The sequence below is a fragment of the Lissotriton vulgaris genome, chromosome 7, assembly GCF_964263255.1.
Source record: "Lissotriton vulgaris chromosome 7, aLisVul1.2, whole genome shotgun sequence".
Taxonomy (NCBI): Eukaryota; Metazoa; Chordata; class Amphibia; order Caudata; family Salamandridae; genus Lissotriton; species Lissotriton vulgaris.
Window position 1 is genome coordinate 1,622,301,828 of NC_141695.1, and position 1,057,756 is coordinate 1,623,359,583.

The 1,057,756-nt window shown below is 44.6% G+C and overlaps 2 protein-coding genes and 1 pseudogene across 3 annotated transcripts; 2 read left to right on the plus strand and 1 right to left on the minus strand.

Moving 5' to 3' along the window:
* Positions 1 to 95,045: 95,045 nt before the first annotated feature.
* Positions 95,046 to 369,578, plus strand: ADA (adenosine deaminase). The gene is made up of 11 exons (XM_086932554.1): positions 95,046 to 95,218; positions 184,567 to 184,628; positions 212,199 to 212,318; positions 223,641 to 223,784; positions 233,735 to 233,850; positions 279,440 to 279,564; positions 311,249 to 311,320; positions 332,542 to 332,643; positions 337,935 to 338,002; positions 340,538 to 340,667; positions 367,331 to 369,578. Exons 1-11 carry the CDS (start codon positions 95,183 to 95,185, stop codon positions 367,433 to 367,435), a joined length of 1,080 nt encoding a protein of 359 aa, XP_086788680.1. The 5' UTR covers positions 95,046 to 95,182; the 3' UTR covers positions 367,436 to 369,578.
* A 33,331-nt stretch (positions 369,579 to 402,909) lies between these two features.
* On the minus strand, positions 402,910 to 974,930 carry PKIG (cAMP-dependent protein kinase inhibitor gamma). 2 transcript variants are annotated; one of them, XM_086932556.1, is made up of 6 exons: positions 974,778 to 974,930; positions 778,049 to 778,113; positions 688,109 to 688,244; positions 512,176 to 512,233; positions 432,563 to 432,744; positions 402,910 to 403,884 (listed from the first exon to the last, which is right to left on the minus strand). In XM_086932556.1, exons 5-6 carry the CDS (start codon positions 432,708 to 432,710, stop codon positions 403,805 to 403,807), a joined length of 228 nt encoding a protein of 75 aa, XP_086788682.1. In that variant the 5' UTR covers positions 432,711 to 432,744; positions 512,176 to 512,233; positions 688,109 to 688,244; positions 778,049 to 778,113; positions 974,778 to 974,930; the 3' UTR covers positions 402,910 to 403,804. The 2 variants fall into 2 exon arrangements, with proteins under 2 accessions (XP_086788682.1, XP_086788681.1); XM_086932555.1 differs by lacking the exons at positions 688,109 to 688,244; positions 778,049 to 778,113; positions 974,778 to 974,930 and adding an exon at positions 549,334 to 549,731.
* Positions 721,748 to 729,472, plus strand: LOC147706122 (E3 SUMO-protein ligase KIAA1586-like; annotated as a pseudogene).
* Positions 974,931 to 1,057,756: the final 82,826 nt, after the last annotated feature.

Genomic DNA, 1,057,756 nt, shown 5'->3' on the forward strand with positions numbered 1-1,057,756 from the left:
ATGCAGAGAGGCGGTCAGCACTCTAGTTCTGCACTGGTATTCTGTGATGTTTGCTTTTTACCTACATTCAACATGGAAGCTTTCCAGATGCACCAGAATGCAGTCTGGATCATTGTTCAGGATGGGAGCTCATTAAAGCTTAATGCTAAAGCTCCAGAGGAATGATAGCTGGGTTCTTTGTGTTAAAGCTCCAGATGAAAGATAGCTGGGTTCTGCTTGGAACAGAGGAATAGTAATTTAACTTATACAGTAGTTTACTATATATTTTTAAATCTCATAAACATTTACGAAACACTTTCACTCACTAGATGATGTCATCAGTGATGTCATCAGTAATGTCATTTAAAATGTCATCAGTGATGTCAGTGACCATGTCATGAGTGATGTAATATGAGAGGTCATAATCAGTGCATTGCACGGCGTAAGTTATAGTTAGCTTAGGTAACTATCACTGTTGAATTTCAATGGTTTTGTAAGAGTGAAATCTGAGCCTAACTATAACGTCACTGTAACCTTTGTTTTTTTTCAGTGAAATTCTAAGGTTTTTGAACATTATTTCCTAACTATAATGTCCCTGTAGTTTTTGGGTTTTTTGGTGAATTTTGAAAGGTTTTTTTTTTCCTAACTGTAATCCCTACCCTTTGAGAGTGGGTGTGTGAGTGGCTGTATATGCCAGTGAGTGGGTGTGTGACTGGCTATATAGGTTAGTGAGTGTGTGTGTGAGAGGTTGTATGTGTCTGAAAGGGGGTATGTGAGTGGCTGTATGTGTGTATGACTCATTGTATTGGCCACTGAGTGTGGGTGTGTGCGGCTGTATGGGGTTGTGACTGGGCGTGTGTGTAGCTGTATGGGTATGTGACTGGGTGTGTGAGTATGTGTATGGGCATATAAGTAGGTGTGTGAGTGGTTTGTGAGTTGGTGAGTGGGTGTGAGTGGCTGTTTGGGTCTGCAAGTGGGTGTGTGAGTAGCTGTGTGGATATGTAAGTGAGTTTGTAAATGGCTGTATGCATGTGCGTGTGGGTGTGTGAATGGCTGTATGGGTTAGTAGGTGTGTGAGTGGCCATATGAGTGAGTGAATGGGTGTATGAGTGGTTGTTTGAGTGGGTGACAGTGTATGTGGCTGTATGGGTGAGGGAGTATGTGTGTGAGTGGATATATGGGTGAGTGAGAGGGTCTGTGAGTAGATCAATGGATGAGTGAGCGGCAGTGAGAGTGGCTTTATGAGTGAGTGAGTGTGTATGGGAATGGCTGTATGGGTGAGTGACTGGGTGTGTGAGTCGCTGTATGAGTGAGTGAGTGGGTATGTGAGTGGTTATATGAGTGAGGGAAGGGTGCCTGAGTGGCTGTATGCGTGAATATACAAGTGCCTGTATCAGAGAGTGAGTGCATCTGTGAGGCTGTATAGGTGAGTGAATGTATGTGTGAGTTCTGTTTGGGTGAGTGAGTGGATGTGTGAGTACCTGTATGGGTGAGTGAAAGGGTGTGTGAGTGGCTGTGTGGGTAAGTGAGTGGGTGCATGCGTGGTGTATGGGTAAATGAGTGAGTGAGTGGGTAGCTATATGGGTGACTGAGTGTATGTGAGTGGCTGTATGGGTGACTTAGTACACATGTGTGTGGCTGTATGGCCATGTCAATGGCTGTATGGGTGAGTGAGTGAGTGAGTATATGAATGGTCTATGGGTAAGTGAGTGGCTGTATAGGTGAAAGACTGGGTGTGTGAGTTGCTGTATGAGCGAGTGAGTGGGTATGTGAGTGGTTATATGAGTGAGTGAAGGGTGCCTGAGTGGCTGTATGGGTGAGTGTACAAGTGCCTGTATCAGAGAGTGAGTGCATCTGTGAGGCTGTATAGTTGAGTGAATGCATGTGTGAGTTGTTTGGGTGAGTGAGTGGATGTGTGAGTACCTGTATGGGTGAGTGAAAGGGTGCGTGAGTGGCTGTGTGGGTAAGTGAGTGGGTGCATGAGTGGTGTGTATGGGTGACTGAGTGTATATGAGTGGCTGTATGGGTGACTTAGTACACATGTGTGTGGCTGTATGGCCATGCCAATTGCTGTATGGGTGAGTGAGTGAGTATATGAATGGTCTATGGGTAAGTGAGTATGTGTGTGTGAGTGGCTGTATAGGTGATTGAATAGGTATGTCAGAAGCTCTATGGGTGAGTGAGTGGCTATGTCAGTTGCTGTGTGAGTGAGTGAGTGAGTGAGTACATGAGTGGCTGTATAGATAAATGAATAGATATATCAGTGGCTCTAAGAGTGAGTGAGTTGGTGTGTGAGTGGTTATATGAGAAAGCTTACTGCCTGGTGTTAGCGAGTGTTGAGGTATGTAACTGTGTGTGCAACTGGTGCTATTACTATTTAATACATAAGTGCTGTGTAAGTGTGTGAGTAAAAGTTTAAGTGCCTCTGTCGCTGTCTGACTGGGTGTATGAGTGTTATGGAGTAAGGGTTGACCCAACGGTACTGGGACCTGGGTAGTCAATGTTATATATAAAGGGGTCCCAGTTGAAACAATATTAGGAACACAAAATCACAGTTCACATGAGATATATATATTTTGAAGAAACTTTCCGGACAAATTACTCTGAGAGATGTTATTTAATACACATCCTCAATTGCAGATCAGTTGTCAGTACATTTAACAAACACAGTAATAAACTTATTCTTATTGCCTAAGAAAGGAGGGGCGTGGGAAAGGAAGGACAGGTAAGGGAAGGGACAGCATCCTAGTCTCAGGGTAATTATTTTTATAATAAATCCCTCATTCCTTCCCATTCAGGCCGTTAAATACAACTGAAATATACCACGGAAAGGATTTTTCGCAAATTTCGCCTTATGAAGTTCTGCTTTAGCCTGTGAACTTTGGGTAATTATAAATTTGTGTATTTAGAGTCGTTGTATTTGCTGGCATTACTATTGAAGCAAGCCATGAGGTAGACCTTACTCTCATTATTAAGCTGATACCCCACCCCCTTTTTTGAGTTTTGAACATAAATGACAGAGATTTTATAGTAGTGTAGATTATGAAATATGGCATTACAATTTGGGTTTATCCCGATGTGCTTTGGTTGGTTTATCCTCTTTTGTATGATGACTTCCCTGTTTTTAACCCGGCTGGGTAATCCTTGATGCTTTTTAATTAAAGCACGTTTTGAAGAAAGTGAATTTTTGGTGATGTGGGACTTACCTTTTGATTGCCCACAATTCTAATTCAAGCCTAATTCTTTTAGGTTCATGCGCTCTCTCTCATAACTGGAGCCTCCTGGCCCATCATGCGCTGTAGACGGTGCCACGCGATCCGGTGTGGTGTTTTAGGTAATATGGTGCGATTGTTACAACCTTCTTAAGGAATAGCATGTGATATTCCCCATACTGAATAGTCTGTTTTGACTCATAGGTGCACTCCTTCACTACCCTGGCATCCTACCCCCACTTGTCCTGATGAAGACCCCGCAGTAGGGCATGAATCAGCCCACGCTTCTGGGGTCGAAACGTCGACACGCCCTCTTCCGTTCCTACCCATCAACAACAGATCATTTTTGGCTGTGTTAGCTTGTAATGGGATAGGAATATTTAATTGCATGAAATATCTGAATGACAATGTATATATGTCAGTGTGGTACTGAACTCTAAATGTACATGAGACCACTTGTAATGTACTTTGAAACCTATCTAATCTCTGCACTACCCTGATCACAGTCCCTTCCCTCACCTGTCCTTTCTTTCCCACGCCCCTCCTTTCTTGGGCAATAAGAATAAGTTTATTACTGTTTTTGTTAAATGTACTGACAACTGATCTGCAATTGAGGATGTGTATTAAATAACATCTCTCAGAGTAATTTGTCCGGAAAGTTTCTTCAAAATATGCATATCTCACGTGAACTGTGATTTTGTGCTCCTAATATTGTTTCAACTGGGACCCCTTTATATATAACATGGGTGTATGGGTGGCTCTATGCTTTTGTAATAGGTATGTGAGTCGCAGTATGGGTGGGAGACTGGATGTATAGCTGGGTCTATAAGTACACGTGTAACTAACTGAAACTTAGAAGTACATGTCTTACCTTTGAAGCAGACAGCACCCTGTCCTATGCCATACCTAAGGCATACCTTATGGGTGAGCTTTATGTAGTAGAAGGGGAGTTTAAGGTTTGGCAAAGGATTTTTAAGTGTCAAGTTGGCCTGGTAGTAAAACTGAACACACAGTAGTTGGTCAAGACATGTTTAAAGGGATACTTGTCTGGATGGGTGACTTGGTTGTGCCAGTACTTGAGTACATATCTGAGTGAGTGTATCAGTCCTCTTGTAGGTGTATCACTGGATGTTTAGGTAACTATATTGCTATTTGAGTAGCTCTCTTAGTAACTCTATGGATATGTAAATCTGTCTGCAAGTGGCTGTATGGATAGCTACTTAGCTGTGTGGGGTATGTAACTGTGTGTGCAACTGGCTCTGTTACTCTGTTACACCTGGATACATAAGTGCTGTGTAAGTGTGTGAATGAATGTCTAAGTGCCTCTGTCACTGTCTGACTTGGTGTTTGAGTGGCTCTATGCTTTTGTAAATAGGTACGCGAGTCACAATATGGGTGGGAGACTGAATGTGTTACCTTTTAAGCACATAGCAACCTGCCCTATGGGCTAGCAATTGCCTACCTTAGGGGTGACTATATGTAGAAAAAGGGGAGTTTAAGGCTTGGTAATGAGTTTTAAATGCTAAGTCGACCTGGCAGTACAACTGGACACACAGGGTTTGCACAAGCAGGCTTGAGATAGGTTTAGAGTACTACTTATCTGCATAGGTGACTAAAAGTATCAGTACTTCAGTACATATCAGTGGCATGGTTTTTCCTGTCCTTTTGATTCTGCCTGCTGTATTTTTTGCTGTGTGCTGGATTTTGTTTTTGCTGGTCTAGATGCTTTAGGCACTTTGCCACTGCTGATCAGTGCCAAAGTGCATGTGCTCCCTCTGTAAATTGTGAATATGGATTAGTGTTTCCATGATTGACTTGTTTGACTTACTACTAAGTTCCCAGTATAGTGCACGTTGTGTTCCCAGAGCCTGTAAGTCAAATGCTGCTAGTAGGCGTAAAAAGATTAGCCATTTATTGGTTGAATGGACTGAATGAATTAATTTGAAGTCTATTTTTCCTTTTTTGAACTGCCTACATTCAACTGTAGTTCATTGATTTATGATTGTCATCAAGTTTATACTTTTGACTCTGGTCTTTATGGAATTACGGATGATTTTTTTTTCGTAGTATGAATATTTGAGTGCATATATATCAGAGCAATTCACTTTGTATAATACAACTAGTTATGTGTATGTGTTTGTGTAGTAAATAATCGCGAATTGTAAATAATTGTATATAAGGTGTACAAAACGATAAGGTGTCCCTTTCATACATCAATACTTAAAAAAAAGACAAAAAACAAATAAATAATAAAAGGGTTTGAGTGATATACCCGAACGAACAAGGAAGTCTCTTATGGTTTGTTCCCTCAAAAATAGAGGATTTAAGTAAGTGTGTGGCTGGCAATCTGTGTACTTAGCTAGTGGACCTGCAGCACTGATTGTGCCACCCACGCAAGCAACCGTTCAAAGGGGTCTCAGATCTGCCACTGCAGTGTCTGCGAGCAATCTCTTATGCCATGTCGACCTGGCAAGTGCACCTACTTACTGAAATAGGTGCGAAGAAGACTTCGTACCTTGTCGAAGTGCACAACAAACAGCCCCTAAGGTTTCATCACAATGATTTAATCGTTGAGTCGTACATTCAATAAAAACCCTGAAACCAGAATCAAAATAGTATTTGAATTTTACAAATATATTTTCAGTTCAATCTTAACAATGGAAAAATGTTACATGGTTAACAAATCCGATCCATTTGTACAATGTTATCAGTTCATGAAACAGTAAATCAATTGGTGTTTTCAATTGCATATGTTTTATGTTACCTTGTGTGCGATAGAGGTAAGGCATTCAGCCTAATTTCATGTAGGTCATGCAGCATTTAAAATCTGTGCACGCTAGCTCTGAGAGTAACCGTGAGCTTTTCACATAACAGGAGCTAATACTACCAGCTCTGGAATCTTGGTATTTCCACCATTCGCAAGAACAGATTGGCATGACCTACCGCTTATGAGCTTTCTGAGAATCACTTTTATCGCACGCACGGGCATGTTTTGTCACACAACGACCACGTCACAATTTTTCACAGGTTATTCATATTCGATTTGAGTTGCCCATGCAAAGTTTCACAATGTTTCTTGGCACAAGAAGTTGAGTACGTGGCACTATGGCACCCATAGTATGGTACTAGTTAATGGCTCACACTTCTGGTTATATCGGTGTTGGGATGTTTAAAGTTTCTGCAAACAGTGATAACCTACTCTTGTAATGTAGAGTGAGAATTATAGATGGCACTTTTAGTTTGTTTCTTTTGTGTTCCGGCAGGAGGCCTTGGAAGATTTGTTTGCACTAACATATGCAATTGAAAACACCAATTGGTTTACTTTTTCATGAACTGATAACATTGTACAAATTAATTGGATTTGTTAACTATGTAACATTTTTCCATTGTTAAGATTGAACCGAGAATATATTTGAAAAATTCAATTACTATTTTGATTCTTGTTTAAGATTTTTTGTTGATTGTAAGTCTTAGTGATTAAATCATTGTGATGAAACCTTAGGGGCTATTAGCTGTGAGCTTCGACAAGGTACGGAGTCTTCTCCACACCTATTTCAGTGAGAATATTTCAAGGGAGACAGGCAGATCCCATAAACGAAGCAGCACGCACTGTTTCATTTTAACATTTGAGTAATCAAGATTAGGTACCTTACCAGGTGTGCAGGTTGAGATCAATAAATGGAAGTGCACCGACTTGCCAGGCCCTAACCTTCCCTTTTATTACATGTGAGTCACCCCTAAGGCGGACCCAAAGTACCCTGCGGGTAGGGTGCAGTTTATGTGAAAGGTAGGACATGTACTGATGTATGTGAAATGTCCTGATAGTGAAATATAGTGCATTTCAGTTTTAACTATTGAAAGGCTATCTGTCCCATAGGATAGAATGGGAGCTTATTTATAACATCTTATAAATATAACTTCCAATCAAGCCACTGACAGGAATCTCAAATGCTTTGACAATATCTTTATGGGGATCAAAACACACTTAATAACCTGACATCGCCTTATATCCATCACAACAGTTCCCCCTCTATATCTTCCCATGTTGCACCCTACACATCTACTTTCCTCAGTTCTGTATCTCAAGCCCTACCTATGGGCCTTACAACTACATTGGCACCCTCGATACCCAACGCCTCTTCTTCCCCCACCTCCGAGCCTGTTCAATTACCAGTTGACTGCTCTGCTCTCTCCTACAACAAGATGGACATACCGGTAATTCCTCCCTTTGGACTGGGTAGTACTGATCCGATAACCTCCCACCTAGAGGCTGGACCCAGAAGTTCACCTCCTCACCCCCTATTGACGTCGAATTAGCCGTCACCTGCCTTACCCACTGGCTGGTCTGTCAGCTCCAACAATACTAGGACTGTGCATCACACCCTTCTCACTACTAACCTTGAATACCCTGTTAATCTACCCCCAGGGACAGGCATTCCTTCCTCAATGGCACTGGACACTGCTACTGACCCCAGTACTTCTCCACGCAGCCTTGTCTCACCTTTCTCTGCCTCCTGCGCTTCTCCTAGTGCCGGTTTTGAAACCAATGTGCCTGCTACCAAGCCCTTCCTTGGTTAGGCGCAGCTTCCTCCTACACCGTATCTGACTCCAACACATGCGGGTAATCTACCATTGACTGACGACAAAACCACACTCAAGCGGAACTCCATCTCCCCTTGTAAATGTGGTAAGGGACCTACTGTCCCATCCAATTCCTTCCACACATCGGAATCCTACCCCTCATCTATTACTAGGGTGGCTGAGGAGTGCTCTAGCGGGCTTTACCTTGAGGAGAAGTTCACTGACCTCAAGCAAGATCTCTCGGCTGTCAAAGAGATCATGCAGTCCCTATTACAATTCTCCATGAAGATGGAGAAGGTATGGAATAAACTCCCTCCTCTGGGGAATGTGCAACGCAATCCTCCTGGAGCCTTCGGGGATGGGGTCAAACAATCCTTTACCCGATCCCCACCTAGTTCCAGCTGGAATGCTAGGCCTCTTCCTAACCATCAATCCAGACCGCGTAGGTTTCAGCCTCAGCTCTCAGGCAGGACACCTTCGCTCTTGTATTCTCTTACAATGGTACAGGGACAGGTACCTCCTCTAACTCCAATATTAACATCCCCGCTATTTCCCCGGACCCTGACAGGGAACCCAGGTTTAACGCCAGATCGGTTAATAAGGATAACCTACTCCAAAATACTACCACTCATCAGGAAGAGATTAACACCTCCCCCTACATTAATTTGATGATGATCAACTGCAGATCAGCTGTGAAACATGTTGCGGACATCTCTGCACTCATATTAGCGCAAGACTTGGACTTGCTGATTCTCACAGAAACCTGGCTCAACAAGGCCTCCTCCCCTATTCTTAACATCTTAGTCCCGCCTGATTATGCCATTATTTGGTGTGATAGGCTGGGGAAAATCGGGGGGGGGGGCATTGCTTTCATTCATCGCTCCAGTTTAATTATAAAATATTCCCAGAATGTTCTGCTTTCTTCCTGTGAACTACTAGTAACAGAAATTTGGAATAAGGGCAAGGTTGTCTGTGTGCTTCACACGATCTACCATCCACCGGGTGACAATTTGCTCTTCATAGAGAAAATCATGGAGGTTATCAGTTCTTGTTCAGATCAACCATACCATATCCTCCTCGGAGACTTCAACCTCCATTGGAATAACACCAAGGATCTTTTAGTCAACTCCTTTAAGTCTTTCTTCTTGGATCTCAACTTATCTCAGTTCTGGAAGTGACCTACCCACAACAAAGGAGCAACTCTCGACCTCATTATTGCTAGAGACAATATCATCCAACTGGATAACATCCTACCTTGTGACTGGTCGGATCATCATCAAATCGCCTTCCACATTCTGGAAAAGACCACTCGCAGAAAGGGACAACCTCTTAAAGTTAAACAATTGTCTCGCATAATGAGAGACATCAACATTAATGATCTTACTTCCATCACTATGAATAGACTTCAGCCGTCCCTGACATGACCAACCTTGATGATCTTTCTGAGCACTACATTAGCACTGTCGCAAATATCTTTGACACCATTGCGCCGAAACAACTTAAAAGGATCCCTCTCAAACAATCCAAACCCTAGTTTAATGGTACCCTAAATGACCAACGCCGTAAACTTAGATCTTCAGAGAGGCTCTGGAGAAATGAGCCTTCCACTACTAGCCTCCATCAACTTAGGAAAACAAGAAGTACATACAACAAAAAAAATCTGCATTGCTAAAACGGACCATTTTAGGGAGCAGCTGGACGGTGCTAAAAATAGACCCAAGATACTATTTGAAATCATCAACCAGCAATCAAACCACACGTTCAACCCCAACCTAGCTTCCTTGACTCCGCTTCCTAGCGGGGAGGACTTCACAGTGCACATCTCTGAAAAAACGAAGAAAATTGAACTGGGGTTGCAATCTAACACTACCATGGTGCCACCCCTAATCTACACCACATCATCAGGGGAGCTCAGGGTTCCCTCTGCACTCTCCCTACCTTTTGGGTTGTTCTCCCAAAAATGATGCCTCTTGGAATTCCTTTATCCTGCCAGATTGCACAGAACTATACACGGTATGACAACTCTTAAACCGGCCAACCACTGCAATGATCCTCTGCCGGCAAAATATTTTAAAGACCTCAAATCGGCCATGCTACCGCTTTGGTCCTGCAAGGGAGCATCCCTGATTGTCTCAAAATTGGGCAAGTAACTCCCATCCCTAAGAAGCCCAACTCGGATCTATCTGATCCTAACAATTTCCGACTGATCACCAACATCATGACACTAGCCAAACGTCTCGAGAAATGCGTCCACAAGCAACTATGCAACCATATAGAGAAATTTCAACTACTTGACCTTCATCAATCTGGTTTCAGAGAAGGGCATAGTACCGAAACTGCTCTTACTCACATTGTGGATGACGCTTTGAAATCCCTAGATAAAAATGTTCTCTGTCTTCTGATCCGTTGGACCTGTCTTCTGAATTCGATACCATCAAACATGAAAACTTGATTGATCTTCTTCAACTTAGGATGGGTCTCTCAGGGCTGGTCCTCTAGTGGTTTTCCTCCTTCTTACATAACCGCACTCAAAGGATTAAACTCAACCAGTCCCTCGCATCTAGTACTGCAGGCAGGATTGGAGTTCCGCAAGGGTCTGCACTCTCGCCCATGCTCTTTAACCGCTATATGGAACCTCTCACCGTCATTCTGAACAATTCTCAAATTCATTATCACATGTACGCAGATGACACGCAACTGTACCTGAAGATCTCCTCTCTGGAGGACATTAAAACCTTAAATGAGGCTCTCTCGCAAACTCAACAATGGTTATCCCAGAACCATCTTTTGTTGAATACCCTCAAAACTGAATTCCTGCTGATTGCCCCGCACAACCACCCTGCACCCAACCCGAATTGCTAAAATAACTCACAGCTCTTAACTGCACCCCTCACGTGGTTGATTCCACTAAATCATTGGGCATTACCTTGGCCAAATACCTTAATATACAAACTCACATCAGCACAACCATTAGGGGTGCCAACTTTCATCTTAACACAATTAAGAAACTCAAGCCTTTCCTTCCGCCAGAAGACTTGCAGCATGCAGTACAATCCCTGGTGATATCTCAACTGGAATATGGCCTGGTGACCCTTGCAGGATTTCCTAAAGCGAGCTTGGCCCCTCTCAGAGCCACCCTCAATGCATCAGCCAGGCTCATCACAGGCTCCAAAAAACACGATTGCATGTAAATGTAAATTGATACTTGTATAGCGCACTTCTCACCCGCAAGGGTCTCAAGGCGCTTGTACGAATACCGCTGTGGAACCCATCCTGGCTTTCCCTGTGAGGCGTCCACTCCTGGGCACCCCCAAGGTGGAGGCCAGGCATCCTTAGCGTTGTGGGGGCCGTTGTCATCGCATCACACCTGACCTTTTGCAGCTCAATTGGTTGTCTATTGAATCCAGGATCCGTTTCAAAATAGCTTGCCTCACACATAAAGCCCTGCATTTCAACACTCCAGCCTATCTGGCGAACAAGCTTGTTCTTTCTGGATCCGGTCGGAACTTAGGAAGTACGTCAACATTACTCTTGAAACCTCCCAAATTCTAAAAGAAAAGTACGTACAAACGTGCTTTCTCCGGCCTTGCACCTAGAATTTGGAAAGCTCTTCATACGGAGATGAGAACCAATCCCTCCACTGCCTATTTCAAGAAACAGTCCAAATGGCTTTTCCTGAGTGAAAATTAACTGCATCTTAATGTACTATTTCTCTACCCCCCTTGTTGACAGATTTGTCACTTTTTCGCAACGTATCTTTCGCTGCATATTTTTGATTGGTTGTTAAACTGTTATTTTACTCTAGGGCCCTTTCAGAACTAAAATTCAAGATTACTTTGTGGACCGATTACAGATTTGTCATTTACTCTACTATGCTGTGACGAGCCACTATATGATTGTTTCACTGAATGTTATGGGAAATTTTTTGCCCTATAAGAGAAACTGAACTAGTAGGTATCTGACTTTGATTGCTTACTCCTTGTTATTTAAAAAATATGGACCTCAACTGCTCTGAGTTCATGCATGCTTCTGCCTCTGTGTACAGAGCTCTGATACCCGCAAGTGTCATGTTCGCTCTTTATAAAACTTTTCAATGAATACATTTTCAATAAAATGGAGTTTAGTATGCCTGAACTCAGAATATAAAAAGGCATATTTTAGTAAAGATGATTTTTATATTGTGTGTGTGAAAGTACCACTTTTAGAAAGTGAGTATTTTCTTGCTTAGCCATCCTATGTGCCTCTGCTGGTTTGTGGATTGACTGTCTGGATTTGGAGTGACAGGGGCCTAGGATGTGCATTCACTGTAGACAGCCACTGGGGGGGGGGGGGGGGTTTGAGGTCTGTCCTGCCTTTCTTGGAAGAGTCAGGGCTGAGCTGAATGGGCCGGGGCTGCATTTAGAGTAGGGGGAGGAGATTTCCTTGCATCTGAATGTTCCTGGTCTGCCTTACACAATGCTGTCTCCAACTACTGCCAGGAAGCTGGACCAGTGAGGCCCGAAATGGTTTTGAATGAGCACAGAGCTTCTCTGCCACAAGAGAACAAAGAGAAATTCAACATAAATAGTGGGGTCCAGATCCCAGAAATTTAGAATACTTCTGGACTCAAGAGGAACCTTTGCCAAGGAGAAGAGCTGGGAAAACTGAAGGAAAAGTCCTGCCCCTTTGCTGTGTGCTGTCTGGGGTTGGCCTGCAGTGGCTGTTTCTGTCGAGGAAAGGACCTAGACTTTGCTGCGTGCTGTGTATCCTGCTTGAAGAAGATCTCCAAGGGCTTGGTGTTGAGCTTGCCTCCTGTTCTGAAGTTTCAGGGACACAAAGACTTCATTTCCACTGTCCTCCTACATCTGGAACTGGTGTTTCAACTGTCCAAGAGGGAAATTGCAACACCGACGCTGGCAAGGGACACTGCAACCTATATCAAAGCTGTGGGCACTGCTCATGGAGAGCACAACACACCGCCCGACTTGCACCACAGCCCTGACGCCGCACCAAATCGACTCAGACGCGGTCACAGAGGCGTCTGCCTGCACCGGAGCCAAGGGCACTGCTCGTGATGCTCATGGCGCAGCGTCCTGACTCACACCGTAGCCCTGACCCCGTCGGCGCTGGTGCTTCATCATCGCACAGCCCATACTGGACGTGGGTGACTTCCTTAATCCGCCGCGATTGCGACATCACCTCCCTGGCAACAGGAACCGGTGCCCCACCTCCCCAACAACAGTAAGGAACCGAGGCCTCACCTCCCCTGTGGTTGTAAGGAACCGACGCAGCAACTCCCCTGGGGTCGTAAGGAACCAACGTGCCAGGTGCAAACGAGGTATCACCTCCCTGATGCTGAGCACCATCTTTGCTTTCATCGGGTGCCAAGGTGCTGTTCTTTCGGGGTCTGTGTGACTCCGCACCCAACGCCATGCAACTAGCGGTTGGCGCCAGACTTTTGGATTTTCATCTGTCACGACGACGCGACAGTTCCAGGTGGAGTTATTTGTTGCTACAAGCTTCATTTGTGAGAATAATCTATTTTTGGCGATATCTGAAAATATGTATTGTGGATTCTTTCATTTTGGTCTTGTTTGGTCTTGTTTACTGTATGTATGCACAACTGCTTTACACACTGCCTCTGAGATAAGCCTGTCTGCTCGTGCCAAGCTACCAAGGGGGTGAGCAGGGTTTTCTAAGGGCGTTACTCCCATACCCTGACTAGAAGCAATGGTCCCTTCTTGGACAAAGGTGCAAATCATTGCCAACTAGACACTCCCAATTCTAACAATATCTGAGTGAATGTATGAGTTTCTCTGTAGGTGTGTTACTGGCTGTATAAGTAACTATGTTGGTACATGACTACCTCTCTCAGTAACTCTAATGGTCTGTAAATGTGTATGTAAGTGGCCATATTGGATTTCTTACTGATTGTATTAGAGAGTATTGGGGTATGTAAAATGGTGTGCTACCGGCTCTGCTACTGCTGGATACATAAGAGCTGTGAGGGTGTGAGAGTGAATGTGTAAGTGCCTTTTTCACTATCTGATTGAGTGTGTGAGTGGATCTATCCTTTAGTAAATAGGTATGTGAGTCGCACTATGGCACCACTGGATGTTTAAATTAATGTGTCACTATATCATTATCTTTCTAACTAAGTGTATGAGTCTGAATATGAATATGTATGCGAGTATATTGATTTCATACCAGCTTTTGTGTGTGTAACTGGCTCTGTACCTGCTGGATACATGAGTGCTGTATGGGCATCTGACTGAATGTGTAAGTGCCTTTGTCACTATAGATTTGTAATTTGGTATGTTAGTCACTCCATAGATAGCCGGCTGGATGTATAACTGGGTATATTAGTATATACATTAATTTCTAGTTGTCTAAAAGTTCAAACTACATGTTTTACCTTTTAAGCACATACCACCCTGCCATATTGGGTACCTACAGCTTACCTTACAAGTGATTATTATGTAATAAAATCAAACCCTAGGTTTTTGCAGATCATTATAAGTGGCAATTTAACATAGTAGTGTAAACTGCAAACATTGGGCCCCATTAGAATGGCGGGCGGATTGCCCCCGCCATGTCGCCGGTAGTCACCGCCGGCCCGGCGGGAGCAATCCTCCTGCCATCCCTGTAGAAAATACCCCCGCCATATTACAATGGCTAGGGGGTCTGCGGTGGACGGAAAGACAGTCTGCCGCTTTTCCTCCCGGTCGACATGTCGACCGTGCGGAAAAGGGTTCAATATGGTGGCGGTGTCTGAAAGACACCGCCAGCCATATTAGAATGTGCATTTTTGAATGCCTTTCCTTGGCGGCATTCCCGCCACGGAATGGTATGCAGAGTCTGCTTGGGGGGGGCCGTTGCGGGCCCCCATGGACTCCGCGGGGCGCACATGGGGGGTACCTATGGTACCCCCTTGCCTTTCAGGTCACCGCGCGGTGCCTGTCACGTTGTGCTTTGAAAAGCACAACATGCATTTTTAGCATTGCGGCGGGCTGTGCTTTCAGCATCGCCCGCCGCAATGTTAAAAATACGGGATGCGCCCGCCAGTGTGGCGGGCGCATCATAATGGAGTGTGCGGGACCGCCGCTAGCATTGAGGGCGGTCCCATTCCCCACTGGTATGGCGGGCAGACAAATGACTGTTTGGTATCTAACTACATTTCTTACAGACTGTTTCATTGTCCAAATTGATGTTTAACTGACTGTATACATGCATAGTATAGTTACTGTACAAATGGATGACTATTTGTGTCAGTACTTTACTACATACATAAATTAGTATATCAGTACCTCCTTGGCTATGTGCCTGGATATGTAAGTAACCTTCACACTTTCTTTCACTTTACATGCACTCATAACTCAGTAATTACATATCCTTTTTGAAAGTGCACCATTATTGACATACCTGTGAAATTTCTTTGCTGTTCTTCAATTTCTAAATCAGTATCACATAAAACCCTTTCTCACGCAAAGAATGGTATACCACTCACAGTCCTAAACCAGTAATGGCACTTTTTCTCACTCTTTTCCCTGTGATACTGATGTACTTATCAAATCATATTCTTCGTGTCATTTCTTTTTGTTATTCCATTTCTGAGTGGTCAGTTCTTTTTAGCCCTTTCTGACCTTCCTGTTAGGAAGCCCAATCTAGCAGTGTCTGTGTTCACAAATCCATCACAACCCTACCTCTATGACTTTGCATTTATATTTTACTTTCTCAAGTAGAATTGATTTAGAAAATATATTTTTCATACATAGCAAACTGTCTAACCACTCTCCTTTCAAATTTAAAATGACAGTCTCTTTACAACCCTTCCCCCAGTCTGTTTAAGAGCAGTTTCCATAGCAACCCTCTTTGGAACACTCTCTTGTACCAGCAGGTCAAAGGTTCACAGCATTTTCAATAAGCAGCATACTAGCTTCCAGTTTATCTGCAGCAGGTGTTGAGATTCCACTGCCTATGTCAGCTATCTGCTTATTTACACCATTCAATCAAATATCTTTTTTTAAAACAGGCCCTGTCCTCCATTCTAACTGCCTTTCATTTTGAAAACTGTCTCTTTCAGCTTCAGCCTTCTCCTGTGTGCTTCTCTTCCTTACCTGAGTGTGCCAGAAAGAGTGGCATTGACAGGGACTTGAGTTTGTCGAATGTAGAAATGTTCATGTCTGGCAGCAGAATAGCGTAAGGAAACTTGAGGTAGCCCCCTTCAAGGTACGTAGAGGGACCCCCCTCAAGACTGATCCAGGAGCTCTCCAGCCAGAGTACTATGCTGAGGGGGCCCTGGAGCTTGGGCCCCCCACCACAGGGGCTGTGGGGGCCTGTGGGACCCCCCACTCTGGCTAGACTTCAGGTTCCCCCTTGTAACTTGTACTGCCTTTCACAAGCATGTGCATAATGTTGGGGGACACTGTCATCTCCCCGTATGGTTCTCAGATGAGCACCATCCTCCACATGGGTTGTGGCACTCTAACCGTGGCATGTAGGATGTACACACATGTCTATTCCCTCAGCTTTGAATTACACACCTCATATGGTGGAGAAGACCGGTGAACCCTAAGCCACATCCCCCTCACTCCAACAGGTAACCCCTCACACATAAGCCTGTTTATCACCAAGAGCGTGCCCATGTGAGAAACATAAAAAGTGGCACTTTTGGACAAACTTATTTTGAGTAGGCCTCTCAGGGGCAGGCATGTGCCCAGCTCTGTTTATAATTTGCACCCCGGAGTCAGTTTTGTTCACGTTAAAGGTGGCATGTTGTTTCTCTTCCCTACATTAAATGTTTATTTAAATTGTGCAAAACAATTTGGGCTGCACCTGTTTATCGCAGTTATTCTATATGAACATGTTCTACCTATTTCTGCGGAAACATTGCTTTAAAGCAATAATATTAGCGCAATCTGGTTGCTCGAAAGGGTCTGTGCAACTATACAGGGTCCTTGGTGGAGATCCTGAACAGGTCTCAAATATATAGTTCATTTTTCGTCTGTGGTAGCTACCTTGTGACAAGTTCTATGTGCTTAGCTACTAAGATAGCTCTGTGAAGAAATGCATCCATTGAAGAAACCTATGTGGCGTCATGGAAGTTGCAAGATCAAATCCTTGGAGATCCACTCAGGCTTACGTCCACAAAGGGAGTGCTGTTGGATAATAACTATACATGTTATCAGTGCCTAGACACTGGAGAAATGGAACTGTGAGCTATGTACTTGTAGTATTTATTATTTGCTTTTGACACAATATGAAGGCCATCTTCAAATTACTTTATGAAAGCCACACGTATTGATTTTGACAATGCGTGATTTAGCATTCACAATAGAGTAAATATTGAAATCTAGGAGTATGGAGAGAAGCTAGCCTTAACGTCATTGCTCTGGTGGCAATGGTGTTCCAGTCAACTTTTTTCAGCCTAATACTTTAAAATAGATCTTCCCATTCAAACCCAGGTGTATAAGAACAAAATGAAATATTTATACATATTTACACAATAAAATTCAATTTCATCTTTAAAATGAACATGTAAAAATCAATTCATTCATTTAAAATCAGACAGGTTAGATCATTTGGCCATCTACAAGGAACCTGGAAGGGCATAGGTCCAACAGCTGATGTGTACAGTAAAAACATAGAAATAACACCAGGAAAGAATACAATTTTACCTATACACAGGGTACTGAAATTGTCTTGTACTACTTGCAGCCTTAGTCTCCACAATGCTAGTAAAAAATGGGATACAACAAAAACGATGATATGTCTAACATCAGACCCAAGTATTTGAAGAGGTACTTTGCGAGATCTAGTGCCCAGACCACGGCATATCAGAATAACTCACTTTTTGCTAGGTAAGAGATATGTGGGGCAGCAGAAAAAAACATGCTCCATGGATTCCCTATCGGCCCCACGAGTAGGGTAAGGACATCCTGTTGGTCAACCTTTCTGAGACCATTTTCTGGTGTATGGAGCAACTGGTAAAGTTCCATACCTTAGATGCAAATACAGCTTGCGAGCTAACGTGGGCTCAGTTCCGTCAAGAAATTCTTCTGGAATTTAAGATGCTTTCCCCTGGAGAAATCGCTCCGCCATAATGCCAATAGTAGAGTCTTACACTCTCTGACCCAATTTGTGCTGGCGATAACATTCTTTAATCATGCAGACATTGGGGGCTGGAGAGTTCTCAACACGCCTCCAATAGATCATTAAGCCCAATCTTTGCAAGGATTTCTTTGACGTATCTGAACCAAGGGATGTTTCAAGTTCCCGGAATCCTCAGCACTTCTCTGAAGCCGTCCAGATACGATGAAAGTGTAGGTGTAGACCAAATCTATTGGCAGTATAAAATGGCCTTTAATCCCACTTCCTCAGCAACGGCAGTAAACCCAGATCTAATCTCAGGGGGACTAGCGGGGTACTTATGGGAAGACCTGTTGGTTGACGTATAAAGTTATTGCCTGGAACTTGTAAATCCGTTACATTTCTGTGACCCCAGAGTTCCAAACCATACAATACAGTGCCCAACGTCTGCACCTTATAAATTTGGAGCAAAAAGATAAATTTAAAAATTGTAGAAAGATTGATGGACAGAATGCAGAACAATGTCATACATTCACCCCAGTACAGTGGGCCTAAATCCATCGTTTTTTGCTCACCATTATAAATTTGGAGAACTGCTTTGATTGGTCGGTAAGGAGATTTTTTTGTGAACTCCAAGAGCCCGATTACGATGCAGTTAGGAAAGCATTCCCACCTAGGGCCCGATTACGATGCGGTTAGGAAGGCCTCCTAACGGTATTCGTTCCTACCGAATCAGATCGGCAACGTGTCTTCCCGACCGAGGGCCCGATTACGATACGGTTAGGAACATAGGCTCCCATTGAAGTCAATGGGAGTCCAACCAAATCGTACCTGGAAGTATCTGGATGCATCGTACTCGGTTGTTCGGACTTTCCCAATCCGAGTGGATTGGAAACCATTTCCAAACCAATTCGGTTGGGAAGATTTCCTAACCGCATCGTAATCAGGCCCTAAATAGTGCCCCGTTTAAGACTGCAAATTTAAATTCTCTCTTGTCTATGTGATTGCACCAATCCATACCACCGTTAAGTGTCAGCCCTTGAAATTAAAAAACTTTGACTCACAATGTTTATTTCTAAGCTCTGCTGCTCACAGAATACCTCGAATTGACTCACGACATTCTGCATGCCCATAGGGATTTTAAAATTAATAATTTGTCATCCGAGATACATTAAGGTCGGAGCCTTAATATTCGCTAGCGTGGGTTCATCACCATCACAATCATCCTGAAAAGAAATAAGAACATTTATATATAATGAAAATAAAGTTGGGGCCAGCACACAGCACTGCCTTCTCCCCCAGTCCACAAAGAAGGGAGCCATTAGGCTGCCTGTTCGTCTACACTGAACTTGAGCATAGTTACATACGTGGAGCCTAATTAAGACAGCCACTAAATCTAAGGGTACACCCATGGCAGACAAAACTCGCCAAAGATTGAGTCTGGGCACCATAATAAAGGCTGAGCGTAGGTCAAGAAAAACAATGTGCAAATTACCACCACCCAAGACCACAGTTTTCCAATAGATTGGCAGAAAACCAAAAACTTGATCTATTGCACTGACTCCCTTTCTATAGTCTGCTCGGAAGGGAGTTAGGATCTTAAAATCTACCATCTAGATAAGGAGTTGATTTAAAAGTATGGTACAAAATATTTTCTGAGAGCAGTCTATCAGACTGATTGGTCTGTGATTGCTCGGGTCTTCAGGGGAACCCTTTTTAGAAACTGGAATAATTTCAGCCCAATACCACATTGGGGGCATGGCTGCTCCTTTTAAGTTGTTACTGTAAAATACGGCCCCCACATGTCCTGGTTTTGCCTGTAAAGATTACCAGGGATTTTGTCCAGTCCAGGAGCTTTATTACAGCTCATTTTACAAATTGCTACATGAACGTCCTTTAAAGAGATGGTAATGAAAATTGGCTGCTATATCAAATGTTTAGTAATAAGAGATGTAGGGAGGAGGAATGGGTGTCCATTTGCTTCACCTGGGTAAGTATGGAGGTAATCAGGTGCAAAAAATGGACACTTGTAACAATTCTAAACTTTTGGATAGACTGATTATGGTATCCTCAAAAACTCAATGTTTTGTCGGTATTGCGGTATATATCTTTCATCCGCCCCACATTGTAGTTGTGGCAGTTATCATTGGATACCATAAGACGTGCTGAGTGCCTGCCTCATCCAGAGGCTCCTCTGGTCTAGATTTGCAGTGTCCAGAGATGAAAAAATGAAAGGATGCCCCCAAACAAATAGTGAAAAAAGAAGAAAAAATGGATTTAAAATAGGTCAACACCAGAGGAATTTATTAGTTGGTGTGGATCTAAAGGGTAAAATGGTTGGTACTTGTACTAGATCGTGTTACTGGATCTAGACGTATAGTGTTGTAAATAGTGTCGACATGTTTCAGCCCCCTATGGCTCAACAGAGTCTACAGGGCTTTCGTCAGGACTAAACAAACATACATACATAAAATAGTTACTTACACCTTTTGTGTAGTGTACTCAGGTGGCTTACTAATTAAGTAGTCAGTGGCCATTCATGCTCTTTTAACCTGCAAAAGAGAAACAGATAGACAGGTATACAATACATTTGATATCGTATTGCTGTATATTCAGGGGCACCAAAATTAACAGTAGTTTAATCTTCTGGGTTTCTGAATATCGGAATATTCTGGTATAAGGTAGAGAGAGAACATGTAAGGCAAAGGACTGGGAAACTCGACAGGGCGACTATGTTAAGGAAAGTCCCATAGGTGTAAAGGGACCAGCATCATACAGAATCTAGTACTTCCGGCGTTATTATGACATCACATAGTAACTGCAAGATGATAGTTCACATTAACTCAGGAGGACGAGTTGACATGATCGCTATGATCAGAGAACACTAAGGGGCTCTAATTGTTCTAGTCGCGATTGGCGCATTTAAATAGGACATGCAAAGGGTGTCGATGTTACTAAGGAGGGCGTGCGTGCGAAGAAAAAGGCTCTTACCTAACGTTTGAGAGTCAAGAGACTTCGTCAGGGGACGCCGGACCGAATTATAGTTTCAGAGCTAGGGAAAAGAGATGGGATAGAGGTCAGTAAGCTACTGCCTTACCGCTAGTTGGTATGAAGGAATAGCAAACCGTCCGTCGCCATTACCCGCGTGAGAGGAGATTTCCACCGCTTGTACTGACTCTGCCCCTGGACTACGAGCAGACGTCAGAGTCACGTATTTATAGGAAATCACGTGGTTGTGTTAGATTGAATGGCAGAACTTTATTGTTTTCGATTGACCGTGTTGGAAATTGGCAAAAATAGGTCAGAAAGTAACTCATAATCAAATAATCAAAATATGTATCGCGGAGACCGGGTGCGTATCATTGTAAGTTTGAAAATATAATGTAGATGCGGTAGCTGTTTTGCAGATGTCGCACGTTCAAATGTCAATGTATAGCAAATTGGTGCCAAGGTACATTATCATTCAATCCCCAAATATGAGTTTTGAGGCGATTCACCCATCTCTGTTCTTTTTCATAGAGCTTTTTTTCGGCATTACGTGTTTTATCTGTAAGCATTTCGATGACTGTCCATCGTATATCGTCACACGAGTGTCCTGCCTCGATAAAGTGTGCACAAAGTTTGATAGCTGTCTTCTTTAGCCTGATATTACTCCTGTGTTCACCTATACGTGTTTTTTACTTTTCGACAGGCCATCCCTATATAGATTTTTTGACAGGGGCAACTTGCCATGTATATAACATGGGTGGAGTTGCAGTTCGTATGTTGTCTCTGGGTCCATATGAAATCCTCTGAAAGTTGTAACTGTTTTGAAGGAGTTGTGTATTGACAGGCTATACAATTTCCACAGGGGTAATGGCCTGTTACCGGATTCATCGTAGTGTCTCTGATTACTTCCATTTGTTGTATATTTCTGGGACGAGTATGTACCAGGGTGTCTCGCAGATTTTTAGTTCTTCTGTTGGCGAACCGGGGTTTTGGCCACTCAAATTTCCCGGTCTTCAAGATATTCCAATTTTTGTTCACCAATTTCTGGACCTCATATGTGGCTGGACAGAAAGTTGTTACACACATCACTAAATCAGGTGGAGGATTCTTGGGATGAACCTGTAGGAGACATTCTCTCGGTTGGTTATTAGCACGTTTCATACATCTGCGGATGGTAGCGGGTGTATAATCATGTGCTTTCAGTTTGTTGCTAAGTTCCAATGCTTGCTTCTTATAGTCCTCATTTTTAGTACAGTTTCTTTTAATTCTTAGAAACTGGCTGTATGGAAGATTGTCTCTTAGCGGTTTGGGATGGTAGCTTTTATATGAAAGTAAACTGTTTTTAGCAGTGGGTTTTGTGTAAGTTTTTGTATGAAGGCTGTTATTTTCGACAAAGATTGTGAGATCCAGGAAATCAATTGTGAAGTCGTTGGCTGTATAGGTGAATTTCAGCCAAGGGTCACATTCATTTAGCCAATCAATGAAGAGTTTCAGGTCGTTTTTGATGTCCCATATGAGGAGAATATCATCTATGTATCTCTTCCAGTATAATATACTGGAAGAGTACGGGTTAGATTCATTGAGTACATGTTGGTCCTCAAAATGGCTTACATACAATCCGGCCACCGAAGAAAAGAACAGAACAGAGATGGGTGAATCGCCTCAAAACTCATATTTGGGGATTGAATGATAATGTACCTTGGCACCAATTTGCTATACATTGACATCTGAACGTGCGACATCTGCAAAACAGCTACCGCATCTACATAAGATTTTCAAATTTACAATGATACGCACCCAGTCTCCGCGATACATATTTTGATTATTTGAATATGAGTTACTTTCTGACCTATTTTTGCCAATTTGCAACACGGTCATTCGAAAACAATAAAGTTCTGCCATTCAATCTAACACAACCACGTGATTTCCTATAAATACGTGACTCTGACGTCTGCTCGTAGTCCAGGGGCAGAGTCAGCACAAGCGGTGGAAATCTCCTCTCACGCGGGTAATGGCGACGGACTGTTTGCTATTCCTTCATACCAACTAGCGGTAAGGCAGTAGCTTACTGACCTCTATCCCATCTCTTTTCCCTAGCTCTGAAACTATAATTCGGTCCGGCGTCCCCTGACGAAGTCTCTTGACTCTCAAACGTTAGGTAAGAGCCTTTTTCTTCGCACGCACGCCCTCCTTAGTAACATCGACACCCTTTGCATGTCCTATTTAAATACGCCACTCGCGACTAGAACAATTAGAGCCCCTTCGTGTTCTCTGATCATAGCGATCATGTCAACTCGTCCTCCTGAGTTAATGTGAACTATCATCTTGCAGTTACTATGTGATGTCATAATAACGCCGGAAGTACTAGATTCTGTATGATGCTGGTCCCTTTACACCTATGGGACTTTCCTTAACATAGTCGCCCTGTCGAGTTTCCCAGTCAATTGCCTTACATGTTCTCTCTCTACCTTATACCAGAATATTCCGATATTCAGAAACCCAGAAGATTAAACTACTGTTAATTCTGGTGCCCCTGAATATACAGAAATACAATATCAAATGTATTGTATACCTGTCTATCTGTTTCTCTTTTGCAGGTTAAATGAGCATGAATGGCCACTGACTACTTAATTAGTAAGCCACCTGAGTACACTACACAAAAGGTGTAAGTAACTATTTTATGTATGTATGTTTGTTTAGTCCTGACGAAAGCCCTGTAGACTCTGTTGAGCCATAGGGGGCTGAAACATGTCGACACTATTTTCAACACTATACTTCTAGATCCAGTAACACGATCTAGTACAAGTACCAACCATTTTACCCTTTAGATCCACACCAACTAATAAATTCCTCTGGTGTTGACCTATTTTTAAATCCATTTTTTCTTCTTTTTTCACTATTTTTTTGGGGGCATCCTTTCATTTTTTCATCTCTGGACACTGCAAATCTAGACCAGAGGAGCCTCTGGATGAGGCAGGCACTCAGCACGTCTTATGGTATCCAATGATAACTGCCACAACTACAATGTGGGGCGGATGAAAGATATATACCGCAATACCGACAAAACATTGAGTTTTTGAGGATACCATAATCAGTCTATCCAAAAGTTTAGAATTGTTACAAGTGTCCATTTTTTGCACCTGATTACCTCCATACTTACCCAGGGGAAGCAAATAGACACCCATTCCTCCTCCCTACCTCTCTGATTACTAAATATATTAAGCAGCGTGCAGCTGCGGGAGTTCCACTGAACTAAAAGACTTAATTTTCGTATCTCTGGATACAGTGGGGAGGAACAATGGAGGGCAACCTTGGACTGAGTTTCGATGAGAGCGACATTGACGAAATATTGGCAGCCCAGCCACTTTTACAGAATTCAGACCTTACTGAAGCACTGGCCCAAACAGACAATTGGGATTCACTTTCTGAAAAGAAAAGAGAACAAATACGCACGGCCATTCATGGTATCATCATGACTGAATATCTGCGACATAAAACAGCACCAAGAGGCCTTTGGGTAAATAATGCACCAAGAATCTTCCTACATGACCTGGCATTCCGCAGAGACTGGTCTTCCATCTCATGGAAGTGCACTCTGGATTATGTCGTACTGATCATCAAAACAGCAAAAAGACTGTCGGAAGCATTATTACAAGAGATCCAAACATTGGAAATTGAACTCAAAAAAGGCATCAACCCACAGACTCACAAAAAGAAATTGGAAGAATTAAATAAGGAAATGGATGAAACGAAAGAATTCCTAATGCAAAGTAAACTAGAAAAACTTGGAAAAGACCTTAAGAAATTCAGTCAAGAAAAGATGCATCCATATTCAAAGGAAGATTACAACACCAATGATCCGGGCTCAGATAATGAATCCCTGGGAAGAACCTCTTCCAACAATTCAGTCAATAGTTCTGAAGATTATACCCCTAAAAGAGGAGGGAACACCAACCGATACCAACGACCCAGAAGGGGCAACAGATGGCAAAGACCATATTACCCCAATATGAACATGCCTTTCTACCAACCATACATGCCACATTACGGAGGTTGGATGGCACCGTACAATTATGGGATGCAACAAATGCCACAAATGGGAAATCAACAACAAGCTGAACAACAAATCCAGCAACAACGACAACAGCCTTTTTTAGGCCGGGGCCAAAACCAACCCAGAGGAAGAAAAAAGACCCTAGCGTGGCAAGACCAGCAGAGAAACATACTAACAAGGAGCATGGCATCTGCCCAACCGAGCACCAGCAAGAACAACACACACTAATAGTCAATCTTGCCAACATAGATCTCTCGGATGATCAAAAGAAAGTCCTCAATAAAGGTCTAGGATTTGTTCCTACACCCCCAATGGACACTTTCAAACTCAAATTTGAATTAGCAGAATTCTGCCGTGTCCTAAAACTCAAGGCTTTCTTCGCTGGCACTCCTTTACCACCACCTGAAGGAGACACAAATCTAAAAAGAAAATCCACCTTCAATCCACCAACGGGTAGTGTTCCCCCGGAAATTCAAACCTTCGAACAAGCTCTACTCAAGGGTGTAGATGCCATGGAACAAAAGAAGAAGACCCCTTTCCAAAACCTGAGCAATAAGGAACGAAAAGCACTCAAAACCTTAGAAACCAATGAGGACATAGTAATCAAACCCGCTGACAAGGGGGGTGGGATTGTCATCTTAAGTAAAGAAGGGTACAATCAACAATGCCTAACTCTTCTGTCAGACACCAAATTCTATAAAAAGATCACTGAAGACCCTACTGTGAGACTCCAAAACACCATTTCGATGATGATCTATGAGGCAGAAACTAATGGATGGATAACAGGCAAAGAGGCTGACTATCTCATGGCCAAAGAACCTAAGATACCCTATTTTTATTCATTACCAAAGACACACAAAAACAAGACCCCACCCCCGCGACGACCTATAGTTGTGCTGGTATAGGATCCTTACTTGAACCCCTTTCAAAATTTGCAGATGAATACTTGAAGCCCCTTGTTCAGAAAACACCCACCTACTTAAAAGATACAAGAGACTTGCTGTTACAGATCTCTGATATTCCATTTGATCAGAAATCCATGCTTCTAGTAGGTCTAGACGTGGAATCCTTATATACGAGTCTTCCACAAGATGACACTCTCCAGATGCTTGAAGATGTCCTGTTTCACGAGAATTGGAATTACCACACTCCCAGACATTTTATTCTACAATGCTGTAAATTAGCGTTGAAAGAGAACTTTTTTGAATATGATGGTGTCCTATATCTACAAAATCATGGTACTTCCATGGGGAGTGCTTTTGCCCCTTCGGTGGCCGGATTGTATGTAAGCCATTTTGAGGACCAACATGTACCCAATGAATCTAGCCCGTACTCTTCCAGTATATTATACTGGAAGAGATACATAGATGATATTCTCCTCATATGGGACATCAAAAACGACCTGAAACTCTTCATTGATTGGCTAAATGAATGTGACCCTTGGCTGAAATTCACCTATACAGCCAACGACTCCACAATTGATTTCCTGGATCTCACAATCTTTGTCGAAAATAACAGCCTTCATACAAAAACTTACACAAAACCCACTACTAAAAACAGTTTACTTTCATATAAAAGCTACCATCCCAAACCGCTAAGAGACAATCTTCCATAAAGCCAGTTTCTAAGCATTAAAATAAACTGTACTAAAAATGAGGACTATAAGAAGCAAGCATTGGAACTTAGCAACAAACTGAAAGCACGTGATTATACACCCGCTACCATCCGCAGATGTATGAAACGTGCTAATAACCAACCGAGAGAATGTCTCCTACAGGTTCATCCCAAGAATCCTCCACCTGATTTAGTGACGTGTGTAACAACTTTCTGTCCAGCCACATATGAGGTCCAGAAATTGGTGAACAAAAATTGGAATATCTTGAAGACCGGGAAATTTGGGTGGCCAAAACCCCGGTTCGCCAACAGAAGAACTAAAAATCTGCGAGACACCCTGGTACATACAAGTCCCAGAAATATACAACAAATGGAAGTAATCAGAGACACTACGATGATCCGGTAACAGGCCATTACCCCTGTGAAAATTGTATAGCCTGTCAATACACAACTCCTTCAAAACAGTTACAACTTTCAGAGGACTTCATATGGACCCAGAGACAACATACGAACTGCAGCTCCACCCATGTTATATACATGGCAAGTTGCCCCTGTCAAAAAATCTATATAGGGATGACCTGTCGAAAAGTAAAAACACGTATAGGTGAACACAGGAGAAATATCAGGCTAAAGAAGACAACTACCAAACTTTGTGCACACTTTATCGAGGCAGGACACTCGTGTGACGATATACGATGGACAGTCATCGAAATGCTTACAGATAAAACACGCAATGCCGAAAAAAGCTCTATGATAAAGAACAGAGATGGGTGAATCGCCTCAAAACTCATATTTGGGGATTGAATGATAATGTACCTTGGCACCAATTTGCTATACATTGACATCTGAACGTGCGACATCTGCAAAACAGCTACCGCATCTACATTAGATTTTCAAACTTACAATGATACGCACCCAGTCTCCGCGATACATATTTTGATTATTTGATTATGAGTTACTTTCTGACCTATTTTTGCCAATTTCCAACACGGTCATTCGAAAACAATAAAGTTCTGCCATTCAATCTAACACAACCACGTGATTTCCTATAAATACGTGACTCTGACGTCTGCTCGTAGTCCAGGGGCAGAGTCAGCACAAGCGGTGGAAATCTCCTCTCACGCGGGTAATGGCGACGGACTGTTTGCTATTCCTTCATACCAACTAGCAGTAAGGCAGTAGCTTACTGACCTCTATCCCATCTCTTTTCCCTAGCTCTGAGACTATAATTCGGTCCGGCGTCCCCTGACGAAGTCTCTTGACTCTCAAACGTTAGGTAAGAGCCTTTTTCTTCGCACGCACGCCCTCCTTAGTAACATCGACACCCTTTGCATGTCCTATTTAAATACGCCACTCGCGACTAGAACGATTAGAGCCCCTTAGTGTTCTCTGATCATAGCGATCATGTCAACTCGTCCTCCTGAGTTAATGTGAACTATCATCTTGCAGTTACTATGTGATGTCATAATAACGCCGGAAGTACTAGATTCTGTATGATGCTGGTCCCTTTACACCTATGGGACATTCCTTAACATAGTCGCCCTGTCGAGTTTCCCAGTCCTTTGCCTTACATGTTCTCTCTCTACCTTATACCAGAATATTCCGATATTCAGAAACCCAGAAGATTAAACTACTGTTAATTCTGGTGCCCCTGAATATACAGCAATACGATATCAAATGTATTGTATACCTGTCTATCTGTTTCTCTTTTGCAGGTTAAATGAGCATGAATGGCCACTGACTACTTAATTAGTAAGCCACCTGAGTACACTACACAAAAGGTGTAAGTAACTATTTTATGTATGTATGTTTGTTTAGTCCTGACGAAAGCCCTGTAGACTCTGTTGAGCCATAGGGGGCTGAAACATGTCGACACTATTTTCAACACTATACTTCTAGATCCAGTAACACGATCTAGTACAAGTACCAACCATTTTACCCTTTAGATCCACACCAACTAATAAATTCCTCTGGTGTTGACCTATTTTTAAATCCATTTTTTCTTCTTTTTTCACTATTTTTTGGGGGGCATCCTTTCATTTTTTCATCTCTGGACACTGCAAATCTAGACCAGAGGAGCCTCTGGATGAGGCAGGCACTCAGCACGTCTTATGGTATCCAATGATAACTGCCACAACTACAATGTGGGGCGGATGAAAGATATATACCGCAATACCGACAAAACATTGAGTTTTTGAGGATACCATAATCAGTCTATCCAAAAGTTTAGAATTGTTACAAGTGTCCATTTTTTGCACCTGCTATATCAAATGACCTTCTTCCTTCGATACTCGAGCATCAACACTTGCAGGTGAGATTCACCACCACCCTCCAAAGAATATAAGGATGCAAAGTGTGAGACCCAGTCAGCTGCAGCAATATTCAACATAGTTGGGCAAGCCCTCCCTTTGCAGTCCTCAGAAACCAGATTCCAGAAGCTACAGTGATCTTTGTTATTGATTGTGATTAGCATATTCTTCCAGCGTTCTATTTCCCATTCCACTTTTGCCTGCCTGATGGTGGATTTGTACACACCACTCAGGGATTTAATTTCCCTCGGTCTTGCTTTTTGATCGCAAATGATAGGGCTTGTCTAGCATTCTTGCTACCTAAATTAAACCACTGCTTCGAGGGGGGGGGGGGGGGGGGGGTAGCTTACAGGGTTTTCTAGATTCTGCAAAAAAATATATATCCTGGAGGTCATGTGTAGTTTGTTGTGTATTAGAGAGATAGGGGTTGAAAACCATTCCTCTATGCTGTCCCCCTCCAACTTAAGTATAACACCAAAATTGTAAGCTACTAAAGTATAGATCTTGCCCATCTGTGTTGCTGAATCCTTCACTCTGTCCCATTTTACTCTACCCTTATTGCTGGTAACAACTATATTTTGATCTCAACAATCCTCCTGAGGGGGCTACAAGCCTACAATAAAATAATCTATCTCGAGCCGAAGGGTGTTGTGATCACTCTCCAACAGCTCTATCAACGCGAAGTCAGCAAAATAGGGCCATAGACGTAAGTCTACTAAGATATCATCAATAAGGCTTGTGCTTGTTAGCCGATTAAAGGGTGTTCTTCCCCTGGCTATCAGATGGAGATCTCCCATTCACAGCTTGTGGCCCTGCAGTTAGAGTCAGACCATTAATTTGTAATACCACGGCTGTCCATTTCTTGATTGGCACAAGGGTCACCCTTCTTCATGCAAATCTGCCTCTCCTTCATTATTCAAGGGTTCGAACTGGCAATTTAAATAACCGCTAACAATCATCTTTTAATTTATTTGGTAAACATTTAGTTTAAAGAGGTGATGTCCTCTAACATTTTACGTTATTAGTCCTAGGGTGAAAATCTATATTTTAATTTATTTTACATTTATATTTTCCAATAAAATATGTAATTTATATTTTTTGATGAATTACCTTTAATAATGTTTCGTATTCTTTCATATAAAGGCAGATCTACCAAGGCAGCAGAGATCTCCACCTACATGTGAAAAAAAAGTTGCACGTAGTAACTTTACCCTCTTAAATGTGTCCACACTTTAGAGTTAATGTATATTTGGAAATGGTGAATAGCCAAAAATAGTCAATTTATTCCAAAGAGTAAATTATTACATGTAGATTTTTGTGTGAATGTACTTTTGTTAATATGACCAAAAGGATCCCGGTAAGCAATCCACTTTTATGCATTAAAGAAAACTTTCGCGAAGAGGGCTTTTCGTGTTCTGCAGTTCACCAAACCAATTCCACACCCTCCTTTCAATGAATGACTTCTTAGGGGATTTTTAAAAAAAGATTTGCACGCTCAAAGTAGAAGTATTTAAATGTGAAAAACTACAAACACTATGTTGGACACCACTATCTTTTGGCTGTAATTTTCTCGCACTAGTGTAGTAGAGTCACACTTTCAGTGTATACACAACCCCTTCTTTATTTCGACTGTTCCAGATTTCCCTAAGAAACTCTTGTATTCCATAGGCACCCAACCATACCCTAGAGTTTCATCAATTCCCGCAATATAATCATTAGAACATAGCAATCTCCTCTTTGTCCTTTTTCAATGGAAAATACAGGCGATATTGTGTACAGTTCAGTAACTCCACCTACTGTGATGCATTTTTCGGGGGGGAGGGCAGTTTTATGTAGCGCAAACTCGACCCAAGTTATCAAATTTGCCTACAAGAATACCAGTTGCGTTACAGACAGACACATTAATTTTGGTTGCATGGGGAGATTAAGGGCCAGATGTAGGTAAAATAGATTTACCGATTTTTAATTACCGAATTTTACCGATTCGGTAATTAAAAATCGGTAAATCTAAGGGGTGGATATGTAGGTATTCCAGATGTGCTGGAATACCTATTCGGAAGAATTCGGTATTTACCGATACGGTAAATACCGAATCGGTAATGCCCATTCATTCCTATGGGCTTTGCAGCCTATAGGAATGAATGGGCATTACCTATTCGGTATTTACCGAATCAGTAAATACCGATTTTCACAAGGGTGCAGGGGGTGTCACTTTGACACCCTCTGGCACCCCCAAAACAGGCTCGGGTGCCATGTGGCAGGCATACATGCCCTAAGGGCAGGTCTGCCTGTCACATGGCATAGGTGTGCATGCACACATGTGCATGCACACCGGAATCGGTATTTTACCATCAAATTGGATTTGATGGTAAAATACTGATTCGGTAAGGCCTCTGGGACTCTGAAGAGTCCCACCTACATCTGGGTGCCTCAGAATCGGTAAAATTACCGAATTTTTTATTTTACCGAATCGGTAAAATTACCGAATCGGTAATTTTACCGATTCGGTAAAATAATGCCCCCTACATACCTGTCACCCATTTACCGATCGGTAACGGCCAAAATCGGCCGTTACCGCTCGGTAAATGGCCTCAAACGGCCACCTACATCTGGCCCTAAGGGCCAGATGTAGGTAAAATAGATTTACCGATTTTTAATTACCGAATTTTACCGATTCGGTAATTAAAAATCGGTAAATCTAAGGGGTGGATATGTAGGTATTCCAGATGTGCTGGAATACCTATTCGGAAGAATTCGGTATTTACCGATTCGGTAAATACCGAATCGGTAATGCCCATTCATTCCTATGGGCTTTGCAGCCTATAGGAATGAATGGGCATTACCTATTCGGTATTTACCGAATCAGTAAATACCGATTTTCACAAGGGTGCAGGGGGTGTCACTTTGACACCCTCTGGCACCCCCAAAACAGGCTCGGGTGCCATGTGGCAGGCATACATGCCCTAAGGGCAGGTCTGCCTGTCACATGGCATAGGTGTGCATGCACACATGTGCATGCACACCGGAATCGGTATTTTACCATCAAATTGGATTTGATGGTAAAATACTGATTCGGTAAGGCCTCTGGGACTCTGAAGAGTCCCACCTACATCTGGGTGCCTCAGAATCGGTAAAATTACCGAATTTTTTATTTTACCGAATCGGTAAAATTACCGAATCGGTAATTTTACCGATTCGGTAAAATAATGCCCCCTACATACCTGTCACCCATTTACCGATCGGTAACGGCCAAAATCGGCCGTTACCGCTCGGTAAATGGCCTCAAACGGCCACCTACATCTGGCCCTAAGTGATTTGCCCAGAATCACAGGATGTTGAGCATCCCTGCCGGGATTTTACCCCGGTTCCCTAGCTTCGAGGTAGACCACTCTAGCCGTTAGGCTACAGCATTCATAGCTATTACTCCTCAGAGAACCTCTTAAAAAGTGGATGAAGAACTCAAAGACGTTAATACAGAGGGTTCAGAGCACAACTTTAAACTAGTTGACAGTCTTAGATGTTATCTCCTATCTAAAATCTGATAGCTATCCTTATAGCCAATCTAAATAATAAGGAGACCTCTAAATGTATTTATGAGTTTTGGTATTAATCACCCAAAGTGGCAGACAAAACATAATTGAAATACAGGGATTAAGAATCAAAAATGTCGCTCAATACAAACAAAATTAAAGCTGTGGCAGCAAGACCTAGTAAAAATGTAGAATTTAGTTTGAAAACCTCTAAAGGTGACCTATTTGGGTGAAAATTGATTAATACCTAGGTTGAACTTTTAACCAAAATCCTTCGTTTTCTGTGCTTGAATTAAATATATTTTTAAGGGCATTTTTCCTAACTGAGTTCTTCACTCATAGAATCGATTGTAAATTCAAACCAGGACTGCTGCAAAGGTCTTCACCTCAGCATCTCAAAAATGTCACCCGATATTGAGGGTCTCACATTATGAACCACAGGAAGTTGTTCCACTGCTGCATGTGGATGCTGCGGCTCACTTAAAATATCCCTGCATCTTCTTCAAATGCGGTTGTGGGATGCCCCATACTTATCTGTAAAAGAACATTTGCAGCTCGGAACAGCTGTGTGCTGTAAGGGTCACACTATTTATTGGAAATGCCATATAAAAAGTCATAATCTGGCTGTGGAAGAAACAGAGGCCTGGGTGTGTGACATGCTCACAGCCAGACTCTGCCCTTGCCTTTCCTGCTCTTCAGGAAACATTATGAGATATTCTTTTCATTGGTGCGCATGGCAAATTTCCCCAAAAAACACCTGACAAATGATGGTGGCAGGTAGGGCCATATTTACAAGGAAGTAACGCAGCGTGGTGCTGTAAGCCATTTGGCTGTGCTACGCTGAATTACCTCCAAAGCAAAGGGATACGTCATATTTACAACAATATGACGTGTACTAAAGCTCTCCCCTGCACTGGCTCACAATTGGCTGCCATGTGCTATGCTCCAATGCAGGCACCCTTGCACTGTGGTGCAAGGATGTCTGCGCTGCGGGGATGATTGTTTTTGTGCAGGAAGGGACACCTTCCTGCACAAAAACAATCACAAGAGGTGTTTTCCTCTTTGTGTGTGTGTTTCAGAATGCAACAGGGATAGAAAAAGGAAAAAACAAGGAGAAATAAAAGTATTTCTCCTCGTTGCAGCACTTCGTGTTAAAGGGGCGTTCCCTAAAATTATTTCTCCTCGTTGCAGCACTTTGTGTTAAAGGGGCGTTCCATGGATGTGGCTGTGGGTGTTCCCACGCAACACCCATGGACACAAAGTGCTGTGTGAAAAGGGACTGTATTTACAAGGACACAAAAAGCCACGCAGGGTGGCTTTACGAGTCCTTTTAAATAAGGAGCACCTCACTGCGCCACCAATGCATCACAAAAAGTGACCCACCGGCATTGCAAGGGGCTTGTAAATATGCCTCGTACATTTTACTTTGAACCTGTTTTTAAGTAAGTATTTATTCACTGTCCTTCCCTTCACAGTGGAAGGGCAGGTGATCACTGTGGCTTTGTCACAGATATGAATAAAATAAATTAGAGAGGTCGGTGATCTGCATTCATCCTGCTGTTGTTAAAACATCTTAGTTAGGATTAAGCATGGGCGAATTTTGCGAATCTGGCGTTCGCGAATTTTGCAAATTTGCAAACTCGCAATCCGCAAAACCCGCGAATTCTCGCGTATTTGCGGATTTTTTTTGTGTTCGCAAGGATTTCTGCCAGTTCGCAAGGATTTCTGACAGTTCGCGAGGGTTTTGTAACAGTTCGCAATTGCAAACTTACATGTCGGCTCGCAACGGTCACGATTATGTTGTTTCTACGTCTGGTTCATCGTCACAGGTTCCCAGCACCCTCTGTTTCACCCCTGCCACCCTCTGTTTCACCCATGCCACCCTCTGGTACATCAATGGCTTATGCCACCCTCTGGTTCATCATCACTGTAGATTATGGGGGGAAAAAGCAAGCACACCTGCCTGCTTCAACTGACATGAATTAATTTGGGGTTGATTTATTAATGTGTCACTGTTTTAAAATTCCAGTCTGGCACCTGCTTCCTTATCTGTAATTTGCTTTCTGTTGCAGTGCAATTTTTTTTTCAGGACCTTTGTGGCCTACTTGTAGCTATTCTATGATTTAAAAAAATTTAATTTTGATTTAAAATTATTTCTAGAGCGCACGTATACCAGCGGTTTCTTGGCGCTAACTCTAACTGGATCCAAAGCTAATAGGCGGGGAGGGGGGGGGAAATTAATCAAAAGACTTCTTGAACAGGTAAGTCTTTAGGTGCCTACGGAATTGAGGGTACTGTGTAATGGAACGGAGTTCAAGGGGAAGGGAATTCCAAAGGGTCGGGGCAAGGGTGGCGAATTTAGATCCTCCCCACTTCTTTCTCCGGAAACGGGGAACAGTGAGGAGGGATTGAGAAGACGAGCGGAGTGCCCGAGTGGGAACGTATGGGGTAATCTCGGACGAGATAAAGGCCGGAGCCAAGCCAAGTCGGGCCAGAAAGGTCATAGTTGCAAGCTTGAATTGGACCCTGACACCCACAGGGAGCCAGTGTAAAGATTTCAAGAGGGGGGTAGAATGGTGGAATTTAGGAAGTTTAAAGGCCAGGCCAGGCCTGGTTCTGAATCTGTTGTAGACGCCGCAAGCTGTAAGCGGGAATGCCGGCATATAAAGCATTGCCGTAATCCAGGCGGGACACCACCATGGCCAGGATTATAAGCTTGAGGGCAGGAAAGGTGAAGAAGCGAGACACTCTGCGAATAGTGCGCAGGGAGAGAAAGGAGGAAGATACCACAGAGCTAACCTGGGAGTGAAGGGTGAGTTGTGAGTTGATTTTTATACCTAGGGTCTTAACAGAGGAGGAAGGAGCAGGGGAGGGGCCAAGAGAGGTAGGCCAAAAGAGAGAGGACCAGGGGATGGATGAACCACCCGTCAACACCAACTCGGTCTTATCAGGGTTGAGTTTAAGATGGTTGTGGTTCATCCAGTCCCTGATATGGAGCATGACAGATTGAAAGTTTAGCATAGAAGAGGAGGAAGAGGATAGGTTGAAAACAAGCTGGAGGTCATCCGCATAGTTAAATACGGCGACCTCCATCTGTTGAAGGGAAAAGATAAGAGGGGCAAGATAAAGATTGAACAAGAGGGGAGAAAGGGAAGAGCCCTGGGGAACCCCGCACCGAACTCTCCGGACGTCCGCCGTAAAATCACCCAGACGAACAGCCTGGGTGCGGTCACTCAGGAAGGAGGACAACCAGACCAGGGCAGTCCCCCGGATCCCCGCTGCCTCGACACGGGACAACAAGATGGTATGGTCTACCGTGTCAAAGGCGGCTGAGAGATCGAGGAGCACGAGGGCCTGGTGCTGATTGGTGTCCATACCCTCCCTGAGGTTGTCCAGGACCGAGATGACGACGGACTCCGTAGAGTGAGCGGAGCGGAAGCCGGCCTGGCGGGGGGCAAGGGCTCCATGCGTCTCCACAAAGGAGCTCAGAGCGCGGGTGACGTGACGCTCGAGCACCTTAGCCAGGAATGGTAAGAGGGAGATGGGGCGGAAATTGGCAGGGACAGAGGGATCAGCCCCAGGTTTTTTTAAAATGGGCACAATGACCGCCGATTTCAAGGAGTTGGGAACTACGCCTTGGGCGAGGGAACTGTTGAGGAGGTGAAGGGGGGGATCCGGGCAGGTAGCAAAGATATGACGGAGGATGTGGGCCGGGCAAGGGTCAAGAGGAGAGCCAGACTTGACCACAGGCAGTAGAGCGAGCAGACTTTCTCTAGTGATGGGTGGGAGGGTGGTGAGTTCGCCCTGGGGAGGGGGACATTGAGGATCCACAAAGGAAAGGGAGGGGGGGGTGCGTTTGAGCGGGGCGACAGAGTCGCGGCCGGAGGAAAGCCATTTATCTATGGCATCCACCTGGGAAAGAGTGGAGAGGCCGTGCAGAGAAGGGAGGGAGGAGCTAAGAAGGGAGGAAAAACTATCTAAGTTAACTCGACCCCATGATCGGACCCAGGTGTTTTTGGGGCAAGGGGGCTTAGTGGGGGAGTGGATAGGAAGGGAGAAAGAAATCAAGTGATGATCAGACCATGGACAAGGTGAAATTGAGAGAGATTCCACAGGGCAATTCAGGGACCAGATCTGATCGAGCGTGTGACCTTTAATATGGGTGGGTGATTGAACAAAGGATGTGAAGTTAAGGGATTGAAGGGTTTCAGAAAATTCCTTGGAGGATGGACATTCAGCAGGATCAAATGGCCAGAAATTGAAGTCTCCAAGAAGCAGAATAGAAGAATTATTGATTGTGACTGTGGCCAGAACGTCCAAGAAGTCAGAGAGAAACTGTAGCGGGGATTGAGGAGGACGATAGGTAACAAAACAGGTCAAAGGAGGAGAAATGGAGGTGGTACGGATCACCAAAAATTCAGAGGTTGCGATGTTAGGCAAGGATAAGCTTTGGAAAGGTAGGTCGGTACGTACGATGACCGCTACACCGCCCCCGGCTTTGCCATGCGGGCGATCCGCCCTAAGGGCGTAGTAAGTGGCCGGTAGGGTGGATAATAGGGCGGGGAGGGAGTCGTCACAGAACCAAGTCTCCGTTAGGAAAAGGAGATCTGGGGCATGAAGATCTAACAGGACCGAAAGCTCATGCGCATGGGCGACAGCCGACCGGGTGTTAAGATAGAACACTTTAAGGGCTTTAAGGGTTGATTGGGGAACAGTACAACAGGGTGGGAGGAAGGTCCCGGCTATGGGAGGGGGAATAGGAAGGGGGGTGGTGGGGGTGAGACCAAGAGAGGAGATGCGAGAGAGTGTAGAGGCCGTGATGGGCCAAGGTCCTTGGAGGCATCGCAGTTGGTCCGGGGAATAGATGATACACGGGGCAGAGTGACGTGCCCCTGGCCCCGGCCAGGCGCGGACGGGCGCAGACGGGCTTGCCTTAGGCGCGCCTTCGGCGCGCAATCGTCGCGCCCGCTGCGCTCGTCCGCTGCGCTTCCTCCCCAGGCACATAATTTATGCAGGTTAGTCAGGTCTTAAAGGGGGCGTGGCCAACCGAGGGGGCGTGTCGCGTGGCACACCTCGCCCTCGAGACTGGCGACCCGGATCAGGTGGTTCGTTGCAGCGCCAGCGCGCTGTTTGGGAAAGTGCCAAGGAGTGCGAGCAAGTTGCAGGTTTTAAAATCAAGGTAATACACACAAATGTTTAAAAAACAGAGTTTCAAAGCTCCCGGCTTTTCGCCTCAGGAGTCCAGTTGTAGTGACGCGCTGTGAGCGCCACGCGCACTATTTATAGGTCTTAAAGGGGGCGTGGCCAACCGAGGGGGCGTGTCGCGTGGCACACCTCGCCCTCGAGACTGGCGACCCGGATCAGGTGGTTCGTTGCAGCGCCAGCGCGCTGTTTGGGAAAGTGCCAAGGAGTGCGAGCAAGTTGCAGGTTTTAAAATCAAGGTAATACACACAAATGTTTAAAAAACAGAGTTTCAAAGCTCCCGGCTTTTCGCCTCAGGAGTCCAGTTGTAGTGACGCGCTGTGAGCGCCGCGCGCACTATTTATAGGTCTTAAAGGGGGCGTGGCCAACCGAGGGGGCGTGTCGCGTGGCACACCTCGCCCTCGAGACTGGCGACCCGGATCAGGTGGTTCGTTGCAGCGCCAGCGCGCTGTTTGGGAAAGTGCCAAGGAGTGCGAGCAAGTTGCAGGTTTTAAAATCAAGGTAATACACACAAATGTTTAAAAAACAGAGTTTCAAAGCTCCCGGCTTTTCGCCTCAGGAGTCCAGTTCTATGAGCCTGCTATGAGGGTCAGAGAAGGGTCATACAATTGTTGCAACTAGCAACTGAACTCTGGAGGGGCCCTTGTCAGGAAGCACTACAGGGAACGGTTACTAATGATGAGTTTGAACTTTTGAACCTGCTTTTACTTTTGCAAAACTCGTTTTTCTGCAGAACAGCATTACAGCAACTGTAATGCCCCACCAAGCTTATATGAGAAAGTTGATTTCTAATCCAAAAGTTATCCAAAGATAATCAAAAGGCCTCAAATCCAAAAAAGTGCAGGCAAATGTCAACCTGAGGAGTTATTCTGATAAAAATCATCATTTTCAGAAGGTCTATGCTGCTTGCTAGTAGATTTCTTGTGCAGAATTGCAATTTTTGTAATTTCGCGAGTGCGAGATTGTTGCTGCCCGCCGCACCTACATGTTCGCAATTGCGAACTTACATCGCAAAGAAAAAAAATCCGCTGCGTACGAATTTGCGGATTTTGCGGGAAATTCGCGAATCTCGCGGATTGCGAATTTACCGAAAATCCGCAAAATCCGCGAGCGTAATGGATTTTCCGCCCATGCTTAGTTAGGATGGGATACCTATATGCAGAAGTAGAAGGGTGATGGAGAGTGTGGTGGGCGGTCACTTGCCAATGTAAAGGCCTGACCTATTAAAGTTCTCTTTTATGCTGAGGATTTTAGTGCATTCTATTATAGACATATATAACAATTACAACCCCTGTCAAGACATTATAGCACTTTGTGTATGAGTAGCACGCTACTCCATGGAGCCCAGGGTTCGTTTTTTGTATTAGTTGTAAGTGTTGCACTTAGTTGTATAATATACAACAATATTAGAGTTGGTTCTCTGGTTGCATGCAGTTTCTACACCTGGGGAAAGTTAGTTCTTAATTTTTGTTATTTATGCAGATGCTTTAGTTATGTATCAATTTGCCTTCCTGCGGATATTGAGAATGGCGGGAATGTCTATCATTCTGTTTGGTTTTCCAAAAAATACAGAGGCATATTTACAAGCCCCTAACACCACAGGAGCATCACTTTCTTCGACGCTCCGGTGACATTGCGCCATTTCCCATATTTAGAAGTTGCCGCTAAGCTGCTTTACGAGGCTTAACTCCACCTTGTAAATATGCCCCTTATCCCCATAATCTGCTGCGGCAAATGAGTGGGCAATGGATGTCGAAGTGGGCGTTCCACAGTAGCACCCATTGCTTTTTGACACTGCCCCAGATTTACAAGGCTAAGGCAGCGCCAAAAACTGAGGCTAGGCAATACCTGGTTATAGAATAGCTTTACGATTAGAAATTATAAATGTCTCCTACTTTTTTGCTCTTTCCATGTGTGCTGCCTTCTGCAGCACACATGGAAAGAACACATAGCCATTATTGATTGTTTATGTGCAGGAAGGGACTCCTTCCTGCACATAAACAATCACCCTGCAGATCAGGCACCCTTGCAACATGCGCTGGCGATAGGCAGCTTTTTTAGCACGAGAAATAGCGGAAATGCAGGGGTGCGCCGCATTTTTATAAATGCAGCACATTCCTGTGTTTTGAATATGTCAGAGCACAGTGTTGCAAAATTTGGCATAACACCACACTCCCACAGCGTTTTTAATTGGTGGTAGCATTGTTGGAGAAAGCAGGTATACATATACTGAGTTGTGCTTAGACAGGCTGGTTTGGTGAGGCTGGTGGGAAGAGTTCAGTAGGATTTAGTTTGGAAAGTCAAGCAGTATAGGGCAGAAGGACACATGGATTTAGTTAACAGGGCTATGAAATAAGCCTCTTATACAAGCCATGCTCATTATGGTGATAGGTGGCCTGTTGTGTCAAGCCAAACAGTATAGATACAACAATATATTTTTGTTCATTTCTTTTATTTGTAATTGGTGTGATATCCTGTTGATTGTGTAAGTATTGAAAGTGGAATTTATTGTGGCTCTTCACGTCTACGAATAGGTCTGTGAAATAAGCTTTTTCTCCAGAAGTCCATCTTTGTTGATATAATACTAAATGTGTTTTTATCTGATACTATAATTTGTAGGTCATAGTCATGAGTGTGTGAGCCTTCAAATGTCTTGGAGTGACACCATGCCCCACTTCTTGTTGATAGTGAGTTCTATTTTATACTTCAAGTTTTAATTGGGTAATAGCCATGTTTTCAATATCCTTCTACACTCCAGACTATTTTTAGTAGCTCACATCTTTGGCCGGAGGGAATTTCATAGTTTGGAACTTTAGACAGAGAGGAAGCTACCATCAACAGTTTTTTCTTATAAGACTGAAGAATTAGTTGTGGGGTTAATCTGAAACGAAGAGTAATTTTGTGGGTGTATTTCTAGAGTTTCATCTGTAAAAATAAAATTCCTTTCTGCGTACTGCCTCTTGTGTTATGGTCAGTAGTTTTAGGATAGATCTTTTGACACCAGGCAGCCAGTGCCGGCCATACATAGCTGGTGGGAAAGATCATTTCAGCATCTCTTAAGATGAAACAAATATTTACACTCTCTGGCATAGTTCATTGAGCTAGTGCAGATGTGATAAAATGAGTAAAGAGGCTGGGCCCACTTTCTGAGAGAATCCAAGATGAGAGTAGATGCCTCAAAGTGTCCTCGTGGTGGGGAATGATGATTTGTTTAATTGGTCGACATTGTGGGATAATGGAGAAGGCTAAATCTCCAACAACTGTCAAGTTCCGGTCCTCTCAGCAGGTTTTTGAAGCCATTATTAGTTCTTCACACCACTTTGTTTGTGTGTTGTAACTTGACCATTCCTTTTGATTACGCAAAATTTACTCCTTGCCTTCCCGATCAGATAGAATACAGATGGTCTTTAACTTGCCTGCTGAAAGTGGTTGAGAGGAGCAAAACAATTCAAGATTATACTTACAAATTAGTCATGCTTTTAAGGACCACAGACTCTGGACTTCGTTTGATAGATTTATTAAAAAGCCAAAAATAATTTAGAAAAAACACACCTTAATATCTGAGAATATAGGTACATAAAAATCAATACAGAGCCGAATTTACAAATATCATTCATTCGGCCCAAAAGGCATGATGTGATGAACTTCAGAATCAAAATGCAACCCAGAATAGAAGCTGAATCTAATTCTCTTTTCATAGTGAAGAAAATGAAAAATATCTTTCCCTACACTGCTTTCAATGAGGATCCTGCCTATCTCCCTTCTATCATACCCCAAAGGTGTCAGAATGTGTAGACTTCCTAAGAAGCACAAAAGTCGAATGGTTCTGATAGCTTAAGGCCGTGGTTCCCAAAGTGTGCGCCGCGGCGCCCTGGTGCGCCGTGATGAGAAGCTAGGGGCGCCGCGATGCTGTGCAGGATGTGGGTCGTGAAAACTGCAGCCACAAGTCCTCCCCCTCCTTTGAGCTGCCAGGTCAATTGATCCCAGCCCTCGCTCTCTGCATATGAATGGCTCCAGGGCTGTGCTCATCAGCCCCAGCGCCTTGCCTGCTCCTGCTGCCTCAGTAATGAGCTGCTAATTACTAGACTCCATTGACTGTGCAGATAAGGCCGGCCAGGGTGGGGGCTCTGTGATAACAGCTAATGTCAGGTGTGCATTTTACATAGCTGCCAAGGTTTCAGATTGTTATGTGTGACATTTTCATGATTTCATTGTAATTATGAGTGACATTTGAACGACTATGAGTGACACTTTCACCCAATCAAAATCAAGCAATGAATAAAACTAGGCAAACATATAAATATCAGAAATTACAGCCGTCTGAGCAATAAGAAACTACAAGATGATCTTTAAACTGCTCCGAAGAACCAGAAATGGAGGAGCACTAAACTAATGCCCTTGTAAGATCGTACTGTTATACAAATGTGCAATCATGATATTAAACAAGTCTTTTCGAGGAAGTATTTTATTATAGTCCTGTGCACATTTGCAGACATGCAGTTAAATAGGAAAGGTAATACTAAATCAATAAAGTCAGCTGACTCTCGAACACTGACAGGCACTGGACATTAATTGGGCAAGCCTCAGCTGAGGCAAACACAGTCACATAACTCACAGCGGGCACCGAGGGGGCGCTGATGTAGTGTATAATACTCTCCCAATTCATTAATTCCCTAAATCAGTCCCGTCTGCCCTGGTTGGCGCACAGCTACCTGCCAGCCCCTCAGCTACTCTATGATGGTGCTGTATGCATTGCGAAGTACTTTATAAGATCTTTGTGATTGCAAATAAAGTTTTAAATGGTGATGGCTACTCTGAATCCTTCATCACGTCTAGGCTTGATTCTTCATGTAGACCAGTGGTTCCCAAAGTGTGCGCCGCGGTGCGCCGCGGTGCGCCGCGGTGCGCCGGTAAAAAAATGGTGGGGAGCCACGGCCAACTGCCAATTAGGTCAAGGGAGCCACGGGTCAAAAAAGTTTGGGAACCACTGGCTTAAGGCTATGGAGCGCGTTCTAAGATGCTCCTTCTCCCCCGAAATTACTGAAGTCTCTCGAATCTGTCCCTGTGCATCATACAAAAAGACAATGTTCAGCCTCCCACAACGTCACAGAATAAACTTATCAATTGCAAAATGTCTGTACTTTTACACAGGAGCCTTGTTGTTCAGCTCTTTCCCAGCGGCTTAGGTTCTCAGATCAGTCAGACACGCAAGGTGTCCTCCCTTTTTGCCTTCTTATCTTCTTCAAAGACAATCCGGGTATCTCCTTAAATCTAAGAATAACTAGGTCAAATTCCTGCACCTGCAGTAGGATGAGAACATACTATCTTTGAATACAAAACTCATTCATTTAATTGTTTCTTGAGCAACCAAGGAGAAATGAAAGTAAAAACAACCTACAGTGGTGGGCCTATAGTGTAGACAACTTAAACGATACACAGTTGCACTATATGAGTATAATGTCATCCTGCACATTATGCATATAGGAATTATAGGCTTTTCTAATACATACAAATCCAACTGAAATGTGCATATGTATTTTAATGCTTATATGACTTGAATAAATGCATCTTAATAATCATGAAACACTGCAAACGATAAAATATATGTAAGGGCATTTGAACCATGAGTATAATGCACCCATACAATTTAGAGTGCTGTAAGCGCTCTATCACTTGGATTTTAGGATTCCTGTTTTTGAGGCATTGGGTTTATGGTGACTCTCAATCAGTCATTGGTCGGTTGGCTTGAGGCAGGCATCTCATTTTGAGAGCTGTAGGTCATTTTGTGTATCCATATTGTGCCTTATTTGGGTATCATCAGTGCAGTTGCAGCATGTGACATTGAAAGAAATGATGAGTTCCGGGATTGGCTAGATGTAGGCATTAAACAAAAATGGTGACATATTTGATCCTTGTGGGGCTCATGTGTTGACGCTGTTGGGGGTTGAAGTCGAATGGAGCAATAGTGTTTATGCTTGACTTATCTTTAATATAGGAGGTTTCCATATCATTTAGTCTTCTAATTAATATTTCATGCTATATCGTGCTAAATGCTGCGGACAGGTTTAAGAGAATGAGTGCTGCAACTCCAGCTTTTTTCACCGTAGTTTTCATGTCACCCCTAGTGGATATGAGTGCAGATTCATTGCCTCTTAATAGCCAGAAGCCTGTTTGATGGTCAAAGAGCAAGAAGTCTTCCTCTTGCTGTTTTGTGATCTTGGAGAATGTGATACTTCCTCTGTTGGATTCAAGTTATTCTTCATAAGTAACAGGCATATGTATGATGTTTAGAGTTCTGATGTAAACGTGGCTGTGGTTAGAAATGTACTGATGCTTTTCAGTACTGGGATTGTTGATGAGGTTGATATGAGTTGTCTGAACATCATTTGGGACAAGGGTCTGAGGGTGCACTGTTTAGTCTTCTTGTGCATTAATTCCATGAGAGACATCTCATTGAAAGAGAATGGAAAAGGTGTGTTTTACTCCGATTTGCGCCCTGGAGGTTATTGAAAATGCCCAATCTTCCTTTTATTTAATAGGTATTCATCTAGTGCTTTGGCTTTAGAGATTAAATGATCAGCTATTTGGTTGCAGAAAGTCTAAGATTGAGGAGTTGCTGTGCAATCTAGTTTGGGAAATCCCAAAATTATTTTGTTGAGCTCCTTCAAGGAACAGATGACTGTGGATATTATGTTTGAGTAGTTGGTCTTCATTTCTTGCTTGATGTAAGATTTTAACATTCTGCTGTGTCTTTGTATGCATGTTTTAACCATCAGGTTATTGGATGTTACCATGATAGAGGAAAGGTAAACATTTGTGCTTTTGACATATTTATATCATCATTCATGCAAGGCTTCTTCAGTTTCCTTTTTAATGTCTTGAGGTTCTCAGGGGATAGGTTGATAGAAGCCAGTATTCACCCAGATCTGTAACTTCTATATTGAGCTTATCAGGTCCATCAGCATATATCTGTAGTGTTGGCCTATAAGTTCTCAATAGAGGGTTGTTTTAAATGTCTATCAGGCACATGCATCAAGCGATTTTGGAATCGCAAACGGTGCGAATCGCAAAATTCGGCCGTTTGCGATTCCAAAATCACTTATTGGGATGCATCATTCATTTCCCATTTCTCGCAATTTAAGAAATCGCAATTTTTTGTGATTTCTCAAATTGCAATAGCATTTAGGAAATCGCAAATTTTGCGATTTCTTAAATGCTATGCATGATTTATTTATTTTTGCGAATTCGCAATTTTAAAGGGTAAAATTACCATGAAGTACACCTTCATGGTAATTTGCGAAAAGTTTCAAAAATGCAAATAAATGCATTTTTGAAACTTACATTTTACACACACACATGCCCTTGGGACATGTGTGTGAGTAAAATGTACTTACATGACATTCCAGGGGTGCAGGGTGGCGGTCCTTTGGACCCCCCCTGCACCCTTGAAATTGCATTCTCATTTTGCGATTCCTCAATTGCGAATTCGCAAAATGAGAATGCCTTCCCATTGATTCCTATGGGCCTCTAGGCCCATAGGAATCAATGTAAAGCCTTTCCTTATTTGCGATTCACAATTAAGGAATCGCAAATAAGGAAATTTAGCGAATCGCAAAAAAAATTGCTATTTTTGATGCATAGGAATTTGCGATTCCTAAATTGCGATTCCTTAATTTTCGCAATTTAGGAAACGCAAATTCCTACAATGATGCATGTAGCTGACTATGTTGTCACATGAGACATGGAGTTGGTTAAAGGCTTTGTTGATATAGTATTGTTCATCCATATGAGCAAATGGTCACCCAATGGGACTAGACAAATTTCAGCAATGTTCGCTAGCTCTGGGTTGCAAAAGACAGCATACGGTTGTGTGACCAGCTGTGTGAGTCAGTACAAGGACAATGGGAGGAACTGAGTCAGTTAGTGCACATGTGCTAGTATTAAGGTGTGGCATTTTTGTTATTCAGCGTAGTGTGGCCCTTCAGTGTGAACGTCAGCTTTAAATTACAAGCTATGATATGAGATATGAACGAAGGACAATAATGAAAATTATTAACTAAAAAGAACACAATAGAGGAGTCCTATCTTATATATTTATCTCATTGGTAGGCAGCGCAGCTAACTGTTTGCAAGAGTTCTATTGCAGATACTGTCAGGATGGATGGAGCTGGAGATATGAATTTGCAAAAAGAAGTGGGGTTCAAACCTATTATGAGCAGTGCTAAGTTTGTAAACAAAATGTTTAAAAAAGTGCAGGGGCCAATACAGCTCTCTCCTGGAGCTGCCAAATATCAGGGTTACAGAATAGCAAAACTGCTGTCAGGCCAAGATACTAACGCAGGAGTAGAATGCAACCACTCGCCATCAACAACGTGCCACAAAGTGTCATGGTAGTGTTAGTGGCAAACAGTGACAATACGTATGTGATTGAACAGAGACGTCTTTCCACGCATATCTAAATAATGCACTTGGGGGCATATGTACAAGGAAATGGTGCAGTCCTGCGGCAAATTTTGCAGCGCCGCACTGCATCATTTAAAAATGCTGGGATGTGCCGTATTTACAAGAATGTGGCGCACTCCTGTGTTTTCCCTAGGGCTGGTGCTAAAAATAGCTGCCTAGCACCAACACAGACACCCTTGCGCCATGGTGAAAGTGTGCCTGCATTGTAGAAATTATTGTTTATGGGTAGGAAAGTGTCCCTTCCTACACATAAACAATCAGTAATGGTGATTTGCTACTTCTATGTGTGCTAATTCTGCAGCACACATAGGAAAAGCAAAAACGAATAGAAATAAAAGTATTTCTCCTTGTTTCGCCAATCTAATGCCTGCTTGCATGGTGTTAGTTTTTGGCGCTGAATCAGATTTACAGAGCCTTGGAAATCTGGGGCAGCATCAAAAAGCAATGGGTACTGCAATGGAAACCCCACAGCAACACCCACTGCTCGCCATTTCACGCAGATACCTATGTGAAAGGGTGCCATATTTTCAAAGCAGCGTTAAACCGTGCAAAGTGGCTTAACACCACTTTGTAAATATGGTGCAGAGCACCGGGCCACCGGAATGTTGAAAAAGTGACGTTCCGGTGGCGCAATCCCCTTTTACATGTGCCCCTGGGTGTCATACTTAATGAGACTCATATGGGACAAAATTACAGAAAGTTTCAAAATGAAGACATTTGTTCATGCCAAAATGTTCACATTTTGCAGAGCTTCCAATATCCTTAGAATAATGACCATGAATCATGCAAAGTAAAAGTTAATGATGTGGTTTTCAATAACTATAGCAATACAGTGCAGGCTATGTGGTAAATAATCCTCAGTTACAAACCCAGAAAAAAACTGATTGTTCTTTGTTATCGATTGCAAAAACAGTTAAAGCGTGTCTGCTCGGGATAGAGAATCTCTGGGACCATCTACTGAGCTGTACAGCCTGTAGGAAGAGAGTTGTAGTTTATTCTCATTCACATCTGTGCAGTTTATGGAAGGGCAAATGACATCATCATTGTTTAATCCCAGTGGGACAATGGAGAAAGACTGTGATTTCAAATGCTTTAAAGGATATTTTCAGCCTCCTGAGATATTCTGACTGAGATTATCACAATCTCTTGGATTTATGGAAGGCTACTTGTACCAGGCCTACATTTACCCAGATAAACTACTACCTTAGCTGTACCTTCAAGGAAATGTGTCGTGCTGATAGCCTTACTTGGAACCATCAGCAGCAGGTCAGCTTTGAAAGTGGTGGGGTGCAAATACCTTCAAAGAAAATGATCCAAGCGAGGAAGTGAAATAAACAAGGTCAACATCATCCAGGAGCATTCTGGGGGCTGTGCTACTGAAAACAACAGAAAAGAAACAACTTGTACATTTTAACACATCTTTTTCATATAAATATGCTAAAAAGGTGTAGGTTCTGAAAAGGCACCCATGAAATGTTCAAGTAATTTTTTGGTGTGCCAATCAAATTTGACCTTCCTCAAAACAACAAACTAGGGAGTACTGAGGTCAGGACTGGGTGAGGTGGGGTTGTCAAAGGAAGGTGAGGCAGTGGCTGGGCCAGAAAAATGCCACCAGGTACAGGAGTGACATCCATGGGATCCTGGGGAGGTGGGATGGCAAGGGGTGGGCTTTGGGAGATTGAGGGACTGCATGTTACTGTTGCGGGTATGTCTGTGATTGGTGCAAGAGTCTTGGGGTTTGATGATGTTTGTGTCTCTGTTGGTGCATGCTCAGTCGGGATATGTGGGCTGGCCCTAGTGAGGGTGGTGAGAGTCTGTTCGGTGAGTGCATATATGTAAATTTTTCTGCGTTTGGGGGTGTTCTGGTGAATGTGGATGTTGGACTGGTATATTGTATGTGAACAATCCTCATTTGATACTGAAGTAGCCATCACAAGACTAGCATTCACTCTGCAATTCAACCTTTCTAACAAGCTTCCTCTGCAATTCATTACACAAGTAAGTCTATAACCTGTTTCACTTCTACCTGTGGGATGTGTGCACTGGGTACTCATATACACTTGGAAATGAAAACTTCACATAAACAACATGCACAATAGCCACAATCAAGTACCACTGTAAATCCAGCAAGGAGGAATATGTGTGTGCCCCTTGACATTTCCCCAAAATACATTTCAATCAAACATAAACACTGGGAAAATGAGAATAGAGCTAGAAGATCACTGTAACACCACCTGTGTGCATTCATATCAATATAATGTTACAAGGGTGACAGATGGTTCAAAAAGTACACAGTCCACGTGCACATATGATCAGTAAATTCAAACAGGTGAAAATGTATACATGCTCCCACATAGCTCTCAAAAAGGATTACTGCTAGTCAGCCCAATATTGCTCACTGATGTCCATGGGCATCTAAAAAATGGTTCCGCTGACAATTACACTAAAATATTTCTGTTCAGACATGTCTGGCCCAAATGCATAGTTTTATGTGAAGTAAAAGAAACAAGAACGAGTTTTCTGTCATATTGGCTGTCCTTCAAAAATATGTTGACAATGCATGAACACCCCTCATGTCAAACCCATTAACTTGATAGGTACACTCTCAGCTTGAGCACACACGAATCTGTCACCAGAAGTTCCCCCGCTATATCAATACTGGAAATAGTGCCAAAATGCAATATTTTTTAAACATACTCGCAGGATTCAAATAATGCACTATTTGTCAAGCACACATACATATCAGCCCATGTATCTTAACTTGACTCACATCAAACAACTCAATGTGAGTCCTGGTAGTCAGTGTCCAAGGGTTAGCCAAAAAAATCATTATTTTTTTAAACGGAGAAGATAAAAGCACATTAAATGGTGAATTAATTCTTTATTGCTTGAGTAACAAAATCATTGTAATTAAAACATTAAAAACTAAAACAAAAAAAGAGAAACACAATTCACAGTTTCTTTAAAGAATGTGTGCCTGTACAAGAAGAAGGTTTCTATGGTTACATGCCATACTAGAACATTGATACCACACATCTTTTAACACAAACACACTGTAATCATAGAACTGATAACGTATTATGGTTACGTTCCCAGGAATAAAAACTATTAACATTATATTACATTGTGCAAATATGCTGTAAAGTACCTATGTGCACAAACTGTAACATTATGGACCAATGTGCAAATGAGCAATAAGGTGTCTCTGTATGCTTTGAAGCCTGTTATCTGAAGTTGCCTGAGGGCTTGAATTTTAAGCAATGAGTTCCATTGTGCAAACGAGCAATGAAAATTCATCAGTTTTTTCATATTTTCTTTAGGGCTTAATTACCATAGTAGCCTAGACACTAAGGGCCAGATGTATCAAGATACCCTTTTGCGATTCTAAAATAGTGATTTTTTGAGAATCGCTATTTGAGAATTGCAAAATGGTATGTATGTAGAAATTCGCTATTTTTTAGCCATTTCTTAAAATTCCGTAATTGCGATTAGCAAATTGCTAATCGCAATTAAGGAATAATTTCTTATTCATTTCTGGAATGAATGGGAAATTATTCCCAATTTGCGATTCGCAATTTGCTAATCGCAAATTGAGAATAATTTCAAGGGTGTCTTAAGGACACCCTGCTGCACCCCCCCTGAAATTGACATGTGTGCGCATATGCGCACATACATGCCCTAAGGGCATGTATGAGCGTCACATGGCACCTTTACGAATTGCAAAAAGTGCATTTGTAAAAGAATTCGCAAATTACCACCAAATACAAGTTGGTGGTAATTTGCGATTTCTTAGCCTAAATTCGCAAAACTTAAATGCATCATACATAGCATTCAAGGAATCGCAATTTACGATTCCTTAAATGCTTACACAATATTAAGGAATCACAAAATTTGTGATTCCTTAATATTGCAAGGGTTTTTTCTTGATACATTCCATTTTCCTATTTTTTGTCGCAAACGCTGCTTTTTAGCGATTCGCAGCGTTTGCGACAAAAAAATAGTTTGATACATCTGCCCCTAAATCATTCAAGGTGTCAGCAAAATAAAAACAATCACTATGATTCATAATTCATTAAGACAACCGTTAGGTAGCGGATACCAATAATTATTCAGCATTAGCTAATATATGTATCAATTGACATAGCAACAGAACCGACTCGCCCGATAGACATAAAATAAGGGCCTGACAAGCTGATCTTACCCCAGCCTTAAGGGGAAAATAGGAACATAATATTTATCCAAGATCAAAAGATCTGCAGAATTCATGGAGCTATCTACTTGGTCTGTCTTGTTAAGCCCCTGGTCAGAGCTTCTGTGTTTAAACTTTTGAGGGATTAAAGTTGGTTGTAAATCAGAAAATTGTTCACAGTCACGTTTTCCGGGACTAAATGGATTCTTACCATTTTTTCCAGTTGGTTACTGATTTATAGATTCTCTTAGACTCTTTCAGGCTCTCTCATTCTTAGATATAGGAGATTTAGGAAAGCTATGATTACAATGAAAGTCACCCAGACAAATAACAAAGACATTACATTCGCTTGGATTTCTGTAACGGTTGGCTACAACCTGAGCTTTACCTTCCGCCTGTAAGGGACGGATCTTTTGAGCCGGCAGCGTAATTTGAGCTTCTGACTTGTTTAATTGCCAAATGCTGGGGACAGCCTTGAGATGGACTTGGGCTTTAGCAACTATTACATGAGAATGCCCTCTTTCATATGGAACATTTTTTACAGCAGTTGCTTTTAAACATGAAGTAGTAGTATCGGCAGATTGTTACAAGCAATCTCTAATTTCATCACCCTGAAATAATGTACCACCGCATACAGCCTGAACTATTGGTGAGCATATGTTTACTGGGGCAGGTGTGGCTAAAAACACCCCATCCTCACATTGAACTTTATCTGACTGTTTAAAATAGTCCATAATACAGGACTAGGAGAACGGGGTCCCAAAGTCGGTAACAAGTTTAGATTCTTAGTGAGGGACCATTATCACATGAGCCGTACTTAATGTTGACTCATTATGGGCCAGCGCTTTCTCAACTTCCAACTCGTTACCATGTGATGTATCCTTTTGGGATTTAGTTTGTTTTTTCTTGGCAGTCTTCCACCTTTTTTGTGGCTGTGCTTGTAACAGTAGGTGTACTGATCCCCTGAAGCTGCCTGACCTCATGGTATGAAGATTTAACGAGAGAGAGCAACAGGAACACACATCTCACCACAGCTGTACTCCTACTATGGACCTGCTGGAGCTAAAAATAGAGCTAAATAAAGCTAGAACCGGATAAAGAAAGATAAGAAGCCGAGCAGGGGCAGATAAGTAGGAGATTGAAATACTGCTGGCAGTAGAGCTACTTCAATGAGAAAAGTAGATAAGTAAGCCTAGAAAGGCTGTAGTTGATGCTGGGGCTGCAACCAAGTTCTAAAATACAGATGCAGAAAGTTCCACAGCAGCTCAACAAGCTCTGCAAGTTCAAGAGACCAGAGCCAAGACAGGGACCTTCTTGACAATAGGCCTACACTCTCCACTTTTTTCTTCTTTCCGCTTTCCTTTCTGATCTCTTCCCCAGCCCCAGTCCTTCCGGACACCTTCTGGCTACAGAAGCTACGATAAATAGCCTGAGACTGAGGCGTTTAAGGGAGCTGGGGTAGCTAACAGATTCATTAATGCATTTTTATATAGAGCAGACTTTACCCGAAGGTGTCAGAGCGCTGTACAATAGAACTAGTTACGTTAAATGAGAGAAATGGTACAAAATAGAACATTGCACAAATAAACAGGAGAGGTAGAGTTACACCAAATGGCAAAAACATAATATCAAACACAGCAGTCAAGGGTGGGGAATGAACAAGAAGATATTACAAATTTACAATGATGAACTAACTTCCTGGAGGGGTCTGAGAATGAGGGTATTAATTCTGAAAGTGTCTTTGGAAGAGAAGAGATTTGAGGTCAGCTTTGAAAATCTGGATGGAAGTGGTGGCGCGTGGCAATGGCGGAAGCGAGTTCCAGATTCTCACTGCATTACCTGAGAACGATTGAGACATCGATCTTTTCTTTTTGAAGGAGGGGGGCTCAAGCAGAAACTTTTCCGCATTCCGAGAAGGTCTTGAACCTCCTGACATTTTCAGTTTATTTGCCAGGTAACGAGGGGAGGAAGTGTTCAAGGCTTTATGGATGATGCAGGCAGTTTTATAAATAGATCTTGCCTCGATGGGAAGCCATCGAAGAGAAGACAGGATAGGAGTAATGTGGTCACTTCGTTTGGACCCTGAAATAAAGCGAGCTGCTGAATGGAGGACGGATTTGAGGGGGAGAGGTGAGATTTGGGTAAACCAGTCAGAAGAGAATTGCAGTAATCCAGTCTAGAGAGAACTAGCGATTGGACCAATGTTTTTAGGTCTTTCTCTGGGAAGAACCGACGGATCCCCCACAGAAGGCGCAGCTGGTAACGTGTCTTCTTAGCAATGGAGTTGATGTGGGAGATCAGGTTGAGTCTTTTGCCAAGTATGACACTCAGGGATTTAGCGCTGTCGACAATGATGGGTTTATTGTTGAGTAAATTCAGATGATCCATCCAGGATTGAACCAGAGGAGGGGAGAGAGAGGTAGATAGGAGGAGGAATTCAGTTTTGGTGGGATTGAGAATGAGTTGGTGAACTAACATCCAGTTGTGAATAGAGTTGAGAGTAGAGTTGAGTAGTGAGAGATTGTGTGCGGAAGACACCTTGAGGTAGACTTGAGTGTCATTCACATAGAGATGGTATTGGATCCCAGATTTACTTAGGAGGTTCCCTAATGGTTCCAGATAGAGATTAAACAAATTGGGTGCAAGGATAGAACCTTGAGGGACGCCTTGACCTACCTCCAATGGAGACGAAAGACTGTTTGCTATCTTGATCATTTGGGATCTGTCCGAGAGGAATGAGGCAAACCATTTAAGCACATTGCCTTCCACGCCCTTTCTCTGTTGAAGAGTGTTAAGGAGAGGGTGTTGTGATTAACAGTGTCAAAGGCTGCAGAGAGGTCACGAAGAATCAGAAGGCACGATTCCACAGAATCAAGTATATGCAGAGCATCATCAATCACTTGCAGCACGGCTGTTTTAGTGCTGCAATTTTGAATGAATCCAGACTCCAAGGTTCAGTGAAACTGTAAGACCATCCACCTAGGGTGATGCTGGAGGCAAGAGTGGAGGGGCAGCAGTGAAATAGCAGGCGTACTATAATAAAATGAAAATTTTGTAGCAGCAAAACCGCAAAGCAGAACAGGGTTCCAAAGCACAGAACAGGACAAGGTCTCCACAGGGAGAGCAAGCAGCACCAGCCTACTGCTGGCTGCTTCCACACAGCCCTAGGGCCTGCATGGCACTAAGCCTTATGTCCTGCTGCCGCTGCCCCCTGCTGCTTCACCACACCTCGTCTGATCCTGTTCCTTTTTCTCTGCTCTTCGCACTCTTTTCTCTGCTCTATCTCTACTCACCACCCAGATGGCTCAGGCAGTAGTAAAAAGCGACAAATGCTGGTGGGATGCTGGTGGGAGATCTAATCTGGCCCGGCCGACAAACCGACCCGCTCAGGCAGGCAGGAAAATCAATCAGTGGCGAGGGAGCAGACCTGGTAAACCTGGCTGCTTCCTTCTGCAGTGGCGTCCTTCTTGCTTAGCGCTTCGGGTGATACGATGTCGAGAGTGAGTGGGGCCTTTCAGGCAACCCTGCAAGCCACACCCAGGACTAACTGGGCCACCTCCGCAGGCTGCCTGTGGGGCGCACTCTGCAGTTGCCGACTGTCTGCAGCCGCACTTACCCGGGCGCCTACTAAAAACTGCTGGCTTGCTGCGAGGCCCGTGGGCAGGGCCAAAGGCAGAGGAAGCTAGAGCCCAACATGGCCCAGGCACAGGCAGTCCTTGACTCGGCGGTAGGCCCCCGGGTTGTGAACCTCCGCCCTGCTCTACTCCACCACCGGCCACCCGCCTCTCAGACTCAAGCGGTCAGGCCCGGACTCTGCGGGTCTCTGCACCGGTGGTGATGATTCCCTAGCTCTGCCTCAGGCTTGCGTCTCTGCTCCACCTTCCGAACTCTTGCGTCCTCATGTCCAGTGCAATTAACAGTAATGATAGTGTGTCAGTCACATGCCTTCCGCTCATTAAATGAACAAATTTACCTATTGATGCTATGTCTGTCTCACAGACCTAAATGGTACCTACACACTGTCAATAAGAGGCCTTGTAAGTTCCACAAATATGTACATAAAGTTTGACATGATGGACTTACATGATAGGTACAGCTCCCTCAAATGGATGGCATCAGTTAGCAACTGCAAAATAGCATAGAATCAAACCTAATGCTTACAATTTGCCTTTTAAATCTAGTGCTTGTGTTCAGCCATATGAACTACAAAACATGCTGAACGAGTAGAAAATCAGAGAGAAACTAAGCATGTCAGGTTTTTGCTAACGGCGGTCAGGTTGTGTAGAAGTCTCAGCACACTGAAATGAATACTAACATAACAAGCATTTGCAATGCAATAGGTCTCGCATTAGGAAAGTTTGAGCTATTGGTCTTGTAAATGACACATTTTTTATTTATGTGTTGGTTTTGAAAATAGCGAAATTAATAGCTTTGCCATTTGCAATGCCAATACTTTTATCATTTGCAAATGTGACACCTATAGCATTTGTAATGCAACATGTTTTGTATTTATGTGACTTAGATGTATTGATATTACAAATAACAATGGCTTTTAATTTTTCTAAATAATTAATACTTAAATAAAAGTTATTGTAATTAATAATGGCAATAGCTTAAACTTTTGTAAATAACTTTTGTGAAGATTATGTTCAGTGTATTTTATTGTAACGAAAATCCAAGAACAGAAGTGAAATATTAACATCTTTTTATGACATTTGTAATAAAGCTTGAAACATTGAGAGAAAATATTTGAACCAGTTGTTGTTGAATGGTTGCACAGATTGATGCTGTGTTGGCGCTCAGGGATGTTGTGGTGGCGACGAATGATGCTGTGGCGTTCAGTGATGCTGTGGTGGCGCATAGTGATGTTGTGGTGCCCCTGAGTGATGCTGTGGTACCCCTGAGTGATGCTGTGGTGATGCAATAGATAGAGTGAGTGTGATAGATAGCTAGAGGGAGGGCGAAAGATAGCTAGAGGGAGGGCGATAGATGTAATGTAATGTAATGTAAAAATCACTTATATAGCGCAAAAACTGTCACCCTACGGGTATCCTGGCGCTTTTAGAAATGGTGATGGTCAGCACGTTACCAGCCCGTAATAGGCGAAAGATAGATAGCGTGAGGGCGATAGATAGAGTGAGGGCGATAGATAGATGTGTGTGGTTGTGTGTGTGGTTGGGTGTGTGGTTGTGTGTGTGGTTGTGTGTGTGGTTGTGTGTGTGGTTGTGTGCGTGGTTGTGTGTGTTGTTGTGTGTGTGGTTGTGTGTGTGGTTGTGTGCGTGTGGCTGTGTGCGTGTGGCTGTGTGCGTGTGGCTGAGCGTGTGGCTGAGCGTGTGGTTGAGCGTGTGGTTGAGCGTGTGGTTGAGCGTGTGGTTGAGCGTGTGGTTGTGCGTGTGGTTGTGCGTGTGGTTGTGCGCGTAGTTATGTTTGTGTGTGGGGTGATGTTTGTGTGTGGGGTGATGTTTGTGTGTGGGGTGATGTTTGTGTGTGGGGTGATGTTTGTGTGTGGGGTGATGTTTGTGTGGTTGTGTATGTGTGTTTGTGTGTGTTTGTGTGGTTGTGTGTGCAGTTGTATGTGTGTGTGCGTGGTTGTATGTATGTGTGTGTGCGGTTACAGAAGGATGTATGTGGAAGAGAGCAGCAGATCAGCACAGCAGAAGAGAACAGGGAGTTAAAGAAGGAGGCGGGTGGAAGAGAATAGCAGATCGGTACAGGAGAAGAGAACAGAACAGGGAGCTAGCGAGGGAGGCGGTGGAAGAGAGCAGCAATCAGTACGGAAGAATAGAAGAGAACGGGGAATTAGAGAAGGAGGTGGGTGGAAGAGAGCAGCAGATCAGCACAGCAAAAGAGAACAGGGAGTTAAAGAAGGAGGCGGGTGGAAGAGAGCAGCAGATCAGCACAGGAGAAGAGAACAGGGAGTTAAAGAAGGAGGTGGGCTGGAAGAGAGCAGCAGATCAGCACGGTAAAAGAGAACAGTTAGTTAAAGAAGGAGGTGGGGTGGAAGAGAGCAGCAGATCAGCACTGGAAAAGAGAAGAGAACAGGGAGTTAGAGAAGGAGGCACGGTGGAAGAGAGGAATAGATCAGCACAGCAGAAGAGAACAGGGAGTTAAAGAAGGAGGTGGGGTGGAAGAGAGCAGCAGATCAGCACAGGAGAAGAGAAGAGAACAAGGAGTTAGAGAAGGAGGTGGGTGGAAGAGAGGAACAGATCAGCACAGCAGAAGAGAATAGAACAGGGAGTAAGAGAAGGAGGCGGGTGAAAGAGAGCAGCAGATCAGCACGGGAGAACAGAACAGGGAGTTAAAGTAGGAGGAGGGTGGAAGAGAGTAGGAGATCAGCACAGGAGAAGAGAAGAGAACAGGGAGTTAAAGAAGGATGTGGGGTGGAAGAGAGCAGCAGATCAGCACAGGTGAAGAGAACAGGGAGTTAAAGAAGGAGGCGGGTGGAAGAGACAGAAGATTAGCACAGGAGAAAAGAACAGAGTTAAAGAAGGAGGCGGGGTGGAAGAGAACAGCAGATCAGCATGGGAGAAGAGAACAGGGAGTTAGAGAAGCAGGTGGTGGAAGGAAACAGTAGATCAGCACAGGAGAAAAGAACAGAGTTCAAGAAGGAGGCGGGGTGGAAGAGAGCAGCAGATCAGCACAGGTGAAGAGAACATGGATATAAAGAAGAAGGCGGGTGGAAGAGAGCAGCAGATCAGCTTGGGAGAAGAGAACAAGGAGTTGGAGAGGGAGGTGGGTGGAAGAGAGCAGCATAACAGCGCAGCAGAAGAGAACATAGAGTTAAAGAAGGAGGCAGGTGGAAGAGAGCAGCAGATCAGCACAGGTGAAGAGAACAGGGAGTTAAAGAAGGAGGCGGGTTGGAAGAGAGCAGCAGATCAGCACAGGAGAAGAGAAGAGAACAGGGAGTTAGAGAAGGAGGCAGGGTAGGAGAGCGCAGCAGATCAGCACAGGTGAAGAGAACATGGATATAAAGAAGGAGGTGGGGTGGAAGAGAGCAGCAGTTCAGCACAGGAGAAGAGAACAGGGAGTTAAGGAAGGAAGCGGGTGGAAGAGAACAAGATATTAGCACAGGAGAAGAGAACAGGGAGTTAGAGAAGGAGGCGGGTGAAAGAGAACAGCAGATCAGAACAGGAGAAGAGAAGCGAACAGGGAGTTAAAGAAGGAGCTGGGGTGGACGAGAGAAGCAGATCAGCACAGGAGAAGATAACATGGAGTTACAGAAGGAGGCGGGTAGAAGAGAACAGCAGATCAGCACAGGAGAAGAGACCAGGGAGTTAAAGAAGGAGGTGGGGTGGATGAGAGCAGCAGATCAGCACAGGAGAAGAGAACATGGAGTTAAAGAAGGAGGCGGCGTGGAAGAGAGCAGCAGAAGAGAACAGAGAGTTAAAGAAGGAGGCGGTGGAAGAGAACAGCAGATCAGCACAGGAGAAGAGAAGAGAACAGGGAGTTAGAGAAGGAGGTGGGTGGAAGAGAGGGAGGGCGATAGATAGATAGAGAGAGGGTGGGCGATAGAGTGAGGGCGATAGATAGAGGGAGGGCGATAGATAGAGGGAGGGCGATAGATAGAAGGAGGGCGATAGATAGAGGGAGGGCGATAGATAGAGGGAGGGCGATAGATAGAGGGAGGGAGGGGGATAGATAGAAGGAGGGCTATCGATATAGAGGGAGGGCGATAGATAGATAGAGTGAGGGAGGGCGATAGATAAGAGTGAGGGAGGGCGATAGATAAGAGTGAGGGAGGGCGATAGATAAGAGTGAGGGAGGGCGATAGATAAGAGTGAGGGAGGGCAATAGATAAGAGTGAGGGAGGGCAATAGATAGATAGTGGTAGGGCGAGTGAGTGAGGGCGGTAGAGTGAGTGAGGGCGGTAGAGTGAGTGAGGGCGGTAGAGTGGTAGAGTGAGGGCGGTAAAGTGAGGGCGGTAGAGTGAGGGCGGTAGAGTGAGGGCGGTAGAGTGAGGGCGGTAGAGTGAGGGCGGGCGGTAGAGGGCGGGTGGTAGAGGGAGGGCGGTAGAGGGAGGGCGGTAGAGGGAGGGCAGTAGAGTGAGGGCAGTAGAGTGGTGATGGTGTGTGAGAGGGTGAGGGTGTGTGAGGGTGTGTGTGAATGAGGGTGTGTGAGGGAGTGTGAGAGTGAGGGGGTGTGAGGGTGGGTGAGGGGGTGTGAGGGTGAGGGGTGTGAGGGTGTGAGTGTGCGGGGATGTGAGTGTGCGGGGGTGTGTGTGGTGTGAGGGAGTGGGGTGTGAGGGAGTTTGAGAGTGAGAGGATGTGAGGGTGAGGGGGGTGAGGGGGTGTGAGGATGGGGGTGCGAGGGTGAGGGGGTGCAAGGGTGTGTGAGGGTGAGAGGGTGTGTGAGGGTGAGAGGATGTGTGAGGGTATGTGAGGGTGAGAGGGGGTGTGAGGGTGAGAGGGGGTGTGAGGGTGAGAGGGGGTGTGAGGGTGAGAGGGGGTGTGAGGGTGAAAGGGGGTGTGAGGGTGAAAGGGGGTGTGAGGGTGAGAGCGGGTGTGAGGGGGGTTGAGGGTGAGAGGGGGTGAGAGTGTGTGCGAGGGTGAGAGAGTGTGAGTGAGGGTGGGTGAGGGTAAGGGTGAGGGGGTGTGAGGGTAAGGGTGAGGGGGTGTGAGGGTAAGGGTGAGGGGGTGTGAGGGTGAAGGTATGTGAGGGTGAGGGTGTGTGAGGTTGAGAGGGTGTGTGGGTGAGGGTATGTGAGGGTGAGGATGAGTGGGGTGAGAGGGTGAGTGAGGGTGAGGGGGTGGGAGGGTGGGTGAGGGGGTGGGAGGGTGGGTGACGGGGTGAGAGGGTGTGTGAGGGTGAGAGGGTGTGTGAGGGTGTGTGAGGGTGAGAGAGGGTGAGAGGGTGTGTGAGGGTGAGAGGGCAGGTGAGGGGCTGTGAGGGTGAGAGGGCGGGTGAGGGTGAGTGAGGGGCTGTGAGGGTGAGAGGGGGTGTGAGGGTGAGAGGGGGTGAGAGTGAGTGAGAGTGTGAGAGAGTGTGAGTGAGGGTGTGTGAGGGTGTGTGAGGGTAAGGGTGATGGGGTGTGAGGGTGAGGGGGTGTGGGGTTGAGGGGGTGTGTGGGTGAGGGTATGTGAGGGTGAGGAGGTGTGAGGTTGAGAGGGTGTGAGGTTGAGGGGGTGTGAGGTTGAGGGGGTGTGAGATTGAGGCTGTGTAAGGGTATGTGAGGGTGAGGGGGTGTGAGGTTGAGGGGGTGTGAGGTTGAGGGGGTGTGAGGGTGAGGGGGTGTGAGGGTGAGGGGGTGTGAGGGTGAGGGGGTGTGAGGGTGGGGTGTGTGAGGGTGAGTGAGGGTGTGTGGGTGAGTGAGGGTGTGTGAAGGTGAGGGGGCTGAGGGGGTGTGAGGGTGCTGAAGGGACGTGAAATAGCGTGTCCCATCTGTAATGTACTGGTCGGTGAAATAACGTGTTTTGCGAGTGCTGAAGGGGACCTTATAAGTGTTGAGTCACAGATATTGGCAACGTTTGTAAGGTATGTTGTAGAGCAATGTATCTGCTGTGTTCAGTACTGTAAAGTTTGTGTGCAAGTTGTGCTTAGTATAGTGACGTGAGGGCAGTGGCATGGTGTGGAATGTCGTGGTGAGTAGTGATATGATGTGTAATGTTTTTAAAATTAAATACATTTTTTTGTTGTGTGTTATTTTTCTATATTTACTGCTCAATAAAATATTAACCTATGGACGGGCTGGAACATTTGTATGGTATTTCCACCGAAAACAAAGTGAATGCTCTTTGTTGTACTTACTGTACTGCAAATGCTGGTAAATGAAAGCCAACGTGAATATCTATTTAGCAGTGAAACTTGTATGTGTTTGCGCATTACCTTGCAATCCGCACCTTCGTTTAGCTTGCAAATCCAGTAAGTAAGGAAGGGGGCGGGAGTAAAGACAGCAGGGACAATGGGCGGGAGTGAAGAGATCACGGACAACTTTGTAAAGAGGGCACGGGCAACGGGCGGGAGTAAAGAGATCACAGACAACGGGTGGGGGGCGGGAGTAAATAGGGCACGGACAACGGGCGGGGGAAGGGAGTAAAGAGATCACGGACAACGGGTGGGGGGCGGTAGTAAAGACAGCAGGGACAATGGGAGGGAGGCAGGAGTAAAGAGATCACGGACAACGGGTGAGGGGCGGGAGTAAAGAGATCACGGACAACGGGCGGGGGAGGAAGTAAAGAGATCACGGACAACGGGTGGGGGGCGGAAGTAAAGACAGCAGGGACAATGGGAGGGAGGCGGGAGTGAAGAGATCACGGACAACGGGCGGGAGTAAAGAGATAACGGACAAGGGGGGGAGGGAGTAAAGAGATCACAGACAAGGGGGAGGGAGTAAAGAGATCACGGACAAGGGGGGGGGAATAAATAGGGCATGGACAACGTCGCATGGAAAACAAACGGAAGAGAAAGCACGCCTGTTCCTCTGGGAAAGGTGTTGTTGCAGCAGGCCTAGGCAAACACATCGCTCATCCACCAAGGCCTGAAAGACATTGGGGCCGAGGTGACAAGGGAAGGGGTCAGAAAAAACACAGAGCTCCTACTGCTCCAGCAACAGGAAGGAAACAACGGACATGCACTGGTAGCCGTGGGCTGTAACGGAGCCCCTAAAAACACAACTAACCACCCTAATACCCATCATCGCTCAGTGCCTGCCTTCCCAGTGCAGCCCTGCTGAAGGGAGGGAGCGAGCAAAGGATAATGTCGTGATCGTGCGAGCATGCGCCTCAGCTGTACGGGCGCACACTCAGTCACGCTGGAGAGCAGCGGGGGAGTCCCGAGTCAGCCCGGTGAGTAGGGGGGACGTGTTTTTTGGTGCATCAGGCTAGCGAGACAGAGATGGGCACTTGGAGTGTATGGATGTGCTTGTGTGACTGTGTGTGTGTGTGCGTGTGAGCAGGTTGGGGGGGTGCGCCTGTGTGTGTGAGCATGTGTGTGCTTGCGTGTGTGTGGTTGTGCGCGCGCACGCGACTGAGAGAGGCATGGCTGGCAATCTGGAGATGTGCACAGCTCCAGGGGGCGGGCCATGCGCGTCAACGCTGTGAAATCGCCGCGCGTGCCCCTTTCTACGTCCCTTGAGAGCCGACTTAATAACAATAGGTCTCGAGCGAGACCTAAAAACCGGTACGGCTAACAGTAACTTGTATAGGTAGAAGGTTTCATGAGATCTGCAAACTGGTCTCACACACACCCCACCACTGAGCTAAACTACAACTTTGTGTGACCAATGGTCGAGGCATCATCGATGGTGATAGCAAATGCAGTAGGCGGTACCAATGGTGCAGGTTCAAGCAAGTTAATTGAGCCAGTCTATTCCCAGCCTGTTGCCACTGCAGCCATAGAGGGAAGGATTCTACGCTGATGCATTTCCAATGCCATAGCAGCAGGACCAGACAAATTACCGGATGCTTTAAAAAAAGCATTTAGCAGAATTGGTATACGCTGGGGGCAACTATTAAAATGGGCATCCAAGGGAGCCAACAGTACATTCATATCAGAAGAAACTCCCATTGGCAAACCGAAAAACAAATACAGTGCCAATTCCTATGGCCACAAGAGAGGGAGGAACACAGTTTGTATGCAATGATGCCACACTGGCCTAAACAACAGAAACCAATGTTCGTTTAGCTCCAGAAGCCATGCTGTACCAAAAGCACTGAACCATAAGTTCACGGCACAGCAGCACCAGTGTAAGTGATTGAATCAATTCGTCTTGAACTTGGACATCCCTAGCTGGTTTCTAACACAAATGCGGTCCCCGCTGCCAAGCGGTTCATAGGCAGTATGCCATCACGAAATATTGTAATTTCATAATGAGCAACAGTTGGAATTACACAGACCTGGGTCTCAAGTAGCCGATAACACTAGAGAAAATAGTTTAAAGGAAGTGTTATGATACCTTGCTATCACACATGTACAAGATACAAGGAACCAGCTCCCCTGCATGCTGTGTCAAGTTGGTAGAACGTTCTGTATCTATCTAGGATGCAGACCTTCCAAATTGTAGATCAAACAGCTCACTGGCGTAGGTTGAGGCCGCAACCGTTTGAACAGCATGGCCTTCAGTGTGTTCAGAGTATCAAAGTGTAATTAATGTAATCACACAGAATGTAGAGTCAATTCCCTAAGATGTCATACAAGTGCCGAAATTAACTTGTGTACATCAAGGCTACATTTTTTTTTTTAACTCAAACCACATAAGTAAGGGGAGCTCACTAACTACAGACAGCCTTGATTATGAGCCAGAACTTCAATGTCTTCCGAAAATGAAAATGACACATGGGAACATGTGATTACATCAATGAATACAGATCACATATATATTACCTACATCTCAATTCATGTACACATTCATTGTAACGTGCAACATATGTGTTTGGAGTTTCAAAGAGATTTAACTAAATCATGAAAGAAATGTGTAAACATACTTTTTCGATATATCACCTCTCGGTACAATTGCATGCCTCCATGCCCCCTTAACATCTCACATCATATACAATGGCCGCATAAGTACCATTCCAACCTGATCAACTTAAAGCTGTGCAGGCCAACAGAGTGTAGAAGGTATGTAAGGCACTCACATGCTCGTCTGGTAAGCCGTACAGCTTACTGTAGTGGGAGAGGACCTTTTCCACCAGGATTTCCAGCTCCTCTGGGTAGAAGGCTGGGGCCCTCACACCTTCTACATGGCTCATGATTGCTCACGGGGATGGCAAACTTTAGTTGAGGAGGTGTTGATCGCAGCAGTGTCAGGACGCATGTGGAGTTTATCGTTAACCAATCAATCAATCAATCAAGAAATTTATATAGCGCGCTACTCACCCGGAGGGTCTCAAGGCGCTTAGGGGAGGGGGGGTCTGCTACTGCTCGAACAGCCAGGTCTTGAGTTGCTTCCTGAAGGAGAGGTGGTCTTGGGTCTGACGGAGGTGGATGGGGAGAGAGTTCCACGTCTTGGCTGCCAGGTAGGAGAAGGATCTTCCTCCCATGGTCGTCCTTCGGATGCGTGGAACGGCTGCGAGGGCGTGGCTGGTCGAACGAAGCTGGCGGGTGGGAGTGAAGAAGGTCAGGCGGTTGTTGAGGTACCTGGGGCCCAGATCGTGGAGAGCCTTGTGTGCGTGGGTGAGGAGTCGGAACGTGATTCTCTTGTTGACGGGGAGCCAGTGCAGGTCTCTCAGGTGTCCGGAGATCTGGCTGTGACGGGGGATGTCCAGGATGAGTCGTGCGGAGGCGTTCTGGATGTGTTGGAGTCTCTTCTGTAGTTTGGCTGTGGTTCCGGTGTAGAGGGTGTTTCCGTAGTCCAGTCGGCTGGTGACCAGTGCCTGGGTGACCGTCTTCCTGGTTTCGGTGGGGATCCATCGGAAGATCTTCCGGAGCATGCGTAGGATGTTGAAGCACGAGGACGAGACGGCGTTGACTTGTCTGGTCATCGAGAGGGAGGAGTCCAGGATGAAGCCCAGGTTGCGAGCGTGGTCCGTTGGTTTGGGTGCGCTGCCCAGGGCCGGGGGCCACCAGGAGTCATCCCAGGCGGAGGAAGATGTTCCCAGGATGAGGACTTCCGTCTTGTCTGAGTTGAGTTTCAAGCGGCTGTTCTTCATCCACTCGGCTACTTCTTTCATCCCTTCGTGTAGGTTGGTTCTGGCGGTGGCTGGGTCGTTGGTGAGGGAGAGGATCTGCTGAGTGTCGTCGGCGTAGGAGATGATGTTGAGGTTGTGTTGCCGTGCGATGGCCGCGAGGGGGCTCATGTAGATGTTGAAGAGGGTGGGGCTGAGTGATGATCCTTGAGGTACGCCGCAGATGACTTTGGTGGCCTCGGATCTGAACGGGGGGAGGCGTACTCTCTGGGTTCTTCCGGCGAGGAACGAAATGATCCACTCCAGAGCCCTCTCTTGGATTCCGATGTTGCTGAGGCGTTGTACTAGGGTGCGGTGGCAGACAGTGTCGAACGCTGCGGAGAGGTCCAGGAGGATGAGGGTCGCTGTTTCCCCGTTGTCGAGCAGGGCTCGGTTGTCGTCAGTGGCTGCGATGAGGGCGGTCTCGGTGCTGTGGTTGGCTCGGAAGCCGGACTGCGAGGGGTCGAGGGATCCGTTCATCTCGAGGAAGGCGGCAAGCTGTCGATTGACGGTCTTCTCGATGACTTTGGTAGGAAACGGGAGGAGCGAGATGGGGCGGTAGTTTTGAGGCCGGTGGGGTCTGCTGATGGTTTCTTTAGGAGGGCGCTGAGTTCGGCATGCTTTCAGCTCTCCGGGAAGGTGGCGGTGTTGAAGACATCTCCGGGTTGGGGTGCGATGATGGAGGCAGCTTTGTTGTAGACGTGGTGGGGGCATGGGTCGGTTGGTGATCCGGCGTGGATGGCGTTCATAGTGTGGATGGGGTCTTTGGTGCTGAGCGGGGTCTGGGCTCGGAGGGTGGTGGTAGGGGGCGTTGGTTAGGTGGTTGGGTGCGTGGGCTGTGTGCCGAAGCTGTTGTGTATGTCGGCGATCTTGTTGTTGAAGAACGAGGCGAGTGAGTGGCAGAGTTCTTGCGAGGGGGTGATGTCGTTGGTTCCGGCGCTGGGGTTCGAGAGCTCTTTGACGATGTTGAAGAGTTCTTTGCTGTTGTGTGCGTTGTTGTCTAGTCGTTTGTTGAATGCTGTTTTCTTGGTGGCGTGGATCAGCTGGTGGTGTTTGCGGGTTGCGTGCTTGAAGGACGTCATGTTGTCTGTAGTCGGGTCTTTGCGCCAGGCTTTCTCGAGGGTGCGGCAGTTCTTCTTGAAGTTCATGAGATCGTCGTTGAACCAGGAGGCCTTCTTGCTGCCGGGTCTGCTGGGATGGTTTTTCAGGGGTGCGAGGTCGTCAGCGCAGTTGGAGATCCACTGTGTGAGGTTGTTGGCTGCCTGGTTGGAGTCCGTTGAGCTGGCGGGAGGATTCAGGTTCAGGGATGTGGAGAGCTGGTCGGCGGTGATCTTGTTCCAGCTCCTGCTGGGAACCTGTTGCGGGTGGTGGTAAGTCGTGGTCCTTCTGAAGCTGAAGTGGACGCAGCTGTGGTCTGTCCAGTGGAGTCCGGTGGAGTGGCTGAAGGAGACGTCCTTGCTGGAGGAGAAGACGGGGTCAAGCGTGTGTCCGGCGTAGTGGGTGGGGGTGTTCACCAGTTGCTTGAGTCCGAGGTTGGCGAGGTTATCCAGCAGGGTGGTGGTGTTGCTGTCCCTGTTGTTCTCCAGGTGGAAGTTGAGGTCCCCTAGGAGGATGTAGTCAGCGGAGGAGAGGGCGTGTGGGCTGATGAAGTCTGTGATGTCTTCGCTGAATTGTGTGCGGGGTCCCGGGGGTCTGTAGATGAGGGTGCCTCTGAGTGTGGTCTTGGGGTCGGTGTGTATCTGGAAGTGGAGATGTTCGGCGGCTGTGAGGGTGTCGTCGGAGTTGGTCGCGATGCGGATGGTGTTCTTGTGGACGATGGCGATGCCTCCTCCTGTCTGGTTGACGCGGTCCCTCCGGGTGATCTTGTATCCGTCCGGGATGGCGATGGCGATGGCGATGTCGGGCGCTGGGGAGTCGTTCATCCATGGTTCCGTGAGGAAGGCGACGTCTGGAGATGTGGTGTCGAACAGGTTCCAGAGTTTGACGGCATGCCTGTGGACGGAGCGGGTGTTGAGCAGGATGCACTTGAGGTGGTTGCTGCTGGTGCTCGGCTTGGCGGGTGCGGTGTAGGTCCGGATGCAGGAAAAGTCGCAGGATCGGCAGCAGAAGGGTCCGTGGGTGCGTCGCGGGGTGGCTCGGTAGCATCCGGGGATCCGGCCGGTGTTGAGTGCGTTGAGGGTAGCGGCGTCGTAAGTCCGGCGGGTGGGCTGGCGTCTTCGGGGCAAGGGGTTCTGGCGCTGGGCGCGGTCCAGGCATGGACGGGCGCAGACGGGCTTGCCTTTGGCGCGCCTTCGGTGCACAATCGGCGCGCCCGCTGCGCGTGGACACTGCGCGGGGCGTCATAAGAAGGGAGCCGGGAGGGAGGGTCCGCTGGGTGGCGGGAGCGGGGGATCCAATCGGCTGGCGGGGGCGGGGCCGCAGGGAGGCAGCGGCGGGAAAATCGGGTGCGGGCGGACGAGCGGCTCAGCGGCGGCTGGGTCGCCTGCAGTGAAGTGAAGGCAGCGGCGGAAAAATCAGGTGCGGGCGTTGAAGAACAGGTAGCAGGAGGAGCGTGGGGGCGACCAGGCCTAGGTAAGGCACAGTGGTCGCACTGTGCCTTACCGCAATGTATTTGTAAATAACATAGGCGTTCTTAGCCATGCATGGCCACCGGCATTGGTCCACAACTTTCAAAAATCACCAATGGGATACCAAGTATTTAGCTTGTGGGTGCAAGACCACGTTCCTCGTGGCCAGTCTGCCTTTACTATCAGTCACGAACAACCCTGCCTTTACTATCAGTCACCAACAAGGTCACAAATTCACATCCTGACAACTTCTTGTTTTTCGAATGTCCGGGAACCGAAGCCAGGCAGTGGCCATCTTGTTTGCTGTTATTTTTCAAATTGCAAATGCCAAACTAAGGCTTGCAACTCAAGTAATTTTTTTTTTCAAATTCAAGATGGGATTTGTCATGAAAGGGGGTTCACATCCGACAACATTTTGGACTCATGAGTGTCTACCAAGTTGTGTGACAACACACTCGATTATTGCTGAGTGATAGTCCAACATGGAAATTCTCATGGATGATTTTGTGATCATGTGAGTTTGGTAACTACAGTCCCTGTAGATGTCAATTGTATGGAAATGTGAAATGCATAAACATGATATTGCCTGTTGCGATTATCTTTGTACGAAATCCACTACTGAAGGCACATGAATTAACATTGTCTGGAATCAAAGAGTTCTCGAGGATACAGCACAGAGACTGTGAGCGCTGGTACTATGGGACATAGGCACCTATGTGTAAGAGCCAGAGTGTGTTCATACAGATTCCAATAGGAACTGCTCTCTCCACAAGCATGTCAGTACTCGCTGGCCTGAGTGTCAGGAGGACCCTGGCCAAATTAATGCACAAGTACAAGCACGTTCCGGCATGGATACAGAGGGGGCACACCTTGATAATGGGAAGAGCAATACTGGGACTGACACTAAAAAAACTAACAAGTGTAGGATTTAACCCCTTGCGTGCTGCCGACGGCAGCACTACCTCGCTAGTGCTGCCGTCGGTCAACGGCCGATGCAGCCCCGCCCATTTTGCAGAAGTGCCTCACTGCCACGAAATCACAGCCGCGGCAAAGGGGTTAAGCTCTGTATTTGTTTTGCAGGTCATCGGGATCTATGTCAAGACAATTGTAACTGACACTTGTGCAAACATGGTAGAATATGTAGAGGGTACCTAGTACTGTCCAGGACGTTTACAGTACAGGGGAAAATGTGTCAAATATGAGACTTTAGCCCACTATAAATGTGAGACATTGAATGTTTCTAATGAACATGTTGACAATCAGATCACCATGTTGATACCTGTCTCTGCATACAGAGACTGTTGCATACACTACTACCACTACATTTACATGGTGAGAGCTCTACACTTTCCTATCTGGCATGCAAGTCATGTAAATGTGGACAGTAGTCATTACTCATCAAACCATGCTAAGATTGCAGATCAGCCATGTGAAAATAGTGTACATCTTTGTCCACATGTGGACTGTTATACTCTGTCAACATGTGTTGGGACAATGTATCTAGAACATTTAACTGTGATGTTTGACAACTACTAACATTTGCCAGATATGATATCCGACTATAACCAGAGTAGCAATACCAAACAGGTCCTTATTGTCCTGATAATCATTACACATAGCTAACATCATTTTGAGCAGCCTCATTCCATGTGTAACAGCATATCAAGCCATGTAACACTTGGACCTCTCAAAACATTTCCATTCATTGGTGCCATTTACAGATTCAGTCACCTATCTATGTTTTCTGAGACAAGAACACACATGTGCAAACATAAAATGCCAAAAAACATCACAGAGATCCAGACTGTCGAAAAATCAGGAGACAAACCATGACATCACACTTGAGTAGATATCCAAATGAACATATGTTTCTAACAATACAACTATATAAAAAAACATGTCAGGTATCATATTAAGATATGACAATAAAGCCTGGTGGCAGCTGACATGCCACTTCACTTGACAAAGAAACACTGTATGAACACAATATCCTGGAGGGGCATCATATGGGTTGGGCAGGCACCTCAGGGATATAATTGTGACATGTGGGCTAGGGTTTGAAATGACAGGGCTTGGGCTTAGAAGGGGTGGATTTTGGTTTGGGAGAGGTGGACTTTGCCCCTGAAGTGTGTTTTTTGGGAGTGAAATGGGTCCTGCCTCTCTTCCTTGGAGTGGATTTAGGGTGGGTAGGGCGTGCTGACAAAGAACAGGGGATAGGGATGAAAAACACAGGCCGGAGATGATGGGGGGGTTGAGTTGTCCAACAGGGCAAAGTCCAAGGGACAAGAAGAAATGGCCATGGGTAGAGGTTGTGGGTAAATCAGAGATTGGGTCAGGTTGGGAGGAAGAGGACATTTAGGTGTCAGCTGCTTGTAAAGGAGATGTGGATGGAGGTGTAGTGCCTGTGTTGACAGGTGGTGGTGTTGCTGGCTGTTTGTCTGCAGGTGTAGTCTGTGTAGGTATTGCTGGGGATGTTACTGGTTGTGTGTTACAGGTGCGTATTTGGGTGGGCTCATGAACAGGTGTGTATGCTTGGGGCAGGCAAAAGAGTAGGATCTTGGAATGGGGATGGGGATTGGGATGGCCATGGCATTGGGGTCGATGAAGGCTGTTGGATGGAAGGTTAGGGTAGGGGTATAACTGCCATTAATGAGGAGGCCGGAGACTGAACTGACCCCTGTAGGGCACACATCCACTGTGAATACAACCCGGGTAGGCAGCAATCTGTGTACATGGGTTGCCCAGACCCTGAATTGCATTCAACAGTGCAAACTGCCAAACAGAGATCTTTTTCAGGAGGGAAATAGCCTCCTCACCAAGGGCAGCTGAGGAAGTAGGGGCAGGGGTACAGGTGCCTGCAGCAGATGAGACGGCGCACACAGGAAGGGTGGGGGCCTGTGCAACTGGCTGGAGAGCAGCAGGCAGGGCAGAGATGACAGGGGGGTTAGCGAGCACTGATGACACTGCACCAGGGTCGGCGGTGGCCACCCACACCAAGGGAGAGCCTCTGGAGTCCAACTCGCTGGATGTATTCGTCCGGTCTGGATCATCCATGCCACTCCCCTCGCAATCTTGGCCACTGGGTCCATCAGTGTCAGTGCCCCGACAGGAACCACTTTGACCAGCTGCTTCCCCAACATCTAGGGCCATGTCTCCTCCACTTAACCCTGCAGATGCTGCAATGGAACAATAGCTATGTTATGGTAAACATTGTAGACTCACAGGAGGCAAAGCTTAGCACTCTGAGCAACTAGCAATGTTAACATCCAAACAGTCCTAATTAGTATTTCAGCAGTGACACAGATTTGTCAGGAGCACATGCATGTCTACAACATGAGCTAGTAACACTCCACACATGGTGGCATTGAACAAAGTATCTGACAAATGAATGTGTCAACGTTTCGCTACTCCTCATCCATGTCTGAAACAGGGTCTGTTTGTACTCTCAGAACATTCCTTCCTTCAGTCATACCCATTCTCACACAGACATAGTACAATCACAAAACTTGCATAATGAGTCATGCAATAAGGACTGATTTTATCCTGCTACATGATTCTCACAGCACTATGTCTGTTACATAATGTGTTTAGCAAAGTCAAAATCCATTAGAAACTGCTTGTAAGTAGTAGTTTACATACCAAGTTCTTCATTGAGGATGCACATTATCTTGCAAACTATAGGGTGTTTCCCATACTTTGCTAATTTGACTGACATCCTGGGTAAATTCTAAACGAAGTGATCAACATGTTCACTTGACATATGAACACATACATCCATATGACCTGACACCATATACGCATTTGCACATCTCTACTTTCAGTCTGGGACTGGTTCCTAACCTTTTCCATATGGAGTTTTTCAAGTGACAGCATATAGTAAGTGTGCTGTTTTCAAGGGAATCCCATGCCCATGTGACGTTTGTTACACCTGTAGACCATTGGGAAGATATATCATAGAAACACATACCTATTTTGTATGTTGTTGCTCTCCAAATGCATCCACATATGTACACAACATTTGTTGTTACCATTACATGCCACTCATCTGAAGGCAATATCATGTTTGCAACGATATTCAATTTGTGTGTGCAATTAATATTGCATGAAAACTCAGCTGCATGGGACCTCCCTATGTGATACCGTATTGTGAGTCCTCAGCCCAAGTTTATAAGAGCCTCTACATCAGATTTAGTCTCAAGACACTTATGCTGATGAGTGTGTGGGAAAAACCACCCATGTCCACATCACTGTAAGTTATGAGATGTATGATGTTTTACTTGAACCTCGCACGTATGTCCTTGACACCTTTACAGCCTACTTCTATTATGTTGGGCACTGAGGCCATGCCATGAAGAGCCATACATTTAGTTGCAGTGTTGATGGTGGTCCGGCACACATGTGGGCAAAGCCTGACAAACCTACACAGGCATGTACTCTGTAATGTGAATTGGCATTGGTTACAATACACATAGATCAGTTTAGAGGTACCTGTGACATTACAAGTGTGCTTAGGTGATTGTCAGACATGGCTTGTCCATCGGGTTTATCCCCAGACTTTTTGCTTTTGGGCCTCCTGTTTTTGACCCTGTTGTGTTAGTTTTATGACTCTGGGCACTTTACCACTGCTGATCAGTGCTAAAGTGCATATGCTCTCCCTGTAAATTGTGTTTATGGATTGGTGATTTCATGATTGGCATATTTGATTTACTGATAAGTCCCTAGTACAGTGCACGGTGTGTGCCCAGGGCCTGTAAATGAAATGCTGCTAGTGGGCCTGCAGCACTGATTGTGCCGCCCACATGAGCAGCCTGTAAAAGTAACTCAGACCTGCCACTGCAGTGTCTGTGCACAGTTTAGTTTTGGTGGGAGGGACACTCTACTTACTTTAGATGAAAGGTACAGGGAGAGGGGTTCCCCCATGGTAGAAGACCTGGTCTGTGAGTGTGGAGGCCTCCCAGAAGAGTGTGGGTTGAGTGGCAGAGACAGTCAGACACTGATTGTGGTCTGGGACACACTTAAGGCCTTCATCCGGAGGTTAATCATTGGAAAAGATGCAGAAATGTAAAAAGAAGTCAGGGAAGATGAGAGAATCTTGGAGCAGAAGGTCCAAGGGTCTTACTCTGTATTTCTTAACAACCCCTCTGTGTTTAACCGGTGCCAGCTGGAGCAGGCTAAGCGTGAACTCAGTGCTAATTACTACACTCAGAGTAAAGCCTCTTTTCAACAATACCGCCAAAAAACATATGAGGAAAGTAATTTTACGAGTAGGTTTTTGGCTTGGCAGGCTAGGGAGCAGGCTGCTTCTAATCAGATCAATGCGTTAAAATGTCCCTTAACCGCCTCTCACACAGATGACCCAGTCAAAATCGGTGAAATAATGCTACAGCATTATGGATCCATTTATGGTCAACAACAGACTGTGGATATGACTTCCCTAAAAAGATTTTTGCAGAATAACGGATTACCAATACTCTCTGAAATTTAAAAACTATCCATGGCAATCTCCTTTACTATGGAAGAGCTGGAGGGGGTCATTAAGAATCTGCCAAATGGCAAGGCCGGTGGCCCGGATGGGTTTCCGCCTGAATTTTTTAAAGTTTTTATTAGTTTAGTTGCTGATTTTTTCCTTTGTTTAGTAAACTCTATGTTGGGGGGGGGCAATACCAGAGTCCTTTAGACAAGGCAACATAGTTAGTTTCCTGGAAAAAGATATGAACAGCGAGGACCCGAACTCTTATCGCCCGATAACGTTGTTAAACTCAGACTACAAAATTGTCACTAAATTGTTATCAATTCAGTTTAATCAACAAGCTGCATAATTGATCCAGAATGGTTTTATTGCTGGTAGGCAGCTAGCCACCAATACACATTATTTAACTGAGGCCTAGGATTATTTGGGCACTCAGAGGATACCCGCATTAGTCCTTCCATTAGATGCCGAGAAGGCTTTTGACCTTGTTGTGTGGGAGACATTGTTTATGATTTTAGGTCATTTTGGTATTTCCTCACAGATCACGGCCCTGATCCATAATTTATATCTTAACGCTGAAGCCAATGTAATTATTAATACTTTGGTGGCCGGGCAGGTTAAAGTAAAACGAGGTACAAGGCAAGGGTGCCCATTATCGCCGGTCCTATTTGCTTTCTTTATCGAACCGTTGGGGATAGCACTAAGGAACTGTGCTGATATTCGTCCCCCAATCCCATCTATGGGGAAAGTGAAATTATACGCCGACGATATCATGCTTATTATCAAACCTGAGATAGACGTTCAGGCTAAAGTTTTCCAGGTCTTTGAGGATTTTGAGGTTTTAGGTGGGTATTGTATTAATAAAAGGAAAACTGAAATTTTACAATGTGGTGGAGCAGGCTTGGATGTGCACCCCGATATTCTTTCTTGCGTTTACATCAAACCTAAGAGATATCTGGGGGTATATTTTTTCGAAAGTGTCAGTGACCTATATCACCTGAATTTTGCACCAATCCTTCGAAAAACTCAGGCCTTGTTTTTACGCTGGAACTGTTTTCCTTTATCCATCCTGGGCCGGGTGGCCTTGATTAAAATGTCTGTTCTTCCTTTGTTTAATTTTTTGTTTTCGACCATCCCCTGTATTTTATCAGGCTCCTTTTTTACCCAAGTAGAGTGGATGTTTACAGCCTTTCTTTGGGCAAAAAAATCATCACGTATTGCACTTAGCACTTTATATGAAGAATCACAACGGGGAGGCTTAGCTCTTCCAAATCTCAGGGACTATTACTATGCTTATTTTGCACAATATTTATCTAGATTCAAACCTCAACTACAATCAAACCTCTTTATTAATAGTTTAATTAATCTAATGTGTAAGGAAAGTCAGATCCACTCCCCTTTGTCAATCTTCAAATCCCCTAAACTGGTCCGTTGTAAGTGTCTTCAATGGCTTTTTAAAAAACAACAGGCTCTCTATAAAAGATATTCCATCCCTGTAATTAACTCAGCCACTTTACTATCTGGCATCTTACCATTAGCAGGGATTACACAATCCTCAGAACTCACATTAAAATGGGCCTCGGCTGGATTTCGTAAGGTCTCAGATTTTCTGAGGAATGGAAGATGGTTGACTATGACCGAAATGTCGCAATTGATTGTTAATGATTTTATTCTTTTGGGGTCATATAACATCTTCCACAAATTCCTTGCTGAACTAGATGTATCCCAAATTGGCGAACAACATCAGCTAGTTAACAAACCTTTAGAAGATGTACCCGGCAGAAAACCTGGGGCATGGAAAAAGCATTTAGCCTTAGTTAAGGGCCTGGATCTTGGACAGAAGGCAATTAAAAAATGGATGAATCATGAAGACTTAGAAATCTCTGCTAATATGTGGTCAGTTATTAATAAACTTAATTTCAGCACGCTAAGAGGTGCGAATTGGCAAAGGATGTTATTTTTTAGTAAATGGCAACTTTACCGAACCCCTCTTTCCCTCTCGAAAATGTATGCCAATCAATCAGCGCACTGTTTTCGCTGTATTAACCATCCTACAGCTAATTGGTTGCATACTATGTTGCTATGTCCTAGGATTCAGAGGTTCTGGGGGATATTTTTTGTCACTTGGAATCTAAATGTTGTATTCAATTAGTAGTGAATGATTTGTTAATTATTATTAGTTTTGATCCAGATCTTCTCCTTCCTGACCAATTGATCAAATTTCTATACATTGCAATGGCAGAAGCTAGATCACTTTTGTTGCAAAGGTGGCGTACCGATTTAATTCCTTCTGTGCCTTGAGACTTTTGTGAAATGTGCGCTATACAAGAAATTATGACTATGACTATGACTGTCCTAGAGTGGGTCCATAAGATGAAAGTGGTTAAAAGAAGTGAACCCACTTATGCACTACGTGTGGGGGGCCTTAGGAAGTTCGAAAAAATCTGGGCCACATACTTTGATTAAGTTTAGGAGGGGTCACTGCCGTATGCATGTTGTCAAAAAGCTAATAGTACTTTTGTCTCTTTTTTTGTATCTGTTTCTGACTTCTTAGTGCTTTATGTACTATTTATTATAACTTGGAAATATAATATTATGCCTAAAGGTAAACTTTTTTTATGGATGTATCGGTTTAAATATGTTGTAATTTTTGGACTTCCATAAAAAATGTAAAATGTAAAAAAAGAGACAGTCAGACTCTCCCTGTACCGGGAGCCATTTCCTGAGGGGGATCCCAAGGTGTCAGGTGAGCTGGTGGGGGCGGCTGTAACGAGCATCCGCCAGTTCTGGTGTCTGGCAGCACCTCTCCAGTTGGGAGGGGGCATGAGTCCAGAGAGAGGGGTGAGGGGGGACGCAGTCTCCCATGGAAGGACCAGTGGGTCAGGAGTTGTCAGGATTGAGGTCAGAGCCCCCTAGCACTGACCTGGTAAGGCCACTTCTGGCCTGGGGGGTCTTCATGCTCTGTTGGGAGGGGGCATGAGTCCAGAGAGAGGGGTGAGGGGGGACGCAGTCCCCCATGGAAGGACCAGTTGGTCAGGGGTTGTCAGGATTGAGGTCAGAGCCCCCTAGGACTGACCCTGGTAAGGCCACTTCTGGCCTGGGGGTCTTCATGCTCTGTCAGGTGGACAGGAAACTGGAGACCTGCGCCAGGAAGACTCTTGCACAACTCCAGAGGAGTGTGTTTCCATTGGGGGGGGGGGGGTTGATGTACTCCCCGAGAAGTCCTGCATTGCCAGGCACAGGCCTAGCCTTAAGGTACAGACCCTGGGTGGAAGTATCAGGTTCAGGGTGTCCCCCTGACCTGGAGGAAGCGGAGGCTGCTAACAGTGCCCCTACCGGTTTGTCTTCTGGAGGCACTGCTCCAGGTGGGAGGGTGCAGGGCCCCGGTAGGGCGAGCGGGGAGAGGCCAGCCTCACTCCTGACCCCTACCCAGTCTAAGGGTACAGACCCTAGGCTGGGATCCCAGTTGCAGGATAGAACCCCTGAATTGGTGGGCAAATTGTGCAGGACACCTGCCACAGGTGCCCTGACAATTCTGGAAAGGGGTACCGCTCCAGGTGGGAGGGTGCAGAGCCCCATGGAGGAGGACCGGGTGTGGGAGAGCCCACACCAGTCCCCTGTCCCCTGTCCAGTCTCGGAGTACGGACCCTGGGCTGGTGGGTCAGTGTCAGGAGGAAACTGACGCATCACCGCTCCTTCAGTAAGGAACTGACGCATCACCGCCCCTGCATGGCAGTAAGGCACTGATGCATCACCTCCCCTGAAGTAAGGAACCAACGCATCACCTTTCCCTGGGCATAATGAACCGACGCGTCACCTTCCCTGCGACAGTTTTTGTTTGTGCGTGTGACGCATCCAAGGTACTTTGTGTGAAAAGTGTTGCATCTGCAATTTGCTTTGAACAGAACTGTTTCTACCTTTTGAACGTCATATTTTGATTACTGTATTGTGTTTTTTGTCATTTTTATTGTTTTAGATAAAGATTACTTATTTTTGTAAACTGGTGTGGTGTTCATTTGTCGTGTTTTCAGTGTATTACTGTATGTGTGCACAAATGCTTTACACACTGCCTCTGAGATACGCCTGTCTGCTCGTGCCAAACTACCACGGGGTTGAGCTGGGGTCATTTTAGAAGTGTAGCCCCCTTACCCTGACTAGGAAGAAGGGTCCCTACTTGGACAATGGTGGGAACCATTGCCAACTGGAGACCTCTATTTCTAACATTGTTGAATAATCATAAGTCAAGGTCTTTTCTCACCCCCTCCTAGCTGCTGTTGTGTACTCAACTGCCCATCAAGCTCAGGGTAGGCCACAGCCAGAATAGGGGCCGTGACTGGAGTCAGAGTCCGGCACCTGCCCCTTCGAAGTGCTGAGGACTTTCCCAGCTGGACTAGGGCGATCTTTTGGCTCCAACGGTTGAGGTCCTCCCACATCTTCTGGCAATAGAAGCTGCACAGGCGAAAGACTCCCTGGTTCTGTACTTTCCTGACGATGGCTTTCCAAATCCTTTGCTTCAGTTGGGCGTTGACCTGGAGGGATGAAACAGATGCTTGATGGACTGCACATACAAGACATATGATTTTTACAAAACTGATCAATACTTTTTGGACAACTAACATGTGCAAGATGTCCATTACTACAGGATAGAGGTAATTTGAAACATTGTTGGCCATGTACACATACATTAGATCACATCACACATATATGCTTTTAAGGCTGTTGGAAGTCGGAGTCCCAATCCCGCACCACTATCATCACATGTGAGACTCGGGACTCCTCACTCAATTTTAGGCCAAGTAAGGGCACCGTTTGAGATAGCCCTGCTCACCCCCTTAGTAGCTTGGCATGAGTAGCCAGGCCTATCTCCAAGGCACAAGTGTACAGTATGTGCAACCACACTCACGCAACCCACTGGTGACACCACAAATGGACTCCACATGAGTTTGATAAAACAAGTATAAGCTTTATATAAAAAGATATACGATCAGACTACATGACACAAAAGCCAACATATAATTAAGGGTAATATTTGTTTCGGCTGGCTTGTAGGTTCAAATCCCAACCACCACTTTCCAAATGTTATGCTGGTCATAATGCTAGAATCAATCATGTTGCAATGGACAATCAATAGTGCACTGTGTAAGGATACAATCCTGTGATTGGCAAAGGAGAAATAATACAATGCATAACGATACACCCCAGTACCTTGCAATGGGAGAAATAATACAATACATACCGCTACAATCATGTACTGCACAATAAAGGAATAAGCCAATGAGTCACACCCCAATCACGTACTTTGCAATGAAGAAATGATGCTATGCGACAGCTACAATCATGTACTTTGCAATTAAGGATTAATGCAATGCGTAGCTACAATTGTGTACTTTGCAAAGCGGGCCACTACAATCCTGTACTTTGCAATGGAAAAATACTGCAATGCGTAGCGCTACCATCCTGTACTTCGTTTTGCAGAAATAATGTCAGGCTCATAAGACAGTCCGGCAGTTCCTTGGCAGCAATATTGGCAATGTGTATTATGACAATCACCCTCTTCGATAACAGTTGCCCCCCACACGTATCAATTATGACATAAAGTACAGCTTTTAACTCTGGCCCAAGTACTGCCACTCCTTTGGTCAGTACGGGCTCCAATCTGAGCCGGAGCAAAGGCTCACGTTGCTAGAAGTAATGAGAGGCCGAGAGAGTGTCCCTCTAAGCCCGCACCCTGACCAGGAAGTGATCCACGATACCTGGGGGCGCGCCCCATTCTCCTCTCCTCCTTCAGCAAACTGGGTCTTCCGTGCAGAACGTTCTCAATGGGCCTCAGCGACTCGGCCTGGCAGCTCAGCTCCTCCGGGGCTTCCGGTCTGGGCCACGACTGTTAGGAAGGTCTCAGGCGGCCGCAGGGCACACGTACCCCACGCCTCTAAGATTACGTTACTTCAGGTGCCCGTTCACAACAGCACCTTCTGGGTCTCCTCTGGCACGAAGCTACACACACAACGCTGATGGAACTTCACGTCGATTCTGAGTGCACGATCACCAGGCACTCCTTCTTGTGGTCTCAGCTGGCACCAAGACATGCACACCACGCTGCTGAGACCCACTTTCTTCCGGTGCACACAATGATCAGCCCATCACCCCCACAGTCCCAGGTTGCATCAAAGCATGCACACTGCTTCACTGAGACTTACTCCAACTCCGGTGCCCCGAAATCCAGGCGCTCTTCACCAACGCCTTCGGCCTCACCACAACACGCTCACCGTCTCCGAGCCTCACTTCTCCTACAGTGCACTCGATGACCAGGTGCTCTTCGCCAGTGCCTCCGGTGCACCCTAACACGCATCCTGCTTGTCCGAGACTCACTCCACTTCCGATGCACATGTCGACCAGGCGCTCCTCACCAACACCTCCTCTGCACCACGACACGCACCCTGCGTGTCCAAGACTCTCTTCACCTCCGATGCACACGTTGACTAGACGCTCTTCAACAAAGCTTCTTGTGCACCACGACAAGCACCCAGCGCGTCCGAGTCTCACTTCTCCTCTGATGCATACGCTGACCAGGCGCTCTTCACCAATGCCTGCTGTGCACCACAACACGCACCCAGCGAGTCTGAAACTCACTTTTCCTCCATGTGTCCAAGATCACAGGGCACACCTTCCGAGGGTCTCAAGCTACCACAACACGCGCCCACTGTGTTGCTTGAAACTTCTCCGGAAACTTTTATGTTCCTGTGTTGTGTTTCCGAACAGGGAGCAAGCTCAACGCGGGCCCATGGGATAGCAAGACACAGCACAAAGCACAGTCTTCTTCAAGCAGGGGGGCCCAGTGCACAAAGCACAGTTCTAACAGCCTCTTCCTTGGTTAAAACAGCAAACTGCAGACCAGCCCCAGATCCCAAAGCAAGGGTCGGTCCTTCCAAGTAATATCTTTAGTTGTTCCTTTCTTAGCAGTGGTTCCTCTTGACCACGAAATGGGTCCAAGCCTTTTCAGTCTCAATCCATTTCTATTCCAACATTCAGGGGTCTCAGCTCTCATAGTTATACCCCTAAATGTCTTTGAAGTTTGTGGTGCTCAGGGGTCCCTGACCCCTACCTAAATCAGTGTCACCTTTCTCCCTTTGATACTGTGGGTCTGGATCCTTAATCACTCAGAAGGAGACGGGTCAATTATTTTATAGCAGCAACCAAGGCCTCTTCACCTCCCGGCTTTCCTCCCCCTACTCTCCAGATGCAGGTCAGCCCGGTGCCATCTTAACCCCTTTCTGGGTCAATACCTCTGCCAGCTCCTCTCACCTCTTAGATCCAGACAGTCAATCCACATCCAGCAGAAACACACAGAAATGCTTAAAGCACAAAACTTAGCCACTTTCTAAAACAGTGGCTTCTGAACACACAGTGACAAAACCACTTCCATAGAAAGATGTGTTATGACACTGTGAGTTCATGCATACTAATCTTCTTCTCACCATTTTAAACCTATTTTTATGCTCAGAAATAGGCACAGAAGTTTCAAGAGTATGACAAATCTGATCATGAAAATGTATGTGACATCATTCGGAATGTCATTATTGAAGAACATCCAATGTCCCTGCAAAACAGTTTAACAAAATGGTCTTGCTCATAGTATCAACTTTTGAGGATGCGTTCACACTAGCACAGCAGTTCATGCTGAGTCACCTCTTTTGAGGCGTTTGGATGTCCACACACATACCATCATTACTCTGATGCAGCACCGACCAAATTTACCCGACTGTGATGCATACCTACATGATCATTTACATAAAGCTGATACACGTTTCACCTGACTAGGCCAATAGATTTCCCATTCAGACATTCATCCAGTGATTATCCCTGCCACTGGTCTCAGATGTAGTGCTGTACATATTTCTAGAGATTGGTTATTAATTGCATACAAGTTAAGTGCCATCATATGCTTACAGCTATTACGCTGACCAGACGGGACCCATCTTTCGCCCTACTGCGTTCACATTGCGGTTCGCTCTGAACAGGCTCACGCCATTGAGCGCGTTGCCAGACAAACATCCAGTAATTACTGTAAAGGTTTCTCCGAAACTCCGGATACATGTTTACGGGTCCAGTACCAATCGTAACGATGCCTACGCTATAAAGCCAGGCTCCCTAGAAGTGACAATTGCTGCACTGTTATCCACGACGTGACCGCACTACAACCAAGTGCCACGGCTTATGTAAATGCAATCAATCAGGCAAAGCTTTTTATTGTAGTCCTGAAGATGATCCCAACTTAAATTTTGGAGACAGGGATTGAAACGTTCGTCGACTGTTTGTACAGTACTGCTCCGTTTGCAATTTGTAATTTGTGTTGCAGTTACTGTGGGTTAGAGCTTACTTAAGATTTTATTGTATTGTAAGCCATCGCTTTCTCCAACTTGTTTGCCTGTTATTATTTTCTCCCTCTTATTGTTTCTTCTCCTATGTACTGTCTTTCCTTGACTTGGTACAGGCTGTGCCCAGTTATTAATGTGTGACTTGTTCCACTTTATAAAATGTATACTTCTATCAAATCCTCTAAATAAATACTTCTTTGTCCGGCTGGACACTGGAGAAAAAACACACAGTCCTTATTCTAAGCCTGTGTTTATCATTTTCTTAAAGTAACTTTAAGCCTAGGACCTTTGTTATCCTTCAAATTCAGTATTACCCGGGGTCCTTCGCCACCTTTACGGGTTCCCTTGTTTTAGATACTATTACACATATTATGCAAACATAGTTTTGCAAGTTAAATAGACAGAAGTAAGGGATATGATTGTCATCATCCTAGTAAATATGTTTGACTTTCAGAGTTAGGGATAGTGACATCTGCATCCTCAAAGCAAGAATCTAAACGTACCTGTTCATCTGGTGAACCATAGAGCTGGCCATACTTTGGTAGGACTTCTCCAACAAGGGTCTCCAGCTCTTCATCTGTGAAGGCAGGAGCCCTCGCACCGGTCTGGCTTGTCATGGTTGCTCTGAGATGTAACACACAGCAACTGATCATTAGGAGTGGTTAATGGCAGCAGTGTTTGTAGGCAAGTGAGTGGTTTTTTTAATTGCAGCGTACTTGCACGGCGCATGCACGTATGTACGCGTAGATACACATAGCCATTGATCGACCACAATCAAATGTAGCCAATGTTATCCTATGAGGGAGACTGCCGTACATGAAACCACCAAGCACGCAGTCTTTGTCTGCTGGTGGTGTACGCCTATATTTTCCTATTTGCGCAAGCTCAGACAACCGCCATGTCAGCGGTCGAGTGTGATGTCTTTGCAATGGCCTCTGACCAACTTGTTACTGGCTTTTTGACAATTGGATATGCACCACTACCACTGCATGTGATTTTTAAAACCTTACTATTTCATATGCTCGTAATCCCAGTCAGTGTTGTACCTGGTACTCATGTGGAATGCACAGATGTACATGGCAGGTAGGCAAACTTTGCAACATGTGTGATAGTGTACCCGTTTAACCATGTCAGACAAGCCACCCTTTTTACCATGTCAGTTACTTTCACTTGATGTAGTGCAAGATCAAGGTGTCGGGATGTGAATTGTGACCATGTAGCTAACTGATAGAAAAGGCAGGCTGGCAAGTAATGAATTCACAGTACCTACTTTTCTGCATTTAAAAACATATGTCATTTACATGTGTACAATGCTTTACATGTAAAAATGTATGTTGATGTTGCAAACAGACTGCAATGATGTTCCACTTCTCTCTCACTTAGGTACCCTGGGAGAGGGAGTCAACCTCCAGTGTTCCATCCATTCCCTGACCTCCAGACCATCCAGGAGAGGCACATCACACAGAAATACAAAGTGGATCGACTAGTCATTTGGAGGGGGATCTCCAGCCAGAGATTAACAATCCCCAGAGGATCACCCCTCTTTTAAAGGTTTTGCCTGTTTTGCACGTTTTGCCCACTGGCTCTTTTCGGGTTACTGTTGCCACTTAAGGTGGGATGTCACAAGCGATGTTCATTCTTGTCCTGACAGGGGTGCTTGCTTCATTGTTTGATATCATGCAAATTGATATGAGTGTGTGGATTAATATTTTCATCCTACATATCTCACATTGAGGAGACTCATAATATCCTAAACGGCCATGGTTGTTGAGGCAGCCCCGAAATCCTGCAATGCCTGCTGAACAACTCTTCAATGACGCACAAGGAGGCACAAGGTGGCAAGTGGAGAGCACTTTTGGCCTCCTGAAAGCCAGGCTCCATTGCCTGGACAGGACTGGTGGAGCCCTCCAATACTCACCTGGAAAGGTATGCCAGATCACTGTGGCCTACTGCATCGTTCACAATGTTGCCCTGAGACAGAAGATACTGTATATCCCAGAGGATGGAGAGCATGGGAACCCAGCTGGGAAATGCCAACTGATGATGACGATAGTGGTGATGGAGCAGATGTGTGTCAGGTACTCATCCTCAACCACTTCTCCTGAAGGTAAGGGTATCTTTGAGATGTGGTGTTCACAGTTGCACTAGGCACTGCAAGGGTGTAGTACAGACGAGGAAATGTTGAATCAGACCATGTTGAGACAAGGTAAAGTGCTGTAGAATTATGTTTTTATGGGGAATTAACCCGTTTCCTGCGTCGAACGTTCAGCGCCAGTGCTGAACGTTCTAAGAAATGGGTGGGGCCGCGTCAGCTGTTGGACGTGCGCAGCACTACGGAGGTAGTGCTCGGAACGTCCAACGGCCGACGGCAGCACTTAAGGGGTTAATGATGTCAATGTGTAGTGTCATTGTTTAAAAATGTAGAGACGCAGTAAAAGCTCACATGGCGTATGTGTATTTATATTATGCAGAACTACTCACTGTATTGTTCACGTGTAGGTCTGTGCACCATGTCGTCTTCATAATCGAGTTGTGACATCAGCTGGTATTTATTGCTGTTTCCAAGGAAAGGAGTGAACATGGATTGTTCCTGGGACTGTGTGTCATAGATAATGGGTGTAACATATCTTCGTAAGGACAGCTTATACTACGATGGTTTGGCAAGTGCCTTTTTTTCTTGGAATTGTGCAATCATGTGTCACAACAAATGTTTGCGGTAAGGCCAGTTAATGTCAATCTGCCTTCAAATGGCCTCATTCCTTATTGTTTATGACCTGCATGTGACTGTTTCTGTGTCTTCTCATAATGTTTTAAGAGTGCTTGTCACACATGACTGACATGTACATGTGTTATACCACCAGATGTAGCCAACACATGATTGTTAGGTTCCTGGGGTCAAGGACTCTGGTGCAGAGATGTGTCTGTGTACTTAATTTCTATCTGTTTGGATTAAATGAGCTTTGAGGCAAACCACGTTTGCATGTCATATGTGTCTGGATTATTTACTTGTTCTTGACATGAAGTGAATGTGTGACTACTTGGTGCTAGTACAGATTTTTGCTTTTGCAGCAAGTCCTGCTGAAGATGTATAGCTGACCTGACACACATTTGAACAGTCTCTGTATGTACAGATTCAATGATGTAGATGATGAAACAATGTGTGTGTATCCTCATGTGACCTACTACTGTACAGAGGGGATAGCATTATTGTTATGCAGACACAACTACATTTGTAGAAGAGTAAGAAAATGTATCTTTGCGAACATACAATGTTATTTCCCAATGAACGTTTTACCACATGAAAAGATGTTAGAAAGCATACGATGGACAGTATGATTAGTGGGGTATATTTCACTTTATTTAAATGAAAAACAAGTACCAAAAATAATAAGAGATTGTGAGAATAGCAGTGATAGAAGTGTGGATGAAAGCAAGCAATTGAGGAGAAGTGTGGCTCACTGGTTAGAGGAGGCAGACCTGGAAGCAGAGGTCAGCCCGGGACCAGGGTTCAATTCCCGGCTCAGCGGGGTCTTGAGTCCTAAAAATGTCCATGGACTCGACAATTCTCACTCCGGTGCCTACTCGATTCACGGGTTCACACTCTGCGACTCTGGACAATAGCTTGCTTAATCTCCACAACGGCCCCTTGCAGCGGGATGCCTGGCTTTCACCTTGCGGATACCCTGCTGGGGTTATCTCACAGGGGAATACCAGGACGGGCTCCCTAAGCAAGCGCTTAGAAACTGCTCGGTGATTTGCGCTATATAAATTCCTGTACATTTACATGAAGGATGCAATCGTTGTGGATGAAAAAGTTGAAGTAGACTCCCTAGTTTCCGGGTACCAAAGTCCAAATGACTACTCACATCAGAGTGGGAAATATGGGGAGGTCGAGTAAACAACATGAATGTGTGGCACACACAGCTTAGACTTTAGTGGCAAGGTGGTTCTCTGCTAGAGGTTCTGGTCTTGCCACTCTTCCCTCCTGAAGTCCTACAAGGAAGTCCTCTCTTTCTGGGGGAAGGGGGATCACGAGCTTTTGAGCCTGGGGTGCCTACAGGTTTAAACTCCTCTGTCAGGATTTCCTTCCTGTGGCAACTGGAGAGGCTGAGGGTGGTGATGATTTTGGCACACAAGGGGGGCGGGGGGCTGTTGGGGGCAAAGCCCTGCAGAGGGTGCTGTTGATATCCCCGATACACACCTACCATGGAGGCCTCTTCTGAACATAGGCCAGCCACCTCGGATCCGAACCCTGGCACCTCTGTGCGTATGCCCACAACCTTGTTGCTGAGGCCGGCCATATCTCCCTGGATCGCAGTGACCTCCTAGCATGTAAACTTGTGCAACTCCATCATTTCCCTGACTTCACTGACAACCTGGTCCAACCCACCTTGAGAGTCCTGGTACAGAACCAGGACATTTGTTATGGCAGCCTAGACGACCAGCTCATCAGTGGACTCATGCTGGGGTTCCACATTGGCCCTCCTCTGATGTCTAGCCCCACTGCCCTCTGCCCTAGACACAGAAAGCACACTCCCACTGAGTCCTGGCTCTTGACTGATTGGTGTGGTGGTGGCTGTCTTAGAAGCCAGGACTGGGGGGCAGGAGATGGTACTCCCTATGCAAGGAACAGTGGTCGTGGGGACAGATGTTGTCAGAGTTGTTCCCACCATGATAGGAGGTGTGGTCCCAGAGTGGCCAACTGTTGAGGTCTGCTCAGACTGCCCAGATGTGCTATGCCGGTTGTTGACATCCAATGCTTCAGGAGCTTGTAAGTCACTGAGGGCTCATTTAAATTGGTCTTGGGAGGGACTTTCCTCCGTCCGCTTGGCAGCAGTTGCTGGGTCAGCTATGGATTTTGATAGAGATGAAAGTTAATGGTAGCATTTATGTGTGTACAGCTAGGACATTTGTGTCCAGTCGATTGCTGAGCTGAAGAACTGATATCCGTAACTAGTGACATAAATTATCTTTAACACTGATAATGGAAATCTGCAATTGTTTCATATCATTTTTTCATAGGTGAAATTCTCGTTCTCTGGAATTTACTGTTTCCTCAGCGATTCTTCAACAATTACTTACCTACACTGACAGGGTATGATTCCAATGTAGACCTCATTGTAGATTTGGTGAAGGGAATGTACCTTTAGCAGAGGCTGAGAAGAGTTGGGCTCCTTGACTGGTGTTAGTTTAGTAGCTAGATGGCTGCTGGGTGAGAAGGGGGTGAGGAGGGTAGCATGCTGGCGGTGGTGAAGAGACAAGGCCTCATGGTAGATGTTTTGAAGGGAATGTGCCTTTAGCAGAGGTTGAGAAGAGTTGGGCTCCTGGAGTATTCTTAGTTCAATGGCAAGATGGCTGCCAGGAGAGAAGGGGGTGAGGAGTGTAGCATGCTGGGTGGTGGTGAAGAGACAAGGCCTCATGGTATATGTAGTTATGTGTTATTTTACTGATGAGTATTGTACCTAGCTATATATTATACAGATCTTTGATTTGACAAACATTTACATGATCCCACATTTCACGCTTCCATTCTTGTAGGATTTGATGCAGCACTTACAGATGGCATTGGAATATGACACCATTTTTGCAATGAATATCTGTAGTGTAGTTAGCAACAATATTCTTTGCCACATACAAACTAAATTTTGAGATAGATTCTATGTGCCATGTTCAGGGAGGATGGGGACAGAAACGGCCTATTTGATTGCAGACAGGACATTGTGATATCATGTCAGGTCTTGTAGTATGGCTTACCAGAGTCCATTCTTCCCTGTATTCCTTCCAAGCACTCAGGGTGTAGGATGGTCAAGACCTTCTCTTCCCAGGGCATGAGTCGTAATGGAGCGCTGGGAGGACCACCACCAGTTCTCCGTGCCTCCTGGAGGTGGTCGCTATACTTCTTGCAACCCTTCTTCCGGAGTTCGTTCCATCTCTTCCTAATGTCCAGCTGTGTGCTCTGGGTGTTTCCAACAGCATTCATACGGTTGACTGTCCTCTTCTACACTTCCGATCTCGAACTGTGAGGATTATGCTGTACTTGGGCACCAAAGTTGTGGGGCATCTAATTTAATTCTTGAAGAGAGAATTAATGATCAAGGTGACGCGTTAAAAAATGCAACTGGTATTCAAACTGTCTAGTTTTCAAGTATATGTTCTTGTAATATGTAGAGAATTACGGAAAACATTTGTATGCTTGTATCAAAAGAACACAAACTCCACAATTTTGTAGGTGGGTTTTAGCAGTACATCATCGGAACCCCTGCTGCACACATCCCAGTGTAAACGGAAACGCGTCTCAGATCTCCCGGAGAATGTGCTCGCATTAGCCTGGTTCCACTGAACTATCTATGACCTACATTACTCCCCATCGTCTATGGCATGAGGGCAAAATCCCTCACCCCTCCTGCTTTTGCTGCACTTGTCCAGAGGCAGATTTCCTTCACACGATCTAGAAATGTCCTAAAATTGACAGGTACTGGTGACGGATTGAAGGAGTTCTGACCAGGGTCAAGGATGGTCGGTAGGGCTATCACCTTAGTGTGGCCCTGCTGGAAATATTAGATGAACTCCATGGCACCCAAGGACAACATAGAATGGTGGGGCTGGCCACAATGGTGGCAGATAGAGACACAGCACACCAATGGAAAACCCCAGACCCCCCTCCCCAACTGGCACAATGGCAAGTGGGTCTGGACTGGTGTGCCAAGGAGGAGGGACCCATTTACAAAGCCAAGGCTTCTCTCCAAAAACACATCAGGATTTGTGGCAAATGGTGGAACTATCATGGACTGAGTTTTATGTAACAGATTGCACGATGAAGATATGTAGTTTGGAGCTGTGCCAACATGGTTGGACGGTAATGCAGGATCTCAATGTTTTCTTTATTTAAATAAAATCAATAAAGTTGATTGTCGAATAAAGAAGAGCACCATTATTTCACTGCCAGCATTACCCACAGATATCCTTCATAATGCCATAAAAGATACCAATCTGCCTAGGGTAACTTGCATTATGTCAGGGATGGACACCAACATATCAAAGGATATCATGACCAGCATCATGCCAAGGGTGGGAATAATCAGGACATGGACGCACACAATATTTTAAGTATGACGTCAAGGAAGCACACAATAGTTTAAGTATGGTGCCCATTTTTCCGGAGTGGGTGCTGGCATGCCAAAGATCACTCTGTGTGCCCAGGAGCACCAGATGCCACGGTCACCTGAGATGCTTGATTGTAATCTTGTCATTATCGAGTGTCCAGAATCATTGGGTGTCATTCTTGCCACAAGATTAAAACTTCAAGCACAAATTTGTGCTATGTCTAAGGGTGTGCATTTTCAACAGTTTTTACTATGAGTTATCAGTTTATTCTTGAAGGTAATCTCAAAACAATAGTTCAATCCCTTCTTCTGTCAATACATGACAATGTCAACTCACTTCTGACCAGGGCTCGAGTCGGGGTACCGCGCGGGTGGACGGCGTCCCCCCCCACTTATTTTACCTGGGGGACGCCGTCCCCCCTGCCAAACAGCTGGACTTCAGTCTTTGGCCTCTCTGGGATGACTAGCTCGGCACCTTTCGTGACGTCACTTCCTGTCGTGACGTCACTTCCGGTGACAGCGTCCCCCCACTTCTTTTTTTAGGACTTGTGCCCTGCTTCTGACCGATCTTCCAAACATTCATCTGGCATGATTGAGAGCTGTTCATTGTCACTGGAAGCTAAATATTTGATCACATCTCTCCTATTTTACTTATAATAAAATGGCTACCCTTGAAAGCTACTTCAGGCGTGTCGGTCTGTTTTCTGCCAGAAGTTGAAGTGAAGAAAATAACTGTGTTATATCAAGTGTTAACAAGTGTAAAAAATAACAAATTATTGAAGTAATACTATCACAAAATGTCACTGCATTACACCACATAATTTGCCTTTTCTTGCTACATAATTTAGTCAAATCTGCTGCATAATTTGGTCCTCTCCTACCACATGAATTCAGTGGGCCTGGTGATACTGTTTGCCTACCCATATCCATGCCAGTGCATCAGTGTTACAGAAAGGGCTTCACAGGCATCTATGGCCCCTTCTGTAACCAGGGCACTCTGTGTAATATGGCCCCAGAAGGTTAACTGCTTGACTGCAATTTATGGTTTTACACTTCTCAGGCATGAAAAGTGCTCTTAGTTGTCAACAATACTAAATTCAGATTTTCCAAATGTGTAGCTGTTTTTTAAACTTTTTTATCAATGAAAGTAAATAACAAAAGATTGACATGGAAATAAACAGTCACAAAGGTCACCGTTTCCAAAGAAATAGATGTACGGGCAAATTGCAAGGACAATTTAGCCCGTCTAATGTGAAATGTCAAGGCTTAGGTGTAGTAACAGGGACCTCCTTAACCTTGAACTACTATTGGAATCTAAACATAAATTACAGAGCACAGCAACAAGTTAGTTTGACAACTGCCCTTGTTGTCATTTGGTTTTCATGAACACAGCACCATGCAATATGTACAATCTTTATATATAAAAACGAAAGTATGTCTGTTTGTCCTTTATGCATTACTACACCATTCATCCGATCGGCATGAAACTTTGGGAAGTTGTTGAGTACACTCTGGCAAAATTTTTTTTTTTTTTAATTGTTAAAAGTTGTTGAGTACACTCCCGCGAAGGTTTCTGGTGAGAAAAAAAAAGTTAAATATCGGCCCCCCGGACCCCCAGGGCCCTCATAATCTTTCTAATAAGGAACGTTTACAGTTTCCGGTGCGACTCGCTTTTGCAATGACCATCAACAAGGACAGCACAAGGACAATCGCTGCAAGTGTGTGGAATAGATTTGGAGAATCCGTGCTTCTCACATGGACAACTGTATGTGGCCAGCTCACGCGTCGGAAAACCTTCTGATTTATTCGTGTACGCACCAGACGGAAAAACACAAAATTCCGTGTATCCACAAGCACTCGAATAAATAAACAGAATTAAAACAACACTTTAAAATGTTTTCCATAATAAAATGAATAAGTTGCAATAAAAATGACACAATGTAAATTAAATGTTATCATAACAAGTTTCCTTAAATTTCCTTTCTTATGAGATCGCAGCAACGCGCGACAGGTAAGCTAGTAGATTATAAAACCATCCAAGTACGAAAAGCTAAAACAAGAACAATCCTGGTTATGTTGACGCGAAGACATATATCAACGTGTCCCGCTTCTTGTGGAGAAGTGGAGGACTTCTCCACAAGAAGCGGGATGCGTTGATATATGTTAGGTCTTGTACAGCCGTGACTACGGATGCTGTACTACTTGTTTCACAGTCTTTGCTCTGAGGCTCTGTTTATCATAACAAGCAGACTGTTTTACTAAGTGTCACAAGATTACTTTTACTTGTGCTCTTAAAAAATTGGATACACGAACCATCCATCATTCAGAACACGCCGCCTATATAGCACTACACATTTCTTGAAAGTGTTCCGAAGCATTGTTCGTAAACAAATATTAGAGGTTTGGACTACCGCCATTGCTGGTGTTTTTCCCGAACAACAAAGGGATTCTTTGGACTTACCCAGCATCTTTACTAGCTTGCTGTTAAGCATTGAAAAAGTTGTCTACACGACGAAACACGTGTCAGCTGTCTGCATCTACGCTACATACTTTGCGTCAAAATAACCAGGATTGTTCATGTTTTAGCTTTCTGTACTTGGATGGTTTTGTAATCTATATTGCATGGTGCTGTGCTGTGTTCATTAAAACCAACTGACAACAAGGTAGGTTGTCAAACTAACTTGGTGCTGTGCTTTGTAATTTATGTTTGGTCTTTAAATGTATCGAGAAAATATTTTTTTTCTATACAGGATAACACTGGTTGAGTGGCACAGTGTTTTACATTGAACACGCTTCTACGTATATACTCAAACACCTATTGAAAGATAGTGCGGAGGTACTGACCTGTGCTATATTATCACTGCCATTTGTCCTTAAATTGTTACTATTGGAATCTGTTTGGAACCCAGGTGATTCTGTTGAAGCCTGCCATGATGGAAATGATCACGGTAGGGGCTGTTGAGTATAGAGATCAGCTCGATTCCATATGATGTATTCTTGGACTTGTAAGCTGCCTCCAGAATTGACCAAAATTAGGCCAACATTGGCCCACGGGAACACAGTACATACCCATGGCCCATCCAGATGAACATTCCTGGAACCGGGCCTGTACCACAGCCTGGGGAAACATCATTTAATACGAAGGCATTACCACTAATAACGTTTACCACGGGTCACTTACCACGCAAACGTCTTTTCAACTTGGGTGCCTTCCACGACCGTCTTTACCACGCAAGTACGTTCTGCGTGGGCTGGGGGGAGACGTGGTATTCCTTCTAGTCGTTCTGCGTGGACTTGGGCGGGCTGGGGGGGGCTCGGAGGGGGGGCTGGGGGGGTCTCCCCCCAAAAAAAGCCAAAAACAAAGGACTGGGTTACTTAAATAAAAAAAAACGCACTTCAGTACCACTGAAGTAAAAGGAAAGTGCCTCCCCCAAAGACGTGCCGTGTATGTCAAAATAGCAGTCCTTTTTTAGGTCGAGGACTATCGGTTCTGCCGTAAGGCAGAAACCGGAAGTCGGAGATTTAATGATTCTTAGAGTGCTGCATTTATCCCTCCCTCTTTTTGCTCTTTCTCCATTGGGTGGCTTCCTAAATGGAGGCCAGCCATTGGAGGAGAGAGCCTTCACTCCAAATAGGCTCCGTCTTTTTCGGATTTGGGGGCGTCATTTTTGCTGTTCTTTAGCTCGTGACGTAGTCCGTCACTCAGGACAGCAAAACCACGCCCCCAAATCCGAAAAATATCGGAAGCTCGAGTCCGCCATTTTTCCCGCCGTCTAGCCTGCACCAACCCGTCCCCTGTGAGGTCGCCTCTTCAGGGACCATTGGGCTCTCCTGCTGCCTTCACTGAAACCACAGAGCCTGCTTCGCTGACCCGCCGCTGGACCCCCACTTCTGGGGCCGCCCTGAGACGCTAACTCGGTATAAGTCCGTGCCGTACTGCCTGCACCGTGCGTCTCCGCTCAATCCTCGAGCCGAAGTACGCACTGCCCCAAAGCCAGACCGCACCGCACAGCGTTGTCCCTTCTACCGCCCAGAGCTGCTGTGTCCCAGCCGCCACCGGAGATCTGCCACCTCGCAGGACCAAGTGCGACTCGTACGCTTGGAGCGTACCAGCCACCCTGCACAGCACCTCTCCCCCGAAGCACCCGCTCTACTGGTGCGACTCGACCGGCATCGCCTACTACCCCAGTACGCCTCGAGTCCCTGCACAAACTCGGAAGGTACGCCTCGTACGCCGCATACGCTAGAAGCGCGAACAATTGCACTGTGTCTAGGTACGCCCCGTACGCTAGAAGCGTGAGGAATTTCACTGTGCCCGGTACGCTGCGAACGTACGCCTGAAGCGTACACCGGCGCCCTGTCCCTAATCGCCCCAGAGAGCCTGGAAGGTACGGCTCGCACACCGCCCTCGTGACCTGGCATTGTTTCCCCCTGAGGCCGCGCCGCACTACAGAGCCGCCCTGTACCCTTGAAGCGTACAGGGCCGCTCGGTGCCGCATTGCTGCCTCGGGGCTCCCTGGCCTGCCACGAAGGATCGCAGACGACACAGACCCCCGCAGAGCCCCTCGAGGTCTCGCCTGGACGCCCTGCCCTGCGGCGCCTCTCCACAGCCGGACCCCCGCACTGCCGAGGAACGTCTCTGTTTTGGCCCTGCAGTTTCTACAAAACACACCAGGTACATTGTGCAGCTCAATCCCGGGGGCCACAGGGGACCAGAAGGTCCGTTTTTCATTTCTCGTAAGTCTCTTGCCTGCCTGGTAGGGAGGCCTCGTGGGGCAGATCTACACAGAGCGCTATTTACAAGCGCAGTAACATTCAGAAGCCTTTGTGTTTTCATTTTGATACTTTAATGTTAGTATGTGTTGGAGCCGTTTGTTGTTTATCTGTCTTTAGGTCTCTGCTACAGAGAGTTTTGGTTCGAGCTGACTGTAGGCATACCTATTATTTCCAACGCAAAATATATGCTTAGAGTGGACCTTGGGCCTATCTTAGTTGTTGCTCTTGATCCATGGTTTTCCTCTCTATATATGTGTGTGCCTGGGCCAGGAGCATTCTGGTCTTCCAGTGTTGTGATTGGATGGCGTGTATCTTTTCACTGTGTACTTAAAGGACTCTCTTTTTAGGTATCGCCGTCCACACAGCGCACCTACCTGGTTGCAAAAGACCTATTGTGTTCTTTTCTTGGTTGGCTTTATTGTCACTCTCAGTTGCTCGCTTCTTCCTTGATCATGGCTTGCATTCTCATTCTTCTGCTTCTACCTCCCCATGACCACAGTCTCTTCCTCATCCTCTTGATTTGATTTCTTGTATCCTTCCACTGCTCACAGTAGGACAACTACTTTTTTTTCTTTTTCTTTCAGTGCTCCATGGGTGTCCATGTGCTTTCTAGCTCCCTCGGTTGTGAGCTGCTTTCCTCATCCAAACAACCCCCCACCCCCGGCGCTTGCGCTCTGTGTTGCTCTCTCCCTCTTGTGCAGGTCTTTCTTATGTGGCTCTCTCCATACACCTGCATTCCATGCTGCTCTCTATCTGCTTCTCCCCCACCACACTTCATATTGCTCTCTCCCTTGTGTGCTGCTCTCTATCTGCTTCACCACCACACTTCGTGTTGCTCACTCCCTCGTGTGCTCATGGTCGGCTTCGATACTGTTGGTGACTGCCTCCATGCCCGGCATAAGACTTCAATAGCTCCCTTCCTGTTAGACCATATGCCACATATTATTGTTTGTTCCTTTGCTGTGCTGTGATCAGCATTTGGTGTTCTCTGAGAACTTCACATCCTATTGGCAACAATGTGGCAACATTATGTTATTCACAGTTATTCCCGCATAGCGCTTAAATGCATAGGTACTAAGAAGTATTTGTGTAACTTGCAACTTGCGTTTCACGCAACAGAAACATTCATTTGAAAGAGCGCAAATATATGTTCAATACTTTTCAAATTTTGGTGGAACACGCCACACAAACAGACTGTAATGACAAATCTTCAGTTTGTATATATCTAGATCCTTTGGACTGTAGTATTGGCAGGATTGAGTTTATTGCAATTGCGCTACACGTTAGGCAACGGTATTTCATTGAAAGGTCGCTGTGGCTCAAAATCAGTATTACAATATGCATGCAGGGCAAAAATTTTATGCGCACAATTGCAAAGTGTATACATTTTTACACCTCCTGTTCATTATTTTCATTCGGTGAAATCCATGTTAGTACGGTTTTTATTTTCATGATCAGGGGGTTTTAAAAGCAGTGTTTAATCTGATGACTCGCTGATTGATAAAGGCTGTTCACAGCCGAAACGCGTCTCAGTGATTTTTCTGCAGAGTGTGGTGGGACCTAACCTCATTAAACTGGCTGGAATAATGAATTCTCGTGTGTGCCCCCTTTTTAGGTCGAGGACTCAGTTGCACTGGGGCATACATGCATCCCTGCAGAATAACCTAGGTTGGCATGTGTGACACAGCATCAGGAGTGGTGTGCAGCATGTCTGTGTGTGTGTGTGTGGCTCTGTGTGTGGCTCTGTGTGTGTGTGTGTCTCTGTGCGTGTGTGTGGCTCTGTGTGGATAGCTTTTTTTGTAGGTGGCTCTATGTGTGGGTGGCTCTGTGTGTGTGAGGGTGGCTCTGTGTAGGTGGCTCTGTGTGTGTGGATGGCTCTATGTGAATGACTCTGTGTGGGTGGCTCTATGTGCGTGTGTGTGTGGCTCTGTGTGGGTGCAAATGCAATAGCTCATGCATATACGAGCAATTAAGCTATTGGCATTGTAAATGAAAATGCCATTTATTTAACGATTAAGCTATTGGCAATGTAAATGACAATGCTATTTATTTATGATAAAAAAAGATGTCATGAGCAATGCCAATAGCTCTACCTTTAATAATGCCGAGACCATTGCATTGTAAATGCTTGTTAATTTTGGTAGACGTGTTTTGACACTTGTTTCCATGGTGGATGGAAGTAAGGGCTGCTGGTGAAAGACGGGAAGGTGTCAGGTAAGAAAATAATCTTTATTAAAAACATATATATATATTTAAGCGCACAGTAAAAGAAAAGAATAAATAAATCTAAGGTAATTTGTAGTAATTATGTCATTTTGTGCTTAATGGACGTTTCTACGCGTTTTATAATCCTTCGTTGTAAATTCCAGTGTGGTAAAGCCACTTGCGAACTAAAATTCGCGTGGTAATGCCATGCGTGGAACTTGTAATCATGGTAAAATCATATATTCCACAGCCTGTTGCTTTGTTGTTCTTTTCTCGACATTCAGGTGTTACATTCACTTTCGTTCTATTGATTGTGCCTCTCCCTTTGCTCTGCTAATCTCTAGATGCTGATGCCTGTGTTTTTAATCTACCTGTCAAAGCCTCTGCAGTGGGCCACACTCCCCCAGCAAAGCCACATGGAGGGGTTGCTGGGGGGGGGGGGGGGGGGGGGGCACGCTTTGGACCCAGTCAAGAGCTCTCCGGCGGGGGGGGGGGGGGCACCTCCCGTGCACTGTGCCGGAGGAGGGGGGCTTGAAGCTCGGGCACTCCCGCACAGCGGGGGCTATTGTTACGTCACGGAGCCTCTGCCCTCAGACTCTACCTAGCTACCTGAACCTTTGACTCTGCCCGGCCCGGCTATTGGCTCCCGCCTCCTGTCTGCTGGAGAGCTCCCTCTTCCTGGGAGTCCCCCCTCCCAGGCTGCCGCGTGCCCAGCCACGCCCCTTTGTGGGCGGGGCCGAACAGACAGCCCTCTGCTCCTTCCAGGGTTTATGCGGCCAGCAGTGTGACATCCATGCAGTGCTCAGCTGGGCGGGCTGCGGGCAGGAGTGGAGGCTTCAGAGGGCGGTGCGGTCTGTCAGCTCAGCACAGCACACGGGGATTCCTGCTTCTGCAAGATGGAACAGAAACTGCATACTTTTGACAAGCCCAAGGTACTGTAAACCGACCTCTGTCTGCAGCTATACAGGGAGGACAGCCGGGCAGGGACAGGCGCATCCCCTGCATCGTAAATAGCACCGGGGAACAGAAAAATGAATATTATTTTAAAGGTAGAACCTCCTTTGACGCCTCTTCCTCTGGCCATGTGGCAGAGGGAGCCCTGTCAAGAGGGCACGGCTTGAAATTCATCAATGAAGCCCAGCCTGTGTTCATTCAGCTGTGCCCCCTGGAGGTGAGGCTGGGTGCCCGGATGCCACCACAGCACTCGCCGGCTGTTCAGTATACAGTGCAGCATTCTTATCGGGTGTGTATGTTTTCACACCAGCAAAGTGCACACATTGAGGCAAGGAATGTGAATGGAAAATAGGACCCACTTCATTGAGCCGGCTGTTGCATTGAACTAGCCACGCGCCTCCGAATTACATAATAATAAAGAGCATATGTGGTTAGGTGGGCTAACATAATCATAAACTAAGTAGCACGCTCTCGAAAGGCAATCGGCTCCTGCGGTTGATAACAGGTGTTAATAATACCAGGTGGTTGCCAATGCTTGTTTACCGGCCACGTTCTCTACTGCGCTGCCCAGGTGCTCTGTGTTTATTTAGCTCGCGAGGTTGGCTCGGGAACCATGGGGCTGGCTTGCACTACAGGAAGGGTTTTGAACTTGGCCTTGTGAAGAAGAGTGACATTCAGGGGTCATCTGTAGTTCCATCTGGGGTCAAGTCCAGGATGCGGGCACACTGGTTTGAGGCTCGAGGGGAAAGATGTTGTATGCAGTCACCTTAGCAACCAATAGACTGCCTCCTGGTGAACCAGGGACCAATTGGAGGAGCAGCCTCTGAAAGAATGCCCCAACTTTGATCTATTTCCCGCTTCCCTCTGGGAAGATAGCTCGGTGGGCTGAAGTCATGCTGCAGAGATCTCTGCGTGGCCATTAGGTTACACGTCTCTTTCCTTGCAGCGCAACACTGACCCCGTCTTTCATCATTAAGAAGTTGATGATATGAGCACAAGTGCCTTAATTGGAACACCTTCTATTACCTCCCTTGGATACCCAAAGATATATGCTAGTGAAAAATACTTTTTATAATAATTACAAAAGTTACTTGTAGGCTGCTGCAGTAAAAATGAAAATATTGTGCACTCCAGGAACTGTAAGCTTAATCAAAGTTTCACAGAGAACCACAGTCATCTTTGCTATTACGTTTTAGGATAATCACACGTGACACATGACATGCTGAAGTTTCTTTCACTCCACTATTCACCATGAGTCTGTACATTTTAGTGGCAGTGGAAGCAGCCACTGGGTGCTAATTGGCGAGTTGCCATTATATTGCCTGCTAATTATATTTCAATAGGTGTTCCTACGTTGCCCTTATTCGCAATAAAAATGAAAGCTAATTTACTACCACTAACTATAGATTATTGACAAAAAATATTAACTTGCTTTTATACAAAGCTTACTACATCTGTTGGGCTGTTTCAAAGCACTGTACATCAATAGTATTAGTATTATAGGACTTAATGGTACTAATTTTTATTGTCCTCAAAAAGATGATAGGCTGAGCCAACGCTACTGGTATCGCCTCTAAAACTTTGAAAACAACAGCTCTAAAAATAACACTTTACAATTTTTGGTTCTAAAAAATAAATGCTTCAAAAAAGGAACACTTCCAAAAGTTTTACGGGTAAGGTTCCAGCTCATGGAGTTAAAGAGTTATCTCACTTAGAGCAGTGGTTGCTAACCTGTGGCTAGGGGAGCCTTGGGGAGGGGGGGGGGCTACATAGGGTGTCCACATTGCTTAGAAAATTAAATAATATTAACAGACTAATAAGGTGCCTATAAATAAACAAGCAAAATGTACAAATGAAATTTTGTAAACATTCTGTAAATGTGATGCAATTTGAAATTGTAGGTTAAAATTAAAATAGTACCCTCAGTTTGATTCGTGGGAGCAGTGAAAGTAAATTATTTGTTTAACAAATGCTTGTTCCTGTATTTTTTTAGTATTGTTTTGTGCTTCAAATCATCGAAAATGCTTAGGCCGATGTTCCCGGTTTACAGTGTCTCAGTGGGGGTCCCCAGATTCCAATAATTATTCAGTAGGGGGCACGGGTTCCAGTAATGATTAGGTGTGGGTCCACAGAAGTTAAACAGTTAAGGCCCACTGGCTTAAGTTAAAAGCAGTATGATATGGGTTAGGGGTTGATGTTAAACTTTAAGTGGATTTGGCATAGGGTTAATGTTTTGGGGTGTAGGGTTGAGGGTATGCAGTCTAGGGGTTAAATATGGTTACAAGTGTAGGAGTTTACTCACAGGGTTATGGTTAAAATGCTAAGTATGTTGTGTTAAGGGTTTGGAGTATATGAATAAGAACACGACTAAAGGGTTAACAGCTATAATTATATTTGTTTAGTGTGTTTAAGGTGCGTTGATGATCGTCCGAGTTATTTTTAGTCTTCTCTGTTTAAAATATCAAAATGAAGTGTTCACTTTTCAAAAGAATGCAGCACTTCATCTTTTTCTGAAGTCTGCCTCCAACTAGCTGCTCAAATTAGATTGTATTTGCTGCGGGCTGTCATTTCTGGCTTCGCTGGTCGTAGTTCAAACACAACTGGATTATAGCTTTCCTGAAATCTGGATGGTGAACACAGGCGCAGCGGAATCGGAAACAGTAGTTTAGCTGTTTTGTAAAGCGCTGCGTTCGCCTCAATGAGCTATCATTGCGATAAGCAATGAGAGATTAAATAAGAGACTGTTTCTGGCTTTGTAGGCACAGAAACGACATCAGCACACATTGCTCTTTTTGGGGCATGGCCGTTGGGGAATGCAAAGGAAATGACATGGAAGGGTAAATATTTGTTGTGGCGCTGGAATAATCTGGACACGAGTGTGTTTTATAATAACAAAGTACTTTTTATTTAGAGATCCATACATATTCTAAACGATGTAACTTACATATGTTACTCTCACTTAATTTAGTGGTACTCAGTTACCAACGTTGGAAGGATGAAAAGCTGCGGTATATTTGCCTGAATTCCAACCCATGGCCCGCAGAACATAGAAATAGTCGGCAAAAGGTGCTTACCTCACTGAGCCATCTTGCAGCAAAAAGACCACAACTCGTTCCTTGGCAGCAGAACGTGCAGTGGAATTTTGTTCTTCGATCATAGGCCTAACTTGGTTAATTATGCTGATTGAGCTGGCAGACCGAGACTCATAACTGGGGAGTAGCTGTCCCGTAGATTTTGTAGTAGTGTAAAACCTACTTTTAATGATGCCTATGGCACTCCAAATCCGCTGCCTATGTTCTTAACCCCACACTATATGTAGGCTCTTGCCCCTATATGGCCTCATTGCTCCTTGATGTCTTGGCAAATCCGGGTCACATACAGTTGGGGTACTTTATCTCATATATTGTGCACTTCTACTGAAGCATTTCCACCTTATGTTTTTATTTAATTATTTTGGATGATTTGCACTATTATTGTGCCTCATGCTGCCTTATATCAATTTGGACACAAAAATGCGATCCTTCTGATAAATAATTCGTACGTAATACAAAATGAGCGCAATCTATGGTCAGTTACCTGCTCTTTAGAACTAATAATAGTCACAGATTGCAAATATCCCGACAGTACATGCCGAAACCTTTATTGCACTTGTAATAGTTATTTGTTCCCTTGCTCTCCCAGGCTGTCTCCCCCCCTCACCCGCTTCCCTCTCCCCCCCTCTTCCTTTCCCTCTTCTCCTCCCCCCCTTTCTTTTTCAATTGTAACCTGTATGTTTGACAAAATGCAGATAAAGACTAATTTTTTTATAATGAGTGTGTCTCATGCTGGCTGGAAAGGCAGTGTAAGTGCAAGTGGGTTATAGTGCTTTCTGTCTCAGTGCAAAATAGTTCAGAGAATTGTACACTATTGTGTGCAGGGAAAAAGGATGGTACAAAACGGAGAGCACAGAGGTCAGTGATCAACTGGATTGCTTGAACAGCTAGCATGGAGTTCATAGTTTACATGGATTGCTCCAGAGAGTGGCATTTAATGATAAGAATAGGTTGTGCTGTCTAACAGGTCTCTTACTCTAGGCGCAGCCTATTCGGAAGCAGCTGGATTAATGTTTTGATAACTAAATAATCCATCATGAGCAAGGCCGTTTATAAACTGGGCAGAACCCGTGACAGTGGTGGAGTGAGTAAAGTGAAAGGAGAAAACCACAGACAGTGACGAGGAAAAAAATAAAGATGATTGAGAGAGAATACATAGAAATGCTGTAGAGGGTCTAAGGGATGAAAAACAACGCTAGAAGAAAACTGGAGACAGAAGGAGAAGCAAGAGTGAACAAGTGATGTCAAAGTCAGTTGATTTGGCTTTTATATAATAAAAAAGACTACTACGTGGGTCCAGGGTACGCAGACCAGGTACACCAGAGACAGCAGCAATGACGTATTGGAGCATTTGCATAGCGCCTCGAATGCCCCAAACCACTTCTGGGTGGTTAAGAATGAGTATAGCTTCGTTTGTTGTGCCTGTTCAACAGAGTGTGATTTTATGGAGTGGCCCGAGTGGCAAACATTCGTTTTTCATGCCCGAGACTAAGAGGGCTACTCTATGCATGTAGTGGTGAACTTAAAAGCATGGAATGTAGTTGATGTGTAAGAAAGACAGTCATGGATGTGCTAACCTTAGTTCTAGAAAGTAAGGTTACAAGTGTAATTGTAATTTTATTCATATAGCATTTATTACCCCTGACGAGGCGTAGAAACCCTTTATGGCGAGTAGCACGCTACTCCTGAACCCAAGGTTAGTGGTTATTGTTGCGTGCATTCACTCCAGCTACTTTTTGATAGAATTATATTAATACCAATTAGATGTGATCAATTCAATTGAATTGGCGATGTGGGCTCGCGTGGTGGTTTGTCTATTGTTCTGAGGCAACCATTTGAAGATCTTCCAGCATGCGTAGTATATGGTTTCAGGAGGTCCCACTGCTTTGACTTGAACCGTCATATTGAGCTTTTCTTCTAGGATGATCCCTAGATTTTTTGAGTGGTCTGTGGGTGTGGGTGTTGGTCTTAGCTCCGATGGCCACCGGTTGGAGCCTCATGGGGAGTTGTTGTTCCCGAAGACCATAACTTCCGTCTTGTCAAACTTTGAGATTCAGGTAGCTGGTTTGCATCCAGTCTGCTACCATGGTCATGCAGTTGTTGAAGTTGGTTCTGCTGGTTGTTGTCTTGTCCGTCAGGGAGAAGATGAGTGTATGTGACCCCAACAACAGCAGGAGCAGGACAGTCTTTGCTTAGATTGACAGAACAGCTGCTGTATCTTTCCTTCAAAATGTTTTCTTTAGTCTTCAAAATTTTGTAATTCCTTAACATTTTCTTGCCTTAAAATTGATTTTCTATGATTTGGTTTCCTCCAATGTGGTTTCACATACATCACCCCTTAATACGTACAAACCCTTTATTTGATACCCCCAGAAAGGGCCTGAAAACCTAACACAACCTCCAAGGATGAACCCAGTCAGGGCAGAACTGCCTTCCTTCCTTCTACATACCACTTCATAATTTCCTCCATCCACAACCTTCCCCAAAGTTTTTATCTGATTGACAGTCCTATCTTGTGACAGCGACACTGTTGTTAAGCCAATCCATTTTGTAAAGCATTCTGACACCCAGAAGGGTAAGTTACGCACTATATAAAAATGTATAAATAAAAATTAAAAAAAAAATAATCCACTGCTTCGTCCAGGATGCTTTCAGTCTTGGGTGATCTGAGAAGCCCTCAGTTCATCCAAATATGAAAGCAACCCACTTTCCTTACCAGGGTTTCCATTTGTTCTGCATGACCAGTTAAGCCCTGACTAAATGTACTGTGATAGTACACGTAGTTGAGGTTTTTGCTATTACAGTGTTGAATATGGCTTTTGTCAGTTCTCTGTTAAGATCATAACAGGGTTTCTAGAGAATATTTGTTGTCATAATTATTTTGCTTCCTAAGCAGGGCGCGCCCTACAACTGGGAACACCCAAAGGTGCATGTGGCGGCAGGAGATATGGGCCCACCAGAGGAAAAAAACAGAAATGCTTTATTGAAAGTGTGTCTATTTCACAAAGGAAATATGAAAGTGTTGAGCTTGGTCGAATTTTTGATTAGACGCATTCTTGTATCTCACCGATAGCCACAAAAAGTGTGTTATAAAGTGTATAAAATTATAAAATACACCTTATGCACACTTCCTGAAACGAAGTTGTCTCATTGCCGTCCTTAACCTTTAACACAAACACTACCGCCTCCAAAAACAAGGCTTAGCAAAGCCAATAGGTCTGGCCTTGGCAACGTGCTGCAAGGGTTATTGTTCATTTTTCACTGCCACCATATTCCACAAAAATAGAACGTAGAAGGTAACACAAAGCATACCACCTCTACATGTAGGCCATAGGCTGGAAATAAATCACTTACACTAAAAAACATTGCATGCAGTATTAATGAACCTGTATTCACAGCTGGCTGGTGTACTTAGAACAGATATGGAAACCCTTTACACCTGTAATGCACATCACAGGAATATATGTTTCTTATGGATACAAAAAAAGGTATTATTGGGTCTGAATTACTATAAATTGAACACATAGTTTACACATAGAAGGGTGACCAAAAAAAGAGAATAATATTTAAAGAATCGAAAGAAACAAACATTAAAAAAAGTATAGCGTTGGCCACCAACCCTGGCAATAGAATAATAATAATAATAATAATAAAAACATTTATTAAGCGCCTGGTTACACAGAAGTACAGTGCGTCCCCGCGCTATGGATGCATACCGACAGAACTCCAGAACAAAGTCCCACAGCTAAGGGGAGGGAACAACGGAGGGTGACTAGATCTTTGGGAATAAAAGCGTTTTCAGTTTCAGCCTGAAAAGTGATTCAGAGGGTTCCATCCGAAATTCCAACGGAAGTTCGTTCCAGTATTTACTGGCAAGAAACCTAAAGGATCTCCCTCCCATCCGAGCACGACAGATGCTCCCCATAAATCTCAGCAATCGTTTAGGACGATATATGGCCATCATCTTTTGTAAGTAGACGGGGCCACGGCCATAGGCAATGCGGTGGGTGATACACAAGATTTTAAACCAAATGCGTTCTTGTATGGGAAGCCATAGAGTGCCCTTCTTTGTGGGCAGATGTGCAGATGTTATCAGCAAAACGTAATTCACAGTGGGCGAGAGCCGATGGCTGATGTGAGAAATGACCCAATGCCCTGTGCTGTACCGTGTGGTGGGCGGAAGCAAAATGCAAATGATAGTTGAGTGGACCAATGAAGGAAGGGGTTGACAGAAAGGCCTGCTATATTCGTATAATCGTATGTATTTTTATGTGTTATGTTTTTATTGCAGGACACAGGATTGGAAAGACAGCTAAAGCTGTCTCTAGTCCAGATCTAAACAAAATGCACAAGCAGCAATTTTTATTTATTCACCTTTAGTGAAAAGTGCCTGATTCTAACTTAGATAAATGGATGCTTATGCAAAGATGTTTATACAATGAGGTGACTTTTGAATTCTGTTATTTCTTTGTGTGAAATATTTATATGTGATTTATAGTTGGTGAATGTGGCATTGGATTGTCTCTTGTGTGTTTGTGAGTATGCGCACACACGCTTGGAAAGGGGACATATGTGATAGGGTATACTTGAGAATTTTCACCTGAAGGCAGCAACATTCAGAGCCATCCAGGTCTCTAAGCATTGTACATTGTGTCCATGTCACACAGGAGAATTAAAGGCGTATGTATATGCAGGTAGAATATTGACCGGCCGGTCCATAGTTTAGAGGCTCGTGGAGAAGTGTGGCTCACTGGTTAGAGGAGGCAGGCCTGGAAGCAGAGGTCAGCCTGGGACCAGGGTTCAATTCCCGGCTCGGCGGGGTCTTGAGTCCTAAAATGTCCATGGACTCGACAATACTCGCTCCGGTGCCTCCTCGATTCACGGGTTCACACTCTGCGACTCTGGGCAATAGCTTGCTTAATCTCCACAACGGCCCCTCGTGGCGGGATGCCTGTCTTTCACCTTGCGGATACCCTGCCGGGGTTATCTCACAGGGGAATACCAGGACGGGTTCCCTAAGCAAGCGCTTAGAAACCACTCGTGATTTGCGCTATATAAATTCCTGTACATGACCACAAGAACTGATTAGGGAAAGTGGGAATTCCCGGGTGTTTCCTCACACTAAATACACGGTACAGATAAAATCGAAAGTATTCAAAACGGCTAGTTATTTCTGTTTGCCTAAGTGAACGTGTTTACTCAAAACAATGGATGACGCACTTCATGGATGACCTTTCATATGATGCAGGATTGAACTTTAGTGTAACTTCTCTAGACCCGCACTGTAAAGCATTTGCTATGCACCATGGTTCTGAAAAATAACTAAATCAGACATTTATTTCAAGATAATTTATCAGAATGCAAAATAGTGGGTGCTGTACATTAGAGGCCATTTTTTTCGCCATAACTCAATATTCTAGCGATGTGCTCAGACTGGGGCAAATTCACAACTTCTTTTTTCACTTGTCCCTCCTATAACTGACATATACCGCATACATTGAAAGGGATATCCTGTTGTTTCATAAGAAAGCACCACACAATTTAAGATTACTTACAGCAATGAAAGGTCAATCAAGTTTAAAAAATATTTTGCAATTTTAGAAGATCCGCAAATATTGCGACAATATTCTTTCTTCAATTCCTCAAGATGGGTTAAAAATGTAATTATTTGACAATTTAATTGTGGGGCCTTTGAGTCCATACTCATTATTATTGCCAATCTGCAGGTACGAATGCCTTTTTCATTAAACTTCCTCTTAAGCAAATCCCGGCGGCTGCGCCCCAACTCCGTGCAGATACATATCAAATGCATAAGAGAAGTGTGGAGAAGTGTGGCTCAGGGGTTAGAGGCGGCAGACCTGGAGCTTGAGTTCGGCCCTGGACCAGGGTTCAATTCCCCGCCTCGGCAGGTCTTGGGCTCAAAAATTCCACGGACTCGTTAATTCTCGCTCCGGTGCCTTCTCGACTCACGGGTTCACACTCTGCAACTCTGGGCAATAGCTTGCTTAATCTCCACAACCGCCCCTCGCGGTGGGATGCCTGGTTTTCACCTTGTGGATACCCTGCCAGGGTTATCTCACAGGGGAATACCAGGATGGGCTCCCTAAGCAAGCGCTGAGATGCCCCAGGGTAAGTCGTGCGCTATATAAGTTTCATTCATTTCATAAAGTCCTGTTCTGCTGCTCCACATAGATCGCAATCTTTTCGGCCAGGGGTCCTCCAAATCAGTTTATCAGCATTGGACGGCAGTTTCCCGATGCGCAGCTCCATATACTTAGTTTTCAAATGCGGCGGGAAGGTGAGGGCCAGATATGCTGCTGGCTCAGACCTCGTATATGCTTGTAAGACCATCCATGCATGCGTACGTCGACTTAAAATTGCTTTATCTTCAATTAATGAGTGCGTTTTTGCCACTTTTTTCATAATCATCTGAAAAGATGTACATGATAGTTTCCGTTGCCAGAGAACCTCCATCTTAGTTATTTTCAATAAAGAATTAAAATACTTTGCGTAGTGTGACTTTGGATAATTTTGCAGAGCTTCTCAGAGTGCAGAGTTGATATCTAGATCCCGATTCAGTGACCCAGTAGTTTGTTTGTGTTAGTGGTGAGCGGTGTGCACCACTGGCTCTTACTTCAGGGGACCATGAGAATTTGTCACCTCCTCATTGTTTCGGTTTGCTGAAGTCTTAACCTAATAAGGTAGCAGACTAGTTGTTGTTTCATTTCCAATTGGCATAGAAATAGAAGACGGTAAGCCAATTCCATCACAATTTCATTGTATTGATTGCCCTTTTTCTATTTCCATGAACTACAAAGGCAATACATGAGTATTCCTCTCTCTCTATGCATGGTGAAACTGACTGTACAATCTACGTGCTGGCTGCTGGCATTTGGGGGCGGCCATCGGAGGCACTGGGTAGTTGGAGCACAGCGGCTTCAGAGAAGGCCTCCTCTCCTGCTCACCAGCCTCCTCAGGCAAATTTTAGGGACCGGCATTTATTTTTGTTAAAATTAAGCACTCATGCTGACAGAATGCCAATCAGGCCCTTCTTGGAATGAGTTTTCAACTTTTAAAAGTTCATGTTGCCTTAATGAAAAGTTATGGTGCTTTGATTGTCTCTATTCCTGGGGTTATGTTTTGGATGTGGCCTAGGCCACTGTCCATGCTGAATTTGGATTACAAATTTCTCAATAAAGTGGCGGCTAACTACCTGCAGCACTAGCTTCACAATAGAGCTCATAATGACCAAAATGGCTTCATCCTCATGCACAATACCTCCTTCACAGCACTTAGGTTGTGAAAATAAAAAAAAAAAAAAGAAGTGCCAGGGCTCTCATCAGGAGGCCTCTGCAGCTTGCACCACACATTGTCCCTGCCAGCGCTGCCAATGACAGTAATTGTCCCTGCCAGCGCTGCCAATGACAGTAACAACACAGCTATTAGCCATCACACTCCTACAAGCGTGACAGTTCAGAATAGTCCAGGCCCCCCAAAGCTATAAAAATGGCTTGGGGGGCAGGTCATAGTAATTTTTTATGTATATTGAATTAATAATGAACTGTTGTTGTGGTCTTCTTTAAATTAGCCAGACTGTCACAAGCACCGGTGTTGGTGGTTAAGTTCCGATTGGGAACACCGGAAACCACTGGCTCAAACTAAGCACTACTCCTTCAGTATCAGCAATTGTACAACATCCGTGATGAGACTCCGGTATCGTGTTAAGCTGACACAACTATATTATCTATCAATGAAAAAGCGCTTAACACCCTCTATTGGGAATATCTGAGGGCAGTAATGCGACGTATGAACTTGGGCGCGCAGGGTGGGATGAATGGGTGAATGCATGTCAATACATAGAGTGACTATACAGGTTTGCGCTTTCTCAACGATGCTATTTGCATTGTCTGAGCTGTTCACTGGTATGCGCAGAAGAGAAGGATGAGGAATGGGTATCCTTTTTTGGGACGGGGAGCATGTTGTATCATTCTACGTAGACATCATGCTCTTATATCTCTGGGACATAAGCACTGGAGTCACTTGGAGTGATCTTGATCCTGGAAGCCCCGGGGAGGGTGTCTGGGGTGCATAATGATTGGTAGAAAAGATGTGCTTTTCCTACTCCCCTGAACTGCAGCACGCGCTGGCTGCGGTGACACACCTGGGCATTAAATAGGAACCTACCCTGATCCTTTAATACTTGGGGAGTCAAATTAGAGAAGGTAACTTGAGTAGCATCCTGCAAGCTCAGAATGGAAATATCACCTTTTACTTTGTCTAGGATGGTGATATTGCAGTGAGTGTTATATTACTTCACAAACCTCCCAATCTGGATGTCTCAGAGCTGGTTCAAAATGTGCTGAAGACACTATTGAGGCGTTTGATATGTGACTGGAGGGTCATCAATGAGTGTCATTGTTTACTTTACAATGTTCAGCACAAAATGGAGGTCTTAGGGTTCCAGATTATGAGATATACCAATTGGTGGCCCAGTTACAAAAGCCAGGGAGATGGCTTGTGGGAGAGAACTTAGCAGAGATGGGAGAGCTACGTGCCCTCTGTCAGGAGGGAGCATGATTAGTGCAACTGCTGGGAGTCAGACTGAGACTAACCCGCCAACCAAATTTCTTACTATTGTGCTCTGCTACTGGAAAGGAACAGTTAAGAAAACCTGGCAGTGCCCCTTGGATGCCCCAGCCCTGCTGCATATTGGACTGCCCACAACAAGGGGAGTGTTTCACACAGCGACACGATTGAGGGAATGAACGAATATTCTGATAGTGGGTTTAGAAGTTTGGCTTCTATGATTGATGAAGATGGTGTACCAAGGACTCAATCTTTAGTTTATGGAGCAATAGTGGGAACATAATGTCATTGATGGGAAGAAGGGCAGTTGGTACTTGGTAGATCAATCACACAAGTTATTACAGCTCCTGTTTACCTTCGGTGAAGGGCGCAGGCTTATCTCCTTGTTATATAAGATGCTTTCTTAATGGCTCTAAACAGCTAGCCAACATTGAGCAATAGGTGGGAGGAAGCAACAGATAGTTTCGAGGAAAAGAATAGAGCATATCCTTGAACACAGCATAACGCATCTGGCAATACCTGGTACAAGTACACACAATTTAATTAGAGATAGTTTCTAGGAAAACAAGCATTGGAAATGCAATAGGTCTCGCATTAGGAAAGTTTGAGCTATTGGTATTGTAAATGACACTTTTTTTTATTTATGTGTTGGTTTTGAAAGTAGCAAAATTAATAGCTTTGTCAGTTACAATGTCAATAGTTTTAACTTTTGCAAATGTGACACCTATAGCATTTGTAATGCAATGTGTGTTGTATTTACGGGACTTAGATGTCTTGATATTACAAATAACAATGGCTTTTAATTTTGTAAATAATTAATACTTAAATAAAAGTTATTGTAATTTATAATGGCAATAGCTTAAACGTTTGTAAATAACTTTTGTGAAGATTATGTTCAGTGTATTTTATTGTGACGAAAAACCAAGAACATTGCATTTGCACCTACACACACACAGAGCTACACACATATAGATGTGGTGGTGGTGGATCTGGGGGATATGGTGGTGGTGGATGTGGTGGTGGTGGTGATGGTGGATGTGGTGGTGATGGTGGTGGATGTGGGGGTGGATGTGGTGGTGGATGTGGTGGTGGTGGTGGTGGATGTGGTGGAGGTGGTGGATGTGGTGGTGATGTGGTGGATGTGGTGGTGGTGGATGTGGTGGTTGTGGATGTGGTGGATGTGGTGGTGGATGTGGTGGTGGAAGTGATGGTGGTGGGTGTGGTGGATGTGGTGGTGGTGGTGGTGGATGCGGTGGTGGATGAGGTGGCGGATGAGGTGGTGGATGTGCTGGTGGATGTGCTGGTGGTGGATGCGGTGGTGGATGTGGTGGTGGTGGATGTGGTGGTGGATGTGGTGGTGGTGGATGTGGTGGTGGATGTGGTGGTGGATGTGGTGGTGGTGGATGTGGTGGTGGTGGTGGATGTGGTGGTGGATGTGGCGGTGGATTTCATGGTGGATGTGGAGGTGATGGTGGATGTGGTGGTGGATGTGGTGGTGGATGTGGTGGTGGTGGTGGTGGATGTGATGGTGGATGTGATGGTGGATGTGGTGGTGATGGTGGATGCGGTGGTGGAAGTGATGGTGGTGGGTGTGGTGGATGTAGTGGTGGTGGATGCGGTGGTGGATGAGGTGGTGGATGAGGTGGTGGTGGATGTGGTGGATGTGGTAGTGGATGTGGTGGTGGTGGATGCGGTGGTGGATGCGGTGGATGTGGTGGTGGATGCGGTGGTGGATGTGGTGGTGTTGGTGGATGTGGTGGTGGATGTGATGGTGGATGTGGTGGTGGATGTGGTGGTGGATGTGGTGGTGGATGCGGTGGATGCGGTGGTGGTGGTGGAAGTGATGGTGGTGGGTGTGGTGGATGTGGTGGTGGTGGATGCGGTGGAAGTGGTGGATGTGGTGGTGGATGCGGTGGATGTGGTGGTGGATGCGGTGGATGTGGTGGTGGTGGATGTGATGGTGGATGTGGTGGTGGATGTGGTGGTGGATGTGGTGGTGGATGCGGTGGATGCGGTGGTGGTGGTGGTGGATGCGGTGGTGGTGGTTGTAGTGGATGTGGTGGTGGATGTAGTGGTGGTGGGTGTGGTGGTGGTGCATGCGGTGGTGGTGGATGTGGTGGATGTGGTGGTGGATGTGGTGGTGGTGGATGTGGTGGATGTAGTGGTGGATGTGGCGGTGGATGTCATGGTGGATGTGGAGGTGATGGTGGATGTGATGGTGGATGTGGTGGTGGTGGGGGTGGTGGATGTGATGGTGGATGTGGTGGTGATGGTGGTGGATGTGGGGGTGGATGTGGTGGTGGATGTGGTGGTGGTGGTGGTGGATGTGGTGGAGGTGGTGGATGTGGTGGTGATGTGGTGGATGTGGTGGTGGTGGATGTGGTGGTTGTGGATGTGGTGGATGTGGTGGTGGATGTGGTGGTGGAAGTGATGGTGGTGGGTGTGGTGGATGTGGTGGTGGTGGTGGTGGATGCGGTGGTGGATGAGGTGGCGGATGAGGTGGTGGATGTGCTGGTGGATGTGCTGGTGGTGGATGCGGTGGTGGATGTGGTGGTGGTGGATGTGGTGGTGGATGTGGTGGTGGTGGATGTGGTGGTGGATGTGGTGGTGGATGTGGTGGTGGTGGATGTGGTGGTGGTGGTGGATGTGGTGGTGGATGTGGCGGTGGATTTCATGGTGGATGTGGAGGTGATGGTGGATGTGGTGGTGGATGTGGTGGTGGATGTGGTGGTGGTGGTGGTGGATGTGATGGTGGATGTGATGGTGGATGTGGTGGTGATGGTGGATGCGGTGGTGGAAGTGATGGTGGTGGGTGTGGTGGATGTAGTGGTGGTGGATGCGGTGGTGGATGAGGTGGTGGATGAGGTGGTGGTGGATGTGGTGGATGTGGTAGTGGATGTGGTGGTGGTGGATGCGGTGGTGGATGCGGTGGATGTGGTGGTGGATGCGGTGGTGGATGTGGTGGTGTTGGTGGATGTGGTGGTGGATGTGATGGTGGATGTGGTGGTGGATGTGGTGGTGGATGTGGTGGTGGATGCGGTGGATGCGGTGGTGGTGGTGGAAGTGATGGTGGTGGGTGTGGTGGATGTGGTGGTGGTGGATGCGGTGGAAGTGGTGGATGTGGTGGTGGATGCGGTGGATGTGGTGGTGGATGCGGTGGATGTGGTGGTGGTGGATGTGATGGTGGATGTGGTGGTGGATGTGGTGGTGGATGTGGTGGTGGATGCGGTGGATGCGGTGGTGGTGGTGGTGGATGCGGTGGTGGTGGTTGTAGTGGATGTGGTGGTGGATGTAGTGGTGGTGGGTGTGGTGGTGGTGCATGCGGTGGTGGTGGATGTGGTGGATGTGGTGGTGGATGTGGTGGTGGTGGATGTGGTGGATGTAGTGGTGGATGTGGCGGTGGATGTCATGGTGGATGTGGAGGTGATGGTGGATGTGATGGTGGATGTGGTGGTGGTGGGGGTGGTGGATGTGATGGTGGATGTGGTGGTGATGGTCAATCAATCAATCAAAGACATTTATAGAGCGCACTACTTACCCGGAGGGTCTCAAGGCGCTTGGGGGGGGGGGGGGTGCTGCTACTGCTCGAACAGCCAGGTCTTGAGCTTCTTCCTGAAGGAGAGGTGGTCTTGGGTCAGGCGCAGGTCGGGAGGGAGGGAGTTCCAGGTCTTGGCAGCCAGGTAGGAGAAGGACCTTCCTCCTGTTGTCGTTCTTCGGATGCGGGGGACGGCGGCGAGGGCGTGCCTGGCTGATCGGAGGTGGCGTTTGGGAGCGTAGAAGTTGATGCGGTTGTTGAGGTAGCTCGGGCCTTGATCGTGTAGGGCTTTGTGTGCGTGGGTGAGGAGACAGAAGGTGATTCTTTTGTTGACGGGGAGCCAATGCAGGTCTCTCAGATGTCCGGAGATGTGGCTGTTTCGTGGGATGTCGAGGATGAGTCTGGCTGAGGCGTTCTGGATCCGCTGGAGTCTCTTCTGGAGCTTGGCGGTGGTTCCGGCGTAGAGGGCGTTGCCGTAGTCCAGTCGGCTGGTGACGAGGGCCTGGGTGACCGTCTTCCTGGTCTCGGTGGGGATCCACCGGAAGATCTTTTGTAGCATGCGCAGGATGTTGAAGCACGACGAGGAGACGGCGTTGACTTGTCTGGTCATGGAGAGGGAGGAGTCCAGGATGAAGCCCAGGTTGCGTGCGTGGTCTGTTGGTTTGGGTGCGGTGCCCAGGGCGGGGGGCCACCAGGAGTCGTCCCAGGCGGAGGGCGAGGAGCCCAGGATGAGGACTTCCGTCTTGTCTGAGTTCAGTTTCAGGCGGCTGGTCGTCATCCACTCGGCTACCTGTTTCATCCCTTCGTGAAGGTTGGCTCTGGCGGCGGCGGGGTCGTTGGTCAGGGAGAGGATCAGCTGGGTGTCATCGGCGTAGGAGATGATGTTGAGGTTGTGTTGGCGTGCGATGGCCGCGAGGGGGCTCATGTAGACGTTGAAGAGGGTGGGGCTCAGCGAGGATCCTTGAGGGACGCCGCAGATGACTTTGGTGGCCTCTGACTTGTACGGTGGTAGACAGACTCTCTGTGTTCTTCCGTCGAGGAAGGAGATGATCCATTCCAGTGCCTTCTCCTGGATTCCGACGTTGCTGAGGCGCTGCACTAGGGTGCGGTGGCAGACAGTGTCGAATGCCGCGGAGAGGTCTAGGAGGATGAGGGCCACTGTTTCTCCGTTGTCCATCAGGGCTCGGATGTCATCGGTGGCAGCGATGAGGGCGGTCTCGGTGCTGTGGTTGGCTCGGAAGCCAGACTGTGAGGGCTCGAGGGATCCATTCGTCTCGAGGAAGGCGGACAGCTGTTTGTTGACGGTCTTCTCGATGACTTTGGCTGGAAACGGGAGGAGCGAGATGGGGCGGTAATTCTTGAGTTCGGTGGGGTCCGCTGTTGGTTTCTTTAGTAGAGCGCTGAGTTCGGCGTGCTTCCAGCTCTCCGGGAAGGTGGCGGTGTCGAAGGAGGTGTTGATGATGTCCCGCAGGTGGGGTGCGATGACAGCGTCGGCCTTGTTGAAGACGTGGTGAGGGCAGGGGTCGGTCGGAGATCCGGAGTGGATGGAGTTCATCATGCGGACGGTGTCTTCGGTGCTGATTGGAGTCCAGGCGCGGAGGGTGGAGGTGGGGGGCGTTGCTGCGGTCGTGGCGTGCGTCGGTTGAATGCTGAAGCTGTTGTGTATGTCCGCGATCTTGTTGTGGATGTAGGAGGCGAGGGAGTTGCAGAGGTCTTGCGATGGGGTGATGTCGTTGTTTCCGGCGTTGGGGTTGGAGAGCTCTTTCACGATGTTGAAGAGTTCCTTGCAGTTGTGTGCGTTGTTGTCCAGCCGGTCCTTGTATGCAGTTTTCTTGGTGGCGCGGATCAGTTGGTGGTGCTTCCAGGTGGCAAGCTTGAGGGTGGTCATGTTGTCCGGTGTTGGTTCCCTTCTCCAGACTTTCTCGAGGGCTCGGCAGTTCTTCTTGGAGCTCTTGAGTTCGTCGGTGAACCATGGGGCTTTCTTGCTGCCGGGTCTGCTGGGCGGGGTCTTCAGTGGGGCGAGTTCGTCCGCGCAGTTGCTGATCCACTTCGTGAGGTTGTCGGCGGCCTGGCTGGGGTTCGCTGAGCTGGCGGGAGGGTGCTGGCTCAGGGAAGCGGCGAGCTGGTCGGCTGTGATCTTGTTCCAGCTTCTTCGGGCAACCTGTTGCTGGTGGTGGTGGATCGTCGTTCTTCTGAAGGTGAAGTGGACGCAGCTGTGGTCCGTCCAGTGGAGTCCTGTAGCGTGGCTGAAGGCGATGTCTTTGCTGGATGAGAAGACGGCGTCGAGTGTGTGTCCGGCGAGGTGGGTGGGGGTGGACACCAGCTGCTTGAGTCCGAGGTTGGCGAGGTTGTCGAGCAGGGTGATGGTGTTGCGGTCGTTGTTGTTCTCCAGGTGGAAGTTGAGGTCCCCCAGGAGGATGTAGTCAGCGGAGGGGAGGGCATGCGGGCTGACGAAGTCGGCGATGTCCTCGCTGAATTGTGTGCGTGGTCCCGGGGGTCGGTAGATCAGGGTGCCTCTGAGGGTGGTCTTCGGGTCGGTGTGGATCTGGAAGTGTAGGTGTTCGGCGGTGGTCAGGGTGTCGTCGGTGTTGGTCGTGATGCGGATGGTGTCCCTGTGGATGATGGCGATGCCTCCTCCCATCTGGTTGGCGGTGCGGTCCCTCCGGGTGATCTTGTAGCCCTCTGGGATGGCGATGGCGATGTCGGGCGCTGAGGAGTCGTTCATCCAGGTTTCCGTGAGGAAGGCAACATCAGGAGCTGTGGTGTCGAGGAGGTTCCAGAGTTCGATGGCGTGTCTGTGGACGGAGCGGGTGTTGAGCAGGATGCACTTGAGGTGGTTGCTGCTGGTGTTCGGCTTGGCGGGTGCTGGTGCGAGGCAGGTCCGGATGCAGGTGAACTTGCAGGCGTGGCAGCTGAAGGGTCCGTGGGTGCGTCTCGGGGTGGCTCGGTAGCATCCCGGGGTTCGGCCGGTGTTGAGCGCGTTGAGGGTGGCGGTGGTGTACGTCCGGTGGGTGGGCTGGGGTCCTCGGGGGCCAGGGGTCCTGGCACTGGGCGCGGTCCAGGCGCGGACGGGCGCGGACGGGCTTACCTTTGGCGTGCCTTCGGCGCACAATCGGCGCTCCCGCTGCGCGCGTCTGCTGCGCGGTCGCTCCGGGGGCGTCATAAGAAGGGAGCCGGTAGGGAGGGTCTACGGGGAGGCGGGAGCGGGCCGACCAATCGGCTGGCGGGGGGGCGGGGCCGCGGGCTGGCAGCGGCGGGAAAAAAGAAGTCGGGCTTGGTGGGCGGCCCTGCGGTGGCTGGGGCAGCGGCGGGAAAACAGAAGGCAGAGGCTGGGAGGGTGGCCCTGCGGCGGCTGGGGCAGCGGCGGGAAAAACCGAATGCGGAGGCTTGGAGAGCGGCCCTGCGGCGGCTGGGGCAGCGGCGGGAAAAACCGAATGCGGAGGCTTGGAGAGCGGCCCTGCGGCGGCTGGGGCAGCGGCACAGAGAACAGGTATGCAGCGGGCAGCAGGAACAGGTATGCAGCGGGCAGCAGGAGGGCAGAGGGGGCGACCAGGCCAGAGGCGCAGTGGATGTGGAGAAAGTGGTGGTGGATGTGGTGGTGGAAGTGATGGTGGATGTGGTGGTGGAAGTGATGGTGGTGGGTGTGGTGGATGTGGTGGTGGTGGATGCGGTGGTGGATGAGGTGGTGGATTTGGTGGATGCGGTGGTGGATGTGGTGGTGGTGGATGCGGTGGTGCATGTGGTGGTGGTGGTGGATGTGGTGGTGGTGGATGCGGTGGAAGTGGTGGATGTGGTGGTGGATGCGGTGGATGTGGTGGTGGTGGATGCGGTGGATGTGGTGGTGGTGGTGGTGGTGGTGGATGTGGCGGTGGTGGATGTGGCGGTGGTGGATGTGGTGGTGGTGGATGTGGGGGTGGTGGATGTGGTGGTGGATGTGGTGGTGGATGTGGCGGTGGATGTCATGGTGGATGTGGATGTGATGGTGGATGTGGTGGATGCGTGGTGTGGTGGTGGTGGATGTGGTGGTGGATGTGGTGGTGGATGTGGTGGTGGATGTGGTGGTGGATGTGGTGGTGGATGTGGTGGAGGATGTGGTGGAGGATGTGGTGGAGGATGTGGTGGTGGATGTGATGGTGGATGTGATGGTGGTGGTGGTGGATGTGGTGGTGGATGTGGTGGTGGATGTGGTGGTGGATGCGGTGGATGTGGTGGATACGGTGGTGGTGGTGGATGCTGTGGTGGTGGATGGGGTGGTGTGGTGGTGGGTGTGGTGGTGGTGGTGGATGCGGTGGATGTGGTGGATACGGTGGTGGTGGTGGATGCTGTGGTGGTGGATGGGGTGGTGTGGTGGTGGGTGTGGTGGTGGATGTGGTGGTGGATGTGGTGGTGGATGTGGTGGTGGATGTGGTGGTGGATGTGGTGGTGGTGGTGGTGGTGGTGGTGGTGGTGGATGTGGTGGTGGTGGATGCGGTGGAAGTGGTGGATGTGGTGGTGGATGTGGTGGTGGATGTGGTGGTGGTGGATGTGGTGGTGGTGGATGCGGTGGATGTGGTGGTGGATGCGGTGGATGTGGTGGTGGTGGATGTGGCGGTGGTGGATGTGGCGGTGGTGGATGTGGCGGTGGTGGATGTGGTGGTGGTGGATGTGGCGGTGGTGGATGTGGTGGTGGATGCGGTGGTGGATGTGGCGGTGGATGTCATGGTGGATGTGGATGTGATGGTGATGGTGGATGTGGTGGTGGTGGATGCGGTGGTGGTGGATGTGGTGGTGGTGGATGTGGTGGTGGATGTGGTGGCGGATGTGGTGGCGGATGTGGTGGCGGATGTGGTGGCGGATGTGATGGTGGATTTGATGGTGGATGTGGTGGTGATGGTGGATGTGGTGGTGATGGTGGATGTGGTGGTGGATGTGGTGGTGGATGCGGTGGATGTGGTGGTGGTGGATGCGGTGGATGTGGTGGATGCGGTGGTGGTGGTGGATGGGGTGGTGGTTGTAGTGGATGTGGTGGTGGGTGTGGTGGTGGTGGTGGATGCGGTGGTGGTGGATGTGGTGGTGATGGATGTGGTTGTGGATGTGGCTGTGGATTTCATGGTGGATGTCATGGTGGATGTGGAGGTAATGGTGGATGTGATGGTGGATGTGGTGGTGGATGTGGTGGTGGATGTGGTGGTGGATGTGATGGTGGATGTGGTGTTGATGGTGGATGTGGTGGTGGATGTGGTGATGGTGGATGCGGTGGTGGTGGTGGATGGGGTGGTGGTTGTGGTGGATGTGGTGGTGGATGTAGTGGTGGTGGGTGTGGTGGTGGTGGTGGATACGGTGGTGGTGGATGTGGTGGATGTGGATGTGGTGGATGTGGTGGTGGTGGATGTGGTGGATGTGGCGGTGGATGTCATGGTGGATGTCATGGTGGATGCGGAGGTGATGGTGGATGTGGTGGATGTGATGGTGGTGGTGCAGAATCAGAGTTATTTAACATAGCGCCACAAATATCAGGGATGAATTTGGGCTAATTAACATTACACCCTGATCACTAGGGCACAGCCTGCTGTTTAGCCCTCCATTCGGTTAAATAATTCTTTATGGCATGTATTGCACAGACAGGCCAGATAAACAACTCATTGCATCTGTTGTATTTAACATAACACAGGCAGCTAATTTAGAATCTACACTATTTAAGAGGGCATCCGGAAGAATGCAGTAAATAATATTTAGCCGATTGTCCGGACACATAGTGCCGAATATGCGCTATTTAACAGTACATCAGGAAGAATAAGGCAGACCACTGCTCTTTTTAATACGGATTAAACATTTTTTAAATGTGCTTTATTGAAACCATGTGGAATCCACTCAGAGTGATAGTGATCCCTAGAGTGATGGGGAACACACAGTCATGCTTCATTTTCCAGGGTCCCATTATTTTTGGTTCACCCTGATGTTTTTCAGAGAAGCTTGTTTCTTCTCCAGTAGCTTGTGAATTATAGATTTGTATGTTTATCTATGATTTTGTTTCCACAGGTTCTTACGCCAATTGGGCGCAACGACACTCACTAACATAAAACATTGTTAGGAACATTACACATTGTGGTAAATTTTTTAATAACACTTTTACATTTTACATGTGAGTAAGGGGAGGATAAGTGCATTAACCCTTGTCCTGAAGTTGACATCTTGATACAGTGGTCTGGATACCCTAATATGTATCTATTTAAACCACGCCCTGCACTTTTGTTTTAACAATACCAGCCGGGGATTTAAATAAAGTATTTTTTCCTCCCACGTGCCAGGTATTTTTTAACCATTCACTTTTTTGTTCACCTCACCTCACTCACACTATTGTAAAAAACACACACCCCTACACATAGTTCACTCTAAGTGCTCCTGCGTATCCGCGAGTCGTAGCACGCCGCATCCCGTAGAGGGGTGCGAAGGCCCCGATGATGAAGCATGACACCAAGGGGCCTGTTGGTGTGTGAGGGGCATTTAAACAACACTGTGTGTTCCCCATCACTCTAGGGATCACTATCACTCTGAGTGGATTCCACTTTGTTTATTCATACAACCCGGGAGACTGAATCCACTGACTCTCTCTCTCCCCCCTCCTGTTAGAATTTCTTTATTGAAACCACCCAACACGTGGAGTTTGACCAGAGACACGCAGTTCAGATACACACTACGGCAGGCGTCGATTGAAAAGACAGTCTTCTGTACAGAAATACTTTACATAGGACCGACATTCAGCTACCAAGGTTTATCCAATATACTACTAGCTGGCAGAGGTGCTCCACATTAAATATCAAATAAATAGGTGAAAATTGGAGGATTTCACCCTCTCCCATCCTTAAAGCGACGTCCTCGCTTAGTAACAAGATTGTGAGCACTCGGCGCGGAGAAGCACATGAGAGGCTACATGTTGGCGCTGCGTACAAGCATACTGGAATGAAATATACCTAGAACATATGCAGGCAGGGTATCGAGCATTCACGGAGTGTGTCCGCAGTCTGGGTGCAGTGCAAACTCACATGGAGCACACACAGCACGTGTGGATGCGCAGCAGGGGACTGTGTACGAATAGGCACGGTGTGCGTAGAGATAGATCACACCGATTATAGAGACAGCACGCACGGAGGGTGTAAACAACACAGTAAGATCACCCTATATACTACTCGGGACATACATGCTGTATGTCTGCGGATAACTCACAGTACAAAACATCAGGCTTGTAGTATGCAGACAGAGCAGACGGCGCAAACACACACAGGAGGCTGCACGTACGGCAATCGCAGAAGGCTCACGCACACAGCGTGCATAAGGTATACCTACATAGCAGATGACGAAGTGAATGTACACACAAACTGTGCCTACAACAGTAAATGCATTCCTTTAGAGAACACACACTTAGAGTATACAAAACATGACACACGCCTGCGGGCATAGTCACAAATAGGCACCCATACAGTCTGCGAGTACAGCAGACGCATGCACACAGCAGAAGGCAGCCTGCATAGAAAGACACGAGTGGAGCGCACACGCAGGGACATTCACAGCGTCCACATGCACAGAGCGGGGTCACAGCTGACGCGGCGCTCGTGCAGGATACAACACACATGATTGAAGTGAGAGACACCTTGGAGGAATGCTTATAGGTGTGTGTGTAGGCGATGAGGGTGTGAAGCAGCAGGAAAAGACAGCACCAACCCTAACGAAAACGAGTCAAAAGAAACACGAGAGACGGCCTGCGGCCGTCAAAGTGAAAGTACGGCCGGCGGAGGGCATTGCTGTGGGGAGGGGGGAGGAGAAATGCGACACGGCGGGCAGGGGAGGGGGCGGAGCTGGGAGAGCGGCATGAGGGTGTGAAGCAGCAGGGGAGGAGTGCTGCTGGCGATTGACTGGCGATTTGATGATGTGCACGCGCATTTTAGGTCAATGCGCTTGCGCATTGACCTAAAAGCGCACGGGCACAGCATCAAATCGCCAGTCTAGGTAAAGCTTATTTAAGCCGCTATATATCGAGCTCCCACTCAATGCGCATGCGCATTGAGATAGGTCGCTCGACCTAAAAATGGAGCTCATCCTTGAACACATGCATAACGTTTCTGGCAATACCTGGTACAACGGTGAACAGACAGACAGAATATCGAGTTGTTTTTTCGAAGTACCATAATATTGAGTTTTAAATATCGAGGTATAAGAATATCGACTGCAAAAACATCGTGGTACAGAATATTGACAGCAAGGTAAAAAATATAAAAAAATGTAATATCAAAGACAGTATTATCGTTTGTAAAAATATTGTTTTTAATAATATCGATATTTATATTAGTGTTCTGGATTTTAGTATGTGTGTTAAAAGTATGTGATTTAATTTTTTTGTATAAGTATAGTTTGTTTCTAATGTATGTCTTAAATTTTTAGCAGTAATTAATTTTAGGTTAATTAATTTTTGCGTATTTTAGTTCTGTAGCAGGTTGTGGAGTTATAGGGGAATAGGGTAGGAAGTAATTTAACTATAATAAAGAAATTATTCATTTTTATTTATTAGTATCTATAATTAATTTATTATTAACTATTAATTGGTTATTAATTTGTATTTATTAATTAATTGATAATGATATTAATTGTGTTAATTTTTTAGGAGTGGGTTGTGGGTATATAGAGGAATAGGGTGGGAAGTAATTTAATTATAATTAAGTAATTATTACTTTTTATTTCCTAGTATTTCTAATTAATGTATTATTAATTAATTACTAATTGGTTATTAATTGTTTATTAATTAATGATTTGATAATTACATTAATTGTGTTTTTTGTCTTGCGAGTTTATAAGGGAATAGGGTTGGAAGTAATTCAATTAAAAGAAAGTCATTAATATTTTGTATTTATTAGTATTTATTTATATTACGATTTTATAGTGTTGTTTGTGGTAATTTTTTTATTATTAATTGTTTGTAATTTATAAATAACTAGCTGTACACGGCCACGCGTTGCTGTGGCTCAGTCTGGTTAAATGGAAGAGAAAGAAAAGAGTAAGCGCACGTTTCTAATATGTTTAATTTCACAATGCTTCTGGGTATACAACATGTTTTTGTCCATCGTAATATATGTAGACTATTGTCTCTATGCGTCCCTTGTATTTGTTGCGCAGCAACCAAATCGACAGGGTCTGTTCGTGTTGCAAAGTGAACCAACTCCTCCCCTCCCTCCACCCACTTCCCGGTCTGCCATCCTGACACCAACTGTCTATCCTAATATATATAGACTATTGTCTATATGCGTCCCTTGTATTTGTTGCGCAGCAACCAAATCGATAGGGTTTGTTCGGCCTTTCGATTAAAAACACGCATGTATTGGACACGCGTGTATTCGGATCCAACGTTGTGTATATATAAACATGCGCTAATGTTGCAATGTGAACCAACTCCTCCCCCCTCCCTCCACCCACTTCCTGGTCTGCCATCCTGACAACAACTGTCCATCCTAATATATGAAGACTATTGTTTATATGTGTCCCTTGTATTTGTTGCACAGCAACCAAATCAATAGGGTCTGTTCGGCCTTTCTATTAAAAACACGCACGTATTGGACACACGTGTATTCGGATCCAACGTTGTGAATATATAAACACGCGCTAATGTTGCAATGTGAACCAACTCCTCCCCCCTCCCTCCACCCACTTCCCAGTCTGCCATCCTGACACCAACTGTCCATCCTAATATATGTAGACTATTGTCTATATGCGTCCCTTGTATTTGTTGCACAGCAACCAAATTGATAGTGTCTGTTCGGGTTGCAAAGTGAACCAACTCCTCCCCCCTCCCTCCACCCACTTCCCGGTCTGCCATCCTGACACCAACTGTCCATCCTAATATATGTAGACTATTGTCTATATGCTTCCATTGTATTTGTTGCGCAGCAACCAAATCAATAGGGTGTGTTCGGCCTTTCGATTAAAAACATGCGCGTATTGGGCACGCACATATTCGAAACCAAGGTTGTGTATATAAAAACACGCGCTAATGTTGCAAGTGAACCAACTCCTCCTCCCTCCCTCCACCCACTTCCCCGTCTGCCATCCTGACACCAACTGTCCATCCTAATATATGTAGACTATTGTCTCTATGAGTCCTTTCTTAATGTTGCCAAGTGAACCAACTCCTCCTCCCTCCCTCCACCCACTTCCCCGTCTGCCATCCTGACACCAACTGTCCATCCTAATATATGTAGACTATTTTCTCTATGAGTCCTTTCTTAATGTTGCCAAGTGAACCAACTCCTCCCTCCCTCCCTCCACCCACTTCCCGGTCTGCCATCCTGACACCAACTGTCCATCCTAATATATGTAGACTATTGTCTCTATGCGTCTATTGTAGTTGTTGCGCAGCAACCCAATCAATAGGGTCTGTTCGTCCTTTAGATTAAAAACATGCGCGTATTTGACACGCTCGTATTCGAATCCAACGTTGTGTATATATAAACAGGCGCTTATTAGAATTCAACATTGTGTCAAAATTTCAAATCAATCGGTGAAGAACTTTCGTAGATTTAAGATTTTTATCAAACGCACATTGACATTTTTATGTGTCTGTTTGTGATTTTGATTAAAAACACGCGTGTATTCGACACACGCGTATTCGAATCCAACGTTGTGTATATAAAAACACTCGCATATTCAAATGCAACGTTGTGTCAAAATTTCAAAGCAATCGGTGATTTGAGATTTTGAACAAATGCACAGTTACATTTTTATTTATATAGATTATTTGGAAAATATGTTAATTGTGTCAGATCTGTAGGAGTTGTTTGTCCGTTTATAGGGGAATATGCTGTGAAGTAATTTATTTAAAAATCATTAATAAATATTGTTTTGATTATAATTAATTTAATTTAAAGATAGTTATTTGTTTGTAAAATGTTGTTTTTAAACTTTTATAAATTTATGTTTTGAGTTAATTTTGAGTATTTTTTTAACATTAAAGTATTTTTCTATCTTTTAGAATTTTAAAATATTTTATTATTTTTGTGTTATTAACAATTTTTGTATTGTAGTTGTTATTTTGTTTCTTTTTTATTTTAATTTTAATTTTTGGAAAATATTAATTTTAACCCTCTGATATCTAACACTTTCTATACTGTTGCACTCTCTGGAGTGGGAATAGTAATTTTTACCCCTCCGCTATCCAACACTTTCCCTATTGTTTCACTCACTGGAGTGGGAATAGTCATTTTTACCCCTAAGCTATCCAACGCTTTTCCTACTGTTGAATTTGTTGGAGTGGGAATAGTAATTTTATTCCCTCCGTTATCCAACACTTTCCCTACTGTTGCACTCTCTGGAGTGGGAATAGTAATTTTATCTCCTCTGCTATCCAATAGTTTCTCTACTGGTTCAGTTAATGTAGTGTAAAATGTATTTTAAAAAGATTAAATATATTAATATATTTTATAATTAATTATATATATTTTATTTTTATGTTATTTGTGTATGTGTATATATGTGTATTTATAATTGTTAATATGTTTCTAACATTTTATAATGTATTAAAATAATTATTTATAAATATTAATAATTAAATATATATATATATATTATATTTTATATATATGTAGTTTTAATTTATTTTTACATTATCTGTATTACTTATAATTTTAACTGTTTTCTAATAATTCCAACTATGTTTTATTTAATTATATGTATTATTTCACATTTAAAAAAACGATATTTTTAACAACAATATTTTATTTTCGATATTTTTGTACTTACCATTATGTAGATAGGACTTTGATATTTTGGACAACAATATTTTTGCTTCGATATTTTTGTAGCCCGGCATTTTTTATGTCGATATTCCGTCAGTGATCCCTGGTACAAGTACACACAGTTTAAGTTTCTAGGAAAAGAATGGAGTACATCCTTGAACACATGCATAACTTTTCTGGAAATACCTGGTACAAGTACACACAGTTTAATTAGAGATAGTTTCTAGGAAAAGAATGGAACACAACCTTGAGCACATGCATAACATTTCTGGGAATACCTGGTACAAGCATACACAGTTTAATTAGAGATAGTTTCTAGGGACGAATGGTAGTACTCCCTTGAACACATGCATAAAGTTTCTGGGAGTACCTGGTACAAGTACACACAGTTTAATTAGAGGTAGTTTCTAGGAAATGAAAGGAGCACACCCTTGAACACATGCATAGCGTTTCAGGGAATACCTGGTACAAGTACACACAGTTTAATTAGAGACAGTTTCTAGGAAAATAATGGAGCACTTCCTTGAACACACGCATAACATTTCTGGAAATACCAGGTACACACAGTTTAATTAGAGATAGTTTCGAGAAAAAGAATGGGAGACCACCCTTGAACACATGCATAACGTTTCCAGTTATACCTGGTGCAAGTACACACAGTTTAATTATTTGCATACAATAGACTAAGCATCACGATACAGACAGATAAGATGAGCTGCCCTATATGCGCCCTAGTTGGCGCCAATTTTATTCATGTGGTCTGGAGCTACCTAGTGCTTTTTTGATTTTGGTTAAAGGTCACGGATGAGCTAGAAAGAACATTAAACAAGAGGTATTAAACTCAGTAGTACTATACCTCTTAGGTTTAAATGTTAGAAGGAGAAGAAGGCTGGAAACAGATTATTCGATTTCTCTTTGATGCTCACTGGAAGAGAAACTGTGATGCTCTGGCAATCCCGAGAGGGCCCACTGCATAGTAGGTGGAAATTGGAGGCAGCAAGATGGTTAATGGTAGTTGTTGGTTAATCACTGTGGTTCGAAAATAAGGTTCACCTAAGACGTCTGAAAATGTATAATAATACTGACCACAAACTGAACCTAAATGACCAAATGCTCAGATCTTAGCGATGACAATGATTTGTGCCAAATCTGAAGATACAGGTGGAACAAAAGCAAATTGGAAACCCTAACCAAAATACATATTTTCTTTTAAATGGTTAATGAATCATAGGAAAGTAAAATGGTTAAGTAGGTTTAAATGAAAATCTAATGCATTCGTGGATTCAAAAGAGAGATGCATGTATGAAAACCTCCTTTTCATTTACTCATTTATTTGTTTAACTTACTGCCACAAGAGAACCATCTTTTTGGCAGGAACCAATGCAGAGACAAATAGCAGAGTACCGTAAAAACATAGAAAAAAATGATTAACAGAACTGATGAGTCTACAACACTCGCTTGAACAGTCTCTTATTTGTCAAGTTGAGGCCACAGTGATATTTGATTCAACAACCTAGACACTTTGGATGTTTGCCTAGAAAGAGAGAGCAGAGTCAAAAGTGATGCTAAGGTTTTTTACCTACCGAAGAGGTAATGTCAAGGGTTTCATCTGAGATGCTGACAGCCACTACTCAAGATGGAGTTTTCTCCACTAATGAGATAAGGGATAAGGAACTCATTCTCCCCCCACCCCCCATTAAACATTAAAAAGGTGGCTTCCATCAAACCATGAATGGAAAGCAATCATTCTCCCAGACAAGTGTTGAATTTGGAAGGCAATCCAATTAAAATGGTCAACCCCATAAGAGCTCCAGAAGAAACAACTGCTTGTCTGAATGAGACAGCTCAAGAGGGATCACATTGATATAATTACTCAAGAAGGAACCCTTACTAGGAGGATATATCCAAAGCAAAAGATAGGTCTATAAGTAGAAGCCCAATATGAATCCTTCATTCCTGGTGGTGTGTCACTCATACAGACGGGCCACTATAGTGGATTTCCTGTGATGCAGTGGGTTGAATCTTCTAGGACCCATGTAAATCAGTCAGCTAGGTGCTTCGTCATCACCTTGTGATGTGCCTATAATTCTTAAAATAATGGACAAATCAAGGCGTATGTTCTTCAGAAAGGGATTGATCACATCTCTCTTACAAACGTGCAGATCCTAACCAGAAGCTAGGGACAAATTGATGATATTATAGTTGGGAGAGGGAAGTGTTCGAGCTAATGCTTGCAGAATGGACACAGAGCAGGGACCATGGCCAGAGGGCAGGGATCATTGGGTGATCGCAATTCTAGTCATCTAATGGTGGACATGACCTATTCCGGGGTCACAGCGCACATCTCAGGCAAGGAATCGAGAGAATGTGACTCTTTAAGAGAGTCATACATATTGACCACCTTGTTGTCAAAGAATAAGGTAACATTGTCACAAAGGATCTTGCATTTCACCTCACTGAGACCACACATTAAAATAAACATTTCAGCAAATTTCATATTCACCGGATAGATTGGCTGAAATGGATCATTAGGGATTAAGGAGGATCAGGCCCGAGCTACGGCTGATAGACTTTAAAAAAAAAAGGTATGTATGCCCTGATGAATTTCAGAGGTATTAGTATAATACAGTAGGACTGAGGTATTTATGAAGGCAAGTCAATGATAAAGTCTGTAGACTTGATTGGATCATTGGGAAATGTCAGATACTATTGGTCTGTACTTTTCATGATGAAAAAAGGCAGTAGGGCTGGCTTATTTATTGTGAAAAACCTATGTCAAAGCAAATAGACCCTTAAACGTGGATGGTTATTACACTGTGTTAACACTTGTAGAAAGGTATTTGGTTAAATGGAATCTCACAGAATACAGTAGTAGGCTAGGTTTTGGTGTTGTTACCTTCTCTTACAAACCCTTCTGTTAAAATAGTTGAACTGTTAGAACCCTCAGGGAGAGTGGTTTTTATGCCAACTGGAATGTTCTTCATATTTAGAACTGTATGCGTAGAAGATTATCTTGTGGGAGTGCTTATGTTCAAAATGTCAACCCTGAGTGATTATGGTAATAAACCAGTGATTAAGGCAATATACTTGCCTTACTCATTGGGGATATTTTTTTTCAGATGCCCAAGGTCTGATCTGCTCAATATGAAAAGTTAGGAGAAATGCAATAATTTATTAAAAGCATATGTTGAAGCCACTTGGCCTTTAAGGGTTTGTGAATTGTTAATTCATCTTGTTATTGCCTGTATACAGTGATTTAGTTACCTTAATCTGACAGATTACCTTAGGCTTTTGCTATTAGTCACTCCGTTGATGCATCCAGGTGGGGTGGAGGGAGGGTGGACGATTTGCACCAGTATATTCCTAGCTGGACGTTTAAGTTGGGCTTGACAGGTTTATGCGTCTATCATATGTGCACATCTGTCTGAAAATGAGTGTGCTTCAGTGTCTGTGCTGGTGAGCCAGGTCCTTTGTTTTAACCTTTTCTTCTTTTATGGGTTCCCTTTATTCTTTTCCATTCTCTATATTATTATACTGTTTGTTTTTAGTGTCCACCAGCTCCTCAGACAGTGCTACCAGACTGATTGCTGCTCATTTGATCTGCAGTGCAACACATCCCACGCAGCCAGCTTGCATTCACATTGTTCTCAGTGTATCATTGTTTTAGCATTACATGATGGCTTTCTGGTATATCTGTGCTGAGATTTGTGATGAGAACCATTCCAAAAGACAATTGCACACCCAGTGTCCCTTAGGCTGCCCATCAGCATGTAACAGATGCTACACTTAGCTCATGGAATGTGTGCACCACCACCTGGATTGTTCAGGCATTCCGGCAGTTGCTTGTGAGTTGAGTCGAATCGAGCACAAACCCGCATTGGTGGTGGCACTCCAGAAGTCAGCACAGCATGAAGATTGTCAACGCTGGGCTTTAAAACAGAAATCTTCAGGCGTTCCTGGAAAGACGTGTGATCACAACTTTATAAGCAGCCTTTTCCAAAATGGTGGTCTGTCGGTATGAGGATGTCTGAGGTTCCCATTCCAAGTTGTAGTAGAGCGTTTTCTTCTGATGTCAGATAATGTTTGAAGCATATTTAAAGGAGGCTGTTATGGTAGGAAATGTACTGTCCACATTTGTTCCCTGATTTATCATTGCAACCTCCACCGTTTACTTCAATTTTTGTCCCTGATCTTTGCTTCTAGCAGTTAGCATTGTTTTTCTGGAATGTACTCCTTGATTTTCCTGGCACTTTTCTCCTTCCTGATATCAGGAAAAGTTTGGTGCCTTCAGGATTACTCAGGTGCTATCTTAACTCCAGTGGAGAGTTGTGTCCATCCTAACAGTGTACGCCATAAGGAGACAGTTGACATTTCATGTATATTATTCAGTGAAGTGTGACGGCTACAGGAATGAGTCACAGTTTTTCAGCATTTAAGGAGGGTATCCAGCAGATGTTCTCTGCATCACGTTCTTGACACTGTCCGGAAGCATTGTTTGTTGTCTTGGATCTGTACAACAATGATACACTATGCACAATACCATTGCAGTGTGCCTGCTCACTGCCATGTTTGCTGAGTAGCCATCTTGGAAAGGTATTGTGCACTGTCTACTATTGTTCATCTGCTCCAAGATGGCCACTACATACCTTCTAATTGTTGCTGTCTTGTTGAAACTTAAAAACAACAATGTAGTATGGGCAATACCATTGCAAGTCAGCTGCCCACTGCTATTTATAAATGTATTTTTATTTAGAGTATACACTCAACACATTTAGGCAACAGCATGTTCTCTTGTTGTTATACTTTTCATATTATAATTTATATTGTGAATGCTTGTTGAGTATGTTTTTGTTTTCTAGTGTATGGGAAGTGGGCAAATACAATAAGTCAGCAGGTGAATGAATGGGTTCATAAGTGAAGGGACGAGTTACCCCAAAAGTGAAAGGGCATGAATGCTTTTTATTTATGCAATACGTGCTTTCCTGTCACTTCTTCCTGCGCTGGAGCCATTTCGGCACCCTAGCGCCAACGTAGGCACCTTAGCGCCAAGGTGCAAGGGTGCCTCCGTTGCATGCAGGATTGGTTTTGAGCAAGACGAGGCATCTTCCAGCACAGAAACAATCCTAAGAGGCGTTTACCTCTTTCTATATGTGCTGCAGATGCAGCATAAATAAAGAGGAAAAAACGAGGAGAAATAAACATATTTCTTCTCGTTACTTCTCACCTCGGGACGCGTACAGATTTGGGGCATCTCAGGTTTACATGATTTTGTCTATCTGGAGCAGCAACAAAATCCATGGGCGTTGCGTGGGAAAACCGACTGCAACGCCCACGGAACGCCTCCCGCGGACAGGGTAAGGCGATTTGCACTGCGTTGCCTTACTCAAGATTTATGAGGTCACTCAAAGCCACGCATCTACCATTTTAAAAGGTGGTAAAGTGATGCAAGTCTCTCATAAATAGGTCCGGTAGTGCAGTACCAGAACGGTGGCTTGGGGTGATCGTAGCTTCCATGTTTCGACGGCAAAACTGAGCAATTCTCTTGATCCAGACATTAGGTCTGCTCCCACTCTGACCGTTTTCAGGAAAAAAATAAAAACATGGCTTTTCAACCAGTAATCCATATTCCTTGCTCACTCTGCCCTCATTCATAGCACCGAGACGCCCTTGGGCAATTGTTCGCGCTCAACAAATCGCATAAATAAATAAATAAGTTATAAGCCAGACATTCTGGCCATGCCAATGCTTGTCTGAAAAAGGTTTGAATGAGGTACGTTCCAATTCTACATATCAGAAAACGAGAAAAGGAATAGAGATCCCCACTGTTTAATATTTTAACTTACTATCTCTTTCACAATGTATGCATCTTTTTTTTTGATAAACAAAATTTTATTGTTTGAAACAAATGACAGGGTTAATTCAGCATTAGACACGGAAGATGACATTGCACCGCTGCACGCAGTAACAGTAAATTGCGCAGGCCCCGACCAACGTATGCATCTTTTATGTGTTCAGTGTTGGCAAAGGGAGAGCCCCAATTTGGATTCTTGCCCCAAAAATAAGGTCATAGAAACTTAACATCTATTGTTTCTATATTACATTAAAATTAAATCAAGGATACGACCTTTGATGCTGCTGTGTTGTTCTACTAATTGGGAGATGTCCAATTAGAGAGGGATTCCCATGGCAAGGGCTCTTGGTGCCTTTCCAGTCCCTTGTTTCCTCTCCATTATCCTCTGGCAATGGATTATAATATCCTCAGCTAAAAATAGGGATGGAAGGAAATTCAGTCTAGGAACGGAGACCTGCAGCGGTAATGAATGCAGCTTCGCGGCCCTCGGCGCATCAGGCCATTGGAGGGTCTGCTCTAATGGCTGCCTGGAAGAAAGCGCGCGCATGCCAAGTCATTCAACATTCCATTGAGTTTACACAGCCGAGTTCTGCGAAAGCCTGATTCCCCTTCCTTTAGGATGACAGATTAGTTATGTTCGCCAAGTGATAGTTAGCAACAACAGGCCGCCATGAGATATGGTGCTCTTTCAGTGAAGGGGATCATTGTGCGGTGGCTGTGCTTAATTTGTATAAAAACATATTTAAATATCGGGGCGCAATTTTTTTTCTTAGAAGCTCACCGTCCTTGCTGCCAAATCCCAGGCACCCTGAATAACAAGGATCACACTGCTTAATTTGAGCCTACTAAGCAGAATGAGTGATTTGTCCAGAATCACAGGATGTTGAGCCGACGCTGAGACTCAAATCTGGAACTCCAGCTTTCAGGTCGAAAGCTCTGGCCATTACACCACACCCTCTTCTCACTTTCATGGTTTTATTTTAGGCAGAGCTAACAGGAGAAATGGGCTAGTGCAAGCTGCCTCCTGGCGAGAGCCCCGGCACTTATCTTTTTACAAGTTAACCTCATGCCTCCTTCGTCCATCACCCTACACTTCCTGTCTCTTTATCGCACTCTTACAGGTTCTTTTTCATCCATGCGTTCTTCCACCTTTCTCTTTATCCTTCTTTCTCTCTTATCTGTCATTCTCTCTCTGGGTCAAAGTCGTATAATGAATTCAAATCCCAGTACCCAAAAATTAGTACTACTGGTGTCCACCACCTGCAACCATCGTCACAAATTAAGACAAGTCAGAGGCGGTCTTTGTTGATGTGTGCCAGCAGGGGTCAGGGCAAGGCAGGAGGCTAAAGGAGAGTTAAAAGAATAGGGCACCTTACTCCGCACCCATTAACAATGCATGAAATGACCCCAGGTTTTTTACTCCGCAAAAACATTTACACTGCAGACCTTTACAACGCAATCCATTACAACACATTGACCATTACAACGCAATCTACTATTCTAACTCCACTGGGGCGTTGTAATGGGGAATGCGTTGTAATGGTTTGCGGTGTAAAGCCCTGCATTGTAAAAGTTTTTGCAGAGTAAAAAATGCAGGGTTAATACATGCGTTGTAACGCATGCAGAGTAAAGGATGATTCCTGAGTTAAAAATATCGCCCGCTGAATGTTAATGAAGGAAAAAAACAGGTAAAACTGGCAAATCAGACTGAAACAGAACAAAGAGGAACAAGGCTGGAGCAAGATGAGAAGGGCGCTGCTGTTGGCATAACCTTGATGCACACAGCTCCATGCGTCCCTCAGAAAATTAGCATCTAAGGCCTGGGCCCTGCTCGCCCATTCAAAGGCCGGCCCTGACACAAGTACACCGTGGAGAGGGAGACGTCTCTAGGCCACTCACACAAGCTTTAAAACTAAAAAGGGAGTGATTGGCGGGTCATACAAGGACTATCTGTGAACTGGCAGCCATTTTCAATAAGGAAAAGTTTTTTACGTAACTAGATTGTATATGCTTTCAAAACCTCCTCTGGTGTGTTCTTACAGTCAGGGGAAGCCTGCAGCAATATTTCCATATTGTTTGTTGTGGGTAGCGTCATGATTTTTTTCTTTTTTTTTTTTTAAGTTTGAAGTTTATTGAAGTAAAAAGAGACAAAGGCAGAAAATGAAGAAACAGTCAAAAGTTATGGAAAACAAGAAATCTCTCTTACAAAAAGGTGGAACTGATTAAAAATATCTTATACATAAAAATAGGATAAGCAATAAATGTCAGGAACATAGGGGAATGAAGGAACAGCCTGAATAATAAAAACGTATAAATGATATGATAAAACAGTAGATGCAATGAAAAAACAGTACATGCAATTAAGAAAAATGTAATCACGGTGGTTTTTGAACTTCGACATTACGTATTGGAGAGGTGGGAGTGAGTCTGGCAATCCTAGATAAATACTCGGTAAGGGGGAGCCATAAAAGATCACGTTTGATTGCTAAAGAAATGGGGGAAACAAAATTAGTGTCTAGACGATGATTAAAACAAACTGCGTTCCACCAAGCATTAAAGGAAACATCTTTAGCCTGTTTCCAATGCGATGTAATATGGTGAAAGGCAATGGCTATTAAGAGGTCAATTAATTTATGTTTGTGGTGTGACCCGGTAAAAGCAGGAGAAAGAGAACCTAGGAAAATATGAACAATGGAAAAAGAGAAAGTAAAATTGAAAATCTTTTGAAATTGGGACCAAACTAATTGCCAGAAACACAAAATGGGAGGACAATCGAATAACATATGTTTCAAATCAGCCAAAGGGCAGGGACAGGACCAACAAGTGGAGGGAGTGTCTGGGGAGAATGATGACAGAATTAATGGAGTAAATAGTGTACGGTTATAAACAAAGAATAAACTTTGTGTAGTGTTAGCAGCTCTGGATGTACTGTGAATCTTAGACCAAATTTTATCCCATAAAGTGAAGGACCAAATTTGAGACAAATCTTTTTCCCAAGCCAACTCAACTTTAGATTTAGTACGGTCAGTAGAAGACTGCATAGATTTATAGAGAAAAGAGGCAGAAGGGGATTGGTCGAGGGCATTAGAAACAGGAAGATGTGAGATAGGGATAGAGTTGGTGATCGGGAGAGAAGAAAGGTATTGGGTAAGGGAGGGAATCAGTGATAAATATTGTTTACGAGAAGAGGAAGGCAACGAAAATTGAGTTTGGAGGTTTTGAAAAGGAAATGATTTTTTTCTAGCAAAGAAGAATTCTTGTTGGTAGTGATTCACTCACCCTGTGAATAGTGGGCTGACCCTTTCCTCATGAAAACCTGCGGTCTAAAAGGTGGTGGTCTGTCTCTAAAGCGTACCAGGAAGAAAGACCCTCATGGGTGACTTTTACCTTGCGCAATATACAAGTGTAGTAGCATCACGTACCATCAAGTTTCGGTGATATAATGGTGGGTAACCCAGCCCAGGAACCTAATATTACAATGGCAATAAAATGGAAGAAAGTGGGCTCAAATTAAATGTAAATTTTAGGAGAAGTGTTCAATAATTCTTTTCTATTCTTTGGAGTCTGAAAGGTGCTATTAGTTCATCAAGTCCGGCTATCTACATAGAGAGAGAAAAGCTCACCTGATTTCTCCATTGCTGTGGCTAGGATTTGTAAACCATAGCACTGATCTGCTCTTCTACGCTTCGACAGACGTTTCCTTCAGCCGACTCCCTACATTGGCTGGGACTTGCAGTGATCACAGTGCCTAATATGTCTTTATGATGAATCGTTGTGTATTGAATTCTTTAGTTGAATTTCCAAAGGGGCAGATTGCGTAGCCTCTTTCCCTTCTAGGCACCTGGAGACATGGTTACATTTCCACGAGGGACTGGTTAGGGATCAAGGTGGTGTGAGGGATCGATGGGGGTAAAGTCAGTATGGGTCGAGATGGGATCCGCTGGTAAAGTCTAGATCAGAGATTTGGATGACGTGGACGGATTGGGGGTGCAGGGTGAAAGGTAGAAAGGGAGGTATGATGGGCAAAGCTGTCTGCGTCCAGTCCAGGTTCTGTTGCTAGTGTTGAGGCAGAACAGTATTTTTTGATTACCATCAACAAAATTCGAGGTGGTCAAAGTGCCAAAGCCCCCTTAAAGTGTTCTGTTTCCTGCAGCTTTCTGAAGGTGCAAATGACTGGTTTGGCTCTCAAAGACACACTGAGGGTGTTTCAGAAATGTGGCAATGTATACCCCGGTCCCAGGCCCCATGTTTAGATATTGGAGCATTTGTTGGAAAATGGTCTGCAGTGTGGTTCGAGGGGTGCCCTGGCTGAGGCATATTGAGGACCTCCTAATAAAGGGAATCCGTCACCCAGAAGGCGCATCACATCATATAGGAGGCCTTGAGTGTAATCCTCAAATTGATATGCAGCAATGGTGTGCTTCAAACTCAAACTCGATATTTGCAAAACAAGATAGGCCTCAGACCTTGTCATACTACTTGGTTTTGCACCCTTTCCAGTTTTTCCACCTGGATAGGTTCTGTATACTGTGTTGCTGCATTTAACCAGACCTCCTAACAGCAGCACCACACTCGGTGACTTGCCTCATTTGTTTGATTGCGAGCAGCACATACTGAGCAGTGAAATGGCAATTGTGAGGTATATTTGCAGTCGTCTCAATTTCTCAATTGAGACTACTACAATCTCCATGGGTATTTCAGTAGTCTCAATTGCGAAATTATGCATTACTGAATGATGACGAGCGTTCTGTAATATAGAGCAGGAAACTGAGTCAATTAGGTATTTGCCATTCTGACTTAATCACTCTGTTGATGCTCTATAGTGTTCCATTAAATTGTGAAATTTCACTGGAGTGCATGACAATGCAGAATTAGTATTGTTAGTAACAATGTATACTTTTCTTTTTACACTACTATTCACCTACTTCACTTAGGACCATTGATCCTGATTCACTTTCAGGTACTTCTAGATTATAAATAACGTTTTTGTGTTTTTATAGCTCAGAATTCGATGATACATATTGTTCAATTGAGTAGTGCGGTTCCTATATATATATTCTTTAGATTTATCCACCAATATCTGAAAAATACTCTGCATGACAGAGTGGCAAGCCTGCTTGTGGTGACAGGTTCTTCGGCGAGAATTATTAATTAGGATCTGAGCTCCTTCAATCAATCAATCAATCAATCAATCAGTGGTTATAGAGCGCGCTACTTACCTGTGAGGGTCTCAAAGCGCTGAGAGGGGGAGCTGCTCCAGGTCAGTCGAAGAGCCAAGTCTTGAGGTCCTTTCTGAACATGTGGAGGGTTGGGGAGTGTCTGATGTTGACCGGAAGCTCGTTCCAGGTTTTGGCTGCGATGTAGGAGAAAGCTCTCCAACCGGTTCTGTTTCTGCAGATGCACAGGGACCACTGCCATGGCGAGGTCAGCGGAGAAGAGGTTCCTCTTGGGTACGTGGAAACAAACTCGGTTGTTGAGGTATTTGGGTCCGATGTTGTTGAGGGATTTGTAGGCTTGGGGGAGGAGTTTGAACGTGACCCTCTTCTCGACGGGGAGCCAGTGGAGGCCTTGCAACATACCCTTCAAAATATGATCAGAAGAATATGGCCAGAAGGTAGTAGAACGCATTGACCTGGTGTTGCTACTTTTGAGACTACCAAAGGAGACCTGGAGTCAGAAAGAGATCAAACAATAAGAATAACCCACCTCACGTATAAACCTAGGATTTGAACACAAGACTAAAATAAAATTTCCTAAATGGTGGTGAGTCTTCAAATCAACCTTGAGGTCCATGTCTTCCAGGAGAAGACACTGAACAAGGAATGTTGATGGCTGGAAATAGAAAAAGTTAAGAAACCGCTTGGCATCTTAGAAAAGAGTAGAGGACTCTGCGTATTTTTACAAAGGTAGAGTAGATGTGTTTTCTAATAATACACAGAAGACGAGATTGGTCATCTCAGCTTCAAAGTGTTATTATTTTTGTTGGGGTGGCAGAGTGTGCTCCTTTTTTGTCAGGTGTTGCAAATTTGCAGCGCTAAGAGCTAATGTATTTTAGGTTTCAAAAAAGCCTTCTCCTTGATACAACCCTGATATTAGGCCTGAATAAAATAAAATAATAATACAAATAATGTATTAGATTTAAGATTGGTGTGAGCTTTTGTAGATATGACCACAGATCTAATCTGATTTGGTTCTAAACTCCCACACTGCCCAAACAAGAGAACCCTAAAGGGTTAGGTTGCCTAGATTACCTTGAGCAGCAATGCAGTCCTCAGAGAGACATGCATGATGGTATTGTGTGTAAAACAACCAACTTACCAATATTGCAGCAAAGCATAAGAACTAAAATATAAACACACGCATAAGCAAATAAAATCAATAAGAAAAAAACAAACAGAAGGAAAACAATAATAGGAAAATTGCATTCATGTGTTTCCCATTTTCTGAAAAAGAGCTATGTTTTTGCATTTTTGAGCAGGAGCATGTTATTTTTTTTTTTTATATCTTTATTGGTTTATATCTTTTTTCCTTATTATGTTCCACATTAGTCCGTACTCATATAACACATTACAAAACATAAATGTCAAAAGTGTTGATCCATCAGTACATTACAACATTTCAACAATGCTATCATAAAGCAACGACTCAAAATATAACAGAGTGTTCTTCACAGTGTGATGACACACCAACTTGTCACTAACAAATCGCTTCTCAGAACAGTTGTGCGATTGCCTGTCCCCCGCACCGCTACGCAGTGTCCATTCGGCGTTGTAGAGAGGATTTGACCAGAGAGGGTAGGAGAAGTCGCCAATATCATTTAACAGCAACTTTGGTATCAGTGAAGTCAGTACGTGTGAACCACCAAAATATGAACAGATGGTGGAGACAGGTTCATATGGCCAACGCACTAGGCCGACGAGTAGATTGGTCCCAGAGAAAAGGAACAAGGAGAAGCTTACTCGCACCAACAGAATATACAATTTTATAAGAACAATTTCAAACATGTTAAAAAGGCAGCCATCAAAAATCCATCGGGATAGCTTTTACGGTACTGGAGGTGGGTCTGTGAAGTGTGGTAGTCACGAAATGCCAAAACACTAGGGTTAAACTCGGACTCATCTTGGTGTTGGGGGCTAGTGTCGAGAGGGAGGTGCCTGATCAGGGGGGGGGGGGGGGGGGGAAGGGATTCGCTGCAGCAGACCCACTCTGCCAGGCGACAGTCTATGGGATGTGTACGCTCACCGCTATCTTCTAGCTCCCCGCCTCCGAGGCCTTCAGCAGGTATACTATGTGACTGCTGGTTGGGCGTCTGCATCTTCCCCAGTGGTTCCACTATGGAACGCTGTGAGTATGGTGCCCCAGTGCTGCGCTATGGGATATTTGCGGATCCCCGCCATTTCCTCCCTGTGCAGTGCTGTGCTCTCCGCCTGTGCCCATACCTTAAGTGAGCTTGTCCAGCCGGTTATCTCTGGGGGCTCTGCCTGTTTCCACCGCTTCGTTATCAAGCGTTTGGCAACTATTAGCCCTATGAGCAGGAGCATGTTATGGCTTTCTTTTGGTAAGTACCACCCTTTTCCATTTGCCCCGAAGCACTTCCCTTATTTTCCATTAAAAATGTTATAGATGTTGAGAGTTAATCTCAAAAGACAACCTTTGCCAGTGCCACACGTTTTAGCCTTTGTGGCAGTAAGACTCGCCTCTTCCCGCTTTCATTACCTTCAAAGGTTTCATTAATTTTTCATAAATATCAGACTTTGGCTTTGTAATTCTTTGGTCAACTGGCTGCCTATTCATGGGTGTTTGCTTGGTTTTCCTAGCTGATTTCAATGAGTTCATCCTTTCTAGACATCGTAGTTTTCTAATCTGTTATTTTAGGAAATGTTTTCTCTCTTATCATATAGTTCAATATACTTCCATGTATATCTTCTTGCGCAATTAATAACTTTTAGAAATGTTGGTTAAATAGTACAACTTCCTCGTGTAGCCTTATCTTGCCACCTTTGGTACCATAGACAAGCATTAAAAATGCAATAGGTCTCGCCTTTAATTAAGTTAAAGCCATTTGCTTTGCTATATATTACCATTAGCAAAGCAAATGACTTTAACTGAATAAAAGGCGAGATCTGTTGCATTTTCAATGCTTGTTTTTGTCAGGCACGGGGAGAATAAGTGATTTGCCCAGAATCACAGGATGTTCAGCGTACTTACTGAGACTCGAACCGGGTTCCCCAAATTCAAAGTCGACCGCCCTATCCGCGAGGCCAAGTTTGGGTTGTGTGCAGAATGTTGCAAAGTTATAATAAAAAAGTATTATAAGCATTTTTGTTACCTTATCTATAATTAACATGATTTTATGTATAACTGAACTAACTTATTAAAAATAGAATATAAAAAATGTTTAGTTTTTTTATGTTGGAAGCTTTTTTTTGTTCTATTGTTTGATTGTTAGTTTTTTGTTGTTGTTTTGGGTGGGTGGTAGATATAATCAATGGGAGGGTAGAGGCTGGGAAATAGAATTTGACTTATAATACGAGTAGCGGACGAATATTAGGGGAGAATTAACAAATGCCAGATTCTGAGGGTACTGTGGAGCTATTGAAAGGGCTGGAGGGTGGAACAGGTGTTTTTAAAAGGGTCATGAGTTATCTAAGCACTATTGTGCAATATGAGATAACATAAGTATTATACAAGAAGCAAGAGTTACTAGCGCTACAAGGCCATAACAGGCACAGAAGTGTGTTAATCAAAAACTAAGTAACATAGCAAGCAGTGCACTTTCACCATTGCTCTACTCCCTTAGTACCATTAGCATTCTAAGTGCTACACAAACAACATGACAATGTAATAAAGTCAGCATAAAATGTGAGTTCAACCCAGAGGCAGAAGTCTGCTATGCAAAAAACAAATAACATAACAAGCAGTGTAGTTTCACCCCTTCTCTACCCCTCAGCACCTCGAATAGGACTTTGAGCATTTTAAGCGCTATGATAGGCTGCTATCGCATGGCAGTTGTGTGCTATAAAGGCAGTAGGTAGCACCACGCAAGAAGGCCAGTGCATGGCGGACTCACCATCCCAGCCCAGCAGCACTGCCAGCAGCAGGACAGCTTCCTGCTCCATGCCTGAAGTCTGTGCGCTTCATGTGAAACACTCTGTTGCTCCTCCAGAGGAAGCGCCAAGTGTCTGCCAAGTGTCTCTGCTCCCCCTGAGCTGGCTGCAGGTGCTGTGGACCACTTTTGTTCACTCGGAGGGGAAGTTGAGGCATCTGGAGTCGAAGAACAGAGGAAAGGGACTCCTTCGTTGCACCAGGCCTGGCCCCTTAAGGCTGCTGGGTATTTCCAAAGGGGGGTTTGGGCTATCAGAAAATGTTTTCTGCGAGTGCACAACAAATGCTCAGTAGGTCTTTGAGTTGAGGTGGGTGTGAGTTTGGAGAGCTCAAGCAGAAGCAGCCCCAGAAAGGGAGGGGCCAGAATGTGTGGGGAAGAGATGGTTTATGAAGAAGGGGCCCTGACCGAGATGACCAGACATGGGGAGAAAGAAGATAAGCTCCACTGATATACACACTCACAAATTACACTTGTGCACATACAAACACAAGTACCACAGATATACACACTCACAAATCATACTTGTGCATATACAAACACCCCAGATATACATACAGTATCACACGCCCACCTACAGACACAAGCACCACAGATATACAGCCTCAAATCACATGCATGCACATACAAACACAAGGTCTCCCAGATACACTCAAGTTACAGGTGTGATCACAAACACCAAATGAACGCGAAGCAAGGACTCGTATATCCTGAAGCAATTGTGCACAGAAGAAATTACCGGTGGGCCTATATGCATATACCTATTAAACAAGTGTAAGATGGGAGCAGGCAGTGAGCAGACACAGATCAGGAAGAGAGGTGGCAGCGGGCAGACAGGGTCAGGAGGGAAACAGAGAGTGCGAAGGGCAGTGGGAGCTAGATTGTTGGCTCTCTGAAAGGAGGAAGACAAGAGTTCCGACATCAGGGGATAGTGTAGAGAAGCATTGGTAATGTTTAGGGCAAAGAGAAGTACTTAAAGGAGACACAGTGACAAAGAGGTGAAGCAGGGAGAGATGGGAATCATTGCCCTGGTGTTTGCTGCTTGTTACATTTACACCCTTGGAAAAGTTAAATGGAATGCTTTTAACCCGTGCTGCTGATTCACATGAAAGAACTCAGAAAGATGCGATCTAAAAATTTGGGGTTGGATGAGTGCAGAGAGGGAGGTTCTCTCCTTGCATAACTCAATGTAGCTTCGGTACTGCTCTGCGTGGTGTGCAAAGGTCAGCCGAGCCCGTGTTACTGTGGCGCCTGCTGTTGCTCCTGGGCCCCAGTCGCTTCCTATGTGATCCTGTGCAGTGGCACCAGTAACATGGTGTCAAGAACAACGTCAGTCGCAGGTGGGAGTGGGAAATCAGAAAGCAGCTGGGAGAAGGGGACTGGACTGTAAAAACAAGTACCTGGAAAACGCTTGAGTTCCTGGCAAGCCACCGGCCCGATCTGGCGCGAAATCCGGAAGTCCGGCAGCGTCATGCTTGTTGTGGGGCGGGACTTCCGCCATAAGCCCGTGCCCACGAAGTGTATCGCCGAGATGGAAGTGGTGACGCGGGGCTCCCATGCCGGAGGGGGAGCCTGGCGGTGGCGGCAGAAAAGTGGTGAGCCACGTCAATGGAGGCGGAGGAGATGACACCCGGTGAGTGGGACTTGGTGCCTTGGGGGCTCGTGCACAGGCTCGGGCGACTGTTGCGTGTGTGCGGGGCTGGGGGCGGCTGGTGCGTGTGTGGGCAGCTGGTGCGTGTGTGCGGGGCTGGGGGCGGCTGGTGCGTGTGTGGGCAGCTGGTGCGTGTGTGCGTGGCTGGGGGCGGCTGGTGCGTGTATGGGCAGCTGGTGCTTGTGCGCGCGGCTGGGGGCGGCTGATGCCGGCTGGTGCGTCTGTGCGCGGCTAGTGCATGTGGTGGCGGCTGGTGCGCGTGCACGAACCAGAATCTGCGCGTTCACGGACCAGAATCGCCGCTCGTGACCCTGTCTGTGTCCGTTGACAAGCAACTTGGCAGCAATAGGTCTCGAACGAGACCTAAAAAAACAGTAGATAAAGCCTACTTGTTTCTCCAGCAGTTAACTTTGGCTTCAGTTGCTTTCTTAGTTTTCCCTTTATTCATAAATAGTTAGTTTTTTTCTTTAAAACTATACCCTTTCTGCACCTGCGTGTATGCTTAAGGTGGTCTTGAAAAGTGTCATTTATGTAACTCTAAATTGTCACATTGAGCGCAGGGTGTTTTTATTTTTTTTATTTAATATTACCTATCCCGCCGTCTGTCGACTTCCATGGCCCCGCCCCTCCCCCACGGCCTTACCACTCTTACCTGTGCTGGCCTCCACTGCACCATAAGATATTTCAGTCTGTCACAGGCAAAGGCACAGACAGTCTTTCCTTGCTATCTGATCTACGTCACATGGTAATAGCCTATTTTTGTCAGGGTCAGGTTAAAAGTCATGTGGTTTAATTTCCAGAGATGTCATCATTATGCAAAACAGCATGTTTGAAACCTAAAAAATATCCTACCTCTTTTTGGTCATAGAGTGTTGTCAAGTATAAGTAACTGGATCCATACTACAAAGCATACTATAAAATAAATGCAGAGATGGCAGACAGGCTTCTCTGTTTGCTGTACCAAACGTTGCCTTTTAACTGGCGTATGGTCTTTTTATTACCCCGCCCCAGGCTTTCAGCTTAGGTTATGTTTTGTATCTCTTCCGCACTTCCTTCTGCAACCGCCTCGCGCTGATCTGTTTGCAGGGCTTCCACTTTGCTTAGTTTGGGTTCATCTTTCTTTTTACGTCCTCTGACCTCGGCTGCTGCCTCGTGTGTTTTATCCTGTGGTTGTGTTTGCAGTGTGAATGAAACAGACGGCGTTGCCAAAACCAGGAAGCGAGACCCCGTTATGCATTGTTAGCTGTCTGTTAAAGGGAGAAGTGAAGCCGTCAGCTTTTGGAAACAGACCAAGTCACGAAGTCAAGCTCTCCACCACTCACCAGCCGAATAACCCGAAAACGTACATTTTTCCCGATCTTTGAAAGAACACTGTGCATCAGGGGAGGTAGCAAATACAGCGTGGCGAACTGATCTCTAGAAAAAGCAAACCACAGAGAAATTTACAAAGTGAAAATTGCACATTTACAGTGGGTTTCTGGAGTGTGCGCCTTTTGACATACCTGAATCTTTGCCCCAGGACTTCACTCTAAATAGTGTGATTTGGGGTAAACAGTTTAATCACCTCGTGCCTAAAATTGTAAATGTGTAAACATTGTGATAAATGTGACTAAATTAGGCGTTATGTAATTATAAAAGGCTAATGTGTGAATCTCTCTTGATGTACAGCACTCTCATGTTAACTCAGCCAGGGTCATGCTACACAAAAGCCAATGCATACTTATATCCTGATTTAGAGTAACCCTGGGCGTAGTACTACGCTCGCGGAGTATGCTTAGTTTGCGCTACTTACGCGAATTGCACGTAGCACACTGCAAAAACGCGTAGAGGGCATTTTTTGGTTGCTTGCAGTCTCCAAAGTCAAGTTGGCGACCGCGAGCGAGCAAAATCAACATCCCGGCAAGACTTTTTCCTCGGCCGTGATCAGCAACATCAAGTTGCAGATCGCAAGGGTGGAAAATAAACCTCCTGGCGAGATTCTCAACACGGGGAGGTCAGGTTTCTCATTGCGAGTGGTCGCGTATGCTCGGGACCGCTCGCGATGAGAAACTACCAGTCCATGTTGAGAAAGCTTCAGCTCGAGTACAAATCTACTCGAGTGGCAAAAACGACCGCTTGCACTGTGCAAGATGCCGTTTTCAATGATTGCACAGTGCGGACAAGCATACGGCACTATGCAATCAGTGCAACCAGTATTTCCATACCGCACTACGCAGTTCGTTTAGCTACGCGTAGCGTGCGTAGTGCGAAGTGCACTTCACGTAGCTACGTGTAGCGCTACTACGCAAACTACTCCCAGGGTTAATTTAGAGTATGGGGGACAGTGTACGCTGTCACAAACATGACGGAGTACCCTGCCAGCCAAACACTTGGTCCGCCTGCCTCACTTAGAGATCTGTGAAGTTTAGGCGCTCTATCAATTTGAGATTCAGTTATCTCTGTCGATGGAATTCTTCCTCCAGTGGCCCAATAGAGTAGAGGCCATTGGAGGTAGAGCATTAAACTACTCTCCCCATTTAGGGTGGCCGGTGTAATGTATTCCCTCCCCACATATTTTTTTGTCCATTGCAACCAGGAAACACCTAGCGTTGAGTTTGAGGTTCAGTGTTAGAAATCGGGTCTCTAGTTGGCAGAGGTATGCACCCTGTCCAAGTAGGGAACACATTCCTGTTAAGGGTTAAGTTCAAAACAAAATCCCAAAGTATCCTGGGCTAACCCCCTGGTAGCTTGGCACAGAGCAGCATAATTTAGAAGGCAATGTGGAGAGTATTTGTGCAATAACCCATACACCAACACAGCAAATACACCACAAAAGACTCCACAACAGTTTAGAAAAATAGAGAATATTTATCTTAGTAAAACAAGACCATAACAGTTAAAATCCATCAAGTAGAAGTCAAGATATTGAATGTTGAAAAAATAAATGCAATAAAGCACTTAGAAGCAGGTAGCGCTAAAAAGGTTACTTCAGGTCGTAAGGGACTAGTACAAGTCCGAAATTCAGGCCGACCACGATGGAGCAAGGGCCGGCTACAAGGACCCACTTGGGCCTGCTGAACACAGTTCCTTGGATTCTGGGGCACGGTGTGCGCAATGAGGCTTTGAGTCGTCCGGCGTCGGTTCCGAGACGCTGTGCAGCTAGGCTTTGCAAGGCTTTGCGTTGTTCGCCATCAGTTCCGAGAGCTATGAGCTGTGTGGCAAGGCTTTGATGGGCTTTGCACTGCATCGCGTCAAATTTGTAGACTTAGCTGCAGAACCCACTTCTGAGGCCCAGAACTTGGAGGGGGCACCGCAGGCAATGTTAGGACTCACAGAAGGCACCGTCCAGCAGCATCAGCAGAACTGCAGGAAGTCTTTTGTGTCTCTGAGACTTCAGAAACAGGAGGCAAGCGAACAAGCCCTTGGAGATCACTTTGGAGGGAAGGAAGAGTCCAGCTGTCCTTCCAGCAGAGTCAGAGAGCAGCAGGCAGCAGGACAACAAGCAGGAAAGCAGTCCTCCCAGAAAAACAGTCCAGTTTAGTCCTTTGCACAGAACGCAGTTCTTCTGACTGCGATTCAGTGTAGGCCAAGAAGTGTCTGATTTGGGAGGGTCAGGGACCCAGTACTTATATTCAAATTAGTCTTTGAAGTGGGGGAAATTTCAAAGAGTGGTTTTGAGGTGCACAGCACCCCTTTCAAGCCAGTCCAGTCTGCCAGGTTATCTATGGTGATCACCAGCCATTTGTGTGGGGTCAGGTCATTACTCCTTGCTGCCCCAGTGTGAGCCCCCTTTCCTCCCGGCCTTTGGAATGCAGATTCATACAGAGGGGTGTTCAACCACCACTGGCCATCCTGGGGTTGTGGCTGTCGGGGAGGAATGCGCAAATAAGATCTGTCACCCCGTCCAGATGGGTATTGGAGACAGGCTGCAGGTCACTTAGAGCAAAGTTAAGAGCAGAAAAATGCCCACTGTCTAAAAGTGGCAATTGTGCGCTGGTAGGGTTAAATCCAACCTTACCAGCACAGTGCTGCATTTATCCCTGCTATTCCACCCACACCAAACATGATAAAGCTGTTCTCCTGGGTTCCGGAATTAGCATGTAGAAACACGTAAGGGAATTCCTAATGCTGGTCAATGAGAGGAGTAGGCCTCACCGTAGTGAAAAATGGAATAGGCTGTTTTTCACTACCAGGACATGTAGAGCGTACAAGCACTTGTCCTTCCCTTTGCTTACATAGCACCCTGCCCTGTGGGTTCCCAAGGGCCCTCCTTAGGGGTGACTGATAGATAATAAAAGGGGGAGTTCAGGGGTTGGCAAGTAGATTTACCTGCCGAGTCATAGTGACAGTGAACGTATGCGCAGGCCCTGTCATGGCAGACCTGAGACATGATTAGGGGGCTTGTTAAGTGGCAGATACAATCAGGGTTGCGAGCCCACTAGCAGCATTTAATTTACAGGCACTGGGCAACTGTTGTGCATGTTACTTGGGACTTATAAGCAACTTAAAAGTGCCTATTTAGTACGATCCAATGTTACATTGTTTTAGGGGAAAGAGAGCATAAGCACTTTAGCACTGATTAATAGAAGCCGATATACGCAGAGTCCTAGAGCCAGCAAAAATGGGTACAGAAAATGGAGGGAGGCAGGCAAAAACGTTGCGGGAAGACCCTCCCAAGGCTGTCAGGTCTAACAGTCAGGAAAAAAACTATAATGACCTCCCACACTCTGTAAGAAAGCTCCCAAGGTGTGGGGGTAGTTTCTTGTTTTTCAAAATCAAATTCCCTGTGGGAGTTGGTTTTTGAAAAGCAAAAAAGTTAATAGTTTCCTTCGCCTGCCTCTCTATGGACTTTAGAGACCAACTTGAAAGCAACGGACCATCATCAATGAGAGCATGGGCTTCACAGCACAATGCCTGAGCTGTGAGTAGATGGATTTAGGAACCTGAGTCTTATACAATGGCTTCCACAAAGCCATGATTAACATTGAAATTGGAATTATTAGAAGAGACTAACCTAAGGCCATCCCGCACAGAACAGACTACCAAGTGCATGGAGCATCTTGATGCAGAGAATGTAAGCAAGGATTTGAAAAGCCAGTAGTTCAGGCTTTGGTTACGAGTCACAAAGTGTGTTGTTTTGCGACTATCAAATTGGAATCTCAGAAACAGAAATTTCTAATGAGGTCACATATTGCCTGCCTAATTAATATTCATGAGGCAGGTGCAACTTGCAACCCCATTGGGAATGGCTTGCACTCCCAGGGATGGTGGCCTGCTGGGGTCAGCAGACCACCATGTTTGTGACTGCTTTTTAAATAAAGCAGTTTTTTTTAAAGCAGCCCATTTTCCTTAAAGGGACCATTGCCTGCTCTTAAAAAATATTTTCAGTGCCAGTCACAAAGGGGAAGGGGTACTTTCTGTTTCCTTTCAAGAAGACTAAATTTGTGAGACATTATTGCCTTTTTATAGAAAACAAGCAATTATTTGTATTTCTTTGTTCCACCCCTTTCAGGTGTTTTCTCATTTTTTCAATGTCTGTTTTTATGCTGATTCCAAAATATAGCACAGCATATTAATCTCATCTGAATTATTCATTCTTAAATTGAAGTTGAAAGGTAACTTTTCAACTGCTCCCTTCAGCTCCTTTAATGTTGATTTGTTTTACATGTAAGTCTGCATCACTGTGTCCGACAGTATGCTGATAGGTGGGTGGCTAGCCTTCTTGATATTAAGGTATCCCAGTAGAGGTTTAACTTCAAGGGTTATCTGATGTACAGTAGAAACACATTGTAAAGCTTTTAGTAAAAGTGGCTCTAGGAGGAGTGACTTAGAAGATGTGTGTGAGAGAGATAACTTATGTCATTCAAGGGAATCAAGGTATGGGGGTCATATTCAGCATTACCAGAGGGATATAAAAAGCACCTATATAAGGAGGTGGGTCTTGATGGTTAGACTGGGGCAGGTAACCTTTTTTGCACTTCCTCATTATCTGCTCTTGTTTTGATGTTAGTAGAAGAAAATTGCTACTGACGGCCTTCAGAATGACACAGGTCTGCCATACAAACGATTTAATGCTATTAATTTTAAGATGTGATAATATACCGTTGTGCTATGCGGTAGGGAAATTCCTGTCTGTTGTATATGATGAGGTAATTGACCAGAATGGTCTGCCGCACTAGTGATATGGAATGGGTATATTAAGGTTACTCTGTTCTAGTTTTACACCCAATATAAAAGAGGGTATTATGTTTAAAGTTAATACCTACCTTGTCTAATAACATCCCGCATAATAGTACATTTATTTTACACTATTGTCGCTCTATTTTGCACATAAGAAATTGCTTTTTTACACAATAATAATTGCTTAACTTGTATGGACAAGCTTAATGCCCATTCTGACTAAGCGCGTATGGTTTAAAGATGATTGTAGAATTATAACTCATTTAGTAGTACCGTTGCCTGTATTTGCACAAAGGAAATTGTTCTTTGCACATTGTGAATTGTTTACCCAATGCCTATCTCGCTCATTTGTGCATGAGATAAACATAATTGTACCTGCAATACTATCACTCTAGTTTGCACATAGGTGGATCACATTTTGCATAATGATAATGCTTACCCTGTTTGGAAATACGATTGATGAAATATTTCTGTGGAAATGGATTTAAGGGAGTGTGTTTTACTATGTACAGGAAGCAGGAGAGACTTTAATATTTTAGATATTGATCAGACAGTGGGTAAAATTAGTACTTGCTAATTTTATTTAATGAGGATGGGTAAAGTATGTTACCAATGCATTCTTTATTGTAAGGGTGTGCGTTTTAAGATGATTGAGCTTCTGTTTTTTATTATGTGTGCATATGAGCTGTTTGTATTGCCTTCTATGGCATGATATCAAACTGTCAATAAAACTAACTAGCATCACTATTGAGCCCTTTTGACTGCTCATGTTTTGTTGTCCTTTATAGCTCATCCATCCTGCTTATTTTGTGCTTATATGATGTACTGTGTTTGCCACTGACTCTTAATCTTTGTATGTATGTATTTATTTTACACTTATAAAGTGTGCTGTAACCCTACGGGCATCCTGTGTGCTTTGTCTTTTTCTGTCATGGTGTCCACTGCCTCCCTACAGTTGGCCATCTAAAGATTTTAAAACTTGGCATTACATTCTCTCCTTCAACTCAATTTTCAAAAATGTTAAGTGCTGTTGTTCTTGCAAATGACTCCTACTCCATTAACAACCTCTTGTCTGAACAGCCTTCCTTCACTCATCACTGTCCCTACGCCCAAGACCTCCAATCTTTGCTTCATGCAAAATTGCCAATTTGTATGTGTTTAAACTCTAGTAGTTCATGCTTTGCAGTATTGAAAGCCTTTCTGATACAAGTTTAATTGAGCAGACTTAGGGGCATATGTAGGTAGGCATTTGTGATTCGCAAACGCCGAAATTCAGCGAATTTCGGCTTTTGCGAATCGCAAATGGTGCTTTGGTATGTAGGTGCACATTAGCAAAATAAGGAATCGCAAAAATTGTGATTCCTTATTTTGCTCAAGCATTTAAGGAATCGCAATTTTGCGATTCCTTAAATGCTATGTAGGAGTGAATTTAAAAATGCGATTTTGGCTTAAGGAATCGCAAATTACCACCTACTCCAAGTAGATGGTATTTTGCGATTTCCTTTCAAAATGCATATTTTGAAAAAATTCAAAGCGCCATGTGGCGTACAGACATGCCCTTAGCCACATGTACTTAGAGGCACATTCCAGGGGTGCAACAGGTGTCCTTTGGACACTAGCACCCTTGGAATTGCGATTCTCAAATTGCGATGTTCTCATAGAAAATCGCAATTTGAGAATGTATCCCCATTCATTCCTATGGGCCTCTTAGCCCATAGGAATGAATGGGACACTCATTCCTTAATTGCGATTCGCAATTTGCTAATCGCAATTAAGGAATGTTAGAGATTCGCAAAAAAATTGCGAATTTCTACCTACATTCCATTTTGCTATTCTCAAATAGCGATTCCTTAAAAATCGCTATTTGGGAATCGCAAAATGGAAATTACCTACATATGCCCCTTAGTTCCCTGTAGCCAACATATTTAATATGTGCAAATCCACACATCCTCCTGTTTAATAAAATTCAGTCAACCCTCTTCATTTATTGGTCTGTTGTGGTGTCATTCACGTTCTTCCACCCACTTCAGCACAAAGCACAGGCCAGTGTGTTATTCCACTTCAGCCATGGATTTTATTTCTTTGAGAGTGATGACATTTTGCTGAAACACAATGTCATCAACCACAAAGACAATAGTACTCTTCATTGCCAGAGACTAGTGGGCTAATTTGTCCTCAAAAATTATTTATTTTTACATGTTTAACCTTTTTCCCCGGACCCATCAGTTCCTTAGACATTGCTACAAGGTGCTCACACCGCATGCCGCGTCTCGTGCAGGCAGTGGACGTAGTGATCATCTTTCAATGAGTATTAAAAGTATTAAAACTTTTCACAGGTGGCTTCAGAGGCAGGGGCATGTACACACGTGGGCAGGCATGGGCGGCCATGTTTGAATGTTCTTTACTTTTACAAAAGACATTCAAAGATGACCATCCATTTGTGTGGCTGTGTGTGTGCATGTGTACTCATAGGTCCCCACCAGTCAATGGTTTTGTAAAACTTCATTACAAAAATCCTCTTAAAACAACTGGCTGTGTATGCATAAGTCTGTGCATGCATGTGCTCAAATGAATGATGATTTTTGTACACTTCTTATAAGAACATTTACAAAAACCTTTACAAAAGAAGCATTGGCAATGCTAAAAGGTTTACAGACAATACCAGGCTTAAAACCTTTCCAAACAGTTGTTTATTTATTAAACTTTGTTGGCAGTTTACAGAGAAGCAACGTACACATAGTTTTGCTTTAAAAAAATCAAAAACCTAATTTCATATTAAAAGGAGATGTATATCAGAATTTATAAAATCCCAATTTATATTGAACATCAGTTTTCAATAGTTTGCTCAATAAGTTCCGTTCTGCATTGTCCCCTTCAGCAGTGCAGCTGCATGCACATAAGGGGAGCTTTAGTACAATCAGGTGGAACCTTGATGCTGAATGATGCCAACAAGATGACGTAATTTCACCCTGGACGTCCTTATAGCATCATAGAGCGGGATACATAACAGTGCGATATGTTGTCTACTCCGGTATTCCAATCAAACAGCAAATCATTTGGCAAGGCCCAGCCACCAGTGATCTCTGGAAACAGCAGTAATCCCAGATGGAACATCCTGTATATATGCCTGACTTCAGGAGTTAAGGCAAGCTTTAAATATAGGTGAAATATAATTAGGGCTCCTGGTTTTATGGTATTATTTTTTAACAGTTCCCTCTGTATATATCCATATTTATTTTTTCCCATCTTTTCAGTATTTATTCATATTTATTTTGTGTTCTCTGAATAGATGAAGCTGTAATATGGTATACTTCCACATTTATTTAACTAATAAATATGTGCTCATGCTTTGACACTTGGCATGTTTTAGCAAATTAAGCAGTCAAATGTAACAAAGTAATACACCCACAGGTACATATTGGCATTATACTGAAAATGGATGTTGGCATATGCTGTTATTTAATGTAACCTTATCCTGATTTTTAACTCCCCGTGCCATCTATTTGTTCGGCTGTTGGCCTGGAATTACTGAAACACAGTATGGAAAGGCACTCAACAGAAGGCCAATTTTCTGTATTTTCCCATTTTTTTAAATTAAAAGCAGACAAGAAGCACATTGTTTTCTGACTGAATTAATCTGTAAAAATCAGTGATGACAGAAAACTGGGAATTCTAAATATAATTGCACCAAAAGAGCAAGCTTATGAAGTGTCAAATGGGTCAGCATTGTACAAGAAGCACATCTGCATATCTGGAGTACCTGTTTGTTGATGTTAGGAGGCTCTTGAAATCTAAATTGGGGGGTCATTAATAACTGTTAAATGTGTATCTCAATCATCCCCATCATTTCCAAAATACAATTAAACTCAATGGAATAATTTATTTTAGGGTTAAGAAATGCGTTCATTTATTCCATCTTCATGTGGAATGAAATCCTCTTTGTTGTCGTATAAGCAACACAGCCTGGTCAATTTCCATGTCCATCCCGGGCACTACCGCTTGCAGAGCCAGTTTTATTGGTCCAATTGGTAAATGGTCTGCAGGTACAGCAGGCTTATGCTTCGATTGCATCAATATCGACTTTACAACATGGAAGCTAATGGCCTAATGTACAAAGGGTTTCAGCATGCGCAAACCATGTGATTGGTAATGTAAAGGGTTTGCAATTGCTAAAAACATTTTTTTAAAGTACTGAATCAACTTAACAATTTGAAAAAGTTTTTTTCTACTTAGTGAAATGGGTTTAGGAAACCATCAGGAATCTCTGGGGCATAAAATCAAGGGGGTTTATCTCCGCTTTTTTGGCTTTAAAAGCCAAGAAAGCGGAGATAACATTATCTCCCTATTACCTAGCTGTCGCTAACACCAGTTAGCGACAGCTAGTAGGAGATAGCGACCATCTTGGGCCCCACTTTGCATGTCAGTGATATTTATCACTAATGACATGCAAAGTGGGCGTGCCAAGATGTTAGCGACTGGAAACAGTCGCTAACATCGCTATCTCCTATTACCAACTTTTGGAGATATTCGCGCTAAGCGCGAATATCTCCAAAAGCTAACCCCTGCACTGAGCAGTTCTTAGCCATGTTATCCAATGGGAGGTGGATAACATGGCTAAGAGCATTAGCTCGGTAATGCATGAATATCGCTGACATTTCAGCAATATTCATGCATTGCGGCCGTTTTTTATCGCATTTGCGATAAACTTTGGTAATACCAAGGTTTAGCTGCGATAAAAATCGCCGCAGCTCAGCGGTAAATTTTTGTCTCTAACCAAGCAATAGCGATAATTATTGCTATTGCTTGGTAATATGCCCCTCTGTTTGAAAGGGGCATGTCCCTTTCAAATACCGATTCCATATCGTATGTACAATTTTTGTGCAACAAAATTATGTTTGCAAAACATTAATATTTCCACACCAACTCAAAGGAGGTGGTAAGCCGTGCACAAACAGTAAAACTAACCCCCACTGGTTATCAATCCTATTTCTGAGAAGGTACACAAACCAGCACATTAATCCTGTGTGTAAATTTGAATTGACTGTAATTCATATCTGTCAGCTTAAACAACAGTACACAAAATAACCTCATTGTCCACCTATTTTCAGATAAATATTGAACAAGGAACATATTTCAATGAAAAAACCCCTGTAACATCTTTTAAATAAACAAGCACAGACAGAAAATTAAACATGAACAGAAAATATTCAACTTTTGTCCAGAGCCAAAAATCAATTAAGTATTTGAAGCCACTCCACATAGATGGTGTCCGGGTTAGCTTCCATAACAGTTCGTAAATATCCCAAGAGTTCGCATTGAGGAGGGGAAACAGTAATTTAGGATCCAAATTCCTCTATGCCACTGTCCATTAACTGTCACCAGGATTATGTTGTGTGCCTCCGCAGGAATCTCTATTTGAAAGGGGCATGTCCCTTTCGAATACTGATTCCATATGGGGTGTACTAATGTTTTGCAACTACAATTTGGTCGCAAAAAACGTTAATATTTTCACACCAACTCATAGGAGGTGGTAAGCCATTTGCAAACAGTAAAGAGTCCCCAAGGGACTCCTTCCAATATGAGAATGTATAAAAACAACATTTTTTAAGAGCAGGCAGTGGTCAACGGGACCACTGGTTACTAATAAAAATGTTGTTTAAAGTTTCCATTTTGTTGCATTTTCCTTTCAGGGAAATGCACTGAATTAAGAAAGATTGCTGTATTGAAAAGCTATCACAGAAATGTTGGTCTGCTGCTCCCAGCAGCGCCCTATCTCTATTATTGTAGCCATTAGTAATGGGTGGCAATATGCGATCTACCTCATGCATGTTAATGAGATAGGTCGAATTGCGGCCAAACAATTCTGCCTTTTGTGAACAAACTTATTAGAGCATAGGTCAGTTGGCAAAACACAAATGCATTTGGTAAATCTCGGTGTGCATTTTGTGACCGCTTTAACAAACGCATTCTTCGCACATGAGGCCAGGTATTCTTAAATAGCTAATCCCAAGAAATTGCTATTTAAAATACTGGACTATTGCATAACATTGTGCGATTTCCTAAATAGCAAATCAGTATTGTTTGCTGTTTAGGAATCGAAAAATGTGCGTTTAGTTACGTGAGGCCCCAAATCATTTCACCAGAGGTCAGTGCTGGCAACACCTTAGACGAAGTAACCTTTCTGTAGGCCATGTTTGGAATTTTTTTTTCTGTTTAGAATTGAGTATAATGAGGCTTCTAGCCAAGGACACAATTGATCTCCTCTTCGCATTAAATATAGACACCAAACTTAGTATGTGATAAAATTCCAGATGTAAGTATTCTAAGAGATAATGATGCCCAATTTGGACTGCCCATGGTGACAACAGATATCTGTCAACCCCATACCCAAGCCTTGAGACTATTGATCTATTGATATACATCCAGGCCTCCCCCAGGCCCACTCGCATACACGTTTATTATGTCATCAACATAGAACTTCAAGGTTATCTGCCCACCCCCTAACTTTATCAAAACCTCTACTACAAAGTGGTTTCCATAATATTTCGTCTTGTGCTTTATGTGCTATCCACAGCGAGCTTAGCAAAGAGAAAGTTCCGTAGGCCACATGTTTATCTTGTTAAAATATAGTTACCCAGCCTGCCCTCTTTTACTCCTTGGGTGTTTCATCTTTGTCAATTCATGTTTAGCAATCTATGTTGTTGGCTTTGCTAATCAATAATTGAGGGCACAGATTTGCTCGAGGTTTATGTGGTCACTTTAGCGATGCTAAGCATCGCTAAAAAACGCAAACAGCTGCATCAGTCAACTGTACTGCACTAAAGTTTTTTACTGTGGAAAGTTGCCAATTCTGCGGCAGCAAACTTGATTGGCACCATAAAGGGCCAATCATCTGTTAATATATGCATAAGAGAGCGTATCTTGTGTGGACCAGCCCAAGTACCACTTGGATTTGACTCAAAGTCATATCAGCTAAAGTAGTCTGATCTGAATGCATCACATCCTTATACCAAGTCAAACCAGGTGAAAAGAATAGTCGATGCAGTGTGTTGTGTGATGTACCATCATGTAAAGTGTAATTTACGTCAAATCATTCACCTTACAAGGCTTATCCTTGTGTGCGTGCCTGCACGTCTACTACCACCAGGGCCGGAATGGACGTTGTAGGCATCCGGGGCCTCATTTATGAGGCTTTGAGTCACTTTTACGCCGCCGGTGCGTCACTTTTTGTGACACACCAGTGGCGTAAAAAATGCGCCTCGTTGCACCATATTTACAAAGTGAAGCATCTAGGTAGATGCGTCACTTTGTAAACCCCTGCGCCAGGTATAATGTATGCAAGGGGGGCGTATTGAGAAATCTATGAGATTTCACTGCGTCACTTTTAGGACGCCGGTGCGTCAAAATCTTGCTCCTGCCTCACAGCAGGCGTAAGACTGATGCAGGCCCTTTCACATGGGGCTTGGCCCATGTGAAAGGACGCATTGCTGGAGTTGCGTCACTTTTGTGACACACTCCAGCAATGCGTCACTTTTGCGCTTACAGATACGTCAGAAATACTGACGTATCTGTAACTCCTTGCGACATGATGCGTCATACATTAAATATGACGCATCAGGAATGTCGCAAGGAGTGCGCACTGAGAAGTGGCGCATCGCTGCTTTCACGCAGCGATGCGTCATTTCTCATAAATGAGGCCCCCGGTGTTTCTGTGGTGGCCCGTTGGGCGGTGTGGCAGTTTTGGAACAGTGGGGGCCGTTTTTGTCACTTTGGGCCAGTTTGGCAGCAGTGCTCCCCCGGCGGCTGGTCGGACGTAATTCCCAGGGCTGGTTTGTGATCCTAGTCCAGCCCTGACTACCACTGGTGAAATGTAGTTACATATTACCTGCAGTAAATATGATTGCACAACCACAGAGGTTACTGGCTGGCAGAGTGGTAATCCCTGAGGGTGTGTAATTTCCAGCAGATACTGTGGTGTATGCAATGAAGCACCCGCTGGGGTTTGGAGGAAGGCGAGGCAGATAACAGATTTGTGATGAAGACCTCTGATACCTCTCTGTTAAACTGGGGAAGGGCAGGCCATCCCTGGGGGCGTAGCTGGAAGCAGTGACAACAGACTTTATGGCACCAAGGCTCTCTGAAGCCCAATTATGGTGCTATTGCAATATCATAACATACACAAACATACCATGTGTATTTGTAAAGCACACATTCACTTGGCGCTGAATAACAGATGTTTATTGATACCCAACTCAATGATACTCACTTTATCGACCTCATATGGACGAAATGCTGAGTGGACCCACCAGGATTTGAACCTGTGACCGTGAGGTTGAACACAGGCCCCTGCAGTGGATGGATTAGTCCACTGAGCCACCAGACCTGGCTATCAAAGCAGAGGGCAAGAAGGACTATTTTAATCCCTTGCACCAGGGCACATATAACCCTTGCTATGCCCTGGACATCAGGGAACAACAGAGACTAAACACCAGCTGTGGTTTATTTGGGGCTTGAGGCTTGACACCATACATTATTAGTAGAAAAATACCCCAAAACCTGTTCAGATTGGAGTCACCTCAGATTTTCGTAAGCAGAAAAATCAGCATGGCCTTGTGTTTCTACACGACCCCATAAAGGCAAAGGACTGGTCGTTTCAAGATTGTATTGTTTTGAAATAGCATTTATGCGGCGTTCCTTACCACTGATGAGGAGTTGAAGATTAGTCGATTTATGAATATTCTAGCCAAAATGTTTACTCCTGCCGGGATACCAGGGCAGTCCTCAGAAGATTTCATAAAGTACTAAGGGATACTATTTCAAGACAGTGTCCATTCGGGAAAAAAAATGCACTTCGTTCTGTCTGGAACACCTGTAAACAATGTGTCAAACAAATCTGGCTAGAAACGCAGGGCCTTATCATGAGGCCTTGCGTCACTTTTACCCCGCTGGTGCGTCACTTTTTGTGATGCACCAGCAGTGTTACAAATGCTCCATGTTGCATCGAATTTACAAAGTGACAGATCTAGGTAGATGCATCACTTTGTAAACCCCTGCGCCACATTATACCTGCGCCAGGTATAATGTATGCAGGGGGGAGTTCAGACGCAAGAAAGTGTTGTAGAAGTGATGCAGTGAAATTTCACTGCGCCACTTCTTGGATGCAAATACGTCAATATCTTACGCCTGCCTCATGGCAGGCGTAAGACTGACGCAGGCACATTTAACATGGGACTTGCCCATGTGTAATGACCTATTGCTGGAGTTGCGTCAATTTTGTGACACACTACAACAATGCTTCATTTTTGCACCTAACCATATGTCAGAAATACTGCCTTTTGACCTATCCCGTCATCTGATGCAGTCACATTTTACACTTTAGAGAACTGCCAACATTGAATAGATCTTATTAACAAGACACTGCTAACGAATTTGAGTGCAAACATTAGCACGTTTCATGTTTATTTGTATAAGGATTTTAAGTAGCGCCTATATGTGGTCTAATGGCAGATTCTAAGCTCTCTGCTACATTGTTAGTATGCATCAACCCAGAAAGCAGCAGTGATATTCGAAGCGTGTTGTCACACTAATTGTAATAAGCATCGTGAGTGCTATACTGAAGTACATACAGAATGTATGCTGGCACAAAATAATTATTCTCATAATACTGTAAATTGATTCCTAAAATGGCCTCCTTATTCTGAAACAGAAAGTTTTTTCATAGTCTTACATCATTATTTTATTATGTCTGGCGACACCCAAGATCTTTCATTTTTTGGTCTTTTGATGTGTTATTAAATTTTTTCTTCCCCCGGCTACAGCATAGATCATGGAACAGTGGGTCAGCCCTGTTCAGCTATTACCTAACTACACTCTCAGTGACAGAGTTCTACTCTTTTACAACGAGCACATCCACATACAAAGTAGTTTACTACAATACCAAGGATTACTTTAGCAAAGTGTTCTTTGTAAGGGCAAAATTATGAGCCCGATTGGGATGTCGGACAGACCTGCACCGACAGACCATCGTTGGCGGTCTGCCCGACAGCCCGGATATTAGTCCGACTGCTGCATTGTGGTCCTGTTGGTCGGAGCACAGTGGTTAGAGGGACCGACCGATGCCTCCGACAGGCTCAAGGAGCCCGTTGGAGCGTAGTTGGGACCGTAATCCCTACAATGCAGGCGGTGCCTGTGGAGGCACCGCCATAGAGATTACAATGTCCTTTTTCCCTCTGCCTTTACATGGCTGTCCAACCGCCATGTTAAGACAGACGGAAAAGGATTTGGTGCCCCTAGCAGGGCCCAGTTCCCAGTGGACCTTCGCTCTGGGGCCAGGGGGTACATGTGGGGCCCCTCAAACATCCAGTCACCGTGTGCCCAGGGTGCCTGGCACACAGTGCATGGATGTTTGTAAAATGCCTTTTCCGGGCCACAGTACAAGCTGCAATGGAAGAAGGCATTTGTCCGACCGCCTACACAGCGGTTGCATTGTAATTTGATTGTTCGATTTGCCGAATACATGTCGGACGGTTCCATTTCTGTGGCACTGGTAGGTCGTTCGCTTGTCCGACTGCCATTATAATCAGGTCCTATATGTGCTTTTAGCCATTGTTTATTTTTAGGTCTTGCCTTAGACAGCCCCTGCGCTGTCTCTTGCAAGATATTGTCTCATCTTACAATGGGCTTAGAGCGCACCCATTACTTATCATTCAATGACTTCATTGTTACAGCCATTGGCTTGCTTCTAATTGGTTAGCACATGTGGGCTTCACTTACTCTTCATAGGGTTGTCCCTCCCCGAGAGCATGGACCTATTACTTGAGTATTTTCAACTTTCTATTTTCATGTGCTAATTTTTCTTTTTGTTTAAGCACGCTACAAGAGTGTGAGCGTTTTCGTACTGGGTTCCTCGTGTGCATCTACCCCTCTATAACGCTCTTTTTTTACCTATACATGGTGTCAGACATTTCTTTAATTCTGCTTCTGAAGGATGGCAGTGGTCTAGCACGGTAGGAATTAGGATTACTAGATAGTTATGGCATGTGGTAAACAAGTGGGAGAATGTGTAGGTGTTGTTGTAGACATTTACATTTTGTATAACGTATTTATACCAAGCAGTGTTGTTACTGCACCTTACAGCCACAATGGCAGCTGAATGACCACTCAGAGTGTAGCCTATACTTTCTGTTGAAGATGACAGATTGAGGCTTCAGAGATGTAAATCCTTCATTGCCTGTGATGACAGTTGTAGGGTTTCCTCAATTTATAGTGTTTTTTAGGTTGTGCATAGACAGCACATGTGCTGTCTCTTCAAGACATGTTGATTACATACAGTGGGTTTACAGCCCTTCCATAATTTTTTCGCTTCAGAGTGGCTGTTATTTCCTTTTTTCCCTGTTTGCCATGGCATGGAAGCGTCATGTCCTTTTCTTGTGATCGACCTTCCCCTGGAGCATAGACAAAGTACCTATGTCAATCCACTACACTCGTTTTTGGAGCTACCTTTTTCTTTGTGTTAAAGCACTCCATATGGGTGCTTCTGTTTTCAATCTGTCTCCCATATCGTCGTCCATGTAGCTTCTATTCCCTCCATTCCAGCCTCCTTCCATGATGCTTCTTGTCCCTCTTACCAACTTCCCTGTACTCTGCGCCACTGCACTCTATGCACTGCACTCTGTGCCATTGCACTCTACTCTGTGTCACTGCACTCTACGCCACTCTACTCTACTTTGCAAACATCTACTCACGAATGCACTCTGTGCCACTGCAGTATACAGCACTCTACTATGTGCCACTACACTCTATGCCACGCTACTCTACTCTGCACTACTCTACTCCATTGCTCTCTACTCCAGTGCACTATACACCACTCTACTCTACTCTGTACCATTCCACACTATTGCACTGTACTCTGCACTACTCAATTCAACACTGCTGCACTCTATGGCACTACACTCTATGCCAGTCCACTATACTCTTAGCCACTCCACTCTGTTCTATGCCACACCACTCTATAAAACTCCACTCTATGCCACTCTACTCTACTATGGTTCTGCCAGAGATAACAGTACACTGCTTTTAGCAGGATGTACCAGGATGCAGGGCCATAGTGAGAACCACATCTCCAGAAAATGCAGGTAGCATGGGTTCAGGCCCAAGCACAGGGGCTAGGCAGTGCACCACTGTCTTACAATGGTACTGGCAGAAGCCACTAATAAGACATACGATGATGTCATATCTGCCATTTAAGCGCCAAGATACTCCTTGGAGTGGAAGTAGCGCGGTAGAAATGTCCATTACATTACATTACATTACATCTGTAGCAGTGTGGTAGAAGGTGCTTTGGGACTCATATTGTCCCCTGGAGGATGGGTATTGGCCCACCACCCTGTTTTAGGTAGGAACACTAACTCTAGAAGGTGTAGAAGAGCCAACGTTGGGCCTGTACACCAACCAGTAATGCTGTGGCAGAATTACTTTCAGCTACCCCACCGTACTGATGCAAGATAGTGTTTGACCACTACAAGGCAAGATTGCTTAAGTAAAAGTCCCAATGAAACTGGGCTGTGTGTAGCTCAGTACAAGGGTAGCGCTTTAATTTCACAGGAGTTGTTTTATGTTCAGATTGAAAGGCACAGCAGGGGCTGGGGGTAGTCTCTTCTTTTGATGAAGAAACTATTTTCTTTTCTATGATAATACCCTATTTGCAGACCACCCAGTCTTCCAGCTCCCATAGCTACAGAATCTGACTTCTGATAAGTAGGCTTAACTTGCATGTAATACTTATTCCAGTGATTATGTGCCAGTGAGCAGTGTATTATTCAATGTGACTCCATGGCTCCAGATGTTAACGACATCAACCCTGTTTCATAGCAATCCACTAAGGTCCTCATTTCAAAGGGCCTCTGAATTCTGATTTTAGTGGAAACAGGAGTTTCTACACAAATATTATTGCATGCAGTAATTTCACATGTCTTATGAGGGAAATATCCACCATGTCCACAGAAAAAGGTAGAGAGTTAGGGAATCTAATGAGAAAATCTGTGCTGTAACACAAATTTCAGCATATCATTCCACATTCCAGATGTTGAGCTTTCAATGTCACTTACAATGTGTGGTAATGTCATGAAGAATTGATAATACCTCGTACAAAAGATCAATATGAACCATTCAATGATGCTGAAAACATCACAGTGACTCTCACTACATATGCCAAAAAATAAGTTACATTACATCAAAAACAGATAAGTATGTTCAAGATTATCTTAATCAGAATAAAGCCTTTTATCAAGTCATCTGAAGAGGTTTGTTGCGGACTGTGGCAGAATATTATGGGGGCCACTGTGTCAAGAGCAAGGCCCGACTGGAAACCTAAACAAGCCCTGGCAAAGTGCTCGACCGGTGCCCCCGGGGTGTTGGGGGTGCGGCCGAGCTATTTGCCACGGCCTGTTACGGCCGATTTTGTTGCAAGGGCCGATATTGCAGCTATGCTGCAAAAACGGCGATGTAACAAAAACGGCGCCCTGGGGCCTAAAATCGGTCCCCACCCTAGAGGCCCACCGGGGAAACGCCCGAAGCCCGCTACGGCCAGTCCGTCTCTGGTCAAAAGGGCGTTCCATGGATAATACAAGATAATTCTAATGCTGCCACCAATAGGTTGTGATGCAATCCTTCTGTACTAACATTTGTAGTCAGGGGTTTTCGCTTCCTTTGCGCAGACATACTGAGAATTTTTTATGTATATAGGGTTCCCTTCTAGTACAAAATCTATGCTTTGGAGAACGCACTCACACCTGCACTGTGGGGCAAAGAAAATGTTGCATGCGCTTTCCAGCAAAAACAACATTCTCTCTCCCTTTCAAGCAACGCAGCAAAGCAAATTTGGTTGCTCCTAATCCATTTGTCAAATATTGATAAATCAGCACATTTATGTTTAAAGAAGATTTGCTTCTCAACTAATAATCAATTGTTTATAAATGTCGATTATAGATGTGCTAAGCATTTTTTGTAGGGGATGCAAATGCCCAGTAGCACATATTGCTACATTCCCTCCACACTGTAACAGATATCTACTATTCCATGTGCATCCTCCTATAGATTCGCCTGCTCCCATGTTTGGGACAGCAACACAGAAGGAGAGGAAAGTGTTGCTGCCACAGTGTTAAGTCCTGTTGTAGACACACCAACAGAGAGTTGGAAATGGGGTCCATGAGGAGGTAGTGGGCTCCCAGCGCAAATCTGAGCACATTAAATGCACCTTTCCTCTACACATACATGTCTCAATACAGACTAAGCAATTCTTAATTTGTGCTGGGTTGTGCAAGTTGAGTGCACCGGCACTCATTTTTGGGGACCATGATTTATTAATTTTTTTATTTAAAAGAATTTTATTAGAAGATTATTGTATGATCATCAGACTTTGACCTGGAGCAAGCGGGAGAAAAGGAGAAAGAAGACGGAAGGTAAGTTTGGAACAAAGTTTCCAAGGGAGATAGATTTGATAGAAAATTACCTGAAAAGGTGGGATAAAAAAGCAGGAAGGGTGGGGTTATGTAGAAAGAGGCATGACGTGGAATCAAAGCTAGGCTGCCTTAGTGATTGGCTTCTCTGGCATTGGCCTTCACCAGCAAAGGGCTTCTAAGAACAACTGTGAGTTACTGCACATGTATATTTTAAGGAAAGCATTTAAAAAGGACACGAATTTGGTGTCTAGCCAGTTAGACAACTTTCAAAGCCAAAACATAAAGCAGTTAACAGCTTCAGGACTCCTTTTCAGATACATCCTGCTCAAGGTCACAATGTCCCTTTGAAAAGCTTGTGCTCTCACCCGGAAACGAATCAATACAAACAGGAGCCCTTTTCTAAATTCGGATAGGCCTGTTGTGTACTGCTTATTGCAACAAATGCATGGACAAAGTACTTCCGCCTCCATAAAAAAAACTAAAGGATCAATTCACAAAGGTATTCTGGAGTACAGTAAAGTAGTACTCCTGTAGGTTTATTTTACATAATGTTACCCGCCTTTTTGAATTGGCCCCAAAAGACTCCAAGAGTGAATAGAATGGACATATTCCAGGACTCTTCATTTGCATTTAGTAAATATAGGAATAACTGTGTCCTTTGTGCTATCATTAATAAAGGTTTAACCATATAGGGGCCGATCAGAAAAATAAAAGAACCTAAAAGAGTGCTCCGGATGTACTGCTTCTCCTAATTATAAATGGTTTTGTGAATCGAGCCCAATGAAATAAATTAATCTTTTGTGGTGCGTAAATCCTTCTCCAGTTCATCTAGTCGATTTCACATATGTTTTGTCAATTACAAATGTGGTTACTAAAAAGATACTTTTCATGGAGGTCTTTTAACTGCAGTGGCATTGGCAGTGGGTTAATTAGCTTGTTCGGGCTGCATAATGCAAATTACCTCCCGTCCCTCCCTCGCCTTCCTTCAGTACAATTGAGGCCCCGCCTCCCACCCAGACCCACCCCCAGCATAAAAACTCTGCCCGCCCCCACCTCCACCTGTTTTTTTCTGTCTCACTGGTGAGACTCACCCTTTCAGTTCCTCCCTGTGGCGGTGCCGGGGAGTCTTCGGTTTTGCTCTCTGCTGTGGCGGTGCCCTCTGCTGAGTTCTCCCGGCGGCGCCTCCTCTCCTCGTCTCCCTCGTGGTGTGGGGGCGGAGCGGTGGCTCAGGAATCCGCAGCGGTGCTTTGGCGGTCCTCCTGTGGCTGGGGCTGTGTTTCCGGGTCGGGCTGCGTGGCTGCCTCCTCCCGGTATGCTGTGTTCTCGGAGGCCAGGTAGGACGGGTTTTTGCCCGTTTTTTGTTTCTTTTCCATTCCGGTTGGCCTTGAACATCCCCTTGGCCTTGTCCATGCTGGGCGACACGAGAGGGCTAGCTGCTGGTCCTGTGGAACGCGGTTGTCCGCTCTCCTGGATGTCGATTGCAAAAGCGGTCGGGCTGTGTTGATGTTATGGGACATGCCCGGCTGCACTTCCGCTTAGGCTTCTGGGGCGGATGCGACCCTACAGCCCATCGTGTCCAGCTGTGTGCGTGCTCCTCGAGGAACTGCTTGGGCGTTTCTCTTGCCCTGTGGTACTGGCCTTGGGGCTGTACTTAGGCGGCTGTTCTGGTGCCTTTGTTGGCGCTGTGTTCGCTGGCTGGGGTTCGTTTCCTGCCTGCGCTCCGTGATTCCTTTGGTGGTGGCCTTGGCGGTCGTCTTCCTCTGGGTCGCGTGGGGTTGTTGCTAGTGTCAGGGTCTCCGGTCCCCCTGGGGTGCCCTGGTGTCCTGGGCTCCGTGGGGGTTGTTCTGCCTCTCATGTCCGTGGATGGTGCTGGACTTGGTGGTGGCTGCTCTGTCCTGTTCTCAGGGGTTCTGTTGCTGCCTTCTGCGTCCCCTCTTCGTCCTGCTGTTCCTGTGGATAGCGGGTTCCCTTCTGGCATCTTTGGGTGTCTGGGTCCTCCTCCCGCCGCTGGTGCTGCCTGTGGCTCCGGGGTGGTGGGCGTTTGGGACGTGGGTCGCTGGTCTCCTGTACTGGTTGGCAGAGTTTTCCTCTTTCCTGCTGGTCGGGGCCTGTGGGTCTCTTTCCATGGTGTCCCCGGCCCTCCTGGTTGGGCTTGCCCCTTTGTGCCGGGGTGGGGGTTGGTGCTGTGTGTGGCGTGCGTTGCTCATACTTGTTGTATGTGCGTGGTGCATGTGGCTTTGTCCGCTGTGGTGCTGCCCTGCTTCCAGTTGTTTGGCGGTTTCCTGTGCGGCCTGCCGTTGGCGGTCTCTTCCCAGCCCTCCTTCCTTCTGCACTGTGTTGGTCCTGATTGGTTTCAGGTTTCTCTGCGCGCTCGGTTTGCGCTGGGGCGTTTGCTTCTGGGCTGCGTGTCCCTGTCTTCCTCCTGTGGCTGTGCTTCTTGGTGGGGGTCGCCCCTTTCCTCCAGTTGTGCAGTTGTCCTCTGTCCTGGCCGCGCTGCTTGGTGGGCCTGTTGTTCTGCTTGGCTGCTGCCGTGGCACTGGCTGGCCTGTTCTCTGCTTCTTCTGTGCCCTCCTTGGTGCTGGGTTTCGTGGAGTTTGCGGTGGCGGTTCGGGGTGGCTGCATGTCGCCACCTTGGGCCCTCTGCTTGCCTTGCCTTCGTTGGGGCGTCCTGCCTCTCGCGTGCCTTGCACTGGGGCCTCTCCGTGGTCCCTGCTGTGGGTTTTCTCCTCTGTCTTTCGGGTGGGCGCGGTTTTGACCGTTCCTTTTGCCCTGGCTGACTGCCTCTTGGTCGGAGTGCCTTGCCCTGTTGGGTTCCTGTCACTGCTGTATGTTCTTGGTGCGGGTTCCTCCGGTTTGGTGAGGGTTGGGCTGTCTCCGGTGCCTGTCTACGGTTCCTGCTGGGTGGCTCTGCTGGACTGGGTGTCCTGTTTGCTTACCATGTGTTCCGTCTGCTGGGTTCCTGTCGGTGGGGCTTGGGTCTTGGGCCCGCTCCTTTCTGGGGCTGGGGTGTCCGGCGGCTTTGTGCCTGTCCTGGTTCTCCTGGGGGTCTGCTCCTGGATTTGGCTGGTGCCCTTCCGTGTGTTGGCCCTTCGGGCTGCCTTTCCGCAGGCCCTGCCTGGTGGTTTTTGGCATGCCATGTATTTTGGGGTCGCTTCTCTCCACTTCCCGGTCACTGCTTCTTTTCTGCATTTCCTGCGGTTCTATGTGGGGTGTGCCCGTTTCTGCTTCCTTCCTCTTCAGCCTCGGGCCTTTGCCCTGGGTCTTCCCGCATGTCCGGGCGCTATTAGGTGGCTCTCGTTCAGTCTGTGCTCGGCCCCGTTCCTTTGTCCGGCGGTTGCCTGGCCTCTCTTCCTTCTTGGGTTCGGGCCTTGTGGCCCCGGGGGCTCCTCCGGCTTATCCTGTGGCTGCTTGTGCCGGGGTGCCTGGCTTCTGCGGTGTTCCCTGGGCTTGTTTTCTTCTTCTTGGCCTGTCCCTCTGGTTCCTGTTGGGTTGGTCTTCGGGGTCTGTTGTCCCTGCTTCCCTTGTCGGTCGGTCCACGGGGGGGGCTCTCCTGGTGGCTCGGCCGCTGTTGCCTTCTGGCTCGGTGTTCGCTGGCTCCTCTGGCTCCACTTGTGGTGGCTTCGGTTGCCGGCCTGTTCGGGCGTGGCTGGGTTCGGGTTCCTGTTCTGGTTCCTGCTGCTCTCCCGGGGGTCCGCTTGCTGGTTGCTGTTGCGGCCTTTTTGGCCTTGCCCTGGTGCCCTTTCGGGGCTCTCTGCGGGTCTGTGCGTGTTGGCTCCATCTGACACTCCGGTGGTGTTGTCCTTTGCCGCATCCTGGGTGGGTCCAGGTTCTGGTCCTTGTTCCTTGGTTGCCTGCGTCCTGTTTCTGGGGACTCTGGTCTGGGTGCTGGGGCTGTCGGCTCTCTGCCTCTGTGGGTGTCCTGTGTGCTGGCAGTTCTGTTATGCTGGGTCCTTCCTTCCCGGTGTCTGTACTGTTGGTGGGTCTTTGGGGCCTCCCTGTGGTGGTCCTGTTTGTGGCGCCGCGGTCGGCCTGGGTGGCCCGGTTGGGGTCTCTGGGCTGGGATCCCGGGTCTTGGGGGGGCGTCTGGCCCTCTCCTGGGCCTCTGGCTCTTCGGTGTGCCTTTCCCTGCCCTGCCTTTTACGTTGCTTGGGCCTTTCTGGTGCGGGCGCTGTGGGTCTGTGCTCGGGGGTTGTTGGTTGCCCCCCGTTGGCCTTGGGCTCCTTGTTTTCCTCTCCTGTCCGGGTTGTGTGTCGCTCGGTGGAGGTTCCTTCTGGTGGCTTAGTGCCCTTTGGAGTTTCGTGTCCTTCCCCTGGGTTCTGTGCGGGGTTTGCCCTGCTGCCTGGCTGTTGTGCAGCTGGTCTTGGCTGTGTTGGGGGGTCCTGTTTCGTTGGCGGTGGCTTGCTGGCTTCCCCTCGGTCCTCCTCTTGGCTGTCCTCTGCTTGGTGTTTGCTGGCCTTTTTTGGTCCTGCTGTTCTGCTCTGGGTGTTGTTCCTGTGGTGCTGGCCTCCTTTTGGTGTGGAGGTTCCCTCCGGCTGGGGTCCTGCTGGGGTTGTCGGTGGCCCCTCTGCGAGTGCAGTGTGTTGCTTTCCAGCTTCTTGGTGCTCCTGGCTTCCTTGCGTGTTGCCTGGGGTCTGTTGCCTGGTTCTTTTTTTTTTCCGGGTCTGGGTGTTTGTTCCCTGGCCTGTCGGGTCCTTCCCTTCGGGGTCTTTGCTGCTGGTGTTGGATGTCCTGTCCGGTCCTCCCTTTGGGCCCCTTGGGGGTCTTGGGTTGCGGCTTTTGCCTTTGGGCCTTGTTTTTTGGTTGACATCGCCCCTGCGGGGCGCTTGGGGTTGTTCTGGGCCCTGTTTTTGGATGTTTCCTTTCTGTCTGGGCTGTTCGACTCTGTTGCTTTTGGGTCCGGTTCCTTTCTTTGTCCCTTCCGGTGGCTCTGCGTTTTGGCTCTGTCACAGGTTGCTTTTGCCTGTGTTCTGTCCTGCTCCTTTCTTGGCTGTGGAGTCTCGTTTGCTCGGTTTGGCTGTCCGGCATCTTTTGCTGTGGGGCCTGCTGGTTGTGGAGTCCTTCCGGGTGGGGGTCTCTTTGTCTGTTCGCTGTGGTCCAACTCTGGTTGTGGGTTTTGGTCCGCGTTCTTGATGGCTCTTCCTCTTGTGGGGGTAGTTCCTCCTTTGGGGGTTCGGGACTCAGGGTCTTGTCCTCTTTGCGAGGCCGGGGATGTTGTTCTGCTGTGTTTTGGGCACTGTTTTGTGTTCTTTGTCACTCAGTTGTCCGTCCCTGTTTTCTTCTGCTTGCTATGTCCTCAATTGTACTGAAGGAAGGCGAGGGAGGGACGGGAGGTAATGCTTCCATTTCTAACGATAATGGCATTACTCCTAGTCCTACTCCCTCGCCTTCCTTCAAGGACCCTCCCTCCCTCCCGGTGCGGTTCAACTGAGTGCTAGCTCGGCTTGTTTATGTACAGGTGGAGGTGGGGGCGGGCAGAGTTTTTATGCTGGGGGTGGGTCTGGGTGGGAGGCGGGGCCTCAATTGTACTGAAGGAAGGCGAGGGAGTAGGACTAGGAGTAATGCCATTATCGTTAGAAATGGAAGCATTACAGGTTCTTCTCAGTTGATTTAAAACTGCGTGAAGTGGCAAGTGCTGTTATTTTTCTTAGAAAATACAGGCTTGCAGGATAGGATTCATTCCTAAAACAGATGAGGAAATATATTTTACTTCGGAGAGATGTATTGCAACATTTTGGAAATTTCAGTAACACAATCTAATTAGACTGTCATACACTGGTGCTGACACGAGTCCTTAAATCTTGATTTTTTTCAAACAAAAGTTAGAGTATACTGGTGTGTATATTTTAAATACCATTTATTTTCACCCGTAAAATGCGTTTACACACATCAGTGAATTATATTTAAAAAATGTTGGAGTTTCAAAAGGGATATTTTAGGTGAGTTGAGTTCCAAAGCGTTTTTTGCAACCTTCAAATAGTTATGTGGAGACTTTTCAACTTCTGGAAGTTTCAAAGAATTATGCTGTTCTCGAATTTGCATGAAAATGTTTACTGTGAAGAAGCCTGCATTCATTCATCATTGTTTGATTACAGTGAATATATGATACATGATAATGGCACACGTAGGAAAACTTTGCACCTATCTTGTATTATTTTCAAGACAAAAAATACAAAATAATGCCAATAATTGAAGGCTTTTACAACAATGATTACACCATCTGAATGTAAAAACGAAGATTTGCACATTTTTATGTCACCTACAAAAAGTGTGCTTTTAATAGCCCACAAACGGCACGCGCATGCCCAAGGCTTCTGCTACCCAATGACCACCTCTGCCACGGATTCCCTCACTAGCACCCTTTAATAGGCCTCTCAAGTCTCCATAACCACTGTCTCTCAGATTAATTTAGTTTAACAGCACCACTCAAACCAGTGTAAAGTGTCAGAGAACTTTACACCACACACACATTGCACAGAGACAATCATATGTGAGTAAATCAGTGTATAGGAAATGTTACATCAGACAGGACTACAAGGTGTAGTGTAGGAGTGACATGTCATTGATACTGGTAGGCAATATAGTTAAAGTTCTTATTCAGGAAAGGCACAAAGACAGAATTTAAAACTTAACATCGTTGTTAGGGGTTCTCTTTCATAATCAGAATTGTTTTCTACCCAAAAGAACTCTTTTCACAAGATTAGGATAATGAAAGACGGTGCAAAAAAACATATAGCTCTAACATATACCTTGCAGTTAGCAGCAGCTCTAGGGTGACAGTTAATAGCTCAATGTTCTACATTAGGATTTTGACTTATGAACAACAAGTAACAAAAGGAGCTATCTTACAGAAGCAGTAACCCACTGACCTATTTACATTACATGCACTTTGTTATCTGCATGGTACACGTTCTTAGCAGCAGGCATTTTAACCCTCTGTGCTACCTTAGGGTGAGTCAAAACTTCCACTAGGAAGACCTCTGGTCTCTTCCCAGAAAGGGGATTAATCACCAGACTTCTCTTGACATTTTAATTGATGTCTGAAAGTTGCTGGAGGCCGGGACCATGGCAGCAGTCGCTTTCAAAATGTTAATACACATTTACAAAAATGACGCCCCCACCCAGGCCCAGACTGGCTGTTGCGGGCCCCGGGCAATCCCCCAGTGCGTCGCAAGGGTGGGGGCCGGTTTTGGGCCTATGGGGGCCGTTTTTTTGTTTCAGGGCCGTTTTTGCAGCGCTGCTGCAAAAACGGCCCTGTAACAAAATCGGCCGAAAATCGGCCCTGGCAGAGCACGGTTGCACCCCTAACCCCCCCGGGGGGTGTGGGGGGGCCGGCCGAGCACTTTGCCAGGGCCGGTTTTGGTTCTCAGTCCGGCCCTACCCCCACCCCGAATCAACACCCGGTGCGGTTGTACCGATCGCACCGCCCTAGAGCCAGCCCTGCACACTGGCACCTGTGACAACCCGAGGGGTTGGCCCTTTGTGTATTTGGCGTCTGAACAAGGAGGGGCAATGCACATTTGTGTTGTGCTTTCCAAATTCTTGAAGGATGTTCAGACTGAAGTGCACACCCCTTCATATGTTTCCCTAGACTGGTCTGACAAAGTGCAGTTCTGGTGCATAGAAATGTGCAAGGTGAACGGGGGTCATAACTACCTGGAGTGCCTTGCGAAGCCCTGTATAGCTGTACAAGCTTACATTTTTCCATTACCTCCCCTCTACTGGGATTAGAAATTAAAAATAAATACTGAAGAGGATGGGTAGATTAGAGTGTGTCCTCTGCACTGAACTCATTTTACACCCTGCTGTCAGTGGTGTAGCCAGGGAGTGCGACAGCACTTTAACTCTCTTCGTCATCTGTCTCCCCGCCGCAACCCCTACTCTGTTACCTGCCACCATCGAAGGGCGGCAAACACCCCGCCCCCACTCTTACCTGCGGCTGTCGTGGGATGGCAAACGCAGGGACCGCCTCAGGCAGCAAAAGCCTAGCTACACCACTACCTGCTGTAGAGGGAGATTTGACTTCCTGAGGTAAAAATGCCCCAGCCTCTCCTCCCACATGTACAGTGGGAAACACTTTTACTGACGATCAACCCAAGGGCGAGACGCAGTCCCCTGCAGCCCATGCACCTCAACCCTCCGGGGGCCACCCAACCATTCAAGGGGGCCAATTCAGTCCAAAGCCAATGAATATCTGTGAGATATGGGAGACTCAGGAGCCCCTCATCACATTCTGCGAAGGCGTCAATCATTTTGCGTTACGCCAACAAGAGAATAACGTTCCGTCTCCTCACCCATGCACACAAAGCCCTCTACGACCTAGGACCCGAATGCCTCAACACGCGACTGTCCTTCTACACCCCCATCCGCCAACTAAGATCGTCCAATCAAGCCCTCGCCGCTATTCCGCGCATCCATGGATCCACCATGGGGGGAAGATCCTTCTCCTACCTAGCGGCCAAAACCTGGAACGATCTCCCCACCCACCTCCGACTTACTCAGAACCACCTCTCCTTCAGAAAGCAACTAAAAACTTGGATATTCGATAAGTAAAGTACCCTCCCCCAAGCGCCTTGAGACCCTCTGGGTGAGTAGTGCGCTATACAAATGCTGAACTTGAACTTGAACTTGAACTTGAACCCTTCCAAATTAAGCAAAGCCACCTGAATTAGTGCATGTGCTCCTGTGTGGGCGTGTTCCAGGTCTTCGATGCGCGTGCTCCGTTGCTTGGGTGATAGGTGTGCACTTTATAAATTGTATACATTCATACATGCATAAGCCATGTAAGAGAGAAAAATAAGGGGCTGCTTGTCAAAGCTTTTTTTCTGTGAGTTTATCTGACAACTGGATTTTCAGGAGTAAGGCACAGCAAAATATTTTTTTTTAGTATTCTTATTATAGCAGAAGGCATTTTATAATATCTCTTATAACACAATATAATGACATGCAGGGACATGTCAAATTGAATTTCCTAGAAATAATTTGTTAAATTAAAATATTATGAAAGAAAACAGGGCAGGTATAAACTATGCACATTTCTTCAGGTAAAGGCCACATGCTTGGTAAAACAGATTATCTGTTTCTGAAAGGTGAGGGTGTATTTTTTCCAGAAGCGAGGCAATTCCACGGAGCAAATGGCAGAAACAATACCTGGGAAGACTTCCATATATTAATATATATGGATTTAGCTACCATTAAAGCTTTAACAGGCCATTTCTTTTGGGATGGTTTTAAACCGAATTTAGCCTAAGTCATCAATAAATCACAGTCACAAAAAAACGCAGATCTAGCCTTAATTAGGTCTGCCTAGAGCTTTGAGTGGGATGAAAAATCTGGGGGGAGGGGGTCTCTAAAAAAGCGCGTGACTGATGTAAATAAGGGCTTGGCTTAAAACGCATAAACTAAATATCTTTGCTTAGCATGGTTTGCTGCCCGACTGGTATTTGCTGCTTCAGTCATTGCATCCAGATATATATTGCAATAAGTAAAATTACACCTACAACAAGCAAGGACTATTGACTTTGTCAGTGGTTATTAGATGCATAAGATAGATAAGCAACAACTATGGCTTTGTTGAATATAATATTGAAAATGCTTCAATTCTGAAATGATGAGACTGTGAAAGAACTATAACGATTCTCTTTTGAGTTACATTGCAGGCAGGGAAGGGTGGTACCGCTGCAGAGTTAAGATTTTTTTTTTCACCCTGAGGTTGAGGGCGAATTTGAGAGCCCGATGAGGACCCGTCTCAGCACCTGCTTTTTTGAACTGCTGTGCTGTGTACCAGCATGACCCGGCCCACTTAAAGCCCTGGTCTGCCCTCTTACATCAACAGGAGCCGCCTGATTGCTCTGTCATCCCTCCATCCACAGGTCATGTCCTTGTTCAAGTTCAACTACCTAGAAAACTCTTTAAAAAGCAAAAACAATGCAGGTCTATGCAGATTATAAGTTTTTTTTTACAAACAATGTATAATCTGCACCAAACTGGCATATCCCTATTTTGAAACAAACTGATAAAGCTTGAGTGCCCCATCCGTCTAGTTTCTACGCTAAGTCATCTCCATATTAACAGCTGGGCCAGAGTGTCATGCCCTGGAGGTGATCTGTCATCTTGTTGAATCCCTATGACACCACACATGCGGCAGGGGTTTCAGTTGGTGCTCACCATCTTCTTAAGCGATGTGATTCAACCCATAACTTATCTGCATAATTGTCCCCTGAAACGTGGATCGAGGTAGGTGCTTAGCTATATGCAGATGAGTTAATTACATGTTATAAGTCCTAGATAGGAAGCCAGAACGAGGTTAATACCCTTTGGAAATACTCCTTGATTATCCACCCAAAATTAATTTAGAACAAACTACAAAAAAGTGACCTGAGGAAGGTACTCATCTTAGAGAGGTGAAGCTCTACAATTATGTTGGCATCCAATTTGATTCAATAATGGCACGAGGTCAATGTATGACAGCCAAAGTCAGTTCATGGAAGGCATTAAGTCCTAGGTACTCAAAATACGGCCCGCGGGCCACTTGCGGCCCGCCAGACCTTTAGATGCTGCCTCCGTTTGGCAATCAATGGCAGACGCAGTCAGCAGCCATTTTTCTGCCTGTTAATCATTCCTCGTGGCTGCATTAATAGTAAACACAAAAAAGGCATCAAAGTAGCATGCTCAAGAAATTTGTGATCCGCCTGCTCACATGTGCTTCCTCCCCTTTTTGCTTAGTGACGTTACCCGCTTGTGGCGCGGCAGAGGAAGAGGCATCTAATAAGGGCATGCAGTTTGCTTGCTTTCCTTCCCAGCCCAACATAGCCACTGCGGGGGAAACACTGCTGTGGTGCAAGTCTCTGCAACCTCAGTAACCAAATGGCGCTAGCCGCAGCCATGAAGGCGGGCCGTCATCAACATCAGTCAGTCATATCCGTGCCACCGGCCTTTTTCAGCAGCACCAATCTGTTTTGAACCTTCCCAAAGTAAAGGCGTGCTGTTTATCCATGTTACCACGCTATGCCTGTCCAATAGTTTTCCCTCCTTCACCTCCCAATGAGGACATGTAATTATAGTGCCTTCTGCATAAGACACCTGCAGTTTAAGCGACAAGGCTCCCTGGTACCAAACCGGTTCCCCTAGTTAGAGCTGACGAGCCTCTCTATAAACATTGTTAAGAAAGTTACTGTACGAAGTATGATGTGATTCTGCCTTGTTCTTCAAACAGGTCTCTCGTAGATGTGGTGCGGGTTTGGAGCATGGTTTTCACGGAGAGATCCAGGGCCGGCTTTGGCACTGGTGGCGACCAGTGCCTCATGAATTAATTAATTCATTAAATGAATGGACCTATATTTTTACAACTCAACCAGCAACTCAAAGGACATCCCCGAACTAGAGAGAGTGGACTCTTACGAGTAAGATTAACCAACCTAGATTAATCTTGCTTGAAACAACACATTTTCATAGTTTTTCTCAAAGGTTCAGATCCAGGGTTTTAATATCCCTGCCACTTGCAGTGCTGCTTCTGATCTCTACCTAGTTAAATGTGCAGCCACCGGTTGGTGCCCTCCCACCCCTGCCCGTACACTACAGCCCTGAGATGCATCAGTACCTCGTGCCTCATACAGCACACTGCCCCTGCACCCTGCCCCATAGGCTACATTTCAGCGACCATCTGTGGCTCATGAACCTTACATCCCAGGTCCTTTGCATCCCTGCCCCATACACCATACACGCCTCATGCACCGTACAGCACAGGGCCCTTGCATTCCTGTCCTGTACAATGAAGATTTTTACTTTAGTAGCACCGCCCGCCCCCTCCCGCAGGCTCATCGGTGCGGCCCTCGGCCACAAACCAGACTGTACTTTTGGCCCCTGAGAAAAAGGTTGTGAGTACCCATGCATTAACACTATCGGTGCGGCGCATTTTCCCGCTGTGCGCTGAAGATTTAAAAATCCAGCGGTTCATGACGAGCTCAGCTCGTCATGAGCGTATGAGAGGTGTACTTCATGACGAGCTGAGCTCGTCATCAGCGTCAAAGGGGTTAAGTAATGCGCTGGCAAACTTCAACAAATAGCTTGGAGGATTATCTTTGTTCATATTCATAAAATCCCGTAAAGCTAAGCAATTCCCATTTTGACTTGATGGATTTTTAGATATGGTACCCTGGGGTCCATCAGTTGCGGGATAAATTGGAAGCTAAGACCTGGTTGTAATGACTACCAATGGGATTGAACATTTCAGTTGAAATTGTACTTCTAGAAGTTGGTGTTCGATCAGGTTTGGCATCTGGTTGAGCTCCTGCTTTAGTAGCTGTGCTTTGCACAATGCAGCAGATATGCAATGTTTGAGAAGAATGGAGAAATTAAAACGTTTTGCCTCCATTTTTGCACAAATCCCTGTTTACCACTCTTAGTAAATCAAAGCCCACGTGTGTTTGCATGAGGACACCCATGTACCACCCATGGAATTCCCACTTGATGCAAAATAGTAGTCACTTGGGCCAATATTTGAACGTAAATCCTGATTTGCATTGGAAAATAAATACAACCACAACTCTGTGCTACATTTGTGCTACAAAAGTCATCCTAACCCTATGCAAAGTGTTAGTAAATCTGGGTCTGTGTTTTGAAATGAAGAATGATTTCCTCTAGTCCTTCGCTTATCTTTTGTTTCGTTCATATTCTCCCCATCCCTCTTTTCCTCCAGTGTGGCACACCAACTCCCATTTTTTCTAAGTCCTCACCATCTCCATAGCTTAGTTCTTCACTTCCTCACATCAGCGCCCTTAGCTCAAGTCTGAGTGAATGGAACATGGAATTCAGCTCTGGGGTCACAACAAAAGTGGTGGGAAAAGGGGAGGTCTGAATAGAATGAGAACTGAGTTACTAACCAGCATGAGACATGGAGTAAAGGAGAGGGGGCTAAATGTTTAAATGTAACACAGCTTGAGGCGAGCTGGGGGGAGAGACTGTAGGATTCAAGGGGATAATGGCATAGAAATGAACAATTGGGCACACTGGAGTTAAAGAGAGCGAATAATAGAAGGCAGAAGCTTATTTTTGCCTTGGCATTATATATAAAGGTACTCCCCCACTTCTCCCAAGTTCTAAGTCTTTTTCGATTCATTGGCATTGAAGGATGCCCCAGTGCTCAAAATTGCTTGGAGTCATCCTTTGGAAAATGTCCTCTTACACTTACTTTACGTAACTAATTATGCTGTATTTTTCCTCGTCCACAATGCAGGGGCGGCTCCTCCGCTATGGGGGAGGAGCGTCACCCGACTGCTGATACTCAGCAGAGCCAACAGTGAAAAATAAAATGCTAATAAAATAATGTTATTATAATTTTATTTTTCATTGTTGCCTCTGCTGTGTAGCCGAGTCACAGGGCAGGGCGGAGCCAGGCTTTCCTGGGCTTCAGGGAGGAGGAGTGATGGGCACTGCTAAGTGCGCATGTTGGTTTAACCGGAAGAAAGAGGCATAAGGTGGCAGCAAGACTTTGTAGCTTTAGTTTTTAGCATTGCTGGAATTTGTACGAGGCGACTGCGGGTTTCTGAGAAAAACTTGAGGCCTCAGCACTTATTTTGGAAATCAAGCATTGACTGGGAAGTTATATGTCGAACAGAGGAGTCTTTCTTTACTTTCTTATTTTAAGGAGCTGTGGGGTGATGGTGATGTGCTGATTTGTGTATTGTAATCTGTTGCTCATGCAAACTACTCTAATGCCCCTGGTCAAGTTTGTGCTATATCAAACTGCAAGAAATAAAAATAAAAAATAAAATCTAGGCACTGGGTCCTTATGATAAAATTGGATGTGGCCAATGCAAAGGAGCATACTCCAGTGCAAGTGTGTCTGTGTCCTATAAGATACACAGGTGCAACAGTAAAGAGGCCCTCAGAGGAGGTGCCAACTCTACTCCACCCAAGGGGTGGCTCACAGATAGACCTCCCCCGGGCTGCACTGTAGGTGGCATGCATGGTCCCATGCACCCCCGAGGAACTCCATCAAAGGGGTGCAGTCACAGAGTGCGTGGACCCCGGCCACACTCCGTGGGAGGCTGGTGGTGTGCCTGCAAAGACACAGAAAATGTGGCAGGAGCCAGTGTCAGTATGTCCACAGGCAGCCTCTGCAATCCACTCTTTGTGGGGCTTGACGGTCCCCGCGAAGGTGGGTTCAAACTGTGGCTGTACCGACCCTCACAGGAGCCTCTAAAGCCCCATCAAGTGTCAAGGAGTATCTTTAAAAAATGCTAGGTAATTTGCATGCATCCTGGTTGCGCTCACCCCAGCGCACAACACAATTCTTTTGTCAGACGGAGGTACATCTCTGAGTGCGTGGCCCTGGCTCATTCATGCTTCAGTCATTGAACTATGCACACTTGTAATCAAAAATGGAAAATTTCATGCAAATATCTCTTTTTGCCAAAACCCATTGCAGAAGTTCCATCAGGAACAGATGTGTCCTGGCCAAGCCAGGCAAGCTTTGGCAAGTCAACCTGCTAATAACTTTCCCAGCAGAAGTACTGGGAGGGTAGCCAAGGGTCAAATACACTTGAGAAGGAGGATTGTATGTACACCTTACTTTAGAAACACACTTTGCAGTGATGGAGACATGCAAGCTGGTATTGCCAGGGCACTGGGGGAAGTCCAGAATGTATAGCGTTGGTTCCAATGGGTAGCAGTCCAACATGGCAGTGAGAGATCTGCAGAACTCTAAGGGCCTCCTTTACAATGAGGCTGCACCACCGGTGGGTAACTTGTTGGGATGCTCTGGTGGCTCAGCAGTCTGCTCCATATTTACCAAGCAGCACTAAGCCACTTTGTGTGGCTTAATGAGGCCTTGTAAATATTGTTCCTTTTAACTCACGGTCTGCAATGGGTGTTGCTGTGGGCGTTCCATTTTTACTGATTTATTAGAAACTTTAAAATACTTTTTAGATTTTCCCTTTACATTACTATACAGTGATCTTCATCCTGACCGCGGAGTGTCCCTGTATGAAAAATATTAGTCTACATTAATTTTAGATATTTATGTTAGATGTGGACAGAATGAAAAATGCTATACAACACTATTAACTTAATTGTAAATTAATATTAAATATTTAATTAACTACACGAAAATATTTTTTTCTGAAGATTAAACTAAAAAAAAAATTCATGCTAAAAGCAGAGAAAAATGCCTTTTTAAAGGCTTATCCTTTCCTATTCCGCAGGAATAGGAAACGAGCCCTAATGCAGTCAAACCATTTCTTAAGGCCAAGGGCTGTCAGAGGATTTTGGGAAGTGCACGCCGCCTCGTGCACAAGCTTGCCTGAGCCTTCTGCCTATCAGCCTGCCAGTTCTCCTCCCCTAATTATTCACTTCACTTGTGACTCCCCACATCAAAGCCTCAGCCTCCCTCCCTTGCCATTTGCTTCCTAACCAGCCTGCCTCGCATAATTGCATCAGACCCGACACTTCAAAGGAATGTGCCCCGAGAGCCACTTTCACGGCCGTGCATTTCTCTTCCCCCCCTCCCCACAGCAATGCCAGGGCATATTCAACGGACCTACACTCCACAGAATACCTACGAATGCATGCCTATCTCGGTAACGCTGCACTTTGCACCCTTGAATGTTCATGTGCAAAAATGCTTATTCCTAAATCTTGCACTGTGTGCCATAAAACACGCTGAGAAAATGCCAGTCGGCAGCAAAAACAAGTCACACGCTGTGCTGGGCCTTGCAAACGCACACCCTTGCCTGCGAGTCAAAACACTCTTCGGCTGCCAAAGATATGTGATCAGGCCCTTCGTCTGTGTTCTAATGAGAGGGTGGGCTGAATCAGTCGAACTTTATTGTGGAAGCATTTTGCGGTAGTGCACTCAATATTAGTATTTGCAAAGCGCTTCAAATTCCTGGCCAGGTGTTTCCTTTTGCCTTTAGCCCTTTAACTAGAAGAGCTTTTCCTTTACTTAATGTCCAGCCAAAGAGAGGTGGTTTAATTTCAAATCACAAACAAAAATAAACCGCAGGCCAATGAAGATTGCAGGAGAAGGTCACTGCGATCCAGTTCTGTTTTCTCTAAACTCCTGCCAAATCATATCGCTCTTTATATAATCTTGTTTTCAGTGCTGATCTTACGGTTTAGCAAAGCAAGGGGGCGTTCAAGTGTAACGCAAAGAGTCCTTTCCCGGAGCAACTCTGGCGCCCCTTAACAAGAACGGATGTCAGTATGGTATATGTCAACAAGCATGCTTCGTGGGCAGACCGGTCACGTTTCATTGTGCATTGGCACAGGGCGCGTGCTTTGAGGGTCGCCCATACGTGGGTCTCCAAAAAACGAGAACATCTGCTTCTCCCATGTCAAGTTATTTGTGACAACAAATCCATAAGTCTTAATTGATCCTCACACAATAGGTAGTATGGAAGGACAGGCAGCGTGATCGTACCGTGTAGCTGTCCCCCACAGCTTGTTTGTCACACTTAAGGCACGTGACAACACCATCAATCTTTGATGAGTTTTTCTTGCACGGTCAGGTCAGTGGAACACAGACTGGAAGATAGAGAGAGTGCATGCACGCACTCCAAGGACATTGGGCCAGGTGGCACACATTTCACCCGAACATTGATGTACTCAATAAACATCTGCAAGTGAGGGGGGCACTGCTGTGATTAAAGCAGGGCGTGTGACTCACCAGCACTCTTCCCAAATGTATGTGCACAATCTTAAAGTCTTATCTCTGAAGGTGTACTCTCCATGCATAATAAAAATTTGGTCTTTAATTTGCAAAATCAATATTTTTTCAATGTAGCACTTGCCTCTGCTTCATATTGCTCTAAGTAACAGATTTTACCATTACCCAACTCGATGGCACTGCTTTTATAAATCTCAGATAATTGGATATATATGGCAATACTGGTAAGCCCATACACCACTGCCAAACAGTCCTTTCCAGCTGAAAATGTTACGCCTCTGACAGACTTCTTATGGCATATGAAACAACCTTTTGTGCAGACTCTTGTAGGCTTCTGTTGTGTTAAAATTATTCTTAACCCAACTGAACTGCTATCAGACCTTGGTTCAAAGTATGCCATGAGATCACTCTTGGTTTTAGCCAACTTTAAAAATGTCTCCTTGGGTGTTGGCAACAACCTAAAAGTATTTACATGTTTGATCACTTGCTACAATATTTTAATTGCAAAGCTACGCAGAAGCAGGCCATGCTGGTGAATAACCTCAAATCGTTCACAACTTTGGGGACATCTAGGCAAGCCTTCTCTGGATCAGACCGTGTATTTGTCGGGAAAATGATTATCATACAACTTGAGTTCTGGTTTTTAAAATCTGAACTTCACCAAGGTAAGAGTCAGCTTTGTTTCTAGGAGGGCTTGGCACACTTTGTCCAGCACAATGTTGTGTTGCTCTCATGATTTCTCTGTAACCAAATGTCATCACCGTAAGTGCAACTGGTTTGCACGGGGGTAAATTAACTTTCCTACTCCTCCTGAAAGTTGTATGCCACAGAGGATGTTAGCCTTGGACTATCTTGTTGAAAATCAAGCATTGCCAGAAGTTGTAGCTCAACTCACGTGCGTAGGCCACTACGGTAAGTTGAATATGGGATGGTTTTTGGCACCTGTGCCAAACATCAATGTTCGCTACCTTGGGCAGAAGCGGCAGCACAGAGGGTATTGCATGTGTAGCATGGAGGCAGCCAATGTGCAAGTGCACCACAGGCCAGCGTGGTTCACAATTCTGCAAACAGGAGTTGGGTCAGACCAGAGCACATTACGCATACTTTGCTTTCCATGGGTAATGCCATCTGTGTATCCCAACATTTGTCGTGCACATGGCCTATTGCTCCTTCCTTCCTAAGGCTGCTTGTGCTCGCCTCCAGGTCTATTGGCTGGCACTGCCATAGCACTGGATTGGTAAGAAAATCTGAAGCCAATTACTGGAGCCAGAATGCTTTAGGGCCTGGGCAGTAGGTTGGTAGTTGTGCCATGTGGTCACACAAAGCACTTCAGAAGGCCACAGTTACCATCATACAATGTCATTTACAATACTAATACCTCTAACTTTACTAATACGAGCCCTATTGCATTGCAAATGCTTGTTTTATTATGCATTAGTAATTGCTAAAAGTGCTTAATTTTTGGGGGGTGGATGCATGTCTCTCTCTAACAGCATCCCTAAACCTCCCAAAACCCCTCCTTACTCCTCCATTTAGTACAAAACTAAAGATTTGGTCGATACCCAACAAAGGATGGAACTCCAAGATGGATACAAAATTGGTCAACATCCAGTTGTAGACTTTGTGGTTTACTACATATTGTAAGCATTTCCCCCGTCTATGACAGGAGCAGCAAGCTTTGTTGAAACCTCTCTTTATTGACCATGGGGTGGAAACATAATGTCAAGCTATTATACTTTGTCTCTGTGGGAAATCAATCCACTTAATCATTCAACTCGTCAAGTTTATTCTCATAGTAGATACGATGTTAAATTTGGACTCAAAACTCCCATAGATGGATATAGAGAGTAGTAATGGTTTATATGCATGATCACTCACCCGTGTAACGATCGAAAGTGTTTAAAAAAATTCATAAACTGAGATGGAGTGCAGTACTAAGATGTAAGTACGAATACATTTTGTCGATCAGGACTACAAATTTCCACTAAACTGATGTGGAGTGCAGTCATTATTCGTAGGCACGGAAGCACTTTATTAAACTTCAACCTGCTTATTGATTTACAGTGTATATAATTCTGCTCTTTGACTTATTAATTGTGAATTTACTAATATAGTGCATCATTGAGCTGTAAGCATTGAGGCCCTTTATTGATCCAGATGCCTTTTATTGACTCCTTATCAACACTGAAGCATTTATTGAACTTTTATAATTGTATTGAATTACAGTGTTTATAGTTTTATCTGACTTATGAAATGTGATTTTAACAATGTAGTTCAGTTCAGAGAAGTAAGCAGGGAGGAACTTTATTGCACCCGGACTGAAAAGTTCCATTGACTGATATGGAGAGCAGTAATGATCTGTAGGCACGGAAACACCTTATTGGACATCTTGGGCTCAAAAATTCCACGGACTCGATAATTCTCGTTCCGGTGCCTACTCGACTCACGGGTTCACACTCTGCGACTCTGGGCAATAGCTTGCTTAATCTCCACTACGGCCCCTCGCGGCGGGATGCCTGGCTTTCACCTTGTGGATACCCTGCTGGGGTTATCTCACAGGGGAATACCAGGACGGGTTCCCAAGGCAAACGCCTTGATGCCTTCGGGTTATACGTGCGCTATATAAATCGCAATACATTTACATTTACATTTGCTTATAGAATCACAGCGTTTTAGTTTTATCTGACCATAAAATGTGATTTTAAGAATGCCCAATACAGTATGTAAATTAGTAGAACTAAAAGCTACTCTAAGGACTTGTGTACGTGGTATCACTGTTCCAGTACGGAATATTATCCCTAAATCATCATAATATCTGTAATATAATTCTTTTGAGTTCGATGAAACTTCTAATTGGCTTTGCTTTTATATTTTCATCCTTAACTCATTCTTTTACGAATGAATGTGCATATGATTTTACACTTCCTTTCGATTGTAATGATTTTTATTAATCAGACAATGTAGATTTACTTAGTTACTTATAATAATAATCCACATTTGTAAAGCGCACAATCACCCGTTAGGGTCTCTAGGCGCTGGGGGCCGTCAGGAAGAATAAGCAAGCTATTGCCCAGAGTCACATGGTGCTGGGCAAATCTGCCACCGGTGCCGGGGATCGAACCGTGATCCCCAGATTCCAGAGTTAGTCGCCCTAGCCGCGGCGCCACACCTCTTAGTAGTGAACATACCCATTTTTTCAGCCACGCCCCCAGTGCTTCCCACATTAACTACTAAATAGTAAACTTACATGTGTGAGAATCTCTTATAGGAAAGATAGTATAGCAGGATGGGGAGAATCCACTCGTAGGTATGTGAATAGCATTTCATAGTACATTAGTAGTACTATATTAGTTCTACTAAACTATCCCCAAATGCAGTTTGTGAATTGGTCCCCAAGTCTTGCAACTCACTTGTTGATGTTCCACCTGTCACTTATCATAAGAATAATGCCACCTCTCTTATGCTCTGTGCATGCATGGGTACAACATACCTAAATGATTTGCACAGCGCCCATAAAGGCCCTTCTCTGCAAACTTTCTACACCTGGAGTTAAAACTAGCATTATTACGGTTGATTGATCGGTCCCAGAATATTATGGGAAAGGGCATTTCCTACGTATCTCATGTTTTTAGTTATGATAATCTTGGGGCATATTACCAACGACTAGCGATAATTATCGCTATGTTGGCTTAGCGGCAATATTATTATCCCCGAGCTCCGCCGATTTTTATCGCAGATAAACCTTGCTATTATCAAGGTTTATCCCAAAAGCGATAAAAATCGGCCGGAATGCATGAATATCTCTGAAAAGTCAGTGATATTCATGCATTACCAAGCTAATGCTCTTAGCCATGTTATCCACCTACCATTGGATAACATGGCTAAGAACTGCTCTGGGCAGGCGTTAGCTTTTGGAGATATTCACTCTTAGCGCGAATATTTCCAAAAGTAGGTAATAGGAGATAGCGATGTTAGCGACTGTTTCCAGTCGCTAACATCTTGGCACGCCCACTTTGCATGTCATTAGTGATAAATATCGCTGACATGCAAAGTGGGCCTCAAGATGGTCGCTATCTCCTACTAGCTGTCGCTAACTGGTGTTAGCGACAGCTAGGTAATAGGGCGATTAAATTATCGCCGCTTTAGCGGGAAAAATTCCCGCTAAAGCGGCGATAAGGCCCTTGGTAATATGCCCCCTTGTTCCCTGGACAGACACATTAAATTGATGGTGACCTTGTACCTCAAAGTCAAGGGTAACAGTACTATAAGGTAAATGTCTCTAAGGGGGGATTTTTAACCAACAACCTCTACCTACTTCAAGCGCCCAGGTTACTTATTTATACACATATGTGCTCTTTTGGCTCGCATTCCTTCCTCCAATCCTTGTAGTTTGTTATTTTGTGCAATAAACAGTCATATACTCACTTCGCCTTGTGTAATTGCTTCATCTGTATCTTTCTTCCTCCTGCCCCTCCATCCTGAATACCTACAACATTTGGACAAATTAGAGGCCTGCACTGCATCCATGGCTACACTTCTCCATCTGAGGCTTGCTTTTTGCTTCTTTTCCCAATCCAATAATCGTGTGTACTCCGCCACCTTTGTAAATGCTGAGCTTTCATCTACAAATCGATATCAGGGTTCGGCGCCCCTCCCGCCCTTGGTGTGACATAAATAATTATTTTGTTGGAAACCACAGATAAATTAGTCAGGTTCTCCCTTCTCCCTGTTAAAGGAGTAGGGGATTTTTTTTTCTTGAGCTACTTTTTGATACATTTTTCCCACACTGGGATTATTTTTCTTTTATGTGTTTTAACAACGTTTCTGTCCCAAGAAGCGAAAACTAAAATCTCGTTCTAAACAAAAAAAGATTATTTTGAGATTGAGCCAGCCTGAGCAATAGAGGTTTGATGGAAACAGGAACAAACAACTACCACTGTATTTCAGATCTGTTTAGAATGCCTCGTGCAGCCGAGCACTCGCCAGATAATCTCGTTTAATGGTTCCCTGAGGCGGGCCTGCCTTCCAAATTAGAAGACACTGCAGCAGAAGCAAACACACTTGTGTCTAAATGAGTCCCTGTGATTGATCGGCCTAATTGCAACTCCCAGTCTAGGTTTTGTTTTCCACTGTGCACTTCGAGTCACTAATTTGACTCTTAGCGGGCCACTGCAACCTTCCATAGTTTACAAGATAGTAAAGTCAGTAGCATTAAGCATCAAACATTTACTGTTCATAGAGACGCGGGGAAATATTAGTGTTTCTATGTTTATTTACCAAATTATCTGTTGGGATTTAAATTACGCAGGAATGGCAGAATTTAATGGTATTACCGACACATCCATTCCTGCCATATTTGCTAAATAATTAGGTAATAACAGTGGTAAGAGGTTGGAACAACTGTGGTATGAAAAGTAACATAAAAAGAAATTTATTATGCACTAGCTGACCTGTCGCGCGTTGCTGCGATCTCAGAAGAAAGGAAATTTAAGGAAACTTGTTATGATAACATTCATTTTACATTGTGTCATTTTTATTTAAACTTATTCATTTTAATATGGAAAACATTTTAAAGTGTTGTTTTAATTCGGTTTATTTATTCGAGTGCTTGTGGATACGCGGTATTTTTTGTTTTTCCGTCTGGTGCGTACACGAATAAATCAGAAGTTTTTCCGATGCGTGAGCTGGCCACATACAGTTGTCCATGTGAGAAGCACGGATTCTCCAAATCTAGTCCACCCACTTGCAGAGATTGTCCTTGTGCTTTGTTGATGGAGAAGTGTGGCTCAGGGGTTAGAGGCGGCAGACCCGGAAGCTGAGATCGGCCCTGGACCAGGGTTCAATTCCCCGCCGCGACGGGGGTTGGGCTCAATAATTCCACGGACTCGATAATTCTCACTCCGGTGCCTACTTGACTCAAGGGTTCACATTCTGCGACTCTGGGCAATAGCTTGCTTAATCTCCACAACGGCCCCTCGCGGCGGGATGCCTGGCTTTCACCTTGTGGATACCCTGCCGGGGTATCTCACAGGGGAATACCAGGACGGGTTCCCTAAGCAAGCGCATAGATGCCTGCGATGTGGGCGATTTGCGCTATATAAATACATGTACATTTACATTTACATTTGATGGTCATTGCAAAAGGGAGTCGCACCGGAAACTGTAAACGTTCAGTATTGGAAGATTATGAGGGCCCTGGGGGGCCGGGTGCCGATATTTAAAAAAATGTTTTGTTTGCTTTTTTGCCAGAAACCTTCGCGGAAGTGTACTTAACCTCTTAAGTGCTGCTGACGGCCAACGGTCGTCACGAGCGCTACCTCCCCAGTGCTGCGCACGTCCATTGGACGTCCATTCAGCACTAGTTCCAATGGACAGCGCAGCACTAGGGAGGGATATTTACACGCAGCTAAGGTGTTACCAACTTTTAACAATTTTTTATTTATTTATTTTGAATTATTATTATTATTTTTTTTGCCAGAAACCTTCGCGGGAGTGTACTCAACAACTTCCCTAAGTTTCATGCAGATCAGATGAATGGTGTAGTAATGCATAAAGGACAAACAGACAGACATACATTTGTTTTTATATATATAGATAATCAGCCCTGGTATTATGGAGTAGGTGCCAATAAGCCTAATTTGAATCTTTTGGTGAGTGCACCATATACGTAACATGGTGCTGACATGACTGAACAACAGCTTTTACAGCTTTAGCTTCTTACAGAAGTAGCATTGTTAAGACTACTGATCTTAACATAAATCCAAAGCTGTGTCACTCATATAACCACACCTAAAATGTTTCAGATTCAGGTGAACTTTATATGAAAGAAAAACTGATGTCTAATCTGCCAAGATCGCAAATCCTGACAGGATGGCAAAATGTCTGTGATGTCATATTCTGTGTTACCACCGGTGGTATAGCAGTGCGGTCTGTGGGAAATACAGCCATGGATACTGTCCACAGCTGGACACAGTACCACAGGCCACATGCACCATTTTCTGCTTCTAATGGAGTTTTTCTTAATGCAGGTGCGTTCCGGCGGTGGAGTCCTGTGGTAAAGGCATTAAGTCAGCCAGAAATGAAAGTATGAATTTCTTGAATGATCGATTGAAGACCTTAGTAGGGTGGAGGGAGTATTTTTTTCTGAATCCAAACAGATGAACAATTCTTGGCTCGGTTTAATTGAGGCTAAGGCTCAGTTTTTAAGTCTCGCCTGAGACACCGCATGCGCTGTAGCTGCTTACCATTTGGTAGCTTCATTGCCACTCTTATTTTGCTGACTCCTGTTTGTTCAGTGTGTGCTGGCTTCACTTTCTGTTTGTACGTATTCCCTATCACTGGAGCATGGACCAAGCACTGCTTTCACTGATACATTTTGCAGCTTTTAGACAGTCGAATTTTATGTAATAGAAGAGCAAATGTAATACCAAAATGCAATTTACAGGACTATTTAGATGCTGGTGCTAGTGCAAAAATGGGAAGAAATGCTGTTTGTTTTCTTTTGCACACTAGCGCCTATTGTCATCTGGCACAAACTCAGTTTGAATCTGGTTGTTTTTTAGTTGTATCATGATGAAGGTTTTATGACCCGGCTAGAGATAAGAAATATTGATGCTTTATTTGATGATTGTGCCATTGCTAGCTGTGTTATTCTGGTCTTATCCATTAGTCCAACCACGTAAACATATAGGGTTTAAATGCAATGTCGGTGGGACTGACACCGACGTTAACAAAATATAGATACATAAAAAATCAAAATGTAAAAATGTAAAACGTTCTCTAAATGTGAATACATTAGAAATTGGAGGTAAAAAATGAAGTTGGTGTCTTTAGCATTCTTCGTGTTAGCAGTGCCATTTCTTCAAACAGAATCTAGTATGGATGACTGGTGGCCTATTTTTGAAGCTTTGGTAGGTGGCAACAAAAATACATGTATTAAGAGCGAAAAAGACAAAGTGATACTGTAGAGCCTAGCATACCTCCCCACTTTTCAAAAATAAAGGAAATATTGAAAAGCGGCAATCTTCCCATTAACATTATAATTTTGAGTTTTTTAGTGTGAAAATTAAATAAAACATTGTATAATATTGTGCATACTTGTTTTTGTATTTTCTCGCATTGTTTTGAGGTTCAAATCGAAGAAATTGCTTAGGACAGAGTACAAGTTAGCAATAGTGATCAAGAGAAGTTAATAGCTTAGAAGCCACTGACTGGCTTACACAATGCACACTTCTACTTCAGGATCTTTTAACCCCTTTCTTAACTGTGGGCTATATAAGCTCTGATCAACGCTTTAAGTAGCCATTATTGACAATCGTTTTCAGTCTTAACATTGTTTAACCTAACACTGGGTAAATATCTGCTGTTAAGCTAAAATCAAATTTATAATTGAAGAATACAAATCATAATACATTCATTCTTTAATACACTTTTGGTAATATTGACATATTTATTATTTTGCTTTTTTGCAGGTGGAGCTCCATGTTCACCTAGATGGCAGCATTAAGCCGGAAACCATTTTGTATTTTGCTCGGTGAGTTCTAGACACATAATGCTTGACACGTTTTACTAGGAACAGAATGGAAAACTATTTAAAGTTCACTTTCGATGGAATGGTAATATCTCGTTATTTCTCTTCTTAGCAAAATGCCCACAATCTGTCCAATTGTATGTGTGTAGTGGGCTTTTCATTGTTTTTGTAGGTTCTAGGCGAGGTGCACAAAAAGGCACAATGTTTAGTGCAGCTAATTAAAGGCACGCTTTTAAGTGGTGTTTACCAGACATCCTTGTAGGTAAACCTTGTTTCCAGGGTAATAGAACAGTTACTTAGTGATTCGCAGACTTCAAAAGGTTTCACAAGGCTAGAGTCCTTTATGAAATCTAAGAGAATGCAGGTTCCTTCACAGGAACTCCTGTACCACCAGTAAGGCATGTATGGAACGATATTTCTGCACCAGTGACACGTTTATTTGGAACAGTTTGAATAAGGGCTGGGGGGCACTGTTGCATACATTTTTAGGTCGAGGTAATATCCGGTCTGCCGAAGGCAGACCGGAAGTCCGAGATTTATTGTCAGTAAGAGGGCTGCTTTATCCCTCCCTCTTTTTGGCTCTCCCTTCATTGTCTGGCTTCCTAAACGGAGGCCAGCCATTGGAGGAGAGAGCTGTCCCTCCGAATAGGCTCTGTCTTTTTCGGATTTGGGGGCGTAGGTTTTGCTGTTCTTTAGACAGTGACGTCGTCCGTCACTCAGGACAGGAAAACCACGCCCTCGAATCCGAAATTTTTGGCCGCCATTTTGTTTTGGTGAGCGCGAGCTTGGGGTGTCTGTTGTTCCCACTGCTTGTTTCCTACTCCTGTGCGAAACCTCTGCCTCACCATCTCAGTCTAGCTCCCTTCCTCTCAATCGATGATTTTTCGTCCTATTACCATCATTTGCTTCCCCTCTTCCCCCCTCGTTGCGGTCGTCCCTCCACCATCGCGCGCTGTGCTGCTTGCATGCCTGTCTTCTACAGCAGCTGTTGTTGTTGCTAGCCCGTCACGAGAACTCTCTCTCTTCCTGCATATACCCAGACCCAGAGGCAAGAGTATATGCGCGGCGTACAGCCGCAGAGAAGTGTAGCTGCTGCCTGGGGAGGGTGGAATGCTAGGGCGGCGATGCCGGGACCCAGGGGCAAGAGTATCTGTGCGGCGTACAGCCGCAGAGAAGTGTAGCTGCTGCCTGGGGAGGGTGGAATGCAAGGGCGGCAATGCCGGGACCCAGAGGCAAGAGTATCTGCGCGGCGTACAGCCGCAGAGAAGTGTAGCTGCTGCCTGGGGGAGGGTGGAGTGCTAGGGCGGCGATGCGGGGACCCAGGGGCGTAGGAGCCTAAACAGCGGGGTCAGGACCAGTAACCCTGTTATTCTGAAACACCTTGTTTCATTCGGGAACCTCACCTGCGGCGGCCATTGCAGAGCCAATCATTGTGTCCATGGACAGAGCGCCGACAGCAAGAGGGACAAAGGAGCCGAGTGCAAGGTGAGACAGGGCAGAAACATGTATGTGTGGGCAATGTCAGCGTGCATTCACCAGTCGCCTTATGTGCATTATTAATTTCAGTGTTTATCCATGTCAGTCTGGGTAATAATGAATGCTTTACGCGCTCCTCGGTTTGCAACAATTTGATCATATACTAATCTCCCCTGATGTGGAGCAGGGAGGTATTGTGCGTATGCCTCGACGTGCAATTTTCTGCCCCTCTGTGTAGTAAAGGAGTCATGTGTTCAAGGGCTGCAACGAGCAGAAGTGCACTCGTAGGCAAACCCACGTTGCAGCACTGCATCATATGCATGACCCCCTCCCAGTGTGCAGCCCTGGTCATTTCGGCATCCTTGTGCACCCTCTAACCCTGTATGTGCAGCCTTCCTGCAGCACCAGACTCGCATGGTACTGACTCTTCAGTGTGCAGCAGTGGACATGCATAAATGAGCATCATTGCGCACGCTGTGGCAGTGATTTCATTTTCTTGCATAGTTCCGTGGTTGAGTTTTCAGTCTGCAGCAATGGGATCATGCCTGCGAGCCTCTCTCTGCAGCAGTTGGATTGTGTGCGCGTAATCGGCCATCCAGCAGTACAATAGCGCTTGTGACCCTGAGAGGGACTGCAGTCACGTAGATGGCCCTCTTTGTGCAGCAGTGGCGATGTATGCACGGCAGCGTTGTGGTGTTGTGTGTTCTCTCGCGTGGGTGCACAGAAAACGAATCGCAAGTATGTGACTACGTTTCTGCAATATTATTACATCTTTTTGGTCCTCAGTTCTGATGCCTGCATTTTTATGGCATAGCCCTGCAATCATTCCGTGCATGAGGGTGTGCGCAAACACAAGGAGTGTGTATGCAGCATGTGCATTGTGTATGCGTGAGCCTCCGTGTCTGGGAATTGAAATCCTCATCTGTGTTCAGATGGCAGCTGTTGCTTGTGCACGAACCCGTGTGTGTTCCTGATCATCGATGTGTAATGGACCGAAATATGAACTTGAACCTCCTGTGTAATACAGCAGACACCGTGTGTTCATAGACATCCATGTTCATCACTGCAGTCAGTCGCATATGCCGCTCCAGTTTAACGGTGCACCCGTGCAAGACTTGTTAGACACTGCTCGTTACTGTACTCTGCAGACACTCACGTGGCTTGACCTCCAATCATCGGCGCAAAAATACAGTTGTGAGTTTTTTTTATTTAAATTACATAACTGCCTGTGTTATCATTTGTATTCGAGCCCAGTGTGCTTTATGCTCTCATACGTGTCTGGGCGTGTTTATAAAATATATTAACTCGTGAATATGTGGCAACTTCCACTGCACAAACATATTATACAGGGTGTAGATAAAGACCCTTTTATAGGTGAGCACTTAAAGCTGGTACTTTTTTTGTTCTTTGGAAAGTGCTGCAAAAGTGCCGCAGCGCAGCGTATACCCTGATAAAGGGCAGGCTCTGCTGCATTGCCCATCACTGTAGAAAGGTGGTGGAGCGCAAGCCCTGCTTCTGCCAAAACTTGTACAGACCACACGTAGTGTACACTGCGCACTTCCACCCCGGCCACCACAGATATAACAGACTCACCCTGAAACTCCGCCCCTCCCCCCTTTTTTTTTTTACACACCTCGTGTTCCTGACCCCCCCATCCCTTTTGCCTCCAGTGAGCCTCCTGCGGTCTTGGAAAAGTCCCCTTTAACGGCCTCCCCTTTAAGCTTAATCCTCCTGCACCTCCCTCCACCCCCAAGCGACCCTTGCCTAGGCAACCTTTGGACTTGTGTTTGAGTGTCTGCCTTTTATTGCGGTATTATACCTCTACTTGTACTTTTCCGCTCCTTTGTAACCTGCACACATGCCACCTTTCCTCCCGTAATGTACAGTTTGTTGCCTCTTGTATTTTGTTCGGTCCCCATTGACACTTTTGTCTCATGTAATCTAACGTTTATTTGAGAAAATTATTCCACCTTCCCGCCTTGACCCCTACCTCCCCCCACTCGCGGCGCCGGCATATTTCCGTCCGGTGATACCCATGCCCCCTTTCACCTCCACCTCCACCGCCCATGCCAACCCCAACGTCCCGCGCACGACGGCACTCTTAAGTCAAACCCCTCCCTCCATTTTACCAACTGCACACACCTATATATTAGGGCCTAGCTGCAGCCGCCATCCCCCCCTCCACGTTGTCCCCGTGTCCAACCCCCGCCGTCACCCGCCATGGGCTCACACTCCACACCACGAGCATGCCTAAAGCCCCTAACCATGGACTCAGTCGCCACCTCCGTGCCAAGTGGTGCTTACCCGCGCACCATCATACAACTGGAACCAATAATCACTCGAACAACCTGAACGGGGAAAGGTGGACCATAATTCACCTGTCACAAGCACCCTGCCCTCAGCCATGTAAAACTCGCCTAAGTGCTACAGCCCACCGCTGCCTCTAAGCACCTGTGAGCAAATTAATCCCGCCATTATAATCACTGTCGCCACTTTGTCCTGAAAACAGGCGTATCCCTGCTCAGTCGACTGTTGCCCTTTACTCTCCGCACGGATGTAGTCTAACTCCCTACCAATCCTTCCTGCTCTCCAGTACTTTGTCTGACCGGGCGTCACTCGCTCCGGCCACGCCCCACTGTGCCCCCTGCCTAGCTACTCCTGTCACCCCGCCCACCCTCCATCCCCTTCAAATCTAGCTATTACCGAATGACACCGATGAGAGGGATTTAAATAATTTTGATGTATCACAGGGCGGGCTTACTTCTCGTGTCCTGTGGCCTCTGTTCTGCAGACCCAAGTGTTCCTTTCAGAATCTAAATCTCATAACACCGGCGCCGACCAGTTGTGGTCTGAATCCAGGAGGAACTGTGGACTCGAACCTCAGAACCCAGTAACCTACAATTAGATTCAATAATTCAATGTCCAACTGCTACATGTATATTAAGGTCTAATGCCCCCACAACTAAATACTACAAACGGCATTGAAAGTATGTACTCAATTAAAGGGGGTAAAAACATTTGGATCTCCCCGAAAGGGGTTCACAAGAATTGCCAGGGTGCCATTAGCTGCCAGAAAGGTGACTAAACTCAATAAACCGGTCAGTTTCAGTAATCTGCACGTTTCCATGACACAAAATACCAGCATACCTGCCCCCTCGCTGTGCTTGCTCTCCTGCCCCTTGGCTGTGCCTGCTCTCCTGCACCTTGGCTGTGCTTGCTCTCCTGCCCCTTGGCTGTGCTTGCTCTCCTGCCCCTTGGCTGTGCTTGCTCTCCTGCCCCTTGGCTGTGCTTGCTCTCCTGCCCCTTGGCTGTGCTTGCTCTCCTGCCCCCTGGCTGTGTTTGCTCTCCTGCCCCCTGGCTGTGTTTGCTCTCCTGCCCCCTCCTGCCCCCTGGCTGTGTTTGCTCTCCTGCCCCCTGGCTGTGTTTGCTCTCCTGCCCCCTAGCCCCCTGGCTGTGTTTGCTCTCCTGCCCCCTGGCTTTGTTTGCTCTACTGCCCCTGGCTGTGTTTGCTCTCCTGCCCCCTGGCTGTGTTTGCTCTCCTGCCCCCTGGCTGTGCATGCTTCCCTGCCCACTGGCTGTGCTTGCTCTCCTGGCTGTGCGTGCTCCCCTGCCCCCTGGCTGTGCTTGCTCCCCTGCCCCTGGCCGTGCTTGCTCCCCTGCCCCTGGTTCTCATGCCCCCTGGCTGTGCTTGCTTCCCTGCCCCCTGGCTGTGCTTGATTCCCTGCCCCCTGGCTGTGCTTGCTTCCCTGCCCCCTGGCTGTGCTTGCTTCCCTGCCCCCTGGCTGTGCTTGCTTCCTTGCCCCTTGGCTGTGCTTGCTTCCTTGCCCCCTGGCTGTGCTTGCTTCCCTGTCCCCTGGCTGTGCTGGCTCTGAGTGGGTGTGTGGCTCTGGGTGTGTGTGTGGGGGGGGGCTCTGGGTGTGTGTGTGTGGGGCTCTGGGTGTGTGTGTGGGGCTCTGGGTGTGTGTGTGGGGCTCTGTGTGTGTGTGTGTGGCTCTGGGTGTGTGTGGCTCTGGGTGTGTGTGTGTGTGGCTCTGGGTGTGTGTGTGTGGCTCTGGGTGTGTGTGGGTGTGTGTGTGGCTCTGGGTGTGTGTGTGTGTGTGTGGCTCTGGGTGTGTGTGTGTGTGTGGCTCTGGGTGTGTGTGTGTGTGGCTCTTGGTGTGTGGCTCTGGGTGTGTGTGGGTGGCTCTGTATGTGTGTGGGTGGCTTTGTGTGTGTGGCTCTGGGTGGCTGTAAATGCAATAGGTCATGTATTTGCAAGCTATTAAGCTATTGGCATTGTAAATGACAATGCCATTTATTTAACGATTAAGCTATTGGCAATGTAAATGACAATGCCATTTATTCATGATTTTAAAAAAAAGAAAAAAGTCATGAGCAATGCCAATAGCTCTACCTTTAATAATGCTGAGACCATTGCATTGTAAATGCTTGTTTAAAGCTGTCTCCAGAGCTGCAGCGTGAGACCGGTTTTTAGGTTTCGCTGGGGGGCGGAGCCGTTAGGCTCCTCCTCCAGAGAAATCTATTGAGTATAGTGAGCACTATGGAACACGCCCCCCCGTCCCATTGGCTAGCTCCATAAATGGAGCCTAGCCATTGGACGAGGGGCCTGTCCATCAATGCCGGACCAGACACGGGGGCGTTCCCGAGATTCTTTGGCTTTTGCCGAAGTCACGCGACGCCGGGAACGCCCCCGAGTCTGGTCCGGCCGGGCCGTGCTTGCTGCTGTCCTGGGCATCGTGAGTGTTTTTCCCCCGGCACGTTTCCCGCCTCCCTCCCGCCGTTCGTGTTCTCTCCCGCCCCCCTCACGCCCCCTGTGTCCTCTCCCGCCCCCTCCCGCCGTCCGTTCCTCTCCCGCCCCCCCCCGTGTCCTCGTAGGTGCTGCCGCCATTTTTTTAAATTTTTTTTTAATCATCTGCCGGGGCTTTAGAGGGACGCTGTTCTCTGCTGTTCTCTGCTTCGTCACAGGCATGCTGAAAAGTCACTGCTCAGTGACGGCGTGTGGTGCTGTGGAAAGAATGTACTGCTCGCACGACGAGCACGGCGTTTTTTTTGTTCGAGCTGGGAGCAGTGTGGAATGGATTGTGACTGTTTTCGCAAGGAGACACGCGGCTCCGGTGTCATTTCATTAATCCATTTTGATTCCGCCGAAGCTACCGGAACAAGTTGAAGATTGCCTTTCAGGACAGCACGGGACCGCTTACGAACACAATTTACCTACAAAATCAGCCTTGCGTACTGCATTTCAGAGCTCGATCTCCCCACCGCGTCCCGAGCCTTGCCCCCTCTGCGTCACAGCACGAGGAAAGGTGCCTACAAAATCAGCCTTGCGTACTACATTTCAGAGCTCGATCTCCCCACCGCGTCCCGAGCCTTGCCCCCTCTGCGTCACAGCACGAGGAAAGGTGCCTACAAAATCAGCCTTGCGTACTGCATTTCAGAGCTCGATCTCCCCACCGCGTCCCGAGCCTTGCCCCCTCTGCGTCACAGCACGAGGAAAGGTGACGCTGCCCTTCAGGCCCCTCTCTGCAAACTTGTTGTACTTGGGACTTCATCTGCATTCAGCAGCGTTTTTACTCCACGTGTGCATGGAGGAGTGCTGCAGGGAGCAAGGCTCCCATGTGAGGAGGTTAGCCCCGCCCGCCAGAAGACAGCCGGTGAGTGCGGGTGCTTTCAAAGAGAGGGGGGGGGGGGGTGTACTTGTAAATGCTTGTTTCTATACGGGACTGAACTGATCGAGGACTGGCGATGGATGCGCCTGTCTGCCTTACCAAGTGCTGATTCCTGCACTCATGATCTATTTGCACGTGATAACTAGGGCCTGGTGTCTTCGGGAACTTGTGCTGTGTGTTTTTTTTATTGTTTAACCAAACCCTTCATTAGGGAGCCTAGGCTGCTGGTGACTGCTCTCACTTTGGCCTTTCCGAACCCCTGCCCTCTCCACTGCGCTCTCCCTCCCAAGTGTCACTTTTGTTTGTGAAAGGCCCCCAAGTGCGCCGCCAGTCACACTCACCCCCCCCCCCCCCCCCGGACCTTGGTGTCTGGGACAGCCATGGGCAGAGGATGGGCTTCACTGAGCTGTAGAGAGAGTGCTCCCGCTGAGCTGCAGGTCCAGGCACTCGGGGGCAGGGAAAAGAAAGGCAGGGCTCGTGGAGCGAGGGCAGAAATAGGGCAGAGGTAAATGGCAGGTGGCGAGGACGGTGAGGGCAAATGGGTTGGAAAATGATTAAAGGTAGCGGACAGGCGTCAGGGGTAGAAACAGGAAGAGACAGAAGTGTAGAGCTGTGTTAAAGGGGACGGGACGGGTGAGGAGGGGCGTGAGACGGTGGGTGGTGGAAGTTATTTTCACACCGCGATGCTTTTAACAATTTAACTAGTTAACGCTACTAGCGAAGCAGTTGAGGTAAATCACAAAAACGCCAGCTCATTGGACATGCATGCAGTGTGATGGCCGCATCTTTGAGACTATGACTGTCCTTATGGACCAAAGAGCCCTGAAGGAGCTCAATGAGAACGAACCGTGTTGGCTTTCCTGATAGATGTTTAATCTGGCCACAATGAAATATATTTTAATTAAGGAATGAACTAATAAAAACATTGGATACGAATTGGATTATGTACCTATTCTGATTTCTTTAAATGAGGATGAATGTTGAGCACTGTTTAATACGAAGGGGTCCTCGATATGGTATATATTTACGTCAGATTCGTACAGAGTAGTATTATTTAGTTTAGGATTAGGGACTGATTCCCCGGTGGCTGTTCCCTCACAATGGACCCGCTTTCTCTTAAGTGTTCTCTTGTGATTTAATGACAATTGGGGACAGTGCTAGGTGTGGTTTTTCTTTGCCTTGCCCTTCCATCTCTGGTAAGTCTTTTACTAGCTAAGTAGAACTTTAATGCAACAAAAGGAAGTCTTCAGTTCTACAACTGGATGCCCGTCCCACGCCAGCTCACTGTTAGCAGACTCAGAGTAGATCAACGTAATCAGCCCCCACTCCCCAGCCCCTCCCCCATCGATCTGCAGGCACAGCAGGGCTGCAATTATTCAATGGAGCCATTGAAATTCCCTGCTGGGCCCAGCACACTGCTTCAGCACATCGCCTAAGTGGTTACACTTTTTGGGGCAAGTATCGACCCTTTGATAACAGATGGAGGACCCACCCAGGCTGGTGGGGGTTAGGGGTGTCGAGCCGTCAAGCACAATTAACTCTTCAAAACCAATAGTCAACATAAGCAAAATGAACAGCCTGAACTTGACTGATTACTGGCTTCGAAAATAAACAGTTCTCAGACCACGTTTATTACACATCGAACCAAACTTGATTAATATTTTCTTCATATTTACCTAACTTGGCAAAACACATTGTGACATTCTGTTTTCAACAATGATCTAGACATGGAATCCTTAACCAACACATCCTTAATGTAATGGTTGACCACCCACCTGCCCCTTACAGCATCATTTGATTGACTTGGGTCCCAGGGACCCCCAGATATAGCTTTTCGCAAGACTAACTTCCCCACTTCCTCATGCCATGGGATCCACAGGCCAACTTGTAAGCTGAGCCCCTAACCAACCATGCCAGAGGCAAACCAAAAGAAGAAGTATGGCTCAATGGTTAGAGCGGCAGACCCTGATGCAGAGGTCTAGCCCGGGACCAGGGTTCAATTCCCCGCCTCAGCGGGTCGTGGGCTCTTTCCACGGACCTGATAATTCTCGCCTCGGTGCCTATTCCAATCATGGAGTCCCACTCTGGGCAATAGCTTGCTTAATCTCCACAACGGCCCCCCACAACGCTAAGGATGCCTGGCCTCCACCTTGGGGGTGCCCAGGAGTGGACGCCTCACAGGGAAAGCCAGGATGGGTTCCACAGCGGTATTCGTACAAGCGCCTTGAGACTCTTGCGAGTGAGTAGTGCGCTATACAAGTATCAATTTATTTATTATTATTCTGGCACCTTTTGGGATATGTGCCAAGGCAACCAGGCCATATCAACTTCCTGACATCACCAGTTGTATGCTATAGAGTACTCTGAAGTGCTAGGAGTAATCGCTGTAGCAAGCATCCCGCCGCCCACTCTAAATGCCGCAGTATCACTGCCCTTGCTTGGGATACGATTTAAAAGCAAATCAATCCTGCTTTCACATGGCCTTTTTATGCCTGATGCCAAGGTGTCCAACTGCTTTGTCGCCACAGGCCTGGATGGTGACTCTTTTATCGCGATGGTACAGGCCTAGTACGCGACCCCCTGCTCCAGAGTAATTGTAAATGGAGTAAGCTCTGAGGCATTCCAAGTGGGGAGGGGAATGAGACAGGGGTGCCCACAGTCACCCCTTCGCTTCGCGTTGAGCATAGAACCTCTCGCGGCCAGGATAAGAGCACAACAGGCGATTAAATGAATCCACTTCAGGTCAGAGGAGCCTAAGATCTCTCAGTTCGCTAACAATATTTTGCTTACCCTCCCAGACCCCCAGAACTCCCTGTCCACACTGCATGAGGAGTTCAAACACTTTGAGGAAATAGCCGTCCTCCATATTAATCTAGCTACATTGTACCCCCTTAATTTAACAGTACCAGACGCAGAAGTGGGGATGCTAATTACCATGACCCCCTTTCAGTGGTCAAAGAAGGAGCTTACCTATCTCGGTATCAAACTTACTCCCAGATTTCTAGCTTATTTCAGGCCAATTTCCCTCCACTCCTCCGTAAAGTACAGGGTGATCTTAAGCGCTGGTCCCAATTTATTTATTGTGACTAGGCAGAATGCATGCAATCAAGATTGTGATCCAACCAACGTTTTTAGTATGTGGCTTTGTCCCGCCTCAGTCTTCCATTGGCTAGCTCCATAAATGGAGGCTAGCCATTGGAAGACCGAGGCGTTCGTCATTCTGTGAGGCGACTCGTGGGCGTTCCTGAGATTTTTTCTCATCCAGCCCCTTTGTGACGTCATTCCGGCGGTGGGCGGGTGTTTTTTTTTTTTTTCTCGTCCTGTTTTGGTCAGTTTCAAAGTGTCCTTTGCAGGAGTGGGCTGCGAGATTGAAGTTGCCAGGATGCGGTGGGCTGCGCGATTTCTTTTCTTGCAGGTAAGCGGCATTTTAAAATATTTTTTTATCCAGTTTTCGCCCCCCCTCCCGCTGTCCGTTTGCCCGTTCCCGCCCCCTCCCGCTGTCCGTGTTTAATGCTTGTTTATTTAGTTTTGTGTAGGTTGGAATTGTGGAAAACATTTAGGAACCACTGTTCATATTTCACCATTAGTGGCGCACCTCTGCAAGCTGCAGTTCAAGACCTGGGCTGTTTGTTTAATTGAAGGGCTGCCTTTAATGCAACGCTTCTTTTGGGCGTATAGTTACAATTTTTACTGAGCACAGTTCTTTTCCATCCACACATTTCCCCAAAAGATTCCTGTTTGCGCCAATAAGAAACATAAGTGTGTTTTTTTTATACTTAAAAGTGCAACCACCCTGTGAATGACGTGTCTCTGCGGCTGCAGCGCCAGGTTTTCAGTCATGGACGGATTACCTCTGGTGCTCATTCAGAGGTAGTCTCTTTCCCAGTAGTCTGATCCCCGTGCGCTCAGTGTGTGCGTTCAGCAGAGTCTGGCATTGGCGTCTCTCCGCCCGCCCTCTCGCTCTCGGCCCCATCGGATGCCGGGTTATTTTAAAAGCGGCTGCAGTTGTGGCGCAAGCTCTTTCCCAGGAAAGCTGCGACCGCAGAGATAATGGACACTCGCACGGCTCTTTCATGTGGTGAGGCGGGCATGCTTCAGATTGTTGAGGTGGGGCCGTGCACCACCGACCAGCACGACCAGGCATGGGGAACATTCAGGAAGTCGCTGCTTGTAAGCAGGCCCCCCACCCTGAAAAAAAGCAAGACTTGCTGTGATAGGCTCCCAGAAACAAGACGTGCTGTGAAAAGCCCCCCAGGGCTGTAAGTGTGATGAAAAAAACTGCGGGGGAGTCTCTTAAAGCGGCGTGGCCGATGTAATTACGGGGGTGGCTTAAAAACACATAAACTAAAAATCTGTGCTTAGCATAGTGTGCCGCCCGCCTTGTGTTTTGCTGTTTCTGTCATTGCATCCAGATATATGATACAACAAGTAACATCATACCTACATCAAGGCAGGACTATTGGCTTTGTCAATGATTGTTAGTTGCATAAGATAAATAAGCAGCCACAATGGCTTGTTGTATATAATATTAAAAAAGCTTCCACTTAAAGCCCTGCTGACACCACGACAATGTTGCTGCTCCTGAGTTTCAAAAAGAGAAGGGAAATCCAGAGAGAAAATAACACTCTTAAAGGATTTCCCTTCCCTTACAACACTCCCCTGGCATGACGTCATGCCGTAACTTCTCCAGTAGTGAGAAGTGAGCAGTGTGAGCACACGCTCATGGATTTGTCTGCTGTCACTGCAGTCCAGAAAAAAACGGACCGCCTGTGCCAGGGCACAAAACAGACACTGATTGAGACCCACTTTGAGGACCCCTTAAAAAAACTGTCGCTGCTCAGACCTAGTGAGACCCGGCCCACTTAAAGCCCTACAATAGGTCTGAACATTTGCGAAAGATTAAGCTAATGGCAATGTAAATGACAATGCCATTTATTTATCTGTTTTCAAAACCAACACAAATACAAATTTTGTCATTTACAATGCCAATAGCTTTAACTTTTCCAAAGGCGAAACCATTGCATTGTAAATGCTTGTTCTTGTTAGCGAGCAATCAGCTCTAGAGAGCTGAATATCCTGCCAGGGGTTGGATGGTGGTAAAGCAAGACTGAGTCCATCTCTGTGGAGCCCATGGCAATCTGAGTCCTCCTGGAAGCAGCCTGTAACCACCAGTGTCCCTTTGCACTAAGCTTTTATCCATCTCTATCCCATTGCATGGAGCCTGTATCCACCTGTGTCCCACTGTATGGAGCCTGATCACTTATGTCCCATTGAAAGCAGTCTGTATACACCTGTATTACTATATGTAGAGCTTGTCCCTTTGCATGGAGCCTCTGTCCACCTGACTCCATTTGTATGGCGCCTGTATCCATCTGTGTCCCTTTGGAAGTTGTCTGTATCAATCTGTGTCCCTATGTGCCAAACTTCCAACTATCGCTTTGTATTGTGCTTGTATCCATCTTAGTCCATTTGTATGGAACCTGTATCCATCGGTGTCCCATCGAAGGGAGCCTGATCCACCAGTGTTCCATTGGAAGCAGTCTGTATCCACCTGTGCCCCTATGTGCAGACCTTCCATTTATCTCGTTGTATGGAGGCCTGTATCCATCCCTTTGCTTGGAGTATTTCTTCCTCTATATGGGGCCTGTCTCTATCTGAGAGTCTTTGCATGGACTTTGAATCAATCTAACACCCCTTGTATGGAGTTTCTCTACTCCTGAGTCCCTTTGTATGGAGTCTGTATCCTTATGAATCATGTTGCATGACATATGTCTCCATTTGAATCCTTTTGTAAGGAGTCTGCCCTGTGAGTGCCTTTGCATGACGTTTGTCTTCATGGGAGTCCCTTTGACCCTTTGCATAGAGGTTGCCTGCATTTGAGCGCCTTTGCTTAGAGTTTGCCTCCATTTGCATGCTTTTGCATGGTGTTTGCCTCCATATGTGTGCTTTTGCATGGTGTTTGCCTCCATATGTGTGGTTTTGCATGGTGTTTGCCTCATTATGTGTGCTTTTGCATAGAGTTTTTTTCCATCTTACTCCTTTGCTTGGAATCTATATTCCACACTGTGTGGATTACTATCAAGGTTATACAATATTAACATTACTGCTATTTTATTTCTCGTTTTTCAGTGTAATAAGCACACCAGTGACACAGATGCTCCACAGGTTTGGGTGAGATCAGAGCTGCTGGCTACCAATTTCAGGAGATAGTTTTGGAGATTCAGGAGTGGACATGCTGTAGATTAAGCAGAGATTAAACTGATATTTTAGTGATCTGCAGAAACATGGGTGTGTGATTTACCCATGGCTGGTACACCCAGAAAGTTCACTGTAGGCAAGATACCGCCCTGATTGTGCCAACAGGGGGGTGCTAGATTGTAGTTCAGCTGACAAAACTGACCTGTTGTAGATTGAGTGGGTATAGTGAAATATCAAAAACAGCTTTGTCCCGTACTTATGTGTGATGAAGAAGAAAGTGGTAGGGTTAGAAAAGGGGGTGGTGATGGACGGAGCATCTGAATCAATCAAACACTCACACCCAGTCAAAAGATCTGGGTTTTATCCATCACCGTTCTTTAGCCCACTCTGCCACCCCAGTTCAGACATGGCTATATGCAAATCAGTCTGACCCTGTGCCTCATGGGAACAGTCCAGCCCGAACTGCCAAGCTATGTCTTCCCTGGACCGGAAACAAGCTTCCGAGGACCGGGTTTCTGGCATTCCAGCCGTCTTCAGCCCGGCTTGCTTGAATCCAGTGGCAAAGTGAGCAAGGGACTCACGTCTGAGAATACCCTGCCACACTTCTGGCGGCCAAAAGCAGTACAAAAGGGGGTGGTGATGGACAGAGCATCTGAATCAATCAAACACTCACACCCAGTCAAAAGATCTGGGTTTAATCCATCACCGTTCTTTAGCCCACTCTGCCACCCCAGTACAGACATGGATATATGCAAATCAGTCTGACCCTGTGCCTCATGGGAACAGTCCAGCCCGAACTGCCAAGCCATGTCTTCCCTGGACCGGAAACAAGCTTCCGAGGACCGGTTTCTGGCATTCCAGCCGTCTTCAGCCCGGCTTGCTTGAATCCAGTGGCAAAGTGAGCAAGGGACTCACGTCTGAGCATACCCTGCCACACTTATGGCGGCCAAAAGTGGTACAAAAGGGGGTGGTGATGGACGGAGCATCTGAATCAATCAAACACTCACACCCAGTCAAAAGATCTGGGTTTAATCCATCACCGTTCTTTAGCCCACTCTGCCACCCCAGTTCAGACATGGCTATATGCAAATCAGTCTGACCCTGTGCCTCATGGGAACAGTCCAGCCCGAACTGTCAAGCCATGTCTTCCCTGGACTGGAAACAAGCTTCTGAGGACCGGTTTCTGGCATTCCAGCCGTCTTCAGCCCGGCGTGCTTGAATCCAGTGGCAAAGTGAGCAAGGGACTCACGTCTGAGCATACCCTGCCACACTTATGGCGGCCAAAAACGGTACAAAAGGGGGGGGGTGATGGACGGAGCATCTGAATCAATCAAACACTCACACCCAGTCAAAAGATCTGGGTTTAATCCATCACCGTTCTTGCTCACTTTGCCACTGGATTCAAGCAAGCCAGGCTGAAGACAGCTGGAATGGCAGAAACCGGTCCTCGGAAGCTTGTTTCCGGTCCAGGGAAGACATGGCTTGGCAGTTCGGGCTGGACTGTTCCCATGAGGCACGGGGTCAGACTGATTTGCATATAGCCATGTCTGAACTGGGGTGGCAGAGTGGGCTAAAGAACGGTGATGGATTAAACCCAGATCTTTTGACTGGGTGTGAGTGTTTGATTGATTCAGATGCTCCGTCCATCACCACCCCCTTTTGTACCGCTTTTGGCCGCCATAAGTGTGGCAGGGTATGCTCAGACGTGAGTCCCTTGCTCACTTTGCCACTGGATTCAAGCAAGCCGGGCTGAAGACGGCTGGAATGGCAGAAACCGGTCCTCGGAAGCTTGTTTCCAGTCCAGGGAAGATGTGGCTTGGCAGTTCGGGCTGGACTGTTCCCATGAGGCACAGGGTCAGACTGATTTGCATATAGCCATGTCTGAACTGGGGTGGCAGAGTGGGCTAAAGAACGGTGATGGATTAAACCCAGATCTTTTAACTGGGTGTGAGTGCTTGATTGATTCAGATGCTCCGTCCATCACCACCCCCTTTTGTACCGTTTTTGGCCGCCATACGTGTGGCAGGGTATGCTCAGACATGAGTCCCTTGCTCACTTTGCCACTGGATTCAAGCAAGCCGGGCTGAAGACGGCTGGAATGCCAGAAACCGGTCCTCTGAAGCTTGTTTCCGGTCCAGGAAAGACATGGCTTGGAAGTTCGGGCTGGACTGTTCCCATGAGGCACAGGGTCAGACTGATTTGCATATAGCCATGTCTGAACTGGGGTGGCACAGTGGGCTAAAGAATGGTGATGGATTAAACCCAGATCTTTTGACTGGGTGTGAGTGTTTGATTGATTCAGATGTTCCGTCCATCACCACCCCCTTTTGTACCGCTTTTGGCCGCCATAAGTGTGGCAGGGTATGCTCAGACGTGAGTCCCTTGCTCACTTTGCCACTGGATTCAAGCAAGCCGGGCTGAAGACGGCTGGAATGCCAGAAACCAGTCCTCGGAAGCTTGTTTCCGGTCCAGGGAATACATGGCTTGGCAGTTCGGGATGGACTGTTCCCATGAGGCACAGGGTCAGACTGATTTGCATATAGCCATGTCTGAACTGGGGTGGCAGAGTGGGCTAAAGAACGGTGATGGAATAAACTCAGATCTTTTGACTGGGTGTGAGTGTTTGATTGATTCAGATGCTCCGTCCATCACCACCCCCTTTTGTACCGCTTTTGGATGCCATAAGTGTGGCAGGGTATGCTCAGACGTGAGTCCCTTGCTCACTTTGCCACTGGATTCAAGCAAGCCGGGCTGAAGACGGCTGGAATGCCAGAAAACGGTCCTCGGAAGCTTGTTTCTGGTCCAGGGAAGACATGGCTTAGCAGTTCGGGCTGGACTGTTCCCATGAGGCACAGGGTCAGACTGATTTGCATATAGCCATGTCTGAACTGGGGTGGCAGAGTGGGCTAAAGAACGGTGATGGATTAAACCCAGATCTTTTGACTAGGTGTGAGTGTTTGATTGATTCAGATGCTCTGTCCATCACCACCCCCTTTTTTACCCCTTTAAGAAAGTGGTAGGGTCACTGACACCGGTGTGGCCAAGGAAGCTTATCTAGGAATCCTTTCCCAAAGTTATTGTAATTAAAGGTGTGGCTTAAAATATGCAAACTAAAATCCTGTGTTTCACACAGCATGTCACAAGAAATGTGTTTGGGTGCCTTGCTGTGAGTTTTGTATTTAAGCATTTTTACAAATACATTATATCTTTTGGCACGTGTAATAAGGTAGATTGTATAGGTTGCGTATGTGCTGGACCAACCCGTATGCCAACCTCTAAATCACGCATTAAGTCAGGATGGCCTCTCTTCCAAGAGAAACCATTTCAAAATGGCAGTCTTGCAATCCCATTGGATCACTCATTTATATTCTTGTGCATCACTTTAACATGGCTGACACTGCAAACACCACAATAGTTAGCGGTGGTGGGCCCCTGTCAACAAACATGTGCCTGACAGAAACCAGACATATTGGCTCCGTTGATGATTGTTAACTTTTCCGGATAAATGAATGACAATGATTTTGTTGTGAATAACAAGAATTGAAAATGTGTCACATCTGTAGTAGCAGACTGAATTAAACATTACTATGGTCCATGGAAGGGATAGTTGTCTTCTGAGTGTCTTATTTCCGCCTTACTTAGCACTTCAATTTTAAACTGAAAATCTTTCTTTTTTTGGCTTTTCCACATTCCGTTCTTGTGCAGGAAAATTATCAGTTTACCCAATTCTTTTGCATGATGTTGCTCACTTACAAAACATATTTTTCTAGCTCAAATGGTTTTTAAATTACTTTAAAGAACCAGAGCTACACTTGGTTCAGCATAGTGGCACGTTCATTCAGAGGGAACCAAAATGAAAGTAAAAGGCAGAGAGGCAGAGTTTTCTGGAGAGCACTCAGGTTGCTGAACTAGTTTTTAGCAACATTTTTCACCTGTCAAGTCAATAACAGGTTTGCATCTGAAGTGACAACAATAGTGTTTTTTTTTGCTGAGCTGGACTGGAAACCCAAAGCAGCCTTGGCAAATTTTTGAAGACCAGCCCCGTAGGTTGCATAGCGAGAGCAGTGAGCGAGCCTGATCACTCCAGGGGGTTTGGGTTGGGTTTTCCGCTTAACCGCATCGCTGCAGCGGTTATTTTTGGGCTACGCAGCTTTTTTCTAAAAGCCGCGTTAGATGACGAGCTCAGCTCGTCATCCGCACACGCCCCCCGTGGCTGATGACGAGCTGAGCTCGTCATCAGCATCGAAGGGGTTAAGAACATTTAGAGAAAATTGGTGCATTCTAGAACACATTTGTCATTATTTATTCAATTGTATTCGCTTTAAAGCAGAGTAAATGATGACCTTACTGTGCAGCAGGCTACGACAATCTTTGTTGGGGCTCTTCAATGATTCCCTCACGATCACCCTTCAAAAGTGTCTCTCATTTCTCCATAGCACCCCTCACACATGTATTTTATCTGTTTTATAGTACTTCTCATACCAGTGTAGGGTGTCGGAGCACTTTACATCGCAAACACATACAGAGACAATTAATCATACACGCGTAAATCAGTGTAAAGGAAATGTTACATGAGGCAAAGGGGACTACAGGGTGTAGGATTTACATGCATCCATACTGGTAGTCACCTTTAAAGAGTGCTTGGTCTCGCACTGAGCTATGCACATACAATATTATTCTTTGATAACCATGGTGCCAGTGGGTAATTTGTAAAAAACATAAGTGCTGGGCTGTTGTCAGGAGGCAGCTTGCACCAACACATTTTTCATGTTAGTGCCGCATAAAACAACCAACTTCTAACCATGAAAGTGGGGAGAGGATATGGTATGAATCCTCCCAAGTCACTTGCAATGATGCCACTCAGAAGTTAAGACAGTTCTAATGCAAACATATCAGAATGCATTTAATGCAGTACATACCTTACTGACGATCCCAGAGTTTGTGGTATAATCTCATTGGATACGAGTGTCATTGTGATATAGATATGGTAGCACATATTGAAATAGCTGCAGATTAAGCATGGGCGAATTTTGCGAATCTCGCATTCGCGAATTTTGCGGATTTGCGAACTCGCAATCCGCAAAATCCGCGAATTCTCGCGAATTTGCGGATTTTTTTTTGTGTTCGCGCCGGTTTCTGCCAGTTCGCGAGGGTTTTGTACAATTTCGCAAACGCGAACTTACCTGTCAGGTCGCAAGTTTTGCGAACTTGTTGTTTCTACGTGTCCAGCCTGTTTGGGACACTCTTCTTCATCACTGCCACTCTCTGTCACCACTGCCACTCTCTGACTACTCATGCCACCCTCTGGCCCACGCATGCCACCCTCTGTTTCATCACAGCACCCTCTGGTTGTCCAGTGTACATTATTGTGGCAAATCAAAGCACACCTTCTCTGCCTCAAGTGACCTGAATTAATTTGGGGCTGATTAATGTGTCACAGAATATTTTTTTAGCTGGCACCTGCTTCCTTAGTGCTTCCTGATTAGTGATCTTTTGCACTTGCTAAGTGCTTTCATTGTTGCAAAATTAGTTACAACACCTGCCCTGCCCCAACTGACAATAATCAATTAGGGGCTGATTAATGTGTCACTGGATTTGAACTTCCAGCCTGGCTCCTGCTTGTCTGCCTTAGCTGTAATTCAGGACCTTTGTGTAACTATTCTGAGGGTCAGAGCAGGGTCACATAATAGTTGCAAGTAGGCAACTGAACTCTGGAGGGGCCCCTCAGGAAGCACTACAGGAAATGGCTACTAATGATGAGCTTGAACTTTTGAACCTGGTAAGTAGTTTCAGTTTTGCTAAGATCGTATTTCTGCAATTTAGCGCTTATTCGCGGGGCGCGAAGTTGAACTGGGAAGCCGCGAACTCACGCGAACAGTGCGAGGAAGCCATAAAATCCGCTGCTCGCGGATTTGCGGATTTTGCGGGAAATTCGCGAATCTCGCAGATTGCGAATTTACCGAAAATCCGCAAAATCCGCGAGCGTAACGGATTTTCCGCCCATGCTTACTGCAGATGTTTGTGAGGGAAGCACAGAAGAATGTCAGGGGCCATATTTATCCCGGAGGGAACAGGCATGGGAGAGGGTGGTGCAGATTGTGAGAAAGATGGCCAGGGCCGGACTGGCTATAGCAGGCACCAGGCAATCCCCCGGTGCGCCGCACAGGTTGGGGCCGTTTTTGTTACAGGGCAGAAAATCAGTATTATCTGCTGAGACCTGGTGTGCAGAAGGACATGAATATTTGAGGAGTTTGTACTTGACTTAATTGGATCCTGGATCCTGGATTGTCACTGGATTTCTTCAGCAGCAGGGTTACCAATGCAGGCTTGAGCTTCATTAGTATATGTAATTGGTCAGGAAGCTTGTTGACATTGTTTGATAACCTTAATATCACATGCTTCAGTGGAAGAGACTTTAGTACACCAATTGCAGGACCTCTGAAAGTGTGTGATTCTGCAGCTCTTGTTCTTGCGCACAATTGTGGATTTGCCACACTTGCCACATACTCCATCATATTCTGCATAAATTGTAGATTTTAACAAAAAAACGTTTCTAGCGCAGACAAATCCAAATGTATTACAAAGGTTACTAAAATGCTACTGTGCTGTTACTCAGTAGCAGACCTTCCATTAGGCAGAGGCAGGTCCCTTTTTATTTGCTGGTTGCTGTATTTAGGTGTTAAACTGATATTATTAAAAATATAACATTTGTCTTGTTAATTTGTTAAAATGTGTAAAAATGAATTAGTGACACTTCAAAATGTGCCTGATTACGCTTAGTAATTTGCTTTTTTTGCTGCATAATTTAGTCAAACAAGCCACATAATTTGGTCCTCACCTGCCGTATAATTCCAGAAGCCCTGACTAACAGTTCGTGACAGCTCAGCCTTCTGCAAGGCAGTGAATTTAAAGAATGTAATGAGGCAAGAGGTTCATTCTGCGGAAGTGACGATGCAGAGAGTTAAGGGCAGTAGTATCACCTCATGAGTGATATGCATCGACTGAGTTAATTGGTTGATTCTTTCGGTTCAAATTTCTTTGTGGTTGTCACACTGACATAGCCAATTAACGTTGAAATGTGTGAAGCATCAAACGCAGACTTTTCTTTTTTTCTCTGGTGTGGATACGGTTCTGGTAAGAGGCCCCTGCATGCCACAGGACCAGTTTTTCTGAAGTTAGGAGTTGAAAGGTGATATTAATAGACATGTTGACAGATTGTAAATTGTTTTACAAAGCACTTTTCGGCGTGGCTGCATATTTCTGGACAGGTATAGCAAAGGTCAGAGCCAGGGCCTTTTTTGAAAGGACGTGGTTCCCTGAGCTTTCCAGAATTATGTAATTGATTCAATGTTTATTTCATGACATGGTAGCTCATAGGGGCCCAACACTCTTATATCACCACATCCTTCTAGTGAAAATAAGCCACAGCTTTGCCCCACTCATGAAGGGAGTTACTTCATTTATCATTGGTTGTGATGGGTACTTCAAAGAGGTCATTTGAGATGTTAGTGGTGCTTTCCAATGATTGACTTTGGACCCCAGCTGATGTTAAGCAAAGTAACTGAGCCACCTTTCACATTGATTCTATTCCTTCAGGTAAGACAGGAGCTTAACTAAGCATTAGGCAATTTAAGAGCAGTCGCTTATCCTACGATAATTGCCTGTCACATGAATTAAGGTGCCATGAGGGGCAGGTGAAGGCCTCAGAGTGAAGGGCAATCAGGCAGCAATAGTTCACACCATGATATAGCACATTACAACCCTGACCTCGACCCTGGAGGTCTGCTGACCTGTTCTGATTCTGTACTAAAATATAAAGCAAGCCTTTCTTTACCAGTTCAAGTGAGGCCCTGGTCCAGTGCTTAGTTTATTGAGATGGTTGCATGTGGTGGGCACCGACATTCATCTTCAAGGACTGGAACTTAAAACAGCCTTATAGCCCACCGTAGCGGACTAAACCGGCTATTAAAGGCCCGCTCCAGCGTTAAAGGCTTGAGCCAAAGGGAAGGGACTTTAACAAGGGAGCGGGACTTTAAGAGTCGGTATAGAAGGCTCCATTATCAGACTCTGTGGCGTAGTTAGACCATGTGATGCTTGTAAAAGCGGGGGGGGGTTTTGCTGGCAACTCATACTGCATAGCGAACCGCCAGCCGCCTCTTTGCTACGCCACTGATTAGATTTCGAGCAAGATAGACAGTCAGAAATTGGACAAAGAAGGATGAGAAAGATATGAAGAGTGAGAGAAGGAAAGCAGGGATAACACAAGTTCCTGCAAGAGTGATCTAAGAAGGAGGATGTATAAGGTAATTAGTAAAGAGGCTTGAAGTGGAATCAAATGTAGGCAGTCTTGACATTCCATAGCAGTTGTCATCTACACAATTTGGTAACAAACAGTGGCGGCTCGCCGAGGGAGTGCTGTGGGGTGGTGGGGCAGGTTGGGGGGGTAGTAAACTCAGGCATACGGCATATAAACATAGCCTGTGCTGCGTTGCCGAGTTGGTGTTGCAGCGCACGCAAAGTTAATTGTTTTATTTATTTATTTACTTTACTTTGTTACGCCTTATGCCAGAGTTTACTACCCCTCACCCTGCCCCTCCACCGCCCGCCGCCCCACAGCCCTCCCTCAGCGAGCCACCACTAGTAATAAATGTTTTGATCATTGTGCCTTTTTTTAACGAAGGAAGGACCATTTCTATGTCTACAATCTGAAATGCGATGACAAACATTCACAGACATGGTCTTTTTTCTCTTAATAAGGTAAGCATAGAAGGAGTTCCGCTTGATTGGACAAGTCAAAAAGAAGTCTTACTTTGCATGGTGTTCCTGCTGAATATTGGCACAAACAATATCAAGATAAAACAATATTGAGAGTAGAAAATCGAGGGATGAAATATTTCAAGGTGGGAACATATGGGGAAGTGTAGATTTACTACTACTAACTCCACATATATGTATTTTCAAGATACATGTACTGCATTGGTACATATATGTTAAGTTGGGTATAGAGAATCTAAACTTAATTACCTGTCGAGATTTTGTCCTAGATATTCTGTCTCACCGATATTGTGGGTTCGATATTAAGGGTTCACATTCGCCAGCGCCAGGCTGCGTGGACCTAAGTTACAAGGACCACTGGAAGCAGGTGGATTGAAATGCTTGTGTTTTTATTAATAGCAATACATGTAAGTAAAGAGTAGCATTTCAATACAATTCTTTCAATAGTCATAAGTATAAGAAATAACAGTGTGTGGATTTCAACTGAGATAAGCAGTGTATTGTGTAGATACATTCTGATTAGCAATTAAGACAAGAAGAATACAAAACATTGAGCAAGTTACGAATGTACCTTTTTTTTACATGTACATTTCTACTTTGGTTTATGGAGCATACAATGATTATATCAACACACGTTACGGTAGCATCGAAGTAAAAAATGAATCATACAGATACCTATTCTTAGAGCATGTTAGCCTGCAGGTTACAATGGCTCATGTGTACAATTCACCATGGCAATAAGTGGCTTAGTCTAATAAGTTGCAAATGTACATAATAACAGAATCCAATTAGGAACCAGGGATGCAGGTTTTTATCGTCAGTAATTGCTTGCATCATCTGAATTCTGATTGGCCATTTCCTTCTTTGTCCTAGTGTACGATAATCTTCCTTCCTTGAATATTGTATATATTGATTGTTCATTCAAGCAACCATTCACAGATGCATGAGATGTACTCATGAAAAAATAATATGACCATCTTGCACTTCAGTATGAGGGCAGTAAACTTGATTAATGTAATTCAGTCAATGGATGAATAGATTTGATTTGATTTGCTGATCTAAGAAGGGAAAAGGCATTTCAGAAAATAATTGTTAAAGTTGCAAGAAGGAGGAAAGTGGAAACAAAACTATAAAAGCTAATTATTTAGGTCTCAGCTAGACAGTGCATGTGCTGTCTCCAAAATACATGTTGTATTTACTTTGTGGGATTCAGCCCACCCATAGGCTTCCCATTTGCTGGCTCCATCTTCGCGCTCCTATTTTTATTCCCCATTTGTCCATGGCATGCATGTCATGTCTCTTCCTGTGAGTAGGCCTCTCCGAGAGCATGTACCAATTACTTCTATCCATCCACTGCTCTGATTTGATTGACCATTTTATGAACTTCTTCTTTCTTTGTTTAAGAGCCCTCATCAGGAGCACTTGTGTTTTCACTTGCCATGAGTGCCTTTGTAAACAAGGCTGTAAATCATGTTCTTATCTCATCACATTTGCTGAGCATCCAAAGACTGAGATCAAATGTCAGACGTTATTTTCACAGGGCACCTAATTCGTGCCCCAACCCCCTCCTACTTCGCTACTTGCTTTCTTTGTCTGTGAGCACTCCACATCAGTGCTTGGGCTATCTGTCGCTCTGTCTCCTCCCACACACCTCTGTACCCTTCTGAGAAAGCACGACACAGATACATTTCCAATTGCTCTGTTTTAGATCGATTTTAAAGTTGGTAGTCTGTGCTGAGAAATACCTTGGAGAAAGCAAGGACGATACAGTATGCTTCTTGGCCATTCATATGTTGTAGCTATTCTCCGAATGAGACTTTCTCCTTTGACATGGCCACCGTGTCCAGGGCCGGACTGGCCATAGCGGGCACTGGCGTGTCCCTAGTGGGCCAAAAGAGTGGGGGCAAGTTTGAGACTGGGGGGAGGGGGTGTTGGTAGAGGGGGCCGGTTTTGAAGCAGTGCTGCAATATTGGCCACCTGTACCAACAGCAGTTGCTGTGTTTTCCTCTTGGCCCCCCGCGTGGGCGGTCCAAGTTAATTTCCAGGGCCGGTTTGCATTCCCAGTCCGGCCCTGACCGTATCCATATGCACAACAATCCTTCTTTTGTGTACATGGGTATGGTTGTTTTTGCTTCAAGGCATGACGCATGTGACATAATTGGGAAAGATAGCACCATCTGGTAGCAGTATGATGGAGAGGTACTTGCTGCTATTGGTTCAGGAGAACTTTGAGTTTAGACTGCCGGTGAGTGACAGACAACACATTAAACACCTACCACTACTTGCAGTTTTAAAAGATGAGTTTGATAACTTTCTTGTAGTTGCTGAATGCTTGTAGCAGCGAGTGCAGAGCAGGCATCTGGTGTGTGTTTTATGAATGCATTGAGCCCCCACAAAGCTGCTCGGTGCCATTGCATCTCTTAGCAGGAGGTAGATAGGTTTTTTTACTCAAGTAGTGTGCTATGAGATCCCTTGTGCTGTGCATAAATACCCCGTCCGAGAAGCATTCTTGAATGCATTAGACAACTACTTGTACGCCAAAGAGCTGAAACTGCCTCGACAGCAGTATGTAGTAACCATCAGACCTATCAGGATGTGTCAGTGATTAATGTAGGGGCAGCAGAGCTCGGCACTGAATCCTGCAGTGACACCCTACTGCTACCACCCAAGCAGCTTTTATTCTGTGGAGCTGGAAGAAGGAACATGCTTAAAACGGATTTCCATGTGCACCCCTTCCAGGGTTCTGGGCCCTTCTCGGGTTCTAATCTGGGGCCTGCATGTGTTTGGAGGTGGTGTTGACAGCAGGGCATTGCTTAAACCAGCTGGACCTCGTAATAGCACCACCACCAGGCCCCTTTGTATCTAAAATCAGTTGCAAAAGGAATTCTTAAGGATGACAAATACGCATCTGAAAGACATTTGCCTTGTGCTTTTTGGCAGTGGACTGGCTTTGATTTATTAACTTCTCGCTTATGAATACGGATTTTACCCTGGCAGTAATTAGTATTTGTACCTTCCAACCTTGTTTATGTTTATACCCAATGTGTTTTTCATGGCAGTCCATTTGGAGACTACATGGATAGCAATGAAAGGCACGCTTTTGTTTCTTTAGACTGTCTTTTATGTTAATGTAGCCCCTGCCCTATAAGTGGAGCCACTTGCAGAAACATTTTCCCTAACACTAGAGCTGGCGACAGGTTGCTCAGTGTGTTAGCGAGGAAGGTGCACCACCATTTGCAAAACGTAAAGAAAAAGCAAATCTGCTCTCTGCTTCAATGCTGAATTTTAGAAACTGTTGAGACAACACTGTTAACAAGCATTGCCACAGCCAATAGGTCTTGCCTATGTAAAATCTATTGGTTGTTTGTGTTATTTAGCCGTGCTCTATAGCATTGTGGCTGCTGTGTGGCGTGGCCAAAAGTAAAAAAACATTTTTTTAAAGAATTGATGCAAGCGTTATGAAGCAGTCAACAATGGCCATGTCGTAGCACCTGTTTTTCTTTTTTCTCACTTTTTTTACTTTCAGCCATGCTGCCCAGGAGCCGTGATACTGTACAACATGGCAGAAAAAAATGTCAATGTCAATAAATCTTGCATAGGAGAGACCTATTGGTTTTGCCAATGCTTGTTAATATCAGCCGATGCATGCTTAAAAATGCTCAGTGCCTTCTGTTACTACCTATAAAGTCCAGGGATGTGTTTAAATCCTATGTTAGAAGATTAACTGCTATGTTGGAAATGTTCCATGCCAGATAATATTATGAACTTGAGCTTATTAGCGGCACATGCAATTAATAGAGAAAGAACTAAGCTTGCAGTTGTTACTTAGGCTACTCAACGGCTTTTGATAAAGCATATAGAAACCGTTTTTGGGGCATACTGTATTCATTAAGGATGGCTGTGTCGCTCCTTCATGTTTTGGTGGTCTACATTGGCAGACCTCGGCCCAAATGAAACTGATCAGTGGGCGAAGGCTATCCAATAGAATTTCTGCTGCCAGAGGTATGAAACAGAGGCATCTTACTGTCTCTGTTATTTTCTTTATACATGTCTGACTTGTATAATGCTGATGATTTTATACCTAAGTTGGGAGATAAACGTTAGTCATGTGTGTATGCACAACCTGTCTAAAACCAAAATTATGTCATTAGACTGCCAGAAATCCGAATTTAAATGGAAAAAACAGGTCCCTTATTTAATGAGTATGTCACAAATACCCAATATCTTGGAGTCATTTCTGACCAGACAATTCATTTAATCAACGTTTTACTCTATTGTCGGTGAGATGTATGAGTATATCAATAGTTGAAATGTTTTTTTACAATAATGGGGTGCTGGTAGCCCTGGCCCACATTGCTATTAAATGTAAATTAATCCAGACTCTGTTATATGGGTCAATAGTTTTCCCTGTAAAAAAAAAAATTAGGATACATTTTTGTGAATTGCATTTGAAGACTATTTAATATGGGATCTTGAAGAAAGAACTGTCAAATAGTCGAGCTTGGTCCTCCTTCTTTAACAGGTCTAAACCGCATTCAGTTTGTGGATTATATTTATGCCTTTGCTGGAGCTGATGTGTATTCATTGAACGCGTTAATATTTAAAGACAGTTACCTGAGAAATTTAAAACCAACACCTTTCATGACAGAGTGCTTGAGTAGGAAGCTTTCTTTGAAATGAACTGTCAGCAATGTAAACAATATTTGGAAACAAGAGAAGAGGTTTGTTTATTTAAAAGATTTAACATTACCTTCAGTTTATAAAAATTCTAATTATATACCGGGAACCTTTTCTATGATGGAAAAATCAAATTTAGATTCGAACCTTTCAGCAGCAATTAAAATCTCATTTCTACAGCTAAGACTATAATATATTCAATTATTATAAATGTAGGATATAAGGATAAGAGTAAAAGAAATAACAGAATTTGTTGTTTATCTTCTTATACCCTGAGATTATGCTCACAGTTGATTGATTTTCAGAGTAAATTCTTGTAACTGGTCTTTCTGGAGGCTGTTTACAGGATAAAACATTTGGGAATAGATGTTGGCCTGAAAGGAGATTTAAAAAGTCATCTTTGCTGTGTAGCAAACATTTCAAATTAGTGATTACTCCTCTCGAAGGTGAAAAAGTATCAGGAATTGATTGACTTTGAAGATCATGGTTGGAAGTTATAGCTGTGATTAACTGTTTTAATTTCTGCATGAAAAGCCAGAATTACCTAAGTCACTATTTCAGAGCATTTATTGTACTTTATATATTGCATGTATTTCTTTTGTTGTCATTGATTATAAATCTACACAATATAGTTTCTTGTCTACTTTTTGTTTATATCCTTATATTGACAGTTATTGTGTGCATTTCTAGAATTCTGATTGGCTAGTCCCTCGCATGTTCTAATTAATGCACATGTATAAAATATTGTTCTTTCAAAAATATTTTTTTTCTATTCTAGAAAAAGAAATATTTCTTTACCCGAAAACGTAGACAGTCTTCTGAAGCTCGTTTCTTACAAAGAACCAATATCACTTACAGAATTCCTCACTAAATTCAGTTATTACATGCCTGCAATTGCGTAAGTAATTCCAAAAATATACATTTATATTTTAGCATTTCTGGTTAACACTGTTGCCAAGAGCCAGAAAACAATTTAGTCAGTACTTATTGTTCAAAGGAAAGGTCTATTTGCACTGTGCTTGAATTCTGCTACTTTATTTAATATTGTGTTATGTAATCTTACTTATGTCTTGTAGTCCAGGTTCGTCTTCTAAAGATATCCCGTGCTATAACTGTGTGTTATAATCTTATGTTAAATTGTTATGTTACATTGTTATGTTATGTTTCAGATATTTTTTTTTTTTTTTTTTTTTTTTTTAGTTTTTTTGGTAATCCTCATATATCACAGATGGAACTCTTGATGGGACACTGACTCCTCCATGCACTGCTGGCCGTTCTGTACTGACCCTCGTTGGTTTTGGCCTGATGCAAGTTGGTTTGCCCGCACCCTCAAGTAGCCACTCCCTTCCCCTCCAAACTCCTTTTCTTTCGCCGATCCGTGTGCGCCCTTTGCTACTTAGGAGTACGGGGAACCAGCAGGGCTCTAGACAAATCATTGGAAAACCAATCATCGATCTTGCCATGCCACCAAGGCTGCCCACACATTCGTCAAGCTTCTGGGATCGCATGCCACATCTGATTTACAAGTCAACATAATCTGCTTCAGGCAATTAGCAAAGGTTGGGGGAATTGGATCTTTCCAAGCCCTGCAAATCTCGCGCCTTGCTAAAAGGATGATGAAAAATACAAATTTGGTGGAGAGATCATTAACTTGATAGTTCATCACTAGCCCAAACATGACTGTGAACCTTGGGAGTGCTATAGGCATTAAGAGGACTTCTTCCAGAAATTCCTTTATCTTCCCCCAATATTCCGTTAAATCAGGACAATCCATAAACATATGAACATCGTCGGCCTTCAAGAGGCCACACCTTGGGCAGTTGTAGTTCATATTTGAAAATTTTGCCAATTTCTTCGGAGTTATATAGACCCTGTACATTGTGAATAGATGATTCCTTTTCAACGCAGCCGGCTTAATTATGGCATTCAACACCCTGAAGGAATCGCGCCAAGAATCCAAAAGAGGCCCATTAGTCGGGGTGAGAGTGTTACACCATAATTTACTGATTTCAATCTCCGTCACATCATCCCCTTCTAACATAGCCGAATACCAAAAAGATATTTGGCTTTTCCACTTACCCCTTCTAGCTACCGCCTCAAATTTAGGGTTAGGGGGGTTATTATCATTAGGTGTCCAAGATCTCGTTGTCCACCAGCCTGACAATTGATAGTATTTAAACCGCGTCAGGGCCCCCCTAGTTAGATTGTACAATGCGTCCCAGCTTAAGAGTTGGCCATCTCCCTGCAGATCTCCCCACCTCTGCAGCCCTGCCTGTTTCAAAGGTAGTGACAGTTGATCATTAAGGCAGGCTGGGAGGCCTGGTGAGTCCCATATGGGTGCCTGTGGTGCGTAATAGGTGATGTTTAATTTAGTCCTTACGAATACCCAATTTTTCAAGGCTGACCTTAAGATCTTCAACCTCACTTTTTAAAATAATTTTGGGTCTCCAAACTTATAAAGAAAAAAACTGGAACCCTGAGGAACCTCCTTTAACAGAACAGAAAATAGCAGCCCCATTGATGATTGGTCCATATGACCCGCCATAATTCTAAAATGCTTAAAATGAAAAGCGTGGCAATACAGCATTAAATCTGGAAAGGCGAGTCCTCCCGTCTTGAGACCCCTTCTTAATTTCTTCCACGCTATGCGAGGGCCTTTGGCATTCCAAATGAATGAGCCCAGTTTTCCCTGTAATTTTTTAATTAAGGGTGCTGGAAAGGATAATGGGATGGCATTAAATAGAAAAGTGACCTTAGGGAGCACTATCATTTTCAGGAGATTCACTCTCCCGTATATGTTTAAAGGCAGAGACGACCAGCGTTGCAATAAAGCAATTGTATCCTTGATGATCCTTTCTAGATTAGTTTTGGGGATTTCATCTATCTCATTAACCAAGTGGATTCCCAGGTACCTCATTTTATTCTTCTTCCCTAACGAGCTAGACTGCTGGTTCCATTCCATTATTTCCGTCTTTTCAGCATTGATAGCGTACCCCGAAATGTTACCAAACCCTATTGCAAGATCTAATAGTCTAGGGATTGCCACATCCGGATTTATAGTGTACATTAACAGGTCATCTGCGTACAAAGCTAACTTAAACTCCACTTCCGCAATCTTAAAAGGTTTAATTATAGGATCGGCTCTTAATAAACAAACGAAAGGCTCTATATACAAGTCAAACAAAAGGGGGGATAAGGGACATCCCTGACGAGTGCCTCGGGAAATATGAAACTGCTCTGACAAAGAACCATTTACTAGGACCTTTGCTGTTGGGTCTGAGTATAAATGCTTAATAGCTGTTATATAGTTCGTCGGAAAGCCGAATTTTTCCATCGCCAACCACAAATAGTTCCAGTCAACTTGGTCGAATGCCTTCGCCGCGTCTACAGCTACTATGGTCAGAGGCAGTTTTTTTTCTTGAGCTACATCGATTGCAGCCACCACTTGAAAGGTCAATTCATTGAGCTGCCTATCTGGGATGAAGCCCCTTTGGTCACAATGTTATGTTTCAGATATTTTTATATCACACAGTTTGCCTAGGTGTTTGAATTTCAAAACTGCAAGAAAATTGCCTATGAGTGAATTTTTAAATTGGCTGAAACCTACCTTTGCATGAATTTGAAAAAATGTTACATGACCAGTGCAATGATTTATATTTACATTTCCTTATATTACTGTGTCCTTTTATTTGCCATAAATGTTCGAATAAACATGTTTAATTTAATTGCAGTATACAAAGAACGCTTCAAATGAGTCTTGTAGTTTGCTAATGGGACAAATTGAGCACTAGAGCTTTATATAAAAACACACCTGCAGGATGCCCTTCAAATATGCTCACATTTCTCCTAGATTTGCGAATACAGGAAATCCAACACGCTGACTAGCTTCCAGTAGACATATACACTTTGTAAAAGTAAATTTGCACTAATCAAGATTGGTATTTAACCATCACTAGGCAATAACTTTTTCGGATACCAAAATCCAATTTAGGTTTGGAAATTTTTTGTAAATCAGATTTATTTAGTCCAAACTCGAATTGTTTACAGTGGTATATCCACAGTGGTTACCTCATGCACGGTAATGAGTTTTACCTTATATGGGAGGACACCCGGTACAACTAACGGCTTTTCTGTGCATATTTACCAGCTACTGAAAGAAGGTTTAAAATGTTTGCAGAAAAGGACCTGAATCAGGGAACTGCATGCAGTAAAGATCTTGATAATTCTAGGGCCCACATTTTATTCTCCAGCCCAGATTAGGAAATTAAAAACGGTACAGTACAATGTGTAAATATCAACCAGAAAAAATACATATCCCAGTATCTCACTGCCCCCTCTACTGTGCAGCTCAGAATAATCCCATTGAACTGTGTCTAGAGTAAACTGTTGAAGAAGGGTGACAAGTCAGGGGTTGTACTGAGGTGCATGGATTAGTGATATTTTTTTATTTTTTTATTTATTTAATCTTTATTTCGACCATTTGGTCATAAAAGATACACATACATAAAATCACATGAATTCACATGAATTAGTGATATATTACACATCAAATACTAAAATTTAACCAGCACAGTTTCAGGATACTGGTTCCATAAAATGGTATCAGTTTTCAAATCTGAGGGGCAGATTTACAAGGAACTAACGCATCTATATAAATGCGTCAGTTTCCTTGCGCCAGTGCCAAATGTCCTTGCACCACCATGGATGATCTGTATTTACAATACAGTGCTCCATGGCGTCAGAAATACTGACGCATCTGTTGGCACAAAAGTGACGCATTGCTGGAGTTGCTCATGAAAGTGACGCAACTCCAGCAATGTGCCCCAACAGATAGGTGAGTCCCATAAAAAAGCCCTGCGTCGTTTCTTACGCCTGGTCTGAGCAGGCAGAGGGATTTTGACGCAGTGAAGGCGTAGATGATGCAGTGTAATGTTGTAAATTTCACTGCGTCAGTTCTACATGGCTTTTTGCGTGGGAACGCCTAGCCTGCATTTGTTATACATGGCCCAGGTATAATGTGATGCAAGACATTACAATGTGATGTATCTCCCTAGATGCGTCACGTTGTAAATTGGCTGCCTTGTTTGTGCCGCTGTTGCGTAAAAAAAAGTGAAGCAATGGTGGCGCAAGGAGCCTCAAGGGGCTTGTGAATCTGCCCCGAAATGTTCATGAAAAGCAAATGGCGGATTTACACTTCCTGTTTGCTGACACCATGTGATCAAAAATGCCACGCTGATCAGCTTTCGTATGTGTTGTTTCGTTTTAGGAGTTGTCTTTTTGTGTATCTGGTAAGGTTATGGTGCCAAGTACACTATTGCTGCCTTCAGTAGACTTTATGTAGGAATAATACAATGTTGAAAATGATTAATGACCCTTTAGAGCGTCCAAAGGGTTCTGGTTTGCATTACAGACTAATTATGAATGGGATCCTTTCACAATTGTGATGATGCATTGAAAGGGTGCCAGAAAGAGTTAGCAAGTCAGGCAGTTGCTTTTTATTTTGTTCCAGGGCTGCCACCATGCCAAATTTCAGTTCCTCCAATTTTTTACCAGAAAATCCCAACCCAAGTTGTTCTCTGCTTTGTGTTTCCCCCAAATATTTTACAATTGGTCGCCATAAATTCGATTCAATATCTTTATCAACTAAAATATGGAGGAAATCAGCGTCCATTGTTTAGGCAGGACAAAAAACTAGCCACGTAGGTGTGCTGATGATATGTCAGATAGACAAACGGTACCACAGATCAGGCACACGAAATGTTTTGAAATCAGGGAAGAGAGGCCAAGAAGGTGCAGCGAGGAGGATACGGAAGGGAGAGGTAAGCGAGCAGGTGGCAGGAAGCATTCACAGAATATGTTTATATACAACAGAGGCTCTCTCCGGTCAAAAGTTACATTCGTGCACAGCCACGTAATACATTTAACCCCATATCAGCTCAGGGAACCTGAGAGATGTGTGATGTGGCAGAAAGACTTAATCTGTAGTTGAACTCTGACCATGAAAGCCACGTGATAATTAAGGTAATGGATAACTTAATATATAGAAGATGAGCATAATCTTTGACAAATTGCGACTTGTATTACAAATATCACATATTTTAAAATGATCTCGGTATCTGTGTGTGTGATAGGAGTGGCAGTGATAGAGAAGGAGAGAGACCCAAGTAAGAGAGAGAGACAAAGACTTGGAAAGATAGAGAGAGAGAGAGAGAGGAGAGAGAGAGAGAGAGAGAGAGAGAGAGAGAGAGAGAGAGAGAAGATTTGTCTTTTTCAGTCCAAAAACGAATGCCAAAGAAATAGAGAGATGAGAGTGGGTGTCTGTGTGTGTGAGGGAGGGAGGGAGCGAATAAGGAAAAGGGGAAAGTGTGAGGTTGAATGAGAGAGAGAGAGGGAGAAATAGAAATAAAGAAATAGAGAAATATAAAAGGAAAAAGGGAAAAAGAAAGAAATGAAAGGGAAAGAGGGGAAATAAAAGCGAGCTGGCGCTTCATTTACTATCCCGAGGTAATTGTATCTGTGAACCTTCTGTACCAGATAGACACGATCAGATATATGTCACTTATAAAACATGGCGGGATTTCCCTGTGTAATAGCTAACACAGAGCAAAGGGTGTAACGAAAAGTCATGAAAAGATAACTGCTAACCCTGTTACAGTATTATACTTTGTATTATCCTTCTTGAAAATCAATAAAGTACTTTGAAATAAAAAATAAAAAATAAATGACATTGGCAAACCTTAGGATGTGAAAATGAATCTAGATACTGGGTTGAAGGCAAACATTGTTTTATTTGTGGATAGAGTGGCCCGAACAGCATGATGTATTTTTGCAGCACACGGCTGCTAATGTAAAGACAACAAGAGACAAAGCCACTCATCCTGAATCCCATGAGTGAAGGCCAATGGAGTGCATGCCAATGCATGTAATCAGCATCACCTATTTCGAGCATGCATGGCCAGAGATAGGAAATATGGTATGCTCCATGACAAAAAGACTAAGGTTACCTGTGAGCAAAAGCACAGACACACATTCACACGAGCACACACACACAAAACACACACTTCAATTTGTTGATGCAAAAATTACCTAAACACACTAAAGCAGGGGTCTCCAAACCGGTCCTGGAGGGCCGGATCCATGCCAGATTTTTTGGATATCCCCATTGAGATACATGTAGTAATTTTAAAAATCTGGCATGGATCCGGCCCTCCAGGACAGGTTTGGAGACCCCTGCACTAAAGGGACAAGTCCCCATAATGCGATGGTCCTCACTCAGATTTTGTTTGGGACTCTATCAGGGTACAGCAACACTGTGAAGATCTTTTCAGGCCAAACTGTGTGCATAAAACATGTCCTGTATTACAGCACACCACGCCACATTACATGCACTCACTACACCAATACATCACAAGTCATTCACCATCCACAACCCAGCTACCTCTCCTATTGCTCGCTGAATTTATACTTGGCTATGAATCCGTACAGCACTCTGCTGCCCTTTGGCTCGGTTTGCACTACAGAAACACAATTTGCATACTGTTAGACCTGGAATCCTTGGTGTGGTTTCCCCTGTCTTTTTGCTTCTGCTTCGTGTATTTTTGACTGTATGTTATACTTTGTTTTTGCTGGTTTTTGAACTTTGGGCTCTTTACCACAGCTGATCAGTGCTAAAGTGCAAGTGCTCCCTGTGTAAATTGGGGTTATGATTGGTTATTTATTATTGGCATATTTGATTTACTCGTAAGTCCCTAGTTAAGTGCACTGTGTGTGCCAAGGGTCTGTAAATCAAATGCTACTAGTGGACTTGAAGCACGGATTGTGTCATCCACATGAGTAGCCCTCAAAAACATGTTGCAGGCATGCCATTGCAGTGTCTGCAAGTGCAGTTTAAAACTGACATGTGGGCCTGGCAAGTGCACCCACTTGTCAGGCCCAAACCTTCCCTTTTCTTACATGTGAGGCACCCCTAAGGTAGGCCCAATGTAGCCCCCTGGGCAGGATGCAGTGTATGTGAAAGATAGGACATGTTCTGGTGTGTTGTACATGTGCTTACAGGTGTCCCTTCCTGTACATAAGCAAACCGTTTTAGAAAATGCCATTTGTAACTTTCACGTGTGCTGCATGAAGCAGCCCACATGAAAGCTACAAAATGGCATTTTAGGGTTGTTTATGTGCAGGAAGGGACACCTTCCTACACATAACCAATCCTCCCCTGCACACAGAGTGCAAGGGTGCCTGCGTTGGCACTGAGTTGCTAAACTTAGAGCCATCGCAGGGGGGAACGCAAGGCTGCACCACATTCTTGTAAATATAGTGCAGCCCTGCTTTTCCGAAGTGGCGGAGCATGTCGTTAAGCCCAGGAGGATAACGACACGCTCCGCCACTTCTTGTATATATCCTCCCCCCAGTTTTTTGTGGGCGAGTCCTCATTGGGTTTTATACCCTTATTACTCCAGTCATAAGTAAATTGAAGGCAAAGTCGGAATGTCCTCCCTTTCAGAATAAATCAAAGTAGCATCCATTTGTTGTTTGACATTCATTTCTTTATTTTAAGGTGAATAATTCCATGTTCAGAAAGTGGGGTGTGCCATTTGATGTATAGTGTAGTTGAGAACAGCCAACAAGTGTTTTGCCCCCTGAGGCTGATTAGTAGACAAACATGCAAGAAGACGATAGAAAGTGTATGCAGAGATCTACAGAAAAACTGCCTTCACACCACCCCCTCGAGATTGGCTAGTTCCAAGAAAATGATGACAGTACACCTTGATCATACTATGTGGCGGAGGTGTGAAAATAATCCTTCAAACCTTGCCTGTGACGTTATGTAGGCCCTGCCTCTTTGTGCGTTCCCAGCGGTTTGTCCGTGGGCGAGGATTTAATTTTTCTTCTCTTCCCTGCGTCACCTGGCCTAGTGACTGAGGCAAGGTTCTACCTGACCCATACCTTCCCTGGGGAGGCTGGCAGACTCTTTTGCTGATGAGGACCAGTGCTGATATATCTTTCTTCATATATCTCTGAGAAGGTTTGGTTTCCAGGCATGAGCCATCATTCATGCTCATCCCTCTAGCAGGTCTACCGTAGAGTCAATGCTGTATGTAAAATCTTATAACTTCTGCTGCCCTCAACAGCCTTATTCCCATTTGTTGTCTCATTTGGTTTGGTGATGCCATTGCCAATAGTGATGGGACTGTAATTAATGTGATATAGGGGATGCAGAGGATCTAGATGTTTTTTTTTTAGGTAGTGGGGTACACACTACTCTACAGTCTAGTGTACAATTATTTTGGGTTGGAAAATAATGCACAAATGTACTGAGAACTCACAGAGCATTTGCCAGCTGTGAGTGATTTATCTGATATCACAAGCACTGATCAAAGCAAATGCTGAAAAATCCTTTGATTTAATAAAATGATACGATCTCTTGACAACCTAAGCTCCCAGTCGAGTAATGATAGTGCCCTACAGTGACTGGCGTAAAGCTGGTGAGTGGCACGCTAAGGAATATTCCTAATGATTTGAAATGGTAAACGAAAAGCAGTCAAACACATTCCCCCCTTGCGTTGTAATATAGTAATTAAGTAAATGGCTATAAAGAAAGAACAAAAACGGTAAAACAAATAAGAAGCATATATTATTATGAGGTATTCTAGGCTATGTTATGTTGCATTTATATAGTGTACAATTGTAGCATTGATACTGGTGTGAACAGTTACAAGTGTGCCTGTAAATTTGGTTGGATTTGTTGTATTTTTATTCAATCCATAAAGAAGGGTGCCAGCCTTGTGTATTTTTTTATAGCTGCATATAACTTGGTACCACTTAATGACCACTTTTTGGTCGCGTTACAGCTTGGCTCCTATGTCTAATCATTTTCCAAAGTACTAACCTATTTAGGAATATGGCCTTTTCTATTTCATCTTCATACTTCAGCACTTTCTTTCATGCTCAGCAAATATTGTATGTTATTAATAGCACTTTAGGTTTGCTCTAGTAATGTTGTACTAATATGAAAATTATTTAACATAGGGATTTATATGATATATATTTTACTGTAATTTGGTAGTAAATGTTTTGGGATATAAATGCGACATAGATATTGGTTTGTGGTTTTTGCATGATTAGATATATAATATATAATATTAATATAAGATATTTAATAAAATATTAATTGAGATACAGATATAAGATTGTGACTATACCCATTTAATACCAAACCCTTTCAGCAGTAGGTGAATGCCAGTTGTCTACCATCAAAATGATATGCTCCCTCTCATGCCATGTATTCCTACATTCATTCTGTTTAAAAAGCCTTATTAAGAAACTGCTGGGCATATTTACAATATGTTGGCGTAGAGCAGCGCCGCAAGCCTTCTAGCTGTGCTGCCCTATGTCAAAATTAAAATGGCAGGAATGGCCATATCTACAATATACAGCACGTTCCTGTCCTTCCTGCCAGCGCGATTGCACACACTGCAGCCGAGTGCCAAAGCAGGAACCGTTACACCATGGTTCAAGGGTGTCTGTGTTGTAGGCATGATTGTTATTGTTGAAGAAGGTACACCTTCCTCCACAAAACACAATCAAAGGATGTGTTTCCTCTTTCTATGTCTGCCGCAGAATGCAGTGCATGTGGAAAGAGGGTAAAACGAGGAGAAATGTAACATTTCTCTTTGTTACGCCTGCTCTGGGAAGGAGTTAGTTTTGCCGCTGCCTAGATTTACACTATGTTGCAAATCTGGGGCAGTGTAAAAAACCATGGGTGTTGCATGGGGACACCCACAGCAACACCCTTGGATTGCTTTTTCCACGCAGAGAAAGGCATTGCATCACTCCATATTTACAAGGCCATGAAAAGCCATGCAGGGTGGCTTTGCGAGGCCTTGTAAATATGGGCTGGCACTCTGGATCTTCGGAACGTCACAAAAGTGATGCTCTGGCGGGGTAAAAGTGCTGCAGGGGCATTGTAAATATGCCCCAGAATGCATAACATACCAATACAAAAACAACAATTAGCAATACAATACTAACTGAACAAGCTTGCAAAGTAGCTTGTAAAATTTAAAATGTTATATTAACCTATAAATAAGTATATTAAATAATATGCATACAATAAAATCGTAAGCTTTGGGTAATTGCAAGCAAGCTTATTTTTGAGGATTTTTTCTTTCTGTGGAAGGGAGGAATAGGTAGAGTAGGGAGTTATAGGTACGATAATGAATGTAACATAATAAATTGATCTGTAAGAAATGTGATATAAAAGCAGTGCAAGCAGATAATAACAGAGAAATACATATAAGTAAAAGAGAGGCATAAATATATGACTTCAAAATGGCAGAGAATTAAAAAAAAATCAGAGAGGTTTAAAGGTGTCAGGACGTGAAGTTTGATTAGCAGAACAGAGTATACGAACTTTGTTTAAATTTGACATAATCGGCTGCCATACTATCAATCAATCAAATAATCAATCAGGGATTTATAAAGTGCAGCAAATTACCCGTAAGGGTCTCAAGGCGCTCGTCCAGAAAACCCCAAAAGATCGAAGTAAAGCTAAATGGAATTTTTTTATTTGTCTCCAAACTACATGCCAAAAATGTAAAGTATTGGGACATAACAACAACATATGTATGAGATCACTATGTAAACATGAGCAAGACCAACAGTGAGCACCAGTCGTTGGGGAGAATTTGCAATTGGAGTGAAGTCTGTGATAAATGAAAAACAGTGTCTGGGTAAGGGAAGCATTGCTGGATTTTAAGCCAAAGTTTATTCCAAAGGGAAGTAAGCCAAGAGAATAGATGGTTTCTAAAGGAGTTTAAAAATGTTTAAAACTGTTTTAAGTCAGGAAGGGGGAGTGGTCATCAAAGATTTATAAAGAAGAGAGGCTTTGGTTTTAGTAAACAAAAGTTGAAATCGTGGCAGATCTGCAAGGTTGCCAGAAGTATTTTCAGACAAAGTATTCCTACATTCATAAGGTGAAGCATTGTTGGTATGTGATAACATTTATATCTCAGGACAGTCAATCCCTTCTTATTCACTAAAACCATTGTTCCTACAATTGGGTCAGGGCTCAGCTCACTAAGCAATTAAGCCAATTATTCTTGGAGATTACTGAACAGTTACATTTGGGCATCTCTCTTTCTGTGTAATCTTAATGAATACTTCAGTTTTATTTCAGCGCTTTGGAAGCCCAACAGATAACAATGTCTTCTTCTCTTTTCAGGGGTGACCGAGAAGCTGTGAAAAGAATAGCCTATGAATTTGTTGAAATGAAGGCTAAAGAGGGTGTCATTTATGTAGAAGTCAGATATAGCCCACACCTGTTAGCAAACTCCAAAGTGGAACCTGTACCTTGGGGACAAACTGAGTAAGTCATGCATATTTTAAATTGTATGTGGATATTGAAGTCAAAGAAATGTAAGACAAGCATTGTCAAAGTCAATACGTTTGGCATTGGTAAGTCTCTAATTTTATTTGTAATTCATATAATCTTTGTCAAACATGTTGCAGCATCCCTTAAATTTAGTGGAGGAAATCAGTGTAATGATATGAGATCTCTTTGCACAAATGTGCCAGGAGCACACATTCAAAAAGCCTCTAAATGTGATGATGCTCTGTGTCACAGCTGTACACAGCGTGTGGATAACAGTGCCACAACCTTATCCAGTACATAAAAAAATGAATATACTATGAAAAATGTTATCTTGTGCTTTAGAACTTTTCTGATCTGGCACAATACAGTCGGACTTGGGTAAACTTGAGATGCTGCTTATTGTTGGTCACTTTACACATTAAACGGAAGAAATTTAGAGTGTGGTGTGATGTATGCGCAAGTGTACATGTGTGTCTGTCTGTCTTTATTATCATCTCAGATGTTTATACTGAGGACCTTATTTATGAGCCCTTTATGCCACCGTTCTGTGACTGTTTGTGATGCCGCAGCAGTGTAAAATATGGGCCACACTGCACCCTATTTACAAAGTGACGCATCTAGGCAAATGCGTCACGATGTAAACCCCTGCTCGACATTATACCTGCGTCAGGTATAATGTATGCAGAGTGGGCGTTCCCTCACAAAAAAAGGCTCGTAGAAGTGTTGCTGTGAAATCTATGAGATTTCACTGCAACACATGTAGGACACCACTGCATCAAATCCTTATGCCTGCCTCGCAGTAGGCCTAAGACTGACGCAGACCCTTTCACATGGGGCTTTCCCCATATGAAAGAACACATTGCTGTTTTCAGACACACTCCAGGATTGTGCCACTTTTGCGCCTACAGATAAATTAGGAATACTGACATATCTATAAATCCTTGCGGCATGGAGCCAGTAAATACGGCTCACCCATGGTGTTGCCAGGAGGGCACACTGAAAAGTGTTATATCGCTGTTTTTACGCAGCGATGCAACACATTTTTTATAAATGGGGCCCTGAAATTATATGTCACATTCAATACAGCTTCCTTCTATTCTAAATAGGATATACGTAGGGTTCTGTTAGCTAAGCAGTGCAGAGAAACCTCCAGGTTTCAGTGCACTTCTCGGCCCAAAAAAAATTCAATACATGTCTATATATATATATATATATATATGTATAATATTTTTGATCAATTACACGGTACAATGATGATTTTTGTTATTTTAATTGTAATGTTTAAAACATCGTTACAAGAAGGCCGACATTATTTTGTACACTTGGCTGCAGTCCTACCTTTGTTTCGACTTTGTAACTTTACTCATAATGGCACACTAACTCACACACTTTTGTCACACGTGATCAAGGCAAGTCGCCGAAACGCGTTGTGTGAATAAACTAAAGATCTAAGTTTACTCCTGGATTGTTGTGTGGTTCCTGAGAGCGTACTTTATATTGGAATCTGTGTGGAAGACAAAATTTCCGGTTGCTTCGCCGGAGCGTACGCCACTTTTCAACGGGTCGCAGCGTTTGCAGCAGAAGCAGCTTTGTTTGGATATATATATATATATATATATATATATATATATATATATATATATATATATCTATATATATATATATATATATATATATATATATATATATATATAAATATATATATATATATATATATATATATATAGAAACAAGGTCCTGCAATGTGACTCCTCACACATCCATCAGGTACAGATCTCCATAACACCAAGAAGTTAATTCAAAAGTGGCTTTATTCTTCCCTCGCCATCGGCATGACGCGTTTCGGCCGTCAAAAAACGGCCTTGATCACATATATATATATATATATATATATATATATATATATATATATATATATATATATATATATATATATATATATATACATCAAACGCTCCGCCACTTGTATGAAGTACACGGACACGGACCAGTTAAGTGCTTGCGTTTTTTTATTTCCTAGTGCAGGGTAGTCTCATGACGTTTCGGCTCACAGGAGCCTTGTTCACATGACAATGTTCAAATTCAAGGTTTGCCCTTTTAAAGTGCCAGTGATATGTTCATTAACGTCACATGAGAGGGCTGTGTATGGACATAGAAAACATACTGAGCTTATATAACAGTTATGTTTCTAAAAACATTATTCAGTTGCTTTTTACAAATCACTGTAAAATACCAGATTAGCAACAAGTAACCGTCTGACATTGAATTGAAATGTTAACATTTGTAACATTGTGAGTGAAACGAGGTATCACAGTTAAATACATTGTACTGGTAGGCTGTATAATTCAAACTTCCACTCAACTCAGGATACAATAATATCTTCATTAGTCCTAAAAAATATATATATATACAGATATCATTTACAATTCTCATCCTGCTAGACCAATAGATGTATAAAGTGCATATTCATAATTCTTGATGTGCAAGTTTCGCGTTCAGTGCAGTTATTCGTGCAAATATCGCCTCAGTGCAAAACAAATCCGATCGGGAATACTGTCCCCCATCTATCTGTGCAAATACGCTAATGTGCAAAACTGGTATGGTCAATATTTATAGCAGCTGATCGTGCAGATATCCTCCGCCTGTGCAAAAAATCGCATGGCTTCAGGTAATTTAAGAAGTTTATAAGGACAATGTAAAGTATCGAAGCATAATTCTTCTACAATAGACAAAACAATCTGAGTCTAATACTTGCTTACTATTTGTATCCAATGTTTTTAAAAGATGTTAAAAACAGCCTAAAACTCGTTCAACCCCAATGTTGTCGACCCACACTTTAAAAGCCCAAGGGGGAATCTCATTATGTACATACACTGTGATAAAAGTGAATTAAGTGTCTACTAAAATAATCAAAAAAGGACTGCCCGGTATTGAGGACCCACACAGTCCATCTATTTTCTAAAGTGCCTTAAATTGTGAAAATCAACATTTCAAATATAAGTAGCAGCAAAATCAGTTTTATATTAGGTCCCAACAATGTCTCTACCTCCCTCGTCCTCATGTGGTACCTCCCAGCCGGGTGGTTCCTACTTATGAGGCTTGCAGAAGGGAAACATCGTGTATTCTGTAGTTGTTCAAAAAACTCTTATGGTAAACATGTATAAAGATCCTATGTCACATTGAGGCCCCCAGGGGTCTTTGTGTTGAGCAACAGGATGTCTTTTGTTTCAAGCTTTCTCAATTTCGCCTCTCTGTCCCCATCTCTTCTACTGGCATTTACTGAGTCAATCACCCAATATTTCAGGGTAGCATTGTTGCTTTGGATGGTATTCCCTGAAATGACGGGCCATCGGATAAGTGTTGTCGCCATTGGTGATTGCACGTAAATGCTGAAGGATACGTTTATGAACAGCATGTTTGGTGCTGCCCACGTATCTTAATAGGCAGGGACATTGCAGGATATACACCGCAAATTCAGTCTTGCAGGTTAATACCTGCGTGATGGGATGTTGGATGTTAGTAAACCCATCCTTGTAGGTCTTAGTATTTTCTCCATGGAGGCAGGCCTTACTGGTTTTACACCGATAAAAGCCCTTATGCTGTTGCCACCAAGCAGACTTAACATAGGGTTCTGGATTGGTTTCTACTAGATGATCTCGTAAGGAGGGTACCCTGCTATAAGTTAAAGACATACTTTGGGAAGGTTGGTACCTATAATGTCATCACTGGTTACCAAGGACCAATGTTTGTTCATGATCCTATATATCTGCTGATGTTGTCTACTATATCCAGTGATTATCCGGAAGTTCGTACTCTCCTTTTTCTTCCTACCTCCCATCTCTACTATGGCTGTTGTCTGTTGATCAGTTTTCTTGGTCAAAGGTCCTCCCTAGATGGTAGCATAGATTTCTCTTTGGCCTTATGGATCAACTGGCTTGAATATCCTCTTTCCAGGAAACGTATCCTGCTTTCCTCCTGTGCCCTCTCTAGGTCAGCCGGGTTGCTGCACACTCGCCGTAGTCGTAACATCTCCCCATAGGGGATGCTAGACACCAAGTGTGCAGGATGTGCACTCGCAGCATGCAGTATGCTGTTTCCAGCAGTGGATTTTCGGAAAATTCTAGATTCTAGGTGCACATCACATATGTACAATTCAGTATCCAAAAACGTAACAGTGTCCTGACTGAGGGTGGCAGTGAATCTCAAGTTTAATTCATTATTATTTATGTCGTCAATTAATTTTAATGCTTCTTCTTTGCTCCCCCTCCAAATAATCAACAAATCGTCTATGAAACGATACCAAGCAACTATATATATATATATATATATATATATATATATATATATATATATATATATATATATATATATATATATATATATATATATATATATATATATATATATATATATATATCCGCACACACACATAAATAAACCAATTAACAGTGTGTTGGCCATGTTTTAGGTGCTGGGCATTTGTCAATCCCCAGGGTAGCCATTGTGACACTCAAAAGAATCCACAAGTGCATGTTAGTGCCCTAAGCAATCAATAATAGCGCCCAGAAAAATTCTAAAATTTGCACGTGTTCCGTTGAAAATTAGAGCAAGTTAAACTTCATTATACATGTATTTTCAAACACGCAAGCACAAGGACATTGATATAATATATAAGCCAGGGGTTTCAATTTTCTTCTGCCTAGGGTCCCTGTGGAAACATGTAAACCTTGTATAACTTCTAGCAACCCCTAAATTGCTTGTGCATCTAATGGTAGCTTGGTGTGGAAAAGGCCAATCGAAAATTCACATTCTGGTTCACATATTCAGCATTAATGGACTATTCGAAGTACAAAGGGCATTTACTATGTCACAAAAACACCAGCAAGTGGACTTTCTACTGTTGTATCTTTGGAGTTAGGGACAGGAAGGTTATATTACAGGGGCGTGGTCATGAAGAATGTTTTCCATACTCACAACTCAGAAGCTTATTGGCCGGAACAAGCATATTTTCAGGCAGTTTTTCACACTGCAAACACGTTAGACTTTTCATTTTAATGACTTTTCCTGGTGAGAAAGGGAACAAGATATCTTAATTTTTATGGTAGTGTAGAGAGAGCATTTTCATCACAGAAAAAAACCCAAATCCCTCTATATGCAACAAAATAAATGGGAAAAATGCATATTTCTGCACAATTTTCTCATATCGATTTTCCACTGTGTACATTTTGACACACTGGAGTACTTCTGGAAATCTACGGTTTCTCCCATTTGCTCCTTCTCTTTGCAAATCCTCAAAAAGTTTGAAATGTATCTAAACTACAGAGAAGCTTTTAGAGTACATTTCTAACTTTAACCAGTAGTGCTTTGGGATTGGAGCCAGAGTCTCTTTCTGATTGGTAGCAGAGATTTATGCAGGGCTTCATGCGTGATGAAAACGGGGGATGGGGGATCTCTAAATGGGGCGTGGCCAAAGAATCGTAACTAGAAATCAGTTTCAAGAGGAGTGGCCTCTGTAATTAAGGGGCAAATCTTAAGATAAGTAAATCAAAATCAAGCCACCTGAACAATATTAGGGTGTGTTTCTTTGAATTCTCTCATTGCATCCAGCAATTGACCAACGCTCATATGTGAGCATCACTTTGCGCCCAGCAGAGAGACCAAGGATTGGATGTTCACATATTCTGACCACTTTTATGACCCACTGACAGCTTGGTGTCAGACTCGACCTGCCTTCAGCACGAGCTCTAATGCTCTCTCACTTATGCCCTTTCACAACCTGAACTCATCCAGACACTTTGAGGCGGCTCAGTTCACAGTAGGACTAACTACACAATCATTATATGAATCTTGACAATGAATTACAGAAACACAACATCTGCAAAATGCAAATAATCTTAGGGAATGCAAGATGAAGTAAAATATGTGAAATGTTTACAGTCATGACTAAGAATAGATCATTTTTTGTTTTTTACCTGTAACGTTAAGGACATAAATATAAGGCCAGCAGGCAGTTTTCCTAAGTAATTTTTTAATTACTGCTGGCATGGACCAATTAAAGCATTGGATAGGGGTACTTTTACCCCCTCTTACGTAAAGCAGCAAGGAAATGGTCCATAGATAGACAATATTTCCTATGTAGAACAATATTTTTTTTATTCTTCGGATCCTCTCCTTATTCTGGGCAGATTATATGATAGTCATGCCATTTAAATGTATTTCCTTCTTTAGAAGCATAATGTTAGATACTGTGGTCGAGGTTAAAGAGCTTCATTATTGTGCCAGCTCACCTTCAGCAGTGTCTCTAAAACATACGAATTTTGTACTTATGTATTCTGAAAACGTGTATTAAAAAGTAATTCTTCCGACCTGAGTTTAATATGTTTCTTGAAAGGGAAACGCCTCCATTCTCCCAATCCTGACCCCACTTGGATCCTGGTCTTAGATCTAGCTGCCTAGTTTGAAACTTTTAGTGTGGAATACATACCATTTCACACTTTTGTTGAGAAGCCTTTAGTTGCGAATTGTTACCAGTCTAGTAAAAATCTATATTTGATATGTTACGTAACTTGACTGAGGGCAGCACTTGTCGGAGGGTGTCCTCTTGGGGCTGAGACAGTGAAACCTTAACAGCTATAGCATGCACCCGGGGTAAATAAGTAAGCTTTGAATAAGCATCTGAATAAGTAATGGTTTTCATTATATGTTAATTTCAATGACAATGCATCAGTGACAGCTATTGACCTTTAACTGCGGTGGAGTGAGCGAGTCTGACTTCTTCTAAGAGGGCTACAAGTTATTTTACCCTCGCTAGCACTTTGTCTAATTCACTCACATTCACTTACTCTAATTCACATTTGCACTCACTTTTACTCAATCTGCCTCCCCTATGGCGTGATTTAGGGTTTGGCTAACGGATTACTCCAGCACAAACATGTTGGTTTTACAGTCAGACTTTTAACACGTGCCGTTGGATATAATGCCCTTGTAATATGGCAGATGGGATATTCGTCATGTTTATGAAGGAGTAACTTGTCTGCCAAACTCTAAATCAGTCCCTTAGTCTCACTCAGTACCAATGACTGACGCAATCTCATTCATTCTCAGGGCCGGACTGAGAACGAAAATCGGCCCTGGCAAAGTGCTCGGCCGGCCCCCTGGGGTTGCGACCGAGCACTTTGCCAGGGCCGGTTTTCGGCCGATTTTGTTACAGGGCCGCTTTTGCTCCAAAAACGGCCCTGTAACAAAATCGGCCCCCAGTGCCCAAAACCGGCCCCCACCCTTGCGGCGCACCGGGGGATTGCCCGGTGCCCGCAACTGCCAGTCCGGGCCTGTTCATTCTCACTCTGACCCAGTCGGTCTCACTCATTCTCACTTGGTCTCACGCAGTCTCAATTATTCTGAGTCATTCTGATTAACCTATTTTCACCCTGACTCACTTAGATTCCCTAAGACTCACTTGTTCTCTCTCAGTCACACTCATTCTGACTCACTCTATCTCACTGTCTCACTCATTTTCACTTGGTCTCATTCTGACTCACTTCACCTCACTCAGTCTCACTCTGACTTACTCTGACTCAATTCTTTGAACTCATCCTCACTTAGGGGGTCATTATGATGGCGGACAGACCAGTCCATCCGCCATCGTCCAGGGGATGGGGACCACCCGCCTATAAGGCGGCGGTCCCGCAAATGAAATTAGGATGCGACTACCACCACAGCGGCTGCAAACAGCATGTTTAACATTGCGGCGGGTGCTGCTAGCTGCAGCACTCGCTGCCATGCAAAAAAAGCACTGTTTACATTTCCCTGCACTATGTGGCAGGCACCATGCAGGGAAATGTAGGGGGCACCATAGGGGGGACCCGCAAAAGGCCCTCAAAGTACATACCCATCAACCTTTCCATGGCGGGGATCCAGGATCCTGATCTCGCGATCGGTGCCTGCTAGGCACCGCCACCATTCTGTGGATACAGCGAGGTCGACAGGGAATCATAATGATTGCCTCTGTCGGACCCATGGCGGATGGGCTTTCTGCCTGCCAGGCTCACCGCCCACCATCCTCATCTGGCGGGCGGTAATTGGCCTTACGATGGTGGTGAACCTGCCACTGGCATCCTGCCGGTGGCGGGTTCTCCGCCATCGTAATCAGCCCCCTAGTCTCACTCAGTATCACTCATTCTCACTCAGTCAATCTCATTATGACTCACCTAGTCTCGCTCATTCATGCTCAGTCCCACTCATTCTCACTCTTTTTGGCTCACTCAGTCTCACCCAACCCCATTAATTCTCACTCCCTAAATCCAGCTCTGACTAGCCTAGTCTTACTTAGTCTCACTCCTTATCTCTCAACTTCATTCATTCTCACTTGATCCCACTCATTCTCACATATTCTGGCTCACTTTGACTCAATCAGTCATACTGATTCTCACTGTCCCTTAGTCTCTCTTATTCCCTAACTAACTCAGACTCTGACCGACTCAGTCTCACTCAGTTTTGCACACATTAACAATTAGTCTTCCTGTCAGTCACTCTGGCTCACTCCTTCACCGACTCTCACATTCACTCACACATATGTATAGACAAACAGACATGCTTACACAAGAACACACCCTCCCTCACACACATTTCAAAGCCTTGCTTTCTGCGCAGGTCTTGTTTGGACTCCAACTGTTCCACTAACCATTGGAGTAGCATCACTGCTCCTTTCTGCTTCCATCACTGGAGCATGAAACTGAACCTGGAACTTGCACATTATCAGGTAACAGGTTTCAGTCTTTGCTCTTTCACCTCAACCTTTCCAAATCTGTTCACCCCAACCTTTCCCAACTCTGTGATGAGCTGGGAAAGGACGGCATGGCATGCTGATTGACTTGTAGCGAGGGATCCTGGGCACAACTTCCTGTGGTGATGGTGATTCCAAGAGGGGCAGATACATAGGGGCATATATATCAAGCCCTTTTCCCGTTCACAAACGGCGGAACGAGAAAAGACCTTTTGGGATGTCTCATCCCAAAAGGGCATAGGAAAATAGGGAATCGCAAAATTTGCGATTCCCTATTTTGCAATTGCATTTAAGGAAAGCAAATTGCGATTCCTTAAATGGGATGCATGTAGCACCCAATTTGTATGATTTTGGCATAAGAAATTGCAAATTACCACCAACTTCAAGCGGGTGGTAATTTGTGATTTCTTTGAAAAATGCACTTTTCTGCATTTTTCAAAGTGCCATGTGGCACACGTACATGCCCATATGCATGTATGTGCGCCACATGTGCACACATACATTTTTCAGTGGTGCAACAGGGTGTCCTTTTGACACCGTTGCACCCTTGAAATCGCATTTGCAATTTGCGAGTACCTAATGGGTACTCGCAAATTGTAAATGTATTCCTATTCATTCCTATGGTCCTCTAGGCCCATAGGAATTAATGGGAAACTATTCCTTAATTGCGAATCACAATTTGCGATCTGCAATTAAGGAATATTAAGGAATCGCAATTAATATTGCGATTCCTACATACATTCCATTTTGTGAGTCCTTAATAGCGATTCGCAAAAAAACGCTATTAAGGACTCACAAAACTGGTTTTTAATACATATGCCCCATAGTTTGCTCTACCCCCACCTTCGCAGCACCCATTCCACACACTGCAGAAGCAGAAATACCATTTCATGAAAATTATAGATATTTGTTCTTGTTTCATTTTGATTGTAAATAAATGAAAATATTACTTATCCAAACTTCGTGTTGTTATCAGCTAATAGTTATAGGGTGTTTATCATATTAGTGGTACTCGTGCAGTTGCCATATTTGTTAAGAGTACAGAACTGAGAGTGTTTTCCTTGAAAATAGACAAAGTATTTTGAAAAGGAACAATATGTATTAGACTTCTGGGTATTTTAATTGTTTCGGTTTATTGACTCCAATTTATTTCTTCCCACAGAGGTGACCTCACTCCAGATGAAGTAGTTGATCTCGTTAATCAGGGATTAAGGAAAGGAGAAAAGGATTTCAATATCAAAGCCAGGTCCATTCTGTGCTGTATGCGGCATATGCCAAGTAATGTATTTCAGTTCAAATCTATTTACTTCAATTTTGTTGCTCAATGGCATGTTAAGTGATCATTAATATATATAACTATTAATAAACAGTCCATTAAATTTTGCATTGCTGGCTGTAAGCTTTCTTGCATTTAAACAAGAAAAATATTCTGATCATGCACGTTTTGAAGATTGAATATTTGTAGTGTAAACTGATAGCAGATACTGTGCAATTGCTTTTTATATTGTCCTAAAATTGAGAATCTGATGGGACATGGCTGTATTACTTCAGTTACATACTATTGTAAAGTTATTTATCAGTGATATTGCATTAATTGCTTATACTAAAAGAGATAAGGAGTGTTAGGGTCCTCCAAATATAGTTCTAATCCATGTATTTGTATGAAATTCAAATACAGGATTTAAGTTCTATTTTCAAAAGATCAATCTATGTCTCTTTGAAGTCTTAAAACTGAGGAGTGTAATCAAAGACTGGGTTTAAAAATCTGATCTTTCCTTCTCCGCTGAATGAAAGTTTATCTTCTTCTTTGGAAAAATAGCCCATGTCACTGAGGCCAGACAAGCACCACACTAGCTTGTGGTTTAATCCAGGGCCCATCTCAAAAATCCTTGCTTCTTGCACTGGTGTAAATATTGTTTTTAGCCCCCAGATATTAACTGGGGGAAATCCCACTGTATCTATAGAGAGACACTGGATGGGTAGTGAATTGTAGTGTCATCTTTAGAATGTTCTTCCAGACCTCATACCGCAAGAACCTATTTTATCTCTCTCGAAAGGTGCACAGACATAATATCGAGTCCAAAATATCGTTTGGACATAATATCGAGTAAATAATATAGACTGGACAAAATATCGACTGGACAGAATATCAACTACAAAAATATCGTTTTTAAGATAAGTGAAGTAATATCGACTGTATAAAATATAGATAGCAAAAATATCGAATTTTTTATAATATATCATATTTTATAGTGTATTTTTATGTAATAATATGTGTGAACAGTGTGTATTAATGTTATAAATAAATTTATTAAATGAATTTTGTTTTTATAATAATTGCGTAATGTAATTCTGTAGCGGGTTGTGGGTTTATAGGGGAATAGGGTGGGAAGTAATTTAATTATAATTAATTAAATATGTAAATTAATTAATTGATATTAATTTAAAATTAATTGTAAATTAATTTATATGTGTTAATTAATTTAATAGTAATTGCAAATTAATTAATAATAATTGATTAATTGGTAAATATGTAAATTTTACTAATTTAATGCAGTAGTGGGTTGTGGGATTATAGGGGAATAGGGTGGAAAGTAATTTAATTAATAATAATTAAATATGTTAATATATTTATTGATAGTAATTAGTAAATAATTGATTATTAATTTATATGTGTTAATTAATTAAATTGTAATTGTTAATAATTTTATATTAATTGATTAATTGGTTAATATGTGATTTTTACAAATGTAATTATTACAACTACGCTTTCCAACGCTTTCCCTACTGTTGCACCCACTGGAGTGGGAATAGTAATTTTAACACCTACGCTATCCAACACTTTCCCTACTGTTGCACCCACTGGAGTGGGAATAGTAATTTTAACCCCTACGCTATCCAACGCTTTCCCTACTGTTGCACCCACTGGAGTTGGAATAGTAATTTTAACCCCTACGCTATCCAACGCTTTCCCTACTGTTGCACCCACTGGAGTGGGAATAGTAATTTTAACCCCTACGCTATCCAACGCTTTCCCTACTGTTGCACCCACTGGAGTGGGAATAGTAATTTTAACCCCTACGCTATCCAACGCTTTCCCTACTGTTGCACCCACTGGAGTGGGAATACTAATTTTAACCCCTACGCTATCCAACGCTTTCCCTACTGTTGCACCCACTGGAGTTGGAACAGTAATTTTAACCCCTACGCTATCCAACGCTTTCCCTACTGTTGACCAACTGGAGTGGGAATAGTAATTTTTACTCTATTGTTATTGTACATTAATAATATTGGCTATTATTTAAATATATTTTGTAACTATATATATGTTTTAAGAAATACGATTAAAAAAAAAATGTTGTACTTTCATTAATTATTTAATTATCATTAGTTAATTTAAGTATTCTTAAGTATGTTTTAGTACTTAGTTTTTAATATTAATTTAATTTAATAGTGTTTTTAGTAAAGTCGATATTTTTTACAACTATATTTTTGTAAACGATATTTTAAACTCAATATTTTTGTACTTACCTGTTTGTAGATAGAAACTCGATATTTTGTCAGTCGATATTTTTGACACGATATTCTTGCAGGTCGATATTTTGGAATTCGATATTATTTCAGTGATCCCTCTCGAAATATTAGCTAACATAAACTGTGCGTTATATAAACATACTTAATTTGGGACCTAATCAGTAATTTGTTGATTTTCATTTTTTTTTATCTGCTATTAAGCGTGATTGTATTTGTTTTTTGTGCTTTTATGACCAGTTTTTGGTTGAATAAAGATTTTGACTGACTCTAATCATCATCATTTAGTTAAAAAAGGTGCATTTAATCACCCTTGCCTATGAGTGCTACATGTGACAGGGAAGACCTGTTTTGGAGTGCTGTTACAAGACTGAAAGCAACGATTCCTAGATCCCAACAACATGCCCAACACTGGGGACACTACATAACTAATACATAGAACTACTGCTGAAATATACTGACAAGACCTCTTATATTGTATGTGAGATTCTTTGTTTGGCAAGTACTATGCATAAGAAAATTGATTGTTAACTGGATCCACAAGCTACGCGGATGAATTCCTCGGTCTTCCAGAGCTGAAAAGTAATCTAACATTAGCGTTTGAGCATATGGAATCTGATGATGGATCACATGGCTGGCCAATGAGTACATGGCAATAGAAAACTCACTGATAGGCAAAAACTGCTTTGGGGTTCTGGTGCTCATATCTTCTTGATGACATTTACTTTAAAATACAAATAGTGCATACACAGTCACCAGCATACACTCAACACACATTGTATACTAGGATCATTAGTGAAAAGTTATTGTAAGTTACCAGGGAGCTTCCATGAATTTAATAATGCCCTGATGAAAGGATTCACTTGATGGCCAATATGGCAGTAAACACATTTTCCATGGTGGCCCCAACTACAAAATTACCTTTAATGTTCACGTGCCAAGATCCTCCAGTGGTCTGTGGACCAGGAAGCTTCACCGAATGTGCAAGCAGTCAGAACTTCACCACAAACTAGGACGAGCCTCAGTATTACATACTCACTATTACCATCCACTAGTTCTCAGCATTTGTTGCGCAATGTACCACACATTTTCCCAAAAAACAATCCTAAGATATGTATATGGTAACATAACTGTAGACCTCTTTGTTCACAAGCATACATTAGCACAATCTCCTCTAGTTGGCCATAATCTCCAACCCCTCTCATTTGGACTTTCAAGGCAAGCTTTAGCTAGCTGTCCTCGTGTTGTACCACAAACACCTAAGAGTAAATTACCAGAAGCCAACCCTCACCCCCTCTTGGAAGGACTGGGCTTATGGGGTAATATAAATGGAAAGGTTATACAATTCATTCATTAAGGAATACTTAAACTGGTTCCCAGGACTGACCTTCAGGGCCCTAACCCTTTATTTATGTTAGATATTGCATGTATCCTTTGATAACTCTGGAATCCATAAGGTGCTGAATGCCAAATTCTGTAAAGCTCACTCAACAAAATGGTTTTAAGGTGAGTAGTCATGTTTACACTGCATTATCTAATAGGATTTACGGAGATGCACAGAAGTAGAGTCAATGACTAGGAATCTCAGTGTTCACAGCATAAATGAGCTCGGCATTCAAGATCCATCGGCTGAGATTGGTCTTTTATGAGAGCAAGGAATGTAAACATTTCATGTGATAGGCCTAAGGTGGGTTGCAAAAGATTAGCGTGTTTGATGTGTATCTTGTATGTTAGCAGCATGCCTATTTAAACCCGGATTTATTTTGCAGCTTTTTAGATTGGGTAAACCTCCCTCTACTTGCTATCTAGAATGAACAGTGAGCCATCTAGTTTGCTGTTGCTATCTAGAATCCGAATATGAGTTGCACAGTATTGGCGGGATAGTACATCCACACTAGAAAAACTAGTTGTATGCGGTAACACCTTATCAGTACCATGTGATTATGAGTTTTGCCTCATAGAACGGAAAATAATTGTGCCTACCCAGTTTTTTTGGTGGAATTCCAAATACCCCTCTCCATGGGGATTATTTCCCACATTTACCACTTGCTTTGAGCAGAAGATAAATGTGAGCAGTGGGATGGGAAAGAAGAGAAGATGGTGGGAAACCATGTGAGAGAAGACATGGGAGATTGTAGTCTGGCAGGGGGTGGCTTTACAGTCTCCTGTGTGCCATGGCCAAGGGTAGGGCAGGGAAACACATCCAAACCACAGTACAGCCTGTTCCGAAAGTGATTTTACTGCTTGGATTACCATACTGTTAAAATCAGGTCTTTTGCTCCCTCACCTGGAAAATCCAGATGTGGAAACAACTGCATATTCGTGATTGAGTGGTACACAATTTCTTATGGGAATTCTGCACTGCTCAACTCATAACCAGGAACCTAGGGCCTCATTTAAGAGATTTTGCCATAGGGCAGCGCCGCAGGCCTTCCTGCTGCACTACTCTACGGCAAAAGAAATCAGATACAGCGCATTCCTGTCTTTTTCTCCTGAGCCAACGCACAATGAGCTGATGCCGTGCGCCAATGCAAGCACCTTCGCACCATGGTGCAAGGGTGCCTGTGTTGTAGGGATGATTATTTTTGTGCGGGAAGCGAAAACTTCCTGCACAAATGCAATCAAAAGAGGCTTTTTCCTCTTTCTATGTGCTCTGCAGAATGCAGCACACATAGAAAGGGGAAAACAGGGAGAATTAAGATATTTCTCCTCGTGGAAGTTTCCCCAGATTTCTTGTAAATCTGGGACAATGTCAAAAAAGCCATGGATGTTTCTGGTAACGCCCCCAGCAACACCCATGGAACGTCCCTTTCACACAGTTTTCTGCGTGAAAGGGGCACATATTTATAAGGCCATGAAAGGCCACGTAACGTGACTTTACGTGGCTTTATAAAGTGCTGGTAGGGTCTCATAAATGAGGCCCTTAGTCTTTGAGGAGTTAGAGCACCAGTGGAATCCGATATTGAGACTCATTCTTAACCCGTTTAGCGCGGCGCAAAATCCACCGCCCTGCGGGCGTTCTTTTGCACGGGCGGGTCCGCGTGGGCCAACGGACGAGGTAGTGCTCGCGACGGCCGTTGGCCAACAAGCGCAGCGAAGGGGTTAAAAAACAGATGTAAACAAAACGCTGAAATGATGCTCTGATGACCTTCATGCATTAGATAAGGGAGGCTGAACACAAATGAATTACAAATGATTGACCATAAAAATTGACAATCAGTCATTTCTCGATTACTCACAATAGGGAATGCTTCAAGCGCAGAGCGTAGCAAATAGGGTTAACTAGGTCTGATGGAACTGCGATCTTGTTGGCTTTGCCTGGCCTAGATTCCCTGCACGTCACATCCCTCCCAAATACTCCCTATGAGGTATTTACACATTCGAGTTATGTAGCGAAATTAGCCACGGCATTTTATCAGTATTATAACAAAATAGGAATGGGTTCGAATAAATCTGGAGAGATTAAATGCAAGTGCTGGGCACGTGTGCATGATACAGTTGCTTACATTCTGACTGCTTCACTAAAGTGCCCGATTACAAGCCAAACAAAGTCATCACGGTCCAACCGCCTTTTCTTGGAATTCGTCCCAGTTCCGCACATTGTGAATAAGAGACTTTCACGTGGCAGCTCCCGCCCAGTGATGTGCTGGAAAAATTTTCTGACTTGGAGTGCTGGCCAAGGGCATCGGCCAACTAAAAATAGACGATTTCTAAAAAAAAAATGTAGGTCTTACTGAGCGTGCAAGTGCAGCAACTTTCCAAAAACACTTTAAGCGGGGAACGAGTGTGTAGGATGGAAAGAGGTGCATGAGATGGCAGAGACATTTTTTGAGAAAATGTGGTTAAATGATGCATTATCAAGCAATATTCATAAAGTTACGGATAATTGTGTCAGCTTCATTATAACATAAGTTTTTTTTAAAGAGCCCATTAACGAATGAGAATGGATTTAGCCATGCTTACACACATGAGTAGAATAAATGTAAATTGGTCTGTTGTCTTACCGTGTTTCAAAATGGGCCTGCCCCCACATTACACAATTAGAAGGCCAAGTTCTTTCGATTTTAAAATCACATCTATATAATATACTTTTTGTAGGAGATTTCAGGTACATACCCCCTTCATTGGTCTGTTGTTGTGTCATTCACATTTTTCTTCTGCCCCCGCCCAGCATACATACAACATGGGGCAATGGATGGACCCAATTTAGTCATAGGCTAAGGTCATTGTGAGTGATGCTATTCAGCACTTTCACAAGGAGCACATGCACACGCAAAGTAGTTCCCTTCAGTTCCAGGGATTACTATTGTAATGTGCGTTTTTATTTTATTTATAAATCCCAAAAATATTTTTGCTTTTAGCCCACGTTTTTTATATATTGCGGGTCTGACAACTCTCTAATCGATAAAGTTGTATAAAAACCATGGCAAAACAAAACAAGTATTGACAAAGCCAACAGGATGAGGGCAACACCAGACCTATTGGCTTTTTCCAAAGGACCAAAGGTTGTTAATATTTTTGAACATTAAAAACCGGCTATTTTTTACATTCATGGCTCTTTTTTCATCCTATTCAAGACCTGATCAGTTTGCTAGCCATCTCATAGAGGCCCCGTAATGTACAGAATAGGCAAATGTACAATAGTTTGTTAAATGTGTTCAAATTTGTCTTATAGGCTGTCAATAATTACCATTGACCTTTCACTGCATTTCAGGTAATTCTGCATGAAAACAAACCTGCTTGAACGGCCTCATTATTTTCCACAATCTAAAGGGCCCCCACTTTCTTGGCGGTGGAGATTCAGATGGACCTGCAAGGGCCTGTTTGGCCTGGACTTGGCTTCTATTCAGCCCGGTTTTGCAGCTTAGTGGCCAATGGGTCCGCTTTAGGGTCCTGTTTGAACAGCTTTACAAATACACATCTTATGTTCTGTGCTTTCCCACTTGCTACTGCATGCCCAACACAGAACATAAGACTATTGCTTTCCAGATGCCCTTCTGAGATGGCTGAGGAAAGTTCAGTCCTCCTCTTTGTCACAGCCTTCTCCTCCTGAACCCTGGATATTTCTGTGGGTGTCCCCAATGGATGTCTGACACCCATTCACAGCTCGGTCACCTCACTGCAGGTCATTACAGACACTGTCTCCTGTCTTGAACTTGTAACCTGGGCTTCTTTTGGAATTCTATAACGCATATTAGCTAGCCCATTATCGCCGTTTTAGCAGCAGTTTCCTGCCGCTAAAATGGCGATAATTTTAATGAGGTTCTTGCTAATATGCCCCTTAGTTAGCTAACTCGGAGAGCTCTGCAGCATTCTGTCTGCTTTTACTATAATAAAGACTGAGGAAAATGTCCTTTATTTCTGTCCAGCATACTCAGCAAGTCCCTCTAAATGGATTACCCCGGCATGTCATAAACTGGGCCTATTAGATTGGTCATCTGCGTTGTTGGCTTTTAAGAAAGGACAAGACACACTTGCCTTATATTCTGTAGTGAAGTATCTTCAGAGCGCATGGTACAAAAGGACAAGTCTTTTAATATAATCTTATTCAAAACGGCATTAATGTTACTCTTTCCTATGTTTATGCACATGCATTTGCATATTAGTTCTTATGTGCTGCTGTATAGCCACTAGTCCTATGTGTTAAACCAATACTGGGCTCTTCTCACGCCTTTGATTACATTTTAGCTCTGCATGGCTTTTTATTACGCCTGATCCTGATTAATTGTATTTGTTTTATCGTATTGCATTACTATGTGTTGTGCACTTTAATGGTTTGTAATAACCGAATAAAGGTGCAATGGCTTGGACGCCCCCGGGCAGCAATCGCGCTCTACAAATCGACATACAAATACAAATACAAATACAAATGATGTTGATGATGAAAAGCTGTACTGGTTCCGCTCAGAGATGCGCATTTGATTTTTTTGCATTTCAGGAGTCTAAAGTTCATTCATATATCTTGGAAATTCTCTGAGTGAGTAATCCAAAGATAAAGAGAGGCAATCTCTTCTCTCTGTTTCAGACCTGTACAGTCTGCATTTCATGCATGAATTTCGAGAAATACTGAGATATATTTACTAACTTTAGACACCTCAAAAGCAAAAAGCAGGTGCACATATCCCCACTGAGGCAGAGCAGCTCTTCATGGTACACCCCTGTTTTTTTTGGAATTGTACTGTCTAAAGCAAGGACATATAACTCTGACTTGGCCCGAATTAGTGCATCAACTGCAGAGAGCAAAGCTGGAAATCAGATAGGAGACCACTATTCACTGGTTCTGATTTGAGCTCTCTGCAGTTCACACGTTAACTCTGATTTGATTTATATTTGTAAAGCGCTACTGTTGGACTTGGCCCCTTTTGGCAGGTTCACCCCTGAACTTTTGGCCTTTTAATATGACACAGTGGTAGTAATTTTTGGTTACTGCGCACTTTAGCACTGTGGCCCTGTGTAAAGTGCGTGCGCTCTCTGAGTGCGTTTGGTGAGATTTTCTGCCCTCCCATAAGAATGCATGGGGAATATGTGTGTCCATGGTAGTTCCTGATGTGAAAGGAGTGCAGGGGCGAGTTTGGTATGTGCAAACTCGTGAGATTAAATGCTGTGTGATGGTGTGCGCAGATTTATTGTGGCTAGTGGAGAAGTGCCATTTTTAGAAGTTGGCATTTCTGTGTGCAGTTAGTGTGAATTGACTGTCTGGCTTGTGATTGACAGGAGCTGGCTGGTGTGCTTGGCTCCAGGAGCCAGGATGGGTCTGCCCGGTGGTGAATGGGGAGATCTGCATGTAGATGGGTGGGAGGAGATGCACCTGGGACCTGAAAAGGGCTGGGCCTCCCCTACACAATGCTGGCTCCACCCCCTGGGGTGCGTCTGATGTCCCTGGCCTGTGAATAGAGGAGAGTAGCTGAGCAAAACAAAGTGCTCCTGAACCAGTTGTAACTGGTTCTCTCCTAGCCCTGCGTCACAATGGGAAAAAGCTGTATATATAAGGGGCTGTGACCCCAAGTAAATGTTCTTGTTTTGCTTCTTGAATCTACCAGGGGCGTGCTGCTGCTGGGGCCCAGGGGAAGGATTGCCTCCCTGGGCCATGCCCTGCCCCTGGATGCCTGATGGACTTCCTAGACCTTGTTCCCGTGGTTCTTGCCTTTGCCAAGGGTTGATGTTGCCTTGAGAGCCTGGGGGCTGAGCAGCGCGGCGCTGCAGCCCTGGCTGAGGGAATCCCCCCTCATAGGGATTCCCCCCTCCTCTTGTGCTCTGCATGTGCCCACCACGCTTATTTGGTTATTTATGTGCGCAGGGGCCCACCCTGCATCTTCGGTTTTGGATTACAATTCATACGGATGCCCACCCCGTTTATTGGAGCACAAGCGGGTGCCACCCCGCTCCTAACTTTATTTCTGCTGACCGAGGGAGCCTACCCCTCCATTGCCCCCACTGAAGGAGTCACCGGTCTGTGGCCCGCCTGAGTGTGGGCGGGGCCGCCGGACGGAAGTGACGCGTGCGGCCGTAAGTGTGGGCGGAGAAGGAAGTCCTGGAGCCGCGTACGCTCCGTCTGCAAAGTCCCGGTCCCGAGACGGGGGACCGGGTGAAACCTGGCACATGAAGAAGGCGGGGCTCTCATGAGGAGACAGAGCCCCACAAGCGCCACCGCAGTCGATTGCTTGCCGATGGGGCGCAAGGCACATTGCCGGTGCCTGCCCCCGCCGCCTCTATGGAGAGAGCCTCCCCGACAGAGCCGGTAAGTAGGGCTCCGGGGGGGAGGCAACGGATGTGGTGCCAGTGAGGACACAGAGTCAGAGCGGGCCCGTGTGCCCAGTGGGCCGCTCCAACAGTGGGCATGTTTGCTTCAAGAGTCCCGAGGGGCCTCAACAGTGATGGCATTCTTAATTCGAGGACCAGATGGCTCCAAACATTGCCCATATTTCCCATGCCTGAATGGCTCCACCGATGGCCATCTTCTGTTTCAAGGGCCCAATGGGGGTCCTGAGATCCCGGGGGCCCGTGTTCCCCCAGAGCCAGTGCGCTCCAACGTTTGGGGGCCTGGCTGTCCTTAGAGTCCAGATGGCTCCCACAATTGGCCATACTTGCGTTCCCGGGCCCTGAGGGTCCCAGGCTTTATTATTCAGTGGCCAGTTCTTCCCCTTGAGAGGCCCCATGATTTAAGGAGCCAGTGTGCTCCCTGGGGCATAGTTGATTTCAGAGCCTAAAGGGCTCTAACGTGTGGCACAATCGTTCTGAGGGCCAGTGAGAGCCCATGCCGCAGTTTACCTTTTACAGCTGCCCAGCAAGTAGTGGGCAGCTGCACCGTTTAGGCGCAATTCTTAAGAGAGTCCCTGAGAGGGACAGAAGTGGCACAGAGGTGCCAGGCCTACCACAGCTGCGCAGCACTTAGTGCCAGCTGCATTGTTTAGGCCCCCATGTTATTGTTCTCAGCTGCCCAGCAAGTAGTGGGCAGCTGCAACGTTTAGGTTTTGCGCAGTGGCGCACCCTTGACCTTCGCTGCCTAGGCTTTGTGGACATAGGGCATTTGAATCCCCTATCTAAGATGGCCAGGGTGTTGTTTACATTTATAGGGCGCCATGCCCTAATGTGATTTATGTGCTAATGCTGTTGGTGCTAGGAAATGTATTGTGTATAGTATGTTTTACGCACCCTATTTGATACCTCTAAAATATGGTTCAAGATTATGTTTTACCTATTTTGGTTTGTGCTAGGGAGATTATACTTCCCTGTGTGATTTACGCCCCTAATGTGAGTTATACTTAGGTGGTTAGGGTCTAATGTATTTAGACTTTTGGGATACTGTGCATAATGTAGTTTATGTCACATACTGATGCAAAGTACAGAGATTACCAGTGTTTACTGGTTGTACGTTTTATGATCTATTTTACTTTTACCAAGTTCGCTTTGTGATGGTTCTGACAGTGGTCCATGTGGCCCTGTCAGGTGTACATAACCCCTCGTAAATATTGTCCAGTGCCAGTTGGCACAGTGTACATAATGTGATTATTATTCTAATGTGTTTTGAGAATACAAAGGCTATTTTTTATATAACCTTGTGTGGAGTTCCTTTTGTAGTGTACTTGGGATGTTGTTGCTGTTGTGTGCGTGTGCAAATGCTTTACACATTGCCTCCGGGATAAGCCTGACTGCTCGTGCCAAGCTACCAAGGGGGTGAGCAGGGGTTATCTTTGGAGTGTAATCTCCTTGCCCTAACTAGAGTGGTGGTCTCTGCCTGGCTTTGGCGCAAGCCTCAGCCAACCAGAGATCCCATTTCTAACAGCTACAAATGCCCGAGGGCGTCTTGGCGCTATTGTCGACCTGGACAGTACTAATGAGACGGCCCAAAAGTATGACAATTTCACAGATAAAGAGAAGAGCCATGTTTTTGTTTTTAAATGCTTTCTGGAAGTCAACAAATTAGGTTAACATCTCAGAGGCATTTGATTCCAAATCAAAGAGGTGGCATAAACAATACGTCTGCCTCTCCAAATGGTTTTAAAGATCTTGGGAGCTTACATTGTTTTAGCCAGAGCTAATCGAAGGCAGCTTCTGGGAGAATACCATAGAATTAGGGCTGGACTCGGAACGGAAACCGGCCCTGGCAATCTGCTCGGCCGGCCCCCCTGGTGGAAGGAGGGTGTGCAGCCGAGCTGTTCGCTAGGGCCGGTTTCGGGCAATTTTGTTACAGGAAGCCAATATTGCCGACCCCCAGTAACAAAAACGGTCCGCTAGGGGCCCAAAACCAGCAACCACCCTGGCAGCCCACCGTGGAAATGCCCGGTGCCCACTACGGCAAGTCCGTCCCTGCAAAGAACTATTTTCTTCAGCTATTCTGAGCCTATCCCATAAAGATCCTTATGTGCAATACAGACTGCTTTAAAAGCCACTTTGTTCTTTATCAGTAACCAGTGTAGCTGCTCCAATCCCTTGAAGGCTGATTTGTATTTTCTAATGTTTTTCAGATACCAGACTGCTGCAAACTGCAGCCTCTGGAGTTTCTGATAAATTGAGAGTCATATATTTGCACTTTAGAAAGCGTAAACACATAAATACAGTTGCTTGGCTTCGCAGGGATCCAGTGCAGCTGTTCATGATACATCTGCATGTTTTTAATGAGGAGGGTTCGCCCTGTATGTAAAACTGTGGAGGCCGATTGCTTTACCTCTCCGCAAGATATACCAGTAGATTTCGGAGCAATCAATTTCAAGAGGAATATTTGAAAAGCACTAGAGATTCTAAGCATTGACTTTGAAAAAATAAACATAGAAATGCCTAAATGTACCTTAATTAGCCTCTAGTGTTACTAAAACTAGGGAACTGATGGTGTAGGTCAGACTTTAAATGTTTCCAGTTAAATATTTGGCCCAAACTACTGCCAAATGTGTATACAGAGATAGATATATTATGAACATTAGGTTTGAAGCAGTTCAGCAACATTTCACTTAAAGGGAATGTAGCAAACCATTGGGGGACCACTTGTCTGTGAACTCCCTTAGGCACATTCATTATGTTGTAAGAAAATGGCTTAGCATCAGCTTTTTCAAATGTGCCACTAATGTCTGACATATGTTTATTTATTCTCTGTTGTATATCACACTAAAATGTTTGGTTTTAAACCTATGACAGAATAATGGTTTGATTGCTGCAGTTGGGGGATCAGGAACTGGATGTGACATTATTGCAGTCTTATTATCATTGACTTAAGTGTGATGATAAAGTTGGGGGTCTGAAAGGGGTGTGGCATAAGAAACGGAACTAAGAACCCTCTACAAGAGGTGTAGCCTGCCCGATTCACTTCTTCCACGTTTTACAAAAGTGATGCCAGCAATATTGTGTTACTGCTTTAACCTGTGACAGCCACATTTGTACAGGTTTTTTTCTTAAGCTGGGGAAAGTGAAGGCATTATGGGCTAATACCTGGCTGCCCCAGACCCTACTTAAAGAACTTTTTGTTGCTACCACTGATTTTATGAACTCTTAAACCAAGTGGAGTAAGGGTAGACCCTTGCGAATCACAAGGTTTGTGACTTAAAATGGTGTCGTACCCTGGCCATACGTCTCTAGAGCTGTCAGATTGCTGTGCGTTAAAGGATGGATGCCAGTGCAACTTTTATCTGAAGTTGAGTTCCATATAACTGTGCATCACAAACGTTCTTTATCAGTCTGTTACATTTGTACAAAAATAAATGGTGGACAGAAATAATTGACTTTGAGAATGTAAGTCTGTGTAGAATCCATGTTGTGCCTTGTACTGCGTTCTGTAAATATATGGATGTATGACTCCAAATACCTATTTAACTAAATTTCACAGGCGTCTCTTAGCAGCTATTCATGAAGAGTCAATCATCTACTTTATGTATGCAAATGTTTAAAGTATGAAAGGGGCTCTTTGACAAAGTATGTGGAAAACAGGAGGTTGTTGGAGCCAAGGTAGTGGGCGGTCAAAGGAGAGTGCCATGGGCATATAGGTGAACTGGTTAAGCACAACACAGAAAACGTTATTTATTTATTTATTTATTTATTTAGCAATTTATAGAGCGCCTGGTGACCCGAGGGCATCCCCGCGCTATAAAGATTAGATCCTGCTGAGGGGGAAGGGTGGGGGTTTATTTAGGGAACAAGAGGGTTTTAAGTTTTTTTCTAAACGTCAGGTAGTTGGGCTCCAGTCTGAGGGAGCGTGGGAGGGAGTTCCAACCAGTGGACGCTTTTACGGAGAAACGTCGACCTCCGGTACGCGTCCTCTTGAATTTGGGGATATTGGCCAGGTGCTCATTTTCGGACCGTAGAGCTCTCGGTGCTTTGTAAGGGGTGACCAAGCCACTGAGGATCGCAGGTCCTGAGCCATTGATTAATTTATAGGCCGTGCATGTTATAATAGAATAATATGGAGCAGTACAACGCTCATTAGAAGTATTTTGACTTTGGGCAGGATTCTTCTCCAGAACAATATCAGGGTGTCATAAACATCTTTGTGGACTTCATTTTGCTGAATACATCTTCTGAGAAGGCAGCATTCTTCTCTAGAATAAGTAGAGTGAGTTGTAACTAGGGATGGGCAGAAGACAAAAGTTTCACAGAGCACCAAGTATATATGTCCTGCCATCTTGCCAACCTCACGCAGGGGGTTCCCATCCAGAACCATAAAGCCTTACAGGAAATTGTAGGCTGGCCAGCTGCCAATTCGAATGGTATAACACAGAGACTAAATCTTATGACGTCAAACAGAATTGGAGAAACAACCTGCTGTCTCCGCCAATCTGATTAGATGCCCTCATAATTGATTAGTGTGCTCAGTACTGGTTCCTGTGTTGAGATAGTTCTGATTGGCTGTTGGCCGCGTTTCAGAAATGCTGAGACAGCCTTTATCTTTCGGACCATTTTGGTCCACAGAGAAAAGGGCAACTGCAGGAGGGGCACTTTTATTGTCGCAGGGATTCTGCTTAGAAACAGAACTATGCCTGGGACCACAGAACATCAGTATGTAGAGATTGAGTCACCGTACCACACGAGTACCTATGGGCCCACATCCAGACTAGCTTATAGTGTCGTACTTGCTCTCCTAACCTTTCCAGAGAAACAAGAAAATAGGCATCCCAAACCACAACACTCTAGATCCTCTCAGGAAACGCAGTAGCAGGCCATCACCTTTCGTTCTCCCACTCATACATATTCACAATAAACAGAAAAGAGACACAAAAATTGATTTCAATATTTATTATAACAATTGTGCTTTATTTTTTAAATAACCGTGTTGCAATTAAAAGATATTTACAGCCAAAAATGTGATTATCATAATCAACAGACTGTTCACAATGAAAAGACAGATCTGCCCAAGCCTACCCTCACTACAGAAACACAGTATTATATTATGGATTCCTGTGATTAGTGGGGGACCCCATACCTGGCATACATAAGTAATCGTTCTACATCTCAGGCAGCGGAGCTCTCTCACATCTAGGGATCTTTGCTCTGAGAGAATGTGTCCTCTCGGTTTGCAAAATGACAAGTTCCAGCTTATATGATAAGATTTGCATGTTCAAAACAGCAGCTGGATTTTTCTATTATGTCTAGGTGTTAGTGTCCAACCACAGAAAAAAGAGAGTGCAGTGTTTTTCGGCCTTGTATGAAATGTTGTCTAAATCCCAGCAGAAGAACTAAACAACAAAACATGCAGCCTATTAATAAAATAAATGTGTAGCACAAAAACAAGTGTGTTCTTTTGTAATGTGTGCTAGCATAAGAATGAAAACACAGTGGGCCTCTAGAAAATACACTACATTCTCATTAATCAGGCTTTTACTACTACAAGCAATATAAAAAGCCTTGCAGGCAATTTAAAATTGTGGAATCTACCATGTTTGCTTTTGGTAGAACTTAACAGGCACAACTAATCAGCATATCGGGGAACAACCTTTATAACGCAACTTTTAGCACGCAGTGCTATTACAACGCAGACTTTAAAACGAAAACCATTACAACGCATTACTCTGGGGGACGCTCTAGAATAGGGAATAGTTTTAATTTACTATCCAACACCTTCCCTAGTGTCCACGGGGACTGGTGTTGGAATAGAAAAAATAAAATATTCACTATCCAGCACCCCCCAGTGTAATGCGTTGTAATGGAATGCGTTTTAAAACTTGCGTTGTTACAGCATGCGTGGTAAAAGCATGCGTTGTAACAACGTACATCCCAGCATATCTGGCATAGGCATCTCATAGCTAAGCACTTTTCCTCCCTACAGCTTGACTTACTGCGTGTTTTCCTACAAACACCAGTGAAAATTTGTTTCTGAAAAAGAGACATTAACAATCTACTGAAACATATTACATTAAAAAAAGTGTAGTGAAGGTATTTAACTGATATGTTAAAAAAACTTTAAAAAAATCAGATTTCCATTTGACTCCCTACTCATCCTGTTTTATTGACTCTTTACCACTGATGGGGTAGAGTGGGATACTACAACTGATAAATTCCACGATGGGGGGTGGGAAAAATAAATTGCAATCAATCCTTTTGCAATTCTCCTGCAAGCTTTTTCCAAGATAAAGTCATGCAGATTTATAATAAGTTTTATAGGCGCAAAGAAACTATGAGGGAATGTCAAAAGCAGGCGAGGCCAGGTCTAGAACTACCCATCTTTACAGAATGTTCTATACTTTCTATAGACCAGATTATGAAGCAAATCCATTCTGTTAAGGCTGGCTCCCAACTGGACCCCCGTCCTCCATCTAACCCGACAAGTATTTTTAACTCAATGTACAGGACAGGATATTTTCCCATACAATTGAAGGTTGCCTCTATACAGCAATTATTTTAAAAAAACTAGTTTAAACCTGGCTGACACCAGTAGCTAGCGGCCTATCACTCGCCTACCTCTGCCCGCAAAGACTGTAGAAAAAACTATGAATCAACAGCTTTCAAGCTTTATTCAGAGCAATAAGTTATTAGATCCCACTCAGTTTGGCTTTCAAAGCACTGAGACTGCACTGATTAAAGCTACAGAGGAGATAAGCTCTGGAAGGAGGAGGAAGTGCAGCCCTCGGATCACTTGATCTGTCGGCAGCCTTTGACACAGTCAATCATGACTTGTTAATTGATCGTCTCTGGGAGATCAGGATTGAGGGGGCTTCACTCGCCCTTTTGTGATTCTTTCTCAAAGGGCAGGAGAAAATGGTGGCTCTGGGGCAATTTGGGGGTCCTCGCTTAGTCCAACATTATTCAACATTTACTTAACAACCTTCCCCACTTTGATCAGATCCTTCGGTTTCTCTTTAACAACTTATGCAGAAGACACACAAATTGTCGTGTCTATGGCTAACAAAGATATCAACATAGGATCATGGTTCCATGACTGTATGCTGACAGTTAGCAATTGGATAAACAAAAATTGCTTTAAAGCTTTGCTCTGAAAAGACAGAGGTCATTCTCTTTGGGAACCAGACTTCCTTTTGGACCCCTCTTGGTGGCCAGAGGATCTAGGAGCTCACCTGACACCTGTCAGAAGGCAAGACATTTGGGAGTTATCATGGACAACAAACTTACCTTTGGAGATCAGGTAAATGCAGTTAACATGACCTCCATTTATACGCTGAGGATGATAAAAAAAAAAGTTTCCCATTCATTTCCCCTGAGGCACAAAAAATTGTTGTAACATCTCTGGTGCTTTCAATATTGGATTACTGTAATGGCCTCTATCGTAATACACAGCCGCTACATTTAAATACATTTAAAATCCTTCAGAATGCTGCTGTTTTGCTGTTGTTAGGGGGTTCCCAAATTTAAAACTGCCTTTCAAGCCATTCAGACACTACATTGGCTTCCAGTCAGGCAACAAATTCAGTTGAAGGCCCTGTGCACTGCTTATCAACCCCTTGCGCGCTGCGTGAATTTTTGCGCTGTGCGGGCAAAATGAATAGTCGGCGGTGTTCCGATGGCCCCTCCGCACACGCCCTCTGTGACGTGTGACGGCCAGGGGCCGTCTGCAGCACGCAAGGGGTTAAGCTTTGCATGATGCTCACCCAGACAACTTGATGCAAAAGTTCAAGTGGTATGAGCCTAGGAGGAATCTACGCTCCTCCAGAGCAAAGACACTGGTAATTCCTAGGTTCAAATGTACCAACTGGGGAGGCAGATGTTTTGTTACATGCACTGCTAAAGCAAGGAACCTCCTATCCCCCACCCAACATCATACCCAAGCCTAATTTGTTCTCCTTTAGAAGGGAATTACAAACCTGGCTCTTTCGTAAGTAGTTTCCTTGAATACAGAAAACCTTTTAGCAGAGTTAGCACCCGAACTCCTCTGGGTAAACGTGTGCTTTAAAAATCATGTTAACATTAACATTAATCACCAAACCTATACTCCTCTCTACATCATTTCCTTTACCAACAGCATACTCTTCTTTTTATCAAAAACATACAATGAAATAATCCTCACACTCCACTCCACCATATATATATATATATATATATATATATATATATATATATATATATATATCCTCTTCCAGCTATCAAATCTAACACACACACTCATAACACACTCTTTTCCAAAACACATCACCACCCCCATTTCAATTCACTTCAATTCACTAACAATACTTCACATACAAATACTTTTCAGAAAACCACTGCATCATAATCCCCTCTCACTACTCCACAAAAACAATACATAACAAACACACCAGCAAAACAAAATAATGCACACACACTATTGCATAACATTTTCCATCACAAACTAGAAACATACACCCACTCCCACCCTCCTGACTACACAAATAGACATCCTAAACCATCTTTACTGAAAATCTTACTCTCTTGCCCCACACCTAACACAAATACACCAACACAACAATTCTCATTCAAATGCCTCTCATCCATTGCACAATGCAGAGCCGTACAACATCTCCCACATGCTGCACCACCACCCCTAACTCATACATCTTCCACCCTAAATAGAGGCAAGCAAAATAAGCAACATGCCACTTTACACAACTTCACATCTCCATGTCTATTATACAACAAGGCTGCTCCAGGCCTCGAAAAATCCCCTCGCCCGCTCGCATTTGCAAGCTAAATTTAATGAAGATGAGCTGTTTTTAGGTCCTACTCGCCCTTTCTGGCGAATAGGAAGACAAACTAACTTTTGCCCTCTGTCTCTGAAAACGGAGCAAATGTGACAAGATAAGATGTAAAGGCATTTTTATTGCTCACAAAGTGACTGAGCAAAGATGCCTTTAAATCTTGTTATCTTGTCACATTTGCTCCACTCTGAGGAGATTTTTCAAGGTATTAGACCTTCAGGACTAGTAGCATTTTCTGAGCCCTGTACTCTACAAAAACAACACAGCTCACCAACTTACTCTCAAGCACCATCTCCACCACCTACACATGCAGACCCATCAAAATGCGGTCTAAGCCTGCTGGACAAGGAATACAATTTAGAAAAGCAACACCATTACTTTACCCTTACAGCCAATACCAGCACTAAAGACCCACCTGCTACAAGGTCAACTAATAAATGCTCAATCACTCTCTAAAAACAAGCATCACATCTACAAAACCTGACTGACTCTTCATACCTGAATCGGTGTTGCATGAAGCCGTTCCTCTAGGCCAGTGGTTCCCAAACTTTTTTGACCCTCGGCTCCCTTGACCTATTGGCCATAAGCTGCGGCTCCCCATTATGTTACTTTTTTTAGTGGGTGATGGGATGTAAGCGCTGCCTCTGGAGAACTTCCATTTTTCTCCCTGAAAATAATTGCCATGAAGCTCATGAAGGTATTATTATCATAGATGCAAATAAATAGATATATAGCAGTTGTTTAATAAAATACTTTTATTGGTCTACGCACAGTACATTCAAAACAAAGTTAAACTTACAGGCCAGGGCAGGCAATAATTTACATTGGTAGGTTTGTTTAATAGGAACTCGTAAAGTTAATGAACTGTGTACCTGAAAACTGACTGTTACAATGCAGCCATCTAAGTTTGTTTTTGGCCTTGAAAGGGCATGCATCTGCCTGGAAGAGGGCTGCTGGCTTTGTCAGATATGGAGAAGGCACATTCACGCAAAACATGATAAATGCTCTTTTACGATTTCCTTTTAACAGTTCAGTGCGTGCTCCTTGCACGAGTTTTATAATGGGTAAGTCCAGATGGCCCTTGAGTAATTACTTCCACCTGAAAATAAATTATCTCGCAGCTTTGGTAGCAGAGCTGTGCTGTTCTAAAGAAAAGGTCAAAGGCGATAGTGGTTCCCAAGTAGTGTTCACGGCCCCCTGGCTAGTTTTGATGGCGCACCAGGGTGCCGCGGCGCACAGATTGGGAACCACTGCTCTAGGCTATCAAACTACCACACAAAACCATATAGGCAAAAGAGGAGGTTGGCTAGCTGTTATATACAAGCAACCAATACATCTCGCTAAAGCTGACAACATTTCCATACCAGGTTGTGAGGCCTTCTTCACCAGATACAGCCCTACACAAACTTCCTCCTGCAACTTCCTTCTCCTTTGAAGACCTCCATCTAGCAATGCAACATTCCCAGACACATTTTTAGATGTAGTTTCAAATCCACTCCAACCTATAAATTCTAGGTGACCTCAACATTTGGTTTGACAAATCCAATATGCCCTATCCAAAAACCATAAATGGCCTTGGGACACTGAACCTACATCAGATCGTCTGCAAACCCATGTACATAGCTGGACACATCCGAGACGGCATTTTTGCAAATCCACCACCAGTTACCTTTCAAACGATTACTCCAGTCACATGGTCAGACCACCATTTGCTAGCTTTACAACATTAAACACCACAAAGCAACACACCTAAAACCACATTACATGCATCCACCTATTGACCATGGAACAAACTCAATTTTGAATACTTAGAAACACAACTAACATCCAACACAGATCTAGACACAATACATTCCATTCAAAAACTATATGAGTGGCTACAAGAAACTTTTGATATCCTATTACCACTCAGAACAACAAAACAGGTCAAAAGAAAACAGGCACCTTGAAAAAATACAGACCTAAATGAGATGGAACAGCAAATTAGAAAGCTGCAACGCACCTGGCTCAAAACAAAGAGCAATCAAGACTAGGGGTGGGCGGAATTTGCGTAATCCCGTTACGCAAATCTCTGCGAAACGGTAAAAAATCTCTGCGAACACGCAGAAATTCTGCGAACGCGCGGAATTGCTTGTTTGCGATGCTTTTTTACTGTTCGCAATCGCTGTTTGCATGCTTGGGGAGAAATATCTTACGAACACGCATTTGAGAACACGCAGAAATTCTGCGAACACACGGAATTGCTTGTTTGTGATGCTTTTTTACTGTTCGCAATCGCTGTTTGCGTTCTCGTGGAGAAATATCTTGCAAACACGCATTTGAGAACGCGAACAAGCAAAAAAATTTGCGAAGTCGCGAACGCAGAATTTTGGGCAATTTCGCTTTCTCCGCAGAATGCGAAATTACCCAAATTCCGCAAATTCCACTAACGGAACGGAATTAACCGCCCAGACCTAATCAAGACAAACTTCACCTACAGAAACGTAACAGATTATACAAGTCAGCTAGCCATATACTAAAAAAGGTACCATTCAGACAGAATTCAAAATGCTAAATGTGCAAATGAAGAATTTTACAAAATTCTAACAGAATTTCCAAAGCATAGAAAAAACTCATCCCATTACTCAAGAATTCACAGACAAACTGGCAATTCATTACCAATCAAAGCAGACACATTGGACTCCTATTTAAAACAAAGGAAAACCACCAGCACCAACCCATTTCCAAAAATACCCTCTAAGAGTAGATTAATCCAGCCTCTCTCTTCCTTCGAACAAATATAACAAAGTGAATTTATGGATCTGGTCAAAGCAAGCAGGCCTGCCGGCAGCCCTCCTGACCCTTGTCCACCACAAATACTTAAGAACCTTTTTCTAACTACCTCTGCTGCCACCCTAGTAAGAAGAATCATCAAAAATTCCTTAACTATGGGAATCTTTCCAGAAGACCTAAAACAGGCATACATAAGCCCAATATTAAAGAAAACTAACCTGGACCGGCTTGACCTCCAGTCACGGCTGGCATGACTCGAGGGTGGGGTCAAACGGGGAGGGCGTCGCGAGGGGAGGGGGGTTAATTAAAAAATATATATATTTAAACTTACCTTGGCCTCTGGTCCCGCGTCGCGTCTCCTCTCTCTGCTTCTATAGGAATCAGGCAGTCTCCCTCTCCTCACTTGAGCCGATCACAGTGCTGCAATGGGCGTGTTGTGATTGGCTAGGACGCCGACCCCACAGGCGTCTATGGGGAGGCTATTTTGCCTATGTAGGCTGCATGCAGCCTACATAGCGAAAATGCAGTGTGCATGACTGGTTCGGTCGGCCCTGGGGCCGACCAAACAGTCAGCGCTCACAATAGTGGGCAAGCCAATCCTACCCTGCCTGGAGCAGGAATGACCACTCCAGACTCCCTACCTTCTGTTTTCACGCAGTGCGAGAAGCAGAAACATAATATGGTATTTAAAATACCATTTCATGTTTCTACTTCTCACACTGCGAAAAAGCAGTGGGGCGACGCTCCTCCGCCCACATAGAGGAGCTGTCCCTGTTGACCCCGACAACCACAGACCAATTACAAATGGACTTTTCCTGGGCAAATTGATAGAAAGAGCAGCATTCTCCCTGATGTAACAATGTATTGAAGATAACTCCATACTTTCGACTTCCAAACAGGATTCCATCTAGAAAGAGGCAAAGAATCTGTCCTCATCTCCATCTGGGATGACCTTAGAAACACAGTAGACTACAACGGTGTTGCTGCACTACTTCTCTTTGTCCTCTCAGCTGCCTTTGATACAGTTGACCATGGTACTCTAATCCAAAGACCCTACAAAGCTGGCTTAGAGGGGACTGCCCTGGACTGGATCACATCCTAACTTCAAAACATCACAAATGTCATCCATTTTCACCCTTTCTCATCCAAATTGAACTTCACGAAAGCAGCGGTGCCTCAAGGCCTAATCATCTCAACCATGCTTTCAACATCTACATGAAGTCATTACCGGCAATCATCAATGAATTTCAGAACACATGCTATAACGATGCAGATGAAACACAAATACTCCTTAAACTGAAAAGCCTCAAAGACATTGTAAACTCACAAATCTTCAGTTGTCTCAGAGCCGTTGATCAGTGGATGACATGGAACCATCTCAAATTGAATACTTCCAAAACAGACATACTCACATTTGGCGATTGGAAATATAAGGACCCACTTTGCGCCTCGCCTGACAATCTGGGACCACCTCCTAAAATATCTAAGGAAGTATGAAACCTTGGAATTACCATGAACTCCAAGTTATCAATGAATGTCCAAGTGGACAAATTATCAAGATCAAGCTTCATTACTATGAAAACTCTGCGACGCACCTTCCCCCACCTGGGATTTCCACACAAGGTCCAAGCCACTATCTCTCTAGTACTGTCTAAACGGGATTACACCAATGACCTCTACCATGGATCATCTTTATCAACTATGAAAAGACTACAATGGATTCAGAACTCTGCTGCCAGACTACTCCTACATCTTAAGCCACAAGTCCACATCTCTGCTGCCTTGAGGACCCTACGTTGGTTACCGGTTGCCAAAAGATCCACATTCAAGCTGCTTTATATCACCCAAAAAGCAATACATGGAAAGGACTTCTTTCATCAGTAATAAAATCACCAAATACAGCCAACAAAGGAACTTCCGCTCCAGATTGACACCTCGCCTCAAAATCCCAACATACAATAAAAAAAACATAGGGGGCACATCTTTTTCTGTTCAAGCAGCCAAACTACGGAATTCATTACCCACAAACATAAGATTCACAGATAAGTATCTTATCTTCAGAAGACTACTCAAGAGTTGTCTCTTTCCTACATAGCCACCATACTCAAATGCAAATGTACAGAATATACCTCTGTATATAAACATTTTAATTTGATTATATGTATCTATATCTATATATAAAATATGTACTCATGTATCTATGTATTTATTACTTTACTCTTACTGTCAAAAAAAAACCTTTGACCCACTCCAATACACCACCCTATATTTTACCCTATACCTCTCCCAATATATCCTCTACCACTTCTCTCTAACTCCTCTCAAACCTCATTCTACTACTATGATCTCCAAAATAAGCCTTTCTAGACTCTTCCCTCCTCAATCCCTCCTTGGATCACTCCAAACCTCATTTTAATACTATGATCTCCCAAACAACCCTTCTAAATGCTTCTCTCACCTATGCCTCTTTTGGCTCATCCAAAAACTAAATTTTACTACAATGATCTTCCTGATACATTTCTAGAGATTCTTCCATCTCTCCTTATACTCACCCTAAACCTCATTTTACTACTATGATCTCCCAATAAACAGTTTCTAGACTCTTCCATCTTCTATCCCCCATTATCCTTGTCAATCCATCAAACAGACCCACATGTCCGCCACTCAAATTTCACTATACTATTCCACCACTAATCCTTTTTGGGTTTCGGAGTGGCATGCTACTCACTAAAAAGCGTTTTGATGCCCCGTCAGTATACAAATACTATTCCAATTAAAGTATTGACAGATGCCAGTAAATACCTGCTGTTTCAAGCTTTGCGTGCGAAAACAGGAAATACAGAGAGAATTCTGTGCTTACCATGCCAAGTATCACATGAACCATAATTATTTTCTCTGTGAATTTGGGAGCTTTTTGACGGTCCTAAATGTTAACAGTGGAAATTAGCAGGTGTTACCCAATATTAATGTCAACTGGAACCAGGCGCGCAACACCCATTGGGCTCACGGGGCTTCAGCCCCCCCTGTCGTGTGTGTCAGCCCGGGCTGTGACAGCTTCGCGGCTGGCATTCATCAAATTGCAGCCACACCCGAGTACTTTACTTGTAAATGAGGCTTTTGTTGTGTGTTCACCCCTTCTTACAGCCACTCTGTCCATTGTGGAAGAATTTGCCCCCCCCCCGAAATATTTTCCAGCCCCCCCCCCCCCGAAATTTGGCTCTAGTTGCCCGCCTGAACAGAAGCTGAACGTTGAAAGAGCTGGCAAACCCGGCCTAAATAGCAACGCTGTCACAACTATGTATGTACCCATGCCCAGCCTCTGAGCCAGTGAGCCACATATCGGCTCCTTGTAAACAGTTGTTCCACACAGATAGGCGCTATCAAGAAAGGAGCACTAGCTTCTGGTACGTACTGCGTACGAGCGCTTTCTCTTCGCGTCACTTCGCAGCCTGTCCGCGTGATAAAAAGAAGACGCAGCGGCGCACGAGGCGCTGCTGCGTGCGTACGTATTTCAGTGAACTGCAGCAGCGTGACCGAGGTACAAGCAAAGCGACCTCATCTTATCAATAGTGAACGTGCTTTCAGATATACCACGTCAAAAAAATATCGCGTAGTTCAACGTCAGACGAAGACACTTGAAGCACGTACGTTATGTTTTTGTTATTTCTCAAAACCCGTTAATATATATTCTCCTGTCGATGTAGCTATTGGTCAGCAAGAAGCGACCCTTGAAAAACTGTATTTTTATTAACATGTAAAAGAAAACCGTTGTGCTCACTGACAAGTGCAAAACGACATTTTCACCAACATTTGCAATGCACTGACAACAAGGTGGACATAGTCCGTTTACCCATGACTGGGCAACAGTGTCTACTTCGAGGCGCACGTAAAATAATGCAAAACATGCATAATACATTAATACATATAAAAACAGATACAAAATCGCTAAACAGAAATAACACAATTTAAATTAGGTTCATTAAGTCATTTTGTACTGGCCTGCGCGATTTGCAAAATGCATACAATATGGGCACACAACGGCACACAGCATCATTTATTTCGTGTGCTTGATATAGGCAGTCAGTACGTTAAACTCTGCATCCTTTGTAGTATGGATGCAAAGTGCCGTACACACAAAACAAACACAGCTCTAATCCAGAACTGTAAAGAATGGCTAGCTTCTGAAAGTGCTGCAGGGCCATATAAAGAGTAAACATGCACACGCCACATCTAAAATAGTTGAAGCATGTCCTTAATTTAGGTAGAAACAGCAAGTAAACGCTGCAGAACTTGTATTGGGTCCGTAGTGTAGACAAACGCATATGGTAAGCCCTGCATAATTTGGATAATGAACGGAATATTGGTAGACACAGTACCTACCCACTCCACATTTTTTATCATGTGTTTGTGCAGGCATAGTATAAAGTTTCCACTATTTTTAGTATACGTTTATAATGGGTAGATCATATTTTCAATAGGGCCACTGGAGTTATGCGATTCTGTGGCTGTGCCTTTCTTTTGCATACTTAAGGATTGCCGCATTTGCCACATAATCCATCACCTGTCGCATAATCTGCAGATTCTAATAAAAAATGTTTTCTTGCTCTAACGGATCAAAAGTTACTAAAACGTGGCAATACGTGTTAACCAAAAGGTCTTTCAATGCGAGTGAACTGACCATCTTTCAGTTGCTTTTTTATGTATTTGCTTGTTAAACTGGTACTAATGGGGTAACCAGGGTTGGATTGGGATGAAAAATCAGCCCGGGCACGTTAAAAAAAAGTGACCCACATTTGCATATTTCCTTTCCGCAAAACACTGCTTCGGCAAGCGAAATTTTATTAAAAAGGAGGGGGAACGTTAAAAAAAACGCAGATATAGTCACACTGGTGAAACACACCTGAAAACAAGTGAGGCCACTTCTGCTTAGGCTCCCTGCCCCAGCTCAGTATGCACACATTAATGGGCTGGCCCAGCAAGAGAAAGGGAGCGACACCTCTGCCCGTTAATAAACGGGAGGTAATGGACGCCCATCTGCCTCCAGAAAGGTCACTCAGGCACTCACTGGGCCGCTGGTGGCATCCAACAATGCACAAACCACCAAAATCGGCCTCCCATGCTGCTCAGAAAAGCAGCTAACAGCTGGAACTGGACACCGGCCCCTCGGGCATTACCTGAGTACCCGCGTTACCAATCCGAGGCTGGAAGTAACACTTAGAAAAAATGTGCTGCATTATTTAGTCAATCCTGCCGCATAATTTGGTCACCTCTGCCCCATAATTCCAGTGGCCCTGGTCTTAAAATGCTGCCCTTTTGGTACAATATGTGTAGTGAAAGCATACACACAAGATGTAACCCTTGTGCCTATAATGTTGCTCCTTCTGTGATATAATAGGCCGCATACATTACTCATGACACCTTACATGCGTCTTAGTTCACCAATAGCATTGTCATCGGGTGGGGATGGAATGCTTCCCTTTTGTAGTTTAAAATCTCACTTTTAATAAATACTTTTCAAATAATCTGTTGAATGAAGAGCGTGTTAAAAAAGCACACTATTTTAACATTTTAAGACACCTTATCCTACTCTAATATGATCTTTTGTTTCATGACTGACATGCCAAATATTTTCAAGACTAGGCTCGTGCACGCCTTGTAGAGCCAGAGCTGGCCCTTGCCTTGTCTCTGGCTCGGCTCTCCATCTAAATTTGTTCGCTCGCCCACCTCTACTCTCCCAGTCATATTTTTTCCCTCAAAATGGCACTCACTGCTTCTTTACTTGTACAAGATATAAACAGTTGTTTAAACACTTCACGGTAAATCAATGACAAATTAATAATATAAAAACTTCAGTTTACGCAAATTACATACTGTCCTTCAAATCTTTCCTCATAAATGGTCAAAAATATGACTTATACTGCAATGTAATGAAACCTTTGTGGATATGGCTGTGTAATTCCTCCCTCACTAGGCGCATATCTACCCTGCGTATCTCCGTTGATCTTAAGTAAGTGGTAACCATTTCTGGGCAATTTGTCCAATACACTGACTTGAAACACTCCCAGCACTGATTCTCAGATAGTCTGATGCATCAATCTGACCCTAGGCTGTCATCAACTTCTCTTGCACGGCAGACTGGAGCAGGAAAACCGCATCAGGAAACCTGCCCTAAATAGGGAGGACATTCCACCGCAGTGTAGGTGGTGGTCCATTGGTGGATTGGCTTCCACCAATGATCAACTGGTGTTGATCAGACTGGTGGTCAATTAGTGATTTCCTCGTGAGACAGTGGACCCAGGTGTTTGGCAGAGCGGGAGCCCGCTCGTTAATGGCTAGGCTCCCGCTGTGCCAAACGTGGAGTAAGCCCTTATTATATTCTCATGTAGGGGCACTAAGGCAGATGTCAAAACACTAGGGGTTAACCTGATCTGTCCTACTTGTGACTCCCAACTACACAATGCCCTCTATGTGTGGTGCAGTTACTCCTTAGATACAGTTTTCTAGGTCGGCTTCTGCTGCTGTCCCCTTACTGAGCCATAGGGAGCCTTGACTGTATTCATCATCGGAGGAGGGTCACTGGTTCTGACAGTGCAAGTCAAACTTAAATTTTCCTCTATACCTGGGGTTTAAAAAAAAAAATAGCTCCATACTCAATGTACTAACAATAATTTGATGTATCACTGATTTACTTTGGATAAAATTACTCTTTAGGAAAGAAAGGGGCTTATTTACAAACTCCTTACGCCGCAGGTGCATCACAGTTTTCCATATTAAAAGTGACGCCCCAGAGGCGCTAGGGGCTTGAAAATAAACCCCAAATTACGGTTCACGGGCCCATGTGAAATATGGTTATCACTGATTTAGCTAAGAAGCTTAGATGTTCCTATCCTTGGTCTTATGAACTGATGTATAGTCTGCATACCTGAGCCAATGTATAGCAGTTCTGTCCTCTTTATTTATCATCACATCATCAGAACTTTTTTCGTGTACCTCGGCATCATGGTAGGTTTTTCCTGATAGGTGTTGTAGAGCCTTAGTGCAGAGTGACACACTTGCGTGGGTTCCTTGCTTGATGCTTGCTTTAGTTAGGATTTGCGCAACCATAGTTTGCTCTCTATTGTGGTTCCTAGACCACTTCACATTGTTTTCTGATTTGAACTTGTTATTGTTACATTCAGTGCTGGGGCCTCCACCCTGCTGATGAGAGAAGGGAAAACAGGGAATCCTCTGGTCTAACGAGGCACTATCCAGCAGCGACAAAGTTATATCAGTCAACTACACACTATTTTGTGGGTTATCACAGAATTAGGATGTCTGTCCATCAGCTTAGATCATAGAACCCTTCATAACTGTTCAACCATCTCTGCAGGACTGTTAATGTGGAGACCAGAAGCACATCACCCCAGGTTGTTCTAAAAAAAAGACAGAAGCTAATCAGTCAGACACAGATTGAAATAAATACTTATGATGGGGAGGAATAGATACTTTTGCCCAAAAGAAGCATTGTAAGGAATGAGTTCAAATTGGGGACTTCACCAGCTGCAGGAGGCATGTTATATTTAACATTTGCAACGATAATATCATTAACAACATACAGGCAAAGCCAGGGAAAAATATGTAGCTGTGATGCATTGGAATAGGGATACTCTTACACCAAAGATGGTGGCCTAGATTTACCAAGGGTTTAGGTACATACCTGTTTTTTTGAAATCTATACTACTATAATAAAGGAAGAACTTTCAGCCTTTGAGGCGGGTAAACTCGGGAACCACAGCACCAATCCACACACCCGATACACCGTTGGAATCGTCAGGGTGTGTCGATGGTTATAAGCTATATAAATAAAATTAAAAAACGTTATTTGAAAAATGTACAGTAAAAAAAAAAAGTAGTCCCTCCGAAGTAGCGCCGGCCACAACGTGCGTGCTCACGTGAGGAGCGCGGGGAGGAGCCGCGTCCAGGAGCGCGACGAGGAGCGGCGGACATGGTGCGGAGGAGGAGCGGTGATGTGAGGAGCAGCGGACAGGCCAGTGGCGGTGCGAGCAGCGGACAGGCTGGAGGAGCGGCGGCTGAGGTAAGGGAGCAGCGGACATGGCGCGGGGGAGGAGCGGTGACGTGAGGAGCAGCGGACAGGCCAGCGGCAGTGCGAGCAGCAGACAGGCGGGAGGAGCGGTGGCTGAGGTTTGGGGACCCATGTCGGGGCAGGCGGGGGTCGGGGCAGGCGAGGGTCGGGTCAGGCGGGGGACGGGCCGGGCGGGGGCCCGGGCTGCTGGACAATGTCGGGGCGGGCGGGGGTCGGGGAAGCCTGTTGCTCCCGGACAAGGTCGGGACAGGCTGCTAGTGTTAAATAAATTGACTCAAAGCTCTTTTGGCACGTTGAGCCATGCGACCACCCATCAAAAATATTAGTAAATAACCCCCTATAAGTCTTATAGAGAGCTGGGCGTGTCACTGCAATGACTTGAAGAGGCTTATGGAATACTGGGGTATACAACATTACTCTTTGGTTCGCTATTGGTGAACCTGGTGGCAAATATATTATTTGTAGCCTCACTGAAGCTCATCACTTCCCTGCTCAGCCATTGTCCGTAAGCTCCAGTGAGTAAAAAGATCATCTGTTTCCCAGCTTTCATGTGCACCTATCAGTTTTTGACCTCTGATAAAGCACTGCAGGGAAAAAAGCGATATATCATCTTCACACCATATAGATCATCTGTTTCAAATCAAAAACAGATAGCAAGCCACCTCCTTCCCAGCAGTTGCTATTGCCATACCAGAAGATTATAAAATTCCCTTCAGGAATCGTGAATCAGCGTGGAGAGGTGAGGTGGCAACAGCCTTTAAAGACTCTTTTTCTTGCTCCATTATTTGTGAATTTGACGGCGTATGTCACAATGTCAATGTCTGTTTGTGTCAAGTATCACCGCATCTGCAACTCGCTCCTGGATGGGCAGCTCACCCCTGGATTTGGGAAAAGACACTACTGACCATGTTCTGGAATTATTTGGGCAAGTCTCCCTGCACCACAGCAGACTAACTATGCTGGAAGAATGATTGATGATGTAGGAAATATTTTAGAACCCTTTGGTAGCTCTCGAACTGTAGCAACTGGTTTGTGGGGATCCCCAGGTAGAGGGCTGCACCCTCTACACAGTGGCAGCCGACTCAATAAAGAGGTGGTGGGGTGGGTGGAAGGGGAGCGGGAACACCGGCGGGGGGGGTAATCATTAATAATAAAAAAACAATTACCTGAAGCTGCTAGCTGCATCTCGAATATCGCACCTCTGTGTTCTGTTGTCCTGCTTCTCCTTCCCAGCAAGCACTGAGGAAGCATCAGACTCCCTGTGCAATCCCCGCACTGCTCTCGTTCTAAAAGAGCAACGCATCGATTGGCCTGAGCGGGCTAAAAAGACGCTCTGCTCTGTGCTGTTTCTGCAGCCCAGTTCTTCAATACAGCTGGGTTTAAGAAACCTAGGGGCGCATGTGTGTTTGGCCTGCCTGAGACGGCCGGCCAAACACACATGTGCATTTAGAAGCGCACATAGCCACCCCCCTCCCTGCACAAGCTGGCTCAGTGGTGAAAACGAAAAATAAAATGATCATGGTATATAATTGTATTTTTACTTGCTGGCTCTGAGCCAGTGGGGCAACGCTCCTGCACAATTGCGGAGGAGCCGTCCCTGCCTCCACTTGGTGCCTACCCGTGATGGCTTACTTAAGATTGATCTCATAACGCTCCGGGACTGCACTGATTACTGTTTTGTATTGTTCAGCATCAGAGTCTTACATTCCAGTTCCTCTAAGTACAGCTGCTTCCTCCATCTGGCTATGGGGGAAGATAAATCTTAACAAAATTCTGACTCAACTTTCTGACCACTTCCAAGAGCTATCTGAGTTTGATGATCCAGAAAATCTATTTGCTCAATTTGATTCAGGCTTGGCTGAAATTTTTGGCAGAAATGTTCCCAGGAAGGAATATTTCTGTAGAAATATCAGACCGCAGAGCAAATTGTTCTGTGTAGCACTGAACAAGCCACATTTTCTGCAAAAGGGAAGTTCTCCAACAAAGCACAGCTACCAAAGTATAGGAAGGCACTTGCATAGATTAAAGCTGACTTACTGTATTCAAAATTGTGAGTGGCATTCTTTCCTCAGATAGTCTATTTTCTGACTGCCACCTTTGTAAAACCTGCTTGGCTCTTCCATACCTCTGCTTTCCTTCCTAATGAACTTGCAGCCATTAAACGATCTCGACTGTCAAGGACTGAACAATATCATAAAACAGAGAAATGGGAGAGGTGACGTTCTGCTTGTACCATTTCACCTTTATCCCAGAGCCAGATTAAGAGTCGTTGACCCATGCCACCAGATCAGGTTCTGCAGAATGTATCTGCCCAGTAGCCTGTCTGCGATATCAAGCACCATCTGTTTCATGCAAAAAGCAGCAATCAGTCCAGAGGTTTGCGTTGTTCTTAATCAGTGTAAAACATACACTGTATCCTTATTCCTGAAGAAACCCAACCCTGACCTACGAATGTATCTAATTATCTGGCTATCACCTTGGTCTCAACTGTAGGAAACGTATGGAGGAAGTGGTGGCCAAAAAACGTTCCGGCCACTTGGAAGAGAACTAAATTCAGATCCGTGGCAGTCATGCTTTCATCCCAGGCAGGATGGTATGCCTACTCAAGAGGTAATCTTTGATGAAGTTGGGGTCATAAAGGATGAGGGGAGGAGGGGTGGGGGGTCAGACAAGAGTAAGTCTTTTAGACTTCCCGACCGCATTTGATATTGTAGGTAATGGAATATTTCTTCAGACTTTGAAGGACATCCTTCGGTATAATGGTGTAATGATGCCTAACTGGTTTAGGTCATTTCTGGCAACCATAACCAGACTCTCTCACTTCCCACCACCATGTTTGTGAAGGCAGAAGCCAAGTATGGTGCACCTAAAGTTTCGCCCTCGACAACAATTTTATTTAACACCTGTGTACACCCTCTGTCTCCCCAATAAGGTCCTTTGGCTGCAGGGCTGGCGCCTCTGCTGATTGTGGCACGCTAATTGTGAAACTCCACAATGATGTGCCACCATCAATGACCAACATCAAACACTGTTGTGTAGTCAGCCCAGAATGAAAAAGCCGCAACAACCTAAAATGGAATGCAAGCTAGACCGAGCTTGGTATTGGGCAACAATGTTAACGCTGGGACTCTCTTTGGCCTGAAGGTCTAGGCATACTCTTACCTCTATAGCCATGGTTACGTTTATAGATATTGATCAAAAAGTCCTCACCTCTATCTGCCAACAAGATTAAGGCCATTACTTCAAACTGCTTCGTTATCTAAGGAAATGTGTTTCCTTTCTTCATAGACAGAAGCATGCCTCGAGGCAGCTGGGTGTGTACTATCCATAACCTACTATTGTGAAAGCCTGTGCCTATGGTGGCCGGCTTATTAACTGGCAATCCTAGAAAGACATAAAACTGCACCAAGGACCATGCAGAGGCTTCCTAGGTCTTATCAAGTGTCTGAGGAACCAGTGGTGTAGCAAGGGGGGCGGGGTCCGCCCCGGGCGGCATGAATTTTGGGGGCGGCACCCTGACGCTCTCACTTGTGGCCATTGCGGGCGGCAAACGAAGGGACCGCCAGCACACCCACCACCCCACACCTCCCGCTCTTACGTCCGGCTGCTGCTGCCGGCAAACAAAGGTTGGCATAAGGGCTAGCTAGCCACTCTGAGGAACGGAGAGGCCATCACTGGCTTCCAGTGGACCGGTGTGTGCAGCTTAGGTGCCTTTGCATGTCTATATGGTGTCATTGATTGGGAAAAATGAGAGGTAACCACTCTCTTGAGAAAGTAAGCCCTCTACTCAGCCATTGCAATCAGCAATCCAGCCTGCTGTTCACATACCCCTGATAAAGATAATGCGTGCCATTATTTGATTCCTCTGTGGTGGAATAAGCTTCCTTGCAACTAAAGGAACATTTAAAGGTATTAAAACACTGAAAATGTTACCATTCTGCTAAGCTTTATGTGTCTTTAGTTCGTTTTTACAGCCATTCACACGTTTTACGTTTTGCTGTTATCCTTTTCCAAACGGTATACTTTTCGCTTCTCGTTTCAGGAAGCATTTTAGGAAGCATTGGTCTAAAAAAATAAATATAAATACTATGGTAAGTGAGCAGAGCGTTGTATACTGAAAAAGTCAAGAGACGAATCTTCTTAGTTGCCTGTGCTCACACATTGGGAGGCAATCCCATAATGGTGGTCGTAGAGCTAAGAAGTGACTGGTGATGCATTTTCTGTCAAAAGACACATTGTTTAGCATCACTATTCAGAACATTCGAGAAAAAGAATGGCTGATAACGCTGAAACTTTAAATCGACCAATGAAGGGCCCAGACCGTAAACAATGGATTTTAACGTTAATACCGGAGGCTCTGATTATCTGAAATCTCCTTTAATGCCTTCCTTACGGCTGCACAATACCACAGTAAAAGTAGTGCAAAATCACGAACAGCATGATACATTATCAGTATCTGACTCCTGACAAGAAGCATTGCCTTGGTTTGTGGTATTGTTGAAAAGATGATAATTTGCTGTAGGTGTTTTTTGATGGTCATTTGAGTTGGTGAGCAAAGGTCAGGATTGAAGGGAAAACACATGTGAACATATTTGTGTTAGTTATTCTGGCTGAGCAAAGTGTCTGTAAACATGATATTTTTGTGGTAATAGATATGAACTTCCAGGAATGCCTCATGTGTTGGCATTTATTAAAATAAATAGTTGTGATATATTGTGCATTGAATGGTTAACCTTAAAGAGGAGCGGAAATCTATGATATCTGAAGGCTTTCTAGCTGGCCCTGAAGAAACTTAGGGGCATATGTACAAGCCTCTATCGCCACCACGTCACCTATATTGATGTTGTGGTGGCGATAGGGGTTGTGCCTTATGTACAAGGCAGCGTTAAGCCACGTGGCTTTACGCTGCCTTGTATATAAGGCCCCCTTTCATGCTATGATTAGTGTGAAAGGGGTGAGTAATGGGTGCTGCGGTGGGCTTTCCACCCCAAAACCCATTCATTTTGACGCTACATAGAAGGCAGCGCCAAAATTAAGACCAGGTAAAAACTGGTCTCAAGTTAAAGAAACAAGGAGAAATGCATTATTTCTCCTCGTTTTTGCTTTTTCCATGTGTGCTGCCTTGTGCAGTCACATGGAAAAAGCAAAATGCCATGGTTTGTTTATGTACAGGAAGGTGATCATTCCTGTACACGCTTTAAAAAATGCAATTTTGTCACTTTAATGTGTGCTGCATGAAGCAGCACACATGAAAGTGACAGAATGGGATTTCTAGGATTGTTTATGTGCAGGAAGGGACACCTCCCTACACATAAACAATCTCCTGCTGCACGCAGACACCCCTGCACTCGGGTGCAAGGGTGCCTGCATTGGTGCTAAGTTGCTAAACTTAGCGCCATCACAGGGGAAATGCAAGGCTGCACCATATTCTTGTAAATATGGTGCAGCCGTGCACTTCAGAAGTGGAGGAGAGAGGCGTTAAGTCAGGAAGGCTAACGCCTCTCTCCTCCACTTCCTTGAACATATCCCCCATATATTTGTACTGCATGCAGCGTCTGTAGCCGGTTGCAGTATATGTATAAAGCAGTTGATGTTTTTTTTTTAGCATGAGGTCTGGATTATTAATAGGGGCGCGTATGTTTATGTTCTGAGATGATTCTCAGGACATAGACTACAGTGTCTTGTTATAGGCAGCCATTTTAAGTTGAGAAAGTTTCCAAATCAATGATAATTACGATCATTTGTAGAAGCCCCGACAAATGATTTAGGGGCCCGATGTAGGTCACCAAATACCGGTCGTTAACGGCCGAATTCGGCCGTTACCGACCGGTATTTGGTGATTGAGATGTAGGGGCCATTATTTAACAGAATCTGTAAATTTACAGAATCGGTAAATTTACCGATTCTGTAAAATACTAGGGGCCAGATGTAGGAGGCCATTTACCGACCGGTAACGGCCGATTTCGGCCGTTACCGACCGGTAAATGGGTATTTGTGATGTAGGGGGCCAATTTTACCGATTCGGTAAATTTACAGAACCGGTAAATTTACCGAATCGGTAAAATACAGAATCAGTATTTTTACTGATTCGGTAACTGCCAGATGTAGGTGGGACTCTTCTGAGTCCCAAAGGTCTTACAGATTCTGTATTTTACCACCCAATCCAATTGGGTGGTGAAATACCAGATCCAGGTGTGCATGCACATGTGTGCATGCACACCTATGCCATGTGACAGACAGACATGCCCTTAGGGCATGTCTGTGTGCCACATGGAACACATGCCTGTATTTGGGGTGTAGAGGGTGTCAAAGTGACACCCCCTGCACCCTTGCAGGATTCGGTATTTACCGAATCGGTAAATACCAATTCGGTAATGCCCATTGATTCCTATGGGCTTCAAGGCCCATAGGAATCAATGGGCATTACCGAATCGGTATTTACCGATTCGGTAAATACCGATTTTTACAGAGTCGGTAATTCAATTATCGAATTTACCTAAATCTCCCTCCTTCAATTTTACCGATTCATAAATACTGAATCGATAAAATTCGGTATTTATGAGTCGGTAAAATATACTTACCTACATCTGGCCCTGAATCGGTAATTTTACCGATTTGGTAAATCCCAGATGTAGGTAGCACTGTTTACAGTGCTACAGGCCTTCAGAATTCGGTATTTTATCACCCAATACAATTGGGTGGTAAAATACCGAATTCAGGTGTACATGCACATCTGTGGATTCTTTACCTTCAACTAGTTGGATCACTTGAGATGATTTTAGGATTATGATTTCCTGTAACATGAGGAAGATGGTTTCTAAAGCTGTGTTAGCAGCTTTTATGTCCAAACCAGTAAAGAGCAAAGTGGTTAAGAGGAAAGTACCTTTGGATAAGCCAGATGAGGAACAATATTTTTCCTTATTGAAGTCTGAGGAGTAATATGTGAAGAGCAAGGAAAGCAGTAAGCGAAATAAGTTGAACACCTTCAAAAGTTCAGGGCCAGATTACGAGTTTGGCAGTCCATAGGACAGCCAAACCCACAGTGGGGCGGCAGTCACTGCCGCACCGGAGGTCCAACTGCCAAATTGCAACTTCGGCAGTCAGAACGCTATGAAACTTTCCCAACCGCCAGGGTTCTGCAATCCCTGACAGTGGCATGGCGGTATGAAGCCGCAATATGTTTGGCAGAGCCGCTACAGCCCTGACAAGCATATTACAAGTTTTCTCACTGCTAGCTGTCTCATGACAGTGTTCACGCCATGAAACTGCTGGCGGTGAAAAAACTAAGGGGGCCCTACAGGGTCACTTGGTGCCTCAGGCAATGGGGATGCATGCAGGGGGGCACATGTTGTGCCCCCTGTGTGCATGCACCCCTTTCCTGCACGGCATGGATAGCAGAGTCCATGCCGTGCAGGAACGGGCTTTACCATTCCCATTGCTGTGCCTTTTATAAAGGAACTGCCATGGAAACACCAAAGCACCGCATACCAGACAACGAGCGGGGCGGTGACCTGTCCGGTGGCTATGGCCCACATTTTGAGATATTTGCCTTTTAAAATGCAGAGACCTCTGTTTAGAGAAAATACATGTTTTAAAATCGGAATGCTCGTGACCAGAGGTGCCCAATAAAGTATGTTTGACCACTGATTTCGACCCAAAATGGCAAGGTACATGATGAATTGAGGCAAAGATTCAAAGAAAGGGTTGAAAACATCTTCGAGAATATGCCAGGATAAATGTTTGACATAATTGGTCCAGTTACAGGAACCTTTGCAATCACAGAAGACGATGTAGCAAAAAAAGGGTTAATGTGGATTTAACATGTTTACAAGTTGGATCCAATGAACTGTGTGTTTGTTGTGCAAAGCAAATGCTGCAATATCGGTACAATGGAGAAAATCCAGTTTCATGAGAATAGAACCTAAGTTAGTAGATATGGCTCAGCCAGAGAAGGGACCAAAATCAAAAGGTCTGTTACGGTATAAGATTCTCAAAGAATTGGAAAAATATGCAGGAGCTTTTACGAAATTAGATAACGCACAAAGCAGCATGAGAAGAGACGGTGTTGTTGGGAGGAATCAGAGAATACGAGGTCACTTTCCGGGTTGTGATCAATTTAGACCTCAACTACTATTGCCAAGAACAGCCCTTCTGTAGAGGCAGAGGAATGGTTGGAGGACTTTGTTCCTCAAAGAGAAAGTAAGCCAAAGTAGAGGACAAATGCCAAGCAATGTTTCAGGTGAGGGGGATTTTTCCTTTGAATGTGTCCCTACCAAAGGAAGCAGGGCATCTAACTGAGATTTTATGTCTGTGGGAGAGGACAACACATGATCCATAGGTATCAGAAACAGTGAAAGGACTCAGAATAGATTTTTTTTGAAGACCCAAATCAATGTCATTTGCTACACAAAATTCAGTTTTCTATGCAGGAGAAGGATTTGTTAGACAAATAAATCTGGGAAATGACAGGAACAGGAGAACACAGGAGCAGGTGATTTTTGTAAGCAATCTGTCCATAGTGAAGAAGAAAAAGAGGGTCATACAGAATGGAAGAATGAGACTAGTCCTAAATATACAACACCTAAATCAAAGAGTAGTGTGTCAACAAATGAAGATGGAGGGAACCATCTTGTGAGAGAAGGGCTCAGGTGCAAAGATTTGATTATATGTTTAGATCTCAAGGTTGCTTAATTTACAGTCCCTATTCACAAGCAACATCAGAAATATATATTTTTCATTAGAAAATCAGTTGATGGAAATGTCAGTTTCAGTTTCATACGTCTTTATTTCGGTAAAAGTAACCATAAAACACATCACAAAAAAAACACAATAAAAACATTAAAAACCAACATAATACGTAGTTTGCATAATATACTCGTGGGATATTCAATAATAAACTGACTAACACTGTGGATATCTAACTCTAATTATCCAAGACCAGCCTAAAAATGTAGCTACTGATATGGCCACTGGGAGTGATGTTACCGTCCCTAGCAACTTTAAGGCGTCATTAGCAATTCTAGTGATAAGGTATCGACAAATTGGTTTCAGCCATTTTTTCCGTGAGGCGACATATGCAGGACAAACAAAAAAGAAGTGACCCACAGTTTCCTCCTGATCTTTACATCATGGACATGAGTTCCCTGACCCACCCCTCCATTTATGTGTGTTAAAATCATAAAAGCATACATTTTAAAAACACTCATGACAAGAGTTACATACAAAAGAAAAAAAATGGCATAAATATAAAACATGTGTCCATGTTACATGAATAAGTTCCTTGTGTCATGGTAGCATTCGTGATTATCCATACCCATGGCCAATGTACATTGTTACAGGGTGGTTGAAGGCGGAAAAGCCATGGCCACACAGTGCATGGGTGTTTCTGCGTTTCAGGTGAGCTGGCTCTGCCCTTGGTTGTAGTCGAGGGGTAAGTACCATGCTTGGGTAAAAGTCGCGTAAGTCCCAGATGGATATAGGGCCAACACCTTCACGGGGGTAAAAAGATCGCAGGTAGGGAATGACTGAACTGCTTCTAAATTTTATAAGAACAAGGTCACCGTCAATATCTTTTTGTAGGGGGCCTAGCCAGCCCACCCTTCTAAAAGACATGATGGTCCCGTCAAAACCCATGGGCAGGGGCCTGTTTTTAGTTAACCAGTATATGACTTTGTTAAGTAAGTCTTGTTCCCGCTCAGTTTTTCCATGTTTGATTACTGGAACTCCCGCAAGAACACACACAAAGGGTGCAGCCTCCGGGGGTAATTGTATGTGAGTTGTGTTATTATTAGGTTCTACTCTTGTAGCAGTATATTGTAAGGGACCCGGTTTGTGGTTAACTTTAGGTGCATTGGTGGGTGGAAGGATAGGGTCTAGATGTTGAGTTTGGATGTTGCTGTTAGTACCAAGTGGGTTGGAACAGATTGATGTTACAGGATTTTCAGTTCGAGTTTGGTTGGCCTCAATGCATTTCTCTATTCCCAACAACCTATCCTCTAGGGTGTCAATTTTACGAAATGAGTGAGCCAACCATTTGTTCAATCTGGGCCAAAAAGTTCGCATTGAAGGAGGTAATCCATTGGTCTATTTTTTCTTCCAATTTTAGAAGGGGTTTAGTTGTAGTCAGTGGAGAGCTAATACACAGTTTTTGTTGTTCTGATTTATTCCCTAGGGGGTTGGCCCCATCCCACTTCCTTTTGCTAGATGCGGGCTGAGGAAAAACTGTGTTTGGTGTATTGGCATTTTTGGATTGGGGAAGTTGTACCAGGGGACTGGCGATTGGGGTTGACATACTAGATCGTTTAGTGAGGCAAGGGGAAGAGCTTTTGATTTCGTTTCTGGCTTCCACAGTGGCATAGCTTGTTTTACAGAGGGAATTTAGCTCGTCCAGGAGCGAGAGATGTTGCGCTATACCATTCGTAGGGTCGGGCAGTTGATTAATGGATATGCTAGAGTTGGCAGATTCATTCATAATGGCGGTGGGTGGAGATGGCCTTCCTAGTATTTGTGGCCCTGAGTGCAAGGCTCTCTGGCTGATTGATTTATTGGTCGCCCCCTTGTGAGTCATCATGGGGTGTGCAAATGTTAGGCTATAACAAAGCCTCAAGAAATTCAAAGGGTATTAGAGAATTGTCAAGAAAGGTCCAGTTTGTGATCACTTGCCAAAATGTCAGGATGATCAGAAAGTTGTTACCTTAGCAGTGGGATGAAGTCAGGGGGAGTGGCCCCGTCCCGTCCTCTTCGTGCCTCGGAGGGCCACAGAGGGCCCGCCCTTTGCCCGGGCTTAGCCCGGCGCCGCCCGCGCGCGTCCCGCGGGCCGGAAATACAGCGTTGATTATATCCTCCCCGGTATCCAGGGGGTGGGGCTGCCGGTCCGCTGCTCGCAGCCTTCTGGGACAGGTAGTCCCGCTGCGACCCCCGCTCTCCCCAAACAAGAACTGGTGGCAGGGCCGATGAGTCTCCCGCGAAGCGGGAGGCGCGAGAAGTATTTCAAAGTTCCCCGGTGTCCAGGGGGTGGGGCTGCCGGTCCGCTGCTCGCAGCCTCCTGGGACAGGTAGTCCCGCTGCGTCCCCTGCTCTCCCCAAGCAAGAACTGGTGGCAGGGTCGATGCGTCTCCCGCGAAGCGGGAGGCGCGAGAAGTATTTAAAAGTTCCCCAGTGTCTAGGGGGTGGGGCTGCCGGTCCGCTGCTCGCAGCCTCCTGGGACAGGAAGTCCCGCTGCGTCCCCCGCTCTCCCCAAGCAAGAACTGGTAGCAGGGTCGATGCGTCTCCCGCGAAGCGGGAGGAGCGAGAAGTATTTCAAAGTTCCCCGGTGTCCAGGGGTGGGGCTGCCGGTCCGCTGCTCGCAGCCTCCTGGGACAGGTAGTCCCGCTGCCTCCCCCGCTCTCCCCAAGCAAGAACTGGTGGCAGGGTCGATGCGTCTCCCCATGATGGAAATGTACTGTTTGATTTGTCTTCTGCAACATGGTGCTTAGCAAAATTAGACTTGTTGTAATTTTTTTAACGCAGCATGTGGTTAATTATTAGTATATTTGGACGATATATTGATTATGGCCCATAATCACAAAATATTGTTGGATCATTTGAAAATGACAATAGAATTGTTGGAAGGACTTGGTGACATAGTGTCAAGTAAAAGTTATTTTACCACAGATCAGGAAGTTGTAATAATTAGATTTTATGATAGATTCAGATTCCTCCTAATTAAGTACACCAACAGACAAGGTAAAACAAGTAAGGATACAATTGAGAAAGATCCTGGTAAAAAGAATCATATCTTCTGAAAGATTTAGCTTGTATAAGGTTGGTAGCGGCAACCATCCAAGCTAATTTTCCAGGTCCACTTCCTTATCAGTTATTACAGAGATTGGAGGAAGAATACACGTCCAAAGGATGCTGGTATCACAACCATGTGAGATTGAATGGGGATGCAGGAGAAGAAATCCTCTAGTGGAGAAGGAATATAGAGGACTGGAATGGCAGGTCTATTTTCGGAGGCAATGTACTAGAGTCGGATGCCAGACAAAGAGGTTGGGGTGTGATGACGGGGTAATGTTCAATTGGAAAGTGGTCAAAGGAAGAACAGACTTTACATATCAATTGTTTAAAGCTTTTGTCAGACTCTTTTGCTGTGAAAAGTCTATTGAAGGGAGAGGAGAGAACCATTTTGTTGAGAATGGACAGTGTGTCAGCTGTCAGATATATAAACTATGTTGGTGGTGCAAGGTCAAAGAAGTTGACTGAATGTTTACATTATTGTTTAGAAAAACCGATACAGTGAGAGCAGAAAGTGTTCTGGGAAGACTGACTATGGAGGCCGATTGGAACATACGTTTGTTGACAGATTCTAGCAAGTGGAAGTTAAACAGAGAGTGTTTCTGTCATTACATGTCCACTAAAGATAAATCTCTTTGCCTTAAGACATTTGAAGCAACTTCAGAGATATGTCTGTAGGGGGCCATTTCTAGGGGAAGAGGCAGATGATGATTTCCTATATGTTTGACTGAGGGTAGTGGCATATGCATTTCACCCTTTTCAATGATTTTGATGGAGAGTTACAGATGGAAAGGGACTGAGTATTTTTGATTTGATTACACCTTGGTGCCAAGCTCAGGAGTGGTTTTCAATAGGAAAAGGTTTGAATGTTCAGATTCCATTGTTGCTGCCAGTGTATCTGGAACAACTGACGAATGTCCAAGAGTATTTTTATGAGTTGGTTCTAGCAGGACAATTACAGTTGAGGGCATAGAGGATTTCAGGAGTGCATGGAGAATCAGCCGCTTTCCGAAAGAGGCTTCAGAGTTGGTGAAAGAAGCATGGGCCACCGGGAACGAGAAAAAGATGTGGTACAGCTTGGAAAGCATGAAGTACTTGGTGCCACGAGTAGGGATTTGATTCTATGGACACCTGTGGTGCAGGTGGCGAATATTTTGGTGAATGTGTTTTAAACTGGTTTGTCTTATCAAACGCTAAACACTTACAGATCCTCAATTTCTGAAGAACATTCATTAGTGGACGGAATACATGTGGGAAAATTGAGTTTGTTATGTAGATTGACGGTAAGCATTAATTTGGAGACCTTCACGAGCTGAATGTTCTGTTTTGTTGGATGTGAAAATAGTTTTACATTTGCTACTTAACTGGCCATGCAGTAAGGATTTACCCATAAAATTGCTGTCTTGGAAGTTAGCGATGTCACTCTGCTTGATATCATTTAGACGAGTGTCCAATGGAAAAGGGCTTTGATCTTGCACATAATTGGAGCTTGTGGTCTAGAAGCTGAAAGTTTTAAAGAAAACCAAGATTTTATTAGAGTTATAAAGGCTCAGATTATCCCCACCTAAATTGAGGAGGAGTTCATTTTTGTGAATATAGTTTGTTTAGTGATATACTAACAGTAATAATCTTTATTTAAAATTATATATGTTGATGATATCGATAGACTTGGTTTTTCATCCAAATAGAAGCACTAATGATGGTTTGGGTTTAGTCTATTGGTTAAATGTAGGAACGTTTTGGAGGAGCTTCACATCTCGAGATGTTGAAGAAATTCTTGTGGAAGGAGTTCTATTTGAGATTTTTGCAAGAAGGAGGACATGACTCTTCTTTATGAAGGGAGCATTAACCTTTTGCATGCTCATGACGAGCTGAGCTCGTCATGAGGCACGGTGCTCCGGTGCTCATGACGAGCTCAGCTCGTCATGGGCCGTGGATCACTCAGGTGCGGGGAGAATTCCCCTGCTGTGCTGAGCGTTCCACGGGAACCAATGCACCTGTGACGAGCTGAGCTCGTCATGAGCACAGGAGCACTGTGGCTCATGACGAGCTCAGCTCGTCATGAGCATGCGGGCGCTGTGCGCGCCCCCCCCAGCACAGCGGGGGAATTACCCCCGCAGCGAAGGAGTTAAAGAGGCTGCATTCCTGATGTTAACTAATGTTGTTTATGTATTTTCTCTACTGTTGCTATGGAATTTTGTTTTGTCGTGTGGAACGGAATAAAGGAGATTGCACATAACCTGAGCCTCAGTGTCTTTAATAAAATCTCGATTTTCTTTAACACCTCCAGTTTTGAAAATCTTAATTTTCCACCATTTCTAAACTGCTTACCCCTTGTCTTCCCACCTGGCTGCTATTAGCAGCATGTACATATCTCGGTAGGAAAATACATCCAAGCTACCTACCATGTGAAATTAAATATTTTGCTCAATTTCATCTTTGGCGGAAAATGCATAGGGAACTTTTAGGAATAATGCTAGTATGTGCATATTACTGGTCAATTCGTGCTGGTTGGTGGAGTTGTAAACGTAGGAAATAGCTCTCTCTTTCTCTCTTACATTTTAACTAGTTCTTCTCCTTTTTATCTCTCTCTTGTCTCTTTTCCCCTCTAACTGGCTAGCTCTCTGTCTTTCTTTCCTTTAACTTTCTGTGGTCTTTCTCCCTTTCTGTGCTCTTTCTTTCTCTATATTACTCACTATCTTGTTTCTCACACTCGTCTTCTCTAATTCTCTCCATATTATTCTTTCTCACTATAATTTTCTTAATTTCAGTCACTATGCATCACTGTCTGTTGCTTTTTCTCATACTTTCTCCCTTTCTCACTATCTTAATATTTCTTTCTTTCACTCTTGCTCTCTCTATCATTCTCTCTTCTATTTTAATCCCTTGCTTCCCTTTCTCTCTGGTGCTCTTCTTACTGCTAACTGTTTCCTACTTTTTCATGGTGACTCTCTGAATTTGTTGTAATAATCATTTTATTTTACTATTCACACACTTTCAGAATATATTTCAAAATACATTGTATTCTGGATATTGCTGTACACATGCATTTTCAGTCGATAAGCTACGTCAATAACGTTTATTTGACAGCACTTTCCTACACAAATTTCAGGTGTAGAATGTCCAAAATATGTCATCAAAATATTAAAATGTTGAATTATCAACACATCAATCTTTTGTAAGGCAACCAAAAGGGTCTATAAAATACCCACAGACGTGCAACTTTTGGTGTAGATATATTGCATATTATGGAAGTGTGCATTAAATGGTATATCAGGGGGATCGTTGATATAAAAAGTGACGTGGAAGTAACACACCTCATGGAAACGCTGTTACCTCCTAAGGGCCATCAGCATCACCACTATTCCATTAGAACAGTTACAAACAAAAATATGGATAAACCCAAAACAATCAATAAGAATAAAACAAATCAAAAGATCAAAGCACGAAAACATCTAATACTTAAATATATGGATCATAATAGATTTAATTTAGGTCTAGAAAATAGGAATCAATCTGGGGCCAAAACAATGTTATTTCAAACACACTCCCAGGACAGGGGATTAGAAGTTGCTGTGCTACCAAGTAGGTTGGACCATAAATGAAGCCTTTTTCAGGGGGTTGCACACAGCTTAGTGATATCTGGTCGGGTCGAGTAGCAAGTATAAATTGTTTGAAAATAGTCAGGCCAGACTGAGAACGCAAACCAGCCCGCACCCTTCCGGCCCACCGGGAAAACGCCCGATGCCCGCTAAGGCCAGTTCAGCCTTTAAAATAATTTACTGTACTCGGCTCTTTAATGACATGAAATTTATTCAGTTTATCCTTGCCTCAAGTATTATGAGACACTGATATATGAAACTAAACTCCCTATTAACAATTGGGCTGATTCTTGACAATTAATTAGAGGTATTTTTTCAGAACACCAGGTTGATTGTTTTAATAAGAAAATCGAATCATGAACGAGATGCACGTTTTCATGAAAAGTCCACTGACGGCAGGCAGTTACGATTGGTGGTTCACTCAATGGGAAGGATGTCCTAACTGACTACATCAAGTAGATCTTTAGTTTGAGGAAAGAATTTTTGGTGAATAATTCTTTTCATTCTTATAACTGGCAGATTGGTCATCTGAGGTGGTGGAGCTATGCAAGAAGTATCGGAACGACACAGTGGTCGCCATTGACCTGGCTGGGGACGAGTCGTTGAATATTGAGTCCTTTCCAGGACATAGAAAGGCCTATGAGGTTTGTAGAACACCTTTACCTAATGAAAGTTATTACCCACAGAAAACTATTGCCAAAGATTCTCATCCAATTTGACCTTGTTTAAGGCATTCTACTTAAACATATACAATAATCCATCATGTTTGTACTACAGGTTTAAATATCTTAATGTCTACAATGAGGGGTTCCAACCTCGGGTTTCACACTATTTGCTAGGTAGTTGAGCTCCATTTAGTGTCATTGTATGTAACTACAGTTTTTTGGAATTCGTGAAAATCTGGCATGCGTTTGTCCTTCAGGGTCTATACTGGAAACTCCTAGACAACACTATACGTTGTTATTGTATTATATTTCATTTTGGATGTGCATCAAGTATATGACTATTTGTATATCTTTTTCAGCATTTGCAGTGTTTCAGGGCAAAAAAACATGCATTTGCAAAGCGCTATTTAATTTTCCAGTCGCGTACAAGCTACACCTGAAAGGAACCCTGTGGAACAGCTTCCCTTTTAAGATTTCTAGCTGCCAGTCTTGGAGAAGCAGACAGAGGTCGAGAGCCCACTGTATGCTTCATACAATGTACTTACTAGCAGGAAAAACTTTATTTTAAAAGCCGCGCCTGTTCCTTTAAAAACCACGGGTTGCTTTAAAAAAAAAAGTTTTTCTCAGCTAGGAATGCGTACTCAAGGAAGAGGGTCAGCAGACCCAGCAGGCTTCCATTCTTTCCTCTGTAGGGAGTCACAGAATTCCTACCGCATAATTAATATTTATTAGGTAGAACGTTTCGCAATGCATGCAAATCCACATTTGCATATGACTTATTGGTATATCAATCGCACTGTAAAATAAAGCCCCAATTATGAACCAGTCGGTTTTCATGAACGCTGACTGCAGTGTGACATGCCTGTTAGCAGACCGGGTCCTTACTGCATCGACAGCACATTTATTGACCTGAAAACAGAACCACATGACGCAATAGTTATCTTATGTGGTATTGATTTGGACCTTAGCCTCTCTTTTAATATTTATTGCTTTTGTCATAAAATGGATATTACTCAGGTATATGGTATGTCGTTACCGAGCCATTTGTCAATTATTCATTACTAGTGTGTCATTCTCCAGATAACGGATATTACTAATACTATTATAGTAGTGAACAGCAACTTCAGTACTCTTGACAGCTGAGAAAATTCCAGCAGAAAGCCAGAGTCCAAATTCCAAATTTCTGGTTGATATGAAATATGGTATCCACAAATAGTGCTTAAAAGGATCCATAGTGTTTAAGTGTGTTATATACTTTTTTGTGACAATCATTGTTGCTCACCACATTTGTGATTCTTGAAGGAAGTGACTAACGACTTCACATTTGTGTTCATCACACAGAACACTTAATTCAGGCTGTTAAATCTTATCAATTATATTTTCAGTTTTTTGTATTTCGTTAGAACACCTCTTCATGTATAAAATATGTTAGCTTTGTTCCTCAATATGCCTACTGAGGCTCACACTTCTATGGTATTTATTTTTCTAGCATTGCCGTCTTTTTTTATCCATATTTATTTTTTTACACCCTATTGTTTGTATCCATATTTTTTTGTTTTCTCTGCAAAAATCCCTTACAGGCCTATGAAAAGAAAGTAATCAGGTATACAAAAACAAAAAAATGTAAAAGTAGAAGCCTATAATTTTACTTCTTAAGTGCTAGGAAGCTGGGAGGGTTTCTGTGATTCAAGTAAAGCCTGCCTCCACAGGACGACATGTCCACAAACAGGATTCTCAGACTAAAAATATATTTTTTCAAGAGCAACACCATTCTTGTACTTTTCTTTTCAAGATATTTTCTGAATTCTGATACCTGTGTGTGTAGCCTTCTGTTCTGGTCTGCTGAACAGTTTAAATTATCTTCTAGTATGAACCAGAAGTGCAGTCTCAGTTGTAGCCAGAGTAGCTGGAGTGGTGTGATGCAAAATGATGGGGCCCCCTGCAGAATATGAAGAGGGGCCCCTTGGTCTCCCATTTCTCACAGAGATCTCTTGCTCATAAGCTGGGGGGGGGTCACCTGAAGGTTGTGGGGCGTGAAAGTTTGCCCTACCTTCACTGCGGAGCCTGTATTTCACCTCTGCATAGCCGCCATGACTCTTGTTTGAGTTGGGTTTGAGCGGAGTGGGCTCTTTGGCCACAGCTTTCAGCTTCTAGCATGAGATGCCAGTAAAAAAAGGCTGACAAAATACAACTGTCATGGCCGCCCATTAGGTTTATGTACAAGGAGAGAGATTGTGCTGTTCCTCTATAGAGTGTACAGGGAGAGTCGCAAGAGACTAGGTCCCACTATATCGAGGAAGGATATAGGTAGGGATCCATATGTTGGATCTTAATGCCCTCACATACCCTTTCAGGTGTCATGCTTCATCATATGGGCTGCTCCTCGTTGAGTCGGGGGTGCAATACCCAACGGGCTCCCTAAATAGGGACACTTTATCGGAGATCTTCTATCCAACTGCTGTTTGGTGAAGTGCGGGTGTGGGGCCAGAACTATTAGATTAAATGATTAAAAAAGGATTCGGAGTACCTAGAAGGACAACTTTATTCTGGGGGTCTCCTATCCTTGCTAAAAACAGTGTGCAAGGCTCACACGTTGAGATTAATGGCTCGTGTGGTGGTGTCCTTGTTGGATTTTATTGGTCAACATGTTTCTCGCTTTCCTGTTCAATGAACTAGCGATTCTTCAGGACCTTATTATACGTTATCTACATCTAGTGTGCGCGGTGTACATAATCGCACGTGCAAGAAGTGTCAATTAGACACAAATACCTTAATACAACTTGGAATTACCAAAACAATGTGGTCCCCCGGCTTCAACAGTGCCAGGTGGATTCAAGTACAAGGCTAGTCTCCTGTGTGTGAAGAAGTTTTGGCTCGCTTGGCGTGTGCCCCTTGACCTGCCCACTCCACCGGGGGCGTGAAAGTTTGCCTTATCTGCTCTGCGTGGCCTGTATTTCGCCTCTGCGTAGCCTCCATGACTCTTGTTTGAGTTGGGTTTGAGAGTAGTGGGCTCTTTGGCCATAGCTTTCAGCTTCTAGCATGAGATGCCAGTAAAAAAAGGCTGACAAAATACAACTGTCATGGCCGCCCATTAGGTGTAGCCAAGAGTAACGTGCTGCCCCTCGCTTGCACACTTGTACATCTGGCTGTGCCCTTGGAACTCCAAGGTTCATGAATGGTGTGCAAGGACAGAAAATAAACATGTCTCAGAATCTGTGTAGTTGCCATTGCTGGACTTTCTCAACCCCACCCAGTTGCAGTCAAGAAGGTGTCAATGGACTAACGGTGAGACTAGGAGGTCAGTCCTGTTGGAGGGCTCATACAGTGCTTAATGTCTTGCTAGTATTTTGATAATTCGACACCCATGAACACTACATCCGTGACAGACATTTTGAAGTGTCAGTGCTTCTGTAGAGTTCAAGACCACAACCCGCAGAGACCAGAGTGCACAGTTTCTAAGAAATGTGGTCAGACACAGTAGATAGCATGTCGCATCACTGAAATTTCCAGAACCATATAGGGCCCACTTCAGAGCACGTGGCCAGACATACTTCATGAAAAATAGTTATGCAAGCTTGAGACAGTGTCAGTCAGGTTCACTTCTGCATTCTGGGAATAACCCTTGAATAGCATCCTCTTGTCTGTAACGCACGGTGGGGCTAATTCACTAACGAAGGAGTACAATTACATTAATATATTTACATCTATGTCTGGTGTAAATGTACTACTTCGTGCAATCCACAAGATCCGATTCGAATTTTCAAGTAAAGCTGTGCCTGGCACATCTTTGCATGCGGATGGCATGGAACTCACGCAATTTTCAATGCGGTAAAACTATGCACAGGGGATTTAAATCCTTATGCAAATACACATTTTATATATTTTTTTATTTGTTTGTGAGGAAAATGGAATCCCCTCCCTGCTTCCCTCTTCCTCCCTATTGGGGGAGATGTATTCCCCTTCCTACTCTGGAAATCTCCACCCGCAGTCAGGAATTCCGTTGTGGATTCCTGGCAGGTGTGTATGAGTTAAATTTAGTTGTACACTTACATTTTATGACCGAATTTACCTTTGTGCAATTTACACGTAATTATGTTTACCTCTCCTGCTTGTCAGTTTGACTCTTAAAACCTTGTTGTTCTGCAAACGATCTGCTCCAAGAGGCGGAAACCAACACTCAGATACTGGCTACAGGCCTGTTTTTCTTTTTCATTGGTTTACACATAATCGCAACATTGTCCAGGGCTGCTGACTTCCTCAGAACGCGCGCATGTAAAGAGGGCTGCACTTTCTTTTGTATATATTAAGAGCTATGTGCACCTAAAAAACATAATTGACCTGGGAGGCAGTGTTTACTTTGTAAAAATAAAAAAGGTGGAGGGGCCCAAAGTTTATTTTAGCGCCAAGGCTGCCACAACTATGGTCGTGGAACCCCGACCATGTCTGGGTTCCACCTCACACCTATTACTTCCACCACCCTTCACTTCTTGTCAGTTTATCTCATTCTTGGAGGCTCTTTTTTTATCCTTCCTCCTCCTGCTGTTGCTGTTTTCATGTGTTTCTCTTCATCTTTCTGCCTCCCTCTTTTGCCTTTCTCTCTCCAGGTCTCTATCACATCCTGGTGAGGAAAATAAGTCCCGGTCTCAAAAAAGGAGTCCTTGCAGTCTCCACCTGCAAGCACCACCACTGATTAAGCACTCCTGCAAGGCACTGTTCCCTTTCAGCTAGTGCTGCTTATCACTGTTCTGTGATCACAGCTTTGTCCTTTTGCTTTACCTCTAAGAATACTCTGCTTCTGTCTAAATACTTCCAAAATTCTCAGAATTTATTGGGATGAACAATGACATCAGGTGATCGTTAAAGTGTAAGCGGTAAAACGCTCTCTCCGAATTGCACTAAGGGCCCGATGTAGGTAATTTAATTTTACCACTTCTTAAATACCGAATCATACCGATTCGGTATTTTACCGATTCGGTAAATTTACCGAATCGGTAAAATAGGCCCCCTACATCCCAAAAACCCATTTACCGGTCGGTAACGGCTGAATCGGCCGTTACCGGCCGTTAAAGGGCCACCTACATCGGGCCCTCAGTGAATATTCTTAACGTCACTGGGGAAGTCTGGGGGTGACAGAGTCAGGGACATTTTAAACTGCCCTGTTCAAATTAATTGGCTAAAAAGCCATCGGTTCTGATAGTGAAGGCATGATATATTCCAAAAATGTTAAGGTGTGCTAATCAAGGCTGATCCTACCCAGGGCTGTTGGGATTTTGAGAAAACTGTGTTTTCTTTACAGCATTTTCTAAAAATAAAAACAAAAACAAAAACACGACACATAATCAGTAAAGACACTCCCATCTCTCAAGGATTTCCTTTTTCATTGCATGTTTTTAATGTTGCATTTCACTTGAAGGGCAGATGGATAAATATAAAATAATTGCATTAATCTCAGGCCTTACATGTCCCAGGCTCACAGATCAGTGCTATCTCGGTTTTAGATTGATAGGCTCAGACATCATATAAATGCACCGCTAAGATACGCTAGGACCACACTCATGTAGCAGTGATAAATACGCGCTTTTGTCATATAGGTGCTCCTAGCATGAAATGCCAGTGAGCGGGCGCAGAGGGGTAAGAACACTGACAAAAAAACTGTCATGTCTATCCATTAGGGGTGGCCAGAGTAAGGAGCTACACCAGGCCTGTACCGTTGTACCCTTATCTAGTGGTATACTTTGTAACAAGGAACAAGGAAACATGGTTCCATACCCCAGTTCACCAACTTCACCAAACTGTATGATCCTGGGCACATCGCTTTATCTATTTCATCGTCAGTTCCTTCATCTGCTACACATTGGGAGTGCCTAGAAGCAGCTCAGTTTGTAGTATGCGCTAAAAAAAACTTTATTCAGTTCAGGCTACTGTGCATATTTTCTTAACCAAACAGCCTTCCCTATGCACAATCTCAGACCCTTTTCAAACAGAAAGTATTAATTTGGCTAGAACGCATTCGGCTTTGATTCTCAAGTTTCAGCTTTTCTTTGGAGACCCTGGAAATAACAACCACGTCATAAATGAATGTTTAACAAGACTAATAAAAAGATAGAGGCAGTCGCTTAATGAGTAGTCTTGGCTTACTATATGGAGCCTGTTTTGTGCAATGGCTTTTTTATCTGTGCTGATTCAGGAAATTCCATCCTTATCTGAGATAGTGGGTAAAGGGCCCTTTCTTTCAGAGAGCACGAGTCGTGCACTTTTTATTGTGGCAGCTTAAGGAATGAAATGTATTAGTGCCTTTGCAGGGCGTTCACTATATGCTTCTGGGTCTCGTGAGTGTTTTGCCGCCCTTCTATAGGTAGCGCTATGCACAACAGGTTTCCACCTTTGAGCGCTATAAATAACAGGGACAATATCAGCTGCGCTGGCTCTGCATCTACCTGAGTACCTGTTTTTTTTTTTTTAGGTCTGGCCTTTATACAGCTTTAGCCGTGTAGTCAGACTATTGTTTCGTTTTTAAGCATGCATAATATCCAAACACTGTAAGTGGGCTTCATCTGTTGATATGTTAAATTAACATTTACGTTTTGTTTCTGCCCACCACAGCATGCAACGTGGGGCAGTGAGTCAGACCACTTTACCCTTTGGCTCCCTTCACTTGAATAGCCCCTTCAACTCCGTGATAAATCTGGTTCAGTGTGTGCGTTTTTATTTATTTGTTGTCATTAAATAACCAATATTTATTTTCCATGATTTTGAGTTCCCTTTTAGATACTGATTTATTTTCCGTCTCCATTTTTATAAAGTGATTAAGTGACATTGTAACATAGTAGTAGGCTACTATATAACTATTTGATTACATTTTTATTCATTATTTGCTCTTTCAAAAGTAATATTGATAACAAAAAGCATGACGTTCATAAAAGCCTTACATTAAAAAATATCTCTTCTAAATAAAACAGCAGTAGATATCAGCAAAGAGATGTATTTCACTCAGCTACCTTGACAGCGTATACATAAGCATAGAAAAAAGGTTGTAATGTACACTGTTAGAAATGGGGTTTCTGGTTGGCTAGTGTATGCACCTAAGGCAGGCAGACCCCACCACTCTAGTCAGGGTAAGTCAGTTACACACCAAAGATAGCCTTTGCTCACCCTCTGGTAGCTTGGCACAGAGCAGGCAGACTTATCATCAAAAGCAATGTGTAAAGCGTTTCGCAACACACTCACACAGAAATACAATGAATACACCACAAAGAGACTCAAACACAGGCTTAATAAAATATATAGTATTTTATACATAAACTCAGACCAAAACGACATGAATCATAAATACTTTGCATATTATGTAAATCCTGTGATAGTACTCATTATCCTGACAGTGCAAGAATCAAAATGACATATTAGAACATCAGGGCAGGAAATGCAGCAGTTAGGTTAGAGGCATAACACATAAATCACCCAATATCACCAGTGGTACATAAATCACAGCATACCACCCTAAGCACATCAGTAACAATAAGGGAGCATGCGCCCTGGAACAGCTGCCCTCCTTTTGGCATGGTTATGGTCAGTACTATGGCCTAGTTGTAATGGGTGTGTTTATGCCAAAAGCATGACCTGCAGGAGCCCCTGCACACCTACAATATGAAATGCAGTGATTTATAAGCTTCTCGATGCAACAACTTACAGGAGTGATTGGGCCGCCACTACGGGTGAATTACAGGGGAAACACCCATCACATCGGGGTCAAAACATTGCGGTGCTATCGCACCGCGACTTTGACATTGCATGGTCGTTGACATCGCATGCTTTTAGTCCTCATGCTACAACGACGCAATGCCATTAACATCGCATGCAATTACAACGCATGCGATGTTAACATGCCATTACAGGAGGGGAGGAGCTACGCTCGCAAACAAGATGGCCGCTTAGGCTCCCGGCTCCGCCGGCCTCCGTCTCCCGCCGGACTATCCTGTTAGATATCCTGATTTTAAGCCCGACCTCCATCTGTAGGAACCGTTGCTGAGTCCGATGGTGCAATCCCGAGTGTTCTACCGACTCGATCGACGGAGTTACATGGTGTTGTAATTCTCGGCCTAGCCCAGCTGGTGAGCCGGGACCTCGAGTACTGGCCCGGCCGGGTTGCAGTTGAACAACATCGGCCGTGGGACCTGGACGGGGTCCGGTCTCTCGCTGCGGAGGTCATTTTGCCCGATTCTGATGGCGGTCAATCGGCCTGGTTAATATCGAAGAAGTGGTGCTGCGAGGCTGTTGTGGCCGTGGGCGGGAGTCTCCTATCCCGGAGACCGGGTGCGGTCCCTCCCCGGGTTCGAAGGGTTGGGGTCCTCGCTCGCGGCAACGGAGGATCGCTTGCTGTGGCGGTACTTGATTGGCCACCCTGCGTGGCCGTCCGCTCCGTTCTTGCCTGTTCCCTCGGAGAGTTGGTCACTCTGGGGTCGTGGACCTTGCCTGCCATTGATCGAGCGGAAATGGGTCGGACGGAGTGCGAACCGTCACTGAGGACCATCTTGGCCGCTATCTGGGCTCTACATTTGCACGTGGAAGTCATGGTCCACAAACTGTCCACTGGAGCAGTTGGGACTGTGGGCCTGAGACCGGACACTGATTCGCTGCATGACTTTTTGCGAGCGGGGTCTCCCGCGGTGCACGCCTGGTTGGTAGATGATGGCCCCGAGTAGGATGCAGTATCGAAGCCCTTGGCCAGTGAGAAAGTACCCGCGGATACCCTTGTACTCGTGTGCACAATGCCGCAATTGATATCTTGTTCAATGGAGGTGGAACCACTCTGCTCTCTGTTTCCGGAGTCTCTCTTTTCTGACTTTTGTATTGTTCTGACATTTTCTTCCTCCCTGGCAGTTTCATCATGCTTTCAGAGGAAACAGCGTCTGGACTCACGGTCGGAGAGGGGGTGCTTGAGCGCGCCTGGAGATCTGGATGGCCTACCACTCTTGACTTTTGTTGGACTGAACTTTGTTAAACATTTTTTTCATTTCGCTTCTCCTGTTGAGGGAGTGGTTCCGCCTGTGAGAGCCCGCATTGCAGATCGGAAGGACCAAGGATGAGATTGTCTAAATGGGGCTGATACTATGGAAACAATGGATACGGGATTTGCTACCTTATTTTGCGGAGGGTTGGGTGATGCTTATAACTTCCCCTGATTGTTTTGACTAAATATCCTGAATCTTTTGGTTATAGTTGGGGGTTGTTTGTCTCTGGCAGGGGGAGGGGAGTCCGGGCACCTATATGTCGATTTCCTCCCCCACTCTTTTTTCTACTTTTAGCACCCAGTTCGTCGGGGCGACAGGCACACTGCTATTTGGGGTGGGGCGGAAGCCTTATGCAGGGGTGCAGGGTGGGGGGTTGGGGTTTGTTGTATTGTCTCCTTTTTGTTCTGTATGTTCAATCTCCTGTATCGCTTTTGTTATTGGGTGCCATTAGACGGATGGTCCTAGCCATAGGGTGGACGGGCCTCGGGGGTGGCATTGTTTCCTTTGTTTTTCCCTACGTGCCGGCTTGTTACTGGGTATCGGTTGTGCTAATCGATTGCTTGTTGTTCAAACATGTTTTACTCTCTTGCCACTCGTTATTATCCTGTCTCCCAATATCCTGTTGTTTCGGGTGGTGGGACTCACAAAGACGCTATTAGCACTGCCCGTAATCTACTGTATGCTCTTGGGCTGCCCGCCGGCATGCAATATGACTTCTGTTTCCTGAGGGGAAACCCGTCTGTCCAGCCATGTTAACTGAATATTGTGGCCGACTTCCTGTTGTAAGGCACCTGCTGTTGGTTTTTTATGTTTTACAATAAAAAATAAAAAAAATTCAAAACATGTCATTACAACGGCTTTTCCTTGTAAAAAGACTGTCACGTACCTTGGAATTCAGACTTTGAATGAAGACTGGCACGTGTAATTAATCACCTTGGAATTAATCTGATGTCAGCCAGGGTTGAAACGGCAAAAAATGAAGACTGGCACGTGTAATTAATCACCTTGGAATTAATCTGAACGTACCTTGGAATTCATCAGAAACTGCAAAAAATGAAGACTGGCACGTACCTTGCAATTAATCTGAACGTACCTTGGAATTAATCAGAAACGGCCTTTTCCTTGCAAACAGTTGCCTTGGAATTAATCAGAAACGGCCTTTTCCTTGCAAACAGTTGCCTTGGAATTAATCAGAAACGGCCTTTTCCTTGGAAACAGTTGATTTTTATTTTATATATAACAAATGCAAACAGTTGGTTTTTATTTTATATATCTTACAATTGCCGCAATTGCCAGGGTTCGAGCCTCCTATCAACGCGACTTTTTATGTATTCACAGCCTAGATATGTTATAATGGCGCAGAGTGGTGGGTGACTGGGTGGGTGGATGGATGGATGGATAGATGGGTGTATGGGTGGATGGATGCATGTATGGGTGCTGGGAGGATGGATGCATGGATGGGTGCTGGAGGATGGATGGGTTTATGGGTGGATGGATGCATGTATGAGTGCTGGGTGGGGGGATGGATGCATGGATGGGTGGGGGGTGGATGGATGCATGGATGGGTGCTGGGGGATGGATGGATGGATGGGTGTATGGGTGGATGAATGCATGTATGGGTGCTGGGTGGATGGATGCATGGATGGGTGCTGGGTGGATGGATGCATGGATGGGTGCTGGGGGATTAAGGGATGGATGAATGGGTGTATGGGTGGATGGATGCGTGTATGGGTGTTGGGTGGGGGGTGGAAGGATGCATGGATGGGTGCTGGGGGATGGATGGATGGGTGTATGGATGCATGTATGGGTGCTGGGTGGGGGGTGGATGGATGCATGGATGAATGGATGGATAAAAGTGTGGATGGATGGATGGGTGCTGGGTGGGGGTGGATGGATGCATGGATGGGTGCTGGGGGATGGATGGATGGATGGGTTCTGGGTTGGGGGTGGATGGATGCATGGATGGGTGCTGGGGGATGGATGGATGGATGGATGGATGGATGGATGGATGGATGGATGGATGGATAGATGGATGCATGTATGGATGCTGGGTGGGGGGTGGATTAAGAAACAGGCTTTTCCTTGTTTGGAACTAATCTGAACGTACCTTGGAATTCATCAGAAACGGCAAAAAATGCAGACTGGCACGTACCTTGGAATTAATCTGAACATACCTTGGAATTAATCAGAAACTGCATTTTCCTAACAGAAACGGGCTTTTCCTTGTAAAAAGACTGTCACGTACTTTGGAATTAATCACCTTGGAATTAATCTGAACGTACCTTGGAATTAATCAGAAACTGCATTTTCCTAACAGAAACGGGCTTTTCCTTGTAAAAAGACTGTCACGTACTTTGGAATTAATCACCTTGGAATTAATCTGAACGTACCTTGGAATTAATCAGAAACGGCCTTTTCTGTGCAAACAGTTGATTTTTATTTTATATATTTTACAATTGCCGCATCGATGACAGTGAGAGGATGTGGGCTAACGTATACCTCTGCAGACTTTGGTGCGGCAGCCAGGGTTCGAGCCTCCTATCAACGCCACTTTTTATGTATTCACAGCCTAGATATCCATTCCTCATCCTGCCAAGTATTTAATAACCTATAATGGCAGCAGTTGTACCTAGTCGCCGAGCCTTTTGTGCCAAGTTTCTCCTTCCTGTAGGAGCTGTGTTTTGTAGAAAGTAGTTGGGCTGACAGGGTGGTTCTTTTAGGTATTAGTGAAGGATTAGTAAAGGATGGTAGCGTGGCAGGTACTTCAACCATGCTGTGAGCGAGGTCTCAGCAGGGAACGGGCAGGAGGAGGGGAGAGGGGGTAGCATGAGAGCAGGAGAAGGGACGCCATGGTCTCGATTTCCTGATCTGACCCCTGTAGCTGAGGCCATGGGAGACTAAAAACAATAAATTAAAAATGCGGCAAGGACTGGGCAAACGAAAGGAATGCCTGAGTGGATCGATGTAGCTCTAGGGAGGTGGGTAGCAGGACGCTATAAAGATTGGGGGGCAGATTTATGATGCCCTTGCGCCTCTTAAGCGCCGCAATTGCGTCACTTTATTTGACGCAACGGCGGCGCAAACAATGCACCCTATTTACAACGTGACGCATCTAGGAGATGCGTCACGTTGTAAAGCCCTGCGCCATAAGGAGGCGTTCCTGCGCAGGGGGGGGCGTTCCTGCGCAGGAACGCCTCCTGAAAGTGGCTGAGTGAAATCTATGAGATTTCACTCAGTCACTTTCAGGCCAATGCTGCGTCAAAACCCTGCGCCTGCTTGAAGCAGGCGTAGGTCTTGACGCAGCATTGTGTAGATGGGGCACCCCCGAGCCTTGCTGGAGCTGCGTCGCGCTTGCGACGCAACTCCAGCAATGCGCCACATTTCCGGCACAGATGCGACACGCATCTGTGCCGCTATTGCACCGTGGTGCGCCGCATTGTAAATGCGGCGCACCATGGGTGGCGTAGCTGTGGCGCACATTAACTGGTGCATCCCTGGGGATGCGCCAGTTAACATAAATCTGCCCCTTTAAACGTTGCACAAACATCGCGTTGTCATGTCGCACAATGTAACCGCTGCAATGTGACATGCTATCCAACTATATGCCCGCATTAGCGTCGCAACAACGTGCGATGCAAACTATAGCGATGTAAGCACCGTTGCGATGTAAATGACGCTATGTAAACGCGCGCGAAATGAAAGTTCACGATGGATCGTCATACAACCGAATTACAGAGCTAATGCCTCCAGGTGGATATTTATCCAGTGAAAGAGGGGGTAGGCACCAAATGCAGGATGACCTGTGGCAACCTTGCTAGGTCCCCTGCAGTAAGTGTACAAAGAAATTCAGCTGCTCAACCCTGAGCCGTCCTGAAAGAAAGAGGCTTCCTTAGCCCATGGCGGCAACCGACTGCCGGGCCCTCGAGACCGGTAAGCCTCAACTTGCAAGGGTGTGGGCATCCTCAAGGTCTGGCCCCATCAAGTGGGGCAGGTGCAGCTTTCTGTGACGCATGACCTTCAGGATTCTGAAAGTGAAGAGCTAGCACGGATTTCATCACCGGGCGCCGCCCACAGCGTAATGCCAGCGGAGTTTCCCTGCTTTCCTTGAGGCACTCCCTGGGGTTATGAAGCTGAGCTCCCAGCACGGACGCTGAGAACTTCTCTGTGTACAGGGTGGTCCTCGTGACACCTTCTCACTTATTACTTCCCCTTCTCACTAGGGCAACGCTGCTCTACCCCCGTATACATGTCATGGGCAAGAATCCCGGTTGCTAAGGCAATGCGGGTGTGTCTAGGGGGAGAGCTTCACTCGCGGTGGCAGTAAGTTAGGAATTCTCGCAGAAAAGCCGGGGGCGGACAGTGCTCTCCACAGACAAAAACGAAGTAAAAAATGCAACCCTCACCAGGTGCTAGTCTGCAGAAACTAGGAGCAAATATTATCACTAACCATGCGCTGCTTGTAGGTTTGAGGCGTGGAGCTGCTGATCACAGCCCATAAGTAGCCCACTGCTGCTGGACTTCCTCATGGCAGAGGACTTAGAGGCAATCTTTAGGTTAGGCTCAGATTTCCAGATCAGGGGGGCAAGTGAACAAACACTTGTAGATGACTAGCGGGGCACCAAAGCAGGGAGCAGGTGGCAGGCCAGCATATAAAGGTAGTTTGTCATTGGCAGTCCCTTCTTCCGCCCAGCAATTAGTAGGCAGCAGACCAGCACAACAAACCAGGTAGCCCAAATGGCGGGTTCTCCCAGCAGCCCAGCAGTCCTCTCACAATGTGACATTTGTCGAGCCAGCAGCGTATGGTTACAAGTCCACGGAGTGTCGAAAATCATAGGGCCAGAGGCCCTGTACTTAAACTCAAAATTGTCCTTGTTCAAGGGGGGACTTAAAAAACTCTTTAGAAGTGTGCAACAATCCCTTTCAACCCAGCCCTGGCTCCAAACATTAGTAGGGGGTAAATCAATCCTTTAAGACAAAGCCTATACAATTTTAAAGTGTCAACGCCCTTTCCCTCTCCCAGCACAGGAAGACCATCAGTATGCAGATGATGCTGATGCAACCCTGTCACACCCAACCCTTCCTGTGTGGTGGCTTTCTGGGAAGTATGCACCAAGTGTTTTTGTCACCCAGGCCTAGACATGGATTGGAGTCAGGGGGATATTTACAAAGAAGTGGCAGAGTGAGGCGTTAGCCATCATGGCTTAATGCCTCACTCTGCCACTTCAAAAACGCAAGGCTGCACATATGCACAAGGGTATGGTGCAGCCTTGCATTTCTCCCTGCACTGGCACAACACTTTGCAGTGTAGCGCCAACACAGGCACCCTTGCACCATAGTGCAAGGGTGTCTGGTGCAGGGGAAGATTGTTTATGTGCAGGAAGGTCTCCCTTCCTGCACATAAACAATCTTTAAATGCCATTTTGTCACTTCTATATATGCTGTTTAATCCAGCACAGATGGAAGTTACAAAATGTCATTTCTTTTAAAGATTGTGTGAAGGAAGGGTCGTTTTACTTGGCATAGTTTAACTATGTAAAACCATCTCATCGCCCCTATCAATCTGGAATTTGCAAGGGTTAAAGCACTGAAACAACCACAGTAAAAATACTTACAAACATCAGTAGCACATTGGACAAATAAAGTGCATGTTGATTTGTTCTTCCCATCTATTCTGGGGCTTTTGACACTGTTAACCACCAAAGAGCCATTGAGACCTGCATTAGCTTCTGCGAAAAAGTACTCCGATGGTTCACTTCCTTTCTCAACAGCCTCAAACAGATGGTGAAACTCAGCACTGCCTCATACAACACATCCAACATCACCTGTGGTTTCTCCCAGGGTTCCATCCTTCCTCCCATACTATTTAACTTGTACAGGGGGCCATTGAAAAAAACTTAAAGTAGCACATAGATGGCACGATCCACCAATACACAGATGATTCCCAGATTTACATTCAAACTAACTCCCTTCACAACATACCCACTTTGAAAGACTGCTTAGAAAAGCTGCCCTACAGCATGGCCACCTACTTACTTCAACTTAAGCTAGACAAACCTGAATTTGCCCTCATGGACAAGTACTACCATCTCTAATTCAACTTTGAATGGCTCAAGGAACTTGAAGCCTCTGACTTCATCCCATGTCTCTTATCTAAAGTACAGAATATAATCATTTGGATTGACCACTCTCTAGCTATGATATCCCACATCAACCACCAGACTATCTCAACTCAGAAGTTTTCCCCAACCAAATGTCTTCCGCCTAGTTGTCCAATCCATGGTTATCTCCCGCATTGACTGCAACACAAATCTTTTCGAAGTCCTTAAATACTCTCTTCAGCTGAAAAGGGCCACCAAAAACTGCTAATCCTTAAACAAGCAATACAAAATGTCTTCTTGTACTTGAACTGATGGTGCACTGAAATCCTCTGTTAATGATCTCCTTAATAATTAGGTTGTGAACACTAGTCCTAAAATAGTTCTGCCCCACCTTTGTGCCCCCTCTTTTCTTCTTGTGTCATCTCTTCTTCGCCCTTCCTTTCTTCCTCTCCTGCTCCTTATTAGTCTCTTCTTTGACCCACCTTTTTCATTAACTTCACTCTGTTCTTCATCCACCCTTAGCCCACCTGCCTGTCTGCTCCCTCTCTAACCCTCCCCCACTTCTCTACCCTTTTGTCCACTCCCATGCCTACCCCTTCTCTTCTCCTGCCTCTCTTTTTCTTCCACTTCCACCTCCCTTACCACTGTGTCTTGCCTCCTCTTCACTGCCTCGCTGATGTCCAGGGCCGGCTGTAGGGCAGTGAGACCAGTGCGGACGAACTGGGTGGTAACCTGTGGAGGGGGCGCTGACCTCGGGGGAGGAGGATGCTGTGTTTAGCAATAACTTATGATTGGAGAGATGAGAGGCAACTTTGCCTAATGGTAATGTGAGAATCTGAGGAAGTGGTCACGGAGTATGGAGGCTCCAAAAATGATTGTCGCACCGGGTGCCACCAGCGCTAAAGTCGGCCCTGCCGATGTCCCCCAAGGCTTCTCTTATCTCCCCCCCACTCCACCCTCAGCCTTTTCCTTCATCCCTCCCATAATATTTCTGCAACCCCACACTCCTGTTTCCTTTTACTTCACCTCATCCGCCTCTCTCTCCCTAGTGACTATCTTCCCCGCTGCCCTGCCTCATCCCTTCTCCCTTCCCCTCCTGCTCTCCTGTTTTTCTTACTTCCACCCAACTACTCCCTGCCTCCGTTCCCCCTTCTCATTCCGCATCACCTCCCGAACCGTCCTAGTTGGAATAGTTCTCAATTTGCTATTCTTAAGGTGGTTATTGTTCCTCCAATGTGTCAGGTTTATTGTAAGACGAGACCCGATCTCCTCACTTTTGCTACATTGTAAAGCACCCTGAAACCCCCATGGGTCAAGTGACACTATAGAAAAATCCAAAATAAACAAATCATTATAGTTATCAGCTAACCCCATCATTTCTTTATTGTGTTTCCAAAGACAATTTATGCCAGCATGAAATGGCCTGACTGTTTGCAGTAGATTTCTTAATGATTCCACCCATATTTGCCAATTGTGTCTATGCCAATAGGTCAATTTTCCTTTGCCTAAAACTACTGTTTGGCATGTACGTGCTTTGTGCTGGTTTTTTATTTACACACACAGCACCGTTTCATTCCCACAGTGCTTTGTGTTGAGCTTATTTCCCTTAGTTCTTTAAGTCGCATGTTAGGACCAGATTTAATAAGATTTTGCGCTGGAGATCGCACAATGCAAAGCAACACCATTGATACTGAGGATCAACTTTTGTGTGCAAACGATTTGTACAATTAAAGCCCCAATCAGCTCAGCAATAAATGACATTAGCGAAGTGTGAAACCCTTTATAATGTATGCACAGTGTGGATTCCAGGCAAGGGGCCATGCAAACATCCAGGGTCGGACTGGAACATAAAATAAGCACAGGCACCAAAATTTAAGTGGCCCCCGTAAGCGAGCCAGCTGCTAAAAAGGAGTGGCCCACATTTGCAAATCTGTCGAGTTTTGAACTTCTAAAGACACTGTGTATGAGTATTTTGCAAAGTATGGGAACTGAATGCATTATAGCTTGCTGCAGGCAATGGTTGTTTAATATCAAGGAAATCAACAGTAAAAATCGGCCCATCAGACCATAAAACAGGCTCACAACTTCTCAAAAACCCAGTCCGACCCTGCGAACATCAATAGGAGACATTGCAAACCCATCAGGGATGGTTTCTCCGCTAAGGCGGAGAAGGGTCGCCCCACTGCTTTCAAGCAGTGCAAAGGAAAAATAAAATGATAGTAACGAAACGTTATTACCATTTTATTTTGAGTATCACTTTTGCACTGCAGCGAGGTTGTTAGGGCAGGACGGGGCCGAGCACGCCTGAAATCGAGAGAGGAGTAGTGGTGGCTGCACCTTAAGTGCCAGGCCGGCTGTCTCGGGCCGGCCAAACCTTTATGCGCACTTTGCATTTTCTCCACAGGCTGCATTGTACAGCCGGGCTGGAGAACATGCCCAGGTTCCCAGTCCCTCTTTGAGCGCCAAACCACGGTACTCAGGCCTATCACATCGCTGTTGTAAGGCAGCATTGTGATTGGTCAGGGAATTCTGGGAGGCTGTGTGCTTCCTGGTTCCTGCTGGAAGAGAGGCGGCGGCTGGCGACGGCGACCACCACAGTTTTTTTTTTCTTTTTCCTAAACCGTCCTCCTCCACCATTCCCTATCACCCGCCACTGAAACCTATACCAACCAGGTGCACCTCCAGTACAAAAGTCTCGCAAAGTACTGCTCAACAGCCTAAGCTAAATGGTGTTTAGCATCATCCAAGCTCAGTGGTATTTGTGTTGGCATGGGTGATGAATACACAGACAACCCACTGCTGTCTGAGGTATGAGCATGTGATTTGCGGAAACCCCGTAAGCACCATTGCAAAGTTTAGGGACTACAAAACCACAAAAGATGTGCTCTTTTTGCAAAACAGTTGTGCTTATCTGATGCCTATTGCGTCTGTACACATTTTGGCAGCTGTGCTGAAAGCTAGGCCTTGTGAGTCACAAACTGCTAATTGAAGCACTTATTCAGCCTCTTCTGAGAAAGCAGCACAGAACGTGACAAGAGAGTCGGTATCTGATGCAAAGAAGGTCACATATTAGCACAGTGGCATCTGTGGGAACAGCTGGTTACAGCAAAAGAGCCTGATAAACCGGGGAATGTGTTGGTCAGCAAATTACTACCACACTCTTGTCTAAAAGGAACGGGCCTGCCATCCCAAGCAAAGGTGTGTCAGTGTGCACCTTGCAGTATTCAACTAAACGAAATAAGGTAGTATTTGCAAAAAAATGTGGCTAACTGCACATACCTATATCTAGGGAACGTGTTGCTGAAGCAAGTAAGCAGGTAACATTGGAACATGGTTAGGAAAGGTGTGCCACTCAGCATCTCTTCTGTTTTTTCATGCCTTCCTTGTTGTATAGCCAGAGGATTTGGCAATCTGTCGGCCCATTGGAGGAGCTCCATGTTTCAATTATATTCAACAGAAATGCTTCAGGCTCAGCAGGGCAGTGAGGGCACCTAAATGGCAGGCTACAGTTAAATGATGGGACAAATGCCACCTCCTATCAATCAGTGAAGACATTCGAAAGGCTGGTGGGAGCAGAACTGAATTCTGGAGCACTAGCACCATTTTACTTATAACCCCCCAGGTGGTGGGAGTGCCCCCAAGAATTTGGATGCATTTAGCATTCAGAAGGCCTTATCTGTGAATGACTGGGCCCCTATTACATTTTATTGACTGGTTTTTGAGTCTCTTTCCACTGCACTGCTAAAGATATGGAAGGCAAGACAGAAAATAGGAAGATGCACTCTCTCATGATTCGATGAGTGTCAAACTTTACAGAAAGCTTGGTCTTTGGTTGCTCCTGGTTTCATGTGAGTACGCTCAAAACAGGTACATATTGCCTCCTTCCCTGGCCAGTAACTTGTGCTTCTTCTGAACATCATTGACCTGATTTAATAACACTTTGCACAAAAGTGGTACATACTTAGCTCAAAGTGTTGTGGTGGGAGTTACTTTCAACCGCAGATCATAATTTGCAATTGCCTAAAGTACCACAAAGTAGCACTCTACGCTACTTTGCGCAGCTTTGTATCAAAGAGGTGTACCTTCGGTGGTACATGGGCGCTCCCTCGCAACTGCCCATGGGTTTTGATGCAGATCACCATCTACTAACATTTGCAGACAGAGACTTAAGCCCAAAAATTGTGCCTCCTCAAGGTACACGGAACAGTGAAGCAAATTTAAAAGTCTTCTACTTTTTCCAACTTTGCATTGTTGTGCATATGAGAAGGAAAAGTATTAAGGCATTGATTTTCTACTACAAGAGTTCCCTTTCAGTACAAAACCTGTGCTTTCAGAAGGCACACTTCCTGCCACTATGGTGCAAGTATTTATTGGCGCACGTCAGCACTGAGGGAGACACAATTTTAGCAGGTATGGTGCTGTTTATCTCTTACACTTTGACAACGTGCAGCGCAGCAACTTTAGTTGTGTCTATGTACCTTTGTATGGGTGGTACATGCGCATACCCATTCTGTCTCCCATGGTTTTTGACACAAAGCCCTATGTACTCACTTTTGTAGACAAGGCCTTAAGCCACAAAATACGCCCCCTGAGGCAAGTGCAAGGTAACTTTGTTACTTTGTACTTGGGTTGCACTGTACAGCACACATAGAAAGAGGGAAAAGTTGTAAAGTATGTCTAAGAAAAGTATTATTTAGTGGAAGGTTACCCTTCTGGTACAAAACCTATCATAACCATCACACTCACGCCCTTGTACTAAGGTGCAAAGCTGTGTGCATGAAACAAGGCAGTCTAATTATGCACCAGCACCTAGAAAGAGAACAGCAGCACTATATTTTTGTAGCTATTGTCTTGTGTGGCTCTCCTCCTCTCATGCAGAACAGAACACCTAATTTGGTGGCTGTGCTGCATTGCTTCTAGTAGTATATCTGTCATAAAGTATAAATGCAGTCACAGTTTTTGGTGGGGTCTAAACAAATGAATGTGGTAGGTGGACTGATGCTCTATCTCACTTGGGCTTTCTAACTTAAAAGACCTTGCCCCACTCTTCCCCACACCCAAGACCACTAGAAACACCCCCAGTAGTAACACAAAATCTGTAAGCATTATTTGCAATATGCAAAACTGAAGAGGACTTCACAACCTCCATGGGCCTCTCCCATTCATCCGAGGCAGTGGATTTTACCACGGCTCTAATGACTGTCTTTACTGTAGAGCTTTTGTTCTTCCAATCAACCATTTGTACAGAGACAAAGCAAAGGGGTTTTCCTCGACTTCCTCCCAGATCACCTAGTTTAATTGCAGTCCATGGTTAAAGTGCAGGTTTTTGAGGTTTTGTCAGTAAGAGACTGGAACACTTTAAGTGAATCCAGCGTTCAATGAACTCTCATTTCACCCAAGTTTGATAAATATTAAACGAAGACAGAGGGTACAGCAACCTTTCAATATGTCACTGTCAGAACACCTTTCAGAGGGCCACGGGGCAAACGGGGATTACCGGTTCCAACAGTGGGGGTTAAGGTTTTATACTCCTGATATCCCAGGCCCCATCTCACAATGAATTCTGAGTTACCGGGCCAAATGCCCCTTCAGCACTTGACTCTCAGGGTTAGATTGGTCTGAGCTGCCCAAGGTTCCCACGAGGGGGAGAGATAATAATCCACATTTGTAAAGCGAACAATCACCCGTAAGGGTCTCTAGGCGCTGGGGGCCGTCGGAAGATTAAGCAAGCTATTGCCCAGAGTCACATGGTGCTGGGCTAATCTGCCGCCGGTGCCGAGGTTCGATGGGGATCGGACCGTGATCCCCAGATTCCGGAGTCAGTCGCCCTGGCCGCGGCATCACACCTCTTCCACCAGAGATGGATTCAGAAAGGTGAACACGGGCTCACAAATCAAAATGCGCACATCAGCAGCAAATCATTGTCCAGGCAAACACTCTATTTTTTTTTTTTTTTTTAAAGAGAAAAGTATTTTATTTTCTACACCTCCCAGCACAATGGAAAAAATATGACAGTTACAAACACACAGTGACACCATTGAGGTTAGGGCTCTAGTGTTAATTTGGCCATACTTTGTCCCACTCCGTCTTCGCGTTAGCAATAGTGATTATTCCCCATTTTCTTCATGATGCTGAGATGATAAAACTTCAAATTGAAATGTGCATAAAAGAATTAGGTGCAAAGGTACTGACACATTTTCCAATAGACACGGAATGTTAAAAATCATTTGATACATTCCGCTGAAACCTGTTAATCACTTAAATATCGAAATTATGGTATGTAGACCAAGAAATTTCTACTTTCTATTGCTTGTGTCGCCCAGATATTTTGAAGGAACCTTTATTCTGAATATTGGTTCTCATGTTTTAAAAATTACCACCGGCTGTAAATTATCCCTCAATTAAAATTAATGTTCTTTACGGATTGCCACACAGACGTTTTACAAATATACATTTCTATACATACGCTGAACAAACACTACCAGGAATTACATTTACAACTGTCTGGTAAAAGTACCAGAAGCCTTTCCAGTTTTAGGGGCAGGAAAAAGTCTTAGTTGTTTAGTGTCCATTCATACCTTAAACTTGACCATTTTTTAAGATCCATTCGGAACATATATATATATATTTTTAGCAATAAATTCCACCAATAATGGGCATATTTTGTTTTACTGCTGAGTATTGACAGTAGGAGGGTAGTTTTCACCACCGGTAGTTTTACTACAGGTGGTAACTTGACAGATTGGATTTTGCAGGGAGGCTGTGTGCCCCGTCATTGATTTTTTTGGTTTTTTCCCCCCTGTGGCCTTAATAAGCAATCACTGCCTGCAGTAGTCATCTGCTGTTTCCGTAATCCAGACCCTCGGGTGAAAATTCTCTTTGATGCATGAAGAGGAGCTGTGTGGTTTACAGGCAGTCGTGCTGAAATTGCAAATAATCAGTCCTGTTCAACAGAAAATTAACTAATTTAGTCACCAGAAACTTGCAAGGCCATGCAGTGTTAAAGTCAGCAATCGGACATTTCCTAACACAACTGCTATTAATATATGGGGTGGGGGCTGACAAAGCAAAATCTGGTTGTTTTCATTTCCAGCCTGAGCGGGAGGGGCTGGGGCGATGGGTCCGCATCGCTGCAGGGCGGGTCGGTGCTGAAGACAGCAAGCACACTGCTGGTGAAGTGATCGAAGCTGACAAGTGCAGAGGGCGATGCTGCAGCCCCACCCGGAGGCAGCCTGGCCTCACTGCTGTATTCATGGGTCGTGCAGGGCTGGGACGCTCTCGCGGGGATCCTTGTCGCGCGCTGTGGTTGTCATTGCCCCGAGCACAGGACAGGCAAAGGCAAGCAGGCTCAGTTTGCTGGAGGATGATCGGAAACTAAAGATGTAGTCCAGAGGGCAGGCACCACGCGCCAGTGCTGAGAATGTTCTTTTGTGAAGCGCTCTATCATCCTTTTGGATCTTCTTTGCACTATATAACATTGCAGAATAAGCTCACAAATGAACCATGCGTGAAGTGGCGCATGTACTGTTTGTTGCAAGTGACATCATATGGTTGCTGGACAATGAAAGCAGTAGCCGATTGTGCATTTTAGTTTAGACTAAGGCCCTCGTTAATGGGATTTTAGCGTAGGGCAGCGCAGCAAAGCACCAAGAGCGGTCGACCTCGAAGCTGGGGAACCCAGCTTGATTCTCCTTACCAACGCTCTGCATCCTGTGATTCTGGGCAAATCCCGTTATCTCACCGTGCCTAACAAAAATGGTATGTTACACTTACAACGCAACTTTTACGTCGTAATGCTGTTACACCGCAGCTATTACAACGCAGGATCCATTACATCGGATGCCATTACAACGCATGGCATTACATAGCAGATGCTATTACAACGCATACCATTACATCGTAAGTATTGGTAAGTATATAATTTTTTAATATTTTTATTTAATATTATATAATTGATTTAATTATTATTAATTATAAATAAAAATATTTATTTATGTTTTTAAATATTATAAATTAAATATATTAATTTAAGTAATTTTTTAAATAAGTATGAGTATAGGAGTATATGTTTTGGGGTACTGAGGTATATGTTTTGGGGTGTTTGGGTATTTTTAGGTTTTAGGGCAGGGGTTGGGTTTTGGGGTATAGGGGTGTTTTTAGGTTTTAGGGCAGGGTTTTGGGTTTTGGGGTACAGGGGTGTTTTTAGGTTTTAGGGCAGGGTTTGGGTTTTGGGGTACAGGGGTGTTTTTAGGTTTTAGGGCAGGGTTTGGGTTTTGGGGTACAGGGGTGTTTTTAGGTTTTAGGGCAGGGTTTGGGTTTTGGGGTACAGGGGTGTTTTTAGGTTTTAGGGCAGGATTTGGGTTTTGGGGTACAGGGGTGTTTTTAGGTTTTAGGGCAGGGTTTGGGTTTTGGGGTACAGGGGTGTTTTTAGGTTTTAGGGCAGGGTTTTGGGTTTTGGGGTACAGGGGTGTTTTTAGGTTTTAGGGCAGGGTTTTGGGGTACAGGGGTGTTTTTAGGTTTTAGGGTAGGATTTGTGTTTTGGTGTACAGGGGTGTTTTTAGGTTTTAGGGCAGGGTTTGGGGTACAGGGGTGTTTTTAGGTTTTAGGGCAGGGTTCGGGTTTTGGGGTACAGGGGTGTTTTTAGGTTTTAGGGCAGGGTTTTGGGTTTTGGGGTACAGGGGTGTTTTTAGGTTTTAGGGCAGGGTTTGGGTTTTGGGGTACAGGGGTGTTTTTAGGTTTTAGGGCAGGGTTTGGGTTTTGGGGTACAGGGGTGTTTTTAGGTTTTAGGGCAGGGTTTTGGGGTACAGGGGTATTGTAGGGTTCAGGGGTAGGTTTGTGTTTAGGGATAATTAAATTATATTTACCATTTTTAAATTAATTATAATATATTTAATAAATTAAATTAATTTTATTACATTAATTACATTTTTAAATTAAATTAATTAAATTAAATAAATTATTTAAATTAATTTAATTTAATTTCAATTATAAAAATATGTACATTAAATTAATTTCATTATTTTAATTAAATTACATTATTTCCATTTTTTTATTAAAATTACATTTATTAAAAAGATATTATTTTATAAAATTAAATTAATGGCTATTTTAAAATGTATTTTATTTAAATTAATTAAATTAAATTAATTAAATTAACTTAATAACATTTTTTTAAAAAAGGTATACTTACCTATACTTACGATGTAATGCCATGCGTTGTAATAGCATCTGCTATGTAATGCCATGCGTTGTAATGGCATCCGATGTAATGGATCCTGCGTTGTAAAAATTCCGTTGTAACGGAATGCGTTGTAAAAATCCGCATTGTACTGACACCAATCCAACAAAAATGGATGTGTCCATTTGTAACGCAACTGGTGCTCGTGTAAAGCGCCCTGATTCTGGATATCTACGGGTCAAGTTTGTGTTATATAAAACAATATTTTATTTTAAATGTTAAAAAAAAGTGAAAGGGCAGGAATTCACCGTATTTATGCAATATGGTGCATTACTGTCCTTTCATCCTATGCTGGCATCAGAGGCGCAACTAGGGCCAAATTTAGGGGGAGGGCTAAGAAAAAATGTTGTGGGGGGGGGGGCTGAATCTATAAGCAATAGGCGGAGTGGAGCCTCGGGCTCTTAGAAGTGGTGAAACAACAACAATGCCTCATTAACATGCAAATGGTCTTTAAAGACCTGTGAAGTACTCAGGTGCGGTTGTGTGTGTGTGCCCGGGAAGCAGTCTAATCCCTGGCTGCCACACACAATGGGGCGGGGGGGGGGGGGGGGCTGGGGGCTGAAGCCCTTTGAGTCCAATGGGCATTGCACGCCCTGGCTGGCATAACCTTGCACCATGGTGCAAGGGTGCCTCTGTTGCGTGCAAGATTGTTTTTGTGCAAGAAGGGACACCTTCATGCACAAAAACAATCATAAGAGGTGTTTTCCTCTTTATATGTGTGCTGCAGAATGCAGCACATATAGAAAGGAAAAAAAATGAGGAGAAATAAACATATTTATCTTACACCTCACCTCTGGAGGCATATGGATATGGCGCTTCTGCTGGTTTACATGATTTTGTAAATCTGGGGCAGCGTCAAAATGCATGGGCGTTTTTCGTGGGAAACCCCACTGCAACGCCCATGGAATGCCTCTCGGGGTCAGAGTAAGTCTACGCAGCAATTTGTGCTGCATTGCCTTACTCGATTTATGAGGACACTCAAAGCTACGCAGGGTGGCTGTGCGTGGCTTCATAAATTGCTTTGAGAGCGCTGCATCATGCATGTGCCACTTTATGTGGTGCAAAGGTGACGCAGGACTCTCATAAATAAGCCCCCAAGTCACATTCAATAATGCAGAGATAATGGCCAGCCAGCAGCGCTGTCCAGTAATCTACTGCACACAATACAATAAGATACAATACTATGTAGTATTTGTTTTTTTAGCAGTGATTTTTCATCTGACTCCCATTCCTATGTATCCCCTAAGAGCATCAAGTGTGAGGGAGGGAGGAAGAGCAAGAGGAACAAAAACAGGTAAGTAATCTTTATTGTTAAGTTAGTAAAAACCATAAAAACCAGAAAAAAGTGCAGTGAGATACATTAATAAAGATAAAATTGCTATCAGCCAATGCTTAGTTTACCTTTTAAAAGCATGAATAATGTTTGGTTTCAAGTGCATTGATGAATTTCTTTGCAACTAGTATGGTATTCAAATGGGGAACAAGGTCAGTTTGATAATATATGACACACATAGCTCTCACAATGTTAAAGTGCAATTGTGCTAATAAAAAGCTTTGCTCAGGCAAATTAATTTTCCTATATGGGACCAGGTGGGATACTTTGTCAAACTATATCATAAACAATTCAAGGCTTATTTAAAAGCCATACTTAAAAGATTAGGTTGTAAACCTACACCACAGTTGTGCTGTTATAGCGTTTTTGATGAAATACCAGTAAAAATATCTAAAACTTGGTAGTTTTCCAAGCTATATTTGGCATTCTGCTAGCCGTTGGCCTTAAGATGGGGTGGATATAGTTGATAATGTATTTTCTTTTCACATCAGCATTAGCAGCCACACCGGAGTTTGCTTATGTCAGTAATCCATACCTAAACCAATACACAGTTGAGTACACATTTTATGCCCTGACCAATCGGACCAGGCTACATGCTTCCCACTTCTGCTTTGCCAAGCCAAGATTATAACTTTCTGTTCACATAGTCATTCACAGTTTAGTTCGCCTCATCCACCCCGATGCGACATATAACTCCCATTTGGGTAACGTAATGAAATATCAGTTTTTGGACCTTATTTTGGCAGGGCATGCTGTGGAGTTGCAGGCAGATTTAGGACCGGAGTTCCCACAGCTTGACAGGACCCATGGTGCAGAATGAGTAAAACAGAGCGTGGATGCTTTTTTGACTCGTGTGAACCCCCAGGGCTAGAAAAATTGGCTTCAACAATAGTCTCCTATTTGTGTCCGATTTGGGACAACAATGCAGTAGGTGCAGCTAGTATTTGTGTCTGTAGCTGCACAGCCTACATTGCCCGGATCCTCTTTGGCCAGACCAAGCAGGATTAAAGTCTTTCATTCGTAGTCCTAAAAGCTGCACTTGCAGGATCTTTCTGTGGGTCTGCACGTTTACAGCTTCCAGGTGGTATGGTTGCGGTTTCCTCACCAAATAGGGCCTATTCAAGCGATGAACAGGAACCAAGTAATCTAATAACCTTAGATCCTGATCCTTGAGGGATCTCTCAGTTGCCTGTTTATTCCTTTTTTCAGGCGGTATAGGGTACATCCGCCATCAGTAAAGCTATTTCTCAATTGGTCTAGTCTGTGGATAAGAACTGGTATTCTAGCAAGTTTAGTGCTCCAGCACACCCCAATAATCAAAGAAGGAGCATTTACCAGTACAGATGAGGATGCGCTGTGTTCCAGTGACAGGGTCCGTTGATCGTTGGCTTTCTACCAGGCTGAGGAATGATCCTGTGTCAAGATTCCTGTGGGAAGCACTACTGGAATGTTGGTGAACAGAAAGGTGCCCTGCATGGTGAGAGAAGGTATTGCAGGACTGAGGACTTTAGAGGAAAGTCTGCCTGAGAGGTGCCTATCATCGGTTTCCAGAAGACCTTGGGAGTGGTGCAGGAGCCTAGCGCAGCGCGCATGCGCTGCTCTAGGAGAGGGCCTCTTGGAATCACTCCAGACATTCAGAAAGCTTTAAGAAAGCTTGTGAGTCTGGTTGTCAAATTCTATTGGCCTTTGCGTGTGGCTTTCAATAAATGAAAGCACGCAATTGGCCAAAGGCAGGTGCATGTCCCACTTCTTCTTAAAATGTTCACTCCCATGGCGTTTTGCTCTCGGGAGCGAGCAGGCTGGCAGCTGCATTCCTCCTTGGTCAAGTGTTTTCGCTTCTGCTTGTTATCTGATAAAGCACTTTATTGCCTTTCCGAAAGTTGCTGCCCTTACTTAACCTAGTATCCTGTTACTAATTGATTTTAATGTGCCGCCCTGCTTTTCTTTGAAATGCTTGTTTACCGCCCTCCCCCCCGGAGAAGTCTTGACATCCACATTTTTGCTGGTGAAGAAGTGTCCCTCTGCTGTAGAGTTGTCATAACAAGAGATAAGGCTGTGAAAAGGCTCCAGGGAGTGCTCTGCTTAGTTTCACAACAGACCCCCCCAACCCGCCTTCTGCCACTTCTGGGCCGTGAGACGAGGTGGCTGTAACCCAAGCTGCGTCTCCTGAGGTGCGTTTATGATGCACATGGGCTTTCGCTTCACGAAGGGTAGTGCTGCAGTCATTGACTCTGCCCCAACCCTACCCTTGACTGCCTTCTCTCATGCACTGTCCTGTTAGAGTTGTGCTGGTTCCAAATACAGGCACGATCACCAAAACAAAACACACGTTTGTTGTAAGAGATCTGTTTTAAAGAGCAATAAACCGGTAACATTGTGTAAACTGCACGGATTTTGGTTCAGGCATCTGTTGACCCCTAGACTGGCTTGTCTGTCCTCACCTTTCACATCACTGTCCCAAAATGTGTTTCATTCAGGTGGGCCCTGCGGTCATTTCAGGGGACCCAGCTTTATACTTGACTGACTCTGAACCGGGCCTTCTGGACAACAGAGCATCCAGGGGACAGGCTGAAGTGTTATGGACACTGCAGGTATCCACGGGTACCAGACAGACACGTGACTGACCACCGCCTTCACAATCCTTTAAGAGGAGCTGTCCTGGGATCTGACTGACTCTGCCCCAGCCTAACCCGGTTTTTAATGGCCGTCCTGTCTATAAACTGCCCCATTCCTTCGCCTCGCTAATACTGGTCACTTTATTCTGGCTGGCATACCAGATACGTCACTTGACAGCCTTAATGTGCAAAATACCCCCCGCCCGTACTTAACCCCTTCGATGCTCATGACGGGCTCAGCTCGGTATGAGGTACACCACTTGTGTGCTCATGACTAGCTGAGCTCGTCATGAACCATGGGATTCTGTAAATGTCAGCACAGGAGGGAAATAGTCTTAGCACCCAAGGTGTTAACCTTACTGTTACTAGTTCATCCACCTATAGCTTTAGTCAGGGCCGGCGCTAGGCATGGGCAGCGTGGGCTGCTGCACAGGGCCTCGCACTCAGCCCACCAGCATGGGGCCACGCACTGGTGATGTGTCCTGTTGTTTCCCTGGCGATCTATTACAAAGAAAGGTGTCGCCTGCAATTAAGTTCCTTTGGAGTGGACCCCCTCCCTGGGCCTCTCATGGATGGTGTCAGGAGGCATAGGGGAGGGAGATGGAGACGCTCCCTTGATTGCAAGGAGACCATTCACAGACACTGTGGGGGGCCCATTGTCCAGCATTTTGGCTCCCCCACAGTTTTAACTTTTAGACCACAATCAATTCTCACACCTATCGGACTGAAGGTGTGAGAAATGCTTGTGGAGTAAAAGTTAAAACTGTGGGGGCGCCAAAATGCTGGACAGTGGGGCCCCCACAGTGTCTGTGAATGGTCTCCTTGCAAGGGGCCACTTATCTAAATTAGAGGGGACCTCGCACGGTCCCTTTTAGCCCAGGGCCTCGCAAATCCTAGAACCGGCCCTGCCTTTAGTTGCATAACCTTGCAAAGGCAAGCGAGAAGCCCCAGTACTCCTGGCAGCGCCACTACAGCCATACATGGGCTTAATTTCAGCCAGTGTATGCCGGTACGCTCATGAGCAAATGCTATTAAAACATGAAAATGTGTGGCTAATACATATGCCACGCCATAGGGCGGTTGTGCTGCGTGCCGCTCTCTGTGGAAGTGTGATTGAATGACTTAGCAAAGGCATACTAGGAGTGCGAAGGTCTCCAAAGCAGAGAGGAATGTGGGCTTCTTGTTCCAACATTTGAAGCAAAACAATTATTTGGGGCACAGTAGGACTCTCATAAATGGTCCCAGTGGCAGCACCAGCAATCCTTGCAATGCCACTAGAGCCATACAGGGGTTTATTTTCAGCAGGTGTCGGCCAGTACGCGCATGAGCAAAAGCTATAAAAAAAAAAGAAAAGAAAATTTGAGCCTAATACATATGCCACGCCATAGGGCGGTTCATAAATGGGCCCAGTGACACCACACCACCTGTAGTATCTACACATCTGCACCTTTGTAAAATCCGTGTTTTCATGTGCACAATACCCCCCCCCCCCCCCCTGCTTAACCTTGCTGTTACTAGTTAATCCAGCTATAGCTTTTGTTTCATGTTTGGCTATTCCTGTTTCTGTATCAAGATTCTAATTGATGGTAACGCGCTGCTCTGCTTTTCTTCGGAATGCTTGTATTCATCACCTGACCCTGCCTACATCTTTATCTCACTCTTGAAGGTTCTTTTTCATCCCTTTGTCATGGTTTTACCTCCGTCTCCTTCCCCTTCTTTACCCTTTTGTGTTTTCGTTCTTTTGCTGTAGACTAGAGTTTGTTGAGATAAAATCCGAGCAAGTCTCCTTGTGGTTCCAAACCCCATCTGAGGAGAAAACGAGAGCTCAACTCAATTAGCCCATCTATTCTGAATGACTTGAGATGGAGCAATACTGCCACTGGGTGGTCAAGGAAGAACTAGCAAGGACTTTAAGTTTGAAATCACTATTTTCCCAACATTTATGGTATTACCCAATGTATACTTGACTGAAACTATTACTAGTGCACTCACAGTAAAGTTGGGAAATGTAATTAACATGAAAGATGTTGCACGTTCTATTTACGACTAATTATTAGGTATTCGAGGACTTCAATGCCGTATCACAACTTTTACTTCGGTCTAAATAGTTCCCACGCCAGACAAATTGCTACATATCCCCTTTACATTTTTTTACAATGCAAAATCCTTGCTGTAAACTTAAATGGGTGGCATTATCCTCGCCTCATCCTCTCGTGTAATGGGGTTTTAACCCAAATAGCCTACACATTTGGAACACCATAATGTGAAATTGAAGTAGGCACTTTAATATTTTTTGGGTGACCAAAAGAGATTAGGAAAAGCTGCTTACTGTGTTTTTGGTGTTCAATACATAGTTTGGGGCAGATTTACAAGCAACTAACGCAGTAATGTTGCTGCACCGTGCTGCTTTAGTTTCAAAGCACAAGGATGCAATATATTTACAACAATATGTCGTATTTCTGTGCTTCCCCCTGCGCTGGCGCAGTCACCTTTGCACCATGGTGCAAGGGTGTCTGCGTCGCAGGGAGATTGGTTTTGTGCAGGAAGGAGTATCTTCCTAAACAAAAACAATCATTTGAGGTAAATTCCTCCTCCAATGTGTGCTGTAGAATGCAGAACTCATTGAAAGAGGAAAGAAATGAGGAGAAATGAAAACATTTCTCCTCATTGCACCTCGCTACGACATCTAGGGTGGCGTAGCTTTTTGACGCATTTCCTGATTTACGATTCCTCTTAAATCTGGAAATGCATCAGTGTACATGGGTGTTGCTTGGGAACACCCACAGCAACACCCATGTCACGCCCCCAACACGCAAAGTATTGCGTGAAGAGGGGCGATATTTACAAGCACAGGTAAAGTCACGCAGGATGGCTCTATGTGTGCTTGTAAATAACACTCAGCAGGTTGCGTCGCCGGTGTGCATGCAAAGTGACGCACCGGCGGGGAAAGGGGCTTGTAAATCTGCCCCCTTAGTTTTGTAACACCGGCTGGCAAAATTCAACTGAGGCACGTATGCTATCTAAAGTCATATGTTGTTAGGAAACTTTTGCAAACGATTAATTACCTTTCTAACATTCTTCAACCATTAGAGTTTAATGTATTATGGTTATTTTGTTGAAACGTCGAGCAGACATTTGTTTGCTTTTACGCCATGCTGAGATACGTAATGAGGCACCTCCCACCTAGTTTTATAGTGGCTTTATTTCTGCTAACATGAACATGTGACTTTGATAGAAGGATAACATGGATTGGATAGGGAGTTTAACCAACCAAAAGGTTACTTCAAGATGTCCGTGTTGTTGATTGGCGATTTCTCTCTGCTGGGATGCATTAAAGTGTAGCTGTGTTCATGTGTGATTTTCTTTTTCAGGAAGCGGTGAGATGTTCTGTCCATAGAACTGTTCATGCTGGTGAAGTCGGGCCCCCTTCAGTTGTGAGAGAGGTAAGAAATTATGTAAATTGAATTATAACATAAGAACAATTACAGAGGAGTTTTCCAAATGACTGCTGGAGTCCATAAAGCAAAATATGCAAAAATGCAGACCCCTTTAAAACCTCATTCTGTGTTCAAGCTACGTCATGCAGCATTAGGGAAACACATATTACCTCTTCTCCAACTACTCTACCACAATTACCTCAAACATTTGACCTTGTCGACTCTCTCAGGCCATATTTATCATTCATTTTTATCATTACCTCAACCTCTCTCCAAAATGTGGCCTTCGTCTCATCGATAATGCCCAACTCTAAACCCTACTGTTAATTCTTTTTGTTTATTTATTAATAATTTGGCAAATGGTTGGACACTAAGGGACCGATTACGTCCGCCCGCCATCGCAGCTGCAAAAGGGACCACCCGCCACAGTTGTGGCGGTCCCGCCATACGAATTATGATGTGCCCGCCAGTGTGGCGGGCACATCCTGTATATTTTACATTGCAGCAGCACCCACCGCAATGTAAAAAAATACATGTCGTGCTTTTACATGCACAATGTAACAGGCACCGCTCGGTGCCTGCCACATTGTACATGCAAACGCAAGGGGGTACCTTATGTACCCCCATGTACATCCCCACCCACCCAACACCCTGGGGTCCCGCAACGGGCCCCCAACAGCAGGAACCGCCAGCCTTTCCATGGCGACAATGCTGCCATGGAAAGGCTGATCACAGCCTGCATCGTAATATGGATGGTGGTGTCTTCCAGACACCGCCACCATATTAAACCCCTTTTCCGCCGGCTGACAAGTCAACTGGCAGAAAAGGGTTAGATGGTCTTTCCGTCCGCTGCGGACCCCCCAGCCATCATAATATGGTGGGAGGTCTCTGCAGTCAAGATGGTGGGCGGATTGCCCCTGCCGGGCCGGCGGTGACCACAGCCGGCCCGGAAGGGGCGATCTGCCCGCCATGGTAATCGGCCCCTATGGGCCTTATTACAATGACACGGTGCCTGCCACACAGTGCAGGGGTATTTAGGGTCCAAATGTGGAGAACCAGGGAGGAAGCGGGCCCTGCTAGAGGCTACCAAAGTCAGTCAACCATGTCGGAAACTGGCGAAAACTCTGTCCTTAAGGGATTAAGGTGCAATTCCATGTCGGATTCCCCTGCCGGTTTAAAATCTGACTGCCATCATCCTAATGCGGCGGTTAGTGTTTAAACCTACTATGTCCATCAGAAAGCCTCCAATCAGCATTTGGAGGCTTTACGACTGACATCGTAATCAGGCCCTATGTGGTGAATAATTTGAAGAGGCTGCACTGTGCAGTGATTTGTGTCCATGGTACAGGGTTTTGACAGCAATCCTGTGAAAGGCAGCCAGTTAAGTGACTTAACAGTTGGACGGATGTGGTCTCCGCCTTTTAAGCTATGATGAGTGCCAAGTTTTGTGCTCTTTGTAGCTTACTGAATGATTTAATTAGGAGGCCATCATGTATTCCATTGTTGTAGTCGATGCACGACAAGTCAGCTGCTAGGCCAAAGTCGATCCAGTGTTTTGTCCAAGGTAAGCGAGGCAAAATATTTATATTTTTGGTTGCTGAATTTTTATGAAGTAATGGTCCACAGTATAATGGCAACATGGACAAATTGGCTGCAGATTTAATGATGTCGGGCGAATGTCAGAAAAGGTGTTGTTGGAGAGGTAATGGCTTGCTTCAGTTGCCAGTCACTCATTCTGGATTCTGCTATCATGTACAGTGTAATCCTACTCTGTGTGCCATGTAACATCTGTGCTTTTATATTATTGATTTAAGAGAGTAAGTAGTTCTGAGTCAACTTTATATTTATTTATTTCTAAAGCACTGGTTCGCCCACATGTCTGTGAGTACTAAAAGCGACAGATTACGGGAAGGGTGCTTAGCAGGACATGGAAGTTCTAAGGTTTGATGAATCATAAAAAATTGAAAGGTGGCAAAGGTGCTGTTTATGGCCATTCCAGAGCTCGGGAGTCCAGCACTCTAAAGGATCTGCCTTGACATCTGTCATGGTTAAATTAATGGAGCTCAAATAATCTGTGGCTTTCAGATCTGAGAGCTCTCCTTGGGACATGTTGTGAACAAATCGGGATTATTTCGGTAAGAGGTTCAATGCAAAATACAATTAGTCTGAAACGAAATGCTCTCTTTAAAAGGAACTAGTTAAGGTTACATCGAGCTGCAGAGACTAGGTGGAAGCATCTTAGGACAACAGCCACATTTCAAGATCTCCAAAGTTTGCTGATCGTTGTGGTTGGGGACCACAAGATGTACATGGAACTGCAGATATCCAATGGTATAGTACACACGCTAGTTGGGTCAGTACCTCAATCACTAGGCCTGCTGACCAAAGGAGCTATTCACAAAGACAATTACAATTGTGAGTAATTTATACATGTAATTTACTCTTAAACCTTTAAACTGTACGACTTTGAGTTATTCGAAAATCTGAGTATAAAGATGCTCAAAAGTACTACATGTCCCAGTGCCATGAAAAAGGGGAAGGGGCCACATTTATGACTGTTACTTAGTGCTGCCAAAAAGAAACAGGAGTAAGTCCAGCACCACAAATAGCAAGCTACTGATACTCCCAAAGAAAACACCTCTTCCACGAAATATAATGGAGGTAGGGACTTAACATACAGCCCCAAAGGAAATGTTAAATTTTGGGTCCGATTCCGATCGGAAGGGTACCGAACGATGTTCGGAGCCCTTCCGACCACATCAGAATGTGCCAGATTCCTTTCCGACCGAGCCATTTCGATGGGCTCAGTCGGAATGGAATCCAACTCAGATTTCGGGATGGCTTACAACGGGCTCGTAGAGCCCGTCTGCCGTCCGGAAATCCTTTAGTTCTCCCCTGGTCGCCTCTTTACGACTGAGATAGTACAATGGGAGTTTTTCACTGCCTTTTCGTGCCGGTGTTTCCGGCATGAATAGGCAGTCGGAAACTGTCTCTGGGGGGCCCCAGCAGGACTCCCATGGGTGCGAGGCCGTCAAATGGCGGCCTGGAGACAAGACACTTACGGTGCCCCTCTATTGATCCCTGCACCCGGGGGCAGGCACCTTGGGGTGCTGGCCACAGGGTGCAGGGATGAACAGCACCCCTGCTTTACACAATGCAGGCATGCATTCCAGTCAGGAATGCATGCATCCATTGTGAAAAATACTAATGCAGCCGAACAGGGTTCAGTCGCATCGTACTTTTAGGGCCGTAACCGACAACAGCAGGTCGGTCGATTACGGCTCTTGGCCGATGTCGGACAGACCTGAGTCCGTCCGACACCGGAATTGGCACCTAAATTGTTTAAAATAGTTAAAAATATTTAACAAATAATGTAATAGTAAAATAAATCTAAAGATAATAGATATTTATCCTTTAATTATAATATATTTGACCAACTTTGGAAAAAAATATTAATACTAGATTAATTGTAATAAATATATTTAAATTACTTTAAAACAATTGTATTTATCAGATTTAATACAGTAATGATTAATACATAATAAAAAACCTTTGTTCCTTTGGTGGGATTTTAAAAAATAAAATTCAACTTTATTTAGTATATTTAAATTAAATATTTAATACAAAATTAAGTCAATCATGCAGTAGCATTTTTTTCATTTGGTCTACTTTCAAAATAAATAAAAAAAATGTTTACATTGATATTTAGCTAAAAGTGTTTTTACCTACTGCTTGCAAATTTAATTAACATTTTAAATTTGCCCCATACTTTACCAGAAGGAGCTCTCCGCCACCATGGTGGGGATCCCCGTATGGTATAGAATAGGGAAATTTTCCTGTGCTTTACCATAGTCAGTTCTCTGCACTGGTGTTGAAGATCTTACTGTGTTAAATTATAGGGAATTATACCTTATACTTGACCTTCAGGAGATTCAAAAAAATGTGTATTAAACTTGGAAGAAAACTACAAATGTACTTTTAGATTAAGTATTATTGTAAATAATGTTTTATATTTATTTCATTATATGTATAACAATATACAACATGTATCATTAGCTTAATTTAAATTTAAAATATATTTATTTTGAATGTATTAGGAAAAGTTCCAGCTATTTTTCTGAGTTTAATTTTAAAAAACAATTCTCACCTACAGGAAAAAAACATCTATAGTTATTTTCTATTTAATAAGTAAAATAATTGGTGCATTGAATTGATTACATTTCATTATGCTTTATTAAAAATGTATCATACATTTTTTTAATTAAAAAATGTTATTCAGATACGTCAAAATAAAATTAAAAATGTGTTTCATATTTAGATAACTTTTTAAATGTTAAATTTTATGTATGTTCTTAACTCGCTCAAATAATTTAATTGCTTTAGCATTATTTGCTATAGGGTTCTATTTTAAGTCCCTTGCTCCATTAATTCTTATGGGATGGTGTTGTTGTATCAATGGTTGGCCATGTTTGTGGCCCCCTGACACCAGGAACTCCGATTCACATGACCAAAGAAGAAGAAGAAGGACCAAGAACAGCCGAAGACCGCAATAACTGGTGCCAAACCCTGCCTGCCTACTCCTGTCTCAACAATTGTAAAGACTGACTCATTCTGCAGCTGTGCATCCTCCAAAAGCCTTGAAGGGCTGCCAGCACTTTGCCAACCCGTAACCATCTCCCTTGAAGTGGAGGCGTCACTCCCCTTAGCCTACACGTACCAACCACAATGTTTGGTCCACCGAACTGCTGACCACCGGATCCACTAACGCAGCAGCCACCCAGAAGGAGGTCACCGTGCTCCAGGAGGTCAGACCCATCGCCTTACCTAGTTTAGTGATGCCAGGAGCCGCCCACACTAAGACCCAGGGTACCAGACCCCTTGCAGCAACCAAGGTTTGTTTAGTGTCCAGCAGGGACAGCAACACTGCCAAGACTGACCTACTGACGAGGGTCGTCCTCTACACTGAAGCCAACACAGAGAGTGGCCTTGTTGTCATGTTTTGTCCCCATCTCCAGGTTGACCCCAATAGTGAGAGCCTCTTATGTAAGCGACCCACCGGACAAAACACTGCTGCACCCGAGCCCCACAGCTGAGTTCATCCTTGCTCCAGAGGCCCTAAAGAACTGAACTTCCTTTGGGATCCGACGGACTTATCCCCAAGTCCCCATTTGCAGAATTTTTCTGCTTAAAGGTTTCTCCATAAAGTTCAGCAGTAGCGTTAGAGGCTACCCTTGCGACTAGCACCTCTGCACCCAGACACACCATTCAAGAAAGTAAACTTCAATATACTTCATAAAATACCATTTAGATTTTTTAAATTAAGAAGATGACACAGGTAAGTGGGTGTGTGAGTAGCTGTATGGGTGAGTGAGTGGCTGTGTGGATAACTGAGTGGCTGTCGGTGGATGCGTGGCTGTATGAGTGTATGAGTGAAAGAGTGGTTGTGTGAGTGGCTGAATAGGTAAGTGAGTGGGTGTGTGAATGGGTGTGTGCGTGTGTAAATGGCTGTATGGGTGAGTGAGTGTGTGATTGCCTGTACCGCTCAGTGATGGCTGTTTGGGTGGGTGAGTAGGTGACTTAATGGGTGACTGAGGGGCTGTATGGGTGAGTTACTGGGAGTGTAAGTGACTGTCCGGGTGAGTGAGTGGCTGTTTGAGTGGGTGTTTGGGTGAATGGGTGTGTGAGTAGCTTTATTGGAGAGTGCCTGTCTTTGTGATTGGTTGTATAGGTGAGTAAGTGGGTGTGTCAGTGGCTGTATGGGTGAGTGAGTAGTTCTGTATGCATCTGTATGAATAAGTGAGTGGCTGTGTAAGTGGTGTTTTGGGTGAGTGGGTTGGTGTGTGAGTGGTTCTATGGGTCTGTGAATGGCTATGTGACTTATTGTGTAGGTGTGTGGGTGTATGTGAGGTTGTTTGGGGGTATGAGTGGGTGTGTGAGAGGTTCTGCAGATGATGTCATCAGTGAGGTCATTTGAGAGGTCATCATGAGGTCATTTGAGAGGTCATCAGTGATGTCACTGACCATGCCATGAGTGATGTAATATGTGAGGTCATAAGCAGTGCACCACTGGGGGCGTAAGTTATATGTACAGTAACTAGAACTGCTGAATTTCTCTGGTTTTGTACGAGTGAAATCTGAGCCTAACTAGAACGTCTCCGTAACCTTTGTTTTTTTCAGTGAATTTTTAAGGTTTTTTAAATTCAATTTCCTAACTAGAACGTCCCTGTCACCTTTGTTTTTTGTTGTTGTGAATTTAAAAGGTTTTTTAAATGCTAATTCCTAACTATAATGTCCCTGTAACCTTCGGTTTATTAAGTGAATTTCTGCCACCACCACATCCGAACATATAACTTCAAAATGGATTACTGTAACCTGTAACTTTTGAGTGGGTGTGTAGATCAGGGAGAGGGTGTGTGAATGGCTATGTGTCTGTGAGTGCCTGTTTGGGTGTGTTAGTGCCTGTGTGGGTGTGTGAGTGCCTGTGTGGGCCTGTGAATTGGTCTGTGAGTGCCTGTGTGGATATGTGAGTGCCTGAGTGGGTCTATGAATGTCTGAGAGTGGGTGTGTTAGTCTCTGAGTGGGTCTCTAAGTGGGTACGTATGCGTGTGAGTGGTCTGTGAGTAGGTGCACAAGTATCAGATTAGATCTGTGACTGGGTGCGTTAGTGTCGGAGTGGGTCTGTGAGTGGCCACCTGAGTGGGTCTGTGAATCTCTGAGTGTGCCTGTCAGTGGATACATGAGTGTCCCAGTGAGTGGGTGTGAGAGTGTCTTTGTGGTTCTGTTACTGGGAATGTGAGTGGCTGTCTGAGTGACTGTGTGGGTGTATCAGTAGTTGTGTGAGTGAATGGGCCAGAATGGAACCTCACCTTTCCCTTTATCCAACTAAAGTTCACAGTTTTGCACACAATATGTAACCAACTGGAGTACTTTCTTCTGGTTAATTACTAATTGCTACTTCGTTGGGTAAATGTCCTGTGGGTATTCTACAATACATTTGCGTAATGGACCACAAGAAAATGTCTCCAGTGACCTTGTGTGCATTTCGGCAATGTGTGCATCTTTATCCAGAAATCTGTGATAACATGAATCATCCTCTAGAGAACACAATGAGACTACAAAGAGGTAAACCTCGACCAGACAAGGGTATTTTCCCTTTAACAATATGAAGTAAGTGCTTCTTTGTTTGGTGGAGATGTACTCATATTCCTTGGCATCAAGCACGCATCACCAAATCGGCGGAAAGTGCACTGTGGTCACGTTTGATAATCTGTCCATCATCCTGGCAAAAGGTAGAAAGACCTATGCATGCTGGGACAAACGGACAGAGCTTCCAGGTGAATTGCACATTAGCATACTCATAGTAATATAAAGGGAGTACCATGGACTCCTCTCTCACCAGAAGAGGACAAGAAACACAACCCCTCCTTACTACAGAGGGGAAGAGGGCCATATGGCCCCCTCCCCCAGGCCGATTTTAGCCCGTGGACCTCATCCCCGGGCCTCTTCATAGTGCCTGCCCTGTAGCCCACCAAGGGTACCCAGTGTGCTACGTTATGCACCGCAGGATGAGCCTCAATGCCACTGCAGTACCATCCGGCACCCCGTCTCCAGCAGGCAACAGCATTGCTCCCACACAAAGTAAGCAGCAAAAAATACTGTGCCCTGTATGTGGTAGCAAGTTTTTCATCTGTTTTCCTGCCCGTTGTCAAGCGGGCAGTCAAACAGATGAAAATTCTGCTCCAAGCAAGAGCAGTTTTCCTGCTACCGCCCACAGGGAGAGGACTTACCGTTTGTTCTTGTTTGGCGGAAGCTGTCAAAGCTCCCCCAAGCGAAAGAAAACTGCTATGCCCTGGAGGTGGGCACCCTGGGACATAGAGAGCCAGACCTGGGGATGGCGGTCCCAAGGTCTATTAGTGGCTCCAGGAGGGGGGCCATCCAGCATCCCTCCTTCCTTTATTTAGGGTCAGCTCAGGGGAGGTGGTGTTCCACAGGACCAAGAATAGTCCGGGAGCGGGGCCACATGACCCTCCTCCTTCTTTCCATTTTACTGAAGCCCTGGGTGGGTGTGATCCCCAGGGCTGTAAATGCCCACGATGGGGCCGTGTGGTTCCCTTCCCCGTTTAAATGTAATGCGTGCCTCCGGGGATGTAGTGGTCCCCAGGGCATTTAAGGCCAAGCTGCCGCCCCCCCTCCAATTTGTTTATAAAGCCTCGGGGAGGTGGATGTCCCCACAGCTCTTAAAAGCCACAGGAGGGGGGGGGCTGCATGACTCCTCTCAATTTAAAACAACACTGGCCAGCCCCAGGGAGGTGGTGAGCCTTGGGGTCAAGATTGGCCATAGGGAGAGGGGTGCTGTTTGCATACCCCTTCCCTTTTCATACACATAAAGAAGCCCCCGGGACCTGGCCCACTGGGAGGCTGTTTAAACAAGCATGGGAGACTGCGCTTGTTTTTTTTTGGGGGGGGGGGGGTTGCCGCGAATTCGCAAGTCTTCGTGATTTAGCAGCAATTTATTTCAAAACAATGCTTTTGAACATGACGGGGACCCTGAAGTCCCCAGCACCAGGGCTAATGGGGACAGGGTATTCCTACTCTCTGCTGCCTTCCCCACTGCCGCGGGATCCAGGATCCTCGCGGTGGTTGTACAGCAGTCTTCGGTCCACCGTACTCATAATCAGGCCCTAGATTTACTATTCCCACCCAGTAGGGAAAAAGTTAGTCTCTGAAGGGGCTAAATTTACTATTTGTACTCCAATATACACAACAGTAGGTAAAGTGGTGGACTCTGGAGGGGTTACATTATCTATTCATACTCCAATGTAACAAACAGTACAGAAAAGGAAATGTAGGACTTTGAAGGAATTACACACCAAAAAATCAACCCCCTAATCATTTTTTACAAAATATGTAAATACCAAAAATCAAACATATTATAAATAAAAAAGATAAATATATTTAAAAAAATGAAAAATGTACCTACCACTAAAAACAAGAAACACCATAAAACTAAAGCATACATAATAAACACAGTTTTGTAACCATATTACTTATGAACTAAATAATGTACATAACATTTCTAATAATAAAAAACATAATGATCAATTAATTAAATTATATTAACAATTTATTTAATATATACTATGGTTCCAATACCTTTCCACCCTATTCCCCTGCAAGACCAACAGCCTTCTACTAAAATATACATTACTGTTAAAGAAATAAACATGTCAATATAATGTAAAATTTAAGCAAGAATAAATTATTAGAACTACAAAGTAAAACAGTTTACATGAATAATCGTCAACTACATAATTAACATTTAAAAAATATTTAGCATTAATATAAAATAATTAATTACTTAAAAACTTCACAAGCTATTCCCCTCCCAAAAAAATCTGCTGCTATATTCATAATATACAAATTTAAATATATATTAAAAAACAAATTAAACTTAAGTACATGTTATACATATTAAACAAATAAACAATTTAAATAATTATAAATCAATTCACTATTTAGTGTACAATACAACAATTATTTACCAATAACATTAAATTAATCATAAATTACTTTGCATCTACAAAACCAACAATCCACTACTATATTATACATTATCTCAATTATAAAAATGTATTAAATTAAACATTACACAAAATTAATTCAACATTTTAAATTACAAACCATATTACAAAAAAATGACTAACAGTTATACTAACAATACTAACACCCACAATTATTATTGTACATATATATATATTAAATTACAAGAAAAGCAATATTTCTACAACTATTTTTAAGTAAACAATATTAAATGAAACAAGATTTCTTTAAATTATATTATACATAAAAAAGGAGACTATTCTTGCCAATGATATTCTCTGACATGATAGTTCTGCACCAATTATATTTGTGCCAATATCTTTGCTTGTTTCCGGTTCAGGGAAGACATGGCTTGGCAGTTCAGGCTGGACTGTTCCCATGAGGCACAGGGTCTAGACTGATTTGCATATAGCTGGGTGTGGACATGGGTGGCGAAGTGAGCTAAAGAATGATGATGGATTCAACCCAGATCTGTGACTGGGGTGAGTGTCTGAAAAGTTTCAGTGCTCCGTTCATTATCTCCTTGCGTTTACAATATTTTTGTATCACAATAATAAAAACGGAATATTTTCTACAAACACTGACGTTTAGGAGTAAATTAAGACCAATTAAGTCTCCTCATTTATTATCTCTAGCTTCTTTTGCCCCTAAATCATTGAGACATCCTTCTATACTCCATCTTCCTCCTTTTTTGACCTTTCTATTCCCAAATTTCTGACTGATTTTTCTTCTTTGTATTTTTCAAACTCCTGGAGACATTTGACTTTATAAATTCATCTCTGCATTTCCTCACTGTTTCTTCTATTACCCATTAGTCAGGCTTTAGATACAATGCTTGCCCCTGCAAATTCAATACAAATTGCACGTTAATATTATTAAATATAAATAGATACTGGTGATAATTACATGGAATATCCTGTGCTTATAATGGCTTACATATAACGTTACACCATTCTTTGTAACAATCACATATTTATTGTCCTCAAGTGCCTTATGTCCTGCACACAGAAATGCTTCCTTCACCGTACAAATTTGAGAAGAAATGTAAATCCCACCCACTCCATCAACAGCAATATCTGAATTCTGTCACCATTCTTTTTTCAGTTTTTTATTAAAAAAATGTAAACCAGCAGTGATGCAATAGAAGATTGAGATCATCCCAAGTGTATCAAAGATAACTACATTTCTACAGCTCTAAATTATTCTCTGCGTTTACCCATATTTTAACGTTTCTGATGCCGGTTACACTGTGCATCCCTTTATTATGCTAACATTTTTAACTGACTAGGGCATCTCCGCAGATCTGTTCTACTGTGTGTTACTTCTTTACCTTCCTTAATTCAGTCTGCTGTGATGTGGTAGCTGGGTGATTACCCATATTTCCTCTTCTGCAGAACTACTGTGTTAGATCATTTGGTTCATCTCTATTTCCTCTCACCAACATTTTTAGGTTCTTCAGATTCTTATTAGATTTTTATGTTGATGGCTTCTGAATTTATCTCTCTTGATCATCATTTTCATAAGTTCTTCAGTATTATAAATCTATTTGACATTGTAATGACAGCACATTGAGTTCATCTTCATCCATTTTTCTGTTTTGTTGGGTGCGAGATGTATGGTATTTTCTCAGTTCTATTGATATCTGTCTGCTTGAAATTAAATTATTTAAATAGTTTTGTTTTAAATGTTCCAAAGTCAAAATACTCTAATGCAATGTGTACTTCAAAATAAATTGTACTAAAAACAAATGTGATAAAAGAAAACAACTGAAAATAAAGTATCTCCTGAATGAGGAAATTCAACAAACTTCTGCATTTGACCCCCAAACTGTAATTTACCACATAAAAAACACAACTCCTATAGTCAAAATGTTAATTTAAAACAACATGATTACAAGTTACAAAACATAGGAAACTTCATGTATCCATGCTCTAAAACAGTGGTTCCCAAAATGTTTAGAACCACAACCCACTTTTTAGAAGAACAAACTTTTGCAACCCACCTACTTTTTAATGGCCATGAGAAGGTGCCATTGTGTAAAGTAACTAAAGCATTGCATGGTAGCACGTTCTCATTTACAGACAGCACATTTTCCATTGAAATTGGCACTAACTTTGCACAGCCAGACAGTTTTACTCCTGAAACTATACATCATATAACACTCAAATAATCTGTGGAAAAGGGATTCTGTGAATAGTTATCATTTGTCCATCACCAGGTAAAGTGGTTTGCTTTGTTGTAATCTTATGAACGTCTGATTCCAGCACTTCAATATTACAAAAAAGGGCTTCATTTTTGCTTTTCTAACTGCTGAATGCATACAGTTCATCTACAAGTATTCACATTTTATTGTGTATTGCAAAAAACCCGTCATCCTACACCTTTCATTTCAAACTCCCTATACGCCAGCAAGATTGTCACATAATTCACTTTAAAAACTCCTCTCACTTTTCAATCAGAGAAAGAAAAGTAAACACCAATCCTTTGTTAAAAGAAAAAGCAGCAATTTATCAGAAGGCTTTGAATCAGGTAAATGTGACAAGATTAACAAAGAATTTAAAGGCATCTTTATTTATTTCTGGACTTTCCCGACTCACCAATAATCGTCTGGCAACCCACAGTTTAGGAAACACCACTCTAAAACATTAAAATACCAGAGGCCACATAGGTACACCAATGCCTCGTAACCAGCAATAACATTAACACATTTAAAAAAGAAGTTAGCCAATAAAAAGGGAGAGTACTAGAATAGGAAAATACCTCCGTAACCAACGTATTTAATTAATTTCTTTCTTTTACAATTTTTGTAACTCGCTAATTTAAAATAGACTCACCAACAAGGGAACTGCTGTTAAAATTGATTGACTACATGAGATAAACCTACAAATAGACATGTTGAAGGAGTCCCTTGTGTGAGGGCCTTTCTTGCACAGTTGTAGAAGCGGGCAGATTCCAGCTCTGGCAGGTTAGATTTGCTTGGGTGGTACCTTTTTGAAAGGTGTGGGAGAAAGATAACCAAGTATGGGTCCTTTTATGTATGGGGGGCGGGGCAGAACAAGCCTGCCTTAAAAATGTAATCTTTTCATGTACTCCTGTTATTTTAACACTTTCGGAAAGGAGAGTTGTAATTCGGTAGTTCAGCTCTTCCTTTTCTTATACTTTTTCTCAAAGAGGAACGATTTTCATACATACAATCATCCACTCACATATCATTAGGATTATTTGTGTTAATGCTGGTTAGTGTCTGAGTTTTTAAGCATCCACATTCATGTTTGTCATATTATAAGGCAGGTTTACGTTTCTTGGGGAAAAAGGTTGGACAATGGTATAGATAAATGTTTATCCCCTTCCTGGCTGGTTTGATACTGGTATGACCAGTATTTTAATATACCGGCCAGAGCAAAAATTAGGAAATTCACATGAAGCAGGTATTTTTTTATCTTTATCAGTATATTCTTTAAACAATAATTGTTGGAAGAAGACACTTTACAATGTGTTCTATAGATACCTTTATGACCCGACTGATAATTAAAGTAAGCAACAACTATAGAAAGGCCATGCCAAAAATGAATACCGGCGACTTCATATAAAGTTATACTTAAGAATCATGTTGGTCTTTTGCAGAATCTTAAAAGTGACCAGATGACGGGTATTTTTTACTCTTTAAAAGGTGGCAATTTTAATCCAGACAGTCCAGTTACACATAAATGCTTGTTTCATGCATGAATTAGGACATTGACTATGTAAATGTCATATTAAGGAATACTGATAATTAAATGATTGCAGCATGTGTAGCTGTAGATGATCACATATCAATGCCACTCCTGCCATCTAAACTTGGTCTCAATACATTACATGTAGTTTCAGTTTCATGGTGACTTGTAGCACCTCCCTGAAGCCCAATTGGCATCAGGACACAGATGCCACCTCAAAAATTTTTTTCAGATGGGGGTTCAGCATTGTTTTGACACCTACGTTACAGCTGCGCATCAGTCCAGAAATTATATACCAGATGATGGTGAGAAATTCACATACAGCATCAAGAATAACCCAAACAATTTTGAATGCTTTGTGATTATCATGTGATCTGATGCGCGCCTGAGTCCAGGTCATATGAGAATGTCTTGTTTGGGTGATGGAAAGAAAAACACTGCCTTTAAATTCTACCCCTCTTGCAATGGCAAATTTTCCTAGATGGATTAGTATGGCTGAGATACCCGCCACCCCCTCTCAACACAATCCCCAAAGGAGGGAAACCGGAAACAGTTCTTGAAGTTTTTGGAAGAGGGAGGGAGTGACCCTCCCGGCCGTATTTATTAAAACAAAAATTAACACATTATATTAATGTACAATTTCATGACCACATTGCGATGTTTGGCTAACCTTAACAGATTCTCTAATACAGAGGTTCTCCTAGCCGAACTAACATCCTACAAAACATTGACTTGAAATTTTGAAATTGTACATCCTAACGTTTAAGGGCCAACGGCAAGGTCGTAACCGGTGTCAAGATCCCTAACCAGAAATACCCCCCCCCACTTGGGAGGGGCGACAGGACTGAGGCGTACCTCCAGTGCAACTACCAATTTCCCTTGACTTGACGGGGGCACCAATAAACTCGACGCCATTTAAAGGTCGTTCGAGGACTCGTGTGAGGTTATCTAGAAGGTAGCGTAGACCTCCCCCCAAACCCCACACAACTTACCACATCTGCCGTCGCAGACGTCACTGGCCCCGGGAAATTCCCCAGGAGGGGGCTGTAACCCCTCCTACCCAGGAAGGGGCCTTGACCGCCTTTCCTTTTCTTTCGGCGACCCATCCTTAGAAGGGACCGCCTCCCCGTTGAGGGGCCAATGGCCACCTCTCCCGAGCGCTCCCATCCGTGTTGGGTGACGCCCACTCATAGGGATCTTCCAATTAGTGCTCACCGATCATGACCTTACCGCCCGACCAAAATAAATACGACAATGCTAACTAAATTACTAAATGACTACCTATGAAAAGACAGTAGCAACAACCATTTTATTAAAGCATGCTTACTGATAAACACGAAAGCAGAAATACTTTATTTGCAAAACATAACACAAATCGACCAGACTTTATTGCATACTCAAAGTCATCACGATAATCGCCATATCCTGTAAACGAAAATCAGAGTTATCCATCAAATTTTTATTCAGACATTATTAAAACCACTTGCTGTCTTCAGGGGCTGGTGGGTGGGTCAAAATTGGCTCTTCGTTCCGTCTCGAGCTCACGTGCAGCGAGGAGGTGCAGCTTCAGAGCACAGGAACAAGAGGATGCCTTCGGGTCTTGCGTCCCCTTTTATCCGTCTTCAGGGCGGGCGTAAACCCGCCCCTGCCTGCCCCGAGGGCGTGGCCAGCCGCGTCAGTGTCTAGGCCAGCCCACTCTAGGGCGGGAAACAGCGCGCCCCGGCTACGCCGCTTCGGGCATACCAGCCGGGACACGCCACCCGCCCAAGATGGCTTCCCGGGGGGATCGTGGTACTCTGCCATACGTGCGGGGGGACCGAGTGGTCGCCCCTTTCCATATGGCTGAGATACCCGCCACCCCCTCTCAACACAATCCCCAAAGGAGGGAAACCGGAAACAGTTCTTGAAGTTTTTGGAAGAGGGAGGGAGTGACCCTCCCGGCCGTATTTATTAAAACAAAAATTAACACATTATATTAATGTACAATTTCATGACCACATTGCGATGTTTGGCTAACCTTAACAGATTCTCTAATACAGAGGTTCTCCTAGCCGAACTAACATCCTACAAAACATTGACTTGAAATTTTGAAATTGTACATCCTAACGTTTAAGGGCCAACGGCAAGGTCGTAACCGGTGTCAAGATCCCTAACCAGAAATACCCCCCCCACTTGGGAGGGGCGACAGGACTGAGGTGTACCTCCAGTGCAACTACCAATTTCCCTTGACTTGACGGGGGCACCAATAAACTCGACGCCATTTAAAGGTCGTTCGAGGACTCGTGTGAGGTTATCTAGAAGGTAGCGTAGACCTCCCCCCAAACCCCACACAACTTACCACATCTGCCGTCGCAGACGTCACTGGCCCCGGGAAATTCCCCAGGAGGGGGCTGTAACCCCTCCTACCCAGGAAGGGGCCTTGACCGCCTTTCCTTTTCTTTCGGCGACCCATCCTTAGAAGGGACCGCCTCCCCGTTGAGGGGCCAATGGCCACCTCTCCCGAGCGCTCCCATCCGTGTTGGGTGACGCCCACTCATAGGGATCTTCCAATTAGTGCTCACCGATCATGACCTTACCGCCACAGGCCGGATAGTTGACCGGCTATCCGGACCCCCCACAAAGCTCCTACCTAAAGGTCATGTTTTAACGTTTTTAACCATGCTAAGAAGTCTCCTATGAGTAACTCATTCCCCACCCGAGACAAATGCACACCATCCCCCAAATACATACTGTCATCACTAATACAGCCATGCGAAATAGAATGCAATGTCCTGGAACGGAACAACCTACTCACTTTGTTATTAAGCTTTCTAACAGAATGATTCAAAGCATGAATCGAAATAGCCCCTCGCCACACCTTTCGTGGGATCATATGGGACCACGCAATTATGCACCCCGGAACTCTCCTCGCCAACCAACTTACAGTGGAAAGCATTGCCTCCAGGAGAAGTCGTCTACCGGTGGTGACCAAATCATTGCCCCCTAGATGTACTATGACTATAGACGGCGGTGACCTCGTCCGCCCTAACAAACCCTCGAAAAATGTTTGAAACTGGTCAATACAGAGACCGCCTCTTCCGTAGAAGGACACCCTGTACCCGTATTCCCCAGCTACGTGAATCATGTCACCTGCTTTGAATACGTCCGCGGCACGCCTCACGTGTGAGTGGCCCACGACCCACACCTCCTTTTTCACAGCCGGTGATGTCTGACCGCTGGCCCGGTGTTGGGTCGACGCATAGTCCGCCCCGCCTCGCAGGCTTGCGCAACTGAAAACCAAACAAAAACAAGAGGCGTGAGTACATCATTACAGCTTCACAACATGTGTAACCGCACATACCTCTTATAACAATTGGAGGACCAACGCCCCACTCGTTTCACTTGTTCAACATTAAGACCCCTAGCTGTAGCTTCTGTAGCAGCCCCTATCCGAAAGGAATGGGTCCCAAACTCGCCCGGGTTCAAGCCCGCAGCGGCAATTGACATCGCAAGCACCCGCTGAAACTGAAATTTCGTCAGTGGGGTGGCGTCCGCGTGTCTCAACAAGGTCCCCCCCCATGATGCCACCCTTCGTGCTAGGTATTCTTCTAAACACTTTACCGGACACATGGAGGACCCGGGAATCCCGCGTATGATTATGCAGTCACCCATCCCCCCTTGATCGGTCTTGGACCTGACAAAGGAGACCGTCATTGTCTCACCTCTGATCTGAACATGTTCCTGGCACAAACCCCCTGTCACATCCTGTTTGCTCCTTGCCACCAGTTCGCTTACCCGCATCGCCCCATGAAATGCCAGCGTAAAAGCGGCTCGGAACAACACTGTCTCAAACTGAGATGAACATGTGGAAGGGAGTGTGGCCAACAACTGGGCCAACCTATCCAAACCTATCGGGCGCCTCTCATCTACACTGCGACCTTCAAGGCGTTGCCACCCACGCAGCGCTTTCTGTACAACGAAAGACGCTGTCGGGTCCCGGATACCATGAGCCCTGGCAACAAAGGAAATGGCAGCACGATGCCTCTGGGCCGTAGCCACCGATTTCCCAGCCCTACGTAAGGACATCAGAAAATTCACTACCCATTCCTCGTGGCCCCACAGCCCCTCTCTATCGGGCCCCAAAAAGGCTAAATAGGACCGAAACGCCCCTTCATATGCCTTCCTCGTCCTTGGTGCTAGACTCTCTCCCACGAGGTGACGAAGTTCGGGGCACCGAGAGACCAGAGAGCTTCGGGAAAGGGTGCCGGCTCTGGGTCCGCTGTGGGAAGGAAACCCGAGAAAGCCTGCATATGAAAACGAGACAGTGCATCAGCCGCCTGATTCATTACCCCCGGGACATGTTTTGCTCTGAATAGCACATTCAGTTGCATACACAGTAAAACAATTTCTTTGAGCAGTCTTAAAATCATTTTACATCGTGCAGCCTGGCTATTGATGCACTCGACCACGGTCATATTGTCAGACCAGAAGATCACAGAGTGATTTTTGAACCCTTCGGGCCAGGTTCTCAGGGCCACCAAAATGGGGAAAAGTTCAAGGAAAGCAATATTACTTGTCAGACCATTGTCATGCCACCCTGTCGGCCACCTTTGTGCCGACCATTTTGTGCCGAAGATGGCACCAAAACCTATGCTACCTGCTGAATCGGTCCATAGCCCCAGCTCTTCCGAGGACACGGCTGGTTTGTTCCAGACGACTCGACCATTAAAGTCCGCCAGGAATGCTAACCAAATGCGCATGTCCTGGCGGACCTCAGCCGATAGTCTCGTGCGACGATGGCCCTCCTTCAGGCCGACCATAGCTTGGGCAATTGAACGGGAGAAGGGGCGGGCCATTGGTATTACCCTCAGGGCAAAATTCAACTGTCCCACCAACTGCTGTAATTGATGCAGCGTAACTTTAGATCCATTTATACACACTCGGAGGGCTGCCCTGAACTTTAACACTTTGTCAGCTGGCAAACGAAAACAACCCTCACTGGAGTCTAACTCGATCCCCAGAAACTCAAGGCAAGTCGCAGGACCCACCGTCTTACCTGGTGCCAATGGCACACCAAACTGCTTCATTAACATACAAAATTCGGCCAAGGCCCGGCCACATTCGAGATCCCCGGCTGCCCCAAGGAACAGAAAATCATCAAGGTAATGCATTACATGGTGGAAACCCGTCTTCTTCGTGAAGACCCATTGTAGAAAACTACTGAATTTCTCGAAATAGGCACAAGATATAGAGCACCCCATCGGCATACACTTATCCATGTAATAACAACCCTGAAACATGAAACCCAGGAGACGCTGGTGGTCTGGGTGTACCGGGAGCAATCGGAACGCTGACTCGATATCTGACTTCGCCATCAGCGCCCCGGGCCCCAGGCGATTCAAAATGGCTACGGCCTCATCGAAGGATGCGTACCGCACCGAACATACTTCCGGATCTATTGCATCGTTAACAGAAAGACCACGTGGAGCTGATAAATTATGAATCAATCGGAACTCCCCCGGGTCCTTCTTGGGGACCACCCCTAAGGGAGAACAAACAAAATCATGCACCGGGGGTACACTAAACGGGCCGGCGACCCGACCTCGAGTAACTTCTTTCCGGATCTTATCCTGTACCACGGTCGTATGCTGCAGGACCGAAAGTTGATTTTTACACTTCTCCACACCCTGAAAGTCCCCTACCGGGATGCGGAAACCATACGAAAATCCGTTCCGCAGCACCCCAGCAGAAGTACGATCCGGGTATTCACTGAGCCAGGGAATCATCGCCAAGGTATCAATCGGGGTAGGTAAAGGCGCCCCTCGGACTATGTTAGACCTGTTTGGCGCCTCCTCCTCCCCCGTTATCACCCGTTTTGGCTCTGCACGTGGACTCAGGATGGGGCGACCCGCACCCACTACATTCATGTTTAAATTTACACGATCCCTGGGGTCTAGTACATTTACCTCTGTTGAAATTAAAGCACAACCCCCTTTTTCCTGTATTGCCGGCAGGTCTCGACTGATCGTCGGTACCCGTACCTGAACGAAAGGGCGTCCCCCCAAATTGGCGGGAGGATTCGCCAACATTACTTCCTACCAATGGCATTTTCAACATACCTGTCTCCTTCATTTTATCCCATGTCAAAGAATCATAACAATCCCAGGTCAGGCTTTTATCATGCTCTTTAGCCTTTCGAAAAAGATTATCATAGCAAAACCAATGGTTACCCTGGTATGATGTCGAGTACCCCATGATTCGCGACTGATAGGTCGGCAACTCGGAAAGCAACTCGGGCCTACGTTCCCCCAATATCGACGTAAAGATTCCCCATGCATTGCCCCAATTGCCAATAGTCTCATTCACTTTAAAGGCGGCCATTTTTGCGCGCCAAACACTCGGATGCATGAGGTCTTTCTGACCCTTAACATGCTCCACTTCATAATGATCAACAAGCAACGAGAAGATGTTCACATATTCCCCTGCCCAAATCTTTTCCTTAATTGCCAAAGGCACATGTTGACCCAACCTTTCTCTACGAGAGGGTGCTGACTCATCCCTCGCAATCGGCAATGGCCGCTTACCTGCACCGGACGCTGCCTCTGCGGTCGCAATCGTCCCTTGTGGCTTGTCAACTACTGCAACCGGCGCGGACACCTTGGCTGCTTCCCGTTTCTCGCGCAATTGCTTCATAAGCGCCTGCGCCTCGGCAGCCGTGGCGCCCTCACTACTTTCGCCCAACCACGCTGCAAGTTGTGCTGCCAGCTCGGGCGGCATATCTTCATTGGACACCGGGGTGACCACCACGGGAATCGGATTCCCCTCCGCCGGTACTGGGGTTGGCGCTTCGAGCGGGGTACAGGGAACCGGGACGTCCCCCCCAGCTGGTCCCCTCCTTGGCCTCTTGGCTCTCCCTCCTGGAGCTGCTCCAGCCGACGGACGTTCCGGCCCCCCCTCCCCGTCTCTCTCCGCCACCCGCTTCTTTAGCTCGGTCATCTCCTTCATGAGGACCCGGACCATCTGTTCGGTCGTCATTCTCTTCCCGCCTTTCTTGGGCATTTCTCCGACAGAGTATCTGTAAGACAAAAGAAAGATTACAACGCTCAAAATTGGCTCTTCGTTCCGTCTCGAGCTCACGTGCAGCGAGGAGGTGCAGCTTCAGAGCACAGGAACAAGAGGATGCCTTCGGGTCTTGCGTCCCCTTTTATCCGTCTTCAGGGCGGGCGTAAACCCGCCCCTGCCTGCCCCGAGGGCGTGGCCAGCCGCGTCAGTGTCTAGGCCAGCCCACTCTAGGGCGGGAAACAGCGCGCCCCGGCTACGCCGCTTCGGGCATACCAGCCGGGACACGCCACCCGCCCAAGATGGCTTCCCGGGGGGATCGTGGTACTCTGCCATACGTGCGGGGGGACCGAGTGGTCGCCCCTTTCCAGATTGTGTTTAACACAGGTCATATTGTTGCTCTCTACTGCTCCTCCGCCTGTAATCCACACAGCCACTTAAGAAAAGGCTTTCTTTTGAAGAAGCCATATCTGAAAAAATAAGAGTGTTTCACAATTCAAAAAAAAAAGGGAAAATTGATACCCTCCTGTCATGTCCACAACCACAGCTCGCCCCACTACAATCTCTCCACCCAAATTCAAGAGAAGAAGTGGATAAAGAAGCAAAAAGATGCTTTGCAAGATGAGGGTGAATGTGCAGCTCCACTCCAAGTGAATGTAGAAGTTAAGTAACGTTTTCTGAATTTGGTCACAGAAAAAATAGGAATGTAATTTTCTAAATCAAAGTACTGTTCAGTATTATTGTACTGTTTTCATATATCAAGCAAGTTGGATCTACTGTTTAAATAGTACAGCACAAGTTATTGAGAAAAATATGTATTCACTAACCATGTGTTACTAAACAGTATATGGATTATAGCATTTTTTTACATTTCAGGCTGTGGAAATTCTGAAAGCAGAAAGAATTGGACATGGGTACCACACAGTGGAGGACCCCATTCTCTATGAAGAGCTATTGAAAAAGAGGATGCATTTTGAGGTATGATACTTTAGAGCAACGGCATCCAGTGATTGTCCTAAAAGAGCGATCCATTGCAGAAATTTAAGATATCCACATCAGACACATGTAATGCATATAATAGTAATTTAAATCAAACTCATTTATATACTAAGTGGTTGTCCTAAATATTTGGAAAATATTTTGCCCTTTTGATCTATCCTTTGCGTAGCTTCTTTACAAGCTATATGATTTCTTTTTTGTTTTCTCCTGTGCCCTCATTCACCTCGACATTAGATCATATCTTGGCTTTTTCATAAACAATGGTCCAAGGGATGAAATTACCAAAAATCCCAGATTTGATGAGAGTTGGAGCAATTGAGCCAATATAGAGCTTCAACATCTGAGCCCTACATTATTTAAAATTTATGTTCGTCCGCTGGCCTTGTTGGCCTACACCCATAACATACAGATGGTATCTTATGCGGACGATATGCAACAAATGTTTGCCTGTACCAAAGACACCAGTCAAGACATGATTACATTTCAGGAGGATCTTGCAGCCATAGCTGGGTGGATGGAGGCAAACTGTCTCCAATTAAACTCATCTAAAACAGAGATTCTATTACTTGACAAAGATTCACATAAGTGGGGCAATAACTGGTGGCCGCCATCATTTAGCAATCCCAAAATGTCGGTAAAAAACATCGGTGTAAGGAGGGATTCTGTACTTTCGTTTGAGGAACATGCTAAGTCTGTGGCAGGGACCTGCTTTGGTATTCTGCACGGACTCAACCCCATTTTGGGTTTGTTTGATCCTCGAACGCACCAGCTAGTTGTTCAAACCACCATCATGTCTAGGTTAGATTATTGCAATTGCCTCCTGTTAGGAGCTAATAAGTCTATGATAAATAGGCTTCAATGTACTATGAATGAGGCAGTTGGCACTCTTTTTGCTCTGCCCAAATACAGTTCAATTTCAGGGACACTGCGTCAACTCATGGCTCCCCGTGGAGCAGAGAATTAGGTTCCTAGCGCTTTGCTTAACGCATAAAGTTCTGACGGGCTCCTGCCCTGCGATCCTCAATGACTTGGGCCACCAATATGTTCCATCTCGTGCTCTGCGCTCTGCCGACCTAATTTGATGTATGTGCCTCGCTTCCGCAGAGCCAGAACTGGAGGCCGTTCTTTTAGTGTATTGGCTCCTACTTTATGGAACTCATTGCCTCTTGCTATTAGGAGGATTTCTGATAATCTGATGTTTAGAAAGGCCGTAAAGACATGGCTGTTCCAGTAACTTTTCATCTCGCTTTTTTTCTTCCCGCTCTCCAGCGCTGGGAGGTCTCTTTGCAGAGACAGCCATGCGCTTTACAAGCCGCAGAACATCACATAGAGCTTCAACATAAAGTGGCCAGTTCTAAAGAGGTCTAAACACCAATGAAAGAGAAGGTATGAAGGCATTAATCCTGGGCTCAATCATCACTTGGTAGCAAGGTTCAGGCAAACAAGTAGACTAAGTTGCACAATTCAAGATGTCTACTACTTTTAGTATACATGTCACCACCGTTCCCTCTAGGGCGCGCGAGCACACCTCCCCTTACATCACCACCCACCGCCTCGCGTGGAGCGCGCGCACACAGGACGTCGCGCGAGAGAGTCGCGCCGCCGGCCGCTTTGAAGAAACGAGCGGCGGGAACATGACGAGTGAAGGTAAGGAGGCGGGGGGCTGGTAGCTATGTGGGAGCGCGGGTAGACTGTGGCCTTTTGTTTAAGTATTGCTGTTAATCAGAGCCCCTTCAAGGGCTCCGTTAACAGCAATACTTAAACAAAAGGCCTCAGTCTGCCCCGCGTTTTGCTAACAAAAGCGTAGCCAGTTTCCAAACACAGCGCGTACTTTAACACAAGCTGTGTTTGGAAACTGTCTCTACGCTTTTGTTATTAAAGAGCGGGGCAGACTGTGGCCTTTTGTTTAAGTATTGCTGTTAACAGAGCCCGTGAAGGGGCTCTGATTAACAGCAATACTTAAACAAAAGGCCACAGTGGGCAGTCAGGAGGGCGGGCCGCAGGGGGCACAGCGGCTGGGGAAACAAGCGGAACAGTAGGCAAAACAAGGAAAAAAACAAGTGGAACAGAGGGCAGAAGGGCACAAAAACGAGTGGGACAGAGGGCAGAAAGGCACAAAAACAAGTGGAACAGAGGGCAGAAGGGCACAAAAAAGAGTGGAACAGAGGGCAGAAGGGCACAAAAACGAGTGGGACAGATGGCAGAAGGCACAAAAACGAGTGGGACAGAAGGCAGAAAGGCACAAAACGAGTGGAACAGGGGCAGAAAGGCACAAAATGAGTGGAACAGAGGGCAGAAAAGCACAAAAACGAGTGGGACAGAGGGCAGAAGGGCACAAAAAAGAGTGGAACAGAGGGCAGAAGGGTACAAAAACGAGTGGGACAGAGGGCATAAAGGCACAAAAACGAGTGGAACAGAGGGCAGAAGGGCACAAAAACGAGTGGGACAGATGGCAGAAGGGCACAAAAGGGAGTTGAACAGAGGGCAGAAAGGCACAAAATACGAGTGGAACAGAGGACAGAAAGGCAAAAAACAAGGGGAAAACGAAGTGGAACAGAGGGCAGAAAGGCACAAAAAACGAGGCGAAAACGAAGTGGAACAGGGTAGAAAGGCACAAAATACGAGTGGAACAGAGGGCAGTAAGGCACAAAAAACGAGTGGAACAGAGGGCAGAAAGGCAAAAATACGAGTGGAACAGAGGGCAGAAAGGCAAAAAACGAGGGGAAAACGAAGTGGAACAGAGGGCAGAAAGGTATAAAAAACGAGTGGAACAGAGGGCAGAAGGGCACAAAAAACGAGGGAAAACGAGTGGAACAGAAGGCAAAAGGGGCACAAAAATGAGTGGCACAGAGGGCAGACGGGCACAAAAAACTAATGGCACAATGGCAAGATACAGAATCCAGAAATATAGGGGCAGCTAAGAACAGAAGGCAGAACGGGCAGAGAGGCACGGGGCAGAGAGGGGAACAGAAGGGAAAACTGGGCAGAGACACGGGCATCGAGGGGAACAGAGGGAAGAAAAAGGAGCACGGACCACATACAGGCAGCGGGGAAGACAGACAACAGCAGTCAGAGACACAACAATGAAAATACAGGCAATACAATACATTTGCAAACTGCCCTTAAGACCCTTATTTTGGCTCTGTATGTGTAAAAATGCACCATCTTTTCACTTTTAAAGGAAACGTTTTGAGTGCCATTTGGCGCCGCAGACACGCACGGTTTGGTTCCTGGCGCACATAGCCATGGTTGAAGCGCACAGAGACCCTCCACTGCCGCACACAGAGGAAAATAATTAGAGGGAACATTGCATGTCACCAATAGACTTTTCAGGCAGATGTAGTCAGAGGTTATTAAAGTTATTAAAAGGAAGCCATTGCGTAAGGTTATTAGAGGTTTGCAAGCATGATGGCTCTAATGAAATCTGAGCAGTCATTCAGTAGGAGATGGTGTGATTCAAGAAAATAACACCCTGCAAATGAAGGTAAATGAATGAAATGAACAAGGAAACTGTAAAGGACTATAGCCAGGTCAAAAGATACTAAGCATATGAGGAGGACATTCGATTCCAAGATGGCTGCCAAGTATAATGAACCCAAGTGGGATGAATAATGGTTATATAAGTAAATGGAACAAAAAAGGTACAATTCCAGTAGAACTGCCAAGATTAGCCAAAATTCTAAATGTTGGGCAAATGGCAGGAGTGGAAATGCTCCCCATTCCATAAATGCCACCACGTTTCAAGAACCCATAGACCCCACGTAGGATGCAGATATAAGGATGAAAAGTGAGGCCTGGCACAGGCAGAAATAATGTCAGGCCTTTATGACTAGTGGAAGAAGCTGGTAACCGTCAAGAGGCTTGAGTCCCCAGTGAGGCTGGCATCAAGGATAAAGCTAACAATGGCCTCTCAACACTAGTGCTTCTATTACCATCCGCCCGCCACCTCGACGGCAAAAGGGACTGCCCGCCATCGGTGCAGTGGTCCGCAATTCAAATTAGGATGCGAACGCCACACTGGCGGGAGCATCCGTATATTTTTCATTGCGGCGGGCGGTGCTGTAAGCAGCACCCGCTGTGTAAAAAATGCATGTAGTGCATTTTCATGCACAACGTGACAGGCACTGCGCGGTGCCTGCCACCTTGTACATGCAAATGCAGGCCCATTTGCATCCCCCAACATCCTGGGGGGCCGCTATGGGCCCCCAACACCAAAAACCACATGCCTTTCCATGGCGGCATCGCCACCATGGAAAGGCTGCTCTTCGCCAGCATCCTGATTTGGTTGGTGGTGTCTTACAGACACCGCCACCATATTGTGGCAGTTTTCCACCCGGTCAACGTGCCGACTGGCGGAAAAACAACGACGGTCTTCCGGTCTGCCACAGACCCTCCAGCCATGCTAATGTGGCAGGGGGTCAATCATGGACGGATCCGCCCACCATCCTAATAGGCCCTCAAGTTAGCTGGGACAGCGGGTCAGCCTGTATGACTGGGATACAAGTAACAAGATTTCTAGCACCCCAAACCAGCAAGTGTCTCCAAGCAGGCAGGAGTAATGAGGCGGACCATATTCGCAGTGAGTCAGAAAATATGATGAGACCGAAACAGAGCCGAAAGGTCTAGAGGGCAGTAGCCGATTCTGTTGAAAAACAGCATGTTTGGGTACCTGGAGGAGCTTCTCGGCAGGGGGATGTATTGTGCCTAATGTCCACTCCCCAAGCCTAGACCATTCCTTTTTCTGACACCCTTTACTCAAAGTTACTCCTGTGTTGAAGTGACTAGGATGGCCAGATGGGGCAATTGTACTGTTCTAGAGCTCTGAAGAACAACCCCCAGGTAAGACTAGAGGGCCGTGGACTCAGATTAACATGTCTCAGGGTTTGGAAAATGGATGGTATCTCAGGAACTAACAGGCTCAACCTGGGAATGTGTGGGGTTCAATGCACATTTTCAATTCGGTCAGTTTAAATCACCTTAGACAGAAGAACTTGTTGTATAAGTTGCTTGGTCTTTCAATATTGTGTGTATGTATCAGACAAAGTTTGAGAATTATTTAGATGTGAATAAATGCTCTCTTAAAATAACGGGACATCTGAAGCATATTTAAAATGTTTGTTTTCATAAAGATTTTGTTTCCTACATTGGTATTAATGCAATCTTTTATTTTTTTTAAAAAGCTGAAATGGTGGATTGGTGAGCTACATAGTTGCTTTATGCATGCCATTCTTAGACTGTGGAGAATTACATGTGTTGTTTTTATGTCACAGGTTTGTCCCTGGTCAAGCTATCTTACAGGAGCCTGTAAAACAGACTTTGCACTGCATCCTGCAATAAGGTATTTTCCCACAATCAAATCTTCTCCAAAATTTATGTTCCTGAATTTGTTTGAATTGTACTCATGTAATGATGCCACCTGATATTCTACTGCATTGCAGAAGCCCTATGTTGTATTCATTTTTGCACACTTTTTACGTTTCTCCAATACTCTTTTAAGCGCACAACTGACAAATGTAAGACAACCACAACTTGATGTAAATATATCAAACGTACAAACTATACAGATCTCTAGGGCCCTATTAGCAAACTGCATTTTGCAGTAGATTTAGAGTGCTACAATAGAACGTCTACATTTCTACCAAATGCTGTTTACAGACAAAAGAGTGCAAATTTAAACCTCTTCTATCTTTTAAGTGGGAAGATCCTTACACATGTAAGTGTACTGCTTAATAACTATGGGAGGGACCAGAGGAGTGACTGGAAGAAGGAGCATACTAAAATGGAATGGATTTAGGGAGAAGCAAGGAGTGGTTTAAGGAGGTTAAGAAGGGGTTTAAAAAGAATAAGCCCAGTTCTGTTCACTTGACAAACCATTGATACTGCAATACTCTCCAATAGAAAATAATTGAGATAGGGACTTAAACAATAACCATATAGGAAGTAATGTTAAAATTAATACAATTATTTAAATAGCTAAAAATATACATAAATATGATTTAAAGTTAAAAATAGCTAAAAATAAAAAAATCGTTCCTATTTAATATTAAAATATGTTACATTCTATACATCACATTTAATAATTATTAATGCGTAATAAAAGTATTTTATTACTCAAGGTCGGAATGTATTTTTTAATTTAAACTTCAGACAAATTATTTTTATTTAATTAAATATATTTATATTAATGAAGTCTTTGATTCAACACCATCTACATACTTCTAGAAGGAATATCCATATTATTAATAAGGAAACTGGGTAAATTACAGATTTAATCTAATAGGGGGCAAGGAAGAACCCTGTGGATAACCTAATTTTACTGGTTTAGGGCAGAGGTAAAACAAGTTGAACTGACCTAAAGGAAGCGAGCCACTCATGCACAGTACCCTAAATATCTATATGGTAAATTCAAGCAGCCTACCACATAAAATGGCATTGCTGACATTGATGAACATTTCTGACAGATCTACTAAGATCAAGGCTTCAATACTGCTGACTTTAAATTGTAGTTACTCTAGATCCGATAAAACTACAAAGTGTAAAATCCTGGGTGAAACATGGCTTGCAGTGGATGAAGCAATGAATTTGCTTCTAACAAAGCTTTAAACAGGGAATGTTGCTGTTCTCTCAATAAGTTTGGCATTAAAATTATATTTCTCAATTTTAAATTAAAAATAAATTCCCACCTACAGTGAAAAAAATAAGACATTATCAAGCATTAATAATTAAAAGTGATCTATATAATCAATTATAATTAATTACATTATATTTAATAAAATGTATTGTTACAATATTTTAAAATGCAAAACAGTATTACAATACCTAATAATTAATTTAGGATTATGTACTGTTTTAAATATTGTATTGACATATTTAATTATATTTTTAAACAATTTTAAATAATTGGATTTAATTTAACATGATTTCCCATGGGGTTTTATTTTAAGTCCCTAACTCAACTGATTTCTATGGGAGGAGTGTTGCAGTGGCCATGTGTGGTGCTGGGGTTACGTCAGCTCAGACATGGAGCTACCGTTTTTTTACCCTTTTGGCTGTAGTAACTTTAGAATCGCAGTTTTTGACTAGCAATGGGCTTGATTTTTTCTGGGTGGTTATATGTCACTTCCTAAACCCCTTTGTAACTCTCCCTAAACAACTCTTTACTCCTCCCTAGCACCCTACCATTTAGTAGTAGTTATGCCCCCTTTTTCAGCCACTCCCCCAACTACTAAAACATATACTTACTTGTGCGGAGGGGGGTGAATTACTGCACAGAAAAAGATAGGAGAGGCGGAGGCGTAAACTTCGAATATAGGTTTGTGAAAAGTATTTGTAGAAAAAGATCAGAGTTTTTTATAGTGATACTATGACTCTTAAAATGGACACAAAGATTGCAACATGTACTAGCTTTTCAAACTGTACAGGTCTCTTTTTTAGATGTGGGCAGCTGTAAGAAGGAGGAAAGTAACAGAAGCGTATCCACTACTCAATGAAACCCTATCTGCTGAGGGAATAGGACCAACCAATCTAAGCATCTTCTTCTCTCTTGGGGGAGATAATGATTTAAATCCCAGCAATCTTGGAAATCCAAGGTTGATGAGAAAAATCATACAACACACAAATCGTAGATCAATTAAGTGGCACAAGGTGATATGTTGTTGCATGACAAAACATGTAAGTGCAATCCACAATGCATCTTGAAAAGGTGTGTTTATGTAAAATAACAACGACATTTGAATAGCCCCTATGAAGAATATGCGTCATACAGCTTACTGCAGTAGGCAAAACAAAAAAGTGTGAAATTCCTAATATCAGTCATGAAATGCCATATCGAAAGCAATATGTGAAAATAAAAACTGCAACCGTTTTTCAACAGGTTTAAGAAAGATGGAGCAAATTTCTCTTTGAATACAGATGACCCTCTCATTTTTCAGTCGACACTGGACACCGATTACACAATAGCTCAGAAATATATGGGATTTACAGAAGAAGATTTTAAACAGCTGGTAAGTTGCCACTGCATACATTGTTACATAATGAAGTGAAAGGAATTGTCCTGGTTCTACTCTGGATAATGCACAAGAGCCAGAGTCTACACTTCTGAAGCTTGTCACATTTAACATGAATGAAATTGATGATTGTCTGCAAAAGAGCCTAGGCATTATGAAAGACTGGAACTTTATAGATGAACTTCTGAAGTACTCTCAGTGAAAGTGTGGTATAAATCACATGCCATAACATTAATACAACATAACACACGCGGCTGTCGAATGATAGCACATCACCCATTTTCAAACTTAACCCCTTCAAAGATATTATGTGTGATGGATTGAGACACCAAGGACGTAGTTACGATGTTGGGTGGACTTGCATTCGCCCGACACCGTTGTGGTCTCGGGACTGACAGACATCCGGTCAGCGGTACCGACGCCGCGATTACAATGCGACCGCTTCTCTTTTGTCTCTGAGAGATTGTACTGTGGCCGTAAACTGGCCGTAGCACAAGCTCCCATAGAGAAATGGGAGAATCTATTTACCCTGCACCGCGTGGCAGGCACTTCAGGGTGCCTGCCACACAGTGCAAGGTTTAACAGCGGGACACCATAGGTGCCTCCTCGGCACCCAATCAGAGGCCGCAGGGTGAAGGGGGCCCTGTTAGGCCCCCCAATGTCGCTTTCCAACAGGCTTTCCTTGTCAGAAAGCCCAACATGGAAAGCCTGTCGGAAACCAACATCGTAATCCCTACGGTGGAACCGCCGTCTATAGGGCCTCCGACTAGCCGATGGGCTCCTTGAGCCTGTCGGAATCTAGCCAGAATGACCAACCAGTTTCACTTTTGACCACCTGCATTGTAATGCGGCGGTCAAAACTGAAACCGCGATAAGATTTGGAAAGCCTTAAACCACTCTCATCGTAATTAGGCCCCTTATGTCTTTTATTTGACTAAGGAGGAACTTAACTAAGTTCCATTTTTCTCTGGTATTGTCTGTCCAAGTCGAATTACTGTTTTAAATTTTCATGTGAGTGCTCGCTATAAATTCCTGTAGGATGTGTAAAAATTGTGGGGGAAAAGGCTATGGACTCTGAGTCTACCAGGGACATTGGGACATTGACAAAGGCTCCATAGCTGCAAGGATAATGATGTGGATTGCTCAGTAACTGAGGTGTCCAAATGTAAGCCGCCTTCTCGTCTAATTGTTTTTTCCCCCAACTTTCTTCATCTCTTATTTTAGTAAGGGTAACTGATTCAGTGGCTTAGGGAACATGGTTGCATACAAATAAGATTTCAGAAATAAAATGAACAGTATAAACAAATAACTTCAGAATTACCATGGAAGACTAGATTGCTGGTCACAATATGTGTCGTTTTGTGGAGCTCCTAATAAGATACAGTCCAGTGTAGTTTGTCCTATAAAACCCCAAAAGTGAAAGAACCCCTCCCTCCTTTGTGAGTCATGCATCAGAAATACTAAGGCAACAATTGATAAAAGTGAAACAACTTTTTTCCTTGTATAGAACCTACAATCTATTCTCTGATCCATAGACCTCATTGCAATATTCTCAATCTTCATAATTTAAATTTCACCAAGGAGTCATCCCGCCTCTAAGTTCAGGACAACTCTTCTCCCCTTTCAACAAAGATAACAGAATCACATTAAAATAGCAACATTTCACAAATGTCCTGAATATTATTAATTCACAGCAAAGACAAGTAGTTCACTTAGCATCTTAATGTGACCACTCCTGATGCATTGACAATCATTAGATTTGTATTCAACCCAGTGAGCTGTGGATACTACGTTGCCACATATTTATCAACATCTTTATGAGATAATATCACTGCTTTACTCTCTCCCTATGGCGCGCATCAGGGTCAATAGTGTGATCACCAGTGGCGTCACTAGGGTTGGTGTCACCCAGTGCGGTGACTCATGGTGTCACCCCCTCACGACTAGGGAGAGATGATGAGGGGCACTGTTGGAGGGTAGTGGTGAGAGAATCTGCGAAGGAAGTCCGTCATTGGGGGCACCAAAAAAGATTGTGGCACCATCAGCACTAAAGCTGGCCCTGGAATCACCTTAACCCTTTCTGATCTAGAGGAGTGATTGTGACCTTAATAGGAGGGGAATGCTTGCACTTCGACATCGCCCATTACAAGGCCTACACCTGTCTCACTCTTAGAGCCTGGGATAGAGGGGATATCCCAACACTCCCTGAGCGTCTATGACTGGTTCCACAGAGTCTTTGTCTGACAATGCGTCAGGTGTTACTTCATGTAGTCACTTTGAATCCCAGCTAGGCAGTGCTTGCACTATCTTGGCTGTAAAGTGCCTGCACTTCTGAAGACATCTTCTGCATCAATCATCCGGGTTTGGGTACTTGACACGTGTAGATCGTCCCTTTAGATGAGCTCGGGATAGTGAGGAGTACTCTGCGAACACCCTGGCAGCGGATTTTATGGCAAAAGGCAGAGCTGTGAACTCTATGTTCTTGTATATCATGAGGCGTGACACCTTGAAACCCAGTCACACTAATATTATATACATGTATATTCTGGTCTGCAAGAAAAAAAAACAAGCCCCTGTAAACAAACTTTTTTTTTCTCCATGGGTGCAAATCTATTTTTACTGTTGAGGCACGCCTCGTGCTCACCACAGCGACTTGGGGAGATGTTCCTTTCACTTTACAACCGTGAACGTGGATTTACTTAAACCCCTAACAGGCGTAAACACCTATAATTTTCCTAGTCCCGAAGAGGATCAGAAAATGTTTGTGAATACCCATATTTAGGGATTCTCTGTGTGAGTAAATAAATACAGCTGTAACTGCGGGCCCAATCTTCCTGAGTTGTATAAGTGGCTTTGCGCTCTGGAATGGCGTATTCGTATAAATGCTTTGTAAATTCGGCCCGGTGTGTTTCCATCCTTGACACACAACTCCTGTCCTAGATTTCCAATACTAGGACTCCTATGGAAATGTAACGTCGGAGTAACGCGCGTGCTTTAAATGGGAGGTACTGTCCAGTACGCAGTGCTCCTTATTTGAAAGAGCACCTGCACTTCTCAGCACTGCTGCAATACATAGAATGGGAGAGTGCCGGCACTTTCTGAACAGCAAACAGATACTCTGAAGAGTCTAAAGCATCATGCTGCACTACAATGATTTTTATGGTTGTTTCATCCGTTGTTTCTGAGTGTACTTTTCTTAACACGCATACTCGCGTTTATGACCCTTAGGAGCGTTTGGTGGGTGGCTGCGTTTCTGTGAGTGGTCTCTATTCTCTAAAGAGGCTTGTTTCAGTTAAACCTTCATGGTTGTTCTGTCCATAGCTGCCAAGGTTTCAGATTGCTATGTGTGACATTTTCAAAGTTTGAGTGTAATTATGAGTGACTTTTCTTCAACGATGAGTGACACTTTCATTTGATCAAAATCAAGCAATGAATACTACGGAAACTTATAAATAACAGAAATTACACTCATTTGAGCAACAAGAAACTCTAAGAAGAACTTAAAACTGGTGCAAAGTGCCAGAAAAGGAAGGGCACTTAGGTGTGAGTGTGGGAGGTGATCTGCTTCCAAGTGCCTGGCATCACACTTCCCTCGACGACCTACAGCCCTCCGTGGGTTCTGGGGAACTCTGTCCGCCCTATCATGACTCTCTATAACTGCCATGTTTTCAGTTTGATTGTGTGGTATTTCCATGATTTCAGATTACTTGGGAGTGACATTCTACGGCCAAAGCATTGACACTTTGAGTGACCATTATATACTGTGCGCATTACAATCAATGCCTTGCATAGTTAAAGTGTTTTCTCAGTCGCAGAAGCAGGGGATGTCATAGCATTATAAATAGAGAAGTCACTATGCCCTGGTGGCTGCTGCGCCAAGCAGGATTAAATTTTTTTTCTCTCCTTAAAAACAGACAGGCATTTGCAGGAAGACTGAATTAACCAGTTGAGGTTTCACAATGTAAGAGTGTATTTGTGACTGATTACTTGAACTTGCATTCATCTTTCAATTATGGTGCGTGCTTTAGATGTGTAAAGGTGAAACACTAACAAAAATACATACAGAATAATGTCTTTTAACCACGCCTATGGACCACGCACTGCACTGACACTGCCCCCATTGCTGCTTGACTCACCTGTGCAATACCAGAAATTACTGACAGGGAAGGCTGAGTCAGTAGATAATCACGTTCTGCAGTGCACCAAGAGGAATAGTGTGTGTGCAGCCCTTGAGTGTCATGCTACACTGCAGGCTGTTTTCTAGCGTTGCTACAAGGCCCTAGTGAACTCACGGTAACTGCAGTGGCCGGTGCGCGCTTGAGATGATTTGTCGGCTGAACAGGCAGACTGGCCCCAAGTCAGTGTGCCGCCACTCACAAGGGATCGGATGTACAGTAACATAGCCCACACGTGACTGGAGGCAGGAGGGCAGATGAGGCCTAAGCCTAACCGACCGAGTCCCTGTCCTCCACACACGGGGATGGTGGTGCTGGGGGCTGTTAGGGCGGGCTGTGGCTACAGGACTGGCGGAAGGCAATTAGCGAGCCCACTGCTGGCTGCAATTATGTGCGTGCGGACATTTGATAAGTTGCGGCCGCCGCCTGCATGCGAGCTCTGCCATAATTATAAATAATGTTGCCATAACTGTACCTGAAACACTGCAACTTCACAAGAAGGCCGGTGGGGTCTGGTCTATCGCATCGGGATCACACAATGTGCGGCAGTCTATTTTGCGAGCGCGAGCTGCCATACCCATTGCATAACTTAGTGCAGTCCATAGAGAGAGACTGTAAGGCGCCCGCACGCGCCGCAGGAGTCAGGAGCCGGACAGTAGTTCCAAAGTAAACTCCCCGCCTTCCGCAGGCGCAGCAGGACGTGACGTCACCCGGCGGCGCCAGGTATGGCTTTATGTCATTGGGGCTCCCCTGCCTGTGATGTTAGTAGCCTTTGCGCACTACCGTGCGAGAGCGGAGAGACAAGCAGGGACATCATTTTCTTTCTGTCATCTCACCACCAGGTGCACTTTCCCCCATACGCGTCTTCGTGTAAATGCCCAGCATGAGTTCACATGTACACATATGTGGTGTAATATTGCAGAGTCTCACGGTGTCACCCCATGAGGATGGTGTCACCCGGTGCGGTCCGCACCCCCCGCACCCCCCTAGTGACGCCACTGGTGATCACTGCCCCTCTCCCGATTTTCCAGGGCACGCGTCAGGTATGCCCCGTCGCACCTTCTATTTGCCGTAGCCATGGAGCCGCTCGCGGCTAGGCTGCTGCACCGCCATGCCCAAAGGGGACTGGCGTTTACCCCCGTGTGGTACTGGTGTTCCTATACACGGACGATGTGACACTTTACGTCAAGAACCCAAACAAAAATGTGTAACCCTTGCAATGGACGCGAGGCCGGTGAAGTACCTGGGGGTATGGATTAGTTGAGATCCTGACAAACTCTGGCGCTCCAACTATGGGAAGTTCATAGACTGGCTGGAACAGCACACAAAGTGTTGGGTTGCGCTTCCTCTTTCCCTAGCCAACAGAGCGGCCATCGCTAAGATGGTGGTGCTGCCCAAACTCCTATATCTCTTCACTTACATTCTGATTCTCCTCACAGCTTGCTTCAGACGGTGGGTGCGATCCAACATGGTGACTCAGGCATGGGCGGGCTGGAAGCCCCGTGTCCCATGGGAGGTGCTCACTCTTCCTTTTGAGCAGGGAGGTCTCGGAGGTCCGGACCTTGAGCTGTACTATTGGTGTGCCCAGGTGCAATTTGCATATTACTGGGTCTACCCAACACAGTTTATGGCACATACAGCGCCGGAATATGACCAAGTAGACCCAGTCCCCCCTCCCGATGACCTTATACCAGCCACGACCCAGATCCAGGAAAGGAATAGATACTGTGGGATGCACGGTAAGGGCTTGGCAGGACTTGAAGGGGAGGGCCAATATCGACATTATGCATGCCCCCCTGGTTCCTCTGATAAAACACCCGAGCCTTCCCTCCTTGGCGGAGGCTGGCCCCTGTCTCCGACTCAGAGTGATGAAACTCACAAAAATGGGAGACGTGTACCTCGGTAACCCCTCCATTGCTTTACATCAGATCCGGAAGGGGCAGCAGCTTACAGCACTAGAGAAAATTACATACTTTCAGCTACGTGCAGCGCTGCGTGCCTATCACCCTACCTTCCCGGAGGAGCCAGATACGTTCCAGACTTTGGAACGCTTTTTTAAAAACCCATCCCCACACAAGCTGATCACGCGTCTTTATACAGACATGCAAACTATCAGCCTGATTCATCAAGCCGAAATCGGCTCGCAAAGGGCCAGATTCTGAGAATCTGGCCCTTTGCAAGTGCTATTTTTGCATTTGGGATTCATCATCCCAAATGCAAAAATCGGTAATAGCGATTTCGCTATTTTGCGAGGAATTACATTTAAGGAATCTCTATTTGAGATGCCTTAAATGCAATTCATCATCCATTTAAAATTTGCGAATTCGCAATTTCGGCCCGCTATTTACCGCGAGGTCAAACCTCGTGGTAAATAGCGAAAACTCAGAAAAATGCTTTTAAAAGCATTTTTCTGAGTTGCATGTTGCACACACACATGTCCTTTGGACATGTGTGTGCGCAACACCTGTTTAAATTAGCATTTAAGGGGTGCTACAGGGTGTCCTCTGGACACCCCTGGCATCCTTTAAATCGCTATCTCATTTGCGATTAGCAAATTGCTAATCGCAAATAAGGAATTCTCCCCATTCATTCCTATGGGCCTTTTGGCCCATAGGAATGAATGGGGAGTTATTCCTTATTTGCGATTAGCAATTTGCTAATCGCAAATAAGGAATCTGTAGGAAGCGCATTTAATTTTGCGATTCCTACCTGAATCCCGTTTTGCAAGTCTGTAATAGCGATTCCTTATGAATCGCTATTTCAGACTCGCAAAACAGGTCTTTCATGAATCTGGCCCTTAATTCCCAGTTTGTGAGACTCGGGCTCGTCAACGTTGGTAAAATGTGCTGGGTACACCTATTACACAGGAACAATGGATGTTCTGCTGTGCGCAAGCACGTGCCCTTTCCCCGAACTGCACCTCATACATTTCAACTTTTTGCACTGCACGGAGGAGGGGCGTTGTTTAAGATGTGGGGCCCCTAATGCAACCTTTCCGCATTTAGCGTGGGAATGTCACACATATTGGGGTGATGTGCTGGACGCTATAGATGGGATGATGGACATACCAATAGACAGGTCTCCCATGACAGCGCTACTGGGGGACTTGAAAGATATCCCAACAAGGGATAGACAGCTTTGTGTGATGCATCGCTACTTGCCAAAAGACATATCGCCATGACATGGGGTAGGAAGCAAGCCCCATAAAAGCGATGTGGCTGAGAGACGCTGTGTTTTGCTAGGAGCAACTCGTGGCCTTCTGGCACTTGATGCCCACCCAATCCAGACCCAGGTACCTCTGGGGCCCCTTGCAACAGTACATTAGAACACACTCCACGAAGACGCCTGCCCCCTCTGCGCCCCAATAAACGACAGAAATACTGCTCCGCCCCCACCCCCCAATTAGGGATAACGAGACTCTTCATGGCACCAATAGAGCCGACTGCGCGCCCTGGGACCCCCTCCCTTTCATCTTTCCCTCGAACCTCCCCTTCTCCCTCCTCTGCTAGTTGGCCAACACTATGTTATTTGTATTAACACAATTGCGATTTCTTGAACTGTCAAATGGATCACGTTACTTCCCTTAATTTGCACTGAGTAATTAATGGAAAATGCTACATGTACCATGTTACGTGTGGACTTAGTGAAATATGATAAGTCAGAAAGATGGACGGTACACAGGACAGTGCAACTGCTTGATCGCATTACATGTCTGAACGTACACGAGATTCACTGTGATTGTATACACAAAATGTTGAATAAAAAGAATGTTTAAAAAAAACATCTGTATGAGAGCTAGTCACCTTTTTACATACCCACAATGTCACAAAGTAAGCTAGTGGTGATGCATTTCCCATGCCATTTCAAATTCCAGGGACATGTATATCTGCTTGCACCAGCTGCCACCAATACATGATATTTGATCAACCATTAACCATCTCTGAAATGGACTGCTTGCTTATGCATCTCAGCTAAACCTTTAGAGGGATTGTATTCGGACAGCCAAACAGATTATCGAATCCTCACCAAATCTACTGAAACCACCATCATTTTATTAGCAAGCCAGCACCAAATCATATTATAGTTGTTCCTCACATTTTTTCTACCCACCAACATTCACAAATCTTGAACTCCTTGTAGGAAAGTGGAATATTTTGTGGTATGGTTGGGTAGCCTTACCGAGTAATGTTATTAAAATACCCCAAAGATGGTGCTTTGATTCACACAGATAAATACTTGGCTCAGTCCTGGTAAGAGTGACCAACAGCAGTCAGGCTTTACTACAGGGACATGTGTTCAGCATTTTAGAGTACCAACATGGACGATGAAATAAGTAATTGACACAACTTAAGAGAAATATTCCACCACTTTATAAAAAAATAGTGTATTTTTATCTTAATTTAGACACCAAAATGAAATAGGATACATGTAACTGGAGTTATAGATTTTCAAAGCAATATTAAATCAGTGCAGTAAATACATAGACAAAATAACATTGCGGCCACTGACAAAATCGACTAGTGACAATCAATCACTTTCAGGTAGTGTTACATGGATCCCTTTTAAGGTTATGGGCATGCGGATCTCAGGATCAGGCCACAACATTCAGATCAATTTTACCCAGCCCGAGGAGTCCGGGTGCAGAGTTGTTCTGGTTGTCCTTGGTGCTGAACAGGAGCCGCCGATGGTGCTGATTTCGCCGCATTCGCTGTGCTGCAAGAAACAGAATGCAAACACACAACAGGTGTACAACTGCTGATGTTGGTTAATAGATGCACTGTATTCTCTGTAGTGGTTACTGAATTGGTGACCAACAAGCATTGGTATGCGTAAACACTGCGAAAAGCTTCTGGAACTTAACTGGGTCTGGGAGAGTAACATAGCCTGAGACTTTGGGTGAAACTACAACTCCCGCAATGCACTGGACTACCTGGATTTGGGCAATTTCTCTGAGGGCCTGATGGCCAATGTATCTTTGGATCCAGGGAGTGGTTTTACCTGTAGTTTGCAGGGGACTAGTGTCATGAGTCCTGCGGTGACTGACGGTTCTGGCTTCCACAAGGCTTTCTCTCTACGGGGAAGTAGAGTTTTAGCCAAGGACGAGGGTCGTTCACACAGTTCCAAGTCTGTTGCACCAGGGTCAAAGTATTCCTCTTTTGCTTTGTGCTGGTGGGCAAAGTCCTGTTGTCGGCGAGACGGGTCTCCTCTTGGTCCTTCGTTGAAGTAAGTTGTTCAGATCTGAAGTTCTGGTGTCAGAGGGGTCCCTTGAATCCTATATTTAGGGGAGTGAGGGAGCTAGTAACCAATGGGCAGCTAGTCTCTGCAGCTAGTCTGATCCTGAGGTGACCATATCCAGTAATGTAGGTCACCTTTTCTACCTAGAACCCACTATTACTGCCCTCCTAAAGATGGCAGAGATCAATTTTAGGTGCGCCCACCAGGCTGCCCACCCTAGAGGAGTGGCCAGCCTTCCAGGCGTATACACCTCCTGCATAGCTCATTTCCTGCCTTGTCCGGGTACAAGCATGCCTAGGGCATGGGGAAGACTGTTTCCTCCTCAGGGGGACACCAGCTGCATATCAGAGGCGGTGCAGCCTTTGAAGCTCACCACTCTGATGTGAGAGTTCCCTAGCCTACTGGGGAAGAGGGAGTTGTGACCTCCTTCCTGCCCAGCCTTTGTTTCTGATTCCTGGGAATGATCACACTGCCTGACAGGAGGTCAGAATCCTGTCTTGTGGGCAGAAGATGCAGGAAAGGGCGGGCTGGTCAATGTGAGCACAGTAAAGCTACCTCTAAGGTGCCTCTGGGTGCATGCCACACCCCCAGGGCACATTGTTTAATACCAAACATCACATATTTTAGTGGTACCATAATGGAGCTGCCAATCTCGAGAGTGCCTGGTTGGCAGCCCATTTTATCCTATGGACCTCTAACACGTCTAGTAGTTTCCAATGGGGAATGCCACTTTAGAGGCATTTAGGTTTATATCTATATGTCTACACCTTTACTATGATGCACCCTGCCTCCTGGTCAGGGGAGGCCTACCTCAGAGGTGCCTTACATATATTAGAAGTCCTGCATGTGCCTGTGTCACACATGGTAAGGGTACAGTCGAGTTCGAGCAGTCTGCAATGTCAGACCTGCTGTCAGTAGTTTGCTTTGGTAACCCAGGGTGGCACAAAACTGTGCTTCTGCCCTGGGGACCCCTTTACTACCTCTGCCCTGAGAACCGCTGGTACCTTGTACTAGGGACTTATAAGTAAGGGTGGGCGAAGTACCACTACGCTGAATTCTGCGGAGTTGAACAAAAACTCTGAACTCTGCTCCGTAACGTCTCATCCCAATTAATAAAACAGAAACCTCACATACCTTTGGTAAAACAAGTAACTCTATCTTTACATGCTAAAATGCATATAGTCATCTCACAAAAGTGAAAATGAAAATATAGCAAGCAGTGAGAGAGGTGATGATTTTGGGGACCTCCATAACCTAGGGAGAGAACAAAGCAGATGCCTTGAACACAGAGAGCACATCATGCTGAACGATTCAGTGGTGGTCCCATCCTCCTAGGACCACCCCAAGCACAGTGATGGGCAAAAATACAATCCCAACCAAGGGCCCTTCAAAGTATTATGGGACACGTTTCTAGAGTGCAGGGAATATTATAGTATCCAATATCAAAACATTCCTCAAGCAGCAGGGGCTCCTGCTCAGCTGAGAGCTAATTCACTGCACTCTAGAATTTCGCCCCTTAATGCTTTGCAGGGTCTTTGGTTGGCATTGTATTTTTGCCCACAACTTTGCTTGGGGAGGTCCTAGGAGGATGGGACCACCGCCGAATCGTTCAGCATGCTTTGTTCTTTGTGTTCAAGGCCTCTAGGGGGGACCCCAAAATCATCACCTCTCTCATTGCCTGATATTTTTCAAAGTTCCATTTTGTAACTTGGTTATATGCTTTTTTTAGCATGTAAAGGTAAAGTTGTTTTATCAAAGGGTTGTGTTTGCAGTAGCTAACTCCGGAGTTTTAGCATGAATTCCGTGTTTTCAATATAATGCGTAGTTAACAAATCCCTGCAATCTCCCCTCGCGGAGCGGAGTTCATCGACCATGGTTACTTATAGGGGGGTAAAGTGTCTGTCAGTTGGGATAGCCAATTCACATATAACCGTTTTAAGGAATGAACACCGCCACTGGAGCCTGTTCAGCAGGCTTCAGGGCACTATCAGAGCAAAACCTGACATCTAGTAGTCCAAATGGGGGCAGAAAGTGGTGGGACAACTGCAAAAAGACCTGTTTTCTGACACTCATCAATTCTTTTTAGACTCATTAGATCCACAGTTGTCACAAATTAGATACTGGAAATCTTCCTCCAAAATTGTTGAAATTGGTGGTTTTCAAATGAGGCTAGCTGCAGTATGTCTACAACAAGAATTCAGTATTTAGGAAATCGCCATACAAATAAAAATTGCAGAATTAATAATCTTTATTAAGCACCTGGTTGACATATTTCACCCTTGGTTGGCATATTTCATCGTGCTATAGGCAGATTTTAAATCACAATGTATTCTCTTAAAAAAAATACCATTGCATTTCAGATCAATGGGACACCACTGTCTCTTTCTCACAAAAACGACCAGGAAACAGTGATAGGAACATACCAGGGGCAGGAAGTTCCACAAACCAGGTCACAATCCACTTTGAAAAATAATCTACAATATCACCCAGATACTTTTTTTGCTGCGTAAAATTTCAAAAGATACAAATAATTCGGAAGATATAAGGGGTGTACATCAACTGATGATGTTCATCAGAAAATAAAAAATGTAAACTCTTCTTAATTATGACTTTATATGCCTACAATTACTGGGCCACATGGAAGTATCCTATGCCCTTGTCTTGGCTAGAGAAATTACAAGATGCTTTTCATGAGCAATAATCAAACGATCAGCTTGAACATATTCTAATCAAATGATCAGCTTGAACATATTCTAATGAAATTTCCCCCAAAGAAGAAACCCTATTGGCCTAACTAAATTAAAGGCAGGGTCAAAACCTCACAGTGTGTGGAAGAACTTAAGACAACAATGCTGAGACACTACTAGAAATAGCTGTGTGCAGTATAAATCCTATTATCCATTTTTTTCTTCAGAGTTTTATATAGCGAAAACTTGACTCAAAGGTATTGGGTATCAGAGTGCTTATATGAGCACCAGTTGCGTACACAAGGACGCATTCATTTTTGTTAGGCACAGGAAGATTGAGTGAGTTGCCCCGAATCACAGGATGGTGAGCGTCTTTGCCGAGACTCGAACCCGGTTTCCCCAGATTTGAGATCGACCGCCTTAGCCGTTAGGCATTCTTTTCCAGTCACTCTTTGACCACAAACGGTTTAAAAAGCTTGACAGTGTTTTCACTTTATTGAAACTGTTTCCACATTTAATCTGAAACACAAACCTCTCACCAAACTACATCATTAAAAATGCCACTACACATTCAAACTGGTATTCCTGATTAGTCAGATGAGCTATTTTCAGGTATCATACACCATTATGTATGTGGACCTATGCTGTTTAATTTGTATGTACTAAGAGACATCCCTGAAAAAAAATTTCAACTACTCTGTTAAGAACAGGTAAGGAAAAAACTTTATTTCAATGGTGGAATCATTTATCTCAGGTTTTAGATAAAAATGATATAGTTTGTTCACTTGTGTCTGAAAGAACATCCCCTACTCTTAGGAACATAAGTTTACTGCGATGACACATTTTATGCCTCACTAAAGTGAATACACATAGAACAGGAGCACTTCATGAGCCCTCAAAACATTATTCGCATGTAAATTTTAAATAAATCTGCAAAAATTAATGAAAACAAATTCTAATCTCCCTGTTAAGATTTTGAATTTAAACGAGCACAAGAAAAGCAACTGAAGTTTACCACCTTAAAATGAGAAAATTACGAGAAATAACTGTTTCTACAGGACTCTCAAAACTGTTAATAAAACAAACTACAACGAAAGACTTTCTTTGTGCAATCGAGGTTTTAAAAGTATATCACATTTATAACCGATGTATTTACAAGCTGTTCACCACTCCAGTCCTCATAAATCCGAACTGAATTAGTGATGCACTCAATTTAGAGAATATTCAATCCCTTTTAATCTAGCAGTACTAAACTGTCCCTTCTTCAGGAGAACATTGATCATATATTTGTATACAATGTCAAAAACAAAATATTATTACTCAAAAATACTGAAGAAATCGTTAACTATATGCATTTTAGGCATTATAAACAATTAGACATAAACCACATTTGGACAATTCCAAATCATGTAACCCTACAAATTGTTAGCTAACATTAACCTGAGAATGTTTCATAATTCAAAATCAGACAACATTTAATCTAAAGTGATACCTTGCAAGAAATTCAGTCAGTTTCTCGTTACTTAAAATGCCAATCCTTCCGTGAGCGTAAGGGAAACAATCGTCATATTGGAACGGCGTCTTTTCCAGCTGAATAAACATGCCTTTTACCTGTCAATGTCGAAGTGTATTTCCAGTAATAGATATGTTGCATATTTTGCTGTATTTTCTTAGTCGGCTCATTTCATAGAAAAGCATCTAGAAACTTGACAGCTTCACCAATAATTTCCAATTATGCCCGTTTGCAATAAAAACAGTGCGCTTTAATGCTTCTATTACTTCCCAGTAATTGCATTACTCCAAGTCCTCTTGCTTACAGTCCTACCATATAAGACCTGCCTGCCTCTTCCGACCCTTTCCAAAGCATTACTTCCAGTTTCTTTAACAAGCCCCTAAAAACAGAATAGGCCTGGACACACAGGGCTGGGAGGGAGGGAGGTAGGACTCTAATCTAGAAAAAGACTTGGAGTACTGTAATTACCAGAAAGTACTCGAAGGTGTACCTCCTTGTCCCTCTCGCTTAGATCCCTCACTATATGAGATGTCTACAAGCCAAAGAAAAGCCAGGACAACTGAGCAGATTGCAGAAACAATAAGAAAAGTCTTTATGGTTACAGCACTGTAGCCAGAACCTTGGACCCAAAAAGATCCTTAACAGCAAGACCCTGATCCGGTAATGTTTGATAAAGGTGGAGGGGGAGCGCTCAAGTGGCTGTAGTGCAAACTTCAGACAAAAGATGCTCCCTGACACTCAGCAAGGGAAGCAGATAACCCTCACATTGACCTGAACCCCAAAATAGGAGGGAACACCAAATCGGGAATTAGCCAAGCAATCAGAGAACAAATCCATCTCCTCCCAGTTTGGGTGGCAGGTTTCTGACCCTCCCGAGCAGGCCCAGAATGGACAAATGCCGAGTAGTCCTGCCTGAAGGCCTTCACATTCTCTAGATGAACCAGAACAGCTCTCTGGACGTCCATAGAATGCATACTAACTTCCTCAGGAGACTGAGGATCTGGACAAAAAACAGGCAAAATAACCTCCTGTTGGGCATGAAAAGAAGTGTTCACCTTGAGAATAAAACCAGGCCCTGGGCGCAAAACCACTCAATCCTCAGGAACAGAGCCCTACAAGAATGCACACCCAGTTCCCCCAACCTCCTTGTTGAGGAAATGGCTGCCAGAAAGAACACCTTCATTGTAAGAATCCAGATAGTAATGGAATGGAGAGGCTCAAAAGGGGGGCGGGGGGGGGGGGGGGGAGATAATCCAAGGCCCGCAAAACCATAGGAAGATCCCAGGCCGGACAAACCAGAGATACTCTAGGGCGAAGATTAGGAAACCCTTTGAATAACTTAGGCACCAGACCGTGAGAGTCTTTCAAAGTACCCCAAGAAGCCTAAAACGCCCAAGTAGCTGCCCATTGCAACTTAAAGGACGATGGATGAAGGCCCAGGAAAAACACTTTTTCTTGCTGAAATTGCAACACCAGAGGAAGAGCAGCAGAAGGAGGCAACAATTGCTGTTTTCCACACCATTTCCCAAAGGATACCCAGTGATGGGCATAGGAAGCCTTAGTGGATGGCCCCCGAGAGGCCTGAATGGATGAAGAGACAGCGACTAAGCAACCCTGAGAAATCAAACCTCCCCACTTAGTCTCCAGACCGTCAATTTGAGATGAACAAGTGATTCCTGAAGAATGGGGAAGATCAGAAGAGAAGGAACAGTGGATAACAACCACTATTGACCCCTCTTCATTGCCACCTGAATCACCTGAGCTCCCTCCATCCTCATCCTGATCAGAAAATGGATTAAAGATAAAGGAGGGGAAAGCAAACAGAAGACCTGCTTGCCAAGGACAGGGCAGAGCATCTATCTTTTAAGCGGCAGCCTCCCTCATCCTGGACCAAAAGTGGGGTAGAGGAGTGTTGAGGGAAGATGCAAAAAGGTTCACCACCGGAACCGGACACTCTCACCTCTGACAGATCTGATTGAACAACAGGGGAGAGAGACAAAAGTCGCGGGAGGAGGGAATCACCCTACTCAACAGATCCACACTAGTGTTCAGGAGACCCTGAATATAAACCGCCGTCAGAGAAATGAGACCAGTCTGGCACTATGAAAAGATCTGATTAGAAATGGCTGACAGGAACAAGGCCCGTGTCTCCCCCTGGCGGAGGAGATAAGATTTTGCTGTGGTATTGTCGGTCCGGATTGAGATAGCCTGGTGCAGAATCAACAGAGAAAAGGCCAGGAGAGCCAACCAGATTACCTCAAGCTCCCTCCAGTTGGCACACCGAATGCTTTGATTGGAAGTCCAAAGACATTGGACCTGATGAGAAGACACCCAGGCACCCCACACCTTGCATCCATAGAGATTACCAATGGAAGAGAAGGACACAAAGAGACCCCTTCAAGAGATGCAAGGGGTCCAACCACCAAGCCTGTCTCATGGTCTCCGACACCAGGACAGGGAAAGCCTGGCGCAGAGACCCAACACCGGACAACATGACTGCCCTCAAGCTCGCCACCCGAAAACACCATCAACTCATCCACGCCACCAAGAAAACTGCATTCAAGGAACGACTGGACAACAACGCACACAACAGCAAGGAACTCTTCAACATCGTCAAAGAGCTCTCCAACCCCAACGCCGGAAACAACAACATCACCCCTTCGCAAGACCTCTGCAACTCCCTCGCCTCCTACTTCCACAACAAGATCGCGGACATACACAACAGCTTCAGCACTCAACCGACGCACGCCACGACCGAACCACCGCCCCCCACCACCACCCTCCGCGCCTGGACCCCGATCAGCACCGAAGACACCGTCCGCACGATGAACTCCATCCACTCCGGATTTCCGACCGACCCCTGCCCTTACCACGTCTTCAACAAGGCCGACGCTGTCATCGCACCCCACCTGCGGGACATCATCAACACCTCCTTCGACACCGCTACCTTCCCGGAGAGCTGGAAGCACATCGAACTCAGCGCTCTACTAAAGAAGCCATCAGCCGACCCCACCGACCTCAAGAACTACCGCCCCATCTCGCTGCTCCCGTTCCCTGCAAAAGTCATCGAGAAGACCGTCAACAAGCAGCTGGCCGCCTTCCTCGAGATGAATGGATCCCTCGACCTCTCGCAGTCTGGCTTCCGGGCCAACCACAGCACCGAGACCGCCCTGATTGCAGCCACCGATGACATCCGAGCACTGCTTGACAACGGAGAAACAGCAGCCCTCATCCTCCTAGACCTCTCCGCGGCATTCGACACTGTCTGCCACCGCACACTAGTGCAGCGACTCAGCAACGTCGGAATCCAGGAGAAGGCACTGGAGTGGATCATCTCCTTCCTCGCCGGAAGGACACAGAGAGTCCGCCTCCCCCCATTCAGATCTGAAGCCACCGAAGTCATCTGCAGCGTTCCTCAAGGCTCCTCGCTCAGTTCAACTCTCTTCAACGTCTACATGAGCCCCCTCGCAGACATCGCACGCCAGCACAACCTCAACATCATCTCCTACGCCGACGACACCCAGCTGATCCTCTCCCTCACCAACGACCCCGCCACCGCCAAAGCCAACCTTCACGAAGGGATGAAAGAGGTAGCCGAATGGATGAAGAACAGCCGCCTGAAACTGAACTCGGAACAGACGGAAGTCCTCATCCTGGGATCCTCACCCTGCGCCTGGGACGACTCCTGATGGCCCCCCGCCCTAGGCAGCGCACCCAAACCAACGGACCACGCACGCAACCTGGGCTTCATCCTGGACTCCTCTCTCTCCATGACCAGACAAGTCAACGCCGTCTCCTCGTCGTGCTTCAACATCCTGCGCATGCTACGTAAGATCTTCCGGTGGATCCCCACCGAGACCAGGAGGACGGTCACCCAGACCCTCGTCACCAGCCATCTGGACTACGGCAACTCCCTCTGCGCCGGAACCACCGCCAAACTCCAGAAGAGACTCCAGCGGATCCAGAACGCCTCAGCACAACTCATCCTGGACATCCCCCGTCGCAGCCACATCTCCGGACACCTGAGAGACCTGCACTGGCTTCCGGTCAACAAGAGAATCACCTTCCGACTCCTCACCCACGCACACAAAGCCCTACACAACCAAGGCCCAGGATACCTCAACAACCGCCTCAACTTCTACGCTCCCAAATGCCAGCTTCGATCGACCGGCCACGCCCTCGCCGCCGTCCCCCGCATCCGAAGAGCCACCACAGTGCAACGGTCCTTCTCCTACCTCGCCGCCAAGACATGGAACTCCCTCCCGACCCACCTACGCCTGGCCCAAGACCACCTCGCCTTCAGGAAGCAACTCAAAACCTGGCTGTTTGAGCAGTAGCGGACCCCCCCTCCCCAGCGCCTTGAGACCCTCTGGGTGAGTAGTGCGCTATATAAATGCTTTGATTGATTGATTGATTGATTGATTGATTGAGGGAGGGATATATCCTGCGAGGATCCCAGTGTGGAAGGAGGAAGTAAATCAGCTTATTTCAGTGGAACGGAGCCCATGGAACCAAAAACTCAGTGGCTGTCAAGTCCCCCTTGAACTCTCATTCAATCTAAACCTCTGGGAGAGGAAGCCATCAGGTGATGGAGAACATGAGATTGAATCTTCTGCACCCTGCTGTCTGGAAGGGTTGCCACCCCCAGTTCTGTGTGGAATTTGGCCCCTTTAAAGACCCAATCCTATTCTGGGAGCAACTGAGTCTTTGCAGGGTTTATGAGGAATCCAGGAGATGTCAAATGTGGACCTTCAGATTAACATGTGCCTACACTTAAGGGGCAAACTTGGCCAAGACAAGGCAATTACCGAGATAGGGTTGCACACATACACCCGGCTGATGAATAAGTGCCAACAATGGAGCCAGAACCTTCGTGAAAACCCGTGGGTTGGATTTGTACCCGAACTGGAGATCACAGAAATGGGATTCCGCCCTCCTCTAATAGAAGAAACCGGGATGGCCTTGCTGGATAGGAACATGTAAGTATGCGTCCTGCAAACCAATGTTTGCCAGAAAGTCTTACACAGAGACTAGTAGAATGATGCTTTTCAGTGTAATCATGGAAAAAGGAACAATTCAGCTCCATCAATTAAGCCTCTTGAAATAGAGCACCGGCCAATAGCCTCCTGACACTTTCTGGACCAAAAATAAGATACACACCCCAACTCCTTTCCTCTGGAGGGACGGGAACAATTACATTTTTGAACAGTAAGGCCAAGACGATGTCCCACCAAACCTTTCGCTTCACAGGGTCGTTGAGGACGGGAGGGTGGATGCGCCCAGAGTCAGGAGGCAGACTGACGAGGACTATAGTGTCCGTACTGAACAAAGAACGGAACCCATCAATCTGTGACAGAGGTTTTCTAAGCATGAACAAAATCCATGACCCTTACTCACACTTTGTCCAAGGCCAAAGTGCTGGAGTAGTCAGGAATTCTCTTAGGATGGCCTTGCCTTGCTGGACCAGTCTTGTGCCTTTCCAGGTTTACGCAGCGGTTACCTGCAACTGTATGAAGAATAAGACTTGGAGTCCTCCTTGGTATAGTCCCTAGTCTCCCGGATCCAGGACCTGAAATTCTTACCAGATGACAACCGATAGGACCAGGAATGTTTCTTATCCTTGAATGATATCCACATCATGTTATCCAGGCGATCCCCAAAGAGTTTGTGACCGTCAAATGGGTGCTTCTGGAAGGAGGCTTTTCCTGAGAAATCATCCTTTCAATCCCGGAGCGACAAATTCCTCTGGGGCATTGCTATGGAGCTGGAGGCTACAGATGCCGCTTTCCTGATATCCGAAAAAATGTCAGTCATAGTTTAGATTGTTGCTCCATCTGAACCAAAATATCAGACATATCAGTCGTATCCTGCATTTCTTCAGTCAGAGAGTCAAAATCCTTGACCAAGCACTGAGACACGAGAACCGCATAGGATGCTACCCTGAACACCAGATTCGTAGCCCCAAAACATTGTTTCAAGCCAGAGTTCACTTTTTTCTCCACTGGATTCGCTGGAGAATAGACAACAGCGTTCAAGGGGAGCAAAGATTGAGTCCACTTTAATGGATATTTGATATTTGATATTTATGGGTATTTGTATAGCGCAAACTTTCGCTCCGGAAGGAGCATCTTGGCGCTGAGCATGCGTGTAAGTGATACGTGGTGAGAATCTGGGTCTAAATGGCTGCCAGTGTCTGATTGTTGGTACACCCATGTCTTAAGGAGTTTCCTAAAGAGACTCTCCTTTTCAATTAGTCTGAGGTTAACGGGCAAGTTGTTCCATGCCCTTGCTGCCAGGACGGTGAAGATTTTCCCACCCCTAGTTTTATACTTGAACCTCGGGATCGTGATGAGATTGGTCCCAGAGGATCTCAGACATCGTGTGGGGTTGTAATGCGTGAAACGATTAGCAAGGTAATGAGGACCTGTATTTTTCATGGATTTGAACACAGTGAGTAGAAGTTTAAAAAGGATTCTTTTATGAAGTGGCAACCAATGAAGGGAGTTTAGTGCTGCTGAGGCTGATGACCTTCTAGGGAGTTTCAGGACCAATCTAGCAGCTGCGTGTTGTATACTCTGTAGCTTCCTAAGGGTGGACTTCTTCACTCCAGCCATTAAACCATTGCAGTAATCAAGTCGGGAGAGTATTAGGGCTACCGCGACTGATTTTCTAGCTGCAATGGGGAGGAAGTCGAAGAATTTCTTTAAGGATTTAATGAGTCCGAAGCAGCGCCCAGCAGTGTTCCTGACGTGTTCGTCGAAAGAGAGGGATGAATCAAATTGTACGCCCAGGTTCCGTGCGGAAGACACTGCACTGGGTGGGGCCTCTGATCCTTTGGGCCACCAATCTTTCGGGCAGAAAGATAGGCCTTTACCCAGCGGTATGATTTCGGTCTTCGCACTGTTGCACCTCAAGTGGTTTTTGTTCAGCCACTGGAATACATCGGAGAGACAGTTTCGGAATCGCAAGTCTGCGTCCATACACTTTTTATCGATAGTGACGACAAGTTGGGTGTCGTCGGCGTATGACGTGACAAGGATCCCATGAGATTCTATCACAGCGAGGAGGGGAGCCATATAGATGTTAAAGAAAAGGGGGCTTAATATGGACCCCTGGGGCACTCCTGATGTAATGAGTTTTTCGCTGGATAGGTAGGGACCCAAGGACACAGTCTGGGACCTGTTGGACAGGAAAGATTTTACCCATGCCAACACTGTGTCTGTCACGCCAATCTCTCGCATTCTATTTATCAGAATGACATGAGAGATAGTGTCGAACGCTGCTGTTAGGTCAAGCAGGATGAGGACAGCTTGCCTTCCTTCATCCTGCAAGAACTTGATGGAATCAGATAATTCTATCAAGGCTGTTTCCGTGGAATGACCGGAGCGAAACCCCGACTGTTGAGGATGCAGGATGTTCTGAGTCTCTACAAATGTTTTTAATGGATGGAGAGAGAACATCCACCTCCTCCAAAGCATAGGATTTTTGCAGGAATTCAGGAACCTGAAACCGATTCAGCACCTTCCGACCCGGAATATACGGTCTTTCATTTTGGGGTAAAGAGGAAGAGCCACCGAAGTAGGCTTGTCATACTGTGCAAATAGCCTCCCAGTATTATCGACAGCAGGCAGTGAAAAATAATAGCATCTAACCGATCTCTGGAAATGAATTTACCATCAGATGCACCGGGTCTCCCAGACGATGAGTCACTCTCAGTATCAGTGTCCACATCCTTATGGCAGATGTTGGTGTCTTAGGATTGGGAGGTTTGAAAGCCAAGTCTCTCGCCACGGCTTCATCAATCAACGCCTGAACCTACCTGGCCTTCAGAATCATCAGAAGAATGACCCTTGTGTCCTAAAGGCTTCTCTCCATCATCACCCTCAGAAGGAGGAGAGGAAGAATGCTGCTGCTTGCCCACTTCTTTTTGTCTTCATGTTACAATGAAGAAAAGGAACATCTAGTCCTTGAATAGTCCCTGGATTACTCCATTGCTCACTAGGAAAGCCACAGACAAAGCCCTCCAATAAATCCAGGCAAGAGAAAAGGGGAATCCATCACTCATGACTGTAGCCCGCTATAGATTTATATAAGCACTCTTTAACTGCAGGACTGCTAAGTAGAGAAGCTCCATGGAAAATTAGGAAAGGGAAGCAGAGCAGAAAACAGCTCAGTGTCATAAAGATGACGTCAGACGCTGCCCCACTCATCATCAGATAAAAAACAGGCATTGGCATAGCCAATAAGTCTCGCCTTTGGGACCTTATAAGTGTATTACCATCAGGAATAAAAACAACAATGTAAAAATATCCGTTTAGGCTTCCATAACACCAGAGGTGTGGCTCGGCTGCTGACAAAGGAGGTCCGTGGTTTTGCTTCTGTAAACAAAGTCAGTGATAAAATGAGTGCCTACTGGTGATTCTCGTACAAATACTATACACAAACGAGACCTATTGCATTGCAAATGCTTGTTATTCTTGCTGGTAGTCTCTTCACACATTGCATAACGTTAACGTATGATTTTTATAGAATAAAAGCACTTTTTACGCTGAGTGTGAGAAAGTTGTCCTTTGTGGCAACATGATACTGGGCGGTTCTCCTGTATCCCACACTCCTAGTGTGGATTGTGGCACTCAAACAAAACTGAACCAATGCAAATACTTTTATGTTTGGTCCACAATATTTTTATTGTAAATATTCTTGTACTTTACAAGTCTGTTGCTAATTTTGGTTCTCCAAACTTAAAAAAAAAATTTGGATCGGGATTTTTTTTATATTCTGTCATACAACCATTTGGTGAAACAGAAGTTGCCTCTTTTAGCTATTTTCAAACACATGCATGTCTGCAAGTATGTGAAATGTCTCTTTGTGCATGGAAAAGTCCCCAAAATTGAAGTTGACATAAGAAATTGAATCATGGCAACAGGAATAGTTTTCGAGCATCTAACCAGTTTCCCTACCTCACAATTAACTGTACCACATGCTGAGCAAGCATAGAACCTACGGTCTCACTTTGCTTACCAGAACAAGTGTCAATCTCAGTAATCAATGTAAGGCCAAATATGCAGAAACTAGGCACTCTACATCTGCAAAATACAAGTGTTTCACACATCTATCCATTGCCATGTTTTCATAGGAAATTTAAATAATGCCACTAATCCGTATATTCATATTTGGATTAGTTATGTGGCCATGCAAATATTGTCAGTGTTATTTTAATGACAATATCCTAAATAAGCTAACCTTCAGTCCAAAAAACAAGATCTTCCATATTTCTCTTCACAAGGTCATTGTAAACAGCATCGTCAAAAAATAATTAACAAGTGTAAACTCCGACCTGTGATATTTGAGATTGAAAGGGACTGTTTAGCCATAGGACTTGGTATTTTAATACCAGTGATCAATATCGTCAAGCCCTCAGAGTTGCAATTTTTTTTTATGATAAGAGTTCTATTTTCGAATGGGCTCTTTCTATAATATACACTCCTCATCGTTTGTACAGTCTACAAAGGTGATTTGTTCGAAAACATATTTCTTTTAGAGTTATATCTGAGTAGTCAGCAGAAAACGCACCGAAAGGGGCATAAAGTTATCTGGGCCCTTTCATATTTTGCGGTGAATGGTAGGAATTAAAAGGCAAGTCAAAATTCCATTAATTTAATGTTCCAAGCCCTGGCAATTCCTTTCTTTGCAGAAAACACAGTGCAAGACAGAGAACCAAAACCCTGCTATGTTTAATTTGAGAGCATGTAAGCCTTTTCCTCTGAGTTCTATGTATGGCGATAATCATTTAGATCCACAGGGGGGCAGGACTGTGAAGCGTGTTGTCAAAGTTGCTCACTCTTTGATTCCACCTCGCTGCTGTCAGTTATGGATCACAGCCTGACAGTCCGGCTCATTCATCTTCTGACGGCTTGGGGTTCTCCCGGTCCTGACCCCATCAGTGGACTTCTGTCCCCTGAACACTGCTTTCAGGGGAATGGGAAAGTGTAACTAGCATTGGCCGCGCGGCCGTAAAAGTAAAGCAGCGCGGCCGCGAAATGAAAAAAAAACGCAGGTGGTGAGCGAGTGGTGTGTACGCGCGTCACCGCAAGTGTGCTACCTGGCCGGCCACCAGCTTGCTATTACGCGCGTGATAGTAAGCTGGTCACCGGGAAAGTAGCACTTCTCAAAGCAGCTACTAAATGTCTCGGTCAGAGCAGCGCATGCGCTGGATCAGGCCGAGACCTAAAAAACACCTTGTGGCTCCTCTTCCTGATGCAGTTACAAAAACTGATCACAGTGAAGATTGGTATTTGCAGTTGCGGTGCATTTCAAGGCTGCTGCATGAGACAACTTTGCAGGTAATGGTAAAATGGTACCGGAGTGCTTCAGTGAAAAAATAACTTGAGACATTTTTACATTAACTCAACATGCAACAAAACTTCCATTCTGGAAGTTCTCATTGTAGCTGCTGTGTAATTGTGAGGGGAAATTAGAAATCCATTAGAAACAAGTGTGTGGCTTCTGCTTCCCACCTATGCTCTCACTTTATGTCCCGAAATGTAAGATACAGTATTAACCTTTAATGTAGTATGGGAGACAACGAGATAACAATCTACTGCTTGAATAGCAGTGTCAAAACTCAAAAACTTATCAATCCTGGCCTCATACTTCACCAAATTGTGTGATTCTAGGCAGTTTTTTCTATTTCGACATGCCTCCTTTTTCTTCATTCTCACATAGGAGAACATTTTCAAATAGGAGTTCAGGACGTGAACTGTAAAAATATTTCTTGTCTTTAATAAACCTTAATGTTACCCCCCATGTATAATAACAACATAGGCACATTTAGGGTGCCCATGTCAACTGACTTTCCTCTTTGTTCACCACTGGCACCATCATCGCTGGTGAGAAGGAGGGCATAAATATTGCCTCACTACCATTGAAGTTTTCTATGGGATGGTTAACCACCAGCAGTCTGAAGGAGGGTAGGGTTTCCTGTCACACCATGAAAGTAGAGTTTGCTTACTTTGCTCACTCTCTTCAATTCAAGGCAGGCACTTACACCCACCACTTTCAAAGTTCACCAGCCACCACTGTCTACATAGCCTACGATTCCCGCTGGTCCTAAAGTCCCTGGGCCAAACACCCACATCATCTCTCCCTAGCAAGGCATACAAGAAACAGGAAGTAAGGAGGGCGGGAGGGAATTTTATGCTTTGAGAGGGTCGTGAGTCACGCAGACCTCAAATTGTGAGTGATCTAAGCGAGATGTACGAGGACATAATGACTTACAATCTCGAGTGTTAAAAATATTTGCTTAAAAATGTGACTTTCATGCATGAAATATTTGGAGCATTATAAGCAATATGTTGAGGCCCTCAGAGCTGACAGTCATAATAACTTACACTCAAATGTGCAATTATTTTCCAACAACCCTTTTAAAAGCTCGACTTCAAATAAAAACTCTGTTATAAGGCATGTGCATCTCATCGATCGCATGATTTGCACTCAATTATTGATATGCGGAGCCCCAACAATGGACAAAAATCAAAAGCATAGTTGGGTTTGATGCATGTTTACCTTATCAGTTGCCATATATAACAAACTTCCTTCCATACAGATGTATATAATTCTTTTCGGAGGTCATGCCTGTGTGCTCAAATTTTATCAATGGCCAGTCTAGGGCTGAATTAAGTTTATATACAGATTTCGCATAAATCAGTATATCGTCTAAGTATAAATTAGTAGATCGTCTTAGTTTATCATCTCAGTAGCAGTGTTCAAACTGCCTAACTAAGGGTTCATAACCTACAGCAAGGCCAGTTTCGCAGAGGTGAGAACAAAATCCATTGAAAAACTGGTAGGCTCACTGAAATGTAACAAAAGCAGTTAACCGTTTTGACTCCCTAGCAAGCAAAATCTGATGTTTAGGCCACTACGATGGAAAAGCTCTTTGAAAATGTGTTAAGATCCCCTGCCAAGCAAGTTTTCCTCTGCAACTATCCTTTGCCCAGATTCTAAGCGTTGGTTTCCTCAAAGGGTAGTTAATACCAGTATTCTAAACCTGATTGTAGAGGTGATCGTGTTGTTCAGCACAGGTAACATTGTATTCATCTTTTGAAAGCACATTCTGCCTTCCTGATGTTCTCATTGTAGTCTTTCTGTATCGAGCTTCCTCTCCTGGAGTAATTGGGCAACATCCCACTTATGAAGAATGAGTCCTCGTCCCTCTATATCTAGGTTATGGAAGAAGCCACGCAACCCCCAACCCCACCCCCGCCCCCCCTCCCAAAATATTGGTCACCCTCCAGGCATGCCAGGTGGGGTTAGACAACAAACATTAAGCGTTCCAGATATTTTTCACGTTACAAAAGATCCATGTTGCCCATCATCATAGGTGGCTGTTACGGAGCACAATCCTTCAGCCGTGAGACAGCGATATTGCGCTTTATTTGTATGTGATAACAGAGTGAACTTAATTCAGCTGATATCAGGGATCGCTGTATGTTACAGTTACTTGATGGTCAGTACATTTTACTATTACTCAGGCCTATCCTAATGCTTGTCTTTGTTGGCATTTCTCAGCTGTAAGGCCTGGTACGGTGCAGAGGCATGATTTCTAATCCAACTGGTCCTCATCACGATACTTATGCACCATCAGCAGCTGTTCGTGGTCAGACCTTCTGTTGATCTGGTAGCTTTGGTGCAGTTAGGAGAATCAAATGGAGGATACTTCTGTTGTTATATACACACCAGGTCCCGGGAATCACAAGGCAGCCATGTTAGATAGGTTTTCACTGGAGGGTCTGTGCTTGAGTACCAACCAGTTCCTTGGGAAAGACTGTGATGTGAAAGAGGTGATTTAGGAATAGTGGAGATCAACAGTGAATAATAAGGGCGTATTGACACTTCCAGTAGCAGGACCATATTTAGTTTAGGGCTGCAGAGAATTTGTGGTGTTGTTTGTTATTGCCATTATGAGTGCCTACATTGATACTGTTCTGTGCATTTACCAATTCCAGATCTAATTTAATATGAACATTTTACATTAACACTTTTTTGCAGAATATTAATGCAGCTCGATCCAGCTTCCTCCCTGAGAAAGAAAAGAAGGAACTTCTTAATAGATTGTATGAAGCTTATGGAATGATTCTCGACACCGCCTTTTAAGCACAATTGGAAGAAGTGAACAGAAACAGCTCAGGCTCCCCCAGCTTCAACCCTAAGATCCAAAACTTCTGGCATCACTTCATTTTAAAACGGAGTTTGAAAAAACAGGAAATGGAGCGTTTGACGCCGACAAATCTTTCCTGCTAAACAGTATTTTTGTATTGTTTCATCATGCCTGTGGACTCTACCTCAGTTAAAATTATAACCTACGCAATTTATAAGACAGTGTATGTTGCATAAAAAAGTTACCAGTGTATTGTGTGTTCGATTCTGGATTTTACGACCTCCTAGGATGTGCAAAATTATTTCATCGCCAAGTTCTTAACATTGACTGATCATGTAACTGTGAAGTTTGAGTACTGTGCACAACTATGAGAGTGAAGTTACCTGCAAGAAATTGGTTAGCAGGATAATTTTCCAGCAAAAACTTGCAGGCTATTGGATTGTTTTTCCCTCACGAAAACTTAATGTGAAATGTTTTTTTACACCCATTTTTAAATTATCAATTTCCTAAAATTCATGAATTTGAGCAACGTTTTAGAAAAATCATTACAGTAAGAGTGAGCGAAATTAGATATCTTCAACCATTCCTAATATCAGGTTAGTTCTCTACTCTCTTAAGGCCATTTCAGAAATGAGGCCCTATTATAAAAAATAAAGCTCTATCTTTTTATAGCAATACTCGGTCTCAGTATAAAATACAAGTTATTCCATCACCTTAGTTGACTGGTTGATGCTGGTTCTACAGTGCATAGGAGAGATCAGTGTTGATGTTCCATACATGAAGATTTACCAGTCTATCTCTATAACAGAAACTAAACTAGTTAGTACTGCAAATGCACAATTTATTACCATTAAAATCAACCTAAAACTATTGAAAAATTCCATTAAAAGAATGTGACAAAATCATTAAAGTCGGTTCTATCTTCACGAGGCTGTCTGAAACAGATACGTTGGCTATGATTAGGATCTGAGATCACAGATGATTTTGGACTGTGATTTCCTGGACTCAGGTGCAACTCTGCCCAGATTTGATCCCACTCACAAAGAGGTTGTTTAAAATTAACCAAAACTTGAATATCTATAGGGTGGCCTATTCATAGGATGCATGATCTGATCGTCATAAAGAAATGTTCACATTTAAAAAGAATACTGCCAATGTTTGTTGCTATGTGTAGGGTGTTTAAGAATATTCTCTTAAATTGTACAAATGCTTAAGATTAAACCAAAAAAGGAGTGTAACTAGGTCATTTATCGAGGCAGGTAATTGCTCTCACTGACGTGGAGCATGTCAAACCAGTCTCCTTAAACAGGAGACAAAATGGGTATCCTGGTCAGAATTAGCTCACCATGCCTACAAGTACCTACTTGTTTGGTGAAACTACAGTGATCTAAACATATGATTCTGCACCAGTGCGGTTAAGGAGCGGAGACCAAAATGGTCTTTGGAGAACCACAATAGAAACAAAATATGATTAATTAATGTTCCAATGTTGTGAAATGAATGCCACAGAAAGCTGGATGACTTATTTAAAGAAAGGTTCGCCAGAATAATTTATTTCCTTCAAATATTGACAGTGCCATGTCGATTACTTTGTTTATAATCCTTTTATGTATACAGTGGAATAATAAAATGTGATATATCAATAGAAAAGCCCATGAAAAAAGAACAGTGAAATCTTTTTGACATTGAGAACACCTACCTCATAGCTTTATGATGTTGTTTGATCATACTTAGCAGGCCTCGAAAAATCATAAACATGTTATTAGATCTGCAGGTCTAGTGACTCAAATAATATACTGGACCTATTTGTAATGCGGTTGACCAATAAACTGGTTCCAAATTATGTGAACGCGGGCAAGTATTTTAATTCAGTGAGCCGCCTTTTTCTTCATTACCACATTTGAGAGCACCTTCAAATGTGAGAGTTCAGTTCAGCATGTCTGCTGAACAGAAAACTCCTGTGATTTAATAGAGTAATCTTTCATTCCATATAGAATACAAATCTAGCTACAGTATACACATGACCCCTGATTTTGCCTATTAGTTCCTTAACAGCACTGTCCTTAGGGCAGGGGCGCAGGACTGTTTCTCAAATCATGTTTAAAAATTATCACTTTTAATAAATACATAATTAAAGCATGAAGTGGTAGCACACTCATTTGTAATCAGCAAATTTTACATTGAAATGGCTACAAACATTCCACTGACATGCAGTTTTACTTATAAAACTATATAGTGTAAAAACAATGTTTGGAAATAGAATTTCTGCTAATGTGTCATTTGCATATCACCAAGTAAAGATTTCCTGTTTGTTTTGCTCCTATTTAACTTTTTGTTTGAATCACCATTCTTAATTATAAAAAAAGTGCTTTCATAATTTCTGATATAGTTTGAAATATTAACAGGCTATTTATTTAAATGTTATGTGTTAGATAAAAATAACTGACATCTCCAGACAGCTCACTTGACAAAAACGTCTAACTCTAGTAAGAGATAGAAAAATAAACAAACTTTTCTAAGCAGCAGTTGGTAAAAAGACGAACTGACATTTGACATCTTTCCTTGAACAGCCAGCAAATGTGTCAAGATCAAAACAATATTTAATAACATCTTTGTTGCTCATTCACTCTCTGAATGAACAGAACAACTGCTCATTTCCAGCCTAAATTCACTCTCCAGATAGGCCTAGTAGGTGCTAAAAATAGCTCGACCTTATAAAAGTTTACTTGCAATTGCAAGTGGGCGATTTTTTTTAGGCCTGCTTAGACTCAAATGTAGCCAATGCGTAGGAATCTGTCCTATGATCTGCAAGTTGCAAAATTCCCGCAGCACATTCATGCATTCTCTGAACTGTCTTACAGCGATGTCCTCAACTAGCATTGCATTATATAGGAAGTCATTTTGCCTAGAATTCACGATGGGCAATGCACCTTGCAATTATGAGTTTTATAGCTAGAAAGTTGTATGTTCCACAAGTTAACTTACTTTAATTGATTTTAGAGGTAACCTGCACATACATTAAACAATTTAGCTTTGACACACGAATAATTTCACATTACCTTTCTTTGCCTAATACTCCCCATATCCCTATCTGAGGTTTTCTTCATTCATGCATTTTGACACACAATCTTTGTAGGGTCCTTATTCTTCTAGTTATCCTTGATATCTTGCACGCCAGGGACCCCAAACGTCCCTACCCCATCATGTTGCAACATGGTAATGGAAGAATTCTAGGCATTACCAACTCTTGTAGCTACAGACTGAGGGTTAAATGTGGTAGGTTTCCCAAAACACATCTTAGAGGAATGTTGGAGGGCTCCTGAGCCAAAGAAGGAGTGGAGGATGGTGGGGGTAAGAGGCAAATTGTGGTCCTCGATTTTTCATCACAGGTGATCTCAGGGCAGGGAAGCATTACTTCAGCACTGGTTACAGTGGATTTGGTAGAACTCCATACACAGGGTTAAGTCAATATGCAGTTTAAACGTTGGTAATTTGATTCATTGGCCTATGCAGGGAATCCTCCACTTCTGTAACTTTTTGTTGCTTCCCCTCTGACACATCAAATAACAAAAGGACCAGACATTTACTTCTGGACCCCACGGTTTAGGGATGCAAAACCAGCAGATGAAATTGTTCCTGCTACATTGGAAAATATTAGTATAAAAGCCTGTGTTTCAGTAATTCAGAAGGTTTCTGATGCGAACACAAAAGCACCACTAATGAACATTCAAGACTCCACTTGAATGCAATAAAATCTTGCAATTCTCCAACTATCTCCACATAGGAGATACAATAAAGCGGGGAAAGGGTTTGTTGCTGGTAGGAAGTGAGTTTACACTCCAGAACCGAATTGAAATGCGGCGCTCCATCAAGTGGAAAGGTGAGCCTTGTGTTGAAAGCAACCCAGCACCTATAGAGGATTTCAGGACCTCACGGTAGGTGACAAAGTGCGTTATGATTCTGCTCTTACTGAAGGTGGTGAAATAAAACACAAACAACAGTCTTTAGGCCAAATATTCAAGCAGCCACAGAGACAGACCTCTTAGTCTGACGTTTAGCTGAACAAATGCCAGGTATGATGGATTTCCTCATAACCAGCTTTTAGAGCCTCATTACGAGATGGCTGTTCAATAGATGGTAATGCCAGGCCTCAGTAGTACCGTTATCTGGCACCATTGACACTCCATTTCTTGAATATTACAGGTATGAGGGCCAGAATGGAGACTAATATGCAGCACCCAGTTTTACTGGATGATTTACTGCATATTTGTACCGATGTCCAGGCCTTTGCCGGAAAAGCAAGAGGTCATTCTGGGTTTGGCATTACTGGGTACCGTATTACTACCCGGAAATAGCACATGTTATCAAGCAGACTGGTACTACCACTAAAAACCATGCTATAGTACCACTCCACACTTCTTGTAAGGAGGACCTTTGCATCTAAGTTCATAGTGCCCATTTTGTGGCTGGTATGGCCCTGGCTAAACAATTTCAACCATGTGAAAACCTACATTTAAATTAGATAACACAATACAACAACATTGTGCTTTGAATGCAAATTATTATCACAAAATACTATGATTTTGACCTTTAGGTCTTCGTTACAAGTTAGCCCCTACCGGATGTGATGATTATCACATCTAATAAAAACCATCACTGAGGTGTTCTGAATTTACCAGATGCAATAACTATCGCCTACCACAAGTTTTGGGGGAATAACATGCGGATTACATACGTACTGAAACTTTGGTAAACATACAATATTTTCTCCCAATAAATATCGGCAAGTTTGACCTGCGAATGTTTATCACAAAACGTATAGTTTTGCTCAGTCTGGTAACAGAGTTTTTGTACATATTGCTCTTTACATTACGGTCTTACAGCATACTAGGAGCAGATGTCATTTTCTTTGTCCTCCATTTGAAAGGCCAAGCTTTAGAAATAAAGCAATGAATGGAAGAGAGCGGTCCACCATGTGGAAGCCATTCGATTTTTTTTCTATGTCACACGTGCCCTAGGTAGGTTTGGTTGGTCAAAACAGAATTTGTCTACCTTTTCATACTCACACTTTTGGAGAAATGTGTGTGAATTTTGAAAGAGATAATATGGTTCCAGAAATGCATCCTCCAATACTCGAATATTTCCACGCTTTTAACAATTCTTTTACATTCTTGAGTGTGCCATTGTCATGTATCCTCTGCCCTACTCTACAACCATTACGAAACTGTTGTGTTACTCCCCTAGACATCTGGGTTGTAGTACCTCAGTGCACAAGAGGGTAAACTGCGAATAATTCCAGATATTGAAATAACCTCATGTTCAGTTGGTGTATATATTTCAGTTTATTTAATCCAGATTGTACAAAATATTGACATTGCTTCTATTTTACATCTTCAGATCTTCCAAACATATACGTTGTTTAGGGCTCTCCTGTTTATAGCAGACAGGAAGGTCCTTTATTAGGGGTAGAAATCCATTCTGGACTGATCTTGCATTTGGTGTCTACAAATTAGTTTAAGTCTGTTCCTGCCTGATGTGGCAACCACTCTGTATTCCTGTTTCTCATTACACAAGACCTGAAATCACTACTTATCCAATCAACACAGGAGACAACACACCCCTGAGTCCGAAATATATAGGGGAAGTATAAAACAGAGTTTATATTAGAATATTCTGAAAAGATCAAATGGAAGCAATGGAAATATTTTGTACAATATGGGTGAAAGAACATATACACCAACTGAGCATGAAGATAATGTAGTATCTGAAATTATTCAGAGTGTACCCTCTTCAAATATGTGCATTTGGCATAAACGGACATAAGCTCAGAAGATCTTGCAAGACAGTGCACTCAGGGACTACAGTCCACATGTCTTGGGGGGTAGCACAACAGTTTTGAAATTTGAAAGAGTCCAGAATGTGGATATTTGAGTTTATCCAAATGCCAATGACATTATCCATAGACATCCTAAGTGATCTGGGATTCAGACATGTTGTGCTGTTCGCTCTCACTTATTTCTTGTGTTACATTCAGAGTGTACCGAGACTGTCATTTGCTGTAACTAGCACTATGTTAATGTTTCATTAATCCTATATGAAAGGTGTACATCGACAGAATCGCATTATATCACAAAATAACAATGTGGCCTTTTGTTTTGTTGATCAACCCGTATAGAAATGTTAACAAAATGCCATTGTAATGCTTTTTGATAACACCTGTACCTTTTTTTAAACAGTCTGATTTCGAATCATTTAGTTTATTTTATTTGTCAGCACTATTGTGCTAGCTGTAGGGCAAAACATTTACAATGCGTCTTTACTAACTATAATGTGAACTGCTTTTAATTGAATACAAGCAGTGGGCATGACCTTATGACTGGTTTCACACTGTGTCTTCCAGGGGGAATAGCGTATTGTTCGAATGGCAAGGAGTCAGGTGAAAACCCACACGTCCCTACCATCACATCACCTTGAAACCCATGTGAAGCTTCAGTACCCATATGCATTCTGCATTATTACCAGCATTTTAAAATAAAAGGGAGAGTAACTTAGGTGCGTGCAATAAAGTATACACTTACAGGTTTTGTTCTAAGCAGCACCTCTTGTAAGCAGATGTATTGCTCTTTAGATAATATAAAATATACCGAGCAGATAATTCAGCAGATCTATTTCCACATGTGTAGCAGCATGGCCTTTCTACGGAAATTTGGGACAGTGGTGCTATTGTCAGTTTTGTCTCATTAGACCAAAGTGTGTAAACGATTCAAGATTTCTGCAGATGGAGTAAAGCTTTAGGGGGAAACAAAACAATAAATGTGAACTTATCCCCTCATTGTCAATGGCCAGGTATTCCCAATTGAGCAAGAAACTCCCTTTGTCAGACACATCAGAATTACAAGTAGTGTGGTATTATCACTCCCAGTCTTCCCAGGTGAAGCAATATAGTGTAACTTACCAGCATCGTATCCACCCGGCTAAATGCGGTTGTATGTAAAATATAGAAAATAAATTTGCCTTGAAATTGTCGCTGTAATAATCTTCTGTCAATAATGTAATTTCTTCATTTATTTTCTATGACAATTCCGAAAAAGTCAGATTTTAAATATTGATTTACATGCATTCTTTAATTTATCTAACTATACTCTTATTCCCCTGTAACACTTCCCATCCCTGAACCCTTAAAATCCAAACTACTTCATTGCTACTATCGCCTGAATCCTAAACCCTCCCTTAAAACCCCCTTTACACACACTTTCATGAACCCTAAAACCCCTTTACTATGCCTTCATGCTACCCCTCTGTGGGCCCTAAAAGCCTCTAACTACCCCTTGGCACAACCAACCCCTGAGCCCTATAAATCCCTTAACATTACTTGTTCTTGAACCTATAAATCTTACTTTCCCTTATGGTTACCCTTCCTTGAAACCTAAACGTCTCCTCGCTACCAATTAACTACCCTTTGCTGAACCCTAAATATCAGCTACTACCTGTTAATGCTACCCTTTTCTTGAACCCAAACCCCCCTACTACATTTAATGCTATACTTCCCTCTACTCTAAAAGCCCTTTAATACCCCATTATTCACACTTCCATGAACCCTAAAAAATCCTTCCTACCCCTTAACGCTACACGTCCCTTGACCCAAAAAACCCTTACTGCCCTATAATGCTAGCCTTCCTTCCCTGAACCCTGCCCCTTAACTCTACTCTTCTGTGAATTCCAAAAACCTCTTACTACTCTCTTGTCCGCATCCCCAACTCACTGTATATGCTCCTCTCTACTTTAGCAGGAGAATGCCCCCTTGCCCCTGCTCCCAGAACACTTCATGGTGCCTTAATAGGCATGACATTTCTAAGCTTTTTTGTAACAAACTTTTTTTCCATTTTGGTTTTCAGTAGACTACGTTTTGACAACTTATTTCAGTTTTCTTACCTCCCCACCAACAATATTTTTTCTGCAAACACTTCAAGCAGGAAATTATAGTTTTATATGCGGACGTTGGCGTAGTTACACCAATGTCCTAATGTTATTTCCAATTTAAAATAGCCTAAAGGGGAGCATTTTGTTACTACAAGCTCATACCAAGTAACAGCAGATGCAGTATTACCACTAGTAAATATCAGATCACTCGTAATGAGAACCTAAGACTGCCTACCTAATCTACAACTCGAAAAAGCAGGGTAATGTTATGAACTATCAAGGAAATGTTGTCAATGTGTGTACTTTAACAACAGTTTCACACTCCCCCAACTGCTTGTGGAGATAAAAAAAAAACAAGCAACTTTGATATAAGCAGTTGGCTTGGCTTTTACCTCTCCAAAGCTGTTGATAGGTGTAATCTCCTGATGCAAGGAATGGAATTGGTAAGGTGAATACTCAAATGGAATGGATGTGGTAAGGTGAATACTCAAATGGAATATATGGAAACAGATATCACATTGAAAGCAAAACAGATCACCATTCGGATATCACGACTGAGATCTTATGTCCCAGAATGTGATATGATCATGAGGAAATAGATTTATGATGATGAAATAGTCGGTTGCCAGCAAAGTCAGGCTGCAGCACATTGTAGAGAAAAGATATAACCTTTGCAACTACGTCATGGAAATAGAGTTACATGTCCGTGAGGAGACTTGAGGAAAGAACACAGTCTGAGCCTTGTCGAAAATTGATGTTTGTGATTTTGCACAGTTTAATTCCACCCCAAATATAATATACAAGGTTGGAAGTGTTTCTGCAGAAGGTAGCCATCCTGGGTTTAAAATGTTCACAGATCAGAAAATTTAAGACAAATATTGCCAATGAACTGAATTTCGGATCCATTTTACAGTAGATGACCTCATAATTACATAATGATAAGTCTTTGCGACATTGTTACCAGAGACCCAGGGTACACCAGTCATTTCTAATCAACAGCAGAATCCTTGCGATATGAAAAGATGTACAATTTGTAGGCTTTTTAATGCACCGTGTTGGAATGAGAAGTAAAGATCCTGCCTTGTTTAAGGGCATTACAGTTCAATAGTATGCAATCCGACTCTGTGCACAATTAAGTAATTGACACCATTATACTTTAAATGAAATGTAAATGATAAAAAAGAATCACCCTTTTGCTTTGGGCAGCACATGGCAGACGCGTGGTTAGCCACAACAAGTCGTATGTTACACAAACTCACCTTTTGTTTCTGTTCCTTTAGTTGAGAAAAAGGAAATGGAGTGAGATTTCTCAGAATTGCACTTATATATATAAATCTTACACTGATGCCAGTGCACACTCAGCTACAACTTTCCTGCACCTAAGAAGTCAGGGTGGCAAGGTAACCACAGAGTCAAAACATAATATATAAAAAAAAGTACTTCAAAACAGACTACCAAAATCTCAACTGTACATAAGTAAGTCCCTAAATAAAAACAAAAAAATAGCCTGCACCTTATGCCAAAATTCCATACTTGCCCCAAATATGCTAAAAATCGAAGGAGACTTGAATCATCCTATCCGGAAAGTAAGTGTGGCTGAAATTAAGGATTCAATCAAGGTTGAATTGTGTGTAGCGGTATGTTTTTGCAAGGACAATATTTTCTCCGACTATCTCCAAAAGCATCTTCTACCAAAATATAGATTTTTCATATCGACTTGCATATATATTGAGTCCACAATATTGACTACTAACACATAATCAAGGTAATCAGATGTGTAATTAAGATGAGCAAACTATAATCTGCAATAATGCTTAATTTAACGATACGCTAGTAGTCTGTATTCTAGAACCAATATATGTGTACTTTAACATTATTAATCTTGCTATTTCAACATGCAACCCCCTAAAAATGTTTAACAATCTGCATGTTCACATGGAACCAGTGACATCATGAGTAGGAGAGCGCCTGAGACTGAATGACCCACCAACCATTAGGGGATACATTTGATTGTAATCAGAAAAGTATAATCCCCAAGTTCAACATTCGTAATCAGAAAAGAACTATATTACCCAAATTCCAACACTTGTAATCAGAAAAGAACTATGTTCCCCAAATTCTAACATTCGTATTCAGAAAAGAACTATATTCCCCAAATTACAACACTCGTAATCCGAAAAGAACAATGGGGTCGATGGCAGGCGGATTTTCAACAGCAAAATGGACCGCCCGCCATAGGTGCGGTGGTTCCGCCATTTGAATTAGGATGTGCTCGCCACACTGGCGGGCGCATCCTGCATTTTTTACATTGCGGCGGGCAGTGCTGTAAGCAGCACCCGCCGCAATGAAAAAAATGCATGTGCATTTGCATGCCAACGTGACAGGCCCAGCGTGGAGCCTGCCACTTTGTGCATGCAAATCCAGCGGGGTGCCTTAGGTACCTCCCATGTGCACCCTCCCACCCCACCAACATCCTGAGGGCCTGCATCAGGCCCCCAACAGTGAAAACCGAATGACTTTCCTTGGCGGCAAAGCCGCCATGGAAAGGCTGCTCTCCACCTGCATTGTGATATGGATGGCGGTGTCTTGCAGACACCGCCACCATATCATGCCCCTTTTCCACCTGGTCAACGAGTCGACCGGCGGAAAAGCGGTGGACGGTCTTTCCGTCCACTGAGGACCCCCCACTATACTAATATGTATGGATGGCTGGCGGATCGCCCCCGCAGGGCCAGTGGTGGCAACAAACGGGGGCGATCCGCCGGCCAACGTAATAGGCCCCTATATTCCCCAGATTCCAACACTGTTTTGCCTAGTTTCACTATACTTTCTACCCTCTAATACTTCCTGACACTCCACCATGTTATTTCGGCCAGGTTCGTGCTCCTCTTATAAATGATGCAAGTTATAATAAAAGTAAAAATACTTTGTCTTTTTTCTGTCCTGATGGCTTTGCAAAAAGAAAAAAAATAATTCTACAAATTAGGTTCCAGGCTTTCTCTTTTTTAGCACACATTTCAAAGAGTTTAGATTTGACATCAGAGCATTTTCTCTTAAACTTTCTTTGAAAACACTACTATAAAAAGCATTTTGTATTCATAATAAGTTGGCCTTTCTATAGGGATGTGCTTAATAAAATGAATGAAACAGAACTTGGGTTTTTTTGGTAAATATATGGAGACTTCTTCCTTCATTAACAGAAAGGGTTAGAAATCTGTGGTATATGCGCACAGTGGCTCATAGAGGGCATAAGCAACACAAGTTGGAGTGGTTATTGAATTACAGTACAGCTGCAGTTCTTAACCTGTTGACCTCTGTAGACCCCTCTCCACTGAATAAATACTTAAAGCAGGGGACTCCCCACCTTAGTCCTGCCAAGTATATTGCGGCCTCCTGACCGCTGCAACACAGTCGGGAAACGGTGGTTCCCTGGCAGCTACAGCGGGACAATGGTGGTCTGATAGCCGTAATTTCAATAGGCTGATGTGAAAGAAACAGGTTAGTGTTAGATTCCTTACCTTAGAATAGGTACCCCAGCAATACCAACCCCGGTGGTGGGTCTGCGAACCAAGATCACATCAGAAAGTCCTGGAGAATGGAACGGCCGAAAAAGCCATCTCTCTGGACTTGGCTGTCCAGGCAATAGTGTTTAGCAAACGTGTGCAGCGAGGCCCACATAGCCGATTGACAGATGTCCTGCAAGCGGACTCCCCGACCTAGGGCAGTAGTAGCCGTCGTGGCCCGAGTGGAATGGGCACGCAGCCCAACAGGAGGCTCCTTTTTCACCAAAGAATAACAGACCTTGATGCACAACACGACTCACCGAGATATGGTCTGTTTATGCACTGCCCGCCCCTTCTTAGCACCAACGTAACCAACAAAGAGCTGGTCATCCATCCTGAACTGGCGTGTGAGGTCCAGATAGAATGAGAGCGCACATTTTGGGTCCAGACGATGAAGTCTCTCTTCCTCCTTGGAAGGATGCGGAGGCGGAAAGAAGGTGGGCAAGGTGATGGACTGCCCGATGTGAAAGGCCGTGACCACCTTGGGCAGGAAAGAAGGGCGAGTTCTCAAGACAACTTCGTCCGGATGGACAGAGAAGAAAGCAGGCTTAGAAGATAGAGCCTGGAGCTCACTCACTCTCCTGGCAGAGGTGATGGCAACCAGAAATGCAGTCTTAAGAGTCAGAAGACGAAGAGGGCAATTGTGAAGTGGCTCGAAAGGAGCACACATCAAATAGGTCAGAACAAGGTTCAAGTCCCACTGAGGCATCACGAAAGGAACAGGAGGAAACATGTGCGTGGTGCCTTTAAGAAATCTATTTACAACCGGGGACTTGAAAAGAGAAGGCTGATCAGGAAGCCTCAAGAAGGCCGACATGGCAGAAAGGTAGCCCTTGACCATGCCCAGAGCAGAGCCCTGCAGGGCCGGAGAAAGAAGAAAGAGGAGAACCTCTGAAAGGGGGCAGAGAGAGGATCCACAGCCTTTGCTGTGCACCATGCCACAAATATGTTCCACCTGCAGGCGTATACCGATTTTGTGGAGGGACGCCTGGCTGCCTGAATCACATCACAGACTTCAGGAGGCAAGTCAAACAGCCTCAACTGTCGCCGCTCAATCTCCATGCATGGAGGTGGAGACTGGACAGGTTCGGGTGGAGGTCCGTCTCCTGCTGCTGCGACAGAAGGTCCTCCTGAAGAGGCAGATGAATCGGGGGATCGACTGACATGCTGAGTAGCTCGGGATACCAGAATCTTCATGCCCAGTCCGAAGCCACAAGTATGACTTTGGCCCGGTCGTTCCAGATCTTCTTTAGCACTCTGGGCACAAGTTGTATAGGCGGAAAGGCGTACAACAGACCGCAATTCCACTCGCGATGAAAAGCGTCTCCGAGCGAATGCCGCCTTGGAAATTCCAACACGCAGAACTGATGACATTGCGCGTTCTCTTCGATGGCGAATAGATCTAACCAAGGCTCTCCCCACTGCTGAAAGAGGCCTTGCGCCACGTCCGAGTTCAGACGCCATTCGTGATCCATCATGCACCGGCGGCTGAGTTCGTCCGCCCTGGCGTTCAGGGAACCTGCCAGGTGTTGAACTACCAGGGTGAAGCCTTGGTGTTCCAGCCATTGCCAGAGACGCAGAGCCTCCTGACAAAGGGTCCACGACCCCACCCCGCCCTGTTTGTTGCAGTACCACATGGCGGTGGTGTTGTCCGTGAACACCTGCACTACACTTCACCGGACAGAGGGAAGAAATGCTTTCAGTGTAAGCCTGATCGCCCGCAGCTCCAGAAGGTTGATGTGGAGCCGGGACTCTGCCGGAGACCAGAGGCCTCTGATCTCCCTCTCTCCCATGTGGCCTCCCCATCCCAGGAGGGACGCATCCACCACCACTACGTGCTCCGGTTGGGGAAGGGAGAGACATCTGCCGCTGACCCAATCGCGGTCCGTGAGCCACCACTGCAACTGTCTTGCAGTGCCCTCCGAGATCAGGACGTGGTCGGACAGGTTGCCCTGATGCTGTTCCCACTGAAACTTCAGGTCTCACTGCAGAGCCCGCATCCACCACCGGGTACCAGAAGGATGCAGGAGGCCATCAGCCCCAAGAGCCGCAGCGTCAACCTGACCGAGACTCGAGATAAAGGCTGAAGGATCCGAATCAGAGCCGGAATATCCAGAACCCGCTGTTCAGGAGGATAAACCAGAAACTGCACTGAGTCCAGACTGCTCCAATGAAAAGGAGCTTCTGAGAGGGGCACAGGTGCGACTTCGGCACGTTGATGGAGAACCCCAGCGAGTGCAGGAGGTCGGCCGTAGTCTGGAGGTGGGAGACGACTGTCTGGGGCGAGTCCGCCTTCAACAACTAATCGTCGAGATAGGGGAAGATTGAAACCCCTAATCTGCGCAGATGAGCTGCGACCACCGCTATCACTTTCGTGAACACCCGTGGTGCGCTGGTAAGGCCGAAGGGGAGTACGGTAAACTGAAAGTGCTCGTGGCCTACCGCGAACCGCAGGTAACGCCGATGGCGCGGCAGGACGGGGATGTGGAAATACGCGTCCTGCAAGTCCAACGCTACGATCCAGTCTTCTGGGTCCAGGGCAGCTAGGACCTGATCCAAAGTCAGCTTCTTGAACTTCTCCTTCTGGAGGAAGCCGTTGACGCTCCGTAGGTCCAAGATAGGGCGTAGGCCTCCTTTGCCCTTCTTGGGCACCAGAAAGTAGTGGGAATAGCAACCACGTCCTACTTCTGGCCCAGGTACAATCTTGACGGCCCCCTTGGCCAAGAGGGCCGTAACGTCTTCCTGCAGAAGTCGCAAGTGATCCCCCGACATGCGGTGGTACTGCGGTGGCATGGCTGGAGGGGTCGCCTCGAAGGGGAGGGAGTAGCCCCTTCAGACGATTTGCAGCACCCACCTGTCCGATGTGATGGAGCGCCAGTGGAGGAGGTGATGGCGAACCCTGCCTCCCACGGACATTGAATGGGCCTAAAAACTCAGAGGATTTTGAGGCAGATGCTGCGGGGTGGGTGTAGACTGACCTTGCCGGTCTCCCTTAGCACCGCCACGACGGTTACCACGTCCACGACCGCATTGAGGTTGGTTCTGCGGCCTGTGGCTAGCTGGACGTGTGGGGGCGCCCAATCCTTGGCCACAAAAGGAGCGAAAGGCGGAAGTTTGCTGCTGTTGGCCGAGGCCCAAGGACTTGGCCTAAGCCCAGGAGTCCTTGAAACGCTCCAGGGCACTGTACGTCTTGTCGCCAAAGGGGCGACGGCCATCAAGGGGCATGTCCATAAGGGAGGCTTGGACATCCCCCGAAAAGTTTGGAGACCTCAGCCAGGCGAGGCGGCGAACCGCCACCGTCGTAGCTATCGCCCTACCCAGCGAGTCCGTGGTATCAAGTCCACACCGTATTGAATAGCGTGCTGCATCCCATCCCTCTGCTAGGGCTTGGGTAAGCTTTGCCTGGACCTCCACCGGGCAGAGCGGCAGCACTTCTGCAACCGTATCCCACAGAGTGGATGTAATGGCCCAAAAGGCAGGCGGTGTTGACAGACCGCAGCCCCAAACTCAGTGAGGAGAGCAGTTTCTTCCCAAACTGATCGTACCTTTTGGATTCCTGATCCGGAGGAGTGGTCGGGAATGCGGTCTGGGAGGTAGAGGCCTGGATCACCATGCTCTCACGGGTGGAGTGAACAGACAGGAAGCTGGGGTCGCCCAGGGCCGGGCAGTGGCGTCAGGCCACGTTCCGATCTACGGGAAGGCCCGTAGAGGGCTTGGACCAGGTGCACACCAGAACGTCAGTGAGGGCTTCATTAAACGTCAGGAGAGGCTCCAAGGAGCTTGCCTGCGGTTTGAGCACCTCAGTGAGGAGGTTAGTCATCACGGCCGTGACCGGGAGCTCAAGAGCCAAGGCCGTGGCTACCCTAGTCAACACAACGCTGACCATTTGTCTCCCCTCCTACCGTAGCCACGGTAGGAGGGGAGACAAATCCAGTGTTGGGCGAAGTGTCCAGACCACTGGCCTCCCCCAGCTCATCTGCCCAGTCCTGGCTCAACTGGCACTGTAGTGCCAGAGGGTCCCCAGACCCCTCCCAGGCCCCCTCGTCATCCATTTCCTGATAGTCAGGAATAAATGATGGAGCCGGGTCGTCAGTGAAGGGCTCATCGATTGGAGTCGAAGACGGCCCGGGGGACGCCGGATCCGAACCGGGGCTGGGACGACGTCATCCGGGGACGTCAACGGGGGTGACACCCTTGGTGACGGCACCAGCAGAAGGGTCGTAAGGTTGACCGGTGACGTCACGGATCCAGGCCTGGATCCTGAGAAGCCCTGCAGCGTCAGGACCAGAGTCGTCAACAGTGCCGGGGCCGAAGCACCTGACGGCGCCGGAGCCGGAGGCCCGCTTAGGCTCCCAGACGGACCCGCGGGGCCCAAAGGCGCCTTGGCGGGTTACGACGGAGGGAAGCGCGACCTCATGGCAGTCAGGAATGCACTAATCTACTCCGGCGTCGCGTGCAGCCCAGGGACCGGCAGGTATGGAGCTGGACGTGGTGCTTGCGGCTCAGGCGGAGCCGCGTGGGCGGTGTCGCCCGAACCACCGGCCGCGTCCCGTGAGCGTCGGGGGGAGTCGGAAGAGCAATGTCGGTTCTTCGACTTCTTGTGCCTCGACTTACCTGAGGACTTAGAGCCCAACAAGTGGTGTTGACTCGTCGAGCGGCGATGACTGTGGCCCCGCGACCGGTCCCTCGACCTCCTCCTGGATCAGGACCTCGAGCAGCGCGGGCCGACTGCCGGAGCTCAAGACGCTTACAGGACAGCTCCCGCCTAACCTTCGAGGTCAAGGCCTGGCAGTCGGGGCACCACTTGTCATCGTGGTTGGCCCCGAGACAGTACAGGCACCGGTGGTGGGGGTCGGTCACCGACATCAAGCGGTGACAATCGTCGCAGGGTTTGAACCCGGGCATCCCTACCGGCATCGCGAGTCGAGGAATCAACTCGAGAAGGATCGAAAAGAGATCAAAAAGCTAGTCAAAAATTGACTAGGAGTACTGCTCTTCCTGGATCTGCGCTTGCTGGCGTGAAAAAAAGAAGAACAAGAACTGACATCAGCACGCGAGGGCGGCGTCTAAGTACTCCGACGACGTCATCCCGGCGATCACAATGCCGATGACGGATGCGAACCCGCAGACGACGCCTACCGACGCGCAGGGGTTCTGCTACGCAAAACTTTCCGGATCCAGTCTGACGCCTGGGGATATTCTAAGGTAAGGAATCTAACACTAACAACTGTTTCTTACAGATATATCGTTACCGAAGGTAAGTAACTTCTGCGTCATGAGACCGCCACCGCCGCACACTCACAAGTCTGGCATTCCGTGGACTGCCAGACTCGTAACTAGGTCCTAGCTGATCACTGTCTTTTTTTGCTCCTAATCTATAAATTTGTTGGCGTACATCATTACTTAAATTGATGCCACCAATCATCCACATTACATTATGTTTACTGTGTTCACATTGCTCTCAAGAATCGAGGAAATGATACCAACATAATTTTTGCCTCCAATTTCAATACCTGCACAACGACAGAGTTTTTCCAATGTTCAATTTAGCATTTTCGTATATATATATTTCTTTATCTGCTAATATAATTTTATTTTTCGAAGCAGCTGCAGACACCAGAGTAAGCGTTGTGGACTCGTTGCACCACTCCTTAAAGGCAGTACATCCATGTTTCAATATTTCGAATGTTGGGTGCAAAGGGGAAATAAAGAGGGAGGTCAACAAGACGTTTCCACAGTTGGCATAATGGACTCAGCACAAGTATGGTGTGGATTCTCTACAATCACTTTCTCCAGATGTTGGCCATGGGTTCCAATGCTTTATTTAACCTTTGTTGCATGAACCTCACGTGGGTTTATGATACTCTCTATTTTCGGAGACACCTTTCTGTACTTACAGATGTTCGAGCAAGCCTGCTTATGAGTGTCCCTTTTAGCAGAATACAAAACAGTTGTCTTTGGACTGACACTGATGCTACTAACTAAATCTTCTTACGCTAACACATGTTAAATTAATTACACAGGTAGGTATAATCCATTATGGGCTTGAATTATTCAAAAGTCTCCTTTAATTCTGCCAAAGAGTATGATTCCATGGCTCGTGCAAGAAACGTGAACGGGCCAAGATATCAAGATAAAGGTGTACACTTATTAGCACAACAGATTTGTTTAGATAAACCATTATACATTATACCTGAAAGCAAAAATAAACAATTCAGTTCAATATAAACTATTAACACAACCCCCAAATCCAAAAATTCTATTCACTCCATACAAACCTCATCCACACCAATCGTCCCCCAAATGTAACCTGTAGATTCCTATTCTTGCTTTCAGTGAGGTCACTAAGGAAATCATTAGATGAAGTACCAAGGCAGGCAGAACTCTACACCTATGTAGGCAGGTTAATTGGCTTTTCAGTTTTCAAAATGTACACTCCACCATTGATCTTGTTTTGCTGGAAAGTATATTGAACCTGCATTACCTCTGAGCCAGTGGAGTGATTTATAGAGTTGAACTTCACATCCCTACTATGGTACAGGTGCTGTCACCTATGTGAGACAAAAGTTAACTTTGGATTGGGTTTATCTGCCTCCCATGGTCTGTAGCTCGTGAAGAAGTTCTGATATGGTTACCTTGCTGAGCTTTCATACACTTCTTGCTTTGATTGGTCAAAGTTTCAATCTTTGCCTGAATATTCTCTTTTCTCCTCCTCCTACTGTGCTTGCATGACACGAGGGCAGTCATTTTCAGGATTATGTTGCATCTTGAGTCTCCTTTTATAGTTTGTACCTGGTTGCCATCTGATTACACTCACTGGTAATCTGCAAGGCTATTTGCTTATTCTGCATCTTTTAGAAATGTGGGATTGTGCATTACACACTGGTAAGGAATTGCTATTACACTATTGTAATTTGAAATCTCGTTCTTTTATCATTTTTTTGTAATTGCTTTATTTTTTTTGCTAGTTGTGCGACCTATAAAATATTGTCTTTACTAATGTATTTTGGCAATCACATTGGACACATTTTTGCTTTCACAAATCAATTTGTAGCCAATTTGTGATTCATAAATGCTTTGTACCTTTGGTCCATACATTATATAAAAATGAATTCACTAATCAAAACCAGTTTCAAAAGTCAACCATTTTGATTCTTTTGGTAAACAAAGCCATATTGCAGTTGTTAGATTTCGCCACCGATTAATAAGCGTTACCCTTAGTCTATTCAACCGTCAGTCCTGTAGAGGGCGCTCAACTCTAAAATCTTTGTAATTTTAAAGACCTGAAGACAAGACTCTTGTACTGGATTATAGCACACACTAGTAACATGATCTTGAATGTAAAAGTAAGGTAAAATAATGTTCTATAGGGATCAGGGTAACTTCTAACCGCTATATACAAAGATTTGTACAAATACAAAAATCGAATTTTGCTGTTTCATGGTAAGGTATTCTTGGAATAGTTATTGACAGTGCTGAACATGTAGGGGTAAAGTGGTGACTTCCCAAAAAATTACATGTCCGAGAAGCTCTACACTAATTAAATCGTATCCAGGCGCTGCTCTCACTAGTACCGGAGGATATAAAAAGGTGCTTGGAATAAATGGGTTCCTGTCTCTGAACCTAGAAAGAGTAGTGCCCTTTCTAATCTAGAACTCAACTCTGGCCTATTTTCTTCCCCACTCTAAACTTACTGTCTCTTTATCTCACCAGTGCAGGTTATTTTTGCCCCTGCTTTCAACCTAGGTCAATCAGATTTCCGATCTTTTTCTTTCTTCCTTTTGTACCTTTCTCTCTATTGCTCTAGCTAAATATGTGATGATGAACAAAAGTGCTAGTGCCCATCACCTGCACCCAAAGACACACAATTCAGAACTGAAGAGAAGGTTCCTATCACCGCTTTGCAGATCACCCCCAGGGGTGAATTTGCTCTGTACACATACTAGTACTGGTTGGGTTTGGCCAGAGCTGGGCAGGGATTTAAAAGTTCCTGAAAAAGGTGAGACCAGGTCACTACTGTATAAGTGCAGCAAAAGATCCTCAATCTCTCCCTTGGATTTATGGGAATTCGCCTGCCAAGAATATTCGTTTTACAGCTCAATTTTCCAGATGTATTGGGCAGATTCCTTCTGTTTTAGACGCAGTTCTGAAATTCCTTAAATACTGCAGTTCTTCAGGTGCTGGCAAAGTATCTGAAACATAATTTCTCCAAAGCAGAAAGTCATTGCGCTCAGGTACCAGGCATGCAATTGCAGGAAAGCTGGATGAGGATGCAGGATCGGTTCCTTGTTTATCGTCAGCAGTGTGGTTGACGGAGGAAGGCAATAAGGACTGGACTGCGATAGCAGAAGAATCTCGGAACCACTGTTGACGAGGTCAACGTGGGGCAATGAGGATGAGTTGGCACGGTTCCCTCTTCATTTTCATCAACACACTGGAGTTTAGAGGATATGGGGGAAAAGCGTACGCAAAGATCACGGACCATCTGATCGAATACGCATTCCCTCATGATCCTGGCTGAGGTTCCCTGCTGGCATAGAACCGGCATTTCTGGATCTTTTGCGATGCAAATAGGTCCAAGTTTGGTGTTCCCTATTTCTGAAATATGCGGTTGAGAACTGTTTTGTTCAGTTCCCACTAGTGGTTCGCTTTGGTTAACCTGCTCAACGTGTCTGCTAGGTTGTTCTTTGTTCCTGGGAGATGCTCCACTTTGATGGTTATCTGATGTTGCAATGCCCATTCCCAAATCTTCTAGGCTTTCCAAGATAGAATCTGGGATCTTGTTCCTCCCTGCTTGTTGAAGTAATGCATGCAGGTAGTGTTGTCTGTGGGTATGAGGTCTGAGGATGCTTTTATCCTTGGGATGAATGATTGAAGGGCTAGAGAAATCGCCCGCCATTTCAGAAAATAGAGATGCATTTTGGAGAGAGACTCCATTTGCCACTTATTTGCAGATGAGCTCCCCAGCCTTCCAAAGATGCATCTGTTGTCAGAACAAACTCTGAAAGAGGAGAAAGGAATGACTGTCCCAGAGAGAGATTGTGAGGAGATTGCCACCAAAGAAGTGCCTCCTTCATGATCGGAGTTATCCCAACTATGTCCTCGAATTATCCTGATATCTGAAGCCATTGGGCATCGAATTGCTCTTGAAGTGGTCTCATTCTCAGCCGAGCATGAGGAACCATGAGAATGGGGGAAGACAACATCCCAAGAAAGGATTTGAGGAGACGTACAGAAGCACACTCTGTTCTCTTCTGTGAAGGTCGTGAGCCAGAGACAAAATTGTGTAAATTCTTTCCGCTGATAAGTATACCTTGTTTTGTAGTGTCTATCAGTGCTCCTAGAAACGTTAACCTCTGAGAAGGAACTAGAATGGATTTTCGAAGATTGACTGCCAGACCCAGAGAATGAAACAGTTGTAGGCAGAAAGAGATGTCGTCTGAAGCCTGACGAAGAGAGGAAGCTTTTACCAGCCAATCGTCGAGGTATGGGAAGTCTTGTAAGCCTCTTAGGAAGGCTTCCACGGGGGCAAGGCACTTGGTAAAAACAAGTGGAGCTGAGCGAAGGCCAAATGGAAGGAACATGAATTGAAAATGCGCGCCTGCCACCGTAAACCGTAGGAATTTGCAATGCTTGGGGTGAATCTGGATATGGAAGAAAGCGTCTTCCAGATCCAGGCTTGTTAAAAAATCTGGATGTTCAGAAGATGTCAAATCTCTTGAAGAGTGACCATGCAAAAGGATTTCTTCAACAGGTATTTGTTGAATTTTCTGAGGCCTAAAATGGGACGCCAATCCCCCAGCCTCTTCTTTATTATGAGGAAAAAGCAAGAGTAAAATCCCTTCCCTTTCTGAAAACGTGGAACAAGCACTATTGCTCCTTTTTGCATCATTATTAAAGCCTCCTTCTTTAATAACTGGAGATGATGAGTTGTTTATCTATGGGGAGGGTGATGAGGTGGCGTGGTAAATTCTAGGGTATGGCCATACCTTATTATAACTAGTACCCATTTGTCTGATTTTATATTTCTCCCATGGTCCAAGAAAAAAGAGAGGGACGGACTTTCTGGAAGTCAGAGGAGCGGCAGGCGCTGAAGCATCGTTACTGCTTACGGCCTGTGTCTCTAGGCTGAACCTGCTGTTTTCTTCTAGGCTGTCTAGTGTAAGCAGCCTGTGGTGGACCGCGATATTGTTATTGCTGCTGATAGGACGGCCTGTAGGAGGTGTATGATTGAGGTTGGTACCTTTGATAACCTCCTCGAAAGGAATACTTTCCTCTGCCCCGCGATCCACGAAAGGGGGTTTTCCTGTATTGTAGCTCTCCTAGGTCCTTAGCAGTGTCCGCATCTGTTTTTACGGCTTGTAAAGCATCATCAACATGCTTACAGAAGAGTTACTCGCTATCAAAAGGCATATCCAAAATGTTTCCTTGAACCTTAGGTGGGAACATGGTTGCCTTCAGCCAACCCTGGCATGTCAAAACAGCCGCTCCAGCCAGCTGTCAGAAACCCAAAGAATCAATATCCACGGATGAGTCTACAATCTCGGAAGCCAACCTTTCTCCTTCAAGCAGGATTTTCCTCCCTTCCATCTTTTTGTCTTCCGGAAGTAGATCTAAAAATTGGGCAATATCCGGCCACATCTGTTGATCGTACCTGGCTAGAATCGCAATAGCATTGGCAGCTCGAACAGTCCCCTGATGTGGTCGTAAATCTCTTTCCAATATTATCTAAACGCCTCCCTTCCTTGTCAGGTGGAGTAGTGAGGGTGTTCGAGGATTCCCCGATCTCCAATGTGCGGACTGTGATATGAAAGAAATCCGGCTTAGGATGACTTATAAGGCACGCTGGAGAATCGTCGATAGCCTTGTATTTTTTCGTCACTTCTACGCAAAACCGGAATAACAATGGCAGGTGTTTTCATCACCTACGCTTATTGTTCCCATATGTGGTCAACAATAGGGATAGAACTAATCGACTTCTTAGCTGTGTCTTTATTATCATAAAGAAAGCAATCTGATTGCTTTACTGTAAGGGAAAGCTAGAAGCATGCTGCTGCTCTCTCAATTAAAGAATGAAAGCCACAGATGTCCTCTGGCAGAGATTCTACCATTTGAGGAGATGGAGAAGCTGGTGTAGATATGACAGTCATCCCACTCATCCCCTGTTTGAGCCTCCTTCTGAGGAGGAGTATTCTCAATCTCTACCTCATCAGAGGTATCTGGATGCAGTTGCGGTCCACTAGTATCTCCCCTCGGGGACGGTGCGGATACAGGCACAGAAGTATGAGGTGGTATAGTGACTGGCGGTGGAGGTTGAGGAGCAGGAGCCAAAGGAAAACGTGAATGATAGTCTTGTGACAAATCCTGCAGAACTTGAATCATTGTAACAGGCATGTGAACCATAGGTTTGGAAACTGGCTCCAGATATTGCATATTTGCTTGAGGAGGGGGAATATTCCTGTTGATAGTATCCACCATAGTCCTCGTCATCATCTTTCTAGTACTTCACATGCAAATGTGAAGGCCTATCTGCTGGTCCACACATCCCTTCATCATCGGATTCCTCCAGGAATGCTGAAGGAGGTAACGGAAAGATTATTGCTGGGTTCTGCAAAAATTCGTCTCGTTGATGGGGTCGTCGACGAGAACGCCGTTGGTGTATATACTGGTGAAAGCTGTAGAGAAGATGCACGCTGACGGCCAGGCGTAGAGTAGAACAACTTTGTCGACGGTAAAGGTGTCTGCATCAGCAACATGGACATGACTGGACAAGAAACAGCTGTTGTCAGTATTGTCGATGAGATAGTCGTCGTCGCAGCCGTAGACGAAGCCATCGACGGAACCACAGTAGTCGACGGGATTACCATCATCAGCAAGACCCCGTCGTCGAAGTGGACGCCAACAAAAAGGTTGCAGTTGTCGTCGAGGTTGTCGTCGACGATGAAATAGTCGGTGGTACAGCACTCATAGTCACCTGAGGCGTCCCGTCGATGACCCGTCGTCGGCGATGGAGATTTCTTCAACGACGATGAAGGAGAAACTTGCTTTGGACATCGTTTTCTCGACGACGAAGACGTAGAAATTAACACAGTCGGTGGTAAAAGCTTCTTGGAGACAGATACCTTCATGGAATGATAAGAAGAATATTTGTCTTCTTTTTTTTTCCAGGCTTTTTTCCTGAGAAGGAAATGGAGGCTTTCCTTTTTGTGATGTACTTTCTTCCTCATTACGAGATTTCTTTGATGTCTTCTTTTTTGAAACCTCAGGATAATCAAGAGATCTTTTGCTCCTTTTAGGGGTTTCTCTACATGTCAATGAGGTAGAGCCCTCCTCGTCCTCAGAGAGAACATCAGGTTTTGCCTTAATTTCTTTGAAGCCAAATCAGTAGTCTACCCTCCCTGTCTTTGAGTGTTTTAGTAGAAAAGGTTCTGCATATTTTGCAATCTTTTACCTTGTGTTGAGGGTAAAGGCAGTCGATGCACTTCTTATGTGGGACTTCAGAATGCAGCCGCTTTTTTCCACACAACCTGAAGAGACCTTTCTTAGAAGATTCAGACATGTTTGAAGAAATACTGGCAAGAAATTTTAAGAAACAGAGAAAAACATAGCAGAGCTCAAGAAAACTCCCTTTCACACGACTTGCGGTAGAAAATTTGAGGAAACGAGCCTCTCTTGGGATTGTTCTAGAGGGTGCTGTCACCTGATTGGATTTGTTTTTTTTTTTTTTACAAAAGAAAGTGGATAGGCTATGGCACTGACTGTTCATTGCACGGTAGCCTATGGTAACTTTATGATATATATATATATATATATGCCGTAAGACTCCCACTACGAGGACGGGGATGATAAAAGCATGTGAATCTATGTGAGATCCAATACTAGAGAATAGGAGTTTCTAACCCTGTCTGAGGACACATTTGATGTGATGTGTCGAATTCTGCCTCTTACTGGATGGGTGGAAGCTGGTAGTAGTAAATTAAAGCAGCTTGGAGGCTGGTACCACGGGGGGATACTGGCATTATCCCGGTCCTTGGCCACTATTTAAGCCCCCTTGAGCCCTTGAGCAGCCTCAGAAAATGCAAAACTGGTACGAAAATGCTCTTGTAGGGGTGGAGAGGCCTATAGAACTTGCTTCAGCTCTGCTTTCCTAAAAAGATCTAAGGTGGAGTCTCCTTTTTCGCCAAAGAGGCCAAATCCATCAAAAGCCATTTCCAGAATGAATGCCAGCGTATCTCCTGAAAACTCAGTGAAGCACACCCAAGTATTGTGGGGAAGCACCACGCAGGTGCCAACTGTTCGCCACAATGAGTTATATCCAGGAAAGCACACATGACATATCTGGCAGCATTCTGAATGTCTTATGCCAGGGAAACCCTACATGTTTTCAGACCACAAGATCTTGCTGACCATCTCCCAGTATATGAGCTCAGTAGAAAAATTAATTTATTGACCTCAAAGCCAGGAAGGCCGACGAGAACATTTGCATATTGGATGCCTCAACCCTTTTCAATTCCCACTCCAGGAGAGCTGTAGCAATAGAATTGGGGCTGAGCTTGCTGGTGGAAGCCTGAACCACGAAGCTCTATGGTGTAGGTGAGTCCAAAAATGTTTTTTTAAATGAGGGTCATCTGGTGCGTTGAGCCTGCCTTCCTAGCTATTCATTAGTGGGCAAAAGCAGGGTTTAGAGCAGGACCCCCATCTTCAAGACTTCCATCAGGACATAGGTTCAAACTTTAACAGAAGGCAGTTGAGTGTCCAGGGCATCAGTCTAAAGTCAAATCTCCAGAGCAGAAGAAGCACTCTCTCTGTTGTGGGCCTAATGATGTGATTGATTGATTTTATTAGTAAAGTGCATGAATGCCCAGGGGTGTCTTGGCGCTAAGTTAATGCAAAAGTCTGGAGCTGCTGGTGATATAATGTTCTAACTAGGAGGTAAAGAGGCAGGTTTTTACAGCCTTCCTGAATGATATTAGCGAGGAGCTATTTTTTATTGTAAAAGGTAGTTGGTTCCAGGTTTAAGCTGTCTGCAGCAGGAAGCTTCTCCCCCCCCCCCCCCCCCCCCCATCATACCTGCTTGAATTTTGGGACCTTAATCAACTTTGCCTGACTAGATCTTAGGCTCATGGGAGGCTTGTTCTGTTTCAGTTGAGTTTTTAATGGGGGGGCAACAGCCCTGTACCAGGAGAAGTATCAAGTCCACTGGCCACCTGTAGGTCCATATATAAACTGTTACCATAATGCAGTGACAAATCATCTCCATCGTCGTTTCCAGGAGGTAACTTTGGTATAAATATTAAGCAAAAAGATGGAGACTCAGAGGATGACTCGGCAGCTGCAATTGTATGTTGTCTGGATTACTGTGTACACAAAACTGGTGCACTGGAAAGGTTTGGGAGCACGACCACTTCGGGTTTGAGATGGATTTGGTTCAGAATTAGGCATTTAAGTTGCCACCGGATTCCCATCCTGAGCCAGTAAAGTTGGTTTTGGTGGTGAGAACCGAGGGAATGGCACAGGTCTCAAAGCCAGAATGGAAATCTGCACAAGAGTCCGTGTGGACCCTGAGGTGGGTTTTGAGGGGCTCATGCAGCACCGAAGATGGATCCACTGACTTCAGGCCCTTGTGGACCATTGGGGCTAAAAGATGCACCAGAGGGTGCCGGTAGAGTGTTACATCTGCTTTCAACATTCACTTCAACACTTTAACCCTGTATTTTTCAGTATGGACATTATTCCCTTGCACACTGAATTTGAAATTAGAAATGCATCGAAAAGAGAAGACAATGAAGGAGGAAATCTGGATACACTAACACAGGCATGTTAAAAAATCTTTTTTAAAGGGGTGGTGCAAGGGTGGCATTTATATGCGGCTGTCACTTCTGGGGTGGAACGAAGCTAAAGTGAAGCCAAACTGCACTACATAGTGGCAAGCAGGAGCATTGCTGTGAACATTTTCAGATCCAGCCTGGCACCTGGTGGTATTCTAACAGAGCCGAATTGCAGCTAGAAGTACCCATCAGAAACAAAATGATCTTCACTTATATTAAGAAAATTGCAAAACTACAGTTGAATTGCGGGTGCTTACCCATGATTTTGGATCTCTGATGAGTGGTCTCAACACCATATTAGAAACAGTGTAAGGAGATATAGCAGTTTGAAAGATTACATGAAAAAAACTTTCAGGAAAGTCTTCAGCCAAAATACTTCCAAAGAAGATACATTAAAGATGCTCTAGGAATTATTCCCTAGCTAGTCAGTTTATGAATCACAAATATAATACAAATCTCAAAATAGAAATCTTTGGAGGGAATTCCAAAATGATGACATAGCCAGAGGACCTCGCTAATGAGGCCCTTAAAATGTATGCCTCATTTATTTATATGTATGGTTGGAATTTATGTAGCATGAATCTAGCAAGAAAGCACTGAGTGCTGTATCTTACTTTAGGAGGTTGGGGGATGATCAACATGATTGTGTATGTCAAGTGGGAATTAAAGACATTCATTTCACACATCACATTTCACAATTTTTTGGCACATTGAAATTAAATGAGTTCCTCAGAATCACAATGTTCAGCCAAGTACCAAGACTGGAATTTGAATCAAGGTCCCCAATTTCTAAGTTGACAACTCTAGCCACTAAGCCAATTGTTCTTTCATGGCAATACGCTTTGGTTATTTTTGGAGCAAAGAAATGATTTCTACATTCTTTAACGCCTTGCAGATTGAACCTTATGGTCAGCAAATTGACTGCACAGAAAACAAAACATAAGGCAACCCATACTTCATGCTATAAATGACTGACCACTACATGATAAAAAATCCTGGATATATACACACACCAATATATATATATATATATATATATATATATATATGAAGAAAGGCTCCTCCCCAGCCTGCTCTGCGCTCACAGACACTGCCTCCACGCCAGCAAGGAAGAGGACCGGACCAGCAATTCAGCAAGATGGTAATTTTTATTGCAGATTAAAACAGAACCAGCGACGCGTTTCGGGCGGAAAGCCCTTGGTCACGCTGCATATATATATATATATGTATATATATATATATATATCTCACTGAAAAAAACATAGGTTTCAGGCCTTATATAGTTAGGAATTCGCATTTAAAAAACCTTTAAAATTCACTCAAAAAACTATAAGTTTTAGGGGTGTTATAGTTAGCTGGACATTTCACTCATACAAAACCATTGAAATTGCTCCTATATAGTTAGTTGTACTAACTATATTTCGCGCACCCGCAATCCACTGCGGATGATGTCACATATTACATCATTCATGACATGGTCAGTGACATCACTGATGACATCTCAAATGACATCACTGATGACATCATTCAGTGAATGTGGTTTGCTTCGTTATTTAATTATGCATTATATATAGCAATTTGCATTGAAGAATGAGTGGATATATAAAAATAAATATTTGGATGGAGGATTTAGTAGCAGTGTAATTGACTGTTTACTTGACCAATTTATAGTGTCTCACTAAATATAGTGGATAGTGACTAAACTGTGTGAATATCTGTATCACTTTGTCAGTTGTTGTGTAAACTGGTTCTCCAGTTGGTTACTAGCTATGTGAAAGTCTATATTTGTTATTGATTAGTTAACTGAGTATTTGTATGGGAGAGTGAATGTGTGTGTGGTTCGGTGGGGGGTGTGTGACTGCCCAAAGATGTGTGAATAGTTGATTCACTAGATATATGAAGTTAAAACTACATGTTCTAACAGTTGTTTGGGTGAGTGAATATCTTTATGGGTGTGGTGATGAGCAAATATATTTCTCAATGGTACATATCCAACAAACTAGAAAAATAAAAGGCAGTGTATGTGTCAGTTGTTGTATATAAATAAGTATACATAAGACTCAATGATTGTGTGAGTGACTGTATGGATAACTGTATACTTGCAATAATGATTTTATAATTCACTAAGTATGACTTACTATCTAAATGAATAGATGAAGTTGTGTTTGTTCAAGTGTGTAGCTAAGTAAATATGTAAGTATGAGCCATTGTTTGCATAAGTGAGTAGGATGACTTCATATGTGAATAGGATGTGTGCTGGTGTGTGATGTCGATATAGGTGTATAAGTATTTTTGATAGGGTTCTATTGTTCATTGACAGCATGTATGAGTGAATCTACAGGTAAGTGATTAGATGTGTGTAAACATCTATGAATCACTGAGTGGGTTTTTAGATACTTGTATTGCTGTGACAATGGATTCAAATATGATACTCTGTATTTTACAAAGAGTGATGAAAGATTTTACTAGTGTATGAAAAGGTGTATGTGATTGTCACGTGGATGATGTCATCAGTGATGTCATTTGAGATGTCATCAGTGATGCCACTGACCATGTTATGAATGATGTAATATGCGACCTCATCAGCAGTGGATTGCGGGTGCGCGAAATATAGTTATTACAACTAACTATATAGGAGCAATTTCAATGGTTTTGTATGAGTGAAATATCCAGCTAACTAGAACACCCTTAAAACTTATAGTTTTTTGAGTGAATTTTAAAGGATTTTAAATGCTAATTCCTAACTATATAAGGCCTGAAACCTATGTTTTTTTCAGTGAATTTCAAAGGTTTTTTAATGCTAATTCCTAACTATATAAGACCTGAAAGCCCACCAGGAATCTCCAGTCTGCGCCAGGGACTGCATTGCAGAGAGGTGTAATGAAGCCATGCCCCTTTTTACACCTCTCTGTAACGCAGCCCCCGGGCATGTTTGCAGAGGGGGAAACTAATTCCCCTTGCATACTGGGGGTCCCTGGGGGCCAACTAGCCCACTGTGAAACTGCAGTATGCGCCAGGGGGCTGCATTGCAGAGAGGTGTAATGAGGCCACACCCTTTTTTACACCTCTCTGCAACGCATCCCCCATGCATGTTTGAAGAGGGGCAACTAATTCCCCTTGCATACTGGGGGCCAATTAGCCCACCTGGAACCTCCAGTATGCGCCAGGGGGCTGCATTGCACAGAGGTGTAATGAGGCTATGGCCCTTGTTACACCTCCCTGCAACGCATCCCCCGTGAATGTTTGAAGTGGGGGGAACTAATTCCCCTTGCATACTGGGGCCCCCTCGGGGTCAACTAGCCCACCTGGAACCTCTAGTATGCGCCAGGGGGCTGCATTGCACAGAGGTGTAATGAGGCTATGCCCCTTTTTACACCTCTCCGCAACGCAGCCCACTGGCGCGTTTGCAGAGGGGGAACTAATTCCCCTTGCATACTGGGGGTCCCTGGGGGCCAACTAGCCCACCAGGAGCTTCCAGTATTCGCCAGGGGGCTGTGTTGCTTTGACCCGGCGGGCGGCGGTCCCCGGGGCAGTGTGGGGGGGATTGGGCACCCCCCCCCACACTTCTTTATCACTATGCCCCCGCAATTTGGTCCCCCTGGGGGGTCATTTTTAAAAAAAACATACTGTGTTTAAAAAAAAAAAAAAAATGGCCTTGGGGTTCCTTGTAGGACCCCCTGAGCAGGCCTAGGGGGTCAGGGTGCTTCTACCCTGCCCCCTTTTTGAGTTCTACACGTTTGTTTTTCTGCTTTCTTGTGCCTCAGTCTACCGAGGCACAAGATGGCTGCCAACAATTTCTGTTTTGGAGTGTTGACAGACATTGGCAGCCAATCAGCATGGAGCTCGCGCACGCGAAGGTCCGCACACGTCCGCGCACGTATATATAAATATATATATTTTATAGTTAGCTGGACCTTTTACTCATACAAAACCATTGAACTCCCCCCGTTATAGTTAGTTGTACTCACTATAACTTGCGCGCCCGCAATCCACTGCTGATGATGTCACATATTACATCATTCATGACATGGTCAGTGACATCACTGATGACATTTCAAATTACATCACTGATGACATCTAGTGAATGTGGTTTGCTTTGATATTTAAATATGTATTATAAATACACTACTTTGCATTGAAGAAGGAGTGGATATATAAATATAAACATGTGGATGGTGGATTTAGTAACAGTGTCATTGATTGTTTCCTTGACTAATTTGTAGAGTCTCACTATATATAATGTGTAGTTACTAAACTGTGTGAAAGTCTTTAGTGCTTTGTCCTAATTGCTATGTTAAAGACTATATTTGTTATTGGTTTCTTAACTGAGTATTTGTATGGGTAAATGAATGTCTATGTGGTTTGGTGGGGGGTGTGTGATTGCCAAAAAATGTGTGAATAGTTCATTCAGTAGGTATATGAGGTTAAGACTACATGTTATATCAGTTGTTTCAGTGAGTGCATATGTTTATGGGTGTGGTGGTGATGAAATATTTCTCAATGGTACATCTCCATTAAACTTGAAAAAAAGGCATTGTATGTGACAGTTATATCTAGTTAAGTGTGTCTAAGACTCAGTGATTGTACGAGTCACTATATGGATAACTGTATACTTGTAATAGTGATTTTATAACACACAGTGTGAGTTACTACCTATATAAATAGATGAAGTGGTGTTTGTATAAGTGTGTAGGTGAGTAAATGTAAGTATAATCAATTGTTTGCATAAGTAAGAAGGATGTCTTTATAAGTGAATACAATGTGTGCTGGTGTGTAATGTTGAAATAGGCGTATAAGTATATTTGATAGTGTTCTGTTGATTATTCATTGCATATAACATTGAATATATAGGTAAAAGTTTAGGTGTGTGTATAGTTCTATGAATAACTGAGTGGGTGTTTAGAAATTTCTATTGGTGTGTCAATGGTTTCAAATATGGCACTTTCTATTTTACAGTGACTGATGAAAGATTATACTAGTGTGTGATGAGGTGTATTTGATTGTCACATGGATGATGTCATCAGTGATGTCATTTGAGATGTCATCAGTGATGTCATCAATGATGTCATCAGTGATGTCACTGACCATGTCATGAATGATGCACTTTTTGTGACGTTCCGGTGGCGCAAAAGACTGAGTGATATTTATCAGGCAGGACTAAGCCACTTTTTGTGGCGTAATCCTGCCTGATTAATATCAGTCCCTTTAACGCAGTGTCCTGCATTAAAGGGGTGTGCAATGGGTGTTGCTGGGGGCGTTCCCAGCAGCATCCATGGACTTGAGTAATTTATAGCATCCTCAAAGTCAGTCTTTCAAAAATTCCAAAGTATAGGACATGATAATCCAAATCCAAATGTTTCTCAAGTAAAGTCATAAACCATGTCCGTGGGTCATATCTGCCCAAATGCCGATATTCCGAACGATAGAAAATGACTTTTCTTGAGAAACATTTGGATTTGGATTATCATGTCCTATACTTTGGAATTTTTGAAAGACTGACTTTGAGGATGCTATAAATTACTCAAGTCTGCCCGAATTGTGTGGGTAAAATTGATACCTAGTCACTTTGAATAAGAATGTACTTACGTCTCGTCTAGCATTTGGAAGAAATATCTAGTTATATGACAACGGGATACCGACATAACTTGAAGGAAATAAGAATGCCCTGAAGAAGTTCTGTTGCACAGAACGAAACGCGCCGGCTGGCTGTGGTACATAAACTTAAGGAAAATAAAAGCATTTGAATATACACCAAGATTCAGCGCTTCAATAAGGACTCTTAGTGATATGATTTGATTGGACTTGTTGTGCAAGTGGTGCTGTGTCAAACTTTGGAATATTCTCCACCACTCTCTACTACTCATTATCTACTACACTACTACTCTCTGCTACTCACTCCCTACTACTCCCTCCCTACTACTCTCACTCTACTACTCTCACTCTGCTACTCTCACTCTGCTACTCTCACTCTGCTACTCTCACTCTGCTACTCTCACTCTGCTACTCTCACTCTGCTACTCTCACTCTCAGCTACTCTCACTCTCAGCTACTCTCACTCTCAGCTACTCTCACTCTCAGCTACTCTCACTCTCAGCTACTCTCACTCTCAGCTACTCTCACTCTCAGCTACTCTCACTCTCAGCTACTCTCTCTCAGCTACCTCTCACTCTCTGCTACTCACTCTCTGCTACTCACTCTCTGCTACTCACTCTCTGCTACTCACTCTCTACTACTCACTCTCTACTACTCACTCTACTACTTACTCTCTACTACTCACTCTACTACTCTCTGCTACTCACTCCCTGCTACTCTCTCTACTGCTCACTCTCTACTCTCTATTACTCACTCTCTACCTCTCTCTACTTCTCTCTCTACTAGTCTCTACCTCTAACTCTCTCTACACGCACACATATACACATATATATATGCATATATATGCATATGCATTTATATATATATGTATGTGTATATATATATATATATATATACATACATATATAATCTGCATATCTATATAAATACAAAAATAAATGCATGCATACATATGCATGTTATTTACATGAAAGTTTGAAAAACACTAATAAAAGCAAAGCTAAAAAGCCACCTCATTACAAACAGAATGGCTTTAACTTAAACGAGGTCGAGATCTATTGCATTTTCAATGCTTGTTTATTTTGGTTCCATCAAGAAGGCATTCAGATGTGTCACGCATTTGCCATAAATTCTGAATGTTAGCACTCTAGTTGCTTATTAGATCACTGTAGTAAAGCTACTGCTCACCAGGGAAGTCTGCTGCTGGTATTCAAAGTGCATGTTTCAGTCTGCATGTTAGAATTTTTTTAACCCCTTCTGTGCTGCGCGAATTTTGCTGCGGTGCTGAACGTTCCATTAGGCCTATGGAACCATGACGGAACGGTTCCGTCATAAGCACAGGCCACCTTACGCTCATGACGGAACCGTTCCGTCATGAGCATGGAAGGGGTTAATGAAATAGAAGAGGATTTGAGAAGTCACTCAAAATGTGCCCTAATTTTTCTTTCTGAAGCACTAATCATAATTTCTATGGCAAAATGATCCCCCTCATTTTGTTCTTTTTTAAATTAAATGTTTTCAGACTTACCACTTCATGCCAATCAAGATGGCTTCTGGTGTGCCATACTTTTGTCACAAGTAAGACTGTTCGCGCTCTAGTTGTTCTTTAGAACACTCTGGGACATTCTGTCATTGGGCTATACTTGGGCTACATCTGGGTGATATTTGGGCTACATTTGGGCTCTTTTGTCTCTGGTGGCCATCTTGGGAGACTGCATGTCAGAATTGTTTAATGAAATAGAAGAGGATTTGAGAAGTCACTCAAAATGTGCCCTAATTTTTCTTTCCGAAGCACTAATCATACTTTTTAGGGCAAAATATACCCCCTCATTTTGTTCCTTTTTAAATTAAATGTTTTAAGAGTTACCACTTTATTCCAATCAAGATGTCTTTAGGTGTGCCATACCTTTGTAATAAGTAGGACTGTTAGCGCTCTAGTTGTTCTTTAGAACACTCTAGGAGGCTGCAGTAGAACACAAAGGAATCAACTGACAGTCTCTGTCCTTGTTGGATGTACATGTTTTACTGAGAATGTCAGACTCCATTCTCACATGACTGAGAAAGATAATGTGAATTTACAGAAAATATGCTTTCAGTTTAGCTTATAGATCCCCTTCCAAACCACTGTGGGAAAAGCATGAGATAATTATTTTCTTTCAAACATGATTCATGATATCCCAGCAGAAGGCTTTTTCACGTGGTAAAATCACCTTAGAACACACCACAATTCCTAAAATGAGTATGGCACCATCAACAAATGATTTATAATGTAACTAAAGTCCTAAAACCTTCTATTAACTGCAATGGTTTTTAATGAGGTGCGATCATGTATATTGGTCCCAAGATGGCTGCCAACACTTCTTGGATGAAGTGCTGACAGCCAATCAGATCTCACGATGAGATGTGTGGTTAGGCTCCGCCCAGATATATAAATGTTTTCCTTTTAATTTTCCCAGGAACTACTGGAGGGATTTACACCATTTAAGCAAAAGTGTGATCTGCGAATCAGACTCTACCATTTTGCCAAATTTCTAGTAATTCCGTTCAGCCGTTCGGGCTGTAGCCGTGTCTAATCGTCCTATGGAAAATAACATGGGAAAACACGTTTTGGGACCCCCCTTTTTTCTCAGCCCCCACTTGACGAATCCCCCCAAAACTTTCAGGGAAGGAGCAGCGCGGAGCGGGCCATCTTCTTTGAGAAATTTGCGAAGATTCATCAACCGGCGCCAAAGTTATTCCCAATAGAATGTTGCAGATTTCCTATGGAAACTAGGTCCTAACTATATATACCTACTGGCGACGGCCAGTAGGATAGATAGATATATATATATATATATTTTATTTTACATATTCGTGTCCCAAGATATTTTGGAAAAATAGCACTGAGTCACAAATTCTATATCAGCTGACGCAGCTAAGAAAATTCAAGTAACTGTAATATTAGGTACCACTCTAGGTAGGAGATACAATCTCACATAAATAAAAGACTACACAGGATGTAACACAGTGGATATAAATGCAAAGCCACAAATACACTGCAATGCATCATGTTTGCTATCTAAAGCACTGATGTTGTCTACTTGTTCTATTCTTGCAAATCAAAGCTAGTGACATACAAGTGGCTTTTCATCATTGTGCTTGTTTTCTGGTCAACTGAGTTTAAACAAGGAGGATAATTTATTGGATGTAAAAGACCTTTTAAAAATAATAATGAGATATAAACGCTCTTACTGTTCTTCTACTTCCTTCTACTAAAATTAAATTAAGACTGCACATTTACATCAATTGCAACACACCATTATGGAGTGTTTTGGAACAATGTTTTCAAATAAACTTATATCTAACAAATATTTTAAATGATCTGCTTGCAGTTTCAATCTGAAATAATCTGCAATCTGTAAATCTCATCTTTCAATCCGATATTTGTGTGAGGCAATATCTGCTCCAATACTGTATACACATAATGGCTGCTAACAGCAAAGTATGTCCGTCGTGAATAGGCATAAAGACATTTTTGATGATCCATCTTAATCACTGGCAAATATATAGTAAGAAACAATTGACCCATCCACACAAAAATCATTTTATTCAAATGAAATATCGCCGAACAGTAGGAAGAACGTTATTAGCCATTAAGTAACTTGAACACAAAAACGTATTTGCTATAAACAACTAGGAAATGTAATAAATATATGTGAAGAATTTAAACAAACTGAGTCAGACTCAATATTTTGAATGCAATATTTTCCAAATCCTTCTCTCAAGAAAACATACCATTATATTTAAAAATCTACACTTTTAAAAGGAAATAAAAGTGAGTGTTTGGCAGTTTATGCAGAGTTTGTAAGGCGATTTTCATAGTTTTGGAGGTTACATTTGAGTCTGAATTTTGGTCCTTTATGATCCTGTAAGGCAGTGCTCAAAGACAACTGACCACGCTTGAGCAGAAGAGCAATGTAAACCTTTGCATCATCACTAAGGAAAGTGGTTTTGCTGTCTAAAAAAAGACAATGAAAATAACTCAAGAAAAATAAAGAACCGTGAAGTTTAAAGAATATTCTAATCTATGAAATTGAAGAATAAATATTCCAATTGTACAATGTAAAAAATGTACCTTTATGCAATTATAGAGTTGTCTGTATAATGTGCACTTCAAAATTGCATATGTTTCTGTCAAAGAGCATTTCTATCAAAGGCAAGTTTAGGAGAGCTCATCTACAATGTGATGAGCAAACAATATTGACCTGTCACTACAGTTGTCAGTCTCTTGGAGAGCAAAGTTCTGTTGAGGAACAATGCGGAGTGCAACTTCATGCAAGCGTCTCTGAACCAATTTGTCACCCTCCATTTATCTGAATGGAAATATTGTCATTGGTTGGCTCTCAGGCAGAATGCCATTTCCTCAAAATGTCCTTTTTCCAATGAAGTAGTCCTTCCTCATTATTTGTTCCCAAAGTTGGAATCATGATGCAGAGCTGCTATCTTGCCCTTCTGGTCTTTCCACAGGACCAGGATCACCCGAAGAAGCTCCCGCCTGAGTCTCTGAAACAAAATATGAAGTAAGAGTATGGAAATTTAGGAATACACGAAGATTTCAAGTGTTACAAGCACTACAAAAAAAGTTTCTCCCAAACATGAACGTAACAATGAAATGTTTGAAACATAAGTAGACTGATGCATTTGCAGATGACTGCCAAAAACTCTTAAATGTCAATGATTTCAACAAGCCCCTCGTCAGTAGATTCCACTGTTAAAAGTCAACACAGGTATTGTAGGGCACCGTTTAAAACAACTATGAGCATGCCAACCTTTATTTCACTTGGAACCTTATCCTTGACATGTTTGTTCAAGCTTGAAAGAAACCTCCCACAGTCATGTAAACATGTAGCAAAAAGAGGACATTTATGATTCGCAATAATTATTTATGAATCAAATGTACCAGCACTTTTCAGTTGATAAAAAATATCCTACTTAATGTAAGACTTTCTCTGTGCTTAAGCTTTTAAATTTTAACATTGTGTCGATAGTGAACGAACTACCTCCAAAACATCACATCTTAATCGGGGAGAAGCCAGTCTAAGAAGCCCACTTCAAGCAGACCTCAATCGTGATAACAGCCTGGCTATTGGGTTCAGAGTCCTGTCCCAACAATTTGCCAATTATTTTAGAATATGAAATGGCAATCCAATTTTATGACCAGGCCATAAGCTTCTTTTATTCTTCACGTTTTTGCTTTATTAGTAGAGCGTCCCGAAAAAACCAGAACAAATTACAGAAAGGACTAATCAGTCATCTAAAAACTACTCCGAGGTTCTGGGAGCATAGGCGTTAACATTACAGTCGAGCAATTGGTCCTATTTATTACGCCTCTAGAACATCTTTCTTTCACATTCTTCCTACTGCACAGCCAAATATAAGTGCCTTCTTCCTTTTTAGGTGATAACCTTTAGTGCATGCATTGGGTTAAGTTGAGTCTTTGTAATACTTTTCTCTATCAGTAGGTCTTCCCATCCCTGCATTGGCGCTCCAATCGTCTTTTTCCCCTGGCCAACGCATCCTGTTTTGGGAATGCAACCAGTCCGCTGGTAGCTTGTCCTAGCATCATTATGGTTCACAACAGAGCTTGCTCCATCAGTGCATCCTAATTTCCTAGTCTACTGGCACAGGCTGCATTTCCAGTGATCTGTAGGAGCTCCTTGCTGCTTCTATTCTGTAAAGTTTTTATTTTTTGTTGCACAATTCAATTGTTGCTCGCTGCCCCACTCTAAATTCTGTTAGCCAGGTTAGTACTTCGGAGACAGCATTGTTTAAGTTGGGTGGTTGATTTCAAAGTATAGTAAGAAGCCTAACTTAAAATTTAACTGAATGACTAATTCAAAGTTTTCAATATTATAATTTTTTCATGTATTGCTGTTAAATTTGGTAGTTATTATAGAAATTAATTAGCTATATTGTGGACATAATGTCACAACAAAAGAGTTGCATAGATTTTGAGCCAAACGGACGAAACCAAGTGGATTTTATAGGTCAATCTCAGAAACTTTATTGATAACTCATCTGCTGATTCAGTAAAAAAAAAAAAATAGCTATGGCAGACCATGTTCATAATGGTCCAGGATATTGGGGAAAAAATACAAGCGGCAGCACTTCAAAACCATTCTGGAAGAGGATGCTGAATATACTGACAAATACCTGTCTTCTTTTCCAAGGAAAGCAAGATTGGTTTAAATTGTGAAAAGAGCATACAAATCAAAAAATAGAAGTGTACAAACTACGTCTGCTCAATTGAGTTCTGACGTGGTTGGAGATATGAGTGTAATAGTAGTTCCTTTTCTGGTGTTGACTGTCAGTAATTTTCTAGAATATCCAACAAAGAGATAGATCAGGTGTCCATAAAGTTCAATTTCTCACAAGTGATAAATTTGCGTGTCACTCAAATGATTCGGACCCTCATACCTATTTCGTTGATACGGACTTTGAAGTAGGAGTTCTTAGGGACCTAAGTTGGTATGGTCTAGGAAAAATAAGTTAAAAAGACATTCAAATTTCACCAATGAGCATACTTTTCAGGGGGACTTCGAATATACTGAATGGAGTTGGTGGCCTCCTCCATCAAACACTATTACAGCACACTCCAACCTCGCAGACACATTCTACCTGGTACAGCACCTCAACCAGTCAACAGACTCCAAAAGGCCAACCTGGCGACCGAGTCCTCTCAAACTCACCACCGCTCTTACCTCTAGACTGGACACACGACTTACCGATATTCTAGCTCAGCATTCAACCAACAAACCAAGGTCAACCCAATAGAGAGCATCAAACCTTGATATTCGTTCTTTACTTTGCCATAGACAACCTTAGGCTTGAACTCGTCTCTCACCCTGTTAACTCCACTTCCAACGTCAACATGTTTCTAAAAAGCTTTAACACTTTTCTGGAAAGCACACTCCAACTCAAACACACAGGTCAAATCCTTCAGCGCCCTATACTCCAAAGACCTTGCTGATAAAAAATGCTCCTTCTGCAGTTAGGAAAGAAAATGGAGCAAAAACAGAACCCAGATGATCACACATAACAGGAGCCCCTTTGTACAAAATACAGACAACTCACCACATCAGCATCAAAGCCAGTCTGACCTACCTATACTTCACAGGAGTGCAATACCATAAACAAATACACAAGATCTGACAGCAAAATGACAACGCCATGCCTGATTCTCCCCAAAGTCGCACTCCTTCTCCAGGCTTCCCGCAATGGTCACCCTTCAAATCCCTACCCCTCGCCTATCTGGATAGAATACTCAACTGCCTCAAAGACACCTCCACTCAGGATTGTGCCTTACTCCCTCCATTATCAAATCTCAGTCTGGAAAAGGTCTTTCACCGCTACTCACACCTTTCAATGACTCTCTCACTCAAGGCATCTTCCCATATACTCTCAAATCAGGCCACATTCGCCCACTGTTCAAGAAAGAAGCACTAGACTGTGCTGACCTAGCCAACAACAGGCCATCACTCAACAACCTTTCATTGACAAGATAATCAAAAAAGCAGGCTACGTTTAACTCAAAGATTACATCCAAGTCCATCTCATACACGACTGCCAATCTGACTTCAGATCATACTGCAGAACAAAGACATCTACCTTACACTTTGTTGATGACACCCCAACTACAGATGAAAATGGCCTATACCTCCTTATATTGCCAACGCTCATCTACACCCCAAATTCTTTAATGGGTTTAACTTGCAATATCCTTCAGTGGCTCTCCTCCTACCCAGCCAACCAATACCACTTTGTAAACATGGGCACCCCCAGATCCCAGAAGATTCCCGTCACCTGCAAAGTCTCTCTGGGGTTCTATAGTGTCCCCCATCATCTTCAACTTATACATGGACCTATGGAGCTCTACTGACCAAAAGAAAACATCAAATTCACCATATGCCAACAATTAGTAACTCTACTTAAACGTCACCTCCACTCCAGACAGCTAATACCTCAAACACTGAGTGCAACTCACCCAGTAGTTGATGCCCAGAAACTACCAGATGCTCAAGCCCACAGAGATCGAATTTCTGTTATTTGACAAGAAAAACAAGTAAGAAATAAAACTAAGCTGATATTTTGTCATGAACCTTGATGGCTTAGAATGCCAAACCCAATGCCATATTAATTGGATGCACCCTGGGCACCATCCTCAATATTAACCAAGATGCCAGTTATCAGCGCTCTCTGCCGAAGAAAGGAAACTGCTCCTCCCTGAAAGCACCATCAGAACTGCTGTTAAATCCCTCATACTCTTCCACCAGGACGGTGGAATCTCTCTGCTCAATTGCCTCCCAGTCTCCTTACTGGCAACCTTGAGGGCATTGTAAACAGCTACATAACTTCTCATCAAGGGCCTGAGGAAATATGATTGCACCATCCCCATCCGATGGAACTCCATGGGCTCCTTTTTGCTTTCAACACTATCTTCAAAACCAGCAGTATCATTTACAAAACCATCACAACTTGCATCTCTGCCTGTATGGCTGACAAGCTCAACATCTCTGATGGCTCTTGGCATAAGCACAAAGCAGAATGGCATCAGATTGGAGACAATGATATGCAAAAAGGATTTTATTTTTTAAAAGGCAACACGCCATTTCTATTTATAAACCGAGGATCTACAACAAAACCCCTGTATATACAAGGATGGCCCCCACCCGCTCCAGTTCAAGACTTGAGAAAGCATCTCATTAAAGAACACGACATCATGATGCAGTAGTAATACATTAACCAGATACATTTAAAATCTTTGTGCACTCTATCCTTGGGTTTAACCCTGTCCTACACTACAATGCTTTTGACATATTTCACACTCTACAAATACCACCTACATGCACGCATACAAATTAAAGTAACAACTACTTTGGACAGGATCAAAGACTATTTTGTTTTAGAATAGGCTCCTAAGATAGTCATAATTTCTCCAATCTTTCTGTAAATCCGCACATTTTCTCTCTGATGCTCCAAATTTCAAATGCCCTTTATAGAAATTTCCTCCTCAAACCACATTAGTTTTCTTCCCAATGTCTCTGAAACCTGACCCTTTTCTAAGAAATGTTTGATCAATTCCTTTTCCTCTGACAAAGAATTTGAGTCAGACATTGAGTCTTGGGTGATAAGGCCTTATAACAAACACAGTATATGGCATGACCATGCACAAACCATTAAAATATTCAAAAAGTGATTGAGTGAATTCTTGGATTAATCTCAGCCACTGGTAATTACTCTGTCCGCATCCCAACCCATTGTTATTTTGCACACCATGCCACTTCTGTTTTGACCCAGCACAATGCAACTCAGACTTGACCCTGCACCACAAACTCTCCATGTGGTGGTAACAAATGCCGCGGTGGTAACAAATGCCATGATGTTTGCTAGCGAGCCCCTCTCTCTGCTTATATTCATGATAACACTGTTATAATGGCCAGGACTAAAAGATAGATGCATACCCTGGTAAGGATCCTAGAGGATTCTGAAGTGGCGAGTTATTTGGCAATTACTATTATCAACTTGTTTTATACTGCTAGCACTTTCAAATGTATTAGTTTGGGTAGGTCAGTCATGAGAATTGGGTCTTTTAATCTGAGAGTAAGGAACCTAGATAAAGTCCAGTTCGACCATTACACAGGGTTATGTTATTCGACATATTACAGCTGAAGGAACCGAGAAGAGAAAAGTTCACACTGGGTCACCCAAATGGAGGAGAGAGATCAGTTCCAAGTGGAAGTAAGGAAGGCCAGCCAAAAAGGAGGTTCATGAGGCCCATCAGACCAAAGTAATAACAGCAGTAACATATGATACAGAGTTATGGGGAAGGGGCTGGAGTAAAGGCCTGACAGTTTAGGAGAACTAATATTCTAGGAGTATGGGAAACTCACCAAAAACATTGTGGGGAGAAATGGGAGTGACATGGATGGAGTACTTAAACCGCTCACCTTCTGGGAAGGATTATGGGCATACCCGGGAGCCTTCATGTAAAGAAATGTGCACAATCATTTCAGGATGTTTGTTAAGTGTGGCTGAGGCTGGCTGGGAAACATAAGCAGCTATTGCTGAAACTTCTTCATGCTAAAGTTGTGGTTCTTGCTCTAATAAGCTGCCGGAGTGCATTAGGAGATCAATAAAATAATGTATCTGCCAAAGTGGGCTTCGGGTGTTAGGATCATCAATGCATTTTTATGTTTCATACTCTCTAACAGTAGGCCGAGGAGAAAGCTTAGACCTTTCACTATTTGTCAAAATACTGAGGGCAGTAAGAGTATGTGACTTTCATGACGAACACCATGATGTTGAAGAAAGGCTTGGAAACAAAAGTGAATTAAAGCAGAGATGGCCTATAAGAAGAAAGTGGACCCAGCAGAAGAACCTCTGGCTTAGGTGGCGGGGAGTGAGGATATTGGTGGGTGATGAGCATAGGCTATGCTCCCACCCCCCACATTAGTAATATGTTATCGAACTTTATAGTTTTTTTTCATTGATGGTCTTATGCACGTGTTCATTATCGAGAGCCTTAATGTAGGATGGGAAATCATATTTTGCAATAAAAATGGTTGGCAAGCTAATGTCCACAAACCAACTACCCCTCCTTTAGAGACATGTCTTGAGTGTCTTTTTGCCTTTGACCATGTAGGTCTCTGCTGCTGTTAGAAATTGGATTTCTGGTTGGCTGAGGCTTGCGCCAAAGCCAGGCAGAAACCACCACTCTAGTTCGGGCAAGCCAAGATAACCCCTGCACACCCCCTTGGCAACGTAACACGAGCAGTAAGGCTTATCCCAGAGGCAATGTGTAAAGCATTTGCACACGCACCCACCAGCAACATCCCAGGCCCCCCACAACAGGAACTCCACACAAGGTTATATCAAAAATATCCTTTGTATTCTCTGAACACATCAGATAGAAATCACACAATATACATTGTGCCAACTGGCACGGGCAATATTTACAAGGGATTATTTACACATGACAGGGCCACGTGGGCCACTGTCAGACTTAGCACTTGGTAAAGAAATAGTAAAATAGATAACTTGATAAAAGTGAACTAACTCATAAACATACACTGATATTTACTGTTCTTTGCAATAGTCTGTGACATGAAATCCATCATACAATTGCCTAGGTTGTTACTTTTCGTACATATTTGTCCCTGACCTAGGAATTGAAGGAATTTTGATTTCAGGGGGTCCTTGCTATATACAATGAAATCCATCATGCACAGTGTCCCACAAGTCAAACTACATTAGACCCTCACCACCTAAGTAAACATTACACTAGGGGCGTAAATCACACAGGGAAGTATAATATCCCTAACACAAACCTAAACAGGTAACACAACCTCATATGCATAAACCATATCTAGAGGTATCCGAACAGGGTGCGCAAAACATACTAGACACCATACACTTCCTAGCACCCAAAAGCATTAGCACACAAATCACATCTAGCACATAAATCACATTAGGGCATGCGCCCTATAAATGTAACAATCCCCCCTGGCCAACTGGCCATTTCAAATAAGGGGGGCTCAAACACCCTATGTCCAGAGAGTCAGGGCTGCTGCCTAAGCAGCGAAGGTCAAGGTGGCGCCACTGCGCCAAGCCTAAACGTTGTAGCTGCCCACTACTTGCTGGGCAGCTGAGAACAATGAACTGGAGGCCTAAACGCTGCAGCTGGCACTAAGTGCTGCGCAGCTGTGGAGACCAAGGTAGGGCGAAGGTAGTGCGTCTCACTCCTGGGCTCACCAAGAACAGGTCCCCTAGAAAGAAAGACCTAAACGGTGCAGCTGCCCACTACTTGCTGGGCAGCTGTGAATCATCAAAACTGCTGCATGGGCTCTCACTGGCCCTTGGGACACCTGCACCAAATGCTCAAGCCACTTGGGCCCTAGTATCATGGTGCGGTCAAAACCCTGTGGAGCGCTGGAGCCACACAGGGCTCAGTCAAATAAACAATGTACCCCAGTGAGCTATCTGGCTCTCAAAATAACTGGGGCCTCGTTGGAGCCCTCGGGCTCAGGAAATACTGGGCAACATTGGGAGCAATCTCACTCAGGGAATAAAGATGCCCCGGGTGGAGCCACGCACAGGCTTTAGGAGAAATACGGGCACCCGGGGCCCTTGCAACCAAGGTGGCCACTGATGTGGCCACTGATGGAGCCATTCAGGCTCGGTAAAAACGTTAGGGTAGCCCACTGCCATCCAGGGCCGCCCTAAATGGGGGCAGGCCTCTCATCCTCTCCAGCGCGGTGCCTGCGAGGCTCTCCTTCACCTCGGGAGGCTCTCTACTGCTTACGGGAGCCCCCGGGCAGCCTGAAGCCATAACTCGGCCGGCTTCTCGTCTTCTCGTGGCGGCGGGCTCGGGGCTTCCTCTTGAAAACTGGAAGTCCTGCCCACTGTCAGGCACCACGGTGCCTGACTTCCGGCTTTGCCGCGGCTGCGGCGATCTCTATGGTGGCATAAACGGGGTGGGACCCGTACTTTAAAAAAAGGCAATCGCGTCAACGCAGGGTGGGCACCTGCAGCTTTACATAAAAGGGGCATAACGCAGGGTGGGCACATGCTCACCATAAGGAATCGAATGAGCGGGGTGGGCACCCGTAAGGCCTACAAGGAGGGGGGAATCCCTACGAGGGGGATTCCCTCAACGAGGGCTGCAGCGCCCCGCTGCTCAGCCCCCAGGCTCTCCCTTTTCAAGGGAAGGCAAATTAAAGCAGAATAAAGAGCTCAGTCTGCAAATAGAGCGCAGGAAGGCTGTAACAAAGCCTTGGCAACATCAAAAAAGGGGCAACAGATCCACAAGAAAGTCCATCAGGTATCTAGGGGCTGGGCAGGGCCCAGGGAGGCAAGCCTTCCCCTGGGCCCCAGCAGCAGCACGCCCCTGGTAGATTCAAGTTGAGCGCAAGAACATTTTCATGTTACAGCCCCTCTTTTATACACAGAAAGCCTTTGTTTCCAAAGGTGCAGGCAAGGGGCGAGCCAGATGCAACTGGTTCTTGAGCACTTTGTTTTGCTCAGCCCCTCTGCCTATTCACAGGATGGGTCAGGGACATCAGACACACCATAGGGGTGGAGCCAGCATTGTGGAGGGAAGGCCCACCCTATTCAGGTCCCAGGTGCACCCCTCCCTCCCATCAACATGCAGATCTCTCCCTTCACCACCGGGGCAGACCCATCCTGACTCCTGGAGCCAGGCACACCAGCCAGCTCCTGCCAATCACAAGCCAGACAGTCAATTCACATTCACTGCACAGACATGCCAACTTCTAAAAGTGGCATTTCCACACTAGACACATTAAATCTGCGCACATCTTGCGCAGCATTCAATCTCAAGAGTTCGCACATACCAAACTCAACCCTGCACTCCCCACACATCAGGAACTACCATGGACTCACATATTCCCCATGCATTCCTATGGGAGGGCAGGCCAATCTCACCACACACACTGAGACTGCGCCCGCTCTTTACACTGGGACACAGTGTCAAAGTGTGCAAAGCCCAGAAATCACTATAATTATGTCATATTAAAAGGCAAAAAGTTCAGGAGGGAACCTGCCAAAAGGGCCAAGTCCAACAGCTGCCATTCAGCGAAAGTTTGCGCAATGTACATATCAAAACACATATATTAAAAATCAACAAATGCATCATTACACTGTCAACTCGCCGATGATACTCAACACATTTAGATGAGAAAATATATTTTTTAAGTTTGTGTCTGTGCAACTGTTCATTTAGATTTTTGTTAAGAGCTACGATGTATCTATATGTGTGGTATCTGTATACTGCAAACCTAGTGAAAATGCGGCATAGGGCTGTACAGGGCAAAGGCAGCAATACAAACATAGGAAAGGTAGTTGGGTTCTGGGAACAGAATTGTAATGTTAATGCATTGTGATGTACTGTTCCTTGTATTAGCATCAGCTTTGCAACTACAGAATGCTGATTTGGCACCTAAATGTATGAATTTCCCAATATTTGAAGCGATGTTTTATTAATCTGCTTAATGTTGCACCATTTAACATGGTGCAAAAATATGTATGCGGCCCCTTACAAGAGGAATGTAAAGAGACCCAGACAGCCTTATTTTTAACATCTATGGTAAACATCTGTCCCCTGAAGAGTGAATTGTCCTCATACAATGAGGGCAGTGAATGAGCAGGCCACCACAGAGTCTGTCAGCCTTTTCCTCGAGCAAGAGAAGAGCCACAGGGGACAGAGGTGCTTGGTATCATTCAATATAAACAAGATCGAACCCATCTGAAGGGGGGGGGGGGGCATTGGAAATCAAACCGCACTAGAAATACCACTGCTTCATGATGGGCACAGTAACATCTAGTCTACCAGCTAGCTAGGCATAACAGAAATATGTCTGGTTACGTATTCTAACTGAGCAGGAGTCTGGTGAACTACTGACCACACAGGACAGATCATCATATCATTGGTCATGTTATCGGCTTACTCCGATGTAACCTGGAAAAGAAAAGGCAGCTGGGTGTGGTGGGCAGACTTTACCAAGGTTTGGTTGCTAGTAAGATTCAGAGGAGGGCATTTGAGGGCCATAGCGCCAATGATTCCTGCTTTCCCTAGTGCCATGTTGCCAAGGATTCCTGCTTTCCGTACTGGTGTACTCTGAGGGCTGACATCTGGACAGCGGCAGCTCAATCCACAAGATTGCACTAGTTCCCACCATATACAGCAGCACTGAGGGGTATGGAGCATTATATATGCTGAACAAGGTGGGGATAATGGATGAACGCTGAGAAACCCCACACACTGTGCTGATCACCTCTGATCTAAATGGGGGCAGATAGATTGTCGGAGTCTGTTTGACAAATGAAATTGATAAGCGTCTTTGTTAGAACTGTTTGAGAGACAGCATCCATGGTTGCAGGAAGGTCTAACAGGATTAGGGCAGTAGATCTGCCGTCTTTATCCATTTTAGACCGGATAGCATCAGTAACAGCCAGCAGAGTAGTCTCAATACTATGCTCTGCCCTGAAGTCAGATTGAGAATTATCAAGTATGTTATTATCCTTCAGATACCTGGATAGATGTTTAATAATGAGCCATTCCAAACTTTTGATAGGAAAGGACAGAAGTGAGACGGTTTGACAAATTCCTGAGGGCAGCAGAAGGTTTATTAAGCATGGGAAGCACTTTAGCATGTTGCCACATTTTTGGAAGTCTTGCAGTCTGTAATTAAACATTTAACATTTCTGCCAAACAAGAGGAAAAAAAAGTGTGTCAGGAAGAGATCAAGTGTCAGGGGTATGGCTCGTCCTGTGAACCTGAGCTAATAAGGGAGAAAGCACTGTCCACATCCTGTGTGGTGATGTTAAGGTGTCTACACTACTGTGAATTTGTGAATTTGAATTTATTTGCATAGTTAATAAAAACCATTGCAGTTTCTCCATTTTAAAATACATATACATACTGTACATTTTCACCGTAAACGTAATATTGCTTATAAAACGATATAATTCATTTTTAAAATCTTCTAAATTAAATACAAATTTGCAATGATGTTCGTCTTAGCATCGATTTTCTTTGTGAATTTAAAAAAGGTTGGGTTCCAGTGTCCTCTATCCACCGCCTTCATTGATTTGATAATGTTAGACAACATTTTACATATGGTTCAACCTAAACAAAAAACAGCAAGTTAAGTTAAGCGTCAAGTTTGTGCATCTTTTTCTCCACCTCTTTCATATACTTCACAAGGCCGCAGTTTAGCTGCGGATCATCGGGTGTGAAGCAGGCAAGGACTGCATTCCTTCGAGTGCGTATTCCTCGTTGGTTAAACAAAAATTTCAGCAAGCGTTTTCTTTCCTCTAGTAATTTGTCGCAGGAGCACAACAAATGTGGCATATCCTCCTTTGCCTTACTACATAAACGACAGAGGTGGCCCACTTTATCCCTCAGCCAATGTGGAAGGTGGGTTCTACAAGGTAACAGGCCCAATCTGAATTTTAAAAATTTCAATTTCATGGTCCTTGAGTATCCTAGATCGAGATAACTCTGTTGTCCTTGTTGAGAATAGGAGTTTAAAACGAACCAGCCATGTGACCTCTTGGCAACTGTCGCCTTATCCTCAATCCATGAAAGGTACTTTGTTGTTCTCTTTACCAGCCTTTTGACTGTGGTGTGATTAGTTGAAGTGTTCCACAGCTCCTGTATGCCTAGGTTCGACAGGCTTTTTTCCAAATACTTAGCAGCTTGCGAGGCCGGATTTCGCTGCAGTTCTGACCATAGTAAACTATTTAAGGTCCCCTGTTTTGCTTTCCTGATTTTGTCCCACGTGATTATATACGCCCCCTGTCTTGCGAGAGACTGCTTCTGGCCACCAAACTCTAATCTAAGTTGAGCCGGGGAGGTATATTTTGGCAAGGCGAAGATGATTCTGTATGCTAATGTCACAGCCTTGTCCAGAGATACTGCATCTCTTCCTCTTTGTACCTCGCTGCCGTAAGTAATTGCGGGCAAAAGTTTGGCTCGTATAACTTGCGCCAGCGGAAGAAGAGATGGGCTGGTGAGTTTGCCATTTAGTTTTTTTAGCGAGACTGCTATCGCGATGCCTTTTCCTCTGATGCTTTCTTTTTGAATAATAAACTGGCCACTGTTATCAATTTTGACCCCTAGGTACTTATACAGTGTTGTGTCTTCTATGCGGTTGTTATTCCAAAACCAGCTATGTGGTGTTTTTCCTTTCTTATTGATTGACATTGTTTTGGTCTTTTCCAAGTTTATTGTCAGGTAATTCTCATCAGAGTATCTTTTTGTTGCATCCACAAGATTTTGCATCCCTATTTTTGTGTGACTGATTAAAACCAAGTCATCCGCATATAATAGCGTGGGCAGTACTTGGCCTCCCAGTTTGGGTGCATGAGAATTGCAATTAATAAGCACAGGAACAAGGTCTCCCAAGAACAGGTTGAAAAGCGTTGGGGCCAGAACACATCCTTGTTTGAGGCCTTTGTTTGTTGGAATGCGTCCTGACAAATGGGAGCCGTCGCCCAGCTTTACCTGTACCCATGTTTCGCTATGCAAGTTAATCAATAGGTCTAATAAGTGCTTTGGTATTCCCCAACTCTTCAGTTTTGACCATAAAAGATTCCGATTAATATGGTCGAAGGCTGCCTTATAGTCTATGAAGCAAAAGTGTATTGGCATTTTTGTAGTTTTTAATTTGTCAATTAGCAGACCCATAGCCAGAATGTTTGTTGATGTCCCCACAGATTTAGAAAAGCCAGTCTGATTCGCAGGAATTAGCGAGTTTTCTATAGCCCAGGCCTGCAATTCCTCCAATAGGATCCCAGCAAAATATTTTGCTTCGTTATCCATAAGGGCAACCAGCCTGTAGTTGCATGGTAACGATTTGTCCCCTGCCTTAAAAATTGGGGAAATAATAGAACCCTTCCAGGAGGCAGGTAATACATTGAAGTGTTTGATTTCCAAGAACAGTGGCTCGAGGGCTTCAGTCCATTCCTTTTCATTCGATTTGTAGAGGATGGGAGGGATTCCGTTGGGACCTGGTGCCCCCTCTCTCCTTCTTTTTTTAATTTGGAGCCCGATTGTCTTTTGTAATTTTGTCGTGCCTGTGTTCATGATTTGGCCTGTTTGTTTGTGTTGAGAATCACGCAATGGTATTAGTCCGTTGTCATCGATTTCTGTCGCCAGGTTGTCGATTGTATGTTGTGTGAAATGACCTTTAAGATAGTTTACCCATGTTTGTTCGGAGATATAAGAGGAGATTCCGTCGTGCCTGGGGTTTATAAAGGAATTAATTGTTTTCCAAAATTTTGCCCCATCATTCTGCTTAGTATCTGAATATAATTTTGCCCACAGATTATCCTCCATTGCTCGGTTTGCTTCCCATTTTGTTTTTTTTAAAGATGCTTTTAGTTCTTGCAGATTGTTGTTTCTCGTCATGTTTTTTGGGAGATGCCTAAATTGGCGCATGGTCTGAGCAATGCGTTTTTTTAAGCTTTTTATCTTTAATCTGTGATTGTTTGTAAAAGAAGTCACATTACTATTCTTCAATGCATATTGATACTTTGGGGTTGTATTGTAACATGCCATGCTGGTTGTGAAGCTCTCCCATTTTTCCACCTCACTTACTCCAATTCTCTCATCGAAATGACGTTTTGCCATTTCTTGAAGGTCTCCGTCCATGACTGCCGAATACTTGATCCTTTTATAGTTGATAGTGTAAATTAGGTCATTCGGTACCAACGATTGTTCGAATTTTGGTTTGTTGATGTTAAGTGTGATTTCCTGGGGACAGTGATCACTGTCAGCTTTTTCCCCTATTTGGAATGAGTCAATATGGCGAAATAAGGATAGTGATATAAAAGTGTAATCCAATATTTTGCTAAATCTGGCTGTGTGAAAAGTACATGCTGGTGGAATATCTCCCTTAAATCTCCCATTTAGTCCTCTAAGATTGTAGCACTCTAGGTTCTCTAATACCTCCTCTCCTAACTTTGAATATTTGGAAGTTTGTGGAGCCTCTTGATCTGGTATTTTCCAGGCTGTATTATGGTAATGATTCTCATCACTTGTTGAGCCTCCCATCAGATTAAGATTAAAGTCCCCAGTGATCATAACGTCCGTTGTCGCAGTATCGTTCATAATTTCCTCTAGGCTTTTGCATAGGTCTTTCACCACTTTTCCTTTCCTTTTTGGGTGTATATAGACGTTAATCAGTGTGAGATTTGTGCCCTTGTTGCCTAATTTGGTGGTTGATAAATTTATTATATTTAGGTCAGGAGTATTAGATCCCAATTCCTTGATGTCATAGACACTTTCAATTGAGACGTAGGTTACTAGGCCCCCTTGTAGGTGGCCATATTTTGCTGTTCTCACCGCACTGGTGAAGAAGCGTAGAAATCCATGCAAGTGCGGAGGCTCTCGTTGCCATGTTTCTTGCAGGGATATAATGTCAAAGGATCGTAGATAGCTTACAAGTTCTGGATCAGATGATTTAGAGGCAAACCCATTGATGTTCCATGAACATATTTTCAGTTGGTTTCGCCTACTTAGTTTCGGGAGGTTTTCCGTTGGTCAGTTTAAATAGTTATTTATTGTTCTCGAAATCCATCTTAGGTCGTGAGAACCTAGCGGTGCTACCTCAGATGTGCAGCCCCTTACATTAAGATCTTCCACGCTTCTTGCTTCTTCTGCCCCTTTGGCCCCTCTAAGAACTGTAGATCCAGTCCTATTGGTGGAGTTCTGTTTCCCATCTTGTGCTGCTGGAATTAATAGATCCGGGTATTTTGGCTTTACGTATGGGGTAATTGTTATTCCCCAGTTTTTAAAGGTTGTAGTTTCTGCCAGTATGTTTTGTGCAACTAAAGGTGTTGCCCATGTTGCTTTTGTTTTCTCAGCCTTCATTCCAGCTTCTGTTATAAATTCAATAGAATCCAAATCCTGAGTTGTCACACCTGCTAGGGATGGAATGTGAACTAGTAGCCGTAAAATGTTGCCTCTATTCAATATGTCGTGCTTTCCTTTTGAGGTGTAATCCGGTTTGAACCATAGAACATTTGTTGCATCTATTATTTTATCCGTGCTGCTGGTTTTTTTATTGACATTTTTTCGTCCTTGTGCAAGTTCATTCCCTTGCGGTGTTCTCACTAGAGCTAGATCTGGACTGGTTGTTTCATCCTCCCACCCTCCGTGACTCTCAGTTTGACTTCCTGTGGTTGACTTTGATTTCTCGTCTCCCTGGTTGCGGAACACCGATTCGATTCCTGACCCCCTTATGTGTGTGTTAGTGGCCTTTCTTGGAATTACTCTTGAGTCAATAGATTTTGGTGTTTGTCTGCTGGCTACCAAGCCATTGTCGTATGATTCTATAGATTCCCCGTTCGTCTACACTACTGGAGTTCTTTAGAATCTGCTGCACTGGGTAAGACATAAAAGACAGTGTTTCCTCTAAACTATCCAAGTTCACACATATTTTGAGAATCTTACTCTGTAAATGGGAGTACAGACTCACAGTTCACTGGTGGCCGGAAAGACTATCAAATGCCTCAGACAGCGTGAACTGCTAAAAAGCTCATTAGAAGTTGAACTGTTTCCAATTCAATCTACTAGAACCTTTCTCCATGCTTCTCGCGATTACTGTGATATTTTTTTCTTGCACAATTGAAATGCAATTTGTTCTGGTGAGATAATCTGAAGAACTTAAGTTTCAAAATCCGAATTGGCATTCAAGTGGAGCCAGGTTTCTTTAATACAGCAGAGATCGGTTCTCAAGGAGGAGGCCAGATCCCAAAGTTCAATCGTGTGCTTAGGGAGTGAGCTGGCATTTAACTGAAGGCATTCCAAGTTGAGGTTTTTCGCTAGGCTATCCGTTATAAATGACTTTCCTAAATGTTCTCATGCTTTTCTCTAGGCCCTGAACCTTCAATATGGTTCCTCCATCACTCCAACCCCCACAGCTCCAACACGCCCCTTGCTCTCTCCTTCAGACTATTGATGTCTCTTTTCATTGTAGGATCACTGGAAAGTCTGCCTTCTTTCTACCTCATCTCCCTACTTCTGAGCCCCTCATCTACTGCCGGCGCCCACAACTAGCACCATTCCTTGTTCTTTCATTGAGGCTTGCCTGGCCTTCCATCTGAAACACCTCTGCCAGCCAGCACTTTCTTTGCAGTCCACACAACTATTTAACTCCTCTTACTTTTTCAACCATCCATGGGCTCAGTCACTGCCGATAACCCTAAAACTATACACAAACATTTGTACAAGGTCCACAAATGTAACCACTAAAGTAGCCAAACAGGACAGGGAATCCACTCCAGGATAGGCAACTGTGTTAAAGACTCCATGGTAGGCCTGTAAATCGGCTACTATACTACTGCATTATGGAGACTATGGACAATTTTTGTAGTCCCTACATGCTATCCCCAGTTTGATTTTCTAGTAAGATTTCATCTGTGGGTTAGTTCAATTGTCCCCCGGCTTGTCTTTTCTCCTGTACCAGCATTATCTCTGGTAGGGATATGCGCTCCCCTCTCGCATTAAACACCAGTGGGGGCAAAGTTGTGGTGTAGGTAATATTCTTCCCCATCAGCCTAGGATGCCTGCAGCTTGCAGTACCCAATACCCCCAGAAGGATGGTATAGTGGGGACTCTTTTTTACCACTCAGCACCCGGAAGTTTACAAACCCATTCTCGTATGGAAACTTTAATTAACAAACATGTTTTCAGTGATCAATTCTCATTTTGTAATGCTGTAATTAAATAAAGCCCTATGCCTGGGAGCCGGGACTAGGAGAAATATGTGCTCAGTAAACTCTGGTTATAAGCCATGCACTTTATCCCTGATAAAACTGTAAGGACCTGAAAGCCTTCAGCTGCCCCATCCTCAACTCACACAAACAGCAGGTGGAGGAAGACATGGTAGCTCAATACACCCCACTTCCTGGGATGGGGACAGAAGATGCACAAACATTATTCCCAGAGCCTTGGGCGAGGTAATGGAGCTAACCAAGGCAAGGGATTGCCGGATGCCTTAACCTCTGTTATAAAACTGGCCTCCCAGTCCTGGGAAGGCCAGGAAGAGGGAAAGTCCTGCACATTTTTTAACCTCTTAGCAATCATTTAGTGACTATAAAAGGGTTGGGAGAAGGAGCTCTGGACAGGGAACACACCAATTTTGCCCACTACGGAGGGCATTTTACCATCAAATACAAGTAGATTTACCAGTGGCATCTGGTGATCTTTTAAAGTAGTGGCAGGTAATACTTGGCTTGATTTCCAACGAGCAAGCATGACTTTTTGGATTGTTAGAGTGGTTCGTCCCTCAATCAAAGTTTTAAAAAATGGGGCCAAATAGTGTGTTTTAAAGTACAATTTTCATAGAAATGTGCTCAACGGCCATACATAAGGCTTTTAAAGAGTACTGATTAAATATTCAAGTCCTTTTAAGGAGCTGACTAGAACTGTTTTTCAAAATATACTATAGGCACACCCTTAAGCCAAAATGTACCTCCATTGTAGCAGGAACAGCATTTCATCATGGTTGCCCCTTATGCCAGAAACTACATACAACATGCCAGGGCCAGAATTTTGCCATTTATTCTTTCAATATATCATGGGAGACTCTTATGTCACAAAGTATTTCTATTATGTTAGGACTAGCATTTTGTCATGGTTGCCGCCTTCCCAGAGGAAATGGCTGCCCTCCAATATTCCCAAAAAGAACCTACAATGTGACGGCACTAGCATTTTGCCATTGATATCCCATATAAGTGCGTACATCAGTTCCAGAATTTTTCCATTGGTGACCCATATGCCAAGAATTACCTCTAGGATGCCAGTGTGACTATTTCACCACATATTCCTATTATGCCAGAATTTCCATTCAGCATGCCAGTATTTTTCATAGCTGTCCCATAAGGCAAGTATTACCTCTGCTATGCCAATATCAAGTATTAATGCAGTATGCCAGTACTATTATGCTACGAATTACATGGAATAGCCTAGCACTAGCTTATGCAATCGGTGTCTCTGTAAACCAAGAATTGCATTCAGCATGCCAGCGGCAACTGCAGACTCACAAGCACAACATCATATTTCTCACTCACACTCACATTTCCTATTTGAGACATTTTTACTCCATCTCACCTATTCTCACTTATTCTCACTCAGATTTACTCACTCATTTATACTCAATCTCCTTCCTTCACAGTTATACTCACTGCCATTCACTATCACTCACATTAATTCTGTTACTTGCACTTGCTCATTCTCACTCACTGCTTGCACCCACTTTTACTCATTCTCGCTCACTCTCACCTTCTCACTCTTACTATCACTCTCTCATTGGTAATGTCACTCACTTTCAGTCACTCACTGTCACTCACACTCAGTCTCTCGGCTTTAAACCCTCTCTGAATTGCGTAAATCTGGGTCCGCACAGTTACTTTCCATTTCGTGAGATTAAAGTCATTTTTTTTATTTATATTTTATTTATTTTTATACAAGAAAGCATTCGCAAACAGCTGTTTCAGGGTTAGTATAGGTTGAAGCAATAGCCGTTTATACATCGGTGTTTATAAAACTAACCCCATGTGGCATTATTTATTGAAGAAGAGAGAAAAGCAGAAAGAGAGGAGCAGGAAAGCAAGGGGTGAAAAGAGAGATAGGAACAGGCAAGAAGAAGGATACATCTTTGTTAATTACATCTGACATTCTATGAAGGTACTTAAGCTCGCGGGCAGGCCTATAATTGGATGCGGCCATTTGGGTCCAGTTAGATACATTTGTCTTGGTGGACCGGTCATGGGGAGTACCAGAGTGTGATACTAGCATATTCACGGAGGTTCATAAGAGTCTAGGTAGGTGTCCGGGATCTCCACATCACTCTGGAGGACGGTTTCCACTGTTAGTTCTGTAGAGCAATGTTGTCCGCTCCTCGAAGATGCGTGATCCAGTTGATCCAGCCTTTGTAAGTTGTCTTGCCTGTATCCTTCCAGTTGGTTAGGACCATTTTCACTGCTGCTGTCAGCAATTGGTCCAGTAGGTCCTTATCTTGTTCCGTTCTCAATTCCGTGCTCAGAAATGCCGAAGTGAGGGTGAAGAATTCTTCTGCTAGAGAACAGTCAAACAAACCATTTATGAAAACAAAGATTTTTCCCCAGAATACTTTGAGTGTTGGACAATGGAAGATAAGATGTGCTAGGTCCCCCTTCTCTTTTTTACAGTTCCAGCATAGTGCGTCCTCCTAGAGGCCCAATGAGAATAAGCGTGCAGGGGTCCAAAAAGCCTTGTGAAGCAGCCAAAATTTTGTTTGTGCGAGCACTGGGAAGATCTTGTTGTGTGAGGCGGATGCCCATAGAGCGGCCCATTTTTGTACAGGGAGTGTGGAGTTTTAGTTGGTTTATCCCAGTAGGCGACTGTCTTATTGAGGTTGGAGGTATTGGGGCGGAGGAGTTAGTAGAGCTTAGAGACTTGGTGCCCTAATTTATTAATGTTTGAAACATATTGGAAGATTGTGGGTTGTGGCGTAGACAGCTTAGTTTTTGTTTTTGTTAGGGCCGTTCTGACTTTCAGAAAGTTATAGAACTCAATGTCTGTTAGGTGATGTCTTGATTTGAGGTCTGTGAATGTAATGGGGTACGATTCGTTCTCTAGCTGGTAGGGGTAGTAAATACCTTTCTCTATCCACGTATCAAAAGTTAGGCTTTTCCCTTTATATAGAATCGTGCTATTAGCCCAAAGTGATTCCATTTTAGACCCTTTTATGCTAACCTCCAGTTTCTTGTCCACCTTTAGTAGCGCTATTCTTGTGTTTTTGAAGATAGGCTTGGAAGTGTGGGGGTATATATTTGCAGTTAGTAGCACCAGAGGGATCAGGTTGTTCAGGATGGACCTCTCTACCTGAAGCCATACCAGTGTGTAGTTGTACGGCGGGGATATCTAGTACAACACCTGTTTTGCTAGGAAAGCTAATTGGAATAATTCGAAGTCTGCTAGGTTTACACCCCCCCCCCCTTGGGTTTTACCCAATCTTAGTTTCTTAATACTTATCCATGCTTTTTTACCACACCAGAGGAATTTAGAGATCAGGATATTGTTTTTTCAGTGGAAATCATCTGTGAGGAGGAGTGAAAGCATACTGATCAAATAGTTTACCATTGGGGTGATAACCATTTTATTCGTTTCGATTCTACCCCACCATGTTAAGAATTTTGGAGACCAAGAGTCCTAAAGTTTCTTAATCTTTTCTAAAAGTAGTTTCTCACTGTGGTGTAGTGTATCCATTAGGTTGCTACCAAAGTGTATACCTAGGTAGTTAATATGCCCTGTCTGCCAGGCCAAGCCCGACCACCCCAGGATGTCTTTTGTGCAGTGAATGTTAAGTGGTTTGCATTCAGATGTGACTTTGTTTAGTTTGTGCCTTGAGAGCCTGGAGTATTCTGCTATCGTAGTCATCAGGGCCCCGATTGAGGACTTCGGTTGATTTCGTTTACTATTAATATATCATCTGTGTAGGTGGCTAATTTTATTTCAACTCCATTGATATTGACCCCTTTTATGTCCGTGTTTGATTTTATGTCCTGAATAAGGGGTTCCAAGGCCAATAAGAATAATGCAGGGGATAGTTGGCATCCCTGTCAGGTACATGGTTGCAACGTAAAGGGGTCAGATAGCGACCCATTGTCTACGATACGGGCTGAGGGTTCTCTATAGAAGGGCCATAACCATCTGTTTAAATCCCTCCCCTAAGTCAAAGAATCACATGCAGTGTTCCAAGAAGGTCCAAGAGACTTTATCAAAGGCCTTCTCAGCATCTAATACGATGGCTACTACCGGGTCTGATTTGGTGTTCACATGTTCCAATATGTGGCAGAGAAGTAGGGTGTTATCATTAGACAAAGCTACTCCTGAGGCGGAAGCCGGGAGACAACAAACGCACCTTTTTAAAAACTTATTTCTTGTGTCACTGTATGATAAAAAACTGTATTTTAAACCTGCGCACTCACCCTTCAGGCATCTCCTCCTGGGTTAGAAGTACGCTGAAACAGCGAACCTTTCGCTGCAACGAGGCCGCCAGAAAAGTCAATTCTGCCGCCATTACCGGCGAGGAACAGAGGCCACGCCCACTTGCAGGCCACGCCCACCCGCCCTAGTATATAAACGCTGCCGACAGCGCGACCCAGTTAGAACAAAGCTACTCCTGAGGCGGAAGCCGGGAGACAACAAACGCACCTTTTTAAAAACTTATTTCTTGTGTCACTGTATGATAAAAAACTGTATTTTAAACCTGCGCACTCACCCTTCAGGCATCTCCTCCTGGGTTAGAAGTACGCTGAAACAGCGAACCTTTCGCTGCAACGAGGCCGCCAGAAAAGTCAATTCTGCCGCCATTACCGGCGAGGAACAGAGGCCACGCCCACTTGCAGGCCACGCCCATCCTCCCCTTCTACCTCCCTTAAGGATGTGCATTCATCGGACGCGCAGCGGACGGGCGCAGCGGGCGCGCCGTTTGCGCGCCGAAGGCGCGCCTAAGGCAAGCCCGTCTTCGCCCGTCCTCGCCAAGTCATCGCCTCTCGCCACCCCCCCTGGCTCGCCCAGACCTTGTCATCGCATACGCTATGACGGTAAGGAACTCCTACTTCTGAACCCCTACCAAAAATGCCCTAACACCACTGGCATCCTAGGTCTTACGCATTTACAATGCACCCACTGCCACTTTTCCACCAACGCACCCACCAGGGTACGGTGTGACCTCCCTAATACTACAATATCGCCACTAAGGATATTCCAACTCAACTGCAGATCCCTCGTTAAACACCACCCGGAGGTGAACACGCTTCTTCAGGAAGAAAACCCCGACGCACTATTTCTATGCGAAACATGGCTCCAAGATAGCTTGACCACCATCCCCAATCTATCACTCCCAGAGGAGTTTAATCTGGTCACCATCAATCGTGATTCACGCGGTGGCGGCATTGCCATTATCTATAAAAAACAACTGACCTGTTCCTTTGTTAAGGAACCTCTTCAAGATTGTGAATGCACCCAATTTAAAATTAGTGTGACCCCCCAATTTATGCTATCTGGCCTATACATCTATCGCCCTCCAGGCCAGGCCACAAAATTCATTAACGCCCTTCTCGAAACGGCGACAACGCTCACCACTAAGTTCGCCAACTTCACCATCCTAGGTGACCTGAACTTACACTTTGATGCGACTGGTGACAATACCATCATTAATCTTCTTGCCGACCTCTCGGCTCTGCAACTTAATTCCCTTGTCCACACCTCTACCCATATAGCTGGACACACCCTAGATCCGATCTTTTCTAACTTACAAGAGGCAGCAGCAGAAACCCCCATCCCTCTGGGATGGACGGACCACCACCTAGTTAAAATGAGTGTCCCGGCACCCCAACGTCAACGCAAAACCGAATCCTTTCAGAGTCTAAAAAGACCTTGGCACAAACTTTCCCCACCTGACTTACATGAAACCCTTGGTGAATTCCAACACAAAGCTAACCAGGATATAGACGCGATCTATTCTTCGTTCACCAACTGGATCAGCAACGGCCTCGACACTCTCATCCCGGCCAGGCCGTCGAAAGGACGCAATACACCCTCCAACCCATGGTTCGACGACACCCTTAGGACTATGCGCAAGGAGTGTAAAAAGGCTGAGCGCATATGGAGGAAGCAATATGATAACCAGGACAAGGCGGTGTATCTATCCAAGCTCAAGACCTATCATAAAGCTATTAGATCTTCCCGTGCTTCTTTTTATTCCAACAAAATTAACTCCAATGCGAACCCATCCAAAATCATTTTTAAACTAGTGAAAGAGCTCCAAAGCCCTAGGACGCCCCCCCCAAAAATTTCCTCCCACGAGCAATGTGAACAGCTTGCAACCTATTTCATCGAAAAAGTTCAGAAAATTTATGCAACCTTTCCACAGACTGTTCCTCTCAAGGAAGTATCCCTGACCACGACCCCTAACATCCTACCTTTGTCCCAAATCCCTGCCATCACCGCTGCAGACCTGACCAAACTAGGCAAGAAAGTGAAGTCTGGCTCTCCAGCTGATCCCATGAGCCCTTCTCATTTCATGTCTTCGATGGACTTCTTTTCATCCCCCATGCTGAACATCCTCAACCTCTCCTTCTCCACAGGACTCGTACCCATCGCTTGGAAACAAGCATGGGTATCACCGATAATTAAAAAACCCACCCTTGACCCCACCAAGCCAGAAAACTTTCGGCCTATATCCCTTCTCCCATGGATGTCCAAAATTGCCGAAACCCATGTAAACGAGTCTCTTTCTAAACACCTGGACAATCACGGAATCCTGGACCCTTCCCAAAATGGCTTCCGGGCAGGCCATAGTACGGAGTCTGCCCTACTAGCCACCACGGAGCGTCTCCGGATGATTTTAGATGCCGGTCATAGTGCTGCGCTGATCCTCCTCGATCTCAGCGCAGCCTTTGACACGGTATCCCATGACATCCTGTTGAAACGTCTGGAGACGACCGGTGTGACTGGCCCCGCACTTGCATGGTTCCGATCCTTTCTCAAGGATAGATCATTCAAGGTGTCAGCCCCTCCTTACCTCTCTAAACCTCACCCCATCGCTCAGGGGGTCCCCCAGGGTTCAGCGCTGAGCCCCTCCCTCTTTAACCTATACGTCCAGCCACTCACGGACGTGGCTAGAGAATGGGGGCTCACGCTTGTATCGTACGCGGACGACACCCAGCTGGTTGTCACCCTCTCGGAAAGCCCGTCCCTCGTGGCATCCAACTTCAAAGGGGGTATGTCTGCTGTGGCCCGCTGGATGACGGACAACTACCTCCAACTCAACGCCGGAAAAACCGAGGTGCTCCTCCTGGGCCGCAACACCAGCCTTTGGAACGAGCACTGGTGGCCGTCATCCTTAGGCGACACCCCACTCCCCAAAAACTGTGTGAAAAATCTGGGAGTCTGGGTTGATGCCAACCTTAGTTTCCAGTCCCACACAAAAAAGGTGGCAGCCACCTGCATAGGCCTTTTAAGGAACCTCAGGCCCATACTTGGGCTCTTCGATGCCAAGGCTCGCCAGCTCATTATCCAGGCCACCATTCTATCACGCCTGGACTACGCTAATGTTCTCCTGTTGGGAGCTAATAAAGCGGAAACAGCCAGATTCCAACGCATTCAAAATGCGGCAGCCAGAACGCTGGTTGGCCTCCCACGGAGGTGCTCAGCCAGAGCCACCATCCGCAAGCTCCACTGGCTTCCCGTGGACCACAGAATCCAATTCAAGGCCTTAGTCATGATCTTTAAGATCGTGAAACTGGGAAGCCCCCCTCTGCTTCGAAGCCTTGTCCAACCTTACGTTCCTGGTCGTGCTCTTCGCTCTGCCAACCAACTCCTCCTGTCAATCCCTAGGTTTCGACTCTGCCGAACTGGAGGCCGCTCCTTTGGGGTCCTTGGCCCCAAACTGTGGAACGATCTCCCCCTTAGCATTCGCACCATCGACTCCCTCCCTGCTTTCCGTAAAGCAATCAAGACCCACCTCTTCCCCGCCGCCTAGTTTCCCCCTCCCCCCCACCTCAGATTAGTTTGTCTGTTCTTAGCGCCGGGACACCCCTTTGCCGGGGTAGCTGTTGCGCTTTACCAAATCCAGAATAGAATAGAATAGAATAGAATAGACATACGATTGCGTAGGAAACCAACCTGGGAGTTGCTTATTCATTTGGGGAGAACCGTGTTGAGGCTAGCTGCCAGTATCTTAGCATATATTTTACAGTCCACGTTAATGAGGGATATGGGTCTGTAGTTTTTTGGTGTTAAGTGATCTTTACCCTCCTTTGGGATGACTACTATGTTATCCTCTGCCATGGATTGAGGGACTGCCCCCTTAGTTGCACAGTGGTTAAACACCTTTTTCATAGTTGGTTTGAGTTGGTTTAAGAAGGTCTTGTAAAAAGCGGCTGGATACCCATCGGGCCCAGGGGCCTTATTTCCTTTCAGTGATTTGACCGCCATTTCAATTTCGGTGTAGCTAATTTCTTGGCCTAACCTAATTGTATCTTCAGTGCTTAACTTCGGGAGCCAGATTCTGTTGAGGTATTTTGTACAGTCCTCTTGGTTGATGCTCTGGTCGTTTTTGTAAAGTTCTTGGTAGAACTCTTGGAATGTCTTAAGGATGTCTTTGTGCCTTGTGTGGGTTTTGTTTTTTGAGTCTGTGATAGATGAGACAGCAAACTGGTTGCGCTTGTGTTTCAGGTAGAAGGCAAGGAGTTTTCCTGCTTGGTTGGCTTTGCATAGATTAAGGGATTTGTGCTTATTAAACCACAGCCCTGCTCTTTTGCTCATGATTTTGTTATATTCATATTTATATTGTGTTAGTTTTGCTAGGTGTTTGTTGTCTTGCATGGCCTTTGCATGGGCTATTTCTAAATGCTTGATCTCCTGCTCAAGTTGGGTTAGTCTCATTTTTGTACTCTTGTTTATTTTTGACTTAATTTCAATTAATGTGCCTCTGACGGTCGCTTTTAGGGCCTCCCAGAGTGTATCGATATTCATCCCCGGGGAGTCGTTATCTTTGAGGTAGTCAGTTGCGGCCTCCTCAAATTTTGTTTGTTATCGGGGTCTGATAGTACCTCACTGTTAAACCACCACCTCCGGGGGACGACTTTGTTATGGCACCCGCTCAGTTTTAGGCTGATACACGAGTGGTCTGAAACAAGTCTTGGCGCTATGTCTGAGTGTTCGATTAGGTGCGTGTGGGACCCCGAAATTAGTATGTAATCTATCCCGGTGTAGGAATTATGTGGGTTAGAGTAGAAAGTGTAATCCCTAGTGACCGGGTGCTGTAGGCGCCATATGTCCTTAAGGTTGAATTTGAAACAGATATTCTGGAGTGCTGCGTGCGAGTTTGTGGGGTGGTATTGGCAGGACAATTGTCTGTCCATTATGTGGTCCAATAGGATGTTAAAATCTCCCGCCACCACCATGAGATCATTTAGGGAAGCGGTCTATTGTGCGAGATACCTATGACCAGAAGGATGAGTCATCTGCGTTGGGGCCGTATATGTTTGCAACGTGGATTAGCTCCTCTCTCCTTCTTAGATGTGTTACTAGTAGTCTACCCTCATTATCCTGGGATTGTGAGTCTGTTGCTATGTTTGATCTTTTGGATATCAAAGTCAAAACCCCTCGCTTCTTTTTGTCGCTGGAGAGCAAACCACCTGTGAGATCCAGTTACCGCTCACTAGTTTGGCATCATCCATGGATAGTTTGGTGTCTTGTAGCAGGACTATATCGCCTTTAGTTTTAGCTAGATAATCTATTATCTTCCGGCGTTTGATACGGTGGTTAAGGCCTTTGACATTGAGGGACGCTATGTTGAGGTCAGTGTGAGGGTGTTATTGAGGGCCATCAACTAGGGTGGGGTGTGGCGGGGGCCTTCATTCAATGTACCCAATTCTCAGAGTCGCTGTCCCAGGGTATGGGATTTGGGGGGGTGGTCCTATTTGTTCTACCTCCCTTCTCCCCCGCTACTGTGAATCTAAGTTCCCCAGGCGTTCTGTGTTAACAACCAGGCCATGTCAGATACATTTTGTAGAGAAAAAAGGAGTGAAAAAGGAAAGGAAAACAGAGAATATAGAAAGCAATGAACTGAGAAATCCTAGTGCGGATTCCTCCCTACCCCCCCCTCCTCCCCTTCCCCTCCTCCCGCCCCCCCCCCCCCCCCCCTCAATTGGAAATACTCGTATGTCGGAGGTGCAACGGCAGGATCACCGTCCCGCCTCACGGAGAGTCACTGTCTGGTAGTTTGGCCTGCTATACTGCCTGAATATTTGGGTCCATACCTTGTTGTCCTACACTACATACACAGCATTGGGTAGGGACCCTATACAACATAATTGTCTATAAAGGATACAGTGTTGCACTTCTAAAGATGTCCCCTTCTTGGTGTTGGGTCATCGCCACAGCGTCCCTGCATTGGTCGGACCCTTCCGAGGAAGACGTTGCATAGCTACTGAGGTAGATAACGGTTGCAATCTTTAGCAGACCAGATTATACCACGTGAGGTGTGTGTTGAGGTAGATACTGGTTGTTGTTGTGAGTTCATGCTTCCTCCGGTAACTGGTTCCGGTGACTATCTCCTCTTGCCGGAGCCGGGTTGTGATGTTTCCCTATCTAGTGCTTCCGGGCCATCCAGGAAGGCTGCCAGGTCTTGGGGGTCAGTGAAGAAGTGGTGTTTACCTTTGTATATTATCTTGAATTTTGCAGGGCCCACGAATGAGAATTGGATGGTTTTTCCCCTGAGCCTGTCGCGTAAGGCAAGGAACCCCTTCCTGGTATCGACGGTGGGCTTAGAGTAGTCTTGTGTGAGAACGACCTTGTGACCTTTCCCGCAAATATGGTGATTTTTGAGAGCGTAGCTAAAAATGGCCTCCATGTTTTGCGCTCTCAATGGTTTGGAGATGATAGGCCGCGCTGCTTTGAAGTTTTAAAAGTGGAAACTCTGTGCGCCCTATCCAGCTCAAACTGGTGGTGAAATTTTTGGTTGGTAAGCTTGGGGATTAGGTCCTCAAGAAAAGCAGAGCAGGAGCCTGCTGCATCCTCCGGGATCCCTAGTATGCGGATGTTCCCTCTGCGGTTGCGATCCTCAATCTCCGCAGTTTGTTTCTGGAGTGATGCAGTAATTTTGGAGATTGCTTTCATCTCACATGCCGTACAGCGTAGATGAGATGATATAAAGATTATTTCATTGGTGAAGTAAATACAAGATCAATTACACATCGGTCATTTGCATCTCTTGCTACCTGAGCAGAGGGTTCAATGACCAGAAGCAACGTCGATATCTTCTATGGCTACGAGTTTCAATGAAGGACTCTTCTTGCTAGCTAGCTTGCAGCTCTTTGCATAATTCAGCAGCACATCCCAGTTAGGTTGCGAGGAAGAAATTGCTTAATCTATGTTCTTAAAAGACGGCTAGTACATCATATAAGCCAGCAACTACCCTAAAGCACAAATAACCAATTAACAAAAAGGTCATGCTGGTAGAACTATTGCCATGTCTCACTTGGATAAAACGCTAATGCAACTAAGGTGCACTCGAAGCCCCATCTGCTGGTGAAAATAACATCAATTCAAAAATTAAGATCTGCTGACATTTCTAACTGTGGATGTAACTATACGGCAAAAATCTGGAATTAGGGTGGATTTTCGTAAATTTGCAGCTAAGGTTGAAACATCAGTGTTCCCAGTGGAATGGGTATAGAGTGGGCTTTGAAAGGAGGTTATTAACCACAATGTTGCAACTATGAATACACACAAACCTTGCCAATTGTTTTCCCCCCTCACCCAATGTGTGTCCCTACACTTAGCTGCAAAAAAAATACTGGAGTAAGGTACCAATAGGGTGGGATCCATTTCCTGGAACTCTATATTTACAGAGGTTAAAAGAGCAGGCATTTCAGCATATTGAAAAAAATGTCTTACTAAAAAAGAAAAATTAGGATCTATTTGAATATTAGCTCGAACTGTAAAGAGGCAGATTTTCCTTTTTCTGTCCCACAGAGTTCGGTGCGCAGGCATATGCATCTTTGGGAGTAAAGCAGTAACTTTACAAAAATCCTGGGGGAAGCACACAACTTGTAAAAGGTCCTTCTTTTTTAAGCTTTAAGTAGAGTTACTTACCAGCCCCTTCAATGGCAAGGTCTCCCATTTCCCCGGATAACTCCCTTACACTCCCAGATCCAGGCTCTCCTGTGATATCAGGGACAGCATTCCTACGCCCAGTGCGGTCACAGGAAATAAAATCGGTGTATGCGGACTCGACCTCCATTACGTTTCTTTCATATCAGAAAATATGAAAAGTCCTGGAATGAAACAAGGATAAGAATAAAACACTGTTTGCACGTCTACTTTCCGGCACTGTTTATTTTTCTATTAGCAGTTTTACATAGAAGTGACTATTCGATGGGTGACCAAGCACTTCACTTAAGGACAAGTTCCAAGTTACAGGTTACACAAGATGAACCAAATCACATACAAAACCAAAAGGAACAGAAAGGTGCAATAATACAAGTTACATTAAATAAAAATAAACCGAGTACCGTATTTTCCGGCGTATAAGACGACCTTTTAACCCCTTAAAATTTTCTGGAAAGTCGGGGGTCGTCTTATACGCCGGGTACAAAATGTTATGGTATGTTTTCATGCGCTTTTTCATAGCGAGGACTTCACTCGAAGGTGTCAGACCGCTTCACAATAGGAAATAACAAGAAACAACACACCTTATGTTAAAAAATACAGCCACCGACACTGGCAACGTCCACACCCAGCCCCCGCGCCATGAATTGTGCAAGTATCGAAAGCGAGCGTTTTTTTTTCATAGCGAGGACTTCACTTGAAGGTGTCAGACCGCTTCACAATAGGAAATACCGTATGTAACAAGAAGCACACCTTATGTTAAAAAATACAGCCACCGGCCCTGGCAACGTCCACAACCAGGCCCCGCGCCATGAAGTATCGAAAGCGAGCGTTTTTTTCATAGCAAGGACTTCACTCGAAGGTGTCAAACCGCTTCACAAGCGAGCAAATGGCGCCATGAGTCTTACCTCGACTGCCGCTGCCGCTGTACACGCGTCTCCAACCGCTTGCACATCCCCAGGCAGACGATGCAGCAGGACGAGGCAGCAGGACGTCCGAAATACGGTATATGGTAACGGGCAGCCAGCGCCGAAGATGGCAGCGCCCGGTGTGTTGACACGTTTGGCACGTTTTGGCACGTGCCCCTCTCTCCTTGACATAGGCGTGGGCATAGAAAGGGGACTGTCGAATGTTCCCGAATGTTACCGAAGGCAGTAGAGCACTTGCCGTGATTGGCTGGTTGTTGCGAAGAGGAAAGGCAGTCTGGTGACCAGATACCGTATTTGCCGTACCGTACGTGTGGTGTTGAAGACAGTCTCTGCACCTGTTCATACTGTACAGCACCAGTACATCCAGTGCTAATGGCTGACAGTCAAGAACCCGGCAAGGCTCCAGCAGCACATCCAGTGCAAATGGCAGACAGTGAAGAACCCGGCAAGGCTCCAGCAGCGCATCCAGTGCAAATGGCTGGCAGTCAAGAACCCAGCAAGGCTCCAGGAGTGGCAAGAAGAAGGAAATATGAAGCCAGTTACAAACTTAAAGTTGTGGATTTTGCCACGGAACATAATAACTGTGCTGCTGCAAGACAATATGGAGTGACAGAAAAGATGGTTCGGGCCTGGAGAGCAAATGAGAAAGCATTACGGAGTATGCCAAGGGGCAAGTGTGCATTAAGAAGAGGCACCCCACATTGGCCAGAACTTGAAAAGCATGTAGCAGACATGGTGGCCGAGCATCGGCAAAGCGGTTATGTCGTGACCCGAAATAAAATCCGATTGGTTGCACTTCAGTGGGCCAAATCTAATCCAGATCTCAGCCACAGATTTAAGGCCACTGTATCCTGGTGTACCAGATTCATGGGAAGGCATAATCTGGTATTGCGGCAAAAGACAAAAATTGCCCAGAAATTACCTGCGGATCTGGATGCCAAAATGCATAGCTTCCATCGCTACGTTATTAGGCTGCGCAATGAACATGGCTATGCGCTAAGTAGCATCGGAAATATGGATGAAACTCCAATGAATTTCGATATGATTGCCAACAAAACTGTCCATCAAAAAGGCGAAAAGACAATTTTAATAAAAACAACAGGACATGAGAAGTCCAGTTTCACAGTGGTACTAGCATGCACAGCTGATGGCGCAAAGCTGAGACCAATGGTTATTTTCAAAAGAAAAACAATGCCGAAACTCAAGTTCCCTGTTGGTTGTTTTGTGCATGTGAATGAGAAAGGATGGATGGATGAAGAAGGGGTAAAGCTATGGCTTGATAATGTATGGAGCAGGCGACCAGGTGGACTTCTACAAAGACGTAGTCTACTGGTGTGGGATATGTTCAGGGCTCATTTAACTCCGAGCACCAAGCAAAGGCTGGCAAGAATAAAAACAGATGCTGCAGTTATACCTGGAGGATTGACATCGTTGGTGCAGCCACTGGATGTGTGCCTAAACAAGCCATTTAAAGATCGCATCCGAGAACAGTGGAATGAGTGGATGGTTAGCGGTGAAAAAACATTCACAAAAGGAGGAAACATGCGTGCTCCACAGTTGGATGTTTTGTGCACCTTTGTTATAAAGGCCTGGAACGACATTGATGCAGAAACTGTAATAAAGTCTTTCAAGAAGTGTGGCATATCAAATTCATTAGATGGTATGGAGGACGACTATTTGTGGGAAGGTGAAGAGGATGCCGAAGAAGAGACCACATCATCTGATACGGAATTGGTACCAGATCCATACGATGACTGCCTTACAGATGTACCACAAGATCTCATTGACTTACTTATGAGATCAGATGACGAAGAGGAGGATTTTGAAGGCTTTTAAAGGGAACGTTGTAAATCCTGTAGAAATCCCTTGGATTTATGGAAAGTTATGGGAAGTTTAATCCACTTGCACTGTTTCATGCACTTATTTATGTTTACCGTACCGTACCGGTATATTCAGAAGTGACAGTTTTTCATATGGTTCTAAATAAAAATATTGCGAGTAAAGCAAGATTGTTTATACAACCAATTTGTTTGAGTTCAGTCTTTGAGTTTGTAAAATAAACGCTTAGGTAGGTAACACTGTCCACTGATAAAGCCTTACTGCTCACCCACAGGGAGGAGGACTAGACTAATACGGTAAGTTCAAAATACCGGTACCGTACATTCTCGGAATGGCTATGCAGGACTGCGTTGGACTGCGCTGGAAGTGGGGGTCGTCTTATACGGCGAGTATAGCACAAAACCTAAAATTTTTCAGGCAAAGTAGGGGGTCGTCTTATACGCCGGGTCATCTTATACGCCGGAAAATACGGTAGTCAAGTTACAAGGTGGTGGAAATACAGTTACAATTATTTACAGTGGACAATTATTTACAGTGGATAATTCTGATATGTTTCAATCAGGCTGCCCTTCGGTCAAAGGTAACTTTGGGCAAGCTTCCCCAACAAAGACGACCAACCAACCGTACATCTTGCTAGGATTTGGGAAATTGGAGAGCTGGAATGCAGCCTTGCAGGTTCACAGTTTAGTCTCTATTCAGAAGACATCCAGGTGGCCGCTGGTAGGTGATGGGTGGAATTCTTTTTTTTTTTAAATATCTTTATTTGGGTTTATTTGTTCCATTCATAATGCAGCAAACAGTGCATAAAGGTGCAAACACGCACCCAATGGTAAATATTAAACTATGAAAGAGGCATGCACACACCAACACCCAACCGTTCAAATAAAGCAGGCAGCAACACGACTTTTCCATGGATAGAAGAAATTACAGTAATGGTTACAGCAATGCCCCTATATATAATGCAACAATTTTTTATGTCGAGGGAGTCACAGTTCCCGTTGGTAGGTATATGTCGTAATGTCTCAACCACCCCCCCCCCAAACCTTGTGAAATCTGCGTGGGCACCCCCTGTTCTTGTACATGATGCTCTTCTCTGACATATACAGGTCCAACCCTCGCTTCAATTCCTGCAATAACAGGGCTTCAGGCGCCCCCCGTACCTTGCCACGTCTACCTGGGCCCACCACCAGCCCATAGTTACAAAAAAGGATTTGCTTCCTGGGGACGTCGACCTCCCCTGCAACACACAATGGGATGTACTTGGGATCAAGAGGAATGGTTTCACCCACCACCCGACCTAGTTATCTTACAAACTGTGACCAACAGTTCTGAATTTCGGGCAACTCCGGTGCATGTGAATATAGGAGTCCCTCGCGCCGCCACACCTAAGACAGCCTGGGGAGATCCGTCTTCCCAGATTGGTAGAATTCTTGAATGGAATTCATCCACTGGTAGCTACACTGAGCCACATTACTGTCAATTGTTTAAATATCAGCCACTTGTAATTAATCTGCTCCACTGGACTCAAGCTCCACCTCGTTGATGAATGCCAAAAGGCTGAAACAAGCCTTGGAGGTGCGTGTGTTCTCCTCTGGAGGAGACCTGACCTGGCAGTTAGGAATGGACTGATGGACTGTACCTACAGGCATAAATGTCAAGGTTTTAGTAGAGAAGAGTGGGAGATTTTGCAAAAAAATTATAATAATAAATATATAAAAAAATCAACAGAAATAGATTGTCCAGTAAGAAAGTGCCCTCTTTTCGCATGGTTGCCCCCACTTTTTGGCAAACTGTTGATGTGCTTTGACTGAGTGTGCACTGGATTCCTGCCAGCCAGGTACCCAGGGGCCTATGCTCCTTCCCTAAACTGCATTGGTACAAAACCCTATTGGCACTCTTTGGCCACATACAAGTCCCTTGTAAACGGTACCATAGGTACAAAGAGCACTGTGGCCAGGAAAGGCCACTAAGGGCTGCAGCACTTATTGTGCCACCCTTAGAGGCCCTGTACTTTGCAGGCTGCGTGTTTTGGTGCAGAACAAAGTGAAGAGTGGACATGGCACAGATCCCTGTGTGCCATGCCTACAAGCGACTGCCCTGGCATAGGTAAGCCACCCCTCTAGCTGGGTGCACTATACCAGTAGTGAGGGTGAGAGTGCATGAGCCGTGTAACCCTACAGTGTCTAAGCCAATTCTTAGACATTGTAAGTGCAGTAATGCGATTTAGAGTACATGGGTGCTGGGAGTTTGTCATAACAAACTCCACAGCACCAAAATGGCTTTACTGAAAAGTAGGAAGTTTGATATCAAACTTCTCAGCACATTAAACCCACACTGATGCCAGTGTGGGATTTAATGAAAAATGCACTCAGGGGGCATCTTAGAGATGCCCCCTGAAAAACGAGATAACTCTAGTCTCCTGGCTGAGTGGCTGCTCACCAACTGCCACCACCAGACATGTTTCTGGACCCCTGGGGCGAGAGCCTGCTGCTCTCAGGGGTCTGAAACAATGCACATCCTGGGACAGGGTGTCAAGCCTCCTCCCCCAGGATGGGCAGGGTCCATGAAGGGAAGCTTCAAAGGCTGGTTACCTCTGTGAGCTACTCCAGCCAATTGCTGCTTCCAGCAACTGGCCCCCACCGGTTCTGACTCCCACGTTGAGCGGAAAAATCGTTGGAAAAACCAAGTGAGGAAGGGAGGTGTGCCCACCTTTGCCAATCTCACGCCTCAGGTGGGGAAGGCGAGGTGAAGCACAACTCTCAGGCCCCACCATCTTGCAGATGGGGGACCCAGCTGACCAGAGAGAGGCATATGCCCCCGTCGCACTGGAGTGTGGCATGATAGGAGGTGTACCCACCCCAAGATAGGGACCCATTGGTCCAGACCTTTACTTACCTGTAACACCCCTAAATCTAGTATTTAGGGACAACTCCGAACCTTGCCTCCTCAGAAAAGAGCTGACCAGCAGAGAGAAGGAGGACAGAAGAAGCCATGCTGAACTTAGAACAGGAGGACATCCAATGACTTGGCCCCAGCCCTACCGGCCTGTCCCCACCTCAAACCTCCTCCAGCGAAATCCCGGTGTGTTCTGCAGCCAGCAGACCCCAAGAACACAGACGCCCTGCCCTGACTTTCCAAACCAAGACTTTGTAGGCGAGGAAATCTGGTGCTCACTGGAGACAGACTCCGGCTAAATCCGCGAGTATGCACCACTCTGCACCCGATGCCCACGGCCCGTGTTTGAGTGGCCAAACAACACAAGGAGGTCCTCCCAGCGATCCTGACCAGACACCTGGTGATCTCTGACCTGCCTCGAAACTCCAAACGCCGCCTGCAGCCCCTTTCTGGAGGATTCCCCCGACAGCGAGCTGAGCTGGTAAGAAAACTTGACGCCTGAAGACACCCCTGCACCAGACGTCCCACACCCTTGGGTGGCCCAACAGACGGTGTCCCAGCATCCCCAGGCATCACATCTTACCTCTCCAACCGGTGGTCACCTCCAGAAGACCTTCATACCCGAGCCTGCAGTGTTTGTTGCAACCGGAGAATTCCCATTGAAACCAACAGGGCACCAGATGACAAAACAGCACCCTATACCCAGGGACCCCTGTGCCACTGCATGGGCACCTTGGGTGCTAAATCTGATCCCCCTTTGGCCTGAGCCTAACACCAGAAGCTTAGCTCCGACAACCTTCTGGCCTGCCCGTGAGCAGCCACCAAACGGAGGCCAACTAGCCCCCATTGGATAACATTGGGCCTCAGTACTCTACACCCAGCCACCCTAGTGCTGCTGAAGGTGCTTGAAGAGTGCCTCCTTGACCCTGGATGGAACCCTGGTGCTAATCCCAGAATACCAACTCCCACAACAAAGTACTTACCGGTAAACCGATAACTTAATTTCCTCCCATAGGATTTGCATTGACTGCTTTTCTTGAAAAATCTTTTAAGTGTGGAGTTGGTTTGTATGAAAACTTGAAACACTGCAAATATACAAAAACTGTATTACTTACCTTCTTTCTAGATGATGTCCCAGTGTGATATCAAGGCATATCACACTGGTTAGCAAAAGTAACTTAAAAGGTGTGAGCGACATATTCTATGCGTGTTGGGCAGGTCGCACGGTAGGGGGAAGACAAGTGGGATGATTCCGAATGAGCAGTAAATTGGCCTATAGGTAGTGTCCCCACCCTAAATTTAAAATACAAAGCTCTATCTGTTGGGTTGGAAATAATATCGAGATAGGGTTCATAAGCCCCCACATCCTTCATTTTCAAAAAATCGTCGGTAGATTTACAATGTTTCACACCAATGGAATCTTTACAATGAACCCAGCTCCAGTTGAGTTTCTTTAGAGCAGCTTTGGGGGGGGGGGGGGGGGGGGGGTTCCTGGCTTCCCACGCACCTCCTAGACCCAAGGCTCCTAGCAGCCATTTCACATCCGTCAGCCACTTGATCTTAGACCAGCCCTCCAGAGACATGACCTCTTCCAGGGCCTCTGCGTATGAGATCAACTCGGGCACATGCCACAAACGCGCCCAGAGCAACAAAGGGCGAATTTGGGCTTGGTCCTTGATCGATCTGCAACCCAAATCCATTAATACGGGTACTGTTGGAGTACTTTGCGGAAGAGCCATCAGCTCTTTCAAACATTTTCTCTCCGATCTGACTAGCACATCAAGGTTACACATACCCCACAATTCCGCCCCATACAAAGCAGCACTAACCCCTCCAGCTTTGTAGATCTCCAAAACTGGGGCAATAGGCTTAAATGTAGAGGAAAGTTGCTCCTTGAGTAGTGCGCTGCCCACCCTTTTGTGACTCAAGAGCATCTTTTGAATGTGCGAATTCCAGTGCATTGAATCTGCGAGACGGATGCCTAAATAATCAAATTCAGACACCCTCTCCAGGGGCACGGAATTCAGCACCGGGGGGCGGCCCATTTTTTTGGGCGGGTTCAGAACCAAGAACTTTGTTTTATTGGAGTTGATTATCAAGTCCCGTTGTGAGCAGAACTCCTGGTAGCTATTTAGGAGACTCTGCAAGCCCACAGGGGTCTTGGGAATGAGCAGGGTGTCGTCAGCAAAGAGCAGGGTGAGGATGCGCTTGCCCGCCAGGGAGGGTGCATCTGCAGGGTGTATAAGTTATTAAAGTATAAAATATATAGACATTCAAAGATCAAAACAAACATCACGATTTCCTTCAAATCTCAGAATCCATTCTCCTTTAGCTTCCATCAGCATTTAATCCCCACTAGTCAACGAGCGTCCCACAGTAAGATCACTATATCAAGGAATAATATCTTTACACATTTCTCAATTAACTTCTCAAAAGTCTCATGTTTACATTCCAGATCTGCAGTTACACATTTCTAATTCTTCATTTAGAGATTATATCATCTCTCTATTTTTTTTATATAATTTGAATTCACTTTCTTATATGTGACATCAGACTTTTTACAAGTAGAAACTTTTCAATGGTTTGCTCATGATGTAGCTCTTATTTCTATGGAGTGTCTTAATTCAGAAGGTGTTATCCTCCTGCACATCACCACCTGTAGCAAGTTAGCTTTAACATTATGTTCCATAGAGAGCTCTTCACTCTAGGTCTATGAAACTCCCTAAGCCACCATGCTTTAAGAGGGTGAACCTTTCTGGTCTTCGCTCCTATCTTTTGGGATTCTGTAAACTCCTAAAACCCCATCTGTTCTGCTGAATCTATTTAATTACTAAACGTGCTTACTTCGCTCTGGCTACTTAAAACTGTCTTCAAGTGACAAGGCACTGTAAGGGGCTGATTATAATTCTGCCGGTCCACGGACCACCAGACTCGTGGGGGAATGATCTCCCCACCACCCTGTTACAAGATTGTCAGTGGGACCTCCACCACCCTGCCGCAGCCGCCAGGGAACTGCCGTTCCCTGGCAGTGTTGTGATGGTCAGGAGGTATCCATACACCTAGCGGGACCGCTGTGTTCCCAACCTAGCATTTTAGGAGTTTCCTCTCTGCCAGGGTTTACATGGCGTTCCACCTCCATGCAAACTAAGGCGGAGAGGAAACAAAGGGGTCCCTACAGGGACCCCTGGTGTCTCTGCCTCTTGTGGATGCACACAGGGATGGCACAACATGTGCCCCGCTATGTGCATGCACATCGGTTCCTGCGCTGCATGGATATTTGCGTCCATACTGTGCAAGAACTGTTTTTAACGTTCAAATTGTGGTGCATGGTTTTAAAGGCACAGCCGTGGGAATGCCAAAAAAGCATGCCAGACAAAAGAAAACTGCTAATCTGGTGTGCAGCCTCACCACGGGTTTGATGGTGCCGCAGTGGGGTGAATCCAGCGCCGCACCCTCAAACTCTTAATCGGGCCCTAACTATTTTGAATAAAATAACTCACTTTTGCAATTAAAATAGACTCAAAAGATTTTGTGAGTGATTGGTTGTTGTGACAAACTAATGTGCTTGTTAGGTCACACACCTTGCTGTCGGTGTCTTGGGGAAGGCCACTGTAGAATAGAGTGCAACAGATTGTGTTGGTGGGAAGATATATAGCCTATGATTGCAAATGTTAACGTATCTCAAAAGTTTTTTTTCAATGGTCACTGTTCTAGATCAGAACTTGAAGCACAACCATTGTCGTAAATCCAAACCTCACAGTGACATCTTAGATCTTATGGGGAATCAATCAGATGCACGACTATCAAGTACCACTGTTACTGACCCCTTGGTGCCCCAAATTCATAATCCATCCAACACCTTTCAAGTCTTGCATATTGATTGGAGTAAAATGGATGCACTTTATGCAGATGAGTTATTGGTATACACTTTGGATTTGGATACAGCTTCCACAGCTTTTGAGAGACTTATGACTGTACACTGCCAGCTTTGAGTTCAAACGATAAAGGAATACATGTGATAGACTGAACATGTTAAACCACCCCACTGGCGATCTGATAACTGGAGATTTTGGTTATACATAAACTAAATCACATTACTTGGCAAGGTTGCTTTGTAGTTTACATATATATTGGAACATTGGAACTATGTGTACTCCTGCAACTGACTCACCATCTGGACAACATCAATCTCCTAGACCCCCTCCAGTCTGGCTTCAGACAAGGATGCAGCACAGAAACAGCGATGCTGAATATCATAGACGATATCCACGGATCTCTGGATTCAGACAAATGCTGCCTCCTCATTCTCCTTGACCTTTCTGCAGCATTCGATACGGTGGATCACAAACTCCTCACCAGGGCTCTTCAAGAAAGAGCAGGACTCGGTGAAGTAGTTCTCAAATGGTTCTCCTCATTCATACACAACCGAACACAAATAATAAAAATCAAGAATTTCACCTCCGAAATCCAACAGGTCAATAAGGGCGTCCCCCAAGGTTCGGTGCTCTCGCCCCAGCTCTTTAACATCTATATGGAACCACTCTCCAAGCTACTCAGAAAAGCCAACATCCGCTTTCACCTCTACGCGGACGATACACAAATATATCTGGAAACTTCCTCTCTCACTGACATACATAGACTAAATGCTGTCCTGAAAGATGTTCAACAATGGCTGACAAACAATCACTTGAAACTGAATTCAGACAAAACTGAGACACTCCTCATCTCGAACAAGGAAGACAACCCGCAAATCACCGAATGGCTAAAAGCTATCGATGCGCTTAAAGCTCTTGGCATCATCATAGACCCCAAACTAAACATGGTAAAACACATCAAGAATGCAGCCAAAGGTGCATTCTTTAACCTCAGACTGTTGAACAAGATCAAACCCTACATTCCTAACAAGGATCTCAAACTGGCCACTCAATCTCTGGTACTGTCAAGGCTAGACTATGGGAACGCAATCCTAACAGGCATCCCGAAATCGAACTTGGCACCGATCAAAACAACACTACATGCTGCAGCTAGAATGATTACCGGCATCAGAAAATCGGATCACATCTCCCCAGCACTCAAGGAACTCAAATGGCTCCCAGTAGAAATGCGTAGTAACTTCAGAACGGCCTGCCTAACACACAAAGCCCTCCATAACGGCAAACCCGAATACCTGGCAAATAAACTCAAAAAAGCAGGCCAAGCCAGGAATCTGAGAAGCTCCAACTCCTTCCTGCTCATCCTACCCAAAACCAGAAAGAAAAGAACAGCGGACTGCTCCTTCACTGGAAACGCCCCCAAAATCTGGAACTCCATCCCCCGCACATCAGAACTATTCCTTCTTTTGTGGAATTCAAAAGGCAACTCAAATCCTTGTTCCTGATCCGCTCCCTTGGCTGCGGATAACCGGGGTCAGCAAGCAACCCCTGAACTATGTGTCTACAGTGAATCCCATAACCAAAGAAGCTCAGCAACTCACCCATGTTCCGCTTACAATGTCAATCTTTGAATGCTTATACCTTACATATGTCATGTTCATGTTTATGTTTATGTTATGCATATGTTTATACAGATTTTTGTCATTCTATTACTGTAAAGCGCTCTGCTACCTCCGGGTCTTGACAGCGCTATAGAAAACTTCCTAAATAAATAAAATAAATAAATAAATATATTGGACCTGTTAAATTGGAAGTCATTCTTTGTAGCTTTGAAGAATAAAAGACTCATTTTGCCCAGCAGAGATTTGAAATATCCATTCTTATAGAAGGGTCTCCCTTCAACTGTTCTCAACTTGTCTTTATTGGGATGTTCCTTCTATATGGCTATAGCTAGGCGACACGCCGTCTCTGGATGCAATAGGAGCAGTAGCCAGAAGAGGGCGCTTGGTTATGGCTTGCTATGCGTAGTGTTTCGCTATCTTGTCACTGATTACACATCCTGCAGTTCACCAAGGGTCAAGCTCCCTCTATCGAAAAAATATTTCCAGATACATTCCTGGCAAACAGTGAATAAGGACAGCATTCTTTGCCCATCTCCTTGCAGAAAGCAGGATTGCAACAATACAAAAAGATAACAACCTAAAAGTATGCCACTGAAATTTCGAACTGCACATACACTATTAAGTAGCATTGCCAAAACCAATAAGTCTGGTCATGGCAAGCCTTTGATTAATTTATTTATGGGCAACATGTAATGGACGTTAAACGTGTAAAAGTATACAAATTTAAAACTGCGTCTCTCTCTACAGGTGGTTTGCATAGATTTGCAAAAAAACCAAACATAAAAAATTACCTTGTAAAAATAAATAGATAAAAAGTAATAAATGAGAGCAAAAATGAAAGCAGAGACTGGGCTGCCAGTTCTGGCCCGGAAATGGACTACTTTCTAGGCAGAAGTGCATATGTGCAACAATTAAATGACAACACTCATAGTGGAAAATGGCTAAAGTGAGTTGACCCCATGCGTTAGAGAGCAGTTATGAAAGCACGAATTAAGCACTTTTCTTATGTAATTCTAAAGTGTGATGGAAACAGACTTTAATAGGATTAAAACGTAGCAAGATATTTTGTAAATCGTAACTGTAAATTGTATTTATACCGCGCTTACTACCCATGACAAGGCGTCGGAGCACTTTGAGAGTAGCACATACAAACATTTGCTGAAACCAGTTTTCCACACACGGTCCTGTACAGTTTTATCAGTAAACCTGCATGTCTGTGCACATTTAGTGGTCAGTTCAATGTAAAACGTGGGGTTTGTAAATGTCAGTGTGCTTACCACACAGTGCTTCAGTATTCGCCACAGTGTGCTCTAAAGGGCATCAAACATTACTTGCCACATCCTTACCACTCTCACCTTGAATGGACATGGCCCATCGCCTACAATTGGGAGCCTGGATTTTACACAGTCCCTGTGACTTCAGTGATGTCACACAGCAGCACACCCACCTGGAAAACGGTTACTCCTGGCCTAAATTTGGAGCACTGGGGAACAGGGGACATCTAGGCCAAGCAGACATTTGCCTTTACATTCAATTTATTGTCCACAATCTTAGGAGAGTCGGGGGTGATGGTTAGATAAGCAGAAATCAGTGGTTTGTTCAAGCGTGCAGACTGCAGTAATAATACTCAGCACTGCAGCTAAAATGGCCGCATGGAGAAGCAGAACTGAAAGTGATCAGCAAAGCCCAAATGTGCGGAACGGAGTGCAAACTGCTGCGTTCACCTCTGGCTGACAAACCCTCCTCGTCGCTGTCACGATGGCTTCCTTCGGCTGAGGGGTCAGGGGAAGAAATACTGCGAGGCCGAGCGCGTGGAAACGGGAGTTAATAGGTTCTCCGCCCGGTCGCCGTGGAGCCGAGAACCTGACTGCAGCGACAGGCGGGTTGAATTATTTACTGGGCTCGAGGCACTTAATCCGCCCTCCCAGCACATTCCGGGAGCAGCTGCTTCCTTCGAGTGTGATCATGACACGCGCACAAAGCTCATGTTCACCTCTTTAGAGCAGTGGTCAATTTGCAACAAAAAAATATATATGTATGCAGGGACACACATGGTTTTAGGAGCCCCTTGCTGGCGCTGCCACATGCGGGATTGCCCGATAAGAAGGCAGTATCAACTTTATTTCACCTCATGCCTCTTTCTCCCCTCATCCCATCAGTTACTTTCTGGAACCCTTATAGGTTCTTTATTTTTTTTAATCTCAGTTTACTCCTTTTGGTAGTGTTTTTTTTTTATATCTAACTCCGTCTTTACATTTTGTGCTTTTCTCCTGCTCTGGGTAAAATTCCAGTAATATAAATAAGTCCCAGTTATTATAAGGTCATGGAACTCTGAGGTGACTAAAAAAATCCACATAATGTATGTTAGAGGGTCGTTCCCATAATACTTGTTCACACCATCGCTCTACCCACAAACTACTTAAATCCTTGGTGTTCTGCGCTCTCTTATTTATGAAAGAGATAGTATAATTGTGAATATGACAAAACAGAATGAATGAATGAAGAGACATTTCTAAAGCGCATGGCTACCCGAGCGCATCCGCGCGCTAGTAGCAGTGCGACTTAAACCACGGGCAGAGTTAAGGGAACAGATACCTTTTCAGTTGCTTTCGGAAGGAGAGATAGTTAGGCTCCAGACGTATCACAGTTCCTTTGAAGAAAAAAAATCATAAGAACGAAAAGCCAGTTTTTGCCACTTTAAGCTGGAACTGCAATGATGCTCCGTGACCTGCCTTTCGCCTTGGCTGATGGATCTGGCAGCAGGCACTACGATGTCACGACTAGACTGTAATACCTTATTACAGTTGATCAGCAACAACATTTTATCATCACAGGTGACGAGACTTCACAACTCGACTATAATAAGAAAATCAGAGAGGTGTTTTCTACAGGGATAGCAGCCATCCGTGTATTTTATTCTGTGAGTTATTTTGTTGTGTTGAATTAAATAGGATGCCCTCTTCCTGCTTTTCCCTTCGCTTCTTCCCAACACCTTTATAAGCCTAAACCTGACCCCGGAACAACAAGTCGAAGAAGTTTCATTCTCATCTAGAACATTAGGATAAAGGCACCAGGGAATAGTCTTGATCCCTTGAGTGGAAGATTCATATCTGTAAAATGAGATTTGTTAACCCAATGAATTGAAAGAAAAATAATAATAACAAAATGGTTCCTTTTTAAAGAACATAATAATATTTTTTGTCACATGGGTATTTCTATTGGACAGTTGAAAAGTAGGGGGTTAATTGTTTCTACATTCCACACCGTCAAAAACTTTTTACCAAACAGAAGCAATAATCGTGTTTATTTTTAAAAGTGTTCTGGGTCCAGTACGTGGGAGGGACGAAAAAGGGTCTGATTACGATGTCGGACAGACGGATCTGGATCCGACTGACGTCCGGTCGGCGGTCCCAACAGGCTAATTACAATGCAACCGAACACTGTTCAGTCGTATACTCCCATTTCTCAATGGGAGCTCATGTTATGGCCGTAAACCGACCGTAACACAAGCTCCCATTGAGAAATGATAGGTGTTGTTCATCCCTGCACCCAGTGGCAGGCACCTCAAGGTGCCTGCTATGGAGTGCAGGGATCAACAGGGTGACACCATAGGTGCCCCCTCAGCCTCCAACCGGAGGCCGTGCAGTAAGGGGGCCCTGCTGTGGGCCCCCAAACATGCTTTCTGACATGGTTTCCATGGTGGAAATCGTGCATCGTAATCCCAAGGGCAGAAAGGCCCACCCTTTGGGATTACAAGCCGGTTCCGACTGGCAGATGGGCTCCTTTAGCTCGTCAGAAGCCAGCCAGAATAACTGGCCTGTTTACTTTCCAACCAACAGCATTAAAATGCTGGCCGTTGGAAAGTGGTCAGAAAGCAAACCAAGCGGCCTAGTACAATGTGGCCCCGAAGGCTCCAACCATTGGTCAGAGCCTTTATGGGCCACATTGTAATCGGTCCCTTAGTTTTTGTAGATATTAAAGAACATTCACTGAAATAGAATTAGAACAAGTACACATATTTTTAAAGATAACTGGTAGAGCCATTTATATATGAATCAAATATAAGAGAAATAGTGGGGAATGAGTCAGCCCAGGTCCTCTGCCAAGGATTTTATTTTTGTGTGTGTGTGCTCCATTTATTGATAGAAGGACGGCGTGTTTGTGTTTGTATGTTTGATAGAATGTGTGGTGTTGGGCGCAAGGATTGTTTTTATCCCCCAGCAGTGTTTGTTCTGTGAGTGCATTCCTCCTAGCCAACTCTTCCTCGCCAGTTTCCTGTCTGGGCTAAAGCACCCAAGCATGCCTGGGTGAAAACACAGAAGTATCTAAATATGTACTGGAAGAGAAAAAGGGTACCCAAATACCAGCACACTGTGATATCTTACCTTACCAATCTCCGAGATCATAAATATGCCATACATACTGGTACAGAAACCGGGGAAAAAATGTAGGCCCCTGGCACTTAAATTTTAGGACCATACATCCATGCACCATCATTCCATTTATTTACAAGTTTTGTATAGCGCGAACATGACCCAAGTGGGTATCAGAGCGCTTTACATAAGGACGACGAAGAAATAGGAACACAGCTCAAAGAGAACAAAACAAGGTACAAGTAGGTCAATGTGTCACAAGAGTAAAAATTACATTGTGGCGGGAAATAGGTAGAAGGCTGTTGCAGCATGAAATTTGGGGCAATATACATCAAGAACAAAAGGGACATTATGGCAGGCAACAGTAGGTCGCAACAGATGACATGTAATAGTTAGGATATCCAAATAATCTTGAGGTAAGAGGAGCAAAGTTTCTAGATCAGCGCATTGTTAATTAGTAGTGCTTTCACTTCCCTTTTGAAGGCAAAGGAGGATGGAATAAGCCTTGTCTCCACTGGAAGCAATGCCTGAGAATGTGCAGTTGTAGGTTTTAAGCTTATTGAATTTCTTTGGCTGGAGCAGCAAGGTGCCGGTGCTCCTTGTGAGTCGAGAGCCCCCAGAGAGTTCCAGCCTATTTGCCCGGTAGAGTGGGGTATTAAAGTGAAGAGCTCTATGGGTCATACAAGCAATCTTTAATTGGATCCTTGCCTCAAAGGGAAGCCAGTTGAGTGATTTCAGGTCCGGCGAGATTTGGTTGATTTTCTTAGAACCCGTGATGAGTCTGTAGTCTCATTCAGCGAAGCTCTGATGAGGGCTAAACTGAGTTTCGGCAGTCGGCATAAAGTAGCACTCTCATATTCTAGTCTGGAGATAACCAGTGCTTGCACTGCCGATTTGAAGTCCCCATGGAGCAGGTAGGGTTAGAATTTTCTTAGGATGCACAGCAGAAAATGTGCTCCTTTGGTAGATGCTCTGATGTGCTCTTGCATGTTTAGGTTTTTATCAAGCACAATTCCAAGTGATTTTGTGGAGTCAATGAGGTGTGGTGTGCAGTTGAGCGCGGTGAGATTAGACCGATTTCACAACAGTGGGGGACTGCCTAGCCGGTGCAATGAGGAGGAATTCCGTCTTGAGGGCGTTTAGTTTGAGGTGGTTGAAGGTACGCCAATTTAGGGTTTTGAGCAGGGTTCCGTTAAGAGCACGGATGTCTTCGGTGGAGGATATTTTCATGTATAGTTGGGTGTCATCGGCGTACATGTGATATTGGATGTTGGAGGCTTTAAGAATTACTGTCAGTAATTCCAGGAAAAGGTTAAAGAGCGTGGGGAAGAGAGAGGACCCTTGGGGAACACCCAGCATGCAGGGACTGGGGTTGGATAGAGTCTGATTGGATTTGACTCTGAGTTCTATTGTTGAGGAAAAAGGCAAACCATTTAAGGACTGTGCCAGATAGTCCCATTCTGCATTCAAGGAGGTGCAGAAGATGGTCATGCTTGACAGTGTTGAATGCACATGAGAGATCGAGAAGAATTAGTAGGCAGGTTTCATTCTGGTCCGGTAAAGTGAGAGCGTTGTCCACTATGTGAGGGATGGCCATTTCGGTACTGTGGCCAGTGCGAAAACCCGATTGGAATTGGTCTAGGAGCTGAAATTGTTCAATGTGTCTACGCAGTTGTTCATGAACACATTTCTACAGTAGTTTAGCCATGGTAGGAATGTTTGTGATTGGTCTGCAATTATTCAGGTCTTTAGGGTCAGCCGAGCATTTTTTTAGGATGGGGAGCACTAGGCCCTCCTTCAGGCAGTCCGGGATCCCACCTTGACGAAGAGAGGCGTTGATGATCTTGGACCAGAGCGGTGCTAATGAGCCTATCATTTCTTTATAGAAGTTGGGGGGGGTCATTGAAGTGGTTTGAGGGTTTAATGGTCGAGAGAGTGTTGAGGATGGTAATGTCATCGAGAGATGTGAATTGGCTCCAAGAGGCATTGTTTTTGGGACAGAGAACAGACTGGCTGGGCGAGGGCGTGGAGAGGGAAGAGGCAGAAGGGGGTGAGAGTAAGAGTGCAGCCAACTTTAGGTCAGATTCGATCTTGTTCGACTTTTCTAGGAAGATGTCAGTAACCGCTTCGCAATTTGGCTGTGAACGAGCAAATTGCGGAGATTGGGTGGGTGAGTTGTTGGATTGTGTTTTAATCAGCTCAAATAGTAGTTTCAGTTGATTTCTTGCTTTGTCAAGTTGGGTTTTGAAGAAGGAAAGTTTTGTGGTTCTAATGAGTTTGTTGTATCTACTTCTTTTGAGTCTAAGGATTTTTAGCATATACGTGGAGGTAGTGGATTTCCAAGAGCGTTCAGCTGGTCTAAGGCTACGTTTGTCCGTGTTTAGGTTGTCGTTGAACCAAGGTTTGGAATCCTTGGCGGTTATTCTTTTTAGTTGTAGGGGGGCCGTAGCATTCAGCGCCTTGAGCATGGCATTGTTATAGTGCAAAGTGAGGTCGTGCACGTCGGTTATGTTTGCAGGCGGTGGAAGGGAGTCATTGCAGTGCGCTATGAGCTCATTAGCGCTAGTGTTGAGAAGCGATCTTTTCCAGTGTTTTAATTTTAAAGGTTGCGATCTATTGGGGATCCAGCATTCAAGGATAAGGAAGTTGACATAGTGATGGTCCAACCAGTCACAGGGAAGAATAGATTAGAGATGAATGGTGTTGGGGTTGGAAAGGATTAGATCCAGTGTCGAGTCTAAGTTGTGTGTGGGATTGTCACAGAATTGAGATAGGGAGAGGTCTGTTAGGAAGTTCTTGAGAGTGTTAACCGCCTGATCATGCGGGTCATTCCAGTGAAGGTTGAAGTCACCAAGGAAGATCTGTGGTCAGTGACGGCCCAGGTTGGAGATGGTTTCCATAGTTTGTTCAATTAGAGGGAAGTTATCACCAGGGGGGTGGTAGAAGATGTGCAGGGAGCATAAGGGTCTGTGAGCACTGGTGATGTCTATTCCTAAGTATTCACAGGAAGTGAGGTTTGCTAAGGAGGATTGTTTGCTGTGAGAGAGTTGCAGAAGATGCAGGCTATGCCACCACCAATTTTCTTGATGCGGTCTAGTCTGATAATATTGTGGCTGGGAGGGACTAGTATGTCAAAGATAGGCCCAAAAGTCGTTGAGCCAGGTTTCTGTGAAGACAAGGAGGTACAGTTCTTGGGCAAGGATGAGAAAGATGCTGTTGGATGGCAGGTTAACGCGGAAATATCAGCCGATATGCACTCCCCAAACCGGGAGCTCTAGGAAAGAGCACCTACTCGGCGGCCATTTTCCTGGCACTTACATTTATCAAACATACCAATAGAGGCGTATTGCGTTTAGACCTACACTTAACCATACATATCAAGACAATCCTATGTGAATGACAAAACCCAAAACAACATCTCATGCCATACACTGTGGGCATGGGTATATTTCATAAGGAGCTCTGAAAAGTTATCAAATAGCCTTATAGCCCGCCATAGCGGGATACACCGGCTATTAAAGGCCTGCTCCAGCGTTAAAGGCCCGAGCTGAAGGTGAGGATTTTTAACAAGAGAGCAGGACTATAATAGCCAGTATAGCCCATCTACGAAGGGCTAGAAGGCTAGGAGATCATTTTGCGACAAGAGGGCAGAATGTTGTAACAAATAAAACAAAGGCCTTTCGGAGCCCGAGGGGGTTTAAATCCCCTCGGGCTCCGCAAGGCCTTTGTAAAACAACAATGGAATATTGCTTTGTGGGCTTTTACCATCCCGTAGAAGCTCTGAGCACTCCATTGTGTTCAATGGAGTACTCCACATACCAATGTTCTAATCAACAATACACCTTCTAATCCTCTATGGAACAAATTAGACCTATGTATGCAAAAGGTGAATCCTCCATAGTGTCCAAATCCAATTTCGTATTATTAGCAACAAACCTTCTGGATATAGAACAATAATTATTCATATTACACTTTCATTTATTATTGGCTGGGATCACTTTATCCTCCTGCGTTGTTCTTTCCTTCGTTTTCAGTTCTACAATACATCATTTCGACCTTTAATTTGTGTTTCCTTTCTATCATGATGTACCAGATATTTTATAACCGTAACCTGCTTAATCTTAACAGTAGACTACAACGTGTACATATCTCTGTTCAACCAACTGTAATGTCCCTGTACTAGATTATATTCATCCAATATGACACATTAAGACAAGTGTACATCACAGTATATTTCCCCAAGAAAGAAATATACTTGGTGCTTAAATGACTAATTTGAAGTATTTAGACACTATAAGCTTTTTTAGGTCCGGACTCGCAGTGTACCTGTTGCCAGACCGCATGCGAGTAAATTAAAATCACAGCTTTCAGGAGCACTACACAAAAACAGAGGCTCGGACTCCACCCAGTTGTTGGTGGACAGGAGTACGTTTTGATTGGGTGGAAGTTGTGTGCTTTCACAAAAAAAAAAAAAAAAAGAATGCTTGTATTGCACTTTTTGGCTTGTGGCTAAGCTTATACTCAATACAGCAGAACAGAGCTAGTTATGGTGGTAACCCAATGATCGTGGCTATAGGTCTGCTCTGTGTATTTTGAAATGTTATGAAAAAGGCAATAGACGTGATGAATTTATTGTAAAAGTCATGTTAAAGTCAATAGGTATTTAAGAGTGGGTTACTATTACTCTATACTATGAACTAAAGAAAGGCATTTTGTTACATGGAATCTCACAAATTACTGTAGTAGGCAAGGGTTGTGTTGCTAGTTACCACCACCCATTATAACAAGCATTTACAATGCAATGGTTTCGCCTTTGGAAAAGTTAGAGCTATTGGAATTGTAAATGACAAAATTTGTATTTATTTGTTGGTTTTGAAAACCGATAAATAAATGGCATTGTCATTTACATTGCCATTAGCTTAAGCTCTCGCAAATGTGAGACCTATTGCATTTGCACCCACACATACACACAAAGGCACACACACACAGAGCCAGCCGCACACACACACACACAGCCAGCTGCACACACACACACACACACACAGCCAGCGCCAGCCCCACACACACACACACACACACACACACACAGCCAGCCAGCCGCACACACACACACAGAGCCAGCCGCACACACACACACAGAGCCAGCCGCACACACACACACACACACAGAGCCAGCCGCACACACACACACACACACAGAGCCAGCCACACACACACACACAGCCAGCCGCACACACACACACACACAGCCAGCCGCACACACACACACAGAGCCAGCCGCACACACACACACACAGAGCCAGCCGCACACACACACACAGAGCCAGCCGCACACACACACACACACACACACACACACAGAGCCAGCCGCGCGCACACACACACACACACACACACACAGAGCCAGCCGCACACACACACACACACACACAGAGCCAGCCGCACACACACACACACACACAGAGCCAGCCGCACACACACACACACACAGAGCCAGCCACACACAGCCAGCCGCACACACACACAGCCAGCCGCACACACACACACACAGAGCCAGCCGCACACACACACACACACACACAGAGCCAGCCGCACACACACACACACACACACACACACACAGAGCCAGCCGCACACACACACACACAGAGCCAGCCGCACACACACACACACAGAGCCAGCCGCACACACACACACACAGAGCCAGCCGCACACACACACACACACAGAGCCAGCCGCGCACACACACACACACAGAGCCAGCCGCGCGCGCGCGCACACACACAGAGCCAGCGGCACACACACACACAGAGCCAGCGGCACACACACGCACAGAGCCAGCGGCACACACAGAGCCAGCTGCACACACAGAGCCAGCCGCACACACAGAGCCAGCCGCACACACAGAGCCAGCCGCACACACACACAGAGCCAGCCGCACACACACACACACAGAGCCAGCCGCACACACACACACACAGAGCCAGCCGCACACACACACACACACAGAACCAGCCGCACACACACACACACACACACACACAGAGAGCCAGCCGCACACACACACAGAGCCAGCCGCGCACACACACACACACAGAGCCAGCCGCGCACACACACAGAGCCAGCCGCGCACACACACACACAGAGCCAGCCGCACACACACACACACACACAGCCAGCCGCACACACAGAGCCAGCCGCACACACAGAGCCAGCCGCACACACAGAGCCAGCCGCACACACACACACACAGAACCAGCCGCACACACACACACACAGAACCAGCCGCACACACACACACACACAGAACCAGCCGCACACACACACACACACACACACAGAACCAGCCGCACACACACACACACAGAACCAGCCGGGCACACACACACACACACACACAGAGCCAGCCGCACACACAGCCAGCCAAGGCTGCAAATAAGATAAAAAGTAACTGGGTATACGGTGGTTAGCTAGCCATGTTTAATGCTAGTTTAAAGCTAGCTTACCATGGTTGGTTTGTAGCATGGCCACCTGTTTGAATGATAGATTTACCATTTGCATTATGCTTCTATTCCTATGTTTATATTTTTCCAACTTCTCTTTTGAAAGTTTGGCTTAAGCCATTCTTAAGCTTTTCACTGTGACAGTGTGCTCTAGCTGATGTATCGGTTCTGGGTCAAGCAGATTCCCTTCTCTCAGTTTTAGGAACTAGACATGCCCAAACCATCTCTGAAGTTCAGCTTTCTTGAGTGATCCCGCTAGAGAGGAGAGCTGACAGCCTAAGTGCACAATCCTATTGCATCTTCCCATTGTAGGTTAAGCAGGACCCATAGGTCTAGAAATGCTTCACTATTAACCCTTATCCTTGCACCCTTAAATACCCTTTGAATCGCCTCTCATCACCTTAAATCAAACTACATCTATATGCTTTTTCCTGGCAGAGACACAGAACTCCACACAGGAGGGTCTCTGTCAAAAATGTTAAGTCCTTCCCTTTTGGTAAATTATGAATCATGTACTGGTGAGGGGGCGAGGGGAACACCCATTTGTGCGGTGGGGTTGAGGGTTTGCCCCTTTCTGAACCTGCCCTCCGACGGCCCCTTTGCCAGATCCCGTCAGCTGAGTGGTGATTGTAAATGCTGGCCCACGAAATGACCAAAATCCTCCCTCGGACTGGATGACAGCCAGTGCCTGTGACGTCAGACATGTATTTCCTCACTCTGCACCAGTATCCTTGTGTAATTAACTGGTGCTCATATAAAGCGCTGCAATACTTTCGGGTAGAGTATGAGCTATTAAAACTGCAAAGATGAAAAAAAAAACGCTGCCAACCCTGGCAGATGCGCGTGACAGTTGATGTAATAGCAAATGTGTGCACGTAAACTTTGTAGTGTTTTGTGCTTCTGATCCTCCCAGAGTCCTTCCTCTAGTATTTAATGATGAATCAATTTTACGACATTAAATATCATCTCCTTAATCCCCCCTTCACTGCAGACTCCGATTTTGTCTTCGATTTTATAAGGTACCCAGGCTAGCCGAAGGGACATTAAAAGCTCTTTGACCGTGATGAAATCTTAGAGTGACTTAATGATATCAAGAAAAAATGAAAGGAGGACCCCCACGCAGGCTTATAGGGGACTGGGGGGATGATAGTTATCAAAAAGGACAGGGGTGTCCCCACGAGAAGGACAGAATGAAGGTGTGTCCAATCCTAATGAGTGTACACTATGGTGAACTATTCTCTAAAAGACAGCATACCATCAATTGGGCGGGAAAGGTAAAGGTACAGAGTGTAATATTCAGCTTCTAACAGTATGCTTCAACTAAACAATCGCAAGTATATACTCAAATATTGCTGTGGTTGATAGTTACCAAGTCTAAAAGAAGAGATGATTTTTAACAGTATGCTCAACTGAGTAAGTTATATTCAGAATCTGCTGTATTTAATAAATAACACAATTAAAAAGAGATGATCCCCACACCATATGTTTGGTAAACCTCTGTTCTAGATTTATTATGAATATTACACTCTGTACCTTTACCTTTCCCGCCCAATTGATGGTATGCTGTCTTTTAGAGAATAGGTTCACCATAGTTTACACTCATTAGGATTGGACACACCTTCATTCTGTTCTTCTCGTGGGGACACCCCTGTCCTTTTTGTTAATGATATCAAGGAAAGTGAATGCTTTTGCCGATTTATATAGCGCAAATTCGCCCCGATGGTATGAGAGCGCTTTACATGAGCACAAGTTCCGTTACACAAAGACACAATAATTTCTTTTTTGGTAGGCGCCGGGAGATTAAGTGGTTTGCCCAAAAACACATGATGTTGAGCCGAGCGCTCGAACCCAAGCTCCAAAGTCGGCATCTCTGGGTGTAAGGCTACATGATCCCCTCCCCTCCCTTGTACGTTGATTCTAACGCTGGCGTTATTGTGGAAGGTATTATTACTGGAAACACTTCGTGCAAGATTACGAAGATGCAAGCATGCCTTTTGCCCCCATTTCGTGCCAGGCCTCCCGTCGTGGCCATTCGAGGAGCCGTGATATTATTGCAGAGTTCATCCACTGCATACTTCTGTGCGATCACCATAGGAAGAACAACCTCATGTGCGCCGAGGAAGCCTCACATCCACGGGTACAACATGCAAACCCAAGTATCACTTTGAATGTATAGGCACGGTGTCGGGATGCAGGATCCTCTTCACCATATGCCCAATGAAAACATCAAATGCCCTTACATTCCTTCTGAAAACGGAAAGGTACGGACAGCGGTAGGGTGGGCAGGAAAGGCACGGACAGCGGGAGGGGGCGGGAAAGGCACGGACAGCGGGATCGAGGTGGGAAAGGCACGGACAGTGGGAGGGGGGGCGGGAAAGGCATGGACAGCGGGAGGGGGGGCGGGAAAGGCACGGACAGCGGGAGGGGGGGGCGGGAAAGGCACGGACAGCGGGAGGGGGGCGGGAAAGGCACGGACAGCGGGAGGGGGGCGGGAAAGGCAAACGGCAAGAAAGGCAAAGCAGAAGGCAAGAAAAAGCACTCACCTGGACTTCTTCAGGCGGCGGTCGGCCTGCAATGACCAAAACAAACCTTCCCCTCCAAAAAAATAGGAACCGCCCACCGCCGCAATGACTGCAACAAAGGGGCTGGATAAGAAAAAATCTCAGGAACGCCCACGAGTCGCCTCGCAGAATGACGGACGCCTCTCTCCTCCAATGGCTAGCCTCCATTTATGGAGCGAGTCAATGGAACAGAGAGGCGGGACTTTGTCCATACTGGTAAACAAAAGTTTTCGCCTGCGCGAAACACTGCTTGCGCAGCTGTTCGCCAGGCGAAACCTAATGATGTAGCTCAGAATGTTTAGGAACAAGAATCTATATTTCTTGCAATGACCTATATGTGGACATAATTACAGATGTAGACATAAATATCTAATTTCTGCTGATAACTCTTCATTTTTGAAAAAAGATCAGAAGAAGGAAAACCATTTCTCCTTTTCGTTGTTTAAAGTGCAGCTTCATTTATGCTCTGTGAGCTGCTTTTCACATTGGCTGCTGGCAGCAGACAGTATGAATTCACAACTCAACTGTGATAAGTTCTTAGACTTAAAACGCTATGTCAATTGATGTCACAAATCAACTACAACAAAGTAGAGATTGGCTTTAAATATTAGAATTTCAGGCTTCCGTACATTATAAAGAAGCATTGGCAAAGTCAGTAGGTCTGGTGTTGGCCGCCAGACTTCTGGCTATGTAAGGCTTTCTTGCCTGCAGAACCCTACCTGGACATCTCGCCACACGCAGCCTCTGCCCCTGGGTCCAGGAACGCTGTAGGTCTTGCCGCCATCACCAACTCGGCGGCTGGAGACTACAGCTCCCAGCGGGCTTTGCGTGCACTTCCGGTTCCCGCAGCCAGCGCGCCCGGAGGCGCTACAAAGGCGGGCCAGCCCCTCGGTGGAGCGGGAGGCTTTCTTGCCTGCAGAACCCTACCTGGACATCTCGCCACACGCAGCCTCTGCCCCTGGGTCCAGGAACGCTGTAGGTCTTGCCGCCATCACCAACTCGGCGGCTGGAGACTACAGCTCCCAGCGGGCTTTGCGTGCACTTCCGGTTCCCGCAGCCAGCGCACCCGGAGGCGCTACAAAGGCGGGCCAGCCCCTCGGTGGAGCGGGAGGCTTTCTTGCCTGCAGAACCCTACCTGGACATCTCGCCACACGCAGCCTCTGCCCCTGGGTCCAGGAACGCTGTAGGTCTCGCCGCCATCACCAACTCGGCGGCTGGAGACTACAGCTCCCAGCGGGCTTTGCGTGCACTTCCGGTTCCCGCAGCCAGCGCGCCCGGAGGCGCTACAAAGGCGGGCCAACCCCTCCGCGTCGCGGGACGCGCGCGGGCGACGCCGGGCGGAGCCCGGGCGGAGGGCGGGCCGTCTAAGGCCGTCCAAGGACGACCAGGGACGGGACGGGCCACGTCCTTAACATCTTCCGTAATGGGTAAGCGCAAATTGGCAACACCAGCGGCTGATGAAGCTAAAGCGAAGGTGCCTAAGTATACTACAAGTATACTCACATACCTAACTACCAAGGTGGGGGAACTATCATCGCAGATTGCTGAGTCCGAGCGTGAACTGGGCCTTGCTCCTAGTCCTGGGACTGTTGATACTTCGAACTCCTCCACCATAAATTGTATACCATTGGAGCCTCGGGTCATCATTGAGGCTTGTAGACCTACTTTGTCACTTCCTGCCACAGTTCTTCCATGCCCGGCCTTACCTGAAACCGTGATACCTAACTTCCCTATGAACCCCAGGGATGCAGGAAGGTCTGCCACAACTATGGCTGGTTCTACCCAGCCAACCCTTCTGACGGAGGAAGGCATTATGGCTTATTGGAAAAACTGTTCACAGATAGACTTGAGACTGCTTTAATCCAGATTGCCTCGGATATTAATGATACTCTGAAGGACTGTGTTAAGAACCTTATGGCAAAATGTGATCATATCAATGATGTTCTTAATACTCGGGCCCCGGCATTCTCTATGCCTTTGGCTCCATGTCCCTCAGTTGTGCAGGTCACTGCCCCTAAAGTTTGTGACCCACCCATAACTAGACCAGTCAATATCCCTCTTTTACCTATTGTCAAGCCTGTGCCACAAAAAGGGAAAGTAGATAATGGAATATATATCCCCACGACAGAGGCTGGCCACAGTGCAAGTTGCTCCACAAGGCCTAGAGGCCAGTGGGGGGCTCCTGAAAAAAGGGTACCTCCAATAAATTTACCTCCGGATGCAACACCCTTTGTCGCAATTTTGGTTAACGTGCCTAAACTTGAAGACGGGGCGGTAGAACAACATGAGTCCCTGCTTAGGCACGTTAAAAAATGGTGTAATGCCAACTGCACGGGAGAAAGTAACATCGCAGACAACATTGTAACAAGTAGACGGGTAAACTGGGTGGGTAGAAGCAAGAAAGAGGTATCTGGAGACTGTGTCATTGTAAATTTTAAATCAAAGAATGTCTCGAGTCGACTTTTCTGGGATGACTCCCCTCTGGATCCTGTAAGTAAAGGGGTTCGGGCGATGCCTCTTGGTTTCTTTTATCCCCGACCTTATAGGCCAGTTGTAAATGAGAACATCAAGTTACAGTCTATTGATAATACTTGGGCAGAGGACAATCTTATCTCACCCATGCCTACTAATGTATGGATGACTAAGCCAATCAAAGCTAATGGTGTAGTAAATGTTGTAAGGAGTACACCCTCCAACGATCTACCATTGTCAAATATGTTTTCGGCATTAGCTGATAGAATAGACATTGAATGATTAGAACCTGTACCTGAACAGGATAACCTGACTTGCCAACTCCCAAGCAATACTGATGTGGCTCTACCTGTTGTCAGAGTCGAAACTGTTATTAACGACCCATTACAGTTAGGGGAAGGGCACATACGGTTAGTATCATGGAACATCGCGGGCCTACGGGCAAAACAAGATGATCCTATTTGGTTACAATCAGTGAAGAACCATGATATAATTGCATTACAAGAAACTTGGATGAAAGATAAAGGTTTCTGGGTAGAAGGATACATTTCTTTTTTGGTTGATGCCCTGAGCTCCACATCGGGTAGGGACAGAGGGGGTTTGCTATTCCTTGTTTCAGTTAAAATTGCTGGTAATGTTAGAGAAATCCCTAGTTCTTCTCACTATTTTCAGCTGGTGGAAATCTGTTTGGCTGATAAGAATAAGATTGTATTAATAAACTGTTACAACTCCATGCAGGGGGGACCCCCAAATTTTGTTTTAGACGGTTTATCGGACTTTTTAACTAAATATATGTCAAAACAAACCACTTTTGTTCAGTGTATAATGATGGGTGATTTTAATGTTCATTTGTGTGAGTCCCATTGCCAGATTATTGATGAAAACGGTCCTGATTATACCTCACCGCCACACTTTGAACATAGCTCAAAGGGTGTGGCGATGGAAAACTTGCTCTCATCAAATGACCTATATGAACCAGGGTTCTCAGATACAATAAACCGTGTGGTCACGTACAACGCAAGGGGCAGTGAATCGATTATTGACTACTTTTTTATGTCCCCAGGGCTCCTTCGTTATGTATTGTTTTATAACGCAATTGTTAGTGGATTTAGTGACCACAACCCTGTGTTATTGGTTTTGGATACTCTTTCTGGTTTGTATAAAGGAGTAGTAAGGGCTACCTCTATAAGGGACGTGAGGAGTAAAGACCAGGGCAGACGCCTTAAATGGTGTAAAGTCTGTCCAGAGGATTTTCATGGTCTTATTGTGCAAGATATGGGAGTCGAAATTGAGAAATGTAGGAATAGAGAGATGAGGGGAGGGGAAGTTGTGAGTGCCTTTGAAGCTATCTGTGCTAGAGTGGAAAAGGAGCTTAGAGTCAAACCAGGGAGGGGTTCTGTCCCAGTGTATAGATGGTTTGACCACTCTTGCTCACAGGCACACTCAGCCCTGCTGAAAGGACTTAAACAATCGCCTAGAGATAGGACTTTGGTGGCAGATCTAAGAAGACAATATGCTTTGGCAGTCAAACTTCAGAAAAAAGCCATCAAAGATGAAGCCTGGGACTCCTTGATGGACCCCATAACCCTTAAACATAGCTCCAAATTTTGGGCTATAATTAATAATCCGTTGTTCTCTCACACAAACAATTTGGATCTTGAAATTAACATATCTGAAGCTGACTGGATTAACTATTTTTCTAATATATATGGTTCCAATGAAATTGCCGAGGTGTTTAAAATACCTTACTCCCCATTTTCTCCCATTAATTTAGATTTTACCAAATCAGAAGTAGAGCTGGCAATTTTAGGCTCAGCTGCTAATAAAGCCCCGGGCCCGGATGGGGTTCCCCCGGACCTATACAAACTTAACTCGGAGATGTGGGCTGAGATTTTAGCTAATGTTTTTAATTGTGTGTATGAGGGGGGTTTTCCAAAACCATGGTCATGTGCCATTATAGTACCTATTTTTAAAAAGGGCCTAAGAAGCGACCCAAAGTGTTTTCGACCAATTTCGTTATTGGATTCTTCAATGAAGATTTTGGGCAAAGTCCTGCTTGCTAGAATTAACACCTGGTCCACAGATAATAATATTCTAGTAGATGCCCAATATGGGTTTCGTGCTGGGAGAGGGACTGAGGACCAATGCTTAAATTTTCATTTGTTAATTTCGAAATACACAACTGTTAAAAAAGGGTCCATTTTTGTTGCTTTTATGGACCTGTCCACAGCTTTTGATTTGGTGAATAGAGCTCGGCTGTGGACTATGTTATTAAAGCTGGGTCTTGATCCCCCCCTTGTATATTTTTTGGCAGAATTACACAAAGATCTGAAAGCTTCAATCAGAATGGACCAAGAAGGTAATCGTACCGCTTGGTTCAAATCTAGCAGGGGCGTGCAGCAGGGTTGCATTCTTGCTCCCATGCTCTTCACCTTGTATATAAATTCACTTGAGGAAACTCTTTTAACTGCTACCTTGGATACTCCGCGTGCAGGGGAAACTCGTATCCCGGTTCTCCTGTACGCGGATGATGCCGCTTTAATAGCTCGGACTCCCATAGGTCTACAAAAACATTTAAATGCTTTTAATGATTTTATGTTCATTAGACCTAGTGATAAACAACTCCAAATCACACGTCATGGCTTTTGGGGCTGGTAAAAACAACTCCAGACAGTTCTACTGCAACGGTGACGTGATCACTAATGTTAAAATTTTTACATACCTGGGTGTAATTTTTGACACCAAGGGGAGTTGGGCTCCGCAAATTGTAGCTAAAACCAAAGCGGTTAGAAGCTCAGCCACTGCTATCCTAAGTTTTGCTAGGAGACTGGGCGGGAAGCCAACAGGTGCCTTACTTAACTTGTACAGGGCAAAATCATTGGCAATAGCCAGGTACGGCTCGGGTCTGTGGGGCTATGTAAATAGTGAACCAGTTCAAAGGGAAGAAAATAAATTCCTGCGTTCCACCTTAGGGCTTCCCCAATCTACAGCCACGTTCTCAGTCCACCAGGAAGTTGGGCTTGGATATATATCGGACACCCTTCTTATGTCTCCTATCTTGCTTTGGATAAGGCTTTGGACCAATAAAAACTTGGGTCTAAATCATAAAATACTGGTGGACTGTTTAAAACTAGATAATTATAAAAACATCATTTGGTTTTCACATATACAAAAGTGCTCTCAGGACCTGGGCCGTCCTGATATTTTTCTGGCCCCTCAGGGTCTTAAGAAATCAGATTTAGCTTGGGTGAAGGCCAATTTTATAACAATGAAAAATGTGGAGAGGGAGGAACGCCAACTACTCAAGCCCACGGTCAGAGCCCACTACCTGACCATTACGCGTCTTACCATCCAACCGTACCTCACTATCGTCACTATCCCCTTTCATAGGTGGCTTCTGGTTAAACTTCGGTTTAACCAGATTTACACAGTTCTGTGTGATAGTCAAGGTTGGTTTAAGGAGGAGGATGCCCCTGTCTGCAATTGTGATAGTTTTTCTACACAAAATAATATGCACTTTATGTTGTTTTGTAATTTCTTTACTGAGCCCAGACAGAAATACCTGGTACCATTATTGAAGGATAAAGCTTTTTACCAGGCAAAACCTGCTCTCCTGTACCTCCAATTATTGGATTCTGCGTTGGCCATGTTTAGCGTGGCCAATTACCTTGTTGCTGCGGTTAGGATCAGGAGGAAAAGACTTAAAGATGTTAATATTAGTGTTTTGTAAAGATGATTGAAATGGATGTTGTTCTCATTTTAAATGTCTATTTTATTGAGTATTTACTCCTTTTATGATGTATTTTTATAATGTATATTAATTAACTATTACTGTCGTTTCCTCATATCGTGTACTTTTATGTATATGAAATTATTACTGATTGATGCTTTTTGTATTTGCTTATGAATTTGTATTGCCCTTCCTGTGATGTGATTGTAGAATGCTTTTATGATTTTTAACTAAATCGAATAAAGTGGTTTTGACTTGACTTGAAATGCTTTTTTTTTGTTTCTATTTTTTTTTTTAACGTGTGAATGGCAAAAATATCTTCCTTACGGCACTTTTGCGGTTTCTATGTCATAGAAAGCATGGGCGAACTTTAACAAAGGTTCTCTTGCTACTCAACGAAAACAACACTGCCCCAGCGGCACATACAGGAAGTGATTAGTCTAGAAGGGTGGGAAAGATGAACAAGGAGCAGAGTTGGAAAGAGGATGGGGCTGAAGAAACAAGAGTGTGGCAGGCTAGGAGAAATGAGGAACACACATGTGAAGGAGGAGCTAGAATGGGACAGAGAAGAAAAACAGAAGAGAAGCAGAAACAAACATGGAAGGGAACCAGTGGAGCGGACAGAGTATAGTTATAACATAGACCCCTCATGCAGTCTGAATCAAGTACTCAAGTGGAGGTGGAAGCAAATACCCAAGAGTATGAGGTGAGAAATGCATACTTGACTGAGTAGAGCCAAGATAGTATTGGCAAAAACCATCAAGCAAATGGCTGAAAAGGATGCTTGAAAAATCAGAACGGTAAAAAATGTGCAACCCAAATACAACTTTATATATAGTGAAAGCGATGGATATATTTATTTATTGCATTAATTGCATAAATTTGATCTTTTTTATGCACAAATGAATGTATGTATTGCTGTTTCTTTTATGATTTCAATTAATCGAAATAAAGAGTTTTGACTGACTGACTGAATATCTCTCACAGCAATGCTGTCAAAACCTGGACCTAAAAAATACGCCAACACAATGTCACAGTAGACCATAACAGAATAAAACACCAACAAAACGCAACACAACAGGAGAACAACAACAAAAAAGACAACAGCACAACAATACAATATTGTTTTTTTGCTTAGGTTGGTATTTTTCAGTCTTTTTTTAAATGTATTTCCTACGTAGGGCAGGCTTGGGTGATAAAAAAATATAGGGCACAGATGTAGGAGGAAAAAGAAAAGGCAGTTTGCGAAGACAGATGGCACAAATAATAATACACATTTGTGCATACATTGTTTTTGCGGGTGTTAGCACACAAAAGCAAGTCCTGCTGACTTTGCTATTCCTTGTTATTTAACCGTGGACCTTTTCTTGCTTATAGGGGGGGATAGATAAAGTCCAATATCCAGTGACCTGTCTGCTGCAAATGGATCTGGTGGAGATACTTTTTAGATGTGGAACTTGAATTTTATTCAGGGTTGGTTGCGAACTTGCGACCCACAGACAGTAACCTAGGCCAAGAAGCAGGATGATAGTAGGTGACACTGCTGCAAGGATTCTGGTCTCCACCAGGTCTTTAAATGGGATGTAAAAACTGGAGGGAGGGGGGGTTCTCAAAGGGGCGTGGCCAGTGTCACTAAAAGCGTGGCTTAAAACCCTCTAAGAAGCGAAAAATCTGTGCTTAGCATAGTGTGACGCCCAACTGGTATTTTGCTGCATCTTACATTGCATCCCGATATATAATACAACAAGTAACAATACCCCTACAGCAAACCAAAAAACTATTGGTTTTGTCAATGGTTGTTAGCTGTATAAGCAACTATGACTTCGTTGAATATAATATGACAATCCTCCAGTTCGGAAATGATGAGACTGTGAAAGAACTTTGACAAATATCTTGAAGTTACCCCAAAGGCAGTGAAGGCTGGCACTGCTTGCAGAGTTAGGATTTTTTCTCACCGGGAGGGTGATGGCAAAAAGCGAGAGCCTGATAGGGACCTGTCTGGACACCTGCTTATTAGAACTGCCGGGGCTCAGCATCTGCGCGAACCGGCTCACTTAAGCCTTGGTCTCAACTCATGTCACACAATCCGGCAGAACACACTACAGTCACTGGGGCCATAGAGGAATGCGAGCAGTTGGTCCCCCTCACGCCAAGTGAGGCAGGTAGGGCGAATGAATTAAGCTAAGAGTAGTGCCGGTCACAGGACTTGCATCCGCTCCTCAAAGTATTTGATACCTCATGACGAAATTGCCCCATCAGCCCTAAATCTAGAAAAAGAAGTGGAAACCTTCTCATGTAACTTAAAAACACACAGCGTCATACGCCTCCCAATAGAATGCACTGAGAAGTGTTTGATTGCGGGGGGAGACGGGAGGGGGGGGGTCAGCAATCCACAATACCCTCTTAAATCCGCTACACTCTTGTCTCCCTGAGTCTGCGCCCTTAGATCCACCCCTGACCGGATCCCATCTGACTACTGTAAAACAAGCATTTACAAGTGGTGCGGGAACGGGCACACGGACAGCGAGAGGGGGGGCAGGGGCGGGAACGGGCACACGGAGAGCGGGAGGGGGGGGTCGGGAACGGGATAAAGGGGGGCAGGAAAGGCACGGACAGCGGGAGGGGGGGGCGGGCACTCACCTGGACTTCTTCCGGCGGCGGTCGGCCTGGAATGAACAAAACAAACCTAAAAATATAATTTAAAAAAACAACCCGCCCACCACCGAGATGACGCGCACAGAGGGGCGGAGAGAAGAAATCGCGGGAACGCCCACAAATCTGGTCCGGCCATGACGGACAGATCTCTGTTCCAATGGCTAGCCTCCATTTATGGAGCTAGCCAATGGAACAGAGGGCAGATTCCCAAGCCACATAGTTATCTCATTAGGTTTTCGCCTGCGCGAAAACCTGCGCAGTGCGCAGCTTTCACTTAGGCGAAACCTAATAAACCACAGATATAGAAGATCTGGTCTGTGAGAATACTGGTTAGGCCCTCTAAACAGCGATTATATTTCGCTTAGCCAGTTGTAGTTTTGTATCCTTTCTAATTTTATGACTGAGTGCCTGATGGTTGCCTTGTAGAGAAGCATACTCTCATAACACTAGGTCAGAGTTTGTTATAGTGACCAGTTATGGTTGGTGCTCAAGTAAACGTTATGCCAGATGCCGTAGGTCTATTATGAACGCTAATGAGAAAGGCAGTAGGCCAAGCTTATTTATTGTTAATAGCATTGGTTAAAGCCAGTATTTTTTTACTAGATGTTTTGGCAGTGGCTACCCACTCAGACAAACCCAGTGGGGTATCACTGTGATGATTCTTGCTAGGCCCTAAGGAGAGGGGTTGTATAGTGGCGTGAAAACTGCATTTTTCAACATATTTTTAATTCTATAACTATGCATGATGGTTGCCAGTTCATGTACACATGAAGAGGCCTGGGTTGGTTAAAGTGTGAAGCCAAATGGTAAAAGCCTTAGGCCTTACCGGTTCACTGGGAAAAGTCTTGACAGATGCCACATTTTTGATAGGTTTATTGTGACAAATATGACAAAGCCAGTATGCCTGAACTATTGTGAAAAGCATGTGTTAAAGGCAATATGCTTTAGGGTTGGATTGCTATTACACCGTACTAAAGCCTGTAGGCAGTTATTTTGTTACACAGTACTGCGTTACGCAAGGACTTTGGTGTAAGTGAGCCACCGACCAAACCATTCGGATAGAATTTATGCACTACCATAATCCTGATTAGGCGGTTTTAGGTAAGATAGTATTTTGCTTTGCCAACTGTAATTTCAATTACATTTGTAGTTTTACAACTGTATTCCTGATGGTTGTGTATGCGGGAAAGCTTACACCCAGTACAGTAGACCAGAGATGGTTGTGGTGACTCAGAGAGGTTTTGCCAGATGCCATAGGTCTGGTCTATTTTTTATGAAAAGTTATGACAAAGACTATAGGCCTAGTTTATGTATTGTGAATGGATTTTGTTCAAGTCAATAGGTCTATAACAGTGGATTGTTACTCCACTATGTTACAAGCTGTAGACCGGTATTAGCCATACACTATCTCATAGATCAGCAAAGTATGGATTTTGTTTTTATGATGATTACCCACTCTGACAAATCATGAGACTAGAATATTTTAATTGTGATGATTCTTGTTATGCACTATTGAGAGGGGTTGTATATTGTTTTGCCAACTGTTCCTATTCGAAATTTTAAAACTGTGTGCATGATGGCTGCCAGCTTATTAACACTCCAATAGGCCTGTGGTTTTTAGTGTGTTAAACCCACTGTAAAATCTATAGCCTTATTGGAGGACTAGGAAAAGTTATGTCAAATTCCTTAGCAAGTAGACCGGAGTTACTTATTGTGAAAATCATGTTTTAAAGGCAATAGGCTTTTAGAGGCCGCCTGTTACCATACTCTAAGTATGCAGCAAGTATTTTGTTACACTGAATTTCACAGATTATTGTAGTAAGCAAGGGTTTTTTGGCCCACCGGAGCCAACAAAAGGGGATCCAAGATTTACATTAAGTCCAAGAGTTAAATCGACAAATGTACAGTTAAGAGCAGTACATCCATGGCTAGATTTGGTGATACCAGCTACTCACCTTTGACCATAACAGGCAAGACCAAAACACTCCCCACCTAGGCCACACTGCTTTTCCATCCCCTTCGAAAGAGACCTCAGCCTCTTACATGTCGTATTAATCACTTCTTTTTCCTCTCGGCTATACATCTTGGCGCACCGACGTATAACCTGATATAGGAACCACTCTTGTCATCATCATGTAACTGCAACACCTCCCAACAGTGGCAGATTGTCAAGACTGGCATCCCACCCGTTCTGGGCCCACACTACCACAATATCATGACAACATGACATTCGTGTTTTCATGAACTCTGCCCGCGTGCAGGTCATGTCTCAGCCAATCCAGGCTCTTGATGACAGGAAGAGGAGGGACGCTAAAGGGGTTGAGCCACGATTAAGTTACATGCTGTTGTTTAAGAGCACGCCACTCTCTGTAGGTAGATGTCTGCATGGCGCACGTGAGAATGTGTCTCCTCAGACAAAGACAGTTCATTCATATTAATTCGTAATATTATGTAACAGCGGCTGCCCAAAAAACATCTGGAACCATGTTTGTTTGAATATAAATGTGTAACGGAGGTTACAGAGTGGAACAGTAGTAATTAAAATGATTACAATCTCATTCCGACTTTAAAAAAACAATTAAAAAAGAACGAATATGGGATAACACACTAGAGAATGGGCCCACTTATGAACCCTGCAAAGAGCATTGTATTTAAAATAGTATTTACTGTCTGATACATATGTGCTCAAAGCTCTGGTGATCGATCACACAGTGAGGGCAAAAAGAAATTGTGCAACAGAGTGTATGGGAAAACCAACCACAATGGAACAAATAAATAATTCTTGCATTAAGTACAATTGTGCTTTATGTATTGTAGTAACCGAATACAAAATGACAACAAAATTGTACCAATTGTCAGAATCCGAAAAAATCACCAAAACGCTGTGAAAGCAAATCAGTGCTAAATCAATAAAAAAAGATTACACTCAATAGCCCTATTAGTTCAGTGGCTGGTCCAGAGACTGGTCAGTAACTCACAAGTAAAAATCTCATTTTCCTGCTGATTCAGCTTACACTTGAGTCACCCACGTGTGAATAAAAAGAGAACTCAAGCTAGCTAAAATAAGAACCCTGAATTTCAACAACAAGAGACAGTCTAGTTAAGTCTGATCGTATATAAATTAGAAATACAGAATACAATATTCTTCAAGCTCGGTAAAATCCTGTCACCGAAAAATTATATTAGATACATACTTTTTTTGTAAAGCTGCAAAGAAAGTTGCTTCATACAGTAGTGGTCTTTGACAGTGCTATATAAATATCTGAAAACTGGAGGGAAACGTTTTAACAGATTATATATACTTCGAAAAGTTCAATATAACAAGGCGGCCTTTGCGCAGCAGGTCTCATTCACCTCAGTTTATAAACGAATAGGCAATACGGTGTCCATGAATAACGTAAAAGGTTCGCAGCCAGGGAGCATTTATCTCAGAATGGCTATCCGGCCCTCTAAAGCTTCAGATCAGAGCCTATTATTAGAAGCCCGCCACTGGAGCGATACCCAGGACAAGTCTGCTTATCAGGGCACTTGCCACCTAAACCTTTAAACTCTTTAAATGATGTGTACGTCATACGCTTTAGGGCTCTGTGCTGCCACAGCATGGGGCAATGGCAGCACTGTATCTGCTGGTGTTTGTAACACAAGATAAGATGACTTCTGCTGAAATGCAGCGGAGTACTTTCCAGGAAGGATATAATGCAACAGATAAGATGCATTAGGCCCATTAGTTTAACAGTATCCCTGCTTATTCCTGACATCACTTAGTCCAGGACATCTGAAGATTACCACTTTTTTTCCCACAACTCCTGCCTTGCTCTCGAGTGTCCCATTTACTATTTCTGTCTCTACTAACCCCGCTTGGAGGTATGTCATGTCTTTCCATATATTTGCCTCTGCCACTTCCTGGTTAGATAACGTATAAGAAAATGATTTTATTCCTGTCATGGCCCCCCCCCATTGTTTCTGGCAAGTTTTCACTTACTTTAACACTCCTTGTTGTAAAGGACTTCTAAATAGTAGCACAGCACATGTCCCTCCCTCCTAAAATATCTACTGTGGCCCAGTTTCACCCGATCGGCTTATTTAACTTCCTGCGCATCCATGGTAGATGGGGCAGAAAATGCATCAATGTTGCGGATGTTAAATGACAAGTTTGGGCAGCAGTGTATTGATGCTACCACATAAATAAGAAACATAAATGGTTGCAGAAACCCCTATTGTGCTCTGTCAGGGCTGCAGTTTAGGGGCCCGATTCAGATCTAAATATAAATCCCCTAGGAAATAATGGGATTTATATTCCGGTGGACGGGATATCCGTCACTGTTGTGACGGAGTAACCTGTCCGCCAATATCTAAATAAGACACGAAGAATACTGCAGTGACACTGGATATGGAAGAGTGACTTGCCACGTAGAAAAAAACTACATATTGGGCACATTACTCCTAAGGTGTGTCTTATAAGACTATGGGTCTGGTTACTAAATATATGAAAGTGAGGAATGATGGATATTGGAGAAAGCACCCATGCACACTGAGCAGTTACAAAAAGCTGTTTGCTACTGTGTTGTTAAAGCTGCACTTTCAATTTCTATGAGGAGACATAGTTATTGAACCTTTTTTTAATCACTTTATCATAACTCCGCTTTGGATACTGCTACATCATAGTCAACAAATGTTTTTTTACCAATTTGATTTAAACATCGTATTCAATGGCAAAACATTATTTTACTGAATAGGTTTAGAAATGGTTTACCTCACAGCTCAGCACCTGAGACTGAATACACACCCTTGCTGGCTGCTAAATACTTTTCTAGAAGTAGACAACGGCTTTGATCTGGCAGCAGGATGCAGAAGGGATATATAAACAGTGCCCACGTAGCAGGGCATTATCAATCTAAAGGGGAAAAGAAGCAGCAACATAAACTGCAAGTTTCACAACTCTTCCTTTTAAGGGGAGGTCCTAAATGGGTCCATCAGAAACTGCAACCACTAATTCACAGAACAACCCTAGACGTTCCACAGCAGGACGGTAAACCAATCTTAGCCACTTTGGTTCAGAGGGTTTGGGAAGGCTTGTAATAAACTGGGAAGTGTAGTTCTGATAAAGGAGGTGGCAATTCTACAAGAAGTTAGCCAGGACTGGCTATAACAAATTCTCCAATCACTGGTTAGTGCACCAACTTTCTGGTAAGTAACATACTGAAGAAAGAGGATTCTGCCCGACTGCTGAAACAAAGAACATCCAAACACACTCCTACCATCTTCCTGCAGCCATGGACTGGAACTGCTTTCAAGTGGTCAGAAGGGCTCTGGACTCCAAAAAGGACCAGCCGGATTCTGAGGGCTAGACACTTAAAGTAGCCCGGCAAGAGAAAAACCTTTGAGGCACAAGCCTGCCTCGAAGGACATGAGAAATACAAGAGTGATGCGGAAAAACGTTCCCAACAGTTGAGGAAATTTGGGACACAGCCATTTATTCCACCTTCATATTACTGGGACATGGTGCTGAAGCTTTCCGAAGTTGGACGTACCGTTGAAGAGTAAGATGTCTAGGTTGGTCCCACTTGGAGTGTTTTGCTGAGAATGAAAAAGCTTCATTGGGATGACAGGGCAAAGGTATGAGACCTTGTTGTGCCCTCCTGGCTAATTTCCAGCCTTGCACCGCTTGTGAATTACAACAGCCACAAAAGAGCCTGCTAGAACTGGGGGTCTCTAGTTGGCTGAGGTAGGTACCTTAGGCCAAATAGGGACCCTTGCTTCTAAGTCAGGGAAAGGAAGGACAAATTCTCAGAAAGCCCCTGCTCAACCCCTCAGTAGCTTGGCACTAGCAGCCAGGCTTATCGCCAAGGCAAAAGTCTAAAGTATTTGCAACCCGCTCTCTGTAACCCAATGATGACACCACAAATGGACTCCACACGAGTTTCATAAAAAAACAAGTATATGTTTATAAAAAAAGATATACAATGAGACCACACGATAAAAATCCAACGCATGCGTATTTGTAATATTTCCCCTGGCAGGTTACTAGGCCAGCAAGCCCTTGTAAGTTCTTGCAGTATTAATGAGCAATTCTAGATGATCTAATGCAGTCCTAATGCAATGCAGTTCGTAATGCAAGAATCAGGCACTTCGTGATGTACAAATAATGCAGTTCGATATGCAACAATCAGACAGGTTGTTATGCAAAAAAAAATGCAATGCGTAATGCAACAATCAGGGAGTTTGCAATACCAAAATGATGTAATGCATAATGCAACAATCAGGCAGGTCATAATACCAAAATAAGGTACTTCAGCACCGGTCATGGTGCACAGGGTGGTCTTTATGCCACTCTCGCTGACTCGCTGTCAAAATATGCCCCCCAACAGGGGTATCATGTAAAAAAAAAAGTGTAGCTCCAGACTCCGGCCCCGGTACTGCCACTCCTCGGAAAGTACGGGCTGCAATACGGACTTCAGCGGAGGCCTGCGCTGCTAAGGGAGGAAAGGCCAAGAGCGTTTCTCTCGTAACCCGCACCCTGCCTCAGGTGCGACACACGCACGCTGAACGTTAATTGGGGGGTGCGATCTCATGCTCCTCTCCTCGTGAATTGGGCCTCCGATGCCAACTTGGGCAGTGGAATCCGGTCTTTACCCTAACGGGGTTAGTTCGAGGTCCCTTCGTGGCAAAGACGGGCTCAGACTAGCGGCACAGCTCCTCTGGGGATACGGGTCTGGGCCGATGGCAATGATACAGGTCTCAGGCTGCAACAGGTTGCGGGATCGGGCCCTGTTCCCTGTTCCCAGCTACTCAAGATGGAACGAAGATTTGTTGATTACAACACAAACGTACACAGCCTCATGCAATATTGTTGCAACACTGGCAGAGGGGAGTGAGAAAGATCATTTCCACAGGCATTTGGTGGCATTGTTTCAAAGTCACTGTTCAAGAACAGAAGACTTTAAACTTCTATAAAAATTGAAAAGAGAGATCAAGCTTCTAAGTTTGACTGGGTATGTGTCCAGAATCGTGACACTTTAATATAAATGTCTGAAATACATAAGAAAAACTGTCTGAAGAAGGCAGGGCTCTGCCTTGGACATAAGCAGACTAGCAGTCTTTGGTGTGTAGGCTTAAGGTAAAGGCTGAGAGTTATTAACCATATTCTCGATGATGGAATGATGTTCACGTGTGAGAAAAAAAGTGGCCCTTATGAAAAAGAGAAGAAAATACTTCGAATTCACCACTATTTAAAACAATGCAGTTTAAGACTTGTCTCAAAAATTAAACCAAGATTTCAGAATCGTGTTGTGACTGGAATACATAGGCTGAAAAAAAGTGAAAAGCGGCAAAGCTATAGGATTTTCTAAAGCTCCAAAAACATCAGTTGAATTCAGGTTGGACTGTAGGCAAATGGTACTAATCTGTGTTTATTAAAAAAAGGTCTCTTCTCTAGATCAATGTGCGTATTTTGTAACAGAGCGATATTGACAAATACAGTTGTCATTGGTATATCAGTAATATTTGACCTAGAAATAGGCGATCAACACAAAGGTTGAAGACAAATTCTTAAAAATACTGGCAAGGGAATAGCTCTGCCTTATGTATTTAGGCATCATTTCTCAGAGTTTGAAATGATTTGACATTTTTAGAGCGCACAATTAACATAGGTAAAAGGTAACCCTGTGGTAGGGAGATTCTCAAAACGATCACAATCCTGAATTAAGCTACAACGAGAAGAGAAAGATCTTTAACTGTCTGCAAAGGTTTACTTGCCTTGATGGTATGAAGATGGACTGGTAGTCAAGGCCAAGAAGCCTTGCTCACTGTGGCACCATATTTTAGATGCCACCAAGAGATTGGCGGGTGTAGAATCTAGACATCAGAAAGTAACGTATCTAGCTCTACTACCCTGTTATAGCCAGGCATAACCGTGTCTGTAGGTACATTCTCGAATGCCAGATACATTCAAAGCACTACATGGCACTGCCATCGTACGCCAGGTGCAGGTTCTTATGTCCAGATACTGCCATTTTAAGTAATGTGCACTCTTCACATTAGTGGGTACAGGCATTGTATGCCAAATATTGACATTTGTGGTAGCTACTGAAATCATAGGTCAAGGCACTGCTATTGTATGTATTGGACACCTGTTCTTTTCGGAGGCACTAGGAAGTGGACGGCGTGTGTCATACCAAACGGACCCTGCAAACCGGCTCAACATCTTGCCGCTTCGGCCAGGTTTGAAAAGCGGGCGCTAAGGAGGCTTCTTAAGGCGGCTGGGCGTGAGGCTAGGCGGGGCTGCGAGCGTGCAGGGACTCCAGTAACCAGGAGTCCCTGCGAGACCAGGAAACAGCTGACGGTCCGCTCTCCCTGCTGGCCCACCCCCCGCCCAAACACCCTCCCTACATAATAGTCGCACACTCCCGCAGCGCGGGACGCAGCTCGGGGCGAAGAGCAGGCAAAGAGCGGGCCGTTTGAGGCCGTTCGAGGACTGAGCGGACTGGACTGGCCCATCCTCTTTCGCCCTTCATATCACACCAAGTTCTCACTCAGGACTACAAACTATCGCTACCTTTTTACCTTCCCACTTTTACTACCCACTGGTTTCCTCCTTTCCCCCAAGGTATGTGTTCTAGGATAACCAGGAGCAAAGCCTCTAAAAGTGGTCATCCGATTAGTGGCCCCATGGATGACTTTATTACCCGCACCAACTTTGCTATAGATCAGGAAATATCTAAACTTCAAGCCCGGGTATCCCTAGAGTTGGTCGCTGCTTGAAGATTATCGGAGGTTATTGCTACTTCTAAAAAATCCTCCCTAGGCCCTATAGCTGTCGCGGTCACTCCAGAGCGAACCACCATTCCCCGATGTATAGTTACACAGGTCGAGGTCCATCCGACCCCGCTCCCACTCACCCTTACTCCGCCCTCCGTCCAACCACCCAAACCAAGCGAAGCGAGTGTACCCGCCATTTCTTGCACCCAGAATGTTACCACTAAATTCCCACCCCCGGTGATATTTAATGCCCCTAGTGTAACCCAACCTAAACGGAAGCACCGCTCTCGTTCCGCTTACTCTCGGAAGAAGGCGAAGATTGCGGTCTCACATGATTTGGTAATGCCGGATGGCGCGACTACCATCACCCAATGTGTTCAGGTCCCTGTGGTACAGTCCGCAATGGAGGGGGAGGGGGTTGGGTCATCTGCTGAGCCAGCCAACTTGATCTTAGAAGATGAGGGCTTGCAGGTGGACGGGTTGGGCAAGAACGATAGAGAATTCATAGATCTGGTGTGGGAAACTCTAAAAAAACTCCTCTCTCCTCTCTCCCCTAGATCTCAGACTCTCACGGATCGAAAATAATTTACTTGAGATGGAAAAGAGCATTATTGCTCTTGCCACTCTCGGCCTGAGAAGTCTTGAGAATAAGGATGTTCCTGGCGCTAATTCAACACCTTTAGTTCCAACACCACAAGCCCATCAACCTCTCCCCATAATTCCTACTGAACGCCCGGTCCCCAAACCAAGGACTGTGACTGTGGATCAAATTCCAACTACTACAAACCCCAAGGCTTCCAAACGTGCCCCCAAACACCCCCCTGCCAATCCCAAACCTGGAGTTACCCCCAAACCACATCCTGGCGATTCGGCCTACCAGCCTACCCAGGATCTTCCAGCAAAGAGCAACTTTAGAGGGGGTTACATTGACCTCCCACCGGAGGCCAATGACTTTGTGGTTGTCCTGACGGGTGTTCCCCAGATCTGTAATGACCAATACGAGAATCACTGGTCCTTGAAAAATAAAATAATGCATTGGCTTAATGTCAATAGACCAATTCCCAATGGCCATAGAACTAGAGTCCTGATGGTGCGCAGAACCCCATGGGTGGGCCCAACGAGGAAAACCAATCCTGGGGATTGTATAGTTGTAACATTTGACGACCCTCACACAGCGCAGCATATATGCTCGTGGCCCTGTAGTGAAGGGTCCTCTGTTATCCCCAGGCCACTGTCCTTTTTCTATCCTCCACGCCCCACATACAACCAATCAAACAATTGGTCATTAGTCAACTACCAATCTAGGAGAAGCCGCCCTAATAATCGTGTGGATCCCTACTCACACTGGAACGGCTTCCCTACTTCAAATAGATTTGGAGGCCTTGAGGAAGTAGATTGACTTTCCAGGCACCCTGGATTCCATTCACTGGGGAATGTACCACCATTGCAAGCTGAAGGGCCCTGCAAATCTCCCTGTGTCTGTAAGGAAGCCTTAGTTACCGACCTCCCTCTTGATCTGGCCAGAACACCAAGCAGCCCACCCCCAGAGGGTGGGTTGATAATTTCGAGCAAGGTAGTTCCAGCTGATTTGATCGCTTCAGGTGATTCTTGCCCATATGGTAGGGAGGTCCAGTTGGTTCCCTCACATATCCCACCCATGCCTTCCACCCAGGCCACCTCAGCACCGAACTATTCGCTGGAGGATACTATGGCCCCTAATAACCCTCAAAATGAGCCCCTAGATAGGCCTCCTTCAGGGGCTGTGTTCTCTGCATTCGAACTTTCTCACTCCGTTGCTCATTCTCCCATAGAGGTACCGCTGCTAAAGATTGTAAGCTGGAATGTGGCAGGGCTTGTTCGTAACCTTGATAATCCAGAATGGAATGCGTTCTTAGAGCCCTATAACATCTGTATTCTCCAAGAAACATGGGCTCAGGAACCAAAACATAGGGTAGGTTTTGCAACCTACTTTGTTCCAGCTCTCCAGCAAAGTGGATCCAAGGGGCGCCGGTCTGGTGGCCTTTTAATATGGGTCAGCATTGCTCTGGGCCTAAAAGTAAGCCATAGGCCCACCAAATCTCCTGACCTACAGAGGATCTCAATCCACTGCGATGGGGGGAGGATGTTAGAGGTTTTCAACCTGTACCTGAGAGGCGCTAGAAATGGGTCATCAAATCTACCATCGACAGGCCTAAGTAACGACCTAGCTGCTTGCAATATCGACTCTTATGTTCTCCTTGCAGGCGATTTCAATTGTTGCTTCGAACCACTGGCAAAGGAGGACATTTTGGAATCTTTCGATGAGGACACAAAAAGAGGAATCCCGATCCTGACTCTCGATCCAATTCCAAAATGGACGCAAAGTGCGATAGACATCAATGCACTTTCCATGGAGCATAATTTGCGTTCTACGAATGGTCGTTCCAAATCGGATCCTGGAGGTGCCCATACTTATAATAGGACGGGCCACACCTCCAGAATTGATTTTATCATGCTGAACTACAACCTTTGGCCTCTCCACCAAGACATTGAGGTTATTGTGTCTTCTGACAGCGACCACAACCCACTTTCCTTAAACCTCACTTCCCCGTGGCAGATGAAGAAACAGGACAAGTCCCTTCATATTTGGAAATCATCCCATAATATTGCACCGACAAACTGTGGCAGGCGTTTGAAGTGGGCTAAAGTCAAAGCAGACGAGGCTAGACTGATGCAAGCTGGGACCATCTTGTCTGTGGTGGAGCCCCGGCTTGACGCCTTATGTTCATCCAGTTCAAACGTGTTACCATTATTTACAGAGACCATAGCAGCTCTGAGCGAACTGTTTGTTATTCCTCAACCTAAGGTCAGGTCTGTAGCTAATGGTATCCCCAAGGTTAGAGATAAATGGTATTCCGCCAAATGCAGAGCTGCGAAGGGGGAGCTTATCTCTGCAGTAAAGAACAGGGATCCAGTCACTATCAGATCCGCAAGGAAATCCTACAAAAAAGCGGTGACTGAGGCGAAGGAGACTTATGAATATCACTTTTGGCGTGAGCTAACTGAAGCAAGTAACAGGAAGGACTCAAAGGGGTTTTGGGATCTTTTGAGAGCAAGAAACAAGCCCATTGATCAGCAGATAACCTGCAACATTCCTGGCGACGTTTGGTTTGTCCACTTCTCCAAACTATACTCTGTCACACCGGGGGAAACTCCCTTATGTCCAGGCTCCATGACCAGCCTAACAGTTATTCCTTTTGTCATCGACGACCCTTTCACCAGCCAGGAAGTCGAAAGGGCAATTGGTGGTATTGTTTCCAACAAGGCTCCAGGTCCCAACGGGATCCCAGGTGACCTTTTGAAGTCCTACCCAGCAGTATGGGGCAGATTAATTGCTACTGTTGGACAGGCCACATGAAGGGCCGCTCTCCCCCGGCTCAACCAGGCCCGAGCCCGGTCACGCAAGTACCACACACCACCATTGCACGTCCTCCGTCCCCTCAGGGACCCCTGCCCCCGAGCACGTTAACCTCGTGGATCCGATCCACTGCCGGCCCACGCGCCCAGCCCGGGCCGCCATCTTGGACACTTCACCACGAGGCCGCCTGGCCCCCGATCGACCTCAACCCTGGGCCTAGCCCGGCCTCAGACATTCCGGCACCACCCTCCACCCAGGAGGTGAGCGGGCTACTTGGCAAGTCAATGGGAGAAAGAGGTGCCGATGGCTCTCCCCCGCCAAGTGCCGCTCGCCCATCGCCTCCCCGGGCGCTGGCTCCACCCCCCTGCTGGGTGTCTGGACTCCCTCATCCCGGACCTCCCGACCTCCAAGTGCGAGGGTCCGGACATCAAAGCACACCAGCCCTATAACTGGGGCAGCTCCAGAGCAGGAAGGCAGTTGTATCTTGGAGTCGAGAGACGTAAAGAGGAACTCATCCTGGACGGACTACTGGCGCTGCCATAGCTCTGTCCTGTGCACCATCGTCCTGCCTGTTGGCGCTGCCACAGCCGTCGTAACCTTCATCCTTCATCGTCGTCGGGATCTGCTGGCGTGGCCGCGGACCGTTGTAACCGTCATCTTTCACCGGGACCTGCAGGCTCCGCCGCGGACCGTCGTCCTTCCTTCATCCATCTCGGGACCTGCTTGGCTCCTCCACGGCCCGATCATCTAGAACGCCGAGCTCGAGGATTGAGAGCTATTTTGTACTCATTGGTAACTAAGACTGTCCCGCTACCCCTTTCCTCAACCAAAGACTAGAATCGAGGGGACCCCTGAGTCCAGACCTCCTTGTATCATACCAACGTAACCTAAGAATTGCATATAAAGTCTCGTTAACCTTCAATCTTGTGTGGTGTCCGTCTGTGGGGGGGAAGTTACTTGTCTGTACAGTCGTTGGAGACGGCTCTCCCTGGAGACCTCTCCCCGTAATCTCGGCCGACCCTCCCGGTCCGTCTAACATTGGTGGCCAGCGGCGCGATCCGAATCACCGCATAACGTACAGAGAGTAGCTCACCCCACAACGAACCACAATGACAACTAAAGAGAGCGGATCAACTGAGAAGTTCCAAATGGAAAAACTAGAGGAGTACAGCCATCGTGAACTAAAGCAGTTCTGCATCGAACTAGGTATCGCTACCACCGGACTAAGCACCAAGGACGATTTTAAGCATGCCCTAGAATCTTGGGCAGAGACCGGGGATGCCGAAGCCCCTGAGCAAAGCACCGCGAAAAAAACCAACACGGCCCCTGAAGGGCAAAGAACCGGTCTCTCGCAAGACGAGATCCAAGAAAGAGAAAAAACCCGACTACACGAGCTAGAAATGGCCCGACTCAAGATGGACGTAGAACTCAAGTTGGCCGAACAAAAAATAAACTTAGAGCACCTACGTCTCCGAGAAGAAAGAGAGGAGAAACAGAGACAAAGGGAGCTCGAGGAAAAGAAACTAGCGTACGAGCACGAACGGAACCTAGCCGAGATCAACCTGCGCAAGCAGAATAAAGAGTTAGGGGTGCCCGAGAGACCACACACCCCAGGGACCACGGAGAAAAAAGTACACATCCCCAAGGATGTTGTCCGAGAATATTTTCGAGAGGACGACATCCAGCAATGGTTTAAGGCCTATGAAATCGCTATGACTGCGCACCGGATCGATAGAAACGATTGGGGAGCCGGCCTATGGGGCAGATTCCTCAATGAGGGCCGCGATACCCTGTTACAGCTCCCAGACCACCAGATGACCTCCTACGACCATATGAAAGCGGCCCTCCTCACCCGCTATGGCCTCACGCCCGAGATGTACCGTCAGAGGTTCCGAGACTGCACACGCATCCCGGGTACAACTTGGGTGGACTATGTAACGTACTTTAGCCGAGCTTTCGAAGGCTGGATCAGAGGGAACAACGTCACGACCTACGAGCAGCTGTTCAATCTGATGGTATGGGAGCATCTGTCCAACAATTGCTTCATTGAACTACGCCAACACCTCCTCGACAGCAAGTTAACCGATCCCCGGCAGCTCGCAGCCGAAGCTGACCGGTGGGAGATCACCAGAGTGGGCCGGAATGGGTCCTACGAGCAGAACAGGAACAACAATGGTCACCACCGACCCAGAGGAGGAGGAGGGGGCCAAGGACGAGGAAGAGACAACACTCCGGCCGCCCCCGTTACCAGCACCACCCCCCCGGCCAACCGGGGCAGCACCCCGGCGCGACCGGGGTACAGAGCCAATGTCACGTGTCACCGATGCCAACGAGTCGGCCACTATGCAAACGACCCAAGCTGCCCGCAGTATCAGAGTCCAAAACCCCGCCAAGTGGCCGCCGCGGCACTAGGGGAAGAACAGATCTCCGAGGAACAAGAAACAGACGAGCAAGAGTATCAAGAGTGGGAGCCAGCCGCCATGACTCTCGCGTGCTTAGGGGGAAGAGACATGGTCCCGCGGGTCCCCCTACCCGCTAACACCCAGAAGTACAGCCAATGGGTGAGCATCAATGGACAACGGGCCGAAGCCCTTCGGGACACCGGGGCCAGTGTGACAGCCGTCCGCTGTCACCTGGTGACCCCAGAACAATATCTACCGAACATTCTCTGCCCTGTGCGATCAGCCGACAACTCGGAAAGTCTGTGTCGGATGGCCTGCGTCCCCTTTGAGTGGGGAGGGGTCTCCGGCATGTTGAAGGTGACGGTCCGAGACGACGCCCCCGTGGACTGCCTCCTCGGAAATGACCTGGAGAGCTCCCCGTGGGCAGCCGTGGAGCGAAAAGAACACTTGGGGATGTTGGGCGTCCCGGACTGGGCGTGCGTCACCACCCGGTCCATGGCCGCCCGTGCCAACCATCACCCGGAAGAACCAGAATGGCCGGCGCCACCGCCTCCGGTCGCCCCAGCCGAGACCACCGACCATGACACCCCCCTCGAACCTGCTCAACCTTCCGACCTCGCTAACCTTGACCAGTGGGCCCAAGAGGGGGGACCCACACAAGAACAATTTCGCCAGGAACAGAAGACCTGTCCCTCCCTCGAGGGACTCCGCCAACAAGCGCTCGCCCAAAGCGCAGGGGATACCTCCGGAACTCATTGGGTCTACTGGGACAATGATCTGTTGTACAGCGAGCAAAGAATCGCCGAGCTGGGGGCCAACCGAGTACTAGTAGTGCCCCTCCGCTTTAGAGACTTCCTGCTAAACCTGGCCCACGATGTCCCCCTGGCAGGGCACCTGGGACAAGATAAAACCTACAGTCGCCTAGTGACCCACTTCTTCTGGCCCAAAATGAGAAACGATGTGCACCAGCATTGCCGATCTTGCCCCACGTGCCAAGCCAGTGGGAAGAGCGGCCGCAAACTAAAGGCCCCCTTGCAACCTTTTCCAGTAGTCACGACCCCATTTGAGAGGGTCGGAATAGACATTGTGGGACCCCTGGACCCGCGTACAAAACAAGGCCATCGCTTCATTCTGGTGCTAGTGGACCACGCCACCCGCTACCCTGAGGCTGTTCCTCTCCGGACCGTGACAGCCCCAGTGGTCGGCCGGGCCCTGATGGGGATCTTCTCCCGTGTGGGGTTCCCCCGAGAAGTCGTCAGCGACAGAGGCACGAACTTTATCTCTAAATACATGAAATCCCTCTGGCAACAGTGTGGGGTCACCTACCGATTCACGACCCCCTATCACCCCCAAGGGAACGGACTTGTTGAGCGGTTCAACCGCACGCTAAAAGGGATGATCGGGGGATTGGAAGAGCCCCTCCGTCGCCAGTGGGATGTGCTGCTGCCGTGCCTCCTCTTCGCCTACCGAGAGGTCCCACAGAAATCCCTAGGCTTCAGCCCATTCGAACTGCTATATGGGCACCCAGTGCGGGGGCCGCTCAGCCTGATCAAAGAAGGCTGGGAGATGCCTCCGGCCAAGAACCCTCCAGATGTCTTCCGGTACCTCCTCACCCTCCGCAACCAGTCCCGGCGGTTCAGAGACCTAGCAAAAGCCAACCTAGAGGCCAGTCAAGAGGACATGAAAAAATGGTATGACCAGAACGCCTCATCCATTGAATTCGAACCGGGGCAACAGGTATGGGTAATGTCCCCCACGGAGCCATGCGCTCTCCAAGACAAATGGACGGGACCCTTCAAGGTAATCGAGCGCAAGGGTCCTGCCACCTATCTGATCGATATGGAGTCCTCCCGGAACCCACTCCGAGTCCTCCACACCAACAGACTGAAACCCCACTTTGCACGAACAGAACTCAGCCTACTGATGGCCACAGACAATGGGGTTGAAGACGACTCCGAGCCTCTCCCTGACCTCCTGCAGACCCAGGAGCAAGACGGCTCCGTGGATGGGGTCCGACTCTCGGAGACCCTCACCAGAGAACAACGCCAAGAGTGCCAAGCCCTCCTGTCACGGTTCGCCAGTCTGTTCTCCCTCACCCCAGGTGTCACTTCCTGGTGTGTGCACGATGTGGACACCGGAGACAGCCCTCCTATCCGCCACCGGGCCTACCGCGTACCTGATCGGGTACGGGCCTGCATCCAGGCGGAAGTGGCTAAGATGCTCACGCTCGGGGTCATCGAGCCCTCAGACAGTCCATGGGCCAGCCCGGTCGTACTGGTCCCCAAAGCAGCCGCCCCCGGAACCACACCAGAACTCCGGTTCTGCGTCGACTACCGGGGCCTGAATGAAGTCACCAGAACGGACGCACATCCCATCCCCCGGGCAGATGAACTGGTCGACCGAATGGGAGCTGCCCGCTACCTCAGCATCTTCGACCTGACAGCAGGTTATTGGCAGATCGGCCTCACACCCCGAGCACAAGAACGTTCTGCCTTCTCCACCCCCGATGGCCACTACCATTTTACGGTCATGCCCTTCGGCATGAAGAATGCCCCAGCGACTTTCCAACGGCTCGTCAATCAGGTCCTGGCGGGGCTCGAAGGGTTCAGCGCCGCCTACCTAGACGACATCGCTGTGTACAGCCACCATTGGACCGAGCACCTCCACCACCTCCGAGCAGTGCTGCAAGCCCTTCAGCGAGCTGGCCTCACGATCAAGGCCAGCAAGTGTCAAATTGGACAAGGGTCTGTGACCTACCTCGGACACCAGGTGGGAAGCGGCCTAGTGGCCCCTCTACAGCTGAAAATTGCCGCCATCCAGGACTGGCAGCCCCCTATCACCCAAACCGAGGTACGAGCCTTCCTGGGCCTCACGGGCTATTACCGAAGGTTCGTGAAAGACTATGGTACCATAGTGGGGCCTCTCACCGAACTCACGTCAAAGAATCAGCCCAAGAAGGTGAACTGGACCCCAGAGTGTCAAGCGGCATTCGAACAGTTGAAGGCCGCCATGTGTTCCGCTCCTGTGCTCCAGGCCCCAGACTACAGCCGGGAGTTCGTCGTCCAGACGGACGCCTCCGACCAGGGCATTGGGGCGGTCCTGTCTCAAGTGAACACCGAAGGCCTTGATCAACCGGTGGCCTTCATCAGCCGGAGACTCCTACCACGGGAGCAACGCTGGAGCACCATAGAGAGGGAAGCCTTCGCTGTGGTATGGGCCCTCAAGAAGCTCCGGCCCTACCTTTTTGGCACCCACTTTCGGGTGCAGACCGACCACCGACCCCTGCAGTGGCTGATGCATATGCGGGGGGAAAACCCAAAGTTGCTACGCTGGTCCATCTCCTTGCAAGGTATGGACTTCACAGTCGAACACCGGCCTGGGCCAGACCACGCCAACGCGGATGGCCTGTCCCGGTTTTTCCGCCTCGACGAGGAGAGTCCCCAAGAGGATGGGTAACTCTCCCCGCCTTCAGCTGGGGGGGACGCATGTTGGACAGGCCACATGAAGGGCCGCTCTCCCCCGGCTCAACCAGGCCCGAGCCCGGTCACGCAAGTACCACACACCACCATTGCACGTCCTCCGTCCCCTCAGGGACCCCTGCCCCCGAGCACGTTAACCTCGTGGATCCGATCCACTGCCGGCCCACGCGCCCAGCCCGGGCCGCCATCTTGGACACTTCACCACGAGGCCGCCTGGCCCCCGATCGACCTCAACCCTGGGCCTAGCCCGGCCTCAGACATTCCGGCACCACCCTCCACCCAGGAGGTGAGCGGGCTACTTGGCAAGTCAATGGGAGAAAGAGGTGCCGATGGCTCTCCCCCGCCAAGTGCCGCTCGCCCATCGCCTCCCCGGGCGCTGGCTCCACCCCCCTGCTGGGTGTCTGGACTCCCTCATCCCGGACCTCCCGACCTCCAAGTGCGAGGGTCCGGACATCAAAGCACACCAGCCCTATAACTGGGGCAGCTCCAGAGCAGGAAGGCAGTTGTATCTTGGAGTCGAGAGACGTAAAGAGGAACTCATCCTGGACGGACTACTGGCGCTGCCATAGCTCTGTCCTGTGCACCATCGTCCTGCCTGTTGGCGCTGCCACAGCCGTCGTAACCTTCATCCTTCATCGTCGTCGGGATCTGCTGGCGTGGCCGCGGACCGTTGTAACCGTCATCTTTCACCGGGACCTGCAGGCTCCGCCGCGGACCGTCGTCCTTCCTTCATCCATCTCGGGACCTGCTTGGCTCCTCCACGGCCCGATCATCTAGAACGCCGAGCTCGAGGATTGAGAGCTATTTTGTACTCATTGGTAACTAAGACTGTCCCGCTACCCCTTTCCTCAACCAAAGACTAGAATCGAGGGGACCCCTGAGTCCAGACCTCCTTGTATCATACCAACGTAACCTAAGAATTGCATATAAAGTCTCGTTAACCTTCAATCTTGTGTGGTGTCCGTCTGTGGGGGGGAAGTTACTTGTCTGTACAGTCGTTGGAGACGGCTCTCCCTGGAGACCTCTCCCCGTAATCTCGGCCGACCCTCCCGGTCCGTCTAACAGCTACACTTTTAAACGAGGTTTTGCTGGGAGGCTCCCTTCCTGACTCTTGGAGAGGCGCTGAAGTTGTGCCAATCTTTAAGAAAGGCAGCAGGGATGATCCAGCCAATTATCGCCCCATCAGTTTGCTGGATTCAACCCAAAAGGTGGCAGGCAAGGTGGTACTGTGCAGGATTCTCCAGTGGGTGGACGAGGAAAAGATTCTATCCGACTTCCAGGCAGGGTTCAGAACAGGGACAGGCACCATCGAGCAGACATTCCGCCTCCTAATGTTATACTGGAAAGTAGTGGTGATGGGAGGGGGCAGTCTGTATCTAGTCTTTATAGACTTGCGTACTGCCTTCGACCTGGTCCCACGGGCACTACTTTGGAATGTCCTCGATGGATTAGGCCTACCCCCCTACTTGCTGTTCTTGCTCAGAAAATTCCATGAAGACAATTTCGCCCAGATCAGATGGGGTGTCCAGGGAGAAAAAATATCTTGTATCCCAGTAGACAGGGGCGTCCTCCAAGGGTGCGTGCTTGCCCCCACTCTGTTCTCTCTTTATGTCAACGGAGTGGTGGAGCATCTTCTGCAACATCCTGCGGATGCACCTACCCTGGCGGGCAGAAAAGTCCCAACGCTCCTGTTTGCGGATGACACCCTTCTGATATCCAAATCACCAGCGGGCATCCAGAAATTGCTCACTACCTTTAAATCCTTTTGTGACTCTAAGGGACTAGCAATAAATATAGGCAAGACAAAATTCCTTGTCCTTAACCCCCCCAAGAAATCCGTTACCCCTCCTGTCTTAGACTCTATCCCCCTTGAAAGAGTCAAAGAATTTGACTACCTAGGAATACGTCTCAGCGATACCATGAGCTGGAAAGCACACCACCAGAAGGTATTCCTGACCCACAAAAGGGCTACAGGAGCTTTGCTCAAAGAACAGCGAGCCTCATCTCTAAAACCAATTGGGGCATTGATTGATATCTATAGAGCAAGGGTTGTAAGCGCAGCTCTGTACGGGGCAGAACTATGGGGTTTGCAGAGAGTTGATACCCTTGCCCATCTTGAAAACAACTTTCACAAAGATCTGATGAGGCTACCCCACAGCACTCCTACAATCCCTCTCCTGCTAGATACAGGCACTCGTTCAATCTGTGAGCAAGCAAAATTGCGTCCCTTGCTACTCTGGTCTCGGATATGGAATGTCCCTGAACTATGTAGCTACGCTGATGCCCTAAAAGATCTCCTGTCGCTTCCAGGTTGTAATAAGGTACCCTGGTTGAGGGAAGTCAAACGCCTGCTCTATGAGCTGGGTTTGGGAGACGCCTGGGTCAACAAAACTGCACCTCCCAAACAGTTCCTAAAGAAGGTGTATTGGCTATGGGTAAACAATAAGAGAATGTGCAATCCCAACCATTGCAAATCTGTCGTCCAGTTCTTGCTAGTTAAGGAGCTCCCTTACAGGGAACCCTATCTGGACTTAATTCATAATTCTGGAGACAGATCGCTGTATATCAAATTTAGGGTGGGTGTGCTCCCTTTAGGATTGTTTACATCCTCTTGGAACCCTCCGCTCCAAACGCTTCCGTATTGCCCGTTTTGTGTTACAAGGGTTGAGTCTGTCGCCCACCTATTGTTCGAGTGTAATATCTATGCAGCACCAAGATCGAAATGGCTAAAGCCCTTGTGTAAGAGCCTGGGTACAAGATCACACCTAGAAGCCCTACGTATATTGCGCTCAGATGCACGTCCGTTCTTTGCATGTTGTATGGCAAAATTCCTAGGTTGGGCTTGGCGCATAAGAACCTCAAGGAAGCTGCTGCTCCAGTAAAGTGCCCCTTGACAAACTGTATCTCAAACTGGTGTATATATGCCGAATGATATCCTTACTTGCACATTTGCTCTTACTGCTTTTTATTTTTTAAAACCCTAAGGTATTTATACTATGTATTCTGTACTGTTTTTTATCTGATGTTGTATCGCTTTTATGATACGTACTGTATCGAAATAAAGTTATTACTACTCACGCTAATGTATGTTCATGCCCTGCCATCATACATCCAGGTTCTGCCATCATATGTCCAGGCCCTGCAATTTTAAGCCAGATTCTGCCATCACATTGCTTTAGCTAGAAATATCCTACAGACAAAGGGGCAGACCAGTATCCAATAAACAACCTCCTAACACCAGGAGTAGCGTCAAATAACCAAGTACACAGATATTATGTGATGTATACCTTAAAATTCCCATGTTCGGGGAGTGGCTTGGCAGGCCAGGATGGCGGACGTAGCCTGATCGAGCTCTGTCTATCCACGCCAAAATCCGCCTACAATCCTCTATTAATCCTGCCCAGAGACGACTCACCTTGTTGCAACAGCATTCCCTACTTCCCGGGGGTGTGGGGACCCCTCTCTGCGACTAAGCTGGGTCATACCGGCGATTCCCCGATTTCTCCATCCGGCGCATTGAGAGGCCATTCCATTCCACCAATTCGGCTCGACCGGGGGAGGGTTGCGGGTTCAGCTGGGTTGCGGGATCGGGCCCTGATCAAGGCAGGGTGAAGTGGTGCTGAGGCCCGCCGCAAAGCGCCTTGTACCCCCGCAGGAAACACCGCTGGAGGGATAGATCCGACGTGGCGGTGCCACCAACCCTCCACCCACTCCGAGGACGCCATCTTCCCTGTGCAGAGTCGGGAGTGCGGCGGCGCCGGTCTGGAGGTGCTGCTTGGGTCCTGGATGAAGGAGGCCTGCCGGAGGAGCTGCGATCCAACTGGCGCCCCATGTGTTGTCGGGGTTCGGCCCTGCCTTGATTGGTGGCGTGACAGGGCCTTGCAGGATCGAACTGCACGCGGCTGAAGCTGGGAGGCGCGAGGCCGGGTCGCGGCCTAAGAAGGTGAGCGAGAGGCCCGCGCCAGAGTCCTACGGCGCTTTCCGCAGCAAACCCTCCTGCCCTTCTCCCTCCCATTGCCAAAGAGAACACTGTTTTGCCACGGGGCCCCGGGCTGTGGCCCCGCTGTGCTGCTCGTGGGGACGGGGCCCATCACTATCGTGCTTAAGAACTTGGAGGAGCAATAACTGCAGAGAAGGTGGCGATCCGTGTGGCCCCACTGGCTGTTCCATTCTGCTGCTGAACCTGTGTGCCGCCCGTGTCAGGGGAGATACACATTCCAGAATCGCTGAGTGCTCACATCTAGCTGATGTAGGCTGGCACAACTGGCATCCTTCTTGGTGGGCTCCCCGGTGACTGGACTGTCTGACCTGACGTGCTGGGCTGTGGTGGCTGCGCACCTTATTGCCTGACCCTAAATAGACAGACAACTCCTTTGTCTACACCTCGCGCTGCACCAAGGGACAGGCCTATACATCCTTGCCCAACCCTATCTCCGTCCGGCGAAGAGGTTACCTACCTCAGAGGCGTGGTCCCAACAACCGCCCCAGATCATCCCTTCAGATGGGTAAGAGTGGGCCGGGTGGGACCGGCCATAAACAAGGCACCATCGATCAATTTACTACGGCTGCTGGGGTGCTACGGCGGAGATGGGGTTTGCTCGGCTCCCGACAATGCAGCCCTCCTGGCGGCAATCAACAGTGCCCGGGACACACTGGATGCAAAGATCGGCGCAGCGGGGTCCAAGGTACCCTTTTTGAGTCAGGACCTTTGCAAAGCAGTAGACCGAATCACCGAGGCTGAAACGAGAGTCTCAACAGTTGAGCATACTGTCACCTCCCTTCAAAAGAAAGTGAACAAGCTCACAGTGGTAACACAAGAACTGGCATCTAGGGTTGAAGATGCTGAAGGCCGTGCCAGACGTAACAATCTACGCTTCGTAGGCCTGCTGGAGGATTGCGAGGGGGTTTCCATGACAGCCTTCATCACCAAGTGGCTCACCGATATCCTTCTAAATGATCTCCTCTCTTCAGCCTTCGTGGTGGAGTGAGCACACAGGGCCCTGACACTGAAGCCCCACCAGGCGTCACCCCTAGGCCAGTCATTGCAAAAATCCTGAACTATGCCGACTGTGACGCTATTCTGCGCTACGCTAGGACACATAAGGACAGTTTCAGGCATGACTCCCAGTCTATCTTGGTATTTCCGGACTACACGCGCCTGGTCCTACAACAACGCCAATTCTTCATGGCTGCGAAGCGTAGACTCAGAGAACTGTATGTGCAATATATGTGCTGCTTTATCCGGCCAGGATGCGTGTAATTTATAATTCCAAGTCCTTTTTCTCTGACACCCCTAACGCTCTCTTTATCTGGACTGATGAACCCCCACAACTCAGAAAGAACTCTCCACCTGCCAAAGATTCAGACTCCTCTCGTGGCTCACAAAGTCAACGGCCGCGACGCAATAAATCTCAGAAGCTAACAGGTTCGGGATTGGACAGGATGTCAGCAAGCCCGGAGCGACCACCCTGAATATTCTGGGGCTACTCCAGCATTTGAATTGCAAGCCATGGGGCAATGTAACTGTTAGAAGATTAGATTTATATTGTTCTCTCTGGGCTGGCGTGGGAGCTAGATCTTGGGCTGCTAAGCCAGCGACTTCTAGAACCCCCCCCGTTTTCATAGGGTTATAGGGAGGGAAGGGAACCTTTGTGTGGGAACTGGGGGTTCCCCCGTTCGGGGTCTCCCGTTCTATACACCGAGACAGATGCTTCTTTTTTTCTGGGCGTTGGGGGTGAGGGGGGGATGTTTTTAGGGAATATAGTTTTAAAATGTTAGTGTGTTTTGGTTACGTGCAGACCGGTTTTCTTTTTTACGATGCAGATCTCTTCGCTCTGTCCTTCTCCTACTTAGGACTTAATGACACCTGGCGATGTGACCTTCCTTGGGGACCCAACAGTGGTCTCTTGGAATATTCGAGGTCTCTTGAATAAGGTGAAATGTGGTGCTGTCCTGCCCCAAGCGAAAAGGTATGGGGCTGATATCTTGCTCTTATAAGAGACCCATTTATTGGGTACAAAAGTCCCTTGCCTTGCCAGATTCAGCTTTCATCATATTTATCACGCAGGATTCACTAGGGGTTCCAGGGGGGTGGTTTTTCTTATTCACCGCAGGGTACCATTTCAGTACACAACACATAGGCTGATCAAGGGGCAGTTTTCTCTTTGTCACAGGCACAATGTATGGAGAACAGGTCACCATCGGCAGCATCTATGCTCCTCCTCCATTGGGGGCTAAATTTATTGATAAACTCTTGGGCGTATGGGTTACTATCCCTACAGGCCTGATCCTGCTAGGGGGCAACTGGAATGACACTATGGGGCCCTCGACCGATAGCACAACTTAGCTACTCCACAATCACTGGGCCCAACCAAACTACAAACATTAGCTTCTACCTTGGGATGGGTTGAATTTCACTCTACAGAGTGTAATTACATATAACTTTCGGCAGTCCCGACTGGATTATTTTTTTGTCCCTTGGATGTTTATACATAGATTCTCGCAGGTACTACACAAATGATGCGGACTCTCAGACCATTCCCAGTCAGCATGATATTCCATACATGCTCCCGCAAGCCCCCTTTCCTTTGGCGAATGTCCCCTTGGCATCTCCGCAATCCCACCTATCAGGACATGCTCAGTACACCGATCACTACTTATCTGGCTGATAACGGCCCCTCGGCCCCCTCTCGTAGTATTCTCTGGGAGACCCTCAAACTGACCATCCGCTACACCGAAATTAGCTACCACACTAAAGAGAAGCGTGCACGCCAAGAGCAGCTTGAGACCCCAGAGGCGCGCCAGATGACTCTTTCGTCCCAACTCAGCTCGAACCCTAGCACGGCCCTTCACCGTAATCGGATACTCGCGCAGTAGGAGCTGCGCCAGTACCTGCTGAGCGAAGACAGATCTGAGAGGCGTCGCAACATCAGTTATATAAGTGGGGTTATAAAACAAGTAAAACGCTCCACAGACTATGCCAGGCAGGGAGGACCCCGGCTGTTAGGCCCAATATTCGGGGTCTAGATGGGTCCATATACACAACACCGGAGGGTGATGCTGGAGAGTTTGCGAGGCATTTCACATCCCTGTATGCCCGAAAAGAGCAGATCTCGGCGACCTCATTGCTGAATTCCTGGTGGACATTCCGCCTAGACGGCTCCCTGACTCTCTCAGAGACCAATTAGAGACTCCAATCACGTTAGAAGAATTGACTGGGGCCCTCAATGAGCTACAGTCTGGTCGCGTCCCGGGCCCCAATGGGTTTCCTATGTAATTTCTTCAGCCACACATCCACCTCCTGGGACCTCATTAACTGGCGACTATCAAGGAAGCTACAGACTAGGCCAGCCTGCCGGAGGACTGGCGACACACTGAAATTGTGCTCTCTCAAACCTGGCCGACCTCCAGACGACCCTTCTTCGTATCGCCCCATCGTCCTGGCAGATCGCCTTCGGGGGTGTGTTGCCGATCTGATCCACCCCGATAAGTCAGGCCTTATGCCACAGAGAGCCACCAGACACAATATTCGATGAGTCCATAATGCATTGCTGCTGCTCCTGCTTTGGGTCGACCCGCTGCCCTGCTCCTAGCTGATATAGATAAAGCCATTGACTCTTTGACAAACACCTGTTATATACCGACTTGATGGCATCAGTTGGTATCGCGGGACATCACTCACACTGTTTCCCAATTCAAAGAGGTACCCGACAAGACTGCCCTCTGCACCCATTGTTGCTCGCCCTCGCAGGGGAGCCTCTGGCGGCCTAGGCCAGAAGTGACCCGGTGCTTAGGGGGTTCGATTGGTCCCGATCACGGTCGGATCGTATAGCATTATATGTAGACGATGTTCTCTATTTTTATGACAGACCCTTGGTACTCTGGGCCCTGTATACTGGAAATCCTTAGGGTGTTTGGAGGCATGACGGGCCTCTATGTCAATCCCGCTAAATCCATCTTAGTCCCAGTGTGTGGGCACCAGGGCCGGGAATCATGGACTGCACAGCTCTCCCGGGCCTCGGATGGTTTCATAGATCTCAAGATCTATATCTCCCCATGCCCCAAAGTTTCCTAGGCGCACAATATTACCCCATTGTTAACTGGCCTTAAGAATGAAACAGCGATTTGGTCCTCTCTTTCCCCTTTTCCTTTATGGGCGATCGGCCATCTTCAAGATGGTTTCATTACCTCGGATCCTGTACAGCCTCCAAAATTTTCCATATCCTCTCCTTCGCACATGGTTTTCGCAAGTGAATGCCATACAAAACAAATTCCTCTGGGGCGGCGGGCGGTTCGCGTGGCACTCTGCACGTGTGAACAGTCCACGTATTGTGGGGGGGATTGCAGCAGCTGATATTTACTCCTATTGTGTGGAGTCTCACATCCTTGCCATTAATGAATGGTGGTATAACTCCCCCGCAGATCCAGCATATGCCCTAGAGCATGCCACAATGGCGCAAATTCCTCTTCTCCATCTATTGTATAGCTCCACACGCCTGGAGCATTTATCGCCGGCAGGCAGAGTGGTCATACAGCTGTGGAGAGCCAAGACTACCCAATTGGGTTTGCAAGGGAAACTCACTCAGCAAATTCCCTTTTGGCACAGTACACACCTTCAATCAGCGACCACATTAGACGGGTTCCAGGGATGTGACCTGGTGGGGATCTAGACCCTTGGGGACGTATTGCGGGGCACTACATTAAAATCATTTCAACAACTACAGACCAACTTCCGCCTCCATAAGTCGCAATTCTACAAATTCTTACAGCTCCGTCATGCACTCACACCCCAGATCCGCGATTTAGAGGCTCTCCCCGGGTTCCAGCCCTTAGAAGGCAGCCTGCTGATGGGTGACCTTGGTCTACACAAGATCAGATAAATATATCAGACACTATCGACGCACACACCCACCCCCCTAAACAAGACCAGACTTGCCTGGCAGGCTGACATTCTAGAATTAACCGACAACGATTGGGCCGAAGCAATCGCCAGCCCAAGGGGGGTGGCAGTCTCCACACTCTACCGGCTTATCCTGTTTAAATATTTGCATAGAGTCTACTACACTAGGGTGCGGCTATGGCGAATGGGCATCATTCAGTCCCCTACATGTTTAAGGTGTGGCAGAAAAGAGGAAACATTCCTACATACAGTTTGGAGCTGCACAGCTTTGCAGCCCTTTTGCAACAGGGTTCGGTCATGTCTTAACGAAGTGCTGGCATGGGTGCTTCACCTTGACCCATGGCTTTACCTACCACATTCCACTGACTATATTGGGGGGGAAATCAATATAAACAGCATCTGCTATTCCTGGCCCTCACTATGACCAAAAGGGATATTGCGCAAGGGTGGAAGTCGATATCTCCCCCGACCATAGGTAAATGGAAGAATAAATTAGATAAATTGCGAGATTGCGGTCTATGAGGCCCGGGACTGCCCATGAAACATCGTAAGATCTGGACACGGTGAGCGACATTGAGGGATTGACCTGCCCCCCCCCCCCCTGCCTGAGGGGAATCCATGAGTGGCACCCTCTGATCCCTGATGTCACCCTGTGTTGTTTCAATATGTATTATTGCTGCTATGATATGATATACACTTTGAATCTGGTGTATCATATGCTTTAATATGGAGATCGAAAACGGTCTGCATGATGTTTGTTTTATTGCTCTACCTGCACTGTTCATTATCATAAAAATGGTTACTGTTACAAACATTATCCTTATATTCATACAGGTCACTGTAGGGCTTGTGCCCCTCACAATGCAAAATAACCTAATAAAATGTGTTATTAAAAAAAATAATCCCATGTTCAACCTCAGATGCCAGCAAGAGCTGTGTCTTTCTGAAGAACTGTCATCTTATGGAAGGTATGGTTACCATCAGTCCAGATACTGTCTCTTTTGACAGGTACAGCCTCATATACCCAGGTACTATTATATGATGGGCTAAGTGTTAAGTGACCACATATTTATTTATAGTTTTGGTAGGACCATATTATGCCCAGGTATAATCTTTTAAGCTCAGGACTGCCATCCTAGGCCGGGGCAGAATTCTAATGAAAAGGTCAAGCTAATAAATTCTAGGTACTGCCACATGGGTTCAGATCCTGTCATCATATACTACACCTGCCCTTGAATGTGGCTGTTAGTAAATGCAAAGCGAAGACAGAATTGCTACAGGTTACTTTGAGCACCCAACTTTCAGAACATATTTTCATGTACAAATCTCCCATTTAAGTCAGGTTGTGATCTTTGCTCCAGTGTATAAGAGCTTATATCTTTTGGGAGCTTGGATTGGCAAATAGATGTTCCTAGTCTGTAAATGCCGTAGCAATTTCTGACCAGAATGGAACACATCCAGTTCTCTAAAATGGCTTTGTATGGTACAAATGAGAATGTGGACACACTTGACATATTTTGCACCGAGGAGGTCCTTCCTGCTTTTGACATCCCATGGTAACAGCAAAAGCTTATTTCATTTAATATTCAATTAAAATTCCACCAACTCAAAGCACACAGGCTTCAGAATTTAAAATGGGAAGAATTACATTTGATTGCATTATAATACAGCTTAAATTAAAATAATCTACATTTCAAAGGAAATTAATCAAATATGGGTGGCGTAAGCAACTGAATTAATCTGACAAATCCAATCACAAAGTGTGCCATCTCAACCTCACATTAGGGAAAAGGCCGAATCACCCCAAAAAGTATTTTTTTTTCAATGCACAAAACTAGAAATTGAAAGGAAAAAAAACTGTTCAGAAGGTCACAAAGAAGCAACACCACCTCTTATACAGTTAAGCTTACAAATGTTGGATTATTGAGAACACATATTAAAATGCTAGTACACCCAATGCCTCAAACCCTAAGGAAGCATAGAGCATGGTAAAATTAACTTGGAACCAATGAAATTAGAAGAGACAGCCTTCTGATATCACAAGTCCTACATGATGCCGCGGCAGACTATTGTTTTCAAGATTGGATTAATCAATGCAAAACGTCAAACAAAAACAATAGTCAACCATCTGACTCTTTGGCCAAAACAGCAGATATCACAAGCCTGGTTTCACAATGATCTCTCTGTAGAATGAGAATGCACGTACACAGCCCAGAGTTGAGACTGGGAGGCATAAACAGCCCTTGGGACGAGGAGTAATTTCTCAAAGTACAAGCACATGGTACCCACAGTCTGAAAAAGCCTAAGTCATCCACAGAGGATTCCATGAATTATGTATCTATTTTCAATCTGGTGTATTCGGCTAAACTGAAGAAACAAATAGTGAATACATGTTTATTGTTGGCCATTCTCTATCAAATAGACGGCTTGCTAGCTGGCTTTTGTTCAGCCAACAGCAAAGTAATAGCCCATCTCTGCGATCCTGGATGATCTAAAGAGGGAGACAGATGAGGGCGGTCTCTGATCACTTATCCTGTTCAGAACAGTCACTCATTCAATGCTGTTGATTTTCTATAACTGTGAAATTAAAGGCAATGCATTAGCATGATTGATCTTATTACTTCAAGGCAGGACCCGAGCTATCTCTTTACCAACCGATAGATCAAAACTGCTCATCTAAATGTGTGGGTGCCACAGATGATTCACTCTTATCCTTGGTTTTTAATATTCCCCTGAAATTGGATGCCTTTGTTACGGTAATGGGAAATTCATGTGTACAATTATGTAGATGACATTCAACAAAAGCTTAGGATTGCTTCATCTGCATCAGGAGCTAGTGAAGAGTTCTCAATACACTTACTGGTTTTATTTATCAACAGATGGAAGCAAACTAACCAAGTTGGATTCCAATGTTAACAACATAGTCAACTACTTATGGAATCGCGAAGAGGCTAGTAAAAAAGTTGAATATAGGATAAAGAGTTGGACAACAAGTAGCATAGTTGACAAGTGTTTTATTACTATTTTAAGCAGGTTTTATATTTTTTTTTTATCAATTGAAGATATTTTAGAAAGTGCTTGAATAGCGGAGCTATTATGAGTGGGTACTTCTAATAATCATGGCAGTCCTCTCTAGGACAGACTACACCAATATTGCTTACTTAGGTACTTCAAAGAATGTGACCAGAAACATATGAAGACTACAAAACAGTTCACCCTGTAACCTGATGCATGTGAAATGTTAAAATCCCTTTCGCACTGGCATGCTGGTCACTTCACTAACTGCTTGCAGGTGAATGCTTTAATTTTTAAAAGCTGGGTTGGCCCATTCGCTGGCAAAGACTGAAACTTCTTTCCTAAAGATTCATATTTTACAATCTATTTGGGTCCATATGAACAGCAGGAAAACACCCTTCATGGTACATAAATTACTATGTGGACAAAGCATGGTGGTGTGCTTTTCCAAACTGGGTAATCCAAATTCACAGCACATTAAGTCAGTTGAGGATCACCAAGCAAGGAAATGTAACATACAAAGTAAACTCTTCCCAGAAGGAAACCAAATAACTAGCTGTAAATGTTCTTTAATGTACAATTCTATGTCAGGACCGGAGGCTTCAGATTATGCTATATCTTCCTTCGCTTTATTAACATAAAGTCTCCACAGCAGCTTAGGAAAAGATATAATAAGAACAAAAATGCTTTAAACATAAAGCATTGACGTAATGTTCGACAAATCAAACAACAACTCCCAAGAGTCTCTTTGCATAACAATAGTCCATAGTCCTTTCACACTGTCCATCATCACTATATAACCGGACTTCTCATCATCTTCCTCCTCTTTCTTCGCTGCTCCCGCAGCCAGATAAGTGCTTTCCTATATTTTTCCCTTTTTCATTGTGATTGATTGTCTTGTGTACGATCATTTGGGGGACTCATTGCATGGTTTATTCCCTTACAGAGTCCCCAGTTGCGGGAACGTTCTTCGTTCCTACGCGACTTATTCCCACTTGTGTGCGGTGAGTACATAGACCGCAAGGGGGCGGCCTGTCGTCTCGCCGACCCTTCGGCGCGCCTCCGCAGTGCTAGGAGCCGCACCGTGGAGTCTGCTTGCGCAGGGGCCAGCCCTCGCGTACCCCTCTGACACCTGGTGACCCGGGTCTGTAATTTACCCACTTTGACGCCCGCTGGGGTCTGTATAGCGGCTCTGACCGCGTGAATCACCTTCAGATGGCCTTTGTGCACCTTTACCCGAGTGTGGCCTAGCGCGCTTGAGGGGTACGTGGACCCGGTCCCGGCGAGGAGGGTCTGCGCGCTTGGGGGTTGGTGCAGCCCACCTGCCACGTCAGTTGGCCCAAAACGTGATCGCAGCCTCTTGGCCTGCCCACATTCGAGAACTTTCTCGGTTGCCGCCCTCTTGGGTGCCCGCATTTGCCCTTGGTTCCGAGATGGAAGGGGAATACGAAGAAGAACCCTGCCCCTATCTGCAGGATGACGAGTTTTATCAGGCGGTGGACAATTCCATCTATCGCTGCGTGACTGAGGTGGTAGGGCCCATGGAGGACCGCCTTTCCGCCCGCATCGTGGAAGAGTGCGCGAAGCTGGCAGCGGCGCATGTACCTCCGTCCCCCGAACTCCCGGGGACGTCCGGCGGGTTGCCGCCCGCCCCGAAGAGGCCTTGTAAGGAGGGGCCCTCATCGGAGTCCCAAGGCGTGGACAGGGGCGCTTTCGAGCGTCTTCGTGACGCCTTCCTGGCTAAAGCGACGGCGGTGCGCCCTGCACCCTTGGTGGACCCTAGTACTTCGGGCGACGTGACTACGGCGCCCGCCTCCCCGATCTACGACTCTCCGGACACGGATGATGACGGGGAGTCGACCCGCTCTTGGCTCCCGGCGCCTTCGGCCAAGGAGATGCCCCGGGATGAGTCGGGCATGCTGGACCCGGACGAGATTGTCCACCCCCGATCCGCGGCCTGGGCTCCGGGGGAGACGGTGGCGAAGTTTGTTGCGGGCAGACTGCGCAAGCCCCTAGAAAAGGAGGCGAGGGGTTGCCTACGTTGGGAGTGCCCTCGGCCGACTTTGGAAGGGAAAGTGGCCATGACGCCGGAATTGGACCCCAAGATGGCCACCTTCTTGGCGAAGTTTATGAAGGACCCCAGGAAAGGGATTGACCGGTCCTGGCGGGCCTGCCAGGACAAATTGTTGGATGCTGTCGGGCCCGCCACGAAGATCCTCGACATGGCGGAGGAGGCTCGAGCGAATGGCACCGCCATATTACCGGAGGTGCTCTCGAATTGGGCCCAGAGGGTGATCGTGTTCCTGGGCAACGCCAACTGTGCCCTGTCCACTGAGAGGCGGCGTTCGCTCCTGATCAAGCTGGATCCGAAGCTGGGGGACCTGGCCTCGTCGGAGGCGGGTGCTGTGGCCCAGGGTGGCCTCTTCGGCGAGCCTTTCATACGCGAGCTGGGCAAGTTTGTGAATACGTTCACGTCGCTGGACAAGGCCCAGTCTAGCATCAAGAGGGTGTTCCACCAGCGTTTCTCTGGAGGGGCCGGTCGCAGTAGGGGCCGCGCGATCGGCCGTGGTCAGCAGACCAACAACAAGGGACAAGGCTCCGGAAGAGGTCAATACCAGACCTCGGCCAACTACACCAACTTCTACCCCACCAGGGGACAACGTTTCGGTGGCAGAGGGTTCAAGAAGAACTCCGGACAGGGAAATGCCCCCGGTAAGTGTGCTTTGCTTGGATCAGGTTCCGATTGGGGGGCGGCTGGCAAGCTTTTACGGGGAGTGGGAATTGCTCACTGCCGATGCTTGGGTTTTGCAAACTGTAAGAGGTTTCCATATCGAGTTTTACGACCAGCCAACTCAGGCGAGGCCCCCGCGCCCGATGGTTTTTTCAGAATCCGACGCGCGATTGATAGACGGAGAGGTCTCGGACTTGCTGCGCAAGGGAGCCATCCGTCTAACAACGCGCCACCCACATTGGTTCCTCAGCAACGTCTTCCTAGTAGACAAGACGGATGGGGGCAAGAGGCCTGTGATCAATCTCAAAGAGTTCAATGGGTGGTTGGTCTACCGTCACTTCAAGATGGAGGGGATCCACCTCCTTCGAGACGTGCCCCTCCTGCGGGATTGGATGGTGAGACTGGATCTCAAGGACGCCTACTTGGTCGTTCCCATCCACCCCCCTCAACGTCGCTTCCTACAATTCCTGTGGGACGACAAGGTGTTCGAATTCACCGCCCTGCCGTTCTGTCTTTCTTCGGCCCCGTGGTGCTTCACGAAGGTCCTCCACCCGGTGGTGGAGTTTCTCAGAAGTCAGGGGGTCCGGATGCTAGTATACTTGGACGACGTCCTCCTCATGGGGCAGTGCCCGGAGGTGCTGGCGGGCCAGCTGCGTCAAGCTGTCGGCCTGCTTCAGAGACTAGGGTTCGTCATCAATGGCTCCAAGTCGGTTTTGGTTCCCACTCAGCAGATCACCTTTTTGGGTTTCGTGTTGGACTCGGTGCAGGCGGTCTTGAGCCTGCCGGGTCGGAAGGTCGCGAAGATACGACACCTGCTTCGGCAGACGATCGCAAAGGATCGTACGTCACTGCGTCATATCGCCAAGGTGGTGGGCCTTCTCTCGTCCTCCATCCAGGCGATTTTCCCAGGCCCACTGCACTACAGGGCTCTTCAGCGCTTGAAGGCGCAACATCTGCGCCGTGGGATGAGTTACGATCAGTGGGTTCCCCTCACGGACGAGGTGAAGGAGGAGATGTCATGGTGGCTGTCTCACATGGAGGCATGGAATGGTCGGGCGATCTTCGGTTCGGCTCCGGACCTGATCATAGAGTCCGACGCCAGCAGGTCGGCCTGGGGCGCCCGGTGCGGGGATTTTTCCACCGGCGGCGCCTGGTCGTCAGAAGAACAACAATTGCATATCAACTGTTTGGAGCTCCTTGCGGGCTCCTTCGCAGTTCGCTGTTGGACCAAAGATTCGGTCAAGGCTTGTGTCCTGCTACGGATGGACAATATTTCGGCGGTTCGTTATGTGAACCATCTAGGAGGTCCTCGTTCCCGCGCCTTGGCGGACTTGGCGAAGGACTTCTGGGATTATTGCCTGTCTCGTCACATTGCGGTGACGGCGGAGTATCTGCCAGGCCAGTGCAATCAGGTAGCGGATTGGCACTCTCGACATCTCAGGGACGCCAGCCAGTGGAAACTGGATCCGGAAGTCTTCCGGTGGCTACACTCCCTCTGGGGCCCCTTCTCGGTGGACCTCTTTGCGTCCCGTCTCGACCACCAGCTGCCGCGGTTTTACAGCTGGAGGCCGAACCCTCTAGCGGAGGCCACGGACGCGTTCTTGCAGGATTGGAGTCGGGAACAGCCATTTGCGTTTCCCCCGTTCTCCATGATCATGCGAACGGCGGCTCAAATACGCCGCCAGGGTGCGGAACTGGTGTTGGTTACACCGCTGTGGAGGTCTCAAGTATGGTTTCCGGTTCTTCTGGAACTTTCTTGGGATTTTCCAATCCTACTCCCCCTGTTTCCTCTGCTCCTGACGAACCCGGATCAGGAACCTCACCCTCTCGTCGTGCAGAACTCTCTCCGCCTCGTGGCCTGGAGGCTCTCAGGAGACGCTGGGCGCTCCCGGGCCTTTCGGGGTCGGCTGAGCACTTGCTCTCCAAAGCATGGGCCGATAGTACGACGAAGCGTTACAGATCCGCTTGGCTTAAGTGGATGCGTTGGTGTTTACGAAGGGATCTGGATCCCATGGTCGCAGGCCTTGTTCCCGTGCTGAATTTCCTAGCGCATTTGGCCGACAAGGGTCTAGCGTATAGGACGATCAATGCTATTCGATCGGCGATTTCTGCTGGCCATGATAACATCGATGGCCATCCGGTAGGGGAACATCCTTTTGTGTGCCGGCTTCTGCGAGCTATTCGCCTCGCGCTGCCGCCAGAACCCAGGTACTCCGTCCTTTGGGACGTCAATTTGGTTCTGAATTTGTTCCTGTCGTGGCCGGCCAATTCCTATCTGTCTCTTAAAGAGCTGTCGGCGAAGTTAGCCATGTTGTTGTGTTTGGTTTCTTGTAGACGCGTCTCTGACGTGCGCGCGCTGGATGTCTCGGCACGCATTTTTTCCCCGGATGGGGTTACTTTTACCGTGGGCTGACGTACTAAGACGTCGTCGCGTTCCATTTCTTATCCAGCTTTTACTGACACTCCGAAGTTGTGTGTCGTGCAATGCCTCAAAGCATATGAGGACCTGACCTTGGATCTGCGCCCTCCGGGCGAGCGTCATTTGTTGATTGCCCTGCGGAAGCCACACAAAGCTGTCTCCTCCTCCACTATTGCTCGGTGGGTGCGATGGGTCATGCAAGAAGCGGGCATCAATACTTCTCTCTTTGGAGCACACTCCGCCAGGGGGGCCATGGCCTCTAAGGCATTCTCGGTGGGTGCTCGTCTGGAGGACCTAATGCGAGCAGCGGATTGGTCCTCGGATTCCACCTTCAAGAGGTTTTATTTTAAGCCGGTGGTGGATTTGGCTCAGTTGGTGGTAAGTAAGCTTTAAACTAGCATAATCTGAAGCCTCCGGTCCTGACATAGAATCGAAATTTGCCTAACTTACGTAACGGTAAGTTTCAATTCTATTAAGGACACGGAGGCGAGGATTATCCCACCCAGGTCACAGTGGTGTCTCTACCCACCCGTATGGCAGTAAGTAAAGCGTTTTCCTTTACATTGACAGTACTGTGTTAATCACTGACTGCTCCTCGCCTTGTTGTCGCATTCCTGGGCCACCTCGCTGATGCTGTTCCTTTTTTGACAGGCAACGACGGTGCTAAACAGGACCAATGAGGCTCAAGCGTGATCTGCGCGAAGAAAGAGGAGGAAGATGATGAGAAGTCCGGTTATATAGTGATGATGGACAGTGTGAAAGGACTATGGACTATTGTTATGCAAAGAGACTCTTGGGAGTTGTTGTTTGATTTGTCGAACATTACGTCAATGCTTTATGTTTAAAGCATTTTTGTTCTTATTATATCTTTTCCTAAGCTGTTGTGGAGACTTTATGTTAATAAAGCGAAGGAAGATATAGCATAATCCTCGCCTCCGTGTCCTTAATAGAATTGAAACTTACCGTTACGTAAGTTAGGCAAATTTCGATTCTGTATTACGATGGAGCCCCAAACCTAAAAGACTTCTTATGTGGGGAACTTTGTGATTTACATAAACCCCTTAAAAACAAGAAACATAGACACAACCTCAAAGCCAAAGTGCAGCCTAGGTGTATCCATCATACATCAGTAAGAGCAATCCGAATCCAGGTACTCCCTTCCCTAGTACAGCGACAGTCATTGTATGCTAGGCACAGCCTGAAATTCCTTGAAACAGAAGAAACATTTCAAGTACAATCCCACAAGCACCTGTATCATATGCAATTACAACCTCAATGGCCAAACACTGCTATAATTTCTTAGGCACAGCCATATATACCAAGGTTCAGCCATCCTACGCCGACGCTTAGGAATTATATATTTAGGTGCAGTAATATAGGCTCGGCTATATAGTGTGTCAAAAAATGCAGAGGTGCATTTTGTATGACAATCTACTGCTATTTACCGTCATTTGAAACATCCTAGGCCCAGCTACTACTGTAGGATACATGAACCATACTTATAAACAAACATCCTGGCACTGCTTCATGGGACATGCACTGAATGTTATACCAGTTAAAGTGACACTGGGGGAGGAGGTGTGTGACCCATTTGGAGAGAGCAGATGCCAGTCATAGGCTGCCATCTGCCTCCCAATGTTCTACTGTACTGGTGAGGCAGAGGAGGTTAGGCCAAAAATGCACCAGATAAAAGATCCCAAGACACAACTAATCTTCTTCCATACAGATTTAGGAGGAACTTGAGTAGGCAGAAACCGATATAAGGAGAGCATTCTCTCTACCCACACGGACGACCATCTCTTGTATGCTGCTGCCAGGAGAGTGAGGGTGCAGCGAAAGGAGTCTTGAATAAAGATACTTTAGCTCTGCTCTCCAGTCAGAGACAGAAGTTATGATGGTCACCTACCAGGTTCCCAGTGGAGATGTGTTCCTGCAGAAGCTAATCATGATGGTATGTGGTGACATTAGGCCGAAGAAAGAACTCCCAAAACTTGTCTCTTCCCAACCCGCTCAGCATTTAGGGGGCTACTAAGTGCCTAGAAGGGGAGATGGTGATTGTATGCTAAAAGAAGACTATGAAAGGGAGGCATCAATCTTCCATCCGAGCTCTCCTCGGCCATCAAAATGTTTGCACTACTGCTGAAATTAAGGAAGACCGAGGCGGGTGGTGTAACACACAACCATTTCAAGGCTATGTTGTGCATTCTTCCAGATGAAGAGATTGACTGAAGTGCCACAGTAACAGGAAAATGCACTGGGCCACCTATTGAACAGGATAATATTGTCTGAACTGCCTAAGTCTCCTATGATGAACTGTGTTTCTAGCTCTAATGTGTTAATGCATTAAACCCTATGGTGTTATCATGCAGTAGCACCTTAAAACACTTCCTGCGCAGACTAGCATGTTGTGTGAACAAATAGAACTCATGTTGCAGACTAGAGTGCTGTGAAAAGGAAAGAAGAAAAACAAGTTACTTAAGAACTAGAGACTTACCTGAACTATGATCTGCTCAAGTATATAAATGCACTATAATACTTATCATGTGTTTTTTTTTTTATTCAAAGAGTTTTTTTTTATTTTGCTTTGTTTTGGACACTAAAATCTTACTGAAAATTAACACCTGCCAAATATAGTGTTTTTAAAGGATTACTGCAAGTAAGCATTTGGTTATGATGCTGAATGTGTAACTTTTGCTGGGCAAAACTTTCTGGTGCAAGATAATTAGAGATCACACACTAGTCCCATCAAAACTTGCTGATTAGCGTGCTGTGGAGGGGGAAAAACAGGACCGGCTGTGCGGATGCAATTTATTGGGGGGAGGAAAGGAAAAAGGTCTCACCTTGCTGATGAACGCACTGCAGAAAAAAGAAACAAGAAACCCAAGCAACAAACTATAACTAGAATGATGATTTGTATAAGTACCATACTTAGTGTTTTTAATCAAAAACGTCATGTGTTTTAGATTTTTCCCAAGTATTTAACATTGCACGCTCAAATATAAATCAACACCTAACAAAGGTTATTTTGATAATCATACCTCTAATAGGCTTGGTCATCTTGCAGAACGTGTTGCTCCTAGAGGATTAAGCTGTACATTCAGGAACAAATTTGCATTCAACAAATAGTCCCTGCCAGATGCTGGAAACAGTGCACCTCAAACATTACAATAGGAGCAATCACTACTAGGATGTGGAACAATAAACCTAACAGCCAAAATAGCATGACTAAGAGACAAATACTACTGGACGGAGATCCAACATGTGAGTGACACATTCTCACAGCAAGTTGCTGAAGCGGCTGAGCCACAGTAGCAAGTAGCTGAAGGGGCTGAAGGGGCTGAACCAAAGCCTACCCCGTTTAGAGGTCAAGAAGACAGCCAAAGGTGCCAACACTAGAGAGAGAGGGGACCTGTATTGGAAGAATAAGCCCAACTAAATATGCTGGGTGCAGTTGTGGAGACAACCTCAGTAGAAACTTGCCCCTAAGTACACAAACTCCATTAAAAGTAAGAGCTCGCAAAAATGAAACGATCTTTGATTGTTATTCCTGTTTGGCATATATGTCTTTCCATTTGTCTCTCCGTAGGGAAGAACCACTATTTACGTTTAAAAACCGATGACTAAGTTGGTAAATTAGAAAGTAAACACGAATATATATGGGCAAGTTCATGCTCAGTAAATTACATCATGAATAATATTTTTGTGCGTTTTTTATACTTATATACGAGATATTAATTTACTTAATTCTGAACTTCTTTGGGGCAGACACGTTTGGTATATCTTGTGTATTTATATATGCATCTTCCCTGTTGCTTTGGCCCGTGTTGTGCTGTGTGGAATGTTGGAGTGGTGATGATCCAATGGAATGTTTGGGTGCCTGTGAGAGGAGGTGTGGCAGGTGGAGTATGGGCTGAGCAACAGGGAGGCTGCTCCAGATGGGGCTGTTCTAGGGGACCAAACAATAGAAGTACTGATCTGACACTAAAGCAAACACATCATCTTCTAAAACTACACCTTGGCTACCAGACCTTCATTTCAACTAAGTTCTATCGGATTGGAGAAGTGTGGCTCAAGTGGTTGGAGCGGCAGACCCTGATGCAGAGGTCTGGCCCGGACCAGGGTTCAATTCCCCGCCTCGGCGGGTCTTGGGCTCAAATTTCCCCGGACCTGACAATTCTCGCCTCGGTGCCTATTCCAATCATGGAGTCCCACTCTGTAACTCTGGGCAATAGCTTGCTTAATCTCCACAACGGCCCCTCGCAGCGGGATGCCTGGCTTTCACCTTGGGGGTGCCCAGTAAAGGGTTATCTTGCAGGGGAATACCAGCTGGGACGCTTTCGGGCAGCCATGCGCTCTACATATCAAATTTCATTTCATTGCTTAGAGTTTACAATCCATCACATTCCCACCTTTAGAAACACTGATTTTCAGAGAGAGTTTTACTCTAAATTAATGTAAACACTGCGTTAGTTATTAAATAAGAGACACAATCGGGTACTTGCAGTTCCGATTTTGTTTGTTAGAGTTGTTCTGTTCTTGATGTCCTAATACTAGGGTAATGAAATGCAGTATCTAAGTATATTTTATATATGGGATTATGTGTGCAGTGTGGTGGAGTTAGAAGCTGTCCCTCTTTCCACAGAAAGTGTTGTGGTCATGCAATGTCCACTAAAATATTAGTCTGCAAACTTGGGATACAAACAAAACTCAGGGCGCTCCTCTTATTATCAGGGAATAGTGTTAGCTATATACACAGTCGTGGATGGTGCATCTGGGGGTTGGCGTGTATCCGACACCCTTATCTCTCTGTGACACACAGAAATGACACAATCCCAATTGCCCCCGAGCACACAATTAATATATAAGTGTCCAGATATCCTGATGCTTAGATTAGTCAGCAAACCACAAAATTATAGTAAAGAAAAAGTCCTTTGATTGTCCTTCATATTTTAATTCCAAATGTTCCAATATTGATCAGAGTCCAATGCAAATCTTCAGTACATCAATTCAGGTCAAGATGCCAACACGTGTTTCGTCGTGTGTGCATTTCACACATAGACTTCCTCAGGGCTAAAAACACAATATACAGAAGCCCTGTATTAGAATCCTTCATATTAATAGCTTTCGGGAAATATAGGTATAGTCCCCATCACCACCGAACTTATTTCATGCAAGAGAAGTGTGGGCTCAAGGTCGGAAAAAGATAGGAAAGAAGAATTACTCCCAAACAAAATCCCCAACGAAAGGTGCGTACCCTTAAGGCCAATAACACAAGAGAGAGTGAGGTCTCATATTCACCTTCAAATTATAGGTATATAATTCTCTCACAACTTCAGTTCTTCTATCCAACAGATATGCGAATGTCTGAATAAAAGACAGACATCACAATATACTCAATTGCTTGTTATACTTCTCCCTGCGTTCCTAACAGAAGTCTACTTATTAAGTTACTCCACAAGTTTAAATAGTATATCCACTAAAAGGAACTCAATCATTCTAACTACATACTCATTAATGCAAATTAACCAGTGATGGACTCGTCTTAGGGCTGCCTGCGTGAAACCACAATACGATACAAGCTAGTGACTCACCCAAAGTCTCGTGGTGATCACTTCACGAGAATTACCTTATCGCCTCTGTCACAATCGTTCTGCAATAAATATCCATATGACAGAACAAACATAAGAAATTCTGCAATCTCAAAATATGAACTGAAAAGCAGTGTAAAAGACTACACTCACCAAATCCAGCAATATAAGTCTCTATGCTGGGGCGCTGAAAATTAGAAACGTAAATGTTCACCATACACGTAAAAATAGCATTGAAATTGTGTCAATTACAAACTGCGCATATATGCTCACCTATCTCATAAAAAATAACCGCCCGGTCCCCAGGCTAATCCGTATAATTCAATATATCTGTTGTGTTTGGTCAACTTCTAACAAATATAGGACCTTCAGTGAAAAAATAAATAAACAGAAGGTAAAAAACAGTTGTCAGTGATGGCGTTATAAGGATCATTTATCGGTACTCTCACAACCTAACCCCCGTGTATCAATCTTACCGAGGGTAGTCACTGCTCGTGGAACATCGTGTAAGTCCCCACCTAGAACACGAAGGAAACCATTAAGTTCAGGCTTCAAAGCCGATTATTTCAGCATTTTAGGCTAAAACCCATAGAAACGGCGCCGAGCACACAGCCACTCACCCGGCGTGCAGCGGCAAGTGTCCTCGCTGAACTCCGGCGTTTGCTGTAAGCGCCATCTTGGGATATCTAATTATAGAATCTACTGCCGTCGCAGTAAGCGCCATCTTGTAGTGGTGTAAAACTGCCACCGTGAATCAATATATGCCCATAAATTAAATGTACGAATGATGTACCCCTTCGTGTTCAATAGTTTAAATCTCGCGTCAGGCGGCTCATACCAGGTAGCGTATCGCCGCAAAATTCTCATTATTGAAAGAATAACAAATAAAGTACATTTGAAGTATATCATTATCACCGCTAAATTCTACTCATTAACGATAGATTAATAAATAAAGTGCCATTGAAGTTATCACTATCACCTCAAGACTGTTAATTACTTCACACTGATGAAAATGGTAAGTGCAGGACAGAGTTACCACATATGACTAATTAAATCTAAATGATACTACCGTCACTCCATTGAATAACATAAGTGCCGATAGACTTATGTGGAAATCACTAACGCGTTCCACAGACAAGACCAACAGAAGAAAGTTACGTCACCCTGTGTAGCTGGGTGTGTTGTAAATGCTTCCTCAATAGTAAAGCAAGAAGAGGTGTACAGATAGATTACACACCAAAGGAGGGAAAGACAGCCCAATATTTAGTGTAAAAGAGCACAGTCTATAGCCCTGAACATATCTTGTATGTGAGAGCACAATAGATAACTCCCACTGAATACACTATTTGTTCTCAAAGTTCGGAGGAAAGAAAAGAAAAGAACCTATTGGCAGTATATGTATATACGGTTGACAAAATAATACATCAGATACATCACAATGATACAACCTTTCTCAACCGTGATTACTAATACATGGAAACAGACACTGTGCGATATTACTTTTCTTTACATATCACATACACATTGTTTCTCGAGAGCCAAGGTCATCATCATAAACATCATTAATCCTGACCCAAGTAGTATTGATACTCATTATCAATGTTCAAACCCCTACTTACAGCCCGAAGCTTCATAATCCAAATTACTTCCCTTCTTCTAAGCTTAAGTTGTCTATTACCACCCCTGGGGTCGGCTGTAACATGATCTATTGCATGATAGCTAAATTGGTGTTGTTCCCGTTTATCATGATGCTGTACACTATGGGCTGCAATCGGGTATCTGGTGTCACCATTTTTCCAAGCACGAAAATGCTCTACCATTCTATCTCTCAGTCTTCTAATGGTGCTACCCACATAAATCTGACCACATGAGCAGGCAATGACATATACAACATAAGTGGTGTCACAGTTTATAAATGCATCTATGGTATATGTCTCTGAGCCATTGTAACTGAAACAAAGTACTTTCTTCTCTGCCCATCTGCATGAGTTACAACGCCCGCATTTATGAAAGCCCTTCCTGAAGTCATCAAGCCACACTTCTCTTCTGGTTTTGATGGGATAACTTGGGCTTAAATCGTTGGCTAGTGTCCTGCCCTTCCTGTACGCAATTGAAGGTTTCGCAGTTATGAATGGCAGTAAATCTTTATCCGCCTTCAATAAATGCCAGTGTCTGTTAATGATGGAGTAAAGAGTATTCGATTCTGTATTGTATTGTGTGACCAGCCTCACTTTGTCTGGACTTTCACTAGTAACCACTTTACTCGCTAAGGTCTGCTGTCTTTGTAGGTTCTTAGCCCTCCTCCTGGCTTTGCTGATTACATCTCTGTTATAACCTCTTGCCATAAATCTATTAGACATATCTTGTAGGTTATGCTCAAAATCCTCTTCTTCAGAGCAATTCCTTCTTGCTCTGGTCATCTCTGAATAGGGAATCGATCTTTTCTGACAATTTGGGTGACAACTGGTAGCATATAAAACTGCATTGCAACTCGTATCTTTCCTGAACATTCTCGAGCAGAGTCTCATGTCCTTCACAAAAAGCTCTACATCTAGAAATTCTATTCTCTTTGTGTCATGTTTGGTAGTAAACCGTAAGTTAACATTATTACTGTTCAAGTAATCAAAGAAACAATGCAAGTCAGCAAGCGAACCAGTCCAGATCATAAGACAGTCGTCGATATATCTGCCCCAGTATTGAATGTATTCCATCCATCTCTGTCCTCGACGGCCCCAGATCCACTCCGCCTCGAACCACCCCATAAAGAGGTTAGCGAAAGACGGAGCGAATCTGGAACCCATCGCGGTCCCAAGACGTTGTCTGTACCACTTCTGGTCGAATAAGAACACATTGTTTTTCAAGACAATATCAGTCATGCTTAGCAGCATCCCAGTGTGTTCGAAAAAATCTACTGATCTCTTGTTGAGAAAGGTTTCAATTGCCATAATGCCTAAGGAATGTTCAATATTTGAGTAGAGAGAAACCACATCAAGTGTTACCAAGTACATCCCTTCTTCCCATGTCACATCCGACATTATGTTAAGTACATGCTTAGTGTCCTGAATATAGGAGGGCAACGATTGTACATACGGTCTTAAGAATACATCTATGTACTGTGATATCTTCTCCGTGGGACCACCTATACCAGAAATAATAGGCCTCCCCGGTGGATTATCTCTGTTTTTATGAACTTTTGGCAATGTGTACAGGCAAGGAGCTTTAGGAGTCGAGACTAACAAGTAGTTATATTCATCGTTATCCAAAAGAGACAGGTCATACCACTCCTTAAGTTGGATATTAATACTCATTTTTAATTTCTCTAGGGGATTACCACTAAGTATTTCATAGTAACGTGAGTCATTAAGTTGAGTATAAACTTCTGCATTGTAATTAGTGGTGTCCATGACGACAATATTGCCGCCTTTATCCGCCATACGGATAGTGATGTCATCATTATCCCTCAAGGTCCTGAGCGCTGCCCTCTCTGAACTTGTCAGATTATCCGGTTTCCTTAAATGTCCGCTCCTAGAGCCCTTTTCAATCATCTTGTCTATGTCTAACTCCACCATTCTGTGAAAAGTATCTATTGTGTTGCCTGTACTTAATTGTGGTGTCCACTTAGACTTCATTTTCAAACCACTACTCTCACTCAAAAATCTATTAATTTCAAGATCATCAAGTAATTTCGCCATAGTAATGGGGTCTTGTTCACTTTCTGTTAGTGAAAGTAGTAGTTTGGTTGCATTCGCTCCCTCTATACTCAGATCACTCAGGGTCTGTGAATAATCAGAACTCATAGTTTTAATAGGTACATGCACGAAATGTTTCTTGATTTTCAATATCCGAACAAACTTATATACATCAATTTTAGCATGATACCAATCCGACGATATATTCGGACAGAAACCATTTACGTTTCTAATTTTCAGCGCCCCAGCATAGAGACTTATATTGCTGGATTTGGTGAGTGTAGTCTTTTACACTGCTTTTCAGTTCATATTTTGAGATTGCAGAATTTCTTATGTTTGTTCTGTCATATGGATATTTATTGCAGAACGATTGTGACAGAGGCGATAAGGTAATTCTCGTGAAGTGATCACCACGAGACTTTGGGTGAGTCACTAGCTTGTATCGTATTGTGGTTTCACGCAGGCAGCCCTAAGACGAGTCCATCACTGGTTAATTTGCATTAATGAGTATGTAGTTAGAATGATTGAGTTCCTTTTAGTGGATATACTATTTAAACTTGTGGAGTAACTTAATAAGTAGACTTCTGTTAGGAACGCAGGGAGAAGTATAACAAGCAATTGAGTATATTGTGATGTCTGTCTTTTATTCAGACATTCGCATATCTGTTGGATAGAAGAACTGAAGTTGTGAGAGAATTATATACCTATAATTTGAAGGTGAATATGAGACCTCACTCTCTCTTGTGTTATTGGCCTTAAGGGTACGCACCTTTCGTTGGGGATTTTGTTTGGGAGTAATTCTTCTTTCCTATCTTTTTCCGACCTTGAGCCCACACTTCTCTTGCACGAAATAAGTTCGGTGGTGATGGGGACTATACCTATATTTCCCGAAAGCTATTAATATGAAGGATTCTAATACAGGGATTCTGTATATTGTGTTTTTAGCCCTGAGGAAGTCTATGTGTGAAATGCACACACGACGAAACACGTGTTGGCATCTTGACCTGAATTGATGTACTGAAGATTTGCATTGGACTCTGATCAATATTGGAACATTTGGAATTAAAATCTGAAGGACAATCAAAGGACTTTTTCTTTACTATAATTTTGTGGTTTGCTGACTAATCTAAGCATCAGGATATCTGGACACTTATATATTAATTGTGTGCTCGGGGGCAATTGGGAAAATATTAGTCTGCTCAGAGTTTGACCTCAACCAACCCTCTTCGCTCAAAATACAATTTTACTTGAGAAGGCTTGCTAGATAAACAAGCACGCAGGAGAAGAGAACTCACAGAAACTATGGCTGGTTTCAAAGTAAACTTAAATAGAACGTCATGTGAAACGTTATGAACTGACAAACAGAAATAACTCACTTGCAGACATATTCGAAGAAACTGGTGAAAAAAGCACAAATCTACTCAACCCCTCTGCCCTGATATCAGATCTTAAACCTTACAAATTCAGTAAAAAATGAATATTGTTTTTTGCTTATAACTAACATGTTCACGCTTTTTTGGGCACGCACTGCAACCTGTATCAAAAAATAAATATACAAAGAACGTTGCTCTGTGTGTAAATATAACAATGCAAAGGCGCTGCTGGAAACGGTAAGCTCTGGAAGAGGTGGACGCCATATTTTAAGTGCTAAACTAGGACCACCAGAGCTAGGCTGCAGAGACTCACAGTTTTAATGTACACATTACCGCATGCAATCACAACAGATTTAGCAGTAAATTACTTATAACTGAAAGGAAATAAAAAGGCTCACCTAATTTATTTTCCTGGCGCACACGTCCACAGGCATTTCATCACCCAGTACAGCTGTTCTAAACGAAAGAGAAGAGAGACAATGAGGAAGGCGTTTGGAAAGTAATTATATGACATTCAACTCAAATCCAGTAGTCTAATGGCCTGATGAGTTTAGTGGTAGGGGAGCGGGCCGTCACGCTACTGTTACGCTACCTTACCGCCAGCCAGATTAGTTACCTCCTGGTTGGGCGGGCTGTACTTTGGTGTTGCCTCTGCGGTACCTATTAAAAAGGCACCACAATAGGAGCACCAAAGCCCGTTGCTGCACGGCATGGGCTCTGCAGTCGATGTTGTGCAGGACAGGGGGTTTTTGAGAGTTAGGAGGGAAAAAAGGACGCTCTCAGATCTAACTCCATCACCCACTTTTTTTTGTTTATTTCTCCCCTCTGCTGTGTTGCTCTTTTCCCCACAAATTCTTTATATTTTTAAGGTTTTATAAGTCTGCCCTTTACACACCCACATTCCTCCTCTAAACTTTACCCTACTTTGGATCATCAAGTATTGTTTTGCTCCACTATAAAGACTATTCTCCAACTAGGATTTACTATGGGCTCCACCAAGTGTTTTCTTAAAATATATATATTTTTTAAATCGGTAAGTCAATTAATATTAATTAATTTTTGTCATTTTTTACCCAACTCTTTAAATTAATTTAATTTTCTACTAAAAAGGCTTTATATTATTTCACTTCTTAGAAATGGGTTCATATTACGTTGTTTTTCTATAAATTCACATACTGCACGCCAAATACCGGCAACTTGAACCCTATGTGTAAATCATGGCATACTAAAAGAGTGTAATTTTTGCTGACAGCATGATCTACAGTGATCATAAACTTGCTATGAATTCGAGGCTTGTTATGCTCAACTTTCACAGCTATGATCTCACATCTCCATTTTATTATTCTTCCATAGAGACTTCAATAACTCAAATTCCTTCTTTAAGTGCCATGAAAGCAGAAGCAGTTAAAAAAAAACTTTAACAAACAAACTATGTCTAATAAGGATTATTTAACTCATGCTTTGGGTCTTAAGAGCTTTTCAAACCCCACGGCTAATTGGTTAATCATCTTTTTTGCTAATATAAGGGCAGTACGAAAGCTTTGCAAAGACCAATTTTGGCAGAATGCACCTGCTCAAAAGAGGTTCACCCACAATTTACCAATGTAAATAAGCATAAAAAATAGAAAGTAAGACGTCAAAACAAAATGAAAATGGGCAAAATACAAAGACTTCAATGGCTGGGAAGGTTCACACTTTGAGGAGTCAAAACCTTTTTGACCATTTCATTGATATCATTATGATGATGTGCGTACCTACGCACATGTTAAGAGTTAATGTGCAACAGTTAATTCAGCAGCCATGGACAAAAGGTTCAGCAAACATCTAAATAGTGATCGTATTATAAAACTAACAAATTGAAATAATGAAGGGCGAATTTGTGGTCACTACGAAGATACACAAACTAGATATTTTAGACGTGTTGATAACGGAAAAGCTATGCCTTTTTAAAGGTTATAGAAAAGGTACAAGATTGTAAATGTATGATGTGTGAATCTTTTAAAAGGTTCGATGATGTGAAATATTTCAGAGTAGAAACTAAACTTTCCCACTGTTTTCTAAAATATTAATACAAGAGGCTGTAGTTTTTACATATTAATGTAAAAGGCTGTTGTTGTAAGAGGTGGTATTAGTGAGTGTTAGCCCCGGCAGTAATTGCTGCAGTGCGGCATTCTGGCTAAAGGGATACTTTGGATCTTCTTTTGCGTAAGACCAGGTAGACTATGTGATGCTTCGCAAATAAGCCTATGCATATCCCACAAGCAAACCAGCTCAATATCATTAATTATGGAGGTTAAGGAAGGTAAGGCAGTGACTATCCTGGTCTTCTGACTCAAAATACGTATACATCTGACAAGGAATAATGATTATTTTTTATATAATCAGGTGCATTTTGCTACTAAAGCTTAAACTTTTTGTATAGCAGAGGAATCCAAAAGTCAGGCTTACTCCTTATCCTTGAATTTACAAAGACTACTCATTAATATAAACAAGCATTTACAATGCAATGGTCTCGGCAATATTATTGGTAGAGCTATTGGTATTGCTCATTATTTTTTTTTATTTTTTGTATCCCTAAATAAATGGCATTGTTATTTCTATTGGCATTAGTTTTTTTTGCATATGTGATTCCTATTGCATTAGCAGAGAGAGAGAGTGAGGTATTGAAATAGAGAGAGAGTGAGGTAGTGAGAGAGAGAGAGTTAGATAGAGAGTGAAGTAGTGAGATAGAGAGAGTGAGGTAGTGAGAGAGTGAGGTAGTGAGGGAGAGGGATGTCGCCCCTTCATGAGACCCCTCCCCTCCTATGATGTTTTTACTGGACACCTCGTGGTCCAGCAAACAGCAGACAAAAACACTAACACACACACAAAACCACCAACTGCTAAACTTCTTGTCAGAATAATGCAAGCACCTGCATAAACACCAAGGGGGTGTGGCGCCAGAAAGAAACGTGAGGGAAATTTAAAAACGAGGAACTCGAGCGGGCGGTGAAACATGAAACGGTAGAGAAGAAAAGAATGATGCTGCGATTGTTTCTTAACGGGCCATGTTAATTAGTTAGACCTGAGATGCTGGGCGCAAAGGGTCAAGCTCGCAGGACTGAGGCCACGGTTTCACTTAAAAACATGCCGAAGGGGGGCACCTGGCATCGGCTGGAGGTAAGGCTCGGCGGTCCTCGTGCAGCAGTGTTGTGGTGCAGCCCTGACCCTTTCACCCTCTCTCTGCTCCTCACCCTGCTCCTCACCCTCTTGCAGCGCCTAGCCACTCTCCAGCTCCTCGCAGCGCCTGGCTGCCTCGCATTGTTCGTGGAGGAGGCTGGCAGCCGGCTCTGCTCCCTCATACTGCTCTCCTGGCGCTGGGTGAACATTTCCACACTTTTGTAATTTGTTCACTTGTAATTTTCTCCTCATGTAACCCCACTGTTCCTATTGTGAAGCGCTCTAACACCTTCGGGTAAAGACCGCGCTATATAAAAACGCATAAAATAAAAATAAATAAATAAACCCCGGGTCTGCCACAGCTCGAGCTCTGCTGCATGCGGGGACACCCCCGCCTAAGATGCTGACGAGACGGTAGACCCCAGGAACTGCGAGACCATGGAAAGCTGTTGTTTCCATCTTGTATCCAGGACAACTTGATTGGCCAGTGGGTCGTTTAACCCTGCTCCTCACCCTGCTCCTCACCCTCTTGCAGCGCCTAGCCGCTCTCCAGCTCCTCGCAGCGCCTGGCCGCCTCGCATTGTTCGTGCGGGAGGCTGGCAGCCGGCTCTGCTCCCTCATACTGCTCTCCTGGCGCTGGGTGAACATTTCCACACTTTTGTAATGTGTTCACTTGTAATTTTCTCCTCATGTAAACCTACTTTTCCTATTGTGAAGCGCTCTAACACCTTTGGGTAAAGACTGCGCTATATAAAAACGCATAAAATAAAAATAAATAAATAAATAAACCCCAGGTCTGCCACAGCTCGAGCTATGCTGCATGCGGGGACACCCCCTCCTCAGATGCTGACAAAGAGACGGTAGACCCCAGGAACTGCGAGACCATGGAAAGCTGTTGTTTTCATCTTGTATCCAGGACAACTTGATTGGCCAGTGGGTCGTTTAAAATGTGTCTGACCATTGTGCCTATACTGTGGGATTTGTGGCTTATTTGTTTTCTGCATAAATGTTCAAACAGGCTTTCTGTACTCTCCGTAATACAGTCCGTGCATTGCAGCACCCTGGACTAGCCAGTACTCGTTTTCCTTATTCGTTGTTTCCTAGGAGTGGCTGGTGTAAGTGTGCCAGCGGGTGCAGGGCCAAGGGTTGCACAAGCATTGTGCACTAGGTTTCCTAATTCCCAATGCATCCCGCATATGCCTTTAGGCTGTGAAAGCAGGTATTGTTTACATGATTCACTTTCATAGGAACTGCGATCAAATGTGGCTCCTAAGCTGCAACGTGACTAAAGTGGGTAACATAACACCCGTTGCCACTGCCTGCAGCCCACGCACAGACCCCGGCAGGGAAGCCGCACACTTGAGCTGGGACAGAGGCAAGGGGCGTGCGGGAAGCTCCAGCCGGGACAGAGCTGGCAAAGAGGAGGCGGCGCGAGCGGTCCACAGGTTCCAGACTGGAGTCCACCGGAGTGAGAAGAGCGCTCTCCGAGGCGGCTCCACGTTCTCCTCAGTGAACTCCTCCTGCGTGCCGCAGCTCTTGGGGCCAAGAGCACTGTCGGAACCGGGCGGGACACGGACAGCGGGAGGGAGCGGGAAAAAAGACGGCAGGAACCGGGCGGGACACGGACAGCGGGAGGGGGCGGGAAAAAAAGACGGCGGGAACCGGGCGGGACACTGACAGCGGGAGGGGGCGGGGAAAAAGACGGCGGGAACGACGAAAGCGAGCGTGAGCAGCCTACCTCAACCTTACCAGCAGCAAAATGGCGGCATCAAGCTTCCGGATTTTTTCGGATTGGGGGTGTGTTCGGTGTTCTCAGAATGGGCGTGGCCTAAAAGTGGAAAGAAGAACACCGAACACACCTCCAAATCCGAAAAGGACAGAGCCTATTCGGAGGGACGGCTCTCTCCTCCAATGGCTGGCCTCCGTTTAGGAAGCCAGCCAATGGGAGAGAGGCAAAAACAGAGGTGGGACAAATAGTCCATACTAAGCAACATTAAATCTCGGTACTTCCGGTTCTGCCTTCGGCAGACCGGATATTACCTCGACCTAAAAAGTAAATTGTATGCATTCCCTACTAACCGGATTGAATCCAATGGGTCTTGGGCAGTAGGATGGAGACACATGCTTAAGTCAATTCACCTCATGTATTATTTTCAATTATCCCAAAAAGTATTACATAAGCAACTGGAATTATGCAATTATGTGGAGGCAGCATTGTTTGCATAATTGTGGATTCACCACAGTTGCAACATTAGCTACCTTATGCTGGAAAAACTGCAGACTAAAAAAATTATTTCCAGCTCAAACGGGTCAGTTAACAAGGCATTGTGTCCTCATTCCCTGTAGTCTGAGCTAGTGTCTGGAATGCTGAGAGTGAATAATGTTTAAGAGTGGAGGTTAGGAGATCGGTACGGTTGGAGGGACAATGGAGGCCTGACTGGACTACCAGCTGTTGATCAAATCTAAAGGCCTAACTTGAAATAAAGAATTTACCACCCTAACCGAATGGCTCCAAACTCTTGTTTGAAGACCCAGCAATAACTACTACAGTTACTAAAAAAAAGCATCAATCATGGCGCTAGGCAGAGGCAGACACTTTGCAAAGGTAACTGCTCAACATTTATTTGCCAATTACTAAATTCAAGTGTGTATGACGAATCTTAGAGAGATACCAAAGAGGTGTTAATGGAGCAAAAATTAGATTAAAATGTTGTTCCGTGCAATAATGTTTTAAATTGAAAAAAATATTTTAGCAACACTGCAATAGAATGCGCTGGATTATGCCGCATAATTGGCCTTTTCTAGGAAGATAATTTATGCATTATGTTGCCCTCCGTTATGGCATAGTTCCAGAGGCCCTGGTTATCTTGCATTTACTTTTTGGCCCATTTTAAGGGGTGACAGCCAGAAACATTAAGACAATCTCGTCATTTTTAAAAGGACAGTGACCATGAAGGCCTCCTACAGTATCTCTCGGGCGTGGAAGGTTAGTGAAATGTTCAGATTCAGACCTTTGCCGGATAACATTGCAGTATAGGTTTTCGTACAGAAGGACATGTTTACTAGACTTCTAAAAAAAAAACAAAAAACAAACAACTCATTGAACAAAATTAAAATATATAAACATGATAAGCTATTTTTATAATCATGCCCTCTTTTGTACGCCTGCCTGGGTTAGATGTTTTAAGTATGCACTTCTTTACACAGGCTCTGGCATGCTCGCTATATTAAGTAACTGATTTTATAGCATTTGGCAAACACCTAGGTTTCAAGTGACATTTACCAGTGACTCCTTTTAACCGCAGGCAACTAGCTCTTTTTATATGATGCACACATTCATCCTTTTGTGTCTTATGGAACCTGTGGAAACATCCCCCAGGCGTGGTTGGTAAAATTAACAATGAGAAAAAAAGACAGGATAATTACTGTGGAGCCATCCTCTTCAGTTAAGCTACTGTGTACCGTATTTTCAATGAAGAGCGCACGCGGCCGCGGCAAAGCAAGTTGACGTGTAATTTTTCTGTCTTTCAATATATGTTCAAAGCCCACCCAAGGCTCTAAGCCTGCCCATTGCTCTAGTATCTTAACTTACCTCTCAGCAGAGTCCTTGAAATTTACTGACCGTTTGCAAAACTAACATGTCATCTGTCTTTTAGTTTTGCTTCCATCTTTGCTGTTACAACATACATGATGTGTGTAATTGTTATTATAGAAACCCTTACAACTAATTATTGTTTTGCACCATGAATAAAAGTGTCGCTTTAAAAAGAAAGTGAAGGAAATCTGCTGAGCATGTTGAGAATTACCCTAAACTAATTTCAGCCTGAAGCACTTGGACCCACAAGGTGCACAGCATGACTGGATTTGGTTAAGTGCGGGAAGCCATGCAGCTTTTCTTTTCATCACTGAACCTACTCCCTCAGAGGCTCGTGCAGGATGTTTTAGGAAAAGCCATAGCTCCCCTGGCTGATGCAAATAATTCTAAAACGTTAAATGAGTCCTTTAAAATATAATGCTGGAAGCTCAGGCCAGCAGATTGTCGTCTGCTCCTGAGCTGCACCAGCCGTGGGCAAACACAATCTGAGGAAAAGATTGAAAAGAGCCGAGATGTACTGAGGGAAGTCACATTTGCAATATAACACCATGGTGTAAACGCATACCGTAAGGGTGCCGCATGAACCCCTAGGCACCAGCCCCGCTATGCAGTATTCAGATAGGAGACAATCATGAATCTGGTGGATATGGCAGAGCACATGGCATCTGAAGGCTGCAACAACATATTTCAAGAGTCTCCCTCAAACCCCAATAAGATTACTGGTGTTTCCACACAACTGAGCTCCAAGGGCCAGAAGGGCACTACACAACTTGCAACAAGGGCAAAAAGAAAGGGCAAGCTATAAAACTCAGACTTGTTCAAACATAGGAGGGATGTAGACTCCACCTTGAAGAGATCAAGCTGTCCAACAAATGACCTTACGATAGTACACTATAAGACGGAACTTTGACCATCAACAAACTCAGCCTGAAAATGCCCGCAAAGGTGCACCACAAAAAAAAAAAAGCAAAACAATAAGTGCAAATGGTGTTTAAGCACAATGAAGAAATATTTCTCAGAGAGATGTTGATGGTCTTCTTTTAATCTTTATTTTCAGTTAGCAGTAAAACATATACAGCCGACGCGTTTCGTCCCAAGCTGGGACTTCTTCATGGCTTTTAATTTATGATACGTCGCTTATGGAGAGAATATGAGAGGAACCGGGGTCCAAGGGTCGCCTTCCCGGATACTGTAATCCTGTTGTTTATTAATTCATTCCAATGTTGATTTAACAAAGATGGACTGTAAGCATGCTAATGAGCGATGAAGGCAGTGCTTATCAGGGTTCCTGGGTGGTAAAAACGGTCTTGTCACATTAATATTGTCGCTGTGGGTGTTTCGTCGGGACGAGGGCTGTGGATGGGCGCCGGCCGTTTTACCAGGAACGGCCTGCTGGAACACAGTGCCTACTCCCTCCTCCCTTGGACAAATAGGACCTTCAGTCCACCACTAGTTTCATAATTTACTCAGTTGACGGCTTAAGACAGACACAATATTAATGTGACAAGACCGTTTTTACCACCCAGGAACCCGGATAAGCACTGCCTTCATCGCTCATTAGCATGCTTACAGTCCATCTTTGTTAAATCAACATTGGAATGAATTAATAAACAACAGGATTACAGTATCCGGGAAGGCGACCCTTGGACCCCGGTTCCTCTCATATTCTCTCCATAAGCGACGTATCATAAATTCAAAGCCCTGAAGAAGTCCCAGCTTGGGACGAAACGCGTCGGCTGTATATGTTTTATTGCTAACTGAAAATAAAGATTAAAAGAAGACCATCAACATCTCTCTGAGAAATATTTCTTCATTGTGCTTGAACACCATTTGCACTTATTGTTTTGCTTTTTTTTTTTTTGTGGTGCACCTTTGCGGTTGTTTTATCTGTACTAAAATTCCCTAGGGATTAGGCACAGTGATGATGGGTGCCATTCAGTGTGCACACAATCCCCTTAATTAATTCAAGGGTCAACGAACATCACGGGGAGAAAGTTAGTCAGGTGCTGACTCTAGGAAGGGTCCATCATTATATTCTGTTCTCAGCCTGAAAATGCAATTAACTAGCTACTCAGTCATCTAACAGCACCTTCTCCCATCAGCTAATCACCCATGTCTACATGTGCTAGGCAATGAACACTCAATCTAACTAAAAAAATACAGAAGAAATTTGGCACTGACCTCCAGTCTCACTCAGTCAAATAGATTCCAATTCCTTCAAACTGACACATTGACCCTTATTTATGATCACACAATTTCACAAACCAGAATAAGGCTGGGGACTTCAGAGGAAATGTGGGAAAAGTAATAGCTCGGACTACTGAAAGCAAATGGAAAGCCTTACCAATTATAGATTGTGGGCTACACAATTGCTGATACCAGTTACAACAATACCATGCATGTATCATTTGTATCCCCCTGTTTCATAAAATTGCCAGAATTAAAAAAAACATTAACCACCACTGAGGGTATAACTGAGGACCTCAAACAGAATCTCAGGGTCCCAACGGTCTCTAGCAAGCTGGATATGCAGGAGACCACCATAGAAAAGGCCACATGGCTTGGAACAAGCATGGGGGGAGGCACGTACCACATTTCTATGTTACTCAGCCAACTATCATTTATTAGGCTGTAACGAGAATTGACAAGTTGGAAAAAGGGTGAAGTTTAGACATAGATGTTTGATTTGGATATTTTACTAGATAAAGGCAAGCAATTATTGTAGACTATATTCCTGCAAATCCAGAAGAGCACAAGCAGACCACGGTGCAGGCACCAAGGACATTTACTCTACCGAAGAAATGAAACTGAATTCTAGATCGGTAAAGAGATTCTTAGCCGTGTCATAAGAGCCACAATCATGGAGGAGCACCTACTACTAGTAGCATGAAATAAACAGCTTCTGGGCTTTGGAAATGGCTTTTTGCTTCCCTGGCTTGAGCTAAAACCAACATAGAGGGATGGCTCTACTACGGACCGGACAAAGGCTTCCTAGTAGAAAAAAACAGGCCATAAAGAACCCTGCCAAATTATTCAGAGCACAATCCGATGGGAAATTAAACTGCATATAAAGCCTATCTTGACCCTTCTGTGAAGATCAGAAATGAGGCTCAATACACAAAGACCCCATTATCTTTTTTACATAACATTCATGTTGCAGAGAGCATGTTCAAGAGACTTGATATTCATTGATACACACCACTATGATGCTCATGTTATCAAGCAGCTGGGATCAGATCTAAGCAGTAACCAGGAGTCAAGTACTAGCCCTGCACTGGTGCATCATACCACTGAGTCATCAAACTCTTCAGATGCCTTGAAGTTTTTCAAATTGGATGCATCAACTTCTTGTGCATTGTTATGTTAGGCTATATGTATTTGTATAGTGCACTATCATCTGGGTGGTTATCCTGACACGGAACACATGAGTAGGAGTAGTCTCTTCTGGCCAATGACAAGGTAGTGGGAAGGATACGAAGAGCCAGGTCTTCAGCTTCTTGCGGAATTCTAGACCTGGGGAGGTGACTCTTGATGTGCGGTGGCAGGTCATTCCAGGCTTTGGGGAGCAATGTAGGAGAAAGCTCGACTGCCGGATCAGGTTCTGCATTTGCGTGGAATGTGGCGTCTAGACACCGGCTGTATGGAGGTCTATGGTGGGTTTGCGAAATAGGATGTGGTTGTTGACCTCATTATGTACAACACAGTCAAAAGAGCGAGAGAGCAAAAGGGAACAAGACTTTCAATTACATTGTAAAGTAGGCGTCTCATCTATGTATGAAGTATCTTTCTCAGAACTATTAACTGCCTTTCTTCACCCACAGCGGTTACTTGCTACCGAGATCTTTGTGCTACAAAAACAGAGGGATACCAGTTTGGTGTAATGGGAAAACATTGATTATCTTCTCAAAAGTCTGCTTCTTCTGGCTGGGTTACAACTAACAAAATAGTAATGTTTAGTATTTTTTTCATTTTGTTTTCTAGAGATATAAACTGAGATTCACAATGTTCAATGCCAAGACATGAAGTAAAAGCAAGCATTGGCAAAGCCAATAGATCTAGCTTTTCGTAAGGGAAATTTTTGGTGATAGTTGGGCAGCTGTCTGAGGTGCAGCTGTCCACAAAACAAACCCACATTGAAGCAGCATCTTGGGCTACAACCCTAACGAAGCTGGGAAATGGGTGAACATACTGTATTAGATAATGTAGGTAGCACCTCCACAGAAGAGAGTAATAAATATTAGTAAGAAGATAAAGTTTGCATTGTAATTGGTGAGCTTAAACATCATGCACAGCAAAATATAGCACAGCAGATATTTGTGTTCTAGCAGCCATCCAGTCCCATTCATCCCTGAGATAATGTGCCCCAACACTAGAAGGAATTTTGTATCGTTGATAAAAAATATGGCGGGATTTTGGTACCTAAAACGGTGATTGAAATAAAGCGGCTATATATAGTGGAATAGCATTAAAAGTTAACTATGTGCGTCCATACATATATTAGCAAAACAGATTTTAAAGTGTTATACATTTATAATGGAAGAAGTAGCAATGAAAGGGTGTTTGTTTTAATTGGATGGTAATACGTTGTTACAGTAAGGTTTGGGCTAAGGAATTGAGGTAGTGAATGCTTTAAAGTACGTGTTAAATAGTCAGTGTTGGTGGAAAGTGCATGTGGACAAAGTACATTTAAGGAAGGGTGGTTGTAAGTAGCTAGACAATTTTAGGGATTGTTTAAAAACAATGCGGCAAAAGCAGTGGAACATAGGTAAATGGCAATTATTCTAGAATATTAGTCATTTCAACCAGCGCCGCCTCAGTGTTGTATGAGACAGACCTGAGGCTATCAGGGAGTGCCTAGATGGAGGCGGCAGGGCGGCTCTGATTTTGTTGGACCTCTCTGCCGCCTTCAATACGGTGCCCCATCAGCTTCTTCTTGCCCGGCAGTCATCCATTGGTATTACCGGCCCTGCTCTGGAATGGATAGCATCGTTCCTGGACAACCGTACTCAGCAGGTCTGGGTGCCCCCCCCTATTCGTCCTCTGTCAGGAAACTCTCCACTGGAGTACCTCAGGGGTCAACTTTAAGCCCTTTGCTGTTTAACATCTATCTGACCCCCTTGATCTTTTTAGCGGAGGAACTGGGTGTGAAAATTATAGCCTATGCGGATGACACCCAATTGCTATTTACTTGGCGGGGCTTGGACCTGGATACCAAGACCGCTCAGACCGGTCTCTCGTCGGTTTTCCGATGGCTTGCATTTGCCCAACTTAAGGGCAACGAGGAAAAATCTGAGGTACTCCTCTATGGTCAGTTCTCTTCCACCTTTAGAGAAGAACAATTGTTAATTACCTGTAAACAGGTGGTTCTCCAGTATTGGTGTCTTTCATAGATTCACATGCTTGAATATCCCCCGTCGTCGGAGTGGGAGTCCCACGGTAAATAAAATAGCAATAATATATACTATATATATATAAATATGTAACATAAAACCTGAAATATGTAATAGAAAAAAGGCATAAGAAGCCTACACATATTTCTACATAGGAATGCATGGAAAAGGAAAAAAAACATTTGCAGTCTATCATTGTCATTATGTTGGTCCAAACTACAGCCAATCAGGCGCCAGCAACCCTCTAGAACCTTCTCCTCAGAGCTCAGCACCTCAGATTTTCGTAGCACAAGAGTGACCACAGAGTCTATGAGGAGAAGAGAGCCTCTGAGGGGAGGAGGGTGGGTCGCATGTGAATCTATGAAAGACACCAATACTGGAGAACCACCTGTTTACAGGTAGGTAACAATTGTTCTTCTCCAGTATTAGGGGTGTCTTTCATAGATTCACATGCTTGAATAGAATAGATAGCAGTACCCTCCTTAGAGCTGAGATTGCAAAGTACATCCTCAAAAGTTGAAGACCATAATATACAGCTGAAAAGCATATAGCAATCACAGAAAGAAATGGAGGAGGGATCAGAGGCTCACCTTATTGAAAAAGATGACGAAGCACTGCTTGCCCCACTGCGGTATCCGCTTCGTTGACAGCTTCCAAACAATAATGTCTGGTAAAGGTGTGCCTGCTGGACCATGTCGCTGCTCGACAAATCTGGTGTAGAGGCACCCCAGCAAACAACGCAGTGGACGATGCCATCGCTCTTGTAGAATGTGCCTTAACTGGACTCGGTAAAGGCCTGCCAGCCTGCTGATGACAAAATGATATGGCTGCAGAGAGCCATCGTGCCACTGTCTGTTTAGTCACTGAATGCCCTTTTCGCAACAGTCCATATGCTATAAATAGCTGATCAGATTTACGGAAAGGGGCTGTTCTGGAAATGTAGAATTTTAGACAACGTTTTATGTCTAAAGAATGTGCTCGTCCTAGCTGTATATTTCCATAGGCAATAAACAGTTGATCGAATTTGATAATGACAGAGGTCCTTGCAAATAGAAATTTAAAACATCTTCTGATGTCAAGAGTATGTAAATGCCCTCTCCGCAGGGGATTGTGGATTAGGAAAAACGTCTTTAAGATAACTGGTTCTTTCAGGTGAAAATCCGAAGGCACCTTTAGGCATACCCCTTGTACGTAGCACTACAGAATTGGGCGTGAATCGTAAGAAAGGTGAATTGACAATGAGAGCTTGAACATCACAGACTCTTCTAGATGAAGTTAATGCTAACAAAGAGAAAAAACGTTGCATGTTAGGAAATTGAAATACATCCTAAAAATTGGCTCAACTGGGTGGCGCATGAGCTGCGCTAATACTACATTATAATGCCATGATGGAGGCGGACGACGTACAGGAGGAAACATTCTGAGTAGTCCCTTAAAGAACTGTAGTATTCCGGAAGAATAAAGAGAGATGGACCCATCCTGACGTTACCTTGAAATGGCTGCCAAAAAGACCTTCAACGTTGTATGAGATAAGCCTGATCTTGCCAGGTGCAAGAAAAAAGGTAATATCTGGTCCGGCGTTGCAAGAAATGGGTAAACCCCAGCAGATTAACACCAAATGCAGATTATTATTTATGTATTTATTTATTTTTAAAGACTGTATGTCTTTAGTAGGTGCTCTCGCGTAAGCCAGTACCTCTTTACAATCCGCCGAGATAGTCAGATGAGCTAATACAAGGTGCTCAGACACCAAGCTGCTAATTTTAGAGAAGCCGGATCTGATGGCAAATTTGACCATTCTGAATGGAGAGGAGATTTGGAATTGGTCGAAACTGTTTTGGATCGTACTCTGAGAGGAGAAGAAGTTCGGTGAATCAGTATTGGCGAGGCCACCTGTGGGCGATGGGAATCAAACGATACGGCTCTTTGTTCATCTGACGGAGAATTCTCGGAACCAACGGTACCGGAGAAAAGGCGTAAGCATATATTTGAGACCAGTTTATCGAAAACGCCTTCCCCTGCGAGTCCCTGTGGGGATGCCAGCTTGCAAAGAAACAGGCATAAGCTGTTCTTTTTTTTTTTTTTGTCGCAAAGAGGTCCATTCGATCCGCCGTTGGCTGATGCAGTTCCTATTCGTGGGTGGACACCTGTTGACCTGCTGAGGGTGTCCGCCAGCACATTTGCAACTCCCGGCACATGAACAGCCAAGAGTTTGATCCTGTGCCATATTGCCCAAGCCCATATCTCTTGGGCTTTCTGAGATAGAAGAACCAACCTCGTTCTTCCTTGTTTGTGTAAGTAAGGTATTGTCTGTGCAAACCAATACTGTGGCTCCTTGAATGATAACGCAAAAGGATTTGAGGGCTAAGAAGATAGCACCTAGCTCTAGCCGATTGATGTGCTAAGCCTCTTGTTGAGGGTTCCATTCCCTGCTGAACCTTCAGCCCTTGAGATATGCTCCTCAACCCTCGAAGGGATGCGTCTGCGGTGATTGTGTAATTTGGCACTTCTGGAAGGAATAACGTACACCCCTTCTACAAATTTCTTACTTGGACCCACCAACAAAAAGGGGGGGCCTCTTGCATCCGAGGATTGATTTGAATGAGATCTACAAAGGAACTGGAGACCTGAAACCAACGTAGAAGAACCACCAAGTGGGAGATGCAAGCCCGTTGTTCGTGCGAGATAAACACCGTTGCTAGGTTGGTATTGATTGATGATCCGAGAAATGTTGATATCGGAGCTAGTACTAGTTGTGACTCGTCATAATTTATTGAAAATCAGGTCTTGAAACAGTGACTGACAAGTTTGGGTGTGCTGGACTGATTGTAAATAAGAGCGAGCCCTTATTATACAGTTGTCTCAGGAATGAGAAATTTGTATGCCTTGGAGACGTACATAGGCTGCCACTGGTGCCAGGATGTACGTAAAGACATGTGAAACTGACCTAAATCCAAGAAGTAGGACCTTTATTGAATAAGCTCTGTACCTATTGTAAAGCGTAGCCACTTCCTATGCTTAGGAAGGATTGGCACATGAAAATAGACATCCTGGAGGTCGTTCTGGTATAAGAACTTTAGGATTTTGTTGAGGGACAACATTTGTAAAGTTCGCGCAAAGATCTAAAATCATGCAACACTTTCCTCATTTGCTTGTTGATGAGGAACTGAGAGTAAACCCTAACGTTGTTGGAGATTCGGAACCACTCCGACGGTCCCGGTTTGTATCCATATAGACACTTGAGAAAACGACACCCGTAGATGAGAAGGAGGAGGTCCCTTTGGGGGTGTAGAAAGAGGGAAATTAAACAAATTCTAAAGTGTGCCCTTGGGCATGACGTTTAAAAACCCAACGGTCCTCTGTCACCTTTGACCAAGTGGAGTAAAAGTGAGATATTAGATCTCTGACGTTTTTGGAGGGAATAAAGGTGTGTTCCCAGTAATCCATCGTTTCTAAGAAGAGTTTGCCTAGGCTGTACGATGATAGTCTAGGTAGGACCTGTTGGTACTGTGCCTATGTGACTGCGTTTGATTTGAGTAACGCAATTGATTTTGATTGTAGGAGCCAATATTGGATGGAACTCCCTTGAAACAAAGGACGTGGAGCAACGTCCTCGGCACCACGAAAAGGCTGCGATTCTATATCACGAAGGTGCGGGCAGTATCTGTGTCCTTTAAGATGGTCTGCAGTGCCTCATCAACATGCTGGCCAGAAGGGCTCCTCAATCAAAAGAACAAGTGAAGTATAGAAGTCTGAACCTCCTTGCGAAAGACGTAGCATTGAAGCAAAATTGTCTTTCCCAGACTGCCCCTATAGCGAGCTGTGGAACACCTGTACACGCAATGTCCGCTTCACAGTGTATCATTTCTGATGCACTTCTCTCTCGCTCTCACTCCTGCAGGATCTTCAAAGCGTGAGGCTTGGAGGATTCTGGAATAAGTGCTACTGGCGCCAACATGTCAGAGCACATATGGTGGCATACCTGCCCAACTGGCTTGCAAGATAATCGCTGTGCCGCCTGAATAATGACTGAGGCAGGGTAGGCTGAATAGTGGGGAGCTTCACATTTCTTGTCGAGGCGTGAAAAACAAAAACCGCCGGCACAGAGTTTGACCTCTGCATGAGTCTAACACCTCCTTGCTAAATAAAGTCTATGATAGGAACTAAATGAACTTGTTTTTTGTGGTTTCCCCCGGACGAGGGGAAAAAGGGAAAAGCGATTCGCCGCTCTCTTCATAAGGAGGGGAAAACCTCCAATATTCACCGGAGGTGAATGCAATGGAGCTCCAGTTTTTAGAGGAAGATATAAAGGCAGGAGTAAAAAGCCACCACGCCATCACGTGGATGTAGCAGAAAGCTGCAGTCGACGAGATTAATCGTCTACCAACACACATTGTGCATAAAAGACAACCGTGTGTGAAACCAACTGTCGACGGGCTCAACCGTCGACGATTCCAATAGTTGACAGGGTCAACCGTCAACGAAGCCAACTGGCCTCGAGGCTGAATGTTGACGGAGCTCACCGTCTACGGAGCTCACCGTCTACGGAGCTCACCGTCTACGGAGCTCACCGTCTACGGAGCTCACCGTCTACGGAGCTCACCGTCTACGGAGCTCACCGTCTACGGAGCTCACCGTCTACAGAGCTCACAGTCTACAGAGCTCACAGTCTACAGAGCTCACAGTCTACAGAGCTCACAGTCTACAGAGCTCACAGTCTACAGAGCTCACAGTCTACAGAGCTCACAGTCTACAGAGCTCACAGTCTACAGAGCTCACAGTCTACAGAGCTCACAGTCTACAGAGCTCACCGTCTACAGAGCTCACCGTCTACAGAGCTCACCGTCTACAGAGCTCGTCTACAGAGCTCACCGTCTACAGAGCTCACCGTCTACAGAGCTCACCGTCTACAGAGCTCACCGTCTACAGAGCTCACCGTCTACAGAGCTCACCGTCTACAGAGCTCACCGTCTACAGAGCTCACCGTCTACAGAGCTCACCGTCTACAGAGCTCACCGTCTACAGAGCTCACCGTCTACAGAGCTCACCGTCTACAGAGCTCACCGTCTACAGAGCTCACCGTCTACAGAGCTCACCGTCTACAGAGCTCACCGTCTACAGAGCTCACCGTCTACAGAGCTCACCGCCTACAGAGCTCACCGCCTACAGAGCTCACCGCCTACAGAGCTCACCGTCTACAGAGCTCACCGTCTACAGAGCTCACCGTCTACAGAGCTCTCCGTCTACAGAGCTCTCCGTCTACAGAGCTCTCCGTCTACAGAGCTCTCCGTCTACAGAGCTCTCCGTCTACAGAGCTCAGCGTCTACAGAGCTCAGCGTCTACAGAGCTCAGCGTCTACAGAGCTCAGCGTCTACAGAGCTCAGCGTCTACAGAGCTCAGCGTCTACAGAGCTCAGCGTCTACAGAGCTCAGCGTCTACAGAGCTCAGCGTCTACAGAGCTCAGCGTCTACAGAGCTCAGCGTCTACAGAGCTCAGCGTCTACAGAGCTCAGCGTCTACAGAGCTCAGCGTCTACAGAGCTCTCCGTCAACGGAGCTCTCCGTCAACGGAGCTCATCGTCTACGGAGCTCATCGTCTACGGAGCTCATCGTCTACGGAGCTCACCGTCTACGGAGCTCACCGTCTACGGAGCTCACCGTCTACGGAGCTCACCGTCTACGGAGCTCACCGTCTACGGAGCTCACCGTCTACGGTGCTCACCGTCTACGGAGCTCACCGTCTACGGGGCTCACCGTCGACGAGCCTGTCGTCTACGGGGCCCACCGTCGACGAGCCCGTCGTCTACGGGGCCCACCGTCGACGAGCCCACCGTCGACGAGCCCACCGTCGACGAGCCCACCGTCGACGAGCCCACCGTCGACGAGCCCACCGTCGACGAGCCCACCGTCGACGAGCCTACCGTCGACGAGCCTACCGTCGACGAGCCTACCGTCGACGAGCCTACCGTCGACGAGCCTACCGTCGACGAGCCTACCGTCGACGAGGCCACCGTCGACGGGACATATCGTAGACGAGTCAGAGGATACATAGACCGTATCGTCGACAAGCTGGCACATTTTCACGTAGAAAAGTGCGCAGTGTGAGTCCAGACGCCTGAGAGTAAATCTCGTGGGCGTAGATGTGGGAGGCAGACTCAAAGAAGGCCAGAGACCTCTTAATTGTGATGTTACTTCAGCTGGTGAAGTAGAGTAGAAGCATCACTGAAAACGTGAATGTGCAGGACAAACAACAAAAATTCCTCCCACATAGAAGGGGGGTATAGTCTAAGCACAAGAACAACCCCTTCTCCTCTTACCATGTCAGAGACAAGCAGAGTGTTTCCATATACTCTTCATGAGGGTTCACAGGAAAAGGTCACAGCTTCCTACAAGTGACACAGGGTCTGAACGTAGACTTCATGTAAGAAGACAGTACAAAACTGATATTAAGAAGAAAAATTGAAGAAAATTGAAGAAAAACTGAGCAGAGCTCAGGGAGACTCCCTTCACACGACGTGCGGTTGAAAATCTGAGGTGCTGAGCTCTGAGGAGAAGGTTCTAGAGGGTTGCTGGCGCCTGATTGGCTGTAGTTTGGACCAACATAATGACAATGATAGACTGCAAATGGTTTTTTTCCTTTTCCATGCATTCCTATGTAGAAATATGTGTAGGCTTGTTATGCCTTTTTTCTATTACATATTTCAGGTTTTATGTTACATATTTATATATATATACATAGTATATATTATTGCTATTTTATTTACCGTGGGACTCCCACTCCGACGACGGGGGATATTCAAGCATGTGAATCTATGAAAGACACCCCTAATACTGGAGAATCATTGTGGCCTACCAATCTGCCTTGTCCCAGCTCTGTGGGGGATCCGGCAAAAAACCTGGTGGTCTGGTTTGGGGAAAATTTAAGGTTTGAAGAGCACATTAAAAAACTCACTGGAGTCTGCTTTGGTACCCTCAAGGCTCTACAAAGGTTGTTAGGTTTCGCCTGGCGTCCGCTGCGCAGGCGAAAACTTTTGAGAAGAGTATGGTGCCTTTGTCACGCCTCTCACTTCCATTGGCTAGCTCCATAAATGGAGGCTAGCCATTGGAAGTGAGATCTGTCCGTCATGGTCCGAGGCGATTCGTGGGCGTTCCGGCGAGGTTTTTCTCATCCTGCCTCTTTTCTCACGTCATGCCGCTGTAGGCGTGTGTTTTTTTTTTTCTCCCGTGTTGTTTTCGTCTTTTTGGAAGTGCCTTTAGCCGGAGTGGTCGGCGAGATTTACGTTGCCAGGAAGTTGTTGTTATTTTCGATCAGGTAAGCAGCATTTTGTTTATAATTTGGCTCCGTGTTGTGAATGTTTGTGTTTGCACAGTATGCTTGTAACAGATATTTTTTTTTATTTGAGATTTATTTTGGCTCGTCTTTTACTCGTCTCGTGTATCCCGTCTTATGTCGTCTCCCCTTTGTGTGTCTCATTGCTGTGTTTGTGCATGTATCCTGTCTCGTCTATCACGTCTCATGTTGTCTGTTTGTTTGTTTTACGTTTTTAGGTTTCGCCTCTGTGTGCCTGTTAACCCACCCCCCTCCCGCTGTCCGTGAGCCCGTTCACCCGCCCCCCTCCCGCTGTCCGTGGGCCCGTCCTACCCCAATGAAAAGATAGCAAATGCGTCCACTTCGCATTGAAGCGGGAAGCAGGGAAGAAAGGGAGTTGTTTGACTTGGTGTCTGTTGTGGCAGCTGCTCGCTACCATCAGCCCCGCAGAGCTGCAGTTGCAAGCGTGAGACCCGTTGACGAAGGGGCACTGGGCCTCTCTTTCGGTGGTCCTCGCTTGGTACAGTGATGGTGCTCACAAGACGCTCAGACGCAATAGCTTCTTTCTGCCTGGCTGGTCTCCCTCCTTCGCCGAGCAGTGCCTAGATTCCGTTCGGCATGGCTGATTAGCTGACCACCAGCCAATACGAAGGGGCTCCTGCAAATAGTATCCAGTAGCGCACGGTTCAGGAAGGGTGCACATCAGAGCAGCGAAGCACACCAGCAGGGGCTTATTTACGCCAGGACCCGTGGACATGAGGGGTCAACTTCACCTCCATTAGTGCCAATGTTTTATTACAAATGTATGTGAGGGGTCCCATTTTCTTCCTTAAACTAGTGCCCATGAAGCTCTTTCTACATCACTGCCCACACACCCTTGTTGACAGTCTGCCAGCCCTTCTTTCCATTTCATGGATTGCCACTTCCGGAAGCCCCACCGTCCATGATGCCTCCATCAAGCCAGGGGCCCGGGTAGAACAGTGACCCTGCAGACAGAGGCTCCAGGTTCAAGTGCCACCTGACCACATGGCCCAGTCTAAATCCGTGTACACAGACCACCAGGATCGGACTGGCCCGATTGGCTGGTCTGACAGATCAGTATAAGGGCCGTTTTCTTTTTTTTTTTTTAGAAGTTTGTAGGCCTATTTATGGCGTGATGGGTACGTTTTTAGCGATAATCCCCTGCTATTACAACACACATTGGCCGCAGACAACACAGATGCATGCATGGAGCCTCCCATACTTTTTTAAAGAACAGCCCAACGTTGCTTTCCTTCAATTTGTGATTTTGTGTACACACTTCTTATATTCTTTCCATAAGACAGTCAAAAGCATTTAAAGTGATTTTCAGTCCGTAGAATAGACTGCACTTTTTTTGTAATGTTCAGGTTAGCACTGTTGTGGTTCTGCTACAGTAGTTTGTAAAAAGAGGTTGTGCATTTTGTATATTGCCTATTCCTTCTGCATTTTCATTTGTTATACTTTTTAGGTTTCACCTGGTGTGTGTGTGTGGGGGGGGCTCTGGGTGTGTGTGTGTGGGGGGCTCTGGGTGTGTGTGTGTCTCTGGGTGGGTGTGTGGCGCTCTGGGTGGGTGTGTGGCGCTCTGGGTGGGTGTGTGTGGCTCTGGGTGGGTGCGTGTGGCTCTGGGTGGGTGCGTGTGTGTGTGGGGCTCTGGGTGGGTGTGTGTGGGGCTCTGGGTGGGTGTGTGTGTGGGGGGCTCTGGGTGGGTGTGTGTGTGTGTGGGGCTCTGGGTGGGTGTGTGTGTGGGGCTCTGGGTGGGTGTGTGTGTGGGGCTCTGGGTGTGTGTGTGGGGGGCTCTGGGTGTGTGTGTGTGGCTCGGAGTGTGGGTGTGTGTGTGTGTTGCTTTGAGTGTGTGTGTGTGGTAGTAATTGCTTTCTGCTGAACTCGTCCATAGGGTAAAATAGGTCTCACATTGCGAGAGATTAAGCTAAGGGCAATGTAAATGACAAAACCAACACATAAATACAAATTTTGTCATTTACAATGCCAATAGCTCTAACTTTTCCAAAGACGAAACCATTGCATTGTAAATGCTTGTTCCCTTTGCTTCTGAGGGAGGCCAAGGAAACAGTAGCGCGGGCTCTCATCCTTTCCCGCCTCGATTATGCCAATGCTTTTGCTCATTGGCATTCTGGCGTATCTGGTTAAGCGACTCCAGATCATACAGAATGTCGTGGCTATACTACTTTTTAACATAGCGCGGAGATCTAAATTTGTGTGATCTGCACTGGCTACCAGTGGCCCAGCGGGTGCAAATTAAGGCCCTCATTCTATCGCACAGGGCCATTCATGGTCACGGGCCAGCATATCTCAGGAGACACTTTGTCCTGTAAACGCCGAACCGCCCCCTTCGTTCTGCCACTCTGCGTCGGCTGGTCATCCCACGGTTTAGTAGGGCGCGTTTAGGGGGCTAGTTCATCTCTGTGAAAGCAGCTGCTGCCTGGAACGCCCTTCCCGTGGAGCTTCAACACACTCAGGACTTAAAGCTTTTTTAAAAAAACACTAAATACTCACCTCTTCGAAATGGTCAAGTAATTTTTTCTCTGTCCACGCTCTCACTGTCTGCGCACGCGCCAGGACACTCTTGAGTATTCGAGCGCGCTACAAAATCCTGTATAAGATAACAGTCTATGCATGCATTCTTTCTTCAAGCCTTTGTGTGTAAATATTTACTTTATGAACAAAAAGGCATTATTATAACATTTTGTGACAGCAAAGTAAAACAAATGAATGTGCAAGGTTGATAAGTTAATAATACTTTGTCTTTGTAACAGGCTAAAGAGCTCAAACACCCACTTCCTAAACAAAATGGTATAAATCAATAATTAAAATGATGTTGTACATACTCAACCAACATCTCCACCACCTACATACACAGACCCATCAAAATGCCTTCTTAGCCAGCTGGATGAGGAATTAATATAGAAAAGCTACACTATTGCTATCCTCATACAGCTAATACAGCACTAAGGACATACCTGCTACAAGTCCTCAAAATACTTCACTCTTCTACAAAACAAAGTCACACCATCACCAAAACACAATCACTAAACTTCCTACTAATAAATTCTCGAACACTCTCTAAAATCAAACCTCACATCTACGACCTTCTCAGTAACACACAGCCTGACTTACTCTTCATGACGGAATCATGGTAGGGAGATAACATGGCTACAGTGTTGCAAGAAGTTGTTCCTCTAGGCTATCAAGCGATCACACAAAATCGCATAGGCAAAAGAAGAGGTAGCCTAGCTGGTGTATGCAAGCAAATGTTAAATATCACTAAAGCCAATGTCTCCATACAAGGTTGTGAGGCCCTCTTCACAGATGCAACCTTACACCATCTTCTTCCTGTAACGTCCTACTCCTTTACAGACCTCCACCTAGCAATGAAACATTCCCAGACACACTTCTAGACCGTTTCAAACCAGATAACACCACACTCTAACCTATGCATTCTTTTTGACCTAAATATTTGATTTGACAAAATCCAATATGCCCCTTCTGAAAACAATCATTGGCCTAGACAAACTGAACGTACATCAGATCATCCACAAACCCACACACATTGGGGGACACATCCTAGATCATTTTTGCAAATACAGAACTAGTTACCTTTCAAACTAATCTTTCAGTCACATGGTAAGACAACCATTAACTAGCTTTCCAACATGAAACGCCACAAAGCAACACACCTAAAATCACCTCACATGCATCCATTTATCGGCCACGGAATAAACTCAATATTGAACACTTATTGACACAACTAACTTCCAATACAGATCTTGACACAATACATTCAATCAAAAAAACAGTATGAGTGGCTGCAGGAAGCCTTTCATATTCTAATACCCCTCAGAACAAAACAGGAAAAAAGAAAATAGGCACCTTAGGGAAATACAGAGCTAAAAAAGCTAATTCGAAAGCTGCAGCGTACGTGGCTCAAAAACAACACCAACCAGGTCAACCTTCGCCTACAGAAACTTCAAAAAATCTAAAAAAATAAATAAAAAAAATAATATTCAGACAATTCAAAATGCTAAATGTGCAAAGAAAGAAATGTATACAATCCTCACAAAATTTCGTATACCAAATTATCTAGAAGGAACTCATCCCATCACTCAAGAATTCACAGACAAACTGTCAAATCATTACAGAGCCAAAGCAGACATGTTGCACTCCTATTTAAAACAAAGGAAAACCACCAACACCGACCCCTTTCCAAAAAAAACCTGCAAGAGTAGACAAACCGAATCCGTACATTCCTTCAAACAAATATCACTAAGTAAATGTATGGATCTGGTCAAAGCAAGCAGGCCTGCTGGCAGCCCTTCTGACCCATGTCCACCTCAAACCTTCAAAATAATTAGTCGAACTACCTCTGCTGCAGCAACACTAAAAAGAATCATCAATAATTCTTTACCAATGGGAATCTTTCCAGAAGACTTAAAAAAAGGAATGCATATGCCCATTATTAAAGAAAACAAACCTGGACCGAGTTAACCCGACAACTACAGACTATTTGCAAATTGACCTTTCCTGTGCAAACTGACAGCAGCATTCGCCTAGATGTCACAATTCATTGAAGCTCACTTAATACTTTCAGACTTCCAAACAGAATTTCTTCCAGGAAGAGGCACAGAATCTGCCCTTGTTGACATCCGGGATGACCTTAAGAACACAATAGACCATAACAGGGTTGCACTACTTTTCTTGGACATCTCAGCTGCATTTGACACAGTGGACCCCAACTCTCCAATACAAAGGCTTTACAAAGCTTGCATAGAGGGGACTACTCTGGCCTGGATCACATCCTTCCTTGAAAACAGAACAAATGTCATCCATACCCTCTCCTTTCTCATCCAAACCGTACTTCACAAAAGCAGGGGTCCCTCAAGGCTCTATCATCAAACTATGCTTTTCAACATTTACATGAAGTCACCACCAGCACTGACAAATGAGTTTCACATCACATGTGATAACTATGCAGATGACACAAATACTCCTTAAACGTCAAAGCCCCAAAGACATTGGAAACTCAAAAATCTTTAGCTGCCTCAGAGCGGTTGATCATGACTTGTAGGTATCCATTGAATGTGTTCAAAACGAAAATAATCACATGTGGCAATTGGAAAAATGAGGACCCATTCATCACCTGTCCTGATGATCTGGGAACACCGCTTAAAGAATCTAAGGAAGTAAGAAACCTTGAAATTACCATGGACTCCAAGCTATCAAAGAATGCCCAAGTGGACAAGTTAGCGAGATCAAGCTTCATTACCTTAAAAACTCAGCGACAAATATTCCCCCAACTTGGGATTCCCACACAAGGTCCAGGCTACTCTCTCTCTTGTACTGTCTAAACTCGATTATGCCATAGGCCTCTACCATGTATCATCTTTATCAACTATGATAAGACTACAACAGATTCAGAACTCTGCTGCCAGACCACTCCTACATGTAAAGCCAAAAGCCCACATCCCCCCTGCCTTGAGGACACTACATTGGTTACTGGTTGTCAGAAGATCCGCATTCAATCTGCTTTACATCACCCACAATGCAATACATGGAACAGGGGCGCTCTTCTTCAGGAATAAAATCACCAAACACATTCAACAAAGGAACCGCCACTCCCGAATGGCACCTCGCCTATAAATCCCACCATATAAGTAAAACACATAGGTGGCACATTCTTCTCTGTTCAAGCAGCCAAACTATGAAACTCATTACTCCCAAACATAAGATCCACTGATAACTAGTTCACCTTCACAAGACTACTCAAGAGTTGACTCTCAAACATAAATGTACAGTATATCCCTGTGTACATAAGCATTTAATTTGATCATATGTATTTAGATGTGTATTCCTTTGTATTTATGTGTATAATAATTTTGTTTATAAATATATAGATATTCATTCGGTGTAATTAACAAATGGATGTATTACTTATGGTTATATTATTCTATGCTTAACATGTATATAGGTCACGGCAAAGTTTTCATATACGTTGTTTAATTAGATGCTTATGGTTCCCCATTTATCTATCACAATATGTACATTTTTATTATATATATATATACAATTGATTCACTATTAAATTATTAAAATATATATCTATAAATAAACACAAATAAAAGTACTTATATATCTATATATTTATTGCTTTGTTCTTTTTACAAAAGATTATAAAAAAAAAACTCTCAAATGTGCTTCCCTATATCTTACTCAGTTTATCCTCTACCTCCACTCTCAGGCTCATGCCAAACCTCATTCTACTACTATGATCCCCAAAATAACCCTTGCTAGACTCCTCTCGCCTCTATTCCTCCTTGCATCATCTCAAACCTCTTTTACTATTCAGATCTCCCAAACAAGCCTTTCTAACCCCTTCCCTTATGTATCATTCCTAGACTCACCAGATACCTCATTTTTCTCCCTAATCTACCTTTAGAGACTCTACCCAACCTCCATCTCTCCTTTACTCATCCCAAACCTCCTCCTACTGCTATGAACCTAAAATAAACACTTCCCAGACTCTTCCCTCTTCTATCCCTCCTTTATCCTTTTCAATCCAACTAACAGACTCACATGTCCACAGCTTAAATGAATTAACTTTTCCCTATGCTAATTCACCACTAATCCATTTTTGGTTCCGGAGTAGCGTGCTACTCAACGAAAAGCAATTCAACGCCTCATCAGTGGTAGTATGCGCTATATAAATCCATTTACAATGAATAACACACATTGGCTTTTAATTCTCATGTTGCATTGGGTTATCTAACAGAACGACTACAAGGTGTTCTACCACCAAAAACGAACGGGAACACAAATGGGACAAATCCTCATCCTCAGAATGTCACTGTTCTTGATAGACAGCTCATTATAGAAATGGCAAACAATGACAACTATATGAAAGCCAATAGCTGAATGGGGATAACACAAATATCATCCTTTCTCAGCACATCAATATCTTGTACTTATTTGAAGAATTGATGACGTGGTCTTCCAGAAAATTAAAGCAGTCTGAAGACAAACCTAATGCCACAATCTTTACTCCTGCACAGATGCAACAATTCAGAAAAGAAAGGCGCAGTTGTAGTTTGCATGCTGTCTCAAAATGGTAAATCCCTGTCACAAATGGCTTCTCACAAACATGTATTCATGCTTTACTTAAGTGTAATCTCTACAGGATATGGTTCAAATTTACAAGCAGGATTTGTTTAAAACAGTATCTCAAATTCTATAAACCAAGCATCCCACTGGATGGATCAGTTGTACACACATCTAGAACTGCTGTTGGATTTTAATCTCAAAAGCTTTGCAAACATTTACAGGCGAATAGTTTAGACAAAATTACTCGTATGAAATCCAGACGACTATAAATCAGTTTTATACAAGCAGAAATTATAGCTGAGCATCCTATGATTCTGACGGCACTGAAATGATATGCATTGTAATAGGTTTCAATTGAATTCTAATGTACAGATGATCAATTTGTCAAAAAAAATAGAGAAAAGTCATTTCCAATAGAATGAAAAATGTGCAGCCAAAGGTAGCCTACACATTAAACAGATTGTTCATATTAACCAAAGCACCTTCAGATCCAAACTTTCGGAGCTAGACAGTGCTTTGATAGTCTTGACAACACTGCCGAAGCCTAGTGAAACTTCTGCAAGGGACAAATGCAATGATCCGAAATTTGTAGCTCACAAAGGGAGTCTACATGCAGTATTGTCATGCTGTCCCTCACTCAGAGCTGCAGAACACGTAATGAGGTAAAGCCTCATGTGGGAAAAACAAAATCTCGCTGTATCAGTAATTCACTTAGTTCTACTGCAATGTTTCAGCTTTCGAATGAAAAGTCCTTAGGTTTAAAAATAGTTGTCATTCTATATTTGAGTGGAAATTGTAATGTTTATTGATTTAATTTTAATATATATTCGTACCTGTAAGGGTATAGTTGGGAGTTAAACAACCAAATAAGCAGTAAAGGAATCGGTGCCCTTCTGAGTGAACACGTAAATATTCTCAGTTCTATTTCAGATATAAAAATACAGCTGTATTGAACTATATACAACAATCCGAATTCCTATACATCACTGATGTGCATGGCGAGATATGAGATCCAATTATGCATATTACACAACAGAATAAGACAAACTTAATAAAAAACAATAATATCCTTTATTACTTTGACTTATGTGCGATCTACCTGAAAATCTAGGTCGATCTTTGCCAAATTCTTCAAATCATTTGGTAGCAACGATAATGGCAACCATCACTGAAGTAATGTTGGCGGACTCATGCCTGAGCCCATAAAAAGTGTTTTACCGGTTGGAGTAGTGGTACTTTGTCACATGGTATGAAATGCCATCGAAAAGGTGACAAAATAGTTGAACCAAAGTAATGGGATAAAAGACTCCCTCGGAGGCTACAAATGCCAAAATCAGGGACCGAACATATAAGCGACTCATTAAAAAAAAGGCCTATTTACAACACAAGTCACTACCTGAGTGTTAAATAAAATATTTGAACATGTCCTTACAACTTGTTCAAATTGATTCCTGTATTGGCTTGAAAACAGGCTACGATTTTAAAATGAAATGACTTTGCTGGTGATCTCTCTTCAAATAGTGTGAATACTATGGATGCTTAGGAGAAGTTTGCACAGCTCAAACTCTCCCTCCCATACTGGACGAGGAAGTAATCTAGCGCCACTCCTTAAGCAGCTGTACCACCAAGTATTAAAAAGAGTGAATCAGAGAATCCCTCTGCTAACTCTCGTTGAGGAAACTGTATCTCATATCCCCTGCTGACAACGGCTTATTAAACCTGCCTGAGGCCTCATTTCACATGTATTGCATTAGAGGATCAATGGATTACTTGCAAATTCACAGTCGCGACACAATGATTTGGTTAGATAATGCATTCTGTACCTGGTTCCCTAAAGCAGGTATAAGCAGCTACTCGTCTTAGATCATATTCTGTACAAGATTCTTTACTCCTGTCCATTTATTTCCATTTTTTCTATACTCAATAACGCATTTCGCTCTTACAAGCGTGTACACTGCCAGCAGTGTTGGGTAATACTATACAACTGTGCTACCAAACAGGCAGCAAACTCATCTGCTCTGAGCGGAACCCCAAGAGCTTTTGCACTTCAACTGTGTCCTCATTTAATGGCTGTGACCTGTACGTGCTTGCTGTCTCAGTTCAGTGCAAATGATAACTCCTACTGTAAGGTTAACCCCAGTCCTTGTTATTGAAGCACACACTCTGCAAGGCTGCAGTGTAACTTTAGCAGCGTTGCATGGTTACAAGTACCGTTTCAGATAATGAAGTGTCAGAGCACCCTAACCACAAAGAGAAAAAACACAAGACAGTAGTCTACTTCATTAGGCGACAGAAAGAACATATCAAGATAAAACACACACTTAAAAGAAATAATCTTTAACCAGATCATCAATAACAATATAACGTGTTGCACACTTCTAGTGTATACCATTACTTTCCCTAACAGATTTTAAAATTAAACTAAACCTCGTGGTTATCTTTGGAAGATATTTTAAAATCTAGTGTAGTATTTGATACATATTTACTGATAAACTCAAGCTTCACAGTACAAATGTGTACGGGGTTGTGTGAAAAATGTATGGAATGGACAACTCTATCGCATCTGGAGCGTCTGGAGAGGAGGCGAAATAATCAAAGTGGAAATCCAGAGGGAAGAGGTAGCCCGCGTTTGAGGCAGCCTCTTTCCCAGGGCAACCAATCTAGATTGAGATGAGCTTGGCACATGCACATGGCAAGTTATTTGTTAAAACAAGGGCAAGTGTTTAGGCAGTCCAGGATTTTAAAACTACATTCGATTTTTAGGAACTTACCATCTCAGCAATCAAGTTGAGCAGCTATTCTTTTTTCATGTCAGACCAGGGGCGGCTCCTCCATTGGAGTCTCACCCCACTTAAATACCCATGAGAGCAAGAAAAATAAATGTCAATTAATTACCATTTTATTTTTCATTCCCCGTCCGGTGCAGATTATCAGACACAGCAGCAAGGAGGAAGGTGGACTGCTAAATGCACTGTTTAAAGTGTGCATGTCTTTTTGTCCGGCCATCTTGCGACAGCCAGCCACACCTGCACACTTTAAGTATCTCTAACCCAGCTGTCTTAAACCGGCTGGGTTAGAGCATGTGCATGCCTCCACAGCGCTGTGGAGTGCCGAGTGAGGCCGCTCCTTCCAATCAGGGTGCAACTCTCATGCTGATTAAAGCAGCGCCCTGATTGGTCGAGTGAGTTTCCTGGTAGCAGGGCTGCAGAAGCAACAAGGACGGCCGGAGCGAGGAGGTTCTCACCCTAGTAGATGCCAGCTGCCACTGTATCAGACTTTGGACCAATCCAAACTGCCTTTGCAACAGTATGTCAGCTAAAACTTTTGAATCCCCGCAGGCTTGAATACCAGTTCCCATTTTACAGAGCGGTCTCACCATAGCAAGCTGCATTTACCATGAGCACTAGTTGATGTGTCAATCATACTGTACGAAACTTATTGGAACATCATCTGCAACGAGCTTTCATTAGAGTGAACCAAGATCCACCATTTCATCTAAAAGTAAATTCTCTGCTGCCAAGGTGATCAGATTCTTTGGTGTATCCAGTGTGATCAGCTGCACTAACAAGCTTTGGTAAATGCAATAGGTTTCGGCTATGTGATTAATAATATTTTTTTGTGTAAATAAATTACATATTTGTGAATGCGCCATTAATCCAAGCAGGTAACTGCTAGAGACCTCAACCAGGTGTTATACTAATGAGCAAACTATGCATATTTTTGTACCTCTCCTTGGCAAGAGCGGGAGAGAGACACAGACACAGAGGGTGGACAGAGCAACGGTAAGAAAGAGAGAAAGAGCATTAGAGGGGTGCATTGGGAGAGCGCTTTGGGTCTACCCCTACTAGAGGGGCAGATCTTGCTGCAGGTCAGGATGGAGATAGGTGTTGAGGGCTGTTTCTGGGTGCCGGTGCTGGCAGAGAGGCGGCGGCTGCATGCCAGAGTTGAAATTCATGGCAGGAGGTGTGCAGGCCATCAGTTTGAATGGCAGTGGGTTCTGCAGGCGGAGTTGATGTGCATTGGCAGAGCTGAGCGTCACTGCTAGTGGTGGGATAGTCGAGGGTGTTGTGGGAGGTGGTATTGATATGACAGGCTTTGCTCTCAGGGCGTTTTCTGTGCATCATGCAGCGCAGTTGCTGCCTCTAGGCCCGCTACAGCTGTGGAGGGAGGGGCATGGGTGTGGCTGTAGGATCAGGGTTTGATGGATGCCAATGTAGCTAGCAGTGCCGAAGAGCCTTCTGTACTAAGGGCAGGGTGCCAGCTGAAGGAGGGAGGCAGGGGGGCGAAGTGAGGGGTATACTTTAAAGAATTAAATGTAGTTTTACAAGTCCCTTTACATATCTGGGTCTCTGTGGTGGCTTTCCCATTACGATTGTGTTTCGGGTTATGGGCAGCATTAACAGACCAGCCCTTTACTTTATAGGGTGAATATTGTGTATGGAAAGTGCTCGGGTTTCAGTGGCAGGTGCAGGCCTGCACAGTGTCCAATTGTCAAGTTGATTGCATCTGGGATAGACTGCATAAGCTTGTCTTTGAACAAAGGTGAAACCCTATGTGGAGCTCCCCGCACTGTCATTTATGCTTACATCCATCCGCTTAAAGCAGAGCTTTCCCAAAAAAACAGACATTACAATGCAGTCAGTCACTCAAGCTTTCCATCACCTTTTTCCAAAGGATATAACTCTGGTTGCTTGTGGTGCTTGGAGATTGCATACTGGGCGCTAGGTTATGGTTGACAGCATAGAAGAACTGAAGTGTTGTGAATTCCCTTTGTCCCCAGGGCCTTTTGCGTGAGAGTACCAAGGGCGGGGCTTAGGGATGAAAGCAAAACTTGGAGAACGATGCATTCCAAGCCTCGTGGAAGAAATGAAAGTTACTGCTCGGAGTGAAGCAGAAACAAGAGTCACCAGATCGGACAGCAAAAGAAAACTTTCTACTAACAAATCAAGCCTTCTAACAGAAATCTCAGCACTTTAAAAACAAGCGCTGTGCAGGCAGATACTAAAAAAAAGAACTCCACAAAAGTAGATGAAAACAGTACTTGGGTTGTGGAACACTGATAAGAGAAGCACATGAGAAAAACAAGAAATAGTATGCACAAGCCAATAGAAACTGAAAAAGCGTAAGAGGCAAGCACGCCAAGCAATGAAGAGAAAGGGTGGGATGAAAGCCCCTGTTAAGAATTATATTAAATACAATAGATTGCGTGAGTGCTGTGAAGGCGAAACCTAAAAATCATCAGAAAACAGATTTCTAAATGTCAATAAATAAGGGGTGCTCGTATTAAACATTTACAATGCTCCAGAATAACTCCACAGACTAAGTGGGTTTAATGTATCCAAACTGCTCCTACTTCAGTTTAAACTTTTAATTGTTCCAAGGTAATAGACTTTTTTGTTATCTACATTTGCTTGGACTTTATGTTCTTTATCTTTTCTCTGAATTGCATCGTGCTGGTTGAGTCCGACATCTCTAGCACATTTTGCCAGATTAAGACTTGGAGCTCAATCAAATCAAAATCAAGATTATAAGATGTAGACGGGTCTTAGAGGGCATTTAATGTCACCTATGTTGTGGGCCCAGAGTATTGTAGAAGCTCAGATAGATCATATTAATCCTGAAATGTATTTTCTTCCTGTCGGATAATGACCAGATCTGCCTTTCTATGGCCCAAAAATAATGAATGCAAATTACCCAAGGATATCCTTTGAGAGTGATTAATGCAACCATATTGCTTTCCACTGACAACCCTTGACTTGCAAGTATCACCAACTAATTACAGCAAGCAACAGGGAGAAGCAGGTCTCCCTGTAAAGTCACCTGCTACTTTAGAAGCAGGACAGAATTTCGAGCTTAGACTGGCACAAAAGCAGCTGTGCTCGACTTGGAGGCGCTGTGTTAAGTATTTATGCAGTACACAAACAGTAATACAATCCATCAACCAGAAAAATCACACACCAATTTAGAAACCTAGAGAAAATTGTATTAAAGTATTCAACAAACAATAACAATCTAATCAGTAGAACTAGAGATTTGCAATTCCAAAGACTGAGGAAAGTATAGCCACAAAGCGCCACTCACAATCATCTGGTCATGCTAAACCAGGAGAAAGTCATAAGTTCAGGCCGATGGTGCAGGAGCGTCTGCCTTATACAGGGATCAGGTTAGTCTTGCTAAAAGTTACCAATAGTCTGGTGCAAATGGTGTAGTTCACAGTGGAGGAGGCCACAAGAAGAGCGTTGAAAATGGTCGTTGCTGTAGAGCGAAGAGCAAGCTGAGCACCGTGGGTGGTTGTCGCTTTAGCGTGAAGATCCTGTCAGGCATTGCAGACGTTTGTTGCCAGTCACCGCAGGCGGTTGTCGCTGTTGCATGAAGTGCAGATCTTGCATAGCCGGTCGTCGCTGCTGGCCACTGTAGCATGAAGAGTCGGGTTCACAGAAGCTTTGCATTGGTGGTCATTGCGGCAGGCAAGATCTCAGCGCTAACAGGCTGATTCACAGTCACGAAGAGCCAAAAACTTCAAGATTTCTCCATTTCTTTACAGGAGGAGCTCAACTCATGCCAGCAAACGACCAGACCAGGGAAGGCACCTCTTAGGGATCAGGACTCCCTCCAGCAGAGGTCAGCAGAGCTCAGGCAGGTCCAGTTACAGGTCGTGACAATTCCAGTGCAGCAGGTCAGCCGGGCAATTGCAAGCAGGCCCCTGGAGCTTGTTGTGTTCCAGTATCAGTTACCTCACAACTGGAGTCACTCTGGAAGTCGTGGGATGCAGCAGCAAGACATGCCTCAAGCTACAGGGCTCCCCTCTGAGGGTACAAGGCACGCTTGAAGCAGCAGTCCTCTAGTAGCAGCAGGGCACTCCTTGTAGGTACAAAGCAGCCCTGAAGCCGCAGAGCAGTTCTCTGAAGTACATGACAGTCCCTCTTAGGGTCCTCCACAGGTCCAAGAAAGTTTTTCTGATGGTCCAATATGTATATGTGCTGCCAGCCTTTGTAGTGGGAGAAACTTATAGGCCCTTCTACACCTGGTTTCTGGAAACGTACCCCTTCCGCTGCCCAAGCTCCAAGAGGGCTAGGGTGACAAAAGACTGGTGTGAAGGTCTTTGTGAGTATGCTGGAAGAAGCTCCTTGAAATGCAATTGGGAAAGCTCTGCCCCACACATCCTGGCGGGTTTGCCCATCCTGCAAACACAGTCCATCTTTGTTTCACTGTCTGGGAGGAATACACAAAGGCCCAGTGCCATGCTAATCACAGTCATGCCAGGACACATGCTGCAAGGACCAAAAGGTTAGGACAAAAATGCCAAATTTCCAACAGTGGCATTTTGAGAACTGTGACTTAGAATTTGACTTAACCATTTAGGACAGCTTTAAATTGCAATTCTTTTGAGATCAAAAATGACATTTCTACCTGGTCTTAATCAAGAGTTGGTAATTATTAAATATAATACAGAAGCCCAATGTTATCCTATGGAAGAGGCAGTCCTTACAGTATTGAAAAACAAATGTGTTTTTTGTCCACTACCAGCCTATGTAAAACTTAAAAACACATGTCCTACGTTTTACATACAGTGTACCATCCCCCATGGGTTGCTTAGGGCTTACTTTGGAGGGGGCCTATATGTATTTTAAAATGTTTATGCCTGGCAAAGAGTTTATTTTGCCTGGTCGAATTGGCAGTTTAAAACTGAACTACAGCATGCAATGGCAGGCCTGAGAACTTTTAATAGGCTACTTTTAGTGTGTGGCACAATGGGTGCTGCTGCACACTAGTAGTATTATTGAATTTACTGCCCCTGGGTACCCGTGGTACCATATCTGTGGGACTTACAAGTAAAATAAAGGTACCAATCAGGTGTAGACCAATTGTACCATTGTTTTGGTGGGGGGGGGAGCACCACCACTTTAGGCCTGGTTAATAGTGATAAAGTGCACAGAGTCCTAAAAGCCAACAAAAACAGGTTCGAAAAACAGAGGAGTGAAGGCAAAATGTTTGACAGTGACCCAGCTGAGAGGGGCCAAGTCCACAAGATTGGCTTGGTTACTATTTATTTTATATAATGAGATTAAAATGAGTAATGTGCAGAAGAATAGTTCAATCCTTTTATGAGTTTCAGTCCCCTTTAAAATATGCTAAACCACGTCAAGGGTCTTTCTTCAGGACTTAAAAGCCCCATCTATTAAGATCTCATAGTACAGGACTACCAGCTTCACTAGTGGGGTCGGTGACCCACATATTCTGTCCTGCAAAGCCAACATGAGTGAGTGCCTATTTTCAAACATGCTCTACAGGGGTATGACTCATCAGAGTATGCCAGCAGCCAGGAAAATCCCAGCAAAAGCACTACACTTCAAAAAGTTATGAAGAGAATGCTAATCAGTGCCAGCACGGTGTCTGATTTCTGTACAGCATATGCAGCTGCCACAGTTTGTGTAACAGCGGTGTTGTCTTCTCCAGGTGCCACTTTAAGAACAGACTGCATGTGTCGGTAGAAAGGTACTTGGAGGGAGGGTGTCCTGTGTGAAAGCACAGGCTGCAGTAATGAACGACCAGTGTAGGCTCCATTACTTTCACAGAGGACGTACCCGGACGCTAAGAATCCATGTACCTCAAGACATCTGTATTAGGTCACTGTATGCATGTCACACCTACCTATCCCGGTGAACCCTCCAAGAGAACAAGTTTAAGACTAAAAGGCTTGTATATATGGTGTGGGTTTGTGCTGACGAGTAAATTGTTCAAGTTCAGGCGGAAAAGGGAAGTTGTCTGCAAGGAGAAATAATGTTTTATTTTGCGAATATGGCCTAGTAAGAAATACCACACTTTAGCAATGTCGACCAAAACAGAAAACCATCCAGGCAGGATATGAAGTATCGAGGGAAAACTCTTGTCAAGTGAACTCGCATAGAAGATAAAGAGGCAGCTGAGTATTATTTAGGACTAAAAACCCTAGTAAATTCCACTGCGAGGTGAGATGAAAGCAGCAGATAAATACTTGGGCCTCACCACAGTCGGGGGTGCCCACATCTATCTTAAAGTTGGGTGAGAGAAGTCGGATAAGATGTACTCATGCCTCAATCCCCCAGTCAGCTCTTCCCAGTTATTTGATGAAGAGGGGAATGAAGATGAGTCCCGCCTAAATACCCAAATGAGGTACATCCACAGGCAAGGAACATGCATTAGTCTTAATAGGTTTGCGTAGCACCCGTGCAAAGGCCCTTCCTTTCATCGTTGGTTGTAGTTATTAAATGACAGTTTCTGGAGCAACTGTACATATAGCTTCAACTGTCATCCATTAAGAGTGAGCCCAAGTCAACTCTTCTGTAACCAAAAGTTCCAAGGAGTGTCCAACACAACCTAAGCACCCAGTGCGTTGCACTGCTTTCCCAAAAGCTGCTGTAACTGAAAAGTGGTCATAGGAAGCTCCTGTTATAACTGAGAGTCAGTCACAGGAGGAGAAAGGGAAGGGGGTAACCACCCGGCCTAGGGCTTCAAAATCAGTCCTTGGTAAAATGTTCAAACCAGTTCTGCTCCCTTCTCCTTGTACGTTCACTCGCTTCCATCCATCCATTCCCCTGCTCTCCTTCTCCCCGCTCATCCCTTTCTCTCTACCTCCCCCCCCCCCCCTCTCTCGAAGCCTCCTCGTGCATGCTGCAAGTAACCCAAGAGGCTATGGAAAGTAACAGAGGCACCAGGGACGGCACCAGGGACGGCCCCAGGCTTTCAAAATCGACCACCAGGGGCCCCAGCCAACCGGGGAAATGCTCGGTGGAGTAAATGGTCTGTCCGGCCCTGGAAGGAATGTTACAATCTCTCTGGCTGAAGCGATTGTTTGGAGTTCAGATACTTTTTATCAGTTAATGCCCACGCTCTAGGCGGTTCGAGACTCAAACCATTCCCCTGAACGTCCTCAACATCAGATGGTCATCTTTAGTCATTCACCGCGACACCGCGAGAATGACAAGTGACATCAAGATGTGGCCCAGAGCTTCTCGGAACCGCAGTCCATGAATACTCAATCACAAACCCTATTCACCTTTCAATCATGCTCTTGATTTCTCTCCATTAAAAAGAGCTGGCTGCTTTTTCTCAAGCGCAGGTTTTGTAAATACCCAAAGAAAGAGGATGTAGGCTCTCAGGACGAAGGCCTCTGTCACGAGTCTGCGGTCTTTCTTTGTCACTGCAGCGATGGGGAAGTCAAGGTCTGCGCGAAACGTTCTATTTCACATGAACATTATAAATTATAAAAGGAGCGCGCGCTGGGTTAGAGTGGCAGAGGTGCTCTTGCAGAACGTACTGAAGCCGGCCTTAAAAACTCCAACTCATAAATCCCAGGCAGCAAGCACTTGTTCCTAAAAATACACTGACAGAACGGAAGTTTCGGCATTAACCTCGTGTTGACATGCACTTGTAATTAGCTTTCCATACTTGGCGTTGCGGGGAGCACGAGGTCACGTGCCTGATTTAGCTCGAGGGCAGCGCCAAGTGGACCGAGAAAAGACAGGTTCATAAAGAGATTAACTCCGGATTATAGTGACTCGTTAGGGATAGGAGTGTTTTTATTTGTGTCCATGAATGTCAGTGTATGTATGTATGTGTGCATGTATAGATGTGTGTGTGTGTGTGCGTGTGTGTGCGTGTGTATATATATATCTGTGTGTGTGTATATATACACACACACATATATACACACACTATATATATATATATATATATATATATACATATACACATACACACACACACAAACACACACACAATATGAGGGGAGGGCATGCCAGCATCAACACAGTAAAAAAACGCACACGAAGAGAACACAACCCAGTCACCCAGTGCAAACTAGAATCCCTTTACACAAAGAAGACGTCTTTCGGAGCAAATGGCAACACATTTCCACAAATACGGAAGTCCCACACCCTTTTTTTTTTAAGCACGGGGAGTCCTATAAACAGATTTGACAAGTGTACTCACCGAATCGGTGTGAAATGTTTCCTGACTTCAAAGGCACGGGGTCAGGGCGCGCACGGGTCGGCGGGGAAGGCGGCGAAGGCTGGGCATGGCTCCGAAGGGCTCGCACCCAAACTCCTCGCGTCTTTGTTCCGAGTCTCGGAAATAATGCTCCCACTTGCTCCAAACTTCTCCCGAGTGCCGACCGTGCACTTCCAGCCTCGGGTGGGCGGCTCCCGCGGCGAGTCCCTGTTTGCTGTAATCCAATGCTCGGCCCGGTGACGTCACGCGGCGCTCACTCAGCTGCCACCAGGCACTGCGCACGGGAGAGATCCGTTTCCTCCGCACAATGTGCCTTGTTTAGTTTGGCATTGTAATTCCACCCCAGCGCAGTCACGCTGGGAACCCCAAACATCCTTCCTTCAATTTTAATCAGCCGAGTCTGCCGGACAATACGAAGTTTCCTATGACTGCTCTGCGACAAAAGGGTCTCTGCCAGGCTGCCACCTGTTCCGCGATGCCCGCTGCCGGCAGGGCTTGCTCGGATGGATTTGCATTCGCTTTCATCTTGATTTGCCTATGCCAGCCGTGCAGCTGCATGGGAGTGCGAATTGTTTTCGCGTGCTAAATGCGACTAAGGGGCTGGCCTGGCTGGCACTCAAACGAACACAGCTGCAAACTGTAAATGCACACTTTTTTTTTTAAAGCTACACTACTATGGGGCTTATTTACAAGCGTCTTGCGTCGACTGCGCGTCACTTTTGTCCCATGTTAAAAGTGACGCATCGGCGGCGTAAGGGGCTCATAAACACGTCTCAAAAGTAGTGCAATAAGTGGGTTAAAAACGTGGTGGTTCCTAAAAAGGAGCATGGCCGCAGATGTGTAACAAGGAATACTTTGCACAAGGTGTGGCCTATGTAATTAAGGGTCTGGCTTAAAACAGGTTATGTTATAAAATATTTTATAGCGCGCTCTATTACTCTCGAGTGTCCTGGCGCGTAGGGGGGTGAGTGAGGAAAGCAGAAGAGGAAGGTGATAAAAGAATTTAGGTAGGTAGGTTAAACATATGGGTTTTTAGACCTTTCTTGAAGTGAACAATGTTCTGCGTTATGCGGAGGTGGAAAGGAAGTGCATTCCAGGCTCTGGCTACCATAACAGATATAGATTGGCCTCCCAGCCTAGCATACTTGAATCTAGGAAGGGCCATCCTACACTGATTGGCTGATCTAAGGCAGCGACTGGGAACATACATAGAGAAACGGTTTTCTCAAGTGCACTGGCCCAAGCTCATGCGTCGCTCTAAAAGAGAGGACCAGCGCTTTAAACAGGATTCGCTGTGCCACCGGAAGCCAGTGGAGACTACACAGGTGAGAGCGGACGCTAGATCTCCTAGGAATATTAAATAAGAGTCTAGCTACCACATTTTGGACTACCTGGAGCCGTTTGATCAAATAAGATGGTATGCCAGTAAACAGGGCATTCGCGTAACCCAGCCTGGATAAAATGAGGGCACGCAACACTGTCTCTTTGACATCTCTTGGGAGAAGAGGAAAAAATCTACGCAGGGCTTTAAGAATTCCGAAACAGACACCTGTAAGTTTTTTGATATGGTCCTCAAATTTTAAGTTATCTCCAAATCAAACACCCAGGTTCTTAGCTGGGCCACCCATAGATTTGGGGCAGGGAATATCATGTGGCCATAGAAGATCTCTGAAGTTACCGGGGAAGGTTCCATAGAAGAGGACCTCAGATTTATCCTCGTTGCACTTTAGCTGTGCTAGTGCAAGCCAACGGAAAACAGAGGAGAGGCAGTGCTGAACAGCCGACGTATCCAAATTGTCACCTGGCCAGGTAAACAAAAGTTTGGTATCGTCGGCGCAGGCCATCATTTTTGCCCCCAAATGTTCCACCAAATAAATCAGAGGGGTCAGGTATACATTAAAAAGCAGGGGGCTGAGTTTAGACCCCTGCGGAACTCGAGTGGAGAGTATCCTAGGCAAAGATGCATGCGGTGGCATCCAGACCTGCTGCGTCCTGTTGTTTAAAAATGACGTCAGCCAATCTAGAGCCAGACCAGAGATGCCAATAGCAGACAGTCTGGAGAGGAGGAGCCCGTGGGGCACCGTATCGAAGGCGGCCGAGAGATCTAACAAAATCAGAACCGCTCTGCCGCCTCCATCAAGGCATTCCCGAATAGCCTCTGATACCTCTACCAAAGCTGTCTCGGTGCTATAGGCTGCCTGGAACCCTGATTGAGCAGGGTGCAAGGCATGAGAAGTCTCCACGAAGTTGTCCAGTGGACAAAAAGCCATCTTTTCACAGATTTTCGCCAGTGCCGGCAGCAGAGATATAGGCCGGTAGCTTGACAGGGCGGCTGGATCCATCCCGGATTTTTCTAGAAGCTGCAATAGTTTAGCCTGCTTCCAGCAGATCGGGACAATCGCAGTAGACAAGGAGAGGTTAACAATCTGAGTGACCTCCCCTCATACTGTTTCGGCCACCCCCCCAAGCACCCGAGACGGACATGGATCCATTGGAGACCCAGACTTCAAGGACTTTAGTACTGCCAGAATATCTGCTTCTGCAGAGGGAGAGAAAACCACTAACTGATCACTAGGTTTGGGCACAGGCAGGGAAGGCAGCATTGGTGAGGACTTGTGAGAATCGCAGACAGCGATCAGGTCCTCCTGAATCTTTGCAATTTTCTCGATAAAAAAAGAAGAAAGCTCTTCACACCATTGTTCAGAGGAGGGCAACAGGGGTTGTGCGGCACAGGGCGTTAAACTCTGTACGATGGAGAAAATTTCTTTACTATTGTTATTCGCCTTGGCAATTCTACCTGTGTAATACCTGCCCTTTGCTGTCCTAATCGCAGCAGAGTAGTCTCTCTGGGCAGCTCGCAAGGTAGTTTTTGCCTCGGGCAGGTACCCTTGTCTCCATACACTTTCGAGTTTTTTGCAGCCTAGTTTCAATTCCCGTAGAGCATGTGAAAACCATGGCTTAGAGGGAGAGAAACGCATTCTGCGGATACAGCCCTGGTTCGCGGAGGCTGCCGACCCCAGTTCCACCCATGTGTTGGAAGTTCCTTACAGCCTCACCCACCTCTGAGGCAAATAGAGGGCGGTCCCGGGAGAGGGTGTCCGCAAGAGTAGCTAGGTTGAACTTCTGGGGGTGAACGTTTGAGAAAGTATCTCCGTCCCCTGTAGTTTTTTCCATGGACCAGGTAAACATGATTAACTCGTGATCCGACCAGGTCACACTCTCAGGACGAGACATCACAATATTAAAATTAGAGCATACTAAATCCAATATGTGCCCCCCACGTGAGTTGGAGATTCAACCCATTGTTTGAGTTGAGCAAGATTCAAAGTGTCACCTAAGCGTTTAGCCTCCATAGAATCCGAGACATCGGCGTGGATGTTAAAATTCCCTAGGAAAAGAAACTTCAAGAATCTCAGAGCCCGGGGCACAATAACCTCCTCCAGAGCGTCTATAAATTGACCAGCATATCCTGGAGGCCGGTACACCAGCGTGCCTCCCCACGTAAAATGCGGGTTTAGCCTAGGGGAAAAATGGAGCATCTCCCCGTCTCCCAAATCACCAGAAGACTCGTAGGAAAAGAGCCATTTGTCCCTATATATCACGGCAACACCGCCACCTCTTCCTAGCAGGCGGTCTGCCCTCGTGATTTTAAAGCCCCTGGGAACAGCCAGCTCTACCACCGGGGTGCAAGTATCATTGAGCCATGTCTGGGTGATAAAAAAAAGGTCCAAATGGTTATCTGCCAAGATCTCAAAGACATCGGCAGCATGCTAAACCAGGGACCTGGCATTGATAAGACCTGCTCTAATCAAAGTAGAATTAGTACTTTCTGACACAGAGCTACAGGCAGTGGGGTGGAAACCGAAATTACAAGCTAGGCATTTCCTGGAGGAACAATCAGCAACCGTCCAAGGGCATCCTACTCCACAACTAGATATGTTTAATGCAAGTAGATCATTGCGCGCATACCTTATCCTGGCGGCCCTTCGCAACGTGCGCGGATGGGCAGGGGGTCTGGCACTAGGCATGTCCGGAACACAGACGGGCCCTCCTTTGGCGCTCCTTCGGCGCGCAGACGGCGCGCCTGCTGTGCGCGTCCGAGGTGCCATTACTATTTATGTCCCAAGCTCCTTCCCCAGCTAGACCGCTGCCTACGGTCATGTCTATTAAAACCCCGCGTTTAACACAGTGTACCCCTGGATCAGCATTTGACTTCATTTCTGTGAGTTTTCTATAAATGGCAAAATCAGTAAGAGAGTACTGTCCCTTTTGGAGCTGGGGAGCACCTTTACCGACATGCTTTGAGCACTTAGTACTGACAATGCGCTGCTCCCAGGGCCGCCGTGAACACTTGACATACCAACTGAAGCGAGTCGTTCAACTTTCACAGTGCACGCAGCACCCACACTGGCAGGAAACAGAATCAGGCCCTGGCAAACTGCTAAGCCGGCCCGCCCCTGGGGTGAGTGCAGCTGAGCAGTTTGCGAGGGCCAGTTTGGGCCGGTTTTGACTGATTTTGTTACAGGGGTCCGATATTGCCGACCCCCTGGTAACAAAAGCGGCCCCCCAGGGGCCCAAAACAGGCCCCCACCCTAGCGGCCTACCGGGGAAACGCCCATTGCCCGCTGTGGCCAGTCCGGCCCTGCAGACTGCGCTTTCAAGTTAGACCAAAACACTTTCTGCAGGTGCGAGTGAGTAAGTAACTGTACCAGCCCGTAGGGGGATGGCTGTGGAGATTCTGGATACCCGCTTCTCTCCCTCCAGAGAGGTGTCCTCAGTGGCGCATTAATTGTGCACAACCTCTTTTAGGTGCACAGTCGGTAAGACTCCTAATGACCTCTTTGCCTCCGCACCCCTGTAAATAATAAGCCGCAGGCGCATAGGTAAGGTGTTTCCCTTATTTGTATTGGGAAACACTGCCATACAAATGACAGAACGCCCCCTTGAGACAGCGCTAGTACTACATGCGTGTTGGCACCATCTATATTACAGAAGGAGCCGCAAAAGCATTGGAGGCCCCCTTCTGAAATACTACAAAGGCCCAGGGGCAAAGAAAATAGAAGCACATGCCAGTTGTGACCCCGTATCCCTGTAGGTAAAGTGGCCACAGACATATAACACATCAAACATACACCTTAAATAGGCCAGACATATGGCTTTACCAGTACTTGTTAGCTGTATCGGATACATGAGTTACACGCTACAGAACTATCTAGTGGGAAGTTAATCAAGTAATACATGTTTTAAACTGCTAAATTATTAAATTGTTTAATATTCATGTAAATTGTTTAATTGATATTTATATATACATATATATTCTTTTTTGGTGGTTAATTATTAATGTTTATATAATGAGTTTTATATTTGTTCTGACTTAAAAGGGTTATTCAAAAATGTAATGTGTTCAAACTGAAGTACTTTATTTACTGTTGCACAGACTGGGGTGAGAATAGTAAATCTTGTCCTGCCTAAGTCCGATAAGTTCCCTACTGCTGACTTGTTTGGAGTGTATTTATTACATTTAACCCCTCTAAAAGCCTACGTTTTCCCTATTGTTGCATAAACTGGAGTTGCAAAAGTATATCTATTATTCACGAACTCCGATAATTTAAATAACATTGTTTAAAAATATCTATTAATATTATTTGTTTATTGACTTTGGATTTTTTTGTATACATTATATATTTGGTAATTTGTTTCATGTTTTACTATTGATTTTTTTAAATGACATATATGCATAGTAGTACATTTAAAAAAAAACAAAATAATTTAAAGTAAAATATATATTTTTAATAGTGTTACATTATATATGTATATATATATATGAACAAGTGTGTGTGCATTTACACAAGTATGTATATTGTATTAAATATTCTTTAAATGTATTTCAATGACATTATATTAATATCATAAATAGTTAAGATTTACTATTTTAAACTGTATACATATAAAAAAATATTTTGGTATGTTTATTAACAAAATTAGTGTGAAACTCATTTATTTTCGATATTTTTATACTTACAATGATAACTTTCGGTTTTATGGTATTTATTTTTTTAGACATGTTAGTCTATATTTATCCATATTTCTTTTTGGCTGATTTTTATCTGTATTTATCCTTATTTATTTGGGGTTTTGTGGAAAAAAAGAAAGCGGAAATTAGTATATTTCCACATTTATTTAACCAATAACTATACACTCATGCTTGAATGCCTGCCATGTTTCAATTCTGTGAACACCCGCAGAAGATAAATCAATGCACTTATTTGAAAATATACAGATTTCAGTATCAACCTTGTGCATATCTCCTGCTGGTAAAGCCTCATTACTAAAAGTCCTTTCTTTTTTAACCCTCTTATCTATCAATCCATACAGCTATTGGCCTGGCAAGTCCGGCAGACAGTATTTAGAATTACTGAAAAAGCAACCTATTTTCCTCTTTTATCCACATTTAAATATAAATACAGGCAAGAAAATAAATGTTTTCTGTCTGTATTTATCTGTAAAAATGGAAACAGGGAGCCCTAATTATAAGTATAACGACATGATATTTTTGTAAATAATATTTTTGAAACTATTTTTGTAACACAATAGTGTTGTTTGATAGTCTGTCAATGATCCTTCAAATGATGACTTGCAGGTCAACTTCTGTTGAGTATTCTCTGGAAGCAAACCCTTACCAACTTACAGTGGCATAAATCACAGTCATGGTTGCTAACGCGCGAGCACCAATCATGATGCCCAGGAGGCTCACTGTTAGCCCGTGGAGAGTTTTATGTTCTAATGTATTGATTGGGATAGCTAGAGTCCGTAATTGATGGTATTAAAATTGTATTAGGTTAGGTATTGTACATGTTTGGGTTTAAGGAATTAACAAAACATTGCTCTGCACAAGATTAAAAGCAAAGAGGAGTATGAAGATGTTGACACTTAGGTTATCTTCCTCTTACTCCTGAGTGATCAACATGTTTCAGCCCTTCTGGTGAACTCAGTCCTAACTAGTGACCCTAAAAGTTACCCTATTTAGGCCCTACCTCTATGGTGCTAGGAGATAAAGATCCTACCTTACAACCTTGCCATTGGAATCATTATTGGTATCCTGTAGGGAAAAGACAAAAAATCAGTAGTAATGTTAATTAATTCCTTAAATAATGACACATAATGTCTATATTCCTTCCAACAGAAAATCGACCTGCAAAGTGGTACGCTACAAGAGCACACATACAATCAAATAAAATCTGCTCACATGTGTACTTGCAGTGTGACATTTTGGGTATTGGTTTTCTGGTGGTAAGAATATGGACATAAAATGTCATGATATAAAGAATTAACATGACTATTGATTTTATGTCTATACCCTTCAGGACACCAATGACAAGGGTGTAAGGTGGGATAGTTAGCTACTAGCACCATAAAGGAAGGGTCTAAATAGAGTAGCTATTATAGAGTTGCCAGTTCGGTCCTGAAGGAAGCCCACAGATGCCGGAGTTCACCAGAAGGGCTAAAACATATTGACCACTCTGGAGTAAGAGGAAGATACCCGAATAGCTTTAACGCACTCATACTCTGCATTTGCTTTTAATTTTGAGCAGGTTAGACTTTTTTATGAATTCAAAAAACATACACAATTACAATCCATAACCAGATATAATTTTAATATAAGAACCTAAAAGATGCCCAGGACCTTGCATGGAGTCTGCTGAGGACCAAGATTAGTGCTTACGATGAAGTATGCCACTATAAACACGTGAGGGGGTCGCTTAATAAAATTTTTTATCGGCCATACTGAAGACCAAGTCCAATAGGAGTTGATACGCAAGTCGTCCTTAGAGCGCACCAAGACGGTGAGTAGTTATCCATCCTAGTTTGAATATAACAGCCACAAGAACCTGACCGTTCTGTAGCGGGTCATATATTGCAATTTGGGAGGATAACTACTCAGTCTCTTTAAATATGTCTCTCATTCCCATCTTGAATTATGTTCAGATAAATGAGCAACAATGTTTTTTGTGAATATTTACAAATGAAAATAAGTAAATTCTGAAACTATGAGACCGTGTATTAAACAGTACTAAGGTATATGGAGGGGGCGTGTTCTTCAAAGACTTCTGATCTCTACTTCACACCACTTTACTCTGCAGTCTTTTACTCTGTTAAACACCTATACTCTGTTTGTCCCCACATCTTTCTGAAATGGTATATCTGAACATATCATTTTCTAAAATATATATTATGAATTCAAAAAGAAAAAACAAACAGAACACACTGGCATATAAAGGATACACATTTTCTCAGGTGTCCACTGTCATAAATCTGCACATCTCATGCCATCACCCTCATCTTCGGTACAAAAGGGGGTGGTGATGGACGGAGCATCTGAATCAATCAAACACTCACACCCAGTCAAAAGATCTGGGTTTAATCCAACACCGTTCTTCAGCCCACTCTGCCACCCCAGTTCAGACATGGCTGTATGCAAATCAGTCTGACCCTGTGCCTCATGGGAACAGTCCAGCTCGAACTGCCAAGCCACGTCTTCCCTGGACCGGAAACAAGCTTCAGAGGACCTGTTTCTGGCATTCCAACCGTCTTCAGCCCGGCTTGCTTGAATCCAGTGGCAAAGTGAGCAAGGGACTCACGTCTGAGCATACCCTGCCACACTTATGGCGACCAAAAGCGGTACAAAAGGGGGTGGTGATGGACGGAGCATCTGAAACAATCAAACACTCACACCCAGTCAAAAGATCTGGGTTTAATCCAACACCCTTCTTTAGCCCACTCTGCCACCCCAGTTCAGACATGGCTATATGCAAATCAGTCTGACCCTGTGCTTCATGGGATACGCAGGCATCACAGGCTTTATTCTCTGCCCTTCTCAATGTACTCCTTTGTATCACCTTTTCTTCATCCGGCCACGCACACATACACACACTCTCTCTCTCTCCACTAGTAAACCTTTTCCTTTGGCGCTGTCAGTATTTCAACAGCTGTGTACACCTTCCTCTCAGACTTTCACATAAAGGGGTAATCAAAATTGGCACGTGTTGTGTCAGCGTTCGGTGCTGTCTGCTGAGGGGGCAAGGACTACATAAAAACGTAGTCTGAACACCTTTGACACGCACGGAAAGCAGTATGAGACACTCCAGAGCTCTAAAAGACAAGTCCAGACCACCCATCCCAACCTAAAATCCCCCAGACATCTATCGGTAGTGTATTAACTACACAACTGTCATATACTGCATAACAAAATGCACACCAGGAAAAAGAAAATACTCTTCGGAAATGCGAGATGAAGTAAAACGTGTAAAATGTTAAAGGGACTGCATAGCTGGCATGGATTACCTAAAAGTGTTTACACACTACATCATTGTTTAGAAATTGATCAGTGTTTGTGCTTGTAACTTAAGGACTTGATTATAAGGTCAGCTAGAGACCTGTTTCAATGCCAGCTGATCGTTTTTGCCGACAGGAGCAGTAGAGGAAGGTCGAGGCACCGCAGTCCGGTAGCGAAGGGGCGCTTCTACGACCACTTTCAGACATCAGAGACGCCAACAGCAGTCCCCGTGAGAAACGAGCATTTCGGAAAAATAAACAAAGGTTTCCACCGCCGCGTCTCACAAACGACTAGCAACAATGTTGCAAGAACACGGCTACCTTGGATAAATAACAAATCTACATATACCGCTGTCTATCAACTGCCACGCACTGACGAAATAGAACCTGCAAGCTTTATCTTCCTTCCTCCGCTCCGAAAAAATATGAAATACTTTTTATAGGTGGAAGTAAGATGGAGGCAGTGAATACTGCATAGACAGTTATCACATACCGAGTCCGGTTTTTTGAATAAAAGAAGTAAAGGTGCCTTACTCCCTACAACTACCTCATATCTTTCGGGTTACCAATCATTTTAGAAAAAGGAAAAAAATTCTTTTGGCTGACCATCCTATATTGTCCTGATGAAGACAATTGTTTTTGTCGAAACGCGTAGACACACGACACGCAGCCTCATTCTCTGCAACTAGAGAATACTTTGAAGATAAAAAATCAATTTTATATGTTATGAAGTCTGTTTATATATATTGAAAATAATCACATGAACTTCATGATTTAATCTGTTTATGGTGTAATTTTTTTAATCCATGTATACATTCATCTTTTATAATTATATTAAAGAGTATCTTTTTTTGATATCAGTTCAGTCCATTGCTTTAATCATTTTTATCAATTTCCTGTGTTTTTTTGAATATTGTTTCCTATAATCAACTAGCTTTTGTATTTATAGTCTGCCTGGGTTTTTACCTTCACAAAAAATTGTTGTCCCTGACCCAGGAGTCTCATCCTTATCAGGGGGTCCTTGATACCTGCAAGTTTCAATGCCAGTTGGACCCGCCCCACTTCAAACTCTGCTCAAGAAGCAAGTCACTGGCAGGTCCTATGCAAGCAGAACATACTACTAGAGAGTGGCCGCGGATGCCACAAACTGGGGGGTACTAGACTAGAATTACAAATGAAATACTACTTTGGACCAAGGGCCAGGAGACATAATGGCAGTGGCAAATTGTCACTGCACCTACAGAAACTTATTTCACGATACAGGCGCTGTTCAAATTAATTTACACGATACAACAATGTGAGACATTCATGAACCCTCCAGTAACAATCAGAAATATTTTTTAACCATTTTAACCACTGGAGAATCCATGGTTATGCCTGTCTTTGGGCATGTATATTTGTTCATTTTGGAGAAACAGTTGCCCAGAAAAGAAAAGGGTCATGGTGTTTCATTGAATTGTGGTCCTTCATGTTGCCCGCCGGGTTTACCTGCACCACAATTTACTCTGTCAGCGGGTACTTCTTTTCACTCTGTATACTTCAACACTATGCACAGTGCCTTAAGCGGAATTAAAACGATGGTAGAGGGGTTCTCTGAAAGGGAAGAGGCCAAACAAGTGCAACCAGGGATACTTTCCAAAAGGCGAGACTTACAATAGGAACTAAAATCCTATGCCTCATGTAGCGTGCTAACTGACCGCTATTGAGGAGCCTCTCCGAGTTTTCTTTTCTTGCATACAAACACATAATACAACAACAGACATTCTAAAACCTTTTTTGGGACCTTTTTGTCCTCATATCACAATAGCGTCTGCAAATCTCAGGCCATTTTGACCCTTTATATCCAACACGCACTCTGTTGCATTCACATTTGGCCCCACTGCACTGGCCCAGCCTCATGGGCCGTCACTCAGAGCGGTGCCTTGGTGTAATCATAGGACCTCATGATCTATCTGAGGTTCTTCCCTTGATTCCACTCCACCTGGCAAACTCAGCCCTTGCCTCGGACAGCCTTCCTGACTTGCATTCCATATACAGGTGACAAGTCCATTTTGCTGCTTATAATTTAGTCAATAACGTTTGGAGGATATGAAACAATCCAGTGTTTGCAGCTCTCACTCCTGGCTAAAAGTATCAAATAAAACATGAGGTCACTTTGCTCCCTTCTCAATATACTACGTGAGGTCTGGTCTACCCCCAATAGGACTAATACAGGATTTAATACTATGGTTACCCCCAGAATATCGTTTAGAATAGTCTCGATGTCTTCCCGGCATGCCTTGATCCCGGAAGAAGTAAAGACGTGTTCTTCCTTAGCTTTTGAGAGGCTATATCTTCTACAACTGGGGGTGGGCTGCAATACAAACTTCACGGTTTTCGGGGCACCAAACATATATAAAAAAAACAGCTACTCCAAACTCATGCATTATTTCTCATAAAAGCATTCGCTACGTTGAACTATACAGCTTTCCCAAGAGCATCCAAAGGTTTTAAAACTGAAATGCTATGCAATATAAGTTTAAATCTGGGAGTTCTAAGCCTCCCTTTTCAAGCCCAAACTTCAACTTTTTCCACACCAGCCGTGCCCCACAAGAAACCCATACAAAGCTGATTATTTTCCCCTGGATCTTGCCAATAATTGATCTTCGGAATGTGAAAGGGATGCAACTGAATAGGTATGTCAATTTGGGAAGGATCTACATCTTCATGAGATTCCCTTGCCCATAGATTGATAATGGCAAGTTCTTCCATCTAGACAATAAAGTATCTATTTCCTTAGCCACCCTTTTCAATTATGTAATAGTATTTCATCCACGGGGTTGACAGTAACAATCCCAAGAAACTTAAACTCTGTATCCCCCCCGACCATCTATATTCCAACATATTACCTCAGTCTTGGAGTTATTCACCAAATTCCCAGACAAAGTGCAGAACTCTGCCACCAATTTCTCCACCCTAGGTATGGTTAGAGCAGGATCTGATGTATAGATTATGAAGTCGTCGGCATATAGCGCTATCTTACTGTTAAGGGGGAGTAAAAAAGGATAACAATTGTTTTTCCTAAGCAGTTGTGCTCATGGTTCAATATAGATGTCAAACGTGAGAGCCAACAGGGGACAACCCTGCGTAGTACCCCTATGAACACTAAAACACCTAGTCAGGGAGCCATTAAGGAGATTTCTAGCTGATGAGTTCATATAAAGTGTCCGGAGAGTAGAGAAGAAACCAGAACTAAATCCCATTAAATCCAAGACCATCCACAAGTATGCCCAACATACCTGATCGAATGCTTTGGCTGCATCTCTCATGACCACAGCCAGAGGAATCGAACGAGCGGTGGTGAGGTCAATAATTCCTATCAACTGCTGCTTAAGTTCTTGGATTTGCCTCTTTGCACAAATCCTTTCAGATCTGGATGAATCAGCTGGGCGGCTAACTTAGCCAACCTCCCTTACAAAATGCTCGTAAAGATTTTTAAGTCTGTGTTTAACGGAGAGATTGGACAAAAGAAGTCTGGTTTCCTAGGATCCTTGGAAGGTTTTAAAACCCCCCAAAATTATGGCCTCTTTCCATGAGTTTGGGATCTGTCCCCCCTCTGATATATTGAGTTAAATATTCGCTCACATTCTGAGACCATCTCATCTATTAAAAGCTTATGAACTCTGATGGTATTGAATCTGAACCGGCAGCCTTCACATTTTTTGTCTGTAGGAAGTGGCCCCAAATTTCCCCCTTAGTCATTGGGGCTTCCAAGCATACTCTACTCTCCATTGGGTGACCCGGTAGCTCTACACTTTCCAACCAATCTCAAAGCCTCTCTAGGTCGGGTTGAACCTCTTCTGTGTACATTTCAATAAACAGATAGCAGGAGGGCCCGCATTTCCTCAACCTTATTCAAGACATCTCCCTGCGGGTTGACAAGCAATTCCCTGATATGATCCCTAGACCTCTCGGCCTTTGCCTTTCAAGCTAGCACCCCCTTTCTCCCCGTATTAAAATCGTTCCATGCACCTGGTTTGCCAACGCTCTCTGCACTTCGTTTCTAATTTAATCTTGTAATTTAACCTCGCCCTTCCTTGAACACTACAAACCCATACTACCTCTTAACACCAACCATACCTGAACCACAAAGATCCTTACTACCCATTGACACTACTCATACCTGAACACTAACGTTTTGCTACTCCTAAATGCTACAATTCTATGACCCCTAAAAACCGGTTACTACCCCTTAACACCGAGCATCCCTAAAAAAATTTACTATCTGTTAATTCTACCCTCACATGAACCTTAAAAAGCTTTACTACCCCTAAACGGTGCCCTTCTATGGACTCTCAAAATCCAACGACTTTCGCGTAACAACTGCAGGAAGCTGGTTTGGTATCTACTGTACCAAAGTAAAGTATAGTGTGCACAGACCAGTGGATCCCCAGAGGCTCAAGTCGATAATTCTTAAAGCTCTATTTGTGGTAGTGTGGTTGAGCAGTTAGGCTTATCAGAGGGCTGTGTTAAGCATTATTGTAAACACTCAGACATGAAATGATGGCACACAGTCAAAGACTGAATCCAGACCAGTTGTTTCATATATAAAAGTATTACTTTGTTATTTTATTCTGAGAAGCAAGAGGAACTCAGTTGCAGGGTAATAACTTTTTTAAAGTAGCAATATTTTTCAAATATAGTTGGGAATTGTTTTGCCAGGTGGTTAGCAATGCTTTACAATATTAGACATATTTTAGTGATATTGATTTAAAACAGTAGAACTTTGCAATAGATTGGCTTTTACTTGGAATAGGATGAGAATGCAATGCAATCCTATGGAAGGAAAACAGTGTTATGCATTAGCAGGTAAGTACTCTACTTACAATTCCAGTCTTCAGGGGTTTAGACTAACACTGGGCAAGGGTGAGTTCAAGGTAGGTGCTGCACCACCAGCGGCACTGGGGCGGCAGGGTGCAGAGATAACTGGGCCCAATGTTAGACAAGATTTGCACAAGGAGGGATGGGGGCACAAGTCATCACTAAAGCTACACCGCCAGTGGCATGGGGCAGCTAGGTGCAGGGTGAAAAATCAGCGTTTAGTGCCCAATGTGTTTTAATGAGAAATCTCGGTTGTACAAAGAGGCTGGAGGCTGACTGATGGTGACCAGTGCCTGGGCAATTAAGTTGGAGATGGAGGGACACCTGGGCACCATCAGCCTGGCTCCCCAAAGTCCGGGGCGAAGGATCCAGTGGTGCCTTTTAATGTCGGATTTACATTACAGGAGCCAGTCGAGGTAGGGGGGGTACCCTTTGTGTTTAGGCTGCAGTTGACTTTGTGGTGTCCATAAGCGGTCCGCCACCGATGGAGACGAGGTCAGGATCACTGGGGAGACTTCACAGGACAGGTAAGCCACTCAGCCTGTGGGTGCCCAGGGCAGAGTGGGCAGGGGTAGCAGATCCACCAGGATCCGGAATCCTTGAAGATGGAGTTCCTTTCTGGACATGGTCGTTGTCCTCTGAAGATCTGATCTTGGCTAAAGAATAGTAGTGTTCCTGGGGTTCTTGGAAGTCGCTGGCCACAGGACGGGCGTCTTCTTCTTCGCAGGGTCTTTGAGCAGGAGACAGGCCAGTAGGGCTGAGGGCCAAATCAGTAGTCGTCTTCCAGGCTCGGCAGCACGGTGCCTTCTTCGTCCTTTTCTTCTTGGGTAATAGGAATAAGAGGATCGCAGTTCAGGGGTGCCTCTAAATACTGACTTTAGGGGTGTTGCAGGTACTAGCAGCCAATGGCCTACTTGCATTTAAGGTGACTACATCCTTACAATGTCTCCTCCCTTTGGGGAGGGTGTATCCCCCTAACCTGATTGGGTAGAATGCTTCCATTCAAGATGGAGGATTATCTAAGGTGGGGGTCACATCTGTCCAGGGCACCCTTTGGGTGGTCCTGGTAGAGAGGGAACAAAACTCTCCTGACAACTAATTTTCCCACAACCTTGCTGCCGAAAGTGGGGCTTGGTCAAGGGGGCGGGCATCCCCACTAGCTGGAGAGGCCCTGGCTAGCATATCAAAGGGCAGGCCTTTGAGGCTCAACACCTTGAATTCTGTTCTTGCTTGGGGTAAGTGTGAAGCACCTCTAACCCAAGTAGTCTTTGTCCTTGACCCACAAGAGCAGAAGGTCTCCCACTTGAGGGAATAAGAAACATGTCTGTGTGCGGCAGGCTGGTGCAGACCAGTCAGCTGGACACGAGGGAGTTAGTCGTTTTTCAGGGGGCAACTCTTAGATTCCCTCTTAGTGCTTTTTGTAATAAACCACACTCTGGCATCATTGTGGGTTTACTAAGCTGGGTAGTTGGATACCAAATTCCTTACCATTCAGTAAAGCCATCATGGAGCTGTGGAGTTTTTAATGACAAACTCCCAGCCCATGTGATCAATATGGCTTTACTACACTTAGTGTCAGTGAATGGCACAGACACTGTAGGGGCATATTGCTTATGCAGCTATGTCGTAATCTGTGGTATAGTGCACCCTGCCTTACGGCAGTGAGGTCTGTTAGAGGGGTGACTTTCCTATGGCAACGGGCAGTGGTTGGTGGACCTTGCACGCAGAGATAGTTGCCATGTTGTCTCTGAAGTTTTGTCTGCACCAAAACACACAGTCTGCAATGGCAGTGTGTGTGTATGTGTTTGGTGATGAGTCTATGAGGGTGGCACAATACATGCTGCAGCCCGTAGAGACCCTCTCTGGACGGGGAACATCACTTACAACGCATTTATTACAACGCACTACCATTACATCGCAACCATTACAACGCAAACCATTACAACGCATTGCGCTGGGGGGTGCTCTAGGATAGGGAATATATTTAATTTACTATCCAACACCTTCCCTACTATCCACGGGGACTGGAGTTGGAATAGTAAATTAAATAATTCACTATCCAGCGCCTAAAAGCACTATGCGTTGTAGTGGTATGCGATGTAAAAATCGCGTTGTAACAGCAGGCGTTGTAATAGCCTGCGTTGTAGTGACACCAATCCTCTCTGGACACAAGGCACTTGGTACCACTGGTACCTTTTACAAGGGACTTACAGGTGAGCCAGAGGTGTGACAATTGTGGAAACAAATGTACAGTTTGAGGAAAGAACACAGGCATTGGGAATCTGATTGGCAGGGACCCAGGGCACACTCAGTCAAAGTGCATCAGAAGTCTGGCAAAAAAGTAGGGGGTGACCATGCAAAAAAGGGGCACTTTCCTACAACACTTCCCTAAACCCCAAAAAACCCTTAACGTTACCCTTTCCCGAATCCTACAAACCCTTTACTGTCTCTTAATGCTGCCCATCCATGAACCCTAAAAACCATTACTACCCCTTATTGCTCCCCATTTTTGTACCCTTAAAACCCATTACTACCCAACTGTACCTATCCTTGAAAGCTAAATCTACTCCTTAATGCTACCCTTTTTTGAATCCTAAAAAGTTCTTACTACCCTTTAATGTTACCCTTCCCCAAACCCTAAAACATTATACTGACCCTTAATGCTACCCTTACCTGAACTCTAAAAGCCTCCCACTACCTCCTAATGGTAGCGTTTCCTGCACGCTACAAACTTCTTACTACCCGTTAATGCTTACTGAAGGACTCTGCCTGCTGATAGCAGGAGACACCGAAGGATAAAATACTGGGAGGAATTGGAAATTGAATTACACATTTCCCTGGTGATCTCTCATTTCTAAGATGACCCTTTTTGTCCCACTTGTGATAACCTTTTTTAGGTTGAGCCTGGGCAGTCAGTGCATGTGCTGTTCTGCAAGGCATGCTGTATTGAGGTAGGGACTTGAAGCTCTCCCCACTCTCCACCCATATTTTTCATTGGCTTGTGTCATTGTCCACTGTAAACTGAGGCTGCTCATTAGACAAAAGGCTTAGTAGTCCCTGCTCAGTACTGCCTTGTCTCATTTTGAAACCTCCCATGGCAACACCCCTGTTACATGAATTGTTACTCAGTAGGTTTTAATTACAACCTCGGAGCACTATTTTCTCAAATAGCTTTGTCCTGCCTGCTGTTGCAGGCAGGACACGCTGTATCCTAACACTTTAAAAAAAAAATATATAGCATGCATTTGCAATGCAATAGGTCTCGCATTTGTGAGAGTTTAAGCTATTGGCATTGTACATGACAATGCCTTTTATTTATGTGTTTTAAAAACACTTAAATAAAAGGTATTGTCATTTACAATGCCAATAGCTCAATTCTCGTAAATGCGAGACCTATTGCATTGCAAATGTTTGTTTCTATTGCCACTGCCCTCGCCAGAGTTATCAATTCCTCAGTTATTGAGTTACATTTTTTTAAAAAAACATTTCCCTATACTTTATCATATGGAGATTTCCACCCCGATTGTGGAGTGTCCCATTGGTAAAGTGTAGCACCAATTTTAGAAATGCAATTAACTTGAAAAATAGAAGCATGTTGCATTTCTTAGTTTGCTATAGAACATGGAACACAGCATGTTGTGGTTGGTAAATTCTGTGGGGGAATTCTGAGAGCAGCAGTTGCTACTGGCCTGGAAGCTGGAGGACGCACTTATGGACATAAGAATAAAGAAGCTCCTCTTTACCTTTCTGTATCCTGGATTTAATACTGGCGACGAGTGACTGGTTCTCCAAAACTCCTGTGATCCCCGAGGGTGTCGAGGGGCAACACAGAGATGTCTCTACAAGCTCCATGTTCCCCTGCGTACGGCGTTCAGAAGATTGAATTTTGTCAGCTGATGTGGTGTGGTGTCACTGCTGTCTGCTAGCGATCATCGTGAGTTTCCTTGACAATCACTTTCTTTGGCTTAATCACGGTGGTGAAAGCATTGCACGAGCAGCAGGTACGGCAGTGCAAGAGGCGCACGATCACAAGCACTGACGAATGGTAAAGGCGTGAGCACTGGCGAGCGGCAGAAGAATACGCACAAGAGCAGCAAGCACAGCGCAAGCATCGGCCCTGGAGGAGTGCCATGGGAGTGACTATGTGATAATTGTAGCGTTGCCTGACTTCTGTCTGACTTCAAGATGGCGGTGTGAGCGTTACATTGTCCAAACACTTCACCGCAGTGTTGCCGGCGCTATTACGATACGCGGTCACTGAGGTGTTACACAATACGACTATCCGCTGCTTCCAAACACAGCTGATTCCTGCAACGAGCCCCAGTGCCTGTCTGCTTAGAGACGTGGGACATCGGTCAGTCTCTGTAACCAAGTGGGATCTTTTAAGCAGGTACTTTCATTTTAGTTGTTTTAAGGGTATTGTTTAACAAGTATTGTAACAAGCAGCAACTGTAGAACCCATAAAGATATGGCCAGTTTAGACTCCCTAGCACCCCCTCCTGCATTCTTAGAATCTCCTAGCAATCCACCAATGTTTAACTTAGATGCCATTGGTGGTGATGTATTTGTGCCCAAACGCAAATTGGCTATTCTTAAACATTACTTGAGTGCAGAAGGAAGAAAGGTATTAAAAATATTGCAGATTCCTCCCTGTGAGACAATGGAGCAAGACAATGAAGCAGATGAGGAAGAGGATGATGATGAATTTGCACAAGCCATGAGAGCTTTGGAAAGCAATTACAAACAAAAGATATAAAATAGTTGTGGAGCTCCATAAATGCTTTTCTAGCGAGCAGATGAAGGGGGAGTCTGTGGAATATTGCGGTATTAAGAACGTTGGCTTCTTCATGTAAAGTCCGGGACTTACGAGATGAGATAATAAGGGATCAGTTGGTACTCACGGAGCCTCTGCCCGGACAACAGGTTTATTGCTGGCCCAGCGACATTGCGCAAGTGCACATGGTCCTGGCCCCGGGCTGAGCTCCATGCTGAGCTGTTCGCTAAATTCAGGTGTACAACTCGAGAGGAAACACCTCTTGCACATATAAGCACCGTAGCGTGTGCTCTACACACAGGGCACTGACAAACTCATACAAACCCCTGTAACACCCTACACATAAAAGGTCCTGACGAAAGCCAGTAGAAGTAAAGGCCTGGCTGAAACTAGTTGACCGCACAGGACGTCGGAGGCCATAAGCCTACCGTGCACGTCCGAAAGCCTTGTTTTTATTGACTGCCTGGGGCCCACCATTAAAACAGTCTTTGGGGCACCCAGGACAGTATTTTAAACCTCACTCAGAGCACACTCACAGCACCCTCACGAACCAAAAAAACCCCGCTCCGCAGTAATCTGGCGTCGAAGCACAACTGAGGCACACTCGGTACCTCGGGTGGGGTCCGATGATGAAGCATGCCACCAACTAGGTTGGTGGGCGAGGGCCTTCATAAAACCTAATGGTTTTCCCTCCACCCGCAGACAAACAATTTAAACCAGAGCTAGTTCTCATTGATTGCTAACATATAAACTGGGGAAACTGACTAGCCTCTCTAGTTCTCCTTTCTCTTTTTGATTACAACAAATAAGAATAATAACATGAAAATTCAAGAAAAACTACTTAACATGAAGGAACCTTCGTTGGAAAAAGCTATTTTGGCCGCATAAAGGGTGGAGAATACCACTCTGTATGTGAAAGAATTGAAACAAGATGTTGACAAATGTGTAGATACGTTACAAACTGTAAATGTTGTGCAAAGATTACAGCAATTGAACACAAAATCCACTAATTCACATGACAAAGAGTTGTTGCACAAGCAGGGTTTTAAAAATACCAATAAATCTGCTACTAAATGTTTTTGGTGTGGTAGTGGAAAACATGTTGCCTCCTTTACTAACTGTCCAAAACTACTGTCAGATGCTACAAGTGTAGACGCTTAGGTCATTTTGCTTGTGCATGTAAAGAGCAGGATTGGAAATGGTAGACAAAATGTAAGTGTTGCTCACAAAGCTGAAGAAGCGTAATCGGAGGATGATGAAATATTAGTCATTGAGGAAGCATCAGTGAATGCATTGGGTGTTTTTTATCAACCGCCAAAATGTAATGTGCTTATGTGTGGGAGAGTTGTAGGTGTGTGGGCAGATTCATGCTCCCTGTACACGATCATTAACCTTATAACGTACAAAAACTTGGGGCCTACATGTTTAGCTGTCACTAAAGTTAACTCAGTGGGTTATTGTGGGAAGAAATGACCTATGTTGAGGTATTTTTCTACAGATAAACGTTTTAAAGAGAGAACTGTACAGTCCACTGTGTATGTGGTCAGTGAAGGTAAAATCTTTCGGTTTGGTCCGACCAACGGTTGAATGGTATGATTTTAGACCCAAACCATCCAGAATGGGTCTTGTTCACCAACACTGGAAGATTTGTTGAGCAGAAAAGTAACTGTAAATGGAAAGATGATTTTCCAAATTGTTTTACAGCAAAGCTGGGTTGTTGAAGGAGATTCTTACATAAGGTAATTTTAAAAGAAGATGCAAAACCAGTTATCCATAAGGTAAGAGGTGTGCCTTTCATGTTGAGGTCTGCTTTGAAGAATGAATTGAATGGAAGTTATTATAGAGCAAGTTGAATCTGCTAATTGGGTAAATCAGACTGTTTTGGTAAAAAAAAAAATTTAAAAATAAAATAAAATATCGCATGGGGAGTCCACATGTGTGTGAAACTTCGCAACTTAAACAAATCCATTTGGGTGGATCAGTACCCCCTTCCTATTAACAATGAATTGTTAGCAACCGTAGGTCATGTCAAAGTGTTTTCAACTTTGGATGTATCACAAGCGTACCATCAGATTAAGTTGCATAAACACTTAACTACGTTCATTACACCAGAAGGTTTATATAGATTTGTGCGTTTGCCATTTACTTGGCTTCTGCTTCAGCAGTTTTTCAAAGAATTAGGCAAAAGACATCTGTTGATGAAGCCAATATAAAAAAGAATCAAGATGATATCTTGGTCTGGGGCAAGGATGAACAGGAAAATGATGTAATGTTACGAAAGGTGTTGACAAAATTAGATGAGGCTGGTTTGACTAAGTTTGCAGTAAAACAGGTGGAATATTTAGGTCATACTATTTCAGAGAATGGTGTTAGCCGAAAAATGAAGCTAGTAGAAGCAATAAAGAATGCTCCAGCACCGGTCAATAAAGACCATCTCAGATCGTTCTTGGGAATGTCAGACTATTACGCTAAATTAATTGATCATTTCTCTGACATTGCTAAGGATCTGAGAGATTTGTTTAAAAAAATGCCAAATTTATTGGACACCATCTTGTGAAGATGCCTTTAAAAAAATCCAGTATTGTATTGTTAATGCTGTCAATTTGAAACCATTTGATGTGAATAATCAATCCATTTTGGTGACTGATGCCCGTTTGTGTGAATTTAGGTGCAGTTCTCATGCAGAGGAAGGACGGTAAAGAACGAGTTGTTGCTTTTGCTTATCGCACACTCAAGGGGGCAGAAGATCATATAGTTTCATTGAAAAAGAAGCCCTAGAATGTTGGTGGGCATTCAAGCATTACATATGAGGCTGTTCATTTCAGTTAAGGACAGATCATAAGCCATTGGTTGATCTGTTTTCTACCAAAGGTGCTGGTAAAGCCACGCCTAGATTAGCCAAGTTGTTGTATTATTTGCAAGAATTTTAATTTTAGATCAAGTATGTTCCTGGCCATACCAATGTCAATGCTGATTGATTGTCACGTTCGCAGTTGTGATGGTGAAGAAATGCAAGGAGGACATGAGGATGATGACGACGTGGTTGCCTCTTTGTCGGAGTGTAAAAAAGGTACTATTCAAGAAGATGAGTGGTTGGCAAAAATATACTCTATTAGTGTTAGGAAGAACATTAAGGAGTGTTTGTCTGTGTGTTGGCCAAGGGACCGGCAGAAAATGGTTATGTTGGATAAGTACAAAAAAATCTGGGTTGTGCTGACTTTGTTGGATGGTGAACTGTATAGGGGTGAAAAGTTGGTGGTTCCTAAAGAGCTAAGGGATCGGGTGATAGATTTGTTACACAATGGTTATGGTGGCATGTCTGGGATGAAAAAAAAGGTGAGAGCACATTTCTTGAGGCCAGGCATGGACCGCATGATTGAGAGGAGAGTGAGAAGTTGTTTGTCATGTGCAAGGAGTGATAAAATGCAAAAAATCCCAAGAGACACTTATTACCCCAACGAAGATTCCCGATGGGCCATGGAAGAAGTTAGGAATGGATATTTGTGGGTCGTTTTTTATAAAAGGATGTGTAGGAAAGTACGCATTGGTGCTAATGGATTCTTTTTCTAAGTGGCCTGAGGTTAAGTTGGTTAGTTGCATGAATACCGATGCTGTGGTGGAATTTTTAACTGAAGTATTTAAGCATGAAGGATGGCGAAGGAGATAGTTACTGACAACAGTCCTCAGTTTGTGTCTAGTCAGATGGTGGAGTTTTTGAAGAATAATGGTTTTGTGCATTATCGTACAGCGCTATATCATCCCAGGGAGAATGGTGTGATTGAGAAGTTTAATCATGTTTTGGTGGAATGTATGCAATTGATTGTGTGTAGTAATTTGGACTGGAAGAAAAATGTGCAGAAAATGTTGCAGAACCATAGAATAACTCCCTATTCTGTCACGGGTGTCGCACCTTTTTGTCTGTTAAAATGAAAAAATCCATACTCTGTTATATCCAGGATGGATCTGCAAAAGGAAAGAGGTGACTTACGATGGAGGGTTTACAAAGAACAAGGTGAAGGAACGGGTTTAAAAGTATCAACAAGGATATCAGTTGTGGCATGGAAAATCTACGAATCGTAAAAATGCATCTTTTAACACAGGAAATTGGGTCAGATACAGGAAAGGAAGGTTGGGTTGAAAGGGTGAGTCAATGTGGTCTACCCCATGCAGAGCCTTCAGAGTGTGGGGTAATACTGTGGGGTTAGAAGGTGGTAATGTGTTGAATGCCAGGAAAGTGCCGAAGTGGAGTGTAGAAGCGGATGTCCATGTCATTGGTTACTTCATGATGTAATTTCATTTTTATATGTGTATATAGTTTTGCTTATGTCACAACTGTATTTCATGATGTTATTCCATATTCACATTTTGTATATAGTTTTGTTTATTTATGGTTTACCAAAGGGAGGAGATATGTTGCACTCGGATTTCTGAGTTTGCTATAGAATATGTAACACAGCATGTTGTGGTTGGCAAATTCTGTGGGAGAATTCTGAAAGCGGCAGATGCTGCTGGCCTAGGAGGCTGGAGGACGCACTTACTGCACCTGGCATACCATTGCAACTTACCCAAAACGTCACTTTTATGCATTGTTAGAATGGTTTCCCCGCTGTAGAAGAGCACATGTTTCAGTGTTGAATGTGGGATATGGAGGGCAGCATAGATTTTAGACACTTTTCATGAAAGCATGTTTAGATATGCATACAAATTCAACATTGAAAAGAAACAGCGTATGAATGGGATTCATCTAACCAGAACTTAATTTGTAAAAAATTATGCGCCAGGGCCCCCATCATACGCCTGAACTGCCCATTGCCAATGTCAAGCTTCCAACTACAACACAACTACTAACCATCACACAGCCCTACAGTTGTGACCGTTCTGACTATTCCAGGCCCCCAAAGCAATAAGAAAGGTGTTAGCAGCAGGTATTAAGCATTTTAATGCATACTGAATTATTAAACAACTATTGTTGTGCTCGTTTCGAAATTAGACAAAAGAGCTCCACCATGTGGCAGCCAGTTCTGACAATTAAGTGCTGGTGCCGAGCACCGGAAACCACCGGCTCTAATTAAGCACGGATTCTAAGAGACTTCTGTGTAGTTAGCCTTTGTATCCAAAGTGCATGTGATACGCTGTTAGAAATACTTATGAATTTAAGGCCCACTTTGAGTAATATTTTAAACCATAGTAAAAGGTTTCAAAGTTGTCAGCCTACTCTGAGGCCAGAAAACAGCACAGCATGAAACTGATGGTTAACAGAATATAATAATTTCAATTTTACTAATGCAGAGAATTCAGAAATATCGAATTTGTAGCTCATATTTGGCAACCTCCAGGGGAACATTTGCTTGGAGCTTGAGTGAGATAATGTTAAGGGTTTGGTTTATCAGTTAAATGGAAATATTGTCGGCTGCAATAAAAATTTGCACTACAGTAGAACATTTTAAATTATTATCCAAGGTGCTACCCCAGCTTAATGTATAAGCATGGAGTGGAAGCCTCCACAAAAAATGGGGAAATTAATAATGTATACATTATGAAAGTTATAAAAATGATGGAAGGCTAGGAGAAATCAATTTTTTAGTTCCCACTTTTCCAATTCAAACGTATGTAGGAATCTGAAGTTACAACTACACATTCTGAACGTTTAGTCAATATCCAAGTTCCTTTGTTATGATGGTTACAAAATATGTTTTTGAATAAAAAAACACAAAGCTCATGTCAGTTTGGCAAAGTAAAAGCAGGGGCCATGTTTAAAGTAACCTCCCAATGGGCGCATCCATTTTGTGGAACAGGGCATAAGCAACAAGGGGCAAACCCACATTCGTTTTTAAAGTGGTCTAAACAACCAATCTTGCAATGACACAACCATTGGGTGGACAGAACTAGTTCAAATCCAAAAGCTTGTGGCAGTAGCATAAATTAACTAGGGTCAGAAGAATATAGTAGGAGGGAGCTCACGCAAGAGAAGCTATGCCAACTCTCCCCAAAAGGTGTCATTAGACAATAATCCTTATTCTACTTGTACTGTTTTTGCAAATTGCAGTGGACACTCAGTCCCAGATCCTTGCGCTAAGGCCGTGGTACTTAACCTGTGGTCAGGGAACCCCTGGTGGTCCGTAAAGCTTACTTAATGGGTCAGCACCTGCTTCGAAAATTAAATATTAACTTATTAATGATTTGTATACGAAAAAAAGCAAAATGTAAAACTGAAAATGTTAAAACCGATCTGTAAACGTAAAGGAAGTTGAAATTGGAGGCCACTAATTCATTTTGTATCCGCAGATTGAAGACCGGGAGCAGTGCATGGCAAGTGCCTCAAATGTAATATAGCATGAACCGTGAGTGACCTCAATTGAATTTAGAAAATCTCCAGCCTTCTCATTAAAAATAAAATTTTGATTTTTTTTATATTCGTTTGTTAATTAACTATAATATTTTGTCATTTGTGTATTTGATGAATGCTGGTTTCTGTATTTTTGTATATATTTTTTTGCGGGTCAAATCATTGGAAATGCTCAGACCGGGGCTACTGGCTTGCAGTAATGACTCATTGGGGTCACCGAATTCCAGTAATGATTCAGTGGGGATGACTGGGTTCCAGTATTCTTTAGGTTCACAGAAGTTCAAAATTTTAGAACAATTGCTCTAAGGTACTGTTGCTTAAAGCTATGAACAACCATCACACACCCAACTTATCCGTAGTCTCCAGGCATCATACAAAAGGCTGGCAAAATATGGAGCTCCAAACCTTCAATCAATCAAAAAAACATCTATAGAGTGCATAGCTGCCGACAGGCGTCCCAGGGCTAAAGCACAAAATAGGACTCAAGAATAAAGAAATTAATCCCTGTCAAAAATCCAGGTCTTCCATTGGGACCTGACCAGCTTTTCATTCTCCAGACGTCGAAATGCCACAGATAGTTCATTCCAGTCATTAGAAGCTAAAACAGTAAAAGAACGACCTCCTCTGGTTTTCAAACGAAACAAAGGACAATATAAAAGTAAAGCAGACCCTAATCGCAAAGTGCGGGCCGGGAAGTATTGCCTATGTCTATGCACAGATAACTGGGACCCTTCTAATGAAAAGCCTGAAATGCAATTAGTTGGGCTTTGTATGCGATTCATTTAGTAATGGGAAGCCAGTGGGGCACTTTCAGCTGGAGCGAACTGATTGAACTTTAGGCATACCCAAAATCAGCCTAACTGCTGCTTTCTGCACAGTTTGAAGCCGATTAAGCAAACAAGCAGGAGAACCCAAATAAAGTGCATTGGCATAATCCAATCTAGAGTTAACAGCGGGGTGCACAATAGTTTTCCACATGTCTACGGACAAATTCCAATGCCATCTTCAGTGCCTTTAGGATGGTAAAACATGACCCTGCCACAGAGGAAATTTGACGGCAGAAAGCACGTGTTTGACTCCTAAATTTCTACCCACTACCATGGGGACAGGGAGCAGTTCTCAATACCTCGCCCACCAGTCGCTGGACGATGCATCAGCAGAGCAACCAAAGAGAAAAGCACTCTATTTTGGAAGAGTTACACTTTAAGCAATTCCTGCTCAGATATTGCTTAAACCAAACCGGCTTACCCAACGCATGCTTCCTAAAAGATAAATTAAGCTGGGAGTTATAGGCATATGAAATTACTTTAATGGAAATGTTTCCACAATATGCACTAAAGGCATCATATATACATGAAACACTGGGGCTCAGCGAGTCGTCCTGGGGTACACCATATTTCAATACTTTAGGCACTGAAAAAAAGGCTCCAAGTACACCGATTGCTTTCTATCCGATAGGAACAACTGAATCCAACTAAGTGCTGCACCGCCAATTCCCAGATCTGCTTGTCTGGTTAGTAATATCTGGTGAGAGATAACATCACAGGCAGCTGACAAATCCAACAGTATAAGGGCAGCCATCTGGCCCTGATCCAGGCGGAATTTGATCTCTTCAGATACCTCCAAATAAGGCCGTTTCCGTACTCTAGTTAGAGGAGAAATACAACTGTGATGAATGGAGTAAGTTTTGTTGGAGATGCACCAAATTTTCCAGCACCTTAGCCGCTGCTGAAAGTAAAGAAATGGGGAGAAATTCTTCCAACTTAGTTGGTCCCCATTTGTATTTTTCAGTAAAGGAATAACTGCTCCCTGTTTCCAAACTCTAGGAGTTGACCCACTGGCAAGCGAGGAAATAAAATACATGGTTAAGCAAAGTCTTAATAAGCTCTATAACAAGCAAGAGCACATTAGGGGGACAGTTGTCAGATGGAAAGCAAGATTTACACTGAAGAATCACTGACTGAGATTCATCAAGTGATAGCTGGTCAAGTTTGAGTAAAGTGCTTGTAAATTTAAACCGAAGCTCCTCCACCATCGAGGAAGAAACCACCGCCAAATTGGCAAGAGGTCTGGATATTCTTGATTTTATCAACAAACAACATGGCTAACTGGCCGCACTCTTCAGGAGTGGCAGGAACCTTAGCACGACAAGCTTTAGGAAGAAGAAATTGATTTACAATTTGGTTTTAGCTTCTGCAGTAAATCCAGCCCACCATGTACTTTCAAGATGTTTACATGGTTTCTTTTCTTGTGCAAGCTGAGGAAAGAACCAGGGGCGGGATGCGATTCTACAGGGGCGGCGGGAATTGACAATAGGCAGAGGAGCGGCCTGACTGGCAGCATAGGAGAGGTCTGTAGACAGGCAACCAAGCCTCCTCAGAATGTGCCACAAGTGCAGGACAAGAGACCTGCAAAGCCAATGACAAAGCATGTTTAGTACTAATTTTGAGTATTCATTAGTGTGAACCTCACCACATGGGTGCAGAGTGCTATAAGTACCCAAACACCATCCTACATAGGACTAGCAGTGACAGACCCAGATCTGGGGGATGGGGATGGGGTGGAGGCATAAGGAAAGTTGTGAATACTGGGTCTCAGTCGTGAGGTTTGGAGTCACTTGCCTCCAATGTCCAATAATCCGTCCTACTAGTGCTCTGAAAACAGTGCCCAAATATAGCCCGCCCCATTAGCACTTGACTCTCAGTGGTAAGAAGCTCAGCACTCCACAATGAAACAGACACAATCTCATTATCCAGTCCACCTCTTGTCTTTATACAAAAGAAATATCTTTAATTACACAGTTGCATTAAACACAATACAGTTCAATGATCACACAAGTCTTTGTTCCTGACAGCGATGCACTGAAGGTGCTACACCCTGCACGTGGCCTCTGCTTGCTCTGGGTTCCCTTCCCTTATGGAAATCAAGAGGAAAAAATAATTGAAAAAAAATAATTTTAGAACTATAGTTTTGTCCCTCCAGACTGGACACTGATGTGCCCTCCGTTTTAGGCAGACACGCGCATGTTGTATATTACAATGCCGTCATTAACACCACAAAAGGTAATGGGCAGAAGTGGGTTTAAGCACTGCTCCATGTTGTACTCAAAATGTGACGGACAACGTGCATTCAAATGGATGAGGTGTTTTATGTATTTATTGGGGGGATTACAGGAGGCTACTGAAAAAAGTTAAAGCTTATTCTAGGCAGTAAACAATGTAAGTAGCACACTTAAGTCCTCATTATAAGTGGCCTGTAGCAATCACCGTTATTTCCATATGCCCCCAGCATTATAGTGAACAGGTGTGCAGGTAGATGCGGGTTCCGGGGTATAACGGGAATTTCAAATGTATTAACTTTGGGGGAATAAAAAGCGGTAATCAGTATTTCTGCACTCATTCCCATGTGTTAACAAGGCCCATCACATCCAACAAGCCTCTTGTAATGAGCCTCTCCTAACCACTAAAATTAGGGGTTGCCAGAGTGGAGAAGAATGTAGAAAATCAATGATGTATGCATTCAAAATATGTGTATGGAATAAAGGAAAATAAACGACAACATTATTGGTACACTGTGTTTTAGCATGCAGTATCTGTCACAAATTCTGAAGGTAAGAATCCGCTCTTCTTTGCAATCACCCCATGTCTATGTTTATGTGGTCGTCGCAAGGGAATACGACCTCCACAAACAGCCTAAACATATACTCCAGGCCAACAGGTTTGTCTTACAGCTTCTACAAGCACTGGCAATGTCATCAGGCCTGGTTTATTAATGAAATTTTTCTTAAGTCATGGATGGGAGGGATTGAGCACTCATTGATACAGGACTCATACACACTGTCAGACATCCTTGCACCAACGAAATATTCATCCACACTCAGAATAATTCTTGCATTGATTCCTGGCTCCGGCGGCAGTTCAGCCCAGCACCATGTGACTCTGGGCAATAGCTCGCTTAATCTTCCCGACGGCCCCCAGCGCCTAGAGACCCTTACGGGGGAGTGTTCGCGCTTTACAAATGTGGATTATTATTGCATTCACCCACTTACACAATCGCAATAAAACATACACAAACTCAACAACATATCGAAGGTAAATCAAAGGAAAAAAGTATAAAGGGAAAACATGACAGACACCCCTATATTCTCTTCTCCTTTGTTGCTGTACTTGTTCAGTAGCGCTTTGAGACCTGTAGGTGAGTTGGCGCGATACAAAACACAGTTACAAATTACAAATTACAAATGCTGCTGCTCAACATTGTGGCCAAATGCTTGCTGTAAAAAATGTAATTAAATAAAGCAGTGGGTGGCAGTCTTGCAATGGTATTGTACACAGTGCGTCATTGGGTTAGTTCCCTCGTAGATTGGCTATTTTGAAATGGTAAATCAATAATACGATATGGAATGTACCGTTCCACAATGGTTGCCTGGTTAACATGCAGTGCTGTGCGGGTTGTGGTGCACTGTATATGAAATGAGTCATAAGCAAGACAATATTAGCACTGTCTGGGGAACTGTACTATGGGCAAAAAAGGGAAATTTAAAAGAGCAGAAGGAAAGAAATAAAAGGGGAAATTGAAAATTAAAGCACTGGCACTGAACCTCACTGAAATAGCTTTCCAGAATCAATCAATAAGGTCTATAGGATTCATCAGTGGCTTACCAACATAACAAACTTAGACATACTGTAATGAGATTACACTTTCCCACAAGGAAATCATAGCAGGACACCATATTAAATTTACAAATCTGTACAACATAAAATCTCTCCTAAGAAGGCTTAATAAGCATTATTAGAATGCAAATCTTCTATTTTCATGGTTAGCCCAAGTGGGCCACCACAACCACCAGATGTGCCTACTACGGAACTCTGAGATTTCATGTAGCAAAATACCCATTTACAGCCTGTAACACAGTGTGGTAATAATTAAAGGCGTATTGGCTTTAACAAATACTTAACAGTAAATGAGCAAGTCCTAAGCCTTTGTTATAACTTTTCATAATAAACAGCTCAGAAGTATGGCATTAGACATAACTTTTCTGAGTGAACCTATCAGGCCTGTAGCCTTTATCATTGTCTTGTCACCATAAGAACCCCTCTCTACTGTATGGAGCGTAAGCTTTCCTGTAAGGCAACTGCTTTTTACTGTATGTGCTGCTGAAGCGAGGACCCCGTAAGGCAACGATCAAGTATACAGTCATAAGATTACAAATATATACAAAATGACAGCTGAAAAAAGGAAAATACTGTCTTTGCTAAGAGGACCTAACAAGATTTATCTCACTACAAATCTTGTATGCCCACTGTTTGTCAGATGGGGTAACCAAAAGCATTACCTACTATGGTAACCTTTGAAATTCCATTTAACAGAAAATCCTCTCCGCTGGCTCTAATAGAGAACAATATTAATCTAGCTTTAAATAAATATTATTTTAACATATGCTTTTTACAATAAATGTGTCATGCCTACTACTTTTATTTTAACTTTTCATAATAAATAGATCAGGCCTATACCTTTGTTAATTTGCTAGCAACCATAAGCAACTCAGCCCTGATATGTTGAATGCAAGCTTTCCCAGAAGCCAAAAAGTGCAATACACTCTTTCAGTGGAAGTACACAACTGCACCCTAATCAAATGCTGTACTCAGGGGGACCAACATGTGGGCAGAGCCTAAGGCCCTCTCTCAGTAGTATCTTTCAAAGCTCTTTTTCGGTATATCACTTGGTATGATAATAGCTGTGCTGTCAAGTCAGACCTAAAAACCTTTGTGTCAGTGCAAGTGCCTCATTGAGATAAACAACCTGTGATCTACTGGTATAGATACTAAACTCAGATCTGCCTTACTACGTTCGGAACCTGTGTTTACACATATCTCTGCCGGAAGTACATTAATCCAGTGATCTATCTCACACTCATTTTAACTTGCAACTTCCAGAAGCTGTTCATGTTTCTACGGTTCACAATTTTTTTTTTTGTCCCTCTTTTCAAGTTGTTCAAACTTTCTTCTGACATTTTTGATTTTTCTGCCGATGTTCCTCACCTTTTTAGGTTTTGCCTGAGACAACATGCGACAATCTTTTGTTTACAAACAAGAATACTCTAAAAATTGGCTTTTAGTCCACCAATTACTTACCATCGGTTGGCTTCATCATCATTCTCATTGGTCAACAAGTTAGTTTCACTTTCTACTTCATGTGTGTCATTTTGATGGCGCATGGATCAAATACTGATTAACTGCTTTATTAATCTGCTTCTACTTCTCACGCTTGGATTAAAGTACTTATTTTCTTACTTGTTGCTTCGTTGATTGCCCAGTCTCCCTTCCCTATTGTTGCACCCCCCCTTCCGTTGTTGTCACCGTCCCTCCCTGCGGCACCCTGCCGCTTTCTTGTTTGCCGCCTCCCACCCCGTAGAGTGTTTCTGCTTTTTCATTAGATTTACTAACTTTTATCTTTTTCATTGAATTTGCTAACTCATAAAGGACAGTTCCCCGGAGCAGCGGGACTGCTCCGTGGCCAACCGACCCCTCCCCCACTTACACTTCAGTGAGCACAAGAGCGAAAAGTATCCAGGAACTTATGGATTTAGAGCACTTGGCACCTAAAACAGCCCCATCAGACCCCTTCCTACAGAAGGCTTTCGATCTGCTCCCATTGGTACTCAAATCCCGTTTATTGTATTCTTAAACCTGTTGTTCATACTATGACAAAGTGTGGGGGATAGTTTACAGCTGGTCAGATTTAAAGATTCCAGGAATGCAAGCAGGCCAGGATCATATAACAGTATACAGATCTAAATTGCATTATATCTGTTAAACCTCCACGCGCGGTTCTCTGTCGTAAAATGGGCCCTATGTCGTGCGTACACAAAATATTTTCTTTTCCTTAGGCAGCACTGCTTCTGGAAGTCCATGTAGGGCAGAGACTGACCACCTTCTTCTCACTTTGGTTTCCCAATGATATTGCAGTGGCAGCTGGTGACTTTGGTGTGTCGTAAATGTTTTAAACTGGATGAATGCCCGACCGCAATAAGGGGGTTCTCCCCACCAATATTTTTTTTTTTTAAATAGTGGACAAATGGTGCATTTTCAAGAATATTTCAGAAAGGATAGAACGCTCTAGAGAAATACCTCAAATAACAAGAAGCACAAGTAAGTGACGCAGACATTCAAACATGCAGTGAATAGGCAAAGACCTGTGTTAATGGTGCACATACGCGTTGTGTGCTTTGTTAAAGCAATATTGCGCAGTAAAAAATATACACAGCCTGTATGCACTATGACAAATGAAAAATGAAAAGACAACAGTGATTGAAATTCAATCACTGTTGGCTTTTCATTTTTACTGCCTCTACAACACATGCAAGTAGTGATGTCAATCCATTCAACTGAAAGTTCAGATGTGTCCAGTAATTACATCTTGCACTTCTACTGAAGAGGGGGGTTTCGTGAGCTCTAGCAGCACGTATGTTTTCATTTTACTGCTTTCATACCTGTGCCAGCTGCTTGCTAGCCATGAGGATGAACGCATGAGTTGCCAACACAGCACTCGTTCAGCTTCTCAAAGCGTGCTAGAGGCACTCACTTTACCATTCCACACAGCCATCACGCTCACTAACGCCCTGGTTTTCAGCAGACTTAATTTCTGTAACAATCCAGTGCTTTAAATGGGAAGAAAATAGTGCAGGGACTCATTTTAATGTGGCGAGTGGGCAGGGCTAGGGGCAAGACATGCAAAGCTGTAGCACATAACAAAACACATGATAAATGCTTTTTTATGAACAAAATAGATTAAATCGTTACACAAAACAAAAGAAACAGTGATATTTTAACATTTCCTTGTTTTGTAATATTTGCAGCTTGAATACTGTTATTTGTGGTTACTTGGCACAATGCTATATATTCTCGGGCATGCGGACACACAGAAAGAAACAAGCAGATGTGCACACACAAAGCATTCCCACATTTCCTTTAATATTCTCACAAGAGTGTCTCGATTTCCTCTCTTTCGGTCACACGAAAACACGCACAGGTAAACAGACAAACATAAGAGGACATTCACACAAAATAATCGGGTGGGATTAAAGCCATTTTAGCCTCGTTACCTCCCATGGATTTCTTAATTGCACTGTCACCGGGCTGCCTCGATTCCTTGCACCAGAGCATGATGGTGAACACGGATGTCATGCCAATGAGCCCCTGCTGAATAGTTCAGCAGGGCTCCCCTCACGGCTAAGTAGTGTTTTGACTGTCATAGACAGGTCACCAGCACTAGCAGGCAATGTGCTTTCCCTTTCCCTGTCTTGTGTAAGAAGGACGCCAAAGGCGCGGAGATACTCCTTTGGGAGGTGATCCTAGCGCGTTATAAACCCGCAAATAAATAAATAAATAAATAAATAAATTTCATGAGTACCGATACTCTCCTCGGCAGCAGAGAAGTGCCGGACCTCAGAGTGATAAAACATAAGAAGTGCTGGTGCTCAGTCCCTGTGACTACAGACCCATTTAAATCACGGTAACAATCTGTTTGGCCTCAACTTTGCTACCCGTGACTCACTGTCAAGAGCAGGGCCCTCTAAAAACAGATAGCCTTAGCTGTCAAATCAGTTCACAGTCTAATCCTGAGTTACCCCTGTGACACCTAATCATGCTAAACACTAATTCATAATCTCAGATTGGCATATCAAAATCTTCTAACACCTAAATCACGCCGTGCTACCTCCAAATCCAGAATATCAGTTACTTTAATGCAATTCAAGGTCTCAAACAGTGTCATTTCTATTCCTATACACTACAAAGCATCCCGGCAGCTCCTGAGGGAGACAATAAGTACTAAGCAGCGGTAGAAGTGGGCGGGGACGGAAGGGCACGGCGTGCCCCTACTTCTAAAAATGTTTTCAGTCCGTTCCCCTACTTCCTTCTTTTAAACAAGCATTGGAAATGCAATAGGTCTCGCAGCATTAGAGTTAGTGCTTTTAGAATTGTTTATGGGTTTTTTAGTAAATCTTTAGCATTTTTGTTTCCTGTAGCCAATGCTAAAGAATAAAAAAAAAAAAAGCCATAAACATTTCTAAAAGCTCTAACTCAAATGCTCCGAGACCTATTGCACTGTGTGAGGGTGAGGGGTTGAGGGTGAGTGAGGGTGAGGGTGAGGGTGAGTGTGAGTTAGGGTGAGGGGTTGAGGGTGGGTGAGGGTGAGGGGTTGAGGGTGAGTGAGGGTGAGTGAGGGTGAGGGGTTGAGGGTGAGTGAGAGTGAGGGTGAGTGAGGGTGGGTGAGGGTGAGTGAGGGTGAGGGGTTGAGGTGTTGAGGGTGAGTGAGGGTGAGGGCGAGTGAGGTGTTGAGGGTGAGTGAGGGTGAGGGTGAGGGGTTGAGGGTGAGGGTAGGTGAGGGGTTGAGGGTGAGTGAGGGTGAGGGTGAGTGAGGGTGATGCTGAGGGGTTGAGGGTGAGTGAGGGTGAGAGAGTGAGGGTGAGTGAGGGGTTGAGGGTGAAGGGTTGAGGGTAAGTGAGGGTGAGGGTGAGTGAGGGTGAGGGGTTGAGGGTGAGTGAGGGTGAGGGGTTGAGGGTGAGTGAGGGTGAGGCGTTGAGGGTGAGTGAGGGTGAGTGTGGGTGAGGGTGAGTGAGGGTGAGGGGTTGAGGGTGAGTGAGGGTGAGTGAGGGTGAGTGAGGGTGAGTGAGGGTGAGTGTGGGTGAGGGTGAGTGAGGGTGAGGGTGAGTGAGGGTGAGGGTGAGTGAGGGTGAGGGTGAGGGTGAGTGAGGGTGAGGGGTTGAGGGTGAGTGAGGGTGAGTGAGGGTGTGTGAGGATGAGGGGGTGATGATGTGAAGGCGCGCATCCGTAGACAAAAAACAGAGTAACCTCTTACTCTTCTACCTTAAAGCGCTTTGGGCCTCGTAAAGTGTAAAAGCGCTACAATTGATCCATTAAAGTTATTTATATCCTGGCTCCAGTACCTACAAATACAGGGAGCATGCCCCCTTTAAAACCTTGTATAACACCTTTAAGGGGCACTAAAGCTGTGTAACTATTCACGCCCTGCGCAGTTCCTGGAGCGGGTGTTTAAAGTGACACCTACGCCCCTCATTGAGGTCTGAAGGCGCGCGCGCCTCCTCGGGAGGTTCCCGGGCAGTGAGGCTGGGCTGAGGCGAGCAGCGGGCTGGGGTGTCTGGGGGGGTGGGGGGGGAGTGGGGGGAGTGGGCGCGTGCCGGGGGAGCGGATCTAAATAACCAATTACACCACATCAAATTAGACAGATGCAAAAACGCTGAGCAAATACCCCCACCGGCCAGAGCTGGGAGCGTTTATCGTGCCTATAAATTAAATTATTGATACCAGATTGCAGACGATGCGATTGGACGGAGGGAGGCGGCGAGTCTATCTGGTCCCTGCCCCTCCTCCCGCCACGCTCCGGGGCAGCTGTGGGGGATAATCTCCTTCGAGCCGGAGGCGGGCAAGATGCGCGGTGCTGTCAGGGAAGAATGCGAGCAGCGGGACACGGCGCTGCTGTTTTCGGGGGGTCTAGGGTGAGTGCCACAAACTAGTGATGCTGGGACGCGTCCGACAGTTAGGGTAGTGACGGGACTGTATGTGTGTGTGCTTCGGTACTGGGACATAAGGGTTGCAAGGCTGGACAACTGCTTGGTGTGCTGGTAATGAAAAAGTAGGGAGTTGTGCAAGTAGGGATTAAGAAGATGCACTGCTTGATCTCAGTGTGAGTACGAGTACAGCGGCAGTACGGCTGCTGCAAGTCTGGATTGGGCTGCACTGGGTGCTTGCACTGTGAGTACAGGTACAGGACAGTAGGGCTGCTGCAAGTCTGGACTGTGGTGCACTGGGGGCTTGCACTGTGGGGAGAGAACAGCGCAGAGGGGCGTGGGAGAAGCACAAGGGAGAGAGGAGCGCAGAGGGGCGGGGGAGAAGCACAAGGGGGAGAGAGCAGCGCAGAGGGGCGGGGGAGAAGGACATGAGAGAGAGAGAGAGAGAGACGCATACCTGTGTGAGACAGCAACAGGGAGCGTTGCGAGTGGCATACAAGACGGAGGGAAGAGAGGGGAGGGGGGAGGAGAAATGCGACACGGCGGGAAGGGGAGGGGGCGGAGCGGGTACAATAAACAAGACGGAGGGAAGAGAGGGGAGGGGGGAGGAGAAGTGCGACAGGGGAAATGCGAGATGGCGGGAAGGGGAGGGGGCGGAGCGGGTAAACAAAGACGGACGTGCACGCGCTTTTAAGCTCAATGCGCATGCGCATTGAGCTTAAAAGTCACGGGCACTGCAAGGAATCGCCACGATTCCTTGCAGTGTGGATAAAGAGTGGATAAGTCCCAATACTCTCTCCTTGCTCGATGCGCATGCGCATCGACAGGCGAGACCTAAAAATAGATGTAGTGGAACTTAAATGATAAAAAAGGGAAACGACGAAAATTGTATTTGAAGGGAGAATAAAAAAATGGCAGAGTAACCACGACAATGAGATAAAGTGAGGAAGGAATCCAAATAGGGAGCAAGTAAAAGAAACAATAAACAAATGAAGGCATCAGTGAACCAGAAAAACAGGAGACGAGAGGAAAGAGAGAATGTTCGAAAAGGACGGTCAGAAACCGAATGGGGAAGAACGAATTCCATAACATATTTTAAAACTTGAGGGAGCGATTCATGGTCAAAGACTCAGAAAATGAGTGAAAACGCAAAACAAAAAGAACGGTTATTAGTGGGGCGTGGTGTTGAGAGAAGAAGAGAAAAGACAAGTCTTCGATCAGCCTTAGAAGTGCGGGACCAACGAGTGAGACTACAATAATACAAAGATCGGAAACACGAATACAAACGGCGAATAAAAAGTGGACCGAAGAACAGTGAAATCTTAATATGGGAGAAAAACACACGAACCACGTACATAGCAAAGAAAGAAAAAATATGATTACAAATGCGGAAATAGGGTGAGATCAGGGAAGGAACTAAGGCCAAATGAGCTAAAGAAATGGGAGACAGAGAGTGAGTGACTGAAGGGAGAATTGTAAAGGAAATGAGAAAACGAAATGAAGGAAAGACGGGCATCGAGAAAAGTTGTGAAGTAAACAGAACTAATGGAAATGCCGAGACTAGACTGACATGTCGACTGGAAGACAGACTTCTAGGTGCTAGAGGAGGGAAGAAGGCGCTAACGGGAAAAAGAATTAGTCAGGCAGGCTCCGGGGTGGTTCAGTCCCGGACAGTTCGTCTCGCCTCAGCTGTGGCGTCGGTCTGTCCTCGGGGCCCGGCCTGTCACGGGAGCTCGTTCGGCCTACTTTCATATTTTTTGAGCCGGTGGCTTCGAATAATTTATAGTGCATTTCCAAACGAATGCTGTTGACAGCGTTCACTAAAATGTACCCCCTCGGCCCATTTCTTCCCCCTCTGATTTGATTCTGCTGGAATAGGGAGCGTTGTCGTAGGCTTGCTGTGTCTCTGGGGTAAAAATAAAGGTACACAAATAGATGTTGACAAATAAACAGTTGTCTGTTCCGCCCATCGTATTTTACTTTCGCTTTCTTCGTGGGGAAACTATTTCTAATTCGGGAACGTATTATGTTAAAAAAAGCACACATTTGAGCAGAGACGACCGTTAAATAAAAACAGATTTATCGATCATTGATGGGGAACATATGCAGCAGTCTCGGGGTTCCCAGTCACTGCTGTCAAGCGGAGCTACAGGTGGGACGTCTATACCGTGTACATATGCACGGATTCCATACAAATACGCACGCGAATACCATATAAATATACACGCACATGCCATTTAAATAATACGCATGTTCTCCCAAGGAGAGAGTGGGGGCGCTGATAATTATATTTCTTGTGTGAAAAGGTTACGCTGTACGTTTGTGGATCCGTCAAGAGGTGCTGTTTCCGCTTTTCGTTTAACCCTTCCTGTCAGCACAGTTGGTGTTGTTTCCCCTGAAACAATTAGTCTGCATCAACGGATCGCTTTTAATTGCTTTTTGTCGTTAAATTAGCGGCCATTGTTTCATCTGGAGCGTTTGAAGGGTGAACTGGTAAACGGTTCACATTAAGAAAAACAACACGACCCCGGGGGGGGGGGGGTTACCAAAACACTCCAGTCACTTTCTGTTTACAGCGGAAACAGGGTGCTTACCCCAAAGTAAGTTGAGAGAAATGCGCTACAACTTAGGTGAATGAGTGACAACAGTAAAGCGCCTCAGTCGGTGGTAAAAGCGCCGACGGCCGCTGCCTGCACCCGGGCCCTCCAGGGCGGTGTCTGGAGACAACTGTCAACAAGAGGCAGGAGAGAAAGAAAACAAGACGGACGGACGGAAGAGAGGGGAGGGGGGAGGAGAAATGCGACACGGCGGGAAGGGGAGGGGGCGGAGCGGGTTAAATTAAACAAACAAACAAGACGGACGGACGGAGGGGAGGGGGGAGGAGAAATGAGACCCGGCGGGAAGGGGAGGGGGCGGAGCGGGTAAACAAAGACGGACGTGCACGCGCTTTTAAGCTCAATGCGCATGCGCATTGAGCTTAAAAGTCACGGGCACTGCAAGGAATCGCCACGATTCCTTGCAGTGTGGATAAAGAGAGGATAAGTCCCAATACTCTCGCCTTGCTCGATGCGCATGCGCATCGACAGGCGAGACCTAAAAAGCATCCCGGGACGGCAAGAAAAGTCCTACTTAAAACGATAACTTTTTTTTCAGCTTCCAGGCCGCTGCTCGCACTTCTCTGTTAACTCCAGAGGCTGCAGCAGCCCCTCCCTGAGCTAGCACAGACTGCGGGCAGGCCCATTGTCATTCCGATTGAGGCTGATTATCCCCTTTGGAATTGCAATGCGCCCGCCCGCTGCCTGCCGTTAGCATATGCCAGTGAGATCTGCATGAGGTGTCTCTGGTATCTGGGTGCAGGCCATGGCTGGTGTGCAACAAATATAATAATGTACACTCAACTGTGATTGGAACCAAAACAAGGGCAATTCTGGCATAGCGTTCAGTGTCATTTAACTGCGAGAGGCTTCATCTATGTACATTTTTAATCCCATATGACAACATTGCCCCCTTTATCTGATCCTCTAACCTCACAACTCTCATTCTCACTCCACTTTTCAGCATTTGTCTGAATTTTTCATTGCGCTTAAACATTTTCCTTATTTTGTTTTCATTAACATATTGCATTTTTTATAACTGTACTGCCACTAAGTACGAGAACACTTCAATACTATCATGTATACTAGGTGGGATGAATTTCTATTTTGCCTTAAATTTCGTATTCCCCCTTTGTTTATGTTAATGCCAGCCAGATTAAGTATTTGGGTGTTACCCAATGCAGGATTAGTCTCTATTCCTTCAAGAGTCACCAACTCTGTTAGACAATCCACATTGGCAACTTGATTGCCAGTCTCATTTGTTCTTGTCAATCTCAGGTATGATCTATTATAGAAAAACTTTTTTAGTCTTAATTTACGTATAAATGTAAACAAGTCTATCCTGCTTGGGCATAGTCATAACCCGAGACTGGACAAAAAGAGAGTCCAACAACTAGGATGTATTCATCTGTCTTAGTAAGTGGAACATTATTAAGATTAATTACCGTTTTCTGTTGTTGAATTATTTCTTTGTGCTGCGTGTTGATCTTCCTTTGTTTTCCATTCCTTTTCCCTTTGACCCCTCATCTGAGTTTCCTGCTTCTTTTTTTGTTGGTATTCTTGTTTCTGGGGTTTGTCATTTGTCCTCCGATCCCTGCATAAAAATCGAAACTCCTCCTGCAGGGATGTACCTGTCTTTTCATTTTCTTCCGATACCCAGCCTGTCTGATTCCCATTCTGACCCTGTATCTGAACTTAAATCACTTTGTGAGGCTTCCTTCCTTATCTGATTTATTTCATTGCACCGTTGTCTTCGCATTGTCTCAAACCGTCTTGCAAAAGTGAAGATCTGTCCTCTTTGGTAATCTAGCTTGTCTCTCACAAATGTATGCGACTTCCTTTGTTTAACTCCTTCATGTTTTTTTCACCCGCACTTTCATGTCCTCTTTAAATGTGTTTATTTTTTCTTTATTATCTTCTTTCTTCATTGATTCATTCAATCCCTTTATCTGTTCAAGTAGCATTTTCCTTTCAATTTCAGCATACTAAATAAGTATCTTCATCATGTTGTGAGAACTTTGGTTGTTCTCAAAATGTTGTAAATATTTAATTTACCATCTTAATTTCTATGCAGGTAAGTACTTAATCAATAATAACTCAATCGGAAAGAAAGAAAACAGAGTCCATGGTGTTAGAGTTCTTAGGGGTTTTATTCCTTAAAAAGGAATCGTTCCGGAACTGGATATCTGATTCCTGGCACCACACAGGGTCCAGGAAGGGATAGAGCAATATTTTATTGACAATACATAGCTTATATACTTAATTTATGTCATAGAAAGCAATATAGTAGGCGTAACAGCTGAGAGAAACAAGATAACAGTATTCACGTGTTGCTAGTACGTAATCAGAAGGCGTGAACTAGAGGTGTGCGCTAGAAACGTCACAGGTAGGTGTCACAAAACAGAATGTTGCAATGTCAGCAGAAATCTGAAGCTTGGATGCGCGCGCAGCTGCATGACGTGTGATTGACGTGGAAACTGGAGGGTGCAGGGGACTTGACATTTACACTGGCGGAAAGAGACAGAAGTCTGGCATGTCAGATCAACTCGTACTTCTATCATATCTGATATCTGATGTTTGGGAACCATATTATCTAGAGGGAAAGGTCTCTGGGGCAGAAGCTATTCTATACTGACTGAGAGTGCGTGTATAAGCGCCTAAGTGTCTGCATGAGAAGCGTGGGGGCATGGGCCTTCTCTGGGAGCATGGTAACAGAGGCTATGAATTACTTGCATGGAGACAGTAGGCCAGCCCTCGTGCTCTGCAGCTGGGAGAATGTTTACTTAAACTAGTAGGCAGGAATGTATTTTCGGGGAGCGGAACAGATAATTCGAAGGTTGTAGTCAGTCTTGGCAGGCAGCAGGCTGAGCTAAGCGCCATGGGCCGCACAGGGAGTAGGACAGAGGTCAGGAATACAGAGGCTGCCTGGGCTGATGCTTTTCTGAGTCAGAAAGCAACGAAAAAAGGCTCGATGGCAGAAATTCAGGGCCTACTTTGCCAGAGCTGAAAAACGTGTAAAGTACACTACAAAAAGACGTTGGCATGGCATACTTAGGAACGGACTATTTAACCCATTCAGAGTGGGTCTGAAAGAGGACATGTTAACGGTGGACGCAAATGTATTTGCGTCTTCATAGCTGGCACAGGAGGGAAGTTACATGCACTTTACGCTGGTACATGGAGTCGGTGGGGTACACGCTAGGGAACATTACTTGACCATAAAATTTATATTTCCTCATTCCCTCCTTGTTCCCTACGGACCCTTCATGATATATCGATCCTCATGAATCGATCAGTCTGTTCTTGTAACATTATTCGCTCATCTTTCTTTCTTTCACGTTTTGAGAAAAAACTGGAATGTTCAATGCATGATGTGGCACACAGTCCACAAATCGCTGGCCCACACTGTAGGCACAGACAACAACTGAATACTATGACGAGGGCAATGCCTAGGAAGGATAGGATCTTCCATCCCCAAGCGGTTAACGTTGTCCAGAACCAACCGGACCAAGTCCAGGTGCCTGGATTCTGATGTATCAGATTTGCAATTTTATGGAGACGTGTAATGGCTTGATATACTGTTGGCGCGTTTTCTGGAATGAAAATACAGCAACTTGACCCGATGACCTTACAAGCTCCGCCTCTGTCTGCCAAGATGACGTCAATAACAAGACGATTCTGAAGGACAACAACCCGCATGGCGGACTGCTCTTCTGTTAAGTTACCTAAGGCGGAGGCAGTTTCATTCACTACTGCTTCAAGTGTTCTGGTTAATCTGCGGATTAGCTTACTATTTTGGACGGGTCCTAAGAAGAAAAAGAATCCTTTATTGAAGTCTGTATACTGTTCCCATGCCGTTTCTGTATAGTCGACAAGCGAGAGACCTCTTCGGAGTCTATTCTTTACTAGATTTGTATTTCTGTGATAATCAGGAGGAGCTAGAAAAACAGGTGGCAGAAGGAATGCAATGTAACAGGTACCATCCCAATCTGGAGGTAAGCGTATGTATGCAGTATGACCACAAACAAAATAGGAATGACGGGTAGCTCTAAAAGAAGACTTGCCTTGATCACTGAATTCGACCACAGTAGTACATTTACTATGACCTAAGTGTACTGAACCTTTCTTACTGACACATAATTCACAAGTGACTGGTAGTACTGACATAGCGGGCAGAACTGGTGCAGCTTCGGATTCAACAGTAAGAATCATAAGGTTAATTGTATAATTACCTAATCCATATACTTCATTTTCTAGATCAGTTCCTATTCTAATGGGGAGTCCCTTCTTGTCAGGATAACAGGATTTAAGCAGAACTAAGTTCAAGTTTCCCCAAACCCAGCTCCCTTTGTAAACAGCAATATCAGGATCTACGGAATTTATTATTCTAAACCAGGCTCCACAGGAGCCATTGTGGGTGAACGGATACGGAAAGAGGGGCAGAGCTCCCTTGTATTTCTGATAGGGAGGGAGTCGGCCACATATCCAGCAGTTTGTAGCATTATTAGTCTGATGGGAGTGATGTAACATACTAATGAATGTGTTGTTGCGCAGCGCGAGTCTGTAAGAAAGTTCATGTGGAGGTAATTTGCTAAAAGAATGTTCAGCAGAAACATTGTAAGCAGATTGTTCACGCTTGAAAATAGGGTAGTAGAGAGAAAGCAGTATACTTGCAATAATGATCAGAATACTTAGAAAAAACATAATTAATAATGTCACTATACAGTGACTGCGGAGCGATTTACAATATGTATGCTTCTTGAATTGTCTCTCTCTCTCTCTATCTCGATCTAGGGGATACATGTCAGAAACTATTTAACCGATTCACCTAGGGGAGGACTTAAACAATTAAACTGTCTGACTTGCTAGATCGGAGCTTTAACTTATATTCTTCTTGGGGAGTTTTTTCTCGTTCTGAAACTGTAAAGTCACTAGATTCGATACAGTCTTTGGGAGGGGTGGACGAGTCTGGATCTGGTTTCAGTTCGTTGTATTTTTTAATGTGGCTCGTGTGGATCCACCCCTTTCTTCCCTCCACTTTCACTGCGGTCCTTGTAGTAAGAAGGACGGTCTTCGGCGCTTTCCAGCGGGGCTCCAGCGGACTTTTCCTGTCAAAGTTCCTTATGAATATTAGGTCGCCAGGACGGACATCATGCGGCTTTACATCAGTGTTGTCAGGGAAAGCTGCGGCAACCTGTGAACGACATGATTGGAGTGCAGACATCAAGGAGGCAAGGTAATCTGTCAACATATTACAATCAACATCAGTAATTTTCTTAGGAATGGGCGTCCCCCACATATTCGGTGGTCTGCCAAAAACCACTTCGTACGGGGATAGTCCTGATCTCGAATGGGCAACCATTCGCATATAGAATAGTGCCACTGGCAGGGCGACTATCCAGTCGACCCCTTTCTCTTGACATATTTTAGCAAGGCGGATCTTTAATGTCTGATTATGCCTCTCTACAAGGCCTGCGGCTTCGGGATGTCGGACACAATGGAATTTCCACTGATATCCTAGCAGAAGTGAAACCTGCTTCATTAATTCGGATGAGAATGGCTGTCCGTTATCTGAGTACACGACACGAGGCAAGCCGTACCGTGGGAAGAATTCACGAACCAGCTGCCTGGCAGTGGTCGGAGCAGTATAATCAGGGACTGGATACGCTTCGGTCCAACGGGAAAGTGCACAAACAACTACGAGGACATATTTGAATCCTCGACAACGGTCCATCTGGATATAATCCATCTGGAGGACTTCAAAAGGGTGATCAGGAGGATGAAATCCACCTTGCTCTACAGGGACACTTTTACCTGGATTGAACTGACAACAGATCATGCAAGTACGCACTTTCTGTTTTGCTGCTGCTCGTAAGTGTTTATTGTGCCAGAGATTATGTAAACTGTCTAACATCGCTTTCTCTCCTAGATGTGCTGGACTATGTGCTGTATTTATTATGACTTGAACCATAGAGTCGGGGAGAAACCATGTAGATTTTCCCTTCGTCATCCAACCTTGATCTGTCTGGATCCCTCCTAGTTCAGTCCATTTCTTTATTTCATCTGAGGTAGCATGTGTATGAATATCAATTACATCTAGTGCGGGATCCCTGACTGTCATACAATGTGTCGGTACTATTGTCTTTGTCACATCAGCTGTCTGAGCGTGAGTCAATGCTGTATGTTTTGCTGTCTGGTCTGCCAGGTCGTTACCCTGGGAAACAGAATCTGTAACTTTAGTATGTGCTTTACACTTCATGACTGATATGCCTGAAGGCAGATGTATTGCTTCTAACAGTGCTTGAATGAGGGGACCATGTTGGATCTTGGCACCATGAGAGGTCAAGAAACCTCGTTCTTGCCATAACATTCCGAAGTCGTGTACAACTCCGAACGCATAACGGGAGTCAGTGTATATGTTAACATTTCTGTTCTTGGCTAGTATACAGGCTCGGGTCAGAGCAATAAGCTCTGCCGCTTGAGCGGACAGTGTGTCAATACGATATGTTTCTTTAACTTCAGTTTCAGTGGTCACGGCATACGCGGCCACTAATTCTCCTGTACTTGTTCTCATACATGAACCATCCACATAAAGTGTCAGGTCTGGATTTGTCAATGGAACATCTGTTAAGTCTCGTCGAGGCTTTGTTACTGCATTAATGATCTCTATACAATCATGCGGGGCTGAATCTGTCATAATTGAAGGTAACAATGTTGCGGGGTTCAGAATACTGCAGCGTCTGATTTCTATGTGTGGTTGGAATAGCGTTAATTCATAACCTGTCAGTCGTGCTATAGTCAGGTGCTGAGTCTGGGTTCTGTTTAAAAGAACCTCTACAGAATGTGGAACTTGTACTGTTAATTGATGTCCTAAAACAATTGAGTCGCTCTGTCTGATTGCTAAAGCGGTCGCTGCTACGGACTTCAAGCACGCAGGGAGTGCCTGGGCTACTGAATCCAATGTACTTGAAAAATAAGCGCAAGGCTTATATGAACCTGCTTGATCTTGGGTGAGGACAGACAATGCTGTACCATCACGTTCTGTAACAAAAAGTGTAAAAGGTTTGCTGTAACATGGTGTCGCTAAAACTGGTGCTTTGCATAAAACTTTCTTTAATTCTTCAAAGGCTTGTGTGTGTTCCTGAGTCCAAGGGAGGACAGTCGAAGTTGCTGCCTCCTGTGTTGTTAACTGAATGAGTGGTTTGGCTAGAAATGCATATTGAGGAATCCATTGTCTGCAGTACGAGGTGAGGCCTATAAAAGCCCGCACTTCCTTTTGTGTCTGGGGTCGTGGCATATTTACAATTAACTGAATGCGATCGGGAGTGAGCTGTCTCCCCACTTTGGACAGCAAGTGACCCAAGTACACAACTTGCTGAACACAGAATTGTAGCTTCGAAGGAGACACCTTGTGTCCCTTGTCGGCCAAAAAATGTAAAACTGTCAGTGATGCTTGTTCACATTCGGGCTCACTTCGTGCGGTGATCAGCAGATCATCGACGTATTGCAGTAAAGCGGTGTTAACTGGCATTTGAATACAATCTAGTTGTCTTTTCAGTGCTTGGCTATAGATGCTGGGGCTTTCTGTGAATCCTTGAGGTGCGCGGGAAAATTTGAAACTTCGTCCATTTAAACTGAATCCTAAGAGATATTGGCTCTCTGGATCAATCAGTACACTAAAGAAGGCGTTCTTGAGGTCAATTACAGTAAAGAACGTTGCTTCAGAATCAATAGCAGTCAATAGGGAAGAGATATCGGGAACCACGGGGTACTGTGGAATGATGCATTTATTCAGTTCTCTTAGATCAATCACCAGCCGATATACTGGCGGTGCATTGGGATCAGTACGTTTAAGAATCGGAATGATAGGGGAATTGCAGATATTGGAGTCGGTCTCTACGACCACTCCTTGGGCAATGAGCTCTTCAATGATTTTCAGTAAAGCCACTACAGCATCGGGTGGTAACTTGTATTGTCTGATTCGGGGTAACACAGCACCTGATTTCAGTGTAACACGGTATGGTGTGATATGCATAAAACCTACATCAGTTGGGCCTTTTGCCCACAAGTGATCAGGTACATTTTTTAATCTGACATCAAACTGTCGCAGTACATAATGGCCCTTGAAATCCCGCAGAAAGAGTCTAACTCCCTCCGGGGAGCAGCATATTATGGCTCCTAGAGCCTTCAGCGTTTTGATACCTAACAGATTTTCTGGACATGATTTCGTAAGTAACAAGTCTGTAATACGTGATAGTGGACCCACAGCCAGGGGAACTGGTTCTGATACTTCATTTACAATAGGCTGTCCTGAAAAACCAAGGGAAACATTCTGCGAGCCTGAGAGGGGTGCCCCTGGGACTTCGTTATGGCTGATTGTTGTGCGGCTTGCCCCTGTATCTATTAAAAACTTTCTATCTTTTCCCAATACTTGACTGTGTACATAAGGACCCTCTTGATCTACAGGAATCTCAATAAGAGGCAAGCCGAATTCCCTCTCTAGGCTGTTTCATGTGTATCGTGGGTAATCGGGGTAAGCAGATTGGGCATACTGGTACATCTGTTGGGAAACTTGCTGAGTCGCGGCAATGGGCTGTGGCTGTGGTACCGCTACCGTTTGTGCTGTATGAGATGAAGCATGCGTGTGCTGTGGATTCTGTGAAGTCTGTTGTTGGGCCTGGTCTTGTCTTGGTGGATGCGGTCTTTCTTTAGTTTTACCTGTTGCTATATTGTGTTTCAGAACTGGGCATTCATGTACGTAATGACCTGGCTGCTTGCAATAGTTGCATGTCCCTTTAACGGGAGCTGTGGCGTGACCTGTCTGGGTCGTACCCTTTCTCTGGCTGTCTGCTGGAACTGTTTGGGCCACTAACATTTTCATTTTCGTGTCTTTCATACGTTTCTGTTCATGGTCCTGTTCTTCTCTAATTCTGTTCTGATGATACTGTAACATTTGCAACATCTGTGATGGCGTATTTGCTTGCCATGTACTCTCGACTTTGTATACACGGTTTTTAACTGCTAACAGGGAATTCTCGACTAACTTTGATACAAAAAGATGCGGGTACGACTCGCTACTTGGTTTAAGACCACTGTTAATAATGAAACATTTCTCGAATCTTGAATAGAAGTCACTAGTATCTTCATCTGGTTTCTGTTTACATGCTGAGATTGCATCCCAGTCTTCTTTTCTAGTTGTCAGTAATCTTGGCAGAACCTGTACTATTAAACCTGGTAATGCTTTAGTTTTATCCCCAAGGCCTACCCCTGGGACACGTTTGTTCTCTTCGTCTTCTATTTCTGCCCATACAATCTTTTTGTCTCCTACCTCCCATTCTTTTTCCTTGAGTTTCTCGTAGATGCCCGTGGGCAGCAGTACTTTTAACATTTTCATGATATCTTCATATGTGTAATCCCCCATCAGTAACATGTCTTTAAGCTCTCTGTGAAAACCTGCAGGGTCTTTATCATGGCACGGTACTAGTTTCTTCATTTCTAACAGTTCTAACTTGGTCAGAGGCGTGTGTACATACACACGTTTCAAGGTATGATCCTCACCCATAACTGGATGTACTTCTCGTAAGGGGTTCTGACTTTCAAGACCATGCAGACGCTCCATATGATACATTTTTCTTTCTGGGGGCGGAGCGGGAACATATTCGGAGCTTACGGAAGTGTTATATCTGCGTCGTTGTTCTAGAATTATTTGTATTAACTTGGTACTTAGACCTCTCCATCTATCCGTGAGTAGTGCTTCTAATGTATCGTGTAAGGGACCTGGATCAGAATGTTTGTTTCTGTATAACGTGAGAAGGTGCTGCATCATGTATACACCTGCTAATTTCTGCTCGTCTGGGGAAAGGTTCAAGAATGTCTGTGCTACGGTGTCATCATTGTACATGTCTGCATTGTCAGCCCATAATATCGCTGACCGGGCTAGTTCTTGCTCATCCATAGAATTGAGTACGTGGTACCCCATTCGGTCTCGGAGTCTTTTATCAGTCTTCTGGAACCGATGTTCAGGAGAATTCGGGTTTGTTAAGCCAGAGAGAAAAACTCTCTTGCTTTCTGGACGAATGCCTTTCCTAAGGTAAGTTCCCTTACCTACATATGCTATCGTATCTGTAGTCCTTTCCGATTCTTCGGGTTCTCCTTCCTCCTCGGAGGAGGCCTTTTCTTTCTCTTTTTCGTGTATTTCTATCACTGTTTTTCTTATTTTCTTGTACATACTGGCTATGCAAGTTCCCTTATCATGTTTTCCATCAGATATATTTTGACCCCACTTGTTGAGTGCATTTAATTCATCCTGTTCTGTTTCAGGCCTGTCTCGTTCTCTTATTAGGCAGTTTATAAAAAAACGTAGTATATGTGCTTGAGTTGCAACTTTCTGATGCGCCATGGCATCCTTAATACTTTCAGGGTCTTTCCCAGTCTGAACAAAGTGATATATTCTATCTAGGTGCTCTTTCATTCCTGCAAATAGCAGCAGGTAGTCAGTGGCGGATCGTAACCGTAGTGATGCCATCATCATTCTATCGTCTTTACCGGGTACTGGATCATATCTGCAAACTGCAAGTCGTTCTTTGAGTATGTCGAGACGGGGTCATTTGAACGTGAGAGGACTCTGTATATCCCTAAGGTGTAATCTGTGTGTTAATGGCGGCGTCCGAAGACCCCCCATCGCACTTCCTGAGGCGGAAGCTTGAACATTATCTCTCTGTGGAGTCTGTATCTGTACTTGAATTTGTCTGTGAGCAGGGTCAGGTAGAAGCGGTTTCGGTAGATCAACTTTAAGTACGGGAAGTGGTGGAGGTGGAGGAATAGTCGGTCGAACGGGGAAACCTGGTTGCAGTTGTGGCGGGTTGCCACCTCCGTCACCGTCAGTAGGCGGGACACGGACAGGCAGGTTGGTGTAAGCGGGTGCTACATCCTCTAGATAGGAATCCAGGAATATATCTTTAGTGGTCTTGTGATTTACTTTAGTTGGAACCAATGGTGGCGGTAGATTTTTCGGTATTTCTGATGTGGTCTCAGGCGAACCCTCGGCCACGAGATACATACCGTTTACGAGATTGTTTCGTGCGCGGTCTACTTGCTCTGTTTTTACTCGGATCCCTTCAGTAACTAATTCGTTTTCTTGGGCTTTATCTGATTCTTTGAGTCTGTCTTCTCTACGGAGTGCTCTTTCAGCACGCTTATGTGATTCCTTACGCCAAAATTCTATGGCGTCTTTCTGAGATTGTCTGGCTTTCTTTTTCCATAGTGCTTCCTCTACCTTCATGATGCACTCGGCATCCCATGTTCCGGTAACAGGCCATCTGTGTCTCTCGTCTAGATGTTTAGTATAATCGGCCCATAAATCTAGATACAATATGGCGTCTAGGCCATGCTTGTTATACATAAAATTGCCTGGAGTGTCCCTAGGGGGGATAGGAATTTCTTCCTCTAGTATCCCTTTCCTAGTTCCTATCTGCTTTAACTTGTTGAAGAACGGCATCTTGTTTACTTAATAATGAATGCTCAATCCTAACTACTTAACACTGAATTCCGCTAGTTATACAAGAACACAATAATGCACATAAAAACGGTCACACTCATACCACAACATTAATCACATGAAAAAGACATTTGAGACATATATGACTACCCCTTATACCAGATGTACTGCTAAACAGCACAGATACACTGTCAGAGACAATGCAAAAACTTTAATAACTGATATACTGCTAAACAGTACAGATACACTGTCTAAAAACAGTGCAGACCGGACTTGTGTACCCAAACCCGTCTTGATACGTCCCAGCAATGGTACTCACCGGGAAGCACGGAAACTGAAGGCCTCGGAAAACTCGACTGGACTCGACCGGACTCGACTCGACTCGACACGTGGATACTTCGGAAAACTGGTGGGCCTCTTAACACCTCGGACCTTGCTTCTTTCGGCTAGGCTCTGGTCGGGATCCTCCGCACTCCTCACCGCCTCGTCTGGGCGCTGATTGCAGTCTTCGTCACCTCCGTGGGTCAGAGGGAGATACAGGAAATCCTGCCGGTACGCGTAGTTTCCATCTAACTGATGGCAGGGGACAGAGCTTGCAACGCACCAACCGGCGCGTGGGGTGGGGGAGGGGTCCCTATTCGGGCGCCAATTCTTTAATTAAATTTGGGTGTGGATGCTCATAGCTGGGGGTTATCATGATCCTTAAACCCCTTAGGATTCTTCCCACTTCAATATATTTTTTTAATGGGCATGCCAAAAACAGTTCAATTACCGCATGGAATGTAAAGTCCATGCCATGCAGGAACTGGGGTGCATGCACACAGGGGGGCATATGCTGTGTCCCCCTGCATGCATTCTCATGCACATGGGCAATAGGGTAGGTCCCCCTTTGGTTCAGGGCCACCAGCGTTTTCTTGGAATAAAGACCTCTATGATACCGCTGACGGTCCTGAAACTCGTAATATGCATGTCGCTGCCACAGCAGCACCACCAGCATATTGCAGAGCCCCTGACTGCCGCGCCACCACCAGGGAACAGCAGCTCCCTCAAGGTTTCGGCAGTGCAATGGCAGTCTGAACTCCAAAGTTGTAACCGCTTCCACCGCCAGATTCGTAATTAGGCCCTATGTCTCATCCTACACCTCTTTTAATATGTACTCTATCTCTTCTCTCTGACTCACCCAAACCTCACTCTAATACTATGATTTCCCAAATTACACTTTGTAGTCCCTTCCCTCTTCTAACCCTCCTTTGACTCATTCCAAACCTCATCTTACTACCACGATTTCCCAAATATCACTTTCTAGACTCTTCTGTCTTCTATCCCTTCTTTATCCTATTCAATCAAACTAACAGACATATGTCCAATGCAAAAATTAACAACATATAGTTCCCTATACTAATCCATCACTAATCCTTTTGGGTTCCGGAGTGGCGTGCTACTTGCCGAAAAGCGCTTAACACCTTGGCTGGGGTAGTAAGCGCTATATAATTAGAATTACAAATCTGTATATTGGTATAAAGACCTAGACACTGTACTGCGTAACAAAACCGTAGTTGGTCGGTGCTGCTTCCGATACAACGAAAGTGATGTATCGGAACAGCCAACCTATTCAGAAACAATAAAAAAGAGCATCAGAGGAGTTATCCAACGGCAAGCAGTAGGCCGAACATAAGTGACAGCCCTCGCATATGTCTAACTCGAAGTCATCGGCATGGACTCAGTACTGCTCCCAAGACTGTTCCTGCTAGGTTGCCTTCAAAAAGTCAAAAATGTAAAGTACAAATGCAAAAACAATCTACGAAGTAGGACTCAACCCTACCACACCACTGTTCAAAGAGAAGGTACATGGGCGCAACAATGTCAAGTCAGTCTACCTTAAGGACCTTGGTCGTGAAGCCGATTCCCCACCTGATTCCGATGTGGCCCGAGTTTCCTAGGCTATCGATAATGCCTCAACAATAGAGGTAACTTCGTCTTTATATTGTTTAGTACGGTAAACTACTTTATTTTTAATAAGACCTCTTAATGTACTCTTAAACGCGTCCCAAATTATTCCTGTGGGGGCTGTATCCTTATTAGTACTAAAGAAGTATCTTGTCTCTGATTGTAAAAAAGTTATATCCTCTGTTGAAGAAAGAAAAGATCTGTCGAAGGACCATATTCTAGTGAGAGGTGTCATAGCCAGTTTTAGTTCTAACTCAACTGCAGAATGATCGGAAAGATGTATTGGATTGTACTGTATTGAGGTGATGTTTTCAGCTAGAGCTCTACTTGTAAGAATGAAATAAATTCTGGATCTGTGTCTATATTTCCAGTTTCTGAATGAGAATTCTTGCCTTTGACCCTCTATAAACCGCCAAATATCTATGTAGTCGTATTGGTTCATTAAACCTAACAGACAGTTTCTGGATTTGGAAATGATTTTCTGCCTACTATTAGGGGATTTACCCAGAAGTGGATTCAAGGTTATGTTAAAATCTCCTGCTATAATCACAGGGTCTGGGAAACTAAGCAACTGGCTGAAGAGGGTTTCCAATATTGAGGGGTCATCTATGTTGGGGCCAGAATACCCTACAAGTGTAAGCTTGGTGTCTCCTAATTCTATTGCTGCGATAGCCCATCTCCCTCCAGTGTCTACTTTCTGCTGTTTTAGTTTAAATATGACAGATTTTTTGAAAAGAATCGAGACCCCCCGTGTATTAGAACCTTGTGTTGTTGATATCGATGATTCTATCCATCTATTCCTGCGGACCAGATCAAGTATCTCACTCTCGATTAAGTGAGTCTCCTGGAGGATAATGATTCCCGCATCGACATCTCGAAGATACTGCATAATTTTGTTAGCACGTGGTTTGGTGCGGAGACCATTAACATTCCAGGATAATATTTTTAGTTTACTCATTAGATTGTGAAATTAAGTCATTTGTTAGGGCTGACTGTAAAAAGAAGAAATTGGACAATTCAAGCAAATTGTTACTATGTAGCTTAAGGTGAGAAGAAAACATTGTATTGAAAAAATTATTTCCACAAAAAGATTGGAGCTCTTTTTTAGAAGTGTGATTGTGCCCCCTTACCCCTACCCCCCCATTCCCTCCCCTACACCCACCCTGGGAAAACCCCGTACTCACCAACAGGAAAACTTCCGGAAGTAAGTGCCCCTAGTTCTTCCCCATCTCGTCACCACGTGCCTTTTAATTTATACATTGTGACTCGCCATTACATTCTATGTTTATCTAAGATGCGAGTATAGTTATGTATAGTTGTGTGTTTATGCTTGTTTTAAGGGTTTTTTTTTAATCTTTTTTTTTCCTCCCTTTTTTCCCCTTCCCTTTTCCCTTTTTTTTTTCTTTCCTCCCCCTTCTTTTTTTTTTTTCCTCTTCCTTCCCCTTTTTCTTTTCTTTTCGTTTTTTCCTTCTTCCCTTTTTTTTCACCCTTCCTCCCCCTTTTATTTTTTTGTTCCTTTCCCTTTTTTTTAATTGTATTTTTAATTGTTCCCCTTTTATCCCTTTTTTCTTTTTTTTCTTTTCCCCTTTAACTTTATACTTTTGCGCTTTATGACCTTCTTTTATTAGTCTTTTCCACTTCAATGGAAAAAACTACGCTTCCACTGTATGGGGTTCTAAGATTTAAGAGTCTATAACGATCTTTTAATTCATCTGATTGTGATTGAGAGTTAATTCAACAGATCTTAATATCACTCCCTTTGTTTCTTATTGCCTAAGGACAATAAGAGATCATCTGCAGCTTGCACTGATCTAATATTGTGCATTTTATTGTCCAGCATAATTTTAAGGGATGCAGGGAAACCCATCTGTACTGTAGCGCCTAGCTTACGAAAAGCGTCCATCCTTTGTCCAAGTTCCCATTGTTTATCCAAGGTGAAACGGGACAGATCTGAGCGAATCTGAAAATTATAGCCTTGATATGTTTACGACTTAAGCTTAAGTGCCTGGTTCAAAATGTGCTCTTTCAACGAGTAGGTGTGGAAATTTACGAGAATTTTCCTAGGCTTAGACCGCTGGATGTTACGTCTGAAAGGATCCCGGTGTATGCGCTGGATATCTGCTGCTAGCTCCTCAATGGATTGAGAAAGATTTAATGTTTCTTTTAGTAAAGTAGTTATGTAACTCTTAATATCCACACCTTCGCTTCCCTCAGGGATATTCAAAATGCGTATATTACTCCTCCTCGCATTGTTTTCTAAAATCTCCATTCTTTCAGAGAGGGCTTGATCTTCTTTCCTTAGTTTTGCGATGTCCTCCGTGGTGCCCTCAGCTCTCATTGATATTTGGCCCACTGTCTCCTCTAAAGCTTGAGTTCTTAACGTCAAGTTAGCTAATCTCTCATCCAGAGACTCGCAAAAGCTCCTTATCTCTCTCTGGTTAGAGGCTGACTCAGCAAAGCCTTGCTTAATCTCAGCAGATAATGCTGCAAACATTTTTTGTACTGAGGCTACAGATATTGTTTCTACACATGAAACAACCGCATCACTTAATTCTTGAGGAGTTTCAGAGAATATCCCAGCCTCAAAAATATCTTCAATATTGGTATTAGTATTGGGGGTCTCGACCGGATCATTCCTACCGACTGCTGGAGGAATAGGTAATAATAATTCATCCACTACCTTTGATATATCAGCGTCTATTGTGACTAAGTCTGCTGTCTTTTTAGGTACTGAACTCTCTACCTCAAGCTCTTCCAGTGGACTCTCCTCTAATTGCGTTGTATGAGACAGATCAATATTAGCAACTTGATTCTCATCAAGGATGGTTAAGGTCTCGGGTGGCAAAGCTGACTCTTTGTTTTCCATGGTCTCAAACCCGAGTTTGGAAATGTTGTTGCTAGATTGGACTTGATCTTTCCCCAGGTTCAAAATTTGAGGGATTGCCTTGAAATATGAGCGCAAAGATGGGGTTACTCTGGGAATGGGAGCTGTAGAGGGTTTTGCTTTAGAACGTTTCCTCCCCCTTGTTGCTTTAACCTCAGTAGAGAGATATGAGGATGTTTCCTGATCTGATTGTGGGCTTTTTCCTATTTCAGAAACTTTCTTATCTGTCTCTTCTTCAATGTCTTGTAGTGCGCTCTTTACTTTCTTTTTGCGAGATAAGCTGGCCCCCACTAAGTCCTTTGCTATACTCTTTCCTCTTAGCTTTCTAACGGACTCTGGAGCACTCATGTGTGCCAAGGTTTGGCTAAAGGATGTATAGTAAGCACTGATATTAATCACCTCATTCACACAGTTTTTCACACAGTTTTTACTTACTACAAGTGTTGTAGAAGACTTGGAGGAACCGCTTTTTGTTGTAGCGTTTATGTACAGGGGAGCGTGTGTTTTGATACCTGGTGTAGTGCTAGGTCCGATTATCTGTTTATGAAAAGCACCGTTGACTCCGTTAACACCGTTCACGCTGACGACGCCGAGGAGACTCTGAACCCGTCTCACTCTGCCCAGCCCCAGGGCGGCTTCACTCCACAGATGCAGTGCAGGTGGGGGCTCACCACACGAAGGGCGTTCACTTCCTCGTTTGTCTCCGCGGCTGCCGAGACTGCCGCGCCCTTCCTCCCGGTTGCAGCTCCTAACACCGAAGACTCGGCACATCGAACCAGGTAGTGTTTTCCACGCTAATAAGCTAATAAGCGTTTAGCCCGTAGGATCGTAGAAGTTAGGAAAACAAAAAACCCGCAAGTTGCGATAGCGAGTCAGGTTCCGGAACTATCAGCTAGGCATCCGAGGGATGAGACGGAGCGGAGCACTGCCGCAGTCAGCAGACCAGCCGCCAGTTAACTCTATTGAAAGAAACATTTTGACAGCACAAAACGATATAGATAACACTGCTCCTATAGATAATCAAACCCTTGTCGCTAAGCAAGCAGAATTGAATAGGTTGAAGCTTTCATGGTCAGCAGTTCTGGAGAAGCGGGTCATACAGAGATGGGAGGCAAGTAAACTCTCGCATTTCCAATATGGGGAGGGTGCAGGAAAGCTACTTGCCTGGAAAACAAAATCCGATCGGGTCAGTAACAACATTTGTTCAGTGACATCAGCGGAGGGCACCGTTTCCAGGGATGAGGAAATTAGAGCAGTTTTTAGAATTTTTTTTCAATCCATATATCAAGACGATCTTAAGCCTAATCAAAGTGATATAATTAATTGGCTTGAGGGCATATCTCTTCCGTCCTTAACAACAGAACAGTCCTGCTCTTTGGAAGGGGAAATAACCATATTAGAGGTTGAGGAGGCCATAAAGAAAGCAAAGAGTGGAAAGGCGGTAGGTACTGATGGGATGCCTTGCGAGATTTACAAAAAACTTATCTCGGAGGTTTCACCAGTGCTGGCCACTTTGTTTAATCAAATTCTTAGAGAGGGCGAATTACCACCGGAGTCATGGAATAACGCCTCTATAACCCTCATCCTGAAGCCTGGTAAACCCGCCTCTGACTGTGGCTCTTACAGGCCCATTTCTATATTAAATGCCGACTATAAAATTTTTACATCTATATTAGCTAATCGGCTAGGTCGGGTAGCTCCTGATATTATACCTTCAAACCAAAAGGGGTTTCTAAAAGGGAGACAGCTTAGTGAACTCACATATGAATTGATTGGTTCAATGGATATTGCTATAAAGGAGGAAATTCCACTGGTGGTTCTTACTCTGGACGCTACCAAGGCCTTCGGTAGGGTGAATTGGTTGTACCTATCGGAGGCCTTGAAGAGGTTTGGCGTTGGGGATAGATTTCGGAGGACGATAGAGCTTCTATATCGTAATCCATCTGCTTCACTGTTAATTAATGGAGGCTTGACAGAGCCCTTCAAGGTCATGAGAGGAACCAGACAGGGTTGTCCCCTGTCCCCCCTTCTTTTTGACGTGTATATAGAACCATTCGCTCAGACTCTTAGGGACAACTTACTCATTAAACCTTTTATTTATGGTGGCTGGGATAAGAAGGTGGCACTTTATGCAGACGATATTATGATTTTTTCCACAAGCTATGAAGAGGCATACCCCGAGATAATTGAACAGGCTCTAACATTTGGGAAAGTGTCAGGGTATGAAATCAATGCCCTCAAGACAGAGTCAATGTCCTGGAATTGTAATAGAACTAATAACAATGGGACATTTAAAAGCCAAATTCGTTATCTCGGGGTGAATATAGTTAAGGACATTAACGCGATTGCTTCTCTCAATTTTAATAAAGTAGCTGCAGAGTGCCGGATACTCATGAGAGATTGGTCTCCTCTTCCGCTTTCTGTCCTGGGTAAACTTAATTTGGTGAAGATGAGCATTTTACCGAAAGTCTCTTTCTTATTTAATTCAATACCACTTTATTTTGATTCAAAATTAATTTCAAAACTACAGAGTGCGATTACCAGCTTTATTTGGAACAACAAAAGTGCCAGAATCTCGTGGAAAAAAATTAGGCGTCGTAGGGAGATGGGTGGGCTGGCTGGCCCAGACCTTCAAATATATGCATGGGCATTTCAGTTATCGCATATGCGTATGTTGCTTAAAACCCCTATATCTACAGGGATGGGCCCTCTTTTCGCTATTTTATTGGAATGCGAAGGAGTTAATCGTGACGGTTTCTTGTTTAAGTTTGGTGATCCCAAATTCTTTAAAAAGATAAAATTGAAAGTTCTAAAAGGGTTTGTATCCACTTGGTACAAAATTAGGCAAGCGATAAAGATTGGCTATTACTCTGCGAAGGCTCCGATATGGAACCTACCCGCTCCTCCCTTATGGACAATAGACGCTCTTAATAATCCGCTAATAGAAGCTGGTATCTATTGTTGGGATGACCTGTTTATAGACGGGGCTTTACTCCCATGGGACTATCTTATTAATAAAGTAGGCCCTGGGTTGTCAAGATTTAAATATATCCAGATTTCCAGCTGGGCTCATTCATATAAAGATCAGCCATTGCGACGTAACAAGCAGCCAATAGGCGGTTTCAGTGACTTGGTAACTTGTTTATTAGACTGCCCAGTGGCAAAAAAAGAAATCTCGCGTTGGTATAACAAAATAATAGATGAAATAGATATCAATTTTCAGTTACCGTCTACACTGTGGGCAGAACTAATGCCAGGCTTAGATGTGGAAGAGCTCTGGACTGCTTCTTGTTCTTTGCTTTGGGAGTTAGTCAAACCTTCGTGGCTTCGTAGGAACCACCTTTTTACCATACATAGGGCATATTATTCTCCCTACAGGTTAACTAAATTCTCATTAACAGGTCCAGTTAAATGTCCTAGATGCGGGTTAATTGCAGCCATGGATACACATATGTTTTTAGAATGTCCAAGTCTATCAGAATTTTGGGAAGCTATTAAGAATAAGCTATCTCAATCTTTGGGTGAACATGTCACTATAGACCTCGCTCTGGTTATCTTTGGTATGAGAAATAAAACCTGCAATGCAGCAACCAGACTGATATTTTACTCCATACTTGCAGCACGCAGGGAGATATGCAGACATTGGAAAGATGTTCAACCACCTACAGTACACGAATGGCGAACATCACTCCTTCAAATTTCCAAACTTGATCTAGCCAGGATAGGAAATCCGAATAGTAGAGCGTTCTGGGCAATGCTTGGATAGTCGTGACCACACCTGGGTTTTTTTTTTTTTTGTTGTTTTTTTTTTCCCCAGGTCCTATGATTAATGTGTGCATTGCCTATCCTGGCTAACAAGACTAACAGTCTTGATACCAAAGGGGTCTCGATAATTCGGGCACTATCAACTGAGGTACCTTCCTAAGCGGGTTTAAGATTGGTCACTGTATATAGTGCTGATGGGAACTGGCCTCGCTTCGTGTCATATAAATTCCCCTACCAGCTATAAGCTGAGTTGGCACAATACATGACTAGTTGGCTTATCGCTCTGTGTTGGTTTTCTCCTTGGTTTTGGTAGATTGGAGCTATGCATACAAATGAGGAAAAAAAAAAAAAAAAAAAAAAAAAAAAAAAAGATAATGCCTCAACAAATTGATGCCTTAAAGAAAGCTATGCTGCAGATTTTTGGCACCCTCTGTTTGGCATGCATTCAGACCCCAAGGAACATCAGGAGCCTCCAGTTGGGTTTCTGTCAGCAGATTTGTCTTCAGCAGCAAGTGGCATTTTGGGAGCCACGTCAGGCCAAGTACTAACTTTATTAAAAACATCAAATCCTTCTCCAAGACCTGCACCGGGCTATCATAAACGACTCTGGTGCCTTTGTGGCCAGTGTCGGGAGAGAATCTGGTGCTATTTCTGATGTCAAACACTGTACTGACTCCAGTTCGATTCAACCAATGTCACAATTTAAGATTTCAAAAGAGCTCTTCATACAGCTTGACTCTGAACCAGTGTATGTACCAAGGCGGACGCAACAGCAGTGGCTTCATTATCTTTTTTGGCTCTCATTCTGTGCCCCAAGAGGGAGATGATGATGGGGATGTTTTTGATAGGCACTTGGTCAAATCCCTGTTTCTGCTCACAGATCGATAGGGAGGTGTCCAGTCATCACAGACCAGTTCCTGACAATCCTGATTTGTTTTTTCACTAAACATACTATTCCAGAGGAGAGGCTTCAGTCAGCAAGAAGAATCGTATTTCATTCCCTACAACTCCTCTGGACTGGGTGAATTGGGAGTCTGAGATGAAAGTAGCTCTCCGAAAACATATGTTATCTTCTGCTAGCCAGGCATTGATATCAGTCAATGTTGTTTGTTTATAAGGTCGCTACACGCATGTTCTCTGGGACATGGCCATTGGAATCTTTTCTGGGGGTCCTGGAAAACCTTAGGACCTCTCTTGCTCAGACGAATCATTGCTGACGAGACGCAGGCAAGTATGTGATTCAAGCCGTCCTAGATACTTCTGATAACTGACGCTCTTGAAATGTTTTCTTGTAACTGATGTAATTTGTAACTAATGTAATTTTGTGGAACCTTATGTAAAGCGCTCTGATACCTCCGGGTCTAGCCAGCGCTATATAAAACTCAAAATAATAAAAATAAATAAAATCCTAGTTAGTGATTTCAGAGCTTTCCCCAAGCAGAGAACTGTGGGGACCTTGCCACCTTGTGTAATTTGTCAATGTTGTACACAGAGTGAACTGGGCAGGAGCAGTGATGGGAAAGAAGAGGCGACTGGGCAGGAGAGGCGACTGGGCAGGAGAGGCGACTGGGCAGGAGAGGCGACTGGGCAGGAGAGGCGACTGGGCAGGAGAGGCGACCGGGCAGGAGAGGCGACCGGGCAGGAGAGGCGACCGGGCAGGAGAGGCGACCGGGCAGGAGAGGCGACCGGGCAGGAGAAAGGGACCGGGCAGGAGAAAGGGACCGGGCAGGAGAGGCGACCGGGCAGGAGAGGCGACCGGGCAGGAGAAAGGGACCGGGCAGGAGAGGCGACCGGGCAGGAGAAAGGGACCGGGCAGGAGAAAGGGACCGGGCAGGAGAGGCGACCGGGCAGGAGAGGCGACCGGGCAGGAGAAAGGGACCGGGCAGGAGAGGCGACCGGGCAGGAGAGGCGACCGGGCAGGAGAGGCGACCGGGCAGGAGAGGCGACCGGGCAGGAGAGGCGACCGGGCAGGAGAAAGGGACCGGGCAGGAGAAAGGGACCGGGCAGGAGAGGCGACCGGGCAGGAGAGGCGACCGGGCAGGAGAGGCGACCGGGCAGGAGAAAGGGACCGGGCAGGAGAGGCGACCGGGCAGGAGAGGCGACCGGGCAGGAGAGGCGACCGGGCAGGAGAGGCGACCGGGCAGGAGAGGCGACCGGGCAGGAGAGGCGACCGGGCAGGAGAAAGTGACAGGGCAGGAGAAGGGACTTGTACTTATGTTCCTTGCCTATTTATTTATATACTATTGCATGACATCTACTGATATGTCTGCAAAGCATACCTGTTGCCCCAATTTTTTGTCCTGAATTTTGACCCCTTGTCCTGAACCCTTACACTCACCATCCTGAATTTGCTCCCATGCCAGTTGGCCACCCTAGTCTGGAGTGCCCACAACCTCCTCCCCCTTCCCTTCTATCTACAGGCACACAAACTAGTTTATTTTAACAAACTGACTACACTGAACTGAGTACCTGTGCGCCCTAAACTGGAAACACATTGAATAACACAAGAGACTTGGGATTAGACAGTGCCGCCACATCTGGGACTAGTAGAAAGGCCATGAAGAGGCAGAACACACGGCTCCTATTCTAAAGAGCTGTGTGATCCTCTGCCTTGACAAAGCACCATCTGGGTCATGCTGCTTCCAATCCACTTATGGCAAGCGTGTCTCTGAACCAGCCAGAGGAGAGCTTAGCCTCTGGCACAACACAGGAACCTCTCCCTCAGCAAGGGTTCGGCTGGGAGTTTCCCGGGTCTGGACCCAAACCCATCTCTGCACAATACAACTTCTCTTCAACTCAAAGTCACAGGACTGCAGATGCCATGAATGCATTCTGCCTTTACTTCTGTTCTGTTCGGCATGGCCCTAAAAAAATTACAAAATTGGCTAGAAGTTAAAAAACATTATATTGCTTGTTAGAAAGATTATGTTAAAGGTGAAAACTTTAAAACATCTGCCAAAAGATTAGGCATAGTTAAGCACAGGCAGGAATTGTACAGGAAGATCAAAAGGGTAAGTGGTCCTGTGTGAGGGTCCTTATGAATAACATTAATGTGCTTACCTCAGAGGTCTACCCAGATACCTTCTTTTGTGTACCAAACATGCTCATGTGTGTCATTCAGGCAGGAACCCAATTCAAAGGATATTCAGGAAGAACTTGTATCTTACACGAACAGTGATCCATGATGTTTATATCTAATAAGTATACATATCTGCAGTATTGCATTGAAAACGGTAACTATGCCGGACTGGCCGTTCCAGGCATCAGGCGTTGCCCAGGGCTACTGGAAGGGTAGGGGCAAGTTTAGTTTGGGGGGGACCGGTTTTGTACAAGTGCAGGAGTTTTAAAAACACAGCAAAGTTCTTTGTATATTCAGCAGGTTTTGGTCAACAATACAAGTGCCAAGATAACTTTGGTGATCAACGTACCTGCTGGAGAGAGTGTGTTTTGTCTAGTGGCTGTTTTACTCATCTAAGGTAGCGCAGAGGGGTAATATGCCTGCTGCAAAGAATGTGTACCATGCATATCAAAGAGCAATATTTTATGTGCATAGTTCAGTGGGTACTGCTTTGTGTTCACTTCTCGAATGAAAGGACACTTGAATACATATGACCTGGCAGTTTGGGCTGGACTGGTCCCATTGGGTGCAGGATCAAGACTGATTTGCATATGGCTGGGTCCAAACTGGAATGGCATGGTGAGCAAAGAACAATGGATGTAGGCCCAGATCTCTGTACTGGGGTGAATGTATGACATTGTTCTGCATTCTGTCCATCAGTTGTTCTTTTTGCTTTTATCACCCCAAGTGGGACGGGTATGCCCAGACGTGGGTCTCGTGCTCTCCAATTCCACTGGAATCAAGCTATCTTGGCTGATGAGGGCTGAAAGCCCGAAACCGGTCCTAAGGTGCTTGTTTCCAGTCCAGGGAGGACCTGGCCTGGCAGTTTGGGCTGGACTGCTCCCATTGGGTGCAGGATCAAGACTGATTTCCATATGTTGCTCGCTTTACATAAACCTGCATTCTCTATGAGTGTTTGCTTTTTCCTGAATTAAACCTAAAATAAACATGTTTATCCATTGTTTGAATTAAATAACGTTATAAGTTGTAACTGGTCAGTGAAATGCTAAACGTACTAAAAATTGGAATGTTTAGCTATTTCTAGCCACACCCCTGACTCCGCCCACTGATCCAATCTTCGGTTATTCCCGCCCCCTGATTCTCCACCCACAGTTCCCCTACTTTTTTTTCCCCACTTCGACCACTGGCTAAGTGCATATACGACCGTGTGGGCCCCTTCGACAGATTCCACGGCTCTTTCATGGGAAGCTAGAGGTGCTATAGGAAATTAAATACTTGTATCTCACATATGACTGGACAAGAGGCCTATTCTGTGAAGTTCAAGGGTTTTCTGAACATTGTATGTAATAATTTCCTGCAGCCATGCTGCCCCATGCCAGACTGCTATCGCATATTCCTGTTGACTTTCGATGAAAGATAACTCCATGTACTATATATAGAACTTTGCTCACACTGGCATTGAAACAAACATTTTTGGTGGAATATTAGTATACGCAACGTCAACGACCCTTATTAAAAAGTGCCAGGTTGGCTGAATTGGCACAATACCCCCTGCAGTGGTGAAACATGGGGTGGGCGCAGACTGAGGTGTGGAGTCATGTTTGTTGAGACACTGACCTGCTAAAATACAGAGTACACAGCTCAACCTCGATGGGGTGGCCGGATTTACCGCTCAGCCCGACATGCGCACTTAAACCCTCGACTACCAGTGAGCAGTATAGGAGATCATGGATTTCTGCCACAGCCCCCAAGTCTCCTAGCAGTCTTGGTGCGGCACAGCGCATGCATGCTGTCTAGAGCAGAGACCTAAAAATAATTAAGTCAGTAAAGTAAAGTGTGGGCATGGGCACCAATACAAACAAAGGCAGCGCCCCCAACACCCCAACAAAGAAACTGCTGCTGCCATATTGCCTTTTAGAGGCTGAGGGCTAGCAGGGAAGCTCCCGATATTCTTTTAAGCCAATGATGTATTTTGTGCTCCTTGGGCCCACATGACTGGAAATCTGAATCTCTCTGAAAAGTGGTTCTAGGTAGATGTAGAGCTGAAGGGCACTTGTAGACAGAGGCTGAGCTGTGAACAGCGATTACTCCCTGTGGTACGCTTCTTCCTGCGTATTCCTTGAATAAAGGAATCAGTTTGAAAGTTAGACTGTGCCCTGCTTCTCTTGTACACACATGATTGTCGCCTCAGGGCAGCACAGACTGTTTTTACTGTTCCTGAAGTGGACATTTGAAGACTATATATATATCTCTGTGCTTCTTTTGTTCAGATAGTGTGGATGGGCACTTATTTGTAACAATGGTCTTCGACCCAAATCAAGACAGGAAAAGGCAGAAAAATGCAAAATAATGAGAGAAGATAAGCAAAAAAGAAGAAAACTGGGATGGCAAAGAACCTGCAAGTGTTAAAGAGATTCCGGACAGAAGGATGTAGGAACAAAGAAGCTTGCAGTGGGGCCTTCGTATCCAGCAGCTTTGGTCTCCTAGGAAGAAGCACTGGCAAAGCCAATAGGCTGTGAATTTGCAAGAGCTGTTGGCCATGTCAATGTGTTTTAGCAACGTTTTATAGCAGCGTCTAAAGCAGCATGGTCAAAAGTCAACAAAAAAGCATTTTGACCCTTGTCAGCACTGCCACCCCATTTCGTTTTTTTCTTTACTTTCCGCCATGCTGCACAGCAGCACCATGCAATACAACATGTCTAAAACACATTGACAAAGGCAACAGCTCTCACATAGGTAAACCAAATTGGCTTTGCCAATACTTGTTCTCTCTATTGTAATTACTCTTGTATAACCCTTTCTTCTTGTCTAGGTCGGTTACATTTGTTTTACATTTTTTATTTATTGGGAACTCAATGCACTTTGTTCTTTTGTTTTCTCTCAGTCTTGAAAGTGGATGACACTGCTCTGATGAAGTACTGAGCTGTGCAATCTGACAAAAGTACATGATAAAATGAGTAGAAACATGGTAAGGCGAGGAGGTCCTGGTCATCATGCCTAGTGGCTTTTAAATAACTTGCCCCTATGTTAAATCCATCACTGTTGAAAAAGCCTGTAGGAAGATTCTCTTCTGCTTCTCTTCTTTCAGAGTCACTTTAACGGTCGGTGAGCTACACAGAAGGACTCATTCAATATGTGAGCTAGGCCCATGCTTTTTTCCACCCTAGACAAGGACAATTTGGGGCACCTCCCTTATCATTTGGGCTATTTTTGAAGTCTGAAGATCCCTATCTGCTGGGGTGCTAGAGCAGCAGTGTCTAATTAATATTAATTAATTAATTAATTGTGTGCTTATATAGCGCAGGACTCACTCCCGAAGGGGTACCTCCGCGCTTCGACCGCTGCGAAACCCTTCCTGGCTTCCCTGAGAGATGGTCCCTTAATGGGTATCTCCAGGGTGAGACCAGGCATCCCCAGCGGTCTGGTGGGGCCGTTAGTGAAGATGAGGCAAGCTAGTGCCCAGAGTTGCCGAGTGTGATCGCTGATCAGAGTGGGCACCGAGGCGAGAGAATTATCGAGTCCGCTGACCCTGGTCCGGAAACCTGCTGCGTCGGGAATCGAACCCTGGTCCCGGGCCGTCCTCTGCTCTCGGGTCTGCCGCCTCTAACCAGTGAGCCACACTACTTCACTCTAACCTGTAGTCTGTTACATCTCAGGGTCTGTGGAGTCCATGATTGATTCAAAATTAAATATTAGCAGCTTCATAAAGTGTACAAAAATAAAGAATCAAAATATTAAACTGAACGTTTTAATATATTCTATAAACATGAAGAAATTTGAAATTGGTGGCTAAAATGAAGTTGGTATCCTCAAAATGATTTGTGGGAGCAGTGCCAGTACATCAAACAGAATATAGTATGGAAAATGAGTGGTCTCAATTCAATTAAAAAAAGCTCCAAGCTTCACATTGAAATTTTGTTTTTTTAACTTTGTGAATTAAATAAAATAGTTCATCATTGTGAATGCTTGGTTTTTTTTGTGTGTGTATTGTAGGGGTGAAAAGCGGACAAGTTGAAAGTTCCGTGATCTGTGGCGGAATAGAATTCGTGGGCATGAGGTATTATTTAAACCTAATCAGGAAGCATTTACAGATATAAATAATGCAGGTGCCCGAGTTGAAGCTCAAATTCTGTAACTTATTAATCAGCCCTAAAACCTCGTGAGCTCAGTGGAGGCTGAGCAGGTGTGCTTTTTCCCCAATATCTACTGACTTGTAAGTAAAAGCGTTTGCAATCTTTTCCAGAACACGTTTAGTATAAGCCGGAAAGCACAGAGGATAAGACAAGTGACCAGTGCTGTATGTTTTCTTTTGGGGTTTTTGAAATTCATTTGCTAATTTCAAATGCTGAAAGGTAACTGTACAACTGGTCTTTGAGAGGCAGTGGACGGGCGAGAGAACACTACCTCTATGCTGCTATGTGTACTGCCAGGCTTCGTAGGGCAAGATTCATTCTGGCACGATGCTCCTGTCGCAAAAATCAAATCTCAACAGGAAACACTTACAGATATACATAAAGAAGGTGCCCGAGTAGAAGCTTTCTCCCCATATCTACCGTCGTAAATTAGCTGTGATGCTTGATGGAGGTCTTTCCATCCATTACTTTCTCGAGCGCAGTCCCTGTGTAGTTCCTGTGACCAGAGGTTCCTTCTCCTTATCTGCTGCTCTGATCGGTCTCTGACCTTTTATAAACAAGAGGCATGTGAACTCGCATAGACACCCCGTCGGTTTGGCCCCGCCCCACACACACTAGCGGTATGCAGTCTTCCTGCCCTTTACCCACTATGATGGACAGCTCACTCAAGGGACCACTGCGCCTTTCGGTGCGGTGGCAAAGTTACAGACACATATCGTCACTGGAGACAACTCTTCTGGCCCTTTAGGCAGCTCTCATGTAGGAAAAGCGCTACACATTTACCCAACGAGGTAGCACTTACTGAATATTAGCCAGTAGAAAGTAATTCAGCTGAGTAGCGGAATTGCAAAAAACTGTGGCATCTTGTTGGATAAATATGCAGGGCAGGATTCATTCAGGCACAATGCTCTTGTCACAAAAATTAAATCTCGACAGGAAGCACTTACAGATATACATAAATCAGGTGCCCGAGTAGAAGCTCAATTTCTGTAACGCATTGAAATTTAGTTTTTTTTAATTTGTGAATTCAAAAAAATATTTCATCATTGTGAATGCTTGTTTTTTTTTGTGGATTGCAGGGGTAGAATGCAGAAATGTCGAAAGTTCTGCGATCCGCGGCAGAACGGAATTCGTGGGCATGAGGTATTAATTAAACCTCAACAGGAATCACTAACAGATATAAATAATGCAGGTGCCGGAGTTGAAGCTCAAATTCTGTAACTCATTAATCAGCCCAAAAACCATCGGGAGCTCGGTCAAGGCTGGGCAGGTGTGCTTTCTAACCATATCTACTTTCGTAAATTAGCTGCGATGCTTGATGGAGGTCTTTGCATCCATTACTTTCTCGAGCGCAGTCCCCGTGTAGTTCCTGTGACCAGGAGGTTCTATCTCCTCATCTGATGCTCTGATCAGTCTCTGAAATTTTATAAACAAGAGGCATGTGAACTCGCATAGAAGCCCCGTCCGTTTGTCCCCGCCCCATACACACTAGCAGTATGCAGTCTTCCCGCCCTTTACCCACTATGATGGACAGCTCACTCAAGGGACCCCGTCGCCTTTCGGCGCGGTGGCAAAGTTACAGACCTACATGGTCACTGGAGACAACTCTTCTGGCCCTTTAGGCAGCTGATGTGGGGGAAAAGCGCTATACATTTACCCAACGAGGTAGCACCTACTGATTAGCCAGTAGAAAGTACTCCAGCTGCGTAGAGGAATTGCACCAAACGGTGGCATCTTCTTGCATAAATATGCAGGGCAGGATTCATTCTGGCACGATGCTAGTCTGCCCCTGAGACCCTGCAAAGATTACAACGGGCGCAACAAGAAATCTCCGCAAGCACGCAAAATTCAATGTGCTAGCGGAGATTTCTTGCTGTTTAACCCAATTTTGTAAATTCCGCCCACCCCTAGTGTATTGCCTTGTTGATTAATTGTTAAAATTGCTTAAGCTGAGGCCCCCTAATTCCAATAATGATTAAGTGGGGGTCCCGAATTCCAGTATTGATTAAGTGGGGGGGGCGGGAGGGGGCAGGGTCCAAAGCAGTGAAAAGGTTAAGAACCACAGCAATAGAAAATGACCAGAAAGGTATTGGCATAACACCGGTCCTTTCACCACTGCAATTTTTAAGAAAAGGCTCATCTGTGCTAGACTTCTGACATTAAAGCCACTGGCATAGTGTGCTAAAATAATGTCTGGTGATGGATGGATGGCGATGATTGTGAAGCTGATAGGATTTTTGATTATGATGATGATGTTATTGATGATGATAATAGCATGCCAAAGTTGAAAATGCATTAGAAGTCTGTTATACTGGTCATACTTTTTTTTTACATTAAGCTGGTTGCACATAAAAGGTTTTAAAGCAATAGTACATCACATCGTTTGTCATGCATCTCCGCTCCAAGCTATCTATACATGGACACAATAAATCTCAATTTTACATGTATGTAACAAACATTTTTCAGTTATTTTCGCTTAGAAGCTCGAAGAATTTATGACAGCTTTCGTAAATCTATTAATCACGGATTCTTGCGTGCATTCATTGGTTCAAGTATATTACACAGTAACAACACTACAGCTTCATATAAAAGAGGAGGAGAAAGAAAGATGTGAGATAAATAGAGTGGGAAGGGAGGTTGCAGCGACCGTTCTCGGCATCATCCTATGTAGACAATAGATATTTGTCTAGGGCTTGGGCATCAGGTACTCGAAGTGGAAACCTTACATGGAGGCACAATTATCCTGTCATCCTTGGTGTGGTGTTTTCCCAAATGTTTTGCCTTCACCCCTCCTCTTTCCTGAATTAGTTTTTGTTGGCCTTAGGGCTATATGTACCTTACCTTACCCCCTGCTTATGCCCTTTCCCTCAAACATGGTACAATTGGCTTATATCTGATTGGCATATTTAATTTACTTGTAAGTTCCCAGTAAATAGTCCTACATGTACGGAGAACCTATAAGTTAAATACTACTAGTGGGCCTGCAGCACTAATTGTACCACCCACTAAAATAGCTTTTTAAAACATCTCAGGCCAGCCACTGCAGCCTGTAGCACAGTTAAACTTCCATTTCGACCTGGTAAAATAAACAGTTGCCATGCATAAACCTTCCTTTATAAGACATATGACACCTGTAGGGTAGGGTAGGTATCCAGCATCTAGGGCAGGGTGCACTGTATTTAACGAGAAGGGTGTGTTTTATACTTGTTCTGGTAGCAAAAATCTTGTACATTTATTATTCAGTACCACAAGGCCCATCTCTCCTATTGGTTACATTATTACATTTAATAAGTGCTAATGTTTGATTGAAAACAAATAGGAATGTCAAGTTTGGACTCAAATGAATTGTAATCTAAAATCCTCTTTAAAGGCAACTTTTGAAAAGCTGGCATTTTTTTTGTCCGAGAATAGCTTGGCAGCTGGTCTTTGTGTATTGCTCCCAGACAGTGAGACAAAGGCCGCGACTAGGTGTTGGCTGCCAGGATGTTTGGGGCAGAGCCGTTCTCTTCCCCACTTACAGTTCAAAGGGCTGCAACCAGCACTCAAAGGGACTGGACACCAGTTTTTTTGAAAGCTTGGAGTCTTGGCAGGAAAAGGCAGGAACTCTACAGAACCAGATGTGGCAGTAGCCAGGATGTCCCACCACTTCAAAGGCTGGCAAAAGTTAAAAATATTGAACATCCTAATCCACCTCTTCAGTACACTCCTGGACCTGCAGACACCACAAAAGAAGGACTGCCATGCTGCTTGAGGCCTGCCATGTTCCCCAGAGGACTGCCCTGCATCTTGAGGTTTGTCCTACTTTCTGAGAAGGAACAATGGACCTGGTCCCCTCACTCCAGGCTAACCTGGGTGACTCCAAGGGTTAATTGGCTGACGTCCTGGTATGAGCTACAGGGAGACAACAAGCTCCAGAGTCCTCAATGCAACTGCCCAACTGATCTGCTGCAACTGGATCTGCCTGAGCCCTGCTGGACTCTGCTAGAGTGAGACCTTTATCAGCAAGAGGTGCCTCCCCAGGTCCTTTATCTGTGGCTGGCGTCAGAGTGCACTTCTATTCAAGAAAAGGAGAAAACCTGGAGTTCAGGGCTCTTTGCAACTGTGAATGTGCCCGTTCGCATGAGACTAGCCACCCGTGACTATCGCCAACACAAAGCTCCGGTCAAATAGACTCTGTGCTGCAGAGACTATGGGCTTATTGAGATCAACACTTTGTACCCTAGCAACGACAGCCCCAGTGACCACCAATGCAAAGTCCAGAAAAGACAGTCGGCGACGCCCAAACGGATCTCTGTGCTTCAGCTGAGACTGTTTAGCAATGCCAGGCCAGTTCTTCATGCTAATGCGATGACAAACGCGATGCTCTCCTGACTCTGCGCTGCCTCCTCCACCACAAATTGGACTCTTTGTGCCAGACTTTGAGAAGGTAAATTATTGAGCGGGATTAACCAAGTCTCTGCATACGACCCACACTCCCTTGCAGTCAGTCTTAAGACTTTCCCCCCCTTCTAGCATGACCAGTTGACCGTGAGTGATGCCTTGTACATTTAGGCCCTAAACTTACTTAAACTTTGTAATTGCATATCTCCGGTTCTACTAATTGGAGTTTTATTATTCTAGTATCATTTTATTTATTTAAAAATAAATAAAAAATGTACTCTATATTTCTAAATTGGTGAGGGATTTTTCTTGTGTTGTGTTTTCACTTTATTACTTTGAGTGCTGCATAAATACTTTACACATTGCCTCTAAGTTAATCCTGCTAGCTTTGTGCCATGCTAACACAGGTTAATTAAGTGACTGTTGTGGTTCACTCTGACAAAGACTGTAGTTTTTACTTGGGAACGGTGTTCACCTCCTTCCATCAATAACTCGATTTCTTACAAATGCAATTTGAACAATCCATTTTTATCCACATAGAGAATCTGATCCAGCGCCAATCAGGGATAGATAATCAATAATAACACATAACACAGGCCCATTCACATTTACCCAAACATGTGCTGTGATTCAAAGTTTGAAAATAAATCAGTTATTCATTATACAGACTCTTATTCAACACTCTAAATACATAACTGAGCCTGCATATCAACTCCTTTCCTCTGGTCGATGGACCTAAAGTTGAGAAGTTGATGGTAATAATAAGTACTATCTATCTAACCAAATAATCACAAACTCAGTGTAAGGTTAACCTTGTTTATCACCAAATATTGTGAAATTTTAAAGGCTCAACATGTACAGGTTTACAAAGCATCAATCACAGAGAGAACATTCAATGCAAACAGTGTCAAACTCACATCAAAATGAATAAATCCAAATGAAGAAGTGGATGGGTGAAGAGACAGTAGTTTCAGAGACAAAATATATTTGCAAATTATTATGCAAAGTACGGATCATTTAGCTATACTAACTTAAGGAAAATAGAGAAATAACACCCCCCTGGCCACAGGGATAGCAGAGGTTTCCGGAGATAGATTCAGGGACAGGAACAGGAAACAGGTAGGCCTCTATCAGCAAACCGACGGAGGGCGACGATCTCCCTCTAGCTCTCCTTACAGTTCCCCAACCGACCTAACCATACCCCCTAGGGCACCTCAATTATACCCTAAAACCTACATGTCCAACCCACACTTGCTAAAACATTTACAGAAACTCAGTTTCTCATTGGCTGATTTGGGGGGTGTTCTATCACACCAACATAGTTACGTTCATAATTTTCATAGCTTTCTTTGTTTTATACATTTCGCATTAAGTTAGCCATGCCTCATGAATACGCATTTCCTCCAAAAAGTAACATGTTGCAAGTCTCTTCACTTCCATTGTTCATTTCTGAAGCTTTGCGGAAGATGCTTGTACACTTCCACTCTTTTCTCAAAGCCATCCTTCCGTTACTTGGCAGACATACAACATTTCTTGAAGGTTATCAGCCTTTGCCTTCTCCATTCTCTCAGAGCGCGATTTTCTGCTTATTTATTTGAATTTTATTCCTTTAACTCTCAATTTGCATTCAGAAATACAGGCCTATGCTTGCTTCACTATGATGAACAAAAAACACAGACATTAATTTCACAAAATGAACTTGCACGGTTTACCACCCACCATTGCACTATCCCACATTATATTCCTCACAAGAGCATTAATGTGCAAAAGCAGCTTTATTTTTATTTTATTCAAAAGCAAAAGGCAAAAGGCAAAAGCAAAAGGCCAAGGCCTACTCGTTTCATGCATTAGTCTCGCATTAGTGCACACATGCACAAAGCATTTCCCCATGTTTTTCGTGTTTGTGCATATTATCTTCACAGCACACTGTTAGTAAATATTACTGAGGACTTAATCCGTGTAGGTTTAATTTTCTCAAAACCCTGCTCCATCAAAACTAACATTACTCCCTTGGGAAAGGCCCTTCATCCCTGATGAACAAGTTACTTACCTTTGGTAACGATATATCTGTAAGAAACATAAGTTAGTTATGGATTCCTTACCTTAGAATTACCTACAGACGTCAGAATAGATCCGGAAAGTTTTTCGCCAGCAGTACCTCTGCGCGTCGTAAGTTGGCGACGGTCAGCTCCGTGTTCCTCGTTGGGGTGGTGTCGCCGGAAGGACGTTGCAGTAGCTACTTAGACGCTGCCCACAAGCGCAGACGTCAGTTCTGAACATGACTTTCCGCGCTAGAAATGCAGAGGCATGCAAGACACTGACCACTGGTGCACAAAACTAGGACCCTGAATGGATATCCTTAACCTAAGAAATCAGTTCGCAGAACTGAGAGGATGGGTGGGGCGGTAAGGAGTCTATAACTAACTTATGTTCCTTACAGATATATCGTTACCGAAGGTAAGTAACTTGTTCATTTGAAAAAAACACTTTAGTTATAGACTCCTTACATCAGAATAGATACCCCAGCAATACCAACCCAGGAGGTGGGTCTGCAAACCAAGATCACACCAGAAAGTCCTGGAGAACAAAACGGCCAAAGAAGCCATCTCTCCGGATTTGAATGTCAAGGCAGTAGTGTTTTGTAAATGTGTGCAACGAAGCCCACATAGTTGCCTGACGGATGTCATTCAGAGGAACGCTTCGTCCCAGAGCAGTAGTTGCTGCAGTCGCCCTGTTGGAATGGGTGCGCAGCCCCACTGGAGGCTTCTTCTTCGCCAGAGAAAAGCAGGCTTTGATACACAAAACGACCCATCGGGAGATAGTCCACTTGTGTTCGGCCCGACCTTTCTTGGCGCCCATGTACCCAATAAAAAGCTGGTCATCCACCAGGAACTGTTTGGTACGATCCAGATAAAAGGAAAGCGCACGTTTTGGGTCCAGACGGTTGGAGCCTCTCTTCCTCTTTTGAAGGGTGCAGAGGCGGAAATAAGGTGTGCAAAGTGATGGTCTGCTCGATGTGAAAGGCGTGACAACCTTGGGCAGGAAGGATGGACTAGTTCTGAGAACTACCTTGTCCGGATGAACAGATCGGAAAGGAGGCTTAGATGAAAGAGCCCGGAGCTCACTCACTCCAATGGCAGAGGTGCTGGCAACCAGGAATGCAGTTTTAAGCGTCAGAAGCCTCAAAGGACAATTGTGAAGTGGCTCACAGGGAGCGCACATTAAATACGTCAAGACTAGATTCAAGTTCCTCTGAGGCATAACAAAAGGAATAGGAGGAAAGAGATGAGTCATGCCTTTCAAGAAACGATTTACCACCGGAGACTTGAAAAGAGAAGGCTGACCTGGAAGCAGGAGCAAGGCAGAGATGGCCGAGAGATAGCCCTTGATAGTGCCCAGAACAGAGCCCTGCTGGGCCAAAGAAAGGAAGAACAAGAGAAGCTCAGAAAGGGGGGCAGAGAGGGGATCCATAGCCTTTGCTGTGCACCATGCCAAAAATTTGTTCCACCGGCAGGCGTATACTATCTTAGTGGAGGGAGGTCAAAAGACGTCAACTGCCGCCGCTCAATCTCCACGCAAGGAGGTGGAGGCTGGTAAGGTTCGGGGGGAGGACCTTCCCCTTTTGCTGCAACAGAAGATCCTCACGAAGAGGCAGACGGGTCAGAGGATTGATGGCCATGTTGAGCAGCTCGGAATACCAGACTCTCCGTGCCCAATCCAGAGCCACAAGGATGACTTGGGCCCGGTAGCACCTGATCTTAAGCACTCTGGGCAGAAGTGGTATAGGCGGAAAGGCATACAACAGATCGCAACTCCATTCACGACGAAAAGCGTCGCCTAGCGAGTGCCGCTTTGAAAAATCCAACACGCAGAATTGCTGACATTGCGCGTTCTCTTCAGAGGTAAATAGATCTAACCAATGCTCTCCCCACTGTCGGACGAGACCTTGCACCACCTCTGAGTGAAGACGCTATTCGTGATCCATCATGCACCTGCGGCTGAGTTCATCGGCCCTGGAGTTCAGTGAACCTATCAAGTGTTGAACCACCAGGGATATGTCCTGATGTTCCAGCCATGTCCAGAGGCAGAGGGCCTCCTGAAATAGGGTCCACGAACCCACCCGCCCAGTTTGTTGCAGTACCACATGGCGGTGTTGTCCATGAACACATGCACTACTCTTACCCGGACAGAGGGAAGGAATGCCTTGAGTGCAAGACGGATCGCCCGGAGCTCCAGAAGGTTGATATGGAGCCTAGACTCTGCCAGAGACCAGAGGCCTCTGATCTCCGCCTCTCCCATGTGGCCGCCCCATCCCAGAAGAAATGCGTCCCTCACCGCTGTATGTTCTTGTTGGGGAAGGAAGAGGGATCTGACGTTGACTAAATCCTGGTTTGTAAGCCACCACTGTAATTGTCGTGCAGTGCCCGCCGAGATCTGGATGCAATCGGACAGATTCCCCTGGTGCTGCGCCCACTGGAACTTCAGGTCCCACTGCAGAGCCTGCATATGCCACCTGGCATGATCGACCAGCAGGATGCATGAGGCCTAGCAGCCTCAGGGTCATCCTAACAATAACCCAGGATAGAGGCTGAAAGATCGGAATCATAGCCTGAATATCCCAGACTCGCTGTTCGAGAAGATACACCTGAAACCGTGTTGTGTCCAGAACCGCTCCCATTAAAAGGAGCTTCTGAGAGGTAATCAGGTATGACTTCAGCACATTGATGGAAAACCTCAGCGAATGCAGGAGATTGGCCATAGTCTGGAGGTGGGAGACAACTGCCTGGGGCGAGCCCACCATCAACAGCCAGTCATTGAGATAGTGGAAGACTGAAATCCCCGATCTGCGCAGATGAGCTGCGACCACCGCTATCACTTTCGTGAACACCCAAGGGGCGCTGGTAAGGCCAAAGGGGAGCACAGTAAACTGAAAGTGCTCGTGGCCTACCGTGAACCACAGTTACCGCTGGTGGGCAGGAAGGACGGGGATGTGAAAATAAGTGTCCTGCAAGTCCAACGCTACCATCCAGTCTTCCGGGTCGAGGGCAGACAAGACCTGAGCAAGAGTCAACATCCTGAACCTCTCCTTTTCCGGAGGAAGCGGTTGACGTTCCTGAGATCCAAGATAGGACGCAGGCCCTTGTTCTTTTTTGGTAACCAGAAATTAGTGGGAATAACAACCACGACCTACTTCTGGGACAGGTAAACGCGCTTGATGGCTCCCTTGGCCAAGAGAGCCATTAATTCCTGTTGGGGAAGGCCCAAGTGATCCTGCGACATGCGGTGGTATTGCGATGGCATGGCTAGAGAGATATCCTAAAAGGGGAGGGAGTAGCGCCTTCGGACTATCTGCAAAACCCACTGTGGTGGTGCGCCAGTGGGGGAGGTGATGGCGGATCCTGCCGCCAACTGGCGTTTGATGGGCATGAAAAGTCAGACTAGGAAGGTTTGGAAGCTGCAGCAGAGGGGCGGTTGGTGGAATGGCCCGCTTGCTGGCCCCCTGAACCACGACAGTGGTTTCAACGTCCCCAGCTGCGGGAAGGTTGAAAAACTTGCTGCAGCCTATGGCTCTGGGCGGGAAGTAGAGGGACACCCCTTCCGTAGCAGCGAAAGAGGCGAAAAGCAGACTGCGCAGGGCGGCTAGAGAGGCCCAAGGACTTGGCCCTAGCCAGTGAGCCCCTTAAACGCTGTAGAGCGTTGTCCACTTTGTCGCCAAAAAGGTGACGCCATCAAAGGGAATGTCCATGAGGGTATTCTGGACATCCCCAGAAAAGCCAGTCGATCTCATCCAGGCGTAACGAAGAAGGGCTACTGACGTGGAAATTGTCCTGCCCAGTGAGTCAGCGGTATCAAGCCCACAACGTATGGTAAACTTCGCAGCATCCCTCCCATGGGCAACAGCCTGGGAGAGCACTGTCAGGGCCTCCTCCGGACACTGAGGCAGCATCTGCGCCACCGTATGTCACACAGAATGGGAATAACAGCCCAACAGAGTTTCCCAGACCACAGTCCCAAGCTGGCGGAAGAGAAAATCTTCTTCCCAAGATGATTCACCTTCTTCCTTTACTGTGGAGCAGAAGGGAAGGCGCTCTTGGAATTAGAGGCTTGGACCACCAAGCTCTCCGGGGTGGGATGTTGGGAGAAGAAAGTGGGGTCGCCAGGAGCCAGGCGGTGGCATCGGGCAATCATCCTATCCACTGGAGCCAGAGTGTTGGGCATGGAACAGGTGCCTAAAAAAGACGTTGGTAAGGGCCTCATTAAACAGCAGCAGGGGCTCCGAAGCTGAAGCACCTCTGTCAGGTGATTAGTCCTCGGCTCAGAAGGTAGCAAGAGGCACCGACGGACAGGTGGGTCTCTGTCGTTTTGACACGTCTTTTGTGAGGTACTGGCCCTAGAGCGGTTCCTTAGAGGACGCGCCTTTGACAATTCGCTTTGGGGTATTAGCTCCAATCACTATTTAAGATCAATTTAGCATAGCTCCAGTGTATGGAGTAAAGCTTTTTCGGTAAACAAGTCCACCTTTTTACAACTATGATATGGGGACCTTTTTTTACATTCTTTCGAGCTTATTCTTCGTCATTCCCTGCTGGGCTTTAGAGGTTCCTCTTTGCGTTTGCCTTTTTTACTCCGAGTCATCTCTCAGAAGCCTACTAATTCAAAAAAATATAATGAATTATTTGTTTTCTCCCTCATCTCTTTAGAGCGGGGCCTCTTTTTTGACCTGAGCGAGTGCCAGGCGAGGTGAGGCCATCTCCATATAAATTTATGGGTGAGTTTATTCAATTTTGAACCTGAAATGTGGACTATTAACACAATCATTTCATGGCTTCTGTTTACTACAATAATGTAATTACATTTGTTTTTGTTATAGGAGAGTTCTTTGTTCATGATGTTGAGACCACCACATAATAAATAATTTATATCTGGTAGGTCATTTATTTTTCTTTTCTCACTTTTTACAGTTGCAGTAGTGTAAATCCAACAGGTCCTGACGAAAGCCTTGTATGGCTGAAACATGTTGACCATATTATTTTCACAACTGGTAGTGATATTTGTTTAACACACTATCTTCACTCTGTTTTTAATCTTGCCAGTATGATGACCCCCCCTTAATAAAGTTGTTTCTTGGCATCACACTAGGCAATCTTAACACACACATTCTTTCACCACTTCACAAAATTTCTTTTCAGGACTGCAACAATACTCCATCTTCAACCCACCTATACTTTGTTGTTGGCTCTCTATCACTGGTGGATCTGTCGCTAGTATTCCTCTACATACAATCAAGGAGGTACTTAGCAGATACCAGTTCTTAACAAAACCCAGATGACGAGACTCCGCCATTGGGTGGGCTGATGGGTATTATTCCACACTCTTCTTGCTCTCCTTATACAAACTACTTATGAATGTACTGGTTCTTTGTAGCTTTCTCTTTAGACCCTTAGCATCCCTGTTGTGTTTTCGATTAGTCCTGACCGCCACCGTAGGAAGCTCAAGGTTGAGAGCCTCGGCGGCCCTACGCAACACCACTGCGTTTGACGCTCCCTCCTCTTTAGCCACGGTAGGAGGAGGCAACATGCCAAGGTCAGAGGAGGTGTCTAGACCACTGGCATCCCCCAATTCCTGTCCTGCTCAGAATCTAGCTGATCAGTCAGAGGGTCCCCTGACCCCTCACAGTCCTCCTCCTCATCCTTTGGGTTCCAATCTGGCTGAAAAGGGACCCCCAAGAATGAACAGGGGCACAAAAACTCTGCTCAGCGCCGGATCTGTTGTCAGGAAACGCCGGTCTGGCTCTGGGTCCCCATCAGGATGGAGGTCGGGGTCAACGCCGGCTGGCTGGTGGAGGCGTAATAAGGTCAACTGGCGCTGATCGGGATACAGGCCTGGATCCAAGGGGGGTCTGCGGCACCGCAGCCAGCGACGGAGAAGGCCTAGGTCCCCCTACCGAGTCTGCGGGGCCTGAAGGCACGTCAGCGGGTTCAGGCTGCCCAAAGATGCCGTGCATTGCCTCGTAAAATGTGCGACGTTGGGTAGGATTCACCCCGGGAAGGGAAAGAAGACCCGAGTCAACTCTTTGGGCTCCGCGCGTTGAGCCATGGGAGGGGCACAGCCCGCATCCTTCGTCGCGTTAGCAGACCGGCGAGGAGAAGTCGAAAAGCGGCGATGCTTCTTCGACTTCATCTTGTGCTTCGACTTACCCGACCCCAAGTGCGAAGACTTCGAAAACTTGGAAGAGTGATGATGGCTCTGCGACCGGTCCCTCCACCTCAATCACTACCAGGACCTCGAACGCAGCGGACCCGACTGACGGCGCTCAAGAAGCTTTTGGGACAGCTCCCGCAAAGCCTTTGGAGCCATGAACCAGCAGTGGGAGCACGACTTGGGGTCACGGTCATGCTCCTCAAATGCGGTGCGGATCCATAACCGACATTGGTCGCATGCCTTGAAGCCAGGCATCCCTACGTGCAGCAGGAGTCAGACTCAAAAGGACGTCGACAAAAGTCGCTCAAAAAGTTAAGTCAAAAAGTGACTGGAGGTACGGCTCTCTTTGTATCTGCGCTTGCTGGCCCGCAAAAAGAAAGAACTGAGGTCAGCGCGCGAGGGCAGCGTCTTAGTAGCTACCGCGACTTCATCCCAGTGACAGGACGCCAACGACGAACGCAGAGACGACCAACGCCACTCTCCGACGCTCAGAGGTAACGCTGACGAAAAACTTTCCGGATCCAGTCTGACGCCTGGGGGTAATTCTAAGGTAAGGAATCTTTAACTAACGTGTTTCTCAGAAACACTGAACTAGGTTACATCAATATATTGCATTAAAAATTGGTATTTCATTGCCACAAATCTTGATTTTATATTAGATTTAAAAAAAATTTGCGGCACAAATAAACAAGCATTTACAATGCAACGGTTTCGCCTTTGGAAAAGTTAGAGCTATTGGCATTGCTCATGACATTTCTTTTTTTTTTTTACTTATAAATAAATGGCATTGTTATTTACATTGCCAACAGCTCTCTCAGCCCACACAGCTTTCACAGCCCACACAGCCCACACTGCCCACACAGCTCTCACAGCCCACACAGCTCTCACAGCCCACACAGCTCTCACAGCCCACACAGCTCTCACAGCCCACACAGCTCTCACAGCCCACACAGCTCTCACAGCCCACACAGCTCTCACAGCCCACACAGCTCTCGCAGCCCACACAGCTCTCACAGCCCACCCAGCTCTCACAGCCCACACAGCTCTCACAGCCCACACAGCCCACACAGCTCTCACAGCCCACACAGCTCTCACAGCCCACACAGCTCTCACAGCTCTCACAGCCCACATCTTAGTTAAGGGATGTTTCTTGGCATTATCAGTTTGTAAAGAGGAGCTAATTTAATCGTTTCTACAACAATTGCTTTTCTCACTGAAAGGTTTTTGGTGGGAGATCCTCACCCAAGTAGAATATTACACAGCTGCCAAACACTGCTTATTTAGGTTAAAGAGATCTTAAATGACACTCAGATAAGGTTGTAATATTCCATGTGAAATTGTCAAAGATCAATCTGCATTATCCTAGAGCCCACCAAATATTTAATGGGACTCTCAGCAAGTTCCTATGTAAGTAACGCAGGGCATTCTAGAAAATTCGGACGTGTTTGTTCCGGGGTGACTTATTTAAATATAAATATTTTCAGATTGGTAGAGTGCTGAACGCACACCTAGGAGACTAGATTCATGTCCGAATGTCTGGCTAGTACTATGTAAAATGTTGCCATTTAGGTTAATTTAATGTAAATATACTTTCTGTGGATATCTCATAAATATTGCATGGAACCGTTCCTCCTGGACCTATAGTGGATGCCCATATGTAATCAGAAATGTACACAACAAATCCTTTGGCAGGGCAGACCAGTTAAATTAATCTAAAAACAAGTCTCCCACAAACAAATATTATCCCAATACACATTTCGTAGCAGGAGAACCTCTGACACTGCAAGAAAAGCCTATTGCCTATAACTTTACCTCAGAGGATAACAGAGGGCTTACTTACCCACTCATGTCATAAGTGCAGCCCGGGACACACAGAGGTTTCTTGTGGGTCCTGGTTAGTGCATGGGATTACTTTCAGGGTTATGAGCATGGCTGTTGATTTCTTCAAAGACAAGAACAAGCAACGGAGAGTGAAAGGGGAGGGGGGGCGGGAACGGGCACACGGGGAGGGGGGCGGAACGGACACACGGACAGCGGGAGGGGCGGGAACGGGCACAGGACAGCGGGAGGGGGTGGCGGGAACGGCGCACGGACAGCACACTGCTGCCAAACACTGCTTATTTTGGTTAAAGAGATCTTAAATGACACTCAGATAAGGTTGTAATATTCCATGTGAAATTGTCAAAGATCAATCTGCATTATCCTAGAGCCCACCAAATATTTAATGGGACACTCAGCAAGTTCCTATGTAAGTAACGCAGGACATTCTAGAAAATTCGGACGTGTTTGTTCCGGGGTGACTTATTTAAATATAAATATTTTCAGATTGGTAGAGTGCTGAACGCACACCTAGGAGACTGGATTCATGTCCGAATGTCTGGCTAGTACTATGTAAAATGTTGCCATTTAGGTTAATTTAATGTAAATATTCTTTGTGGATATCTCATAAATATTGCATGGAACCGTTCCTCCTGGACCTATAGTGGATGCCCATATGTAATCGAAAATGTACATAACAAATCCTTTGGCAGGGCAGACCAGTTAAATTAATCTAAAAACAAGTCTCCCACAAACAAATATTATCCCAATACACATTTCGTAGCAGGAGAACCTCTTACACTGCAAGAAAAGCCTATTGCCTATAACTTTACCTCCGAGGATAACAGAGGGCTTACTTACCCACTCATGTCATAAGTGCAGCCCGGGCCACACAGTGGTTTCTTGTGGGTCCTGGTTAGTGCATGGGATTACTTTCAGGGTTATGAGCATGGCTGTTGATTTCTTCAAAGACAAGCAACGGAGAGTGAAAGGGAAGGGGGGGCGGGAACGGGCACACGGGGAGGGGGGCGGAACAGACACACGGACAGCGGGAGGGGGGCGGGAACGGGCACAGGACAGCGGGAGGGGGGGCGGGAACGGCGCACGGACAGCGGGAGGGGGGGGCGGGAACGGGCACAAAATGCGTAAACTTACAAAGTGAAAACACATTTATAAACAAAATGCTCCTTACCTGATCGCTTCGTGGGAACTCGAATCTTGCAGCCAACTCCAACAACAGACCCTTGTAAAAAAAAGAAAAAAAGCCGACTCGAACAAAAAAAATAACACACACCCACCGCCGCGATGACGAACAGAAGTGGGTGGAGAGGGAAAAAATCACGGAACGCCCCCGAATCTGGTCCGGCCTTGACGGACAGATCCGGTTCCCAATGGCTAGCCTCCATTTATGGAGCTAGCCAATGGGAGCCGGGGGACGTTCCCGAAGCCCAGATTGTAAACAAAAGATTTCACCTGCGCCGAAAAGCTGCGCACAAGTGCGCAGCCTTCGGCCAGGCGAAACCTAAAAACTGGCTACTTTTTCCCTTGAAAAAGGCTTTTGTAGTACAAATTCTTCCACAATTTTGTTTTTAGAAAATGTTGTTCTTGGGTAACAGTTTTCCAAAGTCGACAAAGTTTGCAACTTTGTGAAGTTTCAGAGTAACGTTTCAGGATGGTATCAGCGATACAAAACTTTAATTGCAAAATGTTCATTTTTCATATATATATTATATGCTATCATTTTAATATCTGCATTTAAAAATAAGCACATTTTTACTAATACAGCAGTTTGAGACAAAACGTTTTCTGCTAGTTGCTAGCTGTCCACTCCCACGCTCAAACACACTGAATATGTTTGGTTGTGCATCAAATAAATACGGAAAATGACATGTAACACTTACTACACTCTTGCACTAAAAAGGGACTCATTAAGCAATATTCAAGAGTGCCCTACCACTTCCTGTTGGCTCAGGATGACAAGCAGTAATGAAGAAATGATGTAACAACACTACCCTGGTAAAGCGAAAGCACAAAGTGCAATAAAGCAGTTTCCACCGCTCAAAGTAATAAAACATTGGAAATCCCCTCCGTGTCACTGTGGAGAGAATCACGTGACTCCACGAGGCAGGACAAAATGGATAGTCCCTCTGCTTGCTCCAGGGCTGGGCAAGGCCTGATCCTTCAGAACAGGACTAATATCTCGAAAAAAGGCGGTAAACAACGCCAGGTAAACATAGCCATGATGGCAGAACAAATTCCAGCCGCCTAGCCACAGGACTCGTAGGGCAGAGCAGGGCAAATGGCAGCAGACGACGGTAGCATAACCCTGAGACCAGGCAAACAACAGCAAACAGTTCCACGAGAGAAGCACAGTTAACAGACCAGGAAAGACCTTCAGTGCCACTGGGGTTTGAAATACCCAGAAGCCTCCAGGAAGTGTAAACGAGGCACAGGGCATCGGGACGATAAACAGCACAGAACTATGGTCAACATTATACTGAAAGACAGCAACGCATGAAGGAGGGACAGACAAAACCAGGGAAATAAATAATACACATATACCGCAGACAGGAAGCACATGGCATCAGGGCGCTACACAGGGCATGCACCTGAAAGAACCACAGATCATTAGGGTATGTGGAGCACATAGTTGTCAGAGGGAAGGGCACATGCAGAAGGGCTGGTAGACATTGCATACGTAGCGCAGTGCAAGGCGCACAGCATCAGGGCGATGAACAGCGCTCGCATTCTTGGTAGAGGCCTGATATCTTCAGGGCAGTGGGCAGTAGATATGTGCACCCCAGACTGCAGGTAAGTAACACCCAAATGATAGAAAGAACACCACCAACAATGGAGGCCCAGCACTACTGCTAGGAACAGTACACATGAACCACCAACCAGGGTGCATGCCACCAGGAGCATAACATGCACTAATATGCTGGAAAGCAAATCCAATTATATCAGGCTCGCGGACAGTGCACGTATACTGCAGAGCAAGTCTAACTATATTAGGCTCACGGTCACTGCGTGTATACCATTGCTGCAGAGCCAATCCAATTATGTCAGGCTCACGGACAGTGCACGCATACTGCAGAGCCGATCCAATGATATCAGGCTTATGGAGAGTGTACGTAGACTACACAGCAGATCTAATTATATCAGGCCCATGAGCAATCATGGTCAGTGCACGTATACTGCAGAGCCAATCCAATTATATCTGGTTTACGGACAGTGCACATATGCTGCAGAGTCAATCCAATTATGTCAGGCTCACGGACAGTCCACGTATACTGCAGAGCAGATCTAATTACATCAAGCTCATGGAGAGTGACCGTATACTGTAGAGCCAATGCAATTATATCAGGCTCACGGATAGTGCATGTAAACTGCAGTGCAAATCCAATTATATCAGGCTCATGGACACTGCACATGCACTAAAGAGCAGATCCAATGGAATCAGGCTCATAGACAGTGCACATACACTGCAGAGCAGGTCCATTTATATCAGGCTCATGGACAGTGCGCGTATGCTGCAGAGAAGCGCCAATTATTTCAGGCTCTTGGACAGTGCACATATACTGCAGTGCCAAGTCAATTATATCAGGCTCTCGGACAGAACTTGTATATTTCAGAGTCAATCCAATTATATCAGGCTAATGGACAGTCGGTCCCGGTTGCTCTCCCGCCCGCTCTCGACAATCCTACGAGCGGCGGGGGAGTTATGCAGGCACTCGGCAGTTGGGACGGCAGGCCGGGGGCACAGGGGCACTCACGGTCTCCTCGGCGGGGATGGGTCTCCTCCGGGAGGCTCTTCGTCGTGCTTCAGGTGCAGCTCCTCCGCCGATGGCCCAATCAGGTCGCTGCTTTGCAGGCGAGCCCTCACAACCACCCGGGAGTCAGCCAACGGCAGTGCGGCTCCCGGGGCAACCCACGATGACGAACCTTGAGCGGCCAATCCCTGCACAGCTTCAGTAGTGACGCGACGGCGCACGGGCCAATCCCGTCGCGGCGTCAGTGAGGGGGCTCGACTCCTGTGGCCAATGGGAGCGCGGCGGCTTCGATCTCAGCTACCGCAGCTCCCGGTCACGAACACAGCTTGCAGAGGGTGTTTCTGGCCCCGGGCCGCGACGGTGATTTAGCGGCCAGAGATTTTCGGGCCGCAGATCGCGGTCAGCCTGCTTCCTCGCCAGCAGATCGACACGGGGGATTATAAGGCACAGGGAAACACCACGGGTCTCCCCTCACCCCTGAATCTGTGCCGATGAGCACAGCGATCGGGCCAGCTCTTCTCGGGGGCGTTCCCGGCTTTTGGCTGACGTATCATGACGTAGCCAAAAGCCAAAGATTCTCGGGAACGCCCCCGTGTCTGGTCCGGCATTGACGGACGCCTCTCTGTTCCAATGGCTAGCCTCCATTTATGGAGCTAGCCAATGAAGCAGAGAGGCGTGTTCAAGTCACCCATACTAGAAACTACAGATTTCTCTGGAGGAGGAGCCTAACGGCTCCGCCCCCCAGCGAAACCTAAAAAAGAAAAACAATCTAATTCAATATTAACCTTTATACACCATCTTCACTCCACAGCCACACAGCCCCAGAGGAGAGGATGGAGTCCAATTCTTAACATTAAGATTGTGCTAAGCTTTCTAGGAGTGGAAAGGCTGTCTGAATACTGGAAGGAAGAATTAGGTTCATATGATTCACACAGATCTGCTGCTGATGGCTTTTGTCTCGGGTACCGGAGATACTTCTCTCCCGACCATCAAATCCCGTTCAGACAATTCCCTTTTTGAAATGGCCTTCGGGTATTTCACATTGTAGTTATTAATTTATAATATATTTGCTATATCCAGCAGCAGGTTCTTTTTCTTCTTTACCAAAAAAGTATTTAAAAGTTTGATAGGATCTTTCCTAGTTTACATCTGGACACAATCGAGTTGAAGAGATCTTAGTTTTTTCTGTATGTCCTTTCTTAACTTGTTAATCAGGCTATCACTCAAAACAGATTTGCATTAGAACTGGACTACAAATGATTTAATATCTGCACCCTCTACCTGCTGGAATAAAACGTAGCCATATATTATTTTGTCGTGGCCAGTTCTCAACTGCTTCAAGCCTGTCAGCTAATGAGAGCCTATTATAATGATAAGATATCAGCTACCATATATATATATTATATGAATCAAAAGCCCAAATTAGTTATTTCCAACACATAAAATGATGTCTTGATAGTCAAATATATTGTATTTATTATTTTGTAAGCTTTTTGTGTTCCTCAAATATAGTGCAAATAGGGCCATTGCAACCAGCCAACAAGTGTTTCACCCCCAATGGCGAGCAAGCCTGGGGCTTTCTTAAGGTAAAATGGTCTGATTATAGCCTGAATGTTTCAGGCCTAATGTTGAGATCACAATTAATCCAAAATGCAATCTATTCTATCCATCTCACACACATGCGGTCCCACAATTCAAAAATGTTGTGGCCACAAAGGAGAGGTATTCCCTCTTGTTCAATGATCATTGAACAAGAGGTAATGCCTCTCCCTTGGGACCGCAGACATTTTTAATGATCAAATATATCTAAAAAATAGAAAAAAGCATGCCGCACGGTGGGAACGGAGCATCTACAAAACTCTTAGCACTTAAGGGGTTAACATGCCATCTCGACTGATCTTCTAAGAACAAGTTTTCATTCTGATTTTGATAGCTTTGGTTCATTTTTACTATCTCAAAAGAGATATTAATCTTTTGAGACATAAAAATCGGTTCACAGCAAAGAATTATTTCCCTAAAGCTTATATCCCTACATTAAGATCTGGCTCTCGAGAGCTTATAGTAGTTGTGCTTTATATCAATCACAGTTTAGCATAAAACAAACATCGAGAATTCAATAAAAATTGTTAATAAAAAACATACTTGGACCTGAAAAAGGACTCGCTGCTCATTTGATGGAATCAAGGGGCCAGAGGGCACAAGCTGCCATATTTATGCTACAGCTATGATGATTGCCAAAGGAAATGAGCAAGAGAGACCAAAATTACACAGTCAAAGCATTGCACGTTTGCATGGATTCAGGGCGTTAAGGGATTGCAAATGCAAAAGCATGGGCCAGTATTTGCATACTGTTCCCAAGGTAGATTGTAAATGACATCCTAGACCTGCAAATGAGAGTGTCTGTGCGTGCACACTCTGGTAGGACTGTCTGCAACATGTTTTCAAGTAATTGAAGTGAAAAACATTTTTGCTGGCTTTTCAGTCCGGCAGTAGTCATGTCCCAATACACACATTTAACTGTAATGTATTAATGTAGAAACCTAGCATCAACATTTGATTTGATGGAAAACCCGAAGGCTCATAGTTGGCGTAGCGACTGAAATTACAACACGCTCTTTAGATGTTGACATTTTAAAAATTATTCTTTTGAGCAAAAACATATCTCGTCTCTTTCAAACCGCCCTCTTTCTTTTATGATTCTCAGAAGTATCTCCTTTTATCTATTATTCTTGATATGAGAAGGACAACTAAGCTCTACAGTTTTACAAGTAAGCACACAGTTTGATGTTTTTCTTGTATAATTCTATTTTAAGATTAGCAAACAAATTTTAAGGTTTAATCGCGCCAAATGAATCAAAGGAACATTTGTATGGCGCGCTCCATGGAAGCCATCGCTGGGCGCGGTTCATGGAAATGCCTAAAGCAAAAAAGCAATTGAATAAGAAATAAGATTGGCATAACAATCTAAACTTCACTAAGAAATTGAATATGGAGGTTTATATTACAAGCTTAAAACTCCTTCCACCCACAAATTCGATTAACACCTTGTCTCGAAAAGTAATAGATAAAGTAAGTGTGTATGGTCTGGAAGGATCCTCCTTTGGTGCTCCCTCAACTCAATGTGCCACAGCGTCCAAAGCTTACAATGTGAAATAAGTTGAATATACTGCCAGAGCATCAGAAGGTTTTATATTTTCCACCTATTGAACATCCTATTTCATACCATATTGCATAGATTTAAAAAAAATGTGCTACTAGCAGAACATGGTCATATTATCTTGCTTTAAAAATCATACTTGTACAGCCTAAAATGCAGTGAAAATCTAGGCCTGGCTTTTCAGCAGAGCACATCTTTCTTGGGCCACCTTCCACAGAGCCTGTGTTACTTCAGTCTTGTGCTGAGTACTCATGGGATATCCATCAATGGCAGCCCGTGAGGCTTAAAAGTGATAATGCATGCAAACAGCAATTGTGCATTGTGTATTTGAACAAGTCATCACATTAAAGTCAGACATTGGTTTTGTCAACGCTTGTTTGTTTGGCTTCTACAGAGGCAATGATGATCAAAGCTCTCCAGTGACTGAGGTTTCAATCAATTAAACTGCATTCGTAAAGTGCAACACGGTCACCCCTAAATATATCTGGGTGCTGTGTCTCCTTCAAAGAGCCAGGTCTAGAGGCTCTTACTTAAGTCTGCCAGAGAGGGGGTTGTACAGAACTGGAGGGGCAGGTTGTTCCAGGTTTTGGTAGTGATGCAGGAAAATGAGTGGCTGCGGCTGCGATAGATGCGGGTGTGTGTGCGCGAGGGCGAGTGAAGTGGAGCACAGGTGTCTAGAGGGTTGGTGGAAGTTTAGTCTATGTTTGAGGTAGGCCGGTCCTAGGTCATGGAGGGCTTTGTAGACATGTGTGAGGATCTTGAACTGGCATTCCAGAGGTTCAACTAATGGAAATGCTGTATACTGCGGCTCTTTCGATGTAGAGTGCAAAAGCTTCCATGTTCTACATTCGTTTTGCTAGCATTTTAAAAGCTCTTCATACTGTTCCTTTGAAGCCTAGTAAATAAATGCAATGTTTTTAGAAGAATTTTTACCTCCCAGTAGTAAATAAAATCTAGGTTTTTCTGATCACTGTAAATTGAAAAACTGAAATTTCTAAAGCTGCCCAAAAATGCAGATTCTAGGATGGCGGAGTAATCTGAAGATAGTAATGTTCATCATCCGTCTGCTGTAGCTGCTTTTTCTTTCAAACCAACTGAATACCTATTTCATGGCTATCCTTACAAATGAGTGCTAGGAAAATAAACTTGGCTAAATTAAATTATGTCGGTGTCTCATCTATTTTGAGGGGATATGGCATGGCATTTTGGATTAGATTTTTTTATTTAGAGCAGGACCAATAGTTATTTGCTTATGATTGCTCCCCGTCTGGAGAGCAAAAGTGAGCAAAAAAATAATGGACTGGAATTCAGACTGGAGCGACTGCCAGTGGCTGAGACTACTGCATGCATTCCACTAATCTTCTTTTATGCCACTCTAAGTTTGATGGTTATGCCAAGTTGTTGGTCCCAGTGTCGCTTTCCGGTATGGCCTCAAAACCTCAAAAATAACACTTCTAAAATAAAAGGTACCTATTATTTTTATAAATAAGTACTCGGAAAAAGGAACATTTCCCAAACAGATTGTCCCCGAAATATAGTTATATAAGGACAGAGAGAAAAGGCTAAAGATTTAAGGTTTAGGGTATAAGGTATAGGAGTTAAGGTAATACGGTTAGAGGTTGGGTATACATTTAAAGTCATAAGGCAAGGGCATAGGTTTTAAGGGTGCAGGTAGTTAGAGTAGGGGATTAAGAGAATAGGGTTAAACATTTAGAGTACATGGTATACATTACAGGGATATAAGCATCAGCGTTAAATGTTAGGGAATACTGTACAGGATAAAAGTTAAGTGTTTGGGGCATGTGGTTAAGAGCTTGAGGGTATAGGGTTATGGGTTGGTGTTAAGGGTATAGTAGTTATGCGTACAAGGTTAGGGGTATAGTGGCAACAACAGTGTTTAGGGGTTGTGAGTATGGGTTAGGGGTTAAGATTATAGATGTTAAAAACGAAGTAGTTAAGAGTTACAGATACAGGGTTAAGGCTGTAGAGGCTAGGTGGATAGGGCTAGGAGTACAGTTATGGCCCCTTCCTGGCACACAGGGTTGCAGATATCCCACTCACAAGGGCAACCGCTCTTCCTTCACGGTGGTCCCACTAAGCATAAAGGGGTTTGCAGACTGGCGCTGGACTAGGGTGACAGCCCTTACTTCACAGTGGCCCCCAAGGTCATGAGGAAATTGTGGGCTGGCAATGTGCCAGGGCGATAGCCCTTACTTCATGGTGGAACTCTACTGGTGCACAGGGGTCGCCAACTTCTTATATGTAACAGTCCTGCCCAGACCAGGCATCTCACACAGCTGGGCCTCATTCCATCAAAGTGTTCTCCTCATACTCGCAGCATCTTTGCAGGGAAAAGAGAAGGCGGGTGCTCCAGGCTCAGGGCAAGTGAGTCTTGACTTCCTGGTTGATGCCTCATCACCCAGCAAGGAGACAAGCAGACCATGGTTCCTAGTCCTGGTTCTATTATAAGGAACAGAACAGTAACTCTAGCGGGATAAATCTGAACTCTTTCATGGACAACAACACATGAATTAGTATTGGACATCACTACCATTTGTACAATACATTCATTAAATGTAAGTGTAACATCCAGACACTTCGTCCAGTTTTACAATACAGCGACAATTTATTATAAAAATACTTTTTGTCAGTGACCCTCGTCTAGGATCCAGCAGATGGAAATTATGGTGATCTCTCATGCTGAACAGAGCTGTTGAACAACTTGTGGGTATCATGCTGTCACTTCTATAGTTCAAATCCAGGCACATATGTGAATTAGAGTCTGATCTATTGAAAATCAGGTTATGAGTGTCAGCTCTTTTGGAGTGCTTTGTTTTCTGCAGTGCCATTTGTCAAAGGAGCAGTCTGCCACAACAGGAATGGATACAATTCTGTTGGACACAGCACCGGCCAAGAAAGTAACAACAGTTCACACCTGGTTGACAGACTCCACTGAAATATGCTTCATAAAGGTTCAGAGGTCTAAGCCTTCCTCTCCATCTAGATTCCAGAGTCCACAGTGCCAACCTTACCAATCTCACCATGTCCCTGATAATGAGCCCAGGCACAACTGACCAGTAACTGTCCCTGGAATCAAAGAGACCTTTGATGTGCACAGAGGTTGCTGTGCTCCCCGTCCGTCAGTGTGTTTCCGATCCAATTCCTCACTATTGTCAGTAATACACATCTCCTGTCTGGGGGTTGTACTGCTCACCTCTCCTAATCTCTCCAGTCACTGTGTTTCCAGAATGGAATGCACATGGGTCCATGTCATGTACGATACACAGGTATACATATCCCAGCCTGCACATGCAATTATCAAGCACTGTTCTGTGCAACACACAATCCATGCAAGCCAAAAGGGAGTTATGTACACCACCATCGAACTTCACATGCGTTTGCTAGTAGGCATGACTCCTTGGATACAGCTAAAAAGGCCAGTTCACACTACTAATCACTATGAAACACAAACCAGCATGCAGCCATTACCATGCTCATGACATTTAACTCCTGGTAAGGGAAATAGCCCTCTACCATCACAATGCTTGGTGCATCCCTCCCAGTTCAACAAGACAGTGTTATCACAAGACAGGTCTAAATCATGGCACTCACATATTATCCGTGACTGCCCCATGGCCACGAAGCATTACCAGGGGTTCAGATAGCCATGCAGCTGGGGCACTCAGGGCCAGGGTGCATGTCTGGCACTGGCAATGTTTAGGTGACTTTTGAGTCCTACCAACAAGGCACAACCTGCTGTGCTTTGGAATCCAAGCTGCAGCTCACTGATGTGGCCTAAATCTGCTGAAATAGGTCTAGTATTTGTGTGTACTCCAATTTAGTAGGGACACTGTGTGGGAGTTCGCACTAAACTATTCCTATTGGAGCAGGATCAAGACTAATTGCATAGTGTTGCTCCTCTTTGGGGGTGGTGTAGAAGGCTAAACAAATGGATTCAAACAGGACCCAAGTGAGAAGTTTGCATGCCTTCCACTCCTCACTGTTTGCTGTTTAGATCTATTATTGGACATCCTGTTAACTCCAGGGCAACTGAAGAAATGCTCAGTTGACCCATCCGTAGATTCTGAGCATGATTTTAATATAATATGCATATAGGAAACAACCAAGGCCAGGATGTGGAGATACAAATTAAAATGCATGAATAACAACAGATATCTGCGGGACAAAGCAAGCGAGTATTTTAGGATAGTAAGAAAAAGGAAGAATCTCCACAAACTGAAATCTTTCTGGATGGCATCTTGATGTAAGACTAGACAATAATCGAGAGTGTCATAAGATTTAGGCCTACTCAAGAGAAAAATGGCACAAACCTCAGACATCTTCAACTATATGAAAATATGATCCAATAATGGCACTAAAACAGATTCTGTGCCATTAGATACCTGGAATTCAGCAACCTAGAATTATCAATAATAAATCAGCGCAGTCTTTTATAGAGGTCTGGAATGGCAGAGAAGCGGATATTTGCCACTTGTAAATTTTCACCCCTTCAACTTCGAGATCGCACAATGTTTCAGTTGGTCAAGCGTCACACCGTCTACTAAACTCTCATACAACTATCTTATCTTTAAGCTAATATGGACTTACTTGTGTTTATACCATTGATTGTTTTGCCTTAGACACACCATACCCTATCCATAGACAAGATCCCAGAGAATAATACTTCTATGTTCTTTCCCACAACTAATATTTGATCTAGTGAACCCCCAAGTCCTTATGACGATGTAGACAATATCAACCTACAATAATCATGCATTCACTACACTGACCTACAGCTACATTGGAACAAAAGGATGTTATTACTATTATTATCTTCATCTGTACTTACCAGGGAAGGGAAGTGGAATTAAGAATAGTATTTATGCAGTTACCATATACGGTCCTAGTAGGTCTAAGACTGGGATATAAAAACACTCCTGCATCTCCTTGTACATACAGCTTGCCAACACCTTGGCTATTCACAAAGTTATTATATGTCTACGCACCAGAATGCTCTGCTACGTTCTAGGTAATCCCGGCTTAGTCCTTACAGGAAGTGTTATTTTGTTATAATTATTAGATTGCTCACTGGAATACTTTCAATTTCCTTCCGCGCATTGGTCTTGGGATATTTATAAAAGCTATTCAGTATTTCCTATAGGATTTCATTACTTCACAACCACTAAGACATCGCATGACATGGGCCTCCCTCATTTCAATCACGATTCCTAGTGTGCAATAACAATTAACAGAAAAAAATATATATATTTCCTAGATACCTCACATATAATTTGAGCTAATATTGGCAAACAATACAATCAGTCAACCTAATTTCAACATTAGTAGAGAAAAAATTTTTTTGTCCAGATTCTATTTCCTGTCTATTTATGACTAAGAGGTCAAGCACACTCTTGTACCTGGTAGGGCTGGGTCAGAGAGCTTGGAGTCTCTGTTCTCACTCTGCGTTGCCTGTGTTGTATCCAGTTACTTGCAGGATCCCTAGCCAGGCAGGGTTGACACAGTTACTTTCAGGTCATATTGGCCAGGATCACAATCTCTAGTAGTTTTTCCTAGAATTGGTAATAAGCACAAAGGATCAGGGGATCCCATAACCTTTTAGAGTCATGTGAATCCTACAAAATATGTGTTTTAATCAACCTCGACAGAACTACAAAGTTCTAGAACTTAAAGAACTAATTTTGGATTTACATCATAGGATAGTGGAGATCCTCATTTTATCCGAAGCTCCAGGTTTTATCCTTTTGACTTCAGACTTTTGGATCAACGTTCCAAGAATGATTAATTGTGCTTCAGTCTGGGGTTTTTCTTCAATACTTGAAAGCCTTGTGCTCTTTCTCACAACCTCTAACCTCAGACTCATTTTGATGACTTATGCCAATGTTTTACTTTGTTATCGGCTGTACACATGGTCCTGGACACAAGTCGACTGGTTATAAATTTCTTTAAATACTTACAACAGCGCTTTCTCTAGTTCTACGTCTATATTCAGATTGCCACTCTCCTCCCATTGCAGTTTTCGATTGGGAAATCAAACCTATTTGAAATCCCGGGAACAATGTCAGCAATAAAAGGCAATTTAAAAAAAAATGCACCTTCCGTTCTGGAAAAACGAACCTGATCTGCCTTTACCAATAGCTCATAAAGCGATGTCAGCACATCTGGATAATTTCCATATGTTTTGCTCTGCGGTGTAGCCCATCCCAGCATTTCTTTCTTGCTATGTAAACCACAGTTGGTTCCCTGGCCACCATTTAATGCAACAAAAATGCAGTAAGTCCTTTTATTATGCATGATTAATTAAAACCTTTGCATACATATAACAATAAAACTTTCTTATTCCAGTTCAATGAATAAAGCAGTATAAAAACAAAAATGCAACTTTATGCTTCATCGACTTGATTCTTAAATATATTGACCATTGTCAATGGTTAACTGCAATTAAGAACCAGTTGCGGTCTTACTTCCCACCCCTCATTTTCAACTCTCCAGTTGCTGCAGTAGTATTTGATGCATGTGCATAGTGCAGGTCTTGACATTTAGTTTGAGCAGGTCACCAATCTGACCACGCATTATGGATTAGTACAATCAATTCAGAATAACACATCAACACAGCAGAACAAACCCTCAGACACACACCCCAAAAATATATATAGAAAACAGTTCCTTCACATGATCTTTCACACCGTGGACTAATATGTGCATCATTTTTGTAAAAATACTTCTTTTTAAAAAAAAGCTGAGGCTGATGCATGTTAAGAAACAAATATTAAGTTCAAACACTAGCTATTAACACCAACAAAAAGAAATGTAAGTGTTTAAAGAGGAACTCCCATATTGGATAAATCAGAGGACGGAAGCACCAACCACTCCAAAAGACTCCCCTTCAGCAAACCTCTCATATTGGACGATCATTTAACTTAAGATACTATATCAGCTTCTTTGTTTTCCTCTTTCCTGCAGATGTACAGCTTTAAATTGAAGTTTGCCAATATGGGCAAGAAAATTGAGGTGCTGATATATTTGATATCACTTATTTTGCAACAATTATCTGTTGCACCTTCCATCTGCAATGCACTTTCTATGTTTATTGTGAATTGTCGGCTCATAATTTTGTATTATGTTTGTGATGGTTTTGTAATAAGATTTTTTTTTTTAAATAATGAGAATTACTCACTAGGACTACATTTCCCCATTTTAAGCAGTTAAATAGTTGTGTGCAGTTTTAAGAATGTCTGTAAAAACCATTGTATGCTAACTTCGAAGCAGTGTTATTTTTTTACCTATTAACGTTAGTTCAGCCGCATAGTTAGACTTCTACTTACAACAGCAAAATTGTAAAAATTCACCTTCCACAACCTTTACATAATGCAAAAGCTGGACTTCTGGATGAAAAGATACAGCAGTTAATCAATAAGAGAGTAAATTAACGCAGAAAAATAAAATCAAAAACATGACAGCACGCAATCGTTGTGACTTAACAATACACAACACGCCTTCCACAAATCCAGTTTCAATGAAGGCTAGTTTACACTCCTCCAGTGATATCAGAGTCTCTTCCTGTGGCCTAAAGTAAAATTATGGGGGGCCGCTTGTAGAATATTATAAGGGTCCCTGGTCTCCACTATATCAAAAATGTTCATAGGATTTATTTAAGCCTAATGGGGGTACCCTGAAGGGTTAGGGCCCCTACGTTGCAGGAGCTGCAGGGGCCTGTGTTAAGCCTCTGGCCTAAAGGCAAAGTGCTCCTTTGTCTTTAGAATATCTTTTTTCATCTGCCTCTGTAAGACGTTTCAACACTTTGTACATTAATCAATGTCACATTTAATGGTACCAACAGCATCGAGTAATGTCTAGCCTATGAATGCCTTCCCAAATAAGAGTTTGCAGTGCATCTTTGAACCAAACAGCAAGGTTTAAGACAAAAATTGAAATTAACTTCAAGATCCTGGATGAAAACTTCCCTCTTCAGGGCACCTACTTCTAAAGTGCAAAAGGGAGAAAAGCATACAGAGAGCTGCAGAAAACACTGCAATGAGACTGAAGCAATCAGACTATGAAAGAAGGACCTTCTAGACAATCAGTTATGACACCCCACATCTCAGGGATGTACATGTATGCGTTCACAATAACTAGACAAGACAAGCAGAAAAATGCACTTTCATCAATGCAAATGTCTAACAATTTAAAAACAATTTACATTGATGACACATGGCGCCGAGAGACCTCTGTGTGGTGGATGCTCTAGAAGTACTGTCCGCCAGTGTGCAAACACAGAATGACCTTGCCACAAAGGAGTAAGGTGAACCAAAAAGGTAAGACAAAACATGAGTATTAAAACTGTCAGCCTAAGGATGGTCTTTCACCATATATTTTGCCTTCACCCTCTCCTTTTTCTAAATTTGGTCTCCGTGAGCTTTTGCACTGCTAACCAGTGCTTAAGCTCACTAAAACATCGAAAATTTGGCTTATACCAGATTGGCATATTTAATTTACTTATAAGTCCCTAGTAAAGTGGTATACCATATATCTATGGTTGGTACATTCATTCGACTAGTGGGTCTGCCGCACGGATTGTGCCACTCACTTCAATAACCACTTGAAACATGTCTTGGGCCTGCCAATGCAGTCTGCTAGCAGTTTTAAGTTGCCAATTCGATTTGGCAAAACAACCTCCTTGCCAAGCCTTAAACTCCACTTTTATTACATTTAAGTCACTCCTAAGATAGGTCCTAAACAGCCCTTAGGGCAAGTTGCATTGCAATTAAAGGATTGGACATGTAGATGTTTTTCACTACCAGGACATTTGTAAATTTGAAATGTACATTTGTTTTTCACTTCTATGATTCTTGCCTCTCCCATAGGAGAACATTGGGTTGTCTTATTACATTTAACTTTTGATTAGGAGCAGGTAGGAAATTCACGTTTGGGGTCTAAGAAATTGCAATTTTAAAACCCCGTTAATGGTAAAGTTTGATTTTAAGTAACGATTTTCAAGATTCCACTTTAAGAAAGGTGACAATTTTCTGCCCTAGGTACTTGGTGTCTGTAGCCAGTTACGGAGTCACATGACTGGGTGTAGTTGGCAGTTCTACTTTGTATAATCATGCCCAACAGCCACACAAAAAAGGGATTCAGTGTGCCTGGATGTGGCAGCACTGACAGGATGGAAGACTGAGCTGGGCACAACCCCACTTTCAAATCAATAGGCTGTGCCCTGGCTTAACAAAAAGGACTTCACACTACCTCATGGTTACTGTAGTCAGACTGGGTCCAGGGAAGGCAGGTATTAAAAAAGAAAATCTCTAGAAATGTTTTCTACTTCTAAGGCGGTACCAGGTATAAATAAATAAAATAAAAGGCACCGCAGACCAACTTTTCAATACATTTCTGGAACTGTAAAAGAATCAGAAGGACTGCAGTGCTGCTCTGCTGCAGGAAGGACTGCTACTCTGCTGCCTGAGTGAGACGGAACCCAGGATCACCAGAATGACTTCTGGGGCTAGTTGGCTGACTTCCTGATCAGTGATATAGAAAGAATGGTCCCTGACCAATTTGGAGTAACTTTAGAGTTTGATAACAAACATTCATTGACAGATATATTCGTAGCATACTATTGTTTAATCACATAGTGTCAATATGTGTTTCACTGTGTGCAGGATGCCGGGGATGAGGAATTCTGACCCATTTCCGAAGCGACCAAGTCAGTAATTAACTAGGACCCGTGCCTAGATCGGTACGCTACGATACAGGTTGCCATTTACCTGAGGACTCTCTGCCCGAACAACAAGGAATGAGTTTGTCAATAAAGTAAAACGTCCCATTGCAGATCGTTCCAGGAACTCGTATATAAGGAACTGCCCACCCCCTCACTGTCCTGATGAAGACCCACCATGTAAGGGGTAGCATCCCTACAACGAGGGTCGAAACATCGACTACCAACTAGAACACATAATCGGAGTGTGATTTTGTACACCTGTTACTTATGATGTTACAGTAATGCTTAACTTGATTTTGGATTAATTCCGACAAGGCTCCCCTGAGAAGCCATTTTCAATTGTTGAAAGCAATTTACAATTGATTTGTCACTCCACCCACCCACACCATTCCTGAACACTGCACTACCCTATCCCTTCCCTGTACAGTGGGCACTGTTGATATTATTTATATGTGTATATAAACTAAAAATGAAAAAATACAGTGAAACACGTATTGACACTATGTGAATTAACAATAGTGTGCTACGAATATATCTGTCAATGAATGTTTGTTATCAAACTCCAAAGTTACTCCAAATTGGTCAGGGACCATTCTTTCTATATCACATAACTACCCAGGTCCCTCTGACTACCGGGTTGACCCTCTAACTGTAATCTGACTTCCTGATCAGAGCCTCAGGGACAGAGAAGGGTCTCACCATCTTGAATCCTGCACCTGGGCTCTGTCTGCTGTGAGACCCCACACCCCCACCCGCAAGTGGTGCCACCACAGTCCTGGACCCTTGGAAGTTCACCTGAAGGTGCTCTGCCAGCCCAGCTGTTTTCCTAGCAGAATTGATGCAGCGCTGCACATTCCCAACCACACCTTGCATCGAAGTCCAGGATGCAGAACTTCGCATTGCAGCTCCTCGGAATCGCAACAGCACAATGCATCATTGACCCAGGACTTCGCACATTGCAGCTCTGTAATCCCACAGATGCACCACTGCATGACACAACCTCAACGTGGGACCTCGCAACGCTCCATAACCTTGATTTAAGGTACTTTGTTCAGCAAGCCTAACTTGGTCCCTGTATTGTTGTTTTTATTGATGTTTTTTAAAGTGCGCAGCTACCTGCAATGGGTTTCCTGGGGCTAGGCCTTTATATGGTACGTTCTCAGACAGTCATGGGATAATTTATTCAAACAACCAGGTTTTCAGTTGTTTTCAAGACATTAAGTCTGACTGCTTTTGTGTCAAGCTACTAGAGAGTTAAGCACAAGTTAATTTAGTGACTTTTCGGTGGTTCACCCTGATGAGTTTTGGGGCTGTTGATTGAGCACGGTTAACCTCCCACTCAACCAACAACCCAATTTCTCACAATGAATAACGCACTATGGTTGTCAGCAAGAGAGATCCAAAATCCTTTAAGCTCTGTAACGCTCCCACCAGAATCTAGACCAGCCTCTTTGACTTCTAGCAGGTAAAGAGATGGAGTCTGAATTATTTAGATTTGTCAGCCTTCCTATCTCATTGCCTCAAACCCCACTTATTTGTGAAATGACCACTAAATTGTTTTGAACAATATTATTTCTGGCTACAAACTTTCGTAATCTTTCCAATTACAGTTCCTATCACCCTGTGTGTCATCAGACAACTCCCACCATTTTCACATCACAACGCTAAATCGCTAGACATTTCTTAAGAGGTGAATGTATTTTGTACGTTATTGATACTGAAATTAAAAAAATTTATACTTTTCTATCTTTTCTAACATTTGTAAATCAACTGCACAACACTCTGCTTTCACCTTTCTCAAACTCATACATATTGTTGAGGTGTTAAGCTTGTCAATCAAGACAAAAGTATTTAACGCAATGCACCTTGCTCAGATTCATGCTTTAAAAAAATTATTTCCTTCTTTGAACTCATACAACAAATATGGTAAATGCATCCCTTGTCATCGGAGCCAGTCCTGGCGCTTTGAAACACATCAGCAACAACTTCATCATGAATAAACATCTACGGAACCAAAAGATAACAGCGAACACTAGTGTCCCAGTGAAAGGAAAAACAAGACAAATTCAAAAACATGTGAAACTAAATCATCTTTCCTGAGACCATTGGTCAAGATTCCGGCCTAAAGTGGTACTGAATCTATCCTAACCAATGTTCTGAAATAGCTCTTTTTTCCCCAAGGAAGAAGGCAGAAAAACAAAATTACATTCTTCAACCTCTGTGTTGCCTAGGACACAGCTGAACATGCAAAACTGCAATGCAACAAAGAATGAGCATAACCCGACCTACTCTGCAATAGACCAAATTACATCTCACCATCTGTGAGAAACTGCATTGTTGGATGACTGGGTGTGAACCCTGGTCAAGCAGTACCCACAATCCTTGTCAGGGCAAGTCACACACCAACCCTAATTTAAGCGGTAGTCTACACCCTGGTAGCTTGGCACTGAGCAGTCCGGCTTAACTTAGAGGCAATGTGTATAGTATTTGTGCAGCACTTCAAACAGTAATAATGTGGAAACTCCATGCAAAAAGGATCCCACACCGAGTTAGACAAATAGACATTTCTTTAATAAATAAAACGAGATAAAAACTACAAAAATCCAATTAGTATACTGACAGATATTCAGTTTTAAAGATGTGAGCAAAAACAGCACCAAAAAGCAAAAAATCCAACTGTGGCTATCTGGTTGCGCTGGACCGGGACAAAGATGCAAGTTTAAGCTAACCACAATGGTGTGCAGGCTTGTTACAGGCATCCAGTTAGGCCAGCTGAACCAAATACCTTTATTCCTGGTTTGTGGAGCCTTACTTGGATCCATGAAGATGCATAACATTGCACAGCTCAAGCGATGTGTGGGTTCCGAGATCTGGCGAGGCTGCAGTGCGAGGTCCTGTTGAGTCGAAGATCCTGTCGATGAGAGCTTGTGATGCGCAATCCGGAGTCAGGGATACGTCACACAGTCAAGGCAATGCATCGGTTCGGAGGAGCTGCGAGGTTGTTACATCAGGGGGCCAGTCAACTAGCACTTGGGAGTCACTCTGGTTTCAGAGATGCAGAGCCAGTCTTTCTCACCCAAACAAGAGGGCAGCAGGTCGGCACAGCTGGGCAGCAGTTGCTTTAGATCAGCAGTCCAGCAAAGTGGCAGTCCTTGTAGCAGCACAGCAGTCCTTCCTAGCAAAGTATCTAGAAGTGTACTAAAGTGGTGGTGTCTGAGGTCCAGTATTTATACACAGTTGTGCCCGTGAAGTGGGGAGAAGCTTCAAGAGGCTTATCTTTAAGTGCAAAGAAGCCCTGCCCTCCAGGGACTGGCTCCAGACTTACTACCAGGGTATGCAGCCCTTTGTGTGGAGACATGGAACAGCCTATTCAAATCTAAGTGGGGTTGGGCCAAGCAGCTCCCTACCATCCGGTCAGCAATGGCCCATCCAGTTACACCAAAGCTCCGCACACCCAGTCATGTGACCCAGAGACAGGCATCAAATAGCTGGGACAAATAAAATGGCAACTTTCTACAGAGGGTCTATCCGCATAAACTTTTGAAAAACTCAATGAGAAGAGCGTGGTATACCCCACATGAGTGTCTGCTAGTCAAAAAACAAAAGAAGCCATTAGAAAAATTGGTTTGTGTTTCTACCTACTGTCCACAGACTAACAACTGGCACTTGATAACAAATTCAGAATGTGGATTTAAACTTCACATGTTTGTGGTGGTTTGCAATCCAATGGAACTGGAAACCTAGAGGTCCAACACAAATGTGGGAATTGCACGGTTTCCAGACTGACAACTGAAGGTTCAGTTTTTCAAAAAAGCTAGATCCAATGGAAAAAGGTTTATTTCTCGAACTTTAGAACCAAAACTGTTGCATATGCAACAATTTGTCCATGTGACAAAATGTACATTGAAAAATCCAATCAAGAAATCAAGCAACGAATAATACAACACAAGTCCCGTATTAAAACTAACATGGTCGCAGCCCTCGTAGCAAATAATTTCATTAGCAAGGGGGACACAAGCAGAAAGACATCAAATGGACAGTACGCAGGTTTAAGCTATTGGCATTGTAAATGACACTGCCTTTTATTTATGTTTTAAAAACAAAAATAAAAGGCATTGTTATTTGCAATGTCAATAGCTCAAACTTGCGTAAATGCGAGACCTATTGCATTGCAAATGCTTGTTAACTTATTACGATCACACATAAAGTTGTGTACCGTGTGCATGCATTGGGATATCGTTTATAGAGTCGTGTGAGGGTTTTGCAAACCATCTAACCTGCTGGCCTTCAGAACTTACCATTACTACAACACCACACCATGTACCAGGAGTCTCCACCGTTGGCAGTCAGATGCGGGAATAGCTCCAAATAGAATAAATGTAATTAATGAAAACCAGAGATGACTCACGCCTCGGGCGCAAACGTTGGACACCCCTGAAAACATACGTTGGTTGGCTTCGGTGCTAAGGAAACGCACATACGTAGTTTAGCGTGCCTCCTTAATTAAAATGAAACGTGCATTGGTGAGGCAGAATGGCGCACTGCAGTGTGCCAGGGCAGCAGGGAGTCCGGAGCCGCATACTTAGCATGTTATCTCAGCCAGCGACAGCCTGTTGCCTTCAGGAACTGTTGCGGGAAGCCATATTTTGATGCGAGTCAGAAACATGTTAGCAGCCGGTCCCTCAGCCCATTATTGGTTAAAACATTGGCTTTGATTGTTATTGCCTGGGGCATGCAACATTTCCTGTTTGTTCCATTGCTTATTCCCGACTTCCGATGTTCTCTCAGGCCGGAGGGGTGTAGATGCCCTGCAGTGGCCTGGCCCTGCCATTCCGTTTTGGAGAAGGATACCTCGATGAAAGAAATCTTATTTATTTATTTTATTTAAAGTGCTTCATTTTCTTTTAATAAGTCAGAAGCCTTGGCGCGGTCATGGGACAAACAAAGTATTGATAAATCAGCAGGAGGCAGTAGAGCACGGCTCTGTACAAGGAGGATGGGCGAATGACAAAAAAAAGTGCTTACCCACTAATTAAAGGAGACAGTATATCGCAGCAAGTAAACAATCCAGTCCAGATGGACCGTCTTAAAAGGAGAAAGGTCGGTAACAAGGAGGGACTAAGAAGCCTTATTTTCAATCACAAGTCAGCGTTTACCATGTACGATGACGCCAGCCAATGAAAAAGGTGGGCGAGGCTTCAACTCCACTTCTAAAACATACCCTACTGCAATATGCCTCGCAGAACGAGTAGCGCATGCGCGCTACAACGCTAGGCGAGACCTAAAGAGAGGCATACTTAAACCTAAAATTCAGTACAGTCATTCATGGGCTCAATGAAATGGCTGCAGTTAATAAACTATATAATTGTCCTCGTCTTGTGATATCTGGATATTCAATATAATTAAAACATATGGCTGATTAGTATACTTACTAAAGGCTTCATATATTCAAATAATTGATCACAGGGCCAGCTATCCCCACTCGAAGTCGCCCCATTTTTCACTACAAGTACCAGCATTCAATAGGAGACTGTGGTATCCCTCCATTACTCAAGTCAGAATAAATGATACAATCGAAAGACAACCAGTCTGGCCTGAACTAAGGAGAGAGTAGGGACGTTGTTATGTGACCTTCCAACGAAAAGAAAACAAGTACATTTGCTATCAACAAATGCAATCAAGTATGGGGCTGTAAGACTGTTTCCAAGGAAGTTACATTTTAGCTTGCAAAAACCCAAATGAAAAGTCTTGTTAAAATCTTTAACCTGAATAAAAGGCAGCACACGCCGAAACTAATGAACCGAGGGAGGAACAAAGCTACATAACATGCCTTTTCTAAACCACAACATTGTTTCATTGTACTGAAGTCTAGGCCCACCTAGTTGGGATACGCGAGTTTAGAACGAGAAGCCTACTCGTTAAATACAAATTGCACCAATGTTTCACTTTAGTTACGTTGGCCCAACCTGGATGTGCACATTTGGAATGAGAAGCTTTAGTCAAGTCAAACACAGACGGCATCTGACGGACAACGCTTCTTAATCAAGATAGAAGGTGAAATACAAACAAAAAAACGGCACACAAAACGTTGATAGTATCCGGGAAGCTACTAAAGGATACGAACGAGCAACTAAGTTATTTTTGCTATACAAAGAAATGAAACAGTTATGCGAAAGCCTAAACTTATTAGTAAGCTCCATTCATCATAATTCTTATTACAGAAGTAGAATAAAGGTGGATTAAAAACGCAAGCAGTTTGGCAGAAGAATAAGGAAAAGCCAACAAGATGTATTTAAGTCCAGTGGCGGCTGGTGACATTTGAAAGTAGTGGGGCGTAAAAGTTTGAGGTGAGTGCTCGGTGGCGAGTGAGCCTAGTGAGTGAGTCTGACTGCCATAAGGTGGGTTTGTGGGGTCCTTCTCGCCATTTTTGTAATCAAACTGACTATCCCCAGAGCTAAACTAACCCAGCCTATCAGTATTCAGATGCTGATTAAGCCGATGTGTAATATCTGAAAAAACTCCAGGTGACAATGGTGAACACTGCACAGAGATGGTGCCCTGACTACCGAAGCGCACACGGTAATGGATAGACACACAATGCATGCACATGTGAGGTATTTGGCCACTGTGGGTAACATCAAAAGGAATGGGGGCGATTGACAGCCTGAAAACAGGCAATATATGCAGGGAACAAGCCCCAAGGCATCCTATGTGACCCAAGAACACCACCCAGCATGGATGCAGCAATAATGTAGTACACATGCAAAATTAGTAGCAGATGAAGAGAGCAGTGCCTGAATAAACAAAAAACAGTAATAAACACATTCATGAACGAAATTAATGAATTTACCAACCATGAAAGAAACACTAAAATGCTAATTTAAAGGGTACGACTCCAGTCCATAGCATCCGAGCACCTCGCAGAACATGTCACTACCAGTGACATCACACAGCTGGGTCCTTACCAAGGCTGCACACGCACACCCCACCTCTTAAAGTTCAATAATCTGCATAAACTAGAATCATTGAGGGAAAAGAAACCATGTGACAACACCATGTTAATTTTTAAATAATTCTCTCTGTGGTATTTTAGAACAAGTCCTTGCGTGCAGGTTTGTGTAACTGTGCAGTTTTGTTTACATTCCACTCGCAAAAGAAACGGAACTAATAAGCTCTCTGATTTGTACATTTAACTTCCACACACCTGTGGCACAGTATGACCCCAACTCCCAGTGCACCAAGCATATCAAGGTGTCCTGCAGCACCTTGATCTCCTGGGCCAGAGTGGCGAAGAGCACCTGCAGCACGGGAACCATGTTCAGAGCAAATAAAAGACACGAGCGAGCAATGAGTTTACCGCTGCAGTAGTTCTAATTAACTGCGCTGTAAGACTGTGCGGGTGAGAAAGCAATATTAGAGGGGGCGAGAGAGCAAACAAGGGTTGTATCCTGAACAATGCGAGCCTGTGCAAAAACAGTTTTCTGCAGGTGCATTTATGTGATTTATGCTCTAATCACAAACCCTTTTTTATGATCAGCGCTGATGTGCAGATTACCTTTTCATCAGTTAGTTAACATTTCAAACGGTTCCTAACTGAGAATATACTTAAAAAATAGAAATACCTGTTTTCTGCCATATTCTCAGTAAGGAAACACTATCATGAAAATTGCACTAACGGACAAATTGCTGGGGCAAAAATCATAGGAACTCCGCTGCAAGTGTGGCACGAGAGGAATTCAAACCTAGTGTTGCCCACACGCACTCTAGTCTCTTCATGGTCTGGCCTCCCAGAGGTGTTTGGTAGTAAGAATAAGAAGGGAGTGTGACCGGAGACAGCTGCACAGGTATGGGGAAGGAACATCAGCTGTCATGAACGAAGGAATCGGCACAGACAGTTTGAACGTCAGGCCAGCTCCAAGGGCGGCAGAAGTTTAACCACGTACAGTACACATATTTATATACCCTTATTACAGCAATTTTTATACTGCAAAGTAAACAGCATTACAGCCCAATCCCACCCAACAGGGATTTGAAACGGTAAACAGTACACTTTTGATGTGGTTTTTTTACCTTCTATTTTTACACACGGGCGGCTGCCTGCTTCAGCGTCTCTGAGGCCATTAGGCCAACACTGACAGTGCTGCCTTGCTGCGGGCTTGCTGTGAGGCCAGGCCCGGGCCTGAGCGTGGCATGTAGTCAGAGAGATGACGAGTGACATGGTGGTGGTCAGATTGGGAATGAGGAATAAATACCACCACTCGTCTAAACTGCACCTGCACCATCCACACTTCGATCTTCGTCGTCCTGGAGGCAAATATACGCAGGAGCTGGAAGTAGATTTAAACTCCAGCGCGGCAACAGGAGTAGGGGTCCATCACTGCAAGGCATCATATTAAAGCCCTGCAGTGATTGGTCACGAACATTGGAGCCTCAAAAGATCTCTCCTATCCTCGCGTTGCCTTCTGTTCACCAGAGATCTGGCAGTCAGCCTCCAACCCACGCATGGCAGCACCATCATCCTCGTTAACTCAGCCATTCCTGGCGCAGCATAACATCGCCACTGCGCCAGGATTGGCTAAAGTGCAGGGCTAAAACTGCCCATAATGAGACCCGGCTCACCCGGGTCTCTGTCTGTGTGACAGCTAAGGGAGGAGGAGGAGGGAAGGGGCTATTGCCTGTGTGCGCATGCGTGGGCAAGTCATAATAATGACTTGTCCTAAATGCGCACACTGCTGCCTGCCACAGACGCTGATATTCACAGTGAGTCACACGCTGCACTGCCGCAGGCCCGCCCCCCACGATCGTGATGATGTCACGATTTGTGACTCCGGCCTCAATTATGACTGCACTGTCGTTTATTCTGTGCGCGCTCATAATTGTACTTTATACTTTTTACTTTTTGCGCAGTGTGCTGTGTGCAGTGTGTCAGACCAGTGACAGCAGTGACGGTCGTCCATGGCTAGTGGGGCTACGCCCCAACGCCCCCAATGGACGAACCGCCACTGGTCACTACCAGTGACATCACACAGCTGGGTCCTTACCAAGGCTGCACACGCACACCCCACCTCTTAAAGTTCAATAATCTGCATAAACTAGAATCATTGAGGGAAAAGAAACCATGTGACAACACCATGTTAATTTTTAAATAATTCTCTCTGTGGTATTTTAGAACAAGTCCTTGCGTGCAGGTTTGTGTAACTGTGCAGTTTTGTTTACATTCCACTCGCAAAAGAAACGGAACTAATAAGCTCTCTGATTTGTACATTTAACTTCCACACACCTGTGGCACAGTATGACCCCAACTCCCAGTGCACCAAGCATATCAAGGTGTCCTGCAGCACCTTGATCTCCTGGGCCAGAGTGGCGAAGAGCACCTGCAGCACGGGAACCATGTTCAGAGCAAATAAAAGACACGAGCGAGCAATGAGTTTACCGCTGCAGTAGTTCTAATTAACTGCGCTGTAAGACTGTGCGGGTGAGAAAGCAATATTAGAGGGGGCGAGAGAGCAAACAAGGGTTGTATCCTGAACAATGCGAGCCTGTGCAAAAACAGTTTTCTGCAGGTGCATTTATGTGATTTATGCTCTAATCACAAACCCTTTTTTATGATCAGCGCTGATGTGCAGATTACCTTTTCATCAGTTAGTTAACATTTCAAACGGTTCCTAACTGAGAATATACTTAAAAAATAGAAATACCTGTTTTCTGCCATATTCTCAGTAAGGAAACACTATCATGAAAATTGCACTAACGGACAAATTGCTGGGGCAAAAATCATAGGAACTCCGCTGCAAGTGTGGCACGAGAGGAATTCAAACCTAGTGTTGCCCACACGCACTCTAGTCTCTTCATGGTCTGGCCTCCCAGAGGTGTTTGGTAGTAAGAATAAGAAGGGAGTGTGACCGGAGACAGCTGCACAGGTATGGGGAAGGAACATCAGCTGTCATGAACGAAGGAATCGGCACAGACAGTTTGAACGTCAGGCCAGCTCCAAGGGCGGCAGAAGTTTAACCACGTACAGTACACATATTTATATACCCTTATTACAGCAATTTTTATACTGCAAAGTAAACAGCATTACAGCCCAATCCCACCCAACAGGGATTTGAAACGGTAAACAGTACACTTTTGATGTGGTTTTTTTACCTTCTATTTTTACACACGGGCGGCTGCCTGCTTCAGCGTCTCTGAGGCCATTAGGCCAACACTGACAGTGCTGCCTTGCTGCGGGCTTGCTGTGAGGCCAGGCCCGGGCCTGAGCGTGGCATGTAGTCAGAGAGATGACGAGTGACATGGTGGTGGTCAGATTGGGAATGAGGAATAAATACCACCACTCGTCTAAACTGCACCTGCACCATCCACACTTCGATCTTCGTCGTCCTGGAGGCAAATATACGCAGGAGCTGGAAGTAGATTTAAACTCCAGCGCGGCAACAGGAGTAGGGGTCCATCACTGCAAGGCATCATATTAAAGCCCTGCAGTGATTGGTCACGAACATTGGAGCCTCAAAAGATCTCTCCTATCCTCGCGTTGCCTTCTGTTCACCAGAGATCTGGCAGTCAGCCTCCAACCCACGCATGGCAGCACCATCATCCTCGTTAACTCAGCCATTCCTGGCGCAGCATAACATCGCCACTGCGCCAGGATTGGCTAAAGTGCAGGGCTAAAACTGCCCATAATGAGACCCGGCTCACCCGGGTCTCTGTCTGTGTGACAGCTAAGGGAGGAGGAGGAGGGAAGGGGCTATTGCCTGTGTGCGCATGCGTGGGCAAGTCATAATAATGACTTGTCCTAAATGCGCACACTGCTGCCTGCCACAGACGCTGATATTCACAGTGAGTCACACGCTGCACTGCCGCAGGCCCGCCCCCCACGATCGTGATGATGTCACGATTTGTGACTCCGGCCTCAATTATGACTGCACTGTCGTTTATTCTGTGCGCGCTCATAATTGTACTTTATACTTTTTACTTTTTGCGCAGTGTGCTGTGTGCAGTGTGTCAGACCAGTGACAGCAGTGACGGTCGTCCATGGCTAGTGGGGCTACGCCCCAACGCCCCCAATGGACGAACCGCCACTGTTTAAGTCTAAATACTGGAAATAACAAATCAAAGAATTAAGAATAAGGAGGTTATCAGCTAACATACTCCATGTATTATTATTCCAAAGAACACAGCTAGTCAGGTTCCTGAGGAAAACCCCAAATTATTAAAAGGTTTGAAACACGTCCACGGAAACCCTTAGGGAGTGACATACCAGAATACCATCTGTTTAATGGGCAAATGAACTGAAAATCCACTCCAAATAAATAACTTTGCAACCTCCAAAGAGACATTAATAAATAAAAGAGGTTCACAGAAAAGAGAATGATAGTGATCATAACCTCTTCACTATGTCAATATTATTTGACTGGTCTTAAGAGCACTATTTAGGTTTATGTTGAAATTGTTGACTGTATTTGAAAGGACCATTAAGTTTTTGTTTTGTTTTTGTATGCACAATTCACAGTCAGTTATACTTTGTGTAATCACAGCATAGCAGTTGAACCACTGAGTCCAGTTCTGTTTGGCATAGTTGTGGTTATGGAAAATGTTGAAATGTGGCTCCCCTTTTTAGGTAGGTTTAATGTATATAATATGTGTTGAAATGATAAGGAAATAATTGTGAATAAATACATGGGCCAAGACAAGTAGCTCACTTGGCTTAGATTTATAAAAAAAATGTTGGTTTAATAAATCCAGCAAGACTCTGGTTATTTACAAATTTCAAAAAGAGGCCCAATCTAGCTGTAGATTTAAGGGCCCACTCCCCACATTCCTGACTTTATAAAAGTGGCATTTTAAGAATTGCAAGTTAAAATCGAACTTCAACATAAGTTAGGATTGTTGATTGTGATTCCAGAGACACCCATGTAGGGTTTATCTCTTCACATTTGAAATTTATGCTTATAAAATGTAATATGACAACTCCAAATTAATATATGGGAGGGATAGGCCAAGCAGTTGTGAACACATAATTGAAGGGTTTTTCAATACCAGCACATGCAAAACCTAAAAATATATGTCCTTATTTTTAATACATTGCACCCTGCCCTTTGGGCTGTCCAGGACCTACCTTAGCAGGATGTTGGATATGTATTAAAAAGGAACGTTTGGGTCTGACATACGTTTTAGTTTGCTAGATCAAAGTGGTAGCTTAAAACTGCATACAAAGGCTGTGCAATGGAAGACCTAAAACCTGTTCAGAGTGCTACTTAAGAGGGTGGCACAATCAATGCTGCAGACCCACTAGTGAACACTAAAAGGTTCAGCCTCTCAACAGCAAGGCTGGGCCCATTAAACAAAACACCATTAGAACTGCCAATACTGTCACTAATTTACTTCCCTATTCTCTAAATGGTGCACATCCCTGATTCAATGTGACACAAATATTTCACTTTTTTCCTTTTTTTTCATTCTTTCAAATGCTTCAATCTATTTTTATCAAAAATACTTAGTATGCTTTACACATTTCATATTTACAACCCACATCCTTCTTTACACATTTCTACAAAAAACACCACAATTAGCTTCATGACATGAAAAACAAAAACATTCAATGTACAAAAAACAAACATAACATATATAACACATACAAAAATGCTTATTCATAATTTGCTAAATGAAATTCTTAGCATAAACTAACTTAATAAACCATTATAGCGATATACGGGGCTTTTTCCTTTTTGCTGCACTGGTTGTGGAGTAATACGTGGTCAACGCGTTTCTAACCCACACAATTGGGGGGGTTCTCATCAGGACCAATAGCTTTTCATCGTGAGATCAGCGGATCTCATTATCCAGATCAATTACTGTCTCCAAATAGTCTTTTTTGGATCTCTATGTTAAAGGGCATGGATAGCCATCCTTGCTTACTTGTGCTGTCTCTTTCCAATTCTCTGTTGATTATTCCCTCTGTCAGGTGATGCAATTTTTTGACTTGAATATATTTCTGAGACCGCTACGGATGGCTTCTTCACTAGCAATGGAGTCGGCACTAGTAGCATTTAATTTACAGGCAGTGGACACAGGTTGTGCCAGTTTACTGGGGCAATTAAAGATACCAATTGGGTATAAGCCAATGTTACCAACCATGTTTTATGGAAGGCGCACAAGTACTTTAGGACTTGTTAGCAGTGGTGCAGTGTGAAGAGTCCTAAGGCTAGCAAAACAGGAGGTCTGAAGCCAAAATGGTGTGGGAAAACTACGCCAAGTAGGCCAAGTCTAAAACCAAACAACCAAAGGCATAAAATCAGGATTAGGTTAGCCCAGTCCCTCGAGGATCAGCACTCCTGTGTCTTCAGTTCAAAAGGAACATACAGCCATTAACGACACCTCTACTTGAACAGCACCAACTGAACCTCCAGGTGTATGCGAATACATTTGTAATCCAATTTCAGTTAGAGAATAGATGAGGTAACTCAACCAGCACCACTTTGCACATGGAGCATGTGTTCCGCTTGATGGAGAACTTTCTCTCCATGAATAGGACTAGAAACAGGCTTCTTAGAATGTAGCCAGAGTCATGGGAGAAAAAACTTAATGAGGAGCCCTCTGGATGCATCTTCTGCATTGGCCACCTGTTTCCAAGTATTAAATAATGCCCTTCAGGCAAAGAGAAAACATGACATCTGTTGCGATTTAGTAGTCTTGTCACAAAAGCAGTCTCATTAATAATGAAGGCAGCGGGCTTGCTTGCAATTTAAAATCTATAAATAAATGTTGTCGAGTGAGCAGGTCCCAAATAACGCATAAGGCCTGAGACATAATCTCCATCTTCCCTCCTCACCTTTAGTGACGGCCCTGACGAATCAGACTGAGCAAATGAGACAAAGTGAGACTAAATTGTTACACTTCAACTGGTCTCAAGGACCTGCATTTGATCCATGGATCTTTCCAAAAGTAACAAATGTTGGGGCTACTTTTGATTTGTAACTTTCAAGTAGTTCCCCAAGTCAATGCAGTGGCTAAGGAAATCAACTTGTAGATCCCTATTTTGCAAACAATTCTCTCACTACTCCAAATCGACCACTAGGCGGACCTGAGAAAGCCCTTTTGTTGGCACACGTAGACTACTGCAATACCATCTGCACAGGTATCACCAAGAAACTCATTGCCCAAATACAAATGCTACACAACCAGGTTGTCAGACAGTGCCTAATCTTTTGTAAGGGTGACCACATCAAACCTGCCATTAAAACTCAAGTAAGTGTCACACTTATTCATTGTGCCACCTCTCCCACAAGTCACACCCTACAGGCACTTACTGTAGCATAGATCTACAACTCCTCACCATACCCAACTAATGGGGAATTGTTTAGTTAATTGAATGTTAATGATTAGTAAATGAAACTCTATGAATAGCAGATAATAATTGGTCAGGCATGCTCTTTTATCTCAATACCACTGGTTTCTCCCTGAGCTCCACAACAATAAACAGCAATGCAATCTATGCATAAAGGTATTGAGAACAGTTCCAAACAAGTGCAGAAGTAATGTCTTTGTTGAGAAAAAATATCCACTGAAGTAAAGTGATCCACAAATCCAACGTTATGATTGTCCAATGTATTTTAATGGTCATTTACCAAAAATACGTTCTTTTGTAGTCACTTGCTTTAAATATTCATTCTTCAAATTAAATCCTTTAACAGCCTCACAGCCAACACGTGTTTCGTCAGATGCTTATTATTGCATCAACTGACTTCGTCAGGACTGCAACCCAGAAAATAAAACGCCATATAAGTAAACCAGTCTTGTACTAATTTCTTAATAACCATCACCGAAATTCGAAAGGTTAAAAGAGAAAATAGCATCAAGTCAGAGAGACAACCAAGCAACTAGTTCACCCTTAGTGTAAGTTAATAAAAGGCCACCTCAATGAAAATAAGTAAACACCAAAAATTTGAAAAGTGTGCTCCAGTATAAAATGAGAAGGAGTCCCAAAGTACCATATAAAGACAACCCAACATTAAAAGAGAAAGTAGTTTACCTTAAATGTTATCTAGTCCTTCCCTGGACTGTTAATTGTAATATTCAAAGTCAGAGACAAGTATGAAAATGCCTGGAATAAAGGTATACCGGCCTGATCAAATTTAGTGAATATACAACCGAACCAGTTATAAATGAACAAATATATTAGACCATGACACCTATTATTAAGGTTATATCCAAAAAATCACCTATCTAGGACATCCAAATGTTATTAAAGGTAAAGCAGCATTGTCACAAAAGTAGAATAAATTTAACCACTTGTGCCAAAGTCACGTCTATATCCATAACGTCTCCTGTTCAATATATGCCAATTCTTATCTATATATATTTTATTAGAAGTATAACCTCACCTCATTTCATCCGCTTCTTTGACTCCACAAATTATCTAATCTTCAAAATCTACATCGATCGTAACTCGTCCTTATTCCAGGAGTTGGGGCGGGGGGAGAAAGCTTAAAGGACATAATTAGACTTATGAGGAGTAATGTGGCAGACAGGCAGGAACATTAACCAGTGGACATTATGGAAGTCTTTAAGAAGTGGGCAGATGAGGCTGCCAATGGGCATGACTGGAAGGAGGAGGGGCTATCCACTCTAGAGGGCAAAGCCTGGAATGTCATAGATTGGGGCACCCACAGGCGTCAAGGCAGCTGGGTTTTCTTACGGGGTAGGGCATTTGGAGGCCCCCTGGGGAGAAGAGGTTGAGACGTGCCTGCCTTCTCCTACTATCCCTTGCCATAATCTAGCATTGGCGGACTTGTTGTGGAGTGACTGGCAGGAGGAGGGGCTGACTGAGGGTGGGCGGGAGGCAGCCAGGTCCAGACGGGGAGCGTAGTCAGTGTCTTGGAAATCAGGGGCTCGGGCAGGGTATGTAGAAGGCCCATAGCAGGGAGGGCGGGGGACCCCTCGGCAGGGAGGGGAAGGTGGGGGAGAGGTCAAGAGAGGTGGTTAAGTGGGATGAGTTAGTTACCGGAACACCAGACCATGTCTGTTTTACAGGTCAGGAGGTTTGTTGTGGGGCCGGACTCGAGAAAGCCAGGTGCAGCTCATAGGCCCTGAGGCGAAGAGACAGCGAGGCCCCATGCGGCTAGCTGGAATGCATCGGGGGACGGCAAGATCACGGCCACATGAAGGTATGGGATGACCTCGGCGGTGAAACAGGCGGAAAGACTGGGGGCGTCCTCCTTCGCGTTGGAGTACGGGTCTATGCGTCCTGCACCGTTGGAGAGGGCAAGGTACAGACCCTTCCAGTAGGTTGGTGCGCGACTAGACATTGCAGGCTAAAGAACCCATGTCAAGGGGGGGGGGGGGGACAGTGGGGTGCTTGGGGATCTGGTACAGACTGACAGCACATTGCTGGATTATGATGAGGGCAGTTTTGCGCAAGGCAAACTGAGGGACCAAGACAAGGGTCAGTTGTAAGTACGAAACTGGTGGCAGGAGGGTGCGGTGGGGGAAGTCTTTTAACCAATCTGCAACTAGTATGTTACAGGACACAAGGACCCAGCAGAACACGCAGAGTTACGTATGGACATAGAGACAGCAGGTGATGACGAAGTGGCAGGCCCCTGAGCGGGCACAGACTGTGACGCCAAGTAAGATACTGAAGTATGGGTCAGAGACGCTCCGCTCATATTATATGGGGGGGAAAGCTAATGAGGCACATAGAAGTGGGGAGGCCAACACAAAGGTCTCATTGGAGATCCAAGCCATGGAGACTCAAATAAGCGGGGAGGCCCACCAAAGGATACCAACAGTCAAGTCAAGTCATAAAATTTATATAGCGCACTACATACCCAGAGGGTTTCAAGGCGCTTAGGAAGGGGAGGAGGATTATTTGTCAAAAATCCACGTTTTAAGCTGTTTTCTGAACGCTAGGTGATTCTGGGTGAGGCGAAGGTAAGCGGGGAGTGAGTTCCATGTTTTGGCAGCCAGGTATGAAAAGGATCTGCCTCCCATGGTGGTCTTGTTGATGCGAGGTACAGTGGCGAGGGCTTGGCTGGAAGAGCGAAGTTGGCGGGAGGGGGTGTAGAAGGACAGTCGAGAATTGAGGCAATCTGGTCCGATGTCGTAGAGTGATTTGTGTGCGTGGGTAAGCAGACGGAAAGTAATCCTCTTATTGACGGGTAGCCAGTGGAGGTCTTTAAGGTGACCAGAGATGTGTTCGTTGCGTGGGATGTCTAATATGAGCCTGGCTGAGGCGTTTTGGATTCGTTGTAGTTTCTTCTGGAGTTTAGTGGTGGTACCTGCGTAGAGGGTGTTTCCGTAGTCCAGTCGGCTCGTGACCAGGGCATGGGTGACTGTTTTCCTTGTTTCGGTGGGGATCCAGCGAAATGTTTTTCTGAGCATGCGAAGAATGTTAAAGCAGGAAGAGGATACGGCGCTGACTTGTCTGTTCATTGAGAGTGAAGAATCCAGGATGACGCCAAGGTTCCGTGCGTGGTCTGTTGGGGTGGGTGCATTTCCGAGGGCTTCCGGCCACCAGGAGTCGTCCCATGTAGAGGGGGATTTACCTAAGATGAGGACTTCTGTTTTGTCTGAATTCAGTTTCAGACGGCTTTGTTTCATCCATTCGGCGACTTCTTTCATTCCTTCGTGTAAGTTAGTTTTGGCGGTGCTGGGGTCCTTGGTGAGAGATAGGATCAGTTGAGTGTCATCCGCGTAAGAGATGATGTTGAGGTTGTGTTGGCGGGCGATGGCCGCGAGGGGGCTCATGTATACGTTGAAGAGGGTGGGACTGAGTGAGGATCCTTGTGGTACGCCGCAGATGATTTCAGAGGCCTCGGACTTGAATGGTGGGAGGCGGACTCTCTGGGTTCTTCCGGTGAGGAACGAGGTGATCCATTCCAGTGCCTTTCCTTGGATTCCGATGTTTCTGAGGCGTTGTAAAAGGGTGCTGTGGCAGACTGTGTCGAAGGCTGCAGAGAGGTCGAGGAGGATGAGGGCGACTGTGTCTCCATTGTCCAGTAGAGTTCGAATGTCGTCTGTTGCTGCGATGAGGGCGGTCTCAATGCTGTGTTTTGCTCGGAAGCCAGATTGTGAGGGGTCGAGTGATTTGTTGGCTTCGAGGAAGGCGGCGAGCTGGTTGTTGACAGCTTTCTCGATGACTTTGGCCGGGAATGGAAGAAGCGAGATGGGGCGGTAGTTTTTGAGTTCGGTGGGGTCTGCTGTTGGTTTTTTCAGAAGGGCGGTGAGTTCAGCGTGTTTCCAGTCTTCTGGGAAGGTAGCGGAATTGAAGGAGCGGTTGATGACGTCTCGGAGGTGCGGTGCTATGATGGAGTCTGCTTTGTTGAAGATGTGGTGAGGGCATGGGTCTGTGGGGGAACCAGAGTGGATGGAATTCATCAGGCGGATGGTGTCCTCAGTGGAGATTGGGTTCCAGGCGTTAAGGGTGTTAACGAGGGGAAGATGGTCAGCTGATGGTAGGGTGGGTTGGCTTCCGGGTTGGTTGTCAAAGCTGTTGTGGATGTCAGCAATCTTGTTGTGGAAAAAAGAGGCTAGGGAATCGCAGAGGGTTTGAGAGGGGGTGATGTCGTTGGAGTTGGCCGAGGGGTTGGAAAATTCCTTGACGATGTTGAAAAGTTCCTTGCTGTTGTGGGCGTTGTTGTCAAGTCGATCCTTGAATGCTGTTTTCTTGGCTTTTCGGATCAGTTGGTGGTGAGTGCGGGTGGCACTTTTGAAGGCGTCCTTGTTGCTGGTGGATGGGTCTTTTTTCCAGGCCTTTTCAAGGGAGCGGCATAGTTTCTTGGACTTCTTGAGATCATCGTTGAACCATGAGGCCTTCTTGTTGTCAAGTTTGTGTTGACGTTTTTTCAGTGGTGCTAAGGAGTCGGCGGTGTTGGATAACCAAAGGGTGAGGTTGGAGGCAGCTTCGTTGGCGTTAGAAGAGAGGACTGGGGGGGTTCGAAGGAGCGATGCGGAGATCTGATCCGTGGTGATTTTGTTCCAGTTTCTTCGTAGAGTTGGTTGGAGGTGGATGATGGGTTTCGGCTTGTTGTAGGTGAAGTGAACGCAGCTGTGGTCAGTCCAGAGGAGATCCGTAGTGTGGCTGAAGGAGACATGGTTGCTGGAGGTGAAGATGGGGTCGAGTGTGTGACCTGCGATGTGGGTGGGGGAAGTGACCAGTTGTTTAAGTCCGAGGTTGGCGAGGTTGTCCAAGAGGGTGGCGGTGTTGCGGTCGTTGATCTTTTCAAGGTGGAAGTTGAGGTCTCCCAGAAGGATGTAGTCTTTGGAGGGGAGCGCGTGTGGGGTGATGAAGTCCGTGATGTCTTCACTGAATTTTGCGCGGGGTCCTGGTGGTCTGTAGAGGAGAGTGCCTCGGAGTGTGGTTTTGGGGTCGATGTGGATCTGGAAGTGAAGGTGTTCGGAGTTAGCGAGGTTGGCGTCAGAGCTGGTTGAGATGCGGATTGATTTCTTATGGACGATAGCGATTCCTCCTCCTGTATGGTCTGTGCGGTCCTTGCGTGTGATCTTATAGTCATCAGGGATAGCGATGGCGATGTCAGGGGCGGAGGAAGCGTTCATCCATGTTTCCGTTAGGAAGGCGACGTCAGGAGAGATGGTGTCTAGTAGGTTCCAAAGGTCAATGGCGTGCCTGTGGACCGAGCGGGTGTTGAGAAGGATGCATTCTAGGTGGTTGGGGTCGGTAATCTGTGTAGTGGTCGCAGCGGAGATGTTGTCGGTGCCGCTAAATTTGCAGGAGAGGCAGGAGAACGGTCCATGGGTGCGTCCAGGAGCGGCTTGGACGCAGTTGGGGGCGCGACCGGGGTTAAGGGCTAGGAGGGTGGCGGCATCGTAGGTAACGCGGGGGGGCTGGGCAGTGCGAGGGGCAGGGGGACTGGCGCTGGGCGCGGTCCAGGCGCGGATGGGCGTAGACGGGCTTACCTTTGGCGCACCTTCGGCGCGGGTTGGGCGCGGTCGCTGCGCGTGAACGCTGCGCGTTTGGGCTGCTGTCATATGGATGGTGGGAAGGGGGAGGGGCGAGGGCGGCTCGGCTGGGGGGCGGGGCGGGCTCGGGTCAACACGAAGCACAACAACAACAGCTCCAAAATGGAGGGGGGAGTCGAGCAGGGCGCTGGGGGGTATCGCGCTATGGCTTTGCCAAGAAAACGATGGTGCAAGCAGGCGAGGATCACACAATGCAGGCACAGTGAAGCAATGCAGCTCAGTACAGTGAAACCGGCAGGTAAGCGGCGAGGTTGGACAATTAATTACGTTAAATGGCACTGCAAGTAGGCTAGCGAGCATACAACAAGTAAATGAATATCAGTGCAAGCAAATATGCCAGCGACGTTTAAAGCAGTAAATTACAGGCACAATCAGCGTGGGTCAAATAATTAAATAAAAATGCACAATCAGCGTGGGTCAAATAATTAAGTAAAGCCAGAAACAGCGTGGGTCAAATAATTAAATAAAAAGGCACAAACAGCGTGGGTCAGATAATTAAATAAAAGGCACAATCTGCGTGGGTCCAGCAATTAAATTAAATAAAGCCAGAAGCAGCGAGGGTTAACGATACCGCTACACGGTGGAGATAACAGGTGGGGAGGCCCGCACAAAAATGGTGTACATTAGGACTAAGGCAAGGGAGCCTCAAGACAGCGGGGAGGCCCGCTTGAGGAAAGGAAGATACATCCGGAATAATGGTGTGGGCAGTGAAAACCCCACGGTGCACACAGTTAATACCACAGGGCAGCTGGGGGACAAGAAACAAGAGGCCTTAAATCAAGGGGCTACAGCAGACCAGGCTAATGCCAAAGGGTTAGGAACAGGGGCTGGGGGGAGACGAAGAGTGACACGCAGGCTGAGCCGGGTGACAAACTGGGGAACAAGGAGATTAAATTCAAGAAGTTGCCCTACATGGGAATGGCCAAGCTGCTGGGAGCATATTTTATGCCGGCAACAAAGGAGAAGATATAGAAGGGGGAGTATGTCGAGATGATGAAACTCCTCCATAGAGAATTGAGGTCTAAAGAAGGGTCTAAGAGGAGGAACTGGAGATCTAAAACCATCCGAGAGTGCAGATGATGATAGAGAAATGGACTGGAGAGTTCGTCCTATACGTAAGTGTTTATTACAAGAAATATCCAGAGAGTATATGTGAGTGATAAGAAAGACCCTGTTAAATTACGGGGGCTATGTGTGGGTCCAGTTTGACGCGGAGTTCACGGCACACATGGCAGTGGACCTGGTTGTATAATAGGGAGAGGTGGACATTTATCTATGACAACAAAGTATGGGCCCGGCAAAACAGTTTTCACAGCTAGTGGTCTGCCAATCATTTACAAGCCCTTTCAAGGGGTGGGGGGCTCAAGCAAAAGTCACACGCATGGCAGTGGACCTGGTCACACAATGGAGAGAATTGGACACCAATCTATGGTAACACACTATGGGCCTGGCAAAATTCAGCAAAACCGTTTTTACAGCTAGTTGGCTGCCGATCATTTACAAACCCTTTCAAGGGGTGGGGAGCTCAAGCAAAAGTCACAACAGGTAAAGTGGGGTGTGTTGGGACATTAACAAAGGTCTGTGCACGAGGGAACTCCATACGTTCTGAGATGAGTGCTCAGGCAGACACCCACTGGTCGCCTGCTTTGGGGCGAGCGGAACTGAGTAAGCACCCGGGAATGATAAGCAACAAAGGGCAGCAGGTGGACAGCAGGGGACCACGCAGGGGTCGGCCACAGGCTTCCGGTCCAGGAGGTGCAGACAACGATCTGGAGGGAAGGGCGTGTATGCCCATTAAGGTGGACAGACTTGCTTTTTGCCTCGCTCAGTATAACAAGACAGAAGACACAAGGGTGTTGCTGTCAGGTTTCAGACTTGAATACAACGGCCAATTTGAAATTAGCAAGGGAACATGCACCGGTAGTGATAGAGAAACTGCACAAAGGACTGGTCAATGGACCACCTTATTGTGTTCCCCAATATGAGTTGTACCTAAAAAGGAGCCTGGCCAGTTCCAGTTCATACAGCATCTTTCCTGCCAGAAGGACAGTTGCGAATGACAAGTGACAATGACATATTCCTCTGTGGATGTCGCTCTGACACTAGTGGAGCGGGTTGGACAGGTGCACTGATGGCTAACAGACTTCCGTCTGTTGTCGGTACACCCCGCCGGCTTTCGGCTGCTAGGTATCCAATTTGACAGAAAATGGTATGTGGATAAAGCACTTCCAATGGGATGTTCCATTTTGTGTGCTCTATTTGGGTGCTTCATCACATTCATGCAGTGGCTTTTCATAAGGCACACAATACAAGACCACGTACGTGACACACTACTTGGATGATTTTTTTGTAGGCGCTCCCGGTTTGGAAGACTGCCAGCGTCAGCTGGGTAGCTTCCAAGCACTTATGGGTGACCTAGGTGTCCCCTTGGAGGCTGATAAGATATTTGGGCCCAGTACTGTCCTATTCTTTTTAGGTATCGAGATTGATTCCATAGCCATGATGGCGAGATCACCTGATGACAATAAGCTTAACATGCTGGGCCTGCTGAACACGATGCTGGGCAGGAGGAAGGTGATGGTGAAAGAGGAGCAGGTGATGCTCAGTCATTTAAACTTCGTCTGCAGAGTTATGAGAGGAAGGAGGACATTCTGTAGACGGCTAGGTCTTTCACTCTTTAGCTTGCCCCTTCAGCACCATCATGTGAGGTTTTCAGCGGGGGTGAAGGAGTGTGAGAAGTTAGCCTGGCATATGTTGTCCACTAGTTCTACTGGGCACCTTGTACCAGTCTAATCGACCCTTATTGATGGTGGTTGTAAAGTCAACCTTATAGAAAGATATCCTAGTGGTAGCATGAACCAGCAGTCTTTAGGCGAAGACTTCAGTAGGCGAGTTAAGCAAGTTGTTTTACCATGTATAATCCCTTGAATACCAAATGAAAGGACACCACACAAGGTATATATCAAATATATATGTATTTAATCTAAACACAACCCCTCTGCACTCTTTATGAGGTCAGAGGTAAAAATACAATACAAGTCACACAGTTAATACCCAATAAGTTGCACAGTATACGTTATGCCCCAGGGGCCTCACTAACCATATACTAAGGAAGTGGTATAAGTACCACATGAGAGTTAGAAAGCAGGCCTAGGGCCTGTAGAATCGTTGGGGCTACACTAAGCAACCAAAGGTTAAGAAGTAGGAGACCCACGGGAGTCGCGTGCAGTGTCTAAACACAGGCGCAGGCTCCCATTGACTTTCTATGGAGTTCGTAAAAGTTACAAGTTAAGGACACTTGCGGATGGACTAGGACGGAATCCTTTTGGACTTAGACACTAGGAGGGCCAATGCCATCGAGAATACCAGAGTACTCGTGTTACCTCACCCATCGAAGCCAGGTGCATAGGTGTCTTTTGATGTTGGGTTTTGGCGTCTTTTTTTAAGAAGAGCTGCAAAGAAGTGCTGCAGGCGAACAGAGGAAAAGTGTCCGGTGGATCCAAGGGTGGATCGGAGATGTAAAGAACCTGAAAGCAGAGGGGACAGAGTCTGGGTCACTAGCCAGTGACCAGGAAGGAACCAGGATGGAACCAGGCGATGTTGCGTGCTTGAAGGTGGAGAAGGTGAGTTTGTCTCTTCAGCCACGAGGCATCGACGATGACCAGGAGCTGGATTCGAGCTGTCCCACGATGGATCTAGAGGACTGCAGTGTTGGTATGCGGATTGGACCCAACAAGCCTTGGTAACTGCAACCCACGCAGGATGTCGAGATTGGCTCTGTTGAAGACCAGCAAGGTCTGTGGCACCACTTCTTTGCAGGGAAGCTGGGGCAAGCCTGAAGCAACCAGGATTGCAAGTTAGATTCAAGATGGCGTCTTCAGGGGGCTCACTAGCCAACGGCCAAGGAACCAGGAAGATGAGTCAAGCACAAATGTGAAGGCGGGGCCAACGGGACACTCGCAGAGTGTGGGGGCCTGGGCTTCGGGTCAAATGATGCTCGGGCTGGGGCTTATCGTACCCCAATGCACAACTTACTGAGGCTTCAGAAAAGGAGTGCAGGTAGCAAAATACAGGATGCCCAAGATGTCCGGTCCCACATCTCTCATGTCCGCTACGGGTCTCAGTTTTGCTGTGGATGTGGGTCGGGGTCAGAGAAGTCTGGAAGTCCATTTCTTGAGTCGCAGAGTCTTCGGGTTCCGGCGTGAGCCTTGAAACTGCAGACCGGCAAAGTTGCAGTTGGTGCCTGTTTGAACAGGGTGGTCACTCCTTGACCACAAGGGAGAGGTCTTCAGTCTTCTAGTCAGAATAGAATGTCGAAGGTCCAAGAGTTCTGTATCAAAGTTTCGTTCCAGGATAATCTAAAGTCCTGGGGACACAGCTCCTATACTTATACTAAGGATGGGGTCTGGATTACCTGCCTAGGTCCCTCCTATGGGTGGACCTGAGAAGGGGGTGGTTACACCCCTTTCCCTTTGACCAAGTTTCATGCCAGAGCTGGGGCTGGAGTGCCCCAGCAACTGGTTTGAACCAGACTATGCATGGAGCACCTTGTGTGCCCCGGGCAGTGTCTAGATGTATTCACTGAATACAGCCCTCCCTGCCCCAATACACAAAACCCTTGTCTGGGGAGTTGCTGGCACCTCCCTGGACAGGAAACCTATTGTCCAGGCCGCCCTTGCTGGAGTTTCCCCCAGCAACAGGAGGTCAGACTCGTGTCTGTGGCAGCAGCATCCATTTTGTGATGCTGAGGCTCTGTTTAACTTTAACCAGGTAAAGCAGTAACATACATGTCTTTTCCCTCTAGAAGGGTTGAATGCTACCCCCGCCACCAGAATTAGTGGGGGGGGGGAGGGGGTATTCTAAAGTGTTTGACACCTTACACAACATGTTTTGATAAAGCTAATCCAAAGTTAGCATTAACCGCGAGGATTATAATGCACTTAAGAGTATATGGTATGGCTATATCATAGAACAGCTATAAGGAATGGTCCAAAAAGCTGCAGAGGGGCTCAGCTCATGCTAGGGCACCCTCTCACATAAAACCAAGCACTCTGCCTCCAGGATTGTCGAGGCCTATCATAGGAGTGACTTATAGGTGCATATGTGTCTATATATAAGGTAGATATAGATATACTAGATCTAAGTAAGGGGTGATTACACCACCTTACCCAGGCTGTGTGAACAGACCTGTGGTGTCAGTTTGGAAGGCAAACCAGGGGTGGCACAATACATACTGCAGCCCCTGGTAGGCCTAGGGTACACTTATGCCCTGGATACCTATGGTACACTATACAGGGGCTCACAAGGCTGACCCAGTAATGAATCTGGTATGTAATCACTCGTTTTCGTGAAATTTGTAAAAATTGTATTTTTAATTAAAATTGTTCTCCCTGTTCTGTAATCAGCTGGCATATGCCTAATTGTACTTGCATCCACTGACACGCACGGTAATCGGTGCATTCACCGCTCTTTGCCGGTCCCTCGCCTTCGTTTGTTGGCTGTTGGCGGACATCTTTGGTTGGGGAAGAGGGTGCACGCGCTAGTCCTCTCTCTAGGAGGCGACTAGGGCTTAAAAGCAGACAAATCAGGCAGCTCGTTATTGACCATTAGCGCTTTACACACAGCGCTTCTACTCTACTCCATGCTGACTTGCTAGCTGCTCTCTTGAGCTTTTTAAAAATCACTCGTTTTCACTCGTTTTCGTGAAATTTGTAAAAATTGTATTTTTAATTAAAATTGTTCTCCCTGTTCTGTAATCAGCTGGCATATGCCTAATTGTACTTGCATCCACTGACACGCACGGTAATCGGTGCATTCACCGCTCTTTGCCGGTCCCTCGCCTTCATTTGTTGGCTGTTGGCGGACATCTTTGGTTGGGGAAGAGGGTGCACGCGCTAGTCCTCTCTCTAGGAGGCGACTAGGGCTTAAAAGCTGCCATGTCCACGCGCAGCGGAGACGCGCAGCGGGGATGCCGGAATATCGCCGGAGTTTCGCCAGAGTCAAGCCCGTCTGTGCCCGTCCGGGCCCAGACGGGCTCAGGGCATACCACTCTGCTCAATCCATCTAGACATCTGGCCCCTCCCCTCAGGTATTCACGAGACTCTCTGCTCTCGCTTCGCGCGACTAAATTGTCTAGTTGCCATTATAATTGGGTTGAGGGTACTGCCTTCAAACACTGTCTTGGGTGTCCAGTGTCTAACAACTGTGTGGCTTTAAACACACTCACTATGGCTCTGCTTAATTGCAGATCACTGCCTTGTCACGCAATAGAAATACACTCCCTCCTTTCGGACCATTGTCTGGATGTGCTATTCCTAACGGAAACGTGGTTGACCGCATGTTCTGGTCCTGATATTGTCAATGCTCTCCCACCAGGTTACCTTATTTTCCATCTTGATAGGCCGGATGGGAGAGGGGGTGGAGTGGCCATCGTTTATAGAGATACTTTCGTGTGCAAAGCTGCAGACTGCGGTATTACCAACACTGAAAGTTGTCATTTCTCCCTTGGCATATCTTCCTCCGCTTCCATCTCCGGCCTTCTTTTGTATCGCCCTCCTGCTGCGCTGGGGAATTTTGTGGACTCTATTATTGAGGCCATCATTCCATTAGCCGCTGCCTCATGCAACTTTGTACTTCTGGGGGATTTTAATCTTCACTTTGATGACCCCAATGACGTGGTGGCAAGAGATTTATTGAGCTCATTTGATGCTCTCGATCTTCACCTCGCTCATTTGGGAGCCACTCATAATAGAGGTCATCAGCTTGACGCTGTCTTTGCTAATACTGCCAACCTGCAAGCCCTCCAGATGTTGCCCCTCCCCTGGACGGATCACCACCTTATTCCTTTCAGCTGGCTGTTGAAGAACCGGGGAGACCCCGTGCCTAGACAATACACTGTGGAACGCCTCTGGTCGAAGCTGCCGGTTGAAAGTTGGGTTGAAGAGCTAGCGATAACCCGCCCTGACCCTGTAGATGACCCCAATATTGCCGATCAACATCTGGCTAACTGGCTCACTAACTCTCTTGATCGACTGATTCCTAAAAAAAGGAGGCTTATCAGGGAGAGAAGAACTGCTTCTGCCCCCTGGTACACTCCGGAATTTAGGAGTTGCAGAACTTCTTGCAAAAGGCTTGAACGTGCCTGGAGGAGAGAGCAGACGGAAGATAGCCGGGCTAATTATAAAAGAGAGATGAGAAAATATAAAAGTGCACTGAAGGATGTCAAAAAGATTTTCTTTAGTGATAAGATTGAGAGGGCAAGTAACTCTCCAAGAGAATCCTTTAAAATTTTTAAAGAACTCCTTAAAGCCCCAGTCCCGCCAGTCTTGCACGTCAATCCTAAAGACAAATGTGAAGAACTGGCTAGTTTCTTCCATTCTAAAATAGACACTATCCTATCCTCTCTGCCCGCTATGCCTCAAATCTCTGAGCCGGCTACTGGTCCTATAAGCTGCCCGACCGAACTTGTATCTTTTGGCCCCTTCTCGGAGGAGGAGGTTACAAAGGTCTTGATGGAGATGAAGAGTGGATCTCCGAGTGATCCAGTGCCTATGAAACATCTTAAACTTGTGGCTAATACCCTGTCAGCTCCTCTCACTGACCTTGTCAACCTCTCTCTCTCTCATGGTATAGTCCCGCAGAGATGGAAAAAGGCAGTAGTTAAAGCCCTACTAAAAAAACCAGGCTTGGATCCCGCCAATCTGACCAACTTCAGGCCTATCTCGCTTCTGCCGGGGTTTTCTAAAATCGCAGAGAAACTGGTTAACCGCCAGCTCTCTTACTATCTTGAGTCCAACCACCTGTTGGGAGACTCCCAGACTGGTTTCCGTCCCGGCCAAGGAACAGACACAGCCCTGCTGGCGGTAGTGGAGGAAGCAAGGAGCACTCTTGATGCTGGAGGATCAGTGGCAGTGATCCTCCTGGACTTGAGTGCTGCCTTTGACACCGTGAGTCACCAGGTGCTCCTCCAACGCCTGTCAGAGGTAGGTGTCTCAGGGACGGCCCTGAAATGGTTGGGATCTTTTCTTTCCAACCGTTTCTACCAAGTCTGGGAAGGGGCAGAGCAATCTTCCCTATTCCCTCTTCAATGTGGAGTCCCTCAGGGCTCATCGTTGAGCCCTACTTTGTTCAATGCATATATGACTCCACTTGAAAGAGTGGTAGCCCCTTCGGGGCTGAAGATCATCAGCTATGCTGATGATACTCAGCTGGTGGTGGGCCTCACTCAGCTGGCGGAACAACCCAACTTGTTGCATGACTGCCTGGCTAATGTCTATCAATGGATGTCCAACTCAGCTCTGAAGCTCAATGGAGGAAAAACTGAGCTGATGCTTTTGGGCAACTCCAGTCCCTCCATCATTGCCAGCTGTTGGCCCCGGTCTCTTGGCGACCCTCCATCTCCCAAGAAGGAGATCAAGTCCTTGGGAGTATGGTTGGAGGAAGATCTGTCCTTTAGGACCCACGCCAGAAAGACCGCGGGGGTTTGCTTCGGTCTTCTGAAGTCAGCCCGAAAGGTACTCCCACTGCCTCCGGATCCAGCTAAGAAGCTTTTGATGCGTGGTTTAATCCTCTCAAGGCTTGACTTTGGTAATGCCCTGTTTCTTGGTGCCCCTGAAGCCACTTTTAAAACCCTCCAACAGGTGCAAAATGCAGCTGCCAGAGTTTTGATGGAGATCCCTAGAAGGCAGTCTGCTGCCCCGGCCCTGAAAGCACTTCACTGGCTCCCTGTTAAGGAGCGGGTGAAATTCAAGGCGTTGTGTATGGCCCATAAAATTCTTCATGGCAAAGGCCCCCCCATCCTTTTTAATATGGCCCGTCCTTATAAACCTCCCCGCCTTTTGCGCTCAGACCAGCAACATCTTTTGCAATCTGCGAGAGTCAGGAGAGCTCGGACTGGGGGCAGGCGCTTCTCGGTACAGGTGGCATCTCTGTGGAATTCTCTGCACAAGATCCTAGTATTTAGGAAACTTCTTAAAACCTACTTGTTTCCACAGTAGTGAGGTATCGAGTTCCTCCCTCTTTGGTCTGTTGCGCCGGGATGCCCCCGGGTAAGCTGAGCGCATTACAAATTTCATATAATAATAATAATAATAATAATAGTACCTAAAGTACATGGAGTCCATTTTATAGAGAAAGCAGATAGTCTGGGGCCCTGAATAGCAGGGTCCCAGGCCAACTAAGTAAAAAACCAGCAAAACACCAGGAAACAAGTTGGGGTAGCCATATAGTCAGATTTCACCTTCCTACAAGGAGGATCTGAGAATGTTGAGGACTTTTTTACAGTCATTCAATAGTAGCCCATTGGCATCGCTGACACATCTAGAATGGGATGCACAGCTGTTCTCAGACGCTGCAGGGATTCGTGGCTTTGGCCTGTATTGGCAGGGCCACTGGTGTGCTGGAGAATGGCCAGAGCAGTGGAAATAGGGTATGTGTAGTATTTACTTCCTAGACCTTTTTCCCTTAGTAGTAGAGGGGATACTTTGGAGGGGGGAGGAGGGGGGAGAGGAACAGCTGGCTAAAAAGAGTGTTCTGTTTCACGTGGACAATAGGTCAGTTGTGCACATGGTTAACAGACAATCAGCCAGGGAACCCCAGTTGTGGCAATTTCTAAGGGTGTTAGTTTAGAATTGCACGAGTTTTGACATTGCGTTCAGAGCCAGACATGTCCCAGGGGTGGACAATGACATTGCTAATTGTCTCGTTCACAGCGGGAAAGGTTCCATGCTTTAGACACGGAAGCGGATTTGGTGAAGACTAAGATGCCACAAGAACTCTGGTCATTAGGAGAAAGAGGACGGTCCAATTGGTACCTGTTCTTTAACCATTTCCACCAGGAAGGCATACCAACAAGCATGGTATGAATTCTTGGCAGGGGTGGGCCACAAGGAGGACACAGGAATGGGAGAGAGTGGAGGATGTAGTACAATATATACTCGCTCTAATAGGGAAAAGCCAGTCAAAGATTACAATCGCAGGCAAGTTGTCTGGTATTGCATTTATGGGCAAACTCCTACGGGGCTACGCCCTGCCGGCAGGGGGGTTGGGATATAGGGTTTCAGGGGGCTGGGTGAGGGAAACAAGAGAGGGGATAGGCAGGCGAAGGCCCCTGACTTTAGAGATTTTTACCAAGGCGATTCTCTCCATTACAACAGTATGCCCCGGGAGGGGAGGGGTGGGGGGGGTGGTGCTCTTTGCAACCCTCATATAATGGATGTTTTTTGGGACCTTTAGCGTGTTGGAGCTGTTTGGGGGCAGGGGCAGTAGGGGGGGGGTTTGCTGTGGGAGGAAGTACAATGCACGGAAGATGGTGCGCAGGTTTGGCTGTACAAGTCCAAGGCTGACCAAAGGGAGATCTGTGTTCTGGAGAAGTTACCTTGCAAAAAGCCTCTGCCCGAGTTGGGCTACAGCTTTACCTTACTGGGGGCCGGGGCAGGGAAGGGGTTTAAGCACAAGGATGGTGAGCCAGTGACTTGCCTCCAGAGGTTGGCAGTTCTGATCCTGGTTGATGGTGGGTGGGAAGTGTCCAGATGTGCTTCTTCATTTAGGGGTAAACGACCTGGTAGTACAGAAGGACTCATTAAGGCAATAAAGGAGGTGGATGCCACACAATGTGGACTGAATTCATCCCCAGGAGAGTCTGGCATGGGGCAACTAGGTCAGCTGCCATAGATAAGGCGAGGAGGAAACTACACAAAGATGTGTGAATTCTGCAGGGACACAGGGATTGGCAGGATAGAACATTCAGAGCTCTGTTACAAGGCTGTGAAATTTTTTGGGGGTGATGGGGTACATCTCTCATTTATAGGCATGGAAATATACCTAGGGCAGGTAAAAATAGTTCTCGCCAAAGTATTAGGCAATTTGTGAAGGGGGACATTTCCCTTTGGTCTTACTGAGAACCTAGGGGAAGAGGGTGGGGGGCAGAGAAAGCCGCACCTAGGGGAAGGGAAGGGAGCATTGTAACAGAGTGGCTCCCTCCCCCTTTCTCTGGGTGGCAAAGGGCTGAGAAGATGTCATGATTTACATACGTTTATTGTTTGTCCGCGGGTTCAAGCTGTAAGGGGAATGGGTAGGCAAGTTCACGCCTGACCGACATAGGAAGTTCAAGGTTAGATAGAAGTTCAATGGGGTTCAAAGGGTAATTGAGGTAGGAAAACGGAAGGGATTTTAGAGATCCCAGTTATAGTTGATTAGCTCTTCTGCATGGATTTTATAGTGGTTTTAAGATTTTTATGGGGGAGGGGTATGTTCGGGGTTTGGGTAGCTTATAATTGCTTATTAACAATGTATAGTGTGGTTATAGTTTTGTACGGCAAAGGCCCAGGTTATGTTGTAATGTGCACCTGTTTCAATAAAGAAGATTTTCACACACAATTCGGGTGTCAGTGGCATGCGCTGCTCCGCTCTTCCCAAATAGCACATAAAAGCACATATGATTGGCTCTGCCAATGCAAGGCTGGTAGGCAACACTTGTAAACATTAGGAACAGATGTTTGTGTGGGAGGTTTGTTTGCTTGTACTTCAGGCTGTAGCTGCCTCTTTCAGCAAACGTAAAGGTTATGTTGTCATTGAAAAGGCACAATTAAAAAACAAAGTACTTGGGAACAAGAATAAGCAAAGTAGAGGCGTTCTAGTGAATCCGTGTGTGCGACAAGCTGCAGTTACCCAGACATTCGCGTGTCCTAAGTAATAATGCGTTGAAGAAATGCACACAACTAGGATTGGCAGGAAACAATTGCTATAAAGGAAAACATACTTTACAATGTAGAAGGCAGCACTCAAACAAGGCAATGTATTTGTCTGGATTCGAATTCATTTATCAAGGAAGATGTTCGAGGTTTAACAGTCTCGATAAGGTTGCATCAAAGGGTGAGCGGTGCGTATAATTTCGAGTAAAATACTGCCAATTGAGGTACATATGGTAGTCACCAAAAAAGAGGCACCTGTATGTTTGGACTTTGAGGCTCGACATTTTGTTAAAAAAGTGTGACAAGTGTGCAACATTGAGGGCGTGCCTAAACTAGCGCTTTCATCTTTTTTACAGTAAAACTGTCCAAGCAAGCACTCCATTTGTTACACCCCTGAAAGACAACTAGTTACAGCCAAAACGCAGCGTGTTTTCTCACTGAATTAAAAACAGCGTAAAATATTATAGTCTATTGTGCTTTAATTATTCAGCTTAGGTTCTGAAACAAAACCGGTTTAAAATGTCCCTAAAGCAGTGCTTAATTTGTAAAAAAAGAAAAAATAAATAAGTGTATGGGCTCTCACAGGGAGGCCACTGCAGTTTGCACTACACATTACCCCTGCTGTGCTGCCAATGATAGTAACAACACAACTACTAATCATCACACAAGTGTGACAATTCAGACTCTTCCAGGCACCCAAAGAATGGCTTGGGTTGCAGGTAAATGCCATTTTATTGTATATTATATTAATAATTAACTGTTGTTGTGGTCGTCTCCAAATTAGCCAGGCAGCGCCATCTTGTGACAGACTGTCACAAGCACCGGTGTTGACAATTAAGTGCCGGTGCCAAGCACCGGAAGCCACCAGCTCAAGTTAGGCACGGCCCTAAAGAAAAAAGGAGGAGATCTGGTTGCACCATCGCCAGGTGTTGAATGAAGTATCTAATCACAGCTTCAGCACAATAAACAGAGTGATCTTGAACAAATCACGTCCTATCCCTCTTATCACAGCTCTCTTACCTGATGGATTGGGTACTTCGAATGAGTATTACATTCTAGGAGCACATGCAAACCCTACAGTACAATTTTTATTAAACATTTATTGAAACTTAATAGTCAGACAACCCAACTGACTCAGCTCAAGATAGTCTCACACTGAACAACACATTCCTAGCCCTTCCTCCGAACTCCAGCTAATAGTACCTCGGCACACAATCGAAGATCATCCAATGGCTTACAACTAATTTGTCAAGATCTGAAACTTTGAACACACAATCTCGATTTCATTAGTTACTTGAAATATACATTTTTCTTACTTACACGATCTTTTAATCTCCACGGTGGGCAACTCCAAAAATTCAGAGGCAAGTCAAAATGCAGGTGCCAAGAAAGCAGTATGGGGGCCTTGGAACTCATATAGAGGACATACTTGCACCCCACCGACACCCCTGAATGAAGACGAGACTCTTGTAATCCCCTAATGGTCATATATTGTTCATTGTAACTTGATTCTCTGTGACCCAAGTCAGAACCTTGGAAGATGTATTGTCTCCTGCACATGTGTCGATGTGGTGTGTTATGTCGATGATGTTTGATAAAAAACTTATTTAAAAAAAAATAGAAAGGCCCTCTTCAAGCTTCTTCCGGCTTCTTGTTGGGACGAAAGTTACAGACCTATCAGAAGCTTGGACAGAGCACGTAAGACCCACCTCTGCTCTTCTAACTGGATTGCTTTTGATGCTAAGGTCCCATTGAAAAGCACCCTTGACGGTTGTATTTTAGCAAATGTATTACGCTGCTTGAGGCATCTGCTAAATGACATGGATTGTGCCTTTGTGATGGGACATAGTTGAACTACTCCACTCCCACATGCAATCTAGACATCCATCAGCAAACTCTTCTAAACAAGAAAGTTTGCAGGTGGGCCGTCATCACGCTAGGTTGAGCCCTTACCTTTCTCTTTTTGGGGTGCTGGGCTTGGCATGCCCATATCACAGAGCTTGCATGAATACACAATCTGACAAAATTGTGTTTTAATGCAGATTGGCTCAGTTAGCCTTCAGTGTGGGTCTTGTGTGGCAGACCTCACTACAGGTGGTGCGTAACCACCCCAACGCCCCTGTACAGAGCCTGCAACGGCTTGTGGTTATTAGTAGAGTTGTTTTCCTTGCACAATTCTTATAACATGCAATCTGGGAGGAGTTTTTAAAAACATTTGAAGGAGATCTATTCAGATATACAGGTCATCCAATCAATACAAAAAGAAATACATTATTATATACCTATCATAAATATTAGGACAGCAATACATCAATATTATCCAATTAACCAATGATTTTTACCTCATCAATAAAATATAAAATTGTTAAAATTCACCGTCATCACACCAATAAACAGAAGAAGACATCTAGAGGGATTCCGATGTTGGAATGTGCTTTAGGAGAAGAGTTAATTTAGTAATACATCTGTCGCAATCCATCTTGTAAGAGGATCCCAAATTAGATCAATGCTTTTTTGTCATTGGCCTTTCCTAGATCATCTAGAAACAGTCCAGCTACCTCACCTGCGTAACTTGGTGTGAGAGTAATTCATGTTGAAGATATTTTTTAAGTGTTGAATCTTCATATTTGCAGAGAGCAACAATAAACTTGAATGGTGCCTTTAATATCCACTTGCACCACTCTCCGACTTAATTGTCATTCCCAGTTCCAACCCTGAGTAGCTAATTCATCCTCCTTTAGATCAACAAACCATTGATGGAATCTTTTAATTATTTCTCTCGGATGACATTCAATTTGTGTGGAGTAATGCATTATTTGCCATGGTCAAACGCGCATGGGCTATAGTCCCTAAAAAGTCCCTAACCTGTATTATTTTAAAAACAAATAATGAGGCAAATGATACATTTCCTTCAAGTTAAGACAAATAGCTTATTAAAGTGCAGATCACTTAACATTTGTATGACAGATGTTGGCCAAGCAGTGCATTAACAATCCCTAAATATCTCGGGAAATACATTTGAAGACCATAATGCAGTATTATCCATTTTATATTTCTTAATTTTAAACGCTCTTGACAAAAAATGTCATATTTTGCATGCTCATATTAGAGCTTTAAATCAAACTATTTTATATTAGTTATTTCCCAATGTTCTAACAAAAAACACAATTGGCCTCCCTACCTAAATATAGTTAATTGAATAAGGGCATATTGGATCTTTACTCTATATGGCTTTGTATCCGTATCATTCCATGCAATAAAGCGACTGCATAATAAAATCTAAAATTAGGGAACCCTCCCATTGACTTTTTAAGATCAGAATTCTGAGCAATCTCAAGGTCCTCCTTGATCACGTATATCCCAATGCAAAGCTGCTACATATAAAATACAATGTCTCAAACCTCTTGGAAGCTACCTCAAGAGTAATAGCCCTAAAGATGTATAAAAAAAGCTGCTAAAATGATAATTTTTACAACATTACATCAATCAATAATTGTTAAGTGAAGATTATTAAAGTCTTCAATTTATTTTCAGGTTTTTTTTTTAAACAGAGGATCATAGTTTTCTGAGACTATTGTATCCATGTCTGGTATCAATTTTACCCCCAAGTACGTGACTTAGTTTGTCACCAGCGGATCTTGAATCTTACAATAGTAATTAGGTAATATATGAGTTTTGCTTTTATTTAGAAGATATCCAGACATGACCTGAACTTCTGTGCTTCCTCCTTCATCTCCCTTAACGCCAGATCAGAGAATAGTGTAATTTAGTAATATCGACAGCATATGCAAGTAGCTTTGTCCTATTGACATTCACTATTATTGGGTTAATATTAGCCTTATTTATTATTGAATGAAAAATGGTTCTATATAGATCGAGAACAGCAGTGAAGAACACGAACAGCCTTGCCTAGTCCTGCTTGAAATTTTAATTTGTAGACTTCCCATTATTTGCAGCTTCGCTATTGGATTTTTATAGAAAGACTGGAGAGTCCCCAAAAAGGAACTCCTGCATCCCATGCATCTCATAGTATCCCAAAGATACTTCCAAGCCACCCTATCAAAAACCTTCTTGGAGTTGAGCAGGATCATCGCCAAAGATGTTCCATTGCCATGCGTAAGGTCGAACGGTGCAATGGCTCTGTTAACATGATCCATTGTTCCTCTTGCTGACCCAATTCTGTATTGCTGTTTATAAACAAAATTGTATAGCGTGTAGTTGGGATGATAGCCTCTATCTTTTTTCCAAACATGTATTAGATTTCTAAGAGTCCAAGAGCCTGGGAGGGTAGAGTGCAGCTTGTACTAACTTAAAGAGGTATGAATATTCGAACTATGCTGAGAGCTTCAGAGACCCTAGCCCCTGCGTCGTCCCTTATTGCCTCTATATAATGTCTGGCTGCCTGTTGTCTTAGCTTAAAAGCCAGGACTTTGCAGATGCTCTCTCCATATTCATAGCTCTTTACTTTCTGAGCTGCATATTTTTTAGCCAACTCCAGGGCATGCAGACTGTGTACCTTAGCTTTGGATGCTGCAATATGCTCCCAGATTGCCCTGTCTTCAGGATCACTGCTAACTATGGCAGCAGCATGTTTAACTTCAAAATCATCAACTTCTGCATAATATAATCTTATCAGTTCTTGTTTTCTGCTTCTGATAGTGCAATCAATATCTCACGGTCTGGCCTATCACCTCAGCTCTAAAAGTGTCCCATACAGTATGTGCAGCTGCTGATCCTCTGTTTTGAGAAAAATAAATCTAGGATCCAGTTTGTCATATTAACAATGTGTGCAGAGTCCTGAAGCAGTGCCCTCCATCTTGATCTTGCAGTGTAAATTGAGTTAGCCCTAACATCCAATGCTAAGTATTGTAGGACTGTTTAGCAAACAAGTAGAAGTCAAAAAGTAATCCAGTCTAGAATACTTGCTGTGCTGATACGAAAAAAGTATAACCAGGATCACCTAAAGCTGCAGTTTAGTCAGTTCTGCTGCACTATGATGACAGGGAACTTGAACTCTGCACCGCAGTAATAAATGTGTGAAGGTCTATCCATTATTAGAACATTGGAAAGGATTACACCTGCTTCTAATGGCTGGTAGAGGCCCGGAGCATCAACATTCCAATGTTTGTTCACAGCTTGGGCTCCGTAAGGGCTTTGTTTTACAAATCAGAACATTCTGTCCTCTAGGGGCAGAATGTTCTAGGGGCAGAATGTTCTAATAGCCTTAAAGCACTCTGTAGCAGACTACCTGCCAATAAAGGCCCGCTCCCATGTTAAAGGGCCTCACCTTCGACTCAGGCCTTAAACATTAGAGAGGGTCCTTAATGGCCAGTAGAGGCTGGATTAGCATAATGGAACTTTGGAAGCTCCGTTGAAGACAATGGAGTGCTCCGAGCTTCTAATGGCTGATAAAAGCCTGGAGCTCCAACAGTCCAATGTTTGTTGTTCACAGCTGTTGCTGTGAACAAAGGCCTCATGGAGCCAGAGGGGATTTGAATCCCATCGGGCTCACAGAGGCCTTTGTCTTATTTGTTAGAATATTCTGCCCTGTAGTTGGGGAATGTTCTAAAAGCCTTATAACTCGCAGTCGCTGGGCTATACCGGTCATTAAAGGCCCTCTCCGCTTGGCCTTTTAACGCTGGAGTGGACCTTTAATGGCTGGTAAAGCCCCCGATGGTGGCCTATAAGGCTATAGTAGAGTTGTTCTAAGCAGTGTTATTGTGTCAAATGTATTTTTACTGGTGTGGCGTAAATACAACCTATCCATAAAGAAATTAGAACCCAGGCGACTCAAATCAATTCTTTCAGTGTTAGTATACGGGCAGGCGTACCACCGCCACTCAGGCTATTAAAATGTGTAGGTAACTGTGCCAAATCTTCCAAAACGCAAACAAAACAGGTGATGGACCGAATGTGGATCAATGTCACACATTCATCCCAGTCAAAAGATCTGGGTCCAAATCCATCTTTTTTTGCACTCCACACCACCCTGGGTTAGACAATGGCGATATGCAAATCAGCTCTGACCCTGTGCCCCATGGGAACAGTCCAGTCCGAACTACAAAAGCCATGTCCTTCCCAGAACGGAATCAAGCATCCGAGGACCGGACCGGTTTCGAGGTAACACCTCTCATCAGCCCGGCTAGCTTGACTCCAGTGGTGTGGAGTGCCTGGGACCCACGTCTGAGCATCCCCAGCGCACTTATGGCGGCAATTGCAAACAAAACAGGTGATGGACCGAATGTGGATCAATGTCACACATTCATCCCAGTCAAAAGATCTGGGTCCAAATCCATCGTTTTTTTGCACTCCACACCACCCTGGGTTAGACAATGGCGATATGCAAATCAGCTCTGACCCTGTGCCCCATGGGAACAGTCCAGTCCGAACTACAAAAGCCATGTCCTTCCCAGAACGGAATCAAGCATCCGAGGACCGGACCGGTTTCGAGGTAACACCTCTCATCAGCCCGGCTAGCTTGACTCCAGTGGTGTGGAGTGCCTGGGACCCACGTCTGAGCATCCCCAGCGCACTTATGGCGGCAATTGCAAACAAAACAGGTGATGGACCGATGCTTGATTCCGGTCTGGGAAAGATATGGCTGTTGTAGTTCGGACTGGACTGTTCCCATGGGGCACAGGGTCAGAGCTGATTTGCATAAAGCCATTATCTGACCCAGGGTGGTGTGGAGTGCAAAAAACGATGGATTTAGGCCCAGATCCTTGTACTGGGGTGAATGTAAGACATTGATCTACATTCTGTCCATCAAATTGTTTTTTGTAATTTTCTCCCTGAGTGTACTGGGGTAGCTCAGACGTGGGTCACAGAGCCTCCACACCACTGGAGTCAAGCTAGCCGGGCTGATGAGAGGTGTTACCTCGAAACCGGTCCGGTCCTCGGATGCTTGATTCCGGTCTGGGAAAGATATGGCTGTTGTAGTTCGGACTGGACTGTTCCCATGGGGCACAGGGTCAGAGCTGATTTGCATAAAGCCATTATCTGACCCAGGGTGGTGTGGAGTGCAAAAAACGATGAATTTAGGCCCAGATCCTTGTACTGGGGTGAATGTAAGACATTGATCTACATTCTGTCCATCAAATTGTTTTTTGTAATTTTCTCCCTGAGTGTACTGGGGTAGCTCAGACGTGGGTCCCAGAGCCTCCACACCACTGGAGTCAAGCTAGCCGGGCTGATGAGAGGTGTTACCTCGAAACCGGTCCGGTCCTCGGATGCTTGATTCCGGTCTGGGAAAGATATGGCTGTTGTAGTTCGGACTGGACTGTTCCCATGGGGCACAGGGTCAGAGCTGATTTGCATAAAGCCATTATCTGACCCAGGGTGGTGTGGAGTGCAAAAAACGATGGATTTAGGCCCAGATCCTTGTACTGGGGTGAATGTAAGACATTGATCTACATTCTGTCCATCAAATTGTTTTTTGAAATCTTCCAAAACAGCGCAACACTTTCCACAACTGCATAACTCAGACATGATCTAGTGACAGAAGCCAAAAAAAATTTCAAAGTGCAAAGATGAAACATTAGACAATTCAGTATTCAACATTATCCAACATTATTCTTGTATGGTTTACTCCGATCACTACATGCAAGCAAACAAGTAGAGTTAACAGAGAAACAGTAGTGCACGGCTGCTCTGAACTCTGCACCAAGAAATTTTCTACGAATCAGCACACATTTACTTATTAATAATGCAGAAAAAAACATTTTACTTTTCCCGCACAGCATTCAACAGCACTCTGCAAATTCAGCATGCGTAAACCGCCTTTGAATATTTCTACGTCCTTTAAATGTCAACACCATTTATCTCGAGTGACATGCTGATATCAGTGGTCCAAGTAATGTTCTCCGGGGTGTAGCTGGAGGTAAGGCCTTTGGTTCCTCCGGAGACCCACTCTACCTTCAAGTTAAACTGCTTAACTTACAAGGCCTTTAAACATGGTAATAGTCAAGGAAGAACTTCAAACCAAATGTTCTTGTGCTTTACACCAGGAACCAGGAATGGCTTCCTCCGGGCACTTATTCTGTTAAGCTCCTATAGGACACTGCGGACGTACCTACTCTAAGCTCAATTTAGTTGATGAACACTTTCTTCTTCCCTGAAGATGGAGTACATATACTCAGAAGGCTGAATATTGACGAGTGGAAGTCAGTAAAAGGTGCTGAAGGGAAAAATATTGATTTAGACTTTCACGGGAAATGATCTGTGCTTATTAATCCTGGATTTTGAAAAGGAAATATATAAATATCCAAGCTGTGATAGGGTTCATCCAGGTCAAAGAAAAACAATATCAAGTCAGACAGGCTTCAGCTACAAACGAAGCTTCCTTACTGCGGACCATTGCAGGCCAGTATATGGAGTCTTTGAGATTTGAAACCATACAAAAACCACTTGGCATATAGAGAAGGCACAAAAGCAAGCCTGGAAATGCTCACATTCATGGAAGATACAGCATGCACAGTGGTAGCGAAACAGACAATGAGTGATGAAGGAAAACATCTGATAATTTAGTGGCTGTAAACCAGTCATATCACACCCTCCAGAAGACCCAAAACTGCTGGAGAGCGATCACACAGAACATCAAAGGGAACATTTTATTTCTAGCAATAAGCCGTCAGTCAGTTGTAATTCAAAGAGATCGGGAGTAGAGTACATGTGGTCCATCTATTGGAATGAGTCCATCCTTCCATAGAAGCCGAATAAGCCTTAAACACAGTCAAGCAAGAGCATCACCACCCTCGAACTGCTCTTTCCCTCAAACACAGACTAAGTGCCCTTCACACGGTCACCATTGTTTCACTGGCTCTGGAAGAGATCCTTTTGGGCCAAATGCACAGTTGTTCCTCATGCTCAGGAATCTCCTTGAAGGGTGAGTAAACCCTGTCAAAGAATACAGACTTAATAAGGAAGCGCCAGTCACAGCAGTCCACGGCCTGGAGTAATACAGGCCTAGGCTCAGGAAAAATGCATCAAACCCTGCCTGCAGACCTGTTATCTCAAACTTATTAGACCCATGGTTCTCAAAATACAATGTTTATTTCTGTGCATCATAGACCTATGTCTACGATTTATATTGATTAAAGCAAATTTGGTTATTCACAAAACCATCTGAATGTATTCATGGAAATCAACACAAATCACAGATTCCCTGAAGTACTGCTAGTCCTCAGTGCTTATCCCGGTGGGATTTTCTTCTAGACCAAACAAAAAGTCTCGAGGAGAACTGTGCACAAAGCCAACCAGCTATTGCGCAATCCATGCCAGAGTCTGAATGTTAGAGGGGTTACTCTACCCGCTCCTGGACATTTCCTGAACCCAGTTGAGCTTGCCGGACCCGGATAGTGAGAGCCCCACCAGTCCCCCCGCCCCACCCCCCACACACACAAGAAAGTTTGTACAACCAATGGAACTCTCCAGAGTCTCACTGTGAAAAGCCTTACACTCTCCCACCAGAAGGTCTGTTGAACCAGTTGAGCTTACTAAAGTCTGACAGAGAGTGGCCTTACTCTCTCCCTTCCTAGAAGGTCTGTGGAAGCAGCTGAGCTTACTAAAGTCCGGCTGTAAGAGGCCTTCATCTCTGCCCCGTACAAGGTCAGTGTAACCAGTTGAACTAGTCATGGAACCATAAACTGCCCCTTTGCTAGTTCACGAATTTCCAAAAAGGTATGAATTGCACAAGGTAGCGCCATAGGGACTGGATTGAACATACAGAGCTTCAAAGAAATTAGTGCATTTTGACGTCCAACCATCAGTGTTTTGTAGAAAGAGTCCAAAGGGAAGGTACAGATGGATTTAGAGCATGTTGTACTTGAATGTCCTCAGGCTGTGTGGTGCTGCAGCCCACTGTGTGAATGACCATAAATACTGGTTCTGCAAGCACAAGCAGACATGTTGCTACAAACTCATACATGGAGATCTAGGACCATCTACACACATACATACATACATTCATGCCCCATCCTCTATAGACCAGTCTGAGAAAGGGGTGTAGTTGTCAACCACACCACAAGGTCTAAGCCTGCTTAGTGATGACTTAAGCCTATATAGTGATCAAGATTAAAGCTGGACGCTAAACCTCTCTCCCCAGCTGATGCCACAAGTTTTGCAGGTAAAGCAGGATAATAAGGAGATAAAGAAAAACGTGAAGAGAAAGGACAGGACATAGTACAGACCACAAGGTCCAGGATATGGTATCTAGAGTCTTTATCATCACAATTTCTGTTGCTTACTCCCATGTACTGCTTTCCTGGGTCATATAAAGTGCCTTACCAGTAATTAGGATGTTTTCATGCAACCAATCTTCGAATGCACTAGTGAGACTTCCCAAGGCTCTTTTTTCATGGTCCAAACAGCACTCCTCTCAGAATAATCAACACCAACTACAGGGCATGAAGGAATCTTAGCTCTATCGGAAAAACAAAAAGGTGAAAGATAATCTGAATATTATGGAAAACAAGACAGAGATGCATACGACGGATTTGAAACACAAAATAAAAGTACAGTATTCTGAATGCAGTCTCCCCAGAGCTTTGCACAATCTTAAATAATGCATCTGACCCCACTTCTGGTGCTATATAAAATACACCATGCTCTAAAAAATGCACTAGGACACTGCGCCCTCTAATCAGCTCTGTGGCCATTCGCCCTCCCAGAAGCTCACCACGTCAAATATTAATATTTCAGATGTTTAAAGAAACCCAATTACCTGCAAAATCACCCACAAGCAATAAAATACAGTAACGAGTCTCATTGTCAAATTATAGGAACCTTATCAATCATAAGAATTACAAATTATCATGCACTATTTATAAAAAAGACAAATACATTACACGGCTAATATATAATTCCAAATCAACCAAAATTGTTTGAATTATTTAACTATGCAGACATTTCCAATTTCAAATAAAGTTTAACTGATATTTTTAGATAAAAAACAGCTAATGAAAATGACAGTAAAATAGTACGAAATATTTAAATGAACGCACACATTGATTTTCATTGTGTATCTACATTACAATTATAAATGTAAAAGAATAGCGTCAAAGCAGACAATGAGAGGATATGGATGCACAAAATTGCCATCCTTTTAATGCAATGCCAGTTAATTTGAGCAAACTCCAGGCTGAAACTAGACATTTGTTACAGAAAAAATGTTTGAGAGGTTTGTTAAAAGCCACGTGATTGGACATGTAATGCGGTTCAACTATAGTTCGAGAGCCTTAAAGTCTAAACACTGAAAGTTCAGCCTCCATCTTGCTGCCTTGGAAACAAGGAACCTCGAAAGCGGCTCTGGGAAATGGGAGACTGGACATGCATGGAACGTACAGTAAGCACAGAATTACTGAATGCCACCTGTCTGGTAGAATGCCATATGGGAAACACAACGCCTCAACTATTACTCCTTTGTTATTGGGCATTCAGGAAATAATGGGGGCGTCTCCCATCTCCAGAACCCACTTCAATTTCATCCAAAGTATAATTCGGCAGGTTAAATGCGGTTTTCTCAAATTAGTGTTACCTGTAGATCATGAATTAAAATTCTTGTAAGGCCAGCTCTGCCTTCCAGCCTTTCATCCCGGGAAATATTAACACCTACTATTTATAATAAATAGGAATGACAAAACAGTGACATTAATCAATTTATAGACCAAGCACTGGCATTTACCTTTTGACACAACGCAAACACAAACGCAATATTTAAAAGATAAACTAAAAGACTACAAGAAGAAACAAGCATTTACAATGCAACGGTTTCGCCTTTGACAAAGTTAGAGCTATTGGCATTGTAAATGACAAATTGTTTATTTATGTGTTGGTTTTGAAAACAGATAAATAAATGGCATTCTGGCAGATGCATCAAAGAAAATACCGGGAGCAAACGGGCAGATTCTCAGACTCTGGCCGTTTGCTCCCGGTATTTTTGCATTTGGGATGCATCATCCCAAATGCAAAATTCGCAATTTAAGGAATCTCTAAATAGCGATTCCTTAAATTGCTCTTGCATTTAAGGAATCCCAAAATGAGATTCCTTAAATGCAATGCATGAAACCCAAAAAAATAGCGATTTCGCTAATAGGGGGAGCAAATTACCATGAAGTTGAACCTCGTGGTAATTTGCTAAAACTTTGAAAAATGCACTTTTGTGCATTTTTCAAAGTTACATGTTGCACACACACATGCCCTTAGGGCATGTGTGTGTGTAACATTTGTGCACAGGTCCTTTTCAGGGGTGCAACAGGGTGTCCTTTGGACACCCCGGCACCCTTGAAATAGCGGAACATTAGTGATTCGGTAATAGCTAATCGGTAATAAGGAATGGCTTTCCCATTCATTCCTATTAGGCCCATAGGAATGAATGGGAAAGCCATTCCTTATTAGCGATTAGCTATTACCGAATCGCTAATAAGGAATCTGTAGGAATCGCTAATAACATTGCGATTCCTACATGCATCCCGTTTTGCGAGTCTTTAATAGCGGTTCCTTAAAATTCGCTATTAAGGACTCGCAAAACATAACTTTGATGCATCTGCCAGATTGTCATTTACAATGTCAATAGCTTAATCTTTCGCAAATGCGGCAGTATCTCAGACCATGTCCCGTTTCATGGCGGAGCGGTCGGTAGACGGAGGGTAGCATCAATGCATAGGTTGGTTCAGGTTTTTGCATACTCTCGAATATAAATTCCCAGGAGCAGGACGACACGGTACTTGCGAAGGGTGTCACAGATTTCCTGTAGCTAAGGGTCAGCCGGTGCTGCTGGGGAAAAGGGGCGCATCTCAAAGGCAGGGGTGTCAGTGGGAGCGAACAGAAGTGACAGAGACACCCCACTACCTGGCGCCCCCTACTGATCTGGGGCCCCATGAGATCTGGGTGCCTGTAAGGTCCTAGAAAAGTCTGAGGCCAAGTATTGTACCCTAAGTACCACTCATCTCTATCACGCAGGCATGTCTCAAAAGCGCCTAGATACAGTATGTTAAGCAGTGCGCGCTACATAAACAGGAACAACAGTTAAACACGGACTTGAACGAGCGGTAATTTTTAGTATGGTGTAAAAAGTGCAGCCAATGCGCGAGGTGCACAAATACAAGCTAATAGGCCGAAGGTCACAAGGAATCTCCTGCCAGGGCGGGCCTCGGGATGTCCGGGGTGGCAGAGGAGATCTTTGGGCCCCGGCAGATACCACGTATGGTGGGGTAGGAGGGCCAAGGATGCCATAATCTGTGTCCATGTCCTCCCTAAAGGGCTATAAAGATAATACAGTCTTCAAAAAGAGGCTCTGCGACCGCCGCTGTATAATGCACCCCACGGGACTGCCGAGGCCCTCCGTGGATCCGAGTGTAGCGGGGCGAGGGGTCTCACCCCAGGGTCAGGATGCTTGGCGACTCGGTGCTACGGGGAAGGTCATGAAAGGTCTGGCGTGGACCGTACATACAAGGCGATGGGAGGTGTCCTCTTGCCGCAGGAATAACCCAAAGTGGGCACCGACAAACTGGCACGGACCAAAATGCTTTTTTATTTATATCAAGTTTAGGTATTCGGCCCAGCGCTATCCTTCAGGGCCAGCGAGCGCTTTAAAGAGAACGTTTTTAAATTGTGAAGAGAAGTAGCTCAAGTTAAGCATCGGCCAATGCTCTGTTGACCGGACGCCATTTTTCGATGGGAATTTCGAGTGCCCTGGGTTGCTATGCATGCACCGCTGATACGAAGAGATCTCATAAGCATTTCTTGCATCCTCTGCAATAGTCCTCTGGCTCTTTTGTTCCGTGATGTGCAAGATTGGAATGTGCGTTGAGCCCACAAACTGCGGAGCTTCGCAGGCAAGCTACTGCCCGGCCGCAATCTTCAGAGAAACAACGAAAACAAACCTTGACGACAAAAAAAAAACCCCGCCCACCGCCGCAATGACGTGCTAAAAGGGGCTGGATGAGAAAAAAATAAATAAATAAATAAAAAAATAAAAAAAAATCAAAAAAAAAATCGCCGGAACGCCCACGAGTCACCTCGCAGAATGACGGATGCCTCTCTCTTCCAATGGCTAGCCTCCATTTATGGAGCTAGCCAATAGAAGACAGAGCCGGGACAAAGCCCACATACTGTAAACAAAAGATTTCACCTGCGCGAAACGCTGCTGCGCAGCTTTCGACAGGCGAAACCTAAAAACGGCCTCCCCTAAGACGCCTGTAAGGATGGCGGCCTATCCAATCATAACGCTGCCGTTGCAGCGTTGTGATTGGCTGAGGGCAAGGAGGGAGGCTGCCTGTTACTGCTTCGTGTTTTCAGGGAGCGGGAGGCGCAACACAGGAGTCCGGCCCGGAGGCAAGGTCAGTTTTTCTTATTTTTTAAATTTATTTAAATTAAATTAATCCCCACCCACTCCCTCCCTGCGTGACCCCTTCCCGTCATGCTGGCCGTGACAGTCCCGGGCCCGTGCTAGTCCCCTCTCGGGTCAGTGCAGTGCTAATTTCAGATAATGGGAGACAGCCGTGAGGTCAGGGCCTGATTTAGGGGGCATGTGTAACTGCTTCAGATAATCCATAGTTTCCTAATCAGAGCAGAACCATCTCTGGAACACTTGAATGATTCGCGTGTTCCAGAGATGGTTCTGCTCTGATTAGGAAACTATGGATTATCTGAAGCAGTTACTCATGCCCCCTCTGTCGGGCCCTGGTGCACACACGAGCAATGTGGTGAATTCGCTTCCCTCAGCTGTGTAACTAAATTCAGTACGCCTCACTACTTTAAAAGTTCACTAGCCGCCACTGGCTTACATAGAATGCCACGCAAACAGTAGATGCGCTTGGAAGGACATTTCTGCACATGTAGCCATTTGTGACCATGGTGAGCTTATGAGAAATGGTAGCAAAGTGTACCATGCCCCACTGCCATCACCAAAACACTGCAAGTAAATGTGCTGCTAGCAATGGGCAAAAACATGTGTAATGATGTTAACATACTTTATACTTAAAAATAACAACTAGAGACACAAAGCCTGACAGAAGCTCGATTACCTTCCAGTTTAGCACTCTTAGCTAAATAAGAATTGCAATTCCTTTAACTTTTGTGATCTCAGATGTGCCACACTATTTAAGTGTTTCATGGTATAATCACTTTTTTACCAATGGCATTCACCTTTTCCCTCTGTTTGAAAAACAGTTGCATCTCCACAGAAGTTGTGGTAATCCAATGAGCTGCTCTATAAGCCCTTATATGGTGCTCAAATGAAAAGCTGCCTACTCGTATTTCGAAAAACAAATCATGAGCTTTTTTTTTTTTTTTTTAAGAAGGATGTAAGAAATATATTGTTATCCCAACTACACCACAAAAAAAACAAGAAAGGGAGAGAAGGTGAGAGAGAGAGAGAGTGAGGCCGAGAAACAAAATTGCGACCGATGGAGATGGCGAAGAGAGTGAGGGGAAACGAGTGAGAAATTGAGAGAGGACGTCCAGAGAAAGCCAGATCAGAAACAAAAGGGCTGGACAGTAAAAAGAGGAGAGTGAAAGGGAGATGTGGAGAGAAAGACGTTAAGAGAAAGAATAAAGAGGTGAAAAAATGACGAGAAAACTAGAGGGAGGCAGAGAAATCAAGGTGGAGTAAGGGAGAAAAAATGAGAAGGTGAAGAAGAAAAACAAACGTAAAAGACATCCTGATGCAGAGGTAATGAATGAAAGTGAAATAAAAAAGTTTGGTATAGGAACGAAAGAGGTAGAGGGAGAAAGGAATATACAGAATGAACTAGAGAGACAGTGAAAAAGATGGAAAGCGAAAGACCAGCACAATTGGTATTGGAAGAAGGGTGTGAGCGGGATAAGAGAGGGGGGCGGGGCGAGAAAAAGAGCAGAAGTAAAAGAAGTGATGCCATGAAACTAATGGACGGGAAAAGGCAAATATAGTGAGGGGGGGGTGGGGGTGGTGAAGGAAGAGAAAACACATAGGAGCGAGGAGGAGCAGAGTGAAATACGCGAGAGAAATGAACAGTGAGCAAGAGGAGAACACCAGAAGAATGTGTGCAGTAAGTAAAGATTAAGATAAACCAGTATCAAGTAAATGCATAAAGCTCACTATGGGAATTGAGTGATACTGGGCCAGTTACATACGTGGCATGATTCAAGCCTCAAGCAGTATCATATGGGGACACTGGCTGGCTACTTCTGTTAATAAATAAAAAACAAGTCCTCTCTAAAGGCGGCGCCTATGCTCCCAAGCCCTGGCGTCAGAGTGCGCTCCAGGTATACACAGAGTTGCGCTGATTGGAGCCCCTCTCAGGTCCGGAGCCAGCCAGGGATCAGGAATCCTGCAGAGCTCCCCTCTCAGCAGGTATCTCGCAGCAGCAGCAGCAGTATCCGCAGCAGCAGCGCGCGGCAGGGATGCTCTGCTGCGAGGAGGCGGCCAGCCGCGTCTTCACACATCACTGGGATGCTCCCGCGGTGTCCGTCTCCGGACCAGCGTTTCCCTGTGGTTTTTAAATACCGGCACCTCTTTCTCCACTGGTAATACAGGCCCTTTAAACAACGAGTGTCTGCACTTTTTGTGTGTTCTAAGCGGCACTCTGGGCGCCAAATGCAGCTATTTTTTGCTCTCCATCTGGCCCGTGCAACAAGCTGGACCATTTGATATCAGACGCCTAATCTCACCGGAACGGTTACTGCGTGTACCGAGCCTCACACGACCCACACTTTTTGAAAGTTGTGGACTCGGCAGCTTGTGACGTAAAGTGGCTCACATCAGCCGTGCTGTGATTGGCTGACATCACGGGGGTGTCCCGGGCGGCAGCCAATCACAGCGCGGGCCGGGAAATGACGTCACTGGGGTGTCCCGGGCCGACAGCCAATCACAGCGCGGCCCGGGACACACGACATCAAGGGGCGGGATTTAAAAAAATAGTCAGAAACGCCCACGATTCGCGTTCTGACCGGGAGAAAGGGATTGACGCTGATGTCTTCCAATGGCTAGCCTCCATTTATGGAGCTAGCCAATGGAAGAAGGGGAGTGTTCAATTCCCCCTAGTGTAAACAAAAGCTTTCGCCCTGGGCGTAGCACCTGCGGTGCTACGGCCAAGGTCGAAACCTAAAAAGAGCATGCCGCCGTGTGAACATGTTGGGCATATGCAATAAGAGGACTACACAGTCTATTGCTATTTTAAAGTTCCAGCATGGCCACCATCTAGAAATAGTAAAACTATGATACATGAGGGATAATTGCATTCCATAATGGACTCCTGGTTTAGAGCAAGTGGCCACATGGGATGCAGCACACTGCACATGAAATGAGTGGCAAGCAAGTGACATAATCATACTGCCTGGTATCCTCTTAACCCCTTCGAAGCTAATGACGAGCTGGGCTCGTCATGGCGCTTACCTGCCGTGCGCGGATGACAAGGCCAGCTCGTCATGATTTATGGGATTTTGTTGTTTTTAGCGCAGGACGGGAAAACGCCTAGCAGCCATGTGGTTAAGAAACATAAAAAAAAAGAAAAAGAAGCAAAGAACTGAAAGGGAAACGGTACAAATAGAAAACTGAAAACTAAGGAAACTGAAGAGCACTCACTTTAAGCAGATGTACACATGTAATCAAAAAAATGCCATAATTCACAGGGCAGGCATAACGTATTAAAATAAAAATTATATATAAACAAGATCAAATCTCTACTAATAGAGCCTAATAAGGATTACCATAGTGCACTCCTTTATATCCCCTGTTGTTAAAGTTGGTCAGCCACACCAGCACCCTTGCCTTCAATAGTAATCTGCAAGATTACATGCAGCAAAATACTTTGCCTTTCGGCTTTAGCACAGTGTAATACCAATCCAACGTAAAAAAACTATTGCCTTTAACACCTGCTTTCCACAATAAGAAAGTAAGGCCTACTTTCTTTGTCATAACGTTTGATTATAAACTGGAGTATAAGGAATCCAGGATACATTTTTCCAGTGAACCGATAAGGCTTCAAGCCTTTACCAAAGTCTTGATATTATATACAACACATCCCTAATAAAGTGTGCTTAAACTGGCAACCATCAGGATTTAATATTTAGTAATAGCAATCCTTAGCTAAATGCCTATTGATTTAAGATGTGCTTTTCAAAATAAATATGTCAGGCTTAATTCTTTTATCATAACATTTCACCTTTTACCATTGGCTTTACACCTTACCCAACACCGACCTATTCAAATGCACATAAACGGGCAACCATCAAGTATACATTTATAAAATTACAAATACGAAGAAACAAAGCTTGCAAAACAATAAAGAAACCCTCTCAATAGTGCGTAACAAGAATCATCTCAGTGAAAACCAACAGGGTTTCTGACAGAGGACCAAACCCTTTGACTACCACAGTAATCTGTGAGATTACATCGAACAAAATAACGATCTATAGCTTGTAAAACAATGTGATAACAACCATCTGTCAAAGGTTTACTGGTGTTTATGCTTTTCAAGCAGAGCCGATCAATGGTATTGCACATAATGCTTCCCAGGGCACCAATCAGGCCTATAACTTGTCACAATAACCAACCCAGGCCTTCATTTTTAAGCAAAAGCTTTTCCAGAGGGCAACCATCAGGCAAACAGTCATAAAATCAGAAAGGTATACATATTAAGGTTAGCTAAACAAAATACTATCTCACCTAAGGGGGGTCCAACAACTATTCTCAAAGAGCAAACCTTATATATACATATGGTTTGTCACACTGGTCAACCAACATCAAACCCATTACCCCATTAAGGTAAAATGTGGGTTCCATGTAACAAAATATCTATCTGTAGAGTAATACCAATTCACATTTAAATGCCCATTGACTTTATCATATGCTTTTCACAATAAATATGTGAGGCTTAGTGCCTTTATCATAACATTTAATAATAAACAGATCAGGCCTATAATCACGATCATAGGCTTGCCACCGTAATAAAGTCATTACTGCTGTATTCAGCATAAGCTTAGCCACAAGCCAAAAAATCGCAATAACTCAGTCTTTTTAGTGGAAGTAAACATTCGGTAAAATAAAGTCCTATACACAGGGGAACCAACATGTGGGTGAAGCCTAAGAACCTAAGCATCTTTCTAAGTAATACTCAGCTAGGTCTATTTTGTTGATCACACAAGGTCGTGACACAGTTGCACTATCAAGCCAGATCTAAAAATCCATGTAGATTAGCTCATCACTATGCATCTTATACTGCTCTCAAACACAAAACTACACTCTGAAGTCTATAGTTAATGATGGAAATGGAGGGTGCTGGAACTTAAATACATTCCCCGTGACTGCCCTCCTGCCAGCTGTGCTGCTGCCAGAGATAAACAAACCGTGTAAAATATCTAGATATTATCTAGATAAACAAGAAGTTTTATCAGCAGTACAATGTCATGTTTTTGCTACTGAAATTTTAAACTCAGAAAGCAATACTGCTGCAGGCTCCGGTAGCTCAATAAACACAATTGTCACAGTTGCATGGAGAGGAAGCACTTTTTTCTGTGGAGGCATGGTACTTCTACCTAATTTACCACCTTTTGGGCGGAGCCAAAGCCCCTCTCTATAGTACTCCTGAAAGCTCTTTTTTTAGGTTGAACACAGTACGTCTGGTGAGAGCTGCGATGTCAAGCCATACCTAAAAACAAATTATTATTACTTGTTAATCTCATTTCATTCATTAATGTCAAATGCCAAAATGACATTTGAAAGGGCCAAATGAAAAAGGACAATTATTCCTATATTCAAGCACAGAATAGTCCCTGCTATATGGGCTTTTAAGCAAATGCCAATTAATTAATCAGCAGAGTATTCTGGGCATTATTAGTACACTGATTCAGAAGTGTATCCAGGACATGCTCGACAGATGTCCTGAGCTAACGCAAATTGAAGAGGATGTCCAGTTGCCTTTGCATTAAGTAGGAAGCTCTTGTAGTGAGCACACCAACAATAAAGTAGAAATTACCCAGCCGCTCATCAGATTTCTGTCCAGTGAAAGGGCAATCAAAACTCGATGGATTCCTAAATTACCTGACCTTAACCAGAAAGCCCAGGAGTGGGATTTGGAGGTTTCCAGGTCATGTTCTTCATCCAAGGGGTAACACTGCCAGCCTGAATTTAACATATGGAGATCCCAGAAATTACATATGTGCCAACTTTGGACAGAGGTCTGTGCCTGAACTGATTTTGCACTGATTAGAAACTATTAGCAGGCTCCCGAAAGATCACATTTTGCCCATATTCGTAGCTTAAAGAACAAAAACCTAAGGACACCAATCCAGCTAATCCCTCTTACATGCAGCTCGGAAACAAGTTGAAACTAGTGTACAGTCAATGCAGTCCTCATCAATTTTCTAGGGAAGCCAGTTGAAAGGTAAAATAAACAAGCTGGCACAATTAATGATCTCAAAAGGGCACTAACTCTGTGCACCGTAACAGGGGCTGATAATGCACAAACACCAACTCATTTAGAGAATAGAAATTAAACTGCCATCGGCTGTGTCTGTGATCATTCATTCCAGTGGGCATGGTCCGTCTAGGTACTGTAAGAGCCAGACTGTATACCACTGCAGTAGTGCTTGATTGGTAAATACTACTACTACTACTACTACTACTACTAATATAAAAGGTGTGGGCCACAGCCCAAGGCTTTTCTTGAGAGCCCACCACTGCTGGCCGCAAAAACTGGGGCTCACCAAATACCAAGGCTGCCTCGTCTCGATTCCTCCCTGTGCCTTTCTTCCACCAGCCTACAATTCCAAATCTCACTTTGCATATATTTTCCCATCTTCCTTTTGATCCTTCCTACCTTCCCCATAATGTTCCTTTCTCTCTCCTGCTCCTAATTAAAGACAGATTATGAAAAATAAACTCTGCTCCCAAAAGTGAGCGCCGGGGGCTACCAACTACACATGATAAACAATGAACTACAGTCACATAATAGCAAATGATTGCCAAATTCTGAAGTAAAGCAACAAATCACATCAGGAATGCATTTGACCGCCCACTCCCTGTGAAACCACAATAATTCTTAACCCGTTACAGACCAACCTAGACCTAGGATGTAACGAAACTCAATTCTCAAGAAACCATTATATGAAATACCCACACCTTTAACAACTCTGACATTATCCCGTATATCTTCTTTGGGAGATGGAAGCTGAACAATCCCAGCCCAGTGGAAAGGGGTGGGGGAGCTAACAGAACACATGCAAGCTCATCCATGCATTCACATGCAGACACCCGCACACACACCCATTCACAAAACTCACTCACAAATACATATACGTACACGCACACACCAAACAGTCAATTAAAACACAACTTACCTGCTGCAGTTCTCGGGGAGAGAAGCCTTTGAGGTGCCAGAAGGGTTGGGACTGTCTCTCCTCTCATTGGCTGACCTTAGATCACTACTTTGTCACAGATTGGGATGGAGTCCGTGAGACTGCTGACCCCACCCTACTGTGTGACAAGGTGTCAGTGGTGGACCGTAGGCCCTGGGCACTTCAGGGCCTAAAACTGAAATGCCTAGGTACAAGGCTATCGCCGACGCTTCCCCTCATTGTGGGGAGGAGGGTCTAGAGGACTTTTCTGGGCTGAGGAGGTCACACCCACAGGAGCTGCGACATCCTCAGCCCAGCAAATTCAGCTCAGGCAGCCAGGCGCCTGTACATTTAGCACACGTCTAACTCCTGGCTGTCTGTCAAGTCGACCATTGCTCAGCCTGATACACTCTTTTATGTCCAAAAGGTGCAGGGCTTGGCCTCTCCGTCCTAATGGATGGGCCGCTACAGTCCCCGAGCCATTTTCTGCTCTTCATCAATTGGCTGCTTGATTCTATTGCCGTTCCATCAGTAAAGCTATTGCCACTCAATTAGTTCAAGATCATTGAAAACATAACACTACTCAATAAGAAATACCCTCAGCTTAGCGAGTTAAGACTTTCCTGCCTTGAATGACTGAACGGTCCGAGTGAAAACCTTTGAGTCTTGGTTTAACCTGCAACACATCCACCTAAAAATTACCTGCATGACGCAGAAAGCCCTCCACTTCAAGACCCTTATCTATCTGGCTCAAAAACTATAACTATCAGGGGGCTGCAGAGCGTCACCCAGTGCAAGTACAATGCTCCTGAAACCACAGCTTTTCCACAAAAAGAGATCGAGTAACAGAGCCTTCTCTGGCATTGCCCCAAAGATTTGGAACTCTCTTCCTCCAGAAATCCTTACAATCTCCTCGACCGCTTCCTTAAAAAAAGAAGTAAAAAAAAATCCTAATGCTCAAGTTCCTGACTGAATAGGCCTCGACTAGTAGACTATATTGCTGCCCTCCATTTGCTCATCTTGATTGACTTTGGACACGATTATATACCCGGGAATACCATTATTTAGCATGCATTGTACTTATATATGTCTGAATGTTTCTCACCCATTGCTGTATCCGCCCTAAGCTTCTGTGAAGGTTTCGGACACCTACTAGATTATGCATGCATCTTGTATAATTATGTAATGAACAAATTTTTTTGCTTCCCAATACTATATCCCTCTCACCCAAAACTGTGAAGCGCTCTGATCCCAGTAAGGGTCATGTTCGCACTATACAAAACGTTATAAATAAAATAAAAATAAATAAAACACTTGTGACTGTAAATATGACTGTGGGAAATCTACCCCCCAAACTCTATGGGTCTCACTGCCACCTTCATCAGCAAATGCCAATAAATATGCTTTAAACAGGTGGTGAAAAATCGGACACATTCAAGAGCAGAAAATTTGTCAGGAAACTGACATTCTGCAACCATTCCATTCAGTTTTTTGCTTTGTCTAGATTACAATCCCACTAAATATGCTCCCTAGGATCTAGTGTAATGGAGAGAACGGAACCACCCAAGCCAGTGGTTCTTAACCAGTGGCCCAGGGACCCCGGAAAGTCTTTAATACCTATCCAGAGGGTCCACACCTGATTACAAATTAAATGATATCAACAGATTAATAAGGTGTATGTAAATAATGAAGAGACAAGAACATTGAAACATTTACAACGGTAAGAAAATGTGAAGCACGTTGAAATTGGAAGCTACAAACTAAGTTGATGTCCTCAGATTAATTTGTAGGAGCCATGCAAATGCATCAAACAAAATATAATATGCATGATCAGTGGCCTCAGTTGAATTTAGAAAAGTCCCAATGTCCAAAACAAATGAAAAATTTGTTTTTTTTTCATATTTGCTTGTGAATTAAATAAAATATTTAATTATTTGTTTACTTGTGTATTTGTCTGATGAATGCTTGTTTCTGTATTGACGTGGGGTGTTTTGAGGTCCAAATCATCCGAATTGTTTCAGCTGGGATCCCTGCCTTCAGGTAATGACTCTGTGTGGGTTCCCGGATTCTGATAATGGTTAAGTGGGGTCCACAGATCCAAACGGTAAATAACCACTGACCTAAGCTACATTTACTTTTTTCCTGAGTTATTATTGTGAATAATACACCAAGGAGAACCGGAAAAAAGGAAAATAGAAAATACTCCTCTATTGACAAAACAAATCAAATCTCTTGTAACGTCAAGAAGTAAGACTCAGCACGTTGCTTCCATTTCATCCACTGTCCCTCCTTTGGTTCACAGTACACACTGACAAACAAGCTCAAAATAACTGTTACCTGAAAATTTCAGGTTTTATTATTTATGAAGGTACAGTAAAAAAGGAGATCATTCTTAAGAATACCAGCAAGCACAATATTACATTATTTTTTTTACTTGTTTTTTTAATTTCAAGTCGCTTGTTGGCACCGCAAAGCACATATTTTCTTTTCCCCAGAGGTATACATTGCGATACTACTTTATGAGCCAACTTGCAATGTTTAAAGCCGTGCAGATCACTGAATATAATTGTTTACTTGAAGCTAGAGCTATTTATAGTAGCAATAATCTGCACATACAGTATGGTATTTAGATAATGAATGTCTTAGTCTGGAAACAAACAGTGCTCTTGTTCATGGAAAATTTCACTTGGAGATGTTTTGAGCCTTCCCTGCCTGTCCCGAACGAGTCTCTTCTCTTTAAATAGCATACCTTAATCTCAGTAATTTAGTGAGCGTATCTAACCTTAATTAGAGTGCTTTTCAGACAAGACGATAGAAAAGTAGAGCAAGCATTTAGGGCAGATCAAACTCAATGACATTTTCCAGTTGTAATACATCTAAGCCACTGTGCATTTTCCTACCAGACCATTCTCTAGTTTTGTTGCAACTAAGATGCCGGAATGGCGGAAACCCATTCCACGCAGAAGGGCATGGCGATTCAACTCAGAACCCTAGACCCACCCTTGGAAACTGACATGTGCAGAAGCTTCTTCTAATTCCTTGGGATCAATGGAGGCTCGATCCCCAAATTGTCACACTTAGGGAAACATTTAAGGTGTACACCAGGGCCTTATGGAAAGATAAGGTTTGGAATCATTAAGTTTAAATCTAAATTTGGCTTGAATACATTTTTCAATTTACTCGCCCTCAAGACTTGCCCAGCTCTCTATCAACTTCTAACCAGAACCAAAACCCTGACCTCAATTCTAGCCTGAACTAAATCTGAACTCTCTCCCTTCCATTAACAATATTTTATTTCCTCTGTTAAACTCTGTCCTTTTTCCCAATTTTGTTTCTTTCAAGATAGGATGCGTAATGTACTAATCAAAACGTGCATTTAAGATCCATAAGCCTCCAGCTCACACAGACGGTTGTAAGTGGTAGAGTGGGAGAAACGGATTGTATACTTTTCCAAATAAAAAAAAGTTTACATGTGGATACAAACATGAAACACGTGTACTTCATGGCATACATTTCTATCTGACAGCAATAAAGGTTTAATAAACATAAGAGGGTAATCTAATTGCAAAAAGGCAAACTTTGATGCTAGTCCATACACTTTTGAGGCTGCTCATGGGCATATGAGGCTGAGCCTGACCTAGGAGACCTTTCCTGTGCATACAATGGCAGGTGTAGGCATGTAAGGTTTTACCTAGGACAGGACAGAAGCTCCAGTGAGTCCTCAGGATAGCAGCAGCCGGGGCCAATAACTTCCAATGAAAATGTCTCTCCATCTACTTTGTTTGCATTCTACAATATAATGTTTTCTTTCTATATAACCAAACACTGTGCACTTCGAAGTCCATCCTGATGCATTTAAACACGGCACAATGAAAACGAGGAAACAAAGGAATTGCAAAGCACATTTAAACAGTCCGTAATAAAAGAAAAACATTGATAATAAAAATAGGTTAAATGAAATTGACAAATGACCAGGAGAAAATCGGTGGAAATGCTGTGGTGAACAGCTTGCTTCAAGAAATGATGCAGAACATGAGCTGCAGTATTGTTTTAATTAGAAATGGTAAGAAGTTGGGACTGTGGTTTGATGAAATTCTGAGAGGACGTTCTTTGTAGTCCAATACATGGTCTGCATTTAATGGCTTTCTATTCTGTAAACACTCACATTATGAGATGAACTGTGAACCTAGGAAACTTCTCAACAGCACATCCTGGATTTTGGTATACAGCCTCCACTATATCCCCATAAACTATGTTTGAGCTACTCCTGCTGCAATAAAATGGGCGTTTTCAAGTTTTCCGTGAAAATGTAATTCATTTTTAGGTCTTGGCCTGCGTAGGCTGCGCTTGCGCAATCTCACCGGCGAGATCTTATGTTTTTCAGAGTGGGGCTTGGACCTGCCCCTCTTCTCCATTGGCTGGCCTCCTAAATGCTGGCCAGCCATTGGAGAAGACGGGAGTCTTTCCATTTAAGCCCAGTCTTTTTGGGATTCGTGGGGGTGTTTTATAGGTTCTTTCTCTCCTCTTCCCATTGGCTGGAATTTTACATTCCAGCCAATGGGAAGAGGAGAAAAAGAAAAACACGCCCCCAAATCCAAAAATGATGGGGCGTTTCTCCGAGGCATTTCTGCTTCACCTCAGAGAAACATGGTGGTTTGGAGCGCTCCTCTCTTGCCTTCCGGCTTAGGAAAGCGATAGTTTAAAACATTTACAGTAATACTTGCTTTTTGTTACTACCGCCTTTGTGTCTCAGCTAAACTTTTTAACTGCTTTTTTACCGTCCTCTTTACGTCACTGTAAGAGCTATGCGAGTCTTAACGCTTGTTCACTAAGCAGACCCATGAAAAAATTAGACATTTTAGAAGTGACAGGAAACACCTCTGCGCATAATTGTGCACATCGGATACAAATAAACAGAAAAATGATTTCTGATGACACCACAACCCTATTAGAAGTCACGCCTTCCAGATGTCTGGCCTGTTCAGGTAGCTTGGGGAATTCACTGCCACAGCAAGTTCAGTTACAGTTAGCAATAGTACGTCAATGAAGCAAAATAATTTTGTGATGTGATTAAAGGCAAAGAGGGAAGAGTTATGGAGATTACATTTTGCTACCCACCTTGAAGGATACAGTCAGCAATATGAAGTAAACTATACAACTTTTGCCATCTGCACAGAAATTCGCTTTGGCAAGACGTTAGCTGGCCTTGTATATGGGCATGAGCAGTACTTAATTTGTAAATAAGTACACAGGACCACAGCAACTTGCACCACTCGTTGCGCTACTACTGACAATTCAGACTTTTTATACATTAAAAAATAGTAATACCTGCCACCCAAGCTATTTTTCTTGCTTTGGGTAGCAGATATTAGTAATTTTAATGTATATAGAATTGTTTTAAAAAAAAACGGTTGTTGTGTTCATCACAAAACTGGCAAACAGAGCCACCATGTGGCTGGCTGTCACGAGTCCCGGTGTTGACAATTACATGCTGATGCTGAGCACTGGAAACCATCAGCTCAAATTAAGCAATGGGGATGAGACAGATTTTAGTTTGGGAGAAACGTGCCTATTAACCTAGGAAGACTCTTTTAGATCATGGACAAAGTGATGGACTTGGACCACAAATGCAAAAGAGCAACTTTGGATGCAAAATATGAATGAGGTTGAATAGACTGATAATCTACATGACCAACACACACTACTGCTATAAAACGTGGTAGAGCTTTGAAACATTCTAATGATAATCGGAAGTATGATCCTAGGAAATTTAGTATTTCTACTGATTCCTCTACTATTTCCAGAAATACAGATATTCTGAAGCGCTAACTGTTTTAAGGATGTTGACAATATTATTAGAAAAGTCTGTGGATTGCATAACTCTACTCTTCCTGTTGCCTCAGTGAAATAACCATATGAACGAGGTGGCTTTGAACTCCCCGCTTTATTACTAAATTGCAAGGCGGCCAAGCAGCTTCAATGAGCTATTCACAGTGTAATATACTTGACAGTTGTGGTGAATTGCTACTAAAAGGGAGTGTATGTCACCAAGACACCTAGAACCTACAGACTGCAAGAACAGATTGAGCATTAAGCTTACTGCCTAGGGTAAGGTTTGGATAAGGTGTTTAAGGTGATAAACATAGCCTTCTGCCAATATGCAATTGACAACCATCTGTGGGTTCACACACATTTTTACTAAACATGCAACGGAAAATCATACTATGAGATGGTATTATCAAGGCTGTGAAAAAGCAGAGCTGTTATCTTGCAATCAATTACTTAGAACATTAACTGAGATCTGGCAATAATTTGATGTTGGAATTGTTAATTTTCCAGCTGTATGATCCAATGGTGCAGGGTAAATGTAAATGTCATCATGCGATAGACTTTAGTAGACTTGGGGATAAATGAGCAAACGCCCATGTTCTTGTCATTACAGGTGTAGGTGGGGTAGGGTATGTACATACAATAAGAAGACCTTTGGGGATGCAATCTAAACCCGTTCAATTTGATTGCTTCCAGTATACTAATCTAACTCTGTTATTATTTCAGACATTAAACCCAATCACTTTGGAGGGGTGTTCTAAGTAAACCTTTGACTGAGAGGGGAGGAAATGTAAGACTGCAATGTAATACACGTATCCCAGTGGTAAGCAAAAGAAAAATGGCTCAAATGACTGTACAAAGTGACCTGGACACTAAAATGGGATATTAACTAACCCAGTTTTCCAGGTAGAAATGGGGAAGCATCAGGGAAAATTCATATCATTATGTGGGTCACAAAAACTGGTCACAGTTTGTGACCAGTATTTTTGCGACTAGTGTTCAATTTTTTTTTAACAGGTTATCTACTAGCTATCTACTAATAGGTCGACCCACCAAGGGCACCCACCACACTGTCATTGGGGCTGCCGGGGGAGTCCAAAGGCCCCTGTGGGTCCAGCTTGCTCCCCACATCCAGTGGGAGCCAGCGTTGTTCTTGCCCGCAAGGAGCACCTAATAATGCTTCGCCCTGTTGTCGGGAGCAATATTTAGATCAGTTTCCCTGTCCACATCACTACGGGCAGGGAAACAGGTCTTCAGTCCACTCCCAGCCTGCGGGAGCATTTTTTAAGCTTCTGCCAGCTGGGAGCTGACTTAGTGTTCAGTTCCACTAGGCGGGAGGTTTAAAAAAGATCCCGCCAAGCAAGAGCAAACAAATCTTTTCCTGCCCGCACCACTACAGGCAAGGAAACTGCTATGTTCTGGGGATGGGCTCCCCAGGACATAGTATGTGTATTGGCCCCAGGGATGGGGTCCCTGGGTCCATTAATGGCTCAGGGAGGGGGGCCATGCTCGCTTAAACGAACCGGCACTAGGGGTGGGCTCCAAGGGGCCTTTTCAGGCATAGGGAGGGGAGCTGTGTAGTCCCCTCCCCATTTTATGAATTTTCAGCCTTGGTAGTGGGCTCCTGGGATCTTTGGAGGCATGGGAGTTTCTCAGCCACCGTCCCAATTTCTTGGCCTCGGGGTGGCTCCCCGGGACCTCTAAGGGGTCAGGATGACAGGCTGCACATCCCCCTACCCATAATTGGTCACAGAGGAAGAATCTGGAGGCTGGAGGAGCAGGGCCTTGCAGCCTCCCTTCCCCTTTATAAACATAACCCTGGGGAACGATCCTCAGGCTTACAATAAATAAATAAATACAGCTCAGCCATCATTTTGGGTTTTTTCGATCCCGCAAGACTCTTGAAGAATCGCTTCATATTTTGCTATTTTATTTCACCCCCATACTGCCTAGGGGGGTTAAGGTATCTTTACTCTATCCATATATTTTTTTTAATTAAAAAATAAAACTTCAGGACAGGGGACAAAGTCGTCATCTCCTGTATTGGCAGCAATCAACATTTTTCTCATGTTTCTGGCAAGCAATTAGGGCGCTCATGGAAGTCTGACTCCCACGAGAGCAAAAGTGCCCAAGGGAAATAAAGCTCCCTGTACCAATAAGAACGAGAGTCTCAGAGACTCTTGCGAGACCAACTGTCCAAATAGATATTTTTTTATTTACCCAGATATCTCAAAAACTTCTTAATTAATTTACGTCAAATCTCGAAATGCACAATCGGTGGGCCAAGTTCCAGCTTCCTGTCATATTTGGTGTAATTCCGTTAACCAGTTTTTGCTGTAGCTTTGTCTAAAACAAGTCTATTGAAAATGCATGGGAATTTTGTTCCCGCCCCACGCTTGACTGATCACCCTGAATCTTTCCAGAAAGTAGCTGAGCAAGATGAACATTTATTTGGTCAAGGTTTTGGAATATTTGTCAAATGGGGCCAAAGTTAATAACAAATCAAAATTGCTCCGTCTATAGAAAAGCAGACCTAACTACCTAACTACCTAGTAGCGACTGCCAGTAGGATAAAAAAAAAATACACACAACATTTCTACTTTGTCTATGGTGCCATGCGGCACGTTGAGCACATAAAGATTTCAAGTAAGAGGGTGGCTCTCCTAATGTGACCAAGACCTAACAACTTAGTAGTGACTGCCAGTAGGAGATATATATATATACATACACATACATACACACACACGTCGAACATTTCTACTATATCTATGGTGCAATGCAGCACGTTGAGCACGTAAATATTGCAACTGAGATGGTGGCTCTCCTAATGTGACCATGGTGACTTGCAATATAATATATTCAAGTGAGAACCTTCAAGTGCTGGTGTCCAGATATGTATCACATTACTGACCGTTGGCCCAGACCGTAGAAGGAGCTCCGCTTTCCATGCGCGAAGACAACACAGCGCAAGGGGAGACTGAGGCGGAATTTTAATCTTCCGCCAGTCAGCACACTATCCCAGTGAATGCTGTAGACTCGATGTCTGGTACCCCGCCTACTCAAGATATGAACTAAAAGACTTTATTGCACCCAGGCACAGCACAGACTTAAGGATATGAACTACTCACCTGTTGGAACTACAATTACCAGATTTCCTGGTTTTATCTTCTCAAGAGCCACACCCACTTAGGGCGGACTGTTTCAAACAAAACCGTGTTTGAAACCACAACAGTTGAGAACGCGATGCCTGCTTGTTGTCCATGAAGAAGGGGCGTTTATTGGCCCCGAAACGCGTCGGACTTTACTTATTTTCTGGGGCAAAGCTTCGAAGATAACGGGAGCCGTGTATCACGACTTCACTGGATATAAACACAAAATCTGTAAAAGCACACCATTAAGAATACCCTGGGATAAGCCTCACTCTTGCCAACAGCGTGATGTGTTCAATGGGCAAGATAAGGCCAGTTTCACAAACGCACGAGAGTTAAAGGGTGTATACACTATAAGCCAGATAGATTTCTTACAGATGCTTTGTCAGCACACTAGCAAGGGGATGCAAGTAAGTCAATGCACTTGACAGCAGACACTGGGATTAGCAAACAAAGCAGCATCATGTGAACTAAATTAATTTTAAAAAAATACACCTTCGAATTGTACAATTCACTGCAAAGAGGGCAGAGAATACGTCAGAGCCGCAAAAGATTTTCTCTGTACCACAGCAGGTAATCAGTAGGCTGTTATGATTTTCTATTTTGAGAAGCTTAATGTAACCAGCAATCAGCCATTGAATCCAGTGATGGTTCAACCCACTGGTACTTGACCAGGAATGCTCGGACATTTGGGCTGTCAGCTGTGTGAAAATCCTCCAGACAGTCATGCTGCTCCAAGGGGTCCGGCGTTCACTTCACTAAACAGAAACATGCCTATAACAGCCAATAACTGTCTGGTTGGTAGCCCTGGCAGAGATCCCAAGAACAAAAAAATATGCAAGGCATGTGAATGTTGTTCTCACGCCAGTGCACAGCTGGAGGACATTGCAGAGGGGCGAGGGGAAGTCTGCAATTTGGCGCCTCATCTCCCCATACTTGGAGGGCTACAGGATGACGCAGACAGTCCACACACACAAATGAGCGCTCATATTAGTTTTGAGGAATTATGGAAATCACTGAGTTGCTATATTAGACAACTCTATTGCTAGTATCCTAGAGACTGGGCATGTATATGACGAATACTATCGCAAATGCCACAACATTGGACACTTTTGCCGAGTATGCAAAACAACATAGAGTACTACACTGACTGCGTACAATGAGATTTACCATGCACACCAAAAACACATTACAACACATACATATATTCAATATGTATATATATATATATATATATATATATATATATATATATTACCTACTGGCGGTCGCCAGTAGGTAGTTATAGTTAGGATTTTTTTCAATGTTAAATCTCAAAATTCTATTTGGAATAACTTTGGCACCGGTTGACGAATCTGCCTGAAAATTTCCTGAAAATGGCCTCGTCGAGCTCCGGTTCTTCCTTGAAAGTTTGGGGGGGATACGTCAAGCGGGGGCCGAGATAAAAGGGGGGTCCCAAAACGCGTTTTCCCCATGTTAATTTCCATAGGGCGGTCGATTTCACTTTTAGCTCGAACGGCTGAATGGATTTCCATCAAACTTGGCAAAATTGTAGGGACTGGTAGCCCGATGTGCCTTTGCTATGTCTCAAGATATGTGCTCCAGTGGATTTTGAGTAATTTAGGTTAAAAAAAATATATATATCTATAGGCGCTCTCCGGTGCGCGCACCGGAGTGCGCTCCTGGCGCGACACGCGACTTGCGCGCAGAAAGCTGATTGGCTCTTGGGTGTCTGTAAACATTCTAAACAGTCTGGAGCGGCCGCCATCTTGTGTCTCGGTAAAATCGAGACACAAGGGGTTTGAAAAAAAAAGGGGCAAATGACCATAAGGGGGAAGAGTAGACCCCCTCTGACCACCTAGGTTTGATGTGGGGGCTAAAATAGGGTCCTGCGGGGCATTACATTTTTTATTTTTTTTTTCGTTTTGCGCGGGGGAAGCGCATGGTACGCGCACCGGGGAGCGAAGCACAGGGAAAATCCAGGACCATATTTATGAAGGCCTTGCGCTGCCAGTTTTGCGCTGCCTGTGCGTCAATTTTTGTGACGCACCAGCGGTGTAAAAAAATGCGCATTGTTACGCTATATTTAAAAAGTGACGCATCTATCTAGATGCGTCACTTTTTAAATATAGTGCAACGAGGCACATTTTTTTACACTGCTGGTGCGATGCGTCACTTTTCTGTGCGCACTCCTTATGACATTCCAGATGTGTCATATTTAATGTATGACGAATCATGTTGCAAGGAGTTACAGATACGTCAGTATTTCTGACATATCTGTAAACATAAAAGTGACGCGAGGCAGGCGCAAGATTTTGACGCAACAGCATCCTAAAAGTGACGCAGAGAAATCTCATAGATTTCAGTACGTCGTTATTACCAAGCTTTTTGCGGGGGAATGCCCCCTCTGCATACATTATACCTGACGCAGATATAATGTGGCGCAGAGTTTTAAAAAGTGACCCATGTACCTAGATGCGTCACTTTTTAAAAATAGCGTCAGGTATAATGCATGCAGAGGGGGTGTTCCCCCGCAAAAAGCTTGGTAATAACGACGCAGTGAAATCTTTGAGATTTCACTGCGTCACTTTTAGGATGCTGTTGCGTCAAAATCTTGCGCCTGTTCACAGCAGACCTTTCACATGGTGCTTTTTCCATGTGAAAGGACACATTACTGGAGTTGCGTCACTTTTGTGACGCACTCCAGCAATGCGTTACTTTTGTGTTTACAGATACGTCAGAAATACTGACATATCTGTAACTCCTTGCGACATGATTCCTCATACATTAAATATGACATATCTGGAATGTCATAAGGAGTGCGCACAGAAAAGTGACGCATTGTACCAGTGGTGTAAAAAAATGCGCCTCGTTGCGCTATATTTAAAAAGTGACGCATCTAGGTAGATGGGTCACTTTTTAAAATCCTGCGCCACATTATATCTGCGTCAGGTATAATGCATGCAGAGGGGGTGTTCCCCCGCAAAAAGCTTTGTAATAGCGACGCAGTGAAATCTTTGAGATTTCAGTGCGTCACTTTTAGGATGCTGTTGCGTCAAAATCTTGCGCCTGCTTCACAGCAGACCTTTCACATGGTGCTTTTTCCATGTGAAAGGACACATTACTGGAGTTGCGTCACTTTTGTGACGCACTCCAGCAATGCGTTACTTTTGTGTTTACAGATACGTCAGAAATACTGACATATCTGTAACTCCTTGCGACATGATTCCTCATACATTAAATATGACATATCTGGAATGTCATAAGGAGTGCGTCCAGAAAAGTGACGCATCGCTGTTTTCACGTAGCGATGCGTCACTTTTCAGAAATGAGGCCTCCAGTTTATTCACTGTGTCACCTCTACGACCCTTTCTTGCGTCAATACGTCCCTTTTGCATACATTACACCTGACGTAGGAATAATGTGGCACAGGGGTTTACAAAGTGATGTATTTACCAAGGAACACCACTTTGTAAATATGAATAAATAAGGTGCATTTTTTATTGGAATGTTGTGTCACAAAAAGTGATGCTTTGGTAGCGTTAAAGTGACGCTTGGCTTCATAAATGAGGCCTTCTACTTTCAACTCCAGCAATGCATCTTTTCTTACCCTTCCACACCCCTCCTTTTCAACATTTTCTTTGAATATCAACATTCCCCATATTCATTCTTCTTCTCATAACTTTCTTTTCTAACACTCACCTTCTTTCAGTCCTCCTACTTCACTTCTTTTTTCCTCTCATACCTTTCTGTTCTTTCTTACTCATTCTCCTTTCAATTATCAATGCACTATATTTCACTTACTCTTCATTTTTTTAAGAATATAGCTCTTTGATGAGAATTGGAGGTAGTTCTGAAAAGAACTTTTGGTTTTCTTCTTTTAACTGAACAGGAACAAAAACAGGGAATGGAAACTGCTCAACAGGAGCAAAAAGAACAAAAAAAATTAGGGGTGGAAAGGGCAGCGATGGTTTTCTAATGCTCGAACCATGAGCTGGACACTTTGTTCTCCAAAGGTAAGCAGTTGATTGCAGTATCTGCATCTGAGGACACCATGGTTAAAAGCAGGTTGTATGTTTGGCACCTGCTCCTGCGATTGCCCTCTCCCAGAAGAAGTTGCTCCTCCGGTTGATGTAGAGGCCCCATCTCTGGGAACCTCTTGTGCCAGAGCCCTGACACTTTCCCGGGCAAAATTCTGGGGGTGCCTCCTCTCCACATGTCAGATCATCGTAAAGTTCCCAAAAGAGTACTTTTTTTTGGGGTCACCCCGTGACAGGACCTGTTTGCAGATCCTGCACTCCACTTTTGGTGCATTCACCTTCTTCTGGTCAGCTGGAATCTTAAAAAATTTCCATATGAAATGTTCCTTCACCTTTGGGGTAGGAGGCTCTTCATTGATGAACTCAGGTTCATCCTCACTGCTGGATTCTCTGGCAGCCATGGTAAATCACGAAAGATCCAGGTGCAAAAAACAGGTCTTTCAGTCACAAAAGTGAAAGAAGAAGTGAAGGAAATGGGTGGGGATTTCATTCATTGTAAAAAAAACTGTTAGCAACCAATGAAAAGTGTTATTTTAGGGTCACATGACCCGACGCGTTTACGCTGCGCGCTCCGGAGCACTTCCGGGTGCGTTTACGCAGCGCGATCGTAGGCGCTTCCGGGGCGCAAACGTGGAACGATCGAAGTCGCTTCTGGGTGCTTTTACGCGGCGCGAACGTAGGCGCTTCCGAGGGCACTTACGTTGCGCGCCGAAGTGACGTCATCAAACTTTTACAGAAATGCATAATCATTTTCCTTATAAAAAAAAACTGATTTTATTTGTATGGTACGAAATGTTTTGCATTATTATTAACTTTTCATTCATATTTTTTTTCACGAACGACAGTAGCGCTCTGGGTGCGCTTTCAGGTGAGCTCACCGGAAAGCTTACCGGAGAGCTTAGCTGAAAGCTTCCCTGAGCGCGCACCCAGAGCGCAAAAAAAAAAAACTTATATAAAAAAAAATGAATACTTACAAAAAAACAGCAAATTGTAAAAAAAACAAAAAGGTTAGAAACTCGATATAGAAAGGAATTAGCATTTAAAAAACCTATGAAATTCACTGAAAAAACCATAGGTTTCACACCAGTTATAGTTAGGAATTAGCATTTAAAAAACCTATTAAATTCACTGAAAAAACCATAGGTTTCACACCAGTTATAGTTAGCTGGAAATTTTACTGATATAAAACCATTGAAATTCCCACGTTATAGTTAGTCGGACTCACTATAACTTGCGCGTGCAATGCACTGCTGATGACATCACATATTACATCACTCATGACATGGTCAGTGACATCACTCATGACATCACTGATGACATCACTCATGACATCACTGATGACATCGTCCAGTGAATGTGTGTCTTTCTGAAAAATAAATATATTTTATATATGTATATGTTAAGGTCGATGGAAGAATAAATGTTTAAATAAGTGTCTAAATGGATGTTTCTTTTAAAAAAATTGATTGGTTAACTGGCTTATTAAGTCTATCTTAGTGAATACATATATTAGCGAGTAATGTTTAAATATTTAAATATATGTATCAGTGTTTTACTTTGTGTATAAGTGGCTGCATGGGTTGGTGAGTAGCTACATGTGTGTGTATATGGGTTATTAGATGTTTTTTTAGTATCAGTATGAGTGTCTGTATGGTTTGGTGGGGCTGTTACTTAGCACATAGATGCATCAATGACTGACTCACTGTTTGTATGTGTTTTGAAGACAGCATTTGTGTAGGATTGTATGGGTGGATGAGTGTGTATATGTGTGTGTTAGAGAGTGAATGCCTCTCTCACTAGTGTCTTTATGAGTAACTACATATGTTTTAATCTTGTATATATGAGCATTGATGTATATAAGTAAGTATATGTGAGAGTGAGAGATTGAAAGAGTTCCTGTTTAAATAAGTATGTGTTTCTATAAGTGATTGTTTAAGAGAGTAAGTATGTGTAAGTTTCCTTAGAAGTAATGTGCTAATGTGTGTATAGTTGTATATGCAAATAAATGGATGTTTATTAGTTTATTTGCATGTGTGAGTATATGTATGAGTAAGTTTTTGATGACTGTCGGTGTGTAACAGAATGAATAGGGGTATCACTACATATGATGAGTGAGTATATGTATGAGTGAATACATAAAACTGTTGGTGAATGTGTGAATTTGTATATAGATGGTGAAATTACTGAATTGGTTGTTGTAACTGGTATGGGTATATCCACTTTTTTGTTAATGTTAGTTTCTATTTTTGAATATGTGTTTCAAAGGTTACTTTACAGTGAAAGGAGGTCTGTCACTGTGTCACAAGGATGGTGTCATCAGTGATGTCATGAGTGATGTCACTGACCATGTCATGAGTGATGTAATATGTGATGTCATCAGCAGTGCATTGCACGCGCAAGTTATAGTGAGTCCGACTAACTATAACGTGGGAATTTCAATGGTTTTATATCAGTAAAATTTCCAGCTAACTATAACTGGTGTGAAACCTATGTTTTTTTCAGTGAATTTAATAGGTTTTTTAAATGCTAATTCCTAACTATAACTGGTGTGAAACCTATGGTTTTTTCAGTGAATATATATATATACATACATATATATATATATATATATATATACATATATATATATATATACATATATATATATATATACATACATATATATATATATACATACATATATATATATACATACATATATATATATATATACATATATATATATACATATACATACATACATATACATACATACATATATACATACATACATATATACATACATACATATATATATATATATATATATATATATATATATATATATATATATATATATATATATATATTAGCAGCCCGCCCCAGCGTTGCCTGGGGCAGAAAGGGGCTGGGGGCAGTACACCCGCTCCCGACCCCCTCCCGCACCGACTCCCTCCCGCCCAGACTCACTTCCGCCCCCCTCCTGCACCGACTCACTCGCGCCCCCTCCCGCCCGACTCACTCGCGCCCCCCTCCCGCCCTGACTCACTCGCGCCCCCCTCCCGCCCTGACTCACTCGCGCCCCCCTCCCGCCCTGACTCACTCGCGCCCCCCTCCCGCCCCGACTCACTCGCGCTCCGACATTTTCCTTTACTGCTGCCTCCTTCTTGCCTCCCCCTGCATCACACAGTCTCGCACTGAACTTTCCCTTTCCTTACCTGTGCCGCCGCTCCTCACTGCACAGCCGCTTGTCACTGCACCGCCGCTCCTCCTTCGTCGTCGTCATCACGCACGTCGCGGTCATCACGCACGTCGCGTCGCGGCCAGCGCTAGGTCCCGGCCGGCAGTACTTTCAGGGGAATACTTTGTTTACAAACTTAAGTTTTTTAATTTACTTTTTTATTTGTATTTATATAGCCTATGTCCATCTACACACCCTGACATTTTCATAGATGTATCTGGTGTGTAGATTGGCGCTGTGGTTCCCGAGTTTACCTGGCCAAAAGGTGCAAGTTCTCTCTTTATAATAGTAGTATAGATATATATATTCCAGCACAATATCCTCACGTTTTCGTAAGAAAAGACGCCGAGCCCCAATTTCCAGTGAAGCAATTTATTCTTTAAACAGCAGTGACAAACCTAACCCGACGCGTTTCGGAACCAGCCGGTTCCTTGGTCACCCGTGACCAAGGAACCGACTGGTTCCGAAACGCGTCGGGTGATGTTTGTCACTGCTGTTTAAATAATAAATTGCTTCACTGGAAATTGGGGCTCGGCGTCTTTTCTTACGAAAACGTGAGGATATTGTGCTGGAATATAAAAGGCTCGAAACCTACCCGGAAGCCCGCCGTCACAAGAAGGCAGAGGTAACCTTGCGAAAGAGATTTGGTATATATATATATATATATATATATATATATATATATATATATATATACATATATATATACATATATACATATATATATACATATATACATATATACACACACACACACACACACACACACACACGTATATTAGCATATATTACCATTTATCGTTAGGTGAAATGTTCAGCAACAACGTAACGTTTTAAACGCTAAAAACTTCAGAAATTCTCCATAGTTATACATCTCAAGTAACTATTACCTGTGCCCTAAGGTAACTATAACTCACGCCCCCCAGCATGCACAATTTTCTTACCAATAATTTCATTGCAGATGGCGCCAACGTAGATGGCCGCCTAAGGAGAGAGCTCCGCCAGAGCGGTGCCCGAGAACCCACTAAATCCGTCCTGAAATCCGGCAGGCTGCAATCAAGTAGCGTGTGGTGTAGAGGAGACGAGCAGGCAGTGCTTGGCAGCGCGCATCGGTGGCTCAGAGACGCCGTCTGACCCCGCGGAGCACTGGGAACACCTCGGAGGCGGCCTCGTGGGAATCGAAAGCGGTCTCGGGATTCCTCCCCGGCTGCTTGCGCAACTACCCTACCCACGGCTCATCGGACTACGGAGGTGGCGAACAAGGCCCCGGACTTGGCGCTCTGTCTCCATCCGCGACGCTCAGTGGAGGGCTCATCACTGCCCAGGGGGCACGCACAGACATTGGGGGCGGCAACGTTGTAGGGGGCCTGGGACAGCTGCTTGTTACCGGGTGAGTGCCGGCCATGTAGGGGCCCACCTACACGCCCTCAAGCGTGAGCCCCCGCTGACTCTGGCACTCTAACAGTACACCCCCCTCCGGGGACCCCCCCTTGCATCTACACGACCAACATGCCCGGTCGAGGGCAGGGGGAAAACATTTCAGGCAGCAAGGTGATAACGCGGGGAGGCGGAGACCAATGGGGCTGGGGCGGGAGAGTCTCCATTACCATTCGACCCAGTGGGGGCCAACCCAGAGGCAGATGCAGGTGCGGCTTGGGAGCAACAGAGAACAGGAGCTAGATCGCGCCCTGGACATCGAGGTGTCCTAACAGCTGAGAGTTTGCCTCCTTCACTGCCCTTTGGGCGAGTGTAGGCCACGCCAGGACTATTGCCGCCCAACCTTGAGACCAACCCGGAGGGCGACGGGGCCTCCAGTACTACGGAGAGCTAGTTCGCTCCACGGCAGTGGATCACAGTGTGGAAGGGTGGAGGCAGGTATATTCAGTGGGAGCGACTGGCACATCATTGGCTAAAAGGGGGGGGGGGGACCCGTGAAGCCAGAGGGACGGCAGACACCGGGAAGCGGTGCGGGAGCGTCTGATGACCGCGGACTAGATTTTACAGGAGCGCAACTATTGAGAGGAAGACGTCAGCCCACAGGCGGTGCTGAACCGGGCCCTAATGAGAGCTCCATTACCTCAGAGTGTGGTGGAACGGAGTACTTAGACTGGTGAAATGAAGCCCAAAGGTAATGCAACAGTCCAGACAAACAAACTTGACAAATATGCAGGCCCAAAATCACTCCCACAAGACGAAGAAACTGCAGGGGACCAAACTGTGGCCCCTGAGCCATCATTAGCGTCAATAATGGCAGCCATCCAAGGATTGGGGACCAAGATGGAGACGAAAAAGTGACAAGATGTCCATCAAAATGAATCTCCTGCGGGCTGACCTGAACAAAACATCAGACAAAGCTACATCCAACAAAACAGACATCCGGGAGCTCCAAGCATCTGCCAAGAAGCTTGAGAAGAAAGTCAGCGCACTGGTCTACCAACACCGTCAAGTGGCCCTGAAGCTCAAAGACCAAGAAGGGAGGGCTCGCCGAAACAACATAAGGGTGGTAGGAGTTCCGGAGGGTTCCGAAGGGCCTAGTATGGACCTCTTCCTTGAAGACATGATCCTTAACCGTTTGAAACCGAAGCAGCTCTCGTCCATGTTCACGATTGAAAGAGCACACCGAGCGCCAATCCCCAGACCTAAATCAGGGGAGCCCCCGAAGACCATAATTGCGAAAATCCTTAACTACAGAGACATCTTGCAGGCCGCCAGACAACAGGGAGACTTGCACTACGGAAAGACAACGGTCCTGTTCTTCCCAGATTTTATGCTTCAAGTGCAACGGGATCAGCGCTCCTATGACGGGGTGAAAGCGACACTACGACAAAGAGGACTCAAGTACATGATGTTCATCCCGGCGAAGCTTAAAGTCATGGCTGATGGCAAATCCCTCTTCTTCACCAAGCCCTCGGAGGCACAGGATTGGCTGGACAGAGACGCCGCACAAGGGTCAGCAACTGTGACAAGCGACGACTGGAGAGACACTCGTGCCAAATCACCGGGCTCCTCAGACGGAATATAAGATATCGACAGGTGGAGACAGCGCTCCTGGCGATCGAGATCCAGCAGCCCTGGCGCAAGAGCTACACAGAGAAGCTAGGTGGGCACCACTGACTGCTGCGAACAGCACTAACATACTTCGACAACATGCAATGTAATGTATAAATATTTCTTGCGACCCCGGGGGTGGGGGATTCTTGGTGAGGCGCCAGCCTTGAGGGTACACTGAAGGCCATAGACAATGTAATACTTTTACTACCCGAGCTGGTCTGGCAGACTGACCCTGCTAACCATCAGGCCACAGTAAGGTTTTCAGGCGAAGGGATGGATAGGGGACGCACTAAAACGAGACTTCTGGCATATTGTGGGTGCATAAACCTGAAGAATTAGTTAGAGTATGGGACGGGCCTCTAGCGGCTGTAGTTGGTGCTAGCGCATTTCCCCACCTAACTGTTGACGGGGGAGCGGGTCTTCTCTCTGGTGCGATAGGCGCCCTGCTAGTTGGGGATGTGGGTCGTTCTAAACCTATGTGGCAGGATAGCAGGGTAGGGGGGTTGTGGGGTTCGAAGCTTCAGTGTTCTGCACAAACTGTTTATAGTTTTGTGGGAGTTCATGTTGGTCGTGTGGGAAACTTAATAATGTGATTGCGCAATCGGTACACCCCTTAACACTGTACAAACAAGTAGCTTTCAATGATGAATACGAGGTGGGATAAAAGTCCTAAAATCCTCAGTTGGAATGTCAATGGGTTAGGGGACACGGTTAAGAGGGGTATTGATCTCTAATACATTAAACGTCATCTTCCTGATGTTGTCTTATTGCAGGAAACCCACCTTGTTGGGAACAACTGTCATGCACTTAACAGATGGGGCTACAAAAGGGCGACGCATGCCAGCTTCACAAAAGGGTCCCAAGGTGTGGGTATTCTTGTACGACGGTGCTTCCCGATAGTCATTGAATATACCTGGACCGATCCACTGGGACGCTTTGTGGTACTCTCGGGAAGATGGAAGGTGCGCACACAACATATTGACGGTCTATATTCCGCCAGGTCTCCAAACCCAATCATATCAAGAACTGGACAGGCTTCTCCTTTCCCTTCCGGAGGGACAACTCATACTGGGTGGGGACTTTAACGCTGTAGTTTCGGGTAGGCTTGACAGACACCCACCCCGAGACATCCCTATAGGGCACATGTGGCTCTCCAACCTCCTTGAAGCATTCAGCCAGATTAGTGGGGCATACAGCACCCAGGCATGCAACACTACATTCTTTTCTGGCCCACACTGCACCCTCTCCAGGATAGATCACATACTTATGCCTTTGCAACACGACACTGCCATTCAAGAGATCAAGCACCTAGCAAGGGGCATATCAGACCACTCCCCGTATGGGCACATCTCTCTATGGGGAAAAAAAAGGTAGGCTGTATTGCGCCTATAAACCCCTGGCTTCTCCATTATTCAGAGACCGAAACTGAGATAACCCGCATGATCGGACAGTACTTCCAGGAAAACGAAGGGAGGGTAGAGTCCCCTACCACTCTTTGGGAGGCATTCAAAACAGTGCCAAGGGGTAACGCCCTCTCAGCCATAGCCGGGAAACGCAAACAGAAAGAGAAACAAATGCTCACCATCGAGCGCGACCTACTTGATTTTGAGGAAGCCGCACAAGCAGATGGAGACCCAGTGGCTCTTCATCAAATGCAGATCAAGGAGGCTGAATACAAGGCATTGGCGACTGAGGCCGCTAAAAGCCTTGCCTGAACCAGGGACGGGCGGCTACACGACCAAGGGGATAAAGTGGGCAAAATGATTGCCTGGCTAGACAAAAAAGAGAGGGCGCAAAGAGTAGTGGCGAAGCTTATAGACAGTACAGGCACCCTCTTAACTGAACCGCTGGAGATAGTCTGAGTTCGCCACACATTTTAAACCGGTCTATCATAGGGGTTCGGAGCTCCCGGAGACAGACTCTTCCGCGTTATAAGCAGACATCAGGCTACCAACCCTCTCCCATTCAGACCGAGAGGCATTGGAGGGTGCACTCGCAGAAGAGGAGCTGGCCACAGCTATCAGGAACCTCCGACCCGGCAAGGCACTGGGACCAAACGGTCTGCCGATTGAGCTGTACAAGCTCAAGCCCGATGGCCTGGCCCCGTACCTGAAGCGTATGTTTGAGGATAGCAGAGACTTGGGAATACTGCAGAGGGATCAATGCATCGTCACATTGGTGGCCATTCCGTAAGAGGGGAAACCCAGAGAGGTATGCGCCTATTGTAGGCCAATCTCACTGTTAAACGCCAAACCCAAAATCCTTGCAAAACGTTTTGCAAGCTCAAACCGATAATAACCAAATTGATCCACCCAGACCAATCGGGCTTTATGCCACACTGCAACACCGCACTAAACCTAAGACGACTCCATGGTGTGTTGGGACGCTGCCACAAGTTTCAGGAAGACGCAGTGGTGGTGTCGTTGGACGCCACAATGGCATTCGACACACTTGAATGGACCTACCTGATGGCGTCCTCAAAAAGTTGGGCCTTGGCCCCAACTTTATCGTGTGGGTACGACTCCTTTATTCGGAACCGCTGGCCCAAAAAGTCGTCAAGAACAAAATATCTGGGGTGTTCAACCGGGACAGGGGGAAGAGACAGGGATGCCCTCGCTACCCCCTGCTCTTTGCCCTCTCCCTCGAACCACTCGCAGCTTGGATACGGCAGGATTCCTCGATACGGGGACTCAAATGGGCAGAGGGGAGGGAGGACCGGATCTGGCTTTATGCCGACAACATCCTCTTATATCTCGCTTCCCCTTATAAGTCGCTGAGAATAGCTTTGGATATATTCACCAGTTTTGGGAGAAACTCTGACTATAGCATTAATTGGGGGAAATCGTTGCTCTACGTTTTACATGGCAAAACCCCCTCTATTCCACGTCACTGCCCGATCCAAACAGCTACAGAGGGGTTCAAATATCTTGGTATCTTCATCACCACAATTCTGACAGCCCGCTATGAGAGGATCTCCTACCACCCCTGCAAAGGTTTAAACGTGACACTGCCACTTGGAAGAGGCTCCTGTTGTCTCTGCTGGGACGGGCGGCTCTTTTTAAGAGGATGACATTACCGCCTTTCCTATATGCTCTCCAGAACTACCCAGACCTTGTCCCACAGAAGTATTTCCAAGAAATCAAAGCCATCCAGAGGGACCTACTATGGGATGGGACTCCGCGTATCTCACTCCGTAAACTGCTACTGGGCTGGTATGATGGGGGGGATAGCACTTCCGGACATCTGGAAAAACTACTGGGCAGCACACCTTTCGACCATCAACCAAGTTAAATATTGTAGTGGCGATGACCCCAGCTATAGGATGGATAGGTGGCTCCTACCGGGTGGGAACTTCGAGGCGGCGCTCTATTCCAAACCTAATAAGTACCACATCACAGGGCCCAAAAGACTCTCGGTCCAACTCTGGCATATTGTAAGCTGTAACCTGGGATGGCCTGATAAACTCAAGCTGTCTACCCCACTCTGGGTCTCTGAACGACTGGACACGCTGGGTCGGACTAAGGGGTTCGATAAATGGGACCGGATAGGGATCTCCAGCATAAAAGACCTTTGGGGACCTGATGGCAAGGTATGGTTTGCCTCATTGCAGCTGACCTACGAACTAGCACACACGGAGTTCTTCAGGTATGCGCAGGTTAGGCACTCACTTCAGACACACATCCCTGCAGGAACATTCCTTCTGGAGTCCTCCCCACCAGAGGACAGGCTGCTGGATGGTTATCTGCCAGAAAAGACCATATCTCTCACATACAAGAAACTTATACATCACACCCCTAATCCTCTGGTGGAGCTGAAGGAAAAATGGGAGCGGACGGTCTGGAGATAGATGACGAGAAATGGAGGGAGGCGCTCTCCTCCCCCAAGGAAGTGGCAATATTAGCAAAACTGAGGCTGATTCAACTGAAAATACTGCATTGAGTATACCTCTCTGGTAACCGATTGGTCTTGATGGGCAGGAGTTAAGAGGGATCCTGTAGGAGACACTGTGGTTCTGAAGGGACATATATGAATATACTCTAGGAGTGCTTATTGATACAAGTTTACTGGAAGCAGGTGCATCAATGCATGAGTGTAGTCTGGGGGTAGAAATGCGGCTTTAAGCCTAAAGGTGTCTCTTAAACATCTGGGAACCAACAGACCTGACAGCAAAGGGTAGAATCAGGGCAACACTTGTTTAGACCTTAGCGAAAAGTAACATTGCACGTCTATGGGGGGCAGTAACACCACCAACGCTTAGTGCATGGAAAAAAGATATGGACTGGAGCATGCTACAGGAGAAAACAGTATATGTGGCCCGGGGTTGACCACGAAAATAGATAGCAATATGGACAAAATGGTATGTATAGCGTGACAATATCTGCGAGCCCCCTTGATCCCTTCTATTGATGAATCACTAACACCCGAACTCGATATGTAACTTGACCCTCTCACAATCTATAACACCTAACTGTTGTGATATTTGAGTATGATCCCAAAAATGCAACACTGAAACAAACAATGATCACCTGTATGCAATGACCACAATGTTGGTTTGTACCACTAAAAAGTTATTTAAAAAAATTATTTCATTGCAAATGTTGCAGTGATATTATTAATGATGTCATAGATTATGTCATGTGTGATATATGTAGGTAAATTTGCAGTGTATGGCGAGGGCGCAAGTTTTAATTACCTTAGGGCAAGTGTAGCATGTTAGGGGTCATCGGGGGGAGACCCAAGGGTCCCTATGGCCCCTGCTGGCTCCTACATGATGCGGAAGCCAGCATTCCTCGCGCATGATGCGGGAGCCAGCATTTCTCCCGCCCGGAGGGAGCAGCTATCTTTTATTGCTCACTCCAGGCGGGAGCAATATGTCTTCTATTTCCCAGCCTGGACTACTGCGGGCAGGGAAGGAGAACACAAGCCTGCTGAGATTTAAAAATGCTCCTGCCAAAGAGGAGCAAACATATCTTTTCCTGCCCAGTGTAGTGTGGGCAGGGAAATTACTACGTCCCAAGTGTGGACTCCGCGGGACACAGTCACTGAGCCGGCCCCGGGGAATGGTGTCCTTTTGCCTTTCAGGGTTCAGGGGGGAGGGGGGAACGCACAGTCCCCAGGGCCTTTGTAAGGCTTGGGGAGGGGAGTGGACCACAAGCCCCCTCCCTTTGTTCAATTACTTGGCCCGAGAGATAGGTATGTTAGAGCCATTTTAGGCTTGGGGATGGAAGGCTGAGCGGCCACCCTCCCTTTTTAGGTCGAGCATTCAAGACCACTTGTATATACTTTTGTATATAATTATATGTGTATGTACTTTGTAGGCTCTGGAGAAAAGCCCTAGGACTTGTCTGCTTCCGCTTAAGGACTTTTTTCTGTTTAACTGCCTCTTTTTAACTGTCTTGATAGAAAAGACCAGCAGAGGTCTGTAAAATACCACAATCACTTTAGCATTCTCTAGATTCTAGTCCATAGAAATAGTCTTCCCTGAGCACCGTAGCCAATAATACTTTTTTTCATATCTAGTATTTTCGGTGATAAGACCACTGAAGGCCCTGATTTTATATTAAAAACAGAGCTTTACAGAACAGTTGATGTTTCAGCACCCAGGGTAATGTGCTGCATAGCTAAATACATAGGAGGTCACAAAGGCAAGACCGATTGCATTGCAAAAGCTTGTTATTCATATTTTTGGCCCCAGGGGATGGGGTTCTTGGGGCCTGCTTCGGCTCCGGGGAGGGGGTATGGGGTGCCCAGGACCTTAAGGAAACTCAAGGAGGGGTACAGCGATTGAGTCACAAGTCCTAAGAGGGCTGCCACTACTGCCTGGTTAATGTGGTGGCAACCATTCATATCTGAGCAGGAGATCTGTTGGATCCGCGGAGGCTCCACGCCCATATACAAAGTTTTTGAGCATTAATTGCTCAGAAACCACACAACAGATTTACATAAAAAACACTCTTTCTGGACCAAGATCTACCTTTATGCCCAATTTGCTGTAAATTTGTTGAGTGGTTTGGGCTGCACTTGTGTACTTGTGTCTAAACTTTCAAAATCATTTGAAAAAAATGCTTTTCACAGAGATTAGTTTTGTAGTATGTCAGTTTATATGTTTTACATCTGTAAATTCTTAAAAACACTTGAACTCACTTGATGAAGTTATCCGTTATGTCATGAGTGATGTCATATGTGAGGTCCTGAGCAGTGCACTGTGGGGCGTAAATTATAGTTGGCTCAGTTGCTGAAATTCACGTGTTTGGTACAACTAAAATTTGAGCTGAACTATAACAGCCCTGCAACCTTTGGTTTTTTTCAGTGAGTTTCTATGGTTTTTTAATGTTATTTGCTTACTCTAATGTCCCTGTGACCTATATTTTTTTAAGTGAATTTCTATGGGTTTTATTCTAGTGATTGTGTTTGCAGAGTGGTGGAGAAAGGGGCGGGTATCCGACCATCTTTCAGCAATCGCACTGTGTAGGACTTACTGGAGGTAACAGAAGGGGTTCCTAGCCCCCAGGACCCTCAGCAGCCGAAGCGACTTTATCCCCCAACCAGTAGTGCACCAGGAGGCGCGCTTACAGAGTGGAGGAGAAAGGGACAGAACCTCGGATCACCTCTCAGCAATACCCCTTTGTGGGACATACTAGAGGTAACAGGAGGGATTGTTGCTCCCCCAAGCATCCTCTGCAGCCAAGGAGACTTCATTCCCAGGAGGCATGTTTGCAGAATGGTGGTAAAAGGGGGGGCGGGCTAATACCCTGGGGCCCAGTCTCTATTGTGGGTGCCCTTTTCCCACCCTGGGCATCCTCTCCCATCTGTTGGGAACGTGGGTGCCTCAAGGACCCAGCAATCCCAGCAGGCTCCGCGCCTCCTGCGTGGTTCAGCATTGCTTTCACAGATAGGGAGCTGCATGTTCAGCAGCTCCCTCTCTGTGAAAGCAATTCTGCTCCACTTTCAGCAAGCGACCCCCAGGACCAGGGGAACAACAAACAAAAAACGCACCCTATGCCGGAAGAAAAAGGTTTCCCATACATTGGCGAACTTGAAAAACGGAGATCCGTTAAAAAGTATTTCAGAAGAGCTCTCGTTCCTTATTCTTAGTGATTTTGTGAACCGTCTCTCTCAGATTCACACCTAGGTGCACCTCCTGTTCTGAGGTGTGCCTTTCACTTGATCCATACTTCATAAAATCATCTGCAACGTTTTACGACCCTGAAAGGACATGAATACTCGAAGTGGATGCAAAAGAAGCAAGGACTGTGCTTGGGCAGTGTTTCAAAGGTCCCCAAAGTATCCGTTGATGTAAACACACTACATAGATTTCCTGTGTTTACTATCAGGTGTGTGCGTTTTATGACAGAACTTGACCCATCTTCCCTGTGTTTGTAGAGCTCATGTGTCCGAAGTCATAGAAACACACAATAGTTCAGGTAATGAAAGGGGTGGAAAGGAGGAAAGAGAGCGGTGCAAAGTGAAGGAGAGCAAGGAAATAAGACCGAGCATGCGATGGAGGACAGAAACATAAGAAGAGAGAAGAAGGAAGGTGGAGCATGAACTAGAGAGACAGAATGACAGAGAAGGAGAAGAAAGAAGTGTCTGGGAGGAAGTGGGAGAGAAAGATGAGGAGTGAGTGGGTGAGAGTAAGGATCAGAAGGAAATATGGGGAGAGAAAGTGAAGGGGTTTAAGGGAGAGAAAGAAAGAACGATTATGAAAGACGGTGACAGAGGAGAGAACTGAGAAAAGAAGCGTGAGAAAGATGAAAGTAAGTGATACAAGAAGAGATTAAATGTGTTTATTTTATAGGTTTGTATGCAGGGCTTTAAGTGGGTGGGCTGTGGGGGACTGAGCACCCCCAGTGTTTTGGGTGTTCCTTGAAAGGGGTCTCTATTTTCAGGCCTCAGAGGTCAAAAGGTAGGGTGACCAGACGTCCCGGTTTTTGTTTGGTGTTTCGGGTGAGCATGCGCGTGCAACGCTTAATAGTTACAGGAAGGGAAATCCTTTTAAGAAAGACACTCTCTCAGGATTTCCCTTCTCTTTGAACACGGAGTGCCACCTACGTCATCGCACCAGCCATCGGCACAACAACAGCTGGTTAGAACCGGTACAACCTTGCTTTTACGGTCTGCAGCAAGATTTCTCAGCAACCAGTGTGACCCTGCTCTGCCTTAAAGAAAGCGAGGGACGAGGGTCTACAACAGAATCCAGCAGCAGTGAAAAGGAAACTTACCTTCGTGATGCCTCCCCAGCCCTACCAGCACCGTCGGGACCCTGCCACTGCATCAGAGCTGATGATTGATATGTTTGCAATTTTTCTTCACACTTGTGCTTTAAAATGCTATATTTGGATCCTGCTTTTGCAACAATTTGCAGTTAATATGTGGTATAAAAGCCACCATTTGAATCAATTTTTTGTCTTTATTTATCCATATTTATTTTTTGATAATATTCTATGAAGCGAAGCAGAAGGATGGAAGTGCCCTGGGATAGTCATTATTTTATGCAGTTGTGCGAAGCAGAATGGTGGGAGAGTAAAATAATATTTCTTTATTTAATGCAGTGATGCAGTAGGATGGCAGTGCCTCAGGATATTCTTTATTCCATGCAGTAGTCTATTCTTGTTCCACTGCACAATGAGCTATCCTTTCAGGAGCAGCACAAAATGAAGAACAACATCTGCCTACCAAATGGCACTCCAATTAAACATTGTTGATCACTAGAGTAAACTCTTCAATTTTTATTGCAGATAAGAGGTTTAATATTCTCATTGCATAACGCAAGGCCTTATCACCTGGAAACCAAAATCAGCAGAGGAAATCAGAAGAGGAAGGTTTTCTTTTCTTTTTCAGATATACCAGTCCAGCCTTCAAGAAGGAAGTCCGAAATTTTACCATGGCTACTAGTGGGTTATCTGCTCCTGCTTTGAAGCGCAAGTCTATGCAGTCTTCAAGGATTGACTTCCTCAGTCACTGAAGCTCCAGCGTGTTAGAGGGGAGTCTTGTCCAGTGCAACCAACTAGTGATGAGGCTAGTACAACTCAGAAAGTGTCTTCCAAGGAAAGTCCACCTTTACAAAGACTTCAACGTGTGCCAGAGAAAGAAACCGTCAAACTCCCTGACTGCTGGAACACTAAACAGTTGTATTACTTTCAAGAGGAATATAAATGGCTGTATCTTAAGTCAGGCAATATTGGATGTTCTTCCTGCAAACAGGATGAATCAACAAGTCTTTCAGTGCACAATAACACCCAGGGCATGCGCATAAGTAAAGAGTGGGAAGATGGCGAGGTTGGTCCTTCCAGTGACAGAAAAGCTTTCAGGCAGAAACAGCTCAGGAAGAAAATTATGAAGCATAAGGTGAGCGCTGGTCACTTGGCAGCTGAAGACATTCTTACAGCTCAGCAGGAAAATACATTGGTGGTGACGGTACACGAATGTAATGCAAAACATATGGATAGCACATGCAGGGTATTTGACACTGCCTACTACTTGGCAAAAAAAGATCACCCTTTCACTGACCACCCTGATCTAATTCTCCTCTGGCAAAGAATAGCAGTGCAATGGGCCGTGTTTTGCACAGCAATGTGACTGAAATATTAAAACACATTGCACTGGAAATGCAACAAAGATTGGTTGGTTATATCAGACAACACAAACCAAAGATCATCACAGTATTAATCGATGACTTCTATTAGCAATGCTTCTACCTTAATCATCTACCTCTGTGGCATTCTTGGAAATGAGAGTACCCCAGTGACCATCTATTTTGGCCTTCTGGAGCTGGCAGAAACAAATGCCCTTGGCATAAAGACAGCGATCCTAAGCTACTTCGAAAAAGTTGGACTCACAAAAAGGCTACTACATGATATCTTGATTGCAGTATGTTCAGATGGAGCAGCAGTAATGTTTGGTAAGAAAGGAGGAGTAGTAGCATTGCTGAAATCAGAATTTCCAAATCTTGAACTGACGTGGCACTGTTTGGCTCACATACTAGAACTTGCTGTGGTAGATACAGTTGATGAGCTTGCCAAGGTGAATCACTTCTTGATTTTCATGGACTCATTATATGCCACATACAACATGTCACCAAAAAACCAGAGAGAGCTAAATCTGTCCGCCAGCGAGCTATGTGGACAATTTCAGAAGATAGGGAAAATGCTTGATACTAGATGGGTAGCATCCAGTTACAGATCTGTGAAAGCTGTTTGGAACGGCTTCTCTGCCTTGTGCAAACATTTTGAGAATGCTTCTAAAGAGCCATCCTGACCCATAAGAGACCGGAGTAAGCTTGAAGGTCTCTTGAAGAACCTTACATCCTATTCTTTTATCAAAGATTTGGGGGTAATGTGTGATGTACTTCAATAGCTCGAAGACTTATCACACTCCTTACAGAGTAGGGACATTATAATTGTTAATGCCCACAGACTTTGGTTAGTCAAGTACGTATATTTAGAGCAATGAAGGACTCACCAGGGGAGTTTACTTCTGCGGCTCAGAGAGAAGTTGAAGAGGGTAAATTCAAGAATGTTCCTCTTTTCCATGGTAGAAGTAACTCTGTTGCCCTTAATCAAAATCAGTTTTACCAAAGTCTGTCTGTAAATATCAATAAACTATGTGCCCGGATTCTGAGAAAGAGCTTCGAGCCAGCTTCAGTGTGCTAGATGCAGGCAACTTGCCTTCTGGTGATGAATGCATTCTTTATGGTGAAACAGATATCCAGACACTGTGTTCAGAGTTTCAGCTGCCAGCAAGAGATACTATCCAAACTTTTTGACTTTTCAAAGATTTTTGTGGAAAGAAAACCCCTGAAGCATTAAAAAAGTTTGTAGTTAGCATGGAAACCCTGCCAGCAAGTATTGCGGATTGCGAGAGAGGTTTCAGCGCAATGCACTTAATTGCTTGTCCAACAAGGGCCTCTCTTCTTGTAGAGACCAATACTTCATGCTTATGGATAAAACTCAATGGTCCTCCATTTGAAACATTTGGCACGAAGCTAAATGTAAAGAGTAGGCTGGCAAAAGGTAGAAGGTCTGCTGAAGAAAATTGTTGTGAATAAAACCAGCAAAGTAGACACAGTGAATATCTTCAAGTGTTTTGGGACATCCTGCAATAGATTTCTAAGTAATGTCAATAATTTTTACATGTTTTTTAAAATGTTTGGTATTTTATGGCTTATACTTAATAAATATACCTTTTTGCCTTTTTTATTATCCTTTGCTGGATGAGACTTCATGATTTTAAGCACACAATGCTAGTTATCTTGATTTAGACCACGCCCCTACTTGGATAGGCCACACCCCTTTAAGAAATGTGCCATGCCCCTTTTAGAGAACCCCCAGTTTTTTTCCCCACTTAAAGCCCAGTTTGTATGTGTATGTATGGGTAGTTGTGTGTGTACTGCATATGTATGACTGTGTGCGTATGTATGTGCGTGTGCATATAAGTGCGTTGTGTGTGTGTGTGTATTTTATGTGTATATGTGTATCTCTGTGATATGTATTTGTGTATATGGGTGCGCTAGGGGGAGTGAATGTACCAAAAGCTAGAGAGCAGTGCAATAAAGAAGAGCTAGAAAGAGCTAAAATAAAGAGGCGAGAGACACCAAGAGTTGAAAGGATAGAGACATTCAGGGAGTCTGGGCGAGAGAGAAAATGTGAGAGAAAACACTAAACCGGAATCTGAATATGAGCGCAAGGTAGAGGAGAGAGCTGGAAGAGAGCAGCAGAGGAGAGAAAAATACAGTGAGAGAGTGACAAAAAGGGAAAGACAGCGCGAGAGAAAAAACGGAGCATGAGAGTGAGCATAAACATTTACAAGGTTTTAGGAATAGGCTGAGGTAAAACCAATATTTTCTTTACAAGAACCAATATATCAGAATGATCTGCCTGCACTCTAGCATTAGTTACTGAAACTAGCTTCTACAGAGCTGAGTGTACTTTGTTTCCTAAACAATCCTCCCAATCGCATAAAACGCTGGGAAGTAAAGAAAATACACAATTAAACCCTTCTTTCTTTAGGGAGAGCCGAGTCAATCAAGCTCTTGGGCCAGTGGATGTGTGTCTTTCTGAAAAATAAATATGTTTTATATATGTATATGTAAAGATCGATGGTAGAATAAATGTTTAAATAAGTGTCTTAATGGATGTTTTTAAAAAAAAAATTGATTGGTTAACTGGCTTATTAAGTGTATCTTAGTGAATACATATATTAGCGAGTAACTTTTAAATATTGAAATATATGTATCAGTGTTTCACTGTGTATAAGTGGCTGCATGGGTTGGTGACTGACTCACTGTTTGTATGTGTTTTGAAGACACCATATGTGTAGGATTGTAAGGGTGGATGAGTGTGTATATGTGTGTGTTAGTGAGTGAATGACTGTCTCACTAGTGTCTTTATTAGTAACGACATATGTTTTAATCTAGTATATGTGAGTATTGATGTATATAAGTAAGAATATGTGAGAGTGAGAGATTGTAAGAGTTCCTGTTTAAATAAGTATGTGTTTCTTTAAGTGATTGTTTATGAGAGTAAGTATGCGTAAGTTTCCTTAGAAGTAATGTGCTAGTGTGTGTATACTTGTATATGCAAATAAATGGATGTTCAATAGTTTATTTGCATGTGTGAGTATGTGTGTGAGTAACTTTTGGATGACTGTCGGTGTGTAACAGGATGTATATGTGTATCACTACATATGATGAGTGAGTATATGTATGAGTGACTATATAGAACTGTTGCTGAATGAGTGGATGTGTATATAGATGGTGGAATTACTGAATTGGTTGTTATATCTGGTATGGGTATCTCCATTTTTTTGAAAATGTTAGTTTCTATTTTTGAATATGTGTTTCAAGGGCTACATTACACTGAAAGGAGGTCTGTCAGTCTATCACAAGGATGGTGTCATCAGTGATGTCATGAGTGAGGTCACTGACCATGTCATGAGTGATGTAATATGTGACGTCATCAGCAGTGCATTGCAGGCGCGCAAGTTATAGTAAGTCCAACTAACTAAAACGTGGGAATTTCAATGGTTTTATGTCAGTTAAATTTCCAGCTAACTAGAACTGGTGTGAAACCTATGGTTTTTCAGTGAATTTCATAGGTTTTTTAAATGCCAATTCCTAACTATAACTGGTGTGAAACCTCTGTTTTTTTCAGTGAATTTCATAGGTTTTTTAAATGCTAATTCCTAACTATAACTGGTGTGAAACCTATGGTTTTTTCAGTGAATTTCATAGGTTTTTTAAATGCTAATTCCTAAGTATATATAGGGCCTCAAACCTCTGAAATGTAATATTTTTTATAATGAATCCTATATTGTATATTTATATAATACTATTTTTTATTTTTTATTGCCCTGGAGCGCTCCCGGTGCGCGCTCCGGTTAGCGTCCCGTTAGCGCTATTGCCGCGAACGAAAACATCGTGACGTATCGCGTAGCCTCGTGATACGCATGCCGTAAGCGCACCCGGAAGCACTCGAGCGAATACGATCGCGCAACGTAAACATCCGACGCGCTTATGCGACGCGACCCGGGGCGCGCCCCCGGGCGCGCGTAAGCGCGTCGGGTCATGTGACCTGAAAATAGCACTTTTTATTGGTGCAGAACAGTTTTGGTTTCCAAATGATGAAAGCCCGGGTCATGTGACCTGAAAATAACACTTTTTATTGGTTCAGGACAGTGTTTTTTTCCAAATGATGAAAGACCCCACCTTTTTTCCTTATTCTGACTTTGTCCTTTGACTGAGGAAGACCAGTTTCAACATCTTTGAGAAATATGTTGTACTTTAAAATGGCTACAGTAGCAGCAGCAGCTGGAGCATCTGCACAACCACCACCACCACCAAGAGGACCACCACAACATTACATTGGTGGTCAAGAAGAGAAGGAGGAGGAAGAGTAGGAGGAGGAGGGGAGAAGTTGGCTGCAAGAAGACAATACCCCATACAAGCCAAGGCCGCACATTGTATGGGAGTTTTTTTCTATTCCAGAGGGCAAGAAGGAAGTCAATGCGCCCAAGGTGACTTGCCTAATCTGTGGCATGGAACTTTCAAGGGGGAACCCGAACAAAAAATATTCTTTTGGTAATAATACCATGATTAGACACATGCAGCGCAAGCATCCGAACAACTATTCTGCTGCAGAGATGAGAGAATTGGCCAGTAACCCTCCCCAATCTTCAACCACCACCTCCAAAAGAAAGCAACCCACTCCATCGGGACAAGGGAGACGATCCCTTGCATACAACCGCGGTTTGGGGAATTCAGAATTACATGTATTTTTTGTGGTAAGACCATCTCCTATGGTGAACAGAGCATAAAGCTCATCCTCCTTGCTGGTGACAACCACAATTGCCCCAAAAAACCCTAATTTTTTCCTTTTTTTTTTTTTGCTCCAGTTGAGCCATTTTCAATTCCCTGTTTTTTATTTCTCCCCATAAAAATAACAAAAAAAATATAAAATAGTTCATAAAAGCCAAAAAAAGTACAAAATGTTTAAAAAAAAATAAAAAAAGTTAAAACAAAAAGAAAAAAAACAGTTCTTTTTTAGAACTACCTCCAATTTATAAAAAAAGGCTACTTTTTTAAAAAAACTGTCATTCTTTTTTCCCCATGGTACGCTCCCTGGTGCGCGTACCGGGCGCTCCCCCGCGCAAATCAAAAAAAATAAAAAAATGTTGCCCCGCGGGGCCCTTTTATAGCCCCCACATCAAACCTAGGGGGTCTACTCTGCCCCCTTATGGTCATTTTCCCCTTTGTTTTTGCCACCTCTTGTGTCGCAATCCTACCGAGACATAAGATGGTGGCTGCTCCGGACTGTTTGGAATGTTGAAAGACACCCGAGAGCCAATCAGCTTTCCGCGCGCGAACTCGCGTTTGAACCTAAATTACTCAAAATCCACTGGAGCACATATCTTGAGACATAGCAAAGGCACATCAGGCTACCAGTCCCTACAATTTTGCCAGGTTTGGTGGAAATCCATTCAGCCGTTCGGGCTAAAATTGATGTCGACCGCCCTATGGAAATTAACATGGGGAAAACACGTTTTGGGACCCCCCTTTTATCTCGGCCCCGCTTCACGAATCCCCCCCCCAAGCTTTCAGGGAAGGACCGTAGCGCCGCAAGGCAAATTTGAGGAAATTTTCAGGCAGATTCCTCAACCGGCGCCAAAGTTATTCACAATAGAATGTTGAGATTTTGCATTGAAAATAATCCTAACTATAACTATAGCAAAGCCCAAGGCGAGAGCAGGAGTCTGCTTGGCGCAAAGCACCAGCATCTTGTAGCAATCGATGGCATTAAGGAAGGCGACACAGTGGCCTGTGGTTAGAGGGTAAAGCAGTGGCAGCAGCGCGGCCACTACACGGAACCAGAGCCTAATTCACCAGGCTTAAGGGGCGGGGGCTTTCTTCCAATCTGACCTACCCTTGGTGCAGGAGGCTTGCCTGGAGCATGCTCTGCTAAAAGACCTTCTCGTACCGATCCTCAGGTTTCCACTGGGAGGCCAGATGCCGGGGAGTGTGCCACCGCCAGCCGTGGTCAGTGACAGGCCATTCTGACTACTTAAGTGCTGAAACAGTGCCTAAATCATGAGGCTGGGGCGGGGGGTTGGGGACGGGGGCGGGGGAATAGTTGGCTTATCAACCTGCTCTCCCACTGGTGGAGGACATCTGACTGAAATAGCCAGCCACATACTCCTGAACACTGGCCTTGGTTGCCTCTGCTAGGCCAGCTGCCGGGGAGGGTACCTCCAGTGGCAATGGCCAGTGACAGCCCGCACTGGGTACCACAGTGCCTGAACCAGAGCTTAAATACCAGAGCTTCTGTTGGTCGGTGGTGGGTTGGGGTGGTCCTCCCAGTCTGGTTTCTTACAGGTGGTGGAGGCCTGACTGAAACAGGCTCCATCACCCAATCAAGTCCCCTACTACTGCGAGACCGCCTCCTGGGAGACTGCCCCCAGTGTCCAATGATAGCCTATCCTGTATACTTAAAGGAAACCTTTTATTAAGCAACATGCGTGTCTGGGTTACAGGTCAAGGTATAAAGCTATTACAACTAATACAGAGACAGCCACGCGTAAGGGTTGCCCAGGGACTTGGCCCTACACCGCAACTCTAGAATTGCGCTAAGGGAGGCGCTGTGACTTAGAGTTTCCACAGACAGGAGCAGCAGGAAGGGTCAGCGGTCCTATCTCAACACTGCACCACAGGAGAGATCTGGAGGTTTGAAGACTGCCCTTTCTTAAGCCAAAGTAGAGGGGAAACCCTGTTGAAGGCTTCAAAGACGTAAGCTTTAGTTTACCATAACATTAACCCGCATGTTAGTACAATATAAAGGATCACAAAGAACAACTGTGTCAGCACCAATGACAAGAATACACAAACGCTTCTCATTTAAACAGGTCTTATCACTTTCATGGTGGGCATGAAATGAGCCCCCAAATTCCCTTTAAATGTTGGAGGTGGCACTCGGCGCCCAGGAACTTCAGTTGTGCACCTAAAGGCAGCAGTTAAATTGGGATTGAGCCACAGGAGCTCACTGGGCGACATCGGTTTAAAACTGTACTGTATGTAAAAAAACAAGTGACACTGGCACTGATGAGGCGCTGTTTTTGTACACAAGAACGTACAGGTCTAATAGTGATTATCATGAAGCCTAGCAAACATGGCTCTGCCACCCCCTCCTTCCTAGTACCCAACCTGCGAGACAAACCTCCATTGTATTCTTCAAATTGGGAGATCACTGGTTATCGCAAACTTTAGGAAAGAACAACGGATTCTGTCCTCAGATGCGGCTCTATATGTACCCAACCTAAAGCTTTATGTATGTGTGTATATTTTATATATATATATATATATATATATATATATATATATATATATATACACACACACATACACACATACACATACACACACATACATATATACACACACATTATTAATTTTTTTCTTCACTGAAAAGACAAAGGTTACAGGGATGTTATAGTTAGGAAGTAGTATTAAAAAAACTTTGAAAATCACTGGAAAAAACAAATGTTGCAGGGACTTCATAGTTATGCTCAGATTTCACTCATACAAAACAATACAAATTAAGAAGTTATAGTTACTCGAGCTAACTATGACTTACACGCTCCCACTGAACTGCTTAGGACTTCACATATTACAGCACTCATGACATGGTCAGTTATGTTATGTTATGTTATGTTAAAAACGCTTGTATAGCGCATGGCTACCCCAGCAACAGGGCATCCCAGTGCTTGCAGACGGTTAGAGACAAAACAACTAGGCGTTGACATCTCAAATTACATCACTGATGACATCATCCACAGAACAACTCACACACCCACACAGCCACTCATACATCCATACAATCAATCACACACCCAGTCACTCATCCATAGAGCCACTCACACACCCAGTCACTCACTCACCCATACAGCAATTCACACAGACAAGCACTCTCCAATACAGGTACTCACACACTCACTCAGCCATAAACCCAATTGCACACCCAGTCACTCACCCATACAGTCACTCACACAGTCACGTAGTCACCCATACAGCAACTTACACAACCACTCACCCATACAGATACTGATACACTCACTCATCCAAACAGCCGCTTACACAGCCAGTCACACACCCACACAGCCAGTCACACACCCATACAGGGAGTCACACATCCACTCACTCACCCATACAACCAATAACACACCTACTCACTAACCAATACAGCCCCTCACATAGCCACTCACTCATCCATACAACTGGTCACACATCCACTTATTAACCCATACAGACACTCATACACCCATACAGTCACTCACACACTGATACACATACACACAGCCACTCACATAATATATGTTAGAAATAGTATCAGTGATTAGTAGTACAAAGTATACTAATTTAACTTATGTAGTAGCTTAGTATATATGTTTAACACTCAAACATTTAGAAAACACTCACAATCACTGGATGATGTCATCAGTAATGTCACTGACCAGGTCATAAGTGACGTATTATCAGAGGTCATTGCGGGCGCATAAGTTATACTTAGCTCGGGTAACTATAACTGCTGAATTTGTATGGTTTTGTACGAGTGAAATCTGAGCCCAACTATAACGTCCCTGCAACCTTATTATATATATATATATATATATATATATATATGCATCTCAACAGCACAAAATCGCTTAGCCTCTTTGTTAGACCTGTCTGCCTCTGGGGGTGTTCTAACCATTATTATTTATTTTTGTCACCCTTAGCCTCCTAGTGTTTCTATTTTTTTATGTTCACCAGGGTTTTTCAGTGTTGTCAGGGGGCTAGGTGTTCCTTGATTATGTCGCCATCTTTCCCTTCATTTTCTGTGAGGCCTAGTCAAGCTCCTGAAAATCTAGGGACACTCAGAAACCTAAAATGGTGTCCACCAACTGCCATAACGGTCACCTAAGGGTGGCAGACCCATAGGCTAGCATGAAGAAGGTTCCAGAACCCACTAGTAGCTTCCAGGGGTCTGTGGCCAGCCTATAAAAGGCCAGTGACCAGCAGCCATTTTGAACAGTATTGGAAGTGACCAGTGCGGAGAGAGGCGACTTGAGGAGGAGGATAGCACACTAGTAGTAACAAGATCGACCTTTGGGGCCGGCTGTCGCTCTACTGGGAAGTGACCCCTCTTAGGCTGACCAAACCCCACTACCACAGCAACCATATCAAGAAACCAGAGACTCTGTGGCAAGTTTTATAACTATCAGTGACTCTTGCAGCGTGGCTCCCAAGTGACCTGTAAGTCCCGCCCTGAAGGCACGTGTGCAGTGGGAGCGAACCCGGACACAGTGTCGCGCTGAATGATCAAGGAATCAGGAGGCAAGGAGTTAAAACAGCCGCGACTGCAGCACATGAGTCCGGTGTCCACATTGTAAAGAAAAGCGGCGGAACCAGCTGTTGACCTTACCTGAAGGAAACGCTGCTGCCGTGTGCGATCCCTGTCCCGGGATCGGAAGAGGAGGAAGAGCCCAGCTGATCCGTGCTGCCGTCCGGAGGAATCTGAGGTAGCGTCGGAAGAGGCGGGGAGAGTGCAGGAGGAGGCTGGGCGGAGGCGGAGCCCTGTGTGAGGTGGCCGGCGGCGGCAACAGAAGAAGACGACGGACGCCCAGGAGGTTGGCCGGAGTCGGAGACAGGAGTGAGAGAAGCAGGGCAGAAGAACGTCGCGGGAGCTTCTTCGGACTTTTCCCCCCCCAGTGAGCAGCCGTGGAAGGTGCGTCGGAACAGCGTAGAAGGCTCCGATGAGAGAACTACCCTGAAGCTGAACGCTCACTAAAGTAAGCTGGGAAGAGTTCTCTTCCAGGCGCCGGGTGTGAACAAAGTACGAGCCTCCTTCAGTGGCGCTTCCTCCGGTGCGTGGGCTGCACGCGACGAACCCCTAACTAAATTGTGCCGCTTTAGTCTGAAACTGTGACACCCATAAAAATTACCTGACAAGTGGTGAGACGTCCGAAAGGGACTTTAGAACTGAGGCAATAGGGCGGGCAGGCATTACAGGAGGACAGGAACTGGCCGTAATGCAGTATATGAACTAAGCTGTAGAGGAAAGCTTTCATCGAGAAAGAATAGGTGTACAAAATATCCCAGCTTTCCCATGAGTGCTTAGAGGATTCTAGGGGGCTAAATGTAATGAGGTATTAATTACCCTGTCTCCTTTCAGATATCCAGCTGCCTAATCCAATTACTAATACAACAGTAAGGTCCTCTTGTTGCACAACTGATCCTTCCAGCTGTTATTGTCGTACAGTTCCTATGGTAATGTAGAACTTGGTTCTCTTATAGGAAAGTGTCATTTAGTTATTTACCAACTGTGTATTGAAATCAAATTTTAAGAAGTAAGGCTAACAGTGGAATTTTGATACACCTACCAATCGGAAAGAGGTGGGGGCAAATGTATTCAATGAAAGTAATGTAAAGATTGCGAATGTGAAAGTACACCAATGCAGAAATATTTTATGTGAAAAGGTGAAACGTTATTGCAGAATCAAAACAAGAAACCATAGCTTTCTTTTATAAAACATTCGTATTTTTCTAAATTGGTGTGGCGTCCTTTATTTTTAGTGGTAAGACATTGAGTTACTGTGAGTGGGTTCTGTGAGTACTTCACAAAAGCCTTGGGGGTTAGCTGTTTCCCCTCTGTGCCAGGCTACCCTATGTAGTCTAGGATTCCCTAGGTCTAACACTCTTGGTTCACGGTGAGCTTGCGGCAGGGTAACAAACCCCTACAGCTCTATCAACAGTGCTCTGCACGATAAACAACAAAACACACAGCGGCTCATCTGCTGTCACAAGCATGATTTAATTAGAATGCAACAGCGTGTATTGGCATTTATATAGCGCACTACTTACCCGTAGGGTCCCAAGGCGCTTCGACCGCTGCGAAACCCTTCCTGGCTTCCCTGAGAGATGGTCCCTCAATGGGTATCTCCAGGGTGAGACCAGGCATCCCCGGCGGTCTGGTGGGGCCGTTAGTGAAGATGAGGCAAGCTAATGCCCAGAGTTGCCGAGTGTGATCGCTGATCAGAGTTGGCACCGAGGCGAGAGAATTATCGAGTCCGCTGACCCTGGTCCAGAAACCTGCCGCGCCGGGAATCGAACCCTGGTCCCGGGCCGTCCTCTGCTCGGGTCTGCCGCCTCTAACCAGTGAGCCACACTACTTCACAGCGTACTCAACACGGTTCAAAGACTCCGACTCATTGTTCACGATACATATTCTCACAGATAAACCCAAAGGTTACAAGGGTCCTTCCAGTTAGGCTGACGTTTTGCCCATACAAAAACAAGGAAATTCAGCAGTTATTGTTATACTTATGTTAAGAAACTATTGCTCATTGCCTTAAGTTACTTAGTGGCACAAGTTATAATTTCTTCAGATAAGTTGAACTAGAAGTATAACTATAACTGCTGAATTTCTTCGGTTTTATATGGAAAAAAACATCAGCCTAACTAAAACAACCCTGTAACCTTTGATTTTTATCACTGAATTTCTGTGCTTTTTTTCTCCGTTCAACTGGGCCATAAATCAGTGAATAGTCCGGCCATTATTAGCTTGGGAGAAAGAAATGCATTTTTGGGCTCATAAGCAATCCCTAGGGGACGCCTCCATCTATCTTCATGGTCAGGATACCTGTATCCGGTCCCTTTAAATGTGTTTCACGCTGTAATTTTCCCCCACAATGGCTGATGCGATAAACAAAATGGTGGCCGCAACTTTCCATCCTAAGTATCTCTAAAGAGGTGGAGGCACAATTTTGGTTAAATGTTTTAAGCATTTATTTGCCCTTACCAGCCTTGATCACAATAATGTGTCTTAAACATAGAAATAATACTTTAAAATTAATTTTGGGAGCAAACAAAAATATCCTCCTTAATTACAAAGTTGCTATAAGGATTTTTGGCTAGCAAGTTCATGACTGTCAAAAGTAATTGATTTTATTTTAAAAAATTTAACACCAAAATGCTCATCATAATTATACAAAATACTTCGGTAGTGTCATAACACTACCAGATTGATGCCCAGTGGGCTTGCTTGCCAAAACAACTCCCCAAACTGGGCTATAAACCCCAAATGTTTATCCAAAAATCAATTATTCCTTTTTTCCTCCCTGTAAATACATCATGCATGTACGAGCCATAGAGAACAGGGATAATTCTTACCATGTAGCAAGACAAGTATGGGGTCAACATCAGGGAGACAGTGGCTTAACAAAATGTTAGAGGGACCACCTTGTGTTCTGCTATTTTTCTCAAATCAGGACACCGGGACCGAGTCCCAAGTCCTGAAATGGCAGCCGTAATATTTCTCTTCATGGTGCGGCCAGCCAAACAGTTTGCTCATCCTGTGGGACCGGTATAGGTCTCTAAGGACTGAAGGGGCAGATAGCGAAAAACAACTCTACTCAAAGCTTTTTTTTTTTTTAATGGTTATATTGTGAGTTTACCTGGGTACTTCAACGTGCTCAACCTTCCTATAATTTAAGCATTAATTTTGCAAAAACTGCTTAATAGATTTTACCCCAAATTGCAAAAGGCACACTTTCTAAATACAAATCTAGCTTTCTTCCAAATACGGTGCAATTCTGCTCAGCTGTTTTTTCTATACTACTTTCCAATATTCCTATGGGAATTTACATGGGAAAAACAAGTTTTGGATCCACCTTTTTAATCAGATTACCAGGAAGGAGCCGAGATGGATGAACTCAGATTTTCTCATGTCTCTTGAAGATGCGTCAAATGACGCCAAAGTTATTATCAAAACAAAACAAGCATTTACAATGCAATGGTTTCGCCTTTGGAAAACACAAGCACGGCCAGGTGGCAACCTGCCTTGTTTCCACGCCATCTTGTGCTCTTATTCCTGTCCCTTTGTTGAGAACCTGGTGATGCAATGCCAACGCAATCTAATGGCCTACCCACTTCACCTGAGCCGGTGCTCAACAGCACATGAATGAAAGCTCTGCAGTGGCAAGTCCCCACCTCCTTGCAATGCTGTTGAGAAGTAATGATCCGAGGCCTGCAATTATGCACACTTTTTATTACTTAGACATGCAACAGTCTTTATTAAAGACCAGAAACAGAAAATACTTCCCATTGTCAACGGTGTGTTGTACCTACAGAGGTCTGGCTTGGGAACAGGTGTCCCCCAACCTGCATGACCGGTTTATCATTTACACCTTTTGCCTCTCTTGAGGTGTTATTGCATTTGGGTAATGGCAGTAACGTGATTCTCTAATTTTGCCTTGAGGCGTACATTTCTAAGGAGCATTGGAAGAATGTGGCAGTTCATAAAATCAGGCAAATTTATGGGAGCTTTTGGCAACGCCCAATGGAGATTGTTCAACTTCCTGACCACAATACAGAAGAAACAGCGCAGCAGGTACCAGCTCTTATATAAGCGTCTTCCCTAGCATTACAGAGCACAGTGGTGTAGTTGCGCCTCCGGCAGCGGGAAATCCTCACCGTTCGCCTGGTGCCTTTCCCCTCACGGCGGCGTCAGGCTCTGTTTATGCCCCCAGGAGCGCTTGGCGCTCGTTGCTCTTGTGGCGCCTACGGGCGCGGGATGCTGTGCCACGCCCTCTCCGGGGCTTCTGGGAGCGGTAGTCCGCTCGTCGATGTAGTTGCGCCCCCGGCCGCGGGAAATCCTCAGCGTTCGCCTGGTGCCGTTCCCCTCACTGCGGCGTCAGGCTCTGTTTATGCCGGTCAACAGTTACAGAGCCCCCAAGTTTATCGGGTCCATGCATTAACAGTTCATCCACTCCAAGTTTTTAACTTGCATTCTGGGACTTGCAGTTTTGCATATCCCATTACAAATCCCAGGTTGTAACTTCCAGAATGCAAAAAAAAAATACAAAAAAAAGCTTGAGAGAATCAGATTTTCAAGCATGATTTGGGGAAAGTCAAAATCTCTTTCAAGAAGGTTGTAAGGGAATAAACTAGCATTAAAAATTATTTTCCGGGACAATATTGCTATAAATACATATATGTAACAGCACAGTCATTCATTCCCTCCATTGCTCTTTACTCTTCGCATTCCTTCCTTCCTATACATCCCACCAGCAATTTCACAACTTATTTCTGAACTTGAAATGAAAGGTGATTTAGGGACACATTCACAAAGAGTGTAATAAGGGTATGTACCAACAGTGTTATGATGAATCAATTTCACTGTCTGCCTCTCAGCATTCAAGTTCATGTGCAATTATTGACTCAACATGACTAGAACAAAAAGCAAATACAAGTAAAACCCAAAAAAATCATAAAGTACCAAAATCTGCAAGTTAGTCCTCACTTTAGGAGGAAGACTTGTAAAAGGTGCTATTTATAACATCTGATAAATAACAAACGCCAAAGCATCATTATTTGGGACGTGAGATGAATATCGTTCCATAATCCAGCCCATTGGTAACGAGGGCCTAAGTGTGCATACCTAATTGTGATCAAACATAGTGTAATACTTCATATGGGTCGCATCTGGTGTTACACCTGATTTTTATTTAATTTTGTAATGCAGCATGGGCGCAGTATCAATAAAAAAATTTAGTTTTTACAGAAGGCACATGTTTTTGGGCCACTGGCAATGGTGAGTGTGTAAACATAAGGAAAGAGACAGTAAGGCCTGACCAAAGAACAAAATTGCAAAATAGCACATGCACTTGCTGGTACCTAGAGCTGGACTTAAGTTAATGTTACATGGTGGTGTGTTTAACCCCTTTACTGCTAAGGCTATTTTATTACTATAATGTAATTTCCATTGAAATCAATGGAAAGTCCATGACGAGTTACCCTTGTCATTAGCGGCGAAGAGGTTAATGCTAAGTTACTGCATCTCATGTTATATTTTATTATTGTTTGTAATCTTGCACCTTGAAGTTGACACTGCATGGTAAAAAATAAATGCAAATGTCCCCGTGTTGTCGCCCTTTCATCTTCACTACCATCTCTCTCCTTCTCGTGCTCCATCTAGTATGTTCTTTGTGCTTGTTGTCAATGTTGTGAGTGAAATGCTTGCTCTCAGGGGCCTACCAGAGGTGACCTAGAGCTGCCCTATGGCCTGAAGTCTGAAGAAGCTGATTGGCTGCGCAACTCAGCATTCCAAGGCATTGCCAGCCAAAGCAAGGTAAGCTAGTCTCATTGCCGGCGCACCAGTAGGGGCAGCAAATACCATTACCATTCCACGAGGAGCTACAAAGACAGTGTTTTTGAGAGAGGTATAGGAGACTATGGCACCGATATGGTTAGGTTTGTATACTGATGAATATCCACAAGAGAAATGCGTGCTAATTGAATTTATAGCACAACGTGAAAAAGGCCAACGTATCCCCATGAAAGTGCTGAATTAGAGGAGTTGTGAATGAATGAACACAGACAGTGCCAAGGTCTGCGCTGCCACTATCGGAGAGTATCTGAACTGTAAACTGTAGGCAAAATGTCAAATGGCCGCGTTTGTCACTGAGGAACAAAGAGATGTGTTTCAACACCAGCCTTATCTTATCTACCAGATATGAGCTGCGGGGACTGGCTCTTAACTCCTAATGCATAAAAGAGTTCACATAAAGGAAGTGATACTCACTACAGCGCAGATCCAAAGTGCATCCTCCACCGCCACCAGGGGCGCCTAATAAACACGCTTTTAAGTGTTTGCAGGCTCTGGAGACAGGAACAATCGATCGATCCTTTTGTTTTCTGCTGTTTTATAGCGCTTTACACAGCGCCAGTTATGTTACACAGGGATACATTCATTTTTTGTTAGGCAGATAAAGTGATTTGCCCAGGAACATAGGCTGTTGAGCCGAGACTCGAACCTGGTTCTCCGGTTACAAGGTCGGCAGCTCTGACAGTTACGCCACGTCCTCTCCTCTGCCTGTCAGGCGCAGGTGACTTGCAGCCTAGGTGACCGCATGGGGGTTTGACAGTAGGAGCGAATTGACCACTTCTACCCCGTTTTGGTCTGATAAAACTCTAGAAAAGACTGGCTGCCCACCCTTCTCTTTAACCAGAAAACCCTCTAGAAAAGACACCTCACCATTGCCTTTCACCCGACACCTCTCCTACGGGCATCATCACCACGAGGCCTGCATCTCTCAGTCCCGCAGCTGCGCACATCTGTCATGGGCAGTCGGTGCGCCATCAGTCTAAGATGGCGCCGCCCACACCCTGCAGCCTGCCTCGGACGCTCATCGCCCTGAGACATTTCTTCGCAGACATGTCTGCCGTGGGGCCGCCCTTTGCCCCCGAGAAACGTCCAAGGCTACAGGGGCCGCTCAGCGCGCCTTAACTACAAACAAACAGCGGAAGCGCTCACAAAGTGCTCGACAAATTCCTTCTAAGGAACCGTGCATTAAGCAAGTGCAGTGCACAAAACGACAATGGCCTCCGGGGAGTGGAGGAATGTTCTCACAAACACCAAAGGCGGGCCGCTTTGCTCACTCACGGTGACAGATTGAAGAGGTGCTTAAAAAAAACAGAAGTGGTCGGGTCGGGTCGGGTCGCCGTAAAAATAAAAAAAAAACAAGTCAGGTCCCGGGCCGTGCTGTGATTGGCTGACGTCACGGGGGTGTCCCAGGCCGGCAGCCAATCACAGCGCGGCCGGGAAATGACGTCACTGGGGTGTCCCGGGCCTGCAGCCAATCCCAGCGCGGCCCGGGACACACGGCAAGAAGGGGCGGGGCTTAAAAAAAGCACCAGAAACGCCCCCGAATCGCGTTTTCTGGAGAAAGCGCGATTGACAGCCTCTGCCTCCCAATGGCGATCCTCCATTTATGGAGCTAGCCAATGAGAGGCAGAGGCGGGGCCGACATCCCTACTGAAGACAATAGTTTTCAAACTGGGAGGGGCACTTCGTGCCCCTCGCCAGGTTCGAAACCTAAAAAGGCTTTTCCTTCGGAAACTAGGAAGTATAACTATAGCTTTTGTGTGCTAGTTAAGTTGGGGACATGTTAATCCTAAAGTTCCACCTGTTCTAGTTTTAAATGCCATGCACCCTGCCTTGTGGGCCACAAGCCCAATACAGGGGGTGGGGGGGGACTTAAAGAAGGGGTTGAACTGTCAAAGGGGTTTATTTTGACACATCAAATTCCAGTGTTTAAAATGTCACAGTCAGGCTGAATTGGAAGGCCTGAAGACATGTTTTACACAGTGACTGTACTGGATGGTACAATAGGTGCTGCAGTGTTCTAGTGAACTAGTGACATTTACCTTACAGGCCCAGGCCTAGAATAGTCATTAGGAACGCTGCTGGAAAAAACAGAAGAGCTTTTCCGGTTTAGAGGATTTTGCAACCTAATAGAAAAAATGTAATTCATCGCAGGTTGTCATATCAACATGTTTAATTAAAGCAATACGATGCTACATATCTCTAATACCTTAAAAAAATAGGAGTGTCGTAAAACACAGATGAAATACTCTAAATAAAATTCTAAACATCTTACCATAAAAAAGTTGCATTTGTAGTGTGGTCGTTCGTCTTTTTATCAATAGTGACAGGCATAACTTACTGAAACTTTTGCAAACTACTTAGGTATGAGAATGCAGTTAGTTCATAAAATGATTGCCATTAGTTTCTTAGAGAGAGACACACACACACACACACACACACACACACACACACACATACACACACTTTACTACAGGAAAACCTTTGAGTGGATCCTTATGCTCCGCCCACCAGTCAGCAGCTGTAATAAATAGCTTAGTACTATGCCATGCTTATTTCTTTTAGACGTAGTTCTATACTTATTTAAGAAATTAACTAATTGAAACCTGACTTTGAAGAAATACATTTTGTTACAAAGCAACAAATGGCATGGTAGAAATAATAAACACAAACGTGCAGAGTATAATATATCATTTATTACAGAAGTTTAGTGGGTTGTGAAGCCCTTCCCCTCACTTGAGGCTTCAACTCACAGGAGTCTGGCCCCTCTACATATTATATGTGGGTGCCTCGTTCATCCAGGGACGATTCAGAAAAGGGGGTGGTGATGAGGCATTATTTATTTTGTATGAAAATTATATATGACAAGAGCTGCAAATCAGTTCATAAGCCACATGGCTTTGCTACAAATGAGTGATACCTAAACCCAATCCAAAATAATGAACACTGCTGTAAAATGGAAATTCCTATTTTCAGACAACCTGGTGCCAAAGCAGGTTCAGACTTGTGCCCAAATACATCTCCCTCAAACAGATCACATAAAGCAATCTATACTCGATTCATTTACCATTACTCATATTAAAATTCAAAGAAATAATGTGTACTTTCAGTGAATTTAAACACTATTACTCATATTAAAATTCAAAGAAATAATGTGTACTTTCAGTGAATTTAAACACTAAAAGTTAAGTGCTGTTCTCTTCTATTTTTCTTACCAGTAGATTAACAAACCATTCAGCTAATTACACAGACTGCAAGTAAGGCAATCATGTCTTCACAAGATTCATACCGAAAGCAACTGATATGACTTTTTGTACTTTAACGACAGGCGGTATTGGAAACTTTAAAGTAAAAAAAGGTAAGACTGAGTTTGTAACATTGGACTTCCTAGTGAAACTACTAAGGCAGGGGCGACTCCTCCATTAGGGTGGAGGAGCATTGCCCCACTGCTTTCTCGCAGTGCGAGAAGCAGAAACATAAAATGGAAAAAACTACCATTTTATGTTTCTGCTTCTCGCACTGCGAGAAAGCAGAAGGAGTTGGTTGGGCGGGTATGCTCCAGGGCAGGGGAGGAGTGGCTTGCTCAATTCTGCATGCAGCCTACATGGAGAAAAAGGCCTCCCCATAGACGCCTGCCTGTTCGGCGTCCCCAGGAACCACAATGCTGCCATTGCAGCGTTTTGATTGGCTTGTGGGGGGGGGGGGGGGGAGTCTGCCTGCTTCCTGTTTGATTCAGAAAAGAGGGTGGTGATGAACAGAGTGTCTGAATTAAGCAGACCACTCTTACCCAGTCCAAAGATCAGGGCTTGATCCATCACCGTTATTTATCTCACTGCACCATCCCAGCTCAGAACCTGGCTATATGCAAATCAGTCTGTCCCTGGCCCAGTGCATCATGGGAACAGGGCAGACTAAACTACCAAGCCAATTCTTCACCAGAAAGGAGACAAGCTACCGGGGACCGGTTTCTGGCATTTCAGCCTTCTTCGGCCCGGCTTGCTTGAATCCTGATGGTACAGTGAGAAAGGGACTCATGTCTGAGTATACCCTGCCACACCTATAGTGGCCAAAAACGATTCAGGAGCCGAGACGGCACGGGACCCGGGAAGGTACATTTATCTTTTTTAATTGACCCCGCGTGAACCCCCACGCGACCACCCCACCCCTGAGCCATGCCTACCGCGAATGTGCTAAGGTTGTATTACAATTGTCTCTTCACCAGCATGGAAGGACGGGGAAAGGGGCAGAGAGAACGAGGGTAACACAGATTCCCATCTTTGGGACTTGTAGATTACAGAAAGATGCAGAAGCTGGAATTAATAGTGACACTATGAAAAGCTCGGAAGAACTCAAAGCTTTTTGTATCTCTTAAGAACGTACACTTATTTACCAGCAATGATGAAAAACCTGCACCCATCATAGGTCAAGTGTTACTTCAGATTCATCCAGGACCAGATCACTGTGGTGTGCCAAATCAGGAATTACGAGGAATGTAGGGATAATGCACTGCCAGTGGAGTCAAGGTTCCAAATTTCATTGGCAATTCTTCATTTCTCAGGGAACCCCCAAAGGCTAAATGAAATCCTCAAGAATTCCTGCATCACAAAATTGCTAAGAGAGCTAGGATGGTGGCCAAAGTGGAATGGCACACATCCACCGGGTTCATGGATCCGTATAAGACATTGGGTTACTAGTTGAGGGTGGTAAATGCCAAAAATCCAATAAGTGGAACCAGAGATAAGAATGTTTACAGTTTTGAGTACAAATGGCCCCAAGAAGCAATAAGCGCCAATGATAGTCAATGTTTGTGGTACGCCGAGGCCTAAATGTAATTTGGGGCAGACAGTGATGGAGCGTTGGTCTGATACTCCAACCACGTTCGCCCTGGTCAAAGAGTTTACCTTCTGAGTCTTGAGTCCCAATCGATCACAGAAGTACACTTATTGAGGCTCCCCCATGATCTCAGGGGAGGCACTTGGAGATTCACAGGGTGCCAGGCAAAGGCCCACAGCAGGGTCTAGTCCAGGTCCAGTTCCCACTGGTCTGCTGGATATTTCCAGGAAAAGGCTTCTTTTAGCATGTTTAATTCCTGTAGGTTGAACAGGAGATCAACCTTATGACCACTGAAGTCTACTTCATTTTCCAGCGTAAAAGAGGAAGCAGCTCCACCAGTGCTTAATTTGTGCTGGCGGTGTCCGGGGCTCGGCACTGGTTCTTAATTGTAAGCACCAGATCTAGTGACAGTCCACCCCATGGCGGTGTGTTTTGAGACAAGCACAACAACCATGTTTATTAAGTCAATATACATTTCAAATTAATAATACCATTCTCTAATGTCATTTTAGCTTTGTGTGGGCTGAAATGGTCTCAATTGTCAAACTTGTAAGGGTGCGATGGTTAGTTGCTATGTTGGTGCTGCCATTGGCAGCACTGGAAGGGTATCGGTGGTGCACGCTGCACTGGCCTCCAGAGAAGGGCACTGGCACTTCAAATGTTTTATAAATTAAGCACGGACCAGTCCTTCAAGGCTCCTCACAGGTCACAGACAGCAGGTCCACTACTCTTCTGATCTACTGCAGGTTAAAGTGTTCTGAATTGGATGCTTGGAGGGGTCACATTTATGACTAGCACTAGCTAATGGGTGCAAATGGCTCCTGGACACACCTGAGAGAGTGGCCTTTTCTGTATCTCAATCTTGTGGTATAATCACTATATAACCTCCGCCACTTATCGTATAGACCATTGCTCGACGACCAACAGACGTAAGAAGCAATCATCTCTATAGCAATACATCATCAAGGACTTTCAGATCAATCAATAAATAGAATTAATGCGAGTTAAAGGGTTTTATTTCCAAATCTTAGTCTTTCATCTGTTTATTTGTTGGGTATTAATCTTTAGAGTTCAGCATTAAAAGTAAATATAATCCATCAATCAATATTAGAATCAAAGTTAATATAGTAATAATACAGCAAGTTTGTTCCATAAAGGCAATATCCCCAGTCTAAATAAAGTTAGAATAATGAGGAAAAAGGGGGTCAGTTCAGAGACCCATAAAGAGTACTGATGAGAGAATCAATGCGCAAGCATAAAGCCTTTGCATAATGAGCTGGAATGTATTCTCAGCTTCAATAATATCAACAGACAACTCAGCAAAATATAAGTAAGGCAGCTTCTCATGAAGAAAAGACATTCAAAACTCAAAATGAGTCTCCAGTCAGAGTCGTGGAAGAAATCCTAGAATACAGCTTCTACTTTAGCAACACACATTAATATAAACACACAAATTCTATGTTGCAACACTATTTTTTCTTTCTTCTTTATCCTCCAATAGAATTTCAGTAAGCTCTTGTAAATAAGCAAACACCCAATTTCTCAGAGGTGCCCAATAGGCTTTCAGACACTGAACCCTGAAAAGTTACATTGTGGATGTTTTGCAGTCCAGGCAGTTCTTCCCATGAATCATTCTTCCAGTCATCTCCTCTTCTTTCAGTGAGAACTCGCTATCAGTTGTCTAATATAGAACAAATGCCTATTTACTATCTAACAGAAGGCTTCTTGAAAAGTACAGCATTTGAAACAAAGAGAAAGTGTGCACAAACAGCTATTTAATGTAAAAAAACAGGTTTTCTGTGTTAATGCATTATTTTTCAGTGGCATCGTCAGTTAGGCTAATTTAAATCAGCACTTTTATTTATTTGCTGGCCTATAAAATTTAAGTATGATTACCCTCTACAAATTCCGCATTTAAGCATATGTTTTACTTAAACGTAAGCTTTGCAAACTATTAATACAATCATTTTGTTAGTGAATAAAATTTGCATCAACACGCCCTAACCAATGGGGTGAAAGGTCCCGCTGTAAACTCACTTTGGGCATTTTCAAGATGGTGAAAGTCTTCCGCCACACCAAACTTGGTCTCAGAGAGCTGGGGATATGTGTTTGGGAGTGTACCGTCATCCCACATCTAACACCAAAAATCAAACTTGCGGCAGCCACTGTACCCACAATAAGCCCATAGACTGATGGGACAAAGGCAGGGTCCTTCAGCAACCAGACAGTAGATGCACAAGAATTGTCTCAGCCTCCTGTTCTCTCCCTTTCAAGTTTTACATGTGACTCAGCAGTCTTTTCAGGATTCGACACCGTGCTGTCAAAAGAAGGCCCACAGCTTTACCCTGAATATTCTGCAGACTTCAGAGTAGTTATCACACCTATTCAAAGTCTAATTATTCGCTGTTAATTACTGACATGGGGGCTGGCATTGCACAATAGGTGCTGCAGTCCACCAGTGACATTTAATTTCCAGCCCCCAAATGCAATTTGTACCATGTACTAGGACTTATAAGCAATTTACGTATACAGTTTAGGAGTGTGCCAATTTTCGCATTTTACTACTAGTTAGCAGGGATAAAGTACACAGACGTCTAAAGCCAATAAAATATCAGGTCAAACAAAATGGTGACCACCTAGAAAAGCCAGATTTCCTACAATCTAAATACACATCTTTTAAATTTAAGCTGGAATGCACTCTCTACGTGCTCTGCTGAACATCCAAATTTTCATGACCTTGAATGTGTTTGTCATCGGGAAGAACTCTACAAACTTTGAATTCTTTGAAATGACTATCATGCAAGATAGTTGGCTAAAAGTCAACAAAAAAGGTATTGCTTCTCAAGATGGCAACTGAGACGCAGGAGCACTCTCATGGAGCTTCAAGGAGGTGATGTCCAACTATCTTGTCCTGTGCCACCATGCCCCTTCCCAAACCCCTACATCATGCAGCCACCTCTTCACAGATATCTATGTTCCTGTAGCTGGCACTGGCACCAGGCTGCTGGAAGAAGCTCTTTCTGCTCACAGAGTTTTCACAGGAATGCAGGACTCTGCAAAAGAGGCTGCTGCGATATCCTTAGAGTCTAATTGGAGGTACTCCGGACAAACCAGCCTTGAAATACCTGATTGCTAGCCACCACCATCTGGATGGATGCACAGGAAATAGTGGCAATACCTTGGCAAATCTCCAATCTGCACCCCAGACCAACAGGTGCTAACCACCCTTACAGCAGTGGTGGTCACTTTAAGGTAAGAAGGGCTGAGACACAAGATATCCCACAGGAGCTGGGTTTTGTTCCCAAAGGGTCCCTCTTGGGGTGTAACTCCAGACTCCCAGGAAGATGCCTGAAGGAGGCCATGTTCAAGACAAATCTCAGAGAGATCAAGCTGGGAGTATATTCAATAAGGAAGTTTAACAGCATCCCATTATCTAATGGAGTCTGCCTTATCCTACATTACGATGTTGTCAACTACTAAACAACTACACATTGTGTATCTACTCTTCAGCATCAAAACCCAAGTGGTACCAAGACTCAAAGAAGCTCACAAGCTTCACCTGAAGCAAAAAGATTTAATACTCGGAAAGCAGTCTCCCAAATATTTTCTGTGGCAGCATCAGCTTTGATGAACTATTACCAGTTAAAAAAAGACTATCTGACCCTTTACTGATCTTTCAGAAAAAAGTAAAAGAATATTCTCATTAAACAACATCAATTGCAAGAGAACTTTCCTCTGGTTACCAATGTATTATCAATTGATGGGCCAGTCTATTTTTCATCTCTTCTCTCTCACCCCTCCGTACCCGCCATCTTCTCCCCCAATTAATTATATTATATAGTAACATGTTCTTCCATAAAATGTTTTAGTTTTTTCTATGTAATACTGAAGTATACATTCAGCTGCACAACTATTAGCATACTAAATTCACAATTAATCAATTGTTGGATGTGGAAGTAATAGGGGATACTAGGTTGCTCAATTCCAAATCCACTTGAATATCTCTAGCCAACAGCACATATGATAAACATCTTTCAGTAGTTCATATGTATTTGGATCTTGGGCAATAGTTACAGTTCATTTAGTTCTCCTCTTCCTCATCCGTCCATCCTTTGGGGCTGCGGAAACTGGTTTTCCTGCTAGTTTCCCAGTCTACTGCGATACCAAGAGCAAGTCTGGGGAAGAACTACATCCCCGAGACTCCCACAGGAACCAAAACGAGGAGCAGCGCAATTAAAGCACACTGAGAATCCCGCAGTGTGAGGGTACACAAATTGGTTTTCCTGCCTGGTTTCCCTGCCCGCAGTGATACATAGAGCTAATCTGGGTTGGGACTACGTCCCCCAGATTCCCAGGGCACCAACAAGAGGAGCAGCGCTACTAAAGCGCACAGAGAGCCCCACAGTTTAGGAAGTGCCCTGGCGCATGCTCGGACGAAGAGCTGGCCTGTCTGCACTCATTCATGGCTGGAGGAGGTCGGACCAGGCCCCCTCTCTTGGCCTCGACTTTTGTCCCTTAGGGTTTTGTATTCTAACCAGAGTGAAACGTTCCCCTTTAATACGGTAAATATGGGGGAAAAGGACGACCGCACAGGGGGTCGCAGGAGGGGATATGATAACCACCATTGACTCCATCTTGGTGCGTGCAGCAGGCGTTCTCTCGAGGGAGATTCAACTCACTAAAAGACAACTTCCCTAAGAGAAGGTAGGGGGATATTCACGATATGATTGACCCGCTGGGCCTCAATGGTTGTACTGATGCCCCCATCCGCTCATCTCCCCTTTAAGGTTGGACAGTGCTTACATACTCCTGGTTGATACTTCGCCTTGTATTTTTTAACCCTCAGTAAAAAAAAAAAAAGATGGGTGGCCCCTTGCCCAAGAAGTTGATACAAGCATGTAACGGGGACAAATCTAAGCAGGATGGACTAAAATTATCAACATCTCTCTTCAACAAGGAACCATACCTGACTCCCTCAAAGTTGGACAAGTCACACCCTTACTAAAGAAACCTACAGCCGACCCTTCTGATCTGAATAATTACCGTCCCATTACCAATATTCCCACTCTCGCCAAACTGCTGGAAAAATGCGCACAACGACAATTAACTAAACACATTGAACAGTTCGATCTCCTCAACCCTCATCAATCAGGCTTCCGAGCAGGACACAGTACAGAAACTGCTGTGACTCACATAATTGACGACGCACTTCAAATGCTAGACCAAAACGACACCTGCCTCCTCATCCTTCTTGATCTCTCTTCAGCATTCGACACCGTTAAACATGAGAATCTACTCGAACTACTAAACACAAGAATGGGTTTATCTGGAACTGTTCTCAAGTGATTCACTTCCTTTCTACACAACAGGTCGCAGAAATCCAAGAGCAACAACCTGATGTCCTCGCCAACACCTGTAACGCTAGGCGTCCCCCAAGGATCCTCCCTATCCCCGACTCTGTTCAACCTAGTTATGGAACCTCTCACCACCTTGCTACAAGCATCCAATGTACACTTTCACATGTACGCCGATGACACCCAACTTAATCTCAAATTACAATCCCCCAAAGACATTCTGCTCCTGAACTCAACGATCAGAAGCACCCAATCCTGGCTTGCCGATAATCATCTCAAACTCAATGCTCTGAAAACAGAGTTCCTCCTGATCTCACCTCCAGCGAAGATCTCCACCACTCAAAGTTGGCTTAAACACCTAACCGCACTCAATGTCCAACCCACCATCGTGGACTCAGCAAAATCTTTAGGCATAACACTTGACACCAATCTCACCATGCAGCAACATATCAGCAAGGCAACTAAGGGAGCGAACTTCCAAATCAATACCCTGAGGAAACTTAAACCCTTCCTCACAGCCAAAGACTTCCAAACCGCAGTACAAGCACTAGTCATCCCTCGAATTGAATATGGCAGCATCGCCCTCTGCGGACTCCCCCTAACTACTACCGCACCCCTAAGAGCTTCTCTAAACGCTGCAGCGAGACTCATCACTGGGTCAAAAAAAACCTCTCGCATTTCCCCTGACTTGAAATCCCTGAACTGGCTGCCTTTTGAAGCCAGAATACATCTGAAAATCGCCTGCTTGACACACAAGGCGGTACACCTGAACTCACCCGGCTACCTCACTCAGAAGCTGACAATCTCTGGCGGCGCCAGAAACACTAGAGGCACAAACAATCTTCTGCTGAAACCCCGAAGATTCCGGAAGGAAAAAACTTATAAACGCTCCTTCTCATGAATGGCACCCAGGATCTGGAACTCACTCCCTCCCGAAACCAGGCTCATCTCTTCCACAACACTCTTTAAGAAAGAAGTAAAAGCTATCCTCATGGCTAAATACACCTGAAATATTATTTCGGACTCTTTAAAGACTCTGCACCGATCTGTACTACTTGTTTGACCCCATTGCTTATTTGTATTACTTGTATTATTGATTTACATGATTGGCTTTGCCCCCACCTATTTGTACTGTTAGCTTCATTGACTTTCCTGTTTGACTATGCTCCCTCATGTACCCCTTCTTTGTAAAGCGCTCTGATCTCTGCAAAGATCTTGTCTGCGCTATATAAAACTTTCAAAATAAAAATAAATAAATAAAAATAAATAGCATATATTAGTCTGCTACATGACTGTCTGGAGTCTATTGAGAAAAAGCTGGGCAAAATGACTTTGTATGGCGAAGCCTAGTTCTACCCCGGAGGTTTTACAGGCTCCTACCCACGCCATCCCGAAGCCCCGTAGGCTGAGTAGTTTGACCCCAAGTTTAAAACCTACACAACCAACACATGCTACCAGTTGTGATTTGCGGGAGTAATATGACAGGTGTGTATCAGACTAACTGGGTTTTGCTATCTCAGGCTCAGACTTCCAAAATCCCCATTCTATCCTGAACCCCAAACCATGCCAGCGATTACCCCGAGTGATGCAGAAGGAAGGGACCAGGGAGGGTTTTCCTTTATTACGGGGATGGGATCTAAAGCAAAGAGAAACGAGAACCTAGTATGCTGAAGTGTAACACCTCCCCAGCAGCATGTCCATACTTGGTAATATTTAGCGAATACCCCCCATACTGGTACAGACAGTACACAGGCCAGTTGATTTTAAAAGCTCTTCACTCGCTTACAAAATTAGGTAGGCATGAGTATTCCCTATCTGAACAAACCTTGATGGCAAGGAGGGTGGAGTGGGTTGGTCCTTCCCAAAACACTTTCAGGCGCCAGCATAGTTGTAAATTTCAACATCCTTAAACTGGTCTCGGACCATCTATGATCTTTTCCCACCTCCTCTTTTTCGAGAAGACCTCCGATATCTGTTCTCCTCCTGGGATACATTTATAAACCTTATAATCTTCCTCTCCACACTTTGTATGAAGGTGGAGCTTTCCCGGGGGGCCTCAATGTTCAGGTCAGTCCACTGGGTCTTCTGGGGAGGCCCTTATCAACAAATAAGCGCAATTGGAATGACTAGAGGGGTGTAACTGACTATTACTCACCCGAATCCGGTGGTATCTTCGAGTAAGGAGGGTTTAAAGAGCCTCGGGCTGACCGATGTTGAGTAAAGTGCGTATGGTTTCAAGCCTGCTAATATCTTAACTTGGAATATTGCAGGGTTGAGGAAAAAACTAGGGGACTCAGACTGGATTACGTCAGTAGTCCGGTACCATGTAATTTGATAGCAAGAAACTTGGGAGATTGACCCTAGTTACCTGGATGGGTTTAGTACATTTCACTCCACAGCCGTTCTTTTGCCGGCCGGAAGTGCGAAAGGGGGGGGGGGGGGGGGGGGGAGGAGGGGGTCTTCTCACTCTGACCGCAAACACTTTTTTTTAGGGTGGTGGTGAAGTTTAATGACTACCCATATTTTCATTGTCTAGTATGTGACGTTAATGGTTAACTATTATAAAACAATCGTTTTGATGGTTGTGCCTCACAGGTTGTGGTTTGAACTTAAGGCAGCCACACGTACCATTGGAAACCATCATCATAAGGCTCTGAAGCTGCGTTAGATGGGGGATTTCAATGTCCACCACTGCCCAAAGGTTAAAAAAACAGTTTGCAGTCTAATAGACAATGAGTAGGACACTGATACACTTTAAGCATAACTAGTATGGCAATGTGCACAATAGTCTTGGTTAAACTTGATTTTGTCTTGGTGAATGAAGGGACTGATCAACCCAGCAGGCTCACCCCACCGTTAAGGACTGCAGATTGTTACTCTACAATTGATTGTATTCTAGTTACTGAGGGACCCGACACTTTAATATACGATTTCGAGGTCACTTTTCTGGATTTCAGTGATCATGCAAAACTGTCAGAGGGGGCGAGTAAGTCTCAATCCAGGGTAGGATTTAAACCTGTCCTAGCAAAGAGAAATGGGTTCTACATTGGATGGTACAAGGTAGATAATGTGAAGTTTCTTTCTCGAATTGTTAATCACAAGCAGGCGGAGTTCTAGGTCTTAGATCTTAGACCTAGATACAGTCCCTTTGCAAGTTATGCCAGCATTTTTGGACATCTTGGCCCATATAAAGCATGCTCTGACACTCAACCCTCATAATGCCAATTTGCATTTCTAGTAGTGGTTTGACTCTGCCAGCACAAGAGCCCAGGCAAAGTTACAACTGGCCGGAAGTACCGTCCCGGGAGATAGGAACACATCATAGATCTATGCTCACTTTATAAAGAGGCACAAGCAACTAGATTAAAGGAGATCAAGGCGAGGGCTTGAGAGTCTCTTAGGGAAGCCCGTATGAAGAAATGTAGCTCAGGGTTTTTGTGGGAGCGCAACGCCCCCTACTTTAAGCAATCTACAGACCCCTCTACATACGTGCACTAACAGGAATCTCAGTGGGTTGATTATTTTTCTACGATCTACTTGAGTGATGCAGAGTCCACTGAACTCGCTGCTATTACTGAGCAAGGCAGGGATATTTCCCCTTTAGTTTTTTTATTTATAGGAGGTGCAGAGGGTGTTGAGTGAATCTAGGAATGGCATGGCTCACGGTCCTGCTGGGGTTCCTGTGGATGTTTTAATAGACTGCCAGGCTCTATGGGCTCCCCTGCTTGTACACGATTTTAATGCTATTGCAAGGGTGGCCCCCCCGGCTCCATGGAAAAAGTCAACCATTGTGCCAATCTACAAAAAGAGTGGTACGTTACTCCCAAATAATTACAGACCCATATCCCTACTCGATTCATCAGCTAAAGTAATTGATCGCATTTTGTTACATAGATTAGAGGACTGGGCAGTGGCCGACAATATACTAGCAGATACCCATATTGGCTTCAGGAAGTGGCTAGGCTCTACTGATCAATGCCTAAACTTGAGTATGCTTGTAGAAAAGCATGCCTTCGCAAAGAATGGTTCAATTTACCTGGCATTTAAAGGACCTCTCTGCAGCATCCAATTGCGTCTCGCACTCAAAGCTCTGGAGACTTATGTTGGAGAGATGGGTATTGAGGTTGCCATTATTACTTTATCAGGGAGCTGTAACTCTGGGGCGAGCACCTGTGTCCATTATGGCAAAGAGGATGAGTGCACTCTACCATTTAGGATTATATAGAACATGAGACGTGGCTGGGTTACCCTTGCGCAATGCCAACTTATAACAGTAATTTCTAAAGTAAATTGCTCCAGGGAACAAGGGAAAAACGGGCACTTACGTCCCCAAAACTCCTCTGTGTAAACACAGAGAATACAAGAAGAAAGAATTATTGTCCCCGAGCACAGCACAGCAAATATTACGTTTTAAGAGAAAGAGAAACCAAATCATATTCTTTCCACGTCATATATTCATTAAATCAGTTCCTTTTATTTTATTTTCACAAATGTAAGATATCCATCACACTGTAAGTCTTCATACAATGTTCATTCAATTCGTACAAAGTGTAGCCAGCAAAGCCGACACGTGTTTCGTCATGGGAAACAATCACCCAATGACTTCTTCAGGGCATAAGAAACTCCTCACGAAGTCAGGTACCACATTCCAGGTATGAATTGTCTATGGTCCAATACTTTATAAGACTAGCTAAAGTCGTATTCTCCTCAAGTGATCAGGTCTGCATCCATCATAAGTACATTCAATATCTCCATACGGTTCAAAAGTCCATAATGGTTCAAAAGGAAATTGCATAGAAGTTTCTGGGAGAGTACTCCTGTCGTCGTCTGTTGGGTTTCTAAAATTGTAGCGGATTAACCAGGGGCTAGGCAAGGGTGCGTTCTTGCCCCTATCCTCTTAACCCTGTACACAAACAGAGCTGAATCGGCATTGGTGGATAGAGCTTTAGATATCTCATACACTGGAACACATCCTCCTCCAATACTCCTCTATGCAGACGATACACTTCTAAAGGCAAGAACGGGGCAGGCCCTGCAAGCCCTAATAGAGGTCTATACCACCTTTATGCAGGAGTTAGATCTGCGGGTCAACGAAAGCACGGCTTTAACATTGAAATTTGGTAGGAAACCAAAAGAAACCCTGATTTTTTTACATCAACAATTCTAAGGTTGATGACACCTCGCCCTTCTCCTATTTGGGTATCCTCTTTGATGTCAAATATTTGTGGAAGCCAATGGTGTCAAATAGAGCCGCCATGCTAGTTAACACAATCTTGGCTCTGCAAAATTTTAGCAAAACCCTAGGCCTGAAACTAGTGCAGAAGCTGCTGACCATTTTACTCTGAAAGTCTGTGGCGACAGCCACGTTTGGTGCTGGCATTTGAGGTATGACTGCCACCCATGAGATTCAGTGAGCTGAGAATGCTTTTATTAAAAAGCTCTCTCAGTTCCACACAGTTGTCTTAAAGCGGTTAGCCATGGCGAGCAGGGTATTGCCTATATTAAAGATAAAATTAAGCTAGTCCCGCTCTTGCTGTGGCACTCAATGTGGACAAGGGTACTGAAACCCTAAATCAAACAGTCCTTGAGGACCGCTTGAAAATAGATGCAGCTCTTGACATTCCTTGGAAGTTATATGTCAAACGGACCTTGGAGGAAATAGGGCTCCCTGATTTATTTTCCTCCCCCAAGTCCTGTTTGGTCTGTAGTAAGTCAAAGCTGAAGCAGATATTTTTGGCGAACGCTGAAGCAAAAGTATCGGGGATTAATAACAATAAGGCTGCAGTTACCGCTTATAATTCAATTTCTTTGTACATAGGTTTGCAACCTTATCTGTCTGCCATCCACAATCAATAGTATCGCTTTGTTCTTACCAGGTTCCATTTGAACTATTTAACTCTTATGTTGGATGATCCCCAAAAGTGCAATTACCTGAAGGAGCTAGAGGCTTGCGCATGTGACGGAACATCTGCCCAAACCACCCTGCACATTGTGTTCTTTTGTTTGTTTTAAGATGTCCCTAGGCTAAGATTGAAGGTACCACTGCTTAAAAGGTATCATTTTAGACAATGCAGACCTGTGGTGCACTTTTTGCTACAACTTGATGGCCCTTTGGTCTACTACACTATGGCTATCTTCATACGGCAATGATAATAAGAGGTGCACAGTCATGACAGGAGTTCAGAAGTGTTTGTTTTGCAAAATGTATTTCTAATGTATGGGGTTTCAGGAATTTTTTGCACTTTGTTTTGCAAACTTTGCTTTTTGATAGCTCAGTGCACCTGTTTTTAAAACCCATGAATTGTCTCCCATGATGCTTAAAGTATGCTTCCTGTATCTAAGTTATGGTACACTTTCTTGCTTTTATTGCACCCTTGAAGCACTTTATTAGTAAGTTAACTGCATACTAGGTTTCTATGAAATGTTAAGCATGTATCCTGTAATTTCGGGGTCTCTGAATTTGTATGGTACTATAAGATTAGAGTTTACAAGACATTCATTGGGTTTGGGAAACAATTAGACTATTTAGCACTTCCCTTTGTGCCCAAGGTTGAGTGCAATTTCTTGGCACTGTCGCACTTCTGAATCACTTTTGGGAAGACATTTGTATACCATGGTATGTCTACAGCCTCTAAGCGGCATGTTTTGCAGGACTGTATGATTACACTTTAAGGCTCAAGATTTGAACCCATTATACGGTGGAGTTTAGTCAAAGGTAATCTTTTTGAACGATTACTGTTTTTTAATTGGATTGCCAAAGCACAGTGCCTGCTAGTTTGGCTGCTTTTTTATGGGGAGGAGTTATACTTTTCAGTTGTAAACGTTTTCTTTTTAATATATTTTGTTTCACTTGTACTTTTATGCTACGGAAGCATAGCGAATACAGTTTCTTTGACGGACTGAATTTCATTATTTAACTTACAATTGTCGATTTCATTTTTTTTAACCACTTCCTTTAAACACGTTTTATTTTGGAACATTAATTCCACGGAACTTCTTCAGGGCCCTTTGATGTATTAACACGAGTGCAAAAAGCCACAATCTGCAGTGATGCAACTACAAAAAGTGCCAAGAACTATGTAGAGCTTACTGCAGAGAATTATGATTGTATCTTAAAAAAGCATCGGGAACTGGGAGTGGTATTCCAGTCAGCGATACGTGGTTTTAGACACCAAAACCATGCTGAAAGCAGAAATGGTAGCATGCCCAACTATAACTCACAGACCTCAGGACCAAGAAACAACAAGGATGGCAACACTTTATACACAAATAACATGCGTCAGTGCCTGTCTGGAACTGCCGGAAATGGGGGTGGGACCTACTCAAGTGAATTTCCGCCAGGATTACCTCATTCATAACCTTATAAGCACAAGTGAACCTGGACAGGACTTGCAGAAGCTCCATGGTGACAAGCAGTTTCTGCCTAGCGAATCCACAGACTATATCGGGACACACCCACACCAACGTTATTGGGCTGCTTGTTGGCCAATTCATTATTACATGAACTGCTGCCCTTGCTGTATTCTAACTTCTTCATCAAAACAGTCCTCAGCACAATCTAAAGTAAAGAACTTGGAGTGTGTCAGAACTATAGTCATGTGAATCGCTATTTTATTCATTTGGAGCTTGCAATGAAAAAATTCAAAACAAGATAAAATATATATAGCAAGGGATAATCTGAGGATAGGGAACCAGTAAGAATTAATTATATATGATGACAATCTGCAAAACAAGCGGAGCATCTGCTTGAACGCTGAATGGTCAAGGGAGACAGTGTGTTGATCTAAACCAAAACTCAGCTTTCCCCATGAGACTGAACAAGTCAAAACAAGTAAACCGTTTACAAGGCTGTATAACGCTTCCATTGGAGGCAGATACCAGCTAGCACAGACTGCTGCTAAATAAATGTGCACATTGTGGCTTAAAGGTAGATTAACACAGAATAAGCCACACTGAACAGAATTGCTTTTGTCAGAAAGGAGGGAACCGGCACAGCTGGCTATTGGAACAAAGCACTGCTGTCAACTGGAACGTCTTGGCGAACTAACTTGTACCAGGAGAGTCGCGACTGTGCGTGACTTGTAGTGATGCAACAGCATTTAAATCCAGTCTATGGCATAGGACCGCTTACAAAACAAAAGAAAGAGCACCTAGTTTGCTCAAGCAAGATGGATGAAGGCGCACCCCTGCCCCAACCCCAGTCCTGATTAGATGCTGCCGCATTCTAGCTCAAAGAAACTTTTTAAGAATAGATTTGAATGCATAAGTCCCTCAATAAACAGATGTCCTGCGGTGCACTGCCAAATGTTATCAATGGCATGAACTTTCCTGAAGAACCTGCAGGCAACAGCAATGCATCCTGACAGTTAATAATACTAAAAGTCCCAACTAAACAGTGGATGACATGTAATAAAAAAAAGTATGGGAACTGCAATTGACCCAGACGACCCTCAACCCCATAAATGGTACCCATTGCGTACCTACACTATCTGTTACTCATTACTACCATTGCTGAATGTAATGTACTTGCTTCCTCTGTAATGTCTATTATATCTTGATGACTGTTCAATAAAAAGAATTTAAAAAAACAAATATGGGAACTGTAATCTGGAGTCCATTGGGGGAGGGATCAAAGGTGCAGCTAAAAAAAGAACAAAATATTATAAGTACTTTGTTGGTCTTTCACCTCAAGTGACTTACACACACCTTAAATGAAAACTTAAATGCAAGTTAGACTATTCAGTGAGAGATGCACTATTTTAGCTTGTGAAACACCTTTTGGTTAATATAATCACTGCCACAGAATTAAATTCAGATTGGTGCAGTGCGGAAAAGTAATGTAATTTAATGTTTTACTTGTAAAGCGAACTGTAGCCTGTCGGCGTCCTGGCGCTGTATACCACTGGGGAACCCGTCCTGGCTTTCCCTGTGGGATGGTCCCTACTGGGAGTCCCCAAGGTGGAGCCAGGCATCCCCAGCGTTGATGGGGCCGTTGTGGAGAAGAGGCAAGCTAATGCCCAGAGTTGCCGAGTGGGACCCCTGGTTAGAGTAGGCAACGAGGCGAGAATTATCGAGTCCGCTGACCCTGGTCCACGACCTTGCCGCGTCAGGAATTGAACCCTGGTCCTGGGCCGACTTCTGCTTCCGGGTCTGCCGACTTTATCCGGCTAACGGAAGCCATAAAAGTATCCAACAAACAACAATTTTCATACGAAAAATACATCAAATTGTAATAATACATTTTGGGTTCAATAAAATATACCACGTACAAACTGTAGAAGAATACCGGTGAAAGGGGGGGGCTCATAATTCACAGATCAGGCAACAAGTACATCGATGAAATCTTTCCTCTACAGCCTAATCGTAAATATAAAAGAAAAAAAAATCATAAAAGAAACAATTATATCAATATATAAAATCAATTAACAATATACAATTTCTAGCACCCTTTCTTCCTATGTCTAACAGCCGCCACCCAAAAATTAATTAGCAACATTAAAAATGTTCAAAGGGTTATTTAACAACTGCAAATATAGTAAAGCAGGTCTAACTTGCACAAAACCCCTCACCTTTAAAATAGGACTTAAAAACGTATGAGTTTTTAGTGCTACAAGACGAGACTCTGACAGAAAGCACTTTGAGTAAGTACCTCATTACTTTAAACTTGAATTACAGACAGTATGAAATAGTCTGACACAAAGTGCACAAAAAGATTTAGGCTTAAGATTTTTTTTAAAGTGCTTCCAAAATTTAAATCTGTGTAAGAAAAAATATTTGCACATTAAAAGCACGCATTCCGCGACTCATCAGGTCATCTTAAAATATCTTTTAAATAGAATATTCTTCAAGAGATTCCGTCAATTAACGCCAGTACGGGTTTCCAAGAATCCTTTACATTTGAGGATTAACCCAATGTGTACATTTATGTTTCTTTCAGCCAGCCGGCATCCTGGCATGAAGATCTGTTTCTTGGTCAGCTGTCTGTCCATCTCTCGGCCCCACATCAGAGGAGGCTTTCCTCTTCCACTTGAGCTGAGGCATGGAGGAGTTATCCATTCCGTAACGCTTGAGTAGGGGAACTGTTACTGCCAAATTTGTAAAAGTATGGACTTGGGCATATCGTGCCCCTCAGATCCTGCACACTTCGACCTCCGCAACAACCATAAAAACAGAGTCAGAAGAATTCCAATTCCTAAGGCTAACTGGATAGTCCAAGTTCTAGGTTGGTCCTGAAGAATCTTCCAGATGCTGCCCCAGTGCGTGGTGCCGATACTGACAAACCTACTGTGGTGCCCATGCTCATCTAGGCTGTGCTGTGGTATGCAGTACAATATAAAGTGATCCCAGTAAACATTTAACCAGACAATCCATACATTGTTATAATCACACAGAATTAATACCAATATATAGCATTGATGAGTAGCCAGTGTTATTTAGTCACACTGCTGCATTAAGGGAATATATTCTACATATATAAAAATTCAAATACATATACAGAGTGCCCAAAAGGACAGGGAAAAAATGAAAGGTGGGTGGGTGATTCTCGTGAGGATATAAGAGTGTAAAGGGAGTATGGAAATCGTGCAAGCAATTAAATGCCAAGTTCAAAATAAATGATGGCCTAATTATTATGCCAAAAATAGATCAATTGATAATTTTATCATTAGCTAGACCACACAGGGGCAGCACAGTCCAGCAATCTCTGTTGTTTCTGGAGGCTAGCTCAAAGAAAACAGTGTTGACGTTTCGACCCCAAGGATTGACCTACAATAATCCTTAGGGTCGAAACGTCAACACAATTTTTTAGGTCTCGCCTGAGACCGTGCATGCTCTGTCTCTTCGAGACATTTAGTAAGTGGCTTTTATAAGTGCCACCAGAGGCTTTTGCTGGCCAACAGCTTGCGTTCAATGATCAATTGATGGATTTTTGGCATAATTATTAGGCCATAATTTATTTTGAACTTGCCATTTAATTGCTTGCACCGTTTCCAAACTCCCTTTACACTCTTATATCCTCACGAGAATCACCCATCCACCTTTCCTTTTTTCCTTGTCCTTTTGAACACTCTGTATATGTATTTGAATTTTAATACATGTATAATGTATTCCCTTAATGCAGAAGTGTGATTAAATAACACTGGCTACTCATCAATGCTATATATTGGTATTAATTCTGTGTGATTATAACAATGTATGTATTGTCTGGTTAAACATGGTTTACTGGAATCCCTTTATATTGTACCGCAAACTACCCAGATCCCAGTACCATTGGGTTTACCCATTTATGTACAGTGGTATGCAAAGCAGCAATATTCACTAGGGGAACAGGGATTGCAGTCCTTCCACTCTCCCAGGATCCACCTTCAAGTGCCCGCATCAAGAGCTCGCAGTATGTCCTTTCCAAGGAGTAGTGTCCTGGCTGCGGAGAGGTGTCTAGCACAACACTGTTACACTGTGCTTCCAGACTAAGCCCCCCCCCCTCCCCCCCCACAGTACGGCACATTCCATCACGTAACTTTACCAAATGGCCAACAGCTGAACAAACTCTGTATGTATAAAAGGCAGGTAAGTTCTATGTCTTTTATCAAAAATATGTTTGGGGGCTTAATGATAGGTGTTGAGTACCGCCCAGCTCAATGGTACTCATATCAACTTTAGAAGAAGACAGATGGAGTTCAAATCTCCTGTGATTAAGTGTTGGCTTTGTAAGTGACATACAAATGTTTGCAGCTGATGCAAGACCTTCTGAGCTGTTTCACTTGGAGTGAAACGTTAGAAGTGCCTGTCACAAAATGATCTCAGTAAGATTTAGAATGAACCACTGGATGACTTTCATAGAGTAAAACTAGTACATGCGGGTGAAGCACTCTGCTCTACACTAGATATATTAATCCATGAAGCTTTTTATGATGAATCAAGCCTGTAACCAGAGATTATGTAGAGATCCTCGGAGCTACTGCATTAGCCCTTAGGGCTACTTTACCAGCATTCTATGTTGAAACTTGCTACAGCAACAGCTATCAAACCCTGCGCTACCTTAAAATGTGATCTGCTACCCACAATGTAAGACGGAACAATACACCATCAAATTTTTTTTAGCCGTCAATTTCTTTTTGTAGCACCAAACTGCGAATGACTATTCTGCCTTTGACCTGCCCTGAGGGTTTAAAACAATATGCCCATTCCGCATTTACAGTAACTCGTACTGTCCTGAAGTACTAAGTGTTGCTCCTTTGCCTATCCTTATTAGATTTATGTGGTTATGTTTTTGTTTGTGGTATTTGCAGCAGTCCTTGCATCCTTGCTGCTCTACACAACCCTTGTATAAAGCCAATGGCTTTGGTCTGTAGCTTGTAATAAAACACACAAGATGATGGACGGAATGTTGCACAATGGCAAAACATTCACCCCCAGTCACAGATCTGTGTTTAATCCATCGTTATTTTGCTCACCAAGCCACCCCAGTTCAGACATGGCCATATGCAAATCAGTCTTGACCCTGTGCCTCATGGGAACAGTCCAGCCCGAACTGCCAAGCCATGTCTTCCCTGGACCTGGGGTGGTGTGGTGAGCAAAATAACGATGCCAGCATTATGTGTGCTGTCCTTTTCCACCTTATGGGTTTTAACAGTTCCTCTCATGTTGCTGAGGCCATGGCAGAGACCAGCTGTGTTCTTTTTTTAAGGCAAAGTACGAGACGTACTCTTCAAATGACACCGGTCCTAGGATGCTTGATTCTGGTCCAGGGAAGACCAGAATCAAGCAGCAGTCTCCTTTCAAGCTTTTTTTTTTGAGTTGTATATAGTGCAAACTCGACCCGAAGGTATCAGAGCACTTTACATGAGCACCAGTTGTGGTACAGATGGACACATTCAATTTGTTAGACACAGGGAGATTAAGTGATTCGCCCAGATTCCCAGAATGTTCAGTTTGCCTGCAGAGATTCGAACCTGGTTCCCCAGCTTTGAGGTTGACCGCTCTAGCCGGTAGGCCACCTTCATTACGATGCTGAATGATGGGGTGGGGTCAATGGAGCATTATTGACACAGGCGGACCATTTATTCACTTTTGAGAACTGTTGTTCAGTGATAGCTGGTAGGTCGCTCAGACTCATTAGCCCTCAGGCATGGATCACTGATCACCCCAAAACATGTGCATCACCATTTTTGTTCCCTGGCATCACCAAGGAGTGATTACACCAGCACAGGTTCTCCGCTCCCTCCCCACCACCTTTGCTCTTGGACACACTACTAGCCTTATTGCATGAACAGCGCCTCTGCAGTTTCTAGCAACTTTCCTCCCTGGCTAACACCAGCCGAGTGCACCAACCCGGATGCCACTCCAGCTCCCATGCATGCACACACAGGACATATGTGTAGCAGCAAAGGACACTTCGCGAAGCCACATGAGCTGCACAGTGAGATTGAATGGAGAAGCTGCTTTGCACCAAGCCAGGATCACTCTACTGTGCATTTTTCAAAGAACACATACTTGCATGGGGCTCCGTACTCCCACACTAGCCGAACAAGCATAGGGCGGCATAGACTCCACCCACCATTCTCATCACCTACTGAGATGAAGGGTAGACTCTGGGTCAAGACCAAAGGCAGACAAAACAATACACAGTGTGATCACCCATGACTAAAGATGGCACACCACAGTAGCTTGGCTGCATATTTGTTTAATTCAACACCCACAGCCCACCAGCCCTCTAAGCGCCACCCACTGTGTCCTTAGGTTAGGACTTAGAAGCCATCTTAGGAGTAGTGGATTCATTGCGCTTCATACTTTGTTGTAATAGCCCTGTTTTTCATAAACGTGGCATGATGCACTCTCCTGGTGTTTTTTTAAGCAGTGAAAGAAACTAAAGCTTGGTGCTTGCGGTTCCACAGAAAAGGACTTTGGGGCAGTGGGCGATAACCATGCACCTCAATTGCAGTTCATGTGGGAACTGGTTCTGGGGCCCAGGGGAGGTCAGTGGTTCCTGTGACAGTTTACATCTGGTGTCCTAGGGCACTCCTATGAACAGACCCAAACAGAACAACAAGTTCAGCCCTGTAATACTGGCCCATCAGAGTAGCAAAGTGGAGCAATCCAAGGCTAATTCAGGGAGGGGTGTGGATTACAAATTCGAACTCCACAAAGTACACAATAACATTTAATAAATCCATGTCTACGCGGTGCTTCTACATTCAAAAAGCAAAAGCACTAACTCAGCCAACGAAAATACCAAACATAAATTTACAAATGTACACAGTAAAGACCAGATCTCTGCACTGGGGGGTCTGCATTCCCAATGAAACTTTTTAATGACCAGGCTAACTGCTGCCCAATCAAATGTCCGTGGAGATGGAGGTCAGTCAAAGGACTGTTTTTATTAGACTATTTTTGTGATTACATGAGCATTGGCAAACTTTTAAACAGTATGCACTTTGCTCATTTCTCCCCTGAGGCGGAAGCCGGGGGTTCTACAAGCCTATCTCTAATTTCTGGTAAATAATTTAAAAAACTGTACATATTTTACTCGTGTCATTTTTAATTTACCACTTGAAGGATTACTCGATTGCAAGAATTGCGTTGCACCGAGGCTCGCTCCACACGCCCCCATTCATCCCGGCGCAGCCGATTAGGGGCTCACGAAGCGGGGTAAAGGCGCCATCTTGCAGGGAGAAAGGGTTGGCGGTCCAGTTGCAGGACGCCTCCCACCCTTCTCCTCACAGTACAAATAGATGATGGCCTTCCGTCCGCGCAGCGGGCGGGCGGGCGCAGCGGGCGCGCCGAAGCCGCGCCAAAGGCAAGCCCGTCTGCGCCCGTCCGCGCCGGAACCGGGCCTAGGGCCACAACCCCTGGATCCCTCGGTATAACCCGCCTCCCACCTTATTCATCCCTAATGCTGACCGATTTACGTCCGCAGCCTACAGATAGATGTACCAAATATAAATTGGAGTCTGTTACAGATATTACACCTCTCTCGAATGTAAGCATTGCCAGGCAACCATACCCTTAATAAATCTAGCTGAAGGCAATAATCAGAGACATTCTAAACAAAAAACCATAATAGCACTCACTAATGTCCGCTCACTGGCAAAGCACAGGCAAGAAATAGCTGACACACTTCGAGACAGGAATATTGATATAATGTTTCTGACTGAAACCTGGATGGACAAGTCGTCAGATCCAGATCTCGCGATAGCCGTCCCAAACGGATACAGAGCCCATAGACATGATAGACAGTGCAAAAGAGGAGGTGGGATAGCCATAAACGCCCGAGATACATATAATATCCGAACTTTACCAATACCCACAGCGACTTGTGAAGCGCTACAGTTTGATATTTATCTATCCTCCATATACAATTTTAGGGGTATGTTACTGTATAGACGGCCAGGAGCACGTTCTGGATTTCTCACGGAAGTCGGCACTATTTTGGAATCACTGGCAATTGAGAGGTCCATAACAGTGCTGGGAGACTTTAACTTCCATTTAGACAGAAGCGATAAAGACACTCTGTCTCTTCTGTCTGAGATGGAGGTCTTGGGGCTCACAACTGGTGAATCCACCCACACATGATGCAGGGCATACACTGGATGGTATTTTCACTAGTCTGGAAGATCTCCAAATTACTGATGTTCTCCCACTGACCTGGACTGATCATCACATGGTCTTGGGTACCATCACAACTAATGAGGCACCGATTTCAAGAACACCCCCCCTCAGACGTGAACCATTCAAGGTCTGGAAAGACATTAACATTCCTAACCTTAAGATTTCACTGGACAGCACTAAACCAACCCTGTCCAATGATCCAGATATGGCAATTAAGCAATACCAAGATTGGCTGGGCCAAGCCATTACTAAACTAGTACAGATTAAACTCATATCTAGGAACAGGAATTCCCCTTCAGCACGTTGGTTTTCTGAGGAATTAAGAAAACAAACAACTCTGTAGAAACAGAGAAAGGCACTGGAGAAAAAACTATGATGAGGAAAGTAAAAAAATCTACAAGGAGCTGCTAGCCCAGTACAAATATATGATTGCGGAGGCCGAAAAAAAGTTTTTCTGCGAACAAATAGAGAGTGCAAAAAACTCCAATAAAAGGCTTTATGATATAACTAAGCAGTTGGCAGGAAATGCCCCCGACCTTAATCCCCCGACCTCACAAATCTTTTGTGACTCATTAGCATTATTCTTCTTCACAAAAGTGAATGATATTTATTCAGCATTCACCTCCACTGCTACTTACAGCACCAACGATATACATACGGCCCCCCTTAGTAACACACACTCACAGTTTGTGGAAATTTTGAGAGACCCAAGTTAGAGATATCATAAGCTCTATTAAATCGGGTTCAGCATTGGATCCATGTCCCTTGAAAACCTTGATCCCAATCATGGATTCTTTGATTCCAGCTATTACACAAATCTGTAACCTCATGTTCAGTACTGGAATCTATCCTAGCCCGTTAAAAAAAAAAACCTCCTGAAGCCCCTTTTGAAAAAACCTGGCCTAGATAAAACAGAGCTAAAAAATTACAGACCTATCGCCAACCTTCCTTTTCTGGCTAAGGTGGTGAAAAAGGCTATGAACATCCAACTAGCAGCTTTTATCGAGGAACACCACCTTCTTGATGAAACCCAATTTGGGTTTCGCAAGTTTCATGGAACAGAAACGGCTCTGATCAAGGCTGCGGACGACATTAGAATCATCCGAGACCAAGGAGGCTCAGCACTGCTGGTGCTACTGGATCTCTCAGCAGCTTTCGACACGGTCGACCATCAGATTTTGGTCGACCGTGTCGAGAAAATGGGTGTGCAGGGCTTAGCCAAGGATCTATTGGCGTCATTTCTGAATGAAAGATCACAGGCAGTGACGCTAGGACCATTTGAATCCGCCGATTTGTCTTTGCCGTGTGGGGTACCTCAAGGTTCATCCCTTAGTCCGACACTATTTAATATCTATGTGTCGGACCTAGCTAATACCATCAAAGCCCATGAGATGAACCTTACTTCATACGCAGATGACACTCAGCTGATTCTAACTATCAAAAATAATGGAGAAACAGTGGCAGAGGGTTTCAAAACAGGTATGTTGGCAATCGGACAATGGATGTCGGCAAACTGTTTAAAACTTAAATTCCGAAAAAACAGAGGTGGTAATTTTTGGACTTCTTCTTCCCAGTTGGTCCCCAGTTTGGTGGCCAACATCTTTCGGAACTTTGCAGACACCAACCCCCAAGGTGAGGAACTTGGGTGTTATCTTTTCTCACGCCAACCAGACAGCCACTACAGCTTTTTATAAATTACGACTGGTAAAAAAAATCCTCCCTTTTCTCCCAAAGAGCGCAGGCAAGACCCTGGTAAGCGCTCTAGTTCTGTCTGCGTTAGATTACTGCAATGGCTTGTTAGCCAATGCCCAAATCAGGGTCATTAAGAAAATGCAGACAGTACAGAATGCGGCTGCCAGACTTCTTTCGGGAATTCCCAGATACAAACCTATAGCCAACACCATTAGAAGTTATCACTGGCTCCCCATTAGGAATAGAGTTAAATTTAAGACCTTATGCATAGTTTATAAATCACTGCAACAACAAGCGCCCCAATTTTTGAGAGACCAGCTTATCCCATACAACCCTTCTCGACCTCGCCCCTCGGCCAATCTTAATGACTTGGTGGTACCTCCCACTAAATTGGTCACTTGGGGAGATCGTTGTTTTCCGGTCGTGGCTCCAAAACTGTGGAACACACTCCCCCAATCCATCAAGACAAGCCCAAATCTTATGTCATTTAGAAAGCAACTGAAAACCTGGCTGTTTATCCACTAAAGGCATGAAGCCCAGCAAAGGAGAAATCTGCAATAGTAATAGCGCCGAGACGCCTGCGGGCAATTGTTCGCGCTTTATCAAATATCAAAAATAAATAAATAAACCTTTATGTACTCAAACCTAGAACTGGAAGTCTGGCATTCTATTTACCCCTGTCTGGCAATTATTGCATAGTGTAGATTAGCCAAAAAGCACCTAGGCACTCAAATAGTCTGTTTGATAAATTGTGATTATTTCTTAAATATCAGATTTAAAAAATGTGTGTTAAAATAATATTCCGTGCACAACCCCTCATTGAAAAGAGAATAATGTTCAGGGCAATCGGCGTAGGAGTCGGTTCTGCTTGAAGGTAGCCCTGCGGCCCAGCATGAGGCATTCTAAAAACATTTTTCTTACGTTTCTAACATGCCTGGCCTACTTCCGAGGAATAAAAAATGACGGTAGCAAGGCGCCAGGCGCTAACGAGTGCAGAGGCACCTGACGGGGCCTTTGCTATTACAGGCAGCACCTGGAAGGGGCCACCTGGCCTTCTTCAAATATATACTGTTCCAAACACTTCCACCACACATGCCCAGACGCAGTCTCCAGGGGCAGATGGCGCGCAGCAAAGGTTTTGAATATAGTTTGTTTTACAAATTGGTTTACCTTGTTGACTCTGCAAGAGAGGCAACAGCACAAAAGCATGAATTTGTACTATGAGGTCCTGAAACAGTGTTAGTAAGCATCGACTGCTCAACAGGCAACATTATTCTTTAGAAAAAAAATGTGAATTTTTCTCTGCACATAAATCCTTTCCAACAGTCTAGGTCTGCCTTAACTCAAATTAACAGCACTGTTTTAAATGAGTCAGTCATAACTTTGAATCTGCATTGTCTGCACAGTCAGAAAACAGACTTTCAACGTGTGAACCAAAAAGAGGGGTCGCGCGGGGTTCCGGGCGCAAAGCGTTTTCAACAGCCTCGGCCATAATTTTTAGCAAAGGAAACTGAAAAGTGAGATAAGAGACGGGGCAGTTTTTCTCACGGGCTGAGTGACAGTTTTGACAAATCCAAAGGCTGCCTAGTTTGGAATCCACTTCATGCCTCTTTCTTCCACCTCTCTGCTCTTTCTCCCTTACTCTTGTGTTTTTTTTAGCATTCCTGCTTTCTCATTTATCACCGTTTTCCCTGCTTTCTGTTCTTTCTCCTTTCCTCCGTTTCTGAATGTTCTGTCTTGGTCCGGGGTGAAAGTTTGAGGATGAAAATTAAGTCAAGGTCTTCAATAATGAGTGCAAACACGACAAAAGTTAAGTACTGTTGACATACCGCAAGTTGCTCTTTGTTAAGCAAAGTGTGTCCTAACCACACTTCATAAGACTTGAGCACATGGTTTATCGTATTATAGTGTATGTAGCAGGCATTTCAGTCCACACCCATAGGGTTCCCATAAGACCTTGTTTATGGTTTCTAAATTCTATCCAGGAGACAAGATTTGGTTGAAGCCAGATTTTTGCTCCACAACTTTTCACCCTGCTGCAATTACCTTGACCACCAAAATGAGACCCTGAAGAAGGCCTAAAAATGGAGTACCTTTAAAGAAGTGTCATAATGCGTCAAAGCTTCCTCTAAAAACACACAAAAGCCCACCGGTGGGGTGACACATAAGCAGTTCATGGAGACAAAGAGCAGTAAATAGCAGCACCAGGAAAAAAAAAAAGAAAATCAACATTCGGTAACATAGCTATACATGTGTCAACAGGGTTTGTAACTGCAAACTGCAACCAAAGTTTTGCTTTGCAACTCCAATCCTTGTGCCTTCTATTTTTAGATGGGACACGCCCACATTTCCACATGCCACAAGAGGGACTAAGAAAAAACATCTGTGCCCACTCTGCCTGCAGGAACGAAGAAACCCTTGGATATGCTAGTGGTAGTAAATTAAACGATGGCAGCGGGAACATTTAATGACAAACAGGGGCTGCAAATTTGACCCATACCAACCTCCCATTACTGATATTCAGGTGTTCATCTGTGGCTTTGTGTGGATGTTAGGGTGTGTTAGGGTGCGTATCTTTGGGGGTGCATCTGTGTTAGAGTGATCGTGCTATGTGACTCCAGTTACTTTCAGGATTTTAGTCAAATGACTCCAGTGGAAGAATGCCATACATGGAACTATGTAAGAAAATAAGAACATTGGCAAAGAAAATAGATGTATAAAAGGGGCATTCACAAGTGCTGTTTAGGACACAGTTGACTGTGCCAATGGTGGAAAAAGGATTGCTCTCTTTGTAAAATTCAAGTAGGAGATACATTGGGATAGAGTGGGAAGACAAATTTCGATGTAAAATAGTTTATCATGTCTTCTAGTGAAACACTTCATAGAAGCCAGAAAGATACCCCAAGTGGCCGACAGCATGAAGGGAAAGAGAAATACTCCTCTGGGCGAGGCCAAATTCCCCACTCCGTAAATGTTAAGGATTTGTTATCAAATCAGGAGAAAGCTGTGTTGTCAAGCCAGGTTCAAACAATCTACTGCAGTGTGCCACAATCTGGAAATAACTAAAATGTCTCGTCAATATGAAATGGACACTTGTAATGTTTGTGCTTTAACTATTTAAAGGCTCCCACATTAAATTTTATTTTATTTATCGATTTATTTTATTTGGGTCTTTTATAAAAGACCTTATGGTCACCTTAGAGCGCGCGTTGGATCAGATACATAAATAAGGATCAGTAGAAAATGAATCAATCACCAGGCAAGTGTAAGCAACTACTACTGTGGCAAATCCATGTATGGAGAGACTGAGATTACCCGGTAAAGTGTCCAGTGATTTTAAAGAACTAACCAGCATGTGCGGGTCAGAGCATTTGAGTAAATCAGATCCCATTTTTAGATTCGAAAGTAGAGAATTCCAAAGAGGGGATCTTTGCACATAGAAGGTCCCGCTTCCAGACTTCCTGTACTGGGTTTTGTCAAAGCCTTGTACATAGATTGGAACTTCTGCTCCTATCCAGGCTTACAGTGCAATTGAAGAATACATTCCTAGGGGACAGTGATCATGTGCTTAGAGAAGAACTTGCCGCAGTGAAAATTACTGTGAAGATCTTGGTCGCAGAAGAAGCTGTTGACCTGTCGAGTAAATTTCAGTTGATGGGTTGTGCTGGGAAAAATAGCTCTCAATCAGCTGCCGGATGGACGGACATGATTTGTAGGACTCTAGTTCTGAATAAGATTGTAATAAACCTAGAAAGAACCTGTTCCAAGGGAAGTCTGTGGTTAGCCTGAGGAATCTTGGCCCACTGGTGTGCTAGGACATTCATATGTGTAATTCCAATCTGAAACTGTGCGTTAAAGATCCAGTATCTTATATGGAACTATTCTGTAAGCTTTCATTACGTTATGTTCTAAATATTAATGGCGAAATGAACAACTGATGGACAGAATGATGAACAATGTCAAACATTCACCCCAGTACAGAGATCTATACATCATCAAAAGAAGCCATAACAAGGGATCATGCAGTGTAGGAGAATACCTGCAAGCAACCAACAACACTGCTGCATCTTCAACTCAATGGGCTTGAGGAGAGGTACTCACTTGTTCTCTTCCTGATGTTGCTCCTCGAAGACAAGATTTGTCAAGCCTTCAGTCGACAACAAGAATTGGCAAAGGCAATATGCCTCACCCATGCGAGAACTATTGGCTATGGCAATCTGTTTTGCCCATGTTGTACAGCAGAGTAGCTGCTATTCAGCAAGGCTAACAGTTACTGATGTTGAGTGCAGTGGGGTGGATTGGGACAGGGTGGAATGTGGTTGCCTACGGGTAGAATGGAATAGGGTAGATTTGGGGGGTAAATTGGAGTATGATGTATATGGGCAGATTAGGGTAGATTACGATATATTGGGGTGGAGTTTGGGAGACTCGAGTGGGGTCGATTGGGGTACAATGGATGGAGTAGATTGGGTTGATGGAAGTGGGGTAGATTTGGGTATAGTGGAGTGGGGTAGACTGGATGGGGGTAGGTAGGGGTGGAGTGGATTGGGGTAGGTTGGGGTGGAGTGGATTGGGGTAGATTGGGCGGAGTGAGATTGGGGTATATTGTAGTGGAGTAGGTAGATTGTGGTGGAATGGAGTAGATTGGAGTGAAGTGGGGTAAACTATGCGTAGACTGGAGTGGGTAGATTTGTAAAGAAGTGGGGCAAGTAGTGTGAAGTAGAGGGGAATGGAGTTGGGGACAGAATGGAGTGGGGTAGACTAGAGTGGAATGGGGTGTATGGAATAGAGGAGCGTAGAGTCGTGAGGCGTAGGGTGGAGTGGGGGGCCGTGGAGTGGAGGGGCATAGGGTGGAGTGGCTTAGGGTGGGATAGAGGGGGATAGAGTGGAGGGGGATAGAGTGGAGGGGCATGGAGTGAAGGGGCATAGGGTGGAATGGAGTGAAGTGTCACAGAATGGAGTGCTGTGGCATAGAGTGGAAGGGCAGACAGTGGAGGAGAGTCGCAGAGTGGAGTGTGTCGTGGAGTGGAGCGGTCAAGGGTGGAATATGTATGGTGTGGTACTGACCTGCCATTACATACAACACATTTTCAATTGAAATGACCATTACATTTGCATAGGCATACAGTTTTACTGCGCACAAACACTAATATGTGTGGAAATATCATCACCTTGTGATTTGATGGGTTTTGATTCTATGGTTCCACCACATTTCAGATTTACAAAATTTGTTATTCATTTGTACTTTCCTAATTCTGATATATTCTGAAATATCTGCAGTCAATTTTCTAGTGTGCTGGAAAAAATACCATCACACAGCTTCTCCTCTCACATGGATAACCAGCAAGCTTGTTACATAAATTCTCTCACTTTGAAGTCAGAGAAAGAAACGTAAACACCAAGCTCCCTTGGAAGACAGAGCCTGGCATTTGACCTCTGTCATTGAATTAACCGCATATGTGGCAAGATAATAAGATTCAAAGGACTGTTTACAGAAAGAGTAATTGGAAGAATACAGTAAAAAGGGGTTACTCCATGGGAGGGACAAATTCAAGCTGGACAGCTTATAGAAAGCAAGCAACAGAGCTACAAACCACAAAGCCTAGTAAGTAATGAGTGAAATGCATTCCCAGGGAAGCTTTCAGAATACCCACAAGAAGTTGTTAGCAAACCAGACAGCTGTGCTGTCTGGTAGGCTTCGACCTAAAAATGGCTTATGTGTAAGCAAAGGGTGCAGTCCCAGAGGATGTGGACATTCCTGCAATATTCCCATTCATGACGAAGGTGGCAAAGACTCTGGATGTCTCACAGGTGCAATTGAGAGTATTACCATCTGGAAAATGGAAGTCTTAGCAATTGAAGTGGTGGAACGCTTTAATACCACTCTTATGCATGACAAAGGCTTCATCAACGAAGGGTGGAAGGAAGTAAACTACCCCAGCAATCAATTTGCTTCAACATATATTTTACTATGTCTGCTTTGTCCAATGTAATGACTTGTAGGAGTACTGACTTAATGTCAATGTTTTAACTCCTTATAAAGGCTTGTACCGTTTGAAATGAGTTGAAATTCTCATTAACTTAGTGTTAAGAGGGCTGGGACGTTTTTGTATTAAAATGTGTGGTAGCAGTGTGTCTAAGATGCTCTATAATGTGCGTTGGTAGGGGAAGGGAGGTAGCAATATGCAGACTTTACAAATACGAATGGAATGGTTTGACCACTTGAGGTTTAGCATATGGGCAACTTGTAAGATGATCACTTAAGTTGCAGCACTAAATTGCAAAGTTAAAAACCCCATATATAAATGTAAGTTGCCACTGGGTTTAACCTCATGAAACAGCTTTCTCCAGATAAAACCGCATCATAATTAGTGGTGGCTCCTCCCTAAGGGTGAAGGAGCGACGCCCCACTGCTCAAAAGAAAAATATAATAACATATTGCTTTTATCATTTTATTTTTCCTATTCAAGGCAGTGGCTCTCGGGCGGGGCTGACCAGAGCAGGGGGAGGAGTGGTTTGCACTCCTTAAGTGCGCATTACTGCTTGGCTGGCCCTTGGGGCAGGGCCAAACAAGGATGTGAACTTTGCATGTTCCCTACCAGGCTGCATTACACAGTCTGGTGAGGGACATGGAAAGCCTCCTAGTCCCTGGCTGAGCGCCAAACCACAGCACTCAGACCAATCACAATGCCGCATTCCAGCATTGTGATTGGCTTAGGGGAGCCTGGGTGCTTCTTGCTGCCGTCGTAGACAGGAAGAAGGTAAAAGGGATGTCATGAAACTGTTATTCCAGTACCCAAGAGCTTCACCAGAAAGTTGGAGTAAACGAACTCCACTTGGTTGAACACTACAGGATGAACAAAGGCAAGATTGAGGTCAACATTCTGGGAACAACTGCGAAATGAGGCTAAATCAACTGCCATAAAGATCGCAAAACTGTAATCAGGCATGTCTTGTCTGGAATCAAAGCTTTAAATAGTTCCCTTGATAAATAGGTTAAACACCAATAAGTACTCAAAAATCTGAGATTTAGCTAAATCAATTCTGGAAAGTTCTGGACAGAATTCGGTATAACAAACTATTTTGAAAATGTGTAAGTGTTTTATTCATATTTTTGGGGAAAAGTGGTAATAAATAAAATTATTCAATGCAGGATGACAAATCTGGACTCTTACATGAACGGATCTTAAGCTCAGGAGAACTGACACTGTATTGGCATTGTGTTACAGGATCGGCACTACGTTGTTGACACTTTGTGCGGTATCATCTTACTTTGAACTAGTGACACCTGGCTGAAGAAGTTATGTATCAAATCTCACAACTCACCAGTTACTCCATTACATTCTAGTAAACAAATATTGGACATTTTCCTAGCCTTAGCTATTAGTTCTTTCAAAGTTTGATAGAAGGCACTATAGGGAATGAAGTATTTTATAGAAAACATACCCACACCAACTCCAGCCAGCAGACGCAGAAGAGGTGAAAAACCGATATCTTTAATGGAAAGATTCCTGAAAATTGAAAGAAATCAACAGACTTCAGTTAAACATGTGTAGTAGATTACTGGGTTTCTTTGGTTAAATTGGTAAACAAATGTACATTGACCTAGCAATACAATTTCCAACAGAGAAAATGAGATGAAAATGCATGCAACCCTAGATGTTTGACTATATTTCTCGTCAGTCAGGTTGCAACCGTCTTACTCCTCAGGAATTATAATGGTATGAATCCTTCCGGAACAATACTATAAACTAAACTGCACTAACTAGAGAAAGTCTGCAAACCATTGACATTTTCAATATTTTGTTGTTGAATGACTATTTCATGCATTGAAATGAAGATAATTTTTCTGATTACCCACCATAGTATGTTTCTCTCCACTAAAACAAATACCAAACTTTTTATGACAATCTAGTTCGCGGGAAGCAGGTGAAAACTGCTACTAAATAGTCAAGCACTGAACAAATGACTGAGAAGAGGTAGGGAGCTGTGAGAAAATTCCCTGATCCCAGAAAGGATGTGGCATGGTAACTCCACACATTACTTTACCCTAGTGTCAGGGAGTGGCAATTAACCCTTTCGGTCAATTTGTTCGCGAGCAATGGGGGACAGAAAACTAGCAGAAACAAATACAGAGGGGGTGAATAATAACCGCCTCCTTCCACACCGCACTTGTACTGAATTCCCTAACTTTAAACAAGGCTCAGGGGTTGGTGACAAGTGACCCTGACCCTCTCCTCCATGGCCCACACAATGCTGCAACAGACAAATCTATTTATCCTGAAATCACGTTAATCACTATATTTAGCAAGGATGGTGGTGTTATGTTGAAAATGATGGGCTACACATGAACAAAGTAAAAATTGCTATTAAAAAGGGAAAAGGACACTTTATCCAACTAACTTACGACAGTCTCTAATTTTAGTAAATTCTCTACATCTTCATAAAAAATGCATTTTAATAAAAGTCGTTGAAGCACTGTTTAGGACTTCAACATCCACCAGTGTTTTAAATGTAAAATGCAAATAACTGCGGATAGTTCCAGATGTGCTGTGATGACAGGGTAATGAAATGTTTGCAATAAAAATGTGGCCTGATATCTTGGCAGTGCAAACATGGTTATACGCCTACCCTTTGTAGCCTGCCAGATGCAATGTAAACAGTGCTGTGCCACATGCCAAAATACATTTTTGGACAGGTAAAGATGTTTTTGGAAATATTAGCAAGTCACCCCTAGGTAAGACTGGTAACTCACAAGGCAGGGTTAATGGTATTTAAAAGTTGGGCATGTAGAAAATTAATATCTGGGGTAATAGTAGGGGGAATAACTGAACCCTCTCCCTGTCCCTCATTTAGTGGCTGTATACTAGGAGTACGCTCTGCTATAGCGTTAATTGCTGTGACATTAGTCATTGTCAAATGTTGAGGAACTGCAATTTTTGCTTTTTTACGTAAGTAGGCAGAGCGAGAATGGCGTTTTCTTTTTGGTTGTTTGCCACTAGTATTGGTAGTGATCAGAGCTGTCTGAGGGAATGGGATGGGGATGGAGTTGTGTGCATAGAGAGGTGTAGATGGAGTTACCTCGTCTATGTTCTCTAAGGTTGGGGGAGGAGTAGCAAGGATCGGGGACTGATGGACATCGGCATGAGTGACTATACAGTGAGGGCGGACAGGGCGCTCAGGGGTAACCGAAGCAGCTATGGGGCCTAAAGAGGATTTTTTTGAAAGTGCGATGACTTGAGACACTCTTCTAGCCGCTTCCAATTCTAACGAGACCCGGGTTTGGAGTTTTGATATCTCTTCATCTATAGCTATGTTAGTACGGGTAATAAAGTCATCCATGGGACCACTAATTTGTGACCCACCTTTAGAAGTTTTGCTACGAGTTACCCTTGTATTCATGGCGCTTGGGGCGCGAGGATAAACGCAGGATAGGCGAGCAGAGTGAGGTAGTCAGAATATGTGTTTTACCTTTATATGATTAGAGTAGTTTGTAAGGGTATTGGGCAAAGGGGGGTGGGCCAGTCCAGTCCTCTCCGTCCTCGAACGGCCTCAAACGGCCCGCTCTTTGCCCGGTCTTCGCCCCGGCCTTTGTCCCGCGCGCGTCCCGCGTGCGCGTCGCTGCCGCTGCTTATCAGGGGGATGGGGCAGGTGAAGGGGGCGGGAAGAGGACCAGCTGCGGCCGATCAGCGTCGCACAGCACGCTGGTCCTCGCAGTCCCGCCTCTGGCCCTGGAACGATGGTGCTCAACCCCTGCAGGCACGTTGGTGCTCCAAGCACTTAGAGGGACACTGGGACAACGACAATCCCTGTCACAGTCAAGGCCTACGAGCGGCACCCGCGGAGCGGGGGCCGCGAGGCGTGGTATGGCGTAGCGGCCAGAACGAGCAGGAAAACCACAACAGCAGCACTCCCGGCAGGGTCGTAGGAGAACAGGAGAATCCCACGCATGTCAGGCTCCACAAAGCTTTTAACAGGTGGAGGGGGCGGGAAGAGGACCAGCTGCGGCCGATCAGCGCCGCACAGCACGCTGGTCCTCGCAGTCCCGCCTCTGGCCCTGGAACGATGGTGCTCAACCCCTGCAGGCACGTTGGTGCTCCAAGCACTTAGAGGGACACTGGGACAACGACAATCCCTGTCACAGTCAAGGCCTACGAGCGGCTCCCGCGGAGCGGGGGCCGCGAGGCGTGGTATGGCGTAGCGGCCAGAACGAGCAGGAAAACCACAACAGCAGCACTCCCGGCAGGGTCGTAGGAGAACAGGAGAATCTCTGGTGATGTCTGGCTTGCCCATTTCTCGAAACTATACTCTGCTCCTTCGGGGGCATCTCATTCAGTTTGCCCACCTTTGGGTCCATTACCCAATCCTATAATTGACCTCCCTTGCCACGATGGTCTATTTACTAGCCTGGAAGTAGAGAGGGCAATCAGGTGTATCGTCCCAAATAAGGCGGCAGGACCCGATGGAATTCCGGGAGATTTAATAAAGAATTACCCTTCTTTTTGGAGCGGGCTAATTGCCTCCCTCCTAAACGAGGTACTGTTGGGAGGGGTATTCCCTGTCTCATGGAGGGGCGCTGAGGTCGTACCTATCTTTAAAAAAGGCTGCAGGGACGACCCAGCAAACTATCGGCCCATTAGTTTATTGGACTCAACCCAAAAGGTAGCGGGCAAGGTGGTACTGGGCAGGATTATCCAGTGGGCTGATGAAAACCGGATTCTGTCGGATCTTCAAGCAGGCTTTAGAACAGGGACAGGTACAATCGAGCAGACGTTCCGCCTTCTAATGATTTATTGGAAAGTGGTGGTGCTGGGAGGGGGCAGTTTATATCTAGTCTTTATCGACTTACGAACGGCCTTCGACCTGGTACCACGAGCACTATTATGGAACGTCCTCGATGGGTTAGGTCTCCCCCCTTATCTGTTGTCCTTGCTTATAAAATTCCATGACAGCAACATTGCCCAAATTAGATGGGGTGCCCAGGGGGAGAAAACACCTCGTATCCCTGTGGATAGGGGCGTCCGCCAAGGGTGTGTGCTTGCCCCCACTCTGTTTTCTCTTTATATTAACGGAGTGGTGGAGCACCTCCTCCAGCATCCATCAGATGCACCCACCCTGGCTGGAAGGAAAATCCCGACGCTCCTATTCGCGGACGACACCCTTCTAATTTCGAAATCACCAATGGGCATTCAATCATTGCTCTCTAGTTTCAAGGCCTTCTGCGATATAAGGGGTTTGGCTATAAATATAGGCAAAACTAAGTTCTTAGTCCTTAACCCGCCCAAAAAATCTGTCATTCCTCCTGCTCTAGATTCTGTCCCACTCGATCGAGTCAAAGAATTTGACTACCTGGGTATACGTATTAGTGACACCATGAGTTGGAAGGCACACCACCAAAAGGTGTTTCTGACTCACAAGAGGGTTGCAGGTGCACTGCTCAAGGAACAGCGTGCCTCATCTTTAAAACCAATTGGGGCTCCCCTAGATATCTATAGGGCAAGGGTTGTGAGTGCGGCACTGTATGGTGCCGAACTATGGGGTACTCAGAGTTGACACTCTGGTACATCTTGAGAACAACTTTCACAAAGACCTTATGGGTTTACCCCACAGTACTCCCACAATCCCACTTTTGCTAGATGCAGGCACCCGGACAATATGTGACCAAGCCAAATTACGCCCTCTTTTACTATGGTCCAGAATTTGGAATGTCCAAGAACTCAGCAGTTATGCAGAAGCCTTAAGCGACATTATGTCTCTACCGGGTTCCCATAGGATCATCTGGCTCAGGGAGGTTAAAAGGCTGCTTTATAAATTAGGCCTAGGAGATGCTTGGGCTAACAAATCTGCACCTTCAAAACAACTATTAAAGAAGGTCTATTGGTCATGGGTAGACAATGAGAGAGTATGTAGCACAAATCATTGCAAATCTGTGGCCCTGTTTCTGTTAATTAAAGAGATCCCTTATAGGGAACCTTATCTGGATATTATTCAGAGCTCGTGGGACAGATCATTATACTTTAAGTTCAGGGTGGGGGTGCTCCCCTTGTGCCAGTTCACTTCTACCTGGAAACCACCCACCCAAACCGTACCTTACTGCCCCTTTTGTGATCTAAGGGTAGAGTCTGTTGCCCACTTGTTGTACGAGTGCAGTGTCTACGCAGCGCCTAGACGGAGGTGGTTGAAGCCCCTCTGCAGGAGTTTGGGAACTCGTTCTCATCTGGAAGCCCTACGCATATTGCGTACAGATGCAAGACCTTTCTTTGCCTCCTGTATGGCAAAATTTCTAGGCTGGGCTTGGCGTTTAAGAACTGCAAAAAAATTATTAATTCAGTAAACGAGTCCCCCTCCTAATTTGTTATCTCTAATGCTGCTCTGTTCTCAAAATTTTTTTTAATGATGATGAATGTTGAAATAATGTTTTTTATGATGTAACATGTGCTTTTATGATATGTTTTTTATCGAATAAAGCTATTCAAACAAATATTAACATGCCCATACAGTAACATTCTCAAAAAGCTCATTCTCAAAAAGAGCTGCTCTCTGGAGGGCCCAACAGTCCTATGAAAAACCAAAGTAGAGATTAAAAAATAATGCTGCATCTAAGGAATGGGACCAGCCCAAAAATGTATTAAAACCACTATTTTTAATAGTTATTAAATTCGATTGGACGATTACATTTGTATTGACACCAAATATCATGGAGAAATAACTATTACTATAACTATTACATAGGAGCAGTGTGGCTCAATGGTTAGAGCGGCAGACCCTGATGCAGAGGTCTGGCCCAGGACCAGGGTTCAATTCCCACCTCTGCGGCTCTTGGGCTCAATATCCCTGGACCTGATAATTCTCGCCTCGGTGCCTATTCTAATCATGGGTCCAACTCTGCAACTCTGGGCAATAGCTTTCTTAATCTCCACAACGGCCCCAACAACACTAGGATGCCTGGCTTCACCTTGGGGGTGCCCAGGAGTAGGCACTTCACAGGGAAAGGCCAGGAAGGGTTCCTCAGCGGTATTCGTACAAGCGCCGAGAGGCCTCATGGTGATTTGTGCGCTATACAAGTACCACTACATTACATTACATTACATAGTTACCCTTACCCTACCTAGAACTCCTTCAAACTAATTTGTATCAACTCTCCAGCAGCTCCCAGTCTGTAATTGGCCTGAATGAGGTGAGAACAATGTTTAGTATTCCTCCCAGGAATTACACAATTGGTCACCTTAATTGACAGGTCCAACTGAATGGGCAGGTATGGATGACTCCTCTAAGCTCAGCAGAATATTCAGGGTGAGTGCTTTGGGCATCCTGTTGCCACAACAGTATCAAATCCTGTGTGACAGGTCTGTGTGAAGCACATATAAAACTTTTGCACTCTGAAACTTGTCAAACCGGATACGAGAACAATTATTGTGTATTTCATGTCTGAGCACTGATAGACCCTGCTCTGTTTCACTATACTTCTGTCTTCTGGTTTGCTGTGGGTCCAGCGCCCAAAAAACTGGATTTTAATGTAAGATGTGGAAGGACAACGGCTATTTCCCTATGACACTCCCCCATACAAATCTACTCCTCAGAGCCCAAATTTATTGCGGTTGATAGCTTTCGGCATCTTGAATATGGCCCTGTTTGCAGTAAGGTAAACAGGAAATACCGAACACATGGGTAGGGTTGCTCCTGCGAACTTTTATCCCATTGGTTAGGGTGCGCCCAGTTTCTGGACCCGCAGACAAACATAAGATACCTGGACCTGCTGTCTGTTACCCTTGAGGAGCTCAGAAGGACTGGGCCTGCTTCCCCTTGTACCCAGGACAAAGACGTGGATCCAAAGTGTCAGTTGGCTGACCTCCTGTACGACGACAGGGACACAAGAAACTTCAAGAAGCCTTTTCCCTGAAATTCGCAGCAGATCAGTGGCAACAGGATAAGGACATGACTTTGCTGCTTGCCTCTGCGTGATACCATTACAGAGTATAAGGGCACACTTGAGGGCCTTAGAAGTATATTCCTGGAACTGTTTGGGTACCAGAAGAAAGATTGGAAACTTTGAAAAACTTTTGCTACAGACTTGCATCTGGACTTCACAGTAAATTATCCGCACGGATTGAATTTCAACTTTGTCCCAAGCAGAGATCTCTGCACCTCCGAAAAAAAACAACAAAGTCCTTCTGCATTGGGATTTGTCAACGAAAACTTGAAAGGCTCCAGAGCGTCAGCGTGACCAACCTGCTTCAAGTCTCCAAACTGAGGTTTCACAGGTTTCAGCTTCGACCTGCAATGTGTGGATTTACAATTAAAAAATAGCCCATTTGCATTTTCTTTTACTTTACAACTTACAGGCTTTAGTGATAACAGCCTGCTTGCTGTATCTGACCAGAACTCCATTTCATTTAAACTCAACTCATACCTAGGTCCCGGTCTACTGCTTCTATGGACTAATATTGGCGCTTTATGGAGTTATATCAACTTAAAACTGTTCCTTACTGGATTTTTGTTTATTTAATTTTACTTTTTTTTCTAATTTGTTTTGGGATTTCCATTGGTTGGTGTTTTACCATATTCCTGTTTAGGTACTGCATAAATACTTTACACATTCCCCTAAGTTAAGCCTGTCTGCTCTGTGCCATAGCTTCCACGGTGTTGAGCTCAAGTTAATTTAGTGACTTCAAGGGTTCTCCCTGACAAGAGTTGTGATTTTTCCTTGAGGTAGGCAGTGGACCACCCAAAATAATAATCCAATTTCTAACAAGCAAAATAAAGACAAATACATTAAATCTGCACTTAAAACTACACGGTTTGTTCACCATGCAGGCACAAACAAACTGAGAAAAAGTTTATAGTGGCAAATCAATCCCATCAAATGTTGTGTAAGAGGAAACAGATCTTTTTCCATTCCCCATCAATGTAAGTAGTTGTGGTTTATGTCAGTGTGAGACTTTTCACTAGATATGGATAGTTCACCAACTTAAGCTTACTATCTGGGACTTGCAATTTTCCTTTTAGTATGAGATGTAAAGGTTTTAAAATCTCTGTAACTGAAATGCTACTGTCCAAAGAAATACATGGCTGACTAAAGATTCCCCATTGGCAGAAGGCACATGGCCATTTTCCCCCTACTGTCCATCACCCTGTGTCCCTGAATCACATCCTCCTGATTTCCCTCACAGTGGGGTTAGTCATAAGCTCCAGAACTGTACATCACTCTGGGTTCTCCATGAAGTAGATCCCCTTCCCGTCCGTGCTCCCTGGAGGCACATCACCAAGTGCTCGAAAGAAGTGTATCTTGAGTTACATGTGTACCTTTCATTGTGCCTAATGTAATTTAAGGCATCCCAACAGACTGGAGGAGACAGGCGAGCAGCAACAATGACAAATGTGTGAGGAAATCATGTGTATCTCCTCATTGGGAGAAATGGGGCATTGTGGGAAGCGAACCATAGGTGCCTCGTTGACACTAGAGGTGGATTGGGGAGCAGGAGGGGATAGAGTGGAAATCAGGGGCTAACAATGTGAGGAACTAGTGGAAGATAGATGTTATAACTAGCAAGGAAGGACTAGGTACCTGCAAACACAAACCAACAACACACAAGGCTTCACACAGAGACAGCCAGGGTACACAAGCAGGGTGACAGTCTTAAAGAGAGTCAGAAGGATACAGGATGCTCGATCAAAGATGCAGGCTTCAGGCCCATTTTACATTTAGACCCTTTTCTTGAAAAACCCAGAGCAGGACAGAGTTGTGTTAACTATTTATTCATTGGACTCTGGGGACAAGTCAGTTCTACTGGGACACGAAATACATCAGTTGCCATGCCTTCCAATCCTTGCCATCTTTGGAGGAATTACTAGCAGGTAACAATAAAGTGCTCTGTACATACTCATTCCTCCATTGGCCTCTTTGTTAAAATCACACATATTTACTGCTGAAATTGAACATCTCTATTTCTTTAACCCCTTGGGTGCGGGCGCGATTCTGCACCTGCGCGGCACATTCCGATCATGGGTGCGGTCATGACGGCCGGGAGCAGTCATCAGCACACGAGCACCGTGTGCCATGACGCCTCCCGGCCGTCATCAGCATGGCAGGGGTTAATACTAACGTATGGCATACTTGGGTGAGTAAACTCGTTCCACTTAGACCAAACATTAGTATATCCAGTTTTGCGTGTCCCCTTTCAACATTGAGGCGGTCTGAACCACCCCCCCCCCCCCCCCCACCCCCCACCCGGTTGTCCTCATCAAAACAATGAACATTGGTTTTAATATACTGAACTTATACTTTGGATCACTCTGTTTAACTCTAGCTGGAAAGGACGCTAGCTGAGTTACCATCCCACAGGTTGTTTATGCAACAGTTTTTTTTACAAGCATCACCAGTGCCCTCCTGGTGCATCTGACCATCACTACACCTTGGTCCCCTCCTGCACTAAACATCCTGTGCTCAGATGGTGCACGTCACCTTTTGATTCTTGCCACACATAGTTAAGAGTGACTGCTGAGTAGGCCTGGGCAAAATTATGATTATGACGGAGTAATCAGAGTAATTTCTGTAATTCAGTTTTACTCTTTGCCGTGGAATTACCGATAATTATGTGATTACTCATGCCCACGTAATTAAGAGTAATTTGGGGAGAAAAATCCTACAGCGAGAGCACATTTAGAGAATGCGAGCGGCTGCTCGCTACTCATGTTCTGCTACATTTAGAGCTGTTTCTTACTGAAAAACTCATCCTCATGTCCATTTTGGACTAAATGCCAGTAGTAAATTGTAGGAAAATCCTACCCCCAAGAGGACACTTAGCGAGAACAAGTAGCTGCTGGCACTGGCGATGCATGTTCCATTTCATTTACCACTGTTTCTTGGCGCAAAACGCATCTTTGCGCCTATTTTAGACATAAGGGGGCACATTTTTGCGATAATAAATAGCGCTAATTGCAGAACTACTCTTCTAGCTTAATTCAAGCATAATCTTGCGGAATTCTTGGGTAATTCGGCATCATTACCATATATGGAATTACGCGAGTTGCACCCATCCTCTGCCAGTGATCTGCGTGCACGGATACCTGTACGTAGAGCCAGACTACTTTCTCAGAGTTAAGTAAGGTAGCAGTCTGGGCACAACCTAGTGGAGTGCTGAACAATTTCAGACCAATCCTACCTCTATGGCAGCTTCTCTATGTGGATAGCTGCTGGTAGGTGAACTGGACTCTGCGACAATGGGTGTTTGTGTCTGTTGGCCTGTGTACATGCAGTAAGTGTGCATGTTTACCCATAGGTTGTGTGTCACTTCTTGGACGCGCCATAAAAAAAGCATAGCCTAAGGAATGCCTGTCCTAATAGCAACAGCAGAAGCTGAACTGCATTCAGTCTCATAGCTGTTGTAAGCAACTTCACTTAAAACCACCTCCAGGCACAAATAAACAAGCAGCTACAAGATTGTATCTACAGAACTGCACATGTATGGACTTAGTTAAACAAAACGTGTATGGTTTAACATTGCAAGGGGATAGTGTCACGAAGAAAACTGGCCTAGTTTTCTTTTTTATTTATGCAAAGCAAAAAGTTTGTATATATTTGCAGGGCTTGCTCTAGCATGCCTGCATAATAAAGACGGAGAAAAATTAGGCAAAAGACAAAATCGCATTCCTCTAAAGCTACGTCGGATAAAGACAACCAGGAAATCTGTTTTTAATCTACCAGTTCCCTCTTGCTGCAAAGGCGAACAAAACGATCAATGTACGTCAATGGCCACGTCTCAGATTGCTGCTTACTTGTTGCATAGTTGTTTGTTTAATACATAATACCGAACATCTCTTCTATTACCCATTGCTGTCAAGAGGAGCAGGCGCTCTGCATTAAATATTGGCGTAGAGAAGGACTTGTGGTGTTGCAAAACATGGTCATCATGCCCACCCCTCCCCCACACACAACCCCCACCACCGGCAGCTCCACAATGTGATGATGGACCCCTGAGACTCCCATATCGCACAGAGACTCATATCCTTGGGTTGGAAGGGGGTCCACAAAGGGTCTGGGCCCCCCTGCGTTACAGGGGCCTGCGTTGTGCAGCCCACAGCCCTGGAATACACTTACGCAATCCACAACCCATCAAGAGTGAATGGGGGAGGGAATGTGTGGCAGAAGGGAGGGAAGGTAGAGAAATCTTACATGGCCATATAGGGAAGTCTTCCTTTATCTGGACCCTTGGGCATCCGCAGTAGTGGCCACAGAAGTAGAAGATCACATACGCTAGAGGGGGGTGTAATGGGCAGCCCAGAGTACGGACTTCAGAGCGAAGTAGGGCCACTGATTGCTATTTACCAGGATTGTAGGGAGCTAAAGAGGTCTCATGCTGCAACTCATAACAACCAGAGAAGGGAGGAGCGGGGTGGGGAGGCATGAAAACCCTAAAACCCAACATATATCTCAAGACTGGAAACAGCCAGTACCTGTATGTGCCTGCAGAAGAAATTCAAAGGAGCAGCAAGCCCTAAGTAGGTAAGAGGTGTGGTTATCATTGACCTATTAATTCTCAATTTAGCTACTATAGTAATAATCCATAGAACCATCATGCCTCGGCTGGGCATCTTAACTCACAATGGGCAGCACCAACATTTGACAACATTGCAGCTACACCTGTATTCGACACTACCAGTACTTCTCAGCAGGTCTGCAGCAATACATAAGGACAACACAACCACTTCTCTGCACAGCAACGGTACGTTATCTAGGACAGTACAAACATGTTTCGGCAGCCAGCACCTCTCCGCAGGAGTGCCAAGGGTTTAAGGGAGCAGTACCACCACACCTCGGTAGAAAGAATATATTTAACAAGAAAGAAATTGCCTCTGCGCCTATTTTTACAACCTGAAACAACATATACCAATTTTACAGCTTTACATATTAGGTCTAAAACCAAAGTACGAGAGCAGCAGCCACCAACTTTAAAAAATAAGGTTTATAAAAGCTGTTTCTGCAAATACTGGATAGGTTTTCATGAAACACCAGACTACACAAACTAGGAGCCCCCATTTGCTCATGACATGTTAACTGAACAATCCGAGCAACACATGCCACTATTGACTATGTGTGCATTGAGACAGCCAAGATTTTTTTCATGACAAAGGCATGGATGTTTGACAAAAATTCGTAGTTGCCAAGTGCTTGGAAGTAAAGTCCCTGGCAGGCGATGTGAAGCTCAAAACACAAAAGGGAGGGAAAGACGGTCTATGAAACATATGATGCTACCAACTGAAAGGGGAGGGTTAGGGGTACCAGATTTTTTTTTTATTATATAGTTTGTTTTTTATTAAAAATGAGAATATTGATTACAGGAGAGTCAACTGAGCATATGTATAACCACCCATCAATATTTGAAATCTTGTTGGGGTCCTATGTGAAGCAGAGTTTCTTTATTGAAATTGATGGCAGTTATTATAAGCGAACCTGATTTAAGGTATTAATGGGAGCTTATAAGACTTGGCGATGGCTGATTCGAACAATTGCAATTGGGAAAATTTCGTATTATACTCCCTTCTGCGCATCAAGGTTATTGCCTAGCATATTTTTGGATGGAATGGCTTTAAAGTGGCAAAAAAAAAAGGGGTAAAAAAGTTGGGTGACATGTGCATGGTGGATGGCAAGTGTAAATCTTTTGTGGAATCAACTGATCAGTTTGATTTACCCAGAAGCTATTTTTTAAAATTTTTACACATTCGGGATTTTTTCAACAGACAAAAGTTAATTTTACATAAGCACCAAGTTATCGAGGGGGTTAGTGGACAGGTGAAAATTGGTACTTTGTATAGAATGCTTGTAGAAGAGAAGGTGGACGATCTTGAGAAATTTAGGGTAAAATGGGTCAATAGTCTAGGGGACACAGAAGTAGTTGTGGAAGATCTTATCTTGTTGTCTAAAGAAGCTTTAATGTCAGCTAATCTAAAAGCACAATTCTTTAAAACCCTGTTTGACCTATATTATACACCTGAACGCATGTCCAAATGGGGGGGAAGAGTCTTGATGGAAAATGTTTCCGGTGCAAAACTGATCATGCAGACAGTATACACATTTTTTTTTTCTTGTCCTAGATTGGCCGGATTCATAGAAGATATTGAAAAATGTATGTCTTTAGTACTTAATCTTCGCCTGACGATTACCCCTTCGATGTTGGTGTTGGGGAAAATTCCTATGATAATCCTGCTGATAGATTATATAGTTTTCGCCATTTTATTTTCTTTACTATGACCGTTGCACAGATCTGCATTGCTACAGAGTGGTTACAGGAAAAGCCACCGTTATTTCAACAATGGCGAGCACAAATGTATAGCTTGTATAAATTGGAGTGGGGTCTTTTTTCAGCTTCTGGTTCTAGGAGAAAAAAGAATGGGTTTGAAAATCTGGGGGGCCTTCTTAGATTATTATGAAGATTGAGTATGCTATGAAATCTGAATTATAATTATATTTATTGTAATCTTTTTTGTGCACATGTATAACCGAGCTTATGGTTTCGTTGCTTTGGATGAATTAAGCCATTCTCTATATGTATTAGTTGATTTATCTCTTTTTTTGTATTTTTTTCTTCTCTTCCTTGGTATTGTGGTATCACCTTATTTATTCTTGATGTAGTATTTATGCTGTGTATTTATGTTGTGAACCAATAAAATAAAATATTTTTTTTTAAAAGGGAGGGAAGGGCAGGGAGTACAAGAGACCAGCAGCGGCCCATGCAGGTAAGAGCAGTGAGGCGGGGGTTGGGGGGAGATTATATCCACATCCATCTCACACAATTGGGCTGGTGCTTCCCAAACCACGTCCTGATGATGACCCTGTCTAAATTGCATGCTTAGGGTTGAAACGTTTACTTGAGACAATAATAGTGTACTGTTTTTATTTTTATTCTGGAGTATTTCAATCTGGATTAGAGTGTGTGCAAACCACCTGTACATGCTGCAGTAGTCACTACTGTATGTACATAGTTTGTATAGCACCAATGCACTTTACATTTACTTACTTTCACTGCGTTGTTGCGCTGTTTGGGATCACTGTCTTACCTATAAATTGATCGAAGTATAAAACTGTAATTATTTTTTTTCTATTTGTTAAAAAAATCAAAATAAAATTGTCTAATTGAGTAATAGAACTGATCGCTTGATGGTCAAAGAGACTCGCTCCAAGGAAGTAGAGGTTCAAACTTCCCCCTTTAGGGAGCACTATTTTGATTTATTACTAGATTACCCAGGTCCCAGGGTTACCAGGTTGTCCCTTTTCTTATACATACATCGCGCTCCCCACATCTGCATCTTCCCTTATGTGAATGTAGAGGTACTTTTAATAGCGCACGACTACCCGGAGGCATCTCGGCGCTTGTACGAATACCGCTGAGGAACCCTTCCTGGCCTTTCCCTGTGAAGTGCCCACTCCTGGGCACCCCCAAGGTGAAGCCAGGCATCCTAGCGTTGTTGGTGCCGTTGTGGAGATTAGGCAAGCTATTGCTCAGAGTTGCAAAGTGGGACCCATGATTAAAATAGGCACAGAGGCGAGAATTAACAGGTCCGAGGAAATTGAGCAAAAGACCCGCCGAGGCAGGAATTGAACCCTGGTCCCGGGCCGGACTTCTGCATCAGGGTCTGCCGCTCTAACCATTGAGCCACACTTCTCCACAATGTGGCTGTACTCCAGTGCACAAAGCCATCCTGGCACAGGATACCTGTTGGAACGCTCTTCAGGGCGGTTCCTTTCCAATGTCCTATTAAATCTATTTCGTACAGTTTTATATCTCAATTGTATCTTATTCTTGGAACAGGGTGTGTTGAGAAATCCTCAGCATACTAGCCACATACCAACATTTCATTTGCAGCTCCACTCATCAACTTGAGACGCCCCAAGTCATTCACATGCATGCCATAGTTTGCAGAATTTGTAGGTCTGGCCTACACGGACACCTTCATCCACTGTTTTTGAACAGCCACCAGGAGAGGTGGCAAGCCAGACAGTGAGCCCAGAACATGTGCAATTACATACAGTGCTCAATTTGCAGCATGCTGTGGTCTCGGAATACCAAAGCAGCCTTGTTGTGCTTACTCTGAATACCTTTTACTTTAACCAACCTATCTCCCTTTTGCACGTTCTTTTTCATCCGAGCCTCCTCGTGTTGCAGCTTTTCTTTCTCTTATTCTCCCTTTTCTGCCTCTCTTACTCACTCTAGGTGAAAGTATGATAAAAAATATGTGCCAGTCTCGTCTATAGACACCTTTTTCAGCCTGGTGCTGAGAAACCCATTGTGGACAATACCATTTCCAGTAGGTTTCTGGTATGCTCATTTGGCTTTCTTGTCAATCTCATTTGTTTGTTTCTTATTTATTGGCTTTGTTTCCTCTTCTTGCGATTGTGGCCCCAAGGAGGATTGCTTATGTAGGAGCCTTTTGACTGAATGGCCTGTATCCTTCCACTTCTAGCATTAAAGGGTACTACGTTTTAGCACTGCAAAGGAACGCCTTTCTCTTGATCTGCTGCTTCCCCCTTCACAATCCCAACACTCTCTGTGCTCTACCTGTTACTTTCCGACCCCAAGCCTGTCCGTTGCTTTGCCCAACTTTTTTTTGTTTAATAACTAGTCTCTTGCGTTGCTTCACTGCGCCTCCCCAGCCGTCTAATTTTTTTTTCAAAACATTTTCTTTAGTTACTTAAAAAGCCTAGGCAGCTGCAATTTTATACTGGGCTGCTCTTCTATGGAAATGTGTTTCAAACACTTTAAGATCATTTTTTAATGCGCCGCTGCAAGGTGGGCATAATGCAACATGGTGGGCGCATCACAGCACACGCATGGTGATGCATATTGTGTATAAGTCATCACACTGGGCTGTTGAAGCTTCACATTCACATCATTACTCTTTTGGTCGATGCTCAACTGCATCAGCGCACGTTCTGGCAGAGCAATGTGAGACCTTTTGGCTTTATCACTGCTGGTTTTGACTTTGTTGGTCTCTATTCAGTGACCTCAAAAGAAACGACCCTGTGTAAACACAACAGCACAGCTGGCTTTTATTTGCTTCTCTCTAATAAGGAAACGAATCTACGCACAGACCTCTGGGGGCTGCTTGATGCAGTGGCTATGCAGTGCAACAGAGGCTTACGGATCATCTGTAGCTGATAAACGTTGCAGCAAAATCATTTCAAGTGATGCTCTAGTGCTGCAGCTCATACCTTTGCACATTGATTTTGTAGGTCGAGCCTGGGCAACGATGTGCTGCTCTGCGAGGCATGCTGTATGGAGGTAGGGACTTGAAGCTCCGCCCACAATTTTAATTGCCTTGTCATTGGCCACTGTAAACTGTGGCGATTCATTTGTCAAAAGCTTAGTAGTCCCTGCTTGTCTCATTTTGTAACCTCCCATGGCAACACCCCCGGTTACGTGTTGTTGTGGCTCGGTAGGCTTTAATTACGGCCTCCGAGTACTATTTTCTGAAATGCCTTACACGCTCTCTCCTAAAGCTTTTATTTTTATTTTATAGCATGCATTTGCAATGCAATAGGTCTCCCATTTGCGAAAGATTAAGCTTTTGGCATAGTAAATGACAATGTCTTTTATTTATCGGTTTTAAACAGCATAAATAAAAGGCATTGTCATTTACAATGCCAATAGCTCAAACTCTCATAAATGCAAGACCTATTGCATTGCAAATGCATGTACTTCTAGGATCTGGCACATAGAATCACATATACTTAAGGGTTCTTCCACACATGGACTTCAACTGTGTGCAGTCGGGCCTGTCCGCTGGACCTGGACCTGCTCCTAATCTGCCACAGGTCTGTTGCCAGGTCCTATACGCCACCCACGAGGGACGACCAGTCCCAACTGCATATGTGCAGGGTGAGTTGGGCACAGGGCCTGGGCTGTTGCAGATGTGCAAGGATTGACCCGTAGTGCTCAGACATTGACCAAGCTGTCATTTTATTTAGTATTTTTCATTGCGGTTAGATTTGCGAATCTAATAAAAGCTTCATACCCTGAGGATCTGCCTCAGAATCACAAGACTGATTTTGAAGTCTCAAATCCCTAACACCTGAAATGGCACCAGAGACCACGTTACAGATACAGTTATCAAAACTTCCCAAACACCATTTTATTTCTCTGGGATTTGTGAGGCTGAAATCGGGCTTGCAACTCCCAGTGTAGAAGACTGGCTTAGTATATGGTGCTCACTTATGTAAGTGTAAACACCCTGTACTAACCCAGACAACCCTTAGAGAGCTTTGCAAGGTTGTCTAAGACCCCTAAAATCACCATAAGTGGTAGCTGTGGAGAGCAGCCTTCAGGCTGAGTCAAGGAGTGTAAAGCAACTTATTTTACCAGTGCTAATCATATAGTGTAGGTTAAGTGAAAAAGAACCACACAGTGTTATTATAAAAATATGTACTTATTATAAACTCTCACTAACACTTTGAGATATCTCCTACCTGGAGATATACTCACAATACACATAAACCTTTGGTAATAGAACACGTAAGTAGCACAAATACACAGTGGTCTCCAGGGGGAGAATAAACTATATACTGAGAAAGTGGAATAAGAACCACGAACTAAGTCGGGACTGGACCCAGAAGATGTCGAAGAGCCGGGGGCCCAACGAACCACAAAAGGTAAGTACCCAGGAACACCATGGAGATCGTATGCAGAGTGTTAACATGACCGCGTGCTCAATACAAGTCAGTGGGTAAGTCCAGGTTACAGTTTTTAAGAAGGACCCTGCAGAAACCCCGTGGAAGATGGAAGGTTGGAGAGTCACCCCACCTGTGGATACCTCAGAAACCAAGATACCTACACCAGGGAAGCTGGGTGCATAGGTGGGAAAGTGGCATCGGAAACCACTGTAGACCACAATGGAGGACTTCAATGAAGATGCCGCTGGTGAAGAAAGTAAAAGAGTCCGGTTGAACCCAATGGTGGATTTAAGATGAGGTACCTGCAAGCAGAGGTGTTTATGCCACTTAGGAGTGACCAGGAGACATAGGAGAGGAGTGCCCACCACTGTCGGAAGATGCAGGAGAGTGAACGGTGACTTTGGTGCAGCAGCTGTGTGGACCAGGGGATGCTGTGAAAGACCAGGAGTCATTCACGAGCTGTTCCACGTCGGATGTCAAGAGCCAAGGGCTTGCTGTCCGTCGGGAGCATCAAGAAGCTTTGGGAATTGGAACAAACGTAGTAGAAGATAAAGGTGCAGTGTCGGGACCAGCAAGGTACAAGTGACTCACCACGAGCAGCTAAGTCAGAGCATGATCCGAGGAAGCAGGTGAACCTACTGGAGCCAAAGAAGATCCTCAAGAGGACCCTCCGGCCGAAGGCCCAGAAGTTGCAAGAGGACCTTGAGCAGCTCACCAATGATGAAGGGCCACAGTGCAGAGGATGTGGTGAGGATGAAGATCTTGGTACCAAGAGATGCTTGAGGCTGGAGCTTCTCAGAGCCCGAAGATCTCTGGTATAGAGAGTCAACAAGCCTTGGCAACAGCAAGTCGACGTGGAGCACAGGGGTACTGCTCCAGCTGTTCTGAAGAGCAATACTGGCTTCAAACCTTCTGTGTAGACCGTGAAGGCCTCGAGGGAGTTGCAGAACCACCACCTGGGTTACTGAACCTTTCAGAGTGCACAGGAGCTCAGTGACAGTAGACTGCTCAGCTTCGTTGCGGTGCCTGCAGGTGCGTTGGAAGGGATTCCTTCACTTAGGGTGTTTTGGATGTCCACATGCCTGTAAAAGAACCTGTATGGACACAGAGACAGATGCAGAAGACTGGCAGAACAACAAGACAAGGAGCAGCAGGAGTCTTCCCAGTTGCAGTCTCAGTTCCCAAAGAGAAGTCTAAAGTGCCCAGACGGTTGAAGATAAAGTAGTTTGGGATCTGAATATTGTCCCAAGATGAATCTAGGGAACCACCCACAGGTAAGCCTTTAAGTACCTTATGTAAAGGGTTGGGACGTTTCAGCGGTCCTTCCCACAGAAGGGTCCGGATATTGGGGCGGATACTCCCATGTCCTTTGTCCAGTTTTGCACCAGAGCGGGAGCCAATGGCTCCTTGAACTAGTTCCAACTCGTGTATGCAAGGAGGGCATCAAATGTGCCCTTCAAAGCAGTCTAATGACGCTGGCAAGCATCCTCACCCTGGCCCAATACACTAAGTCCTGTATGAGAGGTGGTCACACCTCCCTGTGACAGGAAACCTATTGTCCTGCCATCCCCTGCTCGAGCTTGGCTCAGCAGCAGGAGGTCAGAATCGTGTACCTGGTCAGCAGCAACTATAGTTTGCTATCAGGGTCTGGAAGACTGGTGCCAGCAGCACTGAGGGCTTCCTGAAGGGGCCCTATGGTGCATGGTATCATACCTACAACACAGTTTACGGTGTTGGAACACACCAGGGTTCGTTACTGCCAGTTTAGAGTTAACCATCGAATAATGACCCATGGCCACTCTATGTATCATAATGGCTGATGCACTTACAACACAAGATAATGGACTCTGTGGATTGTAGGGGTGTCCTGCTCATGCAGGGGCACCCTAACACTTCTAGCTGAGCGCCCTGCCTTCAGGATTGAAAGGCTTGTCTTAGGGGCGACATATGGGTTTTAAGTGCAGTGAACTCAGAAAACCTATATCTGTCTTAAGTGGTGCTAGCACCAGCTTAAACATGCTGCAATGCCAGGCCTGTAGTCACAATTTGGGTGGTCTCCAATAGGTAGCATAATACATGCTTCAGCCCATGGGGGAGCCCTGGTGTACCTATGCCCTGGGTACCTTAGTACCATATACTAGAGACTTACAAGGGTACACAAGTAACCAATCTGGGGGTGTACTTAAGTACTCACCATGATCCAATTTAGGGAAGAAGCACAGAGACTGGGGTCCTGATTAGCAGGATCCCAGTCAGACTAGTCAGAAAAACATAAGGACACCAGTAAAAAGTGGCAGTAGCCATGAAAGCAGAGCCTTCTTTCCTAAAGCCAGTTTTAATTATTGGAATTTCAACTACATGTGGGGCATTTGAATGAGCCCCCACTGTGGTCTGACGGTCAGGGGGTGTTTACAACACTGCTCTGCCTCCTTTAATGGTGCAAGAGACATTTTTCACCAGATCTTTGTGCGCAGCAGTTTCCACTTTTGTATTGTGGTTCAGAAAGAGGGGATGAGAGTAAATGCTCCCTCATCTAATCAGATCTCCCCCTCCTTTTTAATTCCCAGACTTGCAAATAATTTGTTAACCCAAAATGGAAGAAATGTATAAAAAAGTGTTACACCCTTAAACCCTGCTCAGCAGCTTTTTTAAAATGCTAATATCTCAAAAACTACCTCACGGATTTACACCAAACCAATGAAAGAACGCTTCCTCCAAGATCAGACTTGAAGTCGTCACTCATGGTTTTTTGTCCTGGTCTCCATGTTGTGGTGGCCAAAAACTTTTACTTAAAATCATGATATCTTCAGATAGATTGCCTTAAGGAGCTGCAGGCTTTTCCAGAATGCCATGGAGGTACAAATAACATGACATGCAGCAGAATAATAGAGCGAATGATGAACTTACTATAAAGTGGCTCCTGTACAAAGTAGTAGCTGCAAAAAAGCTGGCAATTAGACAATAGTTTTCTAGATTATATGAGGGTCATTGTTATGTAATTGAAAAGGGAACTGAACAGACATGGGATGGCGGAGCCTCTCCTTTTTATTCTCGATATGTAAAACAAATTAGATCATTGGAATGTTGGAAGCTCCACTAAAAACAATGGAGTGCTCTGGGCTTCTAATGGCCGGTTACAGCCAGAAGCTCGAACATTCCAATGTTTGTTCACAGCTGCTGCTGTGAACAAAGGCCTCAGGGAGCCTGAGGGGATTTTAATCCCCTTGGGTTCTGTGATGGCTTGGTTTTACAAATTAAAACATTCTGCCCTCTAGGGGCAGAATGTTCTAATAGCCTTAAAGCCCTCTGTTGCGGGCAGTGGAGGCTCCTCCGCTAAGGCAGAGGAGCACTGCCCCACTGCTGCAAAGCAGTGAAGAAAGAACAAATACAATGGTAACTCGAGATTATCATCATTGCATTTGTTCTTGCTGTGCAGCTTTGTGGGGCGGGTGGGGCTGCTCCGATCTCAGAGCAGGGGAGGAGTTGTTTATCCCTCCAAGTGCGCAATGACTGTTTGGCCGGCCCTCTGGGGTCGTCCAAAAGTGTCATGCGTACTTCGCATGTTCTCCATACAGGCTGCATTACAGCCTGCATGGAGAACATGCCAATGCCCCCCATTCCCTGGATGAGTGCCGATTCCCAGCACTCAGAACAATCCCCAACGCTTGCATTGCAGCGTTGTGAATGGCTTAGGGGAGAGAGCCTGGCTGCTCCTTGGTCCGGCCCCTGAGAGGAGAGTCTGAGACGACATTCGAGAGAGCGGCGAGAAGGTAGGTTTTTGTTTTTACATCACCTCCTCTCGCGCCCTATCAAACCACCCCCTGCCACTCACGATCTGTGCTGGCCACTACTGTCTACCAGCCATTAAATACCTGCTCCCTTGCTAACACTAGAGCTGGCCATTATTGGCCGGTAAAGCGCGCGACGGCGGGCCCTAGGGCTATAATAAGCTTCATTGTTATAAGAATATTTAAATAATTGTGTGCTCATACACAGCAGATTGTATTCTTATTGAATTTGATACGAATCTACAGGATTAACAATATTTTTATAGTACGCATAATGACTCCGGAAACAACTTGTTCAGTCCTTACAGTACTGTAGTAAAACCATCACCACTGAACTGGGTAGTGGTTACCACCAATACTGAAATGTCAAAAAGTTGGACTGTGTACTGCATACATGATAATTACTAAATTATATGCATAGACCTCCATAGCTTACAAACATTTAGAGCTGCAGTTCGATCTTTAGTGCAACCATAATTAAAGCTATGTGCACTAAATACACAGTAAAATATCAAACAAAAAAACTGCTACTATAAATGCAATGAAACACAATCATGCAAATTGATTAACTACTTTATGAGGTCGTAAGTAGCAATTCGGCTCCTACATTATTTCCCTGCTATCAGTTCACTGACCTGGAGTTACCTGTAACTCTGCAGTTTATCTACCTTACAGAAACAAATAATTGGGTGAAAAACTGGAAGAATTCAAAATGATGCCTAGACAGCGGTTAGCTGGCAACACCTACCCAACCAAGTTGTTTTATAAAGACTGGAATTTGTGATCTGCTGGTCACACAATGATCCTTGCAATAAATGCCATGATCCTAGGTGGTCGCCTACATTCGGACATGCAGTGTTCTGGAGCCAGGAGATTAATACGCTAAAGCAGTGGTTCTTAACCTTATGACTTCTGTGGACTTAATCAATACTGGAACCCGGGGACTCCCACTGAATCAGTATTGGAATTTGGAATCCAAGAACACAGCCAGAGTCATTACTGGAAGCCTGGAACCCCAGCCTAAGCATTTAAGATGATATGAACCACAAACCAATACATAATAAATACCAACACATGCATTCATCCTACAACTATGCAGATGCTGACATTGTTTATTTAGTTCACCCACAAATATAAATAAAAATAAAAAATTAAAGAAAATCAAGATTTTGATTTTAAAGGGAAAGTTGGAACCTTTCTATATTCAATTGAGGCCACTCATGATGCACTTTCCCCATTCCTACAAATCAATTGGAGGATACCAACTCCTCCCCTTTCAAATTAATTCACATTTACATAATGTTTAAAAATATTTAATTTTACAAATATTTAATTTTACATTTTCATGTATTTATATATACTTTCTTACTCTAGTAATATTGAATTTTTAAAGAAGGCGCACACCACACGAGTAGGCTTCACGGACCCCCAGGGGTCCCCGGACAACAGGTTAGGATCCACTGCACTAAAGGTATATTTATGATCACCTCACAGACAGATTTCTACAGCAAGTGCATAATTCATCTCAGTTACTCCACCAGAGTTATACTGTAAAACCTGCAGGATATCTATAGCAGTGGCCTCTACCCCCTAAATGATCTTACAATGCAGTTGGCCCGGACCAATAAAGTACACCACAATTTTTCCTCGTTATGAATTTCGGTGAAGACAGAGTGTGTCAAAATCAGGCACATGTACAGATGAACCTTAGATTGCAGTGCTTAATTTGAGCCGGTGGTTTCTGGTGCTCGGCACTGGCACTTAATTGTCAACACCGGCACTTATGAGAGTCTGCCACAAGGTGGAACTGTTCATCTAATTTAGAGACAAGGACAATAGTTTTTTATTAATTCAATCTGCATTGAAAATGATTAATAGTTGCCTCCAAAGTCGTTCTTATTGCGTTGGGGGCCTGGAATAGTCAGAACAGTCAAAAGAGTAGGAGTGTGATGGTTAGTAGTTGTGTTGCTATTGTACTTGGTAGCTCTTACATGGACTATGGGCAGTGCAGGCGTAATTGACCTCGCGATGAGGGCCCTGGCACTTCATTTTTACAAATGAAGTACTGAGTGTCAATAACTGTGCTCCTCGCAACTCCTTCCATTCTTTCCGACAACACTCCTTCTAGCTACATTACCTCCAATTTTAAGCCTCCTTGAGTAAGTCTTTTCCATTTCCAGCAATGACTGTAGGGGGGGCAGACCAAGCACACTTTTTCTCTGTCTGAAGCCTGATTGGAACAGACTGGCCAGAGTGTGATCAGTTTATCCATACACAGCTTGACCAGAACAGGCGAGCAATTAAGGCCCATCAAATGAGGTGAAGAGCCCACTGGAGCCAGAAAGCCTACGCGCCCAGAGCTGCCAGCCTGCAAAATCCACAATCTTCAAACTAATCCCAATTAAAGTGTCGAGTTTGGTGGCATAATTCTTTTTTAACGATCGCCCCTGTGGTACACATGAAAACCATTACTCATACTGTCTCGGTTACCAACTGTGAAGCCAATGCATAAAGGCATATACAAGTGCGTGTAGAAACAATACAGGAGTACTAGTTATAAAATCCTTTGTGAATATGGATTACACGACAGACCAGCTACAGTGTTAACTCCACAATTCTCCATAAAAAAATGAATGCCCATGTCACCAACAGAAGGAGGCCATAACAAGTGACTAATATTGTATTGTTAAGTCCACTTGGATCCATTTACGAGAGCAGTTAGACAGGGATAATACCATTGAAAGGCAATCTAATGCTCAGGGTAGGGAAGCTTTATGTTCTGCTGTGTGGACGGCAACAAATTGCAGCGATAAATCCTTTTAAATGTACAAAACAGCCGTGGAACTGCATTTCAGGCAGAATAAAAATAACACAGAATAAAGATAAAAAAACTGTTTAATTGAGTCAGTCGTCAGCAAATGCAGTGGATTTATTACACCCCTTAGTAAACCCAGCTAATGTCAGGGGAGACATAACCAGAGAGAAGTTACTTGTACCTTCACAAATTGGATCAAGAGTGGACACACCACACATCCTCCCAACACTACATTTGCCTTCCTAAAAGTAAAACCAATTTCCAGAAAGAAAGTGAAGAGAAAACAGTTACCATTAAAACAACAGAAAACACCCAATGAAAGCATCAGTGACCCAAGGCACCCACGCAGTGATAACGCAGCGCACAAGAATAAGTACACCATTTCCTTGGGTTCCACATGCATTCTTAGTGTTTGGGTGCACAATTCCAGGCATTCTGTCCATCTACTTCAGAGAAGAGACTTCGCCATAGTCACTCTTTTGGAATCTTAGCCCAAAATATGTAGGATCAACAAAATTTCCGCTTGGCTTCTCCAGATACGGCTAAGCTCAGAGAACTATGGGACTGCTTTGGATGTCGGGCAGAAAGCTATCCGACAGACTGTCGGAGGCTTTCCGCCCACCCTCCAGGGTTTCCCTCAGACTGCTGTATTATGAGGACAGCGGTTGCAGGGAAACCCGTGGGGGGATACCGCTACTCTTCCGACAGGCTCACAGAGCAAGTCGGAAGAGGAGCCGAATTGCAATCCCAAGAATGACGGGAGCCAGCCTCGGCTCCGGAGTTGGGATTACAATGTCGGTTTCCAAAACCCTTTCCCTGTCAGCCTTTCAGACATGGAAAGGCTGTCGGAAAGTGACTTTGGGGGCCCCTAGCAGGGCCCAGTTTCCCCCTGGCCCTCCCTCCGCTATGCTGCCCTCACAAACATCCCTGCACCGTGTGACAGGCACAGTGAGGTGCCTGCCACACGGTGCAGGGCTGTTTACTAACATCCATTTATCAAAGGCAGCTTGCGCTGCGGGCCTCTTCTGCCCACCGCACAAGCTGCCATTGCAAAATGGATGCTTCTAAATTGAGAGGTCAGAATCGCCAATCTAAGGTCAGGTGGTGCGAGGCCGCTATGATGTTGGTCAGGCAATCTACGCCAAACATTGTAATGAGGCCCTATGTCACTCGAGAGATTGGTACCAATTCGCATGTCAAAGATCAATCAGTTTCATTTCATTAAGTTAATCAGGATCAACAGTGGTTGTTTGAATCAATTCGCAAGAGGTACAGGTTACTAAAAACTTAATTGAAAAAAGAAAATCTACTGCCCAGTTTAAAAATGCAAACCCTAACCTTTCTGCAATATTTGGAGAAAAGAAATGAAGAAACATTGTTGGCATGAAATAAATTAGGTCAGGGAGGGAATAAAAAGGACAGAACTGGTGTAGGCCAGAAGTATCCTTTGAGTGAATAATGCGAGCACACAGCGCTCTTTCCAGAGGCTCTCAGAGCTTAACAGTTAATAACAGAACTATTTCACATTAGAATTCCTATTCGAATGATCAACCACAAAGCCTAATCGGTTGAGATCTAAACCAGAGACCCGAGGTGACACAGGACCTCTGCAACAAATCCATTTTGTCAGACTAAAGATCCTGACAATAAAGCAGAGAACCAACGTGTTAATCGAATTACAATTTCATCCACAATTTAGTCAATCTGTCAAGTTTTGTACTTTGTGCAGTTTTCTACATCTGCAAAACGTAACGGAGGAGAAAATACATAAGAAGCACTTTATTGTGGACTAATGTTAACTTTTGAACTTTTTTTTTCCAGAGAGATCTCTCTCCTATAAGTGCTTCTTCTAGAGGAGAAATTGTAAGTGGGGATTTGTTTTGCAAACGTCATAACTTCCATGAACTGTACAATGCATGGTAAGGTTTTTTGTGTTTCTTTTTTTAAACTTCCCACACCCCCGCAGAAGTTATGGAGGAATGAAAATAAATGATATGCAACATTAGGTTCTTTGCAGTGTTACTGTTAGACCTGACATCCTTGGCGTGGTTTTCCCCTGTCTTTATGCCTCTGCCACCTGTATTTTTTCTGTGGGCTGAATTTAGTTGTTGCTGGTCTAGATACTCTGGTCACTTTGCCACTGTTAATCAGTGCCAAAGTGCAAATGTTCCCTCTGTACATTTTGAATATGGATTGATGTTTACATGATTGGCTTGTTTGACTTACACACTGCACTGTACTAGGGACTTAGTAGTGTGTGCCCAGAGCCTGTAAGTCAAAAGCTGCTCGTCGCACTGCACCACTTATTGTGCCACCCACACCAGAAGCCTTTCAAAGGAGGTCTCAGACCTGCCACTGCAGTGTCTCCACGCAGTCTCTACTGAAATGAAATGAAATTGGGTATTTATAAAGCGTGCAGGTACTCACAGAGAGTGTGCCGATCTTGCAAGTGCACCCACTTCCAGGCCCTAACCTTTCCTTTTATTACATGCGAGTCACCCCTAAGCCCAGGTACCACAGTGGGCAGGGAGCAGTGTATTTGAAAGGTAGGACATGTACTGATGTGTGTGATATGTCCTGATAGTGAAATACAGAGTATTTTGTTATTCACTATTGAAAGGCTATCTGTCCCATAGGATAGAATGGGAGATTATTTATGACAGCTTATCAATATAACTTCCCATTGGGACACAATCGAAATATGAAGTTTAGTATGCATGAACTCAGAATATAAAAATGCATCTTTTGGTAAGGATGATTTTTATATTGTGTGTTTGAAAATACCACTTTTAGGAAGTGGGTATTTTCTTGCTTAGCCATTCTGTGTGCCTCTGCTGGTTTGTGGATTGAATGTCTTGCTTTGGAGTGACAGGTGATGTGCATTCTCTTCAGACAGTCACTGGGGGGGTTGAGGTGTGTCCTGCCCTTCCTGGATGAGTCAGGGTTGGGCTGAATGGAGCTGGACTGCATTTAGAGTAGAGGGAGGAGATTTCCTTGCACAAAAATAGGCCTGGCCTGCCTTACACAATGCTGTATCCACCTCCTGCCCTGGAAGCTGGACCAGAGAGGACAGAACTGGTTTTGACTGAGCACACAGCCTCTGATACCAGAGAACAAAGAGAAATGGGAAATAAATATTGGGCCCCAGACCCCAGGACTTTAGAGTACATCTGGACCCAAGCGGAACCTCTGCCAAGGAGAAGAGCTGGGAGATCTGAATGAGAAGTACTGCCACATTGCTATGTGCTGTCTGGGGTTGGCCTGCAGGCAGTGGCTGTTTCTGCCAAGGAGAGGATAAAGACTTGCTGTGTATCCTCCTTGAAGATCTCCAAGGGCTTGAAGTAGAGCTTGCCTCCTGTTCTGAAGTCTCAGGGCACAAAAGCTTCACCACCAGCTCCCCATAACTTCCTTTCTTGGAGTTCTGACCTGCCAGGAGTTGCCTTTTCCTGAGTTGGGCCTCTGGAGGCTGTTCCTGCTGCTGGGAGCTGGAAAAGACGTGAAACTAAATTAGCATGACACATCCGCACCAGTTTCTGACGCATCGCGGATGTGTTGCTGAAGAAACCTACGCAGCACCTGCGGCTGGAGAAATCGCTGCACGCTGAATCTCGTGCACCAATCTCGGAAATCCGAGCTCACATCCCGATTCCGATGCAGGCCCTGCCATGCAACTGCAAGAATCAATGCATCATGGGACCATGGTTAGAGATCAACGCAGCGCCGTTGCTGCCGCCTCGATAACCAACGCATCCCTGAATCCCCAAGCATCGTACCATGGCACCAAGTCTACAACAATGATGGGCCCGCAGTAAGAAACTGACACATCACCTCCCTGCACAGTAAGAAACCGACACGTCACGTCCACTTCAGGGAGTAACTGATGCATCAACTCCCCTCCGTGGCAGTAAGGAACCGACACATCGCCTCCCCTGGAGTAAAGAATTGACACATCACCTTACCTGTCAGTAAGGAACCTACGCATCACCTTACTTGGGAGTAAGGAACCGATGCATCACCTTACCTGGGAGTAAGGAACCGATGCATCACCTTCACTGTTCCTTTAGTTTATGATTTTGATGCATCATAGCTACTTTGTGTTGAAGGTGTTGCATCTATAGAAAATAGGTTATCCTGAGCCCTACTCAAGATAGATCGGTGTGTGTTTATGCACTTATGTAATTATTATTTTTGTGTGGACAGATTTTTCACACTAGATGGGACTAGGAGTGTCTTTTGAACTTTTTATGTAATAACCATTGCAATTTATTCAATTCCCTCTTTCTGTGACATATATATATTACCAGGGTCATTTATGTGACAATTTGTTTTAGAGTGATTAGAATTATATTAATAACTCCGAGATTGCCGAACACATGGGTGATATTGTGAAGGTGTTCGTATTCAACATTTCAAGTGTGATTCAGACATTTGTTGCCTATTTTTTCATAGCCCTGATGAAGTCAGAGAAGCGGACGCATCAGATCTGACAAAACACGTATTGGCCCGTTTTTTGCTATTTGAAGAACATTGTAGCGTGTAAGGGAAGGCTGATTAAATGACCTGTGATGAAAATATCTCCATCTTAAGAATAAAACAACGGAGTGGAAAGAAGACGGATTGGACTTTGATTTCATAATACACATTGAGTAGTACTCAGGATATCCGGTTTTCTGTTGTAGGACCAGAATTCTCTGGTCCGTTTCTGTGGGTATGAGTGGCTGCCCACTTCCTTGGAGCACACAATCTGATATTCCTGCATTTGACTGTGGGGATTACTAAGAATCTTGCGCATAGAGCCTTGCCACATTCAACTTTGGTTGTTGTGTTGCATCTATAGTTTGCTATGGACAGAACTGTTTTTATCTTTCAAAAGTCACATCTTGATAACTGTACGTTTCATTTTTGTTGTTTTGCTCTGGTTTGGTTTAGATAAAGATTACTTATTTTTCTAAACGGGTGTGGTGTCCATTTCTAGTGCTTTCACTGTATTACTGTATGCGTGCACAAATGCTTCACACACTGCCTCTAACATAAGCCTGTCTGCTCGTGCCAAGCTACCGAGGGGGTGAGCAAGGGTCATTTTAGAAGTGTATCCCCATTACCCCGTCTAGGAAGAAGGGTCCCTACTTGTACAAAGATGCAAATCATTGCCAAGGAGAGACCCCATTTCTAACAGAAGCCTAAAGACAAATGGAGCAGCTATGGTGGCTGTGCCATAATAAGCTGTACAGAATGAGCGAATACATAGGAGGCTGTGTCTTTGAATTTCAGAAAGAAGGTTGGTTAGATAGATAGTCCTTAATTTTTAACGTTAAAAAAAAGAAACAAAAATAATATAGCATCACAAAGATATGATGGACTGAAGGCTGAACATTGTCAAACATTCACCCTCAGTCACAGATCTGGGTTAAAGCCATCGTTTTTTTGCTTACCATGCCACCCAAGTTTGGGCCCAGCCATATGCAAATCAGTCTTGACAATACTCCTCATAGGAACAGGCCAGCCCGACCTGCAAAGCCTGGTCCCCCTGGATAAGAAACAAGCATTCTAGGACCAGTTTTGGGGTATCAACCCTCATCAGCCAGGCTAGCTTGAATCCAGTGGTGCAATGAGCACGAGACTTATGTCTGGGCATATAATAATATCATTAAGTTTTGCAGGGCCCAATGTTTCTCTGAAGAGCCTACTGTCCGTGCTACTAAATGTCATGCCATGGTTGCAAATACCAAGTCTGTATAGTCCTTATTCCAACTCATACCTCTTTCTTTCACTGCCCCTATACCGCTCTTTTCTCTTTATCTCACTCTTGCATGTTCTTTTTCTTCTCTCCTTTCTCTCTTTGTCACTGTTTCACTAGATTTTACTTCTTATCTTTTCTGCCTTTTACTCTAGCTCAGGGTCAGCCTGATGATAAAAAGAGAAGTCCCATTTCCTAAAAATGTGTGCGTGTTCACCACCTGCATGCACCAGCACAAATTAAGCACTGCTGAGGAGTATGAATCTTAGACAGCAAGAGTAGAAAGGCAAAGAAAGAGGACATAAGGGCACCTGTTTTATATTGCATCAATGGAGACTCTTCGAGAGACAAGCGTATTAAATACATCACAGGTACAGCAAAATGACATAGCAGTACAAAATCAACTCCTCTGGACCCATAAACCATTGCGCCCCTTTAACAATCTACCTCTCTAGGAAAAAAGAATCAGTAAATGAAATAATAGTCCACGAACATTCTTTGTGAACAGGACAGACTTTGGGCATGGGCGAGCCCGGGGCGCAATTTTCCGAGGGGTGCATGAGCTCATCCATCCCACTTGGTCTCAATCGGGTCCCGTTAAAGACTTTGTAATCAACTTTAAGGTACTTCAGCCTCATTTTTTATCAACCCATCAACCCCTTGCCCTCCAACCATCTTCCTCACATCTCCTGCCGTAATACTGGAGCCAGTGGCTGCTAATAATTTTAAAGAGAGGGGGGCAGACGGGACTCATACACACACATACACACTCATAGCCAACACACACATACATTCACAACACTCATTACCAAATATTCATACATACACGCACGCACCAAACATGAATAAAAAATAAATTTAAAAATAAAAAAAATCACACTTACCTGCAGATATTCTACCTTGAAGGTCCCTGGAGGGTTGGGACTGCTGCCTTCCCTCATTGGCTGACTTAAGATCAGCCAATGAGAGAAGACAGCAGTCCTAACGACATCACAGAGTGGGATGTGGTCGGTGAGACTGCCGACCCCAACCCACTCTGTGATGAATAATCACCGACACTTGACCCTGGGCGCTTCAGGGCTTAAAACTGAAGCATCCAGGTGTGAGGCAATGAGTGATGCTACCCTTCGTCACTGAGGTGGGGGGCTTGAGGTCCTTTGCTGAGCTCAGGAGGTCATACCCACAGGAGCTGTGACATCCTCAACCTAGCAAAGTTAAGCTCAGTCAACCAGAAGCCGGCACATTTAGCGCATGTCTAGCTCCTGGCTGCCTAACCAGAAAATGAACTGTGTCCATCAGGCCGACCTTTCCTCACCCTGAAAGACACTGTTCTTAGGGGCAAAAGGTGAGGGCGCATGGCCGCTCAAGCTCAATGGACCGGCCGCAGCGGATTTCAGAACAACAAACACCAAATTTTATTTCCATCAAGTGCGCTGTCCCAGTCAATCCGATTTAGGGCCGGCCCTGCTTGTGACTGCCTGCAGACCGACCATATGTGATTGAAGGACTTGGCCTTCAATTTTCTAAAATGAAAGATAAAGGGTAAATTATATTATGTGCTTCGTCCCATTTGGTGCAGGTCTTGTTCAATTACCTTGCCCGTGAATTGAGATTAAGTGAGCAGCTGGTTTCTCAGTAAACTGGCTCATAAGACAAGGCAGACATGGCGGTTTGTGTTCACTGAGAGTTCCAGAGGGCCTCTGCGGCACTGCTCAGCTATTCATGCAATTAGTGCTCCAATCCAGTTAGCAGGAGCAGGCCCTCCCCAGAGAAGGAGGCAAACAAACAAACTCTCCTGTACTGCAGACACCTCCTCGGGTTACAGGCATCCTGCTCACCTCTGCAGAGGAGGCAGTACACATGGCAATGTAAAAACAACAATCACTTGCAGAGCTAGTAGGTCTGACGTTGGCTGCATTTTGGCTTTGCTACGGTTTGTGAATTTTTCTTTAACTGTACAAAGGGACTACATTTGAGTGTAACAGCGTATTGTTCAAGACGAGAATGCCCTCACTCAGAGATGTTAGCCAATCGCTTAAGTGAGATGACACTCTGCCCCATTCTTTATGCTGTGGTGGGCGGAACAAAAATGTGAATGACCCATTAACGGGCCAATGGATGAAGTAAGCTGACTAAAAGCCCCTGTATACCAGTCTTTTGGCTTTTCCAATAATTGTTTTGTGTTTTTCACAAATCTTCATTTTCTGGGAAGCCGATGAGTCCTCATCAATTAAAAAACACATTGGTTAAAAAGCAAAGCACATTTTTTGGATCTCAAAAAGCACATATAGTAGCCATACTGCAGTGTGTCGTTGCAGTCCCTCACACACAAGGAAACTACTTTGTACATGTATGTAATTCTTGTGAAAGGGAAGAGTGCCATCACTCACAGTGAAGTCTTCCAACAGCTGAAGTGAGTTGAACCAACGCCTTATCCTGCAGTCTTTGGAAGAAAAATATGAATAGCAATAACTGACCAATGGATGAAGCGGGCTGGACGAAAGCACCTATAAGTAAATATATTACACATATAATTCTAGTAAAATAAAAAGGTCTTGTCTAAAACTAGATCTCAACAAAAACGTGCTTTAGCATTTATAAGGGCCACAGGTCTTCAGGCCACTAATCCTTTATAGGTTCTGGAGTAGCATGCTACTTACCGAAAAGGCTCATCAACACCCCATCAAGGGTAACAAGCGCAATATATCGCCAGTAGGTATATTTAGTTAGGACCTAGTTTCCGTAGGAAATCCGCAACATTCTATTGGGAATATCTTTGGCGCCGGTTAATGAATGTACACGATTTTCTCAAAGAAGATGGCCTGTTACGCTCCGCTCCTTCCCTGAAAGTTTCGGGGGGATTCGTGAAGCAGGGGCCGAGAAAAAAGGGGGGTCCCAAAACGTGTTTTTCCCATGCAATTTTCCATAGGACATCTAGACAAGGCTACAGCCCGAACCGATGAACGGAATTACACCAAACTTGGCAAAATGGTAAGCTTACTGTACTCTGTACCTTCCCCGAGTACGAGCTGCATGCTGATTGGCTGCCACTGTGTCAACACTCCAAAACAGAAATTGTTGGCAGCCATCTTGTGCCTCGGTAGACTGAGGCACAGGAAAGCAGAAAAACAAACGTGTAGAACTCAAAAAGGGGGCAGGGTAGAAGTACCCTAACCACCTAGGCCTGTTCAGGGGTTCCCACAGGGACCCCCCAGGCCGCAATTAAAAAAAAAATGTTTTTTGGGCCAGGGAGGGGGGGGGGGGGGGGGTCCTTGTGGGTTTTTTGGGTGAATTTCAGATGTTTTTTAAAAGCTAATTCCTAACTATATAAGGCCTGAAACCTAATATTATATATATACAATGTCTTACCCCAGTGGGTGGAAGGAAATGTCATGCAGCACCCTCATGCTGCCAATATATACCAACGACAAATCAGAGGTGCCCACTGGGGTTTTAGCACGATCAAAGTTTGGGCAATGGACTGCTAAGACCAGAATGCAACTTTGCCACACCCACATGGGTGGAACTTGTTACTCAATAAATCATGTGCATACAATCAGCCTCTGTTTCTCGTTGTTACAGCCAGTGATCAAGGGCGGGATGACGCCCGAAACGCGTTTGGCATGCAAATGGACGGATGTGCTGCAGGCTGTTGTGGTGCTGCCGGCGGCAAGTGTGTGTTAACCCCCTCGTGAGTGACCTTCCAACTTGGCAACTTTTGGAAAGAATTTAATGCGGCTAGTCCGGTCGCGGAAGGTCCCACCGCTGAAACTAGTGGATCTACACTGCTCAGCATCTTGTGCAGTGAACAGAACGAGGGGGGCCTGAGCCGTTGGTATATATTGGCAGCATGAGGGCGCTGCATGACATTTCCTTCCACCCACTGGGGTAAGACATTGTGAAACAACGACAAATCAGAGGTGCCCACTGGGGTTTTAGCACGATCAAAGTTTGGGCAATGGACTGCTAAGACCAGAATGCAACTTTGCCACACCCACCTGGGTGGAGCTTGTTACTCAATAAATCATGTGCATACAATCAGCCTCTGTTTCTCGTTGTTACAGCCAGTGATCAAGGGCGGGATGACGCCCGAAACGCGTTTGGCATGCAAATGGACGGATGTGCTGCAGGCTGTTGTGGTGCTGCCGGCGGCAAGTGTGTGTTAACCCCCTCGTGAGTGACCTTCCAACTTGGCAACTTTTGGAAAGAATATATATATATATATATATATATCCGATCCAACTCCTACTCTCAGCCAAAGTGCAGAGTCCTCAACGTAGGTACAGACCACAAACACTGCGACAAGTTAGTTCAAGGGTGGTTTATTGCTCTTTCGTCCCCAGCATGACGCGTTTCGGCTGCAACACGGCAGCCTTGATCACATGACTGAAAAGAACCAATAAGTGTGCTTATATACTGTGAAAGTTCCCAATCATACTAAATGCAACATGAACATAGAAGAAATACTTATTGAACGGAGCAGTTATTTACAATTCTCATCGCCAATGTACACAATTCACGAACACAAGGCAAGATTATGACATGAAAAATATCTCTCAATATAAACACTTAACTATGCAAATTTAATATATTTACAGACTATTTACAAATAAATATATTATGTTATAATTACATCTATGAAAATAAAGTGCATTGCCCATCATGTTCATGATTCTCTCCAAATCACGTATTTAAGTATTTCATAGTTGCAACAAGTCTCACATATAGGGAACGTGCAAAAAAATGCTATTATAAAGTGCATGTTTTGGTGATAATGTGCAGAATCGTGCTAGTTAAAATCGAGTGCTCTACTCTACTTTTTGATAGGGAGTGCATTGGTGGTGGCACGCTAATTTAATCTCTATTTATGAAGAGTTGCATGCCACCCACTCACAGAGGTAAATGTGTGTCATAGTTACAGTGACATCAAAAAGACTTTTTTGGACAACGTGGGTCATAAGGCTCAACGGAAACATCATGGCATAGTGCCCAAATATTACATAGGGAAAGCTACACACGTGGGGGTATGGGATCCAGCAGATATTTTCAGTTGATCTTATGGCATAGTGCCCTTTTCATAGTTCAACGGGCAACTTAATCCCCACGGATACTAGATAGTGAAAGAAGTAACTGAATGGCTGATATGCCATACTATACTGCTACCTCTAGAGGAAACAATAAAGATCCTCCCCTGTATGTATATATATATATATATATATATATATATATATATATATATATATATATATATATATATATATATATAATATCCCTCAGTCCCTCTGCTACCCTCCTTAATCCAAATAACTGCCTAACATACCCACCACTCAAATTACTTCATGTTTCACTATACTAATTCACCACTGATCCTTTATGGGTTCTGGAGTAATGTGCTACTCGCTGAAAAAAGCGCTTCAACTCCCCATCAGGTGTAACAAGAGCTATATAAATGCAAACCCTTTCCCCTCTTCTAGCCCTCTGCTATCCTTCAGAATCCAAATAACTGACTAACCTATCCACCACTCAAATTACTTTCATTTTTCACTATACTAATTCAACACTAATCCTTTATGGGTTCCGGCGTAGCGTGCTACTTGCCAAAAATGCGTTTCAGCGCCTCGTCAGGGGTAGTAAGCGCTATATAATTACAATACAATACAATACAATACAATACATCTAGGTGCTGTAGATGGCCGCACCACACGTGATGGACACAAGGTGAGAAGACACTGAATCACCATTTCTAAAACGACTGACCTTCGAACATAAGTAGAAATCGGAAAGAAATGTAGAGTCTAAAACGAGGTTTTACACGGGATAAACGCAACATTTACTGTGGGCATTGGTTTCCTCTCATGAACCGGTATGGTATGAAAATCCATTGGAATGCTCTTCATCCGTTTCTGACTCTTTGCGCAGTGCTTAATTTGAGCCGGTGCTTTCCGGTGCTCAGCACCTAATTGTCAACACCATACTTAGAACAGTCTAAAACATGGTGGCGCTGCTCATCTAATTTAGAGATGAGCAGAACAAGGTTGTTTAGGAATACAATATACTTTAAAATTGCTCATACCTGCCTCAACAGCCATTCCTTTAGCTTTGGGGACCTGGAATATTCTGAACTGTCACATTTACATGCGAGAGTGATGGTTACTACTGGTTTTGGCAGCGATGACAAGGGCAATGGGTGGTGCAAGCTGCAGTGGCCTCCTGGTCAGAGCCCTGGCACTTAATATTTTACAAATTAAGCACTGCGTTTGGCTAGACTGGACCATGGACGTTGTGATACTCAGACCGGAATACGGTAAAAAGGAAAATGACCTCCCAAATCCTACTTTTGCCATCACCGTCAATTGTTTTGTAAAAAGGTATTCACGTAAAAATGCTCCACAGCATGAAGTATGTCCTTCCGCGGCCGGTTCGGAGCACTTTGACGCAGAGAAAAACAGTTCCCTGTACAGAGGCATCATTTGGATACTGCCAGAAACATTACCCCGGCTTTCTTCGCACATACTGAGGAAGTGAATTCCTGACTGAGAACTCCGCATTGTGGCTAATTGTTATGCTTTGCACAGGGTTGCCTTGACTACTACTTTTTTTTTTAAAAAAAAACTTGCGTCCATTGATATATAATGGATAATTTATGCAAAATGCAGGTTACCGTTCAGATGCTGCCTCTTTGTTCTGGCAAGAAGCTGAAGAGTGGAAGTAATACTGTTGATGAAGATATAATAGATATCATATCACCAACGATAATAATATTATTACTATTAATAACGATAATAGTATTACTAATAATTACACTGATAACAATAAGCAATATTGCTATAAATATTCAGGTCTGTTTTTATTGAACAGTGTTGTACAAATTACAGGATACACATGATATGGACATGTTTAGGTGACTTTCTCACTGGTTTGGATTTGCTAACTAGTCTTGTCCTGTTACACCAATTCAGAATGAAGCACAAATCAATCGCTCTGCCAATAGTAATCTAAGGTTATGCGTTCTGGTTGCCAGCCCAGTGGCTCTGTATGAAAAGGTGACCAAAGTCTATCCCATGACAATGAGTTGACTGCTCAACCTGCACCAGATTGGGATCATGGCGAACCGCTGAGAGGTGGAGTCATCATGGTGGCTTCCCACAGCACAGTGTAGAGGAGACACACGGCACATTCAGTAGCATCCACCTCTTAATTACATATGGTCTTGGTTTTGGGCCTGCTTTATGGAACATGGCCAGATACCGCCCACAAAGATGGCTGGATCACGTTGCGACACATAGAAGACCAGGTCTAAAGGATAGGGGCACTGGTTTTGAAATACTATAGACTATCAGATTTGTAGCAGGGTGGTGCATGGCTTGGCTACCCGTAAGCATGACAGTGAGATACTTAAGGACAAACAGAGATGAGACTATTATATGAGGGACGCTGTGTAAATGTAAAAAGTTTAATGTTCAGGTTGAACATACAGTTCATTGTCATCTCATTCCTTGTTGAATAGTCATCTGTTATTGTGTTGCTAATTCTAATAAATAGATTGTATGATGCATTAGTACTTAATAAGCATTAATTATTATATGGTACAACAGGTGTTGGCAAATGCTTAGGGGTGGGTGACAAGGTCAAGGCTATGGCTCCTTATAGACCTTGAAAGAGCTTGTTTTCTTGTCTATCGTTTTCCTAGCATCTCCAATATTTTTGGGAGTGTAGCACAAACGTGGGGGTAGGAAGCACCAATCTGTTGTTAATTTCTCTATAGATATCTAGGCTATACCCGCGTATCTGGGAGGCAGAAACTCTGGAAAAGGGATCTCAAAGCACTTCTGTCCTTCGTGGCAAATAAGACAGTGCTTGGCATAAACACCTATTAGTGCTGAATTATGGCAGCAGGTGTGTGCGTGTAGGGATGACGTTTTATACTAATGTTTGTTCATATTTGTGGTGTTTTCTGTTGTGGTGGTGATGTGATGTTTTTTGTGAGGTTGGGTTTTGTGCTGCATTCATGCAATGCTTTTGTGGTGGTGTACTGCAGTATTGCAATACATTCTGTTAGGTTGTGTTCTATATTAGTCGTTTTGTTTGTCTTGTTTCATCTTATTGAGTTCTGCTGTGTTTAGCAAGAACTTCGGAGAGGTCAACAAATGTTACTGGATTTCCCACCAAAAACAGCACATTCACTAAAGCTCCAGTGACCACCCTTTACCAATGTCGAAGATGATAAAATACAGCTTATCCAGCTGTCATGACTAGTTCAAACAGTCAGTCCAAATTTGTGGTGGATAGTATGCCGTAAATTATAATTTTCAGAGCAAACTGTATGTGATATGGCCCTTGGTCTCATAAGCCCTGAAGGCAGAAGCAGCTGGACAATGTCACTAAGGGCCTTATTACGAGTTTGGCGGTCCTACGTTTATTGAATACAAGCTTTGACAAATCAACCATCGTTATACATCATACAATTACAAATATGTAGACAACAACAGCTAGCAGCTAGCAAAACAATACACAGTCCATCCTTAAAAATGCAAAACAAGGATTCTCAAAGTTCAAATCCACACCCAATGTTTCCAAGGGGTCAACAACAAAAAGGCCTGGCCTACTAGGGTAATCTCTGGGATTCCTTGTAAAAACCGTCCACAGTCTTTAACGGAGTGTAAGGACAATCAATCACTTGCAGGCCTACTGGCTTAAATATACGCCTTTCACCATAAATAAGCCAGATCAACTGTTTTTGTCATACCTTTTCATAATAAACAGATTGGTCCTAGGACATCTGACATACCCTTTCCAAATGAAATACTCAGGGATATAACCTTTATGGCTGGCTTGTCACCCTTATCCCTGGCCTACTAAATGGAGCATAATGTTTTTCTCAAAACAATCAGCAAAATTATAAACACATCATCATGCTGGAAAAACAAGGCACAAACTCTCTTAACAAGAACTAACAAAGATGATCAGTGTGCAAAGCTTATGCCATGAGGGTTTATTGAAGGGTTCCAACAACCTTGATTACTAAAATCATCTGTGACATTCAAAGGAACAATATACCAATCCACAGCTTTCAACAAACACATAATGTAATAGCTGGCTTTAACCCGTTGTATGCTGCCTCACTAGTGCTGCCGACGCGGCCCGACCACCTTTTAGAACGCCCGCACTGCGCCAAAATAACGGCCGCAGTTAAGACGTTAATAAACGCGTTGCACAATAAACAAGTCAGCCTTCGTGTCTAGTCATGATCCATCACTGACCATCGCTATAGACCGCTTACTCTCTCCGCTATAAAAAGGAAATCACTCGCACAACATTGATTATTCAACTTTGACTATTCGCTTAGTCCCCGCCTCGCGCATTCACAAACCATCCTTTCCAGAGCCATCCCAGTTACCTGCCCTTGCATACAGCCCTTTAGCACTGTACTTTAGAAGCATTCTCCTTTGCTGGACACAGTACTTTGGAGAAGGTCTCCTGAACGGCGCACAATTATAGTTCAGATGAGGGTAATAGCTCTTACCTGCGGGTTAGATTCAATTTGCTCTTCCCACTGCTTTCATATTTATTAGACAACGTTGAAATGACCAACATGAGAACTCCCAAATATTCCAGGAAACAAAGTGTACTGTCTTTGCCCATGTTGTGGTGGTTCTGTATAAGAAGCTTTAATTCCTGCATATACAATTCTTAATAATTCTTATTATGTAAAGCGCAAACATATCACCATTAAGGGTTTCAAGGCGCTGGGGGCTGTTGGGGAGATTAAGTGAGCTCTTGCCTAGAGTCACATGATGCAGACCTGTCATCTGGGATCGAAGCGTGAGCACCGCGCTCTGGATTCAGCCGCTCTGGCCACTGCATCACACCTCCCCTATATAAGGGTTCAATGTATGTGACAGAATCCTGCTGTCCCTATGGTGGGGGAGGGGTGGTGTGTGAGTGCAAATATATACAACAATCCAGCTCCTATTGTATTGAAGCAGGCACTGACACGCTGGAAGTACGTTCAACAGCTTATTGACGCATTTCAGTAGACAGACCACTTTGTTCACATAATGCAATGCCATGAAGTACAGTGTTTATATAGTATTGCCATGGTGACCATGTCTCCGACAAGGTAATAGAGGAAACAAATCAAATACTTTGCAAGCATGTTAATGGCACATTGCTAAAGAATATACAAGTACAACACATATAAGCGGCAAAGGATGGAAGGTTCAAAATCATTAGGTTGTAATCCACATTCAAAATACAAAGCCATAAGTATGGGAACAAAGTACATAAATGGGTAAATGCACCACATTGTGAACAGCCAGCTAGTACTAGCAAGGGGATGTGAGCTAGTATCAGTGGTTGTGCTATCATACGTCCTATGCCGACTGGTGTATCAAATTTCCTAATATGTCTGTTGGATTATAAAAATATATATCTTAGTAGAAGGAGCAGGGCACACATACAAACACATTCACTAAATCAAGCTCATGTGGGCTTACTGTCCTCATAACAAGGGTATTGGCACGGCGCACTGCTTATCTTTGTGAGGTAGTTTAGTTTGATGGTTGGGGATGTTTCATGAAAGATAAAGGTGCTCCAGCAGGTGACGCAACTGTCCTAGTGAGTCAAAACTGTTGATAGGTTGAGTGCGCTACTGGGGCGTAGGCGCATCCCTGCCAATGGGCACACTTGTGTGGTTCGTTGTTACAATACAACTGACTCCAATAAAGTTCGCAAAATAAAGTTTCTGTGTTTTATTTCAAACGTTCATTTTCAAACCCATTAATTTTCCTGGGTTAATGTACATAACATCTCGTTGTTCATTTTCTCAACTTTATAAGAATTTATCAAGAAATGCTCCAATGCATTTTGGACCCGGGGGGTCCTTTATCAAGGAGCGCTGTGAAAAGAAACAGGACATAGCTCTAATCAATGACTGTCTGATGTTCAAATCACGCGATTGCCAAACAAACTGAAAACATCATGCAACAATGTGTGTACATACATGCTGAGTGACATGTTTAAAGGCTGACAACAAATGGTAAAGTAGAAGAGTAAACGTGCACTATATGCTGGATCGGAGTGTAAAGGCGGGGGTGATGGTAGTGGGTGAATTAGGAAAGGGAGAGGATTCGTGAAAATGGCTGTTCGCCGGTGCGCGTTAAAAGGAGATTTAACGGAGATCGGAAGGTGCGGGGAAAGGTGAAAATGATTAAACACGCCGCTCGTGCAAGACGAGACTTACGTGGTAGACTTAAGTTGAACTCCTCGTAGGATCTAGGGAAACATAACGTAATGAACAGGTCAGTGCAGGAACGCTGTCGAGTGAGCCTTCTCGGTAAGGGCAAGCCTAGGATTTAACTTACTTGGGAAAGTAGAACGCACAAGGCGTACCGAGGGTATCTGCAACGGAGTTCGGGGACTTCGCGTAGTGAACGCGGAGTTCTGGGCGGTATCTAAAGGGGTGGAAACAGATGAGGGACTGGTTGCGGAGGGGTGAGGAGTGCGGCCATCTTGGAATGGGGTAGAAGCAGGAAAAGATGGGTGAAAGAAATAAGTTTACAAAACAAGCAAAACCAGGTTACAGGGTATCAAAAGTGTACCCGTGGGGTACTACAAATAGCAGCTGAGTTTGATCCGGTCATTGAGACCGTGAGGCTTCAACGATTGAAGTCTGTATATCCATGCTGTTTCCCTCTGTAGGAGTACTTTATTAATGTCTCTTCCTTCAATTTTGGGCACAGTCTCAAGAACAAGGAATTTGAGTTGAGCCACGCTGTGGTTGGCTTCATTAAAATGGGTAGCCACACTGGACTTGGTGTTTTTGGTGCGAATGTTAGATTTATGTTCGTTCAGGCGGGTTTTCATCTTCCTGGTGGTTTTTCCAACATATATCATGCCGCAAGGACACTTTAGTAGATAGATAAGGTTTGATGAATCACATGTCGCGTCTACATTTAATTTGATTTTGAAACCTCTCATGGGGTGATTAAGAATGTTCCCTTTAATTATATTATTGCAGTTGTTGCAATGGTGTCAGGGACGTGTGCCCGTGTGACTCACTGGTTCATTGGTTGTGTTAGATAGAATCTCTTTGAGGTTCTTTGAGCGAGCGTAGGCAAAGATGGGTGGTTCCTTAAATAGGTCACCAAAGTCTGGTACAGAGGATAAAATCCGCCAGTGTTTCATAATAATGTTTTTGAAAGTTCTACTGGATGTTGAGTATCTGGAGACTAAAGCCATTCTTTTGCTATCTTTCCTGGTTGTGCCTTTGAGGGCTTCTGAACGAGGGATCGCAGATGCTCTTTTAATAGCTTCATTGACTGTTTCCTCGGGGTATCCTCTGTTTAGAAATCTTAATGCCATGGTTTGTGTTTGAGAAGTTCTGGTTTCTGGGTCGGACACAATGCGTTTAATCCTTAACATTTGGCTAAACGGTAAATGTCTTTTCAAAGAACTTTGGTGGAAACTACTGTGAAGCAAAGTGTTGTTGCGGTCCGTGGGTTTTCGGAAGAGATCGGTCTGTAGGCCATTAGCCGTTATCTTTATAAGGACATCTAAAAAAGTTATTTCCTGATCGCTGATGTTCCATGTGAATTCAATCCGGTTATCTTTGGAGTTCAGATCTGTGAGAGCTAGCTCCAAATTTTCTCGAGAATCTTTCCAGATGAAAAATAAGTCGTCAATATAACGTACATAAAGTTTTAGGTTGTCTGTCCAAGTGTTGTTCGTTTAGATGTTGTTTAGCTCAAAGTTACCCATGTAAATATTTGCGTAAGTCGGTGCTGCGCAATTGCCGTATATGCCATATATCTGGCGTCGCCGTCTCGTAAGTATGCGGTCGTCTGGTCGTCGATACTAGACGACCAGACGACCGCATACTTACGAGACGGCGACGCCAGATATATGGCATGTACTTCATTCCTTCTTCTTTTTCTGATTGAAATATAACGAACTGAGGGTATATCTTGAACGCATAATCCGCCACTATTATACTTGAAAACCCTATTGAATATACAACTCTCAAGACGGACGGGACGCTGTGTATAAAGATATATTTGAGTCAAGCCCTGAAGAAGTCCGGTTTCGGACGAAACGCGTTGGCTATTGTTTTTATCTGCAAATTTTGAATAAAAAAAAGAAAGAATAAAGAAGAAAATTGACTTGGAACTTTCTTGGGAGAACATTTGGATATCTTTTCTGTTACAAAACAAATGGAAACTAAGCACTAATATTGTGTTCATTAAATTGTTTTTGGTGTGCATGGTCAACTTGTGGAATTTGATGTATAAAACAAATGGTTTTTTGTTTTATGTTTCTGGGATCTAGGGGACTGTATCCCAGACCACTTGCACCCATACTACAAAAACACTAGGAACTTGGCTATCGGTGCGGCCCTAGTAGCCTCAATCCCCATTTCTGCTTGAATACCACCTGTGATGTACCTATTTGTTTCAGGTGTTACTACACTTTGAAAAAAGCACAAAACTGTTCACCATACAAAAACCAAAACGATTGCCACTTTCAACGATTGTTTTTAAAGGAAAGCATGTTTGCAGGCACAATAAGAAATATCTACCACGTGCATTTGCCCGACACAAAGGCACTAAACTGTACAACATGTTCAGGTGTTCTGCACGATGCGGCTGGGCTTCTTGAAGGTATAAAAAATTCAATAGGTGAAACCCTTCTACACCAAGCGTGGGAGTGGAGCGGTTAACATTGAGTATGTTAACATGCCAGCCTCCAAAGGCACTTGGGATTGCATGCCCTGGAAGGTAATACCGTCAGTAGACAAGTGACATTTCAAGTGTCACACCTACACGACAAGAAAAATAAACAGCGTTAAGGTTGCTGAGTGAAGCAACTTGAGTCGCCTGAACCGATTCTTTAATGGTTCAGTGACAAGCGTTTCATCAACCTGTCCCCTACCTCTTTTTTCTCACTGCTTGCTTTCCTGCTCTTTTCTGTCTGCCTTTCTCTCTTCTTCAACAAATAACGTCACGGGGGTTAGCTAAACAAACACCGTTGTATGAACTGTAATTGACAATGTTAACCCTGTAACGAAGTTTGCGAATGTTTTCTTGCATATAAAAAAAAGAAAAAAAGAAACACCGCACACAGCAATGGAACCACAGAACACAGTCATACATAGCTTGGGAAATAACAGATTGTACATTAGAAGCAGGATAGATGTTTAGAAACAAATTACAAGCTAAGCAACAGTTAACAATAGATCTGCTAGGCTTAGGCTAGTGGAGAAAAGGTTACCAGTCGATATATGCCTTTTTAGCATTCGAAATAGATAGCTGGGGATACATTATTTACACCTTTGAAAAACAGAATTTTCGTATTTTTGTGCTGATTTGATCACAATAGCAGGATGTAGGACTGTGGATTAAAGGCAATAAAGGGTTTTGTTTCATACAGAGTTCAGTTTTGCCCAATGGAAGGACACAATATTGAAAAAGAACAATATAGTGGCTGTATAAAAATTAATGTGGGATAAATATATTTAAATATTGAGGCTTGAGATTTGGTACAGAGATCCTTGGAATCGGCATAAGGTTCCAGGGCATGGTTAGGTTGTAACAAATTCACACCATGATGTAAGAATGAATGTCCTGGGAACGGGAATAGTCAGATCCTTGTTTTCTGATTTAGCAAGGAAGTAGATAATTTCTCTATTATATGGTTTAGCATAAGGGAACAAAAGGCCATTCATGGGGGAATGGCTAGAAGAAATGTAGTCCTGTAAACAGATACTAAAGTGTTATGTTTGAAAAGGTAGCCGAATATTTGACGTCAAGGCAACTAAGGTGTCTTTGTATGGAATATGATATTTATTCTAGGTTTAAGAAAGAACACTAATCAACACCTGGTCAGGAGGACTGACAAATTCCAAACAAAATATGTTGGAGCTCCGGGGCTCTCGCTCCCAATTATTGTACTGTACACATTCCGTGTTACAGTATACACTGTAGAGAACATCAATCACGACCTGCCAGGCCATGATGGAGATGTTTGGAGAATGCTGCCATAAAGGTTCAGGTTGTGGATTCCAACATAGTAAAGAAATGCCAACCTTGGCCTGAGGAATTGACAAAATAGCCGGTAGCACAGAACATGGAAATAGTGCCCATGACTCCAAACACTTGTGTGAGAGAGGACCGAGATCCCCTCCAGCACGGACAGGCCAATGCTCAACTAAATCAGGCGGAATACCACTTTCCATGGACAGTTGGTCATCAGCTGAATTGGGGGTGATGCAGTGTTTTTCAGCTTGGTTGTGAGGAGAGGGCAAGCATGGGACACTTTGCTAGGGGTGGTACAGGTTCACACGGGCCTGGCAATAAAGTGACAGCAGAGAGATGGGATGATTCGTGAGATGGCGGCAAAATCTGCAGGTATGAGAAAAACAGGACTTTACTCAGATATATACCCATAGGAGGAAAAGTGTGGTGGTGTTGACTGTGGAGTAGGTGAGGGCATAAAAGGAGAAATTGGTGGCACGACGCAATCATAAAGAAGCTGGACATGGCTGAACCATCTTCTGCCTTGGTGGAAGCACACATGGAGCACTTGGAAGATAAAGTGGATCAAATGGATTCGCTGAATAAAATAGTGGGCTCAAGGTTGCACCAACTGGAGGGTTCCATTGGGCAAGTCCAATTGGGCACCGAATGACCAGGTGAAATTTTGGAGTAACTTTGTGGCATTTCGGAGGGTGGAGAGCAAAAGCCAGGTGGTAAAAGGACACCCTAAAGAAACCAGCGACCCTGAAACAAAACTTCAGAGTTAGGGGCAACATCCATGTTATGAAAGTCAGCTTATTTCTGCACATGGTATATATTTGCTCATCAACAGATGTGGCACAAACATTTCTGGACGGCACCAAAAACAAATGGGCAGACGAAGCATAATCTTGGCAGAATCAGACTTAAAAATTGAGGTGTTAAACTGGTCAACTAACTCTGCTGAATTCTTCTTGACCTTTGGAGAAACGTCAGGGGACGAGGCTGGAAAGAACTTTAAAGGCAGTATGATTTCACTCACTCCCTTTTTAGGTCAAGCATTCGAGACCTCTTTATATACTTTAGTATATACTTATATGTGTTGTGTATGGACTTTGTGGGCACTGGAGAGCAGCCTTAGGACTAGTCTGCTTCCGCTTTGGGACTTTTTGTTCAACTGCCTGTATTTTACTGTTTTGATAGAAAACGACCAGAAGAGGTCAGTAAAATACCAGAATTGCTTTCTGCTGAAGGTTTTATTTTCTGGCAACTGGCTCTATTTAACTTTCATGATTGAAAACAAGCAGAGGTCAGTAAAATATCAGAATCAATTTAGCCTTCTCTAGATTCCAGTCCATAGAAATTGTCTTCCATGAGAACACAAAGACCATATTTTTTTCAAATCTTGTATTTTCAGTGATATGACCACAGAAGGACCTGATTTTATATTAAAAACAGAGCTTTGAATTCGAATCAAGTTTTCAATCAATCAATCAATCAGGGAATTGTAAGCGCACTACTCACCCGTGAGGATCTCAATGCGCTGGGGAGGGGGGGTGAGCTTTCTCAGAATGTTTTATGGACAAATTGACTAAATAAACTTGTTTCTGAACCTGAACCTGCTGAAAGGCAAAATTTCTCTCCATGTGTTCCCATACCTGGTGTATCACGCAGTTTGTTGCTTACTTTCCCTTCATGTTAAGTAACAGTATATGTTTCAGCACCCAGGCTAATGTGCTGCATAGCTAAATACATATAAGGTCCCAAAGGCGAGAACGATTGCATTGCAAATGCTTGTTGCTCTTGCGTGCACTCCACGCTCTAGTCCCTCTCATCAGTTTCTTTCCCCCTTTTAATACCTTTACTCCTCCTACTGTTTCTATTCGTTATGTTGAGCTGCTAGGGATTTTCTTAAGGTTGACCGCTTTGAAAATGTAGTTATGTGATGCTTGGCTGGTGCTGGTTTAAACATTAGTCTGACCACAAATAATGGGGTTGTACTTTTCACAAAGCACCTTGTGGCTTGGTCGGTTTCACATGGTAGAACCCATTAGGTTTTGATTTTAATTAAAAAAAAGATTTAACAGAAAAATGAAATAATCAGGCTTTTGGGCATCAGGTGTTGCATGTTTGCAAATCATGTCTCTAGAAGGTTCATCAGTGACATCTTATGAGGGGAACAATGCAGATGTTGGGGTGGTTCAAACAACTTAAGGCAGAGAGTAGGCGGTAAGGGCTACCCGGAAAATTCAAGGAGAAGCATCTGGTCGCAGAATATGCAAAATATTCGAATGCCCTCAAATTGTAAATCCTCTCCAGAGATTTAAGGAGAGGTTTCAGGAATCATATTGGATAAAACTCCCCTTAATAATCTATTTATCACTCTTGTAAAAAACAACAAAATCGTATGCAGATTTGTTATAGCCCCCATACAAACAACAATTTTGAATAAAAATCATACAATCTGATCACATCGTTCCGGTCTTTGTTGGAAATTATTTTTTAGTTACAGAAAAAGTGGACCCTTGAAACGACATTGCGTTCATACAGAATCAGCAAGTGCTACCACTTCCGCTAAGTACAGGGCTAAGGATCCGCGCCATAGCATGTACAATCAAGGTGGTCCCACAATGAGGAGAGGGGTGTTTCTTTTGCAGTCATATAGAACCAGGGTGAGTTTGATGGCCTGTCTAGCCTCTAATTGGAACAGACATTTTGTTATTTGTCCGAGCTGAATTCATCTAGGTTATAGATGGGAAACACTTTCCCCGGGAATCAGGGCACACACCGAGCTAATAGATTGAGATACAGATATAGCAGACACGACAGACCTAATTAATCCAAAGCAGAGCGCCACAGAATACAATCAGGTCAAGGTGAACATGTTTGCTAGTATGACCTACACCTACTTCTAAATTATTGTGCCAGCTGTCCCAGCCAAGCTCACCTTCAGGGAATCACGATCAGTGCTAACTGGGAGAAGAAAAGATATTCAGGAAAGAGTGCATTTATATGGTGGGCAAAAGGCCTCTTGGGAAAACGTATAATGCCAACGCCTTCTGGTGTTCTATATTTTTATAGACCTTTTCAAACGTAGTATGAGAGCTCTGTAATACACCAACTTGTGAACGTTTGGACTCAACTAAAAGGTTATTGAGAATGGCAACCATTTAATTCTGTATGAATGGTTTGTCTGCGCTGTTCTCATGATTGTTTCTTAAGACGCTTATGTCATTTGAAAAGACTTATGCCATTGAATAAGAACCCCATTTTAACAAAGATTTAAAATAGAAAAAAATAACGTATTATAAAAAGGAGTAAATTAAGAATATTTTATAATTTTAGTACATAATACGTTGAGCATTTCATATTGATATTTGAATACTTGCTGTATGATTAACACAACCACTAAATAAAAAAAGCCAATTTTCTTGTTGCCAGTCGTGTCTTGCCTCATTTTACATTACATATGTGCACCTGCCACTTTTTTCAGGCGTCATCTTTTTTTCAAAATTTTACCTGAAAAAAATGTTTATACCTTAAAGGAATGTAGAGGCTGCACTCATTGTGTGCGTGCGTCATAGATTTAATAAAGCTGCAGATGGCAGGGCTAGATGGATCGCTCTGCACAAATTGTTAAACTGTCCTTGAAATTGGCAAGGAACCCCAGCAGATGCTGCCTTGAGGTCCCTTGGGACTCCAAGGCGTCATCTTTTGACAGCTCAAACTAATACCCACTGGTGATCAGTTTCAAATGTAAATCCTGCCTTGCTGCGCTTGCTTGGGCACAAATTGGCTACACATCTCGTCATTGAGGATGCCTATTTCCAGAAGAAATGGCATTAGAGGTCGGTGTAGGTCTCCTTTAGAGGAAGGACTTTTAAAAAGAGTCACTCAATTTAGCTTTTTTGATTTTTAACACGTGTTCCCGTCAGCCTCATGGCACAGGGAGAAAGTTAAAGTTGTTTCAGATACTCTTCTGATGAGCAGGTATTAGGTGAGGGTTGAGGACTCCTAGGGAAAAAAAAACAGGGCTTATGCTTTTATTTTATTTTTTCAAAAAAGCAAATATCTCCCAATGTGGCAGACAGATGTCCCAAAAATCCACCAGCTGGACACCATTTAAGCGCATCCTTCAGCTATCAATTCGTCAACTAGAAGAGAGGTGTCAATCAGTAGTACAATAAAAACAGAAGACGAGAGGCAAGCAGTTGGAAAGATATCTGGAAGACTGCTGGAGCTGGACATTGGTGGCTTCTACTACATTGCAAAGGAGGTCACCTCAAACTGCTAGTCATCCTTCCAGCCCTCGACTCCCTACCATCTCCATGTTACAGGCCATTGATCGCTCAATTCACACCTGGCTTCTCCTGGTACATCACGTTGCAAGGAAGTTCCGCTAATAGATTTTATTCCGCCTGGCAGGTCAGAACGACCTGCATCAAAGGCTTGTTTTATTAATTGGATTATATTTTATGTTGTTTTGATGCATTTAAAATGGTGTTGCTCAGGCGACAACAGTAGTCCATTAATGCCGAAGTCCCCTCTGCACAATGTGACTATTGTTGCTTCTACAACACACACTGGTCACAATACTGGCACCTGTACCTTATTTGCTGGCTTCATTTGCAGAGCTTGGGAATGAACGCATAGGTTCCTCCTTTGATTAGGTCTGCTTGCCTCTGTGCCAGTGTTTAATTTGAGCTGGTGGTTTCTGGTGCTCTGCACGGGCACTTAGTTATCAACACCAGCGCTGGTGACAGTCTGTCACAAGGTGGCGCTGTCTGATAAATGTAGATATGACCTCAACAGTTAATTATTAATTCAATATATATTAAAAATGACTATTAGCTGCTGCCCAAACCATTTTTATACGTTTGGGGTCCAAAAGTAGTCCGAATTGTCACACTTGTAGGAGTGTAATGGTTAGTAGTTGTGTTGTTACTATCGTTGGTAGCACTTCAGGGAACATTTGTGGCGCATACTGCCGTGGCACTTATTGTTTTACAAATTAAGCACTGCATGGTGCTAATTACTGAAGCGGAGGCAGCAGAGGCCATTGCTTGCAGTAATCACTGATGCAGCATTTATTACCCTCATCTCTCAAATGATGCTACAGGCTTGAAGCTTCTCTGAAATGACTCTTGGCATGCACACACGGCATTCAGCGCAAAGACCACTGCAGCAAAATGACTATTCGCTTTAAACTTGCTCGATCTATTAAAATATATATATATATATATATATATATATATTTTCGAACCAGTACTCCTTCCACTTCCACCAGAGAACCCCCGGCGGCGAAGAGAGAGACACACGAACCACTTCTGATTACAGGCAAGGTGTTTTAATTGACCAAACAGCAGTCGACAGATGACGCGTTTCGGGCTCAGGCGCCCTTGTTCACATAAAGGCTGTGTGTAATAGATGCCATTTTTAAATAAAATGCCCTTCCCACTAGAGTCACATGTTCACAGAACAAACCTACGGACATAGCAGAAAGACTATATGGTGTGTTATGCATCAGTGAACTAACGCTGTTCCATCAAAGCTAAATTCATTTTTTAAAAAAGAGCTTTGATGCTGAAATTACAAAATATATACATTGAGGAATTCATTTGTAATATTAAGGCGTAAGTGGTTATGAAATTATAATTAGTACAATTTCAAAAGTACTTAATGCAACAATAGCATTATACCAGCATTCCTGGATAAATCCAAACACACCAAAAAACACTGCTATAATTCACTTATACCTGCTTAAATGCATGTTGTTATAATTCGAGTTGTGACTTCTGTGACAAAAAGGGAAGAAGGGATATATACAAGGCTAAGTGCATGAAGAAGCTGCATTATTGGATTTCTCTGCAAAACATAAATACCCAGTGTAAATAATAAGTAACGTGAAAAATGTGTTAAACCAAGTGAGAAGATACAATAGTATCCATCACCATAACCTCGACTAATACGAGACATGATACAGTATCTCTACCATAGTGACAAAAAGTGAGGTGGAAAGAATATGTAAATTGGTTATCATAATTCATATACCCAAGGACAATTTATGTCTGTAATATGGTCATGAATATGACTAAACACATTCAATAAATCGGAAGATATTAACACGATTTACTTTAAGAAATACATTCAGATTCCAATCCAAATGATGTACAGTATGTTACACAATACGTATGGGGGCTGCACACAGAGTATCGATTTACAGGCATGTGTACATGTCTTCGGTGTTGTTCAAACCGTTAGGGCACTTGCTATCGAAGTTTAGTATAAATTTAGTCTCTAATCTTCTCAGCGAGGCTTCACGGTTACCCCCTCTACGTGGTTTGGGAACTGCTGATACCACGAAGTATTTCAAACAAGATAAGTTGTTATTATGTACTTGTTTGAAGTGGCGTGCCACTGGGTAATTAGGATCACTATGAAGGATAGCACGGAGATGTTGGAGTATTCTCTCGTGTACCTGTAACTTCGTGCTCCCAATATAATTTAGCCCACAAGTACAGGTAAGAACATATACTGCAAAATCAGTTTTGCAGTTATAGTTACCTATTATCTTGTGAGGTGTGGGGCTAAATGGGGTGTTATATTCAGTGGTGCTGATCCCAAACTTACACGCCCGGCACGAGGAGCATTTGAAAAAGCCATCTTTGGGTTTTAACCAAATAGAGCTAGTTCTGATTTCGGGGCTCGTTGGATCTAATTCCGCTCCCATGGTTCTACCTCTACTGAATGTTATAGTAGGGCTGGAAGGTAAGCTGGTTTTTAGAACTGGATCAGTAAGAACTATTCTCCAGTTCTTATTAATGATGGATCTAATTTTGCGCTCGTTCTCACTAAAGGCTGTGATTAGTCTTGGACATTGGACCTGTTCAGTTACCCCCGATATTCTAGATAGAACCGCAAGATCATGTGATGCAGGTTCTGTGTTGTCAGGATCAGGTAGCAAGCTATCTCTAGATCTAGTGGAAGCCTTAGCCAGGGCAGATGTAACCATTTTGTCCGAGTAGCCTCTAGCCTTCATGCGACGCATGGATTCTGCTGCACAGATGTTAAATTCAGCTTCCGTGCTGCATATCCGCTTCAGGCGTAGCAGTTCCCCGTAGGGGATACTGGCTATCAGGTGTCTGGGATGGGCGCTAGTGGCATGGAGTGTGACATTTCCAGCCGTGGGCTTTCTGAATAATGTACTTTCTATTCTACCATTGGCTATATATAGCTTAACATCAAGAAATTCCAAATGGGAATTACTAATGTGGTGGGTAAAGTGGAGATTCAAATTGTTGTTATTGATGTTGTTGATGAATTCCACCGCCTTATCTTTGCTACCCTTCCACACCATGAAAATATCATCGATGAATCTATAATAGTGCATGATATTTCCCTCACAAATGGCAGAATAGTCTTTTTTAAGTACCTGCTCCTCCCACCAGCCTACGTGCAAGCACGCATAGCTGGGGGAGAAGCAAGCTCCCATGGCCACACCCCTTAGTTGTTTAAACAACTCCTTTCCAAAAAGAAAGAAGTTGTTATGGAGACACCAATGCATCATACTGGCTATAGCTTTGTTGTGCTGGTAAAATTCGCACGGTCTTTGGTCCAAAAAGAATTTGACAGCTGACAGTCCTGCCTGGTGGTCTATGCTGGTGTACAATGATTCGATGTCTAAAGAGATTAAATACATCCCTTCTGACCATTGAATGTTCCTAATTTTACCGAGGAAGTCCCCAGTGTCTTTGACATAGCTAGGCAGTGTGGTTACATGCAATAAATATATATATATATATATATATATATATATATATACATACATATATATATATACATATACATATATACATATACATATATATATATATATATACACACACACATACACACACACTAGCAGCCCGTCCCGACCTTGTCCGGGTGCAACAGGCTTCCCCGACCCCCACCCGCCCCGACATTGTGCAGCAGCCCGGGCCCCCGCACGGCCTGTCCCCCGCCTGCCCAGACATGGGTCTCCTTATCTGAGCCGCCGCTCCTCCCGCCTGTCCGCTGCTCCTCACGTCACCGCTCCTCCCCCGCGCCCTGTCTGCCGCTCCGCGTCGCGCTCCTGGATGCCGCTCCTCCCCGCGCTCCTGACGTGAGTACGCACGTCGCGGCCTGCGCTATTTCAGAGGGACTACTTTTTTTTTTACTTTACATTTTTTAAAGAAAATTTTTTAAAAAATGTATACAGCCTATAACCATCTACACACCCTGACGATTCCAATGGTGTATGGATTGGCGCTGTGGTTCCAGAGTTTACCCGCCTCGAAGGCTGAAAGTTCTTCCTTTATTATAGTAGTATAGATACATATACACACACATACATATATATGTGATCAAGACAGTGGACACTGTCGAAACGCGTAATGGCGGGCATGCTGAGCAAAATTGAGCTAGAATAAACGCACTTTGTTTGGCACCATTTGCGGGTTCCTTTCTTCCAGCCTGAGAACAAACGTGGCAGCGCTGGGGATTTCTGGGCGAGTTTTCCATATATATACATATATATACATATATATACACATATATATATATACACATATATATTTATACATATAAATAAATGAATTTAGGGGGTAGTTCGAAAGGAACATACAGATACAACAGGGAAATGCAACAAAAGGAAAACACAAGCATTGGCGAAGCAAATAAGTCTTGCTACGAGATTTATTGGCTTTGGCAGTGATTTTTAGCAACGGTGTACAGCACCATTTCTGTTGTACAGCTGAAAATAATGTTAAATTATCAATATTTTTAAAAAGTACTATGATTCAGTTGTATCCTTTTGCAGGTATGGAGAAGTAAACCGGCAACGGAGGGTTAGCGGTCGAAGATAAGAAAGTACACTGACAATGGAGGGGGTGTTTGCAGTTGCGGATTACCAAACAGGTAAAGAAGGCACCGGCCTATGGCCCCACTCCTTTTAGGTGCCTGTGACAACGGATCAAAATAATATTGATTTGATCTTGAGAGAAAATTACGATCAAGCTTTCTTAAATTGTTTCCAATAAATTTGTGTAATACAACATTAATAATTGTTCATGTTTAGTTTTGTGTAATAAAATTGGTTTATTAAAATTGTTAGTTGGTAAAATTAAAAACATTTTAGGAGATAATTTGCAAGGGAGTCCTGAAATTTCGACTGCCTAAGGGTCTCCTCAGGGTTTAATCCGTCACTAGGTGTTTAGAAGTAATAACGTCAATGGAAGGTGGTATCAATCCCAGTCTCTCGTGAGACTCAGTCTTGATTCCTGCATGAAATGTGCTCAGTCCTGAATACTGCTGGTTGAGGAGTGAATTAAGCTGTCGCAAAGGTCCAACTGGGCTATACGTCAGCCCATTCTGATAATGTGCAACTACAAAAAGGTCATGCATGCAATGCATGAATTGATCTCAGTCACCAGCAATCACTTGGGGCGCACATGCCAGTCCATTGTTTTTCACCCACCATGCTCCTCTAGACAAAGGCAAATCAATAAGCCACCTTGCTCTTTATCTGAACAGTGCATTCCGAAATGCCTTCAGAAGGGAACACATGCAGCCCCCACAGTTTGAAATTCTGACTGATGTGATAATAGTTGGTTTTAACCCAAAGGTTTTCCAACTGGTTTTGTTTAAATATTGTTTTTTTTTTTTTTTAACTGACGCAGTGATTTTACCAATTCTGCACAATATGGTCTTGCTCTTTTTTGGTAGTAAACTGGACAGTCTTATGAATTCACTAAAGATGCTACATGTTTTGTTTTCACATTCTGGTCTGGGATTGCTTGTGACACTTTTTGAAAGGATGACATTGTTCTACATTCTGTCCATCAACTGTGTTTTTTGCAATTTTCACCCCGAGTGTGCTGGGTATGCTCAGACGCGAGTCCCAGGCTCTCCACACCACTGGAGTCAAGCTACCCAGGCTGATAGCCAGAAACCGGTCCTTGGATGCTTGATTCCGGTCTGGGAAAGACATGGCTTGGTAGTTCGGACTGGACTGTTCCCATGAGGCACAGGGTCAAGGCTGATTTGCATATAGCCAGTGTCTAACCCAGGGTGGTGTGGAGTGCAAAAAAACGAAGGATTTAGGCCCATATCCTTGTACTGGGGTGAATGTATGGCATTGTTCTACATTCTGTCCATCAACTGTGTTTTTTGCAACTTTTTAAAAGGGGGCTCACCTGGTAGTTGCAGGTGGATTGTTCCCATGAGGAGCAGGTTCAGTATTGATTTGTGTAGAGTGAGAGTTAGTGAAAGAAATCTGGGTTGGAATTCCACCTAGAGTGACTGCCAATGGATTAGACTTTTTTGCAGGCATTCCTTCGTCCTCTTTTCATACTCTCCAGCAGATAGTCAAGTTCTGCTGGTTATGAGTGCACCCAAGATGCGCCTTCCACATGGTACAGTGTGGCTACTGGTCCCTCTAAGAAAACACAAGGAGATGGACGGAGCGCTGAAACTTTTCAGAAACTCACCCCCAGTCACAGATCTGGGTCGAATCCATCATCGTTCTTTAGCTCACTTCGCCTTCCCAGTTCAGACCCGCCATATGCAAACCAGTCTTGACCCTGATCCTCCTGTGACTGGGGGTGATTGAAAAGTTTCAGCGCTCCAGCCATCATCTCCTTGTGTTTACTGGTTCCTCCAACCATGCTGCGATGACAGATGACAGATAAATTAACAATGAATGGCCTTTTTACCTTTAATAAGATATATTTGAATATATCTATGTGCAATGTTAATATTGGTGTATTAGAAACAAATATGTGATCTGTTATGCGCTGCACTGCCCTACGGCTAGGTCCATGCTATATAAATACTACAAATAACTAAATAAATGAAAAGCGGGGTCCTCCACTCCCTGTGCTTGTTTGTAGTGCGCTATGTGTTGTGTAAGATGCTTGTGAGTGAACGGTATAGGCAGATAAGTGCAATGAACATTCGCCTGGTGCACTTGGGACACAAACCTCCCTCCACCCCTTCGTTTACTACTAAACTCATTTGGTGAGAACACTGAAAACATTTAAGACCCTCAACCACTTAGCAAAGGCAGCTGCATAATTTCAAGACTTAAATACTTGAACAACTCTTTCCACAGCAGAATTGCTCTTGAATGCACTTCTCATACACCGAGCTCAGCAGAACAGGGACAGAGATCGCCCCACAGAACTTTAATTCAGAAAACACTGAAATACATCTACTGAGGCCCCATTGGCCTTACATTATGTACACTTAAAGTCAAATAATTGAAGTGAACCTCAGACAATCTAAGGTATCATTCCAGGAAGACATAATTGCCTTTCTTTAAAAAAAGATAACCTGCAGGGACTTAGTTTTGACCAAGGCAGACCAGTTAATGCATCCTTTCATTTGCTGTAAAAGGAAAGGGAGCCCAACTAATTACAACCGGAAGGAATGGCTTCCAAGAAGGATTTATTAGTAAAAACAAACAATTGACATTAACACTTAGGGGATGTTTTCATCCTTATTAGGGAGTCTAACGCACTTTGCAAACGAGCTGCATACGTTGTTCTTTTTCCACATTAAATGCATTCTCAGAAGGGGGAAGAGGCCGAGTCAATCTGGTCGAGTCAATGATGTGATCCTGGAATAGCACACTCGATTCTCGTTCTTTAAACAGATCGTTTAGATCTTTTTAGACACGTTGTTGCAGCCTGAAAGAGTGCAGTATTCCTCAAGTGCTGCAGGCAGATCAAAATCATACAACGGGGCATGGCACGGACTGGGAGATTTATAGGACTTCTAGGTACTTCTAGGGCAGGGACTGTCATGCTCCCTTAGCTTGGAACGAAGGCACATTTCAACCAGCGAAGGACCCAACAATGCCTTAGGTTGATAAAAGGGAGAGAGGGCAATATGTTACAAATCCACGTTTTCTAGAACCCCCGCGCTGGGTCAGCTAAATTTAAATAGACTTTTTTTTTTACATTAAACTTGCATTATCTTCTCCATCAAAAAAGAGGAAGAAAATGTGAGCATACCACTTTATAGTGCCAGATGCCATGTTTTTCTCTTTCCAAGGAGTGCTTTTTAGGTCAAGCCTAGGCAGCGCATGTGCTGCACTGCTCTGCGAGGCATGCTGTATTCAGTATGGACTTGAAGCTCCACCCATTTCCGCTTGTCTTTTTGATTGGCTCCCATCACTGCTCTTTGTAAACTTTGGCTTTTCATCCCTCCTTAGTACTGCCTTGTCTTTTCTTGTAAACCTGCCATAAGGACTGGCCCTCCTACTTTCATTTTTACTCGGTATGCTTTAATTACACCCTCTGAGCAGTACTTTCTGAAACTTTGTTCTGCCTGCTGTTGCAGGCAGGACACACTCTCCTGCAAAGCTTCTTAATAACTCTGCATGGCGCGCGCTTTATGGATGTCGCACTATTATGTGTAAATATTCTCCTTCCTATTCCCCTCCCCACAGGGATGGACTGAACGTAGCGGGCACCGGACGCTTCTGCGGTAGCCCGCCAGGGTGGGGCCCACCTTTGGGCCCTTGGGTGGCCGAGTTTGCTACCGCAAGCTGGCAATATCTCACTCCTGTATATAAATTGGCCAAAACCGGCCGTAGCAAACAGCTCTGCTGCAATCTTACCCCCCTAGACCTCCCTAGCCAATCAGTTTGCCAGCGCTGTTTTCAGTTCCCAGTCTGGCCCTGCCCCCTCCCCTCCCACTCCTCCCTTCCCCAAGCTGCACAGACGCCATGCTTCAATGTGGACGCTTCCTCCATGTGCCATTGCAAACGCTTTTTTTTGTAAAAGCGTCCCATAACGCGTTTTCACTTTAATGGCGGCTGCGCACCTTTCTTTAGATGAGCTGTGTCTAAAAAAAGCGGCGTGGCCGTTATTAAAGGGAAAGTGCAGGCATTGTCATTTACAATGCCAATAGCTTAAACTCTCGCAAACGCAAGACCGATTACATTGCAAATGCTGGTTTTGTAAGGCCAAGAAACAGGGGATTGGGACACCTGGCAAAAACAAAAGAAGTGTCCAGTAGGCCAGGCGATCGCGGCTATAACCGACCATAAACGTAAGCAAAAACAGGAACTGGTGGAGTTGGAACTGCAATTAGAACAGGCTAATGTAGCTCATATGAATGTACCGTCAGACGACACTCGACACACACTGCATCTCTGGCAGCAAAGACATGACGACCTTCTCCGTCGACGGACGTTAGAGCATATAGAGTCGACTGCGAACAGGGTTTATGATGTGGGCGATAAGGCCAATAAGTTACTGGCCTGGTTAGACAAGAAACGGGACGGTGGCAGGCACATTCTACAATTGCGGGACCAGGAAGGGACGTGCCACACACACCCTCCCAAAATTGTTGACCTCTTAGCGGACCACTTCCAGAAGGTGTATACCCCAGAGGTGGTGGTCACGGCAGAGGCGGCGGAGCTAGCTCTCCAGGATATAGAAGTAGAAACGCTGTCGACGGAGGCGGTGACTGAGCTGGAAGCAGACCTCACGGTGGAGGAGCTCCGTATGGCGATGGGCGCGCTGCATACAGGTAGAGCGTTGGGCCCCAACGGGATACCGATTGAATGGTTTCAAACTATGTCGGATGCACTGGGCCCACCACTGTTGGCCATGTTTGAAGACTGCCGAGGGACCGTGAGGTAATTGAAATTTTTATGGTCAATTGTGTCCCCTAACGTGTACCCCAACGGCTCCATGTACGAGTTTCAAGTACATGTAATTTCCCTCCACCACCGAATCTGGAGACGCAAATACATTTGCGTCCACCGTTAACATGTCCTCTATCCGATCCACCATGAATGGGTTGATAATTCAGTTCCTAAGTATGCCGTGACATCGTCGTTATATGGTGCACTTTCACGTTTTTCCTGGCTCTGCCGAGCTAGGCTCTGATTTTCTGTCTTCAAGCCACTTCTGTTTCTGCCTCTGAAAACTGCAGCATGGAGATGCATCCCTGACCTCTGCCTTACTTCCTGCCATGCGAGCGGTGCCCGGCTCGGCCTGGTCTGCCTGCCAAGAAACAGTATTCTACCTTCAAGTTATCAGCGTAGCCAGCTCAGCTCCTTGAAAACACATTCCTGTCTAGTGATTTAGGTAAACATATCCCCGGCTGCAGAGCAAAGAGCAAGTCTCCCTGTCTCCGTGCAAGTAATTTACAGTTCCCGTTGCCAGAGTAGGCCCATGGCCCCGCACGTAGACACGCAGGCACCTACACACGCACTAACATTCAGTATAGAGTGGCCTCTGCCCAAGAGACCTTTTACTCTAGATTAAACATCCTCCAAATACTAGATATCAGATATGTTATAGGGACAGGTCGATCTGACATGCCAGACTTCTATCTCTTCTACTAGTGCTAAATGTCAGACCCTTAGCTTCCTCCAGATGTACGTCAATCACACGTCATATTAGCTGCGCACGCATCCAGGTCACAGGTTTCAGCTGACTCTGCAAGAATTCCCTAAGCATCCACCCACTTGTGACATTTTTCTGTGACGTTTCTAGTGTACGCCTATGTGCACACCCCTGTACACGCCTTTTTGCTACGCACATGTGTTCTTATCATATACATTTCACTTGACACGCCTACTGTATTCAATGCCATTGTGTCATTTTGCTATATATGTCATGTACTGTGAATAATTCGTTGACATCTTTCCTGACATCTTCCCTGCCATTATTGCATACCGAACCCTTGTATTGATGGAATAGATCTCCATGACTCGAGTCATTTTCTTTGATTAAAGCCCTTATGACTCAGACACCACGGACTCTGCCTCATTTGATTGAGCTATTTTCTTTAACTTTCCGAAATTATCTGGCAAACTCGTATACGGTAAAATATTTACCACAACCGGAACGTTGCCTTTAGACCAGCGCTTGGCGACGATTGTGGCTATCCCAAAACCCGGCAGGCCTCCTGAGGACTGTACGTCTTATCGCCCGATCTCGCTCATTAACGCAGAGGCAAAGATCTTGGCGAAATTGATTGCTAATAGGCTGACTCCGCATCTCTCCCACTTGATCCACCCAGACCAATCGGGCTTCATGCCGCATAGGAGTACGGCACTGAACCTCCGTAGGGTGCACGGCGCACTGGCTCGAGCACATTCACTGAAAGAGCCGGCGGCCATTTTGTCGTTAGATGCCAAAATGGCTTTTGATATGGTAGAGTGGCACTACCTGTTTGCAGTTCTGACCCGGATGGGCTTCGGACCGAAATTTCTATCATGGGTTCGACTTCTCTACACGGACCCGGTAGCCCATGTGGCGGCCAATGGCCACATTTCACGAGCGATTCCTTTGGCGCGTGGGACTCGTCAGGGCTGTCCCCTATCCCCGCTACTGTTCGCGCTGGTCCTTGAACCACTCGCTATTGTTATTAGAAAAACACCACTACTGAAGGGTATTAAATGGACGGAGGCCTGGGAAGACAGAGTATTACTATATGCCGATGATATGCTGGTCTACTTATCTGCCCCCGAATCGAATGTTCCGATATTACTGGCACTCTGTGATAAGCATGGCTCGGCTTCCGGCTATACTATTAACTGGGCGAAGTCGGTCCTTTATGTCCTGAAGGGCCCTGTGCCAGTCCTCCCTGAACACTGTCCTCTAGTGTTAACCGATGTCTCCTTCAAATACTTGGGCATCCATGTCACCAACGACACGGCCATGTTCTACGATCGGAACCTGGCGCCCCCCCTCCTTCGTCTGAAGGCAGACGCCCGACATTGGTCAACCCTGCCACTCACGCTCTTGGGGCGCGCTGCCTTATTTAAAATGATGGCACTTCCGCGCCTCCTGTATGTTCTGGAAAATACCCCAGATGCAATTCCACTCCTATTTCCATAAAATCACCGCAGTTGTGACTACCCTGCTGTGGGGTGAGCGTCCTCCGAGAATTGCTCACCTCAAACTTAACCGTGGTTGGTACGATGGGGGAATAGCGCTACCGAATGTACAACTTTACTACTGGGCATCTCAACTTAAGGTACTCAACCAATGGCTCCACGCACCACATGATGACCCGGCGTATCTGGCCGATAGGGCCCAACTGGGAACACAAAGTCTGATAGCCCCTTTATATAACCCGAGTCTCCTCAAAGGACTAATTGGCCCTACTAAACATACAGTTGCCTTATGGTACAGGGCGCTCACTCGGCTGAAGTGGAAGGGGGTCATCACGAAACTCACCCCGCTTTGGGACACCAAAAAACTGGGCTGCCTTAGGTCCAGCAAGGGATTTGCCCAGTGGGATAATATAGGCATTTCAACGGTGGGGGATCTTTGGACATCCTCAGGGGTGATTCCCTTTTCGCAACTACAGCAACAGTATGCCCTAGGCCCCACTGAAACATATAGATACATCCAAATTAGGCACGCTCTGCTGGCGGTGTTGGAACCAGGGACCACCGGTCCCGGAGTCCTCACCCCAGGAAGATCGGCTTCTTATGGATTTTTTACAGACACGTGCCACCTCACTCACATATCGCAAATTGCTGAATAACCTTCCGGATCCCCTGCAGAAATTGCGAGAAAAGTGGGAAACTGAGTTAGGGGCTATGGATGAGACGGATTGGAATGCTGCTATGGCGTCTCCAAGGGAGGCAGGGGTGTCGGCCAGGTTCCGGCTTATACAGTTAAAAATACTGCACAGAGTATATTACACGAGAACCACCCTACATAGAATACATAGGGCTGAAACCCCTCACTGTCTCAGGGGATGCGGGGAGGATGGCACGTTATTGCATACGCTGTGGGATTGCCCATTCATTGTTAGATATTGGCAACAGGTCATGCGCACAATATCCCAGGCCCTTGACACCTCCCTTACACCGGAGCCGCGCCTCTGTCTCTTGAATGTATGGGAGGGTACTGACCTTAATCTTAGACAACAGCAGTGGGTTACTATTGGTACAATGGTGGCCAAGCGCGATATGGCGCAAAGATGGGGGGTGGCGGAAGTACCTACTTTGGCGTTGTGGTGCAGAACAATGGACAAACTGATGCTAATTGAAAGAGCTGTATATAAAATGAGAGCGAACCCAAAGAAATGGAACAAGGTATGGGAGGCGTGGAATAGATACAGAGGGGACCTGTGTGAGCCACTACCGGAGGATGATGATGAAGATTCGGACGATGAGGAGGAAATGTTTGATTGAATTGAAAGTGTGCTCTGGGGAGGGATCGGTAATGTAACTTAGCTGGTGAGGATCTTGTTTTAACATGATGCTTGAGGGGGGAGGGGTACTTACCTGGGTGGTTGGGATCGGCATACTTTATTGACAGCATTTTTCTTAACGCTTTGTGACTATACAACACGGATGAGCCATTGAGTTTGGTTTGGTTTTTCTTTTACAAAAATGAAAAAATGGACTTGAAAACGTAAGATTTCATGGCTCCGAATATTTTATCCTGATGGCATACCATATCATCTTCAACATTCGCTGCCGGACCGGAGGGTTGTCGGCTGAATAGCTGTGTAATAAGTACAAAATACTGCATTACCATATGACGCGATTACTGCCTAAATGTACTATTGTTGTTTTGATGATAACTGTCAATAAAAATCTTACACCAAAAAAAAAAAAAAAAGAAGTGTCCAGACAGCCACAAAACGTTTTTGCCTCAGGCCTGGCAAACACTTCTGACGAGCCCAGCCATAAGTTACACGGAACACCCATGAAAAAGAGGGCTACTGTGCAATGACACGTTACCCAGCGTCCCTCAAGTGCAAAATGATCCCTCAGGAGACATCACTAAAAGGCAAACAAGCACAGGCAAAGCCAATAGGTCTCGCTATTGGTTTTGCCAGTGGTTTTAGCCATGCTGCACTGCATCCTGGATGCTGTGCTGCATGGCTTATAAACATGAAAAATAAGCTTACAAGGCCGGCTGTGGCATTTGTAGGCATGTGCAAAAAGCATATGTTACTCCTTACGTAAACTTGGCTTCATTTGGAGTCAGGGCCAGACATAACACAAGCCCTGCCTTCGGGCTATTACAAATGCCGGAGAGAACAGGCGGATAGGAATGGTGGGGTGATGGCTATTGTACTTAAGGAGGCATTTAGGTGTTTCCATGAACCCCTACAGCTTCCTGGCCGTGAAAGCAAGGCATTTGCCATCTCACGGACTCCAACATTCATCTTCTCAGGCATGCTTCTATACTGGCCCCCTGGCTCTTGCAGCCAATTTGGTCAGGCCCTCCCTGATGCAATCACCAGTCGGGCAATCAAGAAACCAATCGTTGCCATAATGGTAGAGTCTAGTGTTCCCCTGGAAGATCCCGTAGGCTCCCAAGACTCCGGGCTTTTTCATGATCTCACTACAATTCAACTATCACAAAAGTACCCAGCCCAACTCATGAAAAAGTCCATTTGCTCAACCCTATTTTTAGTAATGACCCTCACTTGAAAATGCTAGATCTGCTTCCTGTAACATGGTAAGACCATTTCATGATTCCAATGGTCCTGACCACTCCGTGTTCCAGTACATCCATTAGACCAATCACTTGGAGCGATTGCAGTTGGTCAAAACTGAACAGCGAGAAATGGAAATATGCCCTCAGTGTTGCGAGACCAGACTTTGGTACAGAACCTCTAATAGCTAATGATAAGGTCACCCAATAAATTGCGCACTCACTAGACCAAGTTATCCCTGTAAAGACCCACACTATGTACCAAAGACAAATTAGACCCTTGGTACACCCCAGACTCCTTTATTCTAAGAAAAAAAATAAAAAAGCTGAAAGGAAGTGGAGAAAAGACTATGATGAGTTCTGTAAATCAAACTATCGAGAGACTTTAAGATACCCTTCTGAAATTAAAAGTGCCCATATGGCTCATTATGATAAAAAATTAATTGCGCCTCCAATTCCCCGCTATGAAGGTTTCTGATAGCCAAATCACTGATAGACACTAATTCAGACCGTTCCACACCAGAACAGACAACAACCTGTTCTAATTAAAAATAATATTTACTGAAATATATATATTCAGCCTTTCCAGAGACTGTTCGAGACTTGGGCGCCAACAGTGACAAGCAGGATATGGGGAAAGGATGCCTCTCAGACTTCCCCAGCATTACTCTGGATAGTTTTGCAGCTCTAGTCAACAAAGGTAAATCAGCATCCCCGCTTCACCACTCACTGTTCCTAAAGCAGCAGAATACATCTTTCCGGTACTGCTAGAAATGATTAATCTTTCCTTGGTAAAAGGAACAGTACCCCCTGCATGGAAATATTCAGAGGTAAAAGCTGTACTGAACACACCCAACCTAGACCCCCCTCTGCCCAGGGAAATACAGACCTATCTCGCTACTCCCTGGACTGAGTAAAGTATCTCAGTATTCATGGACACAATAATGTCCGGCATCTAACCCAGACATGTTTTCAACCAAAGCACAGCACGGAAAACACCCTCCTAGTGGTAGGAGAGGAACCGAAAATACTCTTAGATCAAGGAGGTATGGCAGCCATCACACTTTTCAACCTAAGCGCAGCATTCAAAACTGTAAATCATGACATCCACATTGAAAGAACCAACAGTGTAGGAGTCACTGGACTAGCCTTGAAATGGCTCATCTGTTTCCTGAATGACCGGACTTTAGGTCTTTGATAAATCCCGTTCCTCTGATATATTCCTTCTGAAGTATGGAGTACTGCAGGGATCTTCATTGAGCTCCATGTTATTTAATTTATACTAGAGCCCTCTTGCAAAAATTGTATTGTCATGCGGGCTGTCCCTAGCATCATATGCCGACGACACTCAATCGGTGTCCTCTCTTGTCGCCAAACACTGTCCCTAATCCCCATCTTTGGGACCATAGTTGGAAAAGGGGGCAAGTTGGATGACCAGGTGCCGCCTCAAACTAAATGGGGATAAAAAGGAGCTCATAATAGTAGGTAACACCACCAAGCCCACGTGAGGCTAGGCTGGCCGGACTGCCTAGGCACTCCTCCCACCTCCAAGTAAGTTATAAAAAGTCTGGGGGTCTGGTTGGACAAATCCTTGTCTAGGGAGGTCGAAACAACGAACCTTTCGGCCAGCTGCTATAGTCTACCTAGAATGCTATGTAAAATCTAACACTTGCTCCCCACTTATCCAGAAGGCTCGTAGTCCCGGCATTAATTCTCTCCCGCCTGAACTAAGGCAACTCACACTATTTGGGAGCGCCTAAAACCGTACCCTAGAAACTCCAAGTTGTGCAGAATGCAGCAGCAAGCGTTCTGGTCAATGACCCCAGGCACAAATCAGCCCGGTAGGCCTTGGTCACTCTCTGCTGTCTCCTGGTGGATCAGAGGGTGAAATTCAATGCCCTATGCAGAGCACAAAGGGCATTTCTAACCATAGCTCCCCCCCTACTTCAAACTCGGATCTCTTCTCACACCCAGAGCAGAACCCTTAGATCCCTACTACGGTCCGATAGGGCCAGAGTTTCTCAGATTCGGAGAGTGAGAAGTGGAAGCTGCCCCTTTAGCTACTATGTTGCCAAACTATGTAATGCCTTCTCTTACACAATACGGATCATTGATAACGAACTGACTTCATGGAAACACCTAAAACCAGGCTCTTTGATAACTAGCCCCTTCAGAGCGCGTGGGGCAGTCTATGTTGGAGATGCTATTGCTGGGGTGCCCTAGGGTAGCCATGCACTTTACAAATTGGCAAAGAATAGAATAGCGTGCCTGCGCCTATAAAATGCTGCAAATTTTTTTTCTTCATTTTTAATGATCGGAATTGGAACAGTCAAAAAAAGTAATGCAAGTCGGTGTAGAAAAAGAACGTGTGGGTGAAAGGAATGCAGGCGAGGAAGCGACACAGAAGGCAGAATCACAGAGGGGGAGGAAGCATCATGGAGGGTCGGGGGGGGAAGCATCATGGAGGGTCGGGGGGGGGGGGAAGCATCATGGAGGGTCGGGGGGGAAGCATCATGGAGGGTCGGGGGGGGGGGGAAGCATCATGGAGGGTCGGGGGGGGGGGGAAGCATCATGGAGGGTCGGGGGGAAGCATCATGGAGGGTCGGGGGGGGGGAAGCATCATGGAGGGTCGGGGGGGAAGCATCATCGACGGTCGGGGGGGAAGCATCATGGAGGGTCGGGGGGGGAGCATCATGGAGGGTCGGGGGGGAGCATCATGGAGGGTCGGGGGGGAGCATCATGGAGGGTCGGGGGGGAGCATCATGGAGGGTCGGGGGGGAGCATCATGGAGGGTCGGGGGGGGAGCATCATGGAGGGTCGGGGGGAAGCATCATGGAGGGTCGGGGGGAAGCATCATGGAGGGTCGGGGGGAAGCATCATGGAGGGTCGGGGGGAAGCATCATGGAGGGTCGGGGGGAAGCATCATGGAGGGTCGGGGGGAAGCATCATGGAGGGTGGGTGGAAGCATCATGGAGGGTCGGTGGAAGCATCATGGAGGGTCGGGGGAAGCATCATGGCGGGTGGGTGGAAGCATCATGGAGTGCAGGTGGAAGCATCATGGAGTGCAGGTGGAAGCATCATGAAGGTGTTCGCGGAAGGGGTTGCTCGATTTGGGAGACAAACCAAGAGATAGCAACGTGAAGGAGTGGCGGAAGCAAGCTAGTGAACAAAAGCGACGGCAAAATGACATGAAAGCACTGGGGAGAGCTTTTGTAATGTTAGGATCAGAAATGTCCTTGGAGAAGAGGAACAATATAAAACGTAGCAAATGCACATACTCTTCCAGAGTGTTTGCTGAAAGACAAAAAAAAGTTCCAGAAAAGTAGCATTTGAGGAAGGATTAAAGGAGCCAAACAGAGATATGCCAAACAGACTATGCCCCACAGGAGGGAAAAAAAAGACTAGATGCAAGGACTAAACCAAATAAAACCGATGAACATAAAGAAGAGCACAGAGTGACATAACAAAAAGTCAGTGGAAAGCAATGTGCAGAGTTGCATTCCAGGTTGGCTTCTGACAAGTCCATAATAAGTCTTTTGCAACTTGACAGCTGTGCTGTCAGGCTGGCTTCGAACTACTAAGAAAGGCTTCCACTACAATTGAATATCAGCACTTTAATATACACAGTGGTTGGTTCCTCCTTTTGAGCACCTAACGGAGAGACGCCAACCACTGCAGCTGTAACAGGAGCTTAACAAAGCACTGTTGCGGAATTAACAAAGAAAGAGGTATCAAGCCTACCCTGGATCCAAGAGGGATTAGGTACACAAAAGAAGGAAGCAACGACTGTGTATATTACAGTGCTGATATTCATGATACTAGTCACACAAGGACACAACTAACCAATACGCCCTGATGAAGTCAGCAGAAGTTGGACGAAACACGTTGGATGTTTTTACATTATTCATGTGAAGATTAAAGAACATTTTGGCTTCATACTAATTGGATGGACTAAATTATTTTGGAAGTTATTCGTTGTGATGCCCTTCACAGTTGTGATTGAATAAATGTTGGTGCTTGGGGTCACTCTCTGGAAACAGCTGGAGTAGTGGATGTGCACACTATACAGCAACACATTTTGAACACTGGACTAATTGTGGGGAATTATTGGGGGGAGGTGCGTTTGCTCTATAGGCTTGCTGTTTTGCTCTGGTTGTACACTTCCACTACAATTGTCAAGAGGTAGATGGCACAGTTTTTTTTATACTCTATCACTATCAAATGGATTACAATTAAATATGTTTTGAAAAGGTGGGAAAAATTCACTTACAGCAAAATGATGCCTGCCAAAACCAATATTAGTTGCCACATTCCATGTAGAAACCATCACATATGCGGTTATTTGATTACATTTTTTATTTTTTAATATTTTGCTTACACTACTGCTGCCGTGTTAAAACGCGAGGAAATTTTAGTTAAATTGCCACAAAAGAAAGTAACCTGATAGCTCCTATAGAAAAACACATGCAATACACATTATATAGATGCACTTAATCTTTTGCTACTTCCAAAGGTAGTAATTGCTTTTGGGACTTTGCAATAAAGTAAATTAAAATAAACGAATTACTCATTCTTTTGAAATATTGTATGCGTTTGGCTAGCCATTGTTTCTTTTTCTACTGCACAGAAGCCAATACATCTCCATAATGCGACAGGCTCGGAGGTGCTTTGAAAACAGTGACTTGTTATTGTCAAACAAGAGCATGAATATGCATTTTACTTGCTTTCAGCGCCAATCTGTGCCTTTGAAACGGTTTGCCTGTAGAGAAAACCTCATTCCCAGCAGCAGGACAAGGAAACCGCCAACTGCAAAATTATCACCACGCAATTGCATACCTGTCTGGCTCTACCATTCGCAAACCCAGCAACTTCCCCTTGACGTGCATCACACAGTGCATCCCAAAACCAGCAACTTCCCCATGACGTGCCACACAGTCCATCCCAAACCCAGCAACTTCCCCTTGACGTGCCAGTGCCACACACAGTCCATCCCAAAACCAGCCACTTCCCCTTGACGTGTCACGAGCCACACACAGTCCATCCCAAACCCAGCAACTTCCCCTTGACGTGCAACACACAGTCCATCCCAAACCCAGTAACTTCCCCTTGACGTGCCACACACAGTCCATCCGAAAACCAGCCACTTCCCCTTGACGTGTCACGTGCCACACACAGTCCATCCCAAACCCAGCAACTTCCCCTTGACGTGCCACAGTCCGTTTTGCAGTTTAATTCCCACAAGGCGTTGGCAGGAATGAATGCGGCAAGGGGAGCCATTCAATACAAGCGAAAAAAACAAAAAAACATTTATACGAGTGAGAATTGTGCAAAACAGTAAGAATGTTTTTGTTCAGCAACCCCTAGAGTTGTGTTTTTTATTTTGCAGTTTTTATATAGCGCGAACTGGACCCGAAGGTATTGGAGCTTTACATGATAACCAGTAACGTTAGACAACGACACATTAATTTTGTGGTAGGCACATTAAGTGATGTGTCCAGAATCACAGGGTGTTGAGCCAACGCCGAGACTCGAACCCGATTCCCTGATCCAAAGTCGGCAGCTCTGGTCGTTATGCCAGACAGCATCGTTAAAAGATGGGCCCTGTATTCAGGTACAGTGCTGAATAGATCCGACAATTTGAAAATACGTCAAAATGTGCCTCTAAAGTCGCAGGCCAGCATTTCCAACCTGCTTAATTTCGTTCACGTGTGAAGGAGAAAAGCACCAAAAAGGGCGCGTAAACGCAAATACAACTACATTCACCAGACCTGTGGACGTGGTTCGTTCATGTTGGAGGCAGCAGGGTGTAAAGCCTGCCCTTGACTAAGCCATTACAAAAGGGGGTTAAACCCATGCAGTCACGGGGACCTGGGCGTAGTCTGGTAAATGTAAAGAGAGGGTCCCCGCAAGGAGAACGTGTTTTGGATGAAAACACAATAACAGTTATAAAATAATTGAGGAAATTCCCTATTGGACTTCCGGCACATCCCCTGGATTACACCAAACCATAGACGTGATCGTAGAATGTCCCCACTTAAACTGTATTCTCAATATTTGCCACAATTTGTGTAGGCTTTTGGTTTTTGGAATAATTCCAATTCCTGTCTTGAAGTTTGTAATTACTTACTCTTTGTTTGAATCTGTGCATTTTCTTTAACCTTTTCACCGCTTTTGAGCACGACTTCCTTTCCTTTCCCTCTCCCCACATGGGGCTTTTCAATTGTTCCAAAGTGATTGTAAAATGCTTCACTGAGTCATGCGCAGTGTTGTTAAATAAATGACAACATTTATATAAGAATAATTTTGAATTTTTGTCTTTACCTTTCCTCGATTATTTTATAACTGTGTTATTGTGTTTTCATCCAAAACACGTTCTCCTTGCGGGGACCCTCTCTTTACATTTGCCCTTGACTAAGAACTTCCGGGGCAAAGGTTCAACAAAACAATTGTATTGCATTTATATAGCGCTTACTACCCCTGACAAGGCGACGAAGCGCTTTTTCGGCTGGTGGCACGCTACTCCGTAACCCATGGAGGACTAGTGTTGAATTAATATAGTGAAACATGCAAGTACATTTCAAGTGTGGATAGGTTAGTCAGTTATTTCACGTGATTAAGACGCCTTGTCCTGAAATAAAAAGTGTCTTTGTACCTAGCTATTATTATAACGAATAATCACGTTAAAATAAATATACACTGAAATTCTGCTTAAAGTATATTTTACTTGAGGCAATTTCGATTAATGATCAATACGCATTAATTTAACGTTGCTTTCTAGTGTGATGGGTTCATTGGCAGACAGTGTGCCAGTCTACAGCCGTTCACAGCACCCTTTAATGCCAGAGTGAAATAATGTAAACATTCATCATCCTGACAAGAAGGGGGGTCTGCTACAAGGCAGTTCTAGTTTGTTTTCTGGCAGAACACTGAAGTCAATTATGCTTAGGGGCATGGCCAATAAGATGGGATGGGATGGGATGGGGTGGGATGGGGTTGGTTCCTCGTGTAGTGGGGAGTCGCCTTTGTAGCTATGGAGGGGCATCACAGCCAGTCAGCATGCTGCATTCTTACATCGTATTTTGCGCCAGTTTATAATGTAAGTGGGATGTTTATCTAGCTACACAACGCACCATCTCAGGCTGCACCACCACGTGCAAATGAAGTACATTGATTATACTACAGAATAACTATAATTGGGTGTGCTTATCCTCAAAAACACAGCTGTACAAAAGGGGGTGGTGATGAACGGAGCATCTGAACCAATCAAACTCTCACACCCAGTCAACAGATCTGGGTTTAATCCATCACCGTTCTTTAGCCCACTCTGCCACCCCAGTTCAGACAGGGCCATATGTAAATCAGTCTGACCCTGTGCCTCATGGGAACAGTCCAGCCCGAACTGCCAAGCCATGCCTTCCCTGGAATGGAAACAAGCTTCCTAGGACCGGTTTCTGACATTACAGCCGTCTTCAGCCAGGCTTGCTTGAATCCAGTGGCAAAGTGAGCAAGGGACTCACGTCTGAGTATACCCTGCGAATTTATGGCGAACAAAGCGGTACAAAAGGGGGTGGTGATGGACAGAGCTTCTGAACCAATCAAACACTCACACCCAGTCAACAGATCTGGGTTTAATCCATCACCGTTGTTTAGCCCACTCTGCCATCCCAGTTTGCCACTGGATTCAAGATAGCCTAGCTGATCAGGGTTAGGACCCCGAAACCGGTCCCAGGATGCTTGTTTCCGGTCCAGGGAAGACTTAGCTTGGCAGTTCGGGCTGGACTGTTCCCATGAGGCACAGGGTCAGACTGATTTACATATGGCCATGTCTGAACTGGGGGGGGGGTGGAGTGAGCTAAAGAATGGTGATGGATTAAACCCAAATCAGTTGACTGGGGGTGAGTGTTTGATTTGCTCAAACGCTCTGTCCATCATCCCCTTTTGTATCGCTTTATCCTCAAAAACAAGCACTCGTCCTTTAAATAAAAATGTATACAGACCTCTTGCAATGTACACCAATATACATTTGTGTTTTGTTCCATAAACTATATCCTGTTCCCAAGGGTTCAAATATTTTCCACCATCAGAAAACAGATTATAATATTGAAACAGTGACCTGTGTTCTTACTGAACGGAGTTCTGGATATCATGAAAACATACTTCAATATTCCAACAGAAAAACATATACAGATCATTAACATATTGTAAGGAAGGCTCCACAACAGCCTAGCCTCCTGCTTCACATGCACGGTCCCCGAATATAGTGTAAAGTAGACCTTTTGCAGCAACCTAGCCTGCAACTTCAGAAGGAATGGTCCTTAATAAGTTGTAAAGTAGGGGGCCACATCATCCTAGCCTGCTTCTTGAATAAAAAACTCATGAATATACTGTAAAGTAGGCCTTCATAGCAGCCTTCCCCGCTTCTTGAATGGAATACTCCTTTAATATGTTGTAAAGTAGGCCTTCACATCAAATTAGCCGGTTGAATGAGATGCAGTGTTCTTTGATATATTGTTAAGTGTCTCCACAGCAGGCTAGCCTGTTTCATGAGATGCATTGTTCTTTGATATATTGTAAAGTGTCTCCACAGCAGCCTAGCCTGTTTCATGAGATGCATTGTTCTTTGATATATTGTAAAGTGAGTCTTCACAGCTGCCTAGCCTGTTTCATGAGATGCATTGTTCTTTGATATATCGCAAAGTGTCTCCACAGCAGCCTAGCCTGTTTCATGAGATGCAGTGTTCTTTGATATATCGTAATGTGTCTCCACAGCGGCCTAGCCTGTTTCATGAGATGCATTGTTCTTTGATATATCGCAAAGTGTCTCCACAGCAGCCTAGCCTGTTTCATGAGATGCATTGTTCTTTGATATATTGTAAAGTGAGTCTTCACAGCTGCCTAGCCTGTTTCATGAGATGCATTGTTCTTTGATATATCGCAAAGTGTCTCCACAGCAGCCTAGCCTGTTTCATGAGATGCAGTGTTCTTTGATATATTGTTAAGTGTCTCCTCAGCAGGCTAGCCTGTTTCATGAGATGCTGTGTACTTTGATATATTGTTAAGTGTCTCCACAGCAGGCTAGCCTGTTTCATGAGATGCATTGTTCTTTGATATATTGTAAAGTGAGTCTTCACAGCTGCCTAGCCTGTTTCATGAGATGCATTGTTCTTTGATATATCGCAAAGTGTCTCCACAGCAGCCTAGCCTGTTTCATGAGATGCAGTGTTCTTTGATATATCGTAATGTGTCTCCACAGCAGCCTAGCCTGTTTCATGAGATGCATTGTTCTTTGATATATTGTAAAGTGTCTCCACAGCAGCCTAGCCTGTTTCATGAGATGCATTGTTCTTTGATATATTGTAAAGTGAGTCTTCACAGCTGCCTAGCCTGTTTCATGAGATGCATTGTTCTTTGATATATCGCAAAGTGTCTCCACAGCAGCCTAGCCTGTTTCATGAGATGCAGTGTTCTTTGATATATCGTAATGTGTCTCCACAGCGGCCTAGCCTGTTTCATGAGATGCATTGTTCTTTGATATATCGCAAAGTGTCTCCACAGCAGCCTAGCCTGTTTCATGAGATGCATTGTTCTTTGATATATTGTAAAGTGAGTCTTCACAGCTGCCTAGCCTGTTTCATGAGATGCTGTGTTCTTTGATATACTGCGAAGTAGACTTGCACAGCAGCCTAGCCTTTTGCTTCAAATGCAAGAATTCTAACACGTTTCCTTTATTTATTTATTTTATTTATTTAAGGACTTGTAGAGCGCAACTTAACCCGTAGGCAACAAGGCGCTAGAGGATGGTAAAAAGAAAGTTCAAAACTCAAGAGTCGTCAGAGGAAAAGTTATAGATATGCTTTCTGAAATAGCCAGGTCTTAAGGGCTTTGCGGAACAGGGTATGGGAAGAGATCCCCTTAAGCTCACTAGGGAGCGCATTCCAGAGTCTGCTAGAAAACGAAAGGCCCTCCCCCCCCTTCTACCTTTGGATATACGGGGAACAGCCAGCCGATTTTTACTGGAAGAGCGAAGTGCTCTACCGGGGGTGTAATAGGCCACAAGAGCGCGAATGGCTTCAGGCCCGGCCTCATTAAGGGCACGATGAGTAAGGCAAAAAGCCTTAAAATTAATCCTCGCCTGCACGGGAAGCCGATGCAGGTTCATTCTGATAGCCGTGCCAGAGGAGCGTTTAGGAGCCCCCACGACAAACCGGGCAGCCGCATTTCCTTTGACAAAGACTACTCGTCTAAGTTTTAGAAGCAAATTTATTATCCCGAGTATCACAGTATGCTATTTACAAGCATTTTTACTTCTGAAAATATCTTAAGGACGGTTTAATACGTCAAGTCTTCAGTAAAAAGAAAGTCAACGTGCCCTTCCTCAGAGCATGCCAGTTTCCAGTCATTATTGAAGCACTCAGAGGAGGCTTTTGGCATCACAGCAAAATTCATAAATGGGGCATACCGTTTACCAAAGAGAAATGCAACTGATATTTCTAGATATGCCCTTCTATGAAGAAACTACAATTCTCCAACAACCTACCCACTTTAGCCTGGGGCAGATTTGGGTACCACCAGGCGAACATTCTGCAAACGTCCGCTGTTCAAATTATGTTTAAATGAAAGAGCCTGGCACAGCATAATTCTAAAAATAGTAAGAGGATAAATTAGCTCATTAAACTTGCACTTCAGCACACTCCTTTCATAATAATAGTTCAAATTAAATTTCAACCAACATGTATTTCACTTTTCGCTCGTTAGTCTTTCAGGCGTAGCTCCAGTGCATCAAGGAAACACAGCATCTCTAAAGGAATGCAACACTCATGAAACCGCTCTGTTGGCAGTTTCAGCGAACTCAACCCACCACTCACCTGGCAAGAGCAAAGCAACAATGCACTCTTGGTTGATATGCATGAGGGGGAGGCGTAAATTACAAGAAAGACCTCTAAGGATTGAGCATAGTAGAGGGTTTCCAATATGAATGGCCTTACTCCCATGCCTACACACTTGTAATAAACAATTAAGAAATCACAAACTATCCTCAAGGCAAGGACCCATCTTCGTTTAATAAGATTGACAGACCATTGGCCTGCTTCTACCACTGGACTGCTCTACACCATCAACTACCTTCAGAACTCACATGTATTTGGGTCCCAGAGAGGATAACCTCGCCATAAAAGTCTGCGGCAATGCCCCTTGGTCACCATCATGCACTTTTTCATGCTGTGGGAGAACTCGCCTACGAGGACAACGGATAAGATGCAGGGACTGCTGGGTAAAAATCAGGCATAAATATCGCCAACTTTTAAGATGTGCTTCTTCTCCAAAACGTATAAAAATATTAAGTATGTGCCGGGTATGACAATTAGGTGGGACAGTCTTGTGGCACAGATACTATGTACCAAGGGACCGAAGGCTGTAATTGAACAACAACAACTGGACAAACCACTTATTAACAAATCTGCTTATTTTCAAGTGTGCTCAGGAGCAATGTTAAACAAAAGACAATGGAAACATGTTTTCAACCATTAAGTAATAAATCCAAACTTTTCAAAAGCAAAGATAATTATTTCACCTATGTATCTAAACCACACATCTTACAGCAGTGCTTGAAAAAGAAAGTGTGGATACTTATAAATATATAGCCCTTCCATGTATCTTTATATTTATTACGTTACTCCTAATTCAACCTCTCAAATGTACTACCCAATATCTCACCCTATACCTCTCAATATATCCTCTACCTCCACTCTCCGACTCATCCCAACCCCCCATTCTACTACTGTGATCCCCAAAATAACCCTTTCTAAACTGTTCCTCCTCTACCCCTCCTTGCATCATCTCAAGCGTCTTTTACTATTCAGAACGCCCAAATAATCCTTTTAAACCTGTTCCTCTGACTCTTCCTCCTCCCCTCACCCCAAACCTCCTCCTGCTACTGCTACTATGATTTCTGTTAGAAATGGGGGGGGTCTCTAGTTGGCAGATGTAGGTACCTTTCTCCAAATAGGGACCCTGGTCTATTAAGGATAAGGGGGATACACACTCTAGATAACCCCTGCTCACCCCCTGGATACCTTGGCCCGAGCAGACAGACTTCTACCAAAGGCAATGTGTAAAGTATTTTTACGCAAAACACACAGTAATACAATGATAACACCACAAATCGACACCACACCAGTTTAGTAAAAATTAAGTATCTTTATCTAAACTCAAGAAGCCCAAAACAACAAAAAATCAGCATGCATTGTAATAAGAATATGACTTTAAAGAAGTGATAAATTAAATCCAGACTGTACTAAAAGATGTGTTATTAAATTCGGAGTTCAGAGAGCCTACCCCTTTATTTCTCGATCTTATCCCAATGGGAAGTTACTTTGTAACATCCTTCAAGTATATTTCGCATTCTATCCTGTGGGACAGATAGCCTTTTAATAGTGAAAATCGAAATTGGCAGAATTTCACTATCAGGTCATACTTCTCATATACACTGTACCCTTCCCAAGGGGGTACCTTTGCCCTACAATAGAGGAGACTTACATGTAAGAAAAGTGAAGGCTAGGGCCTAGCAAGCAAACTGCAAGCAGGCACTGCAGTGGCAGGTTTGAGATCCCTTTTCAGGGCTACTCATGTGGGTGGCACCATCAGTGCTGCAGGTCCACTAGTAGTATTTGAATTGCAGGCCCTGCCAGACACAGTGCACTGTACTAGGGTCTTATCAGTAAATCAAATAGCCAATCATGGAAACACCAATCCATAAATACAATTTAGACATACAGCATAAGCCCTTTAGCACTTATTAGCAGTAGTAAAGTGCCCGGAGTCCTAAAGCCAACAAGAGGTAAAAAAAAAATAGGAGGCAGAAGCAAAAGGTTTGTGGATAACCCTGCAAAAAGGGCCAAGTCTAACAATCTCCAAATAAACACTTTCAGACCCTTCCTCTTCTATCCCTCTGCTAACCTTCTCAATCCAACTAAACAGACTCACATCTCCACTGCTCAAATTAATGTCAAATTTTCCTACGCTAATGTCAGATTTGCCTACGCTAATTCGCCACAAACCCTTTTTGGGTTTCGGAGTAGCGTGCTACTTGCTGAAATGCGCTATGAGAGCATCATCTGGGTACTAAGTACGATAAAAATACAAACCCTTCCCTCTTCTATCCCTCCACTATCCTTTTTCAATCCACATAACAGACTAACATGTCCACCGCTCAAGTGAATTTCATATTTCCCTATACTAATTCGCCACCAATCCCTTTCTGGGTTCTGGAGAAGTGTGCTACTCACCGAAAAACGCTTTGACACCTTGCAAGGGGTAATAAGCACTATAAATTCAATAGCCTTTAATGGAGAACCTACTTGCTTCTAAGAAGTGCCAATACTCTTCAATTAAAAATAGTGCATCTCCGCTGAGAAGTGCAGATACTTTCTTAAAATAAAGTTGTGCAAGTACTCAACAAAGGACAGTGCTGGCCCATTCAAAGCAATGTCTTGCACAGCAGTCCGAATTATCTATAAAGCGAATTAGACTTAAGAGAACAGTCGGAATTTGTGGAAGACTGCAAACAATCTGGCCTTTAAGGATGCTTGGTTTCTGTACCCGATTGTCAAGAGGTAAGGCCCCTATTACAGCTTTAATCATTCTTTCGCGGCCTGCGCCAGTAGGTTTTGTCAGCTCTACTCAATTACTGGAAATTACTTATAGTGGTCCATGGGGTCTTTGCTTTCACTTTGCAGTGGTCCAGACTTAGTGCACCTTTCCACGTCGGACAGTTCGATTAATTGCATTCTGCAAATGAGCAATTCTTTTTAAAGTGTATTACCTATATTTTGATTTACAAATCAGACCATATAAAATTGTAAAACAATTTAAAGTTAAATACTTTGATGTTCCACCAAGTAATATAAAGACGAATACAGGAGGGCAATAATGGAAAATAAGCACAAAGAAAACTACAGAACCTATGCAGACACCTCTGGTGGCCTGCATAAAAAGCACCCCATTTAGAGGTCTGTGTAAGGCGGATGTCCAGCTAGCAGAGCCGCCTCGTGCTCCATCATCGTTGGATCATGGTGAGGTGTAAATAGTTTGAGACACATCTAGAGTAGCAAATTGTAGAGATGTTTTTTCTTTGCTTCTAAGGCACAGACAGTAGGGAATGCCACAGCTGCAGCCTGGCTACCATCAATCCCAACCAAGAAACCATAGATACACCATAAAAAGTGTTGGATATAGAAATTTGTGATTACATACTTGACGAGCTTGCAGTCGGTGGCATAACGAAACTTGAGGGGACCCCCCTGCACAGTACATGGAGACCCCCCCATGCTCCAGACCCAGTCAGAAGCTCTCAGACCGGGAGGCCGCTGCCTATGTACAGTGCTGGAGAGGGCACCCTGGGGCTCAAAGGGCCTTAGCACCACAAGGGCTGCGGGGCTATAGATACACCACTGCTCACAGTGATTAAATATACTCACTTTATACGTTTGACCCAATTGCCTTCCTCATTATGCGGCTGCATGCCTATTGGGGGATGTTTTAGTGTACACAAATTCCACTTCTGTGTAAGTAAGAGCAAGTAAATTGAGTCAGCTGTTTTTCAGCCTCTACCCGGTTTTGTAGGCAAAGGCTTTTTTGTCAGCACAAAGGGCCCTGCCCTGTTCTGGGAACTCTTTTGAAACTGAATCATGCGTGTTAAAGGGCTTGTATATATTGCAGTACTTTATGGTACAAAGGGGCACAGAAAGCATTTTTTTTTTCCAGATAAGCATGTGTAAGGCTAAACAAAAGAATATTTTTTTCCACTAATTTTTGTTCATCCTTTGCAAAAAAAAGTTTTCCGTGGCTCAGCATGGGAAGGGAAGCAGCCATTCAGTTCAAGGGGATTCACTGATCCTTCTCATGAAAATGAGTAGATGACTGATGGGCCACCCTTGCACTTACATAAGGAGGGGTTTCCAAGGGTAAGTTTAATAGTAATTCACTGGATTTGAAGGTGCACCAGCAATTGAATATTTCACAATGATAAGTTCACAAAGGGGTGACTGCATTTTGACATCAATGTGAGACTATAAAAATGGGAGCCTGAAACCCCTGTATAAAACTCAGTCTCTAATTTCCTTATTAAGTTCTTAGTATGACGTCTCAAATTCAGATGCAATAACCAAATAAAACACTAAGCTGCTTAACTCAATCATCTATCACAAGAGCTCAACTCAAGACACTTCGAGCATTCAACCCTCAGTGGATGCAGTGTTCTACCAGCCTTACGGCCTTTCTGCCTGGGAATATGCTGGTTGTTAAAAGCCCTCTCTTTGTTATAGATCCTAGCCTGCAGGTTGCGCCTATAATTGTGGTTCAAGGTCTTTAGCAACTAGTTTTCACAAGTACAGCACTCTATAGCGGGCTATATTGCAATTGAATTGTAACATCACAACATCTGCTGGTAGCAGCCAATGAGAAAGGCAAGTTCTTATGATCTGTTTTTCTAAAATGAACAACGATCTGCACAAAGGATATCCTTATGGCAATGTATGTATTTATTTTACACGCTATTGTTCATTAATCGGTACAAAAGGGGGTGGTGATGGACGGAGCATCTGAACCAATCAAACACTCACACCCAGTCAAAAGATCTGGGTTTGATCCATCACCGTTCTTTAGCCCACTCTGCCACCCCAGTTCAGATTATACCCAGATCTGCTGACTGGGTATGAGTGTTTGATTGGTTCAGATGCTCCGTCCATCACCACCCCCTTTTGTACCGCATTGTTCATTAATCGGCAGAATTTCTCTTCACTTTACTACTCATTCATACAAAGGAACTCAGTCTCCTGCCTCGGTCCTCAATTGTCAGTGAACTTCAGTGACTTGCAATATATTTATAATGTATGGCAAGTGGCATTTTAATCCATTCATGATCTTTACATGCATTTAGAACTAAAATGTTAATCTATTCAGTAGGATAGCAAGTAAATGCCATTCAATAGGGGTGCTCCAAGTAAGTTAGGGGATGGTGCAATGCTCTTTTATAAAATACTAGCAGCCCGTCCCGACGTTGTCCAGGTATGACAGACATGTGTGCAATTAGAATGCGCCCCTGCGATATATGGAGGCGCTGACCCGTGTCTACCTGCTCTGAAGTTCTGGCCTCCCATTCTGCCCCAGCGATATGCGCCTCTTGCCATCCTGCCGTGCACATCATGCCCAGGCTCTCGTGCCCGGGCTCTGCATCCACAACACGGCGTGATGCACTGAGACGCCACACGCCGCGTCTACGTCACCCGACGGCGTACTGAGCCGCCGCGATAGAACACTGTTCACACGCTCCATACGTCACCCGACGGCCTACGCAGGAATAGAACGCTATTCACATGCTCCAATTGTACGCACACGCCCACCTCAGAGCCGGTGCTACTTTCAACGGACTACTTTGTCACACAACGTGCTTTTACCCTTCTAATGTATATGGTGGGCTGCTGTATAGCCTATGTCCATTTGCTGAAACTTTCCTTTCCAGTGCTGTATTGGGTTTTGTGATTGGCGCTGTGGTTCCTGAGCTTACCCGCCTCAAAGGTTTGGGCTCTCTCGTTATATTAGTATGGATGTGAATAACATGGAACTGCTATAAACGAAGAGCACACATAAGAAACATATAATGGTCTGTTTGTGATATGCTGAAATGGCCCTAAATCAGAATGAAATAGAAACTAATTTCTGCACAAAGGTTTTATACAGTCCAAAATCAAATAAATGAAAATGTCGACACTTCCTGGACAACTTGAGGGGGTTGAACCTTCATCAGGACAAGACTGGGCTGGAGTTTGAGTAGTAGAGTTGTTTGAAAGAAAGAATAAACACGAAGAAAGGAGGGAATATACTCCTGCTTCAAGGACTTTATATTTGGACATAAAAGCATAACTGCGAATATAAAATAATCGTCCAATGGAAAAAATTGCATTTTGTGGTGTGTGATTTACAAATAAAACTAAGGCACTAAAGCAAAATAAATTATAGAGCATATTGCATCCATTAGACACATTAGAAGGCAAGGCAAACGAATTGTCCATTCATTGTAAAACAAATAAAAATGTGTGAACATGAAAAAAGATCAACAAGTACAAATAAATAAATGCTCCTTAGGACAGAATAACTTTTTTTTTTAAAGAGCTGCAATTAGCTTTTTTTCAAACGCTGCTGTCTTATGCAACACGAAAATCTCTTAATTTCAGTTCCTCATGGACTTTTCAATTGGGTTCTGAACTACAAAAAAATTCAATTATTAATTTACCATCTCTTGGAATATCTATAGAACATAGACTTCACAGGTGTGCATCCCTGCACGACAAAGGGATTCCGACCAGGATGAGTAAAGTAACATCTGCCGTGCTCATGAATTCTGTTGGAGAAGGCACTGTAAGCATATTTGTAAACAGGTACAGTTATTAAGGAACTGAAGTTTTCTGACGCATAATATAGTAGCTCTGAAAACCTTCGTCTGCAGGTTCAGAGAATCTCACTTCCCTTTAAGGGACGTACACTTTACTGCGCAGGCGGCCTAAACCACAGAAAGCCCGGCTGAAATCATTGGACTTTGCCATGCTACTGGCAATACGGGCACTAACAATGAGATGGAAATCTCCAAGGGCACCGGGGACACACACATGGCAATCTGAGGTACTGAAAGAAGTGCGGGGCCAGAGAAAAATTCCTATTTTCCAGGAGTGGGAGGTCATGCTCATAGCGCTTGAGGATATAGACTCACTGAGGGTTAGAGGGTGGGAGTGGGAGACTGCACAGGTGGGACCAGCTGGCATCTGCGAGCTGTATGATATTTCGGGACACACCAAGTATGGCGTTACGCGACAGCCAGTTCAACCTGAGCTTTGATGAAGAGAATTGCACAGATAACCAGGAGACGGGGGAGGGAGGGGAATGTATGGGGTGGCGGGAGGATGGGGGGGGATGGTGTATTTACCTATTGTTCAGATCCCACGATGATGCTGAATACAAATAAAGATGAGTAGCTGAGATGGGTTGCATACCGTAGTTGGGACACCAGTATTGTGGATGACTACTCGTTTCGGAACCAGCATGACGAAGTGGGTTGTTGTAGTTGAGCGGGGGGGGGGCGGAGGGGGGGGGGGGCTAGAAAATACCAGCTGATGTACTACAGAAGAAATATCATTCTTGTCACGGTCTTGATGATGCAGCTGTGAATAAAGTGTTTTAAAAAAAAAGGGGGGGAGCGTACACTTTGAGTGTGAGAGAAAATACATCGGTCTACAGGCAAGGGTTTTGCCATGGCTCACAAAGGAACATGGGGAAATAAAATGGATTGCAACTCCCCATTATTAGAGGTAAGAAGCTCTAAAAGGCCTTTTACATGAGACATATATGAATAGTTTGCAGTATGAATGCGTTGCTCTACTAGTCAGAAAAGTTGAGTAAAACTGCTAAACTGTTGTCAGAGCCTCTTTCAGAGAGCCACGGGGCATGCAAGAGCCGATGAGTCCAACTGTGGGGGTTGACGCCTTTTATTCCTAATGTCCTGGCGCCTGATTTACTATTGGGCCAGAGCCACTGGGCCAAGTACCCCTTCAGCACTTGACTCAGCAATAGTGTGAGCCAAGCAGTCCAAGACTTCCCGAGAGGGGTGGGGGTAAGGCAGATGCAGGGGGGTGAACATAGCCTTACAAATTCAAATAACTTACATAGCAGCAATAATGATTCTCCAGTCAAATACTTGCCTTTATGAGAAAAAAGTATTTTTACGCTAACACGAGGTAAAATACAGCATACACAAACAATGCACACAGTCTCCTGATCGTGGGTATCTAGCATTTGATAGGCAGGATCTCGAGTCACACTTCCTCTCTCTAATAGTTGGGGTTATTCTCATTTCTACAAAAAACACAGGTTAAGATTCAAAAAGATTTTGGGGTTAGGGCTCTACAGCCCAACGCCTTCACCTCCAAACCATCCCCACTCGTATTTCAATAATCTAAGTCCCTTATGTATAGGAAATCCATTGAAGTGATAGTGGTCACATATTTTGTTGCTGATAATGTAATGAGGCAACTCAGAATTTGGACACTGTGAACCCTTTAAAGACTAAACACAACCAGGACACTTCATACAGTTAAATTGCATATTAATTATAAGACTGGAAGGAGAGGGCTTGCCCTCAAACCACTTGTTGGCTGTCTGTATATTTGAAAAAAAAAATGGATTGAATAAAGATCCACCTGAAGAATTGAACTAAAGATTATTTGAATCAATGTGGGTCACTTTCATTGAAGCCCAAAATTATATAAGAATTTCATATTATCTCCTTCTGATGGGCTTGAATATTCAGGTTGCGCCCCACTAGTTGTCCTAGTCTTAGGAATCCCACTCCAACTCTTCCCAAAGCCAAACATGTTCCAGCACCCAAAACGTGATGCGTCGGAACAAGTTCCCCATGGACCTTCTGGCCCTATTATCAGTCTTACCCACTCCTGCAGGGGTTGAGCTACCAAAGTCAACAGGAGAGTTTCACTCTCAGATTTTGCAGAGGGCTACCGCAGCTACTAGCCTGGAGTGTTGCTTACAGCTCTGTAGGAGCAGCAGCTGGGCATCCACGGTTCTTCCACCAGTGAGACAGCAAGCTCCTCTGATCCTTCTCACATCCCTCTGGTTCCAATCCTCAGTCAGAGCTCAGGCATGCATAACTGTGGAACATTGTCTGCAACATTCCTTGTTCTAAACAATAGCGTCCTCTTGCATACGGGCTCACCAACCTTATTTCGCATATGTGCTACAACCCAATTTGTGCAAGCGCAGCTAACCTCACAGCGGCCCTCTCTGGCATACAGGGCCGCTGACTTGAATCTGCGCGAGGTCGACAGCCGGATCAGTGCTGCAGCCATCTACGCTACTGGGATCCACTTGTCAGGATCCCCACTGGACCTCGCTCTCTCCAAGTGCTCTACTCTTTATCACAGGGCACACTGGTTTTGGCAAGCAAGCAGGCACTTGTGCTCCAGGACAGTTGGTCTTGGATATCCTTGGGGGAGGTCCCCTCACTCAGCTGGGAGACTGTTACACCATAGTCCCCAGTCCTGGTCACAGGCAGAAATCTTGCAGAGCTTTTTCTCTTCGACTTACAGCCAGACTGGCTTGACAGTACACCGTTTTGGATGCCTCGTGCTCCCCCTTCTTACAGTCCATTTCCAGTCACCAAATATGATTTAGGGTCTGTTTCTTTGACATTTATGTTGTAATTCTGCTTCCCTTTGAAGTGCCCACTCCTCTGTCGGGCCCTTCACCAAGAAAGCAGTCCAACACAGCAGGAGTAACTCCAACTCTGATAGCCGCACAACACAAGCCACGGAAGTAAATACAGGTTCCTATCAGGAGGTAAGCCACAGTGATATATGCGCATTAAAAGGTTACCTGGGTGCCCCAGCCCTACTCTTTATGATTCTTTTTATCAGCCCCATCTCTTTCCTGAGAAGTGCCCAGGCTCCTTTCCAGTGATCACTCTCTGAATCAAACAGCACCCTTCGAAGTGTTTGTTTACCATCCATCTCACAGGACTGCAGCAATCCACAAATCTCTCTGGGTGATTCTTCTACCTCCTCATGCTTCTCTCGTCAGCCCGGGCTCTCTCAAAAAGGAATCCAGATTTTTCCAAGTGTTATACTATTCACAGACACAGATAGACAGGGCACACATATGCAATTGCACAGTGAAATATACCAACTTGATGGCCAAGTGTGAGTTAAGCACACAGAAGCAGAACTTTACATGAGCAACCCTGTAGGCCTCCCTCTAGTGACAGGTTTAAAGGCCTGTTCACTCCTACTGGTCACTATGATATGGTGTCACCACCACACTGGTGCTATTTAACTCCTGACAAAGGCAGTAAGCCCTTTCACCACTATGAGGGTAGCACTTTGAGTGCCCCCCAGGTCCAACAAAACAAGAATCTGTGATATCGTCCTATGCCATGGCGCAGACACACGCTCTGTATTCACCCAAGACAACAAAAACCAGCATCATATATCGAAGCCACTGGGGCACTCAGGGCAGGGGTGCACATCCAACACCATGTGAGGGACTCTTCCATCCAATCAAGTGCACAGAAAGCAACCAATCACAAAGTAAACAAGCATGAGTCTGACAATGAGTGTATTCTTTTCTGTGAGGTATGATGAAAATGTTATCTTTACCCAAGTCAACAAGTAGCTGTGCAATACCAAGGAAATAAATACAGAAGTTGCAACTGCCCACTTGGACTTAACTTGCTAATTAAATGGCCGCATGCCTCAGTACAAAAGCAATACTTCATATGATATGAATATAGTTGCAATCAGTCAATGGCTGATGAAAGTTAGACACCTGCTGGGCTGGCCTGACCTAAATACAAACAAATGTGAAAATGTATTTTAAAGTACTTTTAAGTGTGCAATAGAGCTCACTGATTCACCGAGCTAATGTTATTAATAATTATATGTAAAGCAAGATACAATTTTGATGCGGTCAATATGCCAGCAGCAAGCCTTACTACAACTACTGTCAAAGAAACGGAAATGTGTTATGTTGGCATTATCTATCACTATTTGCTTTGCTATATTCCTTGACGCCAGGATCTCTGCATTCTCACAGTTTTTTGTGAAAATAAAGGAGTTTGTCAACTTCATACCTCAAATTGGAGGTGTATGAATTAATAAAGAACGGTGCTAAGGCCCTTTTTAAGCAGAGTTCAAGCCCATTTTCACCAGGACCCTGAAGCAAGTCTGTGAACCTTCGATCACAGGAAGAAAAGGTTTGGGAAGGCCCCAAAGGAGCCCCCGATGCACCATGAAGGGCCACCAAGCGGACTAAAAGAGCTCGAGCTGCAGAAAGAAGAAAAGAACACAGTGGAAAAGTATCCCTGATGCAACAAACGAGGTTAAAAGCATTTTTGTTGATACCTTGGTGTCAGTTTGGCATTCATTGCCCTTTGCTTAATTTCCAGTGGCAATAATCTGGCATATGACAGGACTCAATATTCAATTAATTGCGGAGCATCGCTGGATTTCTTTTTTTAAGGAGAGGATACAATAGCTATCCATTTAAAGAATCTAGGATAATAGAGGACTACTATATGCTATTAATACATGGAATACTAAACCAAGATGACTGAAGAAAAGGGTCACGCGTACATTTTTTTTTTAACTCGAGCCATCTATTGGGACTCCGAATCTCACGGCATCCATGTGTCTTTAAACAGCTGGACCAAATTCTACAACTGTGTTTTGACTTTCGTATTACCCTTGTCCTTTCCTTATGTCTTCTGATACTTTATATATTACTTGACTTGAATTATGTTGGTATTTTTATTTTTGCATACTACCTATGTCTTACCTTTTCTTATGTTTCTTCCTTTCTGTATTGTGTTCTACTTATGGCTACAAGTAAAAAATAAACAGCTGGACCCATGTGTCTTAAAACAAATGGACCACACGTTCAGTAGTGACTGACCCTGCTCCGTTGGCAATATTACTGACTCTACTGTGAGGAAGTAAAGTTATGTCAACATACAGCTTTAATATAAACCATCCAATGCGCTGATGATACATTATTCCCTCGTGGAGGAAAATGAAATGTATAAATAATGGTGGTAGTTATTTCCTTAATTGAACACCCATAATAGAATGACATACCATTCTTGCATATCCTCGCCTTGGCATTATGGAAATACTTGGCATCGCAGTGGGGATTCTTAACAAAAAGTAGGCATCCTTGGCATGTTTGCAACCACCACAAACAATGCTGGTTCCGGCCCAAATACAATCATTTTGTGGACTACTACGGTAAGATGGCATCCAGTCTTGTGTAAAACTATATCTGATATAATGGTAGCAAGGACTCTTAAATTATGGGCACAATATCACCCAGACATGGTATAATGCTTGCACCGCCATAATATTGGCACATTGTGGCATTTTAATTACGGCTTCAAAAAATCTACTCAATCACTCGCTATGGCAAGTCAGATGATATCAGGTCGAGCTACTTTAGCTATTTTTAGCACCTACTTTAGCTATTTTTAGCACCTACTTGTCTGTTCTGCCAGTGAAGTTAAGCTGGAAGGAACAGGTGTTCTTTTCATTCAGAAGTGAATGAGCTAAAAAGACACCTTCAAATCTTTTTTTTTTTGTCTTGACACATGTGCAGTCTGTTTAAGGACAGAGGTTAAATGTCAGTTTGTCTTTTTACTAATTGTTTCTCATCTCATTTTGTTTACTTCCGCTTATTAGTTATAGGTTTTTGTCAAATGACCTGTCTGACTTCATCTTGGAACAAAATGCTTTATGAGGTCAGTTTTTTTTCTAACACAATATTTAAACAGATTGCAAGTGAATTTTACAAGTATTTAAAAATATATCAGGAATTACGAAATAACTTTTTTTTGTAAATCAGAAGTGTGCAAGCAAAGATTTAAATGGAGCAACACAAATCAGAACACTTTACTTGGTGATGTGCAAATGGCAAATATTTGCATAAACTCAATTTCCAAACATTATACACTATAAAGCTTTATCAGTAAAACCGCATATCAATGGGAAATGTTGATGCCATTTTAATGGAAAATCTGCTGCATGCAAATAAGTGAGCTACCACTTCATACTTCAGGTATGTATTATTAAAAGTGAAAGGCTTTAAACATGAATTGAGAAACATTCCTGCCCCCACCCCAATGCAATTAATGAACTAAGAGGTAAGTCGAGGTCATGTGTATCCTATATGAGGCTAGTTTTGTATTATAGATGGAGCAAAAGTTTAATCTATTAAATCAAGCAAAAAGTGTTTTTTACCGCAGACATGCTTAATTTGCTTATTTGCTCTCATATGTGCTAAAGAAACAAAATGGTGGCTCAAGGAATAAAATTTTTTGCCCAGCTTCATATAACTTTAAACCAGTTTATGGGTCCAGAATAGTGCTTAATTCGTATTAAAAAAAAAAAAAAGCAGTGCCAGGGCCTCCGTCAACGGGCCACTTCAGTCAGCCCACCCATTGCCCCTACAGGGCTGCCAATGACATTACAAACACACCTACTAACCATGACACTCATACAAGTGTGAGAATTCAGACTATTCCAGGCAGCCAAAGCTATTAGAATAGCTTGGGAAACGGGTTTTAGTAATTTTCAATGTAAATTGAATTCATAAATAACTGTTTTGCTTACCTGAAAATAAGATAAACAGCGCCACTATGTGGCAGACTGCCATAAGTGCCGATGCTGACAATTATGTGCCAGTGCCAACAACAAACCGCAGGCTCGAATTAAGCAGTGGTCAAGAGCATTATAATTAGGTCAAATAGATTATTTGAGTCACTAGACCTGTAGTACAAAAGGGGGCAGGGTATGCTCAGATGCGAGTCCCTTGCTCACTTTGCCACTGGATTCAAGCAAGCCGGGCTGAAGACGGCTGAAATGCCAGAACCCGGTCCTCGGAAGCTTGTTTCCGGTCCAGGGAAGGAATGGCTTGGCAGTTCGGGCTGGACTGTTCCCATGAGGCACAGGGTCAGACTGATTTGCATATAGCCATGTCTGAACTGGGGTGGCGGAGTGGGCTAAAGAACGGTGATGGATTAGGCCCGGATCTTTTGACTGGGTGCGAGTGTTTGATTGGTTCAGATGCTCCGTCCATTACCATCCCCTTTAGTATCATTAGACCTGCAGACATCTGTAGTGGTCTCAGTCTATGTGATATGGGTAATTTCGTTGCATACACCTATCCACATTCACCAATTCGTCCATCCATTAACTCACAGTAATACATCAAGGCACTCACTATACAATCATCCATGCAAGCACCTAAACACTTATTATCAATGCATTTAGTCACTATTTCAGTCAACTATCCACACATTCACTCATCTCTCACGTTGAGCCACTGATCCATACCACTGATCCATACAATCACACACAAACTTGCCAATCATTGATGAAGAACCTTCACTTATAAAACAACCAAATGCGCATTTGCAAAAAGCTTGCTGTTTCTGCAGCTGATAATTAAGAAGGCATCAGATTTAATTGTGTGTTAAAGTCATCCCCTTGCTTAAAAGAAGAAGCCAAACAAGAGGACTTAATTTCCCACCACCCATCAAAACAGGAAGTGACATCACTGAATTACCCATCATCCATACAGACAGGAAGTGTCATTACTGATTTTCTTGCCAAAACGGTCTTCAAAAGAAGCTAAGCAAGAGGACTTGTATTCACACAACCCATCAGCACAGTAAGTGACATCCCGATCTTCTATCATCCACCAGCACTGGAAATATTCAAGTGGACTTTTAGATGTTCCTCGAGTGCTGATGATCCTGGAGGAATCCAGACAGACACAATCACACACAACTCTATTGATAGTCTTGAAGGTGGTGGGAGGGGTAGAGCTCAAGGAGGATCTGAAAATCCTTAACAGAGTGAAGACAAACTGACATTTGACCTCCGTCCTTGAACAGACAGCAAATGTTCAAGATAAAAACAAGATTTAAAGGTGTCTTTACTGCTCATTCACTTGAATGAAAAGAATACCTGTTCCTTCCAACTTCATCCGCAGAGTGAATGTGTCAGCTTCTATGAGCTGCTGGTGACTTGTCTTGATGGGTAAGACAAGAGGGCTCCACCAAATCACTTGAGCATATTCCAAGATATTAGCTAGCAGTATTTTGAAGTGGAATAGGCCGGGTGTGGCTGCATAAGATATGTTGTAGAACAAAGGGAGTCTGTTTTTGCAGCTGTGCAGGAATCTGCTTACAGCCATTCCAAGAGAGAGGGAGGAGATTATGTAACCACAAATGGGTCTGCAGAGGGCCACTGCTTTGATCTGGAACATACAGAAGGGAGAGATCAGAGCAACACCAACTGGGGACATGGAGCAGGTAGCAGCAAGCCAGGCACGGTTGTGGCCTAGCAGTGATACACCAGTGTGAAATATATTAGATACCTGCCAAACATAGCACACTGCTGGTGATGAAACTAGGGCAATACAGCACATGTACATTGGTTCAGGAGTGTGAGGTTGAAGTCTATGCATCTCCTTTGTAGGAAATTGGATTATGTGGCCTGCACAAATAATAGGTCCACAGTTTGTCCTTACTGAGAAACAAGCACCCCATTGTAGTGCTCGACTCTCACAGTAGAGAGAGCAGTCGAAAGCCTAATAAGTGGAGGTGGTGTTGGCAGTACTCACATTTGCTGGTACACAATTACACTCAATAATAGTAGCCCAGTCAGTGCCTTTTCTTTAGAAAAAAGAAAAGCACATTACACACACACACACACACACACACACACACACACACACACACACACACACACACAAACTAAATACTATGCATTCATTTACACCTATATACATTAGGCAAGTTCAAGATACCATAGATGACATTCCATATTCACCTTTGACGACCATAAAGGTTCTTACAAACATTTAAGTTAGGTCTATTGGTTTGGTCAAAGGTCCATGATCAACAAAGCACATGTCAAAAACACCATCATTTTGGGAGTAAATGCAATAATCAATAATAACCATGTGTAAATGCACTTATTAATGTTAAAAAAAGCATATCCGCATTGAACAATAATCAGTCAACATTATGTCAATAAAGCTTTTTAAAATGAACATAAAATAATAATAAAACATTATTGTAACTCCTACAGCTCCCCCACAATACTTTCTGAAATAGTTGGTAATGTCCCCGTCTTTCTGGGCCACCACAAGGAAAGATAAATATGTAAATAGGCCTGCTCTGCAGGGCATTAAGGGGCACTCTAGCTAGACTCTGTGAATATATTAATATCAGCTCTCCCGCAGAGATGGCTTCAAAGCTTTCCTTGAATTTTTTCCATAAGGCAGGGGTGCTTGGACTCACCCAGAAGCCCCCAGGCAGGCCTCCACTGATTGTTAGCAGCTCAAGGAGTCACTCTCCCTGGCTGCCTCTGCTGACAGCTCCCGTACGCGAGAGTGAGCATTATCTCCCCCACTGCCCGAGGGAACGGTTAGCTCTTCTCCCCAGTTCACTCTTGCAAGCAAGTAGATCTGATCTTTGATGGCCAAATCGCTCCCCCCAGACACAGAGAGTGGAGGTTAGGTTCTCCACTGCTGGTGCCAGGGTAGGGATCCCAGGTCCCTCCTCTTAAGGGAGCACCAGCGCGACGGCTTTCCTCCCGTTCTCAGCATAGTGGAAAAAGTAAAAACGGTTAATGGGGCCCACACAACACCTCATCAGGGCTTTCTCCCAGCTGGTCCTCAGTGGGTGTAAAGGGGCAAGCCTCACTAGCACTTGGAAAGACCTGGTCCTGGGGACAACTGGGGCAGAGTCCTTAGTCATTTTTGGGCATCAGGGGTTTCCATGTTCAAGTTGTACATGGCTGTCGCAGTCACAGGGTGCTGCAGCGAACAGTACAAAAACACCAACCAAGAGTCTCGCTCCCATGTACAAGAATTTTTAAAGGGGGTAAAAGGTTCTAGAATCATAGCACCCCTAACACATTACCTCTCCACCCCTGTCCCAATCCTCCAGCAGAGCATGCTGGGCAGTTGAATATGGCGTCATCCAGGGGTCACTGGTCCCATCTGCGCCTGTGGTCTCAGCTCCAACCCTCGCTGACATTACTGCCAGGGCTCCAGATGCTTGGACTTTCTCCTTTGTTCAGTGGTCATGGACTGTCTCCCCCCCCCCCCCCCCTCCCTCCGGGCAGTGGGCCAGGTAATTAACAGATGCAGATTTTTTGTATCTCCACACTTCCCTCTTCAGGAGATGAGCAACGCACTATTAATTACTCTTTTTGTGTGGTGCGGTCTTATTTCCTTCTACTGGAGAGAAATGAAATTAACTTGGTACAGCAAGGTGACAAAAGGCCTGAGTTCTGATCCTGAACCAGAGAAATATGACAATTCTGGATGACTCATAGATTGTACAGATATTCTCTTGGGACTTGCAGATTTGATTTTCTTGTACATGCCCCACCCCATTTTGATATGCCACTGGACTTTGTAGGCCAAAGAGAAGAAAAACTGCATTCCAAGCTAGTTTCCCCCTTTTTTGTATAATAAAGTTTCACTACAGACAAAATAGTAAATCACACTGATTAACCCTAGGACTGTACACTAACATTATATGGCCTATGCAAGGTCAATATCTAATCTTGCAGAGTCCCCACTGCACCAGGCTACCTGTGCACAGTTACCATACTGTGCACAACAGCAGCCTCACACATGTGCATGTTCACGTGTAATAGCAAAGTGCCCCTTACCCTAGCGTCACAGCTGTCTTATCTTAAAAGGCAGACGCTGGCAGTAAACATGCGTAGTCCATTTAACATGTGATTATCGTGGCTGAGATGCATTGAGACTCATCCATAGTAAAAAAATCCGCAAACTGGAAATTCAAAAAGCAAAAAATCCGGGTGTACTCAAAGGGCGGAACCCACCTGCAATCTCCTTACTATCACAGAGTTTAATTTTAAACAAATTATTTATCCTGTAAATTACCAAGAAATACGCCACTTTGTAGAGGTAAAAAATGCTTAGTATTACTAATTACATCATCTTGAAAAAATGTTAAAGTAGCACAAATTGAAATTCATGAATGGGAAGAATAACAACTCCAATATATTAGAGAAAGCATCATGTACATTGAAAAATAGCAAGTCAACTTTTACAAAAAATGAAGAAATACCATGAACTGTGGGATTAATCACCTCTTTGGGGTTTTGAATTATCTTATTTTATACATCTCAGATGCATACTTTTAAAAACTTCCTTCATAACCACCACACCCCCTCACCTTGCTTGTTCAATGCCACTTGAGTTACCTGCATGTGTTCTTTTTGCTAAGTAATGCTAAATTATCCGTTCACATGTTTTTTCTAGTTGTAATTTCTCTGCAGATGAGACCATCGCTCTCTTGCTACTTCCTTCATCTAAATATGAAAATATTTTTAACCTGCAGACCGATAGGCATAAAACTAGATGGTTACATTTCACAATAAAAGCTTAGTTCAGTCCTGCTAAGAGGTTGTGCTTTGATTAGGAACTAAGTCCTGAAAGAACAATTGGGACTGGCTTTTACACCAGATTTACTAGAGAAAGACCACAACTTCTACATTTCATCTGTAATGCTCTTCCTTTGGACCCAGCCTAGGAACAGCTGAAATGTGTTGTGCCTGGGTTTTCCTCCTTTCCAGTTGCTCAGCCAGAGTGAGTGTTATGTCTGTGTGGAATGTTGGAGTGCGTGATGTCAGAGTTCAGAATGTGAGTGTGCCTGTGTGTCTGTGGAATGACAGTTGATGAGTGTGGGCTGAGCAACTAACACCTAGCTCCTGGTGGGACCTTAAATGATTATCTATTTACCTTAAATGATTATCTATTTACCTTAAATGACTATCATCTGAAATTAACATGGAACTTATATTGATCTGCAAATAAACCTACATCTTGGGTAAACTTCCTGGCTTCCTCTGGACTTATATCTTCTTTTACCCACAACAAAATGTAGATATTTGAAACTATGAAATCAGCCCAATGACTCAGGAATGCGAATTCCACAAAATCTATTGTGTGTCCATCTCTTTCAGTCATCTTATATCTCCGTACAGTCTAGTTGTCCAAAGGAGGGTCAGAAAAAGTCTTTGGCTAGGTTATCTTTAAGATTGTTAACAAGAGTCTACCAGGACGGATTCATATAGTTTATTTTATGGTCTGGTTGGTCTTTCGCTTTGGGTGGGCCAAAACTCCACTGCCATTCAGCGAGGTGGGATATGACAAGAGGTGCCCAGGTGTCAGAGCAGGAATTTAAACCAGATTTGGCCTCACAGAAACACAGTAGAGCCCCACGCAGAAGTATTCATACACATTTTTATAAAGTGCTCATATAGTACTGACAATTAAACATGCATAATGTCGATAAAACTGAATAAAAACCGTTCGCATAGGAGTATACAAAAAATCTAAGAAGGTTTTCAAAAAAATTACACATGTGCGAGCCAAGAGATAGTGAATCAGCACTCCTTCACCAAATCATGACACACTCGTGAAGTATTAATGTGAAATGTATTGGTTTGGGAAATACAGAGAGAATTGCCAGATAGTATGAATCTGATGATTATGCTAGAGTACAATAATGAATACTTATGGAAAGGCCAATATGTATCGTAAGTGTCATGTATCTCGGCCTTTATGACAGGTGTAAGCGCATGATCAGCGAAGCAAGCGTCACTTTAGTAAACAGTCCTGAAAATATGGAGCATCAGTTAAGATGAGCACTGCCAGGTGGGGAGGACTGCTAAAGGATCCAGGGTGAACACCCAGGCACTGGCAAGTCCATAGCTTTGAAGCACACCACTACACTACACAACAGCCAAAGATCACACAGATAGCAAGACTTGTGAATCTGATTTCAAACACTTGTTTTCTAGTCTATGGAGACAATGTTTAGACTGTAAAGTTAATGCATCGCATCACATGCTCGAGCTCCCTTCGACGGGTCTTTAGGACCAGTGAAGCTACAGATATCAGTGAAACTAACATGATAAATCAGTTGCTGAATGCTACAAAGAGAATGACTGTGCTCGCATACCACAGATAGTATAAGGCGCCTGACCCAGAGTTTACGAACGTCTCGAGGAAAGGAATGCTTTAATGAAGGAGACACCATGCAGAGCACAGGGAGCATTTCAGAGGCTTTACATCGCATACATTTTATGCAAAATGTTAACAAACCTGTCTTGCAGATGCACAATCACACACTTAAAATACTTTGCAGGGCAGAAATGCTTTCTTGCATACCAGCAACTTTTCCTGTCATCTCTAACTTTAACTCTGTAGGTTTATTTTTAGAAATATACTTTTGAAGACTGGCCTCTTTTTAAAAGGAAAACAAAATCAACCCGAATGGAGGAGTAGATAAAAAGATGCCGTGTACATTGGGGTAGATTATAGACTTCGAGAAAAAGTGTGGAGAAAAATGATCATGCTTGTCCAAATCCACTGTATGTATACTGCGCCTTGGTCATCAAGAATCCACACACACACACAGAATTCAATCTAGACATTCGCCAATTAGGTTGTAGGCATATTGCTACACCAGCTCAACCTACTTGAGTAAGGAGTTTGGCCTTGGTGGAGACCCGATAAGCAGTATCTCCCCTGAGGCCCAGGTAATAAACCACCCTTGTGACTTATCTCTCCAAAAACACATACGACTCCAAATGAAGGAAGTATCTACGTTCTCCAGCTTCAAGCAGATGATCCAGTTGAACATCAACAATATGCAAAAGCAAAGAGGCCCTCCACAACACACAGCTAACCAGAGATAAGTCTACAAACTCATCTAATCCCCAATGAGTCAGTGAAATGATGGAGATCAATCAGCATCTCCGCTCTGCTACTGCAAAAATACTTTGCTGATGAGTACTTGTCTTCTCACTGCGAGACTGTTTCAGATCACAAGTGGCTTCCAGGGTGGCAGAGATGACGTAGCAGCAAAAACCCAATCGCACGCAAAGTATGTGTTAGCAGTGGGCAGTGGCGAGCAGCCCATCTTTGCTCATACATTGGCTTGAACAATTCTGGAAGGCCAGACAAAGAACAATATTGGCCATTAAGTTATCCAATTGCCTGAATAAACCTAGTAAAGACAACAGTGTATCTCCAGAGATGTGCGCAGCAAATGGTGAACAAAAGCAGTGACATAAAAACACAGACGTTTTCCTGGTTATTGAAATAACCAACACCTGCACCGCTACCTCCTGGACCATAGAAGTGGGCAAGAAAATAATTACCCTGAACAAGTAGAAAAACATCACGTTCTAAAGACATATCAGTCTCCCAAGTAAAGTAATCCACTCATCCACTCTAAAACCATGGGAACTGAAACAAGAGAAGCATGCTTAAGCCGCTGAGTACAATGGTGGCAGCTTGAAATAAAGCCACAAAAGCAACTTCGATCAAGGACAAGTTGCAGCCAGCAAGAACCAGTACCTTAGAAGGGCGTGATCTGCCCACAGTACCTAAATCCATATAAGCTGTTCAAGGAAAACATGACAACATATCGGAGCTATCCACAAAGACGACACAGGGTTGGTAGAATCAGTTTTGGAGGGAAATATCAGCTTTATGCCAAGATTTTGCTAAATCCATTTCCAGCTTAGATCATCCCTCCTAAAAGTCTGAGAACATCCAGGACAGTTTGAAACAAATGTAGCGGAACAAGCCCGTGAACAGGACGAGCTTGCTATCAGAGTACTCCCCTTGGAACATCAATGAAATTAGACGACATGGAGACCTGCTCTTGCTCTACAAATTCGAATCACTGATAAAGAAATAAGCAATACTGAACTGAAAAAACTATATGTAATCTCTATTCGGACACCTGCAATTGTCCTAGACTGGTCACAACCTCTACACTATCTATCTGATATGTTATTTATGGCGCCATACCTTTCGAAAGACATGAGCTTCACATTATTATTGTACAGGCATTTTCTTTGAATCTTGAATGTATACATGTTGTAGGTGACAGATGACTGACCATGTATCTTGGTCGATTGCCAAGCCTAGATCTGCACCTCACCTATCACACTTCTTATGCAAGTGAAGGGGGTGGGGGCAAACAAAGGGTTTTGTACAGCATGGAAACTTCGCTTACCACCATTTGAAAATGTCCTTTAATTGGATCATGTGTTTCCCCCTTTCACTAATCTCCAGTGCAATTACCTCGCGTCTTAATTGAGGTAGGCAAAATAATCTTGTGAAATAGTTGTATGCAGAATTATTGAATCGAGTTCTCCTATTGGTCTTCCAGCACTAGTGCACCCACTACGATCACAATTGAAGATTTATATCCATTGTCTCAGGTGCAAAGTCCTGATGTTATGCCCTAGGTGTCAGCAGGAATGAAGGGGTCTTGGGCCTGCTTTTCTCAAGATCAGCTACTAATGCTTCAGTAGGATAACTGTGGCCTTGTGGGTCGGCTATTGGCTGCTATATCTTTTGGGGAGCCAAAGAGTATTCCTTAAGGGTTAAAGGTCTGCACAAATATTCCTGTTTTTTTTAGCCTCCATGGTTTGAAAATGCTAGGGGAGACAACTCCAGGATTGGTTTGTTCTACATTTAAGGAGGGCTGAATTTCACATCATATCACCTCTCAAGAAAGCTTTTGCCAAGGCCCACAGTTGTGGTCTTTAGGTGGTTACCTTTATCATGTCTGTCCATTTATGCCCATCTTTTTGTGACCAGCTCTAGGCAGCCCTGTTCCAACAGCAGTGGTGATGGAGGAGAGGGGGTGGGGGGGTGAATGTAGTTTGTGCTCGCAATCACTCACTCGCTCATCGGGTCATCATTTTTGGTGTTGGTTTTAAACATAGTGGCCTGTAGCAGAGGAAAGCGCTAGGGGATTTCTGGGGATGAATTCATGTTATTCTGGACATGTTGAAGGACATCTGTCTTATATAATTCTGTATACCTACTGTTTAGGATCAGGATCACTGTGTCTGGATCCAGCAGACCAATTCGTAGATCATATTTCTGAAGTTCGGGATGCATCGTCAGAAGCTTCTCTCTCTTCACCAGTGTTTCCTGTGAAAAGTTAGCAATTATGACTATCTTGTGACTTTTGTAGGCAAGAGGGCCATTCTGGCGCTATTGCCATAACTTTGCAGGCTTTCTAGAGAGGCTTTTGAGTGTTTGGCTTCCCTAAGCATCTGGATAGTACTCTATGAGCCTTCTGGAAATCTAGGACTGTCCAGTAAGTTCTAGGTGGAATGTCAAAAGGAAATAGGTAATCAGACTTGAGCCCCTATGATATTCCTACAAAGCAGACTTTATTCATCTAGTTCGAATCTTCCATCTCAGTCGCTTGTCTCCATAGACGACACAGCCCTTCACTCAAGTCTTGGCCCAAGTCCAAATGCTCTAGATGGTCCTCCATGGCTGTTTATCTCAAGTCTGTTCATTCTCGTCTGGATTAGAAGCCTAGTAATTCTGAAATTCGTGACAAACTCAGCTACAATGGTGTCTTCCTGGACAGACTCATCATTCATTTAGATAGAAGTGGGCTCCCTCATTGGAGGGTTTCCAGAGATATTTCTGTCACGATGGTTGGAGCGGTCTGACAATATCCTCAACAAAAAAACAATAAAAAGAGTCACCAGGACAATTTGTGCTTAGATGAATGCTTGGTAGAAGAGGAGGCCCTTACTCACATCAGTTCAAGTTGTCAATTTGTGTTCCCAAGCATGGGAGCATAGATTTGGGGGCATGCCGGTTACAACAGCTGCAGTGGAGACAAGGTGTAGGAATCCAGGTCACCTGAGGGGACTACAATACTGGGTTACGATTTCCCTCAATAAACAGAAGAGCTAGGTCAGCAATCAGTTCCAGTTCAATAAGCATCTCTTAGTGCAGGATATATTCGTCAATGCGAAGGGGGTGCCAGTTCACCATACCTACATCTATAAGGGGACCAATTGAGGCAATTCAGTGCACTAAAGCTGTGTGATTTGAGGCGGGGGACCTTGCGTCTAGAGAACACATGTGCGCAGTTTATTGGAGTATCTAATCAAACAACCTTTAAGAGACAGTGCAATATTTAGTCACCATTATGGTACTTCCTCTGCTGTAAATTAACAGCTGAAGGGCTACTTAAGGTAAAGTCGAACCATCATCTTCTGAAGCAGTAGATGAATTAAGACTGGATTCACAAGTACCACATAATAAAACCCTAGCTATGTTCACTAATCCAAGTTCCTACAATTACCACTATATGCCGCACTAATTGATATTGAACAACTCATGGTGGATTTATATATCCACAAATTCACAACTGAAAGCGATGGATTCAGTGACCATCCGATAATCTTTGTAGACTAAGCGGTAACTGTGGACAAAAACATAGGGTAGTTCTCATGGTATCTGAAAAACATACAGCCTGCCCACCAGCAGCCAGGCTTTCAATCATTCGTATGTACACAGCCAGCCATGGCTCTTCAAACCGGTTCTTTATAGAAAACCACGCAAAATGAAATATCGGAGAACAAGCTTTTGCAAAATGAGTGTGCGTCACGCATAGTCGAGGCTCTGGAATGAACAAATGCTGACGGATCAGGCACAACACGGTTACATGTTCTGGTGACGTCTAATATTTCTGGTGTAAACTGGGCTCGCTCAGAAGTCAAGGAAAATTGAAGTGTTTACTGCACAGAGAAGCAGTATAGGTTAACCGAGAAAGGGCCGACTCAGGATTCGGTATCCGAGATCCCACAGGTGAAAACTTGAAACAATTTCGAAAAGAGGAGACCCTAGCCTTGGCTAGTAAAGAAAGGAAAATTGCCCACTTTCGAAAACAATTTCCTGAACCCAATTCAGTCTAAAACGCCAACCATTGCAGATAAATCAGGGCATGTATATGTACTCATGGATAGTATGTGCGTACACCAAGCCAGTTGAAATACACGTTGTCTACTAGGTCACTTTACTTAAAATAACAAATGTACTTCTAAGCGCTCATTCACACAGTTATTGCTACAGTGCCAATGAAACTTCCGTGCTATTACTATAGTATGTTATGTTAATTGGATTTCTAGAGAGCAACGGGTACCCTAAGGTATCCTGGCGCTATGCACTGCCGACTGGTTAGAGGAGAAATTATGTCAATGAGTGAACAGCCAGGCCTTCAGCGAAATTGACATGGTATAGCCTCATAGCCCACTGCAAAGGGCTATGCTGATGTTGAAGGGCAAGGAAGGTAATAAAGCAACCAGAAGATTCGACCCATTAGGGGGTAAAATGTTCCAAATTAAAACGGGAGAAAAACAAAGAAACGTTGGACTTTTGGAGTAGGAGGAGAACCACACCAGCCATTAAGAGCTCTGAACCCTGTCTTCAATCGAGCGCTCAGGTTGAAAAAGGTCTATAGCCAAGTACTCAAATCTCATAAAAACAGTGTGATATTTCTAATGGTAAGTTTCCAGTGTTTTAAGTGAAAAGGTCACCAACAGAGCCAATATAGAAACAGATTATTTTATTTATTTATTATAGAAATTAGTTCCAAAAATATATATCTTTTTTAGTAATATTTTTGTAGTTTTTTTAAAAATTGATTTTTTCTTATTTTTGTATACAGTTTGTTAAATCATTGATAATTCATATACATTCATTCTGCAAATACTTTTAACCACACAGTGAATACAAAAAGACAAAAGATGTTGGCAATACGGCAAGGTGGATCACGACGCGCGTTTCGGCCAAGTAGCCTTCTTCAGGTGGCCGTGTATTGCTTTGGAGGCTATTTTAAGGGGTCTTCGAATAGCCACACTTTACTAATTGGTGCGTTTTCTATTTCTGTTTAAAATTATGTACCTATAGTATAAAGATACTGCCAGAGTGTATGGAAATGGCCGTCCCAGCAATGAGTGTCCAAGTAGAAAGCTGATTTTATAATTTACTTGCTTCTTTGATTATCTTTGATCGTGGATAGCTTCTCTTTATGAGTAATTTGCTGGATAGGGTAGCTTTCAGGTACATTCCACTTAAGGGTTGATTTCTTTAAAAACGATATTCTAGGCAGTCAGGATTAAAGGTGGACAAGAGGCTCATTTCTATCGTTTTAGGGTCCGTTTCTTGAACGATAAACAACGTTGGTGACGGACAGGAGCCTCTTGGTGTTAATGCTGCATCTCGGCTGGTCTGGCGTGATGTGTGGTAGCTTGCTGGATGTCAGCAAGCTACCACACATCACGCCAGACCAGCCGAGATGCAGCATTAACACCAAGAGGCTCCTGTCCGTCACCAACGTTGTTTATCGTTCAAGAAACGGACCCTAAAACGATAGAAATGAGCCTCTTGTCCACCTTTAATCCTGACTGCCTAGAATATCGTTTTTAAAGAAATCAACCCTTAAGTGGAATGTACCTGAAAGCTACCCTATCCAGCAAATTACTCATAAAGAGAAGCTATCCACGATCAAAGATAATCAAAGAAGCAAGTAAATTATAAAATCAGCTTTCTACTTGGACACTCATTGCTGGGACGGCCATTTCCATACACTCTGGCAGTATCTTTATACTATAGGTACATAATTTTAAACAGAAATAGAAAACGCACCAATTAGTAAAGTGTGGCTATTCGAAGACCCCTTAAAATAGCCTCCAAAGCAATACACGGCCACCTGAAGAAGGCTACTTGGCCGAAACGCGCGTCGTGATCCACCTTGCCGTATTGCTAACATCTTTTGTCTTTTTGTATTCACTGTGTGGTTAAAAGTATTTGCAGAATGAATGTATATGAATTATCAATGATTTAACAAACTGTATACAAAAATAAGAAAAAATCAATTTTTAAAAAAACTACAAAAATATTACTAAAAAAGATATATATTTTTGGAACTAATTTCTATAATAAATAAATAAAATAATCTGTTTCTATATTGGCTCTGTTGGTGACCTTTTCACTTAAAACACTGGAAACTTACCATTAGAAATATCACACTGTTTTTATGAGATTTGAGTACTTGGCTATAGACCTTTTTCAACCTAAGTTACTTCCCTATGTATAGCAAGTAAAATTTGTCTAATATATAGGGGTCCCCTACTTTCAAAAATATTCAATCGAGCGCTCTACATTCAAATGTTCGAGTAACAGACTTGGGGCTTCAACAATGAGATTTTATATCACTTCATAAATTTAACCACTTATAACCGGATTTTGGTTAAAACATATCAAACATGCCAACATTTTGAAAGAAAAAAAAAAAGAGGGAGATTTTGTGAAAAAAAAAAAATCGGGACACTTAATTTTCAAGATTGACGTACACTGAAGCAAAGATAATTTCAGACCGGGGACTACTAAAATGAAGCCATTTTTGGGTTAAAAATCCGGGGGTCTCCCACTTGAACAGGGCCGTGGGCATATCGTAGGATATGTGCATGCCCACATTGGGCAACATGTTTATTATTTCAATTGTTACGGCAAAGGAGGGTCATTAGGACCGTCTCGAGGCTTCACTACACACATACACACCTATATACGTAATTCCTCATGATCCTCATTTGGAAATTTAGGCCCACATAATGATATTTTCCATATTGGTTTGAGCACCTGTGACCGGAGGTTCTGCGTCACAGGAGGCTGGTTTATGTTACCATTAATTAAGAACTGACGTTTATCTCCTTTTTAACTAACATGATTATATTTTGATTTACCTTGCATCAATGCATTAAAACAGAGTCTGAAGACGTTATAATTGGTGAGCACGCACTAGAAAAATGCTGAAACTAAATTTTAAAATAAACTTACAAAATTAACCATTCCACACAGCACGCAATTCAAGCTTTTATCCATCACAAGCATGGGTATTAGAATCCTTTTCCGAGTTGGATGAGAAATAGAAGTTAATTTTAGGTAATCAAAGGCTGTTCAGAAAGAAATCAATGTACAATGAGTTTCCACAGTACTGAGAGGGGAACAAACACCTCAAAGTTATGAAAAATAGAATTCATATTTTACAGCTGGAAAAAAAAAAAAAAAAAAAAAGGATGTGATTTATTAGAGGAAACACACAATGGTATCTCCCAATTTATGAGGTCAATATATCTTCAATTGCTCTCAAGGGGTATAATACAACTTTTCCAGGAAGGAAAGGAGGTTTAACCGCAGAAGGAGTTTATATTCAGAAGCAATGCCTTGGGCGACGACACATGAAACGACTTCGAGAATAACTGAAACAGCAGCATGACACCAGGACGCTTTTAACTGCAGACGAAAGACAGTAAGGGAATTGTTAAGCAGGAATGGCCCCAAAGGGGCAGCATGCGGCACTATATTATGAGATGAAGTTTGGAATAAAGCGGGTGTTTGCTCTAAGTGCTACAAACGAGAATCGAATATATTCGTAAAAATAAGTTTCCTAATCTTATTACCCCTAAGGGCATCTTGGAGCTAGGAACCAATGCAAGCAACGTTACAGGCTAAAAGATAAAATAACAGCAAAAAAAGAAGGGAAAAAAAGTGGAGGAAGAAGAGGTTTCTTAATGGAACAGAGAATTCTTCGATGCCCTACAAAGTTTTTTGTGCAATTTTCCTTAAGGCAAAGAGCCTCCAGCAGTCCATTCCAGAGTGAAGGGCAGAGGACACTGAAAGCGTACCATCACAGTGTGTCTGAAGCAGAGCCTTGAATCTGGAGTGCAAAAGCCTGTTATGAGCATTTGCAACAACCAGCGTGGAAAGGAAAAATCTGCCACGATTTATGGCGTGCTTGGTGTATCAAATGCAGTACTTTGACAAGGATCCTTTACTTAACCAGGCGATGGTGCAAGGACTGTCTGAACTTAGACATTTGATCAGATTTGTAGAGACTGCCTGCAAACCTCACTATTATATTCTTATCCAACTGCACCCCCTGAACCACAGACTTAGGCAAGGCAAGGTAAATCTCCCTGTAGTGCAAGCATGGAAAGAAACAGTCCGATCACGTTGAGACGAGTAGAGATTGGAGATTAAAATCTTTCGATAGCAAAGGAGCGGACGGGAAAGAGGTGGATCAGATCTTCTGAATCTAGATCCCAAAGAAGAGGCACAGGTGACAGCATACAGCTAAGCAGGCCATTGTTTACTGTCAGACCTCATTGTTATCATTGCTCATCATTAAAAACATTGGCTCACATCTACATCTGTAAATGGCAATCAACAGCTCCCACATGACGATGACTGACTTGGCCTAGAACTAAGCTAGTCTTATTTTTCTCGTGCCCAAGTAACTCAATCAGAGACCATGGGAATCTGTTGATGTGGGATGCTGTGGCACATGACCATATGTTCCATCCACCTTCCTCAATCAATTCGCAGCTTTGCCACACTATATCGCATCTAGCAGAGAGACTTGGCACACCAAGCCTGTCTACCACAATCTTCTACATCACCCAAAAGCCCTACCGCTCTTACCCATGTCTGCTCATTTCCCCGGGGCAGGAATTCCAATGAGCACATTCACCATCTGAGTTAGGTTTACAAGAAAGCATAACTTGCCCAAAGTGACCGGGTAGTACAGAGATTAATTATCTTTCTTCTCAGCTGGGAAATTACATATTCAATATTCAAAAGTAGTGCTTATGTGAAAGGAAGCAACTCAAGAGATCCAGGGTTGCCTACACCACATGTAGGGCTAAAATGGCAGGGCTGTATTCGGGCTTCTCTAGGCATCACCAAAGAGTAAAATGGCTGGACTGGAGCACTGGTTCTGCAACCTCTCTATTGGCCGATGGTTATCAATTGAAGAATTGTATCTACGTATAAACTATCTGAAGCTCATAATAAACGTGTTCATGGCCAGGTGCTTGAGCCAGAACAAACACATTGTTGAGTCCTACTGTTTGGCAATATTCCCATGGTTAACTACTAAAATCAATTAGGTATAAAATGCAGACTTATGGCCGAGATGTTGATGAAAATCTACTGCCTGGACCACAAACTGTTGCTAATGCCATAGTACCTTTCAAACAAACAATGTCTTGGAATAGTACAACTCCCGATTTCTTCAGGATTGCATTGACTAGACAGTTGACCCTCGGATCTCTCAGAGACTAATGTCAGTAAGGGATCCATGCAAGATAGGCCCTTCTAAAGCATGCCTCAAAACGAATTTCCATTTCTCTTTAGTTGGGGACCAGGTCTGAAGGTAAAGCCAATCAACACCAATCACAAAGAAAGGAATCAACAGTGGTCTTTGCATTTGCTCCATCCTGGATGATTTGATGGTTTTGAATAGGATGGGTCATGTGCAGAGCCAGAATGGATTTGACCCTAGTGACATTCGAGGTTTTGTTTCTAGTTGTACTAAAATGTCATTGTGCTCCTCAACTCCATCTTGGGAGTCTGCTGATGAACCCACTGGGCCAGTCAATAGTCTGAAAGTAACAAGACAATTACATCTTAAGGCCTGGAAGATTTCAGAGCATGAGGGCAAGTCCAACGCCTTACAAAGAGAACGTTATTCTACATTTATCAAGGTTGGAAACTAACAAAAGTTCAGGGTCAGTCTGGAAAGAATGGTGTGTTGATGATGTTAGAGGTATTTCTATCCTATGGTGATGGGTGGATGGATGGATGTTATTAGCAGTCTGAATCTTTTGTCCCAATTAGCAGAAGTTGTAATAGAATAGAGAAACATCAACTATTGTAGATATGCTACTTTAGCAGGTCATTCTCCTTTAGGATGGTCTGCAGTTGTGGGAACATCTCTTAAAACGTACTCTTTTGAAAAGGATTCCAATGATAGCCCCGCCTGAACTACCCTACGGCTGTTATCAGTGGGTTATCGTTTTTTAACAAATACCCTACCTAATGAAGATGGGTTCAGGAAATATCTTTCTACTAAATAGATGATTTTGCTCTGTTTAATATCCTATAGGCCTGTACCAGACACAAGAGCAATTAGTTTAACAGGTGGGATCTTCACTCATGTCATAGTTACCATTGCTAGGAGGACAAAGTCAACTACTATATTTAATTATTCCTATAGATGTTTTCAGAGGTATTCAAAGTTACAAAAGCTTCCCCAGCATTCATAGCCATTTTTAGGTTTCGCCTGTCGAAAGCTGCGCAAGCAGCGTTTCGCGCAGGCGAAATCTTTTGTCTATAGTATATGTGTGTGTGTGTGTGTGTGTGTGTGTGTAGTCCCGCCCCTCAGTTCCATTGGCTAGCTCCATAAATGGAGGCTAGCCATTGGAACAGAGATCTGCTCGTCATTCTGCGAGCAGATTCGTGGGCGTTCCTGTGATTTTTAGGCTTTCCGCCACGTCATGCGGCGGTGGGCGGATGTCATTTTTTTCCAGGTCGGCATCCTTCGTCACACCAGCCTGCTCGCTCTCCCTGTGACGACGCAGACCCGACCCGCTCCCTACTCCGAGCAGGGGTGGGCTGCGCCATTTCACTTTTCTTGCAGGTAAGCGGCATTTTTCGGCTTTGTAATTAATGAGCTGCGCTGCTAGCGCCCGACAATTACAAGGCTTGAAGGTCAATGTTTTCCAAATCAGGCTCAGAAGATTAGATTGGGTGTAATGCATGCCGAGAGCTCGTGCCGGAGTGTGGCGGGAAATGGGGGGGGGAGGTTTGGTGGGGGGGCTTGTGTGATGTGGGATCCGCGGATCCCCTTCACAAGCGGGATCTTAATTCATTCAACCTCCGACGTGCTCATCCTTGTACCTGTAATGATGATTCAGAGCCCTGCGATGCCAGCAGCACATAACGAAATTCGGGAGTAAGTCACACCTAAGTCGGGAGTAAGACAAAGCTGTTCACAGAAAACAGATGTGACCCAAGCCAGAAATTTAGCATTATTCACACCCAAGTCGGGAGTAAGAAACAAACTGCTCACAGACAAAGCTTTGTGGATATCGGCCAATAGGAGCGACATTCAGGACATAATTGTGTCCGTGCACAAATGTGTTTGCACAATTTACGCACACAGACATGCTTGTGCCTTCAAAGTTCGTACTTGCCTTGCAATGGAGTGCAAACTGATGCCTGTGTGGTCAGAAGGCAGGCTGGTGGGTTCCAGGGTGGAGGGGCTGTACATTGCTACTGCGGTAATTATTATGTGCAGAAAAAAAAGAGCGTGTCCCGCATGACTTCAGGCCTATTTAAAGCTAACATCCGTGATGCAGTCCGGGCCTGCGGAGTTCTGCTCGCCGAGCCTTACATAAATAATGAAACGAGCAGTCCGTGGGGCTGGATTTTGTTGAAGTGAACTTTCGTCAATATTTTTCTTTTTTTAAAGTATAGATTTTTTTTTTACACACACGTAAACTTTCAGCATTGCACGAATTAGCATCTACTTGAGGAAGGAGCCGAGGGCAAAAAAATCTTTAAGCATGGCGACTGATTTTGCAAGTTTACTTTTCACAGTCTGCGTGCTCCTTCGCCGGTCTGGACTGAAGCAGCACGACTGATCCGACTCTCGAGGCTGCAACTTTTTAACTTTTATTCTTTTTGGGTTGTTTATTTGTAAGAGTGGAGCCCGGGCGCATTGTGTTTGCTGCGCTGTAGAGTACCCGCTGTGGATTTGCTCCGGGAGGGAGGGGAGGTGCGGTTGAGCTTGTGAGTAAACTGTAAAAAAAAAACAAAAGAGTCAGATGTTTCCTCCATACTCAGACGGGTGGTCTTCTCGTCTGCAGAACGTATACGGATGTATTGAGAAACAGAGCATATACTTTATAAGCTGAGGAATGTTTTATGTGCATTACTGTACACTCCTGTAGCGGGCACCAGGCTTGTTCCTGGTGCGCCGGAAGGGTAGGGGTCGGTTTTGTTACTGGGGGCCAGCTATGCAGCGGTTCTGCAATATGGGCACCGGCCCCCTGTAGCAAAAGCAGCAGTATTGAAACTCGTATTCGTGCCATCCTTCACGGCCCTCAGCTTCCCAGTAACCATCCCGGGGCCGGTCTGTTTCCTGTCCGGTGTGAGTGTTTGTAGAGCGTTCTTATAGTATTTTATAGGTTGTCGGGGGCCTTCCTTGTGTTTAAAAAAAAAAAAAAGTGTGTAGAGATATCTATATCCATATTGTGCAGTCTTAAGTTTTCCTAAACCCGTTTAAAACCACAGTTTTTTTTTGCATTCCTTGCCTGCATTTCGTTATACTTGTATTTCATTGGCTCCGCTTGCTGTACTTTTTACATTGCTGCCTTTTAAATGCGGTATGGTTTGAGCAGTGTCTCTGGTTGTGTTTGCACAGTTTATGGAACCGTGTTTTCCTGTCTGAACATCCTCATACAAGATGCCAACAGAACTGTTGATTATACCCCCGAAAATGTTACCTGTCTACAACCACCAGATTTTTGGCACCTGATTTATTTCCCTATATCCCCCCCCTTTTCTATAAAATGCCACCCCTGGCGAAAAGAGCAAGAGTTTATTCTTCTCCCCTCCAACGGGCTGTAGAAAGCCAGAGTGGCGCGTGGATGTCCAGAGTGCATTTGCTCCCTGGAAACGTCCGAGTGCTGCTGCTCTTCCCGGTGCTCTGAGAGTTTTCACAAACATCACATCCTTACGCCAAGATGGATCCCGCCGGAGGGCCCTGAGGGGTGGGGGAGAGGGCGCACAGAGCTTCACTGAACAAAAGGCTGGCCTTTGGAGCCGGGGTCTATTGTGTCTGCGAAACATGTTGATCAGAAATCACTGCTGTGTTCAGGCAATTGTGTTCTTTGTTTGTCGGCATTGGCACCTTTGAAGTGTGGGAGGAGTTGGTATGTTTAAGGCAGGGATTGCCCCACCTCCTCCACCTTCTCGTGTATGTTCATGCAGGAATGTCTGCTGGGCACCAGGTCTGCTGTAGAAGAGTTTTGAGAACAGAGTGTGTGTGTGTGTGTGTGTGTGTGTGTGTGTGTGTGTGTGTGTGGCTCTGTGTGCATGTGTGAGGCTCTGTGTGCATGTGTGTGGCTCTGTGTGCATGTGTGAGGCTCTGTGTGCATGTGTGAGGCTCTGTGTGTATGTGTGTGGCTCTGTGTGTATGGGTGTGGCTCTGTGTGTATGGGTGTGGCTCTGTGTGTATGGGTGTGGCTCTGTGTGTGTGTGTGGCTCTGTGTGTGTGTGTGTGGCTGTGTGTGTGTGTGGCTCTGTGTGTGTGTGTGTGGCTCTGTGTGTGTGTGTGGCTCTGTGTGTGTGTGTGGCTCTGTGTGTGTGTGTGTGTGTGTGTGTGTGGCTCTGTGTGTGTGGCTCTGTGTGTGTGTGTGTGTGTGTGTGTGTGTGTGTCTCTCTGTGTGTGTGTGTGTGTGGCTCTGTGTGTGTGTGGCTCTGTGTGTGTGTGTGGCTCTGTGTGTGTGCGTGTGTGTGGCTCTGTGTGTGTGTGTGTGGCTCTGTGTGTGTGTGGCTCTGTGTGTGTGTGGGGGGGGGGCTTTGTTGGTGTCTGTGTCTGTGTGTCTGTGTGTGGGTCTGTGTGTGTGTGTGTGTGTGGGTCTGTGTGTTTTTGTGTGGCATTTGCCAGAGATTAAACTATTGGCATTGTAAATGACAATGCCATTTATCTGTTTTCAAAACCAACACATAAATACAAATGTTGTCATTTACAATGCCAATAGCTCAAACTTTTCAAAAGGCGAAACCATTGCATTGTAAAGGCTTGTTCTTATTCTCTGCAATGATAATAGGGGCACATGATTAGCTGATGGCTTATTTTACTTTAACTTTCTCTGTAATGACAACTGGCTCATTTACTTTCCCTTATATCAGTGCTCGTGGGCATATGTTAGACCCCTGAGCACTGATCTGGATAGGGCAGATATCACAGGAAAGGGGGGAATCTCTGCAGGAGGGCGCTCCCCAAGCAGGGATACACCCACCAGACCCCCAAGAACTGACCTATTTTTTTTAAGATGGGGCGCTGGCCTCCTAACAATGGGCTAGTGGTCACCCCTGCCCTCAACCACAAAAATCTCCCCCCCTGCCCTGGGGACAGATAGGAGCTAATTACCTCCAATCTGCCCTTGGGGCAAGATGGGCGATCTTTACCAGCAATCTGCCCCAAAGCAGAGGGGGCGAAAAGCCCACTAGACGCATGGGAGTTTTTTTCTATGCCCTATAAATAAGGGGTTGGAGGGTGTTGATCCTCAATCTGCCCTAAGGGTCAGAAAAAGAGTTGTGCCAATTCCAGACTAGGGGCAAGGCGTGATGTGATATGTGGGTGAGCCACCGCACCCCCTTTTTGATATTTTGGGCCTATTTTTCCCTTGATGAGTGGCCTTTTGTCCCCTCAGGAAAGATTTTGGGTAAACACCCTCAATGAAAGAATAATAATGAAACTGTGCTCGAAGACCTGAAGTGAACCAATATGCGAGAGGCAGAAAGATTGGTGAGAGAGAGAGGTGTGATAGAGTACGAGAGAGAGGGACAAGTGGGAGGGGCACCCGGAAGGGGAAGCGAGAGGTGGACCAGTGCACACCCAGTGGAATTACAAGGAGGTAGCATGTGTGGGCAGGCAGTACAGAGAGGAGATAAGGAGTGTGAGGATGGGAGGGTGCAGTGGAATTGCAAGATGAGAGAGGGCAGTGAGTGTGAAAGGGAAAGATGTCGGGGAATTGGGTGTTTGGGGGAAGAGATGACCGGATTGGTGGAAGTGCGATGTAGAGGTGGGTTGTATTGGAATTGTTTGTTTGTTGTGGAATTGTGCAGTGTGGAATTGTGTGGTGTGTAGTGGAAATATGTGAATCTACGATGGATCGCACACCGCTAGCCTCTCCTCCGGATCGCCCCTGAACACTCTGGTATATGAAGTGCATGTAGTTTGAAGAGTTGAAACAAAAGTTAATGAGTTGTTCACCAAAGTTGGTGCAAGTAAGTACTTGTGGTTCCCAGCATATCTAGACCCGGGGCATGGCCCGGGTTTCGGGATACTTTCCCTCATCAGTACAGACAGGATTTGGGGTGGATGAGAAGGCCGCCAAGTAACCGTCACAGGCCTCGATGCCTCTCCGGCGCGCAGGTGCGTCACCAAAAGCTCGTCAGCTTATGGGCTCATGGGAGCCCTTTAACAGGAATCTACGATGGATCGCACACCGCTAGCCTCTCCTCCGGATCTCCCCTGAGCACTCTGGTATATGAAGTGCATGTAGTTTGAAGAGTTGAAACAAAAGTTCATCAGGCACTGCACATACCAGAGTGCTTAGGGGCGACCCGGAGGAGGGGCTAGCGATGTGCGGTCCATTGCTATTTTTTCTACATAAGGGCTCCCCATGAGCCTCCCAAGCTGACGAGCTTCTGAACGACGCACCTGCGTGCTGGGCAACGAGGCCCGTGACGGTTACGAGGCAGTCTTCTCTTCCACCCCTATTGACTTTCTCTACTGATGAGGGAAGAAATCCGAAACCCGGGCCATGTCCCGGGTCTAGAGATCAGGGGAATAACAAGTATCAACTTGCACCTACATAGGTGAACCACTTACGAACTTTCAGTAATTCTTCGAACTTCAGGCACTGCACAAACCAGAGTGCTTAGGGGCGACCCGGAGGAGGGGCTAGCGGTGTGCGGTCCATTGCTGTTTTTTCTAGTGGAAATATGTGGCCTGATGTGCTGTGGAATTATGTGGATAGTAATTAAATAATACTAACTGTTGCGGAATCATGTGGAGTGAGATTGTGTGTTAAGTAATTATGTGGAATGGTATTGTGTGTTGTGGAGTGGCATGTTGTGGAGCCGAATTATGTAGTGTGCTGTTAAATACTGTAGCATGATGTTGAAATCCGTGGTGTGTATTGGAGGTGTATGGTGTGTTGTGTTGTTTAGTTGAAATATATAGTTTGGTGTGGGATTATGTGGAGTGTTTTGGGATTGTGTGGAGTTGAATTGTGTGGTATGGAACTGTGTGGTGTTGATTGAAATTATGCTTACTGGAATTATGTGTTCTGGTGTTTAGTGCATTGATGTAGATTGCTGGTATGTGGCATAGAGGGCTGGCCGCTGCACCACAATGGATGACTCCAGAGCACAGGGTTCAAGGTTCGATCCCGGCACAGGCTGCAGCTCAGCATCTCTGGACTCTGAGTAATAGCTCACTTATTCACCCAGACGGCCCCCCCCAACACCTGTATACCCTTAGAGTGATAAGTTTGCGCTTAACAAATGTGGATAGATATTTTTGTGGGGTGTTTTTATGTTGTGTTGAATAGTGTGTAATTATGTGCAGTGTAATTAAGTGGAAGGTAATTATAATGCGTAGCTCTGAATTATGTGGAATTATGTTGGATGGTTTGGAGTGCTATTATGTGGCATGGTGTGTAGTAGTAGTATAAGGTGTGAATTATGTAGCATAGTGGTGTTATGTGAAGTGGAGTTTAATGGCATGGAGCGGAGTTGAATTATGCAAAGTTTATTTTTTGGGTTTGTAATTATGTGGCATGGAGTGGAATGATGTGGAACAGAACTGTGGGTCGTTGATGTGTTGGCCACGTTATTATGAGGTGTTAAAATGTGTTGTGAGTAGTGGGTTTATGCAGCATGGATGTGTGTTGTGGCAGTGTGCGACTCCCTTCAGCCAGTTCTGATGCTTTACCCAACTGCACATTGCATTTTGGAACTTACAGGTTTATACTTATAACAGGAAAAGTGAAACTACAGGCTCGGACAATCAAAATGATACTGAACATCTATGTCACTTACCTACATTATTATTACTTTAAAAAGTTTTTTTTATGCTTAGCATATTTTGGAAAATAGGGGAATACCAAAATTGTGTGTGTGGCCTATGCCTGACCACACTAAGAGCACTCAATAAATAATGTATTGTTTACAGTGTGCCTGGCTGCACTGAGCTCATGCTACACTATATGCAAGAGTGTTTTGCGTACGCGGTGAGCACATGATATCAATTGCGCAGGATTTAAGGATGTATCCAAGATAGCAACACTCCTACTGGAAATACAATTCACAGACCACAGCATGTAAATGTAAATTAAAATGTATGCCCTGAGGGAATAAGCAGAAAGAGGGGGTAGGGGGGGGGGGGGGGGGGTCATATTCCGTGGCTACCATAACAAAACAGCATTGAACGATTTCCCTGTAAACTTCCAAACCAAACATATTGTAGCAGTACTTATGGCCCACAGTGGCATTACAACACAGAAATGCAAAGCACGAGGACGACAAAAGGGTTTGTGGTGGTACCAAACATATTTAAACGCCAGTCCATCTCCAGCAATTTAAAAAAAAATCCAGTCAATCAAACCACTGGTTAGCAATTCTAGTAAAGACTAAGGGCTTGATTACTAATCAGACTCATGGCAGCACAGCGGTGGAGGCCCTGCGGCCGCCATATTACGAGGCAGCCATTCGGACCGCCACCGCTGCACCAGGGAACCGGCGTTCCATGGGCCCGCAGTGGACAGGAGTATACAATATGCAAGGCAGGACCACCGCGGTCCGCCGAGCATATTAGGAGTTTCCCCCCACCAGCCTTTTCATGGCAGTGAGCCCACCATGAAAAGGCAGGCTGTGGGGGGAAAAAAGGGGGCCTTGCAGGGCCCCCATGTCTTTAGTACCATGGGGATGCATTCCTGTTTGCATGTACCACACGTTCCAGCACAGCATGGACTTTACAGTCCATGCCGTGCTGGAACTGACTTTGCGTTCCCATTGCGGTGCCCAGTTTCAGGGCACTGCCGTGGAAACGGCAGATGTACGCATGGCAGACATGAGTTGAACTCATAAGCCGGCACAGCACTGCCAAAGTCATAAACAGGTCCTTAGTTCTGTACAGATTCCAATGCATTCGAAAGAGGTGTGGTGCTTCAGTGCCAGAAGATTAGAAACAACATTATTTCAAATCAGTTCAAACTAAACAGTTTGAAATATATCTGCGGTCTTCTCTTCCGAAAACATGAAAGTGACAAAAAACAAGCTAAAGATGGTAATGAGAATGTGCAGCAAGGCTCTGAACTTCCTAACACAAGTAACACAATTGTGAAAGAAGAGAACAGTCAGATTTTGGAAGGACGTGGCATCCTCTGGCAGGTTCATCTAAAAGAAATGTGCACTTGCCACGTCAGATTGCAGTACACAGGATTCAAAAACATAATGGATGTTTGATAACCTAGTGAGAATAGCAGACCAAAAAATATATTACATCAAACCACAGAGCCCACACGTTTGCCCGATTAACTGCGGTTTAAAAAAATTCAAAAAAATAAAACAGGAGTTAATATATTAGTAAGTGCTGCCTATAAAATGAAATTGCACCCCAAAAGCAAGCGTTTTGAGTGGATCTACAAGTTGAGCGCAGTTATGCAGCCATCAAACTGGAGTTCGGGTAGTCACACTGGACAATATGTCAACAGTTTAATAAAGGGAGGGGGGCGCCTACAACACATGCACAGTGAAGCACACAGGAGAATAGGCACTGTATACGTAGTGTTGACCCTCTGCACATGGTGGCACTGTTGCCGGTCACGCTCACAAAGGCAAACAAGCATTTACAATGCAACGGTTTCGCCTTCGGAAAAGTTAGAGCTATTGGCATTGTAAATGACAAACTTTTTATTTATGTGTTGGTTTTGAAAACAGATAAATATATGGCATTGTCATTTACAATGCCAATAGCTTACTCTGTCGCAAATGCGAGACGTATTGCATTTGCACACACACACACCCACACAAGAGCCCCACACACACACAAGAGCCCCCCACACACACACGAGGCCCACACACACACCACACAAGAGCCCCCCCACACACCACACAAGAGCCCCCCCACACACACACGCAAGAGCCCCCCCACACACACGCAAGAGCCCCCCCCCACACACACACGCAAGAGCCCCCCACACACATGCAAGAGCCCCCCACACATGCAATAGACCCCCACACACGCAAAAGCCCCCACACACGCAAGAGCCCCCCACAGACACAAGAGCCCCCCACGCACACGCAAGATTCCCCCACACGCAAGAGCCCCCCACACACACGAGCCCCCCACACACAAGAGCCCCCCACACACAAGAGCCCCCCACACACAAGAGCCCCCCACACACAAGAGCCCCCCACACACACGCAAAGAGCTCCCCAAACACACGCACAGAGCCCTCTGCTCCATTTGCATCAGGTGTGAGGCTCCTGACTGCTGACAGCCAGGAGACTCCAACAAAAGGAGGCTTATGACCTGCTATAGGCATTGTAAATGACAATGCCATTTATTTATGTTTTAAAAACAAAAGCATAAATAAAAATAATGTCATGAGCAATGCCAATAGCTCTAACTTTAAGAATGCCGAGACCATTGCATTGTAAATGCTTGTTCCCTTTTGGCGGCATCTATGTAATTGGTACACAAGCTCCTCCCGCTGCCAGTATTAGAATAAACCCTGTGGATTGAATGGGCATGAAGTCTCATCTCTCCTTTCACCTACCTGACCTTGTGTGATTTGAGTGTAGGGGCGCTGTATTGTACAACGCTTAAAACCCCAATATTCCTAATCTGGCGCTTTTCAAAACCACCAGACACAATGAACGCACCTGAACGCCTTGAAGTGAACCACTTTGCAGGATGAGCTATGAAGGAACTTGATCCCGTCACCGGGAGGAGGATGTATGGTCAGTCGGGATGCCCTATGGTCCAGGTTTGGCACGTTCCAGGAATGGAAGTCCATCACTACAGTGCTGTCATCAGGGACATTTTAAGGATTTTGGGGGCTCTGGGCCAAACGTATTTTTGGGGACCCTGTTTGGAACATCTTGGATTTATGATCCAGTTTCAGGTAGTTCGTGCCCTCTTTGGCCAGATCACTGACAGTGCACAGGGGCACTCGTCCAAATTCAAAATGTGTGTTTATATGTAATATTCGGAGACAGTGAGGTGTATTTAGAATATCGTAACATAGCAGCAGCTCACACATAAGAGGGTGCAGTGGGTTCGGTTTCACATCTCAGGGGGTTCAGTGGTACTGATCCCCCACGAGCTCCAGGGAATTGTGGGTCCCAGGCTTCCTTAAGTAGTCTTCAGGCTTATGGACCGATAGCATGAGGGAGTCTCCGAGACACAGAGGGTGAAAGCGAATGAGAGCAAAAGAGTGAGGAAGAGAGGTAGGGAGAGAGGGGGTACGGAGAGTGTGAGGGAAGAAGAGAGGAAGGGAGGGGGGCAGGGGAGAGAGGGAGGGGCGGAGGGAGAGAGGGAGAGATGGGGAGAGGGGGAGAGGGGGAGAGAGGGAGGGAGAGAGGGAGAGCGAGAGGGAGTACAGAGAGGGGGGTACGGAGAGTGTGAGGGAGGAAGAGAGGAAGGGAGGCAGGGGGGAGAGAGGCAGGGAGAGAGGGAGGGAGAGAGGGAGGGAGAGAGGGAGGGAGGGACGGAAGGGGGGAGGTAGAGGGAGAGATGGAGAGAGGGAGAGAGAGACGAGGGAGGGAGAGAGAGAGGGACGGGGGAGAGAGGAAGGCAGCGAGGGGGGGAGAGGGAGGCAGCGAGGGAGAGGGAGGGACAGAGAGGGAGGGGGCGGGACAGAGAGGGAGGGAGAGAGGAAGGCAGGGAGGGAGAGAGGGATGGACGGAGGAAGGTAGAGAGACGAAGGGTGGTAGAGAGAGGGACGGACGGAGAGAGGGAGGGATGGAGAGAGGTAGTGAGGGAGAGGGGGTGGGGTGGGAGGTGGAGAGGGAGGGAGGTGTTGAGAGAGGGGGACTGGAGAGAGGAATGGAAGAAAAGAGGGACGGAGGGAGGAAAGGAGGGAGGGAGGAAGAAAGGGAGGGAGGAAGAAAGGGAGCGAGAGAGGAAAGGAGGGAGGGATGATGAGTAGGAGGGACAAAGAGAGGCAGGGAGGGAGGCTGGGAGGGAGAGAGGAAGGAGGGAGGGAGAGAGAGGGGGAGACGAAGGGAGGGAAGAAAAGAGTTAGGGAGGGAGAGGAAGGGATGGAGAGAGAGTAAGAAAAAGAAAGAAGGAGAAATAGCAATGAAGTGAGAGGGGGGCTCTACACACAAGGGAAATGAAGAGACGGTCTCATGGTAGCCAAGAACAGTGGCCGCTAGCTGAGGAGTGAAGAGTCCGGATGCAGATACAGAGGTAGGAGAGAGGTGATCTGTCCCCTAGCCAAGTCCGATGCAGTACATCTAGGATCAGCTCCAATGAATGGAGCCCCGCGGCAGGCAAGCTGCGGCAGGAACCAGGCGGCATTCCGACCCCGAAGGCTCGTATTGGAGACCTGCGAAGAGGCAACTATGGCGGGACTGTGCCGCTGTGCCCCCAACATTGGAGTGGTAGCGCCACGCAGCCATGTCCCCCTGCCCAGCCATCACTCACCGGGCGTCTCTCGGGGGACTCCAGCACTCTACCGCTCGGCTTCTCTGGTCATCTCTGCTCCCCTCGCAGCCCTGGGCCCTCTCTTCACTACGGGAGCCCCGGAAGAGGCCAGGAACAGTGCTGCGTCCGCCGGTCACCACAATGCAGCCGGCAGCTCTCCTCTCAGCGCGGGGCTCCCCTTCTCGCACTGGGAGCCCCTCAGGACAATGGCCACCCTTCTTCTCGCATCCGCGGCGGCTTCCCCAGCAGTTCCGGTCTCCCTCTCCACACGGGAGACCGGCAACGAACCACCAGCAGGCTTCCCCCGGGCAGGGGGAAGCGGAAATGGCCGCCTCGAGGCCCCGCCCACGTCGCACCACTGCGTGCCTGGCTTCCTGCGCTGAGGGCCGCCAATGGCAGCGCGGCCCTTGGCAGGGAGGCGGGCGCAGCTCCTCTTGCTCGATCTCCGGGCCAGCGGCGGTGAAATCAACACGGAGCAATGCCGGGTGGGCACCGGCCTCCAATAATTAAATAAAAACGGGGTGGCACCCGTAAATAAAAATATAACAAGCGGGAGGGGGCGGGAAAGGGGGAGGAGAGACGGCTTCCTGCGCTGAGGGCCGCCAATGGCAGCGCGGCCCTTGGCAGGGAGGCGGGCGCAGCTCCTCTTGCTCGATCTCCGGGCCAGCGGCGGTGAAATCAACACGGAGCAATGCCGGGTGGGCACCGGCCTCCAATAATTAAATAAAAACGGGGTGGCACCCGTAAATAAAAATATAACAAGCGGGAGGGGGCGGGAAATGGGGAGGAGAGACGCTGACGACGGAAGGCGGGTGCCGGCAATGCCGGACCAGACACGGGGGCGTTCCCGGCGTCGCGTGACGTCGGCAAAAGCCAAAGAATCTCGGGAACGCCCCCGTGTCTGGTCCGGCATTGATGGACAGGCCCCTCGTCCAATGGCTAGGCTCCATTTATGGAGCTAGCCAATGGGACGGGGGGCGTGTTCCATAGTGCCTTACTGTACTCATTAGATTTCTCTGGAGGAGGAGCCTAACGGCTCCGCCCCCCAGCGAAACCTAACAAGCATTTACAATGCAATGGTTTCGCCTTTGTTAAAGTTAGAGCTATTGGCATTGCTCTTGACATTATTTTTATTTATGTATTTTTTAACATAAATAAATGGCATTGTCATTTACAATGCCACTAGCTTTATCTCTCGCAAATGACACACAGAGCCCCCCCCACACACACAGCCACACAAAGCTCCCCACACACACAGCCGCACAAAGCTCCCCACACACACAGCCGCACAAAGCTCCCCACACACACAGCCACACAAAGCTCCCCACACACACAGCCACACAAAGCTCCCCACACACACAGCCACACAAACCTCCCCACACACACAGCCACACAGAGCCCTCCACACACACCCACATGGCACAAGCAGGCAACAGGGGCACACTGAGGCCCAAGCAGGCAACAGGGGCACACGGACGCACAAGCAGGCAACAGGGGCACACTGAGGCACAAGCAGGCAACAGGGGCACACGGAGGCACAAGCAGGCAACAGGGGCACAAGCAGGCAACAGGGGCACAAGCAGGCAACAGGGGCACAAGCAGGCAACAAGGGCACACGGAGGCACAAGCAGGCAACAGGGGCACACGGAGGCACAAGCAGGCAACAGGGGCGCACAAGCAGGCAACAGGGGCACGAAAACTGAGGCACAAGCAGGCGACAGGGGCACACGGAGGCACAAGCAGGCAACAGGGGCACACGGAGGCACAAGCAGGCAACAGGGGCGCACAAGCAGGCAACAGGGGCACGAAAACTGAGGCACAAACAGGCGACAGGGGCACACGGAGGCACAAGCAGGCAACAGGGGCACACGGAGGCACAAGCAGGCAACAGGGTCAGGAAAACAAGCACAAGCAGGCAAAAGGGTCACAAGCAGGAATTGTAATTTAGACGGGGCTGAAGTGGAGAACGGTCAGTAGGGAAGTAGTGTGGCTGGTGCAGTGGTACCAAGTGGTACCAATTATTCTGCAATTGACACTTGCTTTATTCCCACCTTTCTGTTTACAGACTACACTCCGAGCTACTGTAGTGGCAGTATCCTCTGAGCTCGTGTCGCAGAGCTGCCAGGTGGCGCAATGTATATTCAAGAGCACGTATGGGCCCCTATGTATAATATAGTCTCGGCGTGAAAGCAGCAAAATACAAAAAATATGTATGATTACAGCTTTACAGATGAACAGCAGTAAAGATGCATGATTAGAAATAGTGAGTTTAAACTACTAGTGTGAACTTTTTGGGTGTGTTCCTGCCTAATCAAATATATGAAGAATGCTACCTTTTTTTACTGGATCTGTACTATAAATGTATTAAAATGTGTTTTATTGGAATACAAATAGCTTAATTAAATCCCTCCTTCAGAAACAAAAAGAGTAGCTTTGGGTTCAAAAAGAAGGTTGTGTGCTAAAGGTCACACTGTGTGACAGAGCTTGGGTATAGTAGTCGTTTTACAAAGTGCACTTAAGCCGAAGCTGGTTTAGCATTTACTGTATTTTTGTAGGGACCTTGTATGTAGGAGACCTGTTTGTACCTTAGTAAATATGGGCCAAAGCTTTAACGACTCACTCATCGAAACAGTTTGCTAATCCTGCCACTATTTAATTAAATTCCAGAAAAAATATGTAATGCGTTTTTAAAGACCACTTGCTGATGGCAGCTGCGTCTTTTGCCATGGTGGTCCCCTGTCATGCTCCATAAATGGCACATGCCATCCAGGTTACTTTGGAGGGTGGCACAGGGGCACAGCGTGGCGATCTCTTTCACGCAGAGGGACGGTTTCAAGACCTCAACAAAGAGAGGCATTCGCCCCTCCATGCCCCCTGCCCCCTGCGGGGGGCGTGTCACAACTAGCAGGCCTGGCGTGCACCAAGCACATCTGTCACTTGTGAGGAAATAAATGGCTCTCCGTGTGGCCAATGGGCTGGCAGTGACTCAGGAGGTCAGCCAACCATGGCAGCCCACCAGCACCTGCCGCCATTTACGCGACACCCCGGCCAGCACGCACAAAGCCAGGCCGCACTCTCTGAACCCGGATCACCAAGGGGTGACCTAAGGCACACAAAACATCCCCCCCAAGGAAGGTTGGCATTTGGAACCCTCCACCCAGCCTTTGTTACAGCGTGGCCCTACACCAATGTCTGCCAAAAAACACCTGCATTACCATAATGTCTGTGCGGGTTCAATGTCTAAATTACATTAACGCATCTCTCTCCTGCATACATACACAGAACCGTCTGCTTCAGAAACGTGTTTCTAAAACTCCCGTCAAAGTTTTATCTCTCTACTTTGGTTTCCAGTTGATTTTCCCATACTACAAACTGGCTGCGTTAAACCTCTTTACTTCAGGTGTGTATCTTGTGTACAATATGTGATCTCTTTACTCGCTCTCTGATTAACCTGTAGCAGTTAGAATCAAGGAAAGGCGAACTCCCCGTTTCATCCTTCCGAGGTCGATACCCCAACCATCATGCAAACGGGTGATAGTAACACCTGTTATGTACAGCGCCTATTGGTGGCAAAAAGTGCAACATTAAGCGCTGTAAATAATATTTCATGCTGGCTCCTACTCAGCCCCCAGGTGCCTTCCGTCAACCTCAAAAATTGAGCCCCATCAGGACCACGGATCACCTCTTTCCTAAAGATGCTTTGCACAGCTGTGCACAGGAAGGCTCAAACAACAGGCAGAATTTTTGGCTGTCTTCCTTGGAGGAGTCTTCTTTGGGGAACAGAGTAAATAAAAGACCATGGCGGGGATATTAACCTTGTCTTAAAACATAAAAAATTAGCCTGGTCTTAAAACATAGCCCGAGTCCAGTGCCCCTGGTGGGCACAGGATAGAGGCAGCCTGAGAGGAGACCACAGCAGAATTAACAAGCGTGTCATGCCTTGTAGAAACCATTACAAAGGATGGTTCGATATACACTGATGCACTGTGTAACAAGTGCACTTTGCACAAAACTCAATTAAATGAATGACATTCCTATGGAATGGTTTCACATGGTCATGCTAAAGTTTTCTGCCGAGTCATCCAAAGACCTTCCTCCTTCCAGTGTCCTCCCTGACACTCCTGTCGAACTGCCAAGATTCTGCTCCCCTTACCTACCTTGCACCAAACAGAGCAGCAATCTGCAAAACCAGATCGCTCAAGGTCCCTTCTGCCTCGTGTAAGTGGTTCATTTTAACTAAGTTATTTTATTTGTATTCTGGGTCTTGTAACTGATTTTCTCATTATAAGCCCGAGAATGCAAAGAACAAGACTGGACTGGATGAAAGAGAAATAGAATGAGCATCTCAAACAAAGACCTGGAGGGTCTCACCCCTGCCCCAGTTCATCCCTGTAAAACCAGTCACCCTGAGCTCCCCTGCAGAGTGGGCCTCCACGCTGCGCATTCGCACACCAACTCTCCACACCTAAGACGTAGGCGTAGCAGCCCTCACCGAGACCAGCCACACACCTTGTTCTACCCACTCTAAGCATCCACGCACCAAATCTAAAATCCGAGAATCACTCCTGGGAAGCAATCAAATTTTGAGCACACCAAAATGACCCAGCCAAAGTTTTAACCCAGAATATACACCAGAACTGATCAAATAAGAAACTTTACAATGCAATGTTAAATCCCAGAATAAATACGCATGCCTTCCATGGGCACAACAAAGTCTACAATTAGGACGAATATGCAGTCCTTACTATCATGGCTGGGTGACTGGGGTAATATTAAACAAACGCTGCACCCAGATCTGTTCGCTCCGAAGCGAACAGCGTTTCTTCCATGAAAGCAGCATTGCATGTTACTCAGAAAAAAAATTACAGCAGATTTAGGAAAGAATGACAGCAGTTTCGGGCTTACATTAAGTTGTGTACTTCCTGTTGCAAAAGGAAAGATTGCTAGAGCAGATGGTAATTAAAGAGGGTTGTGCTGCAGTTTAAAGGCGTGTGTCTGGGTTATTGTACTACAACATCACTACAAGCAGGGAGCTGTCACACTGTGGCGTCACATTGTTGCTGTAGCTAGTTGGACGGTCAAGGGCATCACATTTGAAACGAAACATACACCACATATAAGCAGAGGCATGCAGACAGAAGTGCACACAGGACAGGTGCACCGACACCTGCACACAAAGAGCAATCCAGACACACTCACAAACAGACGCTGCCCCAAACATATACACGCGCACGGGACACCCGGACGAACCACACCGACTCGCCCTCGAAGAATACACAGACTCACGCTGTCACACACAAACACACCGACATAAAATGCACCGAAAATAAGGTAAGTGGCATACAGACACCGCAATACCCAATCCCACACACAAAAAGCCCTCACTCGCACTCAGTTGAATACAGAGTCACACACTCTCCGACTGATACAGATACCCCTCTGCACACAGTCACGCAAACAGGTGCATACACCGACTTAAAAATACACGTAAACTCAGGGGCATGGCACACAGAGACCGGAACACGCGAACTCACACACTAAAAACCAACATGTGGACACAGCCAATACTCAGGCACATACACGCCGGCAAACACACAAAGACACAAATACCCCTGTGCACACCAGCACTCACAGTTACACAAACACGCCACAAATGTGCGTTCTCTACCTAACGTCGTGCAGTGAATCTCTGCCGCGTACATAGCTTCGGGTGCCCTTCGCTGCACCTGCAGACACCCTGCCGCTGCGCATGCTCAAACACTAAAAAGCGCGCTCCACGGCACAGCAGCCTGGCACACTTGTGGTCACTTATAATTCGGCGCTTAGAAGCACAAGAACCCACTGCAGTGGCCTGTAAAGCACTACGGGGCACATGTAATTCACATTATATTCCAACATAGATAAGTAGTACCTCAGAATGAACAGAGAGGAGGATGAGATGTAGAGGGGTAGGTGGATGCAGGGAAGCATGGATGTAGAGGAGGATAAGAGGTAAAAGGGTAGGTGGATGGAGGGAAGCATGGACGGAGAGGATGATAAGAGGTGAGGGGGGTAGGTGGATGGAGAGAAGGATGGATCGACGGACAAGGGACAAATGGAAAGAGTTTAGATTGAAGGGGTGGATGAGAGAAGGGTGGACAGAGGGACAGACACAGATGAGTGGGTGGATGGAGCTAGGGATGGCTGGGTGGGAGGAGAGAGTGACAGATGTATCAATGGACGTACCTCCTGTTCGCGTACCTGTGTCAAGTGCTGCTCATTGTGACGCGTCTCTGACTCGCGCTGTGGTAGCCTTTGAGGTTCACTGTGACGTGTGTCAGACTCGGGCTGTGGCTGTCGTTGATCATTGTGACGTGTCTCGGAGTCAAGGTTAGGCCGTGGTTGTTCGCTGTGACGTGATTCTGTCTCTCGCTGCGGGGTTAACGTCACACAGGGCTCATGCTGCACTTGGCATTGACGTGCTTCTAGTCCACGCTGCTGCTGCGACGCCTCTTGCGGTGCCTCCTTTGCTGATAGTGTTGTCAAGCCTATGTCGACCTGGCGCTGGGGTGCCTCGAGCTGCTGCAGCGGGCCCTGACGTCTTTCGTCCACCTCGTGTATGCTGCACTTGGCATGGACGTGCTTCTAGTCCACGCTGCTGCTGCGACGCCTCTTGCGGTGCCTCCTTTGCTGATAGTGTTGTCAAGCCTATGTCGACCTGGCGCTGGGGTGCCTCGAGCTGCTGCAGCGGGCCCTGACGTCTTTCGTCCACCTCGTGTCCCGACGAGGGCGCAGCATTGCCTCTGCCGCCATCTTGGGACCCACATAAATAAAAATTGTAACCTCCCCATTCCGACGTCTCTTGAGAGCGCATGCGCCACGTAGACATTGAAAACGGCTTCCGATTTTCTCCACAATCTTTCTCTTCTCCTAAATAGTAACGAAAATAACCCTGTTTCAACATGGCCACAAACGAGCGCAGACGCCACATTGACATGGGATGGTAAACTAAAAAAACTATCGCCATTTTTAAATGGTAATATGACCCAGACTGAGATTATAGAGTCAACTGGGAGGGTTCATTCAATAACTGAGCATAAACCTGTAGACGCAGATTTTGTATTTGACGATCGTGAACAAGCCCGTCAGACATAAAACAAGTCTCACGCTTCCCGCGTGAGACGCGATCGGCCCGGTCGGGTCTTGTAGAGCGGATGGCCCCCCTGGTCTACAGGACCCACTCGGGGGGGAACCACCGACCTCAGGGCTATCCAGGGGGAGGGAAGGCCCAAGGACCCAGCGCCGCCTCAGTCACGCGGGCGGGGGCTTCGTTTGCAGCCTGCTGGACCCGACCGCTAAAGGATTCCAGCGGGAGGGGCTGGAGCGCTCTCGCAGCGCGGAGCTGCAGGCAGGCAGAGAGACACAGAGCGGTGCGAGTCAGCGGGAAGGGGCGGCTCGCACCGCGGGGGATATCAACAATACCTTGGCACTTGCAGGCAGGCTGGCAACCCCAAAACCAAGGGGGGAAACAAACGTTGCGGGCCCCGAGCCCGATGATAGTCTCGGTGGCGGCTTTTCTCCGGGGACAGATGCGACACGGGGCAGGAGAGACGTAGAAGTGCCGGCAATGCCGGACCAGACACGGGGGCGTTCCCGGCGTCGCGTGACGTCGGCAAAAGCCAAAGAATGTCGGGAACGCCCCCGTGTCTGGTCCGGCATTGACGGACAGGCCCCTCGTCCAATGGCAAGGCTCCGTTTACGGAGCCAGCCAATCAAGGACGAGGGCCGAACAAAAGCCACACTACGGTTCTCAACAGGATTTCGCCTGCGCGGAAAAGCTGCGCAGAGCGCAGCTTCCGCTAGGCGAAACCTAAAAAGTGCTAGCATATCCAAACTGGACTGTGCCAATCCACAGTGAATGGATTACATGATTTAAGCATATTCAAGTCACGAATGCCAAACAAATATAGTTGATTTAACGGTGGCATGTGACAGCACGGTGCTTAGTTTAATAGATCATACGGTTACTCTTTAAGATTCTTGGCAATGTACAGGATCCATGTGACATTTGTATTGCCTTGTAGCCCCCCCAATGGCACTGTCGCCAGGATGGATCACATTTCATGAGAGAGGGCCGCATAGTTCTAATTTCATGTTTAAAAACTATCACTTTTAATAAGTACTTCTGACTGTAGTGCTATAATGTGAGATACTAAGGTCAAGGGTTCCATAAGATAAAGAAACACAGTTTTTAAATTTCGATGGGATGATTTTTTACGCGAGTTATGTTGGGCAATCTTTTCCAAACCTCGACTCGTGCATGGGCTCTAAAAGCCAACACAGACCCCTTGGTCGGGTCGACCTGTTAACTTGCTGGCACGCCCACCTATAATCTGTAGCAGTAATGCTCTGACAACACTTCCGATGCTCGGCTGCATCCGTAAAGGTGCATGGATATGTAGTTGATGTAATGAAACTACAAAAACATAATAAAAAGCTTTATTTCAACCGGTCCCTTTTGTTTTTTAAGGTGCCATTAGTTTTGGCACTCAGCTTTAAAGTTGTAATGCTACCTACCAGCACAGGTCTAAAAAGCCAGCCGTGTTTTGTTGGGTCCATACCCAAGACAGACTGAAAGGAGTCCGCAAGGGATACAATTACAGCTATGAAACTGCTCATCCATGTATATATGGATTCCCTAAAAATCAGTGAGGCCATCAATCAATCAGTGACATTTATAAAGCGCACTACATACCCGTAGGGTCTCAAGGCGCTGGAGGGGGGGGGGGGGGGGTGCCGCTACTGCTCGAACAGCCAGGTCTTCAGCTTCTTCCTGAAGGAGAGGTGGTCTTGGGTCAGGCGCAGGTCGGGAGGGAGGGAGTTCCAGGTCTTGGCGGCCAGGTAGGAGAAGGACCTTCCTCCTTTAGTCGCTCTTCGGATGCGGGGGACGGCAGCGAGGGCGTGGTTGGCTGATCGGAGGTGGCGTTTGGGAGCGTAGAAGTTGATTCGGCTGTTGAGGTAGCTCGGTCCTTGGTCGTGTAGGGCTTTGTGTGCGTGGGTGAGGAGGCGGAAGGTGATTCTTTTGTTGACGGGGAGCCAGTGAAGGTCTCTCAGATGTCCGGAGATGTGGCTGGTTCGTGGGATGTCGAGGATGAGTCTGGCTGAGGCGTTCTGGATCCGCTGGAGTCTCTTCTGGAGCTTGGCGGTGGTACCGGCGTAGAGGGCGTTGCCGTAGTCCAGTCGGCTAGTGACGAGGGCCTGGGTGACGGTCTTCCTGGTCTCGGTGGGGATCCACCAGAAGATCTTCCGTAGCATGCGTAGGATGTTGAAGCATGCCGAGGAAACGTTGTTGACTTGCCTGTCATGGAGAGGGAGGAGTCCAGGATGAAGCCCAGGTTGCGTGCATGGTCTGTTGGTTTGGGTGCGGTGCCCAGGGCGGGAGGCCACCAGGAGTCGTCCCAGGCGGAGGGTGAGGAGCCCAGGATGAGGACCTCCGTCTTGTCCGAGTTCAGTTTCAGGCGGCTGGTCGTCATCCACTCGGCTACCTCTTTCATCCCTTCGTGCAGGTTGGCTCTGGCGGCGGCGGGGTCGTTGGCCATTAACATCTTGTAAACCTATAATTTGTTCACAGGCGTGCATAATGTTTCTTTAGCATGAGCGAAAATTAACATGTCTTTGAGCTCCGAAACAAAGAGGAAAAACAACACTCTGGTGCAGAGACTAACGGAGGCAGCCCTAGTGGTCACGGTACAAACAAACTCAGTAGGAAGAACCTCATTGAAAAGCCCTACTGATGCATTCTCTTCCTATAGACATGTAACCTATATCAACTGCTCAAACACTCAGAAAAAAGGTTTATTGACTGGAGTTAAGCAACATCCTTCCCCAGAGAAAGACATTCTCAGCCTTCAGGTCCTTAATTGTAGCTTTGCACTGCTGCACCCGCTCTCGCAGGCCCTCAGACACCTCCAAGCTGCCGCCCAGCTCCTTGCAGCGGTTGTGTACCAGCTTCGGCAGCTCATCGGCTAACTGTTCAAAAAGCTTGCTGTCTCCGAAATCCACCTCTCATCTTCTACTTGCTACTCCCGTGGACGCTCTGTGACTGGACCATGAGCTCGGACCAAAGTTTATGCGTAACGTTTTGTGTACAAGGGGGAAAGAAATACTGAAAATGCAACGTAAGACTGTCCAAGTGTAGTAATAAGAGAAATACTACTATGATGCGATTTAGAGGGACTTGCCATCAACGGAGTAAAACAAGAACGGCGTTGTCCTTTCCTAGGGAAGAGTACAGAGTCAGCAGCTACCCACACGTCCCTGACCACCACATACTTGAAGGCCTGTATGGTGGCTGTGCGGCCCTGCTGCCCTGCTGGAGAGGACAGCGCAGACAGTGTCGCTGGAGGGATTTAGCAACCCTTGATGATCTCCAAACAGGAAGTGATATCAGCGCCTGAAAATGTTAGGAGAGGTGAGGGACGGGAACACAAGGCAGTGAGAGGGGCAGGAATGTACGTTTCAGGTTTCTGATCTTTAAAAAAAATATTATGCATAACGGCAGAACACCATTTCAAAAACAAAATGTAATAATGGTAAATAAGTCCATGTAACCTAGGTGTAGATCAAAGAAGAAGGTTTATTGTAGATCTTAAAATAAGCCTTGTAGATTATAATGCGAGCCCTACCAGGAGCAGCTCCATACTCCCAGCTGACACTCATCCACCAGGCATCCCCAACATTCCATTACCTCACATGCACCAGCATTCCATAACACATCCACTCTAGCTGAGCAGCAAGACAGGGAAGAAGGGAAGATGCATAGAACTTAATACTAGACAGAACACAAACCTTATGAACGTGGCCTGGACAGAAAGCAGCGGTCATGCATCATATAAAAAAAAAACTGTCCAAAATACTCGACGGGTGGGAGGTGGTGGTGGGACTGATGGGACCTGAAGCTAAAAGAGCGAGCGGGAGCCCAAGGAGAGGAAGCCAGCGTTGGCGCGAGTTAATAAGTTCTTGAGCCTAAACAGGCAATAATAAAAAAGGAGTGTCTGTAAAGTAATAAATACCACAAGGTAGTAATAGCAAATGTAACAGGGGTAGTCCTCACGGCAGGTTACAAAAATAAAGAAGAAGAGACTACTGAGCATACTATCCACAGAAAAGCAGCCACTTACGAAGGACAGTAAAAAGAGCCAATTAGAAAGATGGGCGGTGCTTAAAGCCCCTATTCTATATACAGCATGAATCGAAGAGACTGCGCATGCGTTGCCTAGGGGAGACCTAAAAAAGGGAGGAGGGGGGTGCGGCACACCCAGGCATCATGATGTGCTCCCACCACATAATAGGTGGGTAACAGCACAGAAAAAGGACAGATATAGTCAGAGCAAAAAACAGAAGCTATGGGTCGTTCAAAGTAGAAACAAAAATGCATCTCTGGTTAAGTTGGTATTCATGTTAACCAGCATAAAACAGTTGCTCGTTGTTTTAATAAAACATGTACAGCTTTTTATATGATGTGGCTTTCCTATTAGGGTTTTTGCAGATGATAGTAAACTATCTTAATTTCCTCAGGACAACTCTACAGAGGCCCTACTGGAAAAAAATCACATCATGGGTACAGTTTATTTTTTATTTGGCAGATTATCATTTATGTGTTTCCTGACATTTTTCTTTTTTGTCTCCATCTGCTGGTGCACAATATTTGCCAACTAAATCTATTTTGTGTGTGTATCATACTTCATATATTACATTACACTATATATTACATTATAAATATATATGGGCCTTGATATCCATGAGTCCTCGCAGCATCGGTGCACATCCAGGGAAGGCTTCCCTGCACCACATCAAAAGCACAACGTTTTTCTCAGCAGTCAGAAAATGATGATGTGCACTCGCAACAGGTTTGCAATAAGCAAAGGTTTTACTACAGGAGCAAGGCGTGTGTTAACGCCAAAACGAGCTGGGTGATTAATTCCATGTTGTATGCTGAGTCGGAGACTATGAACTAATTTGAGTTAAAACCTTTGCTTATTCACAAACCCATTGTGAGGGAACATCATTTTTTGACGCAGCTGACCCAAAAGTTGTACAATTGTTCAATAAAGCTCCTCATTCAAAAAATTGACCCAATAAATTCCTCAAAAATAATAATATTAACTTGTATTCGCAGAACTAGGACTACATAATATGGTCAAGGCTGCAAATCTTTGCCAGAAAAATGCCAACCCGAAGCAATAATAAAATGAGAAACAGCCTGTATGATGCAGTCTCTACCATGCTTCCTTTCCTCCACAGATGCCTTTACCATGCAAGGTAAGCATATTTAAGGTAAGGGTTATATATAAATTTAGCCTTATCGTTAATTGATCTAGTAAAGAGTGGGTTGTGGCAAACAGTGGAAAGGCTGGGTTTAGGGATGGGTAGTGGCAAAGGATGATCAGGATAATTGGAGGATTTAGTGGTGAATAGAGGTAAAGGCAGGTTTGTTCAATGTTATAAAAGTGGGAAGGTTTGGGGGGTCCCCTAAATAAAAAATAAAATAATAAAAACACACACACACACACACACACACACCACCTCCACCTTAAATATATAATTACCTTGTTAAAGGCAAGGGTGGTCAAGGCGTGCGTGGTGAAGTCATACAACCTAATAAACAGAGGCAGGAGGCAGATGTGATTCTTGAGCTGCCCTTTACTGCAGGCTCCATCACCAGCGGTTTCAACATGTACTAATTTATGTAATGTTCCTCATAAACCAATTCATGGGGTTTTATTAAGAAGAACTGGGACGAATATTGTATTAAATGCAGAAGGGCAACACTCAGAATATTCAATTGCCAAGCAACAATTACATTAACTGAGTAATCAAAATAATGCTGAAGTGTTGTACAAAGCTGAAAGCACAATCAAAGAGAAACAAAAGGAGGGTTTGTACATTGTACCGAAACATCTAACATCCCTGTGAAAAGTGACCTCTAAACACAACATACACTTTCATGCATAAAATATGCCTCAAAAACCAAAATGGCTTCCGGTAAAACAGACTGTAGAATTTGCGTGTTTAAAACATGCATGAAGTGCTTCACAAAAACGGGGGGGCGGGGGGGTCGTTCCAAAAAAAGCCAGAAAACATGTAAATGTGAGTGACAAAAGGCAAAGCCAATGGTAAGCAATTGGCGGAATGTATTTCTCGGTCAATTCCACATTGTCCCCATATGTTTTTGCAACCAGACAGCAGGAACTTCTGGTAGGCTTCGACCTAAAAAAAAAAAAAAAAAGCGTGGGGGCCGCGGGGGGGGGGGGGGGGTGTCACCAAACTCAAGTTTTATGCTGTACTCTCACTCCAGATCAGGTGCATCAGTCTTGCTGCCTTCTGGGTGTGGATTGAGGGTATTCACCCAAATTCTTTCACAGGAGAAAAAAAAGGCCACTAGATCCCAATGATTTCAACATGGCACCAAAACAAACAAAGGGATAGGGTGGCCTACACTGGCATTGAACCAATACTCCTACCCCAGAATAGGCAATACAGTCTTTCTGCCTCCCCCCTGGGTTTAGTAAGCATCCCCACCCTATGACAAGAGGGGAAATTTTGCTTCTTTTTGAATGGGTAGCAGAGTGATGCTAAGTCCCAAAATTGACCTACTTCTATGCTGAACGGCGGCTTTTTTTGGGCTCACGCTTACCAGTCTTTGCTGCTGCTAAACTTAATGTAGTAATTTTCCAATATTTTCAAATTGTACCTTCGTTCAGCATTGGAGCTTCACTTATTACTTATTACAGTACAACCTAACACCTTTTTCACTCTATATCAGGGTCATTGTCTTGTTCATTAACAAACCTGGGAAAATGCGTGCACCGTGTTTCATATGTGCACATTTTTTCCCGCTCTTGCATATATAAAAACACAAACTGAGTTTAGCTATTTTAGAAAATCTAGTTTTGTAATTGTGATCAAGTCAGCATTATTTCAGCAGTGCAGTAAAAGGGTTGTTTTGAGGAACTATTCATGAATATACGACAAAGGAACACTCCCTGAGAGCACACATGCATACAACCCACATATAGTATTACTTCAATGTCTAGGTTAGTGTGGGTAACGCCCATTAAACTGAATTTCGGTTCCTATTCCTCTTATTATTGGAAAACCCCTTTCTCTTATGACCAGGCTTCTCAAACAAGCAGGTCTCCAGCTATTTGTTAGCAGCTCGCAAGTGTGAAGCCCAGACTACTAACTTAAAAACGTTTGCTTGCTTGAATTAATACATATATATATATATATATATATATATATATATATATATATGTGTGTGTGTGTATGTATATATATATATATGGTCGTCCGATTATTTCGGCGATAGGAAGTATGACGGAAAATGTGGGCTCATACATTGACTTCTACTTACAGGACCTAGTAAAAACAATGCCCTCGTATCTTAAAGACACTGGCGATTTTTTACAGCACCTTAATGACATAACCTGGTCAAAGGAATGGATTTTGTTAACTCTTGATATAGAGTCTCTCTATACAAGTATAAGGCACGATTGTGGTCTACGTGGTGTGGAACATTTTTTGAATACACGGTCTGCTGAATATGCTATGCATAACAAAATGTTGATTTCACTCATTTCATGGTGCCTGAACAACAATTACTTTTCATTTGAAAAGGAACTGTATAGACAAAAGCAGGGGGTGGCCATGGGGGCCTGCTTTTCTCCGAGCTATGCATGCTTGCATGTAGGGTTTTGGGAAAAGCAGGTCCTCATGAAGGAACACAAAATGACATTTGAAAATAATGTGATTTCATGGCTTCGTTATATAGACGATGTTTTTGTCATTTGGAAAGGCAACAAGCAGAGTGCTTTACAGTTTGTGGAACTTTTGAATGATAATGAGTTCAATTTGCACTTTACATCTAACATAAGTGACACCATGCTTGAATTCTTAGATGTTCAAATAGTAATAACTGATGAGACACTTACTACGACAGCATATAGAAAACCAACTGCTGGAAATGCAATACTACACGCATCTAGTGCTCATCCGCGCCATCTAATTGCCAGCATACCCTATGGTGAATTGCTGCGTCTTAAATGCATTTGCAGCACGCCGGAACAATTTAACATTTGCAGTCGGACATGCTTAGATCGCATGCGAGCTAGAGGGTATAGCGAGAACATCCTTGACAAAGCCATGAACAAAACTAATGAAAGATCGAGATCCACCCTGCTGCCTAGCACCACTGAATTAGATCTTAGTACAGCAGATAATAACAGTTCCCCAAGACTAATCACCACATATAGTAGACAGGAGCGCAAAATACGGAACATCATGAAAAAGAATTGGCCCATTGTTCTCACAGACCCTATTCTTAAAACCACGTTATTAGAACATCCTAGCGTGACATTTAGGAAGTCTAGGAACTTAGGGAATCTCCTATCTAAAGAGATTTCCACTGGATCTACCAGCATAAAAACATGGATGCCCTCCAGTAATGGATTTCGTAAATGTGCTACGTGTAGGGCATGCAACTTTGGAGCCAACACTGCCACTTATAACACCCCGTTTAAAAATAAAGCACAAACCATCAGAGGGAAATATGACTGCCGCACTGAGTACGCTATTTATGTTCTCACATGTACCTGCGGCTTGCGTTATGTTGGCAGCACAAAAAATCCCGTATATATGCGCATCCTACAACACATTCGTGCCATCATCCATAGTGACCCGGCATATCCGGTAGCCCGGCATTTCAAAGTGAGTCACAACAAAGACGTTAATTGTCTTACTTACTTTGTAATTGATCAGGCACCTTTACCTAAGCGTGGTGGGGACAGAGATAAAGCTTTAAGGCAGTTGGAGACGAGATATATTCTTAATCTCGATTCCAAGCATCCTAATGGCCTTAATGACAGGGAGGACATGCACACCTTCCTGCTATAATAATTATTTTTCCTGTACCCGGTCCACCAATTTAGTTGGTTTTGTCACTTTGGTCTTTTAAAATCGCCAGTAGCCTATATGAATGTAACACAAGATGTAATTAAGTTTACTAAGATCTTTGAGCGACTCTTACTGAACCTATGATTGTATATCTCTCCCAAGTATCACTATGTTTTTAAACCTTTTATACTATCTTGGTTGCACTTATTTCACTCAGCACTTTACATAATGGGAAGTCGACTTTGCACATATCTGGTTATCTATTGCTCTAGAAAAATAGCGGCTTGAGGGTAGAGAAGCTACCCTAATTATAATAGGTCAGCACTAGCACTTTATAAATAGTATTCTTTTCTTAACCAGCAACGGGACCCTTAGGCGTGCCATTCTTGTAGCCAATATATGTACTTGACCACCTAACAGCTACGTTATAGCCAGTTATTAGATTAATTGCCATTTTTGCACAATCATTTTAACATAATATTTATTTATGTAAATTACCATTTGACCATTTTTTATTGGAGGTATATTTTTCTACTATTTTAACATATTTATATGTTATTTATTGATTGCAATAGGCTTCACTAACTGGATCACTATTTACAAATACGACAGTTGTATTAAGTGGTTTTAAGTATTATGTCAAGGGCTTGATATGGGTACACGCCAATACGCATTTAAGCGGTCATATTTTCGGTTGCAATCTTAACTGCATTTGAAAGAATTTCTATTTTTTGTGCAATATGTATTATGCTGCTATACTTGTATTTGTATGACAAAGTGATAATTCCCTGTGCACATTTAAGACACTTTAACACGCTAAAAAAGTCTGTTTTCTATGTTGATTTATCACTAGAACACGTGGTGTGATTACAGAAAGAAAAAACGAGTGTGTGCGCTATTTAAGGTGATACAATCTGCATTTCCGTTATGTGATCAAGGGCAGTTCCTGCCCGAAACGCGTCATGCCTACCTGAACTGCTGTTAAAATGGATAATAAAAGTTCGCCGTGACACTCTGCCAAACCGTGTGGTGGTCCGTTAATTCTGTGGTCAGAACTGGGAACAGAATCTTGCTCCATATATATATATATATATATATATATATGTATATTTTAATAGATCGAGGAAGTTTAAAGCGAATAGTCATTTTGCTGCAGTGGTCTTTGCACTGAATGCCGTGTGTGCATGCCTAGAGTCATTTCAGAGAAGCTTCAAGCCTGTAGCATCATATGAGAGATCAGGGTAATAAATGCTGCCTCAGTGATTACTGCAATGGCCTCTGCTGCCTCCGCTTCAGTAATTAGCACCATGCAGTGCTTAATTTGTAAAACGATAAGTGCCACGGCAGTATGCGCCACAAGTAACAACACAACTACTAACCATTACACTCCTACAAGTGTGACAATTCGGACTACTTTAGGACCGCAAACGTATAAAAATGGCTTGGGCAGCAGCTAATAGTCATTTTTAATATATATTGAATTAATAATTAACTGTTCAGAGCTCCAGAAACGGAAAACTGTTGTTTTTGGATTATATATATATATATATATATGAGCACAAAGTTCCCCCTCTGTCAGATCAGCGCTCGTAGCCACAGCCTCCACGCCAACAACAAAAGGGATACGGACCACCAAGTCAGCAATGATCTTGTTTATTTTAACTCCACAGAACCAAATCAGCGACGCGTTTCAAGCACAAGTGCCCTTGTTCACGCTGCATATATATATATATATATATATATATATATATATATATATATATATATATATATAAAAATTGAGAATGTGTATTCAAGACGAAATTGTGCATATTTTCAAAACTTGTAAGTTCCAGTTCATATTTGCAAAAAAATGCTGAATTTCTCAAATATGATTTATCACTCAAATATGAACTTTAAATATGTGTTAGACCTTAAACTGGTACATATTACTGATATAATTACATTGATATTGTGGGTAATGCAACTATGCCAGTTTTGTATTACCCATGTAGAAGCTTTCAAAACTGGGAAAGTATTTTTTACATGATTGCGGCAACCCTGCCAGATGTACCAAGTGATCACTGCTTGTAATCTTGCATATATATGGTGGTTCTGATGTATTCTTGTTTGACATGGTAACTCTTACAACATTAATACTATTAGTAGCTGGGGATGATTTTCATTAACCTTAAGTAGCTCCTATTTTAGAAAAGGTTGGAGACCCTGACCTTGCACCTAATTGGGCTTTCTAATGGGGCTCTATCAGTAGCACATTTTGTACCATGTCCACCTACCATGTTGTGGTACACCTTTCCTCACCGGGACAGAGGGCAAGTATTAAGGAAGATGATGAAGAGCAGACACTTAAAGTGATGAGGCTTACCCCAAATAATTTAGACCTTACTCCCTTGTTTCAGTTCCCTATAACCACCTGATATTTTGCTACACTTTCAGAAATATAACATAGGACAAGGATAACCTATTCAAAACGGATAGGTGAACTCAAATCACAGCAGACCTGAGGGCTTATCAGCCACAATAACAGGCCCTTTGTACCCAAACATGTGCCTGTAACAAGGAGTGAACATCAAAGGAGAATCTGAGGTGGCTACTCAACACTTGTCAATCAAGGGGACCTCTGCTCACAACGCATAAGATTCCTCTTAGTTTGTCCCCAGGAATCCTTTACCAGCACATCTGTCTGCCCAGATGTGTTATACAGGAGACCGAACTTCTAGGGCCAATGAGAAGTTCGAGTCAGTTGGTGGGCTCCTTGCAAAGCGAGTAACGTTTACGGGCGGAAGCCCTATGTCTCCTGGGAGTATCTGTCATGACTTAGTCAGATGTCATTAGTAAGGAAAGGGGCAAAGAAAAACCTCAAATAAGAGAGAAATCTTTGTTTGCTGACTTAAGGATCAACATGCACAGAAAACAAGCACTAACAAAGCCAATAGCCTCGCTTGTGAGACCAAATGGCTTTGCCAATAGTTTTAGCCATTTGCCACAGCATCCCAGATGCCAGGGCGAAACTTTTAGGCGCTTCCACCAAGCATGTGTACATCTTTGGGCCCAGACCTGAAAATAAGATAACTTACAAAAGCATTTTTTCATTTTTATCTTGGGTGAGGGGAAGCAAAATGGAGGGAAAATAACATGGGTGGTGTGTGTGTTGGGGCAACAACTCAGGAGCATAGGTGAGGTGTAGGAGCAACACAATCAAAAGACAGCAACTGGGAGCAAGTTGGAAGAAAGCACATGCGTGAGAATTCTATGTGCAGAGTGGGGGGAGGCAACCGGGCGTGAGAGTGGAATACAAAGTGCGATGAGAAGTAGAGAAGAATACAAAGGGAGATGGGGGAAAACACATGCACTCTCTTAGAATGCTTAAACAAACAACAACAACAAAAGTAGGGCCTGAAAAATGGAGCAGTGTAAGGCCACATTAATACATGCCAGCTTTTGGAGAGGGACTAACACAGCAAGCAAATGATTGATAATGAAACCAAGCAATGGTAAGGCTGTATGCCCACTGCAAGTTAAGAATGTGTCCCACAACAAATGTTGGATGTTTCATTCCTTACATGCAAATGCTCACAAACATAAAAAAAATATTGTTAGTGAATAATCAAACAAAATACGTATCAGCCAACTTGAACACAAAAGTTTGCAGCTTAATATGATACCTTCGGGTCAAGTTCGCGCTATGCAAAACTCGATAAATAAATACATCGTTTTATCTCCTGATTTAAATGGATGCTTTGTGGCTCAACCTAAAAACAATGGCAGATACTATTAGCTGACAACTTTGACAATTATACCACAGATATACTCGAGGGCATTTTTCGGTCACAAAAACGTTCATTCAATTTTTAAAACGGAGACATTTTAGAAATAGAAATGAAACGGGGTTTGACAATAATGGCACACGTCGTTTCAAAGAGAGATGAATGCCCAAATGTACCAATAATTTGCCCAATTAGTATTATGAATTAGATTTTGAAAACCACACATCTAGCACTACAAAATTCATTGTCTCGTGCCACACAAACTGACAGCCGATTAGCAGGACATTGGTAGAAGTAGTGTAGATCTGTCAAACGGGCAGACTGGTTATAAGCATTTGAGAATTGGCAACAATGAGGAAGATGCGAATAGAAAAGGTGAGGACATATTGCAGAGAGGTACTTGGATAGATATTTTGGGCACTTATGTACTTGAAGTAGGAGAAGTCTTGTTTTCTTTATCTGAGATACACCCAAGCTTTCAATGTGAAACATTCTATGGTTAATAGATTAAGAAAAGTCTTTAAAAAATATAATAATTAAAAAGTTTAATCCTATCTTAAGTAACACAAGATGCAATTTATTAATTTGGTGTGCTGGGAGTTCTGTGTGCATAGTATAGTATCGTGCAAACCAGAACTCAATTTATTGAGTAACAAAGTATTAATTAAGAGAAGATCACTTTGTGTGAAATTAAATTAAAAAAAATATCACAAACCCAAACTTGTGTTTATGAAGTAATAGACCATAGCCCTACGTTAGTCATTTGGGATAAACAGTGGAGTGTGTTGCATGTGACCTAATAAAAAGAAAACCAGAATTCTCCAGTTTGGAAATTTAACTTCAGTTCCTCATAACACATAACCACCAAGTTTTTTTTGCTTATTTGGCAGAGGAGATTTTTGGGTTTAAAAGGAAGTTGGGGTACACAATTAGTCAATTTTGGGATACAGCTTTAGAAGATGAAAGGGTCTTTGCAACAGAATCTTAGTCTGAGCCATTCAACTCGAGTCCACTCTACTAGCCATTGACTGGATGTCTTGATGAGAAAGTAAAGTCCTCATGTGACCCATGATGCACAGATAGCGCTACATAGTTACTGAGTAAGATTTTTGTTTTGTTGACCAATTCTATTGAGTTTTGCATGAGACCATACTCCGAGTGCATCGATAGGCTGCAACACTTACCACGTACAACAATAGATCCTTTGAAATCGAACATGAAGGTTACAGGAGTTTGGGTGCAGTATATGCAGAAAAGGGGGAGGGGCTACTCCAGTTGGCCTAACCATTTCCCCCTTATCTTCTCGTGATTCATGGGGCACCCTCTAGCTCCATACACAGGCTTCTCCTGTAGGGCGCTCCAGTCTAATCCCCGCCTCCATTGAACCAACATGGGGAGGAGAGGAGGTTTTTCCACTGTGAAGCTATATCACGTCTGGCCACCATGAATGCTGCTCCCAGGAAGGTGAGATCTGCCCTGAACTTTCCGGGGCCCTCGAAGACTCCCAATAGCAGCTTTTTTGGAGAGAGGGGGGGGGATCTCCCAACTCAGGATCTCTGTCAATTCGCTCACCACAGCACACCAGTATCACCAAATCTCCATACACCTCCACACCATATCATAGCAGACTGGACTCATCGGGGGACAAGCGAGCGTACAAGAAGGCTTGTCCGGTGGAGCCTGGTCAGGGTCAGAGAAGCACAGAACAACAGGGTAGGAATTTAACTAGCTGTGGATGAAGAGATTTTTTCATGTATGAAATATAATGTAAGCATTTCCACGAGGGTCCTCGTAAAGAGTAAGGGATATTGACGTGGAGCCCTAAAGACCAAAACAATTCACCTCAACTAGAGTTAAAATAAAAGTTTGTAGTAGAATGGGCTAGACCAGAAGTTAATTTCTGCGGGTGGGTGCCTGAAGGGACTTATTGTTGTGGCCAGGGACTCTTTAGGTACCTCCTGCAGATAGCAGGTTCCAGCAGCTCTGGTTTCAGTAATGGGCCATGACAGTGCATCTCTCTCTCCCAGCCTTGCTGCAGAACATGGACTTATTTGCAGACTGGCTGATAGGAGCTCTGATCTGCAAGGTAAGGTGGGCCGAGTGCTCCTCTCTGGCCATGCACCCATGCCAATATATTCAAGCACCTTGAAGGAGAGTTGTGCTGATGTCCCTTTGGTGCATGTCACAATGTAGAATAGGAGACGAGGTAGACAGAGGAAGATTCAACAACTGAGGCACTCCCTGTAATTACTGATTTTTCCGCTTCTTTGCGTGTTTCAGTTAGTTATACAGGCAGTCATTACTTATCAGAGTCCCTTTCCAGATTGCCTAAGGACACCTCACTTCAGAATACTTACCTGAAAAAGGAAAACTACTAGAGATGAAAGAAGTCATAGCTCTGAGGGAAGGATAGCAACGTCTTACGACGAACAACGCGCATCTACGCGAGCAACGCACCCTGGTGCAAAATCAGCAAGGTCTCCCGACGAACAACATGCATCTGCACGAGCAACACACCCTGGTTTGAATCAGCAACGTCTCCCGGTGAACAACGCGTTGCTACGCGAGCAACGCACCCTGGTGCGAAATCAGCAACGTCTCCCGATGAACAACGCGTACCTATGCGAGCAACCCACCCTGGTGCGAAATCAGCAACGTCTCCTGACGAACAACACGTACCTATGCGAGCAACGCACCCTGGTGCGAAATCAACAACGTCTCCCGACTAACAACGCGCATCTACGCAAGCAACACCTTCCGGTGAAAAATCAGTACATCACTCATACACTATGATGGGTGGATATACTTTTACTTTCGGTATTCTTGCTTAGGAGCCGATTTCCCTCCCATATCAACAACTACCCGTTAGACGGGAAATAGCCCATCACTCTGTAAGCACTTGGTAAAAAAGGGGTGCGACCTTCCTTTACAAAGAATAAGAACTAAATTCACATCCCAAGGGTCTTTATTACATGATAATAGTGGTGGCAAGAAAAAAATTATAATGATTAAACATCAACACACATATACACATAAAACCTGAAAATGAAAGGCAAAATTAGATGGAGTTAGATATACATGGAACATCTCACCATATTAGACATCTGTAACTTTAAGAAGGGTCCAACTCTCCCTCTCGGTCCTTCTCGCTGGTTAGGCCAAGACTCTCTGCTCCACAAACACGTCTGCACCGTGAAGTTTCACCAGACCATCAAAGCCGCCAGACCATCATCTCAGACCATCAATTCATCTCCCTTCGCTTGGACCCGCTTTCACTAGTATAGAATCTAACCCTTTCTCGAAGCATCTGGAAGAACTCGCCTACCGCTCTCACAGGATTCCTGTAACTCCTCGTACCAGGTCCACAACAGCAGCTGGCCAAGCGTTTGCTATGGCTCCGGCACAGAGAGAGCACATTCCTCTGATAAGAACCGGTCCGTGCTGGTTCACTGCTAGCGAATAACACACTCAAAGCAAAACATTACCCCTCACCTAAAGAGGTGAGGGGAGGAGAGGCAAGATGCTGTCAGGAAAGAACATGGCTTTGCTCGAGAACAGGCCCTTAGACCCGAAATGGAGCAAAAACAGTGTATAAGACAGCATAAGGTTGTCAAAGTCTATCGGTAAACTCTGCAAATAGGTAGAATAAGAGTAAAAATTACATCATATACTGAGATGGTGGTGAATAATGGTCATAACCAAGCTAATCAGTACCGGGATCTCAGTCATTACACTCCCCAACACACAGCCAGTACGGTCTTCTGGCTGAGAGGATTCACCCATAGTAGTTGTGTCAGGAGGAGCCGGAGCATTACTAATGCATGCCCTGCTAAAGGTAAAACGACTTGGGTGCTGTTTCCAATCATGTTCACAGCGAAGCACAGAAATAAGCACTTCTCTAGCCACGGCCTTGGAAGCTCTAGTAAGTCTCACAGAAAACTGCCTTTCAAATTAACAATATTTACAACATAATAAAAATAAATGCTCCGTCAGGGTCCAAACATCTTGTAAACAGTGGGTTTTGTTTCTAGGCACGCAAACGCGGCTGATCTATCGCATTAACACAGGGAAGAGTTGAAGTGTTTGAGGATAAGCTGTGTCAAGACACACCCACAGATGGTCTTTGTGTAAAATTATTAACTGAAACGCTGCCCAGTATTGGTCTTTTTCATGGGTGGACCAATGATTTTATATGTTAACACTTTGAATTTTGGGAGTTATGGACCTGTATATAAAATGGTGGGAAAGTTACAGAATGAAAAGTACTGATGACTGGTTGAAGGCGTCATACACAACATGGGACCACTGTGTTGCTTAATCCTTGTAAAGTACCACTCTATATATGAAAACATATGCAGCTATCCTTCGTGCAACAGGTACTGTGGTGCAAGGGCCCAGTGCTCTGACAACCTATCACATTGAAATAATTTCTGCTTGACAGAAGCTACGCCTCGGTTCCTTCGTTGCATTAAGGCTCTTGCTATGCCACTGATATGTGGGTATGTATTCCGACAGTTATCCATATTCCAGATGTCCATTTGCATGTTCAGGTCTTTTCTCCTTACTGCTTATCAAGCAGCTCCCAGATGAGAATCCTAATGGATTCCTAGCAAATATTGCTGGTATTGCATGGACAGTTTGATTTTTAAAAACAAAAATTGTGCACAAAGCTGAAGTTTGATAACAGGGAGACTAGTTTGTCTACAAGCTTACTGGGCCAGAAAGTTCCTATCACTAGTTATTGAAAGATAGACAAAAAATGTGTCTACAAGAACGTCCTGATATTTTCCAACAATGCATTGCACTGAAAGACCAAATGTTATAGTATTCTGTTGCAAGCGGTGGTGGAAGTTGGCGACACCAAGGATGGAAGTGGGAGGGGGTGTCAGTGTTGTGGAAATAGACTACCTCCTTAAAAATGTTTAGAGCAACTGCGCCCCCCCCCCCCCCAAAAAAAAAACGCAACTTAAACTCTGGATTAGGCCTGGAGGACCATATCAAAAGATGCCTCAGACACTCCTACCAAATGGTCCAAAACAGTGAACAAGCCCATGGCATCAAATGTAAAGATGTCAATAATAATGGTTACCACAGTGCAGAATGTCAACGCCAGACGCCAACCCGTGATATGCACTGGTCTAATCTCCCTTTTCTCCAAAAAGCTATGAAGATAGTCTAACACCACCTTCTTCATAAAACGGAGATGTACTCAAATTATTTAGGTACCCTGATGGCTTTTCCATTAGAGGTTTCAAAGCAAATGTATTCTGAGGCAAAGGCACCACCCTGGTTTGTAATTTCAGATAAAAAAAATTTTTTGAAGATATGGGCCGGAAACTTTGCACATATGTAGTGACCAAAGCACCTCAGTACTAAAGAAAATGGGTTGAAGACTCATGAGACAAAAATGAAAACTAGGATCTCTGTATACAAGAAAGAACCTTCTCTCCCAATCAGTTGCTGTGTGGGAGTGAGCCTTTTTTTTTAGGGGCCCACTGGTGCAAGGGTTCGCCCTTCTTTGTCTTTAAGTCCTTAGACTAACAAAATAGAGATTGGCACGGAAGCTGTAATATCAAGGAAATAGATTTATTAACCGCTCATGAGGGAGACTATGTCAATACGGTACCCTCAGGCCACTGTATCAGGTAGTCCAAGGAGTACAGAAACCATGGGCCTTTTATGGCCAATTTATAGCGGAGTAAGCATGAAGACTCAAAAAGAGGCGGTACAAGTATACATAAAAATAGCGATTTCTCATATGGACAACTGGAAACTACTTAGTCAACAGAGTGAGAGGAGTAACAAAAACCCTTACAACAGTTGGAAAAGCCTGACAGTTATAAACTAAGACAGATGCACCCTGGCAGCTACAGGCCTTTCTGGTCATACATTGCTCTGGCTCAGTGCTGAAGGAGTTAACCGTAACTGATGACTCAAGCAGAAAAGAAAAGCAGGCAACAGTGAAGACAGGAGAAGCACATGGCTAACTAAAATGGCTGCCAGAAACAAAAAGGCTTAAGCTTATGCCAACTGTAATTTCCGCGATTTCCACATCTGGAGTTTGCTAAAGGGGTTAAAAAAAATCCCATTATTTTCAAATAAAACGTATTTTAAAATCTTAGCTCTGTGGTAGGGCTAGGAAAAGTGGGTGACTACTTGAAGATATTATCATGGTTGACTGATGACAGATTAAAACTGATGCGATAGGAAACTTTTCAGCTACAAAAATGACTTTGGCAGATCGTATGAGAGTCTGTTAATAAAGAATATTTAGTTCTGAAGCATGCATTTCATGTAGGCTAAAAGAAAATTGATGAGTTAAAGGAACCAATCATGGATCTACCTGATGGAGCAGGGTTTTCGCGAAATAAAACCTGCTCGGATTAAACTTCTCATTGTGTGAATTATTAACCAAGTGGTGTGAAAATGAATAGTGCAAAACTAAAGGGGGATAGATGAAAACTGCGCAAGCGCGTGCTGGGGGAAGTTAGTATAGTCCGCAAATGCACACAATTAATGCTGAAAATAACGACCAAAGGTCTAGAGTTTCTTTTTCCATTAACTGTTTGAAAATAATGTGCATAACGTAAGAAAATGTAAGCAAAAGCATTCATAGAGTGTTTAACAGTGGAGCTTTATAAAATAATAACGATAACACTTGTATTTGTTTTTCTGGGTGCGTATTTTCCTGCTCCATAAACAAGGCGTCAAGAGTCTTTTTAGGTTTAATTTACTTATTAGAATGTAGACATGAAAAATATGTAATCTGTCCTTCGGGAGTTCCTGATTATGGTCAAGGTTGTGTGAAGGAAACAATGAACATTATGAATGATACTTCCTTGCCGAGCGGAGTATGTGGGCATTTGTATAACAATATGGATACATTTGCGAGATAGAGAAATAAAACCAAAGAAGAGCGGTATCTGAATTACCTCTGCTGAAGATAGAGGACGTGAGCGGTCAAGACAAAGGAACTGTTGAAAAGTTAGGCACATCGATGGTGGAGAAATTAGACATCCCTTGTCTTGAACCAATGAGATTTAAGAATTCTATGTGTATTGATACATTAGGGGTTAGACCTTAAGTGAATTTAGGGTATAACTATTAGTTGTAAGAGAGTGGGGTTTAGGCGCTTTCATTCTTTATTTTGTGTGGGGAGAGAGCAGTGTTGCTGTCACTTATGCACTCTCTCATTGCACTGATATTTGAGACGATTAATCGTAAATGGCTTACTATTGTTCTTGTATGATGATCTAAGATTCGAGCTGTATTGTACTTTATGAGCATTCACATTATTTTAGATAAAGCATATTATCTTATAAACAGAGTTTGTCTTTATTATTGTCATTTATTTAGTTATATTGAATGATTATTCATTATGATAATACTTCTTTAGAATTCTGATATTATTTTGCCAATCCCTAACAACTAAAAAAGATTAATCGTAGAAGAATATCCCATAGATGCAAAGACTGGAGACCCATCGGATGAAGTGATGAAAAAATATAATCAAGTAATTAACTATTTGAAGGGAAAGATTGCATCAAGAGAGACAGGTTGGGTAAAAATAGATGGAACAACTCAGGAGACAAAAGAAACAGTACATGCTTACAATGAATGGCTCTTACATGCATTAAAAAAGTATAGTGGTTTTGAAAGCATAACTGACAAAGATGTGGGACATTTTGTGTACAAGTTTGTGTTTATTTGAAACCGGAGATTAGTAACATGATTCAACAGCATTTGATTTGTTGGCAAAACAAGAGTGAATAATGAAATATTGAGGTTTGCAAAATATTGTAGTGATGATATTGAATAGAGACATAAGATGTTGAAAGAGAAATTAATGTGGCCACAGATTAAAGCAGCACAGAGAGGTGGTAATTTTGTAGATTATTCTCAAACAGGTTTCCAAGGAAAGGGCCAGAATCAAAATACTCAGAATGGTCAGATTTCTAACATGGGAGGTGTCATGATGAATGAAGGTGTTCTTACTCAAGGAAGAGGTAAAGGTAATAAAGAAGGGATGAAAAAGAAATATCCTTGTTATGCGTGCAAGTTGGGACATTGGTAACGCAAGTGTAAGATTTTGCTAGAGAATAATAAAATTAATCAGTATTTTATTTTAAATCGGCAAATGCAAACTGAAATGAATAGAAATCAAATACAACCACAAAAGGTAGTTACACAGGTGCAAATACCACAAGCCCCGATGCCAAAAAATGTGAATGCTCAGCTACAAAGATACAGTGTGAATGTGGGTTTTCAAGCAGGTGAGCAAGTTAATAATAATCAAAATGCACAAATGGCTTCACAATACTGGTTGCAGTGCCAGGAGAGTGATGCGGGTACATCTCAATGACGGTGCCTAAGGGGGGAGGAGGAGTGCGTTCTTGGCCCATCACTAGAGCTAGATAAGTGTGGTTCTTTTGTGGATGGGGAAGTTGAAGGTAATATAATTACATTCCTTGTAGACACTGGTGCCACCCGTTCCACTATGAGAACTGTGGAATTCCCTAACCTACCCCTCTCTGGGGATACTATCCAAGTTGTAGTTGTTTCAAATCAGTTGATCAAAACTCTAGTGACAAAACCAATGAAGGTACACATTGGAGATTTTAGACACTCGCATCATTTTGTGGAGTGTGATACGAGTCCAGTTAACCTGTTAGGTAGAGATTTACTGTGCAAAATGAATTGCACCATCTATTGTACACCAGATGGTATAGCATTTCATACGCAGGACAAAGATGTAGTGTTCAAGATGATGATGGCGAGGCAAGGGACAGAAGTGAATGATTTGTACAGCGAAAGATCTGCCTGTTGAATTGAGACACACAGTGATGACTGATGTGTGGGATTTTCAGGTAAATACATTGGATAGATGAAAGGAGTTGATCCTATTCAGATTTCAGCTACACAAGGTGCAGAATTTCCAAAAACGCCAAAATACAAAATGAGCCCTGAGACTATTGCAGGAGTAACACCTGTAATTGAATTAATGATTGAACAAGTTATTTTGAGCGAGATACTAGGGAGTCCTTGTAATTCACCTATTATGGGGATTAAGAAACCGAGTCGGAAATATAGAATAGTTCAAAACCTGAGAAAAATCAATAAGATAGTGATAAATCAATAAGATAGTGATACCTTGTTGCCCAAAAGTGCACCACCTAGCAGTAATTCTTCACCAAATTCCTTGTGACGCACAGTGGTTTACGCAATTGATTTGTGGCAAGCATTTTTCTCGATACCCTTACATCCGGATAGCCAATATTTATTTGCATTCCGGTTCGGTGACCGTGTTTTGGCATGGTGCATAGTTCCTCAAGGGTATACAGAGAGTCCCTCAATTTTCAAAAACACTTGGAGTCATTGGTAATGCCAGAAGACTCAGTATTGTTGCAATACATGGATGATTTGCTTGTTGCATCAAAGACGAGTGAAGCATGTGTGACAGATACAATTGCTCTTCTGAACCATTTGGTAGTAGGTGGGCATAAAGTGTCACCTGCTAAATTGCAATTTTGCTAAAAATAAGGTTTATATTTGGGACACAAAATTGAGAAAGGAGTCAGGAAAGTATCACAAGATCGAACAACTGACCTTGCAAATGAATCCTCCCAGAACACAATAAGAAGTTTGAATATTCTTGGGTACGGTTCGATACTGCAGACAATTGATCAGTGGCTTTTCACTGACAGCCAGGCCATTACAGAGATTGACACAAAGATGTGATTGATCCAATCAAACTGGATGAAGAATGCATGAAGGCATTTGTAGAGTTGCGAGACAGCCTTTGTCAAGCACCTGCATTAGGAATGTCAGAGTATAGCAAGTACTTTACACTATTCTGTTTTGAGAGAGACGGTTGTGCTCTTTCAGTTCCAACGCAAACGCATGGAACAGCACACCATCCAGTGGCATCTTTTTCTGCCACACTGGATTCATTGGGTGCAGCGTTATCAGGATGTTTAAAAACAGTTACTGCTACTACTGGGTCTAATTGCGGCCAAATGATTGATCACCAGGCTTTGGAAATCCCCTCTGTCGCCAATCCCTGCTTAATTGGGCTAAAGCGGCGGGTGTGGCACTACGTAGGGAGGACCTACTCGGCATCCGTAAATTACCCCTAGCGCCTCAGTGGGACACTATGGTTTCCAAGCTCCAGGAAATAGTCACTAACGCAGGGGACTCGAATACTTTATCTGAGGCTGGTACTCAGGATCCATCCACTGACCTCCAGGTTGACTTGGCTCTCCTGTTTCAGAACTCCATCGCCTCTAGACCCTTGCAGCCCTGGCTCCCCGGATACAGTAGATGCGGCAGCAGGTCTTAAGCGACTCCTATTTCCCTTCCTTGGCTTATGTTATCCTCATTTTATTGTATCCTATGTCCCCAGATGAGTTTGAACTGCACTATATCTGGTCCGTTTGCATGCCACCCGCTGGTGAGACTTGACAGCACTGATCCGCTCTGTCTAGGGGTATTGACCCTAGACTTCATGTGACTGCCGCAAACTAGTCGCATGTTTCTCCTTTTGCAATGGAGTACTGCACATTATGCTGTTGACAGTCACTTTTCTTTCTTTCCTTCTTGCTGCATAAGCACTGCTCTGATTGTATGTTTTAAAAATGTGCAAAAGTGTTAATAAAAAGATTTCAACAAAACATAAGGGAAGCAAAAAAGCAGCTGCTGCTACTTCTGAGAGTTTGGAACAGAGTGAATATATTGTGATGGGACATCCCTTGAGAGTGTATGTGCCACATTCTGTTGAGATTTTGCTGACACGGACTCGCACCCAGCATCTTACAAGTAGCCGATTGACAAAATATAAAAAAAGAGTGATTCTGGGAGAGGAAAATGTGACTGACAAGATGCACAAATTTGAATCCAGCTACATTGTTACCAAGTCCAAGTTGTGAGGAAGTGGTGGATGAAGCCGATCATGATTGTTTGGACGAGACTGAATGATGTGCAAAACCAAGGCCTGATATAAAAAGACACACCAGTGCGTGAATCTGATTGTGCAATGTTTGTGGCTGGATCTTGCTTGAGAGATGATAAAGGTACTTTACGTGCTTCATATGAAGTCTGTACAGTGGCTATGGTCCTTGAAACTTCATGCTTAAAAGGAAGAAGTTCAGCACACATTTCTGAATTGATTGCATTGACCAGGGCATGTATAATTGGCAACAATCTGAGAACAACCATATTCAATATGGTTTTGGGGTTCTCCATGATTTTGGACAATTGTGAATTTTTAACATCATCAGGTTCACCAATTCGGAATAGCAATCATGTTAAAGTCAGGGGTGTGGAATTTTTGAAAAAAAACTACTTGTCCAAAGGACAAAGTGCTACAGAAATCTTCTTGTCCTGTAATAAAATCCACTTGTCCCCTTTACTACCTAAATCATTTAGCTGCTGCTTTTACTAATCGGTTACACCATCCTAAGTAAAATAGCCCTTTGCTTCTGCCCATCAGTAGTAAGCAACCACGCAAATTCCTTAACCGCAACCTATAAAATTCTATATTCCTCTCACCATAAAGGCTAAACACATCCCCTTTTCTCTCAACCCTTCCACTGACTCAAAGGCTCCATCCCATCACCCTTTGCTTCTATTCCTTCACACTATAAGCTTCATGTTACCCATTTATCTCAATACGGACAGAATAGTGTTATCCCTCCTCTCTCTTATTACAGGATACAGGTTCCTTCCCGTATTCATCCACTACACAGAATACAGGTTTAATGCGTGGCCATTTATCTCCAACTCACTACATGTTCTATGCCCCTAGGGGTGAGTAATGCTGTGGCTCGTGAGCATGTAGCAGCAAAGACACTGGTGGCAGACTTACTAACCAGGAGAAAAGAGACAGATGGTGGTTGTAGTGAGTTCACAGAGTTGGAATATGTGGGACCTGAGTTGGAGATGCGAGGGCTACAGTGATGAAGTAGTGTACAAGAATGCAAGGAAGTGTGCAAAGAGGATGCTGGAAAGAGTGGTGGTCAGGTTTGTAGAACAGGAGTTGAGGCGCTAAGCAGGGAGTGAGCGGCAGAAAGAAAGGTGACGAGAAGGGACTATAGCCACTAGCAACTAAAAGATACTAGACAAACGCGAAGCATCTGTAGGATTATGGGTTCACTTTTCTTAGCAAGTAGGCAGGGGTTGGTTTATTCCGGACAGGAAGAGAAATTTGGTTAAACCCCAATATTTTGGTTTATAGAAGCATCTTTCACCCCTGATGTCAGTAGGCCAACACCCTGGGAGGTTGAGGAAATCAGAACAAACAGGAAACACAACAAAAAGGGGGCTTCAGAAACATAAAACCCTATAACCTATATATATTCAAGGCAAATAACCTCAAAATCAAGACACAGTCAAAACTCGTAGTGTAACAGACATGCTCTGATCTTGATTATTCTGGGGGAAAGTACCAAAAATGCAAACAGAAATTGAAAAAGCGAAATACACTGTCTATCTAGTGTACATTCACTGTAAATTTCAGATCCTAGCACACGACTATAATATAATACAATGCACACTTTTACCACTTTTTGCAGTTTTAGTTATAGTTGATTAATCAGCATGCACTATTTTGAAATCAATTCATGTGTCCTGGGGTGGCTCATGATAAACTTGTTGCTACCTGAATAGTCCCACTTAAGCGCAGAAGCTGCTGGCTTCCTGCATGGCTCAGTAATTGATTTAAAATGTTTATTCCCCTTCCCCTTCCAATGGAATAACTGTTTAACCATAGTACTCATCCTCAGGGGAGGTACTGCTGCTATTCTCGGAGACTGCAGAGCTTGTAACTGCCACTTCATCTTCAGGCCCAGAAGCCTGAAACGTAAGATAACGAAAATAACCTGTCCCCACAATCCAGGGAATCAACAGGTACCTTAAGCCCACCTGTGGCTTACAGTTAATTTTTCACCCCCCCCCCCCCCCCCACACACACACACACATTAAGTATCCCCCATTGTAACCCATTGGCTCTGGGGTTTGGAGCCTCCTTCATTCTCCTCTAGGACTAGGAGCCTTTCCCTAGGCCCGTGTGCCCGCCCTCGCCTCGTGTCCCATCTCACTCATAGCTTTTTTCAGGCTCTGATCTCAGCCCTTTGATGCTCTCGTTCTATTATCAAACACACCACGAAGCCTAGCACTTTAATCGCTGAAACCCCAAGAGGTGGAAGTAATGTCTGCTGCTGGCTCCCTCTTAAGACAACCTAGGACACCCCACCCTCCCAGGCCTGGCTCCAAAACACATTAGCACCGAAGAACGCTCACTGCAGGCTGCCTGTCCCTCACACCAGTAAACATGGTACCGGTGGTTAAACTCACTCCAATGGAAGTCAGCCTGGCCACACTTAGCGTGCACTCACTGCTGGCTGCCTGTCCTGCACCGGCAGGCAGACGGGAGAGGGCTCAACTCACACTAGAGCAAGCCCATTAGCACGTTCCCTCAGGGCGCAGCTTACTCCATTGGAAACCATCTACACCACTTCAGGGCGCACTTCTCATGCTGTCTGCCCCTCACACCTATAAGCTGTACTCAATTCCCCCTTGTCGACGCCATGTAGGCCACACTCCAGAGCCCAGTGTAGCCTGTCTCTATGAAAAGAGCCTAGGAGGTGTGTTTGTTCTTACTCAGTAGCCACCGGTCACAGGGGCACTTCTGACGCAGAGGGTATTCTCCATGTGGATACTGTCTGCAGTCACTGCGAGGCACTCCCACCCCAGGTTATACTGACCTAGAGCTAATGCCTGCCAATGCCACCCTGGCCACGTGCTTGCACCCTGGGGAGGAGTGTCTGTCCCTCGACTTCCGCCTCCGGCTCTTAACCCGCTCTCTCTTCAGGCCTGCTCTCCCTGGGGTCACTCTGGTGCCTCGCATACAACACACATCTTGGAGCGAGCTTCAGTTCTGCACTGATCCCGTTCACCCCCCCTCCCCCGCCCACCCTCCTGTCGCCTACCAATGTTTGCTCCCTGGACGTTGGCTCTTTCTGTCCCCCGGCCGGGCACAGTAATTGAGCTGGAGCAGCGAGCTTGAGGGAGAGACGTGCTTGCACCCCCCACTCAACCGTTCTTTCTCTCCTATCGTCCCCCGCCATCCTTACCATGCCTGAAATGGAAATTTAGAAGTGCCAGTTTCCACTGTCCAATAGTGCCTGTTTGCTGCTGAGATGTATATGGTATATGAACAGTGAGCGCAGGCAGTTGTAGCCAAATGTAGTGGAGCGCTGGGTATTGCAGCACTCCTGAGAAGTGATGGGGCTCGTTCTTTCAAACGTAGGAAGTGCGGGTACTCGGTTCTGGACAGTGCATGCCCATGTAAAGCACTGTCCCCACTCCTCACTTTTGGGTCCTGCTGGCTGCCGCCACGGGAAGATAGACACAAAGCTCACGTGTGTTTTGTAACGTGAGAGTTAAGAGCGTAGGGAGCTGCCCATGTGTTCTCTGTCCCGCTCTGCCCCTCTTCTCCTGTCCATTCCCACCTCCCTGCTTCTACCCATCTCTTCTCGGTGTTTCTATCGTGTCGCTCGTGCCCTTCCTTCTTTTCTCCCTGTCCTCGGTCAAAATATAAATATGAGTTTTACCCCTCCCTCAGAGCCAGAACCTAACTAAAGTGGTTATAATTACTGGGGCTGGGCGGAGCCGACGAGGGGCTTAGTGCAGGCGCCGCTGCAAAATGCAATATTATTGAGTCAGGATTAGAAGTGGTAGTAATAACATGAGGGCCGTCACAACAAAATACACACTGACCTGAGACTTGCATGTAGAGTAGGGAAGGCAGGGTGACTCACTTTGCAGCGCACTCGCTTTAGTGACGACTTGTATGCTGCTTGCTGCTCCTCCAGTGTGGAATGTAACCACCGCTCCGGGCTGACCCGTAGATTGACCATCTTGAGGTTGCATAAGTCATTGGGGAGAGGCGCGCTCTCAACAGCAGCACAAGCAGCTGTAGTCAGTAGTTCGTTCTGGCCACCAGTCACAGTAAATAAATCGTCAATGGAAGGCTGCAGGCCAAAGCCTTAGTTCAAGCCAGTCCGATTAGTGCCAATCAGTTTCCCCAGATACTTAACATCATGCCGCTCGTGGCGGTCTTGGACTTTCCCGCCCGAGCCCGCGCTGAAAAGGGGGGAGGGAGGGGGCGTTTTTGAGGATTTCTCATGTGAGAGCAGGGGCGGGGCGCATCTCCAATTTCCTTATGCCGGGTTTCAGCCTCCCCTGTCCGATGCCCTCATGTTCTCCTCACGTGTGAGGAGCATCAAACAGCAGAGGCTCTCCTCCACCCGTTCCCGGGTTTTACAGGACGACTTCGACGGGACTGAAGAGAGTGGCTCCTTCTGGTTGTCATTTGATCTGCAGAGCGGAAAACTTCGGAAGTGCCGATAATCAGCATTTGAGATGCCGGGCCCGCCAGTAACATAGACTCTGCCATTGATTGGCTGTGAACCCCAGACTGCTCCCAGATCGTTTATTATGTGTGATTTAATGTCTACTTGTCCGTCGGACAAAATAGACAGTAAATCATCTTGCCCGTCATAAAAATCAACATGGTTCGGGCGTCGGGCGATATGATTCCCCCACCCAAAGAGTTGCTGGTTGACCTGCAATTGCCCAAAGAGATTGGAGTGGTAAAGTGTTCAGCGCATAAGTCTGGAAACAATTATGTTACAAAAGGAAACCACTACGCTGATCAAGTTGCACATTTTTGTGCTCTTAATTCAATTTCAATTAACTAAGAGACGCACAAATCTAATACAAATTGTCATCAAATTCTTTCTTCTGTGGACACATGGGAAGAAATTAGACAATTGTAGGAAGAAGCTAGTGAGGAAGAAAAAGAAATTTGGATCAAAGCAGGCTGTTCACATAGGGCTGAAGATGAAGTGTGGGTGTACACTAATGGAAAACTAATTATGCCAGATAGTTTGTGGTCACAAATGGCAAGGATGTACCATGGATTAACACACGTAGGAAGATCCGCAATGATTAGGCTAATATGGTACACAATCCAAGTTCGGGGTCATTGCAGAAAGTCTCCGACAGAGGTTCATAACTTGCCAGCAGCAAAATGCAGGGAGGAAAAACTGTCATTAGTTGGGCATGAATTGGAAACGCAGCAGGTCCATTTACCAGGCTGCAGGCAAACTTTATAGAGCTTCCTCTATGTAATGGATTGAAATAAGTGTTGGTAATAGTCTGTCTGTTCTCTCGTTTGGTAGAAGCTTACCTAACAAGACAGAATGATAGTCTAACTGTGCTAAATTGCTGCTAAGAGATAATACCAAGGTTTGGATTTCCAGTCTCTTTAGAAACTGATAGAGGAACACATTTCAACAATGAAATAATTTGGATGATGTGTACAGCATTGCTAATTGAGCAAAAGGAATATGCTACTTACCAGTATGCATCTGTTCTTGGCATGAAGGGCTGCTGACATTCATATCTGTGCATAGATCGCCGCCTAGTGTTGGGTCCGGATGATTGCACATTGTTGTCCTGGAAGAGTCTTCGAAGTATCACGAGATAGGTGGCTCCTCCCCTGGACTACAGTGCGCACGGGCATCCTCTCCATCCCCAGATTGTTTTTCGCCATTGTGGCAGAGATGGAGTGTAATACTGAAAGTGATGACCATGCCTGAAAATGCTTCTGAGAGCTGCAGCTGCGACAGGCACCGGGGAGGAGGGCGGGCGATATGAATGTCAGCAGCCCTTCATGCCAAGAACAGATGCATACTGGTAAGTAGCATATTCCGTTCGAGGCATGAGGGCTGCTGAATTCATATCTGTGCATAGAATAAATAGCAGTTTCCTCCTTACTTGCGGGTGCCCGTGCCAGCTGCAGCAGTCTGAAAGAGAGTCCTGAGAACAGCCTGACCTACAACAGCTTGCTGTTTGGAGTGTACATCTACGCAGTAGTGTTTGGTAAATGTATGTATAGTGGTCCATGTGGCTGCTCTACATATGTCCTCTAGAGGAATATTACCCAGGAAAGCCATGGAGGCCCCCAACTTGCGTGTGGAATGCGCCCTAGGGGGAACTGTTAGTGTGCGTTTAGCTTTCTGATAACAGATCTGGATACATTTAACAATCCACCTGGCTATACCTGATTTGGAGATAGGGTTGCCTTTATGTTGTGGAGAGAATGCAACGAATAGCTGTTTAGTCTTTCGAAAGTCTTTTGTCCTGTTGATGTAATACAGGAGAGCTCTTTTGACATCTAAGGTGTGCAGTGCTCTGTCTGACACCGAATCTGGGTTAGGAAAGAAAACGGGCAGTTCTATGTTGATTGATTGATGTGGAACTGCGAAACCACTTTTGGCATGAATTTAGGGTTGGTGCGAAGCACCACTCTATTCGCATGGATTTGCAGGTAGGGTTCCTGAATTGTGAGGGCTTGCAGCTCACTGACCCTCCGCAGGGACGTAATAGCTATTAGGAAGGCCACCTTCCAGGTGAGGAACTGTATGTCACAGGAATGGAGTGGCTCAAAGGGTGGCCCCATGAGTCTGGTGAGAACGATATTTAAGTTCCAGACTGGTGAAGGGGGGTGTCTGGGAGGGATCACTCTTTTAAGGCCTTCCAAAAAGGCTTTAATGGCAGGTACCCTAAAAACGGAAAGGTGTTGCCTGTTTTGAAGGTAAGCGGCTATGGCCGCCAGATGGATCCTGATGGAACTGTACGCCAGGTTGCATCGGTACAGATGCAACAGGTAACATATGATGTTTTGCGTAGATGCGTTCAACGGGTTAACGTTATTGTTGGAGCAGTAAATAACAAACTGCTTCCACTTGGCCGCATAGCAGGCCCTGGTAGTTGGACGCCTTGCCTCCTTGATGATGTCCATACACTCAGGAGGCAAGTTCAGGTATCCAAACTCTATGACCTCAGGAGCCAAATCGCAAGGTTCAGCTGTTGTGGATCTGGGTGCTGAATGTCGCCATGGCTCTGCCTGAGGAGGCGGGGGTGAGGTGAAGCCGCTGGTGAGGCACCACTGAAAGTTCCAGGAACGTGGTGTACCAAGCTTGCCGTGTCCACGTTGGAGCAACCAGGATGAGTGTCATGGAGTGCTGTCGCAGTTTGCGCGCCACCAGAGGTATGAGGGGTGCTGGCGCAAAAGCGTACGCAAATCTGCCTGACCAGTTCATCCATATCGCATTGCCCTGAGACTGCGGGTGTGGGAACCTGGCGGCGAAGTTTGGGCATTTTGCGTTCTCGTTTGTGGCGAACAGGTCGATGTCTGGATGACCCCACTGTTGGAAGTACGGATGGAGAACCGACGGGTGGATCTCCCACTCGTGCATCTGATGACTGTGCCTGCTGAGCAGGTCCGCCATCTGGTTGTCGACACCCGGGAGATGCTCCGCCATGAGGAAGATGTTCCTCTGAATGGCCTACTTCCACATGCTCTGGGCTAGGTGAGACAGCTGCGGGGAGTGCGTGCCTCCCTGCTTCTGGATGTAATACATGGCGGTCATGTTGTCCGTCCGGACTAACACGACCTTGTTGCACAGGTGCAACTTGAATGCCTTCAGTGCCATGAAGATCGCCATGAGTTCCAACACATTGATATGCATTCGTTGCTGTTGTGCGGTCCATAGTCCCTGCACTGTAGTGGAGGACATGCGCCCCCCAACCCTGGAGAGATGCATCTGTCGTGAGCACCATTTGTGGGACAGGCTCCTGGAACGGTCGTCCCCTGCAAAGGTTTTGTGGGTTCCACCAATGCAGAGAGTTGTAAGCACGACCGGTCACCAACACTAGGTCTTTTAGATGTCCATGAGCCTGGTTCCACTGACGGGCTAAGCATTCTTGGAGGGGTCGCATGTGCAGCCTCGCGTGCGGGACTATGAATATGCAGGATGCCATCATGCCGATCAGTTGCATGAAAACCTGTGCTGGGAGGGACTGCTGAGGTCGGAACCTCCGGATGAGCGCTTGCATGCTGGTGACCCTGGCTGCGGCCGGCTGCGCCGTGGCCGACTGGGTGTTTATTGACGCCCCCAGGTACTGTTGCACATGGGCTGGCTGCAGGTGAGATTTTGCGTAGTTGAGAGAGAACCCTAGACTGTAAAGGAGGTGAATGGTCCGCGACATGTCGTGGCCGCACTGTATGGCAGACCTTGCCTGGACGAGCCAGTCGTCCAGGTAGGGATACACGTAAATACCTTCCCTGCGCAACTGCGCTGCCACAGTCGCCAAGCACTTGGTGAAAACCCTGGGAGCGGTAGTGACCCCGAACGGCAGGACTTTGAATTGGTAATGCTGACCGTTGACTGTGAACCTGAGATACTTTTTGTGACTTGGGTGAATGGGAATGTGGAAATACGCATCCTTGAGGTCCAGGGTGGCTAGGAAGTCGCCCTGACGGAGCAGTGGCAGGACTTGTTGTAAAGTTAGCATGTGAAAGTGCTCCGAGAGGATGTATTGGTTGAGGGGTCTGAGGTCTAGAATGGGCCGTAGGGACCAGTCCTTTTTTGGAATCAAGAAGTACAGGGAGTACACCCCTGCACCCCTTTCTTCAGCAGGCACCAGTTCTATGGCTCCTTTTTGCAGCATGGAGAGGACTTCTTGCTGCAATAAGTGCGAGTGCTCTGCGGACATAGGACGGTTTCTTGGGGGTCTGTTGGGGGGGTGGAGGTTAGTTCTAGACAATAGCCGTAACGATAAGTTGCCTCACCCACCTGTTTGTTGTGATGTTTTCCCAGAGTGGCAGGAACTGCTGAAGTCTCCCCCCGACAGGTGTTAGATGGTCGGGGGGGCAGTGACAAGAAGTCACTGTTTGTTGGGAGTGGAGGACCTGGCGTGGTTATTGCCGCGGCCTCTCCCTTTGGCGCTGTACCCACGGTATCCACCTCTGGTGTTTTTAGTGTATGCAGACTGCGTGTTGCCCTTGGCGTACCGGGAGTGCTGTAGAGCTTGTCCTCTTGTTGCTCCCCTGTTACCGGAGCGACGAAAGGAACCGCTCCGAAACTGCTGTGACTGGAGAGCCCCCATGGACTTTGCCGTCTCAGTGTCTTTTTTCATCTTTGAGTGTTGTGTCAACATCGGTCCAAACAGGAAGTCCGGATTAACCGGCTGATTGAGAAGAGTAGTTTGGATCTCGGGTTTAAACCCAGAGATGCGCAGCCATGCGTGGCGTCACAGCATCACGCTAGTATTGATTGCCCTTGCTGCAGTGTCCGCTGCGTCCAGTGCGCACTTGATGGACGCATTGGAGATTAGTTTACCCTCTTGTATAACCATTTCCGCAGCCTCTCTGTACATATCAGGCATGTGCTGCATTAATTGTTCTAGGGTGTCGTAGTGCGCCCTGTCGTACCTAGCCAACAGGGCCTGTGTATTGGCTATTCTCCAAGTGTTTGCGGCCTGCGCAGCCACCCGCTTCCCAGATGCCTCAAAGATTTTGGACTCTTTGTCCGGAGGGGGAGCTTCTCCCGTTGATTGAGAGTTAGCCCTTTTGCGCGCGTTAGCCACCACAAGGGAGTCCAAGGGGAGCTGTCCTTTGATGTAGGTTGGGTCCACTGGAGCAGGCCCGTATTTCTTGTCGATCCGCGGATTGATAACCCTGGCTTTTGTTGGCTCCTTGAAAATGGCTGTGGCATGTTTGAGTACCCCCTTAAGCATGGGCAGAGTCTTGGTGGAGCGCTCAGATGTGGAGAAGGTGTCGAATAAGAAGTCTTCATCCACTGGCTCAGCATGCATTTCGACGTCATGATTGAGGGCTGCGTGCTCTATCAATGCATTGAACGCCGCAGTGTCCTCAGTTGGAGATTGTTTAACATTGTAGGACTGAGAGTCTGGGGTGGCATGGGGGTCATCAGGGTCATCGCCTTGATCCGCTGCCCCTGACCATTGATTTGAGACATCCTGGTCAGTGTCAGTATTGTAAGAGAAGCCCATTTGGCTATAGTCCGCAGTTAAGTCATCCTCACTTTGAGTTGGAGAATGAACAGTGTGGTGCGAGTAGTCCTGAAGAGGTTCAACAAGAACTGGAGAGGTGGCGGAGACCATCTTCTTTTTGAGGGGAATTCTGTAACTCTCTAAAGGATGTTCAGGCGTGATCTTCCGCTTGTGGACGGTAAGCCTGCCCGACTCCGAGTCAATAAACAGTTTCGTTTGGTTGTCGTAAGAAGGCTCATGATAGACGACCTGTGCATGTGAGGACACCTTTGCCACCTTGGGGGCCTCTTGAGTCTTTGGACGGGCCGGGGGCGGAAGGCCAAACTTAAGTGGCGTCGATTCAGCCTGCTTCGAACCGGAAGCGCCAGCTTCGTGTTTCGACGCCTGAGTAGGCTGCTCACTTGAGCGCGTCCAATCGACCTCCTTGCGCAGTGCGCCTCCGTCCTTGGGCGTCGACGAATACTTCGGGGCGTCCTTGGCCGTGGCTTCGACCCTCTTCGCCAGCCCAGCTTTGAGTCCCGCGAGGGGTGGCTGGAGACGTTTCCCGAACGGAAGTCCCTTGCCCTTCTCGGCATGCTTGGTAGTGGACGCAGGCACCGGCGCCGAGGCCTTCGAGGCGACGGTTTTGGTGGCAGAGCCCTGCTTCGGAGTCCCAGTCTTGGCGCCGACGGGCATCTTCGGTGTCGAAGGATCGATGACAACCTTCGAGCCGTGCGTAGACGTCGAACCAACCACCATTTTGAGTAGTTTCGGTTTCGATTTAGTCTCCGTCTGTTTCGGTTTCGATTTCCCGGAATCGACCGATGGCTCCTTTGAAAGGGTCTTAGCCTGGCTATGTCGCGGGGCTGTAGACCGAAAGGATGGATCTTGGCTAAGGCCTTTCGGCGATGCCTCGACCGGAGCCGGAGCGGGCTGAATGTCAATGATAGGCCCCGGAACTGCGGGCGGACTCGGTTCACCACCGGAGTCGTCGTCAACGGCCGCAAGGGCCTGATCGTCGTCCCCTACCTCGACGACATCCTGGTCGTGGGCGAACTCCTCGTCTGGCTCGTCCACTTCGAAATTGGAGTCTTGCTCCGACGCCGGTTCCGACATTTCTTCGGGAACGTCATCTTCCGCCTCATCTTGGAAGAGTTCCTCGTCCCCGGCATCGAAGATGTTTGCAGGTGCTGGAGCCGACTGTTGGGCCGACTGCCTCGCCGCACGTCGAAGTTTAATAGTCTTCTTTGATCGGAACCTTGAGCAGGCGAAACATTTTGACTCGTCGTGGTCGGGGATCAAACAGGTGTTGCACACTGGGTGCACATCTAAGTTTAAATATTTCGAATTACACACAGGACACCGCTTAAACGGGGTCCGTTCCATCGTCGATGTAGTCTGGGCCTGAGTCGTCGAGAGAATCTTTTTTCGACGCCGATCGAAGAACCGAAAGGGCCAGGCACCGAACAATACAATACCGACGCTAAGAAGGCCTTTTGGCCTTAGGAACAGAAAGAGTACAAGTTAAGTAACTGGAGTAAGAGATTAGACATCCGAACCCAATGGCGGAAAAAAACAATCTGGGGATGGAGAGGATGCCCATGCGCACTGTAGTCCAGGGGAGGAGCCACCTATCTCGTGATACTTCGAAGACTCTTCCAGGACAACAATGTGCAATCATCCGGACCCAACACTAGGCGGCGATCTATGCACAGATATGAATTCAGCAGCCCTCATGCCTCGAACATTACATTGTGCTGATCGACCAGAAGTTTCAGGTGTGGTCGAACATATAAATGGCACTATTAAATCAAGACCACAGCACTAAAAAGGCCAGATACTTTACCTTTAGTTCTGATGAGTTTGAGGAGTATTCCTCATAAAAAGTGTGGTGCGTTCTGTGTTTCATCAGGTTGGAGAAGTTGCAACAAGGCAAGAACATGCACATGACCCAAGTCCAGGAGATTGGATCCTGATGAGGACGCATGTAAGGAAGTGGTGTTTGGAACCACGTTGGCATGGGCCATACCAAGTGATATTGGTGACGACAACAGCAGTGAAGTGTGGTGGCTTACCAAACTGGATAGACGCAATTCACACCAGAAGAGTCCCACATCCACTTGAAAGAGCAGAAACAAATGAAAGCGATCAAAGAGATCAAGGTCAGGCTGAAAGTCAAAACTAGTCTGAAAAAAATCGAATAAAGTGGGGACCAGCTACTGGGTCCCGTGAGACGGTTGTCAATGGTGATGAAGAAGAAAGTTTGATTCAAGAACCGGTTCAAACGGAAAAAAAGCAAAGTCTTGAATCTGATGATTCTGTGCAAGTGAAGAAGGCAAGAACAGGAGATTATATGGCCAAAGCAGGTGAAAAGAGTGAAATATACTCGGATAGAAAAGGTTCCAAATACCAAAACAGAAGTATCGAGCCAAACAGAACAAAGTGACTCTGAAGACAATACAAAGAACATGAGTTCCGAACAAAAAGTACACAGCACCTGAATGGACATACGTGATGGCTGAAGCAGCTGAACCTACAGATCAGTGTGAGGAAAAGACTGTGGCAGAATTAAGTCACAAGAACGGTTATGAGCCATCCTAATAGAACTGTGTCACAAATTGAGGTGCAGAAGATTGAAAAGATCACTCTGAAGAATGCAGAAAACTAAACCAGAATTCAGTCAAAAGATGTAAGTTATGATGAAAAGAAAAAAAAGGGCGCGAAGCAGAACAGCGTAAGAAGTGCTTGGATACACTACACACCATTAAGTGCTTGGATACACTACACGCCATTTTCATTATTATTTTTCCTAGTTTTCAATTAGTTTTGTTTTTTAGTTCAAGTTTTTTGATTTTTCTAGAAAATGGCAAAGGCAGAATTTCAAGAGACTGAATATCAAAATCAAAGCTTTAAACATATTAATGCTGGCTTTATAGGTGTTTTACTACTAATGTTCGGTTGGTTAACACTACCTATTGTTGTGCCTTATTTTATGTATCCTACTAAGACGAATATTACTAATAATTTGGTGAGTGAAAACTTAGACGCAGAAAATCCTAATGAAGAGCCACAGACTAATATTGAGAAAGTAACAGGTGATGATATATATCACCAGGATAACTCCATTAATGAATTTTTGTTAAATGTTTCACTAAATTACTGTACAAGTACGTAGATACTATGGATGCAAGAGATTGTTACGTGTGCATGCAATTACCTTTGTCTGTGTTGAGGGATTGACTTATCACCTACCTTTAACATATGAAGTTTTGTGTAGTGTACTAACAAGTTTGTTCTATGAAAAAGGAAGCCTGCAGTATTTTTATTCAAATTATGAATTAGTATTTTCTGAGATACCTCTTAGAAAGAATATGAATAAGGTGAATAATGCAAAATGCTGAGTATTTTGGAGAGGTCTTCCATACTACTAAAACGATAGATACTGTGTATGCACATCGTAATAATTTAACCTGTAGGTTGTGTCAGGAGGAGATTGAATTGATAAATTTGGTGGAAGATGCAAGAAAGAGTTTTAAGAAAAAAGCTGCTGAGCAGAAGTCCCATATACCTCCTTGGGCTTTTAGAGAAGGAGACTACAAAAAGGGCGAGACATATGCTGTAATGACTCTGGGGAAAGCTTTACCTACTAAGACAGAAAACAGACTTTAATAATTATTTCATCGGTTCTAGTGACTGCGACCATATTTTCCTAATTACAGGGGGTTGGGGAACAAGAGGTAGTATGGATCCTGTTTTCCCTGGAATATATTATGTGTGTGGTAAGAATGCCTACTATAGGTTGCCTGCACATTAGTATGGGGGTTGTCTTTCCAAAAGTTTACCATTCAGATAAAAGTCATGGAACCAATGAAAAGAAGAGTGAACTAATAAGAAATAGAAGAGGAATTAGTGCTGCAGAGATTGTCGGTGATATTTCTGGAGCATTAATACCTTCGGTTGGAGTAATTTTAAATTCACATAAAATTGGAAAATTGTACACAGTGGTTGATCGTTTATCAACAGACACTGCTGGTGGGTTCTTAATGACTGATACAGAAATGATGACTATATGATCATGGCCTTACAAAATAGACTTGCTCTTGATGTATTAATGACAAGAGGGGGCGGAGTCTGTAGTATGTTGAAAATCCAACAGTGCTACACATATATCCCCGACAAGAGTAAGAACCAGGAGGGATATATTAAAAATATTACACATTTAAGGGAAGACTTAACTGAACTGAAGGTTGACAGTGCTTGAGAGAAACTTGGTAAAGGTTTCTCCTCAGTGGATACCTGATTTTCTACTTTTGTTAATAGCTTGCTAGGGCAAATACTAGCGCCAATAGTTGCTGTTGCTGCAGGGATACTAATGCTGGTATTAATATACAAGTGTTGCAAGTGCAAGAAACAAACACTAGATACAAAACCGAAGAGTCAGAAAGAGAAAGAAAGATTAAATAGAGTTGGAAGATAGGAGTGGAAATTACTATGAAATAGAGTAGGATATAGATGGAGCTATGTTGAAACAGAAGAAGAATATTGCTTTCCAAGTAGAATATTATGATGAGAATCGGATTTTTGGGTCGATTTTTATGATGGGTCAAGTCACCATCAAAGGGGGAAATTGAAGGAACAGGTTTTTCGCTTAATAAAACCTGCTCGGATTGAACTCCTCATTGTGTGAATTATTAACCAAATGGAGTGAAAAGGAACAGTGCAAAACTAAAAAGGAGAAAGATGAAAACTGTGCAAGCGCGTGCTGGGGTAGTTAGTATAGGCTACAAATGCACATAATTAATGCAAAAAATAACAGCCAAATGTCATGAGTTTCTTTTTCATTAACTGTTTGAAAATAATGTGCATAACATAAGAAATGTTAAGCAAAAGCGTTCATAGAGCATTTAATAGCTGAGTTTTAAAAAATAATAATAATCACACTTGTATTTGTTTTTTCTAGAGCACATTTTACTGCTCTACAGAGAAGGCCTCAAGAGTATTGTTAGGTTTAATTTGCTTATTAGAATGTAGAAATGAAAAATATGTAATCTGTCCTTCGAGAGTTCCTGATGATGACCAAGGCTGTGTGGAGGAAACAAACATTATGAATGAAACTTATTCGCCGAGCATGTGGACATTTGTATAACAAGATGGATACATTTGCATGATGGAGAAATGTAAAATCCATGGAAGAGCGGTATCTGAATTTCCTCTGCTGAAGGTTGATGACATGAGCTGTCAAAGACAAAGGACTTGTTGAAAAGTTACGCACAGAGACTGGAGTGATTAGACACCACTTGTCTTGAACCAATGAAATTTAAGAACTCTATGTGTATTGATACATGAGAGGTTGGAACTTTAGTGAATTTAGGGTATAACTATTAGTTGTAAGAGGGTGGGGTTTAGGCGCGTTCATTCTTTATTTTGTGTGGTGAGAGCCGTGTTGCTGTTTCCTAACCTTTATTTGGCTGGCTGTTGTTCTGCTGATCCGGACGCTTTGACTTTGCTCCTCAATTCTTCTTGGGGATGCCCAGCTTACTCTCATGGCCAGAGGGTAGCTTTCCCTATTTCTAGAACTTTGTGTGATCGGTTAGTATGATATTCTGAATTTGCATGAATCTTATTTGCAAATGTATTTACCCTATTGTTGCTACGCCTATCCACTCTCTCATTGCGCCAATATTTGAGATGTTTAATCGTAAATTGTTTACTATTGTTCTCTTGTGTGATGATCTAGGATTAGAGATGTATTGTACTTGATGAGCATTCACATAATTTTAAATAAAGCATATGGACTTATAAACAGAGTTTGTCTTTATTAGTGTCATTTATTTAGTTATACGGAATCAATATTCCTTATGATGATACTTCTTTAGAATTCTGATATTATTTTGCCAATCCCTAACCATCAAAAAAAAATTCATCATAGAGGAAAAGCATAAACTAGATGATAGATAAATAGGTAAAATTGGTTTAAACTCATGCAGCGTGGAAGGAACTGTTAGGTATTAAATTGGATCCAGAGAATTAAGATTTACAATTTCCCAAATGCTGGATCATGCTTTTTTACTGATTTGGAGACAGCAACATATTATCCTCTGAGGTTCATGGGAGGCATGTAATCAGTGAGTCACCTGAAACTGGCACGGACTCTCTCAAACTATGCATATCAATCACAAACATCAGGAGAAAGCTTATTATATTTTAAAGAGCTCCTCACAATAAATGAGTTAACCTACCATCTTATTTATTTTATTTTTAAAGTACACATTTTTGACCAAACTGCATCTTGGCTGAAAGAGAACTTGAGAATTCTAGGAGCCAAGTGTGGATCTTAGCTGAAGGGCCGGCTTTTAATAGCTTTCCAGAAGGAGAGAAGAGCCCTCCTTCTGGGTGCGTAGTGGCAATTTATTTCACAGTTTTATGCCAAACACTGAAAATCTATGGCCACCCTGAGTTAACATTTTGTTTGGAGATCCTTGAGAAGATATTAGTGGTTACCAGAGAGTAATGTGGTTCAGGGCGGGCCAGGAGACCATGATAAACAGGGGCTGGAATGTTGCAGAGCAGACATGAGGTACTAGCCCCCAACTTTAACAACTGTGGTCTTTGGTGTCTACTGTCCACTGTACTACAGACTTCTGCTGAGAACCAAATACCCCTTTTAGGGGACTCTAATGGTAGCAAGACAAAAAAGCCCAGAGCTTATTCATGGGAGGGGCAGCGGGCTAGAATGCAACAATCATAAGCTGAAATATCATCTCAAACACAAGGTAAAACTTTTAGACCTGTTGGAGCAATCCTGTGCGAAAAGACAACTATGGGTCAGATGTTTGTTGCACAGTTACATCTGCAGAACACTGTGAGCAAAATTCATACAACATTTCTAACTTGGCAAAGGCAAAACAGTTTTCCTCTAGGAATGGCCACACCAATCCTTCAAGAAATATCAACTTATGTGTAACCAGTCTTGTGCTGCAAAAAGATGACCCTAAGATGCCATGTTAACAATAAGAGTAGGAGAAAGATAAAACTGTGCAAATCAACAAAATACCCACATGTGTACAACCTTACCTCATACTTTGCGTATGTTGTAATGTGGTTTACATTATTAAGGAAGGGTTGAAGTTATGTTTAAGTATTTATTTAATACGCAGGTTTTGTCTACAGGAATACAGCAGTGTGTGTGGCTCCCTCGAGCTGCTAATTTGACACCAACTCACTAGATGGATGGTATATCTGTAACTTTACAGCTTTTTAAAATAGTCTGAACCGTAATTGCTTTTTATACAGCAGTTATAAAAAACATTACACCCATTCACATTTCCACCTTTGACCAATTTATAAACTGGAATTAAAGTAGATTAAAATAGACATTCATTAGATATTTCTGTACATAATCAGCTTAAAAATGTATTCTGGAAAGTAAATGAAATTAGAAAATTTGAATATATTGTTTGGATGTGTCCAAGAGCCTCATTAACACTTTCTTAAATTACTTTATTGGCAAGTAAATTCTTTGAAAATGGCATTAGAAGGTGTTAGGACTTCAACTGCTCAACTGCAAAGATTCACGTGATTTCTGGATAACCGTTCCTGTAGTATCCCTCTGCTGAGAGGCATTTCAAAGCAATCACAAAAACGTAATCACCAGAAGGCTGCCAAACGAACTCAATGGCAAAGATGTTGAAAGTCACAGATCATGGGAAATGCCAAAAACCTTGAATACCGATGGATCAAGACAGTTATTAAAAAGTGGAAGGTCTATGGAACCACCTATACCCAAGCTAGACCAGGTGGTTTCTCAAACCTTGAAAGACCAACAGGTACTTTGACAGTGAATTTAATGGCCAAGGCTGGTGACATGTTTCAAGTAACAACTGTTTCCCAAAAACTGTACAAATATGACCTCTATAATAGGTCATAGGAAGGGAACCATTACTCTAGAAAGCCAACCATGAGGCAAGTTTGGAATATGAAAAAAGAACACACATTCGTTTAAATTACAATATTAACAAAATAATAAAGATTTTAAATATATAACAATTTTAGTTTATCTTTTCGACTTTGCTAAACATAGCTGGAGTACATTTCGACCCTATCTAAACAACTCGTAAGAGAGGGTCCGAGGGAAGTGTTTAACGACAAAACAGGCTAATACCCCCTGTATAACTACCTAGATAACAACAAAGCCTGTAAGTCGAAAGGTGCTGAGGTATGACAATTGACCCTGGTATATTTGCACAGGAGTAAATCCAACAAAAGACTATCAACTATAGCTGATTAAGTCCTATCAGCCCACCAGATGGCGGAGCCTCATCATGTAGGACTCCAATACCAAGGTAAGTGTGCAGTCGCCCGGTTGTAATTTAGCGACGCATCACTGAACCATGGTATGGTCACCACAGTTGTTAGACCAGAAGGTGAGGCTGATATGTGCAGTGCAAGAAAGTAAAATGAAGTGAAGTGTGTTAAAATGGCTATCAAGGCAAACAATAACCTTTATTAGCGTTTGCCTGGACGTCAGAATAAAAATAGTGAAATAACAGTGTGAAAGAATCACTGTTTAACTTGCTTGGTAGAAAACAAGGTAAGATATAAGAGGGCCAACATGTTTCTGCCTTAAATGTGAAGGGTCACTGGCATTCGTCAGGGCCAAATTAATATCTGCTACTGCAAGGGCACTATAATATGTGCTGAACTAAAGAAAATTAACAACAAAGTGAACATAACAGAACCATCCTACCACATCTTCTCAGTATTGTTCTGGTGATGCAATAGGTCTTTCCCAACTGTGTGTGGGAAGTGGACCTCACCTCACCCGGCAACTGCTCGGACGGGTAAGGCACCGCTCTGTCCGTCGGTACCTTAAGGCTGAATGACGACCCAACACTTTTCTTGATATTTATTGCATCATCTACGGTCTATCTAATGACGCCTCATAATATTAATCTGGGTCATTCTTGGTAGCAGACATTTTGAATCATAAGACTCTTCAAATCACTTGAATGGCACGTTTTGCCAATGAATTTCTTTTAGGATACCTTTTGATAGAATGCTTACTGGCTGAAAAAGTATTGCTGATGTTGGGAATTAACGACTTCGCAGGTGACAGGAACAAATGTGATTCCAGCACCGCTGAATTCATCATAAACAGTAAGGACACACTGCACTTTGCAACAACAACAAAGAAAAAAAAGTAGTAGAAGAATCCCGCAGGGGATGGACAGGATGTACTAAAACTAATGTGTCATAACTTACCATAGTGTCTCTGCTGTCACTTGCCAGCTAGTATCTTTTCATCTGAACAGTGGAAAACTACTGGACTGAAATACCTTAAGATGCCGCTCTATGGTGGTGTAGTCTTAAGACTCCTTCCTGTTTAGTGGCAGCAAACCATGTTGAAATAATTGATAGAGAAAAGCCATGGGCCAGACGTTCGAACGGCATTTAGTGGTTGCAAACCCTGTGATTGGCTAAAACACCAGCATCAGGGCCACTAAATCGTTTTTTGGTATGTACTAAGCCCATTTTGTGATTTGGTAACATGTTACAGAATCGTTAAAAGGACTATTTGGAAAGGGAGGTTTCAGGGCATCCCTTCCAAATAGCGATTTGTTGTGGTACATATATATCTATATCAATGTACTGCAAATTAAATTTGGTTACAAAGCATTGACATTTTACTGACTTCAAACATAGGGTAGTAAGTTATTCGCAAAATGGAACTTTGCTCCCATTAGTAAATGTAAAAATAAATACATGATTAAATAAATAGTGGTCCAGGGAACCACTGCACTTTCAATCAAGCAAAAAGTGAAGGAAAAGAAAATAAAACACAAAAAAACAACAACTTTAAAACACAGAAAAGCAGCTACATTTTATGGAAAACAGGCTAAGCGAAAATGTTTAAAAAAAACAATCATAGAGATGGTGTTCTGCTGACCCCAGAAGGACACCATCTCCGTCATGGCCACCAATCATAATTTGTTACAGTCTGTGACCTCTCTCATGAATATTGATGACGTAAATCAGATTGCGACCAATTACAATCAGGACTTTAGTGAATAGGCTGGTTGGCAATATCCCACACTTGCCACACTGCCAGCCCTATATTCCAATCATGGCCCTAACCTGTGTATTCTTGTTAATAGCATAGTTTCACAACACTGCTAAACTGTGAACATGATATATTCATGATGATAGTGTAAAAGCACAATATTCCTAAATTGTGCAATTTGATGCCTAGTGATTACTTGCTCTCATTACTGAAGTGTAGGTTTACTGTGAGGTGTAGTTTCAGCAGTCGTTTGCCATGCAGGTACGAGCGGTGGGGCCAAATGGGAGGGTGGGGGCGGGATTTCAACAGACGACAAGGGAAAATTATTTATTTCATTTTCCCTCATTGTCGTCTGTTGAAATCGCTCTCCCTAACCCGGCCACAATGCCCCTCAGCTCTATCTGCATTGTGTAGTAAACTACTTCTCTACTCTTCTCCACTGTATAGAATGCACCATGGCATCATAGAATGCCTAGGTGTCTCTATGGCTCACAGTGTCAGTTGGGCAACTCAGGCTGAGCTGCTTGGAGCCTGCTCCTGGTGGGGTTTTACCTATTCTTCCTATCTTCTCCTACTTACCTATCTTAGAAGGAATCTACAATAAAGGATTATCTACTTACACAGTTGGACTATGCATCTTCATTTACCACAACTTGGCTACGATTTTGAACCTACGCGTGGATTAAGGAGAAAGACAACTAAGGAACAAAGTAATTAAAGGTCAAGCAACTTAAGACATTAGGGACTTTTAAAACTTCAATTGAAACTAAAGGTAACGCCCCAGCTAGCCCCACCAGTGTCCTGCACCATCTGGACAGCCTGAACCCTGGGCGTTTGCCTTCCATTACTGAGGAGTCTGTGGTCACCTGGAAGAAGTGAACAATTCCTCCAGCAGCAAGCCTCTCATAGGCGCAACAGGTGTCCCTTGCTTCTTTTTAGCCTATGTATGCTTGGAAGTGTCCTGACCTGTCTGCATCCTCAGTAAATTGCTGATCTGCCTGGTGTTGGAATGGTAGCGTATGGCAGTGTATTCTATCAGCATCTTTACTAAGGTCTAATTGTGCACTTCAACAGCGGTGGTGTATTTTAGGGAAAAGAAGGACTTAGTGTTACTTTCCCTCACAACAAACGTCTTTCATATCGGTATTTGGTGTGGTGCAGAGTCATTGACAGCGTTAAACGGACTTGAGGAAGCTTTGCAGTCTGACAGCAAGTTTTCGTCCGCATCCTCAATAAACCACTTAATTACCTGAAAGCTGCAATTAGTTTCCTGCAGAGCCTCGCAGTGTATCTAACGGCGATTTCTTCAAAGTCTGAATATGTTTTTTTTTAACCGCTTCATTAGCACTGAGCAGCAGTATCTTGCTTTTCTGGCCCGCTACATCTACAAATGACACACTCAGCACTTTATAAATGTGTTTTGGGATTAGTGTTTTTACGGAGACAGTGACAGCACAAAACGGTTCGAGAGAACTTTCTTGGAGGAGCTAAATGTCCGAGCGTTTGGTAGCATGAAGAGCAGCACCTTTGGTGAGCACTAAGGCATATGTGCGGGGTCAGAGTCTGGGAATGTTTTGTGTGGTGAACACATTTCGTTTTGCCGCTTTGGATTCCTAAAGTAGACCCCCCACCATGCCAAACTGAAGCGCATTGTTTAAATTTTAAAATCCTTTCACGCGCATCTCACCGTTCTCTTAGTGCCGCATGGGAGCAGAGTGAATTCTGCATGACGTTCTTCTTCTCTAGCTCTTCATAGCTGACCAGCGACGCCTGCATGCAACAGCGCGCCGTGAGCCACACGGTGCCACGTCAAGAAGCGTGCCGTCTCAGTATTGCCTGGTTACCAGCGCCATAGTCCAGCGTGTGCCAGGCGGACCAGTGTGTGGCAGGTGAAGTACTTTTGGTACATCATCATGTATGATGTAAAGTGGCCATATTTTGTGTAGTCTCTTACGGATTATCGCTCAATCATTAAAAGAAACTGTCTAACTAGATGTCAGCACAGCAATGCCTGAAAATCTGGAAGAGAGGGGTCTGCCTGTGCAGTAACTTACAGCCTGTTCCTAAACATGTAGCTGTGAGGCAGATACGACTCCGATGATAAGGTAAGCGAGTGTATGCATTAAAGAGACTCATGTTTTTTCCCTGTGAGGATGCTGTCTGCGCATAGTAGAATTTTGAAAGGAGGGCAAACTAAGTCCATTCTGTACAGTTTGTGGTGCGCTATCTCTACAGCCTTAAGTTTCAAGTTTACTTTCAAGTTTGTTATCATATCCATCTTGCGCTTATGGCTTCCCATTAAAGGATGTCTAAAGGCAGTGACAGTGTCGTACCTAGTCTGCAACCAGCTTTAGGGACTGATCACAGCATTAAACTCCAACCAGGACAGCTGCATCATAGACAGTGTTGGAGACTGGACGTTTCTGTATGTTTTAAAAACAAGTCTACTCAAGGAATAAGAGACACCTAAAATCTCCTGGACATTGAGGACACGAAAGATGCTTCCTTAAAATTATATTATTGTAAAGTACTGGAAAATGATGAATTCCTTTTGTTTACAAGCACGGTTAAGGACAACCCACAGTACTGGCACAGGGAAGCATGACAGAGTCCAGAACCAAGACAGAGAGTCCAGAACTGAGAAGGTATAGAACAGTGGCAGGGAGTCTAGAGACTCCAAAACTGGAGCAGAGAATCCTGGGACAGTGAGCTCAAAAGAGTCCAGAACCAGGACAGAGTGTCCAGGACTGAGAAAGTATAGAATTGTGGCAGAAAATCTTGCAACTCTAAAACTTTAAAAAAAGAGTTCTGAACTGGGACAGTGAGACCAGAAGCAGGTATTGGAATCTAGGAGAGGTTTAAGCGACAAAGCGATCGTGATCAGAATCACAACAAGAAATAGTAAAGTCCCTGAACCAAGACAAAAGTTTCATACTAGATCAGCACCAAGAGCACGGTGACAATGTCAGAGTTTCTTATGAGGCTGGTCTGGCCTTGCTTGTTGCAAGTCACAATGCTTTTCACAATGTTTGGAATGACTTGTCCATTCTAGTAGGAGACAACCTTCCTGGAGCTACATGGAGCTACATAGAACGAGCGAGGAACCAGTTTTCCATCAGCGACGACTTCGGGGAGGAGATTGTGCAAAAGACTCTTGTGGCAAAATGCACTGAGAACCCGGGTGTGAAACCGCTCACCGGTGCTCAAGTCTTGTGTTTATTTATTCATTTATTTTTGAAGTGTTTAGCATCTCTGTGCATGTTTTGAATGGGCGCATGTGTGGGCATAGTCTCTTGTCCTGGTTGCTCTATCTTTTGGGAGGTTTTCGGTGTGTTCGTCCTATTGTGTGTTTTGCAGAGAGGTTGAGTTTAAATTCAGTTTTGGAGAAACTGTGTGTTCCTCATTTGAGGAAGGGGTGGTGTCCTTTTGGAAAGTGTCTGGAAGCTGTGGTGGCTGCACTGACCTACAGCTAGTGTTACATGTTAGGGTGATTAGTACCCTATCATAGGGAGTTTGGTTTCCTAGGGTGACATCTTTTAACCCTACGGTGTACCCTTCTTTGGGGAGGTTGTGGGGCCAGTCAATGCCCAATTCTGCTTTCTAGGGTGATGTTGTACCTTATGGTGTACCCTATGTAGGGGATGTTGTAGTCTTGGTTTTTCCAGGGTGAGTATCTGTGTTGTATCTTTCTTTGGAGAGGTGGTGTTGTTTGTGGGTAGTCAATGCCCCATACTTGTTCCCATGGTGTGTACCCTGTGGTGTACCCTACTTTGGTAGGTGGTATCGTTTGTGGGTAGTCAATGCCTTATTTCTGTTCCCAGGGTGTGTGCTCTGCGGTGTACCCTACTTAGGGGAGGATGTGTTATTTTTCAGGGTTATTACCCTGTGCTCTGCTCTATTTTTGGTGGTTCAGTTTTCCAGGATCAGTATCCTGTGGTGTGCTCTATTTAGGGGAGGTGGTGTCATTTTACAGGGTTAGTACCCTGCGTTATTCCCTATTTTTGGCTGGAGATTGTTTTGGCACCTTTTCATGTTGACACTATGCTCCGGTCGAGGTCCAACTGCTTGGAATTCATGGCCAAGGGTTTCATGTTTGTAGGACTTTGAGTGAGAAATGTTATCATTTTTCTGTGTCAGCATGCCTTGATGGGGAGGTTCAGTAGTTTTCCATGGTCTTTACCCTACTTTGGGTAGGTGGCATTGTTTGTGGGTAGTCAATGCCTCATATCTGTTCCCAGGGTGTGTGCTCTGCGGTGTACCCTACTTTGGGGAGGATGTGTTACTTTACAGGGTTATTACCCTGCACTGTGCTCTATTTTTGGTGATTCAGTTTCCCAGGGTCTGTGTCCTGTGGTGTACCCTATTTAGGGGAGGTTGTGTTATTTTACAGGGTTAATACCATGCGTTTTTCTCTATTTTTGGCTGGAGATTGTTTTGGCACGTTTTCTTTTTGACACTATGCTCTGGTCGAAGTCCACCTGCTTGGAACTTATGGCCAAGGGTTTCATGTTTGTAGGACTTTGAGTGAGAAACTTTTTCATTTTTCTGTGTCGGCTTGCCTTGGTCAGGGGAAATTTTGGTTTTTCCAGAACGTGTTCTTGGGTGTATTTCTGTTTTGGGGTTACACTCTTCCGGTTATCTTGAGTGAATTCTACACCTGTTGTACCTTTTATGGGTATGTTGCATTTCTCTCAAGGGTCTGTGTCTACACCCACCTTTGTTTACCAGGGTGCCTACCCTGTGTTGTACTCATGTATGGGGAGGTTGTGGGCATGACCACTCTTCTTTATTGCATTGGTTGTTATTCATCAAAATCATACTTTGTTTTCCCTAAGGGAGGGGGAAGGGGCATGTAGTAGTTATGTTTAGCATCTTATTATATTTCTACTCTTGCTAATGATATTTCTGATACCTCGTGTAGTACATATTTAGATTTGTGTAGCTCTTTATTGTACTTTCATGTAAATGTTGTATTTGACGTATCTCACTTATTCTTTTCTTTATTTCTGCTGTCTTTCCCGAAGGAAGGAGGATGTGTAGTAAACTACTTCTCTACTCTTCTCCACTGTATAGAATGCACCATGACATCATAGAATGCCTAGGTGTCTCTATGGCTCACAGTGTCAGTTGGGCAACTCGGGCTGAGCTGCTTGGAGCCTGCTCCTGGTGGGGTTTTACCTATTCTTCCTATCTTCTCCTACTTACCTATCTTAGAAGGAATCTACAATAAAGGATTATCTACTTACAAAGTTGGACTATGCATCTTCATTTACCACACATTGCATGGGTGGAGACTGGTGTTCAGCAATCACCCTCACCACAGAGTTTCAGGTTTCTCTTTCAGATGCTGCTGCTCCGTTGTCCATCTCAGACAAGGAAGGTATTACAGCACTCAGCTTCTTATTGATTGTGGATTACAAATGCCTCTGACTGGCATTGCAATGCTAACAGCAAAGCAGACCAAAAGTTTGGAAGTCCAGATCTGCAATTAGTGGCAAGAAACATTGCTGTTCATGTGGCAGGCATGGCATCAAATAGGGGGGCAATGCTTCACTGTGGTTTCACCTTGCCAAGAAAAAAACACCCTTCTCACACCCTCAACCTCATTTTAGCCAAATGGAAATCCAGGAATCTAGGACCTAGCTAGCCGCGCCACTTACAAAGCGGGATGTGGCAAGAATGGGATATTTAAATCCGGAGCTGCTACACCAAAATGGCAGGGTAACTTATTTATTTATTTTAGATTTTTATAAAGCGCGTAGTCACCCTCGAGTATCCCAGCGCTAAACCTTGTGCTCTTACAGGGGTGGGGGCGAAGGAGACTTCAAGTAGTTCAAGGAAAAAGGAGGGTTTTGAGGGACTTCCTAAATTTTAGGAGGTTAGGTTCCGCTCTAAGGTTCGGGGGAAGAGCGTTCCATTTTTTGGCCGTGTTTACAGAGAATCTTAAGGGCACGGGCAAGCTAGTGGTGCAATCGCCTCCTACCACAGGTTATTCTCATAATAGATTAGGGTAGCAGTTCTTAACCGTTTGACTTCTGTGGACCCCTACTGAATTATTACTGGAATGTGGGGAACTCACTGAGTCATTATTGGAAGCTGGGGACCCCTGGCCTAAGCAAATTCTATGATCTGGACCTCAAACAATACACAAAAATATGTGTACACCAAACAAATGCCCAAATATTGAAATATTCTTTGAAATTCAAAGTCAAACATAGAAAAAGGTTTTAAACGTTCAATTTCACCTCTATATATTTGTATGTACTATATAAATTGATTAATATTATCGAATTTTGTAAAAACAGTTGCGCAACCTCCGAGTAAGCCTCTCAGACGCCTAAGGGTCCTTGGACCACAGGTTAAGAACCATTGAATGAGAGTGTTCAGGTAACCAGTCCTAAACTAAATACTTCACAGGGAAAATGAAATAATGTGGTGGAGCAATTACATGTGCTGCAGGTGAAGGTAGATCTCATTCACTGTACTTTAAAACCTGCAGTGGAATGGATTGAGCACCAATGCAAAAGGAATTTTAGGGTGCTTTAATCCCTACAGTTGCCAAACCCCAAGACGTGGTGGAGTTACAGGACGGCACAACGAACTTCAACAAGCAAGAAAGCATTGACGTTAAACTGCTTAAAGGAGACTTTTAGCCAGTACCCCAGTAGTTATGGCAGGCCCTTGAATGGAAGCAACAGCATTCAGTTATTCCTAAGGGCAGCTGGAAGCCTAACCAACTCTGGGTGGGCTGGCATGGCTTCATTGTGCACAGAAATCACAGCCAAGCTACAGGTTCCAGAAGTGGGAACACCTCCATGAGTTTGACACAGATGATGGCAAGTCCTGGTGGCTGCCGGTAAATCAGACAGGCAGTCAGCGGAGGCTATTTCATTGGCTACTCTTGGACGTCTTGTTAGTTAACCCATTACCTTATTGGACAAACCTCCAATATAATTGTCATCAATGGAAATTGGGGTAGGTTTAATTATTTCATTGTTTTCTCATTAATTCTGGACTGCATGTAAATCTGCTGACTTCGCTACGGGATGTCTATACTATGCATCCTGCAAACTTCTAAGTATGTTATACACCACATTATGGCAGAGGCATACAGAGTTTGGCCTAGCAAGGGATATGCCAGTTGGCAATGGTGAACAGAGCAGACACTTCAAGAACACAGGCAAGGAACACAGAACTGGCAGGGACGAGAAGACACAAATTAGGTGCCTCCCCCAGCAGCAAATGGGGTCCAAGAGGCAAAAAGAGGCATAGGCAGAAATGCACAACCAGGTCATGGAGGCACATAAAAAAATAATAGCAAGTAAATAGATTATTAAGTAGCATCCTCTTAGCTTTGCCAACGCTTGCTTACTTCTTGAAGAGTTATATGGAGTGCTGTGTCACGATCGGGAGCCATTACATGGAATTTTACTGCCCGAGTCTGGAGGGGCATTACCTTGAAAACGTTCTAAAGTATTAGTTGTAAAACGTGGACAAAGGAGATCAGACTTTGAACCCCAATTCACAAAAGCAACAAATTTGTCCAGCCCAAACCCCACCTGCCCCCTAGTTTTCTTCTTTGCCTAATAAAATAACTTCTTGCTGCTCAACGGTATGATAGTACACTAAAACCCAGCAGGGTAAAGTCCTTCACTGACATCAGGCGCCTTTCGCCTGCTTCCAATATCGGTTAATAATTCCGTTGAGAAATGTATGGAAAAATGTTAAAGTGAATTGGACATTAGGCTTATGTGAGTGTCTTCCTGGTGCACAAGCAGGAGAAGGAAAGAGGAGGTCTACTGGACAGAACATGCCAGCACTAAATGGAAAACAGAGATTTCATGCACTGTGGGTGCAAGAGTAACTAACAGCTTGATGAGAGATAACATAGCTACATTTAGAACTAGGTAACCCATTGACCAGTGTTGACAACCAAACCGTTCAGTTTTGCCTCTTGGGAGAGTGGGACTTGTAGTTTCATAGGCCTTTAAAGGGTGAGGGGCTAAACCCGCACCATGGTTACTGTTTTTGAGTTAAAAAAAAAAGTCACGCTGAATGAACTTGGAAGCAACTGGCAGCCATACAGAAAGAGACGCTTTAAACAAACTTGTTAAAGACAGAGTAAAATCAGGAGTGCCATAACACCAGTAAATCTAAACTCTGACCTGTGCATCCACTGCTGTCACGTATCTACCAACCTATAAACAAATTTCACTGTGTGAGGAGGGGGCATGGTCTAGGAGGGAGCGGATCTTCGGGCCCAGAGCTATCTCAAAGGCACTTTGCCCGCCATTGTGAGGTCACACGCACCCCTTTTATGGACATTGGCTGCTTACAGCATTCAAAAACAAGCTGGAAAGCTATTCTGTAGAGTGCTTTTCAGCTTGTCTTACCTGCTATTGTGTAATGTCTACTTCCCACTGGGTGACCACGTGAAAGCAAAATCGTGAGACACACGATGACACCGTGAGAGCTTGCAGGTCTGCTGTCATGGGTGTGCACATCTCACACTGAAGGTACCTAATGTGCCCAAGTTGGGGATTCTTGGGGAGGTCCACCCTGATCCCATCTAGTATCCATAGCTTTCATGCTGTTCTTCTTTGGAAGCCATGCACTCATGTTTCGACAAGAAGTCACCAGTTTTGTCGACTGTGGCTGTTGCTAGCCCCCATCAGCCCCCTCTAAACCAGGTTTATAAAGAGGTACTTCTGCAAAACCAGGACAAAATGTGAGCATGCATGTGTGGCTCCCGACATGTCAGAACATAGCAAATAGGCCAACCAACTGGCCAGTATCACATCATTGGTTACTTAACGCAAGCGGGTCTAGCAGAGGCTCCGGGGTCTCTTGAAAACAAAATGACAACTGTGTGCTTATTTCCTCCTTGGTCTTGCTTTAAAATCTCTTCAGCATTTTTCACTCCGTCTGGAGTGGCACCCTCTGCCAGAACCGTCCATTTTATGTCATCCTGGTCAGTTTAGTTTCATTTGATTATCACATCGAGTGCTTACCAGTATCAAAGACAGTTGCAGCCGACACAGATAAAGATTGGTGGGGCGGGTGGAGTGGGCAGGGGAAGAGCACAATGGGGGTGGGTTAGCTAAACAAAAAATGTTTTTTTTTTTTTTAAAAAACAAGGATTCAGCTAGTGCTGCCGGCAGCCTCGTGTTCATCTCTTCCTGGTCCCAGCAGTCCCTGGGAAAGCATCTGACTCCCCATCCAATTCCCACGCTACTCTCAAGAATGAGAGCAGTGTGAGGATTGGCCTGAGCGTGTTGGATTAATGCTTGCTCAGGCATACAGAGTCTGTGCTATTTCTCCAACCCGGCTGTGCAATATAGCTAGGATGGAGAATAGCAAGTGCACATGTGAGCTTTTTCGGCCCAAGACAGCCTGCCAAACTGACATGCGCGCTTTAAAGTGCACAGCTGCCACTCTTCCTGCCCCCTCCCATGGCCCGGCCCCACCCCTCCCTCCCTCCACACGCTGGCTCTGCTAGCAGCTGAAAATAAAACAACAGCCGCTGATCAAAGGACTACGCCAGAAGTCTCTAGTCTATTCAAAAGTTTGCTGGAATTTAAATACAGAATTACTCATTCTTATGTGGATGTGCAGATTAGGCGGAAGGATACTCCAGACTGAGCTAGAGCTTTTGAAAATGGTACTTTGCACATACTAATTGATGCCAATGACAGGACATTGTAACCTGAAGGGATATTTTTCTGGATATAAATAATGTCATAATTGCGGGCATAATACAATTATCAAGTATTTAGTAGACACATTTTCCGACCCTCTAAATCTTAAATATCGTACACATGGCCAGTTTGGTGCAGCGGTGAAAGGTCTAGTCACAAATAGCATTCAATGTGGCTCATATATTGTCAGTGGCACAGGGCAGTGCATGACCAAAGCACATGTAGCCTTGTTAAAGCTGCAAGGTGTTGGGTGGTAGCACGTTCAAGGAATTGGGTGCCCATCCAATGGCTTGCACTTCTAAAAAAGATCGTCCATACTTAATCTTGACTACCATAGCTCAACAGAGACCAGATATGTAATGTTTTAAAGTAAGTGAATTAAAGTCAGGCTTTTCTTACTTCTCTTTCACGATTACAAAGCAGAGAGGCCCATTCCTTTTTGTTGTATTGAAGCATTTCCTGTCCCACTTTCTTAGTGATTTGTTTTGAGATCAAAGTACTGTATATATGTGCTATTACCCCATTCCACGACGTAGGGAAGTATAGGAGAGCCTAGTGGCAAACCCTATCACTAACCCAGTGTGTGCGTTGCTGGTATCTCTACTCTTTGGAAGGTGGTAAATGAAACTCGGAACATAAGACATCAAAGGTCTTCAGGGAAACGTCATAGAATTTGGTGTCCTCTTCGCATATGCTAGCAATGGCAAAGTCAGCTATGTATAGGTAGCACCCACTATTGCAAACACTGCCTTATGTAACAGAGCTAATTCAGTTCAGGTATATCTACATATTTTAAGCTTTCTGTCCTCGATTACAAGAAAAACAAGACAAAAAAATACCACTGCCCAAATGTGGAGGATATGTTATTGCACAAAATAGTCACATTTTAAATATGTAATCATTGCAGATAATTTTAGTAGACTAGTACAAGTGCTTTGTAGCATCCAGGTATGCTTACAACTCGTTTTAAAACAATGTCCTCTTATTGTTAAAAAGGAAATGTAACCTGCAGACATAGTTAAAACACACAAGAAGTACCAGAAAACGATAAGGACTGGAAAAAAGCATTGGCAAAGCAAAGGTTTAGTTCACTGTTGGAACAGGAAATCTCCCTGTACATTGGCATGTTCCCCTGCCCTAAGTGCAGGGCAACACAATACATACAGGGGCTAACGCAGAAGACTAGACTAACATTTCCAACTAAGATTGTTCCAGAGCACGTCAACCGAATTGACCCGGCAGATTACTGTGGGCTGAGTGACTGATGCTGCAGCCGACAAAAAGATTGGATCATTGTGAAAGAGGGAAGCTCCAAACTAGCCAGCTGGCTTAAACTGCCCGCAGAGCACTCTGCCTAGAGGCAGCAACTAGAGCCAGTTAAAAGCGCCCGTTCAGACGACCCAGAGGGTCACCGCTGCTGAAGGCTTGGGTCATCCCAGTAGTATGTTGGGGATCATCCTGCACGCAGCAACCGCAGCAGTCAACAGCCCCCAAGGAGTCCATCTCATACCAATCTGAATGCCTCCCCTATTCACTCCTCAAAGCCCAGACAGCCGCTGAACATCTCCAGGTACCCGCGGAGCAGCACTGCACCTGAAAGCGACAGAGAAGCTGATACATGCATGGGAGTTGCTACTGTGCTCTCTTGAGATTGTGCGGCACAAAAGCCACCTTAAGAATTGAAACTGAGGTGTATACTGAATTCATGAGAACTATGAGCAGTCTGCTCCTGGACCCAATCCTTGCCTACACTGACCCTAGCATGGGATGAGAATAGCGGTGTCCCGGTCTCAGAGGAAGGAAAGAAAGTTCCTGAGAAAGGAAGGGGATTGTAGCACCCCATGACTGTTAAGACAACTTATGACAACTGTGTATAGAGGCTCAATTGATTTGTGTCATATTTAGTTTTACTGTGAGAGTAAAAGTACTTTATTGTACATATTTGCAGGGCTGGACATTATCTTATAGGGTCTCTTGTTCACTATGGAGTTCTGAACTCTGGCACCTTACACAATCGCTCTGAGAAGTGTGTGAATGCTCACCCCATCTACCATAAGAGTCAAGTACAGAACGGGTTGTATTGGACCCGGTTTGCAAAAGCCATAAGTAGGAGGAACCCCAGAATAATCGGGCTAGCAACCTCAACCACCACGGTTGGAGCTAGTAGCTAGCCCATGTCTGCCCTGTGGCCCTCAGATGGGGTTCTGACACCTACCAGTCCTAGCAATGAAGCACATTTCTTTTAACGCAGAAATGCACGTGACAAAAAGCCATCAATCAAGGCAAAAAAGAACCAATGAGTGAAGTGGGAAGACCCACTGCCCTGGTCTGTTTACGGACGTAGACATAAGAACGATGTGAATGAAAGCTAAACAGACCAATGGATGAAGAGGCTGACCCAAAGCCCCTGTATGTATTGTGCTGTGTTAATTGCATAATGCTGTAGTTACTACCAATACTTTAGTCAGGACATACTGTTTGAGGTCAAGGGCAACACGTTTGCATGTATATTTTGTCCTTGGGACAAGTAGGCCCAAACCCCTACAGCACAAACCCTTTGGCTGTCAGATTGCAGTACCATATTATGGACCAGGGAAAGGCATTGTCAGCAGTTAAGGTAATATTTGTGTCCATGTGTTAATGCTGTTCAAACTTGTATTTATGGTTCACTAATGCAAAGCCTTTATTATTAGGGTGAGCACTCCAAGTAAATGTTGTATGCTCAGACTGCATTACTGACAGTGGTTCCAGTATAAAAATGTGTACACACGTTATGAGGCTATGTATAATGCTCCCAGAATGCTCTCTGATTAGATGCAAATATTTGCAGAAGCTTGAAAGCAAGACTGATGATTATTTGCTTTCAAAATAACATTTTTACAAACAAATGCAACAACATTTCGCGAAACTCAAGTTTTAGGTGCCATTTCTTTGCAGCATCATTTAGCAAAGTATATTGATGTATGCTAGTATTTTCCCAAAATATTCATAATGAAAAATCAGTGTAACCAGTTTTGATAAGATTATGGGAAACAAAAATAAACAAGCATTGGTAAAGCAAGTGGGTCTGAAATTGTTGGTCAGCCTTTTGGTTTTGTCAATGCATGACTTGATTTGGCATGGTTTTTGTAAAACCTTATTCGTGTGGGAGCTGCCGGGCCCTTACCATTATAATATATATTGGCAAAAACTAAAATTGTTTTGGTCTCAAAAAACACATTGCCACAGTAGTTCCTGGCACTGAACAAAACTAGTTCGGGCTGGACTGTTCCCATGAGGCACAGGGTCAGACTGATTTGCATATGGCCATGTCTGAACTGGGGTGGTGTGGGGTGCAAAAAAAACGATGGATTTAGGCCCAGATCTCTGTACTGGGGTACATGTATGACATTGTTCTGCATTCTGTCCATCACCTGTGGTTTTTGCATTTGTCACCCCGAGTGGGATGGGTATGCTCAGACGTGAGTCCCATGCACTCCACACCACTGGATTCAAGCAAGCCGGGCTGAAGACGGCTGGAATACCAGAAACCGGTCTTCGGAAGCTTGTTTCCGGTCCAGGGAAGGCATGGCTTGGCAGTTCGGGCTGGACTGTTCCCATGAGGCACAGGGTCAGACTGATTTGCATATGGCCATGTCTGAACTGGGGTGGTGTGGGGTGCAAAAAAACGATGGATTTAGGCCCAGATCTCTGTACTGGGGTGAATGTATGATATTGTTCTGCATTCAGTCCATCACCTGTGGTTTTTGCATTTGTCACTCACAGTGAAGCAAGCCGACAGACACAAAGAGAGAGACAGCATTTTAATAAACACAAAAAGTCATTGTTCACACCAGACCCAATTAGGGCCTAGTTAGGGTTCCAATTATTAAATAAAGTCTCAAAAGTGCACCCATGTATTTTCATTAAGTGCAGATATACAGCTTTGGTGATTTCACAAGACTTTACACAAGTAGGCCAAGAAATAGTACTCCTAGAAAATGTGTGAACTGCATTTTAGCACGAGCAAATATGCAGGAGTACATTTGCTCATGTGAAAAATCTTGGTGTTTACAAGTTTACTTCCCGTCCAACCACTTTTTTCCCAACCCTGGAAGAAGTTATTCTGCCATTGTCTGGAGTATATTTCCCAGTATGGGAAAAAATTACAGAAGAGTTGGTGAAACCCTCTAAAACATTAAAGTTAGTAGGTTTGCACTGACTCAAAAGGGCATTCCAACCCCGAAACTGTTGCTTACCATTACCTTCAGGCCCAGTATGTACATCTGCAGAAACGTGGCAACATAAGGCAACTGCTAGTATTCAAACCCTACTATGGAATGAACCCTGGCATAATCAGAGAGGCTATTTCAGAGCTCTTATAAAGTGAGATTGCTGCCATAATCTGTCGCTGCATTACATAGCACAAAAGGGACATGTGGATTTTGTTACAGGAAAGTAGATTTATGAAGCAACCTATCCCATGGACAAGTAGATATTTGATTAAATTCCACACCCCTGAATTTATTATAAAAGACACAATGTGGGGAGTGGACAATTTAACAGAACTCTACTAACAGAATTACTGAATGCTTATTATAGAGAATCAGGCCACACAAGTCCACTCTAAACAGTCTCTCATAAATCAGAGAGAACTGCTCAGAGCTGCATGCAGCAAGATTGCCAGTCCATGGCAGAATTCAAAGCAGTAAATGAGGAGAGGCAGCATAAGGAGAGGCTCCCCATCCAATCCTGGTGCTGCTTTCATGCTATACCTAGCATGAGAGCAGCGCCAGGATTGGTCTGAGCGGCGTGGTTTGCCGCTCAGACAGTGCCTAGGAGTCTGTGATGTTTCTCCAACCCAGCTGTGCAACACAGCTGGGTTGGAGAAACCGATGTATGCATGTCTGTTTGGCCAGCCTAAGACGGCCGGCCAAACAGACATTACAGTGCACCTACCACATCCCTCTGCTATGCCTGGCCCCGCCCTCCCTACCCTACTGGCATCAGTCAGTCAGTCAGAGGTCATTTTATTTTTCGCTTGACGGCTGACTGACTGACCAGTCGGGAGACACTCCTCCACCATTACGGAGGAGCCGCCCCTAACCTACTGGTGCACCGCAACACTGCTGCCACTCAAATAGCCAGCAGCTTCCACATGCTAACATATATCAACCACTGCATAGACTTTAAGGTGTTCTTTTTTTTTGGGTAGCTATGAACAAAACTACAAGTCCCAGAATGTGAACCATAAAACAAAAAAACTGAAAAAGCGTTCAGCATGTGCTAGCCTTTAGTACTGTGTGAATTTTCAGTGGACAACCACCTCTGGGTGTCCTCTGCTATCTCACATTGGGTTCGCGCTCACAAGGTCTCTGCAGTAGCATAAGTAATGCCTCGCTTGGGTGAGCCAGACCTTTAACAGCACTGCTTGCTTAATACATTTGTACGATGACCCAAAACTTTACCTAAGGGCCTGCGGCACGTTACCTGGTCTTGATTTTACCTCCTTTCTACACTCTTTGTTTTCCTACGTACCTCCTACTGCTTTTTCCCCTTTCCTGCCTTCTTCTAACTTGTTCTGGATCAATATCGAATGATGAATAATAAGTCCATGGTCCCCAAAAAATGAATGCTGGTGCTCAACACTGTCATAAATTAAGCACCAATACCACACCTGAGGCAGACTGCAAGATGTTTCAGGCACAGTTAAATGGCCCACCGTCTCGCCCACCTTTGGCCCCTTTTCTGAAATACTTGGTTTGGTGTAAACAAGTGGGTCAGTTTGGCTCATTAATTTATATCTGGCTATATGTGAATCAAGAACTAGCAGACAAAAGGAGGGGGACGGGTAAAAAAGAAAAATCACTTGGCTTTGCTGGTAATCAAAGCACACTGACATGGTGTCCTTATGTTTCACCAATTGATAGTTCTTGTGAGAAGCACATGCAGCTCATAGAAGAAAACGTAGACAGGTGTCAGTGGGCTGCATGTTTACAAATATTTGCAAACAGGATAGGCTAGAAATCACGGCAATGACAATACCAATACACACTCAACTTCCTTTGCAGTGCAAGGCTGTCCACAATGGCTTGGCCTGGCTTCTGAGTTTAGATGTTAACATTCTATTACAAGGGTGATCATGGAAGAAACGACTGGAGTCAAATGAGACAATTTTTCATCCCACACAAGTACATAAAAATAAACAATGCTACAAATCAGTCACAGGCCAAAAAAATGCATGATGTCTGCGGCACTCATCTTTATTGTTACAGGAAGTATCAACCATTCCAAGACGTTGACGAAACAATTTGTTTTAAGAGAATCAATGAGCTACTATTACACCGAATAGTCATTTTACCTGGCATGCAGAGCAATGAAAGCATTAGTAAAGCAAGGATATTTAATGCTTTCCTTTACCTTCTGCCTGGCAAATCCATTCCATAACAAAATACTTTCACCACACATGGCCTTTGGACTGAAAGCAATACATCCATCGTAACAATCTCGATTGGAGTGGGTTTGTACTGAAGGACATCATAAGTGCCTTTCTGGGTTTGACTTGATTGCTTTTGATTTTTAGATCTTCCTCACAGGTATTCTGCATTGGCACTTATTGACAAGGTCTCCCCATGAGGAAAACATTTGAGGCAGAGAAGCATAAGATGTACATAGTTGCAGTTTCCTCTGAATTTTCGAGTGATGCAGAAGGTAGACTGCCAGCGAGTGCTTTTTGTTTGATCAATTTGGAAATTCAATTTTTACATCATTTTATTTTTCCCTTTTCCCTCAGTGGGGAGGGCGACGCTCCTCTGCCACAACGGAGCCGCCACCACTGGTCGGAGGAATGAGAGAAAAAGTTTAGGCTGCATACGTTTGCGTCATCCCTACCACAAACTTTAGCACACTGTTGCAAATGTGGTATAGTGTGACACTATAATTGGATGCCAGCCTGGAGAATTACCCTTCTGCTGGGGCCCGTTGTGTCCAATTAGGACTCAATAAAAGAACCAAGGAATTAAAAAAATTCGTAAAACATACTCCCACCTGCTGCCAACAGATCTCAGTGCTTCTCACAGACTCCCAAGAAAGCTTCATGTAGAGAAAGCCCCGGATCACATTGGCGAAATGCTTATCAATGTTTGTGAATGTATTCCTGTGCTTCCATTAATATTAAAATTGCTATCATAATCAGTGCAGCTGGAGAGAGAGAGAGAGAGAGGTCTGAAGATTGCTGAACATTGTGCTCAGCCTCAGCCAGTAAGCCGATTGGTACTACCAAGTACGAATCCTTTGGTGGGTGGTACCTTCACGTCCAAGGGTTACACACAAGTGCTCTCGTAGACAATCGAAAATTATGTACATTTTGCTAAATTGTTACAGCTCTCACATTCGTGCCATATTCAACAAGACGCATTTCCACGTTTCATTCTTTAAAAGGAGTCAATACTGTATCAGGACTCTCTATGGACACTCCTTCTCCTGAGGTTTCACCACCCTTGCACGTCAAAGTGGAGGTCGCAACCATTGCCATGGATGCTCCACACTCCACCCAAAACATATTTTCTTGTTCACCTTGTAATAGGTACTTCTTGTCACACCTCTAATAGGGAGGCTCACAGTGGAGTTTAGCCCATAAAACCACCAAAGTAAATAAATATGAAAACACTGCAATATTCGATCTGCAATCCTACAGTATGAGTGAATGCTAGCCAATAGTAACAGCAAAGGGAGTATTCCACATCTTGGCCTTGGCGGTTCCTCCATTATGGCAGAGGAGCATTGCCCCACCTGGTGCTAGTGCAGTAGGCACACACATCAATAAAAACGGTAATAAATACCATTTTATTATAATGTGTCCCATGCTCGCGTGGTTACAGCGTTGGGGCAGGGGGCGGAGCTGATTAGTGCAATTGCAGTATTACCTCAACCCCTGCCAGTGCGCATGCCAAATAGGCCGGCTGTCTAGAACTGGCTAATCTGACACGTGCACCTAGAACTAGCAATCCAAGGGCTGAGAAACAGACGAGGAATTGCAGCCACAGGCCCCCAGCTTCAAAATGAGTGCTGGGTTAGCCAGCTCCAACTAATTTTAATGTTGCTGGCCACCACTGCATCTTGGAGATGCTAGTTAGATGGTTTGATGCATGTACTAATGCAGACATATTCTGCAAATATGCTGGGCTACTGTACACGCAAAACTAAACAAGGCCGTGGATTGTGAATGTAGTACAGAATCTTAATTCAACAATGCATGAAAAACCAGCATTTCTTGGGGGCATTTGGCACAGCACAACAATTTCCCCACAGTAACCGCATGCCACTCTAGATGAATACCGTTCACTGCTTTACGTGCCTCAACTGCTCGTTTCCGCGCTGGAAAATAAAAGGACTTCAGAAAACATTCCCTGTTAAAGGCAAAGTGGTTCACTTAGTTTACATTGGTTAAATCATTTCCAGCTGAGGCTATTTTCATTAGACACTGTCCACTGCACAGTTTGGGTGGATTACTTAATGCTGCACAGTTGCAAATGTACCTAATCTTTGCAGGGGAAAATTGAAATACATTTTAAAACAGTGGCATGCGAAGTAGGTCTCGATATATTATACATATGTAACAAAGCAATAAAAAGAAAAAACAGAGCGAGAGTCATGCACTCAGATAATGATCAGCCTAACTGGTTGAACAGTCAATTTTGCTCGCCTTCTGTGGGACTTTTGTTTATTCATAAAGGGAAACATCCTAAAAGCAATCAAGGTTAAGAATACTACGAGTCTGATAATTTCAATTAGGGCTGTGCGGAGCAAAAAAATAAAGAGAAATAAGTAACTTGACTTCTGGTTTTAGGCTCAATACAAATATGTGCCGCAGAGCTTATTACATTAGGATTTTTTCTGTTTATACAATAAATAATTTCTTTTTTCTTGAACGAACAACAATGAGAAAAATATTTGTTTAGGAGGAAAAACGGTTACTTGGCATGGACGACAAGATTTTCCACCGAGAACCCACAGTCAAAAAATACATAAATAAAAGAAAAAGGCTAACTCTAGTACAGTTTTTAGCAATAATTTATAGGAATCTGCCTACATCAGGAAGCTAAAACAATTGCTGCTGCACTATTTCGTAGATCCTATCAGTTTCTTTTACTCAGAGGACTATCTTTTTTCAGCGTCTCCAATGATACAATATCAATACCATTTGCATTGCAAGGGCTAAGCTGGAAGTATCCAAGTCCTTAAAATACCACAAAAAAGGAGAAAAACAGATCATGGGTGTGAGAAACTGGGTTGTTGGTGGAGGGTAGAGTGACAAGCAACAGCCACAATCCCGGTCAGACTGAATCACGAAAAGACACTAAACTAACCTGTGCTTAACCTTCCGGTAGCTTGGCACAAAAGCAGTCAGGCTTAACTTGGAGGCAATGTGCAAGGTATTTTATGCAGCACTTAAGCAGTAATAAAGTGACACCACAACACAAGAAAAATCCAACACCAATTTAGAAAACTAGAGTAAAATGTAATAAATTATTTGACACCAAAAAGCCATAAGTCCAATCAGTAGAACCGGAGATGTGAAATATTAAAGATTTATGGTAAGTGTAGAGCCTAAAAGCACAAAGCGCCACTCAGGCCAGCAGCGATGGAGTGCAGGAGAAATACAGGGAACAGGTTAGCCCCTCTGAAAAAGTTCCCTTGTCAATGTCCGGCACGAAGAGACAATTCGTGGTGGAGGCTGCATGGAGAGCGTTGCAGATGTTAGTCTCTGTAGTGAGACGAGCAGGTCATGCATCGCAAATGATTATCGCTGGAAATTCACAACTACAAAAGAGTAGCGCCGCCCAACCTCCGGGATGTGGGCTAAATGGCTGTGTAAGTGGTTAACTGTGAGGGGGTGAGAGAACAACTCTGCACTCAGGGCTCCTGTATTCAGTAAATACGCTGTAATTGACTCTGCAATAAAAATTGTTTAACAAAAAAAAAAACGCTGGAAATTCACGTTGAGGGACTTGCAGACTGTTGATGCTGTAGTGCGAAGTGCAGATCTTGGTTGCAGGTCGTCAATCGCAATCTGCCGGTCGCAAATGGCAATCTGCAGCACAAAGAGTCAGGTTCACCGGAGCTTTGCACTGCTAGTCAGCATGGACTGCAAGATCTTCGCACAAGCTGGCTTGTTTGCGGACGGAAATTGCTAAAACCTTAAAGATTACTTATTTTTTTCCATGAAGGGCTCTACTGATGCCACACCAAGGGGCCGGGACCAGTGAGGCCTCTCTTGGGAATCAGGCGCTCAGTCCAGCAGAGCTCAGGCAGGTCCAGTTGCAGGTCTAGGCAGCAGGTCAGCTCGGCAGATGCAGGGAGGCTTCTGGAGCTTGCAATGTTCCTGTAGCTCTAACAGAAGGCCTGACAGCTGACCCTTGGAATCACTTCCTTCAGCCTGGGATGAAAGGTGCAGGTCCAGTCTTCATTCTCAGCAAGCAGGGCAGGCCACGAGCAGCTGGGAAGTAAGGCATCCATCTGTAGCACCCATAGGTTCTGGAATGTAAGGAAGAGTGGGTGTGAGAGCCCAATATTTATAGCTGGTGCCAGCTTTGAAGTGGGACTTTTGACCAACCAAAACATGTAGCCATGTTTGCTAACATGTGGGCGGAGCCAAAGTCCCTCTATAGGGATGACCACATAATTGTCTGGCGACCACTGTGCTTTCAAGCTGCACCACAAAAAGGAAGGTGTAGGTTATGTGAAAGGTACATTTTGTCAGTTCGAAATGGCAGTTTAAACTGCCTAAAGCCAGAACGGCAGGCTTGAGACATGCTCAAAAGGCTACGTAAGTTGGTGCCACAATAAGTGCTGCAGGTCCACTAGCAGTATTTAATTTACAGTCCCTGGGTACATGTAGTACCACTTTACTAGGGACTTGCAAATAAATACAATTGCAAATTGGCCAATTGGGTGTAAGCCAATTTATCAAGTTTAATGGAGAGAGCACAAGCACTTTAGCACAGGTTTGCAGTGGTAAAGTGTACAGAGTCTTCAAAGCAAACAAAAATAGATTAAAAAAAAAAAACTAGAAGGGTCAAGGCTAAAATCTGGGGAGTTGCCCAAGTCCAACAATTAGCATAGGGGTGAGGTGAAAGTCAGGAATACCTATTTTAGGATCTTGGGTTGGATATGTTCAATTTTTGACTACTGTTACTATTCATAAATGGAGGTTGGAATCCCAGAAGATATTAGGCATCTAATTTTGTTATTAAACATGTTTTTTAAATATGTGGATTTGAAGGATTGTCCATCTTGTTCAGAAGATGACTTGAACCATGAATCAGGAGGTCTCTTTTGGATGTGTTAATAGAGATAAAGTTTGTCAAACAGCAAAACCTGCCCTTTTTTCTTCTAATCCACTTGCAGAACGAATTTAAGCTTTAAATAATGCCTAAAGACACTCTATAAGCAAACTAGAGAAATGGGCAGATTTCAGAAGTTTTGTTTGTGTCTTCTCCCTAACAAAACACCCTTTTTAATATCTACGTGGGCCGACTGGCTGCACTAATAAGACCTTATGGGCTCTAACTAACTTCTTATGTGGACGATAGACAAATGGTGTTGTCCGTACAGCGAAGCAAGGAACTGGAAACTGGGCTAAAATGCTGCGAATGCATGAAAGTCATTGCCGGCTGGATGTCATCAAATTGCCTAAAACTTAATGCAGGCAAGACAGAGGTCATCATTTTCGGCAATAACATCTGGACCCCCTGATTGGTGGCCTGAAGAAATGGGAGTTCCCCCGGCCCCCACCAGGAAAGCTAAGAATTTAGGAGTGATTATGGACAATAAATTAACTTTTGGGAAACAGGTTAGTGGAGTTGTCTCTACAAGCTTTTACCTCCTCAGAGTTTTGAGGAAAATAAAATTCTTTTTACCAAAGGAAAGTTTTAGGACGGCAGCCACCGCGCTAATCTTGTCCCAGCTGAATTATTGTAACAGTCTCTATGCGAAAATTCATAAGAAACATCTATACAGACTCCAGCTGGTGCAAAATGTGGCAGCCAGGCTGAATACTAGCACACCTAGATTTGTCTCTGTTAGGAAGGAAATTAAGCAGCTTCACTGGCTACCAGTGAAACAGCGTTCTCACTTTAAAGCACGGTGTTTAAATCACTGGCAGGCAGGGGCCCTGATTATTTGAGGAAACGTTTTCAATGGGAGATCACTGCGATCAGCAGAGGCAAAACAAGTGGTGGTTCCTCATGTTAAAAAAGCCACTTGGGGTGGCAGAAGTTTTATTGCTGGCGCTGCTAAAGCATGGAACAATCTGCCATCCTATCTCAGGAATAACACAGAGCTCCTTTCCTTCAGGAGGGGGCTCAAAACTTGGTTGTTTTCCGAATAGCCTGTTGAACTATAGCTCTTTGGTATCCAGTTAAGCATCGGTTAGCGCCAGGACACCTTTGGGTAGAAGTGCACTTTAGAAGCTTATGAACATAACATAGTTCAGGAAGAATCACACAAATCACCAAACTGCCCCCAAAGTGGGCAGCTTCTCTTATGGCATTATCAGTTGCCTTCCCCTAGTTTTTCATCTGTGGCTGGTAATTGAAATTTCAGAGGTTGGCATCAATATCTGCTTCCAGATATGGCGGAATGGCACAAAAATGATTTGTCCAGCTCTTGTTCAGCTTAAGATTGTTCTGGCCCATACAAGCCACAAACACCTTCAGAAAGGTCTTAACAGTGAGAAACAATCACTAGTGGCACAGGGTCACATGCAAAATGTGAATGTCATTGTGTGGAGATGGAGGCTGGGCTTTAATTGCATACGAGGTCCATGTAGGTCTTCAAATGAGACCTATCTTGCTGATAACAATGTTTTACAATCTCATCCTCTGTTGTCTCACTGCTAACATTAGCCGAATCCTAATCCAAAATCAAATTGTAACCCAGCATCCCAGTCTAACCTTAACTGTAACTCCACATCAACTCAAGACTCCAATCCTTGGTTTTTTCTAAAATCCCTCTTACTTAAACCCAATCCTAACTCTGATTTTCCTTTTTCGACTTTTATGTGTTTTGTTGATTTTATAAAGTTTTCATGGGGAAAGAGGAGGCTAGATGGCAGGATAACATTCATGCTTTCTTTCATCATCACACAAAGAAATTACTCGTGTCTGGCAGCAAATAATGTATATACCTATTTTAATATTAAGATGTTCTTATTCTGCAAACCAGCTATTCACACATCAAATCACTAAGTGCACGGAGTATTAAATTGATCACCAAAGTCAACGGATTCAAGGTTGAAGGATCATATATGATGAAGAGATTGCCCTGTGAGCTACATTAATACAGATACATCTAAAAAGAATGAACAGAGTCAAATTAAGTTATGCTCTGGCTGGAGTAGACAAACGTGCTTTCTTCTTTCAATGAGGTTAGCACATTAATTCAACTACAAGAGATGGGTACAAATTTTCAATGTTATTCTAAAATTCACAGCTAATCAGTAAAAATAAGCTTTTTGTTCTAGTGTTTCCCTTCCAGAATTGCAAATGTTTGATTCAGATGAGTTGCGTCAGGTGCTTTTCGAAGATAGATTTTCTTTTTCCTAAAGACAGAACCAGGTTCAGGAAAGCAACATCTTTTTTCTGGCTTTGGGAGGGGGAGGGGCGGGGGGGGGGGGGGGGGGGAAGCATGGCACGGTGTACATGGTTGCCCAAAGATCTACTTACAGTTTTTTCTTTAAAGTCTCCAAAAATTACCAGAGTCATTTTAATCCCTTAAATCTCCTTAAATTATCATCTGATGACTATTGATAAAACAATCTCAATAAAGTGCTGGGAGACTGGGTCTGAATTTTATGCCATTATTGATCAGCTTTATTTTGCACATCACAAGATTTTCTTTGGAAGAAGAAAGACAACAAATGTCAATATTAGTGAATGCTGATTAAAGCAACTACTTTCTGAATAGGGAACAGAGGATGTGATCTATTAATGTACAACCAAATCTGGAGTGGAGTCTCACTCCAGTGCCAGACGCACAGCTGAATCAGTGACTTCTAACCGAAGATTCCACACATTTAATATTGGTTTCCTTGTATTCCAACTTCTTTATCAATTTTGCTCATCTCAGTTCATCATGTCACATAAGGGACAAAGCATATTTTTAACATCAAATACATCAGTTTTGCCTTTCCAGGTCTTTTTCTGAAGCAAGAATTAATACGCAATCATCCTTAGTTAAAAAAAAAAAGTACTTCCCAATGCATTTCGGGCATATTTTTTGCCCTTTGTCAGGGGTTTCACTAAAAATAAAACATTGACATTTAGATTGTATATCCAAAACGTATTGTTTGCAAGCAACAATGTTACTCCCAACCCCTTTTTATGATTTTAGCTTTACCCCATAATCAACCTTATCCCTCTAGTTGCGTGATTACACTCTACCCGGTAACCAGACAAACTTCCTCCAAATTGCTTACTCTCTGCCCTATTCACTTTCCATATACCGTTAATAACCCTCCAAGAATAGTCCCCCACCAACTTGTACCAAACCCCAGTGAAGTCAGTCCACTCTCCCAGCAACGTTAACATGGAGCACGGGCTCCTTCTGAATTGGGGCATTATGGGAGTTGTAGGCAGGAAGAAGGATGGCGTTTGTATATTTGGGGAGGGAGTAGGTAGAGTGTTGTAGTGAGGGTGAGAGCAAGAAGAGTGGGAATGAGCCGCTACCGACAGTAAATAAATAAACAGTGGCATAACGTTGATTATGGGGTAAAGTTAAAATCATGAAAAGGGGTTGGGAGTAACATTGTTGCTTGCAAACATTACGTTTTGGATATACAATCTAAATGTCAATGTGGCTTTATTTTTAGTGAAACCCCTAACAAAGAGCAAAAAATATGCCCGAAATGCATTGGGAAGAACTTTTACTATGGATGATTTGCGTATTAATTCTTGCATCAGAAAAAAGGCCTGGATATTTATATCTGATGTATTAGATGTTAAAAATATGCTTTGTCCCTCATGTGACATGATGAACGGAGATGGGCAAAATTGATAAAGAAGTTGGAATACAAGGAAACCAATATTAAATGTGTGGTATCTTCTGTTAGAAGTCACTGATTCAGCTGTGCGTCCGGCACTGGAGTGAGACTCCACTCCAGATTTGGTTGAATGTCTACACGTGGTAACAGTGCGGATCACGATCTGGGCTGCACGCTAAAAAGATCAAACGGAGTACATTTTGTGAAACTAGAATAATAGGTGTGCACTTGGGACACCCTCTTTTTTTTAAATCTATTAATGTACCACATATGCCAAATACACAATGCATTACTGGAAAAATGCATTTAGTTACGACACCATTGGCGACAGTCTGTGTCTTGTTTTATGTATTTGAGAGCTCAAATAAATCTTTCCTGTTGGTGCTGAGCATCTAAAAAGTTTAGCTTTCTATTCTTTGAAATGGCAAGATCTGAGCCAAAATGTTTGCACAATGTTAATTCGTACAAATAGCACCACATTTATCATTTGATAAATTTTATTGCTCGTAATCAAAATTATACACTGGTTTTTATGATCTTCATCTGTACCCTCAATAATATATACTCAGATATTTTTCCAAAAACTGACCTCGTTTGGACATGTAAGGGAAACGTATTTGTCTATCAACTATTTGACACAGTGGATGGCCGATTTGGGATTTTCTAATGTATTCCCTCACACTGGAGTGTAAAAATATTGCATACTGTACAATATAGATGATCCTTTCATTGTGACAAACCTTTTCAGTCCTCGAAAATTCTTCTCTTCCTAAACAACCACAATTAAGTCAAGGTCAAGATACTTGACCTCCTCATTACACCCAAGTGGTAAGTAAAAATCTTTGCCAGTTAAAATGTCTAATTTTCTAGAAACTCTGCAAGCATGGATCCCTTGGGTGCACTGCTGTCACTGACCTGGTTCTGACCTCTTCTGTGTTTAATGTACTTGTGCGTAAAAGGAACTAAAATCAGTCCATGGACGAAAAGCACCGAAATTAAATATGGCAAAGTGGACATTGGTGTTTTATGTTAGTAATCCAAGCATTTACTCAGGCAATACTTGAATTTTTTGTATTTGTATTTTGAATTTGAATTTTAGCGCTTGTAAAACGGTTTCTCCCTGATCGGCTTCTGAAAAATTGGTGGGGCAGGGGAACAGTCAGTGACAATCTGTAAAGGGGATCCATGCCATGCGCAAAAACTCACAGCCAGTTCTGGCTTACCAGTCAACAGCATTTCACATGCAGAGATTGTAGAGCTCCATTCCTAATGGAATAATCATTTGGCAATGCAAAAAGGTCTGGCTTTAAAGGACTGATGTATGGTAATGTGAAGCATTACAAGTAAAAAGCATATGTATTTGTGGGGAAGCTGAGAACTGTAGAATATTATTACTGTAGAATAAAAGGTAAGAGACAGTTGCACTGTCAAGCCAGACCTAAACATCCATGTAGTTTAATGACTGTTGTCCTCCCATTTGTGCTGCTGCCTGAGAAAGACAAACACCATAAATGATCTAGTTACCTAAGATGGCATTACAAAGTCATGAGCGTGCCCCTGAAAGTTCAAGCTCAGCCACCTGTATAAATAAACAAAATTATCACAGCTGGTTGGGGGCACTTTGTGTGGAAGCACACAACTTTTCCGCATTCAAAACATGTAGTTCTTGCCTCCAACATGTAGGTGGAGTCAAAGTGCCTCTGCGATGGCGATGCTCACATCATTATATGGCAACAGCTGTGCTATCAAGCCACACCATAAAAAGAACAAGCATTGGCATTGCCAAAACGTCTTGCCTTTGGGACCTTGCAATTATTTAGCCATGCAGCACATTATCCTGGTTGCTACAACATCTACTGTTATTTCACGTACCACTACTGAATGACCACACGCACCACTACTGAATGACCACACGCACCGAAGGATTGGTTTCTGTGCTATTTAATTAAAATATGATAAAGTCTCTTAAAAATGCAAAAAGGTGAATATCTTCAACAAAGAAGCTATGACACTAATAGACACAGAGATGCTTACTGATGCATTGTTTGTCGCTGTCATATTCAGAGAAAAAGCAATATATATTATCATACACTGGAAAGTGTTCACCTGAAGGAATAATCGAGGTACGATATCATGAACTGAAATATAATAAAATGTATAGATAGAGCTGCATTTTTGATCTGTATGTTTTTGCCTTTAAGAACCTATGCTGGTGATAAAAATTATGTTTTAATGATTTGTATTTAATGAATACAACATGTATAAGGGAATGTGAATACACTTTGGTGTTTGTATGCTTTAGGTTAGAATATTCGTGGAAAGTCACAAGTCATTATGGCTTGCATCTGGAGGAGGGTCTGTGCATTTATGTCCCCTTTCACTGGGGTCAAGGACACTCAAGAGCATTATTTTACAATGATTCCTAGATAGCTATTTTAAACTTATTTTGCACAAACAATTTCAAAGCCTGGCACATTCTCTAGAAACAGAGGCACTTATGGTGACTTTGGGAGAAGTTGAAGGGTAGGCCTGTGCAGAGCCCTCATACTCCCAGATAGGGAGCCCCAAAGCAAACTAATAATTGCGCCTGTGTGGGGGTCTCTGAAAGCAGCGACTACACCCATGAGCTACACGCTGTGTAACTACCTCCCAGGGCAAGGGAGCTACTCAGGTCTAGTTTCCCGCTGGGGTCCTCCTTATACTGGACAGAGGATCAGAAAGGGACCCCTGCCTCATCAGTGAGAAATGTCCGGGATGTGACATCCTGAAGTATATAGTAAAGCATTTACAAAAAGTCTCATAATTTCAAAAGTTCGACCTAAAAACTATCAGCTCCATCAGCCAAAGAGCTGCTGGCTAAAACGTATGGGTCACGTGACACAGGACAATTTGGCAGCATTGCTACCTGGTCTGGATCCATTAAAAGAAACAGACCAGGTGCATGGTATATCTAATGTCTTATTAGCACAGAGTACATTTTAAAGGATGTTCACAAGTAGCCTACGTGTTCAGAATGACAGATAAGTGTATTTAACATAGTAGTCCATATCTTGTTTATGCGGCTAAATTCACGTCTTATCCCAAAATTAGTAGAGAAAGGCAGTAGGTTTTGTAGCGACTGTCAGCATTTAAGCTATGTTAATGTGTGTTTTATCATGGTTTTGTAAAAAGTTATTGTTGTGGGAGTTGTTGGACACTCGCCAAAATATAAAAGAAAATTAAATGAAAGCAAAAATATGTTTTGGTCTCAAAAACAAACATTGTCATGGTAGTCTATATTATTAAAGGGAACTACTTTTTTGTGGGGGTGTACTCCTTGCGAAAGAGCAGAATGCCATCAGTCACAGTGAAGTTAGCCACTAGCTGAAGTGGGCTGACTCATTGCTCCGAGCTCTATGTTGATGTTGGCAGAACAGCACGAACGACAACAACAGGCCAAATGGAATAAGAGGGCTGGCTCAGAGCTAATGTTATATTTTTAGTAACATCAAATAGGTATGACTTATGCCAGGCCTAGAAAATATGCTGTGTGGGTTGCTTTTGATCCTCAATAAATAAACAGTATGTGGTAAACTCTCTTGCAATTATATTTCTGAAGATTTCTGGTAGTACATGCTGGTTTAGCACAAATGATACAAGTGCCTTTTTAAGGCTACATGTGCAACTCAAGCAACATCAAATTGTCCCAACAACGGCCTTCTACACACGGGATTAATGGAAGACAAATCATTAAACACACCACAATGATACATAAAATGCTTTAAGTGAAAAGTAAAAATGGACTTCAACACGAGTGAGCAACTGCAATTCAAAAGCTAACCGGCCAGGAGCACATTTTTATTTTCAAATGAAACCCCTGCACTAAAAGACATAACGATGCAATACTTAAAATGTACATCACAACTTCAAATGCACGTGTGGTATGTAATGACAGGAATCTCAAACACAAGCGTTAAAACAAACTGACAACGCACAGGCTTCTTGGCCTCCTGTGATTCGTAATTAATGGGTGAATAATACCCGTCCATCAAGGTGTACATATACAATTTGCTATAGCACTACGACCACAGACATATTTCTAAAATAAGAGTAGAGATTGTACCCAAAAAAAATGAAATTATAATAAGCAGCAGTTTTATAAAAAAAAAAAGAAGAGGCGTGCCTCAATGGAGGAGGCCTTACAGAGGAACAACGAATGGTAAATTATGCAGATTTCGAGAGCAATAATACAGAGTGAACTTGGTCTAAAAGCAGGGTTAGCCCCTTCACTCAATAGCTTAGTTTGTGTTTCTAAATAATATACTTCTTTTTCGTATAATGAAAAACATTAACTATGTTCCATTCAGTCCATACGTGGCTAGATCATCCTAGTAGACAAAACCCAATGCATAATTCGGTGAGATATTTCTATGGAACGAAAAAGACTGAATTAATGAAGTGCTTGCTTCTTTGAGGAGCATAGAGCTTGTGATGCAGTGACTGACAGCGGCTGAATTACTATTCTGAGGAAGAATGATGGGGTAATGTTTGTGGCGACTTACAAAAGCTATTTTGAGGCTCATTTCGAAAGGAGAGTGGGTGGTTGGGAAGATATCTTAAAGCAGCAGGACACTACTATTCGCATTTGCAAAGCTCGAAAGCTCTAAAAGAGTGATGCACTTTTCCCAATTCCCAGCATTCCTTTTTGGGGGGGAAACTTGGCTTTTTGGGTATAGCGAATTTGCAACGCGCCTTTGTCTATAAGCGAGCTCCACCTAGCAGTGCTGAAGGGGCATTTTATTGTATTAACTAATTTGACATTGCATGGAAACAACCAGTACGTGAATAGGGAAATCATTGCCAATTGAACATGCACGTCTTTCATCTCATCCTCAGCAGATGTCACTCTCTGTTCAATAAAATACAGTTTCCTAAAAAGCAACTTTCTTCCATAGACTTTCCATTAACTCATCCTCTGCAAAACTGCATCATCTTCCCAAAATAATGTGCTGCGGTCACTTTAAGGGGTTTACCCTCTTAATCACCAGACCTAACCCGCATTCAAGGGGCAACTGGGTGGCAGTCCTCTCAAGATGAGAACGTATTTTAAACCCTGACCTTTTGAGGTAGAGAGTCACCTAATTTGCCACCCACCTAAAAGAAGGCAAAAAATAAAATGTAAAGAAAATAAAATCAAGGGTAGGTGACAGAGACAGTCAATAACCAATGTTACCGACTTACCATGTATATCCCTACTTTAAGTTCAATTTTAAAAAAACGTATGTGAAGAAATTGAATTTTCCCAACATATGGCGGTTAAAATATTGTAAGTGGAACTGTTCCCTCCAAACCGTACCACGTTGGCTTTTTCCAAGCCGAAGAAATTAAATAAAGCAAGAATTCCACTTCGTTTTCATATCAGGCGTTGGAGAATGGCAAACTGCCGCAATTTCAAGCTTGAGGAATTTCCATCCGCTCCAGGACACGAGTGGGCACTGGTGTGTTAAATATGCCTCCTGTGTACTGCCTGCAGAGTCCCCGGTCACTCACCTGCCCTTGTGCCGCCGCTGAGCGTGGAAATCCGGCAGTTATTCCCGCAGCAGCATCCCGGGCATGGTTCTGCGGTTCAGGGTAGGCAAGCGCTGGGCTTGCAGTACCGCTACTGCCCGTCTCCCTCCGCTGGCTTCTGCCTTCTGAAACCCGAGCCTGTTACTGCAGCAACCCCCGATAAACACTACGGAAGCCGGTGGGCGGACAGACTTGTTAAAAGCGAACGAGCTTTTTTTGTGTGTCCTGAGGGGCAACCTCTTTGTTCACAGCTGAGTGCAGGCGCGCAGTTGCAAACCCTGCTTCGGTGATCATGGTCTTTCTTTTTGATTACGAGGAACACAGCGGGGTATATGATGTCCATAGAAAGAGAAGAAGGTGGTTTTATTTCTGCAGAGTATTATTACGCCCTTTTGTATCGTCTCAGAGGAAATTGTCTTGTGATGTAAATGTTGTTTTATTAATGTAAATGTATGTTTTTCTTATGTAAATGTGTGTTTTAATTTCCCCTTATGCGCCAAAAACAAACAATCATGAATGGCAAGTATTCATGTCATCATCTGTGACAGCTTCGAGCTTTTTAGCACACAGACAGTTGGTTTCTGGGACTTGTATTTTTTTTTTTTTTACTTTGAAAGTTTAGTCTAAATAATCCCTTCATTCATATTGGGAATGTGTTGGCATCTAGTTCACACTCTCCCATTAGTGTGGCGTTGTCGCGCATATTAGGTAAACCGGGGATGACCTTGCAAACAGTTTTGAGGTTTCCATCACAGTAGCTATGGTGTTGGTAGGGTAGAGAATGTGCATTTCTTATGCAAATGTATCAATCATGATTGTTGTAATGGTTAGTGTAGCATATTGATGTTATGAGCATTAGGATCTTAATGGTTCTGGGTGGACTCTGAAGAGGAAATACATAATATGCAGGGAGGTGTTAGGGTGTGATTAATGGGGAGTATGAGGTAATGCACGAGTGTGAGTGTATGCTGGAGAATAAAGTAGTGCTTGATCCCAGCTCCCATGTGGCGTAATTCATCTGCGTGCTCCTGGGCTGGGGAAAACACTACAACTGGCGATGAGGAGTGAACAAGACTGCTCTTCCTGAGCGGTTGCAAAGATATGACAAACTACTCATGCGTGCCATGTGTGCCCAGAATCGATGCATAAGAGTCTGTGACTTATTTATGAAAGGTAACAACCTAGACAATTCAATGCTTAAAGCTCAAGGAACAGTGACAAAGGAGAAAGATTTACTAAATAAATCCAAAAGAAATCAGTGACTTAAACTTTTATTAACAAGGTAGATAAAAACTATTTAAAAAGTTGGTTCTCAAATGTTATCAGCCAACTACATAAATTAATCAAATTAGCAATACATGAAATCACAGTATAATTTAAAAAATCACAATTAAAATTGAAAAAATGAAAGGAGAAAGGAAGAGTAAAAGGAAAAGGATAGAAGTGGCAAAAAGGATTTTCTCGATCGCGTTTCGGCGACCAGCGCCTTCTTCTGGAGTAGCCACAGGTGATCTAATAACAGTGAATTATTAAAAGCGACATAAGTGACTTTGTTTTACAATGTTTTACATAGTTATAACATTTTTAACATTCTAAAATTTCCTTATATAGGATCACTGACTAGGATCAACTAAATCTCAGTAAACATCTCCATATGTCACTTAGTAGCCATGTAACATACGATTCCTGCAAGCAGATTCATCTTGATATATAAATACTCATTTAATTGCTCATTATGGTTTATTATAAAAACGAAAAAACCTGTGAAACCCATGGGATAGAAATTGGGATTGGAAGGGGCTCACTTGTGAAGCTAAATTCTAAATGGGTTCACCTTAACCTTAATTTCATATAAGGATCTATAGACACATCTATTAGCAAGAATTTATCTGGTATACTTACTGCCTTTGCAATTTTCTAAAGGTAGCGATTATGATTGATGAATACGGAAATAATGTATGTTAACTAAAAGAAGGAAAAATAACACAATATGCGGTATAGTAAATTCCATTCAATTAGAATGTATTTCATATTAATTTATAACAGATAAACTGAACAGATAGGAAGATTATTAAACAATTTACAAGTTTAGATATTTTTAGCCAGATTATTTTAGGTGAGCTTCAATCTGGCAAAAACAGTGCTTCGTATCTGGGAACCCTTTTTCCCCTGGAGGATCCTTTCTTCAAGTTAGAATCTATAGGTCCAAATAGATTTATATTATTTAATGTCACCACTTGATATAGTGTTTAATTGTTCGGGCATAACCTCCTTATTACACAGGTCAAACATTTAAGATTCGTTCAGTGTGGGTAATACGGTCAAAGTGCGATTGAAAATCGTCTAGTTGGCCTGTGCTTCCATTTTATTTATTTTATTTATTTGTTATCCAACAGTTTGGTTTAGGGAGAGAAGGTTATATTGATATTCATGAACCATTTTATAAGAAAAAGAATTTAAACTTCTATGATTCTATACCTTACTCAGGCTAAGCAACGCCTTGACCACAATTTTTTTTTTAAAACAGGTACTTCATAAATTAGCACCAGCTAGACGTATATATCTTGTAGAAAATGTCAAAGAGTCTCACAGATGCCATCATGTTTATCTTTTCTAGAATATTGTATCCCAGTATATCTTTTGCGACCAGGAGCTCCTCAGCTATCCATATTAATAGAAGGTAATCCCTTACCACCTTGTATTTTTTCGCCAACTTCTTAAAAACTGGGGCAATATTGCTTAGCCTGAGTAAGGTATAGAATCATAGAAGTTTAAATTCTTTTTCTTATAAAATGGTTCATGAATATCAATATAACCTTCTCTCCCTAAACCAAACTGTTGGATAACAAATAAATAAAATAAATAAAATAGAAGCACAGGCCAACTAGACGATTTTTAATCGCACTTTGACCGTATTACCCACACTGAACGAATCTTAAACGTTTGACCTGTGTAATAAGGAGGTTATGCCCGAACAATTGAACACTATATAAGTGGTGACATTAAATAATATAAATCTATTTGGACCTATAGATTCTAACTTGAAGAAAGGATCCTCCAGGGAAAAAGGGTTCCCAGATACGAAGCACTGTTTTCGCCAGATTGAAGCTCACCTAAAATAATCTGGCTAAAAATATCTAAACTTGTAAGTTGTTTAATAATCTTCCTATCTGTTCAGTTTATCTGTTATAAATTAATATGAAATACATTCTAATTGAATGGAATTTACTATACCGCATATTGTGTTATTTTTTCTTCTTTTAGTTAACATACATTATTTCCGTATTCATCAATCATAATTGCTACCTTTGGAAAATTGCAAAGGCAGTAAGTATACCAGATAAATTCTTGCTAATAGAAGTGTCTATAGATCCTTATATGAAATTTAGGTTAAGGTGAACCCACTTAGAATTTAGCTTCACAAGTGAGCCCCTTCAAATCCCAATTTCTATCCAATGGGTTTCACAGGTTTTTTCGTTTTTATAATAAACCATATGAGCAATGAAATGAGTATTTATATGTCAAGATGAATCTGCTTGCAGGAATCGTATGTTACATGGCTACTAAGTGACATATGGAGATGTTTACTGAGATTTAGTTGATCCTAGTCAGTGATCCTATATAAGGAAATTTTAGAATGTTAAAAATGTTATAACTATGTAAAACATTGTAAAACAAAGTCACTTATGTCGTTTTTAATAATTCTCTGTTATTAGATCACCTGTGGCTACTCCAGAAGAAGGCGCTGGTCGCCGAAACGCGCGTCGAGAAAATCCTTTTTGCCACTTCTATCCTTTTCCTTTTACTCTTCCTTTCTCCTTTCATTTTTTCAATTTTAATTGTGATTTTTTTAATTATACTGTGATTTCATGTATTGCTGATTTGATTAACTTATGTAGTTGGCTGATAACATTTGAGAACCAACTTTTTAAATAGTTTTTATCTACCTTGTTAATAAAAATTTAAACCACTGATTTCTTTTGGATTTATTTAGTAAATCTTTCTCCTTTGTCACTGTTCCATGAGCTTTAAGCATTGAATTGCCTAGGTTGTTACCTTTCATAAATTGCTTTTCCCTGACCTAGGAATTACTACATCCATATATTCAGGGGGTCCTTGTTACCTATAAATATAAGAGTCTGTGACTGACACATGTGGGGTCGAAGCCCTGCTCCAGCACATACACATCTACGGAAGAAATCAAAGGCATCATCAAGAATCAAAGCATATTCAAAACGCCTACCAAACCCGCTGACGAGGGGGTCGATAGAGACGCTGCGCCACACCACAAATACAGAGGAACTAATCGGATGAAGCCAGAAATCACAAGTACAAGGTGCGGGAAACAGAAAAGCTACTCACATCAAGGGCGATTGAAGCATTCTGCAACCCAGGTTCAAGCACAAGGCTAGTGCCTGCAGAAGTTGTTGAAGCCGTCTTGCATGGCAAAAGCCATCTGAACAGCATGTGCTTTCAATAGTGGCTGAAGGGAGCGGGAAATACACTGCAGCCATGTTTCTGAAGCCACCGCCGCCTTTCAACACCTCTAAGAAACAGAATATTGGTGCCAGGTGGGCTGTGTGGATCAAAACCTTTGATGACTTCGTAGATACGCTAGAGGACGAAGACGAGAAGAAGATCCTGAAATATTTGAAAAACCTTGCAGGTGATGGAGTGAAAGAAGTGCTAAAGAAAATCTCACAGACTGATGTAAAATTGTATCAAAAGGTAAAAGAAGCATTGGAGGCCATGTTCAAGCCAATACCGAATGTCGACTATGAAAGGTATATCTTCAGCCATGCACGACAACAGGTTGGTGAAACAATGGACGAGTTTGTTGAAAGACTTGATGCACTCATTAAACATTGCAAGTTCTGTGAATTCACCAACAAAGAAGCCATGTGCCTCAGAGTAATTGATGTCGGCCTTTCAGATTCGTTTAGAAGGCGCATGCTGAGAAAAATACACCGTCTAGAGAAAATGCTGATGCTGCGGCGGTAGAAAAATGAGCCAACTAACAACCTGCTGACATGGTAGCTGGAACAGCACATAATGAATCGCCATTGACTGTGAAAAGAAATCACAAGCCTAGACAAGATACCCGTAAGGTGAAGTCTTCAAGGGAAACAAAGTTATGCTTCAGATGTGGATTCTCATTTCCCCATGAAGGTAAATAACCAGCCATAGGGAAAGTTTACAAAGGTTGTAGGAAAGAGAACATTTTACAACTGTGTGCCAAGCTAAAGAAAAATCGAGTGTGTCACGATGGCAAAAAAAGATGGACACAAGAACGTTTCAGAAGCATTCTCACCACGCCCCTAAAACCAAAAGGCAACATCAGCTACTACAAGTATAAAACAGGCAAAATCAATTGTCGTCAAACGTGTACAAAGGCTCTTCGATGTCACTAACGATTACTGGCAAAGAAGATGGATGTGCACTGATGATATCTACCAAAGGACAGCGTGCACATGTGGGGTTATCTGCCTGTAAAGATAATCATAGTTCAAAGAAAGCTCACCAAATAAAGTGACAAACTGCATTTGGACACTGTCCCAAAATCACATTGAAAGTGAATGATCACCTAATAACTTTCATCATAAACAGAGGTGCGTTAATTATTATCATGCCAAAGAAAAGGTTTACGAGCTTATCCCCTGTGCCTAGCCTCTCTCCATCAGGCACAAAGGTTTATACATGGACCGCTTGCAAGCTATTGCATAGCCAAGGGTCGTTCACAGCAATAATGTGACACAAAAAGACATTGTGCAATTCCCCATTTATGTTCTACAAGGTACTTCATCGAGTGCCTGCTTGCACAGTTTTGCCAATGCTGCTGACATGGGGTTGATATCCCTCCACTAAAACCTCTGTGCTCAGCCTGAGATCACAAGCCGATTCATTGTTCCATGGCCGGGGAAAACTTAGGACAATGAAAATACAGCTTCATATCAATGCAGACATTCGTCCTAATGCTAATAGGCACCATAAAGTTGTTTTTCATCTACAAGAAGTTGTAGAGAAAGAGCTGGAAGCACTCTTAAAACATGACATAATTGAACGCTCCACGGGCCCTAAACCATAGGTATCGGCCATATAAGTAGTAGCAAAAAAACAAGCATTTGCAATGCAATAGGTCTCGCATTATAAAAGTTTGAGCTATTGGCATTGCTAATAATAATGCAACACCAATAGCTCAAACATTCAGTAATGCCAGGGAATAGATGGAGGGAAATGAGAGGTTGGTGCATGGAGGAACAAGAAGTACACAGGGGAAGGAGAAAGGGGTGGGAGGGACATACAAGAGAATGTCAGGATGAGAGAATGAGACGCGCACATGGTTAGGTGAGGGGAATAGAGAGGTAGAACAGACAGACACACGGAAGGGAGCCAAAAGGAATAGACAGAGAGCTAAGGTTGTAAAGTAGTTCCTAGTGCAGTCTAAAGCAAACCTCGTTATTGAGATCGAAGGATACAACCAAACAGCCAAAAACATTATTTGAAAGATGAAGGCTCTTGTCTTGAGCCAACGTGATTGGAAAACTATCAGCCAATGGTTGAAGGCTGCTTGCCGAAGGAAGCCAATGGTTTTAAGGTATGTACCCAAAATCCATTCAAGCAATCCATGTAAGCAATGGGTCTGTCTGACAGCTCTGCCGTCCAAACTCAGACCAAACAAATTACTATTTTAGTACCCCGATTCTGGAAAAGGATCCATACCAGCCAGATGAACTACAACAGCAGGAAGCATAGATCAGAATACATCCCATGAATCTGTGCTTGACCCCAAGTTCACCCTTACAAATCCCAGCGGTCCACTCAGCAATGCAATCAATTCAACCTCCAAAGGTTGTGAGGGTGGCTAAAAATCAGTGCTTAATTTGAGCCGGTGGTTGCCAGTCGGGGCGGGGACGGCATCAGCACTTATTTTTCTCCAACTGGCATTTACTGCAAAGAAAAGACACATACGGGGAAGAGAATGAAGACAAAGACGGAAAAGCGTCCCCAAAGGAGAAAGCTGCAAGAGTGAACTGAAGGGGCAGGGACTGGCTCTTAATGGAATAAAGAGGTAAGCGATGGTGTTAGGATTACGCTGCCTCGGCATTCTGTGCTTGCACACTTAATTGCAACAGCTGAATGTTTCAGGGGATAGCTTTCGGCACCTGCACTTTTCTATTTACAAATTAAGCCCTGGTAACAAACATCTGTTTTAGTTCCATAATATTCTTTAGGTTCAATTAAATGATACACAAAGTAGCTCAGAACTCTCAATGAGGTTTCATCCTAGTAGGCTTAAACCAATACCATAGAGCCAATCTTTCCACAAAGGGAAACATGGATACAATTAATTCTCCTAAAGAAAGCAGTTTTTTTTAAACTTTCCACCAAAAAAATTACACTTCTTCTCGAAGATCAATTCTCTGGGAAAACATCCCATTTGCTGGAATTCACCCTGAATTTTCACAGAAATTACGGAATGTAATATTTAAAAATCTTAGCAAATGAGACATTAAATATAGAAACATGTTACGCAACTTTTAATTATTTGGCTTGCCTTAGGCCACCTTGCAATTGTCTCTCTTCACTGTGAATGAAGCATTTAGTTCTTGCACATGTGCACTTTTGCGTAAAAAGTTGTCCACTTCAGCCCTTACACAAGTGCACACACACATGTACATCAACGATCCAGATTTAGCACCCTGAAACTTACCTAAAAGGAACAGCGCTACGTCCCTCTCCATGAAGCGCATTGTTGCAGTATGGGGACTGGGGCACGGGGCTTCCTCCTGCTTCGGTGCAGATCGAGCATTCATTGTTGATCGCGGGTGAACCCAAGAGGCAACCGCTTCACCTAGTGGCCGGGGCGGGGCGGCCCACACACGGAACCAAGTGCACCGGGAGACTTTACAAGTCGCATACAGCGCCTTTCTAATATTGCAGCACCGTTTGGGGGTTATCCGCTCCATGGTTGCGAGTGAAGTTTCCCGGCTACTAAGAACGGTCTCATATGTTTTAAGAACGCCACTTACGTCTCAACGCCACTGCAACGTCTATCCCAGGAGTCTCTATCGAAGTTATAAGCCCGGATGCTGTACTCACACCGGTGTTTATCTTAGCGTTTATTCACTTCACTGATTTGCGAGCAATGGTCACGGGCCCTGCCGGGTCGGAAATATCACCGGTGGAGCGACCTGTGAGTGGTCTATGCTACTATAGTAAGCCCTGAGGAGTCGCGAACACTCTGTTCCGAACGTGACGAAACACGTGTCGGCTGGCTATGGAACAATTAAAATCTTGAAACCCATGGACCTAGTGCCAAGGAATTTGCTTTTCATTGCTGTCTTTGTTTCAACATAAAATCTTTTGCATTGGATCATGTACTTTCACGAATGTTGATGATAATTATAAGTGTGTGCATAGGCAAAATTTGTGTATACGTTTGGTGTGTTCGAAACACACTGTTGAGCGGTCAGAGGGTTTTCCCGCTCGCTAGTTGCACCACAAGGAAATAGGTTGAATTGGATATTGTGTTGCGTACATTATAGGCAGAGCACCTTTTTCTTTTTCTCTGAAAACGAATTAACCCTGTGTTGCTGAGTTTACCCATGTGCACTGGTGCCAGGCACGTCTGGCGAGAGTTTCCAGCCTTCGGTACGATCCCAGGAGATCAAAGTTGTGGAAACGATTTTAAAGAATACATATGAAAATCAACAAGCGCTGCAAGCGCGGGATGTGAAAGCAACAATACTTTTCCCTTTGACTCACCAGCTCCCTGCAGCTGGTATTCCCCTCTTTTCTTGGGCGGCAGGCAACAGATTCCTAAAGTCTTAAAGAGACTTTGCTCTGGTCAAACCCTGCTTACTGGGAGTCATTATCAAGAACCCAAACAGCTACCACGACACGTCAGAGCTTCAGTGTTTCGAGCTGGAGGAGGTGAGCAGGAATCTTATTGCCACCCAGCTCTTTATCTCTTAACTGTGGCCCCTAGAACCTGCCGCTGGACTAACACAGCCCTTGGATCTACTCCCAAGCAGATACTTTGATTTACTCAGGATCTGCGACCACTTGGATTTGCCACCCTGGAGACGTCCATTGACGGCGCTCCTTTCACCACATCACAATAGTCATCCCGGAAGACGCTTCCCCACTTCCTCACCACGAATCTACTTTTTCATGACCGTGTAGCCTCCAGCACCCTGAAAACCAGACAACCTTGTCCTGAAGACGATCCTAATTAATGAGGATCGAAACGCCGTCGACTTTACAGCACAATACTAGGCGCATCTTCTACTTTGGCTCAATACAAATCGCGAATTACCCTATTTACACTATTGTTCACTTTGCGCCGTTCACGCTGTTCACCTTGTCACTTGCGTCGCCACGTTCTTCACTTGTACATACTTGAGCACCAAGTGCAATCTGGTTGTCATATGATTTCTCTCATACAGTGCTGCTATAACTGTATAAACTCGACTCTTTATAATTTTTGTTGAAATATAAGATGAATAACAATCTAAACTTAATTGAATAGTAGTCTCCTTTATTTCTGCACTTGTAATGCTTGCTGCATACATGCTTAATTGTCTACAAAAATATTACCTGTTGGGATATTGTATGTTTTTCTACCCTAGAACCAGAGGCACGATCTTGACAGCTTGTAACACGACGATCAGTGGTTTGTCCCGCAGAACTCTTTCTTACATTTTGTTTGCGTGCACAGAGCCAGACTTTCCTTCTTTGAAGATAAAATCCAGATTTGCGCAAACCCCTCAGCCCCACAACACGCATGACATTTTGTGGATGCGCTCCCGATGGTGCTTGCATCAGTGATCATGTTAGAGTAGAACTGATCCGTATCCATGAAGTGCTGCTCATCAACATACATAGAAAGTGAAACGGAAAACAAAGAAGCCCGCGAGTGGTGTGGTGCGCGCGCGCCCCACAGCAAGACATGTGGTTTCAATTATTGCGCCTGTGTCTGGGCATGATAATTGAAACCACATGACGGCCGGTGCACGTAATAGACACCAATAGGCCAGGGGCGGAGCAATGCCCCCAGCTTTGGTCAATTGCATGCTGTCTTTTATAAAAAGAAGAACACAAAGGCCAATAGCCTGGCCCAAAAGGAAAAGCACACGCATGAGCGTGTGCGATTCCTAGACCCGTTTTCAAACCCCCCCCTACAAAAAGTCTCTCGCTGCGCGTGCAGGGCTCCGCGCTGCACCGCTAGGCGCAAGACCTGAAAATTGTGGAGCAATGCGCATTTGCGTTGAAATGCTCCAGGCGCACAAAGCCATTGAGAGGGAGAAACACCCTGGTCCGCACATAGCGGACATGATCATGCAATTTAATGGCACTTAAGTGTTTTTCAGTCTTTTTTTTTAAAGTATTATTTATTGAAAGAACAACAAAATATTCAGCAGGTACATCTCAAGAACTCTCCATTGATTACAATAAGTGACATTTACAATGAATGAGGATACAGAGTTTGCCCCATTGTACTCCTTCTTCATGGCCCCTGTGGTACTTTCTTCCCCTTGCATTAGGTATCTCTCGAGTACCTCAACTGGATCTGAATCTGGTGTAGTGGACCTCTTGCCTACACACCACTGTATGTGAATTATATTACATCTGTGACCTCCTCCATCTCTAGATTGTAATAGCTCAGCCATGGCTGCCAGAATTTCTGGAACTTTCTCGGGCATCCTCTTGCTTTGTATATCGTTTTTCGGCACCCATATACATATCCATACCAGTCCGCCACTCTTTCATGGTGGGGAGTTCTGCTCTCCCCCAGTATCTGGCTATATCGCGCTTCGCATCTACAAGGCCTAAGTTACTTAGTAAAAGCTTGTATCTAGGGATGTCAACATCTGTGTGGATCCCTAAAAGAACATATTTAGGATCCATCAGGATTTGTGTTTGTAGTATGTTATTCAGTTCTTGTACTATCCATGTCCAGTTTCTATGTATTAGTTGGCATTCCCATAGAGTGTGTATGAAAGATCCACGCTCTGTTCTGCACCTCAGGCAATCAGGCATCTCTGCTCTGCCCATCGCATGTAATTTTGCCCCCTACGCAATACACCCTATGCAATATTTTAAACTGTACCAGTCTTAGCCTGAGCCTGATCGCCACTTCTCTAGGGTGCATTAACACCGTCTCCCAGTCTATGTCCTCCAAGGTACCTACTAGACCCTCCCATTTGCCTCTAAATGTTAATAAATGATCAGGCATATTATTTATTAGGGTTTTATAAGTCCAGGAGACTGCTTTCTCTGATATCTCTTCCTGTAGCAGCCGGCCTTCTAATGGAGCATATTCAGTGAGGTCAGCAATGTCGGGTTTTTGCGCTTGCCAGGCATGTTGGAGTTGAATATATTTATAATGCTGCTTATCCGTCAAGCTATTCTCTATTTGCAGATCTGCAAATGTTATCAGGTTGCCCTGCCGTATTATATCCCCCAAAACAGTAATCCAGATAGTGTCCCATCCTTTAAACCCCTGTAGTTTTGCAAGTTCAGGCAGTCGTTTACCCTCCTGTAGGGGTGTAGACTTGGTTAGTCTTTTTCCCAATTCATCATACGCTCTGCATCCCTCCATGCCTCAATCACCCTCTGTGTTGCAGGCAGCAGGCTCCTCGCTCTGTGGCCCCTCATATATGTAATGTAGGTGGGAGTGTTTTTGGAATTGGAGTCTCTCCAGAGCATATGTAGGATGATCCCTGGGGGCATGAACCCATTCATTGAAGACTATAAGGTGTGCCGCTCTATAGTATGCCCGGATATCCGCCACCACAATTCCCCCATTATATTGGCTGCGTTGTAGTGTTTGTAGCGCTACTCGTGGGTGACCGCCATCCCATAGTAATGTCCGCAGTTCAGTGTTTATCACTCTGAAAGTTACCTCCGGTATGTTATAGTAGTTATAGTATGTATTTTGAAGGATATATAATAGCTTGGGTAACGTGATCATTTGAAACATGGCGGCTCTTCCAAGTAATGTCACGGGCAGACTTCGCCACCTAACCACTTCGTCTCTGAAGTCTACTAAGATGCGCTGGATGTTATATGTGAGGCAGTCTGTCACGTTTGTAGAGATAAAGAGTCCTAGATATGTAAAGCCCTCTTCAGCGATGGGAAGACGCACTGGCAAAGATCGCATGTCGATGTGACCCCAATAGGGTATATGGTTGACTTACCCCAGTTAATCTTGTACCCCGCTTGCCTGCCATATTCTTTAACTCGAGAGTGACTTGTCAGGGACGGATATATATATAATAGGATGTCGTCTCCGTAAAGCGAGATTCGTTCATCCATCAGCTGTACCTTAGAATCCTGGAACCCTTTTAAATCTGTGTGTGTTCTGATCAAGCATGCTAGTGATTTCAGCACAAGCGCAAAAAGCAAGGGGGACAGCGGGCAACCCTGCCTGGTTCCTCGCCGGATGGGAAACTCAGCTGATTTAACTCCAATGACCATACCTCTAGCCCTGGGATTTGTGTATAATATATCGATCTATGTCCGGAAGATGCGCCCGAAGCCTAATTTGACAAGGACCAGTCTCATAAAAGGCCAGTGGACCACATCAAATGCCTGTTTGGCGTCGAGTGACAGAAGTATTTGGGGGACCTCTCTCTCTCTTTTGCCGTGTCCAGCAAGTTTGCCAGATTACGAAGGTTGAGGCGTGTGGCTCGCTTCGGCATAAAGCACGACTGGTCTCTATGTCCTAACGATGTGATGACTGTCAGTAATCGTGTGGCCAGTATGGAAGCTATTTACAACAAGGGGTGGTGAGGGACAGAGTCTCTGAATTAAGCAAAGAGCTCTCACCCAGTCAAGAGATCAGGGCTAGATCCAACACCGTTTTTTAGCTCACTGCACCATCCCAGTTTCAGAACCTGGCTGTATGCAAATTAGTCTGTTCCTGTCCCAGTGCATGATGGGAACAGGGCAAACCAAACTACAAAAGCCAATTCTTACACTGGGAAGGAAACAAGCTCCCGGGGACCGGTTTCTGGCATTACAGCCGTCTTCGGCCCGGTTTGCTTGAATCCTGATGGTGCAATGAGCAAGGGTCTCACATCTGAGAATACCCTTCCACGCTTAGGGTGGACAAAAATATTTACAACAAGGGGTGGTGAGGGACAGAGTCTCTGAATTAAGCAGAGAGCTCTCACCCAGTCAAGAGATCAGGGCTAGATCCAACACCGTTTTTTAGCTCACTGCACCATCCCAGTTTCAGAACCTGGCTGTATGCAAATTAGTCTGTTCCTGTCCCAGTGCATGATGGGAACAGGGCAAACCAAACTACAAAAGCCAATTCTTACACTGGGAAGGAAACAAGCTCCCGGGGACCGGTTTCTGGCATTACAGCCGTCTTCGGCCCGGTTTGCTTGAATCCTGATGGTGCAATGAGCAAGGGTCTCACATCTGAGAATACCCTTCCACGCTTAGGGTGGACAAAAATATTTACAACAAGGGGTGGTGAGGGACAGAGTCTCTGAATTAAGCAGAGAGCTCTCACCCAGTCAAGAGATCAGGGCTAGATCCAACACCGTTTTTTAGCTCACTGCACCATCCCAGTTTCAGAACCTGGCTGTATGCAAATTAGTCTGTTCCTGTCCCAGTGCATGATGGGAACAGGGCAAACCAAACTACAAAAGCCAATTCTTACACTGGGAAGGAAACAAGCTCCCGGGGACCGGTTTCTGGCATTACAGCCGTCTTCGGCCCGGTTTGCTTGAATCCTGATGGTGCAATGAGCAAGGGTCTCACATCTGAGAATACCCTTCCACGCTTAGGGTGGACAAAAATATTTACAACAAGGGGTGGTGAGGGACAGAGTCTCTGAATTAAGCAGAGAGCTCTCACCCAGTCAAGAGATCAGGGCTAGATCCAACACCGTTTTTTAGCTCACTGCACCATCCCAGTTTCAGAACCTGGCTGTATGCAAATTAGTCTGTTCCTGTCCCAGTGCATGATGGGAACAGGGCAAACCAAACTACAAAAGCCAATTCTTACACTGGGAAGGAAACAAGCTCCCGGGGACCGGTTTCTGGCATTACAGCCGTCTTCGGCCCGGTTTGCTTGAATCCTGATGGTGCAATGAGCAAGGGTCTCACATCTGAGAATACCCTTCCACGCTTAGGGTGGACAAAAATATTTACAACAAGGGGTGGTGAGGGACAGAGTCTCTGAATTAAGCAGAAAGCTCTCACCCAGTCAAGAGATCAGGGCTAGATCCAACACCGTTTTTTAGCTCACTGCACCATCCCAGTTTCAGAACCTGGCTGTATGCAAATTAGTCTGTTCCTGTCCCAGTGCATGATGGGAACAGGGCAAACCAAACTACAAAAGCCAATTCTTACACTGGGAAGGAAACAAGCTCCCGGGGACCGGTTTCTGGCATTACAGCCGTCTTCGGCCCGGTTTGCTTGAATCCTGATGGTGCAATGAGCAAGGGTCTCACATCTGAGAATACCCTTCCACGCTTAGGGTGGACAAAAATATTTACAACAAGGGGTGGTGAGGGACAGAGTCTCTGAATTAAGCAGAAAGCTCTCACCCAGTCAAGAGATCAGGGCTAGATCCAACACCGTTTTTTAGCTCACTGCACCATCCCAGTTTCAGAACCTGGCTGTATGCAAATTAGTCTGTTCCTGTCCCAGTGCATGATGGGAACAGGGCAAACCAAACTACAAAAGCCAATTCTTACACTGGGAAGGAAACAAGCTCCCGGGGACCGGTTTCTGGCATTACAGCCGTCTTCGGCCCGGTTTGCTTGAATCCTGATGGTGCAATGAGCAAGGGTCTCACATCTGAGAATACCCTTCCACGCTTAGGGTGGACAAAAATATTTACAACAAGGGGTGGTGAGGGACAGAGTCTCTGAATTAAGCAGAAAGCTCTCACCCAGTCAAGAGATCAGGGCTAGATCCAACACCGTTTTTTAGCTCACTGCACCATCCCAGTTTCAGAACCTGGCTGTATGCAAATTAGTCTGTTCCTGTCCCAGTGCATGATGGGAACAGGGCAAACCAAACTACAAAAGCCAATTCTTACACTGGGAAGGAAACAAGCTCCCGGGGACCGGTTTCTGGCATTACAGCCGTCTTCGGCCCGGTTTGGCGTGTGGCAGGGTATACTCAGACATGAGTCCCTTTCTCACTGCTCCATCAGGATTCAAGCAAGCCGGGCCGAAGACGGCTGAAATGCCAGAAACCGGTCCCCGGTAGCTTGTCTCCTTTCTGGTGAAGAATTGGCTTGGTAGTTTAGTCTGCCCTGTTCCCATGATGCACTGGGCCAGGGACAGACTGATTTGCATATAGCCAGGTTCTGAGCTGGGATGGGGCAGTGAGATAAATAACGGTGATGGATCAAGCCCTGATCTTTGGACTGGGTAAGAGTGGTCTGCTTAATTCAGACACTCTGTTCATCACCACCCCCCTTTTCTGAATCGTTTTTGGCCACTATAGGTGTGGCAGGGTATACTCAGACATGAGTCCCTTTCTCACTGCTCCATCAGGATTCAAGCAAGCCGGGCCGAAGACGGCTGAAATGCCAGAAACCGGTCCCCGGTAGCTTGTCTCCTTTCTGGTGAAGAATTGGCTTGGTAGTTTAGTCTGCCCTGTTCCCATGATGCACTGGGCCAGGGACAGACTGATTTGCATATAGCCAGGTTCTGAGCTGGGATGGGGCAGTGAGATAAATAACGGTGATGGATCAAGCCCTGATCTTTGGACTGGGTAAGAGTGGTCTGCTTAATTCAGACACTCTGTTCATCACCACCCCCCTTTTCTGAATCGTTTTTGGCCACTACAGGTGTGGCAGGGTATACTCAGACATGAGTCCCTTTCTCACTGCTCCATCAGGATTCAAGCAAGCCGGGCCGAAGACGGCTGAAATGCCAGAAACCGGTCCCCGGTAGCTTGTCTCCTTTCTGGTGAAGAATTGGCTTGGTAGTTTAGTCTGCCCTGTTCCCATGATGCACTGGGCCAGGGACAGACTGATTTGCATATAGCCAGGTTCTGAGCTGGGATGGGGCAGTGAGATAAATAACGGTGATGGATCAAGCCCTGATCTTTGGACTGGGTAAGAGTGGTCTGCTTAATTCAGACACTCTGTTCATCACCACCCCCCTTTTCTGAATCAGTATGGAAGCTAGCACCTTGGTTTCAACATTTAGGAGCGAGATAGGGCTGTTAGAGCCATATTTTTCTGGGGGCTTGCCTTGTTTTGGTATGACCACTGCTGTGGCCTGACAGATGCCTGGGGGTAGTACTCCTTCATTTTTTGCAGCTACAAATATGTTTAGTAATCGTGGACCTAAAATGTTATTGTTTTGTTTAAAGAATTCCTCCGGTAGCCCATTGGGGTCCAGAGTTTTCCCTGATTTTTGTTTAGCAATGGCAGCATGAACCTCTTCTATAGTGAGCTCAACTTCTAGGGCCGCTGCATCCTCATTTTGCAAGATGGGCATATCTATTGTTCCAAGATAGACATCTATGCTATTCTCATCTGTTGTCGGCCGGGCCTCATATAGGTTAGTGTAGTAACGTGCAAATGCTGCGGCAATTGCGGGTGCTGTTGTATGTCGTGCCCCCGCATCCTCTATCTGATTTACCCAATTTGCTTCCCTTTTCTTCTGGCTTAACCAGGCTAGGAGTCTCCCTGCTCTATCCCAACTCGTATAATCTGTGCTGGGTGGTCTGAATTTGCACGTGGACTTCTCCTTCTACCAAAGCCCGAAGTTCCCTACGTGTGACCTCTAACTGTCTAAGCATCGCTGCCTCGTTGTCTGGGGTTATTTTCCTTTCTTATTCCAGCAATTTACCCTCTAAGTTCCCTATTTGTAACGTTTCCTCTCCATGTTTCTGTGCTATTACATCCTGCAATCTACCTCTGAGGACTGCCTTGTAGGCCTCCCAAAGGGTGGCCTCCAAGGATACAGAGCCTTTATTATCTTGGAAAAATAATTCAGTCTCAATGGCGATTGTATCTGTTACTGTTTCACCGTACGGCTCCCACGCGTTCAGCCTCCAGAGAGAGTTTAATCTGTGTTCCCTACCCCCGGCCCTTAACTTCAACGGTGAGTGATCTGAGATACCCTTGCAAGGTATTCTGCTTAAGTGTTTTTCAGTCTTGACCTGAATAAAGGATAGCATCAACTCGAGCTGGACGAGAACTGCAGGTACATTACTACCTTTTCAACTCATGTTGGTTTTTTCATATATAAGAGACTGAATTTTGGAGTATCTTAGGCTACTGAGATATTTCTGGATGTTATTCGACGAGTAATCCAACCTGTAACATATACTTTCATTTACAGTGATGACATACTGGTCTTTGGGAGAACACAGGAAGAACATGACAAAGCTCTTGCACATGTGTGCCAGTTATTCGCTGATGCAGATCTCACTCTGAAAGCTGCAAAGTGTATGTTAACACAAAACCAAACAAGATTTTTGGGCTCATATTCTCTGATGGTGGAATGACTCCAGACGCAGACATGGTGAAAGCACTGTCACCCACTTGCCTCCCCCCCCCCCCTCCAATGATGTTACCAAGCTGCAATCTTTTCTAGGCATGACCAGTTATTGATCAAGATACATTCACAACTTTGCTACAGTCAGTGCCTAATTGAGCGTCTTGACAAAGCAAAATGTATAATTTCCGTGGTCTCCGGAATGCAACCAGAGTTTCAAAGACAGAAAACATGCTATTGAGAATTCTACTGAAATGGCCTACTTTGACCCCTAGTTGCATACCGAAATAACTTCTGATGCAAGCCCAGTAGGGCTAGGGGCAATCCTTGCTCAACATAATGGCCATCCAAATTCTCAGAGACCCATCGTGGCCTATACCAGTCGAAGTCTGTTTGTAACAGAATGAGCCAGAGCAGGAGAGTCTGGCTGTGGTGTGGACTTGCAAACATTTTCATTGATTCGTCTATGAAAAAACGATTCACCGTCATCACATATTACCATGCGTTACTTACAATTTTTGGAAACCCAAAGTCTGATGCCCCCTCGCATCAAGAGGTGTGGGTTAAGACTGCAGGTGTACAACTATGAGATCTTGCATAAAGCGGGAAAGAATCAAAACCCAGCAGATTACTTTTCACAAGTGCCACTATCTCATCATAGTTCAACCTCAAGGACAGCTGAAGCATATCTCGCATTTATTGTGAGATCCAGTACACCAGCGGCTGTGTCTGTGGAACTAATTATTGCTGCCACCAATATAGATAAAGACATGACCATAATAAAATAACTAATTACCACGCAATCATGGAGAAGAGGTACTCAGCCCTTTACAGATGATGTTGAATTCCAAAAGTTCAAAAATGTACAGGATGAGTTAGCAGTGACCCAAAAAGGCGTAATACTGCGAGGCTTGAGAATCGACATGCCTAGAAGCCTAAGTCAGCAGGTTATTGAGCTGCCCTATAAAAGACATCATGGTATAGTAGCCCCCAAAAGAGCCTTATCAGATCAGGTGTGGTTCCCTCTGCTAGATAAGTAAGCCGAGAAGGAGCTGAAGGTATGCCACATTTGTAATTGTTTGTCCTCCAAGGTGATGCAGCACCCGGTGACAATTTCTGACTTTCCTGCCCATGCTTTGGAGAGGGTTGCAGTTTACTTTTTTGGGCCTTTTTTAATGGATTCCATCTCATAGTAGTCCTAGACGAATAGTTCCATTTTCCCCTGGTGGAAGACCTATCTTCGACAAACCATGACCAAGTCATAGAACGGATTGATGACATCTTTGCAACATGGGGTTTCCTAGAAATATTCAAATGTAATATTGACCCACCCTTTAACAGCAGAGTTCAAAGAATTTCTTGTACGACTCAACGCCAAATACCAAAAGAGTACACCCAAGCCAATGGTGTACTTGAACGATTCATGGGCACCCTCAAGAGGGTCTTTCAGTGACCATACATGGAGGGAATTGATCTGAATCAAGCCATGTGCCAGACCCTCAGGGTCTATCAATCAACTCCTCACTTCACAAATGGTGAGAGTTCAGCCACCTTCTATTTGGGAGAGCCATCAGAACAAACCTACCTCAATAGACCCTGGATCGATCAGTGAATACTGACAAGGTTCGAGACACCGATGTGACTTGGAATAGGAAAATGAAAACGCATTCAGATCAGTGCAGTCATGCCCAGTAGGTAGTCTTTGACAACGGAGCCCGGGTACTGGTTAAGCAGAGACAAAGACAGTCAATCGGCACTCTTTTTGCCACAGATTTTTCATAGGTTGTGGTGTACAAGGGACATATGGTGAGAGCACATTGGCCTAGACGATTCATTACCCAGGACAAATCACATTTTAAATGCCCACGGCAACTCTTGTTGAGTCCTGAAACCATGTGTGAGGTGACCCCACCAGCAGGTCTGGCTCAAGCACCTCAGCGTATGTCCCGTTGCCCGAGCTGGGTGGACCTCGATCATCTCGTATCACTTGAGCCGGCAGACAAGTGCGAGCGCCTTGCCGACTAACCAAGAAAATGTGATTTTAGTGATGTCTGCCACTTTTTATTTAACAAAGCAGGAGATGTAGAATATTGATGTTATAAGCACTAGGACTGTTGTGGTTCTGGGTGGACTCTCAAGAGGAAATACATAATGTGCTGGAAGGTGTTAGGGTGCGGTTAATGGGAAGTATGAAGTAATGCGCAGTGTGTGAGTATATGCTGAAGAATAAAGTAGTGCTTGATCACAGCTCCCATGTGGCGTTATTTATCTGCTTGCTGCTGGGCTGGGGAAGACGTTGCAGTTAGAACTATTGGGTGGTCAGGAATACATGAGCTGTACTGGATTTTGTTCAGCATTCTGTTTCATGTGTTCTGTTGGATTTATGTGTTGTTTCCCTTGCATTTGACTATGAAAAATATACCAATCAGAGCTCTTTGTTCATTATACTAAGGTAAATTGGGGCTAATAATAATCTGACAGAAACTGGTTATCCATACTCTTAGTCCCCGCAAGCAACAGGACTAATTCTGTAGAATGGTGGCCCGGGCGATTAGGGCTAAGCCAGTCTCCCACCAGGCATTCGTGCAGGTGGCACTTTCCGGAGACATTCTGGCCCACACTGGTGGCTGGGCAAGGTGGGCTAGGTTTTAGGGGGAATTTTAGATTTGTTTGAGTGTTGGACAGGCTCAATGTCCATTTTTGTTCTTAGGGACAGGCTAGGAAGATATTGGCAGCCAGTAAGGTTAATGATAAACCAGGGGGAGTATTTGTTGTTTCCCCCTTTATTTAGAGTAGGAAGATATTTATAGTTTCATTTCAACAGTTATTATGGCACGACATGGTAGAGTGGTTGAAGCGTTGGAAATTTTCCAGGAATAGGGTAGGGAGGATTAAATAAAACAGGGGATTTTAGGCCAAGTCGGGGTGGAGGTTAAGGTGCCCAAAAATATTGCATCTCAGGAAGTAGCTGCCGCAGGGATTGTGTGCTCAGTGCCAAAAAGTAAATCCCTTAGTGGTATGAGTATAAAAGATGGTAGGCAGTTTGGATGTGTGAGAGTGATTGGGTCCCAAAGTCAGAATCCCATGTAGAAGCATCAGCTCCACTTGAAGGTGACTCAACTTTGGCGGGCAGACAGCAGCTTTTTGTAAGAGCGGCATGGAAGAGGGTGGTTTTCTGAGGGAGTGGTTTGTGGGAAAGGGTCAGGAGACCTCTCTTATGATTCTTCAGGAGGCCGTGGTGTTGCCTCCACACCACATGTGGGCTAAGGCGCTGTCAACGGCTTGTAGTGCGTGTCAGTGCTGACAGCACCCATGATGACAATGTCCATTACAGGAAAATAAACAGCAATCTTAGTATTAAATTTAGATGCCAAAGAAAGGATTAGCCAGCAAAAAAAGACATACCCTCCTTGCAGGATCACCACCTTGAAGTTGACAAGAAGCTCATATGTCTCTGTGGCCTGTAGAACTATGCTGGCTGGAGCTTAGTCTCCTTGCAGGCACCCAAGCTGGACAGGTCAAAGGGTAGAGACCAGACAAAGCGCATTCCACTGGTGCCCCAAGTTGGGTGTTGAAACAAGCAACAATGGTCCTTAATATATTTCAATAAACATAACCAAAATTGAAATATAGACAACAATCTGTACTATAGGAAAACACGTGTCCAGCCGGACACTGATTTAATCAATGTAGAAGTATACATAGAAGAAGGTGAACAATAATACAGTGTGATACAGTCCTGTATCCAGTACATGTAACACATAAGAAACAAAACAGGGGGTAGGAATTTGCAGGCAATTAGGTAAAGAAGGAGGCGCTAGTACCAAGTTAAGAATTGGTGTAGCTGACCTCATGTAGTATATACAATTGGGTAACACAATGGGAATTTTTGTGTCATTACATAGACTGTCGACGGCGTTTCGATCCTACATAAATTAAAGGATCATCATCAGGAATAACAATAAATTGCCTGAATATGCAAGCCTAATGGTGGCTTGGAAGCAGGTGTCTAGGGGTTGAAGACACGTGGACTCGGTGAGCATCCAGGGAGTGGTAATCCTTAATCTGGGTCCAGGAGGTGTAATTCAAATCACATCTGTATGTGATCTTGGTTCAATGAGGCTGGTCTTGGGTATTCGAGCAGATATGGCACCAGGCCGGTTCGGAAAGTATTCGAGTGGCGAGCGGATGCTCATGGAATTAATAATCGCGGGGCGGATCCCATCAATCACGGGATATAGCGCCTAGTAGCCTTGGTGTCCCATCAGTTCCCCCACATGTGCCATCGAGCCATGCAGGGTTTCAGGATGTACCATTCTGGACACAAGGCTGCTAGTCTGCTTATCGAAGGAATGTGCTTATTCCCCGCGTTCAGAGATTGAGGTCAACAGTAGTGGCTGTCAGGGTGTCATCTTGAACTGGTGCAGATGAAGAGATCGGAGAGGGTTCAAGTGGCCTGAAGGTGTGGCAGCTTTGATGAGGCATAGCGGTGCAGACGTGTACCAGCGATAGCAGAGCAGAGTCCTGAAAGAACCGAAGCGAGAGAGAGAGGGACCAGCTCAGTTGCTGAGGCCGGAATGTGTGAGACCATGCTGAGGCGTTCCTAGATAGTTTGCAATTTATAATCATCTATTCCTTTTTGCTTCCTGGGTTATGTTTAGGTTCCCACTTGCACCAATAATTTCCTACTATATTATTGCAATGCTTTCTTTGTCTTGTCACTCTATCATTATGTAATAAAGAGACCCCAATGATTATCAGTTGCACTTGAATGTTGTTTTCTATGACAGGATTAACCTTTCCTTTTAGCCAGGTGCTGACGTATAGAAGGATGGGCGATTCCCTTCTTACAGGTAACTGATGACGGGAGGATACGTTGATTTTGATAGGAAATAACTTCCAGTGGGAATAATTGGAACTAATAGTTTCTGCTTGGGAAGGTCAGGCCCCTATTCCATGTGTTAGGGAAATTGGCTCTCATCAGATACTCAAATGGTAGGTGTCCAAGAGATCGTCCGTGATCGGGCGTTAATGAGTTCGCTAATTGTGATTGGCGTTAATGAGATCATCAATAGTGATTGGTGTTAGTGAGATCACCAATTGTGCTTGGTGTTAATGAGATCGTCCGTGACCGGGCGTTAATGAGATCGTCGAGAGACGGTATAGCAATTGCAGAATCAGAAATGTGGTCAGCTCTATGAGGTAACTAAAGGATATAGTGTGGATTCCCCATTCCCAGGTAAGTAATTTAGATATAGTGCTTGTAGGTACTGGGAAGGGTGGTGGTACGTGGCGGCTGGGTGTGTTATAATCGATAAGCTGATAACTTGGTCTAAAAATCCGGTCGCTACATGGCCCCATCTATTCGCCAGTACAGAAACATTTATCAAACCAAAAATTTCACAACAATACAGATTTTAGACTCTGTCAACTGAGCTTCAAATGAAAATTGTCCCTGAAACAAAAATTACACAGTTGCTGCACTTGTGAAAGAACATCGTCATTGAGCTCCTCATGAAAAAAAAACACAAATGGAAGAAAGTCTGTGGGGCACAGGGGCTTGTTCGAATTGAGTTGTCAAACATTTTTCATTGAGTGCAGCATTCAGATGAAGGCTCCCAATAGCATCAAAATACACAGTATGAGCAGCTCCCTTATTGGGCACACATCCAGATGACAGAGAAGGCTGTCAGTTTACTGTGAAGTAAATATGCTTGCAGATAGTGCACACCAATCACCTGCCATCAAACCCTGCCAAGTCTAAATCGAATCATTTGCTGCCAATACTTGTTTTAGGCATGTTCTTAACATTTCAAACTGCGTAGCATTCAAATTAGAGATGACTCGTATAAAGTCTAAATCATAAGGCTTACTTCCCTTGAAGTCGCAGTTCTTGTCAAACTGTGCCAGATGAACAGAGTACAGCACCCTTGAGCTGGGGCTGTCCGATATAATGGACCCTGGTGGGGCTGCAAGGCATGCTGTTCGAGTTCCCTTTGATTCCTTTGTGGTTTCTTTTGTTTCTGTGATACCTCCTCTGACTCAGTCTTTGTTTGAATTTTGTCTTGGGATTTCTGGTCTTGTACATCTTGACGCTTTGACATCTCCAGGTAGCCTCGGACCAACTTAACACATGGGAATGATCCCATCCTCGTCGCCAAAATACATGTAGTGATGTAGTCCATGCTGTATGATGAGGCTAAAGTAGGTTTATTCAAGTAGATAAACAAGTAGCTTAGATCCTGTACAGCAGCCTCACCAGGAGCAGCCTGCTAGTTGCTCATCCCATCCACCAACTGTCACCACTCATACCCAGTCACTCAAGCATTCCACTCATGGCCCATATACACCAACATTGCACACAGAACATTCACACTGGTCGAGCTGCTAGGAACAAGATAACATAGTAAACAATAACATAACATGAGAATACTACAACGTGTCTCCCTAACCTTATAGAGTTCAGAAACCTGGATCTGCCTCAGAAATAAGTCTGTAAATTGGCTAGGATAGAACAGGTTTAACCGAACATCTGTTTCAGGACATAAAGATGGTCAGGCAAGTTAACTAGGTAGGCAATGTGCGAAAAACTCTGCCAGGAGATTGTGTCTTTTTGTCCTTTAAAACTTCAAGGTTGGTGGAGGTTGTTTTGAGCAGGACCAGGACTACACATGTAGCTGCAAATGGTGTCTCCCCTCTACCCCTAGGCTATTTATATCAAACTTATATGACACCTGATGCCAGCAAATTACAGAACCTGTGCACTTCGAGACCATTGATTAATTCAATTTATAATATACCAACATATAACAGGTTTCAGAACCTTTCAAATCTTGATGGGTTAGATTGACTCAAAGAGGGGCATTTGGGAGGCCTTGGTGGAAAACCAAAGATTGTAACACCAATCCTGGAAATAGGGCTGTTATTCAAGTACCCAGTGGAGTGAATACCCAGCTATCTGAAAACACCATGAAGCTAACCAACGGCACTAGTCCAGTTGCCTCGTTAACCAACCAAGCAGAGAGTCTCCCTGAAAGTTGCCCTGAATCCATCAGAGTTGTGTTCTGGAATGTGACAGGCCTCCTGAACAAAATAAATAATACAGAATGGCGAGAGTTCACTGAGGGTTTTGACTTTATCTGTCTTCAAGAGACCTAGATTATGGAGCCTCTACATATAAATGGGCACAGAACATTCCATGTCCCAGCCTCCCCTTCATCCCATGGTAGATCAAAAGGCAGGTTATGTATCTTTGTCGCCAATAATGTACAACCTGTCAGAATAATTAAAGTATTAGACACTCCTCATTATCAAGTAGTTGTTTGCGAAGGCACTGGCACAGCACAGTTACCAGTAAATAATAACTCTGCAACATGCGATATAATAGCAAATCTGCAATTTTTTGTTTTTTTTAAAACGTTTTTATTTGCTTTTTATTGTGCAACAACATAACAAGCATGTCATTATTAATCATCACATCCCACCCTTCATCCCCCCACCCTCCATCCTTCACCTTTAAAAACACTTCGCAGTCCACCGCTTCAACTAGTACAGTCATATCTCCTCCCAGACCCTCATCCATTACAGCATAATGTCCTCCATCACACTCCCTCATGTCCGAGACTGGATACCCGCTCACGCTCTCTAATTCAGAGACCTCCATCCAGTCCATGGTATCGGCGCCATTTGCCCCACACTCTACCAAACTTTTTAGGACATCCCCGTGCCTTATATGTGACTCTTTCGGCTGCCATATACAGGTCCATACCCCTCCTCCATTCCTCCAGCTGTGGCAGAGTGGCTACCCACCATCTCCTTGCCAAGTCTCTCTTGGCTACCATCAAAGCCAGGACCAGAAAGATCAGCAGTGGACGATTCAAGTCTACATCATTAGTCATACCTAATAAGACCAATTTGGGGTCTAACGGCAGAGTAACCTCCAGCACCTCCCCCAGCTCTCTCAGGACCTCCACCCAGTAGGTTATGAATTTCCAGGCAGGACCAAATAGTTGATAAAAATCCCCCCTGTCCCGGCCACATTGCAGGCAGTTCGGGTCACTAGCCCTTCCCATTTTATGTAGGCCCACTCTATCAAAGTAGGTCCTATGCAGGATATTATATTGGATAAGCCGTAGGCGGAACTTAATGGCTACCTCTCTCGGATGCATCAGTACCGTGTCCCAATCCACCGTATCCATTTCCCCTACATCCCGCTCCCAGTGTCTTTTAAGGTTGACTAGCCCATCCGGTATGTTATTCATCAGGGTTCTGTATGTCAGAGAGACTGCCCTACTCGGGATCTGTTCCTGTAGGAGGCGACCCTCCAGCGATGCATACTCTGGGAGCGTTCCCGTCAAAGTCCCCTCTGCCCGCAAGGCATGCCGCTACTGTGCATATTTAAGGTATTGTGTGTGCTGTAGCCCATATTCGACCCTCAATGCTTCTAATGACTTCAATTCCCCTCTTTTTATCACGTCCCCCAGTGTCGATATACCTATGTCGTCCCATCTCTGGAACCCCCGCAATTTACTTAGTTCCTTCAGCCAAGCGCACAGCCATATTGGTGTCTGCCTCATCAGTTTTTGGTCCCAGCCTATAATCCTAGTCGCCCGTTCCCAGATCCCCAGGGTAACTCTGGTGGCAGGAAGCAATCGGCCTTTCCCCTTGCCCCCATATAGGTAGTGCATGTATGTGCGTTTTGCCATGCCATGCCTCTCTAGTGCGTAAGTGGGGTGTGTGGCAGGGGTGTGTATCCAGTCATTAATAGCCAGCAGATGCTCTGCCCAGTAGTATGCTTCTATGTTGGGCAATGAGATTCCGCCATTGTATTGGTGTCTTTGTAGGGTCGTCAGTGCCACCCGGGGCTGTTTACCCAGCCACAGAAAGGCCCTCAGTTCCGCATTTATGTCCAGGAACACCCGACGCGGGAGTGGGAAGTACTGATTCTGGAAGGCGTACAGGAACTTTGGGAGCGTCATTATTTTAAACATAGCCACGCGGCCCAGAATCGTAAGGGGGAGCATCCTCCACCTGGCCGCATCCTCTGTAAAATTATTTAATATTCGCCTGATGTTCCTTTCGTAAGATAGGTTGCTGTCAAGTGTCACAAATATCCAGAGGTAAACAAACCCCTCACCCGTCGTCTGCAGCCTCCCCGGTAGATTTAACCACGCCTCCCGTACCTGGGGATCATATAGGATCGACTTGTGCCAATTTATCTGGTAGCCTGCACGAGCTCCATACCGATCTAGTTTCGAAAATAATGCTGCGATCGTGGTGGCAGGGTGTGTTACATACAGAATGACGTCGTCAGCATACAACGATTTTTTTCTCTGCGGTATCCGAATGCCCCAATCGAAACCCCCTAATGTCTCCATTCTGCCGGACTGCACATGCCAGCACTTCAATGGTAAGAGCGAAGAGCAGGGGAGACAGGGGGCACCCCTGCCTGGTCCCCCGTCGCACTGGGAAGTCCCGGGACAGCACCCCATTAACTTTAACTTTAACTCTTGCTCTGGGATCGGTATATAGCAACTGCACCCATTTCCTGAACTTAGGTCCGAAGCCAAATCGTACCATCACCCCATCAAGAAAGGGCCAGTGGACTGCATCAAATGCTTTTTCTCCATCGGGGGACAAAAACAAGTGAGGGTCCTGCCTTGCGCTAACCTCCATCAGCCAATTATGGGTCTATCTAAGGTTTAATCTGGTGGCCCTATCCGGGAAGAAACCCGTTTGGTCTAGGTGAACCAGCCCCGGTATCACCCGCCTCAGTCGGAGAGCCAGTATCGTCGCGAGGAGCTTCACCTCTACATTTAAGAGGGAAATGGGGCGGTACGACGCACAGTCGTCTGCAGGCTTACCTTCCTTATATATCGGGATTATTGTGGCCAGACGTTGGTCTGGTGGCAACTCTCCTTCCTGCTCTGCCTCTTCGAAGAGCCCCAGTAGATGGCGGGCCAGTAAGTCTGCAGTTTAAAAAAAAATTCAGCAGGGAATCCATTGGGGCCAGGGGACTTCCCCGCCCGAAGTTTGGTTAGAGCTCCTTCAATTTCATCTAGTGTAATGTCGACATCCAGGTCCCGCTGGTCCTCTTCCGCCACACTGGGAGCTCAATATGTGCCATGTACTGCATCGCGTCTTCCTGCGACCCTAAGTCCCTAGCTTCATAAAATACTCAGCAAAGGTCCCGGCTATCTGTTCATCTGTGCTCACCAGTCTCCCCCGATCGTCCCTAACCTTCTCCACCCATCTTGCATCTCTCTCCTTCCGGCTGAGCCATGCCAGTAGCCTCCCTGACTTATCCCCTACGTCGTACAGGCGATGCAGCTTCGCCAGCGCCTGTGTCTTAGCCTACCCCGTCACCATGTCTCTATATTGGCGCTGCACATCCAACAGCCGTCTGAGGGTCCCCGAGGCTCTAGTAAGTTGGTGCTCCCGTTCCAGGTCCAGGATCTGAACTTCCAAGGACCGAACCTCCTCCTGCAGCATCCTCTTTTCTCTCGCCAGTCTATTCTGTGCCCTGTCGCGCAGGACCGCCTTAAAGGCTTCCTAAAAAACCACCCGCAACGAGACGGAAAATCTGCGAATTATTGGATGAAAATCTGGACCGCTTTGATAAAAGTAGTCAAAAGGACCTGTTATTTTTATGGGGAGGAGATATCCGACTGTTTAATATGCCTGTGGGAAAAATATGTGGCTTGAGCAATGTAGATAATGGTAGGTAGCCAAACACATTTTATTCACAACCGATATGGGGACAAGTTATATGAAGTAATATTAAAATTTGACCTGGGTTCTCTTTTGAAATCTCATGCCCATATGCCCCTTTCAGGTGCACATTCAATGGAAGAAACATCCAAAGCATAATTGATTATATCCTCTTATCTAACAAATGTGCAGCGTATGTTTTTAATTTCTGCGCTCACACTATTTCATTAGGTGAGCATTTTTCGCAAACAGTCCAAATTTCACCTGGGCTACTCTCTAACAACCAGAGCAGTCATATGACAGCCCAGGCAGGAGATCCTGAACTAGGAACTCTTAAAATCTATTCCTTGCGCTGGCAACAGATAATCCCTGAGGTTTTTCTAAAACAATTAATCAGTCGTAAAGAGGAAGCCTTTGAGACCTGCCCAGACGAAACCTCATACCCAAAAGTCATTATTAATGCCTTTTTGGCAATCACACAGGGGGTAAAGGAGAGTGTCCTTCTTACTAGGAAACATAGACAGGAGAAAAAAGGTTGATTTGTCTCATTTTGCACCAAGGCTTATAGGAGGCTAAAGGATGCATTACATAAAATCCCGAGATGCAGACCTGAGGTCCAGTCCTGCAGACTAGCTTATAAATAGGCAGTGAAACAAAGGAACCCATGGTTAAGAGACGAAGCATGGGAAGCCCTACATGAAGCAAGCATTAATAAAGATAATAACGCGTTCTGGAGGGTCGTTAATTCTGCATCCTTGAGAGGAGATCATGGCACTGGGATTGAGGTTGTGATCCCCAAAGTCGATTAGATTAAGCACTTTTCCGGTATTTACTCCTTCCCCACCCCTATATCAGAACTCAATTAGGCACATAAACACAATGAAACAGAAGTCCCAATTCAGACCTCCTCAATCACTCTGTTTAGCCTGGAGGAAGTTAATAGAGCAATAAATGCCAGTAAGGGCAGAAAAGCACCTGACCCAATGCTATCCCAGTTGATCTGTACAAGGCCAAAACTGTCTTATGGTGGCCTTTGTTAACTTTGATATTGAGGGCATGCTGTTGTATGGGCGTTCTTCCCACATGGGCAAAATCAATAATTGTACTGATCTACAAAAAGGGAAATCTTCACAACCCCTTGTGTTACAGGCCGATCTCCCTGATTGATTCCTTAGTGAAGATAGTGGGCAGCATCACCTTGACCAGGCTACAAGTGTGGGCAGAATCAAATGATATTCTGTCTGACCTGCAGTATGGGTTACGCACCAGGATTGGCACAATAGAACAGGGTCCCAACCTAAGTATGTTAATAGGAAAATACACCAAGATAAAAGGAAGGAACATAATCCTGGCATTTGTTGATCTGTCCTTAGCCTTTGATTGTGTCATTCACTCTAAGTTATGGACAATTATGTCTGACATGGGGGTGGAGGCATCGATGATTAGCTTCTTGAGAAATCTGTATACAGGATCTAAAGCCAAGGTTAGATATGGTATTAGAGGAGAATGTACACAGCCCTTCAGCGTGGCAAGAGGGGTAAAACAGGGCTGTGTCCTAGCACCATTTCTTTTCTCACTATATTAACAATGTAGAGGCAGGGTTGACCTCACAATCTAAAGACTTTCTTCAGGTGGGACACCTCCCAGTACAGGCACCCCTTTATGCGACCAATGGCCTGCACTCCCCTCACCCTAAAGTCCCTACTCAATAACTTTGTTGAATTTATGCAGGACCTGGGGTTGCTAGTTAACCAATCCAAAACATTCAGAATGAAGTGCGGCAGGAAAACAGTCTCCTGTCGAAGATAAAAAAATCATGGACACCAACATTGGTTTCACAAATACCTTCTCATACCTAGGCGTCCTGTTTGACAAAGGTGGTACATGGACCCACGCAATTTCTGCTAGGGCTATATTATTTAGAAATGCTTGTATTACCCTACAAAATTTTAGTAGACGGTTGGGCGCAAATCCTCCTGCAGAGATGCTAACAATATATAAAGCCAAATGTATCCGCATAGCTTTATATGAGGCAGGGATCTGGGGGCACACAAAACATACAGCGCTATAACTGGTGGAAAATGAGTTCCTGAAATATTTGCTTGCTACCCCCAGAAGCTCCTCTACATATGTGTGCCAGGCTGGGCCAGGCTGAGCTGGGGGTCTCGTTTCTTACAGACCAAATTAGGATGCAACCCATATTACTCTGGAAAAAGGTTTGGAAATCAGTATACACCACTTTAAACCAGGCCATTATTGGGGATAGCCTTAAATCAATTTTGGCAACACATATTCGATGGCTGACATATATCCAGCGTTTCTGTCGCGCTCTTGGGTGCCCAACTACTTTGAGAATCCTGAATCCCTAGTAGCGGAAAAACAATAAAAAAATTAATGCACTGTGCATTTACAGAATCTTAGGTGGACCACTGAATTACCAAAGCTCTTTCTTTTAAAAATCAAATTATATTAACTACCTATGATATGCAACCATATTTGAAAATCGTATCCAAACCTAGGGACATATTTGTCCTGACTCGTTTCAGAATGGACGTTTTCCATCACTTGGTCAGTTTCCCTGAAACAAATGATTGGTTCTCAAAGCTAACCAATTGTCCTTGTGATAGTATGCTGGAACAAAAAAACATGGGGCATATTATCAAGGGGGTTTATCTCCGCTTTTTTGGCTTTAAAAGCCAAGAAAGCGGAGATTAAATTATCTCCCTATTACCTAGCTGCCGCTAACACCAGTTAGTGACAGCTAGTAGGAGATAGCGACCATCTTGGGCCCCACTTTGCATGTCAGTGATATTTATCACTAATGAGATGCAAAGTGGGCGTGCCAAGATGTTAGAGACTGAAAACAGTCGCTAACATCGCTATCTCCTATTACCAACTTTTGGAGATATTCGCGCTAAGCGGGAATATCTCCAAAAGCTAACACCTGCCTTGAGCAGTTCTTAGCCATGTTATCCAATGGGAGGTGGATAACATGGCTAAGAGCATTAGCTCGCTAATGCATGAATATCGCTGACTTTTCAGCGATATTCATGCTTTGCAGCGATTTTTACTGCATTTGCGTTAAACCTTGGTAATACCAAGGTTTATTTGCAGTAAAAATCGCCGCAGCGCTGCGGTACATTTTTGTCTCTAACCAAGCAATAGCGATAATTATCGCTATTGCTTGGTAATATGCCCCCATGCATGTTGTACTTTTTTGCGGATTTTATAACAAGTGGAGGAAACGTTACATATTATCCTTTTTAAAGCCATTACAGTTTACACAATGTCGCCCTGCTTGTCTCTTTCTACAATCATTGCCTACCGATGAGATTTGCAGAAGAATGTAAAGCTTCTTGTGGGCTGTTTTTTATGCTAGAAAGAAAATGTTTCTGTCGTTATGATTATTAGCGTACAAATGATTAACTTATTTATGATGCATTATTTATTTGTTTTTAAAATAATTGCTATAAAATATATCACAAAAAATGTAATTCAAGGAATTTTTCCAAAAACGATACTATGAAACATAGTAGTGGAATGTATAGGGGAATATATTAACCTATCAAATAAGAATGCATAGCGGCCACTGATTTAGGTTTTTGCATCCCTTCCCTTATAGCTTCCCTCTGTCTTAGGGCCCAGATTCATCAAATTAAAATCCGCTCGCAAACGGGTAGATTCTCAGAATCTGCCCCTTTGCGAGTGGTATTTTTGCATTTGGGATGCATCATCCCAAATGCAAAAATCGCAATTTTATAAATCGCTAAATTGCGATTAATTGCATTTAAGGAATCTTAAATTGAGATTCCTTAAATGCAATGTATGAAAGTATTTAAAATAGCGAAATCGCTAATAGGGCCGCAAATTACCATGAAGTACAACTTCATGGTAATTTGCAAAAACTTTGAAAAATGCACTAAAGTGCATTTTTCAAAGTTTCATGTTGCGCACAAACATGCCCTAAGGGCATGTGTGTGCGCAACATATGTGCACATATCAATTTCAGGGGTGCAACAGGGTGTCCTTTGGACACCCCTGCACCCTTGAAATCGCAATCTTAATTTGCGAATCGCTAATTGCGATTCGCAAATTGAGATTGTCTTCCCATTCATTCCTATGATCCTCTAGGCCCATAGGAATGAATGGGGAGGTATTTCTTAATTGCGACTCGCAATTTGCGAGTCGCAATTAAGGAATTCTAAGAAATCACTATTTTTTAAGTGATTTCTTGATGCATTCCATTTTGCAATTCCTTAAGAGCGAATCGGTATTTTCGCTATTAAGGAATCGCAAATTGGGTTGTTGATGCATCTGGGGGTTAGTTCTTTGAATATGCAATTCAGTTGTGCTAATGTTATGAATGAGGACCAGGGTCAGGACCTGATGACCATCCAAAAGAACTGATTTTAAAATGTATTTTCTAAAACTATGTTGGCTATAACTAGGGGACGTCAGGGCCTGATGATTATCCAAACAAATTGATTTTAAAATACTTTGTCAAAACCGACGGATATTAAATGTATTTTTGTATGGGACTTTTATGGTCTAATTTATTTAGATCTAATAAAGTTGCTATTGGCTAAAAACCTTTCTCCATAAAAAGTGTTTGTTACAGAAAAAGCAGCAAGAACCACTCAGTCTTCGGGGCACAAGGGACTTCCAGAGTCTCTGTATGAGACCTGCATGATTGGCAGTATTCAATGGCCGCAAGGAAACTAATGACAGGATGACCAGAATTGGATTCTGGAATGTACAGACTATGTATGAGACAAGAAAGCAGGCTCAAATAGCATCTGAGGTGAGGCACTGTGACCTATGCATCCTGGGGTTCAGCAAAAGTAGGTGGACTGGATCTGGCACAATGAAAACCACCACAGGAGAGACTGTTCTGTACTTGGGAAGGGACAATAACAATCATCTAGAATAAGTAGCAATCATCATATGCAAGAGGACAGAGAAATGCCTATTTGAGTGGAAGACTGTCAATAGCAGACTCATAACAGCCAGGTTAAAAGGCAGACGCATCAGCACCACCATTATGCAGCGCTGTGCGCCAACAAATGATGCAGAGGAAACAGTCAAGGACATATTCTACCAACAGATGCAAGCTGCACTTGAAGCTTTGCTGAACCACAACCTGAAGATTGTGATGGGATACGTAAATGCTAAAGTGTGAAATAACAACACAAGCTATGACAGGGCAATGGTAAAGGAAGGTTGTGGATCAGTGAAAGACAATGGAGAAAGAGTGTTTGAATTTTGCACCACAAATGATGTGGTCTTAGGAGGGAAACTCTTTCCCCAATGTGATATTCACAAACTGTCATTGCTCACCCAATGGCACAGAGAGAAACCAGATTGAACATCTGGTTATAGCCGACACCTGGAGACTCTTACAGTAAGATGTCAGAGTGAGAAGGGAGCGTACACCGCAGTGATCATCATCTAGTGACCGCCCCTGTCAAGCTGAAGCTCAGAAAAGAAGAACACAAAACATCAGGACAGCAACACGTCCATGTGGCAACATTTCAGGATGCAGCGTCTGAGCAGGCATTCGTCTTACAAATCAAAAACAGGTTCCAACTCTTGGCAGATACAAGAAAAGGGAACAGGTCTATTCAACATATGTGAAGAGCAGTGAAAAAGTCTGAGGACCAAGCCATGGAAGAGGAAAGAATGGGTTAGAACAGACACATGGTAAGAGATTGAAGAAAGAAGGGCAGACAAAAAGAAACACATGGAAGCCAAATCTGAAAGGCTGCATGAGAAGTACAAGCAACAGTATACAAAAGCAAACAAAGCAGTCAAAAGAATGACAAGAGCAGACAAGTAGGGGTACATGGATAAGCTTGTCAGCCAGGAAGAGGAGTCAGCCAGTAGACGAAAATATGGGGAAGTACTTCAAGATCACGAAGATATCCAGTGGATAGATAGTCAGTAGTAAATCTCATGCAACATGCAACACTCCTATCATGGACAACAAGGCAGACTACTAACAGCAGAGACTGAGCACTTCAAAGGAGTCTGGAACAGACCATTACCAACAAGCAAAGCGGACATTCAAGAAGCAGAGGCAGACTTCAATGTGAACAGCTCCCCACCACAGAAGGAAGAAATCATCACTGCTACCTGATCTCTCTCAAATGGAAAAGCTCCTGGTAAGACAACTAGCATGCAGAAATGTTCCAGTCAAGATCCTCCAATCAATGTTTACATCGATTTGGGAGGGAAAGAAAGTAACAGATGGTTGGTAACAAGCCATCATTATCGAGGTACCAAAGAAGGGAGCATTAACCAACAGTAACAACTAGTGCAAAATCACCCTTTTGTAAATCCTTAGTAAAATTCTGGCAAATATCATTATACCACACATTTATGAGTCTGTGTACAAGCAATTAAGAAAAGAAAAGGTTGGGTTCTGCAAGAGCAGAGGGTGTGTTGAATAGATTCCTACTTTATGCAGTGTCATAGAGCAGTACTTGGAGTGGCAAAACCAACTTTATATCGACTAGCATCTAGTGTATGCTGAGAGCCCATGGCATACCGCAGCAGATAATTCTTCTCTTCAATAGTTTCAATGATAACTTTACCTGCAAGGTGGGAGATAGAGAGTATAGCCTCAAAGTCAAGACTGGTGTGAGACAGGGATGAGGAATGTCAGTGTTGGTCTTCAACCTAGTCATCAACTGGATGATGCGACGCACAACAGAGGATCAAGCCAGAGGCATCAGACAGACCTTTATTCTCTATACTGAAGGACCTTCACTGCGTGGTTGACCTAGCCTTGCTGGCTCACACACACAAGTATATGCAAGAAAAGACATCTTACATCAACATCTGTGCATGCAAGTGGGCCGGAAGATAAACACGAAGAAATCAGAAGTCATGCCATTCAACATTCAAATTCCTTCACCAGTAAAGGTTGATGGAGAGAACCTAGCCATGACTGAAGAGTGTGGAGGCCATCTCAGTATAGCACCTACATCAAGCTAAGGCTTTATTAGAGTTGTGTTCTGTGGGCACTCTTGAGTGGACCAGAATGCTGTCTAATGACGAAGAGCGACATCACCAAACTGTCAGTCTCACACCAGTAACTCCGAAGAACCTTGGATGACAATGGAAGAAATGGGGATGCCTTTAACGTCTGAAAAAACTGAGGGACCTGTTGCCATTCTGACATTGCTAAGTTCTGAGTTTGGTTCCAAAAAGATGGAGGTAGGTTTGCCTGATGAAAAAGTGGTGGTGTTGTTGCAGTTGTTGAAAGGTGCAGTTATTCTAAAATTGGAATTGAGGAAGGTTCAGTGTCTACATGTGCATTTGAACTTTGCATGCAGAGTGATAAGAGCCGGAAAAGTATTCTGTAGATGACTAGGTTTTTTGGTGTCAAGAGCTGCATTGCAACGTCACATGAACATTTCTACATGAACGTTATGTATTTTAAAGTAATTCATGTGCTCAGATTAAATATGTCTGTCCTATTTTAAAGAAAATTGGACATTTTAGAATGTTAAGCATGTCATAATATTTTCTATACTTAAGGACTCCTCATATACAGCAAAACTAAACACACCTCCCAAAGGCGAGACCTATTGGCTATGCCAATGCATGTTAAATATATGGATGTGGTTCAAAGGGCTCAGCTAGACTGTGGCAATATTCTGTGGTTCAGCTATGATGAGGAATATAGAGCACTTAAGACTGCACACCCAGACGAGCGTTGGTGAGAACTTGGCAATGAGTTGTGGGTACATAAATTGGCCCTAGCTATACCAATGCCCTTGGTACACATAGTGATTGGCCTTTCACTAGAATACAAGCCCTTTCAAGGGTGCCCCACCCAATTTTGGGTGGGTACTTCTGAGGTGGGACACCTGCCACAGAATAGTGAATGCTGTTCATTTAATAAGGGGACTTATACAAAATCACAATGTAAATTTAGACTAGACTGTGCCAATTGTGGAGGGAGGCATCCAATTGCAAAATGGGTGGAGCAATTACCCTTTGGATAGCAAGGCGGTCAGTATAGAGGTAGGTGTCAACCTGAAAGGTGCCAGAAAAGAGTCTGACTCAAGTTGGAAGTCTTATACTATGGGTTACAGTCTATCAATGAAAGATGAAAGCTAATTCATTATTTTGGGGATTTTAAGATGGTCTTAAGTTATGTTCTCAGAGCCATAGTGTAAGGAGATGACCAAACAATATGAAATTAGCAGATACCAATGCAGGAGTAGTTAAGATAAAATTGTTGAACAAATGTAAAGTGCGTAGGAGTTTCAGCCCATTTCATGAGTGGTTTATAATAGAAACCTTGACTATCTCCTATTTCGGTGTGGTCCCAAAAACAACATGGCGAATTTCAACTAATTCACCATCTTTCTTGGCCAGATGTTGAGTCTAATATATCAGCAATGTAGAAAAATAACTGACATATGCATAATTTGATGATGCTATTATATTGGTCAGAAGTTGTGGAAAGGAAGCTGAAATGGCAAAGTTCCACATAAAATCAGCTTTTAGACTCCACCTTGTTCATCCAAAAGGCTTTTCACTTCAGCGCTTGCAGTTTGAAGGCGATATATGTGCGGACAGGATTTTACCAATGGGATGTCAGTTTCATATATTTATTGTTTGAATTATGCAGCTCATTCCTACAATGTTATTTCAAGTTCAGATCTGATTTTCATATTGCCAACTTTAGTTTCTATGAATGTTTTTTTCTTTTTATTCTAGAAAGAGTGGTGGGGGGCTTCAGGCTTCTCGGATGACAATGGAAGAAATGGGGGTGCCTTTAATGTCTGAAAAAGCTGAGGGCTCTGTTACCATTCTGACATTTCTAAGTACTGAGTTTGGATCCAACAAGATGGAGGTAGGTTTGCCTGATGAAAAAGTGAAGGTGTTGTTGCAGTTGTTGAAAGATGCAGTTCTTCTAAAAATGGAATGGAGGAAGGTTCAATGCCTACATGTACATTTGAACTTTGCATGCATAGTGGTAAGAGCCGGAAACGTATTCTGTAGATGACTAGGTTTTTTGGTGTCTAGAGCTGCATTGACACATCACAGGATAAGGTTGAAAGCCAGTCTGAGAGAGAACTTGCGAGTATGGATTACATTTTTTTAAAGAATTTGATGGTGTGAACATTTTGTCTCTGTAGGATGCTCGGTTGTGAGAGATACAGATGTATTCTAATGCAGCATATTCAGCTAGTTTGCATTTGTTTTGCCCAAGATGGGTGGCAGAGTTGTGGTCAAAAACTGGATTGGCACAGAAGAAGAGCATTGCATTCTTGGAATTGTTTTCCCACATTAGTGGTGATGGTTCTGTGGGGAAAATTGTTGGCTAAAAGAAGAGTTATATTTAAATGTTGACAACCAAACAGTAGTAGCGTTAGTAAATTCACACACGCTGAGAGAGGGTTAAGACTATTGCATGTTTTCTTGCTGGGCTGTTTGAAATTCAACATTCCTTTCAGGGCAAGATGTGTCTTTGGATGAATATTGCTGGATGATTTTTAATTGGACTATGACTCTGTTTTTTATTCTGTATTAATGAGTGTATTTAATTGTATATTTTGTATAGTCCCTTCACCTTTTTATGATATTGATTTATCAAAATAAAGTATTCTGACTGACTGACTGGCAAGATGTGTCTCTTGTTCACAGTGGCAGAGGTTCTGTGGGCTTGTGCATGGAGTGGAGAAAAAGAAATCCAGATGCTGAAGGACTTTCGGACACCAGGGAGATGGGACTACTGGATTTAATTGAGAAGACAGTTGCACCATTAACCAGGAGAGCATATAATAAGGATTAGCACAAGTTCTTGACTAGTGGGGCAGAAAGGATGGGGGTGGCAGTTCATGAGCTTAAGATGAAACACAATGATGTGGTTAACTCTATTATGAGATGGAAGAAATTGGTATTTTGTTTTTTAAAAAGGAAAAAAGGAGGTGGAATTCTTGGAGATGTTGCTTTAATCTACGGATTTATCAGGTGTCATGGTAAGCGTGATTTTGTAAACAGCAGTTTCTGGGTTAGTAGGGCGGCGAGACCACAGCGTCAGGGCCCCAGGAGCGGAGCGGAGTGGCGTCCAGCAGGTAAGTGAGTCTCCCTGTTGGCTGGTGTCCTGCCTGGAATGTTCATGCCTATTTGAGTGGAAGACTGTCAATAGCAGATTCATGACAGCCAGGTTAAAAGGCCGACGCATCAACACCACCATTATGCAGCGCTGTGCGCCAACAAATGATGCAGAGGAACCAGTCAAGGACATATTCTACCAACAGATGCAAGCTGCACTTGAAGCTTTGCTGAACCACAACCTGAAGATTGTGATGGGATACTTAAATGCTAAAGTGTGAAAAAACAACACAAGCTATGACAGGGCAATGGGAAAGGAAGGTTGTGGATCAGTGAAAGACAATGGAGAAAGAGTGTTTGAATTTTGCACCACATATGATGTGGTCTTAGGAGGGAAACTCTTTCCCCAATGTGATATTCACAAACTGTCAGTGCTCACCCAAAGGCACAGACAGAAACCAGATTGAACATCTGGTTAAAGCCGACACCTGGAGACTCTTACTGTAAGATGTCAGAGTGAGAAGGGAGCGGACACCTGGAGACTCTTACAGTAAGATGTCAGAGTGAGAAGGGAGCGGACACCTGGAGACTCTTACAGTAAGATGTCAGAGTGAGAAGGGAGCGGACACCTGGAGACTCTTACTGTAAGATGTCAGAGTGAGAAGGGAGCGGACACCTGGAGACTCTTACAGTAAGATGTCAGAGTGAGAAGGGAGCGGACACCTGGAGACTCTTACTGTAAGATGTCAGAGTGAGAAGGGAGCGGACACCTGGAGACTCTTACAGTAAGATGTCAGAGTGAGAAGGGAGCGGACACCTGGAGACTCTTACAGTAAGATGTCAGAGTGAGAAGGGAGCGGACACGGCAGTGATCATCATCTAGTGACTGCCCCTTTCAAGCTGAATCTCAGGAAAGAAGAACACAAAACATCAGGACAGCAACACGTCAATGTGGCAAAATTTCAGGATGCCACGTCTGAGCAGGCATTCGTCTTACAAATCAAAAACAGGGTCCAACTCATGGCAGATACAAAAGATCAGTCTGAACGGCACAGTCAACAAGAAATGGGAACAGGTCTATTCAACATATGTGAAGAGCAGTGAAAATGTCTGAGGACCAAGCCATGGAAGAGGAAAGAATGGATTAGAACAGACACATGGTAAGAGATTGAAGAAAGAAGGGCAGAAAAAAAAGAAACACATGGAAGCCAAATCTGAAAGGCTGCAGGAGAAGTACAAGCAACAGCATACAGAAGCAAACAAAGCAGTCAAAAGAATGACACGAGCAGGGTAGTAGGAGTACATGGATAACCTTGTCAGCCAGGAAGAGGAGTCAGCCAGTAGAGGAAAATATGGGGAAGTACTTCAAGATCACGAAGACATCCAGTGGATAGATAGTCAGTAGTAAATCTCATGCAACATGCAACATTCCTATCATGGACAATAAGGCAGACTACTAACCGCAGAGACTGAGCAAGAAGCACGCTGGACTGAGCACTTCAAAGGAGTCTTGAACAGACCAGTACCAACAAGCAAAGCAGACATCCAGGAAGCAGAGGCAGACTTCAATGTGAACAGCTCCCCACCGCAGAAGGAAGAAATCATCACTGCTACCTGATCTCTCTAAAATGGAAAAGCTCCTGGTAAGACAACTAGCATGCAGAAATGTTCCAGTCAAGATCCTCCAATCAATGTTTACATCGATTTGGGAGGGAAAGAAAGAGACAGATGGTTGGTAACAAGCCATCATTATCGAGGTCCCAAAGAAGGGAGCATTAACCAACAGTAACAACTTGTGCAAAATCACCCTTTTGTAAATCCTTAGTAAAATTCTGGAAAATATCATTATACCACACATTTATGAGTTTGTGTACAAGCAATTAAGAAAAGAAAGGTTGTGTTCTACAAGAGCAGAGGGTGTGTTGAATAGATTCTTACTTTATGCAGTGTCATAGAGCAGTATATGGAGTGGCAAAGCCAACTTTATATTGGCTTCATTGATTTTGAGAGAGCCTTTGACACTATCTACTGTGACAGCATCTGGTGTATGCTGAGAGCCGATGGCATACCGCAGCAGATAATTCTTCTCATCAAGAGCTTCAATGATAACTTTACCTGCAAGGTGGGAGATAGAGAGTATAGCCTTAAAGTCAAGACTGGTGTGAGACAGGGATGAGGAATGTCAGTGTTGGTCTTCAACCTAGTCATCAACTGGATGATGCGACGCACAACAGAAGATCAAGCCAGAAGCATCAGACGGACCTTTATTCTCTATACTGGAGGACCTTCACTGTGTGGTTGACCTAGCCTTGCTGGCTCACACAAAAAAGCATATGCAAGAAAAGAAATCTTGCATCAACATCTGTGCATGCAAGTGGGCCGGAAGATAAACACGAAGAAATCAGAAGTCATGCCATTCAACATTCAAATTCCTTCACCAGTCAAGGTTGATGGAGAGAACCTAGCCATGACTGAAGAGTGTGGAGGCCATCTCAGTATAGCACCTACATCAAGCTAAGGCTTTATTAGAGTTGTGTTCTGTGGGCACTCTTGAGTGGACCAGAATGCTGTCTAATGACGAAGAGCGACATCACCAAACTGTCAGTCTTCCACACCAGTAACTCCGAAGAACCTTGGATGACAATGGAAGAAATGGGGATGCCTTTAACGTCTGAAAAAACTGAGGGACCTGTTACCATTCTGACATTGCTAAGTTCTGAGTTTGGTTCTAACAAGATGGAGGTAGGTTTGCCTGATGAAAAAGTGGTGGTGTTGTTGCAGTTGTTGAAAGGTTCAGTTATTCTAAAATTGGAATTGAGGAAGGTTCAGTGTCTACATGTGCATTTGAACTTTGCATGCAGAGAGATAAGAGCCGGAAAAGTATTCTGTAGATGACTAGGTTTTTTGGTGTGAAGAGCTGCATTGCAACGTCACATGAACATTTCTACATGAACGTTATGTATTTTAAAGTAATTCATGTGCTCAGATTAAATATATATTTTAAAGAAAATTGGCCATTTTGGAATGTTAAGCATCTTATAATATTTTCTGTACTTAAGGACTCCTCATATACAGCAAAACTAAACACACCTCCAAAGGCGAGACCTATTGGCTATGCCAATGCATGTTAAATATATGGATGTGGTTCAAAGGGCTCAGCTAGACTGTGGCAATATTCTGTGGTTCAGCTATGATGAGGAATATAGAGCACTTAAGACTGCACACCCAGACGAGCGTTGGTGAGAAGTTGGCAATGAGTTGTGGGTACATAAATTGGCCCTAGCTATACCAATGCCCTTGGTACACATAGTGAGTGGCCTATCACTAGAATACAAGCCCTTTCAAGGGTGCCCCACCCAATTTTGGGTGGGTACTTCTGAGGTGGGGCACCTGTCACAGAATAGTGAATGCTGTTCATTTAATAAGGGGACTTATACAAAATCACAATGTAAATTTAGACTAGACTGTGCCAATTGTGGAGGGAGGCATCCAATTGCAAAATGGGTGGAGCAATTACCCTTTGGATAGCAAGGCGGTCAGTATAGAGGTAGGTGTCAACCTGAAAGGTGCCAGAAAAGAGTCTGACTCAAGTTGGAAGTCTTGTACTATGGGTTACAGTTCTATCAATGAAAGATGAAAGCTAATTCATTATTTTGGGGATTTTAAGATGGTCTTAAGTTATGTTCTCAGAGCCATAGTGTAAGGAGATGACCAAACAATATGAAATTAGCAGATACCAATGCAGGAGTAGTTAAGACAAAATTGTTGAACAAATATAAAGTGCGTAGGAGTTTCAGCCCATTTCATGAGTGGTTTATAATAGAAACCTTAACTATCTCCTCTTTCGGTGCGGTCCCAAAAACAACATGGCGAATTTCAACTAATACACCATCTTTCTTGGCCAGAGGTTGAGTCTATTATATCAGCAATGTAGAAAAATAACTGACATATGCATAAGTTGATGATGCCATTGTATTGGTCAGAAGTTGTGGAAAGGAAGCTTTCTTACAATGCTATTTCAAGTTCAGATCTGGTTTTCATAGTGCCAACTTTTTTTCTATGAATGTTTTTTTTTTTATTCTGGAAAGAGGGGTGGGGGGCTTCAGGCTTCTCGGATGACAATGGAAGAAATGGGGGTGCCTTAACATCTGAAAAAGCTGAGGGCTCTGTTACCATTCTGACATTTCTAAGTACTGAGCTTGGATCCAACAAGACGGAGGGAGGTTTGCCTGATGAAAAAGTGAAGGTGTTGTTGCAGTTGTTGAAAGATGCAGTTCTTCTAAAAATGGAATAGAGGAAGGTTCAATGTCTACATGTACATTTGAACTTTGCATGCCTAGTGGTAAGAGCCGGAAAAGTATTCTGTAGATGACTAGGTTTTTTGGTGTCTAGAGCTGCATTGACACATCACAGGATAAGGTTGAAAGCCAGTCTGAGAGAGAACTTGCGAGTATGGATTACATTTTTTAAAGAATTTGATGGTGTGAACATTTTGTCTCTGTAGGATGCTCGGCTGTGAGAGATACAGATTTATTCTAATGCAGCATATTCAGCTAGTTTGCATTTGTTTTGCCCAAGATGGGTGGCAGAGTTGTGGTCAAAAACTGGTTGGCACAGAAGAAGAGCATTGCATTCTTGAAATTGTTTTCCCACAGTAGTGGTGATGGTTCTGTGGGGAAATTTTTTGGCTAAAAGAAGAGTTATATTTAAATGTTGACAACCAAACAGTAGTAGCATTAGTAAATTCACACACGCTGAGAGAGGGTTAAGACTATTGCATATTTTCTTGCTGGGCTGTTTGAAATTCAACATTCCGTTCAGGGCAAGATGTGTCTTTGAATGAATATTGCTGGATGTTTTTTAATTGGACTAGGACTCTGTTTTTTATTCTGTATTAATGAGTGTAGTTAATTGTATATTTTGTATAGTTCCTTCGCCTTTTTATGATATTGATTTATCGAAATAAAGTATTCTGACTGACTGACTGGCAAGATGTGTCTCTTGTTCACAGTGGCAGAGGTTCTGTGGGCTTGTGCATGGAGTGGAGAATAAGAAGTCCAGATGCTGAAGAACTTTCGGAAACCAGGGATATGGGACTACTGGATTTAATTGAGAAGACAGTTGCAACATCAACCAGGAGAGCATATAATAAGGATTAGCACAAGTTCTTGACTAGTGGGGCAGTAAGGATGCGGGTGACAGTTCATGAGCTTAAGATGAAACAAAATTATGTGGTTAACTCTATTATGAGATGGAAGAAATTGGTGTTTGTTTTTTTAAAAAGGGAGGTGGAATTCTTTGAGATGTTGCTTTAATCGACGGATTTATCAGATGTCATGGTAAGCGTGATTTTGTAAACAGCAGTTTCTGGGTTAAATAATTAATTAAAAGGGGTGGGAGTGATTCAGGGGTGGTTGCGGTTCATTAAACATCGGAGAGCAAGACAGGGTTGTGGAAGGGATTATAGGTAGTCTATGTGCATGAGAAATGGGTTTGGAGGCAGTATGTTAGTTAAAAATGTTTTTGTTAACAGACCAGATGGATTAACAATGCTCTAGTACAGTTGGTTCTTGTGTTTAGTGGTAATCTTGTTATCCTTTCGTGTAACAGATGAAAATTGTTATTTGAATATCATGCATTATTCACGTTGACAAAAGCAGGGTAAACACATGTGTTTGTATATATTTTTTAGATGCCCCTGACGAAGGGAAATCCTTTCCCGAAATGCATTGGGTTGTTGCAAAATAAATCATGACATTTGGGACCTACTTCTGCGCCCGCGTTTTTGTAAACATCTACGGCAATTGAAGATATGAATAAAATGAATTGAATACACAGAGCAAGAAGGACGAAAATTACATGGTGAAAAATAAGAATAATAGTGAAGAAGAAATTATTAGAATGTAACTAATTGGATTCATATAAAGGCTATGGCTATGCAGCTTGGTGGAACCTATGTTGGTTGCCCCATGGTTTTTTATAACTCTATTATGAGTCAGATAAGGAATGTTTTTATGCGCTTAACATTACTGATAAATCAGCGGGTATTTTCTTTTATAGAAAATGTTTTTTGGGGATTATGATCCAATGGAGGGTGAAGTATGTAACAGGATTTTGGCAGGTTGGGCTATGGCAGGAGGTGTCATAAGCTATAGGAGGATGTCAATTTCTATAAGGATGGTGTGGTATTGTTCAGCAGGTGCCAGTTATTTGTGTGTTCACATCTAAGGTAGCTTCGTTTTCATTATGTCTGGTTCATTCTTTTTTGGTGCTTTCAGGATATTGGAGTTATCAGGAGTAGAAGGTGAAAGAGGTATCAGAGGCGAGCAGCTTGTGGTACCAACAGAGGAAGTGCAGATTTGGCTTAGGAAAAGCAAAACGGGTTAGTTGGCTACCGGTCAAGACGATGGTAAGGGCCACAGACAAGTTGTGATGGCAATTGAGATGTTGATCCTCCTTATTAGAGATAGTAGGGCAAGTTACAGGGCAGGTATGAAAACGTGAAGATGATTCACACTAACTGCTTTTCCCAGTGGCGTAGCTATGGTGGAGGGGCTGCAGTCCGCCCAGGGCGGCACTTTTTTAGGGCCGGCATGTGAGGTGAGCAATTTCAGCAAGCGCAAGGTAAGTGGTTTTCATTTTTTAGTTTATTTTCCCTCGTCGTCTGTCAATTTCACTCTCCCCGGCTCTTAGCTGCACCAGCCATCACTGGGCAGCAAACTCAGGGACCACCCGGGCCGCAAAAGCTCCAGCTACGCCACTGGCTTGGCACAGGGCGGGACTGGCCATAGCGGGCACCGGGCAATCTCCCGGTGCGCCGCACGGGTGGGGGCCGGTTTTGGGCCCCTGGGGGCCATTTTTGTTACAGGGCCGCTTTTGCAGCATAGCTGCAAAATCGTCCCTGTACCAAAATCGTCCGAAAACCGGCCAGACAAAGTGCTCCGCGGTCCCTACAACCCCCCGAGTGGGGAGGGGCAGCCGGCCGAGCACTTTGCCGGGGCCGGTTGTGGTTCCCAGTCTGGCCCTGGCTGGGCACTTTAGGTTTGTCTGCTTAGGATGCATTCCTTCAGACCCATGGTGTGGACTGAGGAAACAAGATTAGGAGAGTCTGTGAGGTTTAAATTATTAGGCATGTGCACATATTCTTGTTGAAAGAAGAATGTTTGGTTGAATCAGTGTTAACACAATATCATTCTAGGACACGCCTAATTGTTTTGTTTTGTCTTTGCTCTTGGATTGTGTGAGTGGTCCTCTTTTTTTTTGAAAATCTGTTTATTAGCATAGTGATCAGAGCAAAAATACATAGTCATTATCGTATCAATGAATCAGAATGAGACAAGCTCTCATTTGCATGGTAATAACTGTCGCAAATTACATTTTAAATTTTTGTTTTCGTCCCACTGAGCAAACCCCGCAAAAACCAAAATAATCCCTCCCTCCTCCCTCAACTATCCCTCCCGACACTCCTATTGTATGCGCGTAAATATCAGGTTGTACATTGGCTGCACCCATATTCCAGTTTTCCCAGTGGTATCATTCCATACAGTCAGACAGGGGCATAATCATAATCAATACGGGATCTCCCGTACCAATGTCTAGTGCACCACATTTGGTAGCGGTACATGGAGACGCAGTTTAATGCATGTGCATCGAATCAGTAGAATCCCCGTCATCCCCTGCTTCGAAAATCCCCAGTATGGCAAACCAGTCCAGTGAAATCGGTGTTTTCCTAAGGCCTCTAGGTTCCTCTCGCTGCAGTGCTTCACCCTCCGCTTTGCCCCAGCTTGTCACTTCCGCTTTCCATAAGTCAGGATCAGGCGGCCTTGGTGATTTCCACCTCATCGTGATTGCTCGTTTTGCTAGCAATAAGGCCATGTCCGCAAAACGTGTTGTCACACTCCTTGTACGTGTCACTGGTCCCAGTCCCAAGAGTGCATATTCTAGAATGAGCGTTCGTGGCAAGGCGCCTGCTCCTTTGAGCAGCTCATCAATAGTGGTCCAGTAATAACCCAGTTTGGGGCAGTTCCACAACATGTGTACCAGTGATGCGTCAGCCGTGGCGCATCGGGGGCATGCGTCAGCAGCGTTAGGGAACATTGCGTGTATGCGGTGTGGCGTTAAGTAGGCTCTGTGAAGTAGCATCAGCTGGATGAACTTAAACTTGGGGTTTCTGGCTACCTTTTTGGGAAATTGGATGATGCGTTCCCATTCCTTGTCCCTTAGCGGCCTTCCTATCTTGCCTTCCCACTTCGTCCTGAGAAGCGACAGTGTGACCGCTCTCCCTGTTCTGATGCTAGCAGTAAGCCATTTAGTTAGGTGGCTACCCGTCCCCATGAGGTACTGCATCGTTGGCAAGGGGTTCGTGGGTGGTTCCCCTCCCTCATGTGCCCACCTTCTCATTACATAATGGCGAAGGCCAGCATGCAGGAGGAACGAGCCCCCGGGGACACCATGTGTGGCCCTGAAGTCTTCAAAGGACAGCAGTTGTCCTTCGGCAAAAAGGTCTCCTATATGTGTCACCCCAGCGTCGTGCCAGGACATAAGTTTGTGTGTTGTGAGCGGTCCTGACTCCAGTGGGATACCTAAAAGTGGAATTGTAGGGGCATAGGATGTCGCCGGGTACGTGTATTTCAACACCTTCCGCCAGTATTGTACTGCAAGTCGGAGAAGCGGTGGGGTGTCTCTCGTATATCCGAGCGGGGCAATAGCAATACATGAATTTTGCCTTTAGAGTGATCTACCGCTGTCATATTGATCTCATGTAGGTTTCGACCCGCTAGCCAATAGGCCAGCCATTGCAGCTGACATGCGTAGTTGTAGGCCCTGAAGTCTGGTACTCCCATGCCTCCGGATCCGGAGGCGAGCTGTAGCTTAGCAAGGCCTATGCGCCTTCGCCCCGGTCCCCATACGAGTTCCGTGAGGAGTGTGTCTAGTGTTTTAAATGTCACTGCAGGGATCAGGAATGGCAGGTTGGTGAAGTAGTAAATGAGGCGGGGAAGCATTACCATTTTGGAGATGGCCACTCTGCCGGCCACCGATAGGGGCAATGACAGCCAAAATTGTATTTGACTTTTCAGTGCTCTCATGGCTCTTCCGAGGTTGCCATCAATCATTACTTCGGCATCCCTGTAGATGTGTATCCCGAGATATCGGAAGGTGGTGTCTGCCATCTGGAATGTGTGTGGCGCGAAGGGCAGTGGAGCGGACGAGCCAATGTCCGCAAAGGTAAACCCGTAGGACTTGGGCTCGCTGATGGTGAGGCCTGACAATGACCTGAAGTCCTCAAATATTTGAGGTAAGGGATCCAGGTTGCCCCGTAGATCATGGAGATATAAGATAATATCGTCTGCGTAGGCGGACACTATATGTGTCGTCCCGAATCTCCGAATGCCACAGCGGGGGGCCGCCGTCCGGAGTTTACAGAGTAGCGGTTCAAGGGCCAGGATGAATAGGAGCGGGGAGAGTGGGCAACCCTGCCTGGTGCCTCTCGCTATGGCTATTGGTCCTGAGATGTGTCTGGATGTGCGCACCCGAGCCGTGGGGCGGGTGTATAGTAGTTTGACCCAGGCAATATATTCGTGTGGAATCCCGAATTTCGCGAGCGTAGCAAACATGAAATCCCATCTGAGGGAATCAAAGGCCAGTTTCAAATCCAATGAGATGCAGCCCTTCGTGCCCAATTCCGCCGGGTCTCGCAGCATCAGCTGGGCAAGTCTTCTAAGATTCATAGCCGTGCTCCTACCCGGTACAAAACCGCACTGGTTTGGATGGACCAGTTGCGGAATGTATTGTGCCAATCGCGTCGCCAACACCTTGCTCAGAATCTTATAGTCGGTGTTAAGGAGAGATAAGGGTCTGTAGTTAGCCAGGTGCATTCCATCTTTACCTGGTTTTAAGAGGGAAGTTATTAATGCTTGTAGGGATGACTGCGGCAGGGAGTTAGTACGCAGCGCTTCAAGATAAATAGCGTGTAGTCGCGGGGCTAGGAGATCTACGAACGTTGCATAGAACTCGGCCGGTAGGCCGTCCGTCCCTGGGGCCTTGCTCCTCGGAAGAGCGTGTATCGCTTGTCTAATCTCCGCGACAGTAATATTACGCTTCAAGTCCTTGCATTGCCTGTCGGTGAGTTGGGGTAGTTCTAAATCCCCCATAAATCCCTCAAGTGCAGTCTCGGAGAGGCGTTGGTGAGGGCCATAGAGTATGGTGTAGTAGTCTTTGAATGCAGTGTTAATACCTACTTGAGTCGAAGCCAGCATTCCTGCCTGGTCTAATATTTCCAAAATCGGATGGTGCACTGGGGAGTCTCGTATAATACGGGCTAGCAGAGGGCCAGATCTATCCGCCTGTGTGTGCTGTCTATTAGTGTATTCCCTGTAATCTAATAATCTCAGGTCTTCCAGCAGTTCAGCGTGTTTTATATGTGCGTCCTGTAGTGGCGTGAAGTGTGCATTCGTGCCCGCAGCTTCACTCTCTAGCGTTGCCAATTTACCCTCCACTTCTTTCAAATTATCGATCACTTCCCTTCTCCTGCCCACCCGGGTGGTCATCGCCTCCCCTCTGAGGAAGACTTTGAAGGTGTCCCACTCTATTTGTCGGGTGCTGGCGGTATTATCGTTCGTGTCAAAGTAGGATTCAATGGCGTCTGACAAGGATGACCTGAAGACCATGTCTTCAAGTAGTTCCGTGGGTAATCTCCAAGTCGGGATGGGAGCCAGTAGTCGGCCCCATTGCCAGGTAAGTTCGACAGGGTTATGATCCGAAAGGGTCTTCCCCATGTGCTGAGCCTGTACAATCGACCCCATCAGGGAACGGGAGCAAAATATACGGTCTATTCTGGTGTGTAGTTGGTGCGGTGGGGAGAAAAAGGTATATTCCCTGTCCAGTAGATGTGTGCTGCGCCATGTGTCCGCCAGATCCCAACCCTCTGCCCATTGTGCCAGTGCGTCCGCCTGCCTCCTGCTTTCGGTGGCATGCAGTGGGGGGTGCGACCTGTCCATAGCAACATCTAACACAGCGTTGAAATCCCCTCCAATCACCCATCGATGATCTGCCCAATCCGCAAGGACCCCATTGATAGTTACCAACAACTCCGACTGGCCTGAATTCGGTGAATACACACAACCAAGCACAACTGCATCCCCATCCAACAAACCCCTTACAAACACATATCTACCCTCTTTGTCGATTCTCTGCTCTATCAGTTTAAAGGGAACAGAGTTACGAAGCCAAATAGCTGCCCCCCTAGAGAATGCTGAATAGGACGTAGAGAAGAGTTGCCCTCTCCATTTCTTGCGGAGTTTCACGTTTTCGGAACAGTTCAAGTGTGTCTCCTGCAGGCAAGCTATCATGATCCCCCTACGGTTGAGTTGATCCAGTATCCTGTGTCTTTTGTGAACCGAGCCCATGCCCGCACATTCCAGGTGCACAAGGTATAAACATTAAGTGGCCCCATGACTGACCGTGCAATGCAGCGATGTTGAGCTCATGGGTGTCCGTGCCATATACGTCGTACTACAGGAGAGGAGTGTCATGTAAACAGTTAACCCCTAACATTAAGGTCCCCAGGCCAACGGGCTCGGGAGCCGAACCAAGATGCCCAACATGGGCATAAGTCAAACAGTTCCATGTGCATGTGGTGGGGGGAGTAGACCACTCGTGTCTGTCTCTTACTGGCCTGCGATGGCATGGTAGCCCTCTGTAAACCAAACCCTCCGGCAACCCACCTTGTGCAGAGAGTGAGTTCGTTCATACATTACCACCCGGAGATCGCTCAAAGTGCTGCTGCTCAAAATTCTTCCGCCATCTGTGCCGTGATCTTAGGGAACAATTGCAGGCTGTCCGCTGATCCTGACACCTCGGTGTGTGTGTCAGAGGTGCTGATCTGGTCTCTGGCTGTGCCCGCGTCGTGAGCGGCGAGCGCCTCCTCTGTCAGTTGCACCACTGATGATTGATCTGCTAAGTGGTTCTTTGCAGCTTGTGCCCTCGGTGACGACCCCGTCGAGGGAGTCCCTCTGGTGTTGGAAGCGGCGGTCCTCCGGTCCGGCGGACTCCGATGTCTGTCGCTCCTGGCGTCGGCAAATGGGTCCTGCGAGGCCGGTGGAGTCAGCGTTACCTCCATCCATTCCTTCGCTTCCTCCGGCGAGTCGAAGAAGTGCGATTTGTTACCATGTAGAATCTTGAGGCGTGCGGGGAACAGGAGTGCATATTTCAAGTCTCTCTCCCGCAGTTTGCGCTTCACCCCCATGAAGGTGGACCTGGCTCGCTGTACTGTGGGCGTGAAGTCAGGATATACGGAGACATTCTTGTCCTCATAGCGTATCGGCGCTTTCTCTCGGGCCACCCTCAGCACAGTGTCACGGTCCTTGTAGTGAAGAAGGCGCGCGATCAAGGGACGAGGGGGCGCTCCCGGTTGTGGAGGTCTCGACGGCATTCTATGCGCTCGTTCCACACTGTACAGGGCGGTAAGATCTTCCGGGCCCACCATTTTCCTTAGCCAGTCTTCCACGAATTGGGTAGGGTTTCTTCCCTCGCTTCGTTCCGGAATGCCTAGGATGCGGACGTTGTTACGGCGGGCTCGTCCTTCCGCATCGTCCACCTTGTCCCACAGCTGCTTGAGTTGTTTCTCCACGCCTTCCAGCTTCGCAGAGTGTTCGGTCTGTTGGGGTATGAGATCGTTCAGCGCTATTTTTTGCTCCGAGACTCGCTCTGCCAGTTTGTTATGATCTGCTCGGAGTAATGAGAGGCCCGTCGCCATGCTTTCTATGCGTGATTCCAGTGCCTCACCCGTGGCACGTATTTCGTTGAGGATAAGGTCCAGTTTGGCGTCCTGTGATCCTTTCCCTGTCGGTGGGATAATGTCCACGTTTGAGGAGGCTAGTGGGTCCTCCGAGCTCGTGGATTGCATGTCCGTCGGCGCACCGTAGTCTTGGGTCCTGCCCCTGTGCCTGCCCATCGATCTAGTATGCAGGATGGAGTTGGTGAAAGCGTACCCACCGTTCCCGGTCTGTACAGCTGGCCACACACAGTGTCGCAGGGCGTTTATGCAGCCTCTAGAGCCAACGTGGAGGAGGCAAGTGCAGCGGAAGTCCCCAGATCAGGCAGAGTCAATGGTGCTGTGGCTACGGTAGCGCCTCTGGTGGGTGTGGTGGCGCCCTGTGAGGGGTTCTTCGTGTGGCGATAGTCTTGACCCCAGCGAGGTGATGGGGTACAGACCGCAGGCGGGGGGGCCCGTTAGAGGCGGGGAGGAAGGGATGCGCCACACACCTGACCCAGTAGCAGGGATCTCGTGGTCAGGGGCTCGCTCGCGGGCCGTCGTGTGGTTGGACCCCTCGTCGGTGCTCGGGGGCCCCCGCCGTGGTAATGAGTACAGGGGCCGTGCCAGTGTTGCAGGGTGTCCTCAGCGTTACTGTTCCGTCGTTGGCGCAGCGTGTTCTAGGCAGGGTAGGGCGCCGCACCAGCCACTCGAGGAGTCCCGGGGCCCAGAGTGAAGGCAAGATGGCGACTGCGGCACTGCCGCGGCGCCAGATCGTGCCGCGCTGGTGTGGTTTGTGGCTCAGGCAGTGGCCTCGGGCTCTCGGGCGCTGATGTTCCTCTTCCCGCTCCCCCTGCTCCACTCTCCTTACCGGCACCCAGACGAGCGTGAGCGCCTTCGTGTTGTGAAGGCGGGCGCTGGGCCGGTGCCGGTGTCTCTTTCTGCTGCGGGCGGGGTGGTCAGGGCAGGATGGGTCCCTCTGAGGTTTTCAGTGGGTGGGGAGACAGTACGGTGGCAGCTGGGGCAGGCGCCCGCCACTGACCACGGCACGCCGCCAGTCCCGTGTCCCGTCTCCGTCCGGGGTCCCCCTCGCAGTACGCCGATACCAGGCGGCAGCTTGGTCACCAGGCCAATCGAGGCCGCGGCTCACCACGATGCTGTAGGCCCCAACAATCGCCGCTGTCTCCTGGAGTCTCTGTCGGCTTCCGAGTGGGGCGACTCTCCGTCGCTGCTCGCCGCTCACCATCTGCGGCTCCGGGCATGATATTTAGGTGGGTTGCACTGTAGGCATGCAGGATAATTCGCTAGTTTCAAGGGCTAAGGACGGAGCTCTTCAACTACACGTCCGCCATGATCGGCTCTTGGCCACGCCCCCCGTGTGAGTGGTCCTCTTAGCACTTCCACAGTGGTTTAGATTGTTGATCGCTGGGTGGCAAAGCAAGCTGAGGCCAGGACGCATGGAATGCAGCTGAGTGTGGCTGAGTGTGGCCAGAGATAGAATGATAGTGTTCAAAGAGTGGTAAGCACTGGGGAGATACCTTAGCTATGTACATTTTAGGTAGGAGCTGGTCAGACTTTCTGGTCATCCATCTTGGAGAAAATGTCTAAGTTCTTGGTATCTATTTGTTGAATAACATGAAAGCAGGCCAGACACTCATAAGATAATTGTAGCCGGGAACACATATTCTGTGGCCCGAGTTGTTTCAAAGAAGGGTATGGAGATTTGTGTTTGGAAGCCAAGTGCTATTGAGAAGCAGAGAAGGAAGGTAAATTGAGAAATTAGAGATTTTTTTGTAAGAATGTTACGATTTTGTCCCTAAATCATGCTGACATTTTTCAAGAAGACCAGTCACTATTTCAGCAAGATGGAGGTGACCTGTCCTTTCTAGGGACCGAGTATTATTTGCTGGAGCTTAGTTTACCCGCTGCACAGTTACTGGGGAGAGTTTGTGGGCCTGGTGGGAAAGTTTAAGCTGCAGTTACAAATAAGGGATGGAGTGGAGCAAGAAACCTTTGGGTTTCCTGGTTGGCAGCTTCTATAGAACAATAGTTGGTGAGTTGAATCTCACAGGATGGGTAAGCACTGCCCAATGAGATCCTGCTCCAAGGTCAGGTGTCAAAATTATGTATTGGGCGAAGGTGATAGGGGATCAGGGCTGGACTGAGAACCAAAACCTGCCCTAGCAAAGAGCTCGGCCGGCCAGGGGGGGAGGGGTTTCTAGTGGAAAGTTTTGTGCCGCTTTTGCACATTTGTTGCTGGGAGCTGATATTGCAAACTGGCCCAGTAACAAAAACGGCCCCCCAGGGGGCCTAAAACCGGCCACCACCCTGGCGGTCCACTGGGGAAAAATCCTGTGCCCACTACGGCCAGTCTTGCCCAGCAGGGGATGGAGTGGTGACGTGAATGCATGGGTAGTATGGCAGGTTTGGTGTGTGTGAATGGTAGAAGGTTATAGGGATGGGTAGTTTAAGATTTTGAAAGGGGTGGGATATTTATTCATTTATTTATGGTGTTTTATATAGCGCGGATGTGACCCATTCGGGTATCAGAGCTCTGTACATAGTGAACAAATCATACAAAAATGAAAAGAAAGCCCACACAGGCTTATGTAGGAAGCAGTAAAAACACAGATACAATATACCAATGGTCCTAGTAAATTCGAGGATCGGGGGTAGATCAACATGTAAATAGACATGCTGAGTGACTTTAACTGGGTTAGTTGGTCTCGTTCATCCATAGAGCTATTATGTATTTTATGCAAAAATTATATGGGACAACAATTGCAAATGAGTGCTATCCAAATACAATCCCAAAAAATTAGCAATGCTGTTAAATGGAAATTCCTCTTTTCAGACAGCTTGGTGCCAAAGCAGGTTCAGACATGTGCTTAAATACATCTCCCTCAAATGGATCACATAAAGCAATCTAGACTCAATTCATTTACCATTACTCACAATAAAATACAAAGAAACAATGTGTACTTTCAGTGAATTTAAACACTAAACCTTAAGTGCTGTTCTCTTCAATGTATCTTACCAGTACATTAAAAAACACCATTAAGCTAATTGTGCAGACTGCAAGTAAGGCAATCTTCACAACATTCATACTGAAAACAACTTTTTGTACTTTAACAACAGGCGGTATTGGAAACTTTAAAAAGGGAAAACTGAGTTTGTAACATTAGACTTCATAGTGAAACCGCTAAGGTGGTATTACAATTGTCTCTTCACCTGCATGGCAGGATGGAGAAAAGGGCAGAGAGAAAGAGGGTAACACTGAGTCCCATCTTTGGGACTTGCAGATTGTAGAAAGATGCAGAAGGTGGAATTGATAGTGGCAATTTGTGAATAGGTTTGGGATTGGTCACAGGGGCAGCTGCAGTTGAAGACATGTTTGTGGAGGTCTGAGGTCATTTTATATCTCTTAAGAACATACATGTATTTACTGTCAACAATGAAAAACCTCCTTGCGCAACCAGAGTACACCTATGAAAATCATACTTGAGACATGTAGATGATATTCACTACAACAGGTACTGGAGACAATGACTGTGGATAAAAAGGGAAATAACTTAAGCCATGCATATGAAAAGTGTGCTTGGCATGGAGAAATGTTGACATGAATGTTCTTTTCGCCAAAATGTGTATTTACCACCTCCTGTTGGTCCTCGATTGACTTGACCTGCATGGGGGCATGTGGCTATCCGATTTGTTGAGCTGGGCTCAGTGTTTAGCAGCGTGCTGATGAAACCCAGCAGACCAAGGCAAGACGAGCACAAGTGGTTTGACCATTCTTGTAGAAAAGCCTCAAAGCGTCTACATGAGGCCCTTAAGTAAATCCCTGGACGCTCAAAGAACAAAATGCAAAGAAGTTCAAAATGACTTATGGGGCACGTAGGTCAAAAGACACAAGAGCCTTTTGGGCTGTCGCTGGACATATTAAACCCATGGTCGCAACTCCTAACTCCGTCATTACCTCCATTAGGCAGTACACCAGGGTCAATCACTTTAAAGTTATCTATGCGTCTTTGAGAGCCACTCCCCACTGAGGAGGTGGTTGAATTTCCCATAGCACTTGAATTCACTCTAGATGAAGTGGGAGAAAAAATCAACAAAATACCTTCAATAAAAACCTTTAAAATAAATAAATAAAAATAAAGGCCCCAGGTTCAGATGGTGTCCCTATGGACTGGAAATAAATCTGCGCTAGATTTGGGACCCCCCCCCCCCTGCTGTGTAACTGCTTTAAAGCAATTTGCAAGACTGGGCTCTCTCACTCATGGCACACAGCTATTATCGCCCCAATATTTAAAAAGGGCAACCCCCAAACCCCACGGTGCTACCGACCGATACCCCTGCAGGACTCTGTGGTCAGGCTGGTAGGGAGAACGGTGCTGGAGCGTCTGTTAGACCGGGTCACAGAGACCGACATCCTGTCAGAGGCGCAGTATCGGGTTTGCGAAGGCTTTGACTCTATAAAAACAATCGGTTGCGGCTTTTTAGCTTAGGTGGAGGAGCGTCGCCCCCATTGCCAGGAGCAGCAAAGAAAGGAAAAAATAAAATGATAATAACAGAATGTTACTATCATTTTACTTTGTCGTCCTACTGCTGTAATGCGGGAGGGGGTGGGGCGGAGCTGCAGGGGAGGAGTGGTTGAAATACTCCTGTGCTCAATGACTGTTTGGTCGGCCCTCTCAGGCTGCCGAAAACAGTCATGTGCACTTCCCTGTTCTCCATGCAGGCTGCATTACAACCTGCATGGAAATCATGCCCACTTCTCCAGCCCTTGCTGAGGCCGTGTCACAGCACTCTGACCAATCACCACACTGCATTGCAGTGTTGTGATTGGGTTAGGGGTGAGAGCCTGGCTGCCTGCTTCCTGTTCCGACCTGGAGTCAGACACAGGCGAGCAGGCGAGAAAATGCGGGACCCGGCGGCGGCAAGGTAAGTTTATTATTATTATTATTTTTTTTTTTTTATTGCAGCCCGCATCCCCCTGCCCGCCCCACCACCCGCGAGTTCTGTCGACCTCCCCTCGGACCAATGTCTCAATTAGTACCTGTGGATCAGTAAATGTACCATCGCTATACAGGGCTCATGCTGCCTGACCTTTATGGTCTCTCCTGCACCTTTGACAGTGTGGTGAGATCTAATCTGTGGGAGATTTTGACTCATATAGGGGATGAGGGCAACTTTGGTTCAGTTCCTGAAATTCCTGCATTACAGTCTTGCCGCATCAGTCAGGTTTGGCCCTTCAAGAGAGAAGACAGGCCACTTCAAGATAGGGAGAGGGGTATGACAGGGGTGTGCCTAGCTCCGTTGTTGTTTCTTTTGTATTTCAATAACCTAGGCTCCACCCTCTCTTCTCAAGTCTCTGATGCCCCTCCATTGGTTGAAAAAAGGTTCCTGTTCTTCTATATACTCCCAATAACTCGACATGGCCTTAATACTCTGTTTCAAGAATTTGTCACCTTCATGAGCTCTTTTGGATTGGCCACCAACCAAGTCTAAAACCTTCATAATGGTATGCAACCCCAAGCAAACCAAGATACGGGGTGTCTTGTTGCAGGGCCATCCCGTTGCTCTCACTCAGGCTTTCTCCTGCTTGGGTGTCATTTTTGATGCGGAGGGCAACTGGGGGCCCTGCACCGCTAAAGTCCACCAGAAATTTGCTATCTCATCTGGTTATGTTTTTAATCTGGCTAGGCACATTGGGAAAAAACAGTGGCCCTATTGTTAGAGATTTACAGAAGAAAGTGTCTCATGTTTTAATGTACAGGTCAGGCATTTGGGGATACATTAACCCAAACCCCTTTGAGGGTGAACAAAATAGAGTGCTGCGGAGACTATTGAGTGTTCAACCGGCCTGCTTTACTTTTTTGCCTACACCAGGAGCTTGGGGTGGAATAGGTGGATGATTTTATTAAATTGGCCCCCCTTCTTCTTTGGTGATCGATATGGATTCATCAACATGCCTCATTGGACAGGGTAAATTGTTAAAGGTTGCCTGTCCTGTGAAAGAGCCTGTGGTGTAGTTCCGATAGTACCCTTTCATGCAGGACCTATGCTGTTTACGGATAACATATACAGTGGGCTTGGTACAAACTGACTCTGTACACCCCCACCGAATATGTCAGCCTATGTTTTTGCATTAAACGATTCAGAAAAGGGGGTGGTGATGGACAGAGTATCTGAATTAAGCAGAATACTACTACTTAGTCAACAGATCAGCTCAGAACCTGGCTACATGCAAATCCTTTTACTGGAAAGGAAACAAGCTTCCAGGGACCGGTTTCTGGCATTACCATCAGGATTCAAGCAAGCCGGGCCGAAGACGGCTGTAATTGCAGAAACCGGTCCCCGGAAGCTTGTTTCCTTTCCAGTAAAAGAATTGGCTTGGTAGTTTGGTCTGCCCTGTTCCCATGATGCACTGGGCCAGGGACAGACTAATTTGCATGTAGCCAGGTTCTGAGCTGGGATGGTGCAGTGAGCTAAAAAACGGTGATGGATCAAGCCCTGATCTGTTGACTGGGTAGGAGTGTTCAGCTTAATTCAGATACTCTGTCCATCACCACCCCCTTTTCTGAATATGTTTTTGCATTAGCTAGCTCGCAGTGCTACTAGAATCTCCTGTTATCAGAGAGATTAGTTTTTGCAACTTCAGAACATATCAACATCAGACTTATGGAAACAATATACTACTTTTCACCCAGTCACTCGTGCTTGCTTGTTTTGCTGTCAGAGAGATAGACAGAAGAACAGTTGAGCGTGTTTACAATAAGAATTTATTGGACCGTAGTTCTTCTCATATAAAATAAGTGTGCTGCTACAACTGTAGCAGAGATATAGAACCAGTAGTATAGTGAATAGAAAGAAATAGTATTGTTCTACCATTTTGCAATAGTCATGAACACGTACAAGAATATGAAATGCATTTATGAAATTAAGTGCGTACTCCTAAGATGCTTGTCTAGATGTACCTAAGTGTACCTAGCATGTGCGTAGGTGTGAAAGAGCCTAAATCTAAGAGCCTAAGTCAACTAGCCTAAATCTAAGAGCCAAGAATACCACAAGGATTTAGTCGAACCCCCATACCTGAATAGTGAGAGTGTGGGACCTTGTCTTGGACTTGAGTTGGACACCCCGCAAGGGATCGTCAGACCAATGTCAACTGGAGTGATGGCATGTCGGAGCTGCAGCATCTCTAGTTAGTGTGTCGGCCTTGAAGTCTCGGTTTCCTCCTGCTTACTGATAGCAAGAGGTGCTGTATTTATACAGTCTATAGGCGTATGTTCCCCATTGTTCAGTATGAGGATGACATTGGGGATTAAACCATGTGCGTCGATGGGAGAGGTGAAGTGGACCTCCTGTAGAGTGTACTCATAAATTATATGTGCTAAGGATGACGTCTTAGCAATATCGATTAGGAAAAACCCACCCTCGGCATGGAACTAGGTGAAAGGTTTAGTTCATAAAAGGCTACAGTCCTTATAATGCGTTATGTCCATACAAGGCAGTCTGTCCTTATTTGGAGTTATGTCTTTATAAGGCTCGTTCATATGAAATGACAGGGAGATGATGTAAGGAAAGTGTACGATGTTCCCTGGAACTATATCAGGGTACAGATATGAAATATAACAAGCCCTGAATACCCCATAGTTTAGCTATATCAAGTCCACCTTGACGGATTTGGGTGTGGCTCGTTTATCCCGTGAGCTTGAGGCCCTGACTAAACATGATACAGCCCGGGTAAAAACATCCTTCAGGCTGAATAAACATAATCTCAGAGAGGCCCATGAGAGAACTACAATTTCCATTAGGATGTATGCTTCTCTATGTGATACGTCTGGTTTAGAACCGTATCTGGAGTGGATTGACCACTCCTGGGATAGAATGTTATTAACGCGCTTTAGACTGGTTTCGTGAGATGGCACCTGGGCTTTCCTCTTGGTCAGTTTGACCCCTTCAAAATTGCTCTGTGTCCATTTGATGAATCGTCACCCTAAAGTCTGTTACATTTTACTTTTTTTCTGTAAATTTTATCTCGATCTTAGCAAACATTTCTTATTCCCAGATCCCAATCATCAGGCTACGGAGGATTAGAAACTCGGAGATGGCTTAGGAATATTTGTAATCGCTGGATTCCCCGTCCACTTGTATTAAAATATGTTCTCTTTTTAAATGTACGTTTAGTAGAAGGAATTTAATGCTTTTTTTTAACACTGGTGGTCTATTTAATCCTAAAAATACAATTTTAACCAGAACTAAGTTTTTTTTTAAACCTAGGAATAATTTTCTTTTGCACTAGATCTATTGTTATTCTGTGATTATCATTCTCCTAATAGGGATTCACATTGTATTAATGAGGTTAAGCGTACCCTGTAAGGCACTTTCCCTAGGTATTCGGTTATGTTTCAGATTTCAGAACTGTTCTATTAAAACGGCCTTTTATCCTTATTTTTAGTGTAGTGTTTTTCCTGTGCGATATTGCCCGACATCTCACATGAAAACAACACAGTGCAAATACATCATATATGAAGGGTTGCTACATGACCAGGGAAAAGCAACAAAATCCTGTATTTCCCTTTTGAAACATAGACCTAAGCAGAAAGAACTCAGATTTAAAAAGTTTGAGATTTATCTAGACATATAAAGAGTGATTATTAGACCAAATAGTGCGATCATTGAGGTTACAAAAGAATCCAGATATTTGAACATTAATTATTTCCCCCTACTGGCTCTTGACTGTTCCAGAAGAGTAAAACAAACAAATGGCCACTATATTTTGTCTATGAAAGGGTCAGCCCTATTTATAGGTTCCAATTTGAGTGGAGTACAGCGGAATTAAAGTGTAGAATTCTGCTCTGCTCAATTATAAGCTCGACAGCGTTCATGCAAATCCAATTGTACCAGCCATAAATTCATCCAGTAAAACTGCTTTCTAAAAGAACTGCTATGGAGCCGCGACCTGTTTACTGGCCCTGCCTGGCCCTCAGGTGAGTCTCTAATGTTCCCCCATGCCAGAGGAAATCTTCCCTCACACGTACCCTCCTGCTTACCCCCTCCCTCACACCCCACCTTGCATTGGAACCCAGCAGACATTTACTACTTGCAACTGAATTGGGAATTGCTTGTGGAATACAGTCTGGAAGAAACAAAGTTATTCCCAGTTCTGAGGGTATTTAACTCTTAATTGCTGGAATTCCATGCAGATACTGGCCGGTCACGAACATTCCAACGGACTGGAATCCCTCCATAGAATATTGAATATTATCTGGCACGTAAATGGGGGGTGGGGGGGGGGGGGGAGCAATATGTAAAAACTAAAAAATTAAACTTACCTTGCCGTCAGGTCTCCCGTCTCTGCTCTTGCTCTCCTTGTAGAACTCGAGGAACAGGAAGCAGCCCTTACTGACCAATCACAAAGTTGTAATGCAGCGTTGTGATTGGTTTTGAGTTTTGTGGTTCTATACTCAATCAGGGAATGGGGGCCAAGACATGTTCTCCACACAGGCTATAATGCAGCCTGCATGGAGAACTGGGAAAGTGCGCTTGACAGGTTTGGCCATCCAGAGATTGTCGGCCAAACAGTCATTGCGTACTTAGTAGTGGGCAAACTACTCCTCCCAGGCCGTGCTCCGAAACAAAGATTGCTAATCCACACCATATAGTAGAGAGCGTGCAAGAATGCTATGATTTAAAAAAAATAAAAGTTAATCCAAAGTACATTTTCTACCCTTTCCTCTTACCCTTCTATCCTATTGGGGAACTTTGTACCTCCTTTTGTGTAACACATGTACCCAGGGCATAGGTACTCCAGATGCCTTCCATGGGCTGATGCATGTATTATGGCACCCATGAGAGGCCATGCAAAATGGAGCTACAGGCCTGCCATTGCAGCTTGTGTAAGTCAGTGCATGCACCACTTACTTAAGATAAAGGTTTACTATATCTAAGGGTCACCCCTATAGCAGGCCTTTGCAATCCTGAGGGCAGTGTGCTTGGTTCTAAGTGGGAGGGTATCGCTGCATGAGCAGGACAACCCCTGTTGCCTAAGGAGTCCATTCTCCTGGGTTGTCAGTGAAGTAGCCATATATTACTATAAAGGGGCATTATACGACTGGTAATCGGTGTGGGAGGTATGATTTCACCCCTCAGAAGCATCCTTTGTAGGGTCCCTGGTGTTCCCGGTACCAGCCTTCTAGTCCCAGACATGACAAAATGGTTGCTGTCAACCAGAGACACATTTCTGCCCTCCTGCTGCTGAGCCAAGCTCGAGCAGGGGAAGGCAGAACAATAGACATCCTGTCACAGGGAGGTGTGACCACCTGCCAGACAGGATTTAGTGTATTAGGGCTGAGTGGGTGCGCTTGCCAGCGACTGAAAGTCTGCATGAGGGGCACATTTGGTGTCCCTGTGCATAGTCCAGTTCAAACCAGTCCTGGGAGCCGTTGGCTCCCGCTCTGGTGCGAAACTGGACAAAGGACATGGGAGTAACCTCCCCCCTGTCCAGACCCTCATCTGGGAGGGTCCTCTGAATCCTTTTAACCCTTTCCTGTGGGTACTTAATGGCTTACCTGGCTGTAGGACCTTAGATTTGCTGTGAAAAAGATTCAGAACTGAAACCACTGTACACCGACCGTCTGGACACTCTGGACTTCGCTAGACTTTGTTTGGGTCTGACTTCATCTCCCTCAGTCTGCTGCATCACCTGTGCCTGTGCACCATTCAAGATCCATGCAGGGCCTGTGGAGCATCAAGGACAACAGAAGATAATCTCCCTTGGAGTGAAGGAGTCACTCCCCTGCTTTCGCAGGCACCTCATCGCTGCTGACTGGTCAGCTGTTCCCAAGCTCCTACAGACTCCAAAGGGTCCAGCAACACAGGAGGTGGGTTTCTATGTCCCTTGAGGCCTAAACTGCCCTCACACCAAGTTTGAGGCCAGTATCCCTCGTGGGGGCTGCAATACCCGAACCCCTGTGCACGGCGTTCATTTTCAGGTGCATGTGCTTTTTGGCACTCCCTTAACAAGTGCATTGGCTTATGTAGCCTCAACCTCTGGCACCATTTCCTACAAAGATCTTTGACCTCCTCACACTGAGTGATTTTTGGCCTGTTGTTTGGTGAAATCGCTTGAGGTCCTCTTGCAACTCTTGTGCCTCTGGCCTGTGAGGGTCAAATTTGCTTTTCATGGGCTCCCCTGGTTGCTCAAGGCTTGCCCTGACTCCCCTGTGTTGATGAGTCTCCTGGACCTTGCTGGTCCGAACCATACTCTTTTTTTACTTTCTGCATGGGTTGTTTTTGCCAAGGCTTGTTTGTGCTTCCGCCGAACACTGACCCCTCAGCACTCAACATCATCTGGTCCCTGCAGCTGCAGAGTCAAGAGCACCGTCATCTCACCTAAAGCACCCTACATCAGTGGGCATTCGTCTACCGAGCCTTGGTCACTTCTAAGTGACTCAGACTCTGTCCCCTCTGCTTTCAGGTACTCCTCGACATGACTCCACATTTGGATTCCTACTGACACTTTTCTCACTTCCAGCAGCGGTGCTTTCTAAAAGTCCTCCATTGGGTTGACATCGGTTTCCGACACCACTTCATCCCATGGCACCCGGCTTCCCTGGAATAGGTAACTTGGGTACCTCAGTATCCAAGGATGGGGAGGCTCTCCAACCTTTTGTCTTCCATGGGGTTTCTTCGAAGTCCACTGAGAAGGGTCTCTAAACTTTAAAACTCCCACCGCGACTTCCACATAGAGTTGTACGGAGCACGTGGTTGTGTTCTCACACTGCACCCGTCCTCAGTGGGGTCCCTATCTACCCGCCTTGGGTGGTTCCTTGGGGTCCCAGAGATTCTACGTCCTCTCAACATCGACCTGACTCTAGACGTGGTTCTTATACCACTTTCCTAATATATGGTTTGGTCCCCCCCAGGACCCCTTGTACATAAGTGGTATTTACTGTCATTTCTGTGCTAAAGTATTGTGTGCTTTGTGATTATTTCCATGTAGGAGATTCTATGTCATACTAGATAGTGTTATATTAATAACTACATATTTTTATAACTACTTTGTGGTTCTCCTTTCATTTAAGCAATACTATAAGGTTACATTCCCGTAAAACAAGCTGCTTTACATTCCTTCAAGACTAAACCTGACGGCTGCTCTCCACAGCTACCACTTGGATGGCTTTCAAAGGTTTTACCTGTGTCTCCCCTGTTGCCTTTCGCCTTGTTCACTTAACTTTTGTCTCCCCCTCTGCACTCCGCCGTTTGTATTGTGCCGTTGTTCCACTGTTGCCTTTCGCCCTGTGTTTTTAACTTTGTGTTCCCCTCTCCCCTCTTCCCTTTTGCCTTCTGTACCCCTCCTGTGTGCTTCCTGCCCAGCCGCCGGACGACTCAGCCACCGCTGAGCCGCCCTCGGTCCTCCTTTCCCGCCACTGCCCTCCGGCGTCTCCGCCCCCCTCCTGCCCATTGGCCGCCCCGCTCCCGCCACCCAGCTGACCCGCCCTCCCGGCTCCTCACTTAAGGGGACCAAACGCAGGGATAGGGAGCGACCGCTGAGCCTGTTCCAGGCGAGGTCGCCCCCACACCGCTGCTCCTGCCCGCTGTCTGCCAGCACCCTGCCCTGCTGACTGCTGCGCACTTCCCTGCTGCTGCCTTCATTTTGCCTTGCAGTCCGCCGTCTGTTTTACCTGTGTATCCCCTGTTGCCTTTCGCCTTGTTCACTTAACTTTTGTCTCCCCCTCTGCACTCCGCCGTTTGTATTGTGCCGTTGTTCCACTGTTGCCTTTCGCCCTGTGTTTTTAACTTTGTGTTCCCCTCTCCCCTCTCCCCTTTTGCCTTCTGTACCCCTCCTGTGTGCTTCCTGCCCAGCCGCCGGACGACCCAGCCACCGCTGAGCCGCCCTCGGTCCTCCTTTCCCGCCACTGCCCTCCGGCGTCTCCGCCCCCCCTCCTGCCCATTGGCCGCCCCGCTCCCGCCACCCAGCTGCCCCGCCCTCCCGGCTCCTCACTTATGACGCCTCCAGAGCGACCGCGCAGCGGGAGCACCGATTGAGCGCCGAAGGTGCGCCAAAGGTAAGCCCGTCTACGCCCGTCCGCGCCTGGACCGCGCCCAGCGCCAGGACCCCTGGCCCCCGCACACACCAGCCCACCCGCTGGACCTACGACTCCACCGAACTCAACGCACTCAACACCAGCCGGATCCCGGGATGCTACCGAGCCACCCCGAGACGCACCCACGGACCCTTCAGCTGCCACTCCTGCAAGTTCACCTGCATCCGGACCTGCACTGCCCCCGCACCCACCAAGCAGAGCACCAGCAACAACCACCTGAAGTGCATCCTGCTCAACACCCTCTCCGTCCACAGACACGCCATCGAACTCTGGAACCTCCTCGACACCACATCTCCAGACGTTGCCTTCCTCACGGAAACCTGGATGAACGCCTCCTCAGCACCCGACATCGCCATCGCCATCCCAGACGGCTAAAAGATCACCCGGAGGGACCGCGCCAACCAGACGGGAGGAGGCATCGCCATCATCCACAGGAACACCATCCGTATCACGACCAACACCGACGACATCCTCACAACCGCCGAACACCTGCACTTCCGGATCCACACCGACCCCAAGACCACCCTCAGAGGCACCCTCATCTACAGACCCCCAGGACCACGCACACAATTCAGCGAAGACATCGCCGACATCATCAGCCTGCACGCCCTCCCCTCCGCTGACTACATCCTCCTCGGGGACCTCAACGTCCACCTGGAGAACAACAACGACCGCAACACCACCGCCCTGCTGGACAACCTCAACAACCTCGGACTCAAGCAACTGGTGAACACCCCCACCCACTACGCCGGACACACACTCGACGCCGTCTTCTCCTCCAGCAAGGACATCGCCTTCAGCCACGCCACCGGACTCCACTAGACGGACCACAGCTGCGTCCACTTCAGCTTCAAAAGAACCACGACCCACCACCACCAGCAACAGGTTGCACGTAGAAGCTGGAACAAGATCACAGCCGACCAGCTCGCCGCATCCCTGAGCCAGGACCCACCCTCCAGCTCAGCGGACCCCAGCCAGGCCGCCAACAACCTCACGAAGTGGATCAGCAACTGCACAGACGACCTCGCCCCACTGAGGTCCCCGCCCAGCAGACCCGGCAGCAAGAGAGCATCCTTGTTCCCCGACGAACTCAAGAGCTCCAAGAAGAACTGCCGAGCCCTCGAGAAAGCATGGCGCAGAGACCCAACACCAGACAACATGATCACCCTCAAGCTCGCCACCCGAAAACACCACCAACTGATCCACGCCACCAAGAAAACTGCATTCAAGACACGACTGGACAACAACGCACACAACAGCAAGGAACTCTTCACCATCGTCAAAGAGCTCTCCAACCCCAGCGCCGGAAACAACGACATCACCCCATCACAAGACCTCTGCAACTCCCTCGCCTCCTACTTCCACAACAAGATCGCAGACATACACAACAGCTTCAGCACACAACCGACGCACCCCACGACCACACCTACGCCCCCCACCACCACCATCCGCGCCTGGACCCCGATCACCACCGAAGACACCATCCGGACAATGAACTCCATCCACTCCGGATCTCCAACCGACCCCTGCCCTCACCACGTCTTCAACAAAGCCGACGCTGTCATCGCACCCCATCTACGGGACATCATCAACACCTCCTTCGACACCGCCACCTTCCCGGAGAGCTGGAAGCACGCCAAACTCAGCGCTCTACTGAAGAAACCATCAGCGGACCCCACAGAACTCAAAAACTACCGCCCCATCTCGCTCCTCCCGTTTCCAGCCAAAGTCATTGAGAAGACCGTCAACAAGCAGCTGGCCGCCTTCCTCGAGACGAACGGATCACTCGAACTCTCGCAGTCTGGCTTCCGGGCTAACCACAGCACCAAGACCGCCCTCATCGCAGCCACCGATTACATCCGAGCCCTGCTCGACAACGGAGAAACAGCGGCCCTCATCCTCCTGGACCTATCCGCGGCATTCGACACTGTCTGCCACCGCACCCTAGTGCAGCGCCTCAGCAACGTCGGAATCCAGGAGAAGGCACTGGAGTGGACCATCTCATTCCTCGCCGGAAGGACACAGAGAGTCCGCCTACCCCCGTTCAGATCAGAAGCCACCGAAGTCATCTGCGGCGTCCCTCAGGGCTCCTCGCTCAGCCCCACCCTCTTCAATGTCTACATGAGCCCCCTCGCTTCCATCGCACGCCAACACGACCTCAACATCATCTCCTACGCCGACGACACCCAGCTGATCCTCTCCCTCACCAATGACCCCGCCACCGCCAGAGCCAACCTACACGAAGGGATGAAAGACGTAGCCGAGTGGATGATGGACAGCCGCCTGAAACTGAACTCAGACAAGACGGAAGTTCTCATCCTGGGCTCCTCTCCCTCCGCCTGGGACGACTCCTGGTGGCCCCCCGCCCTGGGCAGCGCACCCAAACCGACAGACCACGCTCGGAACCTGGGCTTCATCTTGGACTCCTCCCTCTCCATGACCAGACAAGTCAACACCGTCTCCTTGTCATGCTTCAACATCCTGCGCATGCTACGTAAGATCTTCAGGTGGATCCCCACCGAGACCAGGAAGACGGTCACCCAGGCCCTCGTCACCAGCCGACTGGACTACGGCAACGCCCTCCACGCCGGAACCACCGCCAAGCTCCAGAAGAGACTCCAGCGAATCCAGAACGCCTCAGCGAGACTCATCCTCGAAATCCCCCAACACAGCCACATCTCTGGACACCTGAGAGACCTGCACTGGCTCCCGGTCAACAAGAGAATCACCTTCCGCCTCCTCACCCACGCACACAAAGCCCTACACAACCAAGGCCCAAGATACCTCAACTTTTATTACAGAGACAAGGGTCCTTAGGCAAGGAGACAAATTATGACAAAGATGAATATAGACCAGATGGAACTATATTTTTGGGGGAATGTCCAGCCGGACAGTTTATTACCCTAATACAAAATAGTCACAACATAATAAAACACTACGTGTGATAGAGGTGGGACACCAGCCGATGTCCGACTAACACACTGAAAGAACATGAACAAGGAAGAAATAGTAGGCAATAACAGGTCATCTGATTATTTTGAATCATATAACAGACAATCTTTTCTATACACATATGCATGAAAAATGTAAATCAACTATGCATTTAGTGCATTCATGTCGACGACGTTTCGAACCACATTAATAATCGGTTCATCCTCAGGACAGAGGGTAATTGCCTTAGAAGTTCAATTTCACAGTAGTATCACTTGTGTAGATATAAATATGCCATACCGTTGAAAAATGCAAATGAAAAGGAGACACAAAAAGAATGAAACATGTCATTAGAACACTAATCCATTGATACAACTGCGTATACCATGCATGACTCATACCATACGGAATATATACCATTGAAAAGCAGAGACAATAAATCAGCACACCTCAATTCAAAGCAGGGTGTTTCATTTAGTATGAATTCCTGTTTTACTTCTATACACCTTTTATGACTGACGATTCAATTGGTGTTTTTTTATCACCATACCTTTTCTAAATAATAATTGAGTGAAAGGGTGTGTGTGTGTGTGCTTGTGCCTTTGTTTTTTGGTGGTAGTGCCAGACAAAATATACTGTTGGTAATGCCACAAAAATCAGATAAACAACGAGGAACTTAATGTAAAACAAACCCGGTCAGCAGACGTCCATGGCCTGAAGCAGGATGTTTCATCTAGTGGGACTTCTTTTACTCTTTGTTTGACATCATGCCTTTTTTTTAAAAAAATGTATTGAGCGAAGCCTTTTTTTCTCAGTCTTTTTATTTATTTTATTTTATTTTATAAACTTGTAAGGCGCAACAGCTACCCAAAAAGGGGTTGTCTGTGGTTTTCTGCGGTGTGCCTCCCCACTTAGGTAACAACCTTCTTGTATATTGTTTATTGTCCGTTTCTCTCCTTTTCATCCCTATTACTTAATCAATGTCTTAACAAACCCAGCGTGAACCTGACCTCGATCTGAGCTTCTGCTTTGTGTTTTCTGCTAACCCCTGCGATGTCCTTTTGTAGGTATAATTACTTTTCTATTGGTTTTTTTGTAGAAAGTCACGCCAATTTACTGCTGCGACAAATTGCACACCTGTGTCCAGTTCCTGAATCAAAAAGCCCTATTGATCGCCTTGTTTACTGAGCAGTGCATTTTAATGTAAGAAAGTTGGAGTTACCACAGTGGTGTTTGAAATATAAAATAAAAACTTATCACACAGGAGATCGATAAAGCGCACGTCCATTTTCATATTCATTTTAATATTCACCATTTTGATTTAAAAGTTTGTAACAAGAAACTGCTTCACGAAGAAAAGAAACGAATACATGAAATGTATTCACTGCAGTTTCAGCAGCCTCAAGCCATGAGCCAGTCCCAGGAGGGTACCCGGTTGTTTGGTCTGAATATTGTTTTAGTTTACACCCTCACAATCACTGAGGTTAGACCAAAATAGTCCCGAGGCGGAGGCAGCTAGAACATGCCAGGAGCAATATAAAAGATAAAATGAGAAGGAACAGATGAAGCCATTAAGAGACCAAAGGAAAACCACGTAATGCCCTCAGAGGGATACCAGATGCCGCCATCTTACTGATGAAGAACAAGGAGGGGTTTGGCCCAGTAGGGAAGAGGGTAGGTAGGGCCCATTAATACCAAAGGAGAAAAATTTACCTATGCCTCTATACACATAATTGCAACATTTAATGTAATTAAAGAGTAAACCACAATGTTAGTCAACTCAGACAATTGATTTATGTCAGTTATTTATCAAAAATCATAAATTATTCATACTTTGTGGCAAGAGAAAAATACATAGTCAACTTTACATTGAACACACAAAAAGAGATTTTTGCAAGGGAAAAAGCAAAACAAACAACATATGAACCATGATTGTGTTGGATTATAGTGAACAAATCATTAATAAGTGCGTATACATTGTACACAGTGAATAAATTGTGTCAAAACAGTAAACAACAGTTTTTCAGAATTTATGATGGGATCAAAAAAAGGGCTTTGGGGGTACGTCTTATTCAATGCTTGCCCCACTACCTGTAACACTATTAATTATGAATACTATTTGTGTACAGGACAAAAGGTAGAACCCAACATGAATTGGGACATGCCAAGCAATTTGGGCAAAACAATGATGCTGAATGCCAACGCGTTTCGAATACCAATGTGTGAATCATCGGATTCTCATCAGGGCGTGGAATGAATCCATTGAAACTGTTGGGGGAAAAGGAACAAGGGATTTAATTAAAAAACTGGAATTTTGACTTAAGGAAGCTTATCCCATGTGAATGCACCATCTGATGCAACATACCTTATACGACCAAAGTGCTATGGTCGATTGGGTCTTTTGTTATGTAAAAACAGTCATCATAAGCCGTGGAAGTCAACCTGCAATGTAGTGACATTGGCGTGGTAAGTAATTGTACAATGAAGTACAAGCAGGCACTGATGCGTGCATGCATTATGAGAAAATTACCTCTGTGTTAGGAGCAGCCGCTCCGAGGTCGAGGCTGGGAAGGCACAGTTTTCAATTTGATAATGTCCCTTTAATTAGAATCTACAAACACAAGGGAATTGTGTGTTAGCGAGGAGAACGGTCCATCTTGTGCCCAAGTGGGTTTATTAAAAATGAATCTCTTACTTGTATCCAAAGGCAAAAAGGCTCTTCGCCGTATTCTGTGGAAAAACGGAAAAGAGCGGGGAACTGATAAATGTCCTATGTTTAAATATCTCAGGTAAAGCGGAAAATGACTGTGCGCCGAGTGGCGTCTTACCGTGGACTTGGACCCTCAAGGCATCGGGTCACCCGTTTGCTAGGACGGAATCGTCTCTTGTTAAAAATTAATTCCTGAGGGAGAAGCAGAAAAACCGAGCGGGTTAATGCCCGGTCACGCTCGAAGGAAGCTCGTGTGTGTGCGCTAATAGCCAAAACGGGTCTTACCTGGGTTGTTGAGTAACCGCTTTGTGTATTTGGGTTCTGGAAGGACACAACAGCTCGCCGCTGCGAGTGGAGTGGACTAAGTTGGATAGTTTGGTCACATGGTGCCGGGAATCAACCGGCGTGGAGGGCCCTCTCGCTAAGGATTGTGGGACATGTAGTCCTAGAGACATGGAAAACATTAATTATATTCTAGTGACTTCACTAAGGACATTAAGTCCATTGTTGACAGTGTTAAATTTCATGATGAGGTAGGCCTCCTTGCGTAATAGTGCCGCCTCTATGTCCTGTACATACTGTTTAGGATCCGCCCATGCAAGGACCGTCCATTTGAAATCAAGTTCCCCATGGTTGTGGCTCATGAAGTGTTCTACCATGGGTGCTGTGCACACCTTTTTCTTTATACGGGATCGGTGTTGTGTGATACGTGAATTGACAGGTTGACAGGTTTTGCCTATGTACACTTTGTCACAGGGACAAACCACGGCATAGATGACATTTTTTGTACGGCAATTAGTGAACATATCATGTTTCCATGTGACCCCGTCATGGTCAAATGTATTACCTTCCAAGGTAGAGGAACACGAAATGCAGTTGCCACACTTGTGATGCCCGCTTATTGGTTTTAGATTCCATTGTGAAAGCAAATCACTTTTGGGTTTCGGAATGTAACTGTCTGCTCGAATCAGTTGTTGACCAATGCTTTTATTCTTGCGCATGGCAAAAATGGGCTTTTGTAGCGGACTTGGTAAATCTTCCAATAGATGCCAATTGTTTAAAATGATACGTTTGAACTGATTCGTGTGTGATCCATAAGTTGTGACACACACCAACTCAGTCTGTTCATTTTTGTCCTTTTTCACCAGGAGGTTTTCCCTGGTAGTGCATCTAGCTCGTTTTTTTGAATGGTTAAGAAGTTTCTTTGGATAGCCCCTTTTGGCCATTTCTGCGCAAAAATTTGTGGCATGTTGATCAAAATCCGATATTTCAGTACAATTTCTTCTTATTCGTAACAGTTGCCCAAAAGGGAGATTTTCTTTCAGGCACTGTGGATGCGAGCTTTTAAAGTGAAGAATGGTGTTTCTGTCTGTTAGTTTTTTGTGTAGGGTCGTGTTTAGAGTGTTTTCGCGGACCCCTACTGTGATGTCCAAAAAAGTCATTTTACTTGTACTTGATTCAATAGAGAAGCTGATGTCTCTGTGCCTGGAGTTAAGCCAATTATAAAACTGGTCTAGTTCCGTCTGACTCCCCTGCCACAGGAGCCAGACGTCATCAATGTATCTCAGCCATTGAGTTATATGGCCCAGGAATGGATTGTTCTCAAATATGAATCTTTGTTCATATTGTGCCATATAAAGTACCGCCATCTCAGGTGCGTATGGACAACCCATAGCGATGCCTTTTATTTGGATAAAAAACGCATTCTCAAATTTGAAATAGTTGCTGCGTAATGTGATTTCAGCCAGTGAAAGGATGAAGGCGGTGGGGACCCGGTGCGGTCTTTCACGTTGTTCAAGGTATATTTCCAAGACCTGCAATGCTTCGTCCTGAGGGATTTGAGTGTATAGTGAGGTGACATCTAGGGTCACCATCAACTGAGTTGTTTGATCAAATGGTTGTCCCTCTATCTTGTTGATGAAATCTGTTGTATCTCTGAGATATGACTTAACCTGCGGTAGAAAGGGTTTGAGAAAAAAGTCTATATATTTTGAGACCGGTTCCAGTGCGGAATCGCACCCCGACACAATGTGTCGGCCAGGCGGTGTTTTGTCATTTTTGTGAATTTTTGGTAAAAAATACAGGACAGGTGTCCTTGGTGCTTTTTTGTTTAAGAATTCAAATTCCTTGGGGCCTAGGAAACCCTCATCAAGTCCTGTCTTGGTTATGCTAGCAATTTTGCATTGTATGGCATGCACAGGATCCTCCTTGAGTGGTCTGTACCAGTCTGTGTTGTTAACATGCGCCGTACCTTCCTCTAAGTACATGGTGCGGGGCCATATCACGACTGCCCCACCCTTGTCAGCTTGCTTTATTAAGATGGACGTGTCGGATTTGAGGTTTTGAATAGCAGATGTTAAGCCTTTAGACATGTTTTTGTTTACAAAATGTTTTTGTTTCTCAAGTTTTGAGAGGGAGGAAAGGACGGCTTGTTCAAAGGCCATGACCTGTTTTGGAATGTTTTGGGTCGGCGTAAACCTGGATTTGACCCTAAGCCCAGTGGTTTCTGAATTAGACATCACTTCGGAGTCCGCGAAAAACACCTTCAACCTAATCTTGCGGCAAAAGTCTAATGCCTCTAATTTAAGTTGGGTGAAGTCCGTTCTTTTATTGGGGACAAACTTGAGGCCCAGGGATAGGAGTCTTATTTCATCCTGAGTCAGTTGCTTATCTGAAAGATTAACTATGGCTGATTTCTCTAGCTCTTTTAAGTTTTGTTGCGTGTGCGCATCTCCCATGGCTGTTTGAAGCGGACCCGTGACTGTCCGCCTCTGCCTAAAAAAGGAGTTGATGCAGCAGCCCCTCGTCTTTTTGAATTGTCTTGTCGAGACTCAGATGACGAGTCAGACGATGTTGTATCTGAGAAAGTGAGGAACCTATTCCTAGATCTGCCTTGGAATGATGTTAGGGCCCCTCTTGATTCACCTGACGTGTAGAAATCCTCCTTCAGGAATGGATAAACTTGCTCCAATTTGAAGGATTTCGAGTCCCTTTCAAATTGGGCTACTTTGGCGTTAAGTGTGTTGTCCTTAAAGAGTTGTATTTCTTTTTCAATCTTATCTAAAAGATTCTTGGCTTCAGTAACCGTTTGGTTGTCAGATATGGTCTTGATTAACTCCTCAATTTCTTTTTCTTCTTGGCTGCAGATACGTTGGGCTGTCTGTATAGTGTGGACCATGAGGTCCCGACTACATTTGGTATTAATCTGACTAAATCCCTTTTTGTAATCTGCGTCCTCGGTGAAAATCACCGGGATGTTCTTTACCTGGAGTCCCTGGAGACTACCTTTCTACCGCAGGTTAAGTCATATCTCAGAGATACAACAGATTTCATCAACAAGATAGAGGGACAACCATTTGATCAAACAACTCAGTTGATGGTGACCCTAGATGTCACCTCACTATACACTCAAATCCCTCAGGACGAAGCATTGCAGGTCTTGGAAATATACCTTGAACAACGTGAAAGACCGCACCGGGTCCCCACCGCCTTCATCCTTTCACTGGCTGAAATCACATTACGCAGCAACTATTTCAAATTTGAGAATGCGTTTTTTATCCAAATAAAAGGCATCGCTATGGGTTGTCCATACGCACCTGAGATGGCGGTACTTTATATGGCACAATATGAACAAAGATTCATATTTGAGAACAATCCATTCCTGGGCCATATAACTCAATGGCTGAGATACATTGATGACGTCTGGCTCCTGTGGCAGGGGAGTCAGACGGAACTAGACCAGTTCTATAATTGGCTTAACTCCAGGCACAGAGACATCAGCTTCTCTATTGAATCAAGTACAAGTAAAATGACTTTTTTGGACATCACAGTAGGGGTCCGCGAAAACACTCTAAACACGACCCTACACAAAAAACTAGCAGACAGAAACACCATTCTTCACTTTAAAAGCTCGCATCCACAGTGCCTGAAAGAAAATCTCCCTTTTGGGCAACTGTTACGAATAAGAAGAAATTGTACTGAAATATCGGATTTTGATCAACATGCCACAAATTTTTGCGCAGAAATGGCCAAAAGGGGCTATCCAAAGAAACTTCTTAACCATTCAAAAAAACGAGCTAGATGCACTACCAGGGAAAACCTCCTGGTGAAAAAAGACAAAAATGAACAGACTGAGTTGGTGTGTGTCACAACTTATGGATCACACACAAATCAGTTCAAACGTATCATTTTAAACAATTGGCATCTATTGGAAGATTTACCAAGTCCGCTACAAAAGCCCATTTTTGCCATGCCCAAGAATAAAAGCATTGGTCAACAACTGATTCGAGCAGACAGTTACATTCCGAAACCCAAAAGTGATTTGCTTTCACAATGGAATCTAAAACCAATAAGCGGGCATCACAAGTGTGGCAACTGCATTTCGTGTTCCTCTACCTTGGAAGGTAATACATTTGACCATGACGGGGTCACATGGAAACATGATATGTTCACTAATTGCCGTACAAAAAATGTCATCTACGCCGTGGTTTGTCCCTGTGACAAAGTGTACATAGGCAAAACCTGTCAACCTGTCAATTCACGTATCACACAACACCGATCCCGTATAAAGAAAAAGGTGTGCACAGCACCCATGGTAGAACACTTCATGAGCCACAACCATGGGGAACTTGATTTCAAATGGACGGTCCTTGCATGGGCGGATCCTAAACAGTATGTACAGGACATAGAGGCGGCACTATTACGCAAGGAGGCCTACCTCATCATGAAATTTAACACTGTCAACAATGGACTTAATGTCCTTAGTGAAGTCACTAGAATATAATTAATGTTTTCCATGTCTCTAGGACTACATGTCCCACAATCCTTAGCGAGAGGGCCCTCCACGCCGGTTGATTCCCGGCACCATGTGACCAAACTATCCAACTTAGTCCACTCCACTCGCGGCGGCGAGCTGTTGTGTCCTTCCAGAACCCAAATACACAAAGCGGTTACTCAACAACCCAGGTAAGACCCGTTTTGGCTATTAGCGCACACACACGAGCTTCCTTCGAGCGTGACCGGGCATTAACCCGCTCGGTTTTTCTGCTTCTCCCTCAGGAATTAATTTTTAACAAGAGACGATTCCGTCCTAGCAAACGGGTGACCCGATGCCTTGAGGGTCCAAGTCCACGGTAAGACGCCACTCGGCGCACAGTCATTTTCCGCTTTACCTGAGATATTTAAACATAGGACATTTATCAGTTCCCCGCTCTTTTCCGTTTTTCCACAGAATACGGCGAAGAGCCTTTTTGCCTTTGGATACAAGTAAGAGATTCCTTTTTAATAAACCCACTTGGGCACAAGATGGACCGTTCTCCTCGCTAACACACAATTCCCTTGTGTTTGTAGATTCTAATTAAAGGGACATTATCAAATTGAAAACTGTGCCTTCCCAGCCTCGACCTCGGAGCGGCTGCTCCTAACACAGAGGTAATTTTCTCATAATGCATGCACGCATCAGTGCCTGCTTGTACTTCATTGTACAATTACTTACCACGCCAATGTCACTACATTGCAGGTTGACTTCCACGGCTTATGATGACTGTTTTTACATAACAAAAGACCCAATCGACCATAGCACTTTGGTCGTATAAGGTATGTTGCATCAGATGGTGCATTCACATGGGATAAGCTTCCTTAAGTCAAAATTCCAGTTTTTAAATTAAATCCCTTGTTCCTTTTCCCCCAACAGTTTCAATGGATTCATTCCACGCCCTGATGAGAATCCGATGATTCACACATTGGTATTCGAAACGCGTTGGCATTCAGCATCATTGTTTTGCCCAAATTGCTTGGCATGTCCCAATTCATGTTGGGTTCTACCTTTTGTCCTGTACACAAATAGTATTCATAATTAATAGTGTTACAGGTAGTGGGGCAAGCATTGAATAAGACGTACCCCCAAAGCCCTTTTTTTGATCCCATCATAAATTCTGAAAAACTGTTGTTTACTGTTTTGACACAATTTATTCACTGTGTACAATGTATACGCACTTATTAATGATTTGTTCACTATAATCCAACACAATCATGGTTCATATGTTGTTTGTTTTGCTTTTTCCCTTGCAAAAATCTCTTTTTGTGTGTTCAATGTAAAGTTGACTATGTATTTTTCTCTTGCCACAAAGTATGAATAATTTATGATTTTTGATAAATAACTGACATAAATCAATTGTCTGAGTTGACTAACATTGTGGTTTACTCTTTAATTACATTAAATGTTGCAATTATGTGTATAGAGGCATAGGTAAATTTTTCTCCTTTGCCATCTTACTGAGACACGTTGTCCAGACCTGCACTTGTATTCGTTGTATTCAGGTCTTTAATTGATTTTATCGAACTGTGCGATGTTTAGAGCTCCCACAATGGACTGGCCTGTTTGATTAAATATAGGACCCCTGTGTACATGTAGATGAAACACTAAAATATAGCGCCATGTCGACAGAACTTGAAAAGAAAAACATATACATCGTTGCCAGAGGCAACAATTTCATTAAGAGCTATTTTTATGCTGACCTGGATTTTAAGCCAATATTAGTTTGCACGATGGGACGAGACCTGTAGGCACTTACAATATCACTTACAATATCACTACAGGTCCCTACAGGTAACTTGATACTAGCTGAAACGTTAAATTAAACGGTGTACATGTACTCCAAATGACATGTGGTGACTACATCCATAAAGGCCAAGTAAATGAGACTTTTCGCAATGTACTAGCCAGCAAGACAGTTTTCAACCTGCAGTCAGACTTACAGCCCCCTTTGGCTATTAAGGATCATACACCATTGAATCACTCTTTTTGGCTTTAAACACCAACCTTTGCTCCAAATCTGGCAAATATACTCCTGTAGACTTTTTCCAGCTTGGTTTCTACGACCTATGTATAGAAATGTACCAATTATTTTTGAATATGTTTTATTTTGAACATTATGTGTTTGGCTGCTTTGTGGACTATAGTACAGCCTTCGATAAAGTGGACGGAAAACGCTTATGGTGGAAATTAGAAAAGTGGGGCATACCATCGAAACTTCTGAGGGCAATAAGGTCACTATACGAGGCCACTTGGGTGCTTGTCAAAACAAGCGCCTGAACAGTTTCCCCCAAAATAACTACAATAAATGGTCTGAAGCAAGGGTGTGTGCTGGCCCCCATCCTTTTCAATTTATATATGGCGGATCTGGGGGAGGCCCTAAAAGGAGCCAGCCTAGTAGCCCCCAGATTAGGAAGTGTGAGGCTACCAGTTTTACAGTATGCTGACGACACGGCTATAATGGACCATACGAAGATAGGCCTACAAAGAGCACTAACTGCATTAAACAGCTTCAACATCGCCAACAACCTAACAGTCAATCAAGGGAAAACCAAGGTCATTATCTTTGGGTCCTACTATCGGAAAAGGCATGCACAGTGGCAATTGGGAAATGCCCAAATAAACTCGGTGGCCGCATACAACTACCTAGGGGTCTGGCTCACGGAACGGGCCAAAGCAAATGTACACTTAAAACAGCAGGCCTCCAAAGCCAACAAGGTAATACATTTGTTAAGACAACTAAGTCAGAACTTGATCAGCTCATCCGCTAGCCCAATTCTGATAGCCCTAAGAGCAAAGCTCCTCCCTGCAATCTGTTACGGTCATCTCGCCTTTCCCGGGAAGATGGACGCTCTTCTCAATTCAGCCCAAGTTAAGGCTTACAAGTCGGTGTTTCACATACCAAGGACAGCAAGAAGAACTAGGCTGAGACTGGAGCTTGGCCTAGTGAGGCCGGACTTGATCTGCCAGGGGGAGCTCATAAAGTTGTATCTAAGGATATTAAGGGCCCGACTAACTCCCTAAAATTCCATCTGAGATCCATCTTCGAAGGGCCAGCCTCGACATGGCACATCAGGCTGGGAAATGCAATCAAAGCCTTGAAGATTGAGGAAGGAAATATCCCGCGGCAGGAAATTCCACTGAATGCTTGGAAGAGAGCAGTTAATAAACAAGTGTATGAAATCTCTTTTGACCTTGACTATAAAACCCTTCGCCGAAGCTCCCACTTGGTTCCATTGAAAACTCATACACGGTAGGAAAATCTCAACAATATCTAGGCGAGGCCTTTACAACACAGGCCCGAAGTAAAATTCTTTACATGAGACTGACCACGCTTGGGATAGCAGACTTTAACCCCGCATGGGCTCAAAGAGGAGAATCCATAACTTGCAGGCTATGCACCTACAAGAGGGAATCTTGGCTGCACCTTCTCTGCTGCTGTCCTCATCTCAACAATGAACGTCGACGAATGCTGTGTCCGATCTGCCTCAATTGGAGTATAAAATCGTGCTCGGAAGTATCAGCCTTGTGCTGGTCAACCACCAACACAATTACCCTAGCGAGATTGGCGAAATTCGTTCACCAAATTAGGTTAGCTTTAAAGGTCAATAACGAAAGTATTCCAACACATGGGAAGCCCACGGCGAAAGCAGCGGACTAAAGCTGAAGTGATCTCGCTACGTAGCACCATCGACATTGCCCCTCCTGCAAGCCTCCTAAAGAAAGAAATGTCCCCTGCACAGACTAACTCCAAGGCATACAAGGTTGGAAAAATGCCAATCATATGGGACTCAGTCAGGGGTGCCGTATTCTTTTATTATATTCTGCTTTCTTAAACTGTTTTTTAGTTCTTTTTTCTTTTAATTGTCTAGCATCCATTTTACCAAGCAAAGAAGCTTACAATCACTGTTCTTTGTATCCTTCCCTTTTACGTAGAATGTTTGGCATCATTTTATTTCTATTTTTCAGGGGGTATTGTGCGTTTGTTACTTTACTCTTTTTCTTTTGTTTCAACGTTGTCCTTGGTTTTCAGCGTAGGGAGGCAGGCCTACTTATTTAGTTCTATGCCAGCTACATGTGATGTCCCTTGCAACTGAGCCTTTTGCTAAATAGACCCTTCTGTCCTATCCGTCTCAGTGAAACCTGGGAGTGGGTCTATCCTCACCTGTATGTCTTGCTAGCATACAGAGGCAGTACTGTTTATTTCCTGCAACCTTATTCGGGTACTTTCTTACTGTTCAGTGTCTTGGTGTTCTTTTCAGAAGCATAGTAAGGCTGCCATGGGCAGTGGCGTAGCTAGAGGGAGGCGGTCCGCCCCAGGCGGCATGAGTTTTAGCGGCGACGGCCTCCCCAACCCCGCTCCTCAATGCGTTTGGTAATACTCACCAGCACCCTCCCTCTTTAATGCGGCCACCGCGGGGTGGCAAATGGAGAGACAGCCACAGGCGCCAGCAGTGCTAGCTACGCCACTGGCCATGGGCTCTGGTGCAAGATTTAGCAAGAGTTTAAGCTATTGGCAATGCAATACCTTAAACGTTCCCAAATGCAAGACCTATTGCACGGCAAATATTTGTTTTACTAGCGCTCAAGCAGCGCTTTCACATTTATCAAGGGCGGGTCCCTTTCTTTAGACAAGCCACATCTAAAGAAAGGGGCGTGTCCTACATTAAAGTGAAACCGTGGCATGGGGGCTTTGACTAAAAAAAAGCATCTGTTTTGTCAAGTTGACAAAGAGATGGGTTTTTTGGGGGTAAAAGCGTCCATGCCGAGGGGGCGTAGCTTGCCTGGCTTCAAGAGGGCCACATGGTAAATGAGCTCCGTACAAATCGCCATATCTATCCTGAAGGAATTCATGTTACCTACTGAGGATCTCTAATACATTGAGGCGCCTCTGATTGCGCTGTGTGGCAGAAACTGAACATTTTTTCTGGGAGCGTTTACAACACGAAGCAAGGAGATAAAGCTGATCTGGGCGGAGCTTTGCCCTACCCGTTGCTGCGTGAGGTGCGGCTGGACCTGTGTTGCAGAATTGAGTCCGGAAGACTGCTGTGCTGATTGGGCCAGGGGCATTGTGCTGGAGGTGGTGAGCGAGCGGCGCAGCCGGTTTCTGATACTAGAGGCCTGTGGGCAGTGTGGTGCTACATGTCCGATTGGGCCCGTGCGGCTGGGACCCGTAAAGAGCTTCCGGTAGGAAAAGAGGAGTCCACAAATACGACACGCTTGTGGTGATAATTTGCATACGGTGGGTGACTGCCCTGTACAGCTGGCTGACTTGCGCTCCTGCAGGGCTCTCCAGGACATAGGACGCTATGCAACTGAGCCTGGCTGCTGTGTGGGCCTAGGCCTCCGTGTTGGTTTCCAACAAGAGGCGGCTCCACTACGGGTGGGAATTGCAGGACGGAGACAGAGGCGAGCTGACCGAGAGCCAAGCTGGGACTCAGTGATCATCTGCTTAACTAGACTTAAACAGAGCTGTGGTAAAAGATAATTGTTGGATCAGCAGAAGGGTTATGCAAAAGGGTAAACCCGGAATCACTGGGACCTGGGTGCTAGACAGTATATAATAGGGTGGCCCCAGTAGTTACAGAACCCAAGTCACAGGGATTGAGGACAATGCAAGTATCATGCAAAGAACAGGTGTAGCCAAGTAGCCATGCTCGTTCCTCAGTAGAGTGGTGAGGATGGGGGATGAAGCCCGTGGGCCGTATTGTCACAAATAAAGTACTAAACTATGGTGCACTGCTATTTACAGGCAGCACCATTTTCATTGAAATGGCCACTCAATTTGCACAGATATGCAGTTTTACTTATAGAATGTGAAAACTGGGTTTCAGTGAATATTTATCATTTGCACATAACATCCTACAACCTTTCCATTCTCATTCCCTGTACTTTAGCAAAAATTGTCACATAGTTCACTTTACTAAATCCTTTCACTTAGTAGTCAGAGAATGAGAATGAAAGGTGGACTCCAATTTTCATGTTAAAAGAATAAGCAGCAATGTTTCATATGATATAGCTTGACATTTGGCCACTGCCTTTGAAAACAGAGACACCTGACAAGATAAAGACAGAATTTAAAGACATGTTAAATGCCCATTGACAGTCTGAACTCCAGAATTGTTATTTCTGGGGGGATGCTGCAGCACCACCATCCCCCTGCATCCCTACTTCCTGCATCTATATGTCAGACAAAGACGCACATCATTTAAGTAAGTTAGACCATCACAAGTGTAACCTGTCCTGTTTGGGACTTATCAGTTTTATGTATTACATGTGCTCTAACATGAATAAATGTTGAGTGGTCACAGTCGATGGGTCAAAGTATACCATCTCTTCATTACTGAGAAATGTTTTGGGTGATTTTTTGTCAGTCCTTTTTAATAGGTTTAACCTTAAAATAAAACATTAAAATAAATTGGCTCTCATAGTACCACGTGTTATACCGTCTTCAGCTTTACAGTAAATAACAGCTTTTACTTAATAGTAGTACCCAATGATATTCATTATGACAGACTTGAGACACACCTCAAAGATTGGAATGTGTGACCAATTGGACAGATAGAGACAAATGCATAGAAGATGCATACACTTTCTCATTTTTGTTACCAGCATATATTCAGATGTTCTTGTGAAGCAGGGGATGTTTTGCCTCCCAGCACTACAATACTACCAACCCAAAAATACCAATAGGCTGACAATTAAGGGGTGTGAGAAATTGAGTTGTTGGTTGAGAGGATAAGCGCCACAAATCTTGTCAGGGTGAACCACAAAAAGTCACTAAATTAAACTGTGCTTAACTCTCTGGTGGCTTCGCACAAAAGTAATCAGGTTTAACTTAGACAATGTGTAAAGTATTTATTAAGGACTTAACATTTGTAAAGTAAAAACCCAACACAAGAAAAATCCCACACTAATTTAGAAAAATAGAGTAAACTTGAATGAATTATTTGACACCAAAAGGACAAAAATCCAATCAGTAAAACTGGATTTTGTACATTTTTAAAGTGAAAAATAGCACTTAAGAGATCAAAGCTAGGGGTGGGCAGAAAACTCTGCTCCACCAGCATAGCGGATAAAGTCAGCCACCCCTGCTTCTCAAAGCAGCCAGGCTGGGGAGAGCCTCCTCGGGCCCCGGTGGACACCCTTCCCCAGCGCCCGGACCCTCGGCTGGCTTGCATGACGGGGGGCTCCCGCACCCCGGGGCCTGCCGGACAGAGCATGAGCCCCGGGCCCGGTCCCAGCTTCTGAACCCAAGCCAGGCTGGGGAGAATCTCCCTGGGCCCCGGTGGACCCCCGTCACAGCCACCCGGACCCTCGGCTGGCTTCCAGGACGGGGGGCTCCCGCAGCCTGGGGTGCATCATGAGCCCGGTCCCCGTCCCAGCTTCTGAACCCTAGCCAGGCTGGGGAGAGCCTCCCCGGGACCCAGTGGACCCCCGTCCCTAGCGCCCGGACCCTCTGCAGGCTTGCAGGATTGGGGGCTCCGGCACCCTGGGATCTTTGGATGGAGCACGAGCCTCGGGCCCGGTCCCAGCTTCTGAACCCTAGCCAGGCCGGGAGAGCCTCCCCTGGCCCAAGTGGGCCCCTGTCCCCAGCGTCCGAACCCTCGACTGGCTTGCAGGACGGAAAACTCTCGCACCCTGGGGCCCGCCAGACAGAGCACAAGGCCCGGGCCCGGTCCTAGCTTCCAAACCCTAGCCAGGCTGGGGAGATCTTCCCCAGTGGACCTCCGTCCCCAGCACTCAGACCCTCGGCTGGCTTGCAGAACGGGGGCTCCCGCAACCTGGGACAGAGCACGAGCCCCTGTCCAGGTCCGGTCACAGTTTCTGAACCCTAGCCAGGCCGGGAGGAGCCTTCCCAGGCCCCAATGGGAACCCCGGACCATCGGCTGGCTTGCAGGATGCGGGGATCTCACACCCCAGGGCCTGCCGGATCGAGCTGAAGCCCCAGGCCCGGACCCAGCTTCAGAACCCTAGCCAGGCTTGGGAGAGCCTCCCCGGGCCCTGATGGACCCCGTAACCAGTGCCTGGACCTTCTGATGGCTTGGAGAATGGGGGCTCCCACACCCAGAGGCCTGCCGGATGGAACTCAAGCCCCAGGCCCGGACTCAGCTTCATAACCCTAGCCAGGCTGGGGAGAGCCTCCCCAGGCCCCGGTGGACTCCAGTTCCCATTGCCCAGACCCTCGGCTGGCTTGGAGGATGGGGGGCTCCCGCGCCCCAGGGCCTGCCGGACGGAGCTCAAGGCCCAGGCCCGGTTCCAGCTTCTGAACCCTAGCTAGGCTGGGGAGAGCCTCCTGTCCCCCAGCACCCAGATCCTCAGCTGGAACCAAGGAGGGTTAAGCCCAGGCCACGTCCTCGCCCAGACGG

What these genes read in the sequence shown, in the direction of transcription:
- ADA (XM_086932554.1), top strand. Translation starts at nt 95,183, where the DNA reads ATGGAACAGAAACTGCATACTTTTGACAAGCCCAAG. An exon ending in ATACTTTTGACAAGCCCAAG is followed by an intron (nt 95,219 to 184,566) that starts GTACTGTAAACC and finishes GCTTTTTTGCAG; the next exon opens with GTGGAGCTCCATGTTCACCT. An exon ending in ACCATTTTGTATTTTGCTCG is followed by an intron (nt 184,629 to 212,198) that starts GTGAGTTCTAGA and finishes TTTCTATTCTAG; the next exon opens with AAAAAGAAATATTTCTTTAC.
- PKIG (XM_086932556.1), bottom strand. Translation starts at nt 432,710, where the DNA reads ATGGAGGTCGAGTCCGCATACACCGATTTTATTTCCTGTGACCGCACT. An exon ending in CCTTGCCATTGAAGGGGCTG is followed by an intron (nt 403,885 to 432,562) that starts GTAAGTAACTCT and finishes ATTTTGTTTCAG; the next exon opens with AGACTCAGGCGGGAGCTTCT.